The sequence below is a fragment of the Phodopus roborovskii genome, unplaced genomic scaffold, assembly GCF_943737965.1.
Source record: "Phodopus roborovskii unplaced genomic scaffold, PHOROB, whole genome shotgun sequence".
Classification (NCBI taxonomy): Eukaryota; Metazoa; Chordata; class Mammalia; order Rodentia; family Cricetidae; genus Phodopus; species Phodopus roborovskii.
The window spans coordinates 13,898,741-15,052,173 of NW_026126408.1; the positions used below are offsets into that span (position 1 = coordinate 13,898,741).

The 1,153,433-nt window shown below is 42.9% G+C and overlaps 12 protein-coding genes and 4 non-coding genes across 21 annotated transcripts; 10 read left to right on the plus strand and 6 right to left on the minus strand.

Moving 5' to 3' along the window:
• The first annotated feature begins 847 nt into the window (after positions 1-847).
• Plb1 (phospholipase B1) lies at positions 848-96,909 on the plus strand. Its single transcript, XM_051181827.1, has 57 exons — positions 848-905; positions 2,085-2,157; positions 3,623-3,681; positions 8,830-8,870; positions 9,362-9,405; positions 11,894-11,984; positions 12,284-12,335; positions 14,836-14,922; positions 19,453-19,515; positions 20,118-20,197; positions 23,090-23,165; positions 24,071-24,169; positions 25,172-25,231; positions 30,718-30,789; positions 32,003-32,077; positions 34,192-34,255; positions 39,302-39,360; positions 41,087-41,160; positions 41,804-41,847; positions 44,901-45,009; positions 47,552-47,603; positions 49,008-49,088; positions 50,915-50,980; positions 51,236-51,336; positions 53,663-53,744; positions 54,060-54,164; positions 54,265-54,360; positions 54,484-54,555; positions 55,158-55,196; positions 55,683-55,743; positions 56,522-56,580; positions 57,526-57,599; positions 61,512-61,555; positions 62,051-62,159; positions 62,990-63,041; positions 63,424-63,504; positions 63,959-64,024; positions 64,736-64,836; positions 66,641-66,722; positions 67,343-67,447; positions 68,717-68,812; positions 69,557-69,628; positions 73,990-74,055; positions 77,628-77,688; positions 78,201-78,259; positions 80,240-80,307; positions 80,563-80,606; positions 80,828-80,927; positions 84,105-84,156; positions 84,902-84,982; positions 86,336-86,401; positions 86,804-86,892; positions 88,268-88,343; positions 89,099-89,203; positions 89,531-89,626; positions 95,590-95,664; positions 96,737-96,909. Exons 4-57 carry the CDS (start codon positions 8,845-8,847, stop codon positions 96,899-96,901), a joined length of 4,074 nt encoding a protein of 1,357 aa, XP_051037784.1. The 5' UTR covers positions 848-905; positions 2,085-2,157; positions 3,623-3,681; positions 8,830-8,844; the 3' UTR covers positions 96,902-96,909.
• A 105,606-nt stretch (positions 96,910-202,515) lies between these two features.
• Positions 202,516-226,762, plus strand: Ppp1cb (protein phosphatase 1 catalytic subunit beta). The gene is made up of 8 exons (XM_051181828.1): positions 202,516-202,714; positions 212,377-212,508; positions 214,844-215,074; positions 217,090-217,194; positions 219,193-219,264; positions 220,297-220,448; positions 221,444-221,578; positions 224,977-226,762. The coding sequence occupies exons 1-8, from the start codon at positions 202,663-202,665 to the stop codon at positions 225,079-225,081; spliced, it is 984 nt and encodes a 327-aa protein (XP_051037785.1). The 5' UTR covers positions 202,516-202,662; the 3' UTR covers positions 225,082-226,762.
• A 5,908-nt stretch (positions 226,763-232,670) lies between these two features.
• Spdya (speedy/RINGO cell cycle regulator family member A) lies at positions 232,671-259,466 on the plus strand. 2 transcript variants are annotated; one of them, XM_051181830.1, is made up of 7 exons: positions 232,671-232,817; positions 235,950-236,199; positions 237,651-237,709; positions 240,318-240,403; positions 245,251-245,422; positions 251,485-251,782; positions 259,069-259,466. In XM_051181830.1, exons 2-7 carry the CDS (start codon positions 235,968-235,970, stop codon positions 259,158-259,160), a joined length of 939 nt encoding a protein of 312 aa, XP_051037787.1. In that variant the 5' UTR covers positions 232,671-232,817; positions 235,950-235,967; the 3' UTR covers positions 259,161-259,466. The 2 variants fall into 2 exon arrangements, with proteins under 2 accessions (XP_051037787.1, XP_051037788.1); XM_051181831.1 differs by lacking the exon at positions 232,671-232,817 and adding an exon at positions 232,938-232,984.
• A 45-nt stretch (positions 259,467-259,511) lies between these two features.
• Positions 259,512-263,743, minus strand: Trmt61b (tRNA methyltransferase 61B). Its single transcript, XM_051181886.1, is given in 6 exon segments — positions 259,512-259,602; positions 260,154-260,291; positions 260,293-260,400; positions 263,330-263,420; positions 263,423-263,424; positions 263,604-263,743. Coding segments are annotated over 6 exon segments (570 nt in total).
• A 682-nt stretch (positions 263,744-264,425) lies between these two features.
• On the plus strand, positions 264,426-264,497 carry Trnac-gca (transfer RNA cysteine (anticodon GCA)). Its single transcript has one exon. It is a non-coding gene; the product is annotated as a tRNA-Cys (tRNA).
• An 8,336-nt stretch (positions 264,498-272,833) lies between these two features.
• On the plus strand, positions 272,834-311,605 carry Wdr43 (WD repeat domain 43). The gene is made up of 18 exons (XM_051181832.1): positions 272,834-273,098; positions 278,206-278,343; positions 280,890-281,011; positions 285,373-285,493; positions 287,026-287,162; positions 288,263-288,365; positions 291,187-291,251; positions 293,093-293,264; positions 294,140-294,226; positions 295,359-295,493; positions 296,657-296,788; positions 301,111-301,197; positions 302,415-302,446; positions 305,630-305,693; positions 307,429-307,542; positions 308,137-308,206; positions 309,921-309,970; positions 310,056-311,605. Exons 1-18 carry the CDS (start codon positions 272,874-272,876, stop codon positions 310,236-310,238), a joined length of 2,037 nt encoding a protein of 678 aa, XP_051037789.1. The 5' UTR covers positions 272,834-272,873; the 3' UTR covers positions 310,239-311,605.
• On the plus strand, positions 286,340-286,424 carry LOC127220181 (small nucleolar RNA SNORD53/SNORD92). The gene has a single exon (XR_007834358.1). It is a non-coding gene; the product is annotated as a small nucleolar RNA SNORD53/SNORD92 (small nucleolar RNA).
• Positions 294,764-294,841, plus strand: LOC127220179 (small nucleolar RNA SNORD53/SNORD92). Its single transcript, XR_007834356.1, has one exon. It is a non-coding gene; the product is annotated as a small nucleolar RNA SNORD53/SNORD92 (small nucleolar RNA).
• LOC127220180 (small nucleolar RNA SNORD53/SNORD92) lies at positions 295,674-295,751 on the plus strand. Its single transcript, XR_007834357.1, has one exon. It is a non-coding gene; the product is annotated as a small nucleolar RNA SNORD53/SNORD92 (small nucleolar RNA).
• A 16,941-nt stretch (positions 311,606-328,546) lies between the features above and the next one.
• On the plus strand, positions 328,547-381,498 carry Togaram2 (TOG array regulator of axonemal microtubules 2). The gene is given in 21 exon segments (XM_051181833.1): positions 328,547-328,947; positions 338,107-338,245; positions 340,265-340,378; positions 341,994-342,281; positions 343,259-343,473; positions 344,095-344,285; positions 348,740-348,786; positions 350,658-350,821; positions 353,302-353,452; positions 353,804-353,968; positions 354,947-355,100; positions 356,009-356,114; positions 357,213-357,448; positions 359,879-360,037; positions 363,028-363,145; positions 363,461-363,555; positions 365,059-365,251; positions 365,960-366,176; positions 375,065-375,151; positions 380,879-381,127; positions 381,130-381,498. Coding segments are annotated over 20 exon segments (3,063 nt in total). The 5' UTR covers positions 328,547-328,947; positions 338,107-338,217; the 3' UTR covers positions 381,216-381,498.
• A 13,320-nt stretch (positions 381,499-394,818) lies between these two features.
• Positions 394,819-402,699, minus strand: Pcare (photoreceptor cilium actin regulator). The gene is made up of 2 exons (XM_051181834.1): positions 399,065-402,699; positions 394,819-395,026 (listed from the first exon to the last, which is right to left on the minus strand). Exons 1-2 carry the CDS (start codon positions 402,697-402,699, stop codon positions 394,819-394,821), a joined length of 3,843 nt encoding a protein of 1,280 aa, XP_051037791.1.
• Positions 402,700-415,578: 12,879 nt separating this feature from the next.
• Positions 415,579-496,217, plus strand: Clip4 (CAP-Gly domain containing linker protein family member 4). 3 transcript variants are annotated; one of them, XM_051181835.1, is made up of 16 exons: positions 415,579-415,776; positions 441,550-441,697; positions 452,498-452,637; positions 454,643-454,736; positions 455,378-455,539; positions 457,148-457,266; positions 458,478-458,714; positions 463,017-463,152; positions 469,733-469,873; positions 473,134-473,223; positions 473,904-474,047; positions 476,694-476,828; positions 479,433-479,556; positions 482,940-483,004; positions 486,440-486,512; positions 495,754-496,217. In XM_051181835.1, exons 2-16 carry the CDS (start codon positions 441,565-441,567, stop codon positions 496,073-496,075), a joined length of 2,115 nt encoding a protein of 704 aa, XP_051037792.1. In that variant the 5' UTR covers positions 415,579-415,776; positions 441,550-441,564; the 3' UTR covers positions 496,076-496,217. The 3 variants fall into 3 exon arrangements, with proteins under 3 accessions (XP_051037792.1, XP_051037793.1, XP_051037794.1); XM_051181836.1 differs by lacking the exon at positions 415,579-415,776 and adding an exon at positions 433,083-433,195; XM_051181837.1 differs by lacking the exons at positions 415,579-415,776; positions 441,550-441,697 and adding an exon at positions 433,083-433,195.
• A 10,099-nt stretch (positions 496,218-506,316) lies between these two features.
• Positions 506,317-540,418, minus strand: Alk (ALK receptor tyrosine kinase). 3 transcript variants are annotated; one of them, XM_051181840.1, is made up of 16 exons: positions 540,277-540,418; positions 539,464-539,608; positions 538,741-538,849; positions 537,397-537,495; positions 536,755-536,907; positions 534,794-534,898; positions 533,337-533,523; positions 531,762-531,852; positions 531,597-531,661; positions 530,647-530,776; positions 529,206-529,303; positions 523,681-523,773; positions 520,683-520,784; positions 511,322-511,456; positions 510,631-510,721; positions 506,317-507,334 (listed from the first exon to the last, which is right to left on the minus strand). In XM_051181840.1, the coding sequence occupies exons 4-16, from the start codon at positions 537,461-537,463 to the stop codon at positions 506,663-506,665; spliced, it is 1,989 nt and encodes a 662-aa protein (XP_051037797.1). In that variant the 5' UTR covers positions 537,464-537,495; positions 538,741-538,849; positions 539,464-539,608; positions 540,277-540,418; the 3' UTR covers positions 506,317-506,662. The 3 variants fall into 3 exon arrangements, with proteins under 3 accessions (XP_051037797.1, XP_051037798.1, XP_051037796.1); XM_051181841.1 differs by lacking the exons at positions 539,464-539,608; positions 540,277-540,418 and having other exon boundaries at positions 538,667-538,743; XM_051181839.1 differs by lacking the exons at positions 538,741-538,849; positions 539,464-539,608; positions 540,277-540,418 and having other exon boundaries at positions 537,397-537,758.
• LOC127220154 (ALK tyrosine kinase receptor-like) lies at positions 538,751-615,703 on the minus strand. The gene is made up of 9 exons (XM_051181888.1): positions 615,604-615,703; positions 597,350-597,519; positions 578,479-578,573; positions 578,192-578,320; positions 555,574-555,736; positions 546,273-546,423; positions 540,277-540,408; positions 539,464-539,608; positions 538,751-538,890 (listed from the first exon to the last, which is right to left on the minus strand). The coding sequence occupies exons 1-9, from the start codon at positions 615,622-615,624 to the stop codon at positions 538,751-538,753; spliced, it is 1,146 nt and encodes a 381-aa protein (XP_051037845.1). The 5' UTR covers positions 615,625-615,703.
• Positions 615,704-615,781: 78 nt separating this feature from the next.
• On the minus strand, positions 615,782-822,054 carry LOC127220155 (ALK tyrosine kinase receptor-like). Its single transcript, XM_051181889.1, has 5 exons — positions 821,857-822,054; positions 682,650-682,777; positions 625,139-625,270; positions 616,954-617,085; positions 615,782-615,813 (listed from the first exon to the last, which is right to left on the minus strand). Exons 1-5 carry the CDS (start codon positions 821,997-821,999, stop codon positions 615,782-615,784), a joined length of 567 nt encoding a protein of 188 aa, XP_051037846.1. The 5' UTR covers positions 822,000-822,054.
• Positions 822,055-966,815: 144,761 nt separating this feature from the next.
• On the minus strand, positions 966,816-990,995 carry LOC127220156 (ALK tyrosine kinase receptor-like). Its single transcript, XM_051181890.1, has 4 exons — positions 990,989-990,995; positions 988,134-988,250; positions 969,696-969,860; positions 966,816-966,859 (listed from the first exon to the last, which is right to left on the minus strand). The coding sequence occupies exons 1-4, from the start codon at positions 990,993-990,995 to the stop codon at positions 966,816-966,818; spliced, it is 333 nt and encodes a 110-aa protein (XP_051037847.1).
• Between the last annotated feature and the right edge of the window lie 162,438 nt (positions 990,996-1,153,433).

The following is a 1,153,433-nucleotide window of genomic DNA, read 5'->3' on the forward strand; positions in this document are numbered from 1 at the left end:
AAGCAAAGGGTGTAAATCCAGGCTCAAGTACCAGGCTAGAAATGTCCTGTGGTGCTCTTGAGACAGATATCAAGATTATGTTACAATCGGATAGATTTGCAGAGGGTAACATAATGGCATGTGACTTTAATGTCAGCACTTAGGAGGCAGAGGCAGGCAGATCTCTGTGAGTTGGAGGCCAGCCAGGCCAACTGGAGCTATATAGCCAGAAGTATGCTGGGATGAGGAGTATGTCTCTGTGTCTCCCTGCCTATGTTGTCTCTTCCTTTGCCTCAATTCTGAAAGACCCCTTAAGAATTGACAGTAGTGCCTAAATACATAGCATAGTCATGGCTGCCTCAAACTCTGTGATTAGCTGTTTACAGTTATCTCACTACCCTTCAGAGATTCTGGGATGCCTTTTGTCATCCATGCCTTGTCCTAGATCCCCAAAGAATGGCAGCTATCTGTCCATCACTAAGATGCTAGGGGTTCTGCTTCTTGGCAAGGAAGTGGTATGGAAATCTAATAATGCACCCATGCAGGATATAGGGTGGCGGCTGCCCCTCTCAGACAACACTCTACCTTGATCTGAGGGTTCTACCATAATGGGATATATTAATGGAATCATGGTGTTCAAAACTATGCTGTTTAGAAAAAAAGGAATCTCTGCTTTTTCTAAGATAAAGGATATCACTAATGTGGCACATAGATAGGGCCTGGAGAATGGGTATAAAGACTACGAGTTTGGGTAAGAGTTAATTTCAACTTTTAAAATCCATATCATACACAGATACACATATGTAAAATTGAACTGTTTCTGCTTGCTTACTTACTTGTGTGTTTCTTTCTATTTATCTTTAGGGCCTTCCCAAATTCATAGCTTTTCCATACAGAACACACTGGCATGGCAGCCACAGGAAGTGGTAAGGGTCTTGCCCCTGATGGGAGGTGTATGTGTATAGTGGGGAGGGGGGATGTAAGCTCCCTCCTAGTGGAAAAAAATCCACATTTCTGAGCAGGTTAGTGACCCCTCATTAAGGCCTTAACTGAGTGGGTCAAAGGAGCTGCTTTCCCAGGCCAGCCAGGATGCCTGGCAGAATGTTACCATGGCTCCTGGAATTTGGGGCTCATCATCCTTGCAGACCAAGTGGGTAGTTCCCAGAAGTGTCCCGCAAGCATTATAAACGGGCATGTTATCACTGTGAACCTTGAAGCAGATATTGTAAGTTATCCGAAGGCTTCCCAGAAGGTCCACAAGATAAGAGATTAGAGTAAATGCTGTGCATCTCTTACTGTAATCAGTAATTCAGGAGAAATTAACTTAGGTTTGTGAGATACAATGAGGGCTTCCTGTGCTTGCTGATTTTCCTGCCAGTGTGCCTCCCTTAGCATTTCCCATGTCCCAGAGAAGCCATCCTGGATTCCTGGCACCAAGACCCCGAGAAGCCCAGGCTGCCCTCAAGACTTGCAGACTGGTCACCAGATCCCTCCTCTGCTCTCCATTTGGGCTCAGGTCACTCCAATCTGGAGGCTCCCAGGTGTTTGCAGCAGCAAATATGTACAATGCCTCATATTCTTTCTTGTGTTACAATAAGAGAGGAGCAATATATAATAAAAATAAAAGAGGCACTGAATTAACTTCTTACACTTAGTCTCAGTAAACTGGGCCCTTTGATTGTTTCTGCTTTTAAAATTGAAATAAAAATCCATAACAAAAATTAATATTTACACTATGTGTGTGCAACATTGGGAACTCTGCTGTTGTGTATCCATGGCTGTCCATCTTCAGAATGTTGCTTCATCCCAAGAGTTTACTTTTTTGTTGTTTGTTTGTTTGGCAAGAGTTCATTTCTATTCTCCATCATCTGCTTTCCCTCTCCATCACACGATTCCAAGCCATGCACACGTCACTTGCTGAAATCCTCATCAAGAGACACGTACGCTTCCTCACCAGAGGAACTGGGTGGAAAATGTGCCCATAGCAAGTATTGCTTCTGGATTTTGAACCTACATAGCCAAGGGCAGGAACATGTCTATGTCAAGTGTTTTAGCAGGCAATGCTTCTCTACACAGAAATTGATATTTTGGGTGTTTGTTTTCAGTTGCAGGCCCTGAAGAATTTTCCATTCCCATGCAAGGCAAAGAAGTTAGGACTGAGTACACCTTCAAAGTCAGGTATGTGTGCACTGCCATGGGCAGGGAGCTCAGTGGGCAGGGATCCTCAGTGTCCTTTCCTCTTCTACTGCTTGGTCGTTAGCCCTCAGTCCTTCACCACACTATCCCAGTGGTTTTCAACCCATGGGTGGTGACACTGTGGAGAGTGGTGTGTCAGACATCCTGCATATCGATGTTTACATTACAATTCACAACAGTAGCAGCATTATAGTCTGAAGTAGCAATGAAATAGTGTTATGGTTGTGGGTTACCATAATACGGGGAACCGTATTAAAGGGCCGCAGCATTTGAGAACAATGGATTTACTTCCTCTTTGTTATTCCTGTGGAGGGACAGAGACAACACAATACTTAAAGGATAAAACCAACATGGGGACAGCCTCTAGTACCTTGTCTCCCTTGAGGGGTAAAATGTCCTGGGAATTGTGGGTTGGAGGCTATCCCTCGTGTGGCTACCCCATTCCTGCCATGTAGTCACAGTGGCTGTTCTAGCCACTCCCCTTTATTATGGGCTAGGTTTCTCTAAGACCTGGATGCCATAAACCAGCTTTACATGTTAAGTATGTTAAGTGTCTGGCTGTGTTTAGTGTGTGTGTGTGTGTGTGTGTGTGTGTGTGTGTGTGTGTGTGTTCTGTTGTACTGACTTTATTAGGGTTCCCATTTAAACTTATTTTAAGAAAAGTAAACTGATGCACTTTTTAGAAAATAGTATCTTTTAGAAGTTAGTTTATTCATTTATTTGTTTGTTTGCTTATTTATTTATTTATTTATTTGGGTTTTTTGAGACAGGGTTTCTCTGTGTAGCCCTGACTGTCCTGGAACTTGCTCTGTAGACCAGGCTGACATCAAACTCTCAGAGATCCGACTGCCTCTGCCTCCCGGGTGCTGAGATTAAAGCTTTACACCACCACTGCCTGGCTCGAAGTGTACATTTAAATTCCCCATAATACACCCAGGAAGTTTGGCCAGTGGTTTCAAGGCAGACACACATGTGAGTCAGGGAGATGTGTATCATTTGCATATAATTTGCATCCAGTGTTTCTTTGCGGTCGCTAGGTTTGAGTGCTATTCTCTTTAATCTTCTAACTACAGTTAACCGGTGGGTACCCTGGCAGCCCTAATTTTCGTTTCTTGGCAGTGTTATTTTATCAATGGTAGCTCAGAAACTCAGGGTCATGAGTTAGTGGGAGGTAAGAGGCAGGCAGAGGGTCAGGTGAGAGGATGCCATGACAGCTGTGGCACATGAGCTTGGAGAGGTCCAGTCCAGGTTAATCGTATGGTCTCCAGAGGGCAGGGGAGGCCTGAGTATGGGTTCTGGTGTCCTGTGAGCACAGGATCTTGAACTTGCCAGCAGGCTATGTTGTAGCTTTGGTGTGGGTCTGCTCTGTGAACCCACATAGGGTGTTCTCTGCCTACCTTGGGAGAATGTAGAACTGACCTTGCCACATGTGTTCTTATCTTCACAGTTCACTCTCTGACACCATCAGACATTAAACTTGTGGCAGCCATTGGCAACCTGGGAACTGTAAGTATTTCATATTGCTTGGTTTTGGGGACCATTTAGTACCAGTGACACCATGAATAAGCTCCTGATGTCTTGGCAGAATGTTCTGCTTGAGGCCAGGTGTGGTGGCACAAGGCTGTAATCTGAGCATTTGGGAGGTAAAGGCAGAAGAACCAGAAGTTCCAGGTCATCTTCAACTACATAATAATTTGGAGGCTAGTTGGGCAGTGGTAGTGCACGCCTTTAGTCCCAGCACTCGGGAGGCACAGGCGAGGGAATCTCTGTGTGTTTGAGGCCATGCTGGTCTACAAAGTGAGTTCCAGGAGTGCCAGGGCTGTTACACAGAGAAACTTTGTCTTGAAAAGCCACCACCACCACCACCACCAATAATAATAATAATAATAATAATAATAATAATAATAATAATAATTTGGAGGCTGGCCTGGGCTGTTAGACTTCTGTCTCAGATAGTGATCCATTTGGGAGGGAGCCTTGTGTGAGTCAAAGCTGTCCTAAAATCTAAGAGGGAGGACCTAATTTTAAAAAAAAATCAAATGGATTGCTACAACCATCTCAGGAAAGTAGCTGTCTGGGGTTTCTCCTTATAAGTTAAATCCATGGTAGGTGTTGCCCAGAGTCTTCACCATACATTTTTAAATGCATTACTTCCATTTTCTACAGGTACTTATTCTATCAAGTGTGTTCCCTTTACATTGCTTATCTCTTTACATTTATAGTATTATCTCATTGTATTTCTCACCTCTGTCCCTGCCTTTAGTCACCCTTGGGCCCTATTTTCTCTTTTGCTTTCTCTTTCATTCCACATATTCATTCATGATTTCATGTATCTATGTAAGATATGGGAACTACAACAAGAGAAAATATTTAATATTTATTTTTCTGAAATTGGCTCAATTCCTGTAACATGATTGTCTCCAGTTGCATCCCTTTTTCTTTCAACAATATGACTTGATTCTTTATGGTTGAGAAAATTTCACTATGTTTATAAACCACATGTTTTTTACCCATTCCTCTGGTGTTGGATAAGTAGGTTGGTCCTATAACATGTTATGAATAGTGCTGCAACAGACAATGATGTGTAAGTATTTTGGAAATGTTGACTTTGAATCCTCTGGGTAAATACTCAGGAGTAGCGTGGCTGGGTCATATGGAAAACCTAGTTTTAGTTTTCAAGAAGCCTCCATCCTGAATTCCACAGTCACCGAGCAGGATTGGTAAGGCAGTCCTTCAAGCTTTTGCATTTATAAGAGAAAGGAAATTCTATGTCTCCTGTGTGTGTTTTTAAAAAAAATACATGGAGGGGCTGGAGAGTTGGTACAGTGCTCAAGAACACTTGTTGAACCCAGAGGACCCAGGTTCAATTTCCAGCACCCACAGGCAGCTCACAACCATCTGTAACTCCAGCCTAGGAAAACTGGGCATCCTCTTCTGACCTTCTGACCTTGACAGGCCTCTTCTGACCTTGACGTGCACTTGGGTCCCCCATATGATGCACAGACATACATGCAGCAAAACACTCATAGAATAATTTTAAAATACTCTGATATTAATAAAAATGTGTAATTGTGATAAATATAAATTTATATATCTTACTATCTTAGCTACTTAAATACTTATTTATAATAGTTAACACAATGCAAATATAGGAAGTAGTGGCAAGAGAATGCCGACATTCAGCAGAGACACAGCCCCGTGGCCCTTCCTCGCCTCCTCGTGTCCTTCCTCACTGTACCCATTACCCTCTGGTAACTCTTCCTTGCCCCTTCTCTCTCATGTGTTCTCGTGCTTTCTCTCCTACCTCTTTCTTTTCCCCTCTTTAGTTTCCTTGCTGCTCCCTCATTTTCTGTGACATAAGGAACCTGCATCTGCCACAGAAACACTGGTACAGCCACATTGAAGCATCCCTTTACCAAGTAGTGGGGAGTCGGGACCAGCCTAGCTGTCCGTCAACGCGCGAATGAATGACGGGTATGTGGTACACATATACAGTGAAATTTTACTTGGCCACAAAGAAAAATAAAAATTCGATAACTGCAGGAAAATGGATGGAGTTGAGATAACCCAGGTCCAGCAAAGCAAATATTACGGTTCCTTCGTATATACAGACCCAAGTTTCCATGTGTGTCATTTTTAAAGTGTGCAGCTCAATAGTATAAAGTATATTTTTACTGAGTAACCAGTCTCCAGAACATTCTTCACCTTACAAACTGAAACTCTGCACACAGTAAATAACTCATCTTGCATTTACCCACCCCACCCCACCCCCAAAACACATTTCCATTTTTGGTTTATGTGAGTTTGACTGGAGACTTCACATCCTTGAAATCATGTAGTAGTATCTGTCTTTATATAAACAGCTTATTTTGATCAACATAATTTCCTTCTCTGTCAGATGCTTCCTTTTTAAGGGTAACTAATATTGCATTGTATGCATGGACATAACCATATTTTGTTTGTCCATGCATGGACACGAGGCTGAGTCATCTTCAGGCTATTGCCAATTCTGAAAAAACAAACAAACAAACAAACAAACAAACTCCACTGTATACAAATAATCTCAAGATCCTACTTTTCATTCTTTTGGAGAGGTGTCTTTAAATATGACACTAGATTACAAGATAATTATACTTTTAATGAATTTTTCTGAGGAAGTTGAAAGTGATGGTGCATGTTTATAATCCCAGTGTAGGGAAACTGTGGCAGGATCAAAGCAGATTTGAGGACAGCCTGGGTTATACAGCAAGTTCCAGGCCAGGCTGAGATAGATAGTGCTATTTTGTCTTTTAAAATTTTTCTTTTCTGAAGGAATGCATAGTTTATAAAGTTAAGTTGCTACTCCTTTTCTATCAGAATATTGCTTTTGTTTCCCCCTTCTAGCACCTCATCTTGTTTGTGAGTGAAAAGGAAACAGCCCAAGGTTAACATCAGATTTTTTTTTTTTTTTTTTTTTTGATATTGTAAGCATTTAGGTGCAGGGATAGGGACTTGTCAGGTTAATTTGGTGCCTAAATCTAAAAATATGAATTGAGTATTTGAATTGCCCTGTGTAGTTCTCTTGATTTTATTTCATACATGACTTCTGACCTCACCAGTCCATAGCCAGACCCCTCTACCTTCAGGATGAGACTTGAAGGTGAAGCTCATTGTAGGCCACCCTTCTCTGTCTGCCCTGAGAGCCAGATGTGCTGTGTATTAAAACACACACACACACACACACACACACACACACACACACACACACACGTAAAACTAACGGCAGGCTGATTTTTAAAGTACTTAATGCTAACACTTTTGCTTTGAGTTTCTAGTGTCTAAAATGAAGACACACTCTCTTACTTGGGATTCTCTAAAACTTGTTAATTGCTTTAGATTCATATTCCCTCTGTAACATTTTAAAATAAGATCTGCAAATATTTACACAACTTATTTTCAATAGCACCTGTGAAACATGTTCCATACAAGAAAAACCCAGATATACAGCATAAGAAAAATGAAAAGATCCGTTCATATCTTGTGTCTTGGCCTCCCTTGACATGTATGTTCACTTACCCCCAAACACACACACACACACACACACACACACACACACACACAATCCAGTACATTTTATTTCAGTGTATATGGGGACATACCTGACTGTGAAACCTAAACGGTAACATAACACAGTAGTACATATGAAAATTGTTTTTTTTTTCATGTTTAATTATTAAAGAAATCTCCCTACCAAACAGTGAGAGCTTATGATCCACTCTGTTGGATTCTTTGTGGGAGAGCCTGTATCTTATTTGGCTTGGGACCCTGAGGTCATAGTATTGGCCAGGCATTCATCTAATGAGACTGAGGAGAAAGCACTGGCCATCGTCATGGTTTCTGGGATCTCCCAGCTGAGCTTCCACACATCCTGGCCTTGTCCTCTTCTTCCTTCCTTTCTTCCTTCCTTCCTTCCTTCTTCCTTCTTCCTTCTCTTGAGCACCACCTCCCCTTCTGCAACTCAGCTAATTGCAGAAGAAGCAAATTTGTGGTCCTGAGACACTGTGTCTTTAACTCAGTCAGCAGCAGGAGGCTTCAAATAGTTGTTTCCACTGTCTACAATATGATATCTGACGGCCATAGGTTCCCTGCTCCTTAGGCAGCTATAAACTCAAGATGGCTGACCCAGACTGTCCAGCTTGTAGAGCCCAGGAGGTCCACTCCCCTGACTGTCTAACCCACAGCTCTGCTTCATAGGCCCTGACTTGTATGGTTTAGGGATTTTTGTTTAGCTTGTTCTCTCTCCCTGGAATATGACCTCCCCAAGTCCCTCTTCCTGACAAGTGAGAGATGTGGTCCCAGGAAGAGGGATTTGTTCTTAGACACCTTTAAAGACATGACCCAATTCCATGGGCTGGCCAGTTTGGAGCTGGTGGCTGGGACAACTGTGCTCATTAAAGCAGCCTGGGTAGACACAATGAGAATGTAACTGTCTACCTGTGGCCACTATACCTGTCATTCTGTCATACAATAACTTTGACAGATCTAAGCTTAGACATGTCTGAACTTTGTGTTCATTTGTGTGTCAAAAACTATGCCAGTATTTGTAGAGTGTTTTCAATGTTCTGACCACAGCTCCTAGTCTCCCTGGAGCTTGCTAAGCACATGACCTTGCCCCCAGGGGTAGGGTGAAACTGTCTCTTTTTTGGCACTGTGATTAGAACTTTCCCTACAAGGAATGATCTGTGTTACCCAGTATTCCATAAAGGGGAAAATAGAAATTTGCTTTATTTGTTAACATTTACTGAGAGCTTACAATATGTCAGGCCCTGTCCTAGACCCAAGGAATACAGTCAAGTACAAACAGATGAAAACACCTACCTTTGGTGGCTCTTATATTCTAGTCAAAGGGGCAGAAATGGCAAAGTCGCCCTTAGATTGCAGAGGACTAAGGAAGTTGGTCCTTTGACTCTGTAGAATATAGTGTGACTCATGATGTGCTTACATCTATACTCTGAGGAATGCTCTCAGCCATTCTCTGTGTGTCTGAGACGAGCTGTGGGGGAGCAGGGTGTGTCTTTCTCCCCATAAAGTGAGCAATGTGGACTTGGTCCTTCTGTGGATTTGTGTCATACTGGCTTCCCCTGGCTGACTTACTCACACCAGTGTCTCTTCCAGCCTCCAGACTCTGGCATGGTCTCCATGAAGAAAACTCAAAGGTAGCCACCCTGAAACATAGCTAGCAGGGATGTCCCACAGATGTCCTCTAACTTCTAGCTCAATTGATGGGGGCGGGACACCAAGGGCCAGAGACTTTGCTTCAGGCTTAGGGGCAGGGAAGCAACTGGAACCAGTTTCCAGCCTTCCAGCACCCTTGCAGAACCTTTGACACCCCAAGGCTCCTCTGGGTGAATGAAAAGTGGGGGAGGTCAGAAAGATGGAGTTCCTGTGTCTGTCACAGGCTTCCTTCCTCTGCTCTTGCTGACCCTGCATGGTTTGGACCATAGTCATTTTCCACTGGACTCAGTGTTCCCTTCAGCTTTGGGCAGGACTAGAGAGCTTGGGAAGAGGGTCCAGACGGACCTGTTTGCCCCTTATTAGCCCTAGAGAAAGGGTGAGCCAAGCTTGTTAGGAGTAGTCTGTGATGGCCAAGGAAAAGTCTCCCATGGGTGACAGCGTAGTCTGATCATTTTGTGCTTGCCTCTTACAGCATTGAGAACGAACCACAGCATGCGTGCATGGAAGTCATGACAGGTGAGGCCTGGGTTTCTAGGCAGCTTCCGGATTGTCCCCAACCCTGTGACACAGCAGACATTTTGTTAATAAAGATGTACTTGAATGGTCACTTTATCACCAGTGCCTGTGAAAAGAGGAAAGCATGCTAGGAAAGCCAGAAAGGGAGGCAGGGAACGGAAGGTCACATGTCCTGAATGTGGGACAACTGGACAAAGCCTTGTGGGTCTTACTCCTCTAGGACCTCAGAGATGGATTCATGGCAGTTACCTGAGAAGATGTCCTGATCCTTCTTCCTGCCCAAGGGGAAGACCCTAGTCTAATTTTCCATTTATTTTCAAAATAAAACCTCATCCTATATTCCCCCCCCCCTCTCTCTCTCTCTCTGTGTGTGTGTGTGTCCCCATAAAAAAATGTGTCCTAGGCTCCAGAAAGTGAAGTAATTGTGGTTAACATGCTGATCTTTTTTTTTTTTTTTCCATACAAACATGCTGCTGAATCCTGAATCCACTTTCTGTGAGCTGTTCTTTGTTTGATGACAGAGGACCTTTGTGATTCTAAAATGGCGAGTCCCTTAATGCTATTGAGCTAGGCTGGGTAGAGTGTCCCATGCCTGCTGCCTGTGAGATGAACTGGCCATTCAAATGCTAGGCTGAACTACCACACAGCTACAGTGATGAACAAGAGATAAACGGTCCCCTGGCAGCTGAACCTGGGCTTGTGATGTATCAGGTCCTTAGAAAGGACAGAGATGGGGATCCTGTCCCTCCTTTGTTCATATCCCAACAAGGAAAGCTGAGGCCACTGTCCAGCCCTCCTGCCACTTGATTGACAAGTGAGGTGTTAGGGTTAGGGAAGGTCTCCCAGGCAGGAGTCAGAGTGCTCACTGACTTGTGGCTGTCACAGCTGTGCCAACGCCTGGATGTCTTTCCATTCAAACAGTATGAGAGAAATGAAGGGGTCCATTTGGGAATGCCTAGGGATATAGTCGGACCCTGGAGACCCCAGTGCCACTCTACTGATTTGCCCGGTTTCTCATTTGCCTCCATTTCTCCCCCTCCCCCTAACAAGCTGACTCACCCCTTTTAGGTACACAGTGATCAGGAATCCCAGATGGGCAGAGGGCAGCAGAGGTGCCTGGAAAGGCAGACCTTGCATCTGGAGCCACCAGCATCAGATGTCAAAAACCGAGGGCACCCTGAGTAGGGAGGGGCAATGCCATGGCTGAAACAATACTGACAACCATGGCAGGGGTCCACAGGGAAAGTGGTCCAGGGCTGCCCAGCCCCATTCAGCATATGATGTGGTTGGTCCAGGCTCAGCCCTCCTACCCTCTGGCCCCAGTGTTTGAGAGCCTTTAGTGACTTCCACATCAAGCCAAGGCACTTTGAAGATGGAGAAACTGAATGTTGAGCAGAGAAATAGAATTTTCCCAGGTTGTATGTTCAGTAAACCAAGGGCATCTCTACCCCTCGCCTTGCCTTTTGTTCTTCCCCCTACCATCATGGGACCCTGAAAGAAAGATTAAATAACAATGACTAAAACCAGAAGATGAGAAAAAAAAAAAGATACACACAAGTTTCATGAAAAAGTTTAAAGTCAAATTGGTCACTTTTACCTTGGAAAGCTGTTCTTGCGATGACTTATTATTGTGACTCAGTGTTCATGTGTTTTCATCAGCCTTTATCAACTGTCCTCCCATGCTGAGGGAGTGGTCCCCATGTGCACACATGCATGCCATTCTTATCATGTTGAACTGAGTTCAAAGTCTGCATTTCCCACCCATGGCCCTGGGATCCCGTAAGCTTGTCACAGCTGAGAAAACCAGACTCATGTGTCCAGGTTAAGGATGGCAAAGCCAACTCACACATGAGTTAGGTGGTCACCTAAGGTCATGAAGCCAAGCAACTAGTCCTCCTTCCTTCCGCCTGTCATCTGCAGAGTATGTTCCCCTGTATAGAGCTCTCTACCATCCCGCTGGATCCTGCTTCCATGGACCAGGAGGCTCTTGGGATTGGGCACAAAAAAGGGAGTGGAGAAAGGCATCCTCTCTGCCTCCCACCCTCCCTATTCTGCCCTCTCCTCTCAGAGGAGCAAGACACAGCTTAAGTGCTCCTGACAGCACTATTTTTAGCAGTCTTCTGGCTGTCAACTTGGCAACATGTTCTCTCTGTGTTCCCTGGAGCCTTCCTACCCTGCTGTCACTCATGGAGAGCCGCCCAGGGCTCTGGTTCTAATCCCAGTAGCTCCTGTCAGCTGGGAGACCTGGTGCAGCTTGCTTGATGTCTCTATCTCAGCTTCTCCAAGAGAAAATGAGAAAATGCCTGGAGAGCACTCAAGCCTGGCCCACCTAGACTGATGCTCAGTTTAGCTCCCTTCACTTTCCAGGGTCTGCCTTGGGGATGACCTCACAGCATGGCGTGAGGGCTGTGCCTTTCCATGGGGCAGCGATTCTGTCTTGTCACCCTGGGGAATTGTTCATCATTAGATGACCCCTGGCTCTCTTTAGTCCTTTCAGATATCATCAGACATTTCAACCCTTCTGTTCTGATGCCCACGTGCTCTCCTGGGAAGAGCGGTGCAGCCCACAATATGGTTGAGTAAGTCACATTCTTGTCCCTCTCTGGTGCCGTGCACTCTTGTTAGCCTTGCACATGTAGGGACAGTCAGAGAGATTTAAAATAGAGGTCTTTATTAAATCAATGCCCAAATACCTACCCCTGCTGATTTCAGTTGGCTTTAAAAGCCAGGACAAGTCTGCCCTCAGAAGCCTGGGTGACTGATTCAGGGGAGCCTCAGGCTCAGAGACTGACAGCTGTGTTGGGGTGAGGGGCTCAGCTTCCTAACCCTCAACAATATATTTTATTGATTATTCTTTCTACCCCCTGCCTCTGCACAGAGACTTGTGGATGCAAGCTAAAGAGCTGGTGAGACATTTGAAAGAGAACCCGGTAAGAGGCTTTCTAACCTTGGTGTGGGTGGGCTGTCCAGGTTTGTGGCAAGACAATGACACCAAGACACAGAATGGCGATGACACTGGTGCCAACTGGCCATGAGCACGACTCAGGCCCTGGACTCTTAAAAATGTCCCTTCCATTGTAATACCCTGAAGGTCGCTGTGGAAATGAATGAGTAGCTCTATTTAGAATAATTTTCTGTGTGGGACTGCAGAGAGTTTGCAGCTGGACTAAATGACCTTTCACATAGGGAGGCAGTTGGGTTCTAGAGAGAGAGAGAGAGAGAGAGAGACAGAGGGAGAGAGACAGAGGGAGGGGGGAGGGAGAGAGAAGCTTCAATGTGTCCCATGACCCCAACTTTCTGCTTATCACTGTGTGATTGTGCAATTCTCTCCTAAACTTGGTTTTCCTATTTAAGAAATAGAATAGTGAGAGAGCCTGACCCGCAGGTTTATAGAGGATCAGATGAGCTATCGAATGTGCCTGGCACAATTGATGTTCAATAAAAGCTGGTAGTTATTATTGTCATTGTGGCAATGATTGCTGTGATGAATAATTACCACAGTGCTGGAGAGGTGGCTCAGTCAGAAAAATGCTTGTTGTGCAAGCATGAGGACCTGAGTTCCATTCCCAGCACCCACGGAATAACTACGCAGAATGGTATGTGCCTACAGCCCCAGCACTGGGGAGGGAGGAGACAGGAGGATCCCTCGGTCTCACAGACCTGCCAAATTGAGAGCACAGGGTTCAGCAAGAGATGCTGTCTCAGAAACAGAGTGGTTGATGAAGATACCTAACATCCATCTCTAACCTACACAAACACACACACACAGAGAGAGAGAAAGAGGAAGAGGAAGAGGGAGAGGGAGAGAGCAAATTGCCTGACAAGAAACAACTCAAGGAGGAAGAACTTTGGCTCATGGTTTGTGGGGGTACAGTCTACCATGCAGGGAAGGCAGGGCAGTCTGGGCATGAGACATCTGGTTATAATGTATCCCTCAGTTAGGAGGCAAAGAGAGATGAACACATGCTCCGCTGGTCCTCCCTTCCTTCCTCTTTTATTCAGTCTAGGCCCCTAGTCCACAGGATGGGACTAACCATATTTAGGGTGGCTCTTCCCTCCTCTAACCTCTCTGGAGCTGCCCTCACAAGCAGAGAGGTATGTCACCTAGGTGATTCTGAATCCTGTCCAAACCAGGGGTGGTAGCTTACATCTCTATTCCCAGCACTCAGGTGGTGAAGGAGGAAAATCTTAGGCAATTTGGGACCAGCCTGCATTACAGAGTTAGACTTTATCTCAAAAACAAAACAAAACAAAACAAAATCCATAAATAAATCAACCCTGTTGGCTGGCAATGTTTAGCTATCATAATGATAATACGAATGTAATTTTTCTCCATAATGGCTGGGCGGTCCTGGATCCAACCCTGTAATTTTAAACATGAAGAAACTAGAATTCCAAAAAGTCATGTGACAAGGGCAACTTCACGAAGTCTGTTAGAACTAAACCCTAAAGAGCAGACTCACAGTGTTCCCAGTGCTGCCTCAGGAAACAAGTTTGCTTTGTAGTCAAGTGGTATGTTCACTAGAGAAAAATCAGATAGCAAATGAGCAAATGTAATATTAAAGCCACCCTTAAGTCTAATGCCCAATGATAATTACTAATAGTATGTATTCCCTTCTACATTTTTCTAATTATGTATATCTTATAAAATGGGGCATTACTGAATATATATGCTTTTTGTAATGTACTTTTCTCAGTTTTTCTGATATTTTCCATTATCATTTTAATAGCCACATAGTGGTTCGCTTACATGAATGTAGCATAGCTTACACAAGAATATGCATCTTCAAACATTTATGCTATTTGCTACTTTTCATTCCTACGAACAAGGTATCATTGTAGCTAAATCTTGTATGGTCCTTCTTTCTTTAAAATATGTTTTGAGAGCTGGGCCTGGTGGTACAGGTCTGTAATCATAGCTACTTAGGAGACTGAGGCAGGAGGATTGCGGGTTCAAAGCTTGCCTGGTTAGAGTGAATTTAAGGCCAGACTGGGAAATTTTGTGAAACTCCATGCTAAAATAAAAAGAGGGCAGTGTAGCTCAGTGGTGCTTAGCATACACAAGACCCTAGATTCAATCTGACATTGAATTAAAAATACTTTTTCACAAAGAATGTCCCTTAGTTCAACAAGGTCCAAATTGCCTTCTAGAACAGTTATTCCACACAGACTACCAAGTATTACTTGAGAGAAAGAGAGAGAGAGAGAGAGAGAGAGAGAGAGAGAGAGAGAGAGAGAATGAACATCCAAGCCAGTGGTAACTCGTGCCTATAGTCCTAGCTCTCAAGAAGCAGAGTCAAGAGAATCAGATGTTTGAGGCTAAAACAAACCCATTAACAGTGGCTTAAGGTGACTGGTGTATGAGATTGAGAAACATGGACAGACTCCTGACCCAAGCTCTTACCATCATCTCTTTGCTGTGTGTTCCAGCAACTTGACTTTGAGAATGACTGGAAACTCATTACTGTGTTCTTCAGTAACACAAGCCAGTGTCACCTGTGTCCCTCTGCTCAGCAGGTAAGCTGCAGGCTGGTGGGCTGAGGGGTTGCTGGTGTAGAGACAGGACTACCTGTCTGAACACTGTCCACTGAGCTAGTTAAGAATTAGGACAGGTGGATGAATGAGTCAGGTGAGTGGGTGGATGGGTGGAAAAATGAACGGATGGATGGATTCTCAAGGAAATAAATAATATGAAATAATATATATTGCTTTTATTCCTCCAGTATTTCAGTGTGATAACATGCACTGAACATAAAACTGACTATATTAACCATTTCTGTGTGTTGTTATGATTTGGGTGGGATTACACACTGTCACGAATGTATGCCTACAGTTGTGCATTTATAACTGTCACGGGAGCCAGGAATGCTCTTAAACTTTCGTATTTTAAATTTGTAAAAGAAACTTTATTTTTATATTTTATTTTATTTTATTTTTTTATATTTATTGTTCAAAATAATGGGTCTTGTTGTGTTTTCAGTCAGGTATATAATGTACTTTCATTACCTCCCCGCTCTTGCCCAACAGTTCTTCTTCGGAAGTGTTTATCTAATTATTCCTTAATTAATTAAAAACGGGGAGTCAGATATGGGGGGGCAAAAACCTGAATGATCAGAAAAGCAGCTGCAAAGTGACCAGTGACCTCCGATCTCTTTCATTTGTCCTTCCAAAAGGCAGAGAACCTCTCTAAGCCCCACCCTACTACTTCCTGTCTCTCTATCTGTCCTCAGTCCTCCAAAACCTCTATGGGTGATTTTGGTCAGTTAGTAGCTAGTTCTACCCTCTGGTTCAAAGCAGATTTATTGTCAGAATGCAATCAAAATATCACACAACACCCTTATATGTTTGTAGGTCCTTTCTTCACCCCCACTGTGTAGGGGGTTTTACATTTAATGTCATCCTGCTAGGGATTTTAATATCCACCAATCTCATGTGACGGAAAGAAATTCAGGCTTAGATAAACTGAGTTAATGATCTTTGTACACCTGAGGAGAATCGACTTCCTAGTTAGTTAAGAACTGTTTTGCCTCTCTTGGTGTGCCTTCACATGAGTGCTGAGTTTACAGAATAGTGTAGAATGCATACACTTGCCTCACCCTAAACCTATGAGTTCCAGCTTGGGTGAGAAAGGTAGTGTTTACCAAAAGCAAACAACCTGTGGATTTTATCATTGGCTTTCCTGGGAATAAAGTGCATTGTTTTGTTTAATATATGTGTAGGTGATTATGTTACAGATTGTGACTTCAGTATTTATGGATGGCCAACTCCAATCAGCTAAAAGTGTAAGGGGTGGCTGGGGAACCTAGGCTATGGCATTATAAATGACATACAAACTCTTCTTCGGGAGTCTAAAGTCCAGCTGCCACCAAGCCACTTCTGTCAATTACCATGGCTTGCCTACTGACCCCTTAGCCTAGCTCCTAGAACCTCCATTGGGCCATGGCTTGGACATATCTAAGTGTCTTGATATGCCCTTCCCCTTCCATGTCTTGCCTTCTTCTAAATGCTGTATACTTCCACCAATCTCTGGGCCACTTTCCTTAGTCCTGTAGAATCCTAGGAGAATCGTGGTAAAGATCCCCTCTCCCCTAGCTAGCTCTCATCATTCCTGAGGTTCTTCTGAGTGTATTGTGTACAAATGATGAAAGTTTCTGTCCACTTGTGCTAAGTGAAATTTACGTGCTCTGATTGTTCTCTCCAGGGTCGTTGTGCATATTAACATTAACTCATGAATTATGTATCCCTGCATTGAAATATTCAAGCATCATTTAGACATCAATGCATTCTTCTACATAGCCACTCATTACTCTTCAGCCACTCATCCTCTTACATGCAGACTCAGACACATACTGCCATATCTGCAATGAGTTTGCTCAGGCTGGTGTTTGATTTATTTTTTATGCATGAATGTGCATTCAGGGATCTCTGCACTCTAACTTGCAGCCGAGCAAATGTACACGATTTCTTGCCTTTAATGTATTTATCCCTTCAAGCATTGTTGAATACATAATGCATTCTAAGTACATGGGTCCCATTTATGTGACTTGTTTTGTTATTATTATTATCATTATTATTATTATTATTATTATTATTTAGTTTGACAAGTAATACACAAGTCTTTTTTTACTTATAATATTCTTTTTTATTAAAATGTATCCAGTATGCATATTAATGGGTTCAGTGTGACATTTCCACATAGGTGTGCACTGTGTGTCTTTCATCAACTGAATATTTTCAAGACCTTGTCATGTTGACACCTACAGACTAAACCTAATCTTGCTGACTGATCTGCTCCACAGTGTGAATTTGTCACCTCTTGTTTCAGTATTGGCTTACTGAAAAAAAACTTCTTCGAGTTTTTTTAGTATTTTAAACATGTAAGAGTGTTTTTCTAGGTTTTGAGGTCATGGGTGCTGGTACATTAGTGAGTCCTCATAAATTAGTCAGAAAGGTTGTAACGAAACTGTAAAATGAAGGAAGAAGGAAATGGAATAGAATGAACTATAAACTATTCTAGTTAATTGCATGAAGTAAGGGGGCTATGGACTCATGAAATCTTTGCTTTCTTTGTTCTGGATACCTGCACTGAGCTGCCATGGGAAGCATATACACATTGAGTCATGGTCCAAATATTCTGAAGACAAATATCTAGAATAGATGTTATAGGCATATAATGTCTTCCACTTGGAAGCAGGGACAGTTGGTGAGTCAAGTGACAACTATTCCATGCCTGGGAAGACTGAATGAGCCTAGATGCCCCAAATAGCTAGAGACAAAACCAGGAATTTCTAAAGCAAGATTCACACTTTGGGGAGGCACCATGCTCCTCCACATTCCCTAGGGAGGGTAAATGTCCTGAATGTGGTACAGATGAGCAGCAGAGGCATCTCTGGACCCACTTCCCGGGGCTCTTCAGGGAGGAAAGTGATGCCAGCAAAAATCTAGACGGAATGCTTATCACTGGTCATTGCAACAGAAGGGCAGGGCTGGCCTCTCATCAAAGCAGGGCAGAGACAGGCATGGGCTTATTCCTAGGCTGTGGGTGGCAAGTGGCCCCCCTGCAACTGCCGTCTGATGATTGGCAGCTGTCCCTAGAATTCCTGCCCCTGTTCCCCTAGGTAATAGCATAGATTCTTGCCCTTCCTTGTCTTGCTGTCTCAGCCACATTGCTTCAGGGGACAGCCAGTCTGCAGCCAGCTGAGGAGTTCCTCTTGTGCTTTAATTTATTTCTCACATTGAAATGATAACCAGAGGTCAAATTTAGAGGTGCTCTCACTTGCTTATTTTCTCACCTGCAAAGAGAGGAGGGGCTACACTGATGGGTTGGGAATGGGGCGCAGAGGGATTTATACATTCCAGTAATGGGGCCTTCTCAACTCTCTCTCTCTCTCTCTCTCTCTCTCTCTCTCTCTCTCTCTCTCTCTGGGACCCTTTCTCTTTCTTACTCAAGGCAAATGTGGCAGAGGGGAGAATCGGGGTGGGGCATGAGAAGGAGGGATCTGGCTAAAATCCAAGCTTGGATTTCTGGTCAGGAATCCAAAAACTTTTGAGCATTTCAGATTTGGGGTTTTTAGGCAATAATTGGTCAGTTGATACAGTTTATGCAAATATCCCTGCATCTGAAAGACTACAAAGTCAGAAACACTTCTGGTACCAAACATTCCCGGGGAAGGGATACGTGGCCTGTGCCCTGTGGAAGTTTGGAGTTTAAAATTTTCTATTGTATTGTGTGTGTGTGTGTGTGTGTGTGTGTGTGTGTGTGTGTGTGTGTGTGTGTGTATACAAGATGACATATGCATGTGGAGATCAGAGGACCTGTCAGTATTCTCTTTCAAATATCATGAGGGTCCAGGGAATTGAACTTGTGTCTTCAGGGTTGACAGCAAATGCCTTTATCCAAGTTAATCATCTCACTGGCCCATTCTTTCCTTCCTTCCCTCCTTCCTTTCTCATTCTTCCTTTCTTCCTACCTTTCTTTCAATGCTGGTGTGTGTGTGTGTGTGTGTGTGTGTGTGTGTTAGTTACTGTGATGTGTGGAAGTCTAAGAACAATTTAATAGGTCGCTAGGCTTAGTGGCAGATGCCTTTACTCACTGAACAATCTTGCCAGATCTCCTTTTGGAGGTTTTTGAGGTCTGTCTAGCTCCTTAAATCCAGGTTGATCATGTTCCCTCTTCAGATTTGATTTTCTTCAGATAAAAGCAACTCCCTCAGCCCTTGGGAATGTGTCCCACCCTTTGCTGGGAGCATCAGAGCTACTGAAGTGTTTCTCATCATGTTCCAACCTTGGGCTTGGTCTCTGATTGGGACCGCCTCCCTAGTGAGAGGTTGATGGTTCTTTGGTGGAGGATTGGTTAGAGAAATAGATACTGATGCCAAAGCCCAAAGCAAACAGAGCAGCTCAGGGATTCTACACTTGTGGGGAAGTGCAGTCCTCCATTAAGCACTGGTCATGTGCCAGTGTCCCTTTGGGGTCATCTAAGTCTGGTCCCTGAGCCTCATGTCCTCCCTGTTGCCACCTTTGCTCAGCTCAGATTTTCTCTCACAGAAAAGACATTTGATGAGGAACATGGAAAAGCTGTGTGAGATACTGGATTACCTGCACCAGGAGGTGAGGCGGTGGTTCCCCTTCCGCTGGGGCTTTGGGACATGGAACATAAGGCAAGCATCACTTTGGGTGCCCCCCTGAAGCCCTTTTCAAGGGCAGCTGAGGCAGGACTTGGTTGACTTCCAATGGCATTTTCTGGAGTAGGGAAAACTGATGTCCATGTATGAGAACATGATCCTGGGGTACAGAAAACTTGAAGAAACCCATCTTCTCACCATTGTAAAAAAAAAAAAAGGGGGGGGGAGGGTGCTCCTGAGAGGGGCTTGGCAGTTCCTAGAGTACTCAGTGCCCTCACTTTCTGACTGAGGCTGACCTCTCTAGAAGGTGCATGTTCTGAGCACCCAGGAACAGGGCTGTGGCTCACCTTCCCCTATGCTCTGTGATACTCCTGTGTTGGGGCTGCACTGACCACCAGAGAGAGGGGCAGCTGCATTTCTAAGATGCACAGCTGGAGAGGTGATAGCTTTGGACAAACCTCATCCAAACCCTCTAAAGGTTGGCCCCCAAACGAGGCCCATGGAGTTGCAGAAAGTCCAGAGGCAGTCATGGCAGGCATGGCAGTTCAGCAAATACCTGTGTCACGTATGTCTCTTCATATCCCCTAGGTCCCCAGAGCATTTGTGAATTTGGTGGATCTCTCTGAGGTTTTGGCCATGTCTCATCACCATCAAGAGACTGGGTTCAGGTAAAGAGAGAGAGAGAGAGAGAGAGAGAGAGAGAGAGAGAGAGAGAGAGAGAGAGAGAGAGAGAGAGAGAATAGGCATCATCTGTTGTGTGGTTGTGGTTGTCACATGCTGGTTCTGCACAGGCTTTCCACATTATGTTGATGTCCTGGGGAGACCCATGCAAGGAGGCTGGGGAGTCCAGCAGCTGTTTAGCGCACGCACATACTAGTGAGTGGCAGAGTCGGTGGGATGTTGCAATATTTAATTTGGCTGATGCAATGGTAGAGCCCCACCCCCGCCCTTGCAGATGATTTAAGAGTTTAAACCACAGTTGGTAGAGTGCTTGCCTAGCATGCAGAAATGGGGTTCAGTCTCCAGTACTGCACAAAGCTAGGTGTGGTGATACACATCTGTAGTCCCAGCACTTAGTGATAGATAGAGAAGGGGGTCAGAAAGGCAAAGCTATATGCAACAATTTGGAAGCTAGCCTGAGCCACTCCAAGAGACACAGTCTTAAACAAAACAACCACAAACCCATGTGAGTTTAGCAAAATATCTCTGTGACAAGAAGTATTAGTGACTATGAAAAAAAACCAAAAACCTGTGAACTTTCTCAGTGGATTTTTGCTTTATATTCAGAATCTGATATTTGATTCTGTAAAAGAAGAAGTCAGAACAAGGACAGCTGAGAAAGGAAGGGAAAGGAATGTAAAAGGAGGATGGGAGAGAAATAATGATGGGATGTGGGTTTCTGAGGTGGGGAGAGGAAGAGGAAGGGAGAGGAAGTACATTATAGCATGTCCTGACCTGTGAAGAAGGGCTCCATGGGTGCCTCCCACCCTGAGCTGGTAATTTGTGTCAATTTGACACAAGTTAGAGTCATCTGAGAGAGAAGAACCCTAACTGAGAAAATGCCTCCATAAGATGGGGCTGTAGGAAAGTCTATAGAATATTTACTTAATTAGTGATTGATGGGGGAGGGAGGGCCCGGCCCTTTGTGGGTGGGGCCATCCCTGGGCTGCTGGTCCTGGGTTCTGTAAGAAAGCAGACTGAACAAGTCATGAGAAGCAAGCCAGTAAGCAGCACTCCTCTGTGGCCTCTGCATCGGCTCCTGCCTCCAGGTTCCCTACCATGTTTGAATTCCTGCCCTGACTTCCCTCAGTGGACTGATTCAGGATTTGTAAGCCAAATAAATCCTTTTCTCTTCAAGTTGCATTTAGTCATGGTGCTTCCACAGCAACAGCAGGCCTGAGAGAATTTGGTACCAGGTTTGTGGGGGTAGTCCTGTGATAGACCTGATCGTGCTGTTTGGGGTGGGGAATTGTGGGAACACTTTGGAACTCTGGACTAGAAGAGCCACTGAGTGCTCAAAGGTTGGCACAGTGTTGTGAGAACTTGGAGAATGAACCTGAAAGCCAAAGGAAACTTGAGAAATACTAAAAGACATTACATATTTTGAATTAAGAATTTGTGATTCTGGTCAGCTGGAACTAGGGAATCAGCTGTAGTTAACAAGATACCAGAAGTGAAGTCAAACAAAAGTGAAATCTTGGCTTTGCTTGGGCAATTGATGCTGGTAGGCTGGAGCTAAGAAATTAGTGGCGATTAAAAAAGAAACCAGCCTCACTGAGGGAAGTCTTCTGGGAAGTGCTACTTGAGAGGACACAGAAACTTGTGTTCCAGAGGTGGCCAAGGTTGTATATCTCATGCTGGCAGCCAAACTTGGTAGAGGAGGAATTACCCAGGTGGTACTGGTTCTGAAGGCATGAAGGGGTCACAGAGAGCAGCTGAGGTTTGGCCCTGTGTAGGAGGGATAAAGCACCTGAAGAAAAGCCTAGAAGAGGGAGAGGCTAGTGGTGAACGTGCAGCCCAGTTGCAACAAGAGAGCCTAGACAACAAGAGTCACCAAGGACAGCAGACTTTGGTGTGGTCAGAGCTTAGGAGTGCAGAGCTGGGTAAAGGACTCAGGCCCTTTGGAAGACCCCAGAGAATGTGAGTGGACCCCAGACCCTGAGTTATTTGCACAGTTGGAGCGTGGCTTTACTTTATTCAGGTTACTGTGCCCTGGTTCATCCCACTTGGAGTGAGAAAGTGTTTAACTTCTTTCACAGGAGCCCACAGCTGAGAAACTTGGAATTTTTAAAGAGGTCTTGGAGTTTTATGAGACTTTGTATTTTAAAAGAGACTTTGCATTTCTTTTTAAAGAGACTGGGTTTTGAAGTGTTTGATTTTGTAAAGGCTGAGACTAAACTTCATTGCATGTTTTGTAATGTTATTTTTATTAATGAGATGTAAGAGATGAGCAAGAAAGTAAAGGTTAACAGTGATATGATGGTGTGGTCAAGTTGACAAGGGGTCACTTGTGATAGTTTAATGCCATCTTGACAGAAGCTAAAGCCATCTGAGAGGAGTGAACCTGAGTTGAAAATGCCTCCAAAATATAGGGTTACAGCCAAGCCTGCAGAGTATTTTCTTAATTAGTGATTGATGGGGGAGAGCCCAGTCCATTGTGGTGGGCTAGTGGTCCTGGGTGCTATAAGAAAGCAGGCTGAGAAAACCATGAAGTTCAAGACTCCTCCATGGCCTCTGCATCAGATTCTGACTCCAGGCTCCATCCCCAATTGAATTCCTGCCCTAACTTCCCCCACAGGACTGTGATTCAAAACATATCAGTCCCATAAACCCTTTCTCCCCAAGATGCTCTCATCACAGTACTAGTCACCCTAACTAAGATACACCCCCCCAACCTTCATAACCACAATTTGTCTCTCCTCTGCACCCTCCAAGGCTGCAGCTTCCCCTCCCTCTTCCTAAGTAACTCTCTGCACCCCCAGTCACTCTCCATTGGAGGCCCTCTGGGTATCCCCACCCCAACAGCATAGTCAATCATGCTGCCTCCTTTTGATCTGCAGCCCTATACCAGAGCTTTGCCATTGCTCAGAGGATACCACGAAGTTGTCCAAGGCTGTCATGCAGTGGTCCTATCAGGTAAGCCCCACTTGGAACCTGAGCTACTGGCTCACAGGGGGCTCGGGAGTGTGGAGAACAGGGATGGTAGAGACAATGAGCTAACTAGCTCTAGTAAGACTTGGCTGAATTCAGGACTGCTGGGAGCCAAAGAGAGGTACCCTCATAGTTCTCCCTATTATGAATCCATAATATTAGAATAAAGGCAGACACAGCATCTGTGGGAGCTGCAGGTCATGCTGACAACAGCTAGTGAAGAGCTTCACTACATATGTGGTTCTCTAGACTTCTATGTGATAGGCCCATGCTTGGTGAGTGAGCCATGTGGGCCATCAAGAGTATGAATAGTAGATGGTGAAGGAGTCTGGGCCATGCACCTGCCCCTCCCACTTCCTGCCCTTTCCTTCATAGAACTCCCACCATACAGATGATAAAATCACGGTTCCTGAAGCCATGCATTTTAGTTGACCAAAGGTGTCGTGGGCTCAGTGAAAGCCACTATTCTTACTGGTAAACAGCTCAAAATATGGTGTCCACTGGCATGTGTTAATATTATTTGCAATCAAAGTCATAAGTACACTTGTGTGGCACTGTCTATGCTGGATATGACAGAGTTTTCTGGAGGGAGGGAGAATAATGGCACATGCCCTTGCAGACCTAGCCCTCCAGGAGAACATGGCTTCTCCATGGCATGCGGGGCTGTCTTGGACTTATTGATTTTTCAGAGAAGAGTCTCCAGCTCTATGGATTCCGAGACAAGGGAAATTCATTTCCAATCCTCAAGAGCCCTGAAGTATACAGCAGGGAGAGCATCCAAGCAGCACACCTTTGTCTATCCTGTGTAGAGGTGGCTGAGTGAACCCTGGTGTGCTAAACACTCTGCCTGGCTTGGGTTCTAGAATGTGCACTCTCTTCTCCCTTCTCAGGAAACCTGGGAAGGTCTCCTGGCCTCCAGCAAGTTCAACAAGCATGAGTCCTTCACAGTGGTTTTCCAGCCTTTCTTCTATGAGGTAGAACCACCTTCGGTGAGTGAGCCATGTGAGGCATCCAGAGTTTAGATATTGGATAGTGAGGAAGCCTGGGCCACACACCTGGGTCTCTGCCTCCTCCCTCCCCCCTCCACAGAATCCCCAGCCTTAACTGAATACCAGATAGACAGTCTCAGAGGCGATACCACAGTAGTCTCTCACCCTCTGCCATGCAGTTCCCTCTCAGGTTGCATAGCCCTGTGAGGCAGATCCTGAAAGACAGAGACTCAGGGCTGATAGCCTGAGCTAAAGCCCTGCTTCTGGAATGGACCACCTATGTGGCCTCAGGCGAAGGGTTTGACTTCTTTGTGCCTTGGTTTCACATCTGTAGCCCTCCCCCAAAAAAGGACTGTTATTAATATCCCATCCATCTGGAGTGGATGCCAGGACCCCTTGAGCTAACACATGGGAAGAACTCAGGGCCTGGAGATTTGAAGTCCTGAGTGCCTCCCCACTTTGTGTCTAGCTTTTCCCTCTGTGTGCTCCTCTACCTCCCTGGAGAGAGGCATTTGCATCTTCCTCCCCAAGGTCACTGGATTAGAGAGCACTGAGGGAGGGACAAGCCTGCTTAACCAGGTCTCTGTAGCCCCTGAGCCTTCAGGGCTGTGTCTGGGAACAGCTCCCAGCTCCTACCCAAGACTGACTTGCTGTTTAAAGCAAGGTTCATAAGGAGGAAAGGACCCCTGTCCATGCCTCATGCCTCCATGGAGTCACCTCCCTGCTACTGCTTCTGCTCTGAGTCCAGTTTTGGAGGATCCACAACAAAACAGAGCAAACAGACTCACTCTGTTCCTGCCAGCCCTGACCTCCGAATCCAGACTCCAGGCTGCACTCCTATAAATGTACTACTCATTGAGGAAGCGCTAGGGGACAGAGCTGGATGGGCCATGACCCTGTCCACAAGGGTCAGCCAGTATGTAGAGGCCATCATATCCTGTGAGCATACGTGTATGTGTGTGGGGGGTGGTAAGAGTCCTTTCTTACCTCCTTCTCTTCCAGGAGGAGAGGTCTGCACCCCAGGATCCCAGCACACTTGCCCTCAGGATCTGGAATAACATGGTGAGTGTGGAGATATGAGGCTCATGCCAGCCTGTGGGCTGATGTGGGACACCAGCAGGGATGCTGGCCAAGCTCAACGCCAGAATCTTGACTCACCAATGTCAGGAGCTAGTGGGGAGCTCCACCTTGCTTTCCCTAGAGGTTGGGTGGTTGACTGGCTTCAAAGTTTCATTTCAGGGCACAGACTCCCCTGCAGTTCCCACTCACTATCCTCGCCTAAGTGATGCCATACAGGTTTAAAAGTGTGGTGGTACCAAGAGCCATCATGGTCTTCAGAGAGACGACCTGGGCTCGAATTAGATCCTGCTTCTCATGCCTGCATCAATTCAGGATATCAACTCCCCACACAGAAAACACATAACCCCTGGCCCCACTCATTCAGGGTATCTCACTCTCTATGTCCTAGATTTTGCTGTTCTCCATAGGGTAACAATCCCAAAGATTCCCGGGGCCGTTGGGATCATTAATGGATGTAAGGTTCCCCAAAGCTTGGTGCCATTGCAGGGTGCTTCCTTTGCCATTGTTTCCCCCATACATGGTGCCCCGTCTTAGAATCCCAGCAATATAGATTGGTTTTTCTTCTTCCTTGGATTAGAAACATTTTACTCTTTCTAACTGGTAAGCTCTGTGGAGTCTACTGAGTTTCAGTTAGCCCAAGGTGACCTGTGGAGATCAGAGCAGGGAGGTTAGGGAAGAATACTAGTGACCCCATATATGGAATGTTTTGCCTTTGTCACTGAAACCCAAGGCCTTCTTTTCCAAATGCATTTGGTGGTGGGGCAGGCGCTTGGTTGGAATAATCCCCTAACAGTGTTTCTCAACCCTTCCAATGCTGTGACCCTTTATTTAATACAGTTCTCCACATTGTGTTTACCCCAACCATAAAGTGATTTTCATTGCTACTTCACAACTATAATTTTGCTACTATTATAAATTGTAATGTGATTTTTTTTTTTTTTTTTTTGAGATAGAGGTCTACTAAAGGGGTTGCAACCCACAGGTTGAGAACCTCTGCTAGCCTTTCTTCATGAAGAGCAGACAGCAGACCTTAGGTTTCCTGTCCTCCTACTGCCCTCTCTCAAGGACATAGGGTTGACTGTGCCAGCTCAGCCAAACCTCAGGCCTCTCCCACATCACACTTCCCCAGGCAACAGGTGTATGAATTTCCTCTGCCCTACCTAGTGCTAAAGGGGCAGGAGTCAAGTATGGCCTCTGCCTTTGTGGAGCTCAAGATATAGCTGGGAAAGGGCCAGTAACTACAACAGGGCACACATGACGTGGCCAGCAAGGATGTGCTGGCAGTTCCCCCAAACTCAGTATAGACAATGAGGTCAGGAGGGGCCCCAAAGATGGGATCTGAAGTGAGTCTGAAGTTGTGTATTGGCCAGGGGGCCTTTGTGAGGAAAGTGTGGGAATAATGACCCAAGTACAGCAGCAAATGGCAGGAGGGAGGCTGGCTAACCTGAAACTTGGGGACAATGGGACCCAAAGCACAGGTAAGCCCTGGAACTGCTGAAGAGAGCACAGCAGGGTGGCGGCCTTTCTTCCCCCTTCCATCCTGCTGTTGACTGTCCTCCCTGTTGGCTGCAGTGATGGTGGTAACCACCTTTATCAGGCGGCTAAGTGACAGTCCCATGCTACTGACCCAGTTTAATCTGCTCACGGGTCACAAGGAAGGAGCGCCCAGAGGGAAACAGAAGGTCTCTCCTTTAAGGTCAAGGTGTGGGGCACAGCCAGTACCAGGAGGACTTCATGGAGGAAGTGACGATTGTTCTAGGTGGGCAGTCACTGGTCTCTCCAGACCTGTCCACACACCCGCAAGCCCACAGTTTCCCACTCAGTCCCTCAAGATGCTGCAGCCCAGAAAGGGAAAGAAGGGTCCCCCCAGTGTCTCAGTTTCCCAGTTTCTTCACTGCCAGGGCACCAGGCCACCCACCTCTTTGCCAGAACTCACCCACAGCTCCGGCAGGCTTGAATCTGCCCACAGACGATCTGGAATGGGACAGGTTATGGCGAGGTTAAGGGTGTCAGAACATGGTTGAAAGTGCTCTGGCTCCAGTCCCGCTGCTGGCTGTTCCTTTGCAGATTCTCTTTTCTTTCTCCTCTGCCGAGAGCACGATGACTTCATGTTACTTTTCCGTTCTGTGGTCCTTTTGAGCATTCTGAAGCTGGAGCCCTGGTTTGTGGTTAGCTTACCCCAAAGCATTGAGGCCAATCCCAGGGGTACATTACATGGTCTATGCCACATTCAGACACAACCTCGGGGAGGCCTTTCTTCCGAGATGAGGGGGTGATGTCAGGAAGAACAGCTGTAATCTCGGGGACCCTCATCTGCTGTTCTCCTGGCCACACACCTGTGTGGGAAAGAGTATCTGCTCTACAGCCTGGGCCACTGTGCTGTCTCCTGTGCCCTCAGACAGCAGGTGTGAGCTCTAAGCACCACACACTGGCAGAGGTGGTGAGTGGCTTTGTCTGCCCATACCTGGACTAGAACTCTCCCAGCTGCATGGCCCTTGGCCCCCAGTCCTGGCTGCAGCTTGCACACCCTATACACTGCTGAAGAGGATTGCTGTTTGGGCAGAGCTCATTCTCTCTGGGCCCGTTCTGCTGCTTCCTTGGCAGATTTGGGGAATCCTTGTATAGTGGTAGAGAAGGGACACACCCTTGGGGACATTCAATCCCACAGCCTTCCAGCAATCCTAACACCCTATGTTAAGTCTCCTCACAGTACCGCCAGGCAGCAGAGAGATGTGAGAAGTGTTCATACTTCAGAATTCTTTCCAGATCTGAGTTTTAAGAAGTTAGTGGAGGCTAGACTCGCCTGCCAGACTCGCATCAGGCTTGGGGGCCATTTCACCAGCCCCCCAAGATGATTTTCTTAAAATCACCCTCATCCATCCCCATCTATTAGCTAACTTCATGGTGGCAGAGCAGAGTGGAGGAGATGTAGCAATTAAGGACCACATGATGGAGCAAAAGCAAGGATGAGACCAGGGACAGATGTCCCCAGAAGAAAAATAGTGCCGTTGTGTGACAGGCAGAGGAAGAGGGGCTGTTTGAAGTAATGGGCTTTTCTACCTACTCAGAAGTTAGAACTGGTGTCGGAAAAGGGTGACTGATGCAGGGACATTTAAGGCTTGCTGTGGCCTGAGCCTTGAGACATGATCTCACACTGTAACCAGGCTGTCCTCTCTCAGCCTCCCAAATGTTGAGATTATGGGTGTGTGGCCAACATGCCCATTTTAACAAGGTTCCAAACAGGTTTATTGGGCAAACCTAGAAACACCCTCCCCTGGGGTCCTTGGAGTATTTTTTTCAGGGTCCTGTTGAATTCATTCTGTTAGAACAGATGTAGTTCCTTTGTGGATTTTTACTTTCCTGAAAGATTAAAGAGAAAAATGCAATGCAATTGCCTACCTGACCCTGGCCATCAGCCAAGGCCCAGGGGCCTCCCTTTGTGAGCCACTTGGGTCACATTTCTAGGAGTGGCCACCATCTAAATAAAACTGAAAGGAATTTGAGAGTGCCTTTCTTCCCCAACCCCCACCCCACCCTAGGCCTGGAGCCATAGGCTGCCACTCCTTCTCCAGAAGTGTCGTAATTACACTCCTTCATCTGCTCTCCTCACACTGGGTCAGAACATAGTCCTGAACATTCCTTCTGGCTCCCGGGTTCTGGGACACAAACACAGAATTACTAGATCTTGAGAGGAATCCAAATCTTCATGGTTTGTATGTGTGACAGCTAGACAGCGGTGTCCAGGTCAGTCAGCAACCACATCCCTGTCAAAGCCCTTCTAAGGGAAGATGAGGGACAGAGCTGCTACCAGAGCCTAGCACTGTGGGTGTGGCCTGGCTGAGAGCAAAGCATAAGTTTCCTCCCAAACAGGAGGAAAAAGACATGATCAAAAGACCTTTGATCCCTCCAAGCCATTGCAGGTTCAATCCTCCCTATCTCTTCTCCCTCTCACTCCCTCCTCTCCCCCTCCTTCCTCTCTCTCTCTCTCTCTCTCTCTCTCTCTCTCTCTCTCTCTCTCTCTCTCTCTCTCTCTGTCATCTATAACTTCCATCTCCCTCTTCCTCCAGGATCTCATGTAGCCCAAGCTGGCCTTGAACTTGCTACATAAGTGAGAATGACCTGGAATTCCTGATCCTCCCACCTTTACCTTCAAAATGCTTGGATTACAGGCATGCATGACCACACTAGGTCTTCATTCAGTGCTGGGGATCAAACCCAGGGCATTGAGCATAGTAGGCAAATGCTCTGTCGGGACACATCCCCAGTCCATAGAAAGAAGTTTCAGAAACATCCTCACTTGGGCTGGGGATGTGGCTCAGTAGTAGACACTTGCCTAGCATGTAGACAGCCCTGTTCTTGATCCTCAGCATTGAAGAAAAACAACACCACCACCACCAAAAAACCTTCATCTAATTCTTCAGTTGCCTTCATTCCTCTTGTGCTTTAGCCGAAGTTCTAACGTGCTGGTTCCACCTGCTGTTGCTCTCAACACCATCTGATCTCATGCCATTCTTAAGTTTCTAGCCAGCCTGTTATTTGTGAGTATGGGGGGCCAAGTTACACCCCCATCACTCTGTCTGTGACTCAGTTAAAGACTGGGATCTGTTTGGCTTCACATGCAGCTATGTAAACTTCAATCCAGAGGGATTTTTGTTTTGTTTTTGTTTTTTAATTGGACCCGAGTTTATGTGCATGTAGATTGTTTGTTTAGGCTATGGGTTGCCTTTGGGGGGGGAGTCACATGTCAGATATCCTGCATATCTGATATTTACATTATGATTCATAACAGTAGCAAAATTAGTTTTGAAGTAGCAATGAAAGTAATTTTATGGCTGGGGTCAGTACAACATGAGGCGCTATATTAAAGGGTTGCAGCATCAGGAAGGTTGAGAAACACTGATGTAGATTATGGCTGCAGGAAGGAAGAAGCCAGGGCAAAGGAGACATACTTTTCACATGCTGCTACAGCTTGGCCTTCTTCCTTGCCTCTGTCCTTGCTATAAAAATCTTCACCAGTCTCCTGAGGAGGACACAATGACCCTGAGGAGGACATAATGACAAGTATGGTAACCACCCTAGGGTGACCCTCTGAAATATCTGGTTAGATTCAGAACACCAATGTCAGTTTGCCTTGGATACCTGCTCCAAACCATGTTCAGTTTCTCCTCTTGTACTCCTGGAAAGATGGGTTAGGAAGTCCTGCCAATGAAAAAACTAAATCAAGAACCCCACACAGTGATCTTCAAATGAGAGTGCTACCTAATCCCCAAGAAGATGTAGGCACTGCACTCCTCTGAGAGTTGAGGTTCTAATGCCTCAGTCTAGGACAGAGCTGGAAATGTCCACAAGGGCTACTGATCCAAGAGCCAACTGAGAGACTTCCTGGGTGGAGGAGTCCAACCCAGGAGTGCCATGGAGGGCTGTTACCTATATCAGGCTTCTGTTTCAGATGTCACCTTCTTTTCTAGATGAAACCAGTGGGCCACAAAGATGAGCTAATTGATACACTTGAGAGGAAGATGATGAAATGTCCGTCTCAGGTAGGAGACACTGGCCTGGGGAGACGAGGGTGGCCACATGGACTTAACTGAAAAGTGGAGTCTTACTATGACATAGCCCCAAGAGTCTTGGTCTGTTGTTCTGAGCCTGTGCAGGTTGTACATGTAGCTGTCCTAAAACTTATTCCTGTGGACTGTGAGCAGTACTAGTGGAGTGAAGGCCCTTCATACTGTGGAAATCACAGGGATGGAGCCACAGTTCACCTGGCCCTCCAGCTATGTCTCACTAACAGCATTCTTGGGGCCCCAGGTGCCACTGAAAGCCTTCCTCTCCCTCAGGAGGCAGGGTTGATGGGTTCCTACGGAGTCTTGAAGGCTGTGTCCTAAATGTACCCAACATGTAACAGATACATAGGTAATCTTTCCAAATACATGGATGAGGAAAGAACCAGACATCAGCCAGAGGAATCCCTTCTCATGGAATGCAGGTTGACTGGGGAAGGGTGTGCTTTCTTGATGAATTATAAGTTTGTTGTGGCTAGGCAAACCTCTTTCCCTCTTTGCTATGGCTTCCAAGAAGCCCAAAATGAGACCTCTTCTGGTTGAGGCACATGTGTTTAGCCTGTGATAAACCACTGAGATAGGGAGATAGAGAGCATCGGAGATGGCTGTTTTGCGGATGGGCCATTTCAAAGCCCTGGAGACCTACTTTAGGGGGCCAACAGGCAGCAAGAAGAAAAGGGGCACAGAAAGGTTGGATTCACGCAGAAGATGGTATGTGTGCAAGTGCAATCTTAGTGTCTGGCCACAGTCCAGGCCACGACACCCACAGCAGTCCCCTCGCCCCTCCCAGAAACTGGCAGGCACCTACTGAGTCCCTAGCTAACAGACCTCTGGGGCCAGGGTCTCCTGCTTGGAAAGTGGATGTATAGCCAAAGGGTTAGTGATCACACGGCCTCTTCCCAGCCCTTTCCCTGGCTCCTGTCTGGCTTACACTGTGACACCTCCCCCATCCTCATTCTGCCACTTGGGCTCTGTACCGCTCTTCAAAGCTGACATGCTGTCTCTCTCTGGTGCTGGACTCTGAACTGTCCTCAGAGCCCCGCCATGAATGTTGTCTCTCGTGAGCCCCACCCTGCTGCCACCTGAAATCTTTCAACATGAGTGTTCCAGTTAACCATATTGGTGATGATGGGCTTGATTATTGTGGGATGGAGAGCTCTGGGTCATGGCTCCATGTTACCTTTCTCTGCAGGAGAGTCCCTATCTGTTTACCTATAGAAACAGCAACTACCAGGCCAAAACGTTGAAACCCATTGCAAAGCTTCAGGTAAGGGAAGGGCAGACTGGAATCTTTGTAACCTTCCACTTGGTTCTGTGTGACCTGAAAATTCCATTTGCCTCTGGGCATGCTGAAAGCTGCAGAATTAATGGAAACTGCAATAGGTACCTGGAATTCAGCCAGGGCAGGCTTGGTGGAGGGTGGGAGTGCTTATAAAGGACCTCAAGTGTACGTGTGGCTTTCTTTGATGGCCTAGATCCACACCATCTTAGACCTATCTCCATATGTCTCTCATGGCATCATGAGATGCCGGGGTCCCATGGCACTGTGACAAGGTACTCCAGACCCTTCACAAATCTCTGGCTAGCCTTTGAAACTTGAATCTGAGGAGAAAGAAAGTAAAAATGTCAGGGAAGGGGAAAAGTGGAGTGAGGTCTGGATCCAGGTAGTCTGGGGACTAGATAGCCTTCCAGTCTACCGTACCCAAGCTGCTCACCTCTCATTGCAGCTTGATTACGATTTATCTCAGTCACCTGGGCTCTTGCTGCTGAGATTAGATAGGACACTTTGCACTCCTCAGGAAATGCAAACACCCAAAGTTTGAAGTGTTTGTTCTCAGAGAACCAGGGCAAAGGTAGATAAAGATGACTTGGTCCTTCCCTTCTCATGGGAGCATCCACTCCATGTGGTAGTGTGGATCTCCACTCTTGAAGAGACCCAATGTGCAAGATTCCCGGGTTACCAATAGGCCCCGTGTTAAAGGTTTTTTGTTGTTGCTGTTGTTTTGGTTTCTCTGTATAACAGCCCTTGCTGTCCTGGCTGTAGACCAGGCTGGCCTCTAACTCACAGAGATCCGCCTGCCTCTGCCTCCTAAGCGCTGGGATTAAAGGCGTGTACCACCACTGCCTGGCTGAGCCCCGTATTTTCTAATATCATAGGTGCACCTAGAAGGAAGCAGGCACAGTGAGAGGAAGCTGCTAATTCTATGTTCAAATCCAAAGACTTTCATATCTTGGCTCTGTGTCAATAAGCAAAGCCCTTAGCCTCCCTGTGCCTTTAGTTTTTCATTTAGAAAGTAGCGAGTATAACAGCCTTACTGCATAGCGCTTTAAAGTGTGTTATAAAGTGTGTTAAGAAATAGAAGCACTTATTCCAGTGTCTGGAATGCAGTGAATCCTATTGAAGTATTGGTATTGTTTTCTAGGTTTTGCTAATTTCCCTCAGGATACATTATTAAGTCTCTCCTACACCTCTAGAATGCAAGCTCAGAGAGGCAAAGACTCAGGGTCAGTGTTGGCATGTGTCCTTAGGTGATTAAGTAGATGGATAGGATTCTAGACTTGAGACTTTAAAACACAAATAAAATACACTGCTGGTTTAAAAGGACACAGTTTGGTAGAAAGACAGATACACCAGCCAGCAATTACATTCACTGTAATAGCAAATGGAATTAAAAATTTGCATTGGGTCTTCTGGGAATACAGAGGAAGAAAAACAAATTCAAGGTTAAAAATAACTTTCCTAAAGATACCCATGGTCTTGGTTTTGAAGAATGACTGGGGATGAGCCTGGTGGATAAAAGAGAAGGAAAACTGAAGAGAATAAAAGGAGTAGGGGGATGGCTTAGGCAAAGGCTCAGAGGTATGGGAGAGTATCGAGATTTGGTCAAGGACGGACTAGATTGGAGAAATGTTACAATCAATGGATTTTATGCTGAGGTTGGTATATGGTTGTCATTTATTTGTTCAACAAGTCATATTTTCTATAATGCTTGGCACATGATATTAACAGCATAGACAGGATGGCCTGGCCTCACTGAGAATTTATGCAGGAGAGGGTCACAGTTACATCTTCCTGAGAGAGAGAAACCACTTTGAATGGAAAGGAGAGCCCCCCCCCCAGTCTGAAGGAAGTCACACTGTTGAGGACTATGCATTCCGAGCAAGAGTATTAAAGGCTCGAGCTCCGGTGGAAGAAGAGACAATCAGAGCAATGTGTTGTGGACAGTGAGCTATGAGGTTGAAAGAGCAAGCAAGATCTTAACAGACATGACAGTTCTATTCTGTTTTAATTGTAAGTGGTTGTTTTCAATATATCCCCCTCCCAGGCTCTACTCCAGTAGATGCTTGTGTTTATTTATTTCCCTGTGGGTATCATTTCAGGTGAGAGAAGGCACAGAATTCAGCTGTTCTGACAAGGACCCCTCGGACACAGTCCCCACAACAGGTACATGGTTATTGTGTTTAGTGAGTTTTCAACTCACTTGAGGTATAAAATCTAAGTCACAGCAACTTTAAGATGACAAGGATTCCCAAGTTCTGAGCCAGGTGGGTGAACAGGTCCAAGACAGTGTTTATGGCCCTGTGTGATGACATAAGGTCATATTTATGCTTGATTATTCTTTAACTAAACTAATAGTATCATTATCAGAAAGCATTTATTGAGCGTTGATTCCATGTCAGGCCATGTTGGGCAAGGAGCCTAAGGGTTCTTCAGTGTATTGTTTCTATCTTAAAACCTTGATGGATGGATTTGTTCATTTAAAAAAATTACTTTTAAACAGAAAGAAAACTTAGTCCCATACTTAACCCAAGAATTGTGCAGAATGTGTTTAAAGGCGGCACAGAATAGGGAGGCCCAGAAGATTAAAAATGTGTCTTTTCTCTCTGTAGCTCTTTTCTCCCCCACCCCCTTCTCTTTCTCTCTCCTCTCTCCTTCCTCCCTCCCTTTCTCTCAAGACAGGGTTTTATCTATATAGTTCTGGCTATCTTGGAAATCACTCTGTAGACCAGGCTGACCTCAGACTCACAGAGATCTGCCTGTCCCTGCTCCCAGAGTGTTGGGCTCTGAATATGCAACTCATGGAATATTCTAGGCAGTCATTAACAGTCTTTCTAAAGAAGAAGTTTTCTTTGCAGGTGAAGTAGCTTGGGAAGTCATGTGTGCACATATGGGAAGTCACATGAAGGTGTTGGTGGGACTCAGGTGACTCAGAACCTTAGCTAAAACATTAGTGCTATGGGCTCTCATGCTGGGCATTAGAGGATAATTAGACATGCTCATTTCTCAGCTTGCTGGCTTGTTCATTTGTTGGCAAATTGTTGAATATCTCCTGTGAGCCCTTCAGGGATATCTGTCCTAGCTGATCTAATTTAACTTCTGACCTGGATTACTGAAAAGAGAACCAAATTTGGAGAAATCACAATACCTATAAGGAATCTTACATTTGTTGTAATATGTCTCCTTGTGTTGTGAGTAGATCGAATTAGGCACCATGGCTTAACTTGCCTTTCCCAAGTGTCTTGCCTTTGCACATGAAGATTAAGACATATGATTGTCAAGTGAATTGAAAAATCTCACTAGAGCCTGGATACAAAATTTCTTCTTCTCTTGTAATGTAACAGAGTAGGCAATGGAATTTAATCTGCTATCTCTTACTGTAACAAAATACCTGAAGCTGGGACCTTAAAAGAAATCTATTTATTTAGCCCATGGTTTTAAACCTTGAATATCCAACATTAGAAGGCCTTTCTCTTTGGTGATGCCCTCTGTGGCAAAGTTACAACATGGTGGAAATGGAAAGAGCATTGACAAAATGAATCATGTGTTGGGGTCACCTTCATTTGTAACTACCCACTCTCGTGAGAATGAATTCACTTTGCAAGGCCAGCATTAGCCCTGTCCAAGGGCAGTTCCCCAGCTCCCAGTGCCCTAATTACTTTGCATTAGGCCCATCTCTTCGGTCTGTACCTCCTGCATACCACCACATTGAGGACCAAGCCTCCAGGATTGAGTCTTTGGAGGACCAAACTACATCCAAGCCCCACAGAAGTGGTACAGATCTTAATCAAAGATGAGTTTAGTCCCTAGACTTCTTGCTCCTATGTTTGATGACACTGCATTCCTATCAATTTATTTACTGGGTGGACTTTAACAAGACAAAGAAATGATCGTCTTTATATGTGTGCCCTTTCATAGCAAAATGCCTTACTCTAAAACATGATAGAGGTGTATGTACAGAGATATGCATATATCTAAACGGAGATAGAATATCAGCTTACTCTAAAACATGATAGAGATGTATGTACAGAGATATGCATATATCTAAATGGAGATAGAATATCAGCTTAAAGGTTCTAATAGCCTGATTTAATCTTATCATTCTGAAAAGATGATGTATAAAGTATTTTGCAATCTCCCTAAACTGTGTTTATGTCATGGCAACCATCCATTAGAACCTATCTCCACATCTAGAACCAGATAAAGTACAGTTTCTCCCTTCCTCGCTGATCCTAGAGACCATTGTGTTTATGAGTGATCGGAGGATTCAGGAATAGATCTCCAGACTTTGCAATCTGAGATACCTCGGTGATAGGCACTGTTTAAGTAAACAGATAGATGATCCAAGCCTCCACTGAGTTACCCAAATAGCCTAGGACTGAACCATGAATGCTTGTCCAGTGAAATTCACACTCGATTAAGAATGTTTGACTAGACTTCTGAGTTCCCTGGAAGGTACCCATCAGGAAAACAGCCACACATAAGTGAGAAGGAAAACACACTTCATTTTTCTGCCACGGATCTATGAGTATTCTAACCATGTTTACAACTGAAATATTTCCACATTAAAAAAGTGGGGGGGGTCAGCAAAAGACCACATTACTATTTTCCTTTGATTGTTAACTATGTTTCTGGTAGGTTTCTCCCCTTTCTGGAGACAATGATTGCTAATTGAAATGAGATCATATGAGATCACATCTTTAGAATTGTCCATTTCTTATATCTCCACTGGCCCAGCAATTAGTGGGAGGACCCACTAATACTTACTGAGTATCCCTGACTTACTGATTAAATTCGTCCATTGAATTCTCATAGTTGATATGTCAACTAGGCCACAGTACCACCACTCAAATGTTGTCACCAAGACTATGGTGTAAAATAACTATTCTGCCTTCCAAATTATTTTCAAGCCAATTTTTGTAGTTCTTTCCTAGTATATCCCCTCAACCCACAGATGCACAGATCAAAATTGATGTTACAAAATAGATTACTGCCTATCATCTGAGGCCACTTATCCCTGCATCATTTCTTAGTGAAATTAATGAATAGTGAAATTAATTAATTTCTTACACTCCTATGTACAAGGTGCCCATTTATCCATATACACGTAGATTAAAATCTCCAAAGGCAGAAATGGGGTTTTATTCTAATGTCAATAAATTACCATCATTGTGGAAATCTTTTCATAAAATCCTTAAAATTGCAGAACAAATAGATTGGGAAGCCCTAGCTAACAAAGAAAGCAAATTGACTTTTTTAGATTACAGCACTGGATGGTTCAAGTTGTTGAGCTACACAAGAATAAAACAACCAAACTGCTAGTCACTACTCCTGAGTATGAATGTCCATGAGTTAATGATGAGTGTCTAGTGAACACTTCGTTCCTGATAACATTTATCTAATCAGGTCAGGTCACATAAATTTAATCTTATCTCAAAATAGTTGTCTTTCCAAAGAGAAATTGTTAAAGCATTTTACTAAATTTCTGAGTCTTTAACATATGCAGTGGTATTAATAAACCTCAAACCAAGGTCTACAGAATATTAAACCAAAGAAATGTATAGCCTGTATCATATTACCAGAATGCCAGATAAGCCAACTCCTTCTACCAAGCTATGCTTTATATGGCCTAGTCTCTCTGGTTGAAAATACAGTGTGGCCAACTAGAGAAGTCACTCCAGAAACAAACCACACACACACACACACACACACACACACACACACACACACACACACACACCACAGTAAGGGAACAGACATCTGTATATGTGTGCATATATTCTATTTCTATCCACCAAATTTTAAGATGTTTGAGCTGCTTTTATATTTCAAATTTTATTTTGCATGCACATGTATAAATGTGTGGGGGTGAGCTTGTGCCATGGAGTATGTGTGGAGGTCAGAGGTCAACTGACAGAGTTCTCTTTCCACTCTGTGGATCCTAGGGACAAAACTCAGGTTTTTAAGCATGATGGCAGCAGTATTTTATCCACTTTTCTCAGCCTATAATAAATGTTGGAGCTGTGAAAGCAAATCTGCCCATTGCCTTCACATTTTACCAACTCCAAAGACTTGTCCTAACCTTTGCATACCAGTTGACATTCAGAGAATTCACTATTATGGCCCTGAGAATATAGTAATTGACTGTCATCAACACAAGCTAAAATAAACCACTTTGGAGTTGAGGGGATGGATCTTATTTTCTGGTGTGCTTCCCCTGCCCCCACCCTCCATAGCCTGATTTCTTCGGGAAGAGGTCATTTTAAAGTTTCCATGCTTAGCCCTGTAGGCGTGTGTTAATGTGTGCAGCTGGGTTTGTGATTTGATATTGTTCTGCTAACCACATAGAGTAGCTGTGGAAAGCTGGGAAAGGCCACGTAGGCTGTAATCACGCAATAGGGAATGTGTGTGTGTATGCACGTGTATGTGGTGAATTCGAGACATGATGATAGAGGAAGACTCTAAAGATGCTTAGTGACTGTAGAATCTCAAAACAAGATGGAAAAGCAGCCAGTGTGTGAGCAAATTTGTACCTAGAACAGGAAGAAAACAGTGATGGTCTCTTCTACAAATGCAGAAATGGACCAATGCTTAAAATGAAAGTGTTTCTTAGTACTTCTCAAAATGTGATACCCAGACAGCACTGGGTGCAGCCATAGTGCCCAAGGGATTAGTTAAACATACAAATTTAGATTCACTAAAGACCTAATGAGTCTAAAGCTCTTGGTGGGGAGCAGTCATGTGTGATTTAACCAGCTCTCCAGGTGACTCTGGTGCTCAACCCAGTTGGAGGACCGCTAGTCTATACAGTGGAGGACTGCTAGTCTATACAGTGGAGGACCGCTAGTCTATACAGTCTCACAGGCATGCATTCGTGACCCCACATGTGTTACTTTACATCATGTCCTCAGAAACCCCAGGGGCTTTTCCCAGTGAGAATCCTCAGTGGAGCCGGCAGCTGCTACTCTTTGAGAAGTGTGAACGTGGTAGAGGTATTTCTATGGAAGGACAGCAGAGATGTATCTAATGCACCCTTCCCCCTGGAGAGTGATGCAGCCAAAATTACTCAAGCCTGAGTTGGCTGCTGGTGGGAGCTAGGTACACCACTGTGAAAGATAAGTCTCTCAACTCCTTCCCTGAGATACAGGGAAATTAGGTCCAAAGTCTTCCCCAAAACCCTCACTTTCCATTCACCCCAGATTTGCTTTCTAGTTCACAGGCTGAGACCAGCTGACATCAAGGTGATCGGGGCAATGGGTGACTCTCTCACGGTAGGTGGCTTCAACTGTAGGAGGAGTAGGAGATTTTGTTTATGCTTTTGAGACCGGATTTATGTACCTCAGGCTGGCCTCAAATTCACTACATAGCTGAGGTTGACCTTGAACTCCTGATCTTCCTGTGTCTACCTCCCAAGTGCTGGGGTTACAGTTGTGGGCTACCATGTCTAGCTGGGAGAGGAGATGTTAGTGATCATGAAAACGTGGAACTGAAAGTTAAGGTTTTAATCCTAGCCTGTTTCTGGTCCTGATATCCAAACCCTCCCTCCAAACCCATCTAACATGCCTTGCACAGTGTGGTTTTCATTCCAGCCTCTACATTCCTCTCCCAGTGCTTCAGAAGTAGAAGGGACCTTGGGGGAACATGAGTGACAAAATGAAGCTAAACAGCCCATGTCTAGAGTAGAACAGCATCTCCTGCCATGAGTGTCTCCAAAGGTCCAGCCAGTCCTGGTTGCCCATGTAGAAAAGCTAAGAGATTACTTCTCATACAGGCAAGAGAGACGATGAGCTAGGAGCAAGTGCTGATGGATATGAAGGTAGGGGTGAGAAATGAGGGTCAGTGGAAGGAGAGGTCCCAGACATGAACAAACCCACCTCTGGAGCTGGCCTGTGGTGATACCCCAAATAAAGCACACATCTAAAAAGTCAACCCCATAGAGAGCTTGAAGGGGTTAGTCCTCAGAGGTTCCAAGAAGCAAGTTTCTATTTAATGGTCACTACTGGTGGAGTCCAGCTGTTTCTCCAGATGCTGTCCCCTGGAGCAGCATCTCCACGTTTGAACTCTACAAGGACAATTTTGACCTAGTCACAATGAAGTTAGCTTGCTCTGTAGCCCCATGACAAAAGTCTTGTGAGGTCTGGCATTCCTCAAATTTGACCAATAAGGAAAGATGCAATAAGACTCAGCTTCTGAGTCTAGAAACCAGGCCCAAGAACTCAGAGTCCTTACCCTGGGTTCAGAATGTTAGCTCTATTGCCACCTTCTCCATATGAGACCCCAGCAGTTCCTTATCTCAAAAGTCCTACTCTGTGTCACTCCCTCCCTGGGAGAGACTGGCAGGCTTACCATCTGTGTATGTTAGCCACTTCCTGCTGAGTGAGATCTTGCTATCACCCCCACCCCTTATCCTCCTCCATGGTCTCCTAGAAGACGTTCAGGACAGAAATCCATAGAGAATCACACAAGCACTCAGGACTTCCTGGGGGAGGCCGCAAGTGTGATATGGTAGCTGGTAGAAAAGGGAATTAGGTACCAAACTGCAGCATAACCTGGGGATTTCTCCCAGAGTTTAGAAATATGTGCTTCAGGAGAGGAGATGCCTTAAAGTACATCTCACTGCTATTTCTCACCTGTGCATATGTGGGGTGTGATGTGGAAGTTTAGCATATGCATCCTTTGATTATATGTTTCACAACTTTCAAAAATGGACACAGCACCTTCAAGCATGTGCTTTTGAAAAGTACGTGCTAGTCTATAAGTCTGTGTAAGCTTCAGTTGCTGTCTAGACAGGATTCCCCAGGAGGAGGGTTAGCTATAGATGGCACCTTTCCCAGTGGGATTGAACGCTCATCCCAGAAAGGTCAGAGATGGATCCATAGGAGGTTCCATCTAGATTCAAGAACTTTCCTAGGTGCCCTGCCCAGGCTAAGGGGATGGACAGCTGTGGATCCTGAGCAAAAGCAGGGACACCCACCCATTATTTGCTTTCTCTTTCAGGCAGGCAATGGGGCTGGGGCCAAGCCTGGGAATGTCTTGGATGTTCTAACTCAATACCGAGGCCTGTCCTGGAGGTGAGCAAGGCACAGAAAGCCCCTGAGACTTCTAGAAAACAGTACATCGAGTGGGGGATGTGCAGTCTAGTTCTTTCTATAACAAATTTCTAAATTCACCTTACTGACCTCCCCAAAAGACTACCACCCCCATAACAGGAGGTGCGGATAGGAATTCTGGGGAGTGAAGGTGCACAAACATTCCTAGAAACCAATGCTGTCTCCTTTGAAAGCTTGGGTTGGGAGACCATGACTCAGGTGCACTTTCAAAAAGGGCTTTTCCAAGCTAAACGGGAACAGAAAGACCAGGGGAAGCTAGTGACAGTCATGGAGAAACTAAGTGGCACCGGGCTAGCCACAGTACAAGCTCTCTGGATCCGGAAAGGCAGTGAAAGAGACCAATTTAGTTCTCCCTGCTCCAACATCAGAGCGGGGCTCAAAGCTAAAATGATAAGAAAAGCAGCAGCCTCAGTTAAAGGTCTTTGTTTGCTCTGGCGTACAGGGCTTGGAGAGGGAAGGAGTTGTGTTCTGATTTGGATTTTTAGTTCTCTTGAAGAAATGTTGGGTAAAGGACCCAGACCTGTGATTCGGGAGGGAAATTTGTTTTGTTTAGGCATCACTGGCATTTTAAACCTTCATTTTCCTTCCTCCTCCTCATCAACAGCGTTGGAGGAGATGAGAACATCAGGACCGTGACCACGCTGGCCAGTGAGTACCTTGGTGATTTGGGGTGGGGTGGCTACGCCTGAGCCCATTGCGTCCCCTACTGGCCGCCTCTGACCTCACAAGGCAGCAGGACTCAGCTGCGTGCAGTAGGGGACGCTGCTTGCCCGTGGCTGCCATTCTGGCTTGGCTCATGAGCTAATTGGTGTTTTTCAACGGAAATCGCCTTTATCCAATAAATGAATTGTGAGAAAAGAAGAGAGAGCTTAGACCAAATCTTAGAACAATCATTTAAAAATGGTCCAATAAAAAAGGATTGGCCTCCCATTCCGGACACAGAGCCTATCTGGGAAGCTTTCCACCTGGGAGGCTTGGGCATCTGTTCACAAGGACTTTGCTGCAACAATTGCAGCAGCAAGAGACAAAGTTACCTTGCTCAGGCTGTGCAAATGCAGCCGTATTTAGAGCTCAAAGTTTTCCTTAGTACTTTGCAGACAGCCCACACGGATGAATTTTTAAAGCCTAGCTACATTTTTTCAGAAGGTCTCTCTGCCTTTAAACTTTTTGGCTATGGCTGTTGGCAATGATTTCCATTATGCTATCTGATTCACTATCATTAGTACTGCCCACACCAGTGTTTATTGGTTTTTTTTGTTTGCTAGCTTTTTGTTTTTCAAGACAGGGTTTCTCTGTGTTGCTTTGTAGACTAGGTTGGTCTTGAATTCACAGAGGTCCTCCTGCCTCCGCCTCCTAAGTGCTGGGATTAAAGGCGTGCACCACCACTGCCCAGCATTCATTTAATAAGGTGTTGGGCAATATTTACCATGAATACTTTTCTTCATAGAAACACCTAAAGGTTTTCCCTGGGGTGAGGGTGGGGGGTTGGTTGGTTTTATTCTTCCTGCTTTGGTGGGTACATAGCCCTTTGGTATATATCTTGAGCCAAGACATTATTTGAGTTTTAAAAGCCAGCAAGGTTAGACAGTAGGGATGCTTAACTTACACATTAGCACACCTGATCTGACTTCATGTCTATTTTAGCTCTTGGAAAACTGTGTTGGATTTAAATAAGTATAGTTCGTGTCAGCATTCCCTGTCCCCTGTTGCTAAGAGGTGACAAGCTGCTTCTGTGAGTGGTGATCTTGGTTTTGAGATGGACTGGCAAGATGCCTGGACATCGTATTGCTCAAGATCACTCATCAAAGTGCTTTACAAATGACTGAGATGGTGTCGCCCCCAGGTGGCTTCCCCTGACACACTTAGCCATTCAACCTTCATTCCTAATAGGAGGAAGCAACATGTAGCACTGCATGATTCAGGGGAAACAGATGTGTGGAAAGGTGCTGGGGCAGTGCATGGTCAGGACAGACCTTCTGCCCAGTGCCCTGCTTGGTTTAACCCAGCAAATTCTCCAGTACACAGTGTGTGGGAGACAGAACTCTGCCCTGATGGTATCGGTCAATCTCCAGGGAAGAGTGTGTGCCACCCTAAAGACAAACCCATGAATTGATTGATAATCAGCATGTAGTCAGCAAGGAAGATGAGATTTAGGGGGGAAGAGAAATGTTAGAAATGAAAATCTCAGTGAAATCAAATAATAGTGGAAAGTATTGCCAATAGCTATAACCCTTTAGAAGAAAAATATCAGGGAGTGGGGATAAGATTGATGAAATCTTTGATCAAATAGCAATAAAAAGTAAATGAATATGACCATAATGTCTAAGAACTCTGGGATGTGATCAAGGGGTCAAACCTGAGAATGGATAGCATAGAAGATGAAATAAATACTAAAGTAACACAGAATTATCCAATTCCGTTTATAGCATAAGATTTCTCAAATCTAGAGAAAAATACTCAAAGACATGAGACATTTAGAATTCAAAATAAACCTGGCCAATGAACCATAATGTGTTATAGACAGTATATCAAAAGTTAAAAAGCAAAGAAATAATATTAATAGCTGGAAGGGGGAAATGCCAACTCACCTACAAAGGCAAGTCCAGCAGAATGACAGCAGGTCTCATTAGCCACCATAAATGTCAGTGTGGAATTGTATATGTTGTACATTCAAGCCCTGAAAGTAAAGAACTGCCAATCAAAATTACTATATCCAGCACAACTATCTTTAAAAATTGTTGAAAATAATATTTTGAGAAGAAAATGAAGAAAATAACATTTTGATGGAGAAAAGCCCCAAACTGGACAGATTTACTAATGAATTCTACCATACCTTTGGAGAAGAGCTAACAGCAGTCCTAACCATTCCATATAACAAAGGGGACAAGAACACCACCTACCTCAAGCTACATGACAAGCATCATCCTATACCAATCCTGCTGAACACAGGATAGCATAAAAAGGACCCATTTCCTTTGTAACTATAGATGCAAAAATTTTCAACAAAATACTTGCAAATGAAATTCAAGAACACATTGAGACCATATGTAAGTTCGTTTCATTCCAGAGATACAAGGATGCATTGACATATACAAATTAGTACAGGCAGAAAATACACAATCTCAATAGATGCAGTAAAATACTTCCAACAGCCCTTGACAATAAAAACCCTTACAAGGACCTGAGGGGGGAAAACCTCAGTGTGTAAATTACAATATTCTATGCCTGATGTAAAGCAGACATTCTCAACCTGTGAGTCATGACCCCTATGGGGGTTGAAGGACTCTTCACAGGGGTCACCTAAGACCATCCTGCATGTCAGGTATTTACCTTACAATTTGCAACAGTAATGAAATTTACAGTTATGAAGTAGCAATGAAAATAATGTTATGGTTGGGGGCCACAACATGAGAAGACTGTCTATATTCAAGGGTTGCAGCATCAGAGAGGTTGATGACCCCTGCTGTAGTCTGAGGTACCCAGCATTCTGTCCCATGATGGGCTGTAAGGTGGGGACTGTGTTTTGTTCTCCAGTTGGCTATGTAATCCCAGCACTCGAGAGGCTTAGGCAGGAAGATCGCCAGTTCAAGGACAGCCTGGGCTATATCAGGTGACCCTGTCACAAAACAGCAAAAGAAAGGGAAAGGGGTTTGGGAAGATTGCTTTGGGGCCATTGATAAACATGTCCTTTGTGTTTCCAGACATCCTCCGAGAATTCAACCCCTCCTTGAAGGGCTTCTCTGTTGGCACGGGGAAAGAAAACACTGCCAAAGCATCCTTCAACCAAGCCGTAGCAGGAGCCAAAGCTGAGTGAGCCTGAGTTCCGGGGGGGGGGGGGGGCTGGGAGAGCTCTCCTTTGCCTGGATTTTAGTGTAGGGTGAAGAGTCAGGGTAAAAGGCTGAAGTGGGCACTCTCAGGAATGTCCTTTGAGGTCAGACACACAAGTCTGGCAATGTACACTCATCCCTACACTAGCAACTAATCAAATTCCTCCGATGCCCTGTATAAACTTAAGTATATCACCTGGCCTCTACCCTCAACCTTATTCCCTCTCGAAGCAGTGGCTGTGAGTGGGCTCATGAGGAATCCCCATTATTAGCTTGATGCTATGGTTTTTTAGTCTTTTTGTTTGTTTTTGAGACAGGGTAGCTCTGTGTAGCTTTGTAGACCAGGCTGGCCTCAAACTCACAGAGATCCACCTGCCTCTGCCTCCCCAGTGCTGGGATTAAAGGCATGCACCACAAATGCCAGGTTGTTTTTGAGTCTTCCACTCCATGCCTTCCTTAGAGGGTCATTCTGGGCTCTGCACTCAGTCTGTGTGCTTCCTGTACTATGGGTTACTGGCATGAGAGGCAAAGCCCTGAATGCCAGCCATTCTTCCTTGTCCTCTACAGCGGCAAGGCTGGTGCAAGCCTCTCTCCACGAGCCATGGATGCAAAAGCTCTAGTGAGCTGTACCCTTGCATGGAGTGGCTGAGGAGGGTGGTCCTGGCACTTACTCAGCAGGGCTGCAGGACTCCCCTGAGGAAATGTCTAGTGGCATGGTGCTGCTGACCTGATAGTCCCTAAAAATTAGCAGATCAGCACTGCCCCCTCCCCAGCTCTGCTTGCATAGTATTCAAAGACTTGAATGTTCCTAGCCAATGAACACACAAACTCCCCATCCAAATAGGGAAATGTGTGAAAAGACCTTTCCTATTTTATCCCAATTTTTCTTCCAGATTTAACTGGAACCAGCTCTCAGGGGTTTCCTGGAGCTATAAACCTCCTCTGAGTAGCTTTCACATTAAACCCTATTGGAAAGACAACCCATGCCAAACCTGATAGATTCTAGAATTAATTTGAAGGCTGACTCTTTCCTTTCCTTGGTGGGGATGGAGTAAAAAGCTAGTGACTTTCCCCTTTCAAAGCTGGCTTTAACATTTACAGAATTTCCCTCCCCAGTATGTATCAGCTAGCAGCACCAGAAGAAAGGCAGCTCTAAACCCGATTAGATCAGGCAGACATGTAAGAATGGGCATTTAGAGTCAAGGCCTATGAGTAACCGCAGAAAGTGTGGCTCATGCAGCCTTGAATCTGTGACCATACTTTTCCCTAGGCCTTAGGGAAGACATCCAGGTGGCAGACAAAAGCAGGGGCAGGGGGCTTGTTCCCATATGATACTTGAAAATATAGCACAAGGATGATAGCTAGCCTGAACAAGTACAGCAAGCTGACCCCAAGGGTCTGGCCTTCGGTCTTACAGACTTAATTCCCTTCTTATATACACAGCAGTGCCTACATTAGACTGCCTTCATGGCTGCCACCCTTGTGTTCCACACAGGAACGCTGTGAGGCGGACAACACAGAGGGATTATTGCCTTTGTTTTTTTATCCGTGGTTAAAAACCAAGCCTGAAGCCACAGAGTACCCATTCCAAACTCGAGTTCAAAGGCAAAGGGGCTGCCCTGATGATGCCATATCCACTGATGAGAAACATGTTAAGTTACTGACTCGAAGACCCCGTCCAAGGTGTCTGATAATCTGGTGTTCCAGGGCCAAGAGCAGAGCAATTGGGTTAGTAGTTAGGACAGGTTAAGCAGTTAAGGCATGGTGCCTGAGGAACTTTGCAGATGCTGACTATGCTAATGACCATAGATATCATTCTAAGAAAGCTTGCCTTGTGTTAGGCACTAAGTCCTTTATGTTACCCTTATTTGAGTCTCTCAACTCCATGAAGAAGGCAAGCCCACTGTTTCACTGTTCGTAAGGTAAAGATATCAAAAGGTGGCCTTGAGGATGCCTGGGATTCAAACCCATGCTATCTGGCTCTTATTCAAGGGGCTGCTTGAATCTCATTGCACCCACGACTTTCCATAAGCAGGTTGATCTGTGTTACAGTTTTTGTTACAGTATGGAGACTGAGCTTATTTATGGTCTTGTTCATGTTAAACAAGCATTTTGCCACGGGGCTAATCCACAGCTCTATATTCATTTTAAACTGAGATCACCTTGTGGGGGGGCATGGCATCTGTTAATATGGGCATAAGTTGAGTGGCACATGATGCAAATCATGTATGTGAGACATATGTGCCTTGAGCAAGCCATGCTTGAGAGACCAGAATATATTAATTAAATACACCCACTAATCTGAAAATAAACCCACTGAGAGTCAGCCCCTCAAATGTGCAAATGTCTTCCCTTCTCAGGAGTTAGTCCTCCCCAGTGGAGCCTGGGTGGAGAAGTTCTGTGTGGGTGGGGCTTCAGTCCTGCCCCCACCACCCCCAGTGTCAATTGCCAATCGCCACTGTCTCTGCTCGATTGCCCTTCTAGTCATTGATCCTCATTAAACTCCTTACTGTGTGTTCCCACAGAGACTTAGTTTCCCAGGCCCAAAAGCTGGTGAGCTTGATGAAGGCAGACAAGGTAAGTCGGGCACATCAAGGTGGGACTCCCTGGAATGGAGGATGAATCCATAGACACAGAAGTCAGTAGTAGGGTGAGAAGTTTCTAGCAGATCTGAGCCCGGTACCTCTGTTCCTTTGCAAATAGAGTTCCATCGCAGTGTTAGCCAGCTGTACAGTGTAGACACACATTATCAGCCAAACTTGGGGCTGTAGATATGTGAGAACAATACAACACAGTCCCATCCTCCAAGAGTTTATAAGAGGAGACCAACATTGAAGGATCGAGCTTATGAAACAGTTGAGTCATGCTTTGTAAAGAGAGTTATGCATAGAGCAGAGGAGGGCACAAAAGGGATAGGTTCCCTGCTTGGGAGGATTCAAAAGGGAGATTAGAGGTGTTTGAGCTGGGTTCTACAGAAGAGTGTAAGATTCTCTCAAGTAAAAGAGTGGTGCAGGCTCAGTGCAGACCTGTTTGGGAGGTAGCCTCAGGTCAGTAAAATAACAAAAGGGGGGTTAAGATCAGCTATGTTTATGTAATGCTATGCACTCCCCAAAAAATCCATTATCAAGAGAGTTTCAGAATGTGCCTGTGTCTACCAAACATCCCTTCATCTCCTCCATCCCTTCTCATCATTCTTTTTCCACCTCATTTGGAAGCAGAAGCCAGAGAAGTGAAGCTTATATGAGCCAGAGACAATGTTAACAGGCTGTGAGAGCCACAACCACCTTTGGGCCATGGTGTGTAGAATATATATATATATGTATATATATATATATATTCCCACATCTCTTCTATACAACCCTATGACTCCAAACACTTCTCTAACTTTCTTTTGTAGAAGGGTAGAATCTAGAGGGAATAGACAAACTATTCCCTCCATATTCTTGGATCTCACATGTTGCTCTGACCATCTGGAATGTTCTATTTTTTTTTTTTCTTTTCTATTTTGGTCTTTTGAGACAGGGTTTCTCTATGTACCTCTGGCTTTCCTGGAACTCTGTGTAGACCAGGTTGGCCTTGAACTCAGAAATCCATCTGCCTACCTCTGCCTCCCTAGCACTGGGATTAAAGGTGTATGTTATATGCCCATCTCCAGCTGGAATTTTTCACAGGTGCCTTTAACTCATGTGAATATCTGAATTAGGAACATTCCTTCTTAATAGAAGGTCTGTCTTCTGTCAAGCTAATTGAGAACCCCAGATTTCTAGAGATTCTAGAGCAACCATCTCTATCTCCCACCCATTTCTTTGCCATGCTAAAGACTGAGAACAAAACTCATAGAGCTCCTGCTAGGGTGGTTGGAGACAGACCTATGTCCTACTGTGCCAAAAAAAAAATTTTTTTTTTGAACTCTCTGATGCATGTGGAACTGCCCATTTGAGAGTTTTCTACTTGATGCTGTTGGTTTTCTATTTATTTCAGACAATAAACTTTCAGGAGGACTGGAAGATAATCACTGTGTTTATAGGAGGCAATGACCTCTGTGCTTCTTGCAATGACCTGGTGAGTCGTCAAGTTGGCCATTGGCTCTTGGAACAAGCATAGCTAGGTCAGGACTCTGTCCATGGCTTGGCATGGATCCAACTGAGGTTCCATTAACCCTAAGACCCAGAGGACATTCACCTGGAATACCGAGGGAGCCTAATCATATCATTCTAGAAAACAAGATAACCTTGTGCTTGGGAACTCTCGCTTGTTTTCATAGCTTATCACAGGTTGGCTCCTCTCTGCAGCACTTGCTGGCCTTGCCATTGCCAGCTATGTGCTGTCCCTAGAGAAAGTGATTTCCCACAGAGGTGGTGAGGCAAGGTTCTGGTCTGCACCTCTTGGAGCTGATGGGAAACCCACAATGGAGGCTGCTGACCCATGACTCCCAATGCTCTCTGAAGGAGACCCCTTAGCCCATACTACCTTCAAGCCCCACACCCACACCTGTGCCACACGCTGTGCCAGTGGTGATCAGTGGCCAAAGAAACACAACCTCTGTCCTTGGTGTTCCCCCCAGCCAGGGGCCAGAAACAAGCAACTCTTTATAACATGAGACACGTCACCACGGGGCTCTGATGATACATAAATAGGAGTCCACAGAGCAGGTTTGGTGTGCGGACAGCATGTAGACTCTCAGCACATAATGCAGGAGACCAGCTGGGACTCAAGGCACATGTGCTGGGCAGGAAGTGAGGGACCTGAGGTAGCAGGGGGTGAGCTCATGCCCTGAGGACAACCTGCCGCCAGCATCTTACAGCGCACTTTCCTGGCATCAGAGTCACCAAGGGCTAGAAAATTTAAAGCTGAGATTTAAAGGACCCCAGGAAAACTGACAGGCTTCTAGGGACAGGTAAGGTTTTGGGGCCTGGGTACCCCTCGCATCTTCCTGAGGGACACAGCTTTACCCCGTTGTAAAATGAGGTCCTCAGATAGATTTTCTTCAGAAAGGGGTTCCACTCCCGTGCTCTGAAAATGGAGCTTGGGAGATGGCCCAGCTAGGTAAATGTCACTATGCCAGCATGAAGGCCTAAGGATAAACCTCTAGCACCCACAGAAGCCAGCTGTGTCAGTGCACACCTGTAACTCCAGTGTGCTTGTGTCTGTGCATACCTATAACCCCAGAGTGCTATGTCAGGGCACACCTGTAACCCCAGAGAGAGACAGAGGTATTCCTGCAGCTTGATACTCAACCAGTCTAGCTGAACAGTAAAGCCTCAGAGTCAGTGCATGACCCTGTCCCAAACATTGAGGCATGGAGAGTCACTGAGATAGATACCTGATGCCAGCCTCTGGCCTGTATATACATATATATATGGATGTCTACTGTATACATCTACCCCCACACACACACTATTCTAAAACCAGATATAAAAATCAAAGTGTATTTATGTTTTGTTTTCCCCCACTGCATCCTTGAAGCAGTTGCTCAGATGTGATTGATGCTGGGCGCATGAGGCTCAGCCCAGACTCTGTGGCCGCACAAGTATAGGACAGATGGTAGAAACAGAGACAATTTACACTACAGTGCTTGAGGTCATCATCTGCTCCAACACCCCCATTTCAAAGGCATTCAGAGAGGTGATTTCACATAGCCAAGGCTTTACCTCTAGTCAATACAAAGTCAATTTGAGTTTTCTCTGGCTCTAGGCAAAAGAAAGGACTCTTCCCTGACAGCCATGAGTTCAGGCATTGTAGCTAGGGCCACCAAAGACAAACTGTGTGTTTCAATATTGCCAACTCTGAAATACAGAAAAAGGAAAAGCCAAGATGGGAAACAATCCTGCTTATAGGGTGGAGATGGGTGACTCGTGGGCCTCAGGAGACTCTTTCTCTGCCTGCAGGTTCACTATTCTCCCCAAAACTTCACAGACAACATCAAGAAGGCCCTGGACATCCTCCATGCAGAGGTATGGACTTAGACCAGATGGGCTGAGTAGCTCTGCCATAGACCTCATCTGTGGCCTGAGAGGCCTAGATGCAGCTCTGGCTTCGTTCTAAGACCACCTTGGCCAGAGTCTGCATGCTCTGGCATCCTTGGAGAGCAGAGATGAAAGTATGGGTGGGGTCGGGAAGAAGTCACATGATCTGAGCTCCAGCCCCCATGTGAAATGCTGATGCTGTGTCACCGAGTCGTCTTGGTGACAGATTCTGTGTTTCTACAGGTTCCCCGGGCCTTTGTGAACATGGTGGAAGTGATTCAGATCATCGGCCTGAGGGAACTGTACAAAGAAACTCAAGTCAGCTGCCCACGGTTGATCCTCAGGTCTGCTAGAAACTTTTGTGTTCCTGGAAGGGTTGTGGGCCTTAGCAGGTTCTTTAGGAAACCCCAGGGCAGAATGTAGGGATTTTCAGACCGCCCCACATTTTAACCTGATGGAGGACATATCAAGGTTTAAAAAACATCAGGATAGGCCTCAACAATCTCCCTAAGGGGCATCTCTTCCTGTTTTCATTGCCATGGCAACCACAGGACCCCCCCTCCATCAAGTAAGGGAGATGAGGATGTTAGAAATGGATTCAGGCCATGGTGATACTTGGGGAGCACTCAGGTCATGGGTGAGACTTGGAACACTCAGCCCACTGCTCAAACCAATTTCCAGCACATCCAGAGCAGAGTAACCGCTTCCCAGAGGCCTGTCCCCAGAACAGTGTTTCGGGTATGTGTGCACTCCAGCTGGGACAAACACAGGGCTACTGTCACTCCTTAGAAGAGAAAGAAAAGAGATCAGGGTCAGCAGGGTCAAGAGGACAGTCTTCTCAGAATGATGCCCTTGAGAGGCTGGCCTCAGCCTCCAGAACCAACCAAAGATGGCCTCCCTCTTGCACCTTTGGAAGGGAGCTGCTCTTTGAACCGAAACATGACCACTTCCCACAGATTATGCCCTGAAAGGCCTCCTCTGTACCATTTGCCCCAGCCATGGGGGCTGTGCAAACCTTCCTCCCCTGCCCTCTAGTTCTGTGCAAGCCCCCACCAAGTCCCTGAGCATACCACGTGGTCATTAGTCACCACCATGTGGTGAGTATCCCCCACAGCCTGTGAGCACTGAGTCACTGCCAGCACAGAGGAGGGGCTCAGGGGCTGTTTGCTGAATAAGTGAATAATTCACAAGGGCCAGCCTTGTTCTTAGAAATTAGGGGGGTACACTGATCCCTGGAGAACTCTGCCAACCCTTCCCTCCAGGAATGTGCACAGACAGCACAGGTTCCCTAGAGAAGGCTTCAGGGGACTGTGGAGAAAAATCGGGCTGCCTGCCAGTGACAAGTGCCTATTAACACAGCTGGTGTCAGGCAAGCTATTTTCAGCTGCTGACTCATCTGCTAGCTCCCACTTTCTCCAGTCACTGGGACATGGCAGGGGATTTAGTATGTATATGCTTTCACTTCAGAGCAGATTCCCAAGAAGCGCTCCCTCTCCCCAGCCACCCAGCTACTGGTCATCGCAAAGACTTGCAGGCCAATAAAACTCAAAAGTTCGGAGTAGGCATTTGTCAAGTCCGTTTGAAGATGAGAATGCCCGGTATTGAGGAAATCAAGAGCTTCCTTCTCTTGTGATCACACTCTCCACCTCTCTGCTGTTCTATCTCAATGACCAGGCTTCCTCTGTGGCTACATCTATGAGTTCAGATTTACCAGACAGAACTGCAGACTAGCAGAAACAGTTTAATTCAGAGACTGAGTTCAAAGTCCCTACTGCAATCGAATCTACGGCTGTGTGACCTTGAGAAAGTCACTTAACCACTGAGCCTTGGTCATCTCCTCTCCCCCACCCCCTTCACAAACTATGGTTGTACTAGGGAAGTCGATCACCACTGAACTATATCTTTAGCCCTTTTTACTTTTATTATTTTACTTATTTTTGGACAGCGTCTTGCATATCTTGAACTGGCTTCAAACTTTCTCTATTGCTGAGAATGGCCTTAAACTTCTGATTCTCCTGCCTCTACTTCCCAGAGTGCTAGGATTATAGTCGTCAGCTACCACTACACCCAGTTTTGGGATGTTAGGGACAGAATCCAAAGTTTTATGCGTGCTAGACAGGCACCCTCCTACCTGTGCCACATCTCCAACCCCCATCTCATTTTCTGTGTTAAGAGTAGTATTTTGTTAAGCTGCCCAGGCTGGATTCAAACTCGTGATCGTCTTCCTTATTTAATGAAATATCTAGTATGACAAGCTGTGCCAGCTTCAGATTTCTCACCTGTAAAATGAGGTCAATAATAATTTCTGTAATGGCTAAGAGATTTAAACATATTAATACATGGTGCTTGGTGCCGATAACTTGTAATGTGTACTAGCAATTACTGCTATTGCTGTCAGTATTGCCGTTTGGGGGGGGGTGTATGTCTCCATACATCCTTGCACAACCATCGGGTGACTCAGCTCCAGAAAATCACTCCTCCAGACATCAGGAGGAAGCTCTTGTTTCCAAGAGCAAGTTCATAGACATCCTGTGGCTTCCTTGACCCAGGCTTAGATCCCTGATGCCTTCAACTTAAAAGAAGTATATAGAAGCTCAGGCCAGAGCTTTTGCATCACTCATTTGAGATGATGACCTCAAGCTGGGGGTATCTCTTTGGTTTTGCTGGCAGGAACCTGTGTCCTTGTGTCCTGAAGTTTGAGGATAACTCAGCAGAATTTGTTGCCCTGGTTGAAAGGAACAGGCAGTATCAGGTAAGCCACAGCAGGTTCTGCTGCTGCCCTGTGCGCTGGGAGGTCTGTACCAGCAAGATTTAATTGATGCTAAGTATCTTGTCCACTGAATGGGTGATGACTACAAGCACATTCAAGGATGCTCGGGGCCACAGTGTGGCTTCTTTGAAGCTACAGAGTGAAGTCCCAGAACACACTTAACCAGACCCCATTGTCCCATCTCCTCCTCCCTTAGGAAGGAATTCAAGTGTTGGTTGGAAGTAGATGTTAAGACGTGAGACTGGTTTAAGTGTGTCTCTAGCTATTCCAACCCCTGCCTCTTGTCTCCTCCTGCAGAAAGGAACTGAACAGCTAATCAAAAGTGGGCGATACGACACCAGGGATGATTTCACTGTGGTTCTCCAGCCATTCTTTGAAAATGTAGCCGTGCCACGGACCCCGGTAAAGAAATGATGCATTAAGAATGAGGGGAACCCCCAGAGGGTTCACAGATGCATTTTTGCCATCTACAACTGCTCCTCCCTTTCTGCTTGATGCCTAGGAGGGCTTACCCGACAACTCCTTCTTTGCCCCTGACTGTTTCCACTTTAGTGGCAAGACTCATGCCCGCTCAGCCATTGCCCTCTGGAGGAACATGGTAAGAACTGTGGTATAAGAATCCTCCCTCCCAGTCCAGTTGCCTGCATCTCCCCTCTTTCTGCCCTACCCCCACATCTTGACCAGTCTGCCCTGTTCCCCATCTTCTTGCTTCTTTGTTTAGCTGGAACCTGTTGGCCACAAGACAAGACAATATGATTTTGAAAACAAGATGCCTATCATGTGTCCGAACCAGGTATATTAGGTCATCCAGGCAACACCCTCTGACTATATAGACAGGAGAGAGAATAGAGAAGGATGGGGAGTTAAAATGGAAACTGGAGCTAGAAACACAGATCTTAATCATTGGGGAAAGCAGAATAGAACCACTCACAAATTGTCAGATTCTTGGAGTTTTGTAGCCTTAGTCTCTCAGCCCTATGAATTCCTCTGGGTCCCTCAAAAGGATCTCTGGCTTCTCACTGGGAACTATTGGACCAGGGCTTGCATGGGAAGGGAGTTAGAAGTGGAGGGATCTGCTTTTTCTTGCTCAAGCAGGAAAGACTCTGGGCTGCTATAGGGTAAAGTGAGTGTTGGGTGGCAAGGCAGCCTAGCCTGTTGGGAAGGGCTGGGTAGAGAATGAGACCCAACACGCGTAGCTGATAGACTGAGCATAGGAAAGAGTACATAGGCATTCCTGGTAGCTACTTAGGGGTTCAATCTGAGTCTTGGGGCTGAGTTCAGGTTGTAGAGAAGCCTTTCTGGAAGGGTCTAAGTGTTAATTGTGGCCTGGGAAGACTGGGATAGGGCATGATGAAGCTGGTGTGAACCTGCCATTCTTCACTCCTCTCTTCACAGACCTTACCATTTCTGAGCACCTACAAGAACAGCAACCAGGTATCTACCTAAGTCTTCCCTTGGCTCACCAGGCAATGGGGTGGGCAGCCCCTGCTGGTGGGAAGATGGGTGAGAACTCCTGACAGAAAGCACAAGATGGTTTGTACCCTTTTGTGAAATCATCTCTCCACCCACACCTTCCAGCAGGGTGGAAAGCAGAATAAACTCCATTCCAATCAAACTGCAGCCCACCAAAACATAATAAGCTAATCACTCCTCTCATGGTGGAAGAAGGGGGGGGTAATTTTTGATGGCCCTGAGTCTTGCCCTAGATGAAAAAGAAGGTAGAGTTAGATGAACAGATTCCAGCTTGGCTGATATTCAGAATCATCTAGGGTGGCATCTTCCATTGCCCCTGGAGGCCCCTCCAGGTACAGGACCCAGGCTCTGAGCTTTTCAAGCCTGCTGAGTGAGCCTGATGTCATCCTACTTTTCTGGTCACTGCCCCCTTAACCCTGAGAGTCTGGGATTGGCTCTTTTCATTAGGGTTATGGAACCTGGACATTATGCAAGGACAAAGCCCCTTCTGCCTCACCACCAACCTCAGGTAAGCTGCTGTGACCACCAGGATCCAAGACCCCTGCACAAAGGCTCGCATACCCATGAGCAAGCAGTCTCTAAGGCTTCTCATGGCAACCACTCAAGGCATTTCTGACCAGTGCTTGTTTGCTAGCCCTAGGGGCTCTCTGCCCAGCTCTGGCCTTTGACAGTATCATGCCTGGCAAGCCCCAATGCATTCTGGGCCAGGAGCTATTTCCCATCCTGCGTTCATGATCTAAGCAGGGACACACAGAATACACAAGAGCTTGCCTTTGGTTAGCCCAACCCTGCAGGGCGCTAAAGTCCAGAGGTAGATGATGCCAGGCAGTCCCATTAAATGGGAATCTCTGTGGAAATGTGTCCTTAAGCTCTGCCTGCAGAAAGTTCTCTGGGCTCTTCAGAAAGCAACTGAGGGTAGGGGAAGGTCTGGCATGACTATTTCTTAGATTCTTAAGGAAATCTAGAACCCAGTTCTAAACAGGCTATACATGGACCAGTGTCTGTCTGGTTGGGCACTAAAGTGGATCCTGCCTCATCTTGTCCTCCATTCCTACGCGGTGCCTTGCAGGATCCCTTTCATCTGTTTCTTGATCTTCTGGCCAGATGAAAGCCTAAGAACTGTTTGTCTCTTGTGAGGAAGCCCTTGTATGAAATGTCTGCCAGCACAGTTTGGGGTCCCCAGCACTACATGGTCTAAGCACACATGGAGTCATGTTTTGAGTGTTGGCATGAAGCAAAAGCCCTAGACTGTTCCTGTAGCTCCAGCTTGCCCACTCATTTTTCAGTGCATGCCCTGAGACCTGCGGACATCCAAGTTGTGGCAGCTCTGGGAGGCTCTCTGACCGTAAGAACTTTTGAGCCCTGGGATGGGAGTGGAGTGGCATGGTGGGGGTGAGAGTAGGCAGTGGGCGTGGTGGGGCCATCCCAAGTCCGTGCCCTCCTAACTCTAAAGCCTGCACTCCCATCTTCTATAATCTCTTGCCCTTCTGCCCTGGCTCTATCTATCCTGGAGAATGGCAACAGTTTTATTTTTACAACTGCTTTATCAAGTAGGTGTGCAGGGGGAAAAAAATCTTTTTCAGGAATGAACTGACTATTCTCAGTTGGCAGAGGTTTTGAACACCCAACACCACTTTTTGACATATGCAAAAATATGTCATTTTGACTCAAACTTCTCCTACCGATGCCTGTGTGGGTGCTATTCCCCCTCCCTTTTGAACAGCCCAGGCCCTCCCCCATCTGTTTCCTCTGCGTCCACACAGAAGGCAGCTCTATCCTTCAGTGGCGGGTAAGGCTCTGCCCCTCACTGTCTGGGCTGGGCTGCCCTGCCATCCCAGGACACCACCTTCTGGCAGCACAGCTAGGGCTTTAGAAATGCCTTCCTGGAGGTTTTAAAGGGAAAAAAGACAAATGAGGGGTTTTTATTGGAAATCTTCCCATCACCGTGGCTACACCCTAAATACTTTGTCCACGTCCTTAAAGATCTGAGTGGTATTTACTGGTAATATTATCAACATCACTCCCATTTGTAAAGCACTTGCGAGGTTTGCAGTCTTTGCAGTTATGATCCCAATTGGGCCCCAAACCTCTCCTGTGGAAAGGCAATGCCATGGTGAAAGAAGGTATACCTGGGAAGGAGGGTTGCAGACTGGGTCCCTTCACTCCCGGCCTTTGTATCATTCTTGCTTTCATGAGTACACTGGAGGCCATGCCTCTAGAACCCTTGTTCTCACAGCTCTCCTTTCTCTCCAACTTACTGGCTTTCTTGTGGAATTTGATCTTCTCAAAGGCTGGCAATGGAATTAGCTCCCCAGAAGGTGATCTCTCCGATGTCAACACACAATATCGAGGACTTTCATATAGGTGATGTTAATCTTTGACTTCCTCTTCTCCAGAGTTTAGCCTGCTTGTTGTTTTGTTATCTTCTTGGTTTTGTGGATTTGTTTTCTTTTGTTGCAAGGGTCTCAGGGAATCTGGATTGGGCTTGAACTATTTTATGTAAGGGCTTTTATCCCTCCTGTCTCTACCTCCCAGCTGTTGGAATTGCCTGTGCACACTGGCTGGGATATGGGCTTAGCTCCTATAAATGCACAAATCTCAAAAAGCAAGGGCCAGGTCTAGAAGGGGCTTTCAGAGGAATAGCTATATCTTTCTGCAAACTATGAACATTGAGTGAATGGAGAATATAATTTTGCTGTTAATTATCCTTTTATCTTTAAATTATGCAGAAAAAGTAAACCAAGGTTCTTACCAAACTCCTGAGTTCGCAAATCCAACATGAAATGTGCCTGAAAAACACCAAGTCCTTGAGTCTCCACCTGCCACTTTCCATGTCTGTGTCAGTACGTTGGTGCTACTGTGTTTGCCTTCCCTTCATGTATGTATTTGTGTCGTTTTGTAGTCATACCTCTCCGTATATATGTCTGCACCTACACAGAAGACTGTCAAGACCTAATCCTCACTTTCAGAGGAAATAATGGATGCAAGTTGCAATCAGTGGGCATCCCTGAGCAACGCCTGTGTCTGAGGGGTCTGGGTGTCAACTGCATAGTTACCTGGTAGTGTTCTTTAGAAATAAAACTTCCTGAATGCCACAGGGTGGGAAAGGAGAGAGAAACTAGCCCTGCCGAAAAGGATGGAAGGCTTTCCCAGAGAAAGTAATGCCTAGCGTGCCATTGTACAAGTGAGGGGGTGAGAAAGGGCGCCCAGACAGAGATGGAGAGAGGCTCTAAGTCTCGGGGGTCAGGTGAGCAATTGAGTGTCGGTTGTGTTACATCATTTCTTTCCTAATAAAGTTCAAGGTTTTGCTTGTTTCAAAGTAGTGAGCCTTTAAGGGCTTAGCTGGGAAAGTGAAGTCTGCCACAAGGGGGCAGAGCATTAATGAGCAGTTGGCTGCTCAGAAGCAAAGTACTTCTTTTTGGGGGTGCATTCATTTCCAAGGTCCTTCCTAAGCGAGGGATAGGGAATGGGATGAAGTGTCCAGAACCATGGAAAGCCCCAGAGAGACCTGTTTCCCAAGGTAAGAGGCTGGATCCCAGAGCTGGTAGCCACCCACCCAGAAGTCCCAATTCACCCTCAGCATGAGTGTGATCTCCACTCTCAGAACTAGGTAACAGGCTTTCGGCTCAGAGCCCCCACATTGCCACATGTCTTCGGCCAGGTTAGTGGTCTCTAGTGGGCTACCTGTAACAAAACAATCTCCTCACTCAGCACTCTTCCCAGTTGTTGTGAAGCTATGAGGGGAGAGAAAAGGGGGTGATCCTGAAGAGGCCTGGATTGCAGCAACTGCAGCAATCTCCATCTCAGCTAAAGGAGGCAGTGACATCATCACTGTGTGAGGGAAAGCACACAGAGGACTACCCTGGGAACAGGAGTGGCTGGCATAGCTCCCCATCCAGATGCATGAGACTCCCGCAGAGACTTCCTGCACAGATGTATGCATCCAGTCACTCTGTTCTTTCCTAGGAATGAAATACCTGAACTTCAAGTTCTAATTCTAATGACCCATGGCTAATGACTATTGTCATTTTAAGTAAAAAAAAAAAAAAAAAAAAAAAAAAAAAAAACCCTGTTTTTTGTCTTAAATGTCCCAAATATCTTCCCCCAAGGGCACCTGTGTTAAGGATGGAAGTTGCAGGTTATGGTCTAAGTGACAGTGATAGACTACCAGACAAGTGTTTCTCAGGATCATTCCATGGAATGTTAACTCTCCAAAAGGGGAGTTCTCTGTATTGGAGGTAAAACATTACCTATTATTTCCTCCCTGAGCATGAGCATAGTAAAGGCTCTGAGAAGAGCTGCATTTAAGACCTCTATGTTTTATGTTTGATTCAGGGTTTTTCTTAATCCTAGAATATTCTTTCCTTAAAATATCTGTTAACCCCTGGGAAATGTCTGTGAAGTAGACTGATCAGAGAAAAATGATATTCTGGAGCCCACTATACTGGAAATACTAGGCAATGATATGATTGCAGGAGATTAAGAAAGCATCCTGGACCTTTCTGTTCAAGGAAACAGTAGGAAAATTGGACCTTGTGTAGGCAGGGAAGAAAGGGCCCCAGGATTCTTTGGGGGTGGGTGGTTGTAAACAGGACCTATAGAGGTTTCCAAGGTCCCTTGGCCGATGAGATTGTGCACCTATGGGTGTCATTGTCAGCTAGCTTATCAGTGAGTCAGTCTGAAAGCTTTCTTTAGAATATAGCATTTTCTTTAGTAGAAATACATTGACTTGTTTAGGATTATTCTAAGGACCAAAATAAAACTTATTGAACCAAAGCAAAATGCATCTTGGTTTTGTTTTTATTAGGACTTTAATATCACATTTCTGACATTTTCAACACACATTACTAAGCATCTCCTGTACTTTTCTGCACACTGAGTGATGAAGGAAGTCTAGTCACTGAGTTTATGTATCATAGATTACATTTCCTGAAGAGTCTGATGTGGACCACGTTTGACATGAGTGTTTCCTTCCATGTTTTTGTAGTTCTGACCAACATGGTGACTCAAATATTTTGACTTGTCTGTGTTTATTTGTGTACTTGTCTTTTCTCCTCTTGGACATTCCATTCTAAAATGGCACAGGGAATACTTGTTGCTCTTGCTCTGCCACCACCTCCGTTTTTTAAGTACCATGTTGCCTTTAAGAAACGAAAGTAGAAGGTACATGATATGTGTATGTGGTTATATATGTTTTCCTGTTTATTGAGGGAAATATGCAGAAGACAACAGATGGGACAGTATATAGATTTCTGATTTCCTTCCAAATGCTCCAATTTAGTAACTTCAGCTCAGAGAAGGAAGGATTCAGAAGCAACACTTTCATATGGAGCTAGAAAAGAATTTAGTGTTGACAAAAGCCCAACCATTAGCCCAGGCCCAGGCACCTGATGGGCCATGGGGGAGCTATGGTGAGGGCAGAGCTTAGTGACTTTGACTTATGGCCATCCTTGAAAAGTTGCTATGAGAGGGTTAGCGGCTAAGTGTGTATTCTCAAACTCCCCTGGCCTGAATTGGCATGCTGGAACTGAGTAAAAGGGCACAGAGGAAAAGCAAACAGTAAATATCAAATATATGAACATCTAGAATTTTTGTTTTTTGAGGCAGGGTTTCTCTGTAACAATCCTGGCTGCCCTGGAACTTGCTTTGTGGACCAGGTTGGCCTCCCAAACTCAAACATCTGCCTGCCCCTGCCTCTGGAAGGCTCGGATTAAAGGAGTGTGCCTGCCACCACGCCTGGCTAGATTTTGATAGAAATAAATACTCCTTTAAGCCTGTGGAAGGAAATGACCTCTCATGCAGTGTACTTTGAGGTTAGGCCAGATAAAATGAGATGGGGCACTGGAAGGCAGCAATCTCCCAGCCTCGGAATCTTCCATTGGAATCTACCTGATACTGGGCAGACAAGGCATATCTGTGTTCTCAAGGTTTCCAGCTCAAGCTGGCTCTTAGTTACCCTTAGCCACTAACTTTTCAGCACCTCAGCTTTCTACTCTGTCACATGGAGATGTCCACAACTAACTCCTGAGCTTGGGACAGGAGAAAGAGCTATGGCCTATAGTGCAGTCCATGCTGGGCACATAGGGTCCTCAGCTAAGCGCTCTCCACCCAAAGAGGGTAAAGAGGGAAAGTCTTTTACCTTCAAATTCTAGACTAAGGGGGAAACAGTCTACTTGTGAATCCCTCAAATTCTAAGAACAGTTGAGGATTACTCTTTGGTAAAATTTTAATACTGACTTGGATTTTCTCCTTCCCTGCCTTGCCCACGCCCTACAGTGCTGGTGGAGATGAGTCCCTAGAGAATGTGACCACCTTGCCCAGTAAGTAAATAAATATCAAGGGCTCAAGTAGGATTGACTGCTCAAGAAAATAGCACATCCTTAGGGACTAGCCCTGAAGAGGGAGAAGAGACCCCAGTAGTCAGCCTCAGGGGGTGAAATGGGCATTGGACATGGAGCCTGTAGACCTGGGTTCAATCCCTGCTCTTTCTATGCAAACCACCAAATGCCCTGGGCCTTGAGCCTTTTCAACTTGACCCCAAAAATGCCGAGACAAATCTATTTGGGCCCTTCACTGCATTGTAAATTGGGCAGAGAAAAGTACTTCTGTGAGAAACTTCCAGCCTTACCTTACTTTTTATCACGTCATTTCAGCCGAGAGGCCCTAGTTTCTGTCAGGTGTATGTGCAACCCTGTTTTCAGAGTTGCACAAGAATGATGGTACAGCCCGTGGTGAACATCTAGAACCCGTAGTACTAAAGAACCCTAGTCTTCTGTCTTGAGTTCTGTGCCTAGAATCTACCTTTCCTCTTCCAGACATTCTACGGGAATTTAATGGAAACCTCACAGGCTATGCAGTAGGCATCGGTGACGTCAATTCTACAAATGCATTCCTTAACCAGGCTGTTCCTAGGGCGAAAGCTGAGTATGACATTTGGGGAGGTTGCAGAGAGGGGAAGAGAGGCATGCAGTCAATCCCTTAGAGGTCCCCATAGAGAACTACAAAGGGGCACTTCACCAATCTACATGAAACAATGATTTTGAGGGCGCTCTTTCCTGTCCCTTATAACCAAAGTTAACACATGGAGTCCAGAGAGGCCTTGGATATGAGGAGGAGTCATGCCACCCAGCTCCTTGGTCAGGCTTTTTTGCACACATTGACATCTAAGAGTTGGACTCACTGACCAATACTGTCAATTTTTGAAGCTCACTCTGACATAATGCTGTTAGAGAAATCCTCTCTCCCCAGAGGCTCATGGGTGGTACATACCCTATATGATCGGGGAAGGCCTACTCCATGGAAGTCAAGATCTCCAACATGAGGGAGCCTCTCTTTGTCTCCCTAGTCTTGGAATGGACCTAACAAAAAACAGACTGGAGATGGGGGAGGGGAGCTGCTGAGGCAGAGCTGCCTAGCCTCCTGGGATGGTTTCTCAAGGAGGTATTAATTCTTCTAAAGACCCCAGAAACCCAAAGCTCCTGCTCCCCACAGCCTTGGCCCATCCATTGTTCTAGCCCACACCTCTATTTGGTGGGCATGCCTCCAACACCTGTTTACTGAGCTCTAGAATAGCAGTAGCCTATGACATACAATTCACTATCCTACCCAAGGACACCATCATGCTACAACTCCATCGCTCGGGCTTCTACTGGCAGCTCATAGTGTTGTGAAAGCCTGTAGCATGTACGCTCTATAGGGTAAGAGGACAAATATGGACATTTCTCTTCAACAGAGGATTGGCTTTCTCTCCCCAGGAACCTTGCAAGCCAAGTCCAGATTCTGGTTCAGAAGATGAAGAATGACCAGGTGAGTCAGACTGATGTTTGCTGATAATGTTAGTTGTCTAGCCCACTGGAGCTTCCCCAAATGGAAAGCTCTGCCATCAAAAGCTGTGAGTGCCCTTTTGCTAGAAGCATCCAAGCATAGGAGGGGAAAGCCCCCTTGTCTGAGATCTTCTAGAGTATGTCATATCCGTGGGGAAAAGGTGGCAGCTAGTCACAGTGACCTTGAAGGTCCCTCCTGTTGCTAAGATTCTGTTCTATAAATAAAGTCTTTAAAATGCCATCAACTGCAAGGTTCTGATTGTGTTATTTCAAGTGGACAAAGAGGTCACAAGGGGCTGACTGGATTTCCTAGAGCTGTGACGGTTTGTCGGAAATTATGAACATTTTCCTCCCTCCTAATGTAGAGAGTGAACTTCCTCCAAGACTGGAAGGTCATCACAGTCATGATCGGGGCCAGTGACTTGTGTGACTTCTGCACGGATTCGGTAATTGGATAGGGTCTGGGCCTGATCCTGACCCTGACCCTGACCATTAGGCATTTGGATATTGAAGTACCTACAACTCACCCCTGGGGGCATTAAACTCCAACCTCATTGTGTATGTGTACATATAACTCAGACACTCCCAAGTGGTGAGGGGTCGGTTAGCACATGCATGGTGGTTGCTGCTTTTACAACTTTTGAAAGAAACCCTCAAGCATTTTGGGAAATCATTCTTCATTTCCCACTCTGGCCAATGGTTCCAATCTTCTAACCAGCTTGTCCCTGACAACAATGAGTCATCAGGCATTTAGCTCAGATTCTAACATACTCATATAGTCACAGATGGTGGTAAGAGGGTAACAAGTCCTTGGGGCTGGACCCAGTAGGGAAACCCATGCCTAACCCTCTGTCTTCTCGCTGGAACCAACCCTCCTTCCCATTCTTTTTCTCTGTCCAGAATCGGTACTCTGCAGCCAACTTTCTTGACCATCTCCGCAATGCCTTGGACATCCTGCATAGGGAGGTGGGTAAGGGCTTCTGTAACTTGGTTACAGTTCTAATATGGTGGAGGTACAGTCGGGAGAGGAGATAAAGGATGGAGTTAGCCAGGAAAATAGGCTCTGTCTCTGTCCAGAAGCTCCAGTCTTATTCCCAAGTCCTTCCATTCTATTTGGAAGGATCCCCAGAGTTCTCAGGTATCAAGAAAGGAAGGCACCGTGTACCAACATCTCTCTCCAGGACATTCCTTGGTGTTAGCAGCTGACCAGTGCCCAGGCTTGGCATTGCATTTTGAACACGGAGTGTGTCTTGAGTAAGCCTCTATATATACCCAGCCTTGCTTCTTGCACCCCCCTGATACCTTGTGGGCAGCAACAAGCTGCCTCTGCTATGCCATGGAAACAATGTTCTAACCCTCAGATGCCCTGCGGGGTAACTGAGTCCCCATGTCTGCAAACAAGTTGCCTACCACACCATGTTTTGGCTCACTGAATAATGGCTGGAGAGAGCTGAGCTCTTAGTATTTACTGACCCATCCTGGAGGCATTATCTATATTGTAGCTGTGCAAGGCACACTTCACCTGCTGGTATACTTGTGTCATGCATAGCCTGCAGCACTCCATGAAGTAGTATGGTGTGGACTCAATCTCTTACACTCAAGGGATGAGCTCAAAGTCTGAAGGAAGCCTCTATCCAAACCCTGGGAGCCTTGTCTCACCTGCTGTCTTCTCTTTAGGTACCCAGAGCCCTGGTCAACCTCGTGGACTTCATGAACCCCAGTATCATTCGGCAAGTGTTCCTGAAGAATCCTGACAAGTGCCCAGTACATCAGGCCAGGTAGGCAAGCACTGATCATCCCATCCAAGAGATCTCCTAAGCCTTGGTCTGGCCTGCCCATTCAGCAGTGACTCCCCAGAGTCTCAGCAGCTTAATCCTTCCATGTCCATAAGCAAGGACTTGTACTAGCATCATCCTCTTCTGGGAGGTTAAGAGCTTTGATCTGTCCCTGCCAGGCAGGAACTTCTATGATACTAAGAACCATTGGGGTTACTATTGGAGAAACTTAGTAGCCTGAACTGAAAAGGGCAACCCAGAATGGTATTTCTGTGTGACTAAACTAGAATGGAAAACAAGACCCAGAACACCCAACCCAGGCACCTTGTCTGGAAGAGGGGAGTTGGGGGAAGGGAAAGGACGACTGTTCGCACTTCTATAACTGGGTGGTAGGTGTGCAGTGTGACTCCCCTTCCATGAACCTATTGACTTAGCAAATCTCACAGGGGCTGGAGAGTGGGCTGAGAGGTTAAGAGCACTGGCTGTTCTTCCAGAGGTACTGAGTTCAATTCCCAGCAACCACATGGTGACTCACAACCATCTATAGTGAGATCTGGTGCCCTCTTCTGGCATGCAGGCATACATGCAGGTTGAACACTGTATGTATAATAAATAAATAGTACGGAATTTACTGTGCCCCAGGCACCATCTGGAAGGCATTAGAAATACAGATGACCTTGATTTAGGATTCTGACCTTAATAATGGTACAAAAGCCATGTGCACTCAAGAAAGCATACTCAGAATTCAGTCTTTTCCTGGCCTGGCAATATGTAATCCCATGCTCTCAAATAACTCTGAAAGCCCCAAGAAATACCTCAGGAAAAGTCCCCCACCCCAAAAGAGAAACAAGTCAGCTCACTACACTGTGTGGGCTAATATGATGCAATATTTAGTAGGTAAGTACAGCAAATGATTTTTTTCTCTTTCTATTTTTTGAGGGTGTAGTACACATATGTGTATGCATGTTTGTATGGGGGAAGCACACCTGTGTGTGGGTGCACATGCACATGTTTGTGTGTTCCATGAAGGCCTGAAGCTGATGCCAGGACCCATCCTTGACTGTTATTCCATTCAATGAGGCAGGTTGTTGCAGTCACAAGAGCTCACTGATATGGTTAGTCTCACTGGCCAGTTTGCTCTGTGAGTCTCCTGTTTCCATTTCCTAGGATATAATTACAGGTGGGCTGCTTCACCCACCCGGCATTTCTGGGGATTCTGGGAATCCAAACTCTGGTACTCCCACTTGCACAGCAAGTACTTTAACCACTGAGCCCTCTCCCCAGCCTAGAAAATGAATGTTAATGGACAGTATTATAAACTTACCATGAACTTATTGGAATGTGACCTCCATCCTTAACTTTGCTCTTAATGCTAAGTGTATATGAATAAAGCTAACTCATAATCAGAGGAAAGACATTGGAATAGCATTAGAGGAGGTATATCAGCATGTGAGTATCAGAGTCCTGGTGTGTCTGCTTCAATACCAGGATGTGTTGCTATTTTATTTTTTAATTAAACATTGCATTCTCGTTGCCTGAATTCACTTACTTTGACAGAATGGGACAGGCCTAGCCTTTCAAGCCCAATTCTAGTACTTGTTAAAGTAGACTTATTCAAACTGCAGATCCCCCAACCCTGTCACTTTCTCTAGGACTGAGCACAGGTGCCTTAGAACCCCAGACATTTGTGCTCCCTATCCAAGGCTTGAGTGAACCTTGCTACCCCACCCAGCTCTGGGTAGCCAGAAGCAGTCCCTGAACTGTGCTTCAGCTATGAATCTTCCCTACCTGACCCCCCCCCCTACAGTGTTCTCTGCAACTGTGTTCTGACCCCCGGAGAGAATTCCCCAGAGCTGGCCAGGTTGGAGGCCTTCACCAAGTCCTACCAGGTAAGGTAGAAGAGAGCCCGTGTCCTCTTCTCCTGCTCTTCCTGTGAGAGCCCCCGCTAGCCAGGAGAGGCATGAAGGATATAAAGCAAGCTATCAGCCATCCTGGGCTCCTCCCTCTGCCCCCACCTGACTGAGGGTCCCCATGTCCTTGATTAGAAAACCCCAGAAGCATCCAGGTGACATTGGTGTGGCTGAGGCACCTTTGGGAGGGAGTGCTAAATCTCATTGTTAGCCAGGAGGCTTGGGTGCCCCATGAAGCCGCACTGGAGGCTAACTTCTCCTCATTTCCCTGGCCCCCATTCTCACCCAAGTCCCCACAAACAGACCACAAGAAAAAGATTACAGGCTAGGATTAGCCTGGCATGCTCTGGAGTGTATTCTCTGGATTTTGATTGTTTGTGGGACTTTCTGTCAGCCCTGTAGAGATGGCAGGTTTAAACAAACAGCCAACTAAAACAGTACATTCATTCCCAAACTCTGGAGTGGGAACTGCTCTCAAAAACATTTATTTCAGGCTAAGTCAGCTCCCTTGTCTGAGGGGATGGGGACAGATATGTTGTGTGCCACCTGTCCTTACCCTCCCCTGTGCTAAAGGCTCCTGTTTGTGTGTGTGTTCCCAGAGTAGCATGCTCCAGCTGGTTGAGTCGGGCCGCTACGATACCCGGGAGGACTTTACTGTGGTATTGCAGCCCCTTTTCCTCAACGCCAGGCTCCCCATCCTGGAGGTATGCTCCCCCACCTTAGGCTCTGGAGGAGCAACTGCTAAATGGGCACCCAGCAAGAGAACCATCAAGGCAGGAATTCATGGGGATGGGAAGGACACAGAGAACTCTGCAGATGCTATGCTAGCAGGCACAGTGCTGTTTAACAGCTGAACCCAGGCATTATGCATCCCACACATAAGATGGCCACAACTGTCTTTGGGATGCTGTGAGCCCCCCAGAACAGAACTATAGAGATGTGTTGTATCTTCCTAAAATCAGAAAGAACATAAAAGATGGACAAGACTCACAGGGTATCCAAGTCTACATTAGTGACTTGCTGCCACACATGGTCTCTCTCACATGAAGCCCCATGGCTATAAAGAGTTCATGTACTGTGTTCCCACGGCTTGGCACTCTGCCTGCCACTTCCTCTCAGTGTGAAAGAGCTCTGTGGGCAGAGCAGGTAAGGCCTCTATCCCAAGACCTCAGACAACTTGGGGGAAAGCAGGAAGGAGAACAGAGTGGTATATCTAGATTCTGCAGAGAAAAGAGCTGGACGCAGGTGACCTGCTGGCCTTATGTCAGCTCTGATCGGGCCTGCTTGGTGTGCATTTTGTGAAGGCTGAGGATTAGGAAGGAAGTGTCCCTACCCCTATCCCCACCCCCACCCCACCCTGGCTAGTTTTCTCCATTTGTGATAAAAAATACCTGACAAAAGCAACTTGGGGAAGGAAAGCACTTATTTTGGCCATCCTTTTAGTTTAAGAAGGAACACAGTATATCCTGGCAGGGACAGCATGGTCAGGAGCATGAGGCAGTGGGTCACATGGTGTCTACTGTCCCTACTGTCTGGAAGCAGAGCCCCAGGAACGCTGGTCCTCAGCTAGCCTTCCCTCCCTGTGCAGTCCAGTACCCCCAGTCCATTCAGTGTGGGCCTACCAACCCCCAATTCATTCACTCTCTGTCAGGTTGATGTCAATATTAACCAATACACTACCCAAGACTCCCTGGAGAGAACTGAGAAGCTAGCTTGCTTCACTTACAGCATAAGTTAGGCATTATACAAATGTGCCCAAACAGAGCACTCTTTAAATAAAGCATGGGGAATGTGGAGGCCAGAGAAGGTACAGCTTGAGATCACCCAAAGCTATTTATCTGTGGGAATTCCTTTATGTCCCTGGCATGTTCCCAAAGAGAAGAGGGCATTTTGTAGTCATTCCCAAGGATCACATGGCCTATGGCTCTCTCTGACCCCACAGGACCTGGTGGAAGTGTGTTTGTCTCTTTCAGGATGGTCATCCAGATGCCTCCTTCTTTGCCCCAGACTGCATCCTTCCTAACCAGAAATTCCACTCCCAGCTCTCGAGAGCCCTTTGGGCCAATATGGTAAGATAAAGGTCTGCTTCTGGCAGTGTAGTCTAGTGCAAAGCACCAACCCTACAAAAGGTGGGGCAGACCCAGAGGAACAGCAGCTGGCACATCTGTAGATGTCTATAGCGTGGCCATAGAGAATCCTGGAAACTGACTTGGTCAGGTTGCACTGCCACCTGTCCTCTGTGTGTGTTAGCTGTCATCCATATGTAGAGGGATGCCATCTATATAACCTGTCAGAGGACTGGGGAGAGATGGCTCAGTACGTAAATGGAATTAAGAACCCTTGGGCTACACCTCTATATCTCCAGTGCTCAGGGACAGAGATCCCAGGGGCTTGCTGGCCAGCCAGTCTAACTGAAGCAACAGACTTCCAAGTTTAGTCGGAGTCCCTAACTCAAAAAATAAGGTAGATAGAAAACAGTAGAGGAAAACACTTGGTACACTAACCTCTAACCTCCATACATGCATGGGCACCAACTCATAAATGTGCATGCATACACACACCAGCAGAAACCCCCATTTATTCACCCTTTTATGTACACCACTACATATACTAGGCAGTTGAAACTGTAATCTCCTTTTAGTCCCTCCGCTGTGTTTTGAGTTTCCAGAGATGCTAACTGATTTGCTCTGGATCCTGCTTGCCAGCACCTGACAGATCCTCACATCAAAATCATGGCCCCAAAATGAAGTTCTGATATCCACTTCATCAGACACAAACAAGCTTGGTGTGTTTCTCTTTTCTTCCCTGGTCAGCTTGAACCTCTGGGAAAGAAAACTGATACGTTGGACCTGCGAGCATTCATAGCCATGGCCTGTCCAACCCAGGTACTAAAGGAGGGACTGCTTGGTCTGTCCTCAGGAACTGGTCAGACCTACCCCTTCTCTTTCTCCTCTTCCTCATTTTCCTCCACTCCTCCTCCCTCTCTTCCTCTCCCTCCCCCTCTTCCTCCTTCTCTTCTTCCTCCTCCTCTTCTTCCTCCTCCTCCAACTGAGCTCGCTTAGCCCTAGACTGAGAAATGGCTTGGAGGAGGGAAATTTGGCTGAATTGCTTCCTTGAAGACAGGTGATAAAGTTGGGTCCACACAAAGAAAGAAGCCGGGACAGCAAAAGCCAGGAAGGCGAGAAAGTGTGGAGCAGATGAGAATGTCTTGATGTGGGTAGAAGGACTAAGAGAGGGACCCACAAAGGGAAAGCCTGAGCTACCATCAGGGAGGGCTCCGGAGGACCAGTCTGAATTGGCAAAAGGAACAGCTCAGGGTTCCTTTTAAGGAGGAATATGTTAAATGTGATTTCAGGCCTGGAGTGGGGGCAGGTTCACATTCCCATTGCCTTCAGCTCCTGTTTCTGGTCTTGTCTTATGGCTTTTTAACCAAATAAGGCCAAGACTAGAGAGCCCTTGGTGGCCATAAAAGCAGAGTGTCTGACCTAATGTGGGAGGCTGGGTTTCCAGTCTGGGTCAGGCTGCAAAACAGCGGCCACCTACCCACCCTCCTTACCAGGCAGAGCCTCGGCTGAGGCTAGAAGCTCCCTTGGGATATCTGCTGGGTGGGGATCCCAAGAAAAAGGGAGGCCCTATCCTGCTCCATGCTTCCTGTCATCTGTCTTTAGTAGCAAGAGTGCCAGGAAGAAGGGATAAGAGCAGTGGCAGCAGAGGGCTCGGTGGCTGGATCTAGTGTCCCAAACACAGGAAAAGTCAAACCCTGTAATTATCAGTGTGCAGGATAGCTCGAGTGCCAGAGATAAATGGATGCTGGATAATAGGGCTTAGGTGAGGCCCCTCTATGCCAGGTGTGAACACATCCTCTGCCCCTTCCTGAGGCTGCATCGAGGGGGAGGGGCATGGACAACTTGGGCAGTAAGGGGCATTTGAGGACTTAAGGTAGTGATCATACCATAAGAATGTCCTTTTCCTTCTGTTTGTGTGCCCTTGTATGTCTGGGTGTGCGTGCACCTGTACGCTGAGGCCGGGGTTGTGTGTTGGATGTTTCCAGCTGTTCATCACCTTAGTTTTAAGATCTGCTCTCCTAAAGACCCTGGGGCTAACAACTTGGCTAGACTGGCTGACTAGTAAGTCCCATGAATCCTTCTGTTTCCACTTCCCCAGGTCTAGGATTACAGGCTCAGACTTGAATATCTGGCTTCTTATAATGGGTCCTGGACCCAAACCCAGGTCTTCATCATACTTGTGTGGCTCACACTTTACCTCCCCGCCTATAAGTGAGTTTTTGGGTACTTTAATAATCCATGACCATATGAATAGCAAACACAAGAGTCCCCTCCAAAGTGTCAAATCTCAGTCATCATGAGCTCTTTCAACCCACAAACATATTGTATGCCAAACTGAGGTCCCATCCCTGAGTCAGGGAGAGTCCCTTCACTGTGAGCCCCAGGGCAAGTTGTGCCCCTCTCTGTCCTAGTTCAAGCAGAGAACCCCAAAGAGATGATGCTCTACCTGGAATCTCAACCTTACCTCCTCCATTCTGGACAGAACCTGACCTAACTATTGATGGGTTGAGGAGAGATCCAGCCTCCTAGAGCCTGTGAAAAGCCCAGCCCAGGAGAAGCTGTTGCTAAGCAACCCTGGAGCCCATTCCAAAAGGGTCCATCTGTTGGCCAGCCCAGCTTCCCTGCAGTGTCTCAGGTGCCATCTGCTCTCTGCTGTGTGTCTCAGAGCCATACAAAAGTCCACCCATAGCTCACTGTGAGCTGACAGGGGACCAGGCAGTGAATATTTTCATCCAGGCTGTGTCTAAACATAGAAGCAACAAGCAGGACCGGGGGGATGAGGGTGGGGTAGAGGCAGCAAGTTGGGAGTGAGCTCCTCTAGTGCCCTTCTCCTCCATCCCCAATCTAACTGCTACCACACTCTGCTGTGCCAGGAAGGGTGAGTTCACAGTACACCATGGTTTTAGGAAGTATGATTTGCAGGTTGTGTGAATTTTGTATGGCCTAGTCTTGATTAGCTCTGTGAGCCACTCTCCCCTCGCTCCCTTAACTGTCTCCTTGCCTCTTCTTTCCCTAACTCCCTTCCTACCTCTTACTGACATTCCTATCTCTAACCCTGAAAATGAGGTCCCTCGAAGACTTTCCTGTCTCCATCTTACTGGCTTCTCTCTGTATGTGTGCGTCCTCACTCTCAAGTTGATCTATTTCTAGAGATTCCCCCCCCCACCTTGAACTTCATAGCACCAGCTTCCTCAGTCTCTCACTCTACCACTGTTTTTTCCTTTCCCAGACACCAATCCTCTATTTCCAAACCCTTAAAACACATTTCCTCTTGGAAGCTCCATATGGTATAAAATTACTGCTCCTACCCAAGAAGGGGGAGGGGTTAGATGTACACAGAGCCCATCAGAAAAGCTCCCTTCCTTCTAGAACTGCAGATCTTTCCATCCAGCCATGCAGCCAGCCCAGGTCACCAGCCACTGACTGAACTGCTGGCTCTTGCCTGGGCTCTGTCTCCTTGACAGCCCAAAGAAACCACCCCTCTACCTGCTCAGGCTCAAGGCCAGGAATCTCTCATGTAGTCAGCTCCACCCCAGCCTGACTCATGTGTACTAAGCAACCAAGAGCCAATAAGAACAGAGTTCCAAGGTCCCCTTGGCTTCTGACCCCTTCAGCATTTTCTCCTCTCCCACACCTCATGGTTCCTACAATCAGATAAATAGTTATGAGGTGCCTTCTGCTCTCTCTTGTGCTGGCCACATCTAGACCAGATCCAGCCAGGACTTCTCTGCAAGGGAAAATCGTAGTTAGCACCCTCGCCCATGTCCTGAGGGATGTATGTCCCCACATCTTGTGTCAGTTCCCTCGGCAAATTCCACACTTCTTCACTGTCTAGGAATGTCTCATGCCCTCCCCTTGTGCCGAGAGGACAAGTCTCCCCCTGCCTTCCTCTCAGTATTGCTCTGGGTGCAGGAACTGGACACAGGCATAGGTCAGTCTTTTGTAGAAGGCACACAGGCTGCCCTCCTGGGGTGACTGTTGAGAAGATGACACTGATCTGAGACAGCCTAATTAGCTGTGCTGCGTGCCATTACAAGCCTCTCTGTCTTGCACTGGTGACTCAGCCCGGAGTGCACTGGTCTCTGTTTCAGATTGGAGTGCTGAGGCTGAGAAGAAAAGGGGAGGCAGGCCTCAGCATTGGGGTTGGGTTCCAGACAGGGTTTCTCTGTGTAACAGCTCCGGTTGTCCTGGAACTTGCTCTGTAGACCAGGCTGGCCTCAAACTCACAGAGATCCGCCTGCTTGCCTCCTGAGTGCTGGGATTAAAGGGGTGCACCACCACCAGGCTTGTTCCAACATTTTAACCCTCCTCCTCTTCCTCCTGCTACCCCTCCTTGAGCCAAAATAAACCCTCTCCTAGCTGTGTTTATGATGGAGAGTTAGTTTACAGCACCTGGAATTGATCTCTACAGACATCTTTTCCAAAAATCCGGCTTTCCCCTCACATCTCCCCACATCTCTTCTATTTGGTTTCCCTATTTTTCAGCCTTGGCCATTGCAGTCCACAAGCATGTCCCCGAGTGTCCCAGCCCTGGGTCTACCTCACTATCTCCGGGTTGGATCTTCAGTTGACCATGCTCCCCTCTGTTTTGTGTTTCCTCCTCATTTGTTTCTCCTCTGCCACTGCAGCCTCCTCCCTGCTTTGATTAACCCATCACCTTCAACTGGGTGGCCTGGGGGAGTTGACGGGGCTTGTATCAGCACTGACTGAACAGCAGACGGGTGAGGGGAGAAAAATACTGAAAATGCAGGAAGCCTGCTTAAAGGGGGAAACACATGTGGCAGAAGGAAGAGAGGAAAAAATGACAGGTAATAAAATACAGTGGTAATCACAACCCTTCCTCAGAAAGAAAAGTGCTGAAATGTGAGTCTTTTGCCAGAAAAATAAGAAAATAGGTAAGGCTGAGGGCTACGGAGATGTGTAATTGCTACAGTCTACATGAGATCATGGAGTCCAGATGGCAGGATGTGTAGGACTTTCTCTAAGCCTTTTATTTGTGCCTCCCTTGTTAATAAGGGTTTGCAAAAACCCTTCTGGGAATGGCTGAAATTTTGTTTACTAGGATCCTTCCACTTTGAAGCAGAACCCTGTTAAATAACCCTAGAAGTCAGGACGATTAGCTCATGAACATCCTTCATGTTGTTAGAGAAGCTCTCAGTGTGGTTTCTTTTTCCTCCTAGGATGAACCCTTCCTGAGAACCTTCCGGAACAGTGACTACATGTACCCAACCAAGCCAGCCATTCAGGTAACCTCTGAGTCATGTCTGTGTCTCTCAGACACAAGCCAGTCCCACCTGCCAGGGACTTGGGGTGTGGTACAGATTTCACTATTAGTTTAAGAACAAATATACCCTTCTTACATACTGGGAATTGGAATGTACAAAAGAGGGTACGGAACTGCGAGCCGGGGCTGGTCCTGACATGTTCTCAAGTTGCCTACCTGATATTAGTGGCCAAGCAGAGAGCAGCATGCATTGACCTTTGCTGGCCCAGGCTCAGAGACACTGCTTTTAATTAAGCATCTCAGTGTTGCAGAGGTCGACAGGGGGGGGGGGGGGAGGAGCATTGGGGGTGGGACAGAGGGCATGAAGTACTATCAACTTCCTGAAGGTGGAACCCTAACTGAAAGGAAAGGAATCTCTGCCAGGGGTGGGGCCCAACAGGAAGCTGACGCATATCCAACAAAACCTCCAGCCTTAACTAGATATAAGTCACTCAGCCCCACACTGAGCTTTCAGAGCCTGTAGCTTTAAGAATCAATGCTCCAAAGTTGGCTTGCCAGATCCTGCACTGCACCACACCACACCCTGAAGGACCTAGGGCCTGGTCCACAGGAACAGAGACTCAAACGCTTATTTCACATTCATGTTGAGGGTTGTTGAGAAGCATGTGATGCCCAACCTGGGTAGTTAGAACCTACTAGAGAGTTCACACTAGCTTACTAAGCATCTATTATGTGTCATACACTATTTCAGGGAGTTAGAAACTGATGGGACTCCACTCTTCCAAAGAGTCTCATTTGCTGAGTTGAGCTATCTAGTATGTAGCTAAAGTGATCGTTTCAAAAAGGGACAGTCATTGCTCAGAGAAGGGAGATAAGACCAAGAACGAAGGACCAAGGGAGGGATGGCCAGTTCTGATGTATCATGAATGCTGAGCTTGTCTGAGAATGGGGAGATTTGAACTGAGACATGCAAGTCAAAAAGATGCCAGCTGCCGGGAGGACCAGAAAAGGCCAAACAGAAGGGCCAGAAAGTGTGGAGGCTGGGGCAGGAGGTGAAGCAAGTGAGTATAATTGAGGAAGAGAAGGAAGGTCAGAGTGGCTGGAGTCGGGGCATGTGAATGTGGTGAGTGTGGAAATCAGAGTAGTGCTCAGGGCCAGATCACATAGCTGGAGTGCCTGGCAGTGAAGGTTAGCTTTCAGATGGAGAGCGAAGAAAAGCCAAGCCTTTAAGAGACTTTAGGAGACCCCTCTGGCTGCAGCATGGAGGCTATATCAGACATCAGTGACTGGGGGGAAAACTTGCTTTATGAGATAGAGCATCATATAGCCCAGGCTGTCCTAAAACATACATAGCCAAGGATGACCTTGGACCCCTGATTCTCTTACCCCACCTCCCAAGTCCTGGGATTATGGGTGTGCACCACCACACCTAGCCTTTGTTTAAATCTTTGTCTGATTTTGAAATATGATCTCACTCTATAGCCCAGATGGGCCTCTAATGCACAATGATCCTCCTGCCTCAGCCTCCTAAGTGCTGGGATTACAGGTGGGAACTGCCACACCTAGAAGAAAGATCTTTATAAGCCAACCAGAGTGCTGAGAATAGCCTATGTGCCAAGAACAGTCAAGGGTAACTTCCTATTACAGTAGTTTGGCTGGGAGCTGTGTCATCTCTAGGCTCTTTGAATTTTCTGACTCACATTAACCCAAAAGAGTTGAGTTCTGCTTGAACCTGTAACCAAATTCCTGTGTGACTGAAAAGCCCTGTCAACCAGGCAGTCATCAGTACATTTTCTGATTGGATACTAAGGAGCAACCATGATGCTAGTGCTGGATGGACAATGGTGAACAGAATGGGGCTCTGCCTGTTCTCAGGGTTCTTTATTCTTAGGGATCTTTTCTTCCACTGTTGGAAGACTTTAAAGCTCAGGCTAGAAGGGTTGTGCTAGTTTTAGTAGGTTGCTGCTTAAAGTAGGCAACATCAACAGAACTTTTGTTACAAAGGCAGAGTCCTGAGTGGTATCCTAGACATACTACGTGTACATATAGTAAGATGGCAAGACCCTGGGAAGTCCTGGTTGAGGTCACAGCGTGGTGTCCTCTTCCTTTGTGACAGATCTAATCTGTATGTGTCACATAAAACATGCTCAACTCTGAGAGATCGCTATGATGTGGTAACTCTAGAACTTTCTTTTGCAGTTGCATTTTTCCCATGAATTTGTCATCTGACTGTGCTTGATTTACATAAAACATCTAAACAGATGGGTGAAATCACTGTGACCTGTTGAGGAGGTCCTTGGGAATAAATGGATCCACTGGTTTAAGAGATAGTTTGGTGAAGTTCTCCCCCCCCCCCACACTCCATGAAAGCCACACTTATGTCAGAGTCTTCAGGGTTAATTGATCAGAATTCCATGCATGCACAAAGTTGGAATGTTACAGATCCAGCACCAAGTTGTCTTGTGCTATCTGTCCAACTAACTCTGTGCCCAATCCAAATCCTGTGACTATTATGGGAAACTTTTTAAAAATACATTAACAAACCACTAGCTCCTATCATCCCAAAAGCTAAAAATGCCGTCAGATAGCAACTAGGAGGACGTTTTCCTTCTTTACTGTAACCGCCTGATGTCACCATCAATGAATTTCTTTTGTTCTGTGACTATAAAAACTTCACAGAACCATTTCTACCATGTTATTTGGGGCAACCTAAAAGTCTATGTTCCTAGGCCATGGTCACTTTTTTTCCCCTCTCCCTTTAAGGCGGAGTTGTGTTTTGATTGACAGTTCTTTGCTCTCACTCAGGAGGAGGGTGAGAAGGCTTGTTTTCAGATGACCTTTCCAAGGCTCTGGCAGGCACTCATACTTGGAGAAAATCAGTCAAACCATTGTGGGGAGGCATTACCACACACCCACTTCCCTTGAATTGTCATTCCTGTGCCTTCTACCTCACACCCTACCTTTACTCTCCCTGGCACCTGGAAATCCCATCCTTTATTAGATACAAGGACTGTTGACCAAAAGGGTCCAGTGTGGCAGGTTATTTGTTTCTGACCATGGAGGGATCGATGGCTCCAGGTTAAATAGACAAAACAGGACAGATATGCAGAAACCAGGGGCTTTGCAATTACAAAACTTTGGCATTTTTAAAAAATATTTTAATGGATGGTTGTTTAAGACTCTAGAATCATAATTAATGTCAGTCAGCTTAGTGTTAACAACATACACCTATATACATCTATATACATGCATGTTAGCCTTGTAAAACCTGTCTTTTGCAGAACTAGTTGTAAGATTCACTGTTGTCTCCCTTATTTTATGGCTGTTGGTTCCATTCAAATGTAGATGGGTTGGGAAAGAAAGGCTGTGCTGTGTGTGTGTGTGTGTGTGTGTGTGTGTGTGTGTGTGTATGTGTGTGTATGTGTGTAAGCAGAAGTCCACTTGTCCCTAATTTCCCTTTTCCACATCTACAGTAACTATGCCTACCCTTCTGAGCCCCTCCAGTGATATATTTCTAGGTTCCTTGGCTGACTCTTAGGTGCACCTTGCCTGCATGTGAGTGATGGTCTTCTGTTTGTCTTCCTCTTGACTCAGAACTGGGGCAGTGACTTCCTGTGCACAGAGCGGAATCCTTCCAGCAGCGTGCCCAGCTCAGGTAAGTGAAATCATCACACCCCCTTCATCAAATACCATGTTGGATGAGAGACACCATGCACTGATTGGATGGACCTTGCTGATTCCATTGCAAGGCAGAGTTAGATGCTTGAAGTCCCTGGGAAGCTGGTGGGCAGGTACTGCTGGGCTCCCATGTGGAAGGGTTCAGACCTCTCCCAAGTAATACTTTTATCTCTTTGAGGTTTCAACACAGCTCCTCAGGCCTCTTTGATTGCTGAGATAGATGCAGCCAGGGGTATGACCCTAGCTGCCTATAGCCATGTGGCCCACACTAGAACTGTGCTGGACCACCTGTAGGATGCTGTATGGTAGCTGTCATGCCCATACACTTCAGAGCCTTAGTGTTCTGAATGAATGGAAGAGGCAGCACCAGTGAAGTTCTAGGCTAGAAACAGGGCAGGGAGGTGGGCTAGGGCAGACTCACTGGCCTTGTTTAACTCATACTGTAAAAGGCCAACACCTGCCAACTCTCCTTTTGCCTGTTTTTCCTAGTCCATGAGCTCCGACCAGCAGACATCAAGGTGGTGGCAGCACTAGGTGACTCTGTGACTGTGAGTACTAAGATGTGGGCCAGGGTGGGCCCCACAGAGTTTAGCCAGGCTGTGCAGAGTTGGCTCTTAGCATGAAGCATGGATCCCAGCCCTGCCCCATCTTCCTAAGCTCTACTTAAACTTCACCCCATGCACCCCTCCACCCTACCCTGCCCCCTAGTGTCTCATCAGTATTGTGTACGTGTCCAAAGTTGCCTGAATTCAACTCCATTAACACAGTCCTTATCTATACATTGCCCGGACCCCCTCACCCCACTGAAGGGCGTGTTCCTTAGTGACAGAGGGAAACCCAATCATTCCTGGCACAGTTGCATTAGTCCACTGTGTAGCTACTGTTCTGTGTACTGTGCTCTCTCAGCAACTATAAAAAGGACAAGTGAAACATTCATAGCCCTCTGGCTAAGACAGCAAGAAGCTTATGGAGGAGGAGAATCATGAGTGAATAGGTGACATATGGGACTCTCAAAAGGCATGTCCATTCATGTAGGAACAAAACCACCCCATGTGGAAGTGGAGTTTTCATTGTGTAGACATGGGAAAGCGAAAAATGCACAACAGGCCCCAACAACCACAACTTCACCCTGGTCCAGCGCATGTGTGCTCGAAGGCAAAGGATTCTTTGGGTTTTGTTTTATATGCTGGGATCTCAATAAAGAGCCCTGACTGGCTCCAACTTGCTCTGTAGCCCTAGCTAGCCTCAAACTCCCAGCAAGTCTTAGCCTTTCAACTGCTAGTATTATAGGCATGAGCTACCAGGCCCCGCTGAAGCAATATTGATTTTTTTTTTTAATTTGAGAGACAATCCTAAGTAGACCTGCCTAGCTCAGACTTCATGAAGATGACTTTAAACTCCTAATCCTCTTGGTCTCCATCTCTGAAGTGCTGGGCTTATGGGTGTACACCACTGAGCGCAGTTTATACATTACTGACAACTGAACCCAGGCCTCCATGTATTCAAGGCAAGCTCCCTATAGGCTTGGGGGAAGATTCCTGTGATGAGATTAAGTTGTTTATTTTTTTTTAAAGTCTGTTTAATTCACTGATAATGGCAAAGGTGTTACCTTGGTAAATTTCAAGGATAGATTGCTTCTTTTTTATTAAAATAAATAAATAAAAGATGGTGGCTTCAGAAATCTTTATAGAAAAGAAATTTTTAAAAAAGGAAGCTTTGGAGGCAGAGGCAGGCAGATCTGAGTTCCAGGCCAGCCTGGTCCATAGAGTGAGTTCCAGGACAGGCTCCAAAGCTACAGAGAAACCTTGTCTCAAAAGAAAAAAAAAAGAAAAAAGAAAAAGAAAAGAAAGTGAGCAACATGGAGAGGTAAGCTACAGATTATGATTTCCCCGTGGGATAGGGGTTTGGCTTTGACCATGCATTGGAGGAGTAGCAGGGACAGATATGGACTGAGATGGGAGAGAGTGAACTCAGGGTCTCTGGGCTGAGGAGGAGGTTCAACAGTCCAGGAAGGGTAAGGAGGGGAGGACAAGAACAGAACAGAGCAGCTCTAGGCCCTCAGGCTCTGGAAGTAGTGATCAATGAGCTTCCTTCCGAGGCCTTGTGTGGTCAGAAATGCAGGAAGCAAACATTGGGGTCAGAAAGTGGATGCTGGATTACAATGTCCATCACTGGGGACAGTGTTTTTGCTTTAGACCCTAAAGGGAAGAGACACATGGAAGTGTCAGAGTTGGAGGCAAATGGCAGAGATACAGAGAGTTGTAGGACTTGAATGCCTCCAAGGACATGAACGACAGTGCAAAAGAAAGGGCAGTCACTGGGAAAAGGGGACAGCGCCAGAAAGAATCAGCAGGACCAAGTGAAAGTCTGAGAGAAGAACTCAAACCTTAAACATGTAGAAACACAAGAGTGGGTGCCTTCCCCCAGAAAGGCCAAGGCGAGTACTGGCTGCTACACAAGGACCAGAGGGCCAGCCCTCTAACTTATCAAGTGACAGCCTTTTGAAAGCTTCTCTTTGCCTTTCACAGACAGCCTTGGGAGCTCGACCAAGTGAGTCCAGCAATCTAACCACCCCCTGGAGGGGACTGTCGTGGAGGTAAGAGTGCTCTTGGCTCACCCTCTATAGATAGTTTCCCTCTAAAGAGGATCCCCTCCACCAGCCCAGGGGTAGGCCTAGATCCCCATGGCCCAACTCTGATATCCAAGGACACTTTGTGATGCTTGTGTTTGTCCTGAGGGTGGTAGGAGTCATGCCCCAAAGATAGAATCTCTCCAGCCCGAGTCCCACCTGTGACAACTCGGGAGGCAGCAAATCAGTGTGACTTTGACAAAGTTGCTTTCTCTTCCCTAGCATTGGAGGAGATGGAACATTGGAGACCCATACCACACTGCCCAGTAAGTAGCCCACCCCAAGAGGTCCTGGTACCACAACAACCATAGCCCTCACCGAGGCTAAGGCCTTTTGCCTAGAGTTGAAGAAACAGGAAGTGGTTGGCAAGGAAGAGTCAGCTAGCCCCAGAAAAATAAGGACCCCCTTTCCATACACCTGTGACCCCAACCTATAGGCCCACTTCAATTCCTTTCACCTGTGACCTCTGCTTTGTCTCTCTTTAAAGACATACTGAAGAAGTTCAACCCTTCCATCCTTGGATTCTCTACCGGTACCTTGGAAGAGACGGCAGGATTAAACGTGGCCCAAGAAGGGGCCAGAGCTCAGTGAGTTGATGTGGGGACCAGCAAAGAAATCAAGGTGGAAAATAGGACGTAGCAAGGGTCACAGGGTCTAGGACCAAGCCTGGACTCAATGGCCTCAGTACACAGTACTCCTTGAATGCTGGATCTGCATCAAACCTTCCATGTGGGTTGTCTGGTGTAATCCTCATACCCTTGGGCACAGGTACTATAATGTAGATCTTGTGGCTAGAGAGTTTCTTAAATATCAGAGGTCATCAAGGAGGACCTAGATCAGACCATTCCTGAATGCAGCACTGACCACTGTGCTATTGAAGAAGCCAGAGGACCCTGTCTATTTTGACACAAGCAGGCTCTGCCCCTGCTAACTCCAGTTACACCTCTTGTCTATCTGGGACATGAGTCACCTATGCAGAGTGGCTCTCAACATCATGAACCACTTGGTTCTCTTCCTTGCTTTTCTATTTTGCCTCAAATCCTTGAATCTAAAAGAAGAAAAGAAAGCTGTTTTGACACCAGAGAGTAAGATGTCAGGGCCCCTAAATGGCATTGCAGTGGTTTGTTTTCACTGGGCTCTCTGTTGTTGACAGCAACCCAGGTAATTAAAGCTGAAATGCCTGACTGGGTTCATTGATTTCCTGCATGGAGTGGAGCAAGAGTGTGCTGGGTATTTACTTTGCAGAAGCATTGCTGGGTTCTTGTCACCAGGGAGACAGCACAAGCTTGACTCACATGCTGCTTACAGAGAACATTCCTTTTGGAAGCCTAACCCAGGCCCAGGGCTCAGCTTGAATCTTGGTGCTGCAGGTATTGATACTTAGCGTCACAAGAGGAGACCTATTTGTCTACAAACACTGGGCCCTGTGGGTGATGATTCCAGCACCTAGTTACTGTTAGGATTGCTGGAGCCCAGTCATTGTTCACCAGGGGCTGGCTCCTCAGTCTTTTCCTCCCCCACTTCTTCATGGGGGAAAAGGGGTGGTATGGACATGTGTGTGATGTGTGTATTCAGGCGCATGTGCACACACATGGTCCTACAAGCAGAGTCCAGAAGACAAGGTCATCTTTTTTTCTGGGTAGCTTACCACCTTAAGTTTAGATTTTAAACTTGTATGTGCATACACGTGCCTGCCACAGAGACTAGAGAGAGGACTGGAATCCTTGGAGCTGGAGCTACAGGTGGTTGTGAGCTGCCTGGCATAGGGACTGGATGTCCTGTGCAAGCAAGCATTTTTAACTCTTGAGTCATCTCTCCAGTAATTTTTTTTTGGGGGGGGACAGGGTTTCTCTGTATTGCTTTGAAGCCTGTCCTGGAACTAACTCTGTAGATCAAGCTGGCCTCGAACTCACAGAGATTCACCTGTCTCTACCTCCTGAGTACAGGGATTAAAGGCATGCATCACCAACACCCAGCTCAGTAATGTCATCTTTAGTGTGTGTGCGCATGCGATGTGGGGTACACTCGTGTATAGCAAGCACTTCAACCCACTGAGCCAACTCACTGCCCTCTCCACCTTGTATTTTGACTCTCTCTGAACCTGGAACTCACTGATATGGCTACATTAGCTGACTAGTGAACTCCAGGGTTGCACAGCCTATACCTCAGCGCTGAGATGACAGGTGTACACTGTTAAACCTGGACTTACACTGAGCCATCTCCCTGGTCTCCCATCTTCTCCTTTTCTTACTGCCTGAGTAGAGGCAGTGGTAGGAGATGTAGCTGACATCCACAGGCATCCCTTGTGTCTGCCCAGTGTTAAGGGGAAGCAAGAGGAAGCTGTTGGCTTAAATTGTTCTCTCTCTTTTCCTTATTTCTAAGTGTAAGTCATCTAAAGAGAAAGGTAACACATGAATGACCTGAGTTTGAATCCCCAGCCCCCATGTGATTGCCAGGCCCACAGAGATCAGGTCTTCTGTGTTCAAATCATCGCTCAAAAACTTGCTGGCTGTGTGATCTTGACCAAGTTGCTTAGCATCTCTGAGTCTTTAGTTTTCTCCTCTTTAATGAGGTTAATCACAGTACCTGTCTCTCAGGGCTGTCATAGGATTAAAGGAGATAAATAAGCCTTGGAAAGACTGAGCATGACCTATGTGCATACAAAAGTTTGCCATTCTTGGGCTATTTAGTTTCAAAGTCTTATTCAACACCTTATTTCCCTTCCATTAATCCTGAAGCAAAAATGCATTCATTGTCTGCATTACTTGAGGGATCCCGTAGATTCAAAGGGTGAAGTCCTTGCTCTGAGTTAGCCCAGCCAAGGAACTAGACACAGAACAACTAGCTTTGGGGGGAAGGAAGGGTTATGTATGACAGCACTGCAGACTGGAACCATCTGCTTCTCAGAAAGTACTTAGGAAGGGAGGATAATGTCAGGACACGCTGTCTCAGGCCTGGGGCCTCTACAAATTCACAGAGCTGTGGAAACAGTTGCAAGAAGAGACCCCCGGCCCTGAAGGGAAGGGGTAGACAAGATGGAGGACCTGTGGATAAGGATGCATGAAAAGAAGAGCACGGCGTATCTTGTTGCCTTTACTTTACAACTTCTGTCCCTGTCACTATAATCCCGGGTGCACAAATTCTCTTCTCTGTGACAGGGCAGTGATGGCACCACAAGTGCTGACAAGTGTCTGCCCACCAGCACACACAATTGAGTGTCTAGGACCTAACAGTGTACGTTTGTTTACACAAACAATGGGGGGACAAAAGGAGTCCCAACCCTGCCCAAACAGTCTCTCCTAGCCTGTCTTGTTGGGGGAGGGGGTCGAGGGGAGATAATAGTGTCAAAATCCAAATAACCATGGAGAACCTAAAGGGATCAAAGAATTGGCCACTGGGGCTCAGGCACAGCAGTGAAAGGAGCCATCAAGCCTGGGAAGGAGAAATCTGAGGACTAATTTAGGAATGTGACTTTTTTCAAAAATAAAAATTATTTTTAAAACAGGCAACAGAATAAGAATCAAACAGGCTTGGCTTGTAGTGAAAAGACTTGATAAAAGAGGAAAGAAATCTGAGGTCAGTGAGACCCTGGTGCAGTCCCAGGAGCAGCAGGGTCTGGAGCAGTGTAGCCCCCAGCTGTTGCAGGACAGAAATGCAAAGGCTGGCTGGGAAGAAAGGCATTCATGGGGTTAGTCTTTCTGGAGTCCAGCTTAAGGCCTCCATCCTGAGCAACCCTGATAATGACTTCTCTCCCTTCTCTCTAGGGACATGCCGGCCCAGGCCCAGGCTCTGGTGGAGAGAATGAGAAACACACCTGTGAGTACAGACCCCAAAAAGTGCTTTAACTGGGGAGACACAGAGCCTGCTGAATTCCATGGTTGCCCTGCAGCAGCTCTTCCAGGGAGCTCACAGGAGCCCTGCCTGTCACCCTGCCCCAGGGCTGGCTGCAGGAGGGCAAGGTAGCTGGCCAAGATTACAGGCCTTGGGCTCTTTATCCCAGAGTTGGCTTTCTGGAGCCCTCTTATATAAACACAAAGTGCTAAAAATAGGCTGCTCATTCCAAACCTTCCCCGTCCCCAGCCCCTCAGAATCTCACTGGCACTTTTTTCTGCTGCTCTGTTCTTATGCTGCAGACTGTGGCTCCTGGAGGACTCCTTTTATGGTGGAGGCTGAGTGGGGAGCCGCAGCTCCTGGGCCTTCCTGGTCTCCCACCATCTTGACCCTGCAGGGTTTTCCCTCCATGAACCCCTTAGATCACATTTGAGGAACATAATAATCCAGGAGGCCTTTCAAAAGCTTGGGAAAATGTGAGATACTCCATCCTCGCACTTTAAGAGATTTGGGGGAGAGAAAGTCTTTATGTGTGAGAAAATAGCCCCCCCACACTTCTTATGGGGGAGCTCCCATCAGCATAGGGCACCATGGCAATGGAGAAATTACCACCTCATACTCCGTATGATTCAAAAAAGATGGAGGTACCTGAGAGTCAGTAGACTCTGTAGCATGGCTAGTATTGCCAGCAATTGCCCCCAAACCTTAACCTCAGAATCTGTCCCCTCAGACGATCAACCTAGAGGAAGACTGGAAGCTGGTTACTCTCTTCATCGGGGTCAATGACCTGTGTCATTACTGTGAGAACCCGGTAAGCCACTGACTAGACACATTGGGGCATGAGAACAAAATGGCTGATCCCCATCCTCCTCCTCACTGTGGGCCGTGACATCTGCCCTTCCCTTTCAAGTGTCACAATAGCCTGGGATCCAGGCACTTTATTCTACCCTGGCAGCCTCGGGTCCACACAGAGCAAGTGAGGCTTAGCTTTTCCTAAGTGGTTCCCTACTCAGAAGAAAGGTCTAGAAGGATCCAATCTTCATACACTGGGGATGTGGCCTCCTTGAGGCATACTCATGGCACGTCCTGGTAGATAGGTGACCAGTGATTCTGACTCATGCCTGTTTGGAGTCTGCCCTCCCTTGGAAGGGGAGGTAATACAATCTCCTAAATGGAATTGGGGAAAAGTAGAGCCAAACTTGATTGTCCTTGCTGCCCTTCAGGACCACAGTAAGTTAACCAGCCACCCCCAGCCAGCTGGCCTGGGAGCTGACCCCATTCCTGATATGTCTATGGGGAAACATGTCCAGACTTAGGAACTGTCACCTCCAGAATACATCTTGTTCTAAGCTGGGGACATCCCATATTTTATTTGGCCAGGAAAAGCTGTTGCCAGGACGCTGAAGATGTGGTAGAACGTTTGACAGTCGCTGTTGGGGGTAGGCAGGCATCTCTTAGCTCCTGATGGATCACTGAGAGTAACTATTCAAGAGCCTGGTGTAATTATCTTCCCTCAGTCCTTCCTCTTACTGCCCAGAACTGGGGATCTGGAGTACACAGGAAGGACCTAATCCCGTAATCATACTTTTTCATCAGGATCATCAGCCTGCAAATGACACAGAGACTTATTAATTATGGAAGCTCAGCCTATAGCTTAGGCTTGCTCCTAACTAGCGCTTATAACTTAAATTAACCCATTTATTATATTAATCTACATTCTATCATGTGGCATTACCTCTCTTCCATCTTGCACCTCCTGTTCCCTCTCCAACTGGCTGGTGACTCCCCTCTGCCCTCAGAAGTCCCTCCTAACTTCTTCCTAACTAGGCCATTCTGCATTTTATTAGACAATCACAGCAACACATCTTCGCCCAGTATACAAATATTCCACAATAGGGATTTCAATATTGCTGGGTCCTGAATTGTAGAGCTCACTGGAAACCAGAGGATGCCCAGAGCTGCCTGTGGACACATGGTGTGGGGAATGTCCCTCATGTAAACAATTTCATATCTGCTCCTTGGAGCACATATTTATGAAAAAGAACACCACCAGGTCTCAGGGGAATGTAAGAGGTCAGGCTCTTAGAGACAGGAGTCACTCAGTTCACCCTCTGATTCTTCTTCCCAAAAAGAAAGCTACAGCAACCCCCTTTTCCTCTTACAGGAGAACCTCTTGGCCAATGACTATGTCAAGCACATCCAGCAGACCTTGGACATCTTCTATAAGGAGGTAGGACTGGGTAATGAGCAGTCTGTTTCCTGGTCCTGCAAGCAACCCTGCTTCCCCCCCACACACTTGGGTGCATCTAGACAAGTTACAGGACAGTTTCTAACTGCCTTGGAAGCTGGACAATAGCATAGCAAAGAGTTCTCCTCACTGGAGCCAGCTGGCCTGGGTTTGAAGGCGAGCACTGGTTTTCATTAGCACTGGGGTTTCTCTGAGTTTCAGCTTTTCTACCTGATGAAGTGAGGCACTGAAGAGTCAGTGTGATCACATTGTCCCCTCCCTGTGCATCCATTTCTTCCATGGTGATATCAGGGAGGGCAAGGTTAGATTGAAGACTGTCCTATAGGCTTCCGACCCCCACCCACTACTTCAAACTCATGAAATCCATGCCTCTGCTTCTTGCAGCTTCCCAGGGTTTTCATCAATGTGGTGGAGGTCATGGAGCTGGCTGGCCTGCACCAAGATGGGAAGTGTTCCATGCCACTGGTAGCTCAGTAAGTGTGCAGGGCATGGTTGCCTGGGGTGGGCAGGAGCCAGAGACTAAAAACACTTGGAACTGACAATATAACCAAATGCCTACTTCATTCCCTAGATAGTAGTTTGCTTTTCTATAAAATGGCATATACCAAATAACCCATAAGACTCCCCCCACACTTCTGATTCCATATTCCACCCTGAAAATCTACTCCCTGCAAGGACAGTGAGCTTCAAGAACACCTCCAGTGTCCTAAAATCCTGATACTGGGGAACAATTGAACCTGAACCTACAGTCTCTCTGGACCTTTGAATACTTGCCTGTAAAATAGGGGTAACTCCTTCCCCAAAAGCAACACCAACAGGAAACACAGGCATGGGCTAGAACAGGCTCTCAGGAGATAGCCTTTATCCCTTCTCAGAAGCAGAGCTTGGAGGCCAGCTAGGAATTGGCATTTGGGGCATCAAGCTTCAAAAGATCACTGTAGAACTCAGAGAGGCATTAGACATCTTTTGAGGCCTCAAGGACTCAGTTTCTACATATGATGGCAAACAGATGTCCTCTAAAGGTGGCTAAGGAATTCACCAGGTAGAATTACCATGGTTACTAAGAAAAGTCTCATGCCTCAGGTTCTGGTATCACATTCCACCTTGTCAAAGGTGTTTCAGGCCTTCCAATAGCCTTCACACACTAGACCTGAGAAGCCTCAGGACTGTGTGTGGCTTTGAGTCCAGAGCCATCCTTTCCAAAACTCTACCCCTTCTCCACCCAGGCCTTTTCTGATAGTTGAGAAACAAGTCATCTTAGAGAATGGGGGGCCCATACAAGAAGAGACCTTGCCTTAGATGTCAACCCTTCCAACTATAAACAAGTATCTTGTGTTGATCCAAATTCCTCAGACAATCTATGAGAATGGGGTTTTCTTGGTTCTTGGTTTCAGAGTTTTCAGTTCACGGTCTCTTGGCCCTATGGCAAGACATGTTTTTGGTGGGAATATATGGGGGAAACATGACTGCTCAATTCATGGAGGCTACAAGGCAAAGTGGGTGAGAGAGCAAAGGGCATGACCGCTGTGACTTCTTCCCTTCAAGTAGGCTCCATGTTTAATGGTTCTACCACCACCCGATAGTGCAAAAACTGGGACCAAGCCTTCATTGCTGCACTTGAGATTTTAGGGAACATTGACCATCCCAACCATGCATACATTTTTGACCTCATTCCTCAGTTAGGTCTCTATGACTAGGGTCCAAATGTTGTAGGGATAATTGTGTGTCAAGCCCCCACACACACATATCCATTGGGCAGCACAGGCAGCTCCCTGTGGGCAGAAACCATCAGGAGGGCACAGCTGGGCCACCCCAAGGAAGCTGCAACCATGATACCTTATCTCGTAGGAACTGCAGTTGCTTTAAACACACTCAAAGTCCCATGGCCATGCAGGAGCTGAAGAGGGTGAACTGGAACCTCCAGGTGAGTCTTAATGCTCTCTTCCTTCTGTCCAGAATGGGAGCCCATGCTGCACTCTCTGAGAGGGACTCAGAACTTGTGGATTCACCAGGGTTGACTGAGAGCCAGTGACTCCCTCAAATGCAGGTCTTATCTCTCAAAGTATTTATTCAGGAAAATTGGATGCCAAGGTCAGGGAAAGATGGAGTGGAGATTCCAAAGGGACAGATGGAAGAAACCCTGGCTCAGGGTCGTGCTGAGCAATTAACAGCATAGGCCACTTTCCTTACCTATGACCCTTATGAGGGGAATGGTGAGTGTACCTGGCTCCCACTTCCTTCCACTCCCGCTCCCCACCAGCAGGAAACTTAGCCCCACTGATGTCTACTTCCTGAATGCTGCTACACACCTGTGCCACTCTTTTGGGATCAGCCCACCCAAAGCCTTGTTGCACACTAATCCCTCTTCATGAGGCAAGTAATATTCCCCTCCGAAGCCACCAGGACTCCCTCTTCACCTCAGCAAGCTCCCTGGATCAAGTTAGGTCTACACCAGATGAACCTTTGAGCTGTCAATGCTTCTCATGTCTTCCCTTTTTACCTCCATTTACCAGATGTCCCTATTATACATGCAGCTAATTTAATCCTCCTAGTATTCCATGTATTGACACTTAATTCTTAGGCATTTTTGGAGAGCTGATGACATATTCCCCATGCAGTGGGGGCAGCCACACCCATGGCCAACCCATAACATCCAAAGCCTTGCCCCTTTATCCACAGAGTGGCATCTCCGGGCTCTCCTACGGGCAGCAGTACATGCAGCGTGAGGACTTTGCAGTCGTCGTGCAGCCTTTCTTCCGGCAAACTCTCATCCCACTGAATGAGGTGAGTTGCAGCTGTTTCTAGGAAGCATTTGAATGCAGCCCTCGTTTTTATTGTCTTGCTCTAGGAAGACTTATAGAGGAATTGTTTTTCAACTGTGTGGGGATATGATTGGAACTTAGACATTCTTTGAATAGTGACCAAGCACACCCGCACCTCCTGCCCCAGAATGGAAAAATCACATTTTCATTTTCAGGACAGGGATGAACTAGAGAAGCTTTAATTCGTGTTTGCTAAAAACAAAATCCAAAACCCAGGAGGTTTTCCATCAGTGTTGAGGGAAAGCAGGCAGCCATGTCCAGATGGTAACTTCATTGTCTCTGGTCACAGCAAGGGGGCATGGACCTCACCTTCTTCTCTGAAGACTGTCTCCACTTCTCAGAACGAGGGCATGCTGAGATGGCCATTGGCCTCTGGAACAACATGGTAAGAAGCTGAGGAAGCAATTGCAAGCTGTTGGCTCCTTCCTATCAGAGAACAAACTTGTTTGTTTCTCCCTAAGCTAAGCTCAACTATTGCTCCTGAAGTGTTTATGTGAGCAGATGCATGGGTTAGAACGTTGGGTATCCTGCTCTGTCATTCTTTGCCTATCCCCCACAATGCTGGCATTACAGGCTCCCACACCTGGTTTTTATGTGGAGTCAGGGAATTAAGGTCCTCATGTTTTAGCATGAGTTAGTAACAAGTTGTTATTCTCCTACCCTCTGGGGCTCAGACCCTAACATATGGAGATCAGAGGACAAGTTCAGGACATCAGACTTTGAGGGCAAGGCAAATTTTTTGTTTGTTTGTTGCTAAGCTAGCTCACTGGGGGGGGGAATGTTTTATTTATTGTGTGTATGCACACGTGCATACAATGGTATATATGTGGAGGTCAAAGCAACTTGTTCTCTTCTACCATGTGGTTTCTGGGCCTCAAACTCAGGTCATCAGGCTTCCCAAGTATGCACCTTTTCTTACACACACCATGTACCTGTTTAAAATATATATATATATATATATACATATATATATATGTATATATATGTACATATATGTGTGTGTGTGTGTATATATATGTGTGTATATATATACATATATATATATTCATATATATGTATACACACACATACTTGCACACTTACAACAGTTCCTAGGCATTGCTAAGAGACTGGATTAGAGCACCATCTGCACATTCTTGAGCAAATGGTGTCTGTTCTCCTGTATCCACATCTGGAAAATGATAGTTTAGACAAATGTCAGTCCCATTACCATTCAGTACCCAGTCTTCAACATCTGCAACTAGTATTTCTTTAGACATCAAAAAGAGCAACATCCACAGTCAGGTGGAGACTTGGTCCAGTTCTTTCCACTGGAGAAGGAGAAAACCTTATGAAATGAACATGCAGTCCTGGACCCAGAGGGGCAGGTGTCTTTGCGTCTCACCCCATCACCCCTGATGCCTACCTACATCATCTGGCTCAGAGCAAATGAAGCGCTTTCCTGGCCTTTAATCTAGGCTCCACCACACCTCAAAACCCACCTGGCCTGCATGCTTCCCATGGTGACTGAACCATCTACAGCCCTGCTCTTCTTCATGGCAGTGCCAGCCACCACTGGGCAAATATTCCCACCCCTGTCAGCAATTCCACATTGCCTGGTTCTTTCCTCAGCTGGCTCACAACATTGACTTTCTCCTTAGCTGCATCACCTCCTCCTCTCTAGCAACCAAAGCAGCACATAAGCCTATTTAACTGTAGACTCAGCTTTCTTCCTCTCCTGTTGTCTTAGGGTTTTCCTCCCACTGACATCATCTGTCTGTCCAGTTCCAGAACTTTCCATCATACCCTTTTTCAGTACAATATTCTAAATTGCCATATAAAAATATCCTTGAGTTTCCCTCCACCAGCCTCCTCGGTTTATCTTGATTTTTTTTTTTTTTTAATTCTTCTTATAGCCCAGGCTGGCCTGATGCTCTCCAGTCTGCCTCCCAAATGCCAGAATTATATAGCTGTATCTGGCTTTGGGGGTGTGAGTGTATATATTTCATTGTTTTATTACACACATATCATTGGTTCAGTACACACACACACATTTATATCTGCCACTGAGTTATATATCCCACGACTCTTATTTTTAAAAAAACAATGTCTCACTAGGATTTGTTTTGAACTCTGTGTCTCTGCCTCAATCTCCCAAGGGCCTGCGCTCATACAAGACTTTAATTTTTAAATCAAAGTAATAATCCCTACATATTTCTTTCAGCAACTTTGTTATTGAATGACAACTGTCCTGCAATGACTAAGGACATCTTTTTATTAATGGGAATCTGTTTTCCTGCCTCATGTTCCCCTAAAGATCTGAGGGAAAAGCAAAGTTTCTACTCTTCCCTTCCCAGCTTTTCCATCAAGCCACATCTGCTGACAGCTGGGACTCTTGGGGGATGGAGACCTCCTGAGGTGCAATATTGATACTCACACGACCCTGACCAAGTCCATTGGTCTCTACTGTGAGGACTAAACAGCATGGTTCAGACCTTTTTCTAAGGGCTTTTGTCCCATGAAGGCAGAAGGAAGGGGTTTAAAAGCACTGGTAACACAAGACAGTCTTGGTTCCCCAGCGTCCCTCCTCCTTTATAATTTGGGGGAATAATTACAGAATCCCTCATTTTCATCCCAAACCATCTCAGATATACAGCTCTAGCATCCCACCAACTCTCCAGTCGCTGTTTTACTGGAGTCATAGCAGATAAAATGGGCTGTTAGAGCTGGAACAGATCTGAGGGGTCTTCCAGTCAGAACACTCTGTAAGATCTAGAGACATAAGCCAGTTTGCCTAGCCTAACATAGCCATTAGAGGCACAGCAGAAACAAGAGTCCATATCTTCCCCTGGTGGCCCAGCCATAACACCAACCTCCCTCTTGCTCCCAGCCTGATAAGCACATGTACAGCCAATGAATTCATGTCTCATAATTAGAGTCCTATGACATAGTGTCTGCACTTTGGCTGGTGTTCCCAGGGCACCAAATGCACTTTGAGTTACGACATCTTTTACCTCTCCTTCCTCTAGAGACCCATTCCAGTACTGCTATACAATACCCCCTATCTACAAACCAATGCCAACAGCACTTGTGTCTCCTCCTGCTTAACTGGACTCACAGTTCTCAATCATGGCTGCATATGAGAATCCTCTCCCCAGACCATCCTCTGGTGACTTCTAAATGTAGTTGAGTGTTTACAACCACTTCAGCAAGCTCTTGTTAATCTAACAATGTTGAACCTAGGTATTTCCTGAGACCCAACAATTTTATCCCGGAGAGAAGAGTATACAAGTGTCCACTAAAAAGATGCATACTGTAGTTTTCATTGCAGCACTACACACCCCCCAAGTGTTCATCAACAAACTGTTGTATATCCATAAGCTGGAGTATTCTCACACACCAGGAGTAAGCAAACTTCAACAGCAGATGCTTGCTCACTGCACGTGTGCGCGTGCGCACTCCCCCCCCCCCCCTGTCATCTACCTCTCTGTCATCTACCTCAAAGGCAAGCTGCTAACTGTAAGGCGTTAAATCAGTGTTGTCTTCCCTAATGGTCTCTCTTTGGGTGAATAGGATTAGGGGAAGGTGTGAGAGGAGCCCTTCTGAGTACTAGTCATGTTCTCTTTATCCAAATGATCAGCTGCTTATTTGCAATGTATTTGTTTCTCTTTGTTAGCTTCTAGAAATAGTCCTTTAAAAACTATATCAAAGGGGCTGGACACATCTTGTCATCTATCACAAGACTGCATACTGCTCTTGCAGTGAACCCAAGTTCAGTTCCCAGTTGGATCAGACAGGGTCTTAGTTGGGTTTCTATTGCTGCTATATAATGCTGTCCCCCAAGAGAACTTGAGGAAAAAAGGGTTTATTTCAGCCTACAGTTCCACAGCATGGCACAGACCGTCAATGAAGGAAGCCAGGGCAGGAAGTTGGAGGAACATTGTTTACTGGCTTGCTCAGCCTGCTTTTTTATGGCATCTAGGGCCCACGATGGGCAAGGTCCCCGACACCAGTCACTCATTAAGAAAATGTGCCGTACGTGGACCTATAGTCTACTCTTATAGAGGCATTTTCTCAGTTGTGGTTCCCTCTTAGATAACTAGAGCATGTGTCAAGTTGACAAAAACTATCCTGCACAGGGTGTTTACAATTGCCTATAATAAGGGGATCTGATGCCCTTCTGGTCCTCAAGGACAACTGTCCTCATGTGCGCACACACATCCATTGACATACATAATCAACATAAATAATTTGGCTGGAGTAGGTCTTAGACATGATACTCTTTCCTTCTGTCCCTTTAAGATAGGGCCTCAGTATATGTCTCTGAACAGCCATATAAACCAAGCTGGTTTAGAACTGACAAATCTGCCTGACTGCTAGGATTAAAGTCACATGCCACTATGAAAAAAAGGAAACAGGTTAGACCCCTTTGGCATAACACACAAAGCTTTAGGGAACTTGGCCCTAATCCACTGATAGCATGTGAATGTTGCCAGGCAGGCAGAGGTCTGGGCCACAGTGTTCCATGAAGAAGAAATAGGACCCATGTGGCATGGAGTCAGGAATGAGTTTAAAGCTTCTGAGGGACATACAAGCCAGTGTGACGTTCCAGAGGTCAGGAACCAGGGTCAGAAAGACCTGGTTTAAACAAGGGGCTGACGTGTTCTCATTTGCCCTCTAGTCACTGTGCAGACATTGATTGATACAAGTGAAATTTAGCATGAGTAGAATGTGGCTGGGCCCAGGGTGACAGCCATGGAGGAGAGCTGTGATCACCTTAGGGTGTACTTAAAACTGGCTGAGGGAAGTTGGGGGACTACAAAACAGAGCAAATGGTCAAATAGAAATTATGTTCTGTTTCAGACACAGGAAGTGAGAGCTGACTCCTAGTCATTTATCTACACAAGAGGTATCAGGGTCTGCCAAAGGCAAGAGCTCAAATGGGAAAGTCTAGGTGACATGTGACAACCACAACAGAAAACTGACATTAATACACCAACATAGTATTCAAACCACAGAATTAACTGATTAATGCCATAGGGGAGGAGTAAGGAGCAGGGATCATAGGGCCAGTTACCAAGGGGCAGGTTGGGGGGGGGGTTCCATGAATATAATATAGCTGACTGCAAAAATGTTATACAGAAAACAGCCCAGGCACTAGAGGGTTGAGGATGGATGGAATAGATGCAGTCTGGTGCGAATCAACAGGAAGAGGAAATAGAGGCTCTTTGAACCCACAGGGACACAGATGTCCTCTGTGCCCTGGGAATCAGCCAACCGGACCTTTACCCTTCATCCTATCCCTAGTGTTTCTGTTTGCTAGAGTATAGTTGTGCTTCTTTGGCTCTAAGAAAGCGGAAATATATCTATATTCATAACCCATGTCCTAAATAAATGTCCTAAAAATTACACCAGTTAGTATCAGCTATCCTGCTGCCTTGGAGAAGGCCACTGGCCACCATGCATGGTCATTGTTGGTTGAGACAGGGTTCATACATGTGCTTGTGGTTTACGGCATCCCTCCCAAGCCCAGAGCCATTCCCCATCCTCTGAGTTCCTAAGAAATGGGTGTGGAAGGCATTCAGACAGCAGACAGTAAGATCAGGGCCTAGGTCTGCACCAGCATGGAAAGAATATTTACTACCTGCATGGTCAGGGCTTGGTGGCCAGGAACAGGCCTGAAGCAAATTACACAATGAATGAAGGAGAGACCAGTTCAAAGTACCTGATCTTTTCCTCCCCTAAGAACACAACTTCAGGACAGATTACACCTAAATTTGCTGGGGTGGAGGTATATCCTATTCCTGCTACTTCTCCCAGAGTCTAATGTGGAAGCATTTAACTGCACCCCACTGAAGCACAGCTGCTCCCTGGGATATTTCAAGTAAATGTTTTCATCTGTGTGACAACCCATAAAGTAGCTCCAGTTAAGGGCTGGCAAGCCAAGTGTAGTAAGGATGTCATGGTAACCAATATGCTTTCAAAGTTCTCCTGAAACTGACTAGCTGTGCACACACTTGGACAAGTTGGTAAATATGATCACCATTTCATAAAATTGGAGATACAGTGTCTGCAATCACTGCCACCCACGAGTGGAGAGGCAGTAGGCATTCTGGTCCCAGATCTTTGAGAGATTTACTATGGCCCGGATCATTCTTTCCTGGGGCCCCGGTGTCCTTCTGGGTAAGTCTTGGGGCATCAACTCAAGGGTCCTGCCCAGTTCAGTCAACTTTTTCTCCCTGTGAGTTAAGTCAGCTGGGCAGCAGATCTTACCAAGGAGCTGGTTTCAACCTGCCCTTCCAAAAAAGTACCCACATAAGCCAGATACCAACTTTCTACACAATCAAGGTATGCTTTTTCTCTTTCCAGCTGGAACCAGTAGGCCATAAGACAACCTCCAATAACTTCACATACAGCCGAACCAAACTCAAGTGTCCTTCGCCTGTGAGTGAACGATGAGTATCCTACCTGTCCTAAGTTGACTGAATGTGTAGGGGCGGGTCATACTGTCACTTACAGTATCACAATTTTCCCTTCTGGCTGCCGCAAAATAGGGGAAGTAAGAGCCAACAACTCCATTGGCAAAAAGAATTCATGCTAGACAATGCTGGCTAGAGGCCATAAACTACTTTTCCTTCAGAAGGATCTGTGGATCTTGTAGTGCCCAGCCCGACACTAGGATCTCAGGGATAGGGGTGACAATGCAGACCCTGGATGACTGTCCTAGAAAATTACTCCATTCTTGTCAAGGACGTTGGACTCCTTATCTGATCACCACTGCCCAAAGGAGAGACCTGCTTCCCACTATTACACACTTCACACCCTAAGCAAATAGACACACTTCCCAGAGTAGTTCCCCTAGTGTGCATGCGTGTGTGTTTTTACTTCTGTTCACTACTGATTTTGCCCATCCATTGGCCCCTTATCCCCTGGGCTCCTCTCCTGCCCCCAAACATACCCCTGTATTGGGCTCCCTCTCCTTTTTAATGTGTTTTTTTACATCTCTCTCCTAGACAATGAGAGGCTATATACTTGCAGTGCTTGACATTTGTTTACTAAGACGGCAGTAGACCCACAGAGACAGGCTCAGATAGATGCCTGCCCTCCTTCCACTTCTTCCTTGGGTGCTCGAATCTACTACAAGACCAGGGCTTTTGCCCTGACCTTTCCTGAGCCCTAGGCACTCCTGGGATGGGAAACTACCAGAAGGACCCAGAGGCAGCAGATCAGCCAGCACCCCAAGACTCTCCTAACAGCTTACCAACTCCCCATCTTCCAAAATCACATTTGAAAGGGAACCCTGGTAAGAAGCCAAAGAGACATTATATGTAACTGGTGTTGACCACTTGACATACCCATTCTCACAGTGAAGGTTCAGGTACAGTGTGAAGGAAGGAGATTTACAAGGACAGGCAACAGTGAGCTCATCTCTCTCTTTTAGAGATGGGATTTGGACAGATGGATAGGTGGACAGAGAGAGCCCTTTAACCTCTGATCCTCCTGCCTCCTTCCTCAGGAAAGCCCTCTCCTCTACACCCTTCGGAATACTCAGCTTCTCCCAGACCAGGTGGCTGAAGTGTCCTCCAAGGTGCTGTACTGGGCAGTGCCAGTGGCGGCAATAAGTGGACTGGTGGTTGGCATCCTTGGAGTGATGCTGTGGAGAGCCCGAAGACGCTCCTGAAAGGAAGTCCAAACACCACCAGTTTCAAGACCCTGAGTGGATCTATACCCAAATTCCCAGCTCCACTCTTATCTTCAGCTGCAGCGGCCCTGGACACTGTGGCCAACCAGAAGCCAAAGGGACTGTCACGATATCCTAGGTTTATAGAGGGCCAGAGCCTTCAATGAAAGACTGTTTTATTCTTAGCTTAGCCTGGTCCTTGCCCTCACCCTCCATCTGATGCAGATACAGGTTTGGGAGCCAGAATGTCTGTAGTCCTACACCAGGCAGGGTTGCCTAGGGGGGTATAAGACCAGAGCCAGACTGGCCCTGTCCAGTTCCATTACAGCCCTATGACAAGCATATCTTGTCACTCACCAAACCCACAGTTTCAAAATAAATGAAAGCACTGGCTACCTGATGCTGACTGGAATCTGAGGCTGACCGGTCCCTGCTCTATTGCACTCAGCACCTGAGTGCTTGTGATGGCTTCTGAGCTATGCATGTCACAGTCTGGCTGGGAAGACAAACTCCTCCCAACAAAGAGGCAGCTCTTTGATAATGCAGTTGATTACTGGTGGGTGTGTTTGGTTGCTCAGGGAGTTTCCCTGGAAGAATGTGCCATTTTGGAAGAAAATGAGGTTGGGATAGGAATTAGGTCATATCCCTTCAACCTGATTTTCGAATGGTGTTAATTTTAGGTCCTTTCTAGTTCTACATGCTGATACCTGAGAGAAATCTGGATTAAATCTGAAAATTCAAACCATTGGTTCAGGACAAGGCCAGCGCTGCATGGCTCATACACATTCTCCCTTTTATTCTGCACAAAATCCTGGTAGTGGGGGGACACTTTGAAAATGGCAGTGGTGATGAGTTCTTTTTAAAAATTGTATGCCATGTTGATTTCACCTCAAAGGAACCTAACAAGAATCCAGAAGGCCTGCATGGCCATCTTCATGTTAAGCGTCTCTATATTTCCAAAGCACAGAGCGACAGAGCAAGCTAGAGCTCCATATATTCAAACCTTGTTCTCGTGCTCAACTTCTATATCAATAAAACTGGAATGCAAGCACCCATCTTTCTTGGCTCACAGCACTTTTGAAAAGCAGATTATACAAAGGTGCTTGTTACCCCCAAACACTACTCCAATGAAAACATGACATTTTTTAGTAAAAGGTTGAGGCAAAGCCCTGAGGATGAGTCCTTGCTACTGGGTAGTGGTCTCAAGGGATGGAGACTGACTGAATTCCTTTCCTAGCAGTTCATCATCTCTTTTGGGGAAAATAAACAAGAGGCCATGTTCAGTGCTCTCCTGGGCTTCCATTTCTGACACTGAGTATGCATCATGCCCTGTTCATTCTGTGAACTGTATCAACACATCCCTAGGTGCTTCTTGTTGGGATGACCTAGTAAATCTAGAAGTTCCAAACCATATGTCTGCCTTTTCTCCTGGTCCCCATCCCAACCCCAGAAAACACCTGACTCAAAACCTGACACACTCAGCACCAATATGGAAGTACACATGGAAAATTCCATGCCTGACCCTATATGACAGGTGCACTGAAACATCGTGTAGAGTTACCTGCAGACTACTTGTAGTTGGTTTGTCTGAAACAAAAGTGGGTCTCATCTTTATACTTTGGTTCCATCCTTAAGGGTATCTCAACTACATACATACAAATAAAAAATATACAGAATCCAAAACACTGAGCTGTCACACATTTTGGATGAGGGACTCAAGATCTATGTCACTGGAGGTGTGCCATGTCCTTTTAGGTAAACAGTGGAGGACTACACCCAAAGCCACACCATGAGCAAAGCCAATAATTTCCAGGGATGTTGACCTCTGTGGTAAGCCCAATAGAACCTTTTAAATTCATAAAGGAAAGATTATGTGGATTAAACCTAGTCAGAATCCTTCAGCAAGGCTTTTGAAACATTAATTGAGCTCTGAAAGATGGAGTGATGATCTTGTTAGAGGCCCATGGGGAATAATTGAACTCTTAAGACTGGCAATTCTGTATAGGTAGAGAAAGGGACATGCCTGGTCTGCATCAGAGGTGATGTCTGGGGAAACAGGATGAATGATGAGTCAGCCACTCTTGGGAGGACCACAGTGAAAAGGCAAAGGACTAGCAGTGACTTGTGTTATGATTTGGGGCAGCATCGGGCTGCCTCTCATTGGGAACTGTAAGTGATAGTGAAAAAGATTCATTCAAAAGAGAGTGTTCTCAAGAAGGCCTAGGGCTAGTGCTGTTGCCTAGGTGGCAGTATGTTTACTGGAATGAATGAAACCCTGGATTGAATCGCCTGCACCAGATAAACCAGAAGTGATAGCACTCAGAAGTACAGGCAGGGAACTCAGAAGTTCAAGGTCATCCTTGGCTACTACATAGTGTTTTCAAAACAAGCCTGGCTTACATGAGACTCTGAAGAGAGTCTTATCTCGTGGGAGAGTAAGAAAGAGGACAAAAGAAAATAGACATCGTTCTAGCACTTGGATCAGGCTAGACAGGCACCCTACTCCTTCCTGTCATCACCTCCTTTTTACAGAGAAAGAAGGGGGAGAAGAAGCCAATTCCCTTAGAGAAGAGGGAATTGACTCAGTTATGTTTTCATTACACACAGCAGAAGATTATTCCGTGGTAGAAGAATAACCTCCAAATAGAAAATGACCACCAAGTCCAGTCATGAATTGAACCCAGATGCAAATGAATTGTCTATAATAGTGACAGTTCTATCATTCCCCTGGATAGAAGAACTCACCTGATTTTAAGAATTATCTTCAAACCAGGCAGAGGTGGCACATGCCTTTAATCCCAGTACTTGGGAGGCAGAGACAAGTGGATCTCTGAGTTCAAGGCCAGCCTACAGAGCAGTAAAGGCTACCTGGAGAGAGAAACCCTGTCTCAAAAAGATTTAAAAAAAAAAAAAAACAAAACAAAACCCAAAATTAACTTCAAAGAGTTTTAGCCAATCTTTTCATAAGCAAAACCATACAATCTCAGAAAGTGAGACTCAGATGTCACAATCAGACCCATGGCATTTTACCTGATGCTGCACTAAAGAGGGATCACAGCTTTATTACCTAATGACAGCCAGGTTCTGAGATTTATGTAGTTAGATGATTGTGTCACTGGGAGATCATAGAGTGTGCTTACATAGGCCTAAACAGCATGGGCCAACCAAGAAATACAACAGAGCTGGCCACGGTGGTGTACAACTCTAGTTCCAACTCTGGGAAGGGAAGGCTGAGGTAGGAGGACTCAAGTCCCATGCCAGCCTGGATAATCCTATATAATGAGACACTTTCTCAATGAGAGACAGATGGTGGGAGGTGGAGAGCCACAATATATGAGGCTCTTCATAATGCATCATGGCATGTTTTGTTTATAAATACAGAGAATAGTAAAGTGTAGAACTAGTGACATATTTATTACTGAGTGTTGTACATGCTATACTATGTATATTATTTTTAGTATCGTGTGTTTTCACTGATAACACTAAGAACTCATGAGTAATGTGTTACACCAAGACATCAGGGCTGAGCGCTGGAGAGATGGATCAGCTGTGCAAGCATGAAGACCTGAGTTTGGATCTGCAAGCACTCACATAAAAAGCTGGGTATGATAGTTAGAGTGTATAACCCCAGTGCTGGGAGGAAGGGGGCAGAGACACAAGGGTCTCTGAAGCTCATGAGCCTGTTAGCCCATCAGAACTGATGAGCACTAGGTTCAGTGAGAGACCCTGTCTCAAAACTAGAGAGCATTTAAAGAAGACACTTCAAAGTTGGCCTATGGCCTCCATGTGCCCATACATGTGCAGCCACACTCCTATGTCCATGTGCTGTGATGGTTTGAGTGTTCTCCTTAGGCTCAGGTGTTTGATGGTGCCATTTGGGAAGGTTAGGAGATCTGGCCTTGCTAGAGGAGTGTGTTACCAAGCAGAGGCATGGAGGTTTCAAAGCCTCAAGCCAGTCCCAGTTCATTCTCCTGCTTCTTGTTTACACTTTAAGATGTAAGCTCTCTGAGAGGAGAGGAGAGGAGGGAGGGGGAACTGAGGTTGGAATGTAAACAATAAGTAAATAAAAATAAGAAAGGAAAGAAAGGGAAAAGAAAGGAAAGTAAAGGATAGGGAAGGGAAGGGAAGGGAAGGGAAGGGAAGGGAAGGGAAGGGAAGGGAAGGGAAGGGAAGGGAAGGGAAGGGAAGGAAACGGAAGGAGAAAGATGTGAGCTCTCAACCCATGCTCCAGCCATTGTGCCTGTCCCGCTACCACACTTTCCAATGAGAATGGACGCTTACACCTCAGGAATCATGAACACAAATACACTCTGTTTCTTTAAGTTGCTCTCTTAGCTTGGGTCACTTGCTGTATGAAACACCATGACTAAAGCAACATGAAGAGGAAAGGACTAATTTCAGCTTACACTTCCATCATTGAAGGAGATCAGGACAGGAACTCAAGCAGGGTAGGAACCTGAAGGCAGGAGCTGATGCAGAGGCCATGGAGGGTGCTGCTGATTGCCTTGCTCCTCATGACTCCCCCAGCCTGCTTTCTTATAGAAGCCAGGACCACCACCCAGGGATGACCCCACCCAGAGTGAGCTGGGTCCTCCCCCATCAAAAAATGCCCTCCAGGCTTGTCTGCAGCCCCATCTTCTGGAGGCATTTTCTTAACTGAGGCTCCTTTCTCTCTGATTACTCTAGCTTATGTCAGGTTAACATAAAACTAGCTAGTACAGTTGTCTTGGCCATATGTCTTATCACAGCAATGAAAAAGTAACTAATAGACACACACACACACAGAGTTATGACATCACTACATGATTAAAAAAAAAAAAAACCTTCAACTCCATTATAACCTTATGGAAGCACCATCCTGTATGTGGTCCCCTGTTGGCGAAAATGTCATCACATAGTAACACATGAGCATATCAACTTTTTTTTTAATTAAGGAGTGTCTCAGTTCCAAAGGACCTAGGTTTGGTTCTCAGCATCCTCATTGGGTGCTTATAGCCACTGATTACTCTAGTTTCTGACCATTGAAGGTAACTGCATGCATGTGGTATACATATATACTCAGGCACATACACATAAAATATTAAGCATTTTTAGACATAAAAGTTTAAGATGTAAGAGTAAGGCAATATATTTATAAAAGAACTGAGAACCAAATAGAACTTCCATAAATGAAATATTTCATTACTAGAGAAAAATAAATCAGTTAACTGTTCAGATAGCCAGAGGGGTAACTCAGTGATGGGTGTGTCTCGTATAGACACCAGGACTGCCAGCAGTAACCCTGAGCTGCTATATATAACTGAGCCTGACACTATGACATTATGGTGACTTGTGGATTTCTATTTTTTAAAATGCTAGATATAGTGTCACACACCCAGCATGTAGGAGACAGAGACAAACAGATATCTGAATTCAAGTCCAGCCTGGGCTACATTGTAAGTTTCAGGCCAGCAAGACTAAATAGTAATACCCTGTCTCAAAAATAAATAATTTTTAAAATAAGAAAAACCAGGCAGTGGCGGCACATGCCTTCCATCCCAGCACTCATGAGGCAGAGGCAGATGAATCTCTGAGTTCAAAGCCAGCCTGGCCTATAGAGCAAGTTCCAGGACAGCCAAGGTTAGTTACATTGAGAAACCATGTCTTGCCAAGAAACAAAGAACAAAAAATTATTTTTAAGAAGAGGCTGGAGAGATGGCTCAGTGGTTAAAAAATGCAAGTGCCCCTAAATGTATTCCACACAAGTGGTGTTTGTGTCACTTGGATTTTATCTCTAGTCAAGTCAAACCTCAAGCACAGTCAGGCTCAATGACTGACAACCATGCTTCCCTGGACTTGGGGGTAGATGATTTGAAAGGGGTCTCTAATCCTGAGTTATAAAGAACAGCCCTATTTTTTCTTTTTCTAGAAATTTATTTATTTATTATGAATACAGTGTTCTGTCTGCATGTATCCCTGCAGGCCAGAAGAGGGCTCATTATAGATGGCTGTGACCCACCATGTGGTTGCTGGGAGTTGAACTCTGGAAGAGCAGCAGCCAGCGGTCTTAACCTCTGAGCCATCTCTCCAGCCCGACTGTAATAAAAAGCAAGAAGCCTGCCCTCCCCCGTTAAATGAGAACTGTATGAAAGCGTGTGGTGGGGAGCATGCTTGATCAATAAGAGCTGCAGTTATTCTCCTATGTGCACGCATAGGGAAAACATAACCACAAACCCGATCTCTGCAGCTTTTGCGCCACTGCCAACACTCTCCACGGGTCTCCAACTAGAATAGAATAGAACTGTGAGCCCTTAATGCAACTAGCAAAGCTCAGTCTTGCACTGGTGCCTCCAGGGAGGGCCCTCTCTGGAGTGGAATGACTGGGGGGAGGGCAGCAGCTTGCTCCCCCACGGGGTGGGCAGGGAAGTCACATGGCAGGCCTCTATGATAAAATTCCATTTGGACTGGTCTTGCCTTTGTCAAGTCCCAGAAGGCCAATGAAAAAGATGGGCAGTGCAATTTTATGTGCTAGTGTGTTCAGTGGCCAAAGCTGGGGCCCAGGAATAAAGAGAGGATAGGTTCTCACTCCCTAATCCCCAAACCTTCCCTGGGATTTGGCTGCCTTCCCTACCCACCTTGCCAAGGTACTTTGTAATACAACCAACCATTCAAGGTCTGGTTTGAGGCTGAGTTTACTTCTCAACTTGATTTCCAAGGTAGTAATGGGCTTTGGAGTTGACCACCAGCTCAGTCAAGTGCTTCATACTGCCCCATAAGGACCACCTCATCCTTGCCTAGACCATACGAACTACATAGTTCGTAAGAGTTAGGGCAAAAATAAACTACAGGGATCTTTGTGAAACCTGATGGAGAATTTTTGTTTTGCTTTTGTGTTTTGTTTGTTTGTTTGTTTGTTTGAGACAGGGTTTCTCTGTGTAGCTTTGGAGCCTATTCTGGAATTCACTCTGTAGACCAGGCTGGTCTTGAACTCACAGACCTCTGCCTGCCTATGCCTCCTGAGTGCTAGGATTAAAGGACTGCACCAACACACCAGCCAGATGAAGAATTTTTAAACAGCAGCATTCAGCCATGGAGGCTCTTTTGAACTGACTCACAGTCCACCCTGCAAAACTGACCATGCCTAGACCATTTAGCACCAGCAACAAGACATCACTACACCTCTGTCCCCTTTATATATTCAGGACAAATTTCCAGCTGAAAGGTATTAATCTTCTGGAGAAGAAGTTGCCTAGCCTAGAGCAGAGTGCAGGAGGCAAGCCTGCAGGCAGCTGGGATCCCCCCCCCCTTGATGGAAAAATAGCTCAGAGCACATGAATGGGGACGGGTAAGGACCATGATGACATCATTACATATGGAGACTTGGTGTTTGACCTTTCTTCTCCACTCCTATTTTTATAGTTTTACACAGCAGGGCACAAGACCAGGCTCTCTATGGAATTGAAATCCCCTAGACACACAAGGAAACCTAAGCAACTTCCTAAATTGTTCAAAAAAGCAGCCCCCTACTTCCAGGTGTCTGGGTACTATGAAACCAACCCTGTGGGCATTCCCACCATGACTCAGACCTTGTATGGCAGTGGTAGGTGTATAGGACAGTCTGAGAAAAGGCACGGGGCACTTCTTGGCACAGAGCTCACTTAGGAGATTTAGCTATTGTTAGTACTAGTCATGGGAAGCACTTCAATTTCCTATTTTATTTGATTGCCTTTGTTCCTCTGATAGTGTTCATTGATTCATTGCTGCTGTCCTCAAGTCGATACTGATGCTGTTTCCATAACAAAAATAACCTGGACCAGTCTATATATTACCCCTTCCTCCAGACAGGCACAGGCCTGCCAGCAAAGAGACAGAAATCTGGTTTGGGGGTCCTAACTTTTCCATTATGTACAACCCAGGAAATACTCCTAAGGCATACAACCCAATATAAAATTTGTAAGTATCAGATCTGGAGAGGTAATTCAGCAGTTAAGAGCACTGACTGCTCTTCCAGAGGATCCAAGTTCAATTTCCAGAACCCACATAGCAGCTCACAATGGTCTGTAACTCCAGTTCTAGGGGATCTGACACCAAGGCACATAAAATAAAGTTAAATAAATTATTTTACAAATTTGTAAGTATCTCTATATCTATGTATATTATTTTTTGTGACAAAACTAGGATTGGGGCTGATGAAATGTCCCAGTGGCTAACACTTGCTACAAGCCTGTGGACCTGAGTTCAATCCCAGGAACTCATGTTGTAGGAAAAAACTAACTCCTACAAGTTGCCATCTGACACCTGTACATATGCTGTGTCACATGTGTACCTACATATATACACACGCACACAATTATATGCACAAATAAGTATAATTTTTAAAGAAAATGCATTTAAAGTTATAGTTATAATTATAATGATGACATAATAATTATGTTATAATTAAAGTTACAGATAAAATAAGCATATGCCTTTTGCCAAAATAGTACTCTTGTGGGGAAAGAGCATTTTGATGGAATAGATTTCACTGTTTTAAAACCACCTAGCCTTTCTAAATTTGACTTCAAAGATTATTGTAGCTGGAAAAATTCCTCAGAAAGATAGGTAGCCACAATTGTCTCTTGGTTAGCAGAATTTCATGCAATTCTCCAAAAATATGTTGAAATGCCTCTGTGAATATTAGCCTTTTGCTCAGTGTCTGCTTGCTTGGGAGGAGAAGTGATTCAATTGGAAGACTTCTCATTTCTGCTAAAGCTTCTTTCTACCCTACAGTTATTCCTCCTTTTGAGTGTTTTGTTATTTTTATACTGGGGGGTTGAACTGAGGGCCTTGCATTTGCTGGGGGGTACCTCTCTACCACTGAGCAATATGACTAGCCAGTCCCCCCCCCACCAAGGGTTTTGACAGTCTCTGTTGCACAGACAGGCCTTGAACTCACTCTACAGCTCAGACAGCCTGCCTTTATGATCCTCCTGCCTCAGTCTCCCAAGCATCTGGGGCTACAGGTCTGCAGTACCAGATCCCATCTCAGAACACTTCCTTCTAAGTTGGTTTGAATGTGCACAGATGGCTCCTGCTGCTGCGTTATGTAATAGTAGCATTTCCAGACACCTGCCCCAACTTTTCCTTTAAAAAATACCTCCAAGAACTGAGAATATGTCTCAATGAGAAAAGCAGTGACAATGTGAACATGAGAGCCAGCATCTGAATCTCCACAACTCCTTTAAAAACCATCACATATATCTATCATCCTAGCATACCTGTGTCGTGATGGTAGGCAGAGATGGGAGTTATGGAAGTCACAGGCTAGCTAGACTATCTTACGAAAGGGTGAACAAGAGGAGAACCTGCCTATAACAAGGGGAAGTAAGAAGATAGATGTCATTTATCCATGACGTATGTGCATGGCAAGCATATTAAATACACATTAACATGCACACAAAAATCACCTTCAGGGCTGGGCTTGTCATCCGGGTAGTAGGCGAGGTGCCTGTCTTAACATCTCTGAAGCCCTGGATTTGGTCCTTGGCACTACATAAAACTGGGTGTGGTGGCACACACCTGTAATCTAGCATTTTGTGGAGGTAGAAGAAGGAGGATCCAGAGTTTGAGGATATCCATGGCTACTCAGTGTGTTCAAAGTCACCCTGGGACATATGAGACCCTGTCTCAACAATAAAAAAACCTCTAAATAAATAAAAATAAACAGATGTCATATTTTAAAAGATTTATATTTATACTTGTCAGCAACCTGAAGATTGCTATACACTCCAATTTTCAAAAAGGAATCATTTCTTCTTTCCTATGAACCAACTTTACTTTTTTGTAAATAGTTTCTGTGTGCCATGCTACTGACACCCAGTTGTCAGCTGCACAAAGGGAAACACATTTGGAGCAAGCTACTGATTAAAATGCATAACTCATCTCCAACCAGGATGGCTCTTGCCTGGCCAAAACATGTTTGAGGTGACTCCTCTTCTCATTACAAAATGCCGTGAGAATTCTATTAAACTGAAAACCCTGTGTTTGGCATTACCTCATGGATGATGATAGCCTGAGATACTCTACAGAATTCTGACTGTGCTGCAGTAGCCAGTAAATGATACAGCAAAAACCATCTCATGAACAGAGTCTATTTGTATTCTTACATAGGAATCTGCTTTCATACACACAGCCACACTTGTTCAATATAGACCATCAGCACTATGGGAGAAAGACATTTAGAGCATTACTATCTCTCCAGCCCCAAAGCATCATTGTTTTGAGTTTTGTCCTGGGGACTGAACTCAAGAGCCTCTTACATGTTAAACACATGAGCTACATACACTCAAGTTTCCAAAATATAACTTGAATTAAAAAATATTCTACTGAGAATAAATTCACTAATACATTTCTTTCTTTGGTGGGACACACACAAATATATGCAGAGTCATTCCATATTTCATAGCTGACTAAAAGCAATAAATATTATAGACTAAACATATGGGGTGCTTTAGGGTATAATTTGCTCTAATATGTGATTGCACTTTCCATGCATTTCCCACCAGTGTAAAAAGCAAGTATCTATTCTCTTGGCTGCTGTGTGATCTCTCTTATTTAAACATGATGACATGTGGGTACTTTTTATCACTACAAGAAGGAAACCTAAAGGAGAGGAGAAAAATTAAAACTCCTAAATATCACATTTATGGTTGTGTGAAATTTTGATGCCGTATGGAGCTCAGAGCCTGTGATTTCAAACACTGCTCTGTAAAGTGTAGTGATTCATCAACATGCACCCTGTGCCGGCTCCTTTGATGTCTTGCTCCTCCGTATGGCTTAATGTCACTAGTTTATGTCTGAAGGTACCAGTTGCCCCTTATAAGGAGGGGTTGAGCAATATCAGGGAGGAGTGGAAATCAACCCATACGCAATCCAGACTTCTGAACTACCCTAGTATTATGCCTTGATGTTGGCTCCCATTAGATCATCATAGCTTGAATTTCATCATGTGGCTATAAGCATTCTCTGTCAGGAGCCAGCCAGCATTGCTGTTTTTCTTGTGCTTTTAATTTATTTAACTTGTCATCAGACGCCTTTCAAATTTTGGTGACAAAATTTCAAATTTCTGCAATTTTAGGGAACAGTCACCATAGTACACCGCCCCTAAGGAATGTGGCATGTGATGCTCAGTAAGTTCACCAGCATCTACCCACAAATAGCATAGAGAGGCAAAATTCTTCCTGGCCTTATGTAAGCCGTCAAGTTAGTATTTATTTCCTATATCCTACTGTATCCCCCCACATACTCCAAAATGGGGTTGGCTTCAGCACCAAAAAGTGCTCTGTCCTGAGAAGCAGTACATGAATGTGTCACAAGCATGTGTCAATCCATCCATCATTCTACACTTGCAACACACTGAGTTTCCAATGAAAGACAATGTATGAAGTTAGAGCTTGTCTCTGAAGCCAGGGGTCACTGAACACAATGGTGGGAGTATCTCAGGAGCATCCCTGTCCAGGACAGCGGTCATAAATGGGTATTTGGGCTGGCTGAGAAACTGACATGCCAACGAAGCAGATGCTGTGATGAAAGCAGGTGAGAGGAACCTTCTAAGATGAGGAAGGAGACACAGCAACTGCACATGTCTGCCTCTACCTGGACTTAAGGGGTAAACCAAGAACTGTTTGGACAACATATTGTTTGGAGCTGATGAGTAAAAACCATTTCTGCTAAGGAAAGGATATTGACCTCTTCCCACTAACCTTGCACAGTGTTGTTTTCTTTGTAAGATTTATTCTTATTTTTTATCTGGATAAGTATTTTGCCTGCGTGTATGTATGTTTATGCACCATGTGCATGCTTGGTGCCTGTGGAGGCCAGAGGAGGACATAAGATACCTGGAACTGGAGGTACAGATGGTTGTAAGCGGCCATGTGGGTGCTGGGGATAGAACTCAGGTCCTCTATAAGAGAGGCAAAATGTTCCTAACTGCCTAGCCATCCTTTAGCCCCATTACACAGCAGTTTCTTAAGAGATGATAATGTGGTTATACTTCCTTGGTGAGACAAGATCTCCTACTAAGTTTTCCTCCCTAGGTTTTGGGTCTGAGAAACTATGAAGATGCCTGGAGAGCCGGCCTCTATCAAGGATGCATTTGACTGTTATCTTCTCAGCAACAGGGTATTCTTTAAAGCAGGGGTGTAGCATGAGGAACTATCTTCTGCAGCTATGTTCAAATATTTTCAAAGTTCCCCTGTCATCAGATTGCCTGGCAAGCTCTTTAAAATGGCAGATTGCTGGGCCCACCCCCGATCTTCAGAGCCTTAGTTTCCAAGGATGGATACAGACAACAGTTTGTATCTCAACAAATCTCCAGCTTCCTCCCCCACACTAACCATTCCACTGCTTCATCGCCAAATGACGTAGGAACATGTTAAAGCTTGAGAACATAACCAGGCGTGGCAACACATGCCTTTAACCCCAGGCAGGCAGATCTCTGTGAGTTTGAGGCCAGCCTGGTCTGTAAATCAAGTTCCAGGACAGTTAGGACTGTTGCAGAGAGAGAAAAACCATGTCCTGAAAACAAACAAAAACTTGAGAACAGTAATATCAAGTTTATAGTGGGTTATAAGAACAGCCACCTCCAGGAGGGTGCATGCATGTATGCATACACACACACAAACACACACACACACCACCACCACCACCACTACCACACCATCACAAAACCTCCCAGTAGGAGTACAAGTTAGAAACAACAGCAAAGTGTCACCCACCCTGCCTCTCCTGGTGGACCTTACACTGGAGGACAGGGAAAGACATGTCTTTATTCTCTAGAACTCTACGTTTTCCACTCACTCAGATTCAACTTTCAGCCAGGATCCCTGCTTCTCTCTGCAGCCTTGGAACTCACTTGTCACTATGGTCTCACATTACACAATGGCTGTGTCCGGTTGCACGCATACCGTCTTGTTCTCTGACTGCTCTGTGTGATGCCCTGATGTCTCAGTGAACTGTTCTTACCACCGGTATCCTGAGGCAGTGGGGATGTAGTGGTGGGTTCATTTGATCCCATGTTTGCCTCTGAACCAACATCCACAGCAACTTTTTGCTCTGTCCCTCTAAAACTCTTGAGTTGTAAACTAATCAACCACTCCCACTGATAGCTTCATGCTTCCTTCCCAAACCCCAGTGGCTTACATGAGTTCTTGTGAACACACGCACACACAAATATCACAAAGGGAAAAGAAAGAATTGCAAGCTGTCTTAGTAGATCGCTTCATAGGAGATTCCTTTTCATGGAAGGGGGACCTGTTAGGGGAGAGCTAGGAGGAGTGAAGGGTTGATATGATCAAGAAACACTGTATACATGTATGAAGTTTTCAAAAAATGAATTAAAATATTACTAAAAATACATTTTAAAAGAAGCTTCCATTCCCTTGGTAGCAGGATTATAATTGTATTGACATAAATTTAATGAATTAATTTGAAGGGCTCTTCTTGCTCTTTGCTATCTAAGGATGCATTCCTAAGTCCTTTTGTCTCTGGGGGACTGTTGGGAGTGGAAGGCTCTGGTGGGCTTGAATGTATTAACATTCACTCTTAGCCCCAACTGGGGCAGAAGGCTCTGATGATTTGATTGTACTATGCCTTAAACTTGATTCCAGTTTAGAGTAGAACCTTCTAATTGCTTAATTGTAGTAGCCCTTGATTTGGATCCCAGTAGAGAGAAGGCTCTGGTGGCTTGAATATATTAGGACTTGATCTTAGCCCCAACTGTGAGTGGAGATCTCTGATGGCTTGGATATAGTGAACCTTGATATTGGTGTGCAAGTCATGGCTTGACCATAGGGGACAGGAGATGTAAGAGACCACAGGTGTTAAGTCTAGAGAAACTAAACCGAATGGTAAGATTCACAATGAAGTGACAGACAAATGAACTCGAGGTAAATAGATAAAGGATGGGGTAGAGAATAAGTGAGACCAAGGACAAATCCTAAAAGGGTCTGTCAAAACTGTCCTAACCAAAATGGCATTCCAAGGGCAACTATATTTGTTAGAAGAAAATACAGGATGCTTGATGGAATATTTCACTTCAAATAAATAATATTTATATGTGGGCACTTATTCATATATGTGCATCTATATATAGAGTAAGTACATTAGTGTGTTCATGCATGTAGAGACCAAAATGCCTCCTCAGTCACTCAACATCATTTTCTGGATCAGGGTATCTCATTTTTATCTGGTGCTTTAAGATTCAGCTGAACTAGCTGGTTAACAAGCCTAGAGATCCTGTCTCCATCCCTCACTCCTGTGATTTTACAAGCATGATTCACCATGCCCAACTTTGCTTTGTTTGAGGCAGTTGTTCCTCTATGTGGCTCTGGCTGTCCTGGAATTTGCTACATAGACCAGGCTGGCCTTGAATTCAGAGATCCACCTGCCTCTGCCTTCCAAGTGCTGGTAGTAAAGGTGTGCAACACCACACCTGATGCCCAAACTTTGATGGCATCAACTCAGATCCTCATTCCTGTGTAGTAAACACTTAACCAGATTCCCTACCCCAAGTAACATTATTTTAATTATGTCACAAATGCTACATAAGAGATATACTAAAAACTTATATTCCAGTACTCAGGAGACTAAGGTGGAAGGGCTCAAGTCCAGGGCCAACCTGGGTCCACATAAAGACTCAATTTCAAACCTTAACATGCCCCAAAATATTTGTTATTTCTTCTGAATTTTATATTTCACTGGGCATCTTGCCAACCTAAGTCAAAGAAAATGTTTGAGAGAGAATCAAAACTGACAGAAAGTTCCCACTCAGCAACAAGGTGTGAATGCATACAGAGAAAGCCTGGAAAGAAGCTAGAGATGGGGTTTAAAGCAAGCAATAGGAACATTCACAACCAGGAGAATGGGAAAGGTGGAAGCTGACCAGCCAGCACTGGGCCAGGGCAAGGAAGTGCAGGGCAGGAAGAACCATGGCCTCTAGAGATTTCTATTCAGTAAGCCCCATAAATATGCATGCCTGTGGTAGTTAATATTGATTGCTAGCTGGATAGGAGCTTAGCTAGGAGATAAGCCTATGCATGGCATACCTGGAAGGGATTATCTTAATTATATTCAATTGAGGTTGGAAGACCCACCTAAAATGGGCAATACCATTCCCTAGGCTTGGGTCCTAGACTTAAAAAAATTTCAACTGAACAAGGAAGGGCATACAGGTGCAATGTGATCAGCATTCTTAAGCTCCTGCTTCCAGAACTTCTTTACCATAATGGACTGTACCCTCAAACTATGAGCCCTCAAACTGTGAGCCCAAGGAGACCCTTTCTCTATCACAGCTATTAAGACAAGTAGCTAATATAGCTTCTTATCACATTTCCCAACCATCTCACATTTGGGAACTATAGGTCTGCAATTCTCAAAGCATGGCCCTCAGGCCAACAGCACTGGAATCCCACAGAACTTACTAGAAAGGCAATTCTATGGTTCTACCCCATGCTTCCCCATAATTCCAGTGGTTGCCTAAGTTTGCAACCCACTTGGAGGCCGTAGCAGATCAACTAGGATCTTTCCATTACAGGAGGGATGCGGTCAGAGGAAAGGAGCAAGAAAGAGTCCAGACAGAAAACCTGGCAGAGTTGCCAGACAAGCCCAGCTGGGCATGGGCACACACAAGAAAGCGACAGATACAAAGGGACAGCAGAGCCTGGCAGAGTCTGTCCAGGCTCTTCTCCTTCCTGCTCACCTGGGCAAACAAGGTGGGCAGAGTACAGCCTGGTGGCCAGAGAAAGGTCAGGGAATCTCCAGGCTTTGTTAACCTTTAGTTTGTCACACTAGTTGGAACAGGTGAGCAACCCCCATTGGACAAAATGCCAGACATTAGCTAGCAGCAAATTAGTCTGTAGCAACAACCAAGTTATAGCAATGCTTAGGGAAAGATTCTAAAAGGAAAAAGCAAAATAGAGACAGGAGAGGGGCTAAAGTCTCAACAGTGTCTTGTCTTATTTAGGTGCCCAACCTCCAACATGAGGTAAGAGGCCAGGGGCCAGGTGCAGAAGGTACAAAGCATTGTGGGTATGGCCATTAGCCAAGCTGATAAAATGGTGGGTTGTGTTCCAGGAAATATTAAGCTGTGCCAAGATTAAAAAAAAAAAAAAAAAAAAGCTTGGAAAACTGCTCTCATTTCCTCTCACTTGGAATAGGTTGCCTGTATTCTTGTTCGAGGTAATGTGGAATCTTCATTAAAGACACCTGTTGAGCTTCTTGTGCCATCTTTACTGAACAATAGACCTTCCCCTCTCCCTCCCTGAAGAGGCATCCTACAGAGTACTACTCTCCTGGGTCAGTTTCAGAAACAGCTTCTTAAAAGTCATACTAGGGGCTGGGACATGGCTCCATTGACAGAGTACCTGGCTAACATTCACAGAGACCTGGGTTCAACCCCCAGCACCACATAAATGGGATACAGACACCTCAATCACAACACCCAGCAGGTGGAGACAAAAGGATCAGATGTGCAAGATCATCCTCAGCTATACAGGGAGTTCAAGATCGGTGTGGGTTAGTACCCTTTGTTGTGGGATATTTGTTCACTGTGTGAAGATATATTGCTGTGATTGGTTTAATGAAGAGTTGAACGGCCAATAGCTAGGCAGGAGGTACAGGCAGGACTTCGAGGCAGAGAGAGAGAGGAAGTAGATGAATCTAGGCATGTGAGGCGCTCCAGAAAGACACTGAAGAGGTCGAATATATGGTACAGACTACAGAATAAATGGTAATGGAGCAACATGGTAGAACACAGATTAGTAAAACCAGGTTAAACTATAAGAGCTATTTGGACCAGCCTAAGATAACGGCCAAGCTTTTATAATTAATAAGACTCCGTGTCATTATTTGTGTTGTGAACTGGCAAACACCAAAAAAAAAAAAAAAAAAAAAAAAAAACAAAAAAAAACCCTTTCTCTAAACAAATTATGCCAAGAGCATCCTTGGCCTCTCACCAACATGCACTGACCAGCTTGCCTTCCTACACATTTCCAGCCAATCTAAACACATGAACCTAGAGCCCTAGATCTCTCTCTCTCATGTAAAGCATCATCATGTAAAAGCATCTCTGTTCTGATCAACTATTTTTCACATTTTTGTTATTTTCTTTTTGCCTCCCTCTCCTTTCTTGGTACCAATGTTAGGTTGCCAGATGTGAGTCTCTGACAATTTTTCCTCTGTAATTCTGGGCTTTGGTTGTTAAAGCCCAGACTCTGGATGTAGCCTGCCTCCTCCCCGTCTCTTCTAGATTTGACCCTGACCTAACAGCCCTCACACCTCTACCTTGTACTCCCTACACACCAGCTATTGCTGCCAACCTCCAACTCATGTGCTTTACATGTAGAGAAGCATTATTCCTGTCCCTCCCTTGGGTGGACCATCTCCTGGCTCTTGGGTACTAGGTTGGGCAATTTTCAGGTGTTTTTCTAAAGCCTAGATTTTTCCCCTTTGGTAATGAGAAAATGATAAATAGCTGGTAATAAATCTGTCAGAACTGGGACATTCTCTGTTGCATGGTGACAGACAAGCAGCCACGACAGTGTGTATGTTCAGCATGGTCTAAAGAACACCGTGCCATTGTTTTCTGCATCTAGATCTATGAACTTTGTTGAGTCTTTGTTTCTCATCTGTAATATGAACATAATAATATCTGTCCTGCCTACCTTAAAAGGAGGCCAGGAGGATGAAGATGAAAGGAAACATTGGCAGTACTTTGAACATCTTCATCATCATAACAGTGCTAGGCATTTATTACCATTACTTTATGGCCTAATATCTTTCTGACACATCACAGACTTGGGGGGGTAGGGGTGTGGCAAGGGGCTTCTTGCTCTGTTTATAGAGATACAAATAAATGCCTTTTGAAGGCTGACTCTACAAAAATCCAAGTTATAGAGTGGCAGCGACATCCCTGACCACATCCCCACGCATCTCAGTGAATTAAGAGTTTGTTTGAATGAAGAGGCCCATTCAGTCTGCGGCTTTGGCCCCTAAACTTGGCCACAAGCCAAGCAAAGCTGGCCATTACACACACTTATCCCTTTCTGACTAGGAGGATCTCGGCCCCTGCTGTAGAAGGGGTCTGCCCCTCTGCACAGGACAGGGTCCTCCCACCAGAGGACTAACACAGAGAGGAGACTGGGAAACTGAAGGATAAGGCCCCTTGGAGGACTGACAATAGCAGTGGCAGCATATACTATGGAATCCAAAGACCTGGATCTGAATTCCAGCCCTGTCACTTCCAGCTGTGAGGTCCCAGACATCATAGGACTTAGTTTCTCTGGCTCTTGGACTTCCTTCAGATGAAGTTCATCGTTGCTGGGCTACACAGCTCAGCAGATGGCAGATAAGACAAGAACCTTAATGTCTGAATCTCAAACAATAATTTTCCATTTCCTTCTTTCCCTGTGTATGCATGTATGTGTCTGTATTTATATTTGTGTTTGTGTGTACATGCTCATACATGTGTGTGGAGGCCAGAGCTCAATTTCAGACAAGTTCCTTAGTCATTCTACACTTTTTTTTTTTTTTTTTTTTGAGACATTGTCTTTCGATTAACCTGGAGCTGACCAGTTCAGCTAGGCTGGTTGATCAGAAAGCTCCAGGGATCTACATATTTCTACCCTCCCAGCACTAAGCTTACAGACACACCCAGCTCTTTACATGTGTGCTGGGGATCTGAATTCAGGTGCTCATGCTTACACAGCAAGTGTGTTACCAACTATACCATTTCCCCAGCTCCCCACACCTCTCTGCTAAAGCCCGTGTGGGATTTTAACAAGATCCTCAGGACATTAAGACACATAGTAAATTTCAAAGGCACTAGTATTTTATACCCTGTCTGGGCTGGAAAGTCCCTCTTTGGTCTCTGATGGTTTTTGGTTTTTTTGCTTTGTTTTGAGTGTTTTTTTTTTTTTTTTTTTTTTTTTTTAATTGAATCTCCATGCCTGGTCACTCATCAGATTCTTAGGACATTAATTTACTGTTATCTTTCCTGCCAGGAGACTACAAAATCAGTGGTGACACTGTCCAGGTCTTCCAAGAGCTTCTGGTGATGTCTTCAAAAGGAATAGAAGCCAAGGTCATGGCCATGGATGGTCCTACTGAGGCAGATGCTTCCTAGGCTACGTTCAAGGAGCTGTTTAGAACACTGGATACCCCTGGTGACATCTGCCCCTAAAGACTGTTTCACCTTACTGAGTGGCAAAGTACCTGGCTAGGAGCATTGAAATGATAGTTGCGTTCATACCTGGTATGCAGGAGGGCCATAATATGTGCAGAGCTGAATTGCTGAGCAATTGCTACCTGTCTTCTGACCGCTTTCTGCTGTCCCTTTCCCTTTTTTGCTTTCCTTCAGTTTTCCACCCCCTAAAAGACTTCTTTTACCCTTTTCTACTATTTCCTTTTCCCAATTTCTCCAGAAATCTCCATGATTCTACTAGTCTATGTACAGGAAGCATTGAGGACTCAACACTCTAGTTTCTGCATAAGCCTTGATGACAGGCACACAGCACACCCATCCACAAAGCCCTGAGAGTGTGGTGAGAATGATTTCCTTTTTGGACACTGGGTAGCTCAGATGCACAGTTGGGGCAAGCCAAGCCAAGCTCCTACCCACAGGCACCAGGCTGCACAGAGGGGCCTCCAGCTGCTTTAGAAGATGGAATGCAGCAGCCATGCTGAGCTGTGAAGTCACCCTGCAGCCGGATTACACTGTGAGGGTCAAGGGTTTGCCCTTTCCTCTGGCAAACTCTACCTATAGCAGAGAACAGAGCTCAAACTAAGGGACAACAAAAAGAACAAGGACAGTTCAAAATCCTTGCCCTGGGCCAGGCAAGAGCATCAGAAATATATTTCAACAGAGAGGAAGAGACCACCAGGTTGGGGACTGGAGCTGGGGCTCAGTTAGTAGAGTGCTTGTCTAGTACACACAGAGCCCTGAGTTTGGTCCCCAGCCCTGCCTAAACCAGGAGTGGTAGCACATGCTTATAATGGTGTCCTCACCTCCCAGATGCTGGGAGGATCTGAAGTTCAGGGTCCATCTTTGGCTATGGAGGTACTTAAACTACATGAGACAGACAGAAAATAATCACTAGCTATCCCAAACTGGTGGCACAGAAGGAATGTCCTGTCCACATGCCTGAGCTCACATGCTACTTTGGTCCCAGACATGAAACCACATTCTGCCTGTGATCAGTGTTAAGACAAGGCCACATCCCAGCCTTTCTTTTAATTGTGATGGGTACCAAAGGACTGGCTTCAGTTGCCAAGCACAGAATTTGGTCTCTAGGACAGAATATCTCACATAGTTTCTCTCTAACAGGAAAGGAACAAAAATTGTCTCTGGATTTTCACGAAAGAGGACTCCCTCACTTAAGACCCCAACAGCTACTCTGACATACATAAGCTGAGGTGTGTTTGCCCCATGTCATCTGTGTTTTCCAAACAAGAGAGACCCTCCAGCCTGTGCAATACATGCAGCCAGTGCAGCCAGTCAGGGGAGGTGAAGAAAGAAATAAGAGGATTAACTCTTGACCCTTGCCTTTTCACAGATATGCCCAGCAATGACCCTCATTGCCCCCACACCTTACTGGAATGGTTCTCTTAATGCAGGATGCAGTCCATTCTGCAGACGGACCCAGCAAAGCCAAGAGACATTTCTACAAAATACCCCAATTCATCTTGCACCCAAATGGCCCAATTTCAAATGCTTTCTGTAACCTACTGTGTTTCAGAGAAACAACAAAGGTTTAGAAGCTTCCCTTGGGGCAGCAAGGGCAAGGATGTAGACACAGAAGATAAGCTGGTAATTAGAGCTTGGAAAACCCATGACGTCCCTGGAAACTCTAGGGCTGAGAATTCAATATGTTTGCTGATGATGCAAAGGGGCGAGTGCGGGAAGGTGTTCAGGCATGGAAGGTCTGCCTCTTGCAGGCTCAGCTGCTTTTCATCTCCTAAGCCTATCCCACCAGGTGTGTGCCCTGGAGTTGTCCTTCTAGCCACATCTCTCTTGCATCAGGCACTCATATGTCCACCAACATTTTCATGTCATCCCTGGTCACCACCCTCTTTCCTGAAGTGCTCCTTTCTCTAGGTGCAAAGTTGCTGCCTGCCTGGTCCCTCACCATGCCCCACCCAGCTCCAGCAGGGACAGACTTCTGGGTGGCTGCCTACTCATCCATGCTTGCTCCATACTAATGCCAAGGGTGTCTTCTTCGGTGTCCCACAGCCAAGTTTTGAGAACCCATGTTCAAACTGTCATGGACATAGCTACTTGGTCACCCCAAGAATCCAGCTCCTCTCCACAGCCACCTTTGTGACCCCTTTAATGTGCATATGCAATAACTAGACACATGCAATAGAACTTTCTCTGCCTAGGAGGACAAACCAAATTACAGAACTTCACCACCACACTGGGAGAATTCATGACTTCTCACCAGGAACTTCATAAAATGGCTCATGACTTTACTGAGACACGCCTGTGGCAGACACTCCCTGACTATATATCATGTATATCTCACTTTATTCTTGTCACCAGAATGAATACACACTGTAGGATAACGCTATGAAACATAAGCCTGAAAGCCCCTTCAAGTGCCTGGGGCATCGTGTCGACCTGCATCCCCCTTGGAGGAAATGCTGCTGTCTCCCACAGCCATAGCAAGCTACCAGTAGGAGACAGATAAGGCATACAAGGAAGGGCCCAGCTATGAGCAATGGAGAACTCAAATCATGCTTACTCGTGCAAACTAGCCCAGGAGAGCTCTACTCAATACCAGTGAGGAACCAATGTTTCACAAACAGCATGATGGCCTGGAACAGCTGGCCTGAGCCAGGGTAGAAAAGAGAAAGCTAGCCAGGATACCAGAGTCCACTTCGTCCTTACCTTCATGTTAGCCATGTGCCTCTGCTTCTGTGTGTCCCTGTGTCAGCATCCTTACCTAGTGTCCTTCAACATCCATGACTCCTTCCAAATGTGCTTTTTCTTCCCAGGAAGCAGCACGCATCAAGAGGAAGCCTCCTGACCTGCCATTCCAGCACTCCAATATGCCGAGACACCCACAGCTCATCAGCTTTTACTCAACCTTTCCAGCCCCACAGCGTTCCGCCCTTTTCAACTACCACCTGGACCCCTCCTAGAGCAGAGATTCTCAGAATCACCTGGAAAGCTTTTTAAAGTGTAGGTGGCTGGAATCTACCTAAACCAGGTCCTGTTACTAGCAAGTTACTAATGGGTGGGGATGCTGCTGGGTCAAGACCACCATAGGAAAACCATCAAGCAGGAATATGCCTGAGAGGTTTTGAATGTAGCTTTGAACTTAATAGCACCTGCCAACACCTCATCAACTTGCAAAGCTTGATTTCCATGAACCCAGAGAAGGAAGGAAAATACCTTGAAAAGCCTATTGTCTATCCAGGGCAAACCAGAGGGGCTGGAGAGATGGCTCAGAGGTTAAGAACACTGGTTGCTCTTCCAGAGTACCCGAGTTCAGTTCCCAGCACCAACATGGTGTGGCTCACAACCTTCTGTGACATCCCTCTTCTGACTTTTGAAGGCACTGTACACACATGGCACACAGACATACATGCAGAGAAATTACTCATATACATAAAAACAAATAGAAACAAGACCTGATATACCCTGTACTGAGCCCTGGCCAGCTGACAGAGTCCCCTGGCTGTCATAGAGCCCCTGACTGCTATCATAGAGTTCCCTGGCTGTCATAGAGTCCCTGGCTGTCATAGAGTCCCACAGTTCCTGTTCTGAGGCAATTCAAACTTGAATGAGACCTTTACAGCACTTTGATAGTTTGCCCTGTGGGACAGTCTCTTGACTTCCTAGGTACGAAGCTAATGGGGCATGTTCCCAAGTTACCCCTGGAGCCTCCACTAAATTTGTTTCCTCTGATGCCTCCCTCCACCCTCCTTATAAAGCCCAAAGCAAATGGAACCTCCTGCTCCAGAGGCAGAACCTGTTAGGGCCCTTACCACCACCCTAGGAAGATCCTCCCTCCCTCCCTTCCTCCCTCTCTCCTTCTCCTCCTTCCTCCTTTTCTCTCTCTGTCTCTTTTTCTCTCTCTCTCCCCCTCCCTTTCTCTCTCTAAAGACCCTCCCACCCACTCCTGGAAGCTGTGTGCAGACTTCCATTGCTTAGTGTGCTCTCTTGGCCTCCAACTCAAAACTGACTTTCTTTCTCTAACCCAGCTTCATCCTCCTGGCAGCTGCCAAGATCTCCAGTTTGCCTGCCCTGTTGTTTTATGTTCAGACACTAATTAAATTGTCCTCAAGTTTAAAAACACACACACACACACACACACACACACACACACACACACACACACACACACACAGGAGTCACAGGAACACTGTCCTGAATCTCCTCCTTCATCTCAGTTCTTTCCCAAAGGTGTCTTGTTTATCATATCCTGCTGAAACTCCCTCTGCTTGCCAAGCAGTTGGGTACCACAGGTCACAAATGAAGTCACAGACTGGATCCTCAGCCCTCAAGAGCTGGCAGTGTAGTTGACTGACAGCAAATGACAAAGAATCCCTTTGAGTGTTCACCTAGGACACAGAGATGGGGGGGGGGGGAGGCCTGTGGCAGAGAAGTCTGGTTCCCATCTTCTATTCCTCCCTTCCTTTATAAAAAGCTCCCAACTTTTTATATGTTATAGATCTACCTATAAAATAGATTGAATGACAGTGGCATGTGCCCTTTCTTACCTTTCTTGTTTGTTTTTTTGACACAGGGTTTCTTTGTGTAGCTTTGGATCCTGTCCTGGAACTCACTCCGTAGACCAGGCCAGCCTCGAACTCACAGAGATCTGCCTGCCTCTGCCTCCCAAGTGCAGAAATCAAAGGCATGCGGTGCGCCACCACCACCCAGCTCTTACCTCTTCTATCCTTCTGCCTGGAATGAAGATGTAATGACTGGAGCCCCAACTGCATTTTATTTATTTGTGAGTGGGGCGGGAGAGATGGAGCAAGACAGTGAGAGAGAGGTGCATGTAGGGGTGCATTGTCAGGGTGTGCATGGAATGTGGGGGTCATAGAACAACTTTGTAGAGTTGGTTCTCTCCTGCCAGTGGTCAAAGTCAAATTCAGGTCACCAGGCTTGCAAAACAAGTGCCTCTACCTGCCATCTGGTCAGCCCTCCAGCTGCATTTTAAACCATGAGAGTAGCAATGATCTTGAGATGATAAATCAGGGAACTTGAAGAGGTCTGGATCCATAACAACCCTAGAGAAGTCCTAAACCAATTCCAGGCTCCCTCCAGAATTCCTTAACATAAGAGAAAGCAAACTTAAATGTCATTTTAAAAGCCCATTATTTTGTGGTTACCGACACATGTACTGATCCTAATCTCAGTACTTCAAGGCTTGACTGTGAGTGGCCTGAGGTCTTTGAACTCATTATGTAGGGAATAAGGAGCCAGAGAGGCCTTACAAGCTGTGGAGTAACTTGACATGGAGAGAGAAAAAAGAAACAGAAATGGTCCAAGATTAAAAGAGATGTCGGAAGCACATGTTCACTGATAGAAAAGAAACAAGGGTTCCGATGGTGTTATGCTACTTTTCTGGCTGTAACCAAATACCTGACCAGAAGCAAGTGAGAGGTGGAGAGCTGCTTTGGGCCCAGGGGCTCAAGGCAGAGAAAACGGGGTAACAGCAGCTCCCTGCTCCCGTGGGAGGAGGCTGCTTGGTACTTTGGGATGGATCAGAGAGCAAGGAAGGGAGGGTGCTGGTACTCAGCTTACCCTCTCCCCCTTTTGGGGTGGGAGGAGTTGAGACAAAGTTTCTCCATACAGCCCTCTGTAGAGCAGACTGACCTTGAACTCACAGAGATCCACCTGCCTCTCTTCCAAGTGCTGGGATTAAAGATGTGCACCATGCCAGCCTCCTTTTGCCTTTTTAATAAAGTCCAGGACTTCAGCACTTGGGATGGTGCTGCCCACATTGGAGCAGGTCTTCTCTTGTCAGTTAAAGTTCTCAGGAACAGCCCAGAAGGCACACCCAGAAACATCTCCTAAGTAGTGGCAAATCTAGTCAGGTTGGCAATGAAAATGGATCTTCACAGGTGGTACACATAAGCTTTAGGTTTGAAGCAACTGGAATACACTCCTGTTTTAAAAAGCATGGGTATGTGTGTACAAAACTAAAGGCACCGAAGCAAGCCATAAGAGAAAGGTGAGTCCTGGAATTACAGATTTGGAACCATGCATGGAAAGGCAATCATGGATCTGTTCCAGCGTGGAGAAACCTTTCCCAGTTTAAGGGAAATAGCCACAAAAGCACAAAGACTTTGTTTCCACACATGTGAAGTGCCTGTAAGTCAAATTCACAGGAACAGAAAGTAGAATTGTAGCCAGGGGAAAATGGAAAGCAGGGGGTGGGGTTACCTAACAGGAACCTTTAAGTTTTGCAAGATAAATGCCAGTGGTGGTGAGTTCAGAAGAATCTAGAGGTGCATAAAACTGCTAATACAGCAATGTATGTGTGTGTGTACACACATACATGAACAAATAAGCAAAAGAAAATGTAGTAGTTTAAAACCTCCAATGTATAAGAGGGGTCAAAATGAGACCGAAGGACTCACATATAAAGGGCAAAAGAAGATGCTAATGCCAAGAAAAAGGCAGGGGTCAAGAGGTCAGGGGAGGGTGCTGAGAGGAAGGAAAACCAGAAAGAAAGAACAGACAGGATTGACAGGCTTTTGGAAAGAGTGGTGCAAGCACGAGGACTGTGGGAGAGACTCCAGCACCCCAGGCAAGGGGCCTTGCTAGCAAGAGTCTTGGATTAGCACAGAGCACAGGGCTGAAAGCACAGTTGAGGGCCATCGAAACTGGAGAAAGTTAGACAACGGAAAGTCCTGCGCAACAGCGCTGGGTCTGCAGGAAGGAAGGCCTCCACAGTTCTTCTGCATCGACTTCACTCAAGGGTTGTCGCCTGAAACACAATGGAAACATTACCTCAGAAGTGAATGTGTTCACTAAGATGTGAGGCAGCCCTCCATTTACCAGAGAGGCAAAGAGGACAAGGAACTTACAGGACATTGTGTGTGACTCTGAGGAAAACTCATGCCTGTCATTAGGAGAGACTGTAGTGAAATGGAGAGATCTGGATCAAAAGTAAGGCCCAGGTCCAATTCTAGGCTGTCAGGAAAATATGGTAGCCATAAAGGTGGCTCCAGTCAAGAGTAGTGGCAAACACCTGTAATCCCTGAACCTGAGAAGTGAAGGCAGGAGGGTCAAGATTTTGTGGTCATCCATGAGACTCTATCTGATGATAAACAAATAAAAAAGGCAGCTCTAGAAAGAATACAAGAGTTCACTGGGCACAGGAAGTGAGAAACAGAAGTGAGTTTGAGAAGGTGCCAGGAAGCCACTGGACAGGAAGACTGCCACTGTGGCTTGGACGTCCCCTACAAGGTGCATGTTGACACTGAACTGTCAATGAGACTGTCACCTCCTGGCTCTGTGAGGGAGTCCAGGGGCAGGGTTCCTGAGTGACCCTGGCTCAGAGCTTCTCCCAAGAAGCTTTTTGCAAGATTACATAGATAATAAAGGATCTAATTCCAAGCTGGTCACAGGGAAGCTTGGAAGCCCCTGTTCCCTTCAGGCTCCTGAGATGAAGATCTCAGGCTCTCACACACTGTGAGGGGCTCTCCAGATAGCTACTCACCCGGCTGCTTCACCCAGTATGTAGAATTCAAGAAAAAAAGAGATGAGCAGAGGAGAAAAGCAAATGCAATGCAGAAGCCACAATTCTTTGGTAACCTACTATCTGAAGAGACATCCCATCCCCTTTGCTGGATTCTACTTGCTGGAGTGACTGAGTGACTTCGGGAATGAGAATTACACATGGGCCAACTCAGAGGCTGCCTAGTAGGAGATAAAGACTCGGTCACCCTTTTTAAAGAACAATTCTTTATATTTATTTATGTGTATGCATGTGTATCTGTGCACTTGTGTGCAAGTGCTTGTAGAGGCCAGACAAGGATATTAGATCCCCTGGAGCTGGAGTTACACAGGTGGTTGTGAGCTGCCCAGCATGGACACTGGGAACTGAACACCTGTCCTCTGAAAGAGCAAGAAACACTCTTAACTGCCAAGCTATCCCTCTAGCCCCTGAAACTGGTCTTGAAGAGGCAAAATCTTTTTCTCACCCTACAGCTAAAGTATTCCAGACACAAAGGAAGAATTCATGGAAAGTCATGGAAAGTTCTAAGTAGACAGACTTTTCTTTTTGGGCCAATAGCTCTCTCTCTCTCTCTCTCTTTCTCTCTCTCTCTCTCTCTCTCTCTCTCTCACACACACACACACACACACACACACACACACACACACGACATGGAGACTTATTAATGATGAAAGGTTGACCTTAACTTATGCTTGTTTCTAACTAGCTCTTGTAACTGAAATTAATCCATATTTGTTAATCTATGTTTTTCCATGAGTTCATCAGCTCATCTCCATATGCCCATCCTGGTTACTCCCGTCTGGCTGGTGACTCTACCTTTCTTCCTCCCAAGCTCTCTCTGTCCCTCCTTTACCTCCTGCCTAGCTATTGGCCAGTTAGCTTCTCATTAAACACATCTTCACACGGGGTAAAGGAATATTTCACAACAGTTCTAAACTTGCTTTATAGCGTATGCTCAAGGAGTAGCATGATGGCTGATCTCAACATACAGCCACTGGCTTTTCCCTCAGGGAAGGCCTGGCCCTTTGCTTCGCAAAGCTTTAGCTCTGCTGACCCAAGTGAGGTTCCTGAGGCTACCTTTGTTGTAATCCAGGCACACTTGGCCCTGGCAGAGCACCAGTGCACATGGCAGGCAGTACCCTGGCTCTGTACACAGCTGTAAAGATCCCTTTAAGAGACAAGCCCTGAGCCTGGCAGTGGTGGCACAAGCTTTTGATCCCAGCACTCGGGAGGCAGAGGCAGGTGGATCTCTGTGAGTTTGAGGCCAGCCTGGTGTACAGAGAGAGTTCCAGGACGGGTTCCAAAGCTACAGAGAAACCCTGTCTCAAAAAGCAGGGGGTGGGGGTGGGGAGAAAAGAGACAAACTCTGCCCACTCCCACTCTCTTTTTCAGTCATTTCTCTGAGGAGGCAGATAAATCTCTCTCTCTCTCTCTCTCTCTCTCTCTCTCTCTCTCTCTCCCTCTCTCTCTCCTTTTGTTCTTCCTTCCTCCACTCCATTCCCTTGCCCAGTAAAACTTCCTTCCCATGTAAGTTCTGCCTAATGGCATATTTGTTCCTCACCTGCCATGGGACCCTTCCAAGGTCCCCCTCAAGCCATATTCATAACAACCTTAATATGAGCGGATAATGCCAACAAACATTTCAAATCTAAACTGAGCAGCCCACTTCAGAATAATGCATCAGAGGCTAACGAACAGCATGGTAGTTTGAATAGGAATGGTCCCATAGGTCTATGTGCTCTAACACTTAGTCGCTGCGGTGTGGAACTGTGTGGGAAGGATTAGGTAGTGCGGACTTGCTGGAGTAAATGTATCACTGGGAGTGGGCTTTGATGTTTCAAAAGCCCAGTCTCTCTCTCTCTCTCTCTTCTCTCTCTCTCTCTCTCTGTGCCTGTGGATCAGGATATAAAGCTTTCAGCTACTACTCAAGTGCCCAGCATGCCTCCATGCTCTTACCATGATAATGGACTAACCCTCTAAAAAACTGTAAGCAAGCCCCAAATTAAATGCTTTCTTTTACAAGAGTTGCCTTTGTCATGGTGTCTCTTTTACAGCAATAGAACAGTGACTAAGGCAGCCTCCAAGGCTGGCTCTGCTTCTACCTTCTATGGGAACAGAGTCTGTTATGCAGAAATAGGGAGGTAAGGACACTCCCCAGACCAGACCAGCCGCTAACAGGGAGAACCTGTTTCCAGCACTTCCAAATGCAGGGCTGGACAGACACAGGACAAAGTGCTGGGCTTGAGTCTGCCAACTACTGCCAGATGCACAAGTTCCATGTGGAAGATTGCTCCCATACCCACCACGATGCAGCTGTCAAGACATCTGTTTCTTCCAAACTTCTGGAGCAAAGAGAACCACAAGGATGGCTGAAGGGCATTTTCTACTCAGCATGAAGGATGAGGCTACAGCCGGGCCTCTGGATTCTATTAGAGGCTCCTGGAATTTCTGAACTACTCCGGAGTTGATTCAACTTTATAAATATTTATCAAAGGCCTGTTAGGATGATGTGTCAACTACAGGTCATGGATTGCCTCCAAGTAAGTGAGCCAGCCAGAAAAGACCAAACAAGAATAGAAGGTGCACCAAGCTGGTGGGTATTCGGGCAGGAAGTTGCCTTGCCCTGAGGTGGCAGTTGAAGAGCAGTTCATTCAGGGTGGAGATATACAGTTGCTGTGGACACAAATGTCAAAGCCAGAGTCAGATACTGACACGAAATCAGAATCAAACTGGTCATAGCAGCTCATGCTTGTAATCCCAGAACTCCGGAGGCAGGAGCAGGAGAATCAGGTGCTCAAGGTCAAACATGACTATGCAGAGAGTTCCAGGCCAGCCTGGGCTACTTGAGACCCTGTGCAAACTAAGATGACAACAAAATAAAAGATTTGGGATTTTAGAGCCAAAGTTGCTGCTCAGGAGGGCCACATGAACAGAAAAACAATACCCAGCCATGGCCATGGTAGAGACTAGACCAGGCATTCATTCAAAAGCAGGGTGATGTTGGCTTGTTCTAAGAACTCGGTCAAGTCTGATGCTCAAGCCAAGCAGGTGAATATGTGCCTGGTTGTTCATCTAGAGATATATGTAAATCAAGATTTAGAGTCCCAAGAAGGGCCAAGAGACACAAAGGGAATCGTTTTAGGCATAGATACTAGGGGAGTTGGCTCAGGATCCCAAACAGGTGGTTCTAGAACTAACCAGACATAGAATAATTCTAGGATTCATTATTGTAAATAATCTTCCTGTTTCTGTTAACTGAGGCCTGGAATTCTGTCTTACTTACAGATATAACTTGGTCTAGCATAGAAAAAAAGTGCTTGGGATGTGTATGTGTTGAGAGATCAATTCTCCCAAAGAAAAATGGGAACCTGCATAGAATAGACAACAGACTAAAATATGATCAATTCAGAAGTGAGGTTGCCTTTATTCTCCCAAGTTATAGGGCATCCAGAAGAGCCACTGGAGCCTGGCTTTCAAGTTAGAAGCAACTGTCAACCTTGTCCATACACTCCACATTAGCAAGTTCAACATGAGACTAGAATATTCTCTCTACCCATAACTAGATGAGATGGCCTTGAGCAAGCAATTCCATGTCTCTGCTGTAAGCCTTGTCTGTACACTGAATGCATATGACCAGATGGAAGCTGTTTTCTGATATTCTATGATTCAATTATTCTGCTTTGTTTTGAAGAGACTATGGATTAGGATTGACCACCATGAAAATGCATAGTGCTTCAGCAGCTTCTAAGGAGAATTGGAGTGGGCCTAGAAGAAATGCCATGCATACACCCTCTCCTTGCTGTTTCCATGGAGTCAGGTTCTCCTAGAACTCTGTGTCTGTGGAGGAAGCTGCAGCATATTTCCTGTAGGCAGCTGCTTCTGTTTCCTTAGCCCTCTGGAGAAAGAGACAGCATGATAAAGCTGAAAGCTTGCTGGGCTTGAAAAGGACAAGACTGGGACACTGGTCCCAAACCAGGCTTGTGTATATGGTCATTTACTATTAACTTGTCTGCAGTGGGTGGAATTGCCTGGGAACCACCAAGAGAAAGAAAAGGCCTCTTCCAAACATGAAGAACTGAACCAATCATGTGAGAAGTTAAGAGAATACCATCAAAATGGCTGGTGGGACCTGAGAAGATGTGGGGAGGAAATGGCCCATACATTAAAGGGGTTTACTCTGATGTTTTATTGTTATAACAAATACCTGATTGAAAGAACTAAAAAGATACAAGGTTTATTTCAGCTCACAGTTTCAGAGATTTCAGTCCATAGCTCTTGGCATTATGGTGGCAGGACCACATGAAAGAGTATGTTGTTCACCCAATGATGGACAAGAAACAGAGAGCAGGAGAGGGACTGGAGACCAGTAGCAACTTTAAAGCACCCATCTCATGACCTACTTCCTCCAATGAGGTCCTACCTCCTAAAGCTTCCAGAAACTCCCAAAACAGTGTCACCAGGGAACCGGGCACTAAATACATAAGCCTGTGATTATCTCATGTTCAAACCTTAGCAAGAAATATAAGGGACTTGTTAAAGGTGCGCACATTTTATCAAATGAAATTTAAAACTGGTTGAAAGCAGTACAGTAGAGTTGTCAAAATAATAAAAACCAGAAGGTGGCAATTCCAACTCTGTGCACAACACTTCACCTCTCAGAGCCTCTGTTTTCCTCATCTATAAAATATTTATGACTTCATCACCCTGGCTATTGCCAGAGTTGTCACAAGACAAACTTGATTAACAAAACATGATCAAAATGATTCCCAAAAGTAATGTTGCTAAAAATACGGTCCACTGCAAAGGCCCATAAAAACTAGGTGTCATGATTTGTTTCCTGTTGCAATAACACAATACCCAAGGCTAGGTAGCATATAAAGATAAGAAGTTTATTTTTGCTGGATACTAGCAAGTTCAAGAACGTGGTACAAGTGTCCACCCAATGTCTGATTTTGACCTCAAGATAGCAGGGATATGTCCATGTACACAAGAAACAGAATGAGAAAGAGAGTCTCATGTTGTGACAATCCCACAGGTGAGGCACTGCTCCCTCCTGATGACCTAGTCATCTTCTGATGGCTCCACATTCTAACACAGCCACAACAACAATCAAATTTTACCATGTGTTTCGAAGGAGCCAACCACATTCAAACCAGAGACTGAGCTACGCTATGTCCTTGTAGGAGTACTGGGCCCTTTGCCAGGTCTAGCAGTGAAGGAATCATGCTAAGTCCTTAAGGCATAACCCAACCTGCAGCTTCAGCCCTCAGAGTACTTGAAATAGAAGGACTTCTACATGTGCTGACTTGTGGGCAACTTGGAGGCTTCATCTGTTCCCAAAATGTCCCCCTCCTCCTCAGTTTCGTGTCTTTCCTATCAGGCTCCTTCCTTCGGGATGAGGGAGTTTTGTGTAAAGGTGTTCAGTCACTGGGAAAGTCTGGGCTGGAGTCCAGCTCAAATTCCACCCAAGGCTTGTGACAACCTGGAGAGAAAATAACTTTTCTCCATGCCCAAGGGTGACCTGCTATGCCAGCCAGCACATCCCTCACCTGGAGGCCACAAAACAAGTTACCAGTGTTGATGTAAACAAATGTCTCCCAGAGTAAAAAGGTCACCCTGTCTGCCATTGTATGTGGAACCTGGCTCTGAAATCATCCCCTTCTGTGTGTGTGGGGGGGGGGGAGGGGTCAACAGAGAGACGGAGAAACAGACAGAGATAGAAACAGAAAGATAGAGATAGACTGACATAGAGAGAGAGACACACACACAGACAGACAATATGTTATGCATGGGCGCATGTGTATATATTCAGTAAATGTGTACGCTATACACATACTCATTCATATGTTTTTACATGTATAAGCCTTAGTCCTCAAAGGCAGGGGAGGGTGGTGATGTAAGAGGGTGGGAGCTCAGCCCAGGAGCTTGGTGATATATGTTTGATGTTGAACAGGTTCTCAGGAAGAAGAATGAATGGCAGAGTGACCAGCACACCCTAGCCTGACCTCACAATCCTGCTGAAAGTCAGCCCTCCAGTTTAGACTGCAGGGCAGTGACTAGGGCACGTGGTGAGGAGACACAGGACTCTATGCTGAGGTTTGGCATCGCCTGAAGCACTTGCCAGGCAGGTCCCACCCTCCTTCTCCTTTTGGCCGCAGTCAGAACCCTAAGTATTATAGGGTGGCTTCAGCCAAACATGAACAAACAGCCATGGCCATTTTAAGGCCACTTGTGAAACTGTTCCACACGGACTTGGTGGGTGACTCCTGCACTCTTTGCTCTGAGTGAGAAGCCTCATTGTTTGAGGTTTGAGGAGCTAGGAGCCAGCCTGGCAGAACAATCAGCGGCAGTGGTAGAGTGTGCCCATCGTGGGAAGGGAGGGCAGCACCACAGCCCTCGGTGTAGCTTTCTATAAAACTCGGTAGCGGAGGCTACAGCACCAAAGACACAGTCATCTATAGCAAGAGGGAGGGGCCAATGGCCAAGCAGCTTCCAGCTTCTAGACGAGCAATAGGACCATAGAAAAGCTACATCCTAACCTTCCCCCCATGGACTCCATCCCTGCATCTTCATAGCCTGAGAAACACCTCCTTGGGAGAAGGAAAAGGAAGGCACCTCTACACAAGGTAGACACATTCCTTGGTGTAAGGTGCTATGGGCTATAGGTCCTGCTGGCTTGGATAAAATCCCAGATTTGAAATTTAAAGTATTTTCAAAAGTTCAATTTCAATGTAAAATTGACCTGAAAGTCACAGAGTTCTCTTTCCAAGAACAGGTGTTATGCTATCTTTTGTAGCCAAGTTCTTCTTTTCCTACTGTTATCTATGCTTTTTGATATGCTTGACACTCAAAGACCATTGTGGGGAGGGAATTTATGTTCCTGTAGTCACCAGGTTCTAGTGAGAAACCAATGCATGACACCTGTTACTCTGAATTTCTCTTGGGACTTTCAAATCACAATGACCTGGCCCCCTAAAGACTCCCAGGACTCAGGACAGGAGTGTACAAGTTGAATCCCATGTACAGTGGCCTAATATCTTAAATTATAAACCAAGCCAACAAATGCCAATCAATATTCTATCACCTTGTCTTGACAAATACATATTCACAGTTATCTACAAGCCAGATTGTGACTTATAATTGTCCTCAACCCCCAGAGAATGCCAGCTCCCAGTTCTCACAGACATCTCTTCTCATCCAAGTTCAAATTAAAGGAGTATGGATCCCCCTGGTTCCTGAGTCTTAAGGTGGAGGCCTTGGTGGCTCAATTGGTAGGAAGCTTGTCTAGCAGGCATGAAAGCTGGTGATACTCACGTGTGATTCCAGCATCTAGAGGGCAAGGCAGCAGGAACAGAAACTCAATAATCAGCTAGTGAGTTTGAGGCCAGCCTGGAATACAGGAAACCCTGTCAAAAACAGATTGGGAGAAACAGGCAAGCATTTGAGAGCAAGGTTTCTCACCACATCCCCTTCCTGTTCCCCGAAGTTTCTTTAGAGCTTTGTGGCCCTCACTTTGTGAAAGTGTGGCTTCCAAAAACCCCATTCTTTAGGTCCATTGGTTGATGCATATCTCTCTTCGGTTAACTGGCCTTCCTACCTATCCTTCCTAGAGCCAGGTCTCGGTGTGCTCAACAACTTCCTCAAAGGAGGTGACACCTGGCCCAAAACAAGCAGTAATGATTGGCAAGTGTTAGCATTATTTTCCTCCCAAACAAGAGATCAGGAAAAGAGAATGGCCATCTGGGAGCCACCCTACTGTCTGCCCTGCTGGGTCATATGCCTCTCCTTCTCTGAGAACAAGGGGCCTAGGCATTGCCATACCAGACAGAGCCCAGCTTTCAGTCACACAGTTATCAGCCAACCAGGCAGACCACACCCCCTGAGGCCTCATTAAGTATTGATGACATGTATAATGTCTTTAGAACACAATACGATACTTCTCATGCAAGACCTTCCGTGACCCCAGCAGGGGAGGGAAGGCTTTTTTCATAGATAGCCCTTGATCAGCTCTGCTTCTGAGAAACTTCGCTACTGGCTCAGGGCAAACCAACCTACTTGGAGAGCTTTCCTAAGTCCTCTCCCCCAACATCTCCCTGGAAAGAAAGGAAATGAAAATGGGCTGGATATGGTTTATAGGCGAGGGCACTAAGACAGAAGGGTAACCAGGTAACGTGAGTGTGAGTGAACTATAGGTTTTCTATTGAAAACTGGCCAGCATAGTTGAGTGGCAGAGCGTGTAGCTGGCACTTGAGGCTAAGGGTTCCGTCCCAGCACTACAAAGGCTTTTGCTGAGTACAATTCATGAAACAAAAGATATGGTGCATGCCATGGCTGTTGTTCTTTTGTTACAGTTGTAGGAATAAAAGCTGGAGAAGGGGAGGGTGGTGGTCCCACGTGGGGGTCCCAAGGTAAGGGGCTACGTGGGAGAGCATATCAGGTTCCATAGCAAGTGAAGGTAACCGAAGCAGAGGGAATAACACACCAGGCGGGTAGAGCTTAAATGAAGAGCTTATTTAGAAAGGGGAGTGAGGGGGAAGGCAAGAGACATAGAAGCACCAGGAACAGAAGGTGGGGGAGGGGGAGAAGAGCTGGAAGGCAAAAGAGAGAGCAAAAAAGAGCATAAGTGGGCAGGGGTCTGACTTTTCAAGGGGTCCTTTACACCTGCCTGCAGACTAGTACTCATGGGACCAGAGTACTGCCTGAGTGCATTCTGCCAGGTGGCAAGGGCAGGCCAGTGTAATGCCTGGATCCTTACAATGGCCCCACTGGCTATGTTCCCAGGATCATACCTGGGGTCAGGCCCTCAGAGCTATGCCCATTTTCATCAAAGTTTTCATATTGGAAATTATCAGTAACTAAGGACTAACCCCTTATGATTTGTTATAGACTCATGCCAAGTCAAGACTGGGAGGCCTCTTGGCCCCTGCCAAGCGGGCTCTGGCTATTGCTCTCCTCCTGCCCCTCAGAAGCCACACCTTTGTTTCTTCATTTGCCCTCCATGGAGGCAAATATTCAGAAAGTCTCTGCTGCTGGGGGAAGGGAAGGGATGAAAGAATGAAATACGTGGAGAGAAAAGCAAAAAAAAAAAAAACCTGATCTCCATGGAAAGCAATTTACAGCAGCACAGGCACCATGGATTAGCCATGTGTGCATACATGCACATTAGAGAGAGCTAAGAGAACAGATTTAGTAAGACTTCATTGAGCTATGTTCCCAGCCTCCCGCCTTAGTCTTAACACTTGGGAATCATGGGACTCCTCCCTGGATTTGAACTTGGGTGGGAAGGGATGTCTAACTGCTGGCATCCTCTGGAGGGTGGGGACAGTTCTAAGTTACAATCTGGCTTCATTTGAGGAAACGATTGCAAGAGGTGAACATCAGCCAGCAGAGAGAGAAGAGGTGGATCTACCCAACTAAAAACTGAGGGATGTCAGTACCTTTCACAGGTAAAATTAGATAAGGCAGTGAATGGTTTCCTTCATGCTTAGATTAACCATGAGATCTGGATTCATTCATTATTGATCACCCTACTCATGCCTAGTACTGGGGACTCAGCTCAGAACTACACAGACATTGAGGCAAATCTAGGATGGCAAGCCCAAGAGGACAAAAGAGTGAATATGGGGCAGCCTCCCAATTGCACCCTGGTGGACTAGCTTCCTATGTGGCTGTGGCCTTTGGGAAAAGCCAGCTGAGGCTGGGTCTGGGACACAGTGTTCTCTCTCAGGCTCAGAATTGTTTCTGAAGGTCAAGAGATGTGAACAGGACAGGGACAGCCAGGCAAGGCTGAGAGACTTGATGAAATGGTGACTTTGCTCAACTCTGTTCTTTACCCTCATGGAAAGGATGCCAGTGAGTGGGCCTTGGACATGGGACACAGGCTCATCACCGCACTTCTGGTTTCTCAGGCCAAAGACAGTCATAAGATGTAGCTCATGGCCATAGAGCAACAGGTGAGGTTTACCAGCACTTTCTTCTTTTACCCCAAACCCCACCTATCTTCTGAGAGCTGTTTAAGCCATTTTTTTCCCATCCCTGATTTCAATGGAGCCACAGATGAAGTGGCCCCCCAAAAGGCCTGGTAGAAAGAGACATTTTGAAGAGGGCTATGTCCTCTCCCAAACTAGAAGGCAGAGTAAAACAGGTCCCTGGGCTCTAGCATTAAAATGATAGCTGGTGATGATCACAACTCAGCAGGGGCTTTAAAGACATCCAATATTAAGAGATCCCCAAAATGATAAACCAGGCTCCTTGTAAATGGAGCCCAAGAGCTAGAGCAGCTTTGGCAACTGAAGGAGATTACAGAGAAACAGCTAAAAGATTTGTCATCTGTGGTCTAGGCTTGAGTTCTACCTGGCTCTGCCATACGTTGGGTAGTTATAGCCAATTACTTAACCTCCAAAAGCCTTTGTTTCCTAAACTAAAAAAACAGAGACAAATATGCTTACCCCATAAAGTGGTAACGAGAATTCAGCCAGGTGGAACACTTACAGGAATCAGACACATGGTCAGCCCTCCATGAGCATAAACTGCGTAGAGCTTGAGGACACACAATCCAGGTAGATGCCACCCATGGCCATGTGTCCCCCTCCCAGGGAGGAGATGACAGAAGGTCATTTGTGGGAGTGATTGGCAGGTTGCCTAACTCACAGGTTGTGCTCAGCTCCAGCAGCAGCTGGTTACCACTATTTTAAGTCTCTCCCCTCAGGAGCCAAGTAGCTATTTCCCCCCTTATGGGCCCACTCTACAATAGGCACAGGCCAGGCCAGGCCAAGGAGGCTGTACACCTCCCATCATGTCCTGTGACTATGGGGAACGTGTGTTTCCTTGTGTATGGATAGCAACAGGCCTTAGTCTTGGCTCCACAGCCAAGAGAGAAACCTGTTTCCCAGCAGGGAGCCCACATTCCTTTTGGGTGGAATGCCTTGGCAGCAAATTCCCTGGGGGCTGGAACTCTACTGGGAAGAACAATTCCTCCTCTTTCCTTGGAAAGCCACTCCCAGGGAATGTTTTTATGTGGCTATTATCCTGTGTCCTCCTGGTGAGACCCTGTGGTGTTGATGAGCCAGATCCTGGGACAGCAGAAGAGAGTTTGTTGCTTTTGAAGTTGGCAAGGCGGCTGCTTGCCTATGGTGTACAAAGCACAGTGTGGTGTTTACATGCTGGAGTGGTGGATTCCTCAAGGTAGTCCCTAAGACAAGAGTAAATAAACAGAGGTGAACACAAGGTGCAAGAGATCTGAAAGAAGGGTGGGGCCACAGACCCCTGAGCAGTTTGAAAGCAAAGGCCCAGCTGGTAAGGAGCCAGCAGGGAGCTATGCAATCCTCTCCCCTCCCACAGAGATTGGCCTTAGATGAGGTCAGACTGGACAGAGGTTCATTCCTTGCTGTTCACCGCAGACTGGCCTGTGTAACCTTGCTCTCCTTATCAGAAGTCCTGTCTGGCCATACAAGAAGGCTGGGGAAGGAGGTTCAAGGGCCCATCAAGAAAATGAGCTGCTTAGGTCATCAGGCTGGAACAACAGCCTCCCACATTTCTATAGCCATCCCCACTAGACAGGACTTTGACTCTGAAATCTAAAAGCCAGTTTGAACCACACTAGTGCCAGTTTGTTCCTCAGCCCCTGCCTTCATTAGCTATATCCTTCTGTTAGATTTTTATTTACACTTGTCAGTCCAGCACCCAGCGTCCTTCATCAGCTGGCTCCAGCTTCACTCTAGAACTCAGGTTGGATCCTTCGACACTTGCATCCTGCCCTTGTTGCAGGGTTAAGTTGCCCACTCTATCAAAGTCATGCTCGAGTGCTGTTTCCTTCATACAAGTTTCCCAAGTCACCCCACGAGCAGTCCTTTCCTGCCCACCCCACCTACATCTTGAAATGATCTCTGACTTACTGCCCTCTGTTGCTGCCATGGGTCACTTGTCACAGTCTACCTACATCAGGCCTTAAATGTCATCACCCTTTCTATTTTCCTCTATCTGTCTGCCTTCACTGAAGTCCCATCCACAAAAAAATGTCTCTCTCAGAGAGTGGACTTGCTGCTAAGGCTGCTGGTAGCATCCCTTCCAAATTGTGGGTCTCTGGACTCTAAAGCTCAACAGGAGTCTCCCAACATGTTCTGGGGCTTAGAACTCGAACATGTAGTTACCATCTCAGAGTAGCTATTCTACAGCCACCCCCTAAATGCTTGAATTACCTTTGCATATGTAAATCCAAAAGTGGAATAAGGACTTCCCAATTTTTGCCAAGTACCAAAACCTAGGCTCTCAAATGCTCAAACCTGCCTAAAGATGGTGTTGGATCCCCACACTGGGGAGACCCTCACTCCAATCCCAAGATGCAACAACCTTTCCACAAACCGTGGAAATCGGCACTTGATGCAAAACAGCAAGAGGCTTTTTATTCCAGCCAGCTGGGGCTCAACTCCTACCACACAAAGGAGAGAGTGAGCCCCAAGCTTATAAAGACAAAACCACAAGTGGTGGAGGGAGTCTGGGGTTAGGGGCTAGCAAGCTCCTGATTGGTTGGGCCCAGGTGGCCGGTTATTGGCCCTGCTCATGCTCCTTATCTGGCACATGCATCTGTGTTTCTAAGAAATGTTTTGCAAGCCCATCCCTGAGGGTCCTCTCTGGTCAGGAGTGCATGTTCTTGGGCTGTTCTGGGACCTAGGGCAACTGAAAATTTTCCATCTTAACATTCCCTCCTTTTCTGTTTGTCAAGTTCTAATCATTGAACTTCTGCTTTTTTTATGCTAAGGGTTTGATATTGTTGCCTAAGCATAAGCACTAACCTATTCTCTTATGAAGGCAGTTATTTTGTTAAGGATCAAGGATCCCAGGGACAGAATTAGCAGTAGGCTTATTAGCGGTCCTAATAATGGTAGTAAATAGGGTAAGACACTATTTTAGGCTCTCCTCAGGGGGTTTAAATCCCTCATGAACATCAGGTTGCCTGCACCACAGTACCAGTTGGATAGCCAGAAGGAGAATCTTCATGTTGATTCAGGTTTCCTGGTGATCTTGAGCTTGAGCGGGTTTCTGGAGGTCTGGACTGGACAATGGGGAGATGTTGGTAAGGCTGGTTTTATATGAGAGGCGTGAACCCAGGCTTCGATCCCCTCTACTTTGACTGCAGTAGGGGTGGTGAGTAGGACTGAAAGACCCTCGGAGAGTGTGGACCCTCACGCTCTGACTCAGGAAAGGTGCCCCCCCCAATCACTCACGAGAAGCGGTCTTGATGCAAAAGCATGAGGTCTTTTATATGCCAGTGTACTGGGGTCCACAGCCATACTCCACATGGGGTAGAGGACTGGGAACCCTGGGTACAGGATTGAGACAGCTTTTATAGGGTTACAACAAAGCCCGCGTATCACAAACCAATCATCTCATAGCATTCAATGTGGACCAAAACTATCCAAGCCCGTGCTTAGCCCAGGAAGTCTGTTTTCGCTAGGGCTTCTGGGTGATGTGACAAGGCTCATTTCCTATGTTCACTCACTCACAGGTGCTGTCGTAAACAGCCAAGAATGTGACCTTTTGCCTACTCACTGCTAGGGGGCAGAGTCTAGGGAGAGTTAGGCTAAATTTTTCCATCCTTACAGGACCAGGCAGGGACCTTTTCAGTGGGGTTCCAGAGTATGGCCCCTACGCCTCCTTATGTATATGGAGTCTCCCACCTGGAACTGGTGAGGCACTTGTAGGTCTCCAGGCTTGTAGGCCTCGGCCAGTTGCGCCCACACCTCCTTCTGTATGGTCTCAAGGGCTTTTAACCTGGCATATAAGGAGGTGTTAGGATAATATCCCTGCTTAGTCAGACCTGCTGAGGGCCACAGGAGGGAGTGTCCCAAAAAGGAGCTCGTAGGGTGTGAGACCGAACGAGCTAGGGGTATTTTTAACCCTAAATAGGGACAGGGACAGGAGGACTGTCCAATCTGTGCCACCAGTCTCCAAGGATAATATAGTCATGGTCTCTTTTAGGGTTTCCTCTCTACCTGACCTGAGCTTTAGGGTCTATAGGCACAATGCCCTGACTTACCTGGGGAAGGGTGCAGGTCCATTATTGGACCCGATTACCTTGGGCATGTCAAATTGAGGCAGAATTTTTTCTAGTATTCTTTGACCATGACAGTTGTAGTCTCACTTTTGGTGGGGAACACCTTTACCCATCCTGAGAAGGCTAGGAGATATCTGTTACCATACCAAGCTGGTTTAACTTTAGTGAAATCAACCTCCCAATAGACACCCAGACAATCACCCCAGAGGCATTTGCCAGGCCCCAGCTTGTTGGCATGAGATACAGCCCATGGTGACATCTGTGACCAGGTCCTGTAGGTCGATTATATAGTACTCTGTGGACTTTATTATCTGAATTAACTTTTTAGTCCCTAAATGGATAAGTTGGTGGTGGTGTTAATGAACTTATGGCTTCTTTCCTGGGGAGCGGGGGAGGGGGTGCCGAGAAACTGCAGAGGGTGTCGAGATTAATAATCCTGGAGTCTTGCTTGATATTAAGAAGGCTCTTTAATCTTATTTTGCTCCAGGGAGGGGGGGCTGGTTTGTATACCCTGGCACCAGATGGAGAAGGGGGAAGCAGAGGGGGCAGTTAGTCATCTCAGGTTCCAAGGACACTTACGAGGGCCCTACCCAAGGTTGTGGAGGACAAAGGCACACCTTGCCTCAGTAAGCCTGTTTTTCTTTTCCTGAGGTTACAGCTGCCTGACCAGACAGCATCAGGGGGAAGTGAATTCTCAGTCAAGGTCTTAATTCCTACAAGCACTAATTTCCCTTCCGTAGTCTCCCTGGCCTCGGATGGGGAATTGAGTCGAATACCCAATTGATTAATGAGTTTATAGTTTTCTTCTGAATATTGGAACGGGAGTGATGGCACCTCATCCTCCCAAGTAACCAAGGCCATTAGATTAATACCCTGGGCTTCCCTCTTGGCTTCTGCGTCTGCTAGCTGGTTTCCTAGGGCTATGGGCGCATTTCCTTTTTGATGGCCTGGGCAATGGATGATAGCAACCTTCTGCGGCCAGTGAATGACCTCTAATAGGGCCAGGATTGCTTTTTTATTTTTAATGTCTTTGCCTGCTGAGATTAGCAATCCCCACTGCCGATAAATGGCCCCATGAATGTGGGCAGTCGCAAAGGCATATTGGCTGTCAGTATAAATGTTTACCTTTTGTCTTTCTGCCAGATGCAAGGCCTGGGTGAGAGCGACCAATTCTGCCTTTTGGACTAAAGTTCCCTCTGGAAGGCTGCTGGCCCATACAGTGTGTTCTAGATCCACAACCTCTGCCCCTGTCACCCTTTTACCTTCCACGATGTAGCTGCTTCTGTCAGTGAACCATGTCAGCTGGGTGTCCGGCCATGGCTGGTCCCTCAGGTCCCGGTGGACTCCCATCTCTTCAGCTAGGACCTCTTGGCAGTGATGTGTGACCATGAATTGGGGGTCTGGATCTGGCAGGGTGGATCATGGTGGGGGTGGTGAACTGAATACAATCCCCATTTAACAGCAGACTCTGGGTCATGTGGGCATTGGATAACCAGTGTTCAGGTGGCTGCCTGACCATGCTCTCAAGAGCATGAGGGGCCACGACGGTCAAATTTTGGCCCAGAGTCAGTTTATCAGCATCCTTGACAAGCATCACCATGGTGCAATGGACCGTAGACAGGCTGGCCATCCGATGGCTATAGGGTCTAGTTTTTTGATAGCTATGCCACCATTTTTTTCCAAGGCTCCAGGGGCTGAGTGAGTACCCCCTTAGCAATCCCGTTTTTTTTTTTTTTCGTCCACAAAGAGGATAAATTGCTTGGTGACATCAGGGAGAGTTAGGGCTGGGGCAGACAGCAAGGTTCACTTGATGTTGTCAAAAGCCTGTTGTTGCTCTTGATCCCAATTAAAAGAGGTACTAGTTTTAGTCAGGGGACAGAGAGGGGCCATCAGTGATGTGGACCCCGGGATCCTTAACCTGCAGTAACCAGCCATCCCCAGGAATTCTCACATCTGGCTAGCCATCCGCGGTACCAGTATCTGAGTCACTGCTTGTTTTCTTGCCTCTATTCACCATCTTTGGGGGGGCCAGTTTCATGCCCAATGACCTCTTTCTTTGCAATATGCACATTGATCCTTTCCAAGGGGGGTTTGATTGCCCAGGTTCCTGTCTTTCTAAACTGATTCCTAGTCTGAGCCTGTTCCCTATCATTAACTACAATGGCCAAGATCCTAGTCAAATTTCATTGCCACCAAGGCCCTCTGGCCTTCTGAGGTAGGGTCAAAAGGAGTATATCTCCTAAATGCCTCCATGAGATGCTCCAAGAATACCGAAGGAGCCTCAGTGGCCCCCTGAACTACTTCCCTTACCTTAGCCAAGTTAGTGGGGTGCCTCGAGGCCCCACAGAGACCAGCCACCAGAGCCCGGTGGTAGATTGTCAATGGCTCCCTACCTGCAACTGTGATGTTGGGCCAGTCAAGGGGAAATCCAGCATTTATGATGTTGGGGAGTTGAGAGGGGGTCCCGTCTGCCCCAGGCACATTTTTATGAGCCTCAAGGAGAATCCTTTCCCTCTCTTTAGTGGTGAAGAGAGTCTGGAGGAGCTGTTGGCCATGGTCCCAAGTGGGCTGATGAGAGGGCATCAAGGACTTACGAGGCCTGTTAGCATCTGCGGGTCCTCAGAAAAAGGAGGGTGATTAGTTTTCCAATTGTATAAATCTGCAGAGGAAAAGGGCCAGGTACTGGAGCCGTTGGAGAGGCACCTGGCCATCCAGCCCCCACTTGGGAGGGGGTCACTCATCTCCTAAGTGTCCCCTGTGTCAGCCCTGGAGCTGGTTCAGGGTCCTCTTGGTTTGGGGAGGCAGAGGGTCTCACCTCCCCCTGTGCCTCTGCCAGGATTGGTTGTGGAGTCAAGGTTGGTGGATGGGGGAGGGGGTTCAGGAGGAGACGGTCCTCCTGGATGGAAGGATAAATCTTCTGTGGAGGAGCCAGCCAGGAAGGCCCCTCCAATTGACCAGGAGTCTGGACCACCAGAACTCGGGAGTCTGGCTAGCCATTCGGTGGATGCACCCATGGCTTAACCTAGGGAGTGGATTCTGGGCTAAGTCCTGCCAAACTATGATGTAGGGTTCTTAGTCCCGGTGTTCTCCTGGGCCAGCCTGAAAAACAATGTCCATAATGGAAAGAATTATGGTCGGGTCAAATATCCCCTCAGGCAGCTATCCTACATTGAAGGTAGGCCATTATGATGTGCAAAAAGTCTGCCATGGTCCCTTTCAGACCAACAGGTTGTGGGCCCTGCGCTTAATTTCAGTCTAATTTCCAGACTAAGGGGGGGGGGTGCTATCATCTGTCCCATGTCAGTCGGAAAGTCAGATACAGAGACAAGAATGTGAAAGCAACACTCAATAGACAAACAAGGGCCACACTTGTGGCGCCACAAAAATGAGAGTGTTTCAGACAGTGGCGTGGTAGGACAAGTGGAACGCCAAATCAGGAGGACCTATCAGACAGATCGGGGTCCTCTTCAGAGGAGACCACTAAGTGTCCTTGGTTCTCCATTCCTCCCGGGGTGTCCTCCCAGGGCGGCAGCCTGTAGTCATCTAGGCACATCTACGGACCATGGCCGGATTGTTCTCACGAAAGGTCAGGAGACAGCAAACCGAAAGTGAATCATCAACCGATCAATAGATAGAGAAGACAGAGTAGGCGCCTTTCTTACCTCCAAAGTCGAGTTGAAGTGGGGGGAGGGGGAGGAGAGGGAGAGAAGAACTGCTGGATCCCGGACGAGCCCCAAATGCTGATTCCCCACACTGAGGAGACCCCCACTCCAATCCCGGGATGCAAGGGATCTTTCCACAAACCACGGTAACTCATACCACACAAAGGAGGAGAGAGTGAACCCCGAGCCCAATTTTACATGAGCTTATAAAGACAAAAACCACAAGCAGGGGAGGGAGTCTGGGGTTAGGGGGTAGCAAGCTCCTGATTGGTTGGGCCCAGGTGGCCGATTGTTGGCCGGGCTCATGCTCCTTATCTGGCACATGCATCTGTGTTTCTAGGAAATGTTTTGTAAGCCCATCCCTGGGGTTCCTTCCTAGTCAGGAGTGCATGTTCTCAGGCTATTCTGGGACCTAGGGCAACTGAAATTTTTCCATCTTAACAATGTGATCTCTCGGAATTCATCCCCAAGGCTCACAGCCATGCCTGAACGTGCCTAATCTCATCTGAGTTTGGACACTAAGCAAAAGTTGGACCTGGTCAGCCCTTAGATGGGAAGACTCATCTCCAACTGCCACTCTTCCTTGCCTGGCTCTGTCACCCATCTTTTCAAGGTGACCACTCTAAAACTTGCCACTGAAAGATCCTCTTCCCTGACATCCCACCTTCTTGTTGTTTCCCAGATTAAGACTCAGGTTTTCTCCCTCTCTGGTCAGTAAAGATGGAGAGACACACCTCTCTTAGCAACATACTAGTGTCCACACTGTTCCCTCACTTGGGCTGCCCCTAAAATACTCAAACACATCTCCAGAAACTACCTTCCTTGCCATCTCCCTGGCCTTCAGTGCCAGGTCTACTCTGGTAGAATACCATCAGAATGACCCTCTCTGGTTCCATCACATCCCCCTCAGCCACTCCCCAAGTTCAGTCATTTTACTCCTGCACAGAGTCCCCTGAGTATGGTCCTTCCACTGGGCTGGGGCTGGTGAAGCACCGCTTAACTGGCTCCTTTGTCTCATCACCTGCCCAGAAGCAAGGCCTGATGTGCCCAGGTCTGACAATCATCAACAGACCTCTACTCAAGGGACAGGGTCATTTTCTGTCCTTGGAACCTATTTCTTTCTCAGGAACTCACAGTGACAGTAACTAAGCAACTACAAATGACCTCCAGGTACAAGAATGGGGTCCCTAGACCCAGCAAGGGCCAAAAGCAATGCATTGGAGGAGAAAAGAGTTGGGAACAAGTACAGATCTGAGTTCACCTTTCTGACTTCCTGCCCTTTGGCCCTGTCTTAAACTCAAAGATGGCCATCAGGTCTTAAAGGGTTAAAGATGGAAACAAAAGAAGGAGGTCTGAGGCTAAGCACTGTGGCCTCCAAGGAAACCATTGTTCCTATAACACACATCCCAAGAGTGGGGAGGGACTGGAGAAGTTCCAGTTTGCATGTGCTCAGTAGATACAGCTTGCAAACAACACAACATAATTTAATGGCTACACATCTGGAGGCCATGGAAGCATTGTAGCAACGAAGATGGCGATATTTATTTATCTACTTGTTTACTTATCTATTTATTTATATAGTCTCACGAAGCTGTTCTCAGGGGGTCTGGAGGCAAGCAAACAGCTTAGACGGTTGCTGCCGTAGACAAGACTGGAAAGGGCAGTAATAAAAACAGAGGCCAAGCCCCAGCCCATCTTTGCTGGACTGTGAGCCCCACCTGTCCTATCTAGTTCCTCTGTTCTATCTAGTTCCTTGAACCAATATTGACTGAGCTACTGCATACAGAGCCTATGCTAAAAACACGGCACACCTGCTGTGGTCTCCCTTTCCTGCCTCTCTTCCTGTCTCTGTACCTGTCAGCCCTTCTCACCAGCTCCCTGCTTCCCCCACATCTCCTCTATGCTACTTTCTCATTAGGAATTCAGTGAACTAAAGCCAAAACTCCAGGTCTTCCCTTGTAGGTGAGAGGCAGGGTACAGACAAGGTGCTCCCATCTTGCACAGTGAGTCCTCAACGTGCCAATCCAGCAGCAATATGCCCTGATGGGCCGATAGCACATCCTCAGTTCAACCCATGTGATTTAAAATATTATGTAAACTTCTCTGCATAACAAATTAGATGTGTGTTGGGAGCAAAAGCAGGAACACTGCAGGTTCAAGACCTGTCTGGGGGAGGGGGTAGGGAAGTTTCTTCTCCAAGGTAAACAGTGACCCCACCTCTGTAAACTAAGCTGCCAACATTACTCTCGGGAAACCAACAAGGAACAGGGAACTGCTGCAAATCTTTATGATTGGGAGGATTTGTGGGTTTGGGGGTTTTGTTTGTTTGTTTTTCTGAAACAGGGCTTCTCTGTGTAATAGACCCTGGCTGTCCTGGAACTCACTTTGTAGACCAGGCTGGCTTCAAACTCAGAGATCCACCTGCCTTTGCCTCCTGAGTGCTGGGATTAAAGGCATGCACCACTGGCATAATTGGAAGGATTTAACCAGGAAACTGGAACACGGGCCACAGAAACCACTGAGAATTCAATGAGGAAGTGAGGTGGCCACCAAGGACAGTCAAAAGCAACTCTCCCCCAGTAACTAGGAGAGAAAGGGCTAAAGAAGCGATGGACTCAACACTCAGAGTCAGTAGTAGCTGCCGCGTGCAGGAGCATCGGCCAGGCATGTCCTTGCAGGAGCCAGAGTAATGCGTCCAAGGCTGTAGGACAGGGAAAATACCCACCCCCTGGTTTCCCACAAGCACTTCTTACCGGTGAAGCCTAGCCAGATAGCACTGCCATAGGGAGGTTGCCCTCCCAGGGTACTGGGCCAGGACTGGGCCAGGAAGTAGATGAGCCCAGAAGCTGCCACAGGTGGAGCACTTTCATCCTGGAGGGCATACATCACCAGGATTTCATCCTGCAGCCCTCTTTGTTAGCCTCTAGATGTTCACACTGGCTTGTTTTCCTCATATGGTCCTTCTCTCCTTCTCTTCCCCTAGCCCCTCCTTTTATCTCCCTTTCCCTTCCCTTCCTTCCTGCCTTCCTTCACTGTCTCCCTCATTCCTTCTTCCCCTCTTCCTTTCTCTCTACTTCTTTGGGTTTCTCATTTGCCCTTCATGTCTAAGTCACTCTGTGTGTCAGATCCTTGATTGAACTCTGGAAACTTGTCAGAGAAAGAAATTCTCGCTAGCCTCACAAGGAATTCCTTTAATGGCAATCTCCTATAAAGCATCCTGTGCAGTGGAAGCCCTCCTGTACACCCCCAGAAGTAGGTACCAGGCAGTAGAGCAGAGAAAGGCATTGCCAGTCCTGCCTGGGTGGTGGGCTTTCACAGAAGAGTCCATGCTGAAGTTAAATCTCAAAGATTATCTCAGAGCTATGTGAGCAGACCAGGCATTCCTGCCGCAGGGGTAACATGCACAAAGACATGTGGAGACAAAGAAAAGACCTGAAATCAGGTGGGCAGAAGAATTCACAGGAAATAGAAAGGCAGGGATAGTTGTTGAAGGGTCTGTCAGGCTATTTCTTTTGGGAGCTAGCAAGATGGAGTGTGTCAAAGTTTGGAGACCCAAGCCTGTAGACCCAGCTCCTCAAGAGGCTGAGGTAGGTAGATGAAAACCTCGAAGCCTGCTTGGGCTGTAGAGTTCAAGACTGGCCTGGACAATTTAAGAAGATACTGTCTCAAAATAAAATAAGAGGGGCTGGCGATGTACCTCAGTGGTGCTTGCCTAGAATGTGTGATGTTCTAGGCTCCATCTTCAGGGCTCAGGAGACATAGTAGATATATCTGTGAAAGGGTTGTTTGACAGTCCCAAAGACTCACAACCCGAGGGTCTGGAGCCTGGAAACCCACACTGGTTCTGGCAGACCAGTTCTTCTTCTGGAGGAACCAGCTTTCTTGTGCACAGAATGCCTTGTGTCCTCTTGTGGAGGGAAGGGGGAACCAGCTCTCCTGGGCCTCTTTCCTCTTATTTCCCTCCAGACTCAGTGACTCCCCAAGTCCCACCTCTCAATCTACCACTTTGGGGGTTAGGATCTAACATATGAATCTGGGGACTGGTCATAACAGGAAGCTCTTTAGAACTGAGTGTTAGTGAGGTCCCTCTGACCACTACAGAGAGAAGGAACCAGAGGATGGAGGGTAGGAAAGAGACCATCCCCCTCCCTCCTGACAGTCAAAGATTGAGAGAAGAATTAAGGGGAGGGAAGTTAAAGGGGGTAGGTAAGAGGAAGGAGGGAGGGAAGGAAAGCTGGGGGGGGGGGGGAAGCAAACAAACCTTGGGGAAAGTTAAGCCTTTTTTTCCCAATAAATCAGTTGTCAGGGGCTGGGGTTGCTAGGCTACAGGAAGGTGGAACAGCCTGCGCTTGCTTGCTAAAAGGAGCTTTGGGGGAGGCCAGTGTAATCAGTGAAGTTTTCACTCCTCCAGGCCCAGATCCCAGAGCCTCACCCCAGGCAGGGTAATGGGGGAAGGGAAGAGGAGTACATCCCTACCTCCAGGACACACCCACATGTTCAAGCAGTACAGTGCTGGGCAGCATCACTGGGAGGTTTGGGGACTGAGTAGGAATGGGGCAGCCCATACATCCATAGATGTGCCTTTGAGCTGAGTGTGCCTCTTATCTATCATTCACCAAGGCTACACGAGAGGAAGCTGGGCATCTCCAGGCCAGTTGCACAGGATCTTTCTGCTATTTAGGGTAGCAAGTACCAATCATTCTTTTAATATGTTTTATTAAACATAGGTTTTTTTTTTTTGTTTTTGTTTTTGTTTTCCCTTTAGATCTCTGCTATTCTGGATTTGCCTTGTGTAACAAGGCAAATATTTAAAATATTTAAAAATATTATATTGTGCTGGGCAGTGGTGGTGCACTCCTTTGATCCCAGCACTCAGGAGGCAGAGGCAGGTGGATCTATGAGTTCGAGGACAGCCTGGTTCCAAGTTCCAAGCAAGTTCCAAGACAGCCAAAGCTACACAGAGAAACCCTGTCATGATAAGCAAAACAAAACAAAATGTCCAGGAATCATTACTCATTTTGTTTTCCAAGACCATGAATGAGTGAATGGATAGTTTTGTCACAAACAATGTGATACCATATGGCCTTCTGCTCTCAAGTGCATGTTGGGGCTCAGACTATTTGGGACCAGTGACCTCCAAGTATACATGTCTCCAACTCTGTTCCCATGAATGGAAACGGATACACACACACACACACACACACACACACACACACACACACACACACACTGGGTGTGCTGTAGAATAAATGGATGTTACAGAGAGAGCCACCTACGGGTCACCACATCAAACTCCTGCCTTCTACCTGGATATGCACTCATTCCTACAATCTCCACCAGGTCCTCCTGGGCCCAAGACTCCTGGAGGCAAACGTGTGGGTTGCTGAAAGAGATGTGAACAGCCTTCCAGGGTCAGCCTCTGAGGAGGATGGGAAAGAGATGAAGACACCAGTGGAACATAAGACAGGAAGCTAGGATGGCAAGGATGGTGAGGTGTAGGCTTGAATGAGATGGTGCAGTGTAGTGGGTCCAAAGGGAACTTCCACATCATTGGCAAGACTTGTCTCAGTATCTACAAAAAAGGATTGAAATCAGGGTCTCAAAGAGAGAGATGTGTATATGTATATCTATGTTCACAGCAGCCTTGTTCACAGTAGCTAAAATATGGAATTGATCTAGCATCCATCAGTGGGTAAATGGATAAGCAGATAATGTATAAATACACAATGGACTATTACTCAGCCTTAAAAAAGGGAGAAAATTCTGACATAAATAACGATAGGGGTGAACATTGAAGATGCTACAGTAAGTGAAATAAGCCCATCACCAAAGGACAGACACTGTGTGCATCTACTTACATGAAATACATAGAGTAGTCACAAACCAATGGACAGGAAGTAGAATGGTACTTGCCAGGGACTTTGGAAAGAGCAGAGTGAAGACTTATTGTTTAAAAGGGAGAATGCTTCCATTTTCCAAGATGAAAGCATTGTGTGGTAGACACACAATAATATTACATTTAATACCAGTGGCCTGTCCACTAAACATGGCTACTATGGGGTTGAGACATGGCTCAGCTAGTGGAGTGTCTGCCTAGTATTCAAGAAGGATGGACTGAACCTACAATACTTCCTAAAATCATGCATGTTGGCACACACCTACAATCCCAGCACTCTAGAGGTGGGAGCATGAGTCTAATGTCAGTCTGAGAGACATGAAACCTGTCCAAAAGAGAATTGGGAGAAGGAGAAAGAGGACAATGTTCAATATGGCTTTATATTACCTGTAATTTACAATAAAAACGCAAAAAACCAAGCTTAATGTGGAGAGTAAATGGAGTCACAAAAGCTACAGTGAACAATATTGATGCAATTAGCCTCTTGACAAAGCCAGAGACAAAGGAGAACTGTCGTGTTACGAGCATGTTTTCTCACCAGCCTGGTCCCATAGCTGCACCAGCCCCAAATAACAGAGACGCTGTATTGGATATAAAGCTGTTAGCCTGTTACTAGCGTTACTTATTGACTAGCTCTGTCTTAAATATTAACCCATTTCTACCTATCTAAGTATTTCCACGTGGTCTTATCTTACCTCTATTTTCTCAAGTCCTACATGTTGAATCTCTTCTTAATTCCTTCCGAAACTTCCTTGTCTCCTAGTCCCGCCTATCTTGCTTTCCTATTGGCCAACATGAATAAAGATTCATTAACCAGTAAGAGAAACATATTGACAGAATGACATCTCCCATCACTCTGGGTTGTGTGGACTGTGCACATCAGTGATTAACTCCGAGTTACCAATAAAGCATCAGTGTTACATTAAGGGAAAGAATAAAGTACCTACCCTTGGAGTCATTTAACCAAAAGCCAGTCCAGGTTTGAATTCTCTGCTTCATATTCCCTGTCGTCCATCCTGTCTGTTGCAGGAGTCTGAGTCTATATCTGCCTGAGGCTGTCTTGTGAATCTGTCTGTCCCTGTGTATGACTATGTCTTCTGTGTGTGCTGTCTTTTGTGTCTGCCTTGTATGTATGTGGTCTGTCCCTCACAAAGGGCTTTGTTCTGTCTTTATTGAGTAACATAGACAGCATCATGTGGGGGAAAGAAATGGGCTACTTTACAGAAATTGCTGACAGAGTTTGATAAGGGACTAAGTCACTGGTTCCAAGTGATCCCAACTGACCCAGACAACAGACAGTACTACAGACATCATTGTTTATCAACTGAGAACCACAAATGGATGTTTTCAACTTTGCGGTAGAATTTAGGAAGGTACTTCTAGCTTCCATGTTTGCCGATTCCAGTAAATGACACACATGCATTGTCCTGGGCCGGGGGCATGGAAGATTATACAACTTAAGATCACAGCTATGCATTACCTTGGGTTGTGAATGCTGATCATGCGGAAAATACAGGGCAAGTAAGGATGGCTGTTATAGTGTTCTCTGGAAGGCAGGTTACACAAACAGGCCGAGTATACAGTGGGACAGGAGCCTTAAGTTTTTAGTGAACTTGGGGCGTGTTACTAACTCTGGCTATGAGATTCAGCAAGTCTCTTAGAATGTAAGGTATTTTACTATATTTGCCTCACCACAGATAAGAGAGGAGAAATTAAGGCAGGGAAGACTCAGAAGAAAGCAGTCTCTGTTCTCAGTTTCCACTGGCCCCCAGCACTGTGTAACCCATAGAAGGCACAGGAGTGGCCAGAAGCTAGTCTTCTTTAGACGGTATAGGTCTCCTCAAGCTCAGAGAGATCCCTGTCCCTCTCTTAAAGAATGTAACTACTCAATTGGGGCCCCATGTTACTTAATCTCACTGTGGGTCTGATTCCTCAATAAAATGAGGGACTCTTACGGCTTTGCTATAACAATTAGACAGATTAATAGCTGAGAAGTACTTAGAATGGTGTCTGAATCACTCAGACATGTTAACTATGATGATTTCCACCTGCACATTATTTTATGCTCAAAGTGTGAAATAAATAGAAGAATAAAGCCAAAGGGAGACCAAAGCCTTGCCTGAGGCCACACAACTATGTATGGGAGCCAAGATTCTGCTTGGTGTGTCAAATTCATCTCCCTCAGCTCCTGGCATGTTCTGTGATATGTGTGGGGAGCTCAGAAACTTTGTGGGCAGACAGAAAAATACAAAATGTGATGTTGGCTTCTGGTCCTCACTGCCAGCTATGTAAGCTAGGGCATGCCAGGTGTGTCTACCCCAACCCCCTGTAAGATGGATAATATGTCCACCTTTGAGGGATGTGTCTAAATGGCAGTGAAGTCTCCAGAAGGGAGATGCTAATTCTGTGTTCGGAGCATATTATTAGATGGGGCCTGGGGATGTGACTTAGTGGGGTGCTTACCTAGCATGCATGAAAGTCTGGGTTCAACCCCCAACACAGAACAAAAGCAGATGTGATGGCACATACCTGTAATCCCAGGACTTTGGAAGCAGATGGATCAAAAATCCAAGATAGTTCTTGGTTACCTAGTGAGGTCCAGGCCAGACTGGGCTACATGAGATGCCCTTAGGGTATAGCTTATCAGAATAATACTTGCTTAGCACTGCGTCCTATGCTCAAACTCCAGAACCAAAAGAAAAAGAAAAAGTAGAATGTTGTAAACCTCCTTCCCAATACCTGTGGATCTCTGGCTGCTTCCTCTTGGCTGCATCCCATGCCCTGGGGACCTACCTGCCTCCATAAAACATCTTTCTGCCCCTTGCTCATCCCTGTGCTTCTGTTTCCATCCCTCTATGTGATCAGGCCCCATCTGCAGTTCAGTCCCTATCTATGCCTCCTGGGGAAGTAAACACTATCTCATCATGAAGTGCAATTCCAAGCAAAAGGGTGGCTTTGGGCAGAGCCCATCTTCAACATCTCCATTTTGTGTTCCAAGCAAATTGTGGTGGCCTTCGACTCTGGACCTCCTGGGACCAGAGGCCCTCGGGTTTTCTTCTCTCTGATCAATCACAAACCTAAAATTTCCTTCCCACTGGGGTACAAGCCATAATCACTAATACCTCCCAACAGCATGGATGATGTGAGGGCTGGAATCTTCTGCTCAGCCATTAATGACATCTACCTACCCCATTTCATATCAGAATCTCCAAAAGGACTTGTGTCTGAGACCAGGTCTTTTATGGATAAGCCTTGCCATGTAGGACATAGGGACCATCCTATGCACCAGCCAGGCCCTGGCCAAACCCCAGAATCATCTCTTTGCCTTTTGGGCAATATAGTCATACTTGCCATAGCAATGCCACCTCTCAGCTTTATATCTCAAAGAGCTTTGGAAATGTTAATTAATACGAGGCACCACCTACAACAGCAGACTTGCAGGCGACTCCCTCTAGTTCCAATTGCAGCTTCTTTCCAATTTATTATCCTCCATTAAGAAGGAAATTCATGGTTCCTAAAGCCCAAGTCAGCCCCTTGTCCCAGCAGAGATCATATGCCCCAGGCTTGAAACACAGTGTCAACAGCTTTCCTAGCTGATTTCAAATGACCATTTCGCTGATATCATCCCACCTGTATTAGGCATCCACATTAGCATATGGGTTCCAGTCCTAGCTCCCAATCCTGAGGGCATGATCGTAGGCAGGTTCATGACCTTTCTGCCTCAGTTTCCCCATCTATAAAATGACATACTAGTTCCCAACTCTGGGGATTGTTGTAAGCCTTAAATGAGATAAGATCTACCAAGCGCCTACTTTTTTGTGCCTGGTACCCCAAGAGCTACTCGGTATGTGAGCCTCCTCCTGCTCTCTCCTCCAACTCCCACCAGCTTTCCACAAAGCTGTATGGAGAAATAAGGAGAAAGCCATTTGTCAGTACCACCTGTTCCAAAACAAGATGCATCTGATCACTGACTAGCCTAGATATTCTCCTTTCTTATATCCTCTCTGGAATTCCCTTTAGCCCTTTGCACTTGTAAAAAAAAAAACCAAGACAGGGTGAAAATGGAAGATGACTCGAAGGGCAAGTCATGGAGAGCTGGGCTTGGTCATGTGTTAGATACCTCAAAATAAGCTGTGTTCGACAGAGGTTGTTTACAGTCTACACGTTGTAATTATTAACCATGACCAAGGCTACAATGAGTAAGAAAGACCCAGCAAACGTCCCTCCTTTAGAAGTCTGTGACAGGTAGTGCATAGCTGGTATTCATTGGTCTCAAGAGTATAATAACAGACATCTTTCCAAAGCCTGTGGCCTGCTTTAACCTTCTTTGGGTGACACCACTGTACAAGAGCCAGGCAGACGGGACAGTAACTGTGAATCCCTGGTAGCCTTTAGATTCTGGATCTATGCTAGGACAGCAAGAGCAGACTAAAAACCCAATGAACCAATGGGAAACTACCCTCAGAAGGCAAATGCAGTAAGATGTTAGAAAACCAACTGACAGGGAAAACAGGGGCTGTAGCTCAGTCATAGAGTACTTGACTAGCATGTGATCCCAACAATCCCAGCACTTGTGGGATGAAGGCAAAAGATCAGATGTTCAAGGACACCCTCAGTCACGTCCAGTTTGTGCCCTGTGGAGATTGCACCTATCTCAAACAATAAAATCCATGCTAATAAGGAAAAAGAGAAAGAATAAGAAGAAAGGAAAAGACGGTAGAAGGGGAAGCTGTAGATGGGGTCCCTGGCAGAGTACTAGCTAAAGGGATCAGTGGGCACCAACTGATCCAGAGGCACCAGCCTGGGCCAGGTATGTGGCTGGAGCCAAATCCAGCCCTGAAAGGGGGAGGAGAGCTGAGGGAAGACAAGGCTGGACAAGCTGAAGCTGAAAGAAGCCGAGCAAGAATAGGATAAGGTCAAAGGGCATGAGTGATTCTGTTGTCAACTCCAAGTGCAATGGGCAGAAGAAGAGAGTCACCGAGACTGTGAGCACCATGGTCCCCCTGCCTTGTTCACTGCAGTGGGCTCAGAGCCTCAAGTCATGTTTGGCAGATAGACAATAAAGTCTTGTGATACTTGCTGTCCTTGCTACTGTCAAAGTTATCAGATGCCAATGAATGGTTGAGGTGACTGAAGAGGTGTGCTAGCTAGTTGTATGTTAATTTAACAAAAGCTATACTCTTCTGAGAAGGAGGAACCTCACTGGAGAAAATGCCTCTATAAGATCAGGCTGCAGGCCATTTTCTTAATTAGTGGAGGAGGAGGGACTCAGACTACTGTGGTTAGGGCCATCCTGGGCTGGTAGTCCCGAGTTCTATAAGAAAGCAGGCTGAGCAAGCCATGGGAAGCAAGCCAGTAAGCAGCACCCTCCATGACCTCTGCATCAGCTCCTGCCTCTATGTTCCTGCGCTTTGTGAGTTCCTGTCCTGACTTCCTTCAATGATGAACAGTAACATGGAAGCATAAGCCAAGTAAACCCTTTCCTCTCCAAGTTGCTTTGGTCGTGGTGTTTTATTGCAGCAATAGTGACCCTGAAACGAGAGGGTAGGTTAGTTGTGCATACATTGTGAGTGAGTGTTCTGACCAATCTCAAAGATCTGGCACTCAACACTTACCTCAGACCTGAGCTCTCATTTTCCTTATAGCTTATTTGAGTCTCCTGTGGCTGATGTAGCCAAGTACCACAAACATGGTGGCTGGCAGCAACAGAAATTTATTCCTTCACAGCTCTAGAGGCCTGAGTTCCAAATCCATACACCAGAGCCAAAGGCAAGGTGTAAACAAGGTCACACTTCCTCAGAGTCCCTGCCAGGGAGACTCCTTCCCTGCAGTGCCAGCCTCTAGTGGCTTGTGACTGTGTCACACACTTGCTCTCTACTCCTCTGCCCTCCTGGGCCGTTTGCCCTCTGTGTCCTCTTCTCCCCAGGTCTCTCTTCTGTGGGTCTCTTAGTAGGATGTTTGTCAATTGGATGTAAGGTCTGTTAAAGATAACCTAGTTAGCTTTGACATCTCCATGACAACACCTGTCAGAAACAACTTAAGAGAATGGTTATTTTGCTCATGGCTTCAGAGAGTTAAATCCATCAAGAGGGGAAAGGCCTGGCAGAATAGAGCTGTTCCTGTAGAGCCAGCCAGAAAGTAGACCAAAGGGAATACATGGAGTGGAAACAGGATACAGCCAAAACCAACAACAACATGAAACAACATTACAACAAAAAAGCTGCCCCAGTGGTCTACTTCCTCAGCTAGACCTTAGCTTCTAAATGTTAGAAATCTCCCCTCCCAGGGCCTAGTCCCTACTCCAAGTGACAGATGTTATTGATCCCTCCTGGAAGGCATCACCCTCTCTGTGGAGTGGGGAGGGGATGGGATGGGAGGGTGGTTGGGGGGCATGGGAGGGAGGGAGGGTGGGGAGAGAGGGAGGGGGGAAGAGAGGAAGGGAAAGAAGGAGAAGGAACTGGGATCAATATGTAAAATAAGAAATAGATAGATAGATAGATAGAAAGATAGATAGATAGATAGATAGATGATAGATAGATAGAAAGAAAGAAAGAAATCTCTCCAGCCTCACTTTCCCCTGTTCCAGATCCCACCCCTCAGAAAGCCCACCAAGAATCACTTCCTCAAGACCATACATACAGGGTATTTAAGACTGGCCCACAGAGCTACCACATGCTCTCTCCTGCCTTCCCAAGAGTCACCTGGGAGTGCTTTACTCTGCTCTGCTCTGCTCTGCTTTGCTTTGCTTTGCTTTGCTTTGTTCAGTTTATAAAACCTTGTCTTAGTGATTCAGTTTGATTTGGCTTATTGTAACAGTGGAGGAACCAAATAACCAGAGACCCAATACCTACTTATCACTAAGGTCTACAGAAATTCCCATAATAGCACCACCAGTTGAAGGACCAAGCAGTTCAAAACATGAGCCTGTGGGGTGTTTCAGCCTGTAGCAGCCTCACTTCTAGACCCCTAACCTGATTGTGTTTGTGCAGAGAAATGTTCTTTCCGAATCCACAGCTCCCAGGAGATGGGCTTCTGTTTGGAGAACTTTCATTCAACTCAGCGGCTCCCCTGTCCCATGCTTCGATCCCATAGGGCTCTGAGTGGATGTTGAATTTTATGAGCAAACATGTTGATTAATGATTTGCTGTGTTGCTTCCCTGTTGTGCTAGAGTTCCTGGAGACTTGTTCAGGAGGGTCACTGTCTAGGGGCTACAATCCCAGGCCTATGCAGGCCCCTGGAGATGGCTGTAGAGAGAGGCTTTTTCAACATCACTCTCATCTTCAGCACAGAGCTCTCAGGGGATTCATGCCTGTTCCCCATTCACCAGCAGTCATATGAGAGTTACAAGGGCTATCTGATTTATCTCCTCATCTCTTATAGATAACTCTTGCCTCTGTTGCACTTACCTTTTCCCTCCTTAATGGGAATCAAGAACACAGTTCAGTGCTTGCCTAGTATGCAAAAGGCCCTGGATCATCAGAATAAACCAGCTGTGGTAGCATGGGTGTAAAATCCCAGCACTGGGAGATAGAGGCAGGAGGATCAGAAAACCAATGTTGTTGTTGGCTAGCCTGGGCTAAATGAGACACTATATAAATCAATAGATAAAATGAACTACTTAATAATAGCTGTCTATAGCACTTTATAATCAATAAGCAATATAGTCTTATTTAACTTTGATAACTTTCCTATGAGGTAAGTAATATCACTTCTGTGATATTACTGAAGTTAAAAGTCAAATAGCAGAGCTAACACTTTAACTACACAGGCTCCCCTTTGCCTCAAGCTCAATCCTGACAACCCTTCCTATGCAGCCTCCACAGAGCCTTAAATGACATTCCACTTGGACCAGGCTGTGGACAAGGTTGTATGCCAAGAGCCTATGAGAGTTTAGGAAGAGTTAGGAAGATGAGCTGGACTGCAATGGTGGGGCCAGGCTGTGATGGCAGGGCTGGGCTCTGATGGCCGGTCAGGCTCACCACACTCACAGAGACCTTTCTCTTTAGGTCTGAACTGCCTCAGGCTGACAAAGTTTAGAGACAAAGGAAAGAAAGCAGCAGAGCAGCAGAGCAGCAGAGCAGAATCCCTCTGGCTGTTTTTCTGTGAGCTCAGGGGCCAGCAAGAATGAGGAAGTAACTTTTAGAGCTGGGGCAGGGAGCTTCATTTCTGGTAAGGTAGATGTTCCTCCCCATGTTGTCTCATGCAGCACTGTGGTCTCACCTCCTGGCAAAAGAGCATTGCCCTTGATGGCCAGACTAACCACCTCACCATGTATCAGGAGGACAAGAAGCCAGTGTTTATTTGAGCAGGTAGGTTCTCAGACTATCGCCCTTGCATTATTAATCCTTCAACTTATCCTCTCAGGAAGATGCTCCTGCACTCCTTTTACAGATAAGAAAACGGGGCCCAGAGGGCTGAAGTGGCGCACCCAATGGCAACAGAAGGACAGTGTCTTATTACACTGTGATTCAACCTAGCCCAGGGTAGGAAGGTTAGACAAGGACTTGGGGACCTGGGCCTCACAGGCATCCCACCTCTGCTCTGAGCCCTTCCAGTGTGCTCAGGCTAACCTCAGATTCTTTACTCATACATAAATCCAAGTAACTGGGGCTGGGCTCCACTGTATATATTCCTAATGACATAGGCTGGCCAATTTGCCATTGCCCCCAAGGACATCTGTCCTCTCCTTCTCAGCACAATCCTGTCCTGCCCATCACTCATCAAAAGAAAACTGGAATTCTCTCCCAGGACAATGACTGTCCCAGTCTTGGGCTGGGCACAGTAATGCACATAAGAGGCTGGCAGGCAAATATCTGTGAGTTTAAGGCCAGCCATGGCTGAACAGTGAGACTCTGTCTCTCAAAAAAAAAAAAAAAAAAAAAAAAAAAAAAAGGAGGAAGAAGGAAAAAAGGTATTGGGTCTTAATCCATTAATGTTTCTGTAATGTTACCTTGTAAGAAAGGCATTTTTGCTAGACAATGGTGGCTCACACCTTTAATCCCTGCACTCAGGAGACAGAGGCAGGTGAATCTATGAGATGGAGGCCGGCCTGGTCTACAGAGCAAGTTCTAGGACAGCCAGAGATACAGAGAGAAACCCTGTCTTGGGGAAAAGAGAAAAATGGGGGGGGCATCTTTGCAGATATTATAAGGATGGAGACATGGCAAGATTTCTTAAACTCTAAGTGTAATCATGAATATCTTCATTGGTTCAAAAATTAGGGAGATTTTACAAACGTTGGAGACAAAACTGAGCAAATCTCTTCCTCCAGTCTCAGTGGGAACATGGCCCTTGGGGACACCTTGCTTTTGATGTGATGATATTGGTTTTTAGACATTTGGCCTCACAACTTTGAGAGAATAAACTCTTGTTTTAAACCACCAAGTCCATGGCAATTCACCTCAGTGGCCACAGGAAACTCGTACCAGCCCCACAGCGGCTCAACTTGCTCCCCTGCTTCCTGTCTGGTATGTTAGCATTACTCTTATCACCTCCCTCCTCTGGTTTTAAAATCTCTTTCTTTGAGAGATGGAACCAATAGGCAGCATTTACTGAGCACCCCCTCTGTGCCAGGCACTGGGCCAGGGCCTCCACCTGGGCTGTGTCACATTAGCCCACAATCACAGAGCTAGAAAATACTAAAGTCTAAACACAGCTTCTGCTAACTTCAAAGCCTGTGGCTGCAACCTTGCTGTCTCACTGCCCAAGTGGGGGGCCTTTTCTAGGTACCTGAACATTAGTTCCTGGCATGCCTTTCTTCAGAAGCCTATTGGCATCTCATACTGTAAGTGCATGTGCGTAACATGTCTGTGTGGTGGCATGTATGTGCTTGGGACATTATGTAGATTGTTTTGTTTTTATCATCAGGTAGAAGCTGTTTATAAATAAGGAAACAACCTCTAGTGGTAGAAACAACACTGGGCCCTGGCCTCCCAAGGTCCGGGACCAGTGTCTTTTCCTCTCATCTCCCCAGCCTCTCATTCACACCACTGAGCTGGGCTATAATTCGACTTGAACTGTATTCAGACTTCTGAAAGGCCTCTCTGTTGTCCAAAGATTGGAGGACTTCCATCAAGTTCATGTGTGGAACTTGTTAGCTTCCAGAGAGTTCAAACACCCACAGCGCCACATAAATATTCCGCTGCCTGTACACTCACAAACACCCTGCCTATGTTTTCAAAAAGCCTCTTTTGCCCCCTCCTTCCCCTTCTCATTAGAAACATTGAGACCATTACTCCGCAAGATTAATGTACTGTGAAATCCATTACTGCACAAGATTAATGTACTGTGAAATCTGCAAAATGTTTATGGTCATGGGACATCATGGTGATCATAATATAAAATCTGGAGAAAGAAAATGTTAAAAGACTTTGCCAACATACACATCTAAGTGTTTTATTTTAAAATGCATGTTCATGGAATTGGGGAATAGGATGGAGCCAGGAAGAGAGAAAGAGAAAGAGAGCCAGGGAAAGCAAGATGCTTTGTGTGTATAAACCCTGGATACAGAAACTGATTCATTTAGTCTCTGTGGTGATTTGCATGCTTTTAATGTGAAACGTGGACAACCTTAATTGAAACAGCAATCCATGCATCAGGCAACTGAGATCAAATTGCCTTTGGAAGTGAATCAGGATCATCCTGGTTAATTTTAGGCTATGGAAGGAAGATTCAATAAAAGAGAAAAAGAGTTCTCTATGACTGTCAAATGACAGACCAATAATAGTAAAAGGGTGCCACCTGGACCCAAGGATCCCGGACTCTAGTCCCAGCCCAGATGCACATTTGCTGTATGATGCTAAACCAGGTGCTTATTTCCCCTGGGTTTTATTTCTCTGGTACCTAAAGTCCATGAGGATATTTGTAAAAGAGAATGACAGACTGGAGATATGGCTCAGCAGGCAAAGGTACTTAGTACAAACCCTGATGCCATCACCTTGGTCACTGGGGTCTGTGTGGCAGGAGAGAACTGACCTCTCAAAAGAGTCTTCTGCTATCTACTTGAATGCCATGGGACACACACACATGCACACACACACACACACACACACACACACACACACACACACACATACACACATTCACACAAATAAATAAACACAAACTTAATAAACATTTTTGAGAAAAATATCAGCCATTTTTTTAATTTTGTAAAATTTTAGTACTCCCATGCACGTGTGTATGTGGGGGAGGGGGTGTGCCCACATGAGTCATGTAGAAGTCAGGGATAACTATGTGAAGTTGGTTCTCTTTCCACTGTGGCCCCAGAGATCAAACTCAGGTTGTCAGGCTTACACTGCAAGCACTTTGGCCAGCTGAGCCATCTCGATGGCCCTCAGCCATGCTTTTCATTTTTTATGTTTTTACCCCACAGTTACCTAATCCACAATAGAATGGGACAAGGAGAGCGAGCCACTTGCTGCCAAACACACATTGATCTGGAGGGTAAACTACACCATCACTGGGTCTCAACTTCAGAGGCACAGTTCTCAGGATGCCAGCTGGAACAGCCCTGCCAGGGAAGAGGTTGATGGTGACCCCTGTCTGAATCTCTCACTGGGACACTCCCAGAAGGCCAGCCTGTCATTAAAGCATGGAAAGTAAACAACACCCTAAGCAAAAGCCCAGTTAGAGCCATCCAAACTCGTAAAAGGGAGAGCTCTTAGGCTGTAATCACTAGAGCCTGCATTGAAATGTGCAAGCTAACTGGGTACTACAAAGGCTTTGGCCTTTCAGCCCAGACTCCCAAGGCTCTGGGAAGGATTCAGAAGTATGTTTCACTGACTGGTCTGGTTTTTTTTGGAGGGGAGGGGCCAGACAAAAAAGAATCAAGAGACCCTTAAGGGGACTACAAATAAGAGCCTCCCTGTAGCTATCAGCAGTATTTACACTTTGAGGAAACCTCACTAAGTTCAGAGGTTGAGAGCATAACTCCATCGATACAGTGCTTTTCCAACATGTATGAGGCCCTTCAGTTCAGCACCTTATAAATTGGATATGGTAGCTCATCCCCACAATCCCAGCATGTGGGAGGTGGAGGCAGGGGAATCAGTAGTTCAAGGTCATCCTCAGCCATGCAAACAGTATGAGGCCAACCTAGGCTACATGAGATCCTATCAGAAGGAAGGGAGAGAGGGAGGAAAGGAAGGAGGGAAGAGGGAAGAATGAAAGAAAAGGAAAAAGGGAAGAGAAAGAGGTAGGTCCATAATTCAGCTTTGGCAATATACATGTCTGGCCTTCAGTGTCTCCCATGGGTGCATCATTTCTGCCTTATCACTTTGTTCTTGCAAGTCTACATGAAGCTTCACAATTATGAACTTGCATCTGTCTTGAGTCCCTGTCTTCTTAGCAAAAAAAAAAAAAAAAAAAAAAAAAAAAATTAAAGCAGAAGCTCCAGCTGTTAGATTTGCAAACCTAGGTGCCCCATGTAAAACTGAGCCAAAGCAGCAGAAAGGAGCACCTTTACCATGCTTATAGTATCCCCAGAGCCCCTCAAAACCAGCCCTCCTAGGCTATTTCTGTGGCCCACAGAGCACTGATCCTTCCTCCAGGTCTGAGAAGACTGAGCAACTGGGCGTGGTGGCCTGCTTTCCCAGCACTTGGGAGGCTGAGAGCAGGTAGGTGGATGGCTGTAAGTTTGAGGTCACCCAGGGCAACATAGTGAGATTCTTTCTCAAGACCCCGCCTTCCCTGATTGCTTCCTCTACCCAAACAAACAGAAACAACCAAGCAGAATGGAAATGGAAGTGGTATCAAGTTCCCTTACAACCCAGACCAGTTGTGACCTTTGGATTTCCTGAAATATGATAACGAGAGCCAACATTTATTGAGCACTTTCTATATAAGAGCACTAAGTAGTTTATCATGTAACACAATATTCAGGACAACTCTAAAACATAGCTACTTTTATCATTCCCATTTCATAAATTAAAACAAAAAGAAACCTAAAAGTACCAGGCTAAGAAATGGTAGACTCAATCAAATCTAGCTTTGTATCCTATGTTTTATTATTTTTTATTTTGTTTTGGTTTTTCTTGGGACAGGATTTTTGTGTGTAGCCATGGCTATCCTGGAACTTGCTCTGTAGACCAGGATGACCTCAAACTCAGAGATACCCCTGCTGCCTCCCAGTGCTGGGATTAAAGACGGCCACCACCACACAGTGGATCATGTGTTTTAATGTATGACTACCAACACTAATCTGCAAATTCCTTGTAAGCAGAGGTTCTGTCTGTTATGTTCTTTGCACAGCCTGGAGGAAACTTGAGCAATAGTAAACTCTTAACATCTCCCTGGCAGCAAACCCATGATGACACATCCCTACTCACCATGCTCACATCCCAGGGGTTAGTCTGACAGGTAAGGATCTGGCTAGGAGAGTTTGAGGAGCTAGTCTTAGCCAGCCCAATTCAGGGGGGCAGTACAGGCACAGACACACCCATTGAACAATATTTCAAAAAGCCCTAGGTAAACCTCTCTCCTCTGAAAATGCTCTAAGGAATAGTAAAGCATCTAGACAGTGTGGGCACAGGAGTGACCATGGGACTAAACCTAATCCGATGTCCTTGTCATCGGTGGTCATGAAGAAGCCAGTACTGCTCTTTGGGACAAACATTCCTTTGCAGTACTGGCTGACATCCAGTTTAGAAGAGCTCAGGTGCATACGTGTCCCCTTACTTTGAGCAGTCTCCTTCCTCTCCCAACAGTAACATGTGAAGGAATGTAACCCTGCATACCTAATGATTTACGTCTCAATGTTTTATTCATAAGTCAACTGTTTGAAACTGAGAACAAGTTTCCCATAGGAAAACATTATCTATAGAGGTTGGTATCTGAGGCTTCATTAGTGACATTATTTATTTATTTTAATTCTGGTAATGAAATTTGAGGCCTTGATCATGCTAGACAAGCACTCTACTATTGGGATACCATCTTTATCTTTTCTGTTTTATCTTGGGACATCAAGATAGCTCAACAGGTAAAAGCATTTTCCACCAAGCCTGCAACATGAGTTTAGTCCCTGGATCCATAGGTTAGAAGGAGAAAACTGATCCCTGCAAGTTGTCCTCTGAAGGCTATACACACACACACACAAGCACACACAAGCCCACACAAGTGCACATAAGCGTGCATGCACACACACACACACACACACACACACACACACACTAAGTGTTTTTTAAAATGCAGTATCTCACATACCGCCTCAAATGCTAGAATGAGTTCCCTGAGCTAGAACTGACTTTTGCAAGCTTGCAAAGGAGGGAATCAACCAACAGGTCTACCTAGATATGATGCCTATAAACCACAATGATGACCAGCATGACCTGATAACTCTTAGGGTACGGTAGTGGCATGAATGTTTTGACAGTAACCAACAGCTCTCTAATTGGACCTAAGACATGGTTAACAAGAAGGAAACCGTGCCATGTACTGAAAACCTAGTAAGAGCAAGAGAAGCCATGGATCTTGAAGGAGAGCCTACAATCACCACTTTACTAAACCAACATTATTCCTAACTACAGTTTAAACATTTGTCCTTATACCCACAGATAAGCCTAGTCTTCAGCCCTCATCACAGAATCTTCTCTCTGCAACAGGCAGAGATCATTACAGAAAACTACAACCAATCAAAATGCAGATTTGTAGAGCCCAGACCCAATGGATATGTCTATATAAAAACCACCATTAAATCTAAAGCTCAGAGAACATTGCAGAAGAGGGAATGGAAAAAGTGTAGGAGCTAGAAGATCAGGGAATTTGCTGTGAGATTGGGTCTCCTAGTAATATAGGAAGCTACACCCAGAAGCTGAACAAGAACAATAGACATGTTAAAGAATCACAGGCAACTAGGGATGCTAAGAGCAAGAGAAACAGTCTTCCCCAGAGAAGAACCTAAACACATACATACAGATAGAGCAGGTCATAGTTAGGAACGTGTGTGTGTGTGTGTGTGTGTGTGTGTGTGTGTGTGTGTGTAACAACGTTAGTGAAAAAAAAAAAGAGGCCATGAATTTGAAAGAGTGAAGAAGGGTGTTGGGGAGGGTTTAGAGGGAGGAAATGGAAGGGGGATGATTCAATTATAATCCAAGTTTGATGCGACTTACCATCTAGAAATAATCTCAACTACATAGGGACACACAATCCTAAATGTAGCGCAGCATGTGGGGACAGGCTCTCCTCTAGCCTGGAAAGCTGGGATTCCCAAGAAGGAGAAAGTTGGCAGCAAGCACAGCACCTGACAGCTCACTAACTGGATCAGAGGAGACAGGAACTGGTGGGGAGGAGATTACAAATCCTTATTAAGGGGGTCACGCCTCCTGAAGCAGAGTTCTCACTCCTCATGAGTCTGTAGGTACTGCACCTCACACACAGGGTATAAGTCACATTCCTCAAACCCTCAGGCAACTTTATTTTATTATGTGTTTGTGTGTGTGTGTACTTGCATGCATGGGAACGATCACAGCGTGTGCATGAAGGTCAGAGGCCAAGATTCTGGAGTCTATTCTCCCTTATCACCAGGTGGGTCCCAGGGAGCAAACTCAGGTCATCAATCTTGGCAATAAGTGCTTTTACCTGCTGAGCCATCTCTTAGGCACTCTCAGGGCTACTTCAAAGGTCAAAAAGATTCCCACCATACTTAGATTAAATCCCTGAAGGAAAGATATAATTCTTAACTAGTGCCTAGGACCACACCAGATCCTTTTCTCTTCCTGAGTAAGGGAAACAACTTGTTTACGCTAATAAATAAAATAAGGAGTACAAAGGTTATTGAGTTTTATCTTTATTTTAGATTTTTAATGCAGATTTCAGGCCAAAAGCTTTCTCTCTGTTGATTTACTGTATTCTCTAGATAATGCAATGTGTGTATTTAAACTCACTTGGAACATGAGGAAAGTGGGAGACAGAACTAAGAAATGTGTTCTAGATTAAACTGCCAGTACAAGAGAATAGCTAGAATTCAAAACCTAGTTAACTGTTATATTTTTCACTGGGACAGGAGATTCAAAAATCAGAGACCACAAAGGATCGAACTCTAAGAATAGTAAAATTATATCTTGTTATGTACATTATATCAGGCAGTGGTGATATGTCCTTTTAATCCCAGTATTCAGAAGGCAAAGGAAGGCAGCACTCTGAGTTCAAAACCAGCCTCTACAGAGAAAGCTCCAGGACAGCAAGGACTACATAGAGAAATCCATCTTTAAAAAAAGAAAGAAATCATACAATTATAACTGAGTCTTGTCATAAGATTTAACGCTATTCCCTTTGAAGGAATTACAAAGGACTTATTATACAGCCCTGGCTGGGTGGGTACTTACTAGGTAGTTCAGGCTAGTCTTGAACTCCCAGGAATCCTTCTGTCTCAGCCTCTCCCCACCCCAGTAATGGAATTATTGTAAGCACTAGCAATCATACCACATCCGGTTCTTCACTCTTTATTATTTATTTATTTATTTATTTATTTATTTATTTACTTACTTACTTACTTACTTATTCAGCCCCCACCACAGTTGGTTTTTACATGGCAGACCAAGTTAAGGAAGGTTTGGCAGTAAACAGACAAGTCCTGGGAGAATGGCCTCCTCATGAAGTCCAGCCCAGCACAGCAGCCCAGAAGAACCCTCCCCCTGACTCGCCACCCCCAGACTGGGAGCAGAAACTACACAGTCCATTTTTCTGGATCCAATTTCAAACCCCGTGTTGACTCATCATTTAGAGAACCAGAGACATGGCTAGCAAACTGCCGTAGTGGCCCGTGAGAATTGTTATAAAATAAAGTGTGTCGTCGTCATTGTCCCCCTCCCACCCCCGTGCTTCCCCTTAGCTATTCTTCTGTCCTGGTGATGCACAGGATAATTATAAATGCCCTCAGGAGTCTTTCCCTTTCCCCAGGTTAAAAGAATTTTAAGAACAAGACAGAAAACAGCCGCAGTCAATCCTCCCCCATGAGCAGCACCCCAGACCTATTCAGGGAAAAGGAACCCTGTGGTCCACAATGAGGAAAAAAAAGGGAGAGGGTGTGTTGGGAAAGCCCAGGGGTGGGGAGCACTTTGCCTGGCATGCACAAAACCCTGGATTCCATCTCTAACGGGGTGGAGGGTGGTTAGGGGGTGGAGAGGAGAGAGGGAGAGAATTTACATGGCATACATGACATGCTTGTCATGCACTAGGGAGATAGAGAATAAAGGGACAGAGTTCAAGGTTATCTTCTAGATGGATAGATAGGTAGATTTAAATAGATAAATAGATCCTATAAAGGCCAATCTAGTCAACATGAAACTGTCTCAAAAAGTTAGAAAACAAGCTCTCTCACTCTCTATATATTTTTTGTTTTTGTTTTGTTTTGTTTTTGTTTTTGGAGACAAAGTCTCTCTGTGTAGCCCTGGTTGTCCTAGAACTCACTCTTAGACCAGGCTAGCCTCAAACTCAGAGATCTCCCTACCTCTGCCTCCTGAAAGCTGGGATTAAAGGATATGTTATGTTACCACCTCCCAGGGAGCTATATATTTTATATAAGTGGCTTACAAAATCCAAAGGACTAGAATGACAGGAAATAGAAATAAAATGGGGTGGGATTTGAGTTAGCAAGTATCCTCTTAAAAGGTAGTGTCGCTAGTATTACTACCAATAGCGAGTTTAAGACAAAAAGTATGTAGCCAGATCTGGTGGTACATACCTGTAGCCCTACTACTCTGGAGTCTGTGGCAAGATGACTGTAGATTACAGACCAGCATGGTTTATATCATGAAGTCCCATCTCAAAAGAAAAAGTTGAGAAAGAGAGAAAACAAAGAGCATTATTAGGAAGAGTCCATATATTTTTGACAAAAGTCTTCATTCATCAAAGAGATGCAAGAATCTTAAACTTTTTTCCAGTGTTGGGGATCAAACCCAGCAGCTCACACATGCCAATACCACTGAATGCAGCCCCAGTCACACTCCAAACTCATATGCATTTAACATTATATAATATACCATCTAAATCTGGTACACTTTTACTTATGTTTCAAACTGGAAAGTGAATGAATAAAAGACTTGTGCTTAGGCTTTTTCTTTTGGGTCACTATCTCTGAAATCATGACACAGACAGAGACTTCTTATTAGATTTGAATGCTCGTCCTTAGCTAAGCTCATTTCTGGCCAGCTCTTTTAACTTAAATTAACCTGTTTATCTTTACCTGCCTTTTGCCTCTGGGTTTTTTAAACCTTTCTCTTTCTGTATATCTTGCTTTCATTGACTCTCACGTCTACTGGCTGGTGTCTCCCTTCTCCTCCTCCTCTCATTCATCCTGTTCCTTCTGAGCCTAGATTCCTCCTCCGATTTATTGTCTCTGCCTGCCAGCCCCACCTACCCTTTCTCTGCCTAGCTATTGACTGGTCAGCTTAGATCAAGCAAGTGCCTTAAGCCAGGCAAGGTGAAACAGATTCAACTGATCTTTACATCATTAAGCAAATGCACCTTTACACAGTTAAAATAATATTCTGCGGCATAAACAAATGCAACACATTTTTACGCAGTTAAAATATTCTACAGCAAGGACTACTTAAGGGAGAGTAGGAGTGGTACCCCACTCCTGTAATCCCAACACTCAGGAGACTGAGACTAGATGACATGTTCAAGGCCAACCGAGGCTACGGAGTGATTCCTGGTCAGTCTGGGCTACACAGTGAGACCCTGTCTCAAAGTGTGTGTGTGTGTGTGTGTGTGTGTGTGTGTGTGTGTGTGTAGGGGGAACAGAAACAAAAATCAAGGGGGCAATGGAGGTAAATAAGAAAAACTCACTTAGGAAAAGTCATTTGAAATGACCGATAAAGGATTAGTAAAAATGACTAGGTTGACAGGGGCAGAAGGGAGAGGACCAAGGCAAAGAGCATGTCAAACGGGGAGCATCACACACTGAAAGCCAGGGGTAAAAACACAAAGCCTCTACAGAGCTCTAACCATACTGAAAAGAAAAATGGTAGCATTGATTTCACATCCACAAAGCCCCAGTAGCCACAATACTAACCTGTTCCAGGAAGAGCTAGAGGAAGTTATCACTAGAGAATTCTAACCTCATTGGTGGCGGGCAGGGGTGGGGCGAGAGTGACACACAGCTAAGACATAGTTCATTCTCCCTTGCAAACCCTGCATTACGGGTATGTTGTGCTCTGTCGTTTACTTTGGTGAGGTCATTTTAGTCTCGAATGATTGCACATTCTGAACAATCACATGACTAATACCTTCTAGCTGTCAGCAGGGAAGTCTGCAAAGCAAGAGAAACCTAGCTCAGCCTCTTGGTGCTTCCTTCCCTCCATCCCTTGTTCTTGTAATTACAATCTCACTAGGTGCATGAAATACGCAGCGGAGAGGGAATGGGAAAGATAAAGTGTGGAAAACTCTTCCCCTGGTAGTGCTATGACCTAGTGTGTTGGATTTCAGTTGGCAGAGGAAGCAGAAGAACCAGTTTGACAGAAGAAATCATGAATATAACACAATGGGGTTCTGAGCTGGAACATCCTTTGTATACTGTCAGTATCTACCATGACAAGTTATTCATTCAATGTGAGCAAAACACCTTAGAGAGTAGTGGAGAAGTCTTAGAAGGCAGTGAACACTTTGGAAAGTACTGCTTTAAAAAAACAAAACAAAACAAAAAAATATCCTTTCAGACAAAATTGCAGGTCTTAATTTTTTTCCTAACCTAAACAATTGTCCAATTGTTCAATATGTAAGGTTGACACCCATCTAATCAGTTTTTATTTTGGCAACGAAAACTGAAAACCGAGAAGGGGAGGCTAGGAAAATAGAGTAGGAGTGTAGGGATTGTCCTTCAAAACAGCTTCTTTCAACTAACTGGGCAAGGGGGCAGAAGCAGAGGCAGGGGCAATGCCACAAAATCAAGGTCAGTTTGGTTTATACATGGAGTTCCCAGTTAGCCAGAGGTACACAGTGAGACACTGTCTCAAAAAGCAAAAACCTAAACAAAGTGCTTTTTGTTTGTTTGTTTGTTTTGGTTTTGTTTTTAGAGACAGGATTTCTCCATGTAGCCTTGGCTGTCTTGGAACTTAGTCTGTCAACCGCTTTGGCCTGGAATTCACAGAGATCTGCCTACTTCTGCCCTCTGAGTGTTGGGATTAAAGGCATGTGCCACTACCGCCCAGCCAAAGTCCATTTCTTCAGGCTAGGCGTGGTCTTTACTGGGTCCTAGATCCTTGCTTTCTCTCGAGCTATCCATTTTGATCTTTGCCCTAAAAAGGAGCATAGATCCCTCTTTTGTTTCCCCTCTTTCCTTGCTCATTCTTTAGCTTCTTTCTTTGTGGGGCAGCATTTGAGACAGGGTTTCTCAAAGCCTTCAAGGATATAAAGTTCCTCCTGGAACTCCCTCTGTAGACCAAGCTAGCCACAGAGCTCCACTTGCCTCTGCCTCCTGAGTGTTGGGATTAAAGGCGTGTGTCACCGCTGCCCACCTGTTTAGCTGCTTTCTTGCCCAACAGAGTAGCAGAGATTATGCAACCCAGTGTTTCACATAAAACTGCTTTAGGGGAACAATGCAGCAAGGATTCATCTTGTTCTAGGTGCCGGGAACCTTCCAACAAGCAGTCCCAGCTGTACCTGAGAGCCATCAGAGAGGCTCATCCCAGCTGAGGTGTGAGTAATGGCAGGGAGGGAGCCCAGTCAAGAACAGCTGCTGGAGTGTGGCAAGCAGAGGAGGACAGTCCAGCTCCTAGATCGTGGGCCACACCTTCCAGGAACAGGAAGACTATGGCTAGATTCGAGGGGAAATGCAGCAGTGTAAACTAGAAGAGATGGAAAGTGGGAAATAAGAGAAAGAAGCTGGAGGCAAGAGGCATCTTGCACACAGCCTAAGAAAGCTTCCCCTTTCCTGTAGACGAGGACTGAGAGGAGGCCAACAGGAGAGCTGGGGTTCAAAGCCTGAGTAAAATGACAGGCAATCCTCTTAAGGGGTCCAAAAGGGAGAATAAGGGACACGTTGAATTGAAGAGGGAAGATAGAGTTCACAGAAAATCAGGGGCTGGAACACCTGGCTTTATCACAGCAGGTGTAGCCACATGTACCCACAGTGAATGGCAGCTGATACTATTCAAAATGTGCAAGGCTGAAGGAGGGAAATGAGCTAAATGCATTGTTTTCCCAGTAGGTAGGCAGGCAGAGGTTCCTAGCATTTGCTCCTTGAAGTAAATAGAAAAACCGCATATTCTGTCATGCAGTAGCAAATGCTCAAGATCCTAGTACTGAGGAGGTAGAAGCAGGTGGATCTCTGGAGTTCAAGGCCAGCCAGAGCTACATAGTAAGACCCTGTCTCAAAGAAACAAACCTAAAAACCAAAACCAAAACCATCCTTTCCTTGAAGATGATTTGATTTCCAAGTAAATACAGTAATAAAAACTAAGAAAAATGGTATCAGAAGGTGATGGGAAATGTCATTCTGTCAATATGTTTCTCATACTGGTTAATGAATAAAGCACTGTTGGCCAATAGGAAAGCAAGATAGGTGGAACTAGGAGACAAGGAGGAAAGAGGAAGTAGTAGGGAGGAGTCAAGATGGAGAGTCTGGAGAGAGCAGGATGCCAGCCGGCTCTCCGATAAGAGGAGACCACATGGAAATACATAGATTAACAGAAATGGGTTAATACTTAAGACAGAGCTAGCCAATAAGAAACTAGTACCTGGCCAACAGCATTATATCTAATACAGAGTCTCAGTGTGTTAATTGGGGCTGGCGGGACAAGACCAGCAGCGGGAGGAAAAACCTTACTCCTTACAAGAAGGTTTCTTCAAGCTATATTTGGCTTCAATTTTGGTCTATACCCTGTGGACCCTTATTCACCTGCAGACTCTGGAGACTTCTGAGCTGCTGAGGCCTGTGTCCCCATACTTCACACCCTTTCAAGGGAGGACTCATAAAACCAAAATGCAGCATTGGAACAGGCTACCAAAATTTGTCTTTAAAAACACATAGGTTTGGGGCTAGTGAGGTGACCCAGCAGGTCACAGCACTTGCCACCAAGCATGACAATCTGAGCTTGATCCAGTTGGTTGGTAAAAGACAACCAACTTCTGAAAGTCATCCTGACCTCCATAAGTGCACATGAACACACACACACACACACACACACACACACACACACACACACACACCACATCACATACACACACAAAGGAATAAATAAACATAATTTTTAACACATGTAGGGTAGTGTGTTTGCCTGTCACACTTGAAGCCCTATGTTTACACTTCAGTGTCATATGAAAACAGACATGGTGGTACATGCTTGTAATTGTGGTATTAAGGAGGTAGATACCTGAACATCAGAAGCTCAAGATCATCCTTAGCAGCATAGTGAGTGTGAAGTCAGCCTGGGCTACTAGAAACTCTGAGGGAACTAGATTTAAAGCTTCATCTAAGCCACAAAAGTAGAAGGGGGTACAATTTTGGAAAGATCAAGGGGACGGGTGAGAGGGGGCAGATGGTGCTGGGGGAGGGAGGATGTGACCACAGCACATGAAATGTGTGCATGAAAATGTCAGAACAAAACCCATTTGTTATAGTATATTATACCTGCTTTGTTTTATTGTTACTTGTTACTGTTTGTTTCTTAGTTTAGTTCTTAGAACTCAGGTCATCTGGCCTGAAATAAGTGTTTTTAGTAGTTAAGGGTTCTGGCTGACCCTAATTTATTTTTAATCCATGAGTTCTGTCAATTGAGCACAAATTACAGTTAAAAATAACTGATTTAAGCCGGATAGTGGTGGTGCATGCCTTTAATCCCAGCATTTGGGAAGCAGAGGCAGGTAGATCTCTTTGAGTTCGAGGCCAGCCTGGTCTACAGAGAGAGTTCTAAGACAAGTCAAGGCTACAGAGAGAAACCCTGTCTTGAAAAACAAACAAACAAACTGTTGTAACAATGTAATTAGTGATTTGCTAACAGGAAGGAAATACCTGTGGTGGAATAAACAAAGACATGATACATTTTATTTGCTTTTTATGATTTTTTTCATGTGCATTGGTATTATGCCTGCTTATATGTCTGTGTGAGAGTGTTAGGTCTTAAGAGTTACAGTTATGAGCTCTATGTGGGTGCTGGGAATTGAACACAGGTCCTCTGGAAGACCAGTCAGTGCCCTTAACCACAGAGCTTCTCCAGCCCTTTTTATTACTCACATAAAATGTCCCTAACTCCCCTGAACATTTGGGCTAACTAAACTCTGTCATATTTGCTATTTTGCTTCCATTTATCATAAAAACACCACAGCTTTCTTTGCACGTGCTTATGGAAAATGTCATTGATTTGTCAAGGCTAACAAATGTAGGGTGAGCAGGGTTGTTGTGGCACCTGCTTTTGATCCCAGCACTCTGGAAGCAGAGACAGGCAGATGTCTGAGTTTGAGTCCAGATTGGTCTATGCAAAGTGAGTTCCAGGACAGCCAACACAGTTAAACAGAGAAACCTGTCTTGAAATACCAAAGCACAACACAACAAAACAAAAAAGAATATAGGGCATTTTGTTGAACATTGGGTTTGAGTTCTACCTCTTGAATGCGTAAGTGTGGATATATATATAGCCCACATTGCATTCTTGCTCTGCCTGCTGTAGAATGCAGCCTTCCTTACTGGGGAATCCCAGGTTAGGAAGCCAATCAAAGAGATGTGCTACATTTTAGTCACTACCCAAAGATTGCCTTTCCCACCAAAACTAAACCTAAAATTCTAGATTTTTCTTTACACTTCTCTGAGTACACTTAAAATGCAATGTCGGGCCTAGGGATATATCTCAGTCAGTAAAGTGAGTGTATCTTCCGCATGAGGACATGAGTTTGATCCCCTAGAAGCCATAGAAAAAAGCTAGTTGGTTTTTCAAGCCTATAATCCTACTGCTGGGGAGGTTGAAACAGGGGGAATCTCTGGGGCTCAGTGGCTGGCTGGGCTATCTGAACTGGTAACCTCCAGGTTCAGTAAGATACCATATCTCCAAAAATAGGGTAGAAAGCAATTGAAGAAGATATGAGATGTTGATCCCTGGCCTACATATGTGTATGTTAACTCCCACACATATATATACATACATATGCATGTATGCACACATACACATAATGCATCGCATACATACATAATACATACATCAATTGAAGATGCAAATTCCCCTAAGAGGGAATTCTCTAGGGGGTCTTCTTTGAGTGACAGCACAGATCAGAGGGAAGAAAGGAGAAAGAAGCATTGGGGGTTTGGGGGACACATTCTGTGCCTAGGTTCTGCTCAAGTTTCCACAGTAGAGGGTCCAGTACTCACACTTTCCAGTGGGTGCCAAGGAGGCCACTCACAGCCTTCCTTACCTGGGTCCACAGAGGACCTGACTACCTGGTAATGTTACTCCTCCTGGGACTCTCACCCAGGCAGAAGCACTGCAAGCCTCCAGGGCACAAGAACCTAGAAGATGAGAGGAAGAGCCATCCAAAGTCTTCCCAGAAATAATACAGCTTTGGACCTAGGTTCCTGACCATGAATGGGTTCAGACAACCCCACCTTATTTGGGAAGCAGCTTCAGCCTAGGGAACTGAGTTTAAGTCCCTAGTGATCCCCTTGCCTCTGTCCCCAGCACAGGATACAGTCTACACTGCCATACATGTGTCTCTGGCCTAATCAAGGGCCATCACATTAGAGCAGGGCAGTAAACTAAGTTTTAGTGGTGGCACATCAGGGCAGAGAGTCCCATACTTCATTCCACACACCACCTAGGTTCCTTTAAGTACCCTTGATCCCCAACCTATTCCACATGTTGACCCCAGGAAACCCCTTCTGCACCTACCGGTGTAGTGAAGGGAAGGATTTTGGTTTTCATTTTAGGAAAAGGGACTATACAAATTGAAAACAACTGGTTTAAATTCCTAATCTCGACTGGCCATCTCTTGGTCTCTTAAAGTGATGGTTGGGGGTCAGGATGGGAGAAATGGGGGAGTGGTGAGCTCTTTAAAGATTTCCCCAGTCACTTGTCCACTATCTCCCTGAGTCGACATACCTGTCCTTGACACACCCACCAGGCAACTGAACTTTACAGGTTTATGTAGGGTCTTGGATTGAAATCTTCTTGGTGTATCTTAAAATGGGGCTTTTATTAAACTTTTCACATGACCAAGCAGATATAAAATACAAGCGTTTTAACATCTGTTATTTGAAAACTACATACTCAACTGTAATCCACAGCCTGAGAAACAACCATAACATTCCGATCAGTTTCACCACTAAATTTAGAAGCAAATGTTTTCAGAATATGAAATTAAATCGTAAAGGTCAGAGGACAATGAATAATGTGTCCTGTGTGGTTGATGATTATACTGGTTCTTAAAAAAAAAAAAAAAAAAAGCTATCGTTGCCTCAATATAAAAACTGTGTGTAGTTATTTCACTTTGAAATGCTTTGAAATGTCACAGGGTTGCCTGATTTCAAAAAGAAAAGTACCAAAAAGTACAGGAATACTTATGCAATACTGAAAGAAAACATGTCTTAAGAGAATGTAACATTTAATTCTTTGTGGCTTCTCTTGTCCTGTGGCTGGTTTATAAATAGCACAACTCTCTGGGCTATGGAAATTAAAGGTTCATGACTTTTTTTTTTCTTTTCGGAGAAAAGAGCCAAATGATTTTAGATATAGCAAAGAGATGTTTCCCAACAGCTATTGCAGTTGATGAGCCACAATGATCATAAGGTACATAGAATTCTACTCCATCTTCTCCCAGGATGAGATCACCATCATACTTATAACTTCAGACAAGATGCTGTTTTAATCTCCCCGTGATACTTCAAACTTCAAAAGCAACATATTTCTGAAATATTCTGAAGTGAAAAGTCCTTTGTCTACATAATTTTTACTTCTTCTGTAATTAAATTGGGGAATTTAATTGGGAATAAGTTCATTCTAATACTCTGTTCAAACAAAAAACAAACAAGCAGACAAACAAAAAAGCATTGTTGCTGATGGCAATAATGGAAGAAATATCCGGTGAGTGTTTAGCAATTACTGGCCTGTGATGGGTGGATCGGGAAGGGGGAGGAGGGTCACAAAAAAAAAAAAAAAAAAAGTCAAGCTTGTCTTTGCTTTTTACATGATTTTGTCCACCATGCCCTGGAAGAGCTGAGAAGGATTTTTCGCTCTACAAGTGTATTTCTCCAACCCTGGAATTTAGACTCATACTTCTGCTAGATATAGCAACAGCATTGAACATTCACAAATAATCAGACACTGTATTAGATATTAGGAAATAAAGCTAAAGAACATGGTCTTTAATAGATCATAGTAGTGTGTGTTTATAATTCTAGTATTCTGGAGGCCAAGGCAGAAAAATCATGAGTTCAAGGAGGGTCAGAACTACATATGATAACGGTATGAGGAAGAAACAGCAGGATGTGAGGATAGAGAAGGAAAGCCTAGATGTAACCAGAAGAAGGTCCTTATTATCATAGCATTTGATGGGTTGTGGAGGCAAGACGACCAGGAGTTCATAGTAATTTTCTGCTACAAAATGAGTGCAAGGCTATCTGAGAGCCTGAGACAGACAGACAGATAGGCAGGCAGGCAGACAGATAGACAGGAGGAAAGGGAGGAGATTGAGACTGATTTCTTGGTTGTCAATGAGCCTATTCGGCTGGGGATGGTGGTGAATGCCTTTTTTTTTTTTTTTTCCCCCAGCACACACAGAGACAGACAGGCAGATCTCTGTGAGTTCAAGGCCAGCCTGGTCTACAGAGTGATCCAGGACAACCAGAGTTGTTACACAGAGAAACCCTGTCTTGAACACCACCACCAATAAAGAGCCTAGTCAACAGAATTCAGACCATATGAGTGTACCTCCATCTGTGCCCTACACTACTATAGGGACATCACAAGGTGTTGATTAGTCTACCCCACAGGGTTATGTTTAGTGCAAGGATTCAAATTCCTCATGACTTAGGGTTTCTGTTGCTGTGGTGAAACACCATGACCAAAAATCAAGTTGAAGAGGAATGGGTTTCTTTGGCTTACATTTCTAAGTGGTAGTCTATCAGCAAAAGAAGCCAGAAGAGGAACTCAAACAGGGCAGGATCCTGGAGGCAGGAGCTGATCAAGGCTATGGATGGGTTCTGCTTGCTGATTTACTCATGAGGGTTTGCTCAACCTGCTTTCTTATAGAACCCAGGACGACCAGCCCAGGGATGGCCCCATCCACAATGGGCTTGGCCCTTCACCATAAATCTCTAACTAAGAAAATAGCTTACAGGCTTGCCTACGGGCCAATCTTATGCAGGTATTTTTTTTAATTGAGGTTCCCTCCTCCTAGATGACCTTAGCTCTTGTCAAATTTACATAAAACTATTCAACACATTTCATTGGATGTATTTCTGAAGAGATAAGGGCATGTTTGGGGTGATACGGTCATGAAGTACATACTTGGTCAGTTTCTCAAGGATCTATCTATACACTCTAAACTATTACCAGTTCTAACTGGGGACTCTTCCTTGGTGCATCACCATCTCATCTTAGATACAGTGTTCATCAGCAAGGCTGTGTGGGATATAGTACTTCTATTCTGGATGACAGCATGAGTTCTAGTCTTTTGCAGCCACTTCTCTGTTTTCCTAATGCTAGCAATCTACTTAAAATTCCACATTTGAGCCAGGTGTGGTGCTCACAGCTTTAATCCCAGCGCTCTAGAAGCAGAGGCTGGAGGCTGTCTGGAAGCTCACTGCTAGCTTTGTCTATAGTGAATTCCAGGCCAGCTAGAGCTACACAGTGAGAGCCTGTGTCAAAGCAAACAAACAAAAAATAGTAAACAAAAAGTCCACATTTAATTTTATTACCAGGGAAGGGGAGGTAATGGGTTTGCATTCAATCTATCCTCATTAGGTAGGGATTGGTTTTATCAATCTGACCAAATTATAAAGTGACTGAAATAAGTGTTTATGACAGTGCTCTCCGATGTGTCACCAAATGACTTCACTACACAGCTCTGGTTCTAAACTTTCAACACTTGTACTTTGTACTACACGTGGCATTAATATACACAACACCAGCACATACTGCCTGAATCACCACAATTCAGGTTCAAGACTGTTGTAATTTAGTATTATACTGATTTTACCATACAGGTTATAGAGAAATGGTTTAATATAAAAAAAAAAAAAACAATATTCTCCTATCATCACTCTTCGGCATTGTAAGTATTGAATTAGTATATCTTGGATTAATTATCATATGATGTTTGATTTTTAAAATTTCTGTTTCGGCTGCTAACTTGGTGTTTTACTTTTTTAAAAAATCACTAAATTAATTTTGGCTTGATATTAAAATAAAATTTCCAACAATTTCCAAAGTGGCCTAAAAAGATATTTGTAGCATTCTGTGTCATGTTTCTGTGTTATGTACTAGGTTGCATTCTCACCTTTGGCTATTATAAAATTAAGATGTCAGTCAACTCTGAGAAACATTGAAGATGCTCTGGATTCACTAATAGCAAATAGTCAGTCAAGATTTAATTATCATTCTGGAGAGATGACTCAGAGGTTAACAGCACTGATTGCTGTTTATTAATTATATTTATTAATAATAAATAAATAATTAAAAGAAAAGATTTAAATATCTGTGTAGATATAAACAAGAAGGACCAGGAGACACTCGTGGGTAAGGGCACTTGCTGCCAAATCTGACCAACTAAGTTCAATCCCCAGGACTCACATTGTAGAAAGACAGACTGATTCCATTTCATCTCCAACCTTCACAGTGCACTGTGGCTCATACACAATATGTCCCTCCCCCCAAAATAAAGTAATTTCTTTTAAAACAAAGTTTCTCTGCGTAGCCCCGGATGTCATGAAACTCACTCTGCAGACTAGGCTGGGCTTGAACTCACAGAGGTCCACCTGTCTCTGCCTCCTGAGTGCTGGGATTAAAGGAATGTGCTACTATCTCCTAGCAGATAAATATGTTTTTAAAAAAACATAAAACAAGAATATCAGTATACAAAAATAGTATATAAATTTGCTTTCATCTTCAATAAATGGTAAAATTATATGCATATCAAAGAATTGTTTTGAAACAACTTTGTTTGTAGTCAGTTATCAGTAATTGTTTAATTGCATAACCATTTTATATACCTATGTGGTGGTTAGTTTTTGTCATCTTGACACAAACTAGAGTTACTTGGGAAGAGGGAACTTCATTTGAGGAACTGCCTCCATTGAATTGGCCTCTAGGTGTTAGTATTTAGGCATCTGTACTGGCCTGCCCTTGGAGTTCTGACAGGATAGCCCTCAGCTGCAGTCACTAAGAGTGGGTATATTCACTATGTTCCCTTTTAGAAGGGCCCTACCCACCTCCCACCCTCCTCTCTCTCTCTCTCTCTCTCTCTCTCTCTCTCTCTGTCCCTTCCTTCCTTCCTTTCCTTATGTTTCTCTTCCTCTCTCCCACTGCTTCTATCTCTGGAGGCTGTTCTCCCCATCTCCTTTCCGCTAATAAAAAACCCTTCCTCTTGAACTCTGTCACGTGGTGTTTTTCTCCTGTTGCTTTTTAAAAATTACAACACTGGGTATGTATGTAAGACATTTTTCTTGATTAATGATTGGTATGGGAGGACCATGCCCACTGTGGGCGGGTGGTTCTGGACTGTAGAAGAAAAAAAACAGGCTGAGCAAGCCAGTAAGCAGTACCCCTCCAGGGTATTTGCTTCAGTTCCTGCCTCCAGGTTCCTGCCTTGGCTTCCCTCTGTGATAGACTGTAACCTATAACATGCTCTTTCCTGCCTCAAGTTGGTCTTGGTCAGTTTTATCACAGCAACAGAAGCTGAATTAGAATAGCCTATATATATCCAGAGACATATAAAAGTTACTTGGGTGAAAAAAAAAATCATGAGTGGAAAAAGTTGAAGAAACCTGCTCTGGCCAGTAGCCTATAGGGCAGCTTCCTGACAGTGAATGACAGTGAGCCCTGCCTGTAAATCAGACAAGTTCAGGGTTACTGAGTCAGGAACCATTTGCTTGTCTATAGCTCTCTTGTTTTCCACTTCTAAATCAGTGGAAACACCCTCCTAAGTGTTGGGGTTAAAGGTGTGTGCCATCACTGCCCATCTCACCTACTCTGTTTATTATAATCTGCTTCACAGCAAAAGCTGACTCCACAGCTGCTGTACTCCTCTACCAGGTCATCGGGAGCTCTTCTTGAGGGTGAGTTCAGCTAGAATCACTCCTGACCTCTCACTTACCCCCCAACTCAACATCATGCGGATTCCATGATGGTTTATTTACTCTCAAAAAGGGACTGAGATTTCTCCAGCCCCTAGTGGAGGTGTCTTTCCAGAGTCTACTTGTTATACCGTGTGTAAATTCTAGTCTACCCTTTGACATGTGACATGGGCCCCCTGAAAGGCACAAGTCCCTGGAGCTTTACAACCAGAGGTAGACACATACAAATCCAGTTCAAAGAGACTATTACATAGCTGGAACATGAGCCCATTACATGGTAACATAAAATACAACCAACTAACAGGGTCTCAAGTAGGTGTTTGAGGGTGATTTATTCTTGTAGACAGGCTGAGTCCTAAGGTATATATGTCCCTATGCTGAGTCCCCATGCTGTCTGAGTGAGAACATGAAGTCTGAGTGAGAAATTGAAGTATGTTAACACAGATCTGATTGCCAAGGTACCAGCCTTCTTGACAGTTCTAGGCAAAGCCTCCACCAACTCCAAGCTTTTCTCAGGGTGAGGTCTCCCAGGCTTTGGCTGACAACTCCACTCCCAGTCTTCTTCATGGCATTGGCCAACTTTCCAGCAGTTAATAAGAACATTCTAGAGCTTATGATCTGGATTACCCCCTCAGGACACTGGAGCTGAGGTTACAGGCATGCTCAGTGGTGAGTGACTTCCTTGGTGATTCATCTCAGTTTATTCCCTTAGCTGGTTTATCTTAGTGCCTCTGCCCCCTCCCTTCACTGATTTAACTCTCAGAAGGTAATCTTATTTCCTATTTCCAGGCTTTTTGGAAGATATCTTATCTTCCCCATCTGCTGCCAACAAGATTTTTTGTTGTTGTTGTCGCTTGGTGTGTGTGTCTGTGTGTGTGTGTGTGTGTGTGTGTGTGTGTGTGTGTATCTCATTTGAAAAAGAAAACTCTTCAATGTAACTGTTTTTTACTCTGCTTTTAAATTTGGCTACTTGAATTCAAGCTCTTAAGTTCTTTGCCTGATTTCACACAGCAATAACTTATGAAACTGGGTGAATGATCACACACATCTAGTGAAGGCTCTCTGTCTGTTTTTGACTCATCACAGTTTTCAAAGCTCTGATGATAATCCAAGGGAGGTAGAAAAATATTCTACCATTAAGCAAAGACATAACTTCGCATCTAACATCTCAAGTCAAAAATATCATCCCCATGATCTTCCTTTTTCTTTTTTCATCTCTGCCTCCCTCTCTCATCCCCATACACCCATAAATCATCTTCCCTGTGCTAGGCATAATTTGGGGGAGTCTGAACAGGGAAAATGTGATACAATTAAAGATTTCTTGTCAGCCGGGCATTGGTGGTTGCATGCCTTTAATCCTAGCACTTAGGAGACAAAGTCAGGCAGATCTCTGAGTCTGAGGCCAGTCTGCTTTACAAGTGAGTCCCAGGACAGCCAGAGTTATACAGAGACACTCTGTAACAAAATAAACAAATAAATAAACAGATAAATGAATGAATAAATAAATAAAAGTAAGGAATGTCTGCGCTGTTAGGGTTTTACTCTAGCTTGGAGAGAAAGACTTTTAATGAAAATAGTCTGGAAATGTAGTTCATTGGTAAAGACCTATGTAACATGCATGGGGCCCTGGGTTTGGTTTCCAGCACCTCCTAAACCAGGCTTGGTGGTTTGATCCCAGCTATGATCTTTGCAGGTCATTCTCAACTACATACATAGTTTCAGGCAGCCCAGACTATATGAAACACTGTCTCAAATAAATTTTCAAAAATGTTCTCAATAAATAAATCAGGAGTTGGTAAGTGCTATGCAGAGTATACAATTAGATGTATAGGTGTATAGTGATTAGGTGAGATCATCAATGACAGCCTCTCTGAAGGCATTTTAGATGACACTTGAATGACAGGAGCCAATCCAAAAAAGAAAAGAAAAAGATACGAGAACAGGATAGGAACAGCAAAGGTCGGGGACAAAGGCAGACAATAGGGGCAGGCTAGAGAAGTGCAGGAGGAAGGAGACCAATAAGAACATTCCCATTATGTGAAACAAGTGTATGGCAAATTACCCCCATGACTTCCTCATTTAGAGACCATGGCCATTGTGACTGGTTGCTTTATGCCACTTTGTTTTATTTGCCCTGTTCTTAAAAGGTGTGATAAGGAAGGAAGGGTGTACCATATGAACTGGCTCAACTTTCATGACTTTGGCCCTGGCCAAGTTCATGACAAATGGCATTCGAAAAAAGCAAAAGGGCAAGGATGTTTAAACTGTGTTGCCATGCGCCTCAGTGTCTCAGAGGTCACAGGTGTTGGTTGAAAAGCAAAGGGTAGAAAAGCAGGACACAGGGAAATGACTGGGATGAATTGTTTTAATAAGCTAAACAAACTTTTCCCTGTGTAGGAATGGAAATGTAGGGATTCTGAATTTCTATGTTTCTTGCATTTTGGTGTGTTTACAAATTAATTAATAGAAAGATAAATCAGGTCTTAAAATATGTGTTGAATCTAGGCATTGTTGCTCAACATTTAAAAGGCTGAGAGGCAGGAGCATTGTCATGAGTTCAAGGCCACAGCTATAAGATTTCGAGGGGAAAAAAAAAAGAAACAAACAAAGAAAATGGAAAGGGGTGGAGGAAAGGAAAGGGGGAGCTAAAAGCAGGTAGCTTAGGCTATAAAATCTTTGCTATACAAATATGAGAACTTGAGTGATAATCATAGCATCCATATAAGAAGCAAAGCATGGTGGTACACACTTGTCATCCCAGCCCAGAGAGTCAGAGATGACTGCTGGAACTCACCAGTCAGCCAGCCTAGCCAAATCAGTGAGCTCCAGGTCTCAGTGAAAAACCCTGTCTCAAAATACAAGGTGGGCCAGGCAGTGATGGTGCATAACTTTAATCCTAGCACTTAGGAGGCAGAGGCTGGTGGATTTCTGTGTCCGAGGTCAGCCTGGTCTACAGAGTTCCAGGATTGCCAGGGCTATATAAAGAAATGGTGTTTTGAAAAGAACAAAAAAGGATGGCTCCTGAGGAACAATGCCCAAGGTTAACCTCTGATTCCCATACATCCATGCACATATAATGCACATGTACCCTCTGACATACATATGCACATATAATGCACTTGTACCCTCACACACACACACACACACACATGCCCATGCACATTCTTTCTTGAAAGTATGTTGGTCTGAGGTTAATAACTCCATTGTTCTCAGTTCATTTAAGATAGAGCTGGCTCTGAAAAAGTGATTAGCATTGATTAGAATTATAATGGTATGACTAATAAGTATCATGTATTCATTATTCATATCTATTAGTCAGCCTAGGTTCTTCCTGGTAGGATTTGTGATTGTGGGGAGGTACTGGGAATTGAATTCAGCACTTAGATGAACATGGTAGGTAAGGACTGTACCACAGAGCTATACCTCAGTCCTTAATTTTACTCAATTCTTACTTTTAATTTTATTTCTAGACAGAATCACCAAGTAGACTGGAACTTAACAATCCTCTTGAGTCAGCCTCCAGAAGAACTGGGATCATAGGCAGTCACTCCTACACTAAACTGGGACAATGTATTTAGGAAACTAGTCAAGGCCAGTAAGGTAGCATATGCCTGTATTCTTAATACCTCAGAGGCTAATGAAGAAGGATAGCCAGTTTAAGGCTAGCCTAGGCTACATAGCCAGAACTATGTCAAAAAAAAAAAAAAATGGCAGGTGGGGGGATGAGGAACTGAATTCACATGAAAAAGCTGACATTTTAAATATGCAAGCTGAACAAATCAAAGCTAGCATTACAGCAGTATTTTCCTTAGCAATGGAAGGCTGATATATCCTTTGTTCAGCATAAGGACTGTTGCCAGACATTTCCTGGGGAGAAATAAAGAAACAGTTATTCACCCTTAAATAGAGAGGACACCAGCAGACCAAAAACAAGATTCTATCTACATCCAGATTGATAAACGAATAAATTTATCAGAGTTACTTCATATGCACACAGGTTACCTGTCAAGCAACTTACCATCGGTTACACCACTGAAGAGACCTCCTTAGTGACAAAAGGGGAGCTGCACTACTGAAGGGTCCAACCTGCAGTCAGCTTTACCTTTGTAACCTAGGGAGAGAAAGACCCTGGTGAGGAACTCATGGAGACTCCCAAGTTTGGCTCTCATGAGGGTCTCAAGCCAGTGATCACAGATAGTCTGACTCAAGAAGGCAATAGCCATGTCCAACAGAGAGGAACCAAGCACATGATAGGGAAGTATAGTTTCAACTGGGCAAATGACATTTTTTTCAGCTGGACAGGGAAGGCCAATGCTGAAGATACCATGGCAAAGTGTTATTCTCAGCCTTCCTGCTAAGCCTGCACCACTATTTCCCAAAAGACAGTCTACCTAAATGTCATTCATCATTGATTTGTCTGAAGTATTATTTTTAAGCCAGGCATGGTGGCACAAACCTCTAATCCTAGCACCAGAGAGGCCAATGCAATAGGAATGCTAAGAGTTCTAGGCTATTCTGGGCTATATAGTAAGCACAAGCCTTAGTGTGAGACCCTGCACCAAAGACAGACCACATGTAAATGTACATACATTTCTTTTCTCCATCCTATCTTGGAACCAGAACCTCTACCTTTGGATTGGGAATATAAATTTCTGTGCATTTATATTCTGAAAACCACAGTTAGCTACCAAGCTGTATAGCCCTGAAGCAGTTGCTAAATTTCTCTAAACCTCAGTTTGCCTATAAAATGGAAACACAGTAGGTTTTCCCTCTAGAATTATTGTGGGTTCAAATGATGTGTAAACTATCAGCACAGCACTCTCTTGCTCACTGTCATCACTATTGCCACCACCATCATCTTTCATGTCTTTACTCCGTGACCACACTTTTGCTCACTCACAGATTGGAGTTTTTCAAAGTCAAGCACAACCAAGTTCTTTGGTTACACCATTAAGAGAGCACACCTTTGACAGACTCTTACCATCTCCCAGGTTGCTTTTTATTAATATGTCAGTGCTCTGATTCTTAAGGCTGGAAAAGACTGTATATGTCCCCTAAGCCATTTCCCAGCCAGGTCTCTAGCAGCATCTACAGAATTTGACTTAAAGCTTTGATGACACCTTTGATCTCAATATTTGACATGTTTTTGCCCTGCCTTGGAAGATGAGTTGCATCATCCTACTTCTGAGCAAAAGTGTGTGTGTGTGTGTGTGTGTGTGTGTGTGTGTGTGTGCGTGCGTGTCTGTTGAGACCAGAGGTCAACCTCAAGTCTTGTTCCTCAGGCTCTATCAACCTTGTTGTTGTTGTGTTGTTATTGGTTTTATTTTTGCTGGTTTGTTTTGTTTCTGTTTTTTTGAGACAAGAGTCTCACTATATAGTTCTTTCTGGCCTGGAACTTGCTATGTAGACTTACAAACTTGCTATTGAACTCACAAATACCTGCCTGCTTCTGCTTCCTAAGTGCTGGGACTAAAGGCATGCACTACTATACACAGCCTACCTTGTTTTTGGATACAGGGTTTCTCACTGGCCAAGAACTCATCAGGTGGGTGAGACTACCTGGCCATTAAGGCCCAGGGATACTTCTGTCTATGTGTCCCCAGAGGTGGGATTAAAAAAGCACAGGCCACCATGCTAGCTTCTTGTCTGTGGGTTCTGAGGGTTCTGAGGAGAGAACTCAAGTCCTCATAATTGCAAGGCAAGCATTTCACTGACTGAACTATTTCCCCAAGCCCAAGATGGAAGTTCTTTATCATACCCACTGGTTTAGAATCATTTTCCAAATGTTTTGTCCCCCCACTCCCCCCAGAGCTGAGGACTAAACCCAGGGCTTTATATTTGCTAGGCAAGAACTCTACCACCGAGCTAAATCTCCAACCCCTCCTCCAAATGTTTTAATCACATATCACCTTATATTCATTCTGTCCTTTAAAAAGAGAACAGAATTTAAAACTAGAATCCTCCCTTTGGCTGAGGGGCAGCAATTGTAAGTCAGAAAGGAACCAGGGAGGTACTATGCTACCACAGGTGAGTGGAGAGCCACACACAGCTTTCTCACCGTGCTGGACTTTGAAGGGAGAACCTACAGTAGAGCCCTTCCACACCTCTTCATCTGATACTTCAAAGCCATTTCTGAACAGTCATTAAGCCTCAAAGCATCTCTGTGACATGGATAATTACCCCAACCAAAGAAAGAAGATAAGTAGAGCAAATTCCTAGACTAGGCTGAGTCAGCAACAAAACCACCAGGGAAACTTTTGTCCTTGAAATGAAATATTTCTGCACCTGTTTTCCCCAGATGTCAGCATAACATTTAAAATTGAGTTGTTGAGAGTTTGGGGAGATGGCTCAGTTGATGAAGTGCTTGTCTTGCAAGCACAAGGGCTTAGGTTCAGTACCATCAACTCCAGAACCCAGGCCCTAGAATCCAGGCATAAAGGCTGGTTGGGCACACAATTGTAACCCAAGTTCTGGGGAAACAGAGGCAGGTAGATTACTGGAGCTCCATGCCTAGTCAGAGTAGCTTCCTTGGAGAACTACAGAAAAAAAAAAAAAAACCCTGGAGAGAAAAGAAGAGAGGAAGAGAGGGAGAGGGAAGGAGGGGAAAGGAGGGAGGGAGGGAGAAAGGGAGGGAGGGAAAAAGGGAGAGAGGGAGGGAGGGAGAAAGGGAGGGAGGGAGGGAGGGAAAAAGGGAGAGAGGGAGGGAGGGAGAAAGGGAGAGAGGGAGGGAGGCAGGGAGGGAGGGACTGCTCCAAATTCAAAGACCTGAGTTAATCCCTGGAACTCACAAGATGGAAGGAGGAAAAAAAAAAAAAAAACCCAACCCTCAAAGCTCTTCTTTGACAAACACACCCAAACCATGTACCATGGCACTTGCACACACACACACACACAGTAAAAAAATTAGACAGTAGTTGAGGAACAAATCCGAGCTGGCTTTTGGCCTTTACATGTGTGCTCAAACACACACACTTATACATACATACAGAAACAAAACAGGGCTGGAAAGATGGCTCAGCCATTAAAGCTAGACTTACAAACTAAAATATAAGAAACAGAATAAAAATTGACTTGTTGAAAACTTGGTCTATTCTTAAAAAAAAAAAACAAAAAAAAAAAAAAACCCAGCTAGTCTAACCAGGGGAGGAGAAAAGGAAAGAATGGCTGGTATATTAGGGGACTTGCCAGGGTTCAGTTCTCTGAGATCCTCTATGTCCCTGTCTCCCCTTCCCAACTCCCCAATAACTGAGCTCCTACACTCTGCTGCTGGCCAGGATAGAACAGCCTGGGTTCCTGAGCACTACTGAGAACCATCCCCACCACACAGAAAGCCTGTGCTCAGCTCTATGCTATTCTTCTCCAGTTCCCTTTCTGCTAAACATAGCTCAGCTCCCAGCTGGCAGGACTCTGAACTATTTTTAGCTGGGTTCAGAGATCAGGCCAATAAATGAAGATAGGTACCTGAGATTTAGCTCTAGTTAAACACACACATACACACACACACACACACACACACACACACCACACACACACACACGCGCGCGCGCGCGCACACACAAGGCTTTATACTGTTTTATTCCTTTTATTACAATTGATAGTGCTTTTATTTTAGGTTTTTTGGGGGTTTTGTTTTGTTTTGTTTTTTATTATAGCTCAGGGGAAAAGTCACATATAGAAAATATTTTGAGCAAAAAGAAGAAAACTTAAATGCCCTGTAATACTGTTTATTGAGGTATTGTACATGTAGCTCACTATTCATAATGTGCTTTTATATAAGCACATAAGTATATCCTTGCTTAATTACCACTCATAGCAACATAAAGCACCCCAGCATTACACCAAGCTCTCACTTGCCCCTTCTTATGCAATGTGCCCCAGAGGTAAATCCTTGACTGACTTTTAACACTTTTCATTGGTTTTATGAGTTTTGTTTCATTTAAGGATCATTGGTCTGTTTGGGTGTATTGAGATAGAGTCTCTTGTGGACCGTTCTAACCATAAACTCCTGTGTAGCTGAGGGTGACCTTGAACTGTTGATCCTCCTGCCTCTGCTTCCCAAGTGCTGAGATTACAGGTGTTCACCACCATACCCAGTTTACTTTGGCCTGCTTTTAAGCTTCATACAAATGAAGCCATGCCATTTATCATTTCTACATCTGTGCAACATTCATCTGTGTTGTTACATGTAATAGAGATGGCTTGGTTCTACTGTGTAGAAGTCTACCATATGAACTTGCTGTGGATTTGTTTATCAGCTCTTGCTGGGTGATACCTAGCTTTTTTCCAGTTTGGGGTTTATTACAAATAAACTTAAAAGTGAATATTTTAGGACATGGCTTTTAGTGGTCTGTGCACTCATTTCTTTTTTAACATTCTAGGACTAGAACTGCTAAGTCACAGGATAGGTTCAAATCTGGCTTTCAAAGTCATACCAACATTCTGAAGTAGCCATACCATTTTACATTCTCTCTGTCAATGTGCAGGTTTCTAGTGGACCTGTATCTTCATGAGCACTTGATAGTATCTGTCTTTTAATAGTAGCCACGTTGTGGTTTTCAGTACATTCCCTAATGTGTGTTGTGTACCTTCTTAGGTACTTGATGAATATTTAGAATCTTCTATGAAATCTCTGTCCTTCTATTAAATTGGGCTTTCAGGAATTGAGTTGTTGTTGTTGTTGCTGGTGGAGGTGGTGGTGTGTGTGTGTGAGTGTGCATGTACACACATATATGTCTTCCCCAGGGAGGAGCTCTCCACATGGTTATCCAATACCAGTGGACAAACCAGAAATCATGTACATACAAGTAACATTATAAAGATTGAGCAAGTCATATATTTGTATAATAATATAATTTGTAAAATAATGTAATTACTATAATATATATATGTATATGTATATATATATATATATATATATATATATATAAAACAATTAAAGAAAAAGAGATCATAATTTAAGACAGGGAAAGGCAGGGTACATAGAAAGTGTTCAAGAGAGGAACGGGAAGGGGAAAACGATGTAGTTATATTTTAATTTAAAAAAAATAAAGAAAAGCTGGGCATGGTGGTTTATGCCTTCAATCCCAGCACTTGGGAGGCTGAAGCAGGCAGATCTCCACATAATTGAAACCAGCCTGGTCTGCACATTGAATTTCAGGGCAGCCAAGACTATATGTGTGTGTGTGTGTGTGTGTGTGTGTGTGTGTGAGTGGGTGGGTGGGTGGGTGTCTGTGTGGGTGTGTGTGTGTATGTATGTATATAGACTGTCTCAAGAAAAACAAAATAAATAAATATAATATAAAGTTCTTATTTTACATGGACTCCTATTTATCAGTCTTTCCTTTCATGGTTAGTTTTTTTTTTTTTTTTTTATGTTTAGGACTCTTTGATCACCCTAAAGTTATGAATATATTCTCTGACTTATTTACCACAAGCTGTACTTTTTTGTCATTTAGGACTCTTATTCACTCGAAGTGAATTTCCATAGGCTATGAAGTAGAGATCAAAGCTCTTTTTATAAGAAGATTAGATAATGTTAGAATATTAGTGATTGAAGCCAGGAGTGATGGCTCATGCTTGTAATCCTAGACCTTGGGAGGCTAAGCAGGAGAATCACTGTGGATTAGAGGACAGCCTGAGCTGCAGAGTGAGAACCTCAGAGAATGGAAGGAAGGAAGGGAGGGAGGGAGGGAGGGAGGGAGGAAGGTAGGAAGGAAGGAAGGAAGATCAGGGGCTGGAGAGATGACTCAGCTCTTAAGAGCACTGGCTTCTCTTCCAGAAGATCCAGATTCAATTCCCAGCACCCACATGGAAGCTGACAACTGTCTATGACTCCAGCTCCAAGGGATCTGACACCTTCACACAGACGTACATGCAGGCAAAACACCAATTCACATGATATAAAAATAAAAATAAGAAAAAAATGTACATATAAATAAATATAAAATCTCCAAGACATAATTATTGCTTTAAAAGTATCTCCAGAACTGGGGACATGGCTCAGTGGTAGAGCGGTGCTTAGCATGTATGAGGCCCTAGGTTTGATTCCTGTGCCATAAATGACCGTTCAGCTTTTCCTCCATTGTATATGTGTGATGCTGTCTCTAGACTCTAAACTCTCTCCCACCAATTTGTCTTCATCTCATAGTAACTATTTTCATCTGAGAGTATAGTCTGCTTGCTTTGATCTTTCTCTTTAAGACTATCCTGTATATTTTAGATCTTTTGCATTTTCACATACATTTCGATGTCAGCTTGTCAGTTTTGATCACCTTTCAAACAACAATAAAAAGGTAGCTGAAATTTCCTTAGATGTATATTGAATTGAGGTTGGAGAGGTGGCTTACCGACTAAAAGCACATACTATTCTTATCAAGGACTCAAGTTTGGTTCCCAGCAGCTATATTAGGCGGTCACAGCCATCAGTCCCTCTAGCTCTAGGACATCTGACAATTTCTTCTGGACTGGTAAAAAACCTGACACTCACACATATACACAGCCACATGGAGACACATACACATAATTAAAGTACAATAAACCCTTTTAAAGTAATTAAACTTTAAAATATATTTAAAAGAAGTATGTTAAATCTATAAATTAAATTGGAGAAGATGGACTGATTTTTCTTTTATTTATTTACTTTTGTTTTGTTTTTAAAATAGCCCAGGATGACTCCCAACTTACTATGTAGGAGAGAATGATCTTTGTGATTCTCCTGCCTCCACCTCCCAACTGCTGTGTTAGAACTCTTTATATAGACCAGGCTGGCCTTGAACTCACAGAGATCCACCTGCTACTGCCTCCAAGTGCTGGAATTAAAGGCAAGTGCCACCACACCCATCTCTAGATGGGCTTCTTGATACCATGTTTTCCAATGCATCACACAACTTCATTTCTTTGGGTCTTCTTTAAACATAGTGTACTTTTCTCACTTAATAGCATTAATGTATGCATAACCACAACATTAGATATTCTCCTAGAACATGACATTTAATGAATTCATGGTGTCTGCTATTTGGAAACACCATAAATTAACTTCATTCCTAAGCATTGGGCATTTATTTCTAATATTTTGTTCTTATGAAAAATTTGGAGATAGTCAACATTACAAATTGTCTCAGAGCAAAAGCACTGTTGTGTAGAAGGATGTGCCTGTGAACATGTATGTGTGCACATGTGTATAGTGCTAGAGCTAGAATCGAGGGCCTTGCACATCCTAAGCAAGTAATGTATGACTGAGCTACAATACCAACCATAAAAGAAGCTTAATAATTGTGTATGTGGGGCTAGAGAGATGATTCAGAGGTTAAGAGCACTGGCTGCTCTTCCAGAGGTCCTGAGTTCAATTCCCAGCAGCCACATGGGGGCTCAAAACCATCTATAATGAATTTTGGTGTCCTCTTCTGGCCTATCTACATGCCAGAACACTGTATACATAATAAATAAATCTTTTGAAAATTGTGTATGTGTAGTTGTGTGTGATATTTGTATGTATTCATGCAAGCTCTTACATGTGTGCGTGTAGTATACAGGTTCACATGTGTATATTGGTGTGAAGGCCAAAGACGGACTTCAGCAATCTTCTTCAGTGGCTCTCCACTATATTTTTGAGACAGGCTCTCTCACTGAATCTAAAGCTCATCCATTTGGTTAGGTTGGCCAGAAATGAGCTCCAAGGGCTCCATCCAACCTCTGGCCTCTTAGCCCAGCACTGGAATTACAGATACACACCGCTGTGCCTAAGTTTTCATGTAGATGATGAAGATCCGAACTCAAGACCTTATGCTTATGAAGTTGACACTTTGTGGCTGAACTATGTCACCAAACCCCACAAGAAGAGACCTGTGAGGAGAAAAGACAAGACCTGCCACCCATCCAGTCCCACATACCTACACACCCACCCATACAACCCAAACACACAGAGAGAAACAATTCTTGGTCTGCAGAATATTTTAAGCTATATTAAGCATGTAGGGTTTTTTTTTTCTCATTTTCTAACTAAACATATTATACATTTTTGTGATTCAGGGAAATTCTATTCTACATAGGAAATTCAAGATTCCTAAAAGCAAAAGGCTAAAAAATATTCTACTCAATCCAGGTACAGGAAAAAAAATTTTATCTACTATTAAAAATTATGATCTTGTGGTATTTTCTCAGACTCTTAACTTTCTCATCTATATATAGAATAAAGAGACAGATATGGTGGTGCACACCTGTGATCCCATTACTCTGGAGGCAGAGACAGGAGACTTGCCAGTAGCAGTCTAGCCTAGGCTATATTTTGAGTTCAAGGCCAACCTGATCTGCATTGTGAATCCCGGTCAAAACAAAACAAAAAAATAAGGGCTGGAGATGAAGCTCCATGGTAAAAAGCAGGCCTAGGACTCTGGGTTCAACCCCCAGCACCTCAAACGGTAACTAAGTGAATGAGGGCCCTGGCATTAAAATCCCTCCAACTTCTAATATTTCACTGTATAAGGAAAACACAGAATGAAGGGAATTACATATGCTAAGCATAAACAATAGGAGCTGCCCATCTGTGATTGAACATTGATTGTCAATTTGACAGAACCTATGGTTACCTAGGAGACAGGCCTCTGGGCATTCCTGAGAGGGGGTTATCGAGATTAAAGTAATTAAGGTAAGGAGACCTACTGTAAATAACCTACAATTCCATGGGCTTTTCCTCCCCATTAATAAAAGGGAGACAGTAAGTTGAGCACCAGCATTCATCTTCCTCTGTATCCTGACTGAAGATGCAATGTGAACAATGGAGTCAAGTTACTGACTTCTCTATCATGGTGGACTGTATCCTGACAGTGAGTAAAAACCAACCTTCCTATATTTCTTTTACTAGACATCCTGTCACAGCGATAATAAAAGTAACACACCCTCCAAAATGTGGAAACTACTACAAATATAAAGACTTAAACAATACCCAGTTATCTTCCTTACATAATCAGAAGTGAACAAGAAGTTCATGAATTATAAATACAGTAAAGCTCATTAAAATAGAAAATTAACACACCATCAGCCTGTCACTATATACTTGTTAAACTAGCAAAAATAAATAGAAATGATTAATATGTCAATAATTGCTAGATAGTGGAGAAATACACCATTTCATGGTTGTAAAGTATTCAGCTACACAAAACACAATTTTAAAAATAGTTTCCTAGAGGTGAGCATAGGAGTTGTCACTGGGTGAAGTTCCCTGGGAGCCATCCATGAATATGTCCAAAGGCGCTATGAAATTATTTCTGTTGTTAAATAATGATTCCTAGCTAGGTATGCCAGCCTATGCCTGTAATCCCAACATTCGAAAGATGGGGGCAGGAGGATCAAGAATTCCAGGTCTGTCTGGCCCCAATGCAAACACACACTATAGTGGTTATTCTAAAAAAAATAATGTAGAGTCAGGCAGAGGTGACCCATGCCTTTAATTCCAGCACTCCAGAGGCAGAGGCAAGTTCCAGGGCAGCCTATCCTACAGAATGAATTCCAGGACAGCTAGGGCTACACAGAGAAACCTTGTCTCAAAAAACAAACAAACAAAAAAGAAAGAAATAATATAGATGAAAAGAAACAGTTTACAAAATTTGGGCAGATTTCTTGTTTGCCCAGATATTGAAATAAAAGAATAAAGTAACAGCTAAACAGGAAAAGAAAGTCTTCAATAGAAAATTCATATATGCCTTCATTCAATAAAAGTGCCTACTATCAAAAGAAAATGAATTGTATTTGTTTAAGATAGAGTCTCACTATGTAGCCCAGGTTAGCCTCAAACTCACAATTCTCCTACCTCAGCTTCCCCAGCACTAGGAATGCAGGCAAGTACCAGCATGCCTGTCTAAGGGAAGGGATATTTTTTAAAAAAAGAAGAGGAGGAGAAAGAGAAAGAAAGAGGCACATACTAAAAGAACACGATATCACGAGAGAGCGCTAGAGCTCTAGTCTCATTCTTCCTTAAATTTGGACTCAGGGGGATAACATAAAATTTATAGACAGTGATTCCTTTAGGGCTTAATATGTCCAGGTTATGATTTAAGTGTTTTGGAAGGGATTCACTCTTAATACATAGCCTATATAACACTGAGAGCTGGGCACTATGATGATTATCTGTGAAATATGGTAATGAAATAACTTGCTCAAAGTGAGCATTCCAGCATAGGGAAGCATCATAGGTTGTTTAGCTCCTCATCACCTGCCCCCCTTGTTAAGGGACAGTGCTGGGATTCGGCTGGGGGTCACTTAGCTCCAGAGCTTGGGCCCTGAAATCCATACCAACTGTCTTGTTTACTTTTTACAGGGATCATAGGAAAAGAAGTGACAGTAGGTGCAAAGTACCTAGGGAGCATGAAACATAAAATTGTGGGTTTGGCAGGGATAGAAAACAGAGGGCAGGGCCAGATCAGGGAGGACAAAGATGCAGGAAAGGCAAAAGACACACCTTGGATTGAGCAAGGCATCCTACACCCAGCTAGGTATTTAGATGTTATCCTGAGGACAAAGTGCAATGGCTGAAGGATGTGAGCTACTAAATGGTGCAATCGTGCTATTCTGGTGAAGTGGGAGTTGGAGGATGTGAGAGGAAAAGCAGGTTGGAACAGTGCTAGTGCTAAAGAAGATAAGTTGATGCTGTCTCTCCCTCTCTTGCAGCACAGAAGCCTGATGAGGGAAAGGACCTGGGTTTGGCTCTGTCCATAGCACAGAAGAGTAACCGACAATAACACATTAAATGAATGAAGCACAGATCATTTCTTGTGTAAATAGCACTGGGTTCTCACTCTCCTGCCTCACATTCTAGGTCCTTCAGGGCTGCTTTCTTAATTATCCCACCATACACAACAGTGTGCTCTGGGGCCTCAGCCTCCCCTGGGCCAATGAAGAATCCTCTTGTCTCCATCCCCTTACCAGAACAAGTCTCTTTAACAAGTTCTGCTATGTTTCCTTTTGTTTGGTTTTTGAGATCTGCATGAGGGAAAAGTGGGGGAGGGAGTGGATAGTGCAGTGAGGGGATTTCCAGGGGCAATGTTTCAAAATATAATATTGATTATTCTAGGAAAAGTTCCCTAAGCAATTCTTTGTTTTGAGACAAGGTCTCACTTTGCAGTCTGACTTTGAACCCACCCCATAAGCCTGCTAGATCCACCTGGTTTTGCCTCTCAAACGCTGGGGTTATAGATGTGGATCACCATAGCTGGTTCCCCAAAGTGATTCTACAACAAACACATCAGCCACTTTAACTGCAAGTCACTCATGTAATTGCCCAATGCTTCAAAACCCAGATCAAATCTTTTTTCAGCATTGGTGCTCTGAAGGCTTGCATGACAGCTCTGGAATTCTAAACAAGCTCAGGAACTGACCCACACCTCCAGAAGCAGTCATGATCCTTGCATAAGATGAAGCAGAATTCTTTTTTCTTTCTTCCTTCTTTTCTTTCTTTCTTTCTTTCTTTCTTTCTTTCTTTCTTCCTTCCTTCCTTCCTTCCTTCCTTCCTTTCTTCTTCCTTCCTATCTGCCTTCCTTCCTTCCTCCCTCCTCTCTCCCCTCTTTCTTTCTTCCTTCCTTCCTTTCTTTTTCCAAGACAGCAAGACAGGGTTTCTCTGTGTAACAACCCTGGCTGTCCTGGAACTCACTCTGTAAATCAGGCTGGCCTCCAACTCAGAGAAATCTGCTTGCTTTTGCCTCCCAAGTGCTAGGATTAAAAGCATGCTCTACTACACCAGGCTAAGGAGAAGGTATTTTCTTTCCTTCCTTCCTTCCTTCCTTCCTTCCTTCCTTCCTTCCTTGTTTGTTTATTTGTTTGTTTTGAGACAGGGTCTCACTATGTAGCCCTGGCTGTCCTAGAACTCACAAAGATCCCTCTGCCTCTATCTCCTGCCACCATTCCCTGAAAGATAAAGATTTCTTGTACAGGAATGTTGATAATTTTGATCTGACCAGGGAGCCCTTCCCCTAGTTGGGGTTAGGAATCACTTCCCATAGTTCACTTCCTAGAAGACTCCCTCACACTGTCTGAATTGCCTGCATTCTTTCCTGCTGTGAGCCTCAGTCTATCAACACAGCTGGCTGCATCCACTGCTCTAGGCCTATACCTTTTGCCTCTTCCTCTCCCTTAGCTGCTACCTTATTAGCCCTAGGCAGTTAGAGGCAAGTTAAAGCTTCTTAGCTTTCCTTTCCAAAGCTAGGGAAGAGCTTTACAAAGCTTACTGTAAACTTTCTCAGGATGTGTCTCAATGGGTTGAATGCTTGCCTCTCACAGTTCCCAGCACTCCATAAAACTGGGCATGGTGGTGCACACCTGCAATCCTAGTAATCTAAAGGTAGAGGCAAGAGGCTAGAAGTTCACATTATCTTTGGCTGAATAGCAAGTTTAAGGACAATTTGAACTACATGAGGCCTTGTTTAAAAAAAAATAAAACAGCTGGGCATTGGTGGCACATGCCTTTAATCCCAGCACTCAGGAGGCAGAGGCAGGCAGATCTCTGTGAGTTCAAGGGCAGCCTGGTCTACAGAATGAGTTCCAGGACAGGCTCCAAAGCTACACAGAGAAATCCTGTCTTTAAAAACCAAAATAAATAAAAATAAAACGTAGAACAACAGCACATGGCATCTCCAGTCATAGGCCTCTCTGACAAAAGAGTGATGTCTATGGTGTGGGCACTGGAACACAGAGCATCACTACTGATGACTGACTTAGGCACTAGAGTTTAGGGTTGCTTATCAAATTCTCTAGGTGGTTTGTGTAAGCTTACAGTGGAAGAGCAACCTCCTCTGAGCAAGTAAGATGTCATCCTCTGGGCTGCTGGTGCTGTTAAACACATGGGGACACACAGGAGAACAGGAGTGTGGTGATTGCTGTTCTGGCTGCCCTGGAAAATCAAATAAAGAATGAGTGTGGGCAAGAGATGCAAAGTTCTAAGATATCAGAGTAGGAAGGCAGAAAAGAGGAATTTCTTTTATAGCATGGTATCTCTCAAGAAAAAAATCTGGGAGTGACAGAGAGGAGTAGAAACAGCAAGATCCAGATGTGGGTTCCAGCTTCGAGATTAAGTCAACAAGATTAACCTTTATAGATCTCAACTTCTAGTTAAAAGTAGTTGTGTCTTTTTTTTTTTTTTTTTTTTTTTTTGTTCCTAGCACAGTCTATTTACTTCCTCTTTTCCTTTTGTCCTTCCATCCCTATCCTTTGGGTAAGAAACCATCTTCTTCGAAACCAAACCTCAGACACTTTGGCTATGCTGAACCCACCCTGTATGTAGGCTCAGAGTTATCATAGCATCCATCCCTTTCCAATCTATGAGGTTAAGCTTTGGACCAGGATCTGAGAGTTAGAAGAGAATTTTCTTCATGCTTATTACTCAGGGCAGTAGAAACCCCAGTGTAGGTGGATTTCTTTGTCAGGACTGCCAGTTCCCCAAATAACCACACAGAGACTTATTATTAATTATAAAGTCTCATCCAATAGCATAGGCTGTTATTAACTCATTATCACATATTTTTTAAATCTATCACATGGCAGTACCCTTTTTTTTTTTTTTTTTTTTTTTTTTTTTTTTTTTATTGCATGGCATGTTGATCTGCTTCCTCTACATCTGGCTAGTGACTCTACCCTTCTTCATCCCTAAGCTTCTTTTTGTGAGAGTCCCACCTATCCTCTGCCTGGCTGGCTATTGGCCAATGAAAGCAACAAATATTCACAGTGTACAAAAAGATTGTTCCACAGCACCCCTGAGATGTGTTTTTTGCCATGCCAAATTAGAATCCTCAGGGAATGTTTTCCATTGATGTTTTAAAGACCACTGGTTGAAATCCACACAGCTATAGACATATTCCTATAGTTGCATAAGGATCAGATAGTTTTTTTAGACTGATCAGGAAATTCACCATTTGTACCATGGTCTCTATGGGAAAATAGAGCCTGTGTTTCAGAACAATTGACCTTTTGGAGTTGAGCCAGTTCCTAAGTTGGGAACACTTTGTACACTGTTATATCATATGTGTAGACTTCATCCATGTGTCTTAGGATCAAAGACTTGTCAGGGTAGAAGATACTATGAAGAATATTCTAGTAATGGCAATCTTTTGTAGCTAGTAACACCCAGAGTCAGAAGAAGGATTTGGCTAAGGTCATTCAGCTACTCTGGCCTTCCATCTTTAATCTGATTCCTTCCCTGCAACTCAATTTATCCTGTGGTCATGTTCCCACATGGTTGGTGACTTTCCCAAAGTACCTCCTTTAGTGCAAAATCAAACACAGTTTCTTAACTGGTCTGTTATACATTTCACTTTATAAGTCTGCTCATTGTAAGATGTCTGTAAATATACCTGGGGGATGGTGGTGCACGTCTTTAATTCCAGCACTTGGAAGGCAGAGGCAGGTGGATCTCTGTGAGTTCGAGGCCAGTCTGGTCTACAAAGTGAGTTCCAGGACAACCAACACTGTTACACAGAGAAACCCTGTCTTGAATAATATTTAATAATAATAATAGTAATAATAATCTTAAGTGATGGGTGATGAAATGGCTCACTTAGTAAAAGGTGCTTGCTGTTCTAATCCCTGAAACCCATATAAAGGTAGAAAGAATCAAGTTGTTCTTTACATGTGTACATGCAACACAGACTCTCATATTCCATAACCATACAACTTTTTAAAAAAGAACATATGAACTGGACATACCTTAAATTAAGGTGTAAATAAAAATTCATAAATACTAAAAAAGGCTCTATTGGTGATAATTTGAACTGCAGCAAGTATTTATCACAGTTACAGATACATTGGTTTTAGTTTTAGGAGATATATATTGTTAATTTTCATGTATTCGTACAGAACATCTACAAATTTTGTAACATTTTAGAAAATTCATCTTGGGTTAGGGATATAGCTCAATGGGAGAGCACTTGCTCTCCCATTCTATGTTCAGTCCCCGTTACCAAAGAGAGAAAGAGTAGCAGCTAAGGTGGGGAAGAAGGAAGGAGAGAAGAAAGAAAGAGGTCAGAGATTTATTTACCAGATCCAACTGAAAGAGAAATTTATGAAACCATCCAGGTAAACATCCAACTGAAAAGGCATTCAGGTAAACATCCAACTGAAAAGGCATTCAGGTAAACATCCAACTGAAAAGGGGAGTGAAACAGTTTTGGTTTTGAGAGCAACTTGTACTAATGGCAAAACATTCCTCCAAGTGTTTCATTTGAAACAAACTTTCACTTAGTATATTTTCCCTCACCACCAAGTAGCTTTTAGTGAACTCTTGGTGTCCTGTTTGAAGGAGCAAGGTGTGAGAACACTGAAAGAGAAACATTTGTTGTAACAAACTAAGGCTAACCTTAAAAAAAAAACCCTGTTATCTCTTTCCAAGATAAAAGAAATGGCCACACACTCAACTCTTCAACCATTAAATAGTTGTCATTGATGGTGACTGTTCTTTCAACGTTAATTGCCCTCTAGTTAACAGTTCTCCATGGTTAGTTAACCCCTTCAGTCACTAGGGATTTGTTTTCTATTTAGTTTATCTTGAAGATCCAGATTAAGGATAAAATGCTCCACTGAATATCAACTCTCTAACTCTGTGTGTGTGTGTGTGTGTGTCTGTGTGTGTGTGTGTGTGTGTGTGTGTGTGTGTGTGTCCCTGTTGGGGGCCAGGATAAAGGAGAAGTCTTTGCCCAATGCCAGGGAAGAGACATTTGGTTATATTTGCTTCAATTATTTTGGACTAAGGGAGGATAGTGTGTGTATAATAAAACTACATATGTATGTATAAATATAAAAATAGGGAACTCCTATGCCTAGTTCCCCCCCCCTTTTTTTTTTTTCATTTTTTGTGGGTCTGTTTGTTTGTTTGCTTGGTTGGTTTTGTTTTTTGAGACAAGGTTTCTCTGTGTAGCTTTGCAGCTTGTCCTGGAACTTGCTTTGTAGACCAGGCTGGCCTCAAACTAACAATATCTGTCTACCTCTGCCTCAAAAATGCTGGGAGTAAAGGTGTGTGCCACCACCGACCGACCATTTGTTTGGTTTTTTTGAGACAGGGTCTCATTATATACTTCTGGCTATCTTGGAACTCATCATGTAGACCCCCTGCCTCAGCCTCCCTAGTTCTGGGATTAAAGGCATGAGTCACATACCACACCTGGCTTTAGTTACTTTTCTATTGCGGTGATAAGACACCATGACCAAGCCTACTTATAAAAGAAAGACTTTAATTTGGGGCTCACAGTTTCAGAGGGTTGGAATCCACGATCATCATGGTGGAGAACACAGTGGCAGGCAGGCATGGTACTGAAGCCATAGCTGAGAGCTCACACCTTAAGACAACCAGAGGCACAGCAGAGAGAGACTTGGATGGCAAATGGCATGATCCTTCTGAAACCTCAAAGTCCACTCCCAGTGACACACCTCCTCTAATGAGGCCACACCTCCTAATACTTCCCAAACAGTCAACCCAGGAGCAAGTATTCAAACACATGAGCCTTCCGGAGTCATTCTCATCCAAGCCACCATAACTTCTTGAGAAATTGATAGCTTTGCCATGCTGATTATTTTCTCATATGTGCATTGAAATGAAATTGAAACTAAATCTTAAGAAAAAACATCTTGGCCCTAGGCCACCTATAATGGGATCTGTATTGAGAGGGGTAACTTCCTACCATTGCAGTCTGAGTTTTGTCTGATATTTCCGTTTTCTTAAATTGAGCTGCCTACAGAAGTTTTTGAGATTTGTTTGTTTGTTTTTTAAATATGTTTTCCAGGTACACCCAATAAAAACCAAGCTTAGGTACTCAAGACCTATTGAAGACTTGATTGAGAGAAATACTATTGATGGAAAGACAGCCAGGGTAGAAACACATAATCTGTTATCTTAGTTCTCATGAGGTAGCAGGCAGATGACCAGCAGTTCAAAGTCAGTCTTGACTGTGTGAGATCCTGCCTACATAAGCATGTAAGTAAATAAATAAATATTGGATTAAGCTAAGGTAGCAAGGCTCTGTACATTTGCTTTGCTATCTATGTTTGCTTACTCTCAATATGTTAGCTATTAGCCAATATTGAGAGGAATGCAAGAAAAGCATCTGTGTAAGTTTCCATGGCAAAAGCAACATGAGGGAGGAAGGGCTTGTTCTGATTCACAGTTTAAGATACAGTTCACTGTGCTGGGGAAGGTATGGAGGTAGGAGTACAAGGAGCCTGATCACATTACATCCACAGTCAGGGAGCAGAATGCATTGAATACTGGTACTCAGCTGGCTTTCCCCTTCCCTTTTTACTATGTTAGGGGCCCTAGGTGATAGAATGGTGCTATCTACAATCAGGGCGAGTTCCTCACATTTGCAGACATGCCTAGAGATGTGTCCCAAATGATTCTAAGTTCAGTCAAGTTGACAATGAAAAGTAATCATCAACACATGCCACCTTGGTTATACTTAATATGTGGAATATATATAATTAATATATATGTAAGCATATATATAAACAAGTAAATATATATGTGAATATATATATAAATATGTAAGGTTATATATATAAACAAATACATAAGTTTATATAAACAAGTAAATATATATAAGTATATGTAAATATATATGTAGGTATATATATAAACAAGGCTACTTGTCTTTTTTGAGGACAACCCACAGAGACATGATGGTTTGGTTTCTCTGAGTATTAGGTTGCCTTTACTTAATGGACATTTGAATGTCCCGGCATTATTAGTTAGTAAAACTATGATCACAATTTTATTAAGATCCCAAACTATGATGACCCAACCCTGGTGCAATCTGTGTTTTCCTTCAAGACATTTCTGGAATTAAAGGTATTAATGTAAATAGCCCAGACATCTTCCTGAGCTGATAGTATACTAGTAAATGTTCAACAACCATGACTCAGAAATAAGACAGGAAAATGGTTATTTATTTTTCACATTTCTTTCAGTAAATGCAGTTTTTTTCTTTATTTACCTACTTCTTGTGGCAAATTTGACCTTAACTGATGAAAAGTTAAAAAAAAAATAGTACAAATACCTTGACTTCAAAATCTGAAGAATTCTGAATTCTTACCTTTTTTTTGTTTGGATGTTTTTTTGTTTGCTTGCTTTTTTTGTTTTTGTTGTTGCTGTTGTTTTTTTGACAGATTTCCTCTGTATAATCCTACTGTCCTAGAATTCTGTAGACCAGGCTGGCCTCAAACTCAGAGATCTGCCTGCCTCTGTCTCCCAAGTGTAGGGATTAAAGGTGTGAACTTCCATTCCTGGTTAAATTCTTACATTTTCTTTTCCCCAAAAGATGGTTTTCCTGTGTAGTCCTGGTTGTCCTGGAAGTTGGTCTGTAAACTAGGCTGGCCTCAAACTCAGAGATGTGCATGCCTCTGACTCGCAAATGCTGGGATTAAAGGCATGAGTCACACACTCCTGGGCTCCTTACATTTCTTTTGGAGGGACATTCCACAGAGGACCACTAGTGACAAAAGCTCTCTCAGCAATGTGTGATAGCATGCACATTTAATCCTAGTACTAGGGAGGAAGAGGCAGACAGATCTCTAAGTTTAAGGACATCCTAGTCTATATATATAGTGAGTTCCAAGCTGGCAAGGGCAGCATAGTGAGACCTTGTCTCAAGACCAAAAGTACCAAAAAATTATACACCTACACACACACACACACACACACACACACACACACCAATATTTTTTTTTTACTATGACCCATTATTTCTTACTGGGAAAATCTGATGGAAGTGGAAACCCTGAACCTTTTTCCTGTGTTTGATTGATTGCCTGCCCTCACCCTTCCTCCCCACCCCCTTTCTTTCCCCTTTTGGATGCTGCGATTGGTTCCCCTCTGCCCCCTCTCTCTTGCCTTCTGCCCTCTCCTCACTATGTTCAGTGTCAGGTCCACTCTGGACTCTCCCAGAAATCTCTGCTTCTGACTATGCTCTCCACAGCAGCCGTGTTCTTTCCTCTTTTGATTTCTTCTTCTTTTGCTGCTGCTGCTGCTTTTCTCATTCAGAACTGAAGTGACAGGTGGTTGTGAGTCACCATGTAGGTGCTAAGAATTGACCTCAAGTCCTTTGCAATAGCAGCCAGTGCTTTTAACCTCTGAACCATCTCTCCAGACCCTGTATTTGTTTTTAATTTACCCCAACTGCAAGCATTTATGTAAGTTAACTTAAATCCCTTCTTCTGGAATAAAGTTGGGTAAAAATAAAGTGGACTTGAGTAAAATATAGTGGAAATAAGCCAGTCTTCTTCCCCTAAAGATCCCCAAAGCAAACTGCTAGTTTTCACAGATTACTTCAGAATTTGTATAATCTTCATTAGCAAATAGAGAAATAACTAAGGAGGGATTTAGGAAATTCTAGCATTCATCTGGACACGCAAAGCGCTTGATTAGATAATGTTTTTACTAAAACAACACACACACACACACACACACACACACACACACACAGACACCCCTTGTGTCAAAGCATATGTACATTTGAGAAAGAATACTGCAATTTAGTTCATGTAGCGCTAGATTCCTGGGTTTGAAATTCCAGCTCTGATGTTTGTTTGGAGTGAGGTAACTAACCCATTTAGTGTCTCAGACAGTCTTACCCACAAGTAGAGGTAATAATGGTACCTGTCACCTAGTGCTTGCGGTAAGGATTACATGAGATGATGTTGCATGACATCTAAATTAGTGCCAGGACATATGATCTCAGTGTTACCTATTAGTGGTATGTGAGCAAGAAAAGTACAGGCGCCCTTGCGCTGCCAGCATCAGGAAGTCTGAGTGGGGAAGGGATGGGGGGCGGGGCACAGGTTTGGGAAAAGTAAGTTTGGACCTGACCTCCTCAAATCCTTACCTAAATCTTTTCCGTGGCTACTCTTCCTACTTTCCCTTGGTGGCAATTTTAGGTGTTGGAAGGAAAGGTGAGCAACGAACCTTTCCAGTTTCCGAGTTTCTATTTCTCCGTTTTGTATAAACCGGATACTTGGTGGGTGGTACAGACACGAAGATCAACGTGGTGTGGTTGGTTGGTTTCTTGAGACAGGAACTACTGTAGAACAAGCTACCCGTCCTGTTAAGTAGTTGATGGTGACTTTAAGTTTCGGAATCTTCTGCCTCCATGTCCCAAGTGCAGGAATTACAGGCATCTCATGCTCAGCACATGTGATTTTATCTTCTAGGAACCAAGTGCAGCAGAAAAAAATGTTTCTTATCACAAAATAAGAAGATTAAGCCATATAATAGAGCAATGAATAGAAAAGCACTACAGAAAAGTGGTGTCTAGAGAGAATGGAGATACAAGATATGATCAACAGAAGCAGAAACCGGGAACGTGTATTTTATCTTATGACGCTGAATGGGGCCCACTTTGATGCTTGTTTCACTCTGAGCCACCTGGAGAATCATCCACACTGGTAAAACGATAAAGAACACTTCATTTGCAACGTCAGTATTTTCTAGCAGAGTAGTCTCATTCTGCTTCCAACAAGGGTAACTGTAACACACACTCGTTTCCAGATTAGTGGAAACAGGAGGAATTGTTTGTAAAGGCAGTGAATGAAGCCAAGAAAAGAAAAGCAAGAAGGGAGGAGCGCAATCGCTAACTCCGCGGAACCTCCCGGCCCTAGATAGCAAAGGAGGAAGGTCACTCGTGCCTACGCGGGCTCCGCGTTCAATCTGCGCAAGCAAGGCTGGCTCCGCCCTGCGCCTGCGCTGTCGCCACGGTTCGGCGCAGTGGACCTGGAGCGGGAGGGAGCCGCACCTGCGCGTTAGCTGCGGCGGAGGCGAGGGCGGGGACCCGGAGCCGGAGCCGCGGGAGGGGGACGCGGCGCGCGTGCGCACGGCTGTGCGCGGCTGGGCGACCGGCCAGGGCGGAGGAGAGGGAGGGGCGCTGAGGGCGGGGCTACCCGCGGCGCTGGCGAGCATTGCGGAGCTGGGCGGTGCCGAGCAGCAGGAGGAGGAGGTGGCGGAGGCGGCGGCTGGGGTCTGACGCGGCCCGGTTCGTGGGGCCCTGCTTGTTTATTTATTTATTTCTAGTGGGTTTCTCCCGGCGTGTGCGCGCGCTGTGGCTGCTCGGCGGGGAGGGGGAGGGGGGTGGGCCCGCGCCCAGGGGGAGTTGGAGCCGGCCGGGGTCGAGACGCCGCGTGACTCGTAGGTGAGAACGCCGAGCCGCCGCCGCCGCCGAGAAGCCCTTGTTCCCGCTGCGGGGAGGAGAGTCTGGTGCCGACAAGATGGCGGACGGGGAGCTGAACGTGGACAGCCTCATCACCCGCCTGCTGGAGGGTGAGTGCGGCGCCGGGCCGCGGGGCCCTTCCCGCTCGAGCCGAGCCGGGGAACAGGGCGGGCGGGCTAGGTGGCCCCGGAGGCCCCGGAGCGCGGGATGGCGGGCGAGCCAGCGGGGAGGCCCGGGGCCCATCGGCGGGTACAGCCTTCTCGGGGGCGGCGGGGCTCCGCTGGGCCTCCGTGCTGGCCTCCGCTAGCCCTTCCAAAGAAGGGGCGACGGTGCCTGACACTGGGTATTGTGTGTCCGTGGAATGTGTGCTTCTTCTCTGTTCTCTTTGTGCGTTGCCCTTGGCTGCCTCCGATTGTCGTTCCGGTAGTGAATTTTACGAAAAGAGAAGCCCTTCCCGAGTGCGGCTATCGGATCGTTTGCATTTTTTACTGGATGCTCAAAGGGGCTTAAGGAGAGGATAGGGTGGATAGTTTAACATTTATTATCTGGCGTACAAAAAAATAGTAAGAATCTTGGATCGGGTTGGAGATGTCCGTTAGAAATACGAAACACCTGACTACCTGGGGCTGAAGGGGGGCTTAAAATCATAACATGTTTGAACAGAGTTTAATTTCTGCACAAACTTAGTAAATGCCTGTTGTAACAACCTCTCTTGGGCTTAAAAGGCATTTGCAGTCTTCGCATCATTTGAAGTTTCGGGCTCTCATGCTTTTTATAGATAAGTTTTGTGTTGGTGGGAATATGAGGAAAGAGTAGCTAGATGGGAGAGACCAGTAATTAAATGTATTGATCCGTTGCGGGATACTATTCAAAGTTAAAGGCGGGTCTTGTTCAGAACCCTTTTACTCAAAAATTCGCGTCGTCTCGAATTGTTTGGGGAGTATGTAAAAAAGAATTGTCTTTTTGAATGATTAAGAGCCCTCTTTGTCGGACACCTAATGAATGCGTGTGTACTTTTTGTTTACTACAGCGAAGCAGTTTGTGCTTATGTTTGGAAATTTAGCAAGGAGGATTGTATGGGGAGGGGTGACTTTTTTTCAACTGAAGTACACCGTATCTGTCCCTTGTGTAAAGATCTCTATATTTGCTCCAGATATTAAAACCTTCCTGAAGGCTGAGAAAGAAGCAGAAGTTTTTACCAGGAATTCTTATTTACCTTTTCCTTTAGTATCACGTTATTCCTGGGAGGCCCCCTGGTGCTTGCTGCGTTCACTGCTCGGGACTTGGTGGGAACATCTTTCTGGGTCTGTGAGAAATTTGTTTAGAAGAAAAGTTGTGGTTATAGTCCATGACTGACTCTATAAGGGAAATATAGTTATATGTTGTTAGTCTTCTGAGAAGGTGAATTTAAGCCTACCGCTGTTTTCATATACTTTAAAATAAGTTTAAATTTGATTGTATCTTCGTTTATCCATATTTAAATTTTTTCATAAGTATATTATAGCAGATTCATGTATTTTAAACTGATGTAGAACCCTTTAAATTAAATGTACCTTTATATGATTACAGATACTTAAAACTTTAACTAGTAGAGCGAGAGTTGTAGCGCAAATGGGGAAGCTGCCTAATATTTGGTTCTAGCTTCAGTCACCCCCACTCCCAACCCCTCCTTTTTGGATAAGGATTCTTGTTAAGATACATTGTTCTTTTCTTCTAATATAGCAAGTGTCTATTGACTCCTCTGTGCCAGGCACCAGGAATCCGAAGATAAGACACAATCTCCACTCAAGGAGCTAGTATAAACAAGTGACTTCAGCTTTTGCTAGCCTTCTTGCTCTTCTGATGTTGAACATACAGTTTACTGGTGGGATGTGTGTGTGTGTTAGTGTGTTAATTTTTGCTCCTTTATGCAATTGACATTTATTTACCTCGACATCTCCCTGTTACTCTGAAATATTACCAGTCCCTTCCTTCCTCCCCAAATCTAGACCTGTTCAAATAATTGTCAAAGACTTGGACTTTGTAGTGAATAATTTTAGTCTTAAATTTTTTTTGTCTACTTTGATTTTCAGAGATGTTACATGCTAATTTAACTCATTGAGTGTTGCAGAGTTGCCTAGCAGAGTAACTATAGTTATGTTTTTTGTGTGTGTCCTAAATGAAAGCAAACATTAAAATTGGACCAGTAAAAGATACACAGTTATAGTTAGAATAAATTTCAAAAGACGACTTGTATCATAGCAAGGTTAGTGGTCATATTGAAAAATGGAAGAGAACATATGTTCTGTGAAATATATTTGTGAATTCAATATGTTCAACCATTCCAGTGTATATATACTTAAAAACATCATATTGTACCTAAGAATATGCAGTGTTATCTGTCCATTAAAGTTTGCTTTTTGTCTGGGCAAAAGACTTGGCTGGTATATGTCTTGAATCCCAGCACTCAGTAGGCAAAAGCAGGCAGATCTTTCTGAGTTTGTGGCCAGTCTGGTCTACATAGCAAATTCTAGGCCACCAATACACAACACAACAAAATCAAACCAAAAAAGCCTTGCTTTTGTAAAACTGTTTCTGTATTAAGGGAAAAAATTTGACCAGGATCTACTCCCATTTTAAAGTGCTTACTCTATGTGATACTATGGTCCTTTAAAAAACATAGAAACTATATCTGATTGCCAGTTAGGCATATATGTTTTTAGTAAGTACATATTATGAGTTTGTTTGTTATGATTTCACAGAATCTTAAGGACATTTAAATAAATGAGTCTATTTAATTCAAAACAAAAATACTGTTGCATTATTTAGACAGTGCATGCTTCTCCATTATTTTGGTTTAAGTTTTGTTTACAACTAAAAAGAACTTCTACTGTTGTGTCGCCTGTAGTGATACTATACAAGATTCACAATAGTCTTGTGATTTAACATGATTAATTATTTAAATTAAAATTAGTTCATAGTTCATATAAGTAAGCTAGAAAAAGCTCAGTAAAGGGCTTTTTTTTTGGTAGAATTTTTTAATTTAAATTTAAAACAAGCTTGTTTTACATGTCAGTCCCAGTTCCCACACCCTCCATCCTCCCCTGTCCCCCACCAATCTCCATTCCATCCCCTTTCTGCTCCCCAGGAAGGGTAAGGCCTTCCATGGGGAGTCTTTAAAGCCTGTCATATCATTTGGAGCAGAACCTAGGCCCTCCCCCAATCAGTAAAGGTTTTTGCTTAGAGTCGATGTTCTCTAGGTATTTGAGGTGGAAGTGGGAATACCCTAGGGGCTTTATGTCACATTATAAATGTTTATTTTGGAAGAGATTAAGGGATAAGTAGAACTATGCTGCTTTGGGGAGAAGAAGCAAATGGTACCCTTGAAGGCCAGAAGATCCCCTAGAACTGGAATTATAGATGGTTGTGAGCCACCTTGTGGGTGCTGGGAATTGAACATGAGTTTTGTGCTCTTTACTGATAAGCCATCTCTACAGCCTAAACCTTCCCTTTTAATGACAGCTTTATGAGATTCTATTCAAATACCACAGGGCTTGCTTTTGCTGTTGTGTTAGTGAATTTTAGTGTGTCCACTGTGTTTTGCAGCCATCACAGTCAGTTTTAGAGCATCTTCATACACATATCCCAAAAAAGCCCTGTTCCCTTTTTCTTTCATCTGTCTCTGTCTACTCTAGGCAATCATTAATCTTGCCTTCTGTCTCCAAGGATTTGCCTGTTTGTGCACATTTTATGTAAATGAAAGTGTACATGATGAGGTCTTTTGTGTCTAGTTTCTTCTTTTAAAAATTTTTTGAGGCAAGTTGTCACTATGTAGCCTTAGCTGGCCTCAAACTCAGATGCTGCTGGGATTAAAGCCTCCTGGGCCTCTTTTAGTTTTTTAAGTTTCATCCATGTTGTAAAATGTATTAGTGCTTCATTCCTTTTATTGCTGAATATATTCCGTTGTGTCTATGTGTCAATTTTCAAAAATACTCACTGGTTGGTGGCTTTTTCACTTTTTTCCCTTTTGACCATTGTAGACAATACCGCTCTCAACTTCTGTGTTCAGGTTTTTGCATGGACTTAGACTTTCAGTTCCTTCCCTAGGGTGTATTGCTACGAATGGAATTGCCCTGGCACATGGTAACTCTGTTTACCGTTTTGAAAAATTTGCAGACTGTTTGAAGCTTCTTTACTGGTTAAGTTGCATAAAGTTCAAGCCCAGCAGTTTAAAAGATAGGCTGCAGTGCAGGCTGCTCCCACCACCACCTCTGTATCTATAGAGAACATCATGCTGTATGTGTTCATGAGGCAGGGTCCATTCAAAGTAAGTTCAGGCTGGAAAGTAGAGGAGCCCTCCTCATTGGAAGTAGACTGCCTTCTCTTGATTATTCTAGAAGTCATAGATCACTTTGTTAATTAGTTCCAGCAAGTCAAGGAAGCTAATTTGAGAAAAAAAAAAAACTGCCCATACATATTTTAAAAATTTCTATTTTAAACTTCTAGCCCTGGAAGTTTTCTATAAAGTTTCCAAATTTAGGATAAGAATTCGTTGAGATTGAGAAATATATTTGAATTTCTATTTGTGAAGAAAATGGTAAATTACATCCAGCAAGGTTTAAGATTTTCCTCTTATTCCCCATCCCACCCCCGCCCGGAAGCACTAGGGATTGAGCTAATGACCTTATGCTTGCCTGCTAGGCAAATGTGCTTCCAGTGAGAGACCTCTCCAGCCCTTTTAATTTCTGTTTTTAACAATTTTTGCTACAAAAGTACCCATCCTGGCCTTGAGCTTGACCTGTATCCCAAGCAAGCCTTGAACTTTGAATCTTCTGACTTAGTTTCACAAGTAGCTAGGACTACAAGAATTTGTGTGCCACCATACTCTTTACATTTATTATTTAACAGACTGTTCATTCTTATTGGCCATAATGACAAACTCATACCACTAAATAGAAACATCACGGTATTTTTATATGACTAAATTTCCATTGAGTAATTCTGAAACTAAGGTTTCAGAATTGATTTCAGTGTTAGCAGGCAAGAAATGGTTTAGTGGGATGTTTAGACTCTTGAGTATCCTAGGATTTAGTTTTGATCAGGTACAAATTATAGCCTCTGGCTATCACTTCTGTTGTAACTATAAATAACCATTTGGGGGCTTATTTTCTCTAGGGGGGAAAAAACCCATGAAGGTAGGAGAGAGAAGTCCTATGTGTGACTTGGTGATAGACATTGGTCATTTGGAATTATATAGCTGATTAAATGTCAACAGATCCAAGAATTTTGTTAACCATGGAGATTTCATCAGAAGAGACCTTAAGACTGGATGAGCTATTAGAATAGATACAAAGTTTCCAGTGTTTAAATTTTTATATTGAAATCTTGGATTTCATCATTGGCTACAAATTACTGTTTTCTTTGAAATGCCAGGTTTTTGCTTGTTTTTGAGAGTATCTGTTAATTATGTAAATCTGGTAGCAATAGTTTGTCAGTCATGTGCTAGGATTAAAGGCATGTACCACCAGGTTCAAGACAGGATTTATCTTTAGTTTTAGAGCCTTTCCTGGAACTTGCTCTGTAGAACAGGCTGTCCTTGAACTCACAGAGAGCTACCTTCTTCTACCCAGTGCTGGGAGTAAAGGTGCGTGTCATTACCAACCCAGCTAAGCATATGATTTTAATTGAGTGTATTCATTACTTAGAACATATTTATACATGTTGGGATTTTTGTTGTTTTGTTTCTTGTGTTTTGGATATTTTTGGTTTGTTTGCTTGCTTGTTTGAGACAATTTCTCTATGTAACAGCTCTGGCTGTCCCATAACTCACTTTGTAGAACAGGCTGACCCTGAACACAAAGAGACTGGCCTGTTTCTGTCTCCCAAAAGCATGCACCACCATGCCCAGCCTTGAGTGGTTTTTCTTACTCTTGGCTAGTTAGCACTTATTACTAACATACTAAGCTGTTGGAGGAGCTAGGGTTCAAACTGACTCAAAGTTAGCTTGCCAGTTTGGAAATACAGGCAAGATTGTTTTCAAACAAGCTGAGAAAAAAATAGTTCAGTATAACCTATAGGAGAATCTAAAAGTTACAGTTGATGGTGGTAAAAATACACATAAAACAGGGAGGAGGAAAAAGCCTTAGCTGGACAATTTTATAAAGCTTATGAAATTGTAAGATGTCTATGATACAAATATTCTGCAGAAAAAAAGCCTTAATCTACAATGTTATCAAAGCAAGAGGATCAATAAACAACTTCGTTTGTTCTCGTGAACGCAACCATTTTTAGTTCTGTGATAATGTCATTAACAGATTTTAACTTTGATTTTAATGATTAAATTTTTCTGAATGAAAATTATTATTTAAAAATTTTAAATTATGTGTGTATGTGTGTCCGGGTATATCTGAGCACATGAGTGCAGGTACCATGGGGACCAGATGTATGGGACCCTTACCACTGCAGCTAAGGAACCAAACAGATCTACAAGAAAACACACATAGTCATAACTGCTAAGCTCTTCCACCCATGAAAATTATTCTTAATCATTATTACTGAGTACAGAATAGTTTTAGACAGGGACTTAATACGAAATCTGTGCTCACTGAGGCAAGATCCCCCTGCCTCAGACTACAGAGTACTACAGTTACAGGTGTACATATGACCTTCGTTTCCCAGCACCCAATGGCAGTCTGTAACCGCCTAAGACAAACATCCCAGAGTCCAACATGCTTATGCTCTTCTTGCTTCTTCAGGATTTCTTGTATGTATGTATGTATGTATGTATGAATGAATGATATAGTGCTCTGCCTGCAAGCCAGAAGAGGGCACTAGCTCTCATTATAGGTGGTTGTAAGCCACCATGTGGTTGCTGGGAATTGAACTCAGGTCCTTTGGAAGAACAGCCAGTGCTCTTAACCTCTGAGCTATCTCTCCAGCCCCTGCAGGAGGATTTCACCAATGTGGTACATACATGTGACCCTAGGTGAAAAGTGAGTGAGTGTGTGTGTGTGTGTGTGTGTGTTTGTTGATTGCTTCTGGTTCCTATGGTTGTGTTAAATGTTAAACCTGAGTGCTGTGATCTTAAGTTGTTTAATCTCTTATTGTACAAAGAAGATAGGTTGGACTTTCTGGGCTACCAGAATGACTAAATGAAAGAGCCTAGTGAAGTCTGCAGACTTCATAATGTGATGTGATCTTATACCTGGAGTCCTGGCAATACTATGGAGTAGTCTAGTTGCTGCTTGTAAACGAATAGCTGATTTCTTGACTATAATTCGTCCCCCGCCCCAGGATGACTGAGAAGTGTGGAGTGCTTGTAGAGCTAGTTTTCATGGCATGGTTTTGCAATGAAAGGATTGGGTTGGTCTGAGGACTGCCCTAGTTTTTTTAACATTTGACCAGTTTTGAGAGCTCTGGGTAAACATTGAGTTTCCATAGTAGTATTTCATTAGCTCCTAAGATAGGATTTCATCTGAAATGCACCTTTATGTGGTGCTAGGTGGGGAGAAAAACCTGTTAACCCTAAGAAGCTGTTGGTCAGAAAGTAACTTCAGTGATCACCACTGCAACATGTTTTTTGATATAATTTTTAGTTTTGTTAAAGCATTTTCATCTTTGTAAACATGTTAGTTACATAATTACTTGGAGATTCTAAGTTGAACCTACAGCTGGGGAAATGGCATGCCCAAACGTGAATGAAGATCCAAATTCAGACCTACAGCACCAATGTTAAAAGCCAAGTGTGGCCACCTGGGCAGAGAGGGCTCACTGACTACCAGCCCTACTGTGTTCAGTGAGAAGTCCTGGGAATGAGACAGTGCTAGAGCAGAATACCTAGTGTCCTCTTCTGGCCTCTGCATGACTCACAGATGAGCACACACACAAAATTAAACCCATAATTTACTGATAACAGAAAAAGAAAATATCCACTTTAAAATGACACACTGAGATGACCAATGCTCATCTGACATCATAATTGCTGTTAAGTTTCAGCTAGTTTGGAACTTGGTGCTATATTGCTCATAAATTGTAATCACAAATTATAAACCTCATTGATGTTAAGGGGTGGGGGGCAGCAGGGAGGGTGTGTGTCTTACTGTTGTTCAGACTGACTTTGAATTTAGGGCCCTTTCACCTCTGGCACATGCCATTGTGCCGATTTTAATGTTTTTGTGACAACCAGAAATGTTTTCATTGACTTTATTGTTGTTATGTAGCAACTTATACACAGTAGACTTTCAAGTATTTGCTGAACATGATTCTGAACAATCATTTTAAGCTCTGCATTTACTCATCCAGGAACCTTTAATCTTTTCAAGGTGAACGCTTTTCCCCTTTTAAACAAAAAAGTTTCCCAATATACAACAAACCAAACATAGTAGCCCATGCCTTTAATCCTAGCACTTGGGAGGCAGAGACAGGTGAGTATCTGTGAATTCAAGGTCAGCCAGAGCTACACAGTGAGACAGTGATAAAAATAAATAAATACAAGCAAATAAAACCCTAATATCAAAGTCAGGTGTGGTGGTAGATGCTTGTAACCCCAGCGCTTGGGAAGTAGAGCCAAGAAAATCAGGAGTTCAAGGCCAGACTACATGAGATCCTTCCTATCTTAAAAACAGCCAAACAACAAACCAATGCCAAAATTTGTTGCTGCATTAAAGCTAGTTTTCCAGGATGTTACTTTGAATTTCAAGGTTAGTTTTGTGTGTGTGTGTGTGTGTGTGTGTGTATGCGTGCGTGCGTGCGTGCGTGCGCGCGCGCATTCCATCCAGTGCATGTAGTATACACATGCATGCATGTGTGGAGGCCAGAGGACAGCTTTGGGTATCATTCTTTAATCACTGTCCACTTTATCTTTTTCTTTTGAGACAGTCTCATGTTGGCCCAGAGTTCATCCTTGAAATTTAAAGTAACAACCAGCTAAACTGATTTTCTTATACAAACCTAACACAGCTTTACATAAGTACCCCACCTACAGGTGTGGACCACACTTGTGTTTTTCTAAGCAGGTTAGGCTGTCTGGCTAGGGAGCACCAGGGATGTACCTCCTGTTTCTGCTTCCCCAGAGCTGGGATTACTTCACCCTGCTTTTTATTTGACATGGGTTCTGGGAATTGAAATTAAATCCTTATGCTTTTAAGATAATCTTATTAACTGCTATATTTTCCAAAGAATGTTTATGCATTGTATGCTCTTACCTCTTGGTATTTTAGTGTCTTAGAATGTACAATTTTAATGTATGAGTGCCTGACTTTTTTAGCCTGTGTAAATCTGACAAAAGAATTGTGGAGTTGTTAGGGAGAAATGTGTGCTTAATTTATATATGGGAACTAGCAGAGATATACAGTATGGCATGTTTTGGTGTTTATTCTAATCAGCAGCTAGAGTACAGTTTGGCAAGCCTTGGTGCTGCTGGTACTTAAAGGCACTTTTGGAAATGGAATCGCCTCATCTAGCTTTCTTCATGGCCTCTGGTTCTTAGTGATGATGTTCTGCTTTGTGCTTAGTGCAAGACTCGATTTGATGAGAGTAGGCCAGGCCTTGGGGTGCTAGCTTTGCAGTTGTTTAAGTATGCTACTGGCCACTAGAGGATTTGGGGAGTATCCTCAGAAATCAAGAACATTGGAAATTAATGCCACAGTTGATAACATAAATTCACTGTTAACCATACAACCTAGTTCTATGTGTGACTTTCCTGGTCTTCAAAATATGGGTATAGCTCTTTTGACAGCATTATTATTTTATGGATAATTCTGGAAAACTGATCGTTTTCTCGTTGTTTCATCAGTAAGAGGATGTCGCCCAGGAAAGATTGTACAGATGACTGAAGCAGAAGTTCGAGGACTGTGTATCAAGTCTCGGGAAATCTTCCTCAGCCAGCCCATCCTTTTGGAATTGGAAGCTCCACTGAAGATTTGTGGTATGTAAATGGGCAAAATTAGAGATGAGGTTTCTTTTTCCAGAGCTCGGGGAATAAAAGTGTGTGCCACCACGCCCAGCAGGGAATGAGTTCTAAAGTACATTTTTCTCCTGTATTAATATTGAAGGTGATTTAGAGAAAACTTCCAAATTTGAATTAAAACAATTAGTAGGTTTTTACTAAGGGTTGGAATTCATAATAATGACAGGTTAGACGCAACAGAAACATTTTGTTACATTACAGAAGGTCAAAAGGCTACTGTCTGTAATGTGTTAAGAAAAGTGATCATTAAGTCTTATATTGGTTTTAGCCCAAGACAAAACCTTAGGACTTTAAAATTGAATTATCTAGTTACAACAAGAAAAATTATTTCATAGAAAGTAGCATTTTTCTGTAGTTCACATGAAACAGGAAGGGACATAAATACTACAGCATGCTGGCTTTTCATTTGGTAATGCAGGTATTCTTTATAATGGTTGTGTGTTTTTGAAAGCACTTTTACATACTTAGGACAGCTTCAGTAGTTTACCATATGCAAGAATACCCTTTATTCTGCTTGTTTGTAAGTAATCTACCTTGAAGCCATGTAACTTGAAAATGTTCAGTGTGCTTTTTTAAACTGCTCAGATATTCACTAATGGGGTAATACTTCCCTTTTCCCAGGCTGCAACTCCTCCCATCCCAAGGTTTCACTGAGTTGGCTATCAGCCTGTTAGAAGAAGGTCCTGGTGCTCAGGGCACCTGGTTTAGAGGAAGACCTCATCCCTTTTTAGGGGTTGCTGGTCTTTTTTGTTGGGAACAAGGTGAGGAGAGACACTGAGTGCCATTAGCACTCCAGAGTTCTGTGATGTCCCAAGCTTGAGTTGCAGGATTAAGTAGGGACTGGGTTATCTCCCAGCCTTAACAGCCTGAAGGCCTCAGGGTTCAGACTCCAAGGAGAGTGCCAAAGAAGCAGTTCTGGGCAATGGCTTTTAATTGGTGCTTGGGTTTGGGGAATAGTTACCAGGGACTGCAGGGGGTGTTCATTATGTGTGATTGAGTCAGGAGTAGTGGGTGACCATGTTCTCCTTGGACTGAAACTGTTTGTGGAAGGGTTCCCTGGCATCCAGGCCTTAAGTCACCCCAATGTTGGCCCACTTGTCCCAACTTGGAGGGCCTTGCTTCAGGGCATATTGCAGAATCATTATGCTTAGGTTCAGGGTCCTACAGATTTAGTGTACTTCTTAAGTACTTTGTATTCTCATTCTCTGTGGGGTTTTATTAAATCCATGTGTGGTGCTTTGTACAGTATCCCATCTTTACATCAGAAGCAGTGGTTTAAAATTTTTCTGGAAATGTTCATTCTTTTAAGATTTATAAATAGAGTAATTTAATTATTTGTAAATGATATAAAAATTATTTGAAGTATAGATTCTCCTGGATTTATGGTGGGGTTATAGCCCTTAAACATTAGTTTGAAAATAACATACAGCCAAAATGCATTTGAAACACGATGCTGAACTCTATAGTCTGATTAGTCTGATACACTGTCATGATCAATGTGTCTGCTGGATAGTTACAGCTTGCTGCTGCCACCTAGCATCTCCCAAGTGTGGTATCACATTTCACTAGCTTGGAAAAAGGTCAGCGTTCAAGCTACAGTCTACTAACTACACAGTGCTTTGCGCCACTGTAAAATCAGAACCTTCTAAATTAAAACATTTTAAGCCAGTGATTGTCTGTATTTCATACAATTACCCCTTTGAATGTTACTTAATATAGCAGTAACTTGAAGGTAATAGAAGTTATTTGTTTGTATTTTTGTTCTTGATCTTTGGTATAATTTCAGTTAGCTACTAGTTAATGTAACTGTGTCAATTATTTTATAAGAAGTTGCCTGAAATTTTTGTGATGTACAACAATATTAGTTTTTCATCTCAGTCTATAGTTTAGGAATTCAGACTCAGCTTCCTCACTCTTCATGTTCTGAGTCTCTCAAGACACTCCATTCAAAGTGTGCCCTGGGTCTTAGACACACAGGCTGAGCTGTGAAAGTGTTCAGTTCTGTGTAAGCTGCTGGACTGTGTTTATTTATTACAACCAAATGAGCTGCTGGCCAAAGTCTCCTCTGTTCTTTGTAAGACAGCAGCTTTATCAGCAACCATGGGAGAAGGTGTGAGTTGCAAGCATGACAAAAGTCCCAATGATTTGTAAATGAGACTTAGAAGTGGTATTCTGTTTGCTAGCAGTAAGTCTAGATAGTGACCTATGCTTTAAGGGGAAAGAAGTTTACAAAATTCATTGTCCTAGAAGCTTCGTAAAACTAACCCATTTTTCTTACCTGACTTCTTTTTAGGAGATATTCATGGACAGTATACAGATTTACTGAGATTATTTGAATATGGAGGTTTTCCACCAGAAGCCAACTATCTTTTCTTAGGCGATTATGTGGACAGAGGAAAGCAGTCTTTGGAAACCATTTGTTTGTTGTTGGCTTATAAGATCAAATATCCCGAAAACTTCTTTCTCCTAAGAGGGAACCATGAGTGTGCCAGCATCAATCGCATTTATGGATTCTACGATGAGTGTAAGTAGGATTTAAAATTTAAGGGATTGATTAATTTCCACATACTTTTTTACAGTTCAAATGAATTTCTTCAATTCAGGGGAGCTGTGTGTTTCTTTCTTTTTTTTTTTTTTCTTTTAATATGGTCTCAGACAGAGGCCTGGAAAGAAAGAATGTAAAGCTAGGAAACACATTAAATTGTTTTCTTGGGATCTCCTTGGTCATGTTTCAGATTGGCTGCAGCTCATTTGGCTAAAGGAGGTCCTTTTAATTAGTTTACCCACTAAGATACCCAAGTAAAACAAGCACAGGTCACTACAGATAGTGGCATTAGTTCATGTGTGTGTGCAAGCATGTGCACAGGCACGCTTCATGCATAGTATCATGACATGCATTTGGAGGTCAGAGGATGGCTTTCAGTTGGTTCTTTATATCTAAAAGTTTCACAGTTAGGAGTCCTGGCTACCCTTTGGGAGGACTTGGTTTAATTCCCATCAGGAGACTTACAAACACAGCCTTTAACTCCAGTTTTAGGAAATCCCATTCTCTCTATAGCCTTGGCAATCACTTTATACATTTGGTTCATACACAGAGGCAAGCAGGCACACATATATAACATAAATAAAATAAAAATAAAGTCAAAATTCATTATTTGTTTAGATACCAAATCTCTGTAAATGTGTTATGTATGCCAGTCAGTCACTTCTGACACTGGAATGTGGTGATACTCAGGCAAGTTACTCTTAAACAGACAAAAACATAGAATTTATGTTATAATTGTAATGATTCCAAATTTGATTTTTGTATTTTTGTGATCTGAATTAAGCCAGACTTGTACAAGTAAGTTGGAATACACCAGGACTGGAGACATGGCTCAGTGATCAAGAGCTCTGACTACTCTTCCAGATGACCTGAATTCAATTCCCAGCACCCACATGGCAGCTCACAACTGTCTGTAACCTCTCCTGTTCCCAGGGGATGGAGCACCCTCACTTAGACGTACATGTGGGTGAACCACCATTGTACATAAAATTCAAATAAATAAATTCTTTAAAAAAAAAAAAAAGAGGCTGGAGAGGTAGTTTGGTGTTTAATAATACTTGTTGCTCTTTCAGAGTACCCAGGTTCAGTTCCGAGCACCCATAAAAACCATGTGTAATTCCACACATAAAAAGAAAAAGAAATACATCAAACTCTAGCCATCTTTCTAAGCTACACAGAAATTGGGGTATATTGGCATGTTCTTAGAAGATAAAGTGAGATATGAATGTCCTTTAGGGTAGAAATAACATCAAATGAAACTGTGTGGGAAAACAGCTTATAAACAGTCTATAAGTTACACTTGTTCATTACAAGGTAGGCTTGATATAAAAACAGGAAATTAATAGCTGTGACTTTCATCCCTTCTCTGGCTTGGTAGTTTAACTTAATGCCAAATCAAGAAAATCAGGTAACTCTTAGTTGAAGCTGTCTTTGGTAGCTGGGCTATGGGAAAATTATAGCCTTGCATCTTTTCACTTGTTATAGGGCCAAGTTGTAATTTGCTCGAAAGTGAATACCACTTAGGCACTTGGAAGAGTTCCTTTCCTGGCTAGGTTTATACCTCATTACTCAATGCATTAGGTTAACATGGACCAGCCCCAGAGGTACCACTTTCACTATTGTCTACTTACTTGGCTAGGTAAATATATTGAATGGGGAGAAATTAACTAGTACCCTATTAGACAGTTTCAAAAATAATGTATAATAGTGATTTTATAAAAACAAAGTCGATTGGTGTAGTTGTTTCATAAAACAGTATAGTGTTTGAAGTCTTTGCAACAGATGGTGTTGAATGTTTATTTTCTTGCCCTTTTAAAAACATTAAGTAAAAATAATTAAGTATAGTGATAAACCTGCATGCTGGACAAGTACTAAAACGTGAGCTACATCTCCAGCACATGAGACTGATCATAGCAATCATCATATTCTGTCTTTGAGATAACTAGTGAGAACAGTTAATTGGTTCTTTAATTCTCTGCTTTTTATTTTTATAGGCAAACGAAGATTTAATATTAAATTGTGGAAGACATTCACTGATTGTTTTAACTGTCTGCCTATAGCTGCCATCGTGGATGAGAAAATCTTCTGTTGTCATGGAGGTAGAGTAATAAATTTGACATTTAGAAGAGGCCTAAAAGAATTAAAATGCTGTGGGAAATATGAGCGTGGCAGGAGGTGCACAGCAGCTAAAAGCCAGCCTGACATAGCAGGTTCCAGACCAGGAAAGGTCAGCTGCATAGGAAGACTGTTTCACGAAAGCAAAATCACGCTGAGAATAAACAGACTGCTTTAAGCACGCCTAAGACCTCCTTCAGTAATTAGAAATTTGTGATTATTAATAATGGAAAATTTAACACTGTTGCTTCCTTATAATAATTCCTCACATAAAAGTATTGGCTAAGAGTGGTCTGTACACACCTATAATCTCAGTATCCAGAGGCTGAGGCAGAAGGGTCTCAAGGCCATCCTGGGCCATATATGCTATCTGGTGTGGGGTGGAGATAACCCGATGATTTTTAAAAGTATTTTCCTCAATTTAGACCTGGTTGGCTGGTTGTATTGTTTGTTTGTTTGTGGTGCTAAGGATCTAGCCCATGCCTCAAATTTTTGAACAAAATGTACCTTTTATCAAACTCTAATACAACATAATTTAATATTTGTGTGACTTCTAGGTTTTGTGCAGTATGTCAGCACAAGTAGTTAGGAAATGGGGACACGGTAATAATAGAGATTAGAATTCATATCAAAGTTTTCAGTTCTCCAGCCTCAGCACCCAGTTTTAACTCAGTGCCTTTGGGTGTCTCACACAAAGGAGCTGTGTTCCTGATTTGTGCTATGAGGATTGTAAATCTCCATGACTAATAATGGCTGGGGACTTTCTGAAGAGCCCCAATGTGTAATCATAAATAATGTAGTCCACTGTAGATGAAGTTTTTGTAAGTTCATATACATCAGAACTCACCTGAGAATATGCAATAAAACTTCTTATGATATCACACACCAAAAAAAGTTTTTCAAAAGTTAGGGAAGGTAGTATATTTGGTAAAATGCTTACCATGAAAGCCTGATGACCTAAATTCTATCCTTAGAGCCAATGTGAAAAAGTCAATTTAGTTTAATTAATGAGCTCCAGGGTAGTGAGATATCTTCCTTAAGACAAGCTAGAGGCAAGACATGCTCAGAGGCAGGTGTATCTCTGTAAGTTCAAGGCCATCCTGATATACCAAGTTCCATTTCAGCCAGGGCTTCATAGTCAGAATCTGTCTCAAAACAAACACAGCAACAACAAACAAGTAGATTGCTCCTGAGGCAACATCCAAGATTGACATCTGGCTTCTGCACGTAAAATGTGCATGCACACATATGTACAGACATTTGTAGAAAATTTTAATAACTATTGGATTTTCCTATAGGGAAGAAAATTAATGAAATAATGTGAAAATTTGGTTGCTCAGTATCACCCATGGTAGTATCTTGTGGGAAGCTCTACAGTGGAAAATGCTGAAAAGACAGGTAGTTAAGTCTGAGATAGTGAGTGGTTTATTCTGACAACATCATTGTATCAGTTGATATATTGTTTTCTATAGACATTTAAGGAATTATAGTTCTTTAACACTAGTATAGCCGAGATAGGAACATGGCAGTTTGGAATGTGTATTTAAGTTCATTCCTTATGATAATTGAATTACTAGAGAAATAATAGTTTATATTTATGTTCTATTTTTAACAATTACAGATTCTGTTCTTGTGCTTTTTCTTGTTTATCCTCCTGATTAGTAGTTTACTACACATTTTTGCAGATAATGAGCATGTTGAGGCAGGATATGGGGAGAAGTTCTCAGGGGACCAAGAGAGGTGTTTTAACTTGAAAGTAGACATGATTTAAGATTTGGTGGCCATGAAGGTACAAAAGTAGTAGGAAGGGTTGCAACCAAATGTGTCCTTATGAAGGGTAAGGGCATTTGAAAAGAAAATAGTGGAGTTCCTCCTTGAGTCTCTTTAGGTGTAACAATTTATTTTCTTGGTAGAAGGATAGAAAAGACAACACTATTATAGTGTTCTGCCTGATTATCAAGTTTTTCTGTTTTTATTTATAGGACTGTCACCAGATCTACAGTCTATGGAACAGATTCGGCGAATTATGAGGCCCACTGATGTCCCCGATACAGGTAAATATATACAGTTTATAGTTAATTGCTTTATGTAAAATGTTGTCAGTTACTTTCATTATATTTAGTGAAAGTCATTCAGAAACTTTAATGTCATCCCTGAAACCAATTAACATTTATTTAATACTAAGTTTCTGTTTTGGGGATATTTTAATGGAAAATTTTTGAGATGTTGAAAATGTTTATTTTGGTGTTTGATGTTCTAAGAGGTCAGCCTTCAGAAATAGAATAATATAGTCCTTAGATCATTTCCTAGGTTTAAGCAGACATTTCTTGAGTTAAGGATCTGATTGATTTTGTTCTTCACTATATTTTTTTTTAATACTGTAGAAATTAGAAAAGCAGATTGCAAAGAATCTAAAATGATCAGGACAATTCTGAAGGGAAAAAAACTACAGGGAAAGACTAGCCCTGCCTGCCAGATATAAAGTCTTACTTAAACATGTTAATATAGGGGGCTGGAGAGATGGCTCAGTAGATAAGAACACTAGTTGGTCTTCCAGAGGTCCAGTTCAATTCCCAGCAATCACATGGTGGCTCACAACTTCTGTAATGAGATCTGGTGCCCTCTTCTGGCATGCAGTATATATGCAAACAGAATACTAAGTACCGAGCACTATCTAATTGCACCACTGGAGCATCCCGACTGTATACATAATAAATAAATAGATAAATAAATTCTTTAAAAAGTTTTAATGTGTTCATGGCTTAATGATAAATAAAATAATGCAAGAGGCTGGTGGTTAGTAGTGTAATTATAAGAAATAGATAAGCTGATGTTCAGGTAATGATAGTGAGAAACTAAACAGATTTCCAGATATTATATTTGAGTGTACCACATACTATTTTGTGTATGCAGAAATCATTAGAAAGTGCTGCCTTAGGAAGTCAGGAGAGGTCATATTTGTATGATTGCTTTAACAAAGAATGGTGAAAAGCATAAGAAGCAGGAGAAATAAATAAATATACATATATGCTTTATTTTGTGCTTCTGTTTCATTGTTTTTTGTTTGTTTTTTCTGTTTTCTAAAGGTTTGCTTTGTGATTTACTGTGGTCTGACCCAGATAAGGATGTACAAGGCTGGGGAGAAAATGATCGTGGTGTTTCTTTTACTTTTGGAGCTGATGTAGTCAGTAAATTTCTGAATCGTCATGATTTAGACTTGATTTGTCGAGCTCATCAGGTATGTAGTGTCTTAACACTCTTGAATATTTTATTGTTACTTTCACACACTTTCATTCATAGATAGATAGATTGAGTGATAGATTGATAGGTTGATTGATTCTCACCTACCCACCCACATGGCAGCTCAAAACTGTCTGAAACTCCAGTTCTAGAGGATCAGACACCTTCTGACCTTCAGCAGCACCAGGAATGCAATTAGTAGGCATACATGCAGGCAAAACACCCGTACATATAAAAATAGAATAATTAATTAAAAATTTAAAAGGTCATAAGATTTATATAGGGAAAAGAGTGGATGAGGAGGCCAGCATCTAGATCTCATATAGTCTATTCCCCAAATGTGTGGCTATTATTTTTTGACAAAAACAAATTGCTGTGGGAAATTTTTTTTGAGTCTGTTATAGGATGTGATTGCAAACTGTTTAATAATACATTGTTAATTATTTTTGCTGTGATCAAATCATTATTGTTTCTGTAAAGAGTATCCACTGTTCTCAGTTATGCATACTCAGTGCTTATGGTCTGTAAAGCATAATTGGTTTGTAATACATTGACTCGTAGGCACTCTGAAAGTATTTTTTTTCTCTTAATTTTGTTTTTTTAAAGTGTGTATTTTATTTTCTGTGTGAGAATGTTTTGCCTGCATGTATGTGCTTGCACCACAAGCATGCCTAGTGATGTAGATGTTTGTGAACTAATATATTGGTGTTTGGAACTAAATTCAAGTCCTCTGAAAGAGCAACAAGTGCTCTTAACCACTAAGCCATTGCTTCAGCACCTTCAGCCTCCTTTTTTGTTGCTGGTTTGGTTTAAAAAAGAGGTTTTGTGTTTGTGTGTATTTATTTTGTTTTGTTTTCTTACTATATTTATATTTGTGTGTAAAGCCAGGGTCTTGACACCTGAGAGGATTTCCTGTTGTTTGGCCTTTGCTTCATTAATTGGTTTAAAAATTACTTACTAATTAGTGTTTTTATCTTTTATTTCCTTTGACAGGTTGTTGAAGATGGATATGAATTTTTTGCTAAACGACAATTGGTAACCTTATTTTCTGCCCCAAATTACTGTGGCGAGTTTGACAATGCTGGTGGTATGATGAGTGTGGATGAGACTTTGATGTGTTCATTTCAGGTAAGACATGAAATATAAATGTCTGTCTGTCTTTTTTGAGACAGGAGCACCCTCTATAGCCCAAGCAGACCCTGACCTTGTAGTATTCCTGCCTCTCCTTTCTGAATCAGGGCAAATAAGCTGCCTGGCTTGGTAGTTTTTTAGTGACTAAGCATTCATTAAAACTATTGTCAGTAATTTTTTTTAAAAAAAAAATCTCTCTTTGAGCAAAGTGTGTTGAGACTCAGTTTAATTCAGAATGCATTATCATTCAGGGATAGAGATATAGTTCAGTGGTAAAATGCCTTCTTACCACATGCAAGGCCTTTGGTTCTATCTCCAAATGTGTCATAACAGTGGAGAGGAATCTCCCTTCCTATCCTCCCCCTCAAAAAAAGAGAGAGAGTGTGAAAGAGTTTACCATTCAGACTCATTAAAATTTTCTGGTTTTGGTCATGAACTTCTTCCTGGCTTTGGGTCTGTATAACCAATACGTTTTAGAAAAACTTAGCTATGTCATTCTTGTTCCAGGTGTTTAAGTTTTTGGTTTTTCTGTGACAGACTGGATAGTGTATAACTACTAAAAGAATGTGAGTGGCGAGCTGGGAAGGTGACTGAGTAAGCCGTATAAGCATGAGTACCTTAGTTTGGGCTCCACTCCATGTGGAGCAGTGGCATGTGCCTATGATTTCAGGCTAAGCGATAGAAACAGGAGGTGCCAGAACAGGAGTTTGCTGGACAGCATAGTAGCCAGTTAATAAACTTCAGGCGCATTGATCACCCTTTATCCAAAAATAAATAAATAAAGAAAGAACATTGGCTGACCTTTCTCATATGTCTAGCAGTGGATAAATTAGGGTTTTATTTCTTTTGCAAGATTAGTGTATGAGATAGGTATTGGGGAAGAGAGAATTATAAACTTAGATGAAAATAAAACATTTACCTAAGAAGGAAAATTTTCAATAAAAATATGCACATTTGGAAGGCTCTTGCTTTCTCATGCTGCTTGTACAAACTGTTGTTACTCACTGGCTGAAAAGCTTACTAAGCTTACTGATGGCAACAAAGGTGATTTCTTGATCTTGACATGTATGTTACCAACATGTGAGGATGCATAAATTCCTTGTATAGAATGACATTATGTTCACATATAAACCATATATATCCTTCCTTCTGTATGTCTTAGTTTCTCAATTGTTTACGATACCTAGTACAGTGTTTATAGAAGGACCAAAAGTATATGTGCATGTTCAGTCCCGAACCCTCTTTCTAAATACTCTAATATTAGTTCAGTTCTTGGATTGAACTGATTGAAACCCACTGGTGTGTAGAACTGACTCTGTTTCTAAGTGTAGCAAGGTTTCTGTCTTAGGGTGTTTCTATTGCTGTGAAGATATATCATGACCATGGCAACTCTTATAAATGAAAACATTTAATTGGAGGTTGCTCGCTTACAGTCCATCATCACCATAGTGCTAAGAGTATTAGCTGAGAGACCTACATCTTGCAGGCAACAGGAAATCACCAGGCAAAATGGACCCTGATCATAGGGAAACCTGAAAGCCCACCCCTATAGTGACAAGCTTCCTCTAACAAGGCCATCCCGCTCCAACAAAGCCACACTTCCCAATAGTGCCACTGCCTATCAGATTATGGGGCCTAATTTCATTCAAACCACCACAGATTCCATAGCTGTTAGTCTTTGTTGTATTAAACCTTATCTGTCCACTACAACTTAAAGCTAAATGGTTGGTGTCTTCACTATATTTTAAGGGTTCTAACCAGGTCTTATCCTTCTAATGGTTGCCATAGAGGAGGAGTTTGATCAGTGTATTTCTTTTATTGGGATACTCTAGTGTGCAGAATGGTTTTAAGAAATAATGTGTAAATCTTTTCCACAATTGGCCTTGTAAAACGATGACATTTTTTTATTTCTAACAGGCGACTCTTTGTTTATGCTATGTCCTAGTAATGAGTATAAGAAAAATAACAGGTTTTATGCAGGGCATGTTTGCATATACCTTTAATCCTAGTACTCAGGAAATAGGGACAGGCAGTTGTCTTGAGTCCTGGGCTATATTGCAAGTCTGAGGCCAGCCAGGGTAAGATAGTGAGACCCTTTCCTAAAGAAACAAAATGTTTGCAAGGACATGGAACACTTTAATTAAAACATAATACATTAATGGTAGAAATGCAGATTTCTACAACTGCCCTGGGAACACAGCTTGGTAATTCATTAAAAAGTTAGACATAGTGTTGCCAGATGAGGAGAATCAGGTCCACACAAAATCTTGTAGCATTATTCATAATAGCTAAAAGTGAAAATAACCCCAGAGCCCAACTGAAGAATGGATAAATAAAATGTGCTCTCTATCCATATAATAGAATATCATTTAGCAATTGTAAAAAGGGCTAAAGATACTGATAGGTAGTACAACATGGAAGAACTTTGAGACCCTGAATGGAAAAAGCATTCACAAAAGACCATGTTATTTGATGCCATTTATATGAAATGACCCATTATGTCTATAAAGACATAATGTAGGTAAGTGGTTGCTAATCTTATGGGGAGATGGAGAACCAGAATACAAAGTGACTAAGAACAAAGTTTCTTTTAGAATTGGACAAAAAAGTACTAAAATCAGATAGTTGTAATAAATATACAGCATACTAAATAAATAAGATTACTAAAGACATGTACACTGTAAGCAATTAATGTTTATGAAATGGAAAATAACCATGTTTTTGTTTGTGTTTGTTTTGGTTTTGGTTTTTAGGGTTTCTCTTTATAGCCTTGGCTATCTTGAAACTCTCTTTGTAGACCAGGCTGGCCTCTAACTCTCTGAGATCAACTTGCATCTGCCTCCCAAGTACTGGGATTAAAGGTGTGTGCCACCACTCCGCTCCATAAAAATTTTAAAGTAAGATCTACCTGTATAGGAAAAATAAAGTCAAAGTTGTGTATGATGGCTTATGCCTGTAACCTCAGCACTCAAAATGCTAGGGCAGAAGGGTTGCCATGAATTTGAAGCCAATCTGACTACACAGACTCAGGGGGAGTAAGTGAGAACCTGAGGTTTTTGACTCAGACCAGTGTTTTTTCTTTCTAATGAGGAGAAAATTTTTTAAATTAAATTTAAGGACTTGTTAGTTACTGAGGCTGTGTATCCAAGCCTTTGTTCCTAGAATACAAAGGGAATGATAACTAGTAAGTGTCCTCCTTAGAGAAGCAGTGCTGGAGGATGAGCCCAGGCTCTTTTTTCATGCCGATCACACACTGAGCTGCTCTGACAAATTTAATCCAGTCCTGAAAGCTAAAAAATGTTTGTGCAATGTTCTGAGCTTCTGTTTTCATTGGACTTTAACAGTTGATGTCATTTATTGAAAGAATAATGTTTTAATCAATTATTTATTTCAAGATACTGAAACCATCTGAAAAGAAAGCTAAGTACCAGTATGGTGGACTGAATTCTGGACGTCCTGTCACTCCACCTCGAACAGCTAATCCACCGAAGAAAAGGTGAAGAAAGGAATTCTGTAAAGAAACCATCAGATCTGTTAAGGACATACTTCATAATATAAAGTGTGCACTGTAAAACCATCCAGCCATTCGACACCCTTTATGATGTCACACCTTTAACTTAAGGAGACGGGTAAAGGATCTTAAATTTTTTTCTAATAGAAAGATGTGCTACACTGTATTGTAATAAGTATACTCTGTTATAATATTCAACAAAGTTAAATCCAAATTCGAAAGTTATATCTTCTGGTATCACAGTTTTTAAAGATGACAAGCATCCCAGTTAAACTAGCTGTGGTAGTCACCCGATGAAAGCATGGCGCTCCATCTGTGTGATGTGGTTTTAGTGTTGCTTGGTTGTTAATTATTTTGGGCTTGTTTTGTTTGTTTATTTTTGCTAGAATAATGGCAACTACTTTTCCTGTTTTTCCCTAAACATTTTAAGAAGTGAACTATGGGAAGAGCTTTAAAGACATTCACCAACTATTAGTTTTCTTCACTTATCTACTTATGTAACTGTTTGATATTAAGAAAACTTATGCCTCAAAATAGCAAAAAGGAATTTTAGAGATTGATATGTTTTAAGAATATACAAACTATCTGATCCAATGATTTTAATCAAACAGTTTAACTGGGCAACTTTGCAGCTGATAATGAATATTTTGCTTTTTACAAAATTGCCACTGATTTGGATTTGTGCACTCTAATTTTTAATTTATTGATGCTCTATTGTGCAGTAGCATTTCATTTAAGATAAGGCTCATATAGTATTACCCAAAATTAGTTGGTAATGTGATTATGTGGTACCTTGGCTTTAGGTTTTAATTCGCACGAAACACTTTTTGGCATGCTTAACTCTCTGGTATTACCCTCACCTGCATTGGTTTTGTTTTTTGGGGTTTTTTTTATTGTTTGTTTTTAGATCCACAGAATCTTTTTGGGGTTTTTTTGTTTGTTTTTGTTTTTTGACAAGCCTTGGAAAGCTGGCGCTCTTCTTTCCGTCTCCATGTGAAGGATGTATTTAAATGAATACTGGTCAGTGGGACATTTGTCAGCTCTGAGTATCGGGTGCTTCACTGTCTAATAATTGCCATGTGAATGTTGTTTTTGACTGTAAGGCTTTGTCACTAAAGATTTTACTCTGAGTTTTCATAATCAAAGTTCATAATATGTATAGACATGCTTTGTAGTGAAGTATAGTAGCAATAATTTCTGTACATGATCAAGAGTTTATTGCAGCACTTCTTTTCCTGTTCTTTTTTTTTAAGGGTTAGTATTAACAATGTCAAGGAGTAGCAAGGTCAACACAGATTTTAGGAGGACTTAACAACAGGCACAGATCTGTGGTTCTTTGGATGTGACACTATTGAATGTGATTCTAAAGTCTTTATTGAACATTGTCAAATTTGTAAGCTTCATAGGGATGGATATAATATTTATAATGCCCTTCTTATGTGTTACCATAGATGTGAAACCTTATATTGTCTTTGAAAATGTTAAATTGAGAACTCTGTTAACATTTTATGGATTGGCACATTGTATTACTGCAAGAAACATTTAATTTTCAGCACAGTGCATAAGTTCTTTAAAACGCATTCATCTTTTTTTTTCTAATTCCATTTTGTTTTAAAGCACATTTTAAATGTAGTTTTCTCATTTAGTAAAAGTTGTCTAATTGATACAAAGTATGAATGATTATTCTGTGTTGTTTTGTTTTACAGTGAGACATGTAAACACACATTGACATAGTTGTAGCCATGTTCCATTAGGTTACACATGCCTTTTCTAATATTATTTAGTAACTTTACTGGGGTATAAATCAAACAGTTGTTAATAGGATTTTAGATGTTATCTCTCAGTAGTCTATATTTAAGGTAGCTCAAGAAAATAAACCTTAATCTAGATTTTTATAAACATTCATTTAAATTAAAGCTAAAGAAAAGTAGCAAATTAGTATTGGTTATTAAAGGGTAGACATTTTACTATGTAGAGAAATTATCCAGATCTCTTAAAAACTACTCTACAGCTTCTCACAGACATGTACTCAGTATATTATGTGCTCCTAAACAGTAATCACAGCTGAACATATGCAACTAACTATCACAGATTATTATGCTAGTTTACTGGCAGAATCACAAAGACAAAAAATAGAATACAGGGTGCTGTTAAGTTCCAAGATTTGTGATGTAGACAGGAAGATGTATGAATTTTGAAGCCAGGTCTACATATTAAAATCTTTCTGAGAAAAATTCTTTTACAGTGTCCAATCACTAGATGAAAAGTTAAAAGCAGTTGCGGAGGATTTGGGATCAGTTCTCAGTGCTCACAAGGTTGCCAGCCCAAGGAGATCTGCTGCTTTATGTCCTCCCTGAGCACAGGCAGTAGTGGGTACATAGACATGCAGACAAAACCCATATACACACATAAAAAGAAAATGTTAAAATTATTTTCATTATTTCCATAAGGACACTTGGCACTTCAGACACATTCCAATATGTAGCATTTAATAAATCACAGATCCCCAAAATGATTGCTCACATTACCTTTGGCACTTTCACCTTATGAAGAAATTTACAACACAATTCCAATTTCCTTTTATTTTTGAGTCTCAAAACAAAATACTGGAGTTGTCTTGGGAGGTTTTGAGTCTGTACTGCCAAAATGAATGGTTCGTTGTGAAAACTGTGGTCTTAATAGTTAAAATATAAGGAAAAGAGTAATTGGTTTTTGGAACTGACACATACTTGTTAACCTTTCAGAAGTGAGGTTTATCACTCAGGAGGCAGAGGCAGGTAGACCTGAGTTTGAGGTCAGCCTGGCCTACAGAGTGAGTTCCAGGAGGGCCAGGACTACACAGAGAAACCCTGTTTTAAAAATGGAAGGGCAAAAAAGAGGTTTATTAGGAGAAAGGACATTGAGGTCATGATCTTGCTTAATTAAGGAGGGAGAGAGAACTTTAGAAGAAAGGTTATAGTCTATTAAAAACTACATACAGGGCCTGAAAGGGAAAGAAACTTCCCTTAAAATCTTCAGAATGAAAAAGAGGGAGAAAAGGAGGGTTGGAAGCACTTTCAGAGAACTGTCCCATCCTAAACAACTAAACAAAAGGGTCCCTTTCTTTTACATGATATAACAGGTGGCAGGAAGTTTCACACCAGGTGATTTAGGTGAGCATAACATGTGACAGAGGGCACAAGAGAGCCAAGTCCTGGCTAGACCATAACTTAGTTGCTAGCTACCAGACAACTTCTCTCCCTGGGAAAGAGGGGGCTTTGGCTGTGGGTGTGCATGATCACTGTCTTAAAAGGGTAGGTTTGTGTGCTGGCACTTAACATTGTAGAAATTGGTAAGTATAAGAAGTCTGATACTTGAAGTAAGGTTCTGTAGCTAGTTCATCTCAGGCACAGTGGGAAAATTACATATTCAAAGTCAAACATCCTCAGATACTTTCTTGCCTCGATTTCTGGAGTCTCCAATCTTTCATTATCTTAGTCTTCCTTATAGTGATCTACTTCTTGTATTTTAAAGAAAAGTATATATAATGCTGTTTTTTTGTATATTCATCTAATCAATATGAACATTTTAGACAAGCACTCAAGACTTGAAAGCAGAAAGGTTGTCGCCTCATTTGCCTTGATTGTGTCATAGGTTCAAGAAAATATGGAGAATCCGGGCAGTGGTGGCGCACTCCTTTAATCCCAGCACTCAGGAGGCAGAGGCAGAGGCAGGTGGATCTCTGAGTTTGAGGCCAGCTTGGTGTGCAAAGTGAGTTCTTGGATATCCTGAGCTGTTTGTTACACAGAGAAACCATGTCTTGAAAAACAAAGAAGAAAATATGGAGAAAATCCAACCAAAAAAAAAATATATATATATATATATTTTCAGTAAGGAACAAAGTGGTCCTGTGGAAGAAATACAGAAATGCAGGTGTTTTATTATTTTTTGCTTTGGGTTAAATGACCAGTTAGTCCAGGATGAATGCTTGGTTTCACTACAGAATTCCCACAGAATTGGGCACAGTTTGTATCTCCCAGTAAGTGGAAAGATGGGTCTTTCATGAATGTGGTTGCTGTCCTTGGCATCTGAGGATGCCAAAAGGAAAACCATGAGTTAAAAGGGAATGGGCACAAAGTTACCTACTCATCTGTTAGGTGCTACAATGGGAGGAGGAGCTACAGAATCTGAACAGTGTCGGATATAGAGCTGGAGAGAGGGCTCAGTGGGTTAAGAGTACTTAGCTGCTCTTGAAGAGGACCCAAGTTTGGTTTCAAGAGCCTTGCAACCACGTGTTACTCCAGTTCTACAGGCTCCAGTGCTCTCATCTGGTCTCCAACGGTGCTGCACAAATGTTTGGTGGGTGATGCCTACTTACATTCATGTCATATTGTTTGGACCTACAGTTAACATATGATCTTTATATCTTGTATTTTAAAATAAGATTTTCTTCCTGTGAAATTGTATATGAACATAAAAGTTCTTTTTTTAAAACCTGGTCAACAAAATTACAAAGGTAAGAACTGCCAAAAATGCTTCAAGGATTCAAGAGTTGCACAGCTACTTACACTGTCATTGAGCTCTCTAGAGACAGATGTGAGATCCAGGAGACAGGCAAAGCTCCGTAAGCCCTACATCATGCTTGACACTCAAAAGACACACAACACCCCTGTGGCAATTCCCTGCTTGTGGCAAACACTCAGACTCACTTATCTAAGCAGGACCTTGAAATATGGGCATTAGTAGGAAATTTAAATGGTGAAGAGATCACGTGGTATCAAATGCCTTTAATCTCTTTGGTCTTAATAAAATCCCAGAGTGAGCCAGGCAGTGGTGGAGCACGCCTTTAATTCCTGTGCTCAGGGGGCAGAGTTGGGCTGATCTCTGTGTTACACAGAGGGCTTTAGAGACATGGTCCAGCAGTTAAAAGCTGTTCTTCCAGAGGACCTGGGTTCAGTTCTCAGCAGTCACATGGCCTCTCATCACTGCCTGTAACTCCAGTTTCAGGGGATATGACATCTTCACATTTACATACATGAAGCAAAACACAAAGCATATGAAATAATGAAATAGGAATGATTATTTTATAAGATTTTATTTATCATGTATACAGTGTTTTGCTTGCATGTGTCCCCTGCAGGCCATAAGAGGGCACAAGATCTCATTACAGATGGTTGTGAGCTACCATGTGGTTGCTGGGAATGGAACTCATGACCTCTGGAAGAGCAGCCAGTACTCTTAACCACTGAGCCATCTCTCCAGCCTAGGAATAACTTTAAAAAAAAAAAAAAAAAAGAAAAGAAAACTGGAGCAGCCAGCTCTTCTTACCTCTCAGACCAAATGGACAATCCTTTCTCCATGAATCCTCAGAATAAATGTCCATACTGACTGCCTAGACTGCCAGGAGCGCCTGTCTCCTCCCACCTTATGGGTCTCTCTACCACTTTAATGCGGGCATTAAAAGGCATATCACTCTTAGTGCCTAGATCACCTTTGTGTGAGCTCTGTTTCTTTTCTAGACTAGATGAATTTCATGTGGTCCAGGGTAGCCTTAAACTAACTGATCTGTCTGCCTCTGTCTCCCGAATGCTGGGATTAAAGGTGTGTGCCACCACTGCCTGACCTCTATGGCTAACTATTGTGGCTAACCTTGCACTCTGATCTTCAAGTAAGCTTTATTTGTTAGATCACAAACAAAAAAGCACCACAGTCTACAGAGTGAGTTCCATACACAGAAACTGTCTCAAAAGCAAAACTACCCTACCCCCAGACCCCCAGAAAAAAAAAAGGGGAAAATGTTTCAGACATGTTCAAGGAAACAATAAAGTTTAGTCTGACAAAAGATTGTGTTCGTGGATTTTTTTTTTTTTTTAAAGTACAATGGGGACAGACTGGTTCTATTTCAGACAGTTCAAGAAATGGACAGATTGTAGGCAATCTTTTATTTTCCAGTAAGTGAGTAGCAAAGATATAGTTCAGAGATTGGAGAACATGATGGATAAGAAGAGGGAAGTAGTTAATACTTAGGCTTCCTTTTCTTGCATGTATGTGTGTATGTGTACCACATGTGTGTACCAGGTGTCCACAGAGTCCAGAAGAAGGTGCTGGATCCCCTGGGATGGAATTAAAGAGAGTTGTAAACTGCCATGTCAGAACTGAGAATTGAACGTGGATCTTCTGGAAGAACAGCCATTGCCTTTAATCATCTCTCCAACCCTCAGAGACTTGCTTTAAATACTGAGTCAAATCCAGGTCTCAGATACAAGAGACAAGAAGGAAACAAAGAATGCTTTCTCAGAACCTGTTCACCATATGAGGTTTGTCCTGGGATGACGCAGCAGGTGTCATCTCACATTCATGTTCCCTTCAAAATATTGAGGACACATTATCTGCCTGCATTTATACTGCTGGTTTAAAAAGAAAAAGGAAAAAAAGTACTAACTCATCCACATTACACACAAAAACGGTTTACTAGGAAGTAAAACAAAAACGTAGGAATGGGCACATTCACGAAGTTCTCACTGGTTCTTTTAAACCAAAATATTAGCATAAATTACTTCTTCAATATCTTTTTTTTAATTGACCTAAATAGGAATTTAATAGGAACACTGTCGGACATAGTGTTCCTATTAGGTGAAGTTAGTTCAGTTATCCTTTGCTACATATGGATCAAGTGGAGGCCTTCACTACACAAAACTCACAAAAGTATGTATGTGTGTAGTTTTCTATACTCATGGAAAGGGCTCATTGTGTTTTGTGTTCTAGTTATTTCTCATGTCTGTCCACAACTATTTTACAACATACTGCTAGCAATTCATGTGCTCAGTTATGCATTGCTTAGTAAATCACATACTATGGCTATAAAATTAGTTATCTTAAGAATTCCGGACACTTTAAGAAAAGCGACAACAGGTAAGGATCTTCAGGAAAAGGCAGACGAATGAAACCTGGAGCTGCCACTTCCCTAAACATTTTCTTGACACATGTATGCACCCAAAGGTCATGGGTTTTATATATATATATATATATATTCAGGATAGTGGTGGCACATGCCTTTAATCCCAATGCTCTGGAGGCAGAGGAAGGTGGATCTCTTGAGTTCGAGGCCAGCCTAGTCTACAAAGCGAGTTCCAGGACCTCCATCAAAGTTCTACAGAGAAACCATGTTTCAGGGGGGGAAACAGCAACTCAGAGGCCTCCCTCCCCAAGGAAACAAGAGGATTTAGCTGCGAACAGGGTAACATTACCCTCTCCTCACTAAAAGTCACGTTTTTCACACCCTTTGAGCCAGCTTAGGCGGGCTCTTTTGCACACGCGGTTCTGGACGGCAGCGTTCTCAGAAGCACCCAGGTGCGTGCGAGGCGCGTACAGAGAGGTAGGGAGATGGGGGGACGGCGGGCAGCCCCGGGCCTGCAGGGCAGCACTGTGTCCTCGTCCCGCCCGGGGCACCCCAACGGTTCCACACAGACACGTTCGCGGGAAAGCGCGACCCCACCGGGGAGGTCCATAGAGCTGGAGCCGAATAACGGCAGAAGACCAAGAGTCCGCGCGGGGCGGGGCTACAGCGCCAGCCACGCCCCCCGCCGTTCCCGAGCTCTGATTGGCTCCGGCGACCGCGCGCTCCGGGCTGGCAGCTGGCGGCTGAAAAGCGGGTGTTGCTGCCTGCGAGCGACCGGCGCGCAACCGCCTGAGGCAGCTGGCTGAAGCGGAGGCTGCGGGCCGCTCGCCCGTCGCCGGGCTGCGCAGGTACCTTCGCCCTCACGGGGCCGGCGGGCGTGGTGACGAGACCCGAGTGTCGGCCGCGTCTGTGCCCTCCGCACGCTCCCGCAGTCCTGCGTGAGGAGGCGAGGGTGCCGCAGCCCCGCGGTCTCGCGGCCTCGAGCGCCCCGCCAGCTCCAAGGGCCAGGACGCGGGTGGGTGGCATCGCGGAGGAGGGACGGGACTGGCGGCGCGGGGCGGGCGAGAGGAGGGAATCCCGGCGGGCTGAGGGTAGGGAGCCGCTGGAGCGACCCGGCCGCCCGGCAGGTGGCGCGGGCTGCACGGGGCGAGCTGAAGGGGATGCGAGTCCGGCCGCTTTGTTCCGGGTCCCACGCCCTAACCCCGAGCCACACCGGAGTATTAAATTCTGAGCGGCGTGTCTCATCGCGACACCCTTAGCTGGTTTCTCCAAATGTACGAAAAGTTCTCCCGCCTACCTGCCCCTAGTCACCAGGCTGTTCGGTTTTCATACAGAAACACTATTTCTGTTTTATGATTCTATCGCCAGATGCCCTTTATACTACATCCAGAGAGAATTTTCTTCAGATGCTTGCAAAATTCAGATGTAGTTTCAAAAACAGACAAATCCCCAAACCTCACAAACCTAGACATCGTCTTTATGAATTTTGCTAAAATATTTCAAATGTTGGGTTGAATGCATGCAGGTGAATTGCAGGACTTCCCCTTGAGTGGTGCAAACCAGTATCCACTTACCCCAGATGGGAAATCAATGGCACAAACGTAGGTGTCCCACCCAAGTCCAGTTTGGTGAACCGGTGAGTGCTCATTGGGGTTACTTAAAGAAGCATGGATGCTTACAGGCTGCATCACTGAAGAGCCCACCCACCTTGCATGATGGCTGGGAAAGCTGCACAGGCAATCTACTTCCTCTCCCTGCGGGATCGTGAATTTCGAGTCTTAAGCAGCTTCCCTCTAGGATGGGATGTATCTGTTTGGAGAAAATGACTGCACAATAGTCATGGACACAGTTGCTCTTAATCCCCCTTCTGCTCTTTCTCTTGAGAAAGGTCGCATATTTTAATTTGCCTTTTATTTTTTCCCTCTAAACAAAGAGCTAAATCCAAGAGATCCTGCAAAGTGGAATTTGACATAGGCAGCTTCTGTCCTTAAGTTCTTACTCCACAGCTTTCCTAAAGTCTATTCATTTCAGTGAATCTCTGTTTGGGAAGTTCAGACGTTCCCTTTTCCTGTGTTCTCAAGTCTTAGATGAAATAGTTTAATACTCAAAGTTTGCATTTTCTTATTTACCCATGGCTTCAATATAAAACATTATTTGAAAGTCACTATTGAGTCAAACTTAGTTTGTGGAAAATGTTCCACAATATTCTGTATTCTGGTATGTTCTACCACTGAACCTAGACCTGCCCCACTCCATTTGAGAAGCTTCATGGCTACTTAGTTTTGCTTGTTTGTTTGTTTGTTTGTTTTCCCAAAAAAAACAGATAGAGGAAGCAAACAAAAAACAAGTAATAATTGTAGAACTAATTATAATTTCTTCTGTCTAATTTTTGTTGTTGACTGGACGGGTCTGTTAGTTTCTTTTGAGAGTCTCTATATATTGTCCAGGCTTGTCTCAGATTAAAGACATAGCTGTGGTTACAAATACTTATCTCTATTCCTAACTATCCTCTGCTTAGAGTCTCTCTCTCTCTCCCCCTCTCTCTCTATCTCTCTCTCTCTCTACACACACACACACACACACACACACACACACACACACAATTTTGCCTGCATGTGTGTCTGTACACCACATGCATTCCTGGCACCCTCAAGGGCCCTAGGAAGGCACCAAATTCCCTGGAACTGGAATTAGATGCTTGTGAGCCACTGCGAGTGCTGAGAACCTGGGTTCTCTCAGGAACAGTTCTTGTTAGCTCTTAACTGTTGAGTCATCTCTCCAGCCCTCTCTGCCTAGTTCTTTATAATCTAAACCTACACTGGTCAATACTGTAGTCAGTCACTAGCCACATGTGACCATAAACACTTGAATTTGGCTGGGTGCAACAGAAAACTTTATTTTTTACTTAAATATAAAATGGAAGGAGTGTAAAATATTCTCTCATACACTACTTCATTTTTATAGAACTACACCTTGAATTAACTATTTAGTAACTAGCATAAAATTGAGATATGTATAAAGTATCAAAAATGTACCAGACTTAAAAAATTTAGGATGTAAAATATTTTATTAATTTTATATTGGTTAGATGTTAAAATAATAACATGTTTGATCTTTTGCATTGGATTTATTAAAATTAACTTTGTTTTCAGCACTGAGGATCAAGCCCTGCTCTTGTGTATGCTAGGCAAGTAGTTCCCCTCCCCACCCCACCCCCACTGAGCTATAGCCCAGCCCTCATGTTTTATTCTTAAATATGACTTAACAGTAGAAAACTATGTATGTGACTCCCAGATTGGACAGTATTGGTAGTATCCAGCTAGTCTGAGTGTAGCCTTGCCTTCAGCAGGGAAGTTTCTGAGAGGAGGAAGGAAAATCTGTACATGACTCATTGAATGCCAAGGGGAGTGTGACTGCTTGGGTCACTATGAGTCATGGATTCAGAAGTTCTCATTAGGATCATGGAGTTGTTCTAGCCTGGTCTACCTGGCGATTTCCAGGCCCCCCCAAGAACTACATAGTGAGACCCCTGTCTCAACAAAGTGAGATCCTACAAAGCACATGTGTCATTTATTTGTGTGAAATATTGGGTAGATATTTTTACATATAAATAAATATATGTGAAAATCCTACAAAGCACTAATTGCTTATTGACTATGGAAACTTTGTGAACAAGGAAAACTTACTAGAAAAAAGGAACACCACAAAAAAGAGAGTAAACAAGTTTCAGATTTGATTTTGAGTCCCAGAATAACCAAGGCAAAATGGAACAAGAGGGAGTATATACTATTACCCAGAGGAGGCATAGCATTTCTGAGCACTATAAGAACAAGAACAATTTGTAATATGACTCAGTGTTACAAATAACATTTTAATAGCAAAAGTCAATCTTTAATATGACTGCATATGGTAGTATCCAGGTAGTTTTTATATAGAAATGAATGAATGTGATCAATAATTTTGTATTTTTATTTTTATAGGAATCTTGGGAAGACAAAATGCGGCATAATCAGATGTGTTGTGAGACACCACCTACTGTCACTGTTCATGTAAAATCAGGTTCAAATAGATCACATCAAACTAGAAAACCTATTAATCTGAAGCGTCCTATTCTTAAAGATAGTTGGCAAGCATCTGAAAAAAATGCACATAATAACAAATCTAAGAGGCCCAAAGGACCTTGTCTAATTATACAGCGTCAGGAAATGACTGCTTTCTTTAAATTATTTGGTAGGTGTAAGACATTTTAATAGTGTAAAGTATTTAAGAATCAGAATGTAAATCTCTTGTCAGTTTTTTTTTTTAAAACAATGTAGCCAAGAAAAGGAGCATGCTTTTGCAGTCATAGTCTAAGGTAGACATTAGACTAAGGGATAGTGTGTATGTTTCCTGATACCACAGTCTAATAGTTGTGGGTAATAGACTTCCTTGTTTATAGAGGAAGGCTATATGTATGCAAGAAAACATGATAAGATCATCAAACTAAAAGATTATATTCTTCACTGGTCATGAGAAAATACCTGATTCTACAATTTTAGGTAGCTTATGAAATAGAAACAGAATTAACAAATTAATGCTCAGAAAACCAAGTTATTCTTAGACTTTTCCAAATATTAATTCCATTCATGAAATTCATAACATGAAAAATGAATAAAAAGAACTTTTTGTTTGTTACTAAAATCAAGAGGGTTTTCCTAGGTCATAGTTTTCAACACATTTTGAGATTATCCATTTTAATGCTTTCAAATCAAAACAAGTTTTTTCATTTACTTTTTGAATGTTGTGTTTTGTTTTGAGAATGGGTGTTACTGTGTAACCCTGGCTGCTGTGGAATAGAACAGACCAGTCTTGAACTCAAAGAGATCTGCCTGCCTCTCCTTCCCAAGTGCAGGGCTTGTATCATCACTGGGATAGATATTATTCTTCAAGATTTTGTTGATCTTTTTATCTTAATAATCAGTTTTCTCACAATTAAATGTTACTTATAAACCCAAGTAAAACTTGAAGTTATTTATATAGACATATTTATGTTTTATTTGAAAAAGTAGAATAGAGAGGAAGTAGGAGAAAGGATCCAGAATGAAAAATACCCAATTGAATAATATCCAAAATGTAAAAAGGAGAAAGTAATAGAAAAAATAATACATTTAGAACAGTATTAAGGTACTATTTCTTAGAAAATGAATGACTGTGCAACAGATTCCATTTCTGCCTCTTAAAATTGACTCAGCAAGCTGGGTGGTGGTGGCACATGCCTTTAATTCCAGTACTCGGGAGGCAGAGGCAGGCAGATCTCTGTGACTTAGAGGCCAGCCTGGTCTACAGAGAGCAAGTTCCAGGACAGACTCCAAAGCTACAGAGAAACCCTGTCTCAATCAATCAATCAATCAATCAATGACTCAGCAAAAGAAGGAAGAGCTGGAGTTACCCAACATGCTGTTGGATACTCAGAAAATCAAGTATATTATTCATCTTTAAAGTTGAATATATACATAATAAAGGAAATCAGATTGGAAATGGATAGCTCTTGCAATAACAAATATACTAAAAAACTGACAACTAAACCTTAGCAACTATTTTTTTAAATTTCTCAATACCACTTTAAAATGTCGCAATATAGAAATTATTTTCCAGAAAGAAACATTTTAAAAAAGATGAGTCATAGTTATCTTTTCTTGTAGATGATGACTTAATTCAAGATTTCTTGTGGATGGACTGCTGCTGTAAAATTGCAGACAAGGTAAACTAGAAACAGAATAATCATTAACCGTCATTGTTCTGTTACTAGAGCATTAAAATTTTTATGATACCCAATAAGAATTTTGTCCTTCATTAGATTAGAAAAACAGCTAGCCTACATTTTTCCTTCAGAGAAGAATTCTTTTGTTATATTTATCTTGTGTGTGTGTCTCTCTCTCTCTGTGTGTCTCTGTGTGTGTGTGTGTGTGTGTGTGTGTGTGTGTGTATTACAACATGTATGTCATAGCCAATATGTGGAGGTCAGAAGGCAATTTACAGAGTTGTTTCTCTCTTCCACTATGACAGCCTTTACCCATTGAACCATCTCACTGGCTCCCAAAGCAGAATTCTTACCAAATCTATTTAGGATCAAGAATATAGGCTCAATACTTTGGTGGCAGGGGTAGGAGGTGGGGGGTGGCTCAGCCTGACTTCAAACTCATAAATAAACAATCCCCTTACCTCAGCTTCCTAAGAGCTAGGAGTATAGACATATATCACTAGGGTTCAATACATTTTGGGTAGAATTATTACCCTTAGTTGGTATGGAGAAAAAGATCTTGAGACTCACTCCATTAAGGCAATCTTCTCTAAGTTTGAATGTTTTATAAGTAATTCACACCAAAAATTCCAATTATAATTCTAATCAATTTTATTACTATAATTCAACAGGCATTAAATTATTATATATAAGTGTGTGTGTGTGTGTGTGTGTGTGTGTGTGGTTTTTTCAAGACAGGGTTTCCCTGTAGCTTTGGAGGCTGTCCTGGAACTGGCTCTTGTAGACCAGGCTGGTCTCTAACTCACAAAGATCCACCTCTGTCCCCTGAGTGCTGGGATTAAAGGCGTGTGCCACCACCACCCACCAGCTTTTTTTTTAATAATGTAATTTCTAATAGCATATATAACCTCTTACTCCATGTTGGCTTCCTCACGGATGGATAACAACCATAGATCGGCACCTTTCACATACTTTGAGAAACATTAGACAAATGAAAATTGAAGATTATTCTATAGAACAAATGACTTGTGGGCCTGGAAAAATGGCTTAGCAGTTACTTTTCCAGAGGATCCACATCTGGCTGCTTACACCTACCTGTAACTCCATCTCCTGGAGGGTGCGTGAGTGTGCGCACACACACACACACACACACACACACACACACACACACACACATTAAAAACTAAAATATTTTTTAAAATAAAAAATTTGGAAAAGTTTTTTAAACTTCAATTCTATGTATTTTGGGTGTTTGGCTTTTATGAATGTCTGTGCATCACTTGTATGCCTGGTATCTTTGAAGATCAGAAAAGGATGTCAGATCCCCAAGACCTGGAGTTACACACAGTTGTGAGCCTCCACGTGGGTGCTAGGAATCAAACTCTGGGTCCTCTGGAAAAATAGACAGCATTGTTAATTAATGGCTGGAGCATCTTTGCAGTCTTTGGAGACTGATTTAGAAAAACTAAAGCACACACAACTTAAAGACAAAGACCTTCCATGTGGCTCTTAAAAGTACAGTCATCATTAACATGGCCACTCTTATTCCTTCTAACCCTTCTTTCCAGGAATGTAAATTATTTTGAGGTAAATCTGAGGCATGCTAACATTTTATCATAAACATTTGATAATATGAGGCTGGCAGGATACATACATACTACATCAGCTGCTAAAGGTGCCTGATGCTAGCCTGGTGACTGTGTTGATTCCCAGAGTCACATGGTAGAAGAGAGAATGGAATGGACTTCCATAATTTGTTCTTCTATGATCTCCACACCTGGGTGGTGGCCCAACACATGACACACATACATAAATATATAAAAATAAGTATAAAAATAGAATGTGTCTCTAAAAAATGAAATCTTTAAAACAATCACAGTGTCAGTTTTCAAGAAAACAGTAATGATATGCCCAAATGCTGTTTCTTTTAGAGTTGTGGTGAACAGTACCGTTTAAATGCTCTAATGCTGATGAACAGCAGGGGGCAGTGTTTGAAAAGTAACTAACCCAGAATACTTGACATTATTTCCAGAATCCTTTACTTGGAAAGGAAAGGAACACTTAGAATCGTCTTCTTGTACAGTGCTCAATAAGTATGAGAGAGAAAATATTCATATTTTAACTTGTTTCAAATTTGAACCATTAGATCTTGGCATACATTCTAATAGGATAATTGTTTATCTTTGTAATAACACATTTAATTTTCTCAATGAAAACTAAGCTTTGCTATCCCAATTTCTGAAGTTATTTAGAAGCCATTCTTAAACATTATTTTTAAAAATAACTATTGGTGAATCTAAGTAAAAGATATTTGGTTACTCGTTGAAATATTTCAATTTCTATAAGTTTGAAATTTAAATTGAAAAAATAGTTTTAATATTAGAATGCATCAGCTATAATAAAACTTAGAAATCCACCTAACTAAATATAATAAATTATCAGCAACTCTACGTTTTTCAAGTGAATTAATTACAGGAGAGAAAAAATAAGTGCTCTGGTGATTATATCAAGATTAATAATGTTTTTAAGGTTTAAAGTCAACTATTTTTATAGCAGTTGTATTACTGAAAACAAACCATTAATATTAATTTCTAACTTTTCTTTATAGTATCTTTTGGCTATGACCTTTGTTTATTTCAAGAGAGCTAAATTTACTATAAATGAGCATACCAGGATAAATTTCTTTATTGCTCTGTAAGTATGCTTTCTATTAAATGAATTTTATTCGTTATTTACAATATATGTGATTTGTAATTTAAAGCAGAAACATTACATTTTATGGATATTGTTAATAAGCCTTCTTGTGTATGAAAATTACATATATTTTATTAGGATAGTTTTATGTTCTTTGCCCTGGTCTTACATTACATGCCAGAGATGTACTGTTAGTATCCCACTTCAGGTTGTATTATTATCTTTTACATTTTTCACATTGCTCTCATATATATTTCCCCAATTCTCCTTCTCTTCCTTCCTTACTGGTTTGTTGCGGTTACTGTTGTTTTTGGGGTTTTGGTTTGTTTATTTTTTATTTATTAGAAATAGGGTTTCTTTGTGTAACAGCCTGGGACTAGCTTTGTAGACCAGGCTGGCCTTAAACTCACAGAGATCCACCAGCCCCTATCTCCCAAATGCTGGTATTAAAGGGTTTCATTACTACTGCCCAGCTTAAACACTGGTTTTTTTGTTTGTTTGTTTGGTTTGTTTGTTTGTTTGTTTGTTTGTTTTTTTGAGACAGGGTCTCTTTATGTGGCCCTGGCTATCCTGGAACTCACTATGTGTAGTCCAGGCTGACTTTGAAATCACTGAGATCTACCTGCCTCTGCCCCCTGAGTGCTGAGATTAAAGATGTGTGCCACCACACTCAGCTATTTATATTTTTTAAAAAGAAGATAATGCCAGTTAATATGTTATGTGAAAAATGTTTTGGGTATCTTCTCCTCCTTCTCCTTCTCTTTTTCCTTCTCCTCTTCCTCCTTCTCCTGTTTGTTTTGACTTTTTGAGCTCTTGCTGTACTGGAACTCACTCTGTAGACCAGGTAAATTCACAGGGATCCACCTGCCTCTGCCTTCCAAGTGCTGGTAAAGGCATGCACCACCACTGCCAGGTTTGGATATGTTATTTGTAGATCTGTATCTAAAAGGTAGAATTATTCATATTTAATACTTTTGTTTTCACTGATGGTATTATCAAACACTGGATATTGTTTATTCTCCAGATTTTCTGTCGATGTCACATTGATTAATGATAGCTTTGTTATCTGTTATTTTAATGACGTGATCTTCCAATTTATAGGTCATAATTTAGTTTGGGTAGAATTTAGTGGTTGACTACTTGCCTGGCATGCACAAACCCTGGCATCAGTCCTCAGCACTGTTTTAGAATAAAGGGGAAAGGTTAAATTTAAGAATACACTTTGGTTCCAGGACATCCGGGGCTGTTACACAGAGAAACCTGTCTCAAAACAAACAGATAAAAAAGGAGAATACATTTTGGAAGTTGTGTTGGAGGAAGTGGAGTTTCCCTAGTTTGCATGAAGCCTTGGCTTCAATTATTAGCAACCCTTCCCCCACTCTAAAGAAAGACAAATGATATTTTTTTTCTACCCTATATGTGGATACAACCATGCAGCTAGAATGTATGCTCATTATTTCAATTGTTAAACTAGGAACTGTATACAAAAACATGGCAGTATTGGGGGCTGGTGGGATTGGTTCAGTGGTTTAAGATAACTGCTCTTCTAGAGGACCAGGTTCTACTTCCCAGAACAACCACCTATAACTCCAGTTCCAGGGAATCTGATGCCCTCTTTTGGCATCTCGGCTGTAGGCACACTCATGGCTCTCAGGCAACAAAACACTCAAACACATTTAAAAAAGAAGAAATTGAAGTATAGCAGTCAGCACTGAGGAATAAGTTTTTACTCAAAGTCAACTTAGAATCAGGGTTTTTAAAGAAATCAGACCAGAGGAGCCTTACCATGCTTTAGAGGGACATTTGTCCAGAGCATAGGAAAAAAGCTGAATTTAACATTTGGTGATGATTGTTAAACTGGAAGAATTTAATGGTAACAGCTAATACTGTGTATTATGTGTCAGTCGCCACATCTTATACATTTATACCTCTAGTTTTCTTATGAAATGTGTTTCTTTTGTTGTTGTTTGTTTTTGTTTTTCCAGACAAGATTTCCCTGGCTGTCCTAGGGCTCACTTTGTAAATCAGGCCAGCCTCGAACTCACAGAGATCCACCTGCCTCTGCTGGGGTTAAATGAAATGCATTTCTTATTCCTGATTTACAGACATGGAAACAGAATTTAGAAATTAAAGCACTTTGCAAGATCACAGTAGTTAGGAGGTCAGTGTTGTATATACTCCCAACATTTAGGAAGCTAAAGCAGCAGGATCGTGAGTTTCAGGGCAGCCGGGGATAAAACAGAAAAAATAAAAAGAACAGAGTTGCTGAGGTGCAAATTCATGTATGACATTTCCAAGAGCAGATTCAGCTTTCACAATACTAAGTTGCCATTTACATGTTTCAGTATTATATTTTTACTCAATATTACATACATGCTGTAGTTTTCTTCACCTGACAATTAAACCAAAAATGGCTTTAGTGCCAATCCAGGTAGAAACCTGAAATTGAATTTGTTTCACTTGTTTTGTGGCTATAGCCATTAAAGTGCTATTTAACTTCTACTGGGAGGTAATCTTTAAGATTTCACTCCAGATTATATTATATTTTAAACAGTGTGAATTATAATTTCCATCCTGTGTCTGATCATATGTTTTCTATGGGATAACTTGGTATTTCTTTTCATTAAGCATTTTTTGTTAGCCACTGTTCTAAAGCTCATATTTTTCTATGTAGTCATGTAATGTTTCCTTACAATATTCTTGTAACACCCTGAATTTCAGGCTGTCCTGGAACTAGCTATGGTCTTGAACTCACAGAGATCTGTCTGCCTCTGCCTCCCAAGTGCTGGGATTGAAGGCGTGAGCCACCACCGCCCAGCTTCTTTTCTTATTTTTTTTTAAAATCTCCTGAGACAAGGTATTTGTCATCTAGGCTGGCTCCAAATTCCCTATGTGATCTGTACTGATCCTCCTCCCTGCCTTTGCCTTTTAAATGCTGAGATTACAGATGCTGGGAACTGAAGCCGGGTCCTTTGTAAGAGCCTCTCCAGCTCCTAAACAGTTGTTTTATTATCTGTCTTGATTTGGGATTTGCTTCTGCTCATGGTGTTTTGCTTCCTTGTGTGTTTTGTTATTAAAGTAACCTATGGAGCCTGCATTGCTTCTGACTGGAAATGTGGCCCATCCTTAACTTTATTCCTGTATTCATTTCTTGCCTTTCTTTTCTTCTTTTCCTTCCTTCCTTCCTTCCTTTTTTTCTTTCTATTTTTCTTTCTTTCTTTCTTCCTCTATCTTCCTCCTTCTTTCCTTCCTTCCTTCCTTCCTTCCTTCCTTTCTTTCTTTCTTTCTTTCTTTCTTTCTCACTCTCTTTTTTTGGAACAGGGTCTCATTGTAGCCCAGGCTAGACTCAGAGTTACTATGTAGCTTTGAATTCCTGATTATTCTGCCTCAATCTTTCAAGTATTAGGATTGCATGTATGTACCAACACACTAGCTTAATGTGTCTTTTTTTTTTTTTTTTTTTTTTTGGTCTGATTGCTTTTTAAGATTTTTATCATTGCCTTTGAACAATTTAGCTAGGATGTACCAGGGTATAATTTCCTTGTGAATTCTTGCTTCTTATTCACTGAACTTTTTTTGTAGATTTGTAGGGTTTTTTTTTTTTTGTTTGTTTGTTTGTTTAGGTTTGATTTGGGGATTTTGTTATTGTTGGTGGTTTGTGGGGTGGTTGTTGTTTTCTTTTTGCTTTTTCAAGACAGCATTTTTGTGTATGTAGCCCTGGCATCCTGGAATTTGTTTTGTAGACTAGGCTGGCCTTGGACTTCGAGACCTCTGCCTGCCTCTGCCTTCCAAGTGCTGGGATTAAAGGCATGCCATCATCAATTGGCTGTAGATTTATAGTTTTTGTCAAATTTTTATAAAGGGCCTCCTGTAGTCCAGGTTGGACCAAAGCTTTCTATATAGCTAAGGATGTCCTTGAACTCCTGATCTCTTTACCTCTACCTCCCAAGGGTTGTTATAGGTGTATGCCACATACTTATTTATGCAGTACTGGGACCAAGTCCAGGGCCTCCTGCATGCTGTGTGAACATGGTAAGAGCTATATTATAACCCTTGTCCCATTTTCTTCAAACTCTGAAAAAATTAATCTACTTCATCAATATTTTTTTATTACCTGCTACTTTTCAGATTCCAAGTTCACTTTGAATTCACTTCCTGAAGTTTTCACACATTTAATATTCTGTTTCTGATTTTTAATTTTTGTCTTTATGTTCCAGTTTGGGTAGATTCTATTACTGTACTTTCAATTGACAAATCTCTTCTTCAGTACTCAATCTTCCATTAATCTAGTTCAGTATTTTTCATCCTACACATTGTTGTTTCCATCTCCAGAAGCACAGTTTTGACATATCTCCTTTTTGAGCATATAGAATAGTTGTAGATGTTTTTATGTTTGTTTTGGGAAGTTTTTGTTTTGTTTTTCGAGACTGGGTTTCTCTGTGTAGCTTTGGAGCCTGTCCTGAAACTCACTCTGTAGACCAGGCTGGCCTTGAACTCAAAGATCTGCCTGCCTCTGCCTCCTGATTACTGGCATTAAAGGCATGTACCACTACCACCTGGCTCATAAATCAGTTTCAGGTTGGTTTTGATTGATTAGTTATGCTCTTTATCATGGTTTTTGTTTTTCTGCTTTGTTGTATGCCTGGTTCTCCTCAAGTATTTGGCAAGGAGCTATCTGAAGATAGCCCAAAGAAAGACAGAAAGAGTGGCTCACAGTGCAACCATTTTATTATGTATTTTAGATATTAACATCTGTTATGTGTGAAGCCATTTGTGTATCTTTTTTAAAAATCTGTTGTTCTTGTCCTTACTCATTTCTTTCTTGGGTTGTTGATCCTCTTTGTTAGGTACCTGGCTAATACAGTTGAAGAAGATGAAGAAGAAGCCAAGTATGAAATTTTTCCATGGGCTTTAGGGAAAAACTGGAGAAAATTGTTTCCTAATTTCTTAAAGTTAAGGGACCAACTCTGGGACAGAATTGACTATAGGGCTATTGTGAGCAGGCGGTGCTGTGAAGAGGTAAGGATTTAAAAATACTTTTTACTTTCAGAGCAGACTACTTCTGTACTATTCTTATTACAGTGTCTTCCTCCTGTCTGAAAGATCACCAGTATGCTAGCATAGGGTTTGCGGACATATTAAAGCATCTTATTTAATACTATTATAAAATTAAGAAACTAGAGTTGAATAATAATTTCCACTAAAGTATATGGATTTTCAAGTTTCTAACATTGAGACCAACAGCATGGTATATAATTTAAGTAAATTTAAATACATTTAAAACCCATACCTTTTTTCACAAAGAAAACATTTTTTATTTAAATTTTTTTCTTAAATTTCATTTGAGACAAGTTCTCTCTCTCTCTCTCTCTCTGTGTATGTATATATATATATATATATATATATATATATATATATATATATATCCCTAATTATCCTGGAACTCTCTATGTAGACTAAGCTAGTTCACAGAGATCACTCTGCCTTTGTCTCCTAGGAGATGGGACTAAAGGTATACATCACCATGCTCAGCACATTGTTTTCTTACTGTTATATTTTATTAAGATAAATTGTTCTATTTACAAATAAGGTTTTTTTTGTTGTCGTTAGTTTGATTTTAGTTTTGTGGAGACAGGGTTTCTTTGTGTAACAGTCCTGACTGTCCTGGAACTCGATTTGTAGACCAGGCTGAGAGTAAAGGCATACACCACCACTGCCCAGTCCTAGTACACATGCAAGGATTTAGAAATAACAGAGGAAGGCCAGGTGTTGGTGATGCATGCCTTTAATCCCAGCATTCTGGAGGCAGAGGCTGGCAGATCTCTGCAAGTAGAGGCCAGCCTAGTCTACAGAGTAAGTTGCAGGACAGGCTCCAAAGTTATACAGAGAAAAATTCATTGTAATTTTTTCCAAGTATATACTACTCTGCTTCTATTCTGTTATCTTCCATTCTCTTTGAAACTATTATATAAAGCTTTTCCTCTTTAGTTCAGCAGAACTTTGTCAAACCTTATGATAGCTTTATGCTGCCAAAGCATAGGTCAGTTTTAGCCCTCAGTTTAGCGGCAGTATTTGACACACTTGTTTCTCTGATACACTATCTCCCTGTGGTTTCTGAATATTGAGGTTGAAGGCTTTTCCACTGATTTTGTCAGTTCCCTTTCACCTCATGGGTTTATTAAGATGCCGAAGAGCTCAGTCTTTTGAACTATTAGAAAGTGATCTTGTTCATTCGTAAGATGTTGTCTTAGAGGGACTGGAGAGATAGCTAAGCAGTTAGAACAATTGTAGTCATCCAGAGGACCAGAGTTCAGTTCCTGGCACCCATATCTGGAAGCTCACAGCCACCTGCAACTCTTAACTCCTAGGGATCTGACACACTCTTCTGGTGCCTGCAGGCATGAGCATGTGCAGATACACATAAAAATTAAAATATTTCCTAAAAGACTTTAACATAAGGATCTAGAGGGTGTATGTAATGACTTTCCATTGTTCTGTTTTCTCTATGGCATATAGTTGCCATAAAAACTTCTCAGTGGTAAATTCATCTGTACCCAGAACTAAGAAGCATAACTGCCCTTCCTATTTTCCCATTTCTCAGATGAAAAGGTGTAGTTAAATTATGATTTGTTTTCCTTTCTTCTTCTTTTTTTTTTTTTTTTTTTTTTTTTTTTTGAGGTAGGTTCTCTCTACATAGCCCTGGTTGTGGTTGTTCGGGAATTTACTATGTAAATGTCTCTGACCTCACAGAGATCTGCCTGTCTTTGCCTCCTGACTGCTGGGATTAAAGGTGTGTACCACCATACCCAGCCCCTTTTTCTTTTTAAAGCCACATTTGCAAAGCTATTATCTATAACTGTATTAACTGCATTGCATTTTGTTACTCTTGTGTGCTTTTTCTCACTTCAGTTCAATTTTGCATTTGCATCCAATTTAGTGAATTCTTTTTGTTTGTTTAATTTTTTTAGATTTATTTTATGCATATGGGTGTTTTATTTGCATGTGTGTGCCTGGTGCCCATATCAGAAGAGAACATTAGAGCCTCTGGAACTGAGATACAGATAGTTGTGAGCCACCATGTGTATGCTAGGAACCCAACCCAGGTCCTCTGCAGGAGCAACAAGTGCTCTTAACAGCTGAGCCATCTCTCCAGCACCCCTCCCCCCAATTTTGTGTTCATCTCTCTTACATACTTGAAGTGAACTATAATTATATGCAAATAAAAATACAATCTATATGTACATATACATACAAATACACATGTGTGTATAAATAAATGGCTTTTCCAGAAAGAATGAAGACTAGCTCCCTACCAATTTTGATCTTGGCTTCTTTTTAGACGTAGTTCCTTTGAAGTAAAATTAATTTACATTGAAGATGGCTTAATTTCTAGACTGGTTCACAGATTAGAGAGGGTGCCTATCCACTGAGAGAGATTCCATCCTAGTGCCTTTCATGTATCAGAGGGTGGCAGTTGATTGGAGGGGAAGCTTTTGTTTATGCTGCTTTATGTACTCTGGTGTAGTTGCTACAGTATCACAGCTAACTTCTGTTAGCTACTACTTGATTTCAGATTAGTAATTTAGGGAGCAATAGTATTGGGCAGAATAAACCAATGATGGTATGCAAAAGACCCTCTATTCGAATGTGCTGGGAAGAGCTAAACTTGTTATAGTTAGGAACTAGTTAGCAGTGCTCTGGAAGTGAAGCCAGTGTTAGAAATGTTACAAAATTACAATTTTCATGACTTAGTAATAAGTTGGCTATATAGCATATGTAGGAAAGGAAGTTTTGGGTTTCAGATCTATATGGAAGAATGTGGGGTTCTATAATGTAGAAAAAAAAAGGAAAGAGAATCAAACTGGTTTATTGGAAAGCTAAATGAATTTGGCATTTAAACATAGGAATTTAGGGTGATAACTGGGTAATAGCTATGGAGCACATATAAATGATGCTTAAAGCTTAGTAATACATTTTCATTGTAGAGGTCTTTTATTTCCTTGGTTAAGTTTATTTTATTCCAAGGTTTGGTTTTTTGTTTGTCTTTTTTTGAGGAAGTTGTGAATAAGATTGTCTTTCTGGTTTTTTGCTCAACATTCTGTTATTGGTATATAGGAAGACTAATGATTTTTGTATGCTTGTTTTATTTATATTGCCACTTTAATGAAAGTGTTTATCAGATCTAAGGGTTTTCTATTGGAATCTTGGGATTGTGGACATTATGATGAAATCACATCATCAAAAATAAGGATACTTTGACTTCTTTTCACATTTCTAACTTTTTTATTGTCCTTTCTTGTCTTACAACTCTGAAGACCTCAAAAAACACAAATACCACATTTCTGTCTCTTTTGTGCACCTTAGACTTTTATAGAGATACACCAAAACATGTATGTATAGCTGACATGAAAGTATGGCTGGGCACAGCGATGCACAACTTTAATGCCAGCACCTGGGAGGCAGAGGCAGGCGGCTCTCTGTGACTTTGAGGCCAAGCCTGGCCTCCATACTGTCTCAAATAAGAATAATAATAAATAAAATAAAATTTACAAAGAAAGTAAAAGCAACAAAAGCATAAAGAGAAATAATAGGGAAGGCAAGGAACAAAAAGAGTGAGGGTAGCAAGGTGTAGGGTGATGGGGAAATACGCTTAAAGTACATTACATACTTGCATGAAAATGGCCTTGTCATTCAGTATAAAGATTCAAGGTGAAAACAACCCTTGAAGTCTTTGAGAGCCTGTCAGGCATGGCTCTAATCACTCAAATTACCTCTCAGGGAGGTAATACCAGGTGAAGGGACTGATAAAGCACAGAGAGGGCACGTAACTTCTCTAAGGACACACAATTAGTACTGCAGTGTGTCAGTGCTGAAACACAGGCAATGTAACTGCAGGGCCAGTGCTTTTCACACTTACCGATAGCCCCTCTTGGGATCAAAACACCACCCAATCTTCATTTTAACCAAAGGCACCCAAACAAAATATCCCTAATGATAAAGTTTTTTAAAAGGAGGAAATTGTTTTAATAGGTCAACTGCTACCAGTGTTTCAGAGAATTCTCTTTCATGGAATCTGACTTAGCATTGACAGTTGCATATGAAAGATACTCCAGAACCTAGAAAGTTAGCTAATTTGCTCAAGGTTCTAAAGAAGTAAGAACGAAGAACAAATTGAATCTTAAAGTATACTTAAAATGTAGAAATGTGTAGCTCAATTGGTAGAGTGCCTATCTAGCATGCCCAGTGCCCTGGGTTTTATCTCTAGCACCACATAAGTAAGGCATGAATGTATACACCTGTAAAGCCAGCACTTAGGAGGTGGACAGGAAGACCAGAAATTCAAGGATAAGGTCATCCTTAGCCATATACTGAGTTCAAAGTCACCCTGAGTTATATGAATCATAGTCTCTCTTCTCTCCATCATCTTCATGTGTACATACATATATGTGTATATATCTTTGTATGCATATTTATTAGTTTATGGATTTATTATATCTCATCTATATATGTGTATATAAATACACACATAAGACTTAAGAAACTTGTATGGATATTTGTGGTACAGCACTTGCTTGGTAAGGTCACACCACTACCATTTGCTGAACAGACTAATCTAGTAGTATATTATTTTCCTAACAAGAGTCTTTTCTCATCAAACAAAATTGTAAACCTTGTACATACACCCATAACACTGAGCTCCTTAGCCAGGCATTGGTGGCGCATGCCTTTAATACCAGCACTCAGGAGGCAGAGGCAGGTGGATCTCTGTGAGTTCGAGACCAGCCTAGTCTACAAGAGCTAGTTCCAGGACAGTCTTCAAAGCTACACAGAGAAACCCTGTCTCAAAAAACAAAACAAACAAACAAACAAACAAACAAACAAAAAACCATTGAGCTTCTCTGCTACTGCCTTTCCTTGTCCTTCCTAGGACCCCAATATAGCTTTGAGAATTTAGAAAAATCACTAGTTTAGGCAACTAGTATGGCTTTGTCTGGCTCTCATTTTAGGATTATTGTAATTCTCACTTAATTGTGGATCATTGATAACTGAAGTTAAAAGTTGACTTAAAACTCATTGATGTTTTGAATTTCATGAGGTCAGCATAATAATATGCTGACAATCTTTGGGGTTGTCAGCATTCCCATTTTATCAGTGAAGTAACTGAATTTCAGAAAGGTTAAGTAACTTGCATATAGTCAGCAAGTGGTAGAGCCAGGACAAGATGGAAAGTCCACAACTAAAGTCCATGCTTTATTTAACAAACCTTATGACAACACCTGATAGTGAGGTCTTAAGTGTTTTATAAAATGCATCCTCTCCTCACCACCTTCTAAAAATATACTCTTATCACTGTGTAACAAATAAGGAAATCAAGGAACAGATAACTTACATGTTTTGTTTTTTACCATATCCCTTGATATAACTGCAATTATTTAAAAATTAGTTAACAAACATAGGTAGGAGCCTAATATTTTAACCTAACACTCAAAAATTAAGAATTATGTAATGTTTTAGATGAGTTATATTATCTTTTATAAACTTAGAAATATTCAGAATTTTAAAAATAAATACCTTTCCCTGGTACTCAGGAGGCAAAGACTGGCAGATCTCTAAGTTTGAAAGACCCTACACAAAGAGACCCTGCCTCAAAAAAACTGACTAAATAAATAAATAGCAACTTTAAAAGTTTCTTAATTTTTATTATCTTCTTGATACTTTGTTAATTATAATATTAAAGATCCAAGCAATCACTCTACAGAAATACTACTGTAGATATTTTAAACTTGGTAACTTGAGTGTTTTTATTGTTTGTTTTTTGAGACAGTTTGACTGTCCTGGAACTTGCTCTGTAGACCAGGCTGGCCTTAAACTCACAGAGATCTGCCTGCCTCTGCCTCCTGAGTGCTGGGATTAAAGGTGTGTGCCACCACTGTCCAGATCCACAACTGTCTTTTTCCCCTTTCTTTTCTTTTTTTTTTTTTTAATCTCAGCTTTAGAAAAACTTGCTCATGAAGTACAATTTCTATACTTTACTCAATTTAAAATTTTATTAAATTCACAAAGTAACCATTTCACTATAGGTTATGGCCATTGCACCAACCCATTACATCTGGCAACGAGAGCGCTCTGTGCATCACAGTGGAGCTGTTAGGAACTACAACAGAGATGAAGTTCATCTGCCCCGGGGTCCTAGTGCCACACCAGTAGATTGTTTACTGTGTGGTAAAAAAGGAAGATATGTGAGATTGGGACTGTCTTCATCGTCATCGTCATCCAGTGACACAGTAGAGCTAATGGAAAAAAATTCTCAGGAATTACACAATTCATTATCAATGGACATGATAGGTAAATCTTCTCAAGCTAATAGCTATTCACAAGGTATGATTTAATGGTAAAGTAGAATTAAACTATTGTATATTTATCCATTCACACCTTTTAGGCAGGGATGCATACGTTTCATAACTGAGTTAAATTAATATTTAACGTTTTCCCTCTTTGAGTTACCACTTTTTATTTTCTGTCTATAACTGTTTTGTGGTACCCTATAAACACTAAAAGTATTTTAACATATCTTAAGCTGAAACTCAGTACACTGTGAGCTCCAAGTATTAGGGCTTGAAGGGTTTCTATGAAATGTATGTTTTATTTAAAAATTATTTCAAGAAGAAAATAAATTTACTTGTAATCACCATCCAACTATTGGTTTCTTCTATATACTTTCCTATTTCTAACAAAATTAGACCATATTTTAGCCAGGCTAGCTTTTTATTTGATTAATATAAATAATTTTCCCATGTTATTTAGTCTTAATTGTGATGTGTCATATAATTTATTTGCATATTTCATTTTTGTTGAGATCTAAATGTTTACTTAGAACAATATTACTAACTAGAAAATAATTGTATTAACCAGAAATACAACTATATCATAACTTTCAAATTATGTTTATACATAGCATTTCCCTGAGATTTCTTTTCCAGATTTGAAACAGTACTGGAATAATACTCTATAATAGGATACTGTTTACTTCTTACAGATTTCTCTCATTTGAAAGATTTCCTTTTGAAAGTAGTCCCTTCTAAATATCATGAAAAAACAAAGCCAGACACACACAATTTTAGAATTTTACTGGTTTATTTTTACCATATTCTTATGAGGACAATGACTACTGAAGCTTTACTGAAGAGGAAACTAAACTCTAGTCCTTTGAAAGTAGAGACTGAACCTTAGTTCCTGTTCCTTTCTTTGGACACAGGGTTTAATTAACAAATTTTACTGACAGTATAGTTTCTTGCTCTTAAACATCTCCAAGCACACTCTTTATTGTCATATTCATATTTGACAGTAAGTGGGCTGAAGTAAGAATTACCATTTATCATCCCTCTCCTATTTCCAATGCTTCTTTTATTTTTACATTTTTGGATCCTTAGAATAGGTAAGGCTTATTGCATACTTACATGTCCCAGGTAATACAGAAAACCCCTTACATTCATAATGCACTTAACCTTCAATACCACTGAAGGTTAAGTATTGTTATCTCCACTTGACAAATAAAAAACTGAGGCTTCTGTAATTTGCCCAAGGATGGTAGAGTAATATTTGAAAATCACAGTCTGTGAATGGAACCTGAATTCCTATTTAGTATGCTCTATGGACCTTTGAAGAAATCCCGCTTTCAGCAATGAAAATAAGCTGTGGCAGAAGCATTTAAGAAGATTGCTACAGCAGAGGTGGAAATATCAAGAACCTTCTGAAATGCTCGAGGAATGAGTTGGAAGCAAATTCTAATAATGTGAATAGATATCTACAGAAAGCAGAAGAGAAACTGCCATGTTTTCTTTAGACCAGTCCCTGTATCTCTCACTGGAGTATACTCTATACCCCAGGTCTTAACATCCTAATAGGAAACTGGAATGCATGCAGGAAATAAGGCGCTTTGCCAGTCACTATACTGAAAAGGCTCGGGGCAGGGGATGTGTCAGTGGGTAAAGCCTGCTAACTGATTATCTGAGTTCAGTTCTCAGAGAAAGGAAGAGAGAGAGAACAAATGTAATTTTTAGAAATTTAAAGTCTTTGAGACATTATAGCCAAAAATAGGGTAGGGAGTGGTAGAAGGAATTGTGCTTACTTGTTTGTTGATGAAATTACCAATATAGGATCTTTTGTTTTGTATTTTGTTTTCTAGACAGAATTTCTCTGTGTAACTCTGTCTGTCCTAGAACTATTTCTGTTGACCAGGCTGGCCTCTAACTGAATGCTGGGATTAAAAGTGTACACCACCAAGCTGGGCAGCTATGGTGTGGTGTACGTCTTTAATCCCAGCACTTGGGAGGTAGAGGTAAGTGGATCTCTGAATTCAAGGCCAGTCTGGTCTACAAAGCTATACAGAGAAACCCTGACTCAAGGGAAGAAAAAAAAAAGTGTATACTACCAACCAATATCAGGCTGTGAATTTTAAGGTTAACTTTGAGGTTAACTCTAAAAGCCTTTAATAATGTCAGGAGGCATGAGATATAAAGAAAAAATATTTCTGGAGATTGAGGGGGGAGGATTGAAAGTTGGAAGCCACTTTGGGCTACAGTGATTTCCCATTAAAAAGGGGAGGTGGCCAGGCAGTGGTGTTGCATGCCTTTAATATCTACACTTGGGAGGCAGAAGCAGGGGAACTATGTAAGTTTGAGGCCAGCCTGGTCTACAGAGCAAGTTCTAGGACAGCTAGGGTTATACAGAGAAACCCTGTCTCAAAATATAAGAAAAAGGGGTGTGGGCACTGGTGAGATGTCTTAGTAGTTAAAAGGACCCCATTTGATATCCAATACCCACATGATGGCTCACAACTGTCTGTAACACCAATCCCAGGGCACCTGATGCCCTTTTTTTCTGACCTTTACAGATACCACACCTATGATACACAGACATACATGTAGGAAGACACCACACACACATGTGGTACACAGACATACAAGAAGGCAAAAACACCTATACACATAAAACTTAATAATAACAATAAAAAACCACTACCAACAACAAAGACTGCTATTAGACAGACAGATGGATAGCTATGAAATATTGATCACATATACATTTGAACACTGAAGAAGTCTGCACTCATTTTCTGGGATTAACAGAGTGAACTAATTAGGGATGAAGTTAACAATACAATGTAGAGGGAGTCGTAGCATTACCTACAGTAGGGTCAGTCCCCCTACAGTATACATAAGCTCAGAGTCACTTGATAGTTTATAGTCATGAAAAACTCATTCCAGACTAGACAGTGGTGGCACACACCTCTAATCCCACCACTTGAGAGGCAGAGCCAGGTAGATTTGAGTTCAAGGCCAACCTGGTCTACAGAGTGAGTTCCAAGACAGCTAAGAATACACATAGGAACCGTCTTGAAAACCGAAAAAATTCTTCGAGAAAAACACAAGGAGTTGATATTGGTGCCACGTTTTTATGCTACAATTTATTATAGATAGTAATCAGTGCACCTTTCAAACAAAGCAACTTTCTTCCATCCTCCTAACTTGCTTTTTTTCTCTCTCTGCCCCTCTCTCCGGTAAGATGAGACCACGTGGAAATACTTAGATTAATAGAAATGTGTTAATATTTAAGACAGAGCTAACCAATGAGAAACACTAGTAGCAGGCCAACAGCATTATATCTAATATAGTCTCTCTGTGTGTTAACTGGGGCTGCCACGGCTGGGGGACTAGGCTGGCAGGAAAACTACTCATAACAAAATGGTGCCGAACGTGAACCTGTCTCTCTCTCTCTCTCTTTTTCCTTTTCTTTTTTAAGACATGGTTTTATTGTGTAACACTGGGTGGCCCAAACTCACTACATAGATCAGACTGGCCTCAAACTCACAGAGATCCACCTGCCTCTGGGATTAAAGGTGTTCAATACCATGGCTAAAGTTGTTTATTTGATTTTTAAGTAACATGTACCAAAAAGCAATTTTAACACAGAAATGCTTGTGACGTTTAAAAACAAAATGTCAGTTTGACAAGGTAGAGGGAAACACTGTCAAAACACTTTCAAAGGGATAGGTGAGGCATTCTTTAAAAATTCAGACTTATTATTACTACCAATATTATACTAACCCTTTATACTAATCACATTTAAAAATCCAATTCAAGAAGTTTCAAAATAGTTTTCTTTTTTTTTGAAATGGTTTTTTAATATTCATTTTACTGCTAAAAAACAAACTCAGAATCTAAGTCACACTATTACCAACTAAAGCAACAGCAACAGAAATATGGGATTCAGCTTTATCTAAACATGCAATTTTAAAAATTTTATCATATGTACATGTGTTTTGCCTGCATGTATATCTCCTAACCATATGAGCATGTATATTTCCTAACCATATGAGTACATTGCCCAGGGAGGCTGGGAGAAGACATAAGATCCCTTAGGACTGGAGTTAACGTGTTTGTAAGCAACCATGTAGGTGCTAGGAATTGAACCAAGATCCTCTAGAAGAGTGGCCTAGTGTTTGTAACCACTGAGTCATCTCTATAGACTCACTTTCCTGTTTTTGCTTGTTTTGTTTTAGGTGTTGGTGTTTGAACCTAGGACCTTATATATTATATATATTATACTCACATTCTTCCATTAAGTTATACGTCCGAACCCCGTGCACCATATTTTGTAGCAAACTACCACTGTTACCCTTTATGCTGCTTTAAGCCCCAAAGCATCTAGGCTAGTCCAAGTAGACATGAATTATATGCAAACCTGGTTTTAAAATAAAGACAAAAGGGGGAAAAAAATCCACCAAGACTTCTCTTTGGCTTGGACAGGCACAGACTAGTTTCTTTTTCTTTTTTCTTTTTTTTAATTTTACTTTATTTAATTTTTTATAACAAAGTCCAATTAAATGAAAACAAACATTTATACACAATATTTGGGAATTTGGGCGTCGTTCTTTCCAAACTACTTCCTGCTGGTAAGGGGCGCTGTCATGGGGGATTCGAAGAAGATTCAGAAATCCTGGCTATAGTCGGCACAGACTATTTTCTATGTTAGATAACCTATAACCAAATAATTTTATTAAAAAGAAGTCCACTTTTGAACTTCATTTTTTGTTATATTGTCATTCACTGTTCTGGACATCTATGTTTAAAATCTTTGCACTTAACAAATATATGACAAAGGCTCAATGGACAAGTATATTTTGGCAGGCACTGAACACTGGGTTCAAGCCCAACACCAAAAAATAAACAGGGTAGAGCACGTGGATTAATAATGTGATCAGGACTATGCTATATGACCAACATTTAGGAGCATAAGATATACAGAATTATAAACCCAAACTCTGAGGCTGAAGGAGAATCACTGTAGGTTCTAAGCCAGTCAAAGCTACAAAGAATCCTATCTTCAAGGAACAAATAATAAATAGACTACAGATTTATCTCTGTAGAATGAGAAAGTTGGTAAAAGATTTTCAGAACAAGTACCATACGAACAGGACATTGAATGAGTCCTGTTTTCCCAGGAACTGGAAACATAAAGGACAGAGTAGGAACAGCAGACAGGAATTTGGAAATACAGTTTATCATATATGGAATCACTAGCTAATCTGGTTCTTTTCTCACTGTTTTTTTTTTTTATATCTGTCTTCTTTAATTCTTAATCACATATGTATTACTATAATTAAGTCAATAGATGAAACAATGCATGATCCAGTGTACACTTAAAAGATATCATCAAACTTACTCACCATTTATTGCATAGGAAAGGTAGAGTAAGGCCTCAAGAAAGCAACTGAAGACAGTTTTGAACCAGATAGCTTAAGATTTGAGCATGATACATAAGGATCAGACACAGAAAGAAACTATCATATAGCTAGGCATGGTGACACACACCAAAAACCTCAGCATTTATGAAGAGGATTAGGAGTTCAAGGTCATCATTGGATACATAGTCAGTTTGAGGCTAGCCTGAGCTACACAAGACACTTTCTCAAAAAATGAAAGAGAAGGAGAAAGTTAACATTAGTTAGCAGTTGTCCTTAGCATTTGTCGTTGGCATTAGTACTTGGAGGCATGAAGATCATGAGTTCAAGGTTAGTCTGAGCTACATAGGGAGTGAGATTCTGACACAGAGCCGGCGATGGCATCTGGCTCATAACTAGATTGCAAACATAATGAGAGAGAAAGGTTGGAGAAAGGCCTTAAACTGGGCCTTCATGAACTATCTGAAAACAAATGCTAATTTGTTTATCATTCAATTCAAAATTAAAATGGATATATAATGAGAGATTATGTTCAATTCATTATCCATTGGACACAATATGCTAAGCAGAAACTAAGTTCACTTAGTTTGAAATGAAATAGGTTAAGTGTTGTAATTTAAAAAAGCAGCACGCGATGCCCGGTGGTGGTTCACGCCTTTAATCCCAGCACTGGGAGGCAGAGCAGATCTCTGTGAGTTCGAAGCCAGCCTGGTCTATAAAGCTATACAGAAAACCCTGTCTGGAAAAAATAAGAAAAGATGTGCCAGGATCAAGGTCCTGGTGTCAATACCAAGATCCAAAAGCAACATTACACCTTTATTATAATGTTTAAGATTATATCATTCTCTGTGGGGCAGTGGTGGTACACACCTTTAATCTTAGCATTTGGGAGACAGAGGCAGATGGACCTCTGTGAGTTTGAGGCCAGCCTGGTCTACAGAGCGAGTTCCAGGACAGGCTCCAAAGCCACAGAGAAACCCTGTCTTGAAAAACCAAAAAGAAAAAAAAGGTTATATCATTGTCATCAGCTCTTCCCTACTATTTCCTACAGCCCTACTTCCCTTTTATGTCTGTGTGGCTTTTGGAGGTTGCCTTCTACTTATTGAGGTAATCTCATTCATTTGTTTTTGCTGCTGTACCAGGCACTTCAGGCCAGCTGACCAGCCTCAAGCTCACAGGTGAATCTGCTGTCTACACCTCCCGTATTGCTACAGGAGTGTTGGGATTACAGATGTCCACCCCTGCATCCAGGTTTTTTTTTTTTTTCCTTTTTCTTTTTTTTTTTTTCCCCCTGACAGGGTTTCTCTGTGTAACAAGCCCTAGTTGTCCTGAAACTCACTCTGTAGATCAGGTTGGCCTTAAACTCACAGAGATCCACCTGCCCCTGCCTCCCAAGTGCTGGGATTAAAAGTGGGTATCACCACTGCTTGGCTCATTTTACTTTAAAGTTCCATACAAGCAATAAAAGTATATACTAGGGCCTTTAATCGCAGTACTTGGGAGTCAAAGGCAGTTCAATCTCTGAGTTCCAGGCCAGACTGGCCTACAGAGTGAGTTCAGGACAGTGGAGGCTACACAGAGAAAACGTGTCTTGAAAACTTAGAAAAAAAGTAAATAAGTAAAAGTAATAAAATATGTGCTAACTCAGGCACTTAGGAGGCTGAGGCAGGAATATCAAAAGTTCAAGGCTAGGCTAGGTTACATGATGAAATCCTATTTCAATCTTTTTGTTGTTGTTCTATCACACCCCCCTTTTGAGATACAGCTTCTTGTAGTTTGATCCTCCTGCCTCCTCTCCACAAATCATTAGTAGCATAATACCACTCCCAGATCGAGTCTCAAAAAGTCTAAAAGTATTAAAATATATAAAATTTTGTCTTAAATACATACAATTTACCTTAAAATGCATATTTTATTTCAGTAGCCAATGACCATCGATCAAACAAAGAAAAGAAAATTAATTTTATGAAGAAAGACAAAGCTATGGAGTGGTTTACAGGAAGTGAAGAATGACATGGCTCAACTAAAGCAACCTGGAATCATTGGCTACAAAATGTCAAACTAAATGCAAGACACTGTCAAAATGGGACAGTTACCCAGTTGTACAATGTTCTTTAGCTTTTGTTATTCTTCAAGCATATGTAAAAGTTATACAAATCATAGTACTAACTAAAAGTACCAATTTATGACAGTGATTGATAATATAAAGTTCTAATTTGATACTTCTCTGCCTTCAAATTGATTGCTGTCATCTCAGGTACTCAGTTCATCTGTGGTTTGACCTTCCTCAACCTAACAAGAAAAGCTAGTTTAAAAGAGTGATTAAGGTCATAACCCTGCATTAGTTAAAAGGAAGAAACATTACTAACATGAGTGACCAGTTTGCCAGTGAACAGATCTAGCAATATAAGAACATGGTCTGTATAGAAAATCAGAATGGGATTCTTCTGTAACACAACAAAATGTAACACTACACTGTATAAGTGTTTTATAATTTGTTCAAAAAAAGTATTGAAATATTAAACACTTTCCTTTTCCTGTGAGCTCTTTTCTTTTTCTTCCTTTTTTTTTTTTTTTTTTCTCATTTGTTTTGAGCTATGTTGCTAGTCAGAATACAGAAACATTTGCCAGTGATCACACAGTAAGTAACCTTACAGATAAGCTTATAACCAAATGGATAAGCCTGTTTCATAAATCAATATATCTGCAACACTTTCCACAGCCTAAATAACGTACACAGACAAGGACCTAAACTTGCTTCCTGGAAGAACTCCAGCAGCATTTTAGGACTTACATTTTACAATTAATTTAACAGAATAGAAAAACACTACATTTCAGTTTCTGTACCAAGCAAAGCAAAACAAAATACCCAATAATCCCTGAAGAATATCTGATAGTTATGGAAGTGTATTATTAAGTGAATGTGTTGGTCAACACACTTAAGAATCTATAGTACTTACTATCAAAAGCACAAGCATAAAATAAAACTGAAGCTCATCAAGGTTCTCCTCTTGAAATACTTCATTTCCAACTCCAATATCCTTTTGAGAATATAATTGTAAATCTGTGTTGATTTTTGGTCTGACTTTTGAAGGCAGAATTCCATTTCTCTGTTGTGTAAGGCACATCAGCCAATCTCTCACTGGCTTGACTTATCTGTTCACAAGAGAGAGCAAGTTCCCAGGTTTGAATCCCATCCAAAAGTTCAATGACCTGTGTGATGTTTCCAAAAAAGTGAAATAGTACAGAGCAACTATTTCATTTTTTTAAATTGTGGATGAGGTTCAGCCTTCCATGTGTTTTGTATTTGTGTATGTTCCTGGAGAGTACACCCATGTGGGTGAAGACCAGCGGTTGACATTGGTTATCTTCCTCTACTTCTCTCCACCTATCTTTTTAAGACAAGGTCTCTTCACTGCTTCTATTACATTGGCTGACCAGTGGGCTCTGGAGATCATGTCTCCCCCAGCTCATGGCTTCCTTTAGTTGCTCTAATATTACCTGCTTTGGATAAAAATAAGCTCGTTTCACCACAGCTCAAGTCTGTTTCTGGGCTGGCTGATGTCCATCATCAGTAGATCATTAATATTCTATGATGGAATACAGTGTGAGTGACTCATAAATACATGCTAAGACCCATTATTATCTTACACTACTATCGGGAAAAGAATCAAAAAGGAAATAAAAATTCAAAAATCAATTAGTGTCTTAGGGTTTCTATTGCTGTAAAGAGATACCACAACCACAGCACTCTTATAAAGGAAAAGCATTTAATTGGGATGGCTTACATTTTCAGAAGTTTAGTCAATTATCATGGTACAACATGGTGGCGTGCAGGCAAAAATATGGTGTTGGAACAGGAGTTGAGAGTCCTACATTTTGACCAACAGGAAACAGGAAGTGGTCGAGACACGGGTAGTATCTTAAGCATAGAAGACCTCAAAGCTCACCCCCACAGCAACAAACTTTCTTCAACAAGGCCACACCTACTTAAAAAATATACACCTCCTAAGAGTGCCACACTCTTTGGAGGCCATTTTCTTTCTTCTTTTTGTATTTTTGTTTTGTTCTGTTTTGTTTTTGAGACTGGTTTCTCTGTGTAGCTTTGGAGGCTGTCCTGGAACTCCCTCTGTAGATCAGGCTGGCCTCCAACTCATAGAGATCCTCCTGCCTCTGCCTCCGGAGTGCTGAGATTAAAGGCATGTGCCACCAACGCCAGGCTTGGAGGCCATTTTCTTTCAAATCACCACAATTAGCAAATACAGCAGCATTTCAGAACCAACTACAAATTACAGATAAAGGCCTTAGAGCTAGAGGTAGCAGAACACCCTAGCCCCTAGCTTAAAGTCAAGAGTAGAGAATTAAGGAGGAAAAAAAATCATGATAAGAACTGCTTTTATTATTATTATTATTATTATTATTAAAGACAAGAGTGGAGAGTTAAAGAAAAAAATCATGGTAAAGACAGGGCTTCTTTGTCCTGAAACCAGCTCTACAGAGCAGGCTGGCCTTGAACCCCAGTAATAGATAGTAGAATAGCTTTAAGCATAGCACAAGCAGGATAAGCACTGTAGGACAGGAGACAGAGACTTAAAAGTCAGCCTGGGGCATTGAACTAGGCCTGATAAGTAGTTAGGGCATGTCACTGAGGCCACAGAAAGGGCATTTTATGAAGATTGATATGGCAAGGGAATACATAAGAGGCCAGAAAATCAGTTATGAAGTTATTAGACACCTTTTTCTTGAAATGATGAGAACATTTTAATGTAAGAAAAAAAGAAACTTTATCAAGAAATTGAACTGGTGGTGATGTTTAATCCCAGCACTTGAGAGGCAGAAGCAAGTGTATCTCTGAGTTTGAGGTCTACAGGACAAGGACCGTCAGAGTTATACAGAGAAATCTTGTTGGGGGGGGGTTGAAAAAATGCTTAACTTTTAATTTAGAATTATAATATTAGTGAGTTTGGAACCTTGCTATGTAGACCAGGCTGGCCCAAACTCATAGCACTTTCCTGTCTCTGCCTGCTAGGTGCTAAAGGCATGTACCACCATGTCAGGCTAATAGTAGAACTCCATCCTCTAGGCAAATAAGACCTTTGTAGCCTTGAAATCAATATATGACATTTCCCGATGACACCTCAAAATATCCCAAGAATGGGCCTATTAACATTCGATCCTTGAAGTGGGGTAGGGGTGAGTTTCACCCACCAGAACCCAACTTGTCCAAGTCCCAATTTCGATCTCACGTGGTTATTAGGGGTGGCATAGCATATAAGAGGTGAAAGGTTAACTGGGACTGGGACTTTATTGATGTGGCTTTTAGAAGGTAATAGCCATGCTTGAATTGGGCTTTTCTAGGAAGAGGCTCTGTGACATCCACACACATCGGTACTTAATACTAATCATCTCATTGGTTCACCAAACTAGACTTAAATGGAATAGTTTCTTTGGTCGGTTGGTGTCTCATCTGGAGTGCATAGCCATTTACATTCATCTCCCAAAAAAAAAGAACGGAACAGAATGCAGGTTTTTTGATGCATTCTAGGCAAGCCCTCTACAGCTGAGTTACAACTGTAACTTAATATAAATATATGTGATAAAATATACTCCCAGTAACATGCCTTATTAAGTATTATTATTAAAATACCGCCATGGGGCCTGCAAGATGGCTTGGCCAGTAGATACATTGTGGACAAGCCTTATAAACTGAATTTGATTCCAGGATCTCACAAGGTGGCTGAAGAGAGTTATATTCTTTGACCTCCACACTCTGACTGCGGCTCGAATGCACGCACACACCCCAAATATTTAAAAATAAAATACTACAAAATTTACCCCCCCCCAGTCAACATTCTCTTAAGTACCGAACTCATATAAGAGCTGTGGGGAACAAACGATTATGTCTCTGTTTAGAGACCACATCACTCGAATACAAAACTGGCATAATCTCCATTTTAAACAAGGGAGTGGGGCTATCAAATTTAAACTCAGTGTCTTTCCAAAATTATCAACACCTGAACATGTTTTAAAACCCAACATTTTGAGAAACTCCAGCGTTTGGCGATATGATGAGGTCATTCATCAGATTGTGGTACTGCACCCGTCTTTGCCCCTTGCTGGAACCCACACCCACCTAATCCCCATCCCCTAATCCCCTGTTTTTATCAATAGTTCCCCAAAACTGGCCCCTGCAGCAGAAAACTCTTACCGGGGAACCCATCAGGACCTGGCCCGGGAACTTGCCCACAATTTCGATGAACGGGATTGTCCCCGGTTACTATTAAAGTGTCAGGTGTAGCACAGACGAATTTGTCTTTTTCCCGTCTGAGCTAAAATAAGCTCCCCGACCCGAAAGGGTCCCTCTCTGGAAGGGAAGCAAGAAGAGTATTCCAGGCTCGATCGCCAACTGAGCGATCCCCGAGGTCACAGTGGCTCTGCTCTCCACTCCAGTCCTACCGATCTCGAGGGGTGACTTTGCGAAGTCCATAAGGGGTGACTTTGCGAAGTCCATAGCCTGAGGTTTTCCACAGCCTGGAGACACCGAGTCCCCACACCCGGAGCAGGAGATGAGGACGACCGGCGCACGCGCTCGCCATGCCGCGCATCTCCAGGATTCGCAACACCCGAACCAAGCTACCTCTCAAGACACTAAGACAAGGAAGGTACAACAGGAATGAATCGACTAGGAGCTTAGACCGACCAAGGAAAGCGCCTCAGCCCCACAACGAAAAGCAACAGAGCAGGTGCTGTCGCACACTTATGACGCAATCACAGCCCCAGCCCCTTCGCCTTGTTTCGGGCAGCGTAGGCTGCGGACTCCCGGCGTCGCAAGCAGAGTTGCGTCACTGCTCCTGCGTCCAGCAGACCAGGTGGGCGGAGCCTGAGGCTGGTTGACCTCGGGGCTAAGGCACTGTCTCTGGATCTACAATTCTTGCTTCTTCTCCCGGGTGGCGAGAATACAGAGATTACGGCACAGCAACCTCTGCCAGCTGCCGGGGGGCAGGAGGACCAGGAAAGACGAAATGTAGAGACTGTGGAATCTGGAAAGTCTTCTACTAGGTTTAAGCCACTAGTGATGGTGAACGGGAACGTCACCTGTCACCGCCAAGAGGCAAAAGTAGACTAGCCCTGAGATTGGTTGGTCAAACGTTGTAGATCGCACGGCTTGGTGACCCGTACACCTTGCTGATAACGCGCAAATGGGTGGGAACTGCTTGTCCATCTTCAGTCCGAGAGTCAGAGTGTCCACAGATGTGGAGGAGAACAGTAGTGGCCAGTGGGGGTATAGCTCAGTGGTAGAGCATTTGACTGCAGATCAAGAGGTCCCTGGTTCAAATCCAGGTGCCCCCTTTCTTTCTACTTTTGAAACCAACTGAAGCCAGGTATGATGGCACATACCTTTAATCCCCACCACTCAGGAGTCAAAGACAGGTGGATGGATCACTAGAGTTCGAGGCCAGCCTGGTCTAAATAGCGAGAATATGTAGAACTGCCAAAGACCAGAGCAACAAACTAAGTAAGAAGTGACACTATTCACTTGTGTTCTTATACAACAGAATTATTCAAAAAATAAAAATCAAACAACACAATTGTTTTAGCCGACCCTCCCCCAAACTAAATAGATGCTTCTTAAAACTGAACTTACCTTTTGCACCCAAAGTTAAATATCATTTGCCTGTTTGCTTGATCACTAGGCATATGTTTATTGAGAATCAGGCAGTACCATGCTCATATACTGAAAATTTACAGTTCAAGAGGAAGATTAAATCACTTCAGCAAGGTCCATGACAAGACAGCTGAGAAATAGAATGTGAAATTTCCAACTACGTCAACCAAATTCAATAGCCCTTTTTGATTATAACAAACACATTTTCTAAAGACTGACCACAGACTAGGGCAATAGCTCAGTATGTAAAATGCGTGCTGTGCAAGCACTGGGATCTCTGCGTTTGATTTCCAGAACCCACGTTTAAAAAAGATGTGGGTATCAAGATGGTTCAGTAGATAAAGGTGCCCACCCCAAAGACTGATGACTAGATTTCCATCCCAGGAACCCATACGATGAAATAAAGGTGTGCTGGTACACACCTTTAACCCCCAGCAGACCAGCCTGGTCTACAGAACTAGTTCCAGGACAGTCAGGGCTAGAGAGAGAGAGAGAGAGAGAGAGAGAGAGAGAGAGAGAGAGAGAGAGAGAGGGAGGGAGGGAGGGAGGGAGGGAGAAAAACTATACATATTTGTAGCAATTGTTTCCCTCCCCCAAATATTTTTTTAAAGCAGGGTATGATGGGTATGTAATTCTGATCCGAGGGAAACAGAGACAGGCAGATCACCCCAGCACTCATTAGCCGGGTAGGCTTGCTCACTGGGTAAGTCCTAGGTCAGTGTACAGGAGTCTGTCTCATGCACCAGACATGCACATGGTACACAGACATATATGCAGGCACTCACCCACACACATACACAAAAAGATAAAATAGTCTTTTACATATGAAAAATAAACCCCACTCATAGTCTGGGAGTGTAGCTGCTCAATAGTTAATTGTAGGTCTTGAGTTCAAACTTCACCACCACTGGGGAAAATTTTGTTCATATTTCTTAAATATACCTCATTTTGTATTTCAAAACTGAACATACTGTCCTTTAAATTTCTGTAATATTTTTCTTATATTTATGGTTGTGAACCTAGCCTTTAACTGCTGAGCTATCCCTCCAGCCCAATTTTCTTATGTTTCTGTTTAAAAAAAAAAAAAAAAAGATTAGCTAAGTGGTGGTGGCCCACACCTTTGATCCTAGCACTTGGAAGGCATAGGAAGGCAGATCTCTGAGTTCCAGGACAATTTGGTCTACAGAATGAGTTTAAAGACAGCCAGGGGTACACAGATAAGCCCTGTCTTGAAAAATGAACAAAAAACAAAAACTGAGAGAGAGAGAGAGAGAGACTTATGTATATGAATATTTTGCCTTGTATGCTTGTATGTCTATCTCATGTGTTCCCGGTGCATTCAGAGGCCAGAAAACAACATCAGATCCCCTGAAACTGTAGTTACAGACAGTTGTGAGCCACCACCATATAGTTGCTGGAAATGAACTGGGGTTCTCTACAAGAGCAGCAAGCACTTTGATCCTCTGAGTCATCTCTCTAGTCCTTGCTTACATTTCTTTTGTGCTTATCATATTCTGTTTTGAACATAGAATCATCCAGTAAACATTGGTGGATTGCATCACTTCTAATTTTATTTGTCCTTATAAGTAAATTTTTAAAAAGAAGAACCATACAAGAAGTTCTATGAGCAGAAACAGTGTCCTTTGAAATGTCTTCCATGTATTTCCTCAGAGAGTACTTCCTTGATTTCCCTCCATTCTGTTGCCTTGGGCTTTTCCTCATCCCCACAGGTGAGATTGTTTGGCCCCATTGTCCTCTCCTAGGTTTCAGTCTGCTTTTGAGTTACGAGAGTAGACTCTATTATTCTACATTATATTCCTGAGATCCTAGCATGAGTACTGAAAGAATGGATGAGAGAAAGCTACAAAACAGAGCACCTCCAGGTGACTTGCCTGCAAAATATGTTTACTTGTGATGGATTGTGAAACAGGAAAACAAACCAATGCTCAGAGCCAGGAGAACAAGAGCTCCCCAAAGTCACTTAACTACTGGGTGCAACAGTTCCTCTGCTCATAGACCAGAGGAGAGGATCCCAAAATTTATGGTCTCACATTCCTTAAATGTACACATCTGTGTAAATGTCATTAGATTTTAGAAAGTATTTCCATTTTTTTCTTCAAATTTCTGTAATCATTATCATCCCAACTAGGAAGAGAAGTAGTTTTCACTTTACTTGTGCTGTAGGAGGACATGGAGAGCAGTGAGCTTCAGAAGGTTAAAGAGGCAGAAAGATTTGGATTTGATGTCACTTGTGAAGAGCATGCAATGTGCTGGAGACATTACTCTGCATGACACCGTTCTTTGGACAAGTTCTAAGAACATAGGATCTGCATAGCCAGACTCAGGGATGCAGAAGTCCCTTAAAGGCTGTCATGCAGGTCTTTATCTCAATCCTTATCTTTAATTTTCTCCAAAACATTTTATAAAAAAAATTGAATTCTGGGGGGTTTTGTTGAATAATAAACTCCTCAAGTTTTCCAAAGTTAACATATTACTCAGTAATATTCTTTTATTAGTAGCTATGGATTTTTCTATAATGTGAATCATTTATTATTGACTTCCCATGATGCAGTTGAGATTTAACTGTTTCACCCCATTTTCTGCTCCTAACTCTCAACTATGCATGTATTTTCCCAGCACAATCTTATCAATGCTCAGATCATTGGGCTCTCTGTCTTGATAGCTAGATTTTCTGGGTTCAAATTCTATTTTCCTTGGGCTTTTGACACACTTTAATTATCTTCTAGCTTTCATTTTCTGATAAAACAAATTCCATCTGATTCCTGGTAATTTTTCTGTTTTTCTCTTTCTCTGAATCTCCTTATGAGTTGATCACAGTGATGTATTTTAAGTGTGATTTCATCCACTGTATTCATTATTTGTGGGGCATTTTTTTTATTTTAGTTTTTCTATGTGCATAGATGTTTTGCCTACAGGTGTGTCTATGCACCATTTTCATGGTGCCCATGGAGGCCAGAAGAGGGCATCTGATCCTCTGGAGATGGAGTTATAGATAGCTGTGGGCCACCATGTGGGCGTTAGAAATTGTACCTGGATACTCAGGAAGAGCAGCCATTGCTCTTTCAGTTGTCAAAGCTGCAGAGTCACCTTTCCAGTCCTTATTTTCCTTTATTCAGTTTTCCTCCCCTTGCCTCTCTAACCACAATTTGACTCACTTTCTACACAATAGACCATTTTAGATGTCGTGCAGGTGAAACCCTGCAGAGCTTGTCCTGTGATTGACATCCATACTTGATATAAGGTCTCCAGGTTCATCCAGTTGTGTCAGACAACATGACACTTGTTCTTGCTAAAGGTTAAATATCACTCTCAATGTATACACAGTTCCTGTATTCACTCATTCCTCAGTGGGCATTTAGATTATTTCTGTATTTTGCCTAAAGGCAGTGAACACAGGACTGCTGACAATGTCTTTGATAGCCTAAATTCACTTCTTTCTCCTATCTGCCCAGATGGGATTGATAGATCATATGATAGTTCTATTTTTAACTTTATTTTTTGAGGAACCTCTATACTGTTTTTCTTCTTCTTTCCACACTGCTTCCCACAGAAGCTGTATAAGTTCACATTCCTAGCAGCGGCATGCAAGCCTTCCTTATTCTGCATGTCCTTGCCAATATGTGTTTCATATTTTTCCAATAATAACCACCCAAGCAGATGTGAGGTGACACTGTGGTTTTAATTTGCATTCCCCTGATAATTAGTGATGTTGAAGATCTCATGTACTTGGTGACCATGTGTTTTGGAAAAAATGTTGATTCAAGAACATTTTAAGATGAGGTGGGCTTTGTTTCCCAAATACTTCCAGTTTAGAACTTCATGTCCTTTGCTTCTGGAAAAATCCTTTCTTAAAAGTTGTTTAAATTGAGCAGAGTGATGGTGGCACATGCTTTTAATCCCAGCACTCCAGAGGCAGAGGCAGATGGATCTTTGTGAGTTCAAGGCCAGCCTGGTACACAAAGTGAGTTCCAGGACAGCCAGGGCTGTTACACAGAGAAACCCTGTCTGGAGGACCACCTCCCCCCAAAAAAAGTTGTTTAAATTACAGAGAGAGACAGAGGAGAGGGAGAGACTTGTATGTGGATGTCAGAGGACAACTTGCAGGAGTTGATTGTCATTTTCTACCATGTGATTCCTGGGACCAAACTCATGTCCTCAAGCTTGTTAGCAAGTGGCTTTACCCATACAGCTTCTGTTTAAAGAATAAAAACAAAAAGCAACACACACACACACACACACACACACACACACACACACACACACACACGTAAGTTTTTAAAAAATTGAGGTCTGAGGTTATAGTTCTGTGCTTGTCTATCAAAGCCATAGATTCACTTCTAAGGAGAAAAGGAATAAAAAAGAAATGAAGGAAGGAAAGGGGTCTAGAAAGATGACTCAGTAATTATGAGCCTTGACTGCTCTTCTAGACAACCCAAGTTCAGTTCCCATCACCCACATGGTGGTTGACAGCCATCTCTAACTCCAGTTCCAGGGTGTCTGCCACCCTCTCCAAGCCTCCACTGGCATCATGCACACATGGTGTACACACATACATGCAAGTAAAACACTCAGATGCATTAAAAAATGCAATGATACATAAAAAGTTAAATTAAGGGGATCTGGAGAGATAGGTCAGTGGGTAAGAGTATTCATTGATCTTCTAGAGGACCTGAGTACAGTTCCCAGCACCCTCATGGTGCCTCACAACTGTCTGTAATTCCAGTTCCAAGGATCTAACACCCGCTTCTGGTTTCCCTGATACACAAGTGGTGCACACATCTGTGCAGTCAAAACACCCACACAGATATATTATTATTATCATTAATAATAATAATAATAATAATAATAATAATAATAATAATAATAACTTTTAAAAGAAAGGGAAGAAGGGAGGAAGGAAGGACAGGAAGAAGGAAGGGTTCTGGTTTGGTTTCAGTGATGCAGTACCTTTTCTTATTTCATTGTTTTAAAGGTTTTGACCACTATGCCTGGCCCTCTCTTTATTTTTACTTTATGTGTGTAAAAGTTAGGGATCTAAGTGCACTACATTCATGCAGGTTCCTTTGAAGTACACAGAGGGCATCAGATCATCAGATCATCTTGAAATGGAGTTAATAGGCTGCTGTGAGACATGTGGGTACTGGGAACTGAACCCAGCTCCCCTTCGAGAACAGCAAGTGGTCTTAACCACTGAGCCATCTCTAGCTCATTTTTTATTTCTTTAAGGTTGTTGTAATCTACCAATTTTTTTTCAGAGACAAGGTTTCTCTGTATTGCTTTGGAGCCTCTCCTGGAACTATCTCTGTAGATCATCAATGATGGCTTTGAACTCACAGAGATCTGATTGACTCTGTCTCCCTCCCTAGTGCTGGCATTGAAGGCGTGAACCACCAATGCTTGGCTGTAATTTACCAATTTTTAAGACATACATTTTTTGGGGGGAAGGCATTGGTGGCGCTTGCCTTTAATCCCAGAACCTAGGAGGCAGAAGCAGGAGGATCTCTGTGAGTTCAAGGCTAGCCTGGTCTACAGAGTGAGTCCTAAGACAGGTTCCAAAGCCCCTGTCTCAAAAAACAAACAAACGAAAAAAAAAACATGCATTTCTCACATTGTAAACATTTCCAAAGATGGAACTGATTTAAGTGTGTTGACTTTGAGAAATCCCTCAGAAATCATTGTTTCTTAGAGCTGCTGCCACAGACTACTGTAAACATGGCAGTGTAACAACAGAAATATGTTTGTTCACAGCCTGGACACTAGGAGTTCAAGGCTTTAATATGACCAGGCTCCCTCCAAAGGCTCCATGGCAGAACTTTAGTATAAAATATTATTTGCAGTGCCAAGGATTGAAGCAGGGTCTTAGTAATGCTAGACTTGCTGTATACTGAGCAACATCCCCAGCTCTTCGGGAGAGAATTCTTCATTATCTTTCCCTTGAGACAGGGATTCTCTGTGTAACAGCCATGGCTCTCCTGGAACTGGCTTTGTAGACCAGGCTGGCCTCAAACTCACAGAGATCCATCTGCCTCTGCCTCCCCAGTGCTGGGCTTAAAGAAGTGTGCCATCACTGTCTGGCTTTTTTTGGGGGGCAGGTAATTTTTAAGAAATGAGAAATAATAGAATGTTTATGTTGACAATGAAGTAATTAAGAGATAAAGACTGATGCTAGTAAAGAAAGAAAAGACTTTCTCAATTAAGTGACATCCTTGAGTCGAGCACACAAGAGACTATATAACTTAGAACTGAAATAGAGGCTGGCCTTCGGAATAGGGGAACTTCCTCTTTAGTCCCAGGAGAGCGGAGGGTTGGTAGTTCTGGGAGCTTGTGGTAATTCCTTGCTGACTGCTTCTGTTTGCCTAGGAAATAGTAAGCAGGGTCACTTGAAGAGAAGATGGCTAGAGTGAACAAGGGTGGAGAAGGATGTTCAAGGTAACAGAAGTTGTGTGTTAGTATCTCAGAATTATGGGAACAGTAGTACTAGGGAACAACTATTTCATAACTTGGAAATGTTGACTTCTCAAGTGAAGTTAGAAACTGTGAACTTAAAGCGAGTAGAAGTCACAGTAGAGCATGACTTTTTTCTAGCTCCTTTCAGGTGTTTGTGGGTGGAGAGTTAGACTCTGCCAGGTTGCAGTTCTGCCAAAGATGTATGATGAGAAAGAGAGAGGGAGTTAAAGGTTACAAAGATAGATTTAAACAAAGAATGAAGAACAGTGGTCTGAGAGGTTCGTGCAGGGTAGAAGCCAGGAAGGAAAATGGGTCTAAGGATTAATAAGCTTGGGGATGGAAGGGCCATCTGGGTGACCCCTCCAACACCCTCATCAGGTAAGGTGAAAAGAAATACAGCTGTCTATTTCCCAGCCATATGCCTCAGTTTTCCTATCTGAGAAATGGATAATACTGATGGTTTCTTCTACCTTATCACACAAACACCTACAATAGCGGTTTCTGTTAATGGTCTTAGGCCTTTCCTCATGCAGACACCTACCTCCTCTATTATAACAGATGTCCTTGCAAAGCCCACTGGTTCTCAGGCATTATCTTACATCCTCTGACATGGCTTTATAATGCCTTGCTTCTGAAATTGCTATGTTTTTAGTGGATCTTACTCTTGGGCTTTTACTCCTCACTGCTACCTCTTCTCAATCTCCTTATTGACCGCTTAGCTTGGCGCTATCTTCTCTTCTTTAAACACATTCTTTTTTTTTTTTTTTTGAGGGATGCTTTCAAAACAGTTTTTTTCCCCGTGTACCCTGGCTGTCCTGGAGCTCTCTTTGTAGACCAGGGCGGTCTCAAAATCAGAGATCCCTGACTGCCCCTGCATTTCTAGCGTTGGGTTGAAGGCATGTGCCACCATACACTGCTTCTTTGTTGGCATTTCAACTCGATCTCCCTTCGTTCTGAATAACATCTGAATGATTTTTTTGTTTTTGCGAGACAGGGTTTCTCTGTGGCTTTGGGAGCCTGTCCTGGAACTCGCTCTTGTAGACCAGGCTTGCCTCAAATTCACAGAAATCGGCCTGCCTCTGCCTCCCGAGTAAGGGGATTAAAGGGCTACACCACCAAAGCCCGGCTAGCATCTGTATGTTAACATCCCAAAATAGGCATCTTTCTTCTTCAAGCCCCAACTATTACTTTGATAGTACTATGATTGGATAATTAATGTACGCACATGACTACATCCTTGAAGAGACTAAAGGAAGATGAAAACAGTATTTACAGTCTTTGAAATGTAAATATTTCATTTAAACATTTCGTCTAGTCATTTCACAGGACATATTTTTAAAAGGAGAGCCTTGTCCTGCACTATGTGTGCAGTCACTTCCCCACTCTGGCTTCCTTCTCAGAGCAAGTTAAGATAGGCCCCACCGAGCCACCGTCCATTGGGTGGGCCCCGCTCAAAGCTCTTCTGCGTCACGATCAGCCACTCCTTGGGCTCCCAGCGTTCCCTCCGCCCCACTTCCTCCCTTCGGGCCCCGCCCCGCCCCGGTGCGCCTGCGCAGGGGCGAACACGTGGCTGCCGCGGAGCCAGAGCAGCAATGGCGGCCGGTGGCGGCGGTAGCTGCGACCCCTTGGCCCCGGCGGGGGTCCCCTGCGCCTTCTCGCCGGACGGTCAGGCCTACTTCGCTTTAGCCTCTAATGACGGTCACTTGCGAGTGTGGGAGGCAGCTAACAACCGGCTGCACCAGGAGTACGTGCCTTCCGCGCACCTCAGCGGTACCTGCACCTGCCTGGCCTGGGCGCCAGCGCGGCTGCAGGCCAAGGTAGAGTGAGCGGGACGGCGGCGGGGAGAGCGCCCCCCTGGCTGGGCTGCGGCGTCCCGGGCTGAGTGGCGCGTGGCACCGTGTCGCGCGTGGCCTGGGGCGCTTGGGACGCACGGGGCGCGGAAGCGCGGAGCGGGACGGCGGCGTCCCTTAGCTCCATGCCGCGGCCGAGAGTGCGGCCTGTCCCGAGGGGGCAGTGAGAGGGTGCGGTCCGATCCCGCGGTCTCCATGAGGTCTGCGCCCGGCTTTCGCTAGGCCGCCATGTTCACCGAAGCCCTCGGTCCCCCCGGGGGCGGCTTCACGCTTCCAGGCCTGGCCCCTTATCAGAACCTCTCTTTGAGTACCTTGGGACAGTCTCGCTCTTCCGCATCCCAGACCCTCGGTATTGGTTTTGCTTTGGGCAGTTGGAATGCGCAAGTCTTGTTTTCCTTCCGGGACGGGAGCCCCTTTACTCGGATGCGTGTTCAACACGTGTTCTCTTCTGCCTCTAGGTTTTGGGATCTTCACACACGCACACTCTTTACTTTCCTAGCTTCCTTTCATTGTAGGCTGTTTAACTTATGCTCAGTTCCACCTTTCCCCTCTTATCCTGAGGTCTGCATAGGATGCAGAGGCAAAGTGTAAGTAATGAAGTAGTAGAACCGCGTGGTTTAATGCGGTGATGCACGCCCCAGTGATTTTTTTCCCGTAGTTGGGAAACTGCCGAGGTAGGGAATCCTTTTCGCTGTCAGGTAAATGCTGTTCACCGTTGAGTCACTCGGTTACAGCTCTTACCCTGTCCCGCACGTGGTAACTGCAGCTCGGCAGTGGGTAGGCAGAAGGAATCACTTCTGTGTGATGTGGAACTGGAAAGTATCCTGAAGTATGTGACGCTTTGCTGTCACTGGTGTAAAAGTTACAAAATTAGTGTTTGGGATAGCTTACTTCCAATCACCAAAGAAAACTTACCCTTAAATCTTTGGTTTGAAAGTTGTTGGGCTTGTATCTAACTTTTGCTATATTTTGGGTGAGAATGTTTAGCGATTTAGCAGATTTTTATGCAACATTTTGGTGACAAAGAGCACTTATCAGGCCCTATAAATCAAAACATAATCATGGACTTGTGAAAAAGCTATGTAACTGTTATTATTGGGAGTACTTTTTTTTCTTTATGAAGTTTTCTTTGTAATGTTAACAGTGCTGTAAAAGGGGTGAGAGTACTAACATTCAGAAATACAGATAAGCTCATGTACACAAGCCGTAAAGCTTGAGTCCAGCTCCTCTAATAATTGTGCCTTTTGTTCCCACATCAGTCATACCTACTTCATAGGGTAATTATGAAAGGTAGTACATTTAATAATGCAAAATCACTTAGTATCCGGTGTTTTAAGGGCAATGCTAATTATCATTGGTATTAATTAATAGCTTATATTTGTATAGCTAGTCCTACATGGTACATAAAAGTAAGCAATTTCAATAAAGCTTGAAAAGAACTAGACCTTGAACTCAGGTCTTGAAAACCCAGTTCTTGGTCATCTGCAACAGAGAGTTAATACTAGTTGGCTAGAACTTCATTTACTTGGCTTTCTTGTTGACTTCCAATCCTGTATGCCCCACAATAAAACTTAAGTTTCAAAAATCAAAGTTTCAAAAACCTAAGTTTCAAAAATTCAAAAATGGTTTGGACTTTGTATATATTCGTCCACTGTGATGCAGGAGGAATAAAAAACGTGTTTTTTAAACAAACTTTAATTGTTTTTTTTTTTTTTCAACAAAGCTCCTCAAATTAAAACAACTTTTTATGACAGACAGGACATCTTAGTTGAGTCCTGGTTATGAAGCCAGTGTGGTATACTGGAGATTAGCATATCCAGAGTCCTGTGGTCAATCCCCAGCAAGCTCTGCCCCTAAATGTTTATAAAGTGAGTTCCAGGACAGGGCTACACAGAATTAACCAAAGCCTCGATCACTAATAAGCAGTGTACTAGGATCCTGTACCCTGCCTCCTAGTCCTGTGCCCTTACACTATTGCCCTTGCACTTTAGTAAAGGAATTGAGAGCAAGGATGACTGCAGAGATAATCAGTTCCTATCTTAGGTATGTTATCTACTGACTAACTACTGCATTTTACTTGGAAAATTAGAGTGGGTATGGCTTTGTGATGGGGTGAGGGATTATGGTAGGATGTGGATCAAAGTTTGTGGTAGATGCTCAACCTCTTGCTTTAGGCTCCCTGTATTGTGTGCCATGCTGCTTGAAGTACTGAGATGATTTCATTGCACCAAACCCATTTTATTTTAGATTTTTGAGTCTTTAGAGATGTAAAAAATATATTATCATGAAGTCCATGTTCCCAGCATTTTGGTAAAGGTCTGGCATGGGACCTGGTCTCCAATGTGGAAGTAGAGATAACACTATCATATTTCCAGAGCCCTTAGCATTAAATGAGGCAATGCATAAGATTGTAAGACGTGGCCCATAGGTAGTGCTCATTATGTGTTGTATCCTACAATGTAAATAAGTTCATAAAAGTGTCCTGCCACAAGGACAATGAATATATGGTGATTCTCTTATCAGCAGAGAATGATAAATTCATGTTCTGTTCATTTCTTGGACAGTATAGTAATGGTTCATAAATGTTTGAAAAAGCTAGATTGCTTTTCCTTGAATGATCATAAGGCCTTTAAGTTAATGGCATGATAGTTTTAGCATTTCTCCACACAATCAAGCCACCTAGGAATTGATGCTGATTTCTCCCCCACCCCTCTCCAAGACGTTTCTTTCTTCATCCTCTGGTTGTGGAACCCTGGCAGTCAGGCATGCCATGTCTGGTGCTGGCTACACAGTAAGTGCTGCTTGGTGGAAACATGACTGAAGGACATGACACTGCAGGTACTAGGTGGGAATGGAGCTGAAACACTGGTGATGTTTCTAGGAAGAATTTGAGCTGTCTTCATAGCCGTCTCTTGGAGATTCAGCACAGTTCAGCTGTGTTCTGTCAAGAGGCCCTCAAGTATTGAAGTGTCAAAAGAAGGTAAAGGTTGCAGATTAGATCTAGTGGCAGAAACAGAAGAACATTTGTTTTGATGTGTTTGTGACTTTGTAAATATATACTTATTAAAATCTTATCTATGAAATACATGTCAGAGTAAGGGCCATTAAAACAGGCCAAGAAATGGATTTAAGCTACCTACTAAAAATAACATAATTTTCAGTGTCTAGAGGTCATTTTTTAAGACCGAGTTTGATCCATTAGTGGATAGAATGGAAAGGTAAGGAAATAGTAAAACTGTCTCTGTGTATGTATGCAAACTCTGATTCTGTAGTCTTAGTCTGAAAAGCCATTGCTTAATTGCTGACCAGAATCAGGCAACTGGACATCTATCTGGTCATGCGTTTTAAACCTTTTGTCTTCATCGGTCTATAATTTGCTGCTTTTAGAAGTCACACATGTGTGACAATCTCAGCCTTGATACCCTTGATGTGTTATAAACATCCATCAGATAGGCTTGTGTTAGCATTTTGCTCTGATTTGAAACCTCTTTACTAAGGAAATCATGCTTTTTTGTTAGTTTTCACTCCTAGTGCCTCCATTCTGATTTTCCAGTGACAGGTACTTGAATCAATTTTCAACCAACCCTTCTCACTCCTTAAGCTTTATTATGTGTAGTCAGTATTCATGTGATGTATGCTTAGCTCTTCAGAGGAAACAGCTATGACTAACAGAAATGGACAGCTCAGAATTTACTGGCCTATGTCACAGTATGAGTTCTTAAGAGAAGCAAGAGATTTCTGGAGGAAAATTGTGTGTGTAAAGTTTAGAGAGTATGGTGTAAATATGGGGCTAGAATCAGTAGCATCGACCTCTGGGTTTGAGAACTGTTTTGTGTGCAATTGTACTTACAACACTAGATTTTGGGGGTGCTGAATAAACACTTATGTCCCAGTCAGAGGGCTTGAGTTTGGATCTTAGTGCCCACATTGGGTTGCTTAACAAATGCCTTTAACTAGAGCTCCAAGGGATCTACTACCCCTCCCTGCCTGCCTCTGGGCATTTACACACATATGTACACACTACTAATATTTTAAAGCCATTCTATTTTATTAAGTAGAGTATTGTTTAGCTTTAGACCAATGAGTGATCCTTGAAGTTGCACAAAAATCCAAAGTGATTTTTTTTTTCCACCAGCCTTTGCTTCTACCAGAAGTAGATTCTGAAGGTTGAACAGATAGAGATTTGATAATGTTTAATTTTTTTTTTTTTTTTCCTGGCCTCCAACTCAAGAGCTCTACCTACCTCTGTCTCCCTAGTGCTAGGATTAAAGTTATGTGCTGCCTGTCAGGCTCCTTTCTTTCTTTTAGACAGTCCCAGAAAGTTCAAACTGGGTTCAAACTCTTACATAATGGAGACTAGAGGTGTGCCTACACAGAGGACAGTGTGCTAAGGCAGTGGAGTTTGTAAGGTGTTGCAGAACTGAGAAGTTTGGGATTTTCGAATATTTGCCTTCACTTTACTGTTTGAGCATTCCTACTGAAATGGTCTGTTAGTGCCTTCCCCACTAGATGGATGCCTGAGCCTTCACAGTCAGCAGAAGCAGCATGAAAGCACCAGACCTACCCTCCATCAGCCACTGGATCCCATGACTAGTCAAAGTTATTTTGTTAACTCAGATCCAAGTTGATGTATATAGATATAAAAAAAAAATTTTTTTTTCTTCTTGAAAATGAAGCTAGAGCTTGAGAAAAAATTGGGAGAAAAATGGAAAAGCTAGTTATCCCATTGGTAGAGTTTGGCCTGGATTTATGGATTCATAAACCCCTGTGAATCTCTGCTTGAAGAGGGGAGGCTTCCCTGGGACCTGCTAGAGACACTTGTTAGTGTTTGAGAAGTAGAAAGAGTGTTGAGGCTATCATGTCTATTAGGAGAGTGTTAAGAGCATAGGAAGTGATACAGTTTACTGTCTCTGACTTCTTTCTAAAGGGGTTGGAGGTGGGCCAGGAAACTCTTAAAAAGTGTCTTTGATGGATGGTTAAAGCACACTGGTGTTTATGCATTAGTGATGTTTTGGTGTCTATTTATGTATTTGAAATACTAAGTTAAAATCTTATTTTTACTTTTTTTTTCCAGGAAAGTCATCAAAGGAAAAAAAGGAAATCAGAAGTTATAGGAACAAGTGACCAGGTTGACTTGTTGGCTCTTGGCACAGCAGTCGGTAGCATTTTATTGTATAGCACAGTAAAAGGAGAATTGCACAGTAAATTAATAGTAAGTATATTTACACATTTTATATAAAAATGTGACAAAAGATTAGAAATACGTCAAGATATTGATGAGCTTTCTATGTGTAGAAGCAGTTTCCCATCTTAATTGCATTAATAACTACAGAGTATTAAGAGCTGTAGTAGGTAATACAACAGAGAACTGTTGACTAAAGGTAAAGTCAGAAGGTATCGGTAGCAGCTTCAGGAACAAAGGAGGCACTTGGAGTTGTTGCTGACGTTGAGTGAGGCCTTAGGAGTTGACTTTGTAAGCACTACTGTGGGCTTGGGGTGTATATTTCAGAGGCAGGTGTTTCTCTCTGAAGGGAGGGGTGATGCTGGTGCCTTCATACTTTCTGTTGTTGCCTTCAGTTTACACCACCAAGGTGTTGGGGTGATGCGAAGGAGAACAGGAGGAATAAGTCCCTGTTTTTCCCTCCAGCCACGTCTCCTCACAAAACACATTGGCAGTGGATCTAGTTGGCAAGCCAGAATTGTATTGCAGAATCCCAGCCCAATATCTCAAATTATAGAAGTGTGGGTTAGGTGCTAGAAGACAGTAACTTCCTTGGTGTACTTGGTTTCAGGCTATGTCTTCTGCAGTGTGCTTTTAAGTTCACTGGGTGGACTTCTGTATAGAGAAACGGTTATTGTGTGAAAGAACAAGACAGTAGGTTTTCCATTTTAAACAGCATCTAACAGAAAAGGAATGACATGAAATTGAAAATGAGAAAAGTTTACATACACATTTGTCATCAAGACAGATCTTTATTTAATAGTTTACGTATTTCTATACTTCATAGATTAAGATATAGATGACTTCTATCTGGTCATTTATTTTGTTTTGTTTTCATTGAGTTTTAAGCAGTTTTCATCTTGCCTAAAACTAACCGTAATCTTTCTAATGACAGCCATAAGTTTGCATTAAATTGGATAGTACCTTTAGTACATAACTGTTATTTACCATTTGGAGGTTTCCATTTTTTTCTATCACAAAAGAATGATACCCTCTTCATCCTGTAGTCCCTTGAATTTATAATGTAGTTAAGGAGTCAGAGTTTCAGAATTAATTAAGTTTTCTGGAAGTCTTCCTCATTTGTTGTCATCACTAGTGGAAGGATAATACCTATTGGCATCCTTAGTAGTCCATTCAAACAGCAACAAGAAAATCCCTAGTGTTTGGTGGATGAGAAATGCCTGGTTTTCTTCTAGCCTCCATGGGTCTATGTGTACAAGCAGACAAATAGGCAGACACATATACACATACATTAAAAAAAATACAGCCAAGCCAGGCAGTGGTGGCACACTCCTTTAATCCCAGGTCTTGGGAGGCATAGGCAGGTGGTTCTGAGTCCAAGGCCAGTCTGGTATAAAAAGAGAGTTACAGGACAGCCAGGGCTGTTATACAGAGAAACCCTGTGTCAAAAAACAGAAAAATATAATCTGAAAAACTCATCTGCTTTAAATTTGCCTTTAGAAATTATTGGGCTGGGAGATAGCTTAACTAGTAAGGGGCTTGTCTTGTAGACTGAGGACCTGAATTCAGTCTCTAGAACCCACATTAAATGTAAAAGGGCTAGGCATGGTGGAGTGTGTTTTTAATTCCAGCACTGGGAAGAAAAAGGCAGACGGTGCTCTGGGGCTGGATGGTCAGTCAGCTTAGCTTACTTGGCAAGCTCCAGACTAGGGGAAGACCTTGTCTCAAAATAACAACAGTGTTTTGGGGAATTCACCTGAAGTTGTCCTCTTGGTGGCACTCCTACATGTATATGCACATATATAACTACAATGTCCCCAGCATGAGCACACATACATTACCCCCAAAATTGCCTGCATAAAGATTATAAAGATATAAAATATTGACTGACATGTATCAAGTAGAGGACGGTTCTTTGTGTGAGCTCCACATCTGTTGTTGGAATACAACAAAGATTTACCTGAAGAAAAGTGCCCCCCACCCCAACCCCATAGCACATTGCTGTGAAAGCTCAGGCTGGCCTTGAAGTCCCTCAGCTTCCAGTGCTATTGTTGGAGGCCAGCACCACCTAGGTTGGCAGGTTTGTTTGTTTTTTTTTTTTTGTGATATCTCCAACTTTAAAACCTTAAAAGTGTATTTCAGCTAGACATTGGTGCGTGTCTAAGATTCAAGTTTGGGAGGCAGAGGCAGGAGGATCACTGAAAGTTTAAGGCAGTCCTCATCTGTATAACAAGCTCCTGTCTTAAAAAGAAGTTGATGTTTGGTCGCCATGATTTGAGTTCACTTGTTCTTTCCAGTGTTGCTCATACCTTGTACTGGCATTTTTGTTCAAAGCAATGACATTTGGTTAAGTGCCCTTTGAGGATGTAGATGTACATTTTTTTCCTACAGAGAAGGGGAAATTAACATTTCAAGCTCTAGCTGGTTTACCTCATTTTTGATGTTGGAATACCAAGGTGGGTAAGATGTAGGTTAAGGCTTTAGCATAAGGACTAAGGTTTTGAGGTAAATGTGTGTTAATTTCAGGATTCATACTATTATGTAAGACTTTGTCTCTTTGTTTTTTAAATCTCTAGAGTGGTGGGCATGAAAACAGAGTCAATTGCATACAGTGGCATCAAGACAATGACTGCATATATAGTTGTTCAGATGATAAGTATATTGTGGAGTGGAGTACACAGACATGCAAAGTAAAGTGGTAAGTACCAGCAATGCCCGGAAGTGGAGGTTTACCCAGAATCTTTTGGGACCCAGTAGGAAATGTTTACATTCATCAGGTTATATAGATGGTTCTCGAGGATCTCTCAGTCTAACTGGGCATTCAAAGTTTTACTACATAGAAGTGACAGAAGCTTAAGGAGAAGGGTGGAGGGGAAACAACTAAATGATTTAGAATAAAGAAATGTACAAGAAATGCAGATGGCATGAGGTTACTTGTCAGCAAGGTAGAATTGGAAAGGGCTGATGCGACTATGGTGGTTAAGGTTGGACCTTCTGGGATAGATAGATGGATAGGTAGGTTTGGATGGGGAAAAATGAAACAGCTCTTTTAGGAATGGGCAAAGAAAGGTAGAAATGTGGCTAGAGATTAACTTGGGAGTGAGTAAATTAGAGGTGATAGCGGATAGAAATAATCTTTAGTTAGAGAAATTGTGGTCCAAAGAGAGAAATCATTTGGGAACTTTCATAAAACATGAAGTGAAAGACATGACCCATATACATGGTCACAATGAGGGTTTAAAATCAGAAGAAGGTTTGGGGCTGGAGGTGCAGGTGCAAGGACCAGTGTTTGCAGTGAACTTATTGGCAGTCACACTTAACCATGTAGGTGACTGTCAGAAACATGTGTGGAGAGTCTCAACAGTGGTCTGGGGTGGGACTTGCAGTGTACATGTACTCTGGGTGAGAGGTATGGTCATTCATACAAAAACTGTTGAGTATGTTAGACATACCATTGTATTTGATCATAACTTCAAGAGCCTGGATGTGTCCCTGCTATACATAAGAAATAGGTTAGATGAAAGCCTGACCTCTTTCCTACTAAACTGTGCTGTCTCACAAGATAATTGAGTTTCCAGCTTTATCCACAGGGTTTGTACACCACTGTTAATTTTTTTGTTTGTTTGTTTTTTTTAATTAAAAATTTGACTACTTACTATTAGAGTTGAAGCATATGCTTCTTTGCTGAAAGTTTTGCTTGGTCTCTTGTGCCTATTTCCTTACAGTAGTGTAACTTGACTCAGTTACATTTAGAAGTGTCTTTTAGTCAGCTTTAGATTTGTCTCAGGAGTTCCAACACCTTCAGTCAGCTGAGCAGCTACCAGCCTGGTTCTCTGTTTACTGCAGAAAGTTTTCTCTTGATAGTTAAGCCTCCCCTAATCCCATTTCCCTCTCCCACCCCCATTGGTGGACATGCTAATTGGTTGCTTCCTGAGAAAAACTGTACATGTGTGTACACTAAGATTTTGCTTGCTAACCACTGTCCTTAATTCAGTCCTTAATTCTGTCCTCACAGTTGATAATTTGTGTGAAAAGAGCTTTAGATTAGAAATAACTTTCTCGGGGTTCTTTTCTTTTTAAAAATGCATTCAATTATGTGTATGTGTATGTGTGTTAATATACCCTGGAGTTTGGAGCTTTTGCAAGCTCAAAAGCTGGATGCCAAGACCTGAACTCAGGCCTTCTGCTAGGATAGTACTTATTCTTAACTCAGCTGTCTCTTCAACTCCTGAGATTATTGTCTTTTCTTTTAAAAGTTCCTTTAAAAATTACATTTATTTACCTGCCTGTTTATTCATTGTGTATTGTGTGTGTGCATTATGGCATGTGTGTGGAGGCTGGAAGACAACTTTTTGGGGGAATTGATTCTCTCCTGGGTCCTGGGATTGAATTTAGGCTGTTAGGTGTGCTGGCTTGCACTTTTCACCACTGCAGTATCTTGTAGGCTCTGATAGGTGCATACATGTATGAGAGCGAGAGAATATGAACAGTTGGCATGGTCTTCTGTAGTCCATGCTGGCTTTAGATTTTCAGAAAGGTCCTCCCTTTAGCTCCTGGTTGCTGTAAATAACTACAGGTGTGCACCACATGCCCACTTCCCTGTGTATTTAAGGAAATACATTTGATGCTTGGTGGCAGTGTCCTGGTTTCATAAATCAGGCCTTTTCCTCCTCTCATTTTATGTTTTTGTTTTTCCTATTTTCTTTTCATTGTGTTCTTTAAATGGCACTGTAGGATTTCAAAATTTTCTTTTGTTCTGATATTATGTCTTTGGGGTTGGCATGCTTTGAATTATTGGGTGTAGTTCCTGTTAACATCTTGTAGACATTCCTCAAATTGCTGAAGATTCTTGGCATAAGAAGCCAATAAGAATGGTATTTAAAATGAAATTGTTTAAAAGCAGGCTAGAAAACCTAGGGATGTGGTTGTGTTTAGTCCTTCAGCCTTGGGAGACTACAGGAATCCGAAGACCTTTAAGGTGTCACTTGACATGGATTAGCATTCTGCAGCCTGTCACACTCCTCAAGAGAAGGCTCTATCCTAGCCCTTTGCTTTTTTTGGGGGTGGGGGTTAGGTTTTGAGACAGGGTTTCTCTGTGTAGCTTTGGAGACTGTCCGGGAACTAGCTCTTGTAGGCCAGGCTGGTCTCGAACTCACAGAGATCCTCCTGCCTCTGCTGGGATTAAAGGCGTGCACCATCAACGCCTGGCTAAGGAGCTCAGTATTATGGGTGTATGTATAAAGTTTACAATTTTGTTTGATGGGAAAGGACTCTTGTTAGGAAAATAATATACTACTAGATTAGTCTGTTCAGCAAATGGTGGTGCTGGAATTAAAGGCTTGTGCCACCACTGCATGGCACAATTTGCTTTTAAGAAACAGGTTTTTGTTCATTTTATTTTGTATGGGTGTATATCTCTGTACCACATGTGTGAAGTGCCTTTGGAGGCTAGAAGAGGGCATCAGGTTTCCTTGGTTATAAACTGTCTTGTGGGTGCTAGGAATTGAACCTGGATCCTCCCTCCTGAAGAGCAGCCAGTGCTCTTGACACACACACCCCCCCCCCCAGTGTCTGTGTGTGTGTGAGTGAGAGAGAGAGGGAGGGAGGGAGAGGGAGGGAGAGAGAGAGAGAGAAGAGCAGAACGAAAGAAAGAAAGGTGTTTCTTTGTTTAGCTGCCATGGGTGTTCTGTAGCTCTGTCAATAAACCAGGTTGGCCTTGAACTCAAGATATTCCCCCTGTCTCTGCTTCCTGAGTTCTGGGATTAAATTTGTACTCTAATGCTTTTTAAGCTTACTTGTGCAGACCGATCTGCTGTGGTGTGTCTCTAGTAGGTTGAGCCTTGGCAATCTGTCATACCTCAAAGTTCTCAGTTTCTTTGGGTATAGTTGTCAACAGGGGAGGGGGCATTAATATTACCATGTACAGGTGGGAATAGATTCAGGAAGCTTCTTGGGTTTCTCACAGCAGTGTGTGGAGTATGTGTGTGTGTCTGTCTTTGTCAGGTACTGTCCCATCTTTTGTTTTATTGTGTTTCTTGTTAGTGGAACTTGTTAGTTTGGCTAGACTGGCTGATCAGCAAGCCCCAAGGGTCCTCTTCTTGGCTCACCCTATTCAGTGTTGTTCATTTTAATTAATTAATTTATATTGTAGTTATTTTTAATGTGGGTATTGGGATTAAACTGGGGGTCTAGATGCTCAAGGGGCAAGCAGTTTACTTACTGAGCTGTCTCTTTATTCTTAGCACCATGTCTTTTTAATATGCTTCAACTTGGTGCATAATAATGTCTGTAAAAAGCCTTAAAATGATGGAAATTGATAAGAAATTGGGAAACATTTAGAAGTTAGTAATGAAAAAGGGTTTTTGGACTTTGTTCCGTGGTTACTAGTGAGTTCAAGTGTTTTCTGTTTATCAGCAGTATTTGTCTTATGAATTGTCTGTTTATATTTTTTGTTTTCATTTTGAGTTCTTATTGATACAAAGGAGTTGTTACTGCATTCTAAATATTCCTTCTTTGTAATGTACAAGTTCGATACGTGAACAGTCAGTTTCCCCATTGCTTATCACATTACTAAGTATAGGAAGTTAGACTCATGCTTCTAGGACTTCATCAGTAAGATCTAGGATAGGGATAACTTTGGGGGCTGCAGAGAAACCATACATTGCCAAGGTAATTAAAGACTGGCTTATCAGATAACAGGAATCTCTATGGGGATAGGATCGACTTGTGGAAGCCCAACTAGCAGAGTGGTTTCCTAGGCATTGACAATCCGCCTCCTGGGTCCCAGGATACAAAGTGGCTCCCTATATTATGCTCTTCCAGCATTTATCTACCCTATTCCCTGGCATGTCAGGACATTTTATCCTGTGTTTACCAAAGGGAGACCTGCCTTTAGGGATGCTTTACTTTAGTGCTGTGTTGGGCTTAGGAACTATGTAAGATTTTAGGGAAGGCAGTTGGCATAGGGCCTTAGCATTTTTAAATGTCTGACTTGTTATTTTCTGCTCTTAATAAAGTTTCCTGTGTTCATTGTAATGCTTGGTTCTCTCCACAATTCAGCAAATGGAAAGGAGACAATAGCAGTGTCAGTTCCCTGTGTATCAGCCCAGATGGAAAGATGTTACTTTCAGCTGGTCGAACAATCAAACTATGGGTTTTGGAGACCAAAGAAGTCTACAGAGTGAGTTAATTACATTGTAAGACTGACAGTTCTATAGAGCAAGTATATAGTAGTTAAATCATAGAATATTGTTGTAAGAATATAAATCTTAGCTCAATTAGTAGAATAAAGCTTTGGGTTCAATCCCAACACCACATAGGGGACACACACGCACTACAAGCAAGGCTTAGATAACAAAATAAAATTCAGTCCCAACAAAAACTAACAAAACCCCAAGTTCTTTATTTGTAGATAGATTCAACAGAATTAACGGCTGCATTTCAGCTCAGTTGGTAGAGTTCAGTCCCTAGCCCCGAGGAAACTGTACATGGTAATGTATGCATGTACTCATGCGCCTTGTGTAGCAAGGCCAGCCTGGGCTACAAGAGATCTTTTCAGGGGAAAACAAACAAACAAACCATTTAACGGTTGCCAAGTCGTTTGTTTAAATAGAATTAGGACCAGAGAGTTATTGGCTTAGAGATTGAGAGCATTTGCTGCTCTTCCAGAGGCCAACCTAGGTTCAGTTCTCAGCATCCATGTTGTGGACTAGGGGATCTTAAATCCACTTCTGGTATCTGTGCACCTGGTATGCAGACATACATGCAGGCAAAGCACCCATACACACAAAATGGTTTTAAAAAATAAATAATAGAATTAATAGAAAGCATTTTTCAAATCTTGAATTCAGTAATGCTCACATCCATTTGAAATGAGTGAAACAAGTGGAATTTGAATTAAACCTTCATTATGCAATGATTATAGTTGTATTTTTAGTGTGTAACTAGCATTTTGTCTATAGTATACATGGTGGGGATCTGCTATCAGGAGTTTTAACTAAGTTGCATTGGGGGTATTGAACTTATGGTGCTGTGATGATGCCTTAAAATTGTGGTTTCGACTCTCTGAGAGTATCATGAGGACCTGCAATTCCTTGGCTGTGTCTGAGCACCCTTTAAAAAATGGTAGAGCCAAGTCCAAAATGGTGGGGTATGCATGTGACCCCATACGTGAGAGGCTGAGGCAGGAGGAGTTCAAGGTTGAGGTCAGCCTGGACTGCATAGTTCTAGGATAACATGGCTTATATAGCAAGACCCTGTCAGTCTTAAAAAAAAAAGCTGGTGGGGAGTTAGGAGGCAAGCCAACAAGAGGAAAAAGGACAATTAAGCAAGTCTTAATTCAGAAGTGAGAAACTGGTTGTGGGGTAGGATAATAGAAGAGACATTTTACTTTTGTTTTAATGTTTGCTGTTTTTTGAGACTTTCGCTGTGTAGTCCTGGAACTCACTGTAAACCAGGGTGGTCTTGAACTCAAGAGATCTGCCTACCTCTGCCTCCAGACTTGTTGATGGATATATATATATATATACATTTTTTTTTTTTTTTAAAAAGAAGGGAATGGATTATAGCACAACTAGCCTTTTGCTTAGAATGAGTTTCTGCTGTAGGCACTGTTGCAAGATGAATGATTTAGCTTTCTTAAGATATGTAGGGACTTTTAATTTTGCATGCTTTGAGTCCACCCTCTCCTAAATGAGATTTAACTTTTTCTAGCACTTCACAGGCCACTCGACACCTATTTCATCACTTAGGTTCATTACCATCAGACCTAATGAGAGCCAGCCTTTTGATGGGATTACAGGTCTCTATTTCTTATCTGGAGCAGTACATGACCGGTTACTTAATGTCTGGTACGTAGCTGTTTGGGAGTGGGAGACAACCTTGCTTTGTAAGAATCTCACAGTTCGTGGGGTCAATATGGATGTTAAGTTTGGTTTACTTTATTGCATTAGAATAAGTTCAAGTTAGAATGGATCTTATTAAGAATTTAAGTGCCTCTTTATATAATTACAACATTGTTTGAAATATATTTAAAAATAAAATTGTGCATTTACTGCATATTAAGTTAATTATTTTCTAGACTCAAATATAAAATTGTTTAATAGGAAATAAATTCTCAATAGTTACAACTACATTTGAAGCATATTTTTCTTCTTAAATTTTGTATTTTATGTGTATGGGTATTTTTTTTGCATGTAGGTCTGTGTATCACCTGTGTACCCAATGCATTCAGAGGCCAGAAGAGGGTGTCAGGTCTTGCACTGTGCCTGTAGACAGTTGTGAGCCGTGATGTGGGTCCTTCAAATTAAACCCAGCTTCTCTGGAAGAGCAGGAAGTGTTTGTTATTAACCACTGAGCCATCACTTCAGCCCCAAAGCATACTTTAAAACCACACGTTGCTTATTCTTTATCATTTAATTTGTACCTAGTTTTATTGCTACAGAACTTAAAGTGTACAGATTGAGTCTGGGGAGATAGTGTAGATTATAAATGCTTGCTATCCAAACATAAGATCAGAGTTTGGCCTCTGGAAAATACTTGAAAAAGAGTAGAGTATGGCTGGGTGTTGGTAGTGCAAGCCTTTAATCGAAGCACTCTGGAGGCAGAGGCAGAGGTATTCACGGTCTAGAGTGAGTTCCAGAACATTCAGGGCTATGCAAAGTGACTCGGTCTTGGAAAAAACATAAATAAGTAAATATAAATGAACTAAAATTTTAAAAAGGTGGGTGTGATGCAAGCTCTTATACACACACACACACACATACAGACACACAGGACAACACTTAGATGCATAACATACAGATCTGTGGGGCTGCAGAGCTACCAGGTCAGTGCTTCAGGTGCAGAGAACCTGACACCCTCTTTCTTCTGGTTTGTGTGGTCAATAGGCACAGACTAGGTGCATAAACCTACATCTGTCATCATACCTAATGGCTGGTTTGTTATCTAGGCAGGTCCGGTCAGAGAACAAAGAGAAGAGTGCAGTGATGTCTTTTACAGTCACAGATGAACCTGTCTATATTGATTTGACTTTGTCAGAAAACAAAGAAGAGGTAAGTAGCTTGATGTGTAAGAATTGATTTTTAGGTCCTACAAAAGTTACGGGACTAAAGAGATAGCTTAGTGGATAAAAGTGTTGACTATGTAGGATCCCAAGAACCCATGTCAAAGCTGTGCGTTGTGGTAGCTGCCTGCCCTGCAATCCTAGCACTTGGGAGGTAGAGATTCAACAAGAGATCATGCATTAGTAAATGAATCTTAGAGTGATTGAGGAAAACAGCAGCTTTGTCATGTGTCCCCTTCTCCCCCCAACCCCCCTCCCCCCACATACATAACACACAGAATTTTTCTTTAAGTTACTGATCTTTTTTTTTTTGGAACACAGTATTTGCGTGTTATGTGTGTGTGTCTGTTTGTCTATCTGTAGTTTAAGTGTTTGTATGTCTATGAGACTATTCTTGCCCATGTACATGTGGACATTGGGTACCCTGCTCTGTCACTCTTCCTTAGTCTTTTGAGGCAGAGTCTCAAAAAGCTTGGAGCTAGGGTGGTGGTGAGCAAGCCACTGGGGTCCTCTTACCATCTTTCTTCCCCCGTCCAGTGCTGGGTTACATGTGTGCATGTGATCATGCCTGACTTATTATGTCAAATCTCAAGTCTTCATGTTCTTAACTTCTGAGCCATTTCTCCAGCCCCAAGACAGTCTTCCTGTTTAGCCTGATAGTTGCTGCTATGTATTTCAGGCTGGCCTTGAACTCATGGCAATCTTTTACCTCAGTCTCCCATTCTCTGATTATAGGCATGTTCTAGCATGCCTAATTAGTTGTCATTGTCATGATGATGATCATCATCAGTTTTTAAATTTCTTCGTATTTTTGTTTTTCTTGAGATTGGGTCTCATATACCCCAGGCTGCCTTTCAATATACCGTATAGGCAACAACAATGATCTTAAACACTTCATCCACCTGCCTCTACTTCCCAGTGCCAGGATTACAGGTGTATGCCACCTGTTGGTTTATGGGAGGGAGGGCTATTACATTATACCAATTGAGCTATCTGTACCTTATGGTCTGGCTGAATGTTATTTTAATAATTCAGTTATGGACATTCAGAGTAACAGCAAAATGTAAGCTGGGTAATTAGTTTAGCTGGCTGGTCTGACAATGAGCCACAGGAATCTTCCTTGCCTCTGTCTCCCTAAGCTAGGATGACAAAGCTCACACCACCATGCCTAGCTTTTATGTGGGTGCTAGGACTGGACTCAGGTCCTTATACTTGTGTGGCAAACACTTAACTGAGCCTTCTCCCCAGCTCCTCACAGGTTCTTTAAAGGTAGTAATTATCAAGCATAAAACCCCCAAACAAATCCTTGCTTTTGATCTTATCAACACTCTGTTCTGTTTCTGTTACCAATAGTTTGGGTTGGGTGAGAATATCTGTTAGGACTTGTGGGAAAGTGGTGTTGCTGCATGGCCTTCCTCTGGGAACAGATGAGCCTGATCCTTAGAGAGAGCTAGCATTTATTTCTTCAGGAGCATCTTTCCTCCCCAAGCTCATATCCTGAAAGCTTTCTGTGCTCTTGCGATGCTGCACTGACTGTATTTCAGTGTTAGCCTTTCTTTGAATTCTCCAGCTAGACATAATGTAGAATACAAATGATGAGATTTTGGACGTGCTAATACTAAGAAAACCTTTGCTCAAGAAGCTGCAGAACTTAATTTGGTCCTTAGCACAGGAAGCTGACAGCCTCTAGACCTCAAGAAGGTAGAAATTGACAGACTTGAGGAGGTGGGAAATATTGTGGTGTTTTCATCAACCCTGGCTGCTGTGACTGGGACATTCCAGAGCCATGCAGATATTCTCTTTGTCATAAAGAGCACATTTACCTTGGAGGTTCTTGCCTAAAGATTATTTACAATCTCGACCTGAACAACATTTTGTCAGAGATACTGTTGTATGTAGTGGCACACTTTTTTTTTTTTTTTTTTTTGAGATAGGGTTTCTCTGTTTTGCTTTGGAACCTGTCCTGGAACTAGCTCTGTAGACCAGGCTGGACTCAGACTTATAGAGATCTGCCTGTCTCTGCCTCCTGCGTGCTGGGACTAAAGGCATGTGCCACCAACGCCCGGCCCCAGCATTCAAGAGACAGAGGCAGGTGAATCTCAGTGACTTCAAGGCCAGTCTGATCTACAGAATTCTAGGATGATCAGGGCAATATAGAGAGAAACCCTTGTTTTTTGTTATTCTTCTTGAGAGAGGTTTCTATGTAGCCTTGGCTGTTCTGGAAAGCATTCTATAGACATGGCTGGCCTCAGAGTCAGATCCACATGTCTCTGCCTTCCAGGCGCTGTGATTAAGGGGTGCACCACCACTGCCTATCTGAGACCCTGCGTTAGCTTCCCCTCCCCCCAAAAAACAAAAGAAGAGTGTTTTTTTGGGAGTGTTGCCAGAGAACAAAGTTGTAGTCTCAGTTCTCTCCATCTTTATATAAATTCTGGATGGCCAAATTGAAGTTACTAGCTTTTCACGAGGTGTCTTTACCTGTTGGTTGAACTATCTAGCTGTCCCCCATTTTTTTTTTTTTTTTTTTTGGAGACAGTTTCTTTGTGAAACAGTCCTGGTTGTCCTGGAACTTACTCTGTAGACCAGGATGGCCTTGTGCTCACAGAGATCCACCTGCTTCTTGAGTGTGGGGGTAAAAAGTGCTTCATGTGCCTGAACCTCCCTGCTCCAAATAATGATTTTTAAATCTGTTGCTGTTTTTTTGTTTTGTCTTTTAAAAATTCTAGTTACTGAGGAGGTGGGACAAGAGGTCAGTTTTCAGGGGTGAAATTAAAGTTGGAGTATATAATTGACTAGAATTTTTCTTTTAGCCTGTCAAGTTAGCGGTTGTGTGCAGAGACGGTCAAGTTCATCTTTTTGAACATATATTAAATGGGTAAGTAAGAAATTTCTAAGTCAGAAGTGCTTGTTCCTGTGTCTTTTGGGTTGTAATCAACCTGATTCTTTGCATTATATTCCTGCTCTTTCCATTATTGTGAAAGTACTCCCGATTGCTTATCTACATGAGTATGTGAAGAACTCAGGTTTTGAGGTCATGGGCCATGTTATTTCTCTGTGGTTAGGAGTGTGATACACTTTTTATGAAGTGTATCTACTGAGTATTTTTAATAGTAATAAAAATTAAAAAAAAAGTTGATCAGGGAGAGATTGCTTGTGGATTTGGGTGGTGCCTTGGATTGTCTTCTGTGGTTGTTTATTTGCCTTTGCCTGTGTGTATGTAACTTAGTGATGTGTCACTGTGCTGTTTCCTGATTCTGAGCAGTAGGTAGGGAGTTAGGAACATTCTGTAGGGCAAGGGATATAGCTGTGTCATGTGCTTGGTTAGGATCTCCAGCATACCAGGAAGTAAAAAAATTACAAGAATTTTGAGTCTCCTATTATTTAGCTCTCTTAGAGAATTTATGTTATGATTCATGACAATATCAAAATTATAGTTACAAAGTAATGAAAATAATTTCATGATTGGGGGGGTCACCACAGTGTGAGGAACTAACTATTAAAGAGACAAAGCATTAGGAGGGCTGGGAACCATTGCACTAAGCCGCCCCCCCCCCCACCAAGTTTAAGCAGAGGATTGATAGTTCATGATGGTTACTATGTCAAATCTGTTGAAAATAAATTAAAGAGAGGTAAAAGGCAAAACAATTGTGAAGTCCTGGGTGTAGAAATGGTTGTGAAGTCAGGATACTAGGAAGGAGTTGAAAAGGCAGCATAATGTTACATAAAAATTGAGATGATAAACAATGTGAGCTCACTAGAAATGAGTGGGTAGCAAGATTAATATGGTGTGAGGAAATGTGGGATTAGGATGCAACAAAGGGCCTGGGCCTTGGTTAAGAGTCCAGAGTTTTAGAAGAATCTGCACGTCAGCAGCAGTATTGTATATGGGAACCTCAGAAAACAATGCGTCAGGAATAGAGTTAGATAGAGATGGCCATGAGCCAGTGAACTCTTTATATATATATATATATATATATCAATAAAGATTTTATTTATCATGTATACAGTGTGTTATGCTTGCATGTATGCCTGAAACCCAGAAGAGGGCACCAGATCTCAATATAGATGGCTGTGAGCCACCATGTGGTTGTTGGGAATTGAACTCAGGACCTTTGGAAAAGCAGTCAGTGCTCTTAACTCTGAGTCATCCCTCCAGCCCAAGCCAGTGAACTCTAAAAACAAATGTTGTGCCCTTGTTCCAGAAGGTGGCAGCAGGATGGGGAAGTAGTGCAGACAGTTCAAAGGTTTTGGGGATGAAAGTGGAGAACAAAGTACACACAAGTCCCTGATATAAGCAGTGTGGTGAGAAAACAGCTATCATTTAGGACTACACAGATGAGCCAGACAGGGCAGTGTCCATGGAGAAGACACAGAGGGTGTACTCATCTCTCAAGTTGGGTACCAGAGGCTGTGGTGAGGCTTTGAGGGTTAAGAGTAATGGAGATGAGACTACTGGAAAAGGATATATGTACGGAATCCGAAGTTGAGGTCAATGAGATCATTTGAGAATCTGCAGCCTGCCTCCTTTTACTTTCTAACAGTATTGGGCAGAGATGCATTAGAATCTCAGGACTGGTTTTGGGAGGGACATTTGAAGTCTTGAAAGACATGTCTTTCTGTCTACTTGAGATGGTTTGTGGAGCTGAGGGGAGGGTTGTATCTTGTGACTTGATGGCAGTTTCAAATTCTCTAATCTTACTTTTCCTTTATTCCTAGACACTGCAAAAAGCCTTTGACTTCAAATTGCACAATTCAGATAGCAACACCCGGAAAAGGCAAGAAGTCAACACCAAAACCCATCCCTATTCTAGCAGCTGGATTTTGCTTAGACAAAACATCCTTATTGCTTGTGTATGGCAACTGGTTTCAGCCTACCATTGAGCGAGTGGTAAGTAGCCGCTTCTTTGGAGACAATAATTCAGATTTTGAGAGGGGCATTTTGGCTAAATTGGATTACTTTAGGGAAAAATAAACAACATTCTCCTTTAATTAAAAAGCTCCCAGTGGGCAGTGGGTGGTTTAATTTGTGAAAATTCTTTCTTATCTAACGCCAACAGGTGGAATGTCACCTCTTTCCTCTTTTTTTTTTTTTTTTTTTTTTTTTTTTTTTTTTGGGGGGGGGGGTCTTTGAAATCTGATGTTTCCTGTGTATGAACCTCACTTTGAACTAGTCCTAGTTTCATGTTCCTACTGGATACTTTTCCTTAGCTAAGTGTAACTTGAATTGAATTTTGTTCAGTTACATAAAATGCACTACTTACTAACAGCCCTTAGTGGTGGCACTCATTGTATTTTCTAATGGAAATGCAATGGGTAGTGCCCTGACATTTTTAAACCACAGACTTTTTTCTAACTACTTGCAAGTTCTTAGTCGTGTACAATGTGTTTAAGCTTAGCTTTATACTACTTTTACTTAGTAAGGCCCCTAGGGAACCAAATAAGCTTTCTTGAATTTATTGCAAGAATATTCTATTTTTTTTTTTTTTTTTCTCCCTTGTAATGCCAGGATTAAACTCAGAGCTTTATTCATGCTAGACAAGCACTGTATCATGACACGGCTCTTGCCTGGTAGCCTTGATTGGCTGTGAACTTGTAAGAGTTCTACTGCCTCTGTCCTCGGGTGCTGGAATTTCAGATGTCATCAGTTTCAATAAGTACTTTGAAAAATTGATTGTGTGCATTGAGTTTGATTCTCATGTCATTGGTGGTTGCTTTGTTTGACATTGCTTCTCTCTCCTTCCTCTCTTTGAAAAACCTTTCTAGGCTTTGAACTCCAAAGATACTCACATATGCTTGGAAAGAGACATTTCCAATTGCTGGGCTCCAACAGTAGAAACTGCTATAACCAAGGTGAGCACATTACAAGCTTGATATTAAGAATAATATATTTGACTAAATTGAGTTAAATATAGTGCCATGTAAGAGTGACTTCATTTATTTTTTATTTTGTTTCCTGGGACAGTTTTGCTATTTAGCGTAGATTGAATGAAACTCATGATTCTTCAGCCTTGGTGCTGGGGTTTCAGGGGTTTGCACTACTACACCTGGCTTCTAAGTTCTCTAAGTTTCTCTTTAAGCTCTTTTCTTAGAAACGTGAGACTCTGCTTTTAGACATAAAGGTTATAAAATTTGTACCTGTGCTGGTACAAATCTGGAAGGGAACTCTGTAGACAGAGTGCGTGTAAATAACAGATTTCAGTGTTGCTCACTAGTTTCTGAACTTGAAAGAGCACAGCATTGTTTAGCTGTGTATTGTATTTCAGGGTAAAATCAAACCACACTAGAGCTGGTGTTCATTGCCACTAGGACTGTCACCATGGCACTCTGTTTTGAGTGTAACTTGCTGTTGACATGTAGCTGTCATGAACTAGGAAAGGAAGCCAATCCATGCTGTGATGATACCCACATGGTTTCGCGTCTGGCTGAGTTTCAGTGATGACACCTTTCTCTTGGCTGTCTGAGCATGGTTGGCAAAGATTTGGTTTTGGAGGTTGTCTGGTGTATAACTTAAGCCGTTTTTTAAATCACACAGCTCTTTTGTATTTGGTAGATTTTATTTTTCTTGGTCTATACTCTTAATGAGGTAGTACAAACTTTAAAACTGTGAACTTTTTTTTTTGTTGTTGTTGTTTTTGTTTTTCAAGACAGGGTTTCTCTGTATTTGTTTGGAGCCTGTCCTGGAGCTAGCTCTGTAGACCAGGCTGGCCTCGAACTCAGAGATCCACTTGCCTCTGCCTCCCGAGTGCTGGGACTAAAGACGTGCACCACCAGTACTCAGCTTAAAGCTGTGAACTTTTAACCAGTATTTTAAGTTTTATTTGTCAACATTCAGTTCACATTTTTGTCTTAAATTCCTGTTTTGGTGAGTACATTGTATTGCATGTCTGATGGAAAAGCCTTTGGAGAGAGAGCTGCTCACTTTCTCTAGTAGGAAGAACAAGAACTAAGTTACATCTTTCCCACACTTTGCTGTGTGTGACAGGTGAGAACACCAGTGATGAGTTCAGAAGCTAAAGTTCTGGTGCCTGGGATTCCTGGACATCATGCCCCGATCAAGCCGCCTCCACTCTTACAGCCCAAGGAGGTGGAGAGCAAGAGGAAATTGGGCGGTAATGAGGTAATGACTGCTTACTTTGGTTCGAGGCTTGAGAGACTGGGGGTCATATATTGGGTAGAGCTGGAGCTAGTTCTTCTGAAGCCTTCAGCGGTTACTGCTGTTTTCCAGACTTGACTAAAATTAGATCTTTGTCATTTCTTAGTAGCTGGGTATATCAAGTTGTATAGGTTAAGTCAGGATTTGCTGTGATGACTTAGATTGGGTTTCGCATACTGCTGAGTTCCCATGATGCCTCTTTTCTCTTGGCTGTCTGAGCAATCCTGGCTGGTTATATGTCAGTTGGTCTTGTAAATGATGGCCATAGTCACTTATAGGGGTTAAAAGCTTTGGTATTTCAAACATACATTTATTTATTTATGCATGCATTTTGTACATGAGTGTGTGCGTCTGGGTGGGAGGCTTGGGCATGAATAGAAGAATATTTGTACCTGCTTGCCATGTGTTTGAAGGCTGAGGACAGTTTGGCATAATTGGTTATCTTCTTCCACTTCTTGGGCTCTGGCGATTGGGATTAAAGTCTGGTTGGTAGGCTTGGTGGCAGGCTCCTTTACCTGCTGAGCCACCTTATCACCCCAACTTTATATTCTTGATATTTCTTAGTTGATGCCAAAAAATGGTTGTATTAGGGAAACACATGGTAATAGCTCTTTTCCTTGTATATTAATAGTAAGATGCCAAATCCTTGCGTTTTTAATCTTACTGAATAGGGACTTGTGATTTCTGTGTTCAGGGCATGTGCCTTTTTTTTTTTAAAGTGAAAAAAAAATTTACATGTATGGGTGGTTTTCTACATGTATGTCTATACTGTGTGTGTACAGTGCCTGAAGAGGCTAGAGGAGGGCATCAAATCCCTTAGAGCTGGTGTTCAGTGATAGTTGTGAGCAGCCATGTTGATGCTGGGAACCAAACTGGGGTCCTCTGGGAGAGCAGCCAGTGCTCTTTACTACTGAGCCACTTCCCTAGTCCCCTCTGAGCCTCTTCAGGTGTTTGCTTTTGCTAGACTGTGGGAATTTGGTTTGTAGATCTTAACATTTCTTCCACAGTACTTCTGAGGTGATGAGATTGTTTGGGAATGTGTTTCTATGGCTGAGGTGTGACTCTGAGCTTGTTTGCAGCCTCCAAATCCCTGTCTGGTTAATTTAGCAGATGTTTCCATTCTGTAGGCTAGCATCGAGGAACGCCTTGGAGCCATGGATCTAGATAGAAAAGGAAGGAAGGACGACCTTCTGCAGACAACCAGCTTTCCAGTCCTTCTCACACAGGGCTTAGAAAGCAATGATTTTGAAATGTTAAATGTAAGTATTGCAACAGATATTCAGTGAACTAAAAAAGTAGAAACTATTGGACTGCAAACTCACAGAATGTAGTCACGTCGTACAGCAATTTTTTTTTTTTTTTTGAGTTTGAATTTAATCAAATGTTATACTTGGTGGCAATATACAGACAGTCACCAACCTACCATGGGAGTGTGTTATTCTCTTGAACCTGGAATGCATTTTCTCATAGAAATGATATTTTGAATTGTTGGGTTATTTAGGCTTTAGTTTACAAAAGCCTGTATAAAGTGCAGCTGAATTATAACACTCAGCATTCTAGATCACAATTTATATTTTTTTCTGTAGGAAAATGCGTTCCTGAGTTTTTACTCTGGATTCCAGAAACTTATTTCCCCTGGCCGTGAGAGGGGGCAGTGAGGTGGAGCCTTGGCAATGGGTAGGAGTTCGGGGGGGAGACTCAAGAGGGTTGGGGGCTATGTATTGTGTAGTTCTAGAAACTTAAGGAAGCATTAGAAATGTCTGTATAAGTTGGTGACTGCTTGTAGGAAACTACTCAGTTTGGCTATCTTAAATCCACAATTAAATCTACCCAGAAAAATTGACAAATAAGACGGATGTGTGTAGTCCCTAATCAGTTAGTGCAGTTTCCATGTATTAAGTGCTTTCTTCATGACTTAGCAGTCAAATATAGACAACCTGGGACTTGTGATTTTTTTTCACTTGATTACAATGTAATTATCTTATGTTTCTGTGTTAAAGTAATCTTGTGTAGAGAGAGGAGGCCTGCAGGTCTAAATACCTCAGTTTACTTTCTGAGTAGTTTGTAACAATTTGTTTTAGGTAAATTTTAGTTTAATGTGACTTGGAAACCTAGGAGAATTTAATAAATCTGTAAAAATATATTTATTCAGTAGTTTTTGAGACATATTGATGCTTATGTGAATACACTCTGTAACCTTCCTTCCTCAGCAGATAGGTAGGTTCTAGAACAGTACTGTAGATCACCAGGAATTCACTTCTCAGTTTCATAAACTCCCCACATTATGTGTTTATTTATCTGTTCACATGCTTCTGCATGTGGAGTGAAGCTTAGAAATGGTGGGATTTTGTTTCACTCTTTTAAAAAGATGGACCATAATCCATTACTCTACCTAAGAAAAGTTAATAGTAGTACTTTTAAAAATAGTTTTGTTATTATTATGTGTGAGTACACGCAAGTACATACGTATGTATGTAAAGGAATACATGGTTGCTTGGACACCTTTAAAACAAGAGACTTCTGCCCAAAGCACGCTGGATGCCTGGGCTGTTGGGGCACAATGTTAATCTCAGCAGTTGAGGTGAGGCAGAGATCAAGGCTAGCCTGGTCTGCATAGCCCAGGGCAGCCAGGGCTACATAGAGACCCCCCCATCTCAAAAAAGGACAGTGGTGGTCAGGTGTAGTAGCAATCAAATGACAGTATTAGGACCATGAAACAAAAACAGCATGATGAAACAACAGGGTTTTTTTGTTTGCCTTATACAAGAGTGTGCCACAGGAGACATGTGGAGGTCAAGGACAACTTTTTTGGAAGTTGGTTTTCTTTCCACCATGTGAATCCTAGGGATTGAATTTAGGTTGTCAAGGCTGGTGCTAAGGTCCTTTGCCTTCTGAGCCATCTCACCAGCCCGCATGTAAAAAGTTTGTTTCAATATGACATTAATCACAGTAAGGCAAGGTAAAGTCTCAGATGATATTACATATCTTCTATAGGTTTTTTAAAATTAAAAAGATAACATTGTGTTGTAAGGGTATTTAACTGCTGAAAACCATGCCCTACTGTTGGCAGTGTGAAATGGAGCAGGCCACTGGGGAAGCACTTCCCATCCAATCCCACTGTTCTGTTCCCACCTACTTATCAAGAGACTAGCAAGTGTGTTCTTGCAGATTCTTCCATGTGAATGTTCATTGCCAGTGCAGATAATGGATGGCTCAAAGTGTGTTCTCTGAGGGTTAAATCTGGCACAAAGGGAGACTATTGTATAATTGATTCTGGAAAACAAGTGCCAATACATAGTACAGTGGCTGTGATGGGGTAGAATTTAAAGGAAGGAGATTGTATTGAGGGTGATAGAACTTGACTGTTTCCTGGTAAAATGTTCTTGTCACATTGATGAAATACTGTACCTTTATATGTGTTTTATTTATACTTAGTTGCGTTGCAGTGAAAAAACACTCATTGCTAGTGTCATATTGATAGTTACAACTGGTTAATAGGGCTGTTTCTTTAAATGTGGCCTTGAGAAAAACTTAACTGTAGCTGCTTGTTTTGTGTGTGGTGTCCCGTGGCCCCCGGCTGATGCCCCCCCCCCCCCCCCCAACCAAACCCAGCTATCCTGGAACTCTCTGTAGACCAGGCTGCCCCAGAACTCAGAGACCCACCTGCCTCTGCCTTCGGAGTGCTGGGATTAAAAGTGTGAGCCACCACTGCCCACCTCCTTTTTTTTTTTTTTTTTTTTAAAATACCAGGCTGGCCTCATGATGTAGTTGGCAAATGACTTGGTCCACTGTACTTGTTTTTATGTGGTTCTAGGGACCGTACCTGTGGTCTCCTTCATGTTGAGCAAGCACTTAACCACATTCCCAGCCTTATTTATTTATTTTTTAAATTTTCTGTTTTTATTTTTGTTTGGAAAGGTCTCATTGTAAAGTCCAGGTTGGACTTTAACTTTATAGATACCCTCCTGCTTTTCACCTTTAAATGTCTCTGGGTCCCTGTGATGCATGTGCATGCACCCCACCCACACATACACGTACCCTGCATAGGAAAATAGTTTTATTTGCCAAACCACAAAGGAAGCAGCAGACATGACAGTAGTGAAATGTGATCACACTTGGTATAAATCGTGACGTGACAGGCTGGGTTACTTTATATTTCCTGAATCTCCACCATGCTCCTTGCATGATTATGGTAGTAGGGGTTGGTGTGAAGGGACATTTGAAATGTTACAAAAATGTGACTATCCCCAAATATTGATGTTTCTGGTAGCTTCTAGATGATTAGAATTTCTAGGTCACGGATTTATAATCAGCACATTATACTTTTAGTGAGATAGAGTTTTCTTGTTTGTTTTTGTACTGCTGGGGTCAAAGTCAGGGCTTGTGAGTGCTAGGCAAGTCTCTCACTGAGTCACATCTTACGTTTTGTTGTTGCTCTTGTTTCCTTGAGTCAGGATATTACTGTGCAGTCAGTTCAGGCTGGCCTTAAATTTGTGATATTTTTGCCTCAGCTTCCTGAGGGCTGGGGATTATATATTTGTAGCTGTTTTTGTTGTTTTCTTAAAAGCAGTGCTGAAATCAATACTGTGTCTTTATGTGTGCTAGGCAAGTGTCCTACCTACACCCTTTAGAACATTAAAAGTTCTGAGACAGAATCTTGGTAAGTTGATCAGGCTGGCCTGGGATTTGTAATCTTCCTATCCCAGCTACCAGGTAGCTGGGATTGCTCGCTGTGTGTCACTGTGCTGAACTTCATATTTTGCTTTGAATCTTATATTGCTTACTTGAAAATGGAATTAGCTTAGTCAAGAACTATTAGATTAGAACATTCTGTGTCTTGTCTCAGTTTCCCAAAGATAGTGTGTAAAATAAGAATATATAGTATAGTCTATAAAATCTTATAATTGTATGAGAGTTTAATTATTATTTGGTAGAATCAGGTTGTTGTAAAGGTCAATTTTATAAGAATAGTAAAATCTGATGAGGATTCTAAGGACTTGGAGAAAACTGACTGGAAACCTCCTTCCTGTGCTTGCCTTTAGGACCTCTCTGTTGCTTAAATTTAAAGGTATTTAAGAAGACAGGTTTATCAGACCTAACGGATTCTTCTCCCAGTCCCTCCTTTCCTGCTTCTGTGAAGCAATCTGACTCTGGTTTGGAATACTGCCTGGAGGATGTAGGTTCAGTACCGGTCCGCTCAGTTGCTTTTTCTGCAACCCAGGGTGGAATGGCTTTCAAGGGCTTTGGTTGAAGCATCTATTGTGTTATCATTTGATTGACTTACATTTTTATCAAATGGTGACAATTTAAAAGTTTTTTCTTTTGAAACAAACTTGTTCAACTCACTCTATTGGAGACAGTCTAATTTAGTGAGAGGGAAGTTGGAGAACATCCTTAAAATGGCACGTACTTGCATTTAAATGTCTAGAGTGTTATCTGAAGGCAACTTAACCTGATTTCCAACCTGATTTGCCCAGCTCAATCAGTACTTGCCTTGATCTATTTTCAGTTACATAAGGGTTTTCAGTAGTGTCCTTATTGGAAGTATGCTCATCTTAATTGTCATTTTATTTTCTTGCAGAAAGTGCTTCAAACTAGGAATATAAACCTAATCAAGAAGACTGTGCTAAGGATGCCCTTGCATGCTGTTATCCCATTGTTACAAGAGGTAACTGCAGCCATTTAAAGTGAGCCACAGAATACTGTGGGCAGCTGTTGCTGTTTGTGGGTGTAATAGAATACCCCAATATAGAGCCCCAAATCCTTGCTTTTTCCTTTGTTTCCCACCTTTATGTTTTGTGTGGTATCTTAACATAATATTGAAACTATTTCCTGTTTTATTTTCTCTGATTGGAATGTGGCATTGGACAGGATGATTACCCAGTGGTCCCACCTTTTGACCCCAGAGATAACTTGCATAGTTCCTGCAAGAGTTGTACTGCCTTCGCTTACATAACTGTTTAAGTGTATTAGCAAGGCTAAGCTAGGGAGTGCAGGATGGCAGGACCCAAACACTAAGTGATACCAGATGCTTAAATGAACACATACAACTCAGGTGAGACTGAGTCTGCATTCATTCTGGGTGTCAGGGAAGGTAGAGTGCCAAGACTGTGCATATGCTGAATTCAGTTAAGCTTTTAGTCATTAGTTACAATAGGGAGGTAACTTTCTCCTTCAAAAGTACGTATTACAATGTATTTTTACTATACAAAAATATAATTGCACTGAAACATTAAAAGAGTGGGTACCCATTATCAAATAATGAGACCTAAAGACAGAATGCTCAGTAAGTAGATGTTGTACTTGAGTTATGTTTGTTTAAAATGGTGTGTTTTATGAGACTGGTTTTGATAACAGTGTATGCTATTTTTGTATCATTGGTAGGAAAATTTTAGAAACTAGTAGAAGTCTATGCATGTATTGAGCTATTCTATTTCTTTCCTTCATTTCCTGTATTTAATTTTTAATGAATTTTTAAAATGGAAATACTGTTTAATCTTTTCTAGCGTACAATGCAGTTGCTTTTCATATGTTCATAGATTGTCCAATTGTCATTCCAAAAAGAATCTTGTACCCATTAGTTGTGACTATATGCCCCTTCCCATACCTTCCTATTTATATGAAATTGCCAGTCTGTGTTTGATCTCTATGGCCCAGCCTATAGAACCCTAGGCTATATTTCTGTCTTGTAATTACTCTTATGAGAATGAATTCAAGTATGTGTGTTGAGTAAAAGTGGATTTCTAGGTGGAATGACTTGTACAGCCATTATTACATCGTGGGATTGATGGGGAATGTTTGCCTCTGCACTGCTGATGTTAACGGGTTTTTTTTTTTGTTTTTTTTGTTTTTTTGTTTTGTTTTGTTTTGTTTTTCCTCTCTTAGCTTACAAAGAGGCTGCAAGGACATCCCAATAGGTAAGTTGTTTCTATGACTTAAGTTTCTTCATGATTGAGACAAAGCCTTACTATGTAACTTAGAATGGCCTAGAACCCAGCTTTTTCCTGCATCAGTAAAGGTGTGTGTGTGATCACTCTGGGATGAATTGCTGTTTATAGATGAAATAAAAATAGCAGTATCCAGAGTTGAGTGCTTGCCCGACAGTGTCAAGACCCTAGATTCTATCCTCAGCCTCAGATTTTAAAAGAATTCTTGTGTTAAGTATTGCCCACCTCCAGTGTTTAAGTTAAGTTTATTCCTAAGTGATTTTATTGTTGTGTTCTTTAAACAACAAAAACTACAATTTGTTCCAGCTTTTATCAGCTCATTGGCCTTTGGGTAATTTCCTTTTTTGTACCCTAAATTATGTGGTGTTGCTTTTTTTATTTTTCTTTTTTGGTTTTTCAAGCCTGGGTTTCTTCCTGGAATTTTCTTTGTAGACCAGGCTGACCTCAAACTCACAGAGATCCTCCTGCCTCTGTCTCCCAAGTGCTGGGCTGGGATTAAAGGCATGTGCTACCATGCCCATCCTGAGAGTCTTTTGTTTTTAATCTGTGTATAATTGTGTTCCATCTTTTTTCAAATAGTATTAGAGGGAGCTGAAAACAAGCATAAAAGGGGTCAGTGAAACTGGAGAAATGGTTCGGCATTTGTTGTTCTTACAGAGGATCTGTGTTGGGTTCCTAGCACACATGTGGCTGCTCACAAACATCGGTATCTCTAGTTACAGAGGATCTGATGTACTCTTCTGACAGCAGTCAGCAGGCATGCATGTGATGCACATAGACACATGCAAATAAAACATCCATATACATAAAGTAAATGAGTCTAAAATATAAAAGTAAAAAAACAGGAAAGACTTTCCTAAACTGTACCTGAAGGGAAAACTGAGCTAAAGCAACAAAAAACAGACAAAGTAATAAAATGCAATGCAGTTAATATAGTTATAGATAGTAGCTTTGCAAATGTGCTTTAAAAAAGAGAGAGACAAATTATAAATCTCAATATTAACCTAAAAGGGGGGGGCTTATATTCTTAACAGAGTAACAGAAAGACAAGTCATAATTTAACCACACTTCTTCATTTGAGGAATAGAAAGAATAGTTATACTTTTTAGTTCCCAAGCTAAGCTACAGATGAATCTTCTAAATTACCATTGAGAAGTTTATATGTAGCTTCGATGCCATAGAGGAAACAGAACAGTGGGAAGTCATCACACACAGCAAGTTGAGTTGCAGGTCTGCTGCTAGTCAGCTTTTGAGTAAATCCATCTATAGGAAACGTTCTTCCTCAGTGGTGTCTTTGTGAGGATAAAACAATTCATATTGAGTTTGAATTTTCCTGAGTTCCTTTTCTGTTGCTATGATGAAACACCATGACCAAGAAATCTTAGAAGGTGTTTAATTTGGGGCATTTGATAACAGGCAGACAGAAAAGGTGCTGGAGCAGGAGCTGAGAGCTCATACCTTGATCCAGTAGCATGAGGCAGAGAGAGCCTACTGGGAATGGCACTGGGTTTTGAAATCTGAAAGCCCACTCCAGGAACACACCTCCTGTAACAAGGCCACATCTCCTGATGCTTCTTAAACAGTTCCACCAACTGGGGCCATTCTCATTCAAACCATCACAGATGTAAGCACATAACTACTGTTTCAGTTTGGGTTTATTTTAGAATATAGAACTAAAGAATTGTTTGACAGTATCCTAGTCCCAGGATTTCAGTAACAGTTGTATAGGTTACCTAATTTCTAACAACATGTCTTACTACTCAGTCTCCAAGTGTTCAAACCTGCATGGGTTCAAGCCAGACAAAATTCCAGCACTCCTCTGAGTGAAGGTAGACATAGGATCTCACTCACCCCAGTCAAATGTGCACTACCACCTGGTTTGGGTTTTTCATACTTTAAACATTTAAATTGGAAATTGATATATCAGATACTAAGCTTTCAATATAGTATTGTTAGGTTCTGTAATGTATGGTTTTTCATTTCTAATTTATAATATTAGCTGTGTGTGTTACATGTACATATAGGTGTACCACCATATTTTTGGAAGTTAGAAACTAACACAGGGTGTCTTTATTTTTTGAGATGTAGTCTCTCACTGAACCTAGTACTTACAAACCTGGCTAAGGGATTATACACATAGACACTATTGTACTTTATCTGTCTATTCTCCTCCAGTTTCTTCTCCTCCTCCTTCTCTAAAGGATTATACACATAGATGTAAGGAGTACAGTTTTTTTGTCCCGCCGCCGCGCCAGCCCCAAATAATACACAGAGACTCTGTATTTGATATTATGCTGTTGGCCAGTTACTTGTTTCTTATAGGCTAGCTCTGTCTTAAATATTAGCCCATTTCTATGTATTTCCACGTGGTCTTACCAGCGAGAGGCGGCTGGCGGTTCTATTCTCTCCAGACTCTCCATCTTTCCTCTCCTTCCTCCTTCCTCCTTCCTCTTTCCTCTTTCCTCCTAGTCTTATCTAGCTTTCCTATTGGCCAACAGTGTTTTATTCATTAACCAGTATGAGAAACATATACAGAATGACATCTCCCGTCACATAGACACTGCTGTACTTTATCTCTCTATCCTCCTCCAGTTTCTTCTTCTCTTCCTCCTCTTCCTCCTCTCTCCTCCCTCTCTTCCTCCTCCTTCTCCTCCTTTCTCCTCATCCTTCTCCTTCATTTTTTAATGTAGGTTCCCTTATTTTTATGAGCTCACAAAGGAGGAAATCTAAAGAAGTCCTTAGGGTCTCATTACAGAATTTGGTCCTCTTTGCCTGTTAATGTTAGTATGGAAGGAAGGCTTTGCTTTTTGTCCCAATAGTGAACAAGTGGATTGGGCTCAGATGTGGTTATAACATGGAAAATCATTCCATCCTGTCTGGATGATTGATACTGTCCTAATATAATTAGTTATATGAGGTAAAGCCTGGCCTTTGGAAGTATTCATTCTTTGGGAGGTGGGGGGTTGTCCTACTTGCTAGTTCAATGTGCAAAAGCAAAAATATTTTCCTGAAATCTGCCAGATTCCATAGAAGAATGAATGAAAGGCCTGGGAAATGTACTTGATGGTTACCTTTTTATAGACTTCCCCTTCTAGCTGTGTTCACTTTTGAATCAGTGACCTGACCTTCACTTGGGTTTCTCTTCTTTGTTAGTGCTGTTTTAATGGTTCAGTGGCTGAAGTGTGTGCTGACGATACATGCATCGTACCTATCCACGGTAAGTCTTCTGAGGGCGAATCGTTGGGCTTTGGTATAGGCTAGAGAGTAAAACCATCCTTTGCTTCCTTTAGAGAGTTTATTATTCTTCATCATCATCATTACATATATTTTTGAGATAGGATTTTACTATATCACTCTGGCTGGACTAGAGCTTGCCATGTAGATAGACCAGGCTAGCCTTGAACTCAAAAATATCTGTCTGCCTTTGCTTGAGAGTTGGGACTAAAGGTGTTGTACTACCATGCCTAATAAGAAACATAATATTTTCCCCCAGGACAGGATTTCTCTGCATAGCCCTGGCTGTCCTGAAACTCACTCTGTAGATCAGGCAGGTTAAGAATTCATAGAGATCTACCCCCCTCTGCCTCATGAGTGCTGGGATTAAAGACGTGGATTAAAGACGTGTGCCACCACTACTCAACTTGAGTTTTTTATTTTAAGAAAATCATGTTTATTTTGTATATATGTGTTTTTGGGTTGCCCTTTGCCCATGGCATGAGTGGAGGTCAGAGGGCAATTGACTCAACCCTAATGCAGGTTTTGGGGATTAAATTCAGGTCATTAGGCTTAATAACAAATTGACCTGTATTGATGTTATGAGCATGAGCATTTTGTCTATATATGTGCATATTTCCCACATGTCTGTGGAGGTCAGAAGAGAGCATTGGATTTCTAGGAACTGGAGTTAACAATGATTGTGAGCCACCTTGTGGGTGCTGAGAACCAAACCTGATTCCTCTAACTGCTAACTCATGTGTGCAGCCCCATTATGAGGTTCTTTTTGAGGCAGTGCTTTGTATCTTGGTCTGGCCTGGAACTCACTTTGTAGGTTAGTCTGGCTCTGTAGTCCACCCAGTCCTGCCTCAGTTTCCTAAGTGCTGCATGAGCCTACACGCCTGGCTACCAGTTAATACATTTAAAACTAAGAATAAAATTATCATTTTACTAGCCTAGCATTTTCCCCAAGAGGTTTTAGCATATAACCTAAAACAAAACAAAACAAAAACCACCCACAGATAAGTTCTAGGTCCCTTTCCCCTATGGTATGTAAATAGTATGCATTCGTGTGTGTGTGTGTGTGTGTGTGTGTGTGTGTGTGTGTGTGTGTGTGTAAACACTCAAGGTTAGGAGAAGCTTCTGGTGCTCCAGAGCCTGTGGCGAGTGTAGGTGACATGTTGCAAATGGGTAAGATTCAGAGGACAGTCCCTTCAGCTCAGATTGTGGTGCAGGATTTTTATTATCGACCCAATGTTGATCTTACCTGCCTGGTTAGTTTTCAGTATATAGTAGTTGGCCCTGCCATCTGTCCTAGCTAATGAGGAGTTGTGTCCCATCCCCACCTCCTTAACCCCCCCCCCCCCCACCTCCAGAGGGGTCTTTCTGTATAGCATTGGCTGTCCCAGAATTCTCTCTGTAGACCGGGCTGGCCTTGGACTCACAGAGATCCACCTGCCTCTACCTCCCAAGCTCTGGGATTAAAGGTTCCTGGCAGTGGTGATTTGTGCTGTTTTTGAAGTTCTTTTTTCCTGCCAAGGTATCAAGGGCCTTCTCTGAAAGTTTGTCATGTTACTAGACTATGCCCAAAGGTTCCCCTGTCCCTAGAAGCGTTTCTGACAGATAGATGCCTGTGTAGGTGCTAGCTCCTGTGAATATTGAACATGATTTCTGTGTGTCCCTCTTCAGAATGTGGTGATGTTGAGTGGTGTTATTTGTTTGTCCATTTGTTTTTCTAGTTGCCTGACCTGGTGCACCAGCTGGGGACCCTCTATCAGCTCATGGAAAGCAGAGTCAAAACTTTCCAGAAGCTCTCACACCTGCACGGGAAGCTCATTCTTCTCATCACACAAGTGAGCAAACCCAGTGATTTCCAGCTCAGACTTGGGTGTGATAGAGTGGAGAAGACAGGCTGAGGATTGACTCCAGTAGTAACAGTTCAGTAAGAAGTTGGCAAATCAAAATCCAGGCTTTAATATGGAAGTGTTTCCTAGTGACAGTGGGAATGCTTAACTGTACCCTTCCCGATCTGTGTTCATTCTCTCACCCCTTCCCTAGGCTGGCCTTGAACATACTCTGTGGCTAAGGGTGATCTTAACTCCTGCCTCTATCTTCCAGAATAAAGTACAGCAAGCACCCACCAACTGAGCTAGAGCCCCAGCCTCTTCACCTCACCACTGTACTTTTAGTCACTTTTAGTGAGCAGTGAGGTTCAGGGCATCCGTAGTTAACATTTTGGTGCAGTAGTACTTTAACCACTGTATGTGGTTTCCTAACTGGCAAAAGTAATTTCCCTTTTTATATTTTTCCTGTGTTCGTTTCAAGTTGTATTTTGGCTGTCCATTCCTTTGGGGGAGTCCAGTAGGGGAGGGTAAACAGGCTGAATATTGGGGAGCTGAGTTTGATGTTGGCTATACTTGAGATAAGCTTATAATTGTTTCTTCTAGGTTACAGCATCAGAAAAAACGAAAAAAGTGCTTTCCCCTGGACAGAAGGCAAAATTGGTGTATGAAGAAGGTAAAAGTTGGGGTAGAGGCTGCTTGTGGGTAGTCTGTTTTCTTCACAGCAATTCGGTTCTGTAGAAATGCCCACATAATGGGTTTTGTCACGAAATCTTCAAATCTATGTGTCCTCATAGTTTTCTCTTGTCCCACATCCCTGCTGCCTTACTTCATGTCACCTCCCCTCAAGCTGGTTAGTCCTCTCTTTGTCATCACATGTCCTGTTGTCTCTAGTTCCCATTTTGGTGACTTATACAACACACATAAGTTTACATATGTACGTGTGCATTTAAACCTAGTTGCTGCACATAAATGAGAACATGAACAGTTTTGTTTTGTCACATCTCTTCTATTGAAACAGTAATGGCCCTAACAAACCAGGGAAATGAGGCAAATGTGTGATCTGATGCCTAGGACAGTAGTGGCAGAAGAGTCTGAAAGTAGGAGATTATGGCATTAGTGATTAGGAATGTCAGTTACCAAAACTGACTTTAAAAACATTTGCTCTAAAATGTACTTATTATTAGAGGCCAGAGAGATGACTCAGCAGGTGATGAAACTTGCCACCAGACCTGAGGACCTGAGGATCCACATGGTGGTAGGAGAGAACTGACTCCAAAAGATGTCTCCTGACTTGTACATGTGTTCTGTGGCACATATGCAGGCACACACAAGAGTAGTGTAATAAAATAAATTTAGTCAACACCCCTGACGGATACCTAGTTGAAGTTTTGTGACTGATTTTATTAAGTCTTCAAGGGATAATAGATATTCCCTCCCCCGTATACAGTGTAGGTGTGTTATGAACATCTGTGAGTGCTCCTGATGGTTGGAGACTTGAAGAGAGGCCATTTGACACTGTAGAGTGCTTTGGTATATGGTTGTAGATGTGCTTCCTCTTGGGTCATTTATTGTTTCCTGTAAAAGCTGACATTCTTTTGAACTGGAAGTGACATATGAGACTGAGTTGAGTTTCAAGCCACATTTATGTGGGGGTTTATCAGTTTGGGTCGGTTTTCTTAAACTGCCCTTTATGAGGGCCTCAGTCTGTTCTTTCCCATGGTAATAATCTAGCTCTGTTGTTTTACACATTTCTCAAAACTACATTTTGACAGCAGTTTTTTGTTTTGTTTTCCTGTAACCAGCACTTTTGTTACGGGTCACAAACCAAGAAAGTGCATTTATTTCAGATAGATGCATGAACCATCATTTCTTGCATAGAATTTTTACACACCCACTTTGTCTATTTGGTGGCTCAGAAATGACTGAATACTTTAAGATGGGATTTTATAGGGGTTTGGTACTCATTTTGAAATAGCACACGTAATATTTTTTTATAATATGCATATAAGTTTTAAATTTAGGCCTGGAGATGGCTCAGGGATTAAGAGTGTGTCTTGTTCTTGGAAACAAGCCATGTTTGGTTCCCAGCGTCCACATTAGATTGCTTATAACTGCCTTTAACTTTAGCTCTCTGGTACCGCCGTATTGTTTCTGCTGTCAGTTAACACTTATGGGTGTGCACAGGCATGCATACATACAGTTTAAAATAAATGTTGAAAACCAGAATAGTAAAATTAGAAGCTAGAATTAGAAGATGTCTGTCATTTCCATCTTAAACCATGCAGACAATAAAGAAAAATATCCCTTGATTAGTACACATGGATGGTAGATAGCCTAGTATAAGCACTAGCCTGTGTTTCAGCCTGTATTCTGCTTTTCCTTTACAGAGTCTTCTGAAGAAGAGTCTGATGATGAAATTGCAGAAAAGGATTCCGATGTGAGTGTTTTTCTCTGATTGACTGCTTGTTATCCTCATTGTAAGGGAGCCCTTCATGAATGCTTTGCTTTGCTATTTCTGCCAGGATAATTGGGATGAAGACGAAGAAGAGAAAGACAGTGAAAAAGATGAGGGTGTTGATGAAGACAATGAAGATGAAGACACTGACGATAAAGAAGAGAATGGAGAGGACAGAGATGTGTCAAGTGAAAAAGAATTAAATGGAGATTCTGATTTAGATCCTGAAAATGAAAGTGAAGAAGAGTGAAGACAAGCAGCCAGTCACACTGTGAACCCTGGCTCATCTTGCCCAATGCTGCCGCATCCTCCCGGGCAGGCTCGCCCTGTGCCAGGAGACAGAGGCCATCATATGCTTCCAAGTTCACAGAGGCCATACCACCTTTCTGTCCTCAGTGCCCCAGACTTTAACTGTGTAAATAAGAGTGTTTCATTCAAATGTTAATAAACTTTACACAGTAAATAGACACACTTTCTGCCATGTACTGACATGAGTGTCCAATATATGTTATATTTTTATAATATAATACTCTAGTATGATTGGTTCTATCATAAGCTGACTTAGGTGAAGACAGACATGCTGTAGGGTCAGGAACTGGACGCTTGTGAACGAGTCGGCTCTCGTCTCAGGTTGGTATCTTTCATCAAGTCCAGATGCCAAAGTAGCACTAATGGATTGTTTTTAATCTGGCTTACCTGATTTGATACATTTTCATACAACATGAAGGAATAACAAAGAAATTCAAACAAAAACGGTTGTGATTTACAGAAATGAAATCACAGTGTCCCTAGTTTGTTTACTAACTGGTAATCTGATTCGGGTCAGATTGGATATTTGGAGTGCTTCCCCAAAATAACACTTATTTTTAAAGTGTTGTGAGATATTTTTTTAAACAAAACAAAATAATGGTAATTAAAGAAGCAAAGGTTTAGCCATATTAAGGGTGTTCCTGTCTGCAGATTGTAAAGAATTATCCGTGTATAGATGAGACTTGCTCTTATCTTTGACTTTTTAAAATGTCACTCAGCTGCTTTTGAAGAGGTTGCCATTTTTATTTAAATTACTAATGGATCAGAGAACAATTGTTTATTTTTTTCTCTTTGGTTTTAGATATTAATGATAACCTTTGCTGAAGTTTTTTTTCCAAAGAAACTATTTTTATAATTAAGTAATTTAACATCTTCTTTCCTTTTCATTACCCACTCTTGGCAGGACTAGGGTATCTGTTTATCTTTAAAAATGATGAATCTTACTCAAGATTTTTTTATGTATGTATAAAAAAGTATTTTGGTGTGCTACACAGCTTTTTCAAATTACCAGTAATTTGTCTTGTTTTTAAAAGAGTGAGCTAATACTGACTTAGTGCTCACTAAGGGGCAGATGGAGAGCTCACTTCTGCAGAAGGACTCAGATGCGGTGACTTTCCTACCTGTGAGTGTGTAAGAACACCATTGCCTGGGAGGACTGTCAGGCAGAGCAGGCTGCACAGCTGGAGCAGGAAGAGCATCTTGGGCAAGCTGCTGGTGCGATGTACAGTTGTTACTTGTCTATAAATGGAGTTGTTTATGGCAATTTAATACCATTCTCTTTGTAAAGTGAATAAATACTCATCTTTACCCAGCGCGTGTCTCATTGTATGTGTAGAAAAGATATAGCTGGATGTTTGGGCTTGTGGTGTGAAGGTGTTTAAGGTGGTTTCACTACTAGCATGCACAAGTGAACATTGAAGGCCTGCTGTGTAATCAAGTTTGCAGCAGGGAAAGGAATAGGCCTCTTGTTTTAAATCTTTCAGTGATGTCTGGTTATTTCTGGTTGGGTTGCAAGTCCATATTACAAGGTTCTATACATACACAACAGGCGTTTATGTTTAATTAGATAAACAGCAAGGGAAGCTTTTACTGTTTTTGTTTTCAGTTTAGAAGAAACATTCAGGCTTTTTTTTTTTTTTTTTTTTTTTTTTTTTTTTTTTGCTAGTGAGACTTTCACTGTTCTATCAATTGAGACAATGAAAATTGGTAGTGTGTGTTCTTGGGTCTTGCTGATTTTTCATCAAAATCTTTGAAGCCTTGCAACCAATGTCAAGTCAGTGATGACATATCCTAGTTGTCATGTTTACTCTTTAAGTCTGAGATATACTCCATCTTGTGTGTTGTTTTGGTATTCAGTAAGTTCACAAGAGTTGTGTTGTACAGTACCATAAGTTGTGGGCTTGTGGTCATTGCCTTAGGATGTGGAATATGTTTATCTGAGTAGAAGTTAAGGCTTTATTTGGAATTTTTGAGTCCTTGATTAGTTTGTGTGAAATTAACATAACCCTTGTGAAGGACAGTTGCCATCATGCTACATATATATACTCATTGTCTACTATGCTGGTTGTTATTTAGGTGCCTGATGTATATATTGTTGAACAAAGGGAACCTCTACCCCAAGCATCTGGTTGTCATGATTTGGATAAATATCCCTAATGGCTGAAGCTTTAAAGGCCAGGGGTTCTCTTTCCCCTCCCTTCTACCCCCCACCCTCATTCTTAGTAGTTGAAGATTCCTGTTGTGCTCTCAAGAAGTACTGTGGGAGTCACCCTGGTCTCTTCCTCTTTAGCTTTGTTTCCTGGTTGAAGAGGTAAATGTTTTGCTCTGCCCCAGGCTTCCATCTGTTTTTGTGCTTAGCTTGACAAAATGTCCTCACAGGTGGACTGACAACTCCAGTTTCTAAGCCAAAGTGAGTCACCCCAGGTCTTTGTTACAACAGTAAAGAGCCCATGGTCTGCCAAGGAGGGTGTGTGTGTGTGCGCACGTGCACATGGAATCGGCACATAAATGGATGAGTAGGGAAGGGGATTGGGGAAAGTGTAGATTAGTAGACTGGTTATTGAGAGATCTGGAAATTGTTAAGAGATGAGTCAAGTGGATTATCTGGGAGAAGGTGAGCATAGGCCTAAGGGCAGTTTCATGTTTCAAGTTCAGTATGAGAAGCAGTGCATGAGTTAAGGTTAGACAGGGTGAGCACAGGCCCTGCAGACCATTGCTGACAGTTTACACTCTGAACTGAGAGGGGAGGAGTTTGTTGTGTTTGAGCAAAACCCTCAGCTTTTCCTGTTGAGAGTCTAGTTTTTCAGGACTCTAATAGGAGAAACAAAACAAAACCCTTGTGGTTGAAGTAATCCTTGATGTTGACTTGGGCCAGGACAGTGCTTATGGAGTTGGAGAGGATTGTTGTTTTGAAGTTAGACTTGGTGTTTGTTGCAAGGTGTGACTGGCATTAGGTAGCTGGTCCACCGCCATTATTCACACTTCTTTTGGTAGGACCGTGACTATGAAATTGGCATCCTCTCCGGTGTTACTAACACTGCTGGTTATAAGGCATTTTCTATAACAGGATACTTTTCAGGTGATGCTACCAACTAGTTATCTTGAGAGAGAGAGAGAGAGAGAGAGAGAGAGAGAGAGAGAGAGAGAGAGAGAGAGAGAGAGAGAGAGATTTGGATGGAGGTAGCAATCTGGCCTTGACATGGATGGACAATGCTCCTGAGCTATCCATGAGTTTCCCTGGACAGTAATAGGAATGGAAGAAGCTCAAGGCATGGTATGCTCCATCATTTCAGAAGGAAGAAAAAGTGGGACTCAAGAGGAGCACAAGTGCAAAGAACTGGCCCTTCCTGGTATTCTTCACCTTTGTGTTTACATCTTGGCTGTAGGGTCTTTGAACTGTAATTGACAGCTCTACTGAATCCACCCTGGCAGCAATGGTTTTTATGTTGCCCTTTAAGTGGTCATTGGTTGGTCTCTTTGAAGGCATCTCGGGCGTATACTTCAGTTTTCTTTTAAATTAGTGTAGTGGTCTTGACTTTGTGGTACCTCAGCAGTATTGCTTATGCTGACAAAACCTGACAGCAATTCTGAAGACACAGGGTGTTGTTCATAGATTAATGAGCTTCAAGTTCACTATGAAGAAAAAAGTCCTCAGCGGATTGCAAGCTGAGGTAAGTGGTGACATGACCTCTTTCTACACAGGAAAGTCACACACTAACCCAGTTTTATCATTAAGTGATTGATTTTGAAACAAGTGTGGCATTGTAGAGAAATGGATTGGGGGGGTGTCTTTACAGCTGGTGCCAGGGACAGCTGTGATCTTTCCCCAGTGGCAGGCTTTAGTGTCTTGGCTTCATTAAGGACTGTCCTAAGTTCTCTCCCTCCATCCCAGCTTTTCTCCTAACAGGACAGTGACCTCATTGAGATTTGGGTGTGTTGGGTGTCCTTAGGTACCATTCAAGGCTGTTGGTTAGGGTTGTGAGTGGCTAGTTGACTTATAACTGTGGGTACCCCAACAGTACATGTAGCTACCCCCAAGGAACAGACAGGTTCATCTAGACTTTGATCTTGTTACTCATTCCCAGTCTGGCGGAACCCTTTCTCTGATTGTGCTAAAATACACATGACAAAGATGAACATTCTAACTTTAGGTGTAAATTTCTGCATATCAGGCAGTCACATTATACAGCTGGCAGCCTGTTTAATTGGTACATTGTGACAGATTTGGGTATAAGAAGGGTGGGTCCGATTACACTTCATGAGAGGAGATGAGATTAAACCAAGTGACAGAAGCTGGAGTGCAAATTCTGGGTTCACACTAAGGTGCAGCAACCATCAGTGTACCCTGTCATCCATCCCCTCCCCTCCTTGTGCGCCCCTTTGGTGTGAGTCAAGAGAGTGACCGCAGCGCCATCTGCCACATGGATGCATTAAGAACCCAACGGGACAGTAACTGAGGGAACCTTGAATCAAGTGTGACCTGTTTAAGGGAATATTTTCAGACTGATTCATTGTTAGACATTTTCCCAGTATGGGAAGGAAAGGGTAAGGGGTAGGTTCTAGAGAAAATTTCTGTTAAAGAAATTTAACCCCTTGAGTAGACAAAATCCCTCTTTTCAAAAAGTGAACATTTTTAGAAAACAGTTATAAGCAACAACAATGTTGGAGGACTTGAGGAAAAGGGAACCCCATTCACTGTTGGTGGATTGCAAACTGGTGCAGCCACTATAGACATTCATGTGGAAATTGTCAGAAAGCTAAAAATAAATCTCCCATGTGATCCAGCTATACCTTGGGCCATGATTGACATCAGTGACCATGAATAATGACATGATAATCCTAAAGGTACGATAGTAGCAAGCACATCTTGGTGGTAACCAACAGCTCTCAAATTGATCTTCAGATCCTCTCAAAAAGAGGAAAACTATGCCTGTTCCTGGAAACCTAGCCAGCTATTTAGCGCTAATGAAGTCATGGCTATTGGATGAGAACCTACAGTCACTAAGTTATTAAACCAGCATAATCCTCAACAACAATCAACAAACATCCTTATAGATGGATAAGTCTAGTCCTTACCCCTCATCAAGAAAATGTCTCTTTGCAACAGAAGGAGACCAATTCAGAAAACCACAGCCAACCAAAATGCAGAATTGTGGAGACTGATCCCAATGGATATAAAACACTCCTGCACTTCAGGCTTAGGGAACTTTGCAAAGAGGGGCCAGAAAAATCGTAAGAGCCAGAGAATTAGGGAGTTTGCTGTGAGACTGTGTTTCCTAGTAATATTAGATGCTAAATCCATAAAGTCTCACCAACATGATCACCAACAGGAGCCGAACAAAGGCATGCCCAAGTAGACAGGGAAAAGCCCACAAGGCCTTCAACTCTACACAAAAAACTACAACTGAGGAGAGGTAGGAGTGAGGGAGGTGGTCTTCTCCAGGAAAGAGCACACCAATGTGTTGTTCAGCACCTAACAGTCAGCTCTGAAAACATACAAGTAACATATGGACAGCACAGGTTATATTTAGGCATACATACATACATACATATATACATACATACATACATACATACATACATACATACATATGCAATAACTGAGAAAAGAGGCCACAAATTTGAAGGCGGGCAAGGACGGTTTGGAGGGAGGAAAGGGAAGGGTGAAATGTAATCAAATTATAATCTTAAAAAAATGTAAAGTGAAGAAACATTTTTCTGAAAGTATGACATTACTGGAGAGATTTTGGAAAATACCAAAAGATTTAGAGATGGAAGACAAAGCTGTAACAGCAATAACCATTATATTCTGGTACCTCTTCTTTACACTTTTTCCTCTTTGTGTGAATATATATATATATATATATATATATATATATATATATATATATAGTGTGTGTGTGTGTGTGTGTGTGTGTGTGTTGTGTGTGTGTGTGTTCATTAGCTCTTGCATCTCATGGCATGTATATGGAGGTCAGAGGACAACTTGTGGGTAGATCCCAGGATTCAAACTCAGTTGTCAGGCCTGGAGTCAAGTGCTTTTACCTGCAGAACCATCTTTCCAGCCTCGTGTTAAAGTAGGCAAGTAATGTAGAATGCTTGGCTGTAAAACAGTGTTTCTCAATCTGTGAGTCTCGACCCCAAGTCTAACAATTTTTTTTATAGGGGTCGCCTAAGACCATCTGAAAACATAAATATTTACATTAGAGCTCATAACAGTAGCAAAATTACAGTTAAGAAGTAGCAACAAAAATAATTTTATGGTTGGGGTCAGCACATAAGGAATTGCATGAAAGGGCCACAGCATTAGGAGGGGTGAGAACCACTACTCTCGAGAGAGATGAACGCTGTGGGCTACTGCAGAGCCCCACTGCTTCTGACCCTCTTCCAGAATCCCAGCTGGGAACAGCTGCATACAGAGCTAACCCTCCATATTTTCTCTGTGGATCTGTGTGCATATAGATGTGCTAGTGAGAAACAATTGATCACTTTTTCTCCACGTAGATCAGCAGCTCTCAACGTGTGGGTCTCAACCCTCTTGGGGGCTGCATATCAGATATCCTGCATATCAGGTATTTACATTGGATTTCATAACTAGTAGCAAAATTACAGTTATGAAGTAGCAACAAGATAATTTTATGGTTGGGGGTCACCACAACATTTGGAACAGTATTAAAGGGTCAGAGCATTAGGAAGGTTGAGGACCACTGACATGAATGGTAATACTGTATGTAGCATTTTGCAGTTTAACCTTTTTAGGTGATAACAAAACTTCTTCACTGTGGTGAACTGTCAAGATTAGCTTGGGGTGGGGGAGATCCAATACAGATTACTTTGTCCCGCCTTGGAGCTTCAGATTGTTGGGGCATTTACTGATATATGCTAATAGATTGTAAGTGTCCTGAAAATAAGCAAGGTTCCAGGGGCTTCTTGTGTTCCCTGTGTAAGTGCTGTGCCAGCATCTTTTTAGGAGGCTGAATTGGATACTTGTCTTTAGGAAAGATGGTCTGTTTTGTTTGACTTGTGGTTTGAAAGTATGTGGACCACCAAGGCAGCAGGACCAAGGCAGCTGGTCACACTGTTACCAGTCAGGAAGCAAGTGTTTATTTGCTTTCTGTATCTTATCCTCTTTATTAGGTCTGGGGCCCCAGCTCATGGGAAGGTGCTACCCACATCCACATCCAAGGAGGCAAACCTCTTAGGAAACATCCACACAGGCATGCCTAGAAGGTCCCCTGGGTGGGTCTAAATGCAGCAAAATTGACAATGAAGGTAACTATGGCTAAAGGGGAGTATTCTGGGTACAGGCTATGGTACTTAAAATTTCCATAGACCTGTCGGGTTGTCTCTCAATTTGGCTTTAACAGATTTCAGGTGAAATTTCACATGGAAAACTCTCCTTTGACCCAAGTTAAACAAATTCTATAAACCCTATGGGAATTTTGAATTGTTTTTTGACCAGCCAATAAGTGTATTAGAATTGATTTCTTGGAATATTATGACATTAATATTTAGAAAGTGATTATTATTTTTAACAATTTATTTCTATATTTTATGTGCATTGGTGTTTTGTCTGTATGTACGTCTCTATGAGGGCTTTGGACCCCCTGGTACATGTGGGTGCTGGGAATTGAACTCGGGTCCTCTGAAAGAGCAGCCTGTGCTCTTAATTGCTGAGCCAGCAGTTAACTCCAGCACGTTAAAAAAAAAAAATCTCTGAAAAACCATGCCTCTTGCTTCCACCCCCCAGCCTGGGGTAATTACGAGGGAAGAGATGAGCAGAGCCTGTGGTGTTTGTGAGCCCTACCTCATGAACGAATGACTTTTTAGATCCACGAGGACTGGGGGCTACCTTGGTGAGAGCCTCGTTGATAACGAGTCTTGGGGCACCTCTTCTCTCTGTGCACAGGTGGGTCCAGTCCCTGGGAGTGGGACTAAGGTGCTTGCTACTTGGGTGTGAGGGTGGGTAGGGAGACACAGTGGATTGATTGATGGAGGGCTGCAGGAGCCACAGAACAGCACTGACCTCAATCAGCGGCCAGTGTGCTCTAGCATTTGAAGGAGAGTCTTTGAGGAAGTAGGGGTGTTCAAAGGAAAGCCAGGGACAAATAGTTGCTTGATAAAGATGCCTTCCAGAACCCTGCAACTAAAACTCCTTAGAATTGAGGCTTTTGATTCAGTTTACTGAGAGAATTCTGCTTTTGAGAAACCAAATGAGTAAGACACACACACACACACACACACACACACACACACACACACACACACACACACAGGGGGGGGGCGGCGGAGGAGGCTCTTTTCAGGACTCAGGGTTCCTTCTTCCCGCGGACGTGTTGGCTGTGGATTTTACAGGGTAGTCCTGTGTGCTGCTCACGTTTCCTGAACATCATGAAAGTGCTTTTAGGCCTAGAGCAAGGAGTTCCGATGAGCAAGTTTTCCCTGGCTTATCTATGTGTATCCGGGTTATCCTGGTTTCTTTTGGGGGAGGTCCAAGTGTAAATCGTCAAAATCAAAGTGAGCCACTAGGTGTCAGGCTTGCTTCGGGCAACTTGTCTATCTGAGGGCTAGTACCCGCAGGAAGTGGGGTGGGCGGAGAACGCTGTGCTGGTGAACAGCCTTCTGCAACTGACCACAGAAACCCCGGGGTGCTTCCAGCTTTCTTTTCAGGAAAGCACCCCATTTGGAGGACACCGGGTCTTCCGGTGGTGGCTGCACCCCCAGCTCCTCTGGGGTGGGCAGTGCCCCTGTGGAAACAGATGTTCCCTCATCCAGGATCTGGATGCACTCCCACCGGACTAACCTGAGCTAATGTCCAGCTGACAGCAGCAGCATGGGCAGCTCTCAGTGTCTTAACAGTCAAGCAGCAGAGACTTCTCGTTTCCCCTCTTTTCCTTAAGTGGAACCACCTGCTCTGTGCAGCAATGGACACAATTTCCCGGTACCGGACTTTGTTCATGAGAGCTGGGATTTCACATTCGTTCAGTGGCAGCGTGGGGGGTAGAGTTTGAGTTTTCACTTGGTTTTTTTCCCAAGTTTTGAAAAATTCAAGTATACAGAGAAACGAGAAGAATTATCTAGGTGTGATGGTGTATATTTTTAGTTCCAGCACTCAAAAGACAGAGGCAGGCAGGTATCTTGAGCTAGAGGCCATCTTCATCTACACAGCAAGCTCCAGGACAACCAAGGTTTTATATAGGGAGGCTGTCTCAAAAGCAGGTGGATCTCTGTGAGTTCAAGGCCAGCCTGTTCTACAGAGTGAGTTCCAAGACAGCCAGAGCTGTTACACAGAGAAACCCTGTCTCAAAAAGCAAAACTAAAATAAGGAGGAGGAGAAAATAATCTTAAACCAGGTGCTGGTTTAAGCACTTGGGAGGCAGAGGGAGGTGGATCTCTGAGTTTGAGGCCTGTTTGCTTTACAGAGAGTTCAAGGCCAGTCAGAGCCATATAATGAGACCTTGTCTCAAAACAAACAAATAACATTTACAAAGTTTTAAAATACAAGTGGAAATAAGATCACTAGTAATCTGTGCCCCATTTGCTTCGAACCCAATGTTACAGCATGAGTTCTTTCAGACTGTTCTCTGTGACCCGTATGCACCCATTTCTGCTGAATATGAGACCCCATGGGTTTCACAGGACAGCATTGCACTTCAGAGGTATTTGTCAAAATGGGCTGAGAAATTTCTTATATTACAGAAAAATCTGTTTGTTTTGTGTTGAAAAGTCTCCAGGTTTGCAAATGTACAAGTCTGTGAGAAAAAGGCATTCAGTTTTAGAGACTCACAATACATTTTCAGGTTCACAAGGGACTTGTGGTTTTTTGTTTGTTTGACGCATGTTGTCATGTAGTCCAAACTGGTCTCAAAATCCTGATCCTCCCACTTCTGCTCTCAGTGCTGGGATTACAGGAGTGCATTTTAGACTAATTTTTATTCATGTGTATATATGTATGCAGGTGCCCACAGCCACCAGGAGAGGGCGTTGGCTCTTCTGGAGCTGGATTTATAGGCAATTGTGAGCCTCCCAAAACCGGTGCTGGGAACAGAGCTTCAGTTCCTTGGAAGAGCAGGAAGTGCTTTCAACAGCTGTGCCATCTAGCTCCAGGCCCCTTACATTAATTAATTAATAATTAATTATGTTCAGACAAGGTCTCACTATGTCACCTTGGCTAGCCTAGAACTTGCTTTGTGGATCAGGCTGGTTTCAAACACAGAGAGAGATGTACCTGCCTTTACTTGCTAACTGGATTGTTTAAAAAAAAAACAAAAACATTGCTTAAGTGGATGGGCAAAACCAGATAATTTTTAAAAAATGGATTGTCAGATTTCAAAATCTTTGGAGCTTAATTCGAGCTTTATTTATTTATTTATTTATTGGTTTTTCAAGACAGGGTTTCTCTGTGTTGATTTGGAGTCTGTCCTGGAGCTGGCTCTGTAGACCAGGCTGGCCTTGAACTCACAGAGATCCACCTGCCTCTGCCTCCCAAGTGCTGGGATTAAAGCCGTGCACCACCAATGCCTGGCTGAGCTTTATTTATTTTTAAGCAACAGAAATATATCACTTTGATAAAAAAGAAAGGAACAGTGCAAATTAAAGCTGGCTCTTGCCTGGGACTGTCCTCTGCTGTCCCTAGCACAGAAGGCCCTGGGCTGATCCAGCATGCCTTCTCCTGTGAAGGAACTGAGTGTTTTGAAAGCTCTGGGGTATGCTCACACGGCCCAGACCACGAACCCCTCCGTGGCCTTTGGCAAGCCTCTTATCTTCTATGAATGCTATTTTTTCCATCTACAAAACCAAGACTGGATAGAGCACCTCAGATGGAGGCTGGGGGAGGAGCTAGAACAGTTTGCAGTATGTCCAGGAACCAGCCCCACACAGGGTTGAGGCTAGACTAAGGCCATTGAGCCAGGTAGGCACCAGCTGCACAACTGATCTTCTTCCTGTCCCAAGGACATTTAACTGAATCTATTGTGAAAAGATTTGTTTTTATTATTTTGAAATTGTGTATCTGTGTGTGGCTATATGCATGTGTGCCCAGTGAGGGCAGATATGTAGGAACCCTGGAGCTGGAGTTGCAGTGAGCTGCTCACTGAGGATGCTGGGAGCCAAGCTGAGACTCTCTGCAAGAGCAATGCTGTATATTTAAAGGGTTTACTTACTTGATTTTGTGTATAGGTTGTTATTATTATTTTCCAAGACAGGGTTTCTCTGTGTAGACTTGGCTGTTCTAGAACTCTCTCTATAGACCAGGCTGGCCTCAAACTTACAGAGATCTGCCTGCCTCTGCCTCCTGAGTGCTGGGATCAAAGGCGTGTACCACCACTGCCTGGCTTTGATTATATTATTGATTATTGCTTTCTTTTTTTGAGACAGGGTCTCTCTCTGTTGTCCAGGCTGCTCTGTGCCCAAGCTATTCTCCTGCCTCAGCCTCTCAGGCACTTGTCCTACAGATGTATGCAGCTATGCCTAGCTTTCTATTTTAACAACATTTATTTCCCTTCCATCATCTGGGCTTCCCCACCTCCTTATAGGATTTTTTTTTCATTACAAATTCTAGACTTGGCTGCTGTCGTCATCTGTTTACTTGTAACACAATCCCTCAGGATGGATAAGTTATAAAGACATCAGGTTTATTTTGTGTCTATGCCTGATTGTCCTTTCGCCTGAGCTGCTGTGTCTATCTCTGCCTGCCCATGGCTCCGAGAGAGAGAATGCTGTTTATATTCAGTGGCAACTGACAGGTCCCAAAAATTGATTTATATCCATGGTTACTGTCACCCTGGCGAACAGTGAGAAACAAGAGTCTTTTCTTCCCTTACACATCAGTCAGAGCCAGAGCCTAAAAGCCATGGGGCTGCTGTCCCTCTGGTCAGTGTGGCTTGTCGTCCCCCAGAAGATGCGTGCATTTATCGTCCCCACTCACCACCTCTTCCGAGGAAGCCTGAGGGCTTGAATCCCTGGGGACCAGCAGCTTGGAAAGGAACCTGAAGGCAGCAACTCTGGTAACCTGGGAGTGTTTGTCAGTCACCTGACAACTCCAATAGACTTGTGTTTTAAAATTGGATTGGTGGGGTGGGGACACCTTTAGCAAACTTGCTTGTGGTGAAAACTTTTTTTTCTTCTGGGGTGCTTTGAGGGGAGTAGTGAGGGTGTCCTGGATCTGTCGGAAAGAGAGAGAGAGAGACACCTGGACAAATGTGGACATTTTCCTGGGGATCTGACTTTTCCTATGGTCTTAAGGGGCACAATATTTGTATCTGAACTGAATAATAAACTTGTTATTTGTCTGTGGACATCAAGCTCTAGTTCATTGCCTGGAAAACTTTGAAATGTATGAGAGCTGAGATTCACAAGGGCTCTTTAAAACTCTGGTCTTCAGAAATCTTTCGTGCACAAACTGGTTTCCATAATTGTGTGGACTTGGAGGCTGCTTCATGCTCCAACCCTATTGGTGATCAGCTGACACCCCCTCACCAGTTCCTAGAGCATGCTAAAGGCTCTGAGAGGTAGGAAACAAAAGGCTCTGAGAGGTAGGAAACAAACACAGTGGCCTTTATGTCCACATTGTCTGTGTTTCCTTCTCCATACAAACTTCCATTTTTGCTTTCACATTTGTTCTATAAAAACTCAGCTGGGGAACTTCTGGGCTGGAGCATGCTTCTAGACAAGCTGGAAGAGAGCATACAATTACCTGGAGTTCAGGGGTACAGTCTTCTATCCCCCCCCCCCCCCCCGCATTCCAGAATCTAAGAGCATAAAGGCTCTTGGTAGGGTTGGTAGATGGGTAAGGGTTGATGTGGGAAGAGCCCAGATCTGTAGTGAATATTTTGGAAGGTTATCTGGCTTCTTGAACATCTCTAAAGATTGTGGGGAGGGGACTGGATCTTTCTTTTGAGTTTTGAGTTAGAGCTGTGTGTTAAGGAGTTGGCCCTCTTCCCCTCCAAGCGCCTGGAGTCTTTGGCCATCTTGGCTTGCTACTGTTGATGGCTGAATGGGACTCTAACAGTCTTCTGTGTCCTCACTCTGTGTTCACCACTGCTTATGAGATGTGTTCTGGAAGCTCCTCTTTGGGCCTGCATAGTTTCTGATGGAAAACCCATTGTCATTCATTGTGTGAGCCTTTATATACAACAGCTTTTTCTCTCCAGTTGCTTTCAGGATTCTTTCATTGTCTTTAATTTTCTGAGCCCTGATTATGGCATGCCCTTTAGATGGCTGCGATTTGCTGACATCCTTCCCTAGGGTGCTGAGGAGAAGTGGATCTTAAGCAGGCGTGGCATTTCCTTAGCACCTGGCCCCAGGCTCCGGTCCATGTGGGTCAAGTCTGATTTGATTGCTAGCCATTTTACTCAGGGAAGTCCACCCCAAAGATGTAATGCAGATTCATGTGGGTCAGATTGGGTAATCAGTGCAGGAAGCAGATGTGCCAGGATCCATGTCAGTGATCACATACTGCTTTCAGCACCTGAGGCTGTCAGTGTCACTGATGGAGTTGATCGCTCCACTCAGAAAGCTGTCAGCTTCGACTCAAGTCCACCTCCCTCTCCACAGTAATGAAGGCCTTCATCATTCTTTTTATCTATTAATTTAATTCTTGTATTCTAATCCCAGTTTCCCCTCCCTCCTCTGCTCCCACTCTCTCCACTTCCCCCCACCTCCCATCTGCTCCACTAGGAAGTCTACTAAGTCTGTCCCATCATCTTGCTGAGGCAGGACCAAGGCACTGCTCCACCCACACCCCTGTGTCTAGAACGGGCCCCACTAAGTCAGTTGTGCATTAGTGTTAGATTTTGGACCCACTTCCAGTGGCCTCATATATTGTCCCAGCCACATGACTGTCACCTATATTAAGGGGGTCTAGTTCAGTCTTATGCAGGTTCCCCATTTGTCAGACCTGAGTCAGTGATCTCTCACTAGCTTGGGTCAGCTGGTTCTGTGGGTTTCCCCAAAGGGGTCTTGACCCCTTTGTTCATATTATCACTTCTCCTTCACTTTGATTGTATTCCAGGAGCTTGGCCTAATGGTTAGTTTTTCACTAGCCATTTTTTTTATAATTTATTTTTTAAATTTTTATTTTACATATAGATCCCAGTTCCCTCTCCTTCCCTCCCTCTTTCCCTCTCTCCCACCCTCTCATGCCCCCTCCCCTCCCCCTTTCCCTCCCATTCCACATGTAGGGTGATGCCCTCCAGGAGGGGTCATCTAAATCTGTCAAGTCATTTGAAGTAGGGACTAGGGCTTCTCTCCTGTCTCTAGGCTAAGGCAGTTATCCCTCCATGGGGGATGTGCCCTCAGGTCCTTTTGTGCACCAGGAATTCATCCTGGCTCCACTGTCTGAGGTCCCTTAGACTGCTCAGTCCTTCCAGCTGAGACCCATGTTCAGGGGGTCTGAGTCATCCCATGTTGGATTCCCAGCTATCATCACCAGCCATTCTTGATCCAGTGGCTCAGAACGGCTTTATCTCTCGACTTCCACCTTCATTCTTTACTTTTGGTCAACTTTCAGTTATGTATTAATTATGGATCCATATTATCCCTCCTTTTCATTTCTTCTTCCAACCCATGATTTTCTGATGAACACAACCCTCCTGTCTTCTGCCTTCCTATTCTACCCCATCTATTTATTCTATCATGTCTATCATCTCTACACCATCCTGTCCATCTGTCCATCCTATTCTCTCCTATTTCATAGACCCCATCCTATCCCACGCTGCCCCCCTGTCAGCTGAGGGACTCCTCCCTTCAAACCCTTTCCTGTGACTGCAGGATGGATATTGCTCTTCTCTGACACCCCATTTGGAGGGTAGGGAGAAAGGAGAACAGATACATTCCACACACCCCATAGAGGCAAACAGTTAGCTTCACAGGCCAGGCTCTGAGGGTAGGGGCTGTGGTTAGGGGGCAAAAGCAGGGATGTCAGTTTGGAGGTGGTGCCACTTGCCTCTGTCTCTCTCTGCTTGAGAGGTGGCAGGTGGACGTGAGGAAGGCATCCATCTTCTCCAGCCATTGGAGGTCACCCAGTGACTGAGGCTCCTAGTCATGAATGGCAGTTTGGAAGCCTATGTAAGGCTTCATCAGAAACCACAGAGTAAACTCAGTGACAGAATTGGAGTAGAATCATACCTGTCTCCTTGTCTGCACTGGTTCTTCTTCATCTGCCCTCAGTTGTCCCTGATAGGCATGATGAGACTTTTTTTTTTAAAGATTTATTTATTGTGTTTACAATGCTCTGCTTACATGTCTGCTTCAACACCAGAAGAGGGCACCAGACCGGATTACAGATGGCTGTGAGCCACCATGTGGTTGCTGGGAATTGAACTCAGGACCTTTGGAAGAATAACCAGTGCTCTTAACCTCTGAGCCATCTCTCCAGCCCATGATGAGACATTTTTATGCCTCTGTTCCACGAGCTTCATGTCCTCTCCAGCCCTGGCTGAGACCATCCTGGTTTGTAGTGGAAAAGTCCAGAGGGTCAGAACTTCACAACCCATAGTGCTCAGAGCCCAGGTTTTTCAGGTTGGAGACACAGTCTGATCTTGGGGACAGCACTATGTCTAGAGAAGAAGACTTCTCCAGGTTTCACTGTCCCTTCTCCCACTGGAGTCAGATTTGTGTCTCTATACAGCCCTGGCTGGCCTGGAACTCTCTATGTGGCCCTGGTTGCCTTGAAACTTTCTGGATAGTGAGTGATAGCTTTAAGAGATACAAGAGGGTGACACGGGCCCCCTGATTTGCAGGATAGCACATGTGGCTGGCTGGCTGTGCTGGGAGCCAGTGGATGAGGGGAGGTTTCTTGTGTGAAGCCAGTAGGAAGGGTCTTCAGGTGGAAGGAAGGAGGCTATGCAGTGGTATCCCGCAGACAGCTGGGCAGAGCATAGTCCCTAGGCTGAGCCTGGCCGTGATTCACCATTGTCTTACACTGTACCCTAGGTGGTTGCTTACCATGCAGTAGGGCACATGTTCAGGATACCTATATCTTCCAGTCACTAGACATGGATGCTGACCCAATTCCCAGACTGGTTAAGAGGGTCAACATGCTTGTTGAAGGATTAGGCTCTACCAGTGGTTCTCAACCTGTGGGTTGCGACCCCTTTGGATCTTGCATATCACATACCCTGCTTATCAGATATTTACATTAAGATTCATAACAGTAGCAGCATTACAGTTATGAAATAGCAATGAAAATAATTTTATGGTTGGGCCACTACAACATGAGGAACTGTATTAAAGTGTTGCAGCATTAGGAAGGTTGAGAACCATTGGACTAGGGTCAGAGCTGAAATGTCTGCCACTGACTAGAGTTGTCAGCCTGGGAAGTGACAAGGTATTGATCACTGAGACCTTCTTGGGAGGATTCCAAGGAAGATGAAGTTCTTGAATGTGGCAGTGAGCTTTAAGCTCTTTCATTAATTTTTCATACAGAAGTTACTGTGAGCCTGGCTTGGTGGCACACACCTTTAACCCTAGCATTTGGGAGGAAGGACTATGAATGTCTCTCTGCGGGTTCAAGGCTAGCCAGGGTTATATAGTGAGTCCAGGACAGCCAGGGCTACACTGAGAGTTCCAGTACAGCGTGAGCTACACAGAGAATCCTAGGACAGCTTGATCTACATAGAGTTGCTGGCCAGCTGGGGCTACATAGAAAGATTCTGTCTTTAAAAAGGGGGAGGGGGAAGCTACTGCGGAGGTGATGTGGGACGGTACTGTGGAGGTGATGCAGGTCTGCGTGGGTAGTAAACCTTCTAGTAAACCTTCGGGGTCTTTCTCGGTTGCTCAGGGGCAGCCTGTGCTCTCTCCATGTCTGCTGGACACCCTAAGGAAACTTGATGCTCCAGTCCCCAGAAGAGCGTGCTCTCAGAAAGCAAACAGAGCGGACAGAGTAGAAGGGATGTAGAGTCAGGGTGCTGTGTGGCTTTCCTTCAAGGCCTGCCTGGGGCTGTGAAGGATCCTGGTGGGGGTAGGGATGGGGTCGGGTCAGAGATCTAGGGACTCCCATGCAGGCTGGGGTGTAGGGTGAGTTTGGGGAGGTGCATATCTGGTTTCCCATCTACAGGACACAGAGTCCTTCCTGTTCCATGCTCATCCTTTTTGCATGCTCATGGCTCTTTCATTCACAAACAGCATAATTTACCAGGCCTCAGTTTCCCCATCTGTAACATTGGGGTTCTTCATATTTACCTCCCACGGAGAATCCAAATCCAGTTCGGGTCTAGAGGAAGCCCCTCGTTTATGGGCATTTGCAGGCGAAGCAGGGGAATTGGGCTGCAGTTAGCTTCTCCCTTAGAGGAGGCCCACTGGCGCCCTCTGGCGGGATTAGCGTTCTGTGCAGGCAGACCCAGTTCCCCGTTCTCTCTGGCAAGCCACCCTTGGAGCTCGCTTCAGGAAGCTGCTCTTTAGAGAGGCCCCAGGGTGCCCCCCCCTCCCCGGGCCAGGGGAGGAAAGCATTGCATTGGGTGAAAGCTGTTCAGCTGCTAGGCTTCCCGGAGGCGAGGCAGCCTGCTTCAGACTCCCCTGCTCTGTATTCTTGGGTCTGCCAAGCTGACTCCTCCCTGAGAACTTGAAGGGGCCGCCAAAGCAAGCAAGCAAGCAAGCAAACAAACAAACAAACACCCTTAGTCTTTGGGCAAGTGACTCTCTGCAAAGTTGTATGAGACCTCTGCTGCTCCCCTGTATGCCTCGGAGGGGGTGGTGGTGTTGAGGGTCAGAAGTGGGCAAGGCAAGGGACAGGAGCAGTGAGCTGCAATCTGAGGGGCTGATTAACCAGTGTGGGGGCTCAGTGAGGAAGCACACACAGGATTACGGACTTCATATTTCCCAATTGCCTGGCAGAGGAATGTGGCTGGGAGGAGACCACGGCTTTCTGCTACATAAATATTTCTGGAGAGATTAACGTAGGGCCAACTTTGTTCTAGATCTAGACAAACGCCAGGCTTCCTCCTGGCAGCCATTTAATCCTGACATCAATTCTACTGAACAAGTACTATTTTATACCCATTTTATAGATGGGGAAACTGAGGCCAAGCAAGGTTAAGTCGGCACAAGAGGAGCACAAAGACAGCAACAGAAGAATCAGGGTCAGACCTGACTCTGCTTGCTGCCTACTCTTCTTGGTTTGTGGAGGCAGGCTAGCAAGCAGTGGCACCTGGGACCTGCCTATGGTTCCTGCCTCACCCTGCTGTACACCTCTTGATGTAGCCATTGCCCAGTGGAGCACAGCAGGCTCCAGCAGGCTCTGTGCTACTCCCCTCCCCCCATTCCCCATGTGCCTAGAAGACAGGCTGGCCGCTGGGGCACAGCCAGCACCTGGGGGAGTCACAGGGGAAAGGAGACCGAGGGGAAAAGTCTCAGCTCCGTTTCTCCCCCACACAGGGACTTGGACTCCTTCAGAGAGCGGTTGCCATGCAGCAGTGTTTATTCAAGAGGAACCTGGCAGAGAGCAGGAGTGTGCCAGCCGCCGCTGTGACGGCCTTGAGGCTGCTTGGACAGGAATCTGTGGCCTAGGGTTCCTAAGCTGGGCCAGGGCCAAGGCAGGCCAGGTGGGTGCTGCCCTGACCCTGCCTCCCTAGATTCAGGGGCAGCATGGTCTCCAGGGAGATTAAGGACCCTGGATTCCACCACTGACAGGGGTTTGGCCTCTGGATGGAGAGGTGAGAGATGATGGTGTTCACTGAGCTGTTTGGATGGGGTATGCACTTTGGGTTTTTCTCTGGGCTAGATTCCCTGGAGGTGTTGAGAATGATGGCCCGCAGGGGTGGGGACAACACTGAGCTTGGACCAGGGCACCAGCTTACAGAGAGGGTTGGGATGATTCCGCTCAGGGTTTAAATTCTAACACCAGACACATGTGCTGCAAATATGGAGCTTTGGCTTGGCTGTTTTGAGCCTCAGTTTCCTTGTATGTTGTCTCTCCTGACCCTGCTTTTGAGAATGGAGACAGGGGTGGGGTGGGGTGGGACTTGGCTAGGCCATGGACCGGATGGAACTTGTAATTTTGACGCTGTCGTAAGAGTGGAGATCAGTTCATTTCTTGCTGGACTCATCTTGGTCTCAAGGAGGCCCACATTGGTAGGAGATCTGGAAGGGTGATTTGTTATTTTTCTTTTGTCTTTTTTTTGAGGCAGGGTCTCATGTAGTCCATGCTGGCCTCAAAATTTCTGTGAAACGGATGACCTTGAACTTGTTGTGTCCCTGTCTCTCCCCCCAGAGTGCTGCGAACACAGGTGTGTGCCACCCTGCCCAACCCTCAGAAGGCAGGGTTCTTCTCAGAAGCATGAGGGTTAACAGGGCTTCTGTCTGCCCAGCACCAGTGAGGTTGCCACAGACCGTGCAGGTACCCGGCTCCAGGTGGAGAAGCCATAGGCGCAGAGTCAGGATGTCTTGAGTTAGGCAAGTCCTATACTGTTCACACAACTGGCTGATGTTCAGTCGGGGAGCAGCAGATTTGAAGCAGGGAGAAGGAGGTGGAGAATAACGGACAGAGGGACAGGGCTCTAGAGAAACCTGCCTCTGAAGCAGCCCTCCCATTATTCCCCAGGGTCACCATCATTGCAGACAGAAAGATACAGTTTATGATCCATAAGCAGTAACAAAATGAATGCTGTTGGGGCCACTGCCCTCTTCAAGACAGACATTACAGATCCCAGACCCACGGGACCTTTCCTTGCCCTTATCACAGACGCCTCCTTCCCAGGGCTCATCACTCTCCTAGATTCTCTTTGTTTTATTACAAAGCCCATCCCATGCATGTATTCCCAAGGACCTGGGTCACTCTTGCTTTCCTCCTAGTGCTTTGTAAATAGTGTCATAACCCACTGTCTTCTGGCTTCCTAATGGCTTCCTCCACTAAACACATTGTTGTGGTCATCCTTGGTACTGAATCGGGCAATTACTGTTTTCACTGCTGTGGCGTGGTGCACATTTGGTTTGCTTCCAGATTCGGTGGTGAGCCACCTCTCAGCGTCTGTGAGCTCCAGGACTGGAGTTGCTCCCATGGTGTGCATACATCTTGAGCTTTGTTAGAGAAAGCCAGTCAGAGCTCAGGTGAAGGACTGTGTACAAGTTGCTCAGCCAGCATGGGTTCCCATCACTCTCTACTCATGTCAGCATTTGGTACTGTTTCTCATCTTAGTGTATGCCAATGTAGAGAGTGACCACACCACATTTCCAGTGTTTCCATGGGCACCAGGGGGATGTGCACCTAGCTTTTCTCCTTCCCCATTTTCCTTTGCCTGTAGGTCCTGCTTTCCTCTGCTCTCTGCTTTCTTAGTCTCACCCTGTGTGCAGCGTGGGCTGATGTTTCCCTCCCCACCTGCTCTTCCATCCCTGGAGGCCCAGTCACCAGCAAGTGTTGTCACTTCTCTGCTGCTGCAGGCCTGGAAGCTGTGATTTCCACTGGGCTGGTTCAGGGTTCCACTCATTTTCCTTCTCACCCTGGGATTTCTCTTCCATCCTAGCTTAGAAAACAGTGGCTCTACAAAAGTGCTACCAGTGTCCAGGTAAACCCTGGCCTTTGACAAGCGGGTCCCTGCCAGGACAGTTGGCATTCTCCTTTAAAATTTTTGTTTATGACTGTTATTACATGTGCATGTATATGATATATGTGTGTGAGAGCCGACGTGACATAATACATGTGCAGGGGTCAGAGGACAACTTGCCAGAGCTATCTCTCCCCTTCCATTGTTGATTCTGGGGATGGAACTCAGGTTGTCTGCCTTGTGCTGCAAGAACTCTTACTGTCTGAGCCATCACGTTGGCTCAGTTCTTTACTTCCCCGTGACTGGCCTTTGGTTAAAGAACGGAGCTGTAGTCTGAAGTTCCCCAAGGGTCCTGAGGAGAGTCCTGACCTGTGACAGGCAGGCTTTCAGACTGATTAGTAGATGCAAGTTGCTCTGTCTTTGCTGGATAGGTGTTTTATCCCTTCTCATCGTCTCCCAAACTTCTGGGAACCTGCTCAGGCCCATGGACCACAGCTAGGTGATTTGAGCTCCAGAGACTGAATGAGATACTTGGACAGCCAAACCATGCAGGAGGCCCTGAAGATCATTGCAGAGACCTTGGTGGGAGCTAGAGAAGGAAGTTCCCCCATCCCCACCAAGGCCCTGCTGCCTGGTGACCACTCCACGTCTGGCAGGGTGTATGCCCAGAATAGGCATCGGCTGCCCATAGCCTTGCCCATAGCATTGATGACCGAATGCTGTGTCCCTTCTGGAGTTCACACTGAATCCCTGACATCCCTTCCCATAAATTAGTGCTGGAGGAGGGCCTTTGTGGGGGACATTAAGTTCAGAGCAGGTCAAGATAGTGGAGTCTTCATGGGAGAATGAGTACCCCACAAGAAGAGACCAGAGAGCTTGCTCCTTCTCTGCTAAGCGGGAGCACACCAAGGAGAGCACTCTGTAGCTCAGCAGGTCCTCAGCAGGCCCAGGGCCATCTAACTCCTTGACCTTAGTCTTCCAGCTGGAAACCATGTGAAATTCTACCTGTCGTTTAAGGCCACACTCTGCAGGCTTCACCAGAGCAGGCAGCCAATACCCGGTGCCCCTCTACAAGGAGAGGGGATAGTTGACCCCCCCAACTGCCCCCTTCTTCCCCCAAATTCCCCAGCATGTCTCCCTTCCCTTCCCTGCTTCATGTCCTTTCCTTTTCTTCTGGTTTCTCAAGGCAGGGCTTCTCTGTGTAACAGTCCTGGCTGTCCTGGAACTTGATTTGTAGACCAGGCTGGCCTTGAACTCAGAGATCCTGTTGCCTCTGTCTCCCTAGTGCTGGGATTAAAGGCGTGCGACACTGCCACCTGACCTCACATCCTCTTTGATGACCCTCTGAGTCTAGCTGGAATGTTGCCTGGTGTTGCCTACTTGGTCTTGTTCAGGTGACCATAGCTGTAGGGAGTTCGTAAGTGTGACAGCTACAGGTCGTGTTTCACAGTGCCCCTCCCATCCCCCAGTGCCCCTCCCATCCCCAGCTCCTACGGTCTCCCTTCTTCTCCTTTGCTGCGCCTGAGCCTTGGGGAGATTGAGATGAGTGTCTCATTTAGGGCTGAGCACTCAAGACCTATTGCATTTTCTGAGTATTCTTCTGTTTTTTCAAGATTTATTGTTATTTATTTAGGTGTGTGTGTGTGTGTGTGTGTGTGTGTCTGTCTGTCTGTCTGTTTGTCTCTGTGTATATGTATGTAGGTGCCTTCAGAGGCCAAAAAGGAGGTGTCAGATCCCTTGGAGCTGGAGATACAGGCTGTTGTGAGCTTCCAGCTATGGGTCCTGGGAAATGAATTCGGGTTCTGTGTAAGATCAGCAAGTACTCTTAGTAGCTGAACCAGCTCTTCAGCCTCTTGATTACTCTTGATAACCCTGTGAAAGAGGTGTTTTTAATTCCACTTTCTGAGAAATAGGGTTCATAGAGGTTGACTAATGTGCCTGAGACCACATGGTCAACGGGCGGTATGTCTGTTGGCTCCTAAGTGAACAGTCAGAAATCCAATGAGTCAGCATCTACAGAAAGCACTGGCTTGGGCTCTTCTGATGCAGTGCTGTGGCCTTGTTGAGCCTCACTCATCTTACCTATAAACAGGGGGTCATAACATCTTTCTTTCTTGTTCTATTTCCAGGGTAGATGGCATTCTTGGAGGTATGTAGTTCATGTACCTGACTGTTCTTTCAATTATGTTTCCTTGGCAAGACTGTCATGATGACATGCTTCCCTTGAATTCATTCATTTAGCAACACTACTAACATTTATTGAATTGTTATTATGCACTAGGTGCTGTGTTTGGCCCTTTGTATTCCCTCATGAGTGTGTACATGTATGTGTGAAAGTGTGTGGGTACATGTTTGTGTGTGGGTGCATGTGGAGGCCAGAGAGCAACCCCAGGTTTCATTCTGTAGGCATTGTCAGTTCCTTCTTATCTCATGATGGAGGGGTAATGGTAGATGCAGGGAGTGGGGCGGCTGCCGAGATGCTGGAGAGGCGCAGGTTACACGTGGGGCCCTTCTCCAAACCATCTTCTTGTTGGTCTGCAAGCCAGTCTCCGCATGATCCAGGAGTCCCGAGTGGGTGGTTGGGCCTGGGATGCCTCCGCACAGGGTGTGATGGGTGAGGGCATCAGTCTCCCTGGTGAGCATGGAGGGGTGAGGGTGGAGGTGACTTGGGACCTGTGTCAGTCAGTGTTCCATTACTGTGACAAAATACTTGAGGAACCTGACTTGAAGGACAGGTTGGTTTTTGGTTCATGGTTTCCGAGGTTCTGTCCACGGTCACTGGCTTTGTTGTTTCCTGGCCTGTGGTGAAGGGGGCACCATGGCAGAATGTACAGGGTGGGGCAAAGCTGCTTGCTTCATGGCCGATGGGGGCAAGAAGATACATGAGAAAGGAGCTCATATCCTTTTCAATATCCATTTCAAGGTCACCTCCTCAATGATCTGCTGCCTCTGCCTGATTCCCTAAAGGGTCCCCTCTCTCCCAGTAGCCACACCCCCAACTTTTTCATGCAGACTTCAAGGAATTGTCTGCTCACCACTTCAGCTTCTTTCTCTCCCACTGGTTCATCACTCCCTGTCCCCAAATGCACAGTTGACACTGGATGCCTCAGTCACTCGCCATGTTATTTTCTGGCAGGGTCTCTCACTGAGTATGGTGCTTTCTAGTTGTCTAGACAGTTGACCAGCAAGCCTCAGACATCCTTCTCTCTCTGCCTCCCCAGTTCTGGGATGATGGGTGTGTGCAGCCATGCTCAGGTGTTTTTATGTGGGTTCCCAGGGATTGGAACCCAGGTCCTCACACTTTCATAGCAAGCTTTGTGCCGCCTGAGCCATCTCCCCATGTAGCTGTGGTGCCTTTGTTAATTGCAGCTGCACTAATACCCAGCCACACTGATCACAAACTAGGGGCCAGACCCCTCACTAAGTGACCATCTCTGTTTATTGGATAGGTGTGGGGGTCCAGGCGTTATCTTTTTCTGCAGAAGTTGGGGCTTAGAGGCCTTTAGCAATGTGCTATAGTCATACTGTGCTCAGGGGTGGGTGTGATCTCACTAACCTTTGTATCCTGGCCTTTGGGACGTGGTGGAATGAAGTGGGCATCAGACCTCCAGCAACAGCTAGGAGAGTAGAGTTAGCAGGCCACTTAAGGGCACTAGGGTTTTCTCTGGAGGGCTGTGGCTGGGAAGCAGCTTGATGTATGTGTGATCAGAGGTGGCTGCTCCTCACCCACAGGAAAAAAGTATGGTGCAAGGAAAAGTCTTCAATCCAGCCTATACCCTGTTCACACTAGCAGGCAAGTCTCGATCCTGTTTTTTTATTTTCTGCATCCAAGCCAGAGTGCTAGGGCTGGGTCTATAAACTTCTGTTCCTTGATTCTGCCAAAACCATTGCTTCCTGAGTATGTGCTTCCCAGGGCCCACCCCGGGGTCTGTGCCATGCCTACCACAGCCTCCCAGGCTGGGCCTCTGGATCCCCAGACCTACAGCTGCACATGTCCCTCCATGCCTGGATTTGGAATGCTTCTCTTCGTTTGACCCATTGACACCCTGAGTCAGGTCCAGCAAGGGTGTCCCCCTTCCCCCACCCCACACCTGTAGTTGACATCTCAGACAACAGTATGGTCCCCCCACGGTGCATCCCTGCCCAGAGACCGTGTGTCCCTTTGTTCCCCCAGCATGGCAGTGAATACTTATTCTGACTGGTGTGACAGTGCTTAAGTACTTTGGCAGGGGGCATCCATCACTCTCTTCTCTTGCTCTTATAGGAAGCTTTGTTCTTCCTGCCTGGGTGACAGTAAGTACTCACGCAAAACATGGACTCATAATGAGCCCCCAGGAGGCCAAAGGGACTTCTGAACTAGGTATAGTGATACATGTCTGGGAATCTCAACACTCCAGAAGCTGAGATAGGAAGATCTTGAGTTCTAGGCCAGCCTGGGCTACATACTGAGTCCTATTTCAGAAAAGGAAAATAAGTGTGTGAAATTGAATTGAACTTCCTGCCTGTCATTAGTCTCCTCCATGTCAGTAGTCGGCTATGAACGGTGGGAAGGTCATCTCCATTGTAACTTTAAAGATGGCGTGAGTGAGCATTTGTGTTTTGCTTTGCCCTGCCCTGCTGTTTGCTCTTCTCTTTGGGACAGTAGTTCCCTGGGAAACAAGGTGAACTTAGCTCTGGCCCTGGCTTTGTGGTCTGTGAGAGACACAGGGGCAGCTGCAGTTGGCTCTCAGGCTGACACGCTCCAGAGCCAATGCTAACTTTGTTTCCTTTCTACTTGAAACTTGAGTCCCTTCTGTCCTGTAGCTTCACTTCCACAGCATGGGCCACTGCAGAACCCCTGTCATCACAGATTTATGGAAGGGGGTAGACAATGTTTATTTGAGGAAAACTGAGGCTGAGTCTGAAGGAATCAGCTGCCTGCGACAATGTAGAACTTGGAGGAGTGAAAATAAAATCCTGGTTATTAGAATCTGCTGGCTCACTGAGCCCTTCAGGTTGAGGTGGGATTAGCCAACAGGTAGAGAGGGTAAGGCCTTTATGGCCAGAGCAGTGTCCTTTGCAAATGAGACCTCAGTGAATTCTACCTGGGGCACAGGTGCTGAATGGCCTCTGAGCTCTGTTTGTGTGCACTGGAATTCCTCATTCTGACTTCTGTCCTAGGGACGGGGATCTTTTTTTGTTTTGTTTTGTTTTGTTGAGACAGGGTTTCTCTGTGTAACAGGCCTGGTTGTCCTGGAACTCACTCTGTAGAGAACGCTGGCCTCCAGTACTGGGATTAAAGGCATATGCCACCACTGCTCAGCTTAAGGACAGGGATCTTTGGCTTTCCATCATACCCTGGGCCTGAGTGATATTCCTGTTTCCTTCTTGTGAGTTTCTAGGGACATGGAGGAATGGGTCTGACTCAGGACATTCTGACTTCCAGGAGGTAGCCAGTGAGGACAGTCTTATTCACAAGGCATTGCAGTAACAGGATTATAAAAAGCTTACAGTATGTGCTCTTGGGCAACTCCAAATGGTCTGTTTAGAAAGAAGCACTTTGAGTAAACTGAGGCATCAATAACTCCCTTGACAACCTAAGGTGAGAAAGGGCAGCTCAGCTCTTACTATAGGATAGACCTGAACTATGTAGGCTGGTGGCTCAATCCTGCTTGAACATCAAAAATCATGTCCTTGTAGTAGGTTTACTAGAAAAATACAGTGTGTGTGTGTGTGTGTGTGTGTGTGTGTGTGTGTGTGTGTGTGTTTGAGGGCTGTGTGCTAGTGTCTTGATCTGTAATATTAATCAGACTCTATCTAGGTGATGAAGATCTTCTGCCATGGTTGTGAACAGGAATGGTGTTGAATGTGGCTTATTTACCCAGATTGTCCACAGATGGTGCATCCTCTATTGAGAGCCAACCTTTTGGGCCTCCAAAGCCCCAGGCTCCAGCCCATGGGCTTTCATTTAGGCTCAGAGTGGTCCTGGGTCTTCCAAGAAGTTGGTGGCCTGGTCAGCATGTTAAATCTCTTTCACATCCCTCTGCCTGAAGGGTGGGGTGATGTCTCAGTGGACCAGGATCTTCCCCATTGGCTTGGAAGAAGCGTTGTGTCTCTCAGGCCTTCTTGGCTGCTGACACCACTATGTGGTTAAATCTGTCTCATCCTTGTAGTCACTGAAGAAAATTCTGGACCAGAGGACCCAGCTGGCTGGAGGTGCTAGGCAGGGGCCCAGGGCTGGGTCAGGGCTGAGTCTGGGCAGCTGGCTAAGTCTCAGTCAACCTGTTGAGCCAGACATTGTCAGGAATTCCCCGGCCTTCTGGGGCTGGGACAGGGTCTGTGGCAGGCTGGCTTCCAGGCAGAAGGCCTGGTTGCCAAAAAACAGTGTTCTTGCCTGTCCCCCAGTAGGCCTCTGGAGAGAAGCACTCTCAGGAGTGTGCACTAATCAGGACTGGCCATGCCTAGCCTCCACATGTTACCCTGACTCAAGAAGGAATGCATGGAGTTGCAGAGCATCCAATGAGACCTTTGTCAAAGAGAAAATGAAGTCCAGTCAGAGGCAAAGAGCTGATGGCTGACTCTGAAGGCTTGAGGGAGGAGAGAAAGAAGCTCAGAGTAGCCACGCCAGGTAAACAAAATGGTCAAGGTGGCTAGGAACAAGCACCATGCTCTTTTTGCTGGTACAGACAGGGCTAACCTGAAAAAAAATCAACCCCCCCCAAAAACCTGGAGCACCAGTGTTGGGGAAACCCCACCAACACCCCAAGCTTGAGCTGAGGAGCAGCATATGGCACAGGCTCCCAGGCAGCTGCTGAGGGAAGGGCTTTGGAAGAAAATAGGAATTCTAGAGAGAGTGATGGAATTTCACCTTCCCTGAGGCTTGAAGGTGTCCTGTGCCAGTGAAAGGGGTGACAGGTTGATTGGACTCCTCTCCAGGGTCACATGGCCTCGGGACTTGGGACTGGGGCATTTCTGAGAGAGGACAAAGGGCATCCTGGGCCTGCATCGATCTTTTCACCTCAGCCGGGCTTTAGCTCTGGTACATTGCTGCAGAGGATTTAAAAGTGTTTTGTTTCTTGTTTTTCTCCCTCCCTCCCTCTCTCCCTCCCTCTCTCCCTCTCTCCCTCCCCTCCCTCTCTCCCTTCCTCTCTCCCTCCCTCCCTCCCTTCCCTCCTTCCCTCTTTCCCTCTCTCCCTCCCTCCCTCCCCCTCCCTCCCCTCCCTCCTTCCCTCCTTCCCTCTCTCCCTCTCTCCCTCCCTCCCTCCCTCCCCTCCCTCCTTCCCTCCTTCCCTCTCTCCCTCTCTCCCTCCCTCCCTCCCTCCCTCCCTCCCTCCCTCCCCTCTTTTCTCACAGGGCCCTGGATGTCACAGGTCAGCATCCTTTTGACCCCTGAGGCCTGCACTCAGGGCCCAGGGACAGCTGCCACCTCCAGACAGCCTTGTGGGCACCTTCCCCACCCAGGCCATGGACACCTGTGAAGATGTCCCACCAGGTAGGGGACCTTGATGGGTTGGGAACATTCCCTAGATGGTTCAGGGGTCATGTTCCGCTGGGGAGATGCAGCCATATGCTGATCCTGGATGTCCTGACTTCAGTGGCCTTGACTGTCAGCCTGCAAAGCTCCCTGGCCTGGAGGGGTCTCCAGCTGGCTTTGTGTTTGTTCTGAAACACAGTGGGTTGGTTCCTTGAAGGGTTAATTCCACCTTTGGTTATGAGCCTGTGAGTGGCTGGGTCAGGAAACAGTACAGGCATCCCGGTTTCTGGTGGAAACTGAGGGATTTCCCTCTGCCCCAGGGAAGTGTGGAGTTACTGCTAACCTCGGATGAGCCCAGGTGTGGGGGGGCCCAGGTGTCTCCAGGTGACCTTGGGAAAGAAGGTAGCAGCCAGAGATCTTCCCCACCTCTCTACCCACCCAACTCTATGATCTTTCTTTCTTAAAACAAAAACAAAGAATAAAAGTAAACAAACAAACAATGAAAAATGAAGAAGACAAAAAAATCCAAACAAAACAAAATGAAACAAAAAGTGCACAGTAATAACAACTACAGACCATGGAGTTCATTCTGTGTTAGCCAAGTACTGGTGCGTATGGAGCCTGCCCCGGAACATGGTTGACGTACCCAGTGTCACTTCATTGGAGAAAACGGATTTTCCCTTTCCTAGCAGCCATTAATTGAAAATAGCTTCCTGGTTAGGGGTGTCCTAAGACCTAACTTCATATATACTCCCCCTTTTCAGGGCTGGGGTTTTGTTGGGTTTGGATATGCACAGGCTTTGTGTGTGCTGCCAGTTTCTGTGAGTTTGTGTGTGTATCAGCCCTGTTGTGTGTGAAAGACACTTTCCTTGGAGGATCTGCTTCCTCCGGCTTTCATCACCTCCTACCTCCTCTTCCACATGGACCCCTGAGCCGTGAAAGACGGGATTTGATGAAGACATTCTCATTTAGGGCTGAGCGTTCCAAAGTTACTCTGTGTAAACTGTCCAGTCATGGGTCTCTGTGTTAAATCCCATGCACTTCAAGACGATTCTCTGATGAGGATCTGATCTATGGGAATAGCACCATGTCGTTAGGAGTCATTCATTTCTGTTTCTTTAGCAGAATAATAGTAGTAGGTTTGATGAAGGCTTCTTCAAGGGGTGGTCCCCTAGCCACCTCCCTCTTCTTTACCTGGCGTCAACTCTGTTTCCTCCCCTACTGGGAAGCCTTCTCATCTCTGTCCCTTACTGTGTCATTGCTTATTCTTCATCATCTGTCTGTCACTGACCCAATCTCCTTACTGGGTCAGCCTTGCTACCCTCTGGTCAATGTGTACAGGCCAGAATCCCTGCAGGGCAGAGGCACTAGGAGTGAGGGTGGGTGCCATTTACTTATACCAGGGAGGCTGTGAAGGGAAGACCCGAGGTTACTGCTTGAGGTCTTCTGGGGCGAGGCAGGTAATAGATGCTCTGAACCAGGGCTTTGCCAAGGCCAAGGCTTCTCTCTCTGTAATAGGTAGCAGAGAGTAGTCCAGGGGGAGCACTGGGATACACCGTGACAGAAGCCAGGGCTGTGGTCAGTAGGGATCAGTTTCACTGGCTGCTGGAGGAGGGAGACTGTGAAGGAGGCTGAAGGAAAACATAACTAAAGGACTTGACCCAAAGCCAGAAGGAGCTAGAGAGCAGACAGAGATGGAGAAATCAGGGAGAGAGAGAGAGAGAGAGAGAGAGAGAGAGAGAGAGAGAGAGAGAGAGAGAGAGAGAGATCAGGCACAAGGGAGAAGGGACAGGAAGAGTTTGATGAGAGGGGAATGCTAGAGAGCTGGGGGGCCTGGGTTGGTGAGGTTTGTGGGATTTGTTTGAGGTCACTGACTGACTGGTACCCCTATCAGTGGACCTGGACCCGCCCTTGGTTCTTCTAGCAGAGACCACGAGGTGGAGAATGGTAGTGGATATAGGTCTATTATTCTCCTTTATACCCTGGTTTTGGCCCCAGATGACTCTAAGATACCCTTATCCTGAATTCTGTCCCTAGCCCAAGTTCTGGCTCCAGTGGCTGTGTAATGTGGGAGTGTTCCTCGGACTGGTGTTGGGCTCCGAGTGCCCCCACCTGGAAGCATCAACTCTAGTCTTCTTGCTTATGGCCAACGTAAGAACCTGGCCTGGTGTTTGGGTCACACCTGGTGGCCTCCCTGGGGTCTTTGGCATTGGATGGGAGATGATCTTCTAGAAACTTTCCCAGCAAGGCCACTGACCACAGAGCTGGAACCCAGCCTGGAGGAAGATGCAATGGTACCCAGATGCTTGAACATTCTCAAACTTTATAGCAGGCATTTTTGTTTTATGTTTAAAATGTTCCTAGAGGCTAGCTTCAGCATGGTGGAGGGAGCAGGGGAGCAGAGTTCAAGGTCATCCTCAGCCACACAATGGGGTTTGAAGCTAACCTGGATTACACAGGCTCTTGTTTAAAAGGAAAAAATTAAAAGCTGAAAATTATGCACTTGTGACCATTTAAATCTGATAACATTTATATGCCAACTCTTATACGTGTGGAGTGATGTCTAGTTTTAAAAGTTATTTTAAGGAGTAGAGTTGAAACAAAACAAAACAAAAACAAACAGAACCACCCAAACAAAAAGCTTAAACAAAAAGTAGAAACAGACAAAAAAATGTCTACTTAGCGGATGTCATAGAGGGATTTCGGTCTCCCCAGGGGCCTGCATCTTGGGCTTAGGAAGGCACTGGGTGTGAGTATTAGGAGATGGAGTCATGGTCATGACCATGGCAGCCCTGTTTTGGTGCTTGCCTTCACTCCACTCAGCCCCTCTGTCACCTTCTTCTCCCGGACTCTGTGCTCTGGTGTCTAGCTATAGACTGTCAAGGGCAGGGCTCAGCCCCTTTGCTCTGAGTGGAAGCCTCCATGGGTTGGGGGTTCTTGTGTTCTCTCAGGGTTGTGGCTGGTCAGGGAGTTTGGCCGTCCTTGGGTTGTATGCCAGCTACAGTCCAACTTCTGAGCATCAGGTCTTAGGACTTATGTCCAGGGATTTCAAGAAGTGAAACAATGTGGAAAAGCCTCTGAACGCTCCCTGCCCACAATTCCCCTTGCTCTTCCAAGTTCTAGGACCCCTCTGGGCTCTGAAGTTCACTATCACCTTGTACATCACCACTCACAACAGCAAGCACACTGAACATTTTTCACTATAACTTAAGACACATTTCATATTTACATTGAACCTATTCACAGCGAATCATATTGAAAGTCCCTTAATCACTAAGTCTGTGTTCCATTCGTCTCTGTCCCTCCACTGATTGGACAATGCTCTGCACACTGACAGTGCCTATTGAATGCTGGATGAATGAGAAATTGTATGGCTTCAAGTCTGCATTTGAGCATGACTTGTTCTGAAGGCCCAGCTTGTCCTATGGATCCATGTTTGATAATGTTGTCAGTCCTCTATGGTTGGATCCTGGAGCCTAGTGGTCACATTCCCTGGGAAGACAGCCTTTTTCCTATGTAGTTAGCATTTCTTGTTCATTCTTCAATAATGCTACACACAGATCCCCTTTATTCCTAAAGGACTTCATGATATGGGTCTCATTTGGGGTTAGGTGTCTCGTGGCACCACTAATCTATAAATGGTCCCCAGGACTGGGTTCATCAGGCATGTGGCTGGCTATTCTATGAAAGCAATGCTAACACATTTGCTGGTGCCTGGTTCCACCTTGGGTCTTGGCTGAGAAGCCATTGTGTCTGTTTCTCTCAGCCTCTCTACAGCCAGTGTCAAATGTCCTTCTAAGCAGTGAGAAGCCATCACAGCTCTTGAGTGGACACAAGGCCCAGGATAGCCTCACAGGGGATGATCCTTTGAAAGGTTGGCAGGCCAGGAATGGCTACCCCAGGAACCTTGGAGCTCTGCCCTTGGGACCCCACCCTGTGGGAGCCATCCCTTCCCTGGAATCAGAGGCCAGGAGTGTTGCCCGGGACACTATTCAGATTAAGGACAAGCTCAAGAAGAGGCGGCTCTCAGAAGGCATGGCAGCATCTTCTCAAGGTGAGCCGTGACCCTGCCACCACCCACTCTGAAGTCAAGGACTCCAGACCACCGAGGCCATGAGGATCAGTAGGTGTTCAGGCTCTTGGGGTCTGATGGGGCTGCTCAGTGGGTTTCTACTGATGGGGGCAGAGAGGATAAAGTAAAAAATGCTAGAAGAGGGGCAGCATGTTTTCCAGGCTAGGTTAGGAATGTTAAGGCAGCTCTACCCCACATCGGTATCTGAAGAAGTGGGGAGGGAGAAGGAATTGATCAGCCCATGTCTGCCTGGCACCAGATTGACATTGTGTGTAAACGCACGGAATGACTGGGAATCACCAGGGACTCGGCTGACATTCTATGGGGTCTATTCCTTGAGTCTTAGTGGATATCTGGTTCACAATTCCAAGCCAGGGTGAGGAAGGTGGGGAGGGGCAGTTCCATCCATGGCAGTAGGTACATGTGTCTGAGGCTGTTCACAGACCAGGAAGCCGAGGCTGGACCCAGGGTCTCGATTGTAACCTTCCAAGTTCTCTCCCGCATGACCTACTTCTGCCCTCCTCCAGCTGGGGCCTTATCTCTTAGAGCCTCCACAGTTGCTCCAAATAGCACAGCCAGCTGGGGAGAAAGTGCTGCAGACATGAATCTGAGGAGGAACATTTTAGATCTGAAGTTAGGAACATGCAGGGTCGTACAGTTTCTAGCCAGGGCCAGCTGTCCCGTCTCTTAGCCCACCACTGCTCTTGTATTTCCCCCCATACCCTCTTTGACTTTGATTGGCATTTCTACTGAATTCTATGGAAATGAAAAGGGACCCTCAAAAACCCTCTGCTTATCTGGTCTTCTGGTGGGTATGGGGCTTAGGGCTGGAGGGAGCCCTGCTCTCTCCCCTCAGCATCCCTGCTTCTCCTAGAATGCAAGTCCTAGGTTAGCATGGCAATCCTCCTCTGCTCTTCATGCCCAAGATACTAACTCATTCTGTATCTTATCTTGCTCAGCATCTCTAGGTCCCAGAGGAGATCCCAAAGGAGTTGTTCCTCTGAGGAGTACCATCCCGCATACCACCTCACAAAGGCTGCTGAGGGTTGCCAGGCCCATGCCCCCCATCCAGAGCATCCCCACCACCCCTGAGGCCAACAGTGCCAAGGAGAAGGACCTGGACCCTCCTGGGTACAGACAGGGTCTCCAGGACTCGGGAGCCAGTGCCCGGGAGGTAAGGAGGCTCCATAGCCTTGGGTCTTTACTGCAGGTACCCTACCTGCTTTTCTTTACCAACTCTTGTCCAGTGTTCTGTGCATCTCTGCAAATGTCTCAGGACAGCCTTCAAGGTCAGGATGGCATTGAGAGAGACTCAAGGCTGTCATTTCATTCTTCTCCCCATTGTGATCCAGACCTCTACAGCTGGCCCGGGAGTTTGGTGGGGGGAGGCGCCTGAGAGATACAGGGGCTACAAGACTGCCCATCCTGGAGTTGTGGCCCCCAGGGTTTCCCTGGTACTCATGTCTCAGGACTTGCCTGGTTTTCTTGTCATCTCTTGTTTAATGCCCATGAGTTGACATGGGGGACCACTCCCCACAGGCCCTATTTTGTACATCTGTAAAAGCAGAACTTTGAATTGGGTATTTTAGAGGGTCCCTTCCTGCTCTGATAGTCACAGATTCTTCTGAAATAAGAAGATTAAAAAAATCCTAGCAATAATAAAACAACAGAAGAGCTTGTCAGAGGGGCTGGGTTGGCAGCTGGTTCCTGGAGACAGATACTCTGTGTGAGGTCACTAGGAGCTGAACATACAGTGAGTCATGCTTCCAAGGACCAGGTTCCCTTCCCCTTCCAGGTACAGATTTCCAGGCAATACCTGCATTGCAATGATGAGAAGATGCACAAGTCTCTAGGAGGCATCGTGATCCCGCCCATTCCGAAGGTCCGGCTGCCCACAGGGACCTCTTCCTGCAGGCCTAACTCCCTGCCCAGCCCCTCGGGCCCAGGCCAAGATGTGCTTATGGGACCAAGGGCCCCACATACTCGGTAAGGGACCAACCTCAAATCTCAGGTCTGTTTGTAGTCATCTCTCCTGTAACTTGTGCACCCCCGCCTCCCCTTGGATTTCCCATTGCTGAGTCACTATGGTAGGTAGGCACAGCTTTGAGGTTAGGAAAGGGTAAAATGCCCTGCCCACAAACTCCAGACCAATGGAAGCCATAGAACTGATGTTGGGGCTTCTCTCATCCATGAAAACATACATGACAAGTGATGTGGGTGGCCTGTTTTCTAGTTTCTTAATGTCCATGGTTGCCATAGTGATGAATAAAGTATATATTGTTTTAGGGCATGGTCAAGTTCATAGTGGATCTTTAGTATTATGTATTTCCTTCACTAATAGATACTAAAACCACCACCATTAGCACGTGTATGAGTGTGCTCATGTGTGTGTGTATGTATATGTGTGAGCATATGGGCTTTCCATAAAACTTTTGGACTTAAAGTGGGGGGGTCCTTCATACCCAGAAACAGTTGGGGCAGGAGCTCTGAATTGTTTTGAATCTTGTAAAGAAAACAGGAGAGTCTGCTAGATGTCTCTCAGCATCCAGTGGCCAGCCCAGATATGTCAGAGGGAGTGAGTAAGAATTCATATGTACACACCTCTGTGTATGTCTGTGATCATGTTTGTGTATGTGTGTGGGTATGTGTGTCTGAATGTATCTCAGTGTGACTATATGCTCATCGACCATGAGCCTAGCTCTCCTAGTGTGGCATATTAGTTTACTTTTCTATTGCTTCGATAAAAGACTGCAGGACCGAGGAAAGTTATAGAAGAAAGGGTTGATTGCACTTATAGCTGCAGAGGGGTAAGAGTTTGTTATGGCGGGAAGCACCAGGCATGGTGGCACGGGAAGCTGAGAGCTCACATCTTGACCCTCCAACAGGAAGCAGGATGGAAGCACCGGGAATAATGCGAATGAACCCCAAAGCCTGCCCCCAAGTGACATAGGTCCTCCTAAACCTGTCCAAACATTGCCACCCACCCTGGACCAAGTATTCAAATGCTGAGACCATGGGGGCGTTTCTCACTTAAACCACTACGTACAGTGTCATACCCTCTGTCCACACTTCTTTGGTCTCTCATTTCTCTCTGGCTTCCTTGATCTCCTGTCTCCTGCACTGTCTTTTCTCCGCATATACCACATCCCCATCTTTCTCCAGACTTGCTGGGGTGTGGGGACATGTCCATGCTCCTGCTCCTGGATGGGAGCTCTCTTCCATTTTCACTTTCACACGTAGTTCACCTGCTCCTCCTGACTGGCCATTGGAAACTCCTCTTCACACCCAGATTCCTCTCCTCTCTGCAGCATTAATGGTGGAGTCCTTGCTCTGCCCAAGTCCTCTCCTCACATCTCTTTTTTTGTTTTGTTTTTCTTTTCAAGACAGGGTTTCTCTGTAGCTTTGGAACCTGTCCTGGAACTAACTCTGTAGACCAGGCTGGCCTTGAACTCACAGAGATCCCCCTGCCTCTGTGTTGGGATTAAAGGTGTGCACCACCAATGCCTGGCCTTTCCTCACATCTCATGAAAACTTTCTCGTATCTTTTGGACTGTGGTCAGCCCTCAGACTTTTTTCCTTCCTCTCCTCTCTGGTTTTACACCCATGTCTTGACCTTCCAGGCAGTCTCCTACAGGTTTCTTTTCATCTGTCACTTAAATTTACCCATGCTCGGAAATTTCTGATTATCTTCTGGAGCCTTTACCTGTGCCCATGGCCTCCAGGATCAGGGGTTCTGGGTGACTTTGCTGTGGTCTGGCCTCTCCCTGTAGACTCACACTTTCACTGGGAACCTCTGGTTTCTCATGGCAGATGAAGGTCAGCATTAGAGGAAGTAGAGAGAAAGGGAGCATAACATGTTACCATGGCAACACGAGGCACCTTGTGCTTCCCCAAACTGCCCTTCCATGGAGGAGCTGCTCTTTGCCTGCACCTTCAGCACCCGGGCTCTGGCTTCATGTGCCCTTGGTCCCTCACAGATTGCCCCTCCCCATGCCTGCCTCACAACAACAGAACACACAGCAGTTCCCACCTGGTTCATGTCCCTGCCATTCCTTCTCACTGATCTCTTCTAGCTGCTTCATTACTTCACCCCGAAGGTCCTGTCTGCCATCTCCAGCCCCTCGCTGCCCAGCCTCACTGTTTTCAATCCCCATGCAACCCTTCATGACCTTCTCCTTCACCTCTTGCTGCCAGCGGCTTTTGAGAGCAGTCTGCTTGGTTTGACCCTAGGGAGCACCTGACCCTCTTCCTGTGTTATATTCAGGGAGCACTTCACCCTCCTCCTGTGCTACACACAGGGAGCACCTCACCCTCCTCCTGTGCTACACACAGGGAGCACCTCACCCTCCTCCTGTGCTACACACAGGGAGCACCTCACCCTCCTCCTGTGCTACACACAGGGAGCACCTCACCCTCCTCCTGTGCTACACACAGGGAGCACCTCACCCTCCTCCTGTGCTACACACAGGGAGCACCTCACCCTCCTCCTGTGCTACACACAGGGAGCACCTCACCCTCCTCCTGTGCTACACACAGGGAGCACCTCACCCTCCTCCTGTGCTACACACAGGGAGCACCTCACCCTCCTCCTGTGCTACACACAGGGAGCACCTCACCCTCCTCCTGTGCTACACACAGGGAGCACCTCACCCTCCTCCTGTGCTACACACAGGGAGCACCTCACCCTCCTCCTGTGCTACACACAGGGAGCACCTCACCCTCCTCCTGTGCTACACACAGGGAGCACCTCACCCTCCTCCTGTGCTACACACAGGGTCAATCTCATGTCTTTGTGGGTCTGCCGACTCCCAAACCAGAGCCTCACTTCCTGTGTGGTACTTTTCTATCCTGCACAACAACACAGTCCTTCTACTGCCTCACTCGGCTTTCATGGCTGGCAAGGACAAGAAGTGGCCGCTTTTGCTTTGTCCATTTGACATGGACTCTCTGTCTACTCCCCACTTACCTTTCATTGTTTCATTAATTTAACTAACAAACCTTGGCTACTTAAATAGACTTTTGTTTCTTTTTATGTTTGGTCATTTTATTTATTTTGTCTTGTTTAAACCTCATTCTATTCTTTAATTTGGCACTTTAGAGGACAAGGGCTGTATCTCAAAAACCTGTGATGCTAAGGTCAGTGCTTGGCATGAATTAGTCACATAGGAAACACCTGCCTTATGCTGTACATCCACAATTCTGTAAGGCTGTCTAGAAAATGGATGGGAACACCATTCTATTGCCACTTTATTCATTCATTCATTCACCCACCTAATCATTTATTTACTTAAAAACTATTAAGCGCCTACTATCTGCTAGGTGCTTTGGAAACCAGGGTGAATAAATCTTTGGGGATGAGAGAGACTTGTTTGCAAATCATGGGCACAAGTCCAGTGGGACTGGAGGTGAGGCAGAAGGATGCCTGTCATGTTGGGAAGCCCAACCGAAAAGTGTCTCAATCTAGCTGGGGTGATTCCTTGGAGGAATTTTGAAGGAGAGACAGTGTAAGATGGAGGAGAAAGATACACAGAGAGGAATACAGCTATGGCGACTCTGCTTGTGAGATAGGCTCAGCCTGTCTGAGGGGCCTATGACTGTCCTCTAGAGGGGTGTAACCTCTACTTGAAGCAATGAGGTGTCATCAAAAGCTCTTAGGTGTGGGGATTAGACAAGCTCTGACTTTAGAAGGCCACTGTGGGGCTGGGGCTCTGGCTCAGCTGGTAAAGCATTCACATTGTAATCTTGAGAGCTGGATCCCTAGAACCACATGAAATCTGGTGACCATCATGGTCCATCTTATGGCCCCAGTGTGTGAGAGGTGGAGATGGAATCCTCAGGGCAAGTTGGGCAGCCACTCTAGCTGAAACAGTGAGTTCTGGGTTCAGCCAGAGACCCTGCCTCAAAGCATAAGGGGGAGAATGATGAACAGAGAAACTCAGCATCAACCTTGAGTCTCCAGACACATGCACACATACTTGTGTGTACACCTTCCATGCACATACCCCCACAATGAAACACTGATACAAACAGGCATGAGTGGTGAGCAGAGATGGCTTAGCCATGAAGCACAGGTGGCTATGAAGCAGGGGCTGTGGCAGGAACTGGGGGGATGGTCCTAGCTCTCCCATTCAGGTAGAGTCAAAGACACGAATCTAGTTTAAGACAGCAGTTTTCATGTGGATGCTGTTACCGAGGAAACAGATGATTGCACTGCCAGGGACTGCCTAGCCCTGTGCCTGGACTCCCATCCTAGTCTGGCAGATAGTTAACCAACCCAGTCTTTGTGTGAGGAGCTACATCTCCTGCCACTCTGACGGGGAAACTAGCCCCATTTCTTTGTCCATCTCAATGTCTCACACCTTGGAGCAACCCCAGGCTTCTCACCCCATGCCTCTGGCTAACTGGATCTCATACAGTTCTTTTCTCTCTCTTCCTTTAAGACTGACTTGCGAGAATGGGCCTCTGGAGAAGATGACTAGATCTCTGGGTATGTATTCCCATGACCATTCATCTTGTTTCTGTTCTTTGCATCTGTGAACTGGGTTATGGAATTAGGCCAGCAGATATCTGAGGACCCCTCATTTCACAGACAGATGGGGAAGATGTCAACACACTATAGCGTGATGACAAGCCTGTACCAGGGACTAGGGAGGCAACAATTCTCACCAGCATCTGCTCTACTGAGCCCCAGGATGCACACCAACTTGTGTAGCCCATGGTGGTCCAGATGAGGGGGATACACTGTTCCTTTTTCTGAACCAGGTGAAACGGGCTGAGTAGTTTGATCCAGGTCACCTTGAAACTCACTGAGCTCCCTGTACTGCCCTCCAAGCCTGGAAAGCAGACCTGTCAGAATTTCACTGGGGCAGGTAGGCCTGACTCAGCAGGCAGAGGCTTCTGGCTTTGTGTTAAGCATATAGAGATGTCCTCACTGGATAGAACATGACAGTAAACCACCTCTCACAAACCTCAGACAGTTGCTCTTAGCAAGTTCAAAGGTCAGGAGAGCAGGCCAACCTGTGGGGCAGCTTTCTAGAAGGAGAAGGGGTAAGGGAAAGAGAAGCCGGGGAAAAGGGAGGATCATGAATGTAGAAGGTCATCCCTTTGGGGCTGGTGATCTGGCTTGGAGAGGGCATGGGATGAAAGGGAGCTGTGGCATGGCTGGAGAGTGATTAGGGGCAGGAAAAGAGACCACAGCCTATGAGGGGCTCTCTGAGCTCAGGCTGCTGTGCTGACTGGCAGGAGGGTGACCAACTTCCTGGTAGGTCCCTGACTAATCAGCTCAGATGAGGCAGCGGGCAGAGTGCCAGGCAGTTGTCCAGGACACTCTGGGATGGGATACCTTCTGGGCCTGAGAGGCAGGCCTGGCAGGGACGCCTCAATGGCTGATGCTTCTCCTGTCTTCCTGGTCCAGTTGTGTGGGATGTTCCTGGGGTGCCCAACGTGATGCACATGACACCCGTATGTCTTTATGAGCTAGCCCTCAGGGGGACAGCCTGCCCAGACAAGGTGCCCCTTGGGGCGTAGGTGAGATATTAGATACATATACAAGATCTTAGAACACAGTTTGTCTCAGGCTGTCAGCTGGGGTGACATTGCCAAATAGCATACAGTAAGGACTGCCACACTGTTTCAAATCTAGTGGCATTCTCACAGACATCTGAACGTCTGCATCTTCCCCCGTCTTTGACTTCTTAGCCCTTCTCCGCCCTATCACAAGCAGAGGGACCCTTCATGAAGACATAGGTGAGGCAGAGGAACCAAAGAGCTGTGTAAAAACCCCAAATGGCAGCCCCACTTCTAATGAACCCCGATTAGCTGGCTCTCTTCAGGTGATGAATTTAGGGGCAGGAGAAGATTAAGGAACTCATCCTTATTCTGTCTCTATTAAAGACAATGTACCTTTAAGTCCATTGATTAGGAAAATACAGTGATGAATAGATTCTATGGAATTAATATTTGGAAATGAAGGTGTTGGGCCTCGGTTTTCCCATCTGTGAAGAGTGAGGGTTGGTCTAGTTTTCAAAAATTCTCTGGCCCCTTCTAGTTCTGCTGGAGTGGTATAAACAGGTATGTTTTATTTGACTCTGTTTTCCCACCTTCTCTCCTCTTTGAATAAAATACTCAATGCTTGCTTTCTGAATGAATGAATGAATGAATGAGTGAGTGAATGAATGAATGAATGGAGAATGACATGGTCCTTGACATCCCTGGCAACGCTACTCTGGAGAGTAAACCTAACTGCCCCCTTAGGGAAGTGTGTGCCAGAGGGACTGGGGAATAAGGACTTGTGCAGTCAAGTCCTGACAGCCCATGATGCCACAGTCCTCAAGTCTGTCCTTGCTCTTGACTTCTCAGAGCCAAAGCCTTTGGTCCCAGCTGTCAAAGCCAAGTCTGCTGAAGACGCCCCAAAGTCCCTGGCTTCGTCACAGTCCACCTCTACTCTGACAGCATTCTCTCCGAGCCATGCCAAAGAAGCCCACTCCCTGGTGAGGGAAGAAAACCAGGAGTCTGTTGCCAAGGTACCAGGGGAGTGACAGGAAGAAGAAGCTGAGGCCCAGCTGGCCTGATGCAAACATGCTTCTAAAATCTGCTGTGCAGGGGGTGGGGAACAGCTGCCGGGGAACGAGGCGGAGCCAAGAACTGCCAAGGCAGTGTCCCCAGGCGCTTCAGACCTTCTGTGGACAGTTTGGTGGGGGCTGCAGAGGACAAGAGAAACTGGGGTGGGGGGAGATGCTGAGGAGGAGGGTGGGGGCTGGCAACAGGGAAGAATGCAGACTGAAGGAGCAGGAAGGACAGAAGAAGGTCGCTGTCCTTCTGGACAGGGAGGGGATGCTGGGAAGAGCCCAGAAGGCTTGGATGATGCAGGCTGAGTAATTTGAACTGACCCAAGATAGCAGCCTGAGGCAGCTGACTCAGAGGTTCACCGGGCCAAAGCTGCCCTTGACAGGCTGACAAATATCTTGCACTTGGAAGGTGACCTTCGGGAGGAGGTGGCTTCTCTTCCCTGATTGAGATGAATTTAGTCAAACTTATAGAGTCGCCTTGGGATCCTCATGTTTGTCCTTTGAAACAGCTATGGCAGCAGCTCAGTTCTGCAACAGACGTAAAAGGCCTGCCCTGAGCATGTGCTATGTCACAGCCAGAGATGCCTTGCTGACACGTACCAAGGGTGGCCATGAAAAGTCTCTGTGTGACATGACTTTATTCCCCAGCCTGCCTCAGCCACTCATTCCACAGTTATTCCATAGGCCTGGATGTTACAAGCTGTTTTGTCCCTACCCTATTATCCCAACTCCAAGGTCCCGCTTGCTCAATCCCCTGTATCGAATCCATCCCTCACTGCTCCAGTGTTAGCCTTGGGCTGCATCCTTGGATCAGTGACATTCAGATCACTCCCAGCAGCCCAATGGCTCTCTGTTAGCCTTGTCGTTTTAGCATCGCAACCCTGACTCCCTACTACTCCTGTTTCTCCTGAGCACACTGCAGTCTGGGAGTCTCACTCCCCATTGCCCCACTGAGGTCCCAAATGCCACATCTCAGTCCTCTCCTGCCTTACCAGCTTTTGACTTAGCTTGTGACATGTCCCTCTTCAATTTTCCACCTAGAGACAGAGGTGTTCCTGTCATTCATGATAGACAGCTCATCCACTTCTTTTGTACTCTCCTCCATCTTCCTGGCCTATAGACACTGAGGACCCCAGGGCTCAGTCCTCTGGTCTCTGGGCTGTTTAGTTATCTCAGAATGTGTGTTCTAGTCCATGGCACCAACAGCTGTGTCTAAAGTATGACAGGCTAAAGATTGTAAAAGTCCTTAGCACACCTCCTCTGACCTCCAGCAACACTACTTAAATAGAGAATTAGGTCAAACCTACCATGCCTACTTTTGAATTCTTACCTGCACCCAGTGCATGACAGCTACTCAGGCCAAAAGTCTCAGGTCTGCTTTGGCCTTCTCTTTCTCTCTATATATATTTTGTATGTTAGCAGAACCAACTCTACTTGCAAATAGCTATTGTGTCCCTGTGTTATCCCTTTAGCCTGGTTCACCCAAATCTCCACTCTTGCATGGATGTTCCATTATTCCCTAGTGATTTTCCAAAGTATGATCTTTGGGAAACAGAAGTCAAAACATCTTATGGTTTTTGGTAGCATCATGGGGCAGGCTGGATGAAGGACAATGGGGTTTTTCATCCCATTTTTATAACTTCTCCCCCACCCTCTTTTTTTGAGACAGACTCACTATGTAGCTCTGGCTGTCCTGGAACTCACTATGTAGACCCCTAGGTTGTCCTGTAACTCACAGAGATCTGTCTGCCTCTGCCTCCTGAGGGCTGGGATTAAAGGCATGTGCCACTTCACTTGGCTCCATTTTCACAGTTTCTTAAGAATATCAAGCTATTTAAAGATAAAATGTTATGAAAATACGGCCTTTGAAGAAACTGCTTTCCTCAAATGGAAGTTGAATCCTGTCTCACCTCTGCTCAAGACTTTAAACGATCTCTTATGTCCTTCTGAAGAAAAGCCTGAGTCCTTGTCATGGGCCCTAAAATCAGTGTGAGATGTAGCCTGCTTCAATTCAGGGTGCTCCCACTTAATACTAGGCACACCCCAACCTGAGCAACTTTGCCATCATTCAGCTGAAACATCTCTCTCCTCTAAACTGCGTGGCCTGCTGTCTCTTGCTGTTTGTCTTCACTTAAATTTCCCCCTGAAAGGAGTCACCTGTCTACAGGGTTTCTTAACCAAAGGCAAAGCCACTTCATTGCTGTGCTTTTCTTTTAACATATCTCATATGGCATTACAGACAGGTTGACTGTTGTCTGTGCCCCACCCCTGCCCTGAAGCTCCCAGGGACCAGGACTTTACTCTGTTTTGTTCCCTCTGGAAGTAGTGGCTGACACAGAGGAGGTAGACATATGTTTCATGACTAAATGAAGGAAGGTGTAGAAAGACTGGTTGTGTCTCCAAGGTTAATAGACATTTGCTTGACCTTGTTCCAGGTCCAAGTCACTATTTCCAAGTCTGCCCAGGAAAAGATGCGGCTGAAGCAGATGAAGGAGTTGGAGCTACTTCGGAGGGCAAAGGAGCCTGAGCTGGAGCAGGAACTGGCTTCCCAGGGCTTGGACACATGGAGAACCTCAGCAAAGGAAGGTATTGCTGCACTGGGTGGGGACACTGGTGCACTGGGTGAGAGCATGCTGCACTGGGTGGGAGCACTGCTGCACTGGGTGGGAGCACTGCTGCACTGGGTGGGAGCACTGCTGCACTGGGTGGGAGCACTGCTGCACTGGGTGGGTGTCTTCACTGGAGAAGCCTCCTGGACAACTCTGGAACTTTCGATCTTCCAAAGGAAGGGCGGCACACATATCCTCCCTCCCTATCCCGAGATAGAACAGGGAATCATGTCTACTCCCTTGTCACCTGCTGATGCACACATATCCACAGAAACTTGATGCCAAGGAGGTGGAGGACCTCCTTAGTCTAGGATTTTTTCCCCCACAGGCCTCCTTCCTTTGCGGGGCAGTGGGACCCTGTCTGTGCCCACTGGGCTGAGCAGCCCATGCAGAAATAACACTGGAGTCCTCCTGAGGAAGCGGGCCAACCGAGCCTCCCTGCCCAGCATCCCTGTCAGCAAGCAGGAGCCCAGCTTTGCCCGACATGCATCAGGTGGGACTTGACCTCTACATGGGGCATCTCAGGTGCTCTGGGGTATGGCCATGGAAACCTAGGCTACCTGTCTTTGTCATGTTGCCCATGCTCATCTTACTCAGAGAGGCAGTGTCTGGGGCCCATAATTATCCTAGGGCCAAGCTAGGGGACCCAAAATGGCTCATCTAGCAAATAGATGGTTAAGCAGGTCTACCAGCCTACTGTGACATGTCTTAGAGAAGCCATTGGTATATGAGGACCAAAGATGCTGACAACCAATTACTTCTCAGAGGGCCTCTGGGAAGATCTTGGAGGCCTGTCTGTGATATCATACTGTTGGGGCTAGATGGGGTTGGCTAGGACCAAGGAATCTGTAGATGTTGCAAGGACATTTCAGGGAAGGTGTCAGGGAACTGGGGAAGCTCTGTCCCACTTTCAAAGGAGCCTCACTTTTTTTTTTTTTTTTTTAAAGTAAAGGTTGAAATTAATCATTCTGACTCAGATTTCCTTTTTCTGTTGTGTGGCAGAGAATGATGGCCGGCTAAAGCAGAGCTTTCATATTATAAATATTTTTGACTCACTTCCCTTTTCCATATCTTTTTAGTTGTGTCAAATAGAAAGCCTTAAGTTGGGGCTTCTTTAAAATGCATTTTATTGATATCACTTTTGTGACAGGTTTTACTATGTGGCCCTTGATCTTTGTACCTTGGCCTCTAAGTGTTAGGGTTACAGGTGTGTATACCATAAAAATGATGGAATTTCAGGACTGGAAAACTTGGTTGTCATCACAGCCTTAATGAACTTCATGAGATTCCAGTCTGTCTCATGGAACCATGTGCCTGGAGACCAGCTCTCCTGCATTTCTTCAGTTCTGTTCTGTGTGTGTGTGTGTGTGTGTGTGTGTGTGTATGTGTGCGCGCGCACACACATACACACACACACATGCACGCACTTCTCCATCCTGGGTGAAGCTTGCTGTCTCTTCCTCACATGCAGCTAACTCATTACCTGCTGTGCTCACCTTGGGCTCTCCTGAATGGGAGGAAGAGGAGGAGGAGGTGGATCTTCGGGCCTTCAGGGAGTTGAGGCCCTTCTCGAACCCAGAGCTGGGGCTGACCGATGCCCTCCAGTGCCTCAACAGCAATGACTGGTGAGGGGCACCTCTGCTGTATGGCCTATGGCGGGTTATTTAGGAGGGCTATGGAAGAGATCCAGCCACCCAACATCCTTCGTCCCTTGCCCCTAGGGTCTGCTGCTATGGGAAAAGTGTGTGTGTGTGTGTGTGTGTGTGTGTGTGTGTGTGTGTGTGTGTTTGCAGATGTGCAGGGTGTACAAGCACAAATGTAGGTTCATATGTGTGGTATCTCTAACTTCTTGTAAATGCCCTGGGTTCTTCCAAGTGGCACCTTGTATTGTTCTGTGACATGTTAGAGCCAGGCATGATCAGAAGGAATTTGACTACAGAACAAAGAGACTGAGAAAAGTCACAGCTTTATTCCTCTACATCAAGTTTATTATTTTATGTGTTTTATAACAGGGTGTCATGTCCTAGACTATCCTTGAACTTACTGGGAATAACCTTGAACTTCTGACTCTTCTGCCTCTGCCTCCTGAGTACAGGCAGGATGACAGGCGTGTGCTACCATGTGCAGTCTGTGTGGTGCTGGGCCTTGTGCATGCTAGGGAAGCATTTGACTAACAAAGATATATCCCAATCTAAATCAAGTTTAATTATGAGTTGTCCTCCCACTATGCAAATGATCTTAGTCACCAGTGAAACAGTGGCCCAGAACACTTGCAGAAACCTTCAGGCCTCACTTCAAGCAACTTCTTGGCATTGTCTGTCGTGTGTGGAAGATCCAAACAGGTCCTGGGTGGCCAGCCAAGAGCCCATAAACCAGCTTGTATTGGCCTATAAGGACCCCAAGCCTGGGTGTTGTTATCCATAGAACAAACCTTGCTTCTGAGGCCATCCAATCACATTCTGCTGGGGTTGTCTGCAGAGAAACAGGACTCCTCCCCCGTCCCCCCTGTGACAGGCCTGGCCTTGCTTCTCAGGCAAATGAAGGAGAAGGGCCTGGCGAGCATCCAGCGCCTGGCAGCTTGTCACTCGGAGGTCCTCGGTACCCGGCTGCATGATGTGTCCTTGGCAGTGACTGCGGAGGTAAGGCCTCTCTACAGCTTCTGTATTTTGCCTCTTCCCCTAATCATACCCCTTTCCTATCACAGCTCTTCAGGTGAGTCACACTTCAGGCCATGAGAGACTATGTCTCTCTGGAGCATAGCTTATTCATGCTTATTCATCAGCCACGCGCCACTGAGGTAGGGGGTCCCCACCCATCCCTCAGATACCAGCCCTGAGACCCAGGCTTTCTTTATCGCCTGTAATCTTTGGGACTTGAAGCATTTGGAGAGGTGCGTGCCCATTTGTCACTCCACTGACTTCTGTAGTTCCAGTGTCTAAAGAGGGCAGGGGCACTCTGGGTTGATCCTCAGCCTCAGGGCTATTATAGCATTTCCCAAGGCTTGCATCTCAGCCTGGGTCCTGCCCTGCGAGCCTGTAACATGAGCTTGACCCTTGTAGAGGCCAGTCTACACCCTTGGGAACAGACTGCTCTAGCAAGGGTGGGGAGGTTATGACTGCAGAGGCCATTGTGGAGTGACCGAGGGCTAGTTTCTTCCTCTGCAGAGTGTGGTATGAAGAACAAAGAGAGACATTTCTATAAATGTGCTGTATCCCTTCTTTTCTTGGTGTTGCGACAAAATACTTGAGAGAAGCAACCTAAGGGAGGAAAGATTTTGGCTCGTGGCTTCAGCCTATCATGGCAGGTGGTAATGCTTCTATGGCAGAGGTAGCTAACAGAGAGCTCAGAGGAACAGGGGTGGGGCTGGAGCAAAGGCCTGCCCCTAGTGACCTGCTTTCATTGGTTAGGCTTCATCTCCTTCTTAAACTAGCACCGACAACTGGGGAACAAGTGTTCATAACATGGACCTGGAGGGAAAGTTTCAAATTTAAAGCAAATGCACAAATTTCAGATAATGCTGAAGATGGAATTAATAGCTGTGATGATAACAAAGTGGGGTATGATAATAACAAAATGAGGCTGTTCTGCCCAAAGACACTGAAAGGTTTTCATTTCTAGTGTGGCAAAGGATGAGGGCCTAGGCACAAGGGAGGAGGCGGCAGAGGAAGCCACACAGTGTGTTCAGAGCCTTGGGAAGGTACAGCTGTGCTGGAGGCCCCTTCTCCTCTCTCTCCAAGGTCACCAACCTCCGCTCCAAGGTATCCCGCCTGGCCATCAGCACCCTGGGAGACCTCTTCCGGTCTTTGAAGAAGAGCATGGACCAGGAGGCTGAGGAGATTGCCCGATGCCTTTTGCAGAAGATGGGAAACACCAGCGAGTTCATCCAGCAGGCAGCCAACCGTGCTCTGTGTGCCATGGTGGAGAATGTGACCCCTGCCCGTGCACTGGTGGCTCTCACATCTGCGGGTGTCTAGTATGTGGTGTGTGTGTGTGTGTGTGTGTGTGAGAGAGAGAGAGAGAGAGAGAGAGAGGCCTGGCAGAGAAGGATGGGAGAAAGGGACAGGGAGGGAGGAAGCAGAAACCAGGGCTGTATAGAGGCTCTCTAGGGTTGAGGGGGGTGTCAATATGCTATGGTATCCACATAAGGCTTCAGAGAAAGCATCTCACGCATTTAGCAGAGGGAGCAAAACCCTGTATCCTGTGGGCTCCTGCTACCTTTCCTAGGAGAGGCTAAGGAGAATGGGGCAAGTGAGGGTGGAAGGATAGGGTGATATTGTTCTGCTTGGTGGTCATGGCAACACTTGGGAGACAGGGTTGTAGAAGCAGACTCAGCTCTTCCCTGGGGGCTCCTACCTCTCAGGGGAGCAATGTTTTTTTCTGCTGAAACATGGACAAGCAAGGAGAGCCAGGGACAAAACTGGCCTCTCTCAGAAGGGAGGCAATGGGATATAGTTAGAGCCAGATTTACTTCCCCCTAAGTCAAAACTAAATCAATAGCAAAACCAAAGACCTTTCCCAAGTCCTTCCTCCCATAGGGCAAAATACCTTTTTGCTCCCGTAAGTTAATCATCACGGAGGCACAGGCTTCTCAGCCTACCCAGAGCAGGCTGCACCTGCCAGCACACTCTGCCTATTGTATCAGTGACTGTTGCAAAGCATAGGCTGCTCCTGGGCCAAATGACCTGGACTCACACCTTACATTGCCATATCACCTCTCTAAGCCTTTGCTTCCTCAGCTGATGGAGATAGCAGTGGTGTCTCTCCCCTGAAGTGGTTGTGAGGAGCTAATGAATACAGCATCCAGGACAGTGCCTGCTTTCCCTAGCATTACTGAACAGTGGAGGTGGCTGGATGAACTTGGGGGAAATGGTGCCTTTTCTAGATTTTTCTCTTTGCCTCAGTTTCCTTGCCTGCAGTATGATGACAGCAGCAACTTGTGGTTGCTGGGAGATAATGGATAAGATGAGCCTGGCATGGTGCCTGACATGATGCCTGGCGTAGGGGTTGTAACCATTGATCCCTGTCAACAAGGATCAGGGTAGACTGTTCTTAAGATGCCCAGAACAGGGTTTATATGTTTGAGTCACCAGGGGACCTTGCTGATATGACACCAATGTATAGACTTGTGGGTCACACTTGAGTAGGGGGAGCTTTGATATTCCCCTTTATGTCCTCAGCAGTGGGGCACTGTGTTATGTTTAAGTCTGTGGACACACAAGCCTTATTTGAAAGAGGCAACACTTTGATGGGTTTCTCTCATCAGAGATCAGGTTCCACTTGTTAAGGGACCAAAATGTGCCCCACTGCTATTGGATGTTTTTATTCTTTGTTCTTTAGGCTCTTTGGGGGACCCGTTACCCAGCTCCCAATTAAATCACACACAGAGGCTTATTCTTACTTATAAATGCCCAGCCTTAGCTTGGCTTGTTTCTAGCTAGCTTTTCTTAATTTAAAATACCCCATCTACCTTTTGCCTCTGGACTTTTTCCTTTTCTTTCTTCTGTAATCTTACTTCCATTCTTATTCCGTGGCTGGCTGTGTGGCTGTGTGGATGATCCCTTTTTTCTCACTCCTTAATCTCTCTTCTGCCAGATTTCTCCTCTATTCTCTTTGACTGTCAGCCCCACTCATCCTTTCTCCTATGTGGCTATTGGTTGTTCAGCTCTTTATTAGAATGATCAGGTGTTTTAGACAGGCAAAGTAACAAAGCTTCATGGAGTTAACCAAATGCAACATAAAAGAGTGTGACATATCTTTGTATCATTAAAACAAATGTTGCACAGCATAAACAAATGCAACACACCTTAAAATAATATTCTGCAACAGCCTATTGTCACTAAGCACCATGCAAGTGCTTAGCATCAGCAGGAGTCTGAGAGATGCAACTGAGAAGGTAGCATGGTACCCAATTCCAGAGAGCTGGCAGCCTGATTTGGTGGGCAGGGGATACAAGAGTGCAATTATACTTAGCAGGGACCAAGCAGGTGCCAACTCAGAGGGAGCATCTAGTTCTACCTGTGGGGCTAGGGAAGGAAGAGATTGATTGGGAAGGGTTTTCCTAGGTGTAAGGAAGATGGCGACACTCACGTGGGGGGAGGGGGTAGAAGGAATCCTTGGGCTCACGAATGCTCTGAAAATGATGTGGCTATCATGTGTTTTCATACAGCTGCTCTTCCCACTCCCATTGATCCTGTGGTCAACTTTAGATCTGTCACTGGGAACTGACTACCCAAAGACCACCCCTGTTCCCCCAGTCACACAAGATAGGTTTAAAGTCATGACTGCCGTGAACATGGGTTTAAAGACTGCAATTACAGATCTGCATGTGTGTTAGTCTGCAGCTTTCATACCCCCACTCCATGACTGAGCTCTTTGCCATGGCCATGACTGTGTTTCCTTTTAGCCATCGGAACCCTTTAGTCCGGAAATGTACTGCCAAGCATCTCTCCACTGTCCTGGAGCACATCGGCGCGGAGAAGCTGCTTTCAGGGTCTAGAGACAACACAGACATGCTGGTGCACAACCTGGTGAGGCTGGCCCAGGACTCTAACCAGGACACCAGGTAGGGCAGGGCTCTGGACTGGGTGTGGCCAAGGTAACAAGCCACTGGCCAGGTCCTGGCCCCATAGCTGCATGTCCCCAGGATTTAGCAGAGAGACCAATGGGGGCGACATTCATTGAAATGGCGAATATTGCAGTAGAAGGCTTGGAGTTCTCTGTAGTTGTTGAGAGGGTTGAAATCAAGACCTAATACCTCCCTAGATTTAATCCCTCACTGGATGGCTCTGATCATATTTTGTTGTCCTTTATGGTATTCTGGTTTCTGGAGGCATTGGACTTCCTGATTCTCCTTGCCTCTTAGGGCCAGTTCTGCCTGGCATCTGGAGGTAGCTTTGAAATGATCTTAGTCCTCTGTCTTAATTTTATTTCCCATTGCTGTGATAAAATACTCAACACAACCAACTCAAAGGAGAAAAGGGTTTCATTTTTATTGTTAGTTTTTTTTGGCTTGAAATTCTAGGTGACAGTTCATATCACTGGGGCAGCCAAGGCAGTGGGAACATTTGTTACACCCATGGTCAAGAACACAAAGCAGTGTATGCCTGCATGTGCTCAGCCAGCTATCTCCTTTTAGTCAATCCAAGGCCACTGTAGATGTGTCTTCCCATCTCAGTGAACTCAATTAAGAATAGCCCTCACAGGTGCACCCACAGGCCAACCTCTTCCAGACCATTCCTCATTGAGACTCCCTTTCCTGGTGACTCTATGTCAAATTGCCAGTTAAAAGCTAACCATCACATCCTCCCTTCTCCTACTACCGGCACCAGATTCTTCTAATACTACCGGGGTACCCATCCCTGCATGGCCCACTCCCATCTTCAGTGTAAAGTGCCCTTAAAAGAACTTTTTGCTTTTCCCTAAGCCTGTGCCTTGGGTTGTACTCCCTCGGTTGTTCAAAGTCACCATTACTCACCAAGACACCTTCTCACTCTCTACTGAACCCTCCCTGACACATTGTCCTCCACATCATAGCATCTTTGACATTGCCATCCATACATGTTCTAGTCGGAGGCTTCTTGAAGTTGCTGTTGTTCAACCAGTGACCATGGCATGGGTGTTGTTTTCTATCTGCACATTTGCAAATTTGGTGGTGGCAGTTGCTCATCGTGTGAACTTTGGAATTAAAGTTTGTACTGTAGAGATGATGCTAGGAACTTTTCCTTGCTTGTTGACTGTGGGATTTATTTCCAGAAGTCCCTTTGGATACTGTTCAGAGAATGTTGAGTTAATTCCCACACTGTCTCTTGGCACCGAAACCACAGTTACAGTAGTGAAAAGCTACATAGAGAATCAGGGAAGCAATGAGGCATCATTAAGCAAGACTTCATGCTGAAGGAATGATCCCACATTTTCTAGCAAGGCAAGGAACGCCACCCAGAGGGAGGGAAAGACCACAATAATGTAACCTTTGTTCCTCTGGTAGCCTGCACATACGGGGCAATAGCAATGAACACAGTGGAAACTGCTAGCATTTTCTTGTCTCTGTTTTCCTTAGTGGAAAATAAAGTAGTGATGCATTTTATAAACAACAGGGGCTCAGGCTGGGTCAGATATGATCATTCTAGATGATTCCATCTCCAGACAGCTTTGTAACATTGCAATTTCAACCCTTTATCAGGTCTTGAACCTGACTGCCCTTATCTCTCATTCTCATTTTGTTGCTCATTGCAGAACTTCATCTCTTGCCTGATCTATGATGTGGCCCTTAACAGGTCTCCGAGCTCCTAAACTTGCCCCCTTGCCACTCCTTGCCAGAGTTAAACAAATTCAGTGTGTGTGTGTGTGTGTGTGTGTGTGTGTGTGTGTGTGTGTGTGTGTGTGTGATGGGGTGGTGGAGGTCAAGAAGAATGTTAAATCCCCTGGAGTTGGAGTTATAGGCAATGAGGCATCTTTATTTCCTGGAGATATTTTGACTAACATGACTAGTTGGACATTCCCCAGTTTCCTGTGGCCTCTAAACCAAAGCCCAGTCCCTTCACATTGCCCTAAACACAGTTTGCCCCCTTCTCTGGCTCCTTTCAGCCTCATATCCTCCCACCATATCTGGCTGTTATAACAGATCACATTGTAGACGCTAGAATGCCCTCCCCTTTCCTCCTAGTCCTGTCCTACGAGTGAACTCCCACTCATTCATTGAGTCCCAAATCCAAACTCCTTTCGATTCTCTTACCCAGCCAGCAGGGAATAAAACTTACCAACACTTCTGATAGCCATGCAGCAAGATATTAAATATTCTACTATTGGATATATAGCTATAAGGAGATTGGATAAATAGTTATAATAGATAGCTAAAAAGATAATATGTGGCTGGAGAGATGGCTTAGTGGTTAAGAGTACTTTCCCAGTGAGGAAGGGTATGGCTGCTCTTATGTTGGTAGCCAGAGCTACCAATATTGTTCTGCTTGTGGCTCTGGGGTAGGTTGTGGACAGGGGTAGACTGTGGACAGGGATAGATTGTGAACAGGTACATCTGAGAGGTCTTCCAGAGAACCTAGATTTGATTCCCTGTATCTACATTGCACAGCTTTTAACCAGCCGTAATTCCAGGGGCTCTGACATCCTCTTTTGGACTGTACCTGTACATGCATACACCTAGACACATACATATATATGCACATTTTAGAAAATCTTGAAAAAAAGGTACATGTGAAAAATATTACATAGTCTTGGAAGATGATTAATAAGAAAGCAAAAAGGCTTGTAAATGAATTGCCCATGTATTCTGCTATCTACTAAAATGTAAATGCACAGAAAAAAAGACCAAGAAAATATATAAAAATTTAATAGTGATTTCCTCTTGGTAATGTAATGGCATTATGGATGATGTTTATTCTTTTATGAATCTAATTTTTAACTGGGTAGGGATTGCTTTCCTAATTAGAAGTGTGCAAACCTCTCCTGTTATAATTGGGAAAGTTGTATAAAGCTGCAGAGTGAATTTACTGGGCCTCTCCATGGCTGTTTTCTCATTTGTTCTTTCCCTGGTGGCAGGTTTTATGGCCGGAAGATGGTGAATATTTTGATGGCAAATGCAAAGTTTGATGCATTTCTGAAGCAGTCCCTACCATCTCATGACCTTCGGAAAGTCATGGCAGCCATCAGACAACGGGTGAGCTGGTGGAACTCAAGTGGCCCACAGCCCTCATGTAGGTCAGGGGAATGAATTGGGATCCCAGGAACTTCCATTTCATCATGACTCAGGGCCAGGGTGCCTATCCAGTGCCTATGCTTGGGCCTGCCCCTATGCAACTCAGGACCCCTGGGCCCCCATTTCTTCTTGTCTTGAGTGGAGGTCTTACTCTCTTCCCAGCTACCCCCAGAGCTTGGCGGTACTTCCAAGTGGAAAGATTATCCACCTTGTTACGCTTTATACTGGGATGCCAAGCCACCCCCTTTGGCTTATATTCTGTGTCTGTTTCTTAAGGGAATACAAGACAATCATGAACTTCTGTCTGCCAAAGGCCGAAAGGTGTCGAAAAGTTTGGTAGTGTGTGAGAACGGATTGCCCAGTCAAGAGAGGTATGGCTGTCCTTGTATCTCTTGGGCCCCTTGACCAGAGCTGCCAATGGTTTTTCTTGCCTATGCAGTTGATTGTGGACTGGGCTATGTCTGATGGACATCTGTGACTATGGATTTGTCAGGTACATTTCCTTTCCCACATCTTAGGCAGACCCAATCCTAACTTGGTGGCATCTACCAGAGATGTTGAGTTGGGTAGTTTTGGCCAAGGGAATGTAGTTCTGCATTGACTAGGCTCTCCCTGTAAGCACCTTTTTGTTCACTTAGATCAACATGTCTTTTAGCTACTAGGTTGATCAGCCTGGGACCATTTCCTAGATAGAGCTGGACACAGGCTGATAAGAAGACTTGGCTTGAGAGCTGGAGGGTGTATACAGGGAACAGTTAAAGATGAAGCAGGAATCTTCTGCTTGAAACGTGAACCTTCTGCCAGGACCATAGCGGGATGCAGGAAAGGTCCTTCCCAGCTCTTCAGTGATGTCCTACATTCTCCTACTCTCCCTCCCTAGACTGGACCAGTCCCCAGCCTTGCCATCCTCATGCTTTCTTTCTCTGTCTTTGCTTATCTTGAGCACCTAGAACTTGCTTGTTGATTCTACAAAATGCAGCTTGCCTGTTACCTTCTTCCAGACATTCTGACACTGTGACCCCATATCTCCAGAATAGACAGCTGTCCCTGTTTTTTGTACCTCTGTCTCCCATTTGTTTGTGAGATGCTTATAGCACAGACTGTGTATCTCATCTCTTTGTTCTCAGGACCCAAACACAGCTCTTGGTTTTCAATAGGCAAGAATGTGAGATGCAGGAACAAATGATAGAATGGATGGTATTGGAACCTGTTGGGTGGGACCTGGGTATAGGGCAGAGCTCAGAGATCCTGGCTTCGAACTAAGCATGGGAGGCAGGAATCTTATGTGGAGCCTCTCTTATATTGGCTGAACAGTCTAGGCTCTGATGGACATTTGATCCAAATACTATCGCTTCCTGGAGGAGTGTGAGAACCTAGCTAACAAGGGGCATGACATGGGAACCAAGCGGATGTAAAATGTGATGGCCTCCAGAATACTGAATCTTCCCTTGTTCTTAGGTTAAACATACTGCAGCTGGGCTGGCGGCCAGGCTGTCCTTCTCTGTGGTAGAATACTTGCCTAGCATACTTGAGACCCAGGGTACCATTCTCAGGACCCTTTCTCCCCAACACTCATACCTTCCATGGTACACTATCACTTATCTTCCCTACCCCCAATTCTTTACATGTCCTCAGAAAGGAGAGGGTAAAAATCAGGAAGGAAGGAAGGGCCTTGTTGTTCTTTGAGAAGAAAAGATGCCCAGAGTTTCCAAGTGCAGTGTCTCCAAGCAGCATTTAGAGGACAGGCAGGGTTTGAATGAAGCTGTAGGAGACACCACTGTTTCTGCCTTGCCTAGAAGTGGGATGTGGCATGGGATGAGAGCTGTTTTCATCCCTGGGCTCTTCCCCAGGGGTCAGTCCCTGATTCCGCCTAGGCTTGGCTCCAATGGCCCACGGCTGATGGGGTTACGCACCTCCATGCGGGGTGGTGTGGAGATGGCAGAGCAGCTACGGGAGCTGACCAGGCTGCTGGAGGCCAAGGAGTTCCCAGCTCGGATGGAAGGTGTTGGGAAGCTCCTTGAATACTGCAAGACCAAGCCAGAGCTTGTCGCTGCCAACCTCGTCCAGGTGAGTACCCACCCCTGTCCTCCCTGATTCCTCCCTGTGGGTTCAATCTGGAGAGCTCTGAATTGGTTTGGAGGGGAGCCTGCTAAGCATTCACTTTTCATGTGGTCTTTATAGAGTGAAATGACTAGTTGGATGTGGCTGTGGGGTTGAGCATATCATTAGAATGCTCAGAGATTTTCTGCTTGGCTTCCATACCTCTACCAGAGAGGGCTCTGTGGTCAAGATCGTGGGTCACATTCAATTAGCTATTTGCATAATATTTGATATCAGAGCCTGTGGTTGGGCAGTAGCTGGGTCGAAAATGATAGATAGATGGAACACACTTGGAGTGATGTTGATAGGCAGGTTTCCACCCAGGCTGAGTCAGATTCCCTCTTAACAGTGTGATGCAAAGAGACTCATTAACCTCTGTGAGCTTTCACTGTTAATGGGAAAGTAGAGTTTAGCAGCAACACAGCTTTGGTCTTCAGTGTGGGATGGTAAAGAGAGGGCCTACCCCAATGCTCTGGATGATTGACAGATGAAGAATGCTCAGTACATGTTTGTCCCTTTTTTTTTTTTGCCTGTTCCCTCTTGAGGAGATGAACTCTCCTTCATTGGGAATGTGATAGTACAAGTGTGAGGACTGCTTTCAGAGATGCAGGAGTCCCAGCCAACGCCTGCTGAGCTTGACTTCCCACATACTCTTGGTTTTTGTTCCTTCAATAGGTCTTTGATGCCTTTACCCCAAGGCTTCAGGATTCCAACAAGAAAGTGAGCCAGTGGGCACTGGAGTCCCTTGCACAGATGCTTCCCATCCTGAAAGAGAGTATATATCCCATGCTGCTCTCCATCATCATCGCAGTTGCAGACAACCTCAACTCTAAGAACTCTGGGATCTCCACTGCTGCCTCTGCTGTGCTAGATGCCATGATGGACAGCCTGGGTGAGCATCCCACTGTTGTCCCCTGTGGGGCTGTGGGAGGCACCGGACCTGAGACACCACACCCATCTTCTTGTGTGGGGATCAGCTGCGTTGCAGACAACTCTGGTTGGTTTGTTTGAGGCTGTATGGAGCTTGTGCTGACAACGTGGGACCTCCAAGTTCCTGTATAGATGCTTTTCCATTTTCTGTCTATGTTTTAGTCATCATTTTATTGCTGTGAAGAGACACCATGACCATAGCAATTCTTATAAAACAAGGTATTTAGTTGGGGCTGGCTTACAGTTTCTGAGATTTAGTCCATTTTCAACTTGGTGGGAGCATGGTGGCACACAGGCAGACATGGTGCTGGAGAGGTAGCTGAGAGTTCTACATCTGGGTCCTCAGGCAGCAGGAAGAGAGAGACTGGGACTGGCTTGAACTTTTGAAACTCCAAAGCCCACCCCAGTCACATACTTCCTACCCCAAAAGGCCACACCTGTAATCCCTCTCAAGTAGCACCACTTCCTAATGATCAAACATTGGCATTTCTAAGCCTATGGAGCCATTCTTATTCAAACCATCACAGTCTACTAGGCACCGCATGGTCAGGAATGGAGATGATGAGAGAGGACTTGGTCTAGCCCATGAGGAAAATGCCTTCTCAGAGCCACACAGAACACCACAGGGGAGAGTGAGGGGTGCTTGGCAAGGCCCGGCTGTGTCAGGGGTGGGTGATGGGCTGTAAGACAGGAACGAGGAATGGAGAAAGAAAGGAGGGCACAGCGGGCAGGTGACATAAGAGTCAAATGCATGTCAGATCCTATGCACGCTGCAGCCTCACAACTCAGTTCCTCAATGTCAGGTGGACTTTCTGGTGCATCTGCTTTTCCTTTCCTGGCTAGAAGGTGATATTGAGTATATCCCTAAAGGGAGCTGTGAGTTTAAAACTTAAGGTGTGCTGAGAAAGAGGTAGGCTTATGTCTGGGCTAGTGTGAAGGAACTTGTATCTGAAGACTTCCTTTGCTGTATATCTAATATACAAGGTGGCACCTGGCCTCTGGCATTCAAAGAACACCTTGGATGAGATGTCCCTGGCAAACTCACTCTTCCTCCCTCCCCATGCCTTGGCCAGAGCCCAATTCCTGGGCTTGGGATAGTAAGTTGTGTCCTTGGCTAGAACCACCAGGAGGAGTTTCAGTTACAAATCAAAGGCTTGGTCAAGCCCTTCTCTGCCTCCTGAGTTCATAAATATTGTCAATTTCCACATTTCATCTTGGAGGAAATTTATGATTTGCTGAGTTTGTTGCTGTGGAACAAACAATACAAATCGAGCCCTAAATTACAGCTTGTTCCCTGAGCTGCTCTGGGTGAGTGAGATTGCTGTTGCCAATAATCAAGGCTCTTGGTAAATCACCCCAGGCCCTGGATTTATTGGGAAAACCTACACAAAGTGGAATGGACTTTAGGTATTGAAGGAGGCATGTCTAGGGAGTGAACTCTTTTAACTCTTCCTCTCTAGGTCTTCTGCCTGCTCTTTGCCACCAGGCCAACCTTCCCTAGCAAGGGAGAGCCTGGCACTTTGGACAACAGAATTTAGTGTCTCCCATATTTATGACTCAGATACTCTTTACCCAAGGGTCTGCTGTACCTACCTAGGATAAGTAGGCCTGGGAGTGGCCTGAGTGTTAGTGGGCTCTCTGCTGCTACAACAAAAATCTCCAAGGTCAGGAAGTTTATATAAAAAAGAAATTTAATTCATGGTTCTGGAAGTCCAAGAGCATGGTACTGGTTTCTGATCAGCTTTGATGAAGACCTCACAGTGAATGGCATCACAGTGGTAGACGGTGTCACAGTGGTGGATGGTGATGGTGTCACAGTGGTGGACGGTGTCACAGTGGTGGACGGTGACACAGTGGTGGACGGTGACACAGTGGTGGACGGTGACACAGTGGTGGACGGTGTCACAGTGGTGGACGGTGACACAGTGGTGGATGGTGACACAGTGGTGGATGGTGTCACAGTGGTGGATGGTGACACAGTGGTGGATGGTGTCACAGTGGTGGATGGTGACACAGTGGTGGATGGTGACACAGTGGTGGATGGTGTCACAGTGGTGGATGGTGTCACAGTGTTGGATGGTGACACAGTGGTGGACGGTCACACAGTGGTGGATGGTGACACATTGGTGGGAGTTCCTGTGGAAGAGATTACATGGTGATACAGGAAGACAGACACCAGGAAAGAAGGTGGCTGTGCTCAGTAAATAGTTTTCTTCCTGAGTCCACAATTTCAGATCCCAGAACCCCCTTAATTGGGACATAGAAGCATAAGCACCTCTGTAATCCCAGTGCATGTGGGGAAACCAGAGGCAGAGATGGGAGAATCATGGGAAGCTCAGTTACAGATGGTGAATGCAGCAAGTAAACAAACATCTGAAACAAAGTGTAGGGCAAAGGCCAATACCTGAGGTCGCCTCTGACCTACACACACACACACACACACACACACACATACACACACACACACACGGGCATGTGCACGTGAGAGAGAGTTTTATTTGTTTGTTTGATTTTTAAAGAACATATGTGGGAACTGATTCATTTCTCAAGGCCTTATTAATGCCTTCCAAGGGCAATGCTCCTAATGACCTCAGTACTTTCTGCTGAATTCTACTTCCTGAAAGTCTCATCACTTTCCAACATTTTCACACTGGGGAACAAACTCCTAACACAGAAACCTTTGGGGACCAGCTTGCTGCAAGCAGGGTTTCAGCCGTGTGGTTCTCTCTGTTGGGGCTAAGTCCTCTCTGATACAGCTGAAAACAGTCCTTGGTGCAGGGAGAATGCTGCCTGTGTGTGAGGAGGCTGTCTTCTGACTTCTTAGATCAGTACTGGGGTTTGACACAGAGTGGTGTTGGCTTAAAGGTCCAAGGGAACCCAATACATCCCTGGTAAAAGCTCCGGTGGAGCCTACTTGATGTAGTGTGCTAGCTTGGCTCTGGGTATGGTGGTGTTTGAGCAGGCGTGGGATGAGTTGTCTGGGCCAGTTGGCTTTGCTGTGCCACATACCTTCTCAGTCCCATCAACAACACTCATTCTGAAGGCGTTTTTGACTATGAAGTGGTAAGCTGAAGGATTTAGGTTAGTGACATGGAGAATTTAATCTCCCCCAGTGAGTATCAAAGGCAGAATCATGTTGTCCCACTGCCCAGAGCTTTGGGTGGTAGCTGCAGAAAATGAATTCAGTCTTCCCAAACTACCCAGCTAAGCCTGGTACTTCTAGCGGTCCTTTGGATTTCTCTTATAGAGGTGCTTTCTCCACAGCCTCCTTCTTCATGGCCCCTGGCTGCCAAATACTGGGCAGTGTTTAAATGTGGGGACAGAGCAACAGCACACACAGCAGGCTCCAGCCTGTTTCCTGCTAATTGCAGGGCAGGAGGATCAAGAACAATGCCAAGAGAGGCTGCTGTCCTCTGGCATGAAGTCAGATGGCACAACTAAATGGGGAGGCTGGCTTTCCTAGGATGACATGGAAGATGGCACTTGATTGAGAAATTCATTGATAGCATGGTCTCATCAGCCACAGTCATGTCTTCCTCCTTGGTTTTCCTGAGGGTTGGTGGCTTGGATGCTGTGTCAGTTGACAAAACAGGTGCTGGTTTCTGCAGCTGTCCCCTTTGGGTGCACAGGAAGGAGACTGGCCATTTTGCTTCCTGGCCTCTGTTATTCATCACCCATTCATTTCCTGCTTTGGGATTTCTCTGAGCTTGAAGCTCAGTGCTGTTTTTCCCCACTAGACACAAACCTGATTTGAGGTTTTTTTTTTTTTTTTTTTTTTTTGAGGATTAAGGAAATGCTGGAGCAAACTGGTTGGCCCTGTTGGGCTCTGTTACTGTTGGGTTAGTTGGAGAAGATATTTGCCTGATGAAAATGCCAAGCTGCAGACAGCTCTGCCTTCCCCAGATGACCTTGATGTTCCAGCTTCTCACAGCCAAGAGGAGCTCTCAATTTAGTTCAGCCTCTAGCTAGTGCTGGAGAGGCCTGATAAGCTTGGGGTGGGGGTGGCCTTGGATCTAGTTTTGTTGTTTACTCTCTGATTTTAAAGGTCTCTAAATCAGTATGACTGATGTTCTATTGTCAAGGGGCTTAGACTCTGCATCAAGATGCCTCACCAATGTACCAAATGCTCAAAAAGGTCTATATGTGTCCAAGTTTACCCAGTGAAAATCCACAAATGAATCCAGTTTTGATGTGGGCTCTTTCATTTAGTTCTATTTAGGACAGACATTGATGGTCATATCTGTAATGTCAGCATTTTGGAAGGCTGAGGCAGGAGGATTAACACGAGTTAGGGCCAATCTGAGCTATACATGAGCCCCTATCTAAAAAGTTCAAAGAGAAAACAAGTAAACAGTAAGCAGTTTTCAATGTTACTTTATATCTTCTAGTTACTTAGACATAAAAAAAAACTCATTCTTTTCTGTAAAAGTCATGCTTGTGCTGGGCAGTGGTGGCCCATGTAGTTAATCTCATCAATAACTACAGAGTGAGTTCTAGGATAGCTAGGGCTACACAGAGAAACCCTGTTTCCAAAAACAAAAAACAAAACAAAACAAAAAAAAAACAAAAACAAAAACAAACAAAAAAAAAAAAAACAAAAAAACATACTTGTTAATTATTGGGAAATGGAAAAATTTAAATCATTTGAAAGGAATATAACCCATTTATAGTATGAGTGTGTGTGTATGTGTGTGTGTGTGTATGTGGGTGACAGGGACACCTTTGGAAGCTGTCTATCTTGTTTTTTTTGAGACAGGATCTTTCACTGTGACTGGGAATAGCTGCATAGCAAGCCCCCAAGGGCCCACCTGTTTCTACCTTCCCAGTGTTGGGTGTTGGGATTCTAAGTGCACACTGCCATCCCCAATGCGTGTGTGTATGTGTGTGTGTGTGTGTGTGTGTTTGTATGTGTGTGTGTGTTCTGGGCATAGAACTCAGGTCTACAAGTTTTTGTGGCAACTACTTTACTGGCAAAGCCATCTCCCTAACCCTATAGAAGAGTGTTTAAAGGAAAATATGAAAAACATGGCAATGTGTACATGGTGTTGATGGTCATTTGGGGACACTCATCACAGTTCAGTAATGTAAGATACACAACAGCTCTATGTGGCCAAAACTGGGTGTGGTCATCCAGGAAAAAGATAGGAGGAGGTGTGTGTACTTCAGGGCAGCCTATGGCTCAAATGTGACACCATATGCAAATGTTCATGCTCTGATTTGGTTAAATAGGAAGCAAATTCAAATGTATAATATCACAAATATAAAAATGCACAGGAAGAGTGAGGTGGAGGCAGTCAGATTTCTGAGAGCTACACAGTAGGTTAAAAAAAAAGGCTGAAATGAAGGATGTCAAATGTTAATAACACTTCTTTTTTCTTTTTCTTTTTTTTAATGATACACACAGTTCTGTGGCTTTCAAGTAGTCTGAGGATAATGTGGCCTGGTGGCCTTAGGGCCACTAAGTGGAACATGATAGTGCTTGGGGATCCCTCTGTCCCTTTGTAGAGAGGGAGGACAGACCAACTAGCCAGGTCTGTTTTCTTTTCATCATGAAATCTTGTGTTTTTCTTCACTGGATAGCAAATCTTGACCTCTTTGTGAGGCAAAAAGAACCCTCTGGAAACATGGGCCAAGCTAATTGAGTATTGATGTTAGCCTTCCAAATGTTAGGTTCCATCATCATCATCTATTTTTTTTTTTAAAATGATGCTTGGAATTGAACTCAGGGCTCTTGCACATGTTAGGTAAGTATTCTATTGCTGAGTTACCTCAAACCAGCTCAAAATTCTTAGCTCTTGTTTGATTTTTCCATTGTAAGAATTTTAGGTCAATAATAAAACTCATTACAACAGCAGTTATATTATTAATTATATGATATGGGTCCAATCCTAAATATTAAATCAGCTCTTCTAAACCTCACAGCAACTCAGATTATCCCCATTTTATAGATGGTAAGCTGAGGCATGGAGGCAGTGAGTGGCTCATACAGTGTTACATAGTAAAATATGAAGGAGATGGGATTTAAACTTGCCTAGAATCTGTACCCCTTTGTCATACTCCCTTGTCTCATTAAACACGAGTGTGACCCAAGAAGGCGAGATATATAGAGATGACCAGAACAAGACAAGGCCAAGTGCCTGAGTAAAGTGCTCTGACACTCATACACCAGCCTGGAAAACTTGTGCCCTCTTGTCATATGACTCCACAAACATTTACCAGGCACTTGGACCCAGCCAGTGTTTGTCAAGCACCTGTACTCTGCAAGCAATTATGGAGCATCTGCTGTATACTGGCTGCCATAGGAGCATTGCCTGGTTGATCAGTTGGTGGCTCATTTTCAAGGAGTCCCAAGACACAGTTCTCTGTGTCTCTGGAGGACTGTGCCGAGGGCCAGGAGCTGGACTGAGCTCTGTGGGAGGGGACTGAGAAGGGACAAGTGCTTTGCTTTCACTGTGCTGCATTGACCCAAACACTTGTTAATTTCTTTTCTTAACTTATTTTAATTGTATATATGGGTGCTTTGTTTGCACACCAGTAGAGGACATCAGACCCCATAGGACTACAGTTATAGTCAGTTGTGAGCAGCCATGTGGGTGCTTGGAGTTGAACTCAGGACCTCTGGGTGAACAGCCAATGCTCTTAACCACCGAGCCATCTCTCCAGCCCCAGCTTCCAAGCACTTATTAAAGCCAGCTCCTGACCTTAGGCGCTTTGCTTTGAGGTCCCTCCCCAAGCACACTTAACTGAAATCCCTTTGTGGTGGTGGTGAATGGTAGGATCTAAGAGAGCAGCTTAGGTTAGGGGTTCTGCTCTCATGGGCAGATGAGCACATTGCTGCCGGGATGGCTCAGTTGTCACAGGGTGGGGTCCTGATGTAAAGGGTGGCTTTGGGCTCCTTTTTATATGTTTCATATATAAGTGTGTGCTTCTGCCTTCCTCCACAGACTAACACAGTACTCACGCCCTTGCCAGAGGCCAATACCTGCTCTTAGACTTTCCAGTCTCCAAACCCCAAGCCAAATAAAGCGTCATTGTTCGTAAATTGCTCATTCTGCTTTTTAAAATTATGGAAGCAGAAAATCAATTAAGACACCAAAACACACTCGTTGGGTGGCTATACCTGCCCTGCCTTCCTGGCAGGTGTGGGCAAGTCCCATAACCATTGCCCTGAAAAGAACATTTCACTACTTGCCCTACCCTCTATTAAGTTATTCCACGGCTGTTGTGGTTGCAAAATGCATGCTGGCAGTTGGGTGTGCTGGGAACTGGGCATGTCAGTGCCTCCAGGTTCGTGTCAGGAGCAGTGGGGAGATAGCAGGAGAGTGTTCTTCTTTTGCGCCTTCCATGGACAGACCAAGGGGTGTTGACCAACCCTTACTCAGGCCCTTGTTACATGAGCATAGCTTCCCACCCTGGCGAAGTTCAAATCAAAGAAACTTCCTGGAGAGTGGGGAGGGGCTCCTTTTTACTTGTTCTAGTCTCCATGTCCATTACAAAAGGGTACCAAGGAGTGCTCACTGTGGGAATAAGCGACCATCTGGCATGGAGTATCCTCATGACCAGGGTGTGTGTGAGGCTCTAATAAAAGCCTTGACTTTTGAATGCTGTCCCTAGCCCTTTAATGACCTTTGTATACCAGTGCTGAGTGCCTCGTTTCACCCTGAAGCTATGGATGCATTCAAATACCATATATCCATCCCCTTGTCTATTGCTAGCATCATTTCTATGTCTGTATTTATCTACCAGTCATTCCTCTATCAATGTTTACCCCAAGCCTCACTTTAGGACAATTTGGAAAATCAGACAATATGAATCAGACATATGAGAGAAAATGGCAGACTGGGAGACAATCTAGCTGCTTCAAACTGTCCATTGTTCCCCCCTGACAGCCTGTTCATTTGCTTTTTCAAAAACTGGTCCTAGGCTAGGATGATAGCTCAGTGGGCAAATACTTTTAAGTGTGAGGACCTGATCCTGTCCGCAATCGAGATGGAGTCTATTATCCCAATTAGACTTATTATCCCAAGTCCCAGATGCTTGCGAGCTTGCTAGCTTGATATATAGCAGTAGAGAATGAGAGACTCTGCCTCAAATAAAGTGGAAAGTGAGGGCTGGCATCTGAGGTTATCCTCCAGTCTCCATGCTTGTATGCATACACACACACACACACACACACACACACACACACACACACTTAGACACAGTCAGATAAACAGACACAAACACACAGACAACAGACATACACACCCAGACAGTCAGACAGACACAGACAGACAGACAGACACAGACACACAGACATACACACCCAGTCAGACAGACACAGACAGACAGACACACAGTCAGTCAGACAGACACAGATAGACATACAGACAGACACAGACAGAGAGACACACAGACAGACAGACATACAGTCAGACAGACAGTCAGACAGACAGACACAGACAGACAGACACACAATCAGACAGTCAGACACAGACAGACACACAGTCAGACAGTCAGACAGACACAGATAGACATACAGACAGACACAGACAGAGAGACACACAGACAGACAGACACACAATCAGTCAGACACAGACAGACAGACACACACACCCAGAGAGTCAGACAGACACACAGACAGTCAGACAGTCAGTCAGACAGACAGACACACAGACACAGACAGACAGACACACACACCCAGAGAGTCAGACACACAGACAGACACACACTTGCGCTCGAGTGCACTGATCTGGGAGAATTAGTTCAGCTGTCTGTAGGCCCCTTCCTCATGAGGGTGTGTGAACACCTAGCACCATGGGGGCCTGATGTGTTGTCAAGTCTCATCTCTGGCATCTCTGTCTCTTTCAGACCATCTTTGCCTCCTGCAAGCCTTTGCCGGCCGTGTGCGTTTCCTGAGTGGCCCTGCAGTGTTGGATGTCACAGAACGCCTCTCAGGTGAGCACCCATGATCCCACTCAGCCCAGACAGCCTGTCCATCATAGCTCTCTCCCGGAGTGTAGTTTTTTATATCTCAGAGACCATTTAAGAATTTTCATAGTCTGCTTTTTCTATGACACTTTCCACATTACCTGAAGACAATCTTTGTTTTAGATGAAAATGAGGCACATATGTATGTAACCAAAGAGTTCCTAAGAATGTATTTCTTCCTCTTTAAAGACTTGGGTTTCTCTATCCCATTGAGTACCTTTTTAGGTGTGTGTGTGTGTGTGTGTGTGTGTGTGTGTGTGTGTGTGTGTGTGCATGCATATAGAGAACAAAGGACTTCTTTGGCTTCTTTCCTTAGGCAGTATCCACTTAAGTTTTTTTTTTTTTTGGCATGGAAGAAAGGGTTTCTTTTGGCTTAAGAGTCCAAGGTAAGACATGGTGTGAGGCAACTGGAGTAGGAAAGCTAAGGGCTCATATACTTGGATGCAAACATGAGGCAGAGAGAATGGATGGGAGGTGAGGTGAGGCTAGGACCTCTCAAAGCCTGCCTCCCAGTGATGTACCTCCTCTAGGACGGTTGTACCATATTTTCAAACAGCATCATCAGCTGGGGACTGAGAGTTCAGTATGTGAGCCCAGGAGAGGCATTCTCATGGAAACCACTATGCATGGGTTCTGGGGACAGAATTCAGGTTGTAAAGCAAGTATTTGATGGGCTGAGCTATTACGAGACATAGACTTCCTTTGTATGTATGTATGTTTGTTTTGGAAACAAGGCTCTTCCTATGTAGCCCAGGCTGGCCTCAAATGTGAAGTTCTCCTGCTTCAGTCTCCATACTGCTGGGATTACGATGTGTTTCCCCACATCTGCCTTCCACTGATGAGTCAGGAAGGCATGGCCCTTCCAGGTAGGCGCTGCCTAGCACATGACTCAGTAACTGACAACATTGTCAGGAAAAAAAAAAAATGCTGCTTCTTTGGCCAGACAGACGCTGGCTGGAGCCATCCTGGGTGATGCCTATACTGTCTTAGCACCTCATCTGTCTCTTTTCTCCCATGCTTTTGGGAGTGTACCCCATGGTAAGTCACCAGTGTGCTGCCTCCCTCAAAGTCCCCAAGTCTCGGATGCTCGGAGGTGCTTGGTTGTCACAGTCAGCATCATTACGGATTTGGTGCTCCCTTTGCATTCTGACTTCCCTGTTCTAGATCTTGCCCCTAACCTCGTCTGTGTAACCTGGTTCAGTCTTCCTGTCTCTGGGATGGCTCTTTACCTCCCATTCATGTGCCAGGGTTTCTCTAAAGATGTGGTATGAGGACCAAGAAAATCAGTGGTGGCTTCAGTATGGGGTTTGGATGCCCTGGGGTGAGGATGGGGGGCATGAAACTAAGATCACTCAGGAGACCAGATGCTGTTGCCCACAACCAGTGTTTTACAGACTAGAGATACAGGTCAGTGGTGGAGTGCCTGACTATAATGTACAAGGTCCTAGATCCCATCCCTTGCACTGAGGATGTAGCTCAGTGTTAGAGTACTTTCTTAGCAAGCACAAAACCCTGGGTTTGATTGGCAGCCCTGCATAAACTAGACACAATGACACAAGCCTGTAATCCTCATGCTTGGAAGGTGGAATCAGGGGGCACAAATTCAAGGTCATCCTTGGCTACATAGGGAGTTTGAGACCAGTCTGGGATATAGATCCTGCCAAAACAAAAACAAATCACGTCCTCCTTCAAAAATCCAAAACCAAACAAACAAAAAACAAAAAAATATCCATAGGTAACTTAGTGGGTTGAGGTGGGTGAGGAGTCTCACTGTACTGTTAATATTCCCCATTTCTTTTCAAGAGACCTCAGAAGCAAGCTTCTCCCAAGCATTTCTGCTAACTAGGTGTTTTCTAGAAATCACTCCGACACAGGCACCACCTGGGAGTAAATCTTTTGTAATTACTTCAGCTGTCTTTTAAGCTCAAGTTTAATGGGATTGCTCCCTCGCAATGGCTTCCAGAGGGCTTCTGTCCCTCTGCCAACTTGAGCGACTGACCTGGCTAGCTGAGTGACTACTATGTTCCTGTGCCTGGGGACCGTGGCTCTGAGGTGGCTGAGATGTGGGTAGGGCAGGGAGTGTGGGCTGGGCAGCTAAGGTGGGCAGGTTGTTGTTCTTCCTATTTGGATGTCAGGAGAGTGAGTGTACCTCATTGCTCAGAGTCAGGGTCCAGAGGGTCTGTGGGCAGCCATGGCAGGACAGAAGAGGGGTCTGATAGGGAAAGGGTAGTGACCTCATTGGTGGAGGCCAGTTTCTTGTTCCTGGACTGGGTTAGAATTAGGGTCAGGAGTTAAGGCTGGGGTTAGGGATGGTTCTTGGGATTTCTCTCATTTTCCTTTTTATTATTTCCCTCCATTTTTTAATTGTTTTAAGATACAGATAACTTATTACATTAACTTTGCCACTATCTCCATTTAAAGAGGTTCTTTGGTACTAACCACATTCATAATGTTGTCCAACCATCACTACTGGCCATCTCTTTTTGTCTTGTGAAACAGAAAGTCTCACCCTATCACACAGTAACTCTCCCATCCCCTCAGCCCCAAGACCTTTATTCTGCTTCCCTTCTCTGTGAGATGGACTGCTGTGGGCACTTCATGTGAGTGGACTCCTACTCAGTTTAGCTTCTGGAGACTGTATAATGTCTTCAAGGTTCACCTGTGTTGTAGCAGGCATTAGAATTTGTGTGTGTGTGTGCGCGCGCGTGCACATGCGCGCGCACGCGCGCACGTGGGTGGGTGTGCATATGTGTACATGTGGAGGTCAGAGGTTGACCGATGGTATGGTGTCTTCCTCAGTTGCTTTCTACCTTATTATTATTTTTTTAAAAAATATTTACTTATTCTGTGTATGTGTGTTCCTGAGTGTATGCCTGTTAATCATATGTAAGCAAGAGCCCTGGGAGATCAGTAGAGGTGTTGTATCCCTGAAACTGGAGTTACAGTTGCCATGTGGGTGCTAGGAACTGAACCCAGTTCTCTGTAAGAGCAGCAAGTGCTCCAAACCGCCGAGCTAGCTTTCCAGTCTCCTCCGCTGATTTTGTTTTTTTGTTTTTTAAAACAGAGACTCTCAGTAAACCTGGAGCTCATCAATTTGGCTAGATTAGATGACCAGACAACCAAGAGGTTCTCTTGTCCTTATTTCCCCAATGCTGGGATAAGTATATACTGCTATGCCTGGCTTTAAAAAATGTCATTATCTGCCCCCCCCTCTTCTTAAAGATGTGAATTCTGAGGGAGTGAACTCAGACCCATATGCTTTTAGCAAACACTTTACTGACAACCATTTTCTAAGCCCCAGAATTTTCTTTCGAAGAAAGACTATGATAAGCTCATCCCAGACTGTGCTCGCCCTCCATCTGAGAATGGATACTGGGCTGCTCCTCACTTTGGGCCCCTGTGAGAGTAATGCCACCACACAGAGTGCACAAGTCCATTTTTCATGGCCTCACTTTGGTTGAGTGGATGGGATTCCACAGGGACAGAAATATTTTGGCTGTTGAATATGTAGGAGCCTTTCTCCTGTGTCCCTCATCCCCCTTCCTCAGTGCTACTGGGCCACTCTTCTGCCCTTTTGGTGACTGCTCCCCAAACATAGCCTTCTCCAAGCCCAGAGAACACAGCACTCAGTTTGTCCAGCTAGCCCCCCTTTTCAGGGAACCTCTCCAGGGCTCTTTGTGTTAGAGCCTTTCCCAGTGATGCCTACACGGCTGCAGGGTGCAGACCCATCTTCCCAGTCACCACTTTGACATCTGGAAAAACTGTGACCGTTGGTGCTCCCAGAGAACGCCCCCAGATGGGATGATGGAACCTTGGGTAGTTACAGCCAACACTGACATTCCCTGGAAATGCCATGGAGAGTATCAGTCTGGTCTGAAGGGGGCATTTAGGTCATCTCTGAGGGGGACATCCAGGTCATCTGGTTCCCCACTGTCTCAGAAATCAAAGAATGCCCTTGGGTTTGGAAGATGTTAAGTTGGTGACAGAAGGGCAAAATGGGCATTTTAAAGCTCTAGACTAGCCTCTGAGACATGTGACTCCCTGAAGGTTGGAGGACAGTGTGGGTGTAGGCTTTTGGTGTTAAGTCAAAAAAAAAAAAAAAAAAAAAAAAAAAAAAAACTGGCCTCTGTCTTCAGCAAGGTCTTGATGAAAGAGAAGTCCTTGGCATGAGTCTTGCTTTCCTCCTCTGAACAATTGGAGAAGTTCCAAGTCTTGGATTGGAGTTTTTCAGATATGGCTAGGCCCACATATTCCAGAATCTTCTAGTTTCTTGTCCCCACAAATCAATTAATCATTGTTCTTAGACTTATTACACTTAACCACGATGCTGGGAAGAGAAGAGTGGGCTGCACGTGTGTGTGTGTGTGTGTGTGTGTGTGTGTGTGTGTGTGTCAGTGTTGGCTAGCACTGTTGTACTTAGGATAATAATTGCAGGCTCAGGCTAGGAAAACCTCTCCATGAAAGCCTAGGGAGGCTTTGACATTGGCTGCGGGCCTGGTACCTACTGTGTCGATAGAGAGCTTGCTGCTGGTTCATATGGGTGATGAGTATTATTGGGTTTAGAGGGTTGGTGTTCTTCACTGGCTTGGAGGGTCTATTTGGAGACTGATGGCTTGCACATACAAATTCATTCTCACAGACTATTGGCTTGATCCTGATGTTAAATATCCAGATGCTGGGGAGGCCCTGTGGGTCTTGTTCCTTGCTAGCTGTTTTATACGTCAGACTACTTCTTTGGAGACTCTGAGCTTTTCTCTACATTACTGGCATTGGTAGAGTTGGAGTCTGGACTCTGGCAGCCCTAACAAGCTAGTTTTGGCTACCCATCTTCAACAAGCCAACTAAAAAACAAATAAGAGGAGAAAGCAGAGAAAGGAGATTTATTCAATGTGGCCACATTGGGAGGAGCAACAAAGAGGTCCAGTGGCTTTCCTGAGTCTGTCTTTGGGGTCCTGACCTGAAGTTTAGGTATAGAGGCATACATAGTCACATTGTTCCAATCAGGTGTAGTCATGTCCATTCTCATTATCTCCAGCCTCACTACAAGATGGTCTAACAAGGACCAAGGAGGCGTGTCCCTTTTCTTCTCTCAGCACAAGGTTCCTGGGGAAATGACATTTTTTAGGGACTGTTGTTTGCTAGTGTAGCATTTCTCTGTGTTGGTCTGACTCTCACAGGTGGCAATATGGATTTATGCAATGCTAATATTGGCTACTATTTGCCACCTGCATACTTGACATTTATTTAGGATGGGTTCTCTAACAATCTTGAGAGCCTGGCTTACGCTTGTGATTTCTTACTTTACAAACATAAAAAGGCCCAGAGAGGTGGTATCTTTCTCAAGTTCACACAGTTGGCAGATGGTAGAGCCCACTGGGGCTGAGGGGACACATTTAGTTAGGTTGTCATGGACCTACCTCATTTGTCTTGGCTTTTGGTCCTTTCTTTCATTAAAAAAAAAATAAAAGTATATTTTATGACTATTATGAATACAAACCAATGTTTCTCTTCTGATCTTAAAATAAATTGAAGCATTTTCAGGATCCCTGAATGTCATGAGACTTGAACACAGGGGCTAGGTGGGAAATTAGCCCCATTGGGATGCCTGCCCTCCAGAGCACAGACTTGATAAAGCTAGAGGGAGAAGTGGGATTAGAGACCCTCAAACGATCCTCTTTCTTTCCTTTGTGACAGTGCTGGTGGCCTCAGTGTATCCCCGAAAGCCTCAGGCGGTGGAGCGGCACATCCTTCCAGTCCTCTGGTACTTCCTGAACAAAATGATCGGCAATGGTGTGCTGCCTGGGCGTGGCGGGAATGTCCGCACCGTGGTGTGCAGGCTGGCCGGAAGCCTCCAAGGGCAAATGGGGACCCGCCTGCAGGACTTTGCTGCCAATCAGCCCCAGCATGTTCTCAAGACACTCCAGGGACTTTTAGACTCTGAGTCTCTGGGGGTAATGACAAGGTCACTGGTGAAGGAATGCTCCCCAACAGCAAGATGACTGAAACCGCCTGCCTCCAGCAGCTTGGTTAAAGATGGATCTGAAATGTGAAATTATAATTTTTTACTTTATTTTATTTTTGTGATGGAGTCAGCTCCTCCCCACTAGGGTCCCCAATGTATATAGTCTATTTTGAAGTAGAAATAAAAGAATTGCTTATTTTTATATGTTTTTTTTTCAATCTTACACTTTTTTTTTAACCTCAGAGAATTTTCCAGTAGACAGGTTTATGAGACATGACAACAGCAAACCTAGTTTTAGATAAGATAGTGACAAATATCTAGGAAAGAAAGGGACACATAGGTCCACATATTGCAGGAAATACAGCCCAGTGCCCACATCTGTGAGCAGCTGGGAGCCTCCTGCATCTCATCGTTCACTCAGATATGGTTTGTTTATCATGGACTTGATTAGAAGCCATCACATCACACATCTTCTAGTCTCTCATGATTCAGCCCTATAAAATCTTGAGTGAAGTCTGTGTGTATCCCATGGGGCATTCTATATGGATTTGCCCAGCTTGTCACAGAGCAGGAAGAATTTAACAAATGTACCACTAAATGCCTTAGCTAGAAGTTGGCCATTTGGCTTGTTCTGACAGGGACTAGATGATGTTTCATGGATGGGACTGTGGGGTGGAGTCTGCATGTTCCACATTACTCAGCTGTCATATAGACCTCACAAAATGGCACAGGCTGCTGTAGATGTGCCGAATAATGGGAATGTTGGGCTTCATGTAGGCAAGGTTGTGAGAAAGCAGAGAATAGTATTGGTCTCTAAGGAAAAGCCAGTGAGAGGGGTCCTGATCATGGGGTGGGGGAAGGGGGTCTGTAATAGCTTTGGATTGTGTTGACCAGTAACAGGTTGACAATGATATGACTAGGATTTAAGAGCTCAGGTCACTGCCTTGAACACACAGCCAGGCAGCTGCTATGTGGTGAGGGCTGAAGGGGTGACACTTTGCTGTTGCCCAAGGACTCAGACATAGCACCATATAGGGGCAGCTCCAGATGGTGAGGTCCTGAGGCCCAGCCTCATGCTAGCAGGTTTTCTGGCAGGGCCAGCCCACCCAGTGGAATCCCCCTGCCTCATCCATCATCTGACCTCCAGGTTTGATATAAGTTCTATGCTGTTCTGAGCTGCTCCAGGGGAGCCCGGCCTTATGCCAGTGAAGCTCTGGGCCAGGTGGATGTTGGCCAGTCCCTCCCCATGCTGAGTGGGTGATTGCAAGTCAGGTTGGGGCTTGGCTTTTAATAGCCGGATTAAGTGTGACTTTGGGTCATTCCAGAGCCAGTGTGAGCTGCTGTTCACCTGATGATGACCCCAGCAGGGCTTTCTGGAAGTCAACTCAGTCTGGGCCAGGAGAAATGCTTACAAAGAAAGTTGTGCAGAAACACTCCAAGAGGCTGATTTGTAAATCTTCCTAAGACTTTATGCAATTTAATTAACCGTGCTTACTGTCTGAGCAAACTTTTTTTGGGGGGGGGACCTGTATTTTCTGCTTGTCAAGATCCAAGGAGAGATGAGAGTATTTCAAGATTCTTTGGAACTGAAAGAGCCCAGGGACTTAGAGATAGGCAGAGATAATGAAGCTTAACAGAGCTGGGAGGATTGCTCAGAACCCCAGGAGTGGGTCAATACTGGGTCATTCCAGCCTCAGAAGGCAAAAGCGGGGTTCCCAGAGCAAGCTGACTGACTAGCAGACTAGTCAAACTGGCAAGCTCTGGGTTTGACTGAAAAAACTTGCCTCATTGGATAAGATGGAGGGCCTTCCACGTATACACACACACACACACACACACACACACGCACGCACGCACGCACGCACGCACGCACGCACACACACACACACACACACACACACACAGAGAGAGAGAGAGAGAGAGAGAGAGAGAGAGAGAGAGAGAGGAAAACAAAAAGGAATGAAGCTCGATACTGTTTCCTGCCTTCTGTACCCACCTCAAACCAAAGCTTCCTGTCCCTAGGGTTCTCGTGGGTGGATGTGTTGAAAATAACCGTCAACTGTGGAGAAGAGAAAGGCTGATCTTTGCTCTGTTCTGTTTTCCTTCATGATCTCAGAGTTTAATCTATTGCTTGGCAGTGGAGGTCTCTGCAGCCCACACTCCTGGCACATTGTTAATGAGAAAGAGCTGGGCAGTTCTGGCAGACTTTGGGAACCCAAAATCAAGTGTGGGGGATTGGAGTTTCAGATCAGCCTGGGCTACAGGTTATTGCTTACAAATCACAGAGAAGATAGCAGGGTAACAACCTGGGCTTTAACTTCTAAGTGAAGTCCTCCTAGAGCCTCATATGAAAGTCTATAAGAAAACTGGTTGAGCAAAGCCATGAGGAGCAAGCCAGTAAGCAGCACCCTCCACAGAGCCTCTGCCTCCAGGTTCCTGCCCTGCTTGAGTTCCTGTCCTGACTTATTCAGTGATGAATTGTGTATCTGGAAGTGTAAGCTGAAATCAACCCTTTCCTCTCCAATTTGCTTTTGGTTATGGTGTTTCATCATAACAATGATAACCCTAAGACAGGAGATGTTTCTGGGGATGGGCACATAGCTGGTGGCTATGGCAATTCCTCCACCCTCAGCATGAGAATAACACACAAGAGAGATGAGAGTAGACTGTAACTACCAGGAGTTGCACATCACTTCACCCGTCTCAGAGTATTTGACAGAAAAAACTGATGGAAGAAGTCACTGGATCCTGTTTTGAGGGTATGATCCATTGTGGTGAGGAAGGCGTGGAAGCAGGAGAATGAGGCCGTTGGTCATATTATATTCTTGTTACGGCATCAGAGAGAGTAACATTGGCACTCAGCTTGCTTTCTCCTTTTTTATTGTTTGGAGCCCAGGCCCATGGGACACTGCTGTGGTGGTTTGAATGAGAATGGTCCCCATAGGCTCATACATTTGAATACTTGGTCTTCATTTGGAGAAACTGTCTGGGAAGGATTGAGAGGTGTGGCCTTGTTGGAGGAGGTGTGTCGCTAGAGTGGGCTTTGAAGTTTCAAAAGTCATGCCATTTCTGGCGTCTCTCCCTCTGTCTTGTGGTAGTGTCTCAAGATGTAAGCTTCTCAGCTGTTGCTCCAGTACCTACCTGCCTGCTGCCATGATAGTCATGGACTCTAACCCTCAGAAACTATAAGTCCCAAACAAATTCTTCTGTGAGTTGCCTTGGTCATGGTGTCTCATCATAACGATAGGAAAGTAACTAAGATGGGGACCATCCACACCCTGGGTGGGTCTTTCCTCTTCAGCTAAACTTTTCAGAGACATTCTCAGAGATGTGTCTCCCAGATGATTTCAAAGCTAGCCATGATGACAAAGAAGAGGGATCAATACAACTTCCTTTTATGTCAAGTGGGATGCTTGAGATTTTAGGAATCATTTGCCCCCAAATCTGGCTTTTTATCTTGTTTTCTCTGCCTTTATTCATCTCCTGCCTTCTAGGTTAAGAGTGGGTCTTCGGTTCTCCTTGAACAGGAGCAGAGAAAGTGGAGTCTAGAAGGGAGGTGGGAGGAAGGCAGCTTCACAATCCACCGTATGCTTCAGACTCATCTAGCAACAGTCAAAGAGTGTAGCAGTTGGGTCTTCCCTCAGGGTTTTGATTAAGTTGATGTGGGGTGGGGCTCAGGTTCCTTACCTCCCTCTCTCCCTCCTTTCCTTTTTCCATTTCTCCAGGCATTAATTTGTTCCTTCCTCTCCTCCCCTCCTTCTCTCCTTTCTTCCCCTCCTCTTCCTTCTCTTTTCCTTCATCTTGTCTTCTTTCTCTCACCTCCCTTCTTCAAGAGATTCTAATCTGTGTTCAAATTCAGAAACTGCACAATGTCTTTGGCTCTATGGTGTTCCTAGCCTGTCAGTTCTCTTCTCCTGGGGTGTCCTGCAGTTGGAGATAGATACTGAGATGAGGTACAGAGGCCCAAGGCCTGAACTTAAAGTCTGGGCATTGGGATTTGCTGATGTGTGACTCTGAAACCTTTTCACAACCTGTGTGTGTGTGTGTGTGTGTGTGTTAGTGGTGGTGAGGTATATATGACAATAATATCGGTCTTAACCCAGTTTCTGTGCAGATTGTTGAGATAATGCTTACAAACTGCTTAGCATTGACTGGGGGTGAGGTCAGTGTTTTAGAGAAGCTAGTGATGTGGATCTCTGCCTTCCTTGCAATGCTGGTGCTTAGCAGAGCCTGAGACCCTCCACCTACAGGGGCTTAGGGCAAATGAAGTGTTTTGTCTTCTTTACTAGGAAATAGGGCCCTGCTCAATTTTGGGGGCTGTTGTTTCTGCCCCTTTGCCCTTGCAGCTGCCCTTGGCCTTTCTTACTCTCACCCCTTCCACTGGAGGAGACATGGACCCCTCCCTCCTATCTCCTTGGAGGCTCACAGCGGGGAGCAGAAGGCTTTGAGTGGAGCACTTTCAAGTGTTTTCCTTTCATTATAATTCAGCTACATCTGAGGATGGAGAGGAGGAGCTGGGGAGGGAGGCACTCTTTCTGCTCCCCTTGTGGAGTGAGACAAGGGATGCCAGAGAACAGGGCAGCCTGCCAATCAAATGCCTGCAACGCTCTGGGTTTTGTCAGTCTTCTTGCTGTCCTTGAAGGAAGAGGTCACTTCTCTCTCTCCCTGGAGGAGGACACTGGGACCCAGGGGTGCAGGGTGAGTGTGCTCAGCCAGGGTAGAGTTCTCAGGGAGTTGGGTCAAGTGCAGATTCTGATTGGCAGACCTGGCCAGGGCTTGAGCTTTGACATTTCCAACAAGATATGGGCACGGTGGATATAGCATGGGGTCTAACACTAGGACATAGCTGGAGCTTGGATATGTGCTCAGGACTGTTCTCTATGGATCTTGACTTATCAAGGTCCTCTACACCTTTAAGACAGTTCTTCTCTGAGGTCAGTCATAGCCCATTGAAAACCCATGGGTTCCTGGAGCCACTCTGATCTCAGAGATTTTTAGGTCAAAACTTCAGGTCAGAGAGAGCTTTAGTATTTGAGGCAGGGTCTCTCTCTGACCCAGGGCTCACTGGTAATAAGGCTAGGTTGTCCAGGGAGTCCTTGACCTGCCTTGACCAGCCATCTTGACCTCTTCAGTGCTGGGATTTCAAGTACGAATTACTGTGCCCAGCTTCATTATGTGGACTCAGGTCTTCATAAGCACAAGCAAACACTTTACCAACTGATCCATCCTCCCAGCCCAGAACCAGCCTAGGATTCAAGACCTCTGCTATTTCATTAATACTCTGATGGTGAAGTTCCCAAGCAAGTCCCCGCATCCAAGTGGTCAGATTTTCTAAACTAGAATTTCCCAAACATGGTTGATGAAAACTGCTCTGGGCAGAGGGAGGCAGGGATGGCTGCTTGGTTAGTCTTCCTGTAGATCTGTCTCTAGGGGACGGGCCTGGGAATTTGTAGAGGACCAGGCAACCAGGCTGGTGTGTCCCAAGAGGAAGTAGGTTGGAGGAGTTGCTGCTGCTAAGTGGGCCCCAGGCTTCTGGCAGCATCAGGACACAGGATACTACCCTGCTCACTCAGTGGGTGTTTCTGAGTCAGAGCCGTGGGGGGATGTGTTGGGTCATTATTCTTCCAGCTTATTCAGGGGGCAGCCTGGTGTCCAGTTTCCTGTCAAACTGGTGTTCCATTGAAGAAGGCTGTGACATTTGAAGGCTTTGTTTTATTTTAATCATGGCTTTATAATTACCTCTCTGAGGGTTGACAGCTGTTATTAGCGTCACCTTGTGCAGTAAGTGATCCAGCACCTTCGGAGCTGGTGTCAGAAGCTGTTAACTAAACAATAGTAGTTTTTAAAAGGCACCCAGTTTTGTAAACACAGCCAATCCTAGCCTGTTCAAAGGAGGGGGGCAACTAGAATAATTTTCATGAAGGGCCTACTTTTTTTCCTGTTGAATCTGGACATCTTTTACCATTTTGGGGGATTGAAGGAAAGCCAGTGCTGTTCCCAGAAGGGGGTATGCTGCAGTAACAGCTGGGGGACTGTCATCGTTACCTGGTAGCTGCTTCATGGGTTCATGGAAAAGAAAGGAGCAAAGAGTTTTGGAAAATTCCCTTAATGCCAGGGTAGTTTGACATATGTTTGATATGTTGGGGAGAGAAGAGGAGGACTAGTTGAGTTCAAAAGAGATTATTGTTTGAAATTCTATCCAAGCTAGTTTAACAGGAATGGATGAAATTATGGTGGGGTTGTGGTTGGATATGAAAATTAGTTTATTTGTAAACGGAAGCCCCTCTGTAAATGGAGTTCTTAATTGGTCTAGATAATAAAACCTGGGAGTCAGATATAGAGGAAAATGCTGAAAGATCAGAAAGAAGGTATTGCGGTTTAATAAGGATCAGGATAAACAAATAGGCCGAATGTCCTGCCAGCAAGAGAGCAGTCCCAGCTCCTCCTCAGACCTTCTTCCACAGGTCACTTCCGCCCCTGGCTCCACCCCCCAATGGGCGTGGTCAGTGCCACAGAAGGAGACAAAATGAATATCCTACTACAAGAAGGAGCAAGCCACTGCCACATCTTACCTCCTTTGTATCTCAGCAGATCCGAGAGAGTTTGTTCCTGTTTCTCCCTGCTTATATCGGTTTCTGCCCAGCTATCTCACTTCCTGTCTGTCTGTACAGGCCTTCAGACCTGTATGGTTGGCTAGTGGCAAGCTTCATTCTCTGACCTTCAGACAGAATTTATTTGTACAAGCAAGGTATCTCCACACCCCTCCCCTTCCAAAGAAGTCTGCCCAGTCTCTTAGAGCTGCCTTACCCTACCCTGGAACAATCTAGGAGCTGTTTGCTGCAAGTGTATTGGTAAGGAAGCTCTTTTGGAACTCCGTGTGTGTGTGTGTGTGTGTGTGTGTGTGTGTGTGTGTTTGTTTCTTCTGCCACTAGCTGGTGACACAACTTTGGAGCAACACACTGGCCAATTCTCAACTTTACTTTTTATTCATTTTTGTAAGGGGTGCTGAAGAAATTTTTTGTTCATAATTTTAATGAAACAATGTAAGTGATTGTATTGGAAAGGAAGAGCATTGTGTACAAAGAAAAGGTGTAATTCTTGTGGGGTCTTTTGTGCTCCCAGCCTCTATATAAGGGCTGCTGTTGTGGGGCCAAAGTAGTTGCTGACCCTCTATCTGACAGGACACCCCAAGACTCTGCCTGGAATAAATGGGCTTCAGGAACTTAATTTCACCCCGTTTGGTATATTTGACACGTGGACTTGTGTCTCTAAGCCAAATGTTTTCATCTTATATTATTTTCACACTGAAAGACATGGACACTCTTAAAGAAGTTAGTCAGTTCTTAGTTTGACAACTGATTTTCCTCCTCTCCCTGTCTTTGCCCCTTCCTTCCTTCTTTCTTTAGAAAAAGTTTAGTTCTATAGCCTAGCGTGTCTTGAGCCTGCTAATAATGTTGGCCAGGCTGGTCTGAAATCCATGTCTTCCTCTTTCTACCTCTCCAGTGCTGGGACTGACCTGTGCCACCAGGCCCAGCTTTCTGATAGCCATTCTTCACTTTTTTTTAAATTCAGTTTTCTCAGTTGCTATGTTTATTCCTTGTGCTTTAGTAAAGCTCCTTCCTTCCTTTCTTTTTTAACTTACTAATCCCAGTTCCCCTCTCTCCCCTCCTCCTGCTCCACCCACCTTCCCCTCACCCCACCCCACCCTCTTTTGCTCCTCAGAAAGTATAAAGCCCCCATGGGAGTCAATGAAGTCTGTCACATCACCACACCAAGACAGGACCAAGGTCCTCCCTGCTGTGTCTAGGCTGAGCAAGGCATCTCTCCATAGGAAATGGCTTCCAAAAGGCCAGTTCATGCATTAGAGATGTTAGAGATAGATTTTGGTCCCACTACCAATGCACCACAAACTGCATGCATTCAGAGGGTCTAGTTCAGTCCTATGCAGGTTCCCCAGCTGTCAGTCCAGAGTTAGTTAGCTCCCACTAGCTCAGGTTAGCTGATTCTGTGGATTTCCCTGCCCTGATCATTCTTCACTTTATTTATGAATTCCCTTCTGGAAAGAGGGGGAAATGACAGTGAGTTCTTAATCAGAATTGTGAAATAAAGGAGGGAGGGAGGGAGAGAGAGAAAGAGAGAGAGAGAATATCAATGGTATTCTGAGTTCTCTAAAATGGTTCAAAAAGGTGGTTTAGACAGGCGTGCCTGCCCCCTAATTCCAGTCACCTGCAGCACAAAGCACAAGCTTGTTTTTTTTTTCCCCTTTTCCTACCCCATTTGACTACGAATGAAGCCCTGCCAGTGCCATTACAACCAAGGTCAGTTGCTGGTTCAAGTACCAGACTGCCAAGGTGTCTGGGACATCAGTTTTCAGAACCCTTGTTGTTGGACCAGTAGAAAGTCATTGTCACCTGAAGCAGGGGACACACATGATTTTCTGAAGTCCACAAGCCGGTAGAATCCAATTTCCTCCATAAAATTGAATTAGAGAGCTGAGTGAATTAACTGTTTGTGCCTCCTCTTGTGCAATGCATCTTTAATTACATTTCATAAAAATGTCTGGATGGATTGATGGAACTTTATTGAAACTTTAGGTAGGCACGGGAAGTAAACGATGGTGCAATATACCATGTTCTGTTAATACAGGCTCAGAACTCATTTACTTTATGGTGGTTCAACAAAATCTTTGATATGGGGCTACTTAAAAATATATTACCTTTGAAAAGATTTCCTTTGGAAGACAGAGTGGGTGCTTGGCAGCCGGTAAGCGGTCGACCAGATGATCAATTGACAAACATGTCAACATGCATAATTCACTGTACCAGCTCTCCTGGTACATGCAAAACACTGGTTTATTTTTGAAAAAGGATACATTTCTGAAAACTACTTTCATTCACACTATAGGATTTATGAATCGAGCCTTGTCAAACATAAGCTCTTTGCAATGAAGGGACAATTCTCTCTGGTCTGTCTGCCATGCATTTCTTTCAGTTTGGAATATTTGAAGATCTGGACTGGGTGTGTGACATAAGGAAGGAAAATAGATGTAGTTTATAGGAAACAACAGGACAGCCTGTTGAGAGTGGTTATATTTCATTGTGAGGATTGCATTTATACTTGCAAAAAAGCTATCACTGCTCTGCTAGAATACTATATTTGCACCATTTTTCCCACCTTTGTGAATGCCTTGATGGAAATAAAAGATTGTGTTTTTTCCCCCAGGGCAGATCTGTTTGCTATGTTACTAAATGTGTTGGGTAAAAGTTGGGCTGATGCCTCCCTCCTTACAGCTCTGAAGTCCCCATGGGGATGCAGGATGGATGCTGTAGTGCACCCACAGAGAAGAGTTGGCCCAAATAAAGTGTGAGTGTGATGTGACCTCCATGGATCTGTGGAGACACCCCCTTGTCAGGTATGAAGAATATTCCTTGCTGCTTTCTAACCCTACCGTGGAAGAGTACACTCATGAGTGCTTGCTTGGTAGGTTGGGCCCATTGGTTTAATTACTAAACAATTATACAAAAGCTGTCATCTTCTCTATTGAGCAAAAGAAGTAGATTTGTCCCAGCAAGGGCAAGGCTCCTAGATCTGAGAACTTGTGGAACTGAACTTGCCTTTCGTGGCTACCAGGAATTTACTCCCTATGGTAGAATCATAGACATGGGTTTTGGGGAAGGCCTGGTCTTCAGGAGGGATATAACTGAGTTGATGCTGTAAGCCTGGCAGCTTGAAGTGTGTTTAATTTCTTTTGTACGGAGTTTAACTCGCGGGTGAAGTTCGTGTGACGACCTAGTCCTTACTTCTTGCAACCCATTTGCTGTGGTGCCAGCTCAGCACTGCCTGACCTTTGAACTTCCTTGCCGTTCCTGCTCCCAGCTCCTTAGCTTTGGCAGCTCTCTCTGTCGACATGGTAGAAGGGACCTAGTTTCTCCCAATGGGCTCTGGTAGAAGGTGACTTAGAATTCCCATAGACTGTGGGTCACTGGGCCATATCAGCATATTTTCATTGATTCCTGGGTTTAGTGACAGTTGGGGCCTCACATGTATCACATGTTGGGATACATGGCAACTCATCCAGGCTTTCAGTGCATGAAAATGTCCTCTAGAGGGTTAAGAAGGTATCATCTATGGCTGATGGCAGGAACAATGAAAGCTGCTGTCCCCTGCCTCTGCTACCTGCAGCATAGCATGTGTGTGAGGGGTAGGCCCTGGACTCTCGGAGGCCCCCAGCATACATTTTCATGGGGCACAGCACAAGTTCATAGCTGGCTCTTCCAGGAAGTTGTCTAAGGTGCTGATCCTCTGTGTTATAGCATGTCACCTGGTTTCAGGCTGGTCACTTCTAGCTCTTACCACTGCAGTGGGACACCAGTGATTAATGAGCCCAGCCTAGCCTCACCTTGTACTGTTGGGCTCTTAGATGAGGGCGGCCTAGGCTGGTGATCTGCCTTTCCCTAGAATTATCAGGTTCATCTTTGCGTTTGGGTTCCAGAAACTACAACTTTTAAAAATCCTCTTGTGTTAGCATAGGACCTAACTAGACTCCCTAAATGCAGGTGACAGTGGGTGGATTGGGCAGTTTATGAGGCCACTGGCAGTGGGTGCAGGATCTATCCAAAACAGGCATTTTGGAGCCCATTTCCTATAGAGAGATACCTTGCTCAGCCTAGACCCAGCTGAGAGGGCCTTGGTCAGGCCTCATCATGGTGTTGGGACAGACTTCATTGACTCCGCATAGTCAATGAAGGAGGCCATATCCTTTCTAAGGAGTGGATCAGATTGGGGAGTGGGGTGAGGGAAATGCGTGGGGAACAGAATGAGGGGAGGGAGGGAAAACTGGGATTGGTATGTAAAATTAAAAATAAATTAAAAGACTGTCTTGTGTTATACCCACCTGGAAGGCTGAGTGAATGCTGTTTGCTAACCTGGTGATCTTCTGCTAGTTTAAGGAGCCAGCCTTCACCTGAATCCCCCCAAATCCCGAGCACAGCTTCTCAGTCAATAGAACCCACCCTTCCTTATGCATACTGCATACTGGTCCTCCCTAGGTCCAGCCTCCTAAGCAATGTTTCTCCATCAATAGAAGCCATTCTAGTAGAAAACTTGACAAGGGGCTTTGCTAAAGAGATTTTCTTTGTAAAGGAGTTTTGATATAGCCGTGCCTAAAGCTTGGCTGTCATAATTGTCATGAGGAAAAGTTTTTTCAAAGTTCTACTGTAAAAAAATGTATCACTTGGCACCAGACTTCGGAAGTTTGACCAAGCACTGGCTAACTAAATTGAGCTGAACTGAATTTCCTTCTTATCTCATCGGGATTGTTTCCCTGACAGCCATGATGCTTGCAGGGAGACCCCTGCTCCCCCAGTTTCATTCACTGTGCGATCCCACTAGCTGGGGCTCTGCCTTGTTTCATTAGATCTTCAGTATTCTTCCTATAAACCAGTGGTTCTCAACCTTCCTAATGCTGCCACCCTTTACTACCTCATGATGTGGTGACCCTCCCAGTCATTAAATTATTTCATTACTACTCCATAAGTGTAATTTCATTACTGTTAGAAGTCATAATGTAAAGATCTGATATTCAGGGTATCTGGTATATGACCCTCAAAGGGGTTGAGGCCCACAGGTTGAAAACACTGCTTTAAACCTTAGAACCATGGTCCCTAAGGCTACTCACATTTGAGTAAGCTCTCAGAGGTCACTGACATTGTTTGCTTCTGCTTGCTCAGTTGTGTTGTACTGGCCCAGCCCTGCCTGTTTGTTTCCCAAGCTGCCTGCCCAACTATTTAGGTACTGCCCTGAAGTCAACACAATACAACCACACTATCTATCGAACATGACAGGGATGAGTATGGTTCCTGTTGGTCATTTAATTGATGGTACTTCAGGTGGGTCTCTGAAGCCCAGCCACTCTCATTTTAATAAAGCAATAACTCAGGGGAGAGTCATGTGGTCAGAGTCACAAGCCTGGCCTCTAGGGAGAGAGGAGCAGGAGGGGCTGGAGGCTCCAGGACCGAGAATAACAAACATGTGCTTGAGCCCACAAACTATTTTAACAAAAAAGGATTTGAGGCCTATAATTTTCTCAAACTTAGAACATCAGCTTTGCAGCCAGTCTGGAAAGTTTGGCCTGCTTAGCTGTACCCGTGGGTGAGAATTCTTGTCTTTTAACAACCTACCGAGCAGGCATTGAATCACCCAATTACTGCAAAATTTAAATAGAAAATACTCCACAGCCCGGATGGAAGAATTCCAGGGTCTGCAGCAAGCATCTAGCTCTTTGGCAGAAGTAGGGTTTTTGGCATGAGTGGTGCTTCTTGGCTTTACTTCCAGCTCCAGCAGATGACCTAGGAATAAACTTGGCAAGAAGCTTGAGTGGAGAGGGGCATGTAAGAATGTGACATACCCTCCCTATCTTTGAGCTTCAGCCCTCACGGTGCAAAGAACAGGCCTCTTGTTTCAGAGGCTTGGTAGTGTTTGCTCAGACCAAGAAGCGTGTGGGTGTTTAACTGAGCCAGAGAATTTGATACACACAGGCCAAGGGTGACATGGCTGTCAGCGTGGGAGCTGGAAGCTTTGGAATTCATAGCATCGGCCTGAGCAGGGGATGCAGGGGTGGGTTGGAGAGCCTGGATGCTCTCATCTACTGCACTTTCTCATGTCAGGAGCAACTGTAAACAGCTTTTAATGGAGACTTCACTGTTGTGTTTGTTGAAACAAACCATGTGTGTTAGTTTCCCTTCTCACCTGTGGGACATAATATCTAGACAAGAGCCCCTTAAGGGAGGGAGAGTTTATTTTGGCTTATAGGTTAAGGAATGCAGTCCTTCATAGTCTTGGCAGGAATTGGAGGCTGCTGGTCACATTGCATACACAGTCAGGAAGCCCGAAAAAATGAATGCTGTTAAGTAGTTTTCTTTCTCTTTGTGCAGATCAGGATCCAACCCACCACGGAATGGTGCCAAACATAGTAGGGTGGGGCTTCCTACCTCAACCAATTCAACCTAGAAAATCCCTCACAGACATGACAGAAGGTTTGTCCTTTCAGTGGTTTTGGTCAAGTTGGCAACATTAACCATCATACATTTAACCTTAAAAAAAAAAAAAGCTTTTCCAACTGTTTATACAACTTCTTATGTCGTATGCTGTAGGCAGGTACAGTGTTAGAAGAATGCAGAGTTCAAGGCCACCCACATCGATCTTGTTTGTGCTCTGTTCTTGTATCTGTCCTAACTCCAGCAAGATCCTTGGGGGTGGGGGTAGGGGGTAGGGGTGGGGAGACTCCTCTACACCTTTGGTTTTCTTATCTGGAGGACTATTTCACACATTGTTGTGGTTTAAATGATGTTGTGATCACACTGATTATCTTGTAAAACACATGGCCCTCTAAGCTTGAATGTATTTCCCCTGTAATTAAGGCCAGCACTTGAAAACAGAAAGGGTGTCATTGCAGTCTCTGAAGTTTCCTTACCATTTAGACCCAAGGCAAAGCAGGGTCTTTGCTGTCAAGTGAATCCAGCTGTTGCTTAAGATTTTCAGAGCATTGGGCAGCACATTTTCAAGGTCTTTCCAAGACACTCCAGTTTGAGTTGGTTTGCCCATTGTCCACGGAGCAATAACACCTCACGACTTCTAGAGTGATTGGCATCAACGTGACCCCATGGGACACATGTCAGGCCACTTCCTTCTGCTGGTGTTGAGACTCTGGCTGGGATCTGTCCTGGCTACGGCTGACACGGGTTTCTGGCTGCAGCCCGTGGCCTAGCACACAGAGCTCCAAAGGAGATGCCCACTTGGTGCCGCTGCTCTGCAATTCTGGGGCACGGGAGTTGTTCCAAGATGGGGTCTCTTGCTTGGGGCTGTCCTCACTGCTGCTACTGCTGCCAAGAGAAAGTACAGTGAGAGGTCAGACACTCCTCTACTCTTCCTTCTGGCTCCTTCCTGGCTCCCCACTCTCCCCTGCCTACCCCCCCCCCCCTGTTGTTTCATTTCACACTTGCCAGGCTACACTGTGGCTTTTGTGGGCCTGGTCTGCTTAGCTGTGGTGGGAACCAGCTCCGGGCACTTCCCCAGTGGTTGATTCATGCTCTTTCCTCTATGCCTAGAGTCCTGCAACTCTCTGAACAGGCCCGGGGCAACTGGGCCTTTATTTGTTTCAGTTTTGTTTTTCTAAAGCACCTCTCATTTAATGAAGAGCTAGTTGCTTGAATTAAAAACAATAACAGCAAGGGGGAAAAGTCAGCCCAGCTTTGCACAGTTGCCATTCTTTTCCTGAATGGAATCAAATAGGAACCACTTGGCCCAGTCTCACCCAACGTTTGGTTAGACTAGAGCATCTCCACTGCCGAGGGGAAGGGATCCTCACAGAAGCCAACTCTGACTATGCTTTGGGAGAATGGGATGTGGCTGTGACAAAGTATGGGACGAAGCCAGGTAGACAGGACTAACTCTGAAAGGCACAGAGGGCTGACTGCTGACAGGCTGGCCTCAGGATTGCTAGGGGCAGCTGGAGTCTGGCTGCCTGGGTTGGAATCTTGGCTCTTGCTGTCACCATCTGTGTGCCTTGTTGCATGTGACTCAATCCCACTGAGGCCGAGTTTGTAAACTGGAAACCAAAACAGTGCCTTGCTCACCAGGACTCACAGGTACCAGTACTGGGTGAGATGGAGAACTGTGAGCATAACTCCCCTATACATGCTCAGTGGATAATGGGAAGTTGACTCTCTGGTGCTGCTTTATAGGAAGCTGTGCCCAGAAGAGACTCTAGGGACCAACCGTTATACAGTAGTTGGATACTGAGGCTCAGAGAATGGGGCCTTTGTTAGAGCTTAGTCACTTCAAAAGCACGCAACAATGGTGTGACTGGGACAATATATGAGGCCACTGGCAGTGGGTCTAACATCTAACACTAATGCACAGACTGACTTAGTGGAGCCCATTCTATATGGAGAGATTCCTCGCTCAGCCTAGACACAGGGGTGTGGGGTGGTGAGGTGCCTTGATCCTGCCTCAACTAGATGATGGGATAGACTTAGACTTCCTAGGGGCTTTACCCTCTCTGAGGGGCAGAATGGGGGGGGCGGGAGTTGGAGGAATGGGAGGAGAGAAGAAAGCGGTAACTGGGATTGGAATGCAAAAGAATAAATTAATAAAAAAGACTGCCTACCTGCTGCCCTGTTGGCCACTGGGCAGCTTGAGCCAAGCTCTCCATGAGGCTTGAACAATTCTCCTGTCTTACCAATTCAGATCAGGCAGTGATGAGAAACACTGCATGTAGGGGAGAAAAGTCTAGACCAGGGGTTCTCAACCTGTGGGTCTTTATCCCTTTGGCAGACCTCTGTCTCCAAAATATTTATATTATGATTCATAACAGTAGCAAAATCACCACAACATGAGGTGTATTAAAGGGTCATAGCATTAGGAAGATTGAAAAGCACTGATTTAGACCTTCTGGAATGTTTATAGGACACCAATATCTTGAGACTAGAGATGCATTAGCGGCAGAGTTTCTTGATGATGCCTCCAAGGACCATTCCTGATCCCCAGGAACCCTCAAACAGGAGGATATAGACATCATCTTTTTTTCTACAAAAACAGCTTGTGCCTAGCTTGGAGTGACAGAAATGGAGTCAAAACAATTCTAGGGCACTGAGTCTGCATGCTGTAAGACACAATGGGTGAGACATAGTATGACCTGCAAGCCAGCTTTGGAAGCACTGTCTGGCTCTCCCGCACTTGTGTGGTCTCAGGGAAGCCATGCCTAAGCCCCTGGTCTGGTTCTTTCATATATAGGATGGCAGAAAATTACACTTATGTTCTGTACAGAGGCAAAGACTCAGTGCTCTTACCACCGATGGGCTTCTGCTTCCAGATATTAAATGCACATCTTGGTGTAAGATGATTGGTGGGAGATAGGCATTTCCCCTTCATGTATTCAGACTTTGGAGTGGCATAATGGTATAGTCACACCCTAAGGGAGGGGAATGGGGGCAAGGGACCTCCACTTGACCTTGGGCAGGCTCTGCTTTCAAGTCATAAGTGTATCTCCTCACCCCCCTCCACGCACATCACACACACACACATTTCATTTACACATGCACGCACACACACATCACACGCAGGCACACAGACACAGGCAAACACAGTGTTGAGATTCAGAACACAAAACAGCCTTTTAGGCTGTCCTACTTGGAGGAGAAGCCTGGGCATTATTTTCTTCTTGAGCAGTTTTACACTTCTGCTGTTTTAAAATGTTAGTGTTTTTAATTAATGCCTTTTTATTGACCCTGTTCTCTCAAGCTCTTGCTCCTGAAGGGCACAGTTTTAGCAACCTAATAACGGAGTAAGCAGTGTTTATCGAGGTCCTTAGATGAAAGCCAGTGCACTATAGGAAATGTGTTTCAGATTTAAGAAAAGAGCAGTGTTACTTTAAGATTCTTGCAAGAATAATCAATATTTCATTTCTTTCAAGTTGCTGGGGGAAGGCTATAGAACTATTACAATACACAGCTTTCCCAAGATACTATCTTTATTTAAAATTGACTGTTGAATACTTTGTAAAAAAAATTACCATTTATGCCCAGACACATTGTGAAGCCCATGATGCATATCACCCAGGCAGAAATGAACTGCAGGTTTGACACAGCTGTGAGTAATACAGACTGCAAGTGCTGCTGTCGGAGCATTGTCTTACCGTATATCAAGTGCCCTGATAGAGTGTTTCTCTAATAGACCTGGGGTTGACACTTCCCCCCCCCCCCCCGTGTCCACCCCTGTGTATTCTGTTGAACCAACCAATTAAGAATAGGAGTTCTTTCCATGCCCATGGGATGGTTCTCCTGGCTCCTGGCCCCCTGCAGCTGTGTGCTCAAACTGCCTGCACATTGGGCGGATAGCATGCATCGACTTGCCTCTGCACACTGGGCACTGAGTCCTCCCCTGGGTGGGAAGGGCAGCTCATTCTCTTGATGCTGGTGCCCATGAACACACCCAGTCTACAGCCGTCTGAAGCTGATGGAGAAGCTGAGCTAAGCCCTCGGGGCTCTGGCAAGTCCACTCCACTATTCCTCCTCCTGTTTTCAGGACCATTGTTTTAAAGATGTGGTTATGGACCTGTCCATCTCAGAGACATTTCTGGGGGTGGGGGAGTTCAAAGTTCAACTAATTTTCATCATAATACAAAGGTGCTACTGGTCCACACTCTTGGGAGTGTGGGGAGAGTTTTGACTTCATAGATGTGCAGTATGGCCTATAGAAGCAGACCTGAAAATTCAGCTGTCAGAATAAGCCAGTTGATACCAACAAGTCTGCAAAATGCAAGATGGTAATATTCTCATCAATTCTTTCCCTCCCTCCTTTCCTCCCTTCTCCCCTCCCCACTTCCTCCATCCTTCCCTCCATCTTTTCCTCTTGTAATCCCAGAACTCAGGAGGCTGAGGTAGGATGATTGTGAGTTTAATACCAGCTCAGTCTCAAAATAATGACAAAAGGAAAATGCACCCCCCACAGAAATCTACATACTATTTATGTAAATATAGAATGGATTTATTCTTTCAAAATGTTCCTCAGTTTAAACTTACAATAAAAATAGGTGTAACTCACACATTTAAAAGTACTGGGTTCTCAATAATTTTTAAGAGTTTAAAGGGTCCTGGGGCCTGACGGTAGAGACCCCTCTCAGGGGAGAGACAACAGACTCTTGCTGCTGGGTCAGGCAGGCAGTGAGCCAGCCACTGGGGCAGGGTGGTCCATCAGGTGAAAACCAGCCATTCATGGTCAAGGGGAGACCTGGCCGTTCTCTGCAACTCATCTCTTTTCCCCTACTGCCTTTCCCCTTGGAACATAGTTAAAAATCTGCTACCACAGACAGTCCAAAGAGCTCACCCACTCTGCTCGGGCAGTGGCAAGGCATCTCTTACCTGCTTTGGCAGGGATGGGGTTCCCAAGAGCTGCCAGGCAGCAGAAGTGGATCGCCCTGCTGGCGCTGGCGCTGGCGGTCTGAGGCTGTCCTTCTGATGAAAGGCAGAGGGTTCAGGGCGCTCAGAGCTGTTCTTCTTTGCAAATCTGCCCTTAGCCGTGACCCTGAGCTGCCCCTCCAGCCTCCTGTTGGATTCTTCAAAGAGGCCCCAGGTTCTGGTAGTGTCCGTAGATGAGGTATTGAGAAGGATGATTTAGCTTCAAACAGAGAGGAGGCGGCTGGGCAGAATAGAGAACATGTGTTCCTGGGTGCTTTAGCCATGGTGGGTTCGCCACCCTCAGAGTGACTCATCTCCTTGAACCCCTGAGGGGGAGGAATTGAGGGAGATGATGAGGAGTCAGAGGAAGGGGTGTTTGCTTCTGTCCACTGGACAGGACAGCTTTCCTGGGCTGGGTTGGACTGCGGATGCCCACCAGGGGAAGTTGGCTTCTTTATGGCTGGAGGGCTCAGTGTCCTGGGGCTCAGAGGTGGGTCATGGGAGCTGAGAACAGCTCGGGGGCCTGACTCGGACAGTCCAGGAGAAGAGGGCAGGCTCTGTGGCCTCCTGTCCCCTTGGGATGCCCATTGTACTCTCGTGGGAGAGGCTTTTTTGACTCCTGGAGGGCTTCTCTCTGGCCCCTTCCTGGATACTTCTGGACAGTGTGGACCTTGTGAAGGTCTGGCCAGACTGGGTTCCAGGGTCTTGCTTTGCCCAGATGTGGTGTTAGTGTGGTGCCAGGGCAGTGTCTTCTGGTGATGCTCAGAGTGTCTTGCAGCATTCTCTGCTTCTGAATGAGTATGAGCCTCACTCTCTGCCACTGGGCTCACTGCTTGCTGGGAGTTCAGGTCCAAGGTCAGCTTTCTGGAATTGCCCACATTCCTGATGATTCCTGGCCCGGTGGTGTCATGCAGCCTCGGGGAGCTGCCTATGCCTTTGCTGGGGAGCAAGTCCATGGGGCCCATAGAGGCTCTCAGCTTGAGGGAAGCCCATGTTTTTCTTGGCATGCTATTTTCTTGCTGCAGCCCTGGTACCAGGGTCTCTTCCACAGAGCTGCCTGTGGCTGGTAGCTCCAGAGCAGTGAATGATTTGTCCATCAGGATTTCCAGAGGTGGTGGAGGGAGATTCTCTAGGTCTTCCCCTGCTTCACAGCTGATGTCTTCCCTTTTGCATGCTTCTGCTGGAGGAAGAGAAGGAAAGGGTGCGGAAGGCCTCCAGCCCATGCCCACTTTGAGAGGCTCTCTGCCTGATGCTGGAGAAATTTGGGGCTTAGGATACAGAGGGGCCAGCCCCCTGTATATAGGAAATCTGGGAGGCATGGCAGGGACTCCCCACTTCCTGAGGCAGGGGCTTGACCCCAAGTTCCTGGAGTTCCTTGGTGTCCTCAGATTCTCATTGGGACTGAAGGTCTCAATAAGTTTTTTGACTGATGTTCTGGTGCAGTAGCCCCTGGTGTCCCATTCAGTGTCCCTGGGAACCCTACTGTTCTTCTCACCACATAGGATGGCATTTGGCAGCCTCTCAGCCTTTTCCTGGCAGGGCTGGTCATGCTCAGAGAGGGTACTACCTCTTTGCAAAATGCTCTTGTCTTGATTGGGCAGAATGCTGAAATTTTTGGTGAGGGAGGCTTTGAATTTGCTCATGGCACTGCTGGGACTCACCTTGCAGTTGGAAGGGGGGCACAGCACTGATGCCCTGGATGGCAGAAGCCGTTCCTTGTTCTGTCCCTGCCGTGTGCCACCCAGGGCATAAAATACCTCCAGTCTCCGACTAAGGTCTGTCTGGACCCTCCTCAGCTCCTGGAGGGTGGGGTCTTCCACATGGCTCTTAAGACACCCCTCTGATTGTGACCTCCTTTGTCTCTCAGGGGTCCTCCTGCTGCCACTGGCTGTGCTAGGTCTTGGAGGGACCATTGTTCTCCCCTCCTCCTCTTCTGCCCAGTCCTGGGGTCTGGAAGGCACAGGAACAAACTTGATCCTTTCACTGATGGCCTCTTTCATTTTCAGAATCATCTCCTGAGCCTGGGGGCTCCTCAGCTTCCTGGAGTATGGCTGAAACAGGCTCTCCCGGGTGGCAGGTGAGGACCGTGGTCTTGAGGATGCTTTCAGTTGCTCAGCGTGCAGATCTGTGCTGCTGACTTCATCTTCCTCCTCTGGGCTGCTGTCTTCATCTTCACTCAGGGAGAGAGCCTCCACCAACCCAGAGCTTTGAGAAAAATGTGTTTTCACAGGGTCCTCAACCCCCAGGGAATCCTGCATAATGCTTTTGGTACCCTCTGGAGGCCTGGAGGTGGCTGCTTCTGGGCCTGTGCTGGAGGCACTAGAGTGTCTGGCGTTGTCCTGTGCTGCAGGCTGAATCTTTGCCATCCCAGGCCTCGACAGTGGACAGCCTTGATGTCTGTCTGAACCTGTCCAATGTGGACCTTCCTGCCAGGCATGCCCTGCCAGCCTGGCTTCCACTTGCCGTGCCGTTCCCGGCTTCCATTCTCCAAGCTCTGTTGCAAAGTCCCAGCTGGTTTGCTTGCCAAGCTTCTCCATGGACTGCACAGACTCATTGTCAGCACAGATGCCACTGTCCTCAGAGCACAAGGGTGGACCCAGCAGCCCAGGGTCACCATGGCCAGTGGTCAGACTCTCTATCTGTCCCAGAGCCCTTAGGAGGCATTCATCTATGCTTCGCTTGGTGCTTAGCTTACCCTCCAGGTGGCTAGCAGTGGAGCTGAGGTAGCTGCTGGAACCCTCCAGCAAGCTCCCAGTGAGGGCAGCCACTGTGCTGTGAGCCACCTGTAGCTTGTTGACAGTGTACTGCAGCAGCTGTTGCAGAAGATCTGGCTGCTCCCAGGGCTTGCCTTTCCCTGATGGCCAGGCCAGATTCCCTCTAACTTCCTGGAGGATCACTTCTCCATCTTTGGAGATTTCTCCTAAGAGTTGGTTGACTTCCTCGAAACACAGCAGCAGGAAGTTGAGCATGGGCTGCAACAGCTCCCGGGTGTGGCTGGCCTGCTGGACCAGATGCAGGATTGCTTCGTATCTGGAAAGGCTGGTGTGCAGGTAGGCATAAGCGTGCTGGTGGGCCTTTACCAGGGGTTCAGGGAAGTCCACTTTGCCTTTTGACTCAGGAGTAGTTTGGTAGCAATGGCCCTGGTTGTCTGAATGATGGCACATTGGCTCTTTGTTCCATTTGGAGGTCTCCTGGGAAATGTTTTTCTCACTCTCTTGCCCAGCAAAATCTGCTTCTTGTATCGTGTGGTAGCCTTCTATCCCAAATGACATGTGCGTAGCTGCGTGGCTTTGTGACTTGTTCAGCTGGAATCTTTGACTTTCTGGAATCAGTCCTTTCATATCTTTCGTGAGCTGACAAAGACCTTCAGCCATGGTTTGGGGCTCCTTGGGACTTGCTGGCTCTTCTGTTGGCCTCTGTCCCAGGTGCAGGTCCCCACCAGGGTCACAGAAGGCAGAACTTTGAACCAGCAAAGGGATGGGACATTTTGGGCTGCCCCGCTGACATCCTGGCAAAATTGCTTTGGGCTTCTTAAAAAATTGAATGCCACTCTTGGCAACACTGTTGACAATGCCATTGTGTGATGGTGTGCACCCCATGGTTCAGCTTGTCACCATCTTCTATCTTCGTAGTCTTTGGAGAATCCTTGGAACTTGAGACAGAAGGCTCTCTGGCTAGTCTATCGGGGCAGCCCAAACTGGTGCACACTCCTAGACTTGGAGCCCACACCACAAGGAAGAGGAAAACATGCCTGTTGTCCTAAGTTTCGAAGCCTCTGCTGTCAGTGAGTAGCGGGATAGTACTGAAGGGCCCCAGGCTCACGGATTATGAACCTGACAGATGTGGATAGCAAGTGGAGTGTTAAGCTTATTAGGTTAATCACACCCAGCCAGTCAGCACTAGGAGTGTTCTAGTATAGAACTTCTCAGCATTTGCTATCTTGGGAAGCAGATTAGTTTTGCACGTGCCCATGCTTTAATTCTGTTCAGATGCCTGCCATAGGAAAACTAGAGAAATGAGCCCTAATTGCTTGGCAAGATGGCGTGGGAAGGAAGTGAAGGCTTGCTGATTATAAATCCTGGAAACGAAGTGACTTTCACAGTTTAATAAGGGCAAACTAGCTGAGGGTTCCAGTCTGCTTTCATCAGGAAGACCCAAACACTGGGCACAGTGGTATGTGCCTGACATTCTGCCGTTCAGGAGGCTGGGGCAGGAGGATTGCTAGCCTGTTTGCTCAGTGAGTTACAAGCTAGCCTGGGCCACCCAGTGAAATGCTGCCTTAAGAAAATGAAAGCAAAGCAAGACAAAACAAGAATACCAGGATAAACAAGATGGAGTCAGAAGCTGGATGGTGGTGATCCCAGCACTCAGGAGGCAGAGGAAGGTAGATCTCTGTGAGTTCAAGGCCAGCCTGGTCTACAGAGTGAGTTCTAGGACAGCCAGGGCTACACAGAGAAACCATGACTTGAAAAAGACCAAAAACAAAAACAAACAAACAAAAACAAAACAAAAAGAAAAAAAAAAAGAAAAAGAAAAAGAAAGAAAGAAGGAAGGAGGAAGCAACAAAGAAAGTGGCATCGGATAGGAGGAAGTGTGCTCTTCCTGGACTGAAGGAAGAAGGTGGGAAAACTCACCATCATGCAAGCTCAGGCCTTGTCTTTAGAACCTGCAGTAAGTCAGGGCTGTGCTCTTCTGTGAGATACTTTCTATTGAATTGTCTTATAAGAAAACAAGCAAATCCTAGGCAGTGGAGTTATGTGTCCCTAAGAACATAATTCTAACACATAACAGTCTTTTCCACCCCCACCCCTTTTACTTTCGAGACAATGTCTCACTATGTAGCCCTGACTGGACTGGATCTTGCTGGCTGTAGATCAGGCTGGCAGTGAACTCACAGAGATTCCTCTGTCCCTGCCTCCTGATTGCTGAGATTAAAAGTGTACCATCACCATCTGGCTCTAATTCCTTTTAAACATCATGTTGGGGAAGTCTAGAGCAATCTACCATCTAACACGAAATTGAAAACTTACTTAAAACATTATTATTATTATTATTATTATTATTAATTATTTGTAGCTTGATTGCAGGGCTCTTAGGTGTGAACTTTGTAGATGACACAACTATGTTTGATGTAAAGATGTTCTAGAGGATAAGGACTTGGCAAAGGGAGGTTGACTTGGGAGAAATTATCATTAACGTTTTATTTTTGGAGACAGAGCTCAGGTTGTCTTTGGGTTCACCAAAATCCTGTCTCAGCCTTCTGGGTAGATGGGAATTATAGGTGTACAACCTTGCCAGCTGAGTTGGGGGAACGTTGGAAATTATTTAACTCTGCTGAAGAAGAATATTCTTTTGTTTTGTTTTAATAAAGATAGGGTCATGCTACATGGCAAGGCTAGCTTGAAACACACAACCCTCCTGCCCCAGCCCCTGAGTGCTGTGATTATAGGTGTGAACCACTGTGCTTGGAAGAGGCCATCTTTAAAATGGAGACAATGGTACCTGATTTGCTGTGCTCTTATGGGGATTAAGTCAATTAATGGTCTGGTAACCTCTCAACTCACTTTATTACTCCCCCTAAGCCCATGCTAGAGCTCTTATAATAGCAAAAGTCATCTGAAAACTCATGGTTTATCAAGGCCTAATCTTTTCTGGAATAGTCTAGAAATGTCTACCAATAGTGTGTTCTGAGCCTTCTGAATCCATCTTGTTTTTGTTCTTTTTTTAAATTTTGTTTTGTTTTGTTTTGCTATCCCCATCTTCATGAAAAGGTCCTATGCTTGGTGCCTGGATGATTCTCTGAGGTTTCACATTGACATTTCTCTACTTTTAAACATAATGGTCCCATCTTTCTTCAGAGGGCTAATATTTAACCATTTCTCATTTTTGGACAACTAGCTTATTGTCAGTTTTTAATTTTTATAATAGAATAAGGAAATTCACATTGTGTATCACCCTGAGGGTGCTGAGACTGTTGTTGGCTTTACCACCTTGTAAGCAGAAAAGACAGAGAAGCCACCTCCCTTGCTTTGAACAAGTGAGAGCTCAACGTCAGTCACAGCCAGTGCCCCAGAGTGCGTTATTTATAAAGTTCCCTGATCTGTTTATTTGAAGCAGAGCTCAAGGGAAGCCCAGCTGAATCAGAGCCTGAGGGTGAGCTATGTTAGACAGTGGGATGTTTTATTTGTCACCTTTCTGGGCTGGTGGGTAAGCACAGACTCTGTGCATGGACGATTCCTTTACACGTTGGGTCTCACATTGATAGAATAGAAAGCTTATCCAAATGATGCTTCATGTAAATCCTGCTCACTTTGGTATTTGGGTGACCCATGTGAATTATCTGTGTGCAAACCTTTGATCTCAATGACAGAAAATATTCCTAAACCGATGAGTGAAATCACAACATGTGCCTTGAGTTTGGCTGTCAGTACTAAGCTTCCATGCTGTTCCCACCCCCACTCCACCCCAATACAAATAGTTCAGGAAACTGTAATATGTTGCCATTCGTTATGCATTAAGACCAACTTTGACCCACTTTTATTTGGGGGTTGTTTCACATGCTTAAAGCCAAACAACTACAACAAGCAAAACAGAACCTCTGGGGCGAGAATGGGAAATAACTGCTCTTTTGGGTAAAACTCACATTTAAACATGTACCCTTTGACTCATCAATTCTCAGAAAAAAAATTCAGGACTATTGAATGTGTCTGTCCACAGAGAAACTGGTATGATAATATTCATAGTAACCATATCCATAACATTCTGAAATTAGAGACCATATAATTGTCAACAGGGAAGAATAAGTTTGCTATTTGTGCAAAAAAAAAAAAAAAATACTGCTCATCAATAAGGGGAGAAAACAAACAAAATACATGCAACATAGATAAGTTTAAAAATGACTGTGATGATGCCAGGGCATGATGGCTCACGATTGTAGCCAGGATGCTAAGGCAGAAATCTTGAATTTAAGTCTCACTTGTTTCAGAAAGGAAAAAATGCCAATTGTGGTGGTGCACACCTTTGATCCCAGCACTTGGGTGGCAGAGGCAAGTGGATATTTGTGAGTTCAAGGCCAGCCTGGTCTACAGAGTGAGGCTATAGAGTAAGACCCTGTCTGTCTCCAAAACAAAAACAACCCCTCTCAAAAAAACCAAACCAAAACAAAACAAAACAAACAAACAAACAAAAAAACTCTTAGCCAGGTCTGTCTATAATACCAGAACTTGAGTGGCTGAGTCAGGAGAATTACTGAGTTTATGGCAAGTTGGGCTACAGAGTAAGTTCAAGAACAGCCTGGGCTACATGCTAACATCTTGTCTCAAAAGAGAGAAAAACAAAGTATAAAAAAATTAAGAGTGAAAGATGCAAGGCTTGGAAGAGTACATATGGTAAAATTCCATTTATATGGTCAAAAGCAGAAGAAACTAACCTATGATTATCGATCAAAAGACTGGGCTCTCTTGGAAGAACTATGGACTGGTTATGGACATGGAAAATTTCCTAGGATAGTAGAAACAGTTTATATCTTGATCTAGGTAGTAATTTTCTAGGGATGTATCCTTGAGTTATACAGTTATTTTGTACTCTTTACCAATACTTCACATATATTCCTAATTATAACAAAGCATTGTATACTTTGTTTTGTGTCAGAGAGAGTTCTAACTATGATGTTGTGATTGGATAAGGGTCCCTGTTTTCATTGCCTGTTGCTATATGAGCATCTTAAAACAACAGATATGATCTACTGTTTCTGTCTTTATTGTGTAGGTCTCTCCATAAAGCTGCTTGAGTGTTCTTATAATATGGTAGCTGGCTTTCCCTGAGAGCAAGGAAGAGACCGTGTCTTACTTCATGAAGTCATTTCACTTTCTCCATATTGTGCTCTTCAGAAGACATTAAGAACAATCACACTCAAGAGGAAGGTAAGCTCTGCCTTCAAGATTACTAAAAATGATGCCAAACTTTGAAATCCAAAACAGACTCACATACTCACATGTAATGTAAATATTATTTTGTGACAAACTTACTCTTTGCCCCTCAATGAGTTAAATAAATTGCATTCAATTTTGGTTCATGTAACCCAGAGTTAATTAGCTAGTGTACTGACTAAGTTTATGTCAAATTGACACAAGCTAGAGTTATCTGTAAGGAAGGAACCTTAGTTGAGAAAATGCCTCCATAATAACGACTGGCTATAGGCATTTTCTTAATTAGTGGTCAATGTGGTAGGGCCCATTCCATTGTGAATGAGGTCACCCTGGGCTGATATTCCTGGGTTCTATAAAAAAGCAGGTTGAGCAAGCCATGGGGGACAAGCTAGTAAGCAGCACCCTCCATGGCCTCTGCATCAGCTCCTGCCTCTGGGTTCCTGCCCTGATTGAGTTCCTGTCCCGACTTCCCTCCCTCAGTGATGAACAGTGATGTTGAAGTATAAGCCACATAAACCCTTTCCTCCCTAAGTTGCTTTTGGTCATGGTGTCCATTGTAGCAACAGAAACCCTAACTAGGAGCTAGCAAGAGATAGTTCCAATGTGGAACAAGTTTTGACCTGAAACTGAATGTAACTTAAGTATTATCTGGAGTTTTATATAGATAGGCTGGTTGAATTTAAGTTTTTGGTTAGCTCCTTTCCCTCAATGAAGTTACCACTACAGATCACTGGTGTTGCCACGTACATTATATGCATACATATTCCTGGTACCCATGTTGGGTCGCTCACAACTGCCTGTAACTCCAGTTCTGGGTGATCCTACTTTCTCCTTTGGCCTCTACTTTCACCCACCCACACAATGTCCCATCACCCAAATAAAAATGGAAAGTCTTTACAGGCAGATTTAATTTTCTTTGTTATTGTCCATATGATGCAGGCTAATGTGAAGAACTTTAGAGATGATGGATAAAGTCATAATGCTCACCTTTCCAAACTCTCCAAAGAGATATGTAAAAGGATCTGGTCTCAGATACTGTCCTATCAATTCTTTCCAAAGCCTTATCTGATGTGCTTTGTGTTGTGAGATGAAAAAATTGGTCACCTGAATTATTTAATAATACTGTTTAATTAAAAATGTAATTTGAGGCTAGAGGCTTCATAAATGCGATGAATGGAAGATTACAAGTTAAGAAATTTAGGGAATTTCTGGACAATTCAATATTGGTATGGACTGGAGAATTTAGTTCAATTTAGTTGAACATATTTTAATAAAAGCATTTGAGAACTGTAAACAATATTTTCAAATGAAAACTTGCATATGAATATACATAGCAGCACTATTTAAAATGAAGATTGTGGTATTTTGAATGTATTTGGCCCCCTTAAAGTCAGGTAGTGGCAAGATTGGGAGGTGTGGCCCTGCTGGAGGAAGTGTGGTCTTGTTGGAGGAGGCAGGTTGGCAGACCTTGAGCTTGAGGCCACACCTTTAATCTTAACCTCACCTTCTGTTGGAAATATGTGTCTGTGGGGGTGGGCTTTGAGGTCTTTTTCTTAAGCTTCCCTCAGTGTAACAGTCAATCAACTTCTGTACCTGCAAGATATAAGAAATTCCGCTATTTCTCCAGCACCATACCTGCCTGCATGCCGTCATGGTCCCCACCATGATGAACTGAACCTCTGAAATGTAAGTGACTCCCCCTCCATTAAATGTTTTCTTTATAAGAGTTGCCGTGGTCATGGTGTCTCTTCACATCTATGACAAAGATGAAAAACAAACACAATGTTTATTAACAGACAAATGGATAAGTAAGATTTGGTATGTACAGATAGTAAAATATTGCTCAGTCACAAAAGAAAATGAAATAGTTTATATTTTATAACTCGTTTCAGCCTTGAAGGCATTATGTTAAGTGAGAAAAGCTATATCATAAGAGTTTGTGTACTGAGTGGCTTCATTCATAGGAAACATACAGAACTGATATGAGATAATGCTCTTGTACACTGTAAAGATTTGTTAACCACATTGCTTTAATAACCCATTGATTGGCCAGTAGTCAAGCAGCAAGCACAGGTGGGGCTACCAGATGAGGAGAATTTTGGGGAGACAAAGTCAGAGAGTGAGTTGCCAGCCAGACACAGAGGAAACACGATGAGAGTGCTTTATTGAGTGTTTGTGTTCTAATTTGGGTCTTTCTTTTTCTTTCTTTTTTTCTTTTCCTTTTTGCTTTTTGTTTTATTTTTCAAGAAGGGGTTTCTCTGTGTAGCCTTGGCTGTCCTGGAACTCACTCTGTAGACCAGGCTGGCCTCAAATTCACAGAGATCCACCTGCATCTTCCTCTTGAGTGCTGGGGTTAAAGGTGTGTGCTACACTGCCCAGCATGGCTACAGATTTTTTAACTGCTAAAATATTCAATTGAATTGAAAGTTAATTTCTATTGGTCAGACTAGTATTGAACACTCAGGTTAGATTTATGGTGAACAATGCTGATATATCCTTGTGTGAAAATCTTTGCTCACATTTATAACTTTTTTTTTTTTTTTTTTAGAAAAAATAGGTCACAAATGTGCTAAAAATTTATATAAATATAAAATAAACATTTGAAGAAACTCACAGCCTTTTTTAAAGGACAGCTTTAGATTTACAGAACATATGAGCAGAATTCCTGTAAATACCTCAATTCCCTGTTCAGTTTCTCCTAATATAAATTTCTCACTTTACTATGGCACTTCTGTTACAATTAATGAATGAAATGTAAACAAAATAGTTAAAATGGTCAATTTTGTCTTATGTGCTTTTTATATGGTTATATGGAACATATACCATATCAATTTTAGAAAACACAAATTGTGAAATAAAGCCCGTACTTTATTCAGACTTAGTGTTTACCATGATCTTTTGTTCTGAGTTCCCATCTCAGGACACATTACATCTGACTGTCATGTGTCTTTTGCTTCCTCTTGGAGGCAAAGTTTCTCAGAGTTCCCTTGGTTTTGGTGGCCTTGACCATTTCAAAGAGTACCAGTCAGACATATTGTAGACTGTGTTGACATTTATCTAGATGGGGTCATGGGTTTCAGAGAGGATGCTTGAAGGGGTGCCAGTTTCATTCCACCATGCAGTCTGTCAGCAAGATTTGTGACTCTGCTCACCTGGCTGTGTGGTGCAGTTTAGAAGGTGATTTATAGAATTATTTCTCCCTCCTGCCCATCTGCACTGTTTAGGAATAAGTCACTATGTACAGCCACATGTAAGGAGTGTAAGGAGTGGGGTGTTGAACTCCTCCTGGCTGTAAACACTTTTAGAGCGATCGATAGCCATAGCTGGTGACCTGACTTTCCAGGAAGATGACAACAGTTTGACTCCTTGCACCAGTGTGAAAACATCTGCATTATTGCAATCCTGCTAGCTTTGGTTGTTAGTCTTCACAAAACGTCTCTCTGGATTCAACAGAGGAATTGCATCTCATTCTAGTTTATATTTAAAAATATGTTTTGTTCATTTACTTGTTTTCTTTCAGGAATGGCCTGTACACTTCCTTCATTCATTAAAAGAATGATATGTGCATTTTTGTTAATCTTCACAAATTGTGCAGGGTAGATGCTCAGCAGGCAAAGCCCCTTGCTACCAAGTTTGATGATTTGAGTTCAATTTCTAGAACCCACACGGTAGAAGGAGAGAACCAACTCCTGTACTTGTTATCTGACCCCGTGCACTGTATGTGGCTACACACACACACACACACACACACACACACACACACACACACAAATTAAGTATAATAAAATTTTAAAAAATATTACTTATATTTCTAGTCACTTGTATTATTAGTTTTTAACTTTTGTCTTGCCTTTAAATTTAATAGATAATTGACACTATCTTTTCTCTTTGTAATATTTTCCTTCATTGTTATTTTACAGCATATGTATGTATGTATGCATGTACATGTATGTATGTATATGTACAGGTTTGTGTGCACATGCAGCTCTGTAGGTACATGTGTACTCACATCTGCAAAGGAATAAGGCAGGAGCATCTCAAAGGAGTCGGTACTAGACAGAACATCAGTGATGGGGAAGTGTTTGGAGAGACGCCTTCAAACCTGCAAAGGAGGTCAATGGTGCCTATCTTCCTCAATCATTCTATCTCATTCTTTTGAGACAGGATTTCTCACTGAGTGTAGAGCTCATTTGTCAAGACTAGCTCATCACCTGGCTAAACAACATTATTATTATTATTATCATTATTATTTGGTCATTAAGAACACTAAGTTGTTTAGAAATTTAGATTATTATTTTTATAGATTATTTTGTCATGTAGATTTATTTCCTTATAAATGGATTCAGATGAAATAATTTTGGGGATTCCATCTCAGTAATGTTGTCTTTCTAAAACAAACAAACAAACAAACAAAGCAAGCAAGCCAAGTACTGCAGTCTAAGTAGTTTAAACAATCAGAATTAATTTCCAAAGTTCTGGAAGTTCAAGGTTCAGGTTCAAGCTTGATTTCTTCCAAGACCCCCCTTTTGGCTCATAAATAGCTGTCCTCTCTTATCATCTCTTGGTCTCTCTTCTGTGTGTGTCCATGTATGCTAGGGTGCATAAAGGAGATAAGGTTCCTTACCTAAGGACATCAGTCACATCGGACTTGTACAGCCAACCACCATAATAGCCTAACTGAAGTACCTCTTTGAAGGCTCTGTCAGTAACACAGCCACCTTGCTTTCTTCTGTGTTTATACTCTCTGGGCTTCCTCAGAGCACTGTGGGTACCTTTACACATGGTCATGGCAGCCACTGTTTCAGAGGGTCTTCTTCTAGAATCCTTGGCTTCTCACCCAAAAGGCTGTGCTCTGGAATAAGGCAAGAACATCTGAAAGGAGACAGTATTAGACAGAACATCAGTGTTGGGGGAAGTGTTTGGAGGGAAACCACAGGGTCCTATGTGAGCAGGACTTCTTTATGTCCCATGACTGATCTCATCTGAGAGTCCAGAGTTTGAAGCTGGGGAGAGAACAGGCCATCAAGCTCTGAGTAGAACTGTCTTTTGGTGTGTTGCCCTGGTAGAGTAGGAATGGTGTCCGTGTATGAAATAATGGGAAGCCCCTGACCTCTGCTGCCTCTATCTCTCACAGGTCCAAGTGGCCTATCAGGGAACACTATGATGTTCTAAAGTAGTGGTCTACAACCTGTGGGTCAGGACCCCCTTGGGGTTGTATATCAGATCTCTATGGTAGGATTCATAACAGTTGCACAATTACAGTTACAAAGTAGCAATGAAATAATTTTATGGTTGGGTTACTACAACATGAGGAACTGTTCTAAAGGCTTCCATCCCCCCTCCCCGCAATTTCTTCAGAGCAAAAAGGAGTACCAATGAGTCAGTCTTGGGTGAGCTGTGGGAGTCAGGTGAGAAAATTAGGGCACTCTGAAGACAGAGAAGTCATGTCACACGAGTCACCTAGGTCCTGGTAGTTGGTATCTAATTTTTCTATAAAATTATTTATTTTCAAAAAGTATACTTATAGCTGATTCTTTCTATCATCTCTTAAAACTTTAGTTTTGATCCTCCACAAGTGTGGCAGGTTTAGTACCAGGTGCAGTTTCTATCAAGTCCTTAAGTATAATATAAACCCTAAGCCCATGAATTAACTTCAAACACTTCCTGTCACCAGTGTATCTTTTTATTATCCGTGTATATTCATTATACAAAGTGCTGAGTCTCATGGCGTCAATGTATTTCAAGTACACTGTAGCCCAGGCTGACCTGAGACTTGCAGCAATCCTTCTGCCTCTTCCTCCTAGGGGGAACACCTGAGACCTGTGACACCAGATGCAGACAGTACAAATTAACACCAAGTAGGGGACCCGTTATATAAGCCCCCAGGAGCTCAGATTGAATTTAGAGAAGAAAGAAAAAAAGAAAAAGAAGAGAATTTTCAACTGAATTGTGAGTGAATTATAAACTCAAATTGACTAAGTAAGACATGACTGTATTTGAATGAGTTTATCTGAAAGTAGCTAGATTAAATTTTCTCTGCTTTGAGATGAAATGAAGGCTCAGGGAAGAAATTATACTCAATTACAGGAAAATAGAGAAAATTACATTTTTGCACACTCAAGTCAGTAGCTGTGAAATTGTGTTGGCTCCAATAATTACAGGCAGCCAGGTGTCAGTAAAACCTCAAGGACAGACCGAAGGATCATTATGGGCAGCGTCTTCCAAGTGATAATCTGATCCAGGCTGTAACTGAGAAGGTCAGTGCATTGTCTCTTCACTAGACATCATGATGAAGTGAATTTGAATTTCTGCTCAAAATCTTCCCTTTATATCAGAAAGTTGGGCCTTGGGAGATAGAGAAAGCCTTTTCTTTCAAAGTTTCCAGAAGCTTGGTCCAGATTATAGCCTAACATGAAGAAAGGAGGAAGTTTCAGGTGGTGTTGGAATCCTGTGGAACCCTCCTCCCCCAGCAACTCTTCACACCACTAAGACCTGGATGAGACCCCTGGAGACTCCTGCTTTTCACAGGTAAGACCCACAGAGGAAGAAGAAGGAGAGTAAGCTTGGATATGAATTCTTTCATCTTCCAGTCCTTCTCCGTGGTTTTGTTGCAGACTCCTTTGGAAGCTCATAGCTCACATCTGGTAGCCTTCTCCACACACTTATGTGTCTCCCCTGGACTCCTGATCTTTATGCTTTCAGATTGGGATAGAAATGCACCGTTAGCCAGGCGGTGGTACACACCTTTAATCCCAGCACTAGGGAGGCAGAGGCTCCCTGTGCAGAGGATCTCTGTGAATTTGAAGCCAGCCATGTCTACAGAGGGAGTTCCAGGACAGCTAGAGCTGTTACAGAAACCTTTCAAAAAACAAAACCAACCAACCAAACAAAAACACAAAGAAGAAATTCTCTATTGAACTTCCCTTTCCCATGGGGTGCCTGCTAAAGCTTTGTCCACAAGCCTGAAAACCACGAATTTGTAATTACTCTCTAATTACTGTCCACTGCTGTGGTGTCTTCGCTGATGTTCTGGGGACAGTTATAGGACATCCAGTGCTATCTGCATGGGTTAGGAGGTGGTGCATGCTATTGGTGGACTGAAAGGAATGGTTTTCTCTTTACAGACAAATCTGAAGCCCCATGTGAGTAAGATTGTCAATTTGTTTTTTACTTGGTAGTCTTGCTCAAGTCAAAGTTCTGGATGCAGTTCAAAGTCTTTCAAGTCTCAGATTTTTCATTATAAACAGTAATTCCTATAGATGTGAAAAATGACAACCAGTAAAAAGCTCTGGTTGTCCTGTTCAGAGCACGCAACAACGACCCCTAAGCTGAGTGCTTTTGTTGAGTTGACAATAGCTGAGAATTCACCTTTGGATAGAAAGAGAGAAGGTCAGGGCACCTTGCCATCTTGAGCCTCTGATCTATTATAGCCACTAGTATTAGTTCAATAGAAATTTTGATCCCTCCAGCTCCTAGAAAGTAGTTTCCCATTTACAGAGAATTCTAGAAGCTTGAGGGACTCCATGACCTTGATATACAAGAGAGAAGGACAGTACTTTAATTCATTGTTCTATTTGTTCATTAGCTGAACACTTTAGTCTAAAAATAGACATATATCCTGATAACTGGAAGTGGTTTTAGTGGTTTTTTTTTTTTTTTTTTTTTTTTGAGGGGGGCCTGTGGGATGGCATCCTTCTAGACACCACAGCAACAGTTGGATCAAAAAGGCTTATAGTTAACTGTGCCGAGCCATGCACTGTGTGTGTCAGGTTTGTTTCTACAGGACCGATACTGGGAAAGCCACTCCAGGTGATTTTCATCTGAAAGGTAGATTTTATCTTTCCAGAGACTTGCCACAACTTGAGAACTCAGGGCCTGGCACTGGCAGGAGTGATGTCACTCTGAACACGAAGCCAATCTGATTGCTGGAAAGAAACCCAACAAAAACTCAGCGATGTCCATTTTCCTGTCCTGTTCTCAAGAGCACCCCAGAGCAGGCAGGTTTGGAACATCCTGGTGTCCTTTGTCTCTTACTAATCAAAGGAACTCCTCCAGCCTTATCTTGGGTGGTGGGACAATTTAGGCAAATATGGTTGTTTTGTCCTCCCAAGGTGTGTCCTGGTAGCAACCACACATAGCTAAAGGTACTCGCTACTTCAACTGACTCCTGCAGCCTCAGTTTTTACCATGGGGAATCCCATGACTTCAGTGAAGCCTTGTCTCCTGAACAAACCCAAAGAAATTGGATCCATCATCAGAAAGATTGATTTGGAGGGAGTCCTGAGTGGGAATTCAGGTGACTGATCTTTTTAGTCACTTAACAGTCACTGCAAGAATCTTGCCTTGTAGTTGCCTTGTAGGGGTAATTAGGGCTCATCCCATCTTAACCTTGCCTTGACTAAGGGTAAATTAAGGGTCATAGTTAATAGTGCCTGGCCCTTTAAATCTTGTATCCATAGCACCATAGTCATGCCATTGTTATGTATTTGTTGCCTGTGGGGACTCTGGCTAGCTGGGACACAAAGGGGACTCCACCAAAGGGAGACAAGCCAAAGCCTGCCATTACCACCCTGGCTTTCTGTAACTGGAATCTAGCTAGGGCCTGAGGAAGCCCATTATGAAAACACCCATTTCCATACACTCTGCACTAACACACTAAGCAATTTGGACTCTGCTGAGGAAGGCCCATGAGGGATTTTCCCCCCCTTTTTATCTGGGTGACATTGAGAAGACAGTCACATGATTTGGGTAAGTCATATTATAAAATGAATGTCTGCTCAGACCTCTGGTGAAACTCATTTCTGTAAAGGTATAGGTGGTTAACCTGAACAAGGCACACAGAACAACCTGGGTCAATTGAATGTGGGCTTTAGTAATTGAATACATACACTGCCTGGCCATGTAGACATATGTCAAAGAAATACATCATATACATATCAATCTCATAATCAGGAAGTCAGGACAGTACTCTGAATCTGAACAGTGTTGAAATTCTTCCACAGCCTATTCTTTCTTTTGATAATTGTTGAATTATTGATAACATTATTATTAAAGAAGACCCGTAGTTTATGATTATCCCATCATGTTGTATATTATATGGTTTTTGACAAATGTATAATGTCTTCACTATTACAGTATTAGAATAGTGTTCTTGTCCCCCTAATCACTTGTGCCTTCCTCCCTCCCCTCCCTTCTTCCCTCTCTTCCTCCCTCCCTCTCTTCCTCCCTCCTCTTTCCCTCCCCTCCCTTCTTCCCTCTCTTCCTCCCTCCCTTCCTTCCTCCCTCCTCCTTCCCTCCCTCCCTCCCCTTCCTTCTTTCTTTTCCCTAATTCTGGTAACCACTGAGCATTTATTGATTTATATTTTGGTTTTCCTAGACAGGGTTTCTTTGTGTAACAGCCCTGGCTGCCCTGGAACTCTCTTTGTAGACCAGCCTGGCCTCAAATTCACAGAGATCCACCTGCTTCTGTCTCCTGAGTGCTGGGATTAAAAGTATGTGCCACCACATCAAGCCTACAGAGCATTTATTTTTTGCCTTAGTTTCATCTTTCCAGATGCCAGTTGGAAGGTAGTTACCTTCACTACTGCCCATGCTAACTGGAATGTCATGTAGCTGAAGACATGCAGGATATAGCCAGGCTGACTTTTCTCTTTGAACAATATTAATGTGTCTTTTTGTGGCTAAATACTGTGTTTTCTCACAGTTTATCCACTCATCTATTAAGGAAAGAGGATGCCCTAGTTGTTCCAATATTTCAGTTTATGGGTGTGTGTGTGTGTGTGTGTGTGTGTGTGTGTGTGTGTGCGTGCAAATGCCTAGGATTCTGGCTGCTGGCTCATAGGGTCAGACAGAAGCTGCCAGGCTGTATCCTAAAGTTTCTGTGCCATCTTGCAGCCTCCTTAAGTAATGAATGGGGGTTCTCCATGCTCCATATTCATTGGCTTTTGTTAGTGTTTAGACATTTAGCCCTTCTAATAGATGTATAGTGGTATCTCATTCCTGTTTTAATTTGAGGTTCCCAAATGACTTATGATATGTTGTTTTTCCTATACTGACTAGCCACGTATGTTTCTTCTTTAGTGAGATGTCTGTTTAGATCTTTTGCCCATTTAAAGAATTTGAATTTTCTTATTAATGAGTTTAAAGACTTCTTTTGGGTAACATCAGATATGTACTTTGTAAAGTTTTTGGCTTGTGTTTTCACTATTTAACATGGCCCTTAAATACTATTTTATTCGTTTATGTGTGTGTGTGTGTGTATGTGAGTGTTGGTGAAGGCCAGAAGAGGGTATTAGGTTCCCTGGAGCTCAATGACAGGAGGTTGTGAGTCTCCTGACACAGCTATTTAAAGTTTCTTTTAACTGATGAGTCATGTTTGTAGCTCTCCTCAATATGGTCTCTTAATTTTTTTTTTAAGAGTTACTTAAAGTGTAGGAGTGTTTTTCCTGCATGTAAGTCTGCATACCACATAAATGCCTGGTACCTTCAGAGGTCAGAAGAGTGTGTCAGATCCCTTGGAACTGGAGACACAGATGGTGGTGTGTCACCATGTGGATTTGGGAACTAAACCCTAGTCCACAACAAGAACAAGTGCTTTTAATCACTGAGCCATCTCCAAACCTCTGAAGACGGACTTTTACAGAACAAAAATTATTGATTCCAGTTAAGTCCAGCCCAATTCTGGCTTTCATAGTAATCATTGAATCCAAGGTTACCTAAATTTTCTCCTGTGTTGTCTTCTGAAAGTCATATTCTAATTTTTTCCCTTTTTCTGAGACAGGGTTTCTCTGTGTTAAAGCTCTGGCTGTCCTGGAACTTGAGCTGTAGACCAGGCTGGTGTAGAACCCACAGTGATTCTCCTGCCTCTGCTCCCAAATGCTGGGATTAAAGGGGTGTGCCACCACCACCCATCTCTAATTTATTTCTCTGCTCGATTTGTAGTTAATTTTTGTGAAAGGTATGTTTTTTTTGACAATGAGTTTCCCTTAGTCCCTTGTCAAAGATTCAGGGACTCTGCTGGTGTGGGTGGTACTTCTGAGATGTTTCCTGACTTGTCAACTTTTCCAATTCCATATTATCTTCATTACTGCAGTTTTTTTTTTTGTGTGTGTGTAAATATGGCTACTATCTATCTACCTTATTTTATATATTGATTCCAATACCCTCTCTCCCTCCCTATCATGCCCCCCCAACTCCTATCCATCCCCCCTACTACACAGGAACAGTGATGCCTTCCAGGAGGGATCATCAAAATCTGTCAAGTCATTTGGAGAAGGATCTAGGCCCTCCCTCCTGCCTCTAGGCTAAGGGAGTATCCCTCCCTGGGGAATGTGCTCCCAAAGTCCTTTCATGTACCAGGGATACATCCTGGTTCCACTGTCAGAGGTCCCTTAGACTGCCCAGGCCTAATTGAGATCCACGTTCAGGGGTTTCCCCAGCTATCAGACTGGTGTCCATGAGCTCCCCCTTGTTCAGGTCAGCTGTCTCTGTGGGCCTCTGTAGCCTGGTCTTGACCGCTTTCCTTATCACTCCTCCCTCTCTGCAACTGGATTCCAGGAGTTCAGCTCAGTGCCTAGCTGTGGGTGTCTGCTTCCGTTTCTACCAGCTACTAGAGGAGGACTCTATGATGGCATATAAGTTAGTTATCAATCTCATTATCAGGGAAGGGAATTTAAGGAAGCCTCTCCACTGTTGCTCACATTGTTAGTTGGGGTCATCCTTGTAGGTCTCTGGACATTTCTCAAGAGTCAGTTTTCTCTTCAAACCTATAACGACTTCCTCTATTATGGTGTCTCTTTTTTTTTCTCTCTCATCTATTTGTCCCCTGACTCAATCTTCCTAGTCCCACATGTTCTCCTCTTCTCCCTTTCTCTTTCTCCTAACTCCCTCTCCACTCACTGGCCCCCCTCACTCCACTCCCAATATGCTCAGATCTTGTTCCTTTCTACTTCTGTGAGGGACCTTGTAGGAATCTTTTAGGTTCCTCCTTATATCCTAGTTTCTCTGGCAATGTTAATTATAGGCTAGTGATCCTTTGCTCTGGGTCTAAAATCTATATATGAGTGAGTACATACCATGTTTCTCTTTTTGTGACTGGGTTACCTCACTCAGGATGATTTCTTAAAAGTTCCATCTATTTGCCTGTGAATTTCAAGATTCCATTCCCTCCCCCCCACTCCGAGTACATTGTGTAAATGTACCACATCGTCTTTATCCATTCTTCATTGAGGGGCATCTAAGTTGCTTCCAGGTTCTTGCTACTACTACTTGTTACTGCCATGAACATAGTTGAGCACATGTCTTTGTTACATGTATGTGGATCATTTGGGTATATGTCTAAGAGTGGTATTGCCAGGTCCTGTGGTAGACTGATTCCTGAGGAACCACAATACTGATTTCCAAAGTGGCTGTACAAGTTTACACTTCCACCAGCAGTTGAAGAGTGTTCCCCTTTCCCCACATTATCTCCAGCATAAGCTGTCATTGGTGTTTCTAATTTTAGCCATTCTCATAGGAGTGGCATGGTATGTCAGAGTTGTTTTGATTTGCATTTCCCTGATAGCTAAGAAAGTTGAGCACTTCCTTAAGTGTCCTTCAGCCATTTTGGATTCCTCTATTGAGAATTCTCTATTCATTTCTGAACCCCACTTTTTAATAGGGTTATTTGGTGTTTTGGTAACTAGTTTCTTGAGTTCTTTGTATATTTTGGAGACCAGCCTTGTCAGATGTAGGGTTGATGAAGATCTTTTCCCAGTCTGTGGGCTGCCATTTGGTCTTGTTGATTGTGTCCTTTGCCTTACAGAAACTTCTCAGTTTCAGGAGGTCCCATTTATTAATTGTTGATCTCAGTGTCTGTGCTACTGGTGTTATGTTCAGGAAGTGGTCTCCTGTACCAATTCATTCAAAGGTACCTCTCATTTTCTCTAGTAAGAGGATTTATGTTGAGGTCTTTGATCCATTTGAACTTCAGTTTTGTGCATGGTAATAGTTATGAGTCTATCTGCAGTCTTCTACACACTATCATTCAGTTTTACCAGCACCATTTGTTGAAGATGCCTTCCTCCTTTCATTGTATAATTTTAGCTGTTTTGTCAAAAATCAGGTGTTCATAGGTGTGTGGGTCAGTATCAGAATTTTTGATTTGATTCCATTGGTCTTCTTGTCTATTTTTGTGCCAATACACAAGCTGTTTTCAAGACTATAGCTCTATAGTAGAGCTTGAAGTTGGGTATGGTGATGCCTCCTGAAGTTTCTTTATTGTACAGGGTTGTTTTGGCTATCCTGGGTCTTTTGTTTTTCCTTATAAAGTTGAGTATTATCCTTTCAAGGTCAGTGAATAATTTTGCTAGGATTTTGATGGGGATTGCATTGAATCTGTAGATTGCTTTTGGCAAGATTGCCAAACATTTTACTATGTTTATCCTACCTATGCAGGAGCATGGGAGATCTTTCCATTTTCTGGTATCTTTTTAAACGTTTTTTCTTTAATGACAGAAACTTCTTGCTATATAGGTATTTCACTGTTTGGCTAGCTTTACCCCAAGATACTTTATATTGTTTGTGGCTATTGTAAAGGGTGATGTTTCTCTGATTTCTTTCTCAGACCCTTTATCTTCTGTATATAGTAGAGCTACTGATTTATTTATTTATCTATTTATTTATTTATTTTGCATTAATCTTGTATCCTGCTAGTTTGCTGAAGGTGCTTATCAGCTGTAGGAGTTCCCCGGTAGTTTTTCTGGTCACTTATGTAAACTATCATTATCTGCAAATAGTGACAGTTTGACTTCTTACTTTCCAATTTGTATCCCCTTGATCTCTTTTTGTTGTCTTATTGCTCTGACTAGAACTTCAAGTACAATGCTGAAGAGATATGGAGACAGTGGGCAGTCTTGTTTTGTTCCTGATTTTAGAGGAATCACCTTACACTTCTCTTCATTCAGTTTGATGTTGGGTTATTGTATATTGGTTTTATTATGTTTAGGTATGTTCCTGTCATCCCTGATCTCCCCAAGACCTATATCATGAAAGGGTGTTGGATTTTGTCAAAGGCTTTTCAGCATCTAGTCAGATGATTGTATGATTTTTCTTTTTTATGGTGGATCACATTGATAGATTTTTGTATATCGAACCATCCCTGCATCCCTGGGATGAAGCCTGCTTGGTCATGATGGATGTTTTCTCTGATGTGTTCTTGGATTTGATTTGCTAGTATTTTATTTAGTATTTTTGCATCAATGTTCATGAGGAATATTGGTCTTTTCTTAGTTGTGTCTTTTCGTGGCTTAGGTACCAAGGTAGCCTCATAAAAAGAGTTTGGTAATGAACCTTCTGCTTCTATTGTGTGGAACAATTTGAGGAGTATTGGTATTAGCTCTTCTTTGAATTTCTGGTAGAATTCTACAATGAAGCCATCTGTCCCTGGGCTTTTTTTTTCTTTCTTTTTTTTGGGGAGGCGTTTGATGACTTCCTCTATTTCATTAGGTGTCATAGGTCTATTTAAATGGCTCATATATTCTGGATTTCATTTTGGTAAGTGATAGCTATCCAGAAATTTTTCCATGTCCTTTGAATTTTTGAATTTTGTGGAGTACAAGTTTTCAAAATATGACCTGAAAATTCTCTGGATTTCCTTAGTGTCCTTTGTTATGTTCCCCTTTTCGTTTCTGATTTTGTTGATTTGCATGTTCTCTCTCTGCTTTTTGGTTAGTTTGGATAAAGGTTTGTCTATCTTGTTGATTTTCTTGACACCAACTCTTTGTTACAATGATTCTTTGTATTGTTTTCCTAGTCTCTTCTTTATGGATTTCAGCCCTCAAATTGATGATTTCCTGGCATCTACTTCTCTGGGGTGACTTTGCTTCTTTTTGTTCTAGGGCTTTCAGTTGCGCTGTTAATTCTCTTATGTGACTATCCTCTGTTTTCTTAATGTAGGCACTTACTGCAATGAACTTTCCTTGTAGCACTGCTTTCAAAGTGTTCCATAAGTTTGGGTATGTTGTGTCTTCATTCTCATTAAATTCTAGGAAATCTTTAATTTCTTTATTTCTTCCTTGACTCAGGAATGTTGTTGCAATTGCACATTGTTTAATTTCCATGAGTTGGTAGGGTTTCTGCAATTTGTGTTGTTGTTGAATTCCAACTTTAAAGCATGGTGGTCTAATAAGATACAGGGGGATATTCCATTTTTTTTTTTTTTTGTATCTGTGAAGGTTTGTGTAGTTGCCTAGTATGTGTTCAATTTTAGAGAAGGCTCCATGTGGAGCTGAGAAGAAGGTATATTCTTTTGTGTTTGGGTGGAATGTTCTATAGATGTCTGTTAAACCCAATTGGGACATAACTTCTGTTAGTTCTTTTGTTTCTTTGTTGAGTTTTTGAAAGGTGGTCCTGTCTAGTGTTGAGAGTGGTGGTTGACGTCTCCCACTATGAGTGTGTGAGGTTTCATGTGAGCTTTGAGTTTTAGTAGTATTTCTTTTACAAATGTGGATGCCTTTGTATTTGGGGCATAGATGTTCAGAATTGAGACTTTGTACTGATAGATTTCTCCTGTGATGAATATGAAATGACCGTCTCTTTTGATTGATTTTGGTTTGAAGTCTAACTTGTTAGATATTAGGATAGCCACACCAGCTTGCTTCTTGGGTCCATTTGATTGGAAGACATTTTCCCAACCCTTTACCCTGAGGTAATGTCTGTCTTTGAAACTTAGATGTGTTCCTTGTATGCAGCAGAAGGATGGATTCTGTCCTGTATCTTTTTATAGGTCAGTTAAGACCATTAATATTGAGGGAAAGTAAGGACCATTGATTGTTAATTCTTGTTTGTTTTAGATTTGTTGGTAGTGGTGCCATTGTGAGTATATATGCCCCACTTTTTCTTTTGGGTTCTGGTAAAGTGGGATTATATATTGCTCATGTCTTTGTGAGTGTAGTTAACATCCTTGGGTTGGAGTTCCAGAAAGTTCCAGAACTTTCTGTAGGGCTGGATTTGTGGATATGTATTGTGAAAATCTGGCTTTGTCATTGAATATCTTGTTTTCTCCGCCTATAGTGATTGAGAGTTTTGCTGGGTATAGTAACCTGGGCTGGCATCTATTGTCTCTTAGTATTTGTAGAACAAGGACCATTTGTCCTTGAGAGTTTCCATGGAGAAGTCAGGTGTAATTTTGATAGGTCTGCCTTTATATGTCACCTGGCCTTTTTCCTTCACTGCTCTTAATATTGTTTCTTTATTCTATATGTTAGGTATTTTGATTATTATGTGGTGAGGGGACATTTTTTTTATTTTAGTCCAGTCTATTTGGTGTTCAGTATGCTTCTTATACTTTCATAGGCATGTCCTCCTTCAGAATGGGAAAGTGTTCCTCAATGATTTTGTTGAATATGTTTTCTGCACCTTTGAGCTGGGCTTCTTTGCCTTCTTCTATGCCTATTATTCTTAAATTCAGTCTTTTCACAGTGTCCTACATTTCCTGGATGTTGTGTTTAAGGATTTGTTGGATTTAAGTTTTTCTTTGGTCAATGAATCTATTTCCTCTGGTTTATCTTCAGTGCCAAAGATTCTCTCTTCACTTTCTTATATTCTGTTGGTTATGTTTGCATCTGTAGTTCCTGATCATTTACCCCGTTTTTCTATTTCCAGCATTCCCTCAGTTTGTGTGTGTGTGTGTGTGTGTGTGTGTGTGTGTGTGTGTGTGTGTGTGTGTTTATTGTCTCTATTTCAGTTTTCAGGTCTTCAATGGTTTGAGTTGTTTCTTTCATCTGTTTGATTGTTTTTTCTTGGCTTTCCTTTCTTTAAGAGATTTGTTCATTTCTTGCATTTTTTTTGTTTGGCCTTTTCCTCTGTTTCCATTTTTTTACTTTTTCTTCCATTTCTTTAAGAGATTTTGTCATATCATTTTTGAGGGACTCTATCATTTTTATGAAGTTATTTTTTTAAGTCATTCTCTTATGCTTCATATGCTTTGGTGTGTTTAGGTCTATTGGTGTAGAGTCCCTACCTAGATTCTGGTGGTGTCATACTGGTCTTTCTATTGTTGAGTATTTACTTGTATTGCCACCTTCCCATTGCTTCTTCCAGTGGGTGCAGGTGGAGTCTCTCTCTCTCTACCCTGCTCTCCTGGTGGATGTAGGGGGGTCAGGAGTTCAATGTCTATAACTCTGGGTGATCTGAGCTCTTTTGGAAGTCTCTCCAGCAGAGGGCAGGTGATAGGGCCCAAAGATCAGGTGAGTTCAGCCTCAAGGTGATCCCATGTGGATAGGCAGACCCAGTATGCTCAGAGCTCACCCAGGAAGTTCCAAGGAGGTGGAGGGGTTGTTGGTCCTGTACTCTAGCCCAATGCTCACCCAGAGCAGTGGGCCCAGCAGGACCAAGAGTGAGGGGAAGCTCAGATCTCAGGACCATACAGATTGCATAACATTACTGGATATGGATGATCCTCTATCCCTGCTAGCAACATCATCTCTGAACTGGTGTTCACCCATGCTCTAATATAGACTTTATGGTGGGGAACCTCTCAAGTTCAACTTATTAATGGTATGCCAGAAAGTCTAGATTAAGGCATGGGTGAGGCTGGAGTAGCATAAGTGTGGGTACTACATGGAGCAGGGTACCTAGGATGGGCAGCAAGCCCCTGAGCATGTTGATGGATGGGACAGCAATGTGGCAAGTGGCATAGCTCTTTCTTTACTAGGACTACGCTTTTATCCAATGGATGCATATCTCAAAGATTATATGCTAGTATATCAGTATATAATGGCCAGTGGTTAAGATGGTAATGTGGGCATTCTTATTATACTGCCAAGTGGTTAACAGATGATAGCAAAGGCAGAACAAACAGAGTCCCACCTCCTGGGGACATCAGGGCACCTTATCTCAACTTCATTTTCAATGCAGATTATCAGTGAGGATAGATTCAATAGAAAACTAACACTTGGTTAAAAGCCACCTCGAGGTTAAGAGTACTCACTGTTCTTGCAGAAGACCAGAGTTTGGTTCCTAGTACCAACACAGTGCTCATAATCAATCTATAACTCCAGTCCCAAGAGACCTCTGCTAGCACTCTGCTAGCATAGTTCATATACACACATGCAGGCAAAAACACTCATATACATAAACACAAATAAATCTTAAAAAATTTAACCTCTGGATCACGGCAGTCCAGTTTTCAAATCCTGGTTCTGCTTCCTAGTTTGTGCTCTTGGGCAAGTTGCCTGACTTTCTCCAAATTGGGACTATGACTCTTCATGGGTTTTCTAGCTGAATGCAGGGATTAAAGGGGCTGTTGAGTGGGAAAATGTTGTAAACCCTTTCTATACCAAACTGGAGGAATTAAACCTGAGTTATATTTAACTCATAGAGGTCTAGAACAATGAAAATAAACCCACAAAGCCTCCAGGATAGCTAGCTCCTATGCCTAATGACATCTCTTCATTTTTCCCATGAGCTCAGGATGTCTGTATGAAACCTTCCCTGAATGCATCAGTCTACAACACGGAAAGTCTCTTCTAGGAAAAAAAAATGGAATAACCTGTTTCTTGGGCAGGTGCCTGGCTTTCTTGTCGGGTGCTTATGTCTTTGGATGGTCATTCATTAATGAATATCACAGTGAGTCAAGCCTGTGCAAAGTGAACCCCATCAGGAGGCTCAAGGATTCTTTATTTGATTTTACAAAGGAGCATCCTGAGGTTCAGACACATTAAGAGGCATGACGGCAATTGCAGAGCTAGGGAGAGAAGATCCAAGGGCTCCTGTTGGGGCTGCCAATGGTGGACTGTGGTCATGGAGTGAAGTAAGTTATACCTGGTCACAGCTTCTATGTGGCCCCTGGAGTAGGAGGCACTCGATGTATTTCTGATAATTTTCTGGACCCAGGTGCAGTTTGGTTGCTTTTCTAAGTGCTATTTGGGACCTTAAGGCCCTGATTAATTTTATGAAAAAGATCACATGCTCTATTTCAGTGGACCTTTAAAAACAGACTATAATAACCCCTTACTCTTGTACTTCTTGAACTTCACATGAATCTAAAAAAGCAGTTCACATTTCTTTTCCCTCTGACTGTTCTCTGTGGTCTCAAATATGCTTAGATGAGGGATGCCAGAATCACACTCATTGCCAGTGATGTTTTTGTCACAAAGGAGAATTTCTTGTGACCAGAACCAGTTAATTGGTCTGTCATTGGCTTTCTTTGGTTAAGTAAGTCACTGGATAGCTGTTGACAGGTACAAAGTCAGTGTAGCTCCAGAAGGGTCTGATATTCTTTCAAGTCCTAATCACAATGAAGACATTGGTGGTTTATCATGACCCAGGGTGAAACTAAATTGCTTTGTAATAGCTAATAAAAAGACACTTTGGTAATACACCAAGCCCTTGCGCTATCATGTGTGTGTGTGTGTATGCAAATGGAAGGCAAGCACTAAGGTTTCTTGAGATTTGGGATGGCAGAGTCTATCTTGATTGAGATGGAAGAGAATGGTGCCTTCAATCAGCCCATATTTCCTGAATTTGTTCTATGCCAGAGACTGTGTGGGGTACTTATGATATAGCAGTGCCAGAGGTCCAATAAAATTTTCACTGTCTTAGAGTCCTTGAAACAAAACAAAATAAAGCGTTTTTAGTATAGAAGAGTTCATGTAAAGGAAGGAAGGATGGCCCACTTATCATTCAACATTTATTATTACTATTTAATCATTATTGTGCATCTGTCTTTCCTTCCATGCATTTATTGCTAATAAAACACCTCAAAGCAATCTCAGGCAGGAGACATTTCTTATACCCATGACTGTTTAATAGATAAAGACTTTTTAATAAAGAATACAACTGCAATGTCATTATCATAGATAACAGAATTAATAAAAATTTCTTGATATGACATAGTATCCACTTTGGGTTAAATTTTCTCCAGTGGTCTTATGGTCTTTCCTTTCCTTTCCTTTCCTTTCCTTTTTTCCTTTCCTTCCCTTCCCTTCCCTTCCCTTCCCTCCCTTCTCCCATTTCTTTTTAAAACAGGGCCTCTCACATTGTATTACAGATTGATGTGGAATTCATTGTGTAGGCCAGGCTGAAACTCATGGGAATTCTCCTGCCTCAGCTTCCCTGGTGCTAGGCTTGTAGACATGAGGCATTCAGCCTAGCTCAAGAGCTTCTTTCTATTATGTATCTGTTTGACTCTACATCCAAACAATATCTGCACACTGTAGGCTGTGGCTATGGCTATGAGCTCTTCTGCTCTATGGTAGTTTCTCCAAGCTGTTTTGTTGGTTGTAGGAATGAGTTTTTTGTTCTGTAGAGTCCTTATATATGAATTGGGTTGATTGCATCTTTATGATTTTGAATGATATTTCTTTGTTTCACCTCTTCAGTAAAATGATAGCTTATAAAGAGATCTAGTTAGTGTCAGTTTCAGTGGTAGAAAGGAGATCCTCATGGAAAGTGGCTTGATTCTATTTATGCCAGAGATGTTTCTAGAGGTACCTTGGTAGCTAGAAATTTAAAACTGATGTGAAAAATTTAGTTCTTTGTGTGAATGTTTGTGTAGGTCAGAGGTCAATGCTGGGTTCTTGTTTCAATCACTCCCCACCTTGTTTTGAGACTGTGTTCCTCACTGAACTTATGATTTTAATAAGGATGGCTGGCCTTATTTAATAAGGGTGGAACCCCAGGGATCTCCCTGTCTCTGTCTTCCCAGTGCTGGGGTTACAGGCCTGTGGTACTTTTTGTGTGGGGCTGGGATCTGAGCTCAGGCTCTCATGCTTGTGTGGAAGGTACTTTTCTAACTAAGCCATCTCTCCAACCCCTGAAAGAAATGTTCTTGTGCCACAGTGTCAGTTCTGATTCTAACACTATGAAACATTCCTGTTGTCCCCTCCTTTATGTTGGCATATAAAGATGACCTTTAAAAGTGGCTGTTCTGTCTGATTTTTGGCAGTGATGCCAACCATGTCTCTTTTAGCAGCTAGTTGGGCCTGATGATTTGAATGTAATTGGCCCCCACAATCTCATAGGGAGTGGCCCTATTAGGAGGTGTGGCTTTGTTGGAGTGGGTGTGGCCTTGTTAGAGGGAGTGTGTCACCATGGGGGCAGGTTTTGAAGTTTCTCATGTTAGGATACTGCCCAGTGTCTTAGTTGACTTCCTCTTGCCCATTTCTGCTGATCTATGTATTTTCACGTGGTCTTCTCTTACCGGGGAGCTGGCCGGCATTCTGCTTTCTCCAGACTCTCCATCTTGACTCCTCCTTCCTCCTTCCTCTTTCCTCCTTGTCTCCTGGTCCCTCCTATCTTTCTTTCCTATTGGCCAACAGTGCTTTATTCATTAACCAGTATGAGAAACATATATACATAATGGCATCTCCCATCAGTGGTCATGGTGTCTTTTCACAGCTTAAGACATTGGTTTTGAAAAAAATTCATCTGTTCTTATTGGGAACTCAGGCTAACAAAGGATAGAATAAACTTACAGATAGGATTGTGTGAGCTTAAATGAGGCCTGAATCAAGAGTATTTGAAGATGACCTTCAGGGTTTATTTTGCAAAAGGTTTTAAAATATTTAAAATGCATGGCCAGACATGAAAAGCACTGTGGGCCATCTGAGGCCTTTTCAGTTTAGAGTCTACTTCAACAGGGAGTTGGTACATGCAACATTGGCAGAGGAGTTGGGTCAGAAACAGGTAGCCTAGTAGATTCAGTAGGAAGTGCCTGGGGTCTCAGTGGCTGTTGGTTGATATGGATTTCCATGGCATTGATGAGTTTCTTCAATAAGTGATATAATGTTTGAAAGAGACGGGGAGTCTAGATAGGATGACCCCCGTGAGCAAAGGGAAGAATATAGTTGTTATTTTCTACATAGGCAAAGTCATAGGAAAAGGTTACATTTTGCACATGCTATGTTGGACATATCATAGAGTAGATGTTGAGTAAACATCTGAAGAACAGAGATGAAAATACATGTTTGTGATCAGGAAAAGAGATGGTATTTAAAGGCATGGTTTGGATACGATCACCCAGTAAGAAACTGGATTCCTGGAAACCTCATGGAGATGATGCATAGGGAACTGCTGTAGGGTTTCTCTGATATATACATAAGAGGGCACTTGCTCACTACACTTTTCACTAAGTGCTGCAAGACTATGCTACAGAATGTATCTCTCACATTAAATCCCCATCAATAGAGCAGGAGGTTTCCCATTTCCCCGGATCCCTGCCAACATTTGGGATTATCTCCATGACCTTTTTTTGTTTTTGCCTCTGATGGGAAAAGCCATGCTGAAGCCCTGGAGCTCTGCTTTAGGCTTTACCCTTTCACTATCAATTATGTTTTTATGTACTTATCTAACACACACATGCACGTGTGCATACACACACACACACACACACACACACACACACACACACGGGTGCACACACATGCTGAAAAATATAAGGGTTAAAACTAGAAAAACAATTAGCTTTGTATAATCTTTCAAGGCTCACATGTTCTTTACCTGCATTCACCCTTCCTCATGATGTTATTACCCTTTCCTGTTCTTTGAGATGCTATGCTCACAAACACGTTTGTTGACACACATACATTATAGACTAGAATCCACATATAAGAGAGAACCTTTTTTCTAAGATTGGGTAACCTTGCTTAATATTGTACATTCTAAGTCCATCCATTTTCATGGAAATTTTGTGATTGCTTTTATTTCTTGCCCATCTCTCCTCTGCTTGCCCATCATTCTGGGCTTTCCTTTCCTACAGTCTGGATAGTCTATGTGTCTTAGTAGGATGACTGTTGCTTTGATGAACCATGACCAAAAGCAGCTTGGAGAGCAAAGGGCTCATTCCACTCACACTTCCATATAACAGTTCATTTTCAAAAGCAATGAGGGCCAAACTGGGCGGAGCTGATGCAGAGGCCGTGGAAGAGTGTTCTTTACTGGCTTGCTCCTCATGGCCTGCTCAGCCTGCTTTTATTAGAGAACCCAGGACCACCAGCCTAGGGATGGTATCACCCACCATGAACTGGGTTCTCCCCCATTGGTCACTAATTAAGAAAATGTCCTATAGGTTTGCTTGCCTACAGCCCAATCTTATGGAGGCATTTTCTCAATGGAGGCTCCCTCCTTCTGATGACTCTAGCTTGTGTCAAGTTGACGTAAAACTGGCCGCACACTGAGTTACCTGTCAACCTGAAGACATCTAGGTTGGCTAGGCCTCTGGGAATGCCTATAGGAGATTATCTTGCTGACATGAGAGGACCCATGTAATTGTGAGCAGAGCCATTCTCCAGGCGATAGATCCTAAAATAGAGAAAGGGAGCCAAATACCAGCATTCATCTCTCTGCTTCCTGGCTGTGGGTGTCATGTGATCAGCTGCTTCCAGTCCCTGCTGCCTTGGACTTCTCTCTGGTGATGCACTGTATCTTTGAAATGTGAGCTAAAATAATTCCTTTCCTCCTTAATTGTATTCATCAAGGTATTTTATCACAGCAACAGGGAAAGAAACCAAGACACCCCCAGCCCCATGAGCTGCCTACTGTTACCCTTTCCTTAGCTTTACATTATTTTCAGCTGCTTTTTGATGATGTACATGAGTACAGTGCCCAGGAAGGTTCGAAGAGGGTGTTGGACCTTCTGGAGCTGGTTATAAGAGACTGTAAGCTGAGCCTACCTAGGTGCAGGGACCAAACTCAGGTCCTCTACAAGAGCAGTACACACTCTTAGCTCCTGAGCTGTCTCTCTACTTCCTTTTCCACTTGGCGGAAGAATTTTGTAAGGATTTAAACAACTATGGTTCCTTGTTAGTCCTAGTTCCGATAAGAATAGATGACGTTTTTCTGTGGCATTTCTTTCACCATTTTTGGCATTGACTCCAGGCCCTCCAGAACTTTTAGGTACCCTCTCCACCCCTGAGATCCATCCCCAGTGCTTTAGCTGTGTATTACATTCTTATTGTATATTCATACTATCTTTTGTAAGTCTTTACTCAGAGTTCTATTAACTAAGCCTGTTTCCCCAACACCATCTTAAGAATCATATTTTTATCATTGGTTTGAGGTACCATCTTATGTACATCGAAGGCTTGCTTATCTAGGGGTCTGTATTCTAGGTCATTTCTGTTTATTCCTACAGCAGCACCAGATTATTTTTAATTATGATATAGTAAAGACATAATATCTTGTGGAGCAAGGCTCCCCCCTTTGTTCTTGCTTTTAGAAATCTGTCTTATTTAATGTTATGTTCATCCTCACATATTTTATGTTTATCAAGTACCTAAAGTTTGTTATAACAAAACTTTGAATCTAGTGATGAATTTGACATTTTTACAGTGCAAAACCATTCTATCCACAGCATATTTCTTCATTCATTCCATCTCCTTTTATGTCTCCAATAGAGTTTTAAGATCTCCATAAAGTTCTGAAAAGCTGTTAAGCTAATGCCTGGATATTGCATGGTCAGGGTTTGCCGCAAGCATGAGAGGTGTCTTGTTTGCTGCTGGCGTAGAATCTAGTATTAGATTTTATAAATTGATCTTGGATTTGGCAGCCTTGCTAAACTAATTGCTTCTAGTAATTTGCTGGTTTCTTTTGGGTGTTCCATTCGGAGAGTCACGTTGCCTATGCATACAATAAAGAGGAAGACTTTACACTCAGCTAAGTGTTGTAACCATTCCTCTGGGCAGAGCTTCCATCTGCCTGCCTCTGCCAGAAGATTGTCTCCCATGGTCCTAAAGCCTTGGTCTCATACACTCATTCTGGGAAAGTAAACCTCTCTTTCTTCTCTATGAATAATATGCCTGCCTGTGCTCAGCCTGGGGAAGAACAGTGACTCTGCCTTCTTTTGCTTTGCCTCTTTAATTTCTTCCTTATGGTATGGGGTCTAGCAGCAAGTGACAGAGCTTTCTGACATCTGAATTCCTGAGTGATCCCCACTCATCTCCTTAGCTATCTCTGGGCCCTTATGCCTACATGGACATTCTCTATAAGTGATGCCGAATGGTGGTTTGGAAGACTTTCAGAGCAGACACTTCTATCCCACTTCATCAGTGAGACCAAGATCTTACAGGCAAGAGTTCTGTAGGGTGGATAGTTGGCCACACTTTTTCTTCTCTCTGTGGTACTGATCACTGATAGATGCCACCCCCTCCTGGCACTTTGGTTCATTGTGACATTACTCAGAAACCTGGTGCCTTCAGATGTAATGGAATCTCAGCACCTGTAATGGATCATATCCCAAGTGCCTAACCATCCCAATGGCTAGTTCAAGCTCCAAATTCTGGTCCCTTACTATTCTACCATTTCACTGTTGTTTATTGGCAAGACCTGACTGCAAAATTTGTGCAATATGGGTGTGTGCATGTTCCAATAAGGGCTTGTATGTCTGATGAGTAGGTAGAGAGTTGTTTCATTTTTTGGAATAAAGCCAACTAATTGGATAGAAGACTCTCCCTGGTGACTTGGTGTCTTGGGAATTTGCCCGTGTACTGTGTATGTTGGGTGTAGCTGAAAGAGACACTAGTCTGTCTGGCTCTAACAGAGATCTTTATTACAGTTTAGACTCACTCAGCTAGCCACACCCCATCACTTACTAATAGTGATCATCTTGGTGGATAATTGTGAAAAAAAAAAAAGCAATAAAAGTAAACTGTGTAGCTTAGAAATGTCACCAGTCACTCCTGTTACAACAGATCTTTATGTGTTTCCCATTTAAAGACACTTAGAGCCAACTACAGGCAAATTGCTTTCTCTCTTAGCCAGCTGAGGAGGTGTGTGGGTTAGGCAAGAATTGGGTGTGATAAAAACAGGGAAAGGGAGAGGGAGTCCTCCAGGGGAGGAGCATATGTTACATTGCCATCCTGAGAGTGCATGAAGTACAGAGTCTTCAGGGAAAGAGAAACTGGCAGGTGCCCAAGGGCGTGGGATGGTGGTGAAATTTAATACTGCATAAGCACCCTGAGTTTTAGTTGCCCCTACGCCCTGCCCAGTTCTCCACTGTGGTGTGACTGCCTCAAACAACCATTTTGATATCTTGGGCTGTGTTCATAGAAGCTTGAGAGGTAGAAGGAGGTGGCAAGCTCTCTCTCTCTCATGTAGGCACTCAGCACATCACCGTCTCACTTCCGAGCATCACATTTAAGAGGGCTCAAGACAAGCCAGGATGTGCCCTAACGAGTCCTTCAACACGCTGGTGAGTGGCGTTGCGACCATGCCATAAGTGAGCAGCCTGAGAGACAGTCTGCTCTTCTTTGTACCTTGAGCTGGAGTTGTATGTTCTTTGTGGGGCAGAAACAATCCTGGGATTTGCTCCCAAGGAAAGATGTTTTTCCAAAAGGCTAGTCACTTAAGGAGTAGAGAGTCCCTTTTTCCTAGAAGTATCCAACCAAAGCCACTTGGTGGGAGAATGTTGTAAAGATCAAGCAACTAGAAAGTATCTGTTTGTTTTTGTAGTTCCTAGAGCCAGTAGTTCTAACCGATGTGTGGTGTGCACTTACCTCTGACCTTACAGGGACACTGATGGACATCCATTCACATGTTCTCTCAACATGTTATGGCATGATAGGGAAGAAACAACAACAGTATCCATTTGTGAGGCCTCACTGAGCATGGGTGTAGTATGACACTCTTAATTCAAGGTTACAAATGTGATGATCATATTAGGTCTCCCCAAATAAAAGGTCAGCACCTTCCTGTAGCACGGGGAAGAAACAGAATGTCAGTGCCCCCCACATGTGTTAGGGGTCAAGTTCACTTCTTGTTCATTATGAGAAGATGGGTGAGATGGGAATAGAAGGTAGGTAAGGAGGGAGCAGAAAGCAAGGACCATTAAGTGCCCACTGTGACCACTCACTTCTTCCCTGAGCTGCCACTCTTCCTTTGTAATTTCTGTACGGTGGTACTGAGAAAGGTTTTCCCAGCAGGAACTGGAAATAGGTAACTGACTGGTGAGTCTACCCTAGGCCATGCATGGCTACACTATCTAAAAGGGGTAAGATGTGGTCTCTGGCTACAAGATGCTGCAGGGGGAGGGTGAGGGGGGAGGGATGGGAGATCCGGTCGGGTAGAGATGGGGTGAGGCGGTGGTGTCTTCCAGCCCAGGATGCTAGAGAGCAAGGGAGGTCAAATTGGGCAGACTAACTAAGTTTGTCAGAGGAGGGTATGTGTGCTGCAGCCCCAAATCACCGCCCGGGCAAACCAAGATTTCTTTAGAGTCTGGTTCTGCTGCGCTGGATAGATCTCCAGTGTGCAGGGCATGCCAGGGACTCCCGGGAAGCCCTCCAGACGTCGTGAACGTGGAGATAGCTGGTACAGTGGCCGCAGACCTTCCGCCTGTTGAGGGGCGCGAGGACACAGGCGGGAGGCAAGCGACCGCAGGCGCGTGCGCGGGGCCGAGGGCCCAGTCCTGCGCGCAGCCCGGGCGGCTGCACTGCGCGCGCGCCGAGCCGCGCGTGGGGCCCGGTTCCGGCTCGCGCGGCGTGGAAGTCGGCGGATTGCAGCGGCCCGGCTGGAGGCTTCGCAGAGGCCTCGGGACCCCCTGCGGGAGGGCGGGAGCGCGCCCTTGCGCCTCGCCTCAGCGCCCCGCGTCAGCAGCCAGCGCTCCGCGAGGACCCGGAGCAGGCAGGTGGCGGGACGCTGAGGGGCAGCGGGGCCCGGGAGGCCGGGAGGCCGGGCCGCGGGCGGTTGGCGGTGCGGGCCGCACTAAGGCGTCCGGGGCCTCCCAGGATGCAGTCCGGCAGGCGGGCGGGCTAGGCAGAGGTGGGTGCTCGTGTCGGTTGCTGTCCTTCAGCTGAGATGAGTGCCTTGCCGTGGACGCCCGGAGTATCTCCGACGCATGGGGCTGTGCACCCTGGTGGGTTTCTCCACGTGGGCCTCTCGCCACCCTTTCTGACTTAGATCAGTAAGAAACCCTTGGCCACGCGTGTTTAAAACTAAACCAAGTCGCGTTGCTGTTCTGAGATTCCTTCCTTCTGAGTAGCATTGGGAAGTTGCAGGGGATGTGAGCTGAGAGTCCCGTGCAGAACCACATGAATTAAATGGACCGGTTCATAGCTACACGTGAGGTGGTTCACTTCGTGCAGACGCTGGGTGGGCCCATGGGATTCCAAGTCTGTTCTGTGACAATGTTTTCACATGCATCAGGATGCTGTTTTGGTGGGATTGCAACTTGGTGCGTGTTTCGAGCTACACCGTGGGTATATTGTAGCACTAACATAACGTAAAAGAGTGCCTTTGAAATTCTTCTGAAGTGTGTTCCTGCGTCTCTGAGACAGCCATCAATTACTGTAGCTGCAGTTGACTCTTGCTTTGATGTTTGTTAGTTATGAGTCTTCTGCACAGTTTAAATTGAGTATGTGGCAGAAGAGCAGGTGGCATAGGATGCAGAGTCTTCAGGGAAAGCGGAAACTTGGAAATGGCAGGATTCCAGCTTTCTATATTTTGACAGTGCAAAACCGTTGTGATTTCATGTTAGCATCGATATGATGCATTTTTTTGGTAATGGTTTCATTTGTTAGTGGACTCCTGACACACAACCGAAGTGTTTATATTTCTTTTGTAGATTTAGCACACGGTACACTGCGTTGAATTTATTTCCCAGATAAAACCCCAATAGCAAGGCCTTTTTAAAAAAGTGATGATTATATTGTTGCCATTTTGCTTATAATAGTCCCAGGTTTGAAATCTCTACTTGTGAGCTTGAGTGGATGGGATCAACTTCACTTTGTCTCTCTGTTAAAACCCGTTTTAAGTGTGTGGTTGCTTTTAGTCTTACTCCTCTCTAAATTATTTATAATTATACTGCTGCAAGCCTGCTTGGCGCTCGGCCTTCTTTTCTCATTCCAGGCATTGGTAAGTTGTTTTCTGAAGAGTAAGCTGAACTGTTTTCATTCAGTGCTGGTTAGGAGAATGTCCATAGGTGAAATGTCCCCTTCTTGTTTTGGTGCAAACTGACCTTTTGACCATCTAGAAGATCTAAAACAGGATATATCACACAATCCCAGGTATATAAACTGGCATACCAATCAAACAATTATTGATAATTAATATACTTAGTGTAGAACAATACTTTGGTGTATATGTGATTTTACTATTTATTAAAGATAAACAAATTTGCATGATAAAGAGATGATTGCTTTTACATTTAATTTGGACAAATACTTGATACTTCAGGGTAGAGAACATCTTCACTGTTTTGCAGAATTTATAGTGCTGACTGCTGACAGTGCTGTTTTGTATGAATATAATAATTGTGGATATCATAAGCATATATAATAAATATATGTATGCTTAAGACCCTTTCAGAAGTTATTGGAAATAATGCCCTAATCCAAAACCAGAATTAATTTATGATTTTAATAAAACGATTTATTTTTATTTTACATGCATGAGTATTTTTGCCTGCAAGTATGCACGTGTCTGGTGCCTGTGGAGGCCAGAAGAGGGTGTTGGATCCTCTGGAACTGGAGTTTAGGAACTGGAGCTGTCATGGGGATGGTGAGACTCCAGCCTGGGGACAACCCAGCCTGGGGACCAGGGTAGTAGCCAGGGCTCATAACTGCTGAGTCATCTCTTTATTGTCAATGAATTTTGCTTCTCATTGTGTAGCTCTTGTCCTGGAATTCACTATGTCGACCAGGCTAACTTTGAACTCACAGAGATCTGCTTTCCTCTGTCTCTCAAGTACTGGGGCTAAAGGCATATGCTACCATGCCCAGCCAGTGATTTTTTTAAATGTAGAACACAACCAGCAATTAGCAAAATCAAAGTTCTAACAAAATCTAATATTAAAATATGCTAATGTGATGCCTACATGCTGAAGAATGACAATGGGAACTTATTAAAAGTCTTTGTTTTCTGTAATCAAACCATTATATTTCTGTAAGAGCAGAACTCATTGTAAAAACACTGCAACCCTTGATGGACACCTGATCTCACATCTGGGAGGAGCTTTTGCAGGCGGTGTCAGATGGCATCGAATGGCATGTCCACATGTGCAATGCTAAGGGAACACTGTGTGTTTAGAACCAAGGCTGAAGTGAGGTCACATGATAATACGTTATAAGCACTGTCTCAAACACCTCAGATACATTATGTATTTGATTTTGTGTTACTTTTTGGTGATTGCTCATTTAGAAACCTGAACTATTTCAGATTGCCACTTTTTTCCAATGACACTCCACACTTACTTGTCCCCCACCCTAAGCCCACAGTTTAAGAAACTCTGAGCCAGACCAATGGAAATCTCGGCTTTTAATTATAAGGCCAGAAATCCTATGCTGTGCCTTATATCTGTGTTTGCAAAGCACCCAGCTCTCCCCAGTCAGAGTACTTATTGTACAGTGATTGTACTTTCTTGTAGCAACCTACAGGATCCTTGGCTGGAATGTACAGGAGGGCATAATTCATTTCCTTATCTTTGGAATGCACAGCTTAGGTTTTTTGGGCGTGTGACTAAACTTGAGTTCTGGTGTCTGATGTTCTCTCTAGGGTCTAGTGCTTCTTTTCCAGTGTTTTGTCTGTAGCAAATAAAAGGGTCACTGGAGCCATGCTTTTACATCCTTATTTGCTTAGGTGTGTTTTGAATCTCATGGGAATAAAGGTTTACATACTTGTAATATATGTATGGTGAGTGGACAGATGTTTTATAGGTGGCAAACAAAAGGACTGTTGGAGTTGTGCTTGTAAAGTGTAAATAATTAGTCTTGTTCTGGGGGATGAGGAAAATCTGTGACTGTGATGGAAAACTGAATGAAATGCTCTGATTCCAGTCAATATGGGCACAGCTTGGGTCTCCTGATAGTCGAGGAGCTCCAGTATCCTGCTCTTCAGCTGTCTCTCAAGCACTTGTGGTAAAGGCTGGGTGTAGCTTAGTGGTAGAGCATTTGCCTGGTGTATGTGAGCCCACAGGTTCAATCCCCAGCATCACAGAAATAAACAATTCTGGAAGGGATTTCTTGGCATTGGTTAACTCTCTTTGGAGGCCGATGACCCAAACCTCTTTGAAGATGTTGGTTGATGGGCAAAGCAGGGTCAGGCTCCGTGGAAAATCATGAGCTGTTGGAGCTGTGTGACAATATGCTTTTACTCAGAAGGGGTGTGAGTTAGTGTGATAAGATGGAATTCCCAGGTGCCTCAAAGTTTAGAGAGTTTAGTTCTAGTTATTTAAATTGTAAGGCATGGTTGTACCCAGTTAATCGGGGATGATTTCTTTCAAACCAGCCTTTACCAGTTAATTAAAGGAGATTTTTGGGAAAAATACCTACTCAGATTAGTACATATTTATACTCCGTCAGGTTCCAGGTGCCACAGCCCTTTAGATAACAGAAATTGTTTCTAGGGAAGGATTTGAGAATATGTGAAACTTGTGTAGCTTGTGGTGAAATGAGAGATTGTTGTTGTTGTTGTTGTTTTTTCCCAAGAAGGTAAAAATAAAAAAAATACAAAGAATGTTCCTCATGTGGGTTAGGTAATACGTGGCTTCTCTGGCCCTGAAATATGTAAAATAATGAAGTGGATTCCATGTCTCGTGTATGAATTCTCTTTCCACCTTGGAGCTGGAGTTTTAATGTTTATTTTGTGTGTAGTAGTCTTGTTCTTGTAGTTGCTGACAGTCGTGTAAAATGTACTTCTATTTCTTTCTGGTTATGTGTGTGCACGTACGTATACATATTCACATCTGTGCGTGTTTCTGGCTAAAGTTTGATGTCACCTGTCTTCCTCCATAGTTTTCTACTTTATCTACAAAGGTAAGGCCCCTGGCTGAACCCTGAGGTTTTGATTTGTCTGGTCTAAGAAACCAGCCTGCCCTGGGCATCCTTGCCTCCACCTCCCCAGTGCTGTTATAACAGGTGGACCACTTTGCCCACCCTGCTTTAATGTGGGTCTTGAGGATCTCAACTCCAGTCCTTACACTTGTACAGCAGATGCTTTACCCATGGAGCTATTTCCCCATATGAAGGTACTCTGGGGGAATCACACCAAGCAGCATTTTTTTATCGCTTTGCTGACAAATTAAGAGTATAGAAAACAAGTGTGAGTCCCCGAAGTGTGATTATAGTCGGATCACTCTTCCTAAAACATGATTTTAAGCATGCCAGTCTCTTTTGGTATGCCAGTCCCCCGGAACTTATGGAATTGATTGGTTTGGTTTTTCTGTCAGTTAAGAACTAGCATAGCCACCCCTCCCCCCAAAACACTCCAAACCCCAGCTCTCCCAGCTGCATACTCACAGCATGCTATCCTTTTCTGTGTCTTCCCGTGCTCAGCTCAGGACATGGAAGTTCCCAGGACAAAGTTTCCTGGCACTCACTGTTGGGAACACGTCCTCTACTGTGTCACTGCCTGTGCTCATCAATAATACTTCATTGTTTTAAACCAATAGAAAGGCTTTATTAGCCAGCTGATGACTACACTATGTATTCAGGGACCCATGTAGCCCCAAGCCTTTCTGAGGGTGAGCGTTTAAGCACAAAAAACATACCCTGGGTTGGCATACTTCAGTGAAAAAAACAGTTAGCCAGAAGAGGAACTACAGAAAACAAGGTTAATACATTGAGAGAATTTCCCCGAACTATGTACTTGGATGGGTTACATCTTTGTTTATGCTTTCGGCGGGTGGTGCTGTCTATATGCTAGGTATAGTTATGGCCTGAATGGCACTGCTATCATGGAGTCAGTTGTGCTAAGGTCTGGGGCCTGTTACAAATGTAATAAAAATAATGATACTTCATTTTAAAAACAGATTATAAGCTATGTACCATGCATGTTCCATCAGCCACCCCTTTTTGTCATCTCTGAAACATGTAGAACAGCCTTGTATGTGGAACCGTAATGGAGGTTTACTAAGTTTTGTTTTTGTTTTTTCGTTCCAAAGGAAACTTCCTACTTTGGGGAATATTTATCCCAATTTGTTACCAAGCAAACAGGGGCCTGCAAGTAGAACCCTGTAAATAGGAGAGTGTAATGAGAAGAAAGGGCTGTGTTAGTGGTGTGCCTTACTGTTTGGAATGACTAATGAAGATCACCTCTGGTATTTCACAATAACCCTTTGGTTTTATGTCATCCCTGTGCATTCGGCAAGGTTGATGTCAAAAGATTCCATGTATTGGGTGCACCAGTTTCCCTCTCCCACACACAAAAAATTGAGATTCCTTTAATATAGGTAAGAATGAGGCTAGTTTGTTTAACACGTAACTTTCCTGTGTGCATAAGTATATACTCTTTAAGCCAAAAGAGAACACACTGTCCCTGCTGGCTTCTGCTCACAGAGAGGAAAGGTCTGAATAAGTGAGAAGGAACCCAGTTAGTTCCAAGTGACAATTTTCCTGGAACGGAGTGGACTGATAGTTTAAGATGCTGTCTTAGGGTGTCTATAGCAGTAATGAAGCATCATTATCAAAAATAACTTGGTGAGGAAAAGTTTATTTCATTTTACAGTTTGTAAGTCCTTTATCCAGGGAAGTCAGGGCAGGAACTCAAACACAGCAGAAACCTGGAGGCAGGGGCTGAGAGACCTCTGAAGCCATGGAGGGAGCTGCTTACTGGCTTACTCCTCATGGCTTGTTCAGCCTGCTTTGTTATTAGAGTCCAGAACCAGCAGCCCAGGGATGGCACTGCCCACAGTGAACTAGGCCCTCCCCCATCTTTCATCGATCAAGAAAATGCATCACAGACTTGTCCACAGGCCAGTCTGCTGGGGCATTTTCTCAATTGAGAGTCCTTCCCAAATGACTATGGTCTTGTCATGTTGACATAAAACTAGCCAGCATGTGTTTGTTTCCCAAATATTCAAAGCACACACAGAATCATATATGTGGTATGTCTCCTACTAGATTAAGCTGTTAGTAACCCTTTTCCCCCCCTTACTGGTATTCTTTGTATTGAATATAATCTAAAGTCATTTGGTCTTGCATATATCTAAAAATAAACACGAGAATCCAGAATGAGATCAAAGGAAACAAAGTTTCTAGTTTTATAGTTGAGCTTCACTTAATATTTCTCTCTCATTTATGGTATTTCTGAGATATAGGCTGGGTATACCACAGGTCTAATTTAGAAAAACATTCCTTCTACTTCCTGTGTTTTTTGGGAGAAGGCTATTTACTCCTCCTGTTATGGAGTAAACAGACCCCACATTGCAAATTGGGGCAGTCTCAGCCATCTCTTCTATTTGTGGAAATAATTATTTTCAGTGATGTTTTCTGGGATATCAGAAAATAATGGTAACCTGCTGAACTAGTCTTCCCATGTGATGAGCATGTGGCATGGGCTGATGTCACACTGTGCCCTTGTTTAGTGCTGCCCATTTGGGTTAGCTCAGCCTTGTGACCAGGTTTTTATCTCTTTGTGGCAAGTTACTTTCTTTTTAAAAGTCTGTCATAGTTTATCTCTCCAAGCTTTGTATTGCAGCAGACCACGGGTGCAGGGCTGTGGGAAGCCACACATAGCTCCTAGACAGCTGTTACAAACGAAGCTGTCAGGATCTTTGTGACTAGAGGCACCACTAGTGGAGTGGAATGTTTTCTGAGTTTTCCTTTCCCATTATAGGTGGCTTTCTAGAAGATGACCATAGAGGACCTCCCAGATTTTCCATTGGAAGGAAGCTCGCTGATTGGAAGATACCCATTTTTATTCACAGGCTCCGACACACCAGTTATCTTTTCCATTTCTGCAGCACCAATGCCTTCGGACTGTGGTATGTCAGGGTCTGTCTAGTGTCTGTGAACTGGTAACTGGACTTCTGCTTCAGGCTCTCTTTGCACATGCTAGTTTGAAACCATTTGCTAGATTTTTATAAGATTTTCAAACTTTTCCTTTTTCAAAAACAATTGGTTATCACAGTTTTCTGCCACTTAAGGTCCGTGCTTTATTTCAGCACTTTTCTTATCTAAAAATGTTGATTTTTAAGCACTTGTATGGATTTGGAGGGTTTTATATTTAGAATGTAATGGTGCTCAAACATGTGCCATTCTGCTGTTGATGTAATAATTGTGGTTAAACGTACCCACTTGAAAAAGCAGGGCTACATTGATATCTTCATGGGGGCTGCAATGAAGTCAGCTTGTATTGAAGTTGATCCATTTGAGTCTTCTCTGTAACATGTAAACTTGGAAAGGGTCTAATTTCTGTTCTTTTTGACTTATTCTCCCAAGAGTATATTTTATAAGATAGTAAATGAATAAAATAATTTTAGGAGATGGACAGATAGAATTGTTACATTTCCACTGTAGTTAAGAGTTTTCAGGTCAAATTGGTCATCATTTCAGATTGTCTCTGGCGGGATAATTCAGTTTTTGGATATTAATATATAAGTAGATTAAAGTTACTACACGAGGAATTTGCCTTTAAAAAGCCCTCATATCTATCTGTTCTAGTGCTTCCTTATTTTCAGGCTGTGTTCTTGCTGGTAACAGTCATCCAAGGGCTTACCTGACACTACCTGGATCCTAGGATTATCTGTGTGTAGCATCTACTAATGTTGGCTGTATTTATTTCAGCTCTAACTAAATCATTTATGTGGGGGAAATCTTGAGCAAAGTTTACCTTATTTCTTTAACTAGACCTATATCAGGCCTTGATATGGAATAGCAGGTGTATTTTATTTGGCTTACCTAACAGGGTAAGGCAGCCATTTGCCATTAGCTGCTTAACATTTGAGAGTACATACAGTGGATGATGACAGTAAGTATTGATCCAGAGGGCCTAACTGAAAGGGAACATTGCTTCTATTAGGATAACAGACACTTGGCATCCGTGTAGGCATTCCCATATAGATATTTCATTTGTGAGACCTCTGACAAAGCCAGGCAGTCTCTTGAAGATTCTCACTTGTAGTTATATTAGCTGCCTTTTTATTGCTGTGATAGAAGACGGTGATGAAGGTAACTTAGAGAAGAAAGGGTTTATTCCAAAGGAATAAGCGCTCATCAACACCACAGTGGGGAGCAGGGCAGCAGGAACAGCTGAGAACTCACATCTAGACTCAGACAGAAAGCAGAGAGCTAAGATGAAATGGTGGGGCTCTTGAAACCTCAAAGCCCACCCACACTGACATTTTCCCAGTAAAGGCACTCCTAATCCTTCTCAGATAGCCACCAACTAGGGGACGAGTATTCACATGCCTAAGACTTATGGAAGACAGCTCATTCAAAACACCATGCTGAGAAACTAATGCAATAATATTTCATTGTTAAGCTTCAATTATAACATGATTTTTGCCTATGAACTCAAAATGTGACTCCTTGGACTCTGGCCACTTGGTACTTGTTTGATATGTAGGACTCATAGTGCCTTTAGGGTTTTGGAGGTAATTTGAACACTATTAGTCTGTACTTCCTTTAACCACATGTTTCTAGTCTCCTTATCAGTTTCTGGTGGTCAGGATTTCTAGGCTCTTCATCCTAGGTCTTTACTTACTAAGCTGTACCAGTGTTGCCTTAAATAATAGTGTACAGGATACTGGGTGGTGGTGATGTACACTGTTAATCTCAGCACTCCAGAGGCAGAGACAGGTGGTTCTCTTTGAGGTTGAGGCCAGCCTGATCCACATAGTGAGTCCCAGGACAGTCAGGGCTATAGAGAGACCTTATCTCAAAACAAAACAAAACAAACAAAAAAACCAAAAAACAAAATGGAGTCCCATCCCAGCTGCTAATCAAACACTTAATAAGTAAACCCATTGCTACTATTATTTAAATGAGCTATCTACTTTCTTGTCATTTGAATTTTTTTAATTAAATAATATAGTGTGTGTGTATTTTGTCTGCATGTATGTCTATGTACCATGTTCATGACAAGTGCCCTTGGAAGCCAAAAGATGGCATTGGATCCCCTGGGACTGGAGTTACAGATAGTTGTGAGCTGCCATGTGGGTGCTGGGAATTGGACCCAGTTCCTTTGAAAGTCATCTCTCTGACCCCATTTGATTGTTTTAATTATTGAAGTATTGTTTCAGGCTTTCTCAACCCTGAGGGCTGATGTTCTCTGCTCAAGACTTATTGCTTATTTCTCCTAAGTTTACTTTCCAGATCTTTGCTATTGTCTGTCTCCTAGGCTATTAGCATGGCATCTTGGAGCTCATTAGAAAGGCAGTCTCAGGCTCATCAAGAATACAAGGTTAGATCTACATTGTAACAAGATCCCTAGGGCTTGTCTCCATCAGTCAGCTCTGAAACAGCTCTGACACAGAACAAGAACATACGTGTCTCTGTCCCTGTCCAATAAGTCCTAGAGAAGGTTTTATTAAAATGGAGATGACTTAAAATGCTGTAGAGAATTAAGAGTGTTGAGAATTAACAGTGTTAAATTGTTTTTCTTACAATCCATGAGTGTGCTGTTTCTTTTCTGCTCAAGTCCCCACACTTCTAAACTTGTCTCTAAATAAGACTCACAAATATTGGCATGCCGGTTATTTCCCCCTGTTAGGTAGGAATGTTATTTATTTATTTATTTGCTTTATTGAGATACGGTTTCTCTGTATACCAGCTCTGGCTCTTCTGGAACTTGAGTTGTAGACCAGGCTGACCTCACACTCACAGATATCCTCCTGCCTCTGTCTCCTGAGTGCTGGGATTATAGGCATTCATCATCACCACCTAGATATGTAGGAATAATTTTTCTGGAGAAAATATCCATTTGACATATATACATTTGTATCAATATATAGCCACAGTTGGTATGGTAAACTTTTGACATAGTTACTTGTGGTGGTTTGGAAGAAAATGGCCCCACAAAGGAGTGACACTATTAGGAGGTGTGGCTTTGTTGGAGTAGGTGTGGCCTTGTTGAAGGAAGTGAGTCACTGTGGAGGTGGGCTTTGGATCTCCTGTATGCTCAAGCCACATCCAGCGTCTCAGTTCACTTCCTGGTGCCTACAAGTCAAGATGTAGGATACTCAGCTGCTTCTCCAGCACCATGCCTGCCTGCATGCCACCATATCACACCATGATAATAATGAACTAAACCTCTGAAAATGCAAGCCACTCCAATGAAATGCTTTTCCTTTGTAAGAGCTGCTGTGGTCATAATGTCTCTTCACAGCAATAGAAACCCTAACTAAGACATTTAGATAAAATTTTCAAAGAGATGCAGTTTAAGTTTTCTCTAGGTCCCCTCTGCCACCATTCCCCTTGTTCCCAGAGGTAACTACTGTTATATAGGTAACAAAATGTAAAAAAAAAATCATTTATTTAATTAGCTGTGTGAAGACATGTAACAATAGGTAGTATCATTTTGTATATTGACAGTTTTATGTAAATGTCTATATAATTTTGTAACTTAATGGATTTATTGATACACATTTTGAGATATGTTCTTATCGATATATGTTATTTATTAATGCATTTATTTGGTTGTTAATAAATATATTCCATCAATTCCTCTAAAGAGGTATTTTATTATGTCCCCCTAGTTCCATCGTTGTTAGAGTAGACATTCACTTTTTAAAAAATATTTAAAATTAAAATGTAATTATACAGTTTTATCTTTCCCTCTCTTTCCCACCCCCTCCTAGCTTTCCCATCCCTCTCAAATTCATGGCCTTTTTTCCTTTAAGTGTTACTGTTTTACTGTTTTGCATACACACACATGCACGCACGCACGCACGCTCGCACACACTGAGTCCTACTTGCATGAGTTTGCTTGGTATTGGATAACCAGCTAGGAAGCTCATCCCTGGGGCTAATTCTCTCAGCAAAGAAGGAGAATTCTTGTGGGCTGTGCACAAGAGGTCTTCAGTTGTGTACTCAGGTATATTTAGAAATGGCTCCATTAGAAATGTCCAGCACCTTTGAAAGTGACTAGTACATGAGTGACTGAATTGAACCGGAAAAACAAATCCATTAACTGCTATTGGCAAGAAACACACCTGAGCTTATGACTGAGAAACTGTGCACGGCATTTCTCCATGTTGTTTACAGTCTTGTTCTTCCAGATTCTTCTCTGTTGACTTGACAGTGTGACTGCTCCGAGGCCTTCTCCCAGTCCTCACTTCTCCTTTCCCCACATCTGCAGGGTGCACAGCTGCCCTCAGCAGGCTCTTCTGATGACCCCTGTTCATACAGTTTCTGTTGTTGATTCCTGTGGAGACTGTTTGCCAAGTTAGTGGACATTTAAAAGGTTTGAAGACTCACAAGAGTGAAACACACAAGACAGATTGTGAATGTCCCTGTCACAAGGGAATTAAACAGCATCAGGAGTGTGTGAAGTCAGGTATCTGCCATTCAGCTTCAACTGGCTGGAAAGGTGAAATGGGCTGTAGTCAGGTCTAGGCTTCATTTTTGCAGACATCGTGTAGTAGGGCTTCAGCTTTCTGGAGTGACTGAGACAGTTACTGCATGATGCCTGAGTGAAGGCACCTATTCCTGATTAAGCTGGTGACTCATCCAAGGCCACATGGTGCCTCATGCAACTCTGGAGGAAGAGTCTATAGGTTCTTATAGTAGGTAAGGCTCCTTGCAGTGAGGTTCAAGCCCAGTGTTTGCTGTTGTCTTTTCTGGGAAGCCAGGTTCTAATGTTTGGGCATATTGTCTTTGGAAGCAGGTCACAGGATGGTTCTGAGACCTGGTGGAAATTTACCATGAATACTTAACTTAGTACTCGATGAACATGAGGATATTTCTTTTCAGGAGGTATCAAGACACTTAAGCCTCAACTCCAGTGGTTCTCACCCTTCCTGATGCTAAGACCCTTTAATACAGTTCCTGCTGTGGTGACCCCAACCATAGTTTTCGTTACTAATTCATAACTGTAATTTTGCTACCATTATGAACCTTAATGTAAATTTCTGTGTTTTCTGTTGGTCTTGGGTGACCCCCAAAGGGGCCGTGACCCACACTGTTCTGCCCAATTTGTGACATTGGCCATCAGGTATTTAAGGGACAGTTCACTGTAAAGTACTTCCAGTTAGCTGGGTTTCTGGGTTCATGCTTGAATCTCTAGATGGCGAGGTGAGGACAATGTTCTCAATGGATGGATTGTCATGGCTTTCTGTTTGAATGATTGTGATACAATCCGATATTGTAGCAAACATTTGAGGATCCTACATAGCAGCAGGGGTGTAGATTATTCATGTCTGACTGGTGGCTATCTCTCTGGGGTTCACATGGATATTTTAGTTTCAGCTTGGAGAAAACTGGAAATGTTAGTTTGGAAAGTGCTGGCCAGGTATTGGAGGAACACTAGAGAAACTAAGGGCACAGTCAGGCTTACAGACAGCTGAGACCTCCAAGGCAATGGCCAGGTGAGAGGGTCACAGGGGTGCAACATGCTTCTCTACAGAAATATGATTGTTTTTCTGCTACCATCCATATTTCCTACCAGAGACATCACAGTAAAAGTAACTTGATTGTAAAGTAAGTTTAGTGTGTTTCAACTTGGCCTGGGTATTCATAGAAGTGCCCCAGAGAAACCAGCTCTGTGCTTATTTTCAAATAGGACCTTCCAGTCAGAGCTCTGAGGATATCCAGCAGACCTCATTGGTGCTGTAGAGACAGCCAGGTATCTTCAGGCCGTCTGGTAACATGGCCTCTCAGAGCAGACTTTTAAAATTCATTCCAGGCCAAGATGTCAGGACAAAGTCTCACACATGTGACCTAGAAAACAGGCTGTCCTGTGTGCAGTGAGAGCTCGTGAAGTCTGGATTCAGAGAGAAGGGCATGGATTCAGAGAGAAGAAATACTGCCTCCTTCTGTTTGTAAAGGCTTGCTTTCCCAAACTGCTGTTAATTTCCAGACCTTAAGAGAAAAGGGGCACTTTAAACCTGGACAGCAAAACACTGAAGTGCCAGAAATATTCCAAACAAGGCTAGACGCATAGTGACCCTGCTAGTTCTTTGAGTCTTGGTCTGTCAGTCCCAGGCCTACTGGTTGCTTAGCTTTCCACAGGGCTCTGGAGCGTCTCACTCAGCCCCGTTTACAGGCTTTTCCATAAATCTTCTGGCTCTGGCAGGTTTTTGGTTTTTTTTCAGATGCTTGTAACCCTTTGAGAAAGACATTGGAGAAAACAAAACAAAACAAAAACCAAAAAAACAAAACAAAACACCAACAAAACAAAACAAAAATTAAGACCATGGTTAAAGGTTTAAGGGTTAACGGGAGTTCATTATAATGTGATCAATGTAGAAAAGTGGCCAGGGCCTTCCGGATTTCTAAGACTTTCATACAGTTACTGGACAACTCACTGATACTTGTCATGTCAGTCATCTGTCTATAACACAGAAGTATCATGTCATAAAAATAGTTAAGCAGCACTTGTCATTTGTCAGCATTTTAAGTTGCTCAGTTTAACACAGAGTCAGCCTTTAATTAGTTTCACTTTTGCTTGATAATTCTTCCCAAGCAAGTAAGTCTGATTAATTAGTAGAGGTCTTTCTTTCCCTCTCCTCCTTTCCTACACCATTATATAAGGGAAGGGAACAAAATAATTTTCATTAGAAAATTTTGGGTCCCTCTGAAAAGCCCTAAAGTTAATGTGAAGGTAGAATGACTGTAGAATTTGAGTTTTTAGAAGTTAAAAAAAAAAGCCAAGAGATTAAATAGGATCATAGTTCAGTTTTCAGTGACCGTAATTTCAAACCCAAATAGAAAAAGCCGTATAGTTTTAAAAAAGATGAACAAAACCTCTCACTTCTTTTAATTAAAAAGTTAAAACATTTAAAGATAGCATATGGCAGAGAAAATTACCTTTGATAGATGCAGAATCTTCATTTTCTAGGATTCCTCCAAAATTAAAAATCCTTTACACTCCAGCACCAAGAACAGACTAGAGAATAGACCAGAACTGGAAGAAAATGTCATGGCTATAGGTCAACTCAGGTTTTTGCCACTGTGCTCACATCACAGCCCTTTCCCTTGCCATCTCCTCCTTTAGTCATTTGGTTCTGTCCTCTTCCGTAGTAACGTTTCTGACTCCATACTTAATACCTTTTCTTAGCTTCCGTTGTTGAATGCACCCTTTCACAACTTTTAGACACACATTTCCTTAACATACAGTTTTTCAGGGTAGCACAAGACATATTAAACCCAGATAATTGTTTATTTCTCTTTCTTAAGGTATATACTCTTAGTTTAGCAATTGATTTTTATTTTATTGGATACTTATGCCAATTTAATAGACTTAAAGTTATATTAGATGACTCTCAAAAATGTTATGAGACTTTACTTATTTTTCTTACTCAGGAACCTTTTTTTTTTTAAATGTAGAGATAGCATAAGCTAACTAGTAACTATAACTATTACATGCTTTTTTTTTTGAGTAGGAAGTCAGGAAGAATTCAGGTTAAATGCTGTCTATATTACTTGCTGACAACTCTGGAGCCATTTCATTTTAAAAAAGTAAATGAATAGGATTTTCATTTACTCAGATCATGTCCCAAGAAGCATTTGGGTTAGTTCTTAATTTTCTAGATGTTTTAGGAATATTTTTATTTAACAACACAAATACATACAAATAGACCTGAACAGAAATATTTTAGTAGTGTGCCAGATAGAATAGCAATAAAAAGCTTCCTGGTTGTCTTAGTTAGGGTTATTAATTGCTGTGATGAGATTCCATACCAAAGCAACTTGCAGAGGAAAGGTTTTATTTGGCTTATACACACTCATCATTGAAGTAAGCCTGTGCAGGAGGAGCTCATGCAGGGCAGAACTCATGGAGACAGAGCTGACATAGAGGCCATGGAGGGGTGTTGCTTACTGTCTTGCTTCTCATGGCTTGCTCAGCCTGCTTTCTTATAGAACCCAGGACCACCAGCCCTGGGGTGGCCCCGCCCACGATCACTAAGAAAATGCCCCACAAGCTTGCCTACAGCCAGATTTTATAGAGGCATTTTCTCATTTGAGGTTCCATCTCTCCAAGGACTCTAGCCTGTGTCAAATTGACATAAAACTTGCCAGTACACTAGTTAATAAAGGAAGCTGAATGGGCATTGTGTGTCCCTGGCAGACATCAAAGTCCCCACTCAGCCACAGCTCTCTACCTGTGACTTTATTTACATGCTACAACAATCCTTTTAGAGATGCTGTTATGAGTTCTTTAGGCATCAGAAACTTGCCACACAAATCAAAGACTACTTGCCACGGCCCTTGAGAGACTCAGGGGCCTTTCTTTTCCAGGGCAGCCTTATGATTGACATCTCACTTCAGTTAAAGTCTTCCCAAAGTTGTCATTGTAATGCCAGGTGTCACCCATTTCTCCAAAAAGGCACCCGTTACTGATCCATAGCTGGTTTGGGGCCAAGTGAAACCCACCCTGGCTTTAGAGTTTTTAAAAGAACTTTAGATTATTTTTTTCTTTTTGAGACAGGCTAGCCTCACACTTACTATGTTTCTTACGCAGTCAAGGCTGGCCTTGAACTCCTGATCTCTATCCTCTATCTCTCAGGCCTGGGGTCTCAAGCACACTTCTCAGCTGAGCACTGACTACCCTTGGCTTCTCTAAGGGGTCCTAACTGTGAGCAGTCTCATTTTTCAGTTAGCTTCCCTGAAGCACAGTGAAGCATGTCCTTTCTTCTTTCCCTGTTTATTCCAATATGAACAGGATGACAAACTAGAAAGCTGGTACTCGCTCATGGATGGCTGCTGTACTTTCATAGATGCCCTTGGTTCTGTGCTTCCTCTTCAGCTTTCGGCTGTCCCACCCCAAATATGTGAAAACATGGAGAAAGAAGACAAACTTAAAGACTCCAGGAGTTCCAGGACAGTGTCTGTTGTCACTATCTAAACTGAGTTAGTTCATCAAAGCATTGTAATTAGGGAAGGACAGACAGTGGAGACAGACCTGGTTTCCCACCCGACATTGCCACTCCTTAGTTGTGTGACTTTGAGCCGGTGTCATTTATGTACACTTTGATTTTTTTTTCTTTATGAAAAACCAGAATCACAATTTGTGGGGATTTATATGGTGTTTGTTAAGCTGTTGGTATTCAGCAAATGTTGGTTCTGGACTATTTCCCAGGTTTAGATCTTTTCTGCCTTTTATAATTTCTTTTTTTGGATTAAGACAGTAGAATCTGATTTTCTTCTGAACCACTGTGTTTCCTTCATGAAATAATCTCTTTTTTATTTATTTTTTTCTCATTTTACATACCCATCCCGGTTCCTCCTCCCTCCCCTTCCCCTGCCTCCCCATCCCATCCCCCATTCACTCCTCAGAGGATGTAAGGCCTCTCATGGGAGAGTCAAGGAAGTCTGAGCCTGTGTCTTTTATCTTTAGGAGGTTTCCCTATTTCTACCAACCCTTAAAAGGCACAAGAAACCCTGAGATGAGTCCTTCAGGTTTTTTCTTGTGGATTTAATCGGTGCAGATCCCAAAATAATCCAGTCACTTTGTGCCCTAGTTTTCTTTCATTCCTGTATTGCTAGGCACTAGGGCCTTACCTGTTGGAATAGTGTCTTACTCAGTGCTTCGAAGAGACACCGTGACCACAGCAACTCTTATAGGAAAACATTTAATTGAGCTTGTTTACAGTTTCAGAAGTTTAGTCCCCTATCATCATGGCAGGACATGGCAGCACACAGGCAGACATTCTGCTAGAGAAGTAGCTGAGAGTTGAGTGTTCAGATCTTCAAGCAGCAGGGAGAGAATGGGCTTTTGAAACCTCAAAGCCCACCCCTGATGACACACTTCCTCCAACAAGGCCACATTTTCCAATCCTTTCAAATAGTGCCCCTCCCTGGTGAGCAAGCATTCAAATCTATGGGTGTCATTTTCATTCAAATCACCACACATGGCATTTCCCCTCAAACGTGGCCAGTGAGTGACAAGGGGTGCTTGTTTAAAGATCGTTGGGAAAATAGAAGAGTAAAGAGAACATGTGGACCTCCTACTTAGTATGTTATACTCTGCAGTGGGAATCTACTACCTGCCATTTGTGTTTTCAGAGAAAAACACTGATGAAATTTGGTAATGTCTCTGTGCTTTAGAAATTACTACTTTTGCATGACGCAGACTTTGAGATCACACATGTGGTACTTGGGAACCTCACTCTCTGTACTCTTTAAGCTTGCCTCATTAAACTTGCTTAATGTTATCTGGCTTTTTTCTCACCTCTGAAAATGTTTGTATCAGTTGAATTACTTACTTTCAAAATGCTAAAAACCATTAATTGTAAGGAGTAAGCTTTTTCCTCCCGCCACTGCTGGTTTTGTCCCGCCGCCTCGCCAGCCCCAAATAATACACAGAGACTCTGTATTTGATACAATTCTGTTGGCCAGGTACTGGTTTCTTATCAGCTAGCTCTGTCTTAATTATCAACCCATTTCTATGTATTTCCATGTGGTCTTACCGAGAGCGGAGGAATGGCGGTTCTGTTCTCTCCAGACTCTCCATCTTGACTCCTCCTTACTACTTCCTATTTCCTCCTTGTCTCCTAGTCCCTCCTGTCTTCCTTTCCTATTGGCCAACAGTGCTTTATTCATTAACCAGTATGAGAAACATATTTACAGAATGACATCTCCCATCAATTAATAAATTCAATTTGCACTATTTTGTATTTCAGAGTTTTCTTTCTTTGATCCCAATGATGCATCATGTCAGGAAATTCTCTTTGATCCCAAAACTTCAGTCTCAGAATTATTTGCTATTTTAAGACAATGGGTTCCTCAGGTCCAGCAAAACATTGACATTATTGGAAATGAGGTAAGTGTACCTGGCATGTTAAGCTCTGTGTTATTGCAACTGTTAATGATTAAAATACTTTCTCCTTCTGAGAGGAGAGGTCCCTATGGAAAGAAGCCCATCCCCATCTGCAGTCTGTCTGCATTTTCAGGTTTCAGGGAGGGAGTGGTAGGCACGCTGTGCACACGTCCCACATTTTCCTCTTGTACCTGTGCTTGTCGCTCTCTCATTGCAGACTTCTGGTGGCAGCAGGGAGAGGCATTTTGCACCGTCTTTGTACAAAGTAGTTCTGTGAATTCCATAACATTTCATGAAGATTTTTGTATACCATCACATTCCTTCTACACTTTGGAATGGTCTGGTACTGATCTAGGCTTAAATACAATTTTTAAATATTCGGCGTTTTGAGGAAGGGTTTTGACATGCGTGTTGTAACGCTGTAGGAAGAAGCCACACATTTCTTTCAAGTATCATTGTAACCATTGGAAAAACATTTTGGTCATTTTTGAAAGAATGTGTTTGGAGTGACATCATGCTGGGATCATCTTTAAGTATGGCCTCCTGCCCACAGACAGGTTCAGATTTCATTATTGCTGAGTGCACTGTTGAATGCTGTGTGATCAGGTGGGGCCGAGTCGGTTTGAAGGCACGGGTATCCCTTTGTCACACTGTAATCATGGACTTCCTCATATTATTTTTTAAACTTTAATCTATTTTTTGTAATTAAAACATAATTATATCTTTTTTCTCTTTCTCTTTTCCCCCTCTAAGCCCTCCCTCATACCCCCACTGTTCCCTTTCAAATTTGACCTTTTTCTTTATTACATATATGTATATGTCTGTTACTGAATATAATACAAATACAACCTGCTCAGGTTGTATGATGTTACTTGTATGTATGATTTCAGAGCTGACCACTTGGTACTAGATAAGCAATAGACATCCCTTCTCAGGGGAAGGCTATTTCTCCTGATCTCAACCTTCCTTAGTTGCCTATAGTTCTTTGTTGGTTGGGGTCCCATGAGATAGCCTCCTTCTGTGTTAGAGCATCTGTTGGCGTCGTCCTTGTTCGGGCAGTCATATTGGTGAGGCTTCATGGGTGTAGTTTCTTGTAGACACAGTTCATACAAACTTCCTGTTTCTCAGGCTCTTATAGTCTCTCCCTGTCCTCTCTTACGCTGTGACCTCTGAGCTTGGGTATGGGAGTTGAGTTGTATCAACTGGCACTAGTTACCATACACCTTTTCTCTGCATTTTGATCAGTTGTGGTTTTCTGTAGTAGTCTCTGTCTGTTGCAAAGAGACATTTCTTTGATGAGGGGTGAGACACACTCATCTTGGGCATATGGAATTATTTAGAATGTAGTTAAGAATTATTCTGGTTTAGTTAAATGGTGGTAGTAGGTTCTCTCAGACCTGTGACTTCACTATTCCTGGGTAGGTTGGCCAGGTTTCCAGTATCAGGCATGATCTTCCTCTTGTTGAACTACTGGTTACTGCCAAGGTATGCCTGCTACTGTTGTACCCTTAGGGATATCATGGATTGGGGGCCATGGTAATTCATACCTAGCATACCTGGGTTGGAATGTTGGTTACTTCCTTCCCTTAGAAGCTTGCATGGTACTTTCTAATGCTGTGGAAGCTAATGCTCAGGGAGGAGGCTGCCAGGTCAGATCCAGCTCAGATCCTCTGGTTTTTGTGTCTTAAGCACACAGTGTCTTCAGCAATAGAGACTTAACTTCCACTTCCAGGAGGCCATCAAGGGCAGCAGCAGTAGCCTATGATGTTTTGGGAGTCTCTTGGACACCTGACCATAAACTCAAAAGGAGAGTTTTCATGACTGGAAGTGAGGCTTTTGTTAGCTTGTGACATTTGGGGAAGAGGAACATTGTCAGCCCAGATGGGAAAATTTCATTTGAATTATAGGTGTATATTTTTTTCATGTATTATATGTAAATTTAGGTAAATAGATAAAGGGATTCCTTATGACTCTTTCAGACATCCTTTTATTTCACCTCCTTCCTCAGATTCTTAAGAGAGGCTGCAATGTGAATGATAGAGACGGACTGACAGACATGACTCTGTTACATTATACTTGCAAGTCTGGGGCTCATGGCATCGGTGAGTATGTGCCTTGCCTCTCCTCACCCTACATCTGTGCCTGTGTAATGTCTTGCCGGCCAGTGACCTGGGTGGGGCATTTCAGCTGCCTATCTGTTGAGTAGGTGAGGATTCAGTTTGGTTCACTCAAAACTTTGTTCCTTTCCCTTGGGAAGTCTTGATACCTGTGATTTACAGCTCAACATTTGCTATAGTAGGCTTTGTGCCTAACTGCCTTTTCTTTTTATAATCCACAATGTATCAATACTTCCATAAAATCAAAACAAACTTACAGTCTAAAAGTGAAATCAAGACAAAATAGTAGCCCAAATATTTCTGCACTGGTCTGACATTTTTCTTTTAGTGCCTTCATTGTATTCCATAGCACGGAGGTCTTAGTTTATTTCAGTGATTTCTTACCATGTTCTTAGGCTATCAGAATTTTACTCCTAATCAGTAATGACATGGCAAATGTCTTCATTCTGTTTGTTCTCACTCCTGAATGGGAGTGTTTGCTTGGGTTAACTCCTGAAAGGTATAATTTTTGAAGTATAAATGTAGGTCCTGTGTGCTGTTTGCCTTGGCTTTTAAAGCAAGATATTAGACAGGTATGAACTCAAAATATGTCCTGAAGAAAAATAATTTACATTCTTTTTCTTCAGGTGATGTTGAGACAGCTGCAAAATTTGCAGCTCAACTTATTGAACTGGGAGCAGACTCGAGTTTACGGAGTCGCTGGACAAACATGAATGCCTTGCATTACGCTGCATACTTTGATGTCCCAGAGCTTATAAGAGTGATTTTGAAGACATCAAAACCAAAAGGCAAGTGCTGGCATATGTCTCTTCCAATGGGTGTTCTGTAATGGCATCCACGTCACTGGTGAGGAGGACTTTAATGTTTTTTATTTTTGTATGCCTTCCCACCTTGATTTACTTCTTAAGTAGTTTAGAATTTCATTGTTGGATGTTATTGTCCTTTCACAAAAGCCATACAGAGAGCTACAAATTTAAAGAAAAAAAAAGGTATTTTGTGGGTCTTACTGTATCTACAGATTACCAGTGTAGTGTGGATTTCATGTGTAACCTGTGTGGTGTATTTTATAATTCTTTCATCTTGCTTGGGAGGTCAAGGGTAGAGCAACAGAGTGTTTGGGCTAGCATAGATAATGGGGAGGTGGGGTGCTCCTTTTAGATGTCATTATGTTCAGAAATTCTTTGATAATTTTTAGGGGTCCCCCACATCTTGATGGTGACACCCTAAAGTTAATATTCTTCCTGGTCCTCCACTTTTGAGAAGAGTTAAGAGCAAGAGAGCGGAGTCTTCTGTCTTAGAGTGCCCAGTGCCATCCTGTTACAAAAGACGTTTTAAAGATGCAAAAGATAGACCTCTCAGGATGTTAGTTTCTGACTTCTGCTCTGCACAATCAGCCAGTCTCTTTAAAATTCTGCCTTTCCCACTTGTGACATTGGGAAGAGAGTCTCTGCCATGGTTCTCTGTTCAGCAGTGCAGGAGTCTGTGTGAGCAGGTCTGTATTGTCACAGGTGTGTAGTCATGCCATCGTGGTTCCCTGCTGATTAATGTGCAATTGCGGAACCAGAGACTATTAAACCCTTGTAGGAAACATTCAAAATAGGATTCTCCATTCCAGATGATTTCCTGCTCAAGTATAATGCAATGTGATTTACTGTTATTAGAGCACCCTCAGAATTGCAAAGTTCCTTTTCTTATTGTGGAGTTCAAATTCGCCTGTCAAGTAGTGTCATGAATCAGTATGTAAGCATTCCTATCTCAAGTACTTGTTATTGATTATGCACAGTTTAGTCATCCCTGTCTGCAAAAGGCTTACTAGTAAATAACCATTTTTAGCATTTCAGACTGTCTGGTGTCTGTCACAGCCATTCATTTCTGCAGTTGGAGCATGGGTTCAGGCTCAGAGAACATGTCTGTGCATAAGTGTGCCTGCATTCCTATAAAAGTCTGCAAAACGGGGTAGTGTATATTTGGCCCACAGGGTTCATTTGCTGATCCCTTACCTAAAGTTGATTTTGTATTACTGTGTATTACAAGGTATGTTGCATTACAATGAAATGCCTGTGAGTATAGTGAGTGGGCATGGAAAGCTAATTATTTCACAGGTATGAATTACTACCATTCACTGCCTCTATTGCAGGTTATTTAGGATAGCTAGAAAACTAGTGATCTACCTCTCCATTTTGTAAGGAATTATACCGAAGTAGGAGGATATTCATTTGGTTATATTAGGCAAGTTATAATTATGGAGATTTGTTCCACTGTGAAATACTGCACTGCAGGGGGCTAAATCCCTAAGAGGCTAAAATCCCCTCCCTGAATCCCCTTCCCATCTTCTTGGAAATTGTGATAGCTGAATTTAAAGTTTTAGTTAATATATTTGTGATGTTTAATTGTAGATGTGGACGCCACTTGCAGTGACTTCAGTTTTGGGACAGCCTTGCATATTGCAGCGTATAACTTGTGTGCAGGAGCTGTGAAAACCTTACTAGAGCATGGAGCGAACCCCGCATTCAGGGTAAGAGGTTGAAGCAAGAGAAGGAAATATCGTGGTATCTCCAGTGAAGAGTTGAATTTGGATGTTATTTATTTCCCCACATCCCGTTTTCTAACTGGCCCACTGGACATCTCAGATTTTTTTTTTTTTTAAACTTGGTTACTGCCTCTCCCTCCCGCTATAAAATAATGTGAACTCCTCATTGTTTGGAATTAAAATGCCTCTGGAGATTCTGTTTGTAAGCTCTTCCCTGAGAGAACCAAGTGATTGATTTTTTTTTTAATGATAGGTTTTAAATTACATAAACATCATGCAATGAACTGGTCTTATAGCTGGCTTGCTTTATCTTGTCACACATAAACTACTCCAGGATACAGTCTCCTTCATAGGGTGAGCTGGGCAAGTTTGTTGATTGCAGCTTAGGATGCAATTGATAGTATAGAGACTGTTGTCTCTATTTCTGAAGTCTGAGTTGTTGCATGACCAGGTAGGTGGCTGAGGTCACAGAGCCAGTGTGGCAACTGTGGGATGGTGGAATGTAGTCATATGACCCTTAATGACAGGGACAGGTTCTGAGAAACATTGTGTACATTATCTCTGTACAAACTTGATAGAGGGAACTTATGTAAACCAAGGTGGCTGTGAGGTGGGGTCACTATGTATGTGGCCCTTGGTTGGTTAAATGTCCATAATGGAGTGTGCATGGATGTAGCTGGGTCTTAGATTGGGTAGCTAGGCAACCTGCTACTTCACCGTGCTCGTGTGTGGCCAGGCATATTTCTCTGCTCCGGTACTTGCCCATCTCAGTGTACAGAATGCCTTCCCCTACCTCTCCTCATCTTTGCATCTCTGGGTAAATGCATCTTGTCATTGAGGGTTCCCTCACAATCTTTATGTCACCAGCTCCTCTATAGCCACCTCTCTGCCCATATTCTCTGTGCCTTGGTGTCTTTCTACTGCTCAGCACCCAGTTAGCACACCATATAATCTGTTGATGCTCTGTCTGCTACAGATGAGTGTGTGTACTCTTTGAGGGCAGAGTGTTTGCTTCCTTCACTATGGTATCTTTAGCACCTAGAATGGTTCCTGGTACAGTGGAGGAGTTCATTGAGTAGTTTTGAGTAAATAGATGACTGTGTCTGACTTAAAAGCTCTCCATTAAAAATTATAGATGGTCGTCTAGTGCTCTTAGTATGTAAGAGCTAAAAATTTTTCTATTTTCTTTGTTGTAGAATGACAAAGGACAGATCCCTGCGGATGTTGTTCCAGACCCAGTGGACATGCCTCTGGAGATGGCTGATGCTGCAGCAACTGCTAAGGAAATCAAGCAGATGCTCTTGGATGCAGCACCGCTGTCCTGTACCATCTCGAAGGCCGTGCTTGCAAACTGTGATCATGTTACCAGCAAGGCCATGCTGACATCTCTTGGCCTGAAGTTGGGGGACCGTGTTGTCATCGCAGGACAGAAGGTACAGGGAGTCACTGCAGTTCCTGAAGCTTTTCTTGTGCTCTTCACTCATGGCCTGTGTCTAGGGGTTGTGTGCCGCACAGTCATAACTTTGAGTTGTGGGGAAAGCTTCAACACATGTGGACAGAAACATACATGATTGAAAATGTCCTAGTTTTTTTTTGGGGGGGCAGGGGTTCTCTGTGTAACCCCCTGGCTGTCCTGGAGACTCACTTTATAGACCAGGTTGGCCTCAAACTCACTGAGATCTGTCTGCCTCTGCCTCCCAAGTGTTGGGATTAAAGGTGTGTGCTGCCACTGTCTAGCAAAAATGTGAAATTTAAATGTAAGTTTACTGACACTTACAGAGAGCAGGTTAAGAATATGAGCTGTTTGAACTTGATAGGGAAGGTTTTTTTATTTGCATGGGGAAAAGTGGCATAGTGGAGAACTGTTGAATGAATTTGGAGGCTGGAGCTGAGAAATGACCTTGCTCTGTCTACTCTGATCCTCCCTGCCAGTGGCACCTCTCCTGCCAGCTGCACAAAGGAGACCTTTATTATTGTTCTGCTTGGTTTTAAAGTCTCACAAATAGGCGGACATTCAGATGTTACAAAACCTACAGACAGTAGGTCAGCCAGTGCCTCTTTACATAAAGGCTTGACAGACAGACAGAGCTGCAGTTTCTGTGTGATCTTTACTGTGACTGTGGCGGTTTCTTCTTTGATACCTTTTCTGGGAGCGCTCACTCTCTCCCCTCCCTCACTCCCTCTCTGTCTGTCTGTCTCTGTCTCTCTCTCCCTCCCTCCCTCCCTCTCTGTCCCTGTCTCTGTCTGTCTCTATCTCTGTCTCTGTCTCTCTCTCTCTCGTGCTTGAGCACAGGGCCCTGAGTAGCTTGGGAAGAGCTGTATCACTGAACCACAGTCACTCACTAGCAGTCTTTATTCTTAGTTTTGAGGTAATAGGATGCTCCAAGTGTGGAGTGGGACAGGGAATGTGTACCTGGACATTAACCTTCCAACTTCTTACATCTTAGTATTTGGATAGATGACAAGGGCTTCTGAGAACGGTGAAACTGATGCTTGGCCTGGTGGGGGGAACTAGTTTTCAAAAGAAATAGCCATAGATGCGAAGAATGACATTCACCCATTCACAGAACAATAGGACATTGGTTACCTTTTCACAGGCTGAAATTAAAATGTCAGGAAATTGAATGTATAAGTATATATCGAATATATAGCTTTTAAAAAACAATGGCTGAACATCAAGTCTCTAGCATTCCTCTAACTGTGTCTGAGAAGGGCTTGAAAAGATTACTGTCTGTTGCAAAGAGGAGTTTCCTTGATGAGGGGTGAGGACTACACTTACATGTGGGTATAAGGATAAATGTTCAGATTGTTATTAGGGGTTATGCTGACTTATATACAAGTAACATTGAACAGACAGAGCAGGTTATGTATATGTGTAGACATATACACATGTATAACAACAACAATTAATGAAAGAAGAAGACATGAACTTGAAAGAGGGCAAGGAGGAAGTATATGGGAGGTTTTGGAAAGGAAATGGAAAATGATGTAATTTTATTAAAGTTAATTTACTTTTTGGGTTGCATGGTTTTACATCCAAGTAGAAGTGTCTATTTATGTAACTGAGAATGATTTTGAACTCTAGATCTTCCAGCTTTCGAAAAGCTGAGATTGGCGTGTGTGTGTGTGGGGGGGGGTGTATAAATGTGGAAATCCAGAGGATGACTTCAGGTGTCTTCCTCAGTTTATCTCTGCTTCTTGAGATCCAGTCTGGTCTCCCTGATTGGGCTGGACTGGTTGGCCAGCGATCCCCAGCGATCCCCAGCGATCCCTCTGTCTATACCTTCCTAGAGCTGAGATTATAGGCATGTACCATAATGCTTGGCTTTCCAGTGTGGGTGGTGGGGATTGAACTCAAGCCCTTATGATATCCCCAACCCCCTTGAGTTAATTTTTGAGAGTACCAACTGTAGCTTGGATTTCTTCTATTTTTAACCACATGGTTGCTTATTTGCTACAATACCATGCCCCGAGCTCTTCAAACATCCCTTGACCATGTGTGTTGGGGGTTATTTCTGTGGTTGGTCCTGCCCTATTCTGATGATCCCCCTGTTTTCAATGCTGTCATCATCATCGCATTGGCACATTCAGACTTCAGTTTCCTTGCCAGACTGTTTGATAATTCTATTTCCTTTCCTTTTTCCATGTACATTTTAGAATTTTTTTGCTATTTCTATAAAAGATTCTTCTAGAATTTTGAATTGAGTATTGTTGAGTCTAGATCTGGTTGAGTAGATTTTACATCTTAAGCACAGTACCCAGGATCTTCTTCTATTCATTTGGGCTTTGGGTTATTTAACCAACTTTTGTGTTTTTTAACCATTTAGGGGTTGCATATGATTTGCTAGGTTTAGACTGAATACTTTTCAAGTTTATTTTTTCTGTGCTATTAATGAAATTTTCTGGTTGTCCATTTCTAGTATGTGGAAATAGTTGATTTTTTTAAATATTGACCACATGTCCTAACTTGTTTACATTGTGGATTCTCTGTACACAATCATCTTGTCTCCTCCTCCTTATCCCCTTCTTATCCCTTCTTTCTCTGAGTGAGGTCTCATTGCTTTGCTAGCTGTGGTTTTAGTATAGATCATTTGTCAAGTTGAAGAGGTCCTCAGTTGCTAAGATGTGTCTTTAAGCTGTCATCATGGAAGGATGTTGCAGTTGGTTATAGGAGTCTTCTCTATCTTCTTTTCCTTTAGTGTGTGGATGAGTTGATTATGTGGTAATTCCCTCAATGACCAGCTTTGCATGCCATTGGAGACTTCCCTTAGTCACTATGTAGTATTCTCCTTATCACTATGTTTGATTGGTTCTAAATTTGTTGAAGATGCCTATGTTTGTGTTCTAGAGGGATGTTGGTCTGTAGTTGCTTGTGTCTTTGGCCATTTTTAATGTCAAGGTAATGCTGGTTTCCTAAAATGCCTTGGGAACCAGCCTCTTTGCTTAAATTCTGGAAGAGCTTGTGCAGAATTTCTATTTTGTCCATACATGTTTGGTAATATTTATCATTGAGGCCATCTGTTCCTGAGAGGTTTTTCTTGTTTTTTAGTTTTAAACCACTAATCAAGTGTTAGATTTTTTTTGATTGTTTGTGTCTTTCAAGGAATTGCAATGTTTTACAGCGAGTTTGAAATGGGTTGGCAAAGCTGTAGTATCAGCTTATCTTTTTAAATATTGATAACAATGCTCCTCTTTTGTTGGTGATGTTGGTATTGTATCTTTTCTCTTTTTAAAAAAATTGGTTTCTGTTTGGTAGCTTAATGATTTTTATTCTTCAAAGAAGGTGTTATTGGTTTCATTGATTTTTTTTTTCTGTATTATTTTCATGTTCTCAGTTTATTTGAATGTTTATTCCTCACTCCCTTTCTTTGGCTTTGGATCTTAGTATTAGTTTGCGGAGTGGGAATTAGAGATTGATTTTAGACTGTTTTTAAGGTGCATGTTCCTGTCTAAGAGGTGGTGCATACTTTTAATCTCAGCACTCCAGAGGCAGAGGCAGGCGGATCTCTGTGAATTCAAGGATACCCTGGTGTACAAAATGAGTTTCAGGACAGCCAGAGCTACACAGAGAAACTCTGTCTCTAAACAAAAAACAAACAAAACTAACAAACAAAAAATTCACATTTATTATTTCATTTCATGTGTTTGGGTGCTTTGCCTGCATGAATGTATGTGCATCATTTGTGTGCCTGGTACCCACGGAGGCCAGAAGAGGACAGCAGATTCTCTGGAACCTAAGTAACAGTTGTGAGTTGTGAAACCAATTTTTAAAAGAGAAGGATAAAAGCCATGTGGGTGCTGGGAGCTGAGGCCCAGTCCTCTGGAAGAGTAGTCAGTGCTATTAACTGCTGAGCCCTCTCTCCAGCCCTGCTCTTTTACATTTGCATGCTTCTGTTTTGGGTGGAGTGCTCCTATAGGTATCTGTTTAGGGGAGTTCCTTTATAGGTGGCTTCATATATTTCTGGCCTGCTCAACCTGTTGGTAATTGAGAGAGGTGAGCTGAATCCCACTGCAACATGGATTTTCCTTTCTAGTTCTTTTGGGAAAGAGCATCATCACCTTGGGAGGATCCCATGTCTTCCTGGTAAACTCCTTTGCCATTAAAAAGAAATCTTTGGCAAAGTTCCTTTTTTAGAAGTCTACTTTGAAAAACATTAAAAGTAATATTGCTAAGAACAGGGTGTTTAGAATCACTAATAAGACTGAAAACCTATTTTGATTTATCTTTTCTTCAGGTTGGGACATTAAGATTTTGTGGAACTACTGAGTTTGCAAGTGGGCAGTGGGCTGGCATTGAGCTGGATGAGCCAGAAGGAAAAAACAGTGGGAGTGTTGGGAGAGTCCAGTACTTCAAGTGTGCTCCCAAATATGGTAAGATTGCACCCAGGGCCTGACAGACACTGACCATGCTCTACCACCAGTCAGTTCTTCACTTTCCTTGTAGTTTTAAATTAAGCCCTTTCCTGGTTACCCGTGTAATATATAAGAGGGCGTGGACTGAGGATATTTGAAATGCAGGAGCTGGCATATCATGTTCCTGCTGATGAGAATGATTTAAAGGAGGGGAAGGTGCTGCTGGAGACGAGGGGACAGGCGATTGGAGGAGGAAGGTCCTTGAGAAGTTGAAAGGGTTGTGCCAGGGTTAGCCTGGCATTAGTCCAGGCATGGCTCACCTTCCCTAAGGAGCGAGATGCTGGGAAGATGTTTCTGTTTTCTCAGAAGTGAGGTCATTTGCTGATGTAAGGAGCACGGCTTCAGGGTGGATGGAGGTGGGAGAGAGGAGGATGGAGATGGACAGAGAGGAGAGAGGAACTGTGACCAGGTCAGGGCAGTGCAGGAGGCAACCATGTGATGCCAGGGACCAACTGTAGACTTGTGGACATAAATGTAGAGTAGTAGGCAGGCTGCAAGGCTAAGGCCTCTTCTCATCAAGGCTTGGCAAACTGTTTGGGAATAGCTACTGATAAGTACAGAATCTGGTTTACCCAGGTTGTTTCTTCTAGAATTTTCTTCCAGAAGAAGTTTATAAGAGATCTGAGAACAGATGAAGCAGGCTGACGAGAGGGATGGATGTTAGAATCCAAGGTGGCCAGGGAGGAAAAGGAGGATGTGATGGGGAGGAGAGTCCAGACGAACATGCTGGGGTCTGTGGTTCCTATCCCAGGGACTTGATCCAGGTGTTCCATCTTGTTTTTGCAAGGTCAGCAGTCACTTACCTGTGGGTCCTGCGTGTCCAGTTTATACAGCATGCAGGCAAAGCAGTCCACACAAGAGCAGTTTCTTGCCCAAATGGCTATGTCTGCTGTGTTGAAGGCAAACTCCACATTGAGTTTCTTTGATGCTCATCTTCCTCTTGGATGTAATTGGTGTTGCCAGGAGCAGTTGTGTCTCACTGTCATGAAAAACCCTAATAAACTATTTAAAAGCCATATTCTGTAGGTCTTTGAAATGTTTGGAGAATATCCATTTGAAATATATTTCTGTATATCTAAAAAAACCTATCTAGCATGATTTTTAAATTATGACTATCATAGGTGATTAGCTGAAATCTATATTTAGTTACACATTACATGTTTAAATGAACTGTATAAATATAATACCTAAACAAGAGGAAAAATGCACCTATAACAAAATTGACCTTAAACTTGTATCAATAAATCAAAATTCATACCAATACAAAGTATTCGTTTTTATATAATTTCCCCCTTTTTTTCCTTTAAAAAGAGATTGGCTATGATCATTAACCATTTAGAACAAACCCCATTTAATTAAAAAAACCCAATTTATTAACAATATTTGGAAATGTGGGCCATTCTCTCCATACTGCTTCCTGATGTTTCGGGGTGCTATCAGTACCATGCGGATGCTGAGAAAACCCAGAAACCTGGCCAAATCCTGGCTGTAGTGGTCTGTGATGCTGCATTGTCTCAGCTGTTTTGGATGTTGGATCACCTGGGCCACTCCTTCAGGGGGTCTTGCTTGTTCAAACCATATTAGTCTGGAAGCAATCCATAGCTTTTCATCTTCTGTGGAAACAAAAATGAAATCTTTTTTCCAAAGTAACATGTTCTTAGACTTAAATTTTGAAGTCAGAGCATTTTCAAAATATATAGATTGGATTAACCCAGCAGCATTTATAATCAAATGTCTGTTAGCATCTGTTGCTCTTTCCTCAGCAACCAAACAGTTTAAAGACAACACAATAACATATAGTATCCACTCTATGTGTACTTTTCATCTTTACATGGCTTTTGTTTTTATTCTACATCTTTTACCTTTAGTTTTTATTTTTTGAAACAGGGTTGTTCTGAATACTTTTGCTTGTCCTGGAATTTACTCTGTAGACCAGGCTGGCCTTGAACTCACAGAGATCCGCCTGCCTCTGCCTCCCAAGTGCTGAGATTAAAGGCAAGCACCATCACTGCTCAACTACTCTATTTCTTTTTTAACCACTTTATCTTTTGTCTCCCAAGCCTACATATATTTTTAAACACACTGTAAACTGTTTAGAGGGTTTTCTTTTTCCCTCTGAATCTGTTTTAACTGTATATCTTTTTCTGGTCATGAGTCTTATCTGCTAAACAGCATTGCTAAAATTAAAGTGGCACCTGGCCCCATTCTATTCCTTGGCTTTCTGAGAATCTAGCTTCATTTCTAGCTTCATGCTTATTGCCACAACTCCATGGAATTTCTAGGTTCATGCTGCTGTGAAGAAGCATGCTGCCAGCTGAGCCTCTTAAAAGAACCATTTACTTTTTGTCACTAATCCTGAGTCAGGAAGCTCCCTTAAAAGATCCACAAGCCTCTGCTTGTCTCTAGAGTCCACCTGAGAAAATGCTGCTACCAAGAAGCTATACATGACTTTGTTCTTTTGTTTTTAGAATCCCTTTTTAAAGCTTTTATCAGGTTTTATATGGAAATTCTTGCAACCCATGTTGGTGGTGCCATTTTGTTGCTGGAATTTCCCACCTGATCCCACAGCCACTTCAGCTCCAAATAAACACATGGACACTATATTAATTATAAGACTGTTGGCCAATGGCTAGGGCTTCTTACTTGCTAGCTCTCTCTTAATTATTAAACCATAACTACTAATCTATATATTTATACATGGCCTTGTCTTACCAGAGAATTCCTGGAGCATGGATCTTCCCCATCTCTACATGGCATCCCTTCACCCTCCCTCTCCGCCTTCCTCTCCCCAGCCTTCTCCTGCTCTGGTAACCCTGCCTATGCTTTCTGCCTGGCTATTGGCCAAACTGTTTTATTCATTAACCAATAAGAAAAACATATATACAGGAGGACATCCCCCATCACCCTCCATTCTGACAGCATGCTGATTTCTCCCCATTTCATGTGGTAGTTTTGGGCTAAGGAATGGGAGATTCTAGCATGTGTCCCCTTAGTATTTTGAAGACAGTGCCATCTAATGTAGTAGAAATTAGCAAACTTACACTGTGGAGACCAGATAGTGGCTCTTTCATGGGGCCACGGGGCCTCTGTTGTGGCTGCTCAGCTGGGCTGTTGCAGTGAATGAGCAGCCACAGACAGTGTAAACAGATTGAAGAGGCACTGTGCCAGGACAACTACATAGCCTAGTGGTGGCCATTTTGCCTTTCACACTCACTGTCATTTGCCAGCTGCTTACTTGAGCTTCTCAGATTGGTGCATAGGAGTTTCAAGGACTGCTTTCCTCTTCTCAAAATCTTCTATTTTCTCCTTTAAAAAATAAATTTCTCTTAGAGTTTATACTGTTTTATTCATTGCTAATGTTTTAAATAGGCTTTAACACATTAAATGAGCCATATTTATCTAAGAAGTCATTGCTCTTTTAATAGAGAATGAGTGTGTGCTTCTTTTTGGTCAACCTTAGAGCTGTGTATCTGCCTCTGGGGAAGGCTGGTGAGTTTACTGGGTTACCAGGCAGCAAGAAGACTGCCCCCTGAGTTTACTGCCCACTGTGCATCCAGCCACATCAAATGTAGTTGTGGTTTGCCCAAGTGACTTGAAAATAATAATAATAATACATGAAGACAAATGAGATGAGGAATTGTGTGCAATATAATTCTTTTAAGCCATTAGAAGTAAACATTTGATTAGCCTTTGAAACAAATATATATTTCTATGTGGAAATTTCCTTTGGAGATTACCAAAGATAAAAACCACTTTTTCCCTTAAATTAAGAAAAGGAGGAATCGGGGCTGGGGTTGCAGCCTCAGTTAGTGCAGTGCTTGCTGAGTGTGCTCGATTTTGTTGAAGCAGCACACAAAATATACAAGGTGGTCCACTCCTGTACTCCCATCATTTGGGAAGTGAAGGCAGGAGGATCAGAAATTTAAGTTTGTCCATGGATACATATGTAACGTGAGGTTTTCTTGGCCTGGCTAGGACCCTTTCTGGTGGGACTGCCAGTCTCTTCCCCAAAGAAACACGCAGATGCTATAATAATTATGAAACTGTTAGATGTTGGCTGTGGTTTCTTATTGGCTAGCTCGGTCTTAATTATTGACACATTTTCTATTAATCTAAGTATTCCCACGTGGTCTGCTCTTACCAGAGAAAGGTGTGGGGATCTGTAGCATCTTTGCTTGCAGAGAAGAGAGCGACTTCCTGTTTATTTCTTCTTATATTCTTTCTGCTCAGCTATGTTACTTCCTGCCTGTCTGTCCAGACCTCCAGACTTCTATGGTTTGCCAGTGGCAAGCTCTGTTCTCTGACCCCAGAATCCTCCTTGTGTCCTAGTCCTACGTGTCCTCCTTCCCCGTCATACACAGCCAGGTTGAGCCATTGTCGGTTACCTTCTCTCAAAATAAAAACAGAAGAAAGCAGATCACTCATTGAGCATTATGCATGATATTACTGACACTAATCAAATACATTAAAAATAGTTTGTATTCTGTTTTCATATATATGTTTTCATTTTCAGTTTTTTGGTTTGATTGACTATACCCACATAAATTTACCACAGATGTAATATAATTTTATAATGTAATAATATTTTTCTGTTTTTACATTTATGTATTTGTGTGTATATTTCTCTCTCTTTCTCTCCCCGTGTGTGTGTGTGTGTGTGTGTGTGTGTGTGTGTGTGTGTGTGTGTTATGTGTGTGTGTTTCAGTGTGCCATGGTGTGTGGAAGTCAGGGGACAGCTTGTGGGATTGAACTCAGGCTGTCAGGCTTGGTGGCCTCTTATGAACCTTACTGGCCTGGTTTTCTTTATTGTGTTTCATGAATGACTCTCTTCATTGGTGGTGGTGTCTTAGTGGTGGTGATCTAACACAGTAGGCATCTTTACTATGTGTGATTTCAACTCCCCATGGTCAACCACACACAGGACCATAAGATACCCTGAGGGTGGGCAGGAATGACCACACCCTTTCAAGTCATTGCTGGTAGTACCTTGTTAGTTGTTCTATGCTATCATTGGCTGTTGCTGATTCCCTACTGTACTGGATTTCTTGATTACATTTTGCCATGGATCTGGATAGGAAAACAGAGTCTATGTAGAACTCCCAGGGAACATATCTGGGCTGAGAGTGGGGGGATCAGTTTCATTTGTATTGTTGCCAGACAGTTACTTTTTTCCCTAGATTTTATTTTCTCTCATAAGTGTCCCTGGAACATGGTAGTGTGTTAGACATCGGTACATTTTGATAAGCTAGAAATACTGTGCCTTTGCAATCCATCCTTTTCTTTCACACATAATCTCATAGCCTGTGTGCATACCTCTAAGTTTATTTCCTTATAATTAATTCCATAAGGAGGATTAGGTAGGAATTCCCAAGTTCCAGAAAGTGTAGAAATTCATAAATTGAGAATAGAATATTTCTTTCTTTAAACCTTGCCAGATTTAATTGTGATTATCATTGTCATCAACATAATTATAGTCAAGCTTTATTCTCTCCCTCTCCCTCTCCCTCTCTCTACCTCTCCCTCTCTCCCTTTCCCCCCATCTGTACAATTGACAGTTGAGAGAATTTAAAATAGAAAGGATAACCTCAGATTAATGACATGAAAGGTAATTACAAATAGGTTTTAACAAATATGAAAATCAAGAGAAGGTCATGCAGAGTACAAGGTAGAGAAGAATTTCAAAGGTTTTTAGGAAAGTAGTGCAGCTGGCATTTGTCAACTATGAGCAGAGTGGCCACATTCTATAAGGGTGCGAGGGTTGCTATCCTGCTTTACCAGATCACATTCTGTATGGTGCATGTTTGTTAGGAGGTAAACACTCAAGAGTGTAATGTACACATTATGACTTTGTTTTCTTTTTAAGTGTGTTAGGGAGATAATCTTGGCATTTATAGTCTGTTCAACGTCTGTGTGTACTTACTCAAACTGGGTATTTTATTGCCTCCATAAACTCTTTCTCAGTGGGATTTTATCCTCCCAGCTGCTATAGGTAGGCAGTCCCCTGCCTCTGTTTACCTCCCTTCCTCAACACACACTGTATTGTTTCTGATGGGCAGGGATTGAGGGTTAGGCCTTTGGGGAAGATTATTTTATACAGTTAAACAGATTTATTGTGTCTGTACTGTGTGTAAGGGACTGTAATTAGTTTCCGTGGGAGGATGCAGACAAGGGGAAGGGAAGATGAGGCAGGGGTATGAAGAGCTGTTCTGTGGGAGGGGGAAACCCTGAGCAGACAAGACATGGCATGGCTTACACTGTGTGATAACTTAATCTCTTAGAGAAGATGGTAACTTAACATTTATTTTTCCTCTGAGCTTTACTCCACACAAGATTATGTATCTCTTAAATGGTTCCTAAATTATTGCGTATTTAAGCTTGGCAACTAGATTGTACACTCTCTGAAGGCAAGTGCCTTGTCTCATTACAAGATGTGTGTAGGTACTAAACAGAGCCTGTATTAGCAACAGTTAACATTTGCCCTGTATTTGAAATGCTTTTAGTCTCTCCACACTAACAACAGTTCTGTTTTTGCTCTCAGGTATTTTTGCACCCCTTTCAAAGATAAGTAAAGTAAAAGATGGGAGGAAAAATACCACACATACTCCTTCCTCAAGAGCGGCGCCCCATGTCCGGTCCCAGAAGGTTGATGTAGCTCATATCACATCCAAAGTGAATTCTGGTAGGTCAAGCTGGGAAGACAGATCATGACCACCTAAATCATATTTCAAATTGTATTTGTGTGTGTATTGGTGTGTAGACTGTTTTACTCTTTTTGTTAGTCCACCACAGAAGCCGAACCTCACAAAACCAAGGCCTTTGTGTTATGGGCCTGCTGTGAATAATAACTTAAGTTCCAGCAATGGCAGTCCAGCTTTGTCCCCTCCCCTCCCCTCCCCTCCCCTCCCTTCCCCTCCTCTTTCCTCTTCCCTCTTCTCTTTTCCCTCTTCTCCTTCCTTTCCCATTTCCCTTCCCTTTTCCCTTCCTTCCCCCTCTGTCTCTTCTTTCCCTCCCCTCCCCTTCCCTCCCCTCCCTTCCCTCCTCTCCCCTTCCCTCCCCTCCCTTCCCTCCCCTTCCCTCCCCTCCCCTCCCCTTCTCTTCCCTTCCCTCCCCTCCCCTCCCCTTCCCTTTCTCCCCCTTTCTGTGTGCTTCCAATGCCCCATGATTAGCTCAGTGCTGAATTTTATGCTGCCAGTGAGTATTCACAAAACACTCATGAGTTCCTTCTCCTCGCCTCTTCTGTGAAGTCCCTTTGTCCTGCTGCATGCAAGTGTTCACTGTCCTCCTTACCTGTGGGTGGCCCATGGATGTCCTTGCTGTTCCTCACTCCACACAAACCCTGCTCCTCCCCCAGGAATCCAACTCATTTAACCTCTTAGTTCCCCAACTTTGTGTGTGTGTTCTTTTAATCTGTATAGCCCAGTTGTCTTGTCCACTGCTTGCTTTATGTGTGTAAATCTTTTGTGCTAAGTCAAATTCTAAATTTAAGTAGACTACAGAAGAGGTTGTGATTTTGTATTCACAGAAGCTCATAACACAATATAGGCATTCACTAAATGTCTGTTAACCCATTGGTAGCTGGAGCAGAAAGGCTTTCCACTTTCTAAAAGGATGTCACCCAGACATTAGTCTTCCTCTGCTGTTTTGTTTGTCCACTCATGTGCCCATGATTGACTTCATAATTACTGTGATGTTAAAAAAGAATCCTGATATCCAATAGGGAGGAAAACCTCCTATCTTATTTGTAAAGATTATCTCCCTTCTTTGGGGCCCCTGTACGTTACACTTCCTTACATATTTTAGAATATGGTCTTAAGTTTCTTTTAAAAACAGATTACTGAAGTTTAAGATGATATCACATTTAATCCTTTTACCAATTTAAAAAGAGCTGACATTATTATAGCCATCTTTAATTATGTGCTTGGAATATTTTTTTGTTTAGTTGGATAATTTAAGGTATCTTAATATAATTGTAAAGTTTTTTTCCTTGTAGGTATTCTTGATACTTCATACCTGGGGCTATATAATGAGACTTTCCCCTCAAAAAACTCAAACCAAAATGCTTAAAGAGTATGTCAGATTCATGTTCTCAGAATGAAAATTAAGATGAACTCTCTTGCAATGAGCTTCAGCAGATATAGAAAGAATGAAATGAATGTGCGCGCGTGCGCTCTCTCTCTCTCTCTCTCTCTCTCTCTCTCTCTCTCTCTCTCTCTCTCTCTCTCTCTCTCTCTGTTGTCAAGGGAGCTTGGGGTGATTGAAGTAACATCAGCAGCTGAGAGCAATGCATATGTCCTGGTTGGGGTACTGTCTTGTAGTTTTGTGAAATGCTGTTTTGGGGAAGCTAGACAGATACACAAAGAGATCTTTATATCATTTTTAAAAGTCATGTCATCTTGATAACAATTCAAACAAAAGGGGCAAATGGAACTTTAGACTGAAAAATAAAATAATTGGGAACTGCACTCTGCAGGATGTTTTCTCACTCGGCAGCTGCCGTGGTGTCTCGTTTCCTCCTTGGGCCTCTGGAGTAACTTCCAATGGCCTCTGCTTCTAGCCTTTCCTGCTCTTCGTTCTACCTGTGGCTGCTAAAGAAATGTCACATACCTAGATGTCTGTCCAGGCCAGTCCAGGACAAACTCATCCTTGACTGCCATCTCCAGTCCCCTCTCTCCACCTCCACTTCTCCCTTCCCTCCAACCCTTTCCCCATCCTCCTTCTTTGTTTGCAGAACTAGGGATTGAATTCAGGACCTTGCAGTGACAGGCAAGTGCTGTCCAGTCGAGCGGCACTGAGCCAGGCATTGCCCCCTCTGAGGTTTTCAGTATCTACTTGTTCAGCTTACCTCACCTGAGTCCCCAGAAAACTCCTTATCAGCTAAGATACCCACATGCTGTGTCATTCTGCAAGATTTTCTCTCTGACTTTCCAGAATCCTCACTCTCACTTCTTCCTACGAGACCTCTGGTTTGGTGAAAGAAATCCCACCCACTTAAGCCCCAACTCAGAGTGAGATCCTGATGAGACCCTCTTTCTCTTTGCTGAGTTTCCACCTCCTGCTTCACTAGTTCTTTGCATGAAGCATCCTCACACAGTCACTAGCTCTGAGGTCGTTAGCCATACTAAATGGAAATGTCCTCTTCAAGGACAGGTCTATGTCTTGTTTCGATTTGCAGCAGGGTCCTATGTAGGGTTCTTTACTCAAAATACTTTTTGAGTTGACTGGGAATGTAAGTGAGAAGATCTACTTGCTCTCTCTAAATACATTGATACAGTTGATGTGAAAGTCCTTATTCAATAGCCATTATTCATTATTCAAGAGTCCTCCCCCCCCCCCAAGATGGAGTTGTTGTGGGAACTGGATAGGGTAGGAAACTATGCCCTATAAGTTGTTTCCAAGTCCTACTCATCTGTATTTCAGCAGTGACAGTTTGCCACATCCTCTGGCATGAAGTGAAGTTTTGAGCAAGCCTATTAAGTATCAGATATGATGCTTCAGACATTTTAGAGGTCTTCAGCTGGGCAAAGCTGGGCAAAGTTCTTACATGCACTGCAAATCTGTCCTCCTTTCTCTTAGTTCTGCATCCTAGAGGCTGTGTGTGCTGGGCAGGTGCTGTGCACTGAGCAGTGTGTCAGCTCCTTCTCAGGACCTGAAACCTCGAGGTGCTGGGTCCATCTATCCGTGAAAGCGCATTCAGTGTGGCTTTAGAAGTTTTAAAAATGGATCCTAGCACTTGGGCTGATCTTTGTGAGTTTGAGGCCAGCCTGGTCTACAAAGTGAGTTCCAGGACAGCCAGAGCTGTCTAAAAACAAAACACACTACAAAGAAGTGGAAAAGACTGAGATATTGAGAAGTGCATGTTCTTTAAAGAAAATGCATTTTCTTGTTTACTGTTAAACAAAATTGTCTTTTGCTAAAACCATTTTTGTGTCTGTTCACCAGGGTTGATGCCATCAAAAAAAGAGAATGCTTCTGACTCCACACTCTCATTGCCTCCCAGTGAAGAGCTGAAAACTGTAGCAGGAAATGATGGTAATGTAACCCATCACTTCCTGTTCTAAAGCTACATCTCCTGGTGGGACTTTGAGATAACACAGTGCAGAACAGCTTATATGAGTGTTACAGCTGGGAAGGAAAAACCACCATAGTAAAACTACCCTCAGGGGAAAAAAATCCCTTTAGAAATACTCTGTAATCAGTTTCTTACCAAGCACAAAGAATACCAGTTTATCAGGTGATGCAGGGGCAGGAGGTGTGGGGGAAGAACCTCTGCAGTCTTGCTCACCTTCAAGTTGAATACAGATGTTTCAAAGTTAAAAATGTCACCTTAAGACATGTTGGTAGTGTGTGTGTGCACGCGTGTGCACATGTGTATCTGAAGGGACTTTATTACAGCTTCCCCAAAGGAGAGTGGAGAGTGTTTTGGGGTTAGATTAGTTAACATTAATTAAAGGTGACGCCCCCCACATAAGATAGTTTCCTGTGACTCCTTAAAGTTTTTTGCTTGTGTAAAATGATCCAATTTGTGTGAAACAGCCGTGCTTTGGATGAAATCAGGTATTTAATTCGACACTAGATAATCCACAATTGAGGAAACGAAATGAAGCATTTCAGGAGAATTTGCACAGAAAACATCTTATTAGTCCTTTTCTTTCCTTTATTTGATTTTGCTTTTTAAAATACCCTTTAAAGTCTTTCCTGTTCCCTCTCAGTTACCCAGCCTGGGTCCATCAGCAGCTCCTCCTCCACATCCTCGCTGGATCACAAGCAGAGCCACCCAAAGAAACTGGCTACAAGCAGCAAGGGCAAGAAGACCCTGGCCAAAAGCCCCTCTCTCCCATCCAGAGCCAGTGCTGGTATCTATGGCTTTTTCAACCAGGCTTTCTTGGTGTTTTTTATCTTGGTTTGTTTGTAAGTGGATTTGCTGTTTTTAATGTGTAGGAGCCCTTTCCCCTTCACCTTTCCCCCTCCCCCTCCCTCTCCCTTCCCCTCTTACCCCCCCCCCCACCCTTCTCCTTCCCTGCTCCCATCCCCTCTTCCACTTCACCCCAGGTGACTGAGCTGTGCTTTTTGGGGCAACACCATTTGGATCGCTTTACCCCTTGGCTTCAGTCACACTGAGTTTCTTGCTGTGCCCGGTCCACCCCCCCCCCCAAGTCAGGACTCCTGGCTGTGCAGTTGGATTTGAGAAGCTGCATTTACTGTCATTTAATTCAGCTCTCTCACATGCCTTCCTATCATTTGCCTCTTTAGAAAAGTGTCTTTGCTTTTGCTGAGGTAATTTTTAATCTGTTCAGGAGAGGCTCAGGGGTCCCTCCTGGACGGCAGTGATGTGGGGCCCACATAGTCCCCTGACCCCATGACTACTGCTTCTCAGGGTGTGTGAGGACCAGCAAAGCACTCTGCCAGACTTCCAGCTGGAGAGCACTTAGATGGTGTCAAACTCTGTTTACCTGCCCCTTAGGAGAGTAGAGCCTTTAAAAAAATTTTTTTTTGTGTGTAGGCTGTTCTAAATGGGTCTCACAATGGCCACCACTTAATACCTGCAATACCTACACAGAACCAGTATTTTATTATGGAAAATGTTCATGCTGGTGGTTTTTGTTTTTGTCTTCCTTCCTTCCTTCCTTCCTTCCTTCCTTCCTTCCTTCCTTCCTTCTTCCTTCCTTTCTTTCTTCTGTTTAAAAATACATTTGGGGGAAGCTGGAGGTTTGGTTCAGTTTTTAGGTGCTTGCCTAGCACAGTGAGGCAAATCCCAAACCATCTATGGTAGTAGGGGAGTTCCCAAACCCTCAGCAGTGGCCCTAATGCAAACCTAGAATCCAGAATCTGGAAAGTTTGGAGCCTGGAATTGGGCTTGGAATCGTTTCCAATGCAGTGATGCAGTTGCTCCCCCCCCCTGCTCTGGCCACTTTCTCTTCTGAGTCCTGGGGACATCATGCTCTTACCTTGTGTTTTAAATACACCCCTGTTTGGGATTTGGACTTTTGACATTTACTTGATTTTAGAATTTATATATGAGTGTAGAATTACCCGCTCCCCGCCCCACCCCTGGAACAAACAGTGTACCTGTACACTTTCCCTTCTTATGCATTTGAGGTTTATGGTGACCTAAATAATAGTAAGGATGACAGTAATGATCAGAATGGAAAAAAAATCACCTTTCACAGGGAGGGGCAAAGAATGGGAGGTGTGTGTGGCTGTGGGGGTGGAGTGTGGGTGTCCATGTTTGAAGCCCCAGAGACGTTTGCATAAACTTTTCTAGAGTGAGAACTTTGCATGTCAGACTAGCCTGGAGGGACAGTAACTGGAATGAGAAGGAAAGGGCTAAGAAAGTGGAGAGCTGGGGAGGGCTTCACTCTGACCTTGGCTCACTGGCTACCTTTGTTGAACTGCAGGAGTAGTGGGCAGGCCTGAGGTGTCCTGACCCTCGGTCTGGGAGTCATTCTGGCTGTAGCACCTGTGAGCTGTGCACAGGTCTTTGTTAGCCCTTAAGATCAAGATTTCTTCCTCATTCACCTTTAATGTAGAGTTTGGTGACTGGATCTGGCCTTCCCAGGGGCTCCGTGGGCCCACAGCTCCATCTTCCCATGGTTGACCCTTTAGGCCTTCTCAGATGGTCAATGTTCAGTCTCCACTGTCTGCCAATAGGACAGGGTCCGGTATTCCACAGATACCAAATAGCAGGCATTTTAGGAGTAGTTTTGCATTAAATAGAAGGAAAGCAAGTTGGGGTAATCAGGACCAGTCATAAGTTGGCTATTCCTTACCTAAAATGTTTGGGATCAGTGTTTTGAATGTGTACTCTCTGGGATTTAGGAATATTTCACAATCTACTGCTTGACCATCTCTAACCAGAAGCCCTGAATTCTTAAATACTTCACAATGCAAAGCTTTGAGAGGTGGCTCTGGACCCTGAATGTGAATCTGGGACATTCAGACTTTGGGACCCTGCACATTTTGGACTGTCCATTTAGGGATGGAGCCTGTAGCAGTCTCACCAAAACTGTTCCTGTCTGTCACTTACACAGGGTCTGGGTAAACACAGCAAGGCTATGCTTTGTGTGACTGGGGCTTACTCCACGGGTCATGTCTGTCCTTACACTTGGTTTCACATGTTCTTCCTGTGTTGTCTGTATCTACTTTGATGCCACAGCATGGAAGGGGAGTCATCGTGACAGGAGGCAGAAGCTTGCACAGCTCTGGTTCTTTACATCCAAGGTTCTGTTGGAGCAGAGAATGTACCAGGCTGTGTTAGTGGAATAAGGTTTATGCATTTCCCACAGCAGTGGTTCCCTCAGGGAACCTTACTTGCTTTGAGTGCCTTGCCCTCCTGAGTGAGTACCACAGCTGGGATGAATATACGTAATGAAATTCCCAACCAGCCAGACTAGTGTTTTGTTTTTTTTTTTTTTAACTACTTTGCTTTTTGAGTTTTTCCTACCTTTGTTTTCTTTCCTCTTTCTCTTCCTGCCCGAATCTCCAACCCACCACTTCAACAGGTTTGAATTCTTCAGTGCCATCTACAGCAAATAATACCTGCCATGAAGGAGAGCTCCGCCTTGGAGAAAGAGTGCTTGTGGTAGGCCAGAGAGTGGGGACCATAAAGTTCTTTGGGACAACAAACTTTGCTCCAGGTAACACACCCGAATGGTCCTGGCTCAACATGGGTTTTGTACCAAAGCTCTAAAACTAAAGCAGCAGATGGGGTTTAGTCAAGGGGTTCTCACTTTGCAGCAGAGGAAGAGAGCGTGGAAAATGATACAGATGCAACTGTTTGTATGGGACTAATGGGCATGCATATGATTCTCTTGCCAGTTGTGTTTAATGTTTGTCTAATATTAAAATTGGTTCTGACTTGCCTAGTTTATCCTCACTGACTGCAGAGTATGCAGAGTATCAGTTCGGGGTCAGTCCCCTCTCCACCCCCTCTGGGATAATCCTGGGTTGAGCAGGTAGCTGGACCATCTAGCTTTTATCAGAATGGTTTGAAGAGAAAAGCAAAGGAAATATAAAAGTTGTTTTGTAACCTGGGTCCTAAAAATGTGCATCTGTGAACTTAAATATTCAGCCTCATTTACCTAACACTGTGGAGAGATGGCTCAGTGGTTAAGAGCACTTACTGCTCTTGCAGAGGACCTGGGTTCAGTTCCCAGCATTCATATCAGGTGGCTCACAATTCCAGGGGACCTGATGACCTCTGGCCTCCATGGTACCCGCACATGTGGTGCACATAAATGCACACAGTTTCACATCCACATACATGAACAGAAATAATAAATATTTTTAAAAGGTAAAGATGATCAACCTTTGTATTTACAAAGATGAAAATTCTAACTAATTGTGTTTTAAGTAGCAATATGCCATATTAACACATGGTGGCATTGCAGCATTTTAGGAAAAGGTTACCTACAGTATCTATTGAAAAATAAGTTTGTAGTGTAGTGTTCTGCTAAGACCCACGAAGGAGCTGAGATTGTTCTCTGTTTGCAGACTAGCAAGTTAGCTTGCCACAGTGTCATAGATGCCGCCCTAAACTGTACCAATCCTAGGCCTATAGGATTATAGTGATTACAATATTAATAGGGGGCAGAATATCTGCACCTCAGCAGGGCTGGAGCTAAGCAGGCTAGGCAACACCTGCACACCCAGAAGCTCATGTTCTAGAAGATGAGCCTGAACCCTTAGAGGTTCACCAGGAGCATCCCCCTACTGTGTCTGAGAGAAGCATGGGAGCCATGGCAAATCCCCTCACATTCTTTGGGATTAGTGCCGCTTTTAGTTTGAGTCAGTGCATTGTTTGAGCTATTTTAGAGTCCAGATCTCTTGAGTCTCACACTAGATAGCTCTCTGCTTGGCTATTTTCACAACTACTGTGCCAGAATACACTTATTTCTGCTGTATGTCATGCATTTTCAAAAGATATAATAATCATGTCACAGAAATGTAGCCAGTTAGAATGGGACTTTTAATTAAAGAAAACAGCTACATGGAATGGTGTGTCAAAGGCAGAAGGAAGTAAGACTGGAAAATCACAACTTTGGCACTCAGAAATCATTCCACCCAGACTAACCTGTTTTAAGCAACTCAGAAAGCTTATAGTCTGTTTTCAAAGAATTAGTGTGGTTAGACAAGAGGCTTGTGGACACTGCTTATATTGCATAGTAGGGCCCTCAAATATAAAAGACACTGTCTGTGCTTGAATCTTTTCAGCCCCAATCTTAGTATGTAGTGGGCCTAGGTGTAACATTAAAAACAAAAAAAACAAAAAACAAAAACAGCAACAACAAAAAACCAAAATGAGAACTTATTCTGAGTTGGCTTTTTAAGGTTCCTGAAATTGGAACTGACCCTGAGCCAGTAATCTGAAAGAAGGGATACATTTTATGTTTCCTAATTTATATGTAGTGAGCTGTTTGATACTTACTTGCTTATTCTTTATTTGCTACTGGTTGTAAATGACCAAACAGGGTCACCCCTGTGCTCTTATCTCAGACCACAAGTATGTAAACTGTGAGGCATGTGAGTCTTGGGCACACTCAGGAGCCCTGGATGTAGGAATATGCCCATTTAGTTCATGTTCCCTGCGTGCAGCCGTGCTGCTTCGGCTTTAGTCTCTTTAGGGACTTGCCTTTCTCTGAGTGAGGCCTGTAGATACTGTCTTTTAGACAGGTTTTGTTTTTTATTACCATATCTAAGACTCTTCATTTAGCTAGAAGACAGAGTGACATCACTATGCTGCCCTGTGTTTTCCGTGTTATCTCTGCCCTTGTTTAATTATTTAATGATTGTTTGCAGTGTTTCACTCTTGGGAGGGTGAAACGAAGAGTGAGAGAGGTCCATGCTAGGATTTATGATTCTCAATATCATTCCGTGCTGCTCTCATGGAAGCATGCTGTTAGAGTCAAGGACAGCTTCTTTTGCAATATAGTCTTAAGATATATCTTGGTGGGGCTCCCCTTGCATAATAGCTAATTCTCTGCAAATCTGAGTTTGTCTATTTTATTTTTCTCCCTTAATGTACTGCTGTGCAATTATGCCGCTAAAATGTTTCTCCCACTTTTCAAATTTTCAAGTTTTATTTTATAATTTTATCATTTGAAAGCTTAACGATCATGATGATCTTCCATCATCTCCATCATTTGTGAGAATACTGAGCCATCTAGACTTTGAGTTCGTATTACCGCATAATGATTGTGAATGGAGTGTGATGCTTTTAAAATGCAATATTCATGTTCCAGGGTATTGGTATGGCATAGAGCTGGAGAAGCCCCATGGGAAGAATGATGGTTCTGTTGGAGGTGTGCAGTATTTTAGTTGTTCTCCGCGATATGGAATATTTGCTCCCCCATCCAGGGTACAGAGGTGAGAAAACACTGGGATGTGTATCTGTTTACACAGACTCTGTGATTCCTCGTGGTACACAGGAACCCAAATTTCATCTGGCAGATAAGCACATGCATTCCTTCAATGGGTTAACTGGCCACCTTCTTGGGAGGAAAGGCTCATGGGAAGCTAAATTTGCCTTGCTGAGGATTTGCAATTTTAAAAACCTCTTTTCTCCCTCATTTGCAAACCCTATGAGTGTGTGTAGGCTATTAGAAGTGGCGTTCGCTGCTAAGAACAGTGCGAGGAGCAAGCTTAATCTGTCATGCAAACAAAAGTAAAAATGCTCTCTGATTGCTACAGTCACATCCTAACTACATTAAATTTCCTGCCAGCAGGCACCCATTCATTCTCCTACAAACCTAATGGAACCAAAATGGCTTTTTCCTCTGATTCCCTTAGTTTTCAAAAATAGATAGGCAGTAGTTCTCGGGGGAAGCGAAGTCTCAGGGACTCATGTGTAACAAGCCTCTGGAGTGTCCCTTGGTGAGACACCTCACTCTGGTTTTAAAAGCGGGCTGATCCAAAACACAGGCCCTCGTGTACTTCTGTGAAATGTGGAGCTGGTAGGCCCTGGCTCTTATTTTCAGAGGCTGGAAGAGGGGTTGTGATCTCTGAGCAAGCTACAACACACATGGTGTAATCAGACTCATGAGAGGGGAACTGTATCAGTTTCTGGAGTCTCTCCTGGTTCCCTTTTATCTGGATGATGGTGGTTTCTGGGCAAAGTCAAGTTTTTAAAAATCGTATTTCTTCCTCAGTATCATCTACATATGCCTTTGATGTTAATTTTCTTCATTTCCAGTGTATTTGACGTTATCCTTTATAGCAACAAAGCCGTCAGCATACACAGCGTTGTAGCTCTTAAGGTTTCTTCACTTCAGGGAAAATAACACTAAGTATTATCAACTTTTATCAAGTATTTATTTAATGGTAGGCTCTATACTGAGCATCCAAGTGGTGTGCATCACTGCCCTCTGCAGACCCAGGGAGTCATGAACTGCTCTGTTTATTCCCAGCTTACAGGTGGGAAAATAGTGTTCCAGAGAAAAAGTAGCAGAGCTGATGTAACATGGCTGAGTTACAGACGGGCTGGGAAGGGCTGTGCTTAGCCCAGAGTTGTTATTATACTGTTGTTCTGAAGCCCATGCTTTTAGCAGATAGCACTTACCAGCACTGGGACATTGTTCACAGTGCTGTCCTTGTATCAGTGACTTAAAGCAACCTGTGGGTCCCAGAGAGCTAATGCCAACTATGCTCTGCAGTGGGGATTTGAACCTCAGGTGCCTGGAGTCAGAAGTGAGCTCTTCCCCATAATCCTGTAATAGTTACTGGGGCTTCTGTGATTCTTCTCTGGACCCGGGTCTGGCAGGTGATTGACATACTACCTTGCACTAGTTTGATTTGTCTCTCAGTCATGAGGACTGGAATTTTTCCACTTTCAGTTACCTAGAGCACAGAATTTGGTATATATATTTCAGGCATAGTGGGTACTGGTCAGCTCTGATTTCCAGTCCTGTGCTTTCTGTGCCACCACAGCCTTTTCTCCGCTTTCATTTATGAAGCCACACTTTCTCTGTAGTTTTGTATTTTCATTGCTTTCTTTAGGAAGCACACATTGGCTCCACTCTGGTTCACTTGCCTTCCCTTTGGTCTTCTCCAAGGTAGTTCATTTGAAAGCAACCCCCACTTCTCAGAAGAAACCGTTTCTGTTGAAATGAACTGCTGTCTCCATCCAGCTGTCTTCCTGTCATCTTCTGATTGTCTCATTCATCATCATCAAATACTATTAAGTGTCTTTTAGCACTTTGTGCTGTGCTAGGCATTCTGTGAGCAAACAAAACAGACATGGTCTCTGATTTTAAGGCATTTCTAATGCAAGCCAGTTTGGAGCTCTTTAAAAGCCCCACTGGTCTTCAAGACAGGAAAATTTTAAACTTGGGACTGCTGGAGACTTCTGGGTGACTAGTCACACTCTGACCTCTAGTGCTTCAGGATCTAGTGTGTCGGGATCAAAGCTGACTTTTTTTTTTATTTCTCCCCTCTGTTTTTAAAATGGGCGCTTGTCCCAGCATCTGCCCACATGATTCCTCTGTTTGAATAGCTTTCCCACTCTGTCATTACACAATTTTCATTTAGTAAATTGTCTTGGTTAATAACACCAATGAATATTCTTTAAAGGCAGTCTAAAGAAGCTCACTCACTAGATCAAATTTGACCCCTCCCCTGACTGCTTAATGGGTCCTAGTGAGCATGGCGTTCGTGTGTTTCTGTCCTTGCTGGACCTATTTCTAATGAATTCATCACTTGCAGAAGAAGTTTCCTCTTAGCTGTCCATCACCTCTTCATTCCAGTACCTGCTGCTTCCCTGGTGTAGGCTTTCTGTCCATCAAGCCCTCCTTGATTGTGCTGTATTGTGTGTCCTGTAAAATGATGCATATGAACTTTGGGATGCAACTCAATACACTGCAGAGGTTGCAGGATTTTTGTTTTTTATGGAAATAAAGTTTGTTGGGGAAGTGATTGACAGATGAAGGACTTGCAGGTTTAGATCAGTGAATGAGTGAAAGAAAATGAGGCTTTCAGGACCTTGTTTTTTAAAAATAATGATTCAAATATACATAATATATATATATATATATATATATATAGAGAGAGAGAGAGAGAGAGAGAGAGAGAGACACAGACAGACAGACAGACAGACAGACAGACAGAAAGACTGACCGACCCTCACTGGGAGGCAACCCTTGCAGTTGTGGGCAGAGTCAAGCATAGAGGGCTTTGGATTATATTGTTGTGCAGGTTTATCAGAAATTCAGCTGGTCTCTTTTTTCCAATATTAGAATTGGTGATATTTTTACAATTTTATTTTTATATCTATTAAACTTGGTATAAAATAAACTTATCTCCATAGTGTTTAGTTTTACCTTTGGAGATAAAATTTGAAAGGAAAGTCAGAAGTCACTGTGGGTCCAATTCCTAGCACTGAGAAAACAGCAGCAGCAATGACAGAATAATAACAAGGCAGCAGGTACAGCACAATGGCAGGACTGTCACTTGCCAAGGCCCAGGGTTCAATTCCCAGATCCATAAATGCCACCAAGCACGTAAATGTCAGAAGTAAGGCTCCTGTTTCAGATGAGCTGAATTTCCTGTGCTACCTTTCCTTGGTAGTGAGACCCTGTCTGTGTTATCGCCTGCCTCCCATGCTCTTTCCTGGCTCATGTGGTTGCCCAGTCAGTGCTGTCAAGTGAATGGGATGGCAAATACCAGTGTTGATGTGAGGGCATCATTTGAGAGTTCACCCTAACCAGAAGACCAGCTACATCTAACCGGACAATATCTCTTTGTTTTCTTCACAGATTATCAGATTCCCTGGATACACTTTCAGAAATATCTTCAAATAAGCAGAATCGTTCTTATCCAGGTAAGACGATGGCTTTAAAATTTAGTTTCAAGTATTTCTTCACTTTCCCTCATTGAAATGCGTTTTTATTGTTTAGTACCTATATCAATATCTTTCTACTAAAGAGTGTCTGGAATGCATCTGTATCATGCAATGTAAGCCTCCCAGCTGATTCCCACCTCCCTCCCCTTTTGTAAACCCCACCCTATGGTTGTGAGCCTCATAATTCCTTTGATTTTCTTGATCTTTTCTACCATGTGCAGCTGTATCAGTGAACAATATTTTGATTCCATTGTCTACTATTTTGTTTTTTAGCATTTCAGTGGAGTATGTGACTGACAGTATAGCTGCTGGTCATTTTTGCTGTGTCCTTTTTTTATTATTATTACTAACTATACACACGTGTAGACGTTGCCCTGGGGTTGATAAGCATGGCTATCATCCCTGTGCCCTCCCTAGGGGACACCAGGTGTTTGCACTGCATGCATCCCTCAGCCTCTGCTCCCCTAACCTCCACAACTGCCATCTTGTTGGGCATGGAAACACTTGCTACTCTGCTAGATATAAATAGTACTTTTGTTGTGACTTTAATTTGCTTTTTCCAGATTTTAATTAGTTGATGTGGAAGCAGTTGGTCCTTTTCAATTTTCAGTTTGTGGGACACACACATTTCCTCTCTTCTGTTTAAGCCTCTCCCTCATTCTTCTTTTGGGCCATTTGCTTCTTATCTTGCCAATTTGAAGATTTCTTGTTTACTTTGGGGATGAATCTTTTGTTGGTTTTGTGTGTTACAAATATGTGCCAGCTGATGACATATCTTTACTTTTCTGACATCTTTGGTGAGAATATTTCTTTAATTTTTATGTAGTCAAAGAATGAAACAGTTCATGGTTCGTGTTTTTTTATATTAAGTTTTTTTTTTTCATGAGACAGAAACCACAGTGCTATTTTCTGAATATTGTTTTAAGGTTTTGTGTTTCAGTTTACCCAGAATTGACTTTGTGTGGGATAAGGATTGAGTTTGTTTTTTTCCATTTGTGGATAGCTGTTTATAAAATAGTTATTCTGATCCTTGGATATTTGTTGCAGTCAACCTCATGGCCATGGATTATCACCATTCTAGTGGACATGTTTTGATGTGACAATCCTGGTGGCATATGGTGCTGTGTGAGTTTCCTGGGCTGCTCTTCTGGCACTTTTCCATCTTTCCAGTGGTCTTCTCCATTGTGTCTGAGTGTCCATTGTCCTCGTGTGTGTGTGTGTGTGTGTGTGTGTGTGTGTGTGAGTGTGAGTGTGTGTCTCCACATCTTTTTGCGCACACACACACACACACACACACACACACACACACACACTCTGTGCCAGCCAGAGGTCACCCTTGAGTGTGTTCCTTAGCAGTCATCTTTTCTTTCACCAATACCACACTGTTCTGATTCCTGTAGTTTTACAGTAATTCCTCACATTAAATGGTGCCAGTCCTCCGACTTTATTCTCCATTGATATTGTGTTGGTTATTCTGGGTTCTTTGCCTTCTCATATAAACTTTATTATCATTTTGTTGAAATCCACATAGTAACATGCTGAGATTTTGATGAAGTTGGGAAGATCTGGTCTTACTTCCAATCTGTCTGTGAACATGGACACTCTCCACCTCCTTTTATTTCTGTGGAATTGATTACTTTATGTTAACTAAGTCAATAGCTGAAGCTTTGCTATGTCTACCTCTGCAGCCTGTCCCTGTTGAGCCTGACTCAGTGTCTACTTTCCTTGTGACTTTGTAATTTATCACTGTGAAATGCTTGTTTAATGACAGTTCTTTGATGCCTTCAGATGTATTGACTTCTACTGTTTTTGCCTGGAAGCACTGCCACCCTAGATCTGAGTTAACTCACAATCTCTGCAGTGGTTTTCTTTGTCTTCTTTTCTTTTCTTTTTTTTAACATAGATAATAACATGGATTTGTGAGTGGCCACCACATCTGAGAGCAGTAATTCTAGCCTTGCACTGATAAGAAAGTCATTGTTTCATTTTGTTTCTTGCCCCAAGTTATATTGAGCATGAGCTCCTTTAACAGAAGTCTTGGGTAGGATCCCCCATGTATCAGGCCCTTACTTCTTCCTTTCCCATGTCCCATGTAGGAATTCACTACCCAGGGGTTGAGCGGCAACCCTATGGTACAAGTTTGTACTCTGGGCACTTGGCAGCTTCTCCTGGCTTCTTTCTTTTTAGGTTTGGCTTCTCTGAAATTGTACTTGGGGGATCTTAGTGTGCCCCCAGTATGCACACACAGGCATGCACACATGGGTACACACACACACACACACACACACACACACACACACACACACACACACAGATACAGAAATATGATTTTGAGTTAGCTCAATAGTACATTCTATAAAATTATAGTTGTTTTAAATTGGGAGTTATTTTAATCAAGAGATTTCTTCAGGTTTGCCTGAATTGGAAATCTGTTTTCTCTCTGTACCTCTACCTTTTGTAAAGTCATTTGATCTTTGAAAATTTTTGTATGGAAAGGGGCATACTGAGGAGTTCAGAAGTTTATTATTCAGTGTTTTCAGAAGTTTATTATTCAGTGTTTTGTTACTGGAATATTTTTAATGATAGTTTTTGAAAAACATCCTTTCCATACAATTATCAAGATTGTAATATTTAATCATATACTGAGTCAATTTTATCAGTATATGACTTGGTGTTACTCAGTTTTCAGGAAATCTTACAGGAGAAAGCTCCAAAAGTCATATTTTACTCATCACTTATTCCTGTGTGAGCAGAGCTTGGTGAAGAAAGCAAGGAGAGGAAATTGTTCAGAAACCTAAGCTAGTTATGTTCTGAGTAGGCACTGTTTTCTTTTCATTGTGTGATACTGTTCCTGTGGAGATATGAACAAGTGTTTACTCAGACCCTGTAGGAACCAACAACAGACCAAAGTAAGGATGCCACCAAAGTCCAACTTGGTGAACCAGCGAATTTTATCGGGGCTCCTTACAGGAATGTGGGTGAAAGGTTATAGACAGGAGCAGAAGTGACCAAAAGGTAGAAAGCTGGAGTATTGTGCACAGCCCACAGACAGCTCTTTCAGGCAGCTCAGGTGGTCTGAGTATCTTTTAGGCAGGTTGGCTTTCAAGCAGTAGATCTGGTCTCCTGTCTCTTTTGCCTGTGTATGCTCAGGAGAGAAGGGCCTGTTGTGTCTGGTCAGTTTTAGGGACTTCCTAAGGCTTTTGAATGGTTTACTTCCTGATCTTAAGACACTTCCTTACTGTAGGATGGGGGGTTTTGTCTTAAAGGAACTGTTGCATAACAGTTTCCTCCAGGAAAAAATGAAAACCTCTTGGTATCATAGAACATCTGTAGAAGTAATTAAAAATAACTTCGTAGAGTTTATTGAAAACAAATGACGTATTTTTCTCTTCTGACTTTTACTCTCAAATTTAGGTTTTAGGAGAAGTTTCAGCACAACCTCTGCTTCTTCCCAGAAAGAGATTAACAGGAGAAATGCTTTTGCCAAGTGAGTATTGAGAAGACTTAGGAAACTGCCTTTCAAGATGAGCATACCAGGATTCCGTGAAGGAAGAAAAATGGAGTTTTGTGTCTCACACCTTGCTCGATAGAATGTTAGCACATAAGAGAGAAAGTGTGATTGGTGTTTTGAGTTCTCTCTTCCTCCTTTGAAAGCTCAATTAAAAATGTCACAAGTGGCTAAAAGCAGCGCACTGCGTGTGTTTTCTCTTCTAAGAGGTTAGCATGGCCACTAATAGAAGCTGGGGGGATTTGAAGTCCTGTTTACTGAATCAATCAGATCTCACCCATGCATGAAAGAAATGTAAGGCCCGTCTGCTTAAGGCAATTGCTTAGAATTATTTTTTTTAAATGTTCTTGATTCCCCTATTGTGTATATTGCTCAAATCTATCACCAATTTAGAGTTTAAAATTGGCCTCCCCGATCAAATAGCTGGGAGATAAGGACAGTAACTTGATGCTCCAGTTTACTGAAGATAGTCAGACATTCTTAGACAGCATGGGGCTGGTGAGAAGACACAGCGTGGACAGAAAGGACTCTGCAGATGGAGGGCAGCAGAACTGGTGTGAGGAGGATGGTACAGAGGATAGAGGGGAAAGAAGCAGCACTGATCGCTGGCAGGAACACAGTGTCAGGTCTTATGTGCACAGTGCATACGTGGAGCACGTAGTAGTAATACTTACCTGCTTTTCCTGTGGAAATAGCAAGAAATCAAACTTCACAGATATGTAAACACAATGACACCAATACCTGTTTAGAGAAACTCTTTTAAAAAATAAGATATTTTTATTAACCCTTTGGGAATGTCAAATGTTCACCATTGTTTGATCATATTCACCCCTTATTCCTCCCATATTCATCCCATATTCCCTCCCAAATTCATGTTTGTTTGTTTGTTTTGTTTTAGATATAATGCTGTTGGCCTGTTATTAGCATTACTTATTGGCTAGCTCAGTCTTAAATATTAACCCATTTCTATCAATTTAATTATTTCCATGTGGTCTTACCGGAGAGAGGGCCCAACATTCTTCTCTCTTGGTCCTACATTTTGACTCTCTTCCCTACTACTTCCTCTCTCCTAGTCTCCTAGTCCCACCTATCTTTGCTTTCCTATTGGCCAACAGTGCTTTATTCATTAACCAATCAGAGAAATATATTTACAGAATGACATCTCCCATCATCTCCTCTTTTCTGTCTAAAATTAAAAGGGTTTTAACTTTAACATAGTAAAATATATACCAAAACAGTTATCAAACATGAACCACAGTTAACAATATTTAGTCCATTAACATTTAGCAAGATTTAAAGAAAATATTCCATCATCTATCCTATTTTTGTGAGTCTGAAGTCCTATATGTAACTTATCTTTAATCTTAACTAAGGAAAATTATAACCATAACTATCATTCTTCAGCTCCATCAAAGATGACAGAAGGATAATTTATAAACTCTAAAAATGACAGAAATATCTTGTTACCTGATCAGTTACCTGAAGTTCTTCTGCAATGTTCCATCTTCAGCCCATAGCCCATAGCGTGTCTGGCAGACTCCTCAGCAAAACAGGAAACTTTAAACTGTCCACCTATATTGGCAGTTTGTCAGTCACTTTTCTCTATATCCTGCAGAATGTCTGGCAGACTCTTTCATGAAGCAGGAACCCTGTAGCAATGTCAATCTTATATCAGCAGTCACTTTCCTGTGGGTCCTGCATGTCCAGTTTATACAGCATAAGGCAAAGAGTCTAGACAAGAGCAGTCTAGACTAGCTCAAATGGCTAGTCTTTCCATATTGGAGGCAAACTCCATATGTGTTTCTTCAATGTCCATCTTCTTTTCTGATGCAGGTGGTATTGCCAGGAGCAGTTATGTCTCACTGTCAAGAAAAACCCTAAGCCATTTTAAATGCCATATTCTGTAGGTCTTTGAAAGGTTGGAAGAAAGCCTATTCATCTCAGATATATCTCTGTATATGTAGAAATCCTAACTAACTTAACTATAAGTTTGGACTATTATAGGTAAAACCTAACTAAAGTTTTGACTATTATAGGTAACTATCTAAAATCTGTACTAAATTATACATTACATTTTTAAATGAGCTATATAAACACAGTACCTAAACAAGAGGAAAAATATACGTATCACAAAATTGACCTTAAATTATATCAATAAATGAAAATCTATTTCAAAACAAAATATTCATATCTATTCCATAATCCCCTTTTTATCTTTAAAGAGATTGGTTGTGGTCATTACCCATTTATAACTGACCACATTTAAATGAAAACAAACATTTATAGACAATATTTGGGAATTTGGGCATCGTTCTTTCCAAACTGCTTTCTGCTGGTATGGGGTGATGTCTTGGGGATCCTAAGAAGACACAGAAATCCTGGATGCAGTCTGCAAGGCTGCCTTGTCCCAGCTGTTTGAATGTTGGATCTCCTGGACACTGCTTCAGGGGGTCTTGCTTGATCAAACCATGTTTGTCTAGAAGGAGTCCACAGCTTTTCGTTTTCTGTAGAAACAAAAATAGAAATCCTTTTCCCCAGTAACCTGTCCTTATACTTAAATTTTGAAGTCAAAGCATTTTTAAAATATACAAATTGGAATAATTTAGCAGTATTGCTAATCAAGTGTATTGTAGCAATTATCTCTTCCTTAGTAATTGAGCAATTTAAAGACAACACCATAACATATAGTATCCAGACTTTGCATGCTTTCCATCTTCACGTAACTTTTTTATTACCCTATTTCTTTTACTTTTTTTTATTTTTTTTTTTTTTTTTTTTTTGAGACAGGGTTTCTCTGTGTAACTTTGGCTGACCTGGAATTCACTCCGTACACCAGGTTTACTTTGAAATTACAGAGATACAGAGATCTAGTTGCCTCTGCCTCCCAAGTACTGGATTTAAAGGCATGTGCCACCAATGCCCCAACTACTCTCTTTCTTTTTCTTTTTTTTTAAACCACCTGTTCATACACACCATTGAATTGTTAGCAGCTCTTCTTAAAAGCCTTGTGATTTTTGCTGCTTATGTTGAGTCTAGAAATCTCTCTTAAAGGAGCTGTGCAAGTTTGTGCTTGTCTCTAGCAAAACAGAGCCCGAAAAATGCTATTACTAAGAAGCCTCACTTGTGTCCGTTCTTTTTTTCTAAAACCCTTTCTTAAGCTTTTGTTAAGTTTTAAGTGAAAGTTCTTAGTAGCTACATTGAAGGTACCATTTTTGTTACAAGCATGTTTTCCCGCCTGCCTGGTCCCAGAACTGTGCCAGCCCCAAATAATACACAGAGACATTGTATTAGATATAATGCTGTTGACATGTTATTAGCATTACTTATTGGCTAGCTCTGTCTTAAATATTAACCCATTTCTATCAATCTAATTATTTCCATGTGGTCTTATTTTACCAGAGAGAGGGACTGGCATTCTTCTCTCTTGGTCCTACATTTTGAATCTCTCTGTTTGTTTGTTTGTTAGTTTGAAGTCCACTGAAACCAATTTATACCCCTATAAACTCATAAGTGTGGGGCCATTCTCTGGAATATGATGGATCTACCAGGGGCTATGCTCTTAAAGAAAACTCACTCTCCTTCCTACAAGAAGCCATTAACTGCCAGTAGTTCCTCAGCTGGGGGTGGTGGTGGTGGTAGGGATAGTGGCTGGTGATGTTAGGGATATTTGATGGCTTGATCTTGTGCTGGTCACATGCAGGCATCCATAGCTTCTGTGAGTTCCTGAGTGCAGCCATTCTGATATGTTCAGTAGATACTGCTTCACTCTAGTCCTCCATGACTTCTGGTTCTTACATTTGTTCTCTGGCCCCTTTTCCACAATGGTGCCTGAACCTTGGAGTAAGGAGGTGTGATACAGATGTTGCATCTGTAGCTGAGCATTCCATAGACACTTCTCTGTACCTTGACCAGTTGTTTCTGTGACAAATTCATCCATCACACAAAGAAACTCTTTGATATAGTCTGAGAGCCGCACTAATCTATGGCTATAGGAATGTGGACTTAGAGGCATTTTGATACTATGTCCTTTTAGCAAAATAATAGTAGTTGGTCTGTTCCTGTGGCCTGTGGGTTTCCAAAACATGGGTTCTTAGCTAGATTTACAGTGCTAGGCATGCGTTTTCTCCAATGGAATGGTCCCTTAATCCAATCAGTAAGCAGTTGGTAACCCCCATAACATTCATGCCACTATTGTTCCCTTGGGAATAATTTGCCACACTGTTCCTTACTGTGACCCACAGGGTACACAGATAGCTAAGATTGTTGGTGAATTTTCTTCCCAGCAGCCTACATAGCACCTTTCTGCATAGGGAGAAAGTTGGTCATTTCTTCATGTCTTGTGACTAAATTGTGTGGTACCTTCAGCAGTAGGGTCTTACCATAAGTTTCTGGTGGGCAACTAAGAGCAGTGGCAATAGCTGGTATTGTTTTTGTGGTTTCTAAGACACCCCTGGCCAGCAGCTTGAGGGGAGGTATCTCATACCTGGCACTGGACCTTTTATTTGTCAACCTATACTTCTTGTAGGAGCATTATCCCTTATTCAAATAAACTCCTTTTGTTTTTAGGATTTTTTGTTGTTGTTGTGTGTGTGCATTTATGTGTGTGTGTGCATGCACATGTGTACACACACCAGTGGGCCCAGAAGATGTCAGGTCCTAGAGCTGGAGTTGTAGGCATTTGTGGGCTGCCAGGGTGTTGGGGTCCAAACTCTAGGCCTCATGATAGAACAGTGAGTACCAGCCATCCTCTCCAGCCTGGCTTACATGACACATGAAATGGTGGTTTCTATATGGCTTTTCCAAGCACCCTTATAGTTAATTATCCTTTGTCTCACCTTATCCTGTGTCCTACACCCCCATCCCTCTCCCCACTTGCACATCCATTGCCATTATTCCCCTTTGCCTCTCTTATCACCTGTGTTCAATTAACTTCCCTTTGAAAAGTCTCCCCCACCCCCACCAAGGGCCCCTTAGTAGTTGTCTGGCTTCATAGGTACTCCAAGTTAAACAAATTTAAAGATACAATGCCAGGATCTACATATAAGTGAGAGCAGGTAATAACTTGTCTTTATGGGTCTGGGTTCCATCAATTTACCTTCAAATTCTATAATTTCAGTTTTCTTTACATATTAATAAAATTCCATTGTGTGTAGGTATCATAGTCTTATCTGTTCATTAGTTGACTGAGATCTTAGCTGTTCATATCCTCCCATTGTGAATATAGCAACAATAAACATGGATGAGTGTGTATCTTTGAAGTAGGAAATAAGAGTCCTTTGCATATATATACCAAGGAGTTATAGCTGGGTCAGATGATAGATCTTGCTCTAGTTTCTTGAGGCACTGCCACACTGATTTCCATAGTGGCTATACTAGTTTGTACTCTCACCAACAATGCATAGCAGTTCCTTTCTCCCCAGATCTTATCCATTCAGAAATACAGGATTGGGGCTGGAGAGGTTGCTCAGTGGTTAGAGCGCTGGTTGTCCTTTATAGAACTGGTGTTCAATTCCCAGCACCTTTACAGCCACATAAAACTTCCTGTAACTCCAATCCCAGAGGATCTGGTGCCTTCTGACCTCTGCAGGCACCATATACATGTGATGCAGTGATGCATAAACAAACACTTAGGCAAAATATCCATACACATAAAATAAATAAATACCTACCTACCTGTCGACCTATCCACTCATCATCCACCTACTACTCTCCCATCTGTCTGTCCGTCTGTCTATGTATCTTTATCATCTATCTGTCTCTCTATCATCTGTATCATCTGTCAGTCTGTCTCATCTACTCATCCTACCCACTCATCCATCTACCCATCCATCCATCCGTGCATCCATTCATCCATCTACCCTCCCATCATCTATCTATCTATCATCTACCTCCCTCACCCACTCACCATCTACCTATCCATGCATCGCCTGCTTGCCCGCCCGCCCGCCCGCCCGCCCGCCTGATCTATCTATCTATGTATCTATGTATCTATGTATCTATGTATCTATGTATCTATGTATCTATCTATCTATCTATCTATCTATCTATCTATCTATCTATCTATTTATCTATCTATCTATCCATCTTTCCATCCATCCATCCATCATCCATCATCTGTCTATCCATCTTCTGTCTTTGCCTTTCTGTGGACTGCCTCTTCACTGGATGAGCTGTTTACTCCGTGATAGAGAAACTTTCATTTTGGGAAGTCCCACTTGTTGACTGTTGGTTCTATTTCCTAGGTGAATGGGGTCATGTTCAGGAAGTCCTCACCTCAGCCTACATCCTGAAGAGTCCTCTGTACTCTTTTTGTCTAGTAGTCCCAGTGTTTGAGGTTTAACATTAAGATCTTTGATCCACTTGGGATTGATCTGTTTGCAGGGGATGAGTGAAGGATCATTTCAATCTTTACGTGACTGTCCAATATACTCAGTGTTGTGTGTTGAAGATACTCTTTCCAGCAGTGTGTATTTTGGCATCTTTGTAAACAATCAGGTGGCTGTAGGCATGGGGGCTTGGTTATACCGTGGTCCCTGCTTGTACTGCATCTGTTTAGTGTGTCTGGCTTTATACCAGTGCTATATATGCGTTTTTACAGTGGCTCTCTAGGGTGATTTGAAGTCAGGAATGGTTATGTCTGGTAGAGTTTTTATTGTAATAGTTGTTTTAGATATCTGGGGTCTTTTGTATTTCCATATGAACTTTAAGATTATTATTTTTTTTTCAATTTCTGTGAAGAGTTGCATTGGAATTACGATGTGTATTGCATTGAATTCAAACATTACTTTTGGTAGGATAGCTTTTTTCACAATATTAATGCTACAAGCCCATGTGCATGAGAGGTCTCTCCATCTTCAATCTATTTCTTTAGTGTTTCAAAATTTTCATTGTAAGCGTCTGTGACTTTCTGAGTTAGGTTTATTCCAGGTGTGTTTGTTGACTGTTGTGAGTGTGATTATTTCCATGATTTCTTTCTCAGGTTGTCTTTGGTGTATGGGAAGGATATTGGTCTTGGCATGCTAATTTTCTAACCACCACTTTGCTTCACATGTTGGCCAACTCTAGGGTATCCTGATGGAGTCTCTGGGGGTATTTCTGCATAGTCTTGTCTCTGCAGAAAGGGACACTTGATCATTTCAGTTTAAAAAATCCAATAACCATTTGTGGTTAAAAAAAACCCAAACCCAAACAAACAAATAAACAAACAAACAAAACCCTCTCTGGAGAGACTAGGCATGGAGGAGCATACCTCAGATAATAAAGACTATAGCCCCCATCCTGTTACATGAGGGGAAATGTGACACATTCTCACTAGCGTGAGAAGACGGGTGCCCACTTGCCCCATTCCTGCTCAGTGCATAGAAGTTTTGGAGGACCTAGGATACATATGGAGAGACACAGGAAGTAGTAGGGAGGGGCTTAGACAGATCCTGGAGGGCCTTTGGGATGGGGAAGGAGAGGGAGAGGCGGTCACGGTCTCTTCACCACTTCTCTAATCAATCAGCTGTTCACCCCAATATTTGCCTCCTGAGCTTTTTTTTAATTAATAAGGAAATTCAGATAAACTCATCATGAGGTGTCAAAAACCATCTTTTTGGTGTGAATTTGGAGAATGAATGAATAAATGCTTTTGTGTAAGAATAGAACTCAACTGTTTCTTTTGTGTATTCAGTAAAAATTTGTTTCTGTGTTATCAAATGTATTATGCATTTGATGTGATAGGTAATTATAAGTGGTTCTGTTTTATTTTATATACTTCCTCCCTTTCTTTCTCCCTCTTTCTCCTGAAGTAGTTCTTCATATTGCCCAGGCTGTCCTTGAACTCCTGACCCTACTGACCCAGCATCTTGACTGTTTGTATTACAGCATAAGCTGCCATGCCTGGATCCTTATATTCTGTTTTAAGTCAGGGTTTCACCACACAACCCTCGCTAGCCCAGATTTCATTATGTAACTGAAGTTGTCTTTGAACTCATGATCATTTTGCCTCAGCCTCAAGTATTGGAATTATATGTGTGTACTATTACGCTGGGCTCTACAAGTATTTTCAGGCTACAGTTTTCCTTAATGCTTTGGAAGCTGTGGACTAGGGAAGTTTCTGAACCCTGAAGTCCTAATTATACATTTTAAGTCCTCTTCTTTTTTTACAGGGTGGGTGGGGGACTTTAGGGACAGGGCAGTCTTGGATCTGTTTTGTTCCACTCAAAGAGATAGCAGGTGCTAAGGGCCACCTCTAGAGCATCTTAGGAGATGTGTTGTAGGATAAGAATACTATTCAGCATAGCCCAAACCTTCTTGTATTTGCAGAAGTGAAGGATAACTGGAGACCATGGGAAATACCTATATCTTTATTGAAAATTTGTTTTCCAGAGTAATGGGTTTTAAGATTTGTTTTCATATAAACACTTTAAAAGAAACAAAAAGAAATTTTAATTTACTACATTCAGAATGTCAGTTTCCTTTTAAAAATATATATTAATTAAAGTTATGTAAGTTTCCTAATTGTTTACTGAAATTCTGTGTGAATATATATACACACACATATATATACATATATGTGAGTAGATTTAAAAGAGCAAAAAGGGAAAAACATTTAGAAATTGGAAATATATTCCTGATACTGCTATTTCCAATTTTTAAAATTATAATCTCAAAAATAAAAGGAAAGAAAAAATCCAAATGCCCTCTGACTGTATGAATGGATATTACCTTTTACATTTAATTAAAAAGAGATAGTGATATTAAAATAAAAGATGCCCTTTATGACAATTGAAAAATAGAGCAAGATTTCACCTATAATTTAGATTCTTCTGAGGAATGAGAAAGTAAAAGAAAACAAAAATGTCTAATGCAGCCGGGCAGTGGTGGCACACACCTTTAATCCCAGCACTCGGGAGGCAGAAGCAGGTGGATCTTTATGAATTCGAGGCCAGCCTGGGCTACAGAGTGAGTTTCAGGACAGCCTCGAAAGCAATACAGAGAAATCCTGTCTCAAAACAAAACAAAAAGAAAATAAAATAAATAAATAACACAAAAAACCCAACCAAACATCTAATGCTATATTGCTCAAAACTAAAAATAAAGTTATTATGCTAAACTTTTCTCTGTAGTAAATTAAACAAACGTGGAAGTGGCTGTAGGTTCCTTCCTGCTGTGCATGTGGAAGCTGCATCCAGTGGCTCCATGTCTAAGGCCGGTTCTTCCTTTCCCTTCCCAACAGGTCCAAGACCACACTGCACCGCAGCTGGAGCAGCAACACCACAGCAGGTGGCCTTGAGGGTACCACAAAGCTGCATGAGGGCTCCCAGGTCCTGCTTATGAGCTCTAACGAAATGGCTACCGTTAGGTACGTGGGTCCCACGGACTTCGCTTCTGGCATCTGGCTTGGACTGGAGCTCCGAAGTGCCAAGGGAAAAAATGACGGTGCTGTGGGTGACAAGCGCTATTTTACCTGCAAGCCAAACTATGGAGTGCTGGTTAGACCAAGCAGAGTGACCTACAGAGGGATTAATGGGTCAAAGCTCGTCGATGAGAGTTGCTAAGTTAAATGTCTAAGGCATTAGATGGGCTTCTCTGAATATGTATATGTGCTAGATGTAAAATAGGGTTTATGACAAAGGGTTTACTTTATTTAGATATTAGATAAAAGCTGAAAATACAGTAATCCTCATAAAAGAAAAAGAAAAAAAAAAAAAAAAAAGAAAAACAAAAAAATCCAAAAGGAACACACATATGAACTTTGAGGGTCATGGTTCTTTTTAAAAACTATGTCCTGCCAGGTGATGGTGGTGCACACTTTTAATCCCAGCGCTCGGGAGGTAGAGTCTCTGTGAGTTTAAGGACAGCCTAGTCTACAGAGAGAGTTCCAGGACAGCAAGGATTGTTACCCAGAGAAACCCTGTCTCAAAAACAAAAGAATGTGCTATTAAGCTATGTGTGATGGTTACTTCACCATTACACTTAATGTTTGCACATGATGTTCTGTCCTTCACAGAGGTAAAACTTTTAACCAGCTTCATGATGCTCACGTGATCTGTTTCCTGTCCAGGTGTTCTGGAATGTTCTTTTCTGTCCGTGGTTGTTACTAAAAAGTACCTAGAGAGAAGTCACAGCGTAACTGGAGTATCTTTTACATGTTTGATAAACTTGCCTTTTCGGAAAAGGCCCCTGTGAGCAGCTAGATGTAGGAGGAAGGTGGGCTTTGGCAGTGTCTGGCCCTGCCTTGCACCCATTGCCACCCACAGAGATGGAATTTCTCCCACCAGAACCACTAACTAGTAGGCCAACAGCACCGAGAGTGAACGCGGGTCCCCTGACTCAGCGCATGCCTCCGAACAGTGTGCCCTCAGGTGTCCCCTCTGCTACTGGACTGCCCCATCTGTATGCACCACCAGAGGCTTGCAGTTATAAGTTTATGAACTCAAGGCAGAATTTTTTGCACACGTATTTAACATTGTATGTTCCTGACACATGCACAGCACTTTGAAACATGATGCACTTTCCTCCTTTTAATTTTTTTTTTTTTTTTTTGTATTTTTTGAGAGTTTGCTATCATTTCCTCCTGGGATATGGAAAACCTTTCAAAAGTATTTCACAGAACAAAGTAAATTAAAATGTGTTAGGCAGGGTGTGTTACCCGTTTGGATGCTCATGGTGTCTGGGTTTGGGGTAGGTGGGGCTTAGCTGTAATTGCTGGGTTGTGCCTGCTACACAGCTGCAGAATTACTCTGAGAAATTCATTGTTTTGGATACATGTTAAACTAAGCTTACCATAGTAATGCAATAATGTCACACATTCATCTTGTGGCTATGTATTGAAGTTACCATCCTGTTATTTGTAAAAATTCATCCTCTAGTGTAAATACTTAGACTTGAAATTCCTACACAAATATTCCAACAGTTTGCTTTGTGAAATTAAAAGTATCCTTCAGGATGGAACTTGCTTTGTGTTTAGAAATATACCTGCTGACCTGTTTTGCAATATGCTATCTTAGAAATCTAAATCTGGTCACTTGGTTGCCTTTTTTTTTTTAATGTGGTATTTCAAATAGAGTTATTTTCCTGAAATATATTTGCGAACTCAAGCTGCTTTATAATCAAGGAATATTTTTATTGATTGAAGAAAATGACTGCTGCAATTCAAAAATGAACTTATTTTATTATATAGATGATTTCTTAAAATCTATTTATACCATAATATAAAATCCATGACTATAATGAGCCTGGGGATCTGTAGTTCTTCATGTTAAATACTAAACACTATGTTAGAGATAGCAACACCAACACTGAACTTATTTTTGAGGTAAAAAGCCAGTTCTCTTCATATTTAGATGGGAATTATTAAATCCTCATAGCATATATGCTTGTGTATGCTACATGTGCAGGTTAGGTGGTGTTTGTTGTTATTGTTGTTGTGTAGTGTTTTGCTTATTAAATGTCATTCAGATTCACTTCTTTAATACTAATAAAAAGGAAAGATGCTGGAACAGTGTTGTGTCATTTGTCCTATCTGCAAATCTCCTCAGTGTCTTGGGGCCCATGTGCACTGAGCTCCACCCCACCATACTGGCTAAGGTTTGTTCTATCCTTATAATAAAGAGTCTTAAAGGTCTTTAACATAGTACTTTATTTCTTCTTTGAAATTCCCATGCATGTATGCGATGTGTTTTGATCATTCTCAGAGGCCCCTCGCCATGTCCTCACCATGTCATGTCATGTCCTCTATTAATGTATTTATTTATTTTGAACTACTCACTAATTATTAGCAATGTCCCCCCACATGTGCATGGGTGTAGGGCCATTTACTAGAACATGGACAACCTCCCAAGAGCCACCCTCTTAAAAAACAAAAGAAAACAAAACAAACAAACAAACCAAAAGACCTGATTCTTCCTCCCTCAGCATCTATTAACTACCAATGGTTCCTCCCTCCCTCATGCTGGCTTGATCTTGTACAGGCAACCACAGCTGGTGTGAGTTCATGAGTGTATTGCTTCTGTCATGTCCAGAAGTTTTATGCTTTTTATTCACCAAGAAAAAAATGTGATTTTAGCCACCCTTTGTTAGCATACTTGAGGAGTTACTGGAGAATGTGATTCTACAGTTTGATAAAGTTGCTTTCCTCTCCTTCATTCTGGCTACAGTTCATTGGTTTTCCCAGAGCAAGATGGAACAATTTGAGTTTTGGTTAAAAAGCTCTAACCTCTCCCTGCCTAGAACATTGTGTTATATTCAGAGTAATTTGGGAGAGGTGATTTTGAGTGTTCAAAAATGTTCTAATTCAAGTGATTCCTTCACAAGTGAAACTGGATTGAGGCTAAGGTCTTGGTGGGAATTCTCTACCCTCCTTCCCAGAGTGTCTCATGCCCATCATGTCTCCCACCCCCACTTCTCATGTCCCCCACTTCTCATACCCCCACTTGTCATGATCCCCACATGCTCACACCCCATGTTGCTTCACTTTTCTCCAAAGCCATGACCAACATTCTTTTCTCATTTCCTGCACTGGATGGAGGCTAGATTCTGATTGCTCTGTTCATCGCTTTATCCTCACACCTAGACCAATCCTTGGTACCTGCCTACCAAACAGAGGTGACCCTGAGAGATTAGGTCAGGGGACAGGTTCGTTTTACTAGATACTTGAGGAAAGAGGACAAGATTCAGTTGCAGCATCCAGCTCTGCCACATGTCTAAGTCACTTTTCTGTATCGCACACCACGACCAAGGCAACTTACAGAAGGGAGAGTATATTTGGGCATATGGCTCCAGAATAACAAGCAAGAGTTAGTCATCATCATGGTGGGCAGACATTCAGGCAGGAACAGGAAGCTAAAAGCTCCAACTTCAGCAGCGCACTTGAAGCAGAGAGAGCAAACTGGCAGTAGGTTGAGACCATAAGCTCTCAAAGTTCACCTTAGTGACACACTTCTAATTTAGTGGAACTTCCTAAACCTCCCCAAATAATGCCATCATCGGGGGCCAAGGAGGGCAATTTCACTCAAAACACCACACCCTGGAAGAGTTGAGAAGGAAGAGATGGAAGGATGCTAATGGCAGAGAGAAGGAAGGGAAGGAGAGATAGGCCCACTAAGGCAGTTCCGTCTGCGGCGTGACCATGGTTTGGATCATGGCACTAGGTGGCTCTCATGGAGAGTGCTAACCGTGCCCCATAAAAGTGTGCACAATGTTGGTGTCTAGTGCTAAATAGTTTCATTTTAGAACTTGAGTTTGAGGGTGTTTAGAATTTGTGCTAATAGTAATTAAATTTCGTTGATTAATGGCTATAACAATGTATTAGAATCACTTTAATCAAGAAACATTACTGAGTAAAATTAACTATTGGCTGGATATTTGTTACCTAAATGATTGACACAGAGACATACAATATATATCACAACATTACAAGTCAGTAGGAACATTTATAAATAAATTATGCCCTTTGCTTCACTATATTTACTTATAATACAAGGGCACTTGGTAATAACTCATATCATCACCCGTGTTGGTATCCCAGTCCTCATTTACCATGTATAAGCTTGACTATGCAAAAGACATTTCTAATGAGGCTCAGGATTGGTTGACTAAGCTATGCTTATAGGATCTGTTAAAATTCCATTACACTATGGTATGATGCCTTAACCTCGGCAAAAAAAAAAAAAAAAGATTTTTTTTTTTTGTTTCTCTTAAAATTTTTGTGACTGTACCAGAGGGAGAAAAGTGTGTATGGGGAGATTAAAGTAGATGGGCCCACGTTTCTGCCATTAATGTGTTTTCATTTTTTGATGGAAATGAAACTTTGTTTTATAGCTCTCCTTCAAGGGGGAAGCACCAAGGGGCATTTTCCCCTTTGATATTTTTCACTGCCTTCCATGAGTAGAATTTCCATAATGATGAATCAGTGGCGAGGGCCAAGACCTGCTTTATGATGTGGTCCTGGCATGCTGAGGAGGGCCCAGGAGTGTGGGAGGTACTGTGAGTGTTTGAGACTATTAACCTAAATAGAATCTGTTCTTAGCAATCTGCACACTGAAGAAATCTCCAATCTGGCTGTAGAGTTCAGCTGTAGAGTTCTGGGTGATCCATATATTAATGTCTCACAGTATAGATAATTGCACACATCTGTACCTTGCTGGACTTGTCAGGACTAGTTTGATCTCAGGATTGGGCGGGTTATTGGTTGTTTGAACCAAATCTATGAGACCACATAGAGACTCTCAGAAGTCTGCCTGCCCTGTGCTGAATTTGAACTTAAGGCTTAGGGGGCTTGAAGGTCTGATGCTATGTGTCCCCACTCTGTCAGTCTGACAGAAGTTTAAGCCCAGTCTGTTTAGCCTCGGAGGACTCTTCACAGCTTTGCCCAGAGTGCGTTTGCCTCACTGGAGACTGAGCTAATTATTATTTTTTTATGTAACAAATTAAATCAGACTGACATGAAACTGAATCATGCCCAAACTGTGTGCACAGCTTCAAGCTATTCTTATTCTCATGCCAGTATCAGCAGAGGTCCATTTTAAAGGTCAGTCAACAGTGTCAATGACATTGGCTGCCTCTGACAGTACTTGTGAAGAGTTGCTGTCCCCCAGGGGATTTCAGAGTGAGTTTTGATAGTCATTGCAAGTCTTAGATTGAGTGTGGGAGACGTGGTTGTGTTTTGTGTTCGCAGTGGAGTGTACAGAGCAGAGGGCCACTGCAGGGGATGGAAGCCAGCTTCATCCCAGCATGCCGATGACAGTGGACCTCTCATAATCCCAGCAGGCTGTACATATTAGCAAAAATGCCGGAGACCCCGCCCCCATGCTCTTCTCTCTTTCTCGAAGGGAATGGGGTTTAGGGAATTAAGAACTTGCCTGAGAGTCTTGTGATCTCACATCATGCACCTTGTTGTGACAAGGGAAAACCCCTTTTCACGTTCAGCTTCATTTATCACCATTGTCAACTGCTTTATTATTAGCATGTACATTAGGAAAAAGAATTTCTGTGTTTAAAATGACTTCTATTGAGGTTTTAGAAATACTACATAAATAATACTTTGAAAATAAGGCGAAATAGATTTTGGTTTTTTGAAACCAAGTATCAGGTATACTAAGCTGTAGGAAAATCACCTATAGTCTTCATTTTCCCACCTTTGTGTGATATTGAGTTGGCTGTCTGTTGGAGATTCCAGTCCCAGATATGCCATAAAGGGACATCACTGAAAACAGGCTTTTGGCATTTGGAGGTATCTCCAGTCCTGTGGTAATAAGGGAGGAAGACTCCTCAAAGAATTCGCTATCATGATGGCACTAGAACCATGCTTGAGGAATGCCAGAGTTCAGGTACCTCCTTCTGGAAACTTCTGGCCCCCACTGGGCTTTGCCTCCTCTCTTTGAGAATGGGCACTAAGAAAAGCAAACTGACCACTGCCAATGCACCAGGCATCGCATCACCGTTCCAGCTTCAGGAGATACATTTCAGGAGTTTCCTTGGGGGAAATCAGTCTGTGGTTGCAGCAAATACCAGAGACCTGAGTGGAGTGATGCTGAAGACAGGTGGCCATCAGACATGGCTCATAGTCTTTCCCACTATGCAGCTTGCAGGAAGTCTTCGGACCCATTTCATCTTGCCAATGTCTTTATGATTTTGACAAGAAGGGGAAGCGTGAATGGATGCCGACCCTTCTGTTCTGCTTCTCTGTGAAGGTTACATATAATTAATTTGTCTCACTGGGACTGAGCCCTGAATTAATTCTTTGGCATAAAATGAGGTATTAGGGTAATGGATACACAGCTATACTGTGCAGATCAGGGCTGACTATTAGGGTTTACCTGGCCACGCTGAAGTTTCACAGATCACACAACTCAGAGTTGAAAGGATCCCTTGAGACTGAACCCTTCATTTCCCCCCCATAGGGTCCCCTCACTGTCTTCTTTGAGGTGGTCTTTCTGTGTCATTCAGGCTACACAGAAACTCATTGTTTTCCTGTCTCAGGCTCCTAAATGCTGGGATTACAGGTTTGTGTCACCACATCTGGACTCTTTAACTTTTAAAAGAAAATTCCATTGCCTTAGCTGAGTCACCCATGTGGGTGATTGCTGTCTAACACAGAGTCCCTAAACTCCTACCCAGATTGCTCACTGATTGTAAAGCAATGGATGAGCGCCAAACCATCCTGCCTGACACAATCATCTGAAATGTTATCAACTTGATGTTCTCAGTTGGCAAATGGCTTCCTTACAATGTAAATATTCTAGGGAGACTGGACAGTACAGTTGTTCAGAACTGTATGGATTTGATACAAATTCACCTTTTAACTGACGCCAGCTGGCAGAGGAACATGTGTGATAGATAACTACGTGAGTGTTCACAGGGAGGCCTTAGGCCTCTGTAGATTGGAGAGAGGGTGAGCATGTTGGAGTGTCCAACAAGGACTACCAGAAGTGGACTTGGGAAGGAACTGAAAACAAGCTTTGGTTGTAGTTCTGAGCATAACATGGCAACACCATTGTTGCAAGTGAGGGTGGTGCACTTCTACCATGCTTCAGAGAGAGCAAGGGTGGCTTTAGTTTTCTGTCCTATTTAATGGAGACTTCATTGTCCCCTCCTAATTTTATGTAAGTCATTCTGTTCTTGTCTGACCTATTGAGTGTTTCCGGCTGAGCTAGAGTTCGTATTCAAGGATGCTCTAGAAATTAAATATACTTGCTTCAGGGTCCCGAGTGAAAACAGAATCTTATTAACAGCCTCCCTGTCCTTTCTTAGGCATCCTCTTATTTCAGGGCATCATGTCAAGGGATCCGGGAACACTGGCATGTGTCTGTGTGTGCACAACATGGATAACCATCTGCGGCTATGAATCATCTAAGTCAAACTGTGGGTTCTCTGGGGACTCATTTAAAAATTGTTAGCTAAAGACAGATTGACAACACTTCACACAGCTTTGGGAATCTTGTTGTGGAAAGCCTGGATGTGGAGAAGCTAGATCCACATATATGTTGTTTTAGGGCTCTCTAGCTTGGGGGATTTTTAATCCCTGTATTACTGGAGAAAAACCTATCAAAATAGCCCAGCCATTAGAATTGCTTACAGATGCACCCTGTGGATTTGGATGGAAAAGCCCCATATTTTAAAATAATAAAATTGTTCTGCAATTATATGATACTTTACAGTCTTAGGGCTCATAAAATATTTTGTGGAAATGACTACTTTAAAAGATTGCCTTAAATTGATGGAATGGCTTTTCTTGGTGCTTTCTTTAATATTTGGGACTTGAGAGTCTCTACAGTTTTCTGAGTCTCAAAGGAGCTGATCAAGGTGATATTCTTGTGATTCATTAGATGAGTGGCAGATAAAGCGAAACCATGTCACCATTGGGAAAGCTAAGAGTCCTGGGTGTGGGTAGCACAGCCAACCCCATAGCATCTGGGGGGCAAGAAGGCTGCTTGTGTTGTCACAGCTTATGATCTCCTCCGGATTGTGGGGCAGGGGCAGACATTTTTGTGCATAGAGGTGCCATTAGGTTGATTTATCTCCAGATGGCTAGGATTCAGATGCCACTTGATGCAAGAGAGTCCAGTCCTGTCTGTAAAGCAGAATGTACCTTTAGAGAAAGGCTGTTCCAGCTCTTCTGGTTTGCTATAATTTAGTGTCACATACTAGCAAACTGGTCATTCCTCACAAATTGCCTTTTCCACAGTGGAACAGCCATGGCCTTTTTGAGTCCTTCTTTATAGACAACGGAATACAAATAATTATACTAGCTTATGGTTTAATTAGCATGGCTTCTGCAAACCTTAATTGGGCCTGTTCACATTTGAAGTGGAACTTGCTATCATGGTTAATGAATGTATTAAAGTCCAGTGTCTGCATAAATTACCATAGCCATATGGCTGGCACAATATTTAGTGGACAGTAATCTAGATTCAATGGCATCTAGGGGTTACACTAACTTCAATGAAACATCTTCATGTCATCGTAGCTCCGTGTGGAGTTGTTTATTGACTTTTCCATGTACACAGGTTTGAAGATTGAACCATCATTTACATGAATATGTAATAATGTAATAATATATATATCCAATATACCAATAAAGACGATTAGAGAAAAGCAAATCCTTATCAGTGGTAGTAAGGCACAACCTGAATCTGTAGGTTTCGAGTGGAAAGGAGCAACATTCCCCACCCCCATTAATAACAGAGTTAGCTCTTCACCCACGAGGCACACTGCCTGCTTAGTTGGTCAGTGACGTCAGGGTTAGAAAAATGGAGCTGTTTTCTCAGTTACAGACAGCTCCTCTGGCATCACCTTCAGTGTTTCTCAAAGTGAGATTCTGGAACCCCTTTGGGCAGTTTGTGAGCTGGAACAAGGCTTTTTTGACTGTTGTCACTATTTTTGCAACAAAACTTGAGCCAAGGGTGGAGCAAACCGAAACTTTACTGGTAATGCTTCTCAGAACTGTTCTCCTCTGTCTTCCAGCCTCAGGGACCTGGATGGGAAATGTCTGGGGCAGTTATAGAAAAGTAGTTACCAGTGAATCCTTAGATGTTCAGAACCAATTCGAGGGCCAGGCAGTTGCTTTAAGGGAACTGAAAAATCGTCTGGAATTGGCACAGAACAGAAAGGATCTCCTACACTCAGAAATGACACTTTTGAAGAACACAAAATGGAGAAGGTGGAAAGACACACACACACACACACACACACACACACACACACACACAAGCCCTTCGCTTCGAAATGCTTTATCTAGCAAGTAACAAAACTGTTTTCCTCCAAAGAGATGCTTTGTCATAGCTACCGCTAGGGCTGAAGTGAACAAGAGAATACAGAAGCAGAGGAAAGGGCAATGAAAACATACAGATAAACTCGGTATTGCATAAGCATGTGTATAAAATTTAATGAGTTCCTGATTCCATTTCATAGAAATAAATGTCATCTGTGAAAACCAGGTTCAGAACACCCACTGAAACACAACATCACTGTTCAAGCAACCCTTAAATCCTTTCCTCACTGCCACCTGGAGAAAAAAAAAATGCTTTGTTGTAATCTGCATCTGAGATCTATATGTTATGCTATGAATATATGATCACATTTGTGTTCTCAGCACATCAGGATCTCATGGCTAAGGGAGAGAAAGCTTGAGGGGGGACTGGGGAAGTATAGACCAGGGTCTAGGACACTGGAATTGCCCAATGAGTCACCAAGGGGAGGAACACTGGTTTGGGAAGGCCTGGGCCTCAGATGTATTGACATGTATGACCACACATGGGCATCTTCCTATGTGTCTATGTATCACTGCTACTTAATTTTTTTTTAAGTGATCAGATCTGAGTTAATGGAAGTTTGAAATATAAGTAATTTTAATCTTGAGTTTTAAATCCAGTAGGAAACCTCACACTCAGTATTTTTACTTTTAGTAGGAAGATTTTCTTAAGGCATGAGGTATGTTAAAAGGGTGTTTGAATTGCTGGATCTCTACTGGTGTTTCATTGTACGCAAAGCACTTGAGATGTATGCGTTTCACTTGGATGACTATATACACGTTTTTCACTACACTACCAACTAATCACTTTTTTTTTTTTACAATAGGCAATGAGCTAGAACAATTAAAAGCCTCTAACCACCACCCACAGCGATGCCAGCTTATGATTTTTCTTTTCCAAGTAAATAACATCTCTCTCCATGCTGAGTCATTGCAATTAATGCCTTCATCTCTGTTCCCTTGCCTCCAATGCTTCATGTCCACAAGGCAAGGAAACATCCATGACTCCCCCTTTGAGACACGGAAGCAGCTGCTACTGACTACACGGAAGCAGAGAGCGCACAAAATCGGAAAGAAGCCTTAGGGGACTGTACAGCGGACCATGCACGAAAACTTTACGCAACCAATCTGGGCCTTGTACTGATCACTTTTTTAAAATGGCATTTTCTTCTTTTGGAAGGATAGATGAACCCATGCTCAAAAACCTTTCTAATGCATCTTGAAAATACAAGTTTTCCTTATCATTATTATTTTTTAAATGTGGCACTTCAAAACAAGTTGGCACAAAATGAAAGTGATATTTGGTCTCTGGTTTGTGGTGGAGCCTTTCAGTCCGTCCCCCTCTGGGAGGGCTCCTGCTCAGCCAGGGGGAGAAGCTAGTGTGGTGTAGGGCTCAGGGCTGGGTGACTTTGTTCGTGCTTTTCTGCACGGTGTCCCCAGGGGCAGCGGTAGCTTCCAAGGGGAGACCCTGCTGCTGATAGCCATAGTTGACGTTCCCGCAGGGGAAGTGGCGCAGCCTGAACAGCGGCACCTCCTTCATGGTGGCGCTCAACGCCGATGGCTCCAGCAGCAGCGCAGCCCCGGGTCTGCGGGGTCCCGCGCCCGGCCCGGTCCAGCCACCCTCGGCTGCTCCTGCCCGCGCCTGCAGCTCGGCGCCCGGCGGGGGATGGGTTTTTTTGACCGGCTTCTCGGTGAACCACGAGCCATAAGTCGGGTTCCACAGGCTGGTCGGCTTGTTTCTGGAGCCCGCGCTCTTGTGCAGCTCCGGGGCAGGGTTGGACTGAGAGAACGCCATGTTCACATGACCACGATCAGCCGCCCCTCGGGGCACACGGCCAGCGCCCGCGCCCGCGCCCGCACCCGGGGGCTTCTTCACCACGGGGCCTGGCGTCGGCAGGGCTGCGGGCTGGGGGGTGGCGGGCACCTCCTCATGCTTCGCGGGCTGGGGAGACACCAGCAGAGGAGGCATCCCCTCGGGGTCTTTGGGTCTCATGGGCACTTTTTCCTCCTCCTCCACTACTGGGCCATACTCTATGGGCAGAGCTGTGTTGATGACATCTGGATCCTGTGGAAAGGAGAGAGGACAGATGAGAACGCAATCAGAGATGTTGGATATGGAAGTGATCTCAGAGAGAGTAACATCTGTTTACAGAGGAGCCATTTTTGTCAACTTGACACAAACTAGAGTCACCTGGGAGGTGGGATCCTTAACTGAGTTATTGCCTCCATCAGATTGGAATGTGGACATGTCTGTGGGTCATTTTCTTAATGATTGATGTGGAGGACCCAGTCCCCGGTGGGCAGTGTCATCCCTGTCAGGAGGTCCAACAAATTCGGGAGCCAGCCGGAATAAGATAAGCAGTCTCCCTCCACGGCCTCTGCTTTAGTTCTTGCCTCTAGGTCCCTGCTTTGATCTCCTTCCTGCCCTGGCTTCCCATGACCATGGGCTGTCAGGTGTTAAGATGAAGTAAACCTCTCCTTCCAGAGTTGCATTTGCTGGTGATGTTTACTACAGCAACAGTAAATGAATACATTAACAGGTAGGCTTGAGTAATGAGCGAGCATCACTGTTCTTGAAGACCTTAGAAGAAGCCTTTGTTGTAGGAGAGGGTACCAGGTGCTTATGGTGTGTGGGAGACACCTGGTCTTGGGGCAGTGGAATGGGAGCAGTGTAGAGCAGACATGTGTGTGCCTTGGTGTGTGTGTGTGTGTGTGTGTGTGTGTGTGTGTTGTGTGTGTATGTATGTGTGTAACTTGTTGAGGAAGGGTGCAGAGGAGAAGACACCACACTTGGCTCTCTTCCCATATTGGGTGATTGGCTCCTGATGGTGACCTTGTGTTGTATGTTGTCATTACATGGGTAGCTGTCCCAGTGTAGAGACTCATTTGCCCATTCAGATGTGAAGGGGCTTTTGTGTAGTCGAGCAAATTCTCAGTCTTGATGAGGAGAAACCATTCACAGAAACAGCTTGGTGATAGACCATTGTCACAGTCATAGACTATACTAGGAAATCAGATGCAGCAGTTGGCCAAGGGTTTAAGGAAAATTTGTGGGCAAAACTCCAGGGAAATTTAATTTAGTAATAGTGTATACAAATGGAGGGGGAAGCTCCATTACTTAAGTTTTACAGAAGAACTCACCAGTCCAGTGTCTATTATCAAAGGGTTTAAGAAAACAACAAATATCTTTTTAAAAGTCATTTCATTTCTTCCGTTTCTTACTTTTACAGTAAGTCATTTAAAATATATAGCTGTAGAATTGCCTGAAAAGGTATTATGTATTTTGGAAAAAAAGAACCCAAAGGTGTGTGAACATATGTATGTGCTTATGAGTGTATTCTATTCCTATTACAACATAAGTTAAATGTCATTAAGCAAGGGTCCCTGGTTTGTGCCCCCCTCACCATAACATGGTCACTGAATTCTACCTCAAGGAAGACAGCAGCTCAGCTTTACAGCAGAAAGGCCTGAGATAGTGTGGCCAGGTAGACAGTTGCTGGAATCTGGAGAAAGTGCCCATCCTCGGTCCCAGTTGAGAGAATTTACAGAGAGGTGGCTCGTTGTTTGACTTTTCTAAAACACTCAGTGTTTTAGAAACACTGGTAGGCTTCCTGAGATCCAGCAGATGAGCCCATCCCCATGCACATATGGTGCTTATGTCAACTTGACACAAGTTAGTCATCTGAGAGAGTCAGGCTGAGAAAACAATGAGGAGCAAGCCAATAACCAACACCCTCTGTGGCCTCTGCATCAGCTCCTGCCTCCATGTTCCTGCCCTGACTTCCTTCAGTGAAGGACTATGGTTTGGAAGTGTAAGCCAAATACGCCCCCTCCCCAGTTTGCTTTTGGTCATAGTGTTTCATCACAGCAATAGTAACCCTAATTAATACATATGGGTGGCACTAACTGGACTTAATGGGTTATCCAGCAGACACACAACAAACAAGAGCAACAACAAAAAGGACCTGAAGTCGGGAAGGAGCCATGTTAGGGAGACATTTAGGAGATGGAAAGGGTAAAGTGCGTGGAGTGGGGGGTGGAGAGGAGGGGAACAGAGGGGACTAGACAAAGGGGGGGGGATGTAGGGAGAAAATTCTAATTTAATTTTGTATCCTGGTAGGTTCACAGCCAGGAGGGAGGGAAAGATCAGGCACACTAAGGAGAAAAGTGGCAACTGATGTGGAGTCCTACAAGGTAGTTGGTGATGTCCCAATAGGGAGATCGATGGACTGGGGAATGGGGCTCCTGTTGAGGATGGTGGCAGATGCTGGCAAGTCCGTGCTAGAGACAGGGAGGAAAGGAACTGTCCCACCACCACCTCTATCCCCACCTGATGATGAGTGGGAGGCACTCCGGATTCAGTCAGTCAAGATTGGAGGAATTAGGAGAGGGATCTACGGAGAGCCCAGGATTGCTAAGAATCCTTGTGACTTGGACAGTCTCTCTAAGCCTAGCTCCCTCCTCTGTAAAATGGGGTAGAATGAACCCTCCATGGGAACAAAATAAAAAGACATAGAAAAGCAACTTGTGTAGTATAATCCCATGTAAGTGTTACTGATGGATGGTTTGAATGTTTCTCCTGATTGCTTTAGCAGTCATATAGTTACTATCTAATGTTATTATTTGTCTGGACAGGTTGTAAGTCTTGAGAGCTGTCATTCTCTTTGAAGCCCCAGTTTCATGTACAAAACATTAGCTGTTGAGCTATCTATCCTTGATACCACAACAACATGGCTACCTAAACAAGACCAGAACATCAACAGACACACTAACAGGGAAGGGAGAAATCTCACGGGCCCCATGCCAAGACAAAGAACTATGGGCAACCAATGATGGTTGAGAGGGAGAATTACTCTTCCCCAGGGTGGAATTCTCTAATTGGTTATCCAGTATCAAGTTGTTAGCTCTGAAATCATTCATATATATACATATATATATATATATATATATATACACATATATGAAGCACAAAATGGATTTAATAGGTTGTATTTATATGGATATACATCAAAGAAAAAAGAGGTCATGAATTTGTGAGGCAGTAAAGAGGGGGAGTGTTGGAGAGGTTGGAGTGAAGAAAGGAAAATGATGTAATTATATTTTAATTGTTAAAGGATGACAACAAAAGCCCGTTATCTATAGCAGGATCAGCTAATGCTTGAGTTTGTCTGGTGCTCGTGAAGAAAGTACAAGTTTTCAATGTTTATTGCAGGATATGGGCAAAGTGATATGCCAATCATATCATTTCAGAGATAAGGAATATTGAGTCTCACGATCACCAATCTTACACTTATGAGATTATAATTATTATAAAATTTCCCCATGGAGATTAAAGGCTGGGAAAGGGAGAAAACATTTTACCTGGGTGCAGTATTCAATCCTTTCCAAAATGATGGCGAAGTTGGGTCTGTCTTCAGGCTGATGCTGCCAGCACTGAGTCATTATCCGATAGCTGTAAGAACGAGCATGTTAATAGACAAGAAGAGGCATTGGGAAGGCTCTGTCTCCCCCAGCTCTTTTCTCAATCAAGACAAAGCTTTAAGGATGGGAAGACATCAAAGTCCAAGTGGTTGATCTCTTCTGCCCCCTGCTGGTGGGATGGGAATCACGCCCAAACTTAAGTCCCATGAAAGACATCCAGCTATTTACATCAAATCCCACTTTCCTAAAGCCACGTTTAGGGTGGGGTATTTTATTCCCATTTTGGTTTTGGAAAGGAGGTGAGGGAATGCCATAGAGGACAGGGAAAAAAGTAACAAGGGGGAGAACTATTTAGGGGAGATACACGTCTGGAACACGTTTCTAGAGGCCAGTATGATGAATAGCGCTCACGAGTCCACAGTCCCCAGCCAGGCAATAATGAGATGAAACTAGTGTGTTTGAAGGGCTGGAAGACAAACCCATCTTACTGAAGTCACGGGCACACTGCGTTTGGGGGCATCTTAAAAAAAGTCTGCCGCTTTCCTTTTAATGTTAAAGGAGCATATGTGATCCAAATACTTAAAAATAAGACCGTGTTCAGTTTCTAGTAGGAAGTTCCCAAAGGTCATACACAGGCCCGGGGCAGTTCTTAGGTGGGTCCATCCGTCCTCCACTGGTAACAAACTCCAGAACTTCCTGGTTGCTCTTGCTGGGGTATGGCATATAGCCGAGAGAAAATATTTCCCATAGCAACACTCCAAAAGACCTGGGCATGAACAGAAGACACAGATATGGGTGTGGATACATGTGTACACAAAACATACACAGCTAAGTTTTTAGTATGTTTTCCATTATGCCATTTTCTGTTTAAAAAAAGAAAGAAAAAAAGAAAAAAAAAAGAAGGGATGCTCTGTGTGTATGTGTGTGTGTGTGTGTGTGTGTGTGTATACACTTTTGTGCACATACACATGGAATTCAAATGACAACAACCTTGAATATTGTTTCTCAGGAACCATCTATCTTGTTTTATTGTTTTAAATAATTATTTAACTTTTATCTGTGTGTGTGTGTGTGTGTGTGTGTGTGTGTGTTGTATGAAGGTGTTCATAGAGGCCAGAAGATGATGGGAGATGTCATTCTGTAAATATGTTTCTCATACTGGTTAATGAATAAAGCACTGTTGGCCAATAGGAAAGCTAGATAGGCAGGTCTAGGAGATGAGGAGGAAAGAGGAAGTAGTAAGGAGGAGTCAAGATGGAGAGACTGGGGAGATGAGACCACGTGGAAATACATAGATCAACAGAAATGGGTTAATACTTAAGACAGAGTTAGCCGATAAGAACTAGTACCTGGTCAATAGCATTATATCAAATACAGAGTCTCTGTGTGTTAATTGGGGCTGGCGTGGTGGCAGGAAAAGACGGAAAAACCTTACTCCTTACAAGAAAAGGACATCAGATCCCCTGGAGCTGGAGTTATAGGTATTGTGAGCCATTCAATGTGGGATCTGGGAACTGAACCCAGCAAGCTCTCATAACCGTGGAGTCTTCTCTCCTGACCCCAACTTGTTCTGCTTAATTAAACAATTTTTTTTTTGTTTTAAATTAGTTACAGTCTCTCAGTGGACTGGAGTTCCCCAAGAAGGCTAGGCTGGCTAGTCAGTGGACCCAGGGTCCTTCTGTTTCTATTCCTCAATTTCTAGCATTATAAGCAGCATTACCTCTCATCTTTTTTCTTGCTTTCCTTCTCATAAGTTCTGGAGATTGAGCCAGGTCCTTTTGCTTGAAACCCACAAGCCCTTCACTGGCTGAGCTATATCTCTTCAGTCCAGAGGGCTTTTTAGACCCAGAAAAATTGAAAGAATATTCAAGCACTCATGAGACTCTCTATTAAAAGATAACCTGTTAGCATATTTTTTCATTCCAGTCAAGCTCTGTGCCTAGAATTCTTTTATATAACCATATCTATTGAACTTTGATAATTTTGTTCATTTCATGATACACAACCACTTTCCACCCTAAACATTTTATAAAAGAGTCTGAAATGCCTATGAGATGTAGCATGGTTTACCTTATCACATTGTTTTCAGTTTTCAAAGTATTTTAAACATTGCATGAACATCTTTTTGCACTTTGATTTTAGTTAATTTTATTTGAATTTTAGTGAGGGAGTCTCATTTTGTGTTTCATTTGCTACAGAGTCTTGCTGGCTTCAAACTCAAACTCTCCCTGCCTTTTGAGTCCACCATGGGTGGACCACCACACCTGGCTTTCATCCATTTAAAGATTCCTTTGAACAAAGCATCTGAAGCTAATAGAATAGTGAAAATCAGTCATATTTCTAGTATAATAACTAGATGTAAGACCACAACCCCTGAAACCCTGTTGGTACATGCTGTTGATTCTGCGTACCCAATTCTATCTGACCACTATTGTTACTCTACTACCTTTCAATATGTACATCGATAGTGACATTTGCTCACTTTAAAGCAAAATATGACAGGATAACTTTTAAATTTTATTTCACTTTATTTTTTATGTGTATAGGTGTCTTGCATACATGTCTGTGCACCACATGCCTCCAGTACCCACAGAGGCCAGAAGAGGGCATCAGAGTTCCTGGAACTGGCATTTCAGATGGTTGTGAGTTGCCAAGTGGGTGCAGGAAACTGAACCCAGGTCCCCTGGAAGAACAGTCAATGCTCATAACCACTGAGCATCTCCCAAAGTCCCAGAGAGCCCCCCTCATCTAGAAGAAGAAAACAAGAAGAAGAAGAAGAAGAAGAAGAAGAAGAAGAAGAAGAAGAAGAAGAAGAAGAAGAAGAAGAAGAAGAAGAAGAGCAAACCAGACAGACAGAAACCTCAGGGCAGAAGTGTTTCCAACCTAATATTTTATTTTGCGTTCTTTTGTGTTGTTGCTACTGTTGCTTGCTGCCTATTGCTTTGGGTAAGCCAGCTACTAGCTGGGGCAGTTCTGGAAAGTTCATGTGATGAGGGCAAGACCAACCCAGAACCAGTCCCAGGACCAGGGTTCTAATAAGTTGGTCCACCCTGTCTGTGATCTGCTGGAGCACATGAAGGGGCCAGTCTTACAGACCCAAAGCTGCAGGATCTCCATGACACAGGATATCCAAGAGGAGTCCCAGTGAGGGCCCAGTATTGATGGTGTAGCAGAAGCCACAGGCCTTGAAACAGACCAATGACTCTTTGCAATGAACACTTGCAAATAAGGATGCAGGGACTAAAGAGTGTGCTGTGTGACTTACTGTGACACACAGCAGCTTCCATGATGAGAGTTTTATCTTTTAAATTTTATTTTATTTGTGTGTGTGTGTGTATGTGTGTGTGTGTGTGTGTGTGTGTGTGTGTGTGTAATTGTAAGAGCAGAGGGAGGATACAATGGGTCAGGGGGATAAATGGAATCAGGTGCATGATGTAAAATCCACAAAGAATCCACAAGTTTGCTTTTTTTTTTTTTTTTTTTAAGATGTTAGCCCTTTATCAAAAATAAAAAAGCTTATTTTTTGGTAGAGTTGGAGGCAGAGGTAAGAACTCTCTAGTGGCTGGCTACTTTGCTTCTCTGATCTTCAACTTGAACCCCAATATCTGTCTCTGGGTTTTTATTATTTGTGCAACAGGTGTGTTTGTTTTTATCTCTCCTGGAATTCGGTTAGAATTTGAGGGGACTGAATCCAGGGTCATGTATACGTTGGCAAGTATTCTGTTTCTGAGTGGGATCTCCCCACTTCCCTATTATTATTATTATTTTCATTATTTAATTTTGGATAGTGGATCATGTTGGTCCTGAACTCACTCTGTGGCCAGGCAAGCTTTGATATTGCAATCCTCCTGTCTCAGTTCCTTAAAGAGTTATAATTACAAGAATGTATTACCAGGCCTAGCCAAAATACTTCTACTAGTTGCTTTATGATCTAACTTTGTAGTGTATCAAAGGCTTGCACTTTCAAGTAGTTAAATGTATTTACCACATTTTTGTAATTTTTCTATTTGTTTTACAGTTGTGCAATCTTTTCTTCACCAAAGATTAAATAAATGTTTACTATTTTGTAGGTGTGTTTCTTTTTCTCTCTCGAGTTCACTCAAAATTTATATACAGTGAGAGGGGAGGGTCAAAATTGGTTTGTTTCTCTGAATGATTCTTCCAGCGCTTTATAAAATGATTCCCCCTTTCCTATTGATTTTTGATTAAGGATAGGGCTGTTTTTAATAGGCATGCCCACTTATTCCTTCCATCTGTTTGCTTTGTGCATTGGCAATATTATGTTTCGCTTTTCCTGTCTGTGTTTTGACATCACATAAGACATTTTCCTCTTTTTAAAAAGGTATTTGATTTCCTGTTGTTTGTCTTAAAGGACTTTTGAGACCCAGTTTATTAAGTTCCAGAATAATATCTTCTACTTTAATGCCATTTTAATTTCCAACTCTTAGTTTAATGATCAGATTTTGGAGAAAGAAAATCTATCTTTGTTCTAGTATCTCCATGCAGTGTTCTGCTCTTAGTAAACATTGTCCTAAAGTGGTAGGAAAAATACACTTCTATGGAGCAGGAATGCTTTCTTTTACTGTTACTATGTTGGTGGAATTAGCTGCCTGCAAGTTGCCAGAAACATGAATTGTCCCCTCTCACGTGGTCTTTCTGACCTCTAAGGGGAAAAGAAGACCGCCCCTTCCCCAAATACAGCAAAGAACAGCATAACAAACAAAAACCAGTCTCCAGCAAGGAAGATGTTTGAAGACCCACAGCCTCTGCTTGTCTACAGACAGGTACATATAGGTAGATACTAGTTTGTGACTGCAGTATCTTTTGTTAGACAAGACAGGTCTGGCTGTAGCTCAGGCTGGCCTGAAACTATTTGACCCAGGTTGGCCTCAAATTCCCAATCTTCCTGCCTAAGGCTTCTGCGTGCTGGGGTTACAGGTGTGTGCCTCCACATCATTTGAGAGAAGTTTGGTGTGGTTTTGCCCCCCTGATGTCAGTGTTTCCCTTTCTCATTGAATAAACAGATCAGACATATGCCCTCTCCATCCATGCTCTTTTGTCCTCTCCCTGAAGTTTAGAATGCATCACCCTCATTTTTCATATTATTTAACATGTGAAGACATCTATAACTAATACTTTTTTTTGCATTGTAAAATTTTTTTTAAATATTCCATATTCCTTTTGTCCCCTTCACTGGCTCTTGTACTATGGATGAGCATTTTTCCATGTTGACACTGTAGGCTGTGTGTCCTTTTTACACTGCTCAGCTGTTTCTGTCCATTTAGCTTCCCATCCCCTGATTGAGAGGGAGTTAGGTTGTTGTTGCCTTTTCTGTTTTATAAACTATGTGCCAGTGGGGATATTTGCCCAAGTCTATCTGTGCCAACGATCTTTAATGTGACACAGTCTCGAGCAGAACTGATGGGTCATAGGACATTCATGAACAATTCAGAACAATTACTAACTTGCTGATGCTATTCTGCCTCTGGAAGGTTAGGTGGCTGTCACTCTTTTTGGTGCCCATGTGATTCCTCTAGAGGGCTTGTTAAAACAGATGGGTAGGCCTCCACTCCCGCAGTTTCTGCTGCATGAGGCTTGGGGTGGTTGGGTGGGGAACTGATTTTGGAGTTGCTAATGATGAATTCCAGGTTACCCACTGTCTCTGGCCTGTGGAGACTCAGTGGGTTAAATCAGGGCAAATCTCACAGGCCTGGAAATAATGAAGCCACTTGCTCAAAATAGCCACCATGGGTCAGAAAGGGGAGTCGTCTTCCATCTTAGGACATTATCGCAATATGGGGCTTTCAGAACTTGGGATATTTCCATTGTCCAACATTTTCTGTGCTAGGAACCATTTCCAGGCCACTTTGAGTCCCTGATTTTTTAACCTCTGGCCAGTTTCTCTATTTTTCTGCTTGGAAATGTACAGAGTCATTATCAGCTTTAGCCTGGAACTTTTTGGCGATACGCTTATGTGGTTCTTGAGCTGTGAGGCTTGACACTTAGTGGGTACCTTTACCCTGGAGATGTATGTCCTATCTGCACAATGTTCCTTTATTGCTTTGACATTTTTAGTTTCTGTATTTCCCGTGTCCTTCCTGGGACTCTTATTTTGCAAGCTTATCAGATCAATTTGCTTAATCCTCTCAATTTTTGTCTTTTTTCTTTCCTGTATTTCCTATCTCTTTAGAATTGTTTCATTTCTCTGAAGTTTAACTTAATTCTGTATTCCAATTCATTCATGACTTTTACATTTCAGTTATCAGATGAAAAAAAAAGAAACTTCATTTTGAATAGAATGGTCCACATTGCATTTCCATACACTCTATACCTAGTTTTCACTATTTTTAGCAACACATTAACATGGTACATTAATTACCAATTAATGGATTAGTATTAAGGCATTATTAACTAAAACTCATAGTTTATTCAGATTTCCTCAGTTTTCATTGAATTTACCTATTCTCTTCCCAAATTATATCACATTAAGCTGTCACATCCCCTTGTGACAAGGATGGCCTTGTTCTTTTTTGGGCCAGTTTGAATAATCCCGGCCAGGGATTTGGTGGGATATCTCTTATCTGGGACCTGATTTTCTCATGATTATATGAGGGCTAAGGAGTTGGGAGAGGACCACATTTACACCCCTTTATCTCATACCAGAGGGACACAGTGCTGATGTTGACCTTGAGCAGCTGGCTGAAGCAGTGTTTGTCCAGTTTTCTCAACTGTGAGTCTCTCTCTGACCCTTCCTTCCCACCCGTGTCCTTGGAAGGAGTCTATTATGTGCAGTCACATAGGCTTCAGAGGGCCTCCTTGAGGGTGTCAATCATATTTTTATTCTGGAGACCTTTCTCCTGTTTTATTTTCCATTTCTTGTGTGTGAATGGTGTGCATATGTGTAGACACATGTATGGTGTGCATACAGGTAGGTGTAGGTCTATGTAGAGCCCTGGTGTTGATGTCGGAACTCATTTTTCATAACTCTCTGACTGTATTCACTGAGGCAGAGTCTTTCAGTAAAAACCAGAGCACTCCAATATGGCTGTTGTTGGGAAATAATCTTTTTGTACACTGTGATTTTGTGTCACTCTGATTGCTTTAACAAAAAGATGAACAACCAATAGCTAGGCAGGGTTTCCAGGCACAGAGGATGCTGGGGAAAAAGAAGGGTAGAGTCATGAACTAGATGGAGAGGAAGCAGGAAAGCAGGATGAACAGTATGTAGATGAGGCAGATGAAACTCGGCCAGCACATAGATAAATAGAAAGGGCTTAATATAAGAGTTAGTTAAAAACAAGCCTAGGCTATTAACCAAGCTTTCATAATTAATAAGAAGTCTCCGTGTGGCTATTTGGGAGCTGGCTCAGCAGACAGAGAAAGACTCACTACAGCAGGTCTCACAAGCTACTTGCTGTAGGGATCCCTGGTGTCTGCATTCTGAGGCTGGAATTACAGGTGGGCTATTATTCTTGCATTTACATAGGTTCTAGGGAATCTGAATTCAGTCCTTCACTTAGGCTTGCAGTACTTTGTCTCTCTGAGGACAATTGCAATGTTAAAAGAAGTTTCCTAGAGTTTTTATATTTTATTCCTCTCCGTCCAGTTGCTTGTGCCTTTTCTTCACTAGAACCGTTTCTCAGATATGCATTGTTCTTGGCTGACTGATGGTGTTTTTAGGTCGGGCTATCAAAAGCTGCAGAGAAAGTGCTATGTAAGTGAGCCAGCTTGATGCCATGATGAGGTGTGGCTTTTTTTTTTTTTTTTTTTTTTTTTGGTAGCTGGTTTAACAAAAAATGCCATTCACTGGGTGGCTTAACACAACTTGGATGGGTCTGAAGCCTGCACATTTGAAATGAGTCCTGCTGGGTTTATGTCACAATGTTAGTGTGATGTGGCTCCCTCCCTCTGAGGCTCTAGAGCAGCCGGTCTCAACTTGTGGGTCTTGACCCCTTTGGGGGTTGCATATCAGTTATTTACATTATGATTTATAACAGTAGCAAAATTTCAGTTGTGAAGCAGCAATGAAATGATTTTATGGTTGGGGTCAGCACAACATAAAGCACAGTATTAAAGGGCTGCAGCATTAGGACAGTTGAGAGGCCCTGCCCTAGGGCAGGCCTGTTTCTTCCTCTGCTTGCTTCTTTCATTGCCTTTCCTGTGTGACTACTCCACTAGAGGCCCTGGGTCAAATCCTGTTCACTCCTCTGTATATGAAGAATTTCCCCATTCCACAACTCTAATAGGAACACTGGTCATGGCATTTGCTTCCTTCCAGGAGGTTATCCAGACTCAAAAAAAAAAAAAAAACAATTCACTTTGCCTCAAGATCCTTAACTTAATCATACCCTTCAGGAAGTTTGAGGTGGGGCTATGGATTTGCATATTTGTATTGTTAATAAGGGCCAGGGGATCTGTTGTTGTTGACCACTGGATTAGGTTCAGGCAAATCTCAATGGCCTAGAAATAGCCAAGGCTTTTGCTCATTGTATCTAACCTAGGTCAGAAGGGGGCTCTGCCATTGTGGTGGTCTGAATGAAAATGGATGGCCCCCCATAGGCTTATAGGGCGTGGTACCATTAAGAGGTATGGCCTTGTTGGAGTAGGGATGGCTCGGTTGGGAGGAAGTGCATCACTAGGGGTGGGCTTTGAGGTCTCAGAAGCTCAAGCCATGTCTAGTGGCTCACTCCCTGCTGCCTGTGGATCCAAATGTAGAAGTCTCAGCTACCTCTCCAGTATCATGTCTGCTTGCACGATGCTGTGCTTCCAGCCATGGTGATAATGGACTAAACTTCTGAGCTGTAAACCAGCCCCAGCTAAATTCTTTTGTAAGAGTTGCAGTGGTCATGGTGTCTCTTCACATCAACAGCACTCCAAGACAGCCATCTTAAGACACCATCATTGAATCAGCTAACAATTGTGGGCTTCTGGTATTAGGATCTCATGATTTGGTGACTGGTTTTCAGCCTAACTTCTCATGGGCAACCTCACTTGTGAGTCTATGCCTCATTGCTCACTTTGCCCAGGAATCCTCTCATTGGTAGCCTGGTTGCCAGTGTTCTTGGAGGATACACCCTAAACTAGGTAGACTTTGAGAGCTGTTCTTGCATAGAATTGTGTGCCTCACCCTTGTTGATGTCTATACCACCAATCCCAGAGGGACTTCGATTGAAACTCTTTGGTGAGATTCTCACAGCTTAATGGCAGAGGAAGGACAATCCTCAAGATTCGGGGTTGAGGGCTGAGCCAGAGGATTTGGTTAGTTCTAATTTGGTTAGACCTTTAACCAATTTTCCTATTTGATGTACCCTTACATGACATTTCTGAACCTTCTGGGACCCTCAGGAAACTGAGCAGCCTGGTTCTGGATCTGAACTGTGGGCTTGGATGTCAAGTGAGGGATGACTTATCTATGAACTTGCTCAGGTCTAACTTGTTTTAAGTTTTTTTCCCTCATCTTTCTGTTTTTCTTCTTATTGTGGGGTTTAATTTAACTCAAAGGACTTTCTTTATTGGTGTGTGTGTATAAGAGAGAGTGTGTGTATGTGTGTGAATGTGTGAGAGTATGTGTGTATGAGTGTGTGTGTGTCAGTATGTATGTGAGAGTGTGTGTCAGTATGTGTATGAGTAGTTGTGTGTGTGTGAATGAGTGTGAGTGTGTCTGGTAGGGGGCTTGGGTTTAATTTGCCATTTAAAGTGACAAGAGTTCCAATGTGTGGTCTCCCAGCCAGAGAGCCCAGCATTACTTGGGAGCTTGGTAGAAATACAAGTTTATCTGGATCCCACTCCTGAAAAATCAGCTCTCAGCTCTGGGCCTTGTGGTATGCATTTTAAGGAGCCCTTCTGATCACTTTGATAAACACCAACACTTAACAGCCTCCATTGTGGCCTCTTCCTCCCCTTCTTCCCACAAAAAGAACTCCTGGAGGATTTGGTCCAAGATTATCACTAAGTCACAGGGATGCCTGGAGGAGGGCATTGGGAAGACTCACCATGTGTCCGTCTTAGAGGTGAATATTCCTTCCATGAAGGCCTCTGGGGGCATCCACTTTACTGGCAGCATGGCACACCCACCCTTTCTGTAGTAGCTGGCCCTGTGGGGGAAGAAGAGGAGACCAAGCTTGGATGGGAGGAGGTCAGTGAACAGAAGCTCTGCCTGAGAGCTTGAGAAAGGGGCTGCAACACTGCCTGCCTCTGGGAAAAAAAAACCCTGAAATTAAAGACAGGTCCCGGGTGGCTGGGGAGGAGAGCTGGGGAGCACAGATCATTTAGTTAAGAATCTTGGTGTCACTTAATGGCCCTCTGGAGGCACAGAGGAAAAGATCTATGCAGTGACTAAGGTCCCTGCTAGCAGGTGTTTAGATTTCCCTGTTGGGTTTTGTTTATTATAACTCACAATGAATAACATTACTCCAGCCTTATAAGTACAGCGTGTTTCTGATGACCTACAGTAATTTGAGTTCCAGAATGGGAGGGCTGAGAACAGGGCTCAGGTCTCATTCATTTCTGATCCTCCATGGTATTTATACAATGGCATTTCATTCACTGTTGACACTCAACAAATAATCTAGACAGCTGACCAGAGGCTGCTTCCCATAACACATCCAGACAGAAGGACACAGGGCTGGCTAAGCATGGAGACAGCTTAACACATAGATGAATTAATTTATTAGTTTTCATCAGTAATGCCACTGATGCAACTGGCTAACAAGAACTAATAAATTAACTCATTTACTTGTTAAGCCGATTCTACACCTAGCTTGATGTTCTGTGCCTGTTATGGGAGGCAGCTGTCTACACTAATTAATGACTTCAATAAACATGTTCTGAGTATTAGGATGTATCAAGTGCTCTGCCATGTATTGAGGACTTAAATAAATCATAGTCTCTCTTTCTCCCAAGGATACAGTTCAGTGGAAGAAACACACACACCTGAAATCACAGCACTGACACCTCCTATGATAATGGTGTGGGTATGGAGTTTTGTGATACAGGCAAAAGATTGATTTTCTGTAATAAAATAAGGGCATATACAGGGGCAGCATCACAGAGAGCTAGTCAAGGAGTTCTCTCCAAAGACCATTCCTGGTCCAGAATATCTACAGATGCAGGGGACTTGAGGGAAGCAAGGATGGGTAAAGTCTGGAGATAGGATTTGCTTTAGTTTGGATCTTATGGGTCCCTAGAAGCCACATGCTAGAGCCTTGGTCACCAGCCTGCTGCACTTCTGGGATGCAGTAGAACCTTTAACTGGTAGGAATTTTCAGAAGGCAGTTAGGTCATTGGGGACATGCTCCTGAAGATGTGTGGACCACAGTCCACTCACTCCTTTTCCTGTCTTTGCTTTCAGTCCGCCATGAGGTGGACATCATGTCATATGCTCCTGTCCCCATGTACTGTAACACTACAGGCCGGAAGCAACAGAGTCAAACATATGGGCATGGACTGGAGGCTCTGTAACTATGGTTCAAAGTTAATACTTTCATCCCTATAGATTCATTTAGCTTATGTGTTTGTCATAGAGGAAAACAAAATCTGACTTCCAAAGAGTTGTCAGAGAGGAAGACCCAATAAGTGTTGAGAGCTGGATAACATGCTACATTGCTATATTTGAAACTGGAGGCACTCCCCAGTGTCCTAAGAAAGTACAGGGGGTGTGCAGGGCCCTGGAGAGGAGGCTGTGATGGGTAACACCGAGTCTCAGGCTCACAGACTCCAGAATCACCTGGATGCTGAGCTTCTCTGGCCATGCCTGTGAGGGATTATCTTGAGCAAGTTAACTGAGCAGGGAAGACCCACCCTAGAGGAAGGTGGCATTATTCCCTGGACTTGGATTCTGGATTAAAAGAAAAAAAGAGGAAAGCAAACTGAGCACGCATGCACCTCTCTGCTTCCTGATTGTGAGTGTGATGTGCCCAGGTGCTCCAAGCTCCTTCTGTACTGACTTCCCTGGTGATGGACTGTACCCTTGAGCTGAAAGCTGAATAGCCCTTTCTTCCCTAAGATGCTTTTGCCAGGACATTTTCTCATATAGATGAGAAACCTAACTAAGATGGGGTTAAAACGCAAAGTGGGAAGATGTGGAAGTCATACAATGATAGCAGCAGTAGATGGCTCCAAAGAACCCTTCTTTGATTCTGTCCTCCACACACTATGGCCTTAAGGTCCCAGCACAGAAACAATGCCCCTGGCCCCTTGGACATGCTACTACTTCTCACCAAAGTCCTCAGCAGTTTCCAGATGTTCTTATTCATCCCTCAGATAATGAAACCATTCCCATTTCTGAGCATTAGGGAAGGGACCAATTAGTGACCATGTAAAGGAAAGCTTGCTCATCCTGTCTAGCAAGTCAGAATTGCTAATAGTTAGAAAACTAAGAGACTACAGGTTGGCAAATAAAGAAAGTCCAACAAAACACTATAATAAAAACCCCTATTTATTACTATTAGTATCATCACTTACAGTGTTGAGGACCAAGACTGGGCCTTGTGTATGCATGACAAGTTCTTTACTAGATGCTACAGTATCATTCCTTCACTGGTAATTTTTATGTAGCCTTGAGAATGTGAGAGGGGAAAAATGAAGCTGAATGAGGAACCTTTGTGGTTTAAACCAGTATCCTATCCATCCTAGGGAGCTTGTGTTTGTGGTGGTAAATATCACTGCAATAATTTAGAATCTCTGAGTGTTGAGGGCACGAGCTGAGTAATATATAAAGCCCACTTCAAAGATTTTCACACATCAAGTGTCCATGTTGAGCTAGAACACGGCAGGATAAGAGAGTTTGAGCCAGAGCGATAAGCCAAGATGAAACATGGTATCCAGTACTGCCGGGATTTAGACTGGGCACTAAGTAGAGGTTCTTATAGCACATCCTGGAAAACACTCATTGAAAGTCCATGTGGGAAACTGACAAGGTCATCATAGACATCTATTTGAGGAGACTGGATGGTGGAGGAAGGCTTTGGTGGAGCAAGGCAATTCTCTCACCTGTAGATATCTCGGGCCATCCCAAAGTCTCCAATCTTTGCTATTCTTCCAGCTCCTGGACAGGTTAGAAGACAGTTTCTAGCAGCAATATCCCTGGGAAGAAAAGCAGATGAGAAAATAGGTTTCCTAAAGTACGCATGAAACATCCTAGCACCTTTACCTCCAGTGAAGTTCAAACAGTTCTTTTCTTCTCCCTGTATTTATATTGTTATGTTATACTTCGCTGTGGAGGGAATAGCAATGCTGGTTCTAGATCAGGACTGGGGGAATTGGTTGAAAATGGTGGTGGTTTTAATGAGAAATGTCCTCTCTAGGTTCACACATTTCAACACTTCCTGGTTCCTGGCTGGTGATGTTTTTTTGGGGGGAAAGTTGTGGAATCTTTGGGAGATGGAGGCTGGAGGAAGTACATCACTAGGGGTGACCTCTAAGTGTTTACAACCTCACCGCACTTCCAGTTTACTCTCTGTGTATTTGTAGGTGAAGATGCCATCTGGTGTTTCCCGGAGCATCTCTCACCAGAATGGACTCTACCTCTGGAATTATAAGTCCAAATAAACTCTCCTATAATTGCTTTTGGTCATTGTGTTTTACCTCAGCAACAGAAAAGCAACTACTATTGAAGGGCTCTCTAACAGGCCCAAACAATGCAAACATGGAGCCAATAGGTTTGGCCCTTTCATCTTCCCCCTTCCTTACTAAACCATCTGGTTAAATTACTAAAGCTAGCCCTCAAAGTCCATTCCCTTATTTGGCCACTGACTGAGACTGAGGCTGAACTCTAAGGTCCAACTATTAAAATACCAAGGTCCAGCAATTAAAAAATTAAAACTCTAACTCTTTTTTTTTTTTTTTTTTTTTTTTTTTTGGTATACTGGCTAACCTATCCAACCAGGACTTACAAACTCACTGTAACACAGACTGACTTCCTCCTTTCTTCCTTTCTCCTTAAAAACCACTCCTATCCAAACATCCAATTTCTGCTTTTGCCAGATCCAGAGGCAGTCCCCTTGCCCTCCCTGGTATTAATCTCCTTTGTGCTGAGATTCTAGTGTCTGGGTGTGTCCTGTGCCAACTCCAAGGCTCCTTTAAAATGTAACTATGCTTAGTAAGATATGAGTAATGATGACAAGTATAACATAAAGGAGAACTTGCTGCTCTTTTAGTGTGTGCTAGGCATTGTTAAAGACCAATTCTCATTACAGACACAGGGGCATAAGAAATGCTATCTGTCTTTGGGATAGTTATACATAGGGCATGGGTTAGTGTTTTTGCCAGTAGTTTGAAGAAATGTTCCAGAGCAGTATGACTTCAATGCAAATGTGGTTTTTTTCTTTTGTTCGTTTGTTTTAAATAGCCAGTTTGGTTTTAACACCTGTGACTGTCTACTGTCTTTGTTAAGCCAAGCAGTCAAAGAGTCACTTTTTCTACATTAAGAAGTTGGCACTCTGTTCCTGGGCTCTGGGTGGTTCATTTTCCTGTAGTATATCTCTGAGGCATCACTGCTAAACTTCCCATACTTGTCTCCCTTGACCCCAGATTGTTTCTACATTGTCATACGTGTGAGAACCAGAGACCCCAGCCAGAAGTCTGGAATGCAGTGCTAATCATGTTAAAACCCTATGCAAAAACAAACAAGCAAAACCCAAGTATCTAAGGAGTCACAGAGGTTCTTATCCTTGGTTGAGGAACATGTTGGAGGATAAACAACTGGTTAAGATGGTTTTTAAAAATGAGGGTGTGCAGGGGAATTCCTCAATGGTTGTGGAATCTGCTGTGCTATTCTGTAAGATGAGGACTAGATTTAGATACCAATAACCCATATAAATGCCATGGATGGTTTGCGGCATGCCTGCAGTTCTAGCCTTGGAAGGTGGCTACAGGGAATCTTCAGAGCAGGTTGGCTAGCAAGACTAGCCATATCAATGAGCTCTGGATTTGACTGAGAGATCCTGCCTCAGTGAATAAGGTAGAAATATGATAGAGAATAATTCCTAACATCAATCGTGGGCTGTCACATGTATGAGCACACACGCACACACACACACACACACACACACACACACACACACTGAAAAAGAAAGTAAAAACCTTGGGAAGGTGGTGCACATCTCTATTCTTAGCATTTAGAAGGCTATTCTGGGCTATCTAGCAAATTCTAGGCTAACCTGGGCTACCTAGTGAGACCTTATCTTTTTTTAAATTAATTTATATTTTACATTCCAATCCCAATTCCCCCTCCCTTCTCTCCTCCTGCTTCCCCTATCCCACTCCCCTGCCACCTCCCATCTGTTCCTCAGAGAGGATAAGGCCTCTCCTTGGAAGTTTACTAAGTTTGTCCCATCATCTCCTTGAGGCAGGACCAAGGTACCTCTCCAGCCCCACGCCCCTGTATCTAGGCTGGGCAAGGTATCTCTCCATATAGAATAGGCTCCACTAAGTCAGGTTGTGCATTAGAGTTGGGTCTTGGGCCCACTGCCAGTGGCCTCATATATTGTCCCAGTCACACCATTGTCACCTGTAGTAAGGCAATCTAGTTCTGTCTTATGCAGGTTCCCCATTTGTCAGACAGAGTCAGTGATCTCTCAGTAGTTCAGGTCAGCTGATTCTGTGGGTTTCCCCATCATGGTCTTGACTCCTTTGTTCATATTATCACTCCTCCCTCACTGTGATTGCACTCTGGGAGCTTGGCCCATTGGTTAATTGTAGATTTCTGCATCTGCTTCCATCTGTTTCTGGAAGAGGGTTCTACCTTCTCTGGGGTTATGGATTATAGGCTGGGTATCTTTTGCTTTATGTGAGACTCTATCTTAAAAAATGAAATAGGAGGGAAATGGCGAGATGGCTCAATAGTTGAGAACGTGGTGCTCTTGCAGAGGACCCGGGTTCAGTTCCCGGGTCCCACATGGCACTAGTGGATCTGATGTCCCCTTTCTGACAGCACAGGTGCCAGATATACATTGTGCACATACATACACTCATGCAAGACACTTGTACTCATAACAAATCTAAAGGAAATAAAAGTTTAAATATTTCTTAAAAGTATGATTTAGGGATCATGGCTTAAAATTCAGAAAAATGGTCTGTAGTAAGAACTGGATGTTTGTCAATGCCACTAACCCAGTTCATAAGGTTTAAGTTGAATTTCTGAGGAGCAGTGGTCCACAAAATGTTCAAAGAGAACCTTAAAAGCATAAAATGTATGGCATCAAAAATAGGAAAAGAGTTAGTCATAAATTCTAAAGAGAAATGGGAAGTAGATTGGGAAAAATATGTCTCCCAAAAGATCTTTACCCTGAAGTATATGAGACCATTGCTTAAAAATGACTGTGAGTTTAATAAGGATATAAATGTAATAGCATCAAACACACAAGGAGTTGAGAGAATGGCATATACATCTTGAACTTTCAGCAAACTGTGTCCAGAAGCAACAGATTTCAGTGAAGAACCAGTGTGGGGGAGTGTGGCTCTGGTTGAGGGAGTCTGCTCTGAGCCTGGGAATCCGGAAGACAGGTTCAAGGGTGGAGCAATGAGACAGGAGAGGTAACTGTTGTGGAATGTCCCATGAGCCTCTTAGCCAGTGGGAAGCTGTAAAAGGTACTTCTCTGATATAAACTACCACAGGAGCCCAGGAGAAAAGCTCTGATGGAGGTGAGCAATTTCTACACAGTCCCTTTTGCTTCCAACAAGTCATTCAACACAATCTTCACTTGACCTTTGACAATTCAATTTCTTGAAAAAGACAAAATGAGAGGCTGGGGAGATGACCCAGTTGGTAAAGAGCTTGCAGTGGATGCATAAGGAACTGAGTTTGGATCTCCCAAAACTCACATTAGCAGCCGGGGGTGGTGGCTTATATTTGTAACCTAGCATTTGGGAGGCAGTCACAGGCAGGTAGATCCCTGAAGCTCCTTGGCTGGTTAACCTAGGTAAAGCGATGAGCTAGGTTAAAGGAAGGACTGTCTTAAATATAAGATGGAGAGCAACTGAGGAATACACTTGGTACCAACCTCTGGTATGTGCATACATCCATACAGACATGTATTTATTCCCTCCCCCCATACTCACACATACACACAGATCAAAAGAGCAGCAAATGATGACTCAGAGACTTAATTCTGATCTTCATGAACCGTTTCCAGACCCAGAGGTGGTGGGAGTTATGTAGAATGTGATCCCGGTACCCTTACAGGACATGGGATGTCATCTTAAGGAAGTGGATTTCAGGTTGCTGGTGAAGGAAATGATTCCCTCAGTTGCTACTCTGTTGCTATGGTGCTGAATGTGGGTGGAATGCCAACCCCCACTGAAGCCATCTCCATGAGAAACAAAGGCAGACACCTGAAGTCACCAAGGTGATGCATAGATTGCTGGTAGATGAATCCAGACTTAAAGATCGTGAGCAAAAGATGGGGAAGTGGCATAATTGGAGGCTGGTCTCCAAAGGAGCATAAACTTGCCCCAACTGAGAAACAGAAAAGCCTGGAGTTGGGGTTTATGGAAAGTCTGGGGTACAATAATAAGGCCAGCAAACGTATGGCTATGGATGAAGAAACAGAGGAGTGGTCCTGGCTACCCTGTTGCTTCTGTTATTTCTATCAATCAGAAAGGCCTACAAGTTGGAAAAGGTGAAAAGTAAGAGGAGGACAATGTGTGGGCAGTGAAGGGAGGAGGTGGTTTAAGAGAGGCTACCGTCTGGTCTTCAGAGAGACTTTGGGAACTTGGGTGGGTCTACTTCCTGCCTTCCAGCTTCCTCATTCTAACAGGGAGAAAGCCTGCCTTGTATATACCTCCACGCTTCTCTTCTAAATGCATACAGTATTATTTTCTAGACTGTGTCTATGTGCACTAAAGGTGATGAGCATGACTTAAATGGTTTGAAGTCATGGTTAATAAATAATTGTGAGTTCACTAGGCAAACATTTACCAAGTTGGGATTAAGAAGAGCTTTGCAAAGAACGTAGTAATAGATTTGATTTTTCAGATCTCAGAGCCAGCATCATCAACAGCCAGGAGGGAGGAAACCTGCAATCCATGATGCTCATGAGCATTGAGTGTGAGTGTGCCTCAGTTCACACAGCATTTAGACACAAGCTTCACATATGGCAGAGAATTACACAGCAATAAAGGATGCTATAGTTAGGCTTCACTTCAGCGTATTTTAAAAAATTAATTTATTCAGCCAATATGCTAGGGAGACAAGGATGAATTGAAGACTCATTTGAAGAGCCCAGTTTCTAGAGAGGGGGAGCTCAAGAAAACTTGAATGTACAGGCAGAAGGACCATGGGAGGGTGGGAGTTGCCCACCAGCCTCTAGCTAGCCCCTGTGGGGAAGTGTAGAGATTTTAGATACTTTACACAGGGACCGGGGATGCCTTGGAAGAGAGTCCCCCTCAGAGACAAAGATGACACAAACAGATCTGGAGAGAGACATAGTCTTCTCTTTCAGAAGGGGGTGGGGATCTGTTCTTGGGAGGAACAGGGACTCATGCATGCTATGAGGGCTTGAAGGTCACAGGCTCACCGGTGGATGAAGTGGTTTTCCTCCAGGTACTGGCAGCCACAGGCAATGTCCCGGGCCACATGCAGAAGATCCAACATGGCCAGGGAGGATGGCTGGTTCTGTGGGAAGACAAGAAGAGCAATAATGAGGCTTTTGTGGAAGAGAGAAAGATGGGGTATTGGTTTCTGTTGGGGGGGGGAGGCTGAGCCCTCTCATGCTGCTCCACCAGGTCCATCAGCCCTTTAAAATTCAGTTGCTTTGCCCCAATGATGGTCAAGGGGCCCATATTTTTGGATAGGCATGACTTCGTTTATTTAAAAGCACCATTGGTGGTCTAATGTACAGCCTGGGCTAGGGTTGTCTAGGCCACAGGAATTCAGCAGGGCAGACAATCTTACTCTTTTATGTATTCTACATTCTTCTACTCCAAAGGTCATGTGCATGCTACAACCTGATAAACAAGCCTGGGGGAAAACCAATGAAGAATAATGTTTTTGAAATCTTCTACTGCAATGTCTCTAAATGATCTGTATATTTATTCATTATGTTTTCTCATTTGTGTCTGTGTGTTGTAAGTGTGTGTGCCTGTGTGTGTGCAGGTGGTTATGCATGTGTGTGCATTACAGGTCCCAGGCTGATGTCAGGAATCACTAGCTCTCATCTTAGTCACTAAGGCAGGGTTTCTCAGTCACACCCACAGCACCACCTCTACATGGCTAATCTTGTTAGCCACCTGCTCTAGAGATCCCCTGTGTCAACCTTCTGGCTCTGGAACTGCAGGCAGGTTACCATGCTCATAAGATATTTACATGAGATGATGTGGGAATGCAAACTCCAGTCCGTGTGTGACAAGCACTTTTAACCACAAGTGTTTTAACCACCGAGCCATCTCTCCATCCCTTAAATGTTTTTAAACATGCTCCACTCCAATCTCTATGTTCCACCTGTACAGATGTTAAAGTCAAAGAATGGTAATGCAGGGGCTGAAGGCTGGGCTTCATGGGTCCACCTTAGAGTTCATCACACATTCTGTCCCTCAGTCATGAAACTACAGGCACATATGCTACCTCCATAAATATTCCAGCATGTTAGTATTTTTGTTGTTTTATGGAAAACTACAAAGCAGGATGCTGTGTATATTTGTGTGAGAGACGAGTTGGAATCAGTGGATGGAAAGCTAGTTAGTGACATGGTTAGCATGCAAGTCCCTTTGATTCAGAGTCATCAAGTCATAAAAAGATGACAGGCTATTGAATAAATTTTGTGTAAGACTTGCACAGGGGCCTTATGGCTGGTGTTCTTTCTGTCCACTCAATCCTGCCCAATTCTGTATCGGAACCATAGTGCTGATGACTCCTAGGATCCCATCAAGCAGGCAACGTCCTAGGCAACCCACTCCTGCCCCCCTCACCCTTGATCTTTTACTGAAAACGGAAGGGAAGATTGGCTCTCACTCACTCACCGGGCGAGGGCGTGTCTCCCTGAGGAAGGACTTGAGGTCTCCACCAGCCATGAGCTCCAGCAGGATGAAGCGGGGCAGGGCTTGCAGACTCACCCCGATGCAGCGAACAATGTTCTGGTGGTTAAATTTGCTGCAGGACAGAGGGCGGAACCAAATACAACTGAGCTGGGTCTGGGACCATTAAGAGAAGCAGGACACTGAGTCACAGTTGCAGCAACCATGCAGTAAAGCTGCATTCTGTATGGGAGAGCCTGAGGTGAACCTCCCTGGGGAGCTGCACAGATGAGGCAGGCCCCGTGGGAGGTGAATTAGCAGGAAGGAATTCTATTGGAGTGGCAAAGTATATGTACGAGTGCATGTGTGCATGCATGCATAAATGTGTGCATCTGTACATGTGTTTGTGTTTGTGGGTGGGCATTGCTACATGAATTCATACTTCAGCTCTTTAAGAAGGGTCTCAAGTAGAAGATGAAGGACTGGTTTGTGGAAGGGACAGCATGTGACCTGCAGGGGGACGGACTGTGTGAAAGAGAGTCAGGAAGAGATATGGCCCCACTGGTCTCTGCAGGCTCCTGTGGACTCCACAAAGGCAGGGACTGAATGAGACATGAGGTACTGAGATTTGGGTTATCTTGTCATTTTAGGATATGTAGAGCTGTGGGTCTAGGAAGTCCCACATGGACACACACGGACATACACATTCTCTCTCTCTCTCTCTCTCTCTCTCTCTCTCACACACACACACACACACACACACACACAGACATACACACACAGTTGAAAGATTGGTGATTATATTGGTAAATTACAGCCATTTATTATTACCTAGTAGGAATATTACATAATTAAGCTTCCTATTTAAGTTTATACTTTTTAGGTTTTATTTAATACTCTCACATTACATATATAACTGGAAAATGCCCCGAGGGGTACGATCTCTGTGACTTTACCTGATGATCAGGGCTTCCATGAGGAAATCCAGCTCATCTTGTTCTGAACACACTTCTGGCAGTGTCTGGAAGGGAGGGCGGGAGGAGAAGGTGGCTGTGAGCTCTGGGTTGTAGCCTATAGGGACCTCAGACTAAGGCTAGGCGAAAGGTGGAACCACCCCTCACCTTTACCGCCACTTGTAGAGGGCTTGGGTCATTGGGCATTCCAGATACCTGGCCTTCATACACCTCCCCAAATGCGCCATGGCCTAGGCCCCTGTACCGAGAAGACAAGATAAGTCATAGTTAAGTGAGCCACAGGCAGCCGGGGTCCTTGAGATATGTGTCACTTTCAGTGTACACAGACAAGAGGTTGACACATTCAGGAGTTACACCTTCAGCTTGGTTTGCTATGTCACCCTGGGCCTCCATTCATTTATTATTTCTTTTAAAAATTATCTTATTTTGTTTTTATTTTAATGAAAATGGATAGTTTCTCATACAATGTCTTCTGATTGTAGTTTCTGCTCGTCCAACTTTTCCCAGATCCTTGCCACCCAAATCCACATCCTTTCCTTCTCACTCTCATTAAAAAAACAAGCAGGCATCTAACGACCAATAAATAAATAAATAAATATAAATAAATAAGTAAAATAAACAAACCAACAAGCTGCAAGGGCAAACCAAACAAGCAAACAGGAAAAAAAAGAGCCTAAGAAAAAAAATATAAGAAACACATATAGATTCAAGAGAAATCCCTTAAAAACATAAAACCAAAAATCAAAGTATATAAGCCAAAGACTTGTAAGCAAAACAAAACAAAACAAAAAACCAATCAACCAAACAAAAAACCCACTTCCCTAAATATCATTCTTTTTGCATTGGCTGGGCATGGGGCCTGCCCTGAAGTGTGGTTTGAACAGCCATTGAGACTGTTGGAGAAAACTCATTTTTCCTCTTCGATTGAGGCCTCCATTACTTTACCTGAACTCTGGTGAGAACAAGTCTATTAAGATTTGGAGGTGGTTTGTGGTTCACCAGCTGGAAAGCAATCCTGACTGTGAGGTGTTAGGAACGTGGAAAACTACTGATGGGAAGTGATCTAGATAGGACAAAGGCATTAGGGTGGCATCCCCCTTGGGCAGATCCTGGTGGATCATAAGCCCAGCTGTCTTTGCCAGCAAAGGAGGTCATCACCAGATATAGTCAGAGACCTTGGATCCTAACTCTGAGCCCAAGCAAACCCCTTTTCTTTATAACTCACCTAACCTGTGTTACCATGTCCCCAAAAACAGAAAATGGATTAAATGCAGTTCTAACCAGGGATTCATGAAGATGGTCAAATGTTCATTCATTCAGTGAATATTTTGTAAGTCTCTGGTATCTGCCAGGGACACGGGCAAGAGATGACTTTGGAAGAGGGTGGTAACTCCTAGGGACAGGGACAGATGATTGACACATCCTTGCTGTGGATCATTGCAGTGAATGATAGAGGAAATGATAGGTGTTTTGGTTCAGAGAACAAGGGGGTGGGGTCTAGAATCTTTGGGACAGGGTGCATGATGGGTATTGAGAACTTTTATTCTTCTCATCAGTTTATCCTTCTCATTGCATAAACTGCATGAACACATATGGTTTTGAAACAAGCAAACATCCCCATGAGCCTTGTCCCCTGAGAGGCTGCAGGTATACTCCTTGAGCTTAAGGAGTCCACTGTATAGAGAAACAGGTCCAGCCCTGGGAGAGTGGCAGGAAGCTCACCGGATGAGGGTGATGTTTTTCCGTGGCACCTCCTTCAGGTCACTGATGGATGAGGTCTTGCCAGCAAAACAGTAGTTGGGGTTGTAGTCTGTCATGATGGTCGAGGTCCGGAGCTTGCTCAGCTTATACTCAGGGCTCTGCAGCTCCATCTGCATAGCTTGCAACTCCTGGTGCTTCCGGCGGTACACTGTAGACAGATGGGGGTCTGTTGTGAGCAAGCCTGGACCATGTGGCCTTCATCTCCTCTAGACCTTAAACTGAACTTTCCCATCACTGTTAGCAATGCTGACAAAATGATGATGACCATCAGCGTACTCCTTCATCATGGGAAGCAAGTGTGAAGCCTAAACCACTTCACTGGAGAGATTTTACTGTGTCACACAGGAATGGTGTTTTCCTTCAGTTGCTGTGATAAAATAGCCAGGCAGAAGCAATGTCAGGGAGAAAGGGTTTCTTTTAGCTCACAGTTCTAGGATACAGTCCATCTGTGTAGGGAGGTCAGGGTGGCTGGCAGGAACTTGAAGTGGTTTGGTCACATCCACAGTCAAGGTCAGAGAAGGAATGCATGCATGCTTCCACTCATCTCACCCTCTCTCTTCTTAAATACAGGTCCAGTAGCCAGACCTGCAGGGAACAGTGCTGCCCATCTTTAGGCTGGGTCACCTCACATCTATTAACCCAATCAGGAACATCCCTCACAGACATGTCTACGGGCCAACCTAAATTAGACAATCTGTCATCGAGTGACCTTCTCAGGTAATTCTACACTGTGTCAAGTTGAAAATTGAAACTAAACTGCACAGTGGACATGCCAGGGTTTTATTAAGGAGATGGCTGAGATCCATTAGATTTTAAGGGACGATACAGGGAAGGTTAAGGACATGCTGAGGCCACACAGGGGAAGGATGTATTAGTGAGGTTCTTGTAGAGCATTTTGGGATCCAAGATGACCATCAGAGGTATCTCATGTCTCCTATGAATGAGTCTGCCTGCACACTTCTGGGACATTTCCTCTGCCCATCCATCAGTGCATGGTGGTTCATATTGAACCTCCATGATATGAGGTTGGGATGGGAAAGGCTCAGAAACTAGCTTCCTTCTTTGGTTGAGTGGGAGGACCTGGCCAGCACAGCTTGAGCTGTTACACAGGGAGTGGTCCTCAAACACAGAAGAGCTGCCAGTGAAGGTGGGGGTGCAGGAAAAGATCTCTCCATCATGTTGGTCACTGAAGGATACCCATCCCTGTGAGCAGCCAGGAGGCTGTGCAGAGTCAAAGACAAGCATCCAAGACTCCTCCCTGAAACAGCAGATTAAGGTGGGTGGAGGGCTGATGCTTCTGTCCTCACTTGGCTTAGTTCACCCAGCATGGCAGGGTGATGCCTGGTGTCCACTGCACATCCTGAGACCCTGCTCTTGCCCGTCCTGGCTTGGAAACCCTGGGGCTCTGGCACACTCACCAATCATGATGCCGGAGAATGCCAGGACAAGGGCAGCCACCAGGGCAGAGGTCACGACGGAGAGGATCAGTGAGAGCGGCAGGTGGGGTTCCGGGGTGGGTGACACTGGAAGACAGGTCCCGATGGGGCACTGACCACTATGTTGACTCTCCTCTGAGCAGGTCCCAAGTCAGAAATACCCTCCCCAGCTGGAAAAGCCACCTGCTGTTTCCCGTCTCTGGAGATCTTGTCACACCTCCCTTTTCAGGGGACCATGGGCCCTAAGCAGGCTCATCCTGGTTTCACAGGCTCCCAGAAGTAGCTTTGGGGTAGAGGGAAAATTCAACAGGGATGAATATCAATCTTGGGTGTTGGCTCCAAACATCAGCTGCACAAGGTTGGGGTGAGCTCAGAAGGAGAAACAGAAGTGGACATGGAAGAGACTTGGGGACCATAGGGAACTCCGCACCCAGTAGGACCCAGCAGTCGAATCCCTTGGAGACACCCTCAGAGGTGGAATTACTTCTTATGGTCCCAGAACCGAAGGTCTTCTGAGGCCCATCTGAGCCAGCCTGTAATGTGGCTCACAAAACTCTCTTCCCCCTTTCTCTCCCCTCCCCTTCTTTGTCCCTACCTCCTCTCCTCTGCTCTCCTCTCCTCCCCTACCCTCCTTCCTCCCCTCTTCCTCTCCTCCCCTACCCTCCTTCCTCCCCTCTTCCTCTCCTCCCCCTTCCCTCCTCTCCCCTCCTCCTCTCCTCCCCTACCCTCCTTCCTCCCCTCTTCCTCTCCTCCCCTCCCCTCCCCTCCTCCTCTCCTCCCCTACCCTCCTTCCTCCCCTCTTCCTCTCCTCCCCTCCCCTCCCCTCCTCCTCTCCTCCCCTCCCCTTCCCCTCTCCTCTCCTCTCCCCTTCTCTCCTCTCTTCCCCTCCCCCTCCTCCTCTCCTCCCCCTTCCCTCCTCTCCCCTCCTCCTCCCCTCCCCCTTCCCTCCTCTCCCCTCCTCCTCTCCTCCCCCTTCCCTCCTCTCCCCTCCTCCTCTCTTCCCCTCCCCCTTCCCTCTCCTCCCCTCCTCCTCTCCTCTCTTCCCCTTCCCCTCTCCTCTCCTCTCCCCTCCTCTCCTCTCTTCCCCTCCCCTCCTCCTCTCCTCTCCTTCCCTCTCTTCTTTACTTTTCTCTTTCTTCTCCTCCTTATTCCCCTCTCCTCGTCTTCTCTAGCCTTTCCCCACCCCTCTCCCTTTCTTCCCTTCCTCCATTCACCATCTCCCGTTGGATTGAACTCAAGAGTCTAGTGTATACCAGTCAAATACTCAACCACTGAGCTACACCCCCAGACCTTTGTGTATGTTTAATTTTGAGACAAGATTTGATTAAGTTACTCAGGCTAGCCTTGAACTCCCTCTGTAGCCCAGGCAGGTCTTGACCTTTCCATTCTTCTGTCTCCACTGGGATTAGAGGCCTGTATTCCCAGGCCTGGCTTGGAACTACATGTCCCAGAGGAGACTTGGAGCATGTAGAGGAGGGATTCTAGCATGGGAAGCAGGCTTAGGCCTCTATCTGTGTGATCAAAAACGAATAGGTCTTGAATGTGGAGATGACTCAAAATCAAAAGCATTCTTATTGAGTGTATGTGCTGAAGGCTGGGTCCAGTCAGGAACCATATACAGGAAACTCAAAGGCACAGGGCCTGGGCTTGGAAACTCCTTGACATGAGGGTGTCTTAGGAGAGCTCTGGTCCATTTTGCTGGGTACTTGAGTAGAGATAGGATGTCTGGCCCCTTGGTGAAGATGCTGGAGGTTTGTTTCCTGGCTAAGGGAAGGGTATAGGCAATTCTGAGACCCCTTCAGGTGTGATGACCCACCTTTTGTACAAGGTCCCTTTGCTCAGTTGCTAGAACACGAGCAAGAGAGGAACAAGACTTTTAGAAAACAGCTGGATTTCTTCAGTTGGCTCAAGCCCTCTTCCCATCTCCCATTACTGCTCCTTACCAATGCAGGAGACACCATCGTCAGCCAGCACGGTCCCATGGTCACAGAAGCAGATGACTTTGTGGCTCTCGGGGTCCATGTGGCATTCGTCTACCTCACAGTGACTGCAGTTTAGATAATGCTTGATATTCACTTCCCCATGACCCTCCATCACTGTGACAAGGAGGGAGGGTCAGTCTCAGGATGAACAGGAATATTGATCAATTGATCGCCCTATACCCTCAGGTCCCCAACTTTAGACTTTATCTCTGGCTGCTTGATGTGGGTTCTGTGGTCCCTGTCCCAGGTCCCTCTGCTACTTCGAGCACATCTCTGTTTGGGAAAGCATCTTTGGGCTCCTAGTGAGCCGCGCTGAGAGTGAGGATGTATGTTTGTCTCTGTATGATGGTATAGGTGTTCTAGGTACTTTTGTGTCATTTTCTAGGACCTGCCTGCCTGGTGGTCCATATCCCACCTCCCCCTACATTCAATCACACTCTCCAGCTTCCACAAAGTATGATGAGATGAGCTATAGAAAGACTTGGGTTATAAAGTGTCCTGTAGTCCACGCCTTGGTGTCCTAACCCTATGTCAATAAAGTCCATATTTTGGCTTGGTGAGAGAAGGGGCTAAAGTCTGTGTTATCACCTGGTAGAAGGGTACCTTTTAAGGCCGGGGTGTACAGGATACCCAATGGACTGATGAAGGAAACCCCATCTTCCCCATCCATTTCGGGGTCATTGTTTGATGCTGCATTGCCACCTGTGGCAAACCAGAGAAGAGTTGAACCCCAAAAGGTGGGTGCCCAAGTCTCAACACACATGCATATCAACAAGCATGCAATATGGCCAAAGCTATGGGTCAGCGGGGGCTGTGGGGTAGGGAGGCAGAGAGGGAAGGGAGCTTCCAGGCACAGAGGCTGCACTTTGGCTTAGCTCTGCAGATGTTTGGTGTACATCAATTTCCCTTCCAGGTTGGGCCAGATCATCCAGGGGAGCCTCTACTACACTGATGAGGCCCCAGTACTAAGTGAGCAAGAGTCTAGAAGTTTCTAGTCTCTTGAGGCTGGGGTGCATCCTTGTGGCTTGGAGGAGTTGCTCTCTGGAACCTTGGGGGTCAAGATGGGGCCTGGGTGAGATGAGCTGCTGTGCCTTCAGGCTCCTGTCCCTCCTTTCATCAGGAATTGGGTGATCTTGGGGTTCCCCCTGGGGTCCTCCCATCCACCCAAAGCTTGGAAGGGAAGCCTGTGTGGTTAGCACAAGCATTTCCATATAGCGACAAAGTGAAACACAGACACAGACATCACAGTGCTGGCATGCAGTGTGTCCTAATCTGGGGGAGGGTGGGGGTGTCATCTGCCAGTCTTTTAGCTGCAAACTCTTCCCAAGGCAGTGGGGGACCAACAGCAGGTTGTTTGCTGCAGGACTGGGTTGAAGCCACCCCAGGTGGCTTCTGGGAGTAGTTCCCACCTGCATGGACATTGCTGCTCTCTAGCAGCTGTTGGGCTGGGCAGAAAACTGAAATCGAGGAGCCCATGAAACTACAGACCAGTCCCTTCTATGCTGGCTTGGCCAGGTCCCCAAAAGGAGCTGTAGGGACTAGAAAAGTCTGAACTTCAGGGCTGTGTGGTCCTTGTGGTGGCTTATGCAGCCATCTGGAAAGCCAAACACGTTTTATGTTCAGCTTTGAAGGGGCAAGGGATCAAGGATCACATAGGATCTTGATGCTGTTGCTACCAAGCCTGGAGGCAGGATGCTGGCTCAGAAGCCAACACCCTACCTCTGGCGGGCCCAAGCCAGGCAGAGGGGAGGGGAGCATGCAGTCACACAGTCCACACTGGGGGGGGGGTGATGGGGGCAGGAAAGTGACAGGGAGGGAGGAGCCTAGGACTAAGAGGGGAAAGAGTGACACCTAGAACACAAATCATCTTTACCTATATATCCTCCGCCTCCTCCACCTGAGGAGCACCCCCCTCCACCCCCTCCGAAACCCCCTCTTGTCTCCCACCCCCACTTCTTCATGGCCTGGGGGCAGGAATGTCCTCCAGCAGCGCCCTCCAGCAAAGACTTTCCGGCCCAGAGCAAGGAAGTGTTATCATTCCAGCCGCCTCCACCACCTGCGGGAGAAATGAGAGCCTCTCTGAGGAGCTGGTGGGGACTGAGAGGAGAGCAGAGCTGAGAAGTTGGGAAGAGGATGTGGTGGGGTCTGGGGGGAGCACTTCCATTTGTCCTGTTCCAGGGCCTGTTCATGGTGGGAGCTAGGAGTAGCATGCAGTTGGCACTAGGGACACCTCTTAGGACACACCATGTGCCGACACAGTTGTGCCTGGTGCCCTGCCTCCTGGCAGGCCTCTCTAGCTCAGGGGTAGGCAGCAGTGGACGCCAGTAGGTATTGGAAGGACACTGGGGACAGGCAGAACGATGGCAGACGTTCTTACTGCATGGCTGCCACCTCCTGAAGGCACACATTTACTTCACTTTTTCCATCTTAACGAGACCTGTGGCCCACTGTGTGGCCAACTGCTGGGTACCTGCAGGGTTGGGGTCCTGGGCCTTCACAGATTAGTCCAGGCAAGCATCAAGCCAGCAAGATAGCTTCAGAGGCAGCGGTGACACCTGCCCCCTTCTCTTGATAGTGGTGTCAGTGGGAACAGATCCCATCACTCAGTGCTTAGTGACACTGATTCCTTCAGGGTCCCTGAGAGATTTCTGGGAGAGGGTGGGGCTTTACCTGCGGCTCCGGAATTGCCGTTCAGCCCTAGAACTGAGGAGTTATTCTCCAGTCTCTCTGGGTGGAATGTGTCTGTCTTGGCCCCATAGGCCCTGCCACCACCACCAGCTGCAATGATCAGGGGCACAGGCACTCCATCTTTCATCTGCCCAGGAGAGACATTCAGAGATAGAGAGAATGAGCTGGGCATCCATTAGGGAGTTTCTATACCCCAGTGTAAATGTTCAAATTTAACAACTTGCAGGGCAGTGGGGTGACTTCTCTATCTGTAGGGGTTTGAGGGCCCCAAATTGATGTTATAGTAACCTTCTCTGATCAGTTTCTGTATCAGTTAGGGTTCAACCAGTGATGCAAGCCCACTAGGGTACCCACCTCTTAGGTTACAAGTGGATGGATCTTGGAGGATCTTTCCCCAAGCCCCTTCCCTGAAGCTCCTTGGAGGTCTTGTTGCTGGTGATTAGAAGCAGGTCGTGCTTTGGCCTTTTCTGTACTCTCAATCATCTCTTGGACTCCAAGTTCAAGAATAAGCCCCCTAGAATCACCATCTCCAAGGGAGCACCCAGCAAGAAACTCATCTTTCAGTCTGTAGCCTAGCTTTGGCAATGTTAGAAGAAGTCTGCCTGGCCTGGTTGGACAAGGCAAAGGCACCAGGACACCCTTTCTTGGGTAGACAAACCTGAACTCCCTCTGGACCACTGTTTCTCATCCTTAACTTTACACAGAACATCCCATAGGCTCCCATTTAGGTTTGTTCTGGGACTGTAACACCATGTTGGACGGAAGCCATTGCTTTATCTTCAGAGAGGACCTCACCTTAAACACGTAGGTGGCACCACCCCCACCACCTCCTCCTCCTGCCCACTCATGCACGCTTCTGTTCACTCGGATCTCTTCTTCTATCACGTTGTTCTCGCCGACACAGACTTTCTGGATTAGTTGGTTTGCCTACACAAACAAACAAACAAACAAACAAACAAACAAATTCCACCTCATTAGGTTTGTGCCCAAGTCAGGGACCTTGTATGCTTAAGGTAGGATCTGATCACATGTCAAATAACTTATGTTTGAATTGAGGAGACAAACATAAATACACACAAACAATGATCACGTTGAGCAGTGTTAGGAAAGGCCATAGGTCAGCTTGCATACAAATGTTATGAAAAGCTAAGGGTTGGATTGCAGCTAGAGGACTTCCTCCAGGTGGCAGCTTCCTCTAGGTGGGCTATAGAGTACAGGGAGGATTTTAAGACAGACAAGGAAAATTTGGGTCACTCCAAGGAGAAAGAGTAGCATGACCCACAGTGAAGGAGGTAAGTGAGTGTGTGGGGAAAGGCTTAAGGTTCTCTTGCTAAGAAAAGTCTAGCTAGTCCACAGGGTCCAGTTAGGATCCCATGGCTGCTGAAGATGTGAAATGGGTTGGAAATTGGGTTGTGAAATGGGTTGGAGGGCATAGAAGTGGGGTAACTACAGCGATTAGATAAGTAGGCAGGTCATGGGGGCAGGGCCTTGTGGATGATCAGAATTGGACTTGGGAGTGGAGAGTCAATGAGCGCTTTCTCTTCCTCCCTCTCTCTCCCTTCCTGACTCCCCCCTTTCTTTCTCTCAAGTTTCAGTCCTGGAGAAGTATGCAGAAAATGAAAGATAAATACAGAACAAATAAGCAAAACCCAACAGTGGAATTTCACTCTCAGCTCGCCTGTGGGAAAGTAATTTCTTCATCTCAGACATCTCAGTTTTCTCACCTAATGTCCCATTTCCTGTTTCTAGAAATCTCCAGCATGGCCCCAGGTAGAGGGTAGAGTTCCCTGGCTGCCATGGAGAGGAGGGAGTGGACTGCAGAATTGGACAGCTACACTCACCATCACTTTAGGTGACTCAGTGGTGTTCAGGTGTGGGATGGAAATAGTGACGTCACAGGTTTATGGAGACGGGGTGAGCCATTACCATTGGGGTCACACTTGTTAAGGATGGGGAGATGACTGAGTTAGTGCTTCATTAGTTTCAGTTCTGGGCCTCACAGGTTCCTAGTGGGATGTCTGTAACACAAAACCCTGGAATCCTGGGAGGAAGAGCCTACTGTCTGAAGAACAGTCATACCTGGCTTGTCTGATGCAGCTCAGATGAAATCTCTAAACACCAGCCTGACCTCAGAAGAAAATTACTTTCCTTTCACTTAATGGAATAAAAGCCAATAAAACATCAAATTTTCATCAAACGCCGCTGCAGAACCAGCCAGTGGACACGGCAATCCATCTTGAGCCATTCCTTATGCTAAAGTATTCAGGAGTGCCAGCAGTGGGTACTTGAGAAATTTCCAGATAAACAGCTGAGATGCAATTTGTTTGATGGCATTTTGGATTTAATGATGGAAATAATTTGACATTTCTTAGAGTGGATTTAGTGTGCATGGAAAGTTCTGGACTGCTCGGGTAGAGCTAAACATTTCTCTCATGTATATGCAGCGATGCCCAGGGCTGTAGGGAGAAGGCTGGGATAGGAGTGGGTGGGTGCGGGGGGACTGGGAGAGGATGGGGAGCTGCAAGTTGAGCAGTTCTTTCATGAGGCTTTGGGTCCTGGGCTTGCATCCACGTATAAATAAGGGTTGTTTACTGACACCAGCAGAGTTGCAAAGACCGGCTTCCACACCTGTCTCTCCCTCCTTCTCTCCTCTGGCAGTCAGCAGTGTGACCTCCACATCTTTCTGAGAGAACTGATTCTGGAGACTTTGGATACAGTGTCAGGCAAGAGCAGTGGAGCCCGAGGATGGCTTGTCTTCCAACTAGCCCTTTAAACAGGGCAGAGGATGCCCAAGAAATGACCCCTTCTCAGCTAGCATCTCTGTGGCTCAGCAGCAGCCTCTGGTGGAGACAGGGCACTTCCCCTGATTCCAGGGACTCTGCCTGCCCCAAGTCCCTCCTACCTCCCTGGCTCATTGTAAGTTTCTCTTCTTTCTCCTTCTAATCTCTAAATGCTGGGGACCCAGGGCTCGTCCTTGGTTCCTCTTTGTTATTTGTATTATACCACAGGCAATCTCAGCTCGTTTGAACTTTATGCTGACTGATGCCTTCCACCCTGGACAGCTCTTCTAAATTCCAGTCAGTGGTCTACCGCTGTTGCCCACCTGCCATCACCTGTTGTGTACCAGATCATCACAGTCAGTGTATTTGACCTTCACCTCCTGACCTTGCTGGGTTATTTGTTTGTTTTGAGGCCATCTCACTTGTAATTGAGGCTAGCCTGGAACTCACTACCTAGCTCAAGCTGACCTTGCACTTGTTGGGGTTGTAGGCATGAGCCTGGCCTCTTCTGCAGCGTTCTTTGGTAGGTGACAGCAGCTCTTCAATCCTTGGAGTCCCTCTTGACCTTTTTTTCTCTCAGTTTCTCATATAATCATACAGGAAGCCCTTTTGAATTTTATATTCCAAACATGCCCTGTATCCAATAATTTTCCACACCTCCACTTTGACCACGCTGGTCCAAGCCCCCAGCATCTCTGACAGGATGAATGCAGTAGCCTTTGAATTTGGTGCTTGACTCTTTGTCCCTGTGAGATCCAAGCTTCCTGGTATAGCCATGGCAAGACTTTGGAGGTACAAGCCATTATGTTAGCATTTGGCTTTGAGGTTGTATGCATCATTACAGTGACATGGCCCAGCACATTTCCTTTGTCCTCACCTCTTAGCTACCTGCTTTGCTCCTCCCTTCCTTCCCTCAGGTGCACAGGCACACGCCCACCTCAGGCCTTGGCCAACTCCTGCTCTTCTTGCTAGAAGAGAAATGCTTCATGTGTAAGGGTCCCCTTTGTTCAGCGAATGTCTCAGTTTCCTAGAATGGTGGATGGTACACACAGGGACTCAATACATGCTTGTGGAATCAGTTTGAACAGACAGAGAGAACTGGCTGGCTCACGTATTGGCCTTCCTGGTGTTTGGTGGGTGAGAATATGGGGCTTGGCAATTAGGTTAGTGACTTTGCCATCTAGAGGGCAGCTGAGATTTTTCAGGAGGTGTGTTTTGATGGTTGTTTTTGGGGATATTGCTGGCATCAAGTGGTAGAGAAGAATGTGATTGCTGGTAAACATCATACATGACAAGGAACAGCCTCTCCCCCCCTCACCACCATAAAGAAACTCTACTCTAAAATGCCAAAAGTGCTTTTGTGGAAGAAGCCTGATTAATACCCTCATGCTATGAGGCAAGGTCTTGTAGGAAATAGATTTTTCCTGTCTTGTCTCCATCTCTGCCTGTCTCCTTGTCTGTCTCTTCTGTCTCTGTTTCTATCTCTATCTCTTTCTGTGTCTCTGTCATCTCTCTCTCTTTCTCTCTCTCTCTCTCTCTCTCTCTCTCTCTCTCTCTCTGAGTGTGTGTGTGTGTGTGTACAGGGGTGTTTTTCAGCAGCAGCTGGAGCTGACTTCCTATACCAGGAGCTTGGGATAGCCCAGTACCAGGTACAGAAACTCCCACAGATCTGTAGTTAAGCCAGTTGAACTGCACCTTAGTTCTTAGAGCTCACTTCAGTCTAATTTTTTTTTTCAGTAAAAACTGGAGGGGTAGATAATGCCCAGCATGTCCCTCTTGCCTAAGGATCGACAGGGAGAGTATTCTGGAACCAGGAGGTCCTTCTCATGTCCAAGTGTGCATGGCATGCCTGACCCGACCAGCAGAGGGTGCTTCCCTTTGCTCCTGGCTGAGATGGCTTCCTCCTGCCCTCCTAGGAATGCTCCCTATGCATCCACAAAGTTTGAGAACAAGTAGGTTGATTAATAAGAATGATAAAGTGCAGCAACCTAGAGGAACAAGTAGATTACAATTGAATTAAAAAAAAGGACATAGTCCCGTGAAAAGACATAACTGATTACAATCCAATCAAGTAAAAGTCCCTTGCAGAAGTCAATGCAATCTTTCTGCTTAGATGAAAGAATTACATTAACACTCAATAAATTCCCGTGGAAATTACAGCAGCCTGTAATTTAATGACTTAATATATTATAACAGCCTGCAAAATCCTGATTATAGTTCCTAAATAAAAGTTGGAGTGGAGGCATTTCTCAGACCCGTGGTTGTACCCACCAGGCTCAGTGCTCTGGTGTGTTAATGCTGGGAGGAGTGGGGGTCCCAGGAGACTAAGCTCAAGTGAGAACTTGCTGCCCCCTGAACCCACAGCCCATCACCTGGCTCTTTGGAATGAGTTTGTTTTGTGGAATTAAACTGCTTTCTTGGTAGCCATGGCTCCCCCAGGCTGTCCTCCCAGGCTGCTGGGACAATTCTTGGAGAAGGTGCTGTGCCAGGCCCTGGGATCCAGCAAAGCTGTGCTTCAGGGGAGGGCATTGGCCTGACCCAAGCAGGATAATCTGCTCTCCTGGGGCACCGCCAGGGTCCTGCCACCCCACTAACACTGGCAAAGCAAGAGCCGACAACTGGGGGTGTCTGGGGCTTCTACAGCTGCTATCTAGTTAGCCCTCACTGTCTTGTTCTATGGGTTACTTCCCAGTGAGGCCAGGAACAGTCAGGCGATGTGTTATATAAGTGGAAATGGGAAGAAGGTCACAGAAACAAAAAACAAGTGTCGGACACCGCCAACACGAATGCTCTAGAGTTCTGGGCCACTTTGTGAGTGACATTGGGCAAGCCCCTTCACCTCTGTTGTTCCCCCCCCCTTTCCTCATTTATAAAATGGAAGCGTAAGATTTAATCCTGAAACATCCCCCACACTCTGAATGCTTGTTTCCCAGTTGAGAAGGTTGTTTTGGAGGTGGGGGAGTGTTTAGGGGGTGGGGCCTAACTGGGGAAAGCAGGTCATCAGGGAGGGGCCTTGAAGGTTTTTCTTGCCCTTGGTTCCTGCTTCTATCTCTCTGTTTCCAGATGTGCTATTATGAAGTTTTCCATCCCTTCTGCACAATGATGGACTGAGACCCTTGGAAACTATGAGCCAAAATGAATGTTTTTCCTTCCAGTCATTGTTTCTGGCACAATTTTTGTCAGAACATAAAATTAATGGGAAATGGGCTACCCACATTCTGGCTCAGTCTATTCTATGCTTTAAAAACTTTTAGTTTTAATCACACACATAAATAATATTTGAAGACATTCTTTTACTTCTTTTCTTTTTTTTTTTTTTTTGAGTTAGGGGTTCCTGTGTCCTAGGCTGACTTCAAACTCCATACGCAGCCAAAGGCAACCTTCAACATCTGATTCTCCTTTCCATCCCCCAAGTGCTGGGATTACAGGTGTGTTCCATCATACCCAGGAAAAACAAACAAACAAACAAACAAACAAACAAACAAACAAACCCTCCTGCAAGTTAGGCAAATAGTCCCAGACCCGAGAACATTCTTTTTGTGATATTGTCAGACATTTGCTGGCCAGCACCAATCTAGTGTCCTCTCAGGAAGTGTAGCTACTGCAGCTGTATCTTTCAGACACTTTTTTTTCCTTTGGGCATTTTTATGCACCCCTACTTTTGAGTGAATGTAAAATATTAATTTTTTCAGTATGCATACATATGGTTATATACACTACAGCAGTGTGTCAGCCACAGCATTCAGAGGGAGGCTGCTTCTCCTACTTCATTGTAGAACATCCAGCCTTGGTCAAATTAGGATTCAGACCTTGGCTTCAAGTCACTCATGAAACCCGTGGCTCAGCCGTGGCTCCTATAGGACTATAAAACTCCGCTAGGCCACATTCCCTGTGTCCGCAAGCACCAAACGGCCTTAGGAAAGGAACTCACAGGTGGAGTTGGTGCACTTTGAATATGAGTCCCAGGCCACCCAGCAGGTCCTGGGACAAGCCCCTACTCTGAGCACTTACCCTGGGACAAGCATCTTCCCCTTGCTGGCCGACAAGGATGTACAGCATGTCATCCTTCTCCAGGTTGAAGATGCCCAGGACGGACACGCCGTGGGACCGCATCATAGTGTTCTTCCCACCTTTTCCACCAGCTGCTCCATAGCCTGAGATGCTGTAACAGGTCAAAACACCACGGTTCCCACTGTGGTGGGAGACTGAGTGCCTTGCCACCTGTCAACACATGGGGTTTCAGGGGCCCAAGCACCTCCCCATCATGTCTGAGAATTCCTGTCCACACAGCTCCGTGAGTTCAACCAGGAGGGAGATCCTCCCCACTGTTGGGAGAAAGCAGTCAGTTTAGAGGCTTGAGGGATGGGGGAGCATGGCACATGGGACACACACCTGGAGTTACTCAGTCATGGAGCTAGGAAGATGAGAGATTAGATAGACGTTCCAAAGAGTGAGATAGGGAGGCAGCTGGGTTTGGGAAAGGGTTGACACCTAGGCCCTATTTGGGATGGGATTTCCCAACCTATAGTCAAGAGTCATGTGACCCTAGACAAGCAACCTCCCTGTTCCTTATATATGATTGGAAAATTAAAAGACCTTATCTCTTATCCCACAAGTGTTATGGTCAATAAAGGACTTCAGCCTTGAAGTCCTCTGGGCTAACACACAATAGACACTCAGTAAATGTTCCTTGTTAATGGGTGTAAATGGCAGTAGTAGCTAGTAGGATCTGGCTTGGTACAAAGTTTGATACTCTCTCCTCGGGGCCCAGAAACAAGAAGCATCATTCGAGGATACTGAGCTTATGAACCCAGACTGTTTATTCCATTCCAGCAGTAACTCATCCTGGAGCAATCTGTGCAGAAAACAAACTACTGATCACAATGAAAATAAAAACAGAGTGCCTGGATGTGGAATTAGATCCGCCACCTTTGAGATGGCTGAGATGGATCCCAGCAAGGATGGGGAGAAACTCAATCCTTGAACCATGGCAGAGGAATGACATGTCTTGAAGACAGCCAGCATACCACCTGACAAATGCTAACAAATACCTCTCTGGAGAATAATTGCCAGGGGGCTCAGGGAGGTTCTTCCCTAATAGAAGAATAACTTCATATTCCTTTTCAAACCCACATGGTTGTCGAAAGCAAAGAGACAATGTAGTGGAGATGCATGGGTGCTGCAAATTCCCACAAAGAGAGCCAGGGGGTCAGAGGACTGACAGGTGCCAGAGGCTGGAGGTACTGGAATGAACTGGAGGTCTGAAGTTGACTTTGTAGTTGGGGTGACAGATAGGAGGACTCTCAAATTCAAATAAGACAAAAGGGTAGAGTATGGAGTCAGGGCTTGTGTGATCACAAGTGAGGAGGCAGGGAGCCTCGCTGATGTCCAATGGCAGCACGTGGCTAGTGCAGGGAAGGTGAGGTTGTAGGTTTGGAGAAGGAAGGGAGCATGCTCCAATGTGCCTGCTGTAATGTGTGCTGGCACATGGTAGATGTGATTAATCTCATTTGACAGATGATGAAATGTGGGCTCAGAAATGAACCCACCTGAGGCCACACAGCTAGCTAGTGGACCAAGACTATTTCCTCTCCTGCAGGCCACTTCCTCCCCCATGTGCACTGTTGGGAGGCATATGGATATTAACCAAGGGGGCCCAAGAGGACACTTGTACATGTCAATTTCTTCTCACCTTCAACCAAGCACTCTTGATACATTATAAATGGACACGAGAGAGCCAAGAAGATGGCTCAGCAAATAAGACAGCTTTCTGTGCAAGCCAAGGACATGAGTTCAAATTCTCACGCGTAACCCCAGCACTGTGAGGGGGTGGAGACAGGAGGATCACTGGGGCTTTTGGCTGCCCCTATAGTCAGTCTTAGGCTCAATAGGAGACCCTGTCTCAAGAGAATAGGGACACTCAGTGTTCTCTGAGCTCTGCACACAATGTGTGTGCATGTACACACGGGACCGCAATGCACACATGGGACCACACACGCACACACACCACCACCACCATCCTGGATCAGGGAGATAGGGCTGAGAGAAATGGACAAGAAGAGTGTCTTGGGGAGGTAATTAGGCTTGCCCAGCACCCATGCGCCCTGGGTTTGACCCCCAGCACTGCCTAAAGCCAGACAAAACAGAACATGTTTGTAATTGGGAGGCAGAGGCAGGAGGATGGGAAATTCAAGGTCATCCTCAGCCACATAGTTTCAGACTAGCCTAGACTACATGAGATCCTAGAGAGAGAGAGAGAGAGAGAGAGAGAGAGAGAGAGGGAGGGAGGGAGGGAGGGAGGGAGGGAGGGAGGGAGGGACAGAGAGGGACAGGGAGAGGGAGGGAGGGTCATAAGGGCAACACAAAGGGGAGCTCATTGGAGAAAAGTGAGAGAATTAGTTAGCTAAGAAAAATGTGAGCAGATAACTGTGGGGTGGGAAATATGACTTCTGGCTTCCGGAGAAGGGCAATCTCTGGATGGAAATGCTCACAAGGCCCCAGGTTTGCATTGCTTGCCCAATAGCTGTGTGACCTTGGGCAGATTACCTTCCCTCTCTCAGGGAAGTTTGAGCCCTAGTTTCTTGGCAATGAAAACGGGAGATAATGATGATATTGGCCTTGAAAGATGATTCCTGAGGCTTGGTGAACTTGCATGAAAAGGTCTCATATCCACCCCAAGATGGAGGTTTGCTTGGAAAACTTCTACCTAAGTCCTTGTCCCGCTCCATCCTGCTCACTGCAGAGAGGTAGGCTGCACCACCTTGCTCATTCCTCTCTGCATCATTTGCATAGTCATTTGCATCAATCTGCATGCATTATGAATCATTCTGAACTCTTTCACATGTTTAAATTTAGCCAAATTATTATATTTCTGAAGTTGTTTGTTTCTGACTTCCCCTCCCCCCACTAGGCCTGCCTTCATATTTAACCTGCTCTTCCAGCAATCCAAACTCCACCAGCTCCCTCCAGATCTCAGCTCAGTTCTTGGCAATAAGGGGCTGGCAAGAGCTCTGAGCTCTGAGCCACACACTGGCTCTAGCCCTGGAAGTTCTGGCTGTGTCACCTGAGTGAACCCAGCTAACTTATAGGAGCCTCACCTCCCACTACTGAGGGGGAAAGTGAAGGCAAGGACCCCTGCCTCATTGATGGGGGAGAAATAGTGGGTATAAAAAATGCTATGAATTAAGGCAAAGACAAGGCCAGGACTCCAAAGTCAACAGCAGAGCTTGACCACCAGGTGTCACTGACTCTAACCCCTGATGGTGGCCTCAGCCTCACATTTCCACCTTGGGTTAGGAACTCAGTGTTTGTTGTTGAGGTCTTAGGAGGGTGTAGTCTATCCCTTCCTCCTCCCCCTGAAGCCTGAAACCTCAGAGCTTAACTTTCTTAATACTGTAAGTCTGGTCTTGCCTCAGAGTGACATGTGACACAGTGAGAAAAACCAGGGCTCTCCTTTGCACAAACCTTGAACCCAATCTCAGCGTTGCCCTTCAGGGCAGGGAGCACCTAGACAGTACATTTCCTTCTTCGAGGTGCTGATCTGCACTGGATGACCCAAAGTCACTGCCTCCTTCAAGTTCATGGTCTTGCTTTTGGCATTCTTGTCCTGGCTTTATCTGTCTTACTCAATAGCTGTGTGATCTTGGGTCCCTTGGTAATATAAAAGGGAGATGATAATAATACTGGCCTTGACAGATGATGGTGAGAATTAAATGAGATACCTGACTGTTAGAGCTGTCAATGAGTGGCATGTGTAGAGGCTGTTAGAGCATGCCCCTGCCAGTCTGTGCTCTTCTTAGGGGTGGCCTCTGGGAGGCAGAAGGGAATGAACAAATGGTAATGGGGCACTAGGTAGATCAGGGCATAGCTGGAGGTCCTGGGTCCAGTCCTGCTCAGTTTCACCTGGGACCCTCTTCTGTATTGAGCTGATAAAGCACACATTGGTTCTGTGCTGCTGTAGCCTGGACTCTGAATCATACTGTGCCAAACCAGAATAATCACACAGCCCCAGCCTCTGACATGCTCTCCCCAAACCCGGTAAACAATTTACTTTTGATGGTTGACAAATGATGAGAAATTAATATACCTGCCACTCAAGTGGGGAAAATGACTCACGGTGGTTCCAATTTACTGGAAATTGCAAGCTAGTACTCTGAACAGTTGATGCTGTAATTTCTTTGTTTTTCCTCATCTAAATCTGTGTCCCCTGGTCAGATGGGATGTTTACTGGATTTGTGTTTTTTATTATTGACTGTGAGCTATTGTTACCTGGTGTAATTGAGTTGTGAATCTTTTTTAAATAAAGAATTAGTAGAAGATCAAAGTGGCTGCCTGCTGGATTCTGAACCGACAGCACAGCTGGGTCTCAGCACATTGTCAGTGGTGGAGCCTACCTAGGAGGGGTGCTGGAGAAGAGATGGTGAGGGACTCCCCTCCCCAGAGGAACACACAAGCATCTCACTCCTCACCCATACCCTCTCCAGATGTGCAGCAGACCCACACTCCATTCTACAGCATCTCACTCCTCACCCATACCCTCTCCAGATGTGCAGCAGACCCATATCCCATTCTGGGCTCTACTAGCTTGGGGTGGGACCTTAGATGAGTCCGTTTCCCATTGGCTCCCTCCCCTATGAAATGGGGATGGTCAGATCCAGCCCATACAGCCTACAAAATTACTGGGAGAACATATGAAGGCATGGCCAGCAGGGATTTTCTAATGTTATGTTCATGGGTGCACCCTAGGGGTGGTGTTGAAGCAGCCAATTGCACCTTGGAGTGTGGACACCTTGGTGGAGTTCTGTCCATTTCTTCCTTTAACACCTGGCCTGCACAACTCTATTCATGGACAAAATGGCTGTCTCTAAAATCCTTTGTGTTGCAGATGGACTTGTCCTTTGAGAGGGGGAAGACAATTTTCAAGGTCATATTGGCTGGTGGGTGGTGGAAGTTGCACCCAAATTCCATTCTTCTTGCAGCTCATTGATCTTCGCCTAATCCCCCACCTCCGACTTTCCCTGCTCTGCTGATGACTATCTGCACAATTACTCTGGCAATTCATCATGCCTGTGACATCTCTCCTACTGTTGTCTAGAACTTGATTGGCATCATAGACCATTATTGAATTCCTGCCCTGAGATGCTTTTCCCAGAGATTGTGAGGCTCTGGAGTTTCGGTCTTCACTACGAGTCCTGAAATACATACTCACTGCTGGGTACATAGTAGGTGCCTCATAGCTCATTATTGGGCACACAGATCAGTGTCTGACACACAGTGAGGGCTTTACAGTTCAGTGCTGGGCTCACAGTATGGCCCCAATAGGTTAGTGCTGGTTACACAGGAGTGGTCCCACAGCTCATTGAGGCCCTCAGAAGGGTCTCCTGGCTGGCTGTGACTTGAGTGAATCGTGCTATCCAGCTGTGCACACTGGTTCCTGGAGACATGTGAGGAAATGAGTGCCATTGATGGGGACCACCAGAAATAGCTGTGGCCAGGTCAGCCTGCTCCACCTGAGATCTGGGGTCTCCTGTGCAAAAGGGAGGGAACTGCTGTCGGGAGCCGTGGTTGATTTGTGCGCCATCTTTGAGTATATGAGGGTGTTGAGGGTGGGGAAGGATGCAGAGCCCCTAGGGAGGGAGGGAAATGGAAAAAGGAGGTAGGTGTAGGGGGAGGGGCTGAGCCGGGAGTCAGAGAATGGGCTAAGCTATGCCTGGCTTCTGTTGACTGCTGACTCAGTGCGCTTGATGGTTACCCTCTCCCCATCTGGCTTCATTGTTCACACTACTCATACCCTTCCCCCCTCTCACACATTCTCACCACCCCCACCCCACCCCACCCCACCCCGGGTTTCAGAACTGTGCTCTGTCTCCATTTATGATTAGGCTAAGGCTCGTGTCCTCTGGCTAGCATGATTCTCTTGTGCGGACCCCACCCCCCTAGTGGCCTTCCACTTTCAGTTGCTACAGCCCCCACTGGGGACACTTCAGAAGGCATTGTTGCACAATGAGGTCCACAAAGCTCTGTGTAAGCAGAGCCTTCCCAGTTCCCCAGTTGCCTCTTCCCAGCTTCCTTTCTTTCCCTCTTGTAGCCCAGGATAAAATTCAATTTAGAGCCAGGAAAAGCCAGGTGTGCTAGTGGAAGTCTGTGATTCCAGCTTCTTGGGAAGCTCAGACTGAAGAGGTTGGCAAATTCAAGACTAGCCTGGGAAACTGAGTGAACTCTGGTTCAAAATAAGAAGTAAAAATTCAGTTTGTTTACTATGCACAAGACTCTAGGTTAAATCTCAGGTATAAAACAGAGCAGGACAAAACAAAGGAGAGTTGAGAGGAGGTCCTTCCAATTGCACACGTCCCCAGGAATGAAGGCTTCACCTTGGCACACAGCCATGGCCAGCGTCAGCCCCCTTTTCCAAACCCCTGACCAGTGGGGCCACCATTGCACCAGGCCTCAAGTAGCAGCCAGACAGTACTAAGTGGGCACCACACTCCAGGGGAGATGGATTTTGCAAGACAAAGGATTCTCCCTTTGTCTTTCCAGCCCAAGACTCCTGGAATACCCGGTGTTTTCTTCTCAGAGGAATTGTACTAATTAAATAATAATTATTCAGGAGAAAAAGTCTACCAGAAGAGGGCAGGAAGTTCCCTATGTGGAGCACTGGCATATATGAGAGGTGTGTGTGTGTGTGTGTGTGTGTGTGTGTGTGTGTGTGTGTGTGTGTGTCTACCACTGGGCCTTCGACAGGGATGTAGAGAGTTTAAAGGACCTTCCCATCTCTCCCCTCCTCTCCCCTTCTCTTTCCTTTTCTCCCCTATCACCCTCTTCCTTCCTTTCCTTCCTGTCTTTTCATCTTAGGTTAGGGATGGACCCCAGGGCCTCACAGATGCTAGGCACTTTGATATAACATAAAAAGCAAACAAACCACTAACTATCTCTTTAGTTTACAAAGTTAATATAACCATTATAGCCATTGCCATCAACGTCCTGAGTATCATCTGGGATCAAGAATGAGATGAGTGGCTGGGATACGCATTAGAGCAGAGCTCTAGTGTCCAATAGCAACAAAGACAAAAACTCAGCTTCCCTTTTTGTTTTGTTTTGATTTCCCATTTTAATATGGCCAGATTAAAACCCTCTATTAACTTCACCACTTCAAAGTGTATTGCATATGTGTTCAGGAAGGCAATGGGCAGACAAGGCTGTGGCTAGGGGACCCTCTCCCATGTAACCAGCTGTCCGATCTGGGCAGCTGTTTCATCAACACAGTGGCTAAGACTGTGTGCTTCCTGCGGATCAGAGCCTCACTAGAATTGGATAGGTTGTGATTAATAATAAATGGGCAGATGCATTTATTATTATTTAATAAGTGTAGTTGGACTGGCTAGCCAGGTCTTCTAAATCTTAGGGCAGGTCTGAAGAAATCAGAACAAAATCCTCAGATAGAAAAGTGAGACCCATTTAGTCTCAGAAATTCTGCCATCAGCTACTTCTGTTTCTCCAGCTGATTTCTCTATCCAAAGGCCAGTAAACTCCTAACACACACACACACACACACACACACACACACACACACACACACACACACACACAGTGTGCACGCATGCACACATGCACCGAGATGGGCACCTGCAGGTATCAGCAAGTCTAATCTCAGGTGTCGAGGAAATGGAACATGGGGAAAGAGATTCTGTAACCTCTGCATATTTGGAAGTGGGTGTGACTCAATGTCTTGGGGGAAGTGAAGCCTAAAGGACAAGGCATGTGCTGAAGGTGACCTTTGTGGGCCACAAGCGATCCTCAGTGTGGCTTTGGACTTGCTCTGGGCTGGGAACACCTCTGATTCTATTTTTTCCCTGTGAAAATTCCTGATAATTACCACAGCAGTGTCATTCGCCTCACTGCTCAAGGCACGAGATACACCTGGTAGGCCCTCAGCTGTCTCTGCCCCCTTCTCCCTGTTGTGCATGGAGGTTCTTTTGGGAGGTCTAGTTGGCTGGTGTGGCATGGGAGGATGGCTGGAATCTTTAGGACATTTATGGGTGGCGGGCAGGGATGGAACTTTCTCATATCCTTGCCTAGGACTTTCTCTGGATGGGGCTACCATAAAACACACTAAGGGAAAATCGGGCAACTTGAGTTGTGTGTGTGTGTGTGTGTGTGTGTGTGTGCGCGCGTGTGTGTGTGCACACGCGCGCGTGCTCTGAGAGCCACAGGGAACATCTACATCAGCACTGCATACTGGTGATGATCTTCTTAGCATAGCTGGGCAGTGCTGGGTGGAAGGGCTGGGTTGTTTCTGGACTGTGACAGTTGGGGGCAGGGGACTCATCTGAGCCTTTTTTCTTGTTTCTAAAATGAGGCCTCCCTCCAGCAACTAACCTTGCCTCCATCATAGAGTCCTCCCGAGGACACATAGTCAAATCTCAGACCAGGGTTTGGTGTACCTCAGTGTTCCTCACAGGATGTATCAGCTCACCTGGGAACTTTCTGGAATTCACACTTCAGCACCGGAGTTAGCCTATAGAGGTGGACCCTTGAAACCTGGCTATTAACCAGCCCTGCTATTTCACCATTACCTTTGCTTGGTACCATAGACTCAAGGTGGCATAGTGGAATTGGTCTATTCTTGCCTGGTCTGGTGGAAAATTGTGTGCCTGGGATGGGCTCAAGACAAACTTTGAGAGTGGCTTGCTTCCCAGGAAAGGAAAAGAACATTAGCTTTTAGGCTGGGAAGATGGCTCAATCCAGTCCAGACACTGGTTTGGATTCCCATTACCCACACGAAAGACCAGGCATTCATGTAACCCTGGCACAGTGAGAGTGGGAACAGGCAAACCCCTGGAGCACTAGAATTATAGGAGGAAACCCCAAACTCACTAGTCAGCTAGCCAGCCTAGCCATTCAGTGAGCATGAGGCTCTGTGAGAAACCCTGTCTCAAAAATAAAACAGAGAGCATTCTCAGGACCAGCAAGGTACCAGCAAACTTCAGACTCACATGAACATGTAATACTCCTCTCCCACACAAATGTGCTACACAAGCCGATCAGACTGGATACTTCTATCAAGAGCTTCCTATGCCCACCTTAATTATAATTAATAATAATTCTGAAGCTAGCTCATATGTTTATCTTCTCCACTAATGGCCTGAGTTTTTTGAAGGCAAAAGACATCTTTGTTGCTGCAGTCCACCCTCAGTCACTATATCCCATTAATGGCCAGCGTCTGTGGCTCTTGGCATGCTTGGGTACCCAGGAACCCCTCCCCCAGGTAAGACTTGAGTCTTTTTCAAGGGAGCTGGGCCATCACTATACATACCTGTAGGTGTCAGTAGCTGGCACTTTCCAAATCTGGACTCCCCTCAACGGCCCTTCGCTCCCCACCACCACGCTCAAGTTGGAGTTCTGGTAGGCATTGTTGCACTGGGCTTGTGTGGGGCCGTGGGGTCCACTGGCCCCACAGGTGGTGAACAGCCAGTGAACTGTGACACAAAAGGAGAGACAGCCAGTTACTTCCTGGACCTCCCTCTTCTCAGACCTCCTTGGGCTGTCTACAAGGTGTCTGCTCCATGACTTGAGGCATAAATTCAGAGAAGACACCAAGGTTGTGGGGAGAAAATACTATCAGCCATTCAAACTGGAGAGTTATGATCGGAGGCTTCCTGGGCCATGTGCTGGCTGGGGAAGAGATGGAAACAGAAAGACTTGCAGGACAGCAAGTGGGGTCCATAGGAAGATACTTTTAACACCATAGCACCGTTCTCTTACTGAGAGGGAGTGACATCCTCGTTCAGGATCAACAGGCACAGGCCATGGCTGAGTGTTCTCATGTCTCACTGTGTACAGCATGGTGAGGAGCAAGCCCCAGATACTTACTCCCCACTGTGGTCTGTCCTTGTCCTCCTCGTGTAGCTTTCTAGGGACATCACAGGAACACAACTGAAACCCTACCTGCCACCTCATATTCTCCTACTATCACATTTCCTTTCAAATTGGAGATCTGTCAGATCTCTTGGCCTCAACTCTAACACCTTTTACAGCTTGTAAAAGCTTTAAGAACTGTATTCTTGATAAATAAGCTTCTACTTAAAAATAAATCTCATTTTCAGATGGCCTAAATTATTCCTCCTTTTAAAGAGAGATTGAGTCCAATTCTGTGCACAGAAAATGATGGAAAATTAATTTGAGTGTATGTATCACCATCACTAAAACATTCAAAAGGAAATTTCTTGAAGGCTTTGAACTAATTTGATGATGAAAATGTAAGAGGCCAATTTGACAGTCAGACAGAGGTCACCTTGGCAGAGCTGAAGCCTCAGCCAGCCTTGATTTACTTTTGTGATAGGACCCTGGCCTAGAGGTCGGACATCCCAGTGGGAGTCTGATGCATACATCTCAATGGAAAGGCCACATGGTTTCTGAAGGTCACTTCAAGGTTTAGGAAGTAAAGAACCTATTGGCTGATAGAGAGCTGTCTGATCAAATCTATTAACTCATAGGGCTAATTCTTTATGGAAGGTTCTGGGTTTTTGTTTGTTTTCTTGTCTGTTTGAGGCAGGGTCTCATTGAAGAACTCAGGCTGGCTCAAATTCGGGCAATAGTCTACCCCAGGGCTAAGAGAATGAACTTGCTTCACCATGTCCTGCTTACAAAAGGTATTTTGGCAGAATTTGTTTGTCTCTTTGGTTTGTTCCAAAGCCAAAATGACACATGTAGAGGAGTGAGGTGGAAAGACCATGGGCTTTGACATCTTCAAGAACAACTGGTTTGAGGGAAATGATCCTTCATCAATGATGGATCATTAAACCTTGATCTAATTCTGTCATCTGTGAAAGGGGCTGGTTGGCATGCTAAAAGTAGCAGGGAGTAGGAAAGGTTATGGTAGAGTTCTAAACTCCACAAATATGAGCTGGTTGTGCCTGTGTCTAAGGCCCAATCTTGCCACTGACAATGGGGAATATATCCAGGGGAGTCTCTATGACTATAAATTCCATGCCCACAGCATCCAGGAACTTGAACTCAGTGAGCCGAGCATGAAGCTGGGGCATAGACCAAAACACAAAATGAAGAACTGCAGTTGACACCCCCACCTTTCTGTATGGCTAGCTAGAAGCCCATTCTGCAGACAGCCCATATCTACGGCAAACAGCTTGGATGTGGAGAAGCTTTCCCAACCTGGCCACAGATGAGTGGTGCTTTCTTTAGTAAATTCTGTTCGGGACATAACATTTGCACCTTGCTTGAGCACCTAACCTTGAGCAGGACCCTCTTTAACTTCAGCCTGTGTAACTACAGTGCTCAGAGGTTCTAAGACATTCCAAGGAAAGATGGTCACCTGCTTTTTGGCTACAATGTCTGATGAGGGAGGGAGAGGATTATGGGATTACATGGGCCAAAGTTTCTCATTCTGAACTTTGTCCCTGGATAGCTTCAAGACCCAGATTAGATTAAAGCATCTTAGTTGGGGATAGTGACCATGACCATATGAGGTCATGTAACAGAACATGTGGGTTGTGAAAAATTTGGCAACAGTAGAAGGCTTATGAAGGTACAATGACCAAAAATTCATTCAAAGTAAAACACAAGATGAATCTGAAATGTTTCTGGGAGTACTCGATTTGTGTCCTGTGACTTTACACACACACACACACACACACACACACACACACACACACACACACACACACACTTGCTTGTGTGCCATCACATCACACAATGCCAAAAAATGATGCCTTGAAATATCAAAGCTCATACTTGAGACTATTGTATGTTGTGAGTTGCAGCATCTTCACTACACATACAAAATTTCCTCCTATAAAAAAGAATAGTTAAGTCATCATAAACAGACCTTTAGTAGTTTTCATGCCAAAATTCTTCAGCATGTGGGTTTCAAACTGATACATCTCAGGATTGTATTGTATTAGACAAACAAGCATATTTATCATTAGCATGCAAATTTGCTCCCCTCTTTTATAATTGGTAAGATTATACATACATCAAAGACTTGTTTCAAAATAAATTCCTTTGTGACTTATTATTAATAAATGCTTGATACTTTGTACCCATTTGATATCTATGTTACCAAGGTCATGTCACAACTTCTCAGGCTAATGAGAGTTGCAAATAGACAAGGTTTAAGAAGACCTGGGTTAGATCACTTGACCTGTCTGAGCCTTGCCTTTGCTAATCTGAACAAATGGAGATTATACTACTTACTGCTTAGACTTTCGATGAAAATTAAAAGATGAACCTAAGCCAAGTGCTTATCATATCATGTAACAGTAGAGAGATGCAGTGAAGGTAGCTGCAAACCATGTGATACTTCCATGTTCAGTTCCTCACTGCAGGATCAGACACCCATCCTCAAGATTTATGCCCCCATTCCATGAAGAAGCGACTCTAGGGCCATTTCTTAACAGAGGCACCCATATTTCCCCAAACTCAGTGGACATATATTAGTCTCAGGTGGTTTCCATACACAAAATTTTGTTTTTACTTTCAGCAGTTTCTGATGGAAAGGTCCAGAGAGGAAACTTTTTTTCTAAAGTGGATTCCAAGGGAATAGAGGATTTGCCCTCCAGGTCAAACTCATGATTCATCTAGCCAGACTTTTGCTGCTCCCAGCAGCCTTTGAAGCAAGATGGTGGTCTCTGTTCTTGTAGATAGTTCCGACCCCTGTAAATCAGCCTAACTTTGCTTGGAATCAATTTATGTTTCCTACCATCATCACCCCTTGGGGACAGAGACTTTCTGCATTTATTTCCTCTTGTGCAAGGCCTTTCTTGCTTCTCTGCTGGTTTGTCTTGTCCAAGATTCATGCCATTGATTCTCTTTATTCTTTCTGACCCACTTATAGATGTACCCAGATGTTTCATTAAGATGGGACATTCAGTCATTCCCAAAAACACCTGACGACCAAGGCTTTGGGGATTTAGATTCAGTAGAGCTTATTTGGAGTTGGGAGGGGTCCTTTAATAAAAACTTTTCTAATGAACTCTGATACCCAATTAGATTTGCACATTAGTCCCATCTATTTCACCATCCTGATGAAGAAAGAACATTAGTGACCCTTGTGAGCTTGTGAGCAGTGGAGATGGATTCAAAGTTGAGCATTACTTCTTCTCTGTCTAGGGCCCCTTGGGGGTGATCAACTCTCTGCCTTGGAGACTTGCAACCTTTTAAGATTGTTCACACATGAGTCTCTGCCACACTGTGTCTTTCTAAAGAGAATAATTTGCTTGTTGAGGTGCGTCTCCTAGAATGGAACTGTGAGTACTTGTGACTCTGTGTAAGGGAGACTTGATATTCTTTATTTTAAATGCCCCTCAGAAAGTGCTTGCTTGGGTCAGGCTCTATTTCCAAATCATTGCCTAAGGTATATACTATTGCTTTAACTCTGGTGATGCTGATTGCTGTGAGCCTAGGTAGGTCCCTGAGGAATCTTCTGGAACAAGGGATGGTAGAAGCAGGGTAGGTATGATTTCCAGGCAAAGACAGGTCAGAGACACAAAAGGGCCAAGATGAGGGTCTAGTCCCAGGGGTGTTCCAGGAAATCCAGTCACTGGGCTGTAAGTTCCAGGAAATCCAGTCATTGGCTGTAAGTTCCAGGAAATCCAGTCACTGGGCTGTAAAGTTATAGATCAGCAGTGCCAAGGAGAAGGTCAGCACCTCATGCCACCAGTCACAACTTCAGTGTCAGGAGAGAGGATTAAGGTCACAGGGAGATCATGAGGGAGGCAGGCTAGAGCTGAGATGCCAATCTGAAGTCCCCATAGTTCCTCAGCTGAGATTCTATATTGGTTCCCAAAGCTCTGTGAAGCCATAAGAGCATGAAATGGCCCCCAGGGAAGAGATATGATGAGGTCAAGGGAGGTAGGAAGCTTACCTCTTCCTTCTCTTAAAAAATAATATAACCCCCCCTATTTTATTAAAAGTCTTTTATGGGAGAAAAGAGCCCATGTTTATCTTGTTGTTATACACACCACACACTAGAAACATAGTTGAAGACTCATTCACATTTAAATTGTACAAAGAACCCACAAACATGAAGATACTGATTGGTTATAGACAGCTGAGTAAAGAAAAATCCATTAAGCACTGGGTTTCATTTTAAGTATATTGCAGAGTCCTTCAGGAAGAAACAAATCAATTAGTAATATGCAGCACAATGTTTAAAAAATAGGCCAGACAGTGATTGCACTGGTTTTATTGCTGTTGCTAAGGCATCTCATCTGCTCAATTCAGTGCAAAGAAATAAAGTGTGATACAAAGGAAAATAAGTTCTCAGCTATCTCTATTAATCACAGCAATGGGGGTCTGCCTCAGGTTCAAGCCCTGTGTTTGTCGTACCAAAGAATAGCACTCAGCATCTCATGTGGAGCATTTGATCGGGCTCCATTGGAATTGAATTTTAGCCATAACCATTGATGGAACTCAACTTCACCGAAGCTGTGCGCTGTGGACTATTTGCATGGCACCCTACATCCCATTAAATAAATATCAGGCCTAAATCTGATTAGTCATCCAACTATAAATGTATGTGGCACCATTCTTTACTGAAAGAGGGGAGAATGACCTTTGCTTCGTTATCCATGAAGTTGGCTTGTTCCCTAAGTAGGACAAAATGAAAACATGTGTATACCTTTAATTCTTCCTGGGTTAAAATGACTCTATCGCCTGTCTCAACTCTATGATCTGATAGTGTGATCATGGCAACTGCCAAAGAGTAACATGGAATTAGACTACTCTGTTATTTAATATATATTATTACAACAGATAGCTTTGTTTTTTGTTTTTTAAAGTCCCGGCTTATTCCTCTGTCCAGCTACAAGTGCTAAAAAGAAGACTCCAGCCTATTAAATAGCCACTTGGGAACTAAATAATTCTCTCTGTTCAGTGTCACAACAGGAGATCCTTTGATGACGATACAAAAAATTGAGCCTTTTAATTTTAAAATAAATCATGGAGGAAAACACAAATCAAGTGTATATTATATACTCGATGAGTTATTACAGAGCAAGTGCTACTACCCAGGCGAAGAAAGAAAACTTGGACAGTGGCTTCATGGCCTCTCCAGTCTTCACTCCTTGCCCTTCAAAGGGATCATCTCCTGGAGTACATTATAATCACTGTTTTAAATTTCTCAATAGTTTTACCCCCTTCCCCCAGTGTGCATTGTCCCTAAGTAGCACTCTTCAGCCTAGCTCATTAATTTAGCTTTTGTGAGGCTGAGGACTGATCCCTGAACTTTGCATATGTTAGGCATGCTCTCATCCATGAGTTACAGCCCTAGCTCCCTACCCCACTTCCCTTCCAGGTTGATTTTGGATCTGTAGTTACTCCAGACTCTGTTTCTCAAGTTTCTGAGATTACAGGCCTGTGTGTGTGTGTGTGTGTGTATGCATGTGTGTATATAATATACATACATGTATATATACATATATATTAAAAATATGTACATATATTATACATCATTTTTGTTTCTTTAAATTGACAGAATTCTCTACTACTTTTTCTTTTGCTTGATTTTATCTTTTGAGGAAGAGGGTCCTTTGAATTTTGGCTTTTTGCAGAGTCTAAATTTTGTGTTTTGCCCCCCACAGTTCAGGTCAGCACAGTGCTCTGTCTTGGAGGCTTGCCAGCTACATCTCTTCAATATCTCAGGAAATAATGCCAAGGACCGACAATATGGGATTATATGAAATGAAAACATTTCTGCTCAGCAAAGCGCCTATACCATGAGAGAAACATATTTGCTACCTATATATTTGACAGAGGATTACTATTCAAAGTATATAAAGAACTAAAAAAACCTAAACACAAAAAACATAAACCCTATAATAACCCAAACAATTTATACATGACCAAATGAAATGAACAAATATTTCTTGAAAGATTAGAATAAATGGCTAAGAAACATGAAAAATGTTTAGCGTCCTTAGCCATCAGGGGAATACAAATTTAGACTCCACTGACATTCCACTTCACTCTAGTCAGAATGGCTATCAAAGAAAACAAAGCATCTGGGGGCAAAGAAATACACTCCTGGTGAGATGGTATATTAGTTCAGCCACTGTGGAAATCGGTACAGAGGCTCCTATAAGAACTTAAACTAGATCTACTGTATGACTCAGCTCTACCGTTCTTGGGTATAAACTCACATGTAAGTCGACACACCAGATATACTTGCTATCACACAGATATGGGGGTTTGTCTTCATTTGCTCCTATTTGGAGACTCTTGGAAGATAATTAATTTATCATCGTTTTGGTGTAATGTTGTCCTAAGGTCTTTGGGTGTGATTTAAGGTCTGTGTTTATGTAAGGATTTAGAAGTTGAAAACAAAGCAAAACATCAAACCAATTATACTGTCGCCACCATCACTGCCTTTCTCCCAGAATTTTTGAGGAAATAAAATACAGCAGCCCAGCTCATTTGCTAGGATCAGCCTTTTAGGATAGCCTTTCAGGTGAGACCCTTTTCATCCACCTCTGACCTCTGGCAGCTAGTGTTCTAATTTGCTTCAGAGATGTCTCCAAGGACCACGGTCTTGAACCTGCTGCTCTAGCATGCTTTTCTCTTGTTGGATTCTCCCCAATAAGTACAATTTAACCTTGGCTTGGCCTTGCTAAGGTTTGATGAGTTGTTCAGGGCCATCTGAACTTTCACTAAATGGTCCTGGGTACAGATATTTTATATGCATGTGTATGTTTTTCTTCCCTCTCAGAACTTCAGCAGATTCCACTGTATTTAGTATCCAATATTGAGGGTGTGAGAGGGGAACTCTACCTTTCATGGCTCAGACAGTAGGGCCCCTGACTTTTATCTCGGAGCTTTGGCATGTATTTACATTTCCTATTTAGTGGCTGCAAGTGCTGGAAGTTTAACTCCAGATAAGAGGATGCCACCATGGTGCTGAGCTAGCACAGTTGGGAATGCGTTTAGGTTTTCAACCTCAGCATATTTAATTACAGTACATTTGAGTAGCATCTCCATCCTCTAGTGAGCTTCAGTTTTGCAACCGTGTTAGGTCAATAGAAAAGGAAGGAAAAAGGGTTGCTGCCTTCATCATCTAATAATGAGTCATGTGAAAAGTTAAACAGTAAGCCTGGGATGGTATAGTGAGCCTGAGGCTGAGTGAGGAAGAATGGCCCTTCCACAACACACTCCCACAGTCTCCCGGGGAATTTTCATTGGTTGTCTTTCTAGTTTGTTTCAATGGGAATTATTTGTTTGTACATGCAACACACATGTTTGTATGTGCACCTATGCTATGTATGCATGTACTTGTGTGCAGCTGTCCTGACCCCCCCCCCCCCAGGTTCATTCACACAAAGTTCTCGGGTCCGCCATTGCTCTTCTGTCCTTTGCTGCTGGAAGCTTTAGGTGGTAACAGCTATGGTGACACCAGCCCTGGTTAGCTATGTGCTCTCACATGAGAGCTCATTGGACTCTTGCCCTTTGGCCTCCATTACTCCATATGTAGTCCCTCTACACGGGTGAGGTGTCTTACAAATAGTGAAGTGTTCTGGGACAGAGACCAGAGGCCTGGATGCCCTGCTGCTGGGAGGTGACAACTCTCTTGAGAGAGGGACCTCCCCACCAGCAGGCAGCGAGTGAGGGCTGTTGAGATAAAAGCTGCTTTCAGGACTGAATTACCCTAAACAGCTCTGACACCCAGCAATCTGCAGGAGCTTAATGGCGCCTGTGATGGCTGCTGCTTTGTGTTCTCAGCCACCCCCTGCTCCCTGAGGGAAACTCAGTCACACATAGAAGAAAAAGGTCACTGGGGGAAAAAAGCCCAACAAAGGCAACTCACTATCCTGAAAGCAGAGCTGTAAAAATTAAATTACGGGAGGCTTTGGGCTAATTCAGTTATCCCCACATTGGCTTCAGGCCAAAGTTGGGCTAATAAAGTATTTGATGTTGACATGGGTACTGTAGACTCAACCATCTGAGGTTATACATAATGGATTTAGTGGCAAGGCTAAAGTGGGAAGTGATGGTAGGTAGCTCAAATACTGGCTGTGCCCCACACAGGCCAAAAGAACCAGAGACTTCTGCCCTGCTGAGTTCTAGGACAAGACTTGATTGGTGTACCATCATCAGGGTATGTAATTGGGATTCTCTGTCTCCAGAGAGAGGGCCCCTTTGGAAATCACACCTTAACTATTTAGCCCTCCAGAGTTTTGCTGGTTGTGTGCCTCAATGCAGCTTACTATCACTCTCCCAGGCTGGTAGTAATATGATCGATCCCTCTGGAGGATGGGCTGCCACACCAGAAAACCCTCAGAGCCCACTGAACTCCCCTGCTTTGTCCCAAAAGTATCTATTAGCATCCCCTGGACATTTATCTATTCACAAAGCACCTACTGAGAGCTACATAATACCAAGTGGTGGACTGGCAAGGGGCCTAGAGCCCAAGGTTCTTTCTCAGAGCTGACTGTTGTAGTAAGAAAATGAGAGCATTTCTAACAGGTGACCAAGGATATAAAACCAAATATTCATATGAAATGTTGTGTTACTATTAATTCTATTATCAAAATATGTAGCCAAAATATTGGGCAAATTCATTCCCATGAGAGCTGGAGAGAGGGAGAGAGAGAATTATGTCCATTTTATTTATTTATTTATTTATTACTAAATTCTGAGAAAATTCTACTTGCTGTTAACATCTAATCAATTTTTTTTTAAGTGGAGAGAGAGGACAGTATTATGCATTTAGAGCCCACTAAATCAATTCCCCAACCAAACCAGTTGTCTATTTGCAAGTAAAAGCATTATATTTACTTGTGTGGGAGAAGGGATAGATGTCTTGTGAGGGTCCTGAAGGATTGCCCGATATGAACCTTCTTATCGACACTGATAGACAGAGGGTCTGTAGTCTTCCAAAATTTGTCCGGATCTTAGAAATCATGGAAACTCCTGAACCTTCCCCATGAATTTTTTTCCAAGTAAATCCCAGGCGATTGGTCCTGAAAGGCCTGATTTGTTTTTAAGTGTGAATATTGATTGTGAGTTCACAAAAAGGTGAAAGCAAATCTGTTCATCTGATTATTATTGTTTTAGTAAGTGACTGGCAGGTTTAATGATCGCACTCCAGGATTAATGTTAGCATGTACAGAAAACAAGGCAGAGCTCTGGGTTGTCTACCAACCTACCTGAGGATCAATAGCAAAGCCTCCACATTATTCAGTACAGCTACCTAGGAAAAAGGACTGTTTCTTTCTCCTCAGCCAGCCTTGTGACTTTGACCTTTCTGACTAGTCTGCTCAGCCTATCAACTATTCTGTTCCATCAACCGCTGGGTGAGGAGAGAGTCCCCACTGCTTAAGGAATAGTACTGCAGTGTTTTCTCAAAGATGCAGTTCTAGTTATGTATATATTTGGGTATGTACACTTGGTATGAGTGTATACTGGGTGATCCTAGGGAGACCTACCCTGTTTCAGTCATGGGCAATAAACAATGTAGCTTCCAGCAAGCATATAGATAGATACACTATCAGAAAATGTCCAGTCTAACGCCTCTATTGTTTTACTCTTACACAGCTTAACAGACAAAGTCTAGGACCCCTCAGTGTTCATGACCTCTCTCTTTAGATGCTCAGATGGGCTTGGGAGTGGGATGTGAGCTGCTTTCTTCTTTCTGTTGTGTTTTGTTTAGGTTCTTGTTCCCATCTAATACTACTCTCTGTGTGCCTAGCATTATTGTTGGCTCTGGATGTAAGACAGGGAACAGAATAGACGTAACCCAACTCTAATAAGACTACACTAGTATACAGATATCATCTTCTCCTACACTGACATGATAAAGCAGAAAATAATCCAGACAGTTCTGACTCTAGGTCTGGGTCTCAGAGCCTGGAAGACAGCTGGAGACCCATGAAAGGGTGAGGCATCCCAAAGCCTAGGGCAGAGAGGAAACCAGTGGGAGAGCCCTGGGGACAGATGTTCAACCCCAAGAGCAAGGTTTGGAGGTTAGAGGCAAGATGAGAAGACATGGGTTTTCTCTCACGCCTGCCTGCATTATGCTGGCTGCAGTTGCAATGGCCATTTTAGGATCATGGGGAAAAGGCCAAGACATTGAGTCTTGAAAGCACCAGGTACTGAACTAACAATAGTAGTCACTTACAGGGCCACTGAATAGATATCAACAGCTATCTGTGATATTTTTATTGTATTTATTTCATTTTCCCTTTTTTCTTTTTCAAGAGAGGATCCCTCTGTGTAACATTGGCTGTCCCGGAACTTGCTTTGAGTGCTGGGATTAAAGGTATGCACCACCACCTCCCAGTCTTTATTTTAAAATTTTGATGGGTCCTGGTTTAACCTGAACAGAGCATCCTAGATCAAGGCCTCCCACTCACTTGCAACACCACTGACCTGATATCTGGCTACAAGGCTTTGAACAGTAAAGTCAATTAAGTGAGACAGGTTTCCTAAGTGTTCCTTAGATACTGGCTGTTAGTATTCAGGCGTCTGAACTGGCCTGCCCTTGGGGTTCTGACAGGATATGTCTTCAGCTGCAGACACTAAGAGCACCACTTGTGCAATTCACTACATTTCCTTTTAAAAGAGCCCTGTCCACTTCCCATATCTCTCTCTCACTTCCTTTATCTCTCTCTATCTTTGCTTCTCTGCCTGTCTCTCTTATCCCCCTCTCTTTTTTTCTCTTCTGCTGCTCCTATCCCCAGAGGTTTCTTTCCTTCCATTCCCCCCTTTCCAGTCCTTTTCGCATAATAAAAGAACCCTCCACATAAGCTCTGTCACATAGCATCTTTCTCTCTTGTGCTGCTTTTTAAATTACAACACTGGCCCATGCATTCTTTGGTGGGGGCAGCTATCAGAGATACCCACTGGCCTAGATTGCTCGGAGAGTCCCTCCTTTATCCTACTGTCTGCTGCATCTTGGGAAACAGCATGGTCAAGGCCTTTAGACCTTATGAGTGTGTGGCTGGTTCACAAAGAACCTTGATATGTTTGGGTATGTATGTGTGTATTGTATGTACACTTGGCATGAATATATACTGGGGTGGAGGTGGATTCCTAGGAAGACCAACCCCCTTTTAGTGATGAGAAATAAACAGGGTAGTTTCTAACAAGCATATAGATACATGATCAGAACTTGGTCAATTAATCTACTTCCCCTGTTCTAAGTGAAAGCAGAATCTAAGAGCCAAAAGTCTTTCTCTAGCCCACATACCTAGCCGTAAAGCCCAGGGACCCAGTATTCATACACAAAAATTCATACACAAAAATTCATGGGGAAGGTTCAGGAGTTTCCATGATTTCTAAGATCTGGACAAGTTTTGGAAGACTATAGACTCTCTGTCTATCAGTGTCGATAAGAAGGTTCATATCGGGCAATCCTTCAGGACCCTCACAAGACATCTATCCCTTCTCCCACACAAGTAAATATAATGCTTTTACTTGCAAATAGACAACTGGTTGGGTTGGAGAATTGATTTAGTGGGCTCTAAATGCACAATACTGTCCTCTCACTCCACTTAAAAAAATTGATTAGATGTTAACAGCAAGGAAGTAGAATTTTCTCAGAATTTAGTAATAAATAAATAAATAAAATGGACAATATATGCACATAATACTCCCTCTCTCTCTCTCTCTTTCCAGCTCTCATGGGAGTGGATTTGCCAAATATTTTTGGCTACATATTTTGATAATTTCATATGAATATTTGGTTTTATATCTTTGGTCACCTGTTAGAAATGCTTTCATTTTCTTACTACAACAGTCAGCTCTGAGAAAGAACCTTGGGCTCTAGGCCCCTTGCCAGTCCACCATCTCGGTATTATGTAGCTCTCAGCAGGTGCTTTGTGAATAGATAAATGTCCAGGGGATGCTGGGGACAAAGCCTGGGAGTTCAGTGGGCTCTGAGGGTTTTCTGGTGTGGCAGCTCTGATGCATGAGAGCCACTATGGGTGGACTTGAGCTGGTTGCCATGTGAGGTTCACACCTGTGTAACCCTTGGCCTTGAGTGTGAGACCGGTGAGTTGCTTCTACTAAGAGAATAGCCAAGGTGATAGGATGCCATTTTCAAGATTATAACTTCCATCTTGCTAATAGATTCTTTTTATCACTGTCTATCTTTCCTTGTCCATACCATACTAGAAAGGAAGCAGGCTGCCAAGGCCAGCAGAAATTGATGATAGTGGTCTCTAGTCATCTTGGAACTGGGGTTCTCAACCCCATACCATCTAGGAACTGTCAAGATCCCAGTGCCCATGGTAGGTCACCTGAGGACCTGAGCCGGGCCTGGCTTCCTTCTCACAGGCATTGATAAACAAATGTTTGTTGCTTAAGGATCATATATTCAAGGCAGCTTGCTTCAAAGTACTGGATCCTCCCCACACAGTCCCTGCCCATAGCAAGCTTTTGCTTCTGTCTGTTCCCCTTGGGAAGCCCCTGTCTGGGTAGATTTCTGCACTGTCCCTTCCTTTGTGCCCAAGGCAGTTCTAACCTGGTGTTTCTTTTTCTCTTGGCTGGGGAGGAGCAAGCAGAGAAGAAAATCTTGGTACTTCTCTCAGAGCTCAGTCTACCTCCTGGCCCAGATGAATTAGGAAATAGAATACTTTTCTGTAAAGGTCACTGAAACTTTAGTGTAACAAGAGGGGTAGACAAAGGTTATCAGGGACACAGGGCAGGGCTCCTGGCTCCGGCATTGAGTCTGGGAGGAAAATAGCGATTAAAGTGGACTTGCTAAACAATTGCTTACTGTGTGCACGGATGGACGGAGGGCCTTTGTGCTCTGCTGGTCACAAGCTAAATGACCTTAATCAAGGCATGCTGAGCCCAAAGCTCTTGGATCATTTATTGTCTCCCACTTATGTAACCTGTCACCGAAACAAATGTAGGAAAACGATACGTTTTCTCAAGGCCAGCTCTGAGAGAGGACTGTGGTGGTTCCTGCCTGCTGCTTGGGGTAGCAGTGGTGGCCCAGGTATACCTTAGGTATTTGCCAGGAGCTTGTAATGCCCCCTACCCCAGAGCATTGGACTAGGGTCTCACTAGGGTGGTGTGTGTGGGTGGGTGGGATGGCGGTGGTGGTTGTTCTAAAGTGACAGTATGGAGGTTCTGCTCATTTGCTTCCTCCTCCTCTTCCTCCTCTTCCTTCTCCTCCTTTTAAACACAAGGCCACATGTAGCCAAGGCTGGCCTTACACTCACTCTCTAACCAAGGATTATCTTGAATTACCTACTCATCTTCTGCCTGAGAAGTGCTGACGTCAAAGGCAATACCACCTGAGTTGAGGATCTGCTTTCTAGGAATTGGCTTCCTTTATTCCTTCCTTCCTTCCTTCCTTCCTTCCTTCCTTCTTTCCTTCCTTCCTTCTTTCCTTCCTTCCTTTTTTTGTTTTTCGTTTTTTTGAGGCAGGATTTCTCTCTGTAGCTTTGCAGTCTGTCCTGCAACTAGCTCTTATAGACCAGGCTAATCTCGAACTCACAAATATCTGCCTGCTTTTGCCTCCTGAGTGCTAGGAATAAAGGCATGCACCACTACTGCCAGGCAGAATTGGGTTTCTAAAAAGGAGAAGGAGAAGAAGGAGGAAGGAGGAGGAGGAGAAGATTGGTTCAGGATGTGGGATGTACAATGTACCACATGGACAAGAGGAAGTCAGAGATGTGTGGTGGTGATGGGCATGTTCTAATTCTGCATGGGAAGAGTGGCCTGTGTGAACCAGCTCTGAGTGGTACAGTTTCTGAGAGCCATGCTTGATTTGTCCCCAGTCACAAGCCCTGGCACAGTGTAGGTACCTAATGCAGACCTGTTTCATTGAAAACACAAGCTCTTCCAGGAAACAGTGTTGTCTTGTGCACTGAGTGCTGAGCTAAATGCCCTGAATGGAAAATGAAAACAGCCTCTGTCTTGATGCTAGTGAGTAATTGGGTAGTGGTTGACATCACTCCGACAGGCACGGATACACTGTGGGGAGGGCTTGGAGTGATAAGCCTTGATGCTGAACCTTGATTTAGAGATGGTAGGTAGGTAGGTAGATGCCTTCTGACCCTCATTTTTCTCAATCCTAAAACAGGAAAAATAAGAAAGGCTCACACACATACTACATTAGACATCTTTCTGAATGCTTGGCATGTATTAACATATGTGGTCCTTATAGAAGACCTATGAGATATCACTACTAATACTATAAAAACCAATTTCTTGAGTATGTTTGGTGTACATGTGTCTCTGTATTCATGTTTGCACATGTGTGGGTACTTGTGTGTTTATGTGGGGTACACCTGCACATTTGTCCGCATGTGTGTGGAGACCTGAGGTTGGCACGATATGTCTTCTTCAATCTCTCTTTACTTTGTATACTGAGGCAGAGTGAACTTGAAGCTCACTCTTTTGGCAATATGGCCAGCCAGCTTGCTCTTGGATCCCCTGTCTCTATTTCCTACATGCTGGGATTGCAGGTTGGCTACCACATCTCCCAGTTTTAATGTGGATTCTGGGGACCTGAACCTGTGCAACAAGTTCTTTAGCTATGGAGTTATCTTCCAGACCTAAAAAACACTGCTTTTGATATAAAGGAACAGAGACAGACAAGAGAGGAAAGTTGTTTAAAGTGATCTGCATTGCTAGGATTTAGACCCAAGTGTCTTGGGGTCTGGAGAAATGGTTCATTTGGTAAAGCACTTGCCAGGAAACATACAGATGTGAGTTCAAACCTTTAGAACCTATGCTCACAAAAGCCAGATGTGGTGGCACAAGCCTGTAATACCAGGGATCCTCAGATAGGAGGTGGAGATAGGTGGATCTCACTAAGTTCATGGGCCAGTTAGCTTGGCCTATATGGTGAAGTTCCAGAGCAACAAGAGTTGTTCTCTTAAAAAATGGTGGAATGTGCCTTAGGACTGACACCTGAGGTTGTCTTCTGACTTCCTCATATGTACATTGAGTAGTCATGAACCCACAGCTACATGAACCAAATGCTTGTACTCATATGCATACATAATACACACACAGACCACAACTATGCTATATTTCTTCCTCAAGCAATATCCATCTTTAGAGGCCTTCAAGGACAACACAAGAGAGATATTGTGTGTCCTTAATACCTACTTGTCTGCATACAATGGAAGCCTGCAGGAATGGTGGTCTACAATGGTGGTCACCTGCTATACAAACATGAGGACCAGGGTTCAGACGCCCAGAATATCCCAGGAATCTCTTTCTGGTAAGAAGGATGCCTTAAACCCAATCTCCAGTTCCATGCAATTTCTGTCAGCAGGTCCCCTTCCTTAGCTACCAAGCAGACCCTGGTCATTAGAGTTGGGGTGCTGTCTGATTCTCCAGCATGCAAAGCCACTTTTGCTAAAAGGAACTTGTTGATTTCAGTGATAAGACTCATGAATCACACATTATTTCCACATCACCTCTCTTCCTGGAACACAGCCACACTAGCTCCCGGGGAAGGGAGACATATCCAAATGAAGAATGACATGTTAATTCAGAGGGTGCTGAGCCTGTGCAGTGACTGGGAGCCCCTGTGCCTTATTAAAGAGGGTGCTTCATGCATAACCATTACTATAATTATTCTAAGGAGGTAATAATCTAACACCAGAAAATGGCTGGTCTTTGAATGAGTTGCAAGGGATGTATCTATGTCACCATGCTTTCCACTCCTTAAAGAGCTATTTCCCCAATTGAGGGGGAGTGCACTGGTGAAGGCTGGGGTGCATGGGGATACACCAATGAGCTTCAATGATCAACGTTCTTGTGTGTGTGTGTGTGTGTGTGTGTGTGTGTGTGTGTGTGTGTGTGTGTATACTGCTTGGCTAGCAGCATGCTGTCTTATTTGTTAGTTAAGAGTCAGGTATAGTCTGTTTGAGTAAACAGACTAACACAGGAAACTAACACAACAAACTGGGTTTTCTCAATAGGTAGATCCTTCTGGAAGACCTTTCCAACAATGGGGCTCTTCTAAAGTTACATTATCACAGCTTTGTTCTTCTAGGTGTTATATGGCTTAGAAAGTGTTACTTTTTATGTGAGCCTTAAGACATGTATATTTAAACCATTTACAAATGTATAATTTAGGGCTAGTTACTTAATCTCTGTAGACCCAACTCTATAAGGGGTTAATATCATAGTAGCAAGTGAGATAACCAATCACACAGCTCAGCCTAGCTCCTGGCCCCATCTAAAGAGCAATGGTTATTATTGCTACATGATTCCAGGCCTTTGCAAATGAAAGATGCCCTATGTCTCTGTTCCACTTTATCACCCTCTCTAGGTTAGGGTTCTTCATCTGCAACCCTGGGTTTCTTCTAACCTTTGTTGCTAATGAGACATTTCCAAAGGGCTTGTGTGAAATGTGGATTTTTATTTTGGTTTTTCAAGACAGGGTTTCTCTGTGTAACAGCTCTGGCTGTCCTGGAACTCGTTCTGTAGACCAGGCTGGCCTCAAACTCACAGAGCTCTACCTGCCTCTACCTCCCAAGTGCTGGGATTAAAGGCGTGAGCCTGGTGAAATGTGGATGGCTAATACTCCATTCCAGATGTCCCACAGACATGCAGAAGCCATGTTCAATGGGTAGCACATGGAGGCAGCCTGTCTCAGACAGGGGACTCTGATGCAGATGAGGTGAGGATGCTCTTAGAGTAGGAAAGTCCCTGAGAATGTCCATGATCAGGCATTTATGATTTATCCGAGACTCTAGTATGGGTCCCCTACCCCAGGGTGAGTAGGTCCTTTTGATCTCCTGCCATTGTCTCATGACATTCTCATACCCTGGAACTCCTTGCCTCCGAAACTAGAACCCAGGGAAGAGCTATGGTTAAAATGGGAACTTGGCTTCCTCCATATTTCTAACCTGCCATGGGGCTGTCTACAATACCATCATAGGAGAAGGGAACAGAATGCATTAGAACACCATTAAATAGTCTTTTAGAAATGGAGATAACCAGAAGGCAAAAGATGCTTCACTGTGGGTGTGTCACTATTGTGTGCCCCTATAGTGAACTTGATCGAGCCTACAGGGTCTGAGTACAGAAGGCTCTGAGGCACACAAAGACCCCCATAAAATGAGAAGATGGGTTCTAAAAGAGGGGCTGGGCCCTGGGAAGACTTCCTTCCAACAATGTCGTCATCCCCAGAAGGGCGTGCTTGTAGTATAATGGCTCTAGCTACAAATTCTATTAACTCTGATAGTTGTTCTGAGTGAATGGATAATGCATTTAGCAGAAATAGACCCAATCAATTTATATGAAACACATAGAACTTTCTCATTGGAATTGGCATCTGTTCTTGAATCATAGAAGCATGTGTGGAGATAGGCAGTCTGTCACCATGACTTCTGGGCACATTAGCCAAGCTATGGCTTAACTGGAGAGAAGGATCAAAGAAAGCTTACTCCATATTGCCTTAGCCCCAAGTGTGTGTGTGTGTGTGTGTGTGTGTGTTTGTGCAGATGTTAGTGCACATGTGTGTGCATAAGTGTGGAAGCCAGAGGCCAACATGTTTCTCAGATGCCATTCATCTTGTTTCTTGAGACAGGGTCTCTAATTTGCCTGGAGTTCACTGATTTGATTGGCTGGCTAGCTAGTTAGCTCCATACCTCCCCAGTCCTGGGGTTACAAGTGTGCCTAGCTTCTGAAAATGTGGGTTCTGGAGATTGAACTCAGATTCTCAAGCTTCTGTGGTTAGCTCTTTGCCGAGTCATCTCTTCAGTCCCTCAGACCAGGACTTCTTAGAAACAGTGGGCTAGAATTCCTAGAAATGGTAGGTACCTGTTCCTGCCTGTGTTCACACCAGCCTCTCCCATAAGAGTCATCCCTGCGTGTTTGCTGGCATGCAGAGACAAGGCCCTGTGAAGCTGGACCACCCTAGGATCCCTAGGATCATGGCTAGTGTGAATTGGCCAGGACATAGTTCTGACTTCTAGGCTTGAGATCTTTTCAGGGCTGTATAAATGTGAATATATATATATATTCATCATCATCATCAGTGTGTGTGTGTGTGTGTGTGTGTTTGTGTGTGTGTGTGTGTATACACCCAGGCCATGGTGCTTGTGTGCAGGTCAGAGGTTAACTTTCAGGCATCCGTTCTCTTCTTCCATCCTGGGTTCCAGGGATCAAACAGGTCACCAGTCACCTCACTGGCCCAGGGTCTACACAGTTTTGTTTTTCTCCCTCTTTGTTCAAGATGCATATTTGGAAATGGTAAACCAACCCAGGGATGGATTTGGAAGAGGCAGGGTTGTGATTCCTCCTCTCCCTCCCTTCCCCCTTCCTTCTTTCCTCCCCCCTCCCCCTCCCTCCCTTGCTTTCTTTTTGTCAAGATTCCAAAATTGTGGCATTTATTGTTTCCCTTGGTCCTACCTATGCCACATTTGAGCCCATAATGGGGGGGGGTACAGGGCCCTGGAGCTTTCAAATCCTCAACTAAACTCTTTAGGGAGGATGACTGGTGGAGCCTGATTGTACCTGCTCAGAGGCAACATCACATGCTATCATGGGGACAAAGACAGAGACTGAAGTGGAGACAGAGACTGAAGTGGAGACAGAGACAGGGAGGTGGAGAGTTAGGACTGGAGGGAGAGGGAGAGAGAAGAGCCTAGCCCTAATCGCATTAGCCCGACCATTTGGTTAGTGTAATTGCATGTGCGAAGCTGACAAACGTAATTTCCCGGGACTTAATACTTGCCCCATTTTCTCCTCCAGCTTCTTCATCTGATTAGCTAAAGTGACTCAGAGGCTTCCGAGAAGGCCACGTGTACCACCTGGTCAGGCTTTTCCTTGGTCCCTGGGCTGGAGGCTTCCCTGATCACCCACACCCCTGGAGTGAGCCCGAAAGGCTTGGGAGGGTGGGACTCAAGGAGTTGGGGATCATTGGTGGTAATAGTTTTCTCAAGGCCCGGCTTCATTTGGCTTTTGTGTTTTCAGTCACTTCTATGCTGACTGCCTGGAGGAGAGCTGAAATGCCACCCACCCCTGTTCCGACTCAGTGCGAACTGACAGCGCTGAACTTTGGAGAGAAAATCTTATTATCTTGTCTCCTCGATTCTTTGTCAGAGGGTCGGGAGCTGACTGTTTAGGGCTGATGCAGGGGCTTTTCTCTGGGACTGTCCCCCTACCTCCTTCCCACACCACACTGCTCTCTGATTGGAGAGCTCTCTACCCACGGTGGGTGACAGAGCTTGTGAAAAGACTACAGACTTTGGGTTCACATCCTGGTCCGCCTTCCTAGCAGCCATGAACTCAAGTCTTCTTTTATTCCATCTTTCTTCTCCCTTCAATAGGAGTGAAAGTAGCTACCCCAGGCCAGTATGAGATCACATTGACTTGTGAAAAAGCCTGGCTTAGGGGCAGGCATTGTCTGATTTCCACTCTCTTCCCTTTCCCCTCTCCTCTCCTTTATCATTGCCCCTCTTTTCTGCCCTTCCCCCTTCCTCTCCTTTCTCTCCCTCTTCTGTCTTTCTCCTCGCAGGTCAATGCTCTGTGCTTGGATCTAGCCAGACACTGCAGACATGCCTTGCTGGCTCTGACCCTCCTACCCTGGATCTGAAGCTTCAGTGTGGCCAGTACTGCTCAGTCCACTTTCCTGGTATGGTGCACACAGTGATGGATACAGGGAGGTACCAGGACCGTGTGCGTGCTGGACGGGTACTGCTGGATGGGTGCTCCATCCTTGCATTTTCAGGATCCCCTTCCCCTACCCCCTTGCTCCAGTTAAATCATTGTCTACCTGCTCTCTCCCCTTCTAGACTATGAGTCCTTTGAGCTCCATCCTAGTGTTGTGCTATTCAGTGACTCTTAGCAGAGAATGGGTTGAGGAAGGAATGAGCAAGGACAGCATTTGGGTCTGGATGAAAGCCAGGTGAGTCCTGGGCTAGGTAGGACCCTCCCCCGACCATAAAGCTAAGTCCAGTGGCTCAGGAGACAAGCCTGTGAGAAGTGGCCTTCTTTCCCGAAATTGCTCCTTAAACAGACCCCCTTAGCACCTCCGGTACATGTCTAGATGTGAGATGGGGTTTGGGGACCCAAATCATGGTGGAGACAGATACCGTCTGCAATAGAGCATATGAGGGGAGGGTTGTGTGACCTGAGCCCCCTTTCTTTTGCCTTAAGCAGTTCCTAATGTGGCAATGAGTTCTTGGGGGAAAAATAACAGTTCCATATTTAGTGTCCTAGAGCATTCACAGGGAACATCAAGGCTACTCTCAGACATATTTGGTTCAGTACCTTCTGTTTCCCTCAGACCTGGAGCTGGTTTCTTGTTCTGAGGTAATGCTACTCACTAGGGTAGCCTGGTGTTTTAGTGGGGTCTACAGCTAAAACAGCCCTCTGGGAGCTGTTTGCTTCTAATTCTGTTTGGAGATGGTAGGAATCATGGTCCTTTCCCAGCTCCCATGTGATTTCATTTGTCTGAGTGGCCAGTGGGCCCTTTATTGAGTATCCTTCTGGGGACAGTGGGAGTTAGTTAAGTGGTAATGAGTCCAGACTCAGGCCAGGTAGCCCACTGTTCTCTAAATGGTGGTTGCAGTGTTGTGGCTGTTGGCTCAAGCTTCCAGATGCCCACCATCAGTAGATGCTTCTGGAGACCTGGTTTGGTGATGAGGTCAGGGTGGGGGTTGTCACTATGTTTAATTAGCACAGGGAATGAAAAGGGACTTGTGGTCCCCTTCTGAATTCATGGATTTGTAAGTTGCATAAGCTAATCACAAGGCAGTATACAAAGGTGAGTCCCCCGGACATGGGTGACAGGAAGGGACACTGAACAGATGAATGGGAAGGCTAGACATTTCTGTGAGTCATGGCAGCTGGCAGGCTATAGTGCTCTCTAGGCTAGGTCCCCAGGTAGACTGTGTGTGTGTGTGTGTGTGGGGGGGGGGATTAGAAAGTTCTGGGGGAGGGGCTTTGAAGGCGAAAGGAGACACCCTCCTCCCTTTCTCAGCTCAGTAGCTGGCCAGGTCAGCAGGAACCAGTAAGGGGTGAGAGCCAGTTTCAAGCAGCTTTTGTCTTTTTTTCAAAAACAAAGAGAAACTAAAATTTAGCTAATGAGCAGAGAGCTAACCAATTTGGTGTCAAAACTACATGCTTCTAATTATTCTGTACTTTGCATGGAATCAGGATTCTACCTTGTAAGTAGAAATTACAGATTTATCTTCTGTATGCCGTTATCCTAATCAAGATGTATACAGCAGGATGTGGTGGATTGTGTGCTGTAACTACTTCTCATGTGAGCAGTGCCAGTACCCATGCTCCAAAGCACTCAGGGGCTCTGGACACACTTAAAAACAAAGACCTGAGGGGTGTGTGTGTGTGTGTGTGTGTGTGTGTGTGTGTGTGTGTGTGTGTGTGTGTAGGCCAGAGGTTGATTTCAGATGACCTTATTTGTGTTTACAAGCTCTCTTACTTAATCTAGAGCTCACCATTCAGCAAGACTGGCTGCCCAGCAAGTTACAGGGACCTTCCTTTCTCCATCTCCCCAGTGTTAGGAATGCAGGTGTGAGTCACTGTGATGGGCTTTTTACATGGATACTGGGGATCTGAATTGGGTACTGGGTACTGGAGCTTGTATAGCAAGCACTTTACAGATGAAACCATCTCCCTAGGCCCCTAAAGGTGAAGCTCAAACAATGGCTTCAAATTTATCATCTTCCTGACTCACCCTCTATGGCATTCATCTCCGCTGTGTGTCATAACCACTGGCCATAGCCTGACACTCCCTGCCATTGTGTTGCTCCTTTGTATATTTCCAGTAATTAGTTAGGTCTTATCACCATTACTCATGTGATAAGAGACCCACACAGCTTCTTGGGACCCCATAACAAAGGTAGTGATGCCTCTCCTGGAGACCAACCATTACTTTTAACCACAGGACCCACCTAGCCATAACACAGACCATTCTTCTCCCTTTGGCAACAAGAAATAATGTCCAAATGTGCCAGCTGTGCCAGCATAACCCTTACCTGTAGGGTCAAAGATGGGAATTGGTCCTGATGTGTTTGCCCAGGATTTTGGCTCCTTGTTTGGATTTTTCTCAAACAGATTTCTGGATTTGGGTGCTGCATTCGAAGGCATTTTATCCTCCCCACTGACTAGAATAGAGAAGGCCCAGTGGTCTGAGTTAGGCAGAGTCAATTTTAGGAAGACAGAAGAGGTTGCATTGAGGAAGGTAGAAGAGGCAAGATGGCTAAGATTCGGGTCTAGAGATGAGACCATGGGTTAAGGGAATGAAGTTCCAAGGTAAACTCACTAGTGAGGTAGCAGTCGAGGCTGATGGAGACGTTGTCAAATGCCACTGTTGCCCTGGATCCTGGACCCCACCATGCTACTATCTGCAGCCAGAACCTGTATGGTGTTAAGAAGAATGTGTGTTAGAAACCTCTAGGGTAGGTGAAGTCCTAGGAGTCAGTTTCAGCTTATGTGTGCTGACCTATTTTGCCAAAATTTAGTGTGTTCAGCTTTATCTCATCCCAAAGCATCAGTAAGAGAGCAGGGCTTATTCTTTTTAAACTTCCCCTTCTCCACCACAGAGCATAACCCTTTCTGAAGGGGCGCTTCGTCACGACTATGGCAGATATGAGGCTTTTTTATTTATTTATTTATTTTATATTTTACATGTCGATCCCAGTTCCCTCTCCCTCCCTCCCTCCTTCCTTTCCTCCCTCCTTCTCTCTGCCCCCTCACATGCACTCTGACCACCCTCCCCTCCCATCCCCCACCCCAATTCCACATGTAGGGCAATGCCATACACGCAGGGACATGTAAATCTGTCAAGTCATTTGAAGTAGGGACTAGGGTTTCTCTCCTGCCTCTAGGTTAAGGCAGTTATCCCTCCATGGGGGATGTGTCCGCAAGGTCCTTTTGTGCACCAGGGGTACATCCTGGCTCCACTGTCTGAGGTCCCTTAAACTGCTCAGTCCTTCTGGCTGAGACCCATATTCAGGGGGGCCTGAGTCAGTCCCATGCTGGATTCCCAGCTATCAGTCTGGGGGCCTGTTAACTCCTCCTTCTTCAGGTCAGCTCTGTGTTTCTGCATCCTGGTCTTGTCCTCTCCCTCTGCATTTGGATTCTAGTTCGACTCAGTGTTTAGGTATGGGTGTTTGCTTCTGTTTCCAACAGGTACTAGATGAGGGCTCCATGATGGTGGATAAGTTAGTTGTTGATCTCACTATCCGGGAAGGGCATTTATGGTAGTCTTTCCACGGTTGCTCAAATTGTTAGTTGGTGGCAGTCTTGTAGGTCTCTAGACCTTTCTTTAGGTTCAGTTTTCTTTTCAAACCAATAATGGCTCCCTCTTTTATGTTCTCTCTCTCTCTCTCTCTCTCTCTCTCTCTTCTGTCTTCTATTCCTACCCAACTCAGTCTTCTTAGTCGCATGTGCTTTCCTCTCCTCCTTTCTCTTTCTCCTACTTCTCTCTCCATTCACTGCCCCCCCCCCCACTTCACCTGAGCTCTGGGAGACTTGTCCCTTCCCCCTTCTGTGAGGGACTTTATATGAATCTCTTAGAATACACCTTGTATCCTAGTTCCCCTGGTGATGTGAGGCTTTTAAAGCCAGTTTGGAGTTCTGCACTTGGGAGACATTTGCTTTCTGTGCATACATGGTGCACAGAAATGAGTGGGCTTGGTATCCTGCCCAGGCTCACCCATGGGTGGGCTGAAGGCACTATTTAAACATTAAAGTGCTTTTGTATGGTACTGACAGATGGAAAACCCCTCAGTGTCTGTTGCTTCAGGTAATTGGGCTCCTTCCATGGCTTGACCCTGTTAACCAGCAACCAAAGAGTTAATTTCTTGCACAACAGAGGTACTGAGCACCCTGGGTCTTGTCCAGCATTAGTTACTGTTTTCCAAATGGTGGTTAAATATTAGATGATTGACTGTTTCCCCTGGGAGTGCTTGTAATCAAGCCACAGTGGGTCATGAAGTCTGGACAGTAACTCATTGAGATTATGTTTCTTTCCAGTCATTTCATGGCTTAGAGTGCAAGGTCCTCTGACTACAGTCAGAGAAAACACAAGACTGAGATAAACAGAAAGATGTCATGGACTCATTTGCTTCCTAGTTTTTCTTGGGAAGTCTCCTTCCTAGAAGGCTACTAGCAGTCAACCACCTCCTTTTGAGATAAAGGGACCATGTCCTGAGAACCCTAAACACTTTCCCCAGATTTCAGAAAATTGATCCAGAATGACCTGATGAATAGAGTGCAGTCTCTGGTGTGGATGTTGAAATGGTAAGAGAGGGAAGCCATGGCTGTCAATCACTGAATGGATACAGCACATATGGTTATATAGCCGCACATCAGGATGCTAATCTACAATAAAAAAGAATGGACCAGAAGACATGCTGTAAAATAGATGCCTCTCAAAAGCATTATGCAAAGTTAAGGATGGCAGACAGTAAGTTAAAGACCTCACATTGAGTGATTCTCTGTATAGGAATCATCTAGAATAGACAAATGTGTAGAGACAGAGAGCAGATTAGTGGTTGCTTGGGGCTAGTGGTGGGACGATATTGACTGCTAACTAGCAAGAAGCCTCATTTTAGGTGATGGAAATGTTCTAAAACTGGGTTGTAGTATTCTTTGTAGAATTCTAGAAACTTGCTGAGAGTCATTGACTTGCACACTTAAAAACAGGTGAATGTTATGGCATGTAAATTATAGCTTTCCAAAGCTGTTGGGGAATAAGGAGGGAAACAGGAGAGATAGAGAAAGATGGAGGGGGATGAGAGAGAGACAGACAGGAGAGAGAAAGATCTGTTTATCTATTTATCTATCATCTATCAATCATCTATCAGTCATCTCTCTCTCTCTCTAGAGAGAGAGAGTGCAGGCTGATAATGTGGGTCAGGGTAGGTGGTAGACAAGAAATACTCTTTAGGAAGGTGTAAGAGGCACACAGTGAGAAGTGTGAGGTAAAGTTCTTTTGTTCCTTTAGAACTCAGCTCAAGAAAGGGATGAAGTTTCCCTGTATGTTCAACCTGGGCCACATGCAATCATGACCCAACACAAAATCATAAGCTTACTTACAACATTATGTAGAATTTTTTTTGTAACTTTATTGAGCTTTACTTTAGTGTGAACTTTGTAGATGACTGTTCTGCTCTGATGTGACAAGACTGAACATGCCTGGGTCATGAATTGCAGTCAGGTGGAAGCTCCCAGCAGGACTGAACACATAACCCTGGTCAACACTTAGAAGGGACAGATGATGGCTTAGTTCTTTCTTGCCAGAGGACCATTATTGCTCCACTGGAGAAGAGCCTTGGAATCAGATATGAACTTATATCTAAACAATGTATTTGTGACCAATTATTCAACTGCTCTAATCACCACATCTGTCTCTTCCATCATCTATCTTGTGGAATCTGGTAGCCCTTTCAGTGTAAAGGTCACAAGTAGAAAGCACAAATGCTTTGATTCTAAAGAAAAAATTACTGTTCAACGCCATTTTCAACTGCATGGAGAATTTGAGGCCAGCCTAGGCTACCTGAGTCCTTGTCTGAAACAAAACAAAACATCTCAAACAAAACAAAAATTATTATTAATAATAATGATAATAATAATTGTATTATTATAAAGCTACTTAAAGAATCTGATGACTAGTACAGGTGACTAGAAAGAACCATGTTCTTTGGTTGGGAATGTGAGATATCCTGCACTGTAGTGGGCATTGATCCCATAACAACCCACATTCTCATTCTTCTCCCTGGTTCATCCTCTATCCATTATCCATAGGCTGAGGGACCAGGCCACATGTTTTCAGTGCTAAGGTGCATCATCAGCACACCTCCTTGAAGGACTTCAGGTGGAAGGAAATGCATGTCTATCGAGCAAGGGAAGAGTCAAGATCTCCACTGTTCTCTCTATGGACCCTGGTGGAAAGCTCTAGGTCTTCTTACTTGCTCTGCTTTTTCTGCTTTCATTTTTCATGACTGGGAGATTAGAGCTGCAATGTTCCCTAACAGCCTCTTAGCATGGATGGGATGATGCAAGCTGGGACTGGAATGGTTTTTAAATACAAGAGTCTGTAAAGCATTCTGCAAGACAATGGCAATGGAAGTTGCTGTTTAAAAACATTTAGCCGACAGAGGGACTTGCCCATATTTTGTGTCAGAGGCACTCAGGACAGGCAGGGAAGACTCATTCAGGTGGCACCATGAACAAATGTGGGCCCACTCTAGGGCCAGAGACTTGGGTAAGGGACAGGTAGGACAAGTATAGATGAAGGTCAGATAGAGGCGAACAGTCATGGCAGGACAGTGGTGAAGTGGTGGCAATGTGGGAATGGGTCTGGAGTAGCAGGTCATGAGGTATAGGGTGTAGAATAGGGCTCATCCTAGGAGTGCAGCTTTTGTGAGGGAACTGGCCAAGAGACAAGGTGGACATTAGGTCAGTTGTGCTTTAGGGTTTTCTACCTTGGATACTGTCTGGTTGAGTGTCTTCAGAAGAACTGTAGAAGAGAGTCTTTGATAGCCTCTCCCAGATGGATATGGGCAAGATTTCCTTAGGGCTCTGAGTTTTTCCAATTCAATCACTCTTTTATGGTCAGCTTCTCAGAGACACAGATAGCAGGTCATGCTTCAGAGTGAGCTGTGGCCTCAGGCCTTAGGTTCTAGCACTTATGCTCATGTACTGGACTGGTAGGAAGTAAGGTGCATGGCATATTATTGCTAAGACTACAACAGACTAACAAACAGGTTACTCCCCTGCTCCAAAACCTTTACTCTTGATAGGGAGGGTAGTGCTGTTTTCAGAGCTAGAAGCTCCATCCCCCCACCTCTCAAGGGGGGCATCTGGCTAAGGAAAAGGTAGGGTAAGCTTTTGGGGGCTCCTCCTGCTCTCTGGGAGCCTGTCAGGTGAGCCTCCCCTGTCTTTGGTGTGTAGAATTGGCTTCCAGCCCGTAACCATCAATTTGCTTGGTTTTTTTCTGTTTCTCCAAAGTAGATTTGTGAATGCTGGAGTTGGTGCTGGTTTTCCTAATTTTTTTTTCTTTTTTCTTGTCTAAATCAGTCTTGCCTAGAGATCTTGGCTCAAACCTGCTTTTGTATAAGAACACATCCGCCTTTCCATCTTGTGCAAGCTTTATAGACAGTCCGCTGAAAATTAGTTCAGGGGGATTCTGGGAGGTGATAGTTTGGGCCACTTGCCAGGTTTCCAGGAAGGAGCTCTGGAAGTGGGTGCTTCCTGAACTCACCCAGCAGATCTATGTGGAGGCTATGTGGATGCTGCTCACGCACAGCCCCGAAAACACGCACTGTCTCATTCAGGCAACAGACTGTTAATGGGCAGTGAATATGAGGCCTTATTCACCATCCTCCCAGCCTTGGGGATTGACAAACCTAATTAAGCTCACTTAATGATTCTAAGTAGCTGACAAAAAGGTGTGTGTCTGAATGTGGATTGAGGGAATAACAAGGCTTTGGTGAGAGAGGCGAAGGACGCTGGATGGTGTAAGAGGCATGTGATGGATGGGCACCATAGCTCACACTCCTTCCCTGGCCATTTAGTAGGATCTAGAAAAAAAGGGGTCCATTTTCACAGCTGGGGTTTGTCTGGGATCTTGCTGCTTAGAACAGGACTGGCAGATGCTGCTGAAAGAAAAACCACTTTCTCCCATTTCTTATTGCTTAGTTGATTTGCTCAGTAAAAGTCTTCTGAAATGGACTGTCGCAAGGCTGGGGTTGCGGTATGCATGTCTATTAGAATAATGTCTGAGATGAAAAAGCCCTGCCACATCCATCCTATTATCTGCATAATTGACTTCAGTTACTGGCTACAGGGGAGGGGATGGGCTGGGGGGCATCTTTGGATTCCCAGGACCAGCCCTGGTTGGATCTGAGCAGGCAAGCACTAGACATGTGTGCAGATGCCGGGAGTGTTTGTGAATGGGAAGAGGCCATGTTGAAGGTCAGGCTAAGTTGGGAGCATTTCCCCATCCCATGCAGCCCTACTCTCTGAGGTAATTTACCACCTTGAGACTTGGTTTCTCTTCTGGGCATAACACCAAAAGCAGGAGAAAAGTCAATTCAGAGTTTCTAGGGCTGCCAAGGGTCAGAGAGTTCTTTATTTCACAATGAAGTTGCTTGTGGTGAGGGAGCAAGCCTTCTGGAAAGAGGAGAGGAGATAAATCTTCAGATAAACTGCATGGAGAATCATAAAAACCTTCCCATACCTGCAGGTCAAGCGCCCAATCGTTGGCTTTCTCTTGTTTATTTTTATTTTTGTTTGGGTGGTGTATGCATTTATGGAGGCCAAAGGAAGACATCGGGCACCCTGCTCTATCATTCCCCCTTGAGAAAGTGTCTCTTGCTGAACCTGGAGTTAGGCTGAAGGCCAGCAAGCTCCAGGGATTCTCTGGTCTCATCTGCCCTCCCCAGTGCTAGGGTTACAGGTGGGTACTACCATGTTCAGTGCTTTGCATGGCACTAGATACTCAAACTCAGGTCCTCAGCAAGGGTACAGCAAGTGTTTTTACCCAGTGAACCATCTCCGCACTTAGCATTGGCTTTCTATGCTCCCTGGGGGCTGGCACTGAAGTGCAAAGGAGAAACCAGAGATGTCTGACAGGTAGAAGACAATCGTCTGTAAGTTCCATCTTGGCTATCTCATTCTCTCAATCTGTGTCATATCTATTGCACTCTAGTGTGATGAACAGGGTTAAAGGAGAAATCAAAGGAAAGGGGGTCTTGCTTTATGGAACTCAGGTCCTGCAGTGGAGGTAGCTATAGATAAAACTACTTGATTCACAGATTTGATTGACAGAGTTAAGGAGAGAGAGAGAGAAAAAAAGAGAGAGAGAGAAGCTACAGAGATAGGGAGAACATGAGATCACCCACCTCCACTCACCCCTACTCCCACCCCAACTTGTGTACTCACAAGGATATGAAGAATGTCAGAGATCTCTTGGGAGCATCATTTTCCTTGGACAGTTACCTACTAGGGAAGAGCAGGCCTCTCATTGCCAGGTCACGTTTTCCTCCACTTGTTGCAGAGCCATCTAACTTATTGAGTCTCATCTAGGATCATACACACTCACTGTTCAATGAGCCCTTTGGGACCACTGAGGCTGTGGAAAACTACCTAGGTTAGAAGATACCAAATCTTCTCTTCTTAGAGACGGGAGCGCCCACTCCTGTGTCTCAGGACATGCAGGTAGTCCCCACAGTGACTTTTCCATTTCTGTCTGTTGGTTTGTGGCTTGGAGGGCTGAGATGGTCCTAGATATGGAAGCCTTCCAAAAGTGAAAGGACCTAGGAAAAGGATGCCTTTAATTTCCTTCTCCCTGAGAAGAACATCTTGATGGAGATAGATTGATAGTCTTTGCTTAGGGGAAGTGAACTTCAAAACACTGTCATACCGTAAGACAGGGTACTGAGTTGGTGGGACCCTGGGCAAATCACAAGGACTTTAAGTGTCATCTTAATATTTCCCCACTGCCTTTCTCTAGGATGAGAGATTGTGCTTCATTGTTTCTGTTTCATATTCTATTTTAATGATAAATCTGTGCTCCCTTGGACAGTGTGACAAATTATACATGTCATCCTTTGCCTTGGAGCAAAGATCATCTGAGCCCATGTTGTGAGTCAGACGCCTGTGCCTGCAGCCAGGAGCACAGAGCACTGACCTTGTCATAAGGAGTTTGCATATTGTATAATTCATATTATTCATTGACCATGGGACTTCTGAACTTTCTTTTTAGCTTTGACCCTATGAAGCTAATACCTACTCAAGTTAGGGAACATGCTGATTGGGACTGGTGAGAGAGAAGCCAAGGGAGACTTCAGAGAAAGTAACATCTCAGAGTGGCAGAGCTATGGGACAGAGGCTCACATGGAAGTCATGCTTTGATGTCATGAGATGCCAATCAGGCTGCTGGCAATGTGGGTCCAGGACTCATGAAGACATGTATCTCATTTACTTGGAAGTGGGGGTAGAAGTGATGTTGACAGGCTCCTACTGGGGGACAAAATATGTTTAGTTGGATTCTGCTTAGCTTCAAGTTCAGAAGCTCAATTATCCACCCCCAGATTTTGTGCCTAGGGGGAGAAGGGCTGAGAACATAGGGCTTGATTTTAACAAGCATTAAGAGTTATGAAAAACACATGCACATCTGTTGACCTGTAAACTGAGCTGTGAATGTTACCAAGAAAATGTAGAGCAGATCTGAACATCAGTTATTGTAAAGGGGGTTCACATAGTACCATTTTGAACAACCGCCTCTTAAACCAGGCTCACGGGCCTGATCTGCCTCAGCGCTCTGCACTCTTGGTTGTGGAAACTGAGCAATCAAAAGCAACAGCTTGTCTTAAGTGTCACAGTAAATCATGATTAGAAATGGGGTTTAAAGCTCAGAATTAGTAATTTACCCCTTGCTCCAGTGATCTGAGATAATTTCTGAGAAAGGAAACAGGGCCAGATCCTGCTAGAGTTATGAGTGTTTGATTTGTACATATCAATGCCTGGGTGCACATTGCAAGCCAAGCCACCAACCACGTCTCCCTTCTTCTTGGAGTGCAGCACCAAAGCTGCTCCTCGCCCCCCCCCCCAGCAACTTTTGGGAGGCAGTAGAAGCTAGAACCTCTGTTGCAGTGGCTCCCTGACTCCTCCTTTCTGAGTTCCACTTTGAAGATCTGGTCTGATCATTTCACATTTTTTTCCTTGGGAGCCTCCACCAGACTCAAGGCCAGTGAGTCTCACTAGGCTTCATAGTCCAGTTTCCTATACTCACAGCTCAAAGCACATGGCCTCATACCATTCCCTCTTGCTCAAGCTGGCTTCCCACAATCCTGACACAACCCAGAAACAACAGGAAAACACCCGTCTTTAGGTCTCTGCTTGCCCTGATGCTGTCTCTGGAATGAATAACCTTGACTCTCATTTTGCTAAAGTCTGAATTTTTCTTGGGGGTTGGTCAATTAGCCCATTTTCCCCTTTCAAGTGGCCCTGACTTCTAGGATACTGGAAGCTCTTGGGAGCCTGCACAATGATAGTGGGCTAGGCTGCCTCTGCCTGCATATTCTCAATGCCATTCAGAACCAGTGACTTAGCAAAAGGCTGGCCACATGCATGGAGGGAACCTAATATATGATTGCTGACAATTTGACAGTCATGATACATCTCTAGATACTTCTGGGTTTCCCATCTGGCCCACAAGAGACTTGGATCTGTCATTTTATTGTCAGTGTCTTCCAAACAGTCACACATCAGAATCATTTGGGGGAACTTCTTGAAGGTAGGGATTCCAAGCCTAAGATGTGGGGCACAGGGGTTTTCTCAGTGGCAGCAGGGGAGAGAGTTCTCTGGCATATATTAACAGTCATATGTGTGAGTCTGAAGCTTTCTTGGCAGCCTTGAGCCTTTTCAAAACACTCTTTTCCTGATTATTTTTTGTTTTTAGAAAAGAGGAAGTTTGGTGAGAGAAATTCTGGGATGGTTTCTGCCAGAAAGTAAGAATTTGCTGCATCATAAAATTTTGGGGAATGAAACATTCACACCTCAGAATAGATCCTGGAATTTATTTCAGCTTTGAATTACGAAGCTTGTGAAGATGCTGGCTGATCAGTGCTCAGAGCTAATGAGGGAGATGTACTCTCAAGTGACACTCTGATAGATGCTCACAAATAAGCTGTATTTCTTGGAGGCTTTCTTCTATTTCTTCTTTTTCTTCTTCTTCCTCCTCTTTCTCCTCCTTTTTTTCCTCCTCTTTCTCCTCCTCCTTCTTTTCCTCTCCCTTCTCCTCCTCCCTCTTCTCTTTCTCCTCCTGTTTCTCTTCTTCTCTCCTCCTCCTTGTCCTCTCCTCCACCCTCTTCTTTCTCCTTCTTCCTCCCTTTCTTTCTCCTGCTTGTACCTTTCTTTTATGCCGTCACATAGCTAGACTATGTTTCCCAGCATCCTTGGAATCTGAATTCTAGCCAGTGGAAAATGAGAAGTAGTAACACATAAAAATCTTCAAGTGCCTCTCTCCATGCTCTTTTTCTCCTGGTTAGTTAAATGCAAAGGATTCCAAGGCTGTAGAAAAGACCAGAGCCACAAAGTATAAAGGGTGTGTGTAGGTTCCTGAACCCACCAAGCACATGCATGTTTGATTATTAACGAGAAAGAAATATATTTCATTTATATAGCACTCTAGGGACCAAAGATTTACTGTTATTCCAATCAACACAGCACTAGTACTGCTTAGGCGGTCGGGATTTGTTCTGTATACCTGGCGTAGGTGGGGTGATGACTAACCTGCTCGTGGTAGTGATGGGTAGACTCTGCCCTTTTCTGGTTGCAGGAGACCACATAACCTTTCCTTTTTAGCTGAACTATTTCCCTCACAACACTTTGGCACCATTGTAGGACCAGGGGCACCCTGTTGAGCCAGGCAGGGTGCATTGAAGGAAAATATTCTAGTATGCTAGGTCCATGATATGACAGTTTTCATGCTCGTGTGGTGTACCTGAAGCTCTGGGATCATAATGGAAGCTAGGGCCCTCCTCTTGTCGTTTGCTTTTTACCTGTGTGTTGATCACAGGTCTACATCCATGTCTGGATGATCTGTGAGGCTGCTTGGTTCCACCCAGGCCATGTTTGGCTTGCTCCACCCAAGCCAGTCTTTTTCCTGAATCCTCCTCGAGTGACTGGTCCTTGTAGGTCCCAGCTGACCTCATGGCTGACAGCAACTCTGCAGGACCTCCAGGTTGCTCAGGCAGACTCTATAACATGGTTCTGTAATAGCAGTTTTTTTCTGAAAGACAACACTGTTGCCTAGGGAGCTCAAGATTCCAAAAGTCAGGTCTTGACTCTGATAGCTGGTGTTTGAAAGAAGCTGGATACTGAGTTACAAAATTCCTTGGATTTCTGATTGTGTCTCTGTGCAGACTATTTCTTAGCTTCTCTGAGGTAAAATGAGAGCTTGAAGGCCCATGTTTTGATAACAAAGTAAGTAGGCACATGCATATGGCTCAGTGAGGCTCTCTTCGGTCCTCCAAGAAACACACGACAGAGGCAGAAGGAATGGGATTCCTTCCTGCCAAAAGCCCTCACCTTGAAGATTGCCAATGAAGCCAGAAGATCATTCCACATCCCTTGTGGGCTTTGAGAATGAAAGTGTGTATATGGTATGTGGTGTGTGTGGTGTATGTGCGCATGTGTTCGTGCATGTGTGCGTGCGTGCGTGCGTGTGTGTGTGTGTGTGTGTGTGTGTGTGTGTGTGTGTGTGTGTGTGTGTGTGCGTGCTTATGAAGGATTTGAGTCCCTTTGGGGGAAGACTTGTTAGGCTTAGTGGCATGATTTACCTACTGTTTTCTCAAGGCCCAGGGTCCTGACTCAGGCTGATGTCAGCATTGTGTTCAAAGCTCCAGCTATTGCAGCACTGACCACCTATTGGGAGAGTTGAGTCCTTTCTGTTTTCCCCTGGTGTTTCTTGTATACATGGACTCACCTTAGGAAAACATACGAGATAGCCCTCTCTCATTCCTATTTTGGAGTCTGTGGGATTCTCTATGCTGTCTTCATGTGTGACTGCTGCCTGAAAGAGACTCCTTGGCTTTTGTTCTTCCTTAATGCATGCCTCTGAATCACTATTTAATCTCACTGGACCACAGTTTCTGAGAAATACGGATTGTGGCATGGCTGGCCGAGAGAGGTCCCTGCCTAGCACTTAGAGAGGTGTCTCCTAGGAAGAAAGGTACCCTAATAGTCTTACTAGACTCCATGCTGCTCTGGATTCACAAACTCTCTTCCCAAGGCATACAGGCTCTGCCATGCAGCAACTGTTTTCCTGGTCAGGCCCTATGAGATAACCTTCCTTGAAGCCTACACTGTTCCAGAATATACATGGGAACCAACCACCCAACACTAGATAGGCAGCAAATATAGGATGAATAATAAATACACAATGCTTGGGTGATCATGAAGGTTGGTACCATTTCATCCCGAGAAGCTTCATAGGATCACATCTGGCTAAGTAGGAGATGGAAGTGGGACTTCTACTGAGACTCTGCTGTGTTTCTGTGAGACCTTGGATCTCAATCTTTTCATTTGAAAGGACATCCTAGCTGCCCAGTGTTGTGGACCTGAGCAGGTATCCTGTACTGGGAAAGGGTATAGCCTCCTGGGCAGGGGTGCATGGTGGGTAAAGATGAGGGAATACAAAAGCCTTGGTATCAGTTATAGCAGCTTTTCCAGCAGAGGGCAGTCAGCACTGGCTTGTGGGGCTTTGCATGGAGGATGTACCTTTCTCCTATTCTGTAACTCTCTTTTCTGGGGAGGGACCAGACTGGAGGTAGAACAGTAGTAATCAGACATTTGAAGGAGGCAGGGCAGGGAGGAGAAGAGGGACATAGAGCTAGTCCCTCTACTGTGTTCCCCTGGTGATCAAGGAGTTTTCCATCCAACCTGGTGTACAGTTTTAGGGCTGGGATTCCTCAATGTCCTCCTGGCAATGAAGTTCATTCTCATCTATAGGGAGGGAGACTCATGAAATATATAGCTAAATATCTTTAATTTTTATCACTTTGTTAGGGTGCATTAAAATGCTTGCATTTGGAAATCTTTGTCAGAATCTCTACTTGCTTTGGAGTGGGAACATATGGTGTGGGGACAGACAAATGCATGCTAGAAAAGGCTTGGGGAGGGGTACGATGGCCAGGAAAGGAAGGAGGAGCTATCCTCTTTGGGTAATGCTATCCATGTTGGAGATGGAGGGTAAAGAAAACAGGCAGAGTAGCTTGGATGGGAAGTGGTGGTATGGTGGAGATTAAGAAGACAGATAAGGAGCCAGGCGTTGGTGGCACAGGCCTTTAATAACAGCACTTGGTAGGCAGAGGTAGTGGGATCTCTGAGTTTGAGGCCAATCTGGTCTACAAAGTGAGTTCTAGGAAGGCTCCAAAGCTACACAGAGAAACCCTGTCTTGAAAAACAAACAACAAACAAACAATGAAGACAGATAAGGAACAACATAGAGAAGAAGAGTTGGTTTTGGTTTCTGTTGCACTAATTGTTATGACAATCTGTAACATATCTCATCTAATGTTTGTGTGTGTACTTGTGTGCATGTGTGTACATGCTGGTGTGAGTGCCTATGCACATGTATGTGCAAAGCAGTGGAAACTAGATGTTGATATATTTCTCAATCATTTTCCACATTATGAGATATGATCTTGGACCAAACCTGGATCCCTGATTCATTCGGCAGTAGTGGTTAGCCAGCATGGACCAGGAATCTTCTTATTTATGCCTCCAGTGCTGTGATCACAGCAATGCCTGGCTGTTTTATTGTTTTAGCTTTTTTGTTTTGTTTTTAAGATAGAGTCTCATTGTACAACCCTGGCTGGCCTGCAACTCACTATGTAGACCAGATTGACCTTGAACTCACAGAGATCTGCCAGCCTCTGCCTCCTGAGTGCTGGAATTAAAAGTCTGTGCCACAAAGCCTAGCCTGGCTTTTTTTTTTTTCTTCATAGGTTCTGAGAACTCAAATTCGTGCTTGAAAACAAGCATTTTCCACAACGAGCCATCTCCCCAGCAGGCACACCTTAAGAACAAAACATAGTAGGAGCTTGAGGGGGTGATAAAGCAAAGGAAAAACAAAACAACTAGCTTGAAATGTATAAGAGATATGGTATAAAAATTAACCCAGGACCAAAATATTTTGTAAGACACAGTTTCCTTTCTCTCCAAATTCTGTGCTGTATTTCCTTGGGCAGGGTCTAAGGAGCAGACTGGCCTAAGGGTTAAGGGAAAAATCATTTAACCTCTTTAGCACTCAGATTTCTAATATATAAAGGGAGTTAATTATGGTTTCTATCCCAAGGGGCTCTTTGAAGGATGAAAGGAGATAATGCACGCTAAGTACTTGTTACAGTGATTGGCCAGCAGTAAGCACTCGACACATGTTAGCTCTAACTAGCATTTGAAACTCAGCTATAGCTCTACCAGGAAGCTGTGATGCAATTTCTAAAAAATACCAGTTAAGCACCCCATTCATTTCCAGGGACATGTCTAGACCCCTGAACCCAGGACCACCTACAGTGTCTGTTGTGTCTACTCCTTTACATAGACAAGAATGGAGAAAGTGCCCCATTAATGTTTTTCTGGGTGCAGAAGAAAGGTACACGGAGGGAGACTGTTGCTATCCACAGTATTCCCATGTAAAATAGGAATGCTGTGGATGATAGCCAAAGGTTGGGTAGGAAAAAAAAAGAGTCTTTATGGCATTTCTGGTATGAATGCACGGGGACATAATTCTCACTTTAACTGAGCTCGTTTACAAGATGCATTTGTGAAATATCTTACTTGTCGTTTAGGACAAAGGATGCAAAAGGGAACAGGAAACCTAAATATCTCCAGAGGGAACGTTTTTTCTTGTTAGACTATGTATACAGCATGCAGCTAAAAGCCTTCCTAATGACAGTGTTGGGGAAACGGAGCTTACACAGGTGCGATAAGTTACGTGCTTTCCATTTGACTGTGCGATCGCAGTGATTTGTGGGACATGATTTGATCCATGGTGTCTCCACATCCATCTCCTAATGAGCTTTGTGCAGCAGCCTCCACTCTAAGTGCGGCAAAGCTTAGGGTGGTGGGGAATACTGGGTTTAGCAAGTTAGGTGATTGTGGAAAGGAAAACCAGGACGATATCCTTTGAAGAGGCTGGCGGTTACAGTAAGGGGAGAGAACTTCCTTTTCTTCCATTTTGAAGAAAGGTAAAATTAATTCCAGCAGAAATAATGGCATCCACATTTGAGGAGGGGGAAGAGAATGAAGTGAGGAACCGTAGTTTCCCAAGGTGGATGTGGGCCTTTAAACACTTACCAAACTCACATGTGGATTGATGCTGCTCTTCAAAATTACCCTGAGAGGATATATCTGCTCAAAACACCCTAGGAAACTGCTCTTGGGACCTTTCCTTCTTGCTACTCTTTGCAGTCTGGTTGTAGAATATGGTAATTTTATGATGACTGGTGATGTCACTTCTATCATTTGGCCCAGTCGTGAAGACAGAAGAAATGCCATTCATGGATGCACAGCTCCCAGCTGCTGGCCTTTTACACCTACAGCCCAGTCATTGAGCTATTGCAAGGCTGCTGTGGTGTGGGAGCAATTTTACTACAGTTCTTTGGTCTCCGTGCTCAGCTCTAGCTCCCAACTCACAGGCACAGGGCACACGATTAAGATCAAAGCCTTTCTTATAAAGTGATTCTGACAGGACAGTGACCACAGACAAAGAGCGCACAGGCACCAGGCAAGTCTCTAAAGAGGGTTCCCTGCCATGAGAGTTAACAAATGCTGTTTTGGTTCTTCTGACAGGACACAGCTGCAGCTCTGATATATGGGACACAAAAGCAGTTTTGTCTGTTTTACTAGACACAGGATGAACAGAGGAGGTGTGCTGGATGGCATCCAGTGTTGAGTTGGGGAATTCTCAGTTCATTCTGCTGGGTTTTGGAGCTACATCCCATTCTTCTAAGTACATATTCTGCCAATGCAGGTCTATTGAGTTTCCTAGATATGGTACTAGGTTCAGAAATCAGTGACACATAAGATAAGAGCATGATCACTTTTTTTAAAAAAATCATAAAGTGACAAAAAAAGCACAGGAATGTCTTGAGAGTCACAAGGACACATTGTAGGCACACAGATTGTCCCGGGGTCAGGAAAGACTTCTTAATATATGAATGAGGAGTGATATGTAGAGGGATGGAGCACAAAGGAAGAATATTAGTGTGGAGAGAATGGAAGATACAAATCCTGGCGGTAAGGGATCTTATAGCATGGCACCATTGAGTGGAGAGGAGTTTGGGGCAGAGAGGGAGAACAGGAGAATGGACGGTACAAGATACTGAAGTTGGGGTCGAACACAGCACACATAACCTTAAATGAAGGTCTTATTAAGAACGTAGGAAATATCCTAAAAGCCACAGGAAGCTAGGAAAATGAATGGATTTATGTTTAAAAGGATTTCTCATGCGCTGTCCAGGGGCTATGGGACTCTTACCTTTGACAGGGCTGATAAGAATACTTGCTAATGTGTAGAGGCTGGAGAACCTGGGAGCAGAGGTGATCTGAGGAAGCCTAGGGGATAAAGTTCTTAATGATTGCAAGGTGTGGGACTGGGGCGCTGTTAAAGAGGAAGGTGCTGAAAGCAGAAGCGAGGGTCAGCCTATGGGAGCTTATGGGAGCCAAGGCTGCAGATGGGCATACCGCAGCGTTAAGGTCTACCCCATGGAGTGGGAGAAGGGAGCTGGTTTGCCATCATCCTTTGTTCTTTTTCTCTTTCCCTAACTGTACTCTTTCTCTCCTTCCTGCTTTCTCCCATTTCGCTCTGGCAATCCAGGCAGCCACAGTTCTCTCCCCTGGGAGGAAGGCAGGAGAATGCACTTCTTGCCCCTCCTCCATCAGTGACTAGAACCCAACAGAACATTGATTACTTATAGCTGCAAGAGCCTCACCTTTACAGCTCACATGACTGGATATCATTTCTAAGCTGACTATGCCAGCCTCTTCTGAGGCATCATGTGGGTAAGGGGGAGCTATTGTCATTTTTAATTATATTCCTTATTAGCAGTTTTTACTGATTAAGAATTTTAGTGTGGATCAAGGAGTCTATCCAACACTTTTTTTCCTCAAAACTAAGAGGCAACTGTAAGTCTCCGTTTTGCAGAACATGCCTTATGTTGGAAGATCAGGGGCTGGATTTGCACTGTTTGTTCAATAAATTACTTATGAGGCCACTTAAAGGCTAGAATGAAAGATGGTAAAACAAAAACTCTGACACCCTATTAAGCATAGATTCTTTTGATAATCATATTATTTATTCCCATAACAATCTGGTGAAGAGAAGACGTGCTGATTACAGGAGGGAATAACAAGGCTTCAGGAGGTTCAATAAATGGGACGAGGTCACTGCTACAGTCTAGCTTTGTTTAAGGGAATGAAACTGTCAGTCTGTTCACCCATGGTTCCTCATCTTATGACATACTGCCTCTAGCTTTGGGAGCATGTTGTTGGCTGGCAGAATTTTTGTGAATGGAGATACCTCTCCACAATAATTATGAATGAATTAGGTCACGATGAATTAAGAACCAGGCTGGCTTTTGCCTGAATCCTCACTGGACATTTGGTTTCAGTATCAATATTGGAAATATCAGTCTGCTAAACATCTTTCAGCGGGGGTGGGGGGTGGGGGTGGGGGGGAAGAAGGAGGATGGGAACAAAATCTCTGTCAAACAAATCTCTGGCAGAAGGGAGCAAGCAGAGTCAACATTTTGCTTGCTTTAAATCCCCTGAAGTAGTTATGAAAGAGAGAACTTGCTGGATTGGATTGGGGATAGAGGGGAGAAACAACACTCTAATTCACCAGAATTAATTTGACATCTCCCAGGAAGGAGGGCTCCAACATCTCTAGGGAGTTTCCAATCCCCATGTGCAATGCCCCTCCCCCATCCCAAAGAATAAAAGACCTGCCTGTGTAGGTAGCACCCACATTTCTCCCTCCATTCACTAAAATTAAACATGTTTGTCCCAGGGTCATTGAGCCTGGGGATATTCATGGCTTTTATCATCAAGCCACACGCATCTAAAGAGTGGGCAGCTGTTGCTCACAGGAGGAGGCTTCTCTCTGCAACAGGAGAGCTCCCTTTAGAAGCTGTAAGCAACAGCACATTATGAGCTTTGGGAGAAGAATTCAAAGGCCAGACCCACACTCATGACAACATGCATCACTCTCTGCTCTGCCTTGAACCTTTGGTCCTCATATTTCAAAGGTAGGTTCATCAGAATGGCAATTTGAGTATGTTCTGTGAGACTTCTCTGAAGGCTTTGCCTCATAGTAGAGTTGGATGTTTAGCCAATAGCAAATGGTTTTCCCTTCCAGTCCCCTCTGTAGAAATGATCGTGCCCTGCCTTTTGCTGTAGAACATGTCTGCACCTTCCATGGAACACTTAGTATAGCACAGCAGAGTGTCTTGAGAATGCTGCTGGGCCAGGCCATTTTCCCTCAAGACTGCTTGCTTCAGGCTGACTGCAGGTGGCAGGGTAGTGCCATCTTAGGGAGATGAGTGGCAGCTGAACTCCATAGGCTTCTGCTCCAACCCAGTGCCATCCCTATCCATTCAGAAGTGAGGACAACTGAGGCTCAAGAGCAATAAGATCTTGTTCAAGGTCACAGAGGTCATTAGTAATAGAATCTGATAAGAACCAGGGTCCCTGGCAGATCTTGTCTCTGATTAGTGAAGAATTTGGCAGCTACCTTTGTCAATCCACCTCTGGAGCTGAATTAATGGAGCCTTTGGGTTCAGTCTTGGCTCTGAGGCCAACTTGTGGGTCCTTTGCTCCTTTGATTTTCAGCTTCTCCTTTTTAAAAGAGTAGTAGAGAATAGTGGCAAAGCTTTCTCACCTAACAAGGTTTTGTCGTTAATGAGGGAAAAGAAAATGGCAAATGAGAAAGAGAGACATCTATCAAGTGAGAAGAAATGCCATAGAGATATGAAACCCAGTGCTATTTGGTAGTAGCTCAAGAGCCTCATTTTTCTGCTCTTTCCACAGACAGATCCTGAAGGAAGCTAATCAGACCAGGTGAGAGCTGCAGGAGATGAGTGTTCATTAGCACAACATCCCTTGAAGAAACTCACACTTCCAGTAATGGGCAGGGGATGTGTATGTCTCTGTGTGTACACGCTTGTGATGGTTAACATTGATTGCTGACTTGACAGGATCTAGAATTGCCTAGAAGACAGACCTGTGGGCATATTGGTGAACAAGATCTTAGATGGGGTTAACTGAGGTGAGAAGACCTAATCTAAATGTGGACGGTACCATTCACCCAGTCCATTTACTTGGAGTGAAGAAAAAGGAGAAAGCCAGCTAAGCACTGGCATTTATCGCTCTCTGCTTACTCACTGTGGATGCAATGTAAACCAGTTACCTCATGCTTTTGTCATCAATTTATTGCCACTATGATGGATTAAAACTCCAAACTATGAACCCAAATAAATCCTTCCTTCTTTAAGTTGCTCTCATCAAGTAATTTGTCATAGCCATGAGAAAAATAACTAAGAAAACATCTTAGATACCGGGCATGGGAGCTGGGAGACCATCCTACTTCATCCTGCAGGGGATGGAGAATAACCCACCTGTCAGTCACATCGAGGAGCGACAATACTGTCCACTGCCACAGGCTTAAACCTTCATTGGTGGCAACATGCCAGACTGTTCGGCTTTGTTCCTTCCCAGTTTTGTTCTCCACCAGCACCAGGGATACATTTCCTCTTAAAACTCCATGGATGAGCCAGGACATCCGGAGCTGTGAGGGAGGGAAGCAGTAGTTAATAATGTTAGTGTTGAAGGAAAATATGTATCCTTCTCAGATAAAGCTTAAAGAGCATTCCTGGAGGTTCACCAGAATTGATCCAGCTAAGGGTAGCAGGATGCCCACTTGCCTGTCCTTGCTTACTGCTGCCCAAAAGGCTTTCATCAAAGTTCAAGGTTCTGAGCCAGGACCACCAGTAAGCAATTCTAAAGCCTTATTGAGGTTGATGATATCACCCCAAATTTCACATGGTTCTACTTCTGTAGTGGAGCAGTGGGGTTATTTGGTGAGCTACCCTAAGCACAAAGATTACTGTTCATGGACACAAGTCACTATGTGACCTAATAATAGGTGATTTTTTCATTAAATTTCTTTCAATTTAGGTATAATAGATTTTTATATTCCTTCTAATAATTACAGGTATTATTTGAATAGTATCAGATCACATGTTAGCTAAGTAGAAACTTAATAATTTGGTAGGCAGAAATCACACACACACACACACACACACACACACACACCCCTCTACCTCTATATAATGGTCTCCTAATATAGTTATCTTCCCAAATGAGGCTTTATCTTTGCCAAGAGGAAGCTGCAAGCGTATGTTTTTGTTGTGTCATTATGAAAGGTTTCTATGGCACAATTCCCTAGACATTTGAGGAAATTGTTACTAATCATCTTTCTAAGAATGTTTAAATGTAGTCATGTTCAGAAGCAGAGCATGCTACAAACTGAGGCTTGAAATAATAGAGATTGTGTCTGATAGAGATAATCTATGAACAACAGCTAAGATGTAAAAGAACTAGACTCCTGCTCAGGTTCTGAATGAAAAAGGTTACTGAAGAGAGAAGGGCAAAGTGTATCCTGAACATGCTGAGTCCTCATTAGCTGTGGGTTTTGGGTTCTCCAGGTTTGAAGAGCCACTTCTCTGTAACCCTTAGCCTTCATCTTCTAACGCCTCTATGGTAGCTGCCTTACAATTTCATTGAAGAGGACAGTGTCACTTACCATAGGAGCCTGACAAGGAACAGTGTCCTACCTACAAAACCTGTCTCTAACCAAGCTGTGGCTGGACAATGGGTCCCAATCTGGTGAGTCTGATTTATGGTAATAGGTAGACTCTACACAAACACACATCTCCATTGAAACATCCCATGGTAGCTGAATGAATATATCACTTTTTCTATCCTTATTCAGTTTTCTTATATGTCTGGATGCCATCAATTAGAGAATTTAACCCTACCTTTGATAATACCAAACTCTCTTTCCTATAGTCTATGGCATGCAGTGTCCTGCTGGGCCCATGGCTAACACATGTTCTCTCTTTCCTTGTGCCACATTGTGGATTTGAAATTGTAAAGTCAAACTGTTGTGCCTCAGTGTCCTCGGTGGTTGTTGCAACTTGTTCTCTGTGCATCTCCATTTTTGCCTTTTGGGCACACCTAACACTTTGGGTAGTTCAAACTCTCTCGCAGACAGTCCTGGGCCCCAGCTTCTGATGCACTGATGCAATTTCCACTTTCCTGAGAAAGTTCTAGAGCAGGCACAACCTCTGCCATTCTCGCCCTCCTCTTCCAGCTTAAGTGTTGCTCACTAATCTGTTTGCTTCTGTCCTGGAGGAAGATTTCTTCTTCTCCCCCCCCACCCCCATTATGTGGCTTCCTGTTCTATCCTCTCCTAGGTCCTGCCTTTTCAATTCTTTTTCTACCATCTCCAATCTCTCTGCTTCCAGCTCCCCTGTCCACAAAGGATCAGATCCTACCCACTCCAGAAAAGAAATACCTTTTATTTGATTCTTGTGGTTCTTCTGGCTTGCAACCCATTTCTGTACCTCTGCTTAGATGTTCACATATCTAGTGGCAGGGAGGTAAACGATATTCCCTTTTCATTCTCTTTTATGTTAGAAATGGGACCCGAAGCCTTGTACATAGTAGGCAAGCACAGTACCACTGAGCCACATTCTCATTCATTCTTCAATCTTTCCCCAACTGGCTTCTGTCTTCACTTCTTCAGTGTTCTAACAACAGAAGAATCACTCCTGCCTTTAGAACTTATTCTCTGAACTACATCCATGCTCCTAAAACACCCCTTCCTCACTGTCTCTCCTCTGAAACCTCATGTGAACCTCTGTCACATTTTTGCCGCCTGTCATCTGTGACTCAGCTCTACAGCTTTCAATGGTTTCTTCTCCGTTGGAAAAATCAAGGCAGTCATGGTCCTTTATGATCTAAGGAAATCATCATGCTAGCTATTCAGTGAATACTAATGGAGGCACCCAGGCTGGGTCCCATGTATGTGACAGAGATAGGTGCACAAGAGGTTTCTCCATCTTCTAGCAACATGTTTTTAGTTCAGCAGGGTTGCAGAGGGGAAGAGAGAGAGAAGCTGGAGAGGAGAGAGGAGTGAGAAAGGAACCGAGAGGAGAGAGGGAAGGAGGCAGGAAAGGGGGGAGAGAGAAGAGAAAGGAAATAGGAGGAGGAGGAGAGAGAGGAGAGATAGGAGAAGACAGGAGAGGAGATAAGAGACAGGCAAAGAGGTAGAGAGGGAGGGAGGAAGGGAGGGAGAGGGAGGGGGATGAAGGAAGGAAGGAAAGGGGGGGGGCTTAAAGCAGCCCCGAGGAGGTACATAAGGCTCCTTCATGCCATCAGCCCCTGGAATGATCATCTACACATTCGTGAATATTTATTGTGCTTTATTCCATGCAATACTTCCCTACCCTCATATTGAGATATAACTTACAAGTTAGAATCAAAACAATGCAGCTAACTTTGAGTATGCTGTAGAGCTACTTTGATAGTTCATATAAGAGATACAAGACAATGTGAGACCCTTGACATTCTTAAGACTTCAGACACCAAAGCCATTGTCCTTACTATTAGGAGCAATGCATAAATTGAATTAAAACAAACAAACTGCTTTCATCTTATAATGGCATCCCTGTGACCTCCATGTTCTGCCTTGGGGCCAGTCTTTGTTGTTTTTTCTTTCCTGAGGCTGATCCTCACCCTGGGATCCTCAGAGTTAACCAGGGAACTTGTTAGAAAGGCAGACTACCTGGTCTGTCCCCAAACCCATGGAATCAGACTTTGCAGAGAGGCACTGAGTGATAAGGCGGCCTCTGGGGTTCTGCCTTGGCATTTCTATGACTCATTTACTACCTTTCCAGAATGCACTGGAAGCAACTGCCCTTTGCATCAGTACTCACTCTCTTGGGGCTCTTCAAACCACTCTAGTTTCCTGGCTTGAGGACAATGGATGAACTCAGAGTCTGTGCTCCAAAACTGAGACACATTAACTGTGCAACCTCAAGTTTCTCACCTCCTCTGAGCCCCCAGGTCATTGTGATCATAGCTGTTCTTTCCAGGACTCATTTCAAAGGTTGTTATGGAGACTGAGTGAGACAGTGCATGTGATGCCATCAGCCACACATGAAATCAGTGGTTTTCAAAGTAGGGCTGCAAACTAGAAAAACCTATGGAGTTTTTCAAGCTGCTGGTGTCTGGGCTCCACTTCAGAGACTCTCAGTTAAGAAGTCTTGGAAGGTTCTGGATAACAGTAGGCTAAGTGAGTCTGAAGTGAGACCACTGTGGAGAAGAGACTACTTAATTAATGCAGGAAGTAGCCTGGCTCTCCCAGTGAGGGGGTCCATTTTCATCTTGGACTTGAAGTTAGAAGCCATTCTCCATCACCACAAAATGGCTTTAAATGTACCCACAGTTACCAAAGCAGAGTGAGTGACTCTCCGAAATGGGGAGGACACAGCTCTCAGCAGAGGTCTTCATGGGGTGTCACAGGACAACTTGGGCAGTGAGAGTTCCCAGGACTGAGGTTGAGCAGGAGTTACCTGAGCCAGAATTCTCTCCTCTTGGACCTGCAGACCAAAGTTCCTATGTGCATGTGTGCATTTGTGCATGTACATTGCACATGCGTACACAGACGAGGGACACCCTGCTGGAGGTCAGCCTCGAGTGTGGCTTACTAGGTTCAGTCTTTGTTTTTATTTTTTCTTCTTGTTTTCTTTTGAGATGAGTCTCTCACTGGTCTGGAACTCACAAAGTAGGCTTGACTGTCTAGCCAGTGACCCACAGAAATCTCTGCCTGTCTCCAAATCTCCTAGAGGGGATTACATGTGCAGGTCACCACACAGGGGTTCTGAAGATCAAACTCTGGTCTTCAGATATGTAAGACAAATATTCTACCAACTGAGTCATCTCCTCGGCCCACCAACTTCTCGGTGCTAAGGACTGGAGGGCTTGTGTCAAGACTCCTGAGAATCCCATTGATTTGCTCTGCCTAAAAGCACTATGGTGGTAGTTGTAGATATACTTTTACAGCAGACCATAGGCTCTAGTTCTCCCTATGATTTTTATTTCCCTTATCCAGATCTAAAGAACCCCTTGCATGTCACTTATTGTAGATTTACCAAGCCAAGTGTACCCAGCTTGATCTTGACAGCAAGTTCCTAGTGCCCATGGCAGGAACAAAACACTCTTATAGTTCTATCTTAATATCCTTTCTATCTGGGTGGCTTATAGGGTATGAGTCATTTTCTTTATTTTTCTACTTTTTAATTTAGTTTTATTTAAATAGCATTTTTCATTATTTTATATACCACCTGCAATTTCCCTCCTTCATCTCCTCCCAGTTCTCCACTTCCCATCTACCCCTCCCCTTCTACTCTGCCCCTGTCTCCATTCAGAAAGGGACAGGCCTCCTATGGGCTCGAACAAAGCATGGCACATCAAGTTTCCCTCTTTGCTTCCTGGCAGCCACAGACTGAGCAGCTGTCTCCTGCCATGCCCTTCCTCCATGTATGACATGACCATTGTGTCACGGATCAACATGCAATAGTGCCAGCTCCTAGACTAAGACTATTGACATCCCGAGCCAAAAAGAATCCTCTGTCCTTTACATTGTTCTTCTCTCAGGTTATTTGCCACAGCAGCAGAAGCTTGGCTACCAGGCATCCATCCTTCAGAAGAAGAATCTGGAGCATAAAGAGGTGAAGTTAGTCACCCACAGACACTAAACACAAATGCTACAGATCAGTACTCCACACTGCCTATGTGTGGTCTTTCTACCACACAGTGCCTCACATGTATGTAGTATGTTTTGCTGATCCATACGGCTTCAGGGACTTACTCTGAAGAGGCTGTAAGTCCTTACTTCATGAATCATGGTCCTTGGATCAACGATGTTGGTGTCCTCTGGGAATTTTCTACAAATACAGGGTCTCCCATCCCGGCCCGGCTCAGCTGAATTGGAATCCATATTTTAACAAGATCTTATCTGAGGACTCTCAGATTGGAGGAATTAGGGAGATAGTGAATTTGAATCCATGAATTACTGTTGTCTCTGACAGCCAATTAGTGGTATATGTTTTTACACATGCATGCAGATTCTTACATAAATTTAAATTTATAAAAAGTAACACTTGTTTAAGCCTGTAACAATAGATTTTTTAATTCTTCTGGATGTTTCCTAATAGATACAGGTCATAAATGGTAGCTTCTGACTAATAAACTCTTTTGCATGCAGACAGCACGTGAGACAAGTGAATAGAGACACTACCAGGAGCATGCCACCAGCAATTATATCTCCTGGCTCCAGCTGGCTCTTTCACAAGGGCCGTTTTTCCCTGCCTCTTGGTGGGGCCTGATAGACTTTCCAATTATGTGGTACCAGTGTTTGTCATTTTATTAATTAAAGTCCTGTATGTAAAGCAGGCGCAGCATTGTGGCTAGGCCTAATGCTATTATTTCTCTATGGCCCTTTCCTCCTCCAGAGGTAATTACTGCAATTTTATGTCTACATTGTGCCCTGAGTTTGCTATGCATACCCTGTGTCTGTTTCAGAACAATCTGTTGAACTCATAAGAAAAAAATCGTAGTAGAATTTAGGCTGAAAGATTCAATGACAGCAAATATTGTTCATGCTGCTTGCAGTACCCACATCCCTGCCCCACAAATGTAGGGAATGCTTCATCAGGGGATTTTTATAGATTTTCAAATTACTGAAGGGCAGTAGGAGTTCCCACTATTAGAGCCAAAATCAAGGATAGATGCTCAGTGAGTATTTCATTAAAGTAGAGGGAAACACATTTTACTAGACAAAGATGTGCAAAGATGGGCTTGACTGGAGTGTGAACAGGTTTCCCAGATGTCCCCTGCATCAGGGGTCATGTGACAAAGAATAGATGATCAAGATTGGAGTTGTTGCCAGGGACACTGGGACACTGGGGCTTGAATGTGAATTGTCTCCCATAGGTTCATACATTTGAACTCTGTGTCTCCAGATGGTAGTGATGTTTGGGGAGCCTGTAGAACTTTTAGACATAGGGTGTAGCTAGCTGACATAGGAGAGTAGAGAGTGGGCTTGAGGGGTCCAGGCTGGCTATGCTTCTGGTCTGAGTTCTCTGCTTCTTGATCCACAGATATATGAGCAAGATGCTCCATGCTTCTACAGACACTGCCAATAACAAAAGCCCCTCCTACCATTATGAATGTCACTACACCTTTCTTATCCTGATACTGAAAGCTACAATAAATTCTCGCTCTCTTAACATTTTTCTGTCACATATTCTGCCACAGCAGTGAGAAAAACAACTAACATGGTGCTCAAGGCTCCTCTGTGATCTAAGGTAACAAGTGATTCCGGGTATGAACTTCCTTGATTTCAGTGTGGCATCTCATTAACTTGAGCTAAGAATATTGACTCACAGCAAAATCCAGTGTTTTCTGTTCTCCATCTTCTAATTTGCCTGGAGAAAACAAATACCAACTCTCTAGCTATAAATAGCCTAATGAAAAATCAACCCCAAACAACAACAGGCTGGCCAGATGCAGATATTTTTTGATAGCAGACAAATAAGATATGATGTTGGCAAGTACTTACAATTATACACTCTTAAGAAATGTTGGATGCTGGGTCATTTAGGAAGCTCAAAGACCAGAATCCTTCATGAAAATATTATCAGGGACCATCCCAGCCAGTAATGTTCATATGCCACTTTGTGAAAACATGTAGATTGCTCATAAAAATCCCTGGATGGTAAGGCTTTGAAGTCACTGTTATTTGCTTTTCGTATTGGATTTTTATTTTTTTTCCTTTCTTTTGGGGTGGGGGAGTGAACATCTATAAAGTTTGATAACTAGAACAAAAACTATAAAATTAACTTATGGTATACAATTTAATACATACTATTGTATATATTAAAATCAAGCTTCTGAGGAACAACACTGATATATAAGCATCAAGAATAAGGAAAGAGAGAACATCCCAAATATATATAGCCCTTTGATTGTCTCTATGTCCAGGTCTTTGTTTCCCCATCTGGAAGGAAATCTACCAATTGTGGGCAATTTCATTCGCCTTATTCATACTTCATTGTATTTTCCAAATGCACTAAAATGAGCACAGAATACCTTTATAATCAGAAAAAAATAAATGCTACATTTAGAAAAGCAGAGAAAGGATTCTGATGGTAAACTGGGAAAAAAGGGTATCTTTGCCCATCTCAGAAGGGTGGGTGCTGTTAGCTGAGCTGTGGGTTTTGTGAGAGACCCACTAGATGGAGGAGGTGGTAGGGTGGGGACTCTGGATCAGAAACAGTGGTCTGTCTGTTACTTTTTACAGACTATCTCAGAGTCTCAGTGTCTTTGAGAGTGGGGTCAGTCAGTGGTACTCTCTTTGCAGGGATTTCATGAGGTTCTGTGAGCCCCTTGCCCAGCTTAGGTTTATTCTTCTGTGTTAGATAGGGCAGGTAGGAAATCCATGTTAGAAGCATAGCACACAAATGCGTGTGCGCGCGCGCGCACTCTCTCTCTCACACACACACACACACACACACACACACACACACAGAGAACAGGTGGAATGGGAGTGTCTGTGTTGAAGATTTTAATCTTCCCCTCCCTCCTAGATTCTTTAATTCTCTTTCCATTCTTAAAGAAAGAAAATGATCTTTTGCTCAAGAACATAAAGGTGTAATTTCTGGCAAACAGCTTCCTTTATGCCTCGGTTTCTCTGTGAACATTAGAGACAATGCTGGGGGATAGATTTGTAACCCTCCTGTAGGGAGAAGGGTTGAGTGTAGGTAACACTTCTACAACCTTCATGGACAGTTGTTGGGAAGACTGAGCTCAAGGACTCATGTGCGTGTCTACAGAAGAAGAGTCCTCCAGGCATGTAACCCCTGAACAGTCAGGGAGAATGTGTGTTCTACCAGTCTGGCCCTCTGGATAAGGGCCACATGGAGATCAGGTTCATCACCGTGGACTATGAGCATCTATGATGGACACTGCTTTTGAATTGGACCCAAGTCTGCTATGGGCCACCCCTGGCCTTGATAGTCATTCTTCATATGCCTCACTTTCATCACGTAATGGGGGAGGGATTAAGTTTGGATGGCTCAAAGGTATTAGATTAATTATGTCTCAATGTAATTGTAATGGCTGTTGATTACTTCAGCCAATTAGCATGTATCCTGGCAGAACTCACCATATCACGAAGGGGTAACAGAATGCTAGTCTCCAGTTTCTTAGCTCTATGTGCTGAGGTAAGAATTACTTTGGCTCACAAGTTTCAATAGGGCTTTATTTGTTAGATTTCTGAGATACATGAAGAGGTTTTTTGATAGCCCCTCTCCTCGAGGGACTGTCATTAATTAATTAATTATTGATAAAGTGGTTTTATTCAGCATGCTCTCCTGGCACTATTGCTAGTAAAACATTTCTTGCAACCTGCCTACATACTGCAGACTGCTTGAGAGGAGAACACACAATGTGTTTTAGCAGTGATTTTTCTTGCATGACAAGAAGAGGGATAACAGCAATAATTGCCGCCATTCATTAAGCATTGTGAAGATTACAGAGTTTTTGTGTTTCCATCTGATGGTAGCAACAGTCTCACACAGCAAGTAAAATGGATATTCTTTATTCTCAGCTTTGAGGTGTGACTCTTCAGAGGTCAGATGGAGGTCAAATAGGTCCTGGTGAGGCAACCATAGGATTTAAAATCATATTGACCTATGTTGAATTCAATGACTTTGGAGTGTTTAGAGATTTGGCTTTGGAGGGACCTGGTTTAGGCCACTTGGCAGCAGATTGATCTTGTATGAGACATTTAACCCTCTAACCTCCAGTTTCTTCATCAGTAAATGGGCTTTACCCATATTCACCAGTCTGTCCTGATAATGAGGCAATACAAGTAAAACGCTGAGAACAGGAGCTGCTGAACTAGAGACCAAAGTTTTAGAAACACATCCAGGGTGAGCTTTACATACAGTAAGAGTTTCTTCCCCTAGCCATAGGATGAGGGAGGGTTTCTTTCTTTTAAGGTGCAAAGAACAAGGGTCTCTGAAGGCTCTAATTAAGATTTTTGATTTGCTTTTAGGGTAATACAGATGAGCGATGTAGAGAAACCCAAAGACTGGAACCCTTCATACTGAAAGCAAAGTTTCTCTTAACTTTCCTATGAAATAAACACTCCAAAAAAGTTCTAAGGGTTACTTGGAGGTTGGCCTCCAAGTAAGGTTAGAAACAGTACTTACTGGCTCAATCCTGTTGACTCTGTGAACCACAGCATATCTGTATTGATACCCTCTGGCTCCACAGTCCCACTAGATGTCTATGAACTATGTAGTGTAAGAGATCAATCCCATAGCCTCATCTCATTTTTCATCTGTAGCACAGAGAAGATCGAGCCAGGGGAAGGCAGAGGGAGTAGCTCTGCCTTGTACAGTGGATTCTTACTATAGTGATGTCTTTATAACCACATGGGATTGTTGCTATTGGGAACCTAAAGGAGGTCTCTGTATCTTAGACACATTCCATCTTAGACACAGTCTCATTTCCCACCTCCTTCCCCAAAGCAAAGAAGCATTTTCCCAGGCCCCACTGAAGGCTCTCTGAGATTATTGTCTCCATCCCTGGGGGGTGCTATTCCATTCATAGCCAGCTAGAGTCCTCTGGGCACAGGAGACAGTATGACTGTGGGGCTACAGGGAAAGGGAAGGCAGCTACCCAAAGCTCCCATGTTGCCATGACTTATTCCAGATGACTGCATCACCCTGTAGGAGTCAGAGAGGCCTTACACTTCCTGCTGAACTCCAAATCATGTTCTCCTGGATGGAGAACGGACAATTCAAATGGATGCCATATATTTAGCATGAGCTCCTGACCCTGGTCCTAGGGCAGGAGGGAGGTATTTTCCAAATGGCTTTCCCCAAAGATACCGCATTGAAGAAAATATCAATGTGAGTGAGCAAACAACCCCTGGCCTGGCCAGTGCTCCTAATTGAGCCAAAGATTGAAGCCTAGCATTGGGATGACTTCTTCTTGAGATGAGGCCCTGTACCTGTAGAGATGCTGCCACTGTCCCTGTAGAGACTTCTGAGCATCAGATGAGATGTGGCTGGATACTCACAGGAGCTCTGCCTCATGAGTATCTTGGTCCTCTAGTGCCAGACTGAAAGGACCTGTGCTTGGTGGAAGGGAAAGAGATGATGATGTTGCCCTGAGGTTCCTTCTAGACAGTGCTAGTCCCTAATTGCTTACCAAGGGGAGTTCTCCCTCGACCATAATGTATTTGTGCTGCACTGCTTGGCCACACAAGAGCAGAGGCAGGACTCAGGTTGACACTGCTCAGGCTCAGCTCTTAAATACAACACAGGGGAGAATGGATGAGCAGAGCAGAGAGAAGGGCAGAGCTTTCCTCGCTGTGGGAGCTGCACTGGCTCTCAAAATGACCACCTCATTCAGGATCAAGTCCAGGAGGCTTTGCAGCAGCTCTTCTCCTTCCCATCAGCCGATACCGGCTAGACACCTAAAGGCTAAGACCAGGGCACATACAAGGAACAAATAGCATATGAATCCCATGAGGGAACAGCGATGTCCTGGTTACAAATGGAGTGGTAAATGCTCTTCCTCCGCAACTGAGAAACCCTCTTGGGGGTGGAGCTCTGAGTAGACAAGTGTGATGTCATGCTCATGGTGGCTCATATCAGCTCCCCCTAGGCTAAGAAGGGGTCATCAGTCCCACCGGGCAGCATAAGAGAAGAGCATGACACTCAGACTCAGGAGGTCAGGCGTTGGTCTCGACAGCTTTGGGACTGTGATATATTTCTTCCCTGCCTTGCCAAGGAGAACGTGGCATGTACCCTAACTTAGATCATGGGTGTAGAAGACCCTAATATGGATGTGTATAGAATCTGCAATCTGAAATGGACATGAGCTTTATCAGCTCTTGGCTGATGCCATGTGCATGTGAGCATATGAGTGCTTGCATATACACAACACGGCACACATACACACACACACACACACACACACACACACACACACACACACACACACACACAGGTATCCTGGAAAACATACAGACCTTTCCACCCTGAGCTCATTCTAAGGGATGAAAACACTACTACTACTATTACTAACAACAACAATAATAATAATAATAAAAATAACAACTTTAATTCACTGCTTGGGCAGCTGAACTCCATTGTTTTAGTTTCTTCCTCTGCCTCAAGCCTCTTTATTCTTGGTATTCTCTTTTTTTCCCTCACCTTTCCATAGGAGATTTTGTCATTAGTTTGAGAAACTGAAAATCCAGACATCATGAAAGTCCCTCTGTGTTTCCTTGCCTGCCTGCTCAGGAGACACAGAGGTGGCTTTGATTGTGTCCAGTCAAACTGCCAATTCTCATACTTAGGCTGTGGTGAAGGAAGGGCTATCATTCCATGCATGGTCACCAGAAAAGTCTTCAAAAACCTAAACCAGAGAGCAATTGATGGGAGAGCTCCATGTTTGTATGGGACTCACCATAGGGCATTGTTTCTAAGCAGGGTGTGGGCAGGGCTTGAAGGACACAGCAGGGAATTCACCATGCCAGTCTTCTCTCCCACATCTGTCCAGGTCACATTCGCTAGTCTTAATGACACGGAGTGTGGGTCTCCTTCCCTCTAGGGTAGAGAGCCCACACAGACATGGCAGAACCCACAGTTGACCTTCTGCCTGAACCCAGCTGCCCTAGCAGTGAATTAAAGTTGTGTTTTCATCCCTTGGGTTGACCTCAGGATGGAAAGGTCTGGAAGTGTTTTAGGATACCATTGTGTGTGTATGCATGTGTATGTTCATGTACACACATGATTGTGTTAATTGGGGCAGGTGGAGCGGCGGGACCAGACCGGTGGTGGGCAGAAAAACCTTACTCCTTACATATGGCGCCCACGTGGCTAATAAGAACTTCCACTTAAAATTTAACAAAAGCTTTAAAAAGGGTTTTATAAACAAAAGAACAGAGACAAGCAAGGTTTCTTGGTAGCAGCATTTTTCTAGGTTGGACTCTGCTTTGCGGGAGACAAGCAGATATTTGCACGGCTCCTTTAAGGGAAGGTTCCTGACTCAGCATAAGCGGCAAAAAACTGCACCACCTTTAAGAAGCACTGCTAACAGTTTATTGGCAATGGCAGTGACCACATTTCCAAGCCAGCAACATGCTGCTGGATGGCAATGCAGACCAAGGCAGTGAGCATAGCTCTCAGTGCTGGCGGTAAAATAGCCTCAACCATCTTTGATGAACCACGGCAGAAACAACTATGACTTTCATTTTAGCAAGGTTGTTGTTTACCAGATAAAAGACCTGTGGCCAGAAAAAGATAAAGATTTAAAGTAAAGACAGATTCACATTAAAAAAAATCGGTAAAGGTTTACAGTGTGTTCTAAAATATATGTAGGATTGGGAGAGAAAAGGAATAAAATGGTTTAAAAAATACAGCTAGGAATTGGGTGTGGTGGCACACGCCTTTAATCCGAGCACTCCGGAGACAGAGGCAAGCAGATCTCTGTTTTTGCAAAGTAAACTTGGTATGCAGAGTGAATTCCAGGACAGATAAAAGTTACACAGAGAAACCCTGTCTCAAAAAAAAAAAAATACAACTAACAGAAACAGAGTAATAAAAAAAAGCCATGTAAAGATGGGAAGCACAGAAAAACTGTGGATGCTATATGCTATTCTGTTGTCTTTACATTGTTTGCTAAGGAAATAACAGCTGTTAAAACAAATGCTGCTGGATCAATGCAATTTATATATTTTAAAAATGCTTTGACTCCAAAATTTAAGTCTAAGGACAAGTTACTGGGGAAAAGGATTTCTATTTTTGTTTCCACAAAAATAATAGGCATTCTTCAAACTTTTCAAGACCTACAGAATATGGCATTTAAAATGGCTTAGGTTTTTTTTTTTTTTTTTTTTGACAGTGAGATATAAATGCTCCTGGCAACACCATCTAAGTTAGAAAGGAAGATGGACATCACAGAAATGTGTTATGAAGTTACTTCCAATATGACAATACTAGCCATTTGGACAAGATACTGCTCTTGTCTGGACTGTTTGATTTTTATGCTGTATAAACTGGACATGCAGGACCCACAGAAAAGTGACTGCTGATTCAAGATGGACATTGCTACAGAGTTCCTGGCATACTGCCAGACAGTATGCAGGACACAGAGAAAAATGACTAACAAACTGCCACTACAGATGGACAGTTTAAAGTTTCCTGCTTTGCTGAGGAGTCTGCTAGACACACTATGGCCTATGGGCTGAAGATAGAAGATTACAGAAGAACTTCAGGTGACTGACCAGGCAGTAAGTTGTCTCTGTCATTTCTAGAGTTTATATATTATCCTTCTGTGGTCTTTGAAGGAGTTGAAGACAAATAGTTATGGTTATAGTTTACCTTAGTTAGGATTAAAGATAAGTTACTTAGACTTTAGACTCACAAAGATAGATGATGGAATATTTTCTTAAATCTTGCTAAATGTTAATGAACTAAATATTGTTAACTGTGATTCTTACTTGATAACTGTTGTGTTATATATTTTGCTATGTTAAGGTTAAAACCCTTCTTTTTATTTTATACAGAAAAGAGGAGATGATGGGAGATGTAATTCTGTAAATATGTTTCTCATACTGGTTAATGAATAAACCACTGTTGGCCAATAGGAAAGGAAGATAGGAGGGACTAGGAGACAAGGAGGAAAGAGGAGGTAGTAAGGAGGAGTCAAGATGGAGAGTCTGGAGAGAGCAGGACGTCCCGGCTCTCTGGTAAGATGAAAGCACGTGGAAATACATAGATCAACAGAAATGGGTTAATACTTAAGACAGAGCTAGCCGATAAGAAACTAGTACCTGGTCAACAGCGTTATATCAAATATAGAGTCTCTGTGTGTTAATTGGGGCAGGTGCAGCGGCGGGACCAGACCGCTGTTGGGCAGAAAAACTTTACTCCTTACACATGATCACATGCACATAGATGTAACAGAGCTGCAGTTCTGATGAAGTTAGAAAACCAGCAGTAAGGAACTAACCCTCACAAAAACTGGTGTATCACACCCACCTTCATGGACCCTTCATATCCCTGCATATTCCCATAAAGGACAAACTGCTCCCATGTTTGAGGGCAGAAAGGAATGAGAGAAACCTACTCTCTCGCGCCCCAGGCCTTCTTCTGGCCCGAGAACATGGCTTAAAATATTCTAGTCACAGTCAGGCTATTCAAATAACACAGAGTTTCAAACTGCATGGGCTTGTTGAGATAGTCAGGCTTCCAGGATGTGTGGAAGGCAGGGGGAGGGGTGGGACAGCGCCTGCCCCCCCCCCTGTAATAGCAGCAGCTGCAATGCTAGACCCATCAGAATGTCTCAAAGCCAAGTCAAACTGGAGTGGGCCTGACAGCGAGAAGCACATGAGAGCCACGGCAAGGCTTCCCTCCCCTGTGGCAACTTTAATTATTTGAACCGGAGCTAAGTGAAATAAAAATAAAAAAAAAAATCAGAATATATTGTAAGTGGCTCCCTAGTTTCCTGCAGAGACTAGCTTATGGAGGGGAAGGGAAACCAAAAAAAAAAAAAAAAAAAAAAAAAAACCCACAATGCTCTCTCTGTCTGTGGCTGGGCTAGGCAGGGGTCTTTAAATATTCATGCTTTATGTGCAACTGTGCAAAGAGCAGGAGGAGGAGGTGCCTACAGTAGTGGTTGGGCAAGAGAGGTAGCAGTAGTGGCTGCAGGTAGCCAGAGGGAGGACATGAGAGCTGGGAGGCTTCTGGAAAGCTCTGGAAGTTGGGTTGGCATAAGGCCCATGCTGGCTATATCTTCATTATTGGTGGGTGTCAGACCTGGCTCTATGTGCCCTTCCAGCCTCTCTGCCTCCTCCACCTGTTTCTGCTCCACCATTTCTAACTTCTTTTCTGACTCATGTTTCTAAGTGGCAAAATGCACACCCTGTTTGGGGTGGAAGGTATTGGGGGAAGCTTTGCATGCACTCAGAATGGATTCTGCTTGCCATTGCTTCAACAGCCAAAACAGCAGCAGCAGCAGCAGCAGCAGCAACAACAACAACAACAAAATCCAACCAAAAACTTTCACGATTTAGTGCCAGCCACTAAGTCATCAAGGGTGGAGATTGAAGATGTAGAGATCCAGCCTCAGTAATATCTTTCAGGAAGCCAACGTAGATCCTAAGAAAGCCCATTTGTCCATTTCCCAAGTGAATGCAAGTGGAGAAACATAGACTTAATAGTGGCTATTCCTAGATTTTGAGAGGCATTTGTCAAAGAGGACTTCAGTTTTCTGTGGGAATCCACTGAAGGATTTAGAATATCTATAGAGAGGGTACTTTTTATACTAGGCATTAGTCCTGAAGTCCAGGGCAACCAAGCTATCAGTCCTCATTGGGGACATCTCCCATACCTCTAACATTTATCCCTCTCCTTTATTTTTATTTTATGTGCATTGGTGTTTTTTCCTGCATGCATGACATGTGTGTCTGTGTGAGGGTGTTGGATCTCCTGGAACTGGAATTACAGACAGTAATTGAACCTTTAGAAGAATAGCCAGTGCTCTTAAACACTGAGCCATCACTCCAGCCTTCTTAATCTAGGGAAGCCTTTTTAGGAGTTGTGAGGTTAAAGACCTGAGTCAATCTTATGGACTGGAATAGCAACGGAACAGTCATTGGTGTCCCTGCTATTGGAGCTCAGCTACCCCGGAAGAAAGGAATCCATTTCCTACCTTCTGCATTGAAGAAGTGGGTGTATAGTGTGACATATTTTTCACCCCTGCCCCCATGACAAGAACAACATACTGCTCTTAATGCCGAGAGCCCATCAACCACAGATGATCAATGGTCTGAAAAGCTGTCCGTGAAGTCATGGTAGCATAAATATAAACAAACATGAATGATGTGAGTGTGGGGGTGGGGACCCACTCCTTTTCTTCCATTGTGTCTGCTCAGCCAAGTTCTGGAAAAGGGCAGGAAATAACAGAAACAGCCTAGAGCAAATCCAACTGGAGAAAAAAGAAAGTCAAGGAAACCTGTCTCAGCTATTGATCAACTCAAAGGTTATCATAGAAGTGACAGAATATTAGGAAAATATCGCTTTGCTTTGACATTTCTTTCTCTGAAATGAGGCTCACATTAAACCCAGCAAAGAATAAATTTAAAGACCAAATGCTCCTAAGGAGCCTCCTGTCCTCTCAGGTGGGCCAACCATCTGTCTCCAGGTTTCCTCCCAAGAAGCCTTCCCCTCTTTGTACCTGCTCTGAGGCATATCAACAGTGACTGTGAAATTCCATCTGCACGAGATACCATGGCTTCTCAAATACAAGTTATTTTAATGAATCTATTTATTTCTGCCCAGACTTCTTCCAAGAAGTAGTTAAGGTGGCTCAGAAATACACAATGCCTGATAAGATGATGTGAACAGAAGAGGGTAAGAAAGATGGGTCCCATGCATAGTTATAAAGTCAGGCAGCTACAAATAAATTTGTTTGCTTGCTAACCATTCATTTGATTAAAAATCATTCACATGCCTCTTCTGTTCTTTGTTTTATGGTGGAGTTTTTGTTTGACAAGAATGCTGGAGGGTTTGAATCTGGGCCCTTATCAAGGGGAGTCTGGTATACTTCTGACAGCTAAAGCCTTCCTTCCTAGGATTTTTACCAGCTGAAAGAGGGATGCAAACCTGGATAGTTTTAGAATGTCTAAAGTGTGAAAGGAAACAAATTACCTAGAGGGTACATAGCTAAAACTAAGTCAGACAGGAGTTTCTTCTGTGGATTTCCATAAAGAGGATGAGCTGAATCTATGTTCTGGTTGGCTTTCTGTTGTGTGCAAGACGAAGCTGCATGAGCCATTGGGTGTTCAAATGTCCCCAGGTATGACCTGTCTTCTGTGTCTCATGTCTGGCAGAGACCCTTTTCTTAGCCCAGGCTCCTTGTGTTCACACAGGTTGCCAGGCACTGTGGTTCCCATGGTCTCCTAAGCCTCTTACATGTGTTAACCTGGTTAATCTTCATCTATGTGGGCTGGCCTAGATAGAGAGAATAGCATATCCACTTCCCAGGTAAGGAAACTGATGTCCAAAGGGGTCAGTTAGCTGCCTAGACAAGTGGTACAGTAAGTCATTGTGGAAGCTGTTTCAGATTCAGGTCCTTGGTAGAGTACAATGTGCTATTTTGTGTATGGGCAAGTCCCTCATGCATTCTCAGCCCCCAGATACTATGACCCATATGTTAAATACCTCAATGCCTCATACTCAAGAGACAACAGCTTCAGGAACCACTTGGGTAGCGGCTTTGTTGTACCTGACTGAATACCAGTGATGTCTTAGTGAAATAATGTAAATAAAGTCTTTTGGTGCTTTTCAGTGTTCAAAATATATTTATACGAGCTTGATATTTTGAAAACACATTTTAAAGAAAGACTTGTAAATCCTATCACTCTTCTCTATTGTAGGAAATATTTTCCTGGGCTTGCTTAAATTAAGGTCCTACTGCCAAAGTGTGGTACAGCTGACAGCGGGTGGGCATTTAAGGTAAGACTCTGCTGATGGGTCTTCACAGTGTGGGTGAATGTAATGTGTATAAATATGGCAGAAACAGTTCTCCCATCTTCCCACAAGAGCTCGGTAAGCCCAGATGGCCAGGCTACTTTCTTATTCTGTTTTGAATCACCTGGAAGTGACCAAGGGGTGGGAGGAGAAGGCAGGGACCTAGAGGAATCACAGATACTTACCTCACAAGGAGAGTTCTTCATTGGTGCTGGGAATGTTGCACTGGTCACTGTTGCACTTTCAGAAGTGGGGACATCAGTGGTGCTGAGCAACAGGACATGGCCTGGGGAGGAAGGAAGAGAGTTACAAATGTATTGTATGCACTGAGGGGTATGGTTGGTGGACTATGCAGGGTCTGGTTTAGCACATCTTTGAGGATGCTGCTTTCTTGCCTACAGTGGAAAGGACCCCGGCTCATGCTTAGTCCTTCATTCCAAACTGCCTAGGAGGTCCCTGCACTATGCATCTGGCTACTACATCTCTACATTCTCAAGGTCATCAGCTTAAACCCAGGAGCAGCTGGAAGCAGGCTGACTCTCATGTATCATCAACTTCAGCCCTTGTCTTCCAATAGTCTCACAACCTTCAATCTCACCCTGCTCAAGAACTCAGGTCATCCCATGGCCCATGGCCTTTCCAAGGAGACCATTTTCTTGTCTTTCCTCAGTGTCATTTGGCCTGAAAATATGGGTGATGGTGAGCTGCCATTCATCTTGGTAGAAGGAAGAAAATTCTTTAACTCTCTAGGAACTACAGAGCATTTTTAAGATGGTCAGTGCTATGGAGATGGGAGCTCTTATCTTTTTACTGGGAACTGATCAAGACTGAATCATGGCTGGGTGGTAGACCCAGGTTCTCTACAGCCTGACTTTGGGAACTACACTGGTCATGCTGACCCTCTGTCTCTAACCCCTATAGCTGGTGTCCTGAGTTGATGTCAGCCACCTCCAATGAAGGTGACCATATCTTTATGGCAGAGCATGGGTAATGATGAGAGAGACTCCAGGGAGGGAAGTCAGTTATTGCTGGCTGAAGTTGGTGGGAGTGAGCAATGGCTGAGGAGCCTGGGACACAGAAAATAACCCAGCTGTGGAGCAAGGTCCCCAGGGCATAGTCCAGGCAAATGACTTAAGGCCTCCCTATGGCCTTAAGTCTTTTCAGGCATAAAGGGGGCTTATCTCTATTTCCCAATGCATTATGCAGGACTTCAGCACTGAATAAAAAGAATGGTTTTATTGGGATTATTGTGGCTGGTTTTCAGCTAATCCCTCATTAAAGCTCTACATTTAAGTAATAAAAGGTGACATTGAGCTTGGAAATGTTCAATAATTCTATAGCTCAGGAAGGGATGAAGAGGTGATCAGGTATGCACATCCCAGGTCAGCTTTGAGTGTGAGCATACCAGGTCAGCTTTGAGCAGAATACTGCATGTGAGGAGAAGCCTCTATGTGCTGAGTCAGGATCCTACATCTCTGATCTATCCACCTAGATACTAGGATGGACACCAGGGAGAAGGAAAGAGAGGGTGTTACCTTGGTGGTCCCAGGAATGGGCATCCTTTAGGGTCCTCACTTGCCACTGGGGCAAATGGAGTGGAAGTGGACCTTGGGTCCAGCCACAGAAGCTATCTTCAAAGTTACAGTAAAAACCAGCAGGAAGTTTACCTGTGGAGAGATTGTGGGGCACCATCATTATAGGTACACTAATGGAAAACCATGTAACACAAAGCAAATTGGCCAGGGTGATCAAGGTATCCTCATCAATGGTGGCCATCCAAAGAGAAGATCGATCCCAACTACCTGAATGACTCCCCTGTTGCGTGTGTGTGTGTGTGTGTGTGTGTGTGTGTGTGTGTGTATTAAGTGTGTATATTGATTAGTGATTCTCTGATCTTCACATTTAGAGTGAAATGGTAATAATAACTATACAGAGTTATTACAAAGCAGAGACTCAGAAATGCTAATCAAATTTAAACAGCCAAGACTCATCCCACTGGGACTAGAACCCAAGTTGTCTGCTTCTCAATTCTGTACTCTTAATGCTGATCTACTAAGAACATGGTCCAAAAGAGGATGATGCATAGTTAGATGGCTTCTATCTGTAATGGTTGACATGGTGACAAGAGTGTGGTGGTGGCAGAGGGAGAACTAACTGGGAGTGGCTGGTTTGAATTTCTCAAATCACCCCTGTCTGCACTGGCTCCACTTTGCTGGCAGTGAAGCAAAGCCACATGCAGAGTTCTGCACAGTGTGTTAGATGATCGGAAGTTGGGTGTGTCTTCTATGGCTCTAGTCTGTGAAAAGCCAACCTGGGTCCTGAAGAGCTGAGGCCTTGCCCACCTTAGCGCTCAGTGGACAGGTACTGCAAATGCTGGGTTAAGCAGTTGATGTTTGGGGATATTTAATTCTGGAAACATCACCTGGACAATCCTGCTTCAATAATCCAGGTTATAGTGGGCTCTTCATCTTCTAAAGGTTCAGTAGCAGGGGGCCCATGCTTTCTTTTATATAGGCTTTCTGTGCCATTTATTTTCCAGGGTTCCCCAGAAAGGGGAGGAATGAGAGCTCACTTTCTCCTGCTCTGAGCTGTTCTAGACTGGACTATTCCGACATCAGCAGCAGCTCCAGGCTGAGCTATGAGGAAGCATCAGGTTCCTCCCTCCAGGGGGAGAGGAGCTCTCTAAGAGACCACTGCACTCCATGTCCTTCCTCTGCCTCAGCTTTCTTGGCAGCACAGTGGCTGAGGGCCCTCCTGCTTCCTGGCTGTGACAGCACCTTAGTGAATTATTACTCATTTCCCCCTCGATTCTCTGTGCATTTCACACAGAGGCAGAATTATAAATTAAAACAGGCTGTCACTGACTCTAAGAATCTCTTCCCATTTATACCCCCCTGAAGAAATCATTTCCCCCAAAGCCCTGCGTGTTCTTCTGATTAAAAATCCAAAAGCTAAGGAGATCCTTCTGTTTTAGTTTTTACTCCCACCCTCAAGGGATCCCACATGTACTTCTTGCAAAGAAACCAACTGGCGTCTAGCAGTGACCTTCTAGGAGAGCCCTGCACAGGCTTTGCTTTAAAAGCCAAGGGTCACCTTGGCAGAGGGTAGGCTGGTGGGAGGAGTCAAGGGAGAGCAAGGGCTTGGAATGCCCCACCCCCACCCCTTACAGGTAACCCAGGGGCTCTAGATCCAACCTTTCCTTTCTGTTGGGTTCCCTTAGGGCAGTCACTTCTTCCTTAGACCCATTAGGCTTCCCTTTTGCAGTGTGTGTGTGTGTGTGTGTGTGTGTGTGTGTGTGTGTGTGTGATTAGTTTATATTTGGAAGGGTTGGGATTTTAATGGGGATTGCATTGAATCTGTAGATTGCTTTTGGCAACTGAAGAATGGATAAATATGTGACACATTTACACAATGGAATACTACTCTGTGGGAAAAAACAATGGAATCTTGAAATTCGCAGGTAGTGGATGGAACTTGAAGAAACCATCCTGAATGAGGTAACCCAGTCACAAAAAGAAGAACATGGTATGTACTCACTCATATATGGATTTTAGACAGAGCAAAGGATCACCAGCCTATAATTCACACCACCAGAGTAACTAGGATACAAGGAGGAATCTAAGAGATTCATATAAAGTTCCTCACGGAAGGGGAAAGGGACAAGATCTCCTGAGCATATGGGGAGTGGGGTGGGGGCAGTGAGTGGAGAGGGAGCTAGGAGGAAGAGAAGGGGAGGAGAGGAAAGCAGGTGGGACTAGGAAGATTGAGTCAGGGGAGGAATAGACAAGAGAAGAGAGAGAGAGAGAGGGAGAGAGAGAGAGAGAGGCAGAGGGGGAGGGTGAGGGAGAGAAAGAGAGAGATAGAGACAGACACACAGAAAGAGAGAGAGACACACAGAGAAAGAGAGAACATAAAAGAGGAAGCTGTTATAGGTTTGAAGAGAAAACTGAACCTAGAGAAATGTCCAGAGACCTACAAGACTGACCCCAACTAACAATTTGAGCAACAGTGGAAAGGCCACCATAAATGCCCTTCCCTGATAATGAGATTGATGAATAACTTATCCACCATCATAGAGCCCTCATCTAGTAGCTGACGGAAACAGAAGCAGACACCCACAGCTAAACACTGAGCCGAACTGGAACCCAGAACCAGAGAGAGAGGACAAGACCAGGCTACAGAAACACATAGAGACAGCTGACCTGAACAAGGAGGAACTAATGGGCCCCCAGTCTGATAGCTGGGAATCCAGCATGGGACTGACTCAGGCCCCTTGAACGTGGGTCTCAGCTAGAAGGCCTGGGCAGTCTAAGGGACCTCAGACAGTGTATTCCTGGTGCACAAAAGGACTTTGGGAGCACATCCCCCATGGAAGGATACTCCCTTAACCTAGAGACAGGAGAGAAGTTCTAGTTCCTACTCCAAATGACTTGACAGATTTATATGACTCTTCCTGGAAGGCATCACCATACATGTAGAATGGGGAGTCAATGGGAGGGGAGGGTGGTCGGGGGCCATGAGAGGGTGGGAGAGAGGGAAAGAGGGAAGGAGAAAAGAAAGTAAAAAGAAAAAAAGAAAGGGTTGGTTTTAGGGTAAGATAAAGAAAGGGGATGCTAATACTGATAAGCAAAATTGCGCAGAATTTATAAACCATGGCAGTGGTATTAGTCATTGCCATTTACAGCCATATCTAGGGAAGTCATTGGGGGAGGGGAATAAGCAGCTAGCACTACCCTCAGGCTACAGGGCAGGGACATGTCCTCCTTGCCTTTCAGGAAGGGTCTACTAGAGCTGAAAGGGTAGGGTCCTATTTCTTTTTGTCTAAACAAATGGAGAGGAGGCAGGAAGGACAATGAGGCAGGTCAATGGCAGTTTATATGACATCTAAACCTTGATGTGAAGAAGGGAAGCCAAGAGGATACCTATCTTTTTAAGCACATGGGGCAATGTGCTCTGTAAGAAAGGCACTCTGAAGGGGTCTGGGGTGGGTGTATGTCAAAACAAAGACCTACCTGATGGGTTAGGCTGAAGCCAGGAAATCATTGCTGAGGCCAGTTGCTGAGCATGAGGATGGTCCATAAGACTGACTCTGTTAGTACTGTCTCAACCTTTGATTGTCACCTCTTCTCACTCAACCTTAGTACCTACTGAGTACATGGCCCCCTGCAGGACTTTACTATCTATTTGCTGAAGGAAAGGAAACAGGTTTAATCCTTAACTTCTTGTCATTGAAATTGGGCTCCAGGAACTAGGTACCCCTCGGTAGTCTGTGAATTCAGGGCTTCATCCAGCCTGCTGGTTAGAATCTGTCTTTTAGCAAGTTCTCCAGGGAATGCCTGGCTACCTCATATTGGAGAAATGTTGCTTTTACAGGCGCCACCCCCCTCTTGGGCTGTGGCCAGGCTTCTCATCTGCTGGATGGCAAATGGAGTTGTGTGTGTGGGTCAATCAATTCCATCACATTTGGCAATTATGACACCTGATTCCACTCTAAGGGAGACAAATGGGTAGAGTCACAGGGACATGACCCCAGCCACAGCTGCAGAAGCTGCCAAGTGTAAATGGCAGGCCAAATGACACTACTTCTTTCTCTTCCCCTTGTGACAACTCTGTTAACATTTTTGATAAATATGTGTTATACATTTTCTTGAAAATATGGAGTCATGGGGAAAATGCTAGAAGAAACACATCAAAAATATTATGGTTATCTTGGAATGTCTGAGAGGAAGGATTATGGGCAATAGTATTTTTCCCATGCATTTTTCTGGATCTTCCAGGTATTTTACAACAAAATGTTTTAGTTTATAATAAAGAAATAAACTTAAAAAAAATAACAATGATCTGGCTTTGGCTGGAAGGAAGCATGTACCCACAAAACAGATGAGAGTGTGGATCCCCAGAATGGAAGGGGAAGTAATCTACCTGCATAGCTACTGAGTGGGTGAAGGGGATGATGGAGGGACTCCTGGCTTCTTTAAGGAGCTGAAAGGGTAGGGTCCTATTTCTTTTTGTCTAAACAAATGGAGAGGAGGCAGGAAGGACAATGAGGCAGGTCAATGGCAGTTTATATGACAGTTTATATGTCATTGAGGTCAGGACACATGGGGCATTAGCATGTGCTCTCCACTGGTTACACACCTATGATGTCTCCCTTGGATTTGGTAATGTTTTTAATCTGAAAAGCATGTGTGTGGACAGGTGTTACATCACAAATAAGGAAACTGAGAACCCTCTTGCATCACAGTAAGGTGGTGGTAGTACCCTGGACCTCTTTGGTTCTTCTAAGCCCCTCTGTTCAAGGAGAGTCTACAGCAAGGTTTAGTGCACAGAGCAGCCAAAGTGGAAACTCATGCAACAGGTGGGTGTGGCCTGCACTGTTCCAGACCATGAGGAGGGCTCTGAAGTCAGACTGAGCCTGAAGCGCTGCTCAACTGCAGATGACTGCTTTAGTTCCCTGCTCTCTGTGACCATGAAATAGGTTCATCCTGGGAGAGAGTACCTGGCACGGAGCAGATGCTCCTGTCAGCTGCTGTTCCCATCATGGTGATGGCTTCCAGCATCAGCGATGTTACAGAGAAAACAGTAGAAATGCCAGAAATAATAGGGCCAAGAGTGAGAGAAAGGATTTCTGTTAAGACTGTTGCCAAGAGCTGGTAGAAAAATGGGATGAATTCTCTTTTTGAATGAAGCCTTCCTTCCTAGCAACTGGCTTTAGGCTTCTGTGGCACACGTGGATGTTCTCCAGAAAAGCTGGTCAGAGCAGCTTTTCAAAGATGGCTGAAAAGGCCACTGGGTCTCATGCTCCTGACCTTGGTACCCAACTCTGGGTGTCCTGAAGCTGAGAGCTGCTTCCAGAAATCCACGATGACAAGCTATGGAGGAGTGGAAGATGCCCCAAGCCACAGTAATGGGCTGTATCCTGAGGTCTCCAAGCTCTAGCCACAGCTTTGTTCCCCACATGCTGTGTGACCCTGAACAAATCAATCACCTTCTCCCTACCTTCATTTTCTCAATTGTAAATCAGGGCATGGCCTGCCTAACCTAGGTCCCAGCTGGGAAGTACATATCAAAAAACTTTCAAAAGGTATTTGCAAAATTACAGAGCACAGAGGCACTGCTGGAAATGCCTTGGGCACAAATAATTAGACATATGCATATAGACTGCTGCCCAGGGCCCTGTGGGCAATCCTGGTTGCATTTTGCTGTGAGAATTCTGAGAAAGACTGGGAACAAAGAATCTGGAGGCAAGCAACATGCCACCCTACAGCCCTTCATGGGGCTGGGGATGCAGTTCACTTGGCAGGATGCTTGTTTAACACACAAGAAGTTCCAGGCCCCCATAAAACTGGGTATAGTGGTTCAGGCCTTGGTTACATAGTAAGTTGGAGACAAGGCTCAGATACACAAGACCTTGCTTCAAACATTTAAAACCTACCACAACTCCATTATCATTGAGACACTTCTTTTGGAGTCTTTCCATAAAATGTAAGACTTTTTTTTTTTGAAATTGAAAAATGAGTGTCGATTGCTTTACTTCAGATGTATATAACTGCTTTTTAATTTCCATGGGGCCCAAAAGACTTGGGGAACACTGTTGAGTTTTTAAAGTTATCTGACAAAACTCCTCAGAGGTCAGTGTGTCTGTGGTCTGTGTATCGGAGTCCCTGGTCTGGGCCCCACCACATCCCAGGCTTGACAGCCTCCCATCCAGGGGTCACCCAGTACTTCATTCTCTGCACCTGCTTTGGACTTCCCCTGCTTTGCAGATTAGATACTTGCAATGCTCCTGTGCTGTAGGCATTAGCACATTTTCTAGCTCACTGCAGGTGCTCTGTAAGTGTGTGGTTTCCCTGGCAGAAACTGAGAGCTTAGCTGCTGGGAAGACACATTCAAGTGAAGTAATCATTGGTGGGGAGTCTACGCTGCTCCCAGATATCAGCGTGGCCACAACTGTTGGCTTTTCTTTATAGTGCTCAAGTTTCCCAACTTACCCATTCATTTTGGTCACTACTCAGTGAGCACTTATCCCTGTGCCAGGAATCAGGAGAGATTCTGGCACCGAAAAGATAACCAGACTCATCTGCCCACAGACAGGAAGTGAGACCTGGAAACTACCCCCATAATGAATACTTGATACATGCCTGCTAGGATGGTTGAAATAAAAAAAAAAAAAAAAAAAAAAAAAGAAAGAAAGAAAGAAAGAAAAAAAAGACAGATAATAGCAAGTGTTAGTACAGAGAAGAGAAAACAGAACATTTGTATATTACTGGTGAACATGTAAAACAGAATAGCCACTTTCAAAGAAATTTTGACACTGGTTCAAGATGTTACGTGTAGTGTTACTGTATGAGCCAGGAATTCTACCTAGGTGTATATAGAGAGAATTAAACACTTATCTGTGCACAAACTGATATGTGAATATTCATAGCAGTATTATTTATAATAGGGCCAAATTGAAAACAATATAAATGGCCATGGATCGATGAGTAAATAGGAAAACGGGTAAATCCATACAATGAAACAATGTTATGCAATAAAATGCAGGGTTGGTTTGTGCCATGGTATGGATGAACCTCAAATATACTAAGCTAATTGAAGAAATTAATTTTAAAAACATGTTTTATGAGGTTTAGCTTATATGCAATGCTCATGGAGGTGTAGCTGTAGAAATAGAAAGATCAAGACAAAAGGGATGGAGGAAAAATGCAGAGATTGGAAGACATTTATTTTTTTGGGGGGGTGTGGTAAAATGTTATAAATGTTATAAAATTCAACTATGGTATTGGTTGTACAACCCTGTAAACTATTCTACAGAACTGACGTGTGACCCACTTAAATGAGTGGGTTACATAGCATATGGGATACATCACCAAAGTCACGAATAACATGTTTTGGAAATGATTTTGAGTGGATACACCCACTTGAGTTGGTAGGGTCGGGAAGATGAAGAGAACAGCTGCACTCTTTGGAGAGGACCAGATGAGGGTCCCTGGAAGAACGGACTGTGGAGGAGACTCTTGAAGGAGCAGAAGGGATTCAAGAAAGGAAGTGTGTTCTAAGCAGGGACCACTTGAGCAAAACCAGGGAGGTACCAGGGAGCCACAAAGTGGTTTGATACGGCTGCAGCTGGGACACAAAGGAGACGAGAAGGAAGAGCAAGGAGGGGCTTGGAAAGTGAGGGCTGTGTAGGCACAGAGATGTCTAATGTCACACAACAGGGTTGAGCTCCATCTTGTTCATCTCCTCTGGGCCTGATGATACCAAGAGAAAAACTTAAAAGATGTTAATTTTTGTTTTTAAAATATGTATGTGTATGTGTGCATGCTTGTTTGTATATGCATGGCTTGTATTCCCACAGAGGAGGGTATCAGATCCCCCAGAACTGGAGTTACAGGCAGTTATAAGCCATCCAGTATGGGTGCTGGGAACTGAAGCCCAGTCTTCTGTAAGTGCAGCAAGTGCTCTTAACACCTAGTCATATCTACAGTCCATTATTTGGTTTTTAACAGGTGTGGTGTCTGACCATGGGTGACTGTGGTATTTCTAGACCTCATATCTTAGCTCTACATTTTAGGAATTGTGTTTCCAGGAGAGTAGTCACAAGAGTCAATGTCAGAAAGGCCACCCAGGCTTGCATGTTTGGCATGATGGGAATATGAAAGGGCTATAGGCATGGGTGGCTAGGATTTAGCAGGATCAGAACCACTCCTGCCAACTTACTGCATAGCTGGCCCTCATCTTCTCCTTGGCCACAGTCCTGGTGGAAGTCACAGGCTTGTCCAAGCTGGAGGACCGTCCCATTCCAACAAGTGAAGGAACTCTGCAAGGCCATCTTGGAGCCTGGTGATGTTCCTAGAGGACACACAGATAGACACATGCTCCTTGTTAGTCTGGGTGGCTTAAGGCATTGGCTGGTTTTGTGGAAAGACTGCTCTACAATTATAACCCAAGACCTGACACACTCAAGGCCAATGGGAAGCATCAAAGCACCTCAGACACATTCATACTCTACCCAGGATCTCACACTCCACCAATGTGTTGAGAGTTGGTCCATATTCTCTGAACATTTTAGGACCCTTGGATCCATGATTTTCATGTAGCAGAACCTCTTGGTGGAGGCCCCACCCCACACATCTCTACCCTCAAGGTAGAATTTGGGTGTTCAACAGGTATATCTGATCCAGTATAATCTCCCTAGGCTCTGACATCAGATCCTGGTATTGGAGTCACTTACTGAGCAGGTTTAGAAAGTATATGCACTTTCTGCTGTGAGGAGCAACACATATCATTATGGAAGATGGACCTGACACTTCCGTGACTGGCTAGGCTGACGATGTCCTTTCTCTATCTGGCCATTGTCTCTTCTATGGAAGCATGGATTTTGGCTATATTACTAAGATGTGCTCCAGTCCCAAACCCCTTAAAGGAGCCACAATTTCAGGGAAAGAAGGGAGGGCTGGGTCTTATAATGTACATGTTAGCAGTTTTGAGTTTCTGAATGAATAGTGATGTATTCTGATAACTAGCCAGCCTGCTGCCTAGCAGATGGAGTGAGGAGATGGAGCAGGCTGACCTGGCATCATCTCCCTTCTGAACAGAGAGGAGCAAAGGTTTGGCTTGTGCTTCCTGATATTTAGCTCTCAGTGTGGGGTGGCTGGCGGTGGTCCCAGTGGAGATGAGATGCAGGGTCCACTTGGCGTGACCCTCAGGTGTGGCTGCATTATCTTCTACTCCTAACCATGGCAGCTGGAGCCTTAACAGGCTTCACACCTGCTCCTGCCACCCCTGTGCTCCTGATGGCCTGGGCTCTGCCTCTTTGAGACTCACAGCCAGGTGAGCTTCTCCAATTCTGTCTTAGAAGCCAGATATACTTGATTATGATGTGCGCTCACCCACAGCTGATATTTAATAAAAACAACCGCAAATTTCAATGATTTTTTTAGTTCACTGGAGTGCTCCCCATGGCACAGAAACTAACACCACACTGAGCCTGTTTACCTCTATAATTCTTCTGCCTACTTGGCACACTGAGCTCAATATGGCTTCTATGCTGGTCTTACTGGTGCTCATCTCAACTTCCTAAGCAAGGAAACTGAATTTGGAGAAGTTTGGTGAGTAGCCTAAGGTCTCACAGCCAACATGTGAGACTCAAATCCAGTCTACTGGGTTGCAAGGCTGCTCTCCCCATCTCATGGAAGGGACTGCCTAGGGGTGACTCTAGACCTCCATCTGTAAGCTAGGCCAGGCAGAGACAGCTCTGTTTATCAAATGATGCAGGTGTTATGGTGCAGCCATTTCCCCTGAATTCAAATACCCTCCCCTGTCGGAAAGACAAAGGCTCCCAAGATTTAGGAAGCCTAGCAAATTCACAGGGTCCATCTCTAATTATGCAAAGGGCAAACAACAGTTATGGAGCAGAAACCCTTCAGTGTTGCTGACTGCAAAGTGAGCAGGGACAATAGGATTTGTTTCATTACTCATGCAGAGATGGGCCATTCAGTGATGCAATTGCCTTTAATTCACCCACACTCCTGTAAGTAACCTCAGTGAACTCATCTACCCATCAAGCCAGACTTAGGCACAATTGTTTCTTAAGTATGTCACCAGCACTCTGTCTGGGGTGACTCGACATTCACATTTCCTCAGGAAAAGTCACACAACAGATGGTCACTTGACATGGTTATGCTGGACTCCAGCCTGGCTGGGACTGCTCTGTAACTTCTGGAGACAGGAGAAAAGGCTTTGTGTCCTTTCACAGAATCCAATGTAGGCTCTGTAATCTGTTCCTGAAGGTTCTAAGATGAGGACTGAGTCGCCTCTCTGTCTTATCTCCTCTAGCTTCTTTTCATGAGCCTACAGTCACACATGATGGTGCATTCATGTGTTACACGTGTAGGTCCAGCTCCAAGACTTTACTTGTGATGCATTCCCAGAATGCATCTGGCCTTGGCTATAGAGGGTTCATGAGCACCTGTGCTCAGAGGTTATTTCTAGAACACACTGATTGATACAATGGTCCCCAAGTCCTAATAGGGGACGCATTTTATTGACTATGGTAAAGAGACATTTTACTTGGCTGCTGTGATCAAACCTTTTAGGTGGCTTGATCCTCCTGGATTGTTTGCAGTGGAGGGGCAGTGGGATATGTAGGGTCCTTATTGGAGGGAAGCAGGAGAGTCTGTAAGAAACAGGAATTGTGGATCATTTGGGTATCTTGTGGTAGACTGATTCCTATTTTCCTGAGGAACTGCCATATAGATCTTAAAAATGGCTGTCCAAGTTTGCATTCCCACCATCTTCTCCAGCCTAAGCTGTCATTGGTATTTCTAATTTTAGCCATTCTGACAGGAGTAAGATGGTATCTCAGAGTTGTCTGGATTTGCATTTCCCTGATGGCTAAGGATGTTGAGCACTTTCTTAAGTGTCTTTCAGCCATTTTGGATTCCTCTATTGAGAATTCTCTATTCATTTCTGTACCCTACTTTTTAATAGGGTTATTTGGTGTTTTGGTGACAAGTTTCTTGAGTTCTTTGTATATTTTGTCAGTTGTGGGGTTGGTGAAGAGCTTTTTCCAGTCTGTGGGCTGCTGTTTGGTCTTGTGGACTCTGTCCTTTGCCTTACAGAAGCCTCTCAGTTTCAGGAGGTCCCATTTATTAATTGTTGATCTTAGTATCTGTGCTACTGGAGTTATGTTCAGGAAGCGGTCTCCTGGACCAATTTGTTCAAGGGTACCTCCCACTTTCTTTCCCAAGAGGTTCAGTGTGGCTGGATTTATGTTGAGGTCTTTGATCCATTTGAACTTAAGTTTTGTGCATGGCGATAGACATGGCTCTATCTGCAGTCTTCTACACACCATCATCCTGTTGTGCCAGCACCATTTGTTGAAGATTCTTTCCTCCACCATGCAACAAAGACATCTGTTCAACTATGTTAATAGCACCATTATCTGTAATAGCAAGAACCTGGAAGCAACCTAGATGACCCTCAACTGAAGAATGGATAAAGAAACTGTGGTACATTTACACAATGGAGTAATACTCAGGGAAAAATAATCAATGGAATCTTGACATTCACAGGCAAATGGAGGGAACATGAAGAAACCATCTTGAGTGAGGCAACCTAGTCACAAAAAGAGGAACATGGTATGTACTCACTCATATATGGATTTTAGACATAGAGCAAATAATCACCAGCTTATAATTCATACCCCCAGAGAAACTAGAATACAGAAATTCATACAAGGTTCCTCACAGAAGGGGAAAGGAACAAGATCTCCTGAGCATATTGGGAGTGGTGGTGGTGGGGGGGACAGTGAGTAGAGAGGGAGATAGGAGAAAGAGAAGGGAAGAGAGGAGAACATGTGGGACCAGGAAGACTGAGTCAAGGGATGAATACATGAGAGCATAAAAATGAGATACTATAATAGAGGGAACAATTATAGGTTTGAAGAGAAAACTGACTCTAGAGAAATGTCCAGAGACCTACAAGACTGACCCCCAACTAACAATCTGAGCAACAGTGGAAAGGCTACCTTAAATGCCCTTCCCTGATAATGAGATTGATAAATCAACTTATATGCCATCAAAGAGCCCTCATCTAGTAGCTGATGGAAATAGAAGCAGACATCTACAGCTAAACACTGAGCCAAACTCCTGGAATCCAGTGGCAGAGAGGGAGGAGTGATAAGGAAAGCGGTCAAGACCAGGCTACAGAAACCACAGAGGCAGCTGACCTGAACAATGGGAGAGCTCATGGACCCCCAGACTGATAGCTGGGAAACCAGCATTGGACCGACATGATGGGTCTCAGTCAGAAGGCCTGGGCAGTCTAAGAAACCTCTGAGAGGATGTATCCCTGGTTCATGAAAGAATTTTGGGAGCACATTCCTTATGGAGGGATACTCCTTTAGGGGAGAGGCAGGAGGGAGGGCCTAGACCCTACTCCAAATGACTTGACAGATTTTGATGATCCCTTTTGGAAGGCATCACCCTCCCTGTGGAGTGGGGGGGATGGAACGGGAGGAGAGTCAGGAGGGCATGGAAGGGAACTGGGATCAATATGTAAAATAAGAAAAAATAATAAATATTAAAGAAAAAAGAAAAGAAACAGGAATTGTAATGGTGGTTCTCAGATCACAGAGGCAGGGGACCTGTTCCCTCCTCTGTTCCTTCGAACAGGCCCTTCCAGATAGCAATGCCTAGAATGTGCTGGGGCTACAGGCAGAACTGGTGCCAACTAGCCCCTTGTTCCTCCAAACACCTTTCATCCAGGAATTGCATTGGTTCCTCTCTAACACTTGCCTCAGCTAAGTCTGGTAAGACGATGCTAGCTGGCCGTGGACCAATTCCTTGGTGGTGCACGGCATCTTCTCCACTCCCTATTTTCTCACAAGGGACTTTAAGAGAACGAACTCTGCCCTCCTGCTGCTCTGTCAGATAATAAACTCTTCCCCCAAGATCGATCCGAGTCTCTCTCTCTCTCTCTCTCTCTCTCTCTCTCTCTCTCTCTCTCTCTCTCTCTCTCTCACACACACACACACACACACACACATGTGCGCGCCTCCCCCAACTTAAAAAGGAAAGCATAAATTTCAGAATGGGAGGAGGGAAGATTATGGTCCAAGGACCACAAAGACCCCATAGAGGCGTGAAGAGGCAGGGGAACAGCCATGTCCAACTGCATGCTTATAGAAACTTTCCAGGGAAGTCTCAGTTTCAGACGGCTTTGCACATGTCCAGCAAAAGCAATTTCATAGCTTGGCCCTCAGGAGTAATGAGAGAATAAATTTGTGTTGTTTGCAGACATTAAGCTTCTGGTAGTTCATTACAGCAGGGACAGTCCAAAACCAGCTCTAGCAGTCATCCCTGCTGGAGCCCAGCGTGGCTTTGGCTTCAGTTGGACATCCTAGTGCTTTAATATGCTTTCGGGATGAGTACCTGTTAGTTCCCAGGCCTGGTCATCTTTCCCCATCTCCTCCTCACAAAGAGGGAAAGATCTTATCCACCTTTCCTGTGCCCTGGGGCAGCATAGGCTAAAGTTTCTTCCAATGGCTCTTGGGTTCAAAAGACAGCATGCATTTTAACATGCCATGAAGCCTTGCCTTTCTTCCCATACCCTGCCAGTTCCAAACACATTCGGATAAAAACCCAGGATAAAAAAAAAAAAAAAAAAAAAAAAAAAAAGCACATCAGAGAGTCAATGCTCTTATGAAAACGTAAGGTCCAGAGTTCATTTCATGGATTTAATTCCATACACCAATTTTCCACTTGTCAATCATATATTTAACTTAAATTCCAGGTTTAAAAAGCCATGCCCATGTTAAACATTGATTTTGACTAGAAGCCCAATTTGGAGAGTTGGAATGTTGTAGGTCCAGAAACAAATTTTCTTGGCCTACGTACCTTAGCTCCATTTATTGGCTACTCTTGTGTGTGACCCAGCATCTTTGTAACCATTAAGTAAGTCCTTTTGGAATAAATAAACCAACCCTTATCTCCATCAATCCACACCCCTAGAATGTCATCAGATAACATCCAAGGTCAATAGCAGAGAGATTTCCTCATATTCTTATAAATTGCCTACCCCATGTTTCTACTAAGGGATTTAAAATTTCTCTTGATTATGATTTTCTCATATATATACATATATGTATATACACATACATACATGCATACATACACACACACACACACACACACACACACACACACCATAGCTGAGCGTTGCCGGCACACGCCTTTAATCTCAACACTCAGGAGGCAGAAGCAGGCAGATGTCTGTGAGTTTGGCTAGCCTGGGTTAAAGTGATATATCCAGGACAGGTTCCAAAGCAATATAGAGAAACCCTGTCTCAAAAACCAAACCAAAACAATAACAAACATAAAAAAAAAAAAAAAGAAACCACTCGGGTATTGTGTGTTGGGGTAACTAAGTCTGTGTTGCCAGGCCATGGTCATCCTATTTGGCTCCAGAATAAACTCTCTTATTCATTTGATGTGAGAACTGAGAACTTTTTTTTTTATGTTGACAGTGTCTTAGTAGAAGTTAGGAGAGAAATGCTTCCTCAATGCTGGTCTCAGGGAAGATCCGGGCTCTCTTTCCAATGCCATGAAGCAGAGGAGAGGTATTTCCTGAAGTGCTGACTGTAGGAGCTAAGCACGGTGCTGAGAACCCAGGAATCCAGGGTGCATGGGGACAATAGTCATCTGTTCTCTGACCTTGTGACAAATAGGACAGGACTACTTTATTATTGACACTATGTGGGAGGAAATGGGGATTCTGGGGACACTGCCTGATCTCTCTATCCTCCTCCTCAGACAAAGGTCTAAATATAGTTTCTGTCCTGTTTCCAAAACCCAGCAAGCATGTAATCTTCAAAACCAAGTGTTAATAGGGAGGGATCCCACTCCACCATGTTTAGACATTTAGAGACGAGGCATTTGAGGAGGGGCTCGATTATGACATTAGGGTGGAGCCCCCTGTGATTGGCTCCTACTGGCTTCATTTAAAAAAAAAAGAAGAGCAGAGACCAGACAGAAACACATTTATACGCAGGCCATGATACAGTACAGCTGAAGAGGGGCCCAAGCCAGCACGCTGCTGTTTGGATTTCTAGCTATGAGCTGCATAGAAGATGGGCATTTAGAATGATAAGAAAAGCACTTCATGTGCTTGGTGACTTCATTTTCAGAGCATTTTCCCTGGGTTTTATCATGGGAGATACTTAATCATAGGACAGATTGCTCTTTCTCCAGCCTGCCACAGACAACACCAGAAAACTGAAGGGCATTTTAGAGCCTTCCTCAACCCCTGGAACAGTTAAAGCTACGTTGTGTTTTATGCATACTGTGCATCCCATTGTGCATCTTAAGAGCACATGAGTATTTCTCATTCCAGATGTGTCTTATTGCTTCTATCACCTTTTGTTTCATTTAAAATACAAGTCTGTTGTCTAATGTTGAAAGCAAGATAAAAGCGAACAAAAAGAGCACCACAACCCCGCATCCCAGAGATGCTCTCTCTCCCTTTTGTAAAATGTGTTGGCTAATTTATCTTGAGTTCTTTCTATCTGGGATTTAGAAAGTGTTTATAATTCTGTCATACTTGTACAGGTCTTAAAATAATGATGGTGCCATCACAAACTTTTTCAAGGGCTTTAAACATTTCCCCTATGAATTCTTTTTAATAGCTACAACCCAGTGTGATACTGGCCATCATTTATTTAAACATTATTCAACGATTGGGCTGCTAGTCTGTTTATAATAACACTTTGAAGAATATCTTTGTGCATAAACCTTTGCCTGCATTTCCGATTATTTTCATAGGATAGATTCCCAGAAGTGGAATTACTGAATCAAAAGGTATAAACATTTTAAAAGCTCTTGATACACATTGCCAAATTGCTTTCTAGAAGTGAATCCAATTTACACTCTTCACCAGCTGTGTTCATACATGCACGGCCTTCATTCCACATCCTGATCCATCTTGAGTATTATCACAATTTTGATTTTAAACTAAAAGCTCGTTTACTTGGAATTTTTCTGAGAAGGAGGTTTTCATGTGCTCTCAGCTTTAAAATTATTTTTATTATTTTCAGGGCTGAGTATCAGACTCATGGTATCAGATATGTTAGGCAAGTACTCAACTCACCTCATCTATTCATCAAAGATGAGGAAGGTGTGTGAGGTCATCTAATTATGGTAGAATGCATTATATTTACACATGTAGTGTATATTTTCATTCTTTTCATAGTGTATTTTGATATACAGGTATCTAAATCTTGAGTGTAATGTGAATGTGTCTATATTTCCTTGATTTCGTCTCTTCTATCTCACTCCCTTCCTTTTCTTCTCCTCCCCTCCCTCCTTTCTACTCTCTTTCTCTGATGCTTAGAGAATTTGTTTCCTATGGAATTGGTAGGCATGTGTGGGTCACCTTTCGTTGTTTGGGTGTTGACCTGTCCTTGGGATATCTTCCACTGGCCCTACTTTCTCAACAGCAGCGTACTCAATCTGGTTCCTCACCCATTTCCATGGATTCCCTTTCTCTCCCACAATACTCCTTTTACTTGGGCCTCTGAACACATTACTTCTTGTATTAGCATAGTGGAGGTTCTGCCTTGTAGTATTACTAGCTGTTTGTCTTCTTCATCAAACCGCTGCTGACTTGAAGGGAGGTACAGAGTCTTATGCATCTGTAGCAGTGCCTGGTAATACAGAACTCTCCTGCCCTCTGATGCCTGGTATTGAACTGCTCCTGTGTATCAGTGGAGGAAGGTGTTAAATTTGTTTTACTGTTGAGAATACAAAATCCTAGAGTTGGTCGCTGGTTTGCTGAGGGATTGGTGGTAATCTATGCCTTTTCACATTGTGTTTTCTCCTTTGTGCTGTGTCTAAGGGGTCATCCAAGTGATGGATATGCCCAGTGCTGATAGTGGGCATAGAAGTTCAGGAAGCTGGCAAGTTTGCCCTTCACTCACAAGCCTTGAAGAGGGCACAGGAGTGGAGGAGAGTGCTTCTTTCACTCTCTGGATGCCTGGGATTTATGGATTTTTATTCCTGGGACCTCTTTCTGGGCTCAGGCTCAGCAGTAGCACAAAGAAACTAGCTCTTTTATCTCTGTTTTCTCTGGCACCTCTCTTCCTCTCCTGTAGATGTGCAGGTTCCTTGGTTGAGTCTCCTCTGGATGGAGTGAGCTTCATGTTTACCAGAGACTCAATTAAACAGACTCCTGGTACTCTGATCTCTACTGCCAGCCCAAACTAGAACTAATGAGGCACAACCAAAAACAAGAGCTCTGTTTCCTCAAGCTCCTTTTTTTATGGGGCCCATAAATTCCTAGGAGAAAAATACCCTTGGTGAACTCTTTTAAACAAGAGCCCTCGATTCCCAAACAGCATATTCTCTGTGGTTGCACAAGCATTGTTCTAGCCTGAAGCAGGCTACCCTGAGACACTGAGTGGTTGTAGCCTGTCCCTAGAGAAAGGAAGGGAAGGGCCCGGGCATGAAAGACTGGCCTATTCTTTGCAGGTATATCATGGGGTATCATGGGGCTGGTAATTTCTGAGTATCCCTGCAACACCCCATGTCCCCAAATCACTTGTGGGAGGGCTGGTGCTCACGGATCTTTCATTAATAATGGTCATCACTATTGAAATTTACTTATTAACCTTTGAAACAGCACTTCCTCCCAGATCAACAATGTGAGTCACTGGATTTATTAAATCTTTGTCACTCCTTAGTTTTGTGTAGAATTTTAATAGCCTGCAATGTGCTTCCTTGAGCCTTCTTTGTCTGAAGCTCATAAAAACCTAGTTGAACAGTTATTATTCCCACTTGATTAATTAGAATAACTGGGGATTTAGGTACCTAAGCAATGCTTGTTGCTTTTTAAACAGTAAAACATGTGGCCAGTTCCTTAGTGGGGTGTTTTGTCTGAGATTCACAGCTAGTAAACCAAAGACAAGGGCCCAGAATTTGGCCAGATAATTCTCCAGTAACATCTTGTCCCATGACTCATGACAGATCATCTGCCAGAAGCAGTGCCCCGATGTCTACAGAGTCACTTGGCAGGCAGGTGTGAAATAGCATTGGTGTTCTTGCATCACCAGGGTCAATGCCATCAGTATCTCTAGAGGAGATGTCCTTGGCACTGGTGGTGCTCAAAGACTCCTGGATGTTTCTAGGGGCAGCTGAATGGCATGACCTTGGAGGACAGAAGGAATCTGGAGCTTATTATCTGTGGATCTTGGTTGGGTCCTTTGTCTCTGTGCTTCCACTGTCCTCTGGCACAGTGTTGACCTCAAATTTTATCTCAAAGCCTCTTTCTATCTATGATCTTGTGATTGGGTTCTAAGCAATGGTGCTGATGTCTACATGTTGATGAGATGGATTTGCTATCATTAGTGCCATCTTGATTAATGCCCACCATTGTAGATGGCTTTCCCTTAAAGCCTTCTGCTAAGTTGCTCACCCAGCAAGCTGGCCTCACATTGGCATTTCCTGTCCTAGTCATCTGTCATTTGCATCTTGGAACATCTCTTCTGAAACAGCCTGGCACATTTGTTTGTCTATTTATCTTCTCAGTGGATGCTGAAGAAATTAGTTTAGATATGCATCAGCAACATGTGCGGTCCAGGTCAAGTTCCATGAATCTCTGTTCTACACCGTGGGTGTCTTATTGGGTTGACTGGCTGGAGATGAACCCCTTCTGTGACTGCATTTGAAACACACACACACACACACACACACACACACACACACACACACCTCCTTCCTTTTTGTCTTAGAGATTAAATGCTATGAGATCTACACAACTCTCTAACTTAATTTTTTAAAATAAGTATCAGATTTTAGGACACTTAATAATTTTTAATTAAGGGGATTTATGTGGCATTTCAAAAAGGCACATTTGTCTCAGTTTTCTGGCCATCTCCCACCTGCTCATTCTTTCTTAACTGATGGTCTTCATTATAGGGGTGGGGAATGAGAGCTTTTTGGATGAGAGGGGGGGTCTTGCTCTTAAATTAAATTGGAGATGATGTGTGGAAGAGTTTTTAATGTAGAGGATTTGTGGGTAGAGGCCTGGGCTAGAATTGGAGTCCAGGGTTGGGCTTGGCTCCCACCTGCCTGATAGGAACTAAATATTTCTCAGGGATAGGAGAGCCAGGTGCTTAGGGCTAAACAAGCCAAGAGACATGAAAATGGACAGTGACATGGCGAGGACAGGCCAACAGCCACAGCTTCCTTGCTGACTTTAATGGGGGTGTTGGAAAGCTTGTGAACTGTGTAAATTAAGGCTGGCATAAACCAGTCTTTCTGAAGTCTTTGGGCCTCATAAATTGTAGTGTGGACAACCTCATTAAAGACCTGGCATCTTGGTTCCTACCCTAAAGGAGAGGCCCAGTTACAGATGGCTGCCTGTGGGCTGGGAAAGAAATCACTGTTCTACAGAATTGGAGAGCTAGACAAAACCATCACCTTGCCTCTAGGCCTCTGAGATCACAGCTAAGTCCTTTTGATCTTGGCTGTAGCTTCTTAGTTCCAATATTCTCTAAAGCCAGACATCCCCATGGGCTAGGGCTATTGTTCCCACAGACCTAAGAATCACACAATGGTGGAGCTGATTTGTGGGCTCATTGAAGGCAATCAGAAGAAGGACATTTAGACAAGGCCATGAACTAACATATTCCACAATCTTTCAGGATAATAATTAGGTTCACCCAAACTGAAGCCCTTTCACATTGGACAAATGATCCTCTAGTTTCTCCTCTCCTTAGAGCAATCCTAAACCACTCCCTGACCCATGCTCTCACTGTGTGGAGTTGCTCCAAGTCCAGGAGTTCCTTTAGAATGCAGACTACATTTCTATAATGACTCTAGCAGACCCAAGATCAGTTTGTGTTGGTAAGGTCTCTCAAGGTGTAGAAAAAAGGATTCTAGGTTTCAGCCCTCTTCTTTCAGTTAGTGGGGTGAATACCAACTCAACTCTTGGGTTTCCTTCAGGAATGCACTCTAACAGACAGGTCTCTATGTCTGTAGGACAATAAATAAAACAATGTGGGTTTTTATTCTGAACTAACTATAGTGGCATGAAGCTCAGAGAATTCATCATGAAATATGGACAGAGAGACCCAGCTAGAGTTGGCTTGGCAAGACCAGTTCTTAGGGACCCAAAGAAGCTTTGGGCAGCCTTCACATCTCATGGCAGAGTTGAGACTACAGAGCTGGACCCTTAGAACAAAAGTAATAATGGGAACAAACCCAAAGTAATTTCCAGCACATATAATCATTATAAATAAAATCACACTTGCAATGATGAATTCTCAGCTCTATTTGCCTCTTGAGTCACCTCAGAGTCAGATTTAACTTTCTGAACCCAGCTTCTTCAAAGCCTAATTTCACAATAGTCTTTTCTGCATGCACCCCAACTCCATGCTCCACTTTCCTGTGTCTCTCTGAATCTGATTAGGCATGAAGATTAGCAGTTTATAGTGGTTGTGCAACCTGTTTTGGCTGTCTAGAATTGCTCAGTTTGGGTAATTCCTCCCACTTCAGATGCCATTTTCTCTACCCTCTTGCTTATTCTTCTGCCTAAAGGAAGGCCCGTGTATCCTTCTAGGCAGGAGGGTTTGGCTTATTCATGTTACCTCCTGGAGAGTGTTTGGCATGTCATCATCAGTAGTGGTGACTTGGTGCCAAGGAAGGGCAAATTAGATCACCAAGCAGAAGAATGTTATGGGGAAAGATTTCCTTGAATCTTGTTGGGAATTTCTCTTTCCTTTGAGTTATGCCAAAGGGAAAGTTCTGCCCTTGTTCTTTTCCCTCCTAGCCATCCAATCTAATGCTTGGTTTATTAGAGGGCTGTTTTTAGACTTTTTCCCTAACTTGGAACTGGGTGAGTGCAGTGGAGAGTGGCTGAGAGATCTGCTTGATACCATGAATACAGGGATACGAGAGCTAGTATTGAGTGACAAGAGAGGACCAGCCAAGGAAAATGGCTGTAGAGGAGCCAGGGTGGGAAGGATGTCATGATCTAGAAACAGAGCAAATGCCATTATGGCTAAGAATGGACACAAAGGGTCACTGGGGCTGTCTATAGGAGGAGGGAGAGGCATTGTCACCCAGGAACCTAAAAACGTGGGTTAGGGGATGTGTATTTTCTGTAAGGAATTTAAACAGCAGATTTCAAAATCAAGAACTCTGGGAAGACTTTTTAAAAATGTAATTAACTTTTATTTGTGTGTATCTGCTTGTCAGTATGTGCACCATGTGCATGCAGGCTTGTGGAAGCCAGAAGAGAACTTTGGATCCTCTGGAATTAGAGATGTAGGTGTGGGTTCTGTAAGAACAGCAAGTGGGCTTGACTGCTGAGCCATCTCTCCAGACCAGCTGGCAAGTCTTAATAAAGTTCACTGTCAGTGATTTGGAAAGATTGAGTTGGAGGGTGAATAGAAGTGTGAAAAGTCGGCTGGCTAGCTGCCTTTGTGACTTACCATGCAGGTCATGAAGATGGCTTGAGTGAAGTTGATGATTAGAGAGCTGAAGAGACAAGAATGGACACGAGTGACATGCTGGAGGTGCCCCTGACGGGACTGGTAGCTTGGAGGTGAGGATGAGAAAGATGGCAACATGAGAGATAGGCATTAAGACGAAAACAGTGATGCTAGTTGGAAAGACCCCAAGGCCTTGTTTCAAATTCCTTCTCCCCATGACTTTCCTAAGAACCAAACAGATTGATGAAGGCCACCAGAAGAAGGCAGAATGTGCTTCATTTTCACGGATGAGCTCTCTGAAGAAATTAAAAATATCTTATTCCTTTTCAGCCTCTGATAGCCCCTTCATTTTGTTACATCATCTTTTTTTCCTAAGGTTTCCCTATTTGACATTTATCTTCATTGCTTTTTCTGAAAAGGCACACCAATAATTTTATTTTTAATATTATAAATGACCCCTGCGAACACTATACCATTAATCTCCCTGAAACATGGTGATATTTAACTATTCTGCTCCATAGCTCCCCATAAAATCTGTCATTTTCTTCTCTTGTTTGTTCAGTAAACATCAAACAATTCCAGTTGTACTTTGAATAAGAAATACTAACCACAAATAAATTATAGCTACAAGTGAGATCACTGCAGGGACCAGGTTTCACCCCATGTAGTAGAGCCTATTTGGGATGGGAAAGGGATCAGTCATGCTGGAGGAATAGAGTACCACCTGGCCATGTGTGGCCTCTAGGCACACCCAGTTAAGAAATAGATGGCCTCAGCCCTTTTGAAGCTAGAAGGAAAGTCATCATGCCCCCACTTGCTCCATCTGTGTTAGTCATGGTAGAAGAGGTGGCTGCTGGCTGAAAGGACAGGAAAACCATTGGATGTTGATGCAGATACTAATCATGCTAACAGTAGCCACACCCTCACCAAGTATTGAGTGCACATAATATTATAGATCCATATGAAAAACTCTCTCTCTCTCTGAATATATATATATATATATATATATATATATATATATATATATAATCTATACCTATACTTACCTAATTTTATTTAGAGCTCATAGGAAATATATGAAATATTATCTCTTGTCTTTTTATTACTATTAATTCTTGACAAGGTTGTCTTATAAAGCCCACAATCCCACTGCCCCCAACTAGGATTATAAATGTACTCTATTGTGTCTGGTTATTATTGCTTTTTCTGAGGTGAAAACTGGGCTCCAAAGATGGATTTGTGAGGTCATTTTCAAGGTCATAACAAATGGGCAGCACTAAGATTTTATGTCTGCCTCACTGGGAAGCCCAAGTTCTTAACCAACTTTCTAGATGAACCAGAGTAGTAGAAGGCACAGGAATAAACACTGGGCTGTAGACTTCAAGCCAGTAGACTGTCAAAGAGCATGTGCATGACAGGCTATAGATGAAAGCCATCAAGGTGGTGAATAATTATAATTCCAGAATGAGGGAGTCAGAGGCAGGGTGACCATGTGTTTGAGACAGCTTGACTATCTTAAAATAACCAGTCACAACAAAACATTAGAAAAACAAACCCAAACAAATAAAATGCTAACCAGGCTGGAGAAAGAAAGAGACCCAGGCAAGCAAGGTGGTGGTTATAGTGAGCCATTGAAACTGGTAGGCTAGAGGCTGAGGCCATGAGATTCTAGACAGGATTGTGGTCTCTTAAAGATTGACAGCTTACTAAGATTAATCCCAGGCACAGTGAGTAAAAGAGGGACTGGAACATCAGATTTCATGGTTTGTTGTCCCTACCCCTGACCCTCCCCAGCCACACAGAAATTTTCTCCCTATTAGAGGTTGTTGTGGGTGTGTGTGGGATGTACCTGTGTCTTTTCTCATCATTGTGACCAAATACCTCTGAGCCTCAGGGAGGAGGCACTGGGAGATGGAGGCGGAGGCTCTTCATACAGTGTGGGTCAGGGACCAGGGAACTCAGGCTGTAACTAGAAATGGAGATGGCTTTCAAGGCCTACCCCCACTCAGCCTCCTTGTCTAGCTAAACCACATGTTCTATAATTTCCCCAGCAAGCTACCAGCTAAGTGCCCAAAGCCTGAGTCAGTGAGAGAACATTTTGGATCTAGTAATAAGAAATGAGACAATTACTAACAAGTGTTTTGTAAGCCATCTGATAGCTTTACAACAAATTCACTGAGACCAGAGATCCATGTTCCCCCATCTCTTCATCTCACCTGTTACCTCCCAGGAAGCTTACCTTCCAGGAACGCTTTCCCCGAGATTTCACATCAAACCCTTGGCATATCCCAAATTAGATTCACTTCTCACTCCCCTCTATGCTATCCCCCTCTGATGCTTGCTTCAGGCAATATTAATTTTCTTGGTCAGTTTGGTTGACTCTTTCTCCCAAGTTTAGCATTCAAGGGATGGAGAAAGTACTTACTGGATTTTCAGTGTCGAATACACAGAGCCTAGAACACTATCTGATGTTTGTTGATAAATGTTTGTTGAAAGTGTAAGTGGACTCGACTGTTTAAGAAATATTTTGTGAAATAGCATCAGAAGGAATTTGTGCCTCGTTTACAATTCAGAGTAGGTAGTTCAGAGGAAAGGCATTTTTCTGACGAAGACTTCAACGGAGCCCCAATTCCCATGAAAAGCTGGGATTTGTCTATATGGAAAGTAAACCAAGCAGAGGTGGCCTTGCAGCATTAGCAACCTTTAAAAAGACTGCACTTGGAACTATTAACTTCCCTCAGGAAGAGAGCTGCACACTTATACCTTTGTAGATCTGGGGGACTGATAAAGCTGCAGCAGGCAAGCTGTTGTGTGCTGTGTCACATGCAGAGAGCAGAAGAGATAACTAATTTTTAGTAAAGCATCAAGAGTCTGGGAGACAGCCAGAAAGAGCTCCTTCTAGACACAAAACAAACTGGTGGCCCCAGTCTTGCAGTGGGGTGTAGAAAGGTCAACCTTCCAACCAGTGAGTGAAACAAGGGCCTCTTAGAGGACAGGCAGGAGAGCTCCAGTACTATTTAGTATGATTTACCCAGTCAAGAGTGTGTGGAAGGGATTGAACCCCCTGTGAAAAGACAAGGTTGTCTGCACCAGTAAGAAGTCCAGAATTTCCTGGCATATTTCTGTTTCTGTTGCTTTATAAGAGTCATAGGTTAGAGTTGAACCATAGAAGGACAAAGCAGGGAGAAATACTATGAAGAAGAGGATGATGGGTGGGGAGGATGGGACAATGGTGATAGTGGTGATGAAGAAATAATCCATGAGTGCCTACTATGCACTGGCTACTTTTTATACTGCCTTTCACTTGATTCTTTCAGGGACACAGAAGGAACATACACGATCACTGGTGTAGGATGGCAACTACCAAAGAAATGGAAAATGGCTCATGTTAGTGATAAAAATGGAACCTGTGTGCATTATTGATAGGATTGTAAAATCAGAATGCAGTGAAAAACAGTATAGAGAGGACTCTACCAAAACAAAAAACCAGAATTACTTCCTGACCTAACTTGTAGCAGACAAATACCTCCTGGGACGCCCTGTAGCACACACCTGCCTCTTGGTGACAGTGGGCCCTAGCATCAGAAAAGGCTGCATCTATGCTGCTTTTCCCTTTGTGGCTCTCTGTTATATTGTACTTGGGACTCCGGAGGGGAGCAGCAGGTGCCAGAGAGGGCTGGCTCAGATAACAGGTGTCATACAATGTTGTACTCTGCTCCTGAACAAGCAGCAGCAGAGCCTCCCTCAGCCATTTCCAGGTACTGCCTGAAGCAGCCTCCTTGCCTTTTGTAGATCTCAGGTCAAGCATCAGTTTACCAGGAAATCATCCAAGACATTTCCAGGGCATGATCTGGAAAGCCTTATCCTGGGAGGCCTTAGGTCAAAAGTCGATTGCTCTGGGCTGGGGATGTAGTTCAGCTGGCACAGGGCCTGCCCAGCATGCACAAAGTCTGAGGTTCGATCCCCAGTACTGTACAACTAGGTGTGGTGGCACGTGCCTATGGTCTTAGCTCTCAGGAGGCACAGGCAGGAGAATTGGGATTTAAAGCTTGTGGCCAAATATATAGTGAGTTTGCAGCTAGCCTGTGTTAGCTTTCTTTAAAAAAAAGTCAGCTTTGCATAGCAAGTCCCCTTGAGCAGATAGATGCTTGGGTACAGGGCTGGACTCAGGACATCTCAGAGCCAAGCACCTTATTCCTTGCCTTGGTCATGTTGAAGCCCTAAGGCCTCTGGCCACCTGAGGGTAAGGATGGGAGGGCAGGCTGGGTGGGGAGTGAACTAGTTCAGTGCAGAGTCTGGATTGGAGACCTCTGTGAACTGTCATGTAGAAAGGGATTGGATAAGAAAGCCACCTGTCAGAATAACCAGGGAAGTCAGAGCATGTGGGCATCACTGTACCCTTACAGTGAGTAGGGTTCCTTTAGATATCATAATTTTCTTTGGTTACATTGACAAAGCTACTTCAATGACAATATGAAGGTCAAGATTTTGGAGGTAATAAATTTAATTATATCTGCATCTTACAAAAAAAGATTGAGTTGTTGAGGGTGGTGGCATATACCTATAGTTCCATCACTTGAAAGGCTGAAGAAGTTGGATCACTGTGAATCTGAGGTCAATCTGAACTACATAGTAAGTTCAAGGCCAGCCTGAGTTGCATAGTGAAATTCTGTCTGAAACCAAAAACCAAAGCCACAAGCAACCCCAAAGGGGAAAAAAATCATCCAAAGAACTTGAGGTGACTTGCAATCACTATTTACATATAGCCCTAGGAATAAGTAAATCAGGGTGAAATAAGAATGATATTATAGTCTTAAGATTTCTACATAATAACTAAATTTGATTGTTTTATGTTTTGTTTTTTCCAGTAGCCAGGACAAAAAGGAGACCATCAATTATAAGGCACAAAGTGCTCATAGTAAATTTTATTTCTGACACTGGACACTGACTGGAAGCATTTTGAGTGTTCACACAACTACAATTAGCCACACTCCACCTACTTCTGTAAAATAAATATAATGGCATGTCTAGCCCTGTATGTATGTATGCCTGCATCCATGCATGAATGAGTGCATGTGTGTATGCAGGCATGCATGCATAAATGCAGGTGTAAAGTATGTTTGCATGTATATATGCATGCATGTATGTACGGATATGCTACAATTTATGATATCTGTGGGAGTGACACCATTTGAGAAAGATTAGGAGGTATGGCTTTGTTGTAAGTCACGGGGGGTGGTGGGCTTTGAGGTTTCAAAAGCTCATAATAGGCCCAGTCTCTGCTTGTGGATGCCATGCTCCCTGCCATGACAATAATGGACTAAATATCTGAAATTATAAGCCAGTACACAAGTAAATGCTCTCTTTTACAAGAATTGCCTTGGTCATAGTATCTTTTCACAGCAATAGAACAGTGACTAAGGCAATGTCATACGTTAACATTGCATCAAATGTACCCAACCTACTGAACACTACAGCTTCTAGTGCTATGCACTATGAGTACTGGGGATTCTTCATGTTTGGTGTGGCTGAGTAGGAGCTATGGCTTACTGTCCAGCACCACAAGAGAATATCATGCCATGTACCAGTAGCCCATAGAAAGGACACAATCCAAAATTCAAAGTATGGTTCCCATCAATGCCATCTCTTTTCTGCACATTTGTAAGGAGGAAAAACCATCAAGTTGAAGTGTGATAAGCTGCAGACCATCTGTACTGCTGGTAAGAATGTGAAGCCATGTAGCTTTCCTAGCAAAGGCTGGCAACACATTTGAAGAACTTTACAAACTTATTCAGACTCTTAGAGGTCAGAGTTCAGCAACTGGGAAGTGACCTTTGGGAAAACAGAGGTATACATATGTTTAGACTCAAAGTTACTCATCACAGACCAGAGTACCATGGAAATTAAAACAAAGACTCAAGAAGTCCAATAATAGTGAGATGGTCATAAGAGCTGGCATACTTGAATCAAACACATAAAAAAATTCATGACCCATTCATGGAAAAATGAAACAAAATCCAAAGCAAAACAGATACTAAATGAAAATCCAGCATCACCATATGCAAGACTGTCAGAAAAGCATGTCAAAAACCCATTTTTATATACAATGAAAAGCCAGAGAGAATATATTAAATTGTTAAGCCTAGTGACTGCTAAGCTAGAGGCTGATGAATGTGTCGAATTTTCCTTCTTATCCTTTCCGGATTTATGCGTTCTATAATGAGAATTACAACTTTTGTAACCTGAAAAAGTGAAGTAAGACTACTTAAAGGCAGGAGAAAGCCGATTTGTCTTCTGTCTCTTTTCTTAGACAGAAGTTTACATTCTAAAGACATTGGGTTTACTCTGTGTTGCTATTTACAAGTCTTCAAAGCACTTTGTCGTCCAGTTTCTATTTACTCCATTGGTAGACAGGCTGAGGACTGAACCCATCTTTAGAAGAGTGCTAAGGGAAGGCATCATTTGAATGCAATCTTCTGGGAATCCACAACTTATTCATACCTCTGACCCCTGATAGCATCCTGCAGAAGGTTGATGTAAGTGAGGTCACCTAAATGATGGATCTTACCTAGGGACCATCCACTGAGTTGTTGGCACTTAATCTGAGCTACCGCTCATCCCTGAACAATCACAGAGCAGTAGCGAGTTCTTTAAGTCACAGGGTACTTCTGACAGCCACAAATCGCTACTTCATACCACATGTGGATCTCAACATCTGATTTCCATTGACAGCTAAATTAACAAATCAACTAAACATCGGTATGTTTTATGCCCTGTCTTATGCCAGATTTAATGTGTTCCAGGCACAGTGCAGTGCAGGCAAGTTTTGATTTACAGGCTCAGGGGTAAACTTTCCACTGCATTCCTTTCACTGGGTGAACCAGGAAGCAATTTGGGTCCCCATCTGTCAGAGCTCTGAACTGGGAAGACACAATAGGGCGACTGACCTCCATGGGCAGTTCCCAAGAGCTGGCTACTAACTCAGCAATATGACTCCTGGCTCTTTGTTCCAATCAGTGGGGCCATTTCATTATTAATTTCTTGCCCTGCTGGGCTTCATCTGCTTCCCTGACCTCACTTGTCTTCCTTGAGGATCAGCAACTCGGGTTAATAAAGATCTTCATTTGCACAGTGCACTCCAGAATCTGAGTTTCAACATAAATGGATTCATTTAATCCTGACAACAATCCCAAAGCATGGGACTGCCAAGGTAATTTCACAGAGGAGGGAGCCAGCTCAAGGTCAGATTCATGATGAAGGGCAGTGAGTGTGAGCATTTCAACCATTTTTCCTTACAGTGAGAACTAGGATTTGTGTCTGCATCACCAGTCCAATGATCTTTCTAGAACATTCTAAGTGTGCAGTCTTTGACCCTGTGTACTATGCCCACATCTCTCTAGAATTTTCTTTACCCCTAGGTGGAAGAGATTCTGACCAGAATGTAATTCTCAGGCAGTTGTGCCCACCCCTTTCCCTTTTGCATACTTAAAACAATGAACTCAATCAAGGTCTCCAGCACTCTACAAGTGGAGTTCTACCAGTTTTCTCTTTGGTTTCCTTATTTCCTTAGTGTGATTAGCATTCACAAGTCTTGTACCTTCTGATGAGTTGATAGCTCTAGAAAAGATGAAGAAAGGGACTAGGGTGCTCGCAGCAAAGTTACGGGACCTGTGCTCAGTGTGGGTTTGTGCACATACATGCATGCTCACGCACGTGCAAGCACACACGCGCGCACACACACACACACAAACTTACTCATGCCATACTCCACTTGAAAATAGTTCTCACTAGACTTGTCATCAGGAACATGGAGGGCATCCTCCATATCTTACTGAGTTTTGAAGAATCCTACTATAATGTCCAGAATTCCCTGGGTTGGGGGCCCTGGACTGTCACAGTACAGTGAAAACTAGAGTGATGACACAATTCCCTGCTGCCTTCTAGAACATGGTAATAGTCAGGTCCAGACCCTGAACCACCAGACTTCAGGGGTCTGACTAGCCACTCCTGACTAGCCTGTCCCACCAATCCTCCATGGTAGTTGCTGTTTATCCCCGCTAGTCTGGATTTGATTGATATCTGATCACTTTGACCAATGCAGTGGATCACTCCACATTCTTCCCACCCACGGGGTTGCCACTTGATAACAATTGTGTTTCTTCATCCAGACTCTATTGATGTCACTCTAGGAAGACCCAACTCAAAATGACAGAGTACTTCTCCAGACTATGCAGAATTGCAGAGAAAAAATGAGACCTGGCTTGGTCTCTGATTGCAGGGTTCTCAGACCAGGTAGAGTATGATGCTGAGAGGTGCCAGACTAGACCGAATTCAGCGGCTCACCTCTAATCACATGGGAATTACCAAGTAGCCTGGAGCTATCCACCAAGAGCAGACATTGCTCAGTAATGAGAGGTAGGGGCATTTCTAGGAGCGGTTTGGGAGATGACCTAAGGCAACCACTTGGTTTGCCTAGAAGAGGGTGTGAGTGGGGAGGGAGTGATGGGACTGGTGTTCCCAGCTGCTGGGTGAGGGGGAGTCAGGCTCAAGCTGAAACCTGGATGCTGTACTTACAGGGAAGAATGGAGATTTAGATCCAAATCTGAAACCTTCGAACAAAGCATTTGGGATTATTTATTTTACTGCTTATTGATTTTGAGAACTTGATATGTCATCCCATATACTCCTAAGATGCTGGGACTACTTGGCCAGAGGGGTGAGCAAATAGAGAAGGTACTGTAATCAATGTAGCCTCTCAGACTCCAACCTGGAACTAATGACTGCTCAGTAAGTGCACTACCACAGGGCTAACCTTCCACTTCTGCCCTGGTTACCCTTTGCTCTTACAATTAGGTTTCCACACTTCAACATACATCAAAGTCTATATAGCTTTGTAGACCAGGCTGGCCTTGAACTCTCAGAGATCCATCTGCCCCTGTCTCCTGAGTGCTGGGATTAAAGGCATGTGCCATCACCACCTGGCTCAAAGTCTTGCTTCTTATATACCCACAATTTCTAATCTAGTAGATCTGGGGTAGAGTCTGATCATTTGAATTTCCAACTGCAAATTCTGGCATTGCACGCCTTGTACCTTGAGACCTTTGAGTGCATGTGCATGGCTTTTGCTTTGAGGAATGGCCTCCATGATATATTCCCATAAACTTGAAGTGGACGGTTGAACTGATCTGCAAGGAGAAGTGGAAATTTGGGGATGATAGAGTTGCTTCTCTTTTCAGAGGAAACACAGTCTGTCTGTCAGACTGGGTAGGAGAGTTAGAGTAAGACTTACATAATTCTGCTCCCATGCCAGTGAGTCCAAGTGTTTCCATTTCTCAGAAGCTGACTTGGCACACTCTATCCGACCAGATGGTCCCCCAGGGTGGTCCATCTGGGTCTGCTTATGAAAATGAATGAACTGTGTCTATAAAATGCTGGCATCTCTCTAGAGAGGGCATCTTCCCACAATTACTGTAATAATAAATGCACTCTGTTCATATGCTGTGCTCTGCATCCTCTTGGCACCAATAGGCCTTAGCTCATGGTGGCTCTGCACCAAATTGGACCATCAGGTCAGTTGAAAGCAAGGTTACAAGGTGGCCATATGTCAATAATACAGTTTATAGTTAAAAAGTGGGAGCTCTGAGGTAACAGTTTACAAAGTTGTTTGGGCCATCTCAGTTACCCAACAAGATACAGAACCACCAGACGACAGTGGCACTTTACAGCAGAGTCATGACACTGAAGACTCATAAACAGTACATGTCACAGCTTCTGCAGCACTCTGACACATAGGAAATTCTGTCTTTGCAATCATCCTTTAAAACTGTAAATATCAATCTAGTGAGAACATGGGTTCTTTTCCTGACCATGTAGACAGAAGGAGGCAGAACTGGAGGTCCTCCTTCTACTGTTTATACTTTCTCATCAGAACAGACCCTTAACTCAATGCATTTCCTGAGGATTCCCTACGAAAGGGACAAGAATTCAAGCAGGGCTCCTCAGCTCAGTGGCTCTGAATAGAGGCCTTCCTGAACCCAACTGTGGGCTCCATCCATGGCAGTGTCTTCGTAGGTTCTGGCAGGCTTATTCTCTGTCAGCCTCAATTACTCACACATATAATGGGATAATAAGAGACCTTGTTCAGCAGTCCTTGAGAAGAGTCAGTGAGCCTGTGTCTGCGGAGATCTTTGTACCCAACACAGAGAGGCTTTCTGGATACTGGCTGCTTTACAGCCACCACTGAAATGGGCGGTGGGGATGCTGTCTCCACTGCCTGGATGGACAGCTTAGCTAGCCGCTCATCTGGGGGCCTTGCTGGGCTCTAATACCAGGAAGCAGACGTGTTCTTGGCCCAGCATGCAGCTTTCCTGCTTGTTCTGGAGCCTGCTCTGGCTTGAGTTTCTGACAATAGGCCTCAGCCTAGGTTTTGGCCTCTGTTTGTTTGTGACCTCAACTAGGAAATGTCATTTCAAACTTGTTTGTGAGTGATGTCTTCTAGGTTGAGATTCATGGGGCCACATGGTCTTAATAGGCCATTACAAACCACAGTGGGGAAATCAGAGTGTATTATACTAAGGCAATTGGCACAGCTCTTTCAGGGTAGGAGGCAGTGGGTGAAGGAAGGAGTTTGTTTAGACACAAATCAACTTCACATTCAGGAAGCAGAACTTGTCTGCACGTAGGCTATTTCAAACTCTCATCACAAAAAAAAAAAAAAAAAAAAAAAAAAAAGAAAAGAAAAGAAAAAAAAAAAAGGGCATCCTTGTCCTTGGCTGGTGACCTCTTTCATCATAATCTCAGCTTTTGGGAAGCATCTGGTATATGGTAGACAGTGGACATTGACTGAGAGGAGGCATGTCATCAAGGAAATGTCTAAGACACTGGTTTTCATGTACAGCACAGAGGATGAGCTATACCAAGAGAATGCTGTGTGGGATATACATTGGGGTATACATTGTGATGTATAGGGAGGCTCCAAGCTGCCTAAAGAGAGCCAGCATCAGTAGGGTCCTTGCCACTATGGCTACAAAGAAACATGGGGGCTCGAGGCTGGGATGTTTGATAAGATGAGCTAGGAACATTGCCTGCTCAGGTAGAGGGAGCTGTTTAGAGTCCTGGGGAGCAATTCATAATCCATGGAATATTTCTAGCTGGTATGGCCAATTAGCTGTTGATCTTCAGGCAAAGGCTTGGACAGTTAGCTTGGTCTTTCCATGTCTTACTGATTCCTATCTGAGAACCGGGCATACATTTTTCTTTTCTTTTCTTTCTTCTTTTTTTTTTTTTTGTTTTTTGTTTTTTGTTTTTTGTTTTTGTTTTTGGGGACAGGGTTTCTCTGAATTGTTTTGGAGCCTGCCCTGGAACTAGCTCTGTAGACCGGGTTGGCCTCAAACTTACAGAGATCCGCCTGCCTCTGCCTCCCGAGTGCTGGGACTGAAGGTGTGCTCCACCAAAGCCCAGCTGAGAACTGGGCATACTTGATCCTTATTCTGATATCTCTGTTGTGTTGTTGAGATTAGACTGCTATACAACACCAGGAAATTTCCACATGAGGTCAGTGCTGAATTGCCCCATGAGAATGGCCTCAGGGCAGCAGACAGTTGTAGCTAGAGAGATCCAAGTGATCCCTTGGTGGTTTCAAAGGACCACTGGTTCCCGATAGGAGAGGGGCAGATGTGGAGACCCTGGGAAACATCCTCTCATGGTAATGCCTGGCCCTATACAGGGGGTTGCTGGTGGCTCTGGTCTTGATGGCTTTTGCCTACTGGTCAGTAACTCTTCCAGCTTCTTCATGGCACTGTGCTTCCGGAAATAATCTCTCATCCCTGCTCCAGAATAAAGTCTGCAACAAGGGAGTACCAAGGATCCACAAGAGTCTGTTGATATGCCACCTGCTCAGTGCCAGCCTCTGTGCAGATCACTTTGGACACCATCCTCCTGTCTATGAATAAATGTTGTTATTGTTTACAGACTGACACACCTATAGAGGATTCCTCACACTTGGGTTGAAGTGAAATTGCTGTGTTGGTATCTCCTGTGACAAAGCATTGGCTCTGTTTCCGGCGTTTTCTGAAAAATGTGATTTTGTGGCAGGAAGTGCAGGAAGGTCATGGATTCCGTTTTTTTTTTTTTTTTTTTTTTTTTTTTTTGGAAATTCATACCACTCCTGGGAAAACTAAAGCTTCTAGGAAGTCCTGCCCTAGAGATATTTGGTCAACAAACAAACAACCCTTCATATTTCCTGTACATATTTGAACATGTTAGGTTTTTCACCCCAACAGTTTTAGGAAATACTAAGTTACATCATGCCCACTTCTTCCCTAACACATGGAACGATTAAAGACAGATACAAATCATGTTTTCTTCTTGGGGTTCTTAAATTTTTGCTGGAACTAAGAAATGTGACACCCAAGGATAGCTGAATGGAAACTTAGACGAGAGATCTACTCTCACTGTCAGCGAAGGAATGAATCAGCCAGAATCACCTTGTAATTCAGAGACAATGCCAGCACCTCGAGCCTCAGCACCTGCGGTAGCTATGGGTATCCCTGTCTCTTCAGGGTCCTGTGCAGCAGGCTTTCCTGGCTTCCCTTACCACTAACAGAGCCACAGACAGCCAAATCCTGAGCCTGGGGTGGCCCAGCCTGAGGGGCTAACAAAAACAATCAGATTCTCAACAGGAGAAATCTGATCAAACACACAGAGAGACAGAGAGGTTTGCCTTGGGATAGGGAGGCAGCTACTGAACACTGCTCTGTTGGCATCCTGACTTTTTTTGGCTGTCCTGAATGCAAGGAATGTGGTGTTACAGACAAGCCACAGAGCTAGAATCAGACATGTCAGTTCTGATTGTAGATGTGTCCCTTCCTGGGAGTTCTGTAGCCTCACTCTTACTGCTCAATTGGAGAAGTAATGATTGCAGGAAAGATCAAGTGAGATGCCAGGGTAGAAAGCCTTTCATAAGTGGAACAGTTCATTACTGTTATCAGCCATAAAATACAGCAAAGAGGGGAGACAGAGATGTACTTAAAAGCTGGAATGGAAGTCAGCTGTGTGTGGGGACACTACAGGAGTCAGGGTCTAGCTGATGAGGACCATGTGGCCATGAAGAAAGAACATTGCTGTGATGCCTCTGCTCCAGGATCTTTGTAGCTTGGCTTTCCTACATCACACCCACAATACCGCTTGTCTACGGTAGGTAAGGCAGAACATCCCCAAAGCAAACCGTAAAGGGTAGAATCTCACAGTCCAGGAGACTTCTAAAGATTCAGTATCCAATTTCCTCCCTCTGTAGATGGGAAAACTAAGATCTAGAGGGATGATGAGATGGGATTCTGGTTAATTCATAGCCAGCAAATCAGACCCATTTACATAAAGTGATGAACCTGGGACACTTGGGTTGTGATGGGAAAGGGAGGAGAGGTGGCTGGGTTGAAGCTCTTGGGTTGTTAGGAATAGGAGGGAATGTGAGAAGAGGCAAGACTTCAATAGAACACGGGAGAAATGAGGTGTCTGGCAAGGGGGTAAAAACAGCAGGGACCAGGGATTGAGGGCGTTGGTAGGGACCTCTTATTCACCATCACAGTTGGGTCAGGGCTATCCCTGGCTCCATGTCATCCGAGGTAAACTGTATTGTGTGCACCCCACCCCTGATATCATCAGTACCAAAAGCAAGTGAGAGTTTACGTGATCATCTCTTCATTTCACTGAAAAGACATCCGAGGTTCAGACACAACAAGAGAAGTTAGCAGTTGACTTGGGCCTAGGTCAATGTTGTTTTGGTTTTACCTTGCTTCCCCCATCCCTCCATCCTTAACTCTTTCACCAAGGCTTGCTTGTGCTAAGAGGAAATGCAGGGCCATTTCAGGGGAATGATGGTTGTTCTCTCTTATCCATCAACCATTGACTTCTCACTGTGTGCGTCTGTCTGTCTGTCTGTCTGTCTGTCTGTCTGTCTCTCTCTCTCTCTCTCTCTCTCTCTCTGTGTGTGTGTGTGTGTGTGTGTGTGTGTGTGTGTGCTCGTGCATGCGTCCCTGTGCATATTGTGTGGGAAATAAGATTCTGGGACACAATATAGGCTGCTTGATGTTTATTTGGGGAGAAATCACTTACACCAGAAACAGATGACCGCTATGGGTTCCAGCTCCAAGAATGCCCCAGGATGCTCTCTCTTTCTGACCAGGAAGTAAGAGAGGGAGCTGGGGTCTGGGACCCCAGAGCTAGACTCCACATGTTATGTCTGCATTGTTCCCATGCCCCAGTGGTTAGTGTAACAGGTTCGGGCAGGGTGGATATCTCACTACATGTGTGTTTGACTCCAATTTTCAAGGAAGAGAGGAAATAACAGGATTACATAGAAAACCTCTCTCTGGAGTTGGTCAGCCAGAGGACACAGAGCTCTGACAGTCTGCTAACTCTGAGTCTGGTGCCATGTACGTACAGCAAGTCTCTATGTCTTGAGAGCAAAGAGCAGGGCGTTTACAAGGTGGTGCCATAACTCTAGCCTGTGTCTATTCACCTGTCTACTGAGAGAGGTGTTTGGTCTATTACATACTTGTGTGGAGCTGTAAATGACCTGGAGGTGGTGTGCTGTAGTTTCAATATTTTCTAGTGGAGAAGGTCATGGTAGAGTGAGGGTGTAAAGGAAAACATATGTATTGGGGGCCCCCTATTAGGAAAAGCCAGATGAAATTTTGTCGACACTGGACCATTTTGATCCCATAAAAAAGCAATTTCATATGAGTCAACCTAGTGCATTCCCACTCTGTGCTGAATTCCTCAAGGCATTCCAAAGGGAAACCTTGGTACTTCTGTTTGCTTTCTTAGGATATTGAAACCCAAATGGATGAGGGCTGATGTTTCCAATAAGGAAATCCATTTTGACCCCCATGTAGAGGAGAGCCTCAACTCCGACACTGAGCCATTTCTTTTTCTACCCTTGTATTCCATCTATGACTTTCACAATGGTCTCCTATGCTGGCCAGTTGGGTTTTTTCAATTAGTCTTGTGAGTATATCAGGAGCCACGAAGCTTCGAGACATGTCCTAGGGAAGGGAGATGGTGTAGAGAGACCTGCACTAGTGTGTTCTCTACTCTGGGTCCTAACGAGCCTGTCCTATTAGCCTTTCTGTATTTCATGACCCTTTCTGGCTAAGGTCACAGGGTGGCTCTTTTTTAGGGGCCAACAATGGCCTGTGATTTTTGTGGCTTAAGTCCTGGTTTGGGTCAACGTGGGTCTTTTCCTTAATGTTTGAAACCAGGATAGACATGGCCCAGTGTGAGTGCTGAACTGGAAGGCTGGGTAGATTTGGGGCATCTTCTGGGCCAGGAACCAGCTGCTGTAGAGAACAGTATACCTGATCCCAGAGCACCCCTGAGAATGAGGATAACATGGTCCCCAACTATTTAGAAGGAGAAACCAGGAGAAATCCAGGAGAAACCTGGATTCCTATACCAACACTATTCCTCTGGAACCTCTTAGGATCTCTGGGTGCTTTCTCCCAAAGTAACTGCAAAGTTCTTGAAGGTGCCCAGCTCATCCTGGCTCAGGCTCCCCATGACACCCTTCCCACCCCAACACGCAGGCGTACCACTTATCCTTGATAAGTTTCTGTTATGCACGGCCTTATGCCACTATCCTATCGCTCAGCAGAGGCGTGCTGCCCAATGGGCCCTAGAATGAATTGAGTGGCTGCACTGGAAGGGAGGGCTTCCTAGTGCCAGGAGGCACTTTTGCTGATTCAATCTCAGCTAATTAAGAGTCACTGAACTGTTAGACGCAGGGCCATTTGGATTAGCCATTAAAACCTACGATTCTGAGCTTCTCAAAGTCTTCCTTTGTGCCACTCTGTTCCTTCCCTTATGCATGCTTGACATTGCATAACTCTAAAGTCTGAGGTGTCCTGAGAAAGATCACAAAGCCAGGCCTGGGCAGGTCTCCAAGATTCTCTGGCGTCCATACCAGGCTCTTCAGGGTCTTAAGGCCAATGATGTTCTGGAACTGACTGTATTTGTCTCTTCCCAATTCCATGCTCAGTGACCTCATGGTGCCATCTCATAATTGGTCACCATGGGAACGTTTATATAATGGAAATTGGCAAATGGTAAAATCAAGGCTTTCACCCCCTGACATCCCAAAGAGCCACTTGTTGAACATTTGCCAGCACACCACTGCCAAGGCCTCTTCAGGAGCCACGGAAGGCTTGCTGGTGGAGGCTGAAGGGTAATGACCACAGTCTACCTCCTTCTTACCCCATCCTGTGGTAACCTGGGCAGCCCTCCGGTTGTCCCACAGAACTAAGCCATTTATTGAGCATGAAGCTCAGGCTGGTCCAGTGCTGAGGCTTTGAGTATTAATTCCTTTCAGGTCCTCATAGCCCCAAGAACAGAGAGTACCATGGACTGCCTCTTCACAGAGAAAGGAATGAAACCCACAGAGGTCATGGGACTCATCCCACATTTCACAGCTGGTAAGGGTGGTGTCAGGATTTGAATTCAAGTGTGTGATGCTTAACCCACACTCCTGATCTCCACACTGTACTGCTTCTTCACATCAGTTTTACTTCATAAAAAAAGAAAATTCCCACATCTATGGAGCAGGCTTAGCAAGGTGCTTCCAAGCAAGCATGTGGACCTATATTTGGATCTTTGGCACCCGTGTAAAAACCAGCGGTGGTGGCATGGCTCTGTGATTCTAGGCAGGAATAGTAGGCCTAGCTGAACTGCTGAGCTCTGGGTTCAGTGAAGAGCTCTGTTGCAGAAGGTAAGGTAGAGAGCAATTGAGGAAGACACGTAATGTTGACCTCTAGTCTTCACACACACCTGTGTGCAGGCACCCATATGCACAGGTACACACTCAGAAGCAAATACACAAATACACACATGTAGAACATACACACACACCCTTCCCCAATAAAGACTTCAGAAAAGTAACACTGTCATTAAAGGGAGGGACAAGAAGGCCCTTGCCCTCTTGTTGCCCTACTCTGACACTTGGATGAGTTGCCCACTTGAAGGTGACTCAGTTGCAAGGGATAAATACCCTTCAGATGATACAGACTTACCCCTCTCCTGCTTGAATCTGGGGTGAGAGACTGAAAAGACCCACTGGGGTGATGAAATCACTCAATCACATTGCAAATGGCATCTAAATAAATAAAGAAAATCAAGTGCACCATCTGTGTCCTGTGCACAGCATGGGCCTGCACAGCTGCTGGCTGCTGTTTATTCTGGGCTGTCTCGGACAGAGAGGGACCTGAGTTCAGTTGAGGTAAACAAATGCTCCAGGTTCCTGGGTGAACTAAAACCTGACAGCAGAGGACTCCTCCACTTACTCCAGGACTGTCTGCATCTGAATTTCCTCCATAGGCCCGTCTCACTCGCTGGAGCCCTGGTTCTACCAAACTTTTCAGAATGAAGACCTTGAGCCTGCCTGTGTGCTCGCTTCTGCTTTCACACGTGAGCTGCAAGTGAAACTTCTGGACATTAGTTTTAATCTCTAAAACCTGCCACCTAACTGCCATAAGGGTTGTGGTAAGGGGGACAGGCTGATACATTGCACACACTGAGCATGAGGTCAGGTATCTGACCAGGACGTAGTACTTGTCAGCAATGATGGATGGTGACGATGTGCTCTCCTTGCCAGTGTTTTCACTGTCCCTTGCTTTGGGAATGTCCCCCAAAACTTTCTGCCCTAAATGTTAGCCCCCAGCAAAGCTAATTATCTTTACCCTTTCTGCAACAGAATGACTTTGTCCAAGATCATCATCCAAAAGGAAGACCACAGTGTCTGGTGAGGGCCTTGCTGCTGTGTCCTTAAGTGGCAGAGAGGCAAAGTCTCTTTTCTCAGAGTACCCAGTCCTATTTTCTAGGATGGAGTGTTCATGGCCTTGTGACTCTGACAAGCATCACCCCCCCCCCATACTGTCACTCTGGAAGCACCTGAATACCTTTAAACCACACACTCAGCTTCCATGATTCTTCCAGGGAGAACATGGCTCTCTCTTCATTCACATGGCACACTATAGCCCCACTTCTTGCCTTTAGAAGACCAGCTCTGTCACTTCTGCAACCTCAGCAGCCTTTGCTGCTGAGGGTCACATATGACCGAGTCAGTTCCTATTTTGTCCTTCTGAGCACAAGTGAGCACTGTGACAAAGCATAAACCCACACACTCTCTGAAGAGTGGCCTTTCCTTGCTTATCCTTCCATGGGAGTATTCATGATCCATGGTGCCAAGTACCATGACTGGGATGTGACCTGGCATGCTATCCTATGTCAGCTTCCCCTTTGTGCAATCTGAAGGTGACTTAGCAGGAGACAGGAAGTCTGATGTAAGCCATGGACTTCTTGGAGAATGGAGGGTAGAGTTCTCTTGCCAATAATGGTCAAGCCTGGTTTTCAGAAATAATCCTTCTAGTTTCTGAGATGTTCAGTGATATATCTTTGTTTGAACCTTTCAAGAGCCACAAGTAAAATATCCCTAGCCTATGATAGGACACTGTGTGCTTTTTAAGTTGAGACTAATAAGAAGTTGAGTATTGATCAAATTTCAGAGCCAAGGAACAGCAGAGAGAAGACTAAAGTTGTGAATAGCAGGCAAGAGCCAAAGTTGTTCACTAATATAATACCAACTTGGTCTGGGGCATCTCTCAAGTTCTGTGTGCCACAAATAATTCCTACAAGGAAAACTGGAAAAAATATATATTTTTTAACTCTCAATGGCTACATGGTAGCAGGCACGTTCCTTGAAATCAGCAAGGATGTCTTTATAAGGTATTCACTAATTTGGAAACTTTAATCTCTCTAAGGTGGTTGACAGGATTAATCAAATTCTACCATTTTTACAAACATTCTGGAAAGTGAACATAGAGAAAATATCATATAAAAGCAGAAGTGCAGAAAATATCAGGTCAATATTTGAACTTCATGTTAGAGAGGTAAGCCAGCTTCTATTTAGGACTCTTCAGCTTGTTTGTCTCCAAATAAGAACCAAAATCTCTTGGCACCTGGATCCCAGAAGCCTTCTGGTTGACAGCAGATTCTCCCATGAGCACTAGAGGAAGCTTTTTCATCTTAAGTTTTCTCCAGTATCAGGAAAAGTTGGCTGCTCATTAGTTGAACTACAGGGTGAGTTGATTGCCCATGGGTGCCTTTCTTTATAGCTTATCATAGAATTTCTATAAAATAAATGGTGGGCCCATAGCCAGGCAAATGCAACACAACCCCTTTCACCAGGCCATCACTTGGTCACGTGTCTGCTTCACAGCACCCTGCCCATGTTGGTACTAATTTCCTTATAATGAGTTGTTATATATTCTTTGCCTTCACTACCTTAAAACTCTGTGAGGACCAATAGTTCTCTACTATGCATATTTGTAGATGAATAATAAATCTTTGGGGGGCTTAATAAACAAATGGTGATAGCACAGAAATGTTTTTAAGCTAAGAGATGCACAATTGATAATGTTCTGCACATGATGGCACAGAATCTAAAAGGCTGATTAAGCAGAAGTAGAGAAGAGAACAGATAGAGTAATGATGATCAAGAGGGTGGGGTGACCTTGACCAGTGAGTACAGATAAACTTGGTCAATGAGTATGGAGCTACAGTGGTATAGGAAGTGGTTCACTGTACTATGCTACTTAAAGAACTCTAGTTAACAGTGATGTCATGTATATTTCAATACTGATGCAAGAGAAGGTGTTTAATGTTCTCACTACAAAGAGCTCACACATGTTTGGGTTGATGGATGTGCTAATTGCCCCAATTGATCATTACACAGGGTGTGCATATTTGGAAACATAACACTATACCCTGGAAATATCCATAATTATTACATGTCAACTACAAATTAATAACATTATTTTTCACATCTATAGAAAGATCTGTTGTACAACTTTGTGTCTATACTTAGCAGCACTATATCATGAATTTAAAGACATTCTTTAAGAGGTTAGATGTCATGTTGTATGGCCTTACCACAACAATGTTAGTAGAAAAAAATTCTGTGAACTTCTGAAATGGTGACCCAAAGGTTCATCAGGCACAGTGGCACCTGTGTGTCTTCCCTGCCCAGTTGGTGTTGCAGCCAAGTCTCTATTTCCTGAAGCATGGCTTCTCCAGGCTCTGGACTCCTTTGAGGTGACATGATTTGGCTTTCACATTGTCTCCCACACAGAGGAAAGTTCCTAGCAAGCTTCTTTAGTTAGTGTTTTTGTTTGTCTGTTTGTTTTTCAAGACAGGTTTCTCTGTATTGTTTTGGAGGTTGTCCTGGAATTCCCTCTGTAGACTAGGCTGGCCTTGAACTCAGAGATCTGTCTGCCTCTGCCTCCTGAGTGCTGGGACTAACGTTGTGTGCCACCAATGCCTGGCTGCTTCTTTAGTTGGTAGGGATCTTAACTAAAGGTCTGAGAAAGCCTGTTCCTTCTCCTGGGGGTGCTTTCTTGGGATGAGGCCAATGGGATTTCATTAGGATCATAAAAGGGAGAAAGGCAGACTCCTAGAATTTGAAAGTCTCTTTCATAATGAAAGTTGACTGGCTAGTCCATCTAAGGGTGGCTTTAGGATCAATACATTTTCCTCTAAGACTTCAAGACAGTTGATTCTTGCAGGTTCTCACTGTGGCAATAGTAGGTTGTTTCCAAAGGTGACAAGCTCCCCCAACCCTCCCAGGCTCATTTACACATTTAACATCCCAGGAGCAGAGTATGGTTTGGGAGTCTCATATGCACACGCAAGGGCACTCACACATGAGCGAACACACATATACACATGCAGGCACCCACACACGGCATATGTGCGCACGCACACATACAACACACGCACACGCGCACGCGCACACACACACACACACACACACTCATGTACATGGCACACAATCCACCATTATCATGGGCAGGTTCTTTTATCCTGCCCACCTCATCTCTTGCCGTGTATTTGACAAAATTGTCTTTCTGTGCTCTGATCCTCTACCTTGTGACTTGAGGACAATTCTACCTCACCCAGAGCCAGCAGCACAGCCCTCTGGGATGCCTGAGACCTCATAGTTTTTCTCCAAACGCCTCTTCACTACTGCAGGAAGGAAGGCTTTTCTTTAACATACCTTCTTATAAAGGTTTGTCGTTTTATCAGCACACATTAATTTCGCCTGTCAGTGGAGGCCAGTGAGATATTTCCATAGGAGCATGAAGCACGCTGATCCAATCCAACCTCCATTCTTTTCCCTTCCCTTTTCACACCCTTCCCCCTTTTCACCTTTTTCTCTGCTCCTAGCAATCCCCACTCTGTTTTCACTTAGACTTTACCCTACACATCTCAGAGAGGGGGTATGACATTTGACTTTCTGTGTCTGGCTTGTTTTGTTAACACAATGTCCTTCAGTTCAATTTATTTTCGTGCAAATGACAGGGTTTCATTTTTATTTATGGCCAAATAAAATTCTGCGTGCATATATAGTACATTTTCCCCAACCATTCATCTGTTGATGGGCAACTAGGCCGATCCCATATCTCAGCTATTGTGAAGAGTGTTGTAGTAATCATGGGCAGGCAGGTATCTCTTTGGTATGCTGATTTCATCTCCTTTGTGTATGTACCAGATGTGAATAGCTATGTTATATGGTTAGATCTATTTTCAGTTTTTTTTTTTTTTGAGACACCTCCATAGTGGCTGCATCAATCTAGATGGCAACCATTAGTGTGTAAGAGCCCCATTTTCCTCTACATCTTACCAGCATTCACATTTTGTTTTACTGATAATAGCCATTCCAACAGGGAGGAAATTGTACTTTAGATTTGCATTTTTCTGATGACCAACACCACTGAGCATTTCTTCCTTATATTTGCTGGCCATTTGTATTTCTTCTTTGTAGAAGTGTGTGTTCATGTCACCTGCCCATTTTTCATTGAGTCATGTGGGTTTTTCCATCCCTCTTATATCCAGGCAATGAGGAGGAGTCCAATGTCTGGAGCCCTCATTAGATTTACAAACAATGGCCTGTAGCTTTTCTGTAGCTGTCTTCAACTGTTTTGGCTTTTCTCCCACTGTAAAGAGACCCCACTGCCATGTTGGAGGCTCCGGGTCTCAAGCACCATTAAGCATGGTGGCTTTCCTTGCCTTGTTCATTAGGATAATGCAGTGCTGTGTTTGTGTGCTATCGTCAGCACTGGTCAATCCATTTCTCCACACACAAGCCTGGGGAGGGGAGGCATAAACACATCTGAGGGTTACTTTAGGAATGGCATGACCACAGTCCATGCAACAGGCCTGCCATCCTGTAAACTTAGACCCCCTGCTCGGTTTTAGACATCAACCAATCAGAACTGCTCTTATTGGCTGGAGAGCTGGATCAGTGGGTAATGGCAGTTGCCATGCAAGTGTGAGGATGGATGCAGGTGGGATCCCTAGAACCCACAGAAAAGCCAGGCAGCAAATTCAGTGGCCACTTGCTATATGGGAGGCACAGCAGGGGTTTTCTGGGGTTAGGTGGCTGGCCAGCTTAGCCAGAACTGGAGAGCTTTGGATTCCTAGGGACGCCCCGCCTTAGTAAATAAAGTGGAAAGTTATTTTGAGAAATTGAGGAAAAAATCTGATGGCAAATTTGGACCTTCAAGTGCACTCACACACAAGCAAACACATACATACACATACATGCAGCTATACCACGCACACATATACCACACACAACACACAGCACATCACACACACACACACACCTCATTTACATGACACACAGTCCATAGGCAGTTCCTTTTTACCTGCGCCCACCTCATCCCTTGCAGTGTATTAAAAAAAAACAACTGCCCTTTTCTACACTAATCCAACTTGGGAAATTTCTTCCACTGCCTACAACTCTGACCCACCACACTATCTATCCACCTGACACCAGGAGAACGGGGAGTCTGCGGGGGTTCAGGACTCAGTCCCTCCTACCTAAGGGTCTACCTCTGGCACAACGAACACCTTCTCCTAAAGCTAGGTATTGGACACAAGTTTTCCTATTGTGTTACACTAAGGATTTATTTACTGGGCAACTTTTGCAGGTGTGGCTCTGTCCCTGGCAGGTGCTGGGTATGGTGGAATGCAGTATGATTCATTAGCTCATATGCTCATAGTTGCAATCTCAGGATGGATATGACAGGAACACAAATAACCAGGAATTGGGATAAAACATAAATACTATCATGGTGATAAAAATAAAAGCCTCCAGACATTTGCAGGAGGGGAAGCTCTCTGTAGGTTGACGAGATGAATTAATTACGTTTAATTTATGTGTTTATAGTGGTGTTTGTATGAAGTTTGTTTATAAAAGAGTGGTCCTCTAAGAATGATTTTTTTCTCTAACTCCTCCCTTTTCTCTTTTATTCTCTCTTTCCCACCCTCCGTCATTGGTGCCTTAAGATAAATAGGTCACTAATGGCCACTGACCGACACAGAGAAGAAAGGCCACATCCCAAGGATGTGAGCTGATAGAGCCAGTCTCGATCCTTCTTATTGGAGAGAGCCTGGAACCTTCAGAGAACTGGTGACTCTAAAGGCAGATGATGAAGGCTGTCTCAAATTGATACCCTTGACTGGCAAAGAAGGCCCCCATGCTGTTCAGAGTGATGAGAGCTTTCAGATGGGGGCATAAACCAATTGTTAAAGACCCCTTAGCGTTATTCACCAGGGTGGGAGAATTTGTTTTGGTATCCGGGAAAAACAGCCATTTGGATAATTACATTCTGTTTCCCCTTGTCTCTTCAAACACATTAGCAGGAGATAATATTCTTCATCCTGAGTCCAGAACCATCCCATAGAGCTACCATTAAACAGCTGTCACCTTCCCCTCCCTTTCTGTGTGCATTTCTCAGCAGGAAGAATAGCTATCTATGTGTCAGCTGCATCAATCTTGGGTATAGGCAACAACTCCCTGGACTACACTGGTCTGAGGCTTGAGTGACTATGACTTGCTGTGTGACCTTGGATAAGTCGCATAATCTCTCTGGTTCATTGGTTCTTAAGTTGTGAAGTGAGGAGGCTGGGAAAGATAAATCTTGAGGACCAACAATTTGGAGACACAGTGTAGGTTCTGGTTTTTTTTTTTTTTTTTTTTTTTTTTTTTTTTTTTGCCAAGAATGGGCTCCCTATGGCTTCTTCTCTGGGCTGGAAACCTTTCAAGCTCATTCACTACATGATTTTTGTGTATCATGAACCATCCCTTGCCACCATAAATCCTTAACATCTTAGTCCTTCTTTGATCATCACTGACCTAGACCTAACTTGTAATCTTTGAAACAAATGGTTTCCACTCATCATTTCATTCCTTTGATTGCTCTTCATGAGCCATATCAGGTCTCTGCTCCCACCAACAGTCATGGGATGTCATGGAAGGAGACTTACAGAAGGGTGAATGGACTTAGTGGCAGATGTAGGACTTGGGGAAAGAGGAGAAAATAGAGGAAGAACAGATAGGAGACTGAGGGCAGAAGGGACCAGGGTGCTCAGGAATAGATGCGAAGAACAAGCATGGATGAAAATGGTAGGTAAGGGTGAGAGGTGGGGAGTTGGGGGTAGGCTCACAGAAGAAGTCATTGGAAGGAACACATGACGACAAATCCAAACAAATGCCAGCAGCCTAAGGAAACCAGTGCTGGAAGCCTAAGAAATTCACCTCCTTCATTTCTTCACTTCTTTCTCTCCATCCTCCCAACAAACACGTATTATCGTCTCACAGTCTGACACAGAACTATAGTTTCTCAAGAGGCAAACATGAATAAAACATGCTCCTCGAGTGCCAGGGGTTGACATTATATTAGAGGGAGGCTGAGTGTCTTATGTGTGACAAGGTGTGGAAAGACTATCCTAAGAGGGGTGTGTACAACCAACAGTGGATTGATCCTGCTGGGGACGTGTTGGGGGATGGGGGAGATTGGTGACAGGAGGTGGGAGGCTTTGAAGAACCAGCTGCTCACAAGTGGGAGCAGAATTCCCTTGCTATTCTGTACTGCTTCACTCCCTCTCTAGGCTTTGTGGTAGCAATCATAACATTTCCATGGCTCTGTGACAGGCTTTATCCACAGTCATCTCACTGGAAGGGATCACTTCTTCAAACATCTGTCTCTCCCAGGGACTGAGCCTCTTTAAGGTCAGACAGAATGACCTTCACATTTATGTTGCCCAGGACACCTAGTATAGTGCCAGCCAAGATGGAGTATGAATCTTTTCCTCTCCAGTATGAACCCCAAGTCAATCAAGTGCAGTGTGAGGCATATACACATGGGTTTGCACCCTCACCCATGTTTCCATCACACTGCTACTTCCTGTGGGGAGAAAGGAAGCTATTTCTCTGGATAGTTGTACCACTATCCACGGCTTGCCTGGCCTGGTCTCTTCCCTTTTCATGTTTCCTCTCTTCTTTCTTTGCATTTTGCCCTTTCCTTCTCCACAAGTCACAAATAAGAACGAGTGACCTTCTTCTTTCACAGAGGCTATTCAGGCAAGACCCTGAGTGTGCTCTGATGTCCCAAGTTCAGGGCTCTTGGGTATGCTTGGGGCCTACATCTAACACCAAGGGGCTTTGTTTGGAAACTAGACACTTTCTATGGAATTTCTATGAACTGGTGATCACTTAGTATAAAAAAATCTGTCTTTTGAGATGAGTGTGTTTGTGGGGGTATTGAACACATGCCCTTGCATGTGCTAGGAAAATACTCTACCACTGAGCTACATGCACGAACCACCAGGCCCTCCCCAGATCTAAAGGCCAGAATCAAATGGTTGCCTAGACTATAGCTGGTTTGACCTGCATACAGGTCTATTTTTCTCAGGGAATTGTGTCTTGAATCTTTTGTACACAAGCCCAGGGCCCTCAATAATGGACACATTTTAAAAATCCAAATAAATAACTCTTCAATTCATCATTCCCAACTCTGAAAGCCAGATTCTTGGGAAGCTGGTACAGTTTGAGTCAACAATTCAGAGACTCCATCGTTTCTTCAAAAAGTTATTAAGAAGTGCATTGAGGAGCCAAGATTGCAATCCTGCTCTTGAAAAGCCCTGAGAAATATAACACGTTAGCTGGATGCTGGGTACTGCTGCTAAGGAGTGGCTCCCCCGCTGTTGCCAGACCCACTCCTTCTTCCCGTGTTGGCAGTGAGATTATGAAAGCCTCCAATGGTCTCACTGAAATAAATCTAAGCCCTTAAAAATGTCATCCAACCTCACAGTCCCTCATTATTATGGGCTATAAACACAGATTCAAAATGAGAATAATCTAAATATTACTGAGCTAATGTTCTACACTGGATGAGGGCCCTTCATTATTAGGAATTAATTAAAGGGAGGGTATTCAGATACATGTGTCTAAAATAGATACCTGAGTTTAATGGCAGACACCTGTGTTTAAAGACAGGGAAAGGGAGCCCAGCTTTGGTAATGATAAGTCCTGACATGGGTAAGAGACTGTGATCTCTGTTGTTTCCCTCATTTCCTTGGTGAAGAAAGAGAAACAGAGCACTGTGAGTTGCCATGGTGACTTCTCTGAGGCCCAGGTCAGAGGGAGATGAGCTGGATAACTAGGTTGTCTTGCCATGGTATTCATGCCACTGCTTAGAAGAACTGAATATTCCTATCCATAGTCACCAGGAAGAGATAGGGCCCTGACAGACATCCTGCCAGTTATTTCAGAGGGGTACAGCATCCTTGAGGGAAAAGCCTCATGCAGGCTTCATATTTCATTCTTAAGGATGCTGAAGCCCCATTCAGGGGTCTCTGCCAAGCTTTTTCTTAGGAAAATGGCCATGGAATTGCTGTGGCAGAGGACATTGGTCAAGAGGCCTCCTAAGGCTAACTCTGGGGAGCCAAATAGGAGGCTGGGAGCAGGTGCAGATAAAGATACACTTTTAACCTATTTATTCTCATCAGTTCATCCGTCCATCATCTCCCATCCAACTAGCTCATCTTTAAGTAAGGCACTTATGTTTTCTGCATTGTGCCATTACGAGAGCTGGTAGGACCTTTTCGGTGACTGGAGGAGAAGCCAATACAAAACTCTAAGGGACAGGAGGAGAAACAGCTTTACTGAAAATTCCCTATGTGGCTGTTCTAACACAGGGTATCTTGCTGAGCCTAATCCCACTCCTATAAATTAGCCATTACAATTTTATGATGGGTAAGACCAATGCTCAGGAAGGCTTTCCCAGATAAGGGCCATCTGGAGCTTCCCATTTTTTCTATTGTAGCATGCTATCTTCAAAGATTGATCAGCTAGATGGGCAGGAGCACATTCTCTTGGATGTTGAATGAACCAAAAGCTGTTCGACTGTGCCCAGAACATGGAAATATGCTAAAAACAAAACCACTGTAGATGAGAAGTCATGAACAGGAGATAATTTAGGGTTAGAGCCAAGTGAGCGGTTTAAATGGCACTGAGTAAAAACGTTCAAGGATGCCACTGGGGGATGGGTGGTGAAATGAGACTAGTGATGTCCTTGACAGTTTGATGGGATTGGGACAGGTGGGATGACTATGCTTGGCTCATCCAATGACTGCTCGATGATGTAGTGAGGCCAGGGTATGGATTTAGTAAGAGGCCAGGATGGATAAGGGTGAGCAGGTTAGCCTGAGCCAGGGAAAGAAGCCTGGCTTCCAGGTCTTTGATAGATGGTAGGGATCTGGAACAGAAAAAAAAGCAAGATGTGAGCTATGCTTTCAGAAAATGAATCTGGCCATAGCGGAGTTGGAAGTAGGGGTCTTGGGAGACACTGCATGATGGAAAGGGAAGAGAGAAATAAAGGTAACTATATTTTAATTATTAAAGTATTAAAAGTAAAAAAATGAATCATAAATGATAAAAACTTCATTGATATATAATAGCTAGAAATTTTCTTGGAGGGCAATATAACATGTTGATACATGTGTACATCAAGATCATACATATGTGATCTCAGGATGCTTAGCACATATGTTGCAATGTCAGCCTTGTTAGAGCTAACAGTAGTGCACTGCATAGCTAATATGGCACATTTCAAGCTCTCAAAGGAAATGCTAAATGTTTTGGACAATAGATTCATTCCATTATAAGCAAGCCCTCTCTGACTCTGGCTGGCCTTGTTTTGAAAATATCAGCTGAGATCCAAGGTTCCAATATGCTTACCACTCAACTGATACTTTATTAGGACATCAGCACTCCATTTTATTTTTCAATTGGAGACACTGACTGAACATCTAGTGGTACCTGGCTCAGCACTAGACTGTTAGACAATGGAGCCAAGCTCCCAGACATCTCTGAAAGATTTAAAAGCTATTTTCTATTTCATCCTGGCTGCACAGTAGATAGGAGAAGTTAAAAAAGAAACAATGGAATTAGAGGCAAAAGTCCTTGCCATTTTATATCTATAAAACACTAATGTCCTTGGCTTCATTTTGCTAATATGCAAACAAAGGAATGGAGCCTCCTCTCCCCACTAAAACCTTCAGGCCCATTCAGGGCCTAAATTGTGAGTCTTACAGTTTTTTCGGAGGCAGTCTCTTGTGTCACAGGCTGACCTCAGAGTTGCTATATGACCTAGACTAACCTTGAACTTTTGATACTCTGGTCTCTACCCCCATAGTGCTAGGATTACAGGAGCTACTGTGGTTTTAGTGGTTCTGGGTGTCCAAGCCAAGGCTTCAAGCATTCTCCCAGCAAGCAGTGCTGACCGCAGTGCATCCCCAACCCTTCATCTTGTGGTTTTCAACAGTGAAGAATCATACAATCAGCATGAACCCCAGATGGTAAAAGAGTTGGCACAAGACAGTGATTTTAAGCTCATTTCTTTTCAGTTCTGTTGGAACACCCTTAGAGATGTGGAGAAGTCCCACCATGAGCCAACCATGTGGTGGTGTGTATTCCTGATCATTTTCTGTGGCATCTTGGTGGCACTTAGGGGTGGAGTTTTTGGGTGGGGCCATACTAAAGACCCATTCTTGGAATTATGCTTCTATAGTGGCAAAGGAGAATCTGGAATTTAGACGTCTCTAAGCATATCTGTCTTGCCCACAGCTATAAAGTTGCATGTCCCTATGGTTATGGGACTCTCTAAAATTATCTAAAAGACATTTTTCCGGGCAGGTTTACCATTTTTACTTGACTATGTCAATTTCCTATTGTGCTTTGCACTCATAGACAGTTTCCCTTGCCTTGTCTTTTTGGCTTGTTTGTAGGCCCACTCACTCAAAACTCTACAAATTTATAGCAACCTTATTATTATTGTGTGCCAGGCATTGTGGTGAATGTTAGGGATTTGGAGCTGAAGTGAAAGACTCACCATGGAATAAAAAATTGAGATAATGCAATAAAAAATTCAAAGAGAGTATTGTATATATTGGGATGTCACCCCTGGGGACAGGAGTCTCGGCATGGGAGGATGCTGTAGGTGGATGGTTGGGATAACCACAGAACACACCAAATAGGACTGTCTGCAAGCCAGTAACAGATACCATGGAAGAAAGTCAACATCCAATAAAGGAGTTCACCAAATGGGGACTGGGCGACTACCACAGTACCCTTAGTTCTAGGATCAAACAGCAGTGAAAGACTATCGCCTCACACACCAGAAACTATGACAATATGGACATGCACAAAGGACTTCTTGTTTTAAAAGCTGAAAAGTACCAGTTGTTGGGGGAGAAGCTCACATCTGAGCATGTGCCAAGTAGAGTGACTGCACCATCCTTCATCACCACGAGCCTCTGGCCTCCAAGCATGGCATGAAGGTGAACCCTTTTAGAAGGGAGTGGCTTGACCTCATAGCTTTTTTTCTGTTCTCCCTCCCTGCTTCCTTCCTCTTTTTATTTTTTCTTTCTGAGATTTGCTGCTTCCTTGGAGAGTCCTATGGACTACTACTGCCATCATAAATCTGGTCCCAGGGGTGATATTTAAACACTGTAAAGCCTTGGCAAAATCCCAGACAAAACTCTGGAAGTACTACCAATATTAGCTGGGATGTTCAACACAACTTTACTAAAATCTGGGGAAAAAGAAAGGAAAAACTCCAGCACTAGCTCTGCGTTCCAGTTCTTTCCTACTGACCCTGGGGGAGGAAGTGGCTTCCTCAAGACCCTGCTTCCTAGGTTCTAGTGTTGTATTTTGTAGTGAACATGATCTCAGCTCCCATTATCAGGAGGGCCCTCTATTTCAGTGGTTCTCAGCCCCTCTAATGCTGTGACCATTTAATATAGTTCCTTGTGTTGTGGTGATTCTCCAAGCATAAAATTATTTCATTGCTATCTCATAATTGTAATTTTGCTACCGTTAATGAATCATCACGTAAATATCTGATCACAGGATATTGGATATATGACTCTTTGGGTTACAACCCACAATTTTAGAACTGCTGACCCTCAGAGGAAAATGAGAACCATATTATTTACCATATTCCTTGCCTTTACTGGGTGACTCACAATAGCAAAGACCTCAGCCTTGGTTAAGATCTCATTTGAACAAGCTAGGCACAGAACTATATACCACAGTCTCATTTACACTTAAAAGTTGACCTCAATGAACCAGAGACTAGAATATTCATTAATAGCTCTGGAAAGAGCTGGGGGAGGTAAGGATGGAGAAAGTTGAATAATAGCTACAGGGTACAGATGGGCAGGAGGCATAAATTCTAACGTTCTATAGCACAGGAGAATAAGAATAGGTGACAACAATTAACTGAACATATCCAAGTAGCTGGAGGAGGGAGTGGCTAGAAAGATAACTGGGTGGATAAAACCTATGCTGAGCAAGTGTAAAGACCCGAGTTCAAACCTCCAGAACCCATGAAAAGCCTGGCATGCTAGCATACATGGGTAATCTCTGTGATCCTACAGTGAGATAAAAGACAGAGACAGGAGCATCTCTAAATGCTTGCAAACTAGCTGTGCTGGTCCATGCAGTGGCAGATGATAATAATAACAGGAGAGACTTTGTCTTAAATGGAGTGAAAAGCAAGGACTGACACCCAAGGTTGCCTTCTGACCATTACATGCATACACATAATTCATTCTCATCCTCTCTCTCTCTCTCTCTCTCTCTCTCTCTCTCTCTGTCTCCCTCTCTCACATACACACATGAGCATATATGCAAAAGTGGCTTTTTTGCATGTTCCCAACACAAAGAAAATAACCCTGTGAGGTCTTAGATGCATCAATTACTCTGGTAACTGGTGGTTTGTAACACATTGAATATATGTATTAAAATGCTATAATGCACCTCATAATATGCACTGTACCCCATAATGCCACACTGTATTCCATTGTATAATTACTATGTGATAATTAAAAGATAATTTTAAAAACCGAATTATCTACAAAGGTCTTACTCTTCAGCTAAAAATCTGTGACTTTCTGAGAGATCAACATGTTCAGGTGACCAACAAAACTGAGTACACATGTGGACCCTGTCTATGCATGTGTGCATACATGTTGCTTTCTTAATGAAGGAATGGCAGGTACTCTAGGATAAGGAGAAGTGAAAGCAAGGATAGAGGAGACTCTATCTGAGTAAATGCCAGAGCAGGTCCCAGTGTGCATCATCTGGATGTTTCAGTCACCTCATCCTCAGAGGCAGAGCTTTCAGTCTGATCCTGAAGCAAGGCAGTGAGTCAGGCTTTGCTGATAATTGTAGGGGCTACGGAGGTCAGCCAGCCAAGTCTACAACCCTGCTTTCTTCCCCTCACAGAAGGTAAGAATGAGTTAGGAGCTGGGCAGTTGTGGCACACACCTTTAATCCCAGCATTTGGGAGACAGAGGCAGGTGGATCTCTGTGAGTTCGAGCCCAACTACATGGAGAAACCCTGTCTTGAAAAACCAAAAAAAAAAAAAAAAAAAAAAAAAAAAAAAAAAGAGTTAGGAGACATGAAAAAAACCTACAACATCCATCCTCCATGGAAGGCCTCACCTTCCCTGGGGAGTGGATGGGGGGGTGAGATGGGGGGGTCGGGGACATGGGAGGATGGGAGGGAGGAGTAACTGAGATTGATATGTAAAATAAGATTGTTTCTAAATTAAAAACAGAAAACAAAAAACAAACTGCAACATCCAGGGTCTGGAGAGACATGTGGAAGACAGGCTAAGGCTGAGGGCAGGGAGATGCAGGGAGAGGCTGTCCCCAAGATAAATGTCAAAATACATGGTTGCAATAAAGATACACCTGCATTTGTTTATTTGTTATCAGTCAGTGTGGAAAGAGAAATGAGGCTAAATGGCATGGATGCTTTGGCATCACATATATCCACAATTAGGAATGGAGAGAATGGAGCAGAGAAGGACATCATTAGGGGGACATATGTGCCCTCATGCATCAGCACACACATGCAAGGTGGCTGAGGGAGAGACAGAGATCTGTGTCTGTGCACAACAAGGAGGATATTGATCCTAAGATGCAGAGAGCAGCTCTTTTGGGAAATGTCTGTCTTGTGTTCAAATCCATACAAATGTAATTCTGGAAGTTTCTCACCCTGGCTTTACATGCTCACAGGTCCAAGTCTGTAGGACAGAGGTCTTGGGACACCTAGAGGCTCTCTTTGGCTTCTGGGGAGTGTAGTGCTTGTTGCCCAGTGTTCTCCCAGACAGGCCTGCCTCCAAACAAGAGACAACTCTGGCCTTCTTCCCTGCCATTCATTTACTTGCCCCATTGGGGGTTTGTTTTTGAACTGCAAACTGCCAGCTATCCGGTCACGGGAACAGATGGCTATCCTCATGCCCCTCATCTTGGTTCACCTGCCCCTGTAGCACAGCAGCTGACCAGAACTCTGGCCCGGATGTAGTACTTTCATTATATTTAAAAATCCATAAACGATGGGAAGCTTATAAAAGAATGATATGCATTCAACCTCTCTGATCTTTTTAAGGCAACGGATTTAATGTGTTCATGAAAAGCCTGAATGAATGCTTATTGCCTCTCAAGTGTCACTGGCTAGCCATGTGCCCTCTCCTTCCTGTTAATTAGAGTAGAAAGGGCATCCTGGTGGGATGGACCCTCACAGACCCCAGGCCCACTCTCTAGCGGATCCAGGCAGTTCCTGATGTTGCCATGAGCCAGCCCTTGTGGGGAATATGAGGTATAGACAGGATATTACAGTGTTCTTGAAGGAAAAGATACAGTTCTATTCTACTGGTTGAGTGAATGATTAATGAGGGGATAATTAGTCAATGTTTGTTCATTGTTTCATAGACACAAAGTGCTGGCTAAGAGCTAAATGGAGGTGCAGGAGCAGCAAAAACCCACACATTTCACATCCCTCCAAATGCTCATCATGGGAACCAGAAAATTGGTGTGTGTGGGAATATCAGAGACCATTTCTTTGGTGGCTTGCACACTGTACTTTGAAGGACCATCTGGGAAAAACCCAAAAACCACCCACCAAAGAAATCACAAGAAGGGCAGTAGTAAATTCCCCAAACATATGTGCTCAGTGTGGCTTGACAGCAGAGAGTGCCCAGCCTTTAAAATATCCATGAACACAGAGAAAGATCATCGTATCCTAGCAGTGCATTTGCTCTTCTAACTATGGCTGTCAGCTAGCAAAAGTCTCTCTCACTTTATGCCCAACGAGACTTTTGACATTTTATTCCCATAGTTCCAGGGCTGTGAAGATAGCTGGCTGGGCTCTGAGCCTAGAGTAAGTATTTCTAGGATGTCAGATAAAGATGAGGTGTTCATTTCTCTTGCCTTCATCAAACCAACCAACCCACAAACCAATTCCATCCTCTAGAAGATTTTAAATACTTTAGGGTTGCTGAGAGATAGCTCTATTGGTAAGGCACTTGCCTTTCAAGCATGAGGATGTTAATTTGGACTCCAGAAATCATGTGAAAATAGCACATGTAATCCCAGCACTGGTGGCTAGGTGGATCCATGGAACTTATGGTCAACCAGCCTTACCTACTTGATGAGCTCCCAAGCCAGTGGGAGACATTGTTTAAAACAGCAAGATAGATTGCTTCCAAGGAACAACATCTCAGTCTGTAGGCTGGTCACAAACATACCTAGGCATACATGTGGACACACATAAAACATTTCAAGCTAATGCACAAAGGATTTAAAAATAATCTAGTATTTGATGAATATGACTCTGAACTTTATGTCAAGTTTAGGAATTGAGCCCTCATTTACCTCATTTGGGAGGATGGACCCAACTACTAGTCTCTAGGATCATCTTGAGGCACTATCTACTGTTTGTCCAACTATGGTTTGCACTGAGAGAACATCTTCCCTTTTAGCCCCAGCTCTACACATAGGAATGGAAAGCCTATGTGTTTCCTTCTCCTATTCATATTCCTGTGTCTCCTTACCTCACAAATACCTCTCTGATGTACTTCACATGCCAGGGGATGGAGAAAGTCAGCTATAAACAGGAAGGGTATTTCAAAGCTCACACTTTATCTCAAATGTTGTCTGTAGTTTGCAACGGAACTAGCTATATAGTTGTGGTGATCTTAATATTAGGATGTCTTCCCAGCGTGATTGCTTATAGTAAAGTTCAAGGTCAGAGAAGAAGCATGCTCTAAGAGGTACAGCATCCAAGTATGGGACACTTGACCTCTCTACTGGTCCTTAGATTTCCATGGCCCATTTCCTTTAGTCATTTTTCACAAGTTGAACATCTAGAGACACTATATATAGAGAGTTTGTTCTCTGGCTTATAAATGCTGATTCAACCAGCCTTTCTTCATGGGTTTTCCATGGACTTCATTCACATCCTGTTGGCTCAGGTTTTCTCCATATCTCCTACCTATGAGCTAAGAATTGCCAAAGCCATTGAGTCAACCACACTATGACATGTTACTTGGAGGTTGGAGTAGACCTAACTCACTAATTGTGGACACCATGTCAGGGATCACAATTGCTCTTCGCATGGACACTCAGGTATGTATTGGCATCTTCATTTCTTGCACATAGTGCCATTAGGAAAACGGATACACAACATCTTGATGATTCAGGAATCAGACTCACATTTTCCATACCCAGATCCTATCCCTTTTGCTTTGTCCATGTTAATGTATCTCTTGCTTTTCTTTCTGGTTGCTAGACATGACTTCTTTCTTTCTTCCTATCTTCCTTCCTTCCTTCCTTCCTTCCTTTCTTTCTTTCTTTCTTTCTTTCTTTCTTGCTTCTTTCCTTCCTTCCTTTCTTTTTTTTTTCTTTCTTTTTTTCAAGATAGAGTCTCACTTTGTCACTATAGTTTCTTTTAGACAATGGAAAAAAAACCCCACAGGGACATGGGGTTGAAATGCTTGATTCTGCCTTTATCTGCTATTTGGGAGAAAGAGAGACTATGGGAGAAGTGATGGGTTGAAAGCAATGTTGAACTGACATCTTATTCTTTCTGGTCTCCATTCACATCACAGCCACAGATTTTAAGAAATGGCTACACAGGGTCCTTGGTGACCTAAATAGGAAATATATTCCTAAGCCCCTTATTCATCACCAGTTGGTACATTAGTCTCATTAATAACTAGAGCTTAATCCTCCACCTTCAAAGAGGCTTTCATTACCCCAAAACAATAATTTTTTTAATTACCAAGACAGGGTGAAATTACATATTGAATACTAAGGACAATTTAAAACTAATAAATACTTTTGGAAATTCTTTGAACATTTTAATGAATTAAAAGTTATGAAACATTTATAAGCAGTAACAACACTATTTAGTACCATTAATAAAATAAATACATTAGTCAGAGAATGAAATTCATTACTATTTTACTACTAGACATCGATGTCAATGACAGAATAGTGCTCCAAATTACTTGTAAAATAGACCAATTATTTTAGTATGATTAATCTTTTCAATTATTTCTTTTATGTAGTTGTAATTTGAAAGTAATTTTCTTCTGGGAGTACCATGACCTCAGCATATCCATTCTTTATTTATTTATATTTAAAACCCCTTTTTGAATCTAGCCTCCATTTTCGGGTGAGTTTCAATGGTTCAATATTTAAAGTAGGGACCCAAGCAGTTGTTACTCCTCCTAAGATCTCTATGGGCATTTGTAATTGGCTTTCTTTGTGATTATGAGTAAGTCGTTCCAAAGTAAGGAAGTCGTTGCCAGCAGTGGCTGTTTGCTGAAGGGGAAAGGAAGCCAGAACATGGCCTGGCTCTATCTGGAAGCTTTAGATTATAGTCTGCTTGAAAGGCAGCATGAGCAGCATGTCTAAGTCATCCACACAGGATTAAACAATATTAGCTCTTTGCAAGGCACAAAGACTTGTAGGGACTGGGTCAAAAAGTGATACAGAAAATGACATTATCAGAGGTTAAAGCACTAGTTGTGGGGGGAAAGAGGAGCAGCTGCCTCTAAAATCATAAAGCAGATCTAGGCTATTAGAGTCTGCTGGAAATAAGGTGGTTTCCTCTCCACCCTGTGGCTTGGACAAAGCACAGATGGAAGGCAGAAGGTGGGTGGAACTCTGCAAACACCCCGTGGGATAGCTCTGCAGAATTATTCTTCTCTGGTTCCAGAATGAGGAGACTCAGCTTAGTCAAGGGACGCTAGAGAGAGGAGGCAGTGGTATTTATCATGCCAGGCACTGGCTAGGAGCTCTGCACACAATGTCTGTTTTAATCTCCCAACAAAGCTATAATTATGTATTATTAGCCCATTTAATGATGAAACCCCCCAAAAAACAAAGCCCACAGATTTAAGAAACTCTTCCAAGCTCACAAAGGTGGTAAGCAACAGAACTGAGCCTCCACGCTCATTTGGTCTGATTTAAAAGCCCATAATCTCCCTCCTCCATTAGGATAAGCAAACCTTTATTGAGCACTCACCATGAAAACAGCACTCTTAGTTGCTAATTGAGACACATGGATAAAAAAAAAGACTTTGATTCTAGGAAGTTAGCGTCTATTGAGTGAGACATATAAATAACTCTGCAGAGAAGTGGATTGTTCTAAAATAGAAAAGCATGGAAACATAATTCTGAAGTGAGACAGAAAATAGTATCTCAGCTGAGATCTGAAAGAAGTGTGGAGCTGCAGAAGGCAGCCTGTGCTGCAAAGCACTCGTGGAAGAAACTTCAAGCTTGGGAGGTGTTTAGGAAATGCCAGTAGATTTCAGTAGCTGGATGAAGTCATGACTTGTGTGTGTGTGCCTATGTGTATAGATTCCTGTGTGGGTGGTGTATGTGTGCATGTACATGTGTAAGTGTGTGTGTGTGTGTGTGTGTGTGTGTGTGTGTGTGTGTGTGCATGCATAACACTATAGATAGATATATAGATGATACATAAATAGATGGATGGATAGATATGTAGATAGATACAAAGATAGATACATAGATAGATGGATGGATAGACAGATGGATAGATAGATGGATGGATAGATAGACAGATAGATAGATGGATAGATTCTTGCAAACAAAGGCTAGAGGTCTTGGCCATGGGTCTTGTCCTGAATCTTTCTCTAACTTGTTTTTTGGAAACAGAGTCTCTTTGACTCCACAGCTCATTGGGCTGGATAGCCTGGCTTTCATGTGAGCCCCAAGAACCTCTCTGTTTCTGTTTCTTAATAGTGATATTATAACCATGTACCTCCACACTCTTTATTTCTTATTATATCTACTTATTTATTTTCAACATGGGTTCTGGGGATTGAACTTAGGTTCCAATACTTTACTGACTGAGCCATCTCCCTAGCCTGACATAATTTTAATGCTTACTTTTAAGTGATTCAGACTACTTGATAAGGCAGAGGTAAGAGATTTTGGAAATAGAGAATTAAGAAGGGGTGTTTTGAAAATAGGGTCCATCCACTACAAACAGGGTTCCTCTGGAGGCTGTGACTGCAGTTTCCCTGTGCTATTCAATTCCAAGGATCAGACCCAATATTTGCAGAGCTGACTCAGTCCCTTGAAGTGACAAGCCCGGCTGGTGGAACCTCCCAGACTGGTCTTATGTGTTTTTCATCACCTACTGTGCATTTGGCCATTAGTCACCATCACCAAGCTGTGCAGGGGTCCAATTTGTTCCTGTGAATGGCAGCTTCTCCATGGGAAACGGAGAAGCAAGGAGAGAACAGCTCATTTTAACTGGCTTCAGGCATGGGAGGCCCAGAGAAGTTTGGCAGCCCATGGCATCCTTTCTGTTGCATCTTTAAGTCAGTTTCTTATTGACCCTCAAGGTGAAGTAAACGCCAGGAAAACTATTGACATATTGGTATTCCCACTTTCAATTAAAAAACAATTAATGTGCCAGTTCTGGAGGAGACCTTTAATGTCTCTGGAAATGAAGAGGTGGGGAGGGGACTTATGTTCAGGATTTCTGATTGCTAGTTCCATGTTATTCCAAGATCTTGCTGAGAGAGCAACAGTAGAGCTAGTTTGGAGAAAGATATCTCTGAAATGGAGCAGCTGCTTTGTATTTCTGGTTAAGTATAAGCAGGGATGCCTTTTGGGGAGCAGTTTCTGTATCAAGTAGAATGAAGACCGTAAATTTACCATACCAAATCCAAGCCTAGATAGGAAAAACAATTGTCTATTAGGGTCAGTAGGTATTGAGATTTTCATCTTCTGAGTAAATGTCTGTTTAATGAACAGGCAGATGCACTGGTGGATGCAGAGATAAGTCTACTGCAGAAAGGGGAGTTATTGTGTGTGTGTGTGTGTGTTTTCTTTCTTCCTTCCTCCCTCCCTCCTCCCCCCTCTCTCTCTCTGTCTTTCTTTCTTTCTTTCTTTCTTTCTTTCTTTCTTTCTTTCTTTCTTTCTTTCTTTCTTTCTGCTGGCAACCCTAATACAGAACACCACCTAAGACAGAACACAGTTTGAGGACCCTGATGGAGCATTACTTGCTGCTGAAACACAAAAATGACCAGTTTGGACCAGTCTGCCAGGAACCCATGGAATCATCTCTCATTTTGTCCAGCAGGATTTGGAAGCCTACTGCAGACTCTAGTTGGCTTCACATGACTGACCAAAGATTTGAACTTGTCTTTTTGGCTTCTCCCATTTCTTTTCATTCTCTCTTAGGCTAAGGAGGATGTCCTCCATTGCTCACCATCATCTCTGGTGGGGAAGGCTGGCATAAATCACCAACCATTGTCTGAGAACACCCACACTACCTTTACAGCTAGAACACCAAAGTGAGGACCTATGTGGGAAAGAATTCATAAAAAGGATTAATATTGAAGGTATTCAAACAAGGTATGGAGTAAAACTGGTTTTGGCTTTCATATTTTATATGAGAACAGAATTAAAGGACCAGAAAATCAAGACAACAAAAGAGCTGAATATCAGGCTGTCTAGTGATTCTCAAACTGTATTTTAGAAGCCGTTTCATGGGGTGCATCAACCTATGGAAGAAGTGGTTCTGGCCCCTATTTCTTATGCCAGTTCTACAGTGTAACTATATACTAGACTCCAATATAAAACTTTTGCACGTGGTTCAGTTTTTAAACCATGAATGTAGTTTAAGTCCTTTCAAGGTGATCTCAGAGATGTTTAAGATATTTGTGCATCTCCAACCCTGAGAACACAAGTTTCAGGGTAAGTATAATCACAATACAGGGTTTGTCCTCTTGCATCCCTTTTCCTTTCTGAGCCTGTGAAGTCAGTGAAATAAGTCCTCATGTTACCCTTCCTAGAGGTATCAGGAATGTAAGGGATCTAGACTGCTTTTGGTTGAGAAAATTGTGAGCAGCTTGAACATGGCTCTGGGCTGGGAAGCCTCGGGTGTGTTTCTTGCAGGTTCATCAAACAGGAGGGTTATAGGGACTTGAAATAAAATGTATTTAGGCTCATTCTGGTGTCATTAGCTGTTCCCTCCTTATTTTATGCAGGTGAATCCTTTGCAGGTCTTTACATTCATTTTGACCAGTAGGCAATGGTGCACCTCAAAGGCTCTTGACCCATGAAGGTTGAGAAAAATGCTGAATTGTTTTCTTAGAAACACTGAGATCAAAGTAGATGGAAGGATAAAGTACATTAGGCTGGTCAGCTTTTCCAAGGAAACGCTTTGGGTTTTTGTTCATTACACATTCATACAGGGAAAGAGGCTGTCTAGATGTCTTCTGTCACCCTTCCAGTGGTGACCTTCCATAGGAAGCAGCTAAGACCCAGATGGCTTCCAATCCAATTATCAGCTGTGACTCTGGGTTAATGACTTCATTTGCTGGGCCTCAATTTCCCCATCCAACTAAGGGATGTAATAATGGCACATAGCTTTCAGCATTGGAGTGAGGATGAAGGTAAGTAATAGGCATGAGAAAGTACTAAATGATCATTTACAATGTGTATTTGTGAGCTGCTCAGAGCATATGGACGCTGTTCACTCCTTTTCAAGGTGCTGGCCCTGCTCACTCTGTGTTGTGTGGTTTGTGTAGGAGTAAAGATGGAGGTTTTTGTTCAGCCTGGTCCCACAGCCACTTTGCCCCTAATAAACACATGGATGCTATATTAATTATAAAACTGTTGGCCGATGGCTAGGACTTCTTATTGGCTCTCTCTCTCTTAATTATTAACCCATAACTACTAATCTAAGTATTTCTACATGGCCTTATCTTACCAGAGACTGTCTGAAGTGTCCTATCTTCCCCATCTCTATATGGTGTCTCTCCATGGTGGCCTCTCTCCACCTCCTCTTCGCATTCTCCTAGTCTCCTAGTCCTACCTATCTTCCTGCTTCTATTGACCAATTAATGTTTTATTCACCAACCAATAAGAGAAACATATATACAGAAGATATACAGAAGGGCATTGCCCATCATAGGAGTGTCCCTGAAATTGAGGGGCCTTGGGGAGTGACCTCTGGGTTATCCACCAAAGGCTTTTTGTGAGTGGGACAAGGGAGCCCATACCTGGGTGTCTCTGGAGGGTGATGTCCCTCTCAACCATACCCAATGTATAAACTTCTTTTTCATTAGCTTATCTAGGGGAACGCCTGATTCCAAGCAATTTCTACTCACAGCTACCATCCTTTGGAAGTAGGTTCATTGCCCTAGCTTGAAGCTATAAAACAGGAACAGTATTTATTAATCCATTGATTAACCAATCTGTCAACAAACATTTATGTGTTGTTTCCTATGTGCTTAGCACTGTGCTAACTGCTCCCTCGAGCAATTAAAGAAATAAAAGACAATGTTTTGAACTTCAAGTTAGGGTTCCCTGATGACTAACTGGCAAACAATAGCTAGATTTAGATGCAGGCATCAAAGTCTTCCAAGTGCAGTTTCAGTAGCTTCCAATGACATATCCCTAGCAAAGAAGTACATCACAATCCCCATATTATTTTCGACATGGAAGGGGATAAGGGATTACCTGTGCCTATTTGGAAGGACTGCAAAGAAAGGGAATATTGTGGTTTTCAAATGTGAGAAAGATGGGCAATAGTCTTAGGGAGATCACCTAGCTGATGCCTAAGTCTATATTCGTCTACATAAAAGATATAAGAAGAATTAGGCATGGTACTAAGAAAATGAAATCTGAAGGATAAATTCAAGAGTCAGCAAAGTAGCTAGCTGGGTGGGGGTTGTACACACCTTTAATCCCAGCACTAGGGAGATCTCTGAGTTTGTGGCCAGCCTAGTCTTCTAGCACAGCCAAAGCAGCACAGAGAAATCCTGTCTTGAAGCAAGCAAACAAACCAACAACCATGCCCAACAAAGAGTCAGCAATGGAGCATCTATGTGGGCACAGATAGAATATGAGGTGGCAGTAAGCTGGATGTTCTGGTCAGTATAGGGCTCAGAGGAGCAGGAAGGAGTTGAGAGAATTCTATGGCATACAGTAACATATCAAACTACACCTTCCACAAAGGCAAGAGAGTGTCAAGGATGCACTGGTGGCTTTGTGATTTTGGCATGTTTCGAAGCACCTGTGACTTTCAGTTTCCCTACTTGTTAGATGAGAAATGTCCCTGTTCTCTATCATTATTATAAAGCTTATGGGACACAGTACACATGAAGAAGGTGGTGGACATTTAGCCTATGTGAGTGCTCCATCAACATTGCTATGCATCAACTGAGTACCGATTAAGGGTATACACTGTGATAGATGTCAGTGTTGAAAGAGGAAATAAGTACATTTTCTGTCTTCCTCAAGACATCACAGATAGACGTTGTCTCCTTTGCAGTGATAATTGTGCCCAGTATCTCCTGTCAGCCTTCTTCAGATGAGCTAAAACAGTGTTCTTCCTCACTGAGCCAAGAAAGAATAGTAGAGTCATTTTAGCCCTGTTTCCTTTTAAACTTTATCTGTCCCTCACTATGAGGGAGATAAAGTTACAATTAAGTAATAGACTAGATAGCTTTCAGACCCATCTATAGCCCTGGTTAGCATGTCATCAGCTCTATCCACACTTCAAAGACATTATTTTTCCCCTTCTCTCCTTCATGACCTAACCAAGGCCATAGCCCCAGAAAACACAGGCAGCTGTCTACAACACATAGGCCTCAAGTATACCAAAGCATCCCCCTATATCCCCTTGATTTTTAAACATGTGGATGCAGTTTTAGGATGCGTATTATGTTTGGAATTTGTCTGCATCATCTGAATTTGCTCCATTATGGGATGAAAGTTCTCAGAGCATCCTGACATCACCATTCTATGCTTTATTTTCTCACATGCCCACAACAGACTCCTCTAGTGCACTGGTAGCTAACATGTTCTGAGTTTAAACAGGGGAGGATGCATAGCTCAACTGTTTCCCCATGAATACCATCTTGCCCTTGAATGTGGGGCCTCCAGACCTAGAGACAGGAAGGTGGCAGGACTGTCGGGACCTCCCTAGGTTTCGTGACCAGGTAGAGACAGAAAAGGGTTCCCTGCAGAGGTAATTTTCTGAGTCATGAAAGGTTACTGAAGGAGGTGAAGTCCTTTGGTTTTGCAAGGATGGAGAAGCAGACAAGGAATGAGCTTAAGCTCTGTAACAGATTCACAAGCCCTGGGGGAAGAATTCTCGAGGTGAAAGGGGCTTGTAAAGTAGTGGATGAAATATCTGTGTGTTTAATTAAAATTCTTAATTTGAGAATGCAAAGAGTTTTTGCAGAGTCAGACATGCTGGCTTTATTTTGTGCAGGGCCTGATATCTGGGCCTTTGTACTCAATTGTTTTCTTTCCTGATGTTTTTTCAAATGGGATTATGCTATTCATGTAAACTTATGTCTTTCCCATGTGATGGCTCTGTTAACTGGCTACATTTTAACTGAGGGTGCCTTTTGGATGAACCCAGATCCTCAACATCTGTGAAGCTTGATGGTGTTCAGAGACCACATAAGTTCACAAATGTGGAAACCTTCACACATAGTCCTGGTTCGCTCCCAAACCACACCCTTATTCATGCATTGCTTTACAGCACAAGCTAACCTGCATATCCACTGTAACCAGTTCAGTCTATCACATCATGAGTCTTCTTTCCCCTGCATAGAAATCAGTTTTGACTAAAACAAGAATAATAATGAAATTCACTTGTGAAAGGCCATTGATGAATGGAGAGTCACACAGCAAGAGAAGGGACAGGGAGTCATTGTCCCACTCCACCACTAAGAGCACAACAAATCCAGGCCTTCATACACAACAGAAGAACCTCCGTGAATGGGCCTTCATGATCGCTCACAAATATTCTAAATGGAGAATTAAAGTCTAGAGGTACAATGGGATCCTTTCCATACTTCATTCTTAGAACGTTCAGGTCCCAGATCCGTACATGACATGACAGTACCCTTCAATGGACCTCACAGAAGGAGGAGGAGCAGCAGGAGGAGTAGGAGAAGGAGGATAAGGAGGAGGAGGAGGAGCAGGAGGAGGAGCAGGAGCAGCATAGATTCCATGAAAGCGACTCCTCCCTGAAGTCCTCTTCTACTCTCTACATCCAGGAAGGAATAAAGGATGCTTCTGCTAGACAGGGGGCCTTTCAGTGAACCACAGGGAGCTGGGCCATACATAGCTACTGATCAGGATGCTAGGTGGGGAATCATGTACTATTTATTCTATTTACGTGGTGTCCATTTACAGTTTTCATAATAAAATATTAAGTAGTAGGAAGCATTTGGCACCACAGATGTCAAGCTAACATATTATCTAAGAAAGGCTGTATTCCACTTGACCAAGTTTTAAGGTAAATAGATACAACTTTATTCTGGAATTCTTTGAAAATGGATTGCCTAGGCCGTGGAGCACCTGCTAATGCTCAGAATCAGTTTCTAATCACTGCAGACTTTGTATTCATGCTAAATACTATTATTGATGCATTCAAGACAGGCTGTGGAGAAGAGGGAGACAAAGACAGATTCACATACCTTCACTACAGTTCTTTAGGGCAAAGAAGTCCACTGCAGACAAGCTTCGGTTTCCACTGGAGATGTATTCCAGGGCCACTCGAAATGGGTTCTCTGGACGTCCGATTCTTCCATGCAGCACGGTCCAGCTGGATGCAGTGGGAGGCAGAGGAGGAAAGTATAGGAAAACAATGATGAGAAGCCAGTCTAATATGCAGAGATTAGGTATCACACTCTTCATGGGTACCAAGAGATGGGACCCTAAATAATAGTGAGGACAGACCCCGAGAGCCACATCTGTATCATCCCTGTCCAGTGAACTCAGAAATCCCACTCTCAAACTCACTGTGGACAGTGGTAATTCTAGACAATTGCAAATATTTACAGTAGTGTTATAGCTAGTCACATAGAGCAAGGACATTCATCAATGAGATAACCCAGCAGCAGAGTCAAGGAATGGCCTCCAAAAGCTTACCAGCATATTCATAATTACCTCTTTGAAATAACAGTTGGTTTTGGCATGCTCAAGGTCTTATCATCCCCAGATTCCCTGTGTAGTTACTTATGGGGCACTAGTGAGAACTATTTATTTACAGCTGCAAATTTAAAGTGCACCGAAGCATGTACTTTGGGGTAAAAGGTATTGAAGATTGACACAGACTTGGAGAAACACTGCAAACAGAAGAAGATGAAAACATGATAGTTGGTGAGCTCTGTGATCTCAGATGCTGACACAGCCAGAGAGCAGAGGATTAGCTAAAGGGGCATTCTTACGCTGTGCTCATGCTATTAACCTCTTGGGATAGCCTCCTGTCAAATATTAGAACATCCAATTTCCTTTTCAACAGTGACTCAGATATATATCACAATACACACATGCACGTACACACACACACACACACACACACACACACGACAGATAGGGAGTGAGGGAAGGAGAGAGCTTATATTAATTTATAATTGCATATTTAAATAATATTCTGTGAAAAATAGAAATTATCTGGATTACTTTTCTTTCTTTAAAAACAATTTTATTGAGGTATAATTGGCACATTATAAATTGCTTGCACTGAAGGTACATAAAAATAATTTGATTTTTTCTTTTTTATTATTTAATATTTTTTCTTATTTTACATATCAATCCCAGTTCCCTCTCCCTCCCATCCTCCCATGTCCCTTACTGACCCCCCCATCCTATCCTCCACCCAGGGAGGGTGAGGCCTTCCATGAAGGAACATTAAAATCTGTCAAGTCATTAGGGGTAGGTCCTAGGCCTTCTCTAGGCTAAGGGAATATCACTCCATGGGGAATGTGCTCCCAAAGTACATTTGTCCATTAGGGATACATGCTGGTTCCACTGTCAGGTCCCTTAGACCGCCTAGTCCTCCTATCTGAGACCAACATTCAGGGGTTCTGGGTCGGTCCTATGCTGGTTTCCTAGCTATCAATCTGGGGTCCATGAGCTACCCCTTGTTCAGATTAGCTGTTTCTGTGGGTTTATCCAGCCTGATCTTGACCCCTTTGCTCATTACTTCTTCTTCTCTGAAAATGGATTCCAGGAGTTCAGCTCAGTGTTTAGCTCTGGGTGTCTGCTTCTGCTCCCATCAGCTACTAGATGAAGGCTCTAGTATGGCATATAAGGTAGTCATCAATCTCATTATCAGGGAAGGGCACTTAAGGTAGCCTCTCCACTATTGCTTAGATTGCTAGGTGGGGTCATCCGTGTAGGTTTCTGGATATTTCCCCAGTGCCAGATTTCTCTTCAAACCAGTAATGGCTCCCTATATCTATAAGGTATCTCTTTTCTTGCTCTCCCCTATTCTTTCCATAACTCAATCTTCCTGTTCCCTTATGTTCTCCTCCCCCTCTTCTCCCCTTCTCTTTCTCCTAACTCCCTCCCTTCAATTTTCTCAGGAGATCTTGTCCATTTCCTTTTCTGTGAGGGACCATGTATGTCTCTCTTAGGGTCCTTCTTGTTTCCTAGCTTCTCTGGCTGTGGGGATTGTAGGCTGGTGATCCTTTGCTCTATGTTAAAATCCATATATGAGTGAGTACATACCATGCTCCTCTTTTTGTGACTGGATTACCTCACTCAGGATGGTTTCGTCTAGTTCCATCCATTTACCTTTGAATTTCAAGATTCCCATTTTCCTGAGAAACTGCCATACTGATTTCCAAAGTGGCTGTACAAGTTTGCACTCCCACCAGCAGTGGAGAAATGTTCCCCTTTCTCCACATCCTCTCCAGCATAAACTGTCCTTGGTGTTTTTGATTTTAGCTATTCTGACAGGAGCAAGATGGTATCTCAGAGTTGTTTTGATTTGCATTTCCCTGATGTCTAAGGATGTTGAGCATTTTCTTAAGTAGCTTTCAGCCAGTTGAGATTCCTCTATTGAGAATTCTCTATTTAGTTCTGTACCCCACTTTTTATTTGGATTATTTGGTGTTTTGGTAACTAACTTCTTGAGTTCTTTGTATATTTTGGAGATCAGCCCTCTTTTCTATTCTATGGGCTGCTGTTTTGTCTTGTTGACTGTGTCCTTTGCCTTACAGAAGCTTCTCCATTTCAGGAAGTTTCATTTATTAATTGTCAATGAGTACAGACCATGCTTGTCTTTCTGTGACTGGGTTATGTGAGTTCTTATCTAAAGTTAGGCCCTTGTGCTTGCTTGGAAGGCATTTTGCCATCTGAGCCACTCCCCCAGGCCTGTCTTGGTTTACTTTTGGTGATAACCGTATTGCTTAAGGCCACATTGACCCTTGTCAAAGTGTCACCCAAGTGGCAGTTTTCTGTCTGGAACTCTTGCTAGGCAGGGTTGTGGGACATGAAGTGGAAGTCTGTTGAACAAAGAAGTGGGGACTGCTGTTCAGTCTCTATGCTTTTCTGTAGTTAATTCAGATCACTGGAGGCAAGTCTTCTGCCATTGAATAAAAGCGTGTTAAGTTTCCCCACTATGGATGCTGTAGAAGGGATTATTGCTGCTGTAAAGCTTGTTCTTTCTTACGGTACCCAGCAGGGTTTCCCAAATAAAACCGGTGCAATTGAATAAGGAAAAGGAAGCTTTTCAGTTTAAATGTGGAACTGTCAAAGAAAGAAATATCTGAAAGGAAATGTAACGAGGGGTTCTTAAGGAAAAGAAAAACAAATAAGCAAAGAATGCAAAATTTGTCATATTTTTCTGAAGCATAAAGGGCTCTAGTTTTGAGGAAAGATGATCTTGAAAGGTGTGAGTATTCTTTCCATATCTCAGCTCTGCGCTCTGAGGAATGATGGATTTTAATTTCAGGTACACAGTGGCCCTTGATAATGATTTCCATTTCTGGATTGGTGCTCGCCCTCGGGATAAATGTATCAGGACTTTTAGGGATTAGTTTCTGAGTTACTGATGCAATAACTTTTGCTTGAAATTCTCTGGCCTTTCATAGTTTACTGCTGCAACTTTAATAACTTTCAGAGCAGTTGCCAAACATGTATTTTATATCCAGGGAAGCTGGGACTAGGAAAGGGCAAGCTCATACCTAGGGTCAGATTTGTTTAAGAGACAGCCCAAAAGCCCAGTGAAAACCAGATCTTAGCTCTCTTGTCTCCCTGCTTCCATCTTCTTTCTTACCTCCCAGTGGTCACAAAACTGCCTCATTAGGGCTCTATTTCCATGTTTTGATTGCTCGCAACTCAATTATGCTGAAAGAGAAAGGTTTTTATTCTGATCTAGAACCTTCTGGAAGCAGATGTGCAACTGTATCCATGTGCTGGGGATTGGTGACATTCTAGGACGGTGCTGCAATCAATCAATCTGACAGTGTGGGCATCCACCCAGACTTTAGAAAGCCAGAAGGATTGAACGGACAGCCTGTCATAATCCATTACTTTCCACGTCTCTCTGGAACTCTCCGATTCCCCATTCTGCCTCTGCCTCTCATTTGTCTGATGACTTTGAATGAGACACTTTTCTGAAAATGTCTAAAATGTTGTATGTTTTCAACCAATTTTATTCTCAAGCAGAGAAAATGTCTCCAATTTGCATGACTTTTTTTTTTTTTTTGAGGAAAACCCTGACCACCCACTTTTGCTTAGTGATTGCAACATGATGAATAAATTAGAGACTATCAAAGACCATCTAAATCAACCAAACAAATAAACAAACAAAAAAGACAAGAGGTTTGTGACTACCAAGGTCTACTTCTAACCCGGGGGACAGAAGTCTTGGATTCCGGTTTTGGCTTGCTTAGACTTGGACAGTTTTCCACACCTCCTTGGATGTAAGCTTCTTCATCAGTAATATGTAGCCATTGAGGTGAAAGTTCTCTATGGGCCTTAATTGAGTATGGCTTACACACCTCTAGCATTTTACAGGATGCCTGGTGATACAACATTTTATGAAAACCCTGGAAGCTGCAACTAACAGAGCTAGTTTGGAGAAGAGTGATCTATCTTCAGTCACAGATCTCTTTACACAAGAGGCTCTGTCTTGCTCTTGCAGAGAAACAGAGACATGCTCAAGGTCATACATTGAGTTAGCCACAAATAAAGCCCAGTACTGCTCCTGGGTACTGAGGATCAGGGACAACACGGCCTATGGATCGATCTGCCAAGACTATTGCATTTTCATCACTAACAACCACAGAGACAGAGAAGGGTATATGTATTTGGCACTGCTACAGGGACCACCAGCATGGCTTTTTAAGACTAGACACTGGACAGGCAGTGGGAGGAGAAATCCATAGAAAAATACTAAGAAGGTGTGATACAGAAATGAAAGGAATTTCTCAACCAGGGTAGTGCCCACATACTTAAAGGAAACAGACTGGCAACATTTGCTGTAAGGCAACCTGCTGGTGAGACTGAGGGTTGGTAGCCATAGGTCAAGCACATGAAGGCATCAACTTATATTAAGCCTTGAATGCAGGGACATTTTTATGTCAGCACATGAAGGCCACAGGTGGTGTTGACAAGACAGAATGTGTCTTTCTTTGTGTTTATGCAGCGTCTTGGAGTACATACTACTATCAGACAGTCTTGTAAGAGGGAGCTCTCAAATCCTCAAATAAAACCATTCATAGGGAATCCTGTTCTGAGATGGTTTTGACTGTTGCAATGTGGGGAGTGGGACCCAGACTCAGTTCTCAGTTTCACAGCCTATTAGCTATGCCACCTTAGTGATTTAATTTCTATGAGTTTCACTTTCCTAATTTTTAAGATAGAGGTCATACAATGAATTCAGGGTCATCCTGGGATATATGGCAAGACCCCATCTCAACCAACCAACAAACAAACCAACCAACCAGCCAGCCAGCCAGCCAGCCAACCAACCAACCAACCAACCAACCAACCAACCAACCAACCAACCAACCAATCAACCAACCAACTTATTCAGTCACCCATTGGCCATAGTGACTGTCTTGTGGAGAATGACTCAGGCAAAGTAATAAGGTGAGTTCTTATCACAAAGTAGGTGCTCAACAAGGGACTTATTATTAAAGAAGACATTTTTGGAGTCATATTGGTCTTGGTAAACTTTTTCAGTTTAATTTCTTCATAAGATGCAAGGTTGAAAGGATGGCAGATAAAAGAAGACAAGGAGAACACTTAAGAGTTCCGAATCAGCAACTGTTTTTTTTTTTTTTTTGTTTTTGTTGTTGCTTTTGTTTGTTTTTGTGTTGTTTTGTTTTGTTTTGCTTGCTTGCTTGCTTTTCAAGACAGGCTTTCTCTGTGTAACAGTGTTGGCTGTCTTGAAACTCACTTTATAGACCAGGCTGGCCTCGAACTCAGAGAGATTCACCTGCCTCTGCTTCCTGAGTGCTGGGTTCAACAGTGTGTACCGCCATGCCCGTCCCTATATTTATTTAAATAAAGAAAAAGACAAGTGAGTCTTCATAACACAAACAGAACTCTATTAAATTATGTTGAAACATCCCTACGAGAAAATATATTAGCCTTTGATTAATTGATCAATCATCATCTCAGAACTGGGAAAAGGCCCCCATATTTCAGAAAAGCCTTTGTTTCATCTCTGTAGTTTCCTGCAGCCTGGAAAAAAGATGCTTGCCACCTGCTTCACAGTTAAAATTTGTTGAGTCCCTCTCCCCCATTTTCAGGTGTTACTGACACATTGCTTACATACTCAAGTTTTTTTTTTTTTTATTTTGTGGGGCTACTGAGTAGCATATAGACTGGTGAGAAAAATATATACTAAAGTTCGTAATGAGTGAGAGGGCATCAGAGCCAAGTGACTGGTATCCAGGTACTAGGTGTTACATGACAGGCAAAGTGATAGCTCAGACTGGTTGATCAGAACAAGTGTCCCAAAGCAAACTAGCATGAATACCTGGGCAGAAGCTGAATACACACTGGTCAAATCTGGTGAGAAGGAATATTTTTTTATTGAACTCCTCAGGGAGGATGATCATGTGTCTCACTTCCCTGCCTTATTAACAGCAAGATGATGGATCCTTTATCATTGTATCTTATGCAATGTGGATACTCAGCCAGTATTTGCTGAAGGAGAGGAGAAACAATTGAAGGTATTTCTATTAAATCTGACAACATTCTGACATTCTTGGGCAAAATTTATATGGTAGTAGAGCTGAGTGAATCTAAAAATTCATGTTCACTCACTAACCTCACTAACAATAACCACTGTCTCTGTCCAATGCCTTTCCTAAGAGGAGGCACCAAAGGATAGGCCGGGGGAGTAGGGTGATACAGGGATGGGTTAGTACATACAACCACATGGTTCCTCAAGTAGCTCATGGTAGCTGCATTTGTCCACAGCCAATAAGTAGCAACCAGAGAATTATACAATCAAGACCTGCAGGTGTTTGAGGAAGGGTGATTCTTCCAAGAGGAAGAAACTCCCATCTGATATACTAACACTCTCTATCTTACAGATCAAGGCAGTATAAGTATCACCTGCAACAGCAACACTAGATACAGTAGCTGCACTGATATGAAGACAAACAAAGCCATAACACTCAGTGAAAGTCAATCTAGGCTCTACTTAGAACAGTCTATCCAGGTCTTCATTGCAATTTCTACCCCTGGAAAACATGGCTGGGGAAGTGGAGCTTTAAGACATGGCCATCTTCATGTTCTGTATCATGCTGTCATGAGATGGGTTGGGGGTGGCAGAAGGCATGTGAATCAGACAAGTAGCCAAGTCCTTGTCACTTGGAACTCTGTGGCATGGTGGTGGTGGTGGCTGTTATTAGGAAGTGTAATCCTGTCACAGTTCAGGCTGCACAATTGGCATTCTTCTACTGTGTCTTTGCTCAGACTCTCTTTGACAAAGGTTCAGCTCAGGTGTGAAGGTGTGAAGACATGTTAGAAACAAGGAACTGAGCCAGTGGGAGCTTGTCTAGATCAATATGAGAGGCAAGGACACCAGCTGGCATGTCTCATCTCACCTGGCAAGACATATACTCGGCCCTCTCAAATTTTCTTTCAAATATACTTTGTGGTAATTTTGCAGCCAGTAAAACTATTTGGCACTTAATATTTTCCCCCTCAAGTCAGACTGTATTTAAAGAATTTTTTTATAGGAGATGTAAGGGAGGACATGCCCAATCAGTGTAAATGTCACTGTGAAGTCCTTTGTTGTTTATTAATTTTCTGTAGCAATACCATATTTGTGGCATGTGGTCTTTTGTCCCAGTATCCTTAGCTTTGCTGTTTGTTTGTCCTTCAAAATGTCCTAGAAGTAAGAGAAGGGAGTCAAGGCAATGGCTTAGCTCACAAAGCGGTTATCTGAGGACCTGAGTTTGCATCTCCAGCACCCACATAGAGGCAAGGTGCTGTGGTGTATATCTGTCTGCAACCCAAGTGTCAGAGGTAAGGGCATTGGAGACCCTTGGATCTCTGAAGCTCACTGATGGGCAACCTAGCCAAATTAGCAATCGAGAGACCCTGTCTCAAAAAATAAAGTAGACAGCAACTGAGGAAGACACACGAAATTGACCTCTGGCCTCCATACATGTGAGCACATTCTACACCCCCCACACACACTCAGTATGCTCTGGAGAGTGCTGGGACTTGGTACTGGACAGGGGCTAAGGATGAGGTTTCTAACTTAGTCAAGATCCGAGTCCCATGGAACCATGGTAGGGAAGAGCTGCCTATAGCTAGCAGTGGTCCCAGGCTCTACAGAAGAGGGCTGTCAACAGAAAGCATACTAAGGCAGGATGAACTTCCTCTGGCTCCAGGTTGTCTTGGCTGTGACTTAGCATTGGCAAGAAGTTTAATATTATCAGAGATGAGGAATATGTGATGGAGTGGACCCAGGCTCTACCATGGAGCTACGTGCCAGAGTATTCTTACTCTGGCTTATCTTTAGCTTCTTTTGATTATCTTTGTCTCCTTCCTCCCCTCCATGCCTCCCTCTGTACCTCTTTCCACTCCCCTTCCCCCTTCTTCCTCCTTCCATTTCCTTTCTTCTCTCTTATTTTCTTACCTCCTATTTTTATTCCCTCCTATTCATCCCATTTCCTTTAAGAAAAATGTATTGCTTAAGAACAGAAACTTTGAAGCCAGATTTTCTGATTTGTGCCTCTTACGAGCCATGTGACCTCAGGCCAGCCACCTAACCTCTCTGTACCTGAATTTCCTAGTTGTGATTGTAAGAGAAACTTGTAACAGAAATATTCTTAACTGGTCTCCATGTGACCAATTTACCTGCTGGATTAGCATACACCATTTCTTCATTCACTGAAACACCCTATGCCCTCAGAACACTTCAAGATATTCATACTACCTGGTCCTCTCACCTCTACTCCCATCACTTGAGTTATACACCCATTGAGCATCACTTATACCCATCCAGACCAGACCTGTTAAAGTTTGTCCACAATGGTGAACTCATTAAGCTGATGCAACAGACAGTAGAAAACTTTGAAAAGACAGGCTAAGTCACTAGGAATATTGCTGTCAAATTAGGTCTGAATAGGACAACAAAAAAGATTGGGGGAAAATACTTAAAATCCAGAGATCCTCAAAAGCATTTTAAAATTACTTCTTCTTTTGATACACTGAGACAGAGCATCACAGATTAAGGAGGGTGGCCTGTGCATGACTGATGTGAGAGACAATGTGGAGATCTGGTCACAGATGACACTGATGCAAAGGTGGTGGGCTTATTCCAACAGTGGGCAGATTAGCACACATTTGTTCCTGGTGAACTGGAAGCTGATTCCCAAGCAACTACGGATCCTAGTCTCACAGTGTGGGAAGGGTTTTCCTGTGCCTTGATTTGTAAAATGTAAAAAGAAGTACAAAGAAGATTCAGAAACATATTTTCCCTCCATTTGAAGGGATGATGATCATTCAGACAAAAGAAACAGGTGGCAGAAAATTTCAAACAGAGAGTAGTGAGCCTGAGAGCCCTGAAGCCCTTCTCCCTCTGGATTTTGGATTAGGTTTCAAGCAAGCCCATGTCCTTCAGGTCCTCCAGCATCTGTTGATGCCCATATAGGGATTGCAGGACTGGGTGGGGCTCAGCTGGATTTGAGGCAGTGGCTATGAGAGGAGAATGGGTTTGTTCTGCACTGGTATTCAGAAGGCCAGGGGATTCTAGAAAAGCACTGTGAGAGGGACTCATCAAGGTTTCCCACACCACAATGGGAAAAGGCAGACTTTCTGGCAGGGTGGCTGGTAGATTTTCTCTGATTAGAGTCATGTATGACCTTCTTCCCCGGCGGTATGGTCATGTCACCCAGCTGTGGCCAGCCAGGGCATTTATTTGGTTCCTTATTCTCTCTCTTCCTGCCATTTGCTTTTTAACACCCTTTATTCTTTTCAAATGCAACCTTGTCTTTCAAGCTATCCAGTTCTGGCTTTTGTAGTTTGTTTTCATACACATCGACTCATGGAAAATGATGAAGGCAGCATTGAAATACAAAGTGCCATTTCTGTCCATTGCTTCCATCAGTCCAGTCTGCCCCTAGCTTGAACCCTGAGTCCTAAGGGGGTCAGGGAAGAAGCAGCCATCCTGGGCTACCACCTCCCAGCTCTTTCCCCCAGGATCCCCAGCCTCAGCATGGTACTGCTGCACGTTCTCTAAAGGCTCCGAAGCCCAGCCTGTTCCCCAGAGAGGCAGCCTAAATGTCATCTGACATGCTAACAGATTGATTGGTCTGAAGAAGAAATCAAGTCTCTGAGCCAAGCAAAATGCTGATGTCTTTGCTCAGAGGCTGTGTCAGTCATAAATCTCTGGCCAAGTCAAACCACTGTACTGAAACTTTACATGGTAGGTGAGCCTGGCTATAAACTTTTGGTTCCCATGGGCAAATCTGGGACTGGAATCAGTGTTCTGCCACAAAAGGTTAAAGGGGCCTAGGGACATGGGGGTAAAAAAGAGTCTGCAGACTTGGTACCACCAGAATTGATGTTACATTTTGCAAGCTGTACCCATTCTGTACCTTTGTTGGAGTGGCCATTCAGGAATGGGGAGGCCTTTGGCAGCAGGTGAGATGAACAGAGGGAGACTCAAGCTCCTTGGTACACAGGATCTCACAAGGTCTGCTACCCAGAAGAGATGTTAAGAATCATGGACAATGATATCATGGCAGGTCTGGGAGGTGAAAAGTCTGGCCTGAGTTTTGGCTATCACCATATCTAATTCTCTTAGTAGCCTGGTTACTCCATTGAACAATGGCCTGTTTCTCCAAAACTGGGTTCCAGGCTACATGAACCTCTACTCCATAGTCATTTTACAATGAGGGTTTGGAATGATCTTGAAACTCAGATATAAGCAGGGACCAGCCCTCAGTCCTGCCCTCTGCTTCCTGCACATGGCAAGGCTCTTTATGCCACTGTCCTTGTTGCCAATGTTGCTCTCTGTATCTAAAGCCCCCTTTCTATTCTTTATCTACTGAATTGATTTTCACTAACTTAGACTCCTCTTGGCATCATGGGAGAATTCAGTTTCTGGATTGAACTAGGCAACTGTCAGAAGGAACAGTGGCAAGAGGTGCCCAATTCTGCCCGTAAGTCTTGGACATGCTTCTTGAAGGTGATGTCCTTTGCTGAATTGTGTTCCTGAGTCCCCAACACTGATTGAAGCCTTAAAGCCACCTGCTCCCATACTATCATTACTATTATGAACAACCTCCCTGGAACCATAAGCCCGAAGCAAACCCTTCTTTCTATAAGTTGCTTTTGGTTAGGCTGTTTTGTCACAGCAACAGAAAAGTAACTGACACAGTCTAATCACTTTGTGTTTTCTTATGTATTTGCTGCTGCCTCTCAAATGAATAGTATCACCAACACCTACAGGGAGGCTCCTCTGTACAATGACCTCTTTAATGTTCTTACTCCTCTCTTTGCTGTGATGAACACAATGGAAGAAAGAAAAAGACCAGGTTAAGGTCCATCATGGTTGGAAAATTCAAGGGAAATGAATGAGGCATCTGGTCACATTGTGTCCACAGAATGGTAGGGCTTAGCTCCCAGCTTTCTCCTTTTATGTCAGTCCAAGACCTCAGTCCTTAGAATGACCCTGTCTGTGTTTAGGATGACTTTTCCTACCTCAATTAACCTCATTCCAATAATCTCTCACAGCTATGCCCAGAGACTTGTTGCTCACTGATCTTAGAGCCTGTTAAGGTGACAGTCAAACTTTATCACTACACTTAGGCATCATTGCCCCCTAGACTTGCACAGGAGCTCACACTTTTAAGCTCGGCTTGAAGCAACTAGTGGAGTCTGGGCTTCAGGCATCTAGTGTGTGAGCCAAGTGGGAGCTGACTGTAGCACAGAAAAGCCCCGATACTGCATTTTATCTGGGAGTCAGTTTCTGGGCTGGGATGGACTCTCCCAATTTTCATCTGACTTTAGATCAACTCAAAACATGACCTGAAACTAGGGAAGACTCCATGGAAGAATGTCGGAGAACATGAAACCTGGACTAGAATCAGAGGCACATGGGGGAAGAGCAGAACAAGGCTGGGCTGGGCAGGAACGCTCAGGCACAGGGCCAGCTCTTCCTTTTGTCTTTGGAGTCCAGGAGGACTTCGAGTAGTTACAGTAAGAAATCCCTGAATATTCAGAACCCTTTGACACTGGACCTGATCTTAGAATCCAGAACTTGCCATTTTCCAGAAGGGCTGGCTTCTAGGTTTTGACTTTGTCAGTCCTTCAGCTTGGGAAATAGCTGCTACGAAATGGGGCATCCCATCTTCCTCTATTTGCTTCCCACAAGATGTATGCAAACTGTCTGAGGAATGAGATGCCTGGGTACTCACTGTTTATAAATGTCACCACCACCCCACTGGGACTTAGATTGCATTGTGAAAAGCAATCTAAGCAGAAACCACCAAAGAGTCAATAATAACTGGCCCCTGAGGATGAGGATGCCACAATATCTGTGGTGTTTGTAAAAATACAGCATGGGTGAGGAGGATGGAAAGATGGCTCAGCAACAAAAGGCATGGCTCACAACCAAACATATAAAAGTATAGCATGTGTGTTTCCTGTGTCCAGAGATGACTCCTACTAGGGAAATAAGAGAGCTGTAGTTGGGATTGTGAGGAGCAAGGGTGGAGCTTGCATAAGTGTGTCAGTATGGTGGTAGATAGTAAAATATAATATAACAAGAAATGTAAGATCCAAGTTAGCAGTGCCCCAGTAACTCATTTTTGCATGCCCTGGCCAACTGCATTCCATTTGAAGATGTCCTAGGCTAGCCCATTGCCAGAGAATCCCCATTCTTGGGAGAAGTAGACAGTCTTTGTTTTAGTTTAGTCCACTAAGAAGTCTGGCTTTTCAGTGGGCATTGCCTGCCAAAGCAAAAGATCACTCATGTCGCCGTGGAGGGCTCTGACTGATGACCTAGGACACTTCCTCTCCCAGGCTGTCATTTCCTCTTGGCTATCTCTACCCAATTTTGGGATTGTATCATTGGCAGACACTCTGAAACTTGTTTTTTCCCTTTCTTCTCTTAGTCTCTTCAGTAAAGTCCTCTTTTCTGCATCCTGAGCTCTGTCCTTCATCCACTCCACTCTCTCCCAACAGAAGCATGTTTGGGGCCTACAATGAAACTTTCCCTGAGATTAGTGACTCAGGATGGAGAACTACACGTTTATGTTGTACAAATTGCTGCCACCAGATACAAAGCATCCAATGCATCTTGGTGGCGTTGCTAGCTACTCCATCCCCAACATTCTGCCTGGGTCACTTTCGATGTACTTTCATCAGCTGCTCTTTGGGGAACAAGTCAACAGCATGCTATTTGCTCCTCCATGGCAAGATGGCCCTTGGCAGGCTGTTGCTATGTCTGTGTTCTCTCTGGGACCTTGGTACTTGTGTTGATGTGAAGTCCCTTTCCAACATCCCATAGCTCCCTCAGAAAGGACCCACTTTCTCTTTCTCAAGGCACTGTAGTCTTCCTTAGGGCTCAGCGAAGTACCTCTCTCCCCTCCACCCTAGCATCACTTTACTTTGTTGTTTTCCATGGAAGGATTTCCAGTATGCATTTTCATGCTCACAGAACTGTACAGCTTTAAAATAGCAAGCATGGGCGGGCATGCACGTCCTACTCCATCTGATTCTTGCTTCCTTTAAGTAACTGGAAGAGGGGACATGGATAGGAGCATGGTTTTCAAACACAACTGCTAGACAGATTTTTCTGGGAATGCAGCACTCCTTTGTAGGACTGCATGGCAGGCCTGGTGTCCTTTCCCTACATGGCTATGGCTTCCATGCTGGTCTCCAAAAGGAGGTGACACAAGTTGAGTGTTCAGATTGGCCATGTCCCAGGAGGCATCTGTGTAGAGATAATTGAAGTTTTTAAACTGAGGTGTCTAAGAGAGCGATTAAAAGGGAATTGTAATTATTGAGCCCAGAGGTAAAATTTCAGAACTGGCTCATAAATCCTGGTCTGACATGAAATTTAAAACTCCCCAATGGTCTTCAGTGCCATATTAAAAGGGCTTTAATACTAAGGAGTAGAAATAATGAATGATAATCAGGGCATTGTTTCTGAGTGTAGCAGCAGCTGTGAGGGACAGGGTGAAGGGGCAGTGTGGACCAGCACCAGGCTGTGCTGTTACATCATTCACTTCACAAGAGACCAGTGATGGAGGGACAGGTGGGCATGGTGGGTGGAGACAAAGGAACAAGCTGGCTCAATTATTTTCCACTTAACTCTAGTCCAAGGCCTAACACAATCCAGAAGCAGTGTGTGCACCTGGTATGTGGACAGTCTGTAAGGAGCAGGGTCCCTGGCGAGGGACTCACAGTCTGTGGCTATTGACTCTTTTGGCCCTTGGCATCTTCTGCACTTCTGGAGGCCAGAAGTCTGTCATGCTGTGAACTCAAAAGCTCAAAAGCCAGCTCCGTCATTTGGCAGGTGGCTTGGGACAGGCCACCTCCATCTCTTCACTCCTGGCACCACTATGGTATCAATGTTTCATGCCTAGGGGAGGCTGACAGGGAAGGATGACCAGGAAAGTGTATTGAAAGTATGAATGATAACATGTTTCTATTGTTTTGACATCTATTTTTTAGTGTGTATTTAGGCATAGCTATTCTCCTCTGGGTATTTTTTTAAACCTCTTTTCCTATAAAATTTCATGGGGAAATCTAGCTAGATTAATTCTTGCAGCTCCTGGATACTAGGGTGATGGTCTGACCAGTGCAGAAAATGCTCAGGTTATTTCTCTCTGGGATTTGAGTCCATGCCTGCAGGCTCTTACAGCATTATCTTGCTTGACAGTTTCAATCCACCATCGCTTTATTTCACATGGGAGCATTTAGATTCTCTGCTCTCTGCCCCTTTCTAGGTTGCCCCCCAATTGTTTTCATATCAATAGCTACCAAACTGGATGCTATAGTTCCTGTGGTGTATGGTTCACAGCAGCTGGCAATTTTGACCTTGACTGCAGAACTATGACACTTCCTGTAGAAACATTTAACTGTTGTGGTTTAATTTTGTCATTGTAGGCTAGCTCTCCTGATAGCTTTGTGTTCCCAGCAGACTGTGTCTTCAACCAAATGAGATTCTGTGCAGACAGCTTCCAACCCTGAGTCTGCAATGCAGAAGGTACTGACCAACCATTAGATGCTATTTCTGCTCCCACCTCTGTGAGACACCCAACAACAAAAATCCCAAAACCAAGAGTTCTTTCATGTTTTTGTTAGAGATTCCTTCCAAATGGATAGACTTAGTCATTCTGCCTCTTTGCATAAAAGTGTTCAATTTGTCAAGGACTCAAATAAATGCCTCAATCAATATTCTGTGTCTGTCTAGTCCCCTATTCTGATCAGCTCATGACATTGATTTTTTTTAAACAGGGTGCCTCAGGATTCTAGACTGGCCCAGAATTCACTTTGTATCCTCAAACCATAGCAATCTTCCTACTTCAGGTTTCTGGGATTAGATGTGAGTCACCAAGCCCAACTTTTTTTTTTGCTTCTCTCTCTCTCTCTCTCTCTCTCTCTCTCTCTCTCTCTGTGTGTGTGTGTGTGTGTGTTTGTGTCTGCATGCACATATGTGTGTGCACACCTGAGCACACATGTACCTGTGTGTGCTCCCACAATGCAGAATGCATATATAGAGGTTAGAGGGCAGTTTGTGGAAGTTGATTCTCTTCTTCTCCCATGTGGGTTCCAGGGATAGGACTCACTGAGCAATGTCATTAGCCCAAGTCAAGCTTCTGAAGATGTTCTAGAATGACTTATTCTAGGTCAGCTTGGAACCATCCTACTGTTCTTCAGCAACTTGTGTGGGATTTTATTGGGATTATACTTCTACTTTAAAAGCAATTGATTTAATTCCAAAGTCAACAAAATCCTTTAAAGGTGGAGATCCTTGCAGTTAAACACACAATGCATTTGCTTCTAAGAGGGGGTCTTCTAATTTTGTTATCCCAATCTCCCTTACACAGAGAGCTTTTAAATATTTATTAAAATAGAACAGCTTAAAGCACAGGCTAGGATTATGTAAAAGGTGACTTCAAAGAATAATGGATAAGGTCATCCATGGTGGGAAGGACAAGTGACAACCATCTTTCAGCAAGATGTCTAGGAGAAAGACAAGAAGAGAATATGCTGAGGCTTCCATCCTCGAGGGGTGGCTGGTGTGAAGACAGGCGAGAAGCTTATTGGTTACTTTTGTTATTGCTTTGATGAAATACCACACAGGAAGAAACTTGAAGGAGAAAATATATTTGGACTGACTGTTTATGGGTATCCTGCCCATCATGGGAGAGAAGGCATGACAAGTGACATCTGTGCAGATCACAAAGCAAAGAGAGGTGACTCCTACTCCTCACTGGTTTTCTTCCTTTCCCCTATTTTATCCAGTCCAGAACCTCAACCCTTGGATGATGCTGCCCACATTCAAGATGGTTTTCTCTCTTCAGATAAAACTCACAGAAATATTTTCAGAGACATAACTAAAGGTGTTCCTCATTAATGCCCTCGACATCTTTTAAACCCATCAAGGTGACCAATTAAATTAGGCATTGCAAGGAACATGAAATAAAAACAATTGAGTCTAGGAAATTTGCACAAGCAACTTTACTGAATCCCATAGTAGAGTGTGTGTCTGGTGTTGTAGCAGGTCCTAGATGTGTAATGTATGTCCACTTTGAGGATAAGTGCTGAGTACATTCCAAGCTCTGCATGGAACGGATTCACTAACTGGGAAAAGATGAAATTGAAGAAAACAGGGGTAGAGAAAGACATTCCAGGCAGGTGCCACGACATGAACAAAGTGCACACAAGTCCTGCTCAATTCCAGGGAGGAGAGAAGAGAATTTCTTGGGTGGTGGAAATGAGTTTGAGATGCTGTCACCTGATGACCCTCACTTTCTAAAGTTTTAATGCTGCAGATAGGGAGGATGGTAGCTGCAGAAGGAAGGGGAGTTAGTTCAAGTTTAAAAGAAAGAGACAATGTTACAGCCTGGGAAGAAGTTTCAAAACAACTTTCCTTTTTGACAGTGTTCCTTTAAATGATATGACTCCAGCGCTCTGCCACCCTACACAGTAATTAGCCAGTGACACATTTTGTTGTTGTTCATTAAAGATTAATGAGAGGCAAAACTTCAGGTCTGGTTTGATGGCGGAACCCTGAAGGGGTCATTTGAACCTTTCACAGTGTTTCCTTTTAGACAGTGGTGAGCAGTTTTTCAACAGAACAGCAGCTGTCTGCCGTCTCACCTACAATATGTCTTTGGCGGAAACCAAGATGTTTTTGGCATGCTGTCTCCTACCTTCAGCTCAACAGCACATGGGTGAAAGGAGGGAGAACAGCTGTTTGGAGCTCTGCATTGGGTTGAACACATTCCATGCTGGGGTGATGGACAGTTTCAGCAGAGCGTGTCTCCTCATTCTGGGCTGAGTAGGAATGTCAGTTATGCAGGTGTCAGTGTGCAAAAACAGCAAGGCCTGGCCAATTCTGAGGCATGTCTTCTCTTACCAATTTATCTTGTTCTAACTGCTGAATTTCCCCCACCCTGCAGACAGCCATACTGGGGAGAAAGTTTACTTAACAAAAAAGATAAAAGGAAAACTAATGGAGGTTCAAATACTTTGGATTAAATAGCAAGTTGGAGTAATGTAGACAAGGGGAATAAAAGAGACCTGGAATAATTAATGTCCTTCTGGAATTTAGGAGGCTCTGGACCTCTAAGATTAGTTCACACCAATAGATTCAGGCTGATTTATATCTTGTTTCTCAGAATGGTGCCTGGTTTGGTCCACTTTCTGCCCATTTCCTCTCTATTTTTTTTTTGAGCCTGTGCTCAGCACCTTTTAGCATCTTGTACAAAGCAGAAGAGCTCAGAGCCCATTAATAGATGATGCTGATGATACCAATAATCAGAGCCAGGAGCTGTGATTGTATGATAAGCAAAGCATTTGAATAATTGCAGAACTAACAAAGCCCAGAGTGACACTTCTCCATCCCTATCACTGATGAGTACGACCTTGGGACAAGTCAACCATAAGATGGGATGCTGGGAAGGCTGGGGCAGCCTCCCATAGCAAAGCCCAAAGGAATGCATCATTCACCAAGTCTGATGCTCTGTGTCTCTCTGAGTCTGACCTCTTAAAACCCCTCTAGATAGCTTTCCATTTATACTTCTTTTATGAACCCATTTACATAGGGGCTGCATGGGATTTGAAAAGGAATGGGAATCTATGAGGCTTTGAGCTGAACTATTTCTAGCCTGCTTTCTTCGGGTTGGAGGTTTCATAGCTCTGGACAGAAGCATGGAAAGAAATGGCTGAATCTGCCTCATTGCAGAGCCCACATGGAACAGAGAGGACTCTGATTCACAGATCTCCTCTATTAGGAAGTTAGAACAGTCAGACTGCCTGGAAATAACTGGCCTGAAGGATGATTTGGAGGTAGCACTTCGTGCTCTCACTCCATGGCTCATGATTGGATTTGTTTATTTATTGGCTGTCCCCACTGCAGCACATCTAATTTTGTGTGACAACTATGCACATTACTTGGAGTGGGTGGATTCCTGGGTGGCTATAAATGTCCCTCTGCTTGCTGGTAAATATGCTGAATTGCCTAGACGGTGTAACTTTCAGATGTGTGGTAGCCCTGCATCTTTCTTAACAGGGCACATTTCCTACCAGTTTAACTAGCAATAAGCCACTTTAACTGTTAACAAACCTATGCATATCTTCTCCAGAAATTCCGACACCTGGATTGTGATCCTAACTTTGCTCCTTTTCCCAGCCACTTTCACTGAGCTAGTATTAAGTGGCAGTCATGGTGTTCATCCCTTTGTAGCCACTTCATGTAACTTTTACCAGAACCATAATTAGGTAGATGGACTATGATGAGAAAACAGAGACTTAAGATTTGACCAGGGTCTGGCTCAAGATCACACTGCTAGTGATAGTCTGAACTCAGACATGCCTGACTTCAAACCACGACTGCTTTGTATTATCTTCCATACAGAACCACACAAGCCCCTGGGAGTCTTTGGGACTGTCCTTATATACGAAATGAGGGAGGAGGACTGGGGCTTCCTTTGAGTCTCAGCTCTCAGATGCTGTGGGTCAATAACTCAGCACACTCTTTGTCTAATCCAGTAGTATTTTCCATTCCACATGCCCAGGGCTCAACCCTCTTCCTGCAGGATCACAGTGTTGCCTCTGAATATCATGTTCAGTGCTTTACCTGCAAACTATGCTCTTCCAGTTCACCATTGAGAACCAAGTAAGAGCCATTCCCAGGAGGGATGTAAAAACAAAACAAAAAACAAACAACAAAGTAACAATGAGGAATTCTAGAGGACCTCAGACATAAAAAGACACATGACTAAGGTCAGAGGAGAAAGAAAGTGGGATCCAGGATGGATCCTGGAAACCCCCCCCCCCGCTCCCCTCCCTGTCCCGTGTCCCCCCCCCCTCCGTCAGTGGTCTTTCTCCTAGAACTTGCAGGAAACCAGGGTGAGAGTGAGCTAGGAGAAGTAATGAGCCTCTTGTAAGTCAGGATGTGCCAGTGAATAAGGAGTTTGTCACTGTCTGTCTGTCTCTTTGTTGGGCTGTCCATCTCTCTCTCACACATCTTTAATGAAACATTATTTTTTCCATACCATCTCCTTCAGCTAAGAGGCACTTTCTTAACTCAAAGTCTGGTGTTCTCTGAAGGAGTAAGCAAAATACAGGGGCTCATCAAATACCTTTTCCTCTTCTGAAAGCAGCAATGCCCGTATTCTGATTCAGGAAACTATGGAGTCATCACATGTGTTAATGACTTTGGCCATCCTGTTTCATCTTTCTGCTTTTTCATGCTGTTTTTAGGCGGGGGAGGGTGGGCTGATGAGAAAATTTCGCTCTGTGAAGAGAGGACTTGTGGCGGCAGACAGTTCTCTTTCAGATTGCTACCTTGGCTGATGGCTTGCACGAGGAGATCAAGTTTTGAGAGTCATCCCCCAAGAAACCAGCACCGAGTCTGTGAGAGTGCATGAGTTCTTAACCAAGAGAGAGGAGAAGGAGAAATAAGAGCAAACAACAGTCTGAGGGGCATCTGAAGGGCTGGGAAATAGACTCAAAAGCTAACTACCCCTTGCTGTTTTGGACAATATATTAAGGACAGAAAGGAAAAGAGTGAGAGATATTTTAGAAGAGATAAGAATGAATATGGTACCTGGTGGTATTGATGCATGCATTAATCCCAGCATTCAGAAGGCAGAGGCAGGTAGATCTCTGTGAGTTCGAGACCAGCCTGGCCTACAAAGTGAGTTCCAGGGCTGCTACACAGATAAAATCTATCTTAACCACCCCTAAATAATTAAATTGGCTTTCTTTTGCAGGTGATTACTCAAGTCCATTGGGTGCCTCCTTCACTTATGTTATTGTTCACCGCTGTGGCTTCTGCACTCTCTCCGGAATGCAAGCTACAGTAGGACAAGTGCCTGTTGCTTGGAGTCATTCCTACCTGGATCCCCCTATCATGTGGCACTCCAGTTAACCAGCTCCTTTTTCTAGAGGCCAGGGAATCGTCACAGATTCAGGGTCCCCTTGATCTCCTCCAATCAGAGTAGGTGCCTTTAGATCCTAACCTGCTAATTTCACCACCAGGAGCAGCATCTGTGTCCTTGATTCTTAGTGGGTTTCTTACTGCCATGGGTGATGTTTTTGACCTTTGAACCTGAGTTTCTCCAGCCATCTCTCTATCCTATTAATAAGTCCAGGGCACAGACACGTTTGAACCACTGGTCCCTAGCTGGTGATGCTATTTGGGGCAGGGATGCAACCTCTAAGAGATAAAGTGTGGCTGGTAAAAAGGGGTTCCTAAGGGGCAGGGCTTGAGGGTTATAATCTAGCTCTGTTTCCATACTCAGTGTTTCTTCTTTCTGGTTCATTGAGATGTGAGACTCCAGACTACATAACCCTGCCTTCTTGAACTTCACCTTGCCTTCTCTGCCACTATAGACTGTCCCTTCTCAAACCATGCGCTAAAACAAATCTTCTGTCCCATTGGTGCTTCTCACAGGTATGCTGTCACAGTAAGGAACAAAGCCACTAATGCCTCTGGCCCCTGCGTGGCCTTCTCTCCATGTCCATGTTTGCTTCGTATCTGAAGAGGAGACTGCATTTAAATGGGGGTGTGTGAATTGGATTGGCTCTTAAGGGTTCTGAGCCATGAGAATTTACAAACACAGGAAGATTGTTTAGCTCAACTTTGAAAAGATGAGGAGAAGACTTGGGAAGACAGAGCGGGTGACTTCACAGCCTGAAGCCTGGGCCAGGATTAGAATTTAGGTTCTTTGAGTCCTCCATTTGTTCAAACCCTTTGCCTTTCTTTCATCCCCTGTCTCTGCAAATAGATCTCAGCTCAATTCCCTGACTGTATTTTTACATTGTTGTTTATTTGAAACCAGGAAAATAAAATACCCCTTGCTCCTAGGTCATTCTTTGCATTAGTAGCTTCAAGATGACATTGGGAATGTACAAGCCACTTACGAGAACAAACTGTTTTTAAGGACACAAGCACATTGATTGTGTGCTGGTGGCACTACTAATTACAAGTAAGTCCTGTCTATTTATTAAAGCAGGGCCCTTCCAGACACTTCCTGCATGCAAATGATCCTTCCCCACAATTAGGGTAAATTAGCAAGGTTTTACTGAACTAATGAGACAGTGTTTGTGAGACTTGTCTTTATGTTTTCCCGTCTGTTTTGAGACAAGAGTCTATAAATGGGATCCTCAAACTGCCATATTCCAGAAAGTCTGTACAAGAAGGGGGTCATAAAACTTCTAGTCACTTCAGAGAGTGCTGCATGGAGGTAGAGCTCCAGGCTCAAGAACACATAGGTGCATGTATGGATAGACAGGATATATATGTAAGCCATCCAAGAGAGATGCTTGGGTTTGAAAGATGTTGTCTCCTATAGGCTCATGTGTTTGAATACCTGGTGCCTAAGTGGACCTTTACAATGTGAAGCCTCGTTGAAAGGACTGGGTCATTGGGGGCATGTCTTCAGATTTTACATCCAAGCCCATTTCCTGCCTGTAGCTCTGCTTCCTGGCTGCAGATGCAACATGACTAACCATCTCACATCCTTGTTCTGTGACTCCCATATCATGACAGACTGGATCCTCTCAGACTGGAAGCCCAACCAAACTGCTCTTCCCTTGAGCTGTTTCTTGTCACAGCTGTAAGAAAAGTAGCCAGTATTACTGTTCCCATTTAAGAGAGGAAACAGAAGCTGAGCAAGCAAAACACATGGCTAGTGAACTCAGTTGCCATTCAAACCCATTATAGCCCAAATGCAAAACATTTCCCATTTCTTTAGCTAAAGCCTTCCTGGTCAACTAATCTATTTTTTCTTCTCTTTTTTAAGACATTTTCGTCACTAGACACTGGCCTTTCCCTCATCTCCAATCTGCCTGACTCCATTCTTAGATCATTGCCCTACAGAAGAACAAAGGGTTACTTTAAAATAGGCAGGTTTCCCTATCAGAACTGTTCTCTCAACGAATGTATAGTTGGTTTTATGTGTCAGTTTGACTGGTGCTAAGGACTGCTCAGAGAGTTGATAAAGTATAGTTCCTGCTGAGACTGGGAGAGTGTTTCTGGTAGAGATCTGTGAGTGTCTCTGGCAGAGATCTGTGAGAATGTTCCTAGCAGATACCATCTCTGGTGCCAAATTTACTCAGCAGACCACAGAAAGCCCTGTCCTTATTGATGGGGATATTCACCGAGTTTGGGTCTATTTGGGTCTGAAGGCCCAAACAGAACAAGAAGGTAGAAGGGGAAGGGGATTCTTTCTCTCTCTCCATCTCTCTCTCTCTCTCTCTCTCTCTCTCTCTCTCTCTCTCTCTCTCTCTCTCTCCTTGAGACATCTACTCCTTATTCTGACCTTAGGGGCTCTTGTTTTTCAGATCCTTGTTTCCCAACTGAATTGAACCACTGACTTTATTTCACTCTCGATATCACTAACAATATATTGTAGGACTTTTGTCCTCTATAGTCATGCAAACACATAATAACTTTTATCTATCTATCTATCTATCATCTATTTATCTATCATCTATCTATATATCTGTCATCTATGTACCTACCTACCTACCTACCTATTCATTCATCCATCTTACTGGTACTGTTCTTATGAAGAACCTATTGATATAAGGATAGAGGACTAAGGATGGAAAAGGAGGAGAGCCTGGGAGGTGGGAAGGGCACAGAGTCATCTCTACATCCCCAGTCACTGCCAGGCCTCAGAGACTTGTGTGTAACTGCAACATGAATGGGATTAGGAATAAAAGACAAATTTACTGCGAAGCCATTTTAAAGCTATTTCTTCACGGACTTGGTTCACAAATTGAAACATGACTAAATTCCTTTTCAGCTTCTAGAAATAGCAGCTATGGCTCCTGCTTCAGGATCAAATTTTAAGTTGTCCAGAACATTTTTCAAAATGCATAACATGATTAACAGAGGGCATGTTTCCAAAAAATAGTCAAGGAAGCAAAGATTTACAGAGACCACCAGCCTTTGGGAATAGTATCAAGAAACACAAGAAGTCCACTTTGGTGACTAAAATGGAAAGAATATACTGTATCTACAAACCAAAGGAGTGGTTTCCTTTTCTAGCTGGATTTTATTTGTCCTTTAATATTCTGATTGGTGTGAAGCACAGAGCTAAGTCTCACCATCTATGACCTTTAAGGGTTGAATCAACTGTGCAATTAAAATATGTTCACCTGAACCAAACAGCCGCTAACCTCTTGTATGTTTTCACTGCTCTACTTTCTGATTTTCCAATTATTTCACCTCAGTACTCTTTGAGAATCCCTGTGATCAGGAAACTCAGACTTTCAGTCAAGGTTTTTAATGCTCCACTATCTTAAAATATTTTCACAAGGGAAAAGCCTAGTAACACAGTGCGTAATCTGTCCTTTTAATAATATGACTAAGAGGTGACTTTTTTTTGCTCTGAATAGCTTAGAAAAACAAAGGGTTTCTGGCTAAAGGGAAGTATGTCTAGAATCAATAAACTGACTTATTGCTCTCTTACATATTTATTCTTTACTTAAAAGCTATTTTAAAAGTGAAGGACTGTGCAAAGCAGCAGGCTTTAGAGTGAGGAGGTACAATAGAAATATACACATATTCCCTTCTCTTCGAAGTGGGAGGAACTAAGATATTTACTCATATAATACAAGCAGCTTGTGGCCAGCAAACCCAAGTGCTACTCCTGTGTGTGCCCCACAGCACAGAGGTTAAGGGCTTTTCACATGGAGGCTGGGGGTTCGAAGTCAGGTCCCTCAGATTGTGCATCAAAAACTCTCACTCTCCAAGCATTCTCCAAGGTTCAGAATTTGGTTCTCGCTGGAGAGTTAATGGGAAGCTTAAGAAATTTCTCATCAAGAAATCTACACACATAAAGTTGTCCCCAGGTCAAACGCTTTGGGCATCAACGGCAACAAAGACATGTGAGGGGAGCACTGTGACGAATGGCAACGAGTGGGTGACGAATGGCAACGAGTGGGTGGCGAATGGCAACGAGTGGGTGACGAATGGGAACGAGTGGGTGACGAATGGCAACGAGTGGGTGACGAATGGCAACGAGTGGGTGACGAATGGCAACGAGTGGGTGACGAATGGCAACGAGTGGGTGACGAATGGCAACGAGTGAGTGACGAATGGCAACGAGTGAGTGACGAATGGCAACGAGTGGGTCCCCATAGGGATCCATTTTGAAGGGAGAAGGGTAGAACCCAGGTTTGGAGAAACTTCATTAGAGAGACAGGGTCACACGCAATAGTCTCCAGAGTGTCATATAAACACACCTGATAGCGAATTTCTAACAAACACCAGCTGATGTCAAATCTCCCCCAAATTCTGTAGTCTAGGGATCCACAGACGGAAGTGAAAGTATCTCTCACCGACTAGCACTTGAAGGATTTACATGCAGTCTAGAATTGGTCAGAAATATGGCTGCATCTCCAAAGAAATCAATTTCACCCTGATGGACCATCTTTATTCAGTGGTTAGTCTCATGTGAGGAAGCCATTCCAGCCAAAGACTATGTTTTCCTGCTTCCCTCACTTCAGCCCTGCAAAACTAGGGCCTTCTAGCATAGCTGGTTCAGAGGAGGGAAAAATTCTTTCCTGCTTAACATTCTGCAAAAAGCTCGAGCAGATCTCCGAAGTCAATCATCATGAATGAAGCCATTTAAGAGTGAGGCCCGCGACGCCTCTGTGTGGATGAATAACCAGGCCGAGTGAATTGCTGGCAGAGCAGACTGCAGGCCACTCTTTCTGCTTTGTCACCCTTTATGGCCTGCCTTACGGTCCCGACGCCCTTCACAGGAATGTCTTGCTTTGCAAAAAGAAACAGATAATAACCAGAGAGAGGAGAAATGCCAGCCCTGCAGCCTGTTACTTAAAAAAGTGTGGTGGAGTGGAATGTTGGGCAGGCTGTACTGTGTGCTCTGCTGGGCAATGGCATACCAGCCTCCCTAGCACATTCTATAGAATCAGCAATGGAGGCCACACACCTCTCCCATGTTACACAACTTGGCCAGAAAAGCAAAGGGGCTGATTGTGGCCGTTGGCCCCTCTTGCCCACACACTGCCAGTCTCTGATCAGTTCAGGGGCGCTCTGGCCAGGCAGCACTGTTGGCTCCATCTGTCCTGGCTTCCAAAGTGGAAACTGGCTCTAATCTACTGGACAGTGGAGAGTCTCTGGAGCCCTGGAAACTGCAGCCCCTTCAACCTGAAGGTCAGCATGGCCAGCAGTAGAAGAAAAGCTCCATATTGGGAGTAGACAGGAAGTCATTTCTGTATGCCTGGGTTCATCTTCAAGTGTATGTGTGTGTGTATTTGAATGTGCAAAGCTGTTCTGAGCACTGACTGGAGTGACGGGACTGAAGAGTGAGCCTCGTTTGCTAATTTCACATCTATCATGGGGCCAACAGCACAATGTGTATTCGTTTGTTCCACAAGTGCTGAGCACCCATCTTGTGTCATGAAGCATGCTGGTAGCTGGGAACATTAAGAGGAATGGAGCCCCGGAGGGATACACTAATAGAGAAGAGATCTGGAAAGCCCCCCCTACTTCCCTGGCACTGTCTCCTTCAAAAGCATAGACATGGGCATGAATTTGAAGGCACCTTCCTACTCTAACGGTCTGACTCCATCTGACCTCAGACCCCAGCAGAGATGAACAGCTGATTAAAGATGGGACTCCCAATTCACAAGCTCATGTTCAGCTAGGCTGCTTCCTACATCTCAGAGAGATCAGAGCATCCAAGTCAGACCTAAGAGTCTCATGTGACTGGCCTGGGTCAGGCATTCTGAGTGCCTCTGCACAGATCTGAGGCATGATGGGAGCAGAGACAGCTTTTGTGTCTGCTCTCTCTGAGTCCCCGTGCTATACATGGGGAGATGTCATGAGGGAGAGCCTTTGTTTTCCAGAAATTTAAAAACAGCAATTCATTTTACCCTCGGCATCTCTTTTATTAATCTCTGATGGCAGTGGGTATTTCGGATTAGTTTTAAGGAACATGCTAGAATTTTCCAAGGAACATCATTTTGATGAGTCCTCCATAGTGAGATTCCTTAGGTATTATGCTTTATGAGACATAAAGGTCAAGGACAGTCCAGAAAACAAGACCAAGGGTGTCTTTGGGGAGCCCATAGGGAAGGGAGATGTGGCTCAGGCCCCTTGGAGTCAGAATCATAGTGTTCTAAGGTTGGAAAGAACATTAGTTATAATCAAGCTCTTCACAGCGGCACCTAAAGGAACCTTGTCAAATTGGTCAAGATCTAGCCTAACTAGATCCAACAGAAAACAGTCCTTGCTGAGGGACAGCCTTCATGCTATCAGACCACAAGTCTGAAAGTGGTGGGACCTGTTCACTTAGGAAAGGCTCATTCCTGATTCTATGGAGAGGTGCTCTATAGTCCCAATTTTCTCATCCAAATGCTGAAGATGCCCCTGGCATTGTTAAATTAGGGGCTCAGTCCAGGCTGCTATATCCCAGTCTCTTTCAGCTTCTCCAGTATTCCCTTTCTGAAAAAGTCTTGAGGAAAACAACAGACACTCAAGAAAGTTTTTTGTTTAGTCTTCCATTTTAATTTCCTGGAACTTAACAGTGCTCTTTACACTGCTCTTTATCACACAGAAGTGTTGAGACATCTCCTGCCAGCTTCTGTTTCTTCCTGACAGTCCCTCTCTAATGGAAGGATGCAGTGGGCATGGCCTAAGGTTTCTGGTCCTCCATGGGCCCAAGTCTTGTTCATCTTGTACTTGTTGGGATGCTTTCATCTTAAAAGCCTTCTTACGAAGTACTGTCTGGGCCCATGACAACTCTGCACCATAACTGGGAAAGCACTGGTGTCCTGGGTCAAATCTCTGTTTAGCTGGAGGGGTTTTAACTTTGAGCTCCACCAATAAATGCCAAAGGCAATGGGCAAGAGAGATATGTTCCCTGGAGTTTGTACAAGAGGAAAGATAGTATATTAATGCCATAAGAAAAGAAGAGTCTTTTTCTTAGTAGAGAAGAAAGTTGTAGTCAATCATGGAATACCACTTATGTGTTCCAGTGATCATTGAACTTCATTCTTTCATGTGTCATTTTCATTGACTTCTAAAAGAAAAAGGGGAGAAGGGTGGAGGAAGGAGGCAGAAACCAAGATTTACTTGAATAAAACCATTATTTGCCTGTCAGCCCTTGAACTACAAAGAAATAACAAGACTAGCAAGTACAGCAGTGTTGAAACCAGGATCTTGTTCTTCCCACTACACAGCATGGCCAAGACAACAGTGAGAGTCTAGCATCTGAGCCCACTGCGCCAATCAGCATGGACAGCTACAGACCAGATTGAGCCACACCTGACCTTTTGTCCACAGGCTTCAGACTCCAATCCCTAAGCAAGGAATCAGCCTGCTACCAGTGACAGAATATGGATTTGGAAGCTCCCTTTTAGTTTTCTCAGCTTCTTTGTGACCAAGCTGTTATTAACTGGCCAGACAATCTCACCAATAAAACTGCCATAAACAGCAACAGACCAAGCTGATGTAAACTGTACCCTGAAGAGAGGGGATAAAAAACACACATGCAAGAATAATAGCCCCCCAACTCTGTTACCCAACTTGGAAAATTCAAGAAGGAGTGAGGGATTCCTCAGGAAAATGGAAGGTGGTGTTATGCTCAATAGGAGGTTTGGGCTGAAGTATACATTTTGGCATCTATACCTTGCCATGTGTTGGCATTGAGAATGATAGTGAACAGAGAGACAACAAAGGCGAGGAGACTAATTCTCACTGTAAAATATTTAAATGTTACAGCAAAGTCTGACATTCTCTTTGACCAGCAGACTTTCTTTTCCCATTTCCATCTCTAGAGATAATCACTATATTGAATTCAGAATACAATTTTTCAGAACTTTTTTTTTCATGTGGCACAGACACATAAATATGTATTCCCAGAACTTTTCACAAGTAGAATAAATGCATGTTACTGGGATAATGAAAATTTAATTCCAAACACAAGAGAGGAAGACAGAGGGGAACTAAAAACCAAAGTTTACTTTCAGAAAGGAAGTACTGATTCAACTTCTAGACTATGCGATAGATTGGTATATTTAGTAGAGATAGCCCCAGGGAGAGTCACACTATTTAATGTATATCTGACAGGAGTTTCTTAATAATATAACATTTAAAATGGATGCCATAAAAACAGTAAAACTGACAAAGTTTGCAGAAATAAAGTAGCACACACACTACTATAACCTAGCACAGAAGGGCGATCTTGGCAATAAACAATTGAGAAGAAATGGGTGATTTGTGGAAGCAACAGGCTAAATGGTAGACCAGCCACTAAAAAACAAAACAAAACAAAGCAAAACCACCACCACCACCAACAACAACAACAAAAACAAAGAGAATCTTAGAAAGGGACAACTAAGAAGAGGCTGTTTGAGGTGTGTGTGTGTGGGGGGGAACCCATATAATCTTGGCCTCAAAAACTTCTGCAAAGGGACTGTCATTTAACTGGAACAACTGTGGAATACTATGTACTTCAGAATGCTGCCAAAACAATGGGGCAATCAGGTGACAATCAGTGACTCTGGTCCCAACAAAGGCATTAGTTTTACTAAATCATTGATAAAAATACAGAGTATCTGTTTAAACTACTGACATCTGAGGATGACTCAGTTTGCTCCAGGCTGAGTCTGCAAAAGAGCAGTATCATGAGAGTCACAATTCAGGGAAACAGGCTGTTCTGAAGTCAAATATTGTGCCTTAGGTGCAGGGATCCGCACATCCACATATCTTTGTGGTGGACACAATTCAGATCAGTTTACAAAGGCAGCATAATAAAAGCACCAAAGACAAGGACAAAACATGGAGAGCAGAAATAGCACAATGGCTTGTTAGTTACAAAGTAACTGCAGTGAGATTAACAGAAACATTGGAGGATAACCTGCAACAAAATGACTTCAGAGAGCTGGAAGCATTTTCATCATCAGAGAACCTGATATCTTAAAAAAAAAAAAAAGGAAGAAAATTAAATAACAGCACTTCCAACAAAGCTGCAGAGTGACTATGGCTTGCAAACCTGCTTTAAAAGAAATACTAAAGGAATTTCTTAAGTCTTAATGCATGTAACAACGGATATTAATTAATTACATACATACATACAAACACACAACACACCCACACACATACACCAAGAAAGTAACCATACTTATTCAGTTTAAAGATTTATTTTTACAGTGTATGAGTGCGCGCCTGCGTGCCTTTGTGTGTGTGTGTGTGTGTGTGTGTGTGTGTGTGTGTGTTCTCACAGAGGCCACAAGAGGGCACTGGATCTCCTAGATCTGGAGTTACAAGGCAGTGATGAGCTGCCTTGTGTGGACAACAGAGTTCAAACTCAAGTCTTCTGCAAGGGTAGTACTTTCTCTTAACCACTGAGCTATCTCTCTAGCTAGTAATTGCATATTTATAGGAGAGAATTTAAATGTATATTTTATTCATCTCTTATTTTTTTTGTAAAAACTGCTGCATAAAAGAACATGCATAATATATAAAATATATTTAGTAATAATAGCACAAAGATGGGGTGCAGTAAAGTTATACTGAACTAAGAAAATGAATTTTAATTCACAGGAACAAATTAAGAGAAATGGTAAATAAAAAAGTTCATATAACTAACACTATAAATATATACTTACTCTTCCTTTTCCACTCCCAGCTTATTTAAAGAACATAAAATTATATAAAGTAATAATTATAACAATGTATTCATTGTAGGAATTGTAATATATATAATTGTAATATATACAACAATAATAGAATTTTAAAAAAAGGGAAACAGAGCTATATGAAAGTAATACTTCTATATCTCACTGAAACTAAATTACTATAAATCTAAAATGGATCCCAATAATTTTAAAAATTTATTAAGAATTCAAAAGAATGGAGGAAAAAAAATAACCAAAATTGAAAAATGTTAACTTGATAAGAAAAGGTCATTTTGGATCAAATGTACAAAAGAGATTCCGGGCTTATAGGAAAAATATATGATGTAAGATACAAATCCAATATATTAATAATATCATTACTATAAACACGTTAAATAATAAAACATGAAACAGTCTTTCCGACTGTGTGCTTACTGGGATAAGGAGACCAAGATTTACCGAGGTGCTCTCTATAGCAGTCATGGATACAAGTTCCTGTCAAGAGCATATGAAATGTTCTCTAGTACAGGCTACTCCACAAAAGCCCCAATATATTTAAAACTGTTCCCATCATACCAATTATTTTCTCTAACCACAATAAAAGTTTATGTTAATTGAAGGTACTACACAGATGTGTAGATAATTATAAATAAAAATATGGGTGATATCAAAGAAATTTGATGAATGAAAATGAAGATGAAATAGACCAAAATGTGGGAAAGAAATGAAATAAAGTTCAGAGAAAGTTATATTGATAAAAATTCATACAATTAAAAAAGAAAGAAGACCTCAAATAAGCAGTGTTACCATCCACTAATGTGGTTACACTAAAACTAAGCAAGCAGAAATCGGCTCATGAGAAAAGAGAAGATCAATGAAATCAAAGTTGGTTCTTTGTAAAGACCAACAAAATCCATAAAGGCATAATTAATTAGTCAAAAATTAAAACAGATAAAACCAAAACTGATTCACAAAAATCAGGAACCATAGAGAGGGAATTACCACCCATCTTATAAAAATACAAAAGATGATAGCAGAATACAAAACAAACAAACAACTAAAAAAGAGATACTTTATATGAAAATATCCTAAACACAAACTACTGGAACTAACTCAAGCAAGAAATATAAAATATAAATAGATAAAGAAGAAAGGAGATAAAATTATTTTAAAATTAATTTAATTATTTTAAAACATCCTGCAAACAAAATCCTAGGTCCAGATGTCTTAGCTACTAAATCTAAATCTAAGGAAATAATACCCTTTTTTTCTTACAAACTATTCCAAAAATAGAAAAAGAAACACTTCTATGGTCATTGATGATGCCAATGTTACCCTGTTAAAACTTTGTAAAACATCACAAGAAAGTTGCAGACCAGCTTCTGTCATGGATATAGATGTAAACATACTCAGCAGAGATAACCCAGCAACACATGGAAAGGGCGATACAGCAGGAACAGCTGTGTTTGTTGCAGGGTTTGGTTAAATATTTGAAAGCCAATTAATGTATAGATGATATCAATAAAATAAGAATAAAATGACATCACAACTAGGATATAAAGTGCACCTGATAAAAATGCAGTGTTCTTTTGTGCCAGTCTGTTCCACAAGCAAGTAGTAGAAGGAAGCTTTGTTAAGATAAAATAAAAGTCATACAAAACCTCAAAGTTGACATTACAGCTAATTATGAAGACTGAACACATTCCTGTAAGATCAGAAGACAGACACGAATATTAGCTCATATCATTTCTATTCAGAGCTGTCCTAGAGGTTCCAGCCAGGGAAATTAGGTGAGAAAAAGAATAAAACGTGTTGAAGTTAAAAAGGAAATTAATAAAACAATCATTATCAAAATACACTTTATAGACTATATGTAAACCTTAAGGTTACAGTTTGTATCTTTGATGTCCTCCAATGCTCCACTGCTTAATGATTAGTCTTCAGGTGGGTGTTATCTGACAAGTGGATCCTACTGGATTTCCCTGGTGGTCTGCCCAGATAGTAGACAGGGGGACCCTAGATCCCTTCTCTTCCTTTTTTTCACATTCCAGACATTAGACACATCATGTTTTCATGGTATAGTCTCTGTTACAGTATACCTTGCTACAGTCTCAAAAGCCATGGGGCCAAGTGATCATGGAAGGAAACCATCAAAACTCTGAGTCAAAATGAACTCCATCTCTCTGTAAGTTGATTTATATCATGTATTTTTTAAACAAAAATATTATCAATGCACTGAAAAACTACAAACATTGTTGACAGAATCAAAGACCCAAAAGATATCCTATGTTCATGGATCAGAAGATGGAATACTGTTAGAAAAGCAGTAACTCCCCAAGTAATCTATTGATTACTGAAATATGTTAGCATCTTAGGTAGACAGAATAAAAATTGACAAGCTGATTCTAAAATTCATTCCAAGTCATCCCCAAAGCCAAAGTAGTCTTAAATAAGAAGAATGAAGTTAGAGGATTTGTGTTCTTGTTTTCAAAGCTCCATCATGCAACCATATTGAAGCCAATGTCTTATTAGGTACACACGACAGGTTAGTGGAATAGAATTGAAATAAAACCCCAAATTTATGGTCTATTGATTGGGTGTGTGTTGAGATTTTTTAAATTTAACTTTTACTAGAAAATGTTCTTTCATAATTTCATACATGTATGTTATGCATGTGTCATACAGTGCTTAATTAGGATCATCTTTGTGAGTCTGAGTTTAGAACTAAACATCACAGTATAATGGGTTCACCAGGGGGTGTACAAGTAAATATATGTCTCCTCCTCTCCTAGAGTTGGCAGGTTGTCAATAGATATAGTAGGACCCTGTAAGTTTCTTCTATTCTCCACAGTTACTGGTTGGGTTTTGCAAAGCAAATGAGAGAAATAACAATTAAAAAAAAATGTTTCCTAGATCAACAGGATAGGGAACAAAACACAATGAAGTTGAACTCTTACTTCATATCATGGGTTAGAGACTTAAATGTGAAAGTAAAACCATAAAACTCCTACACAGAAACATAAGGGCAAATCTTTACACTTTTCGATTTGGTAAAGGCCATTTTTAAAAGTGACATGTAAATCATAATTAAGAATAACAAAACAAAACAAAACAACCCATAAAAAAACCCCAGAGAATTCACAAAGATTAAAAACTTGAGTTCTTCAAATGTTGGATCCATCAGGAAAATGAAAACCATCACACAGTATGTGAGAAAATAATTGGAAATCATTTAATTATTTTAAAACGGCCTGCAAAGAAAATCCTAGGTCCAGATGTCTTAGCTACTAAATCTAAGGTATTGTATCTATAAAACATAAAGAATCATACTCAGTAGCAAAAAGACAAATACTCAATTTTTAAAATGTACAAAGAATTCTACAAAGTAACACCAGAGAAACTGTGAATGGTCATATGGTCAATATTTTAGCCTTGTCTCTAGCACAACCACTCAGTGGCTGTTGCATGAAAACAACCACAGGAAATATGCAACAGACAAGCATGTCTATGTCCCAGTGAAATTGTATTTATAAAACAGCTGGCTGGTTTATGCAAGCCACAGTATGTCACCTCCTTGACCTAGAGCGACCCTTAAAAAATAAAGCAAGCTGCAGGTAATTAGTCAAGTCCAGAAATAAAATGGGACACGTGGGCCTACTTAGACTGTGCTGGGTGCTTATTAATGAAAACTGCTAAACAGACAAACAAGGAAAGGAATGGGGAGAGCCAGACGTCACTACTTGTCATGCTTCTCTTGGAACTCTCCTTCTATCTTGTTGTCCTACCCAAGTCTCTTGACTCCTTGTTGCAGGGCATCTTGACTGAGAACTTCAGAAAGAAACCATTCGTGGTGCAGTTCTCTCAGCTTCCAGAAGGAACTCAGATGGGCGTTAAGTGCACGGTGAAGAAGATTAGATGGTTGTACTGCAAAGGCAATGCAAGAAGGGTTCTTGTAGTGAGATAGTCCTTCTGTAGCACTGACCACGCCCATTGGGGGGTGGAGCCATGGGCGGAAGTGACCTGTGGAAGGAGGTCGGAGGGGGCCAGGAAGGCGCTCTCTTTCTGGCGTGACTCGGACAGGAGAGGATCGGGTTGAATTTCCTGGTGTTCATCTGTCTAGGTTGTAAGTTATTTCTCCCTGAATAAACATCTATTCGGCCTATTTGTTTATCCTGATCCTTATTTACCGCAATAGGTTCTCATAGTAATAATTTCTTCAGAGAGAGAGAGAGAGAGAGGGAAAAGAAGAGGGAGAGGGAGGGGGAGAGGGAGAAAGGGGGAGAGAGAGAGAGAGGGAGGGAGGGAGAGAAGGGAGAGAGACAGATCCGGAGATGCTAGACACATAAGAATTGGCAAGGCTGGAAGCCAGGAATGACAATGGCAAGCTAGCTGAAAGTAAAGAAAAATTGATTTAGGTGATTTAAACAAATGATTTCTGATACACGACACAGAGGGGTGGGGGATGCTGTAGAACCAAACCAAATGACAGATATGGGAAGACACCAGGCTTTCAGGTTGTATTCCCTAAGAGTCATTAATGGGTATGTAAGATGATGTCTATGAGACATAAGACCACAGTGAGCAAGGCTAATGGACTTAGAAGGAGATGGGAGTCAATCCACTTGACCCCGATAGCTGACTGATTCTGAATTTTAGCCAAAACTAAATTACAAATAAAAACCACTAAAGTGATTTATTTTTCCACTTTTAGTGGCTTATTCTAGGCACGTGAAGATGACAAATTAATTTGTTTAAACTTCCTGCTCAGAATGCTGTTCAAACAGCCTGTTGTTTTAGACTCAGTGAAGTCGGGATGAGGTGTCTGTAGGCAAGAGCTACAACGGGGGTTTAGGATGCATTTAGTAGGACTCCTGGCAATGGCTGCCAGTGGATGTGGGATTCCCTGAAATCCTTTGCTGTCACTATTTAGATAAAAGATGAATCAGTTTGAGAATTGCTGATTCTCAAACTGCAATTCCAATGGCCCCACCAAACACAGGACTGAATGCTCCTGGCTACAAGGCACTTTGTGGACCCAGTTCTGCATGTGCTTCTAGCTTCAGGAACTCTTGAGTCAGTAGGGAAGAATGTATTTCATTCTAGTCTATTGCCAGTATTTGTACGCACTCCTAGGGACAGAGCTGTGGGTGGGTGAACTTCCGCACAAAGAAAACTCTGAGGGGAACCCTTATAGACAGCCCTCTTTCTGATACCAGTTTCTCAGGGTCACCAAGGGACAAATGACCTTGGATTTGTATAACTAGTACAATTATGTAATGATTGAATGTTATCAGCTTCTATGTTTCTATAACTGGATTTTCTCCCCCTTGAACATTTGATAGAACAAAATGGGTTGCTCAATGGCCAAGTAGGTGCCATCATTTTTGGTGAGTGGCTCGATGCTTTGTTCACCAAATGATTTACAAGTGATTCACCAGACATGCTCTTCAGTCTCTGTGTTCATTTCTCAGTGAGGTGGAGCTCAATATGCTCTGGACAGAAGTATAGAAAGCTCAGTTCTAGCCCCAGCTCCCCTACTTACCAGCTGTGTATGAGCTATCCATCATTTTCCTGCTCTGAGTTTCCTTATCTATTGAGAGGAAGTAGGGAATTAATAGGATCCTTCCTTACTGTGTCATCTATAATTCCACACAATCAACAAGATGCCCTCTCTTATAGGACCCTTAGGGAGAATCTATAATTGGTTCCAAACTGAATGGGTAATGTCCAGTGGCTATTATGACACTGTTGGATACATAGAAGAGACTTTAGGATGCTCCCCATGAGCATTTTGATTTGGTTAAGTGATTGTTTCTCAGACTCCTGTGGTCTACAGCAGTGCTTTTCAATTTTTAACGTGTATGAGTGTGACAGGAGGATTTTGTTAAAACAGATACTGATTCAGTAGGTTGATGTCAGAATGGAGATTCTATATTAATAAAAAGGTCCTTGCTAACAGGGATACTGTCCATATGCCGAGTAGCAAGATTTCAGAGGGGCTCTGATGAGGAAACAAGAGACTACATGTCATATCTGAGACAATACAGTGTCAACTGATTTGTGTTTCCACCATACAGCTCAAATGGCTTCTTCATCTGAAATATGGCATCCCATTTTCCCCATGCTAGACTTCTTTATAGATCAATTTTAATGGAATACCTACAAGATAGTTCAAAATTGAGAACTTCTCTGAGCCTGGCCTCCCAATATCTGGAATCGGTCCACATGTTTTAAGAGAATAAAGTGCGTGAAGTGTGGGAAAGGGTAGGGATGGGGAAACATCATTTGGCTAGGAATTTCAGAAGGAATTCAGAAGGAATGTTTTCTTATCACTTTACCACTTACACCTGTATGAAATTACTCTCATCCTGTCTGGTTAGACAGGAAGTCATAAAGTTCTTGCATGAACATTACAGAATTAATCTCCATCTTATACCATGCACCTATACAGTATAATTCAAGGAAGTATATTGTCCTTTAAAAAGAAGACAAAGATCCTAGTGGCCCAGTTATCCTGGGATTCAAGCAACAGTGGACCACTAGGAGTGGCTTGTTCCTTTTCTGAAAGTTGAGAAAGCAGAATTAGTCTTGAGGCCCATCCCCACCCCTGTTTTGTCTCCTAGGAATATCAGGTTCATATTGATTGTTCTGTTATGGGCAGTTTTCATGGCTCAAATGAATACATTTGTCAATTTAAGCTTTGTCTTGTCATAATGTGTTTCCTCCTGACTGGTGTTCATTACTTGGAAGTAAGGCTAGTTGCATCATAAACATTTCAATGTTCAGTACTTGTTTCTTTGACATGGCTCTAAATCAGTCAATAAATGATAACAATGGCTTGGTCTTGAACACATGGGAGTACTGATAGTCCACATGGTTAAAATTCATAAGACAAGCATTTGTCACAGTAACACTTAACTGACAAAGCAAGGACACTGATCTGTCCCAAACTCATATAATAACCACTTTACCACAGAGTGTGCTTTCCAATTTTGATGGACATGGTCGGGCTTGTGGCTGGGTGATGAAGCAATTGTGTCTTCTCCCATTAGGTCAGTAGGGAACCCATTTATGAGGGAATAGCCAATCTTGAATCATAGATCATTAGAACTGGAAGGAATCATAGAAATCCTCTAGCCCCAAACTGCCATTTCCTAGACATGGACACAGATCTAGTGAATTGAACAAGATAACACCATCAGCTAAAGCATTCAGTCTTCCTGCGGTTAAGACAGTGCATTCCAAAGCAGCACCTGAGCTGCATCGAGCAGGGCCACTGGCAGCTCCCAGTTTGGAGCATTTTACCATTTCTATCAATGGATTTTATTTATATCTCTGGCTTAAAACAGAATGAAAATAATTAGGCAACTAAAGGGAACAAACAGGGTCTCTACCATTCAGCACTTACTCACACACACACACACACACACACACACACACACACACACACCATATTTAGCTTACTCTGTACAGAGATTCCAATGTTTAAATCTTTGAGGAACCACTGACCCTTCCCTCCATTATCAACAACTCAGAGGAGCCTTCAGTACCATCAAGAATGACCATTTTTATCATCCAATAACAATGCCTTTCTGCATCTGTGAGAGATGGTCCTGGAAGATGCTCTTAGCAAGAGAATAACAAACAGCATAGCATCAGTTTTTAAATGCCAAGTGCATTCTTGGGAATGCTCTGGCTTAACCACCAAGTTCAGTGCTGGACAATTTCACTCCTGGGTCCTCATGCAGGGCTGGTAGCAGAGTATTACTCTCTTTCTACCGTTCTTTTGACGACATGATAGAGAAAGCTGAAAGTGCTTCATGATGCCCATCCAATAAAAGGAGCTCAGATTCGAAAGTGGGTAAATTTAACTGCAAAGGCCACATGCACGTTTCTGTCTCTGACAACTGAGAAACTGTTGTGAGCTGTCAGTAAAGCTGGTCTGGGCAGTTTGACCCACAGTTTCACAAAGGTGGGTTTCATTGGGCCTCCGCGGCCCTTTCTTTTTACTGGCCACTCGTCACTTTTCCACTTCCACCTTTGTTCATTGTAGTTTCTCTATAAAACATCCCTGGCAATGATAAGTTGTGTCTTGAGTATAACTCTGGTGCCAAACCTGACAGGAATAAACAACTAGTAGAAACAAAGAAGGCAGAAAGGCCAGTGGATTTTCTTTAGCAATGTGACAGCAATTGAGGGTCCGTGTATTATAGAACCACCAAGAAGGCTTGAACTCCTTGGACCTTTGACAGGCACTTAAAATTTCCCTACAAATTGCCATGATTTGGATGTGGTTTATTCCTTAGAGCTTCATTTGCTGGTCTTCTTGTGGCAATGCGAATCATGATGAGAACTTTAAAAGGCAGGGCTGAAAGGGAGTTTTTTAGGTCCCACAGAAGAGATTAAGGTAAATCTAACAGGAGTAAGCTCATATAAGACTGAGTCAATACAAAAGCCTGAGCCTGAACTCTGAGTCTGGTGACAAGACCTCTCATTCCTTCATCATGCTATCCATGGTGCCAAACAAACTAGTCCTAGACTTTTTCCCAAACTCAGTCAAATCAATCTCTTATAAAGTTTCTCAGGTTCAGGTATTTTGTTACAGTAATACAGTGGACTACAATGTTGATTAACACCAACCAGTTTTGCTACACCTCTCTGGCTATGTGAGGTGAAGTAGACTGACAAGGAAGACAGGGACCTTCTATGACCGTATCACTTCCTAGTTCTCTTTGTCTACTGCTCAGGGGACTGGTTTTCTGATGGCGTCATTTTTTCAGGTGATATGCCAGCATCAAATTATATCTCTGAACTCTTTTACATCATTTTCATTAGTCCCCTAAATTAATCTGATTCAGCTAAAGCTATTAACTGAGATATGGCAGGCACCAAGAGTTCATCTTCTGGGCATCATAAGGTCTTTGAGAAAAACCCCTTTCAACAGAGGCCAATTTTGTTGCTATCACACTGATGTTCATTCATCAGCTGATAGCCCTCTATTAGCCCATCAAGTCTAACTTTTAATGGTCAAACTGTATCTGTGACCACAATTCAATCTCCATCTTGCACTTGTGATTCCTCAATTCCTTGGAATTCTTTAAACCTGCTTGATTAGGCACCTAGGCAAATGGCTCAGTCGTTTTAAGTTTTATGAAACATCTGTGCACTTTGATCAGAGACCAGCTGAGGAGAAAATGGCTCTGGAGTCTTCCTCAAACCATTCAGCAGACTATAATATCTATGTCACATGGAATCCTGCAGGAGTTGGGGGATGTAGTTAGGCTTGCAAAAAAAAAAAAAAAAAAAAAAAAAAAGATCAAAACTATGATCAATCCCACGATTTGATTAAAGTGGTGTCTTTTGCAGGAGTCAAATGGTGTTGGGATTCTGTGGCTTACTAATCCTAGTAGCCCCAGTGTGTGTGGGGTTCTGTTGTCAAGTGAAAGTGTTTATTTGTTCCTCCTTATGACAAATCTCAATGAATGCACAAACACAATAAAGGGGTCTCGTTTCTCCTTAATTCTTCTTCCCTCCCTCCTTTCTTCCTCTTTCTTTTTCACCTACTGAGTGTATCCGGTTTTGAAATTGGCAGACTCTGGTTTCCCAGAGGATTTGTTGGTGTGAGAGAGGAAAGAAGTCCTTGGCATTTGGAGGCTGTCCTGGCACTCACAGCTAGGACATCTGATTCCTTCCTTAGATATGAACACAGAAGGTGAAGCTCAGACCTGTTAGACTTCGTTGTGATGGCCTCTGAGGTAAACAACAATAGAGAGTCTTTGGCTCAGACTTTCAGAGGTTTCAGTGCATCATGGTTGGGAGTGTGTGTAGATTGCTGCAGCTCACCTCATGGCAAACAGAACAAAGAGAAAATGCCTATGCCTGATGGCTTTCTTTCCCTTTTGTATTCCATCTGAGCCCCAGGCCACTGGATGGTGCTGAACATGGTGGGTCTTTCCTGTAGTAACTCCTCTTTAGGAATGCTGTCACAGACATTTCCAGAGGAAGCATTCCTAATCTCTCAGGTCCTTCTCAGTTCAGTCAAGTCAATCGTGTGGACTAAGTGTCCATTTCATACCATGATATGAGCTCATGACCAAATGAGATAAAGTGAAACTACTTCTGTGTGTAGATTAAAAAAAAATAGCATTATGTGCTATATACAAATCACCAAACACTCTGTACATGGTGGTGCACCCAGTACTCAGGATGCAGAGGCAGGTAGACCTCTGTGAGTCTGAGGCCAGACTGGTCTACATACTGAGTTTTAGGCCAACAAGGCTACACAGTTAGTGTCTCAATAAAGAAAAACAAAACACCACGACATCATCTTCTCTTGACAGCACTAAGTATTCCTGGTTCCTTATAAGTTATAGCTTGTTTCTCAGTCTTGTCTTTCTTCTTAGTAGAGATGATGCCCAATGATGCTCAAAATACTCACCCCTAGGTATTTCCTCTCTTAGGGCAGCAAGCTCCTGGTTCTCTGGGCCCTCTCTCAAACAGCCAACCAAAGCCCAAGTTTGTGATAGTTTTGTTATTTGTTTGTTCCTAATAGTCTCTTACGAAGTACCTATCATCTTTATTCTCTAAAGCTACAACTAGCAACTAATCAAACCTGTTTAACTGTGGGTATATTTCTGTGGTATTTGGCTGAAGGTACTTGGCAAGTAGGAAAAATAATCATATTAAAGTAGCAATTTACATATTGAAAGCTTTCCCAGCCATTATCTTATTCGATCATGATATGAATGAGTAAGATGAGCATTTAATATCGTACCTATTTTTCTAAATTAGGTAATAGGGATGTTGATCTTGAAAAATACACAGAAGTTAGCAAAGCCCACTTTGGAGTATATCTGGGAAAGACTGTCCAGACAGCATTAACCAAGAGGAGGAGGTACCTGTCCTGAGGATTACTGATTACATAGGCATCTGTTTCTCGGCTGCCAAGAGATGAGCTATCCTGCTCCACTACTCTCTTCCCATCTTGGTGGGCTGAAAACAGAAGCTAAGAAATATATTTTTCTTCCCTTCAATTAGTTTGCTCAGGTATTTTCTCATAAAAATAGAACATTGACTACCATAGTAACTAAGACTAAGTATAGGTGTATGGGTTGTGTGACTTAAAACATCTACTACATATTAGAGTCATGGTTCAAGTTGGATATACTTGTTTCATATTCAGTGTCCATCCTAATTGGTTGGCCATAGAATAAAGAAGTCCCTTACTAATTGTTGTTTAGTGCATCACCAATTAAAATCTTGAAGGTGAACAGGGGATGAGTCTGGTGATTGGCAGATGCCTTTATGCAAGAAAAATCTGGAATAGCTTACAAAGAAACAAATTTGATATTTTTCTAAAAGAGTGGAGCTTAAACATTTTATTCTGGAAAGAAAATTCAAATAAACGTTGCATTTCAAATGGAAAACAAAGGGATTTGCAGTTATTTACTGAGTGTAGGGGTAGTCTTCCAGCCCCTCTCTCCAGAAGTCTGAACTTGGAGACTCTGAAGCAGGGCTTAGAAGCCCTGCTGATGGGCATCATTCTGAATCAGACAATTTGAGGTAAGAACTGTGGGTTGACATACCAGTGTCTTTTGGGGACACTCAAGGACAAACTTGTCCTTGGGGCTGTGAGGGTCAGTGAGAGAGGTTGTATTATTCCTTGAGGCTCTCACTGATTCTAGCAGAATAACATTCTGGGCTACTTGTAGATGTCAATCTCTTCCTGTGATGCCAAGGGCCACCTCTCTTCTTGGAGCTTGGCTCTGTCTACATGAGTTCTAATTGTAGTATAAGCCAGACTCTGAATCTCTTCTGATCCATATAGTACCCCTGAGAGACACAGAGCATGGGACTCTACAGTTTCAAAATCAGAGGGTTACTCCAGGCCATTCCATAGCTCAACCCTCATTTTTGGCACATCTACTAGTCACAAGGGCTATGCAGCCAAGAAAAGTGTTCTTTTGTGTACATATGCACTTTTAAGAGATCTGCTCAAACATACAGGCCTTCTGACAGACACTGTCTCCTCTCACATCTGGTATTTATTCAGACCCCAGAGGCTCTAGTACTGATGCCACATGAAACTACTACAAATAAATTAGGGGGAAGGTTCAAAGATTACCTGAGTTGACAAATTATGTATTCTCATGATATTTTACTATGTGCAGCATGGTATGCATATAGCTCTTGCTTGCTATTAAAACCAAACAACAATTCAATAACTACTTAATATAAAGTCAATATAAATGTACCAAACCATATAGTGCAAATTAGCAGATCAATTCGATGCTATGGCAAGCACTGTGTGCTGAAACAACATTGTTGCTCATAGGGAAAACAGCTCATAAACCGGTCTTCCAAACAGATGTACTGAAACACTATCCCATTTTACCAATGGATATGACCATATATGGCAGATGTGAGCAAGTTAAATGAGGTGATCAAGGTGAGGCCAACCCAGCATGACTGCTCTTCTGGTAAGAAAGAGATGGGAGGGACATAAACAGCATAAACAGGGACTACATGATAATAGAGACAAAGGATGGGCTGGGCAGGGGTGGAGAATGGGGGGGAGGGTTATGCAAGACAAGGAATGCCTTGGATTGATGCTACCACAAGAAGGGATGAAGGATTTGATTCAAAGTTTCAGCAGCAGCATGGCCTTGATTTCCAGTTTCTGCCCTTCAGGACTACAAGAGTTGTCATGTTTGTAGCCCATTGTCACAGCTGCTCTGGCAAGTGAATGTGTCTTTACATGTTGAAATGCTTATGCCATTTTTGTTATGTGATGATTTAAAATTTCCACATGTTTTTTGGTAGACTCCTGAAAATCTTATCTCCTATGATCAACTAGTCTTTGAGGGTTTCAGCCCTTGCCAAGTCAGCCTCATTTGTTTCATTTTGTTTCATGTTTATGACAATCAAAGAATGAACTTTTATACTTAAGCGACAGGAAACAATCCTTAAGGGTGAAGGTGAAGATGCTTTCTGATTAGCTTTGAAATCAAAATGACAATTAAGTTATCATGGAGAACTCATAGAGGCTTCTATATTCATGGATTCTGATTGAGGAGTAAGACAATCCAGACTCTGTTCTTTTTTGGAATCCAAAAACCTTATATACTAGGAGCTTTGGGGTGTTAATTACTTCCTTTTGTCTTTCCTGATTCTTTGGCTTCTACTTCTCTCTGGTTCCTCGTTGGTAACTCATGGACCAACAGCCTATAACTCTCTTAGTCAACTATGCAACACAACTTCCTACCAGTTTTGGCCCATTTTGTTCTTTAAAACTATTTGGTAACCATTCTCCCTGGAAGCCAGAAAGGTAGGTATGTGGATGGGTACCTAGTTACTAAGTCAACACTATATCAATTTTTATCAGGGCTCTTTGTGCCTGGTGCAGCCAGGAAAGTGATAATGGACTTCTAGGACTTGGAGAATTGGCTGTTTTCCAACTGACTGAAAATATGTCCAATTTTAATAACCAGGAAAATCACAGTTGTGTAAAAAACCTGAATGACAGCTCCAAAGTAGCAACCACAAAAATGCCTATTTTGAGTTTACGAGACATGCTGGCTAGGTGTTGTTGAAGACCTGGATGTGAGTATTATGTGTATACTGAATGTCAGGGACATAACATCTTCCTAAAGACTGTCAGAAACAGGACTGTCCCTCATCCTCCTGCAGCTCAGCCACACCCCTCTGTTACATCCATCTGGCACAGGGTGGGGCAACTAAAAACTTACAGGAAAGAAACCAACTTTTAGTTATGCTGTCTTACAGAGGCACAAATCATTTTTAAACAAGCTAAATAAACACTAATTGGGAAGCAAATGTCCAACTCCTTCTCTGGAACTCACTGGTTCATCATTCAAATCTCTGCAGCAAGCAGTCTCCTAGGTACACTGAAGCATACCTAGGATTACTAACGACAAACCCAAGCTGCCTGCCTCACCTCTCCTCTGGCAGGCATCTCTCCTCCTCTATTATAATCCTCATGATAATGCCACTTGACCAGTAAATGGAGCATCTGTCAGAAGAATGCACTGATTCCAAAAACTTTATGTACTAAGAGCTTAGGGGTGTTAATTACTCAAATTACATATCAACACCATTGTTACACTCATTCCTCTGATAAATTTTTAAAAAATGTTGAGAATTCTAAGCATGCATCCAGTTGGATGAGAAGTTTTCTATAAATATTGTTGGGAATCCTGGCTTTTTCAAAATAGCCAACTGTCTAGACCACTGACTTCAAGGCAGAGTGGTGTGTCCTGGGAGTCAAGGGTTTAGGTTTTATACCTGCTAACTAGTCTTGATCTGTGTAAAAATGGGCATAGTATTAATTTTCTGGGTTGGGTTGGTAAAAGGATGAAAAAAAATGGTAAAATTGTAAACAAACCTAGTCTCTGAGCATATGAAACTGTGCGTATGTGCCCGTGCGATGAAATCAGCACTAGACTTGACACCAGAAGACCTGGGTTTCAGTCCTCACCACCTTGCTGTCTGAAATTGCAATCGCAGAGGCCTTAAGCTGCTGGGTTTCAATTTGTTTGTTTGTAAAAGGGCAATGTTGGTCAAGTGATTTGAAGTGTTCCTTTAAGGTCAAAAACTTCTGTGAATCTAACTCAGAAATGAAATAGACGAAGTAAGACTTTACTGGTGGCTTGGATTTTATCAAGTGGGAGCTGCAGAAAGGCAAGAGTGTGGGTGGCCTGCAGATGCTTGTTGAAAGGACAACTGTGAAATGAAGATAGTGAAGACACAGTCTGGAGTGACACTAGAGAGCTAAGACTGTGCTTCCTCATGCCTGTGGCATTCTGATTGTCTTTTCTCTTCTTGCATTTTCCTCCTTTCTCCTCTCTTGCCTCTTCCCTGATTTGCCCACTGACCTAGATCTTTGCTACTTTGCTTGAAGAAATGGGCCAATTTCCCAAGCTAAGCCCTTCAGTGACTTAGTTGGTCATTGGTGTAGATGGAGAACAACTGAAAAGCAGGGAATTTTTAGTAGTGATGAAATTAATAGATGGTGATTCAGGAAGTGGATGCTCAACTCTATAAGCACAGGAAGCCCTTACGCTCTGGGCACCCTGAGGTGCTTGAGCTCAATGATCAAGTTGATGATAACTCCATACACAGCCATACTGTTCTTCCAAAGACCATCCTGCACTTTCGTGGATTTAATCCCACTTCTCATCTCTCCAAGGAGGAAGCTCATTCAGGCCTAATTTGCTGATGGAGAAGCAGAAGCACAGAAAGTCACACAATGAACCACTTCCTCAATTGCTTATGATAAACACACCACAGTAAAAAACCACGAGCTTGCCATTACAATCCTTATTCACTCTCATGAGCAGCTCTGGGATGGAGAGTATCTGGATGGGCAGAGTAACCAACAGATGAGCAAGCTCTACAGAGCCCTCTCCTTTCTCCTATTGTATAGCTTCAGATAGTTGGGTTGAGAGCAGGCCCATGAGGGAACTCGAGGAATGTGGGAAGATCCTGGCTAGTGCAACTGGACAAAACAAAAGTCATCTCAATACTATGGACTTCCTCAAGAAAGTTTGTGTTTTCTTGGGAATCCTGGATGCTGTGGCCATGTCAGCCCATGATTGTCTGGCTTAGGTGTTTGTCAATGAGCAGATAAGGAATTTATGTCCAGGAGATCTCAAAAGATTTAGTGAGATGATCCAGGGCTGCATCTTAGCTTTCATCTAGATGATTGTATTAGCTGGGATTCTCTGGAGTCACAAAACTTATGGAATGAATTCCCCTCTATCTATATATAAAGGGAATTTATTGGATTGATGCACAGGCTGCAGTCCAGCTAATTCAACAATGGCTAGCTATGAATGGGGAATCCAAGACTCTAGTAGTTGCTTGGTCCCATAAGGCTGGGTGTTTCAACTTGTCTTCTGTAATGCTAGAATCCCGAGGAATGAGGCTCCAATGCCCGTGGAGGAATGGATGGGATAACAAGGTGAGAACAAGCAGGCAGAGAGCAGAACCATTCTTCTTCTATGTCCTATGTAGCCTTTCAGCAGAAGGTGTGGTCCAGGTTAAAGGTGTGTCTTCCTCCCTCAAAGGTCCAGATCAGAAGTGGATTTATCCTCTTCAAACCCAGCAGAAAATCTCTCTTAGGTATGCCCTCCATTTCTGGATTGTAGTTTATTCCAGATATAGTCAAGTTGGCAACCAAGAATAGTCATCACAATGATCAAACAGTGATTGTAGGCTAATCCTGTAAATTTCAAGTGTTTAACCAAGTACTTTAGCTTTTATGGGACCCTACATCCTGAACCATTAAAATTATATTGACTACTGGATTTGTAGAAAGATAAATACACTAGAATTACATATTAGGTATTTTTATTCAACCTAGGGTTTCATGCTTTTTTGTATGTGATTTTGTAAGAAATTACAGTTTATTGAGAGTTCTAAAGTGTAACAGTGGACCCAAGGCACTGAACCTTCTACCTTATAGATAAATGGGCTCTGAGAACACATTCTGTACTTGAAAGTTGCTTGCTGCAGCAGACTACCCTTCAGCCTCAAGCTTCCAGGCCAGACTCACTCCAAGTTTATTGGATTATCCTCAATGTATTGGTTTGGCCATCCAGAAAGCATAAAGGTGTATAACTACTTTATGAAGAAACAGAATATTGGAGGAACTCAGAGTTAAGGTTTCTTAAAGATGCAAGAAGCAGCAAACTGTAGCTCAGCTCTGCTCTGCAGCCCATGCTGGACTCCAGCTTTCCAGTGCATATTTCTCTTACACTTGCTAAGCAGCTGTGCCCTGGCCAGAGGGGATCTGTACTAGCAAACTTTATGTGGATCTTAGTGAATGTGAACATTCATAATTAGGCAAGGGCGGCTCTGTGATGGCAGATCATAGGGAGAGAAACCTAAAAATAAAATGTACTTCCTCCAGTGGAAAAGGTCCCACAGAGATGAAGAGAGGCAAGAAAAAAAAGTACAAAAAAATTTACAAAATCTATCCTCAGAGGATTAATGTTCTAGTAAACTGTAAGCTGCTTATATTCTCACCCCATTACCATAATTTTCAAATAACTGCCTCAAGTGATAAAAAGGCAATTACTTAGGGCCAGATGCATTCAGACTGAGTGATGCTGTCCTAGTGTCATCAGGGGGTTCCTTCACACCACTTCCCCATGTCAGTGTGGTGTTGAAAGAGGCTGGATTAACAGTCAATGGGGATATGTTGCCTCCTTTCTAGGCAACTCTGGATCCACTCACTGAGAATCAAGTCTCCAAGGTCTGAGTGGCCTGGAATAGTTGTGGGTTTGCATCTAGCCATGGCTAATTTCACATAGCCAACAAGTCATTTGACCTCCATAATCCCCTTCTTAAATTCCCAGCCATTGCTAACCCACAGGGTTTCCCAGTTTAATGGAATGGTCTATGGATGCAAACAGGCTCAGTTTATGACTTGCCAAGGGGACACCCTTTAGATGCCTGAGGCCTTACACTTTCCCACAACTCTATTCTCAAACCTCATATTGTACCTGTGTATCTCTGGATAAAAGGAAGAGGGGGATGATGAGATCGTCTTAGAAGTTTGCTCTTGGCTCCTCCAGTCACTGGCCTGTCACCAGCAAGATCCCCAAGCTGGGCTGCATACAATGGCAGTAGATTACACTAATTTGTTTTTATTTGATGTAGTTAGAATTAAGGCTTTTTGAAAGCACTATGCAAATGTATTCAAATGTCTCCATTTCATGCAAAATAATGTGCGCATAGTGTGCCTGTGTGGGCTTAGAAAAATCTGGTAGCCAAAGACTGTTTATATCATCTAAAGAATCAGAAAGAAAAAATATTAAACTTCAGTTCCCCTTCCGGTTTGAAGAAGTATGGGATGTTGAGGGCTTAAGACCTTCCATTGTATTTTTATTATACATTTTTGGTGTTCACCAGGATATATGACATTAGTTAAGCAAAATCACCTATCCATTAATCACTCAACAATCTTCATGGAAGAGGAGAGAGATCTGAGACCTTTACAGACTTCCCTGGCAGTTATGAGAGTAGGCATTAGCCTCCTTACCAACATGCATGAGCTGGGCCTGATGCCATTTGAACTAGTCTCAACACCTGGTCCAAGTGAAGCTCTTAGAGCCATAACATTCCACCTTGAGCCTTCTCCTCTCCTCCTCTTCATGCTACCTCTTTCTTCCCAGGGGCATGTTCTGCAAAATTTAGCATTCCAAATACACCTGAAAATTTTACCCCTCACTCCTCTTTGATGCATATCTTTCAAATGCCAAAGAATGTTATGTCATAGCTCTTGGCTTAAGTATCCCACCAGCAAAGAATATGTTGTTGGCTTAGTCTCTAAAAGACATAGAAATGTAAAGCAAGTAGACCTTTGGTTATTCATCACATATCCAACACCCACATTCTAGAAGGATAAATTGAGGCTTAGGGAAGGGTTAGGGACTTGATCAAAGTGGCAGAACATGAACAGAGACAGAGCATTCTAACTCAATTCTGGGACTCTGGGACTCTGGGATAACAGAGCATGGTCATGGGTCATATCTATGTGTGATCCATTTCCTTTTAATCATTGCAACAAGTTGGGCTTGGTTTAACATGTACTACCTTAGGTAGATATTGGGGGGGGCATATCAAATTCCTGGGACAAGACCAATTCCTCCAGGGAAATGAACATTACAAAGAACATACTACAGTGATGTGCACCCATCTTTGGGTGAGTGATAATGATGGTAAGGTCAACAGATACGCAGATAAGCCAACCCTGCGAAGGGCCTTGAACAACCCCTGAATAAATAGTTCTTAACCATGCACTCTAAAACTATTGGGGAGACTTGAACTATATTTACACTCAGACTCCACTCTGATCACTTCCCTGCCATGCCAGCTCAGTGGGGGCAGGAATATTTTGAATAAATCAGGCAAGGCCAGGCTGTAGAGCTAAGGATAGGTAAGGTAAGGCCTTCTCTGTATCCAAATCTCTTCTGTGTCATCTGACTCAATCACCAAAGCAACTCCATTTGGTTCAGTCCAGTGGTGATAGCACAACTAAGGCCTGAAAGCACCACTTCTGGGTTGAGCAAGCAAGAGGGACCCACAGCTTCTCTTATCTCTGGCATGAACCAGAATGCTTGCTGTTATTCATTTATACTGGGCATGCTGATGTTCACCTATAATCCTAGCCTATCAGTTGGCAAGCTAAGGCAGGAGAGAGTTCCAGAGGAGTCTTGGGTTACAGAGAGGGACCCTGCCTCAAACAAAGAAGGCCCAAAACATTAGCAGTGGGCATAGTGATTTCCTGAACTCACCTGGGTAACATTCAGACTGAGTGGACATGGTACCCATGTAAGACAGAACAGAGAATCCACACAGAACACATCTACTGACATGTGGAAATTTTCTCAGGATGGGAAATTATTTTGAGCAGCATAGCAGTGTCTGTAAGAAAAATAAAACCTCTATGTGTTTATTACAATGCAGTCAAAGAAGAGAAGAGTACCCAAATAAAGGAGCTATAATAGAAACAGTCCTGGCTTACTGAACAAAAATAGGGAAAAGAAGGAACATAGCCCCATCCTCTCCAGAGTCCATTTCTATTAGGATATTACATCATTCAGTGGCACCCTTGGGATTAAAAACCTGGCTGGTGAAGATACAGGAGGGCCTCACCTTGACCCCAGATGGCCACTTTTAAATCTCAGGTTCAGGGTCTCAGGTAAGCTCCTGGCTCTGCTTTCTGCTTAGAAACTCAACCAAACACCTTATCTTCAGAATGGCTTTCTATTCCCCTCCACTCTTCTTATTCATTGTTGTTTAAATATGTGTGAGTTTGTGGGCAAGAGTGCATTTCTTTATGAGAGGGTCATGGAGAGGGATGCTGTGGAGGAGGATGCTATATGGATGAGGGATTCTTTGGGAGAGAGTGGAGTTGTGGAGGAGAAGGATGCTGTGGGGAGAAACAATGATGTGGGGAAAGAGATGTGGGTACATGGATGCTGTTGGGTACAAGAATGCTGTTGGGAGAAAGATGCTTCAAGAAGGATGCTGTGGGGAGAGGGATGCTGTGGGGAGAGAGAGGATGATACTTTCAATACATTTTTGTAATTGATTAGGTAAAGGGGCAAACAAACAAAAAATAAAAAGGAATACAAAATCTTTTCTTAAATGACAAAGAAGAGAAACAAATTTAGTTTCTTGCATTATAGTTTTCTTTATAAATTTAAGGCCAGATGTAGCAATTTATCATGTATTATTCTTTCCTGTAGCGCTGGTTATAAAAAAAAAGAAAAGAAAAAGAAAAGAAAAGAAAGAAAGAAAAGAGGAAAATTTCAAAGCTGTACCATACTGATTTTTTTCCTTTTGTATCTTTCAACTAGCAGACACAGTTTGAATCAAATCCCTAACAAAGAGAGGAGGTTTGGAGCCTGCTTATTTGTGGAAACTGCTGGAAACCCTTTTGATTTTGGGGAGCCACAGAAGGTGCTGGAGCTTCTGCAGACCACAGGAACAGGCGGTGGCGATTTCCCAGGCAAGATGACTTGGTTTTGCTAGTAATGTGAGTTCATTTGTAAATTTTTTCTTCTTTTAACAGGCTTAAAATCAGGTGTTGAAATTCCATAAAGGGTGTGTGGAGGTATGCTAAGCCAGAGGGTGTGTGCTCTCTTGTCCCCGCTCCAGGGGAAGGCAGGTTGGCCGTGTATCATTTTTTTACAGCTGTATTTGCCCAGGTGGGGAAATAACAGTGTCATCTTGGAACGGCAGACACAGTGATATACGTGTTTAGGGGCATCGATAGAGCACAGTGAATCACACAACCTACGAGTCAGCCGCTCTATAAGTCAATCCACTGTGCCCACCAAAAGCTCCATAGGTAAGTGGGGAGGCTGCCTCTGGATCACTTTGGAAGATGAAAAATATCCCCATATATATTCATACCAATAAAGGAACTGTGCAGGTGAATAAAAGCAAATTCTGAAATCAGAGTCTCAAGGTTGGAAGAAACCCAAAGGTACGTAGAACAGCCACATCTCCACGTTTCCATGTGTCAGGACATCCTTGCATATTTTTAAGGTTGTAGCTCAAGCACTTTGAGAGCTGGTCCTCCCTGCCTTCCCCAGGGCACTTAACCTGTCCCAATTTCTCAGTGTCCAGGTTGTTAGGACAAACCAGGGCCAGTGACAGGCCACAAAAGCCTGAATGCTGGAGTTCCCTCCCCAGAAACTATATCATTAGGACAGAACTGATTCCTGAAAGTTTTCATTTGATATCTACATGCATGGCATACACATCTGCACACACACACACACACACACACACACACACACACACATACACACACATGCATGCACACACCATATACAGGTACACCCATACAATAATAAATACAAAAACTAAATCAAATCTGTTTACCTTTCATTGTTTGTTAAAACCACAGCACATACTACTTGAGTTCAGTTCTAACCATTGTTAAATAAGGACAAAACCAATATTTCTTTGCATGACCATCTCCCCAATAGTTGCAGGAAGCCATTGTATCATGTCATGTTGTATAATAAATGCATGTGTTCATTCATTTGGCAGACATATAGGAAGTCTATGGCGTCCTATTCTATCCACTATTGCATAAAGGGCAAAACCAATCTCTACTAGCAACCAGACCAACAGTTTCAGAAAGCTGTTGCATCAGCCCATGCCAATGTCATTTCATATAATTAATGTCAGCCAGGGCCTGGGGATATGAGATAGATAAGACATGGCATCTGCTCTCAGAATTAGTAAAGAACCAGACACCTAAGCAAGGAACTTGTATTTCCTGGGGTGAGTGAATACCCAAAGCAGGGCCATTGAGGCCTTACCTGAAAGCACATTAATTTCCTAGTGGAAATGTGGGTGGAAGCAGAGGGGGCCTTCGAAATTGATGAGCCTGGTCTTGGACCTCTCCTTCAAGCTGACTTGTTATGTTATTGGGAGATTGGCATGGTGGTGTTTGTTTAGCCACTGTGTTTGTGTTTCTTTCAATGTAGATTTTGATGGATACAACTGTGTGGTCCATATTTACTTCCAATGCAGAACCATTTTGCTCCATCAGGGCCAGGAGAGTCCTTGGGAGTTAGACCCACAAGAGTCTAGCTGCAGATGCTTGGGTCCTTCTCCACTCACCTTACAGGAACTATGTTCAGGGGAGGCTTCGTCTCAAAAGCCTCCTCTGCTATGTAGAGGCATGGGTAGCTAACGGGAATCTTCAAGACTTTATTTTTGAGAGCATTTTGTCTGCAGTGTGACATATTTGGAAGAAAGGGGCAGTGTTAAGTTGTGAAAGCACCTCACTTGTATAGAATTGGAAGAAAAGTCCATAATTATCACACTCTGGACTCCCCGTGTACTTGTGAATTGGGAATACTGGTCTTTCAGAGGGGCTAATGGAATGTCAGCCTGTGAATGCTGATCCTGCCTGTGCCTAGTATTGGAGAAACAGAAACAGAAGATGCTGGAGTTGGAAGCAGATGACAGCAAACAAAACCCAAGGGCAAATAAAAGAAAACTGTCACCTGCCTGCTCCAGCTGGGATAAGAGTGTGGCCTTAGAGGAGGAACATTCTCAACCTCCATTTATCTATGTGTCTTTGAGGCCATGTTGGTAAAGGACAAGCCTATGGAATATGAAGTTCGGAGCCTTGATGTAAAGACCTTGGGTATTTTACCTGTGTCCTTGAGGATACTCCTCACAACCTCCGAGACTTCATAATTTTATCTGTGAAATGACTTTGGTAATGACTTCAATTCCCAGGGTTATGAGAACATTTGTGGTCCCCATGGGGTCTAAGCTATAGGAGGGTCAGACCAGTTAGCTGTGGTAATTCCAGAATGTTTGGCTGAGACCCTAAGGTATGTGGAAGTCACTCCCAGATATGTCAAGATGAGGGATAAGTGGCAAAGGGTAGGCAGATTAAGTTCAGCAAACCAGCAGAAAAGAGAATGAAGGAATAATTCACTAAGCCTATCTTAAGTTGATGAGAGAAAAAAAATTGTGAATGGAAAAGAAAGTGTTATAGTCCTTTAAGTCTACCAATTCAGATAGTCAGGAAGAGAAGACATAACAAAAGATTTTTTCTTTTTGTTGTAGGATTATAGCTGATAGATAATGAGAAGGAGAGTCTGTTACCAGGCACTGTTTCTTATTGACCACCCTCAACATGGCACCTTCTGGTAAGAATAAATCTTAGCCCTCACATCCAATGTATTCAATTGAAAGCCATGCATTTGGAACCCAGGAATCATCATTGGAACCAAATGCCCAAGAGTTTCTTCCTTCTTTCCTTCCTTCCTTCCTTCCTTCCTTCCTTCCTTCCTTCCTTCCTTCCTTTCTTTCTTTCTTTCTTTCTTTCTTCCTGAGTAAAGTTCAGAAACCTGCCATGAGGGAGAATTAATACCCTTAAAGAACAATTAAAATATTAAATAGCTTAATTCAATCCTGCGGGACTAATATATACTCACTATAAAGAATAGGCAGTGTATTTTCAAATCTCAAACCTCCCCCCTCCCCTCTTTTTTTTTTTAAGACAGGATCTTTAGCCCAGGCTGGCTTTGAACTCACTGTATGGCTGAGGATGATCTTTATCTCCCAAGAGCTGGAATTACAAGCACTGGCCACCACCTGGTGATTGAACCAGAAGATCTTGCATGCCAGGTCAGCACTCTACCAATGGTACTGCACTGCAATCTCTCTAGCTTTGTCTTGGAATGCTACATCCCAAGCAGCTTGTTTTCATGTGTCTGAAAATGTTATTGGATTTGAGAAAAATATATACAGGAACAGGAATGACTTCAGAACCTGCTCCTTTGCAACAGACCTTCGGTCTCCCTGCCTAGTGTATATGCATTTTCTATTCTTTCTCTACCTTCAGCCTCTCACACAAGTCACAGTGCTCCCCACTGTCCTCCCCAAACATTCCAGATTCACCAACCTTTCTGAAACACAACTCTGATAATGTGCCTTTGGTAAACTCCTATGATATCCACCTCTAGGGCAAAGATAAAAGTTTTAGCTTGGTTCCAAGCTTAGCTTGGTTCAGATTATATCCGCTAAGCATCCCTCTCACATTCCCCAGCACATAGCCAGATTCCAGGCAATCTAGACTGTTTGCTAGTTTCAATTGTCCTTGCTGCCCCCGAAGCCTCAGCTCAGACTAAGCTTTCACCAGGCATAACCTCTTCCTCTCAGTTCCAAAAGGTGTTCTGTCCTACCCTTGGCAGTGAAGCAGACTTCCATGGAGCCTTTTCTTTGGATCTAATTGTCAATTGAGTCATCTGATGCCTGCATCATTTATTTATTTATTTTTCTTTTTGGGCCCTGACTATAGTTCATTTTCCTTTTCTCATTTATAATTTTAAAAATTAATCTTTTGGGTGGCATACAGAGAAATGGGTTTCACCATACCATCTTCATGCTTATGTGCCATTGTACTTCCTTCTCATTTGTTCCATTCCCCATGCTGTCCCTGGCAGCTCCTGCTCCCAGGTAACCCCTCCATCCATTAATCCTCCTTAGAATATGCATTCTATATCTCTCTATTGCCCACCTTCCATGATCCCCTTTCTAGTTTTGTGACTTATACATACACACACACTCTACATAATGATCTTAAATATAAGCTTTGCAGTGAAAGAAAATAGAGAGAAAATATGTAGTTTTTGTCTTTCTAAACCTGGCTTATGCTTAAGGTAATGATTTCTAGTACTATTCATTTTCCTGCAAATGATATACTTCATTTCTCTTCAAGGCTACACAAAATTCCATTGGGTATTTCCTTTATCCATTCATCTGGTGGTGGACATTAGGCTGGTTCTATTTCCTGGCTATGAAATGAGAATTGAAAATGGACGTGCAAGTATTTCTTCAAAATGCTGACACAGAATCCTTAGAATATATACCCAAGGGTGTTATTTCTGGCTCTTTTGGTTTTGTGTTTTCAGACCTTTGAGGACAGTCTATACTGATTTCCATAGTTCTGGGCCAGTTTGTATTTCCACAAGCACCAAGTAAGAGTTCCCATGTTCATAAATCCTTGCCAGCATGTGTTGTTATTTGTTTTCTAGATGTTGTTAGTAGCCATTATACTGGGATGAGGCTAAATCTCAAAGTGGGTTTACTTTGCATTTCCTCAATGGCTAAGGATAGTGAGCACTTTCTAAAGTACTTATTGGTTATTTGGATTTCCTTTTCTTTTCTTCTTTTTTTTCTCTTGAGAATTTTCTATTCAGTTCATCAGCTCAATTTATTGGTTAGATTACTTAGTATTTGGGGTTTAATTTTACAGTTCTTTTTTTTTTTAAATTTGATTTTTCAAGGCAGGATTTCTCTGTATTTCTTTGGAGCCTGTTCTGCAACTCACTCTGTAGACCAGGATGATCTTGAACTCACAGAGATCCACCTGCTTCTGCCTCCGGAACGATGGGCTTCAAGGCGTGTACCACCAGCTCCTGGCTCACTTTCATTCTTTTACAGGTGGAAACCACTCCCCCCCCCACACCATTTGTGAAAGAGACTATCATTTCCTCAATGTTTCTGATACCCTTGCAAAATCTGGGTAATTTAGCTGTGTGGGCTTATTTCTATGTTCCTATCCTATCCTATCCTATCCTATCCTATCCTATCCTATCCTATCCTATCCTTTGTGGCCATGACTCAACATTTGCTGCCTAGAATTACATTCACTCACACATTGGTTTACTAACCTTGAAGTTACTGGGGAAAAAAGGGTCATAACTCACTTAGCTATATATCTTTCATAGAAACTAACATAAAGAAGGGCTTATGTGGCCTAAGGAACACATAACCAACAGCCATGACTAATAGACTTGCTGCCATGATGGACAGGTTTTGTAGCTGTGAGAGTCCATAGTGTAACCATTAGCCACAGAGTGTCTAGCAGGCACTTAAAATTGTGGCTTAAGGAACTGAATTTTAAAATATAAATTGATCTTAATCCAAATTCATACTAAAGTAGCAGACACAGTTGGTGACTGGCCTCCTGGGCAGGGCAACTAGAGGACACAGCTAGAGAAGAAGTTGCTGTAAGGTCTACAGCTCCATATCCTCCCTATGGAGTTCACCTGCCTGGGGTTCCTCATGTTTGCATCTTTATCTGCTACCTGTTCACCCTTATTCACTTCACGCCAGCCATGCCTGGCTGATTGCCTTTCCACAAATAGGCCTTGCTCATCCGGGCTTCAAGGCTTTTGTTCTTGTAGTATGATCCACCTGGAGTACCTTTCTCTTGGATGGGTATCACTCAGGCTTTTTTTTTTTTTTTTTTTTTTTTTTTTTTTTTTTTTTTTGTCATTCAGGTCTCATCTCAGATGTCACCCTCTTGGAGGAAGCGTTCCTGATGTGCATCCTAAGAGACACCTGTCTCTTGTCACGCTGTATTTCTCACAGCATTTGTCTAACACTCTCATTAGCTAGAGTCGTCTATTTTTAACTTATCATTTTATTGTCTAACTCTTTCTAATTAAAGGGAAGCCTCACAAGTGAGGAAACACTCAAAACACATCTTGTAATAAAACAAGGACGTAAGCACGAGAACCAGGGTGTTGTGCAGTCTTAAGACACTCCTCTCATAAAACAGGCTAATTATCAAAAGGAAAACAGCAAGTTTGCCATAGAAGAGAAATCTATCAAGGCACAACTTTTTCAGAAATTAGCTTCACCAAATACAACCTAGGGTTGGTAACATCTTCAGTAATCACACACCTTGACACCAGGTATCATCTTAATCCTGAGACAATATCATTTCTGTGATCTTGTCCCAAGTGCATAGGACCTCAGTCTAATAGGAGAACATTTTAGATAAACCCAAGTTAGACCACAAATACATGGCAGCCCTGACCCCAGCAAGGGTAGATATTATTTGTCTATTTTCAAAGCCTAACATGACATATTCTAAATCTTTGGTTGAGTTTAATATAATTAAAGCCGTGTGTTGACACATGCAGTTCCCTCCTAAGAGGATTATCCAGATCTGGTGGGCAGGTTACCAACACTGGCTGCTGACCAGAACTGTCACAATGTAAGGGCTTGCTGATGTGAGTCTCTCGGCTGAAGAAATCAGAGCAAGTTTAGTTCATAAGAACATAGTCCACCCTGGGTGACCTATGGAAATGAATTGTTTTCAACCTCAATATCTATAAAATTATGTGCTGTCATGTCCTCTGAATACTAGGATTCAAAAAGAGATCAAACTTTGGAAGTCTCTCCAGTGTGGAACAGGAAATTTAATTTGTAAATATTATTTAGTGCCATATATCAAGGCTTAGTATGTGCTCATTTTCTGATTATATTTATTTATTTTTATTTACAATAAAAACTATGTAAGGTTATAGATGAGAAAACTAAGCCTCAGGGAAGTCAAAACAAAGGTCTTAATTTATATAGTACTAAAGACATGGCATAAGAAACTCAAACTATGCTGTCAATCATCCAAAGTGCTTGACAAGGGGCCTCCATAGTAACTGATCTCACTTTACACTTCTTTGACACATTTTGCATGCTGCACATAGACATCTGCAAGTGACAGTATCTAGACTTCTGGTCATGGTCATGATCTTGCCTGAAAGTGGCTGAAGCAGGCGACTGGCTAGAGCCGTGTCCAAAAAGCTCAAGGGACATTGCCACCAGACCAGGACCCTATCATGTGTTACATATGATTTTGATTGTAGGGTCAGTCAAGGGCATTTGCCCTTTTTGAGCTTTAGCTAAGTGATCTGTCAGATGATGAAGACATAAAACCCTTCTGATATTCCAGTGATGTTCCAAGGTGGATGTGAAGCCTAGCCTCTTCTTAGGAGAGTCCTGCTATCCTATTTGCAATGGACAAATGCAGATTTTTTTTTTGCCTGAATTACATGCCATGCTGATTACATCAGCTTGTCAGTCCTTTTCCTTTCTTGCTCTCTTCTTTTACTGCTTTTATATCTGTTCATGCCTCTCTTTCATGTCCATGTTTCAAATAAGACTGTTTGTTAGCTTCACAATCAAAACAGTCTAATTTGCTGCACAAGGGAACATGAGCAATGTCCCTAGAGGGGTCCTTGGTACAGATACAAGAAACAAAATGTCAAAAACACTCTGCTGACCGAGAGAAGTCAAAGAAACTAGAATCCAAAAATTTCTATTAGTAAATGTAGAATGCCAAGTTCTCAGCTGTGCTTTGGGTGAGGCAATGCTTTAGTAAGGGTGGCTTTTTCATCCCTGGAGGGGAGAGGGGTCTTGGAAAGGGGAACAGTCTTGACTGTGGGTTTTTTGTTTGTTTGTTTGTTTTTGTTTTTTTGAGACAGGGTTTCTCTGTATTGTTTTGGAGCCTGTCCTGGAACTCGCTCTGTAGACCAGGCTGGCCTGGAACTCACAGAGATCCTCCTGCCTTTCGAGTGCTGAAATTGAAGACATGTGCCAGCAATGCTCAGCTCCTGTGTTATTTTCTTAAACAGGTTTCCTCCTATGTGGTTTTTCCCAGTGATCCTGCATCCCATAAATTGTAGTGTTTCGAGGAACCACCTTGACACCTGGCATCACACCTTGATCTGCTACCCTGAGACAATATCTCTTCTGCAGCCTTGTCCCATTTGCATAGGATTAAGAGCTCTTGATTAGAACAGAGCATCTTCTGATTGTCAATAGATTGGTGTTGGATGTTACCCTTTGTATATAGATATATATACCCTTGATGAATATAGAAGAGAAAGCCAGTAAGCAGATGTCCCCCAGGTCTCTGCTTTACTTTCTGCCTCCAGATTCCCGCCTTTAGCTTCTGCCCTGCTTTCCTTCAGTGATAGCTGATGACAGGAAAGTGTAAGATAAAATAAACCCTTTCTTTCTCCGTGTTATTTTTGGTCACTATCCTATCACAGTATTACAAAAGGAAACTAGAACAGAATCTGGTACCAGGAGACAGGTATTGCTATGATAGGCTTGGTCATGTTTTGGGGAGGACTGTGAAGGATTTGAAACTTCGAGTTGGAAAAGCCATCAGATGCTCAGAACTTAATGAAATGCTGTGGGAACTTAGAAGATAATGCTGGGAAAAGGTAGGCAATGGAGGCTTGGCTTAGGAAACTTCAGACTGAAGTTTGAGAATCCCTCAAAGACTCCTCATGACTGTGTGATGTTTTGAATCAAGAATCTGTGGTTTCTGGTTAGCTGAGACTGAAGAATCAGCCATAAATAACAAGACACCAGCCCTACTCTAGTGTTTCATTTCCTGGGACAACCAATGCTGGTTATCTGGGTGGAAAATATCAGCTTTGAATAACAGGAGCTGGGCATTATTGACCTGAACTCTTATTTTCTCAAAGGTCAGCACATAGAAAATGTGATTTAGAGGGCTTAAGGTTGAACATCAAGATGACAGTGGCACTTGATAATGTATAAGAATTTCTCATGTGATACTAGTTCTGAAGGCATGATAGGCTTGTGAATAGCAGCTGAGTTCTGGAACTATGAGATGTCATGAAGAGCCATTGGTGAAGATTCAGTCTCACTTGCAGTGGAGGCCCCAGCATATTGGAGATGCCAGCACTGTAGGATGACTGGCAAGGACAAAGGAATCTATGACACAGAGGCAGTCTGAGCTTTAGAGACAAGTGGTGTGTGCCAAAAATAGGAGAACTGGAGTAGTGGAGCTACCCAAGATATTTGAGGCCCAGAAAATTGTGACCAAGTTCCAAATGTCAGACATTGAGCTACAATATTTTAGTTGTAATGCTAGTCTTACAGTTTTATTTAAGTGTTATTATTTTTATGCCCTGGTTCTTCCCACTTTGGGTAATAAAATATATAACTTTAAAAAATAGTTTTACAGAAGCTCTCAGTTAAATGACTTTAATTATTTTAAAGAGATTGAAAATTTAAGCCATTGGCATTTTTAAAGACTTGGGGGCTTTTAAAGTTACATTGAATTTTATATTATATATATATTATATTAATACATTATATTATATGTATTATATTATTACATATTATATAAATACAAGGTCTTGGGGAAAACATAAAAGAAGGTTATGTTTTAAAGTATTGTGTTTGTGTGTCAAGTTGACAAAGGGTAGAATATTATAGTTATCTTTGGTTTTCAACATAATATACCTAGGAAGAGAGAATCTCAACTGAGGAATTACTTCCATGGGATTGGCCTATGGGCATGCCTGTGTGATTATTAAGGTCTAGAAGGACCCAGGCCACTCTGAGTAGTACCATCCCTAGGCATGTGGGCCTATAGTTTATGTAAAAAGTAGCTGAACAAGAGCCAGAAATTAAGCCACTAAACAAAATTCATCCATGGTCTGGAATTCAGATTCTGCTTCCAGGTTCCTGCCTTGAGCTCTTGGGGTTTTTCTCCAGTGATAGACTATGGCACAGAAGCATAAGAATACATTGATACTTTCCCCGTGTTCTTTGGTCAGTTACATAACTGGAGAAACAAACTAGAACCCACCATATTTTCAAACCCCAGATAACTCAACATAAGAGGAAAACCAATATACATCAATTGAGATGGATATTTTCCAGTGACAGCATCAAGAAAATAGTAAATGTTGATTGGTTGTAGAAAAATTAGGACCTTCATGCATATGCTGGCATGAATGCAAAGAGGTATAGTAGCTGTAGGAAATTCTGGAAATTTCACAAAATGTTGAAAGTATGATTGCCATATGACCCAGCAACTCCATGAGTAGGGATGTATTCAAGAGAACAGTGAATAAGGTCCTAAACAGATATTTGTACACTTCTGTTCATGTCTGCATTACTACAAATCATCAAAACAACTATCTTCTGACAGTTGAGTAGATAAATGAAATGTGACACATTTAAAAATATTATACCATTTGGCTTTGAAAAAGAAGGAAATTCTGACTCGTAATCAACCCAACACCAATGAACACTGAAGACATGACATTAAGTGAAATAAGCCAGTTACAGAAAGACAAATACTATTAAAATATAAGTTCTTTTTTCATGTGATGAAAAGTGACAGAGATATAAAGTGGAATTGGAGAACCAAGGGCTGAAGGAGGATGAGGAATTAGTGTTTGCCCAGAGCAGAATTCAGACTTCACAAGATGAAAGGAGTCTAGAAAGAGATGATAGTTATGGCTGCACAATTAGCCAAATGCACTTCATTTCACCATCTTGTGTATTTCCAATGACTGAACTATGAAATTTTATCCACAATAACATGGTTTATTTTGAGACTGTTAGATGTTACATGTAAGATATTTGGAAGAATTCCCACCATGTAGTACTTAATATACACATATTGGCTTCCTACACTTCAAAATTGATAATTTAACATCTTCTCTTTTACCTTCTTAAGAGATTAGGACTTAACAGTGGCCATACACACGGAGGCATAAAGATTAAGAGTTCTCCACAAAGATGATCTCTCTCACAAATGGGAGATGCTAATTTCAAGTCATCTTGGAGACACTACTTTCTTCCATCATCTTTGTTAAGAACAATCAACCTTTTGAAGCAATACAGAATAACTACATTTCACTTGGAAACATGAGGGGAGAAAGTTTCTGATTTGAAAGTTTATTTTTTGTTTTTTGTTTTTTTGTTTGTTTTTGTTTTCCGAGACAGGGTTTCTCTGAATTGCTTTGGAACCTCTCCTGGAACTAGCTCTGTAGACCAGGCTGGTCTTGAACTCACAGAGATCCACCTGCCTTTGTCTCCCAAGTGCTGGGATTAAAGGCATGCACCACCAATGCCTGGCATGGTTTGAAAGTTTAAGGTAATGATGGCTAGTTTTGGTCGTCAACTTGATTACACTAAAGAACTTGGAAAAGACATTGAATGCCAGAAGCAGAGCTAATGGGCTATTTTAGTGAGAGCTTGGAAGATAAGAATGCTGAGAGAAATGTGAAAGGTTGAGGCCCCAGTCATGAGGTTTTAGAAATGAACAATGACACCACCAGGAATAGGCAAGTATTGGGCAGGTGGTGAAATACAGGCTATATAGAGCAAGTAGGTCACTAGGATTGGTTCCTTGGGGGTGATATCATACTCTGACTCCTTTATGTATTCTTTCTCTGTTTTCTGGACTGCGATAATGTGAGCCTGAATGAATCCTCCAAACTGTGAGGGGAAATAAGTCTTCCACCTGTTGTTTCTTTCAGGCATTATTCCACAGCATAAGTACCACATACCCACATAGTCATTAGCCCAACAGACATGTGAGCATGAGGCTTAATTGAAGTGTTGGAGCTACAGACTTAGTAATTAGGCTGAATGTTGTTTCTGCCACATCTGGCTACCTATGCCCAGCTGGCATTCAGAAGCAAGACAGAAGGGCATACTAGAGGAGTGGGAAGGAGTTCTGTCAATTATGGGAAAGAGGCTTCCATAGAAGACTGCAGAAGGCTTTTTTAAATCCCAATTTCTGTGTATTAGTGGCCTCCACATATGGACAGCCTGCAAATATCAGGGCTAACTCTTCCAAAGAGCCCAGTTTGCTGGTTATATTTTTGTTAACTGGACAAAAGCTAGGGTCATCTGGGAAGAGGGAACCTCAGTCAAGAACATGCCTCCATCACATTGGCTTGTAGGCAACTTTATGAGTCATTTTATCAATTATGACTGATGTGAGAAAGTCTAGCCCACCATGGGCATTGCCACCATGAGTTGAGCAAGTTGTCCACTGTTGTATAAGGCAGACTAAGGATGACATTGAGAGCAAGCCAGTATGCCACATTCCTCCATAGTCTCTACTTTAGTTCCTGCCTTTAGGATCTTTGAGTCTCTGCTCTGTCTTCTCTCAATGATGGGGTTGTGTAGGAAGTGGAAGATGACACAAACTCTTTTCTTCCCAAGTTGCTTTTGGTCATGGTGTTTGTCATAGGAACAGAAAGCAATATAGGACTCAAGGTCAAATCCTTATCAATACTCATCCCTATCTATCCGGGCTGGGACTACATCACTTTTCCATGTTCTTTTTTTCTGATGGAAAATCTTTTAAACACCATGGAATAGGAAGGTTGGGCTTAAATAACTGCTTCAAACCTACTAGATCTGAGTATAGAAGGAAGTAAAAGTAAAAGTAAGTGAGTTATTGATTACCTGCTATGTGTCAGACCCTAAGAGCTTTGGATACATAATTACATTCATCCTCCATAATAATTCTTTGAAGTTAGTTTTATAATTCCGATATTACAGATAAAACACAGGCTTAACCAAGATTTAAAAAAATTCTTCACACACTTTCTCCTTGCCCAACCAAAACCTCCCAGTATCTCTAAGGTATTTTTTTTTAACACTTTAAAAAGTTTAGGAAGGTCTCTCTCTCTCTCTCTCTCTCTCTCTCTCTCTCTCTCTCTCTCTCTCACACACACACACACACACACACACAGAGTGTGGATTATGACTGAGTATGTCTATATTTACATTTGATAATCATTTGAAGGCCAGTTATATAACTTAGGAAACAGACTGGTAAGAGCTTCAATAACTTAATTTATTTGGTTTAAAATAGAGCAGGAAAACATCTGCTCAGTTACTCCCAGTACTTAGCTTCACACATGTTCTGCTGTTATGTTACATGGAAATTTTAAGTATTCTGTTAAGGGTTGGAGTCATTTATCATCTGTCCTTCCCAACATGCTGGGATAAGGAGAACCACTAATCATTACTACTTGAATTTGCTGTTTTTCTTCTGTGGAATCTCTATCCTTTATAGATACTGCATCAATCTTGCAAATGCCTTTGAAACAATCTTGAGGCATGAAATTTCCTTGACCTACAGAATGCATTGGAAATAGCATACTGTTCCCTGTGGATTGAACTGGGAGACTTCAGTGGTGTCTATTGCAAGCAGATGTGGGTGATAGTGACTTCATTTCACAGATGGTGACCAAACAACTGAACCATAGCTGAAGCATCCATTAAGGTCTGGGTTTCCTGGTGCTGGAGAAAATTGTCAATAATAATAAAAGTTGCCAACAGTACTGACTGCTTACATTGTATGAGAGGACGTGCTAAAGGTACAGTTACTACTCAGCTACCTCTTTTTATTAGTATACCCCCTCCCAAGGAATAAAATAATGCACTGTAGATGTCCATAATCTCAGAATACCTGTCTCTACCTCACTTAATTATCCCTAGTCATGCAAGACTATGATTTTCCATTTTGATGGGTAAAACAATCACCTGGTAAATAGCCTAAAAAAGTAGTTCCTGAAACTCACCATAATTTCACTTTTGATAGGTGTGAACTCATGTATAATGTCATGAACATTTCCAAAACCACCCAAAGGATGTATTGTGAGGTTAGAATTTAACCACCATGCATACAGAACATTGAATGCCAATATTTTTGAAAACTTATTTTTTTAATTGTGTATATATGTCTGTATGGAAGAGGCATGTACACATAAGTGCAGGTGCTCCCAGAGACCAGAGGTGTCAATGCTGAAGCTGGAGTTACAGGTGGTTGTGAGTTGCCTGGTGAGAATGCTGGGGATTGAGTTCTCATTCTCTGGAATAGCAATATGTGTTCTTAAACACTGGGCATCACATGGAGGCCATTGTAATTCTCCAAAGGAAACTTAGTTTGTTATCACTCTTTACTAGTTCCCAACAAGATTTGATAATGAAGAATCCAGTCTCCTTCACAAACACTCATATCTGAATCAGACAGCAGCAGACAGCAGTCATCTATCAGTAGGTGTGTGAACAGATAAGTGTGGTAGAGGCCAATGATGCTCCTCTCCTGCTGCCCATCTTCTGATGACATGATTCTGATTCATTTGGGGGTTGTGCTAGAGATCCGGTGACTCTTGAAATCATGAGTCCATACCTCATTCTTGGAAGAAAACAAGGTTGACTGTTCCAAAATGATTGCTTTAACAACTGGTTGGCTAATGTTGGCCATGTTCTAGCTAACATGATACAAAACAAATCATGTTGGAGAGAATTTCCTTTAAATTTTCAGAAGTTGAAAATTAGTTTCTGGAGATAAGAACCTTTGATCTTCCTTCCTTCCTCCCCCTTTCCTCTCTCTCTCTCTCTCTCCCTCTCTCTCTCTCTCTCTCTCTCTCTCTCTCTCTCTCTCTCTCTTCCTTCCTTTCTTTCTGGAATTGCTACCTTATAACTTAGAGGCAGCACACATATGGTAAATATGGAAGGACAGAAAGAATAAATGTACTGGATTCATTATAGTACATTTGAGCTAGTGTATGGTGGATTTCCTCATGTTTTGTTTTGAGAGATAGCCACCATCAGATTGCCTGTAGGCAAGACTTTACTAATGATTAAATTAAATGGGTACAGTCCACTGTGGTTGGTATCACCCCTGGGCCAATGATCCTGAGTTGTATAAGAAAGCAAGCTGAACAAGTCATGAAGAATAAGACAGTGAATACTGTTCCTCCGTGGTCTCTGTTTGAGCTCCTGCCTCCAGGTTCCTGCCCTGCTTGAGTTCCCCCTCTGATCTCTATCATGATGGACTGTAAGCTGGGAGGTAAAATAAATAATTTCCTTCTCTTTTCCACTTACTTTTGGTCATAGTATTTATCCAACAGGAGAAACCTAACCAGGACAGTGTATATAGTCAAAGTAGATGAAAAGAACTGATGCTCTCCCAAATAGTAAACTTTTGAAAAAAATTCAACAATTGTATACATTTGAACTTTTAAAAAATATTTAATTTTCTTTGTGTTGCTATAAACCCAGGGTATTATATATTGTTAATATCTGCCACTGAGATACAGCCCCATCCTTGACCTTAAGAAAAATTAAAACCTTTATTTGTAGGTGTATGGGTGCTTTGTCCAGAAGAGATGTCATATTCCTCGAAACTGGAGTTACAGAAGATTGTAAGCTGCCATATGGTTAGAATCCACCCGAGTCCTCTAGAAGAGCAGCTAGCAGTCTTAACTACTGAGTCATCTCCAGTCCTTTGAACTTGTTTTTAATCAAGAAAAAAATATATACTTGTCTTAATCACTGTTATTGAGATTTTTCTCTACTACTTTCAGCTAATGACATTCATAAATGATATAGAAGTATAGTTATAAAATCCATCTTTCTTTTGTAGAAGATAGGCTCAAAAAGTTAAGTGACATTCTCAGAATCTTTCAGCAAGTAAATGATGGATTCTGGATCTGAAGTAGGATTGGATGACTCCACATGCTGGGCCCCATCTACAAGTAAGGGCTGTAACCACTAACATGCATTAGAGCTGGGTGGGGCCTGTGAGTGGGGATCTTGGCCTCTTATTTTAAATAGAAAAACTCTTGCTAACCTAGTTTTCATATTGGATTTTCTTATAAGATATAATTTACAGACACAGTTTTAATGGCTAAAGAAATAAAATAGCATCCTGCAATACATACAGTTTCCTTCTTATGTGTGAGGCAGAGCCAATATGAAAGATATACTACTTGATCAATGTTCTCAGGGTATCTCCTATCACAAAGCATATTGAGAGGAAGGAGAAGAGATGAACTAGAGTCTTTTATGAGGAATATCTACTATATGCGTCAACATGTCCCTGAACACAGTGTATTAAAAGTAAATCATTATGGAATGATTCCTACTTCCCTGTGGGATTATTTCATAAAAAGGTTGTGCTCTAAGCCCAAAATATAGGATCCAATTAATTATAAATATAGCCAGTAACAAGGCACAAAGGCAAAATATAACATCATTTGAAATAGTAAAATTATGAACCAAGTTCTATAAAATGGGAATAAATATACTGAACATATTATAGCACATTTGGGCTTAGTGTAGAATCAAAGTAATCATATAACATTATAAGCATAAAATTCTCTACCATAAATCTAACCTAAAATGAACATGCTAACAATAATAAACCCAAAACATGTAATGAATGATAATTTTATTTGCTCCAGACTTGAGGTTGATTTTCACATGATAATTTAGATGCCACTTCTCTTATCCACATGGAATATCCAAGGAGCTAATATTCAATATTCCCTTATTATTGAGTGATTCCTGCACTGGGCAGAAGTATTCCAAATGCTTCATTACTCAAAATCCTGGGGAAAGTGATGATTGCTGGTCAAAGATCCACAGTAGAAGCATGGTATTTCTTTGTTTGTTTTTGAGATTATAATTTAATTATAATAGTTCCCCTTCCTTCCCTCCCTCCAAAACCTCCTATATATCCCTCTCTGATCTCGTCCAAATTCATGGCCTCTTTTTCATCAACTGTTATTGCATGTGAAAGCCAACTGCTACTTTTGTTGGAAGACCCACATGGAGGCCTCTAGATTGCCCCATAGTGATTAAAAGCTAAAGGGACCAATCTGATTAAAAGTAGAGAACTGGAAATTTGTATAAAATATAAAGTTTAAGTCATTAGATGACAGATAGGTAGGGCCTTAGCTCTTAGAGAAAGAATTTTAAAAAATGAGCCTTCAGATTTTCCTGGGGTACTGTCTGGAAGCAATTTCTAGGATACACTATAAACAAAATAAAATCTATCTTAGAGGATGTTAGAGGGTGAAGGAAGACCTACAGAGGATTTTCCTGAAGTACCTTTCTGAGAACAAGTTATTACAGTCAAGGTTCTAAATAATCTGTATCCCAACTAGTTGGAGAGTAGACAGACCTATTAATTGATGGGCCATTCAGTACAGTCATCATGAGAGTTGCACTTTAACAGTAGTGGGGTAAATTATTCCATAGGAAAAATCTGTCTGGAAACAGAACCACGAGTGATACAGATATGAGAATTATCAGAAAGTTATCTTCAAATGGCTATTAGAAACCTTCTAAATATAGTCAATGAAGTTATAGACAAAGAGATAGAGCAAAATATATAAATGCTTTGGGGATTTTGTGTTATCATCAACTTAATTCTTCTGTTATAGTATGGAAGAGCTGTAATAACATACTGGCAAATTAGTTCAAACTAAACTTTATTCACATGAAAACATGTCAGCCTAAGAACCCGTGGATTACACTTTGTTGATCTGTGCAGACAGGAAGATGCAAACACATCAAGAAAGATATGAAAGACTTAAAAAGATCCAACAGACATTTGGCAATGTTTGTGATTGTTGTCACCAGTGGGGAAAACTTACAATTGGCCTCTAGCAGGTGGACACTAGGGAAGAGTCTAAACATGTGAACATTGTCAAGATAGTTCCCCTGACAAAGTATTATCTAACTCTGAATGCTCATGGCATCGTGTTGAGAAATTGTGCTGCAGGGGAAATAATCAGATCTGAAGACAAAGTTATGGAAACCACTCAATACGAAGCTGGAAGAAAAAGGACCCAAACAGCAAATTCACTATTAACATTAAACAGCATGCCCTATAATATGTACAACTGTTGTTTGTATGTACATAGTGTAGCTATGTACAGTTCCCTAAATGGATAACTGTTTACAGAAGTAAGAAATTTGAAAATTTTCTGAAAACTATAAATCTGGAAAAAAAAGCTTGAATGAAAGAAGACTGAATCCTATAAAACTGATTTAAAAGAGTGGAAAGGATATTTAAGTTGTTCAGAGATAAATAAGAACAAACATAGACACAGCAGGAAGCTGTCAGAAACCATGTAAGCAGGATGACAATAGAGATGGAGTAGTAAGGATAAATACCAAGTTAGAATTTTAGAATTCTATATGTATTGCTATATCTTTTTTTTTTTTGAGGGGAGCAAAAACTCACAGAAACTTTTGTTCTAAGAAATGAAGAATGAAGTTCCCCAGGCAGAAGGAAAATACAGCAGATGGATAATGGAATGGAATATGCTACAGTGGAAAATGCCTAAGTAAATATTAAAAATATAATTTTGTCTCATTTAAAAATCCACTTAAAGAGCTTGACTGCTTAAAGCCAAATAATGGCAGCACAGTATATTATGGGCCTCATGTAAAATTAAAATATACGACAGCAGTAGCACTAAGGCTTGGAGAGGGATTGGAAATATACTAATACAAGGATCTGATTATTATGCATGAAACAGTATTAGTTAAGTATAGATTGTAAGAAAGTGAAGGTGGATACTAATACTCCCAGAAGTAAGAAGTAAACAAGGAAGAGCTGACAAATTACAGGTGAATTTAAAATGAAATTACAGAACAGTGCTCTAGTAATGAGAAACTCTGTAGTCCTGAGTCTCCTGGATATCATGTGGACATTGTTCTTTCTTTTGGGGAATCCAAGCAAACTGTCATAGACCTGGGGAAAAGTATCTTCTCAAAGCGTGTAAGTGTTGACATCATAGTTTCAAATATCTGTTATCTCTCAAAGTTCACAGCAAACACACACACACACACACACACACACACACAGATTCATAATGACACACACTCATACATACACACATCACAGTCACAATTATGCACATTCACATTTGTACAGTCACAGAGACCCTCATACACACACACACACACACACACACACACACACACACACACACAGATATACACACTCAGACACAGTTTATTTGGACAAGGAGTTCCTAACACATCTCATAGATATTTTTACAATTTTCAAAGAAATGTCAGTAGTATCATGATACAAATCTATTTTAAAGTCTCATTTAAAAAACCCATTCAAAGTTTATGATGAACACTTACCTCCTATGTGGGAATCATTAAAGGGATCCTTGATAATTTTTTTTTCTTTATTTGTATCATGGATTCCAGTTATCCTTAGGGTGTTACTTTCTTTAATGCAACTTTGCTTTAGGCTACCTATTTGTTCTATATTATGAAATATGTTTCTACATGTTTGTTCTGAGGCTCACCGGCCAAAACTTTATCAATTAATCATAAGTCAATCACTCAATTACTAACTTGGCTTGCAGACAGCTCTCTGCCCATTTGCATTACTGAAACCACTAGACCATATATTTTATAATACAGTTTGAGTTTACACTTGGTTTACTAGTAATTTTTTGGTAGGTTATTGTGACAACTCTAGTGGACATCTGTAATTGTATGTGATGGGTGATGATCAGCACTCCCAATTTTAGGGGAATTTTCCCCATCTCTTGTGGAGCTGTGAACTATTCACTCTCTCCCTTCTTAGCCTGGCATTTATTTATTCACTGCCTTCCCATGTAATAGCTGTTTCAGCTGGACTCATAAACCAAGATGGGATAGTCAATCTTCTTTTAGAGGATGGCATGGATGCTGGGTGAGATCTTTCCCCTCTGGGGTTATCTATATCAAAAAGCACAACTGTAAGGTGTACGGTTTTTCCGCCTGCCGCCGCTGGTCTTGTCCCGCCGCCACGCCGCCAGCCCCAAATAATACACAGAGACTCTGTATTTGATACAATACTGTTGGCCCGGTTATTTGTTTTCTTATCGGCTAGCTCTGCCTTTAATTATTAACCCATTTCTGCTGATCTACGTATTTCTCTTACCAGGGAGCCGGCGGCATACTGCTTTCTTCAGACTCTCCATCTTGACTCCTTACTACTTCCTATTTCCTCCTTGTCTCCTAGTCCCTCCTATCTTTCTTTCCTATTGGCCAACAGTGCTTTATTATTAACCAGTATGAGAAACATATATACATAATGGCATCTCCCATCATCTCCTCTTTTCTGTTTAAATAAAAAGAAGGGTTTTAAGCTTAACATAGCAAAATATATAACACAACAGTTATCAAGTAAGAATCACAGTTAACAATATTTAGTCCATTAACATTTAGTAAGATTTGAAGAAAATATTCCATCATCTATCCTATCTTTGTGTGTCTAAAGTCTATGTAACTTATCTTTAATACTAAGGAAAACTATAACCATAACTATCTGTCTTCAACTCCTTCAAAGACCACAGAAGGATAGTCTATAAACTCTAGAAATGACAGAGACATCTTGCCTTGTCAGGCACCTGAAGTTCTTCTGTAATCTTCTATCTTCAGCCCATAAGCCATAGTGTGTCTGGCAGACTCTTCAGCAAACAGGAAACTTTAAACTGTCTTCTTGTATTGGCAGTTTGTCAGTCACTTTTCTCTGTGTCCTGCATACTGTCTCGCAGACTCTTCCATGAATCAGGATCTCTGTAGCAATGTCCATCTTGAATCAGCAGTCACTTTTCTGTGGGTCCTGCATGTCCAGTTTATACAGCATAAAGTCAAACAGTCCAGACAAGAGCAGTATCTTGTCCAAATGGCTAGTCTTGCCATATTGGAAGCAAACTTCATAATGCATTTCTTCGATGTCCATCTTCCTTTCTGGTGCAGGTGGTATTGCCAAGAGCAATTATGTCTCACTGTCACGAAAACCCTAAACCATTTTAAATGCCATATTCTCTAGGTCTTTGAAAGGTTTGAAGAATGCCTATATATCTCAAATACATCTCTGTGTATCTTGAAAACCTAACTAACTTAACTCTAAGCTTTGACTATCATAGGTAATTATCTATAATCTGTACTACATTATACAATATGTTTCTGAATGAACTATATAAACACAATGCCTAAACAAAAGGAGAAATATACACATTACAAAATTGACCTTAAATTGTATCAATAAATGAAAATCCATTCCAAAACAAAGTAATCATATCAATACCATAATTTTCTTTTTACCTTTAAAAATAATTGGCTGTGATCATTACCCATTTATAACCAAGTCACTGTAAGGAGACTGTTAATTCTGGATGGAAAGCTAGAAGTACTGCTGAAAAAGGTGAGCCTCAGTATCTACTCACTTTTGCCTGTTTAAAGCTTACAGGTACAGCTAGACAAATGCTTCCTAGAGAGTCTGTCAGGGCATCCTCAAGGTCAAAATTATTTTCATTATATCATTAAGAAATCAACTGACCATTTTATATATATTCTTGTGAAAATATACAGAAGAATTTTCCAGAGGCTTTATAACCAGACATTAGGGAATGTCTAAAAAATGTACAACATTGACATTCTTCGTACTAAATTTGTTTTAGTTTTAGTGCACATGACTGATTTTCATTAAAACACATTCATATTAGTATGTTATATGGATTTGTTATTTATTTGTAAGTAAATAGGTTCACTTCAAACTTTCTCAATTTAATATCTAACGTAACAAAATCAATAACTATAACTCACATGAGCAAAACTCTCTGGGATCCTCAATAATTCTTCATAGGAGTGGAAAGGAAATGAAAAATTGTGAGAACACCTGCCCTAGACCAGCACTAAGAACATGGGGGTCAGCAGGGTCACAGAGATACAGAGTGGGACATTGGCTTACAGGAGAAATGCACACAATAAAAGTTCACGAACAGAAATATTTTTGCTCTATTCTTCTAAATGAGAAGTTCCTGCTTCTAATAGAATTGGCACAAAATGAAGCAGTAATCATGTTACTGCTGATGTCACACACCCATCTGGCTTAGAGGTTACCAGTCCTAATGAGGCCTGAGATAGCAGAAATGAGTCTGTGGAATTCTCCTAAGGAAGCCACTCTTGCTGCCAATCTGTATGAAGGGGCAGACAACTGGTTAAGAAGGTTAACATTTAGACCTGTACTTAATATGCTCTCTCTTCATAAACAGAAAGCTACTTGTGCTCATTCAGTCCTAGCATCCATTTGTAGACATGCACTATTTCTGTGGTAACCAAACTCCTCCTTACTCTTTCCCCATGCTGGTCTTCTTTGTAGTTCTATTAAAGTCATCCCTGAGTATCCCTGGGCTTAGAGTGTTTAGCTTCTGTCTTATTAATTACTACAAGACTTTTCTAGATGCCACAAGTTTCCATAATTTCCTGTTTCCCACAAATCTTTCACTGAGACTCTAGAGTCATGTGCCACTGAGCTGTAACTGTATTGATCTCCTCTGCTAGTCAGAAGAAATTATAACATCTCTGGAGAACACTGTCATCCATAGCTTATAGACTATACATGGTCCTACCTAGAAACGGTCCCAAGGGGCTGAAAACAAAAACTAAAAAATAATAACAGGAAAAAAATCTAGACCTTGAAGTCCATGTATTTAAATATTTAGTGAAAACTAATCCACACAGTCTTAAGAGAAAACATGAAATAAGGCAGATTTCCCATGTTGGTTGATGCAGCATAACTTTGATAACATGGGCTAGTAAGGCAGGCAGGAAGGAAAACTGTATTAGAGATATCACATGCAGAATAAAATAATTATAGGAAGGATATGATCAAGAAAATAAAACCAAAAATCTATAAAATAAAAATAGTGGATGAAAATTCCTTAATCAGTTTTGGCTCCAGGTCAACGAAACTCTGAGATACCATCTAATTCCTGTCAGAATGGCTGAAATCAGAAACACCTATGACAGTTCATGCTGCAGAGAATGTGGCAAGAGAGGAACACTCCTCCACTGTTGGTGGTTTTGTAAACTTGTACAGTCATTTTGGAGATCAGTATGACAGTTCCTCAGGAAAATGGGAACCAGTCTACTACAATACCTGGCAATCCCACTCTTAAGCATATACCCAAAAAAGATGCACATCCATGCAACAAGGACATCTGTTCAACCATGTTCATAGCAGCATTATTTGTAATAGCTAGAACCTGGAAACAACCTAGATGCCCCTCAACTGAAGAATGGATAAAGACGATCTGGTACATTTACACAATGGAGTAACACTTAATGGAAAAAGACAATGGAATCTTGAAATTCTAAGGCAAATGGATGGAACTGGAAGAAATCATCATGAGTTAGGTAACCCAGTCACAAAAAGACAAACATGGTATGTATTCAATCATATATGTATTTTAGACATAAAGCAAAGGATCACCAGCCTACAATTCACACCGCCAGAGAATCTAGGATACAAGGAGGACCCTAAGAGAGACATACATGGTCCCCCAAAGAAGGGGAAAGGGGCAAGATCTCCTGAGCATATTGGGAATGGGGGGTCAGTGAGTGGAGAGAGTTAGGAGAAAGAGAAGGGAAGAAGAGGGAGAGGAGAAGAGGAGGGGAGAGGAAAACATAAGGAAGCAGGAAGATTGAGTAGGAGAGGAATAGAGGAGAGCAAGAAAAGAGATATAACAGAGGGAGCCAGTATAGGTTTGAAAAGAAATCTGGCACTAGGGAAATTTCCAGAGACCTATAAGGATGACCCCAACTAACAATCTAAGCAATAGTGGAAAGGCTACCTTAAATGTCCTTCCTGATAATGAGATTAATAACTACCTTATACGCCATCCTAGAGCCTTCATTCAGTAGCTGATGGAAACAGAAGCTGACACCCACAGCTAAACACTGAGCCGAATTCCTGGAATACAGTTGCAGAGAGGGAGGAGTGATGAGCAAAGGGGTCAAGACCAGGCTGCAGAAACCCACAGAGACAGCTGACCTGAACAAAGGGGAGCTTATGGATCCCAGATTGATAGCTGGGAAACCAGCATAGGACCCACCCAGACCCCTTGAATGTGGGTCTCAGTTAGAAGGCCTGGGAAGTCTATGGGACCTGTGACATTGGAACCAGGTTATATCCTTGATGCATGAAAGGACTTCAGGAGCACATTCCACATGGAGGGATACTCCCTTAGCCTGGAGACAGGAGGGAGGTCCTAAGCCCTACCCCAAATGACTTGTAGATTTTGATAATCCCTCCTGGAAGGCCTCATCCTCCCTGGGGAGTGGATGGGTAATTCTCACTCCCTGGAGGGTGGTGGGGGGCATAGGAGGATGGGAGGGAGAGGGAACTGGGATCGATATGTAAAATAAGAAAAAGTATAAAAGAGAAAGAAAAGGAAATTCCTCAATTAACAGGGCTAGATTGGACTATGGAGAGGCTCACTAGCAAATAGTTGGGGTCAACTACCTGCTATGTATCAACAAGTTTCCAAATGATGCCTGTCTTCTACTTCAAATTGTATGGTGGTGAACACAGACATTGTGAACATGGATAAGCTTTTCCTACTCTATTCTGTCTAGATTCTCAACCCACATAATCTGCGAGCATACAAGGCACATATGTGCTTGCAACATACTACTCATGTATATGTATATGTATATGTATATGTATATGTATATGTATATGTATATGTATATGTATTTAATTCCAATCAGTTTATTATTAACCCAAAGGTCCTGGAACATACAGAACTTCCTAAATCTGATAGATGACATCTTCACAAGTTCTATAGCTAGCATCACACTCATGAGGAAGCAGTCAAAGCTTTCTCTGGAGTTAGGGAGCAAGATACTCACAATTTCCCACTTATGTACACAGACTCACTCCTTAGGCAGTAGTAAGACAAGGAAAGAAAGAAAAGAAGAATGTCTGGAAAAGAAACATTGAAATAATAGAAGAGAAAATTCAAATGAATCTATCAACTTTTGGAATCAGTAAAATCATTAATGATTTAATATGATCTTTGAGATAGAGTAAATACATGCCAAAAAATCTATTTTTCAGTATGAGTCACAAAGGAAAAATACACCTAACAACTAATTTTTCACAACTTTCTTATGTGTGACATCATAAGAAAACCATGATAATTTTAAATAATCAAGCAGGATTACATTTTAAAATAATATTTCCATCATATTGAATAGATGGAAGTTGAAAAAAATGTGTATTCTTATCTCCCCTTTACTTCTAAAATAAAAAGTAGGGTACTGTGAAAAAGTAAATAACTTTTAGAAAGTAACTAATAACATACATAAATAAGCCTACAGAAAATATGAGCAAGAACCTAAAGGAAACAGTAAAATGTCACAGAGAGAAGTTAGAGGACCTAAATATATGGAAGGCTTATGTACTGTGCAGAGGAACCTAGAGACTCAATGCCCAAGAATGTTGGCTCTCCTGAATTAATGTTTATTTAATATAGTCCAAAGAAAAAGCCCAGCAAACTTTTTTACATAACTTATAAGGTAATTACAAAATATATACATAAATGCAAAGGATATGCATGGCAAAGACAATCTTGAAGATGAATGAATTCGGTGAGGTGACAACCAGATGTCAAGACATATTATAAACTCCATTAATTAAAACAGAAGGTTTGGTATAAATATAGATGAGAGCTACCTACTGAATGGAGCCATAAACAAACGCAAATTCATCACTACCTCCTTACCCTAGTGCAAAGAAGTGGGGACAGGATAATGTTTTCAACACAGTGTTGTGTCATTGGGACCTGACTATGAGAAGTGAGCATCAGCTCTACTCCATGCCCACACAGTGACCCAGACCAAGTGAACTGAAGAACTAAGTATGAGAGGAACAACAGTAATCCTCCTAGAAGCTAATGAGAGAGGGTCCATGTACGGTAATGAGAGGTTTCTTAGTGTGGCCAGTAACCATAAACAACACGTTGGAAAGCGGGAAAAATATTTTTAATTAGACAGTAAAGAAATGGGATGGCAAGCTGCAGACATGGAGAAAATATGTGCCCACATCTGCAACTGGACTGTGTAAAGAACTCCTAATATCAATAGGAGAGATATAAAAATCTCTTTAACAAATGACGAAAGGTTTGTACAAGTTTCTTAAAAGAAGTGTGCAATATGCATATGAAAAGATGTCCTGTACCATTATTCATCTGGGAAATATAGATCAAAACCACAAGGAAAAGCTATTTCACACCTATGCCTAATAAAGTTTTATTCCTTCCACTCCTCTGTGTGTGTGTCTGTATGTGTGAATGTGTCACACTTCACACTTTTCTCCCCATTTCTCTCTCCTCCCCCCCCCTCTCTCTCCCTTTCTGTCATGTTGAGGATTGAACCTATGGCACTGCATATGTTAGGCATGTGCTCTACCACTGAACTTTATCACCAGAAGGAACATATTTTCAGTATCATGCCACAAGGTGTTACCAGCTGGCACAGTCACTTTGACAGACACTCTAAAGGTGATTAGACATATATTTTCCCATTTCTGCTCCAATGAAAATATCCCAAATAAATACATAAAACAACCCAATTTACTGGGTAAATTGTGATGTGTTATATACACAGTTGAATATTATGCAACAGGAAAATACAAACACTACTTACAACTGAGTGGAAATCTCTCACAGAAGATGTTAAAGAGTAAGAGATGGTGCAGTGGTTTATAGAGCTTGCTGCTGTTCCAGAAGACCTGATTCTGTTCTCAGCACCCACATAGGGTAGCTCACAACCACCTATAACTCCAGCTTCAGAGGATCCAATTCCTCCTCTTCTGGCCTCTGTGAGCGCACACACACACACATACACACACACACACACACACACACACACACCTACATACACACACACCTACACACACACACATACACCTACACACACAAGTATAAAACAAGTAAATGATTAATATTTATATGCTTATTCATATAGGCTTATATGAAATTTAAAACTAGGGCACCTTAATAGAGGGAGAAGTCAAATACTGATTCTCTTTAAGGGCCTTAATGACCGACGGGCACAGGACAGCATCCTACATGCTGGAATGATACATAGTTTGGTCTTGGTAGCAGTTAGATGAGTGATTTCCTTTTGGAATAATTTACCCAGTGGCATGTGATCATTGTTATATGTGTTTGTATTTTGTAAAATGAGATCGTAAACAATAGAAACATCAAGGGTGCTTGTGGAGCTTGCTGTGACAGTGATAACTCTGATTCAAGGCTGCTTCGTGCATCTAAGTTTATCAAATGCCCCAAGGGGCAGGTTCAGTGCAACAACCAAACATGAGCCAGATGTGGACTAGCATGCCCGAGAATCCTAGCACCTGGAGGAGAGCAGAAAAGGAAGCAAAAGTAAGAGAGAAAGAAAAGAATCAAGGAGGGACATCTAGCTTCCCCACTGTGACCATCTCTATACTTGACATTTTACCCAGCTGGATTTAAGAACAAACTCTCTTCACAAGGAGAGCTGCAATGCAGAAACTCATTTCTTGAGTTCATTTCTGATTTTGTTGGACTTGGATCTGGGGGAGTTTAGTTCAACTTGTGGCTTGTGGTGGAATATAGTGGGCAGGAAGTGTCGGGAGGGTGACTCATCAGATCAATTTAAAAGGCAAAGACTGAAGGGCCCAAGAGCCTGATCTTATTATCTACTCAAGTGCTCTGCCACTTGGTTCTCTCCACCATACCCGTACGTGTCAGGAGCAGCTCTAACATCCCTTTGAAGAGAGGCTGTGGGGGAGCCCTTGAAGTTCCCGCAGAAGCTGCTGAAGGCTTTACTCCTAATCTGTAGTCTACTCCTATGTTACTTCTCATCTCCCACACTTGGCTCCCACCTCCCTTCCTCTTGAGTGTCTGATCGTTTAATTTGCTTCCTGGACAAGCATTACATGGTGCTGAGTAGATGAGGGAAGGGGTGGACAGGAGGCAGGAGGTCAGGCGGCAGCAGCAGCAGCATGGTCAAAGGTCAGTAGTAGGTCTCCCTGTGAACCAAGATCATGTGGCTGGGATGCCCCAAGCCTCTGGAACTTAATGGAGGCAGGCAAGAAGACACCTTTCCTTCCTGGAACTGTTACAGTAATATTATCATCTGAGTTACAAACAATGGGCATAAAGAGAGGCTGTTGCTCAAGTTCACATAGTGTGTTGGTAACAGATCCTCCTCTTCTTCTGTCTGATAATTGTTTACAAAGGGGCCTCCAGTGAGTATCTAGGCAAACATATAAGGACATGTCTGGCCCTGTAGTTAGCAGAATGAAGCTGTGTGTGTCTTCAGTTTCTCCCAAATGACACTAGCAGGCATGGCTAATATGTGGCCTGCAGGCTGCTTGTACTCTAAGATAGTTATAAATGCAGCCCATCATGTAATCCCACAGTGATTTAAATTTTTATGAGATTTTATGTGTGTAAATGCTCACATGGGAATGTAAGCATGTGTTTGCATGGAGGCCAAAGGCCAACATTAAGTATCTTCCATGATTGCTGTCTTTATGATCTCGATTACATAGAACTTATAAATTTGGTGAGGCTGGCTGATGGTTAGAATTTCTATTGCTGTGATGAAATACCACAACTAAAAGTAACTTTGGGAGGAAAGGCTTCACGTCATCTTGCTTGTAGCCCATCATCCAGGGAAGTTAGGACAGGAAGTCAAGGCAGGTTCCTGGAGGCAGGAGCTGATTCACAGGCCATGGAGAGATGCTGCTTAGTGACTTGCTCAGTCTACCTTTTTATTTCATAAGGACCACCAACCAAGAAGTGGCACCCCCTGTGGGGTGGACCCACAAACATCAATCAAGAAAATGCACTACACATTTGCCCACAGGCCAATATGGTGGGGACATTTTTTTCAGTTGAGGTTCCCTCTTCCCATATGACTCCGGTCTGTGTCAAATTGACATAAAAACTAGCCAACACAGTGACCACAGCTCCAGGGATTCACCTGTCTCTGTTCCCAACTAGTGTTGGGATTACAGGCAGAGATTGTGGTGTCTGACCTTTTATGTGGGTGTTGGGGATCTGAATGAACATCCTAATACTTTTATGGCAAACACTTTACACACTGAGCCATCGACTTAACTCCCATTATGAGATTTGTGTGTGTGTGTGTGTGTGTGTGTGTGTGAGAGAGAGAGAGAGAGAGAGAGAAAGAGAGAGACCTCCTTCCTTCCCTCCCTCTTCTGTCTTTTGTAATCCTGAAGCTCTCCATTGTGAACTTTGGAAATGACAATTGTCACTCACATCCGGTTGTCAAAAGTTTGGACACACCTGCTATAGGGCTATAGGGTGGCAGCAGCTGCCACTGTTCCTTTTCTCCTGTAGTCTGGTTAAATCTTGTTCTCCCACGCAGGTATCAAGGAACTCTCTGCACCCGCAAGGCCAGTGTCTGCCTGGTATGGCCTGGCCTTCCAGTCCAGGGACTGGGGAAATTGTGACTGGAAATTTAAGACTGCCAAGGACACTGCTGGCTTCCACAGAGTAAGGGGCATGGAGCTCCCGATAAAGGCTCATTCATCTCAAGGAGCTTCATGCTTGAAAGGCTCTGAGCGCCTGAAGAGAAATTGTGCAAACTGACATCACAATAAACAGGAGAAGTATGTCTATAAAACCCCAGACAGGCGGCAATGTGACCGACCGGTGACATCAAGTCCCACAGCTGCTATGAAATGAGCCTCAGTCATCCTGGGTAGGGATGCTTCAGATGGGTGAATGGTGAGGAGAGGCTGTGGGAGAGGGCAGCATGCTTGCCCCAGCAGGGCTTGTTCCACTGGGGCTGGGGTGTGTGGTCACAAGCCACTCGCTACAACAGTTTGCTCCTGCCTTACAGATGTGCAGAGCTAGGGCCAGGAACACATCTTTTGTTTATTCCCTCACTTATTCACATGATGTACAGTGAAAACATTCTAGGTTTTCAGTTCAATATTAGATTCTAAATATAAAACAAAACCAGACCTGCTTTCTAGCTTGATCCTAAAAGATCTACTATCATTTTAAAGCACCATTTTTTCTCATTTGTAAATGTAATCTTAGGTTATATTATAGGAAATGGATGAAAACACCAAGGAAACTTAAGAACCATACAAGAACTTGCTTCCCAGAGAGAGCCACTGTGTGTATCTGTAACACCATGGATAGAGTTCTGTGTTTCCCCATACTCAGTGCTGGAAGAGCCTGGAAGCACCGGAAGCATGGAAGATGAAACAATTTACCCCAACATGAAGCGGCCTTTGGTGGAGAGAGCACAGGAAGGGGTAGGAGAGCCTAGAGCACTGGTTCTCAGCCAGTGGGGCATGACCCCATATCAAATATTTGCATTACAGTAACAAAATTACAGTTATGAGGTAGAAACAAAATATTTTATGGTTGGGGATCACTACAACATCAGGAACTGTATTAAAGGGTGTCAGCATTAGGAAGCTTGAGAACCACTGGCCTAGGGTAAAGGCGGAGGCTCAGGGTACCGAAAATCACCCTGGCAGGAGTGGGAGAGCAGGAAAAACAGAAGACTATCACAGAGCTCCCAGCCTGTGCAGAGCTCAGATTCCACCCTCCAGCATTTCTTACAGAAGAAACAACTGAGGTGTGTCAGCAATAGGTGTTACTAATGACTTTCCAAGTATGACTGAATTATTTTGAACTGTGAGCCACATCAGAACAGATTTGTGGTTGCCACATGCACTTTGGTCTCAGTTACAATGCATTCTGGTAGTCTTCATAGGGAGGTGGGAAGGGGGAAAGACAACGCAAGCAAGAATGGGGAGAATTCCACCCAGAAGAGATGTCCACCATGCCCAAGTCCACTGTCTTTCCCTTCCCTGGCCTGATGAATTGCCAGTACCATGAAGACTGAATCCATCCAGGTCCTGGTGTCAGCCATATCTCAAGCAATTAGCACATATGGTTTGTGAATTCAGATAAACAGTACTTATAGAATGCATATGTCTTAGACAATTAACACACTTTACTTTGATAAATGACTTTCCTATCCTCACAGCTAGTCTCCGGCTTGGAGACTAGCTGTCAATGTGAGAGGGACAGCTTTAAGAAGTAAAACATATCAACAAATGCTTCGTGAGAAATGGTGACAAATAATGAAAGAACAGTAGCAGAGGTCCTGCCATGGGGATAGCTAATTAGACCACAAGATGGGAAGAAATTCCTAAGGGTTATGTCCCCTTCCTTCCTGGGGGAGCTGGAGTGTATCAGACACCAAATCATCACTGATTAGAAGTTATACTGTGCTTACCCACCCTTGGCTGTGTGTCCTGGGTGAGGCTGCCACTTGCTGAGCTAGAAGCCTGCCTGGCTAGTGTGGCTAACAGCACTGATTTTAGTGACATGATCAGATTTGTGTTCTGAGAAGATAATGGCTGCCATGTGTGGTCTTTTAAGGTCCTTTCTATAGTTCCCAGGAGCAGGTCTAGATGATTCATTACAGCTCTCCAGTCATCCCACTTGGAATTCTTGTCCTTAGGCAAATGCGGGCAGTCACTAGTGGCTCACTTTGTGCCTATGGAGGACAACCTCGACTATTATACCACAGGTGCTGTCACTTTGCTTTTTTTGTTTTGTTTTGTCCTCCCCCTTTTCCTTTTCTTTATTTCATGTTTTCTGAGTTCCATTTTCTCATTGTTATTTTTTATATTTATTATTTTTCTTATTTTACATATCGATTCCAGTTCCCTCTCCCCTGCCACCTTCTCCCATCCCATCTACCCCCCCACCCCCACCCCACAGGGAGGGTGATGCCTTCCAGGAGGGATCATCAAAATCTGTCAAGTCATTTGGAGTAGGGACTAGGCCCTCCCTCCTGCCTCTAGGCTAAGGGAGTGACCCTCCATGGGGAATGTGCTCCCAAAGTCCTTTCCTGCACCAGGGATACATCCTGGCTCCACTGTCAGAGGTCTCTTAGACTGCCCAGGCCTTCTAACTGAGACTACCATTCAGAAGGTCTGAGTCAGTTCAATGCTGGATTCCCAGCTATCAGTCTGGAGGTCCATGAGCTCCCCTTGTTCAGGTCAGCTGTCTCTGTGGGTTTCTGCAGCCTGGTCATGACCCTATTTTCTTATCACTACTCCCTCTCTGCAACTGTATTCCAGGAGTTTGGCTCAGTGTTTAGCTGTGGGTCTCTGCTTCTATTTCCATAAGCTACTAGATGAGGGTTCTATGATGGCATATAAGTTAGTAATCAATCTCATTATCAGGGAAGGGCATTTAAGATAGCCTTTTCATTGTTGCTCAGATTGTTAGTTGAGGACATTGTTGTAGGTTTCTGGACATTTCTCTGGGAAATCCTAAAGCTGATAAACACCTTTAGCAAATTAGCAGTATACAAGATAAACTCAAAAAAAAAAAAAAAATCAGTAGCTCTACTATATACAGACAACAAAGAGATCAGAGAAACATCACCCTTTACAATAGCCACAGACAACATAAAGTATCTTGGGGTAACACTTACCAGCTTACCGAACAAGTGAAAGACCTATATAGCAAAAGCTTTGTGTCTTTAAAGAAAGAAATTAAAGAACATACCAGAAAATGGAAAGATCTCCCATGCTCTTGGATAGGTAGGATAAACATAGTAAAAATGGCAATCTTGCCAAAAGCAATCTACAGATTCAATGCAATACCCATCAAAATCCCAGCACAATTCTTCACTGACCTTGAAAGGATAATAATCAACTTTACTTTATATGGAAAAACAAAAGACCCAGGATAGCCAAAACAAGCCTGTACAATAAAGGAACTTCAGGAGGTAACACCATCCCTGACTTCAAGCTCTACTATAGAGCTATAGTCCTGAAAACAACTTAGTATTGACACAAAAATAGACAGGTAGACCAATGGAATCGAATAAAAAATCCTGATATTAACCCACACACCTACGAACACCTGATTTTTGACAAAACAGCTAGAAGTATACAATTGGAGGAGGACAGCATCTTCAACAAATGGTGCTGGCACAACTGGAAGATGGTGTGCAGAAGACTGCAGACAGACCCATGTATATCCCCATGCACAAAACTTAAGTCTAAATGGATCAAAGACCTCAATATAAATCCAGCCACACTGAAATCTTAGAAGAGAAAGTGAGAGGTACTCTTGTCACTTTGTTTTTGAGATAGGCTCTCTCCCTGGCCTGAAGCTCACTACACAGGCTAGGCTCGTTTGGCCAGCGAGGCCCAGGGATCTCCCGGTCTCTGTTTCCCTAACACTAGGATTATAAACATGACTATAAGCATGTGACAATATGCCAGTTAATCTTTCTAGGTGGGTTCTGGGGATCAAACTCAGGTCCTCATGTTTAACTAACACACACATACCAAAAGCACCACCTCCCAGCTCCAATGGCTGGTCTTTTAATTGTCCCTGAACAATTCTGAAGGGCCTCATGAGGAGTTTTCTTTCTACATTAAAGTTGTTTTCATAAAGTGAAGTCAAAGAGGAATGTAGCATCTGATAAAGCACAGTGCCATTGCTAGGTCCTCTACTAGCTGGGAGAAATAGTTAAGCTTATTAAATGGCAATGATGAAGTGTCAGCCGATCAGAGGGCCCAGGGCTATATTTGGGTTCCATGAGTAAAGTTCTTCTGCCTAAAGTACTTAGCTATATACTAGGGAGATGGGTTCCACATCAGTGAGACAGAGAACATAGGGAAGCCTAGGTTGACTAATATAGATTTGGTGCTACAAAGAACTACAAAGAACTATAAAGGCTGTGGTGGCCATGTGAAGAGATGATGCATGGGGTGGAGAAGAAGACTGGGCTGGGCAGTGTAGATTGCCTTAGGCTTCAGTGTGAGATACAGGGAGATACTACTAGTGTAGAAGGCATGAGAGAGTCACTGATGCTGGAATGAGACAGACAGCCTGCAGAAGGATGATACCCCACTATTAACAGGATAAGAGCCCCTTATCCCAACTTCTGAATCAGTACCATGCAAGAGAGAAAGTGGCTATCACCAGCTGTGAGATCTGGGGTACTTTTACTTAGCCTTTCTGAGATCTCATTATATACAATATACTGCAATGTCTGGCTCTCTCACTGGGACTCAGTGAGACTGAAACCTGGAGGCTGCCTTGTCAAGTGCTCAGCACACTTATGTGACTTCCTTTCCCAGCAAAGCAAGCAGTAAGTCCCCACCTGCAGGCTTCAGGTTTTTGAACAAATGCTTGGCTGTATATGATTCTTCCTAAGTTAGAAAGCTGCAGGATTTTGAAGGTCATAGACTAAAGAGATGATGGCTTCTCCAAGTCCCAGCTCTGCTTTCTTGAGGATACAGCTGTGCTGAGTGTGACGGATCTTTAAGTTGTTTCCAGTTTCAGAGGTGTAGTGATGGCAGGCACAGGGCCTGAGTGGAGTCAGAGGCAACAGTACATGTGGTCACTGTGGCCCTGGCTAGCAGTCAGAAAACCTTGGTTGACTTTGATTAAGACTTAATCTCAAAACATGGGTCCTAGCCAGAGCTGCTGTGTGGAAACACATTGAAGAGGCAAGGCAAGATATTTGACAAGCAGACAGAATACTGATTTTAAACTAGCAACAACAAATCCCTCCAAAAGACTATTCTCCCAAGGCTTTTTTCAATATTGAATAGCTGTGCAAAGTTCTGTCCCTCTTGATACATGTTTCTGTATTCATAAAGATGAAGAAGAACCTCACTCTTTCAGCTTCTTAGAGCTCCCTAGGTTTGCACTTTGGGCTCCAGACTCAAAAGAAAGAAATATGCATATTAATTGAATCACAAATAGAATATGGATACAAAACTATGCATGTGATTATAAGTGAACATATAGATCTTTCTCCCCTGGTCTCTGGGAGAGGACAATTTATTCCAAGCTCCATTTGGAGTCAATCAACACATCATCTTGGGTGTGGTCCATAACAGCTTTCTTGGTCATTGTCTGCTACAAGCCATCAGTGTTTTTGTGTAACAGAGCTTCACCTATTGATGGCTACTGCCTTCTCCCCAGCCCCCTCTATGAGCTGACCCTTAGGAGAACTTTGAAGTAAAGGATTGCCTTGTTCTGGGACTTCTGCACACTGATTAAGAATGGGCCATTTGCATATACAAGTCCTGTGCACCTGCTGGTGATGTTCAATGTGTATTTATGAGTATTGGACATGTTCAAAGGAGGAGGTCATTCAAGGTCAGGTGACGTGGGAAGAAGTTTCAAGGAGGATCTGAGGATTTAAGATGTCTGTGGAGTGGAAGGTAGGATCTGGAGAGGCAAAGGCAGGAGTCCCAGCTTGCTAGAAGGACACAAGCATGTGCACCTTGTTTGTGTACTTGGTGATTGCTCAGATGTCCTTCCAGAGACAGGCTGATAATACAACACTCAAGAAAACTTCAGTTTCTGCAACATATAGGACATGAGAGCAAAGTGTTTGCATAGGTGGATGCCACCCAGTGAAGCTTTGCCCATGACATCCTTCTTCTTTAACAGAGTGTTGACATCCTAAGCTGGTCTATTAAGAAAAGATGCTTACCCGATCACATTACATTAATGACACCACACTGGAGAAGATGCAGGTATGTTAAAGAGGGTACTAAAATGTAGGGCTATCTTGGGAGTCCCTGCCTGTCTCCTGCAACATACTCTGAATGGAGGCTCATTCTATCACAGACATATCTCTACTGCTCTGCAGAAAGGTACTACCCTGAGCTTCCAAGGTTTACAGTGGGAGGTAGTCACAGGTCCTGAGCTCTTAACCCTAACTTAGTTCTTAGAACCTAGCTCTGTAGTCAAGACCTAGGAGGAAAGAGGCTAACAAGCTGATTCAGGGATGCTTGAACATGTGGGGCCCAAATTCATTCCTTACCCTCTCAGTGATTTGGGGAATTAATTAAATATACCATTTTACCTAAGCTTGAGGGTATTTTTGCTCTAGAAAGCATCTTTTCTCTTAACTAAATTGAGGCCCATAAATGAGAAATACAGTGCATGAAATCTCTGTGTGTCACGCCATAAATCTCAGGCACAGGCCTTTGCAAATCTCCCGTAGGATAAATTGTAGCAATAAAATGTTTGCATTTTCTCCTTGTAGTTTCTGGGTACAGGGAGTTGAGCCTTTCTTAGCCATGGGCACTTTGATTGAAGATCATGAGGCTACACAAGGGGATATGAGGCAGCCAGACTGTGGGACCTGAGGATGGCCAATCATCTGCCCTCTTGCCACTGTTCAAAAAAATATAGATGCTCAGCTCTGGCAATGACCTTGGAAAAAGTTAGGAAAATCTGGAGGAGAGGTCCATATCAGGCGAAAGAGATAGTTTTAAACAGGAAACGAGTACCATGGTCTAGGAATCTGATAAGGACCTTTGATTTTAACTGTTTTTTACTTATCTATAACTAAAATTTGCTTGCATGTGTATATATGTGTACACACACATTATATATATGTATATATATACATATATGTATATACACACATATATACACACAATATATATTTATATACTGTGTGTGTGTATGTGTACATATGGAGGCAGATACTCATTCTTCACCCTAGTTTATAAGATAGGGTCTCATGCTGAACCAAGAGTTCACCAATTTGGCTTGATTGGCTGGTCAGCAAGCACTAAGGATCCTCCCATTCTGCTCCTCCCACTCCTGGAGTTATAGGTGTTAGCATTATGCCAGGCCCTTTGCATGGGGGCTGGGGGTCTGAACTCAGGTCCTTAAGCTTATATACAGAGCACTTCATCAACTGAGCCATCCTCCCATCCCCCCAAATTGGTTAGCATTTTTCCTACCAGTCCTCTTTGTCCTTTTAAGGGTGTCTTTCAGTGTCTTATTCATTCAGTTAAATATGAAAGAACAATTTTTAAAAAGAATGAATGAACTCTTATATCTCTACATAGAAAAACAAAACATAGAGAACACAGCAACACTTTCATAGACAGGGATGATATGACCTCCAATGTGAAACAATAGCTAGAAACTTCAGAGAAGAGCAAAGAAAGACAGAAGATGGGTGAGCAATTATCTCAGTCTATTAAGAGGAAAGCTCAAAATATTTAATGTAAAATATTAATATGTACTAATTTTAACTATGAGTATATGGGTAAAATATTATATATAAAGATATATATAAACTATATATAAAGATATATATATATAAATATAAAGATATGTATAGCTATATATAAAGTATATATATATCCTTATATGTAATATTTCATAAATAAAATGAAGATATTTTTAAAAGAATTAACATTATACTCACTCCCTTTGGAAAGGTGATAAAGGGCATCTTCTCAGATTTGTATGGGATGGGACTATTTATTCCAACATTGATGGTCCTAGGTGACTGTCTGGTTATGTTTATTGTGTCCCCTTGACATAGAGATACGTTCATGTTTTTTTCTTGTATCCATGTAACCTTACCACTCTACACAGCAGCTGAGAGAAGAGCTGGTCAGACATAAGAAGGAAGACCTGGGACCAGTAACTCAGGCCAGAGTCCAATAGGCATTTCTAGAAGTATGCTGGCAGATGCAAAAGTGGGAATTGGGAAAGCTCTGGAGAGAAGTTCTTTAGCATCAGGGAAAACTGGATCAGGTGTCTCACATCAATCATCTCCAGCTTTAATGTGGGGTCTCTAGATGGATACTTTGTGAGATGATTTGAATAAGAATGGTCCCCATAGGCTCATAGATTTGAATGCCTGGTCACCAAGGACTAGCACAAATAGTAGCACGATTTGGAAGGATTAGGAGGTGTGGCTTTGTTGGAGGAAGTGTGTCACTGGGGGTGGACTTTGAGGTTTCACAGGCCCAAGCCAAGCCCAGTGTCTTTTCTCTTCCTGCTGCTTTTGCAGATCTGGATGTAGAAGTCTCAACTTCTCCAGCACCATGTCTGCTTGTGTTGCCACAGTGGACTAAACTTCTGAAACTGTGAGCAAGCCCCAATTAAATGCTTTCCAAAAGAGTTCCTGTGGCCATGGTGTCTCTTCACAGCAACAGAACACTGAGGGAAAGATCTTGCAGATTCTGACCAAGAAGGATGAGACATACATTGTACATTTCTGCTGAGCTGTCTGGTGGCCTGGGGACCACACTCTGGGGACAGAGATGGCCTGAGCCTCTTTGCATCACCCAGTATATCTCATGGTATATTTCTCTAACAGGTGCCCCTCTCCCATGTCAAAGGACCAATTCAATAAAAAGAAGGGGAGGCAATGGTGAACAGATTGTCACAGGGTTCCAGCCACTTTCCCAAGCTATGAAGCTGGTCTGTGGCAGCTCTAGACCAGCCTTTGGATTCCCAATCAACACATAGTTCAGTGGTTTAAATGAAAATAAATGCAATAGAAAGAACAATAAGCAGCCTATATACCTTAAAGCAACTTGCTACAAACATGCAAATTTCAATCAGAAAAGCAATGGAGAAGCAAAGGAAATTCTTTTTTCCATTTTTAAATCTTACAGTTTCTGTAAATTTTAAGTTCCAGTAACAGACTTCAAGTATAATTTTATTTTTACCTGCACACTCTATTTTCACATGTTGCATAAATGAAGCCTCGCTACCCCGATTAAGATGCTTGTGCCAGACTCCCAGTGTCTTTCTCAAGGTTCCTGTAATGTGTAACTTTGACAAAGTCTCTTCTCTATGGTTCAGTTCTTGTCACCTAAAAGTGGTGTTGGTCCAACTGTCTATAAGGTTTTTCCAGTTTTAATAGTTTTCAAGTCCAAAGTTTTCTTCTTTGTAGACCTTAAATGTGATTTTCTGGGACTCTTCTCTTCAGCTGTCATTTTCTCTTTACATGGTTCACAGCTTTCCTGCCCAGGAAAGTGATAAGTGAACAGAAGGACTATTGATATAGCAGTTACTTTATATTCAGCAAAGAGGGTCAAGGTACTATTTAAAACCCAGCAACAGAATGGCTTTCTGTTTGATTCTGAGAGGCTCTTAAGCCTCAATTCTGTGCACAAAGAAAGAAAGTAATTAATTGTCCCGTGTCTTGCCTGTCTTAAAAGAAAGAACACTGTCAAGTATGTGTGTGTGTGTGTGGGGGCATCAGAAAACTGAATCAAGCCAATTGGTTTTTTTTTTTTTTTGCTTGTTTGTTTGTTTTTGTTTTCTTACCCTTTTCTGCCCATGACCACAAACTTCAAATGGTCAAATCAGACTTCTCTAATTTAACCCCGAAGACATGTTTCTGCCCAGGAACTTCCTCCTTCTCTGGAGACAGGCCTTGTTTGACACCAGTACTGGGAATGAGAATCCTGGTAGGGCTGAGCTCATAAAGACTCTTTCTTGGCTTGTAAGAGTATTGCTTTGGGTAGGTTAGAGTGGCCTATCTAGACCTCATCTGAGGGAGGGGGTGTTAAACTCACAGAATGCAGAGTTCCAGGCAAGAAGAGAGGTGTAGCATTTGGGAATGGCCACACAGATTTTATAATGCTTTCTATTGATATTAGGTCAATGGTGGGATCTGAGAGAGTGTGTATAAGGATTTCCTCAGCCATCCATGCCTGAGGTTCATGGGTTCTTTGCACAGAATAATACTGGAAAAAATGGAAGGAAGGGAAATAATCATGTAGCAGCCTGTCCCTATTTATAGCCCTGTTGAGGATTGTCCAATCCCTTTCTCCAGGCTAGATCTATACAGGCGTTAAGTTGGATGAATGAGCAACTTGTGCTCTGGGATAGGAAACCCAGAAGGTAGGTTTCTTAGTCAAGATCCTGTTGCTGTGAAGACACACCAGTTCTTAGGAGGCAAGAGGCAAGTGGATCTCTGAGTTTGAGGCCAGTCTGAACTACAGAGAGAGTTCCAGGACAATCAGAGCTACACAGAGAAACACTGTCTTAAACAAACAAACAAACAAACTGAGCAAAAACAAAACAAAACAAAAAATAATTCTTTTGAAAGAATACTTTGGTCCATTGATTTCAAACTTTATTTGCATATAAGCATCACTCGAGGAACAAGTGCATCAGGCTGGAGGAACCAGAACCCCGGAGGATCACAAACATCAGGGGTCTTTTAAAGATAACTCTAGTAAGTGTTCAGACTTTAGAAATCTCTTACTGCTCTGAGATTAGTCAGGGTATTAGGAACAATATCAAGAGCTTTGCACTAATAGCAGCTCTCAGGCTCAGAGGTTACTAAATAGCAATCTGTGTTTTAAACAAATGCGGGAAATCCCAACATAAGTGGGCCCTAAATATTTTCATTGTTATTGTGAAACATTTTTAATACTTCGAAATACATGGAATTATTTGGTTAGCACAGATATATTTTACCTGGCTTTATTAACTATTAGTTTTTACTATTTTGTGTTCAATTTTAGCATAAGAAAATTTATTTTCAACTTATGTATTTCTTATGAATTTTTTAAAACTTTTTCCATTCATGTACTAATTATCCTGAATTTTGCATTGCAAGCATGTTTTTATAATGCCTTGTGTCATGATTACACAAATAGAACTTTAGCTAACAGCCAGTTAGTTAGAACAACCTTGCCTAATTAATAGATTTTTTTCTAATTGTATTCTTATTTCCCTGGGCTAAATATTGATAGGACACTATAAACATGCATGCATGCATTCATACATACATACACATCATGCTTATCAAATGCAAATGATTAATTTGCTAGTCTTTTACTTGAGATTTATAGCAGTAAGCTAAATCGGTCTAAAGTGCTCCGTTATTGTCAATTTTGGTATGAAGAGTGTGGTGTCTATATATCGAATGAATAGGGAAATTTTAGATTTTTTTCTATTCTATATCAACTTAATGAAAAGGAATTACTCATCAACTCCTTGCATATCCTTCAAAACACAGGACTTCAAATCCAATCAGGAAGCAGTTGGTAATCCTCATAACATTTATGACACGATTGTAAGTACACAATAAAAGATTTACCTGTTTCTAGGGATTGGGGCTAGACAAGGTGCTGACAAAAACCCCCTGGGTCTCGTAAGAGATTTCTTTGACAGTTTCATACAAGTATGTATTGAATTTCAGTTGTTTACACCTCTTTCCCATGGCAGTCCTCCCTACTCCATCTCCCAGTGAAACTCTTCTTTGCAACAAGTCCTCTTCTGACTTTCATGTCCTTTTGTCTGTGGCTCACTGAACTTAATTGTGTTGTCGCATACTCTTAGGAAGGTTATTTATGGTCATCTGATTAATCAGTTATTGGTGGCTGGTGTTCACTCTAGTGCAATACTGGATTAGATGTTATGAGGATTAACAACTGCTTCCTGATTGTATTTAAGGTCCTGTATTTTTGAAGGGTATTTAAAGGGTTGATGAGTTACTCCATTTCACTAATGGATATTGGTTCATCCAGTTTCTCTTTCTTTTTGGGTCACAGTTGACAACTTATTTGTTTCTAGATAAGTGTGTGTTAGATCTAGTTTCCAAACTTACTGTTATAAAATCATTTAGTACACTCATTTACAAATATTTCTGTACTTACCACCTGTCTTCTACTTTTCTCTCTTGTCTCAGTTATCTGCTTTCCCGTTTCTCATCTCATTGTATTTCCTCTCTTCTCCTGTCCTCTCCTGTCCTCTCCTCTCCTCTCCTCTGCTCTCCTCTCATATCCTCTTCTCTGCTCTCCTCTCCTCTGCTCTCCTCTGCTCTGCTCTCCTCTCCTCTGCTCTCCTCTGCTCTGCTCTCCTCTCCTCTCATATCATCTGCTCTGCTCTCCTCTCCTCTGCTCTCCTCTCCTCTGCTCTCCTCTGCTCTGCGCTCCTCTGCTCTGCTCTGCTCTCCTCTCCTCTCCTCTGCTTGCGCTCCTCTGCTCTGGTCTCCTCTCCTCTCCTCTGCTCTGCTCTCCTCTCCTCTCCTCTCCTCTCCTCTGCTCTGCTCTGCTCTCCTCTCCTCTGCTCTCCTCTGCTCTCCTCTCCTCTCCTCTCCTCTGCTCTGCTCTGCTCTCCTCTCCTCTGCTCTCCTCTGCTCTGCTCTCCTCTGCTCTGCTCTGCTCTCCTCTGCTCTGCTCTCCTCTGCTCTGCTCTCCTCTGCTCTGCTCTCCTCTCCTCTCCTCTGCTCTCCTCTCCTCTGCTCTCCTCTGCTCTCCTCTCCTCTCCTCTCCTCTCCTCTGCTCTCCTCTCCTCTGCTCTCCTCTGCTCTGCTCTCCTCTCCTCTGCTCTCCTCTCCTCTGCTCTCCTCTCCTCTGCTCTCCTCTGCTCTGCTCTCCTCTGCTCTGCTCTCCTCTCCTCTGCTCTCCTCTGCTCTCCTCTCCTCTCCTCTGCTCTCCTCTCCTCTCCTCTGCTCTCCTCTGCTCTGCTCTGCTCTCCTCTCCTCTGCTCTCCTCTGCTCTGCTCTCCTCTGCTCTGCTCTCCTCTCCTCTGCTCTCCTCTGCTCTGCTCTCCTCTCCTCTGCTCTCCTCTCCTCTCCTCTGCTCTGCTCTCCTATCTTCTCCTTTCCTCATCTTTTTTGAAAATATCTCACTATGTAGGTTAAGTTATCCTGGAACTCATGATCTTTCTGCTTCAGCCTCCCAAGTACCCAGATTATAGGTGTATACAGGTGTGTATGCTTAGTCACTTTTCTCTAACATTATGTCCTTTTTGTAGCTTATGCTTAATCTTACAACTAAAAAGTTATTAAAATAAGACAATATATTTGACCTTTAAGTATATTTAGCTACATGTCACAAATTTTGATTAGTGCTTTTATTGTGTCTTTAAGTTCTAAATATTAGCAATTTCCATTGCAACTGCCTCTTTGATGCCTTACTAATTTAGAAGGGCATTTTTATATTTCCAAACATATACTTTCACTGTTTTTAGCCATTTAAAAACCACTGTTAGTACTTTTGATTTAATTGCACTGTGGTCAGAGAAAACTATTTCTAGGCATTGGGCCTGTGAAGTAGGAGTTCTCTGGAATATAGAGTGTGACCACACTTTATAATTGTTGCATGTGATTATGAACTTATTGGGTTCATAATAAAATGCTGCATGGTGATTTTGTTTACATGTTCTATAGCCTTAATAACCAATTTTCTCTTTAATCTTTACATTTTGATAGGGTTGCTTTATCATAACTGTGTTTTCTGTCAGCTTTTATGTATATATAATGCGTCCATATCATTAAGTCTATGAAAGCTTGCTATTGTTAGACTTTTTGCTAGATTTTCTTGCTCCTTTATTCCTTGTTATATCTCTCTCTTCATTAGGGCCTTTTAATGCTAAATTCTGTAACTCTTTCTGGTGGGGAGGGTGCCTTTTTTGTTTTTGTTTTGTTTTGTTTCATTGGTAATGGTATTTCTGGAATTTGTTCCATTGGTAATGGTGTTGCTGGAATTGGGGCCTACGCATGCTTTGGTTAGTCATCCTAACATTAGCACCTGTACAGTTTATTAAAAGACAGGGAGTGTATCCAAGGCTTTCCTAAAAAGTCAATATGTATCCAAAGATGACCTTGAACTCCTGAGCCTGCTAAGTATTAAGTGCTGGTGTCACAGGCATGTTTCACCAAGTCCAACCCAATTGACCTTCAAAAAGGCCTATCAGACTGATAGGAAAATCTCTTTGGAATCTGAGAAGGCTTGATATATTGATGGTTTGGTTCTTCAGCTTTCTTTCTTGGTATGTTTTTATATTTTCAAATTTTGTATATGAAGGCTAGGCTCCCTTTGAGGGTCAGCCAACTATAATTCCTTTCCTTTCCTAGTTAGGGTCCTTCCCAGTTGCATTTTTTTCTATTGTTCCTCTCTTAAGACTATAACCATATCTAATCCTTGAGCATTTGGGTTCTGACATGGGATGTTCTTCTGTGTGCTGCAAATATGTGTTGTTTTTATTGGTTAATGAATAAAGCTTCTTTGGCCTATGGCAGGGGAGAATATAGCTAGGTAGGAACCCCAAGCAGAGACACAGGGAGAAATAAGGTGGAGTTGGCAGGAGACACCAGCAGCTGCCGAGGAAGCAAGATGTGAGGTAAGAAGCCATTAGTCTCAAGGTAAAATATATACTAATAAAAATGCATTAATTTAGTTGTAAGAGCTAGTTAATAATAAGCCAGAGCTAATAGGCCTAACAGTTTGTAATTAATATTAAGCTTCAGTGTGTTTATTTGGCAACTTGTAGGCAGGAGAGAAACCTCTGGGTATAGGGTTCAGTTCCAGACCACAGACTATTGCCTCTATGACTGCAACCTGTTCTAAAATGGTAGCCTCAATGACAACTTTTAAGCCCAGGTGATAGTGACTATATCTCATGAGCCGGCTATAAGCACTTCAGCTTTTCATCCTGATAACATTTTACCACTTGTGTGGCCTCCAGTCCATCTACAGCTCAGTCTGATCTCCTCTGCCCCTCCCACTTCCATTCTAGTTTGAGAGGTGGAGACAGGATGTGCTTGCATCACTGAGCACAATGGTGTCAAATTCCACATTTTCTATCTGCAGAGTTGGATAGTAGAATAGACTTCCAGAGAATGGCCCAAGCCCAGGTGCCACAGTAATATTGGGCAGTATTGTTTTCTCAGAAGATGAAGGCTGGTATATATTATGCCACCCTTCTAGAACACCCATATCAGAGTGACAGGCACCATGGTTCTCTATCATCCTGTGCATTTTCAGGACTCAGGAGAATATCAGCCATAAAATGAGTACAAAGAAAATGAAATGAATGCCCCCGCATTTTAAAACCTTTTCTGATTATGTTCTTAGACTCCAATTCATACACCTATCCCCCCTGGATCATAACATCAGTGTTGCAAAAAAAGTCAGCATATTTTTAGGATCAGTGATGACTTGAAGTCAGCATAAGCCTGAGCTACTGAGGGGGGATATGAGCATGCTCTGCTTTATAACAAAGCAGCAACATGGAAAACCCATTCACTGATAAACATGCCAAGCACTAAATTAAAGACAAGAAACAAGTACCTTCAAATGGTCTCTGCTGGGTTTGTACATCTTCCTCTTTTCATATTATTTATGAGGGCCAATTTACTGATATTGTTGCTATCCCTTCCCCCAAATTATATACCAAAGAAAATTAAAAAGAACTATAGATGAGGAAATAATGAATAGTAGCATTTAATTAAAACCAAAGTGGGCCCAATCAATGACTGTCTAATACAATAATGAGCTTAATTTAATTTTCACTTAATGGAAAAAGAGAAGCTTTAAACAACTGCCTATGGAATTAAATGGCAGCAATGCTTAAAATGTAAGTTTTTCCAAAGTGGATTCCTAAAAGAATAACAATGACAAAAAGCAATATTAACCCCACGGATCTATATTCACTTTCCAGGGGCAGTAGAGGGACAAGCTCCCCATAGTAAGCAGGGCTGCAGTTGGAAGGCTGAATTAATTATAAAGCAATACTCTAACTTCATGAACTTTAGAGTCACACCCACCCAAAAGAAAAAGAAAATAAAAATTGGATTTCTAAGAATTGCTACTCTAGGGTCATGACTCAAAAAGAACATATAAACAGATATCCACATTGGGGATTTGGATGGCTACTTCCCAGAGGATCCTGACTTCTTGGAGTACAGCAGTTGAGCTTAAGGTGCAAATGTGGTGTGGGAGGGTTTTCCAGGACCCTCCTAGTTAAGGGATCCATAGCTTTGTGGCTTGGCACAGGATTTGGTTTAGACAGGAATATGAGGCTACTTTTCCAATGCCTCATTTTAAAAACTTAATTTTTATTTATGGTTTTGTGGACACACAGGCATGAATGTTCACGTATTCAACCCCAGATGCCATTCCTTAGGAGCCATTTGCTTTGTCATTTAGTTCAGGTTCTCTAACTGTGGCTTGAAACTTAGTGATTAGGCTAGACTGCCAGGCCAGTTAGCCCCAGGGAGATGGCTGTCTCTCCTACCCCAGGCTGGGATTGTGAGCATGTACTACTGTGTCTACCTTTTTAATGTGGATTCTGAGAATCAAAGTCAGGCTAGTGTGGCTAGCCCTTTACTAACTGAACTATCTCTCACCCTTACTCCAAAGCCCAGATTTGTGGGAATAGGCCATTGTGTATTTGTTAAGAGTGAATTATTTGTTTTCTAGCCCTGCAATAATTGTTACCCCAGAGGCTTCATCAGTAACTGATAGAAGCAGATACCAAGACCCACAGCCAAACATTAGTTAGAGTTCAGGAAATCCCTCGGAAGAAGGGGACAAAGGATTGTAGGAGTCCGAGGGGTTGAGGACATGAAGAGAACATGGTCCACAGAATCATCTAACCAAGGCTCATAGGGGCCCACAGAGACTGAAGTAACTGTCAGGGAGCCTATATGGGTCTGCACTAGATGCTCTGCATAGATGTGATGGTTATATATCTTGGTGTTCTTGTGGGACTCCTAAGAGCAGGAGTGAGAGCTGTCTCTGACTCTTGGGCCAGTTTTCTGTACCCTTTTCTTCTTGCTGGGTTGTCTTACTCATTCTTGATATGAGGTTATATGCCTAATCATATTGTAACTTGTTGTGTCTTGTTTGGTTGGTGTCCATGGGAGGCCGGCTCTGTCTGCAGGAGGAGTGGATGGGGGGGGAGGGGAGAAAAGGTAGGATGGGGGACTGGGAGGAGAGGAGGGAGGGGAAACTTCAGTCAGGGTGTAATACATGACAGAAGAATAAATTAACTAATTAAAAAATGAACTATTTAGAACCTCATATTTTCATAGGAGAAAGGGCTGCATTTGAATGGGTTAATCCATGAAAATGTGTAATATGTGGCAACCTGGCATAACATGGCAGGAGGGATCAGACTTATGGGGCTCAAATTTTCCATCTGGGATATTGGATAGATGCTACCCATACCTTGTGTGATGTTGGGGTGCTTCAGCAGATAGTGAAGAAACACTTCCTCGGCATCCACCATGTATCAGTCAGCTTACTCAGCAATCAACACAGATTTATGAGCCACATGACATTTTACTGGGACATAATCAGGCCCACAAATACTGGACTAGAACCAGAACTGACAGCCTGTGTTTCTACCCTACACTCTGCCACCTTGTGTTTTGTTCATAGAGCTCATCCCATGGGCAAATATGAGGGCTTTGTGTGGTTGGAATTATTTAATCTTCTTTGCTCAGTTCATTTACTCTTTTCTTGTTTGTCCCTATAAAAGTTATGTATCACCTGTACACACAGAGACATGCATTAATATCTGTTATGGAATATTACTTTAACTATGTAAAGGTGTGTTACATTTGTTTATGATATAAGGATGTGTTGCTTTACCTGCCTAGGGCACCTGATTGGTCTAATAAAACACTGAGTGGCCAATAGGTAGGCAGTAGAGGGATAGGCAGGGCTGGCAGGCAGAAACAATAAGTATTGGAGGAATCTAGTCTCAGGGAGAATGAGAGGGCAGAATGAGGGAGAAAGACAGGGAGATGCCCTGGGTCACCCAGCCAGTCGGCCACTAGCCAGCAAGACATGGAGTAGGACTACGAATGAAAGAAAGGTAGGAAGCCCCAAGGCAAAACATAGGTGAAGACAAACAGACTAATTTATGTTATAAGAGCTAGAAAGAAACAAGCCTAAGACAAGGCTGAGCATTCATAACTAATAATAAGTCTCCATGTCATGATTTGGGAGCTGGTTGGTAGCCCAAGAGAAATCCTGCTACAAACATACTTTACATTCTGTCTGTCTTATGGGTGTCACCTTCAGAGCAGCTGCTATAGCCCCATACACAGTTCTAGGTAACTCCAGGACCGGTTTGAGGGACAAAGCAGGTGATGTCATTATGTGCCATGTGAACAGTTCTACAGTCTCTTAGGCTGCTTTTGGGCACCTGCAAAGTTCCTGTTACTTGCTCTTTAATAGTCTGTCACCTGCTCCACTGGGTACCTGGTTCATTACTGTTATACAGTAGTGTTTCATCACACTACTGTATTCAGCAGGATGCTGGGGTCAATCCCTAGTCCCCCCAAACTGAGACCAGAACACCGATGACTCACCAGCTCTGCTAAAAGTCTAATTAATCACAGCAGCGCCAGAGCAGAACAGCATTACTTCAGGGTGTGTCAAGCATTTCCCCCAATATGACTGATGACTCTGAAGCAGTGGAGTTGGCTTGGGCAAGACAGTATTGGGAAGATTCCAGATAGCCTTCATGGTCACATTTCATACATTTTGCTGTGGTTGGTTGAAAAAGCAAAGAATGGAAAAACAATGATGTCTAGTGTTCCAACCCTCCATAATTTCCTCATGATCTCCACATTCACTTCAATAAAAGTGGTCTGTAGGGAGAATGTTGAAGTGTTTTGTTACCGTATAACTTTACGGACATGGAGTAGCTTCAAAGGGAGATGCAGATGTTGGAAGTAGGAGGACCAGGTAGATTCTGCAGATGATGGGGTTGGTGGCACACTTTGATTATATCCTGGTCTCCCTCCATGTGAGAAGGCTGTTGTCTAGGTGAGCTCGTTAGTTGGTTTAACAGTTCTGGGTAAAGGGTGTTACATTAGCCAATTCAGCACTGGTGATCTCTGGGATAGAAAATGGGACCACAACAGAAAACAGCAAAAGGACTAAGGCTGATAAAGATGAACCCCACACTGACCATCAGGCTTTGTAAAAGCTCCATTGAAAGCAGAGTTCAAGATGCTCTACTGATCAAAGTATAACTATGTAAATGGATATGCAAAGCAGATAAGTGGAGACAGATTATTTATTTATATGTTTATATCTCATATTGCCTAACAATTTTTCAAGCAAGAGCTATACTTTTAGTTGGCTTTTGTTCTATTCTTAAAGCTTGGAATGATGCCTTATGCTTAATAGATATGCTATGAATGATTGAGTTCAATAGTCATCAAGTATATAAGCTTTTCCAAAGATGGTGTATTAATCTGATGCTTGCTCTTACCCCAAATAGCAAAATGTGACAAATGTGCTATCTTGAATGTAATAGATTATGACACAGTGAACTCTAGCAGGTAAGCTAAGCAAGATAAGCTAAAACTTGGACCCCAGGTACTACTCTAATATATAAGCTGTCTCTGGCACCAAAATATGGGAAATGACCACGATATGGTATCTCAGGGACATGCTAGATATGAAGAGAAAATAGTTCCCACAAAAGGAGAAATAGATCCAACAAGAAGACAGTAACAAGTCATTCCCATAAACGCATAAAGGTGCGAATTCTGAAAGTACTGGGACATGGTCATTGTCATACATCCTCAGGGGTGGGCTGTTGTCTAGTAGAGACTAGACTGGTTAAAGACTCTTCTACCATGCACAAACAGGTATCCTATACATGTTCTCGTGATTCCTTTGGGATCAAATGACCCTTTCACAGGGGTTGCCTAATACTATTGGAAAACAGATATTAAATTACAATTCATAAAAGTATCAAAGTTATAGCTATGAAGTATCAACAAAAATAATTTTATGGTTGGGGGTCACCACAACATGAGGAACTGTATCAAAGGGACACAGGATTGGGAAGGTTGAGAACCATTGCTGTATGGGAACACAGAACAAGGGATTAGAATCAGAAGGCAGCAAGTATATCTGGATGGTAAATCACAGAATTGCCACTATCAATCACTGAAGCTATCTACGGAGAGTGGGGACTCAGCCTGCTAGCAGCAGAGTCACATGGTCTTGGACAGGGTAGAAGAGGAGTTGTAACTCAGCACATACAGTAAAAGGTCCAAATCATATGCTAATATGTCATTCTAGGCCATCTGGTAGTGCTCCCATGACATGCGGTGCTCATGTGTCCAGCCAACATAGAGAAGGACATTTAAAGACTGCTTACTAAGTTCGTGGGTCAGTGGTTCTGAGTGTTCTGAATCAGTGGCATTAGGCTCATTTGAGAACTTGGCAGAGGGGCAAGTTATCAGGCCTTGACCAAGACCTGCTGAGTCAGATACCTGAGAGGTCAGGGAGGAGCTGGGAGCCAGCAATTTGTTCCCACAAACTCTTCAAGGGATCCCCAAATGTGCTCAAGTGTGGAAACCGCAGAGGGTGACATTGAGTCTGGCATTCTTTCTTTCTGTGGAAGCCATAAACTTGTGAACAGTCTAATGAGACCTGTAGGCCTTTTCTTAGATGAATGTATTTCAAGAATATAGGACCACAAAGGAAACCAATCACACTGAAATATACTTACCTGGAATGACACTGAAATATGGCTATAAAAAGTTATGATACAGTAATATATATGATTTTTTATTAATGCATTAAATAACGGCATCTTGTGGCAGATCTAATAACATTTGTAATTTTGAAGTAGCAATGAAGTTAGTTAACAGTATTTCAAGATGCCTGCAACACCTGTCATGTGATTTTCATTAGTGACAAAAACCATAGCCCACTGTTACTGAGTAGCAGATTTGTTGCTCACATTCAAAATTGGAAAAGTGCTAACTTTGGATTAATGATAAAACAATGATGTGTTTTTATCAAGTGAGTTAATGGACCCCTCAATTCTACTCAGGGTTCTCTGAGGATCCACGAACTGTGGTTGGAGTTTCTTTCCTGCCTGGTCCCGTCACCGTTAGTGCCAAATACATACGGAAACTCCAACTACAACAGTACAACAGGTGTGGGCTTAAGATACTTGTTATAAGCATTTGCAAACATTATCTTACTTTGTTCTTTTAATGTTTCTTCAAATGTCCATTGTATGGGTGATGAAGATAAGGCTCAGTGAACTGAAAAGTCATATCAAGCATTTTATGCAACTAGGGTGAAGGTTGAGATCACATGTGGAATCTGTTTTTATTTTAGTGGGGGGGTGGTCTGATCCATTAGTGTTTCCTCAGTGCCCAGAACACAGTGTGGACCATGGTATGTGTTCAACTATTTGTTGAATAAGTGAATGAATGGACCAAATTGAATGGAAGTTGTACTTGTATTTTTTTTTTTTTTTTTTTTTTGTGATCAAATATCCAAGAAGCCACTTAAAAGAAGGGTTTGTTTTGCACCCTCGTTTAAGGAAGTGTTTAGTCTGTCATGTCAGGGCAGACTTGGCAGAGTGTGAAGCAGCTTGTTGTGTAGGTAAGGCATGAGATGATGAGCATAAGTAGTGCCTGGCTATAAAATCTCAAGGCCCACCCCTGCCCCCAGTAACCTACTTTCTTCAGGGGAGGCCACTCTCCAAAAGGTTCAACCATCACCTGCAATAGCAAAAATCAGCTGGAGATCCAGTGTACATATGAGCCCATGGAGTGACATTTCATATTCAAATCACCAGAAAAGCCAAGCCTGTCATCCCTCTATGCTGTTGTCATGGCTGGTGTGCATTTGTCTGTGAATAGTGTGTGTGTGTGGGGGGGAATAGAAACCATTGTGTATGTGTTGTGTTGAGAGGACAACCTCAGATACATCTTCACTTTCTACCATGTTTAAAACAATTTCTTCATGTTTTTCTACTTCACTCACCAGGTCCCTGGCCCTTGAGCTTTAGGCAAGTCTTCTGTCTCTGCCTCCCACATTGCAGTCGAAGCACTGTGATGGGAGATGTTATTCTGTAAATATGTTTCTCTTATTGGTTAATGAATAAAGCCCTGTTGGCCAATAGGAAAGCAAGATAGGTGGGACAAGGAGACAAGGAGGATTCTGGGAGATGTAGTAGAGAGTCAAGATGTAGGGACTTGCGAAGAAGGTCTGGACCCTCTCTCCAGTAAGATAAGACCATGTGGAAATACTTAGATTGATAGAAATGGGTTAATATTTAAGACAGAGCTATCCAATAAGAAAAGCTAGTAACAGGCCAACAGATTTTTATCTAATACAGCTTCTCTGTGTGTTATTTGTGGTTAGCGTGGCTGGGGAACCAGGCTGGCAGGAAAACTGCTTCTAACAGCACTGGGATTATAGATATTCATTCTATACTGTCTGACATCTGGGTTCTCGGGATTTGAACTTGGGTCCTTTTGCTTATACAGCAAGCATTTTAACCCACTGTGCCATTTTCCCAGCCTCATACTGCTATGAAAAGTAGACATTTTCCTTATTCATTTTGCAGGCAGGGAAAGGAAACTTCATCACTGTGATCTTCCAGGCCTGACAGCTGAGTTTTGATTTTAAATTTATGTTGAATATACATATCACGACCAACATTATTCCCCACGAATCAGAACACAATTCAACAAATTGAGGAGTGGAACATCTCAGCAAGGAGTGCAGGCCCCTCTGGCTTCCCTTGGAAGCAGCTGGGATTGTTTATGAAACAGGTTGCTACTTCACTCAACACAGAGTTCTTCCTTAACTGACAAATTAGTTAGTGCCAGCAGGGGAGCAAAGAAGACAGTGACAAACAGGGTAGCTGCAGAGAACCTAGAAAAAGCAGAGGCAAAGAAAGCCTCCTTCACTTCTCAATCACCCAAACATGTCTCTGGAGCTTTCCATAGGTGTCTAATGTCCTTTACTAACCACACTTAATTTAATTATCTTAAAGGTGAATTGGATGCTGAAAATTCATTTACATAACAGCAATGCTAATGCTTATAAAATGTACCATCAATTAAAGCCTTAAGAAGAAATGTATAGGCTGTAAATGAAATATATAACCAGTAGGATTAATCAAAAGCTAATCATGTGAAGTATCACCCTTGGCTTGGTCTAAGTGGAAGAATATGCTATTGTCGCCATTTCAGATTACAGTCTTGCAGGGTCTGCTTAACTACTTAATCATATTAATCAGCAGTCCTATATTTAATGTGTTTCCACAATTTCTTCTTTCTGAATCTGAAATTGTTTAGCTCTGGGCTGTTTCTTTTGGCAGCAACCTGTGATCAACATTGTTATCATTGCAAAAAAAATGTGTTTGAGAGTGTTTCCTATGGGAGACTTGGAGAAATAAACATACATAATCCTTGTCTTTGCAAAGAGAAGAGGTGGCAATGTATGGGCCAGGGCTGCACAGAGAGAGAAAGAAAGGGAGAGGAAGAGGGAGAGGGAGAGGGAGAGGGAGAGGGGGGGCATTATTGATGGAAGGAAAAAAAATAGTGCCACATTGACCTACAATGGAATTTCTTCAGTCCTGGGCATTTCAAGTGCTTAGCACATAGTAGGCACGTAACCAAAATTTAATGATTTCACTTGGTCCAGTATTCTGCCTAAGGGTGAACCCAAGAACACAGGTAGGAAAATTGTGTCAGTAAAGGTTCTGAAAGATGACATTTGAGAAAAGGTGTCCCATGAAGGTGTGCTTGTCTAAGCCAGAGAGGTAACCCACTGTTTTGCTACATACCTGCTGTATGCAGATCCACTGTAGGTAAATTCCTGGTTTGAAACATCAGCTTCACAGTGGGAAATTGGCATAGATCCTTGACCACATTTAAATACAGATTTCTAACCAAATGGTTGGGGAACACTTTTTTTTTTTTTTTTTTTTTTTTGCAAAGCATGCAGGGATCCGTGGAAAGCCACTATCAGTAAATGCAGGATTGTGCATGCCTGAGGGCCCATCTCTAGTCTGATAGACCTGGAACATGGCAGGTGGGGGGGGGTCACAGTTGAGAGCATGTATCTCCTTTCAGCTTTTGATGAAATCTCTCTCGCTCTCTTTCTGAGTAATAAGATAGATATGGATTAGCTGATAACATTTTTGAGTAGGTTTGTAGTTACCAGTCATTAACAGTGAGGAGTGTGCATTAATGTCTCTGTGTCCCTTGTCCCTGTTCTGTCATACATACTTATCTAACATGGAGACAAAGACAGGCAGCCTGACCCAACCCATCAAATTTTCATATGGTTTTCTCTCACAGCTTAACTCTGGCATCTTCAGTTGCCTTGACAACTCTTTTGTTCCAAGTCTTGATCTCCCTTCATTCTCTAACTCTTTCCCAACACAGCGCCAGCCAAAGGCATTTACATGAGATCTCTGAGGCCTCAGAACTGAGTGAGCTGTCTTGGGATTGCAGCCTAAGTCCAAGTTCTTTTCGGGATGTTTCTAGGTCTCTGCTTCACAGGGAGGTTGAGAGTGGTGATCTCCAATGTCCCACCATGTTCTCTGATTTTCAGGAGCACACATGTGGTGAACAAAATAGGACTGACTTCATTCTTATTCCATGGATAAGCCTCAATTTTCTTATCTCTGTATAACAGGAATAGTTCCCACTTCTCTAAGTAGTGGGAAGAAGTGATGTTCACTCCATTCTGGACTCCAGCACCTAGATCCAGAGGCACACTTTGCAAACAGGCAGGAGACTCTTTGGAAGGAATCATGGTAAAGATTCTGAGATGTAGTTAGATGTTGTCCACCAAGGATCTCTTTGCAAAACCATCTCATTGCCAGGATAAAATAGCGTCAAACACAATAAAGGGTGTGTGTGTGTGTGTGTGTGTGTGTGTGTGTGTGTGTGTGTGTGTGTGATCTTTCAGCCCTTGACTGTCCTCGTTCTGACAGAGCAGAAGGGAGACAGGACACACTAGGCTTCCAGTTGACTTGTTCTGGACACTTAAACAAGTCACTCAGTGTCCCAGAGTACTGCCCCAGTGAGTGTCCTTACATGAACCACAAGCAGACTTCCCATCTTGGTGAACTGGGGAAAATTGGATGGAATGTGATATTTAAGGTTTCTTGGGTCAGAGCTTGTACCTAAAAGTTGCTTGATAAAGAAAACATTCACCTTTATCATCTGTAGCAAGGACAGTATCAAAGGCATAGATAGCTTCAAGGTCTCCAGAACCAACATAAAGACTACAGGGTCTCTGCTGCTAGGGACTGGTGGGGAGGGGAGATTACCAAAAAGTCTGACAGAAATTCCAGGTGAAATCCATAATGAAAATCTTGAGAGTCTTTAATAGCACTACACTTGCTGAGGGTTTTAGCACTATGAGGTAACCCTAGGGGTAAGGCAGTGCTAGAGGGGAAGCAAGGCTCTTGAGGGGAGGTCAGCCTAGACATGGCTCCAAAAAGAGGATCTGTTCTGTCTGTCATCATGGGCACCTAGCCTGTCAGGCCCCTCTACAGCTTCTAGCAGGCTAGCCTGGAACACTAAGAGTGGACTGGATTAGCTTTACCTTTCAGACCAACTCAGACATCAAATCTCTGGATTCCAGGTCTGCTTGACCTTCAAGGTGACATTAGAATGGGACACTGTGGGAAGCTCAATGACTTTTGTCTATGACTGAACTCCTAGTGTTGACCCCCTACTGTTGTGAGAAAGCCAAATCTTCCCTAGAGCGGGCAGTGTATGTGTGCATACGTTGTCTATATTCTCAGAGCTCCACACTATTAGGTCTTGGTTGCAACTATTTTTGTTCATGCATTTATTCATTCTATAAGTATAATTAGCTCTCCTGCTAGGGCTCTCCTGTTCTATATGCTGTATTCTTCTACCACATCTAACATTTGGCACCAGGAGAAGTTTAATGCACCTTAATTAAGCTCATAGCACTGGGATGGAATTGGGGATGTGCTAGCTACTTCCTGCTGCTCTCACTGTTCTTCCCCTCGATGCAGGAGGGTGAATTGCCAAGATAGAATACATCAGGACTTTCTTATTCGTGGGTTTCTAGCTGGGAAATGCAGAAGACTAGAGTGTGGCATTGAGGCATTATTTTCCCCAATCTCTTTACTGTGGCTTTGCACAGTGTGTCCCTGACCAAAGATCACTGCCCCTCATCAGCTAGCCTCTTCTAAACACATTTCCCTCTGGGTTATAATAAACATGCTTATCTCTTCAGGTCTGACCTAGCGATGGCCTGTCTGAGGCTACCAGCCCTGGGCAACTGCTCTCTGCTGCTAGTTTCCTTACCCAGCCCACACCTCTACAAAGACTCTTCAGATTATCCAATTTAATATGTCATTTCTCCTCTTCTGGGTCCTTGAGTGATAAAGGTCATCTAGTCCAACCTCATTTTGACAGTAGAGAAATTCAAGAAGTGACTCAGCTAAGGAGAAATCAGGACTCTAATCAAAGGAGCCCATGATGACTGTATGGGAAATTGACCCAGATTTTTCTGTTTTCTTGTGTTTAGTCTTTTTTCCCTCTGCTTAGTCCCTGGAAAATGCTGTCAGGGGGTTTCACAATATAATTAATTATGCAGGCACATTCAATGAATGGAGCTATGATTTAGGATATCTGCTGGAGAGGCTGATAAATTAAATAATGAAATGCACATTTCAGGTTCAGTTATTCTAAGCCTAGTTGAGTAAACATGTATCATCTAACATTCCTTTTTTTTTTTTTTTTTTTTTTTTAAAGATGGAAGCGTCGTATAATTCCCTCTTCCTCCTTGTGTCAGTTCTTTCCTGAGGAATCCACTGTGGTTCCACATGTAGGAGTAAAAGGAAATGACATATGTGAAGTGTTTAAAGAGGGTAATGTTCTTTATACAATATAAAGCATTATAGCAACTCAGTGCTGAGCTCATCTCTGATTTAAGGACAATATATGCTCATTAACAGCCTTTCTGACCATTACTTACTATATAAATTCTAAATGCTTTTAGCAAAAATTTAAGATCCTGTGAAAGCTTATTTACTCTTCTCTGAAACTTGCTTTTTCATTAAGAATATACTGTGTGTCAAACACATACAACATACAGCATGAATTCAAAACCAGCTTCAAGTCTACAGTTAGATAGAATTCGTACACAATGTCAAAGTTGCTGTAGATTTTGTGACTTTGTGACTATTTTCCAGGAGATAATAGTAGGGTAGTTTGTCCTATAAAAATAGGTTGAGGACAAGTTTACAACAAATGATAGTTTCATGTCTTGAAGAAGGAATACTTTTCCTGATACTGTAGACCTTCTCTTAATATTAAAAACAAGTCTGTGGTATATTAGAAGCAAATATGTGGTTTATGAAGATTCTTTAATTTAACTCTAGCTTTCTGGTTCAATCTGTAGGCATCCTTAAAAGTAGAGATGGTAAATGTTTTCCAGAGGTACAGCAACACATTCTGATCATGAAGACTTCAATAACCAACATAGCTTCCTATCTTGCCTAGTCTGGTTTCAGAAAACCACTGCCCAACAAATGGATATGCTATGGCAGTCTCCACCTACTGCCTCCTGTCCAGGAGGGATGTCACATGACTTCAGGGTTTTGTTATAAGATGAATCTACAAAGCATGGCCCAGTCTGTGAGGACACGAGACTTTCATGAGAGCCCCCTGAGCACATTCCATATCCCATATCCCATTCCCCTCACTGGCAATGCTTAGGTTCCTCCTCTCTGTCAACTTATGTCCTGTCTTGATTCATTGACCAAGCACGAGCAGAGCTGTGGGCTGTATCAGGCACGGTACTAGCTATTTCAGCAAGGCAGCTTGTAGCTCCACCGACCCCAGCTCACTGGCCTCACTTCTTTCCTCTGCAGACCCAAGCTCCATCACTTTCCATGAATCAGTGCTTGACAGCAATTTGTAAATCAGTAAAACTCATTTTAATTCTTTTGTGTGTCAAGGCTCCGAATTCCTATCAAGAGAGAAAATCCTTTGGAAACAGCATCTTTCTCTTCTTTTTAGGCTCAATATTCTGTGCATGTGGGAAATCCACAAACCATATTGTTTTGGTCATGTAGGGGGCCTTGAAAAATAAAGCATGATCATTTGTTATAACTAGTCCCTGGTCACCTTTTTCATCAGAGGCCAAGAAAATGAATATAGTCATAAAATGATTATTGCTCTCTTGGTCGAAGAAGTAAATTTATTTCCCGCTTTTCTTCCTAAGTCCAAAAACACAAAACTAATTGAGAGCTTCTTAAATCTTTATAATACTACCACTCATAATAAGTAATATTATGAGTAAAAACTCAATTTCTTATGCTATTACTATTAACTTCTTTAGGACTCATTTCCTAACCACCCACCTCCTCATTTGGCCAAATGTATTTCAGTAAGTGCAGATGGGAGCTGAGAAGATGATAAAGAATTATGGGTTTCAGTATTTATTCCATGCCTTCCTAATATTACAGCTATATTCTTTCCACATGAGATGGAATTTTGGCTGTGAGTGATATGATTAATATCCAAATATGGTTTTAGAAGCAAGGAGGGAGGCAGTGTGATGGGGCTGAGGTGGAGGGGGAGACATCCTTCATTAAGTGTTAGGCTTTTTGGGCAAAGAAGCACATTTAGTGATGTAAATACGAAGAAATGAAAACAGAGGAGTTGTGAAATATGGCCTTTTCTAGGAATTGGAACATGTTGAGTATGTGCAGATAGAGTCTGTGGATACAGGGAACTTACTGCAGCTTTAGTTCTCTGGTGTCCACATCTGTAAAATGGGAACAGTGTGCTGCTGTCAATCATCTCTCTGTCATGAAAGTTGGAATCAGGCATGGGCACCCTTGTACAGCTTGGGTGCTGCACAGGTGCTCCTCTGCAGGAGGAAGGAGAAGGCCCCTAATCAAGCCAGCTAAATTCACCAAGTCAGGGACTTTTGATCATTTGTCTTTGCTCTTGACTGCTAAGAGCTAGAGGATTTTTTTTTTCTAATTTGCAAGAAGGAGCTTTTTGTGCTCACAGCTGCCCTGATTGAGATAAGTACATAGAGACATCATTATTCAGCTAAGGGCTTTTGCTTTTTCCTAATGAGTGTGTCTCCTCCCACCAACAGAGAGAATGCAGAATTGGACCACCATTCTAATTGAGCACAGGCAGAAACAGGACAAGGCTGTGGACACAAACTAATGGCAGTGCACAAAGCTAGGGTGATCCCTTGTTTCAACTACTACTATTTTGTGGCAAATGCATCTAAGTTGAAGGACAAGATTTTTTCCTCCTCTGAGTAAAGAAAAGGCTTACTGCTTATTAATTAGGTCCATGAGGCTGGCTGTCAAAAGAGGACCCAGGATTCTGATAGGCAGGTCTACACATCAGAAGCAGGAGCTCTCTCTCTGAGGCATGAGCTGGTGACACTGGCCTGTGACATTCAAGTGTTCAACACCCATATGTCTTCCTAGCATCCTTGAGGATTTTCTGAGTTCAGGCCAACAAAGCCAACTTGTTTCACTAACAGAGTTCTGATGATTTTGCCCCCACATAAACCACCTTAATGCCACTCTAGATCCTGACCCATATCTCCAAGCAGTTCTGTCACCCAGCTACTCATCATTATGTCTCAAATTCAAAATCCCAACAAAAGCTTTCCCTTTGAACCATCTTCTGGGGAAGTCTGTTCTCACCCCAGACTGACTCCTTCCCTTCCTTCCTTCCTTCCTTCCTTCCTTCCTTCCTTCCTTCCTTCCTTCCTTCCTTCCTTCCTCCCTTCCTTCTTTCCTCCTTCCTTCCATCCCTCCCTCCTTCTCTCCCTCCTTCTCTCCCACCCTTCCAGTCCTGGTGTCTCCTGATGTCTTCTCAACCACACCTACCCACACTTTAGCCTGCAAGCTTTTACTTCTTTCTATCCAGCCAATTAAACATTCCTCTTACAGTCTCTGCAGTTGCTGTTCTTATTCATTTAACATCTATCTCTACCTCATCAGTTCCTGCCATTTCCAGAAACATCTCAACCTCCCTCAAATACTGGCATTCTAACAGTTCCTTGACTTAAACTTTGGTGGTTTTCCCCTCCTTCCATCATGTCCCTTGGACCTTTCCCTCCCATTTAGCTGTTTTTCACTCTTTTAGAATCTAAAGTTCCGCCCTGCCCAGTGTTTCGTTTCTTCTGACCATCCTAGCTCTCTTTCTTCTACATCCAACTCTCCACTCTCATCATGCCTTGAGCCTTGAATCCTGATTTCCTTGTCATCCATCCTAGACTTCATGGATGTTGGTGTTGTCTGTGTTCATGCGTGTATGTGGAAGCTTATACCTCTAGCCTACTGACCTGTAGAATCTTCAATTTGGTAAATAATTATCTGTTCTCTTCCTAGTGGGCACCAGAAGTGAAACCTAGCATCCCTTGTCTCTGGGCCTATTGGTTTCCTTACACAAACACAGGGGCTCTAACTTCATAGGATCCAGGGTTTTACTCAACTTAGTCTCCTGTCCACTGCATTCCATGCATCTCTAATTCCAGGATCTCCAGCTTTTCTCTAGGGCATTCTCCTTAGCATCAGGTTTTAACCCTGATTCTCCCCACCCATTTCTTACCCATTTGGAGTACTCTAAGCTCCCTTTCACCCTTGACTTTCCCTGAAACTTCTCCTCCCGATTCAAAGGAACAAGAACATTCTTAACCCACATTTTTTTTAAGTCACTCAATCTTTCCAGAGCACCCACTCTTTCTGTAAATCTCCCAGTCCTTTAAAGTCTTCCTTCTCTTCCTCATGGACTGTACTGAGTCATTCAAGTTTCTGTGCTTCTCATTTTCCTTCCTATGGTGCCATAACTCAAAGCCTTATCCATTCCCTGTACATTTGGCTTTTTACAGATTACCCTCATGCCCAAAGTTCTCTGCAAATGTTCTATCAAGGGTTGCTGGTTGCTTCTTAGTTGCCAGATTCAAAGATCTTTGGTGCAGCACTATCATCCTCCAAAGGCTTCCCAGAAATGCTCTGACTTTTCACTTCTATGCCCCCCAACTGCTCTGCTGCTTCTGAGTGCTTTGGCCATGCTTTCATCCTCCTTTGCTTGGAGGACACCCCCAGAGTATGTCTGTACCATTTTTCTCTTTCCTCTTCCTCCTTCCCAAGGCAGGTTCAAATTCCTCCAGTGCACTAACTCTTGAAAGCGAATGTGCACCTCTTACCTCAAGTGCTTTCTGGATTTATTGTTAGCTTCTTTTCTTAGTTACTTTTTCATTGTAAAGTCTACACATCACATAGAATACAGTTAAGTCTGCTGTTCAGGGTCAATAAGTACATCCACATGGCTGTGCAACCATCACCATCATCCACCTAAACAATGCCTCTCCATTCTTCTCCTTCCAAGAACAAGTACTTTTCAGAAGTGAAACCATATACGTGTGTGTGTGTGTGTGTGTGTGTGTGTGTGTGTGTGTGTGTCTGTGTACATGTGTGCATGTGTCCTATTTCTTAATGTCTTCAAGGTTAATACATATTACAACTCCTAACACAAACTTTTCCCTTTTAAAGGTTCAATACTATTTGTGCATTTGTATCAGATTTCTGTCTATCCATTCATCTGTCAATAGACACCTATAACTGAATAATTTTTAATGGCTTCTTTAATGATTGGGATAGGTACAATATGAATATAATACTCAATAAAATATAACACTCAATAGACTTTCAGCACTTAACAGCCTTGTCACAACTTCCCTAATGTGAGTCCTTTGAGGGTACAGACCATCCCTGGATTCATTGATAGCTTCCAAAACCCAAGCCAAACTTTTGGAACATCCAGCCAGTGCCCGGTAAAAACTCATGAATAAGTGAGTGAACTCAGCAAGCACACACAAACAGATCAGTTTTATAAAGACATAACTGGAAATTCCACTCTTGGAGTTTTGTCCCCAGAGGGTGTTTGTGCAGAAGTTACCCCCAGACACAGGGTAGATCACTCAAGTTTTTATTACTGAGAGGTTCCTGTTACTTCATATATTGTGACTCCCCCAGTGTAAATTGCCATTGAACAAGCAGAACAATGACATGGGCATTCTTTTTATCAAAGGCCTGGTATTAAGACAGATTAACTCAGAGGGAATGACACAAGCCTGGGTATCTGCCCCATCCCTCATTCTTATTGTGATTAATGAGATGGAGCACATTTTTTCCAACTCTGCCTGAAAACATATTGAGTTTATGCCTCGTCCTACAATGTTAAATATTGTCTTAGAATTACATTATCTCTTACACAGATGGATGGCTGGGTGTCGTGTATACTGCTGACAGTTTTCTTGAAGTAGAACTAGACTTGCTGAGGGAATCACTCAGCCATGATTAGAGCTGGAAAACAAGCAAAGAACTCCAGCAAAACCAGAAGGCAATGGTATGAAGTGAATCTAAAAGGAGTGGATTCATCCAGAACTGTGTAGATGCTATCTACCAAGGACAGGGGTGGTGAAAAGCAGATGTGTACTTATGTTAGGCAACTGTTTAGCAATAAGAATGGAATGAGAACCTCAGAAAATCATGTCTTCAGATATGTAACCTTTCTGCATTGTTACTTAATCATGACTCAAGACATATTTTTAAGTGACTACATTCACATTTTTCAGACTATATTTGCACTTACCATTTTATTATCATGCTAACCTTATGAAATAGGTTTGCAGTAATTATTATTCCCATTTTGAAGATGGAGAGACTGAGACACAAATGGCATGAGTTGGGGCCTAGTACTGGTTCATGGGCTATATGCCCAGGGAATTACTTTCTACTAGCTAACTCCTTCTCCTCTTCCTTCTTTTGTTTGTAGGGGGCAGAGATCTAGTCTATAGCACAAAAGGGTTTGGAACTCATTGAACAGTCCAGAATGGCTCCCAATTTTGCCAATGCATCTGCCTGCCTCAGCATCTGTGATGCTGGGATTGCAGGCATGCAGGTTGTGGGGCTACTGTGTTCCAGGCTAAGCATTTGATTGTGACTGAAGCAGAGAAGAGAAGGGGTAGACGTGGCCTCTTTGCTCATACTTTACAGACAATATGGATATGGTAACAGTCTTTGCAAACAACTTCCCAAGAGGGGAATGAGGGCCTGGTTACTGGTCAATGGCACATGGTGGTCTTGGGACTAATGTTACTTAGAAAGGGGGTGATATTCCCATTAAAGGAGTTTTCTAGCAAAGAATGGTAGCTTAAGAAAATGATCCAAGCTGGGTATAGTGGCACACAGCTTAAATCCCAGAACTTGGGAAGCAGAGGCAGGTAGATCTCTATGAGACTGAAGCCAGCCTGGTCTGTATAGTGAGGTTCAGGTCAGCCACGGCTATATAGAAACCCTGCCATGCTCCAAAAATTCCAGGTCACAGCTATAAGCTTGGTTGGGTCTTTAGAGGAGTTCAGATCAGTGCTATGAATGGCACTGGATGCTGATGATCCTGTGGGTGTGATGAGATACATAAGAGTCTTGCTTGCACTAAGCTCTTTTGTATCAAGGGAATTCAGACATTAAACAAGGAACCAAATATTCATTAATTACAGACTGCTAGTAGTGCTAAAAGGAACTAAATGAAATGCTGAGGCAGAAAAACCAGACCTAGCACAAGCATTCCCGAGGTGGTGATCTTTCTTAGCTGAGATCTGAGTGAAGCCAGATGTCAGCATATGGTTCCATGTTGGGAAACAGTAAGTACATAGGGCCTGTGGCTTGGAGAAAAGCAGCTAGAAAGTGGAGGCAACTGTCACAAGAGAGGAATAGGGCATGCGAGGTCAGACCACTCAGGGCTTTAGGCTAACATTTTATCCCAAGACAAATGGAAAGTCACCCAAAGTTTTGATAGTAAAGTGGAATATTGATGTATAACCCAACCATGTGTGCCTCCCTGATAAGAGCCTTGTTGTCCCTCATATCCTGACAGAGCAGGACACCTGGATTGTCAGCAGGCCACAAGCAGTCTGGCCTTTCTGCTCCATTCTAGGCTATTGCCTCTGCGGAACATTGAGGTCACCCTGGCTGTTACTCTCTGGCTCCATGCTCCCTGCTTGCATTCTCTGCCTGGCTGTCAGAATGACCATCTACAATGCCAGCCTAGCATATTGTGGAGTTTATCGCCATTCTGTGGCTTCCCACTTTCTAGAGGATCAAACCCATCCTTGCTGATGAGCCTGAAGGCCTGCCCAGTTTCTTCCTGTGTCCCCATTCCTAGCTGCCCCCACACACCACTGGACCATTTACAACTCTGTGATTTACCCATCTCCTCCCTTGTTCTTTCCCTCAAGTGCACAGGAAGAAAACTCTGTATTTTCTAATCAAAATATATATTTACAATTGCCTATTGTATTAGCTGCTTTTCTTATCATTGTCAAAAAATCAGAGAGAGACACAGCAAGAACTACTGCTTTGGGCTCACAAGTTGCTTGGCCCCATGTACTTGGGCAAAACATGAAGACAACAAGAGTATGTGGTAGGGGAACTTCCTCACCTTGCGTCAGACAGAAAGTGGAGAGAAGGCATGGGCAAGACACTTGCAAAGACCTACTTTTGGTGACCTATTTATTTTGTTAGGCCATACCTCTTATAGTTTCCAGAATCTTCCAAAATAACACATCATCTTTGGCATCAGGTCATGGCTCTAGCCTATGGAGACATTTCATGTCTTATCATAATATCCAGTCTGTCCTCACCACCTTGGTACTGTAATGTTTCACCTGGTACAGTAATAGCCTCCTAAATGGCCTTTCCACTTTGGCTCTCTTCCAGTTCATTATTTACAGCACCCAGAGTAAATGTTTAAAAAAGTGGGAAAACCTTTGCTTAGTGAGACCTAGCTGGGATTAGTTGTTCTGCCCTGGGATCCGGAGGCCAGAAAACTGAGGACTTGCCTACTGAATGGGGGTACCCCAATGGCAGTTTTCCAACCCCCCTAGATTATCTAGGCACAAAACAAAACAAAAACAATAAAAGAAAACTACCAACCAACCAAACAAACAAAAAGCATTTAGCAAGCCTTCCCAAGTTTGCAGGAAATAGGAGGTAGTCCAGGGCTCGGTTTCTCCATCAGTGCTGGGACATGGAAGCTGTATAATGGAGTTCACTAAGCTGACTGAACTGCCTCTACAGACAATGGTCACCCTGACTAACGAGAAGTCCCATAGACTAACAAATGCTCAATGGGGCCCCACACATATAGGAAGTTGTACTAGGTGTCATAAGTACACTGTTCTTTTTTTATGTTTTTTTTTATTTAAATTTGCAACAAGCTTGTTTTACATAGCAAGACAAACATGGTGTGTACTCACTCTTATATGGATTTTAAACATAGAGCAAAGGACCACCAGCCTATAATTCACCGCCAGAGAAATTAGGAAACAAACACTCAGAGAAGGGGAAAGGGACAAGATCTCCCCAGCAAATTGGGAGCATGGGGGTAGGGGAGAGAGTTAAGAGAAAGAGAAAGGGAGAAGAGGAGGGGAGAGGAGGGCATGAGGGAGCAGGAAAAAAGTACACCTTTCTTTTTCAAGTTTCTGGTTGCCCTTGGGTCCCAATGAATGCAAGAGGCAATCTATACTGTGTCAGACTCCCCTGAGGAAACTAGAATCCAACCCAGGGTAGAAAAGAAGATTCAAAGGGCAAGGACTGAGCCCTAGGCTCTTTTGGGCCCTGTGTGTGTGGATGTAGGCTTCAGAGAGCTCTGTCATGCCAATCAATGAAGGCGACTCAGGAACCACAGTGGAACCTTATTCATCAGTACATTGAAGAAATGGCAGAGAAAGTCATCATTCCAAGAGGCCAGCACTGTGCAGTTCTTTCTGTAACATAAGGCAGCTGAGTAGTACCATAGCATTAAGAAAAAGACAGTGAGAGGCAGACAAGAATTTAGACAAAGAAAGGGCATTTTCATTTGGCTTGGTTCAGCAGCCAGCATGAGCCCCAGAGGGGCTCATTCTCCATGGGCTGAATGGGTGTGGAGGAAAACTCAGCCTCATGTAATGTAAGTGGCTGCAGAGTTAGGATAAAATCAACTAGGGCTCCTATAGCAATCCCCCGAACTAATAAATTCGGTTTTGCTGCAGTCTGTGGCTCATTCTCCCAGAGCATGCCTTCTCTAAGGAGGTATCTTTCCTTTCCAGATAATCTTCAGGGTCAGGGCTTTCCAAGGTGACTGTGGCCATGAGGGACAAGTGAACTCCATCTTTTCTCCACACACTCAGTTTTCAGAATCAGGATCAGTATTTGGTTATTGAACCCCCTTTTGGTTTCTTTTTGTGCATGATTCTGCATGCTTCTTGCTTTTCTTTATTTGATTCTATCAAACAAGTCACAACAAATGCCTTTTTTTTTCTGCTAGACAAGTACTAATGGTTCCAAGGGCCAGATACAATAAGCTTGCCAGTGGATGACGCATCTAACCTTTTAGAAATGGCACCTCTTTTATTTACAAGTTGAGATTTGGAGGGGACAAGGAAGGCTGGAATAACATTTCTGGGGAGACATTCAGGCAATGACCTAGGTTACAGATGAGAAAGATGCTTATAGTTAAAGGCAGAATGTAATCGAGGATGTGTAGAAATTGAAATCCATGTGTACTATTACAGGAGGAAGTGTAAGTGATGTAGTAGCTATGGAAACAATATGATGATTCCTTAAAACATTCAAAATAGAATCATCATTTCATATAAAATGTTCTCTTCTGAGTATATATTCAAGAAAATGGAAAATAAGATCTTAAAAAATAATAGTATAGCCATGTTCATAGTCACATATTACTTAAACCAGTGAAATGGCAGAAGCAACCAAAATGGTCAGTATATGAATGGATAAAGAAAATGCATTAAACGGAATATTAGTCATTAAAAGGAAGGAAACTATGACACACCCTACAACATTATCAAATCTTAAGAGTTTATGCTAAAACACAAAAGGGCACATAGTACATGAGTTTATTGATGTGAAAAAACCTATAATAGTCTAATTTTTATAGAAATTAGAGTGGCTGCCAAAGGCTAGGGGAAGGGGACATGGGGGAAGGGTACTATGTAATAAGTATGAAGTTTCAGTTTAGTATGTTGGAAAAGTCCTGGATATAGTGTTTATGGTTTCATAGCAACATGGATGTGCTCAACACCTCTGAGCTGTTTATATAAAAACTGGTTGAGATGGTAATTTTATTATGTATATTGTATCATTTAAAAATATCAATAAAAAGCTGGGGAGGTGCCTGAGTTGCATGCACAAACCCTAGGTCCAGTCCCTAGCACTGTGTAAACTGGGTATGATGGTGCAGACCTATAATTTCAACACTTGGGAGATAGAGGCAGGGGAATCAGAATAGGCTACATAGTGAGCTCAGAGTCCATCTTGGGATACACAAGACCTTGTCTCAAAACAATAAAAGATAAAAAGATACCAAAGATAATAAAAAGGAGAAAGGATGCTTTGCATATCCACTGCAGAGCAGGGCCAGACTTTTATGGTCCTTTCTGTGAACAGCAGCCAGGGCTTCAGAGGGATCTGTGTTTGAAAGACCTGGGAGTGAGTTGCCCCCAAACATCTAGAGAAGCAAAACTTCTCAGCATAGCAGCAGGGATGACCTAGCTTATGAGCCCTCACTTGCCTTAAGTTCCAGGTCAATGAGATCACTCTGGCCAGGCTTCTGGGACCCTGCTAGCTATGGCTCATTGTGACTGATTTTGGCTGCTCGCTGACTCTCTATGCAACATGGAGAAGATTTCCAACAATTGTTTTGGGTTCTAAAAATGACACTCACAAGTTCCTCTGTCTTCTGTGAGTGCTTAGCATGGGTCCTGAGCATGCGTGGGTCTAGGCTTGCAAAAACAAAGTCTGAACTAGAACTTGGTGAGGCGAGCACTCTGAAATGACCACCGTAGCCAGGTCTTTCTGGCCTTTTTGAGAGTATTTCTCAGCATCCTCCAGCCAATGGCAAGACTTTAGGAAATCACACTGAACTCCTTGGTTGTTCTTGTGTCTAGCCTCAGCTAACACCAGTGTGTGAGCACTGAGGTGGTATTTTGCAGTGTACTATCCCAAGATGTTCTAGCCAGAGCAGCCTCAACTTCAACAGGGAGCTGGTTAGAAATCCAAATTGCCAGACACATCCCTGACTTCCTCAGTCCATCTGCATTCTGACTGGCTTTTTGGGTGTTTCAAAAGTAGGTCAGACACTGAGCAACACTGCTCAGTGCTATCTGAGTGTGTCTTCTCACGGGCATCAAGCAGGGTGCATTATCAGAGCAGTGTTCAAACTTCTTCCTGTGTGAGTCTGATTTGAGAAAACTTTTTCTACTATAGTGAAAGGAGAAATGATGGGAAATGAGGCAGGAGTAATGTGTAAACCTCACCACCACCTGTGGACAGGCTTCTGAGACACATGGATACACACATGCACTCACACATATGCACACACACGTGCACTCACACACATACATGCCACATATGCACTCACACATGTACACATGTATGCACACATTTGCACTCACACAGATGCACTCACACACATGCATGCACACATATGCCTTTACACACACATATTTACACCCATAGGAGCATGACCACAGCACCCATGTTCACATATGAAAGACCTCTCTACTAGACATAAAGGGCCTTGACTGTTGTGAACGTTTATAAGCAAGTTGTGAAGATTGTGGGCATAATCAGTATTTACATTTTGCTTTGACCTTTGACCATCACTGACTCCTTCATCTCCTGTGGGAGCATTTCTAACATAGTCCTGATGTTTTACATTAAAAGAAGCTTATTCAAAAAGAAAGAAAGAAAACTAATCCAGTCAAGGTAGAAAGGCTTAAGGAGAACAAGCTTCCCTCAAGCATAGAAGAGGCTGTTTTAAGACTAAATTAGATCCGTGAAAGCTGTACTCACACGTACAATTGCATTCCCTCTCTTCTCCTGTGCTTTTCAATGAATATAAAGTTTAAAATCCAGGAGGAAGGTGTTTTTCTTTCTTCCATATAAGTATTTCAGTCTTGGTTTCTTGGAAACCTGTGAAGGCCGTGATTCATGAATGAATCCTAATCCCTCTTTCCTCCTGTTTGTATTTGGCAGTGAGTGATTGACCCCAAATTGCACAAAAATCAAGATCACGTAAACTGGAAGTTAGATTTTTTTAGTACGCATTTCTCTTCTTTTGTTCCCATTTATGCCTGGCCAAATGTTATTTTATAACAACTCCAAAGGACTTTTAGGCAAACACTTATAATGGAGACTTTGGGACCTCAAAGAGCCAGAAGAACAAACACAACATTAGACAGGGAGCCTTACTGGAAAGATGGAGTGGTAGTGGTATTTCTGTGTAGCAATTGCCACCAATGTGTGGGTAAGGTGTGGGACCTGCCATATCACAATGAGAAGGAAGACCAAACAGCCATTCTGGGCTTTCTTCTGCACCCCAAGGGTCCCTCAGGGTCATGACTGTGATGGAAGGTCACATACTGGGTCTGGAGCAAGGTGATCAATGGAAGTATCTAGAATGCACTTCTAACAGGGAAGGGGAAGTGGTTCCAGAAGATAAGGAAGGACACATAGGTGAGTGGAGAGTAGGAAGCCAAGAAGCCAAGGCCTCTCTCTTTTCCCATATAGGCACTGACAAAAGCTTAAGGCTCCTACTAATTCCTTCTGATCTGGCAAGGATGAAAAGTCCTTAGTAACTGATATATTTAAAGCCCTTTAAGAGTCCCTAGTGGCAGGTAGTTGCTATTTTAAAGTATAAAATTTTAGCTAAGGGAATCAATCAATGAATGAATCAATATTTGTTTAGCATCCACAATGTGCTTCACTCTATACCAGTTTGCAACACCATGCAAGGATTATAATACATGGGTTGTAACTGGGAAGGGTCTGTTCCTGTAATACTCATGAATAGGCTTTAGGGATCAAAGGATCTGAGTTCAAATCTCTGCTCTGCTACTTTGGAGAATTGCCTTATTTCCCCAAGCCTTAGTTTTATTCCCTGGAAGTAAAAGATAATAATATTTCATGGGCTTTACAAGTATTCAATATGTACAGTGTTTGTAACATGTTTAGCTCATGGTGGAAACTGGATAGCTAGCAGTAAAGAATACATCCTCTAGGGGAACCAGAAATCCTTACTCAATTTTTAAACAAAGACAGTCTTGGAAGTTGACAAAGAAACTGAGAGCACCTTCCAGGTACTGAAGGGTTATTTTGTAGTTTAGGCAGTTTCTTGTTTTATCTTTGTTTGTTTGGGATGAGATCTCACTATGCACATGAAGAGGGTGTGTGATACCCTGGGACTGGAGTTACAGTCAGCTGTGAACCACCTAGGAGTGGGTTCTGGGAACTGAACTCAGCTTCTTTGGAAGAACAACAAGAGCCCTTAATACTGCTGAACCATTTCTCCAGCCCCTTAGTTCTACAGAGTTGAACACAGAGTATGTGGACATGTTCCAGGAAATCTTCCCGAGGGAAGTTACCCATGAAGCAGGAACCTAAAACTCCTAGCTCTACCTTGTCTAGCTGTACCTGACCCATCCGTGTCAGACTGGACAGGTTGGCTCTGAGCTTTCCTGCTCCAGCTGTCACCTTATTCTTTACAAGACCTTCATATTTAAACTCTTAAAATGCCCATGTCAGGGTATGTACACCCTACTTTCTCACCACCTTCTGATTTAATTCTTGACTTTTAGGTCTTCCCATTGCATTCTTGGTACATCAAAAATTACCTTAGTAAAGTGCATAACTTATCTGCAGCTAATGGCAGATGGGAAGAAGGGGAGCAGCAGACCACAGGAGAGGGCACAAAACAAGGCCATGGGGAGATAATTATAATCAGCACTCATTATATGCACATATTATAATATCACAACACCCAATTATTTTGTACAATTAATACACATGAATAACTTTTTTGTTTAAAGAAAAAAGTGCATAATCTGATAACTTATAATGTTTTTTTACACTAGGAAACCACAAAATGCATTCAAAAATATAGAACACTTCGATTATCTGCAGCCCTCCTGTTGTGTAATCCAAAGGCTTTGCTGTTTCTTTGCTGTCAACTTTCTTTCCCTACTTCCTGGACAACCATTGCCCAGCTTTCTATCAGTTTAGCAGGGCAGTTTGTATTTTTCTGGGATTATATATAAATGGAAGCACATAGCCCTGGCTTCTGTCTATTGTAATAATGACCTGAGGATTCATTTATGTTGTCTATGCATTTTTATTTATTTTATGTGCATGTGTGCAAGTATATATGTATATCAATACACAAAAGTGTGAAGGAAGACAAAGAAGAACACCCTGGGAAAGAGGAGGGCTTGTACCTTGGGATAAGGTCTGGGAAGACAGTGGAGTCAAAATAAAATCATGGGGTTGTGGGAAACAATTGTTGATTTTCTTTTTGAATTGAGAATCAATACACAATTTTCTCTCTCCCATCATGGAAGCAGACTATTAATTACAGCAAGCCTGGTGGGACTTACATTAGTCTCATCAAAACCAACCTGTTTGTAAGCAGCTTTAGAAGCATGTGGTAAAGCAGTTTCAATACAAAAGATGCAGATGTAACTCTAAATTCTCTGACTGTAGCTACTCCCTGTTTAAAAGCAATTAAGTACAGGCATCAAAAGGCACAAGCAAATGGAGAAAGTTTGATCAGAGGGAAACATTTTCATGAGCCAATTGGAAAAGAGCTGTTTTCACTTTTGCTGGAGGGCTCTGAAGTCCCCAACATGCAGCTGTGCAAGGCCACCTCTGACTTGGTTTACTGGAGTGGGAAGAGACCAGTGTCCTCAGGTTTGAGTGATTTCAGTGAAGGCTCAGACATAGAGAAAGGTGGAGTCTGGCTCTACATAGCAGAGGAATGCATATGGACTTGGTTGTTTCGACATTGTCTGGGTTTAATCTGATAATACATTATGTATGCAGTTCCCCTCTTAGTGGCCTGTTATTTAATTTTTGCTATGAATAAAATAAAGCAAGCTCTTTACTAAGTGCTCAGTTGGGGATGGTGGGTGTGTAGATCAGATTCTGACTCCTGGTCCTCATCCATCCATGACCTGGGGATAAAGGGCTGGGCAGAACACACCTCTCCTGACCACACTGAAAGCCTTTTATAGCTCTGCTCTTTGTTTATCCCAGATAGATAATGCATCATTGTCTCTCCTGGGTCTAATAGGGGCAAAATGAAGGAGGTCCATTGGCTAGATAGTAGAGATGACGTTTGATGTGGGACATGGAGATCTCCTCATTGGAATTTGCCTTTACCACTAGACATGTTATCTGATTCTGATTGGGCCAATGCAGACCATTTTCTTGGAGTCAGAGAACACTTCCCCTGGGGACTGAACCAAGAGGTTTTTTTTGTTTTGTTTTCTTTCTTTTTAAGACAAGACAAGACAAGCACTATACTAATGGAGCTTACATGCCCAGACTATGGTTTCTTATCTGGAGAGATTATAAAGAATTTGAGGGTCACAAACTCTGAAGTGAGATCCTATAGGCTCAAATTGTACCTCTGTAGCTATGTGACTGAGGAAGTTCAATTCTTCATCTATTAAGTGGGATTAATATGATGTGACATCACAGGACTATTGTGAAAATGAAATGGATAAACATAGGTAAAGGGACTTGGTGTAGAGTAAGCATCATACTGTGGGGAATCAACTTTGTTTCCTGCTGCTGTTAGGGACCCCACTGCTTTAGACTTGCCTGCATAAAAGGAAAAAATATGTCATTCTCATCATCACCGTCAGCTCACAAACCAGAATGATCCCCTCTCTCTCTCTCTCTCTCTCTCTCTCTCTCTCTCTCTCTCTCTCTCTCTCTCTCTCTGTGTGTGTGTGTGTGTGTGTGTGTGTGTGTGACTGGCCTGGGAGTTCACTGATGCCCTCCAGACATCTCCATACATCTCCCCATCTCTTTCTCCACAGTGCTGGGATTATGAACATCTAATCTCCACTCCTGGGTCTTTTCATAGGCTATGAGGTTGGAACTCAGGCCCTCATGCTTGCATACAAGGTGCTTTACCAACTGAGCCATCTCTCTAGCCATTTGAAAGTTTTTACTCTTTACTGTTTCTTGAATACATGTCTGTGGCAGGCACTGTTTTGGACTTGAAGACACAGAAATGAAAACATAAGGTATGTATGTCTTGATAAAGCTGAATTACCAGTAGGAAAAGAAACGTGCATGACGCTGTGCTAATACAGACCTGGGACACTTCAAAGACCATAAAGAAGAGACTGGGGTACAGTGATGCTCTGGCATATCTTCCTGAGAAGGTGCCACTGCCATTTCCACATGGCTGATGGCTCCACATTTCAGGGCTGTGGGGTCTCTATCATACAACTGATATTTTACTTCTCTTGTGTGTATATAATGTATCATGATATCTGCAGCATATAATTAAAATAGACCAAACAGATTCCCCCACCTTTTACTCAGGCACTGTGCTAAGAGCTTTCACACACATTAAATCATTTAGCCAATTCTCTGTGAGGACATCCAGGTTTCTTCAGAAGCCAGTATGCCAGATAGAATAATTTTTTGATGTATAGAATCCATTACCAGTTTAGGCCATGAGCCCAGGTGATTGAAAAAGCATAAGTCAGACAATTGTTCTAGTGTTGCCCCTCGCTCCCATCTTTAAACCTCCTGCTACTAATGGAGATATTATCTGATTCTCCGGATGACAGAAGAATTAGCTCATCCAATCACTACAGTGTAGCTTTGCTTTCTCACCAGTTATACAACATTGTTGAATTTTCAAATCAGAGTGTTGACAGGCACTGTTTACGTCTTGTTATTTTCTTTGTTTTACATCCAAAGACTTCTGGCTGTAGGATCTGTAGTTAAACCTGGTTTTGCATGTGTCTGTGTGTGCATGAGGCATGATGAGCAAGCAAATGAAGGGGGTGGGCACAGAATCTCTTCCCACTTTTGTCTCCTCTGCCACCTTTATTCATGTGAGCTCTCACCAAGTCAAACTGGGTTTTGTCCATTAGACCCTTAAATCTGCGCTCTTCAAAGATATCACCGAGTAGAATTCCTCCCCGGGAAGCTAGACTAAGAGAGTGCTCCCCAGCTCCTTTCCCTGGGACTAGAGACTAGGAGGGGGCTGCCCAACTCCCTTCTCTGGAGTCTGGCAGCAAGGGATGAGTCAGAATAATGATGAGGTTGTCTCTCTGGCACTAACCTGCACCCATTTTAAATAGCTCATCTGAATGTTAACGCACACTTGAGACAGGAGTGCAGCTTATATTCCTCTCAAATTGATTCATTTTGCATTGAGTCTGATACAATTGACTCGGTATAAAAATGTCTTTGGCAATTAGGGGAACAAAGGGGCAAAGCTGGCAGGCTATGGGGATGACAAAGAAGAGAGATGACATGGACATTGGGGCCGGAATTAAATTTCTTTTTGAATCAAATGTTTCTGAGGAATGGGGATGGCATATAAGAAAGTCCTTCTTACCCAGAAAGAGAAACTTGAGGATTCTCCTTTGGGAAGAAAAGATACAAATTGTGTAAGAAATGGTTCTTGTGAAATGTTTAGCAACCTCTATGGCTCCTCATGGTGTTGGCTGGGGCTGGGGGCCAGGGCACAGCTAATAACACAGTGAGTTAAGCTTCGATTACCTCCGTAGAAGGAGGTTCATTGTTAACATCCTCTCTGAATGAAGAACAGAGTTCTGGAAAATGGAAGTAATCTTCAAAGGGATGACAAAGCGTCTTAGTAGAAGTGGGCTTGCTCTATGTGACTCTGAGGGGCAAACAAAAGATCAATAAAATAGTAGATGAACAGAGGGAAATAATAGATACTAACATTATCCTGGAAGCTGTATATGCATTGTTATGAACTCATTTATAGAAAAAAATTAAACTATTAAATGCAACCATATGCCTTAGCATTGTGAATATGGTAAACAGCCAGTGTGGGCTGCCTGTTATTGCTCATGGTGATCTTAGAAGGTATTGCCACTGCTTGGAGAAACACTAGAGGCTTAAAACTATGGGATACAGGATGACTTTCTAAAGTTTCATAGCCCAAGGACCACTATCAACCTTTCCCAAGGAGCTACAGCTGGCCTGCAGAGGGCTGATCTGTTTTGTAACATGATTGACAGCCTACTGACTAGGGCAGGTCAAAGCTGAGCTTTGATTAACATGCTACTGGCTGAGGCCAGGCAAGTCAGAGCTGAGCTCTGGAAAAGGCTCTTCCATGGGCTTAGGATTGCAGAAAGAGGTGGGATTCAATTACTTTCTTTCATACCTCAAGATGCCTCAGCCGAAACACTTTCCATGTTCTACTGTGCCTTGAACTCACACAAAGTTATGTGGGAATGTGAGATTGGAGAAGCTGTCACAGGACCAGGACCCTGTGACCCAGGGGTCATGGATATTTCCATTATAACTCTGGCTTTGCCAATCACTGAATTTCCTGGCTCATATGCAGTAGATAGTTGTACTTGTTGCAAAAGCTGTCCAAACCCCAGAAACCATCCCTAAGCTGGACAAAGTAATAAACAGTTTAGCAAGAAAGATGACAGAGAAGTAATGATTTTTTCTTTTTCTTTCTCCCCCTCCCCTTTTTGTTTTGGACATGAATAATCTAAGCCTCTGAAGATGGCTAGGTAGATAAAGAACTCCCCAGAGGAGGTGAGGAAGTCAGTGCAAGGAAGACCAGAAGCTCAAACAGGGGAGTCACTCTGAGGTGTGTAGGTAAACATTTAATAGAATACCGATTGTAACTTCATGCAGTCAGGAGGGATTTTAGTCCTGGAAGAGAAAAACAAAATAATGAAGGGAATATTTAAGGAACAGTTGGAGAGAAGGTAATTGGAATTCAGTTTAGCTTGTCTGAAAAAAAAAAATAAAACACTCAACAGGAGTTGGTGTGGTTAAGTGGTTACATGAAGACTAGTAAAGTCAGGAACAGGAAATGGATGAGGGAGGGGAATACAGACTAGATGTCTTGAATGGGGGAGTAGGAAATATACAGGGTATATTCCAGAGAATGGAAAGATGGAAGCAAGCACAGCACAGGCGATAAGAGCACATCCTTGGGATGCTAAGGATCCTACAATGTACACAGGCCAGCATTGGCCTGCCAGTGTGGGATGGCCAAGGCTACAACAGACAGAGGTGATGACGAAGGGCAGTCACTGTTTTCATGACTGTGAACACAGTATCTTGTTTCTGAGTCAGAAGGTAGTGAGCTTTTATGGAGAATAGAGATGAGATTTTGGTAGTTTTATTTTCCTTAAAGCCATGTTTCTATTCTCACAAAGTTTCTGGTCCAATTAACTTAGGAATTTGTTGACTTAATAAGCATTTTCTGAACACACACTAGGTTGAGCACTGTGCTGGAAGTATAAAGAGAAATAATGACCATCTTTTACTGAAGGAGCTCAATTAATAAGAATAAACATGGCCCAGTGCTGTGAGACCTCTAATAGGGATATGGAGTAGCCAGGAAATGTCCATATAAAGGAAAACATAATAAGCTCTGCATGCATGGATCTCAGGTCTCTAGGGAGGCTTTGTGGGAGAGGAGCTAAAACATGTCTTCTTGAATCAAGAGGAATATTCTTGATGATCAAGGTGGTCTGAAGCTTTTGCTTCATGTGGACAATACAGAATGGTTTGATCTGAATGACCAAAGAAATGGGCTGAGCCAGTCTGGAGAGCTGGGCAGCCAGACCAAGGCTTTGGGAGCTGTGCTGAAGAGAAGTTCTGTGTTGAGCATGCATCCACTGAGTGGTCTGGTCAGGAGCAGATTAACAGGCTGCAACACTCACTTCCTCTGCTTCCATAATCTGCACTTGGTCCATTTGGAGACTTCCTGTAGGAAAGTTCTCTGATGTTACTCTAAGGACTTCAATTGATGTTCTTTAGAATTAAAAGCAGGAGAGAATTGAGGCTACTGTGACTTCCTCCTTGGGCATCTTTTAGGTAAAGAATTTATTCCACAAGCACGAGGATCAGATTGGATATTCAGTGCTCACATAAATAGCTGGGCATGGGAGTATGTGCTTGTCATTCCAGCACACACTGGAGGTAGAGACCACTTGATTCCTGGGGTTCACTGGTTGGCAAGCTAGCCTAATTGGTAGGCTATAGGCCGTAAGTGGAAGGATGCTATCTTAAAAACAACAATACCCAAGGTGGATGGCTTTTCAGGAAAAATATTGAGTTGACTACTGCTGCAAGGTGCATGCACACATATGTACACATGCACGCACAAATGTGGGAATGGGGATGGGGAGGGAGGTAGGCAGAATGCATACTGCTCTCCCAGGCCCATTGTGCCCTAGGCATCTGAACTGTGGGGCGGGAAGACCCAGCTCTTGGACAGCTCCTGACTCTGGGTGGATTGTAGTGATTCTCATGTCTGGGCCCAAACCTAGTATCAGGAAGTTGTGACCTTCCCTAAGTTTCCTCCCTTCTCTTACAAAAACAAAGCAAAACAAAACAAAAAAACAACCCTCATCCACTGGCAAAGAGAGAAGATCAGTAATCTGAAGCTGTAGGGATGCTCATTCACTGGGTTTAGTGATGTAAAATTCTCTCAGGAGTAAACACTGCACCAAATCTGTTTGCACACTTTGTGAAGCCTTTTAAATTTGAAATCCCATGGTGGCTACAGCTTTTAACTAAGGCTCCGAACCATAAGAGAACGCATTTCTGCCAAAGCCCAGAGTTTAGTGAGGCATGTACGCACAGTACTATAAACAAAACAGAAGGAGAGAGGGGTATCTAGGAGCAGGCTAGGCAGTCAGGAACAAAGAGCTTTGCTTTGAGGCTAGGAATGAATGGTAAGTCCAGCTGGGCTACCATGTGGGCTACAGTGCTTTTGTTTTAAACCCTGGAGCCATCACTTTCAGTTGGCTAGACAGTTTGTTTAAAAAAAAAAAAAAAAGCCATTTACTTCCTTTTCCCATTCTGTGTCCTCATCATAGGCATGCTTGGCTCTTGAAAGGTGAGGGAACTACCCAATGGGACCTTCAGGAGACAGGATTGCAGGGACCTGATTCCTTAGATGGACCATGCCTCCAACAGTATGGGTGTCAGGCTTGTCAGTTCTTGTTTCTTTATGTGATGGCTCTCCAAAACTACTTTCCTCTGTAAGACAACTCACTTGAATTTCACCCTTTGTCTTGAAGAGGATGGATTGGATTTATGCTATAGGTAGCATGAATCTGGGATTTCTTTAGAATAAATAATGACTGGTAATAGTTTATTGCTAGTTATCAGCTGGTGTTGGTGGGAGAGGGGACACATAGGGTTGTGACCAGGAGCATAAAATGTGGCATTGGATGGTGTGGATTCAATACAGTCTTCATACCTACTGTGTGATGCGGGCAGACCTCTCAGAATCCTTACTGGAAGAGGCTTAGAGCAAGGTCTGATGAAGGAGAATGGGCAATGAGTTCTACCACCACCTCAACCTCACTGGTTTTCTGTATGCAAATTAAGGAGAACGCAGAGTGGAAGAGGGCTATTCCCTCAGGCTACAGGTCTTGGTTCTCTCCAGCTGGTAACTCTGTCCTTGCCAGATCTTTTATGTGTGAGAACTTAGAAGCCAACAGGAGACCATATTGAGGGCAGGTCAGTAATTGGATGTGAGGATCCCAAGGCTGCATGGTGCCACTTGTATTCAATGCCATTTGGGAAACACTACAAGGTCTTGTTAGAGAGAAGGTACTGCAATAGGTATTGAAGGGTGTGCAAGATTCTCTGGTGAAATGGGGCAGAGGATAATCAAACCACAAAAAATAGCTCACTTTCCATACTCCTTCAAAAGGGGAAGGCAGGGGCAGTAGGAAACTGGAATCTGAGCCATCTTCAACAAAGACCATGATCTCTACTCTGAGATCCATTTGCATTATGGTGAGACATTTTTGCATCTGTGCATTATCCATAGATACCTGGAGTTCTCACTGGAAAAGAAGACAGCAACAGCTATGGGGACAGCACCTGGACCTCTCAGCTTCTACACCAGGCCGTTTTCTCCAAGCACAGGCTGGGTGATATGGGTCCAGAGAATAGACTCCTTGAAGTAGCCTCTGTGGGCAGCTAATGGCTTTGTTACCACACAAGCCCAAGAATGAGTAAAAACTCCAAGAGACTGATCAAGGAATTGATGGGAGGCTTCTAAATGACAAACACAAAAGATGTCACAGCCTCAGCTCATCACCTACCTCCTCAGGTTGTCTGACCTCTTGTACAACTGTACTTTATGCTAGATACATTCATCTCTTAGGCACATGACCTAGCCCCTTACACTATAGAGACAGCTCTTTGGGCTATTTTGCCTAGTGATCACCACAGCACCTATGTGAAACAGTCATCACAAACCTCTCCACACAGAATTGTAATAATTGCCGCAGTCCAACTCCTAGAAACTGCAAGAGCTGCCAGTGTCCCAGTGATGCCAGTGGCTGAGGAAAATTATAAACTGTTGTTGTCAGAACAGATGAATGAATGAGAGAATTGTTTTGCCCCCAATGGGCTATCACCTAAATTCCTCTATTTATTCTAATATCTCTGTCCCTGCCTGGAAATGGTGAGCTTCAATGAACACTTCTGAGGTGAGATGTGATTCTTTCAATCCATTTTGACTTCTCTTTGTACACAATGTCTATTTATTATTATGGAATTTGCCAAGATGCCATTCTGACAGGCCAAGGGTTACAGGTATTCACAATTCTCTCATCCTTCTGGGGTTCAGTCCATCAAATAACCAGGGCAGAGTAAAAAGACAAGAGCAGCTAGCTCAAGAGGCCCCACCACAAGCTGTCAAACCACGAAGGTCAAAGCTGGCAGAAGCTGATATATATATATATATATATATATATATATATATATATATATGTGTGTGTGTGTGTGTGTGTGTGTGTGTGTGTGTGTGTGTGTGTGTAAATAAAAAGCAATCGTGAGTAAAAGTTCTTGCCAGGGAAGGAACTGTCCTTTGTACCTAGTGGCAACCTTCACAGTTGAGGTAAACTTTGACAGCTGATTCCTAGTCCCAGAGAGGAATACATATCTATCCATCCTAAGGTGGAGGTGGGAGGTAGGGAAACAGGCCTTTCCATCTTCCTGTGGCCCGAGCACTCTTCTGTAATCTCTGCCTGAGCCTTGGCATTAACTTTATGTCCAGAGCATTTGAAGTGTTGTCTTGTGGAACTATGATTAACTATATCTACTCAGCTATCACTGAATGCCTACTATGTGTTACAAACTATACCAAATGCCTTGGGGAGTAAAGCCAAGGTCTCCACTCTCAATGCTGTGGTTCAGATTTACACAGTTTCTTCTGAGAGAAAAGCTTTGCTAAAGGAGGAGAACAGTTCTGTCTTTCCTCAGAGCCAGGCATGGGGCCAGAACATAACTGCAAGGCCCTCTGGGGAGATAACAAGAGAAAAGGAAATGGACCCAGCAAACTGTGTTCCCCTGTCCATGGCTGCAGACAAATCACAGAGCTCCCTGAGTTCAGTTTACTCATCTATAAAATGAGAATAATGTGCATGACAGAGTGAAGAAGAGATGGGTTAGTGGATGCTGATGTACCTGGTAAAATAAACAAACACAGCACAGAGGATTCTCACCATAACTATTAACTGGAGAGAAGCTGCCTCCAAAGAACAAAACAGGGAGCTATGTAGTTCAGTTCAGATAAGAGCAACACATGAAAGTCTGATACATAAATGGATGGATGGGTAAGTGTATAGATGGATTCTGTGGGATATTTTGACTGTACCCTGACACTCCTGAGACTGCTAAATAAAGTTACACCTTGAATCAGGGGGCAGAGCCAGCAATTAGCTGACTGGAATTGACCTTAGAGAAGCCAGCAATTTGGACAAAGAAGATGCACAGTAAGGAAAGGGCAGGGAGTACAGTTTGTGTTTTCCCTTGTTTCTGGGAAGAGGGAAGAGGCATGCCTCTTGTGTCTTTGACCAAAAAGCAAGGTGAGCTAGTTGCCATGCCACCTCCCTGAACTAGCAGGTTTTACCCCAGCCTTTGACTTCTGATATTATTGATAAGTAGATCAATAGAGACTTAATTTAAACCTACATATGGCAGCTGCAGCAGAGCTGGGGCTGCAGGACTGGAAGTTCCACCAGGCAGAGGCCTGAGTGGCTGGTGGGATGCTGACTGAGGAGACATAGAGTAGCAGATAACAATTAAAATATAGGTAGACCCATGTGCATCCACTAAGCCGACAGAAAACATCAAATGCATATATGAAAATAGTCAGATGATAGATTTATAGATATTTAGTACAGATACATTCATCATGATGGTTTTGTAGCTGGCTGGATAAATACATGGGTCGGGAAGAGATTTTCTCTGAATCCAACAGGTCTGAACTTTCTAAACTCTGCTGTATTCCCAGATTCTCAGTGTCCTGTGTCTTTGAAAATCCCTTTGGAAGTATTCCAGTAAAGGCAAGTTATATACATGGCTTAAGTACACTCCGGCTGTCCTAGCTTGAGGGCTGCGGGGTCAAGCTTGGACTACCTACAGTTAGACTGATGAGAGGAAGAATACAGACTGTCCACCTTACATCAGTCCCTCACACACTTCCCAGCCTTTTCTTTTCTCTTTACTGCTTAGTCAAGAGGCTATGTAAAGCAGTTTATATGATCAAGCAATTAAGCCAGGCTGATTACTATGATTCTTAACTTTTAATGTAGAGTGCAGTCCCTAGTGAGTTTTCTAAAAATACATATGTTAATGGCCCCCTTGAAGGTGAATAAAATAATATGAGTGGTTGAGGATGGGACTCAGTTATATGTTTTCTTTGGTGTGTGGGGGGGTGTTGATGGGAGATGTCATTATGTATATATGTTTCTCATACTGGTTAATGAATAAAGCACTGTTGGCCAATAGGAAAGGAAGATAGGAGGGACTAGGAGACAAGGAGGAAAGAGGAAGTAGTAAGGAGAAGTCAAGATGGAGAGTCTGGAGAAAGCAGAATGCTGGCCTGCTCCCCGGTAAGATAAGACCATGCGGAAATACATAGAAATGGGTTAATACTTAAGACAAAGCTAGCCGATAAGAAACTAGTGCCTAGCCAACAGCATTATATCAGAAACAGAGTATCTGTGTATTTGGGGCTGGCACGGCGGCAGGACAAGACCAGGCAGCGGGAGGAAAAACCTTACTCCTTACAGGGTGTGACTCTGATTTCTGTATTCAACTTTTCTGATCTATCATGTTGGATGGTAGACCAGTTCCAGCAGAGAATTTCAACATTTTAAAGGTTGCCTCAATATTATTACACAAAATGGTGAGAAATATGGTAACTCCAGGCATAGTAAGTTGGACTCCACCACAAAGGGTTCAGTTAATCACTCTAAGGATAAAGGAAATGAATTCATATCTTGACTTTATGTCCCCAAACCATGGTGGCCTAAAGTAAGAGCACCTTGGACAATCTAACAGAGGTGGGAGAACAGTTTAGCATAGTTTCCACACCTTGTATAGTTTGAGCTTCACAATGAGCCTCAGGGTACATTAATTATTGTCACTTTACTTAGAAACTTGGGTCCCCTCAAGCTTTCTATTGTGGGCAGACAGCAAGCCCCAAGAACACTTAGGTGATGTGTTCACAACCACCGTACTCAGAGAACCCTGATTTCACCATTGTTTCTAAGCTAGTGTATCCAGGAAATATGTCTCTGATGAGCCAGGGTGTGAGTTTTAAGACTTTTAAAAATTATCTCTAAAGCCTTTGAATGGAGCTCCCTTTTTAGTGTAAATCACCCAGACATTAAAGCCCTTATTGTATATTTATTAGTGTGTTATTCAGACCAAGGGGAAAGAGAGAGACTCTGACACCGTGAATGACTTTGAAAGTGAGAAAAAGCTGGGCCTCAAATTAAGTCATTGTGACACTGCCACTCGAGGGCATCAGTTTCAATAAATGATCACTTTTTTATTCCTGAACCCATTTATTATGCAGACAGGATTTGAGGAGAACTCTGGAAGGATGCTGACTGCTATAGGCTCTGATTTCTCTGCCTTGGTCAGATCTGCCACAGTGCCCTGGGAAGCCTGATGTTAAACCCAGCACAACTCAGGAAAAGCAATCAACTCCTTTTAGAAGCAAGTCCCCTGTGGCATCTTTCCACTCGAGTGCTTCTCTAGGACCATCCCTCACTCAGCCCCATGAGACCATCCTGCCTTATCAACTTCCAAGCAAATCCAAGGTTCTGTGTGCAGGGGAGGGAAGGTCTATGTGGAAAGGTAGGAAGAATTGCCCCAGTGGTTGCTAGGAGTGACCAATGGCAGAGAGATGGAGAGAACTGTTGGCCAAGATCTGGGAAGCATCTAGGAAAAATGTCAATGGTATAGAATGGATGTTGAGTAGTAGCAGAGTATCCCTGTGATGGCCTCTAGAGGAGATGAGGCACCCAATCTGGAAGGGCTGTTGTTATTCACACTGCAAGCCACAGAAAGGATCAGGACCCAGACCATGCCTCCAATGTCAATCTCTTTTTGGGTTACATTACTCTGGTGCATCTGGTAGTGTCATTATCACTTTTTTAAAGCTGAGGTCTTGGGTTAGAACAGATTTGCCTAAGTAAGAGTGGCATCCAGGCTGGACACACACTGGAGCAGGTATCTGCAGATTTTAGTTTGAGGGAAAGGGATGTGGGCATTTCCTATCATAGCTGCTCAGCCAGGATAATGACAGGAAAGAGCTCGGAAGCTCTTGAGTACATGTATGATGAGTCCTGGCTTTCCCAGTTTGACTCACACAGAAACTGATGGGGGCTCTGGGCTTCAATATCTTCTGAAACTGGGGCTACATGTGCAGAGAGGTGAGGGTTTGCATGGAAGAGCATCTCAGTACTCTCCCACCTTCTGCAATATACATGTTGGCACTGAGATGCTCCTGACAGTTTTGCTGGTACTCAAACCTCACAATCAACACGTTCTTTAGATATATGACTTTCAAGTATTAGCAAGTCAAGTGATTGGCAACTCTTATGCCCTTAGGGACCAATTGTTCCCTTCACACACTGTGGAGATCTGGTCACACATAATAAAATCTCCAGATAGTCATGGCCGCAGGAGAAATCTGTGTGGTTAGAGAGGCAGGGAGAACTTGAGATGGATGTCTGGGAAAGAGCCTAGGAAATTTTCTCCTACAGCCTCAAACACCAGAAGCCCTTAAGCCTATGTTTCAGAACCCAGGAGGGCACTAGCTATGCACAGCCGATTGCTGCGGGATTGATCTTGTTAAAACACAACACTGGGGCAGCATGGTACAGCAGGCAGCTCACCAGGCCAAGGCAGAATCTGGCTAAGCTCTTACTATCTCTGCAACATAGCTGTTGCTATGTGACTTGTTTTCATCAATGGTCTGGATGTTCCTTGAAAATCATGGCCATGTGTTCTTTGGCTCTGTCATCTTTGGCACTTCTTACAAGCAAGGCACTCATTTCACTATTGGAAAATGAATGCTTGTGTGGAAAAGATTTAGCATTGCTAAGTATTCCCGACAATTGGGCATAATGTGAGTCGTTTTCCTCACGTCACCTCACAGCTCACTACATTAAATAGGTATTGTCATATTCATTCAATACATGAGGACTTACTGACCTCTCATTTCTAGCTTTGATGTGTTCTGTCTATCAGTAGCCAGCCAGACCCAGGACAGTCCTGGCTCTTTGTTTCCTTGCTTCTTTAGTCATTTTTGACTGGGTGGTGAGCAGACTGAGCCCACATCTCTTGTTACCCAGGAGACCCCTTCTGAAGCCAGGCAGTCTTGGCAGACTCGGCTGCTCATGCCCTGCCACACTCTACTGCTTTCCAGGTGACTAGGAAGTGAGCAGCTGCTGTGAGTCCCCAACTGCCCTTCCTCTGCCTCCAAGTGCTTTTAGGCAAGCTGCTGTTCCCTGAGATGCCACTGTAGAAGCTTGTGGTGGCTTGCTGGAATCTGACTTGTCATTCCTTAACCTGCTCCTCTGAGGGCTCTTCCCAGCTGACTCGGATATCGATAGTCCCTCCCTTGTGGCTGCAAACATTGAATACTTCTTTCCAATGACTTGACTACAAATTACCATCATTTTCTACGAGAGGAAACCAGACCCACTTGTAATCCTAACTGTCAACAGCCCATGGTTGTCAGTTGTCCCTCTAGCTGATCTGAGTGTTATGTTACTGTGGGAGTGATATAAGCCACTGGCTTCTTCTGGAAAAACCCCAAAAGCAGAGACCATATTAATCTCTATCAGAATAGACTATATTAGGATATTAAGCATAGCCTTCCTCGACTTGTATTTTATCCCATATGCAGAATGTCCCTGTCCTTGAAGGGACCCACAGCATCACATGGACAGGTTCCACAGCAGCATTCCTCATGTAAGTGAGGAAACAAAGGCCTAAGAGGACGTAAGATTTGCCTGAAGCCAGAAGGCCCTTTCACAGAACACTGTTGGTAGTGAGGTTGATCTTGTATATTCTTTGTACCTCTGTGGTCTTAACAAATGTCAGTCACATGAAGCTGAGAGAACCCTGATCTAACTTACAAATATCCAGGGCTCTCTGATCTTATCAAAGCTGACCAGTGAATAGCAAGACAGGATTTTTAAATCCAGGACTTCTCATTCAACACAGCTCTTGAACTATGATTTTCCCACTGAACTACCATGACCTGATTGCATGCTCTGACAGCAATGGATGAAAATGTTCTCAAGTCTGGCTGCTGGGTAGGTTCAGAACACCTCCAAACTGCCCAGCCTTTGACTTCAGACAGGTTAATTGGCTTCACTGGCTGTCTTCATCTACAATATGGGAAATGATAGCAATAATGTATTTCATTGTGATTTTATTAGTACTAACTAAGGAAACACCTGTAAGGGGTAAAGCAGTGACTGGCTAATATATCTTGGAAGTACTAAATAAATTTATCCATAGCTCTGTTATTACTCAAGGGTATAAACTAGGCTTTATATGTCATTGTAAGCCATGACTAACCACAGTGACTGACACACTGTCAGGAGTGCAAGATTGCAGACACTTAGCTTGACAAAATAAATCTTGTGATGTGACATGAAGCAAGTTTCCCTCTTCCTGGTCCTTAGTTACTACATCTATAAATTGAGAAGTTTGAACCAGGCTAATCTCATAGTTTCTCCCAGCTCTACAATGCTCCATAGAACTGATTGGTTCTCAGTGTGAGCATTTTTGCTGAGAGAAGATATTTACAAAAATATCTGAGGATGTTTTTGATTGCACATCTGTGAGGAGTGCTAATGCCCTGCTATCATTTGGTTTAGTAGAGGCCAGGACTATTGGTAGAAAATGCACAGGACAGGCCCACCTAACAAAAATAATTCTTCTGCCTTAAATGTCAGTAATATGAAGTCAAAAGACTCTGATATAACTTACAAATACCCAGAGCTCTCTAATTTGCTGGACAAGGGCCTTGTGTCTACCAGGTTGCCAAGATGTCCAGGAGAACAGAACTCCTCATTGCAATAGAATGGGCTATTGATTGTCCCTTGTGCTGACACCTCATACTCTCATCATATTGATCTAGTTGGAAGCAAGAAGCTGGCCCAAGGCATCTTTAATTTAAAGTTGGAATCATTCCTGTACATCACTGAAGCCCACAACGGCTCTGCCAATGATGGGGAGAACATTCCTCTAGCGGACATTCTTGAGTCTAAGATAGGGACAAAGTCTCTCTAGATGTGGGGGGTCCACATCACCAGATTTGTTTCAACATAACCCTTATTCCCCTCTCCTGTTTCAGTTCACACCCTGCAGAAGCAGCTCAACCCCTCTGGTGACCAGGAAGAGATGACATTGAACAGTGGAGCAGATCTAAGTTCATGGCCTATCTACATAGTGAGATGGTGGCTCCCTTGGTCTCATCAAGTGTGAAGGGAGGGCTGTCCCTGAAGTTACTAGACTCACATGGCTCTAGGCTTGTTTGTCTTGAGGAACTAGAACAGTGATTCTCAACCTGTGGGTTATTAAATCAGATATCCTGCACATCAAATATTTACATCATGATTCATAGCAGTAGAAAAATTACAGTTATGAAGTAGCAACAAAATAATTTCATGGTTAGTACAACATGAGGAACTGTGTGAAAGGGTTGCAGCATTAGGAAGGTTGAGAACCATAAACTGGAGGACTTAAGACAGGTGCCTTTTGCAAGGTTTCTGTTACCTCATTTCTCTTTCTCACTCCTCCTTACCCCCTTATCTCCACTCCAACCCTCTCACATTTTCAGAAAGAACACAAACTAGGGGTCAGTGTGGTATCCAGTTAAGATAACGTCAGTTTCTATTTCTTCTATCTGTATACATGCTTTCATCTGTTAAATGGGAATTCACTTGTCTGTGAACACGGGAAGACACTGAAGCAAATAACTTTTGGGTAGTCATCACAGAAGCACATTTTCTTCCTGACTCTAAGCCGCAAGGACACTGGCCATGCCATGTGGGAGCTGTTGTTATACCCTGGCACTCAACAGTATCTCAGGGTGATCTCTAACTCCAGCCATTAGACATTGGTGATTCTCTGCCTTAACCCACAGGAACCTAGGGATTCATTGCTTGAAGGTTCAAAAGCTCCAAGCAGCACTCTCTGGTCTCTGCCAGGTGGCCTGAGGAGGGGATGCTGGAAATGATAAGTCAAAATAATCAACCCGTGAGGCAGACTTGTTCTGAAGCTACCACTGGCCATGCCTACCAATCGATGGGAGGCCTTATCCTTTGGGCTTTCCATTGTGCCTGAGAACAGCTTGTCCAAAACAACAGGCAGCTCAGGCACCTGACACTCCTTATTTCTAGTGATTAGAGTAGATAGAGCAAGAGACCCAAAGAGGCATTCCAGAAGCAAAAAAGATGTGAGTCTAGCTTTGAGGTTAGCATTCTTACTGGTACTAGATGTCATTTGCAAATGAATACTATGTGTCATGATTATATATACTCCCCATATCCTCTCTCAAAGTCCTCATAGAACCCAACCCCTGCATATACCTTCCCCCTTCTCTCCAGTGAGTCTAGTCCAATTGGTTTGCCTATATGCACATACATGTGGGCCATCCACTGCAACATGGGGACCCCCCTCAAAGAAAAGTGAATTTTCTTTCCTTAATAACCATCAACTACCAATAACTACCTAGCCAGGAGCCAGGGCTCAGGGTCCCTCTCCTACTAATGCTGGAATCTTAACTGACATGATCTTGTTCGGGTGATCACTGCTCCTATGAGTTCAGGTCTGCAACATTCTTGTCATGTCCAATGAAATAATAAGCAAACCTCAGGAATACAAATAGAATAAAGGATTTCATTCCTGTTGGTGTTGCTGTGGTGTGTAGTTCTTCTAGATACAACTGAATACAGACAGATCCTTAGCATGGGATGAAAAAGAGACTTCAAAGGAAGCACTGAGGAAATATTATAACCTCACTGGAAAAGTAATAGTCAAGATTCCACCACTTAACACACCATAGGGACAAAGGATGGGTGACGGGCATTGGTCAAAAGGACTCTTCTCAAAAGCAGTTTTTTTTTTTTTGGAAGGAAACCAAATCCAAGCATGGTTGTAAAATCAGAAAATTTTAAAACATAATCATTACAAAGTAGGATCATCACCCTTGCTCATTGAAAAGTCATCAAACATGTGGCCACTCAGAGCTGAGACCTTGACATACTATTTATAGAATTATGAAAAGAATGGAGACAAAAAGGCAGACAGCCCAATTCAAGTTGCTTTCCCATGTCATTCTTTGTAGAGACATGACGGATCACTGAGAGAGCAAGCTATGTTTCCAGAAAGTTTAGCAGACTTCCCCGTTGTCAGCCTTGGGTGATTTCAGGGTTTTACACATCTGGAAAGTTCTAGAACAAATCTGTGTCCTTGACTAATCTTATTTTCAGGCTCCATAATCTCATAGGATCTGCTTGGGTGGCTACACTATTTTGTCTTTCCCCCTCTCGCTCAAGTTCTACTGGTAAAACGCATTTTCTGGCATATAAAATTGATTTCATGGCAACTGTTTAACATTCTCTTTAGCTGTTTGCTCCTTGGCTCAATCTGGACCTCAGAACATGAATATCTATAACATCCACATATTACGTGCCCAGTCTGACAGCTGGTCCTCTGGCCTTTGGAAGGACCACTAGCCAGGGCAGTCTGGGGGGCCCATAGATCAAGGCCCAAGGCACTACCTGGGGGACATTAGCAGTAATGGTTCAATCTGGACCTACACATTAAAGGACAATTGTGAGTCTTAAGTAGATGTCAGTGTTTGGAAATGTGCATTCCGAAGCCAAATCACCTTCTCAAAGAATCAATTTGGACCTTGGGAAAGACTTACCCATGCTTCCCTGGAGTGGGCACCAGGAGAATCTCTCTTCCGGCCTCATTGTGCGGCAGTAACTGGGCAACATATCTCCCTGAGGGCTGTAGATGTCTGTGCACTGAGACAGCCAGTGTGCAGTGATCACTGCTGCTCCTCATCCAAGGGCTCAGGATGGCATGCTTGGAATCGGCTGAGGCGTTCAGCAGGAGGAAGGAGCCTGGAGAGATGAAAGGAAATCAATCTGAAGGTATGTACAAGCAGGAGGGCTAGGAGCAGCTCTGTATAAGGGTATGAAGGTCCACAGCAGGGAACTCAGAGGCGCCAGGTGTCTCCTGTCTTATTTGTACATACACAGCCAAGTCCATTCTGGAGGAGTTGGATGGCAACCAGGGACATGGCCTTGATAACCACTCAGGACAAAGTTCTAACCTGTGGTGGTTTGAATGAGAACCACCCATAGGTTCGTGGATTTGAATGCTTGGTCACCAGGGAGTGGAAATGTTCAAAAAAGGATTAGGAGGTGTGGTCTTGTTGGAGGACAGTGTGTCACTGGAGGTGGGCTTTGAGGTTTGCAAAAAGATAAGCCAGGCCCAGCAAGTCTCCCTTTCTTCCTACTGCCTGCAGATCTGCCTGCATGCTACCTCATTCCCCACCATGATGACAATGAACTAAACTTCTGAAATTGTAAACAAGCCCAATTAAATGCTTTCTTTTTAGAGAGTTAATGTGGTCATGGTGTCTCTCCACAGCAATACAACTTTAAGAAATAAGCTTAGTGTCCCCTACTTAACTGGCTCTATGTCCTTGAGCCTTGGGGTGGTTTTGTTTGCTTGCTTTTGTTTTTATTAGCGAAACAGGGATAAAAGCATCTATCAAAGGACTTTTCTTTTTGCTTAGTAGCTAAGTCCTTTTAGGCAAAACAACAGCTCAACCATAGAAGGTTTGAGAGGGTTTAGCTGAACCCAATAATCTCCGCAGCTCTCTTTCAGACCTCAAGTTTTTGAGTCATGTGACTGGTTTCCACAAAGCAGACCCTAGAAATCCTGATTGGTTCATACTTGGGACAGAGTTTCCTTCTGGGCCTAGTTGGATTCTAGAGGCAGAGACAAGATCACCTACAAGAAAAAGATGTTCCTGGAGATTGCTATTTGCATAGAAATCCTGGCAGCATTTTATTGTTCCAGGCACTCCCTGCAATGCACTAGTTTTACTTGCAGAGCTTCTGCATTGAACGTTTCCACCAGTAGATGCTGCTCCTTTCTCAGCAGAGACTTAGTCTCTTGACCCCCCACTTCCCTCGTGGACATAAGCTAATGAGGGCTCAGCCTTCTCAAACCACCTCTGGTACTTGCCAAGCTTTCCTTCTGCACAATTCAATTTACCAACTCGGCAAATAAACTAATGGTCTGTGATGAGGAATGGTAAAGACGAAAGAGCAGAATCCTTTCCAGGAGCAACATTCGGAGAAAGATGGCATTGCTCCAAGAATCAGAAACTTGCAACATGCCAAAAGTAGGTAAAAGTAATTTAAGGTTAAAACAAGTATGAAGCAAGTGTGAGGATGCCTCTGAGACAGGTCGAGGACATGTGGTCAGTGCTACAATCTGCACACTATATCTGTTAAAACCTTTCAGCAAGGCCTATGGGCATTTGGAACACTGCTCTGTAACTCTCACTACATAATCTATCTAACCCTCAATTTAGAGTGGAGATGAATGTTCTTGTCATAGCTCATAGCACAAGAAAAGAGACTCAGAGCTGTGCATGTCATCTAGTACAACCCTTTGCATCTGAAGAGAAGTAGACTATTGACCCAGATGGGGCACTGATGGATCCAAAGTGTTTGAAAGTCAGGACTGGCTGCCAGGCCTCCAGAATCGCATGCAGTGCTAGCCCTTGACATCTTCCTTATCCTTCACTACACAGGCTCCTTTGCCTAAAATGTGGCCAGGGAAGCTTTGTCTGGGTGTTTAGGTCAGAGGAGTGCACCCAGAGGTGCACTTAGGAGAGGAACAGGTGGGCATTGGGTCAGATCACTTCCTTCCTCACTTTGTTCTGCCTCCAGATACCACTTACTGGCTGATTATCTTGAGTCACCACCCAATCACAGGCTCTGATCTGGGAAACCAGCATAGGACCAAACCAAGCCCCCTGAACATGGGTGTTAGTTGGAAGGTCTGGGCAGTCTATGGGGCCTCTGTTAGTGGACCAGTATTTATCCCTAGTATATGAATGGACTTTGGGAGCCCATTCTACATAGAGGGATACTCTCTCAGGCTAGACACATGGGGGAGGGCCTGGGCCCTGCTCCAAGTGATATGGCAGACTTTGAAGATTCCCCATGGAAGGCCTCACCCTTCCTAGGGAGCAGAAAGGGGATAAGATAGGGGATTGGTGGAGGGCAGGTTAGGAGGGGAGAGAGAAGGAACTGAGATTGATATGTAAAACAGGATTGTTTCTAATTTAAATTAAAACATTAAAACATTTCCTGGAAGATCACATACATGTGAACACAAGGGAGCCTCCAGAATCCAGCAGAGTTGCTGGGGTTTGGATCTGGGGCCTCTCCTGCTCTTCTTTCTGGGTGTAGGAACACATGGGAATTCTGTCTCTGTAATTAGTGTTATAGTATCTCAATAACGGGGCTTTTGCATAGCTGACAGGGGGAATGGATTCCTTTTCCAACTGTAATATGAGAGATGTTTATATGAATTTCATTTTGTGCAACTGGACTATCAATATGAGAGCAGGCTTAAAGAATTTTCATTTTCAATGAAACTCTGTAGCCAAGCACTATCTTTTCATTGGCAGTTTCCTCCACCCCATAAGCTTCTTGGATGTTGTCAGTATAAATCTTTTAAAGTCAGTGAGGATCTTTCCACCCCTCCCCCACATTCTTGTTTATGTTGCTCAGAATAGCTTGGGGCTAAGAGACATCTCCTGGGGTCCTGTGTAATTAGAAGGAAAGCCTGGCCTCACAATCCTTCACCCAGGGTGGCACCAGGGAGATGAGGGAGTAGAAAAGCCGATGAAAGGGCCTGGGCACACAGTGGCTGCCTCCATGTTTCCTTTTGTGTGGGTGGTTGACCATCTTGTTTTCTCCTTATTGCTTGCCTTTGAACCAACAGGACCTAAAGCAGGAGCTAGAAACCTACGGTCATGAACAAAAAAAGGTTAAAGGTCATGATGTCAGTGGTCAGACTGCTGTCAATACAGGCTCTACTTCTGTCTCCTTATAGGCCTTAGGAAAGTGATTTAAAGTCTCTAAGTCTTTAGTTTGCTCAAGTTTAATTTGGATACAATCTACTATGAGGATGAAATCCTATGGCAGGCACAAGTGACCAGGCTGTTACTGACTCATAGGAGATGTGTGAAAAAATGTCAGTACTTTTACTGAGTATGGTGTCTAAATTTGGAAGTGTTGCTGTTGGTTGTTTGTTAATTAAAATATCACTTATTTTATCTGCATGTTATTTCTCTGCACCAGAGTATGCCTAATTCCCATAGAGGCCAGAGAAGGCATCAGATTCCCTGGGGGCTGGAGTTACAGCCAATTATGTGGCTACTGAGAACTGAGCCTGAGTCCTTATGATGAGCCGTTGAGCTCTTAGTGGCTGAGCTATTTTGATCTAGCTTTGAAATGGAATTGAATCAATCAGAGGGACTGAGTTTCAACCCGATTTCCACCAGGGCCATGCTTTCTTTGTTTACACAGTGAAAGGTTGAGTCTTGTCTCTAAGGATCCCTTCAGCTTGAAACTGTCAGTAATTCTATCTGCTTGACTAGAATATTAGTAATCTAAAGGAGCCAAAGCAAGTCTCAGAGCCCCCAAGTCCTAAACACTTCTTCCCTTAATTCATCTCTCTGAGGCTCCTACACAACAGTTTCAATCAATTGTCCAAGCACACAGTGAGCTCTACTGAGAGTAAACTGTGAATCTTGCCCTGTCTTCCTCTCTTCCACTTTGTACAAACACATCCTTAGGAAGGGCTCTTGGCTTAGCATCCTGTACTTCATGCATCTGCTCTGAGGCTGTCTGGTACTCAACACAGTATCACAATGGGTGCTCAAGTGATCTTAGAGTATCAAAGTACACAGGAACAAACAGGGAAGGATAACTTATAATAATAATTGTAGGAAATGGTCACCAAATTCTGCTTCTCCAACCAAGTCCCATCCACTGGAAGGTATATTTGAAAGGATTTCTAATTTCTTTAGATGGCTGGCCACATTATTCAAAATATGATCATAGTGTCATTTGTGTGTACAACTGTAGTTTTTTTCACATTAATGATGTTATAAGAGAGATGATAATACCTCCTTGAAATACTCATTTTTTAATCTTTAATTTTACTGGTCCTTTGAGAATGAATTTTACTGTCTGGTTTGATCATATTCACTCTCTCTCTCCACTCTTCCAAGTTCAATCTCCTTTCTCTAATCATTCAACTTCGTGTGCTCTGTGTTTTTCCCCTCTGTTGTTTTTTTTTTTTTTCTTTTTTCCATTCTTTCTTCTAAAGTCCAGTTTGTGCTGCACACATATTCTTCAGTTTGTGGCCTTCCACTGGGGCTTGGTCCACTTACCAGGAACAACACTCTTAAACAGAACAAAACAAGGAATCTTCTTTCCCAGAAGCTACAATTGACAGCATTTCCTTAGCTAGGAGACCTTGTGTTCACCGACTCCTCTGCATGGCAGGATTTGACTTGGCTTGAGTTTGCATAGGCTTGTACATGCTGTCCTAACCACCAAGGTCACATGTGCATCTTCTCTGCTGTGCTGGGAGACACTGTTTCCTTGTACATATTCATGGCCTATAGTCTTCCTATCTCCTCTTCCTCAATGATCCCTGAGGCTTGGGAAGAGTGGATGGCCCCTTTAGACCTGAGCACCTCCCAGTCTCTTATTCTGTGATCACTGTCCAGTTTTGGGTTTCTGTGTTAATCACCATCCATGGCACACAGAAGCTTCTCAGATGAGAGATGCATTACTCTATCATTGCTTTATCAGTATAGCAATGAGTAGTTATTGGTTTTTCATTTAATTTTAGGTCTTGGGCTGTTCTGGGGATCAAGCCTAGGGCCTTGAGTATGTTAGAAGAGCCACATTCCCAGCCCTTGTCTTGATTTTTAAAACACCTTTTTGTTTGCAACTGCTTAGTTTTTGAACTTTACAAGAGGCTTTTCTTGCTTGTTCTACAAGCCTCAGATAGTTACCACTGGAGTGCTTACTGCCAGCTGGGCTATTAGTCAACCTTGCTCTTAGTCCTCCTGATTCATCTGACGACCACCTCTGAGTCAGCTATATATTTCCTTCACCTTATAAAGGTTGTGTAAGAATGATTAAGGCTTTTGTGTACTGTTTACATGCTGATGCAAATATTGAAAATCAATAAACAGAACTACTTTTATTCTGATGAATATTTATTTATTTATTTACTTGCTGCAGTGAATAAGGATTACATTTCTAGTCTTCTCTAGAGATTCAATAAGATACTGCATGACAAGGAAAATGCTTCAGAAGTCGGTGCGATCAACTGAATTCTGTCTCTCTGCCTATGTCTCTATCTCTCACACACATATATACATATACACACACTCATCAAAATTGTACCACATTGAAATTATGACTTCTCTGTGATGTTCCCGATCCCCAGGAACTTGATTGTTTTTTTTCGAATTATATCACCTAGCTTGTCTTTCCTGTGTGAGCCTCTTTTTCATACTGCTGTGTTATTACTATGTGGGGTGATCCTTGATGAGCTTCTCATCTTTAGACAGAGACTAGGAAGGCATGCTCATAAGTGTGTCTTCTTCCTCATGTTAGGAAGTTTCCTGATGATGAGTATCAGGGGCAGGCCATTTTGCAGGCAGTGCCCACATGACAGATATGCCACTCTGGGCATCAACAGTCTTACTCCACTTGGAACTTTGAGAGGAACTTTATTTTTTCATAGCTTGTGGTTAAGCATCCTTCTGTCTTTCCTTCCTAGAAAGTATTATTGATGAGGAGTGGGTACCATGTGGTCAACACACAGACTCCTCATTCATCCTTCTTGCCCTTGTCTTCCTCCCAGTGATCTTCCCTTCCTATTCCTCCTCTTAGCAAGTGTGAGGAGTAGGGTACTCCCAGTAGCATATCCTGGCCCATGCTATTCCACTTTTCCCATCCACATTTTCTATTTGTGCTTAAAGGGGCCACTTGTGCCTTCTCTCCTGTTCTGTTGGAATTTACTCCTCTATTGAACTCTTAATATATAATGTTAGGAAGACCTCAGGAGAGAAGGAGACAAATGTGTGCTCAATATGCCTTGCTGAACAAGAAGCCTCTTAATCATATTCTTTGAATGAGAGCATGAGTAAACAAATGCATGGATAGATGGGTTTCTATCACAATCAATCAAACATGATTCTGGATCATTGGCTAATTGCTCATAGTGCAACAAACTATTAATTCAAAGTTGTAAGCTGATCATCATTCACTGATCATGATGACAATGTTGTTATGTGGTATTAAGGAACAGTGGGAGTTTCGTGGGTTGGGATATAGACAGAAGTACTATATGGTGCATGCAGACACATTGACACATGACGCCAAAACAGCACCAGTGAATAATATAATACCAACTCCCAGTGTGTCTTCAAAGAACAGCAGCCCTATGGTGGTCTTAATAGGCATTATGAGGAAGCTCTAAGAGCCAAAGGAGACACAGGATTCTTTTTTTTTTTTTTTTTTTTTGTTATAAAGCTGTTGGCCAATGGCTAGAGCTTCTTATTGGCTAGCTCTGTCTTAAATATTAACTAATTTCTATCAATCTAAGTGTTTCCACTTGGACTTATCTTACCAGAGAGAGGGTCTGGACCTTTTCTCCATGTCCTACATCTTGACTCTTCTTTACTACATCTCCAGGATCCTCCTTGTCTCCTAGTCCCACCAATCTTATCTTCCTATTTGCTAACAGTGCTTTATTCATTAACCAATAAGAGAAACATATTTACAGAATGACAGCTCCTCTTTTCTGTCTAAAATAAAAAGAAGGACTTTAACATAGTAAAATTACATATGACAAAACAGTTATCAAATAAGAACTATAGTTAACAATATTTAGTTCATTAATATTTGTCATGAATTAAAGAAAATATTCCATCATCTATCCTATCTTTGTCAGTCTAAAGTCATGTGCATAACTTATCTTTAATCCTAACTAAGGAAAACTATAACCTAACTATCTCTCTTCAACTCCATCAAAGACCATAAAAGGATAGATATAAACTCTAGAAATGACAGAGACATCTCGCTACCTGGTCAACCAAAGTTCTTCTATAAATTGGCATATCCATTTTTGGCCCATAGGCTATAGTGTGAGTTCAACAAAAATAACAAGCCCTTCTGCTGAAGGATGTTTTAGAATTCCAAGATGTCAGTAAATGTCCTGTCTCTTCAGGAGTGGAATACAAAGTTGAGCACCATCCAAACTCCTTACATTATAGAACTCACTTGGTGTGGTGTGCTATAGAAGCTCTTCTTGAGTATAATTTCATTCCAGAAATTATTTGCAGGAAGTAAGAAGAAACTATAACATACAAGATGTTGGCATCTATGTCTACATTTCTCTTTACTTCTGTATCATATATATTTAAATATATCATCTCTCATGCCTTCCATGTTTACTGAATTCCAGACCATCTTGCAAATGAGACCCAAGCTTCTTATGCAGAAGCATGCCTATGGGAGGCCTTTTTTGCTGGTCTCTTGTCTGAGGAGACTCTTAATTTTTTCCCATATCTGACTTTGGGAATGCCATTTAAACTAAATATGGTGGTCAATAGGTTAATTGCTTGTTGTATTGAGGAAGCACTCCAAAGCACAGAAGTTCAAGACTTGCCCAAGGAAAACTGCACATGAGTGATGGGTCTTGAATTTGGAATGAGATTTTTAGATTGCTAGCCCAAACAATACTATAATACCCAGAATCAACCTGTCTGTCATAGGAGTCTATGAGGATCAGTCTGCCCGTGATTGGGGTCTATGAGAATGTTCTCAGCCAAATATCCTATGGTTTGGCCTCCAGTATTCTCACCATCATTTCCCTCTGACTGCACTCTCCCAACATAGAGGATAAGGACCAGCAACCAATCTCAAACTCTTCATTTGTCTTTCTCTGAGGTTACAACAGAAGGTGGGGCCCAGACACGTGGCTCCTAATTTTGAAATAATTATGGTCCCATACTAGCTAGGTAGTATTTTTGAGTCTGTCAGTGTGGCTCTATGCATTGGCCAAAGTAAGGAGTCTCTGGAAGAATTTGCTTATTGTTTATTTTCCCACTCCAAATTCTCCTACCCTATGCAGCCTTGACTTGTGTGTTAAGTTACAGAACAGAACTTTTTCGTTTAGGAGAGTAGGTAAGGTTTTCTTCACTGGCATACTTTCCCAAGATGGGTGTGGCAAACAAACAAAGCATCAAGGATCTAGAAAATTCTGGAGAACATTTAGTCCAATCATATCCTTACAACTAGGCAAGCAGCTCAGCACAGTGCATGAACATAGCTACCTACATGCCATGGAAGGCAGCTGGGCAGTGTTAGGATCCTGCCCCAGTGCACTTGGATGGGCTTACACTGGTTCCATATGAAATATTTGGAATTATGTATATTTTTTTCTACACTAGGACTTATATGGATTGTTGTTCTTGACCTTCACTTGAAATAGAAGTACTTTCAAGAGAAATAATATTTATTAACTTTTGAAATCAAACAATTAGGAAAATAACAAGTGACTCATCAAGGAAGGTAAGGAAGGTGAAAAGAGTTGGGATTTCTTGCTAATATTATTAGTTAGAACACAATGAGTCAAGTTTCAGCACAGAGGTATTGACACATTTGCACATTTAATAAATTTCTAATAAACTAAAAATGTAAAACAACCTCTGAGGTCCAAGATGAGGAAAAGTTTCATAAGAAACAATAATAGATATTTATGCTTGCGTAATACTGATATTTATATTTTGATATATGTGGAAAGATATAAAGAGAGTTAAATATATACATTTATAGTCCCACACAAAGCTAGAGACATACATCTATGTGTCCATGAGTATGTTTTTATGTATCTCTTTTCATATCTCTGATCCTGTTAAAAAGAATAAACTATTGCTTAAAAGAGGCACATGGCTATTTTTGTTTTAATCCACAGATTTTTACTTAGGAAAAAGGGGAAAAGCCAATAACTTCTGCATACTGAATATGTGTCCTGGGAAGTCAGCAAGAAAAGATAATAAAAGCAAAACAAATAGAGGAAACAGAAGCTAAAGTGCTGAGAAACCTTTTTCTCCCTGAGAGCTCATTTTGGTAATCCTGGAGGAAATAGAATAGCACTTGATCTGAGGAGAGGGAGAAAGGGGAACCAAATGAAAATGAAACAATTGATTTAATTCAGTGAGAAAGCAGGGGGAAGGGAAGATAAGCACATCTGCTGCTGGATGCAAAGGATGGAATGGAGGTGGAGGACAGAGTGGCTCTCCACTCCGGAGAGAAAAGCAGAGGGTTTTTCTTTTCACCTATATTTATAGCTCTGGAACCAGATTGCTCAATTTGTGCTTTACATGTCAAGACAAGGGTAATCTTCTATGTTACTTGTTAAATGTTAGCAAAGAGGCAGCAAACTTCACTACATTTTCTGTGTATTTCACTGATTATTTTTAGTAGCGATCTTAAAATATATTATTTTTAATTGTGAGTGTAAGTCTGTGTGAGGGTAAATGCATGTGAGTGTAGTTGCTTGCAGAGGCCAGAAGAGGGTGTTAGATTTGTAAGAACTGAAGTTACAGGTAGTTGTAAGCTGCCTGAGGAATGCTGGGAACTGAACTCAGGTCTTCTTCAAGAGCAGCACTTCCTTTTAACCACTGAGCCTTCTTTGAAGATCATAATTAAAGTTTTTTAAAGTCATTGTTTCTATTTCTTTCCTTGCAGGAGCCTGACAAGATTCCAGATCTACACTAATGTATTAGTTGTTTCTCTAGTTTCTGTGACTGCACACTTGACAAACAACTTAAGAATGGGAGGTTTCTTTTGTCTCACAGTTTGAGATTCTGGTCCATCACAGAGCAGGGAAGTCCTGGCAGCAAGAGGCTTGCATAGTTGCACAGATTCTGCATTGTATGTTTAGTTGGGAAGCAGAGAGGAGAGTGGTCAGTACTGCCTCAGGTCCCTTTCTCATTTTTCATCAGTCTGGGATATTAGCCACTCACATTTAGACATGCTTTCTCACCCTAATAACAGAATCTAGAAACTCACTCACAGATAGGCAATGTCTAGAGGTTTGTCTCCTAGGTGTATCTAGATCCTGTTGACGATACTGACCTAGTGTTCCAGGATTCCAGGAACTTTGGCTCTTAAAAGCTCTGTGGCTGATGGGGGAACCTGGGCCATAAACAAACCATGTTGAGGAGCTCCAATGTGAGGGAAGATTGAAGATGTGTGTCCTGTGTCATCTGTGTGCCTTCTTGGGATTCCAGGGACCACTTGCATATCCCTCTTCATTGTTCAGAGGAGACATGTGCATGCAAGGATATGGTGAGTAGAAGGTTCTAGAAATATCCAGGCTTCACTCAGCCAATCATTCCACTTAAAACTTACCTACCTTCTTACAGCTTGCAAATAATAGCTGCACCCATCATATTAAATGGAAATTAAATGTCACTCTCCTTGTTTTAAACTCTGCAGTGCATTCCACCTGACCACAGTTTAAACTTCTCTGGGGCTGAAGAGGTGATTTCGTAGCTAATAGAACTTCCTGTACAATCATAAGGACCCAAATTCAGACAACAGCATCCATGTAACAAGCCAACATTGTCTTGCACTTGCCTGTAACCTCATTACTATACTAGGCTGAGACTGGGAGTTTATTGGGTCTGCCTACCTGCCAGATTATCATTTAAAAAAAGCTTCAGGGAGAGACACTGCCTCAAAAGAATAAGTAGGAAATTAACGAGGGAAGATGCATACACTCTCTTCTGGCTTCTAAGCCTGAGCACAGGCATGCTTACCCATTCCTCACACACACATGTGCACCCACAAATACCACACCTGCACCATATTCACACTCATACACTACATTCACAAGCATGCAAACACACATAGAAAAGGAAACACATTGTAAAGCAGTTCCAAAAAACAGAATATCTTAAAATTTATGATCTAAAAAATTAACCAATAGAAAATTCCACAGTTTAATCCCTCAACACCCACACCAACTTTCTTCTTATCTTTCTCATTTGCTGAGACTAGAAGTTGAAAAATGTGACTTGACTTAACCAGCTTTCCTTGCAGGTGGGACTGGCCGAGTGACAGTTGTAATTAGTGAGATATAAGCAGCACTGAAGTCACATTGTGCCAGTTTCAGCGCATAAAAATACAAGAGTCCCATTTGATACCATCTTTGTTAGCATTTCTATTGCTGTGATGAAACACCATGACCAAAAGCAAATTGGGGAGAAAAGGTTTATCTTATCCACAGTTTCATAGAACAGTTTATCATCAAAAGTACTGACAGTAGGAACTCAGGTAGTGCAGGAACCTTGAGACAAGAGCTGAAGCAGAGGCCATGGCAGGGTGCTGCTTACTAGTAGGCTTGCTCCTCATGGTTTGCTCCGCCTGACTTCTTATAGAACCCAGGACCACCAACCCAGGGATGGCATCACCCACAATGGTTTGAGTGCTCCTCCATCAATCACTAATTATGAAAATGCCTTACAAGCTTATCTATGGTCTGATCTTATGGAGGCTCTTTATTAACTGAGGTTCCTTCCTCTTCAGTGACATAAAATGAGCCATCACAGACACTGGCTGAAACTCTCAGCTAACCAGGCATTTTATGCTTTATCTGATACTGGATGGAGATTTGGGAGAAAAAACTTCCTTTTCTGACTCCTCCTCCTCCTTTGTTGCCCCTTCCCCATTCTTATTCTCCTTCTTACTCATCCCTGGAATGTGGACATAGTTAATGGAGATGTCCTATCTGCCTTGTGGCCATAAAGTGACATGGAATAGAAAGCACATATAATAGAAATATGACAAGTTCCATGTCACCAATGGTGGTGTTGAATAGTCACACTAGGTCTCAGTTGCTCATATCAGGAATTCTAGTTTCTTTTCCTTTCCCTTTGTAACTGGCATTTTCATTTCTTTTTCTAAGTTAGCATACAAAACAATGGCTTTCAATTTGGCATTTTCGTTTATATGTGTGATTGCACCTTACTCTCCCCATTGCTCTCACAATCTCTCTCCTCCTTTACTTTCTGTCTGTGTATTTAAAAAACACCTAGATTGTACATATGAGAAAGAATGTGATAATTGTCTTTCTATCTCCGGCTTGTTTTACTTAACAAGATGATTTCTAGTTCAATTTAGATGTCTGCAAGTAACATAATTCCATTCTCATTTATGGTTGAATAAATTTAATATATACACATGTATTTTTACAATCACATCCTTATCAAGTTTTCTGTTAATGAATATCGAAGCTAGCTCCATATCTTGGATAATACGAATAAAGCAAGCATTTCTATGCTGTGCTGACTTAGTTTCCTCAGCTATATAGGCCCAGAAAATCTATAGCTGGATTGTATGTTAGAGCTGAGTTTAGTTTTTCTGACTTCGGATTTCTGTGATGGCTTTACCAGTTTACATTGCCATCAGCAGTGTCTAAAGGCTTTAATTTTCCTATATCCTTGCCACAATTTGCTGTTTGCTTTCTTGGTTATGGCCACTCTGCATAGGGTGAGACAGAATCTCAAACACCCAATTTGCCCCAATGGAAAGAATGCTCTTTGTGTTACAGCTCCTAATGGAAAGGATGCTCCTTGTGTTACAGCTGATGCTTGAAGTAGAGGTCCCATCCTAGGCTGCCCACTAGCACCCAAGGCAAGGGCAGTATTAGGCCCCTCCCACAGACATTTACTGGGTAGATAAAGAAATGATACCGAAGCAAAAGAGATGGTAATTTATTTATTTCCCATATCTTATCTAAAATAAAGTCAGACTTGGTTTTTCATGTTGTAGAGGATGTTTTCCCTCTTGGAACTGAATGATGGCTACAGAAATGTTATTATTTATTACACAAAACAAATCAGTTTTTAAGATGCCTGGAAGTTTGGGCTTTTAAGTTCAATATTTTTCAAACTGTAGTTTATAACCCATTAGTGAGCCATTAAATCAATTTAATGGGTCATGACCATTATTAAATATGAAGGGGGAGGAGGAGACTAGCAGGAGAAAGAAATAGTTGAAATTCAGAGATATTTTTACTGTAAATCTCCTTTGGGAAATAATGCTTCTCATTCATCTACATGTAGATGCACACACACAAGTGCAGACACACACACACACACACACACACAAAAGCACACACACACAAGAGCACACACACACAAGTACACCTACACACACACAAAAGTACATACACACTCAAGTACAAACACACACACAAAAGTATAAACACACACTCATTGGCTTGTGTCTCTTGTGTTGCTTTGTAAAACGGATCCCACTTTTGAAATAATAAAAGCCGGTCTCATGATGAGTATTGGTTTTTGTAGAAATGACATTGGCCTAGATTTGGGCCCTGGATCACTTGTCATTCTCTGGGACAATTTGGGTAACTTCTGAGATTTAGCAATCTTATCACAGCAAAGAGAAATATATGCTCTTTTCGTAATTAGCCAAATGAAGACCTGTGTAGCTCAAATGTGGCTGATGATGGTGGATGACCAAGGCTGGGGAGGGGGCCAGGTAGGAAACTGCTTTTAACACAGAGTGATGACTTAGTGTTCACATGGGCTCTTCCAGAAGCTAGGCTGTGGTGATGGGTGCCTGCAATCCTAGCATTAGGGAAAGACACAGGAGAATGATAGAATTTGGTCACCAGCCAGTCTAACAAAATTCAGGAGCTCTAGGTTCCATGAGAAACTGAATCAAAAAGACAAAACAGAAGGCAACTGAGGAAGACGCCTATGTCAGCCTCTGCACACATGCTTACATATGTTTACATGTGTACGTGCGCACAAGAACATGTACACATGCACACAAGAAACTGAGGAACTGAGTTCTATATTTGATTTTAATTTAAACTTGAAAAATGGACATCTTGATTATGTTATTATAAAACTATGGAGCAATCTAGGTATGTGACTCTAATTTTTGAAATACATATTTTATGAAACATTTCAGCCAAAAATTTAGCTTTGAATTAAAATGTGATGTCAATATAAGATGCATACTGGAAAAGGAGTATAAAATGCTTTGCTAATAATTTTAGACTTATTAATTTGTTGAAATGATAATATTATATATTGGGCTAAGTAAAGATGTTAATATTAAGTTCACTTGTTACACCTGACTTTGCATAATGTTTCTACAAAATTCAAACTAACGTTTTCTTTTGCTTTCAATTATTTTGCTATTGGACATCCCTGCTGGAGGGATGAGAGCCATGCTTGCCCTAGGCCATTGATTAGAGAAAGCTTCAATCACCATCATAGCTCAGACCACTTGGCTCCAAAACAGAGGGTTTTCTCACTGAGCTAAAGCAGTTCCTACTTTCCCAGGTCTCACCTCATCTTATCTGAAAAGGCAGAAGGAACCTGGCATGATGATAGTATTAATGATAGCTTACATTTAACCACTGCCTTCCCTGCCACCATCACTATATTAACATTTTACCAAAATCACTGTATTTGATTGGGCAGCAACCTTGGAAGGTTGGGTAGTGTGCTTGCCATGTCTTATCTTCAGATGAAAGAGAATAATTACATTTTCTGTCAGCTCAAGGGAATACAGATGAGAGGTCTAGACCTAGGAGATCCATGCAGGTGAGTGACAATTAGGGCCTGTCCCTGGGCTACAGCCCTGCCTGGGTAGCTAGCTGCACTGTGATTGAGAGGCAGCATGAAATAGCATCTCTGGACTCCTCTGAGATTAATTTCCTTTGGGAAATAATGGCCGCCCGATCTTTCTGCCAACGCCATCACTGCAAAGCAAAAATCTCCAAACTCCACAGCCTCTGAATGTACAGGTAAGAATCATGAAGGTGACTTCGAATCTGAAAAACTGTGCACCAGAAGACTGAAATGTGGGCTTCATTCTTACGGGTACTTATTTAACAATCGTGCACAATCAGTGAGACTAAATGTTGGTGGCAGCCTTTACATATAAGAAGAAACCATAATATCCCAAGAAATACTCTTTCTTTAAAGAGGTTGTTTATCTTCATTAAGTACAGTCTAGCAAAAAAAAAAAATTAAGAGAATAAAATTATCTATTGTTCTGTTACTCAAACTTCCTATTGCTTTTGGGCATTGTTCTTACATGTGCATAGGACTTAAAAAATTAACATTAAAAAACTAATATTTATTCCATGATCTTTTAAATTAACATCATGTTATAAGCATTCCCTGGGTTTTCATGTAGCCTTTGCCAGCATATTTATAAATACTAATAGATGGCAATGCGTAGGCAGCATATGGAATGTGTAATTTAAGTCATTAGATTATTTCTAATTATTTTACTACTACACCCAAAGTTTATGTTCTGTGCCTATGAATTTTACACTCTGGAGGGTATGTCCACCCACACACATCAACAACCTTTAACTATGCTTATTGTTTGGCCCAGCAGTTTCCTTTCCAGGATTTTTCTTGAAATAAGCAGTTTTTTGTACAAACTTGTTTGGAAACTGAGAGTACTGCTCATTTGGTGAGGGTTGGTGAGGGTGTTCCATGAAGCCCCGAGTTTGATCCCCAACTCCAAATAAACTGGGCATAGGGGTGCACTCCACAACTTGGGAAGTGAAGGTAGGAGAATCGTAAGTCCAAAATTATTTTTGTCTATGTAAAGAGTTTATAAAGTTTTTCCAATATTAGTTATGTGAACACATACTTAGAAATAGCTAGTATATGTTCAAAATAGACTAGTTATTAAACAGTGTATGGTGTATCTATGCAATTAAGTGTTCTTGATGCCATTAAAATATTGTCTTTAAGCATAGGTCAGACTTATTAAATATTAAAAGCAATGGCTTTTCTTTTACTGAGTACTGAGCACCATGTTATTTAGGATATAATTTAAATCTTAATAATGTATGTGCTTGATATTATTCTCATCTCTTTTGTAAAGATTAGGAAACCAGCCTAAGGTTAGGTGACTCCTCAGGGCCAAACAGCTAGTAGTGAAATCAGCAAAGGGGAAACAAGGTCCAAACTCTTATCTGTCTCCATAATAGGCATTCTTTGTGACATTGCTGTAACGCTAAAATGTTCACAGTTGTGCTTTGAATTTGAAATGTCCCCCATAGACTCACAAATTTTGGTTCTCAGTTGTTGGTGCTTTTTGGGAAGGTCCAGGAACCTTTTGGAGTAGGTTCTCATGGGAGAAAGTGGATCACTGGGTGGGAAGAGGGACACTAGTGGAAAGGCATCATGGTCCACCCCGCTTTCTGATCTCTTTCTGCTTTCTGAGACTGATTGATGTATTGAGACAAGCCGTTATGCACCCTGTCCCAGTCAGCTGTCAATCTGACACAGCCCAGAGACAGCTGAGGGAATCTGAAAAGGGGAACTTCCTAGATCAGACTGCCTATGGCCATGTCTATGAGAAATGTCTTCACAGTTTATTGATGTGGGAGGGTAGAAAATCATTGTGGGTGATATAATCCCTAGGCATGTGGGTCTGTTTGTAAGAAAATAAACTAAACATGAACCAGAGAGCAAGCCAGTAAGCAACCTCCCTGCATGGTTCCTGATTTGAGTTCTTGCCCTGACTTCCTCCAAGGATGGATGTAGCCTGGAAATAGTATAAGATGAAATAACACCTTTCCTCCCCACTTTGCTTTTGGCCATGATTTTTTTTTTTAATCACAGAACAGAGAAGCAAAGTAGCACATCTTTCCTGCCTGTTGCTATGCCTTCCTGCCATGATGGACTATATCCCTTTAGAACTGTAGCCAAAATAAACCCTTTCTCATTTACATTGCTTTCCTTAGGGTATTTTATCACAGCAACAGAAAAGAAATGAAGACAACAGTCTATCACTAGGTAGGAAAAGTTAGTTTCAAAAACACCATGGATGGTATTGTGATGATACATTGTTCATGATTTATTAAAGCCACCGGAGAGCAAAATAGCAAGGTAGCCATACTAGTTAGCTATAGAAGCTAGGTGGTGGTGGTACATACCTTTAATCTCAGGATTTAGGATTAAGAGGTAGACAGATTTCTGTTAGTTTAAGGTCACACTGACTACAAGAAATTGATCCAGTCAATTGACAAAAGTGATTTCAGCCCCTGGGGTCACACACCTTTAATCCCAGCACTAGAGAGGTAGAAACAGGAGTGATGTGACTGGGTGAAAAAGGAAATATAAGGAGGAGGAGTAGAATTTAGAGCCTTTTGCCTCTGAGGATTTGTGGAGACAGAATTGCCATTTCAGCTAGGTAGAGGTAAGATTACTGGCTTGGCTGCTTTGCTTCTCTGATCTTCAGCTTGGAGTTTGAATCCTAATATCTGTTACAGGGTCTTCTATTTCTCATGTTATATGGTATTACCCCAATTTTGTAAAATGTAATAAATGAATGAATATGCCTATGGCAAAATAAGACACTTGAGAAGATTCACCAAAACACCAAATGAGCAACTCTGCTTGGTATAATATTTACATATATAATATTTACACATTTAGAAATGTATGCAAATATGTATATATACATATATATGATTTTCTAAAGCATCTGTTACTTGGAAAACTTTGTTGTAAGATATATAACATAACAAAAACAACTTCATTAAACCATTAGATAGCAACTCTCTCCTAGTAGCTCAGCCCAGCCCTGATAACTGCTATTATACTTTCTGCCTCCATGATTGTGCCTAGTCTAAATTTCTTGTGTACGTGGAATCACAGAATACATGTTTCACATCTGGCTTATTCACTCAGCATAATGTTTTCTAGGTTCATCCACTTTGCAGCATGCATCAGAATTTCTTTTAAGGTCAGATATTATCCTATTGCTTTTACATTCCACATTTTGTTTACCTATTGATCTATTGATGTCAGCTATGTTGAGTTTATATTTTGACTACAATTATTATTGTGGCCATGGCTACAAGTATAAAAGTGTGTTTGGTGTTTGTTTTCCTTATTTTAGAGTAAATACTTAGGAATGGAACTGCCGGGTCATGTGATAATTCATTGTATCTCAAGGTGGTGTTGTATTGCATTTCCTTAATTTCCCTATACTGGTCTTAGTGAATCCTCACATTAAGACTAGTGAATCTGAGCATCACTTCCTATACTTAGTGTCTTTTCATAGTCCCACTAGAGAAATGTCCACAGGAGCCCATTTCCCAGTGTTAGAGTGTGATTCTGGGATGTCACCATGGTTTGAATTCTTGGTCTCCAGATTCTGGTGCCATTTTTAAGGCTATGGAGCCTCCAGGAGGTGAGCCCTTGGAATGCTATATCCTTCCCCAATTCCCACCTAGCTTGTTCTACCTCTCAGTCTGTAACAATGAGAGGCACATGCTCCTGCCACTGTGGATGAAGACACTTTGCCATAGTCCTCCCCACTATGATGGATGGAAATGGTGAATACAAAAAAAAAAACAAAAAAAAAAAAACAAAAAACAAAACAAACAAACAAACAAACAAAAAATACCAAAAAAAAACCTTTCCTCCCTTGTTCTGTCAAGTATTGGAATATAGCACAAAATAGCTAATACACCCATCTAAAAATTGGATTGCTTGTTTTCATATACTCTACTTTTTAAAATAGAAAACCTTAATGGTACATGACTTCTTTTAAAGGCACACCTGGTTGAATCTGTTCCCTACTCCATACCTCAGCCTGCCTCAGGGATTAAGTTCCCTGTAGCAGAGCACAGACTAGACCACTGACACTCCTCCTGCAGCTCTTTACCCACACTAGATGCTACTGCAGTTCTTACTGATGCTTCCTTGTTTGATGTTTCTGTACTAGAAGGCATGATACCTTTGTCCATGCTCTGCCTTGCACCAAATACACTCTCTTCCTTCTTCTCCCTCCCCCACCCTTTGCTTTTCTTCAGTTACATAAACTCTAATCCCCTTTTTCATTCAGGTCAGCATCATTTCTTCAGGCAGACTTGTTGTGATGTGAATACACCTGCCTCAGCCAGAGTTTATGTTGGACCTTAATCTCCATTGCAGTGGTATAATAATGTGAAATAAAATAAGTCCTTTAAAGAGGTGATTTAGTCATAAGGGCTCTACCCCCAAGAATGGATTGGTGCATTATTATAGGACTGGGGGCACTAGTTAAAGCTCCTTTTGTCTTTCCTTCTCTTCTTCCTCATGAGACATAATAGCAAGGTTCTACCTTGAAGCAGAGAGTAGCCCTTTGGGACATTTGCTTTCCTGACACCTTGATTTTGATCTTCCTGGCCTCTATATCAAAAGGATAAGTTTTTATTGCTTAATAATTGCTCAGCCCCAGGTATTTTGTTACAGCAGCATAAATGGATTAAGACATCTAAACCCCGCAGACTTCTCCGTGGTCTTGGTCGCATGTTTGTTGTTTTCTGTAGATGCCTCTGTCATTTCACTGTATAAATAATGAGAGGGCTCTTGTCAGTTTCCCACAGGGAATGTACACACTTGAGAGTAGGGGTGGACCTTGGTCATTTTGCATCCAGTCAATGTCTACCACACAAAAAGAGCTCAATATTGCTTACCAGAAACAAATCCCTGGTTTACACTATTAAATTGCTTAACAGAGAAGCTTTGGATTTTTATCTCTCAGTAACATACAAGTTTCATTGAACCTTTGTCTGAATTGGGATTGTTAACATTTGTGGTTTCAGTTTGTTTGCCTTTAATTACTAGTAATGTTGAGTCATTTCCTCATGTGCTCTTTAATTGGTTGTTTCTCTTCTTTTGTGAATTGTCTGCTAAAATTTATTTTGTTCAGTTATCTGTTGGAAACATAACATTTCCCCTGTTGATTTGTAAGAACTTAAAACTAAGCCACCATTAACCCTTTAGTATATTTGCCACAATAAATATATCTATTTATTCTTTCCCAGGTACTTTTGTTTTTATTGTAAATATCTGAATAGTTTTAGGCTATCAAATCATATATATATATATATATATATATATATATATATATATATATATATTAAGTTTACCAATTTGCCTTCTTATATTTATGAACTTGAGCATTCCATAATGGCCTTCTGTAGCATTACTTTCAATAATATTGCATAAGAATAATAATATTAAAGGGATATTGATTGCTTTATGAGTCTGTGGCTAGAAATTTTAAGCAAAATTATATTCATAGAAATCATTAAGTAGGTGGGGGAAAGGGAAAACACTAAAGCTAAGTGAAAGTCATGGTAATCATACTGTAAACAGATTTATCCAGAGCTTCCTTAGTTATTATTAGAGAGAATAAATCATTAAATTTCAAGTGAGATCAAATTTTAAAATAATAGTCAGGTCTGGAAGAAGGGACATTAAGAAAACAGCGTTGTAGGTAAAAGGGGGACCCTAAGAGGGACACATATGGAGGACCTCAGAAAGGGAAAATAGTTAAGAGCTCCTAGGTAAACTGGGAGGAAGCAGAAGGGAGGGGATGGGAACGTGAGGGATCAAGTAGAATGAGTTGTGGAAGGAATGGAGGGGAAGAGCAATGATAGAGATTTATTTATTTATTTATTTTTATTTTACACATCGATCCCAGTTCCCTCTTCCTCCCTCCTTCTCCCCCTCCCTCCCTTCTTTTCTCCCTCCCTCCCTCTCCCCTTCTCTTCCTCCTCACATTCACCCTGACCACCCTCCCCTCCCATGCCCCCTCTCCACATGTAGGGTGATGCCATCCAGGAGGAATCATCTAAATCTGTCAAATCATTTGAAGTAGGGACTAGGACTTTTTTCTTGTCTCTAGATTAAGGGAGTATCCCTCCCTGGGGGATGTGCCCGCAAGGTCCTTTTGCGCACCAGGAATACATCCTGGTTCCACTGTCTGAGGTCCCTTAGACTGCTCAGTCCTTCTAGCTGAAACCCATGTTCAGGGCATCTGAGTCAGTCCCATGCTGGATTCCCAGCTGTAAGTCTGGGGGCCCGTTAGCTCCTCCTTGTTCAGGTCAGCTGTCTCTATGTGTTTCTGCAACCTGGTCTTGTCCTCTCCCTCTGCATCTGGATTCTAGTTCTACTCAATGTTTAGTTGTGGGTGTTTGCTTCTGTTTCCATTCCAACAGGTACTAGATGAGGGCTCCATGATGGTGGATAAGTTAGTTGTTGATCTCATTATCAGGGAAGGGCATTTATGGTAGCCTTTCCACTGTGCTGAGATATCTTTTTTATTTATAAACTATTTGGGTGATGGCTCAGGCTTCTTATGGGCTAGCTCTCTCTTAATTACCAACCCATTTCTATTAAACTATGTATTTCCATGAGGCTGTGGCTTACCCATGAAAGAGATACCTTAATCGAGGGAGCTATTGTGGGGTTAGGGAGGAACCTGGCCCTAGAGAAATTCTCAGAAATCCACAAAGATGACCCCAGCTAAGACTCCTAGCAATAATGGACAGGGTGTAAGAACTGGCCTTCCCCTTTAATCAGATTAGTGACTGCCCTAATTGTCATCATAGAGCCTTCATCCAGTAACTGATGGAAGTGGATGCAGTTACCCATGACCAAGCACTGGGCTGAGCTCCTGGAGTTCAGTTGAAGAGGGGAAGGAGGTATCATATGGGCAAAGTGTGTGGGGGGTATCAAAAACATGATGGGGAAAACCACAGAGATAGCTAAACTGAGCTGGAGGGAGTTCATGGACTATGGACTGACAGCTGGGGAACCTGCATAGGACTTAACTAGACCCTCAGAATGTGGGTGACAGTTATATGACTTGATCTGTTGTTGGGGGAGGGGGTTTGCAGTGGCACCAGAACCTATCCCAGGGACATGAACTGGCTTTTTTGAGCCCATTCTCTATTGTGGGATACCTTGCTCAGCCTTGATACTGTGGGGAGAAACCTGGTCCTCCTTCAACTTGTTATGTCAGGCTTTGTTGGCTTCCTAAGGAAGGCCTTCCCACCTATGAGGAGTGGATGGGGGTGGGAGGAGGAGACAGGGGTGGAGGGAGAAGAGGAGGGAGGGGAAACTGGGGTTGGTATGTAAAATAAATAAAAAAATTGTAATAATAATAAAAAAGAAAGAAAAGAGCTTTGACTGTCAGCCCTGGGCACACATGGTTCACAGGTAAGTCTAGTCTTTATCAGCACTGTTTTTTTGTAGATTGTTTATCAGTGTTTAACTGTCTAGAAATGACCATTACATCAATACCAAGGTAACTGGCTGCTCTCCATTAGGAGGAGACAGAGAAACACCTGGCTATGCTGGGCCAGGATTGGGTGAAAGAGCTGACCAGCGTTGAGTATCTATTTCCCTTCCCTAATAGCTATGTCTCTGCAATTTCCCAGTCCTCACCATACCTGTGGCCTGATCCCCAATGCTGCAGGGCAGTGGCCATTTTCCAGCTTCACTCATTTTCTTCATCTGACAGGTTTCTGTGGGCATTGGAGCTGGTGTAGGATACTGGGTCAGGCTGCTGCAATATGCTGACTCCTCAATCAAGGAACCATGAGAGAAATCCTAGTTCAGCTTTTCTGAACCGGAATTGGTCAATTGTAAGTATTTGATAAGTGTGTGTCTATGTGTGGTATTGAAGTCTGCTTCCTACACCTGCTCATTACCTGCCTTGGACTGGATCTAATGAATAAGATTTGCATTGATTTTAGAGAATCTGTAATGACCAGATGCAGAAATGAATGAGGAAGTGACCCCTGTGAAAAGCCCAAGGTGCCTTTAGAATCATAGATGTTACACTCCAATGGCAGTAAGTTATAAAGAAACTGGAAAGGAAGATGGTCTTTATTTCTCTGGATGGGAGGAATGCTCTGAGACTCAGAAACCAGAAGGGCAGGGGGAGAAAGAATGAAGACATTAGTTTAAGTTTAGAACCAAGGAAAAAGGTAATTCAAATACTTGGAGATATACTTTCAAAATCAAAATGGTTGTCAGAGTAAAAGAAATGGGTTTGGGGGCTGTTGGAGGTACCATATTGTACAGAGAGAAAGCATTTGAAATACAAGCTAAGGGATGAAGAGCATGTTCATTTGGTGAAGTGCATGCCATACAGGCAGGAGATCTGGGCTCAATCCTCAGAATCCATAGCTTAGCTGGTCACGGGAAAATTACAGGCCTGGTAATAGGCTCCAATCCCAGTTCTGCAGTGATGGGGAAGGCCAGCCAGCCTAGGCTACTTGGAGGCTTCCAAGTAAAGAAAGACTGTCTTTTTTTTATGACATAAAAAGAATGGATGGCACTTCCTGACTAAACCTAAGGTTGTCTCCACAAGTACACACACACACACACACACACACACACACACACACACATTGATGGATCTCATGTAACTTTTATCACAAACTATTATCCATTCTTTAGTCCTATTTATTTTCCCTCAAAATCATCTACTCTTCCTCTAAATTGACTACAGTGCCCACTTCCTTTTCGGCTAAGAAGAAAAATATGACAATTTCTAAATTTCACTCACTTTTCCAATGATGGTTTTGTGCATTTAACACTATTGTGTGCCCTTCTCCCTGCTGACCTGCCTATTGCCCATTTAGCAGACCGAGTAGTGAACCTTTTTGGGGCAAACATAAAGTTCCCTAAGTCCCTACAGCAGTTATTGCCAGCTGAGCCAGGATTTGGCCCTACTTTTATTTGTTGTGTGGATGCACTGTAAGAAAAGGCATAGCTTCTGCATCATCTAAGAAATAGAGATGTGATGGAACCTGTCTCACTTAGGGTTTCTGTTGCTGTGAAGAGACATCATAAACATAAATGGTAACTATTACAGAGAGAAACATTTGATTGGGGCTGGCAGCTTTCAGTTCAGAAGTTCAGTTCATTATCATCATGGTGAAGGCAGATGGGCTGGAGAAGGGCTGAGAGTTCTACATCTGGATTGGCAGGCAGCAGGAAGACAAAGCCACACTGGGCCTGGCTTGAGCATTTGAGATCTCAAAGTCTACCCCCAGTGACACACTTCCTCCAACAAAGCCACACCTACTCCAACAAGACCACACCTCCTAATAGTGCCACTCCCTATGGGCCTATGGGGCTCATTTTCTTTCAAACCACCACAGGACCCCTTCTACCAAATTTTATGAGAAAATTCAGAGTGGAAACCTACTTTAAAGTGCTTAGTATGGAGTCTAGTATTCAGCAAGTTCTCAGTAACTGTTCACTTTCATTAACATCATCATCACCACCATTACTGTTGTGAACAAGCTGTCCTAAGTAATTGTGTGATGTTAAGGCAAATTTCAGTGATGAAGAATACAGGAAATGCAGCAGGAACCAATTCTCAATGTCATAGCCACTGGCTAGAGGCTTGGACTATGTCAGGCAAGGAAGGGAAACAGAAAGGTAGACAGTGTGATTTCATGGATTCACTCTTGTTTAATCACAGCTGTTATTATCAAAAAGTCTTAGGTTCTGCTAGTGATTTTTTGTGGGGCCTTTGAGAACTATCCAGTTTCAGTGAAACCTGGAAGCTACATTTGGCTTAGGGTTTCCTGATCAATATTCCACCTACAGTGGCATACTGATGACATTTCCCGGTTTCTCAAGGCTTGTTAAACTGGGCCTCAAGGGACAGGGGGTAGCCTCCACTTGGAGCTTATAAACTCATGCTGTTTAGTCTCTGCTTATAAGCTGTAAATATCCCTCCTCCAGACAATTCATAGTAAATTACATTTCCATATTTTGATCTCTTTCTTCTTTCCATTCTAACTAGTTAAATCAAAACTATCTCTACAAATGCTTCGGTTTTATGATCTGCCTTCTCACTCTACAATGTTTCATAAAGCATGGAGTCTATTCCACAGATAGGAACATTTGTCACACAAATGTGTAATAAAATCATATATTTTCTTCCCTAAGTTCTGTGTGGGTCCTAACCAGGTAGATATTCTCTGACTGACTGATGGCTGAACAAAGCAAATGCAAGTATTTTTTAAAAGAAAAAGATGAAATAAAGGAACTAAGCATTGCCCTGAAATTGAGACACATCCTTTAAATCTCACTCCTAAGTCGCCTAGAGCAGGTCTGAAATGACATATTAGGAAGCATGAAGCCATATTGAGGGTGTTGGGTTCTCAGAACCCAAATAACCACCAGGATACAATATTTACTCCCAGGTTAAGATAGTCATATTCTCTTAGAAGAACTCCCTTGAAATTTTCTAATTGTATCTTCTGGTCCCCAGGGGATAGAGCCTCTTGCTAGGTCCCTGAGCTTTCAGCCAAAGATATACAAATGCTTCCAGTTTGAGAGTGGGTAGCAGAGATCAGTGTGTACCCTTTGACAACACAAGACCAAACTCAAAATCAAGGACTCTCAAGTGAAGCATTCTCCCCTTTATTTGGGACATATATTAATGAATCAATAAATAGATTTCAACAGCCTTCCTGTCCTCAGGGAAAATCAAGTAAGAATAATACAATGCAAAGGGCACAGACAAAGGTGCCTGAGACTGGAATTTTAGGCTGGACATTTGCAAATATCTGGTCTGCTGCCCACTGTCATCCACTTGGACCCAAAAGAGACTGAGCTTATACCGACCCATTTTTTGAATCCCTGTCACAGGACTCTTCCAAGTCAAGAGTCTTTGGCGGCCTTTCAAGAATTGAAAGGCTTTTCTCTTCCCTGTTGGTCAGGGATACTTACGTTGCCTTCCTCGATGGACTCCTATTATTTCAAATATTCTTCTGATTTCAACAAAGGACAGATATCAAGCTTGTCTGATGAGTTCTCCCTTCTTTCTTGCATGGTTTTCTTTATCTACAGCTTGCCTTTTATTCACTTCAGACATACTGATTTCTTAAAGGAACCTGAAATCATTCATAGATTCAAAGATTGCTAAGACTGGCCATTTCTAATTCCATGTTGACACAATTCCGCTCATCTTATGGTTAGTCCTTGGCTAACCATCTCCATTGCCTCCTCTGTGAGTCTCTTAGTTTTGCCTAGGGGATCAAGCCAAACATCTTCAGCCTCACCCAGCATTGTCTCTACATCTCTTTTCCCTCACACTTTTTTGTTTATTCTGTGAGCTTTCTCCAATCCAAAGGACCAACCATAGCCAAACGTGTCATTCTCCTCAAGGTTATCATAACTTTGCCAATACCTCCCCCTCTGACGTTTCTCTCCTGTCCCTCCCAGAAGTCTACTGACTCATCCTCTGGGATGGCTTTTCCAACTCCCTCAAACAAAGTTGGCATTGTTCCACTCTCTACCAGTTACAACTTCATGTGTAATATTTCCTAAAGATTAATGAATTATTATTACCACCTACCCTTATTTCCAGTCAGAAACTATATAATGAACTCATTCTGATCACACATTTTAGTTCTGGCTCATAGCAGATGACCATAACAAACTTCTAGGTTAAAGTGAAAGGGAACATAGATTTGGGGATGTGAAAGATCTCATAAATTTATATACTAACTTAAATTTGAATATTTAAGAGGATGGTATATACTTTTCTATCTTTAAGCATTCACAAATCTATGTACAAAGTGGGCAGGGTATATTTATGGTCTGTATGTATCATACGTATCCAGTATTTAACATGCCTTGGAAAGTTCAGAGAAAGTGAAACAGAACTGGAGCCAAGGAAAAAAGTTCCTCCAAAATTGGCCAGATCAGCTTAGCTGCTTGAAATGGTGTTAAAGTCCCCAACAGAATACAACAACTTTTTCAGCAAGCTGGGTACTGCGGGTACCTTTTGACATTTGTGACCTCACTCTGTGTAAGTAGTTTGAGAGGACCAAGAAACCAAAGGTCTTTATGTTTTAGATAAGAGTAATTAAGTGGATGGGAGAACAGATCTCCAACTCCTGTCCAACAGAGACCCAGGCCCTGAAAGCTGTACCACAGGCATGCAATAGAAATCCAGAATTAGGACACAGTTTAAAATGTTCTGCTTTCCAATCTTGGTTGTCTCTCCACATTCTTAATATTTGCGATCAACCCTTAATGAGGTTCTATATCTTCATTTTGTGGGGTATATTTCTGTTAATTTATCACCTTCAATCCCAGGAGAAATGTGTTTCAGCAAGACATGGATAAATTATTGTAAAGTACATTTATTTAGCACAATCTAATTATCACATCATTCAGTAAAAGCGAATGAATACATCATAAATGAAGAGTAATGGGGGTGAAATTCCCATGCACATGCTTATGATGTGGGAGAAGAGGAGGGAATTCATGTATACATGTATGTATATGTATGTGTTAAGCCTCAAAACACATTCTTCTCATGGGTCTTTTGATTCCATACAGGCATTTGGAGAGAGATGTTGATGGCTGTTTTCTAATACAGACATCCTAAGATGCAGGTACAACAATGCTATTAAACTTTTGCAGTGTGGCTAGTCAGAATTCATTTGTATTAGGAATATCATAAACATACCAGAGTTGGAAGACTTAATTTTTATTTAAATACAACATATTTCTTCCTTTATAATGTAGTTTTGTAGTTTATTAAAATACTAATGATGAAGTTAGTATGTCTCTATTAACCCTGTTCTTAGGTATGGTGCCAGAGAAATGGTAACTTAAATCTACACAAACATTTGTATGTGGATGGAGAGTGGTTTAATGTATGTAATAGCCAAGGAGTAGAAAAAAAGTCAAATGTCTCTTAATTGGTGAATGGATTAAACAAATTAGTGGTATATCCATGCAACAGAATGCTATACAGCAATTAAAAAGGAATACTTGGCTGGTATATGCTACAACATGGATAAATATAAAAGTATTATGCTGAAAGAAAGAGGCTGAGCATGAAAGACTATATATTTTATGGTTAACTTTATAACTATACAGGCAAAAACAGATTACTACATGTCTAAGTCTGGGAATGGAAAGTAGAAATGACTGAAGGGGAACTGGATGTTTCCTGTGGGGATAATGGAACTATAATGGAAAAAAAATCACTTAATTATGTACACTATCATCATTAGTATATAATAAATTTAAATGTCCTTTAAAGTACTTATTAGAATATAATTCTTAAATAATTTTAGTGAAATGATTTTAATATTTTACATATTGAAGTGGTACCATAGTAGTTATACTGAGCTAAATAAAATATGTTGTGATTAATATTACCTACTTAATTTTACTGTTACAATGAGGCTACTAAAGAACCTCAAATTATGCATGTAGCTAACATCATATTTCTATTGGGCAACATAGACTCAGAAGACCACATTATATCTGATATCAACTCAGCCATCTCCATTCTTCTATTCAATTTTGGTGACTGTCTTTCCCCCTACTCTTGGCTTTCAGCCACCCTGGTATGGGAACAGAGAGAATTTATTCTTCAAAAAATTTGGAAAGAGGAGGGAGTCACTCAGACTTCTGCTGCTCTAGGCTCTAATTATAAGCAGGATCTTGGTGACTGGAGGAAGAGCGCAGGCCTAGGTATAGATGAAGGGCCCACCTTGTATCAGCTGAGTTACAGGAGTATAAGGAAAATCACATTCAATGTTGGAAAATGGATCATGCATACTGATAACCAAAAATCCATACAATCTTTATATCTGTGGGAGCCAGTTAATACAAGATTAAATATGTCCAGAAGGAGCTAACATTAAATGTTGCTAACTTAAGACAAATAAGCTTGATTTTCAAAAGTCACACCCTCCAACAGGTTTAGTGAATAAATGTTAGCTCCTGGAGGAGAGAAAGGTAGTTGTCACATCTTGTCAACTGCATCAGAAGTTATGAGTCTTTGATCCCCATGGAAATTACACCAGAGGGAGGGGTTTGGAAGGTTTTTAAAAATACATGGGGTTCCTGGGTCCTACTCTCTCACACTGTGGTTGATCTGGTCTGGGGTAGGGTCTGGGCAGTGATTTGTGTAAAGGATTTCAAGCAGATGCAAGTGGGAATCCTCAACCCTGAGCCTTGCTCATCCAATACTTCATAACGGATTTAAAGTATGTAATAGTGACCTTAAAAATGGACAAGGAGACAGATTCTCACTGGCCAAGTTAACTCTACGACCCTCAAACAAGCCAGGGCCAGGATCCCCTCTCCTCCATGTGTAGTCACCTGCCTTTTGTGGGATACTAAATAATGGTGGATGACGCCGAGGTAGAGCCAGCTCCTTCTGTTAGAAGTTGCTGTAACTGTTGGCTTATCTTTCCCATTTTATGTTCGGCCCTGCCTGTCACTTGTAATGTCTACCCATGAGTTTTGACTTTGCTCTCTGGACAAGATTGAAGAAGCCTATCCTGCCTCCACACAAGACATTTCTCTTTATTTGAAAACAGTTATGAGGACCCCTTGACCTCATGCCTACTTCCCTGGTCTGTTCACAGAATGCTCTCTTTTTCTAGGCCTGCAACCAGCTCTCTGTACTAGTTTGACAATTTCCCTTTTGAATTGTGTAGCCTCTGAATTTTCACCCTCCAGATGGTGTCTGCCCAGGGCCAGTCCATCAGGGCAATTACATTCCTTGATAAGGCCATTACAGTTCCAGTAATGTAGCCACCACACTGCATTGGCTCAATAGCAGAACAATTGGAAAGAGGAGAGGAAAAAAGGGGGGGAAATCCAAAAGCTACATTTTCTAAAATCTCTCATCTATAAACTCTAAGCGTTTGAGTATATCACTTCACAAGCTACTCATCCAAGTGAACGTGGATCCAATTTGCTAGAATGGAGACACTGTCAGCAGAATGGAATTCTCATTGCTCCGACTTATCTATGAACTATTAATTTTCCATCAAGCGTTCCAGAGGCTGAAGATTGGGAATAATGGCATAAAGACACTACACAGCAAAGGGCTTAGCAGATGGGAGTTGGAACTTTATGGGTGGAGCATTATCCTAGTTAGCTTTAACTGCCAACTTGACACACCCTAGACCTTAGGGCCTAGAGTTACTTGGCAAGGAATTCTCAGTTGAGAGATTGCCCATGTCAAATTGGCCTGTGAGTATGTCTGCTAGACATTTTCTTGATTGTCGATTGATATGGGAGGGTATAGCCCCCATGGGTATCACCATTGCTTGTACTGTTGTTTGGGCTGGTTAAAAAAAAAAAAAAAAAAAAAAAAAAAAAAAAGCCAACTAAGCATGAGCCAAGTGAGCCAGGAAGCAGCACTCCTCCATGGTTTCTGCTTCTAGTTCCCACTCTAGTTTCTACCCTTACTTCCCTCAGTGATAGACTCTAACCTGTAAGCTGAAATAAACCCCCTTTTCTCCTGGATTGTTTTTAGAGTGTTTTATCACAGGGATGAAGCTAGAGTAGGTATATTTTATTTGGGAAATGATAAACTAAGATCAAAAGCAAACCGCTCCTTGCCACCATCTGATGAGTTCATTTAAATTCCATCCTGTGGATTGAAGCTGGGCCCTTACATGACTTTGTTCACAAAAACATGGACTCCCAGAGCACAGTGGCCATGTTGGACTTCTATCTGCTGGCACAGTGCCCAGACTGTGAGAGCATACATTTGTTTCTTAGTCAGTCCAATTACCTATATCTCTCTCTAAAGAATTCATTTCAAATTCAACTTACATATATTAAATACTCATTATCTGAGCTGAGTACCTAGGTGGAGTGACTTTACATATGGTTTATTACATAAATATGTTCGGGGTATTGTGGTAATAGGGTAACTTGGGCTACAGAATGGAAAAGAAACACTGATTACCATTCAAAAAGGGTCATTTGACTTCAGAGGGATAGAGAGTTGATGTAGCTCTAGGGGGAGGACTAAGGGAATACCTCAGAGACCATCCTTCTGTTTGGTCCTGGGATAGTCATTGAGAAGGACCATTTTCAGGATTTCATCTCTTTCCATAGAAGCAATGATCATGTGAGTCATGCCTGCATTAGTAATAAACAAAATCCTATAGTCAGGAAAGGCAGAGGCTAAAAGAACTATTTAGAGGAAGGAGGCAATGTCTGACTTTTGTGGCACACAAATCAATGGCCTTTTATCTGATGCAAGGAGTTGATGCCTAGACTCCCCAGTTTATTTCTGTACTTTGTAGTTAGATAGACCTACCTCAAATCAACCATCCTGATTGACAACAGATAACTTTCTTGACTAAACTATATTAACAATCAAAATCTAAACACAAAACAATACAAGAGCAGACATCACCCAATGAATCTTGCAACAAAAAGAGGAGACATTCTGCTTGCTAGAGCTACTAAGACTGTGGCAAAGTGCCTACCACCTAGATTTCTTTTGTAATGTGGTCATTTTGAGGAGATGCTGCACACTGGGTTGGTCAGGCTGTCCCCAAACCTGCTTCTTTTCTTTTTCCATATCTCTTAAGACATTAACTAATGCAATAACAATCACACACAGTTAACAAATCTTGGAAAGGCAGAATTCAAGGGATCACTGGCACCATGATGAAGAAGGACTTAGAAGTCTGAGAACAGTGGTAGCATCTAAGGTTCCCATCCGACTCAGAGATTAGCTAAACTGTCCTTGACTCATTTGGGAGTTGCTTATCTTAATTTGTGGTTTGTTTATGTGGATGTTAGCAAGTTTTTTCCCCTAGAGTTTAAAGTTAGAGGACTCTTATGTTCTCTTGTGTGATCACAAAGAGACCAGAGCAAGACAAAGGCTGGCTTTTGTTTCCTTTCTCTCAAGACCCTGGTTATGGTATTAACAATGTATCCTCCAAGTTCTTCTCTGGGAAACAACAGCTTACAAACAGTGTGAAGAGTAGTGGCCAGGCTGATTCCCCCAAAAGACTTAACTACCCTCTGATAAAGCAAATAAAATACAGCCAGTAGTGAATTTCCCAACATCCCGATATGAAAAAGGAAGAACCATGATGTACTAGGCAGTGGCCAATCTGAGCCTCACTTAGGTGAGGCTGTACATCCTTGGCTTACTCTCCAGTTAGACCAAAGATTGTTTTCCAAGCTGCCATGAGAACCACCTTTGAGTTTAAAACTAAATGCTGCTGTCTCATGCTGCGGAATATTATGATATGTCAGGCATGGTGACCCGAGCTTTTAAATTAAAAAAGAAAATCTCTAGAAAATGCTAGTTTAAGGATAAGTGTGGGGTGAGATGAATTGTCTGGGATACATTTTAGAAGAGATCAAGAAATCAGTTTGATAATTGGATCCATTCTAGACTCACTGTCTATGGACCAAAGGCACCAGTGAAGCTAAGTTACCTGTTTCAACGATTATGAGGGAAACCCTTTATTCTTACAAGGGTGGCATTTCTACCTACATGACTATTCTGCCTGAAAAATGATCACATAAAGGGCCATCAGGAGCTATGTGTGTTCTTCTTAAAGAAAGAGACTTTGTCTTCTGATCTTCCCTTATGGATCTTTCCAGATGGGCAGGAGCCAAACTTTTACTGGGCTTTCAGCCTTTCAATTCAGTTACAGGTAAGACATTTGTTGGAATTACCTTGAGGGCTAATAGGGTCATTGCCTGGGGGGGGGCTGTTCTCAGAAAGAAATTTGGACTTATCATACCCACAGCAACTATTACCATAGATTCCATTATTGATCAACTCTGTGTGGCAGCTACACAACACAATTCTAGATGACAATGATAACAGTGTCCTTTTAGGTTAGTGCTTTTCTATGGCAGGCGATATGATTTGTTCTTATTGAGCCCTTGCATAAATTCTAGGAGAGAGCTGGGTGATGGGCACACGCCTTCAATCCCAGTACTCAGATGGCAGAGGCAGGCAGATCTCTGTGAGTTCAAGGCCAGCCTGGTCTACAAGCAAATTTCAGGACATCCAGAGCTGTTATACAGAGAAACCCTGTCTTGAAAAACAAACTAATGAGAGAGAAAGAAAGAGAGAGAGAGAGAGAGAGATAGAGTGAGAAACCCAAATCGGAACACAAACACTCTAAGTGGGACTGGACTGAGGTTTGAACCCAGGGCTCGCCACCTGCATTAGTTACTCTATTTGTTGCTGTGAGTGACCAAAAAGTGGCTCACAGGAAGAATTTGTTTTGGATTGGCTCACAGTTTAGAGAGATATAGTCCATCATGATGGAGAAGGCATAAGGCTTGTTCCATGGCGTCACCCAAGAATGTGTGTGAGAGAGTTTGCATCTTTCCTCTTTGTTTTCTTTACAGGACTCCAGTTTAGGGAATGGTGCCACCTACACTCAGGGTGCGTCTTCCCTCTTCAGTTAACCCTCTCTGGAAACATCCATCCAAAGCGATGTTTTACTAATGTCCAATGTTTCTTAACCAATCAACTTTACAATTGAAAGCAGTCATCACAGTAGCAAGAAACTTTCTGTTGGAGAGCCTGATAGGCACAGGATGGCAGGAGAGTGAACATATGTCAATCTTAAGGTCTTATTTGCTACTTAGCAAAGTTAAGGGAAGGGTAAAGTTTGTGAGGATGGGAAACACAATGAAAGACAAAAGAAAAAAAATGTAATGTTGAGAATCGGGCATCCAGCAGGTGGGTGTGGGAAAGTCATATTTAATAGCCACTGAAGGAACCTGTGAAAACAAGAACTCATGGCATCCAGTTCTCAGAGTACCCAGTAGAGGCTCTCAATCACCAGCTCCCCCCTCCCGCCACCCCAATCTCTAATAGCCACATTCTCCTAGTTTGGGCTTATTCCTTGCGTGAGCAGGTGATATTACTAAGGAGGCCTTACTTCACTCAGGCTCTACCATATAGCAACAATTTAATAGTGCTTTGCAAAAATTGATAGATTGTTATTCTCAACATAAACTCTGTTTTATTCCTTAGAGGATTTTATTACCTCTCAGGAATGAGTTCGATATTGGTGCGATTAAATTAGAGCAGTTATAAAAAGGAGGAGGAACTGAAGAAAGAAAGAAAGAAAAATCTATGAATAGGTGGGAAAGATCACCATTAACACCCAGTACTTTGTGTGACAGAACCAAATCTGTCCTCACTACCTTGGGAGAGCCTTCCAGGGTGTCTCATTAGAGTATTCACTGGCATTGCTTTTGATGGCAAGTCACACCAAGACGAGCTTCACGCCTGCAGTGAGAGGAGCCAGGCCTGGAAACCAGATGAAGGTTATACTGCATAAACCCATCCTGAATGGCTGCTTTGCCTGGGTCACTTCATGAGTGTATCCAGGCCATTCCAACCTGTTGATGGTGGCCACACCTTATGTTTACACAAAGCTTTCTAGAGCTTCAAAGAGGAGTTACTAGTATGCATCATTGTGTTCAAGACATCAACAGCAGTAACAAAATCAACTCCTGTCATCCCCATAAAATAAGAAAGGCATTCTGGGTCCACTGACTCCTATCCTTATGGAGCTTTGACAGTTTTGGGGGGCAGGTTCTCACAGATAAGTTTAATATGTTAAGCAATGAACCCTTGCTGGACCTGGTGGCTCAGGCATTCAATCCCAGCTATGTGGAAGGCAGAGGCAGAAAGATTAGTAGTCTATGTCAAAATAGAAAATAAAGAACAAAAGAAACATGGAGATGTTCAGGGAAAAGTATACAAGGCCATAGGTTCAAAACTCAGGACAAAAAACCCAAACTTGACAAAAGAAAGAGGTAATCTCTTGAGAGACCAGGGAACCAAGAGAAACAAATCACTACATACATTGCTGGTAGTAATATAAATTAGTGGGAGATTTCTATAGGAAATTTTGCCAAAATTCTTAACCTTGGCCAAAGACCTTAGGCCAGCAACTCAAAATTTGCCTAATGGATATGATTTGGGGAGTGAGTTAAAATGTAGGTTTCAGAATATTCTAACAGAAAACACTGATTCTAATGGCAAGAATATCAGAAACAGTTTGAAGAGGAATTTAGTTGAATGAAAGAACTCATGTTCGCAATGAGAATAGCGATGAGGTTGAAGCACGGCAGCAATGACTCAGAAGGTCATTATGGTATACTTGTACTTAAAAGAGAGTCACAAAGAATTACTGCAGAGGGATATGCAGATGGTGTATGTGAATACATGGAAAGACAACAAGAAACTGAGAGGATGTGTCCCCCAAAGTGAAGTGTGGATACTTTTTCATTGGAAGCTGAGAGCAACTTTTCTGATTATTAGTTTTCTCCAGTAACTATGTTGGTTTTGATCGGACTGACTTATGTGTTTATGTGACCACTTGATCAAAGTGACTTATGTGAGTTTAAGTGCCAAAGAAAATCCTGGAGGACCAAAGGCAGCAGAAACCAGATCATACCTCCCCTGAGCTTCCTTACAGGAAGCTGCCTGCTCAAAACTGAAGAACGGAATTTCCATCCTATCCTTGCAGACAGGGCGTCTATGGCTGACTGACAATGAGTTCAAAGGATCACACACCAGAAAGTCTGACTTTCCCAAGACCCAACAACCAGGATCGCTGACTGTATCTGATTCAAATTCCTCATGACCAGCCAAGGACTGAACTTGTACTCTTCCGCGTGTACCTAGCCCCTACCTGAGCCTGGCACACAGTAGGTATTCATGTATACCACTTAGGTTCACATGGTTTTGTCTGCTCTGTTTCTATTAGGGTAATCTTTGAAAGCCTCTTATCTTCCCAAGGCACATTCAGAAAGACATTTCACAGTCATGCCACGTCATAAACCGTTCCTGGGGCAAGTCTGGCCAGCTTTGTGCTTTCTGAGAGGAGAGGAAAAGATGAGGCAATTATCTAAAGAGTTCAGGTAAAATGCCACCTTTCTTTTGAAATCTCCTTTCCAGTTTAAATCCCATTCTGTTTCTAAGAAAAGCATTTTCCTGATTCTGCTACATTTTCTCAATTCCTGGTTCGGTTTCATAGGTTCAGTCGATTAGAGTTAAGCAGTGGACTTGGGGATGATTGTACCTTCTGCCATTTCTTGGAGGAATATTTTAGCATGAGAAATGGGCTTTAATAACTGAACGTTGAGGAAGATGACACAGGGATGATTTAGCAATGCATATATTGTGACATATAAAATCGCAGACAGTTTGAGTAAGATGGAGCCTTAAATGAAACATCCAATATCAGCTCCAGCACACAGCCAAAGTAACTGCAGAAAAACAAAACCACAGAAACATCCATATGTCACTGGGAACAGCAGGGCCAAAACCAAGCTCTTCCCCACCCCCTCAGCCCTCCTTGGAAATGGCTCTGCAGTGGGTTGATGCCTAGCTGCGGAGCAGTGAACTGAAAAAGTGGTTAATTAATGAAAAACTTAAAATTCAGCAATGAAATTACCTTGTGCGGTGACTGACAAAGGCAGTATAAATAATTCAGTCTCCCTCACAGTTGATTGAACAGAGTGCCTTTTCTCTTTTGTCAACAGCATAGAGACATTTTTCCCCTCACTGCTACATTTTATAGAGGCTACAAGTGTCACTGCCCAAGAGACAGTGGCTGGAGAAAGGAGAGGGGAAGAGAAAATCAAATTGAGACCTGAACTGAGTGAGGAATTCCTTCTGGGTATCATGCTTTTCAGGGGGCTGACTCAAGGTGTCAGCTGTACAAGGCATTGTTCAGTCATCTCTGAACATGCCACAGGTGCTCTGGGAGCAAATAGCTAGGGTGCAAACCTCCCCCCGCAGTATAAGGCTCTACACCATTATTGATCACACAGCCTCTGCTTGGAGGAAGGGCTCCTGTGGATGTGTGGGACTGCGTGTTAGGAAAGATGGTAATAGGAGGAGGAAGACTCCACTTTGAGGCATGTACATCTTCCCCCACTCACTGAAAAGTTGGCTTGTTGGTTATTTCTCTCAGGTGGGAAAAGTGGTCCCTGGCAGTAGTGTGGCCATGGGTGAGTTCTCAGGATGACCTTTGTGTGCCATCTGCATCAAGGATCCGGAGCCCACCTCCCAAAATTATACTGGATCCTTCCAGTTCTTTTCATGGGGAGAAAGAGTTCTGCCTTTTCAGGGTCTTTGCAGGCTCCTATTCCACCTGAGGAAGACGGAGTATAACGGAAGCCATTATTGTCAATCCCAGCAAGTCCTGTGGCCACTGCCTGGTAAACTGAATCTTCGTGTGGCTTAAACACTTGAGAGTTTGTTTTTGTTTAACCTTTTTCTTCAATCTTAGAACAGAAGCTTGAGAATCAAACAACCTACTCTTTTATAGCCTTAGTGGCAGCAGTGACTGCTTCCTACTGAAACCTTCTAGTGCCATTCAAGTTCCTTAGATTATGATTGGGTTGTGAAGAACATATCTCTCACTTGGGAAGTCACCTAGTGTCACCTACTCAGTCTGTTTCCTATCTATAAAATGGAACCAATTCTGAAATTCCTTGGCAATACGGGCAATAATACACAGACCCACTACAGGAAGCCACTCATTGTACATATTCAATAAATATGACTTTTTTCTCTTTTCCCCCTAAATAAAGGAGAAAAGGGTGGGAGTGAGGGGAAGGGAGAGGAAGAGGGAAAAGAAGAAAGAGAGGGAGTGAAAGAAGGAGGGGAGGATGGTTGGAGAGAGAGGGGGAGAGAGATGTAGATAGATAGATAGATAGATAGATAGATAGATAGATAGTTCTACATATAAGGATGTAGAGGCACAGGAATGCTGGCTGAGCCCCTCAACATCATTCAGTCAAGGGGCACAAAGGGTTGCAGGGGAACTCATCACATGGGGATAGAGCCACATTCAGACTTTGCTGGGGATTTCTGGAGTGCCCTAGAAGGATCCGTTACAACCCCAGGAGACTCAGTTGGTAGAGTTGCATATATGAGGCCCTGAGCTCGATTCCTAATACTGCAACAACATGGCAGAAATGACTCTGGACCTGAAGGAATCTCAGTATCTGATTGGGAGTAACTCGACACTATTGCAACTATTAGCAAATCTCCTTAATGCGGGAGCCTCTGGATAGAGTTTATCCTTCATTACTCCAGGAGGCTGCTTAGAATTATTTATTTCTCATTACACTCTCAAGGGCATGCTAAGAACTGCACAATTAAACTGCTGATATCAAAGGAAAAACTATTAAAACCTAGGACTCTGCAGAGAAAGAGAAAGCAGACAACGAGGAGTGATCAATACTCAAGATAATACACAGACACTAAGCCCAGAAGATGATGTTTTAGACAAAGAGTTGATGCACATATATGGTGTCACTATTTCACAAGAAGTTCATTTGAATTTTAGAAGCTCTTCCAGGGAAGTTGCCTCAGATTTTGAGGAATGTGGAAATTCTGAGTTTTGCCTGTGGGGAGGAAAGAGAAGACTGTGGGTTGTCAGAGATCCTAAGCATCACTTAATATTAGACTGCAGTGTCACACGACGAGAGGAGAGTCTCAGCCCGAGTGCATTAAGATTCAGCCCTTGGAGAAAGCTATTCTAGAGCTTGGAAAAAATCTTCCTCTAGGCAAAGTGTCACCATAGCCTCTGTTAGGTAGGGTCTGTCACTCAGACTCCGCCTATCCTACAATAAGGTTGGCTGTGCAGGAATCACATTGATGCAGCAGAGTTCTTAGCGAAGGGTTTACTTGGGCAGAGAGCAGATACTGAGAATTATAAGGGTCCGTTCAGCTAGATGCTATTCAGAGAGGTCTCAACCACAAATTAAAAACAAATAAACAACAAAAAACCTTTTCTTTATCTGATTCTGAGCAACAGGAACGGAATACTTTCTCTCAGCAGCCTTTTGAGCCAGAGCAACAGGAACGGAATACTTTCTCTCAGCAGCCTTTTGAGCCAGAGAAGGAAGCATAAAACCTTTTCAAATAATTATAACAAAATAATAAAAAATGTTCTGTTTAAAATATGGATAATCACCGAGCAGAGACACAGGGAGAGGAGAAGGAAAAGAAAGGGAAAGAGGCACTGGAGGACTGACAAGGAGAAATAAAGGAACGCAGACAGAGCCCATGGGCCTGGAGGATGGAGGGAGTGCTGGAGCGGGCAGCTCCTCCCCATATGCTTCCTATTCTGTGTTAAAGATTTAAATGAGAAGCCCCTCCAGAAACAAAGTGAGAGACCCCAGAGAACTACAGATAGAGGCGTAGACCCATAGAGAGGTGCCTTATAGCATCTGCCCCTGCAGGCAAATCTCACCAAAGACACCAAAGACAGGCAGTCCTTACCAGATTGAGCCCACGTGGTGGGGGCTCATCTTGTCCTATATTTGCAACATAGGACTTCCTTCCTTCCTTTCTTCCTTCCCCCTTCCCTCCCTCCTTCTCTCTCCCTCCCTCTCTTTCATTTTAAGTGGTAGGAAACCCAAATACTATGTACTTAATTGCCACTATCTGCCAATTAAATTTTTACAAAACACAGTCATGCCCATTAATGAGCATATCATCGAGGGACGCTTTTATATTTTCACGCTAAAGATGAGGATGGTGATGGAAAGTTCCCGGCCTAAAGCACCTCACACACTTACTGTCCAGCCCTTTACCGATACACTGACTTATGATCTAGACATGGAGGAATAAGCAGTAAACAAAATTTTGGCTTGACAGGAGACAGACACACAAATAGAAAGTAAACAAACAAGAGGGAAAGAGAATAGAAGGGATGAGCATGGATAGTGGTGAGAAAAGATGATACTGATGTCGGAGCTGGACCCAGACTTGATAGGTGGAAGCCATTGATATAGGAAAGGAAGAATTTTTGGTGTGCTTCATCAAGTACAAAGACCCACAAGAAGGAGAGTCATCAGCTGGAACCTCACATTTGAAGATTTTTATTTTAGTGTGCATCACTGTTGGAGCATGTGCAGCCAGTCCCCATCTACAGGGTACACCAGGTAGGAGTACTCACTACATGACAGTGTGGCAGCGTTATAGAAGCCCTACTCTACTGCTGTAGCCTCCTGAGCTGAACCTGAGCCAACTTACATGTAAATCGGGGTTACTGCCCTTCTCCCATACTGCCCCCGGTGTGAGGAAGAGCTCTGATGGAGAGGCTCTTTGGAAACTGATGCATGCATAAGGGGTTGAATATCATTACACTGGACCTGTCCCTTCCTGTCTGTGCTGCTGTTCTCTGCTTTTGATTTTGAGTCCCCATGGGTTGACGACCATTTATCTTACATTGTCTAGGATGGCTTTGACTTCATATGTTTGGCCCTGCTGGCCCTATAAACCACTGAAATGTCCCAGGAAGTCTCATATTTCCGCTTCTAAACTCCATCTCCCTGACACCTTCTTGGCAGGACCTTGTTAAGGAAGATTTGGTGAGGAAAGACTGACCTCTGGCCACATGGACTGAAATGGGTAACAACTTTGAACTTCTAATATGTGTGGGCTTCCTGCAGGGTAGTGTTTTCTATGGGTTTGTTCTTGGGATGAGCAGGTGGCCCTAGACTAGTCTCCACTGTTGCCCAGGTCCTGGAGAGGGAAGTTTTAGACCTGCCTTTGCTATTCTGGAGACCAGCTTGCCACACATTCACGCATTCCCTTCAAGATGCAGGTGAGATGTCTGAAGCTTTGATACCTGAGAGATGCCTGCCACAAAGTGACATGTGAGAGCGGGGTGTTTCATTATTAATGCCCATTCTGCTGCAACTTCAGAAGGTTCAGGCAGGTACACCCAGTGCCACTGCAGCCTTCCTCGTGTGTCTGCTTTCTCCTGCACATCCCATCTGAGAGCCTCCCCATCCAACCTTTTCTGATGTGCTCAACTTAGTTTGCCAATGAATTCTGATTCATGAAGTGGCTACTTCAGTGAAAATTTCCATAGAATTTGAGGCCAATTGATTGTGGATGAGTTTAAGAGTGAATGGAGGGGAAGTGAGCATCCATGGAAAGGCACCAGTCATGGAAAAGTAATTCATAAGGGCAGGAGAATGGGATCAGTCAATGGAGCGAGACCCTCACAAGTCTGAGGTCCTGATTGTCCTTAGTCAGGGTTCTGATTGCCGCTGCTTACACTTACATGTGGATGTTCATCATCAAAGGAAGTCAGGACAGGAACTCAAACAGGGCAGGAACCTGGAGGAAGGAGCTGATGCAGAGGCCACAGAGGAGTGCTGCTTACTGATTTGCTCCTCATGACTTGCTCAGTCTGCTTTCTTATAGAACTCAGGACCATCAGCCCAGGAATGGCCCCACCCAAAATGGGCTGGATACTCCCACATCAATTACTAATTAATAAAAGGCCTTACAGTCTTAAGGAGGAGGCATTTTCTCAATTAAGGTTCCCTCCTTTCAGATAACTCTAGTTTGTGTGCCAAGTTGACATAAGAAATGTCACATCCAAGTAAAAACTGGGTGTAATGGCACAATGTGTACTCCCAGAGATGGAGAGATGAAAAGTAGGAGTGTCCAGGTAAATCTCTGGAAGCTCACGGGCTTGACACCCTGGCCTTACATGGTGAAGTTCCAGGTAAATGATAGACTTTGTCTCAATTAATAGGTGGGATGCACATTCAAAAGTGGCCTTTGACCTCTGCAAATGTGCCATGTATTAGAATACTCTCCATGCATGAACACATATAGATATACATACACATAGAAAGCATTAAAATTACATTAAAAAGGATTTTAAACTGTCAAAATAAAGCTTTTTATTCTTGCACAGTCTAATTAACACCTCTTGCCTACAGTATTACTTTATTGCGAGCTGTGAATGTTTTAACCTGTTTTTTATCAGTATCATCTACATGGGACTGAGGGCTGTTATGAGAGCACATGATAGGTCCCCATCTCCCATGGCACCCCTGTCCCCCCCCCATCTGACCTCATCTCCTAAAGAACTACTGTAGCTCTGTGACATTTTAATTTGCTAGAATGAGACAGAATGTAAGCAGTCAGGCTCAGGTCTCTGCATTTATCTTGCTTGGGGGAAATTAGTGCTGGCTCAAGAGCACACCCACTATATACACCAATGAGAAAACACAATTCAATTTGTGTTGGCAGCTTTAGGAGAGCAGGGCAACCATTTGTTAAGTGCAGGGTAATTCAGCGCCTGTTTTTGCAAGGAAGCGGCACTGAATCCCCAGGTTGGCAATTTTTGCCAGGAGATAAGTGAGTTCCCTGCCCTCTGGAAAGTTTCTGGACAGGTGATTGCTCTTCTGCAGTATTGTGGCTCAGGAATTGTGTTTCTGTTGGCCAAGCCAGGCAGATTTACCAAATATGTAACACAATGGCGTCCAGGGCTCCTCACACCAGAGCTCTAATTGAAGGCTTTGTGGAAAGACATACATAGTTGACCAGAGTGATGCAGAGGGAAATGTTTGTATTTGAGAACATTTTTGTTCATCTGGCCAGTCTGACATGCCCATGAGCTGCTGTCTGTCCTACATCTAAGCAGAACAAATAAGAGCTTTGGGAGAGACCAAAGTTGTCCCATTTCACTCTTAGAGGGTGGAATGGTGGTGGGTGTCGAGTCAGGGACTGAGGCTGACTGATAGGCTCTTCAAGGCTTCATGAACTGAAATAGAGGTTTAGAGATTAGTGGATGAGTGACACAGAGAAATACGATGTGCTGAAAATCACATTCTCAAATAATCATAACACATTACCCAAGTCCTAAGTGTGCTCTGCCCCAAACTCCCCAGCCCCACAGAGCTCTCAGAAGACCAGGAGCTGGGTTTCAAGCCCACCCCCCTCCCACTCTCCCCTGCTTTCTGCCTACTCTGGGTGTGGCCAGCCAGCCCTCGATGGGGCAGATCCCTTCACTTCTCTCACTCTGCTTCCTTTTGAAAAGACACAGTAGGTACCCCAGCCCCCCACTACAGGAAAGTCTGGCTGCTCTCCACATCACTTGTCATTGCCAATTTAGTGAGGCCAAGGGCTTGTGTTCCCAGCTGGAGCTGTGCTGGCATTTGTCCTTCCCAGTTTGAGATTATATCTCAGCCTGCCAAGTGCCCTTGGTGAGCTACCTGTTGGTTGCTAACTCACCAAACAGCTCCTCCTAACAGGTGGTAGGGGGCACTTTTTAGCTGCCTCTCAGCCTATATGAGTTACCCCTTCCAGTATCCCAAGGTTTTATCTGTGTTCCCAGAGGAAGTAGTACTCAGTCTGTGCTCAGTGCCAACTGTGATCTCATTGAGTCATTCTACCCCACAGATCCTCCATTAGTTTACTTGTAAATAAACAAAGACACCTACTTCAGAAGGTGTTTGCAATGGTTCTGGAATGTTGAGGCATACAGCAGTCACTTGATAAACGTACACTTCCTTCCTTTCCTTAAGTGTGACAAGAATCAAAATATGGCCCCAGTCTAATGTTCGAACTGTGTCCGGTTGCTTTAAATAGCATAATTAATAGATGTAGATACACAGAGGGATGTGACTGCTTAAGTCCACATGGATATCTGGCACCATGACAGTAAGATTGGTGAAGGGAAAGAAAGGAGAATCCCCATGGCTCTGGAAATGCAGAAACAGCTCCCCGACTTCCCTGCTTCCCAGGGGCCTGAAACCCCCATGGGAGCAAGCACATCACATGCTTGGTGAGTCTCTGACTTACTGTTCATGTGGAATGAACTGGCAGCTGCTGTGTCTTTTCTAGATGTCTAAACAGTCCAGCCCAAACCTCAAGGCAACCCAGACCTCTGTTTTGGTAGAAGAAGATCTTCCATCCTTGAATTGGAGGTAAGCTGGAGGAGGATCATATGACAGACCAGTGTATCACCTCTGCCTGCACTGGGCTCTTTACCATGGGCAAAGGGGATCAAGAATATTTTTTAGCCTGACGTGTCACAATAGATAGTGCTACATGGTATTTTCAAACACCAGAGTCCAGGCTATTACTGTAGTTGCTTCACCTAGTTTGTCTGTATGTTTCTATCCTGCCTGGACTTCAGATGGTCTCAGAGCATCGCTATGCCTTCCTGACTGATGAGAGAACTTTTGTCATGATTCCTGAATGGGGGAAGCTGGACAGGCTGTAAGCAAGCAAGGCTGATGTGGGGATGGTGTGGTCTGAGAGAAGCAGTGGCTGTCCCCACTGATACTTTGAGAAGCTCCTGGTTCCCCTACTTCATTTTTAGGGATCTTTACATAGCCCTGCTGAATCCATTAAGGAATCCACATGGTGTCAAGTAACATCAGAAATGTCCAAGGTGCAGGATTCTAGCCCCAGAGCTGTGGACAATTGGCCATGTGATCTTTGCATGCATTTTGGCCTTTAAATTGCTCAATATATGGATAGATTACTGTTAACTCTTCCTGCTTTGGAATTCCCTACTTTTAAAAATACTTCATCCTGTACCAAGGACTATATTTTATGTCATCCTGCCTTGGAAAATCAATGTCTGCCTTCCCTTTCTTATTTTAAAGCAGTTCTTTTTGTATATTGTTTTGTTCTGTTTTGTTGAGACATGGTTTCTTGGTGTAATAGTCCTAGATGTCCAAGAACTCACTCTGTAGATGAGGCTGATTCCAAAGTAAAAAAGATCTACCTGCCTCTTCCTCCTGAGTGCTCTATCATACCTGACTTTAAAGCAGTTGTGTGATGTACATGTAATTTTACCATTTATTAACATGAAAGCAAATTTGCCTCCTAATGAGGTGAGCATGCTTGCTTGCTGTGCATAAGGATTCCATCTTGGCAGAACATTTTAATACTGCAGGACATAACTCATCTTCAAATTAGAATCAATCACTATTTTAATTGTATAATCATCAATGATGAGAACAACTGCTTTTAGCACAAAAATCTGCTTTCCCTGTCTATCCAACACTCTTTGGGTGACTTGTTTATTTTGATCTTCAACAAGGCAAAATGCTTGCTCACATGGAAGTGACATAAAACAGAAAACATCTAGGCAGGTCACATGTATTGTCAAAAGAGAAGTGCCCCCCCACCCAAAGCCAGCCACCATAGCCTCCCTGGTGGCCACTCACACATTCTTGGTAGTTTTTTCTTTTCTTCTCTGCCCCACAAATGAACTCAGCATCTGTGAGCTAGCCTTAGGCTTCTTCTCCTAGAGTACCCACCATGCATCAGGCTAGAATAAAAACATCCATAAAGGCAACTCATGAGCCTCAGAAACAGGTGCTCTGAGGTCCTGGAGAGGCAGCATGGAGCTATGGGGGGGGGGGGGGTGGAGCCAGTGTTGCTGCTGGCAAAGGGAGTTCCCAGTGCTTTGGAGGCTGGCTATGCAAAGGAGAGGTTAACAGACCCCATCAGCAAAGACTTTGGTTGTGACCAAACTGGGCACGTGGATATATTGCTCTCAGGGAGGTTATAATTCTAGGAGTCAACAGCTTCAAGTTCCTCACCCACAGCAGCCCAGACTCGTTGTAGGGAAAAGCCATGATTCACTCTGAAGCTCCAGAATGGTATTAAATTACTTGTCCATTACTAGGTGATTTATGCTGGAATTGGGTTGAGAGGTCCCTGCCTTACTTTCTCCTCCTCACCCCGCCCACCCCAGCTTCAGCCATGGCCCAAACACAGAAGTATTTATTACAAAGAAATTGGCTTGGAGACCCAGAATTGCGGCACTTTCTCCCTCTGCCCCTCCCCCACCTTTTTTTCTACCATGTCAGTTTTATGCATATGTCCAGAGGATTCTTAGATTAAGCCACGGGAAAAAATTCAATTTGTTTTTTTTATTAAAGTCCAACTGCTGCCCTGCCAGTCAAACCCATTTATCTCACTGAGGGTGGATTGGTCATGTCACACTGTGATTACTGTACACTACCTCCATAACAGCCGGCTGATTATCCCAACATCTGAAAAGCTGCCTTTTGTAAATTACATTGCAACTAATGAAGGCCAGATGCATCCTCTTCAGTGTCTTCTCTCACGCACTCTCTCTCTTGCTCTCTGTCACGCACAGAAGCCAAACCACAAGGCCAGTGCTGGCATCTGAATGTCATCATTACCAAAGCCTAGGACTCCAGGCTCAGTCACAGCAAAGGCTACCTTTCACACTGTGACTGCATAAAAAATCAGATCTGCGTGGACTCCCCCTCTCATCTGATGTGCCTTCTCCCAAAGTTTCGCTGGGAGTCAGATCAGAGTTCGGTTCATACAGGGAGCACAGAAAATCCAGGGAGCAGCCCAATTTTAATTTGGGATAATATGGAAATGAAGAACATGTGGTCCCAATTGGATAGGTGCAAGGGTTGTGATTTTCAAATTATACTAAACAGATGTGGAGGGGAAGGTGGCCATCCATACGACAGTTTAGTTCAGCTTGAACAAAGACAGGGCCTGATGAAATTTGGGGCTATTTATGCAGCCCAGCCATGAGGAGTCAAAGACGCTGAGCAGGGAGCCTATGCCAGTTCTGGTGCATTTTTCTGATGGGTGGTTTATGGGCCATTCCTGGCATGGTGTTCTTATGTCTTCCACAGGAAGAAAGAAATGTCCAGGACATAGGGATGGACCAGTATTGGTGAACACACTGTGTCTCTTTGCCAAGATCAAGGGTTTTCTATTTATCTCTTAAGTTGATACTAATAACTTCATGAACAAGAGCCTACCCATGATAACTTCAGAAGAAAACTCTAATTTGTAGCTCTCCAGCCAAAAGAAAATCTTCTATGTCCACTCCCCTGCTAGAATCTATTTGCCATTCTCTGCGGTCCATGCCCTGGAGAAGGCAGATCCAGGAAGGGAATGGATGACCCAGTGTACCTTGAGGTTTTGATTGTGGGTCATGGTTAAAGAAATGATGCCAAGACCTAAGTACCCCCCAAAAAATGATGATCATCACAGACAGCCAGGGCAATGAGGGGGAAGTGAGAAACTCCAGCCTTCTGAGTCCAGAGGAAGACAGAGCCTCTCATCTCCTCCCTCTCCAAACTGGAACAAGTTCTGGAAAAAGACAGGATGTTTTGTTCTGTTGAGTTTATTTAAATTTTGATCTATTTTGCTTTCTTAGAAATAGAGTAAATATCCATCCTACCTCCTTTCCTCATATTTTAGGCAGAGTCCAGGGGGCAGAAAGGACAAGACTCAGGGAGGAATGGCTGTGGGTGAGTGTATTGTATGGTGGACCCAAAGGGTGGTTGGGAGGGAGGGCAGAGCTTACTGCAGAGTCCTGGCTCTTCTCCTCACATGCGCAGATTCAAGTTGGACATTCACATCCATCATCCAGAGTTTTCTGTGTCCTCCCTGTGTAAGGCACATGTACTGTGAAGACATGGAAATCTTGCCCTGTTGGTCCCTGGCTTTGCATACTTTCCCCCCTTTTCTTGAGGAGAATAACTGCACAGACTGAGCTGTGTCTGCAGGATAGAAGGGGATGGGTACCCAAGGGCTTTAGAAACAAAAACCATGACAGTACAGCCCAGGGAAGCAACTTTCTTGCTGAAGAAATCACAGAGAAAGAATGTGTGAGTAGACTCTGGTACCTCTAACCCAGATCCTGGAAGAGCAAACACCTCACCTTCCTTGGTTGTTTTATGATTGTTGTTTAATGTAATTTTGTTCTTTTCCTAAATGTAAAATGGATGCCACCTATAGTCCACTGTCAGAGCCTGGAGAGAGAACATGAGGCAGGAACTCATGAGTATGGTAACTAGAAACTGAAATTGACTCCTTGGCTGTGATAGATTGTTCAGACACCCCGTCCTGGATGTTCTCACCTGTCCTGCACCTGCTAGGTTGCTGAAGGGCATCTGCAAATTAAAGGGCCACCATGGTGCCATCTCATCTTGCTAGTTTCTAGGTCAATGCTCTAGAGAACTTTTCCCTAAACAGTTAATTCTATTGAACAGAATTTTCCCAAACCTGGCATTGGAATCCCTTCTAAGATATGGCCACACTTGTTTCCCAGACAGAGATGGAAAGAACACACATAGACACAGAGAAAGATAGAAACTGAATCTGCAGAGACTTATATTTCTTTCCAGTGTAGAAATAAGGCTGCATTCAAACCCAGAGAAAGCATTGTGTACTTCCCTTTGCTTCTGTCTTCCTAACTTTTCCTGTTGCTGTGATGAAACATGACAACCAAACCTCAGGAAGAAAGGGCATATTTTAGCTTATAGTTCAAGGGTGGCAGGGAAGTCTGGGTAGCTGGTCACACACTGAGTCCACAGTAAATGGCAGATAATGGAGAATGCTATGCTCATCTCATTTCACATGTTTATGGAGTTCAGAGTTAGGATGGATCTTCCCACCTCATTCAACCTAATAAAGATAATCCCTCACAGGCATGGTCACAGGCATGATTCTTAGGTGATTTAGATCCTGTCAAATGGGCAATCAGTGTTAACTCCGAGTTTCTGGCTATAATCTATATATGAAAATAGAAAGAAACATTGGCATTATGATGTGTGGTGTTTGTTTTATACATATGTATACACATATGTGTGTGTATGAGAGATAGAGATAGAGAGATGTATGCATGCACCTGCATACATGCATGTGTTCATACATGTTTGGAGGCTAGAGGTTAACCATGCTTTTTATAGCAGTCTCTTTACAGACAAAGTTATCTCTATGTATTATGCCTTGTTTCATAATATACAAAGAATTCCTCTTCCCATTACTGACTGTTTTTGAAGACAAAGAAAGTTACATAAGTAGGTATAGGGTAAGTTGACAAAGGCTACTTCTGATCAATGGAGCTCTTGACCACACTCCATTAATTCAAGAAAATTTCCAGAGACCTTTCTGCCTCTCTGATAGACCCTAGTCAAAGCAAAGCCCTCCCTAAAAGGAACAAAGGTCAGAATTGTCTTGAATCCATCATCAACCTTTTTAGACCCCATTAAATTTTTTTAACACACAAATCTTGGTGTTCTGTTCTTTCATTGTCCAATCACCACAAGGAACTTGCTTTCTTTCTCTGCAAACTCTGTCTTGGGTACTGCTCTCTGGTGGCTTCCATGATCATGAATGGAAGAACAGTCTTCTGTTTCCTGAAGAATGTCTTTTGCAAACCCTGAACTTGTTAAATAAGATAAACTTTCTATAATAAATGTGGGCTGCTATCAGGCTAAAGGGCTATACATGCCTCTGGGGTGCTGTACAGCCTCCAGCCGAAATCTCATTATCTGCCCAAATTTGTTTACTAAATAAATGAGACAACCTATTTATTTATTATGGAGATTTAATTAGACGTTGATTTATTTATGTGTCTATCAACACTCCCCATTTTCTCTAACTCAATGTCAAGCTGGCCTCTATAGCTATAGCAGGACACAATAAGAAATTAGCTCCTGTCTTCCCAGATCCCAGAGCATCAATGGGTAGAATGCTAAAGGCAAAAGCCAGACGGACCATGGTGAGAGGAGTGGACGTTCAAAGGAGAACTCTGGAAAAAGACAAAACTCCCCAAACTCTGAAAAACAATTCAACCAATTCTAAGCTTAGACTATATGAAAATGAATCTCTGTGAACCACCCCTAAGTAAAATCTAGCAGAATTAACTACAAGGCAACAGTAAGACATAGTGCAAGGCTGGACATGGAGCGAATGTTTGCAACCCCCGTATTCAGGAGAGAGAAGAAAGAGGATTGTCAGAAGTTGGAGCCATCGTGAACTACATATTGAGTTCTAGGCTAACTAGGGCTGTAGCAAGACTATCAAAAATAGAAGGGAAAGGATAAAAAGAGAAAGGAGAGGGAGAAGGTGGAGGAAGGGAAGGATGACAGTGATGAGAAACAAAGAGACAGAGAGACACATAGAGATAGAAAGAGAGAGACAGACAACACCCCACACACAGAGGACAGAGAGAGACAGAGAGAGCAGCCACTGTAGTAAGTCCAAATATAGACCTTCCATGAGATGACTTTCTCTTTATTGTTTATTAAGTGATAGTTCATTTATCTAGACATTTTTCCTTATTTTCCAGTTATAAGGATGAAGCCTAAAGTGTTGTGCAGGCTAGGCTGTGATGGCATCTTTCTTTCTTGTACAAATAAAGCCTGTCTGAGGGTCAGAGAATGAAGCTTGACACTAGCTAACCACAGAAGTCTGGAGGTCTGTACAGACAGACAGGAAGTAAGGTAACTGGGCAGAAATAGGATATAGCAGGGAGAAACAGGAAATCACTCTCTTCTGTGCTGAGATGCTTAGGAGGTAAGATGTACTGTGGCTTGCTCCTTCTCTCTGATCTCTTGGCATTTCTGTCTATATCTGACACCGGCCTTTTATTATCTAGACCAATCAAGAACTTTTACACTAGGCAAGCACTCTTACCACTGAACTGCATCCTCAGCCCTACAAGCTTGAAAGACTATGGATTTTCTTGTGAATTTTTACCAAAGTAAAATCTGAGAAATGGTGGTGACTGGTTTATGGATCTCAAAAGAATCTTGCAAAGAAATTTGTGAATGTTTTAAACCTGGGCAAACATGGGTTAAAGACCAGTAGAGTTGGTAACATTGGCCTTGGCTTCTAGAGAGGGGCAGAGAATGTGCTCCCACTGAGTGGCCACAGAAAACAGTTGATTAGGGGTTCACAGAACTCATTCTAGAATAGTAGATTTCAGGTCAGGAGGCTCAGCTTCTGAGTAAAGGGTTTGGCTAGAACAGCTGGTTTCTCTGCCCTAGAGCCCAACCATATTACTTTTCTGATTGCCCCTTAGTATGGGGACAGCAGCCTGTATTTAAGGGCCATGATAAGCCACACCTAATCTGGTAGCACTGTGCTCCAAAGCCTGGAAGACTTCAAACATTGATGTAAAATGTTAAGTACCAGATATAGTTTCTTAAGTAAGTGATTAGATTTTGTTTTAGATACATTGTGAATTTTGTAACTGAAAGCAGACCTTTTCTGTCTGAAGCCAGGAAAGCCTAGAGCCAGGTGTGTAACATTGTCTCTCAGCTGCACAATAATATGTGGTTTGGTCTGGGGTACCTAGGAGCTTCCAAGCTACATGGCAACTGTTTCATATATGTTTTTCCCTCCATAGTTTCTAAGTATCTTTATTTTACTCAATTATTCATGTTTTAAACATTTAATTCTGTTTTGAATATGCATGAACGTCTAATTTAAAATGTTTAAACGTAGGATGGGAGAGTTGGTTCAGCAGCTAAAGGCGCTTGCTGCCAAGCCTGACAACCAGAGTTTGATCACTGGACCTTAAATGGTGAAGTTAAGAATGGAACCCTGTAAGTTGTTTTTTGAATTCTACTTGCATGCTGTAGTGTGTGTGTGTGTGTGTGTGTGTGTGTGTGTGTGTGTGTGTGTGTGCGTGCGCGCGTGTGTGCGTGCATGCACATGCATACACACTCACATATAAATATAGAGTATTTTTAATGTTTAAATGTTCTCATTTATTTATGAAACAAGATTTTATCTAGCTCTTTATCAAATCTGCTATATAGCTGAACACTGAACTTCTGATCCTCCTGCCCCGCTTCCCAAGTCCTAGGATTGCAGGTTTCATCACCACACCATATTCAGAACTGGGAATGGAACCCAGGACTCTGTGTTTGCTAGGCAAGCACCGTACAAGTTCAGCTACATTCCCCAGCCTCTGAACGTTCATTGTCAATGACCATGTAAAGAAGGAAACTAAGGATCAATTGTGATTTCAACACCTGGACAAGAATGTATTGTTACTATTTTGACATATTTTATGGCAATCATTTTTATAAATAAATAAATTAAATAAATTAAACAGTATGAGGAAGTGTCTTCCATTTCTATAAATGTTTTATAAAGTGTTAATTTATGTAAGTGTCCGTGAGTGGGTGTGTGCACATGAATGTGGGTGTCAGAAGAGGATATCTGAGTGGATCCAGTTGGGCTGCAGTTACAGGCAGCTGTGAGCTGCCCAGTGTGGGCCCTGAGAACTGAACTTGGGTTTTCTGCAAGAATAATCTTCAGTCTTAAACTTAGAGCCATCTTCCTACTCCTTTGTTTTGTATCCCTGCTCTCCCCCCATCCCAGAGCACACTCACAGCTTCACAAACATTTTCCTGATGGTTGCATTTTCATTGGGGGCTTATAGTATATTTCCAGGTTTTCCTGCTTGTTTTGGTATTATTAATGTTGTTAAAAGTATCCCCAGAGTTTACTTTTAGTTTCTAACCAGTGTCTTAGAATACATTCCCAAGAGTCCTTTAACTGGCACCAGCCATGGGGCTTTCTCTGGGCATTACACCCGTCTATGTTCTTGCTAGCATCATAAGCAGCTTGCCTGTTTTATTTGCATTCTTGGTGAATTTATTGTGTTATCACTAAAACCTGATAATTTTTACAGCTGAAAATGGGTTGTTTCATGATTAGCAGTTTTGATGACCAGTCATCTCTATCACTTTTCCTATCCTTGTCAATCTCTTTGATGTTTTCTACTTTGAATTGTTGCTTTCTATCAGAGCCCATTTTTCCTTGAGAGGTATTATTCCTCTTTCTTATTTATGTGAGACATTTTATGTGTATTCAGCTACATCAATTATTTTTCTATTAGTTTGGAGAAATACATTTGTGCTTCCATTATGTTATAATTTCTGGATCACAGAATTTTAATCCTTATATAATCATCTCAATAGATTTGTTCAGTTTAATTCTTATCTACATTTGAGGATAACTATCCACATACACATTTCAACATTGCTTTGGTCTTTTAGATTTAACCATGTAAATTCAGCTAAAATCCATAATTAATATTGGTAAGTATAGGCTTCTGTCAAAATCTTAAGGCATGGGCTCACAACAACACATCAGTTTTCCTGACATCCTCTGGGCCAGTGTACTGTTCTCTTGTACTGGAAGCAGAACCAATTGTAGCATCTTAGACAGGCTTCTTTGAAGGGAAGGCAGTAATCTGAGAGTCTGGAAGACCTGTCTCCCCACTGTCACCTCCTAAAAAACACACTGCCTTTTAACATCTAGGGCCAGTGTTCAAATCTCACATTTGTACAAGTATGGTTCAAACAAGTAAACAAAAAAGCTGAGCTTGGGAAGAAAAACCCAGAGTTTAGAATATCAGTTCTGTCAGACTTTTGGTGAGCCCAGACTCAGTAGATTCTGAAGAGCATTGGCCTAAGGGAACTAGTGAATGATGCCTGTCCAGGGCGGTAAGACCTGGGTCACTTCTTTCCATACCATCCATCATCAATGTTACTCTTCCCACCCAACAGCCTCATCTTGTCTGATCTGGGGAGGTAGGGGTACACTGCTGCTTGAGTTGTCCTGAGGTATCATTTAACCAAACATCTCTAGAGAAAGACTTCAGTCCTGGACACAGACACCATGTCCCTGGTCTCCCAGGGTAGCAAATCAATGCATTCTGGCTGTTGCCTGATGTATATTATCTGTCTTCCATAACCGATTTCAGCTTGGTGCTTAGTTTTTAGCACAACTCAAGACATTGATTTCACATTGAAGGATAAATCCGGGATAATATGGAGCCCACTTTCCTGAACAATCACATCTCCTACAAGAGTGAATTAGGTGTCTAGGAGGTTGTGTCTCCTCCTCCTTCTCCTTTTTCTCCTCTTAAGACAAAGGACTTAGAAAATTCAAAGGTCCCAGGATCTGGGATCCATTTCCTTTTTAGTTGAGCCGCATGCTCGGACATAAATTCTCTGGCCTGGGGCAAGCAAACAGCAGCTTCTACATGGTTTTCTGAGAACACAGAACTGTCAGAGGCTTCATTTCTTCTTCTGACATCTTTCACTCCTGATCTACACAAATAACTAAACTGTGAATGATGGGCATAGTTTCATTTCCTTCAGTAAATGAAAGTGAAAGATTCTGTTTATGCTGCAGTCAATATTCTTTTATGTGCTAAAAATAAAAGAATTTAAAGAGTTTATTCCTCCCAAAGCAAGGATTTATAGCAACATCAAAATATTGATAAGGTAGAGGATGTGGAATGGAGGAAAGATATTTATTCTCCATCCAACCCCTTCTCTATCATTAGCCCAGGAGATGCAATGAATTAACCTAGCAGCACTTGGACACTGCACCCTTCTAAACCCCATGTTGGACTGGTTGACCTTGGGACTGCTCATACTAAAGGTGTTAATAGGGAGACAGTGTCCATATATGCACTGTGTCCCCATTTGCTCTCAGAAAGGTTCAACTGGGACAATATGTTACACAGTTGTCTAGATATTCATGTAAAAGATGAAGGAGGCTTGAAGTAAGATGAGTCACAAGCTGTGGCAGACGATGGCAATCCTCTCCTGGAAAGGACCAGATAGTAAATATTTTAGGCCTTGCAGAGCAGATGGCCTCTGTTGTAACTCCTCATAGACAATATCAAACCAATGAGCTTGGCCTCATGCCAGCTAAATTTTCATAGGCACAGAGATTTGATTCCATGTAATTTTCACTTGTCACAAAGCAGTTTTCTTCTTTTGATTTTGCTTCACTCATTGAGAGTGTCAAAAACCACTCTTAACCCCCAGGTCTGCTTAGACTGCAGGCTGTAGCTGCTATGTGGTAATCTAGCTCCTTCATGAACACACTAGGTGCTGAGAAGTGGCCTGGTGGATGTTTTTCTGTATTGTGAACTGGGATTTATTCACATTTCTGAACTATAGAAGACTGGGTACTCTCACTGTAACAATATAATGCTGTTCTCCTTTGCTAGCATTTTGATCCACTTTCTACAAATTAGAGAAGGAGTTAGGTGCAAGATGATTAATAAATGAACAAGACAAACCATCCTAATGTCCCAGAGCAGCGTTAGAGAAGAAGGTGAGACCCCCCCTTTTTTTAGTCTAAATGGAGGAAACACCTCCATTGAAAAGTTTATTAAAGGTGTGGGTGCCATTACATTGGTATAATGACAATACCCAGAACAGATAGGCAGAGCAGCTTAGTGAACTATATGTTGGGATAATATGATTTGTAGGTCTAGTTAAGACACAGATTTACCACACAGACCTCAGAGACAACTCAACCTGCCTCCCCCCATCCTCAAGCTGCGACTGTAAACCTGTCCCAAAGTTTTGGCTTAACCATGCTATACTGTACTGAGTTGGGGCTCTATTCATGACCCAGACATGCATCTCTGCATCTGATGGGTTATAGAATGTATGTTTGAGATGTTACTACCTAGATCAAAAGGGGTCTTATCAAGAGTCAGACAACCTGCACAAAGTGTGCCTGTACTAGACCTGACCACCCAGCAGCAGGCAGCCTTCTGCAGGGGATAAGCACTTTGTGAGAATAGGAAAAAAAAATAGCAAAGTGCCCTTCAGTAAGCTTGTCATCTGCCAATCTGACAGTTGGGCTTAGGGGTTAGCATGTTAAATGTTTTATGTATGTGGAATCAGATATAATTGAACACCTCACAGGAAAGTCACCCCTGGAATACCATCCACCTAGAGTTACAACTAGTTTGTCCAGCTTGTCATCAAAAAAGCATTTTTATTTTATTCCTCAACCATTTCATAATCTACAGGACAATGGTATCTGATAGATAAAATTCTGACCTAGAGGCACTCTAAGAACAAATACATTCTGAATCATAAAACCACTGATTATCTTGAACATGATGCTCCTGGTAGTTTCATTATGTTTTAATCCCTCAAAAACCAACCACTAATTTGAACTGTACTAATTATTCTACAACTCTACAACTTTCAACTTGCCTTGTGGATAGTTAAAGAGTTTGTTTTCACTTGGACATTTTCGAAGGTTTTTTTTTTTTTTTTTTTTTTTTTATCCAAACTCATTTTCTTGTTAAATTACCAAGGATTCTTTCATTCTTTCTTTGACCAAACTAGTCAAACTTCTATTTGCTCATCTGTTATCTGTGTAGTGTGTGTAGTGTGTGTGTGTGTGTGTGTGTGTGTGTGTGTGTGTAATCTGGTTCTATTTAGTACCTTGATCATCTAGCTCATCAAAACCCCGCAAATATGGTCACCTTGGGATATGGCCAGGCCCCTCCTCATTCACTATCCCACATGTGATATCCAAAGACTCTTGCCTGGCCTTAGCAAAAGGAGTCTGGCTCAGCCAGAAACCCCCTACTCTAATGTTTAACAATAGTAGGAAGAGATTCATAGTATCATACCCACTGACCTGCTTCCTGGATAGTTAAATTACACTCAACAATGCTATATTTAGAGTTAGCCCAACTTCTCTCCCTCACTGTAAAATGCCATGGTGACAGTCGTGGTTCCGGTCCTTAATGCAGCCTGCCCTACAATGCTTGAACTGTAGCCCCAAATATAAACACAGTTTCAATGTAGTCTAAACTAAGATCCAGTCTCTTAGAGTTCCTCATGCTGACATCCAGAATTCTTTACTCTCCTTATATCATTAGCAAATTAATGTACTTAACACCTGAGCTGGAGACCTCAGAGTCCACTTGGCTTAGTGGACTAGGCAGTTGGCTTGGATGGCAAACAATGGTAAACTCTGAAAGGGACTCAAAGAATCAGGTAGGAGGGCTGGAGAGGAGCAAGTGTGAGCAACTGCCTCCTCAATTACACTCCCAAGCCATGAAACATTAACACTGATGGCTAGAAAGAGCGAAGAATATAAAACACCAGAGGCACCTAGGTGAAAGCTGGGTTCTGCTGGATTGCAAAGAGATAGAAAAAAAAATCCAGCATTCCAAAGCAATACCACAGAGACTGTGCACCTCAAATATTTCTTACTAAAGGTCAGAGAGAAGAGGGAGTTCAGGACCAGAAAATGGGAATGGGGAGAGAGAGAGAGAGGAGGGAGAGAAAGAAAGGAGAGAGAGTCAGAGATAGAAAGAAGTAGGGAGGGAGAGAGAGAGAGAGATCAGAGAACAAACCTGGTAAGAGAAGGGAAATGTTTTGCCATAGGTAGTCAACTCACAGTGCGTGCACGCATACACACACACACACACACACACACACACACACACACACACACACACAAGCCATCCCTGAGTGGTGCCTACACTTCCACATTCTTTCTGTTATCAGAACCCAATCTTTTGGGCTGACACTAGTATTTTTCAGTACCCAAGTTCATTTTGGGTTTTGCCTTTTCTTCTTCTTTCTCATAGCTCCATCCTTTATCCTATCAGCTCACTCCCTTTGGGTCAGTCTCCCTTCAGTCCCTCTAATCCTCAAGGACGCTGATATTGAAGGCTGGAAATCCCATCACTAAGGCGCCTGCCTCCCCCACACACAGAAAGCAGATGGAATGAATGGTGTGACAGAAGACAGTTCCTTTTACTCAGGGAGCCCAGGACACCTTTTATTCCTTCCAGGTTTCATCTTGTCAACAGCCTTTAAATAGAAAGAGAACAACAACAATAATACCACAATGAAGGAAAAATACAGCACTTGGCTATTGGCTAGAAACCAGTGGTTATATGCAAGAACCAGAAAGTTCCAAAGTGTATTGTTGTTTGCCTCTTTTCATTTCTTCTAAGGCATTATGTGACTTTGGCAAGATATTTTACTCTCAGAACAAAAGTCTGGGCCATGGTGTGGAACTCATGGGACAGGCAGGACCAGCTTTCAAAGAAGACTTGAAATTGTGAAAGAAGTTGTTAAGTACAGCCTCTATCAAAATTAAAATATACATACTTCAATAAAATCATTGTTTCTTACTGGGAGTAACTGGATCCCAGGGAACATGAAGTCTAGAGACACTGGGCAGCTTTGTTGTTGTTATGCTGGGGACTACTAGTTCTTACTGGATGGGGTCAGAGGTGCTGATAAACATCCCAGAATCCCTGAGCATACTCCCACAACAAAGAATAATTCAGTTTAAAATGTCAACAGTTCCAAAGATGAAAAAAATTCTGAATTACATCTGTTATATGCATTAAAACAAAGGCAATAAGATAATTCTAACTCATTAATTACAAATGAATTATTTACTAGTATATTTAGAGGATTATACTTGGTTTTAGACCTACAAATGTATTGCATCTGTCTTGTGGAAATGCTATATAATGGTGTGAACTATGCATGTCTTTCCAACTGCACATTCAACAAAGCCATGTCAATAGCTTAAAGGTGGCCAAGGAATAGCTATACCTTGGAAAGGGGCAAACACTATAAATAAGGCTTCTTTCATGTGTTAAAAATTCCGTTGTCCAACTCTCCCTTTGGAGATATGGGATAGAATGTCTCTACAGGAGTGTGTGATTTTCTGTCTTTTATTTCTCTGGGAAAAATGTAGTAAAAACAAGGCCTTGTGCCTTGTGTTTTCCTTTACAGAAACAGGGGTTAAGGGGTTAAAGACAAAGAATCCTGAAAAATGGAATCCCTGATAAAATACAAAAAAAAAAAAAAAAAAAAAAAAAAAAAAAGAGCAGAGCAGAGAAGGAACAGGATATTTTCAAGAAGTAATTTTAAGTGGAAAGGAAGACATGTGTCTAAATGCATCCTTTTAGACTATTCAAACATCTGGATGGGAAAGGGGAAACAAAAATCAGTCCCTTACCCAGATGTCTGTTCTTTGTGATGCCAAGTAGATGAATATTTGAATATTTAGGTTGTGTGAAGCATAACAGCTCAATATCAGGAACCATCAAGTGATTTTTCAGTTTTCACTTCGCGATCAGATATTTGAAAACAATTCAGCTTTTGCTAAAGTAGTACTTAGTTTCAGAGTGATCTAAGCAGGATGCCAGGTCACCATATGGCAGCTACCCCATGTGGATTTGCTTATTTGTCACATACAGAATTTGAAATCACTGTGGGATGCCGAAAATGGTACACTATGTGGGGTGAAGGGGACAGAGAAGAGCAGAGAGGAAAAATGAAGCAATCTTAACTAAAAAATGAATATTATCAAATTTTCAACTATGTGAGTGGAACAAATCTGATGAGACAAAGTGGCAGCCGAGAAGGTAAAACTCAGGAAAAGAGCTTTCTGAAGTCAAGTGACTTCTAGGATGGAAAGTCAAGATGGAAAATCCAAGATGATGAAAGGCAAGAGCACACAGGTAGATGGAGGTGTAGCATCTTGCATAGTAGGAGAAAAAAACAAGCTTGCCAAAGCAAATGGGACTAGGACCCTACCTGGGCATGTTTAGATAAAGGGAGCCTCCACTCACATGGTGGGGGTGTGGCAAAGGAGCCCAGCTTCCTCCTGAGAAGGAAGAGGTCAGAGCAGAGAGCTAGTCCTGGGCTTCTCAGCTGTTGGTCAATCATGAATAATCAAATTAGCCTCAACTTGGAAAGCTGCATTCAACACTGGTATCTTAGGAAACAGAACGACAAAACAAAACCAGAAGAGACAATCCAAAAAATCACAAGGAGGCATTACCACTGGATGGAGTTTCCATTTTCCTCTTAGTATTGTGCTCTAATTAAAAATAGTCTATGATCAGAAGCTAATTTACAATAAGAAAGAACAAAAGGGTAGTTTCTTTCTTTACCAAATATTTATGTACTATTTTAAAATTTGTATGTGTGTGTGTGTGTGTGTGTGTGTGTGTGTGTGTGTGTGTGTCCTGCATGAGTTTCTGTGTGCCATGCACATGTATGGGTCTATGGAGGACAGAGGGCCACAGATGTCCTGGAACTGGAGTTACAGGCAGTTGTGAGCCACCTGATATGCGTGCTGGGACCAAACCCAGACCCACTGCAAAAGCACTGAATGCTAATAACTGCTAAACCATCTCCCCAGTGCCCACATGAGATGAGATTTATTCTAAAAATGATAGAGGTAGTGGCACAGGATTGCAATCCAAACAGGCTGAAACAGGAAGGATGGTGAGTATGATGTAAACCTGGGCTGCACACTGAGACACTACCCAAAAATAAAAACAAAAATGAAAAATAAAAAGAAGAAACCAGTGACAGTAATTATAGCATAATACATATACACATACAAACACATGTGAGCACACACACACATATACATGTGAGCACACACACACACACACACACACACACACACACACACACAATCTTTCTTCTGTGGCATGATCTGACGTAACAGCACAGAACCATCATTATTGCAGTCCGGGATGCTTATTGGCTTCTGCTGGTTTGTTTTGGTTTTGATTTCCAGTTGTATTGACACTCCATCTGGCTATTGATGCTTCAGATATTTAGCAACGATTCGGCTCACATCTCTTTGATTGGACCACCTCAGAGAAGAGCAATTTAGGACTGCAATTCTCAGTATTCTTTGCCTTAGCTCTCTGATCCAACAGCAGCTTGACACGGCTTAGACCCAAAATGAAACTACATTTGGCTGTTCACTTTGTATTGGAATTTCAGAATGCTACTTTTATTTCTGCTGCTTTTGAAATTTGATCTTCGTATTGGCTGTCTGACTCTATACATGTCCCCAAAATATCAATGCTTATATTTTTGACTCAATGAAACAAATGATTTCATTTATTTATAAGACAGATACATACTTAATATCTACTACCCCGGGGACTATTCTGTGGATACAACATAAATAAAACATTTTTCAAAGGCAACATTTCTATATGAATAGTAGTATGTTGGGTACATATATTTCTAGAAAAAGTTTCAGTACTAGGGTTACTTCTCCTGGCATTGCATAACCTTCAATAATGTGCTTGATCTCAATCATATGGACACTGAAGTCAAAGATAATAGTGACTTAGCTGTTAATTAGAGGATTAGAGTAGAACCTCTAGGGCTGGAAGGATTGCTCAGTGGGTAAAATGCTGGCCATGCAAGCATCGTGAGAACCTGAGGTTGAGACTCCAGGACCCTTGCAAATGCTGGACATGATGATGTGAACATCAGCAATCCCAGCCCCTGTTGGAAAACAGGAGGTAGAGATGAGAGAATGCCCAGAAGAGCATGGGCCTGCTAGCCTGGCATGTGTAGCAGTGAAAAACATAGTGACCATGTGTCACACACAGCAGAAGGCTAGGACTGACTTCCATGCCCATACTTACACACATGCGCACGCGCGCGCACACACACACACACACACACACACACACACACACACAAAGATGATGATAAAGAACACAATCTCTGTATTTCTAGCACAGTTCCTCTTCTAGTATCCCCAAAAGATAATAAATACCTTTAAAGAGGCAAAGTGAACACAAACAACAAAAAATGAACTCAGCAGGTTGTATTTATTCATTGGTGTGTGTGTGTGTGTGTGTGTGTGTGTAGCAATGATAATAAAAGAAAGAGAGAATATCAATTTGCGAGTGAGTGGGGTGAGGGAGAGGACGCGGGAGAGCCTGAAGGGAGCAAAAGGGAAAAAGTGAAATAATCTCATTATATTCCAATTAAAAATTATTTAAAACAAAATACACATTTTTAAAGAAGAAAATACTAGAGCTCAACAATGCCTCATCGGTCAGTAATCATCAATGACTTCCTTCAGCAAGACCGAGCAACTCCTCTCCATCTTCATCCTGATGATCAGTCTGTAGCCTCTACTACTGGCAGCATCTTGGAGGATTCTTGAGCTTTAGCTGGGTTTCCAACTACATGGGTCTAGATCACATAACATAGTGTTGGCACTTACTTAGTAAACACTAAACAAACGTTATTTTCTACTCTAATTTCCAATCACATACTGCTGTGGCTTTCCTCTTGGCTGTTCTCCTGTTGGAGTGTTCTGTGAAACTTTTCTTCCTGAAACCCCAGTAGAAGTTATGTTTTGGGCACTATGTACCTCTCCCTAAATTCCCACCAATACTTAGAGTTAGATTCTCTGAAAATGAGAACGGGGTTCATAGCTGAGGCTCCAGTATCACTATTTTCACATCTTATATTTCAAACAGCCTATAGGCATCTAAAATATGTTGTTGTTCTCTTTACTCACACAAAAGTATATCAGCATTTCTGTCCCCAAACAATTCTTCTTTCAATGAAATTGTTCCAGGCAGTGGAAAGAACCCAAAGACTTGGGGACAAGAGGGGAGCAAGGATAGACAAAGAAGTAACATTTAAATGGGCTGGAGGAGTGAAGAAAAGAAAGAGGAGTAGTAAGTCAAATGCCAAGGGCTTGGGGACAAGAGTGGGGAGCAATGACACACAAAAGAGGAACATTCAAAGGGGCTGGAGGAGAGAAGAAAGGAAAGAGGAGAGATGAGGAGGTCAGAGGTCAAGGGCTTTGAGTCAGGTGAGATATAGGCCTGCAGAACACTAGCAGAAAGGGCCTGGGTACATATGCAACAATCTTTGAAAAAGCAGACTCTAGGTGGTAGAAGGGTGCTGCCTGTGTGAATTCCTCAGGCACTCCAGGGAAACACCCCTCCACTGCTGGTGGGAGTGCAAACTTGCACAGCCATTTTGGAAATCACTATGGCGGTTCCTTAGGAAAATAGAAATCAGTCTACCACAGGGCCCAGCAATTCCGTTCGTAGGCATATAACCAAATGATCCACATCCATTCAACAAAGACATCTGTTCAACTATGTTCATAGTAATATTATTTGTAATAGCAAGAACCTAGAAGCAACCTAGATTCCCCACAACTGAAGAATGGAAAAAGATGTGGCACATTTACACAATGGACTAGTACTCAGCTGGGGGAAAAAAACAATGGAATCTTGAAATTCACAGGCAAAATGGATGGAACTTGAAGAAACCATCCTGAGTGAGGTAACCAGTCACAAAAAGAGGAATATGGTATGTACTCACTCATATATGGATTTTAGACATAGAGCAAAGGACCACCAGCCTGTTATACACACTGCCAGAGAAACTAGGATACAAGGAGGATTCTAAGAGATTCATATAAGGTCCCTCACAGAAGGAGAAAGGGACAAGAGCTCCTGAGCATATTGGGAGTGGGGGGGGCAGTAGCTGGAGAGGGGTTAGGAGAAAGGGAAGGGGAGGAGAGGGGAGCATGTGAGACCAGGAAGATTGAGTCGGGGGATGAATAGACAAGAGTGGGGGGAAAAAAGAGATACCATAATAGAGGGAACAATTATAGGTTTGAAGACAGAAAACTGACTATAGAGAAATGTCCAGAGACCTACAAGGGTGACCCCAACTAACAATCTGAGCTACAGTGGAGAGGCTACCTTAACTGCCCTTCCCTGATAATGAGATTGATAACTAACTTATATGCCATCATAGAGCCCTCATCTAGTAGCTGATGGAAACAGAAACAGACACCTACAGCTAAACACTGAGCTGAACTCCTGGAATCCAGTTGCAGAGAGGGAGGAGTTGATAACAAAAGGGGTCAAGACCAGGCTACAGAGGCCCATAGAGACAGCTGACATAACAAGAGGGGGCTAATGGACCCCCAGACTGATAGCTGGGAAACCAGCCTTGAACCAACTCAGACCCCCTGAATATGGGTCTCAGTTAGAAGGACTGGGCAGTCTAAGGGACATCAGACAGTGGAACCAGGATGTATTCCTGGTGCATGAAAGGACTTTGGGAGCACATTCCCCATGAAGGGATACTCCCTTAACCTAGAGGCAGGAGGGAGGGCCTAGACCCTATTCCAAATGACTTGACAGATTTTGATGATCCCTCTTGAAAGGCATCACCCTCTCTGTGTAGTGGGGGGTGGGGTGGGAAGGGAGGTGTTGCCAGGGGCATGGGAAGGAGAGGGAACTGAGATCGATATGTAAAATAAGAAAAATAATTAATAAATAAAAAAAACTTTTAAAAATCATAAAAACAAAAACCTCTTTCCTCTGTGACCAAAAAACCCCCAATGCTACGTAGAAAAAAAGGAATTCAGCCCCTGCAATTCAGTTGTAGTGGTCTTCGCTCCGCTTTCCCGTGGTGATTTTTGAGGAGAGCGTCGAGTTTGCTTGAGGTTTTGCTGCTTGAATCCTGCACTGGGTCCTCAAACAAACTGATATGAATGCAGTTTTTCCCATTGTGACAGAGCAGCCACCCCCCCCCCCCGAAGAATAGGAGTAAAAATCTAGATCTATTTCAAGTTTTATCTTTTTGTACATGAAAATAAATAATAATAAAGTTTAAAAAAAAGAAAAGGGAATTAGAAAGTTAAACCTTAAAGTTTCTGAAAAGCAACAAACACAATGTGTCAGACACCAATGGCTATAATTAAAGCAATAACCAAAGGGAAATACACCATTTCATGTATTTATATCTACTTCTTTGAAAATTTTTGGCTTATTTGATTTGTGTTGTGCTGAGAAAGAGGGTTTCAAGTCTCCTATTTCCTTTTAAACTTGCCTCTTCATCTGCTTAGAACTGTAAATTTAAATGTACTAAAATTAGAGTTAATTTAAAAAATATATAACTCGCCAGTGCATTTGCTATGAATATTCCTGTTGTAGAGTCAAGAATGTAATTTGAGAAGTAAAAATCAGCTTGACATAAAGATAATCTTGTTAAAATATCCCACAGAAAAATAATGTACTTTGTTAATAGGATTATAATGGTCATTATTATTAATAAAATGTAAGTATCTTGAACTAGTAAGAGAAAAGGAACACAGAAAATACTACTCATTCTAAGGCCGGGAACAAGACAAAAATCTGTGACCACAGAAAAGCAGGTATGGAGCTATGAGACTAGTCTAAAACATTGAGTGGAAACAATGGGAATGATGGGATGGGATTTGGTTCCTGGATGGGCAGTGACAGAGGCAGTGGACAGAAGGCCTGGCCAGCTTCACAAATCAGGTCCCACTCAAGCAGCCACTGTGAACAGGTTAGTGAGAGAGGAGAGATTTGGGGCTTACTCCTTCAGCCACCATATTTGTTATGTTTGAAAGCATGAGAAAGACAAGTCAAGGAAGAACGAGAGATGCCAACCCTCATTTGGTGTGGAGTCTTCCCATTTGCTATAGAGTCTTCAGAAATTCCCCCAAAGCCAGCTTCTCTTTTCCTGTGTCACATATCCAACTGAATAATAAAGTCCTTAATTCCCAATAAGGAAGGTGACTCAGGCAGATTTTGCTTTGGTGTAAAAGAAATATCTGGCAGCCAAGATGATTCAACTGGTCCTAAAGAGCTGATGAGTAATTCTGTCTATAACAGGAGGATGTACCCTCCTGATGGACACTGAGCCTCTCAGTGATTTACATACAAGTTTGAATACATACTGGTGCTCACCTGCATGGTGCCTTATTAAAACTTTGGAGGCTTACAGAGGGCCCCATTTTTACTTCCTTAGCTTTGAAGGTGTAGGTGGGTTGCAGTGGAGACAAAAGACAAAGGTCACAGAGATGGAGAGGAGAGATGATCATGAGAATGATGAGGAAGATGTGGTACTCATGCCTGTCAAGAGATGGAGCCGGACTCTGCTTGGGTTTTACCTCCTACTCTTGCTCCCCATCCAGTGGAGAAGATAGAACCCATTGTGTAATTTAAAAAGTGAACATAAAGAATACTTTTTGCATAGGGCAAGGGCATGCTTCCTAAATGTTTTCCACCTATGACAATTTTGTGACTGAGAATTTATGTGATGCCAGGTATATAAAATAGATATACAAGTCAAACATTTACTGATGACAAATCATGATGAAAATTTTAAATGGTTTCTTTTCTTTTCTGTGATTATAATTACATCATTTCTCCCTCCCCTTCTCTTTCTTCCTGGAAAAATTTTAGAAGAAATTCTTTGGTGTGCATATAGTTTACCATGTATTTAAGATTACATCAAATTTGCATACTAACGAGATGGATATGCTTACTTATTTTTATGTAAAGAATTAAAAGTTGGCTGAATATTTAATACTGTGGGTAGTGGGGCATCAATGGTTTTCAGAGTTGATTTTTATTTTATTCATTATTGCTGAGAATACTGCTTCTACTATAAATATGTTGTACAAAATGGCAGAAGTTGGTTTAGGGCCATTTCAGAAATTGTTAGAAACTTTATCCTAATCCTAAGTCAAATTCAATAAAGGATTTTGTTTTTATGATATGAAAGTCAGCAACTCAAATAGCAATTTTAAAAATCAAACATTCTAACACAATGCAATCCAATGATACACTAATTTGATATTTATATACTGTGAGATGATGGTAGGAACATATTGAAAGTCTTTGTTTTCTGTAATTAAACCAGGATGTTTCTCTAAGGACCACAAGCTTTGTACAGTAAAAACTTCACAATTTATGCACACGGCAAATGTGAGTCCAAGTGCCTCGGCAGCATTTGTCAATACTGTATGGTGTGATGGCATGCCCAGGGCAAAGTGTGCAGTTGTGTGTTCAGGACCAAGGCCAGCAGTGAAGATACATGATAGAACATGGGTGAGTGCTGCCAGAAGCAGCTTGCTTCCTATGCAGCTGCCCTCAATGAATTTTGGATCATTGTTTATTCAGAAACATTTTATTGTCACCAATGCTTTGATGAGATCTGCAAACCAGTTTGAGAAGCTGGGGATGAATATAATAGAATCTAATCTAGAAAGGCAATAGGTAAAACCAAGCCCCTGCATGATCTCATAGCAAATTCTTTTCATCCTACCACATTTTATCAGTGACACCAGGAAAGCTGGTAGTGTAATATAAATGACAATGGTATAATATTACGTGCTGTTGAAGCTCACTGAGAAAAGAACTCTAGGAGTGAGGAGGGTTCTCTTAGCCCAGACTCCAGTACATTTACTTTAAGCATTTTCTGGAATACCCTGTCCTGGTGCAGGATGGCCCCCTAGCCCTGTTGCAGTGAGAAAGGAGAACAGCAAAGAACTGTGAGAGAGAAAACAAACCACTTCCAGCAGGGGTTACTATTGTTTACCCCATGGTGGAAAAATGCCAGCAGCAGGAACTGGAAGCTAGAAGCTCAGCCATGGAGAGAACATTCTGCTTTTCCCAGGGGGAACCACCAGGAACTGGTTCCTCCAGTCATTCCTGCTGGATGTTGTAAACACCCAATTTGATGTTACATTTGCTCTTAATCGGGTTACTCCCCCATCTCTGATAGTGTAAGCATTTGGATTGATGACATATTACTACCTATCTGCTACTCAGTATGCTTTGACTTTTGCTTACTACATACTTAATAAATCCATTCATTTGAAACTGAAAGTACGGCTGTCTTACATCATTCTTCTAATACAACACATGGCTTCCTCATCTTATAAAGTAGAGGGGACAGCAGATGAGTCCAGAGGGCAAAGGGCGATGGCTCTGGTTTTAAAAGTGCATGACACAATGAGGTAGGCGAGATGATTCAGTAGTTAAGAACACTGGCTGCTGGTGCTGGCTGGCTCCAGTCAACTTGACACAAACTAAACTCACCTGGAAAGAGGGAACCTTAATTAAGAAAATGCCCCTACCAGATTGTTCTGTAGGTAAGCCTCCATTGCATTTTTTTAACTAGTGATTGAAATGCCAGGGCCTCGTCCATTGTGGGCCATCCCACCACTGGGCTGGTGGTCCTAGGCTGAGCAAGTCTTGAAGAACAAGCCTCTAGGTTCCTAATTTGAGTTCCTGTCCCATTTCCCTTGGATGATGGACTACAAGCTGTAATAGGAAATAAATCCTTTCCTCCCAAGTTGCTTCTGGTTGTGGTGTTTTAGCACAGCAATAGGAAAACTAATTGCTCTCCAAGAAAACCCAAGGTCAGTTCCCTGCACCCATGTGGCAGCTTAAGGTGGACTTTAACTCCAGTTCCAGAGGATCAAATCCCCTCTTCTAACTGCCATGAGCATTGCATGCACATGGTGCATAGACTTAAATGTGGGTTAAAAAATATTAAAATGGCATGGCCCTCAGTAAAGACAGCAGACAATAAAACTATATGCAATCAGATTCTAAATAAGCAATGTGCTACATGTAGGTACACTGAATGCTTAGAAGAAAGAACAGAAGAAAATATTCCAAGATATTGACTGTAACTGGAAGCCTTTAGATAGGATTATGAATATATCGTATTTTCTTAGTTTGTAAGATAGTATATCTGGTAAACATTCTGTAAGAGGCATGAATTGTTCCTATACCTGAGAAAAAATTACAAGTAAAAAATTTATATTATAAAAATAGTTTATGTTTCAAAGCACCTTCAGCTACCTCTTTCATTCTTTAGTACAATATAATACAAATGTCTCAAACTACATAGAAAATAACTGTAGGAAATCATAGACCAAGAAAAATAATGTTCCTACTTTAAAGTAACGATGTCCCGGCACTTAAACTGTATGGTGTGGAACACTGTAAAATGATATAGCTGTGTCATCACTAGACAAGTTACCCTCAGAGGTACAAAGAGTCAGGCTGTCTTTACAATGGCTACAAAGAAAACCCCTGACAATAACATTCCATTAAATATCTGACTCTGCAAAAAATATATTATCCCTGTCCTGGAGGAGTACGATGTAATTGAAAAGCCCGTGGCGTAACAAGCATATCTTCAGTGTGAGGGACAGTCCCCAATGGATTAAAACTAGACTGGGACTGCTGAAGTATATTTTAATGTTACAAAGTCAATGGCTTCCAGGAGTGGGATAGTGACTCTGACTTGTTAATGCATTTTTAAGTTGGGAAAAACAAACAAACAAAAAACCAACAAAAAACAAACCTCTTGTAGTGTGAAGTTGCAGTTGGGATAGTTAGTGATTGGGAATGGGAGGCATTGAAAGAGCTTTTAAACAAAGTGGCTTATCCACAGGCCTTGTAGGAAGGAAGACACAGGTTCTCAAACACAGGCCAAGATAAGGAAAATCAAACTTTAACTTGAATTCAAACATTCTCTTCAAGATAAAACAAGTTGAGCATAAACTGGCACTTCAATTTTTTGTGTGTGCCTAACACTAAAAACTATACAAAAAGATTTAAGTGCAGCACAAGTGAACAAACACACACTCACATTCAAAGGCAAGAAAGATGTAACTCAGGATCATGATGGGGATTCTTTAAATTTCCAAATGTGATGCCCCAAAAGGGATCCCCCAGAGGGCAATAGAGCCAGTGTTTTCTGCTTGAGTTGGGCTAAGGCCAAACTCACAAAACTGGGAGCTGAGTGACCATGTGTCTTATTGTTTCTATTGCTGTGACGAAACACCATAATCAAAACACCATATCTTGGGAAGAAAATATTTATTTAGCTTACACTTCCAACATCAAAGTTCATCACTGAAAGAAATCATGACAGGAACACAAACAGGAACCTGGAGGCAGGAGCTAATGCAGGCCATGGAGGGGTGCTCCTTGGCTTGTTTCTAGTGGTTTGCTTTATTATAGAACTCAAGACAAGCAGCCCAGGGATGGCCCCACCCACAACAGGCTGGATCCTCCCCCATTAATCACTAATTCAGAAAATACCTTACAGGCTTGCTTACAGCCCAATCTCATGCAGGCATTTTCTTAATTGAGGTTTTCTCTGCTCTGATGGCTTTAGCTTGTGTCCCGTTGACATAAAACAAGCCAGCATGCTACATGATGATGAACAAAGCTGGATATCTGTCTAGTATCTGACTAACAGCCAGACATTATACAGAGAGTGAGAGACCTTGGGACACTTAATCCTAAATAGGATATCTCCATCAAAACTGTTTCCTCGGGGCTTAGAGAAGAACTAGACAGAAATCCAGATTTGTTCATGAGAAAGAGGAGGCAGAAAGAGTGTAGGAGCCGGAGGGGATGGAGGACACCAGGAGAACAAGGCCTCCTAAACACAGCACAGCTGAAGCACACATAAACTCACAGACTGTGGCAGCATACATACGGCTGGCATGGGTTTGCACCAGATAAAGGCCCAGAGCTGAAAGGAGATGTAGACATACACCCTCATCCCTAACCCAGGAGCTATCCCCAATTTATAGCCTTTTGAAAATGAAAATTTAATTTTCTCCCAAGAATTCTCACTGGGGAAACAAACCAGTCTTAAGAAGAGGCCTCATGCCAAGCAGTGCATGGCCAACAGACTCAATAGTATCTTTGGAGGTTCTTTGTTTCATGATGTGTTGTCAGGATGTTTCTGTATGCTTGTTTGCTTAACCTTACAGATCCCTTGTGTATGTACCATGACTTCCTGTTTTATGTTTTCATGGATTTTCTGTGTATGCAAATCCTGATGCCTCTGCTTCCATATGTGTTTCTTGTGCTTTTTCTTTGGTTCTTTTTCTTGTTTGGTTGTTTTGCCATATTCCAATTTGTGTTTTTGTTTTATCTTACCTTACTTTTATTGATATTCTTTAGATGCCTGTTTGTCTTCTATAGAGAGACAGAAAGCGGAAGTGAGGAGGAACTGGGAGATGTAGGGGAGAGGAAACGATAATATTGTATGAAAAAAACAATCCATTTTCAGTTAAAAAAAGAAACCTTGGAGATATTGGATGAGATTTTAGACTCTTAAAGCTTATGTGGGAGAGAGCCTTGATGGGGCAGAGTAAACACAACTCATGTGGGGACACAGGGGTAACAGAAGAAACAGAAGTAGGCTAGCCTAAGTACTGTCTAAAAGTAGTTTTAATTCAGGTGTTTGTGTGTGTGTGTGTGTGTGTGTGTGTGTGTGTGTGTGTGTGTGCATATGTGTATAGACTTGTATGTTTGTAAAGACCTGAGGTTGACATGGGACATCTTCCTTAATTGTGCCCTATTTTATTTATGGCTTCAGGGTCTCTTGGCTCGTCTAGAACTCCCCAGTTCTGTCTATACATCTCCCCAAGTAGTTCCAAGTTTTATTTCTGTCTCCCTAGTGCTAGAATTACAGGCAGCTGCATGCCTTCTAGGCTTTCGATGGGTTCCGGGGATTTGAATTCTGTTCATCTTTCCATTGCAAGGGCTGACATCTCACCAGCTCCTACCTAAGGACTTAAAAATGACTCAAGGAAGCTGGGTAGATGGCCCAATTGGTAATGTTCTTACCACAGAAACATAAGGACCTAAGCTTGATGCCAGACCCATAAATTTATACTGGGCATTGTGGTACACACTTGTAATTTCAGTGTTGGGACTGTAAAGACAGGTAGATCCCCCAAACTTGTTGGCCAACAAGCCTAGTTGAGTCAGCAAAAGTGAAAAGTAAAAGTGAGGGATTACATCTCAAAAACCAAATGGAGAACAACTGAGAAGACTTCTAAGGTATCTCTCTCTCTCTCTCTTTCTCCATCTCTCTCTCTCCCTCTCTCCATGCCCCCCTCTCTCTCTCTCTCTCTCTCTCACACACACACACACACACACACACACGCTCAAATGTGTACATATACACAAAGAGATACAGGAGGTAATTTGATCCAGGGAAAATTATAGACAATTATGGATGAAGCATTTGAAGTTCCCAAAAAAGTAAACACCCAGAAAATCGGAAAACAAAGGGTGTAGACAGAAGAAATTTAATCACTTAATCACTACCTTAAAAAAATGCAGAGGCTAAAGACATAGCAAGAGAAACAAACAAAAGAAAGACTGAAGCATGCTGGGAGATGGATATGAAAGTCCAGCACCCTGAATCCTGCAGCTGCCCATGTCCTAAGGACTGCCAGTGTAGACTGCTGGTCGCATAGTGGGGATAGTCCCAAGAGCTCAGAGGATTCGGGCTGTGCTGTTCTGTGGGAACTGGAGAGAGGGTGACACCTGAATGCTTTAAGAGCTGGGGTGGCAAACACATCACAAATTGTGACAAATAGAGCTGAAGTGGTATGGACAGGCTCAGGCTGTATATTTAGAAACAGACAGCTCAGGACTGAGAAAGGGCTCAGTATCTCTACTGAGGCATAAGAGACAATTCCTGAAGAGCTGGCCCAGTGGGTTATCTGCCCAGGAAAAGAGGAGATGACCGCAGGGTCACCAACTATATTGGGTTAAAGGTTTCAGAACTGGGTTTGTGCTGTATTCTAAAATTCCTTTCTCAAACTCAAATTCACCATAAAATAGCTCAAAATAACCAGAATTGTATTTGCACAAAGCTCTGCCTATATGCAGAGAATTTGCTTTCTGGATACCCTTTCTAGTGGTTTTAAACCAGAGCTCAGCAGATAGCTTCTGTGAACAATACAAACACCTGAGGAATCAGAGTAGTAGCCTGAGGTTGCACTTAATAAATATTTATCAGACACTTCAGAAATGGGGTACCAATTGCAGCTCCAATCTCTGTTTAATTGCTTGGTCCTGGTGTCTCAATTTCCTGTGAAACTTGTTTGTCCCCTCTACCTATGTGTTAGGATTATGATGGGGGAATGCAAAGGGGGAAGGACAGACTCTAACGACTGTGGTATGGTGACAGCAGACAAAATGTACGGCCAGTAAAAGCATTGCATGCTATGCAATCTGGAGTCTCACGACCATTTCTATTGGTGAAGTGTCAAGAGGTCCAGTAGGGTTTTCTCAATGTAGCAGCCAGCTAGAGGGCTTAGGACACAGAATTATGGTACTTCCTCAGGTTCTGAGTATTAGTGTTCAACAAGACAGCTGTGAGAAAAGAGCCCCTTAAGTAACACAGAGCAGGCAAAAAAGTCATATGATTGGTCATAGAGCACATCTAGTGGAGTGAATGCTTGTTTGGGGTGATTCAGAAACACTGGGAAGAGCCAAAAGAGAGGACAGGAACCTTGCCTGGCTTTTTGTCCATCAGGACTGAGCTGGATGCACAGATGGAGGAAAGTTTATTAATCTGGATGGGAGCTGAAGTACTGCAGGGCTGCCTAAGGGGATGCATGAAAGTGGGGAAGGATGGAAACAGCTTGGTTCAGCATCCTGAAGATGTAAATGCCTTGGGGTAAAATGCTGATTAGCTGGCAAGGCAAAGGACTGCCACCCAGTTCATGTCACTAATTGCCTATGACTCCACTGAGGCAACAGGAAAGTCAACAACCTTAATAGGAACTATATAAGTTCCCCCCCCCCCCAGTTATTTTGCCATCAGGATAACATATTGTTGTTGTTATAAAGGAAATGGTTTGAGTTTCCCTGACTACCACTGCTCAGGGAGCTGCAGTGGTCATGGTCATGCCCATGGTATATTTTCCACAGCAAGACCAAAGACCTGACTAAGATAAAAAAGATGGACTTGAAGAGGAAACTGTTCACAGAGTCCCAAGGACCCAGCCTGTACAAATGTCAGACATCATCTAGTCCACAGAGCTTTTGTGTACTTCTAATCCCAGAACTCAAGGATGCTGAGGCAGAAGCATTAAAAGCTTAAGGTTATCCTGCCTTATAGGCAGAGAAAACTCTGCCTATAAGCAATAAAGAAACAAATTAATCTTATTTCAAACAGATACATGAAGAAGAGCATGGTGGTATACACCTGTGATTCTACATTCTGGAGTGAGACAGGAGGATTGAAGTTTTGGGGGTAGCCTGGACTACACTGATAGTTTCCTGCTAGCCTAGGCTACATAATGACCACCTACCTGGAAACATTTGATGTATAAAACCACTTCAGTTCAAGAAAGGGTAAGAGATGTGATTAGGATTAGAAGATAAGGTGACAACAAATGTGTATCTGGGAACCAGGCTACATGTTGACCAGTCCCACAAAGTCCCAATTTGCTACATAAAATCATTACCCCTTTCCTTCCTCCAATTGGACAGAGCAACAACTCTAAAGAGGTATGCCAGAGGATACCAAGGAAAGGAGAAAAAAAAGTGCACTCAATAGCTGGACATCATCCCTGCCAGGCTCTCTTCCTCCATCAGGCTGGGTACCATGGTTACTCTGGAAGCATCCCAGAGCACCTGCTGTGGGACTGTGGAGAAGGGGAACACACTGTGGGTGGAACTGTCTGTGCTTATGATCACCACTCTGCCTGGAACTCTTCCATTGTTTGCCAACACTTCTCTGGACCAACCCTTTAGTCCCTTCTTCCCCTGACTTGAAACTTGTCCAATTCAAACAGTATTTTTATGTTATAATTCCCAATCATATCATTCTCCTTCCTATGCAATTCCTGGTTACATGAAAATTGTGTGAACAATTTATGTCCATTTCTTTCAAAAGTGCCACATGGCTGGAATATGTTCTTCCTGGCCCTCTGTGGATCCAGAAGGCACAGTGGCTGGCTAACTCTGATCTCCTGTCTGTTTATAGCCTTGGGCTTGAGCATGGTTTTTCAGTACTTCTGAACTGCTGGAAAATAAACCAAATACTGTTTCATGATATATGAAAATTGTATGAAATTCAGATTTCAGTCTTCATAAATAAAGTTTTATTGGCTCATAGCTGTTCTTTTGTATACCATCTGCCTATGGTGCTTTCCCGTTGCCATGGCAAAGATGAGCAGTTATGACTGAGCAAAGGGCAGTGAAGGGTCATTTGATGGTTCAGATATATCAAGAATTAAACTTGGATCTTTTAAAGTCTTGCAAGATTTTTTTTTTACTTGTTGAATTTCTCCAAAATGGCAAATGTATATTTAACTGTAAAAATCATGACCCAGAATCCAACCTGACCTCTCACCCCACCTACCCACAGTAATTTTTCTAGATATCCTTGCTAGATAAATATCCTGAGGGCTTAAGATAAAAGTGCATTGTATAAAGCCACTTTGTGCACCTCCCTGAGAAAAGACACTTCAAAGAATAAAAGCATTTTGGCTGAAAAGAGTCCAGTATGGCCTATCTATTTCCGAGTTGAATTTGGTTTCCATTCTCTTATAAAATGCAACAACCTCAAGAGTTGTGGATTCTGGCGTCACATGGCTTTGATTTCAGACTTTGCTTTTGTTTATGTGCACATCTCTGGCACGGGAACAAAGCCAGGGACCCATTATGACAATTGTCCCTGGATCGGAGGGCTTTGCTTGGCTCATTCTGCTCTAACCAGAACTACACTAAGATGAAAATACTTGTTCATTCAATTCTCTGGAAAGTCAGAGAATCCTCCCTTAAAACACTGTTGTTGGGATATTCTGACATTCCATCACTAAGCACATGTGATGTGCAAGGACAAAAGTGGGCAGGGGCAGAGTTGTACTAGGAAGCTATGGAGAAAATAACCTCCGATCCAAGTATAAACAAACAAAGAGCTATGTTTGGGCTGATGGTTTTAATTTTATAAACATTTAAAGGGCCTTCAGTTGTTATGAATTGGGTTATCTGTGTTTCTTCAAAAAACTCACATCGCTCCCCCCCCCCCACCTTCCCAATGAGCTAGAACTTGGAGGTGGAGTATAAGGGAGACAATTAGGTTTAGATGAGGTCATGAGGGCAGGAGTCTTGTGACATGATTAGGACTTTTATAAGACTAAGGAGAGAGATCAGGACACACACAGATGGCTGCCTATAAGCTAGGGAGAGGCCCTTCTCCAGAGCTGCTCACAGACCCCAGAAAGCCTGGCTTTTAGAACTCAAGGAGATCAGCGCCTACTCTTTGGTCTATGTAGGCTATGGTGCTTTCCTATATCTCAGACACACCCACACACCAGAATTGCAAGTCACTTTCATAACCACTGTTCAAATGTTTCCAACATGCTATCTCCCCACTCCACTGGCAAAAGTAAGAGACTTCTGACCATCACATGAAATTTGCTCCCTGTGAGTCTGCCCTGATAATTTGGGTTCCATTCCTTAGAGCCCAAAGTTTATCTATTTTTCCACTAAATGTTTTAACCATTGCATGCCTTCCCAATACCCTATCACTTTCTTGTTGAGACCCCAAATAAGTTCATACTTTCAAGCCATCTTAATTATGCCATACCTTTTCCAGCAAAGCTTTGGATGAGAGAATAAGTGGTGGACACTTACCTCATTTCCCCTCCCTCATCTAGCTTACAAAAAAAGAAAAGAGAGAGAGAGGGAGAGAGGGGGAAAGAAAGCTGGGAGATGCAAGCAAAATTCTTTCAGAGAGGCTACAATCAGGATAAGAAAGAGTTCTTATCAATTTGGTCTGGAATAGTTGTCTTTCAGAAATGGCATAGAGGATGGTGCCTAAGGGGTCAACTTTAAAGTAAGGAAGAGGGCAGAAACCATGGAATGGAGTGGGAATCTGGTTGAATCATCTTGGATCTTGGGCTCCTTGATGAATTTGAAAATGTTTAAGTGTGCGTGAGCACGCACCTAATCAGTAATTAAAGAAAGCTCTGCCACAGAATTTCCTGGGACTTAGGGTAGATATCCCTTGTGGGTAGAACTGGGTACCACTGAAGAAGAATGAGCTCATCTCTTCACATAGTTCAGTAGTTGTGACAAAGACCCACCAAGCTGGAGCAATTTGCAATCTGTCCTTTCACAGAAAAATCCACCAACCCCTCATCTAGTTAACTGTTTCCTGTTTTGTGTGGCTGGGCCACTCCCTCAAGTATGTTGGGAGCATTTTCTCACATCAAACGCCCCTGTTAGAAACCCAAAAACCACAGTGCTTCACGGTTCCCAGCAAGGCCCACAGCACTACAGCTACACAGCTTAATTTAGCCCAGCATTCCTCCAGCCCGCTTGACCCTATCAGCATTCCGTGAAGCATGAGGAGCACGCTGGGCAAAACACCAATCTCGTTGCTTATTATTGTTCTTTGAATTGATTTTCTTTCTATTTTTTCTAAGTCTGTAGACAGGCCTTGCTCATATTTTCCAGCCCAGTGACAGCTTTGCTCATGACATCTGAGGGAAGGGTTGTGGTTTTCTTCTTAGGCCTGAGTGGTAGAGAGGAGCACAGTAGAGAGGTAGTCACAGTAGGAATTAGGGAGCACTCTCAGTAGGCAGAGAAGTAGCCTCTAGTATCATCTGACTGCCCTCCCCCTTTTTATTGGATTATCTCTTTATGCAGAGAAAACCTGTCCACCTTTAAAAAAGCAGGGCATAATTCCTTTGGCAATGCCGTTTCATCCAGTTTCTCTTTATTTCTCTGGTGATATTTGTAACTTCTCTAAAGTGTTGTCTATAATCATTTCCTCCAGGCCCTTCTTCCTGCCCTCTTTTGAGAGACCTTTAATCATGATTTCTCTTCCACTGCCCTCATGAAACCTTTTCCTATTAATGTCACCCTGGCCCCCAAGTGCTAAGTCCAATAGTCATAGCCCATAGCTGGCTGTATTTTAAGAATCTGGAACACTCCCCCTGGATGACTTCCTCCTCCAAATGCCTTCCTCTTGGCTTTTGGGATGTCTATCTCCTGGCTGTCCTCCTGGCTCCTTCTGCTGCTGCTGGGCTCCTTTGCCCTTCACCACTGCCCCCTTACTCCAATACTCTTCATTGATTGCATTTTTTTTCTCACCACTTTAAATACCAAGTGGATACTGATGATTCACAGTTCTGCTCCAATCTTTTTTCCAGACCATTCTCAATCCATTTGGCTGACACTACTAGGGAGGCCCACTTGGACAACTCTTTATACATGTTTATATCAATCACACCCACCTTTGGTCCCTGCCACCCAGGGTTATCTGCCTTGATCTCTGTTCTTCCCAGAACTTAGCACCATAGACAGCCTCTGAATCCACTTGGCTATGCTCAGATGTCTGTCTTCTCTATGGAGCATAAGGTTCATGAAGGCCTGGGAGGCTCCATTGCTTATTTAGAAACTCACCTGTCATAGCATTGGCTCTAAATTTTGCTCTTGTGGAGTTTTTGTGGTTAACAATTAACTTTTAATGGAGAATGGACATTGGCTTTTTGGCCTCAGGCCAGGCCCTTCCCAATACCTCTTTTAACTGACCTCACAAGGACCCATTACAAGTGGAAAAAATACATATATTAGTTTTGAATTGCCATCTCACTAGGCAGCTCAGCCTGGCCTTGAATTTGTGATCATCCCAACTCAGGCTCCCAAGTACTGGATTACAAATATGCATCACCATGTTTACCCCTAGATATTTGTTCTTAAACTGCTAACCTGCTCTCCTGAGGCCTGGGCTTGGAGAGGTCTTCTCTTTTTCTTTCAGGAACTGATCTTATACCCTACACAGAAAGTATCTTCATCAGCTCTCTAAACTACACTGGCTAAAGGTTGGATATTTGGGGGAGTTTGGGAGGTGCCCCAGTATCTACTGGCAGTTTTGATGGCACTTCTAGTTTGTTTGTTTGCTTGCTTGCCTGCTTGTCTTTTGGGTTTTTGAGACAGGGTTCCTCTGTGTAGCTTTGGATGATGTCCTAGAACTCACTCTGTAGACCAGGCCTGTCTTGAACTCACAGAGATCCACCTGTCTCTGCCTCTGGAGAGTGGTAGGATTAAAGAATTACACCACCACTGCCAAGGCATTTCTAGTTTTTAGTGCCCGTGTTTTATCTGAGTGAACAATTCTACTTCTGTCCACTCTTAGTGGCACCCAGTCCAAAGTATTAAAAACATTCTGTGTTGAGCAAATAACATTACACAGAAGCAAGCAGAGCATGCAAAGGCTTTATGAGGCATCTACCTGACCCTGGTGGCCACAGATGATGTAAATTAATAACAATGGTTCTTTAGAGGGGTTCTCCTTACTCATTATTATCAAAGTGAATATTGAACTTATATGGCATCTTCATTACCATTTCAATCCACCAGTTTGCACCACTGCATCAGCCCCTAAAATATCTGTGACAGAGAACTCACTTTCAGTGATCCTGTCTCACATAATCACTCCTGCAACTATTATACCAAAACTGGCTTCCCTCATGCTCAACAAAGCAGCACATTTTCTGAGTGATTCCTGTCTTGCCTTTACTTGTCAGGTCTTCAAATATGCCTGTGCATGTAAGAAGCAGAATTTATTTTGTGCATTCATGCTGCCTGAGAAACCAGCATAACTTCGGTGCCTATTACAGTAAACACAGGGTAAACCATTGCTATTTATTCACAGGCTGCAATAGGAATCTGAAGCACTGCCATCATTGGGGTATGGATGGGGAAACCAAGGCTATGGGTAGCATATAACTTACTGATGGCTCAGTGGACAAATGATTGAAGGCTGCTTGTCCTTTGCTCTGACTTGGCTTTCCTAATAACATGTTGCACACTCTGGAAAAAGCTATTACACTAACGACTCCAACAACATTAGAATTCCCATTATTGAGAAAGATGTATTTTCATTTAAAGGGTTTCATTCGTCTTGGATGAAGTCTACTCTCTGCTTTCTTTTCATTTGAACCCTGTGTTTATTATTTCCACTCCATTGCTGGTCTGATAAAGCTAGAATTTCACTCACTCACACCAGCCAGCCAGCTGGCTTCCAAGCAGTGGAGGATGAGAGTGCTTGGCCAGTTGGAGATAAAGCTTGCTCTCCTGTTTGGTCAGCAAACTGTATTTAATCTGACAAGAGCATAGATCTACAAAAATAAGATCTATTAATTGTCCTGTAGAAGGAAAAGGTCATTGGGCAAATGTTGCCCTGTATCTCATTTTACAGGCAGAGTCTGGGCATCAACATCAAATCAACTCTCTGTAACTAGATTCTGACTCTCAACAATAATTAAAAAAAATGACTCTGGATAAAATCATACTGTAGCTCTGCTTGTGAATTTTGTTACTTGAATGTATTTCAAATATTTGAAGTCAGTCTGGAGTTGCTGATGCTGTACTTTCTCCAAGACCCTGGTGAAAATTTTATTTGAAGTGTCTGGGATCATTAATTGATTCCTCCATATTCCCTTTGGACCCTATTCCACAGGCTGTAGCTCCTAAAGTAGGATGCAACTTTGTTTAATGTGACACCTGCAGGTGAGAGGGGCTGGGACACAGAGAGGCTCCTCCCTCAGACCCACTGCAAATCAGATGAAGCCTTCAGGATGGAGGGGATGCAGAGAGATGGCCACCAAGAGCCCCAAGGTCAGAGTGACAGGAATGGAGAGGGAAAAAAGTTGAAGGCAATATATCAGGGAAGGAGGCCACTTAAGTTCCCTAGCTCTCTAGTGGGCAGAACCTACAGTGCCCCACCTTAGGCAAGTGAAGGCTCACTTTCATATTTAGCAAATGTTTACTCCTTATTTTTTATGTGCCTGTCAGGAAGGAAATATTTTCATAGGTTAGAGACACATAATTCTAATCTCGGCACTCAAGAGGCAGAGGCAGGAGGATAGTTAGTGAGTTGAAAGCCAGCCTTGATACATAGCATGACCTTGCCTCCTACCCCATGAGATGAGTAAAGGTTAGTTACTGCTTTCTTATTTGTTCATTTGTTTTCTGTTAGCACTTTGAATGGATGGTTGTATTGGTCTCTTTAAGACTCATCCTGAAGAAGGCAGAAATTGAACAAATGTGTGAACAATAGAAAGCTTATAGAATCTTCTACTCTAGTATCAATGCAGGCCTCCACACAAGAACACTTGCATAAAATCACAAGACCCAGGAGCAGCAGAGTGGGACTTGATATCAAGGTAGAAACCAGGAAGCACGTTTCCTCCTTGTTATAGTTTGAAAGGGAAATACTCCCATTGGCTTATATATTAAATACAGAGTCCTCAGTTTGTGGTACTCTTTGTGGAGCTGTGCTTGAGAAAAACTATCACTGGGCTTGGAGAGTTTATAGCCTTGTCCCTCTTCCAGTTCATGGTCTCTGTTTTCTGTGTTAGGTTAAGATGAGATCAGCTCAACTTCATGCTCATTCCATGCACGTTTTGCCATTACAGCCATCAGACCTCTAGGACCACAAGCCAAAGTAAACTCTTGGTTTTGGTCATGAAGCCCCATCACAGCAACAGAAGAGTAACTCACACACCTCTCCTTCTCATTTCCTCTACTCTTCTCTACCTTATTTTCAATATCTCCAGGCTTGTAAGATACCTTTATGGTCATTCCCTTCCTAGGACAACACTATGACTTACTACATCTGATGGTAAGCTCTGACTTTAAAAATGAAGTCAGCTTTAAAGCTAAGTTTTTATTAACATAGCCTGAAACTTTCCCCTTCATTTGCCATTGTGAGTCTCTATGTGGTTGGTTTCGTACTTATCTGGGTTATTAGTACAGTCTTTGATAAGGTTCATGCCTCTCTAATTTCCTGATCTTACTCAACTTGGTATCTGCATTCACATTTCAAGGTTCCTTGCTAAAGGCAGATGTAGAGCCCCAACTTACACATGGGAAATTTCTCCCTGGTTCTCAAAGTCATGTGAGATCATGGAGCCAGTGGATGGGGCACTCCCTTCAAGCCCAAGTGAACTTCCTTTGTGGTCATCTTCCTACCAACACTACCTTGACAGTTCCCAACTCCCGACCTGAACCTCTTCTTGTACCCCAGTCTAAAATCTTGCTCTGCTGTGGGGAAGTCTTGACAGCAATGCCTCCTACTGGTTCAGGACAAGGTTGGAGTAATGAAAGTGGGAATGGGAACCACATGGGAATTAGCAAGGGGCTGGACTGTCAACAAGGGAGAATGAGTAGCAAAAAGAAGCAAATGACTTCCTAGTAGACATTTTTTGTTTGCTGTCTTCCCTCCCACCTTTTGGATGTTGAGAATTGTATGCTTCCTGCCTCAGCAAGCCATCAGATCTTGGAGGGAAAGGACTCAGAACAAACAAAACGTATAGAACAAGACCTCTTTCCACAATGATGCACACAGTGGGTGGCCTGAGCATCAGTGAGTACACACTATCCAACAGGAGCTTCAGACTGGGACAGGACTGAAAGCAAAGGACTGCATTCTCATTCTATTTACATTTCCATGCCCATGCTAACTGTTTAGTGAAAAGTGTTCTTTCAAGACTGTGGTCATTAGTAGTTTTCTGTAAATGAACTTAAAAATCTTTATTATCCCAAATTATGTTTTGAATGCTTGAGCCACAAGGAGGCCTGAAGCTAAACACAGTGCTCAAATGCAATAATAAATTTATCCCAGATGCCTGGCATTTCTCGTTCTCTTCTCCTTTTAATTAGTTCTGGCTGCCTTTCCATTTTTAATTGTCCAGGTTTATTTGAGATTTAACATAATAAACCACCTCAATCCCTTTCGCATTTCTCCTCAAGAAATCAAATTAGCTAACATGTTCAGTTGCTGACACTTCCTTTCAAGGCATATGCTCTCCCTTTGGGGGAAAAGGGCTTTGAAAAACACAAGCGTAGATGGAAACACAGTTAACTGGCTTGGACACTCTTTGTTGTGTGTGTCATTTGACATGTGATCTTTGGCTGGGGAATTGTCACACTGGTATACATGTGCATGCCACTATGATGAGTTATCACCAAGAAAACACCATTTTCCATGAGTGGAGATGTTGAACACTAAGTAGAGTGCCCATAAGTTCAGTGATTTTCCACAATAAATAGCATTTTAAAAAAAAACACACAAAATAAATTTGTAGTGTCTGAGCACAATGGTTCGCATACTGCCAAATGTGATTATCTTGATTGATTTACTCCTGCCCTGCAGTAACCTAGTTACTTAGCTTTGCAGATCTGGCTGGACTTGCTTTTCCCTCTGGCTAAATAGAGACAGATCTACTTCTAGCAAGTCAGGGAAATGGCAAACACTACATTTCAAAGACTAACGGGCAATCCAATAGGAGCCAGTGTTTCCCTCCTGACTTCATCATCTTCTCCCAACTACAGTTGATCCCGTCCAGGAAGCTCAGCTTGACAACTGACTTACAGGCTCTGATAATGAGGAGCTAGGGACAGAGTCACTGTCCTTACCTTCCTCCAGCTTGTTCAGTACACTGGTCTTTTGCTTTTTGGGGCCACTAGGTCTTCAGATTCCTGCTCACTATATGTTCCCTCCAACCTCTCCTGGTCATGATGCTCATAACAGGTATCAGTGGGAGCCAGCATCATTGAGGCATGATTTATAATCCTACTTCTGATTTCTATGAGTTCTCCTGCACCTTACCCCTCAGCAGTTCTGTTGCTCAACAGTGAGGAGACTTGACACTAAACCCTACCTTGCCAGTCCATTCCAAGTACCCAGCACAGTGGCAGCTATCAGCAAGGGCTTTGTGACTATTTGTTCCTTTTGCTCTTGATTCCCCAGTCTGTTTCCTCACACACTCAGCTAGCTCATCTTTTTCTTTGTGTGTTCTTATCTTCATGGCCTGAAAGCAGGTTCTACCTCCCCAGAATGATCTGGAGATTGACCAAGATCCTCTTTTTGTGGTCAGTCTGAGCCCATCCTCTAGTTTGTCCCTTAGAAACCCAATTTTAGGACAAAAAACAAAAACCTATCAAGTTGATTCACCTAGAACATCCTACTTTCAATATCTGATCAAATACCTTACCATCTTTATTTACTTTACCTTTAGCAAGACCCCTAGGAGGTCAGTTCATCTAGACTACCCCTCTTCCCCCTAATGATATCTCTTAGCAATTTCCCACCCACAGAGAGCCTCCCATTCTCCAATTCATTAATATTATGGTTGAGAATTATTTTATTAGAACTTTCCTTCCATCTCATAACTAATGTTACTCTGTGTCCTGTGCCTGTACCTAAGCCCTCAATATAGACCAGGAAGCTACTTAACATGAAGAATAAGCTTTTATTTATTCTTGTACTTTTCTTCCAGTTTTTCATGGCCAGAGAACACAATAGGTTCTCAGTTTCTGTGCTGATGACTGTGACTCTGGTCAAGGATTCACAGCAGGTGTGGGTGGGTTCTCAAGGTTGGATGTTCTTCACAAGGCAACTTATTTTAACATAGTTCTCCAAGCAGTACTTGAACTGCTAACAAGTACCTTAGGAAGTCAAGGTAATTAGTATTGAGAAGAATAAGGCACTTGAACTCTTGGACATTTAGAACCTTAAGGTCTCATTAATATAGGCAGCATCTCCTATGCAGAAGAGGTCCCTTTAAATAACTTTTACTTGATGATTCTCAGTAAGGCAGAGATGAAGGGACCTATACACAGCCATGAACCTCTTAGAGTCACAGTCTACTATCTTATGTCACAAGATAGAGTGTGGCCAGAATGAAGGGACATGAATGTTCTGACAGTGGAGCTTGAGCTGGTTCTTGGAATTCCTAAGATCTTTAGTGCAAGTGTTGGCATTTGAGTTGGAATCTGAAGATTGACAGACTCTGCTATTGGGATCAAAAGGAGGCAGCCCAGCATGGGGGCAGGGATCACTGAATATGAGGAAAGAAAGCAAGGACTGCTATTTTTTTTGGCTTATTTGTCTATCTAGGAATTAAACTGAGCTTTTAAACTTTCATGGAACTCAAACTGTCATGAAAGAAGACATATAATTCAAGAACAAGGGTGTAAAGATGAGGTGAGGAACTTGTACGGTGTGAAACCCTTCTTCCTACCTGTGTGGGCCATTCCAGTCATATGCACAAATGTCTCAATAAGAAGAGCAAGTCCTCATGAGGTACCTGGAAATTATTATGTGATGGGAAAATATTGGGCTTCGGAATCAGGAGAACCTGAGATAGCACCTAAATCTGCATGTTAGATTTCTAGGCCCTGGGAAAGGGCAAAACTTTCCTATATTTCCCAGCTTGTCACATTGAAGTCAGCATTTTTGTCATATAAAATGGCATGATGACTGTATTTCAGTACACATACCTCAGTGCCTAGCACCCATGGCACCCTCCATGTTTTCAGAGGATTTTCTTGGCCAAGTACATGTCAGGCTCCTTTGAGTCCTCTTCTTGGCTTTGGCCTTTATAGCCATATTTAACTTGTCCACTTGGCCCAGGTTAGAAAGAATCTCCTTATTCGTTATCCAGTCACTCTAGACCCTCACTAGTCCTTGCTTTAAAAAATAAGTGGAGTGGATTTTTTATTCCAGTGACAATAATCTGCCTGCAATTGTCTGCAATGTACCAGAGTCATCATTACTTGTATCTTTCCTCCCTTCCAGAGTATAAAAGACAGTGGTGTGCGTCTACTTGTTTATGGTTGAAACTAATTTATTTTCACAGCCATGTGACAATTCTTCTTTACTGGTTCCACATTTGGGCTGGAGAGACCTGTCATTATGTGGTGAATTGAATCCAAGCAGGTGCTCTGTGGTCCAATGGGGATGGAGAGTACAGAACCTGCCTCCAAACTTATCTTAATGTCTCACCTTGTGGTCAATATGGTGATATGAAAGGTGAGATTTAGGCAGAATTTTAGAAGTTAAGCAGCTTCTGATCGACATCCCACCCATGTATGAACAATCAAATCAGCCTTTCTTGGGGGAGAAGCCTCATTCTGGGAAATCAAAGTTCCAGTCAAAGGTCAACCTCAAAATCGAATCCAGAAGCAATTACAGTAGTCTTTTAAGAACCACAGTTCAGGTTCAAAGTCTAGCTTTTTTCTTTTCTTGTTTTACCCTCTGAAAGAACTAGCCCTTGGACAAAACAAAGTTAGTCTCAGATGGAAGAAATGCAATTTGAATTTCAGACCTAAAATGCAGTGATGCTTTCAAGTTGTCATCAGTTTGCCATATGTCAGTTTGTTTTGTTGAAAAGTCAAGGTCAGTGGGGATGAGCTCTGTTATCTACTTATACACATGCGTGTGCGTGCGTGGGCGCGCGCGCTTGTGTGTGTGTGCGCGCGCGCACACACACACACACACACACGAATGGAGGTCACAGGTCTGTTTTAGTTCTTGTGCTTCAAGTGCAATCCACTGTAAATGGAGTTCTTAATTGGTCTAAATAAAAACCCAGAGTCAGATATAGAGGGAAATGCTGAGAGATCAGAGAGAAGGAGTAAGCCATGCTATACCTTACCTCCTTAGCATCTCAGCAGATAAGAGAGCGATTTGTTTCTCCCTGCTTATAACTTGTTTCTGCCCAGCGCTCTCACTTCCTGTCTGTCTGTACAGACCTCCAAACCTCTATGGTTAGCTAGTGCCAAGCTCCATTCTCTGACCTTCAGACAGGCTTTATTTGGACAAACAAGATAACACCACAATCCGCCTTGTTTTTTGAGACAGGGTCTCTCTCTGGACCCTGTCGTCAATTAGGTGAAACTGGCTGGCCATTAAGCACTAGAGATCTGCTTATCTCTGTATCCTCAGAACAGTAATTATAAATACAAGGCACTGTCATTGAACTTTTGATGTGGATTCTGGGGAATGAACTCAATCCTCATGCTTGGATGCCAAATCCTTGACTGACTAGGCCATGTCTCCAGTCCCCTTAATACTCTTTTAGTGTTACTTTATCACCAAGCCTATTCACTATGATGTAGTACTATCACTACACTTGACTGTTGACCTAACCTGCCCCCACTTAACTGTGGTCCTAACCTCTCAGAGTCTGTAGAATGATCTAATTTTCCCCATCAGATGCCCTCTGTCTGAACCCTGTCTGAGTTAGTTGCCCACACTTTGGAGCAAGTAGTTTTTCTACCTGTGGAGTATCAAGAGGATTAGAAAAAAAAATACTTCAAGAAAATAGTTTTTTGAATCTGTATTAAGAAATCAATTTTAAAATTTAGTAGATATTATTGCTTAGAAGAGGAAAGTACTTAAGTTTTTAAAAATGAAATGACATATAGTGGTGGTTTGGGACACAATGGGCTGAAGTTTGTATGATGTGTGTGCTAAGCTTGGCCAGGGGCCCTTCTGCATCTCACCTACTGCATGGCCTTAGAATTCCAATTCCCTTACTTCCCACTCTAATCTCTCAATGTGGATTTATGGCAAATTAGCATTAAGAGTTGGATAGGCTTTGCATTTGTCACTGTCCTTCCTGTCCAAAAAAGCACCCTTTGCTGGGAGGCATTAACAAGAACAAATGCCTCACACCTCTGGAGGCCACACAGGCAACACAGCAACACAGAGGCTGATAAAGTAGGGGCCCTCTCCAAGTTCCTCCTGGGATTGTGGAGGGCTGCTCCATGCCCACCTGACATCTCTGTAAACTTGTTCAAAGCTCTGTCCTTCAGAAGGTTACAGTACAACCAGTTAGAACCCTTCCTTCTCTGCAGCTCAACTCATTACCTTTGTAATCTCCCTATTTCCAATGAAGAGCACATTCTGAGTTCTTGGGGATTAGGACTTCACAGTGAGCATGGAGGAACACAACCCAACCTGCAGCCATCTTGGAGAGATGAACAGGGCATCAGAGCCCCTGAATGCTAGATGAAGCTCTTCTACTGAGCAGTGGGGTAACACTGGAGTACACCTTTCATTCTCTGGCTTCAGACTACTTTTTGGTTCTCACAGGGAAGGACTCAATTCAGTGCTGAAGGCTTCTCCTAAACTCTGAGAGCCAATGGCTTCATCATCAAACTGAACCAGATCTAAATGTTTGCAAAGCCTTTACAAAGTCTCTCATGGAGATACAGTGTCACAACCATGAGATAACAATCCCCAAGCTTCAACACAGAGTTTATATAAATTTAAAGTGGTCTTCAAACATTATCTCATTAATCCTCGAAAATCCCCAGTGAAGAAGCATTGTCAGAGAGCAAACTGACAGTTGTGCTATAATCTGGTCAAGTAAAAGAACAATATCTCAGACGAGATAATAGCAGACACATCAGCCACAAGGGAAGGCTGACAAGCAAAGGCGAGAGAGTGAGAAACAAATAGAAATTTTTATCTCAGGTGTCTTTGAAATAGGGGTTGAGAATGAGGCTGTGGCTGCCATTTGGGGCTTCTCAAAGAAAGGAGGGAGATTTACAAGCAGGCTGGCTGGAAACACATGCATCATTCATGCCTTCTAATTTTTCATGCATAAATGTTTGAGTTGATATTTAAGATCTAGGAAATCTGCTGGGAAAGAATTATAATGTTTTCCGGAGGTGAGGAGGAAAAAAACACTGTCCTAGATGTTTTTTTTCCTACTAGGCTCCTGAAATGATAGAAATTCTTGCTTATCATCGATAAAAAGGTCATCGATGAAAGTGGTCCCTTCACATGATCCCTCACCCTCCCAGTTACTGGTCAGTGGCCTGACCCAGCTAGTATCCATGTAGAGCAGATAAGTAGAGCTATCATGGGACACTAATCATGCTAAACCAACACTCACGTGTGACCTTGAATGAAGGCCCTTTGCCATAGTAACTTAGGGAGGCCAGTGGGTCATTTCCTGACCAGCCTTAGGCAACCCCTTAACCTGCTAGTCTTGTACCTAAAATTCTACCTCTGGAGATCATCCAGGTGGCATGAATAACTATCTCTGAGTGATGACATCTAAAACTCACATGCTTCTGGAAAGGGGCCAGCCAGACTTCTTAACCACCAGCCCCATCACTGTAGATGTGTTTCCTTCACGATCTTCCCCCTGGGCATCTTGAGGTAATTTGGCTGGGTAGGGCTTCAAAACTTTGGTGGGGAGGAAAAAGTAGAGGGGCAAATAGAGTAATATTGGGTTGTAGAAAGACATTGAAGACTGCACATATGTCTCATTATGATATCAGACAACCAGACTCTCCTCATTTAGAAACATGCTGGAGCTAATAGGATACATAAAACTGAAACCCAATTGGTAAAGGTAGCCACATACAGTGAGAAACTCCTTCATAGGACTCTACTAACACTTGTTTTAACAAAAACAACCAACTAAGCAATCAAACAACCAACAGATAGCATCCTTTATATAAACACTGCCTTGCAAACTAGGAAGAGGGTATCTCCAGGAAAGTTCTTGTCATCTAAGTGTGAGGACCTGAGTTCCGTTCCCAGCACCCATTTAAAGCTAGGTATGGTGACAATTCTAGAGCCATGAAAGTGAACACTAGATCCCCAAACCTTGATGGTCAGCCAGTCTAGCCCCCAAAGGGGAGCCCTACAACAGTGAGAGACACTGTCAGCTGCCACATAAAGCAGCCTGCAGAGTACCTGGAGAACAATATCTGAAACCTGAGGGTTGACTATTGTCATCTTGTCTCTGTATAACACACACACACATATGTGCAGGGACACACACACACACTCATACACACATAGAACACAATTTAAAAAAACAATCCCAACTTTTAAAGAACCCCACTGTGTGACCTGCACTGGTCTCTCTTCTCAGTATCACTTCAAATCTCTCTAAAAATAGTCAGTCACTCTTAGTCAGGCTTCCATCTTTGTTATAAAAAAATAGCAACTTGAGGAAGAAAGGGTTTGTTTCACTTCTGCTCCCAGTTCTGCTGCTTTCTTACAGCATCCAGGACCTCCAGTCCAGGGATGGCACTGCCCAACAGTAAGCTGGACCCTCCCATATCTATTATCAACCAAGAAATTGCCCCACAGGCTTGCCCACAGGCCAATCTGATGGAGGAATTTTCTCAGTTGAGGTTCCCTCTTCCAAAACGATGCTACTTTGTGTCAAGTTGATCTGAAACTTGGCAGCATTAGTTTCTACTAACACAGCCCTCCGCTAGACACCACTCCTCTCAGTCTTCCAATGTTCTGTTCCCTCACTGTGGTGCAAACCTCTACACCTACCTCCTGCTGGTCCACCCACTCTTCTTCATCTAACACAAAACCCAAGCTGCCCCTTCCAGGAAGCCTCCACTGACCTCCATGGCAGGTTAGGTGTCTCTTCAGTGCCTGGAAATACTTAAAAGACTGCTTGTAACAATTAGTTTCTGGTATCTTGCTCTATAGCACAGGTAAACCCAGGATCCTGACTCATTACCCACATTGGAAGCACTGAACAATGTTTACTGCTTAGAAACCATTCCATTCCTATGCCTGCTGAAGGCTTATAATTACACACACACATACACACACACACCCCTAGCAGAACTCAGTTCTTTCAAGGGGAAACTGAGGCACGTGCTTTTGCTTTGTGGTGGAAACAAACTCATTCAAGGTCCTTGGGAAGCCATTTGGCAAGATGTTCTAAGAGCACTGGGAGCAGTAACTTTACAACCTTTGACCCAGTACTCCTCTTCTGGAAATCCATCTTGAGGAAACAAGATCAACTGATCTTCATGATGGTATGTACAGAGTGCCATTTAAAATAAAAATACCTATGACTAATCTAAATGTCCAATACTAGAGGAATAGTTATAATTGGATGCAGTGTTTTATAAGCACTAAAATCATAGTAATGAAAATTCTAAAATGTGAAAGAGAATTATGATAAAATATCATTAAAATAATTTAAAATATATACATATATGATAATCATAATATAATAAAATAAAAAGGAACAGGCACATTTAATAATTTAATAATTCCTCTAATTCTTGGGAGAGATTTTATTTCATGTGTGTGTGTCTGTCTGTCTATCTGTGTGGGAGTATGTGCATGTGTGAGTGCACTTGCCTGCAGAGTCTAGAAAAGGGCTCCTGATTCCCTTGGAGTTTGAGTTTGATTGAAAAGCCCCTGATGAAGGTACTAGGAAGTGAACTCAACTCTTGGAGACAAACAGCACTCTATATCATAACCCATCTTTCTACAACCCCCTTAAACATTATCCTCAATGCACTCTTATTATATTTTCAAGGATATCTTCAAACTCAAAGGCTAAAATGATCCTCTTGTCTCAGCCTCAAAGATAGCCAGGATTACAGCTGTATGCTGGCTTGAGACATTTAAATCTAGTATCTCCATTTTTCAGATGATGGGGCAGAGGCACAGAGAGACTTAGGGAGTACCCAAATCCTAAGTCACACAGCTAGTAAGTGACAGGGACTGGATCCAAACCCAAGACAAACTAGTTCTTGCCACTGCATTAGCAAAATTCAAGAGTTTGAAAAAAAAACAGAACCAAATTCTATTGCTTTATTAAGGCTATAAAAAATATAAGTGAATTTCTTCTCATATATTTACATTTTTCTATAAAACCTTAATAATGTAGAAATCTTCACCTGCTTTCTTGAGAAGCATTTTTGCCACAGTTGTTGGCTTACATATTTTGGAACTGCACAGTGTTTCAATGCTAAGTTACCTGATGCACTCACAGACACATAGAACTAAAATTGAATTTCTGTTCATGTACTTTCTCCTTTTCAACAATGTGTATTCACCACAACATGCAGCATATGGGATTTGATGTTTATTCTCTATAAGGCTCTTTATAGAAAGACATCAGTCTACCACTCAGAAAAAAACTCCTTTGTCAAGCCATGTGTCCTGTCTTTCAGTAAGAAATATGATTGTTGCAGGGTGAGGAGTTAGGGGTGCTGTGACAGAAAAAGGTGAACATGCTGCAGGCTCTGCTTCTGGTTGACAACACCCCACTACTATGGCTGGAAGGAAGGACTGATAGTCATAGCTTGGGATGTGTTCAGTAGCTGTTTCCTTGCAATTGAAGCATGTCCTACTAAAGGGAAAATGTGTGTGTGTGTGTGTGTGTGTGTGTGTGTGAGAGAGAGAGAGAGAGAGAGAGAGAGAGAGAGTGTTGGAGGCATGATGGATCATAAAGACCTAGGAAGCTAAGCAAACTTCTAAGGCTCAGGAAGCTGAGAAGGTTACAAGACTAGATGCCCCTCCCCTGAGGTAATATGATTAATGAACAATTATTGGAGAAGGGAGACTTTTCAGAGGAGCTGCCTACAAATTGGGGGAGGAGGGCTACATGTTAGGAACTTACTTTAATGAATGGTGGGATGAGCTTTCCAGTGGCCCGCTGCCTTTGAGTCACCCAACTCCTGTAAGCAATCCTCTCCCAAATCTGTAAGCAACCCAGTAAACTCATTAGTTCATAAACTAGATGTGAGTGGATTAATTTCTTTGATTTGTCCTCAGTGCCCTGTCTGGGGTAAATTTGTTCACATATCTCTAGAAAATGTCATACAACAGGGGAATGTCTGGGTGGCTGCAGAGGGGGAGTCTGGTGGTGCCTTTATGAAGTATAAGGAGAGGTAGCCTTAACCTTGTACTGATTTAATTGGTCTCTGTACACTGAAGCCAGTTCTGAATCCCTTGAGCTTTCATCCAAAATGTTTCGACACCCACAGAGGAGGTTTACCACATGAGAGCCATGAGAGGAAACTTACAATTGCATGGAAGTGGAATGCAGGGAAGCCACCGCTGAAGCTCCTTCAATCCTGGAGAGAGAAAGGTAGCACATGGCTGGAGAAGCCAATACAGAGAGGATAGTGATCAATCACTCTGGCTCAGAACATAAAGACTCCCTTTCCTCTGCTTAATTTCAGTCCCTTCACTCTACTGGGAAAGCATTTACTGTGGCCAGGATTGGTTAGCACTGGATAAGCTGTAGGTGGCCCCGCTTTAGAAGTCTCTATGCTAGTTGGGGGCACACAATTCATGCCCAGGGAAAAGCAACCCCTGGATGTATTATCCTGTTGGCCAGCATGCGTGGTAGAGGTACAAGGAAGGCTACCCAGAATGAGAGCCACAGGGAAGGTACTGGGTCTATACTGGTGGTTGTGGGAGATGTGTGGGAGATATAGTAGACACAGGAATGAGCACCTGGGCTGGAGGTGTACCTCAGCAGACTACTTGCCTAGCACACAGGAAGCTCTGGCTTTGACTCTTGGCATCCGTGCCAACCAAGTAAGGTGGTGTATGCCTGTATGCCTAATACTTGGGGGGTGGAGGCAGGAGGATAAAGAAGCCAGTCTGGGATATAGAAGATCCTGTCTCAAAACAAACAGATGAAAAAATAAAACAAAACAAAAACCAACAACAACAGAAAGCAGCAACTGCACACGGTACTGCACTCAACAGTTTCCATTATTTTCTTCTATTTTCTTAATTTTATAAACTAGAAAATTAAAGATTATCTAACCAAAGAAGGGCTAAGTTGAACTTGCAAATTAATTCTCCTTGACTTCCAAAGTACAAGAAGGGAGAAAAGCCTTCCAACAACTTGAAACAATATTTGATCATGTACCAAGATCTTTGCCTCCACGATTCGCTGGAGTCTCTCAATAGTCCTGTGAAGCAGCAATTATAATTACTTCAATTTCACACATCAGAAAACTGATAACCATGGACTATGAGAGACAAACAGGTTAGTAAGTGGCTAAAGAAACCACGAATGCTCTTTTTTTAGAGGGTTCAGCCCATGCTGGCTACCCTCCTGAGACATCAGCCACCTTTCCTGACAGGTACTGCTGGACTGTTGAAGACCTACCAGTGTTTGAGATCCTCTCCTGCCCCATGGACAGGAGGCATGGGAGTTTTGTGTGCTGTCCAAGGGGGTGCTGGTGTGAACATTCACTAGGGAGCTAGGATCAGGTGGGAGAGGGTTTTAAGGACCCCTACAGTTACATCAAGATGGGAAGGCATCTCCTGCCAGGAGAAAGCTTCATGGGACTCTGGAAACTGCAGGGTAGCTCTACACTCACAGGTTAAAGCCCTAACCTGTGTAATAATATTTGGAGAGGAGACCCTTGGGGAGCCCTTGGGAAGCCACTGAATTTAAGATGAGGTCAGGAGGGAGGGTGGATCCCCAGGATAAACCAGCATCCTCATAAAAAAAATTGATCCACAAGAGACCAAGGAGAGCTACGTTATCTCTCTGCAAGCCAGGAAGAACCTTTAATAAGAACCCAAAGCATCTGTAGCTTGGGCTTCCCATCACCCAGAAGAATGAGTGGGCTGTGTCTATGGCATTTTATCATAGAAGCTGACAAAGATGTCTTCACTCCTCAGTTCACCTTCTCCATCCCTGCAGAGACAATGAGCAGCTCCAAAAGAGGAGAGTTACAGCACAAATAAAGCTCCCTTCCTTTTTTCCTGGATGGCAAGACACCCCTTGCATCCCCTAATGATGCTTAATGCCAGGCTACACCAGCTCTGCAGCTGAGCAGAGTGGCACAGGGGCTCCAATGGGTAAGATGGCTCTCTGTCTGGAAGGCAGCAGCCTGTCCAGACCACCATAGTTTCTCTTTTGGAAAGATTTCTTTCTTGCCCAATTATAACAGAATTTTCTCCTCTCTTCTCTATCCCTGGCCACCCCTGCACAGTCCCCAGTGAGGGCAACAAAGTCGTTTCATGCATTCAAAACACACTGCTATTCTTAGGGAGGACTTTGCCTGCCTGCCTTTGCGTTGCTGTTTCCCGGAAACACACCACTCACTGTGGATGCTGCAGATTGCTGCATTAGGTAGCTGCTAGCCCATTTCCACTCCCTCATTTAGCAGATGAAGGTGATTATTGTATTTATGTTGTGTGAACAGCAACAGACCAGGGAATTGAGATATTCAGATCTATCCAACCTAAGTCTCATTTCGTGTACATGTTTGTGCCTGCTTTACTTCTACGACCCCCACAGCAAAGAGCAGAAGGGAAGTGGGACCCCACCCTCACCCCTACCCTCAAGGAGTCCCAGGACCCTGCTATGGGAGAAAGAGATGGAAAGATGAACACTTTGAGTTCTTTGTCTCAAATATGAATTGAATTGACATCTGGGCTATAAGTTTAGGCAGCATATAAGTTTTAAAGGACAGCAGAAAGTAATTTACTCATTACCATATAAGCAAAAAGAAAGCTGTGTGTCTAAGGAGAGAAAAGTTCAGCATGCCCACATTGGATGGTACTGCAAATGGTCCAATTTGAAGGAAAATGCTGGAAAAGCAGGAGAGAAGTGAGTTTGGGAGCATCGGACCTTAATTTGCCTTGGGAAATGTCATTGTCTTTTACAATCCAACAGAGGAATCAACCACATTAATTTTAAGAAGTCTTCAGATGAAGAATTGGTAAATTCAATAAAACTTGATCTTATTTCTTGTATCTCATGCAATCCCTAAACAGCTCTATGTAATGTTAAATGTGTGTATTAAGCTGCATTCTTTTCCCTTTGACTTCCATTATGATCTCACAGATATGTTTCCTTGAGACCCCGAAATATAATAAAAGCACCATTTAGGCCTCTTATGATTCACAGGAAGCATTTTACCTTTGTCAACATGTGATCCATGAGCATTAAGTCCTCCCACACAACCACAAGCAAAATTTACAAATTCTCCACATTCTCTCACACCCAGAATGAATTGCAGGAACCTTCTATTAAAACACGGTATATAGCTAATTTCCACTTTAGTGCAATTTTTCATGGTTCTGTGGGACTATGGGACTGAGTGTATAAGCAGCCACAGTTACCAGGAGAGTGTTTTAGTGTTTCAGCTAAACTTAGGAGTTGGAGGAACCATATGTAGGGGATGTGGGTTTAATGGGGGTGGGGGAAGAGGAAAGTTCACTTTTATAAGCTCACAAATACACTGAACTCCTATTGTATGACTTATACCGTGTTGTAGTCTGAAGACTCTGGCACCATTTAGTTCTATTTTAAAATGTAGTGGCATTCTGTTTAAAATGCTTGACTCAGAAAATATGTCTTGGTACCTTAATAATTAAAACTAAATCTTTGGCAGAAACTGGGTTGCACAAACTGTTTGCAATTGTCCAGATATAATGCAAACATTTCAATTCAAATGAATCTCAAACTAAGTTAACCTTAAAGGAGAAATCAAAAATCTGCAGAGCATAGCACATTATAAGGAGTACAGGTTTTCTACACTCTAGACTGTGACCTTTTTTTTTTTTTTTTAACCTAAGCATAGGGCCAAGTCATTCTTTCTAATGTAGAGAAGATACAAAGACCTTTGTGAGCTTCCTTCTCAGCGTGAGCAAAATGCCTATAAGGACAATTAAAAGAAGAAGGATGTATGTGTTATTATTGCTAAAATTTTATTACATTTATGCTTTCTCTCTCTCTCTCTCTCTCTCTCTCTCTCTCTCTCTCTCTCTCTCTCTCTGTGTGTGTGTGTGTGTGTGTGTGTGTGTGTGTACATACATCATAGCATATATGTGGAAGTCAGTGGTCCATTTTCTGGAGTCAGTTCTCTCTTTCTACCCTGTGGGTCTGGAGGATGGAACTGATGGCGACAAGCACCTTTATCCCTGAGCCATCCTTCTGACCCAGAAGAATTTATTTTGTTCATGGCTTTAGAGCATTCAGTTAATAGTTTATTGGATCCATGGACTGGGCAGAACATCCTGGTGGTGGAGGCATGTTGTAGGAAAGTCTTCAACTCATAGAGGACATGAAGAAAAGAAAGGAGACAGGACTGGGGACCAAAAATAACCTTCAAAGCTACATTGCCTAGGTGATCTAGTTCTCTATAGGACCTTAAAGTCTCTACTACTTCCCCAAATAGAGTCACCAGTTAGAGACTAAACATCCAACACATGAGCATGTGGGGAGTCATGTTCAAGTTCAAATGGTGATGGAACCAAAGTGAAAATGTAACCCAAGATTGTCAAACACGTGTTTAGATGGAAATATATGCACATCCAATGATAAGCTGCAAGGTGCCATTTGGAAAAGGCATCCATTGCCCCATGTGGTTATGTGTCTGCTATAGCAATGGCACCAGAGTTAGACACAGGCTCTTGGGAGTGTTTCCTCTTTTGTGCATGTCTCTGCATGCTTAAGAAGCTTTGTATGCAAAGACAACCTACAGGGATGCTGAGTATTCAATACAGTTAAAGTAAGTTATCATAATAGCATCTAAACTTTGTGTCTTACAAAGCATTTTTTCTATATAGATGCTAGATAACTTCAGACACTAAGGGGAAAATGACACAAATTGAAACTTGCTTCTGAACACAGATATTCCTTCGGGCAGCTCATGTGAGAGCAAACAGACAGGCACGGCCTACCACAGTTTTATTAGCTTGAAATAGGGTGCACCATTTCCTCAAAAAAGACTTGGACTTCCCTGTAGGATGTCTAAAGCTGAGGCTCATGGGAAAGTCTCAATACTCTTCAATTGCTCTTATAATTTTTTTCTCTCACATTAAGTACAACTTCTAATAACCCATCATCCCAGGCATTTTCTGTGCAATTAGCAACTGCATTTTGTCCTTCAATAGTGACAATGGCAGTGATAATAATATCTAGCATTACTGAGTTGCAAGGTTCTCTGCTCAGCCTTTTACATACACCATCCTTGTTAACCCTGACAACTCTCCATAGTGGATATTATTACTACTCCCATTTTACAGATGTAGGTAGTAAACCATACTACACTAAGAACTTGATGCATGTTGGTTTGATTCCACATCCACGGTTTAATCATGAATTATTGGAAAGATGCTGAGCCTGTAGAAGTTGGCTTTATAAACCAAGGTCTATGAAATGACAGCCATGTCTTAGAAATCGTAGAATATGTACTGGACAGTTACAGGTCTACTCCAGCCATCAGAGTGCTTCCAGAGACAACAGAAGACACTGTTTCAGGTTACCTCCTTTCTGTTGTCTGCTGAAGGAACCCCAAGTATAGTATTGACAGAAACTTGATTGCACATCAGTCCCACCATGAAAGTGTTGAGAACTGACATGGGGACTGGGAGGTAGGACACTTAGTTGATGCCCAAGGAACTCGCTGAGTGGTGAACATTTATCTTGTCTCAGCCTCTTCCAAAGCCACTGTAAAAATATATATATATTCTTGCAAGGAAAGAAGAGAGTAAGGAAATGGCTAAAAGGTGAATTTGAAATCAGGATTCTGTAGTGATAACAAACATTTTATTGTGTGTGTGTGTGTGTGTGTGTGTGTGTGTGTGTGTGTGTGTGTGTGTGTTCAACTGCAGGGTCTCTAATCCCAAGCATCAAGGAATTATAGATCAGGCTATATACTTTGACAAGAGAAAATAGTACAATTTAGTAAAAGTGGAAGAGAAAAGAGAGATGAAGTAAAGGTCAGCAAGTGCTAAGTAGCTAAGTGCACCAGGTATTTACACCTTCAATATAATTTTATAAATAATTTTTATTTTGTTTTTAGGTTTTGCCTGTCCTGGAATAAGCTCTTATAGATCAGGCTGGTCTCAAACTCACAGAGATACACCTGCTTCTGCCTCCCAAGTGTTGGGATTAAAGGCATGAGACACCACCACCCAGCCTATAATAATGATCTTAAGGGTTGCACTAGGAGAGTGATACAGATTGTCAGGTATTAACAAGCTCCCTGAATTAATGCTGTTATTCTAATAAAGAGTTACATTTTCACAAGAAACACATACAGGAATTATTGATAGTAGGTTTTATTTTAAATTATGCTTATCTGTGTCTTTGAGGAGCTTTTGCACTTAGGCTATATGACTGACTCATGGCTCAATCACTTACAAATAAACAGTTTTTCCCAAAGGCCAGCTGTGCACATCCTAGTGAGTGTCATTCTAGCCATCAAGAATCAAGGACCCCTACTAATAATCTTTTTGTAGATGTGTAATCTATATAACACACGATATTTTTTTAAAGCCTCTTTATTTACAAAAGTAAAAACAGCTAGATATGTACACATACAAGTCAATTCACAAATCTATTGACGACAGAGCAAGGTGAGTTCTCACTAAACAGATTTGTGCACCTTTAATAAAACCATAAACAAATACTATTCTTATAGCTCAACATGGAGCTGTGAGATACAGCGAGAATTTGTACATTCAGGATGTCACAGGTTTTCTTCCTCGAGATTCCTTGGGGAAAAAAACTCCTCATTGGCACATGTTATTTAACTAGGAATGTTTTGGGACCTTTGGCTCTATCTATGATGAGGGGATGCTATTTAAGTAAAAATTTGACAAATGAAAGGAAACATGGTCTTTATCATTATTGTAGGGAGGAGCTGTGCCCAACTTTAAGACAGTCCAGAGCAAGCAGGCAACGTTGGCAACTCTGAGGTGCCCTATAGATCCATGAGTAAGAAAGAAGACAAATCCCAGGTCCATACCCTGAGCTGTGCTTTCCTGCAGCTGGTGGGAGGGTCAGGGAATAGTGAATTCGTTCAAAAACCCCTGAATCTGTCAGATATCAAATCTGATCAAACATAAAATCTTAACAAATTAGCTAACCTCTTTTGCTTTTTTAATGTTTTAACTCATTAAACAATATCTGCTCCATGTAACAGAGAACTAGGTAGCAAAAGAAATGAATATAAGAGCTTTCTGAAGGTTGTAAAGCAGTTAGTTATACACTGAATTTCACTGGGGATCTATCTTCCTATCCTGAGAACTAAGGTTAAATCTTGGACTGTATCTCTCAGTATCCTGTGTCATCCAGTCCTACCCCACACTTTGCCTTAGTTTCCTCTCTTCTGATCCACATCCCTTCACTCCAGTACCATCCATTGACTTCTCATCCCCTACTCCATGAGAACCCAGCATTGCATATTACTGTGTTCTGGTTCATACCTCAGAAATACAGCATTTTATTATGACAACCCTGGGTGGCAGAAGGCAGAACTACCTCATCTAATGGAGAGATAGAAAATGAGTGACTTGTTCAAGTTCCACACAGGAACTGGTGAAGCCAGCATACAGGTTTATAAATGTCTCTTCATGCTGTCTCATGTGGAGAGGTTTTTCAGGTCTCTTACCAGTTGTGGGGAACTCCAAGAGTGCTAAGACACTCTCTCTACCTCTAAGCTATCTGCATACAGCTTTGCACAGAGAATGAAATCAACAAAAGGAAGTGAGAATTAATTAAATCTGAGTTGAGAGAAAGCCAGGTTTCCTAATGGTAGTGAGTATATTAGTTCTATGGATTGTATTGTTTCCCATCCCTTCAATTCATCTGCTGAAACCCCTAAACTTCAATGTGATCATAGTTGGAAACATGGCTTTTAGGAAGTAATTAAGGAAGCCAAAGGGCAAAGATGCAGATAAAACAACTCACTCCCACACCACAGGCAGGAGTGCAGAAATAGCACAGCTATTCCAGCAAACAGTTGGGCATTCTTAGAAACCTAAGCATGCAGTTAACCAGAAGACTTGGCAATTGCCCTTCTGGGAATCTGTCCCAGAGAAATGAAGATAAGTTCATACAAAAACTTGTACATCAGTGTTTAGAGTAGTTCTGTTCATAACAAACCCAATCTGGAAACCCAGATGTTCCTCAGCAAGTGGATGGTTAAACAAACTGTGGCATTTTCACATCTCAGAATATAGTTCACATCTCAGAATATTACTCAGCAATAAAAGAGGTAAACTATTGGTGTAGAAGAAAAATTGGGAGAATCTCCAGAGAATTTGTGCAGAATGAAAAAAGGAAAGCCTCAAAAGTTACTTATGTAGAGTCCATTCCTGAAATTATACTTAAACAAATACAAAACAGATTAAGAGTTGGAGAACAGACTAGTAGTTTGAGGGAGTAGTCAAGAAGGAACGAAGTTGGAGAGAAGTAGGTAGGAAAGTAACAGGGAAATCTGGGCCTCCTTGAGGTACTAAAAATGTTATTTTTCTTAACTTCCATCACTGTAATATTACTCTTAAGGTTTTCAAGATATTAACATTGGTGGAAATCAAATGAAAGAAAATTAGTGTCTGTTATGTTATTTACATGTTAATCTATAATCTTAAGAGTAAAATAATTAAAAATATATGTTGTTTGTTGCCATTAAAACTTAAGGTGGGAGTTAAATCTCTCATGGGATAGTGAAAGAAACTTGGAAAATGGATGTGCATGCCAGCGAAGTAAGCAACAGTTTTGTGTGCAATGTTGAGCTCTGTGGAGGTCTGTGGGATTCATCCTGTATGGACTCCATTTTTTCTAAAGGGATCCTTGACCTTCACAGTCTCAGCAATAATGGGAAGTAGAAGTAGGAAGCTGGGAATCATCACTGATGATAGCCTGACAGCGGGGAACGTCTAAGACCCCTGTTTCTCATCTACAGTGGGAGAGATGCCAATGCCTCCTGTGCTAGCTGTTAGGGAGTTTAAGTGAGACCAAGCACCAAAGGGCCCAGAACAGGACCATCCCCCAACACATGCCAGCATTCAGGGAATAGTGTCTATAGTGGTTTGAAGGAGAATGCCCCCCCCCCCCATAGTCTTGAGCATTTGAATACTTGGTTCCCAGTTGGTGGCACTGTTTGGAGAGGTTTCACCGGAGGAAGAGCTTCACTGGGGTTGAGTTTGAGATTGAAAAATTCTGGCTTGCTTCCAGCTCCCCTCTCTGCATTGTGCTTGCATTTGAATATGTGAGCTCCTTTCCTGCTGTCACCACACCTGCTACTTGCTCGCATAATTGACTCTTCCACCTCTCTAGAACCCTAAGTACAAATAAAGTCTCCTCTAAGTTGCCTGGTCATGTTACTTTATCACTCTGACAGAAAACTGACTAATACAGTATCCACCTTAAACTGAATCATCTCCCACTAGAAGGATGCTTAGCCAGTAATCTCCATTTTGTTTGTGGAGACAGGGTAAGTATATTCAGGAGAGCTTCAATGACAGAGGATGTGTTTGTGCCCATAATCAGATGTCAAACAGGATGGGAGATAGTTGTGGTCTAGTAGAAGTCCTTTGACTTCTGCCTGCCTCTGACTTCTCAGTCTCATCAGTGGAGCACCCTGCATCCTATTTCCTTCCAGTCTCTAGTGGGCTACAGAACTCACATGGCTTCAGCCCTGTGTGCTGTCAGGAGATCTGGATTAACCTCTAGATTATCTCTCATTAGAAAATTACCCCAGGCAAGTCTCTCCCTGAGTCTTGCATTTCCTATATATAAGGTATAAATCTCACTTCATGGGGTAGCTATGGAAATGAATTTGGCCTCTGTGAGTCATACATGGGGCATCCGGCATACTTCACATGTAGAGCCCACACTTTCTCTTGCATTCCTTTGAGGGATGAATGTCAGCTTCTTAAACCAGATAGGGTTTCCATGGACACCCAAGGTGAGTTGGAAAATGTCAAACAGTATAGTTTTGCCTACAGAAACATTCTAATTCTGACCTCCTAACAGACAAGCACATCTCAGGGGATAGGTGGCTTTCATACGGAATCCAGCACCAATCACTGAGTTCCTCTATTGAGCCATCTGTAGAAAGGAGTCAGACTGTAAATAGAGGATAGTCACTCAGACTCCTGAGTCACTTGGGGATAGCTACGGAAGAGATGGGCAATAGATTCACTTCCACATGCTGTTGCAGAAGGGCCCCCATGCTGCATACTGCCTACCCTGTCCATGTGTGTGGAGGAACACCCTTACCAGCCATTCTCTCTCTTCCCTCACTCCTCCCAGTACTTCCCACAGAAAGGAACCTCCACACTTTAAAGGGAATGTATCTTGGAGCTTCATGAATTTATTTCTTTCATATATCTCCCTGCCACAGTCCACCAAGGACCTGAGGAAGCATTACAAGACTTGGTATTCTCAAATAGAAAGCTGTAAATAATTTAACAAATCAGGACTAGAGAAAATATTATATTTAGAATAAAAAATCAAGACCAGGAAAGAACACTGGCAGGAATATGAGCCACAGGCTGTAATAGTTACAAAGATGAACTGAGAATGTGACACTGTGCTTCACGGCAGCCATTAAAAAAAAAAAAAAAAGTCATACATGACTTCAGTGGGCATAGGAAAACACTAGGGTCCTACAGAGGCAAAGCCCTGATGGACATTTAAATATAAATAAGACATTTACTAGGGTGTCTTTACTTACATAAGGGCCATAATGGCATCAAAAAAAAATCTTCACAAAAGTATAGGACTGGGTTTTGCTGGTTTACCCATTAATCCTTGAAGACGAACAGTCCACAACTATTCAGGAGGATGAAGATCAACCATGCTAGGACTGGATTAGGCAATATAAGGTATGTTAACTCTTTATAGTTATTTCAAACACATTTTGGAGAATGAGGAAGTTTTACCCTTGGAAAAGAAAAGTTAACCCTTAACTCTTGGAACTAGTCAGGGGGAGGCCCAGCCCCTTTAATTCCCCCCTCATATCCCCATTTCCTGAAGCAATCTTACATTCATCTCCCCAGTGTACAACTACTAGGTGTCTTATATGGGCCACCTATGCATTAGATAATGGGCAATTAGCTTTGCAAGCAGTTCTGTTTTGGGAGGGGGGCCATAATTAGTGGAGGGAGGGAACTATCCATGAAGCACTACTTGCTACTGGTATAAACATTGTTATCAATGAGGCAGAGTGAGGCATTACCAAAGGGATTGCCAGGAAGTACTGGATTAGTCTTGGTCAAAGAAGGCTCCCCAAGAAATTGAAATTTAAGGAGGAAAAGGAAATAGCCAGAGAAAGACTCTTATAAACAGGAAGAAAAGCATATTCAGCTCTTCTAGGTTTTCTGAAACTGGAGATGTTAGAATATTCAAGAAAGTAAAAACAGTATCATAAATAGAAGGCAAGTAGTTGTGAATGAAGAAAGTCCTGGTCTAGTTCCCTAATGGCCAAGTAATTCTTGCTAAAAAAAAAAAAAACTGTATTTTCATTCTCAAAGAAATAGGCAGTGATTAACAAGTTATAAGCAAAACAATGACAATTTTCCAGGGATCATGAGCCAAAAAGAGTGAAGAACAAGGTAGTAAGGGAGACATGGCCATTTGCATGCAAGGGACTTGAACAAACTCGAATGTCCTCCAGGTCAGTACCAGAAAAGAAAAAATGTACTGAATTCTTCAAGCCACCCAATAGCCTGTGAGTTGAACACTCTGAGTACGGTACATTATGAATCATATCTGCAGAACGCACTAGCCCCTGGGAGAGGCAGGGGCCCTGAGACAGACACTAATAACAATGCAAAGTCACTCATGCTTTTATTGTTCAATTATAATGAGTCCACTCATGTTGGTAATAATAATGATGATGTGTTTGAATAACATAATTGCTTAATAGCCATTCCTTACCACTACTACCACCCTACCAGAAGAGAGAATGATAATAATCTGCAGCATTTATCATTGTAAAAGAGGCAGAAACAATTGGTTTTCTGTACCAATAGCTTTTTAAAACAAATTGTATACAGGACTTGGTATTTCTGAGACTTAAAAGGGGAATTTTATGTTGGTTAGCAAAATGCACACAAGTTATTCTTTTAGGAAAACCACCTTCAAGTAATAGGATCTCCCATGTGATATTCAAGTAGCCTCTGGGACTTTCCTTGTGGGATTCTCTGTTTGGGGATCCAGCAAAAATGTGGTCACCAAACCTAGGTACATATAAGAACATATTAGAAACTCACTTATGGGGCTAGAGAGATGGCTCAGTAGTTAAGAGCACTTGCTACTCTTGCAGAGAACTTAGGTTTGGTTCCAAGACTACAAATAGGGTACCTCATTGCCTGTAACTCCAGTTCTAGAGACTTCTGGTCTTCCCAGGCACCCATTCGAATGTGAGTCTACATACACACTCACACACACAGACACACCCACACTCTCAGACACATACATACACACACACACACATTCACACACTCACACACACACATACACACTCTCTCTCACACACACACACACCAGCACACACACACACACACACACACACACACACACACACACACACACACGTGCTCACACATAAAAAGAAATATTTAAAATGGGTTCCCTGCATGACTCTGTGGCTGACATGTGCTCCCAAATGACTCTAATGGCTAGCCGTAGCTGTGAGCCATAGGCTTGGATGAACGTTCATGACCCTTCTGTCTCCAAATATTTAGGACTGTACCAAGAAGCATGGGCTCTGTAGAGCTGGTTTGACACTCAGACTCTTAGGCCCCAGTCCAGAGCTGCAGAAGCAGCGTCTCCCTTTCAGCCAGACTCCCAGGAAGGGAAGGTCTGCGGGCCCATCACTTATCTGAAAGTTGGGAAGTAACCAACTGTCTTGAAGTCTCACAGAAACTTCCTGGCTGAGCCTAAGATGCAAGCCCATTGTCCTTCATCAGCAGTGACACAATGCTTCTCCCATAAATACAGTGGGTGAGAAGAAGCTGACTCAGCAGAGGTGAATCAAGTCCTGAGTTGCGCTGGCTCATGCATATATTGGGAGACAAACAAAAAAGTAAGCACTGAGGTCTTTCCATATTTCTTTAAAATATATAAGCAGTTAGTAATCAGAGCTTGACTCCACATCTGAATCTGCATAAATCAAAATTTTAGGAGTACTATATATCCTTCCTGCTTTCTTTCCTTCCTTTCTTCTTCTTTTTTTTTCTTTTTTATTATACTACATATAAAGCCCAGGGTCTCATGAATGCCAAGCAAATGCTCTACTGCTAAGCTATAGACCCAGTTCCTATGCTTCCCTCTTAACTTCTCATTCTGGACTACCTTCTGCAGTTTCCTCCCATCTGACACCTGTGTCTTCCTCCCATCTAAAAAGCAAAACAAAACAAAGGGGGTAAAGTTACAACAACAAAAATATGTGTTGTAATGGGCAATTCCTGAGTCATTCTTCTCCCTACTGCTTAGTGCAATTCAGTTTGCCTGTTGGCATCCTCCCCCACAGTAACATACATTTAGTCATCCACTCAACTAATATTTAATGAGTACTCAGGTAGCATTACAGTGTCACTTAAAGATATATTCAACAGAAATGTTATCTTTCCTCTTGGAGCTCATAGCTTAGTTTGGATTTAAGCCCCCAGAATAAGAACACTAACTGACAGGAAGACGTGAAGACTCATGAAGAGAAGCATATAGCAGGAAAGCCCATTAAAAGAGTCTGTGTGGTTCTGGGGGATTGAACCCAAGGCTGTAGGCATGCTCCACAGTTCTGCTACCCAGGCCATGCTTTGTTTTACTGTGCAGCAGCTATTGTAATTGTGTGCCACCATTGTGGCCATTGTCCTTGGGTGGCAAGCACTTTATAGACAGAGCTCTCAATCCAGCCTGAAAATCATTTTTTATTATGGGAAATTAATGAAGCTTTATGTATGGTCATAGTAAATTGAATGGCACTGAAAAGTAAAAATCATATGGTTATGTGTTAAATTTCCCAGGGCTGGCCCTGCAAAGAAAGGTTCATTCTACCAATGGAAATAAAGGGGTCACTGTGCACAGGGCACTTTTACATCTGCACAAAACAAACTAGACCTCAGTAGCGTTTGCATGAAGGTGTATATATGTAATTGGGAGATTGTGGAGGATCTTAAATATAGGCCAAAGAATCTGAACTGTACTCAGTAGTGAGTAGGAACCACCAAAAAGTTTCTCAATGAGGAAGTCACAGAGTTGAGTCTGAGCTTGTCAGTGAAATTGCTGACAAAGAAGTGCTGCCACTAAGACTCAGAGGAATCAGAGAGTGCATTAGTTGCTTTGCTCATTGATGTGATCAAGTCCCTGGTAAAAAGCAATGTAAAGGAGGAAGAGTTGCTTTGGTCTTATGGCATGAGAGTCCATGCGGTTCATCACAGTGGAGAAGGTCAGGTGACAGTGGTGGCTCTCAGCTGCTTGCTCACATCTGAAAAGGTCTGGAAGGCGAGAAAGAGGAATACTGGTGCCCAGCTGATCTGTCCTTTGTTTGCTTTGTTAATTATCCCAGGACCTAACCTATAGGATGAGTTAACCTATGTCCCCTCAACCTGTTAATCTCAGGACATGCCTCCAGGTGTCTTCTGTGTCACTGTGAATATTAACCAGTACAGGAGCCATTTCACAAAGCTTTGGAGAAAGCAGCGAGGGCATGGGGTAAGAATGGTAGAGATCAGTGGTTCTCCACCTGTGGACCATCACCCCTTTGGGTCAATTTGTAATAATGAAAATGCATCCTGAATATCAGATATTTACATTATTATTCTTAACAGTAGCAAAATTAGTTAGTAGTGACGAAAATAAAATTTTGTGGATTAGGGTTGATCACTACAACACGAGGAACTGTATTAAAGGATCACAGCATTAGGAAAGTCGAGAAATACTGATATAGCAGGAGAAGGGATATGTAGAAGGGAGAACATGGCGACAAAAGAGATTGCAAGTCATCAATGCTTGTTACAAAAGAGAAAGAGGTAAAGAGGTAAAAGTGATAGTCAACACTTGGAGTAGGATACCCAGATGGACAATGATAGTCAGGGAACCAGCAAAAACATTTTTCTGTAGAGGTACAAATACTACCTGAGTTGTCAGACTGAGTTGTCAATAGGAATTAAGGAGGAACTACTCAGTAAGAAACTGGAACTACATGCTTAGAAACTGGTCAAGAGACAAGGATAAACAAAACAAAGCATAGGATTGTATAGAAAGGGGAAAGATGCAGAGGAAGAAGGCACCCAAGGTACACAGATGGGTGCTACAACATCAATACAGCAGAAGATTCCTTATCTTCTCTACCCTACCCTATCCATCCATCACAGTGGCTCCTTCCACCTCATTCAGGTATATCTCTGAAGTCTTAACACTTCAGAATGGGCTTAAAGGTGCTGCTGAGGCACTGGAAAACTCAGCCCGATGGCCAGAGGTCTGCACTCTGCTCTGGGTTGTATGGCAATTCTCCTGAGTTTGGATAGCTAAAGCCACTTCTCTGACTTTGTATCCAAGGCAGAGAGGAAGTGGCTGTAAGGCCTGCTGTCTGACTCCGTGGGTCTGCCTGTTCTCACATGACAGAGAGATTATCGAGACAGAGGCTTGCATTCTCCACATCACTCAATGCCAGATGGGTACTGGCCATTTCACAACTGTGCCACTAAGTGTACCTATTCTGCCCACTGCTTTGACAAAGATAATTTCAGACTCCCAGTGGATTCTTATTACTTTTCACATCAAATTATAAACTTGAATAGTAGTAAGCATAGCTTTCCACCATCACTTGTGTCCCAGTCATTTCCTGTCAATTTCTGCCATGGTGAGCAAATTGCCCCCTTCAAAATTAAGTACTACAATCTTAAACATTTATATAGAATGATTTGAAAAATAAATATCCGCAGAACTTATCCTTCTTATGTTATCTTGAATTCATGTCATATTTGACCAATTCTTTTATTGAGGAAAAATACACACTCTTTCTCCTCCTGATTTGATTGTGTTGAGATCCTGTGTTACTCAGGACACTAAGGACATCTAGGGGGTTGCCCTTTTTACCCAATATCATTCATTGTTGTGACTCTGTCTTATAACTTAGGCCCTCTTCTCTGAGATGGTTAAAAGACTCAGGGCAGTAGGAGAGGAGGTGGAGAAGCTGCTTGGACAGAAATCTAGGTTTCTCGTTATTCCTCAGAGCTGCTTCCTGCTACTCCTGTGGTTTCAGAAACATGGTGATATGGTTTACAACTGTGTCTTTGTAAGAACAGAATAAATCCTATGTATTTCTTTCAAATTAAAGGTATTTTTCCCTACTCTCCAGGGAAAGCAGAGCTTTGCTATTAGTAAAGGAATCCAATTGCTAGCCATTATGCTTGTGGGTAATTCAAATTCGCCCCCTTAGCAACCAGTTTGCTCACAGTTTGACAGGGAGGAAAGATTAACAAAAAGCTCAGATTCTATTTTCTAAAAGTATTTACTCAAAAGGTAAAATTTTAATAACAATTCTTACAAAGGTTGCTTCTAAAGACTGAAAATGTGTTCAGAAAATCATTTATTATGACCACCTAGACTTGGTTCATTTCCTCAAGAATATTTGGTTAGTACTCGACTAGTCGGGATTTAGATTCCATCAGATTTAGATTTCAGAGCTCAAACTAAGTCCTTTTTCATGGGGTTCTTCAAATCTCAAGGTCTAGGAGACTTTGGAGATATCCCAATGCCCAGATTAACAAGAAAGACCCACACTCACCCTTTGGGGAGAAAGAATGGAAAGGGGAACTTGGCCTTTCCCCATTACACACTATTTTATAATCTTTTTCCTACCACAAGGTGGTAGTAGGGAAGTAGGTGTATCCACAGGAAAGGTAGAGTTATCAAAGTTGGGGAAATTACCAAAGCAAACTCTATTTAATGAGACTCTGAAAACTTTAATTAAATAGAATCAATATTACAATAGAACAAAAACAAAAATACAGATAGAAACTGGATGCCTTTCCTGTGGGGGAAAAAGGTGTGTGTGTGTGTGTGTGTGTGTGTGTGTGTGTGTGTGTGTGAGTGTATGTGTGTGTGTTCGTGTGTGAGAGAGAGATGTGCATCTGTCTGTGTGTCTATGTATGAGACATGTGTGTGTGTGTGTGTGTTGTGTGTATGTGTCTGAGTGTGTGTCTCTGTGTGTGAGATGTGTGCATCTACAGGCTAATGTGGTTTCATAAAGGTCAACTTGTTAAATGTCCTGCAGGTCCATTACTCACCTCTTCTCAAAAGAGAAGACCCTTCAGCAAATTTCAGATCCCAAGCACCTATGTGGTATTAGTTCCACAAAAATGAATAAAATTTGCCCCAGTAAAATCAATGAAATTGCAGAACTTTAGAGCTACATGGTAGCATTAGGTGTTGGGTCTTAGTTCGACATGAGAGGTGTTGTGTCGTTTAGCCAGGGTCTCCGAGTAGGCCAGTGAATGGACCAGAATCCAGCATCAGGCTTGCTCACCTCCCTCACCTTCCACCCCAGCTCCTGCTAGCCAGGCCTCAGCTGTGTGTGTGTGTGTGTGTGTGTGTGTGTGTGTGTGTGTGTGTGTGTGTCCATCTTTAGCATTTATATATAACCAGCTACTCCTCTGTCATGTTTTCCAGAAGACAGAACTCCTGTTTTTTGTTTTTCCTTTTTCCTCCAACCTTATAACCTTACTACCTTACTACCTTACAACCTTACAACTTTGCTGCTTGTGTTTATCTTCCAAGTTTAGTGTTGAAGTTCACTGATGCTCAGCCATTGGGACTCCACCCTCCTGCCAACTGTGTTCATTTCCTTGGAAATCATATCCAGTTGTTTTAACTTAAGCTGTATCTCTCCAGTGGCAGCCAGCCTCACTGTTGAGTCTTCAGACTGGACCACTACTACAACTTCTGGAGCTTTCTAAAGATCTTTACTTGGACACTGTTAAGGATTGTGTGCCTCAAATTTTCTAAGTAAAAAACAAAAACAAACAAACAACAACAACAACAACAACAAAAAAACCTAACTAAACATGTGATCTACTCAATAAAACTTCATCTACCTATAGTTACTCCTAAACTCAAATCAGCTGCAACCTCATGCTTCCGGGTCTGAACCTGTGAAATCACTTTGTATTCTCCCCCTCTTTTGCTTCTCGGTCTCTCTGCCTTCCTCTCTCTTGCACTATACATCCAAATCACCAGATCTGTCTCAAATCTAACCACTTCTTATTATCTAGCACCTGACTCATTGGCTTTTTTTTTTTTCTAGCTTACAATCTTGAAAATGCCTGCTAAATATCTAAGTGTCTCAGCCTGTATTATGCCGTCATCTAACAGCTAAAAGGATCTTTTTTAAAAACTTGAATCAGAATACATCAGCCCTTTGCTTCCACTTCTTTAACAGTATAAGCAAAAGTAACTGACAAAGCCTTACACCCTGCCATGAAGCCTCCTGGCTTCATACTCAGCCACTTTCCTAGAACCTTACTCTGCTCTAGTCATTTACATAACCCTTCTTTATATTTCTGGAGAATTCTAGGCACTCTGCCTTTGTACTTACTGTGCTCTCTGCCTGGATGTTCTTTCCCAAGAATATGTTATCTTCTTCATATCTGCTCAAATGTCATTCTCACACAGGCTTTAACTGCACCCCATAAAAACTGCACCCCACCACTCCACCCTTGCTTTCTGGTTCTTCCTAACACTTACTTGTTCCCGGAACAGTGTATACTTTATGTATCTTTTTCTGTCTTGCTATGAACATGTAAGTGCCAGGAACATAGGGATTGATGCTTGCTCTGTTCATTGATGGGTCTTCTGTGTAAAAGGCAGTCCTTAAACAGCTGTGCTGGACAGATACGTGTTGAATAGGTAGCTGTTGGATTGATGGATGGCTAGATGACCTCAAGTCCTATTTTCTCTACTGTACCACACTTGGGAAAATCAGTATCTAAAATCACTGCACTTAACAATATAACAAATGTCGGCAATCAAACCTAGCAATGAACCTCTACCATCTCTTTTGTATCTGAGTAAATGGAACCTGGTCTCAAAGAGCCATTTGTTTCTTCATAAAAGCTATTCTTCCAGTCCCAGCGAGATGCTTCAAGTAGAATTTTGGCCCTTCACTTAGAGGCTCTGGATCCCATGGCCCTTCACTCCCTATTTACTGGTCTACTTCACCTCTTAGACAGCTGGTGGCATTATTTCAGCTGCTTGCTCCCCCTCAGCCTTCCTGATCCTGATCTCCAGGCCAAAATGATCTCTCCCAGTGGCCTGCATTCTTTTACTTTTAGTGGTTATGTTTTAATCATGGGAAGATGAATATAGAATGGCATCTCTACTTGTGTAGCCCACTCTCTGCTTCTGCTCTCTCCCTCCCTCAATTATGTCATTCTCTTATTTCTCTCCATAGCTTCTAGAACCCAAGAAGCTGCAGAACACAGTTCATGACCTTCAGATACGGCAAGTCATCTAACTTGGTGCTTCCTCCCCCACCACACTATCAAGGGATACTATTTGTCTGAAGAAGTGTTACATCTAACTTGGTTATCCATGAATCTCTTTCATGAATTAAAAACAAACAAATAAACAACCCCAAACATTTTTCTCCATAAAGGAATGCTTTTAGTTACTGAATAATCATTGCATAAAACAATGGGTTTCATGCAAATGCTCTCATGGGTCTCCTTCTTCTTCTTAAACAATCCCTTTCTATTCCATATCTTATATATATTTTTAAATGGGATATCATCTTCCTGAGCCTGGCTTATTTTACTTGACATGATAATCTCTGGTTCAACCCATTTTCCAGCAAATGGCATAATTTTCTTTTTCTTTGTGACTACATAAAACTCAATTTGTACATGTCCCACATTTTCTTTATCTATTCCTCTGTGGATGGGCATCTAGTGATTCAATAACTCGGCTATTGTGACTAGCCCTGCAGTACACATCTCTATGGTATATGGCTTAGATTCTTCAGATATACACTTAAAGCTAGACCATAGGGTAATTTTTTTAATTCCAATGTTTTTGCTATAGTTGTATTATTATTCTGTTATTGTGCATTTGATTTTTTCTCAAAAAGTGGTCTGTATGTCTGAATTAAAATTGAGTTGAGGGACTCTAAATCATGACTATCATCAAGGATGACAAGGATTAAGTTTATCTGCAAGTACACACTTCTCTGTGGGAGACACTAACCTAGAGAGCAAGCTCCCAGCCCCTTTATGCAGATTGTTCAAAACCCTCCGGGAACATGGAATTTCAGGTTCTCTTCCTTCTGTGTCACATCTCCCAAAAGAGATAGATCTGTGTGATATAGTTAGTTCTCTCCACCTGAAATGCCCAACACAATTAATTTTATGTTTTTATTCTTATTTTTATTCAACTACTCCCTATATATAATTTTGAAACATTTTATTTATTCCTTGATAATTTTATATAATATATTTTGATCATATTCATTCCTTTCTAATTCTTCCCATATATTTCCAATTTATCAACCCATATATTTCCAATTTCTTACCCACTACATACACAAAAAAACTAAGAGTTATTGTAATTGATACCTTCTGGGAAAGAGAAAATCAATATTCTTCCATGGGATGTTACTGAGTACATCAATAACACTTTCAGGCAGATCTCATGCTCAGAAGGAGTTGGCCAACACAAAAGGGACTCCACATTTTTTTTTTGAAATATATGCTTTTTGTTTTTTGTTTGTCTTATTGTTTTGTGCTTGCCTTTATTTTCATTTTTGTTTTTGTTTTGTTTTGTTTTGTTTGAGAAAGAAAGAACATAAAGTTGGGTGGATAGGGAGGTGGGGAGGAACTTAGAGGAGTTGGGAGAAGAGAAAGAAGGTACTCAAAATATATTGTATGAAAAAACTAAATCAGCAAAGATACAATGTTGAGGATATGCATACATGGAAGGTATTTCACTTTATATTTAATGGTAATTTGGCTGGGTATAGAATCTTAGGTTGTAAATCATAAATACATTTATCAACCAACTTCTAGAGCTTTTATACAGTTGATGCTCCCCAACATTTGCTTGTAAGCTATATATTTTTCTTTGCAAGATACAAAATCCTTTTATATTCTCTATTGTTCTATAATTTTGCAATTATGTTATTACTTACATCTTTCATATTTTATATTTATAAATGATTGGCAATTTCTGAGTTTACCCTGTATTCTAAAAATTTCTTTCTCTATAGTCACAATGTCTATTACCAAATGTCTAGTTTTTTTTTTTTGGTTATCCTAGATTATATGAGATTGAAATACATTAAATGCTTGTTGAAACCTGTTTGAGGATGGAGATTGTTGCCTTGTAAACTCCACAGGAAGGTGATTGGGAAATGACACATTTATTTATTGTAAGGTTTTCCCATGTCAATAATAATAGATCATTTTCTGTGCTGTTTAGTTTCTTTATGGAACAATCTTATTTCCTTCCTAGGTAGGAGACATAAAACTAACTCACACTTTTCTGTGACCTGGGCCAGGAAGTAAGCTTGGGAATCCTGTTGGTCTTTTTTGAGTTCCTGTGGCTCAGTGCTCTGTACAACTATGCTTACTCCTCTTCCTTTCCCTTAGACTGAGTTCTCATATTTTATTTTGTGTCCTTCTGCTCTTTCCCTCAGCAAATCCACCTCTACCCCACAGTTCCTCGTGGCTTCCTTGTAAGCTTTCATTGTATATATAACATCCTGCTTTTTTTTTTAATGAACTCATCATCTGTGCAGAGGACCTTTGGAAACCAAACCACACATATTACAACCACAAGGAAGGGAGATGTGTTAGTTAGCTTTTATCGTGGAGGTAAAATACCCAAGACAGAACATTTGGAGAGGAAGGTTTCTGATTGGCTTATGGTTTTAGTCTTTGGTCACCTGCTTCTGTTGCTTCTGGACACCTAGTCATGATGGGCAAATAAAATGGAGCAAAGAGGACCCACCTGTGTGGATAGGAGGGGGAGAGGAGGAAGAGGGGAGAAGTGGAAAAGAGAAGGGGAGGGAAAAAGAGCTAGTTGGGAACAAACTATGTCTCCCAAAAAGCACACTCCTCTGTCCACAGCTTCCAACTTTCTCCAACAAGACATGTCCCCCTAGAATGTCTATGACTCCCCAATAGTGCCATGACCTTAGGAAGCAAATTTTCTACATGTAAACTTTAAGGAGACATTGACAATCCAAACCCTAACAGAGAAAATGCTAGCGTTCAACCCGTGCTTTCTAGAGCTAGAGAACCCCAACTTGAAGATACCAATTAATAAATTACAAGATGTGTATTGGCAGGCCTTGAAGTGAACATTCCTATTGGAGACACTTCACTGAAATACAAAAAGGTGAACTGACCATTTGGTAGGATAGCAAGTATGTGGTTACTTATAACTGGAAGATGTGGGTAGGGACTTTATATATCTATAGGTGCTTCACCAACAACTGACTTCCTCAAATTTTGGTGATGTGTTGCCTTCTTTCCAACCAAGCTTAATCTTATTGGGGATAATTCTCTAAGCCAATCTTAATAGGGCTTTTAGGTTTCTATATATTCTTGTATCTGGGTATGTCTGCTCACTTAAAGGCTTTCATCCAGTGACAGTAACCATACATGTGGAGGTCTCCAAGCTAAAAGGGCTCCAGTGTTTGCTACTCCCTCAGGCTCTTAGGGTGATGATTCAACCAACAAGAAATTGGGAAGTGAATCTTTGCACCCCTCCCCTCTGACTCCAGTGCATTGCAATGGGGCTACTTTTAATGTGCTTAGCAACAATTAGCTCTTGAAGCCGAAACAGCTGCACAATGCTGATGCTCTCCAGATGCAGCAAATGAATTAAATCATGTGATAATTCAATTGGAAAATTGGGTGCAATTATGGAGAATGCAGAATCTGCTAGTCGCCTCATGGTGACTTGGAGTTCTCAAAACAGTTGTGTGGGCTGCTCAGAGAGTTTGTGGCAAGCTCCAAAACTGATTTGGGTATTTGCAGGAATCCTGGCCCCCTTTCTGACAATGTTAATATATCTGTTATTTACTGTGGATGTAATAAAATACCATGATCAAAAGCAACTTGTATAAGAGTTTATTCTCCTGGTACAGTTCCAGAAGAATGAGAGTCCATTATGACTGGGGAGGTACAGTGGCAAGCAGCCAGGGCAGGAAGCTGAGAGGTCACATCTATAACATCAAGAATGTAGCAGAAAGAGTGAACTCTCCCCAAGGAAGTAGAGGGAGTTGATAGATCCTCACAGCCTGCCTCCAGTGACAGGTTTCCTCCAGCCATGCTTCACCACCTCATAACATCCCCCAAAGAATACCATCAAATACCTGAGCCCTTGGGGGACATTTCAAACCACCACATATGACATAACCTACCCCTGTACTCAGATAAGAGACAACTGAATGTCATATAAGACAACAGCAATGACAAAATTCTCTTAAAACACAAAAACTTTACTCACCTAAATCACTCTTCCTGTAAGGCATCAGCTCTTCCTTGAATATTGTTTACTCAACAACATGATAACACAAAATAAAGTCCCTATGACTATTTGGTGACCAAGAGAATCACAAAACAGTAGACTTTAACTATTTTTTTAATCAGAAATCTCCAACATGGGTATTATACATCAATGTTTTGATTTAGGGTCATGTCCAAGGCTTGCCCTGCATGTGTGTCACTGTTCTTATGTTTACCATGCTATTAATGTGTTGTTTATGATTTCCAGTTTGAGTCCATGTAAAGGGAATTACAATCCTCAAAATAATAATTTTCAGATTATTTTCAATAGTGTCTTCTTGGAGGTATTTGAGCTCTCTAGCTTTAATTTCTACATCCATCTCATATTCTGCTCAAGGGCATGTGGGCCTACATGCTGCTTTGCAGTCAGATCCTAGACAACTTGAGAATGTCATCTATGAGAGCTCCTGGAATTTTGCAGTGATGGCCCACAGAGCTGTTCCCAGAGACCTTGCCTCACTGAGCACTAACTTTACTTTCAATGGTTTTCGTTTCTTGGATCTCCCCAAAACAGTCAACTGGATTCTCAGAGAAATCATACCTCTCATCTTGCTTTGCAATTGAATTTTGTAGTGACCATAAATATCTTTTAGAATAAATACCAGAGACACCAGGGAAGGAAATATCTTAAGGGATGGCAGCAGCAGTGTGCAGTATGGTAAAGTCTGCCCATTCACCCCGAGAGTACAGGATGCTGTAGGCATCAATCACAATGCTTTACAGAGCAAAGTCTCATACACTGATGTGGTAAGGCAAAGGTTAATTAAGAGAGCATCCAGTGTCTTATAAATTTAGTGATGCTCTTAAATGAATTTCTTTTTTATTCACTATTGTATGTATGCCTACAAAATATAACATTTAGAGGAATCACAGATTTTTTTCATCCACAGATTAATTTCTAATTTCCTTATTGTAAGTTCCCTCCTGCACCATACATGCTCAGGTTGGAAACTCCTGGCTTAGAATTTAAGACCCATAATAAAATAAAATGACAATCAAGTTTTGCTAATGAAGTCGTAAGAGTTCCCTTCATACAACAATTTAAAGGTCAAAGAGGGAATGATGAAAGTGTCCACCAAGAGCCACACTTTCCCTAAGGAAAGAGGCTCAGACAGTTTGAAAGACACAAGAAACTAAAGGCTATCACCTTTAACCATTTGGACATTTTCTAGTTCTTACTCCTTTGGTTCTCACCCGAGTCTATCATATCTTACCTTCTAATATGATCTAATAGTAAACTTTAAGACTTCTCAGAGAACAGTGACTTTGAATCAGTTTTTAGTTTAAAACTGATGGTACCTCTACCTTACCTAATTCAAGCATTAGAAAGATAGGTAATTTTTTTTGTGTGTCTATAAAGGGGTCCTGGCCATAAGTGATCCACAGAATTATGATAAGAATTCAATGTCCCAGATTCTCTCAAATGGCAAGGCATGAATGAGTTATTGATAAATGGTTAGCAAATACAAAGAACAGCTAAGTCTCATCAGAACATAAAATACCTGGGAACAATATAAGGAACAATATAAGGTTGAGAAAAAAAGATGCAAAATGAGTAGAAAAAGAAAGAATATGTAAAGCAATAGTAATGACAAAATAGAAAAGACTACAGTTGAAGTAAATCTGTGCTTATGGTATCACGATCTCTCCCAACAACCTTGTGAAATATACTGGGTGGCAGCACTCGTTTTCAATAGGGGGAAACTGAGGCTCACAAATTAAGATTTGGCTTAAATGATGGGGCAGAATTAGGCCTAGAGATAATATGTCTGTCTTCCCACCCAGTGCTAAGTGTATGAGACACAGGATCTCTTTGGCTCTGTCTTGACCATCTTATGAACAAGATCCCACATCCCATAAACATACTTTTGGTACACAGAGGATTAAAATGAGGCATCGGAGCTCTGGAATGATACTGTGGGCTTCTACATCTAACATGGCCTTCAAAACGCCAATTTAAAGTGAAACAAAGATGGGGGAATTCATGAAAAAACAAAAACAAAACAAAAAAAAAAAAAAACAACACTGGATCATGAGATTGCTGGGCAGATAAGCATGAGTATAGCATTACTCACTGACCTTAGGAGCTGGGAAAGGTAATGCCTGAGTCCCATGCTGTTTAACAGTGGACAGAACACTACTGGAAGTGATATGTTTTGAAGACAAAAATTTCAAAGGTCTGATGTAACGCCCCAGGCATATTAAATACATTATTTCCATATCCTTCTTGAGTAATCAATCATACCATAGCAGATTAAGAGTTCTTATTTTTAGCCCTATTAGCTACACAATGATAATGAAAATTGATTACAGTCACATTCTATCTTAAGACATTGTCAGTAAATGAACTGAAATGCCCCAGAATCAATCTATTTAAAATATATACTGGAGGTTGGAAAAAAAAACAAAACAAAAATGCTTCATCAATTACTCTGACATCTGTTAATAAAGAAAAGATGATGAACTGACCACTCTGTCATCACTAGCTCACTGGAGGCCAACAAAACAAGTCTTTTGTTCCCACTACAAGGGAGATCTTTAACAAGCTGAATAGATCTGAGCTTCTGAAGACCAGTTATTGGCTTCCAGAAAAAGAAATCATAGAAATTCACAAAAATACTATGAGGTGAGTGCAAAAACCACCAACAAAAAGCATGGTTTATAAACCTTCAAGGTCTACATGGTTCTCTGTACTACATTTAGAGAATGATGACCCCAGGATCTCACAGTTCCCTGTAGGTAGTGAAAGTTTCTTATGAGCTCACACATTATCAGTAAAATCTACCTAAGAAGATTCCGCAGGGACTTGTGATGTGATTGGGTCCTCTGATTATCCCAAGCTGAGTCTAGAGTGTGCGAGGAGGGCTCTTTGGTGACCACACAAGGCAAGAAGACTATTCTTCTGGTCCTCAAGCTCATGGTTTATGCACTCTGTCACCCACATGGAGGAGCTATAATGTTCTAATTCATCTAATGATAAAGGAGGAACAAATAACTGTAAGGATGTTTGTTAAAGTATCAAGGAATTGCATTATTTTGTATTTACCTAAAATTGTATGTAACAGATGTATATATATATATATATATACACACATATATATATATATATTACACATATACTTATATGTGTTACATGTTTTAAATTCACACACATATATACATACACATATATATACATACATACATACATACATACATACATACATATATTAAATGATGTTATGCTACTTGGACTGACAATACTTCCCATAAGAGCCACAGACTAACAAAAATCCTAGTAACAAGCATGAGAAACCTCTGTTCAAGTTGTTGGTCAGGGCTTCCTAAGTTACCTCCAAAACAACGTAGTTTATTGTAATTGCCCTTGTTTGCCTCTCAGAAAGGTTATAAAAGATACCACACATTTCAGAAAGAAAACTTGGAGAATTCAAACTGGATTAACCTTAAAGCCTCCTTCTTTCAGGCTGGTTTCACAGCCCCACAAGTTTCCATGCCAGCTGCCTATCCATCTGTTATACCTATGAACCACAATAATGGCCATGGCAAGATATCCCTAAAGGTACAATAGTGGCACTCATAATTTGGCAGTAACAGTATCTAATTGGATGTAAGGCCTAGCTAACAGAAGGGAAATAATATCTGGCATTAGTAACCTAGCTAACTACCTGGAACTAGTGAGCTCCTGGATCTTAGAGAAGAGCCCACTATTGCTACCTTACTCTACCAGCATAATTCCCAATGCATTTTAAAATGTATCCTTCTACACACGCACATAAGTGCAGCTTTCCCCCTTGTCAAAGGGTCTTGTCTTTGAAGCAAATGAAGGCAATCACAGAAACTCAAACTTGGTCACAATGCAGAGATCAAGTGATCATGGGGAGCCCACAAAGCAAGCCTTCACTGAAGACTCAGGGAACACTGCAGAAAAGAGAATGGAAAAACCTTAAGAGTCAGTGGACCAGGAAGTCTACTGTGAGATCGTCTCTGAGGAATGACAGGGAAACTGCATCGTGACACCTCAGCTATATGGCTGCCCGAATGAGACCTGATCAATGACAATGTCAATAGACATGCTAACCTGGAAGGGGGAAATCACCATAGAACTATTAACAACTAATGACTGCAGAGAGAGGGAGAATTAATCTCTTCCATGGACAAGCCTCCTAATTCGTTATTCACTATGAAGTGGGATACCCTAAAATTATATACATATAAGCAACACCAAACTGACTCAACAGGATATATTTATATATTGTATATGTACATTATAGTAACAATATATGTATATATAGTAACATATATGTACATTATATTAACCATAATAATCAGAGCAAAGAGGCTATTCATTTGAAAAGGAGTGAGGAAAACATGGGAGGGAGGGAGCATGGGAGGGGCTGGATGGAGGAAAGGGAAGGGAGAAGGGGTGTAGTTATATTTTAATTAAAATTTAAAAGTAATTTTACAAACATACTGCTTTTGAACAATTGTAAAAGTTTTAAATGCTCTTTGCAGAAGAAAGGGTGATAAAGTATGGGGATTCAGTTCCCTGGTCTAAAGGATTATGTTTAAACAATTTGAGGGAAAAGCTGTGTTAAATCTTAGATTTCTCAATATTTCCTGCATTTGCCTATGTCCTGACATAAGCTAGCATGCTGGGGAACACTGTTGCCATGTCAGAAAATGCTATCATCTATCTATCTATCTATCTATCTATCTATCTATCTATCTATCTATCTATCTATCATCTATGTCTCTGTTCATAAACTTTTCCCCTTAAACTTCTGTATGTGGAGAAATGATCCACTGGGCAAAAGTGTTTACTGCACAACTTTGATGGCCCGAGTTTGATCCCTAGAACTCATATAAAACAACTAGATGCAGTGGTACCCATCTTTAATTCTAGCTCCACACCCCTATAGTGAAGAATGGGAGGCAAAGGTAAGGGAATCAAATAAAGCTCCCATACACAGCACCGTGACAAAAAATAAGAAGACCCTGCCTCAAAATGAGGCGAAAGGAACAGACTTCTGAAAAGTTGTCCTCTGACCTTCACGCACATGCATGGCACACATGTGCCCACATTCAGACACCCACCTATTCTACAAACCAAATTCATTTAAGAAAGGATATGTGAATCTTTCTGAAGGTTATAAGCATATGTATAAAATTCAAAGACACGGCAGAAATAATTGTGGAAAAACTTCTCTTCCACTTTGGAGTTGGTTATATGGCTATCTTCTTTGTCAAGACTCATAACTGTTTGCTACAAAAAGTAGATTTTACAAATGTAAATGTGTACATTAAATACTTCATTACACCCAAGCTAAAGGCACACAGTGAAATTCTTAAACACAGATTCTATGATGAAGTCTACCTTAATGATACCATTAAAGGAGCACAGGAATTGGCTGACTGTATGTAATATCCATTCCATGTCTAAAAGTATATGAATACTTCCAAACCAACCTAGCTGAAGCACTTCAAATTCCAGTCTTGTAAAACACTAATGACATGAGCCTGTATTTAAACATGGCTAACATATGCACATGTATTCCTTTTCATGTACAGAAGAACATAGCATCATAAAATATTGATATCTCATGTTGGATTTAATATAATACTAGATGACATTTTAAAGTAAGTACAATATAACAGGCTATTCAACACACATTAATTTGTTTATTAAAGCAATCCTATGAAATCAAAATTCTTACTGTCTCTTATCTATGAAGAATCTGAAATATAGAGATACAGTGGTTTGTTCATAGTTGGGTTGCAGGTATGGAGAGAAGTTGGGATTTAAACTCTCCATCCCTTTGACACTGTGATATAATGCCAAAATAGACAAATATGTTGGGCTATATTCACAACTATTTGGGAACATATGCAATCCATGGCCTACAGGACGGACATGCCTGCTATAAGGCCAGGCAATCTGACTTTGATTGTGTGCACACTGTGGGACACCTCAGAGTCTAGAGCAGCAATCTCAACCTGTGGGTCACAACTCCTTTGTGGGTCAAAGGACCCTTTTACAAAGGGTGCATATTAGATACACTGCATAGCAGATATTTACATTAGGATTCTTAACAGTAGCAAAATTATAGTTATGAAGTAGTAACTAAAATAATTTTATGTTTGGGGGTTCACCATAACATGAGAAACTGTATTAATGTCATAGCATTAGGAAGGTTGAGAACTCCTGCTCTAGAGAGTGCTGAGGGACTAAACTGTGCTCTGTGCCAAGGTGGATCTGGAGCTCTGAATGCCAGGAGCTCTGGATGGCAGGACTATCACCAACTCTGTTATCCTTGCTCCTCATGCACCATCCTACTGAAATGAAACCATTCAGAGTAAATCATAGAAACATTTGGCAGGGGGCACAACGGTGCCTCCTTCATCTGCCCCTCACTTTCCCCCCCTCACTAAGCACCCTCACAAAGAATTGACAAAGGGTTAGAAGAGCATTCATTCGTTAGGCAGCTGTTAGCCTAAAGAAAGAGCTCTGAAATTTCCAGGGAGATGTGGGTGCTTTCAAAGCCAGTGCCCCAACCGCTCCACCCACTTGTTAGTGGTTTTAAGAAAACTATCCAAGCCCCAAATGATAAAGGAGCAACAGTGCTAAGATCAAAGAAAATGAAGAAGATGTTCCCATGGACCAGAGGATAACATGGCAGAACAAAGGAGTATGAGTGTTGTATCAGGGAAGGCAACTCATTTAGAACTGGAAATGCTGGTCACCGTGTGTGTGTGTGTGTGTGTGTGTGTGTGTGTGTGTGTGTGTGTGTGTGTGTGTGTGTGTGTCTGTGTGTCACATGCTCAAATATGTATGTGCTAGCCATGTATGGAAGATATCTACCTCAACTGTTCTCCACATTATTTTCTGAGATGGGATCTATCTTTGAATTTGCACTCACTGATTTGAATAGATTGGCTAGCCAATAAGTCCTTCTGCCTCTAGGCCTCTTCAGTGCTGGGATTACTGACATGTATGCCTATGTGCAGCTTTTCACATGGGTTTTCCATGTTTCAGCAGCATGTGCTTTACTACTGAGCCCTCCCCTTGGCCTCAGTTGTAACTATGAATAAGCAAATGGCTCTAGGTATGTTATTTTCATCAGCTTCCTAGACCTTATCTGGGAAACAGGGAGAACACAGTAGGTTTGTCGTGATGCCCAGAGCCACACTTTTGAAACAGATGTGCACAGGTAAAACAAACTAGGGCTAGAATTAAAACAGAAGAGCAGCATCCATAAGCATGGAGACAGGCAAGCCAGGGAAGTTGGGGCAAGAGACCTGGGGTGGACATGATGGTTTTCTATCCAACAATTGTTTGGGCCATGAACACTAAATAGTTCTTCTGCCAACCAAAATAAGACAAAGCAGTGGGTATGTGAGGAGGTATATTTGAAAGTCATTTCTGAAAGAGACATTACAGGGAAGATGAGGAATGTCAGCAGATGAGAGAAACCCTTCCCAGGGAGGCAATGAAAGATGACAAGTTAGGTCACGGTGGCTGAAAAGGAGACAATGATTTGTTGTCTGACTCCCTGGCCATGATAGGACTGTAAGTAATGAGGCTGTTCTGGTTACAAAGGAAGCATTCAGCCCACTAATGAAAAACTCTTTGGCAACTGGTGTTAGGGAAAGAAAACACAAACCAGCAGCTCATTATTAGTTCCACAGCAAGTTAATTAATTTTTGCCGTCACTTCAGGTCAGTGGCTGGGCTGAGCATCTGTCTCGGCCAACTGAACAGCTGGAGGGACGACCAGCATCTCTGTGGGCCATGCTCATGTCCTATTCTGGGAATGGCTAGGGAGGTCAACTCCAAAGTTGGAGAGAAAAAAAATAAAAGAATGAGTTTCCAGAGCTTTCTGCTCTTCTCTTGCCCACTGTACAAGCCAAGATAAAAGGCAGAAATTTCACAACAAAAAAAAGATGCAGTTGTTTCAAGGGAGCATGCCCCTGCCTCTGTGCCTGAGGAGCAGAATGGTTAGTTATCATGAACACCATATTTTCAACAGAAGTCTGGTCCTAGTCTAAGTTCTTAGAGCTATCTGTTTCATTGATCAGCTTGGAGCTCTTGTAGGGTTGCTTAACCTTTCTGGAGTCACTTGAATTGTCTGTCCCTGCAAAGAAAATGTGTCCATTTGGGATTCTTTGTACTACTTGGAAATTTCAGTTGCTATATATGCCTTGCTGTATTCCAGTTTGGATCTGAAATGCAAGGTCTACACTCACAAGTTTGGTTCCCAGCTCAGTACTATTGAAAGGTGTAAGACTATTAACAGGTGGGGCTAGTCAGGGGTGCAAGGGAATTGTAGGATGCCTGAAACACACACACACACACACACACACACACACACACACACACACACACACACACACACACACACAAACCATAAGGTGAATAGTTTTTCTCCTCCACTCCCTGTTAGCAAAATATGCTGCCCACCTCAGACTCAAAGCAATGGGGGGAGGTCAACAAATCAAGGACTGAAACTCCCCAAAATGTGAACACTAATAAACCTTTTGTCTCTATAAATTGGTGGGTCACAAGTATTTAGAATAGTGACAAGATGCTAACACAGCTTTCTTGGATAAACACAAGCATCTGCCAGGTACTGTTGAATGATTCTTTCAGAAAGACTATAGTGGCCTGGCATAGTCCTTTTTGAAAGATGAAAGCACTAAATCTAAAAATGTGTTTGAATAAAAACATGCATGAAGTTAACCTGATCTTAAAGAATAATAGCCCTTTTTAAAGACAGCTATTATATACAAGTTCAATAAAGACCATTTGTTAGCATTCATAGTAGTAATGGTATATTTACTTTCTAGGGCAGATTAAGTGATACAAATTTTCCTAACTACCTGTGGTACATAATACACATATGTGGTATTTATTACATAGTCACCTCTGGAACAGACCAAGATAAAGAAGCTCATAAACCAACCGAAGCATAAACCATAATTTTAATCCCCTTCTTGGCTCAGCTTTATGGTGCTGTTTGGCTGTTATGGTTTGTTAAATTTTCTTGGTATTTTATTCACAATTATAGAGGTTTAAAAAAAGAAATTAAACTGAGAAAAGTTTCATTATCTCATGCCACATACTAATTTCTCTGGTTTTTAGAATAGCCCTCTCCCTCTTCTGTACTTGAGCAAGAAACAGTGAAGTTGCAATTTGAGTTTGAATGCTTAGCCATAGCTCATGATTGTGTGTTTCCTCTGTTCCTCCTCTCCCAATGTTCATGTTCTCTGTGGAACCTGATGTCAGTAGTTAACAAGAATGATTGGGATGCTCAAAATGTGCTCACACTAAACAATTAGTGGCTGATGGGAGATTTGCTGATGGGAACAATGCTGCTTAATGAAATAAATGTGGCATTTATATACTGCATTTCAGATCATGTGGCAAATCAGTAGGTGAAACCTCCAGCAAGCAAGAATCCACAACTGATATCACTGATCCCAGGAGGAGTGGGCTGCTCTGCTTAGAGAAACTGGCTGAAGACTGTTAGGGTCTCCATGGTGAATCTTCCACTGTGACTCAGCACTGCCTCCAACCTGTACACACTGTTTATGAGCAACCCCTGAGGGGTTAGTAGAGTGGAGAGAAACTCGGGCCTCTGAGTTAGATTAAGAGCTGACATTCATAGAAAGGAAGGGAACCATCTAGTTTCTTATGGATGAGACCAGACCCAAGATATTAAACAAATCAACACAGGATTTCCCCTGTCAGTCCTGTAAACCGTTCCATCTGTTATGGCTTGAATATGAAGTCTCCAGAAGAGGCTCCTCATTTGAATGCTTGGTTTCCAGCTTGCAGTGCTATGGCTGCTGAGCCTTTTGAAGACGGGGCCTGGCTGGTGAGAGTAGGGCACTAGGGGAGCACCTTTGAAAGTAACACTCCACATTCCATGTAGCTCTTTCCATTTCATGAAGACGCAACACTACACACACCTGCCACCGTGCACTGACCATCCTTGTTGGCATGCCTTCACCACAGTGTTGAACTGAACCCCCCTGAAACTACTCTGCACCCAATTAAGAACACCAAGTTGTATCTTCAGGTGTTGTTAGACAGCAATATAGAGAGAGCTAAAGACCCCAATTTTACATTTGCAGTATCTGAAGGGATATATGAGGCTCCACCCCAGAACACTTACTTGGGAAATGTGCTAGTTTCAAAGCATGTCTATACAGATATATGTATGCAAATTTATTTTGGAGCTTTGGCTCTATGAAGTAAAATGCTAATGTAAAAACATAATCAGTGCCTTAAGACACTTTCTACCCTCAATTTCTCTTCCCTTATTTTTTTATTTATTGTGTGTGTGTGTTATTTTCTACCTTTCCTTTTAGTCTCTTCTCCTCACTGCATCCTTTATTCCACTTTTACCCCTTATTATTATAGGAATACTTTGTCCTTTAAAATGTTGGGAAAGCCTTCAGCCTGTTTATCAAGTGAACAATTCACATGCCTTTGAGAAATGGTGATATGGAGACTTTGAGCAAAATGCTTCCCATTGGACCCGGGACTCAGCCACAGCTCTTCTCACAGATTCCCAGAAAGAGCTGTAGGCTGAGTGATTACACAGTGGTCTCATCTAGAAGATGCAGTACCAATTGAATTAGGCGAGTTTGTAGTTTAACCAAGAGCAGAAATGAAGACTTTGAAGGCAGCATAACCTGTTCTCAGTTTCTTCTAGAGGGCTGGGAATAAATATTCCAAAAAGAGGAATTAAGAAAAGCGGACAACTCTTGAGAAAGCTTAACTTCTCATCTGGGTAGCTGCTCCAGTCTTGAGAGGTCTTAGAGATCTGGATCAACTTTGAGTGCCAGTCACCCAGCTCTCACCTGTCAGATATGGGCTTAATTCAGTTCCCATTTTCCTTCACAAAGAAAAGGAGCCATGGAAGTAGGGTAAGAAAGAGATGCAGGGGAAAGTGAGGAGAAAATAGCAGAAAAAAATGAATAAAGATAGATAGACAGGAGGTCAGAGAATATTGGAATCTTCCATCTAGGAAAAGGTGCTCAGAGGTGGACTGAAGTCCCTTCTTTCTTTCCTTTGGGATCTTCTCGGATTCCGCTGCTTTCCATAGTTCATGTCTATTCCTCTCCAAGCCTTACCCTGTAGTTCTTTCACCTTCAAGGTAGATAAATGGATCATATACTGTTCTCATGGAAGCTGGTACTCACCCCTATCTCCTTTTGTTGATTTCTCCCATGAAATATTCATGTCTGATGGCTTCCTGGGTTATCAGAAGCACTTACTGCCCTTTAGTCTTCTCTGGTTATTTGCAACATAGTTATGTAATATGATTAAATAAATTGATGTTTATTGGGTATTAAATATTTTTCCAGGAATTTTATATACATTGACTCATTTAAATACTATTGACATTCTACAGTAAGGCTAGGTAGATAGTTCAGTGAGTAAAGTTTTTGCTGAACCAGCATTCAACCCTGGGATGATGGAGTTGGAGGGTCTTAGGGTTTGCTGGCTAGACATGCCAACTGACTGGTTGGTGAGCTGTAGGTTCAATGAGACACCCTGACTCAAATCCAAGGTAGAGAAAGACTGAGAAAATATCCACCATTGTCCCCTGGCCTCTATATACAGACACAGAAGCACACAGACACTCTCCCCCCCTCCTTCTTTCTTTCTTATCTATCTATCTATGTATCTATCTATCTATCTATCTACCACCTATCATCTCTATCACTCTGTGTGTCTTCAGAAAGCTAGTATTATTATCCCTGTTTCACACAGAAGAAATCTAAGATCTGGAGAAATATCTTGACAAAATCATTCATCTGCCAGGAGCAGAGTGAGATGGATCTGACTTTATTCCTCAATGCATCAAGCAAACCCTCCTGCTTATTTTTTCCACCCAGTTAGAGGCTGGTTAATAAGCAGAGGATAAGACTAGAGAGGAAATGTAATTTTGTGCTGATTCTATGATTGGCATATCCCCAGCATCCGCCAGGTCTGGTTCATTACCTTTTCATTGAATGAATAAATAAATGTTTCCACTGCTATGAATGGGATAAGAATAGTTCATGGCAGTATTGTAAGAACACATGGGTGTGAAATTACTTTGGATTCTAACAAGAAGATGAACAATGATTGTTTGGATCTTGTAGGTGTTCATCTTTGGGTTGCCAGATATTAATTACTTAATCCTCACAGGATTAATTATTTAGTCTTCACAGTTTTATAAGGGAGGGCCCTGTATTTGTATTACACAGATAAAAATGTATTTTTTCAGAGGTCACACAATGAACAAATATGAACTTAAGCAGTGTGACAACATGGGTCTTCATAACCTGTATATTCCACTCATATACTTATTGACCTGTGTGGCATGTGTACTTAGAATCTACATAGCAGAAGACTTGAGATCCAACAAAGGTCAGCACAAAGAATACTATCTACTGAAGTCTTCCATAAGTAGGAGCCACTGTGCTTAGAGTTTCTATTGCTGTGAAGAGACACCATTTAATTGAGATGGCTAATAGTTTAGTGGTTTAGTCTGTTATTATCATGGTGGGAAGCATGGGGGCATGCAGGAAGCAAGATGCTAGAGAAGGATCTGAGAATTCTATATCTGGATTGACAGACACCAGGAAGTGACAGAGAGCCTCTGAGCCTGGGCTTTAGCTTCTGAAACTTCAAGGCCCAGCCCCTAGTGACAAACTTCCTCCAACAAAGTCACACCTACTCCAACAAGGCCACATTTTCTAATGAATTCTACTTCCTATGGGCCAATGGGGGCCATTTTTATACAAACTACCACACACTGTATCACCCTTTTATACCTTTTCAATACAAACGTAACTTGTCATTTGTATTGTCATACCACAAAGTCAACTTGTGGTATGGCTGCCTCCATGCACTTTCAACTTCTAAAAGATAAGTCTGAACTTCTAATTATGTATCTTAAGGAAGTCTAAAATTCCCATTTAGATTTCTACAGTTTCCATGTGTTCTCCAGACACTATCTTGTCTCATTTGTGTCCATTTCATGTACATTTTATGTGAAATAAGTCAGAAGTGAAACTTGACCATGTCTTTGAGGTCCACTAAAGCCTACTTATGAAAGTCAATCTTTTAATACAAGGCTTGTGGGAAGTGGAGAAAAGGATAGAGGATTTTAGATAAGAGGGATACAAGCAACATCAACATGAGCATTCAGTATGTCTTTTCCTGTATTTATAATTATCTCTCCAGGAAGCAATATCAAAGATAGCCTCATTGGTCCTCCCCCCTCTACCTAGTATTATTTCAATGCATATATATATATATATATATATATGTATATATATATATATATATATATATATATATATATATTCTTCATGATTTCAGCTCTGTCATGTGTGCCAAACAATTCATGTAAGATTATTTTTCCAAATAAAGATAATGTCCTTCAGAGAGGAAGTTACATGTCTACCTTTCTGGATTTTAACATTTACTACATGTACTAAAGAGAGAAGGATGTATTCTACTTCACAGTTTGAGGAGATATAGTCCATCATGGTAGAGAATTCAGGTGCATCTGGTTGGGGCAGCAAGAGTGTAAGACAACAGACTACATCACAACAATGGTCAGGAATCAGAGAGCTGGGGCTGAAATCTGGGCTAGGGTACAACCATAATCTCTACCCCTACGCCCTAGGTCTGTCAACTAGGTTTCACTCATTACCAAAATATTCCCCAACTTTCCAAAACAGCACCACGAGGTGATGACCAACTGTTCAAACACATGAGTCTGTGGGAGCACATTTGACACTTAAACTACATGTATGTGTTTTCAATGATGACAGTGTAAGCTATCTGGAAGAAGTATCATGGCTTTCAATGCTGTGTATATTGCTCCAAGCCAAGAGGTACCCAATAGCCAGCAAATGCTCCAAAGCTGCTTGGTGATTGACACAAAACCAGAGATTCAGTGACATCACTAAGTTTGACTTTTGAACTAGTGCTCCCTCCATGGGCACACCCCATAGAGCACCAACTCCTCATAAACCTACAGTCATCTACAACTGTGCTTCCTGAAAGGGCAATTCATAAATCAGAACAGAGTAAACTGTGGCCTGAATGTCCCTATTGAAACTCAAAATATTCATCTTCCTGAACAGCTTTAAAACATGACTCCAAATGACCTGGTGATTATGTCTTGAGGTCACTGGTAAAAAGTTTTAAATAAAAGTATCTTGATTATGCTGACACAAAATCTTTCATGAATCCACACTCTTATTAATCACTTCAGGTGAGTCAAAGTAAACATAGTCAATCAAAACTCTAAAGGAGGAGTTGGGAAGGAAATCCTTGGTACTAAGATGATTGCTCTCCCTCCCTCCAGTTCTCTTTTGGATTATTTTTCTCCCACCCCACCCCATTCTCTCACCAACCTTTATCCAAGAAAGGAAAACAACAATGACACATGCATGAGACACATGCAATTTCCTTCTATTGAGCTGAGGCTCGTGGGCATCATTTTAAGAGGACCATATTGTATTTTGGGTGACTCACAGTTTGTTATATATCTAAGACACAATGACTACCTCTTGCAACAGGCAATGAATCAGGCAGTGACTCCAACTAGTTTTCACTCTCCTTTGTTCAATGTTTAAAAGAAAACATAGACAAAAATCTAACTTTGGGCACTGATGGTCATGAAAGCTTCAACTTTGCTCTGCACCTTCCACACAGCCAACAGTTTGTAGGTTGAGGTCAGGATATTACATAATGCCTCACGCTAGTGTCTGTCTTATCTCATAGAGAAAAATGAAGATACATTTGGTTTCATGATGAAAGCACCCTGAGAGGGACTGGGAAACCTTCCTTGTGTTGAAACATAATGAAGTGAAAAAGAAGAAAGGGGAAGGCAAGATGGTCCTGTTTGTAGGAAAACCCTTCATTCATTTCTGGGTCTCTGAGTTATTGCTTTCTGATTGACCATCTTTCCCAACCCTTCCCCTGGCCAAAGCTCTCAAGATGTTTCCCCTAAAATCCCCTGCTCATGTTGCTAGTTGCTCTGAGAGTGGAGAGGAGTATCCTTAGTTGTAGCCTGTTGATACCTCACATCTATAAACAGAGGTAGCAATGTGACATTTTAACCATCATTCAGTGGTTCAATTTGCCCATCTATATTGACTAGGGGTTATAAAATTGGTCTAGCTTCTCAATTTGCTGTTTGCTGTTGTTGGTGTTACTGAATACCTACTTGCCCATATTGTACAATTTGGCTCTTATTGATTCTCTTTAGCTGTAAAACAAACTGGCTTTTGTCTGTTCCTGCTTCTACTGAGACTGAGTTTTTGTCTCCATCTTTCACACGAGTAGCCGGTTACCTGGAATTCTTTTGGTCACTTTCCATTGTATTCTCCCTCCATCACAATCAGAGTGATCCTAGTAAAACAAGAGCCACCTAAAACATACTCTCATCATCTGCCCAGTGAAGTTTGAATTCCTTATATGGACCTTTAGGATCTTTCACACCCTGCCTTTCCCTCACTGCAGCTGGTCCTCCACCATCAGCAGTGGCAGAATAATGGTGGCCATGGATAAGGATATACACATCGTTCTCTGTGCTCATCATGGTGCTATGGTCTAGAGACAGCCTCCACTTTGTTCTTGTAGCATTTAGGACTAATATAACCAGTTATATCTTCCAGATCATTAACACCGATTAGAACTTGTTCATGGATGTGAACTACCTTCCATCCTCTAATTGAGCTCCCACCTCTTAACCATTCAATAAAAACATTCCGCCAATCCTTTAAGTCCCCAATCAAGTAGCCCTTCCTCTTTGCAGCCTCTGGAAGTCCCAATTCTCCCAAAGTCTCCTTATCTGTTCCTCTGAACTTTGCTGCTTTTTCCACAAAGCATTTATGGAAATGTGACCACAGCAATGACCACTGCTGGCTTAACACATTTGCTACTCTGAAACACAAACTCTCTTTTATGGTTCATCTAATTATGACACCCATCACATATGCCATGGGCCTGGGACATGGTGGATAATCAATAGTTATTTGTGGCTTTAAGTATTGGTCTCTGAGGTGCCAGATGACTCTTATATATTGGGGTTGCAAGGGGATCCTGTACAGGGTAAGAACATGATGATAAGAATAAGCTTCGGGGCTCAAAAAGTATCCCTCTTCCATCACTCAGAATTAGAGCTGAAGTTAATGCTGCGCCATTTGGTACAGCCTGCACATCAGGGCTTCTCCTGGGACCCGGAATGAGGCTCCACCTGGGACTGAAAACTACATGGACTGCTGGCTTTCAGCGGCTCTTTCTTTTCATTAAAGCACACAGATAAGATACACTATGAATTTCACTCACATAAGAGCAGCCTCTTTCCCTTCCTGAAAAGTAATGAAATAATTAAATAGAAATGACCCCTGACCCAAGACTCACTGTCCCACATCTCCCCACCCTGATGTCTCACCTTGGCCCCTTCCTTACCGCAGCTCTGCCACTGTGTGAAGTTCATGCAACAGTGCTCATCGCTGGACCATTTTCAATTAATTTCCTGAGTAAAATTTCACGAGACACTATCAAACCTTTTGCTAAAATCAAGATATATTACATCTACTCTATTCCTTCAGTCTACTAATCAAAAAAGCAATCAACTTTGTCTGGCATGATTTGTTCTTTTAAAACCCATAATGCTTATTGCTCATAATTCCATTATCCTAGATAGTATTTTTTCCTCTTAATATTTGTTCCACTATATTAGCAGGGATTGAATTACTAGATGATTTCTAGGATTTCTTTCTTTCTTTTTTTTTCTTACCCCTCACTGCTTTGCAAATTTGCTACCTAATTGAAAACTATCAACAAAATGGTATTTCCTTATTTTGCTGAATTGCATAAGACTAAGAAAGAGGCTTCCAGATCTCTTGGTCAATTCCTGTTTCTTTTCCAGGAGCAGGTGACCTTTCTTAACCAATCTGGGTTACTGCTCAATATTCACTGTTTCCTGCGTGGAAGATTATAAGATCTTCTTGGCTAACTGTGTAAGTGATTTGTGACCCTATACTCAGGTCATTCTTGGGGGAACATAATATAGTGGGGAAGGCACAGAGCTGTGTTCAAATACTGGGCATTTGCTACTTTTATGACTTTAAGTATGTTGTTTTGTTTTAATGAAGATTTTAAATAAAAGTATTTTAAATATTATATTTATTTTTCTTTAGTTTTTAATCACAAAAGAGAAAAATATAAAAAAAAATAAAACCTGTAACTGTGCAATATATATATTTCCCTTCAGACTCTTCAACCCAAATTCTACTCTCAGAAGTAAGAGGCAAACAGCTTGATATAAACCTACATAACATACATAAACCAAAATGGGCTATAATATGCATGCTGTTTCACAATTTACAATTTTTACTTGGAAAAGCTCATATATGTTTACATGAGTGTTTGTGAAAAAGATGAGAACCAGAGGAAGAAAGAAAGGAGGATAAGAGGGGCTAAAGGGGATGGGACAAATGTGAATGAAAGTGAATATGGTCAAAGTACATGATATGCCTGTATGGAAATGTAGCAATAAAATCCACATAGGAATGTGGAAGTCAGGGAACAGCCTTGAATGTCTGTCTTCACCTTACATGTTTGGAGATACACTCTCTTGTTTGCTTCTGCTAATGTCAATTTGATGGTCAATGGCCTTCTGGGACTCTCTGCCTCTGTTGCCTATCTTCCTATAGGGGCTAGGATTACAGATGTGTATGTCCTGGCTTGTTGTGGGCTCTGGGGATATGAACTCAGGTCCTCAGGCTTGAACAGCAAACACTTTACCTACTGAACCATCCTCCCAGCTCTCATTTTTTAATTATCTAATTTGGTGCAATATATTATTTTATAATCAAATGTGTCATAGATAAATACTAATTAATTTGGCCAGTTCCCTGTTGATACATATTTAAAGAAGTTTCATGTTTGTCTGAGTTTCAAATAACACTGATAATGAACTATTAATATAATAGTGTTTAAGTGGTTAGTACAAATCCGGTAAAGGAGAGTGGGAATTCGAAGACCACCAAGAGGGTTGCCTGTGGAGGCAAGATGCTCACATGTTTCCTCTAAATTAACATCCCTTACCAGCAGGGCCAGATGGAGAACGATGCTGAGGGAAGCCTCATCTCTCTTCACTTTGAAGATGACCATGGAGGCCTCTCTCAATTAGTTCATGTGAAGCCCACCTGTGAGATTCTCTAATCCTTGTTGGTCACTTCAAGATCTAGCTGTTGACAAGGCAGCTTATGCCCCAGTGTCCTAGGCCACTTCTCCACCCACCTGCTGTGCAGCTCTAGTTGTTTATTTACACAATGTAGGCAACACAATTCTCACTGTCATTTATAAGTATTTACTGCACAGCAGACATGGGCCAAAGCAAGCTCTTGGCACATTATCTTAATTCTGATTAAATCCTTTTGATGTAAGTGGTATAAATCTCATTTTTAAATTGGGGTTTTAGTCTTATTATTGAATTGTAAGAGTTATTTATAATCTGTATACAGTTCTTTTATTGTGATACATGATTTGCAAATATTTTCTCCTAGTCATTTTCATGTTCTTAATAGTGTCCTTTGAAGCATGGAAAATTTGACTTTGATCAAATACAATTTATTAATTCCTTTAATGGTTCTAGCTTTAGTGCTGTATCTCATAACTTCTGTTAACTCAGTCACAGAGATTTTATATTATTAACCTAGAAAGCTTATAGTTTAAATTTTGCATTTAGACCTGTGATCCATGGTAAATTTTGTGTATAATGTGAGGTAATGGTTGGGGCTTTGCATTAGTATGTGGATTTCCAATACTCATCACCATATTTACAAAGAATATTCTTCCTCTAATGAATTATTATGGTAACTTTGCTACAAATCTACTTGCCAAAAATTAAGATTTTTTTTCATTCTTAATTCTAGTCCATTTATAGATACTGTTACTCTTGCCTGTCTGCTGTCTTTATTGTGTGTGTGTGTGTGTGTGTGTGTGTGTGTGTGTGTGTGCGTGTGCATACATACATAGGTACATACACAGGTATGTACTGGATGGTACAAAACATACACAAACACATTGACATATAGTTTTACCATATGTACCTATGCATTTCTATGGACATTTAAGATGCACACACACACACACACACACACACACACACACACACACACACACACATACACACACACATGCAAGGACTGCTAAAGTTTTGATATGGATTACACTGAATTTGTGACTCAATTTAAAGAGAAGAACCATTGAAACTACAGGTTTTCCTATTTTTTAATTTTTAAATATTATTTCATTTTACATGTATGGGTGTTTTGCTCACATGTGTTTCATGAACCTACACATCTGACTGACTTCTCATTCATTCCTCCTCTTGTAAAATCACTTATTCATTTAGCTTCTTAGTTCTTGGTTACTGTAGATAATTGTCTTATAATTTAACCCCTAAACTTTTAAACTGCTTTTTCATGTATTTAGGACACCTGATTTTAAGTCTTTATATTTTTAACTTAGTAAACAAGGACATTGAAAGCTAATTCTATTGGTTTCTTTAACAACCCCTTTCTATTTCTTTTAATGTATTCTACATTTGGGGTGGAAATCTGATATTTTCCATATTCTAGTGCAGCAACTTCAGAGGTTGCTTTTCCCCTTAAAGATTGTTGTGGTTTGTCTTATGTTATCTTTTTTCTTAATTGTTGTTGCTTAGCAACTCAGACAAGCCATATCTTTGAGCTCCTTCCCTTGAATTGCATCTTTGTGGATTCTTTGCCATGTGCTTGTTTTCTTTCTAAGGCTGGCTTCTTACAGCTTCTCCTTTTGTAGTTAGTGATCTATGAATACTGAAACAGAGACTATGCTGAGAATATATACAACTTCTCTGTAAAGGCCATGACCAGAACTTGTGACTGGTAAATGTCTTTCCCTCCTCTGTACACTCTACCCCCCTGATATGAGTCATTTTCACCTCTGACATTGCTGAGCCCAGACACTCCCAGATCTCTTCGCCCATCCAAATCAAATGAACTCCCTTTGACTGTGGCAGAGAGACTGTTGGCCCTCTTTGTCTTCTCTGGTGACTGTCTGTGTTGACAGAGATGAGTGAACAAGAGTGGCACCAGGTCAAAACCCTAAAGACTCCTAGTGCTCTTACCTGAAGTCCAACCGTTTTTAAGCATGTGTGCATCTCAGAGTACTTTACATCTGATCAATCTCTAGAACACTGACATTGCTGTTTCCATTGATTTTTGTCCAGGTTTAGAGTTGATTTGTTGAGAGAGAATTTTCCAATCTCTTCATGTGGCCATAGCTGTAAGTTTTATCTAGCTTTATCCTTTAAATGAATGCATGAGGCTTTATTTGAATCATTTATTTTTTCATTTTCATGGGTTTCCAGAATTATCTATACCCTCTTATCAATTTAGGGAACTAAGCATGTCTCTTTGATAAGCAATGTTTCTTTACTATACCTTTATTTGTATGCCATGCAAAAGGCAAACAGCTGTCTGAATTTGCCATTATTATCTAGATAAGCACTTAGACTGTGTGCCAGCCAATCCTACTTGCCATGCCTAGTCTGCACCCAGATTTACACAAGGGGAGAATGCTTTAGGCTTTTGACAAGGAAGAAGGTAAGAAAAAGTTATACACACTCTGAATTCTGGCACTAGGTGGCATTCATCCAGGGAGGTGGAATCCACCTAAGGAGGTAGCATTCACCTAGGGGGTATGGCATTCACCCAGGGGAGGTATCATTGTCCAATTTCTCCAACTAGAGGAAGCAAGTTTTTTTGTTCATTTTCCTCATTTACACAAAAGTGTCACATAGCCTAGCTATGTTCCTGAGCCTTGGTTCTTATTTCCTTTACTCTCTTCAAATGACACTTGATATTCCTGCTACAGTGCAGGCAGTTTACCTAGAGCATATGACATAGTCACACAAAGGATCTTTATCACTCTCAAGCTTCTGGGGGTGGGGTGGTGAGAACTATCAACAGACGGTACAGAGAAAAGAATGAAGCACTCCTGTTAAGGCCCAATGATTTTCTTGACCGCTATCTAAAACATTGAAACTGCAGTCTTCCCAAGATCCTCATTCTTCAAGTACTGATTACTCTCACAGCTCTATTCTTTTTACTATCCTTGGAATTCCTTATGTAATTTGTATGTAAAGGTTCCCAGTATGACATAATCTGTGATACATACTCCTTACCACTCCTCACCACTCCCCCCAAGTACACACTGGTAAAGAATGGAAATTTTTAGGACAGAAACAACTCACGTTAACAAATGAAGAAAAGACAAAGAAATAATATAGGAAAGGCACATATAATATAAAGAATGATATGTTAATAATGCTTTATATTTATGCAGCGATATTGAAAATGAGAGGATTCAGCAGGGGCTCACAAACTATTGTTACAGGAGGGAATTAAATGTTTGTCTACTATATTATAATGATGACATACAACAAAAAGACCATTATCACCATGAGTGCCTTGTGATGTTTCCTTATTCCCAGAAGAACATTTCAATTACCTCTTCTGCTGCCTTAAGGTAGAGAGTGCTGACCACAACAGGGAGGTGTACTCAAGGGCAGGTCAAGGTCCCTGAGAACTGAGACATAGATGCTGCCCTGCCTCATATACCAACAATTTCACTAACAAGCAAAGAAATGACACCCAACAAATTCACTTTGCGAAAGCATGAATCCAAGTTAGTGCTATGAATCTTAAAGAAGGAAGCAGAAAGAACCAAAATAGACTGGCATCATTTGAACAATAATAATCTAGGTCATAATTAGATCATTTCCTTAGTGCCTTTGTAGGCAGTGCTGGATACTGAGATCTGTCTATAATCCTATGTTTGCATATGTATGCACATGTGAATGCTGGCAAACATGCACATGTATGCATCTGTGTATAGAGATCAGAAATCCACATCAAGTATCTTTCTCAATAGGGTTACACTTTTTTTCTTAGACAAGATCTCTCACTGAACCTACAACTAGGCTGGTTGGCTGGCCAGTGAACTCCAGGAGTCCTCCTGCCTCCACACTACATTGGTGGGATTAAAGGGAAGGATCACTACTCCTAGCATTTGTACATGGGTGCTCATGCTTGCTTGAGAAGCACTTTGCTGACTAAACCACCTTCTGATGCCTGTGCTCTCTTTAGAACCTGCTACAGTTCTACTTCTGAAAAGAATCTTGCTTTCTCTAGTTGGAGAAATAGGAAAGGATAACTCTCTTGGAGGAATGCCACCCAGTACCAGCATTATTTTTTCATGTATTTTACATACCAACCAGTTTCCCCTCCCTCCTCTCCTTCCATCCTCTCCCATTTCCCATCATTCACTCCTCCTCCAGTCTCCATTCAGAAAGGGACAGGCCTCCCATAGGCTCGCACAAAGCACAGCCATCAAGTTGAGGCAGGACAAAGCTCCTCCCCTTATGTCTTGTGGGGCCATGCAATCCTGCATGGGGAACAAGTTATGAAAATTCAGTTAAGTGCCAGAGAGAGGTCCTGCTTTCACTGTTAGAAGCCTTACTAAGAGTCCAAGTTACACAATTTTACACATATGCAGTCCCATGTAGGCTCCCTGAGTTCATTCTTAGCAAATTCTTTTCCATGTCCCTAAAGTCCTGAATGTAGTGACACCCAAAGACAAAGTAACACACAGACACCTGAACTGGCTAAGCCTCCTGCTTTACACAGTCAGGAGTTTTAACCCAGGGTAGGACAGTACCAAGAGCCTCCAGCTGCCATGGCCGGAATAACTCTTATCAGGTCAGGCCACACGTTACTCTCCTGAGCCATTTCCCTGCTTACAGAATGGTCTCTTGCACATTATTTTGATTGATTTTTTCTAACAAGTCAGCAAAGAGAGCCAAAGAGATAAAATGACCCCCAGTTCTCTTCGACTCGCATTGAACCAGACTTTCTCTGTCTTGAATGAGTAAAGATTACCTCGCTGCTCTAAGTAGAATTATACTGTAGTCATCCCATTCAAGAGAATTTTATTTCTTTCTTTTTTTGCAAGGTCTCAGCTTTCCTTCACATCATTTCAGGCATAAATTTGGAGTGGTTCACAGCTTTTCTTAAACAGAGCTCATATTTCTTTAGGATGTGTCTTACCTGAACCACTTGATATATAGAAACCAGTGAGGCTAAAAAAAAAATCCAGATAACATTAACAAAAAAATTTGTTATAAGAGGAAATGGGGAAATAAATGCAACAGCTCCATAGACTTTTATAGATTATCTGGTCCCACCCACAAAATTCACTGACTAAGGAGCTGAGCTGGCCAACTACCCTGGTTGTGGACCGTGTTCCTTCCATTTTTGAATGGGCAAGAGGGCTGTGAACAACAGCCTAACTGGTCACTACGACCTTTATGCTTCCCAAAGAGATTTCACTGCCTATTGGTTAGATGGCCACTTATGCATGCATGTGTGCACATACACAAACCAACCAAAAACAAGCAAAGAAACAGACAAATGTCCATAACACTACAGTTTAAGATCAGATCGCCATCTACCAGCTTCAGAAAGTTTATGTTATTAGTTGCCTCTCTGTTTCTAATTGTAGGTCAAAAAGTATTAAATATCTGTGTCATACTGGGTCTTGGATTAGTCCTCTCAAGATATAATAGACAAAAAAGGGTTTTCCTTGCTTTGAAGCTTACCATCTAGTCTCAGCTTACCAGCCCTTAGGTTAGGATAATACCTACTGTGCTATGCTATGAGAATCAAAGTTGATGGTAGATAGAAAAGCATGTTGCAGTCTGTAGCTCTTGCTAGTTTCATTTGCTAATTGGTAAGCCTAGGGCAGTGAGATACCTTGTATCAAAAAAAGATAGATGATGATGGTACCTAGGAACAATACCTGTGGTTGTCCTCTGACTTTCATGTACACACACACACACACACACACACACACACACACACACACACACACACACATGCACACAATCAAGGCTCACAGAGGAAAGAGATAACCTTAATGGCAGAACTGGGACTACAGCCCAAGCCTTTTCTTTGCCCTGCCCTTCTTTCCTTACTTCCTCTGACTACCTCCCTGCTGTGGTTTGAATACAAAGTGCCCCCTACAGGCTTATGTGTTTGAAAACCTGGTCCCCAGCTGGTCATGTTGCTTTGAGAAACTATGTAACCTTCAAGTTGGAGGGGGGGGGCGGTAACTGGAAAAAGTAGGTCTCTAGAGGGAGGTTCTTAAAGCTTTATACCAGTTTCTTTTCTGTTGTCTTAAAATGCCATAGCCAAAAAGCAACTTGCAGAAGAGTTTATTCCAGCTTCTAGTTCCAGAGGAGGAGTCTAGAATGGCAAGTGACCTGAACAGGAAGCTGGCTGATCACATTTCAGCCACACTGGAAGCAAAGCTAGAAGCAGGGGCAGGCTATAAACTCTCAAAGGCTACCTGCTGGTGACATACTTCCTCCAGTAAGGTTCTGCATCTTAAAAGTTGCGTACCTATCTGGGGCATGTCTAATTCAAATAGCCCAGCACCGTTTCTGGTGGTCTCCCTCCAGTGGTCCCCCCTCTCTTCCCTCTTCTCACATTCCCTTCCTCCTTGCCTCCATCTTTCTCCCTCTTCCTCTCTTCCTTTTCCAGTTCACCAAGATGTAAAACTCATGACAACCCTCTGAAGCCTTGGATAGGAGCTGGGCCTTCTGGCTTGCCTTCTCCATGAAGAGACTGAGTCGAAATGAATTCTTGCTTCTTCTCAGACATTATGTTACATTGAAAAGTGACCAAGCAATCCCTGTCACCCTCTGGACAGAATTAGATGACCCCATTAGGAAAGTGCATACAGTCCACCAGATGTTCATAACCCATGCCTTCTCATGAAGAGACTTGTAGAAGGCAAAGATAGCAAAACCTCAGGAGGGGCCAGTTCTGACAGGGTCAGTCATCCTGCACCAGGAACTACCACTTGTGAGGCAAGTATGCTGGCTCACTCAAGCAAGTCTATCTCTGAAATGCCCTCTCCAGCCCCAGCATGAGGATACATCACAAACCACAGCCCATTGATATCACCGCTCAAGGGTCAGGACCGAAAACTCAAGATCATTATGGCTCAGGAGATGAGGGGTACATTGCTGCAAATAAAACCAAACAGCCAATGTGGCCTTTCGTGGTAAGTTCTAGAACAGAGTGAAGAACCTAAGTCTATATATCTATTCAGTGACCTTACTTGATGGGCGGTCTTGCTAAATGGGAAGGTGACCACCAAGAACCCTTCTGGTAAGTCTGCAGGGACAAGGATTGAAATGAAGTAGGGATGTCTATGCCATTTCTGCTTAAATGCTATCCTTGGTCCTGGGTGTGTTTTCGAGCCCACTGCTAATTTATTTTCACAAATATCTTTGTCTACCCATCAAAGATGAACTGAGAAGATATCTGGTAGATGTAGGAATGCTCTAGCTGATGCCATCTGGCAATGACGCCATCTAGCTGATGCCAACTGGCATTGCACTGTGCCCTCCATGGGCAGGGTAAGAAACCAATGTGCTTATCCTTCTGCTTGTCTACCTTACCCAACTGGTCTCACTGTCACTTAGGGCTGTTACAGAATAAAGCAATTAACATTATGTCCTAAAAGGTTCAAGCCAACTCAGTAGAAGATTGTCTTAGGTTTTCTATTGCTGTGAAGAGACACCTTGACAACCATGGCAACTCATTATATATATATATATATATATATATATATATATATATATATATATTCTTATTTTACATATCAATCCCAATTCCCTCTCCCTCCCCACCAAGCTCCCCAACCCCCCTCCAATCCCATCTTCCCCCCACTCCACAGGGAGGGTGATGCCTTCTAGGAGGTGTCATCAAAATCTATCAAGTCATTTGGAGTAGGGTCTAGGCTCTCCCTCCTGCCTCTAGGCTAAGGGAGTATCCCTCCATAGGGAATGTGCTTCCAAAGTCCTTTCATACACCAGGGATACATGCTGGAGTTCTAGCTAAAGCAATAAGACCGTGAAAGGAGATCAAAGGGACACAAATTGGAAAGGAAGAAGTCAATCTGTCACTATTTGCAGATGACATAATAGTTTACATAAGTGACCTGAAAAACTCTACCAGTAAACTTCTACAGCTGATAAACAGTTTCATCAAATTAGCAGGATACAAGATTAACTAAAAAAAATCAGTAGCCCTACTATATACAGACGATAAAGGGGCTGAGAAAAAAATCATCCTTTACAATAGCCACAAACAACATAAAGTATCTTGGGGTAATGCTGACCATGCAACTCTTATAAAGGGAAACATCTAATTGGGGTGGCTGGCTTTCAGTTTGGAGATTAGTCCATTATCATTACTGTGGGGAGCATGATGGAGTGCCGGCAGAACTGGTACAGGAGAGGAGCTGAGAGGAGCAGAGAGGAGCTGAGAGTTTTACATCTGGATCCTCAGGCAATAGAAAGGAAGAGTGAGCCATGCGCCTAGAATGAGCTTCTGAACTTCAAAGCCCAATACCCTGTGATTCACTTCTTCCAACAAGGCCATACCTACTCCCTAGGGTCCTATGGGGGCCATTTAATTCAAACCATACTTGGATCAGAAATTAACAATGTGTTAATCTTATTATGAAAGGGATGCAGTGCCTGTGCTCAAACCTGAATACTATCTAATCACACAGAGGAAACAAAAACCACTGGCAATTGAGTCACCCAAAAGTAACATTTACTACAAGGCTGGTCTATTGGTCTATTGCCTTTGTGAACAAGTCTAGAGTTTTTGTTTGTTTGTTTTTGTTTTGTTTTGTTTTTGTGTGTGGTCACTGTTGTTTAGTTTTACAAAACCAATTTCTCTTATACATAGTATTAAACCTTTTCTGTTTTAATTTTTAACCTATTAATGGGCCTTGAATATTTCCCTATATTATTAAATATATTTCTTTGTTGTTGTTGGTAGTGGTGTATGTGCATATGTGTGTGTGAGAGAGAGAAAGAGAGACAGAGACAGAGAGATAAAAAGACATAGAGAGAGACAGAGACAGAGACAGAGAGAGAAGATGCCCTCGGAGACAAGAGGCATCAGGTGGCCCTGGAGCTGAGTCACAAGTGGTTTTGAACTGTGTGATGTGGGTGCCAGGAACTGGACTCAGGTTCTCAATTCCCACAAAGTATAGTGGTTCAGACATGTTATATCTTATTTAATGAATATTCATTGTTCTGTTCATAAAATATTTCTACTTTTTCACCCTCATAAGTGAGTCTAGATGAGTCAGTAGAAATTATTTGTTATGATTACATACCTTAGGTCTAAGAAGGAAAAATGCCTGTTGCTTGGGAAAACCATTATGCTAATGGAACTCAGCCTAAAAGTTATTCCCATCCTAACCCACCCCACCTCCTTGGGAAAACCAGATGCAGATACTGAGAAAAAAAGACTAAAAGTCTTTGAAACTTAAACAAGACCTGGAAATCTAGACCTGTCTGGAGGAAGAAGCAAAGCATCCCCTGTTCTTGATGAAGAAGCCTCTGGTTAATACCCATAGGTTATGGGAGCTGAGTGAACAGTGGAAACCTGCACCAAAAGTCTCCTTTCAAACCAAGGAAGGCAGGGCTACAAGTAACCATGCCACTAGGGTGAGAAGACTTAAGTAGCTAGTCTGTTTCCATTATAACAGGAGAGTGGGCTCAGTGTGGCCACAGTTATATTTCTTTTCATCTTAAAAAGAAACAAATTGAACTTTGCCAATAGTATTACCCATGGTCACATGCTCAAAATGATTTCATATCATGAAGGACCATGAAAGACAGCAAAGCCTGGAGACACTGCCTGAAGTTGAGACAGCTTGGGGGAGCTGGAACTTGAGGAGTCTTACATAGACGCCCTAGTACCAGTCTGAAATAAACGAAAAGAAAGAACATTTTTCTGTTCAGATCCCTGCTTGCAAATCACCCATTATCTCAATTGCATTTTTTCTTTTATTCCAGGTGGATTATTACTCTTGACTTTTCCAACTGTTTCAACATCCTTCTAAAACCAGAGGTCTTTGATAAAGGTTGCTTGTATAGAGAAAGTGAAACATGCAATTATTCACTCCCATTAACTAAGTGACCTCAGGGGCAACCACTGGGTCCTGTGGGTTGTAACTGCTATACTCGCAGCCTGCACTGGGGCATGCCACCATCAGGGCAGGAATGAGGGTAGAGCTCTTGGGATAAAGCACAGTGATTCGTCAGCTCTGAGCTAGTCTCATCTCCAACTTGTTGGCAGCCTGTCCTTGTCCACAAAAGACATACCCTGCTTTTACACACATGTGGAACTTGCCATTGGGAAAGAGCGAAAACGAACACATGTAGGACTCAGTGGCTGAGGGGTTAATTGAGCAGACACCAGTCAATCAGCAAATGGAGGCTGGACAGAAATGATGAGTTTCAATGTGTAAAAGAAACCCAGCAGATTTAATCACTCTTATCATTTATCCATAACCTAAGCCTCAAGAGTCAGGACATGCAGCCCAGAGCAGTTCAGCCACCCAACATGTAAGAGTTACTGGAGCATGAGGGGTGGGTGTGGGACTGTATCAGAGACTGAGTTTCACCAGGTAGCTCAGGACAACCAGGAATCTTCCTGTCTCAGTGTCCTAAGTTTCTATATGAGAGTACAAATATTTACTACCACCACAGCCTTCTGGGATTTCTTTGAGGACTTTTAAGCCCTTTGACGTAGGAGGAAGGATTAGCAATTCTGGTACTAAATGGTATCTTCTAAATGTGCCTCACTGGACTCCCTGAAGGTTTGAGAGCTTAGCCTGTGGGTGCAGAGAGAAAGAATGGGATCTACCTACCAACTTAGATAGGAGAGAAGAACCCAAAGCTCCAATACCTATGAAGAAGAAGGCATTTGGACTTTTTATTTTCATTTTTGCAGATTTAATTAAGGATCCTGAGAAGAAATCATGCTGGATTTAAGGCAGGAGCCATCACCAGGAGCCAGGGCAGGGACATGGGATGGAATCTCCTTCAGTGACTCCAGTAGTACCAACTCTGTTGGTGGCTTGATGTATATCTCTTGGCTTCCATATTCAGGAGAAAAATCCACATCTGGGTTGGTTCTGTAAACCACCCAGTTTTTGATCAATCTGCTAGAACAGTCATGCGAAGTTAGCAGCTAAACTAAGGTGAGATGTCTAGTCATGTTCAAAAGCATCTGAAGCTGTTCCAGGCCTCAAGATGATGTGTTTCAACCATTTGGAAACTAAGTCACCTTTATGAAAATAGAATTTCAGTAGCAGCTCTCCATCTGAGCTATCACCAAAAGTAAAACAAAGGGAAAACTGGAGACTTAGAACTCCAGAAAAGACATATGCTTAAGTTCACTCTTCATTTGTATACAAGAAGGTATGGTGCAAGGAAGGGGACACTTAGGAATGGCTGATAAGGTGTCTTTCATTTTTAAGCTGGAGTTCATAACAGAGATCAAAATGGAGTCTTGCTGGGAGAAGAAAAGTGTGCTCCCTTGAATTCATTCTGTAACATTGGAAGTAGTCTGCATTGAAAAATGTCCTGGGGAATTGAAAAGTCAGAGAATGCCCCAACATGATGATTCCTCAAGAGCTTATTAATTTGTAAGTATTGTGTCCTATCAAAATGATCGCTTTTATTATCTTACTGGTCTAAATTGCATGCCCTATATTGTTCTCAGTTATAGGAACCATAAATTAAAAACATTCAAAATTTATAATCTATGAGTTCATTACCTGTGATTGTTATTACTTTTCTGCCTTTTGCTGGCCCATCTTTATCCCTGACAAGAAATATTGCAACATAATCTAAATACCATCCAACTAATAAATGTTCAGTTAAAAGAGAAGATCAAACCCTAAAGGACACCCCATTAATCCTCCTTATCAACACTGTAAGCCTGCTCCCCCACAACAGCTGCGAAACAGAGACTCTGGAGAGCAGGGCATTAGGACTGTACTGTGGGCCCAGACTGGAAAAGTTATCTTCATACCTGTATATGGAGAGCAGGAGATGTCATTATACCAGCCCTCTTTATTAGGAACAGCTTCACATCAAGGAATAAGGAAGGATACAGTGAATTGCCTTGAAAAGTAGAGAGATATCCATGGTTGTAAATTCTGTGCAGAAATCCCCACAGCATGTAGGTGGGGGGCTGATCCCCCCTTTTCCTTTGATTGGTCAATGCTGACTGTTAACCTTGGCAGTCAACTTGACTACATCTGCAATGAACTAAAACCCAAGGGACTAGGCACTCCTGGGAAGAATTTTCTTTACTGACTCATTTGATGTTGGAAGATTCATCCCAAATCTGGGCCACATCTCCTGGTTGAAATCCAAATAAAAGGTCATATAAAAGGAAACTTTTTCTGCCTACTTGTCTTCACTTTTGTTGGTAAGTCCATCTATCCTGTCACTAAGGCATTCCTGAGCTGGTATCAGAACCTTTTTCTTTAGGATTCCAAGACAAACTGGAGAGCAGTAGCTCTCTAGGAATCCTCCTGGACTCCAGCAACAGAATGGGACTACAGACGCATCCATTCTCATGAGCTGAACAAATGGCAATTCCCAGCCTTTCTGTTGTGTGACAGCCATTGCTAGACTACTCAGATAATGGCCTGTAAGACACTCTAATATCCCCCCTCTCTCTTTCCATCAGTTCTGTTCCTTTAGCAAACCTTGATTAATACAGGCTCCTGCATTTGGAAGAAAACACAAGTGTAATTTCTGACAGTAGGAACATGTGCATCACCAAAGGGTCTGATAAAGCAAAGGGGTACATGAACAATGGCTTTTGTTGTGGTTGCTTATATCAGTCTTTATGGGTAAAACATACTAATACATCATACGAATGGCAGCTTTTCAGAGAGACTGAATTTGACAAATTTGTAGTTAAAAATGGGTATTCCCATCCTGGCTGAGTCATCTAATGTCAGAAGCTTTGCATCCACTGCATGTACTAACCCTTGGGATCAAGCTTCATAAAGACATAAAGGTACCTGCTATATGTCACACTACAGACATTTCTCTCCTTCCTCTCCTCTCCTTATTTGCCTTCTCATAGCTTTGGGTGTGACACAGCACACACCAGAAATCACAAGGAGAAAGACAGAGAAGGAGATGCAGGCCATAGGTCAGCAGTACACAATTTATTGCCACTGTTTAAAACATGTAAAAGGTTCCAACTTCCAGATGCATAGCATCTGTCATCACAGAGTCTGTGGGATTCATGCAGAGTCTAGCTGTTGTGTTCTCCAAATCACTACATTGTGGTGGCCCAGTCAATCCTTAAACTATAGCTATTTTAAAAATTATATATGTATACAGTGATTTAAAAATATAGATTTTAAGAAGTTGGAGTCTTCTTTAGGGTTTTATTGCTGTGCTAAAACTTAACAACCAAAGGTAATTTGGACAGGAAAAGATTTTCTCACCTTATTCTTGCACATTACAGTTCATCATTAAGGAAGTCAAGGTAAGAACTTGAGGCAGGAACTGACTCAAAAACCATGGAAGAACACTGCTTACTGTCTTGATCCTCATGGCTTGCTCAGCCTGCTTTCTTATGGCACCCAGAATCACCAGCCTAGGGTGACACAGCACACAGAGAGCTAAGCACTCCTGCATCAACCAGCAATCAAGAAAATGTTCCATAGGCTTTCCCACAGGCCAATCTAGGGGAGGCATTTTATCAATGTAGGTTTCTTCTTCCCAAAAAGACTCCAATCTGTGTCAAGTTGACATAAAACTAGCCAGCCAAGTTGGATATTAGAATCCAGAGATAATCACAGTAGTGGCTATTAACCATCAAAATAAACCTGAAGAAATGGCTTTTGTCAACAGTACACAAGTGAATATATGACTTAGAATCACTTAAGAAATAGACTTAGGAATTCTGAGAGTCAGAGACAGCTGTGGGTAAAGTGGTTGCTGTAAAATCATGAAAATCTCAGTTTGATCCCCAGAACCCACAGAAAGCCAGGACTTTGAGGGGGAGCACTAATTTTGTTATGCCACCTCTTTAGCTCACATGAGCTCTCCCCCTGATAGACTCTGCAGATGTATGAACCCATGATAATCATTCCCAAGAACGTGGGTTCAGTACAGGCTCTGGTCATAGCTTTTGCTACAGACAAAGAAACATGACGTGGGGAAAAGAGCCCTTGCTTGGCACTCACCATAGGAGACATGTAGACCTGCCCATGAAAATGCATGCTGTGTGGTCTTGGTCCAGTCACTCCCTTCCTCTGAGTCCTGCCTTTCCCCTGACTAATTTTGAATCCAGCAGAGCGGGGTGAAGGATGGCAAGTCCTACTTGTGGCTAGTGAGTCTATTCCAATTTCAGTCTTCACCTCTTCCTAGAAACCAGAAACCCATGTTGTCAACTTAAGGGCCAGCAGGGTTTTCTGTGTCCAAGGAATTGGAAGTCTTATGGGTCAGCTTGGATAAAGAGACCAGAAGGCTAGATTGGAGCTTAATGTTTTCACATCTCCCTGTAAAATATTCTCCAAATATGTAACCAGGATCATGACTCAGTATCTACTTTTCAGGTCCTAAAAGTTTGGCAGGTGATATTCATAAACAGCTCGGGACTGTTGATAGCACCGTGTAAAAACAAGCATGCAGCCTGAATATTCATGAATGACTCTGAAACACATATTTAAACCAGTTATACTGCACCTTCCCCATTGACATTGGCAGATTTAGCAAATGAAAATGCAGATCACACTTGAAGTCTTTCATATGATTGGAATAGGTTTTGGTCTATGTATGTTCTGAGCATCACCTAAGACATACAAAAAAAAATTAAGAACTTATTCTTCTTTAGAAATTCAAATCAACCGAGTTACTCCGGCTTGGCAACCCCATTCCATATGGACAAACAGATCAACATGTTTTCAGTATCTTACCTTGGGAAATCTATGTTGAAGAGTTCTAGAACCCTACTCTATTACTTGGTAAGAGTAAAGGGCTGGATTAATTTTAAGCTTAGATTCACACGCTCCCTTATACATGGGTCAAGGAGCCATGGAGAAGCATAGATATTCAACGAGTATTTTCAAGGAGCCAATGACAGAACAGAGTTGGGAAAGCCCCTTCATTTCAAAGGAAATGGGCAGATGATCCTTATCCATGATCACCCAGGACACTCTCCCCTTACCTCTGGGCGTCGCCTTAGAATGCTCTGCCTCTGGCCCATTCAACAAGTCCATCTGCGAGGCCTCCTCAGAGGGTACACGGCGCCAGGACCAGCTCTGGTTCCCATGGTTGTGGAGGGGAGGGGAATACTCCAGTTCACAGGGGAAGTCAAAGCTGCACTCCAGACCTGCAATGACAATGAAGGTTACTGGAACAAGCTGTTCTCCAAACATGGGCCCTCCCCTCCAGGGGGCCAGCCTTCACCTCATCCACAGCCTCTGCCTGTCCTGGAGAGGAAGGCCCCAGTAACCATGCCCCATGCTACTGATAGGAAAGAAAAGATGTTCTTTCTCAAACTCCTATTATGGGAAGATGAGGCTGTGCCTCTGGAAACAGGGAGAAGTCTTCACTCTGGGTCAGCACAACCAGTCTGAACAAGTTGTCTGAATTTGAGTCTGCCTCTGGTACTTACCAGCCCAGCTCTCTGGCTTTTGATTCCCTCCTCCTCATTCACTGGAAGTGATGTAAGCCTTAAGAAGTGTGTGCAGGAGAAGACATAGGCAGGTCCTCCCCTTACTCCCAGCCTTGCTTTGCCATCCCAGCATCTCCCACTTGGGGCAATGCTATGAGTGGATCCTGTCTTACTCTCTCCTGAAGGAGCACAAGGGGTGGCCACTGAGTATGGGGACCTAGGGAAAAGTAGCAGGAAGAAGCCTAGCCCTGGGACAATTGTGCTCCATGTTGGCTTGTGTGGGGGAGATGAGGACATCATTCTGTTAGGCACTGTGTACTTGCCTCACACGCAGGGCACATGGGCTGCTCAGCATCTCTTTTTTTCCCCCCTTATTCGCTGTCTAGTATCTAACATAGTTGAAATGCTTTGCATGGGATAAGATCTTCGAGCTCACTGATGGATTCACAGAGGATGTTTTTCATGTGTGGACTTAGTTTTGTTTATCAGAAAAACAAAGGGTTTACAGACTAGATGATTCTAGAAACAAGCTCCTAGTGAACCTGACACTCCCCCTTTGTTACTGATTGGCTGGTGACCTTCTACAAGTCGTTTACCCTCTCTGGGCCTCATATTCTTCAAATAGAAGAGCACGGCCAGATGTTTTCTGAAGTTCTTTCTCAATTTAACTTCTGTAAGATTCCAAAGTTCTTGCTCTTAGGGGAGAGAGGTATTGCTAATTTGATAAATCAATCTGTGGTCCTGCTAATGGGTGCTAACTCCCAATTAACACTGGTACTTTTAAAAGCTGCTCTGGGGCCACTATTTCCATCTCCAAGAGAAGCCTGGTACTAGGAATTTCAGAATGTAGTTGAGAAGTGAGGCTGATTCTGGCACAAGCAGCCAGTTACTGGATGGTCTTGTAATCATATCTGTGGGCAGCTGGCCCTTCCTGGGAGTGGGACTGAAGTAATTCCCATCGACACAGCTGAACTGTCTAAGTTAAAAGGGGAAAAAACTCTCAATTACACTTCTATTAAGTGTCTTTCTGCTTCTGGGCAATAGAGATTTGCTTTATGTTTCCCAGTGGCTCTCCAGGAGCTGTATCCTGTGGTCCTAAGGTTAATACCACTCATCCTTTCATGGTACAGACAATTCCCCTTTATAATGGGGAGATGCTACCTTGCTTATGTTGACATGTCACTTGATGCCTTTGTATGAAGATGGTCTGCTTGCCTCTGAGGGCTGCAATGCTGCTGTTGCAAGTGTGTGGGCACTGGTTTTCTTAATATCTGTGTGTGTTTGTTTCTATCCGTGTGTCTCTCTCTGATTCTCTCTCTCTGGTTCTCTCTCTCTGATTCTCTCTCTCTCTCTCTCTCTCTCTCTCTCTCTCGTCTCATATATACCATTTGGCTTTCAATTTGTCTCTGTAACAGAGGATGATTAAGAACTCCTATTTCCACTTCCTGAGCATTAGGATTGTAAGTATACAATCCTTGTTTATGTGGCACTGATAAATGAACCCAGGACCATGTGCATTCTAGGCAAGCACTACGCTATGAGCCCCATCATCAGCCCCCTAATCTTCAGCATGGGTTTGCCAAACACCTTGCTTTGGTATCAGAATAGCAGGGGAAAACTGGTACTATGTTTAGTACCTTGCAATACCAAAATGGCCTCAAAATGAATGTCATGGCCATTACACATGGCTTTGGAAGAGAGGGCCCAAACTCTCCATTCACATTAGTGAATGTGAAAAGATGCAAGAAAAACAAAGCAGCCACCACCCCACAGTGACAATTACCGATGCCTTCCCCAAAGCTTCAACTTCCAAAACAATAATCTATTGCATCTATTCTTCTCCAAATAAAGATGTCCCATTTCTATTGAGACAGAGGTGTGTTGTGCCAAATCAGACACTGCCTGGCAAATGAAATGTGCCTGTGTACATATTAGGAAAAGAGACCACAGACTGAGCAGCATCAATTCTGGGATGTCTGGCCTCTGGGGATTGTGATAATCTACTATGTTTGGGTCAAACCTTGCCTAGATAAGCAGGCTATGCAAATGCCCCATCATCAAATGAGTTTGTTTTGAAATTCTTGCTTGGAGGCAGGCCTCCCCTTAGCTATCACAGCTGTACTTCCTGGCTTTAAATAGGAATGGAGTTAATATTGCTGCTCATTTTGGGCGAACTGAATTGGATTTTTCTACGTTCTGATTTAATTTCTTATAAAACATTGAGAGACGAGTTGTTTTTTCTCCCTCCTAAACCACCTTTAATATCTTTAGGCAATGATATCTGGGTATCATTTTCCCTAACAATACCAGGAAAGACTCCCTTCCTTGGACTTTTTCAAAGGTTTAGTCGCAGGGTGTTTCTTAGAGACCTCTCTTTTGCTCTCTTCTGACTCAGGGTCAATGAGGCAGGAGATCTAAGCTCTCTTTCACAAAAAAAAAAAAAAAAAAAAAAAAACATTCAGAAGGACCAAGGGGCTGGGCAGTGGTGGCACACACCTTTAATCCCAGCACTTGGGAGGTAGAGGCAGGCAGATCTCTGTGAGTTCGAGGCCAGCCTGGTCTACAGAGAAAGTTCTAGGACAGACTCCAAAGCAATTCAGAGAAACCTTGTCTCAAAAAACCAAATCAAAAAACAAATAAACAAAAAGAACAAACCAAAAACAATAACCAAAAACACCAAAAACAAACAAACAAAAAACAGAAGGACCAAGGGATTCGTCAATATGCCCAGCCTTCTAAAGGCTGAGTAGGTCCACACTCAAGGGAAGAGACTGGAAAATCTTATCCTGTGCATCCTTCGGTTATCTGCTGGGGACCATTCTAAGGACATTTCCCTATCACCATATTTAATCTGCAGAGCAACACTGAGAAGTAAGTGGTATTTTCTTCTCTGTAGACAAGGAAACTAGAGCTCAGAAAGGTTACTTTTAGGAAGATGATTGCCTGCACCCACCTCCATAGAGAGCCAGAGTGAGACCCAAGGCTTGCACACTGTAAATCCAGGGTTTTCTGCTTACTCCACCACTGCTCAAGAATCAAAACCCAGGGCCAGAGGCCAAACTAAGTAATGTTTGAGTGTAGTGGCTAATTTCATTTGTTGATTTATCAGAATAAACAATACCTGGGGCATTAAAGAGGTGTGTCTATGGGGGTGATCTCAGAGGGATACCAGAGGGATACTGTAAAGAAAGATACCCCAAGTGAGGATGGCACCATGCCCTGGGCTCCTTGGCTGAAGAGGATAGAGAGAGCTGGGAGCAGCAGCATCCAACTCTCTCTGCTTCACAACCAGAGCACAATGTGACAGTCATCTCAAGCTCCAATGGCCTCATGTCTTTGCCTCCATGATGAATTGTATCTCCCTCCATCCACGAGTCAAAACAAACCTTCCTTCTCTGATCACCCCTCATCAAGTGTTTGGTGACAGCAAAGAGGGCACTGTGAAGATGGCTGTTCTTGAACTTAAACTCTACTCACTGTTCATAGCTTCAGATTTTTGTGCCACCCTCAGGGGACAGATCTATTGCTCCTCAATGTCAGGCCCTTTGCAGCCTCAGCCTTGTCTATCCATTTGGTCTATGAGATGATGACCATTGAAAAACGACAATGAGAGGGGGAAAAATAATCATCATGTGCCAATTAAAACTAAAAAAGAAAGAAAGGGAGAGACCATCCCAAACCGCGAAGTGTGCAGCTACCATCAGTCACTGATACCCGATACTGGTCTTTCTTATCAGTCCCTATGGAAGGAAGATAGTGGAATAGTGAAGCCTTCTAGAAATGATCAGCCTGCTGGGAGGAACACAAAGTGCTGTAAAGTAAGTCTTTGTTGGAGTAGTCATGATGGCTCTGAGTCCTGCACACAGCAGCTGAAGAATCCTAGGAGGGCCATTCTCTAAACCTGCATTTCTACATTGAAAAATAGCAGCATCCTCCCCTGAAGCACTCATCATCTTCAGGGCTCCATGACCCTCCAGCTCCACATCTGCAGCTCCTCCTGGTCTCAGCCAAATCTTTGGACTTACAGACATTGTTCATTAGCACTGGAAGGAGGCTACAGGTGTGTGACACTCAAAGGGGACTTTTCCCCTCTGAATTCCTAAAGACTCATTCATGGAACCCCAAGCAAGTTTTACAACAGAACAAGACAAGAACAAGCTCTTCTCTCCCTCTCTCTCTCTCTCCTCATCTTCCCCTTTCCCTCTGGTATGTGTACACGTGTGTATGTGTGTGTGTTGTATCTCTACCCTAAAACTTACCAGGATAGGGTGTTGTTCTTTTGCTGCAGCTAATGCCTATAAAACACAAACACAAGACTCAGTGCCCACGTGGAGTTTATTGAGAGAGTGGAGAGAAAGGGAGTAGTTGGTGGCCAACCGAAAGCAGGAGAGAGAGGGAGAGAGAGAAAGAGAGAGAGAGGCACACTTGGCGTGCTTGCTTTAAAAGGGGGGCTTGTGCATGCATAACTGAGTCCTCTGGCAGCCAGCTAAAGCCTAAGGTAGTGATGACATGGCCATGAGCATCCCGCCCATCATCAGGGGAGGTCAGCTGGCTGCTAGTTCTTAACATAGGGGCCACATTTTAAAACCGAAATATACTAACAGTAAGTTCAAAAACATTACATTCAGGAAAATGTACAAAAACCATGCTGTAGAACGGATATCTGGAGGGGTTGGCAATGGCCACATGCTCTAAACAGTCTGAATCTGCAGGTGGAAGAGGGTGCAGATCTGGTCTCTAGCAAAGTGTGAGACTGATGACAACAACAAAGCCATGCCTAAGGCCTAAAGCAGTTAAGATAGAGGTGGGGGCTTCTTAACCCAAGCCACATACCAGGAAAAGACACTCAAGGGATGGGGTCCCCGGTGCTCTCTACAACACCACAAAGCAGCAAAAGGAGAACTGGTATCTCCAGACGCTTAGAAAGTCCGCCAGTCCCTCCTTGATACCCAGATCACCCTGAGGTCCCCAAATGGCCCTTTGTGTTTCCCAAATCTTCAACCTGTTAATGCAATGACTTTACACAGGCTTCTAAATCACCTTGACTCAATTTCAAGGCAGGAAACCAGCAACCATCTTTAGTTTTCAAGACATTCCCTCAAAACCAGCCATTTTCTAGGTGACCTCAGGCATAGTAGGCGCTTTAAAGAGCAGTTTTCCCACAAGATTAAGAAGCAAATGTTGTAGAGTTCACTAGGAGAGATGATGCCATGCTAGTGCGCCCTATGACATTGATTCTCTGTCAGGAGTGTTTCAGATCTCAGGCTGGCCGTTGATCTAGGGCCTTGACTCTGGGACAACTTGTCAACAGACTTTGGAAGATTCATAATTTGTGTGGCCACACCCATTCCAATACAGATTCCAGTTTATCAGGAGAAACAGTTTTTATGATGGCAGATGGCCCTTTTTAGTATTCTTTTGTACCATATGGCAGGTGATATAACCTTTAAGCAACAATCCCAGAGCCAGAGACTATTAGGACTTGGAGTAAATGACAATTTGTAGTCAAAACCTATTCCTCCATTGGACAAACTCTTGGATCCATGCAAAGGAAAGACTAATCCTGAGCTGTTTATGTCACTGGTCAGAGTCCTTCACAAAGGACATTCCTCCACATAGTGAGGGTATTTTGAATTCCACATCTCCAGGCCACATGAGCCAAGCCTGAGCTACCTGAATGTCATGGTCACTGACCACCAGTTCTTACTTCTCAGGGCTCCGTTAATTGGCACATCTAGCTAGGCTCACTGACTTCATGGTATAGACATCCCAGTGCGTTCTTGAGAAGTCTGCTTCATGTATTTAATAATAAACTGCTTGAGGTGTCAAGGACATGTGGTGATGCTCTTGCCATTGGCTTTTAGAAGCATCTGTATTTGCAGCCACAGATCATTAATCAGAACAGGAGAAACCAGCATTCCCAAAACCATCAGTCCTTCAGGATTATACCAGCTCAAGGGAACATCCCCAACAGCTGACAATCCGGTGGCACAAGCCAATGCCTCATTTCCTTCAGGGATCTGTCAGTGACTCTCAATTGCAGACCCTAAGAGCATGAGGAACTTTGAGGTTCATCAGAGATGTAGAAACTGAAGCCAGAGGCATTGTGGGGCTTGCCAAAGGATGCACAGTGGGTGGGTTGCAGAAATGGTACTAAAACCCTGTGATTTTTATTATAATTACTTAAAGCTTTGGGTAACAAATGAAGTAATAACTTACACAATTAGGAAAAGTCTCAAAAAATCCACTGACGTTAGTTTTTGTTTTCTGGAATAAGCTGGCACAACCACACATGGCCACATTTCAAATATCTCCCAATGATTGGATGGTTCAATTCATCTCCAGGAAGGCTTTTAGTGTTCTCTCAAACTATATCTGCTCTTCTGCCAATAAACCACTCTTCGATGGTTGCTGGAAGCTCCCTGCTGGTGAGAAGGTCTGTTCATAGGCCAGAAGTTACAGTGTGAATGAGAAGCTACAGTGAGCATGGGATGAGGGAGCACACTGGACTGGGAAAGAAGGGGAAAGTTCACCAGAAAGTTCCTGGAATGTCTCCCAGACTGTGCCAAATTAGCCTTGTGGTTTGGGGCAATTTGTTTAACCATTTGAGGCTTGATATATACACACACACACACACACACACACACACACACACACACACACACACACCAAGAGGAGCATGCTAGTATAAATAATGAGGATAAAAATATCATAACTCCTGTGAACTTCATGAACTCTTATAAGGTAATAAATAGAGATATGTGTGTGTGTGTATGTGTCTATACATGTGTGTACACGCATGCATATGCATATGGGTATATGTTCATATATAAGGCACAAGATTTGATACTGGAAATCATTCTCAACTGATTTTACACATTACAGATAAGACTAGTCTAACTGGACAGTTTTCTCTCTGCCTTCCATGAATGGAATTCCAGGCAGGTTGTCATAGCCACCTGACATTTATGTGGGTTCTGGGATCCTGACTCACACAATTGTGTGGCAAACACTCAACCACTAACCTATCTCTTCACCCCCAGATATCCTTTCTCAGCTACATGGGTAGATGCCTGCATACTATCCTGGCTTCTGTTATGCAGACACATTACTTTGTCCCCCTTGGGGAAGAACTAACTGACTTAACTTGTAGAACTCAAGCTGACTGTAGTGGGAACCCCTTCTCCTCTCCCTGTTTTCTATCAACACCTGTGGGTAACAGGTGCCAAGGTGTCTGGGGAGATAGGACAAGTATGTAGAGGCATATATTCTGCTTGACATCAAGCTTTTCAAAAGATACGTTTAAAACTTATTTTTGTCACTAGCCAGCCATGTTTCTCAGGGAAAACCATTTCCTATCCTTGTTCTTCACTCTGTTCAGCTACAAAATGGGGACTAAGGCAGAGACTGTGGCATGGAGTTTCATTGTAAAGCATAAATGTAATAAGCATATACTGGATATCTGGTATGCGAGGTACACACAATTGACTTTATAATGGACATCATTTTGGCTGTGGGTACAGTGGACATGTATGGGTGCACATGAAAGTGTGTACATATATGTACATGTACATGTGCACATGGAAGCTCAAGGTGAGTGTTGGGAATCGTCCTCCATCACTCTGGTACTTGTTCATTGAGACAGGGTCTCTCAATCAAAGCAAGAGATTTCTGCCATGGCTAGTTTTAGGTGGGTAAGGTGGTCAGCAGTAGCATTGGATGTACAGTGCTGAGGGCAACACCTTGTTTCTCTCAGAGGTGAAAGGGATGAATGAGTACTCATCACCTAACGCTTCATCCACAAGAACTCAACTGAGATCATGCAACCTCATGCATGGCTTTTAATCTGCATTGAGTTCTGTTTCCTAATTAGGAAATGAAGTAGCAAAATAAAGTAATTTCAATTTTCTTCTATAACTACCATGCTAAGACTAATCGCCCCCTTTGGGAAGGTAGCCAAAACAAGTTCTCTAACATGGCTCTTACCAGCTGGGCAGCAGGAAACTGGGAGTTCTTCCTTCCAACCTAGGCTTAGATGATTAAGGACTGCTACTTCCTCTTCCTGGGTAATTTCCTAAAGGGACACTTGGCCCACCAGTCACCTTTAGTATTAATCCACCAGCTGCCATCAACATCTGGCCACTCATTTCATAACACTAAAAACCCAACCTGGCCCCTCTCCACCCCTCACTCACACCCACCATTCATTTGTCATGGGGCCCGGGAATTTGAAATCACTCACTCCCTTCCCATTGTCCTATGTCCTGGAAAGCATCTGGGAACCAATCACTCAAGTCAAGACATCTGTTTAGCTCACAGTCAAGCTGCACAGAAGATAGGCCAAGTCTCCTTTAATCAATCAATTACATAAACACAGCCTCGGATGGGGAGGTGCATGAGCGTGAGTGCACAGGGTGGTGGTAGATGGCAGAGAAAGCTTAATTCTCACTGTTCCCATCTGTGGGCATCACAATGTCTCCATCTACATAATGTGTAGACAGAAAAAAATGAGATTCTGCTCTTAATCTCAGGAAAAAAAATACTGTAAGTAATTAAAAATTACAGGTATTCTGAAATTAACAAGACCAGCTTCCTCATTTTATAAAAGGAAAACTGAGGCATGAGACAGTCAGGTGGATTGGCCAAGATGATATGGACTTCAGTCTAGAAAAATAAAGGGCTGAGGCTTGAGTTCATGTTGGCATTCCGGTTCAGTGACCTTGCAGTTTGTAGGAAACATTTAGGTATGCTCTTGCTCTCTTTGAGTGTGGATGTGGGTGAAGTGTGAGGTCTCAGACAAAATAAACCAGAGTTCAGAGGACACGGTGAAACATTAGCACCACCAGTCAATATGACACCTCCCTAAATGGGTCTTTGTGACTGAGATTCTTGAGATGAGAACTTAGGAGAAAAGCTCTGAGCCATGTGGAATCCACAGCAACAGGAGGAAGCTGGTGGACAAGGGAGACCTGAGAAGATGCAACGTGCTTTCTCTTGCTTACTACTGTGTCTCTGGAGAGGCAGAGTCTGCTGAGTGTTGCAAGCAAGCATGAGGGTTCCCAGTTGATGGTTGATGACAATACTGAAACAGATGAAAACTAGTCCGCCTCAGCATGTTCTCTACCTGCCATATATTTGCAACCCAACTGAGGAGTTAGGCCGGTCATATCTAACTCTTAGTATGAAGACTCATTAAAGACACGGGGAAACACAAAGAAGATAGACAACATGTACACGGCATCTTGAAGACTGGAAAAGATTTCCACAGACAGTAAAGGAATTGCCAGGAAGTTTGCTGAGAACCAAGGATAGAAAAAGATTTGAGCTGGCCTGGGAACTAACATTGCCCAACAGTATAATTGTGTGAGTTTTGAAACCATATTACATTGGGTGGTATCATGATTAAAGATAAAAAATATTTTCAGGCTATGGGAGGGAAAACTAGACACTCATAAAGTCATAGCTTTGGATATATTTATATATATATATGTATATATACATAAATATATAAATTATAATTTGTGTGTGTGTGTGCGCGGCGCGTGCACGTGTGCATACACACACACACACGAATAACACTATAACACAGGATACTGCTCCCATGGCACAAAGTTCAGAAAGCATTAGTAAATTAATAAAACACCTGTGCTCTGAGCATATTCAGATCTTTCTCCACAATTATCACAAAATGCTATCCCTAGGAATCATGACCACTGACACTTTATAAAGACCATCAGTGCAGTGATTATGGAAGAGGTTAGAGTGGACAACATGGAGGTAAAGCACATGCCCACGACTCTCAAGCTTAATTGCCAGTGCAGTGACCCCCAGAATCTAGATTTTGATGTTCCCCAACTAAGCCTGGCAAGGAGTTCATCTCTTGTAGGGAAGTTACTGCTGCACACAGAAACAATTCTTAGAGCAACACAGCACAGCCAGGCTGACATAAACCCATGATATCCAAATGAGATTGGTAAAAGAATAATTGGGGCTGATGTATGATGAATTTCATATTATTGCTGGCACAGAAAATGCCATAACAATGCCACTACCATAAAGAGGTAAGTCATAGGATTTGCCAAGAGGCATCCTAGATTTCAATCTCCACTTTGCCACTGCTCTGCAGATAATACAAGGCCCTCTGGGCCTTCCCTTCCTCAGATAAAAGATGAAGCTATATGACCAGACAGCTGTGGGCCCTGACCATTCACAGTTCCTATGACTTTCTCAGATGAAATTATTCTAGTCATATTTCTAAATGGTTTAGCTAAAGTCCTACACAGGAGAGGTCTCTTCTGATGTGTGGTTTTGTACCTGAAGTCACTCCTGACAAAATATTTCATTTGAAGAGGGCTGCCTCTCACGTCTGTCAGTCATTTTTCTGCATATGCTTTGGGCACTTTCCTTTCTCGGTTGGTTAGAAATACTCTGATACAATAGCTCAGGTCTCCCAAAGCTGTCAAAACCAAACTCTGCACCTCACTCATGACTGCTGAATGTAATTCTTACAGCTTGAGAAGAGGGGGAAAAGATTTTCCAACCCTCCTCTGGCCATTTCCCCATAGACATCCTGAGGTTATTTCAAATGTCTTGTGTCCAGTATTAATCTTGCCACCTTATCCTTCTCTCTTGATACCTTGGGTACCCCCTCTTATTGCTAAATGTTTATCTTCTTCTCTTTTTAGTTAATGGTATTTCCACCCACTCTGTCACTCAAGTGGATGCTCCAGAAAAGGGATCTTTGTAATGACCCTCACGTCCCTCTTCCTTGTGTCCCTCTGTCTTAGTCACTGTTTTATTGCTGTAGAGAGACACCACGACCAAGGCAGCCCTTATAAAAGAAAGCTTCATTAGCATCATGGTGGGGAGCATGGTGGCATGCAGGCAGGTGCAGGAACAGGAGCTAGGAGCTATATCATGACCCATAGGCAGAAAGACACTGGGCTTGGCATGGACTCTTGAAACTTCAAAGCCCACCCTCAGTGACACACTTTCTCCAAGAAGGCCACACCTCTTACTCTTCCTAATCTTTTCAAATAGTGCCATTCCATGGTGACTAAATATTCAAATATATGAGTCTATGGTGATTCTTATTCAAACCCCCAAACCTACGGAAGCCATGTTTTCACACAAAAGGGCTCAGGTCTTAAACCTGAACACATTCAGAAGCAACTATTTCTCTAGTCTTGTCCTTGGTACCCTTCCCAGTTTATCTACACTCTGTATCACAAAGCTCATCATGGTTTGTGTCCTCCTTACTCAGATAGCACTCATGACTGGTCTCTTCAGTCCTGGAGTCAAAGGCCTAGAGCTTAATTTTCCCCATCTCTGCAATGTCTACCTCCCTAAGTCCTCTACAAAACTGAATCTTCTGTGTTTGGGTCCCAGGGCGGTTTGAACATCCCTCCACAGCTGCACTTATCATAGAACAGGCAGGCTACCTCTTCCTCCAGAGTCCCTTGAAGGAAGAGAAAAGATTCCATTTGACCTTACCAGTGATAGTTAGAATATAACCTGGTAAGCAGTGGGTGGTCAATAATGAATGCTCATAGTCATTCCCTGTATTGCTGGAAACACAGTAAGTGGGGGGAATGATCTAGCACATGTAAATATGCAACAATAATCAAGATAAAGAGCAAGATTGGGAAGAATATTGGGGGATTGCATGTCCAGGGGTGAAGCCATGCTTCAGGACAGGAATATGTGACAACACGAGCTCAGTTAGCCATGGTGATTTATGATTTATCCCCCTCCCTCTCTCCTAGTTCCTTTTCTTCTCTCTCCATGACAAGTATTTTCAGTGGATTTCTCAGATCTGATTTTCTCATATCTATGCTAGTTGGTCAATCATTATCTGCTCTTTTATTCAGACTTTTTTTTTCCTTTTTGCCTCTCCTCTGCTCAATGCGCCTTTACATAAAATGTTCATTCATATTTATTCACTGGCTTTATGCATCTTCATTTTAAAGGCATATGACTAAAAGGAGCATTTTAAACATCCTTCTTCCAAGCCAGCTGCTTTCTATTGAATTTTTGTGGATTGATTCCATTGGCTCCCAGCAGGTCATGGCCTCAAGGTGACAGATGGTCCATGTTCTTGGGTCTTGTATGACTGCTGGCATTATTATTCCCTCTGGGACTGAGAGAGGTTTTGGTGAATGCATTCAGAGGCCTTTTTCTTGCCATCTTGCAGATAAGAATACAGATGTATGAGCTAGGAAATAACTTGATTTCTCAGCTCAGTGGAATAGGGCTGGGAGAGGAACACAAAGGATCTCCTGGCCAGGGCAGAAGAGCCCTAAGGAAGTTTTCAGCCATGACAAGGGTTCATGGGGAGGCTGGAAGCTGCCTTCCAGTGACACTAGGTTCCTGAAGGCCAGAATGGCTGATTGTGGGCAGTCATATGAAATATGTAATTCCAGAAATGTGATCAAACTGACTTCCTGCTCGAACTCTGAAGTAATTCTGCAGGGGAGCTGGAGGATCCTTCCGATTTCTGCTTTTGATTCTGTGTTAGGTCAATTTTTTTTGAGAGATAGATTTAATTGACCCAGTCTTTTCAATCAAAGAAATTGATACGTTAACAGATCAGATGGTGGTGGTAGCAGGGAAAGTAATTAAAAAGTCTATTTTTTCTTTTCAAAAGCATCAGCCCCTAAATTAGACAGGTCCCTCTGGTCCCAAAAGAAGACAAAGTTTCAATAGAACTATTATTCAAGGCCCAATGTAAACTCAGGTGTTGGTAGGAATATTTCATTTAGTGAGAATCAAAATTGTGAATTTGGGGGTAGTGAAGGATGGATGATAGTTTGACTTTCATTCTTAGGGATGTCATAACAAAGCCTAACAAACTGGACTCCTTAAAATAAGAAAATGTTATTTTGTCATGGTTCTGGGGTAAGATATTTGAAATCAAGCATTTGTCAAGGCCATGCTGTCTCTAAAACTCTGGAAGAAACTCTAATCCACACCTTTCTTTTAGGTTGAACTCCTGCCAACATCCTTGGTGTTTTTTGGCATACAAAGCATGGACCCAGTTTCTGCATTCTTAGCCACAAGGTGTTTGTCTGGTGGATATATCTGTGTCCGTGGTGTCTCTTCTTATAAGCCCAGAAGTCATATGGTGTCTGGGCCCAATGAACCCCTATGTTATCATTTTAACTTGATTACAGCTACAAAGATACTGTGCTAAATAAAGTCTTATTCACAGTTACTGGGATCTTAGAATTTGAATATATCTTTTGGGGTAACCTAATGCAACCCATAATAAGGACCACAGTCTGAAAGTGAAAATTGCATGAGTGTATAAGATTGTTCACAGTGCTAAATGGCCCAACCTACTTTCTTTTTGGAAGGTGACTTGTCTAACCTGACAGGAATGATCTCAACCCAGAGACATAAAATGCTTGTTCTACAGATAGCCAAGGATTTAGAAATCAGCCTGATCATTCAGCTCCAATGCTAGATCATTCAGGAAGAGTGAATATTCTCTATGGTTCATCTTTGAAATAACTTTGTGATATGACAGAACACCCAGTGTGGGGTGAGAGAATCTGAGGTTTTTGAGTTCACCCACTCTGTGGCTTTACAACCACTCATGTAAACATGGAATATAAAATAATTTCTTCCAACTATAATTTCATAATGCCACTTAAATGAGAAAAATACATGGGAGACGGTTTTGTAAAGTACTACAGTTTAAAAAACAAACAAATGAAAATATCCTTTGTCTTGGTCACCTGGGCAAGAATCCATGGTTATTCTGTTTAAAATATTGATTCAGGTGCTAGAGGTATATCTCAGTCAGTATGGTGTATGCCCTGCAAGTATGAGAACCTGAGCAAAATGCCAGCATGAAAGCTCATGCATAAAATCCCAATACTTGGGAGGTGGTGAAAGAAGGGTTATTTGGACCCAGTCTAGTATGATGAGCTCCAGGCCAATGAGAAGGCCTATCTCAAAAGAAGAAGGCAGTGTTCCTAAGTATGATGCCCAAGGTTGTCCTCTGACATTCACAAACATGCATTTATACACACCAGTGCACACAAATATGCATACAAAATAATAATAAAATACCGATCTGATTCCTCATCTCCAGAGAGCTAAAGTTAGGAAGAGCACAGCCTGTCTTTGTGGCTCTAGAGCCCAAGGTAATCAAACTCTTTCCCCGAAGCTGTATTGAAGCAACCCATGGGATTGGATGGAGGAAATTTGTATCTGAGTGCCTACTCAGAGCCTAATCCTTCAACCATGCATGTTACTAAGTCCACAGGCATAAAAGCCAATGATAAAAGGAAATTTGGGGAGGAAAATCTGTCTTCTTATGTCCTCCCTGTTTCAAAGCCTTGGAGAGGAATGTTCAGCTCTCAGCTCACTGTGATGAAATTAGCAGGCTATCGTCATTCAAGACAGAAGCCAGAAAGAGCTGGAGTCTGATACTGAATGCCACTGAAGAGAATATATTTTATACAACACAAAAGGCCCCGACATAAATTAGAAGAAATATTGGGAGCCTTCAAAAAGGTAGGTCAAACTTTTTCCTCAAGCAGATAATTACAGGCTGGGGGTGAGTAAATCTTATTAGCCTCTTTCCACCTCGTCTCTTCTCATAAAACACTAGCAAAAAGAAAGCCACTCACCATTCAGGGTGGACAGCTTGCCTGAGAGAAGACTGGCTTGTCTCTGTCAATAGCATCACCCATGGGTGGCTTGTTCAAGCTGCTCTCACTGCCCCCACCTACCCACCAGGATGTAGCTTAAGCCAGTCAACCAAATATGGAGTTCCACACTACACTGGCCAATACTCCATGATGTCCCCCAATCTGAAGAACTATCTATTCAGGTGGCAATTTTACAGTCAAATTTCTCTGTCCATGATTGAGGACTTAAAATTAATGAAGTTGTTAACATTTCTTAAAATGTCTTTCCTGGCAGATGGAAGATGTGGATTTATCACCCATGAGCCTGCTGGCCTTTTTGATGCATAGACATGTAGGCTGAGGCCCCACAAAACACCTGTAAGAGATAGGAGTCCTCCCTAATTCTACCACTAGCTTTCTCTATGACAGGTCTCAGGGAGACTCCTCATTGTCACTCACTGGCAATGGGATGAGCTGCCTACAGAATTACTAATCTGGCCTGTGAACTCTGTGAGCCCAGGACCCCTCTAACTGATTTTTTAGTTTGCCTCAGCTCCAGCATCTAGCATGGGGCTGGCCACACAGATGTGGACATGGAAATGCTGGTGCTGGTGGTGATTGTGCAGTCTCTATGAGTCCCACAGAATTAAATATGGCAAAAAGAAAGGATTGGAAAGCATTAGTACATTTCATCAAGGAGCTGTCAACCCTTCTGTTATGAACCAACACTAATGATGGTGCTGACGTTGACACCTTGGTCCTTCATTTGGATACTAACTGACCAATGGTTTGAGTCTGCTCAACAAAGAAGAGAAATCATGAGTTTGTAGACCATGGTTTGGATGGTATCTTAAGGAACATCTTGATCTATTTTTTGCCTGAGTTATCCCAGCATTCCAATTTACTGGTAAGGAATGTGGGGCTCAGAGAGAGGAAGTGGGTTTACCAACAGGTGATAGATAATTGGGTCCTCAAGAACTCCCATTGTTTTCTCCCTTTGATTTGCAACCTCTGTCAATGGCCTCAATAGGTAACTGATAGTTGCTATCTATTACACACAGGGAAAGAGAACATGAGGGATCAGGAAGGTCGAGTCGGGGGAAGGACAGAGGAGAGCAAGGAAAGAGATGCCTTAATAGAGGGAGCCATTATGGGCTTTAGGTGAAATCTAGCACTAGGCAAATCTCCCGGAAACTACAAGGTAAACCCCAGCTAAGAGTCTAAGTGATAGTGGAAAGATTACCTTAAATGTCCTTCCCCTATAATGAGATTGATAGCTACCTTAAATGCCATCCTAGAGCCTTCATCCAGTATCTGATGGAAGCAGAAGCAGAAATCCACAGCTAAACACTGAGCAGAGCTCCTGGAATCCAGTTGTAGAGAGGGAGGAGTGATAAGCAAAGGGGTCAAGACTATGCAGGGGGAACCCACAGAAACAGGTAACCTGAGCAAGTAGGAGCTCATGGACCTCAGACCAACAGCTAGAGAACCAGCATAGGGTGAACCAGGTCCCCTGAACATGGGTGTAAGTTGGGGAGCTTGAGCAGTATATGGGGTCTCTGGTAGTGGAACCAGTGTTTACCCTTAGTGCACGAATAAGCTTTGGGAGCCCATTCTCTATGGAGGAATACTCTCTCAGCCTAAATACACAGGGGAGGGCCTAGACCCTGTCCCAAACAATATGACAGACTTTGATTATCCCCCAAGGGAGGTCTCACCCACCCTGAGAACTGGATGGGGGGATGGAGGGATGTGAAATTGAATGAGAGGAAGACAGGAGGAAGACGGACCTGGGATTGGTATGTAAAATAAGATGGTTTTTAATTTAAATAAAAATGAATTTAAAAATGTTGTCCTACAGAGAAGGTGAATGCCTCTGAGCAAGATCTCCAAGTGTTATCTGAAGACCAGTTATACTACATATCTGGTGACAAAACATCAACCACACAAAAGACCAGCTTTCAATTATTTATAGATACTTGGTCTCATCATAGGATGGCATTGGTGTGTCTGCTTTAATTAAAATCAATAAAGAACTCTAATGTGAAACCTTCCAAAGAACCACCAAGCCACCCCTCCTCAGAGATACTTAGGAGTGGCAAGCAACATCTCAGCTCAGAGTAGAATCCTAAACTGCCCAAGGGGGTTATATGCATTTCTTTCTTTCAATTTGAAATGAAAGGTGCCATTAATACAGGCCAAGACTAACTGTGTAACAGATGAGGGGTTGCAGACTTCTGACTGAACCTTTTTTTACAGTGAGTGGAAGATCTCTGTTAGGTGTACTTTAAATAGATTTGGCCCAAGGGCAGAGACTAAGAAGCAGGAATAGGTAAATATGCCCAGAAGGGCATCTAGAACTCAGTGCTGTACTGGGCTCATAAATACTTAATTGAATTAGGTCTGATGAGAGAATTCTGTATCGGGAGCCCTTCTGCATTCATTCATCATACATAAGTCTTTAGCAGTGTCTTCCAGAGAAGAAGTAAAATGGGGGTACAAACACGGCATATTATCTGTCTTTGAGGGGCTTACACCAAAAGACCTGAAGAAATGAAGGTGTTCCTTGGAAAAGTCCCACCTCTCCTCTACCACTAATGTCCCAAAGGCAGTGGCCCTGTTACTGTGAGCTTTTAGGCTGAGCACTGAGAATGAGTCAACACAATTTCCTGAGAGCTCATAGGACAGCAGCTCACAGGTGGAGTTGGTGGTCTCTTGCAGGGAACAGGACTATAAGCAAAGAATACGGGCATTGTGGCTAGTGGCCCCACGCTATGTGATACTGTTAAGATTAATTTCTGCATTCGCACAAACTGGAATTGGACCAGTTCTCTTGACCTCTTGAGGCAGTTGCACAATCAAATGAGCAGACATAATGTCAAACAATTTGTTTGAGAACAGAAGTTAGCCAAATATAATGGAACCACTGAAGGGGCCCTGGAAGACCTGTGTCTTCCATAATAACAATCCACTATTAGGAGATCATGGTCTATAGAGACACTAAAGGCAAGAACTTTAAATCCAGAAAGCTATAATCAAATACTAATAAGTGTGACATTGAAGGAACGGTGGAATGATACCAGAATTCTATATACCAGGAAGGCTCAGAGGATGGACTATGTGAGGCAGAAAGCCCTTGGCTTCCCCCCAGGACTCACAGTGCAACATAAACATCTGAGCTGGAATGGACGAGTGGTGTTCTTGAGCAACCTTACTCAGTACAGTAATATGTGTCTTGTTATAGGGGACTGAGGGACTCCTGGATCACTGGTGATCACACATGGAAACTCAGAGCTTCCTTAATTAAATGGCAGTGATGAGGTGTCACAGATGTCAAAAATACACTTACCATATCGGCTGCGGTGGGACAGGAAAGGGAAAGAGTCTTTCATTGTCCAGGTCAGATTCCATACAAAGTTATCAGGAGGAGAAGGCATTCCTGAGGGCGACTCCAAGGGACTAAGACCTGGACACAACAATAAAGGAGAGAACACTGAATCTTGTGCTTAGGATGGGTCTTCTAGTTGTCATTCAATATCAGTCACAAAGGAAGTCCATAATAGGCTTTCATGATACTCTGTAGACAGTTAAACAAAAGAGGAGAGAGGCACAGATAACCTGAGTTGACCACATGGCTGTGGTATACATTTTCTATCAAGGGAGCTGTGTCTGAGAAGTCTGAATACTGTGAGCAAGTCCCGCCCAGGCTCTCTGGAAGATGAACTAGAAACCAGGCAGCTTAATGGCTCAGTCTAATAGCTCTATCCAAAGTCTATTCTGCTGGTAAGAATTTGTGCAACTTTACAGAGAACTTTAATTCATCTCATTCAAGTGATGCCTCTACCCCACATCCAGGCTTGTAACTTCATCTGATGTTGTTTGCTTGGGTTATTGCCTTATCAATGAGAGGGCTGAAATTGCACTCAGAAGTTATGGGTACTTGACAATTAGGTTATTTTCAGGGAGGGGGAAAAAAAGCTGTGTTATGGGTTTCTCATATCCAAAAGGCCAGGGAGTCTCCAAGGATCGATGTTTCTGATTTGCATGAGCAAAAAAAAAAAAAAAAAGGTTGAGAGAAAAGAATAAAGTGACATTAGCTCTTTATTTAACAGAAGTGCAAGTGGGTCTTGTGGTGGAAAGTCATTACAATCTATCTACAAAGCAAATGAGCACACCCTACATGCTCATACATCGTTCTTCCCTGAAAATTCCCAAATCCATCACTACTTGCTAATGTTTCATGGTGGGCAAAGTTCTCCTCTGTTAAAAAAAAAAAAGGAAGGGTTTGAGAATTGGCTGTTTAGAGGATAGATGTGTGGTGAGGCTGTGGTGGTGAGGGGTGGGGAAGAAGGGAGCACGAACATCTGTAGTTTCCATGGTGCAAAACCCTGCTTCATCCTTTAGTCCTGTTGTAAGACAGTTACAGCTTTTTGAGCACTTCTTTCCTCTCCATTTTTTTAGGCAAAACTGAGAGTGAAAGGGGCAAGTGAGGGAATCCAAACCAGCGCAGACCAGGCTCTGCCCTGAGCTAGCTGACCTGCCACTCCAGCCCTTAATGGTAAAGCACCTGCAGTGCCTTGTGAAAGGGAGCAGTCAGCCACAGGAGGGGTAACCAAAGCCCTTCTCCAGCAGGTGCCTTGCAGTTTAAGCACCTTCTCCAGCAGCAGCAACTCAGGCCTACAGACTGTCTCCAAAACAAGGCAACATGAATACAAACTCAGGTTGGGAAGATTGCTCAATCAGCAGAGTGCTAGCCATGGGTTTGAATACAATGTCTCTCCTCTTGCCGCCTTTCAGAATTGATCCCATGTCACTCACTTTGAAAATCCCTGGCCTGGATGCCCATAGCTGTCTTCTGCTGCTGGTATCATCCATCCTTTCTCTAGGCACTCGGGTAAAGCAGACAACAGAGTCACATACTCCGCCAGCTCTTAACTGGTACCCTCTAAGAAAAACCAATCCCTGTCCTTCTCCCACAGAGCTGAAATAGAAGCATTGACTCTTGAGTGTCCAGGGAAGAGACCTTTACTTTGCTCTCACATATGGTCTATAGAAATTAGAAGCGAACTTGAGCTCTCTTCCTATGAAATGGCTCAGAGAAGTGATTGTAAGGGCACAGAAGGTACACAAGCAAGCTCTAGGGAGACCCTGTCTCATCCTGTGCTCTTTAGAGAGACAGTAAGACTTAGACAAGAGAACTCAGGCCATGTAAGTTCTCTTAGGGCTAGACAGTTTAAAACTCAATATTATGATTGAACTAATAACACACTCTTAATGCCAGCACTTGGGACGCTGAGGCAGGAAGATTATGAACTTGGAGCCAGGATAGGTGGCATAGCAAGACTGTCTCTGAAACAAAAGTATTAATAAATCAAGTGGTGGAGATAGCTCATTCAATAAAGTACTTGCTAGGCAAGCATAAAGGCCTGAGTTCACATAAAAAAAAAAAAAAGCAGCCAAATATGTTAGCATATGCTTGTTTTTCTTTTAGTTTGGTTGGAGTTTTGTTTCCTTTTGAGACAGGGTTTCAATGTGCAGCCCTGGCTAAACTGGAACTTGCCACATAGACCAGGATAACCTTGTACTTATAGAAATCTATCTGCCTCTACCTCCTGGATGCTGGGATTTAAGGCATAAGCTACCACACCCAACCAGTGGCACATGCTTATAGTCCTGAGACCAGTATGACAGAGGCAGGTATCAGCAGGTGCTTCACCTGCTCAGCCAGTCACAGACTAGTGAGAGATACTATTGTAGTGAGAGAAACAAAGTGAACAGCTACTGAGGAAAGCTGAGTTGTCCTCTGACTTCACATCCATCTACAACTCTTACACATGTGCCCATACACTCACACCTATGCTCAGAGGAGCATAGACGCACACACGCACACACATACATGCGCACACACATACAAAAATTGAATTAAAGATAATGACATGAATTAAACAGATGTGGCCACCATACTACACTGAATATTTTAAATACATGATTTCATTTACTTCTTTCAATAATCTGTGATTTGGTATCATTGAAGCTGAGGAAACTGATGCTAAACGAGATGAGATACCTTTACTGAAGACAGAGACAGTGGGCAGGGCATCAGAGTCAGCAGACCAGGTTGACCTGACCTGATGCTAATGCCCAAACTTTACCACCACTCCACAGGGGTCCCCTACAAAAGTAGACAGCAGCTCTCTACAATACCTTCCATGGCCCCATAGGTAATGTTCAAGGTCAGGGGTTACTACCAAGCATAGCCACAGTGTGAAGGGTCCAGAAGAGGATGATAACCAAGCCTTTGCAGTGAATGAATGGACACAAATACGGGCAATCTGTACTAAGCCATCAGCTTAGCTCAAATTTGAAGTAATCCAGAAGCAACACTAAGACTAAAACTCAGCAATGTTTGCCAATGATGTCATTTTTCATAACCCTTCTGTTTGGGAATGGTATTTACTTCTTCCTGGATGAGAAGGATCAAGTGGATTGGAATAGACTTCAGGAGGCATTTATGACTCTCTGAGTAGGTGCAGAACAGATGAATTTTCACATGGAAGAGGTCCAGGTAATATATTCAGGTTTAAAAAATGTATATGAAAGCATTGAAAAGGGAAGTCTCTGGAGGCTGAGTCATGGCCCAACAAGGAGTCATAGAGATCACTGTAGCTTGTCTCTTCAGATAGCACTTTACTCATTGTTAGTCCACCAGGAATGCCAACAAATTGTTCTGCATCCTCAGAGTTGGGCAATGGAGAGAAAGCAGCATGTTTTATACAGCTTCTATAGGAACTCCTATACCTCTGGGCTCATAGGAGCTTCGAGAAGGTCCCTAGTGGAGGTGAGCATAGTGATTAGCCAGGGGAAGCTGGTGAAATAGCTAATGAGAGAAGAGGCAAAGGGGCAGTCCCCACCCACCCCATGCCCGAGAATGTGAATACTAAGGAGAACACAGCCTACACAAATGAAGTTGTTTGCCGGAATTGAAGACACTGGGACAGGAGAAAGTGCTAACTATAGTTCACAGAAGGTGCATCATTTGGGAATACACAAACTGAAGAACCCTGATTGAACAGTGTGGGGAAAAGGGGCTGCAGGCTTCCTTCAGTTACCACTCTTTCAGCTTCACTCCTGGTGGAAGAGAGCTCTTAAGCATAATGAAAAACTATGCCATGGGAAGCAAGCCATTTAATTAAGAGAAAGGAGGGGATGTTAATCCCAAAAATGCAAGGGGGAAAGACCACCAGCCCAAATCATCATGGCCAAATTAATTAAAACAAGCAATCAATTAAAGCAAGCTTCTTAAAATTCGTTGACTCCCCCTAAAGGCAAGGTTCAATAGGTCAACATTGGACATGGACAAGATAAGGGTTTTTGTCCCTTGGTTTTTCAACACAGGATTACTCTGTGTAGCTTTGGAGCCTGTCCTGGCACTCACTCTGTAGACCAGGCTGGCCTCAAACTCACAGAGATCCACCTACCTTTGCCTCCCAAGTGTTGGGATTAAAGACATGCACCACCCCCACCCAGCAAAGATAAGGTTTGTTTTTTGTTTTTTTGTTTTTATAGCTCAGGAGTAGGGGTTTTTCAAATGGAAAATTTGACAGGCAAATTGGGGTAGGGGAATTAAAGGAGCAGCATAACAAGGTAGTCATAACCTTTGAAACAAAGGCAGGGTTGCTGTTTCTTGGAACAGGTAGTATGTAGTTAAGGTTACAGGTAGGGTTTAATCATAAACAGGAACAAATCTAGTTTGTCTAGTTGGAAATATTCGAATTAAGCTACTGGCTAAAAAAGGAAGAGTCTTGGACTCCAGGGAATGAAGAATGGATAAAGGAAAGAGAGAGGAGGGTGAATAGGAAATGAGGTTCCAGGTGTCCAGGTAAGCCACTGATGGCCTAAGGAGGTGAATGGAAAGAAACACACCTGGCCTGAGGGATTATTGATTGATACTTTAAAGAATTTTTCCCTCTCTAATGATTTTCTGAACCCTCTCTAGGCTCTGTAGGAAACTGAGATGGAGTAAAGACCCTAAGCTCTTGACATTTCTCCCCCCCCCCCTCTCTCTCTCTCTCTCCACCCCCATGTTGTGCTCAGCTTAGATTCAGGGTCCATCTCCATCTCTTACTATATTAGTGAGTTTGCCTCTTGCTCCTTCACAGCTGTTTTGAAGCAGCTTCATGTGGTACCGAGGAAGAAAAGAGGAATACACATTATGCTGATAAGTCTCACTTTAAATGCACCACCAGGAATGCCCAGGACGGCTTAGAAACCCCACTGTATTCCCTGACCAACCCACATCACTCTAGCATAGCTATTTCCAACTTTAGCTTCGCAGAGCCCTTTTCCCTCTCTCTTCAGCTAACAGCCTTGTTTTGTAGCTCACTAGGAAGCAGAAGTCTAGGTACTCATGACCAGGAATCATGACTGTATTGCCATCACTCCTATTTGAAGGTCCACTATTTATCCTCTTCAGAAGTATCAGCCCCATCTTGGAGGTGCTAACCTTATCCCTGAGAAGTCTGCTGTTGCAATGGATGCCCCTGGCTCCTGCTTCAGTGATTTACCTCTTTACAGAATACTAAGCTGAACCATCTTTAGGAAACAAAACAACTCCCTTCAGCCACTGACATCAGCACTCTACAACTAAATCTCTTGAGAAGTTTGTCTCTGCTTTCTTCCTTCCACCTTTCCTAAAACACAGTAAAAAGCAAGATTGCTTCTCCATATCAAGGTCATGGCCAACCCCAGTCTTGAACTTACAGACCATCTGCAGTGTTTGACCCAACGGACACCTCCCTACTTCTGGAACTTCTCACATCATGGTTAGCACATAGTCCTTGGATGCTTCCCACGCTGGTAGTAGGTCCCACTCATTCTTCTTTGCCAGATGTTCCAGACCGAACAGGAAGAAGTCTCCAGGTCTTGTGAGCCTTTGACTGGGACATTTTGTAGCTAAACACTGTACTGTGTAACAGTGAGTGGTTCTAGCCAACTGACAATGATCAATGACAAAGAAGTTCAAGGTATCCAGGACCTAATTGAGGAGTCTTTGCTGACCAATAAAGAGCCCAATTTTAAAGAAATTCATAGTGATCTAGATCCACACATTCATTCATATGTACATTAGCATTTGCACCTTCAAACTCTCAGATTCTTTTTTCTTTTTAGAGAACCACTCGGTGAATTTCTCTTTGCCTAGTCTGTAAATAAGCTCACCTTTAAAGAAAAAAGTCTATGGAATATCTCCAGGCCCAATCACTCACCTCAAAGTAGAATAGATTCACTCATCCACGTCAGATCTCCATTTTCTTGCCAGTTCATTTTCTTACCTTACAAACATTTCAGACACAACGTGGGCTAACCCAAACTCTTCATACCTTTTACCTAAACCTGACTTCTGAAGTTAATACTAATGCTCACTCAGTTGCTTAGGGCAAAAGCCGAGAGCAGTCTCACATCTCCTGTCAATCTATCCACAAAGCATGATGACTCTCTCTCCTGGAATTGGACGCTTTCTCATCTTTCTCCCCATCACCTCTCAGCCTGACCACTGCTGTCTGTGGAAACCCAGCTGGTTTCCCTACAATCTGTCCTTCACACATCAGTTAGATTGACAATTCACCCCTGGAAGTTTCTTTCTATAGCCTAGCTTCAAAGGACTCCATATGATCTGACCCCTACTTCATGTTCTGATTTCATTCCCAACCATTTTCCATTCCCCACGAGCTAGGTCTTAGAGGAGCCCTTGCTGTTCTTCAAACTCATCAAATGCACTCTCATTCCAGGGCTCTGCATGGGTCATTATCTCACCTCATCTCAGAAATATGTGGCCATCCTTCCCTTTTCGATGTCTATCCATGTATCTCCTTAGGCACAACACTCATCGTCAAGCACCTCCCCCTTCTCACTCTGTCTTCTATTGTTTCTTCTATACATATGTCATATATATTGACTCACTTATTGTCTACTACTAGAACTGGTCACTACTGTGACCAGACTTGGAGCAGAGCAGGAACTCAACAAATACTCATCAAATGGATGAGTGAAAGGCCCTTGAGAATATTACTAACTTTGAAACTATTAGCTATTTAACTTCAGGCTTAGGACATACTTGGAGGAACTTCAATTTTCTGTAAAGGATGATAAGAATAAGAATAAAACATGCTCTAAAATCTCCTAAGGTTTTGTAAAGGCCAAATGAGACAACATGAGAGTATGGTGTACTATTTAATTACCAGCCATGCCATCCTGTGTGTGAGTACGTGAGAGTGTATGTGCATGCCCATGTGTGCTCCATCACATGTACCTGTGGGTCTGGAAGCCAAAGATATTCAGGTATCTTCTGTTGTTCTCCACCTTATTATTTGAGACAGGGGTCTCTTCATTGAACCTTAAGTTCACCAATTTGCTGGGCTATTTAGCTAGCAAGACCATAGGATCTGTCTGTCTCTGTGCCCACAAAGCTGGCATTACAGGAATATACCATCTCACACACCTGACTTTCATGTGTGTTCAAACATGTATCTGAACTCAGGTTCCCTTGTTCCAATTGAACCATCTCTCTAGTCCCTCCCCCATGTCTTGATACCTTATGCTTATATCTCCATTGTAGAAACCAAGATGAATGGGAATCCTGGTCCCTTTTCAATACCAAGGAGATCTTGTATTGATAAATGTGATGTCTAAACATTAAAGGGCTTACCCAGAGCACTCTTCTGTTACTCACTAGCTAACTGTTGACTTGGCCAATTGTCAACAGCCTTGAATATCCAAATTTCAGCCAGTAGGTTATATCTGTATTTCAGATCTTCATTTTTGTATGTCTTGCAGGGTGTCCATTAATCTGAGCCAATTTATATAATATAGTGGATTTATCATATTTGTGTCAATAGAAGAAATAACAAGCTATACACAGTGCCAGTTATTTTCGTGACTGCCTTAGGTTCACTCTGAACCATGTTTTACAAACCTCCATCAATAAAATGTAACAAGTGCCTCTATTTGAAACACTCCTTGGAGTTCTCCTGCCATCCTCGTACACATTTTACTTATTTATTTTCCTTCCAACAACAAAACAATCACTGACAGCTTGCTGCTTATTCCCCTTCATTTGAAAACACACTTAATAATGCATTATTTTACAATGATTTTGTGTCACACCAGGCAAAGCATAATGTGGCCAAATAAATAGCCATCCAGATGCCAAACAGTAGTAAGCAGGCAGAGTTCTGCAAAAGGCAAAAGGCAAAAGGCAGAGGGCAGGCCTTGTGTGGAGACTGGCAGCTAGGGGAAATGGTTCCGGTATTTACTGAGCTAGGCCCACACCTGTTCACCGGGAGGAATTTTCTTGGTGAATTCACTTGACAGTGTCACCAGTGATGATGGGGTTTGCAACAGGCAGTGAATTCAGTCTAATACGCAAAGATGTGATTTTTTAGAGAAAGGAAAAGAGGGAGTTAGCAGATGTACTCTTTATCCTAAATACCCAGACCTCCCCACACCTTTTCTGGGCTGGAAATGAGGGGGTTGAACTAGCTGCTTGCTAAGGACCCCTCTGGTTCATGCATATTTGGCTCTCCATACACTGCTTTCACGCTTTCTTCCAGCTGGCTCATTCAGAGAGGAGCTATTAGTGTCAGGGGTGGAACCTGAATAGAAGGAAAGGGTCCCCACTCCAGCTCCCCTTTCTCTAAGTGCCACTCCCATCCTGCCAGAAACATGGATGCTCTTTCTTCAGAGCTCAAGTCCTGAAGCAAAAATGACTCTCATAATATTCTCCCGGACCACTGAAAATCAGGTCCAACACATGTTTCTTGCCTCTCCCCTTGTCCCCAGAGATCCTGTTTATAATTGTGGAGTTCATTCCGTGTAAAGCGCATCTGTATGCCCCAGGAAAACAGGCACTCCCCAGAAAGGTTCAACATTAAAGAACACCGCAAAACACAAAGAAAAGAACTATTCTGGCCCCTGCTCTCAGAGTGTTAATTACTCAAATTAACTAGCCAGAAGGTGGCTAGAGGTACACCAGAAGGGAATCCTATGCACAGTACAGGGAAGCCTTTGTGCCCTAATGACTAAAGCATGTAAATCTGAAATCTGACACTTTGACCACATTTGGCCTTTGTGGAGGTTTGGATGAGAGTGACAGCTTCTAGGCTCATGGATTTGAATATTTCATCCCAGTTGGTGGAACTGTTTGGGAAGGATTAGGAGGTGTGGCCTTAGAGTAGGCATGTCACCACTTACTTGTGGATCAGATGTAAGCTCTCAGGTACTGTTCCAGTGACATGACTGCTTGCCTGCTTGTATGCTCCTTGTCATGATGACCATGGACTCTCATGCTCTTGGCTATGGGCCCCCCCCCAAAAGGTATTCCTTTATAAGTTGCCTTGGTCATGATATGTTATTACAGCAATAGACAACCATTTTATCATTTTCCCCATTCACATCATTTCACACACATTCTTAGTCTCTAAGCTTTCACACAATCTAATATATACCTAGAATATCTTTTCCCACCTCTGCCCCTCCCTATAGCCCCCGCCCCGCCCCATTCTCTTCCTTTTTTTTTTTTTTTTTTTTTTTTTTCTGAGACAGAGCCTTGTTACATAGCTGGCTGGCTTTCTGAGATTATATGCATGGGTCACCACCTGGGAAATCCTTTTTTAAAGGATCAACCAAATCCATGCCCCCAAAAGTCCCCATCTTCCCTCAGCTGGACCCCCATCAAAGCAGTAGTTCTAAGATTCATCTTGTACCAAGCAAATCTCAAACTTAATCCCTGTCTGCTTTGATCATCAAGGACCCCAAGGACAGGCATTTGAGCCACTCTTCAACATACTGTATCAGCCACCTTGAATGCTTATGATCATGCATTACAAGACTACTTTAGCTTCATTCACAAATCCAAAGTTGCAAATCTGTTGCTCATGTTGAATTTCATTTTTCTTTTTCTTTCTTCCCTTCCTTCCTTCTTCCTTTCCTTGCTTACAAAGCTGGAGGAAAATGTTAGGAAAATTTTCATGGAGGCTGTTGTTTTGTCTATGTAAAATAGGCTAGTCATTATTAGAGGCAAAGTCAGATCAGGGCATAGACCAATTTCATCAGCTAAATTGGTGATTAACAATTCACAGTCCAAGTCAAATAGTGAAGACTATTACACTTGATGCCCTCTCTTTCAAAATTTATCTCTCTCTTTGGACAACCCCAATCCATGCCATTTTTGTCTTAAGTAGAGGTGACCTCATTGTCCCAAGCAGTCTGCTCCTGACACATGTGAGCTGTCTTCTCTTGGTCTTGATATGCATGGTCACTGTACCAATGCTCCATAATCTGAATTTCAGTAGCTGTAGAAGACCAACCAGTGGCTCACTAATCTGAGAGAGCACTAGTGCGTGCATCTAGGTGATCTGATTGGTAACACATGCCTCCTGTGTCCACACACACCCACACCCTAAGATCCTCCATTAGCAGGGCACCATGCCTGCCTGCTCTGGGTCTGCTCCAGTGACTTGCTTATGCACTGTTCTTTATGGAATTCACTCCACTGTGATCTCAAACCTATTTTCTCCCCCGAAAATATGTTGACTAGAATAATAATCAAAAGGAAGACTTTGAACTGCCACTAGGCCTTTCATCTTGTGATCTCAGAGAGCTTTACCAGCCCCTAAATAATTAATGTGCTGAAAGTGACACAAAGATGGCGCAGCCTGCAAAATCAAGTCCATCAACAAAAGGCCTTTCTCTTTCAGAGCAAGGGAGTAGTTATGGGGATAAATACCCACTGTGAGTCCAGCAGTCTCCAGGGATGTTGGACAAGAGACTATAAAACATTCAAGAACAATTGGCTCTTCTCTTGACCTGTTTTGAGCTTGGAAGTGACAGTTACTAGGGAGACCACTGAGATGATGCAGCAAACACTCGGGGGCGGGGCATCAGCCACATTTGGGAAGGGATCTCCAACATGAAAAAGTGGGTAGTAACTACTTATACATTTTCTATGACATGCCCTCCAGTGCCATCCACTCTATGATACTCACAATGACCCTGTTAACTTTTTTGGAGATGCAGAGATTAAGTATCCTACACAAGGTCAGTATATTACTGTTCTGATTGCTGTGAAGGAAAAAAAACTGACAGGAGTAACTAAATGGCAGGGTTTCATTTGATTTCTAAGGCTCCATCATGGTAGGAAGGCACAGTGGCAGGACCATGAGGTGACTGGTCACATTATCAATAGTCAGGATTCAGAGAAGGAGGTAAATGCTGGTACTCAGTGGCTCCAAGTTTGTCCCTTTTTATTCAGTTTGGAACCGGAGCCCATGGGGTGGTGAAGTGGATGTTTTCTCACTTAAAACTCTCTACAAACACATTCATAGATCTGTGTAAATTCAGTCCAATTAACAATGAAGATTAACCATCACAGCCTTATAGTCAAAACACATTTGAATAGAGCACAAAAAAGCCATCCTTGGATTTGTGGGCCAGCCAGGAATAGCACTCAGCAACACAATCCCCAAGAGATGGCAATTTCCTTGGAGAACTGGGACACTGAATTCAATACCACAGAAGGAGATGGATCAGATCACAGCATTCTCATAAATGAAGACAAAGTTCTTTAGGTCAGCCAGGAAGGTGACCCAGAAATGCACACCTTTCATCAAGACAGCTGGCTCTCCATAGACTTAGACTCACTGTTTCCAAGGCAACTACCATAAATTTGATGCCCCTGGGCCCTAGAGATGGCCCACTGGCTGGTCCAGGTGGATTCTTGGGATGAGAGGGGAAAGGCACAGAAAAAAATTTAAGAACTTCAAGTCCTTTCTGTCCCTCTTCATGTACTTAGCACCCACTTCAGTTCAGGAAAAAGACTGTTCAAGAGGCCACAATCTAGGATCTCTTGAACCCATAATCCAGAGGTCAGAAGTGAAGTTCTCACCAATGTGTGTGCTAGGTAGACCCCAGGTTTCTGAGAGCAAGGATACTCCTGGATGACCTTGTAAAAGCTACTTAGCCTTTTTTGAAGCATTGTTCCTCTGCATTTAAGGCAGAACTCATGATTTCCCACATAACTTTACAGATGTTCGGAGAATTAATGAGACAGTACATACACACAAAGCCCTCAGGCTCTTTTGAACAAAAGTATGTCAGAAATCCTTGTGCTGGTACTAAGGGGCACTGTCATGATGATACATTTTAAAACAGTCTTCACCTGTATTACTAAAATAAACTTGCCTTGGATTAAAACAGATAGGCCAACAGCCTAATTTGCTTTGCCCTTCTCTGACACCCTTCTACTTCCATTCATCTTATCCTGAGAATAGCAGTTGTCACTGGTACCCTTGACCTCTATTGCAGAGCTTTGGAGTGAGAGTTGGGAGGACCTGAAAGGTGATTTGTCTATGTCTTCCTATCACACAGACAAGGAACCTGAAACACTGGGTGGGGGGAGGGGCCACTTCACCCAAAGTCATCTCACCAGCAAGTGTCAGAAAGTTTCTCTCTTTCTCCTCTGTTTCTCCATTTTGTGCCTCCCTAACCATGGAAATAGTGAAGAAAACAGGAAGGGAAAGAAAGAAACAGGTATACAGGTATTTTGAAGCTTCAAAGCTATAGATTCAATTCTTTCCACAATGCTCTGGAATGGAAAACTAAAAAAACAAACCAACCAAACAATTAAACAAACACCAAAATTTAACAAATGTAAGTTAAGAAGCAACACTGTGTGTGTGTGTGTGTGTGTGTGTGTGTTATACTGTGCCCATGCCAGGCACTGGTGAAGTGTCTTGCTATTAATGGAATCTTATTTTTCCCATTTTCCAAAGAGGGAACTGAGACTCAAAGAGACTGAGTAATATGCCCAAGGCCTGGGAATCAAAAGACATACAAGATAAGATGTATTCGTTCAGTTACCAGGTCCTGAACATCTCCTGGGTATTTACCTCTGTTGATGAAAGCTAAGCTGCCTTGGTGAACAGAAGAACCACCTTTGTCTTGGTTACTCTTCTATTGCTGTGAGAAAATGCCATGACAAAAGCAACATAAAGGAGAATGGGATTAGCTTGGCTCATAGTTCCAGCAGACAGCCAGTCATGATGAGGGAGTCACAGAGAGCATCAGGAACCTGAGGGAGCTGACTGTACTGCACCCACAGTTAGGGAGTAGAGACTGATGGACACTATTGCTGACTTCCCTCTCTCCTTTTGATTCAGTCTAGCATCTCAGCCAATAAAATGTCTCCACCCACATTTATGGTGAATCTTCCTACCTCCATCAACCTATTTGGCTGTTCCCCTAAGGATCCTTTCCTAGATGATTGTGGGACATGTCGAGTTGACAATCATCACAACCCTTTTGGAGCTTCAGGATAAGGAGTCCAGAGTGTGGAGAGCAACAGTGAAGGGTTGAAGCATTAGAAGATAAATATCCACCCATACTTCTGTATAGTTTTGCCCTGTGTGTTAGGAAAGAAGGAGAGAATGCACAGCTCTTTGGTGCAAGAAGTGGGAGTTTAACTTGATTAAAAAGGTTAGAAGACACCTGAGAAGTTGATGCTTGAGATGAGGCCTAATGCAGATGACTAAAGTGAACTAGTTCAAGAGGGTACATTCCCATTGGAGGCTACAGAAGGCTGGGTTCTATACAAACCCGTACCTCTCAGTCCATAGCTTCTATTCTATTCCTTGTGGTGTCAAAATATTGCCCATCCCAGAACTCTTTGGGGATCATGTGAACTGTTTTGAATTAAACATAGCAAAAAGATATTGGCCAGGACATGGATGTATATACCATTCTCCTGAGAATGACAGGCCAGTCAGGGAAGGCAGCACTTGGCAAGACTTGTGTCTTTTCAGCCACCTTTCTGGCTGTTCTGTTTGGCACTATTACCAAATTTCTTATAGGGAGGACTCCTGGGACTCATGCACCAGACCCCCATCTTGTACTTGGCTTTGAAACCTGGATTTCCCTCTAGAAAAGAGAAGGGTTGAAATGATCCCTGGAACTTGCAGCCACCTAGCTGCAAACAATGAGGCTGGATCTGCAGTCTCAACATGGTGTGGGCTGATAGTGTCAGGGCCTGGCCTTCACAAGTGTACTTATGTCCCTTCGAGGCCTAGGAAGTGAGGCAAGGAGGGAGAGACAAGGGAATGAGGCTGAGAAGGACAGTGGGTAAGATGAAAGTGAGCAGACTAGCGCTATGGAGTGGAGCTCACACACAGAAAGAAAGCCAAGTGAAGATATCTGAGATTTTTTCACTGTTTGGAAGTTACAGAAAGTTACTCACAGACCCATTGTTAAAAAAAAAAAAAAAAAAAGGCCATAAAATACCTTGGGGAAAAACATGAAATTCACACTGCCACCATACAGATGAGCACCCTGGAATTAGCTGCCAGAGCAATGTCTGAAGAGAGGAAATTCAATGGCCCACACTGAGGCCTCCTCCCTTTTTGCTCCTAGCTCCCACTCCCATCCAAATCACCTGGCTCTGAAAGTAGAGGCAGTAATTTGAAGCCAGCAAGTGTGAAAGAATGTCAGAACAGTTATTTGCCTTCATGCAGTACATCTTGAGTGCATCTTTTAGAAATATAATTTAAAATACACTTTCAGATTTGCTATAGAAAGTCTAACAGAAAATAAAAATACAGGGAAGTCCAAAGAAGAAAATAAATACCATCCCCATCTCTGGCAACCAGAGAGCTGGCATTAATATTTTACAATGTATTGTTTCTCAACTTGGTTTTCACTCACTAATAGTGCAGCATCCATGCAAGAAGTTCCTTTCCAACTGTGAGGTCTGTCTACAGTGCAGAGAGAAGTCACCCTCTATGACCATCTAGGGACCAGCAGCAGCCAGTTTTACACCCTGGCTCAGATGCCAAAAATATGAAAATCTGAAGTCTCCTCAGCCACAGGCAAGGATCTGAATTTAAAGATCCAGGGACAACAGGGCTCCCCCTCAGCAGGAAGGGCACTTGGATGTGCACACAGGAGGAAGAAGATGCCCTGTGGTGTGCCACCACAGAATAAGTGGGCTGAGGAGTCAGCACCTCTGCTCCAATGGGTAACTTATAGATTTCTTCAGAAAAGGCTAGAAAATGTGTTATGGTGATTCTTGAGCCTAGATGGCAGGCATAGTAGCTTGATTTCATGACTTGGAAGAGTTCCTCTCTCCAACGAACAACCAATGGGGGTGAACTGATGATGGAGGAGAGGGAGTCTTCTGTCAGCGGCCAGTTCCATGCTCCACAAATGAACAGATAAACACTTCAAGACTTTCATTCAAATCCCTGATATTCATAGAGAACTAACAAGGTGAGATAATGCATTCCAAAGAAGAAGGGGTGAGGGAGGAGGAGAAGAAGGAGGAGAAGAAGGAGGAGGAGAAGGAGGAGGAGAAGAAATATTACAGCAGTTACACTACTACTTTCCAGCCCTTTTAATTTTTTCCTTTTTTATTTAAATTTGAAACAAGCTTGTTTTACATATCAATCTCAGTTCACTCTCTCCCCTCCTGCCCCCCACTGACACCCCTATCTTATCCCCTTTCTGCTCCCCAAGGAGGGTGAGGCCTTCCATGGGGAGTTTTCAAAGTCTGTCATATCTTTTGGAGCAGGGCCCAGGCCCTCCCTATGTGTCTAGGCTGAGAGAGTATCCCTCTATGTGGGATGGGCTCCCAAAGTCCATTCATATACTAGGGATAAATACTGATCCACTACCATAGACTGCCCAGGCCTCCTAACTAACACCCACATTCAGGGGGTCTGGGTCAGTCCTATGCTGGTTTAAGGGGAGCTCATGGACTTCAGCCCTTTTTAGATTTACTCAAAAACAAAAAACAAGACAAAACAAAACATAAAGTGCTACAGCTCACTGGGGCATACAGAGGTGGATTCCCACAGTGAAAGTAACTGGCCCAAGGACTTTCAACACTTGCTCTGCTCTGGACTTTCAGCCTCCTTGAATACTAGGGACTTAATACTTCAGAGTTCCTATATACCTATTGTCAGCTGAAGTTCAAGTATGGCTCTGGAAGACTTCGAGGGACAAGGTACTCTAGATCAAATGACATAGCCACCAGTAAACAGAGAGAATGAATAGTCTTCTATGCCTCTTCATCCTTTCCGAGGATGTCCGCAAACAACAACAAGGATGCTGATCACAGAGAACTCTCAGCTCCTTCTCCAGCACCGTGTCTGCCTGCATGCCACTGGGCTTCCCACCATGACGATAACCAACTAAACCCCTAACTAAGGCAATTCAATTAAAAGTTTTCCTTTATAAGAGTTGCTGTGGTCATGGTGTCTCTTCACAGAAATAGAAACCCAACTAAGACAATAAACTTGGGGAAATTGCTTTCAGTAGTGACTCCAGAAGTCTCTTCCAAGATAACGGACTTTGTCTGCAAGTGGCACTCTATCTCCCTGAGACTTCTCTGGTCTTGCTGTCATTGCAGAGTCTTGGCAGCAGCAGGCACTATGGCTGCTGAGACCAGGTATAAAAGAAGCTAACCATTGAGACTACTGAATAAATGATTATATTAGATCTAGGTAGGTCACAGCCACAGAGGGTACATGCAATATTAAAAGTCTAAATGGAAAATGAAAATATTTTCTTAAACCCCTTTAATATCTCCAGATTAAAACCCAAGATTTCCATTTTTCTTTTTCAGGATAATAGTGCAATAGAAGTATTTGGAGCAGGTGAATGAGACATGGGCTAATTGAAAAATACTGGTTCTGGTGGGGGTTTTTTTGTTTTTGTTTTTGTTTTCTATGCACAAGAAGCCCTTCAGATTCCTAGAAGGATTGCTGCCACAGGCCTGCAGAGTTGTTGTAGGAAAGTGAAATCATATGCCTGCTTATTGCTTGTATTCTGCAGCAGGATCAGAAGTGGGCCTCAATTTTCTGGTTGCTATGCACACAGGGTAACCCTGGGTGTCTCTCCAGGATGCATCCATAAACTTCAGGAATTCTCACATTCATGAATCCTGATGTAACATATTAACACCTCCACAAAGTGCATTATCACAATAGGCAGAAAACAACAAATCACAAAACAATCTTAGTAACTTACAACCACACCTCACCTAACAGTGCGGTATTTTCCAAGTCCTATCTCAGCAAGAAGACAATTTATTACATTTTGTATAATTTGGGTTTGCTTGCAAATAGTCAAACGGTAGCTATTAAAACTGGCACTGATGAGGGCCTGCTGTAGTTAGACTATGAAAAAGGACTAAAGTCAGACAGACCTCTATTGAGGTCACACACTCTGAAACAGGCAGTGGAGGGCAAGAACTAGTGGGTACTTCAGACTTTCATCTCTGGCTCCTTCACTGCCCACTCATGGAGGTCTATGCATGATTATGGTCAGTGATAATCATATCCATATAAACTTCATCTCCCTTGAAGTGGGAAGAATTGAGGAAGACATACTTATGGATTGCTCATTGCTAGAATGCTAAGGACTTAATATTTTTGTTCCCCCATCCAATGCATAGATTGAAATAATTCCCATCCATATGGTTCTATTATGAGGTGGGGACTTTAGGAGATGAGGCACTTAGTGGAAATCTATTAAACAGTATGTGTGTAAGTAATATGTACAACTAGACCTATTAAATAACATATGTACAAATAGAGATTTCTCATACCATCTATCACATGAGGGCATAATGGGAAGGCCCTACCAGTGAACGAGGAAATGTGCTTTCAACAGGCAAAAATTATGCCAATGCCTACAGCCTAGACTCTTCAACTTCCAGAATTATTATAAAGAAATTTCAGTTGTTTCTAAGATACCTGGCCTCTAGTGATTTTTGTAGCAGCAGCCATTGAGTTCTTGACTTTCGAGTATAGATGCAAGTACAAAGGATATAAATGAGAAAAACAAAACAAAACAAAAACACTAGAATTTTCAGTGTCTTCCAGGAACAGCAGGAAGAAGACCAGGGATGAGTAAAAGGAAATGTGTTTGCAAAACAAGTAGGAGGGCTCTCACCCGAAAAGATAGCCCTGAAGAAGACACCAACCACTTTTCTGATAAGCCACATAGCAAGGAAGTGTATTAGGGGCAACCACATGGGGGATCTCAGATTTTTTTTAACAGATTTATCATCTTTATTTATTTTTTTCTTATTTTACATATCGATCCCAGTTCCCTCTCCCTCCCTTCTTTCTTCCTCCTTCCCTCTCTCCCTCCCTTCCATGCCCCCCGACTACCCTCCCATCGCATTCTCCTCCGAACTCCACAGAGAGGGTGATGTCTTCCAGGAGGGGTCAAAAAATCTGTCAAGTCCTTTGGAGTAGGGTCTAGGCCCTCCCTCCTGCCTCTAGGCTAAGGGGGTGTCCCTCCATAGGGAATGTGCTCACAACGTCCTTTTGTGCATCAGGGATACATCCTGGTTCCTCTGTCAGGAGTCCCTTACACTGTCCATGCCTTCTAATTGAGACCCATACTGGTTTCCCAGGTATCAGTCTGGGGGGCCATGAGCTCCCCCTTGTTCAGTTCAGCTGTCTCTGTAGGTTTCTGAGCCTGGTCTTGACCCCTTTACTTATCATTCCTCCCTCCCTGCAAATGGATTACAGGAGTTCAGCTCATGTTTAGCTGTCGGTGTCTGCTTCTGTTTCCATCGGCTCCTAGATGAGGGCTCTATGATGGTGGATAAATTAGTCATCAATCTCATTATCAGGCAAGGGCTTTTATGGTAAACTTTCCACTGTTGCTTAAATTGTTAGTTGGGGTCAGTCTTAAAGGTCTCTGGACATTTCTCTAGAGTCAGGCTTCTCTTCAAACCTATAATGGCTCCCTCTTTTATGGTCTCTCATTTTTCTTTCTCTCTCTCATCTATTCCTCCCCTAATTCAATCTTCCTAGCCCCATGTGCTTTCCTTTCCTCCCTTTCTCTTTCTCATGGCTCCCACTCCACTCACTGCTCCCCTCCAAATATGCTCAGGAGATCTTGTTCTTTTCTCTTCAGTGAGGCACATTGTATGAATCTCTTAGATTCCCCCTTGTATCCTAATATCTCTGGTGGTATGAATTATAGTCTGGTCATCATTTGCTATATGTCTAAAGTTCATATATGAGTGAGTACAAACCATGTTCCTCTTTTTGTGACTGGGTTACCTCATACAGGATGGTTTCTTCAAGTTCCATCCATTTGCCTGAAAATTTCAAGATCCCATTGTTCCCCCCCCCCCAGAGTAATATTCCATTGTGTAAATGTGCCACATCTTCTTAATCCATTTTTCAGTTGAGGGGCATCTAGGAGGCTTCCAGGTTCTTGCTATTACAAATAATGCTGCTACAAACATAATTTAACAGATGTCTTTTGTTGCATTTGGGTACATGCCTAAGAGTGGGTTTGCCAGGTCCTATGGTAGACTGATTCCCATTTTCCTGAGGGACTGCTATATTGATCTCTAAAATGGCTGTGCATGTTTGCACTCCCACCAACAGTGGAGGAGTGTTCCTATTTCTCCACATCCTCTCCAGCACAAGTTATCATTGATGTTTCTAATTTTAGTCATTCTGGCAGGATGACTAAAGTATCTCAAAATGGTATCTCAAAGTTGTTTTGATTTGGATTTCCCTAATAGCTAAGGATGTTGAGCACTTTCTTAAGTGTCTTTCAGCCTTTTTGATTTCCTCTCCTGAAAATTCTCTCTTCAGTTCTGTATCCCATATTTAATAGGGTTATTTGGTGTTTTGTTGACTCATTTCTTGAGTTCTTTGTATATTTTGGAGATCATCACTCTGTCAGATGTAGGGTTGGTGAAGATCTTTTCCCAGTCTGTGGGCTGCTATTTGGTCTTGTCCACTGTGTCCTTTGCCTTACAGAAGCTTCTAAGTTTGAGGAGGTCCCACTTATTAACTGTCGATTTCAGTGTCTGTGCTAGTGAAGTTATGTTCAGGAAGTGGTCTCCTGTACCAATTTGTTCAAGGGTACCTCCCACTTTCTCTTCTAAGAGGTTCAGTGTGGCTGGATTTATGTTGAGGTCTTTGATCCATTTGGACTTGAGTTTTATGCATGGTGATAGACATGGGTCTATCTGCAGTCTTCTACATACCATCATCCAGTTGTGCCAAGACCATTTGTTGAAGATGCTTTCTTTCTTTCACTGTATACTTTTACCTGTTTTGTCAAAAGTCAGGTGTTCATAGGTGTGTGGGTTAATAACAGAATTTTCAATTCTATTCCATTGGCCTACCTGTCTATTTTTGTGCCAATACCAAGCTGTTTTCAGGACTATAGCTCCATAGTAGAACTTGAAGTAGGGGATGTTGGTGCCTCCTGAAGTTCCTTTATTGTACAGGGTTGTTTTGGTTATCCTGGATCTTCTGTTTTTCCATATAAAGTTGATTAGTATCCTTACAAGGTCAGTGAAAAATTGTGCTTGGATTTTGATGGGGATTGAATTGAATCTGTAGATTGCATTTGGCAAGATTGCCATTTTTACTGTTTATCCTACCTATCCAAGAGCATGGGAGATCTTTCCATTTTCTGGTATCTTCTTTAATTTCTTTCTTTAAAAACACAAAATTCTTGTAGGTCTTTCACTTGTTTGATAAGCGAGACCCCAAGATACTTTATGTTGTTTGTAGCTATTGTAAAGGATTATGTTTCTCTGATTTCTTTCTTAGTCTCTTTGTTGTCTGTATATAGTAGGGTTACTGATTTTTTTTTGAGTTTATCTTGTATCCTGCTAGTTTGCTGAAGGTGTTTATCAGCTATAGGAGTTCCATGATAGAGTTTTTATGTCACTTATGTAAACTATAATATCATCTGCAAATAGTGAAAGTTTGACTTTTTCCTTTCCAATTTGTATCCCCTTGATCTCCTTTCACTGTCTTATAGCATTAGCTAGAACTTCAAATACAATATTTTAGAGATATGGAGAGAGAGAGCTGATTTTAGAGGAATCGCCTTAAGCTTCTCTCCATTCAGTTTGATGTTGGCAGTTGATTTACTGTACATTGCTTTTATTATGTTTAGGTATGTTCCTGTTATCCCTGATCTCTCCAAGACCTTTATCATGAAAGGGTGTTGAATTTTGTTGAAGGTTTTTTCAGCATCTAGTGAGATGATCATGTGGTTTTTCTTTTTCCAGTTTGTTTATATGGTGGATCACATTGATAGATTTTCATATGTTGAATCATCCCTGCAATCCAGGGATGAAGCCTACTTGGTCATGGTGGATGACTTCTCTGATATGTTCTTGGATTTGATTTGCCAGTATTTTATTGAGTAATTTTGCATCAATGTTCATGAGGGATATTGGTCTGTAGTTCTCTTTCTTAGTTATGTCTTTGTGTGGCTTACGTACCAAGCTAATTGTGGTCTCGTAAAAAGAGTTTGTCAATGAACCTTCTGCTTCTATTGTGTGGAACATTTTGAGGACTATTGGTATTACCCCTTCTTTGAATTTCTGGTAGTATTCTGCCCTGAAACCATCTGGCCCTGAGCTTTATTTGGTTGGGAGACTTTTGATGACTGTTTCTATTTCATTAGGGGTTATAGGCCTATTTAAGTTGCTTATCTCTTCTTGATTTAATTTTGGTAAGTGATAGTTATCCAGAAATTTATTCATTTCCTTTGAGTTTTCAAATTTTGTGGAGTACAGGTTTTCAAAGTATGACCTGAAAATTGTCTGGATTTCCTCAGTGTCCATTGTTATGTTCTCCTTTTCATTTCTGATTTTGATAATTTGCATGTTTGTTCTCTGCTTTTTGGTTAGTTTAGATAAAGGTTTGTCTATCTTGTTGATTTTCTCGAAAAACCAACTCTTTGTTGCATTGATTTTTTTGTATTTTTTTTTTCTGGTTTCTACTTTATTGATTTCAGCCTTCAAATTGATTATTTTGTGGCTACTACTCCAGGGTGAGTTTGCTTCCTTTTGTTCTAAGGCTTTCAGTTGTGCTGTTAATTCTCTAATACTATCCTCCGTTTTCTTCATATGGGCACTTAGTGCAAGGAACTTCCTTCTTAGCACTGCTTTCAAGATGTCCCATAAGCTCAGGTACGTTGTGTCCTCATTCTCATTGAATTTTAGAAAGTCCTTAATTTCTTTCTTTATTTCTTCTTTGACTCAGGTATGGTGCAATTGCACATTGTTCAGTTTCCATGAGTTTATATGGTTTCTGCGGTTTGTATTGTTGTTGAATTCCAACTTTAAAGCACGGTGGTCTGTTAATATACAGGGAACTATCCAATTTTTTGTATCTGTTGAGATTTTTTATGTTGCCTAGTATGTGGCTGATTTTAGAGAAGGTTCCATGTAGATCTGAGAAGAATGTATATTCTTTTGTGTTTGAATGCAATGTTCTATAGATGTATGTTAAACCCAATTGGGACATACATTCTTTAGTTCTTTTGTTTCTTTGTTAAGTTACTGTCTGATGGTCCTGTCTAGTCATGAGAGTGGGGTGTTGAAGTCTCCCACTATGAGTGTGTGAGGTTTTATGTGAGCTTTGAGTTTTAGTAGCATTTCTTTTACAAACGTGGATGCCTTTGTATTTGGGGCATAGATGGATAGAATTGAGACTTTGTGCTGATGGATTTCTCCTGTGAGTAATACTAAATGACCTTCATCTCTTTTGATTAATTTTGGTTTAAAGTGTAACTTGTTAGATATTAGGATAGCTACACTTGCTTGCTTCTTTTCCCAACTCTTTACCCTGAGGCAATGTCTGTCTTTGAAGCTTAGATGTGTTTCTTGTATGCAGCAGAAGGATGTATTCTGTCTTCATATCCATTCTGTTAGCCTATGTCTTTTTATAGGCAAGTTAAGACCATTAATGTTGAAGGAAAGTAAGAACCATTGATTGTCAGTTCTTGTTAGTTTTACATTGATTGTTGGCAGTGGTACTGTGAATATATTTGCCCTGCTTTATCCTGTGGGTTCTGGTGAAGTAGGATTATCTATTGCCTATGTCTTTGTGAGCATAGTTAACTTCCTTGGGTTGGAGTTTTCCTTCCAGAACTTTCTGCAGGGCTGGATTTGTAGATACGTATTGTGAAAATCTAGCTTTGTCATTAAATATCTTGTTTTCTCCATCTATAATGATTGAGAGTTTTTCTGGGTATAGTAGCCTGGGCTGGCATCCATAGACTCTTAGTACTTCTAGAACATCTACCCAGGACCTTCTGGCCTTGAGAGTTTCCATGGAGAAGTCAGGTGTAATTTTTACAGGTCTTCCTTTATATGTTACCTGTCCTTTTTCTTTCACTGCTCTTAATATTCTTTCTTTCTGTATATCAGGTGTTTTGATTATTATGGTCAAGGGGTCTTTTTTCTTTGGTCCAGTCTGTTTGGTGTTTGGTATCTTCTTGTACTTTAATAGGCATGCCCTTCTTCATATTGGGAAAGTTTTCTTCAGTGATTTTGTTGAATATGTTTTCTGTACCTTTGAGCTGGGCTTATTTGCCTTCTTCTATGCCTATTTTCTTAAGTTTGGCCTTTTCAGGTGTCCCACATTTCCTGGATGTTTTGTGTTAGTTGAATTTAAGATTTTCTTCAGTCGCTGAATCTATTTCCTCTAGTTTATCTTCAGCACCTGAGATTTTTCCTTCCATCTCTTGTATTCTGTTGATTATGCTTGCATCTGTAGTTCCTCATGGTTTGCCCAGTTTTTCTATTTCCAGCATTCCCTCAGTTTGTGTTTTCTTTATTGTCTCTATTTCAGTTTTCAAGTCTTGAACTGTTTGAGTCATTTCCTTCAACCCTTTGATTGTTTTTTCTTGGCTTTCCTTACTTTCTTTAAGGGATTTGTTCATTTCTTGCATTTTTTGCTTGTTCTTTTCCTCTATTTCTTCCTTTTTTTGTTTGTTTTTTCTTCCATTTCTTTAAGAGATTTTCTCATATTGTTTTTGAGGGCTTCTATCATTTTTATGAAGTTATTTTTTTAAGTCATTCTCTTCTGCTTCATCTGCTTTGTTGTGTTCAGATCTAGTTGGTGTAGAGTCTCTAGATTCTGATGGTGTCCTGCTTGTCTTTCTATTGTTAGTTTTTTTTCTTATATTGCCATCTTCCCATTGCTTCTTCCAGTGGGTGCAGGTGGAGTCTCTCTCCCTCTATGCTACTCTTCTGGTGGGCATAGTTGGGTCAGGAGATCCATATCTATAGCTCTGGATGATCCAAGCTCTCTAGGAATTCTCTCATCTGGCAGGGGCCTTGGGATGGGGGATCAAAGATCAGGCATGCAGGGACTCAGGGTGGTCCTCAGGCAGAGGCCTGGCAATGGGGTCAAAGATCAGTCAGGCTGCAACTCAGGGTGGTCCCGTGTGGATGGGCTGGTCTAGTGTGCTCAGAACAGATCCAGGAAGCTCCCTGGAGGTGGAGGAGTTGTTGGGCCCTCTCTCTGGCCTAGTGCTCAACCAGAACAGTGGAACAGTGGGCTCAGTAGGGCACAGAGTGTGGGGAGGACAGATTCTGGGTGGGGGCTGGTTGTAGATCAGAGTACTAGGACTGTCCTCTCTGGATGATAAGCTATAGGGGGGCAGCGAAATTCGGGCTAACCCAGGGATTTCCCAGGGGAGGGTGTGGGGGGATTTGACCTGAACTGGTCCCAGACTCACTTTCAGCAGATTCAGGTCAAAGATCAGGCAGGCTGGGACTCCGGGGGATCACAGATTAATCCCCATCTAATCTTACAGTTCAGTTCATGATTTCAGAAACCAGGCTGATCTCAACTCAACTCAGAGTTTTACCATTTATCTCTGTGACCTCAAGTCATCTACTCAACTTCCTTGCTAATGAAGAAACAACAGCCAATCCTGTCTGCTCATCTTGATGATGTCAATAGGAGCAATAGGAAATGATTAAGAATCACTTAGCACAATGCCTTCTACAGAGTAGATATTCAGTAGGCATTATCCATATTACCATAATTTATCATTATTAATATTAAGACAAGTGGAGGAAATTTTGGACATAATCAGGGCCTGGTTGTTATGTAGTCTGAGTTTTAATATTTCAAGAATAATTATGTGTTTTCTGGGATGAAAACATTTACCCTACAGGTAGTATATGAAAATCTGGCACACAGATACACATGGAAATGAACAGGTCCCTTAGGCTATGTTATGAAATGACTGGAAAGGTTGGCAGTCTATTTCATGAAAGGATGCAATAAAAGTTTGGGCCTATTTTTCTGTGGCCTTCGGAACATGGCACACAATTGGCTTGTATCAGAGGGGTCAATAGCAGACATTCTCAGCTGGAGCTGTGATGCCCACAAAGGAAGGAGAATGGCAGGTAGACTGTCAGTCTAGGTGTCCATAAGGCATGAGCAGATTGTCAAAGGGAGAACTTGAGCATGTAATAATAGTCAGAGACCCAGTTAGGGGATATGAGAACAAGTAAGGGAACAAAGACTTAGAACCAGAAAGGCCCATGTCACAGCCTCTTTCTATGTATACCAAGATCAGTGACTCAGTGACTGATCCATCAGTGCTCCTCAGCCTAGTTGAGAGATTCTGCAGATGACCCCACCACTTGCTAAAGTCTTGGGCAGTCCTGTAGATGGCTTGCTGTACCAGAGGTAGAAAATGGCCAAGTTTTTAGAATTTTATAATTTAAAAAAGTGATAAGTGTCAGAAATGACAGACTCATAAGTTTAACAATGCTTTCCAGCAAAATTCTTGAATGGATAATTAACCAGATGGCATGGAAGCTTGACAAACATACAGTGGCCACAGGGAAATGAAAACAAGTTCAATAAGACAAGACCCATAATAACTCTCAAGTTCTCTTATTCCTTATTTTCTCCCGATCTCTCTCATACACATAGAAGTTCAACTACAAATAGCAACATTTAGCAAAAGTTTTACTCCAAAATTAGCCCCAAAACCATACATGAAAACACCAAAATACTACTTTCCATTTATGAGATTATAAAAAGAAATTTCCTTTAAATAAATGTAAATTTGAAACATTTTTAATAATTATGCTTGATAATAATGAGAAGCAGGGAGACTGATCATTTCCTATATTCCTAGCAGGAACATAATTATTATTTTACTAATAATAGTTAACATCAAGGGCTTAACATTTTATATATATATATATATATATATATATATATACATTTACATATATGTAAATTATTTTACTTAATTGTCACATCAATCTGTTGACATCTTCATTTTGCACTTAAAAAACATTTAAATGGCATAAAGTTAGAAATGACCCCAACACTATGATGTTCATGTGTGTTTTGGGGTAGACAGATGAACATGGCCAAAGAGGGGTAGCAAGAGGTGAGAAAGACTCACAGGTGATTCTGATCTGGATCTAACCAGTTTTCTGCTTAGAATAACAGCATTGCACTGCACTGGAGATTTAGACAGATACATTTTCTGGTGATAGGCATAGCCTTGAGGGTGCTAGTATTTATGACTCTGATTCTCTTCTAAGAAAACATTCTAAAGATGAACATGTTTGTGAACAATTACAGCCTTCAGTGATTTTAAATAATGCTTCTTGGTTGGAAACAAAACCTAACTATAGGTAGAGTGTAGTGAGGTAGTCCTTCTGTAGCACTGACCACGCCCATTGGGGGGTGGAGCGATGGGCGGAGAGGACCTGAGGAAGGAGGTCGGAGGGGGCCAGGAAGGTGCTCTCTTTTTTCTGGTGTGACTCGGATAGGAGAGGATCGGGTTGAATTTCCTGGTGTTCATCTGTCTAGGTTGTAAGTTATTTCTCCCTGAATAAACATCTATTCGGCCTATTTGTTTATCCTGATCCTTATTTACCGCAATAGTAGAGTGCTTAAGAAACAACAATAGAAGTAGTTTACTAAATGCCTTTTATGAACTATGCTCATGATTAAGCTTTACTTGGATTATCTCATGCAATGCTTATAGAAACTGTATGGGCTAAAACTATAATTATTCCCATTTTTGTGTAAGAAAACTGAGTCATGGAAAAGTTGAACACCTTGTCAGAGACAGACGCCAGCCAACAGCAGCATCAGAATTAAAGTCCATGAGGCTTTACTCTGGAGCTTTCACTATTAATCATCATATTTTATATATTAAATTCATTTCCATAATGGCATATTATGGAGCCATTAGAGATAATGTTTTCAAAAACATTTTGATAACATAGAGAAATGTTTACATTACATGCTTGGGAAATTGCATATGTACTATGATCTCAGTTTTGTGAAAAAATATACAAAGAAAATGCCTGGAAAGAAACACACCAATTAACAATAATTGTCTTTGAATGGTCTAGTTATGAGTCATTTGTTTTCTTCTTTATACTTTTCTGATTTTTCTAATTTACTAAAATAAGCATGTATCATTTTTTTTAAAAGTCTACGGTGAAAAACATGCAAGTCATGTTCGCGCTAAATTAGCCTTATTTTCATCTTGACAGTGTATTTAAAATTTGACAAAGTAACTAATACTTTAGAGCATAAAGAAATAAAGGCAAAGGAAGAAATCTAGCAAAAACTCTTCAGTTCTTTGTTTATGGTTTATGGGGTAGGGCTTCCTGTATTGGAAAAATAAAAGAAGACAAAGTCATGATTTCAAGAAAGTTACTGGCTTGTACACTCTTGAATCTCTACTCCCGTCACCCAGTGACTACTAAAGTGCCTCACATAGTATTAACTTTTGGCAAACACTTGTACAATAAATGATCTTATCTTGTTTGATAGCTTATTTTTTTAAATGACAAGACATAGAGGAAAGGCTGGAATTGTGATAATAATACTACAGAGAAGAGAGTCAATGTTTGAAATTATCTAAGCAACACAGAGCATGAAATTTAATCCTTACTAACATTCCTAACCTATAGTCAATATTTCATGTTTCAAAAGTCTCAATTGTTTTAATCAATTGAATTACTGACCTCAGTTCTAGAAATATCTCAGGGGAATATGCATGAATGAGCACAAAGATTCAGCCTCAATGTTTTTTTCAGTAGTACCAACAATTAGGAAAAACAAGGTGAGTGAAAGTACTCAGTAGATTGAATGGAATATGGGTATCCTTAAAATGTAATATTATCCTTTAAGACAATATTATAAAATTTTACTGGTGCAGATATATTTTATAATATGCTAAGTAAAAAAGAGAAAAGCAGGGAGTAAAACAATATAAAGTGTCACCCAAGGTAGTTGAAATATGTTGGTTGTTAACTATGGATAAATGTATGGCATATAGATTAGAAAGCTACATAGCAAAATGTGAGAGCTACATTTCGTTGCATGGTGTAATTGTGGGTGGCTGAATGTATTTGTAATTTTCCTGATGCACCAATAAATAAAAACTACTCTTGAAAATCAAACATAGGCTGTAGGAGGAGGGGTGTACCACAGGTGGGTTTGGCTTTACATTTTCTGTACAATACAAACAACCAGGGTCTGAGTTTCTGATTGCCCCCAAGCTCTGTATAGCCGGTGATGCATCAAGGGACCTAAATAGGTGATAATGGCAAACTTTTGGGACAGAACTATAAACAAAAGCTCCAGATAGTGTACAGCAGGAACCCCTGGGGGTGCCACACTCAGCAAAGCACATTGATAATATTGCTCTCCATTCTTATATTGGTTTAGGAAAAGAATCGACAAGGCAGGAACTCAAGAGATCAGCTGTCAGCTGGAAGAGGCATCTGCCCATGAGCACAGTTCTTCCAGAAAAGAAGAGTCTTCTGGGAGCCATAACCTCCACCCTCCTTCTCATCCTGGTGTCTACTTTCTATACACCATTCTCCACAAGTATCTCCCACTAGTAAATTCTGCATAGTTCCCCCCAGATTAATGCAGTCCTCCTGCAGGGAGACTGGAGACTCAAGACTGAAGGCTTGAGTCAGAGTTAAACCCAAAGAAAAAAGGTCATAATGGAAATACCTGAACTAAGTAATATAATGAATAAAGACAGGCTCACCTGGGCACAAAGGGAAAAATGCAAGCTTGGTGTGTGTATGTGAGGGCCTGAAAACCCAGGTCCTGTCAGGAGACATTTAGAAGGAAGAGAACACCAACAGCTAGGCACAAAGTCACCTATGGCCAACACAGTCAAAACCCTAAGGTCAGGAAGAAGATCCTGTTACAATGTCTTCATCTATATATTCAGAAAGCACAAATCCAAGCCTTTGTTCCGCATCTATGCTGCAAGTAGTTCCTCTACCTAGCTGCACAAAGGTTAGTGTTACACCAAAGTGGCCCAGCCACCAAGAGTTCACAGTTGTCAATGGATAGAACAGCCAAATGGATTCTGTTGAGAAGTAAATGAAACATCACAAATCTGCATGTTTTTCCCTCAGAAGAAACATGCTCATATTGTATGTATCATTACTTTCATCATGAAATCATCTCCCACATTTAGGACTTGATGGCATAATTTAGCATACGAGCCCACTGGGTGAATGTTGTAATGTACACAGCCATCTCTTACATTGTTCTCACTTCAGAATTACAGGGTGTTGACAGCACAACCTGTAAAGAAATATCAATTCATATTTACAGGAGATTGTTGGGTTTTGAAGATTCAGAGAATTCTGGGGCACATTATGATTATATAGACCTTGGGAGTTTCTGATGTGGGGAAACACTGTCAAATAAAGAATTGAAACTGCAAATAGGGAGGATGGAAGGCAGATTCACGTACCTTTTTCTGTAGAGACCCAAGCTATTTGGGTGACTTCAACTTAAAGCCAAAACATGGTAGAGGCACCATGAGCCATTTGTCTCATCAGCAATTTAAAATCTAATGCTAACATGTTGTACTTTTTATTAATTAAATTTATTAGTTGACAATTTCACACATGTATGTAACCTATACTGATTGCCCTCATCTCCAACTCTTATGCCCCTACTATCCTTGTCTACCCCCATCCCCTCATACATACAAATATCTTTCTCACATTTCCTGTCCATTTTAATTCTGTGATGCATTGTATTTAACCCCCGACATCTGTGTGAAGATTATGACTCTTCTCCGCAAGAATCCATCAATAGCCAATAGCTTAGCGCTAAGGTATAGTGCTCTATGAGTCCCTTCTCAATTCATGACTGTTGACCAGGCCAGTCTGTGAAAGCCCAGAATATGTAATTACAGCTACTGTGAGTTACTGATTGCAAATGGTTATCCCAACCTGCAAGATGGTATTCATCCAGTCATCTTACTTTTACACACCCCAGCTCTACAGTGTTCCCTCAGCCTTAGAGGAGGTGAGCTAAATATGTTATTTAGAGCTGATCCCTAAACTTTTATTTACTCTCAGGGCTACTCAAGATGCTGAAAATATGGCTAATGTTTTAAGATTAAAAATGGAACCTACAGAAGGACATTTAATAATGGTGACTCAATAAAAAAGCAGGACTGGGGATGTGGTTCAGATGGTAAAAATGTTTGCCTTGCAAACAGGAGGACCTGTGTTCAATCAACAAAAATGATGCAGAAGAGATGTATGCAGTGTTTGCATTGGTAATCTCGATGCTGAGGAGACATAGACAAGAAGCCCTGAGTGCTCACTGGTCAGGCAGCCTGAGCTTCTCCAAAAGCTCTAGACCAATGAGAGACCCCTGTCTCACACTAATCAAAAAGAGAGGGTGGCACTTATGACTGTCATTTGGCATCCACATGGACATGAACACATGTGTGTGTGCACTTATACACACGGGAGCTCACATACAAACACACACATGGCAAACCACCTATTCTTGTGACATATGATTTCGCATGTGTATAGAAAAGAGTAGAATGTTATGCCTGTATGGTTTATGTTTTGGTAATTTGGTAATTTAAATTTCTATCCTACTTCTTACTAGGTATAAAATCAGGTTTGATTATATATCTTGAGCTCCACTTTTTTTATCTGATACAAAATGTAATGACAAAGATTTTGCCTTATATGATCGTTAAAATATTTCATAAGATGTGTATTGTGACTAATAGGCACATTCCAATGTCAGTTTTAAAGTGAACTCACCTCCCTCATTAGAATCAAATAACCAAAGACAAGCTGGGGTGATGGGGGATGTCTTTCTATATATATGCTTCTCTTATTGGTTGATGAATAAAACACTGTTTGGCCGGAAGAGAGGTGGGTTGAGGAGGTAGGCAGAGGGAGCCCACCAAAAAGAGTCACCATGTAGACCACAAAGGAGTAGCAGGTCTGGACCCTTCTCCAGTAAGATAAGACAAATAGAAATACATAGATAATTAAGACAGAGCTAGCCAATAAGAAGCCCTAGGCATTGGCCAACAGTTTTATAATTAATATATTGTCCATTTGTTTATTTGGGGCTGAGAAGGGCAGTAAGACCTGGCGGGACAAAGAGAACCACCAGCAACACTGGGGTCCTAATGCTGCAGCTGATGATTCATAACATTGTAGCATAAGGAACTCTATCAGAGGTACCAGGCACTGGGGCTGCAGCAAAAGACGTAGGCAAAATGTCAAAAATACCTTCTAGCACATGTAATGAAGTTTTTAAAAATGTGTTCGGTAATGTCACTTTTATCATTTTTACTGCATTCAATTCAACAAACATTTATTGAATGTCTATGCCATACATATTCATTCACTATTTCACTAGAACTTCAAAGTGCCATTGCATTTTGATGGGAGGTCAGAAGCTGGCCTCTCACTTTGGGTCGCTGGTTTTGACATTGAGAAGTTTTCTATCTCCAACTATGCACGGTCAGTTTGTTTGAGCATACACTGCCACTCTAGTACAAAAGACTGATACCAACTACGTGAATTAACAAAAGGTAATTCTTTTCAACTAGTCCAGAGAGCAAATATGCATTCAATGACAGAACAAAAAAACAAAAGAAAGAGATAGAAGATGGGGGAGGGACCTGAAAGAGGAAGAGAGAATGAGTGAGAAAGACAGACAAAAGCAAAACCAGACCCACAAGGGAACATGTGGTTAGAGACATAGAAGCAAACAGACACAAAGACACCATCTTTTTCATCTTCATGTTCTTTCATCTTTTAGTCATGAAATTCTTACCTGCATGGGGCTCCTGAAGTGAGCAAATTAAAAATGAGAGAAAATATTAAATCCAAATGCTAATGGATGTTGCCAATAAAAATTAAGTCTTAAGTAAAACAGATAAGTTCTATTAATGGAAGTCTGTTTGCTTACTTAAAAATTCCTATAATCAGGGTGCAGTTTGAGAATGGAATATTATTCAGCATTAAAATACAACATCAAGCCCTGAAAAGACATGAAAAATAATTTCACTGCATGACACTAGGTGTGAGACACACTATGCTGAAAAGGCCACAGTCTGTATGATTACAATCATATGACTCTAGAAAAGGAAACACTATAAAGGTTCCTCAAAGATCACCAGCTGCCAAGATCTGGAGTGGGAGTGGGGATGGATGGGGAGTTTATAGGAAGTTTTAGCAAAGAAATAATGTGTAGTATAGTAGAATGTACATGTCATAAATTGCCCTAAGTCTACAGAAAGTATACCTAAGGCGAAGTGACATGAAAGTTATGGACTTTGGGTGACAATGATGTGTCCTTATGGTTCATCACTGTAACAAACACACCACTCTGGGGTGAATTGTGGTATCAGGAGAGGCTAAGCTTATCTGACGGAAAGAGATATATGAGAAACCCTTAAACCTACTGCTCAATTTTGCTAAGAACCAAGACTGCTCTAAAAACACAATCGAGTCTACTGTTTATTAAGATTTTAAATTTCTGTAAACTACATAGTGAAACTAATCATGTTCATCAAAATGTCTCCGAAAGGTCAGATCCACTCTGTTTTTAAATGGAGCTGTTTGTTAAAGCTGACCTCAGTCCTTACGATATGCAGCTGGCAACAGGAAGCCGACAGTGAGCAACTCAGCCCTCTCTTAGGCTTGAAGAATCACTCGTGGTGGTTCTGCCAAGACAGGTCTCTTCATCTCTGGGACAAGTGGAAGATGTTATCCTGATAGTCTATGACACAGGAGTCAAGTTGCAGGACCAGAGCTATAGTGGCCAAGGCCTGCCGTCACAGGGCTGTGGTCTAGATGAGGTCTGGAGGTAGAGTTGGGGACAGTGGAGAGGGACAATAAGTCACTCCAAGTGCTGGGGCAGTGAAAAGTTCTGTCATCCAGTCTTTCCAGCAACATGATCTGAAGTTTGCCTCCCATATCCATGAGCACTTTGGCCACTCCCACCAGCAACAATGAATGGGACTCTCTACTGGGACTCGGAACAACCTCTAGTGCATAATAGAGTCTTCGGTTTTTTTGCACCTCACCTCAGGCATGGCCTGAATGACTAGGGATGAACTAAAGAGGGTGGTTTGCTTTGCCTGTGACTGAAGTAAGAATGTGGGGGCCCAAGTTTGTTATATCAGATGCCATCTATAATTTGAAGGTGGTGGTGCTGACAAATACCCATAGGGCAAACATTCTATTTGCTTTCCTTGTAGAAGATAGGAGCCAGTGGTGAGAATCTCTCCTCTGGTCACCACTATGCTCGGGAGCCTGAGTTTTGGGCTTTTTAATCTAGGCTGAGCCCTGAACTAGACAGAATTAGGAGAAGAGGCAAACAAACATCCCCAGCTCTGTGACAGGCTGTGTAAGTAAACTACTTCATGGCTGCTGGCTCAAATCTCCTCACTTATCATAGAAAGGGAAAGAATACCTGGTCATCAAAACCCTTCTTAATTTTAGCCATCAGTTACTTCCATATGTTAGATCCTCTACCCAGCTACCTAAGAACCCAATATTGAATACTGATCTGGTACTCAAGCCAGCAGAGGTCAGCAGACACAGTTTGGGATCAGGATCTTCTAAGAAGGAGGCCTCAGGTATGTCAAACCTCACCTTTCCATTCCTGCATTTCAGAGGGTAATCAGGGATGCTTTGTTTGGATATAATATATATATATTATATATATATATATATTATATATATATATATTATATACACAGTGTTCTGCCTACATGTATGCCTCCATGACAGAAGAGGGCACCAGCTCTCATTACAGATGGTTGTGAGACACCATGTGGTTGCTGGGAATTGAACTCAGGACCTCTGGAAGAGCAGCCAGTTCTCTTAACCTCTGAGCCACCTCTCTAGCCCTATTTTGCAATCTTAACTGAGATTCCTTCCCCAGAAAGCTTACCCATCCTTTCATTTGTTCTAAGACAGATTAGCCTTTAGCTAGACCTCCCCACACCATTGCAGGACTCACCAGGGAGGAAAGCTGCACAGACCATGGATGAAAAGGATCCTGGATGTGCAGGCTGCCCTTCAGATAATGACTCATCACCACAAATGTCCCTTACACTTTGGCACCATCTCAGCCAAATCTCACAATAATGCCTGAGCTCCAGGCAGTCAAAAGAGAGAAAACTCAATATCCTAGCCATCTAATCCAATCTCAGTGCCTTAAACAGACAAAGGAAAACAGGCTGTGTTCTTGCTGGGCTTTCACATTAATTTTTCCTGATAAGGGGTTTCATAATTTGCCTATCCATGGGTAGGGCTGGAGTAGAGAAATAAATAATATATACTTTTAGACTGATATTCTATAAGCTATCTACAATCTCTAAAGTCTGTAGCTTGTCTAAAACTTTCCTTTAATGTCCCATCTCATTTAGACGTGTGATGCTGAACTTAGAAATGAGGTTTTCCAGGATAATCTCTCTTGGGCTGGCTTTTGTTCATCAGAGGAGTCCACCCCAGGACACCCTGTGATGCATGCAGAGTGAGACTCTCCCTGGTGATATGAAATTAAAGAACAAGTGAAGGAGGCAATACATTTCAATAGAAGAGCTGGTGCCTGGGCAAAAAGGGAGGGGGATGAGAACATGGATTTGTGGGACAGCCTGCTTCCCTTTCCACTTGTCATTAGCAAAGCCCTGAGGACCAATTCCTGTTTGACTTGGAACCTGCAGTTTTGACAAAGTCTCTGAACATGACCTCTAAATTGATTTTAAATCCCTCTTCAGAAGAAACTTACATGATAAAACACACATAACCCTTTAGAGACTACACAAGGAACCACCCAACAGATGGAGGCTTAAAGCGTAGCTAGCCTGCAGCATGACAGCCTCTGTTTAAACATGGAGAAAACTGCAGGTGTTAAATGGACCCCTAGGACTCAGGCCGGTAAAGAGCACAGGTTCTAATGGTGACTCCTTGAAAATTGCCAGTCAAACAGATCAGGGTGGGCTCATGAGGCTCCAACCAAGCCATTTTCATACTTCACATGTAGGACTCGAGGCATGAAAAATCTCCCTCTTCAAATCTCTTTTAATCAAAAATGCACAAAGGTAGCTTTCAGAGAACACTGGGTTTCTATACTGCTGTATGCAAAAAATTAGACATAGGATCTAAACTTCTGAAATATTTTTCCTGTGTCCACATCCGTCTCCTATGTAGCCTTGGGATAAGCAGGAACATGGGCATCTTGTATTTGAGGCCCACAGGAGGGGAACTACTTGCCCAACACATTGCAAGATGTAGTTACAGGGCCCTTCCTCATCCTCTACTACTCTGGGCCCAGGATGGCAGAAGACACACTGGTGGGGGTGAAACCAGACAGTAAGTATTCTGGTTATTTGTTGCTAAAAAGCAATCACCGCAATATTTAGGGATTAGCACAATGACCACATTTATTTAGCTTCAGCAAAGCTTGCTGAGGACAGCCCATCCCTACTCTATGTAGGGTCTGCTGCACAGGCTGTAGACAACTGAATATACTTTCAATCCTTGCCTGATGGTTGAGGCTGGCATACAGCTGGGACTCCATGTGAGGCTATGGTTAAAATGCCTATATGTGGTGTTTTCATGTTGCTGTTGGCTCTGTCATGGCATGGTGGTTGGATCCCCAGAATGGGCATACAAAAATGGAAATGAGAAACTTCACATTTCCAACACAGTCTCAGAAGCCACTCAATGTCATTGTCCATTGAGACCGGCTGCTTGGGAGTGAGTCACCCAGGCAAGTTCACAATCAAGTTGAGGAGAATTAGATTTTACACTGGAGGACATACTAAAGAGATTGCAGGCATGAGTTTTTTTTTTTAAACCATTACATGCACCATAAATTTCTTTTCCTCAGCATGAGGCAGAAAATGGGGGCTACGTTTCCATTATTTCTTGTCTTTTCCCACCTGACAGGTACACACTGGTTATACGCACTCTCATTTTGAGTCCAGGCTTGACTACACAAGCCACGTTCACATTTTACCATGAAACCAAAGCCCAGGAAAATAGCTAGTATGCCTCACTAACCACACTCTGCTGGGAAGTAACAAAGCAACACCTTCCAACCCAGGTGTGGCTTTCAGACTATTCACTTGTGACAATTTCTGCTTCTTCGGTGACGGGCAGAAACTAAGTCATCCCTAGAAATGCTGAACTCTTTATTAGTTTGAGAGAACTGGATCCTCTACCCTATGGCTAGGAAAGACCTCTAGCCAGCTGGTGAGGTCTCCTTCTTAGATGAGAAGAAAGGTGACTCTTATCTAAGGAAAGACTATGCACACCAAAGCTGTGCCTACTTCTCTTGTGAAAGGAAGAACCAGCAAGATCTTTTCCATGGTCCAGGCAAGGCTGAAATGTCGCCCCTGAAAAGGTCCTTACAGAGCTTCCCATCCCTGCCTGGTGTTTGCGTCCTTCATGGTGTCTCTCCCGGCCTATAATTGTGTGAGTGTAGTCTTCTTCTCAGCTGTCTGGCTCATGCTGTAATGTCTGACAGAGAATAGGTGCTATGTAAGTATCCACAGTTTGAATAAAGCCCACAGCAAATAAATGTGGAAGTTGTCCAATATTGTAGAATATTTAGAGTTTTCATTTTGACCTTAGGATGCTAGAACCATGGACGAACCTTAAGTCCACATGGGAGATCCCAGAGAGCATCAGAAAGTACTGACTGTGAGCTGAACGGTTTCCCAATCACGCAGTGGTGCAGACACTAGAATTGGGTCCCATTTTCTAGACGAGGAAACTGAAATTCTGAAAAGACACATACTCTGACTAAGCCAAGAACATGTCAAAATGTGTCCTAGTTGGTTCTGTCAACTTGACATGGCCCAGAGTCACCTGAGAAGGAAATTTTCACTGAGGAATTGTCCAGCTCAGTATGGCCTATGGCTATGTCTGAGAGAATGTTCTGAATATTGATGTAGCCCAGCCCACTATGGGCTGACATCATTCTCAGGCAGTTTGCCCTGGACTGAATAAGAAAATTAGCTATGCATGGCCACCAAGTAAAGCACCAAGCAACACTCCTCTGTGGTTTCTACTTCGGGTATCTGCCCAGCTCTCTCCAGTGGTGGACTGGAACATGTATGAAGTAAACTCTTTCCTTCACTAAGTCATTTCAGTCATGGTATTTATCACAGCAACAGAATGAAACCAGAGTGGCATGCAAAGTTAAGACTATTGCTGAGGTCAGCTTCACAGCCCACTCTCTTAACTAATAGAACACTTCCAACCATAGGCTTCTTTGAAGTTTTAATTTTAAAAATACAGATGGAGATCAATTTTAAAGAATTTTTATTGAAAATATGATTGCATACTCAAATCTCTGACAACAAATTCCTGGCATAAAGTTAGTATTTAGACCAGGTCTTTGCATGCTGGTGACAGCTACCCTGATTACAGGTGCAGAACCTTAAATCCTTGAACCTTAAATCATCAGACCTTAAGTCAAGGACCTTAAGGTCCTTGAACCTAAAATCATCAGAATCTGGAGGAGTGGCACATCGAGATCCAGCATTGTTTGACCTCTTAAAATAAGAAAACTACTTGAGTTGACTTTTTTGGGCTCTCAGCTTCCTGTCCAAAGATAAACTTAAGGCAGCCCTTGGCTCCTGTGTCTCTTAGCATCATTGCTACCTGTTGTAATATGCTCATGTAACCTGGAGAGAGGTTACTGAGCAGTCAGATATGGATTTGTTTTCTGCACATTATAGGCATTTAAACCAGCTTAGGAAGGAAAGTTCTTGTAAGATTTCTGATTGCTAGCTTTGAGGTATTTAGTATATTCTGGGACCTCTGTGTTCTTTACCAGTCTCTTGTGTTAAAATTATATTTCAAGATCATTGTTACACAGAGAGAAAACAAGAATCTAACTTGTATGTCCAAACTTCTTAACCTTGATGCCTATGCAGAAGTACAATGGAACAAGCCAAGTGGACCTGAGAGCAGAAGAAACTATAGTTCTGTGGTGAATCTCATGTGGCCCTACCCTGCTTACAGAATCTCAAGGTCTCCTCAAAGCCTTTAGACAATGCTCTGTCGATCTTTCTTATACTGGTCTCATGTGTTGTGCAGGAGGTAATGTTAGTCTATGAGCACCCCACGAAGGCTGATAGAAAAGTCTTCCTTATTTAGACTTAATTTGACTTCCTTCAAACTGTCCTTTGAGGAACTGGAAGGGAAAGAGTTCATTCCTTCCCTGTAATCAGTGCTGTATTCACAACATGGTTGTTGTTCCAATTGGTAGGGATTTAAAGAAAACTTATCTTTGGAACAAGTGCTCTTAAGAAAGATTGCTACCATACTTGAACCAAAATAATGATAATAATAATAATAATAATAATAATAATAAATCACATGATCAGTTATCTATAGGTATTTGACATTACAATCACTTGTTGAGTAAATTAACTGAAGTGTGAATGCATGTGTTAGTGTGATCCCAGCATGAGGGAGTTGGAGGCAGGAGGATCAGCAGTTCAAAGACAATCTAGGCTACATAGTGAGGAGGGGCCCATCCTGGTCTTCAAGAGACCCTGTCTCAAAAGGCAAACCAAGCATGCATGTTTGAATGAATGAGTTTCCACTTACAATAAAAATAAAAGTGTAAATCAGGGTGCTATATATTTGAGGAGAGAAGAACATCTTACAGAACTAGGAAGAGAGCTGAAGTCTCTTCTTCCACCCCACACCTCAACCTAAGAGACTGGAAGAAGTATCACTTTACATGTCTTACCCCCTCAAAGCCCTGTGTGGAGCCTAGCACAAAGCAGAAGGTCAGCAAATAATGTAAAGCATTTCCAGCAATGGGAAGCACCCCAAAGACTCCCTCAGCTCATTTTTTTTTCTTCTCAGAATATAAAACAGAAGCAAACAATAGCATTCAGATGTTAGGTTCAGGTACACTGGACCTGAGTTCAGGGGGTCTGCATGTTCTTTACTTAACCCCCAGGCTCTTCATTTGTTTTTGCCTAGAGTTCCTTTTATGGAAGAGAACGCCCTGTCATAGGACATAATGGTAAAATTGTCATCCTAAAGGGGCAAGACCCCTCCAAAAAGGTAAATACCCTCCACTCATGCTAAGGTGTGAAGGACTCTCAACAGACCCCGGGGTGAGTGGTAATTGAAGGGTACTATGTGGATCTTTCATTGTGGGTCTTAAGGACCCTTTAATTGGAGAAGTCCAGGGACAGAAGAAATGGCTTAGTAAAATGTTTGCTGTACAAGTATGGAGACTTGCCTTTGGATCCTTATTGGCCATGTAAGAAACTGTGTTCAATGGGACACACCTGTAATTCCAGTCCTTGAACTTGGAGGTAGTGAGATCCTTGGAACTTGCTGGCCAGTCTGGCTGAGTCATTGAGCTCCAAGTTCAGTGGAAGACTATCTCACAAAATACTCTTGGGATTGCCCTGTGGCCACTACATGTACAATAGCATATGTGTGAACACATGCATATAACACACATACACAGAAAAAACACACACTTGCATATGGAGGGATGTCCTTGAAAATGCTTATCCATATTGCCTTTTATTTTCCCAAAGGAGACAGGTAAGCAGTCTAATCAGTGTATAGATGTCACCTAGCCCAGGAAGCATACAATTAGGATTCTCATTATTCATTCTTGTGTTTTTAGTTTAATGTGACTTCCCAGAGGGTCTGTTGAGAGTCCTTTACACCTTAGCATGAGCAGAGGATGTTTATCTTTTTGGAAGGGTCTTGCCCCTTTCGGATGAAAAGTTTACCATTATGTCCTATGACAAGGCTCTCTCTTCCAAGGTCTCTAATGTTTTGCAGTGGCATCCATTATACTACTAATGCCATCCCATGAGAGCTTCAGGATGTCTGAGTCAGAACCCAGGAGACACTGGTACTTTTGGAAGGGATCTTGGTCTATCCTAAAATGATACTTTCCACTTAGTTCATGTTGTCTAAACTATGAATCAGCTGCTCCCACACAGCAGATGTTTCAGGCATATGGTCCAAAGCCAACCTTTTCAATATGAATGTGTATGTGAACCACCTGGGTATCATGCTGGAAATGTGGTTTCTTATGAAGTCTGGGTGAGGGGCTGATAATCTGCCTTAATAAGAAGCATCAGGAGAAGAAGGAGCTAGAACAATGAAGTCTATCTCCAAATGCGTTCAGTGTAAGGACCTCCCCGGAAGCTTGATGAACAGGCACAACATCAGAGGATGATGATAGAAGGACTGTCACTTAGACCCCTTAAAGATATGATTAACTAGAGTTCACTAACACAGTATACACAATTATGAGAATTCAGGAAAATGAGGAATGGGAAACTTGATCTTTTGGGTGAACCTTTGCTCTCTCATGTTCCTGCCAGTGGTAGGGGGTCTAGGGGATGGAAAGGAAGGGGAGGGGTCAGTGAATCAAGTTGTGGGAAAGAATGGTTAGGAAAGGGCCTTCAGGGATTGCAATTTTATGGTGAGGTGGTTACATCATGTCCTCAAATTACTTGGCTTTCTTGCACTAACAGTTTGACTAAATGAGCCTCCTCCTACTCACTGGAAAGTCATACTACACTCTGTGTATATAACAACATACACTGTATATGTTATCTATCCTCCCAGTACAAGCCTATAATGGAGAACAGGGAAGAGCTTGTATTGGCCTTGACTCAATGTTAACAAAGGTTCATCAAAAAGGGTCCCAATTCCAGCCCTGATCCCAGTAGGGATAGGAAGAACTGGAGCAACTGCCACAGGCATCTCAACCTTGACTGTTGGGGATGATCTCAGGCTGTATGACCTGAGTTGAAAGAGCAAAATGCTGCATAAATTTCACATCCCCCCTTTTTGGTACCTCTCTGTCCAGTTTTATCAACAAACAAGCTGCAAGAGACAGGGCCTTTCTGGGTGACTGTGCAGGGCTCTGCATCATCCCACAGAGGCCTCTTATTTCATAATGCACAGGAAATGAAGCTGCTTAGATGTGGTTGGCTTTCAGTGAGTTTCCTGGGGATCTGCACCTGTTGCTCAAAGGTAGGAGTGGAGGGTGACAAAGAGCTTGTGGGAGCTGTCTGACAGTGCCCTGGAGTACGTGCATGGACAACTACTTTGAAGAAGGAAAGGAAGGAAGTAGTGATAATGATGAGTAAAAGAAGCTGGGAGAGAAAGAGAGAAGAGAAAGAAGGAAAGGGAAATGAGGAGAGACAATCTCAAAGAAAGAAAAAAGTGAAAGAAGGCACTGGTCAGGAAATTGATATCAGACTCTGTTCACCTGGTCCCCAATGCTGACCACCTATTAGCATTAGTCAGACCACTGATTTTTACCTGGTTGGGCTAATGATGAGACCCGGCATCCTCAACTTCATAGCCAACTGCATCAAAAGGAGAAGAAACTCAGTTAAGCTGCTAGTCCCTAGGACCAACTATGTCCCAGAAAACAGAATAAGTCAACAATTTGACTCACGACCATAGAACCAGTGGAGAATGTGACAGGGCAAGCCAATGCAGAGGTTCCCCCATCTTGAATTCTTGCTTGTGTCATTTCAGGTTTAACTAGAATTTGATATCCTTGATAGAGAATCCAGTGGAAAATTACCCAGCTCTATTCTAGAAGCCCAAGGTTAGAATGCCCAGTTAATTTATCTTAGTTTCTGTTAAACTGCTTGTTTGTGTGAAGCCCCCTGCAGTCCCTGACCATGATGCCAGCATGTGGATTTGCCTCCAAAAAAACCATGCTCTGGACACTTGGGACCACACCTAAATCCTTAAATATCTGGCCAAATACTCATGTGTGGTTCCAGAAGCAGGAATAAAGACTTTCAATTGATTAAACTGTGCCTGAGTGGTCATCTCTAGTGGGCTTCCCATAACACTATCTGACAGCAATAACTTAGCTGCCATCCATTCCTCCAGACTACCCAGGACCCTGACTCAGACACATCAAAATGTTAAAGTACAAAGTGGTAGCACTATGCCCAGGATGTCTGACTCAGTAAGAGAGAGGGCATCCAGTGGGAAGGATACAGTGACTGGGGTAGGGTCCAATGGGAGGGATGTATTCCAGTGGGTTGAGTGGGATCCAGTGAGTGAGATGGGATCAAGGTGTCTATATTGCTACTAATTCTCCAAGTGATGCTGACATTGCTCTTGAGAAGGACACATTGACAACATGCTCTTGAGGATAAGTAATTATTCTAAATTGCTTGAGGAGCTATCCAGCCCACCTTCGTTATCATGTGCCTGAGGACGCCAGGGCTGGTAACTCTTTTATATCAGTTCCTAGTGCTTTGCATCCCCCTCCCAGACAACAAACACCAATGAAAATGGCCTCTTGGTGTAGAATAAATAACAGAGTTAAGTAAATACAGCCCCAGGATCCTGAAAGCCTCCTGAGATTGCTAACTGAACCAGCCTTGGGGGAGACAACAGGCTGTGCCTTCTTGAAGGAATCTTCAGACTCTAATCTAATAAAAGACTCCACCAGAATGCTGAGCTGGTTGGGAAGCTCTGAGTTATAGTTTTCTTTCTGTTGCTATTATAAAACACTAATTAAAAGTAATTCGTGGAGGACAGGTTACAATCCATCCCCAAGAAAATTCAAATAGGAACCAGGAGACAGGAACTAAAACAGAGTTCATGTGGGAATGTTGCTTACTGGTGTGTTTCTCCTGCCTTGCTCAGCTGTGTTTCTTTTACAGGCCAGGTATAGTACTGTCCACGGCGGGCTGGGCCCTCCTACATCAATTAGCTATTAAGAAAATGCCCCACAGAGACACCACAGGCCAATCTGATGGAAGCAATTCCTCAGTTGAGGTCTCTTTTTCAGGGGACTAGTTTGTGTCAAATTGACCAGCACAGTTGGTGGGATTTCACTCACTTTCTCAGTCCCAAAGAAAAGAAAGAACTGGCTTCTTCCATGGTCCACAAACATCCCAACCAGGTGAGCTTGACTGGCATTTAGCCTCCAGGTGCTTTTAAGGAAAGAGCCAGTATCAAGCCTATGCTGAAGGTGCATGGCTTTGACATAGGCCCAGGAGTAGTTTCATCTAGGGTCATCCTACCCATGTTCTCAGTGCTAGTGAGGGCATTGAGCGGCTTAAGGACCGTCTGCCCCTTTGACCTTCTGCTCATCTGAGTCACTTGATTATACCAGGTGACTGGTCTGGGTGACAGCTTAGAATCCCAGGCTCCTACCTACTCAAAGTTTTGCCTTATCAACTGCTATGGTCAATTCTGAGGTTGTGACTACTTTGGGGGCAAGGAAGGGACAGAGATGGTGCCCTGTGTCTTCCTGTTTTGCTTATTTGGGATACTTTGCTGCTCAAATATTCAGTTCTATTGTTCAACCGTAAGGGCTAATTTTGAGTGACCAAAATGCACATAAACCCTAGTTTACTAATTTTCATCAATAGTTTTTTTTTTTTTAAAATAACCATGAAGGATAGTCACTAACATTTTTAACTGGAGTGGTGCAGATAGTTAGCTCCACTTTAGGGATAAAGGAACTGGGGCTCTGAAAGCTAAGGTAACAACTGATGACATGCCATCATTAAGTAAAAGGTTTTACTATACTATGAGAAAGAGAAAAGGCAGGGGCATCTGGAAGAGTCCAGAGCAAGGAGAGAAAGTAGACTGACCACTGCCAGCAGCTGGACCAAGAGAAGGAGCATAATCAGAATAGCAGGGTCATAAGGAGGAGTGGGGGGAGGGGCCTGAGCAGGAGGGCAGTTAGGGTAGGAGCGGAAGGGAAGAGAGCTGAGGAGATCCAGGATGTCCAGCATGGACTCTGAAATACGGACCAGGTCCCTGTGACACTGAGGGAGCCTGGAGGCCAGGGTGTGTTTTGGTATGATGATAGGCATCACAGACAGCCATCTGTCCCCTCTGTCTCTTAGAATTTGGGGAAACTGGAGTTTCTTTGGACCTAACAACAACCACTGTTAAACTGAGGATGTCTCAAAGAATTTTTATTCTCTGTGCTCAGTTGTTTCTACCTTTACTATCAACCAATACTGAAAAATATCCCTGAAGGTAGGATGGAGAATGAAAGACTTCTAGAGCTAACTTCCCAGAGAGACTGAGACACATCCAAGGCTGTGACCAGGTCTAGCAGAAGGGACAGGTGCTTTGCTGGATAGGTGGCAACCTTCTAGCAGCAGCTAGGTGAGTGTCTGCCAGGGCCTATAAGAGGAGCCAGAAGGCTACTCTCTGGGTGACACACTTACCCTGTCAAAAACCCTTGAGGCCAAATGGAATAGGGCTATATGTCTCACCCCTCACATTATTCTTCAGCCCCAAACCAAGTGTCTATCTCCTTTGCTAAGACCATTTCTCCTACTCATCTGTCTAATGGCAGCATGGGTGAGGGAGAAGTGTCCTCCATGCCCCCATCAATGCCTAAAACAGATGGGAGAACTGTCCCTCTCCCCCCCACACACACACCAGCTTCAACACTTGGGACAGCAGACCTGGACCTTACCTGGGTAGCACAGTAGAGTTGGTGAGCCAACCCTGACATTGTGAGCATGGGGTGGGAGTGATCTGTCCTCATTACTCACCTCTCTTATGGCAGCACAGCAGAGAGTTGGCCCTGAGGTCATAAGAATGGGAGAACTGTCCCTGCCCTTCATTAACTGCAGCCTTGGGAGAGTGGCCCCCTACATCTTACCTGGGCCACACAATACAGCTGACCCTGAAGGTGTAGGTGTGGAGAAACTGACCCTGTGGACTGAAAGCCCAAGGATTGGCCCTATCCCTTGCTCATCTATACAAGGAGTGAACTAGCCAGGGCAATGCTAGAAAACCCAACCTGATGGCAAAGACAAGGGACAGCTGGTGGGTGACCAACCCTGCAACTACCCAGGCCCAGAACCAGAGTTATGTGTTGGCCCACCCCACTATCCACCCACCTGTGATCTGCTGGAGCACGGGAGGGGTTGGGGTGGGGTGGTCACTCCTGTGGGCCCAGCGTTGCAGGATCTCCACGACACAGGGCAGCAATGGGATGTCCAGAGAATCCCAGTGAGGGCCCAGTATCAATGGTGCAGAAGGGACCAGGGGTCCCAACCCAGACCAATGATTCTTTTCGGTAGTTGCCTGCATGTAAAAATATATAGATAATGGGAGTGGGATAGGGGTGGGAAGATCATTCTCCTGTCCATGTCCTGCTGATTATCTGCTAAGGAAGAAAAGGCCTTTGATGCTCACGAACAGGGCTATACCCACAGCAGACACACACAGAGGAGAGAGAAAACAGGTCGGGAATGTCAGCACGTACAATAAAACAAAAACCCCTCGAACATTTCCAGCACTGAAGCATTAAAATAAAGCCATTTGACAATTATTTGCCTGGATTGAGAAAGTGAAGTCATTTCAGAGATGCCACTAATCTTAAAAAATAACAAGAGTGATTTGATCCTGGAGAGGAAGCAGAGCACTTGCAGGTTTCTCAGCCAGCCGCAGGCTCTGCACTTTCACGGCTATCGACAAAGACCCGAGGGTGATTTACGGGGAGGGGGTATGCGACCACTGTGAGTGTTCCCAGAGGTAGAATGAGCCCACTAAGTTAAGATCAATGATTTCCTTGATTGCCTGGCTTTCCCCTCTCCTAAGCTTGGTCCCCATCTCCATTCCTATTCCTATCAGCCAGAAAAATAAAGATTGTTTACAGAGCTGAAGTAACACCTGCTTGGTTTATCTTATTTTAGAAACAATAAAAGCCAGGGAGTTGGAGGGATTAAGGAGGAAAAAAAAATCAATTGTGTTCTTTCATGTTGGAAACATTAAAAAATAAGTCACCCAGCTACGTACTCTAAGGCCCAATTTGGCTCTCCATTACCCAGGGCAGTTTCCAATTTCTTCCTGTAACTTCCCAAGGTTTAAACTTGATGGAACCATAACTGGGTGCCCTTGACAGACTTCAAGAAAGTTCTTCTGTTTGGTTTCTGACAATTCTTGTCACAGCTGTAATGTTCACATGCAGAGAGAAATAGAAATCTTCCCTTTGGCACGAACACGGAAAAATAGTTTGAACTTGACCAAATTGCTCGACATGTTCTTAAAGTGTTTCACGTCATGTCATTTCATATCATCTCCATAGGTTTTTAATCCATAATACAGAACTTGGTATCAGAACCAAACCAAACCAAAACAAAACAAAACAAAAAACACCAATGCTCAATAATAGTAAGTGACTACAACAGTTGAAAGGAATGCTTAGCACCAAAGAGCTGATCTCAAAGATCTGCCAGCCCGGTACCTGTAAATTAGATAATGCAGGTGGCCCACAGAGATCTTTGGGTGGTTGTCTATCATTTACAGCAGTAGTTCTCAATAATTAGTAATAATAAACAATGTCAAAGGCCACATGGGATAATAATAAATAAATAAATAACAAATAAGCTGATTCCTAATTCGCATTTCTTGTACCTTGAACTGGGACTGGATGCTGCCAGCCAGAACATGTGCATAGACTTATCAGGGAAGACAACCAAGTTCTCCAACCCAGGCTATGCCTGGCTGAGCATGAACTAGTTGAGCAGAATCCTCCCTAGGAGATTTAGAAGAGGGCAAGGGAAGATTCCTGGATGACTCCATATATATGACTGCATATAAATGAATCCAGAAACTACTGTGTGCCTCTATCTGTTTGTGCAGACTTTAGGTATAATGCCATCTGTTCCCTGACTCAGTTTCTTCATTAGTGAGGACTATGAAATTTTCTAAAGCAGTGTTTCCAATCTATCTGGGAAGGAAGATATCTTTTTAGGGTAAACATTTTTGCCAACCCATGCATGTTGGCAGTTCTGTCTTATTAGTAGTATTATTTATCACTAAGAATTTTTTCTTCAGTGAGGTTGCATACTTCAAAACATAATCACCTTTAAATCCACATAAGAAAAAATAGTATAGAAATATACTGGGTTTTGGCATGCATATGTGGATAGGAAGCCCAACTCTGTAAGAACCCAGGCTCAGAGGTGTGTTTGTGTGGTGTGTGTGTGTGTGTGTGTGTGTGTGTGTGTGTGTGTGTGTGTGTAATTTTATGAAGTAGAGCAGTGAAGATTCACTATCTAGATGCTTCCCACAATGAGGTGATTTTTATTCCCAAAAGCTTGTAGCTAATACCACAAGCTTTCTGCTGTTTGTTAACCTATCCCTGTCTCCCCTAGAGACCCCCTCTTCATGCTGTGTGTCTCTAGGACCCTCATGGGATTTGAGTCCCTGAAGATGAGTTGCCCTATATCAAGACCTACATAACATAAAGTGACTTTGCTAGGAAGTTCCAATGTCAAACACATACATATCCTCAGCCTTGTGGTAAAAAAATAAATTAATAATAATAATCTTGAGACATACTTTGAGAAGGAAACTTTGGGGAAAATTTTCTCCATGGAACTATTTTGCCATTGTACCTATTGCTGCACACTCTTGGTAAAAGTGGGATTTCAAAGGGCACATAATAAGAAATGCTAGCCTTGAATCCCTGTTCTCAGGACAGATCCTGCCAAGTAGAAGAAGGCTGGGTTAGAGAAAGGAGAAATAAGGAAACAGTTTCTGATTTCTCTTATGTGCCAAGTGAAAAATATGAGTCTATGTGCTCTCTCTTTGGTCTTATTTTTATGAGGTCCTTCTTAAAAACACTTTACCATCTGTGTGTGGGAAAATAGATGATCATATGTGGTAACCAACTTTGTCCTAGTTCATACAGGTGCAAATTTTGGTCCTGCTTCATGGCTTGACTTTCCTTGGCCTTCCTTGACCTTTTTGCTAAATGCTCTCAAGGCTCCCAGGGCCTTACATTAACTATCCTTTTCAGATTTTTTACTTCTTCATGTATAAGTGTCTGTGTTCTGTCCTTCCAACTCAGCTGGAAACTCAGAAGGCAGCAAGGATCCTATTGATGTGAACCACTCTTCCTCTGAAACTTCTCCAGTCACATACTGATGTCTCTGCAACAGCCTCCTTGACTGTTCTTCATTCATTCATTCATTCATTCATTCATCCATCCATCCATCAATCTACTTTTTCATTGGGTCAATGCTAGCCATTGCACTTAACAATTACAAGCATAATTGGCCCTTAGAAAACTAACATCCCACAGTTCGAAAGGAAACCATGGAATTTAGAAGCATGGATACATTATATTATGGAGAGAAGAAAGCTCTGATGGCAAAGTAAAACATAAGAAGGAGATTTAAAAAGAAAAGAAAAGGCCAGGAGCTTCTGTAGAAGACAGTAACAGAGCTGAGTCCTGACTGTAGATGAACACTATAGGACCCTGAGAAGAAGAGTGCTTCTAGGCAGAAGATATGGCACAAGGTTTAAAGCAGGGTCCTGTGACTGGAGTTAAACAGGGGAGGTGGACAGTAATAACATTAATGCAAGTTAACATCTAAGGTGTAGCTTGGAGACAGAGGACACAAACACAACACCCACTCCTCGCAGTCTTATTAAATGCTGTACACTATTCCAGGTGCCCTAGGAGACACTGTCATGCTGGTTCTGCAGTGGACAAAGGGTGAGACATGGAAAAGCTAACTGTCCACTCAGCTATGTGAGTGAAGGGCTAGAGTCATATTCCAGAGCTCACATCCTTGTTGACCTGGCCCTAATGTCCTGTACATAGGTTACCAGAGACATAGCTATATCCAAAATGTGTAGACATCCTGTATGTGTTATTGGTGTGTGTGTGTGTGTGTGTGGTGTGTGCTGTGCATGAGTGGTGTCTGTATGTGTGTGTATGGTATGTAAGTGTGTAGTGTGAGTGGTATCATGTCTGTACATTGTGTACATGTTCAGTGTGTGTGTGTTGTGTATGAGTAGTGTCTGTATGTGTGTGTATGGTATGTATGTGTGCAGGGTGAGTGTGTATCATGTCTGTACATTGTGTATGTGTTCAGTGTGTGTGTGTGTAGCCATGGAAATTCTTATAAATCAGGATGCTGTTATATAGAAGCCTGCAGGGGTTTCCTGTGATGTGAAGGTTTACAGTGACTAGAGGAACAGCCACCTATTGGTTTCAGAATCTCTTCCCTTGCACATAATTCTCACACTGTTGTTCCTGACTGAAACTTCATGTTTTTTCTCAGATGTGACTTGGCCTTGTAGCTGAGATAGTGACTCAATCACCAGGTTTCCATGTTCACAAAATGTATCAGAAATGAATAGGATTTGAACCTTCTAGACCAAGCTCCCCACTCCCCACCCTGTGTTCCTTTCTGCTTCCTCTTCTGTGTATTTGAATCCAAGCCCACAGTACTCTCTTGGGCTCTTTCCCCTGCCTCCTTCATCCTGAGCTCTGGCCTTATCCATCACCTACATCCATGAGTGTTATTCTTTCTAGCCCCTTACTGCTTCTTACTCCATTTTCTTTTCCTAAGTAAAGGCTTCAGACAAAATAAATTCCCACCTCTGTCAGGCCTTCAACTTTCTTGTTCTCTGAGCATTGCAGACATGCCATCCTGAGTATCTAAGGTAAAATTCTTTCTCCATTTGTTCTCAAGTTGCCCACTTGGATTCTCACAGGCAAGACTCCCACCACCTCCTTTATATGCTTCCTGTACTTGGTTCCACAGTTTGACTTCTTCTGGGATTAAAAGCCACGCCTCTCTCTCCTATCCGTCTCTTCCCCTTCTCTCTCCAAACCTCCCTCTCTTCCTGTACTTTACCTTGCACATAAGAAAGTAGAGAAAACACAAGAATATTTACTTAAAAAAACAAAACAAAACAAAACTCTGCCAAGACAGTGGAATTCTTTCATTTCCCATCCCTTTCTCTCGGCCTAAGCTGGTTTCTCTCTGCTTGGCAGTCTCAGTTCTTTTCTGAAGTTTTCCCATTTGAATGCAAGTCTCTTAGATCCTCTTTCTTTATTACTGTACCTTCCGGTTCCTGTAGAATATTCACCGTCCTTCACCTAACCTGGGTTTTCTGTCTGCCTTTCCATTTAGCCAATTTGGTGGGTGATTTAGCTAACTGTATGGTGCCTGATGTGCAGGAAATGGTGAGGAATAATAAAACAGCCAAGCTGTACTATTAACTGAGACATCACTCGGTACTTAGGAAATTCTAGAGAAATGAAAGGTAAGCATGGGTGTGTATGAATGTGTGTGTGTGTGTGTGTGTGTGTGTGTGTGCGCACACGCATACGCACAGATATGCTCCCTGAAGTCCAGAGAGAGGAGTGTCATTTTGATTTAGTTTTCTAGGGACAGGATGCAGTGCATGCTTGACATGCTCTCTGGGGACTTTCCAGTGTCTGGCTGTTTTAAATCAGAAACACTCTTTTGCTTTTGGACAGGTTTCAAAATCGTCATAAGAGAGATGTCCTCTCTCTCTCTCTCTCTTCCTCCTTCTCTCTCCCCCTCCCTCCCTCCTTCCCTCCTCCTCCTATGCATGCCTTTGGGTTATACAATGCAGTAGAATTTGTAGCTGGAGAAACCCCATTAGTGATTGGCACCATGATGAACACATCTGAATATTTATTTAACAACACCACAGATTAATAAGTCACCGCTTCCAGAGTCGAAAGCCATTGTCACATTAATTCACTTGTGCACACAAGATGTCCGCTGCTCCTAAGGGTGCAAATAATAGCTTTGCCAATATGAAAGCAAAACATAATTACTCAACAATAAACACACTGTACACTGGTAACAGCTGCTATCAACAGCATGTTTGAAGCCAAAACAAAGGAAGTATTACAGGACTTTTTTTTTTAATCCCTGCCTATCATCCTCATGGAGATGAAGTTACAGTTTTTGTTTGTTTGTTTGCTTGCTTCTGTCTCAACAAATGTGACTAGGCAAAAAGCATTTCCCTTAGCGCCCATTCTGTCTGGATTTCAGGCCAGGTAAAAATGTTGGCCTCATTCTGTCTAGCCTCAGAGTGGGAGCATGAGGTTTAAAGGAGAGTTGCTTCACAGTCTTCAGGATGTGTCTGCTCACTGTGTTCACTAAGCTTGCAGAGTTTTCGTTCCTCCCCTGACACTGGGGATGGAGCTTTCATCCCGCTTTGCTTTAGCTATGATGTTCACTCACATTAGCTTCTAGATCATCAGAAGGCCACATGGAATGACGGGTTACCATATGCACAGAGAACTTGTCTAATGCCCCTGACTGCAGAGAGGAAAGTGATGGCAAATAATGCATCACAGTTGGGGATTTCCTCCAAGTACAGTTCTAGATAGCCACAAGAATGCATTGCACAGCTCAAGTAAACACACACACACACACACACACACACACACACACACACACACACACACCTTCTGCTATGTCCAGCCTGTCTCTAGACTCACTGGCCTGGGACCAACAGTGATTATCTGGGAAGGCTGAGACAAGGTGTCCCTCTAAGCCTCAGCTTTTTTTCTGTATGCTATGGAAGACAGTCTTACATTCTTATTGGCTAAGGATGGAGTGAGGAGATGCATATGGAAGTCCTGCCTTTCATACCTGGTATCCAGTAAGTGCTTAATAAATTCATTGTTGTTTGCATTAGCTTGGCTTCTCCAGTAAAGTCTCATCAAGCCCCACTGCCCCACCTTTTACCAGGATCACTGGTACAACGGACCCATCAAATCCCACAAAACCCCATTCTCTGCTATCTAGGACTGGCTGAGGAGGTGATCTGGATGGGTAGCTGTCCTAGTTTAGTTCTCTACTGCTGTGATAAAACAATAACCAAAAGTACTTATTTGGCTTACATGTGTCCATTACAGTTTACCACGGAGGGAAGCTGGGACAAAAGTCAAGTCGGAAGAGAGGCAGGAACCAGGAAAAGGAGGCGGTTCCTGGCTTGCTCTCTGTATGGCTTAACCAAACTTGCTTTCTTATAGGTGCCACACCTATCCAGAGTGGCCCCACACACAATGGTCTGGGCCCTCCCACATGAATCATTAATCAAGAAAGTAACCCCACGGCCAGGTACACAGGAGAATATCATGGAAGAAATTGCTCATTTAAGTATATGCCCAACAGTAGAATTGTAGGGTCTTGAGGTAGATGTCTTCTTCAATTGCTGATCATGGCCCTGGGATTAACAAGTGGACATGGCTATGACTAGATTTTTACACAGGTTGTGGGAGGCAGGAGTCAAACTCAAGTCTTCATGCTTGCACAGCAAGCCCTCTCCCCAGCACCTGCATGTCAGGATTCTGCAGGAACTTTGGGCAGTTTGCCTTACCACTGCCTGTGGCTTTGTGTTTTCCAGAAAACACGGGTGAGCCCTCTGTTCCTGCAGTTCTTCCTATGCTGGCTGAGATGGGTCCTCTCTTAAGAGACTTGCAGTAACATTGCTGGACCTGCTGAGTGGGTGCAAGACCAGCATGAGCTGGGGGAACCCTCATGCACTAATAGAAAGGAAAAGACAGTTTCTTTATGAAAACTCAAGAGGCCCATGGGATCCATTTAAAAATTCAGGAGGTAATGTCCAGAGGAAAATAGATGATGTCAGCAAGATGGAGGGATTCGAGATAAGTATTCAGTTTCTCCACTTTGTGATGAGGGGCCATCTTACTTGGCCTTTGGAGGCTCAGCCACCATATAGGAGGCAAGTGGACATGAACTGCCTGGGGAAGCAGGCACTCCTGAATACTCATTGTTCTCAGCGGGACCCAAGGGCATCAGTACCCCTGGGTACACAGAGGTGCCATTTTCCTGAAGCAAAAGCACACAGAAAGAACCAGCACTTACAAGCAAAGCTAAGTAGATTGAGAAAGATTTTCAGTGATCTTTAAAGAAAAATCAGAGCCCTGTTTACAACCTCCTGCTCTTTGGTGGGAAAGCACTGGGGAGTCTCCTGGTGCCTGCCCCTTAAATCATGTGATTCTGCTCAACTTTAGATAGATGATCCCAGTCATCACTGTGAACTGAGCTGTCATCTGCAGATGAGAGTCACCTTCCTAGACAAAGGCAGACTTCAGGATGGGGTGAACAAATCTTTCCCAGAGTTTCGAAGGACTTTACCCAGGAGGCAAGTAGAACACAATGTATATTTAGTAGCTAATTTAGATGGTTCATTTAAAAATCAGAAAGCATTCACCTCTACTCAAAAATGGCCCATTCTAGGTTAAATTCTTAATTATTCTGGAAAATGCAAATGAGAAGCTATAAATACAGAGTCGGGGAATAATCATGGTTTGCACAGTGTAAATCCAAGCCAATCGGTAAAGGGAAAGAAAATCATTTGCCTTTGACATTAGATCCAGCTGTTCTTTGAAGCTGGTTTTCCCTAGCTGAGGATTTTGTATTTGGCTAAACTGTCTCCAAAACCTTCAGAGTTTAGACAATACTTAATCTGAATGTCTAATAGTTCATTCTTCTCAGCTACCATTGAACACTTCCATTAAACCCAAGTTATTATTATCAACATTATGAGGCCTGTCAGACGAAAGCCCATTGTTCAAATGAATTGACCTCCACTACAATTGACCTTAACATTGCTCAACTGTTTGACAGTCAATTATCTCATGATCCCCCTTCAAATGGGCCTTGTTGCTGAAATCACCAATCCATTATAGAGGGAAGGTTATTTAATAGCTCAACAGTGTCTCTCACTTGCTGCTGTTGTCCCCCAAGTATATATTGTGGGAAAACGTATAGCCCTCAGCCCAACTGAGAGAAAAGCATTGTGCCAGGCCTTTGTTTCAGGGAAGAAAAAAAAAAGCATAATAAAGGCCTGGCTGAAACTCAGTGATGGCTGAGATGATGTCAGCCCTTAAAATATGTCAGCTCTCAGAAGCGTAAACATACCCCACTGTGCCTCAACCAAAACAACAGAGGAGAAAGTGGAGAGAAGGAGGGTTAGCAAGGATCTGGAGGTGGGAGTGAAGGGTTCCAAGTCTATCTGGCTGTGAGAATTTGTGGTAGTGAATGAATGGGATCCTCTGAAGGAAATGGTCTGAATGTGGGTGCTGTGTCCCACTCTAAAGCTGTGTGGCACTACTGCATACCTTTACTAAACCTTTATTTCTTCATCTACATTATGAGGGTGATGGTATTATTGTTGTTGTTGTTCTTCTTATTATTAGTATTAGTATTAGTATACAGGACTGCTTTAAGGATTGGATAATGTTCAAGGTCTGGGTAAGGAATGAACCCCCATTGAAGTAATCCAAATAGTAGTTTTGCAATTGTAAATAGCAACATTCTCCTTCAATCCCCTTTGAGAACTAGCTTTTCTGTCAGCTGTGTCGTCCCTTGGCATCTTTCTGATTGGATGGAGAGCCAGGCATTGAGAGCCACATGGATAGGGGTTTGCCCAGGCTTTGAATGAGAACTAATAAAATTGACAGTCAATAAAAGTAACAAGTGCATCATGAATCAGGAAATTAAATACACCACCCTATCCCACCCCCATTAAACCAGGCTCAGCCTCCATGTTTATAGGCTGTTGGAGGCTCAACCACCCCTGGAGAACTGAAGAGCATCCATGTGACACAGAGGTCAGTTGGCCCAGCCTGACAGATGTCCGTTGGAGAGTGCTGATCTACTGTTTCTTTGAAGGGAATGCTCCATCACTCTCAAAGTGTCTCTGTCCCCTGAGATGTCTGACACCTTAACTCATATCTTCTAACAAGGCATTGAAAGAAAGTTCTGACCCCGCACAGTCCAGTCCAGGGTGATATGGGGAAGGAGTACAGGGAGAGAAGGAGTATAAAGGGGAAGAGAAGAAAACAGTATCCCTATTGCTACCATTTGCAGGATATTTGAAATGCTCTTCATTTCACCCTTATCTACCCTGATAGACAACGTGTGAGGTGTGGATTACTAATGCCCAAAGGACAGAGACCCATGGGCACCCTATAATGCCTCCCCATCCTTGTCATCTGTGACCAGGACTCAGACTTCCTTCCACCCCAATGAAGTTTCCAGCAAATTCCCTGTTCCAGATCAGTTACTCTTTGTCCACAGAGTCAAGCAGAGGCCTTGGGATAATAGCAGAGATGAGGCAGGGCAAAGTTCTCCAGCTGACTTCCTGAACACCAAATAGGCCAGTGCCAGCTGGCTACCCTATACTTTCAGGCTCCCAAGAACACACTGGGTTTGTCCCTTCCCAGTCCTAAGCTCAGATACCACACTTGCAACTTTGAATTGGCCATAGTGAGCATAATTCACCCAAACATCAATGACCATCTCAAGCCAGGAATTGTTTTTTTTTAACATTTACCTGCCAATACTAGTTTATCCACTCACCAAATATCTGGGGAGTTTTCACTCTGGGCAAGGTCCTGGGTGAAGTACTGCAGATATTAAAATAACAGTTTGTGTCCCTCGTATATTTTGTTCAGCCATTGGCTTCTTCTATCCCAGTAAGTTGGTAAATATTCCTTTACAGAAAACAGTCAAGTTGAGTCACTCTGATTTAGGGTTATCTGTTTCACCAGTGAGGTTGCTAAAGGTTTTGAAATGTCAGACTAGAGCAGAGGCCATGCTTATCCTTGGGTTATTTGTAAAAGTGTTGAGCAGCTGTGCATCCTCTGTGGAATTCTCATCTGGGTATGGCTGACCATGTCTGAAGTGTATGAGGAAGCATCTTATGGAAGTCTATGCCAATTCCCAGTCCTCCCTCACCTCAGGAGTGCCCTATCTATCTCATGTTCATATAAGCTACACTCAGGGCTGCTGACAAGGTTTCCACTTGATCTTGCTGCTCTTGATGTACTTTATCATCAGAGTGTGATGTTCTTTCTTAAGTTAAAGTAGAAAATTACCTTAGAAATCAAGCCAATTGCAAAGACTTGAAAGTATAAAACAGGGGAGAAACTTAATCTAATCTCACCACTCAAAGATGCCCAGTTTTTTTTTTTCATATATTTGTTTATACACAGTGGTATTCTGCTAGATATTTAATAAGAAGTTCTATGTTTTTTAAAACTCTTGATTCATAGTTTTGCCAATTTACATAATAAACACTTCCACTTGGCTTATTTCAAGCTACCAACACACTATCACTAAACATGGACTAGGAAAGAAATTCTAATCAATTAATTCTTGTAAGCGCATGGGAGCTGGTTCAGCATACCACCGTGAAATAAACATATAATTTTAAGTGAAATGGGGAAATGCTACATCTTGCTTTATAACCCACTCTTCAAAGTCTTTTCATTCCACTGAATATATGTCATAAAATATAACATTAAATACCTGGATACCATTCCATTCTATCAATGCATAATTGACTCAACACAATCCTATCAACTATCTCTAGTATTTGTTAGCATAAACAATGCTATGATGTACATAATTGCAGACAAATCTCTAGAGAAAAATTAATAGTTCAAACGGAAGCACCTGGAGTGAATCCCCCTTGACCACCCACAAAGCTCAACCTCTTTCATAGAAATCTCAGGATCTCAGGCTGCTGGCAATCTTTCAGACCTGAAAGATAGGCTTTTAAGATTTCACAACATGAATCCATCTTTCCCCTCAGCTATCATGAATTATTCCATAGGCTCCATACAGATTGTCATGTGTCATGCCTTTGCATGTTGTCTCCAATCTCCTGATCTCCCTGTTGTCCCTTCTTATTCATCAAGACATATATATGATGAATAGTGATTACTGGAGCCTTATAACACACACACACACACACACACACACACACACACACACACCCCTCAGCTGTAGAACTTAAGTAAATATATGTGACCTAAACCTACCCATCAGGATATTGACCCTCTAGTCAGGGGATGAGTCTATCTCACTTTTCTGTCCAGATAAATTAGTATGAGTTCCAGAGCAAGGCTCCTTCATGAGAACTATTGCATAAAATGTGTTACACACTTTTTCTTCCTGGTCTCCTCTGCAATAGTTACACTCTAATATAGCTCACAGAACTTTTCCTAACAGAAACCATTTCTAGAACAAAGGGGAGACTTTGCTGTGTCTAAGTATGGTTCCTACCTTGAAAGAGGTTTTAGAAGCCTTCTGGGGCTCTTGTAGAAGCCATGGAATGCCTTGTCTTTCAGAAGCAATACTTAGCCCCTCCGAATACATGCAATTCAACACAAAGAGGGAAAAATTAACCTTCCTAAATTCAGTGATACTTTCAGAAGTAATGACACATCAGTGGCATCTACTTTTGACAGCATTGTCTCTACATGTGTGATCATAAGAAAGACCCCACAGCGGGCATTAATAAAGCTTACAATACACTAAGCACTGCATAGGAGCTGACATTAAATTTTCACTTTCCCCTTTAATCTCACATGAAATTGATGCAGAATTCACTAATATTCCTATTATAGGAACCAGGAAATAAGACCAGGCTTAAAGGTGAGGATTAAATCAAGACTACATACCTTATAATTTGTCCTGCCTGCCAGTGCATTGATGATACTGACTTCAACTCTTGAGGAGCTGAGGAGGAGCACATGTCATGAGGAGAGTGTCCAACAGGAAGAATGGCAAAGTTAAAGTCACAAAGCTGGATAAGGAAACCACCCCAGTTTGCCCAGAGCTGGAGTGATTTTAAGTGAAATCACCAATGTAAAGGGAAGCTCAGCAGTCACAGACAAACCAAAGTGGTTGGCCACCTCATGGGGGAGTCAAACCCAGGGTTTCCAATAAATTTTAATAAGTGCTCACAATTAAAATGACTTTGTGATTCTGCCTCACTCTAGTTAGAATGGACTATCGTTGAAGATCATGAAAGGAAAGTGGAACATGCACTTACTGCTAAGACGGTAAACTGGTGCAGCCATTATGGAAATCAGTATGAATGTTTTTCAAAAGGCTAAAAAATAAGAATAGCATATGGCCTAACTACTCTACTCCAGCATATACCCAAAGCAGCCTCACTCTTAAGAGGCAAGTCTCTTGAGAGATACTTGCACTTCCATGCTTATTTTTGTATTATTCGCCACAGCTAAGATGGAGCCAGCCTAGATGTCCATCAACAGATGAATGGATAATGAAAATGTGGTACATATACACAATGGAATTTTATTCAGTCATAAGGAAAATTGAAATCATGGCATTTGCAGGAAATTGCCTGAACTGGAAATTATTATATTAAGTGAAATAAGCCAGGCCCATAATAGCAAATAACTCATGTTTTTCCTCATGTGCAGAACCTAGATTTTAATGTGTATATGTGTGAGGAGGGGGTATGAGTTATGGAGCTAGACAGAGGGCAGTGGAAAGGAAGAGATCTTAAGGAAAGAGAGTTTAAAAGAAGGTAATAGAATACATGTGACACATATGGAAATGGAAGGGGAAATATGGGTGGGGGAAGTCACTGCAGGATTGGTGATGAAGGTCAGAAGAGGGAAGTTTGAGGTATGGGCCAGTAAAATCAAAGTATATATGAAAATATCATAATGAAACTCATTGCTTTGCATGTTAATTTTAAAACTATCCATAAAATAAATATAGAAATGAATATAGGCCCTCTGACTTGTAACACAGAGCTCTTTCCACCACAACCATACCTTCTCTCTACACAGGGTCTTAATGAAAAAGAATAAAAATGAAGTCATTAGGATGTATGTGTTCATTTTCCTGGGACCTTCGTGCAATAGGCATTTCAGAAGCGGTTCAGAACATCAATCACTCAGGCTCACAGGAAGAGACAGACCCCAGCTGGAACTTTTCTTTCTAGTACACTCCAGTGATGGAATGACCAGCTTCCCCCACCTCCTCCCCACCCCTCAGCACACCTGGACTCCTGCCATTCATCTGTAGAATGCTCTCAACACCATCTGGCCCTGCATCACATGTCCTGTCAACAGGGATGTCAAACAGGCAAGATGAAAGGACATAACTCAGAGGAACATGGCTCATCTTCTTGCCCCAGTCTGAGGGAAGTCATGATGATTACTCATTAGGTAGCTACAAGGGGAGAAAAACGACTTGTTACTGTACGGTTGTCAGCTGGTGTCTGGAGCCCTCTTCACCATTTCTTGTCTTGCCAAGTGTTTTGGGATGATCCTAGGACTTTCAAATAAAGTGCATGTAGCTGAAGTATTCTAAGAGGATGGAAAGGAATTTTCATAGTTTAGAAATCTGATAATCACAGATTCTGGCAGAACCACAGACATTCCTTTCTAAGAAGTTGGGTATCCTTCCTCAGAGGTTACAAAGAGAATGTACCAATTTAGCTAAAGGAGTTAGGGGGACAGGGAGCTCTAAAGAACTTCATCTTCAGGTGATGTCTTAACGGCCCTTCAGAATCTGAACATGGGTTATAGAATTAAACATTGGCCAACTTAAGAAAACCTGAGGCCTTTCTAGCAATAGCTGTCTTTATGTTCCTTTCCTACTCAAATTTCCCTATTTTGAACCAAGAAGATATTATAGAGAAAGATGGATACCTTGACTACATAGACACTTACTAATATTTGAGTGCCAGAACTATTCAAATAAATGTAAGAAAGGAACACAATTACCTGGTGGGAAGGATATGATAAAAGGTGAATCAAATGGATGAATAGAGATGCTTTTTAATATCAGTTAAAATTTTAATTGAACAAAATAACAGTGAAGTCACCTGGTGTCTAAGGAATACAAAGGGATAGTTCAACTGGACGCAAATGTCATTAATTACTTCTGTGTGTATATGTAAAAATATATGATAACAAACTAGTTAAAGGTAAGGCTATCAGCAACTTTGTTTTTCTTAAATATCTGTTTATTTTTCAGTTTTCCAAGAACACGTATTACTTTCATGATGGGAAAACAGTATTTTATATGAAGGAGTACAAGGCAGAACACAGAAGAGAGCTGGGGGTCTCTCTTCCTTGTCCTCGTTCCAGTCCTCCCTGTCCCATTAGGTCCTAGAAAGAGGGGATGCTTTCATCTAGGCTTGCTTTTCTCATCCATGTCTTTTTGCTAATAACAGGAGAGAAGTGGAAGCTTATCATAAAAGCGATCACTGTTGTCTTTAACCACTGAGGTATCAAAAGTTCTAACTAGCTGGGCCTAGTGGTGTACAATGATAAGTCCCGCTTGGGAAATGCAGGCTTGACAATCAAGAGGTTGACATCACATGATCCTGTCTCAAGAAGAAAAAAAAAAAAAAAGAAAATGCCAATGAGCTGCTTAGTTTTATGTCAACTTGACTTATGCTAGAGTCATCTGAGAGGAGGAAATTTCAACTGAGAAAATGCTTCCATGAGATTGGGCTGTAAGCAAGCCTGATGGACACTAAGAAAGTGATCTAGTGATCTGGTGTGTGAGCACTCAGCCCACTGTGGGTGGTGCCATCCCTGGGCTGGTGGCCCTGGGTTCTACAAGAAGGCAGACTGAACAAGCCATGAGGAGAAAGTCATTAAGTAGTACTCCTCCGTGGCCTCTGCATCAGCTCCTGCCTCTAGGTTCCAGCCCTGCTTGAGATCCTGCCTGGACTTACTACTGTGATAAACATTAATGTGGAAATATAAGCAAAACAAACCCTTTGCACTCCAAGTTATTTTTGGTCATGGTGTTTCACCACAGAAATTAGAACCCTAACTAAGACAGCCAACAAAAGAATGAGCAGCCCTAGATGCTCCACAGCTCTAATCATGAGTTTGTTGGTAGCATATCTGAAACCTATCAGTCAATGTGCCTTGGCACAAATTCATACCTTCCCAGACATTGGCCTTTAGCAATCTTTTCCCTGACACATGGAGGGCACATGAACCCATGAGATGGCACAAACCAGAACCCTCCATCCAAGTCCCTGTCAAGCTCTGGGCCTCCAGACCACCACACTGGCTTCAGAATAGTGAGACTTCAGCGATCTCTCCCAGAGACACACCAAGGGCACTTGACTCTGTGGGATGCAAGCCTTCCTTCTGAGAAGCTCACTCTCTAGAGAGAGATCAGACAGATTTACAGTGAACCATAACACATAAAAGAGCTGCCATGAAACAAACGTGTACCGAGATGCTGTGGGAGGGGACCGGGTAATAACACACAAGGACAAAGAGAATGAGAAAGCAGACAGCAGCGGCCACACTTTGGAAACTGGGCAGCCCTGAATGACTGGGTTAATAACCACTGATTTCACCAATTTCAGAAAGCTATGCACTCCATCAACAGAAGCAGCATTGTCCAAGAACTCTTGATGTGGACCAGGAAGGGATATGGAACTAGGCCAGAAGTCTTGAGCAAATTCATACAACATTCACTGGCACCAAGCAACTCCTCTTCACCCCTAGCAGGAGAGAAGAGGTTTGTCTTCTTGCTGGAATGAGAGAAGCAGAGATGCCATGGTCTGGATGCCAGACACAGCCAGAGGATGAGGGCATGCACCACATGCAGGGAGAAGGCGGGAGCATTTATATCCTAAATGCCAGCACACCTGGCCTCCTTCCCTATTGCATTTCTGAAATGCAACCACCAGGCTTGCACCTCCAAATGTGGGAAGCTGGCAAAATTGTCTAGGGCTTTTGAAGCATTCGGGTGTGTGTGTGTGTGTGTGTGTGTGTGTGTGTGTGTGTGTATGTGTGTAAAGATATTACTATTAAGGCTTTCCATTAAAATAGCCAACTGTACCCTACAATGAAGCCTACATATGGCAGTCCCCATTGGTAAACTCAGAGCTTGCAAACAGCTTTATAATCTAAGTCTAACAGCAATGACTACAGTTCACTGGTACTCAAGGAAAATCTCTAACAGAAAAGATGAAAATCAAATCATACCAACAGGATAAAGGCAACCTAACAGGAATTATATGAGAGAAATATTTAAATTCAGAATATATTTAATATCCTGAGAGACATAAAAGAAGATGCATTGCATTTACAGAAACAAGAACTGGATAATAGGAAGAAGTTAGCAAAGTGGGCTGGTAAAATTAAGAATATTATAGTAGAAATGGGGAAAGTCAACAGAGGCTATAAAATAAAGAGACAGAAAGCAGTCCAGAAAAGATAAGAAAATACACAGCTGATCCAGGATGCATGTCATAAAAATACTAGGAGTTTCAGAAATTAAACACCTCTCTCTCTCTCTCTCTTTCTCTCTCTCTTCTTCCCTCCCTCCTCCCTCTTCTTCCCTCCATTCCCCCTCTCTCTCCCTCTCTCCCTCCTCCCCTTTTTCTTCCCCTCCCTTGGGCTTCTTCCTCCCTCTTTCCCTCTTCCCCTCCCTCACTCTTTGCCTTCCTTCTTCCCTCCCTCCCTCTGTCTCCCCCATCTCTCTCTCTCACACACACAGTAAGAAACAAAATAACTCCAGGAAATATCTATAAACTGGAAGACTGAAGACTGGAGTCTGGAGATGTAGAGCCCACAATGCAATCCTAGCACTTAGGAGACAGGAAGAACTACTGAGAGTTTGAAGTTGATCTGTTCTACATAATAAGATATAAGCCAGCCAGAGATATATAGTGAGCTTGGGTCCCTCTCACCAGAGGCGGCAGATCCACATAGTAACATAAATAGAATAAAGTGAAATGAAATAAATGTACAGTGTCATGAAATTTTAAAACACAGGGAACAAAGACACAGACAAGCTTCTAGGGCTAGTGGGTAGAGAGCATAGAGAGTGTGTTTAACAAGTACGAGGTCCTGGGTTCAAGCCAGCCTCAGTGCAAAATAAATAAATAAATAAATAAATAAATAAATAAATAAATAAATAAGAAGCAAGTAAACAAACAGACCCAGTTCCAAGGATTGTGAAACTGGACTTCCCTTCTCAGTAACAATGCCAGAAGCCAGAATACCTTGGAATGAACCCCTCAAAACCTGAAGAGAAATGATCTCCAATATAGAATTCTGGACCCAAAGATGCTAATGGTGTTATTAGATAGTGATGTGAGCAGTTACGCAAGGCATCCATTATTTTCTCTCCTGTTTCCTTTCTAGAAAAGCTGAGAATATGCTTTCCCAGTGTCTATAGTACACCATGGCGAGAAGTCATTCCAGAAGTAAGATATGTATTTCCTGGGCTGATGCCAGAGAATAACTGGGCAGTCTAGAGTAGGCAAACTGACAGTCTCAGTTTGAACATGAGACTAGAAAGAGAGACCCAAGGCCTCTGATACATAGAGAGAAGATCCAAAAGACTGGCAGGGAGTGGAGGCAGAAACAATGATAAATTCAGAGGTAACTAAGATAATATAAAAAGACACAATGTAATACAAATGTAAATATAAAACAAAACAACAACAACAAAACTAAAACCAAATCTCCAGGGTAAACACAAGATTGTGCATGGAGAGAAAAGTGAAGGCTTAGCCAGGAATATCATTTGCATTGCCATATAATATAAACCCTGAATATTGATTTAAACAAAATTAGGCTATAATTCTATTAGAGAAGAGGGCTGGGAGAAGCATGGCTTAGCAAGTGTGTGAGTTTGGGGTTGTAGAGCATGAGAGAAATTATTCTTCACCTACCATAGAAGCCACAGATGCTGTTTAAGACCCTCCATCAAGAAACAGCAACAGAGCTGGAGACCCGTGTCTCCAAAATCAACTACAAGAATTAGTTGACTCTATACTCTATGGTAAGAGGCAATGAAGAACAAGAGCAATGAGCTGTTCATTTTTTTGTTTTGATTTTTTCCCACAATTCTTGCACCTATTAGTCCTTTTTAAACTATAGGCCCAGCACTAGGAGGTGGAGGCAGGTGGATCTGTGTCAGTTCAAGGCCAGTATGGACTACAAAGCAAATTCCAGGACAGCCAGGGCAGTTACACAGAGAAACCCTGTCTCCACAAACAAACAGACAAAAGCTATGGGCAGCTATAAATCGAGATGGAATATTCCAGATATAGAGGAGTGAGTCTCAGTTTTCTCTTTCCCCTCACAGGGCTCAATCATGCTTTCCCATCCTTGTCATGCTACGGCTGAGAGCTGGTAACATACAAGGGAAACGCTGCTTTCTCAGAACTCCAGGGAAACGGGGCTCATGATGTGCTGGAGTCCCTGCAGGCATCTGTGCCATTTTACTTTTGTCTTGCTTGTTAGTATAAACAAAAGTATTGGCCAACCCTGATGTCAGATCCAGACTCATTTGCCAATTATAACCATATGTTAGCAATGAATAAAAATAAAAACATTGGTAAAAATCAACAAAAGCATTCAGTAGGAATCAATTTGAAATTTCAAGACAGGAGTATTATGCTGTCTTATGAATGGCACAGCGGATGTCTTTTAGAACGCATAGCTACATTTTTCTTTTCAGAGACCAAGGTTAGACATTTATCAGCACCGCAACGTATCTATAGCTATTGCTCACAGCGAGGAATGAGAAAATATCAACCACAAACAAAATTGGCCAAAACAAAATCCCAGGGGCCCATGTTCTGGAAGATGACTCCTATGCACCCCTCTATATTCTCTGCTAGTTAGGAGAGAAAGTCTCTGCCCTTTGGGATAATCTCAGTTCTGACATCATATTTAGCATCTTTGGTAAGTCTCCCTCAGAGGGAAGTGAACTGATGAGCACAGGGAGCAATATGTATTCCCATACTCCCATCATGACAACCTTCTTTAATATAAAATTGGGAATTATTCACTGAGACATGCATTGTTTTTCAGAGTAATATGGGGGAAGCATCGATCCTGAGATGGTTGATAGAAACAGCAGTCAGAATTTTTTTTTATTGTTTAAGTACTATCAGTGTTTTTAGACAAATTTTCTCATGAAATTCTGTTCCTTTCAAAAAATATCATGGAAATGAGACTCCAATGAGAGAGGAGACTGATTTATAATCATGAAGGAGCATGGGGAAGGGGAGGACCTCTGACACCATCTTCTATGTGAGGACTACTTGAAAGACATCTTAGAACTAAGCTAACACCAGATGTATAGCAACTTGGGGACAGAGCTAGGGAGATGGCTCGGGGAACTGGCTGCACAAGCATGGGGACTTAAGTTGGGACCCCCAGAACCCTGTGAAAGCCAGGTGCACTGGTGTGCATGCATCTGTAACTTGAGGATGAAGAGAGATATATCCCAGAGGCAAGCTGGCTAGCCAGCCAATTTAGCCCAATCAGGGAACTTCCAGCTCTGTGAGAGACTGTCTCAAGAAATAAGGTAAGGAGTGATAGGTACCCAGCAACTATCTCTGGTACCCACATGTGCACTTGTTGGCAAGCACACCTGCACATATGGATACACATACATTACACACACACACACACACACACACACTGAGAATGTAACTTGATAGGATAGCATATGATCAAAGGCTATTCCAAATGAGAATAACATGTCTGAAAGATCAAAATAAGACATTCACCAGTTCTCAGAGCCACTGGAGGCAGAGAACAGTGGTGGCTGAACAATTCACCTCTGGATGCTGCCAACTGCATCCAGAAATAGCAGTAAGATTTACATTGTACTATCTTTGGTGCTATTTACAAACAGAGTGCTTCATTAATGTTCATTGAACATGTACAAATGACTGTCAGCTCACTCTCTGCCCCCTGTTGCTTTGAAACCCCAACTGACACATTTCTGACTGACAGGAATGCTCAGCTCAGAGGCAACTTCATCTCAGCTCCTCCCAGACCATCTGCATGGGGGGGAGGAGGATAAACAAAAATCAGCTGTGGGTTGCTGTTTGGGAGTTTGAAGTTTGATAACCATCCTCAAAATGTGGACATCTTTATGAGATCTAACTGTGCACTAAATGCTGTGCCACATGTTGCCTGTTTGAGCCCAGGGCAGAGATGGCAGGATGCCCTTTTTCCTGAGGCTGAAACCAGAATTCCCAAAGGTTAATTCCTGACCAAGATCCCAGGGCGGAATCAAAGCCAGGTATCACTCAGTTGTTTTGGCTTCCGGCTTAGCACTCTTCCCACAAAGTGCTGACATTTGGACTCCAAAGTGGGTCTAAGAGGTAAAAATAGAATGTCATGACTCTGAGAAATTCCTTCCCAGAGAATGCAGAAGACACCGCTCTGGGCATCGGACAAGGATGAAAACCAAAGCCCATAATTAAATGAGGTCTGTTATGTACATATCATCTCTTTTGGAAAATGGGTGACATAATTGTACTCCCTAGAAAAGTTGGTAGCTGAAACAAACTTCACCAAAGATTTGCTGAAAAGATGAGTTCAAAATTCTAGTTTGGGGATGATTTTATTTAAAATTATATAGTTAATAATTTTATAACTGGGGAAAAAGATTTCTAGATGTAATTAACCTAAGAGCTCCTGTCTACCAGACAAATAGATTCTAAAAGGAGAAAAGATGGAGATAAGAAAATCAGATTTGGAATAAAGCATAAATTTTAAAAAAATTTAAGGGAACATTAATTATACAGTATATATATAATGGGTTTCACTGTGACCATTTCACACATGAACAAAACGCATTCTGGCCATATTTGTCTTTTCCTCCCTCCTCCCCTGGCCCTCTTTCTTGGCTCTGACAACCTCCTTTTATTTCCCTGTTGTTGTTTTTGATTTTGTAAGTTTCTGATTTTGTCATTCGAAGTATGAAAGGTAAGCTTGGCTGATGAAATGATAAACCAAAATAAATGATATTTTGTGGAATGTTATAAAAGGAATCGCAAGTAAGATGGGAATTTGGGTAAGAGGACTTTTTAAACTACCAACTCACAGGACTTTGTTAACTTAGGAATCTCTTCCTTTGTTAGTTTTTATTATGTTTCAATTATGAGAATATGTGTGTTTGTGTGGGTAGGCACATGAGTGAAGGTGCCACACCTTCACTTCAGGGAAGGGTCCCTGAAAAACTATTAGATCCCCTGGGGCTAGGATTACAGGCAGTTGTGAGGTGCCCAATGTAAGTGGTAGAAACTGAATTTGTGTCCTCTGCCAGAGGAGGGGATGCTTTTAATCACTGAGTGCTCTTTACAGTCATAAGACTATATTAACTCTTAGTAGACCATTTGGTAAACAACTAACTAACTTGCAAGAATTGGTAATAGTTAACTGTAGCTAGCTAGTCCTCTGACCTAAACACTCGGCTTGAAGGAAAATAAGTTTGCTGGTCAAAAGCATTGGAGAAGAAGCACATGCTAAGTGACCGCCTGTCACACAAGGCTGAGATGCCGCATCTCAGACTTTTTCCTCATAGAAAACGGTTCTTCTGCAAAACCATGCTGAATTGCTGGCTGGTTTCTGATTCTCCACTAACCAGCTGAGTAGCTTTGGTGAGATCTGGCAGTAAAAGCAGTTCTTCAGAGCCCACTGCAAGCATACCAAGTTAGTTGAGTAAAGTGCTTGCTTAGTAGGGAGACTGAGGGTGGGCAGGAATCACTTAATGCACTTTAAAAGCAGTGAATGTTGTAGTCTACTTTTTAATGAGAAAGGAGCTGAAGAGATAGTTCAGTTTCTGAAATGCTTGCTATACAAGCGTGAGGACCTGAGTTCTACCCCCAGGGCCCACATACAAAAGCTGAGCACAGCAGTGGGCATGCAATCTCAGTGCAGGGAGGCAGAGACAGGGATCCACTGGCCTAGCCACTTTGGCAAGTCCTATGCCAATGTGAAAGCTTGTCTCAAAGAACAAGGTGCGAGATGGAGCTAGAGGTGGGTTTGCACTGCAATTAGGCCACTCTTCCAGAAGGCCTAGCCAGGTTCTATTCCACCACCCACATGGTGACTAACAATTGTCTTTAACTCCAGTTCCAGATTATTTGTTACCCTCTTCTGGCCTCCATTCATATGAAGTACACCACATGGTTCATATACATACATGCAGGCAAACATCCATATAAAAATATAAGTCTGGGGTCCTCAACCTGTGGATCATGACTCCTTTGGGGGTTGCGTATCAGATACTCTGCATATCACATACTTACATTATAACTCATACCACAGTTATAATGTAGAAAATAAATAATTTTATGTTTGCAGTCACACCTGAGGAACTGTATTAAAGGTTCACAGCATTAGGAAGGTTGAGAGCCACAGATATGAGTAACATATATTAAAAATACTAAGGCAGATGGAGCCTGAAGAATGACATTCAAGGTTGATTACTGTCTGGCTTACACACATGCAAACATACACATTCACATACATCTGCATGCACACACAATATACCAGCACACACAATATACACACACAAAACATAGACGAGATAAAAGAAGTGTTGCATTTAAGAGAACCATAAAATGTATGGCAAGCGGGGCACCTTGGAGTCACAGACTGTTACATAAATTCTTGGTCATCATAAAAGTCATCTGTGGTGACTCAGGGGACTCTCAGGTCTCCTAGGACAGGAAGGCAGTAATGAAGGAACATTTTCAATTTTCCATTTTTGTAGTAGTGCTCACACTATTGATGGTCTCATAAGTCCTTCATTGAATCTGATCACCTGCACTGTTAAGCACAGCTCAAAGACCCTCCTCAAAGAACAAGACATCCATAACTCTAGCATATAGCTGGACCTAAGCTTTCAAAAGGCAATAGAATTTTTAAGAGATACTGCTTCTGAAAAGAAGGCCCACTGCCAGTGACACTTGGTTATGACTAAGCTAGTTCTTTAAACATGGATGAGAAAGATGTTCATTAAAAATTGATTTGAAAGTTAAAACCAGCTATTCTTCTTAAACCCTTTGCTCATTTCTTACAGTCCCAACCCTGACCTATTGTTGCACAGGAAACAGCAGTAGGTGGTAGGTTGAGAATGGCCTTTAGAAAGATTATTTCTCCTTTCCTGTCTTAGCCACTCTGACCTTCCAGGCATTGTCAGGGAGCCAGTTGGCCTCTCTCTTTAATGAGCAAAGTAGTAGGCTGATTTCATCAAATCAGAGTCAGGTCTGTTTGTCACCAGTTCCCAGAGACCAAGATGTAGCCAGACTCAAAACAGGTGCTAGGGGGACCTATTGTTGTCGTTGTCGTTTGCTAAATAGTCATGTTGTCAAACTACCTTCTAAATATTTATAGCATAGGTTCGTGCTGCCTCCAACCTTGGTCAAGGATGTTTCATATTGCAATAGGTAGTGATTAATGTAGAAACTCATAACTGCTCCAAGTGTTCAGAACTGAGAGAGCTCAACCTAAAATAGGACATCTATATCAACCCTCTCCCCCAAAGCTTAGGAAACATTGTGAAAGAAAAGAAAGAATGTAAGAGCTAAAACAATGGTTCTCATCCTTTCTAATGCTGCAACCCTTTCATACAGTTCCTCATGTTGTGGTGACCCCCAACCATAAAGTTATTTTAATTGTAATTTGCTACTGTTATAAATCATAATGTAAATATCTGATATGCAGCATATCTGATACATGACCCCCGTGAAAGGGTCATTCAACCAGCAAAGAGGCTGAGAACCGCTGGGCTAGAAGATGGAGAGGAATGCTGTTTTCTGGACATAGCATGATTGCTGCACTCATGAATTCACAAGGCCAAATCCATTATGGAGCCAGGTATAATGGTACATGCCTTTAACCCCACCACTTGGGAGGCAGAGGCAAGTAGATATCTATGAGTTCTAGGCAAGCCTAGTCTACTTAGTGAGTTCTAGGACAACTCCAACAGCTTTGGCTCAAAACAAAACAAAACAAACAAAAGGTAAAAATTTCATTAGGGATGAAGGAGGGGCTACCAAGATCCCAGCCCTAGCCGAGGAGCTTTTGGAAGTTGATGAGGGGAGAACCACTTTCCTTAGTTGGGGTTTTCTTTAGTAGATTGTCCATGCCTCACCGGAACATATGGGCAGCACTAATTAGACTCTATGGGTTTAAACTGATGATAATAATTTAAATTTTAAAAATAGAACATGAATTTGGAAGGAGATGTGTTGGGAGATCTTAGAGAGAATTGAAGAGGGGAGTGGGAGACAGACATGATCAAGATACATTGTACACATGAATGAGATTTTCTAAACCTAGTTTATAATATTATTTTTTTAAAAAAAATAAGTGCTGTTTTGGGGTTTACAGTGTGATTTCTGTGTTTGGATGTAATCTCTTATAAAGCAAGGCATCTGGACCCACAGAGATTTCCACCTTGTCCTATATTTGTGAGTTTGTATTTCCCACTGATCCCATGATAAAGACTTTTATAAATTCTAGCATCAAATAGGGCCTTCACTTAGGTCAACACCTGAAAGCAAGGGATACCTTCGTGAGCATCAGCTACATAGAGGAAGACCCTACATTGATATGAATAGGATTGCTTGAGTAGGGTCCAAAAACAGAGGGTTCTGGTCCCAACCTATCCATAGCTTGTTTGTAACTGGGATATAGCCACAGTACCTTTGCAAGAGGGAGGGTACCTTGGCACCTTTGTCTACTCTCAAAAATGTGACTTCTTTATCTCCAAGGAATGCATCAGCACAGTACATCTCCCATTCAACATTTGTATTTGTTGTGGCAAAACAAGCTCAAAGTACTCATCAGGGGAAGAATTAAAATGTCAGTAGACTTTTATACTTGGTTTTATAGTTTACAGTTTAAAATTTTAATTATGCCAAGCATATAGAAACGGCTACAGAATTAATTTCTTAGTGACCAGGGTCTCTCAAAGTCATCATCTAGCCTAAGGGTTGTAGCTTACAAGAATTTATGGGTAGCTGGTGTAAGGGGAGATTAGTGTATGTGAAGGCAGGCAGAATCTTTGTCCATTAAAGACCTGTTCTCTATATGCTCAATTACTAACTTGCTGTTGTTTTGCCACTTACTGGGTTTTCTGTCTTTCTGCTGTTCAAAGACTCCAGTCAGGAGCCCATGTGCCAATTCCTGCCAATTGGCTTCCTTTACTCTCCCTAAATGGTCATTCACTCAGTTCCCTATATGTGGTGGTTTGAATGAGAATGACCCCTAGAGGCTCCTTTGTTTGAATAGTAGTCCTCAAGGCTGGAACTGTTTGGGAAAGATTAAGAGGTATGAGAGGTATGTCAATGGGAGGTGGGCCCTGGGCTTTCAAAAGATGGGATAATTTCCAGGTATCTCTTTCAGTCTCCAGCTTACAGATCAAGCTGTGAGTGCTCAGCTATTCCTATACTATGCCTTTGCTCTGCCATCATGGTCTGTAACCCTCTGAAACCATAAGCCCCACTAAACATTTTGTTTTATAAGTTGGCTTCATCATGATGTTTTGCCAGAACAATAGAAAAATAACAAAGATATTATATCTCTGAGGATCAATGACCAAAAGAACAACCTTCAAATAATGTGCAGGTTCTTTAACATATTCACTGATCAAATGGGGGGTTAAAATGCAGATTCTGATTCAGCATTTGAGGAGGCTTGGTTCTGAGTTTCTGCATGATCCAGGTCTGTGACCCTTGAGTCATACTATGACTTGGGAGACACCAAACATTCATACAGACAATACCACACCCCTATAAGTTCATGCATCTTAGAAACAACTTGGCTAGAAGTTTTCAGAACAATCACCTCAGAGATCATTCCTAGAGGCTCCTTGACTGTTGTACAATGCCCACACACCAAATTAGCCTTCCACCTGGTAAAACACTGACTTGAAAATACTCCAAGTGTTAGGAGGACACATTGGCCCCAGAAAGAGATATCGCTGAAGAGGCTTACAAACATATTGTGATTGCTATAGCAGATAGTCAATAGTCCCAGTCATCTCCTGGAGGTGTCTTCAGCAAAGGATTAAAAGTCTATAAGAAATACCTTAAATCATTTGCTTTCTTGGCACAGGAAAAAAAAAAGTAAACACATTAGGATGTACACTGCAGTTCTTGATGTCAGATGTCAGGGCTAATCACCTCAGGATGAACCTGATGGAGTTGGTGACAGTAATTTAGTGTCCTTAAGCATCACTCTGGACTTATATGTGAGGATAAAAGACTAAAAACACTCATAAAGGAAACAAAGAATGACTTGTATGACAATTCTAGGCTCCAGGGAAGGGTCAATTAGCATGGAGTAAACTTCAGCTCATAGGCTGGCAATAGAGACAGAGGCTTTCTTACCACAGAACAGCAGAGTGTGGTAGCAGTGTGTGTGTGTGTGTGTGTGTGTGTGTGTGTGTGTGTGTGTGTGTGCTGAGATGCTAAGATGTGCCTGCATGCTCATAAGTACATGTGTGCATGAACACATACATGCTAAGGAAGGAACAGATGATAAGGAAGAGGCAAGCAAGCATGCTGACCCTTACTCTGTAAAATGTCCACCATGTGCTTAGAGTTCTCCTTTTGTATAACATTTGAAAGAACTTAGCAACCTTTTCGTGGGAAAACGAGAAGAAAAAACAAAAAACGTGGCCAATGGGAATTGGCCATCTAGACTGTTGACTCTTTAGTTTCTGGGCAACAGAAGGACCAAGGTACCTAGTTATCAGCCAAAGAATAAGTAGTTAATAACAGAGAGTACAGACTGTAGGTCTAAGGACAAAGATTCTGCCCACGTTGATATGATCTCCTCTTCATCCTCCCAAACCCTTGCTGGGTACCATTTCTAGACTAGGTAATAATTTGAGAGACCGTGGTCACAGAGAAGCATCTCCCTAAGGAAGAACTTCTTTGGGTCTGTGGGTGACACATTATGTACTAAAGCATTCAGGGAAGTGCCACCCAATTGTTAAATAAAGAAGTTTAATTGCCAAATATTAGACTTTAAAAACCAATCAAGTGTAGAAGGTAGCTTTAATTAGACAGAAGAATCAGATAAACAGAGTATAAAAGGCTTTGTGCCTGAACAGCCTGTATCTCATTGTGTATTCATTCTCCCAGGACAGAGTGAAACAAATTAGATCTTTGCTAGCCACTTTGGGACAATTCTAAGTAAAGGGAACAAGTGTATTGTTTCACTCATATCCAGTAAACATATTGAGTTTATGGGACTTTGGGACATCTTGAATTTATGGGGGCTTTGATCTTAGGAATGTCGACTACTAAATAACCAACATCAATTGTGGATCAAGCACGGAAGCCCTGAAGACAATGGATATCGACTTTGTTATCTCCACGTGCACAGTCAAAAAACACAGTCTGAAGATTATCAATTGACTTTCAGTCAATACTGTCTACACACACTTGTCTTGAAAAAAGACAAGAAAAAATGTTTTAAACATGTCACAGCCATTTCAACTTGGGCATCCAGTAACACTCCAGATCTCTGTTGCTGCCTCATGTGACAGTGCTTTCCTGCCTTCTGTGGTGCTGAGGGTATCTGGTGACAGAACGCACATTTCCGCACTCTACCTTTCATTTAGTCCATTTCCTGAAAGTGTGAAGGTGTTGAAGAATTCACCCAAAAGAGCTTACTGTCAAGCCAGGAGACCCTCACTTAGAAGAATGGATTTGAACTACAATGGCCTCCTACTCACTAAGGTATTTTTAGAACTGAACATAGAACAAAACTGAACTTTTCAAGCAGGCAAGGAATGCAAAATGCTTAGGGCTGGTGTTCAAAGGGCAGAGCTTCTTTAAAAAGACTATTGATTGGGCCTAACTGCAACACGGCAGGGCCAAATGGACTCAGAGTGTGCAGAAGGAAGCTAGGTCAGGAAATGCAATCTCTGAACTCCTGAGGGACAGAGATCTGAGCAGCACCCTCCACTGAATAGATGGTACAGGGAGTGTTAGGTAGCAGATGTCACAGTGAAGTGCCCATGTTGGTTAAAGAAGGTGATGTGGTTAATGTGTCTCTGAATATATCCAGCATTCTCTCAGTTGGCTGAGCTCTGGTCTTTCATCACATAGAAGTCTGAGTTCTCATTTTTAAAATCTGTTCCTCCATTACTCAATAAAACATCCTTAGTTTGAAGAAGACACACACCATGTAGGAACTGACCTAAAATATGCACAGGGAGCTAAATATCCTAATCAAAGAAGCAACTACCCTGAGATTCACTCTTAACTCTCATTCATTGTTAGAGAAAGCCTTTGTTGTGTACCCACATTCCTGGGCAACTTGAGACGAAGGACCGATGATGGTTCAGTTATTCATCCCAAGAATTTCAGGAGATGGGTGTTAATGATTACACACACTACCTCATTTTGAGCCTGAGTCTGAGTGGCTTCTAGCATCTGGCAAGGATTAGACATTGGTTCATTTTCCATCCCATCCTCTTCCTTACCAGTATGAATTATACTTCGACTTTTAAACTTTTGTATAGATGGTATATTCCAGAGATGAGTAGAAGCCACTCTCTGAACTTCTCTCAGGATTCTTCATAGCTTCAGCATGCTGCTTTGCTGCTTTCCTGCTGATTTTTTCATGCCAGATACAAGGCTCTCACCACCAGGGAGGAAAACCATGCCAGCATTGCTTGAGTGACTCTCTAGACACACTGTATTAAAAACAGACTATCTGAAGAGCAATATCTAATCATCACACAATGCAAAGAAAATTAAGTTAAGTCACCTATATAGAAAGGATTCTGCATACCCACTACAGTGAATGATGAAGTAAATTGAGTTCCTTTTCTCTCTCATCCTCCCCAAACTATGACCCAAAGATTATGAATCATAGAAATTTCAGATCTTCATTAAATCCAAGACTCCCATGCCTCCTGTTATATAAATGACTTAACTGATGGGACCAAAGAGAGAAAATTTCTCTAGTCACATATTTCATGAGCTCTTTTCTGTTTCTTATCCTTATTCCCACGTTACTACACAAAATATATATCCCTAATGAGTTTGGCTCTTTGAAATTGCCTTTGGTGAGATTTTTTTCTTACCAAGAAGACTTGAGTGTATGGGTGGTTGACCAGATGGCCTGGGTAGAGGCTTCTAAAGCTCAACCAAGAGCAAATGTCAAAAACAAAATAAGTCAGAAATATGGCAGGAGTAACAGGTGTTAGTAGATGTGTTGCATCTCCTGTGGCTTTCCTCTTCCTAGAGACAACACCCTTTTCCATTTCTTTGACTCATAGGATGAATGGCCAAAGTAGAAAAACAAACTAAATAAATAAATAAAGTCATTGAATTCTAAGTGCAATATCAGCTTTTCAAGGGTTTTAGGTTTTGCTGTAGCCTGAAACATAAAGAGCTAAAGCCTCAACCATAATTTGGAAGTCAACTAATAAGCTAGCCAACTTTGTTCTGAGGTTAGATAAGGACTCAAGTCAGGGAGCCATGAGAGGGTCACAGAAAGGATCACTGTACCCTGTGCCCTCAGGAACTGGGGAGGAGTTTCTTCATGAAACTGAGCCCAACTTTATTTACAAGACTCTCAATTATCTGCCTTCTGGCTAACACCAGGATCCCTGCAGCCCTCAGACTCCTGGGCACTAGAGGAATAAAGTGTTTCCTTCTTTGTTTCTTTCTTCTGACCCTCATGGTCCCCATGACTCCCATGCCTCTTCTCTCTCCATGCCATCTCTGACACATTCTCCCACCCCAACTCCAGCAGAATCCTCTCTAACATATGCGCCTGTCTTCATTCCTAACATTTGTCCAATTTCTAGGAAGGGAGACCCATTTCATTATCACAACCACTGTCCAGAAGTCAATTGACAGGCAAGAACTAATTTCCCATCAGTCATCAAGCAGGGGTAGTTTCTAGCTGTTTGGGTTTGAACTGAACTGGTGACCCCACTGAAAAGCTCCAATGTGACAAACCCCCAGAAACAGACCCTGTGCACTCTGTCTATTATGTCCTTTTTTCAGTACCATATACAAGAGAGCTCCTCTCCCGTGCTCCTCACTCTATACTCTTCCCTTTAACCACAGCCTCAGAGGCTCTCCTATTGGGTGAACTATTCATTAACATTACTCAAATGGTGATCTACAATATCCCTTCTGCTTCTGATGGTCAAGGCATTGGACTCCATTTCCAGGCTGAATCAAAGAACTCAGAGCCAGTACAGGACATTTCCTATCATTCAAGGGCAGTGACTGAAAGACAGCCAGCTACATGGCAGGCTCCTATTTTTTCCTGCTGTCTTCTAGAGTATGTGCTTTTCTTTTATGGGTATCATAATCAATAGTTCTTCTCTCCTTTGTGATGGATCACATCAGTCACGACTATGCTAAATTGTCACCTGACATTCGTTTAGATGCTATTCTTCTGGATGGAACACAATTTTCTCTCTCTCTTCGATGCCTGGAATATTGAAAGAGCCTACATAACAATGCTCAATTATGTGTCAAGTCACAGTTTTACTATAGGACTAAGAAAAGAGAACATAGCTGCAGCTGGCTCCCAACTCATCACAGACCAACCAAAAGCAGGCCCAGTATCAACCTGTCTCCCAACAAAAGCCCATTTGTTACCGAGAAATCACATACACACAAAAATTAGTTCAAAGGCTCGCTCATGTCTGTTCATGCTGTATTAGCTGTGCTGAGCAACTATAGGATTTTTTTAAGTAGGGAAAAAAATATCAAACTGCCCCTAGTCTGATCCAACAATAGCAGAGTTTCATTGGAAATCTTCGCTGAGTTGTGCTGTCCCTGGAGATGATCTCGTTTAGACATTTTCTCAAAGATCTTTGCAGTGTAAAGTGTTCCTGGGGGTTTAAGAAGGAAGGAGTAAAACACTACCCTTTAGGGAAGCTGAGAATTGTAGCACCTGGCCCTAAGCGGGCTCCCTCGGGATAAATGTCTCTCTTGTGGTCACACCCAGGGACAGGGACTCACATTAGAGAAGGTAGACAGAGTATCTACCAGGGCTCCCCAGTATTCCTTTGTTCTAGTCTTGCCTGTGTTAGATGTCAATATCCTTGGGCATGGGATAGTGTCTCAAACACAGTGTCTGTATCTGAGATGCTTCAAGGACTATTTTAGGCCTGAGATGTGCAATTCTTAAATTGGGGAAGGGGTGGTGGAGAGAGAGACAAAGTGAGATAGATAGATATAGATAGATAGATAGATAGAGATAGATAGATAGATAGATAGACAGATAGATAGAAAGATAGATAGGCAGGCAGTATATATTTTTAGATAAATGTACACAAACAAAAATCTGGGCAGTAATAATAGGCAAAGAGTGGAGATGAAAACAACTTCATGGCCACTAGTAATGAATAACACCTATATTTTTTTTTTTTTTTTTTTTGTGCAGTATCTATTATGCCGTGTATACATCTTCTCTAATATTTACATCTTTCTGGGGTAATCCTTAATACATCTATTTCACAGGTAGGAAAGAGAAGCTCAGTCCATCAAGTAATTACACCCCAAGCCAGCCTTTCATGTTATCAGATCTCCTAAGTCCTTCTCCCAATTGTGACAGATTCAGTGCTTTCTATAAAGCAATGTTCATCCAGACGAGCTGTGCAAAAGCTAGAACCACAGCATCTCCTTCCATCCACAGCTATGAATATGCTCCTGACACAGAAATACAGGTGAGTGGGCCTAAATCACAGCCAAGAAGCTGCATGCTATAATAGGATGAATCCTATGGGGTGGGGGCAGTATAACAAGGATTAATCCTATGGGGAGGGAGTAGTGTAGCAAAATGAATCCTATGGGGTGGGAGGCAGTATAACAAGGATGAATCCTGTGGGGTGAGGGCAGTTTAATAAGAATTGATCTTCTGATGTATTCTTGGATTCGGTTTGCCAGTATTTTATTTGGGTCTCAGCTAGAAGAACTGAGCCGTCTAAGAGACCTCAGACAGTGGAACCAGGATGTATCCCTGGTGCACGAAAGGACCTTGCGGACACATCCCCCATGGAGGGATACTCCCTTAACTTAGAGACAGGAGAGAAGTCCTAGTCCCTACTTCAAATGACTTAACAGATTTACATGACCCCACGTGGATGGCATTGCCCTACATGTGGAATTAGGGTGGGGGGGATGGGAGGGGAGGATGGTCAGGGTGCATGTGAGGGGGTAGAGAGGGTAAGAGGGAGGGAGGGAGAGAGAACTGGGATCGACATGTAAAATAAAAAAATAATAATTAAAAAAAGAAAAAGACTAATTTGACCTATTAGTATATCACTTCTCCAACAGAATAAAATTCCATAAATCTTCAAAAAAAAAAAAAAAAAAAAAAAAAAAGAATTAATCCTATGGTGTGGCAGGTGTAACAAGGATGAATCCTATGGGGTGAGGGCAGTGTAACAAGGATGAATCCTATGGGGTGAGGGCAGTGTAACAAGGATGAATCCTATGGGGTGAGGGCAGTGTAACAAGGATGAATCCTATGGGGTGAGGGCAGTGTAACAAGGATGAATCCTATGGGGTGAGGGCAGTGTAACAAGGATGAATCCTATGGGGTGAGGGCAGTGTAACAAGGATGAATCCTATGGGGTGAGGGCAGTGTAACAAGGATGAATCACATGGGGAGGGAGTAGTGTAGCAAGATGAATCCTATGGGGGTGCAGATAGTGTAACAAAGAGAGACTTTGAGTTATCAGGAGAGCTGGGTATGGAATTTGGCCAGGAATTAATCCCACAGCTCAAGGCTGCCTCTCTGCCTCCCTCCCAGCTCTGCAAGCGAGCACACCAATTGTGCATGGTGTAGGTAAAATGAGTTAGATAACAGGGAGGGGACTTCCCTTCCCAGGTGCTTCCAGATCTGAGGGGGGGGGGTACAGGGGCATTCTGGTGGAAGGTGCTGCTATCTTGCAAATTGCAGACACCTTGTCTTTGTTTAGAAAACTCAGCTTTAAGAAAATTGGTGATTAAAAGAAAAATTACCTTTCAGAGGAGACAAACTAGGATGTAAGTAAGATTGCCAGAATCGGTTTCGTTTTGTCACAAACTAGGCCCAGCTTCTGTCAAACTGGAAGCTCCCGAGTACGTCTGAGAGATGATTAGATTTACAAAAGTTCCATTTGTCTGTAACCTTTCACACTGCCTTGCATTAACAGAGGAGAGTTATGCAGGTAGGGGCCCATGTGACTTAGGAAAATGTGTAAAACAAGAAGTAAAGCATCCAAATTTGGACAGACTTCAAGGCTGTGACCCAGAGAGAAAGCAGACAGGACTAAAAATCAATTCTGCCATGAAAAGATGAGTTTGCTATTAGCTGAAGCCATGAGCACACCCTCCCACCCAGGCCCCACCTAACCTGCCCTTCAGCACCTTCTCTGTGGGCTCTGAATACTTCTAGCCCTGTGATATTATACAGCATGGGAAAGATTCAGAAGAGTTTCATCCTCTCCTGAGAAAATGGTTCAGAATTGATAGATTCTCTCCCCTCATCCACAAGGTTGGAATTAAAGATCTTTCTTATTCACCGTTCATGTGAAAGTAGCTTTAAGAACTTATTCACATTGACATTGTCACCTGTGTCTTCACTCATACACACACTTGGAAATGAGATGAGGGTGGGAAAGATTGATGCCCCCTTTCTAATGACAAATGGCACCCATTTGCATTTCCCTTGGACAACTCTTTTTTCATATTTGTTTTCTTTTTATTTATTTTTCTTATTTTACATATCAACCCCAGGTCCCTCTCCCTCCTTCCCTCCCTCTCTCCTTTTTTCCTACCCTCTCTCCTACCCTCCCATTCCATCTTCCACCCCACTCAACAGGTAGGGTGATGCCTTCCAGGAGGGGACATCAAAATCTGTCAAGTCATTTGGAGTAGAGACTAGGCTCTCCCCTCCTACCTTGTTTTCTTTAGATAGGTTAGTTTCTTCCCCTCCCCATCTCCCATTTAACCAGTTATTTCTTTCCATGACATTATCTGTACCAGATATAGAGCCCCAAAAGGACAAAGGTTCCTCCTTAACCCTAACCATTACTCACGGCCAACACAGGTGGTCATTTCCAATATTGTGAAAATGGAAGCCACCTTGTTTAGTGTTAATTAAAGCATCCACACAAAACCCAGGGTTCTTTAAAAAAAAAAATTAGGGTAGGCTAAAGGCAGGAAAGTGGTACTGGAACAAGTATTACTTCTCTTAGAGAGGAAATAACATCTGTGATGATTGATGTTAGACAAAAATATGTTAAAAGACATGATGTGAGAGGAGTTTCTGAGTGATGAGAGGCTGCTCTGGGGTCATACAGTCTATAAAAACCTAGAAAAGCACTAGTGTGTGCACACTAAGCTGGGAAACCAGAGTACACAGTGCAAAAACCCACACTCCCAGAATAGAGGGTCAGACTCCATGGTAGAAGTCTATAACCCAGGTGAAAATTAAATGCATCTTAACTCTACTCAGAAAAATACTCTATGGACTATCTAGGAGCTTTTTAAAGGGGGTGGGAGCCCCTTCAACAGGCAGAGAGAAGTCTCCTACTTTCCATTTTTTCCCCATGTTCTGTATCTGGATCAATCCAACTCAGGCAAATAAGATTTTTAGATTAGACAAGTTGGCACCATAAGAATCCATCTAATGATGGTTCATTCATCTAAAATACATGCATTGTACCACATATTTGTATGTTCTAGATAGCACGTGAAATACAATTTGGAAGATACATTGATGAAATAACTAACCAGGACTTAGTCCTCAAACTATTTAATATTTGTTCAGACATACAAGAGGGCCATGTCTGCATGAACTTTGTATACTTGAGCCAAACACCTTCTGTACCCACAGACATTACGTGTGTGAAAAGAAAGGGTGCATAGGCTTCTGGAGAGCTCAAAGCAGGATTGGTAGTCCATTAAAGAACTGTTCACAGAGAGAATTAAAGGTATGAGCAAGTCAAGAGCTAGTATGTGGTCTAGTTTTTGAAAGATGAATAAGAATTGTCCAGGAAGAAAATGGGAAAGAGATATTCTACAGGTCAGGAATAGCAGGAATTGTTCTCTCTGTGTGTAAGAGAGAGTGTTTAGTGTTTGGAGCAAGGAGCAAGAAATGATGATGAAAACTGAATAGAACTTGATGACTTGCCATGTCTCAGACCTAACAATGGAGACATAGCCACCAATGGAGCTCTGGCACTCCTCCATAAATATAGAACTCATTAAAGGATACAGCATTTCTTCCTCTATCAAAAGTGTAGTATAAGGGAATGGGAAATCACTCCGCAGTTGAACACTTGCTGAATAAGCATAAGGCTAGAGTTCTAATCCCCAGAAATCCAATGAATGCCAGATGGGCTGGTGGCCTGCCCATAAGTCCAACCTTGGAAGATAGAGAGAGGGGATTCCCAGAGCAAGCTGGCAAACAAGACAAGCCATATAAAGGAGCTATGCATTTGACTGGCAGGTTATACTTTAATGAATAAGGCAGAAAAGCCATCCAAGAAGATTCCCAACATAAACCTTGGGCCTCCATGTGCACATGCAAACACATAAGTGTACCTACAATATATAGAAAAACATGCATATATTCTCAACATACATAGGAAAGAATACGATATGGAAATAGTGGTTAGGTAGGGCAAGTAAGAATAGTTGTGGGAATGGAAATAGACCATCATTTGCTGCAGACATTACAGACGTTGAACAAGACAACAAGGCCCCTTGAAAGCAAGGAGCAATTAATTCCAGTGAGTGACAGGGACTTGCTTGATTGTGTCCTCTGTCTGGTCTCTAACCTGGGTCCTATCTTTAGGGACAGATAACAGAGATGTCTTAGCTCATCCATCCATATGGATGTGATTCAAGTGACTTACTAGTGATTAACTTGTGGAGTGTCTCCAAGGTGGGTCCTGGTCTGCCTATGTGGAAGCAACACCTACTGTGACACATTTCTCCACAAGAAGGGATATGTGACATGGAAAAGCAGGAAGTGAGGGGCTGGTTTGTCCATTGTATAAATCAATTCATGAGCAATGGAAGGAATCTGTCTTACTCTCTAACTAGACCTTGGGGTCTGGGAGTGACAGTCACTTTGTTTCTTTTCAGAGTTTTTTGGTTTGTATAATACAGAAACAGGACTTCTAAGACTAGAATTCCACAATTGTACAGGAACTCAGGAAGTCATGAGGCAGGGAAAGAGAAAACTAGACATAAGCTTAACTCCCAAACAGAAGATATGGAGGTGGGAATTCAAAGTTCACCTGGGTTACTTAGAGGACCTCAGTAAGACTGACTCACTAACAAAAATAATAGAAGCAAAAGAAGCAGACTTATTGAACTGAAAGATGGGAAAGGCCCCAGATTACAGAGTCAGGGGTCTAGAGCTTAAAACCCAGAGGGCTAAGAAAAAGGATCCAAGAAATCCATTATAGATCTACCTGATAAAAAGTTTCAAATGTGTTTCCTTTTTCAGATGGGGAAACAGCCAAGTTTAGACATGTTCTTTGTGTTATAGTTCCCCTCAACCAATCTTACTTGCTCTAGTGCCTCTTTGTATCTAATGATGAGAGGGTTAGAAGAGTTGTTTCTTCCTCCAACCATCACATAGGCAAGTTTTCCAAAATCTACAGAATGCTCCATACTAGCACAGTGGCTTTGTTCATCTATGACTATTCATATTTACACCCACTGACACTGTCTCTGATGTTACACTCTCCCAAGGTGATAGGAGCTTCATGAGTATACCCATGTACAGAGTACCTGCGATGAATGGCAAGGTGAACTCCTCATTCTGCAATCCTTGTAATGTTAGAGGGAAAGACTTCACTTATTGACAGGGCTAATACTTCTAAGCATGAGTTTATGTTAAAAAATAAATGCTATCTTAAATCTACATAAAGAAGGCAACCTATGCCAAAGCAACGATCCCACTTCAACAATCAGGGAAGTTATTCCATCTGGAATGTCTATGGCAGCCCAGCAACTGATTAGACTGACTCTAGCTAGCTGGTTTATGATTGGTTACATGGCCTCTTCTTTATGATATCTTTGCTAGTGAAATCATGTATGAAATGAAGAAATCACCCCAGATCATTTCTGTATGAAAGATGCCAGCCTGGATAGGACATCAAGAACATGAAACAGAAACCATACTATATGGTAAATAACAGCCTTGTAAATCTGTGGAGATCTACTGAGGTAGATACACAGGCTACATTTCCTGGGTCAACTGTGGTCTACTCAAAATTTGAACTTGGCTATTTATTAGAATCACCTAAGAAGCCTTTAAAACTATTGCTATGATAGGTCCCAGGAACTCTGATTAAATTGGTCTGAGTAAAACCCCAGACAATAATTTTTAAGGCTTCTCAGGCAATAAAAACATATATCCCTATCCATGGCTGAGAACTTGGGAGTTAGTGTGCTTCTCCATCTCCATTTCCTGTTTGCTTAAGAAGAATATCAGGGCAGGTGATATATAGGGATATATAGGATCCTGCATAGTCCTAAGATTCCCTGTGAATCCTGACCCCATCCCCAGCTGGCAGGCTGCTCTGAAAAGACCACTTTCTCTTTGCATAATTCAATTCCCAAATGCTGCCAAGACTGCTGACCTACTACAGAGGGCTGGCGTGTGGGTTAATGAGATCATATTTGCAAAGTGTTGGGGGCTCTAGGGAAGGAATCTCTAATCTATGCAGCTAAAGAATGATTACAGCAACACTAATGTCATTTTCTTTTTTAAGAAAAGTAAACCATAGTTCACAACCCTGAGTCTGCCATAATTAGACTATCTTGTGGGGATGGAGAGTGGCAGAGTGGAAAGTAGATTAAAGCAGGGTTGCTCTTGTTAAGACTAGATGCCAGGTCAAGTCTTTGAGAGGAATCTCTATGCAATTAACATTGACAGGGACTGTGAAAGAAAAAAAATGCAACATTAATCCCAATGAAACCCTCTCACCCTGAAACATGCACCAGCATCCTTCTATATCGCATGAAACTTTGTGATCCTGCTTCTTGTTCCATGCTATAGAAAAGAGGAAATGAACCTTATGCTTCTTTTGCAACAGTAAATAATCATGTGTGGGTCTCCAATTCTAAAACTTCATTGCCTGGGCTATTCCTCACATGTTGATTTTGGAACAATAGAAATGATCCTTTTTTTCCTTTAAAATCCTATATATTAGAGCTGCCCCTGCATAAGAACTGAAGTAAAAGCAAAGGCTGGAGCTCCAGAGACCTTCTTGGAGGCAAGTCTCTTCCTCCCTTCCACATTTTGCTCTATTGGATAAATTGTAAAATACCTAGTATAACCCAGGGAGTGTTTAGCTTCCTTACTCTATAAAATATATGGATATTACTAGGCTTGATATAAGATATTTCCAAACTACAGTCACACAGTGTTTGGGGGAGGTCAGATCACTTGCTTCAGTGGCCCATCTATAATAGGCAACCATCCATCCATCCATCCATCAACCATCAGTCCATACATCATTGACTTAAATTCAATGACTTTTTTCCACTTTGTTCAACATAGTTCCCCAAAGCCCTTGTCATTGATGATCAGTTACTAATTGGAATTCTAAAGAATATGACTCATTATATTTCAGGGTTGTCACCAAACATCAAGAGTGGCTAAAAATGATCAAGTGATCTCAAAGTCAGTATTTAGGAACAGAATCCTGCCCATGGCATAGGCTTAAAAGTTGAATCCTTGAAGGATGCTGAGTTTGTGTGTAGCTATAAACAATCTGTCCAAACAATTCATGAAGAGGATTTATCTTTGGAGCTAAAAAACTGTTGCTCACATTCTATTACCATAGTAGATAGTTAAAAATAATTTGAGCCCAAAGTGAATGAAAAGGTTACTTATTTTATTGTATGTTAGGTGTCCAATGAAGTCCAGGTTCCTGGAAATGATGCTACCACAAAGCATATCGGTACCGAATATGAATTCTAAATCTCACATAAGTCTACATACAGATTTAGTATTGAACAGATGGGGTCACTCGGTGTCATTGGGAAGATAGAACTAGTCAGCTAGCATTGCTGGAATAAATGGTTAACTATTTGGGGGGAAAATTCATCTGGAACTTACTCTCCACAAAGAAACAATGAAACTGTAATAAAATTTGTACAAGAAAAATTCATAATCAACATTAGTAGTAATTAGATGTGTTTCTAGGAAAGACAAAGTTTTAGATGATTAAAATCAATAAAAAATTACTAAAAGAAACGGGAAGAAAAGTTGCTCATGTAAAATGTAAAAATTACATATTATTTTTTCTAATTGCAAACATAATGAATAATGTAAATAGGATAACTGATACTTTTAATACAATTCAAATAATTTAGTAAAAGACTAAGACTAGTAGTCAAAAATGTTTGTGGACATAAATTGAAATTTTACACACACACACACACGCACACACAATCAAACATGGAAAATTGTTCAGACTCACTACCAAGCAAAGAATGACAATTTAAAATAAACTGTCATATTTCTCTTTACCTACCAAACACACCACACACACACACACACACACACACACACACACACACACACACACTTAGTTTTGCCAAATGTTCAGTGAGATAAGCATTTTGCTACACAGCTAGTAGGAATATAAATTGTTCTAAAAGCTTTTCTTTCTTTTTTCTTTTTCTTTTTAAATCTCTGAAGCAAAATACAGGTAGCCTTTAAAATGTCACTAGCTTTGACCTAACAATTTTACTTACTGAAATCCATACTAGGAAAATGAATTGCTCTGTATGTGGAACTTTTTTGCCACAATCATTAAAGGAGAAAACAAACAACTAGCTTTCTGAATGAGAAATGATAAGCTGTGGCACATCTAGAGGCTGTTTGACAGCTTCTAACAAAGGTAGTTATTAAAGTTTATACAGCATTAAATCAAAAAGTCATTTAAAATTTTCTTACAGTGGAATATATTCTTAACATTATGTTTCAAACTTACAACGTAAAGAGTGATTTTTTTTTAAATCCATTTAATCATTGGTTCTTATCTTTGGTTGGTAAAATTGTGGATAATTTTTCTTTTAATTTAATTTAAAAATAATCTGCATAATTTTAACAACTAGAAAAGCAAACTGTTTTGATCTGTGTTTTTTGTTTTATGTGTGTGCATGATGTAAGCATGAGAGAAAGTGTACAGATGTGCTCCTGTGTGGGCATCAAAGGACAGCATGCAGGAATTGCCTTTTACCCTGCTCCAGGCTGGGTCTCTCTTGTTGTTTGCCTAGGCAATGCATACTCCAGGCTAACTGGCCTAGAAGGATTACCAAGGCATGGGAGGACTGTGGGGTAGGAGAGAGTTCTCCAGTTTTTCTGTAGGAGAGGTAGGATTACAGATTTGTCTTTTTCTATACGTGTTTTCCAGATCTGAACTCTGGTTATCAGGCTTATAGGAAACATGCTTTTACCCAGTGAGCCATTTTCCTGGCCCCTAATACAGCAACCATTTATACAAAGTTTATAGATGTTTATTCTGGGGGTTACTTTGTAATGGTAGAAAAATTCAACAAAGTTGACAATCATCTTCCAACTCAGCCATCCTTCTTTCTTCCTGCTCTCTTCCTTAATCTTTACCTGGCCTTGAAGGGAAATGACAGAACCTCTTGTAAGCCTGCATCTTCTCTTTTATCCTAACAGCCAACTGGGAAGACATTCTCCAAACAGAAGATCTAAGGTATTATGCAAGGTAAAAATAGGTAAATGCTTCCCAAAGACTCTGCTGGGGAAGAGCCCCTGGAAGGGCCAGATCTTCTATGATGAGCATCCAGTCTGGCAGCTGTCTCCCTAATGACAAAAGCACATTTACTATCGTCTAGTGGGTGATGAGCAGCAGAACTTACCAGAAAAACAGCACAGATTTCCTCTGAGCGTTTGCAGCCAATTTCCCTCTGGGAGGTAAAATTACTGGAACTGATAAGCCAATATTAAGGGGCTAAAAAAGCTCCTTAAAAATTCCAAAGACCAATTTGAGCCATCAGACCTGCAGCCGAACAAATGGGAAGATGGCAATCTGAAAATTATAATAAGAATGAATTGATTTTGTACCTCTTCTCTAGTTTCATCATGATCTCTGACAGGAGAATGGATTCATTTTATGTCATTTTCTTTGGAGCTTTGGAGAATATTTTCTGTCAGGTCCAGAGCTATGTGTGAGTGAAAAGCACAGATGGCCCCATTTTTGGCTCAACCCAGCAGAGACTGGGAATGACTCTGGAGTTGTTTAAACTTGTTTAACAATGTTGCTCTCCAGCAGCTGCTCACTTTAAGGCTCAGAAAGATTGGGGGAAATGAGAGACAAGTCAGTAGGGAGGGCATTCCTTAAAGGAAACTCTGCAGGTGGGGTAGAATGCTTAATAATAGAGTGGAAGATGAGCTACTTTGGTTTGTTTATTTTAATGTAGGAGAATAAGCACAAATAAAATCCTATTTTGTTTTAGAGCTTTATATAAAATGGCTTGGTAGCAGCAATAGCAACATATGTATACACATAAAAAGATATATGGGAATATATGAAAGAGAGAAACAGAAGGCGAGAGAAGGGGAGGAGGAAGAGATAGAGGAAGAAGAAGAAAACAGAAGAGGAGGAGAATTACAAGGTCTAACAATAGGGCTCAGCTACAGAGTATACTGTTCCTGAAGAGTTTGCTTCCCAAGCCCTACTTCCAGCTGTTCATGACTGCCTGTAATTCCAGTTCTGAGGCATCAGGTGCCCCCTTGGGCTCCCGAGGGCACTTGCACTTACATTCCCACTCACAGGAAAACATACACACACAATTTTTAAAATTAAAAAGAAAATCGAACAAAAGAGTATGTGTACAGAAGTCCATATTGCTAACTAAAGAACATCAGAAAAACAAAGCTTTAGATAGGAATCACTTTTGAAACAATCTTTAAAACTACATTTGCAAGCTGCTTGTTTGTTAAGTTACCTGGAATAACTTCACTCCTAGGCATTTTTAACCAGACCAGGTAGCTGTAGCTCTTGGGGACCCTTTGTCCCCCACCTCTTTGTCCTTGTCCCTGCTATTTTCCCCACTCAAAATGTTCCTCCAATCTTCTGATTATAGATATTTCAGAGTTTTTCTTTCTGAAGTTGCCTCTCTCAATCCTCCTCGAATCTTTACCCCTCATTTCTTGCCTTTGACTTTTCTTATGATCTTGTTTAGAAGAATAGTCATTCAGGCTGTGTTGTTCCATTCCAGGGCCACTCTCTTTTCCCATCAGATCACATTTTCAGTATTACTATTTGTTCAACTCTCTCTCTCTCTCTCTCTCTCTCTCTCTCTCTCTCTCTCTCTCTCTCTCTCTCTCATAGACTATAAATCCTCCAAAGAGGAAAAGATGCCACTCTTGTTTGCCAGGAAAGTTCAAAGGCCATAAACAGTGCTTGGTAAACTGGTGTTCACCAAATATTTGTAAAATGATGCTACTAGATTTTTATACCTTCTTAAGTCAGAGGCTCTTTCTGACTTATTTCAACAAGATATACACAAGATAAGTTCTCAACAAATATTTATTAGTTGAATTTTTTTAAGTACAGAAAAATAAGAGTAGCTTTTCACTTTCATCAATGTTTTAGTCACTGTGAAGAAATACTATGACAAGGGCAAGTTATAAAAAAGCATTTAATTGAGGGCTTATGTGCAGTTTCAGAGTATTAGTCTATGATCGTCATGGTGGGGAATGTGGCAGTAGGTGGTCAGACATGGTGTTGGAGCAGTAGCTGACAGCATGCATCCTGATCTGTGGACATTAGGAAGAGAGGAGCCACTTGGCCTTGGCATGGGCTTTTGAAACTTCAAAGTCTTCCCCCAGTGGCACAACTCCTCCAACAAGACCATATCTCCTAATGCTTCCCAAACAGTCTATTAGTTGCAGTCCAAATCTTCAAATATATAAGCTTAGACGGGCCATTTGCTTTCAAAATTGGGTTTGTTAATTCATTATTAATTATGTTATTCATTATAGGCTCAAGAATTCAGGCTAAGAAAAGTTTTGCCCTGACCACATAAGGGACCAGGGGAAAACTAAAGTGAGTATTTAGAAGAGCCTGGCAATGAGTGTCAGGCCTTCCTGGTCATTGAGCAGGTCTGACTTGAAAGCTCAGAAGAGTTCACAAGTGCCGATGACCAAGTATCTTTAGGGTAGCAGGTCACTGGTGGTATCATAAGGTCAGGCCAGGTTCCTCACACATGCCGGTATCATATTAGCCATTTAGGAAATAGGCTAAGAAACCAAGCCCAAAAGGGATAAACTGGCCGCAGAGTCACTCATAAGGATAAAATGATATACAAAGTTCCATTAAAAGAAAATTGAAGGGAGAGATTTCTTTTCTATTACAGTTGGAAATGTGTGGTTTGAAATAGGGCCAGAATGTCAGTCATTGGGTAGTATTTGAAAACCATGATTGGCAAGGAAATATTTTGTACAGAAAACACAGCCATTTTCTGCATAACACTTTGGTCAGGAACAAACCAATTATATTATGATAACTAGGTCATAATACTGTATTTACTAGGGGCATTGTGGCCATCTTAGTTTGTGTAAGTATGTACTAGGATAGTCAACAACACCTTTCTCAGAAAGTATTGATAAAATGATGAACATTAATTGCACCTGTAGCATTAAGTGGGTCATGGCTATATACACACTATGCTTTCCAGGTCTTTAATCTACAAAATCTTTAAATCTACAAAAGTCTTTAATTCTAATGTTGAGCTATGCCTAAAAAGTGTAATTCCATATGCAAATAAGAATGTCAACACTCTCCAGGAGTAAGATGCTTGGTAACTGTTTTATCAGTAGTTTATCTAGAGTCTGCTGTGCTTTGTGACACTGAATGGCATGTGGCCTTCACCTGCATCTCATCAGTATACATCTTCACAGTTGCCAGCATACCCTGAAGACAGGGCAAGGGATCTAAAATACCCACCAGCTTTATGTATTTCAAAGCTATTTAGAGTGGTTACATTAAAGTGAGCCAGGAAGAGGGGTTTCACTCTCTACATAATAAGTTGTTATAGAACAACTGGCCAATAGTCACAGGCTCCTTGCTTACAACCACCCTGTCCCCACAAGTCATTGGAATCAGAGCACATGCGAGCTTCCAGTGGATGTAATGGCAGTGGGGAGGTTCTTCCCAAAGGCTTTGGAGATCTCCCAAAGGCTTTCAGAGTTTCACACACTCATTGTAAGAACAGACTCATTTGCTTGAGACCAAAGAGATATTTTCTTCAAATGTGTACCCAAAAATGAACCATGAGCACAGCCACAAGGTCCTGGGCAGTGGATCCCAGGTCCTAATCAAGGTAGTTATTCTGGGAGTTAGAATAAGTCTGGGCTTATTCAGTTTACATCTCCAATGTGTGGTGAAAAATCAGAACCTTGCAGCCAGGCAGGCCATGTTCTGTTCTATTCCTTTCTCCTGAATAGTGCCCATGTGCACTGTCCATTTCCATGCAAATGATGTTGAACCTACCAACAGAGGGGTGGGAATAGTAGCTCTCAAGGCACACAAATCTTTTGCCTCTGTGGGAAGGAAGAAGTACTGAAGCACCCCTCAAACATGCCTATCAAATAAAGATAGTACAGCTTTCAACCCAGAGGAGACCAAGGACACTCCTCCCCCACTCGATGACAGAGGGAGGGGGATCCCCAAAGCTGTGTTTAATAACTGGAGTATGTGGTGTTAGAAATGCCTTCCCCTGAGAGTAAATAAAGAAATCAATAAAACATAGGAAACAATAACCCATTTCCTTTCCTAATTTTCAGTTCCCCTTCACTGAACCTAATTTGAAAAAGTGCATAGAATTTCTAAAGCTCAGTGACCAGTCATCCATTGCTCAGTCCCAGAAACCATTTTGCTCACACACACTCACACACACACACACACACACACACACACACACACACACACACACACACACGGGGGGGGGGAGAGGAAAGAAAGAGAGAGAGGTCTCGTTGCTACCTACACTGAGCAATGCTTCAGTGTTCTCCTTCACGTCTAATGATTATTCCTTTAGCTTGAAGACTATAGATGTTTCAAGCGCTCTGCACTATGTGTATTGTGTGTTGCTGTCATGCTACTCTCAGCCTTCAAGAATCCAAGAAGATTACAAGCACTTCAACAGAAACTGGCTTCTACTCCCTATGTTTGCTTACTTCTCCTCCCTTCTTGTCTCCCTGCCTGATTTACTTTTTTCCTTTCTTCCCCTATCTTAATAGTAAAAAAAAATACTACTCTCTATTTGGTAGAATTATACAGACCAATGAAGATAAAAATAGTCCCTAGAAATCATTCTGTGACCCATCATAGCAAATTGAGGGCAATGAGGCTGAGAAATCATGACTATTTATTGAAGCGTCAGCCAGAGGATCCCAGGTCACTTGTCTCCTCTGTCAACATTCTTTCAGCTGAAGGATGGCAAAGAAAATGCAGGAGAAATTAATTTAGGAAATAAATGATGGAGTCAACAACTTCTTAACCCATTGGTTTTTTAGAAGGGTATGGATGATGATGATAGTGATGAGGAGGAAAATGGACTCTAAATGAATCCTACCTTTACTTTGGAGTGATAAACTGTACTGTCAAAGAAAACAGTTCTGTTCAAATGTTGACTTGTTTTAAATGTCAAAACAAAATAAAATTTACCAAACTTAATTAAGATTAAATATGTTTTGCTTGGTCACATGAGAATCCCACAGGTCTCTCCAAAAATAGTAACCCACTTTAGATCAATGAAGTATGAGAAGAAATGAGAGGAGAAGAAAGTTTGGGAGCTGATTATAGTCAGTAAGTCCATGCATGATGTATGTGGGTGGGTGGGGGGGGGCAGACAGAGACCAACGGAGACAGAGAGGCTGAAGCCAGAAGCTAATGATCAAAATGACAGCTAATTGAGAATTTTCATTTGTTCATCATCCTTTGGCTGTATTTTAGATCACTACTCAATTCCCTGGTGTCTACACTGGAAATCAACAAAACTGTATATAATGTGAATGACTTGCAATTGCAGTTGTAAGACCACAGAGAAGGGGACAGATGCTGAAAACTTTAAATATCTCAAGAAGAAAAACAAAAAACATGCCCAACCCACTTCACACAGTTACAGCCATCCCTTCTTTGCTGACCCCAATGCATTCCAACTTAAGCTCAATCTCTTTATTTCCCGATGTGTGCAAATGACTTAAATGGGACTTTCGAACTGTGAGGGAACTTTTAAAACATAGTTTAAATACATTCAAAGGATCTCAGTCTTAATTATCTAAATGGCTCAAACTGCTACACCAGTAAGGAAGAGCTTTTATTAAATGCCAAATCTTTTTTTAAAGCAACCTCAGAGAGACACAATCTCAGTGCGCTGTGACCATGCCAGCAAAACAAAGTGGCAATTTGGGCAATTGTCCACGTAATTCAGACCAAAGAAACTTGCCATCGCCAGGACTCCATTAACAAGAGATTCTGAACAACTTAGCTCATTAGGCATCAGATTTCGGCAGGGAATGAGCCAGAAATGAGTTCCCACGAGCCATTATTGAAAACCGAATATAGTCAAGCAAGCCTCTGATTGCCAGAATTCAACTGGTGGTTATAATAATTAAACAACCAACATTTTAAAAAAGCAATGGTCTGCTTGTACAATTCCATACTTTTATTTGGGTTATTCTTCACAACCAGTGTGTGAAAAAGTGAATATAGACTCTTCACTGTGTCTGCCTCTGCTTAGGGAGGAAAATACCACTGTGCTGTCAAGGCACTGGACCTCACTTTCTTCACCATCCACTCAGATTGCTGCTGTTTGATCGAACCCTTCATGTGGAAACTGTCTTCTTATTCTACTAAGGGAAATAAATTGACTGCACTGGGGTTGATTCATTCATGTAGAATAAACACCGTCTTGGTTGTCTACAGGTGAAATGTAGATTAAAGAGAGTAATGCCGGGAGATACTGGGATCCCAAGCTTGGAGGTCGGGGAGGAGAGAAGAAGGGCAGAAAATGAGTCTCTACCCAGGAAATCTCACAGTTCTCCACTTCCCCATGCTTGAGTGTCCCTCAGAGGAGACATTTTTGAGGAAGAAAGCAACTTAAACTGAGAAAGAAAATCACCTTCCCCAAACAAATGTGGTAAATAGCTAAGTATGCTGAGAGCTATCCTATGTGTGTGCTTAGATGAGAAGTTGAGAGAGAATCACCAAGTCAATCGTTTTGCAAGATAATTAGGCAATACTAAGAGGCAAACCAGGAAAAGTGATATCTCTATTTTTCTCCTCATTATTGCATTGCAAAATATAAACGCCCATCTATCTGTGTGATAACAGGTAGAACATTTTTTCCTAACAGTGACCTCATCTTCTAGGGGCTAACTTCTCAATTTAAAGATCCATTTCTACATGGAAGGGGAAAGGCTGACCGCTGTATCTGGCCACAGAGAAGAGACAGCCTTGTGGTCCACATCTCCCTTGTCCTTCTGACTAAGGAGATCTCCAAGAACTGGACAGGACTGGACAAAGGGTATGAAGCAGCTTGAAAGCCTTATACAGCATTGCACTGATTTGGTCATAAAGAACTTTCATATACACTGCCTTTGTGCAGCTATGTTCATGACCATGGAAAGTAAGCCAGGCCAGGAAGCTGGGCCACAGTCAATGGGAATGGCAGTGGAGTTTAGAGAGACAATAGAGCTATTTCTAAGAGTAGCTTACTTACCTAGAGGCCTGTGTCTCTCCTGCCTCCTTTTTTCACAAGGAATATCAATGTTGGGCTTAAGATCCTGCCAGGGGAACAGTGCTGGCCCAGGAGTTCAGCTTCTGACCTTCTAGACTAGGATGCCTGCCTATGTTGTCTATTTTAGATCTATTACCTACAAAATCAGAATGATACCACTAGGGAGTGGTATCCACCTCCCTAGCATCACAGAGATATGTGGCGGTACTGAAATAACATGCAAGAAGTCTTCACATGCATCCAGGGTTACAGACAGGATCACGATATAAAAAGGCAAAGGTCTTGAAGTCCATTGTTTGTCGGTATTGCTATGATCATATCCCCAGTTTTGTGTATATCAGAATGCCAGTGTCTACCATGTCTGCCCACTTATTCATCTGTTCCATGTCCTAATCTGAACATCATATTTCTGGGTTTCATAGACAGACATACCAGCTGAAGATAACAAAGCCAAAGCTGCAAGAAACTCAGCACACTCAACAAATGTATGCCATTTTAACTGTAAAAGGGAGGTATGTCCATGTGTGCTCATGTGAGCACAGCCATCCGCATGCATACATACATACATTCATACTAACAGTATCAGAGATGTAAAGATGAGGACTCAGGCTTCAACAAGTAACTACCACAATGTTTAAACATAGCATCGCCTCTTATTCAAGACAGTGTGGATAATCCACATTTCTAACATGCATGGAAACCCAGGATAAAGTTTAATTTATAAATTAGGCACAATAAGAACTTTCAGTAATTAATAATTTAATAGAACCATCACAACAATATACTATAACAAAAACTACATCAATATGCTCACTCATTCCCCCACCTTCTCCAACCATCTTATATACTGGACTGTGTTTTTAAATCAGGATGTGGCCACATGAATAAAGGGCCCTATTGTGTCTAGATGTATAAAGAAAACTTCTACCACGTTAGTGTACTTTTTAAAAATCTTCTAGCTGTGACACCATGTGGAAAGGCCTGAATGCTCTGAGAAGAGTTTCAAGCTACAGAAAGGGTTGGAGAGAGTGGAATGCTTTCCTCTTTCACTGTATTTCTCTGAGACAGCCTCTCACTGAACCTGGAGTTCATTGGTTAGGCTACACTCACAGGAGAGCAAGCTCCAGGGATCCACCTATCTCCACATCCCAGTGCTAGAGTAGAATGCCTGCTCCTGCATTCACCCACACATCCACACACAGACATTCTGTAACATAGGTGCTAGGACTTAAAGTCTGGTCCTCATGTGGGACCATCTTCTTAACAGCACTGGAAAAAATAAAAGACAAATGTTTTATATGACAAAGCAAAGGACAAAGGGGAAAGAATAGATAGCTTTGAAAAGAGATGAAGTGGAAAGTTGGGGACAAATCCAACATAATGAGTAATAGTAGTAAAACCTACTATCGGAATGTGGGGGGTTAGGGAGCTATAAGTTTATGTAGGCAAATACAATTTTATCAAAGATTACATGATAGATGGCAATTTGGGCATTCATCTACTGAGATCCAACTGGAACTCTCCTTTCCACGGCCTCACCTGGCCAGATTTTGTACCTATACACTGGGCTATTTCCAGATGTTTCCTGAGTGCAAGATTTGCCAGGAGGAGAGGAGGAGAGGTAGAGGGAGAGGACAGGGAGAGGGAGATGGAGAAGAGAAGGAGAGGTGAGGACCTAATGCCACCCAGGAGGATGCTGAAGAACAGGTGGAGAGGATGTGGCTAGGTGGAGAAAGTGGGTGTTTCCCATACAAGTATGAGGATAGGAGTTCAGTCCCAGCACCACCAACTTCAGTATTGGGAGACAGGTGAAGCCCTAGAGTTTGTTAGTCTGCAAGCCAGGTTCGCCAAATGGATGAGTCCTAGGTTTAATAAAAAGACTTTGTGTCATGGGGGAGGGCCAAGGCCCTGCTGCAAATGATATGACAGACTTTTAAGACTCCCCATGGTAAGCCTCACCCTCCCTGGGGAGCAGAAAAAGGATGGGATGGGGGTTGATGGGGAGGCAGGGGCAGAAGGGAGGGTGTGGAAACTGGACTTGACGTGTAAAGCAAGCTCATTTCAAATTTAAATTAAAAAAAATTATCAAAGGGAAAAAAGACTTTGTATCAAAAAGGAGGAGTGGGCAATAGAGAAAGATAACCAGCATCCATCTCTGGTCTCCACAAGCATGTACACTGCACACACACACACAAGCATCCCTCACACAGCTGCACATACATAAACAAGTATGCATGCATATATCACCCCAAAAGTAATAAATAAGTTGTTCTAAAGAACATCAGGTAGGGACATGGATGATTCATGGCAGCTGACCTCGCTGCATAAGAATATCTCAACATTGACAGGTCTGTTTGTGAGTCACCAAGATACAGGAAACATAAAAGGAGTTCTATGGAAGCACTGTGGGACACATCAATAATCTCAGCATTCAGGGAGTTGATGCACAAGGATGTAAGTTCTAGGGCAACCTGGAAAACCTGGAGTGACAGACTAAGGTCTGATGTTAGATGCTTGGAAGAATAAACAGAAATCTTGGAGAAAAGAAGACTGGTCTATGGTAGAGGGTTGCCAGGGACAACAAATGCACATGCGTGCATACACTCCCAGGCATCCACCATTGAAAGTACTTTAAACTACACTTGGGAACAATCTTCAGCCTGGATTACAATCTAGGCAGACTGAAGATGACAATTAAAGAAGCCTTATTTTTTGTTTAACCCACAAACAGTCTTTTGGGTTTTTCTAGAAAGTTGCTGGGTACTTCAAAAGAGCTCATTTTTCTAGTGCCCCCATGACAGTCTAGAAATATCTGTCATTTGTGTCCCTGTGGCTACAACAGTGTTCTAATAAGAAACAAGGGAGAAGATGAATCTCTCCCCAGACTCTCATCTGGGCAAGCCAGGGGAGCCTGATTGATAAAGAATAGAAGATAACCAGAGTGGCGTGAGCCTTGTGCCATCGATTTCACATCTGTCTCAAAAACATTACTCACTGGAATGGAGTCAGCCCTCAGGAAGAGAGGGAGGGAGAAGCTTCCTTCCCCTGGAGAGGGCAATGATCTCCAGGGCCCAACCCATGCCAGCCAATGGAGGTGAGTAGAGGGAGTCTCGGGGGTTATGTCCTTGGCTCATTTCCATGCTCCTGTAATTTTCTGAGTGAAAATGTCAGTAGTTTTGAATTAGCACCTGGAAGGCTCTGCAAAATGTAAAGTACTGAATGGGCAGTTCCGATGACCACTAGTTTATCTCAGGCCAGTACACAAGGAGTACGTGGGAGTGGGTGGCTGGGAGTTTAGCTCAGTGGGAGAGAGCTTGCCTAGCATGGTGAGACTCTGAGTTGTATCCTCAGTATTGGGGAGGGAGACAAGTGATCAATAAGGTGGTCATTAGGGTTAATAGATGGAGGAAATAAAAAGTTGGAGTTCACAGGGAATTAAAAAGTCCCTAGTGAAATTTCTCCTCAAGTGTAGACTATATGATGGTGTGAAATGTTTTAGATAGTTCACAGCATCCTTTATTCTTGGATCCCATTAAGTCACAGCATGAGGAAGTTACCCTCTCAGTTATCTCTTACTCCTTTTGTGTTCTAGTAGGTAGAAAGCTTCAACTAAGTACCAGCACATTTTCAGTGCCTCTTGGCATCTGCCAAAATTTATACCGAAGTCTCTGGCAAGAACCTAATTGCATTGTCTGGTGTTCATGTTCCTTCAGGAATGTTCTATATTCATTAGCAATAATAGTATAGGGTTTCTTGTCTACAAATTTACAGATATTCAAAATTGGATCATTTGGGAAAAAAAACTTTAGTACATCTGACATGATTAGCACATAGGTACAAGTGTCCACAAACACGACTGAAGCTTGGAAAACAAGTGTTGGACCCAGGGCATGAATTAGTTGTCTACAATGACACATTATCTTCCTTCGAAGGATAATAATCTAGGCAAAAATAAAAATTACTGGCATTCTGAAAATTCACACCTTTTCTCTTTCCTACTTATTAGCCATCCATCTGCCCTTTCACACACCCATTCATCTACCCACCCACCCACCAATCCATCCATCCTTCCATCTGCCCACCCACTCATCCATCCATCTATCCACCCACCCATCCATGTATGATATTAGGGACTGAACTCAGGGCCTTACCAGGAACTCATGAATTTTAGTGCTCTCCAGTGAGCTGCATACACAGTTCTTGTAAAATACAGTTGTGTTTTGACACAGGGTTTCTCTCAGTCTGGTCTTGCCTCACTCGGCAGCTCGGGCAAGTGGTCCTCCTGCCTACCCTTCAAGAAGCTTGGATTACAGACCTGTGCCCTGAAGCTCAGCCACATGGTTTTTCAAAGCTCTGACTCTTGAGGGTCTCATAAGAAGTTAGTATCTTCTTACTTGTGTGTGTGTGTGTGTGTGTGTGTGTGTGTGTGTGTGTGTGTGTGGTGTGTGTGTGTGTGTGTGTGGTGTGTGTGTGTGTGTGTGTGTGTGTGAACACACATGTGTGGTGTATATGAATATGGATAGACAAGTATGGGCATTTGTGTAGAGAACACAGGTTGATAAACCAATTCTTCACTGTCCACCTTATTTTTTGAGGCAGAGTGTTCTTGTTGGAACCCAGAGTTCCCTGATTTGGCTAAGCTGACTGTCTCTGCCTCCCAGTGTGCTTAGATTTCAGATGGGAACCATGTCCACTTTCCATTTACATGAATCCTGGAATTCAAACCCATGTCCTCATACTTGTGTGGTGAATGCTTTATCTACTGAGCCATCAACCCCATTCCAGTTCTCTTGTAAAGCCAAGAATCAGGAACCTTTGACCCAACTGACCACCCTCACTACTCAGTTCTCCAAACTCCTGCTGACTGAACACCACTCCTTAGGAGAAAGTAGCTACAAAGTAAGTATAAGATCCTCGTTGCAGGGGGCTTGGTCAGTGTCAATGTCCTATCACCGGACACCCAGCTTGATCAGAATACAAAACCAACAGTCTGCCCTCACACTGTCTGCCATGCATCACATCCACATGCATTTGCTTCTTGATAGATGTAGCAAACACAACTTCAAGTGTCTGCCAAGGCCTCAGTGACCTTTCAGATCTATGAGTTAAAGGGACCATTAGTCATCTTTATGTACAGCTTCCTGTGACAGGTCTGCATGATAAGGCCCAGAGACACTTTGATGAAGTAAATAGTTTAGCCCCATCCATAATCACCTGCTGTTCCCAAATCCTAATACCTTCCCAGGGATTGCTTCGCCAAACCAATGAAATAAAGAATCCCTTATTGATGACACCAGGGAACCGTAAACTTGATGCAGAAGCTCAGCTTTAGCCAAGAACACATCCATTTTAAACAAGGATGTGAGTGAGGGACACTTCTTACACACAGGTCTGTAATCACAGTTACATTTCCATCTTATAATTATGTATATTGATTATGGGAAGTTACCATGTGGCAAATGCTGGCTTTAGATTTTTCCATGTATTATTTTGTTAAATTTCCAAACAGACCTGCATATCAGCTGTGGGAAATGCATTGTCCAGAAAAAAATTAAAAAATAAAAACAGGCACACCTGTGTCAAATATTCTGCAAGGCAGGCAGGTTAAGTAATTGTAGGGATCTGAAACGCTACAGGTTTGGGAGCAAAAATTATGGCTCTGTAAGCAGCCATTTATTAACCACCCCTGTATGTGACCTAACATTCTTGTGACATTAGATAAGTCATGTTGGGTTACACACAGACCCCCAGCTTCCACTAACCCAAAAGCTGAGAGTGACATCAGGTGACACCTGCGGCCTAAGCTAGCTATTCTCTGCTTTTCTCCAACCTAGATGCCTGGTGTTCCTACCAATAACTCCAGTTAATGTTAATGTATAGCTCTCTTAGTTCTGCTACTAGCAAAACTTCGTTAAATTATTGCCATGATAGGATACTAGCTAGGGTAATCTGAATCTGTTTCCAGCCCAAGGTCACTCATATTTGGTTCCAGAATAAACTGTCTTATTCCATCTTATTCCCTTTAAGGTAAGAGCTATGTTGTTTTTTGTTTGTTTGTTTGTTTGTTTTGTTGTTGTTATTGTTAATTGACAACTATTAGAGACTATTATACCGAGTTACAAATCAGTTAGCAGGCTTCTAGAATGTCACCCATATATCAAGTGGCAAAACTGCAAGTCATTGAAAAATTCTTTGGGACAAAGGAGAAAGTGAAAGAATGAAGGACTTGATGGCAGGGCTAGATGTGGACTTTATTTTTGCCTGACTCTTTTTATAGTCTACTTCTCTCTGTGAGGTTTGACAGCAGGATGGGGCTTCTTCTTGATGTACTTACTAGCCTCTTGCACTGGTGCTGAACATTTTAGAGAGTATCAGAAGTCCCCAGTGAGGCCACTTCCTTATGGTTACTTCTGCTCTGCCCAGAATTCAAACAATGATGAATTCCCACAGCCATGTGTAAAACTGGGAGATTGCACACAGAAACTAACCTTGGCTGGTTTGTGAAGAGAATACCAACACACCTGCTAGACAGGCCCCAGTCACAGGAAAAGAATCAGTCTGGTCTATAACCAGAATAGATACTATGGTGTCATACTTGTTCATGGCTTTGAACTTTTCCTACATCATACAGATAAAGAACTCAACATGCCTATGAATTTCCTAACCCAATTTATTAACCACAAAGGAATGTAGTAAGTATATACAGATTTAAAACAATACAAAGAATAGTAGTATTATCAGTATGGTGGTATTTTGGGTAAATTTTTCCTTAGGAAACCAAGGGTGAGGGTTTAAACAATGGAGTAAGAAATTAAAACATGATTTTTTAATTTTCTTTCATCAGCAAGTCCAGCTTTATATGTGCATACAAGTACATGGGACTGGAGAGATGGTTCAGTGGTTAGGAACATGCACATTATTGAAGAGGCTTTAAATCCAGTTCCCAGAACCCAGATCCAGGGGATCTGATGTCTTCTTTTGATCTCTACAGGCACTTTCACTCATATGCACACACACCCACAAAGACACACACCCATATACATCATTAGAAAAAAAATCGTATCTATCTATACATATGTGTATACATATACATATAGATAGATAGAGATATAGATTATTCATAGATACAGGCAGAAAGAGATCTACTTGAGGAAGTAAATGAAGAAGGCTAGCAGGACCATAGGAAGAATGATGGAGGGGTATGGGGAATGAGTATGAACAAAGAAAAATTACATCTATGTTTGAAAATACCATAATGAAACCTATTATTTTGTATACCAACTGAAAAGTTAATTCTATGAGGAATTCAAGTATATAGTCAAATCCAAGAAGAGTAGGAGGAAACCCAATTTATAGCCAGTTTGTCAGAAGTATATGTAACACCTACTATATCTTGTAGATGTCTGTTCAAGACACATACAAAGAACATTATAACATTTAATATGAAGAATCATGATATTACTGATAGCAAAAATATTTTCCTTTGTAGAATATTTGAGATGACTTTGATACTGTGAAATATATGCTTTGCCTTTATCCTGTTTTTTGGAATAAACTCCTAAATCTCTAGAATCTTCAAATTGGTGGTATATTTTGGATATTAATGAATTATGGCAGCTCCTAGGAGACTTTGGGATGAATCTCGTCACAGGAAAGACCAAGCATGATTAAAGGGTTGGAACCTTCTGCTCACTGCATTTAGCTGTAATGAGTAAGTCAGGAGTAGGAAATCCATGGGCTTGTTAAGCTCTTCAGGGATTGGTGTTGAGTCAGACATCAATGGCCAATGGTTTAATCAGTCATGTCTGTGCAATAAAGCCACTATAAAACCTCTAAAAGGATCAGAGAGCTCTGGGAGCTTTCTAGAAAGTAGACCAGTCGAGCATGAAATTCTAAACCTCATCGTCCCCTTTGTTCACCAGTGTCGTTTGCAATATCATTATAACAAACAGCCAATATAAACAATGTGTTTCTCTGAATCTTGTGAGATATCCAAATGTATGAGTCAAACCCAAAGAGAGTAGTGGGAACCCTGATTTATAGCCAGTTAGTTACAATGACACTAGTGTTTGTCAACCTATTAGTTGTGATAGGTGTTTGCCTTGGGACAATACTGTGGGTTTAAGCACACTACCTACTGTGTCTTAGCAGATGGTGTCAGTACTGAACTGAATTAAAGGCCACACAGTGGGTTTTCATTGAAGAATGGTAGAAAGTCACCTCCAAATACTTCTTGATGACCAAAAATGTACCATTGAGTGGTAACACAGGAGCACCTTGCATTGTATTGTTTCTACACTTTTGAAGTGCCATTAAGAGACAATGGACAGGAAGTCATCTTGCTTAATGCTATCAATGATATAAGACAGAGAAAAGATCAGAGGGGGCATTGTTTTGGTTTGGTTTAGTTTGGATAGACTTGAGCTGGGGACCATGGAAAACAACAAGAGGCAGAAGCTGAAAACTCAGTTTTTTTCCAGTTCTAACACTCACCAGCATGGTAATCCTGGGTAATTTCCTGAACTATCAGAGGCCCAGACTCCATGCTAACACTACTATAATCACAAAGCCTTTCCTTTGTGAGCCTTATGTTACAGGTCTATTATGTTTTTTCACCAAACCCATGGGTGCAGGCCCTACCCCTCATTGTGTCATTTGAAGCAGATAAATAAGATGAAGTGAGGTTATGACTTGGAACACTGTAAGAACAGAAAAATCTCTCTGTTGTGGAATGTTGAAGATGAATTACATTTTTTTTATGCAGTTGCACCTTTGTTTAGTGATGAAAAGATGTGTTGCATTCTTTTATGATGCATTTGTTTAACTCTGAAGCTGTGTTACTTTGCCTGTCTAAAATGCCTGATTGGTCTAATAAAGAGCTGAATGGTCAATAGCTAGGCAGGAGAAAAGATAAATGGAACTGGCAGGCATAGAGAATAAACAGGAGGAGAAAGAGAGGCCAAGGAGCAAAAGGAGAAGAGGAGAACTCCAGGGGCCAGCCACCCAGCTACAGCTACACAGAAAGCCACTGAGTAAGAAGTAAAGAAAGATATACAGAAAGGTAAAAGCCCAGAGGCAAAAGATAGATGGAATAATTTAAGAAAAGCTGGCAAGTAATAAGCCAAGTTAAGGCTGGGAATTCATAAGAAAAAATAAGTTTCTGTGTATTTATTTGGGAGGTTGGTAGTAGATCAACCCCCCCCCCCAAAAGAGCAGAGTAAAAGTAAAAACAACCACTCTCTCACACACATTCTCTCTCTTTCTCTCTCTATTTATCTACCTATCTCTCTATCTCTCTGCCTATCAATCTCTATCTCTTCCTTTTCCTCTCCCATTCTCTCCCCTACCTATATGCTATATCCCAGAGGAATGACACATGAGGACACTGTGAAAATAGCCATCTACAAACAGGAAGACCATACCAGACACCACTCTGTTGGTGTATAGACTATGAACCCTGAGTTTCCACAATCACAAGAAAGTAAATTTTTTTGTTTAAGACGCTCTATCTGTAGTATTTCCTGTGGCAGCTCAAGGTGATCTGGAGGAAACAGGCTTGAGAAGATCTATCACATGCACACAGTATTCCAGATTCTTCAAATCTCCTGGAACATCCAAAGGGGGGACGGACACTCATGCCTGAATTAAAAGGAAGGCATAGCTGCTAGGAAGAAAATAGAGAAGTAAGGAGGAGTTTAGTGGGGAGGAGTCAAAATCCCTCCCATAAACAGAAAAATTACCAACTGGAGACATATTTCAAAATGGCATCTACAATGGGTCACATGCAGTTGATTTGTTACTCAGGAAAAAGTATTAGTCCAAATGTAATAGTTCCTCCCACAGGATGATCATTGGTCCTGACAGTCATGCAGTCTTCAGACTTTCAGGCATGTGATTCTCTGGCAGAGTGTGATGTGAGAACTCACTGTTTGCATCATATCAGTCCTGTTCATCTAGGACACACTGATTCCACACAAGGAGGGGAGTCCAAAGTATAAAAGCATCATGACAAAAAGCACATCCGGTCACCCTGAGAGTAGGTTGAGTCGAAGCATCTCTATTCCCTCTGCTTCTCTGTTCCTGGTTCTAGCATATGATAATGTCCATGGTATGTACCTCTCTTTTTTCTTCAGGGCAGCACAACAGATTGTAGAGATGAAAACTAGGTTAAGGCATTGTTGTCAGATTGTATTCAAATTCTAAGTTAGTGACTTAGAAATTGTATAACACTTAAGAAGTTGTAGAGTCCTTCAGATACTCAGGTGTCCCAGGCTTTTTCTTTGGGGCCATCAGCCAGCTCCCAAATGATGACAGGGAGACTTAATAGTTATGAATGCTCAACCTAGCTTAACTCTTATTTTAATCTGTCTCTCTTTCTCTACATTTTGCCTCAGGGCTCTTTACCTTTCTTTCTGTGTCTCTATTCCTTGTCTGTCTGGTGGTTGCCTGGCTTCTGGCCCTGGATGTGTCCCTCTCTCCCTTGTTCCTTTCACTCTTTTCTTCTCTGGAGCCTAGATTCCTCCTTTTATTTATTTTCTCTGTCTGACAGCCCTGCCTATCCTTCTCCTAGCTATTGGCCATTCAGCTTTTTATTAGACCAATCAGGTGCCTTAAGCAGGCATGGTGAAACAAATGCAACACATCTTTACATCATTTTTTAAAAAATCAGCACACACAAATGTAACACATATTTACATAGCTAACAAAGGCAGCAAAACAAATGTAGCAAATCTTCACATAATTAAAGTTATATTCTTCAGCATAAAAAATGTAACACATATTTAGATAGTTAAAATAACTTTCACAACACTCAGTATGCTTACCTACAGTATAAGGTAGCCTGAATTCAAGGTCATGGAAAGTATACAGAATATACAAAGTCAGTCCTCACTCTTGAAGCCCATGCCCTTGACAGACATAATAAATAATAAAACCTCTCTCTTATTCCTACAAATCTCAGTTATAGATGCAGATTCATAACATAGGATTGCCTCTTTCAGTGAGCTCACTCTGCTCACTCTGGCACAAGAGAAAAAAAATCAATATACCTTCCAGGGTACTAGCTGATGTCTAAGTCCCTCCACATTCAAATGTTCCCAGACTCCGTGATGCTAATGCAGTAATCTTATAACATAAATGGAGTAAAAGCCTGGGGAAAATGGAGAAAATACGAGGGTAAGGGAGACTGGAGGGCAAAAATACACAGGCAAATATGAAAGATGACGAAGTAAATCCCTGTTTCTAGCAGGCGGTAAATCAAATCTGTCGTGCTTCTTTGTACTTACTGGGAGAGAAGCAAGTGCCTGCACAGAGAGGTTATGAGACTCAAAATGCTATTGGAGACTACATGCAGTCCTTTAACCAATCCATACTCATCCAAATCTCCTTCATGCAGGTCACTTTGCTAGGCCTGTCAACATGATACATAATGAAGCACAGTACATATAGTGGAAGTGTATGGGGGCAGGAGGTGTGAACAGTTGTGTGATGACAAACCCTCGAGAGCCATGTTTGGAGGGTGGAGCAAAAGCCAGGATAGGCAGGCTCTGATTTGTAGCAACTGTCAATTTCTGTGGTGCAAATAGTCCCATCACTGTCCATTTTTAGCTGATAATAGAAAGACACTGAACTTTTAAGTTGAGTTGACAAGATGTGCACAAAGCTGGTTCTTGAGCTGAAGCCTATACACTACTCTGGGGGGGGGGCGGGGAGTATGAGGCTACTAACAACTGCTCAGCAGCTTTTATGAACCACTCACCCTAGATATTTTACATACCCCTTCTATATATATTCCTGCAAATAAACAATGGCTCTTCAGATTCTACTCCATCTGCCTTTCCAAGCACACAAGAATATATTAGCAATGTCACAGTAGGGCTTGGCTCCAGAAACAAGCAGCCCTGTGAAACATGAAGAACCCCTGACTTGTTTCTGCCATAGGCTGGCTGATGGTGCCACATGAATAGGAAAAATAACATCAGTTGGCTATTTCACAGTCACTTCTATCTTAGGCTGATCTTCCTCCCATAGCATCTCTTGCCTTGATCCCATATATATAGCACATCACATGGAAGACTGAACTGCACACTGGAGCTGTGTCATGATCTTTGGTGCATACACACACACACTTTAAGAAAGGAGATGACCTAAAATCTCATAGTGAAGAAGTGCACCACAAATCCATGCCTTTTTCCTGAGGCCCATCACCTAGCAAATGCCTATAGAACACCAGTCCTGTTTATTCAACAGTCTCCTTGTTCAACTTCCATTATAAGTCAAAGCCTCTACCAAGAAAAGTGAGCATGAAGAAAGGAGGAAAGAACTCTTCCTGGATCAGGACTGACTTCTAGGGCAGCGGGTCAACAAGGCAGGGCTTGAAAGATCAGTAGAACTGTGCTGACAAGGCAGGCCATCCTGTCAAAGGCCTAATGAGTGTCTTCATATGGTATGGAGGTAAGAACTAAAACCATTGAAGAAGCTGTTGTTCTGCTGTAGAGTAGGGAAGCAAAGATAAGTGAGAAACATCTGTGGCCTAAAGGAGCCCACAATCAGCTGGGAAAGATAGACTTGGAGTTACAGTGCAGGGTAACATGTCATATCACATGCAAGTCTTTTTTCCTTGGCAGGACTGCAAATGTCCTTAAGCAAAGAGCTGATTGGCCTGGTCTTCTCTTTGCAGTACCTAGAATGGAACCCTTCAGTGAGACTCTTATATGCAGTGCAGTAAAGCATTTTCTCTAAGAGGATAATTTGCATTGAAACACCCTAGGTAATATTGCTCAATAAAGTTGGTACTGTGGAAACTCCACAGAAGGGGTGATGAAGGACACCCTGCTAAACACAGGTGGTTTTGATCAAGCACTGAACATTCATACCTTCATCCAGTGTTTAAAACATTTTAAAATTGCTTCTATTTTGTAGAGAAACTACTACTACTGGGTGGGGGAAGCAAAGGTGTCTGCACACACAGAATGCAGTGTATGAGCCTTCCCTGGGAAAACCACCTTTCTCCATCATGGTATCTCCCCTGCCAGGTAAGAAACCAGCCAGTGTTTAATGAGAAACTACTAAGGATTATCCTATGCCAGAAATCAAAGGCAATACACTGACATCTCTTCTGGACTCCCTGCCTCCTCTAGTCAATGTGTTCTTTCTTATATTAGGTGGAAACACCAATCAGCCATTTCCATGTAACCATGGAGTTCTCACAAATGGTGCAGCAGACCCACAACCGTAAAGTTATTTTTGTTGCTACTTTGTAAGTGTAATTTTGTAATTTTGCTACTGTTATGAATCATAATGTAAATATCTGATATGCAGGGTGTCTGATATGGAACCCCATATGAAGGGCCATTCAACTCCCTAAGGGGTCATGAGAACCACTGGGCTAAGGGCTCTGAGAAAAGAAAATGATAAAGGCTAACACATCAGTGAGTGCCAGGCACTGCTCCAAGTATTCTATGTATGCTAACTCCATGGCCACACTAAGATAGTTACACAAAATGGGAAAGAGTGATTATTACTGTTGCCCATTTCACAGGCAAGGCTTTGAGGCTTAGTGAGTTTAAATTACTTTTCCATGTCACACTGCACTGTAGATAGTAGCACAATGATTTCAGACTGCTCTGGTAGCATCTCTGAGGAGGCTGGACCACACCCACTTTTCATTTATGTACCACCCCATCTGTGCCCAAATCATGGGTCTGGTCGATTAGCTTTGTGAACTTCAGCAAGTTACTAAACTTCTCTGAGCTTAGGTTTCCTCATCTGAAAAGAAGCTGATTCCTATACTGTAGGATGGCTGTAAAACCACATGTAATTAAAGATACCTAGGAACTGGGAAGGCCATCTTTCTGGAGACATTAGTGGCAGGAGTGTGGGAGCTATGCCTTAGAATCACAGAGTGTCCAATGTTGAGGGACTCCCTCTTCTAATCCAAAACGAATAAATGGACCTGGCCCAGTTCCTGTCCTGTTGAAGGCTGCTAGCATAGAATCACAAAAATCTAGAATAGTCCATAAGCTGAGTCTAGGACCTTAGGTATACCTCCTGTGGCTATGGGTTTCAATGCTGCCTCTACAGTTAAATAATTGAGACATTGGTTATGTAGGCTATCTTAGCCTTTGTTTTCTTCCCTGTCCAACTGGAAGAACAGTAGCCCAACAGCAGGGTTGTGAAGATAGGAATTAAGATGTGGATAAGATTTAATGCTATAGCTGTCATTTCCTTACAGTCACGAACCTTCCTGGTTCATTTAAAAGTAAACTTGCTTAATTGAAATTGTTCTGTTGAAGGTCTTGAAGGTCGGGTTGATTGCCACTGAGAATGTGAGGGTGGGGCTCTGACTCTTCCCAGCCCTCTCAACAGGGAAAAAGGCTCTTCCTTAGAAGCCTTCTGCTGTTGCAAAGATCTGTCTTATGAGTTTCACAGAAGAGGCCACATAGAATTGCCTGAAACCAACTGCTTTAATGAATTATATTAAGGCGGCAATGACATCATTAATTCATGAAATAGGATGCAATTAAGATCAAGAAAACAAGGAACAGGAATGGGTTAGTCTGTTGCCTCCTCCCACTTCCTGTCCACATCCTCTCCAACCTTTGCTTCCTGATGTGACCCTGAAACATCTGCCCCAAAACAGTTCCCATCCACACTTTCAGCTGTAACAGCCCAGTTAAAAAGCATCCACACTGCTTACTTTCCCAGGCTGTTCTCAAAGCATCATCAAGAATTTCAAAGGAGGCAAATATAGCTTTAGCTACATTGTACAAGGAAGAAAGAGAAGCAGCCTGGGAAGCAAGTGTGTGAGGGCACATGGCCAATGGCATCTGTGTGTGTGTGTGTGTGTGTGTGTGTGTGTGTGTGTGTGTGTGTGTATGTGTGTGTGCATGCGTGCGTGTGTGTGTGTGTGTGTGTGTATGTGTGTGTGTGTGTGATCTATGTCCTCAGGGTTGGTGGCAGCCAGTGAAAACATTGAATAACTTCTTCAATAAGTAAACATTGTGAATCTGTTGTGAACACTATCGACCCAGAGACTATAGAGTTCTTGTTGTGAATGCTGACACATGCCCACAATCCCAGCACTCAGGAGGCTGAGCCAGGAGGATCACAAAGTCCAGGCAAGCCTGAACTATAGAAATCTATTCCAACAACAATAAAAAATAATTTTTAACGCATGGCCCAAGCCTTCTGGTTCAGTGAATAAGACAAATCCTCATGAACTAGTCACTAACAGGTGTATTCATTCATTCAAGCAAGTGGGACTAGCTGCAGCATCTGCAGACAGATTCTCCTTTGTTGGCTGAGTAGCTCTGGGAAACTCTTCCTTAAAACTCTGGTGTCTTGCCTAAGTGATGAAACAAACACTGCCTCATGAATCAATGAAATGGGGAGATTTTATTCATATAACACAAACCACTTTTATTACCATTAGCAAATGCCTACTTTGTACAAAGCAACATAGCCAGCAAGGAAGGGGGATGAAAGCTTATTCATGAAACACTATCCTAAAAGAATCACTAGCTATACCATCATAAAAAGCTTTGACTAGAGAGCAAATACCAGAGTAATGATACTGAAACTGGCGGTTCTAAATTTCTCAGTTGGAAGCTGCCCAGTGCTGGAAGGAGAGGCCAGGCTGCAGTGTTGAACCCCTTGGGTTTATGATCAGGTCTGCATCAAGCTAGCTCAGCGACCTTGAGCAACTGAACGTGCCTCTCTGTGCCTCTGACTTTTCATCTGTAAAATTAGGGGGTTGGATTCAATTATCTATATGGCTCCTCCCCACTTGACAGACTGTGATCTATGGTCTGGGAGGGGCTGCACCTTGAAAGCCGAATCCGATTTCAATAGAGAAGTGGAAGCTCATGAATAGAGGCACAGACTTAGAGACAGGAATATGCAAGAGAAAGAAAGCGGGAGAGTAATAAAGGGCTGACATTTATTGAGCGCCCACTTTGGGCCCTGTCTTAAGTACTTTATATGTATTAACTCATTACATTCTCACATTCTAGGAAGCAGAAAAATGATCAGCAGTCTTTTATATGGGACAAGACTGGAGCATGGGGAAGTTACTTAGTAACTTGCTCAAGGTCATACAGTTTGGTAAGGAGTAGGGCCAGGGATATTAGTTTAACACATGCATATCCAAACACATTATGACACTGCCACTCATGGCATGGTTCTACTCCAGTCCCATGGGGGTTCAAGGTTCCTATTAAAGAGGAGGTATGTCACCCTGAAGCGGATGACCCACAGTCTCATCTTAATAACTTCAGTAATTTCCCTACTTCAGCTGGACAGCTCAGCTTTTCTGAGTCTCACTTTTAACTAGGACAAATTATAAATCACAATGTGTGGGTGTGATTACAGGACAAGGCCAGAGCTGAACAAACAATACAACTACAGGATGATGTGTTTTCTGATGGCTTTTTCTTCTCTGAAACTCTGGGCATCAAAGCTGGGCCATGTCTTTACCATTTGTCTGCTAGATAGACAGACACACTGCTCTGGTGGAGAGAACAAACAGAAAGGGCACGTGGAGACCATTAGAATTTGCTTGTGTAATGTCCAACAGACTAAGATATTTACATACAGCGCTCAGCTGGTGGGGCTGTCTTTAGAGGTACGACCTTTTGCACATGGTGCCTAGCTGTCTGATGTAGGATTTAGGGGTGCTGATTGAGGATTACAGACTGGCTCCCCTACTGGATAAGCTCTCTGCTTTCCAATCTGCTAAGATGTAAAAATTCCCAGCTACACATTCCTGCCAGCCATTTCCTCTGCCATGCTTCCCCTAGCTACTGAGGGACTAAATCTTTTCAAACCATCTTTCTATTGTATATTCTGTCACAGAAAAAGAAACGAAATGGAGACCACTTACCCAAATTCTTTTCTACTATTTACTGGCTTGGAAATAGAAGCCCAAGGAATTTGTGACTTCCTGAAGTACTCCATTCATTCATTCATGCATTCATTGCATCTCCTAAGCATTGCCCAAGGTCAGGGGTGGGGGATGTAGCACTAGACTAAACAACAACAATTAAAAGTTAAACAGCAACAACAAAAATACAGAGAAAAGAATCTCTTGATGGGTACTGAAGAGAATTCTAGAATTTGCATCCAGAGAACTTCACTTAGTTTGAGGGATTAGAGGATGGACACCCTCTATGTTTGAGATAAGCCCTTCAGGTGGGGTTATTTGATTAGAAAGAAAGCAAAGAATGAATTCCAAATTGTATATGGTGTGCCCTTGTTGGGCTTTTGTAGCATAGCGACAGTATTGTATCTCTTGCCATTCAGCATTTTTCTACAGAGAACAAAGCACATTACAGATACCTTCTTGGTTTGCCAGACACCTCTGTGTGAGGTAAGAAGGCAGCCTTATTATTCCCTTTATTATCTCCTATTACTGTTTGCTTCCATTTTTTCCTCAGGGTTTTGAATTTGTAAAATAGACGAGGAGTTTTGATGTGACCTGGATTATACAAACACCTGTGTGGATGCCTCTGCTGTTTTGTGTGTCTGAGAGAAATGGCTGCAAGTATGTGTTTGAATCAACTTGGTCATTATATTATTTGAGGTTTTCTTTGTTTTTCATTTCCTTAGCCTATTTTTAGATTTCTTCTTCCATTTCCCCAGCCCTATTAGAATAAGGTTTTCATTTTAATCACACTCTCTGGGCAGGCCAAATTTAGGCATAATGAAAACAAAAAGTGTTATGCAAAATGAGGGAGACCAGGCTGTGAGTACTGCATGCTCAATGAATACTGGCCAAGAACAGTGCAGCTTTTTCCACCAGGACCAGCGTGGGGGCCTGAATATTCCCCCAAAGGAAAGTAGCCCATTAGCACTCTAAGAATAAGCTGTTGCTTAAGTAATACTGCTGTCTCCAATGCTGTCAGCAGCCTAGTTCCAGATTCAGGCTTTGGAAGTCTAGGCAGAAGGTTGTCCTGACATCTATAATGGTCACTGGAGCCTGTAGGGTTCTACAGTGGGTGGAGCTACAGGGAACATTTTACTACTATGCAGATTCATGCACTTCATTATTCATATACCCTACATGCACAGAATCTGGCCTGGGATGTGTCCCTACAAAGGCAATAGGGACAAACTGAAGCTGAAGTTCTGAATGTGAGGTTTGGTCAGGCCTACATGATTCTGAGGCTTGCAGGCATAGAGAATCCTCACTTTCAGGAAGAGAAATTTGAGAGACGTAAGACATCTCCTTCTGAGTGTAGCAGCCTTCTTTAGCAGCATCCAGGAACCATGTAAAAGATGGAAGATTCTCAGACTCCAATAAGCACTGACACAAAACCAGCATCTTAACAAGTTCTTGAGATTCCAGAAGATTCTTACTCATGCCCCAAATTAAGAAATGTTGCTCATCTCCATTCAGAACAGTGAATGAAGTCACTAAATCTTATGAATGAGCAAGACAGTCATTGGCATCTGGCTGCGTATTTGAAGTTGAAGCCATCTATAACTTCTTCCTGACTCAAGTCTTCTCATCTATACCACGAGCCATCACTTCCTTCATAGGACTTTGCATGAATGAGTATTGCCTGACACAGGGCCTGATGAGATGACTCTTCACCTGGTGATTTTACTCCTGTCTGTATCTCCACAAAGCACAGAGGGAAAAGGTCATTACTATTTTAAAAAAGCTACTGCCAGTAGATTGAAAATAAATGTGTGTCAAGACATCTAAGGATGATTAAAACAAAACACTCAGAGTATTTGAATATATTTTTGTCAATGGTGGCTTTGATGGATAAAAGGGCTTACTTCTAAGAGTATTAGCTTCTGCAACTTCTCACTCTTTCATCCACTGAAGAAGTTTCCAGAAGAGACTGTTCACCTGTTGTCAATCATAGCACAATGTACCAAATGAAACAGTGTCTTTCTTTGGCTTCATCCCTGACCTAGGTGGGCAACAGTCAATTCCAAAACCCATACTGGCCAGGCATGGAAGTGGAGAATATCTGTCCTTAAGAGCAAAATATCTTAGATATTGGGACATACGGGGTTTTTTAAACATCTACAAACTATTTCATGGCTCTCACTACAAGAAGGGGGACTTAATTCCTCTCTTTGAAAGTCACCAATATTTTGTTACTGGCTCCTAATGAATAGAATATAGTGGCCCTGGCAGTGTGTCACTTGCAAAGCTGGATAGCAGAAGGCTTGAGGATAGGAACAGTTACTCTGCCATGAACTCAGTCCATGCTGCAGAACTGAGGCCATGAGCAGGAGTCCAGGGCAAGTGTCTTCTCCATCTTTAGCCAGGCCCTCATGGCTACAACTTTGACCAAGGACAAGCCACGACCTTATGAAAGCTAAGCTGTTCCCATACCTTACCCATTAGCACTGTATATATGGAGGGAGGAGTTGCAAGTTTTAAATTGCATATAGGGGCATTTTGTTTTGCAACACCAGAGGACTTGCACATTAGCCTTGAAAATCTCTTATGGCATCTTCTGAAAAGCTCAGCTTGGGGACTAAACTGAAAAAGAAGCAAGTCCTGGACCATGAGATGACAAGGACTCATGGAATCTTCACAGACTTTAAAGCCTGAAAATGCAGAGTTTAATTCTATCTTTGCCACTGATGGGTTCTGTAACCTTGGATGGATCTTTTAACAGTCCTTCCTCTTAGAATAACAGAGATTGGTATGATGCTACAGACCTAATACAGTACTTCCTGAGTGGTGTCAAAGGTTAGAGCTGCTCCTAAAATACTCTCTTCTTTCCCTTTCTCTTAGCTCCACTGTTTTGAACCACACACAGCCTTTAACCTCAGCACACTTACCTTCAAGGCAGCTGTTGCCTCGCAGAACAGGAGCATCGAGGGAGTGTGAGTGTGTGGAGAGGAAGCGGTGGCATATCAGTGCTGTATGGAATGTGCTATGGGTAGAAGGGTTGTGTGCCTGGCTTAAGGCCTCAAAAGAGAGGTGGGTGGAGAGTAGTGCCAAACCAAATGATAGCGGGGACTCTTGAGAAATGCAAAAACACAGACTGTGTTCTTGCACTCATTGGTAGAGGAAGAAGATGGTTAGGAAATGGTGAGTAGGGTTTGCATCTCACCGCTCACCCCTCCCTATTCCCAGGAAAAAGATTTCTATGGAGATTGTCCTCTGAGCCTCATGGAACAGGCCTTTTCTCACCCTTCCTCTCCCCTTAAGAATCTATCTCTTAGCTTGACTTTGGAGACATTCAACTTGGCAATTTCTCTAATGTAGGAGATCAAACAGAAGAGGGTCTGAACCTAGGACCAGAAGGCTCTCACTTCCCCTGTGAGTTCAGATCCCTGAGGATCAATCCTCCTACCCTGGGAGGGCTCTTCAGCCCAGCAAATGAGCATGAGAAGAGAGGCAGCCTTCTCCAAGCCCTTAGCCATCTACCCTGATGAAGTACATCTGTAGGGTTCATGGTACTCAGTCACTCCAGACCACTTGACTCCTGACATCTTCCTGGCACTCACTGGAAGACCTATGCATTTCCTAAATTGAATTGTCTGGACCTTCTTTGCTATCCTGTCCTCAGACCTGGGGAGGGAGAATGGGAAACTAGATCTCTTGACTGTCAGCCACAATTATGTGGGAAATCTGTCTTGTCTGAGTTGCCCTTCCCACAGTCATGCCCCCAGATGATAAGAAAAAAGAGGGGGGAATCAGTGAGCACTCCAAGGTGGCCATCCCACATGCTGTCCTGATAGCCCAAAGGGCCTATTGGAAGTAAGAAGATCACAGGAAGCTTTGCTGGGCCCCATTCTCAGTTTCTAACCCTGTAATCAGGCCCTCTGCTGAGGAAAAAATAATGATGTCTGGAGTTTACATGCCTCTTTCCTCATGAAGCCCAAAGGATTTGATGCACATTTCCTACTAATCCAGTAAAGTAAGCTCCCAGACCCAGAAGATCTCCTGTTTCCGCAGAGGGAAAAGCAAGAGCACAGAATGGTGGATGATTTGAAGTCTCCCCTACAGAAGGGAGTCTGGAATCCAGAGGCCATGGATCCTAACTTGGTTCATCATTAACAACTACCTAGCTTCTACTAGGTCAGCTTACAGGACTAGCCTTGAACACTAAAGCCACAGGGGTAATTAGACAAAGGGTAGAGAAAGGAGAAGCAGTATTTCAGCTAGGGTAAGATGATAGACACATGAATGTGGCATGGCCTATTGCTGTCTGCCCATTTGCTGGGGGTATCATCTTACCTCCTGTGCAATCAAAAGTCAAAGAGTTACCTCATCATAGCTTGGCAGTAGTGCAGCAACTAGCTAGGCAGTGTCTATTCCTGGTCTCTATAACCTGGTCTGTCTGTAAAATCCAACCTGAAGCAAATGCTTTTGCTCTGATATTCTTCTAGTTCTAGCCTAAAGAATGTCTATGTTGCTGGATGACTTCAAGGGAAGTTTCAGATTTTGTATTTCTTCACCTCCAAAAGAAAGCTGTTTTCTATACACTCCTGAAGTCTCTCCTAGATGTGGTCTCTATCCTTGGATTCAATGATTCAACATGGATTGACATATAATAGAAAGAGGCTTTTGACATCTTCATCTGTCCAACTATTCAGTCATCACATATGTATTGTCTTTTATGTGCCTAGGTTTTCCGTGTGGAGCTGGAACAAAACAAGCAAGAGGGACAGGGTTTAGCCCTTGTCTTATTGAAATCCCATTCAAGGAAAAGAAACAAAAGAGTAATTAATATCATAAAGGATGTGTGAAGACCCAGAGGAATGAGAGGTCTTATTACACTCAAAGAATATTAACAGAGTTGATAACACTGGACCATGAGTGGCTCATCTGAGAGAAAACATAGCAGTTGAAATCAGAGAGAAGGCAGGAAGCTTATCAGGAGGGCTTGACACTCTAGGTTGAGAACAATGTTGTCAATATAAGGGAGTCTAGAAGAACCTAATAATGTCAAGCATGGTTATGATAGAATTATATTTTTATTTGTTAGAATTACTGTTCTACACCAAGTATTGAACTGATGAATATATAGGTAACTAGACAGAAGATCTGTGGGGTGGTCTAGACAAGACATGATGTGAACTTGATTGGGATGGAGATGAAGAAATGAAAAGCATTTGGGCATCTGGGAAGTATTGAGAGGTTAGAATTAAACAAACAAACAAAAAATCATTGTTTTTTTCTGGGAAATGGGTGTTAGAAGAGAGGAGTTGAACAAAATATGTTCTAGAGGCTGTGTGTGGAATTACCACCAAGGCTGGCTGGTGACTGCTGGCCAGGTCTTGTGACTCACTGAATGCTAAACAAGGTATGTTTCTTCTGTGTAACTGCTCCCAGTGGCCCTTTCAGGTGAAAAGTGCTCACCTATGACTACACTGTCCTACTGTCACCTTCCCAGTGGCTCCAGAGAAGCTGATAGATCTGTGGGAAGAAATCACCAGGAAGTTAGTCTTTCTGTGGGGTAAGAGAAATCCAACAGAGAAATCTCAAACTCTTGGAGGCAAAGAAAAATGGACCAGCTATGTCTTTAGGATTTGAAAGAGAGAGAGAGAGAGAGACAGAGAGAGAGAATGTGTGGTGGGGGGATCAAGTTTAAATCAGAATTTTTTGATGTTTAGACTTGATCTTTGATGGGCTTTGATAGATATCTCTCTCTCTCTCTCTCTCTCTCTCTCTCTCTCACACACACACACACACACACACACACACACAACAATGAGCATCATCAGAATACTCTGATTTTCTCCAGACAGCCTGTCCAATTGATAAACTAGAAAGACGGTCCTGGGTCTTTACTCAGCTCTCTCACTTTGTCTCTTTATATGTCAGAGTTTAGCATTCACACACTCAGTCAGTCTTATACAAGCTTCATGCAATATTAAAATGTTTATGCAACTCTTTCTGTGCTTGAAGCAGCAGCCAATGTTCCTGGTGTGCAAGGAATGAAAAGAATAATGTTCTTACACTTTCCCCAGAGAACTCCCAATGCCAAAGCAATGTCTGTCTTGGCCTTCATGATTAATTGGAGCAATCACTCAGATCTTACTCACCCCAACTTCTCCAACACCTCTCTGAGACCCCCACGCATTGGCTATGAGTACTAAGCAGAGAGTTGTATGTATTTTCTTTGCCTCAAGGAACAGAGCGGTGGATTGGCACTCAGAACACTTTTACCTAAGTATACATACAACATGTATTCTATAGCATACATGGACATGCTAGTATCAGTCAGATGTCAAACTGCAAAGCCATTTAACCAATATGTTAATGGTACAACATTCAGAGAGATTTGCTTTCAAGAGATTTGTTTCCAACACATGAATCTACATCCAAGTGTGGGAGACTAAGAAACAAATCAGCCTCAACCCAGTAATGATTTTAAGATGGAGTAAATATTGCTGGAGGGAAACAAGAGCAGCTTAGAGACATCAAGTAATGGTCTCAGAACAGTACACAGCTCAGAGGCAGCACTGAATGCATGGCTTGTCAAGCCCAGAAAAATTAAACTATCAGGGCTAGATGGGAAGGCCTATAAGGTTATTTTATATACTGACAATTAAGGTTCAGAGGAGCTAAGGAATTATTCAAGATTCTTAGTTGGTGGTCCCTGTCTGATATAGAACCTCACTGACCTTCAAAGAAGGTCAAATCAACACTGCCAACAAGAAACACACTTGCTTCCTGTAGTTCACTGTGATGACATGAAGCTCTCTAGATGTTCATTTTATAAGGTGCTCTACAGTAGCAAGTTCTTTGTCAAGCCTACACATACACGATATTTTCAGATTATTATTTCCCTTACACAGTCCAATCTGTTTAGTGAGCCCTGTTGGTTGAAGACAAGGTCAGGGATTTAATTGGTAGGCTCAAGCCCTGCATGAAATAATTTAATATTTCTTCTAAGGAGCTGGTTTCATAACTCAAGCCAGCTTCTCACAATTTTGTATGATGGAAAATGGAGAGGAATGTATGCCTAGGGACTTCTGAACCTCAGCTTATAGATACTCATGTCTATTGCAAAGACAGGAAGCCCTGTGGGGGAGCATTGCAGGTGGTTGTAAAGTGGAGAATAAGAACATGCCTTACTCCATTCCATGGAGTCTGGGACCAGTAACAAGCAAGTTTATATACTTCAGACATGTCACCAGTTTCTAGAGAACCAAACTATAGGCATGCATTTGCATCAATGTAATAGCCCTAGTACCAAGATAATTCCTATCCATGAAGAGTAATTTATTATTCTTAGCAAACATTAGCTCCATCTTAACAATACTCAGTTATAGTGTTAGAAAAGTCCCCAAGTACCAGGCAAGACTGTCCTGGATTCGGTAAAGCCCATTGTCCCAAGAAAAGTACATGGATGGCATGGTCATCATCTGTGAGGCTACCTATTTCTACTTGACTTTTGGTTTCTTTTCAGTAGCTACTATTTCAGCCAGTGCTGATAGTGGAAGTTGAGGAGCTGTCAGCCTCTGGGTGAAGATATGAGATTTCCATTAAGTTGATGCCATAATTTTCTGTCTCCCCCAAGGTTCTGCTTTCCAGGCTGAGCATCCTTCATCACTCCCTTGGCAAACTGAAGTGGCATGAAGCCACCAGCTGCTGAGAAGCTTAGTGTAGATTTGACTCTGGCACGCTGAAGACAGAGTGTTTGTGTGGCCTATCGCCCCCTCTATTCACTGTGAAGTGGATGTTTTAGCAAAGCTCTTGGCTGTAAATACCTCCAGGAAAACTTACTTTCAATCATTTCTTTCAACATTGTGAACAAACACATGCTTTGTCCTTTACAAAGGCACCAGCAGCAAAGAGTTCTCTCCACTTTCAATGGAATTAATCATTGCAGGAAAGAAAATTTCCTAATCTTCAAAAAAGTAGCTATCATGGGCTATGACAAAAAAAAAATCATTAGTCAGTTTCCAGAACTTAGGCATAGCACAGGATTCCTTCCAAGGACTGTGCATAGGGAGACCTTATCAAAGGAGATCTGGGGCTTTCAACTGAGACATCAAGTTGGGAGAGCCATGTTGGTTCAAGTCTTCTCCAGTCTTATCCCAGAGTTCCTGAATTTTTGCTATCCTGAGTGACTTAGTGCTCAGTGACATCAGCATAAAAAGTCAGAGTTCCAGGCCTCCAAACAGCCTTCTGAAATTGTATGTGCAGTGAGGACAAGACCCCCAGGAGATGCATATATTAAACTGAGAGCTGTTTTCTCCCATGTTCATAAGTGACCACCAGTTAAGCTTCTAGTTGCTTCTCAGGTCTTCTCCCTCTTTCAGTGTTTAGCTGTGGGCTATCCTGACCCAAGCCAAGCACTGTTGATCAGGATCAGCCTGTGCATTTTGGCTTTTAATCCTACCATCAAACTAACTTACAGATATTATGGCATAAGTCTTCTAAGAACAATGCCTTCTCAAGGTTCAAAATTTAATAGTTAACCTTGGGAGTATATGAGAATCACTTTACCTGTCTGGGTTATAGTTTACCCAGATGCTAAATGGTGATATACATGCATGTCACTCTCTATGGGACATACATGCTAGGAGAACAAATGAGGTCATTCATATTTAATGGCACTCATTATTATACAGTGAGTGCAAGGCATTATTTGTGAGCATCTGTCTGGGTTAATGGCCAATCTCTCCTGAGTAGACTAACCATTTTCATTACATGCTTAATTCTAGCAATGCTTGGACTGCTGGGGTTTTAAGTAAGTTATCATCCCAGGATCTCAGTGCTTAGCAAGTTTACCATGCACCTCCAACAACAGGAAAGAGGTCCTGAATAGGAGAGCAGTCAGGGCATTTACAGTCACACTTGGAGGTAGGGATTCTTATCTGCATTCTCATCTCAGTGAAAACAGACAAGCAAGAGATGGTCCCATCATAGCTCATCTTGTTCAATCAACATGGTAAAGAAATTTGATTGGAATCCAACATGCTTAGATACAAGTTCACAGAACTAGAGGCAGAAAAGGAAGTATGGGAGGTCTAGAAAGCAAAAATATAGAGCCATCAGGTGATAACTTCAGAAAGCTGGAATGGGAGTCTTGTAACATTGGTCCCTGACAAGAGGTCTCTTAAACAGGTGTATAAGAGGTACACAGAATCTAATGTGTCAGAACCATGGAACCAAAGTAAAGTGAAAAGAGAGGAATAAGTCTCTCAAGAGGGCAAACCAAACAGCAGTTGAGAAATGCAGGATCACTTTTATTTGGCAGTGGCATTGAATATGTCACGCACATATGTGCAAACAAAGACTACACACACACACACACACACACACACACACACACACACACACACACACACTACCTTTTTCTATTATGCATCATCACACTATGGGAGTATTTTACTTAAGGATATAGAGCTTCTGTGTATAGCTACCTGCAGCCAATAAGAAGCTAATTTCTTTTTTCTTTTCTTTTCTTTTTTTTTTTTTTAGCACATTGCCATCTGAAAGACCAGTATAGCTGCTTCACAAAATTCACTCATGCAACACTTAGAGAGCACTTGGTAAATGGGTTCTGAGTAGAGAGGCTGCAAATCAAGTAAGCACAGAGATAAATGTAAACAATGTGTGGCTTTACTATGAAAGAATGTGTGGGAATTTGGGAGGGATGGAGACCTCAGGCTCAGTCATAAAAAATTCTACATGCCCAGAAGACCAGTGAGCATCAGGCCCCACCTCATCCTACACTGACTGAATCCTCAGGTATCTGACTACAAGAAGGATTGAAAGAATGTGCTATCCTATATCCTGATGCCATTATCTCCCTCCATCACCCTCCACTGCACTGTGTAAGAAACAGTTCTACATGTGTAAGGTAGCAGACTGGATGGACAGTTGGCCATGAATCTAGAAGACAAAAGGGAAAATCTGGCTGCCTCCTCATGATCAGTCTTTGAATACAACTGGCTTCCAAGCTTTTCAGTGTGATTTTCATTGGTTGGCTTGAAGAATTCAGTGCCACTTATTTTCTATAATGTGAACTATCTAAAGGAGACTGACAATGATCATAATAAAGGAATCCTACTGTCAAAGGTCTTTCAGTTCACAGAAGAACAGCTTCTTTCTATTGAGTACTTCCCATGATTGTTCCATTCAATCTGTACAGCAATCTTGCATGTTTGGGGGTAATTTGTATATGTGTATATGCATATACATGTTTATGTACATGTATTCCTATGCATATGGGCGCACATGGAGGCCAGCTGTCAATGACTGGTATAACCTTCAATTGCTCTCCATCTTAACTTTTTGAGACAGTTTCTCCCTGAGCCTATAGCTTACCAATTCATGAGACTCAGTGCCTCCTCAGAGGAAGGATTATAGACCCACATCCCATGCCTGTGTGAGCTAGGGATCTGAACTCGGGTCAGGCTGAGATAACAGAGCCATTTTCCCTCCTGACCTGTTCTGGGTGTTTAACCCCCATTTTATAGATGAAGAACCTGAAATGCAGCCAAGATGAGAGGGTTAGTAAGCCACAGTCTTAGGGATCACAGTTAGGTCTCCAACGTGTCCCTTGAGCAGCAAAGAAAGTGCATGGCCTTGGTTTTCCTGAAAAAAACTACAAGCCTATTTCATAGTTCCAGCTGTAGATAGTTTGAGGCCTTTGTTCCCAGAGACCCCGTATACATCCTCACCAGAGCTGTCAGCTATACCTCTCAACCCAACCCAGCCCTCACTTTCTCAAGCTAGAGAGCTTCATTTAACCTTGATAAGTCAATAGGACATGTAGGTAGAAAAAGTAAATTGGGATAGGGATGTCAAAACACCTTGCAAACTGCCAGGGGTCAAACAGAAGTAGGAAACATTATTAAAATTACCCTAAGATATAAATCTCGAGTACTCAACTCCAGAAGCCAGTGACATTAGGTACCATACCTAGCAAGTTCACATCTGCTAAGGTCAAAAGCCTGGTGTCTGATTCAATGTTGTGGGAACAATCTGAGCATATTCCCAAGCAGGAAGAGCCAAGCACACAGCAGCTCTCTTGCCTACATGGTGCTCACACACTCAGAAAGGGAAAAGGAGGTAAACAATTCACAATGTTTTGCAGGCTTGACACAACACCAAAGTACCTGACCTTGTCAATTTCTTCACCTGATCTGACAAGTTACTTGGTAAATGGGTTGACAGAGCTGGAGGCAGAATGTTCTAGAGAAAGTGGTTTTAAGGAATGAGGGCAGTGCTAACATGTGGTAACTAGACATAGTGGGTAAAGATTTTCCAAAGCTAACAGGGAAGTCTGTTTAAACATCAGCTATAATGTCAATATAAGAGACGTTCTATCAGTTAAAAGTCACAAGAAAGGAATGAGATTGCCATAGGACATACTTCATCCAGAAATGTCAACAAAGCAAAGGTGTGTGAGTAGGCATAGGAAGAAAGAGCAAAGGGAATCAGAGGAAGAGAAGGACAGGCATGACTCTCTGCTCCTCATTGGTAATTCCTTCCAAACCACTTTAGTGGGGCTAATTTTAAAGGCCTGTAGCATTCACAGCATGACACATAAAACCTGGAGTTTTCTGATCTCCCCTCAACACCCATGTGACCATCAACTGCAGCAGAGAGCCACAAGGTCCCTCCACACCATGGCAGGCAGAATTCCATTTGCTTTACTTTTCAAAAGAAGAAAAAGGCAGTGAAACTTACTCTGCTCTCTGGGTAATGTGAGCCACCCCATGAGACAGGCTTCCCAAAGCCTGGCAATCTAACCAAACCAAGAGGCAACCAGGATTCAGGGTGGCTGTTGAGTGGGTAAATCAAGTGGCAACAAGGAAATCAGTAATTTTGACCTGTGTCTATACAAAAGTATAGCAAACAATTCTGAATACCTTGCTGGCTGCCAGCAACATAACAAATAAGAAGAGTAGAAGGTAAATTTTTAAAGCTTTCTTTGGCTCTGATTTGACTCAGAGGCCGAAAACTCAGGAGAAAATGGAAAGGTTTGGGGATAAAATTCAGCAGCCAATCTGCAGATACAGTCATTTGAGATAAAACACAGAGAGACATGGCATCTGCAAGTGAGACTCACGCAACCACTAGTACATGAATCCACAACATTGCCGTGCATCTACGCTATGGCATCTTTACAGGAGATAGGGAATTGTGTAGATGAAAGCAAATGCCTTTTTCTCCTCCCCCTACTAGTGTATACCATGCTAGTACTTCTCTAAGAAGTCTTAACCCTTTCCATTCTGTGTGCAACACCCTCCCTCCTTAACCTTGGCTGATGAAGACATAATAACTGCCCCCCCTCATGTGTGTGTGGGGGGGTGCATGTGTGTGGGGGGGTGCATTGTGTGGGGGATATATGTGTGCATGTGTGTGTGCATGCTTTCCTGTGTGAGGGCATGCACCTGTACATGCACATGTGTGTTTGTGTGAGGAAGCCAAAGATTGATGTTGGTTGTCTTCCTTGATCTCCACCTTCTATACTAAGCCAGGGTTTCCCTCTTGAACTCAGAGCTCACTGATTTGACAAGTCCAGCTGGTCAGCTTGCTCTATCTATGGATCTATCTATTTATGGATCCTGTGTCTTCCTTCCAAACACTGAGATTATGGGCATGCTGCCACACCCTTTCATTTATATAAATGCTGGGGATGAGAACTCCTGTCCTTGTTCATGGAGCTAGTGCTTTACACACTAAGCCATTTCCCCAGTCCTACACTCTGCCCTGATATCACCATGATCTAGAGCAACAATGGAGCTCACATCAAGGACAACTCATCTTCAAGGGTTTCCTTGCATGTGCAAGGAATGCAGGCTGCAGCCTGAGTTACTTGACATCCTGTCTTCTTAAGATTCTATCTTCATTCAACTTCTTCCCTTCCTTCTGTTTTTCCCACCCTGTAAGCTATTTCCCCTGGGAACATTTCTGTAATGAGTTCACATATCCACTGATTCTCATCCCAGGCTAAGCTTCTGAGGAAACAACCGAAGACAGAGAATGCTCATCATAATTATCTGTATCACATTTGGGATAGACTAAGTCAAAGCTATGATTACACAAAATGTCCTTCCAAATCTCAGTGGGAACTGAAAAACAATGAGTGATTTATTGCTATTCCTTATTACCATTGCTTGAAAAGAGATCTTTGTTCACTTATGACACCCAGAGTCTCAGGTTGAGGGTCACCATCTTCAACATTGATGGTTGTCAATGTTAAATGAAGCCTCTGGAATATCCCTGCCAATAATGGGTATGTATCCAGAATTGGCATGAAGCTCTCCTGTTCATAACTCAACAGCTAGAAATGGCCTCAATCTTCTGCCAGCTTGAAGGGGCCAACAACATGAAAAGCACTATGATACCGTCTTAATCCCTGATTGGGGACAGGTTCCACTAGTAAGAACTGCAGCAAATGAAAGCCTAGATCACTGCGATCCCTCTCTTGTCTCTGGTTTTCTTGAATATCAAGTTACTTTCTTTTTTGAGATTTATGTTTATTATATAAATGTTTTGCCTATGCATGCAGCACATGCATCCAGTACCCAAAGAAGTCAAAAGAGGTCAGAGAACCAAACTCTGGTTTTCTGAAAGAGCAGCTGGTACTCTTACCCACGGAGTCATCTCTCCAGCCCCTCCACCTATTTCTGTAATCTGCTTAAAGGTGATTTCTATTAGAGGCTGTGCTGTTGGCTGAAGAAGCCAGGAACTGAAAATCATAATGGGTATGCCAGCTTTACCATGGGTTGTAATAGAGTGAGCCTGGGTAACCTGGGGTCCATGCTTTTGTTTTTCCATTTACAAAATGAATCTACAACTACTTTATTTGGCCAAGCTGCAAAAACAGCTGCAACCTGTGGTTATCTTTGCCTTAATATGGACATTATAAAGAAAAATGAAAAATAAGAGTTTCTATGACTATTTTTCTACAACTGACCATATAGGACTGATTGAGAAACAGTGTTGTCACACCACAATGGAAGATCCTCAATAAATGTGTACAAATCCCAGGAAGTCCATAGTAGGAGAAATACTAAAATAGCCCTCTCTTAGGCCATATTTAATGAAGTTCATAGATAAGCCTCAAAGGCTCAAATGGACTCACAAATACATGCATTAATTCTCAGAACAAAATACAACTATCCACCAAGAAAAATAGCAAAGTGGAGGCATGCAATGATGCAGCATCAACAGTGTCCAACACACAATTTTAAGATGGTCAGCTAGGCAAAGAGGAGGAAAAGTCAACTAACAGAAACAAGCCAGAAATGATAGAAAAGAATGAGCCATTTGTTGTCTTATTGCTTAGCTAGAACTTTAAGTACAATATTGAAGAGATATGGAGAGAGGGGGCAGCCTTGTCTTGTTCCTGATTTTAGAGGAATCGCCTTAAGCTTCTCTCCATTGGCTGTTGGTTTACTGTATATTGCTCTTATTATGTTTAGGTATGTTCCTGTTATCACTGATCTCTCCAAGACTTTTATCATGAAAGGGTGTTGAATTTTGTTGAAGGCTTTTTCAGCATCTAGGGAGATGATCATATGGTTTTTCTTTTTCAGTTTGTTTACATGGTGGATCATGTTGATAGATTTCCATATGTTAAACCATCCTTGCAATCCAGGATGAAGCGTACTTGGTCATGGTGGATGCTTTGTCTGATGTATTCTTGGATTCGGTTTGCCAGTATTTTATTGAGTATTTTTGCATCAGTGTTCATGAAGGATATTGGTCTGTAGTTTTCTTTCTTAGTTGTGTCTTTGTGTGGCTTGGGTACCAAGAGTTTGGAAATGAACCTTCTGTTTCTATTATGTGGAACAATTTGAGGAGTATCGGTATTAGCTCTTCCTTGAATTTCTGGTAGAATTTTGCACTGAAGCTATCTGGCCCTGAGTTTTCTTAGTTGGGTCATTGTGTGGCTTGGGTACCAACATGATAGTAGTCTCATAAAAAAAAGTCTGGTATTGGCACAAAAATAGACAAGTAGACCAAATCAAATCAAAACTCCTGATATTAAATCACACACCTACAATCACCTGATTTTTGACAAAACAGATAAAAGTATACAATGGAAAGAGGAAAGTATCTTCAACAAATGGTGCTGGAAAAACTGGATAATGCAGATATACCCATGTCTATTGCCACACACAAAATTCAAGTCCAAATGGATCAAAGACCCCAACATAAATCTAGCCACACTGAACCTCTTAGAAGAGAAAGTGGAATGCACCCTTGAACAAATTGGTATAGAGACTTCTTCCTGAACATAACTCCAGGAGCACAGACACTGAGATCAACAATTAATAAATGGAACCTCCTCAAACTTAGAAGCTTCTGTAAGGCAAAGGATACAGTTGACAAGACCAAATGGCAGCCCACAGACTGGGAAATGATCTTCACCAACCCTACATCTGACAGAGGGATGATCTCAAAAATATACAAAGAACTCAAGAAACTAGTCACGAAAACACCAAATAACCCTATTAAAAATTGGGGTACAGAACTGAAGAGAGAATTCTCAATAGAGGAAATCAAAAAGGCTGAAAGACACTTAAGAAAGTGCTCAACCTGAACAAGGAGGAGCTAACGGGCAGCCAGACTGATAGCTGGGAAGCCAGCATGGGAATGACTCAGGCCCCCCTGAATATGGGTCTCAGCCAGAAGGACTGAGCAGTATAAGGGACCTCAGACAGTGGAGTCAGGATGTATCCCTGGTGCACAAAAGGACCTTGCTAACATATCCCCCATGGAGGGATAACTGCCTTAACCTAGAGACAGGAGAGAAGCCCTAGTCCCTACCTGTCAAATCTACATGACCCCAACTGGATGGCATTCCCCTACATATGGAATTGGGGTGAGGGATGGGAGAGGAGGGTGGTTAGAGTGCATGTGAGAGGGCAGAGAGGGTAATAGGGAGGGAGGAAAGGAACGAGGGAGGGAGGGAGGGAGGGAGGGAGGAAGAGGGAACTGGGATCGACATGTAAAATAATAAATTAAATTAAAAAAAATGCTTTGACTCCAAAATTTAAGTTCAAGGACAAGTTACTGGGGAAAAGGATTTCTATTTTTGTTTCCACAGAAAATGAAAAGCTGTGGATTCCTTCCAGACTAATGTGGTTTGATCAAGCCAGACCGCCTGAAACAGAGTACCAGGTGATCCTACATTCAAAACAGCTGGACAAAGCAACCTTACAGACTACAGCCAGGATTTCTGAATCTTCTTAGAATTCCCCATGACAGCGCCCCTTACCAGCAGGAAGTAGTTTGGAAAGAACGACGCCCAAATTCCCAAATATTGTCTATAAATGTTTGTTTTTAAATGGACTTGGTTATAGAAAGAAAGAAAGAAAGAAAGAAAGAAAGAAAGAAAGAAAGAAAGAAAGAAAATGCTCAACATCCTTAGCTATCAGGGAAATGCAAATCAAAACAACTTTGAGATACCATCTTACCCCTGCCAGAATGGCTAAAATTAGAAAACCAATGACAACTTATGCTGGAGAGGATGTGGAGAAAGGGGAACACTCCTTCACTGCTGGTGGGAGTGCAAACTCATACAGCCATTTTGGAGATCAGTATGGTGGTTCCTTAGGAAAATGGGAATTAGTTTACCACAGGACCCGGCAATCCCCCTCTTAGGCGTATACCCAAATAATCCACATCCATGCAACAAAGACTCTGTTCAACTATGTTCATAGCAGCATTATTTGTAATAGCTAGAACCTGGAAGCAACCTAGATGCCCCTCAACTGAAGAAAGGATAAAGATGTGGAACATCTATACAATGGACTACTACTCTGAGGGGGGGGGGAGACAAAACAAAACAAAAAAAACAATGGAATCTTGAAATTCGCAGGCAAGTGGATGGAACTTGAAAAAACCATCCTGAGTGAGGTAATCCAGTCACAAAAAGAGGAACATGGTATGTACTCACTCATATATGGATTTTAGACCTAGAGCAAAGGATCGCCAGCCTATAATTCATACTGCCAGAGAAACTAGGATACAAGGAGAATTCTAAGAGATTCATATAAGGTCCCTCACAGAAGGGGGAAGGGACAAATTTTCCAGAGTACATGAGGAGTGGGGGGGGCAGTGAGTGGAGAGGGAGAAAGAGAAGGGGAGGAGAGGACAGCACATGTGACTAGGAAGACTAAGTCAGGAGAGGAATAAAAGAGAGAAGAGAGAGAGAGAGAGAGACCATAAAGAGGGAGCCATTATAGGTTTGAAGAGAAAACTGAACCTAAAGAAATGTTCAGAGACCTACAAGACAGACCCCAACTAACAATTTGAGCAACAGTGGAAAGGCTACCATAAATGCCCTTCCCGGATAATGAGATCAACGACTAACTTATTCACAATCATGGAGCCTTCATCTAGTCCCTGTTGGAAACAGAAGCAAACACTCACAGCTAAACTCTGAGCCAAACTGGAATCCAGATGCAGAGAGGGAGGACAAGACCACACTGCAGAAACACACAGACAGCTGACCTGAACAAGGAGGAGCTAATGGGCCCCCAGACTGATAGCTGGAAATCCAGCATGGGACTGACTCAGACCCCCTGAATATGGGTCTCAGCCAGAAGGACTGAGCAGTCTGAAGGACCTCAGACAGTGGAACCAGGATGTATTCCTATTGCACAAAAGGACCTTGCGGGCACATCACCAATGGAGGGATACTCCCTTAACCTAGAGATAGGAGAGAAGCCCTAGTCCTTACTCCAAATGACTTGACAGATTTAGATGACCTCTCCCAGAGGGCATCACCTACATGTGGAGGGGGGGCATTGGAGAGGAGGGTGGTCAGGGTGCATGTGGGGGGGGAGAGAGCAAAAGAGGGAACGAGGGAGAGAGATTAGTGTAAAATAAGAATAAAAAACTAAATTAATATTAAAAATGAGCCAATATTTGAATAATATATTGAAATATTTAAGAAAAATATCAACTTAATAAGAAAGAAAAGAGGAATTATGATAGATAAACATTGAGCATAGACGGGGAAGAACAAAACTGCAATTCCAGAGTAGAAAAACACAGTATCTAGAATAAGATTATCCCTGAATTGACTTAACAACAGGCAGGCATGCAAAGCAAAATGTTCTGTGAGCATGAAGGTGATAATGGGAACCAGCTAGGCTAGCACTGAGAGAAATATGGAGCTTAAACATGTTCAGAGCTATGATGACTCTTAGCAAAGTACTACTACACAGTGACTCACACATGTTACACTGAGATAAAAAATTGACTGGACCAGGGATGATGCTCACTAGGAGGGTGCTTGCCAGCCCATGCAAGGCCCTGAGTTCCATCTCTCACACCACACACAAACCACAGAAAGGAAAAGTTGAGTCAAAGAACATGTAAAGAAGTAATATTGAGATTTTTCTCCAAATTTCATGATAAATACAAATGGGCAGATCTAAGAAGCTGAAAGTGAACTATGCATGATAAATACAACAATGGCTATACCAGAACACATCATAATACAGTTGCTAGAAATGACAGAGATAAGAGAACATACATGAACACACAGAAGAACATTATTCATAATAGACACAAAATAGAAATAACACAAATGCCCATTAGCACAAATGTGTCAACAACATGTGGACTAGTCCCACAATGAAATACTGTCCAGCAGTCAAGAGGAACTACTGATAGAACCTTCCAGATGTCCTAGTGAGTGAGAGAAGCCACACAGGAAACACAACTTCCATAAAAGTCTACTAAATAAAGTTCTATAGCAGGCACATGCAACCTATGACAGAAGAAACAATGCAGTTGCCTGCATTAAGTGGATGAGAGACAAAAGGCACAAGGAATTTTGCTATACTATCAAAAATATTGTCTCTAGGGGAGAGAGTCAAACAGGTGGGTGTAAGGTTTTAGTCACAAAAGTTATGTGCTTTTCATGGAACAAAAACTATTTTTGGTAAAAAAAATAATTTTTTAAAGCTATATTTTAAAAACCCAGAACCTAGCACTTTGTGTACGATAGATGTCTGTGTTTTAAGTACACACTGGCATCTCTCTTGTCCCCCAAAATGACTTCCATCTATGCCAGCTGATGCCTAAAATTCTACTGATAGCTCAACATTTACTTAACTTGAAGTCCTGTACCTGGAAAAAAAAAAAAAAAAAAAAACTGTAGAGGTTTTTTTAAATGAAGTCACAGTGAAAACTACCCCCACTAGAGGACACATTTATTTTCTAAGACTATGTTTTTTTTTGAGAGATGGTGGATTGAGTGCCCTGGTGGGGTGGGGGTGGGGCGAGGAGACAGTTCATGCGAGCTAGATTTTCTCATGTGCCATAAATTCTCTTTAATCAAAACATTAGCTATACAGTCTTTTAAAAAATGAACAAGACTTTTTGCATATATAGAGAGATTCTGGGTGCCTGGGGTATGGATTGGGTAGGAGACCTCAGTGAGATGGAAAACCAGTTAAAAGTGGCTGAGAATTCCAGAAAACAAATTTTACCACCATCAAGATTTCACATAACTGCCTTCCAATTCAGACCAGCCATGCATTAGGATAATTGAGTCACTTTCCTACGCAGAGAGACATGGCAAGATATCTTTATGGAAATTTCCAAGTCAAGATGAATACATTAAGTAGACCATACGTATGCTTTTTTTGTTCATTGCAAAAAATGGCTGTCTTGCCATTCCCAGCATACCACATTCTTTCCCTCCGCCCTCTGCTGTGCTCCTCCACTCTGTGTTCCTCATTTTCTCTACCAATGGTAAATCCTCTTACCCTCTAAAGGGTCCTAAAACCATTGCTCACAAAGCCTTTCTGGGATGCTCCTCCCGAACTTACAGCATTCTGGCACCTCCTCCCTATGAAACACAGCATGACTTGTGCTTCTGCCATGATGATGGCAAAGATGATTGTGAGTTTTACTACATGCTATTCAGAGCACACTTGGCACCATCAGCTCATTTAACCCTTACAACCACTCTTTAAGATTGATAGAAAAACCCAAGGTTCATTAAAAAAAAAAAAAAAAAAACAAAACAAAACAAAAAACCTTGCTTTAGATAAAGGCTTAACTGGAGGGCTGTCTGACTCTATGGCTTTTACTATTAACCACTGTGTTACACAGTCTCCTCTGCATACATCACATTTAATAAACAGAACCAACATCAATCTATCCCTATCTTTTAAATTGTCTGCTAAACAACAGGCAGGATATTTGTTGTTCCTTCAAAAGAGGAATAGTGTCTTACACATCTTTATTGCCTCCTTGCAGTTGACATCACATTTGGCAAACAGGTACATGTCAGCGTACACTTGAAGACATGAATACCTAACCCAATTGCATGATTGGTTCTGAACTCTCAGTTCTGAAATTTGTATCCAGGAAAAAGCCACAGAAAGAATGGATCATGATAAATCTTTGTTCTTCCTTCAAACATCATCACAGTGTTGTCCACACATCACCTGGCTCTGCTCAGACTCCTAGGCAACCCTCTATTCTAAACCCACACCTTAGAACATTTCTGTATCTCTTGGCTAATTTGTTTTATGTTGACAAAGTACAAGAGAAATGGTGATCAACAACGTGGCTTATGTGGAATCTTAAGTTCAGGAAAGAAGGAAATCAAGACATCCACACATACCACACCAATGTGCCACTAAGTATCACATCTATTAACATATGGACATGTGTGGGCACAGCATAGTATGCAAAGCATACTCTTGCCTGACCTACACAAATCAGAACAGGCGAGGCCACATGGATTATCCTATTATATAGAAACCGCGACTCAGGGCAGTGAAGTGATGTGTAGAGGGTAATATTTAGCTGTTAATCTGCCTGTGAGCTATACCACTGTTGGCTCTTACCTCCTCTGTTCTGTCTTAACTCAATGGCCATCAAAGTGCATGACTCATTCCCACCACTGCTAGAATAACAGCGTCATTTTGTTAGGCTTGTACTGTTGGATAGGATTAACTCCTTTAGTAATAATTAAGGTGTATTTTACTGAATCTAATTACAGTAAGTTGCGGTAATAAAAGGTTATAATGTAAAAGATATTAGAGGGGTTAGCAAGAAGGCTCAGAGGATCAAGGCATTTGCTATGCAAGCCCGATGACTTGAACTTGTTCTCTGAAACCCACTTTAAGGTGGAAGGGTAGAAGCATCTCACAAAGCTGTCCTCTGACATTTACAAATGCACACGTGTAATAATAATGAAACCAAGTATTTTTTACAAAGTCCTTGATTAGAAAGCCAAACTCACAAAACTAGTTTCACTCTTGAAGTTTTTGAACTAGGCATGTGATTCCTAGGAACAGTAGGTAATTGTTTTTCTACATGCCATATTGCACACAATCAGGACTTCAGCATATCCACCACACAAGCATTTTATAAAACCCTGTCACCTAACTCCAGACAATGATCAATATACTGGCCTGTGTGCAGTGGAGACCTTAATGCCACTCTAATCTGAATCTCGTCCAACGCACGAGATGGCAGGTCTCCCCATGTGTACTTCCCCATCCAAGCCCAGCTCCACTCTTCAGCATGTGAGGTACCATATGAGACACTATTATTCCAACAGAACCTCCGAGAGGTGACTTCCACCTAATTTTGCTCAGTGTTCTTGGGAGCCCTCTCTTGGCCTTCTGGGTAATAACAGGCTGGCTCTGCTGGGGTCTGTGCTCCTGGATCCAGGGGAGCTCTACTGAACAAAACAGGCTGCTCATTTTGGTGCCATCTGAAGCACAAAAGGGGAAGAGGAAATCTGCGCTTGCCAAATTCAAACAGGCAGAGCTGGTGGGGAAATACTCTTCCACTTTCTTAGCTTCCAAAAATACACATCAACACTAGCTAATCCCCAAACAAAACTCTGCTCTGCATCAAAGACTTGTCTGGTCGGTTTTTTTTTTTTTCCAAGAAAAACTCAGCCAGGAATTTTCCCTCATTTCTACACAGGTTCTGACCCACCTTTTCCCTTAATCTTACCCTTGGCAAGGTGAACAAAGGATGCCAATCTTGGAGGTTATGTCCTTCCCCAACCTACCCCTCCTTTTTTATTCCTCCTCCTTCCTTTCTCTCCTTGCTCCTCTCTTTATCCCAGTGAACTTTCATCAGGTGTTAGAAAGACAACCTGACGTAGTACCTGATGCTAGTGTTCAGTAGGATAGGCTTATTGGAAGGATTCGTTGGGAAGTCATGTCCCATCTCAGGAAATCAGAAGCTGGGCAGTACATTTGAGTGTGGCACTCTGGATCCACATCACCCAGCCACAGCCATATTCTATGCTCCTTTCTTCATATTATGATGGATGACCTTTCTCCACCACCACACAGTTTCCAGTCTCCAAGGAAAGGAGATAGCATAGATAGAGATCCTGAGAATGCAAGAGCATGGTGAGTATGAGAATGTTTTAGAAAGCACAGCCCACCAGACTGGCAGCAATTAGGGGCAGAGAGGATGGGTGGTGACAGACAGGCTGGTGGGGAAGAGTCTCCTGCATTAGTTATAATTAAGGGAAGTGGAAAACTCAGAACACTGCCAATGGCAACAAAACAGCAGCTGATTACACCATGCTGTATAGCGGGTCCCACAGTAGTATAGTGCTCCTCACATAGGACACACTGGAGCTTACCAAATCACAAAGGAAGACTGCAAGAAAGCCATGCACAACCAGAGTTCATCTTTGCCAAGAGTCCATGGTGTTCTCAACTACCGGATCATATTCCTTGAGCTCCTGGGGCTGCAGGAACTTCCCTTCTCAGGCCAGCTTCTCCCAAAATTTCTCTGTTGCAGGTGGAAAGTGAGCTGCATCTTGAGAATCAGGCACTCAGTGATGTCCGAGGGGTAGTATGCTGAGGGGAACAGGAAGGATGGACTAACACTCCAGCACTAAGGGAGCAAATGAAGGGAGTGTCTCTATTGTCTCACTGCTATGTTAACACATGTCAAGCACAAGATGAGCATGTATGGGAAAGGGCTTGATACTCAAATAATGGTGATATTATGAGTTTGTATTCATGAATAGGAGGCAAATGAGAATGAGCTAGAAAAGGGGTTCACAGTTAGAGTCCCGATACCCCTCTTTACCAGATAGAGTGAAATGAAATTATTGGTAGTATTAATTTGTCCTGCTTATACTCAACCTACCAAGAGCACACACACACACACACACACACACACACACACACACACACACACACACACATATATACATACACACTTCATTTCAAAAATGCTGTGTGGGACTAGAAAGTGGGCTTAATTATTAAGAGTTTACTTCTCTTTCAAAAGCCCTGAGTTCATCTCCTATGACTCACATGGTGGCTCTAACTCCAGCTCCAGGAAATCTGATGCCCTCTTCAGGCCTCTGCCATTATCTGCATGTGGGACAAATAAACTCATGTAGGCATAAACACATACACAAAAATGGATCTGTGCCAATGAAATATTATCTAGCCATGAACAAGAATGAGATCATGATAGTTGCAGGAAAATAAATGGAGCTAGAGGTCATCATTTTAAGCAAAATAAGGCAGACTCAGAAAGATAATTATTGAATACTTTTTTGCCTGTGAAGATTCTAAAATTTAAAGAGGGGGATGTGGAACGAAACCGTCCCTACAAAATAGACTATTGGAAAAAGATAAAAAGACTAGGGTAACAGTAGGGAGTAAATGAAGGTAGATATCGTAAAGGCATAGTATGTGCATACACAGAAGTCCCATACTTTGACCCTCTAGTTTGTACAAGTAATATACATTAGTATTACAATACTCAAAAGCTATATGCATGGATCACTTCCAGTTGCCACATTATCTTTTCCTTTAACTGTATCTAATTTGCATCCTTTCATTGCAATGAAATTATAATCGTAAGTTTAAATAAGAGTGGCATGTGTCTAAGTATATTCATATCCTCAACTTCTTAACTTGTCAGGGGCTTTCAAAAAAACTGGCAGAAGGAAAGAAGGGAATGTAATTATGAGTATGGTTGCTGATGGACATATCTATGGTGTGGTCCTGAGGGTGGGTGAATACAGTCCAAATCTACATTGGATGGATCCATTATTATAGAGGCCTATCTAACAGCTTCATGAAGACTGAAGTTGCCATTGATTTACTCATAATAAACATGAGCAATAACAGAAGCCCTGGGACCATGATGAGCTTCTTGGAGAAATATAGAGTACTCATGACCAAAGATCATCTCTCACCTACAGAGTGCTAAGCACATCAGTTGGTGTCTACTCCATGCCCTCATGACACATACTATGTAGAGGAAGAAGTTGGAGGGAATGGCATAGAAAGAGGCCCCAAGGAAAATCAAGAGCATGGTGAAATATAAAAATGCTCTAGGGAAGTACAGCTTGACTGGCATCAATCAGGGGCAGAAAGACTGGGGAATGACAGACAGGCTGGAGGGAGGGGCCTAGGAACTGATCATTCCAGGCTGGGCATGCCATTTTAAAGAATGCTTATACCTTATCTTAAAAGCAGTCAGAACAATAAAGGGGGGTTAAATGGTATTCAAAGAAAGGTATTGAGTATAAATGTCTAAAAGATACTAGGAACCAAAAAGTCCTGGAAACCTCTGATGTCATGAGTGGAATGTTACTTGAATAGTCACCTGTTCTTTTCCCCCTGGGGTAGGTCCCTAATGGGCACTAGATTCCCAAAGTGGCCAAATGTCTCCCAGTAGAAGAAACATTGTTATGGTTGTTACTGGGAAAGATGATTTCTAAGTAAGGTCCTTTGTCACTAAGAACCATAAACCAAGATAAATTTAGAACCACTAAAGTTATTGACAACTAAGTTCCTTGTCACCAGCATAGAAATAAGAACCCAAAGTTAGAAAATATGTCTTTATGTTGCTAGCAGCAGAGTAAAGCTGAGAATTCCATCACTCTTGCCCTGATATGCTCCCATTCTCCCTTACTCTCTCTCTCTCTCTCTCTCTCTCTCTCTCTCTCTCTCTCTCTCTCTCTCTCTCTCTCTCTCTCCCCTAAGGAATGCCTGCCCTTGCCCTTGCACATACACACTCTATCTCCAAAGAGGTTTCCACGTGGGCTTTTGATCCTTTTTAAAAAATCCACACTGGGAGTTCACAGAGCTGTTCTTGACGGCTAGAGAAGGTTTTCATGAGCAGTCCCTCCCAGCCACATCTGTGGTTGTGAATACATATCTATGCACTTCCTCTCTCCAGGGCATTCACTTCCCTGCTAGGAAAGTGGAGCAAAAGCCAAGTGGATCAGAACCAGCAAAGGTACAGTTAGTTGACACTGAGTCACTGGAGGAGATCATCAGCATGGACACCGTGGACATCAGTGGCATGTCGCTCCAGCTGAGGTCCAAGCCTAAAGTAACTGAGGCCCTCATGTCCCTGCAGGCCCCTGCTTGTCCTTCTCTGGGGATTCCCAAGGGGTGTTCCCTCTCACTTTACTTCTGGAACAAGCAGATGAGAATTCTGAAGACTAAGTTTCAGTGCTGAGTGAACTTGGAACATCATTTAAATTACTACTGTTGTTAGAGAGTTTGCCAGTCCTTAATGGCATTTTTTAACCTTGGAGAATTAAATATAGTTTAAATTTTCTTCAGACTTTTCAAAGGCTTTCAGAAGTCTTTGGCTGAGGGAAACTTCCCAGTACCAGAGCTTCAAAGCAGATTTGGGGGCATGTGACTCTCCAAAGTGCTCTGATAAAGCATCTGGGACCCTATTCATGCCAGAGCTCTGTTAGCACAAGACAAAACCTAGTTTCCCATTCCAGGCTCATGTTAAATCTGCCTCATGAAAGAAGACTTCTCCAGTGGTTTATATTTAGTACTTCTAGTCTGGACCATACACTCAGCCCATAATTATAAGGACTCTAATCTCAGACTTGGAAGTGAGATGCCTTGTCATCTATGGATAGGCAGTACCTCCCTTTAGAGGGGAAAGTGACAAGTCCTCACCACATTGTTGGCAAAATGTTACTAAGGAGGCCAGCAAAGATCATGAGCAGGGATATGTTGACACCACATCTCTGGGTGGCTGCTCCCCACTAACTCTGGAATTTATCCAGGAGCCCAAGAGATGAACAAATGTTCCAGAAGTCATAAGGTGCTAGGAAACCAACAGAGGATTTTAATTAAAAGCAACTTGCTGATCAGGTATATAGTTAATGTTATAATTACCTAGTGATGACAGCACTATGAAGTACAGGCAAGCAGGAAGTACTGACCAAGCAATTTTCAAAGGTTGGTCTAATGCTGTTCATTTTTCACTAAAGCCTAAATTGAGTTTGTACTTTCAGGGAATAATGAAAAAGACAGAAAGGTGAATATGACAATATATTTCCAAGTGCCTCCAGTTGAAAAAAGAGAAAGTAAAAGCAGGCAAATATTTCTCTGAAGCCAAATAATAGTATCTATCCATTCTTGAATCAACCTTCTACCTAATGTCCTATGCCAGGATTGGGCTCAAACATGCTACATTTGTTGTGACCATTGTTGTTTCTCATTATTGTGACCAAATACCTGACAATAAGCAACTTGAGGAAGAAAGGGTTTATTTGAGCTCAATTTAAAAAGGGATATACTTCATCCTGGCAAGGAAGAGTAACATAAGGAGCTGAAGGCAGCTGCTCACATTGTGTCTGAAGTCATGCAGCAGATAAGGGGCAGGAAATGGGCCAGCCTATAAAACACCAAGGCCCACCTGAAGTGATACTTCCTCCACCAGGGATCCTCTCCAAAATATGTCACAACCCTCCCAAACAGCACTACCAGCTGGAGGGACAAAAAGTTCAAACATATTCGTACCATAATGGTCAGGCTGTAAGAAAACAAGTGGGGGTTGGATGAGATTGAGAAAAGATGAATTACACAGAGACTGGGGAAAGAACAATGAGGTGGATGGAGAAAGAAAAAGAAAGACAAGGGAAGGAGGATGGAGGAGGGTGGTGAGAAAGGTAAGAGGAGGACAGAAACTGTCTTGCCTTCAACGAGCTTACTGCCTACTGGGAGGATAGACTCCCAGCTCCCAAAGAGAGGGTCGGCTCAAGGGCCAATAGGTTTAAAAGCATCCCTATGTGTCAGAGACATCCAAGTCACCACAATAGCCCTCTAGGCTTCTGCAGAGGCCGGGTACAGTGCAGAGCTGCCAGGGTCCCCAGGGCAGCAGGTATGAGGGGCAGGAGTTAGGTGCATCTTTCTGATTACCTTAGAGGTGAGTGACAGCAGAAAATAGAACCACAGACATTCTAAACCATTTCTAACCTCAACCCCCACAACTGACTGCCAAGTATAATGCACTTGCTTCATTTTGACATCTTGTTCAGGAAGGCTTTTTGCAGCAAGTTTGAAACCACTGGGCTAAGCTTAACAGAAGACATAAAACACATACGTGCAGATGTGGGCTTTCAAACCATAATGTCTTCAAGAGAATCACCAGGCTGCTGCAGAATCCTGAAGCCTGGTTGCCAGCCTGCAGTGATTTCTGCACAGCGTTTTCATATCTAGCTGCTAAAAATTGTAATAAATGTTAATAGACATGTTGTCAGGGATACCCAAGTTGGGGAACATAGCTTAAGCTCTTCAGCCTTCCAAAGGACACTTTCAAGAATGTGCTGCCTATGGCTCCACCCTGCAGTCTTGCCCTAAGGCTCTAGGTGAAAGTCCCTAGCAAGGCCCTATTCTGAGGGTACCATCAGTAGCCCAAATTCAGACACTGTCTGGGGGAAGGAAGTTGAGTTCATGTGAATATCCAGGTGAAGGCTTCTGGAAAGTGCAACATTGGCTCAGCCGGCTGAGATTCTCAATTGTGGGATGTTGATTTCGGAAGGCCTGGGTGGTTTTCTCTGCCACAGGAGGATCCTGACGCTTGCATTCCCAGAAGGCACACCTTTCCTGTCCTCGGAGAGCCCTTGCTCTATGCAACCTCCCTGGCCACTTGCATTCTCAACACCAGGATGTTGGCAGGAGGGGATTCCAGATGCGCCTCATCTCACAGGACCACCCTATATTCTCCACCTGTCTATGCCTCACCTTCCCCCAGATCCTTCAGGAGCCCACACCTCCTCCACTTTCTCACCAGGCTTCACCAGGAACAAAGATGGCTGCCTGCTTCTCTGTAGCACTTCCTATTGGCTATGCTCATTTGACACCAATCGTGTGGTTGTTACAAGCATGGAATAGAGCTCTGCTTCTTAATTTGGAAGTCACCTCATATCCTAGAACTCATGATTTCCTGAGAACCTCACTCAGCCCAGCCAGGCATTCCCTTCCCTATTTGCATATGAGTGAGGTTATATGAAAATCACAGGAGACACCAGGCTTGCACCAAAGTGCTCCACCAACATTTCCCAAAGACTCCTCAACAAGCAGACTTCAAAACACTGCTTCCAGGGCCTGCCTGACATGTCATAGATTCAGAAGCAACATGTACACTTTATTCTATTTGAAACTCATTCATTCAAGAAACATTTACCAAGTGCCTACACCAAGCCATTTATTAAAATGAGTAAGATTAATTTTCTGCCCTCTGTGGGCTGCTGAGAGCAATCCACTTTGCTGAGTTTTACAGGTAACCTGGCTGTCAGCAACTGGAGCTGGCTGCAGTAGTCTCCCTCAGCCTGGGTGCTCAGCAGGGAGGTGGAGCAGGATTAATGGCAAGGAGAAAAGGCATAAGAAAGAGGAAGAAGAGCCTCTCCCATATAAACATTGCCCTGCTGCCCTATCCATTTGGATCTCCAGTGTAAGACAGGCTGTGTGTGTGTGTGTGTGTGTGTGTGTGTGTGTGTGTGTGTGTGTGTGTGTGGTTGTGTGGGTGCCCGTGTCAATGTACACATAAAGAAACCAAAGGAAATTGTCCATTGTCTTCCTGCTTCTCTCCCCATTGTTGATATTAGACAGTGTCACTCAACCTGAACCTTACCATTTCTGGTAGGTGATCTGTCCAGAGAACTCTCCAGATCTGCCTGCTTTGCCTCCCAGTACTGGGGTTTCTGGCATACACAGTGACAGAATATTTTTTTTAATGGTGGTACTGGAGAATCAAACTCGGGCCCTCTGCATGCACAGAAAGTGCTCTTACACACAGATATACCTCCTCTTCCTCTAACTGTTTTTATTTGGTATTATTTTCTACTGTTTCCCTTACCAAATGCACATGCAATAGATTGGTTAATTTTAGGAGTGGTGAAATTAATAACAATAAGGGGAATGGGAGCAAACTGAAAAGGAAGCCCCAAATTAAAGATCAAAACAGAATAAAATTATACCTCTAGACTAGAAGCTACCCAAACCTGTGCAGTGAATAGAACAGATAAATACTGCAGTGCGTTCATGAAGGGGAACACTAGACACCGAGGAGAATGAAGAAGCTATCTATACCTGTGGGCACCAACATGAACTGACTTCACACACAATGTTGGCAAACCAGAAACTACAAAAAGGATGGAATCAGAAGCCAAGGTGGTAACTTTCTTGGGGAAAGGACTAAGACAGGGGGATAATTGGGTGCTAGATAAATCCTGGTTCTTCATCACCATCAGAGTGACACAATGACACTCATTTTGGGAAAAGTTTGTGCTGCACACTCAAGCTGTGAGAATTCTTTTCTATTATTATTGTGATTCAATGACCCATTTAAAATCAAAAGCAAAGGCATTTCTGGAGACATCCCTGAGTTTAAGAAGGAGAATGGACAATTGTCAGCACTAACCTTAGAAAGTTACATCAACCTGAACCCTGCTTGTGCCCTTCTAGCAATGCCATTTGCCAGGACCTCCAAGATGGCTTCACTTAAGGTCAGAATAATCTGCAGCCGATAGGTCAAGGTTAGGGGAGGTCTCCTCTTTTGAGGCTTTGCTGGACAAATTCATCTTGACCCACCTTCCCAGTGTATCTCCAGTTCTTTTCAGAATGAACTGCAGCTCGCAGCTAGCTTGCTTCCCTAACCCACCTATGATACAGAAAAGTTCCATGCTATTCTCTGCTTCTCCTTTCTCCCTCCTCATGTCCTCCACCAACTGGATGTGTACCTTGAAAATATCTGCAGTCCCTCCCAGGTGGTCCAGCGCTTGCCTTGTCTTCTCTTATCTCTCAGGCCCTTAGAGGAAGGAGACCCTTCCTCCCAGCCTTTCTGTGCCTAGCAGAGAGGCAAGCACATAATGGGTGTTTAATGCACATTCATGGATTCGCCTGACACTTATAGCCTGACTTTTCCTCCCCTGATTAGAGTGTAAGCTCTAATTAAGACAATTAACTGCCTTTATTGGGCTATAAGAGGATGTTTTAAAATTACAATAGCATGTTATTGACCAGAAAAGGCCCTTCCCTGCTCAAAACCCTTTAATGGCTTCCAATCGATTTGCATTTAAACTCCCAAGTCTTTCACAGGTATACAAGGCCCAGTATCTGGCTATGTTCTCAGTCATTTCTACCTGTTCTCCCTTTGCTTTGACCACATCTGAGCCCTTCAGTTTTTCATTAGTTTCCTTTGGGACTGGAGGTTGAACCTAGAGCCCTGTGCATGCTGAGTGAGCACTTTACTACTGTCATTTCTAGTTTCTAAAAGCCCACACCTATTGTGGTTATAAGGATCAGGAGAAACAAATAGGCTGAATAGATGTTTATTCAGGGAGAAATAACTTACAACATAGACAGATGAACACCAGCAGCAGGTTCCTGGTCCCAAGGATGCCTCCGGACCTGCTGCAAGCAAGGGAGTGCTCCCGGGCTTCTCCTCAGACCTAGTTCCCCTAGGTCACTTCTGCCCCTGTCTCCAGTCCCAATGGGTGTGGTCAGTGCCACAGATGTGGACAAAGTGAATATCTCACTACACACACCTGTGGCAGAATTGTCCTTCGGAATAGTGTCCTGAATCCCACACTCCTCCCTGCTTTGTCTACCTCGATTACAGTTATGTCTCAGGAGCTATTCAACCCATCTCTTCAAGTAGCACCTTCCTGACTGCCTAGTCCAGTAGTTCTCAAACTTGGGTGTGAGTCAGAATCTCTAGGGCTATCTGCTTCAGCAGGTCTAGAACAGAGTTTGGAAGGTTTTATTTCTATCTTGTTCCTGACTGATGTTGCTCCTGGCCTAGGGACCATACTGAGAACCATGACCTAGACCATGGGGCCCCTATTGTTATCCTCACCAAACTAACTTCCTAAAGGCAAAGATATGACCAAATGCATGAAAAAAAATCTCATATCCATGCCATGCCACTTAGTGTCACCAAAGTACTTCTGCACTTGTCTTGTTTGTACAGAGGCTCCTGTTCCATAATCAGACTGCCTGGGATCCAACTCGGTCAGGACTGTGTAGAGTAAGCTCAGATGGGCAGTAAGCAGGGCTATGGGAGGAAGACGCTGCATCTTTTTGTGGCTCAACACAAGAGAACTTTATTATACTGTGTCCTGGCCATATCTGCCTGCAGGTGAAGAGGGAAACAGAATGAAACTCATTGATTTTTCTTTCCTGTTCCCTTAGGTGGCCACAAAGGACTGGGAAATGCAGCCTGTCTGCAGCATTTCCCCCACGACCTATGGCACCAGGTTGGATTCCTTGGAGGAGGTATGCTAAGGTAGTTTACCAAGGATTGACAAAAGCGCAAAAGGCCTTAACTGTCTGTAGCTACTCAACCTTCCCCAGGTGACCCTAACATGGCAGGTGTGGATGGGCTACACAGAAGCATGAATGAAACTTTTCTCTCAACTAGAATCCACCCCACCTGGAGGGACCTCTTAGCATCACCATGCTCAGAAGACAGATGGAAGGATTTCACATCATCATCCAAGACTGGCCTTACCAGTCAGCTATCAAACTATGGCAGCTGCCCTTGCTCTGTCCAGAGATGTGGAGAAGGCCCCAACACAGAACTACCAACCCCAGGGACAGGGATTGGAATCGGATGAGTACCATGTGCAGCAGGACTCTAGTAGCTCTGAGACCCTCCTTGCAAATTCTCCCTTCACTCAAGTCACCTGCCTACGGCTCCTGGTGGTATCCGACCAAACAGTTGTACAGCCAGTTGGATGGACTGTGTCCCTGCAAAAGTTATATGCTGAAGCTAAATCCCCAGTGTGATGGTATGTTGAGGTGAGGCCTTGGGAGGCAGGTCATGGGGGTGGAGTCCTCAACAATAGGGCTATGCCACACAAAAGGAAAAAGACCACAGCACTTGCAGTAGCACTGGATTACTGGCCCCTCCTTTCCCACACACATCTGTTTGTTCTGCCCATCTCCCTCCACCCATATCAACCACGCTTGCTCCACCAACTAGCCTACTAAATGACACTTTCATCCTCCCTGTTACTTAAACCAAAGAACCAGGCTTTATCCTTAATGCTTTTATCTTCTCTCCCCTGGCTACTATCTGGAAGCAAGTAATAACGATTGTGGCTCTGTACAAGCCAGCCAGTCTCACCCACTCACCATGTCCCAGTCACTTCTGCTAGCCAGCCAGCCCCATCATCCCTCACTGAAACCCTTCCCACTTCTGTTCTCCTCCGCACCCACTCTCCATACTTGTACAGGTCCTCAGTGGTCTTTACATGTCATCTGCCCACTTCATCCTCCTGAAAGGCTTCCCTTGAACATTGAATAAAATCTTGCCCCTTCCAATGGTTCACACTCCTCTTTTCTCCCTCGGTCTCTCCTCACTTGAAATTCATTTTTCAGATTGCCAAGCCCTCTGCACTGCCATTCCCTCTTCTTCCCATACCCGACCCTCTTCCATCCAGTGCAGGATCACTGGTCATTTTAACTATCACTTCAAAGATGCCTTCACTATGCACACTACTTATACAATTTTTTTCTGTATGCAATGTCATCTGTGGATTAATATAAATTGTTTCCCTGATCACATACTGTGAGACATTTGAGGCAGTTTCCAACTTTAGTATATTAATCCTAAAGTTAAATATCTCAACTGAATCTTCTAGCATCTTGCAAATATTCCCTTAAAATAAACCAATAACATTTGAATTCATTTTTTATTTATGTATGTGCTATTTACATAGTACCTCTATTCCACAAAATATTCCAAATGCTTCTCTAATATCTACATCAATATTGAACCACAGGTCTTGTGGTTAAATGCACTGTGTGTGCATTTTATTATGGTGAAAGCACTCAGTGTGAGAGTTAACCCCCTTTTCCTCCTTAAGGTCCATCCTCTTGACAAAGTTCTAAGTGTATAATATAGTAGCTCACCTTCTCTGCTAGTCATGAACTCAGTGAAAGCAGGAATGATGTCTTTCTTGTTTCCACTGTAAACAACACAATCCATTGTGTTCCTGGTGCATGGGTCTGGCATTTAAAGGAACTCAATAATTAATCAAGGAATGAGCAAGCACCCTGGCCTCTTATTTCCATGGTTTCATTTGATCTCCCAAGCACCCCTATGAAAACACCCTCTTCTTTCTATAAGTGATCACACAATGACTCATAAGTAAAGAACATGTAAAGAGAGTGAGGCCTGAGCCTGCAAGAATCCTGGGCAATGCTCACTTTGTTGTTCAGCACTGATAGCCTGGTGCACAGATGTCCATATCTATGAAGGACTGTGCTCATTTGTGGAGGATTACAGAGGCAGAGCATCCATCACTTCCTTCCATCAGAAGATGGCTGCCTCACACCCCTGGGGATATGGAAATGTAAAGATGAGAACCTTGATTAACAGGCCTATATATAACCTTTAATTAATTGGTCAGCATCCAAGGATTACACCCTTGAACTTTAGGAAAAATTAACAGAAGAGCTCCTAAAAATTAATGAGTATGAATCAACATACAGCTGTCTCTACACTCCCTTCAAGAAATGCATACGAGAAGGGATGTGGTCCTTGCATTAGAGCCGCAGAGAAGATGGGATAGAAAAATGTCTGGCCTATGTTGTCTTAAGGAAGGTTTGACTTTTGGGTACTGAGAACATTCCTGATCAAATCTAGTCTTCTTCAATTATTCAGTTGTTTATTTCCCTGTGGTTTGCTTTGTATATAGAATCATCAAGTTTTTAAACCCCAAAGTACCCTAACGATCATGTTTTGTTTCCTTAATATATGACCCCATTTATTCAGATGACATTAATTTGAAATTCATGATAATTACATAAACATTGAGTAAGCAGTACTGTGGATCCTTCCGATTGAAATATGCATATTCTCTTTACTGATACGACGTCTCTTCTTAACCAAGGTGTGAGGTGACTGCATGATTAATTTATTGAAGCTCTCTGAATGAGGAAGGAGAAAAACGAGGGACTGAAGCCTGCTTAAGATTTATGCCTCCAAGTTCAGAAATATCTGGGGGGGGGGGCGAATTCCTTTACTTGCCAGCTATGTGGCCTTGTACAAGTGACCAACCAATGCCTGGTCTTTAAAGTGGGAGATGACTTTTAAGTGAGAGGAGATGAGTTTTAAGCTACTCATTTACAGAGTTCAGGGCTGAGTTATCACTCAAGATCAAAAGAATTTACTTGGGACTCTTCTTCAGACTAGACCCAAAGGACTTCTATATAATGTGTTTCTGCATTAAAAACTTTAGAGAGAAAAATTAAAAAGGAAGGAATATTGGGAATACAAACCAAACAAAAATGATCCCATTCTGATTGTGCTGAGTTATGATGATGGCTGTGACTGAGTGTGGTTCTATCCCATGAGCCTTAAAAAGCAAAAGTTCATAATGAGAGACCAGAAAGAGTATTTTTAACAATCATAGAGCACTAAAGCTAGATCAAAATTCTTGCCCACAAAATCATGCCTGTAAAATCAAAGAGGACTAAGGAGAAGCTGAGGCTGTGGGTACATTCTGGAAATTAAGTGGGAACATGCTGTCATTAATGAACAGGAATTCCAATGAATCTATTGTGTGGATAATAAGTGTCTAGTAACTGCTACTAGCTGATGATACTTGATACTAATTGGCTAGAAGATGAAATGGTTCAGCTCAAAAACTACCACTAAATGTTAGAATGTCAGTGTTAATGCTCTTCTAATTAAACTTTTGACTGGAGCAAGCATAGCACCATATACAGTTGTAAGAAATAATACAGACATCTTATGATGCTTCCCCTTACCCATTTCCTTCTAACAATAACATCTTAGATAACTATACTATAACAGTATAGCCACTGGCATGAACATAATCCAACCACCTTATGGACAGTCCCTACTTTTAATTGTTCTTATAGGTCCATGTGTGTTTGTGTTTAATTCAGTACACTTTTATCCTGTGAATCTGTTTCTGTGTCCTCCATCACAGCCAATATACACATTTCCACCACCCTAAGAGCCTACATGCTGCTCTTTTACAAAGACATTTGCCTTTTTCCCACCCCAATCTGTAACACCCAGTAACCACTAATCTATTCTCAGCTCTATAATTTTGTCATCTTTCATGTTATATAAATGGAATCATAGGAGCTGCAGCATTTTATGGATAACAGCACGCAATTATGGATGAGGAGCATCCCTTGAGGTGATAATTGAGACCCCGTAGAATATCTCATGCTCTAACAGTAAGCTTCAGGGAGGATGGGCCTTGTGCAGTTGAACTTTCTGACAGTCTCAGAAAATGGCTGCTTCATCTCACTTCACAATCTGAATATGGATGATGAGGACAGATGCAAGGAAGGGAGTCAGATAGAAACTAAATTTGTTCCACTGGAAGGGAACATACTGGGGACAGGACCCTGTAGAGATGGCAGGTATGGCAAGAAGATGCAGTGTGACAAGTCAGGTTCAGTCTGTTTGTTCAGGGAGTAGTCAGCTCTGGATGGGCCTGAAAGAAAGTCCAGAGAGCCAGTGTGGTAGTGCTCACCTGTGATCTTTGCACCCAGAAGACAGATAGAAGAAAGTTTGGAGTTCATGTTCATCTTCAACTAGTAGGAAGGGATGGTTGCTTGGTCACAGCTATGACCAAAATAGCTGAGAAAGCAACTTATTGAAGGATAGGTTTCTTTTGGCTCACAGTTTCAGAGACTCTCAACCATTGCATGGCCCATTACATGATATTATAGCAACAGGAATGTTGCAGCAAGAAAGGGTGGGGAAAAGCAGGGACTATGGAAGGACCAAATATGCCATTCAAGGTCACACTCCTAGTGACTCACTTCTTCCATTTATGACACACAGCCTGAAATTTCCACCTGCCAAAATAGTGCCATTTGCCAAGGACCAGGCATTTAACAGATGAATTATGGGAGACATTTCATAATCAAACCATGAAATGAACATAGGAGAGTTGAAAGAGGCAGTATGCAGCCTGGGAAAGGTAACAGCTAGGCAGCAATTTGGCAATCCCATTACTAGTTGGTGTCAGAGAGGATTTCTGAGGAGAAAATGCTAAGGGTTTATAGTTCCACAGAAGAACTGAATAAGAAAGTGCACATGGATGAAAAGAGGGGGAATGGGTTGGTACCGGAATCAGAACAAAAGAAAAGATCATATCAAGCTGCTACACAGTTGTGTGCTTCCACACAAGTGGTTGAAGAAAATCAACAAGGTTTGGTCTCTATAATCTTCCCCTAAAACCTATAGTCTGGGATTACCTCAAATGAAGAAATTCTTTCTTGTAGTCTGATTTTTATTATAAATTGAAAATATGCATCTGATACCATAATTGAGGTAGCCATTATAGGTTTTAAGAGAAATATGGCACTAGTGGAAATGTCCAGAGATCTACAAGGATGACCCCACCTAGCAATCTAAGCAATAGTGGAGAGACTACCTTAAATGCCCCTTCCCAAGAATGAGATTGATGACTATCTTATATGCTATCCTAGAGCCTTCATCCTAGTAACTGATGGAAGCAGAAGCAGATACCCACAGCTAAACACTGAGCCAAACTCTTGGAATCCAGTTGCAGACATGGAAGAGTAATGAGCAAAGGGATCAAGACCAGGCAGGAGAAACTCACAGAGACAGCTGTCCTGAACAAGGGGGAGCTCATGGACCCCAGTCTGATAGCTGGGAAACCAGCATAGGACCGACCCAGATTCCTTGAATGTGGTGTTAGTTGGGAGGACTAGGAAGTCTATGGGGCCTCTGGTAGTGGATCAGTATTTATCCCTAGTATACAAACAGACTTCAGGAGCCCATTCCACATAGAGAATACTGCCTCAGCCTAGACACATGGAGAAGAGCCTGGGCCCTGCTCCAAATGATATGACAACTTCGACGATCCCTATGGAAGGCCTTACCCTCTCTGGGGAGCAGAAAGGGGATGGGATGGAGGTTGGTGGGGGGGGGGTGGAACAGGGGAGGATGGGAGGATTCGGAAACTGGGATTTGATATATAAAACAAGCTTGTTTCAAGTTTAAATTTAAAAATTATTTTAAAAAAAGAAAATATGTACCTGAAATTTTCTAATACATTAAAAATATACATATTGACAGAGTCTGTGTTGTGTTTTGATAAATATATTCATCATGGAATGTTCAAATGAGGGTACAAACATCTATATCCTCAAGTATGTATTCATGCATGCTGAGCAGATTTCAAATATTGTTTTTTAAATATATACAGTGTGCTATCACTATCTACAGTTACCTTAATAGCACACCAGGAGTTCTCATTCCTATCTAACTATTATTTAACACCAACTATAACCTTCCTCATGCTCCTCTTCCCCCAATCCAATTCCAGACTCTGGTGAGCACCATTATATTCTTAACCTCTATGAGATGAACTTTCCTAAAATCCCATATATGAGTGACACCATGCAGTGCTTGTCTTCTGTACTCGGCTGATTTTACTTCATATAATGATACCTTGTTATATCTATCATGTCTCAGATGACACTATTTCATCAAAATGAAGGTGGTTTATTTTTTACATTTCATTTTTTCATTCATGTGCTCGTGGGGGAAGGGGGCAGCAAGTAAGTCAAGGCATGACGTAGAGGTCAGAAGACAACTGACAGGAATCAATTCTATCCTTCTACCATGTTGGTCCCAGGAATCAAACTCAGATGGTCAGTCATGGCAGTAGAGCTATTGCCAGGTAGGCTATTAACCAGCTAACTTGTTTCAAATGGACAAATTTCTAATGAAAGAATTTTGATAAAACAATAGGTGTGCTTGCTTGCTTGCTTGCTTGCTTGCTTACATGAATGCAAAAGGGTAACATCAGTAGTATCTCCCAAATTCCAACAGATAGCTACCAATTACTGTAGCTCTTGTTAAAGATTCTTTTGTTTAATAATGAGGTATGGAGGTAACATTTGAGGGTTCTCATAGGTACTGCAAAGGGGAAAAAAGCAGGGAAGAAGCTGGGAAGGCAAGGATAAGAACAATAGCAGCCATCAAGCTTTCTTGGATTATTCAAGCAGAAAAATCAATAAGGAAACATCGGACTTGAACTGTACCTTAAGTCCAAGGAACCCAGAAACACACATAAAACACTAAACAGCAGTAGAATGTGGACTCTTCTTGGTGCATATGGGATATTTATTCAGATAGACCATATGGTTATGCCACAAAACAAGTCTGATCATACTGAAGAATATTGAAATCATAGAATGTATTTTCTGACCATAATGATATGAATTCGTACATCAATAATAGAATAAATTTCAGAGAGTTCACAGATATTTGGAATTAGAACAACATGCTATTGAGCAGCTGATGACCAAGAAAGAAATCAAAGCAGGAATGTAAGAAATCTCTTGAAACAAAATTTGTAAGCTAACATACCCAAACTTATAAAATGAAGAAAAAATTATGTTAAGAGCTCTACATTATCAATAAACACTTATAGTAAAAAAGGAAAAAGCCAACATTCCAGAGGTGGAGGCAGAGGCAGATGGATCTCTGAGTTCAAGGCCAGTCTGGTCTACATAGCAAGTTCTACGCCACCAAGGTTAAAAGTTAGACTATGTCTCACAAAGCCAAGGAAATAAAAAGGCCAAGAAAAGAAAAAGGGAAAAGGGGTTGGGGATCTGGCACCATAGTACGGCACTTCTCTGGCACACACAAGCCCTGAGGTTTGATTCATAGCACTACAAACAGGAAAAAAAAATATAAGAACAGAGATGAATTAGTAATTTAAAAAAAAAATTAACAAATCCAATAAAAGAAAAGTCCAGAATATAATAGCTTACTGACAGAACTCTACTAAGGCCTTAAGAACTAGTGCCAATCCTCTCAAACTCAGATTAAAAAAATGGAGAAGATATAATATTTCTAAATTCATGTTAAAAGGCCACAATCACCATGATAACAAAGCAAGACAAGACCACAACAAGGAAGGGAAATGATAGACCAGTATCTCTGGTGAAGATAGTTGCAGAAATCCACAGCAAAATATGAAGAAGATGAAATGGACAAGATATGACTGTAATAATTATGCTTCTGATTAATTTTGGTATGATAAGTGCTGCTTTCCATTGGGTAGTGGTAACTATGAACACCTATAATTGGTCAAAGTGTTGAGAATAAGTGAACCTCTTTGAGGTCCAGGGGAAGACAGTGTGAAAGGAATACAAGCACCTCAGGAGTAGTAGAGTGGAATGTGATGGAATGATGCCTTTAGAGTAGAAAGTGACATTGTTGTTACACTCCTGATCCCACGGCATTTGAGATTATCTGAACAAGACTTGCAGAAGACTGGGTCTATTGACATTTTATCATGGGGAAACGGGGATGTTGAGCCTTTCCCCAGAACTCCCACAAACAAATAGCTAGAGATGAACTTTCCTAAAATCCCATATATGAGTGACACCATGCAGTGCTTGTCTTCTGTACTCAGCTGATTTTACTTCATATAATGATACCTTGTTATATCTATCATGTCTCCCCTGGGGGAGGAGTCATAAGGTTCCACTCATCCCTAAGTATGTATAGTCCCTGAATGGTCAAGAGAAGAAGAGATCTTTCTTTGAAGGAGTAAGCCACTGGTGGGGAGCCTATGCTCCCATAAGTAACCTCTCACCCAAGATCCTATATGCAACACTAATAAAACCCATTGACTAATCAAAAACAAACAATAAATAAGACATAAAAATAGAAGTGGGGCTTGGTAAAAAGAGAAGGGAAGAGTAGGGGGAGAATGGGAGAAGGTATTGAGTGAATATGATAAAGTGTTACATAGCTGTATAAAATGATACCATAAACCCATAATAATGTATAGTCCACATATATAAATAAAAATTTTAAAAAGCAGTACAAAGATACTACCACATTAATTCAATAGCATTAAAAGAATCACTGATCAAATGGTATTTATCTCTGGGATACAAAGATGGGTCACATTGGAGATCAATAAATATAATATATCACATTAAAAGATCAAGTCATGTGGTCATCTCAATAGATGCAGAAAAATGTGATAAAATTCCACATTGTTTCCTAACAGAACTGCTTGATTCTCTGGAAGGGGGCAGGAGCCTCAACATACTAAAAGTTGCACATGACAATCCCACAGCTTGTCATACATATCCTATGAAGAAAAGCTAACAGCCTTTAAGATAAGCATATCCACCGCCACCACTTCCATCTGACATGGAACTGGAAGTCCTGCACAGAGCCAGTGGTGTAGACAGATGACAGACAGACCGATAGACCCAAAGTACATAAGGATGTCATTCAATTGATACTGCTTGTGTGAAACATCATGTTCAGATTAAAAAAAAAAAAATGCTAAGGCTGGCGGTGGTGGCGCACGCCTTTAATCCCATCACTTGGGAAGCAGAGGCAGGCTGATCTCTGTAAATGTAGACCAGCCTGGTCTACAAAGCTACACAAAGAAACCCTGTCTCAAAAAAAGAACTTAAAAAAAATATTCCAAGGATTCCCCCAACATTAATTAGCCAATTTGATAAATTTGCAAAACTTCAAAATCAACACACAAAAATCAATAGCATTCCAATATACTAAAAATAGGTTATATGAAAGTGCAATCTTTGGAATACCATCAAAACATAACAGGTTAATTTTACCCAAGAGGCAAAATATCTACACATTGAAAAATCACCAAGGAAAGAAATTAAGGAAGACACAAATAAATGCAAATAATCCTCCTAACTAAAAGAATTACTATTATAAAAATGTCCATACTACCTAAAGCAGCCTACAGATTCAAAGCAGTTTTTATCATAATTACAATGACATCATTCAAAGAAATAGGAAAAAAAAATCCTAACGTCAATTTAGAAACACAAAAGAGCTGGCATAACCACAGCAACCTGGAAGAAAAAGAAAAAATCGAAAACAAAAACAAGGTAGAAACATTAAAACACTCAACCTTAAAATCTGTTTTGAAGCTATAATAATCAAAAGAGCATGATACCAGCACAAACACACACAGACCAACTATGCAGAAACAAAGCTCAGAAATAAATCTACATTTGTAGCTAAGAAACTACAACAGGAAAAGACATCATCACAACAACAGTGTTAGGGAAAAATAAAACTGCACCTATGTCCTTCATCTAAAGAGCAACTCAAATAGAATTGAAGACTTAAACCTAAGACCTAAAACTATAAAACCAGTGAAAGAAAACACTGAGAAAAAGCTTTGTGACATTTGTCTAAGTAAAGAGTATTTGGATGTTATCCCAAAAGTACAGGCAACAAAAGCAAAAAATAAAAAATAAGTTGGATTGTACCAAAATAAAAGTTTACAAGCAGCAATGGAAACCACAAACACAATGAAGAGAAAAATCGTGCTTGTTGAAAGTATTTGTAATAATAATAATAATAAATTTAAAAAGAAAGTATTTATAAACCATGTGCCCCATAATGGGTTAATAGGCAAATAACTAAGGATGTCGACCAACTTAATAGCAAGCAAATAGATAGCCCAATTTGAAAATGGGCAAAGGACCTGAAGAGACATTACTCAAAAGACAATATGTAAATGACCATGGGTAAAGAAAAAGCACTCAACATCACTAATCACCAAGGAATGCAAATGAAAATCACAATGAAATATCACCTCCTGCCTTTTAGGATTAGCTACTGTTAAGAGAAAAAACTTTAGACCTATTACATTGAATATAATTGAACTGGACAAGGAACAGTTTTGAGAGTTGGACAGTCTACAAACTGAGAAGAGACACAGAAGAATTCAGTGGCTACCACATGGCTGAATAATGTTTACAGACAGAAACAGGAAGTGAGGTACAAAGGAACTGGTGAGTTAAAGCTTGGGTTTGCCTTACTTGAACCAGGTTTGAATAGATGGCTTCCTGTGGATGACTGAAATGGAGCTATCTATTACAAAACTAGGTGACAGTCTACATATCAAGTTAAGTACAGTCCATTATGAATGAAGAAACAGGCCAAATTTCAGTATATACAGAAGCAACAAACATAATGATGCATAATGCTGTTCCAGAAATGAAAAAAGATGTTATGTCATCTGTCAGTGAGAAGGAGAACAGAGAGGCCATGCACACTGTTGGATGGGATGTAATCTAGTTCAGCAACTATGCAAAGTGGATGGAGCAGTTGTTCAAAATACTAAAGCTTGGTTCATGGATGACCCAGCAATTCCACGTCTAGATTTTTGGATAAAGGACATGAAGTGGTCGCCCAAGATCATACAGAAAGGCTGGGATTTGAACCCATGCCTGTCCCACTTGTCTGTTCTGTCCCTGACTACCCACACATGCAATCTGTCCCCTTATCTACTGCACTACAGTTATGTTAACTATATTGGATGCCAAAAGGCTTCCATACCTCTTCCCTAGACTGTCTCTGGAAGGCCCAGATCTCCCTGTGTGGGGCCTTGGTAAGAGAGTACCCCTTGTTCTCTCAAAGTGAGAGTTTCTGTTTATGTCCTTCCTCTGTTCTTGATCTATTTCCTCTTCAGCACTCACTTCAATATATAATGATTTCCTTTTCTGCACAGTGATGTGTCTCTTCCTATCCCTATGATGCATTCCATCATAACTGACATCATATCTTTCTCTTTTAGAATTTTGTTGATAAATCCTGCTACAGTTCCTATCATATAGTCAGCAAACATTTGTTGAATAAATGAGTAAGTTCATCCATTCACATTGTATCTCTCCATTATATATCCCATTTAATGATGAGGGTAAAGAATTCAAAGGACAGGAAAGAAAGGTTACATGTACCAGAGGTAGAAAGAGATCACTACTCCTCACATTACCCAAAAGGCCCCATTGCTAGGTTGTCTAATGACAAGAGTATATGGCCTTTGTGGCTGTGTCCTCTTAAAGAAAGAACAGTGCTTTTCATATAAGAGATGTGTGTAGAAATAGCAGTTCAACATGCCAGTCACATGGTGATGACAAACACCTTCAGGCTCTACCCTGAAGGACACTAGAGAACAGGCAAGACTGAAATCCATCAAAGGTGTCAGAGATGTCAGCCAAGTTGTCTCAGCCATACTCTGGCTGACAACCTTTGAGTTCAATGGCTTTGTCCCTGTCAGTCCAAGGCAAAAATCTACAGTCAACAATTAAGTCCAGAGAACTGGTAGCTGAGGAGGTGAGGAGGCAAGACCAAGGAGAGATCCTTTCTGTAAAACCTGGGGAAGTACTACCTAGGGTTCTGTTAAGAGGAAACAGGGAAGTCAGCACATTCTTTTGCTCAAATTCAATCTTCACTGAACTCAAGTCTTTAGGCTAGCACCAGGGTCATCTTAAAACAATGGAATACAGCACCAAATTCAGGCCTCCTCCATCTAACACCAGCTAAGCTTAGTATCATTTGGTCTCTATTGGGAAATTCTCATCAAGTATTTTGTAGGAGATATAGAGTTTCTGTTGCTGTGTGATTATGTTAATTAAAGTCATCATGGTTGACATCACTGTGGTCATTGTCATCATCATCATTGTCCCAAAATACCTTAAGTTTTAAATAAACTTTTAACAGCTTACTAAGCACCTTTGGGAAACCAGGATCGTCAGTATATTCTGACAGCTACTACTTCACTCTGAACAAAAGAAATGTATTACTGAGAGTTTTGTCACACCAGTTTTGAATCCAATTCACACTAGTTCCAGCTCAAAGGGAAGATTTCTCTAGGGTACACATTGACTAACACAACATAAAAACAGGCAATAAGCCAGGACACAGGTTTGGGGGCCTGGGCAGCCCTGGGAACATGGGAGGCCCTAGGGACCCCATCACCTTCCAGGCTGCTTTGTTAATTTCTCATTAATCGATTGGCTTCCTCTGACACTTAAACTTCCTGAGTGCTATACAAACCTGCATGTCCAGACACTCACAGATTCACCTTCTCTTTTATATCCTTCCTCCCCTACCTCTTACAACTTTTTGCTATTCCAGGATTGCAGAGTAATCCTGGTTCATATTTGCTCAGATATCTATTGTTAGATTCCCTCTACCTGCTATCCAAGTATAGAGTTTGGGTTTGTGGCATTGGAAGAGTTAGGCTGACAAGAAGTCTGTCTAATATGAGCATTTGAGAGCTGAAAGGATAAATTTATTTGGATGATGTATGAATTCATCTAAGATTCTATGTGGCATATAGTATTTCAAAGGCTTATTAGTGTTATTGATGTTGTTGCTATTGCCTAAGATCTTTTTGCAGGCAAGAGTCAGAACCTAAAACCCATTTCCCTGATGCTCAAAGTGTTTTTTGGAGGGCCCCAGGGTCCCTGGGAAAAGTTTAAATTCTGTTTATTCAGGTATGTCTCTGGCATTCATCCCTATGCAATACAGGGACTTGACATTTTAATGTTTTAAGCTAGTGGTTGTCTCTACTCTCTGTAGAATCACAGCAACATCAATAGCTTTCTTTGTGGGTTAAAGAAAGACAAGGACATGGGCTTGGAAGATGGCTCCGTGGATATACTGTTTGCCATGCAAGTATGAGGAGCCCAATGCAATTTCCAGAACCCTTGTAAATAAGCCCAGCATGGAGGCTCCCAAACCCAGTGCAGAAACAGGGTGAATTCAAGGCACTGACTAGCCAGTCAGTTTAGCCTAGTCAGCAAGACTAGTTTCAAAAGCTAAGATAGAATGACAGTCATGGTTGACCTTTGTACTCCACACATGTGTGTGATACACGTGTGTGTGCATGTGCACGCACACACACGCGCACTCACACAAAGGAAAAGAGAGAAACAGACAGTCAGACACAGACAGAAACTGACTGACCCCTCTGACTGGTTCACAAAAGATTCCTTCTTCCTCTCAGGAAAGATGAGGCTCTTTACCCCTCCCCCAACCTTAGAGAAGATATCTTCTTCCTCCTCCTCCTCATCTCTCATCTCTAGCATAGCTTCAAAAACCAAACTCATTCACACTGGTTCTGGAAACAACAAAGAAAGGATAGGTAGTGGGACTTGTGAGTGTTTGTAGAGCAACACTGGAGAACACAATGCACAACACACTGGGGGACTCAGGCAGGAGGAGCTGGCAGCATCTACAAGCACTGTGCCAACTCAGTGTGTGGCAGGCACAAAGCTCTCACAGCCTTCTAGGAGCCAGCGGGTTTAGTGGACCCTGTCTAAGGACCAAACCTGCTTGTGAGTGGAAGAATTTTTAATTTCTATGGTAATAAGGAGCTTAAACTCCATTTCTATTTACAGGCTAAACTTACGCACTATATCCCTGTGCCCCAGGCTGATCACTATGATATGCAGATTTGCCAGGACCTGGCAGTGACTAAAGAGAAACTACATGAGGAGGAATTACAGTTAGAAGATAAAAAGAACTCAGTGATTAAAGGCGTTGAAAGATACTGAAACAGAGTCAGGATTGAAGGGGAAAGGCCTTAAAGGCCTGTTGAAAATGAGCCAGGTGGGGTCCGATTCAACTGCTGGAAACTTCAAAACTCTTACAATAGCCAAGGGTGCAAGGCAAGTATCCCCTGTAGACTCCTCAGGCTCTGTTGCTAATCGAATCAGTGGTTGACAGATGCAGTGTGCACTAGAACCCCAGGGTACCTGTCCAAATTGTGTGCCTTTACTCCTTTCAAGAACCTATAGGCAAGCCTATAGGTTGGCTGGAATACATAGAAGATATTCAATATTTGAAGGATAAAATTCACTATCTGGCTGGCACTGGATGGTAGCTTCCAGAGTGGTGGAAGGATTAATAGATTTACATAAAGAATGCCTCCAGCCCACTCCACCTTCTGCAAGACTCTCCATTCCACAACACTATAACACTGTTTGAAGGGAATCTTCTAGAAGAATAATCCCAGTTTTGTCGAGGCTCAGAGTGCAAACAGGCATCTCAAACAAGGAAAAATAATGTTTTTCTCTGTGCCTGCATGTCCCGTCATGGAAGTTTGCTCCTTGAAGAAAGATTTTTCAGACCCTCAAAATGCCCCCCTCTGGAGCTAAGGTAGGTGGAGGGGCAGAACCTCTTAATCACTGTGTAACTTCTGCACTAAAAATAGTCAAAATGGTACTTCTAGGCAAGAATGTGATCAAATTACAAGGTTCACTTGTCACAGAGAGATCTTCGACCATTTTGTAGCTGCATTCATGCTATTTAACAGAATCATGAATTGCAATAAGGTTGCTTTGTCCTTGACAGCATGAGTTGTCTTGCAACTTGGGATTTTTATTTATTTCCCTTGGGGAAAAGGGAAACACAAAAGAATCTGAGAAGTGGTCTGGAGCCACACAATAACATAACTGCTACATGCGAAGAAGATGGTGGCCCATAAATGGAGCTTCCTGGATTCCAAGTTAGGGCCTCTTAGATGTAGCTAGCCATGGTTCTATATGACTTTGGATGATACATTTTATTACGTGGCCCCTCAAGCTTCTTGTCTGTAAAATGGGAGACCCTAACCCTGACCTTCACATCCGCTGGGGTGGTTCTAATGATCTAGTCTCGCAAGACTCTTCCCTTGTAGAGATTATACTCTACAGAGGAGAAACAGATACAAGTTATAAATAACACACAGCACACATAGTAAGCTATACTACATGTTACATAAGGAAGGGTTACTGAAGAAAGGTGAAGTAAGGAAGGCTAATAGAGCTTCAGGATGTAAACAAGATCAAATTCAACAGTGGAGAAGAGCTCACTGAGAAAGAAATGTTAAGCAAAGATTTGAAGTTACTGAGGTAGTGAGCCCTGTGGCTTTCTGCAGGAAGAAAATACTAAGCAGGATAAGTTGCTTAAGCCTCGACTATCTTGTCAGAGTTCTCCATTCAGACAAATTATGCCTTCATCTAGAGCAGTGTTCTCAACCTTCCTAATGCTGCAACCTTCAGTACAGTTTCTTATATTTTGGTGACCCCAACCTTAAAATGGTTTTCATTGCTACTTCATAACTGTAATTTTGCTACTGTTACGAACCATAATACAAATATCTGATATACAAAATATCTGACCCCTCACAGTGACCCCTCACACTGAATTCTAGCCAGACTTGTGCCTATGAATAAAATGGTGATACATAACTCCTGAGGCTAAGACAGAAAACATCTTCCTGGTAATCTTAAGACATTCATTCTTGACATCCAGACATTTCATTGTCAAGAAACCCAGGCAAAATAATGCAAAGAAGAACTCTAGCCTATGTCTCCAGCTGAGGTTCTGGCAGACAGCTGTCACTAACCAACGAGAGAGCCAACTAACCTGCAGGTGGTTCCATCTTGCAGCCATCATCACCTCAGCTATTGAGTCTTCTCATCTGAAACTGAAAACATTATAAAACAGAAACAAAACATGGTCACGGTGTCCTTAACAGACTTCTGACATACATAATCCATAGGCATAGCAAAATGTTTACTCTCTGCTTCTAAATTCAAGTGGTTTTTTATGCAACCACTTTGCAAGTAATGACTATATTAGTATAGAGCCTTACCCCAACTAATAATGAAGTACTATTTTGAAGTGTGTCTCGTGATTAGGCACCAAATAGGGTTCCTAACTAATATCTCTTCAATAGTCTCAAAGGAGCTCATCAAAATGGGACAGAAACAAACTTAGATAATATTTAAAGAAATACCACATAGTAGTAAGAAATGGAATAGTTATCTAAAAGTGGATATTGTAACAACTTCTAACTATTTAGAAGAAAATTTAGATTCAGCACTTAAATAAATACAATATGATTCAAAGAACTGAATGTAAGAAGTGAGACAATGAGGAAATCATGGGCTAACGGTATATTTTGTTTCTTGCAGGGAAAGATTTTTCCTATTCAGAAGCAAAGGAATACAAAAGGAAATATCAATAGATTGGATTGCATGACAAAAATCATAAGCAATATTAAAAGACAATGAATGAGGAGTAATATCTGAAGCAAAGATTATAACCAAAGTGCAAATAGTAAAAAGCAAATACACAAAACAAAAACACTAAGATCCCAATTGATTAATGAGCAACAGACACAAGCAGAAAAATTCTAAATGAGAAAAATCCAAATGGTAAATATACAGCCTGGTGCGTTATCAGAGAGCTTCAAATTAAAATACTAATGAGGTAATAATGATCTCCATTTATAATAATAGCCAAATGATAATGAAGGTGTATGCTGGCTTGAACAGTCTCACACATTATGGGCAGTATTTACTTTTACAAATCTTTGATGAAGTAAGTTGGCAACATGCAAAACAAAAGTATCTGAAAACAATTTATAGCAAATTCCTACCATTAGAGAAATAGTTAAACAAATCATATATGTTCATTTTAGAAACATTATGTATCTATTTAACTCTTGTTTACAAATAGTATTTAATGATGTGGAAAATGTAGTAAAATTTTAAGGAAATAAATGTATGCAAATATATTTATATTTCTTTAAAGAACAAAGTCTAAGATAGTGCACCAAAAACATCTCCAGGAAATACTGGTGAATTTTTGCATCTACTTTATGCATTTCTTGGGGTTCTTTTTGTTGTTGTTGTTATTTGGCTCTTGTGAAAACAAAAGAAGAAACCAGAGCAGCCAGGTGGTGGTGGCACATGCCTTTAATCCCAGCACTCGGGAGTCAGAGGCAGGCAGATTCCTGTGAGGTCCAGGCAGCCTTGTCTATAGAGCTAGTTCCAGAACAGGCTCCATAGCAATACAGAGAAACACTGTCTCAAAAAAAAAAAAAAAAAAAAAAAAAAAAAAAAAAAGAGGAGGAGGAAGAGAAGGAGGAGGCGAAACCAGAGCTAAATGGATAAAGACACTTGTTGCCATGACCAGGGTTCACTCCCTCAGAACCCATACGGTAGGAGACAAACAAACAACTCCTGAAGGATGTCTTCTGATATCTATACATACACTGATGTACCATGGCAGGTGTGTGCACAACACACACAATTAACTAAATAAAATAAATTCAATTTTTTTTCAAGGAATCAACGCGCAGCAGATTAATGGTGTATTGGTTTTAATGAGCTGAAGAGAAACAAGCACATCCAGTAGAGAGGTGTTCCTTCTAGTTTGCCTTCCTGGTCAAAGAAGCCATGAGGCTTGTTCTCATTCCTACATTGAATATTATCATAAATTACATTTCAGTAAAGCTGTGTGGTGTGCTGCATGCACTTGCAAACCTACACAGGAAAGCCCCACTTTTTCCACCTACTCTCTTCTTGACAAAGCTCTGAGTGTTTTCAGAAAAGAGACCAAGGGATTAACTGGAGTTGTTGGAAACTGGGCATTATGCTGACCCTGCCCCCTAACGATGGGTGGGACACGCATGCCCAGTCTGGCCACATCATGGCTACCTACATCTTGCCTTATGGGCTGCGTGAGGACTCAGTAGGCATGTGCAAGCTTCCCCTTTTAAGCAAGAGCCCCTCACTACCACCCTCTGTCTCTTCTGTGCTCCCAGTTGGCTAACATCTACCCCTCTTCTTTTCCCTCCACGTGGGCACAGTAAGTCAGGTATTCGGGTTTCACTGCCCTCTGCTGCAGCAAAAGAACAACAGAAGTGGTCTGAGAGCACCGCCAATTCAGAAGGGATAGCCTTCCTTTGTTGGTTTGTCAAGCACAGATCTGGGCAGAGGACACAGCTGTACAAGAGTGCCATATAGTACTCCCTGCCATCTTTCCAGGCCTCAATTTCAGATAAAAAAGTGGTCAAACCAGATAGTTACTTACGGTTTTGGTGACCACACATTGCTTTACAGTTCTTCTTCCTTCCTGGCTAGGTTTATTCTCATTTGTGGATTGTAGTAAGCAGTTTAAGAGGTGTACAGCTTCTCTTTGGAAGCTCCTCAGGGAATTCCCAAGGACCTCTTTGATGGTGGCTTAGGCTACATGGACTCCTTAGTTTGTCTTCAAGAATCAAGGATGTCATTCTGTCCACTCAGGGCTGCGGCTCTGGCCACTGATTCTGATGATTTATCAAAGTGACAGTTTGGTGCTATGGGATCCTGTTTCAAACAGGCAAGAGATCCAAGTATCATTTGTCATGATTAATGATAAGAAGCCCAGAATCTGATACCATGGTTTCAGCTGCCTCTTTCCCGCCACACTTCGAAAATCATACCTGGAGCCAGGATGACATGTGGAGTGGGTAGAGGGAGTGACAGGAGGGAAAATGGGTGCTGGGATCCAGATAGTGTCTGACACCAGGTCAGCCCATGCCAAGGGAGCAGCAGACGCTGAGGCGGAACCAGCCTGCAGTGCTTGGCAGTTGTAGAGGTAGGGAATGTACAACTGTCGGTAGTAATGAAGAGACAAAATGAGCTCTGGGCTCTGATGTTTATTGCAAGTCAGAGACAAAAGGAACAGAGGAAAGGAAAATCAGTGATGCAGATCAAGGTGGTAGAGATCAGTCCAGAAATAGAACCCAGAAGGAGCCTAATAGATCTCGGGAGAGAATTCCACAACAGCTTTCTAAGCAGTCTCAAAGGAAGTCAGGTGGATGAATCAGGTGAGCCACAGAGGCCCACGCATGAACTAAGAAGAGGCCCATGGAGCCAAAGTCCTTTCCTGTACTCCATGGTACAGATACAGTACCAGAACAACAAAAACACTCCACCCATTGCTTCCTCAACGCCCAGAGGAAGCAACCTAACAACCACCTCTCCTCTAGGCCTCAGTGTATCTTTGGGTCCTGCAATGTCTCCCCAAAATACAAGCCACTGGGTAGTAAAGCAGATTCCCTGTATCATGGGAATCTGGTTTGCAGTGGGATAAGTTCTGTGGGTGTGATTGACACTTAGCAGAAGGAAAACTACCAGTTCCATGAAGGGTCAGTCTTGCAATGAGCCTTCTAATACTGATAATGTCTAATGTAACACTAATAATGTCTCTAAAAGAGACATTACATAAGACCAAAACATGCATCTACTGATTCCCCAGCCAAAGGAGGTGTGAGCAAACATGTGAGTACCACTGCCTAGGGATTTGAGCACACAAAAAACACCTGGCATAATTCTCATTTTGACTTTGGTTGGTTGTAAATCATTTCTTTCTCTGTGATTTCCTTCACTAGTCCCCACTCTACCCCCATCACCTACTATCAAGCAACACTTGATAACTGTCAACTTAAGCTCAGTATGGAAAATGCTCTGCTCCTGTGACAAAGGCTCACATACTTGAAACAAACCTCATCAATGACAAGCTGAACCCAAAGGAACTAAGTGAAATATCAGACACATCAGATCAAACATTTCTCTCCCCCTTGAGAGCAATTCCAAATCCAATAGAGAAAATCAGATGTTTTAAGTACAAGACATTGCCAGAGCTCTTGCCTAAGGCAGTTGCCAGGCCATGAACAAGACACCCCAACCACCAGCATGCCTTCAGAGGAAATGCTGTTGATATTGTTCAAACACTCTCCCAATACTTTTTCTACATCCAGTCAATGTCATTTCTTAACCTGCTGAGAAGAAAGAGAAGCATGCATGATGCATGTTCTGAGAGGAAAGAGGCATGCATGATACATGCTCTCCCATGAGTAAACTAAGAGATGTATGAGATCATTTTTTGAAAAGCCTAAGAGATACAAAGAGTGGATTCTGCATTCAAGCACAAATAATTCCCATATCAGAAGAATCTCTGTGAATGACACTAGAAGAGCATTTGTAGACACAAATATCTGTGGGCTCAACTTCTAACATCTGCCTTTATCTGGCTCAACATCTCTCCCTGAGAGGTGAACCTCCTTAACAGCCCTCGCCTGTTGTCTGTCAGTCAGAATTAGAAGCAGAGTAAACTCTTTTTCCCTTAAATTGCTTCATGTCAGGGTATTTTATCACAGATACAAAATGAAACTAAAGCAGTATATGGAGACCAGAAGGAAAAAATGGCTCAGGTACATGTATGCAAATGTTTACAGCACAATTATTCTCAGTAGACAGAAAATGGAAACAATTCAGATACTCATCAAAAAATGAGTGAACAAACAAAATATGGTATAAACATAGAGCAGGATGTCATTTAGATGTATAAGGAAAAAACATTGGTGCATCTACAACACTGATAAACTTTAAAAACATGTTAAGTGGGCTGGAGAGAGGTAGACTAAATGCTTTGGCTACAGTGTGAGGAACTAAGTTTAGGTCGCCAAAACACACATACAGCTGGATGGATCTGTGATCGTGGCATTCACACTGCAAGATAAGAAGTGGAGACAAGAGCTCCTTCGCCCTTGTCACATGCCAAAGCTTTCTGCTCAGCTAGCCTTGTACATATTTCATGAGGACTGGATCCAAGTTGTCATCTGACTTACACACACACTTTATGGCATGTGTACCTGTGAACATGCATGCACACACACACATTAAGTGAAATAAGCATGTCATGTCATAGAAGAACAAATAAGATTCTGCTATTCCCTGGTCTTGGTCCTGATCCTGATGAGATTACTTCAGCAGCCCTGTGAAGGAGTATAGGTCGTTGTTATATTTGCATTTTACTGAGCTCAGACAGGGCAAATATGGAAGCAGAGAAACAGTAAAAACCTTTCATCATGTCCAGGCATACAAGAAGAAAGAAGCATGCTTCATAGAAACAGAATAAATGAAAAGAAGGGAATGGAATGAAGAAAAGAATCACAGACAATTCCCAGGTTCCTGAATTGGAATACCAAACTAGCATGTGGTATGAAAGCAAGCCACAAAGTGAGATCACACATCTTGAATGATGGCTGACTGACTAGTTATAGTTCACCCACCTTCCCCAATTCCTTCTGGGTGGATTTTCCAACCTACAGGGTAATGACATGTTGGAAGTAGCACACACTGAAGATAAACTTGTCAATCATCTTTCCTGGCCAGCTGCCAAGGTGGTTACCAGCATCTTGCAGCCTCAGCTCCTGGCCTATTGCAAAGTGGTGCTACATCCGACATAGGAACCCACAGGGTGTCTCCACAAAGCTCTGTCAGGAGCACCTGAGGACCAGGAACTCATGTTTTCCATGCTTCATACCAGCCCAGTTCCTTCTGTATAGCTCACCCTAACTCAAGAGCAATGGCAGTTCTGTGCTTGATACTACCCTGACTGTTCTCTTGGGACTCTGTTTTATGTGCTCATAAGGGTCTCATTCCAGACTTCTGGATCACTCTGCAATGCTTTCTTATTATTTTCTTCCCTCCCTTCCCTTGACTTTATAGGCTAGATAGCTTTTGGATTATTTTACCTTTCTAATTCTTAGTTTTCTAATCTTTAAAATTCTCCCAAATCTGATATTGTAGTCAGTATTAAAGAAGATAAATAGAAGATGCTTAGAATAACATCTAGAGCATGATAAACTTCCATTACATGCTAGAAATGGTGATGATGGACATGTTGATGGGCATGATGGTGATGGTAGTAAGGGTGACGATGGTGGTGCTAACGGTGGTGGTGGCAAATATGATGGTGATAATGCTGATAGACATGAAGATGATAGTGGTGATGAATTTGATGTTGATGGTGGCTATGAAGATAAGAGTGGTGATGGTAGTACTGGATGTCATGGTGCTCATGATGGACATGAAGAGGATGATGGTAACAATGGTGATGATGACAATGATGACTGCTGTGGTGTGAATGTAAAATGTACTTCTTGGGCTCATGTCTGAACAACTGATTCCTAGCTGGTGCCACTCTTGAAAAGTTATGAAAATTTTTAAATGGGGTCTAACTAGCAGGAATAAAGTAGGGAGCATGGGCATAGAGGCAGAATTTATAGGTTATAGGCTAGCCTGAGTCTCTAGGATTCCTTGTCTTTGAAGATATAATAGATAGTCACTTCAGGCTCCTACCACTATGGAACCATACTTCCAAGCCTTCCCCATCATGATGGACTATATACCTTCAAACTGTGAACTAAAATAAATCATTTTCCCTTAAGTTGTTGCTTGTCTGGTATTTGGTCACAGCAACAAGATAAGTATCTACCATGATGACACACATGATGGTGATAGTGATAAAGGCCACCATGTCTTCCTTTAGAGCACTCAATGGAAGTAGAGCTCACCTGTGCTTTGAACTGGCTCTCAGGCTTGTGCCTCTTGATTCCAACTTCTCTTGCACCACCTACCTTCCCAGCACTCAGTAAAAGTCAGGGTCTTCAGGTCAGGAAGGTTAGCACTGACCTAACTCAGAACATTTATATGCTAAGTAAGTAAGTAAGATGAGGCTCATTGAAGTCTTTTATTTGGGATCATTGTCTCCTTTGGTTCCGTTGGTGTCACATTTATGGATCAGAAATAAATATTCAATGTTTTTAGCCTGCTCATAAGGTGAAGTTGGACATTGATATAGGCCAAATAGACTCATAGGTCAATCCCTTTGCACTTGCTACTTCTTAATCTAAAACTCTCTTCCTTTACATCTCCACACTTCTCTGTCACTTGCATGGTTCCTATTACCTACACTAACATCAGCTTGTCACAACAGCCTTTCCTACTCATTCTCTGTAAACAAGTAGCCCCTTATCACCTTCTGTCTTCCATGCTTATCACCACCTGCTATGTATCTCTTGGCTTATTGTTATCACTCTCTGTGGAATGATAATTCCCTAACAGCAGGAAATTCTTTCTGTTTTGTTCACTGCTCTATCCCTTTTGCCTCAAATGATGCCTGGCATATAGTAGCTATTGAATAAATAACTGTTCATTTGATCATTCAGCAGGAAAGTCAGTCCATTGTTTACAGGATGAATTCATAAGGCTTCACAAGGTATACAACTATACAAAGCGTAGAGCAGATTAGGTAGATTCCCACTCCCATCTGTATATTGACTTTATTCTAACTGTTGTTAGTTTATAGACAAGGCCTCCAGGCAAGAGCAGTGTTCCATGTGGCTGCCATGGCTTTTAGAGAAGAATCCAATCCAGGGGGTATTCTCCCCTATAAAATGACTGGTTGACACATGACCCCCAGATAAGCATAGGAAAGGGAAGCCCTCTTCCTTCTGCTCAGGCCTGGGCTTCTGGATCCTTCCTGATCCAAAAGAGACATGACCACTAGAACAGAACATTAGTGGGCCCACCTGTTTACCACAATCTGTAGGTCCATTATCCCACCCATCCCAACTTGGGACACAAGCT

What these genes read in the sequence shown, in the direction of transcription:
- Plb1 (XM_051181827.1), top strand. Translation starts at nt 8,845, where the DNA reads ATGGTCTCCATGAAGAAAACTCAAAG. An exon ending in AAAGGAACAGGCAGTATCAG is followed by an intron (nt 53,745 to 54,059) that starts GTAAGCCACAGC and finishes CTCCTCCTGCAG; the next exon opens with AAAGGAACTGAACAGCTAAT. An exon ending in CTCTCATCCCACTGAATGAG is followed by an intron (nt 89,204 to 89,530) that starts GTGAGTTGCAGC and finishes CTCTGGTCACAG; the next exon opens with CAAGGGGGCATGGACCTCAC.
- Ppp1cb (XM_051181828.1), top strand. Translation starts at nt 202,663, where the DNA reads ATGGCGGACGGGGAGCTGAACGTGGACAGCCTCATCACCCGCCTGCTG. An exon ending in AATCTTCTGTTGTCATGGAG is followed by an intron (nt 217,195 to 219,192) that starts GTAGAGTAATAA and finishes TTTTATTTATAG; the next exon opens with GACTGTCACCAGATCTACAG. An exon ending in CTTTGATGTGTTCATTTCAG is followed by an intron (nt 221,579 to 224,976) that starts GTAAGACATGAA and finishes ATTTATTTCAAG; the next exon opens with ATACTGAAACCATCTGAAAA.
- Spdya (XM_051181830.1), top strand. Translation starts at nt 235,968, where the DNA reads ATGCGGCATAATCAGATGTGTTGTGAGACACCACCTACTGTCACTGTT. An exon ending in TGCTTTCTTTAAATTATTTG is followed by an intron (nt 236,200 to 237,650) that starts GTAGGTGTAAGA and finishes CTTTTCTTGTAG; the next exon opens with ATGATGACTTAATTCAAGAT. An exon ending in AGCTAATAGCTATTCACAAG is followed by an intron (nt 251,783 to 259,068) that starts GTATGATTTAAT and finishes ATTTTATTTCAG; the next exon opens with TAGCCAATGACCATCGATCA.
- Wdr43 (XM_051181832.1), top strand. Translation starts at nt 272,874, where the DNA reads ATGGCGGCCGGTGGCGGCGGTAGCTGCGACCCCTTGGCCCCGGCGGGG. An exon ending in TTTGAACATATATTAAATGG is followed by an intron (nt 291,252 to 293,092) that starts GTAAGTAAGAAA and finishes CTTTATTCCTAG; the next exon opens with ACACTGCAAAAAGCCTTTGA. An exon ending in TTATCCCATTGTTACAAGAG is followed by an intron (nt 301,198 to 302,414) that starts GTAACTGCAGCC and finishes TTCCTCTCTTAG; the next exon opens with CTTACAAAGAGGCTGCAAGG.
- Pcare (XM_051181834.1), bottom strand. Translation starts at nt 402,699, where the DNA reads ATGGGGTGCACACCATCACACAATGGCATTGTCAACAGTGTTGCCAAG. An exon ending in CCCCATCCCTGCCAAAGCAG is followed by an intron (nt 395,027 to 399,064) that starts GTAAGAGATGCC and finishes TTCTCTTGGCAG; the next exon opens with CAGTAGCAGCAGTGAGGACA.
- Clip4 (XM_051181835.1), top strand. Translation starts at nt 441,565, where the DNA reads ATGACCATAGAGGACCTCCCAGATTTTCCATTGGAAGGAAGCTCGCTG. An exon ending in GTCTGGGGCTCATGGCATCG is followed by an intron (nt 454,737 to 455,377) that starts GTGAGTATGTGC and finishes CTTTTTCTTCAG; the next exon opens with GTGATGTTGAGACAGCTGCA. An exon ending in GCAGAATCGTTCTTATCCAG is followed by an intron (nt 483,005 to 486,439) that starts GTAAGACGATGG and finishes TCTCAAATTTAG; the next exon opens with GTTTTAGGAGAAGTTTCAGC.
- Alk (XM_051181839.1), bottom strand. Translation starts at nt 537,556, where the DNA reads ATGTGTGTTGAGACTTGGGCACCCACCTTTTGGGGTTCAACTCTTCTC. An exon ending in CTCTACAAGTGGCGGTAAAG is followed by an intron (nt 531,662 to 531,761) that starts GTGAGGGGTGGT and finishes CCTCCCTTCCAG; the next exon opens with ACACTGCCAGAAGTGTGTTC. An exon ending in ATGGAAGCCCTGATCATCAG is followed by an intron (nt 530,777 to 531,596) that starts GTAAAGTCACAG and finishes TCTGTCCTGCAG; the next exon opens with CAAATTTAACCACCAGAACA.
- LOC127220154 (XM_051181888.1), bottom strand. Translation starts at nt 615,624, where the DNA reads ATGAAGAACTCTCCTTGTGAG. An exon ending in TGAAGAACTCTCCTTGTGAG is followed by an intron (nt 597,520 to 615,603) that starts GTAAGTATCTGT and finishes CCTCCCTCACAG; the next exon opens with CTCCGGATGTCCTGGCTCAT. An exon ending in CCAGCTACTGACACCTACAG is followed by an intron (nt 546,424 to 555,573) that starts GTATGTATAGTG and finishes GACCTGTTACAG; the next exon opens with CATCTCAGGCTATGGAGCAG.
- LOC127220155 (XM_051181889.1), bottom strand. Translation starts at nt 821,999, where the DNA reads ATGAGGAGCAGCAGTGATCACTGCACACTGGCTGTCTCAGTGCACAGA. An exon ending in AGATGAGGGCCAGCTATGCA is followed by an intron (nt 617,086 to 625,138) that starts GTAAGTTGGCAG and finishes ATCTCTCCACAG; the next exon opens with GTAAACTTCCTGCTGGTTTT. An exon ending in CCATTCCTGGGACCACCAAG is followed by an intron (nt 615,814 to 616,953) that starts GTAACACCCTCT and finishes TTTCCACTGTAG; the next exon opens with GCAAGAAAGCAGCATCCTCA.
- LOC127220156 (XM_051181890.1), bottom strand. An exon ending in GTCCCACCGCAGCCGATATG is followed by an intron (nt 969,861 to 988,133) that starts GTAAGTGTATTT and finishes TTGTCATTGCAG; the next exon opens with GTCTGGAGTGCAGCTTTGAC. An exon ending in TTCTAAGGCGACGCCCAGAG is followed by an intron (nt 966,860 to 969,695) that starts GTAAGGGGAGAG and finishes GATTTCAACCAG; the next exon opens with GAGATGTGGCCCAGATTTGG.